This window comes from Schistocerca piceifrons, chromosome 3 (genome assembly GCF_021461385.2).
Source record: "Schistocerca piceifrons isolate TAMUIC-IGC-003096 chromosome 3, iqSchPice1.1, whole genome shotgun sequence".
Taxonomy (NCBI): Eukaryota; Metazoa; Arthropoda; class Insecta; order Orthoptera; family Acrididae; genus Schistocerca; species Schistocerca piceifrons.
The window spans coordinates 477533520-478567540 of NC_060140.1; the positions used below are offsets into that span (position 1 = coordinate 477533520).

General features: G+C 44.0%; 1 protein-coding gene, 3 non-coding genes and 1 pseudogene across 4 annotated transcripts; 3 read left to right on the plus strand and 2 right to left on the minus strand.

The window, feature by feature from the left end:
- Positions 1-104813: 104813 nt before the first annotated feature.
- Positions 104814-104931, plus strand: LOC124791110. Its single transcript, XR_007016538.1, has one exon. It is a non-coding gene; the product is annotated as a U5 spliceosomal RNA (small nuclear RNA).
- Positions 104932-317387: 212456 nt separating this feature from the next.
- LOC124788750 (tRNA dimethylallyltransferase-like) lies at positions 317388-921584 on the plus strand. The gene is made up of 5 exons (XM_047256031.1): positions 317388-317503; positions 416371-416509; positions 615546-615661; positions 905727-905937; positions 917898-921584. Exons 1-5 carry the CDS (start codon positions 317388-317390, stop codon positions 918666-918668), a joined length of 1353 nt encoding a protein of 450 aa, XP_047111987.1. The 3' UTR covers positions 918669-921584.
- Positions 576395-576467, plus strand: Trnat-agu. The gene has a single exon. It is a non-coding gene; the product is annotated as a tRNA-Thr (tRNA).
- Positions 850590-850707, minus strand: LOC124790265 (annotated as a pseudogene).
- Positions 921585-947552: 25968 nt separating the features above from the next.
- Trnag-gcc lies at positions 947553-947624 on the minus strand. The gene has a single exon. It is a non-coding gene; the product is annotated as a tRNA-Gly (tRNA).
- Between the last annotated feature and the right edge of the window lie 86397 nt (positions 947625-1034021).

Sequence of the window (1034021 nt, forward strand, 5' to 3'; positions counted from 1 at the left end):
AAGTGCTCTGCCGTCAGACCTACGCTGGCACAACTTGCGAATCGCCCTCAGAGTCCTCGTTCCGCCAGTAACTCCCCTCTAAGAGCTACTGGTTTCTGTAACTTCTTGTGAAACAGTAGCTTCTGTGGACCGGACTGATGTTGGTGCGGAGTAATAACGTGAGAACGAAATTTTGTCTCTGTAGCGGAGTGTGCGCTGGTATGAAACTTCCCGTCAGATTAAAACTGTGTGCGGACCGAGGCTCGAACTCGGGACCTTTGCCTTTCGCGGGCAAGTGTTCTATCGACTGAGCTACACAAGCACGGCTCACGACCCCTCCTTACAGTTCCAATTCTGCCAGTACTTCGTCTCCTACTTTCCAGATTTCATAGAAGCTCTCCTGCGAACATTGCAGAACTAGTACTCCTCGAGGAAAGGATATTTCGGAGAAATGGAAATGGCTCTAAGCACTATGAGACTCAACATCTGAGATCATCAGTCTCCTAGACTTAGAACTACTTAAACCTAACTAACCGATGGACATCACACACATCCATGCCCGAGGCAGGATTCGAACCTGCGACCGTAGCAGCAGCGCGGTTCCGGACTGACGCGCCTAGAACCACTCGGTCACAGCGGCCGGCTATTTAGCCACAGCCTCGGGGATATTTCCATAATGAAATTTGCACTCTGCAGCGGAATGTGCGCTGATATAAAACTTCCTTGGAGATTAAAACTGTGTGCCGGGCAGATACTGGAATTCGGGACCTTATCCTTTTGAGGGCAACTGTTTTTAATAGCGTGAGAGTCTCCTTAAGCCAAGGGTGCCCAACGCATAGGTCACGATCGACCGGTTGATCGCCATGGCTTTTATGAGTCGATCTTTCAAAACCTTTGTCCGCAATCTATTGAGCTGTTTTTGTGAAATATCAGTTTTACAGTGACCGTTTCGCACGGTATTTGTAGGAACTCAGTCTGTCTCTGCCTCTTTCGTCTCCATCTGAATTTTACCTTCTTTAACATTCACGCCAAGCAACAGTAGTTCCTCCTGCATGCCTGCATGGTGAGATTACTACTCGCAAACTGCAATTCAAAGTGCAACACATTCCTCAAATACAGTCAAAGCTGTCGTGTCTACAAACATCGTTGGATCAACAAACTGCAAAGAAGTATACGGCGAACCCGACAGCACTGAAAACACAGTATGAAAAGTAGTTTTCAGATATCAAGGCAATGAAACCCGTTCTAGCGTTCATAGCTCAGCGTTTCCAAAAAGGGAATGTGGAAGATATTTCGAGTGAAGTGAGTAATCTTTTGTAGTGCGACTGAACTTGAAGAGGTAATAATTCGATTTCAAAATGGCGTTTCCTTAAAGTGGGAATACAGTGAAAGTAACTTTTGGAAATTAGTGAGTGTAAAAACCTTCCCTAACATTTTAAAGGTAGTATGGTAAGTTCTGTCGTTTTTTGTACCAACTTACTTATGTGCGGCAGCGATTTCAACGATGAACACATAGCAGTTAGAGTGTATAAATAAACTCACCTTTCATACCGTATAAAGTTGACTCTGATAAATTATTCACACACTTTTAATAATCTTGACAATGATATGCAAAGCCAAACAGCTCACTGAACTTTTTTCGACATTTATGGAAGTGTATGTTTTAGTTTTTTCACATGTGTTATATCTTGAGAACTGAGTAGTAGGCGTACAACTTTTGACCGAGAGGGAATTACCTTTTATGTATTTTGTGTAATGAAAATGGCTGTGGTGTTGTTTCGTGCTTAAATCTTTATAAGTTTTCGAGTCAGTCGCTATCTAAATGGACTAAATTGCATGTACTAGATCTCAAGCCTATAAAAGTTGAGCACCCCTGCCATAGGCGAACAGTTTTTCTGAAGCTGTGTAGAGCGCTGCCTATTTGCCGCGATGTTGGCACGGCGAGCTGCTCTAGAAGTTGCACCACTTCCTCGACGCCCGCCCTCGCTTCCTGCGTTGCGAAACACCGACTTCCTCCAGCGAAACGGTAACTGCGATTCGGCACAGAGGCCGGCCAGACGGGGGTGTCTTCCTGTCAACGGACACCAGTGCTTAGAGGCTTGCGAGAACAATAAAAATGCTGTCCACACTGCATGCGCAAATCCCTTATCCGAATCGCCAAGTCTCTTACCCACTCTACTGATGTTAATACAGTAGTAGAAATCAGGACAAAGACATGAATATTTGTAGGAAAATATACTTTGTCGACTAGAATACTTGTGCACAATGTATATGCTGTAGTATGATTTCTAGTATACCGACAAATCCAGTCAAATGGTACTGCATTTGATGTCAGTACTACAGCATATAACAAGAGATCAACGAGTCAGGTGGTAGAGCGTTTAACTCAGTATAAAGGCAGTCGGCTCTGTGTGGTGTTAGTGTGTGCGTATGCGCCTTTACTGCAGATAGGAAAAAAGGCACCATTAGTGGCAGTACGTATTGCGTATTTAAACCACGATTGTGAGAATGCCGTGCGGAAAACAGTTATCATGAGATATGAAAACAATAGTCGATGCACAGAGGAAATAGGACTCTTCAACCGTCAAATCGCCAAGAATTGAACCGTTCAAGTACAATGACAGATAATTTCGTTAGACTGGGCGCTCGATATGGACAGAACAGCAAATATGGGCTAAGTAGAAAATCATCTGAGTTATCAAAACTGTTCCTGTTGCAGAAAAGTAGAGCCACAAGGCGTTATTCTTGTCAACATGTTGCTGATTTACGGTTGTCAGTAACTGTCAAACGCGAACAACAAATTTTGCCAAATGACAAACATTTTGCATACAGAGCCCTGCTCTAACCCCTAAACGTAAACAGGCTAGATTGGAGTTTCTTGAAGAAACGTATGTCATGGAGTTAACAGTGGGATAAAGTGACCTTCAGTGATGAGAGGAAGACCGAACGGTTTTCAGTATTATTGGCGTGATCTGAGAACAGAACATATGGTTAGAATGAACAGAAATTTTGGTGGTGGAAAGTGTTATAATTTGGGCAGTCTTCTGTAATAAAAGTGAATCACGCATTGCTTGGCTGTACACTAGAACGAACTCTTAACGTGTACACTGAGATGCTAGGGACAGAATTGATTTGAATGGATAAGGCCCTAGGAAACGAAAGTCTAACATTTCAACAAGATAATGCATCTGTGCAAGTTTCTGCAGCGACCAAAATGTGGTTGGAAGGTAAAGATATCGATGTTTTACCCTCGCCTGCACGTAGCTTGAATAGAAAGCCGGTGGCAGATCTTTGTGGAATATTTGCAAGACGTGTTTATCGCCATCGAAGGCAATTTGAGGTCGCTTGGTAGCTGAAAACTGAAATACGAGGAGAGTGGCCGACAGTTCACTGCAAGAACTACATCAATGCCGAAGAGAATTTTCGAGGTAATTAAGGAGAACTGAGGCTGGACAATGTATAAACGATGCAATAACACTGCAGGACAATGAGTGCCTTTATACCAATTTCCATCAAGGAAATGTAAACCTTGTATTTTGTTTCACGTATTATAAAATAAATCATGTAATTCTGTCATGATTGTTTATGTTTGATATTTATCTACTACTTTCATAATAAATTAGATGCAGTGTGTTACAGACATTGCACTATGACTTTCATAGGATCCCTGCCCTCATACCGATTTCCACTACTGTGTATTGTAATCCACACCGAAGGTCAGACGTTAAGGTTATATCTGACCTGAATATTCTTCTCCTGAACTGGGACTTCGTAATTTATACTCCATAGATTAGAAGGTAGATGTTGATAATGACCAGAATTTAATGCAACGTAATCTGTCATATTCTTGGTACGTTCCTTCAGTTACAACCTGCTGTTGTAATTACTGAAACGGATGTTGTGAAATTTTGTATCGAGTATTTCCTGAACTTTTTGAAGTCAACAGACCGCGTGTTACAAGGCGTCATATCTGGCATTTTTTAAAATGTTAATCACATAGATATTTTATCAAATTTTCGTTAATTCACTATAATCATTTTAACGTGCTACAGTCGTCAGTATAATAAGCGTTGCAGTGCGCGATTGCAAACGTTTTTAAGAGAAACGTTGACAAAGTCACAGATTTCAAGCTGAACATTATTTATGTCGTATCCGACACGCAAACAGCAGTCGGATCATGAAAGTAACAATCGAATGGATGGACTGTGCTACAACAGCCTTCATGTCTCTTTGTGGTAGTCTTCAGCAATTACGTAAGAGACCTCTGTTAACATAAACGAATCAGGAGTGACTCAGACGTAAGGCAGCTGCTGCTAAGGCAGAAGCAGGAGGACGTTCGCTTGACTTGGAAGAAAACTAGGAAGATCGCCATTTCGCCATCCTTGGCCCTCTCAGATGTTAACAAGGCATCTTTCCTCGCAAGGACGTTACGCATTCGGGCCAATATAGCGGTACTCCTTCCAGAACGTCTAATAAAAAAGCCTTTACCATGATAATCATTATTATCGATCGACTGCAATGTAGAAAGAGACACAAACTCTATTATTGATGCTATCCTTTAACCGTAAAGTAATAATTATTTATGATATCCCGAGATGCACCAATAGACATCCGCCTCGGCACAGGATTTTATCCTCAAAATCAGTATTAGTGCGAGTATCCGCATTCTTGTATGGCCGTGGTGGTCTAGTAGTAAATCACTAGACTCCGACGCTGGAGGTACACGGTTCGGACCCGGATAGGCCGGAGATTTTCCTCGTTCCAGTCCCTCCAGGACGGCGCCAGGTTCACTCAACTTGCTATCAAATGAGAATCATGAATGTTTTTCAGGGATAAGAGGCAGCCAGGGCGATGGGCCCGTCACCTCCCCTCTCTTACAGCTGGGACGAAGCAGGGCTCCACTTCACGCGCAGTCAAGACAAGAGCTTGCAGCCTAGTGTTAACTTTACATCACCTGCCTCCTTGCAGTCTACCAGTGTCACAAGGGGCATCAGATGTTGTTACTGATCCGTGCGTGTAGTAGTTTTCACTATCGTTTGTATGTTAATGTAATGTAATACAATGTCAATTTTCGATTTCCTTCAGTACTTTGGGGATAAATTACCAGTAGCGCCAAGCCACGTGTTGCATTGTATAAAACATCAGTCCCGCATTCGAGAAGACCGCCTTTCAGATTTCTGTTTCGTTTTGAGATGTACCTGTGTTTATTTTCTGGTACATAATTCGAGTTCCGTTTCAGTAGTCCTTCGAATTCACAACTCGCATGGATGTAGGTGTCTTGTGGTGGTTGCTTTGTACAGTGTTGTAAGTCCACGGCTTCATTTAATACTGGAGATGGTAATGCCGATTGAGAAACAAGCAGAAACTTTAAGTAATGTCTCTTTAGTTTTATTAGCCCCTAGCAAAAATGAAAACACGTAATCTGCTGCACTTCGATATGGCCGTCTTCGTGGTTGCCACCATTCTCTTACTCAGAGACGAATAAACACAATATGACCTGAAGCCGCCAAATCAATCACCCACCTACCTGTTGCTCCGAGCACTCGGCCAGTGGGTGCGGTAACTCACTGAGAGGACTGCCACCCTCAGATGAGGTAGCTGCCTTTATTGTTGTGGTTGATTGAGAGGCTATTCTTATGGCATCAGCCATAGTGTACGTCAGAATTACGACTGTTCTTTCGTTGCTGCTATTTTTTATACAATTTAAAATGACACTGAAGGCCTAATTTAGCAACAATCCGCGAGTAAATACAAAATTGGGCTTGAGAAGGCCCGTTCTGTTCGCATGCAAAATTATGTTTATGATATATTGACTGAACACGGCTGACGTGCAGACAGAATGCCTAAAAAAGTACAAAGAGGAGTTCACTTGAAGAATGTCAAAATAGAAAATGATCTCAGTGAGTTTTCTTATCAGATGTTTGTATTTCATTTGTCGATTACAAATCTGGAATCTTATTCTACAGGGCAAAGTTTTTCGTAAGTTATCGATTTATTTATATCGACGGATCAATTAGCAGTAACAACTGAAACATAGTGTTTCACGTTAAAGAAGATGCCTGTATTGAGATGTTTTGATTTCGTATTTTGACTGTGTTGCCTCAGGTGCTTCAGAATGCTTTTCAAAGAAAGTGTCAGAAAGTAAGCTGAGCAGTATTATCAGGAGTCCTGGGAGTAGTTAATGGAAGGTATACCCCACAAAACCTGTTCTGCCGAACAGCATAAAAGCTAGTTGTGGCGTATAATAAGCGCTAGTAATGGGGATCGCCCGCTGAGAGCTGTAAAGTAAATACATGTAAAAATGTTGACATGAGAAGAAGGGGTAATTTTCGTTACCAATAGCGTCTGTTATGTTACATCAAAGCCAGCTTTTATCAGGCGAAAATTAAGTTCATGATGAACAAAGATCTAACCGTCTGAAACAATCAGTTATAGACTGAATGTTTGAAATCGTTCATAGATGGACGAAAAGTGTAGTAAATTCAACGGAATTATACCACAGTTTCAGGTTTTCCTCTGTTCCCCCAGATGCGACTTCCGGGACGGTTCCAGCAAAAAGACTGCAATATGCGACATGAACTATCTAGTGCATTTGAGCTGGTACTTTGTCTCTAATAACCTCGATGCTGACGGGCTGTTAAAATCTAACGTTCTTTCCTACCTCGGCACTGTCACAACCAGACCGCAGGGACAGAGGGTACCTCGAGACGCGAAACCGATACTTATTCACGTTGGTGACCGTACGAGAAAGCTGTGAATACGTCTGCCTGGATCTGTCCTCGCACCTGACATTTGTTTAAGATTGTTTGTTTCGGGTGGTAATGATGAAGTCATATTTGCAGCCCATTGCAATTGTGTTGTTATAAACTGCTTACCGATTGCTAAGGAACAGTGATATTATAGGACAGGAATAATTACAGGCAATGGTGGATGACATCAAGCACAGTTCATACGAAAAACCTTACAGATTTCACCACTTCGGAAAGGAGGATACCACACACAAACAACGGTTATGTTTGACATAGGTCAGACTCCCAAAGTAAAGGTCGATATCGGACTCACAGTAAAGGATCCGCCCTCCTCAGGCACTAATGCACATTACGACCTTATTCATGATGGCTGCCAAATGGCTCTGAGCACTATGGGACTCAACTGCTGAGGTCATTAGTCCCCTAGAACTTAGAACTAGTTAAACCTAACTAACCTAAGGACATCAAAAACACTCATGCCCGAGGCAGGGTTCGAACCTGCGACCGTAGCGGTCTTGCGGTTCCAGACTGCAGCGCCTTTAACCGCACGGCCACTTCGTCCGGCGATAGCTGCCAAACTTTTGGTGAGTCCTTGGGGATACTGTCCCACTTTTCTCTCAAGGCGGTTTTCAATTCTCACATGGTTCAGGGAGGGGGTGTTCATTGAGAAATACTTCTGCAAAGAGCATTACAGACCTGCTCTATAGGGTTTAGATATGGGGAGTATGCAGGCCATTCCATACGTTCAATATCTTCACTTTCCAGTGTGTCTGACACCTCAGCGTTTCTGTGTGGGCGGGCATTGTCGTTCCTAAACAGAAGTCTACCCTCCGCACCCCTAAACATACGGAAAGGGTACATATTATTTGTAATATCCTGCAATAGCGCTATGCTGTAACGCTACCTGCCACAAAGATAAAGCGGCTTTTGTGCATAATGGCTCCAAACATCATAACGCTTAAGCCATACGGATGACGTTCTTGAAAATTCTGTTCAAATGGTTGAAATGGCTCTAAGCACTATGCGACTTAACTTCTGAGATCATCAGTCGCGTAGAACTTAGAACTAATTAAACCTAAGTAACCTAAGGACATGACACACATCCATGCCCGAGGCGGGATTCGAACCTGCGATCGTAGCGGTCGCTCGTCTCCAGACTGCAGCGCCTAGAACCGCACGGCCACTCCGGCCGGCGAAAATTCCGTGGTATGTAATGTGTTCTCATGTCCCTCCACACTAAACGGTGCCCAGAATCGTTTGCCACAGAAAGGCGGGATTCGTCGGAGACCATCACACTGGAACATTGTTGCCGATCTCAAACAACATGCCCCCTACACAAGTGCATTCTTCCTCGTCGATGGCGTGGTTGGAGTGGGATGTATTTAACAAACTTCCGAACATAGAACCCAGCCTGATTTAATCGCCACGAATTGGTTCCGGCAGAGACGTGTGTACCGCTAGCAGTAGCAATGTCTGCAGCGATCTGCCTAAGAGGGAGATCTGTTCCTTTTCGCCACTAGGGCGATCCCCTTGCGGCGTGGTGGTTCGTCTACGACAACTGACATGTCTTTGCATAGTGTATCCACTTACAGCGGCCTTTTGTAACAGGCAAGATGACACTTTTGGACACATGCATATCTGTGGCCGCAGTATTGACAGTTTGACGCGTTTCGAGCCGACGAATTGTCCGTTAGTGATCGTAATCAATAATCACTCAAATGATGTCTTGCAGACATGTTGGCGTATCACACGGAATGTCACACTAATCGGTTCCACAGGCATCTTCGTCAAACAACGTACACCATGAACTGTAGGATGTATACGGAGCGTCCGTGCACAGGCTTCACTGCACTTAACTCGTCCACCATCGACATTTCCTTTTACTGTCATTGCTCGGTTGTTCCGTAGCAGCTGTCAGTTGTCCCTTAGCAGTTGTAAAGCAGTGTACTTTGTCTGCCGCGAAGTTGCCGGAACTGTTGTGGGGAATCGCGTCAAATGAGGTCAGGGAAATGCGTAGCATTTAACCGTTACACTACCACTAGGATGTATGTCATCCTCTTTAGCTTATCATGGAGCCAGCGAGAATTTGCTGGACGTTGTTGCCACGTGTTAGTTCTCAAGGTTTCAGGAAGGACTTCTGATAGTTTGCAGAATTCATGCATCTGTCCGTTGCACTGTCGTCAAGTTTCATTGTAATTCCTTCCTCTTCATATTGTCGCATCGAATTCGTTCACTATTGCAGATAAGTAGACCAATGAACAGATCTGCATACCGGGTTGCTGTCGTGCCATCCCGGACAATTCGTGTCGGTGAACTGTACCCACATATTGACGTTTGTCGCATCACTAAAAGTGCCAATATTGAACACGTACAGTGTGAGTTCGAAACTTGTATAGACGATATATCCACTGATGTGTCCGTGTCTGCCCGCATCTCGTGGTTGTGCGGTAGCGTTCTCGCTTCCCACGCCCGGGTTCCCGGGTTCGATTCCCGGCGGGGTCAGGGATTTTCTCTGCCTCGTGATGGCTGGGTGTTGTGTGCTGTCCTTAGGTTAGTTAGGTTTAAGTAGTTCTAAGTTCTAGGGGACTGATGACCATAGATGTTAAGTCCCATAGTGCTCAGAGCCATTTGAACCATTTTTTTTGTCCGTGTCTTACATGCGCCGTGTAGTTTGCGCAGACGTCTTCTAAAACCGTAGAGGCACTTTGAATAATCTTTTAAGTAGCCCAACATGCCCTGCGTTGAAAAACAAAACGGCAGGAATTTTTTCTTGTTTTTACTTTTGACTGCGACATTAATTAAAATAACAATGTGTTAATGTCTTTCACTTTGAAAAAAGTTGGTAGCGGAAAGGTTAAATTACGTAATGATTCGCCGTTTTCAAGAAAATTGTGTATTGAGGCCACGAAGTCGACAGCATCAGACATAAGCTATGGTTTTTACAGTTGCTCGAAACGAAGAGCTGTTGCCTCTTCGAAAAAATGTGCACTCTTAGAACTGAGTCACAACGGGTTTCGCCCAACTTCCGTGCCGTTGTTGTTGTAACTGACAACACCACATATAAGAAATTATTACGAAAGTTAAGAACCAGAAGTTATAAACTTTTTGTGCAGACAGTCCGAAAATTTGAACGATATTTTGAAGTTTCTGATAGCAACACTCATCGAATTATCTTCTTCTACCAATTCTGTAGAAATTTTATTGGTTGTCCACTCCAAGTCGCCCTACTCGCCAGTCTTTCCCAGTTACTTCAGAGCGTTATACCAGGTGACCAGAAAGTCAGTTAATATTTGAAAATTCAATACTTCACGGAATAACGTAGGTAGAGTGTAAAAATTGACACAAATGCTTGAAATGACACAGGGGTTTTATTGAAACCAAAAAAATGCACAAAATTGGTAACAAATGGCTATACTGATGATACAAAAGCAATAATTAGCATAACAATTGTTTTTTTAGCAAAGACGATGTTCTTTATAACAAATGCTCAAGATAACAGCCGTCATTCATCAAAAGTATCTGTGGTCGAAGAACGATGTTGTAAACAGCACTGTACGGCGTACCAGTAGGTATGCTGAGAACTTGCCGTTGGATGTTGTCTTTTGGCATCCCTTATGGTGTCGGAAAATCACGGTAGAGTTGTGACTTCAGGTAACTCCACAACCAATAATCACACAGACTTCGATCTGGGTACCTGGGAGGCTAAGCATGACTGAAGTGGCGGCTAAGCACGCAATCCTCAACAAACGATATGTGCAGGAGATCTTTCACACGTGTAGCAATGTGGGATGGAGCGCCATCCTGCATATCCAGAGGTGTTTGTCAGCCTGGCTAGGGATGATGCCAATTTATAACATATGAGTGTACTCGCTCCCGTCACGCCTTATTCGACATCACTGACGTGTTGCTGTCCAACGCCATCTGTTGGCCGGCTTTTGCCCTCGTTTTTCGTTTCACTAAAATCCCATGTCATTTCAGACATGTGTGTTAAGTTTTACTTCTCTGCCTACATTAGTACTTGAATTAGTGGAATTCCAAATGTTAACTAACTTTCGGGTCACTCGGTAATTCTGTTTCGTCATTACCCATATGCTCTTTTAAAATATTCTAAATTTAGCACCACAAGCAAGACAGGGAAGCCCTGGTACCCTACTACTATTAACTCCTCGAGATCTGCGACAGTTACCGGTTTTGCATCACAACAGAAAATCGTGTTTATGAGTCAGAAAAATCGGATTAAAGCGACTGAAAATGTACGATACCCAAGGTCAATGGAGATGCTACCTGTGGTCGCTTAATCTATGACAAAATGTGACAAGTACAGATACAACCTGCGAGGCAATAGCTACTAGAAATAAGACTGGAAACAAGCGACGAAACAGCAAGCTGTAATACAGCGACGTTTTCTCCAGTGTGCTGACGTGTGGCTGAATGCCTCGTGAAGTCTTCTTGCATACTGCGGCTGTAGCATCGTCCAATATGCGCCAGGTTTACCCGCGCCGCGCGGGATTAGCCGAGCGGTCTCAGGTGCTGCAGTCATGGACTGTGCGGCTGGTCCCAGCGGAGGTTGGAGTCCTCCCTTGGGCATGGGTGTGTGTGTGTTTGTCCTTAGGATAATTTAGGTTAAGTAGTGTGTAAGCTTAGGGACTAATGACCTTAGCAGTTAAGTCCCATAAGATTTCACACACATTTGAACATTTTTGGTTCACCCGCTCCCCAACGCTGCTTTGAGATCCAGCGTCTTTACTGCCTGACGGCCACTACCTGCAAGGTCTTCGTAGAGCGCACAGTCGCACGATGTGTGCTCGCTCATACGTAAAATCTTCAGCTCCTACGGAACCTTCAGTCCTTTCGTTGTTAAAAGGAAACACGATCTTTACTTTTGTCGCCTCTGACGCCGACCGATTCGCCCCGGCCTGGCGCAGCGAAGCGGACGTGGGGAGCAGCGGGCTGGACGGGAGACAGGCAAGTCATCAGTGGGCAGGTCGCCCACGCAGGCCACGGCGTGTTTCACCGGGCGTGGCCGCGGCTGGGTCCTGCCCGCTAACGAGTCGTAGAGCAGAGCAGGGTAGCGCGGGCCGTATCGCGCCGATTTCCCCAGCCGGCGGCCGACCGCGATGACGTATCGGTTCGCCTGGCGGGCTTTCTCCGGCCGGGCCAATTTCTCCGGTCGGATGGTCGGCCGGCAGGCGCCCTACCGGAAGCTACAGCGCTGCCTGCTGCCTGCACCGCCGCGGCCGCCGCTTTCTAGCGCCCGCTCTGCGCCCCGCCACTCCTCCGCGTTGCTAAGCCAGCTAGCATACACGAACTCCCACTCCGGCAGTCGCCTCTCTGTTTCATCGGCTGCACAGCGTTAATTTTCCGGACCACTGTCTTATCTTCTACTAGTGGTACCCTGCGTCATCAAGAGTATCCGGACACCTATTAGCGGACAGTAATGTGGGTGTCTCGCCCTTCGTCTTTATGATGGCTTCAACTCTGCTGGGGACACTTTAGTGCCTGTGAAGAAATGGCAGCGCATTCTTCCTCAAAAGCCGCGACCAGAGGAACTAGTAATGTTGGGTGCAGGAGTCTGGCGCTAAGTTGACCTTCTAACCCATCCCATTGCGTTCATTTCAGGCCTGTGGGCAGGCTAGTCCATTCACTTTTGTTATTGTCCCCAAATAATTGCTTGTACTCTACTGGCCATTAAAATTGCTACACCAAGACGAAATGCAGATGATAAACGGGTATTCATTGGACAAATATATTATACGAGAACTGACATGTGATTACATTTTCACGCAATTTGGTTGCATAGATCCTGAGAAATCAGTACCCACAATAACCACCTCTGGCCGTAATAACGGCCTTGATACGCTTGGGCATTGAGTCAAACAGAGCTTGGATGACGTGTACAGGTACAGCTGCCCATGCAGCTTCAACACGATACTACAGTTCATCAAGAGTTGTGACTGGCATATTGTGACGAGCCAGTTGCTCGGCCACCATTGACCAGACGTTTTCAATTGGTGAGAGATCTGGAGAATGTGATGGCCAGCGCAGCAGTCGAACATTTTCTGTATCCAGAAAGGCCCGTACAGGACCTGCAACACGCGGTCGTATATTATCCTACTGAAATGTAGGGTTTCGCAGGGATCGAATGAAGGGTAGAGCCACGGGTCGTAACACATCTGAAATGTAACGCCCACTGTTCAAAGTGCCGTCAATGCGAACAAGAGGAGACCGAGACGTGTAACCAATGGCACCCCATACCATCACGCCAGGTGATACGCCAGTATGGCGATGACGAATACACGCTTCCAATGTGCGTTCACCGCGATGTCGCCAAACAGGGATGCGACCATCATGATGCTGTAAACAGAACCTGGATTCATCCGAAAAAATGACGCTTTGCCATTCGTGCACCCAGGTTCGTCGTTGAGTGCACCATCGCAGGCGCTCCTGTCTGTGACGCAGGGTCAAGGGTAACCGCAGCCATGGTCTCCGAGCTGAACGTCCGTGCTGCTGCAAACATCGTCGAACTGTTCGTGCAGATGGTTGTTGTCTTGCAAACGTCCCCATCTGTTGACTCAGGGATCCAGGCATGGCTGCACTATCCGTTACAGCCATGCGGTTAAGAGGCCTGTCATTTCGACTTCTAGTGATATGAGGCCGTTGGGATCCAACACGGCGTTCCGTATTACCCTCCTGAACCCACCTATTCCATATTCTGCTAACAGTCATTGGATCTCGACCAATGCGAGCAGCAATGTCGCGATGCGATAAACCGCAAACGTGATAGGCTACAATCCGACCTTTATCAAAGTCGGAAACGTGATGGTACGCATTTCTCCTCCTTACACGAGGCATCACAACAACGTTTCTCAGGCAACGCCGGTCAACTGCTGTTTGTGTATGAGAAATCGGTTGGAAACTTTCCTCGTGTCAGCACGTTGTAGGTGTCGCCACCGGCGCCAACCTTGTGTGAATGCTCTGAAAAGCTAATCGTTTGCATATCACAGTATCTTCTTCCTGTCGGTTAAATTTCGCGTCTGTAGCACGTCATCTTGGTGGTGTAGCAATTTTATTGGCCAGTAGTGTATATCACTCAAGAGCCAAATCCCTCGTCCAGATATCCTGATTTAGGTTTTCCGTGATTTCCCTAAATTGCTCCAGGCAAATGCCGAGATGGTTCCTTTGAAAGGACCTGGCCGACTTCCTTCCCCGTCCTTCCCTAATCTGATGAGATCAATGACCTCTCTGTTTGGTCTCTTCCCCCAAACAAGCAAACTCAAGAGCCAAAGAAACTGGTTCACCTGCCTAATATCATGTAGGGCACCTGCGAGCACGCAGAAGTACCACAACACGACGTGGCATGGACTCGACTAATGTCTGAAGTAGCGCTGGAGGGAACTGACTCCGTGAATCCTGCAGGGCTGTCCATAAATCCATAAGAGTGCGAGGGGGTGGAGCACAGACCTTTGCAAGGCACCACAGATATCCTCAATAATGTTCATGTCTGGGGAGTGGGGCGACCAGCGGAAGTGTTTAAACGCGGAAGAGTGTTCATGGAGCCACTCTGTAGCAGTTCTGGACTTGTAGGGTGTCGCATAGTCCTGCTGGATTTGCCCAGATCTGTTGGAATGCACAATGCTCATGAATGGATGCAGGTGATCAGACAAGATGCTTACGTACGTGTCACCTGTCAGAGTTGTATCTAGAAGCATCAGGGTCCCACATCTCTCCAACTGCACTCGCCCACACCATTAGAGAGCCTCCACCAGCTTGAACAGTCCTCTGCTCACACGCAGGGTCCGTGGATTCATGAGGTTGTCTCCATACCCGTACACGTCCATCCGCTCGATACAATTCGAAACGTGACTCGTCCGAGCAGGCAACATGTTTTCAGTCATGAACAGTCCAATGTCGGTGTTGACGGGCCCAGGCGAGGCGTAAAGCTTTGTGTCATGCAATCATCAGGGGTACTGTAACATTATGTGATTGCCTTATCGTTTTAAATCATTCACTAATCGAGCAGTCGCTCGGTAACAGCTACAGTTAGCAAATAATGTTGCGAGAATGTAAAAGGTGAACGACCTGTGACGTAACTTGTTTATTGTCGAAGCGCCGTCAGAGATGCTGTGAGTTATTGACTTTGAAAACCGTGGCGCGAAAAACGGACAGAAGAAGAACACTTTTTTACACATTTTTTTTGATGTACGAGATATTCTCGATGAACAGTTACTCATTCTTCTCTTGTCTCGTGTAACTTGTGTCGGACGCGCATGACTTGCCGCTGTATTATTATCGTTAAAAATAACATTGTTTTAGTGTAAAGTAAATGTGTAATAGTAAAGTGCATAGCAGTAGATTTATTGTGCGACGTGTATGTGAAAACGTCAAAGGAATTGTTTTCATTACGAGAAGTGCCAGTGAAAACGGCATCCATGTTAAATCTTTCATTGCAGTGTAAGTTCGTCTATTAATTGCCATAAATTCAGACTTAAATGGAACTAGTGTATGGACTATTTATTTAATATAGAATCTATGTCTCACTCCTTCATGAAGTTATTTAATTTTCTTTATGTTTCTTCCAAATAGAGAGTTCACAGTCACGAATTCTTTCGTCGAGTTCGGACGGAAGTTGCATGCGGCGAAATATTTTCTCCGCGCCATATTCTACTGGTAAATGCATGATAAACTACGGTCCCTTAGGAAATTCATGTTGAGCCATCCCAAAATAATTATATTTTGAATAGGCATTTACTCTCTTCCGCAATGCAACTTCCGACTGATCAGACGATCCAACAAGAAACAGCCGCACACGGTCGGCGTTCGCAAATATGTTTCCACCGCTGATTATAGCTATATGTTACAGCACAAAAGTAAACATATTGTTATAATTAGCGGGTACGAACGGGGACATTTATATCTGTATGTTTATGTATACACATTACGTAAACATATCGTTATAGTACCCGAGTGGTCCTTCGGCTCTGAAATCCCATATCGATGATGTTTCGTTGAATGGTTTGCACGCTGACACTTGTTGATGGCCCAACACTGAATTCTGCAGCAATATGCGGAAGAGTTGCACTTGTGCGACGTTGAACGATTCTCTTCAGTCGTCGTTGGTCCCGTTCTTTGCAGGATTTTTTACCGGCCGCAGCGATGTCGGAGATTTGATGTTTTACCAGATTCCTGATATTCACGGTACACTCGTGAAATGGTCGTACGAGAAAACCCCTACTTCGTCGCTACCTCGGAGATCCTGTGTCACCTATGTCGTGCGCCGACTATAGCGCCGCGCTCAAACTTAATTAAATCTTGATAACCTGCCATTGAAGCAGCAGTAAACGATCTAACAGCTGCACCAGAGACTTGTTGCCTTGTATTGGCGTTGCCGACCGCAGCGCCGTATTCTGCTTGTTTACATATCTCGGTATTTGAATAAGCATGCCTATACCAGTTTGTTTGGCGATTCAGTATGTGTCTAGAAATTAATATAAAAATCTCCATTGTTTGATTTAAAATTCCCGCCAGTCTTAAAAATGGCCATATATTCGATGCGGCGGGAATCTTGTCTCTATCTGACAACACTGGATTCAACTGGCAGCAGTACTGCACCGTGCGACGAACGCGAGTTGTGGGAATGCACAAGCCTGCTAACACTCTGTCTCCCTCGCAACTAGCCATTCCAAACCCAAAATACTGTCTAACCTACGATGCGTCATTACAGTCTATTGTGCCAAGTACTTGAACTGAAAGTGAGTTGTGTTATCAGTAACAGTAAAATATTTATTTTTGTAGCTAGTTTCGTAATGGAAGAAAATAAAAGCTATTCCTGTGATGCGGGCTCTAAATTAAAACTACTAGCGTGTCCACAAGAACATATGAACAGAGCAGCTGAGCGGCATTAAAACACTCCACCGACAGAAAGAAAGCATTCGCGATTGGGGGCTAGTAAAGGAGAACTAAGAAAAAGAGTGGAAGACGAAATGTGCAAATAGATGACTGAATGAAAAGTGGAAAAAAACTGGCAGATGACGTATTGAAGTGGATTCAAGGGCGCTACCAAAATGGAGTACAAAAATGATTCAAATACAAGCTCGTAAGCTACAGTGGAACCTAACAAACATTAAGCGTAGAGTTGGTTGGTGCTACAGGTTGCTGAAGCGTCATGGACATAGAATGCGAATCAAAACCAAAATATCTCAGAAAATGCCACAAGAGTATGAACAAAAAATATTATCTTTCCGTGGCTATATTATTCATCAGCGAAAGAAAACCAGTGTGGAACTAAGCCAAATGGCGAATATGAACGAAACTCCTTTGAAATCTGATGTACCGAGTAGCAAAACCGTTGCCACTAAAGGTGCTACGATTTAGCTGTAAAAACAAGTGGACATGAAAAAATGCACTACACTGTTGTCCTTTCATGTTGTGTTGACGGCACCAAACTTAATCCAGTGATTGTTTTCAAGCGTAAAATAATGTTAAAACCTTCGGAAATGCTGCCACACCTACAACACAAGGGCTGGTTGGACGAGGCTGGTATGAAATTATGAATTAAGAGAGTGTGAGAGAGAAGGAAAGGTGCGTTATCGAGCAACAGTTCTCTTCTTGTGCTAGATCAGTTTTGTAGTCATTTGAAAAATTCTGTGAAAGAGAAACTGAGATAGGGAAAGAAAGAGATTGCTGTTACTTCGGGAGGACTTACTTCAAAATTGCAGCCTCTTGATGTCTCGATAAGTAAACAATTTAAAGTCTACGTGAGAGAAAAATGGCCGGCTGTTGTGGCTGAATGGTTCTAGGCGCCTCAGTCCGGAACCGCGCTGCTGCTACGGTCGCAGGTTCGAATCCTGTCTCGGGCATGGATGTGGGTGATGTTCTTAGTTTAGTTAGGTTTAAGTAGTTCTAAGTCTAGGGGACTGATGACCTCAGATGTTAAGTCGCATAGTGCTTAGAGACATTTGAACCATTTGAAAGAGAAGAATGGAATAAATGGATGATGAATGAAACCCAAAATGAATTCACGCCGAAGGGAGCTTTAAAACGATCTACAATCAAAGAATTGCATAAAACGGACGTGATCTAGAGTGAGCGAAGACATTATTGTTAAATCTTTCAAGAAGTGCGGCACAAGTAACACTTTTGATGGCAGTGAAGACCATCTTATATATGAAGAGGACAACGATGACGACGAAGAGGAAGAACATGAACAAGCAGAAGGAGTAGGATGAGGGGAAGAAGGAGAAGAAAGAAGAGCAGATGACGATTTTCAGGGATTTTAAAGGCAGTCTAACAACGAGAATGGCAAAAAGGTCATTTAAAAAAATCTGCTTTAAAATTTAGGTGCTTCTTATAGTCCGCAGCATATTATAGTCTGTTGAAATACGGTAACAGGTGCTCCTTTACATTACAGTGCTTTGTTACGGTGATACAATCGTCTTCTCCGAACTGTTCTTCTGTTATACATAGTACACAATACTGTGAAATGTATTTATGTCTGTCCTTATTTAGCGTATTCAAAAGCACAGTAAGGGGACCACAACTTAACACGAAGAACACACCTCCATTCAATACATATGATGCCAGGTAGTGTTCTCCAACCATTTGCCAAACCTAGATCCTTCCAACTGAGTGCCCCAGGGTATAGCGTGATTCATCATTCCAAATCACTCATTTCCACTCATCCACTCTCCGGTGGCTTCGCTCTTTACGCGTCCTCCAGTATCGCTTAGCACTGACTATAGAAATGTGTGGCTTGTCAGAAGCTTCTCGACCGTTGTACCCTATTCTTTTTAACTTCCTACAACACTCCACAGTGCTCGACAGTCACTGTCGGTCAGTAACGAGGTATTCCTGGTCCTCGGTTAACTGTAATTCTTCCTTCGCGCACCCACTTCACTATCACATCACCAATAACCGACGTGGGCAGCTTTAGAAAAGCTGATACGTCCCTCATGAATCTGTTATTCAGGTGACATTCAGTGATAGCCCGCTTTCGAAGTCGCTGTGTTCTCCTGACCGACTCAGTCTGCTGTTGTTGCCTCTATGCTGACGACACACTACTCCCCGCCGCCTTTTATACCAGCGGGTCCGCCTTTCGTGACATCTTGTGGTCGGTTCCGCATTATATAGGTGTGTCCAGATACTTTGGATCAGATAATACATTGGCACTTCTACAAACGACAAGTCTACAACTGGAAATCAGAAGTACAGTACACAGGCCTAACCGATTTCCCATAGACGCATTTCGTCACACGGCAAACGTTTGAAAAGTTTCACCTAAAACAGCAAGATTTATCTACGGTATTTGTGCATCAAGACATACACAGTGTTTCTAATTGTTCAAAAATGGCTCTGAGCACTATGGGACTCAACTGCTGAGGTCATTAGTCCCCTAGAACTTAGAACTAGTTAAACCTAACTAACCTAAGGACATCACAAACATCCATGCCCGAGTTAGGATTCGAACCTGCGACCGTAGCGGTCTTTCTAATTGTGATACTCGTCTTAATGTAATAACGTTTAACAACAATTTATACCTCTTAATGAACAGAGTCTGAAAGCATTTTAAATGCGATATTTCTGTGTGGCTGTTGTTAAGAAGAATGATGCAGTGTTCCTTCGGACATGCAAGTGACGCAGGAATGACGACATGTGGAAGTCTGGATGTGGCCGTGAGTCGTGCAGGAATAGACAAAGCGCTTAAGGATACCGCTCGCGTAAAGCAGGAAATCTGGGTTCGAGTCCCGGTCCGGCACAAATTTTCATCGTCGTCATTCCCTTATACGGAAGATAGTTGTTCGTATTCGCAACTGTGAATAAATTTCTAAAACTGTAAATTCTGTCAGTAATTATATGAAACACGGAGAATCAAATTTTTGTTGTCCTGGGAAGCCAACGAGAGGCAGTCTGCAACTGGCTCTGGCTACCAAGAACCGGATTTGTCGTTCAGTGATATAGAAACGGCTTCGTCTGTTTTGAAAATCTGAAGATAGTCGCTGTGGGACGAAATCGATATTCTGTCTACAATTTTTTTTGCCTTGGATTGTATTAGGGTGAGTCAAACGAAAACCTTAAATTTGTAATAACAAATCGAAATTTCGCGCCGTTATCTTGTAAGTTGGTAATCGTGCTACAAACAGCGTGCAGAATGGCCTGTAGGTGGCAGCATAGACACATACCGTCGCACTATCAGTATAAAGATGGCCGCCCCACTTGCGACTTGCACCAGGGAAGAATAGCGTCCTGTTATTCGGTTTTTGCGTAGTGAAGGTGTGAAACATATTGTGTAAGTAGGCTGTTTATGTTTTCTTATTGGCAACGTTACATAGCGCTCTGTATGAAAATCACTGGGTGTGCTGTGTGCAGTCTGTGGCTAGTTTGCATTGTTGTCTGCCATTGTAGTGTTGGGCAGCGGCAACTGGATGTGAACAGCGCGTAGCGTTGCGCAGTTGGTGGTGAGCCGCCAGCAGTGGTAGATGTGGGGAGAGAAATGGCGGAGTTTTGATGTTTGTAAGAATGGATGTTATGAACTCCTATATATATTATGACCTTTGATGACTATTAAGGTAAATACATTGTTTGTTCTCTATCAAAATCTTTCATTTGCTAACTATGCCTATCAGTAGTTAGTGCCTTCCGTAGTTTGAATCTTTTATTTAGCTGGCAGTAGTGGCGTTTGCTGTATTGCAATAGTTCGAGTAACCAAGATTTTTGTGAGGTAAGCGATTTGTGAAACGCATAGGTTAATGTTAGTCAGGGCCATTTTTTTGTAGGGATTTTTGAAAGTCAGATTGCGTTGCGCTAAAAATATTGTGTCAGTTTAAGCACAGTCTTGTATAATTGTTCAAAGGGGACGTTTCATATGTCGACCCTTAGCCGAGGATACCTCACTGGAATCTTCTGATTTTTTCTTGTAGTTTGTGTAATTAGTGTAGATTTTGTTTATTGATAGCGCGTAATTGCAGAGAGAATCTCCTTTGTAGTTGCGGTCTTTCATTGTTGTACAGTAAAACAGGTGTGGCACACATGTAAATTTGCACCAAGTATTTCGCAGCTTGCAATTAACTAGATATTATTTTCAGCGCTATGTTAATGTGTTCTCTTATTTTCTGTGTTATCGTGTGAAATATTGTGACAATAATGGCGTGTGAAAAACGTAACACTAGGCTCCAAAGTAAACAGAGAAATAATAGTGATGACGAGCGTAGCTTACCAGCACCGCTGTGTAATGAATTAACAGACATTCAAAGTAGTAATTTGGTAACTGTGCATAGAGAAATGGAGCGGGCGTCAAATAATGGTGTAGACAGTGAAACAGGTAGTGAACAGGGAAGCATTATCGATCGATCGCTCGGCAACAGCTCGCCTCAGGAATCGGGAATGACAGAACACAATATTGCAAATACTGTAGACTCAGGTTTTGGGTTCTCACCGTTTTCTCAAATGAGTCAAGACACATTTTCCGCTTGTCAAAATGTGAATGTTGCCAGTGCAAATTCACTGCCGAAAAGCACTGAGGAACATGTTTCGGACACCAGTGCATTGTTATTACAATTAATGCAACAAATGGGACAAAAGCTTCAAAAGTTAGACACAATGGAACAAAATCAGAGGCAAACACAGCAAAAGCTTCAAAAGTTAGACACAATGGAACAACACCAGAGACAAACACAGCAACAGTTAGACGCAATGGAACAAAATCTTCACGCCACGCTTGAACAAACACGTGAAGATTTAACTACTGAGTTACATAAAATCGAATCGAAATGTCAAAAAGTCTGTAACGACGTAAAAACACAAATTTGTGAGCATTTTCAACCTATTTTTTCGCGGCATGAAAATGCATTACAGAATCACGAAGCAGCCATAAAAGAACTGCAAATTATTGTTCATGAAAATCATGAGATCTTGCAAGCTAAAATTGACTCAGTTGCATCTACCGATTCGGTTACGCAACTTGCAAAAACTCAGGAAAACTTAAAGGACACAGTAGAAAGACACATGGAGGAAATTAGTTCATTATCAGAGAAAGTAGTTGAACTTTCGGATCAGCTAAATAATTTATCTACGAAGGTAGTTGATAATCTGAATGACACAAAACCGGTAGTCTTTAATGACACAGAAGAGTGCGAACAAGTTAGGAAATTCAAACAAAATCAGAATCAAATTAATACGCAACACCAAAGAGAAATCCGGGAAGTACAAGATCAGCTGACACAGGTAATACAAGAATTACGTATTTCAGAGGCCACTCGCGCTCCAATACGGGAAGAGGGACATAGAAATACAGAACAGCCACAAAATAATAACTCAGGGCACTTCGGAAATTATGAAAGAAATTGGCAAGGTACACCGAATTTTGAGATGGAACCGCCGAAACGACGTAACAATGACCGACATGCGACTCGCCGACATGATGATTTTGACTATAAGCTGTTCATTACTACATGTAAATTCAAAACATTTAAGAATTCTGGCAACGACATTCATCCACAAGCATGGCTCCATCAATTCTCTCATACTTAGAGAATGAACCAGCTGTAAGAATGCGATCGGTCATTCACGATTGTCACAGTGAAGGAGAATTTTATCATGCCTTCCTCTCAGCATATTGGTCTCAAGCTACACAAGACTGAGTAAAACATAGCATCATAATGATGAAACATTTCGAACAATCTGTATTTTCCAGTCTTATGAAGTATTTTGAAGGCATGTTGCACAAGAATCAGTACCTGTCAAACCCATACAGCCCCTCAGGACGTTGCAAAGACGACATTGAAGCTTTTCAGGGACTGTTACAAGAACTGGAAATTGACACTGACAATCGGGGAACGCGAAAACAGGAGCACAACAATTACAGATCACATCCGTCACAATTCCGCGATGACACAAATAATATACGACAAGGCTATTCTTTCAACGTAAATCGTGACCGAAACAGACACCACCTGTATGACAACCATTGGCAGAGTAGTAATAATTACAAGGAAAGATCACTTCTCTGCGGTAATGACTATCACAGAGACAATCAGAGAAACAGGCAATATGGGAACCAAAATAATTATTATCAAGGGAGACAGAATAACTTCAGATGCAACGGTCCAGCGCGCAGTTACGATTCAGGGAGAAATTCTCCACCACGTGACCGACAAGAAAGAAACTATGGAATCTACCGACATGACGACAGACGATATGATCGTAACGACAGACCTGAATTGCATCAGAACCGGCGGGATTCAAACAGAGCAGAGCCCTCTCGACAAGGTGAATTTGTAGAAGTTAGGTCTCCAAATCCCAATAACGACGCGCGCCAACAAAGACACAATAGGCAATGACTCGTACCGCTGGCAGCCACAAAACGTACTTATGAAACTGACGACGCAGCTGCCGTAGCTAGTAATTACGTAAAAATGGAAGACATTAGGGACATCTTACTCCAGGAACACGACGTAAAAAATAACAACATTGCATATCCTGTGATTCACATTACTGTAAATGACGTAAAATTTACGGCAGTACTTGACTCTGGCAGTCCCATTTCAGTAATTAGTGAAACAGCTTTTAGAAAATGCAACATATCGAACGATTGCCCCACACTTCCGTTACGTAAGATTAAATTACAAGGTGCAATCTTTGGAAAAAGTGTAGATGTACGCCAACAAACCATGACGAAGAAATTAATCGGCTTTACCTCCTGTTAGACAACAGTTCGGAATTTTCGATGGAACTTGACACTAACAATCACTCTGCAAGTACTGACAGGGATGATATCGAAGGCGCATTTGATACTAATGAGTTAATTCAGAATAAAATTCAAACAACTGAGAATTGTAATGACAGTGATAGGCAAGACCTTTTTGAGATTTTACAGGCACATTCCACAGTTTTTACTCACAAAACAGGAACAATCAAGGGATTTCAATACCAATTTCGTGTTCGTGAGCATACTAAATTTTGTGTTAGACCATACGTAATTCCAGCACATTATAGGGACCGTGTTAGAACAGAAATACAATCTATGCTTGACGAGGGCATTATTGAGCCTGCAGTAAGCTCATACAACAATCCATTACATGTTGTTGAGAAGAAAAATGGATCGATCAGGCTTGTCTTAGATTCGAGACAAATCAATACTATCATCATTCCTGAAACAGACAGGCCGCAAACGTTGGAAGAACTTCTTCAAAATTTTAATGGTGAAAAAGTGTTGTCTTCCATTGATCTCAGATCCAGCTTTTATCAGATCGAACTTCATCCAGAATGTAGAAAATACACAGCTTTTCTTTGTTTCGGCGTTTGTTATCAGTTTCGGAAACTTCCTTTTGGTTTGAACTTTTCTTCAGCAGCATTCATTCGCGAGCTAAATTCCATATTACCTGAGTTCTTAAAACGTCACATCACCTTATATGTGGACGATATTCTGATAGCAGAAGCCTCATGGGAACAACACAATCGCATCCTCAACAGCGTGTTACATATTTTTGCAGAATCTGGAATTACAGTTAACTTGGAAAAGTCTGAATTCGGTAGATCAAAGGTGAGGTTTTTGGGACATATTATTTCTTCTGAAGGCATTCAGCTGGATCCTGAAAAGTTAGAAGCAATCAGATCCATTCCAGTTCCATCCACAAAAAGACAAGTCCGCAGTTTTCTAGGTCTCGTAAATTTTTACCGTCGTTTTCTGAATATGCAAATTCTAGTTGCACCAAAACTTTGTTCTCTCACTGGAAAAAATACTATTTGGAACTGGGATGAACAAGCACAGTTGGAATTCAATTCTTTGAAAGAATCGCTACTTAACGCGCCAATACTAGCTCATCCAGATCTGTCACAAGATTTCTGCCTTAGCACGAATTCTTCTAAAGTCGGTCTTGGTGCCCATTTATTTCAAGAAGCCATAGAAAATGACACTACCATTCAGAAAACCATTGCTTTTGCTAGCCGAGTGCTAACAAAATCTGAAAAAAATTATTCCGTTACTGAATTAGAAGCTTTAGCTATCGTTTGGGCATTTAACAAATTCCGTTTCTTTCTTTCTGGTAAGCACGTAAAAGTATACAGTGATCATCGTGCATTACAATTTCTTACGTCTTTAAAATTAAATCATGACAGGTTAAAACGTTGGGCATTGTTTCTGCAAGAATTCCACTTCACAATAGTCTACATTCCCGGCAAGGAGAACATTGTTGGGGACGCACTGTCACGCGCACCGGCTGGGCTTGAGAAAAGTAACACAGAAGGCAACCTCGAGAAAAATTTCAGTATTCTTTACATTCAGAAAGTCGCCTTTGAAAACTTCATCACCACATCTTTAAAAGACATTGCTCATGAACAAGATAAAGATCAGATTTGGAAAGACATCAAGAGCAAATGGCATGAAAAGACACACACACAGATTCGGCATTATTATCTGGTTAGAAACAACATACTGTTCAAACGCTGCACTGTTGATGACAAGCTATGGGTACTTTGCATTCCTGACGATTTTGTTAATAAGCTCATTTGGTACATTCATTTCAGCTATGCACATTTTGGCCCACGAAAATATTATCATATTCTTCGAACGACTTGTTATTTTAACAATATGGAAAAGAGAATTCGAAGAGTCTTGTCTATTTGTAAACTTTGTCAAAAGGCGAAACCATCTACTATCTCCCATCGTGCTCCGCTGTTTCCTATCATTCCTTCTAAATTAAAAGAATTTGCTGCTGTTGATATCTTGGGACCGCTTGTCAGAACATCTAATGGATTTTCGTACGTTCTAGTCGCTGTTGAACTTACTTCAAAATTTGTTTCTTTCACACCGTTACGTAAAGCCACTGGACGGTCTGTATCCAACGCCTTTGTTAAAAATTTCTTACGTGAAGTTGGACACGTTAGTAAAGTCATTTCGATAACGGACCGTAATTCAGATCTGCTGTTTGGTTACGCATGCTTGGGAATTATAAAATCAAACCTGTTTTTATTTCATTGTACTCACCACATTGTAACCCCTCCGAATGGATTGTGAAAGAAATCAATAAGCTTTGCAGACTTTATTGTCACAGAAAGCATCATCATTGGGACAGATATTTACACTTATTTCAAAACGCGCTGAATGAAATGCCTCATGACTCCACTGCTTTACCACCTACTCTTGTACTGAAGAATGAAGAACCACCGAACAGAATCAGAGAGCTTGTACCTTTCCCGAATACACGTAAACTTCGACACAAAGACATAATTGATTTGGCTATTAAAAATATAAAATCTGCAGCAGACAAAAGGAGAAAACTACACGGTAAAGCAAATGCAAAGAAATTATATATTGGTCAAAAAGTTCTCATTAAAGCTCATTCATTGTCACATAAGAAGAAACACTTGAGTCACAAATTCTTTCTAGTTTACAATGGACCTTACAGAATCTGACGTATACCACATGATAATTGCGTTGAAGTTGAAACGCTGCGTACTAGGAAGAGTAAAGGTTTACACCACATTTCACATGTAAAATCGTTTATTGAAAGATAATCTGCTTTTTAAGTTTGTCTTTGCCATATAACTTTTCACTTTACATTGCTAGTAGGCTTTGTCAGACTTAGAATCTGTTAATATGCAACAATGTTTGAAATTAAATATCCAGTCAAGAACCAAGAGAACTTATTTCAACAAAATTATGAATGCATTGTTATAGTGAACAGACGACACAATGTTGTTATTTGTACATTCTTGCTTGTTAGTTGCACAATTACGTAATGACTATAAGGCTCACATACTTAGAACATTTACCAGTACTGCTAATGAGATTTTAATGCAACATTTTGGTTTACTTGAAATTTGGTGTATCATGAGGTAAGTACATTGGCTTCTGCAGAACTTAGCTTTCGGAGGACGATAACTACGACACTTCCACAGAGATTATCTTACAGCAAGACGCACATTTAGCGCTACAGGACACGTATTAAAGTGATTAATTTTGTACTTAAATCATTTATTTTTAAAGATATTTGAAGTACAAAGATACAAAGGTTTTCCATGATACATTTCATTCCATTGCTGTAATCTGTAACACCTGAGGGTATAATTACATTAATCCTCAGGGGATACACGCTTACTTTGTGTACCATGTGTTTGGCAAGCACAAGAAGCCCTAGCTAATATGGTATTTGCTTATACAACTTTACACATCAGTACCATATTTCTCTAACACAGAATTACACAGCTATCTGATCATTTAACTGAGAGAGACAAATATTTATTTTACTACATCAGTGACAGATGTTTGCGTAATTACACAGTTGGATAACTTCACACTTATGAAACTGTATTTTGTATTTACTTTGTGAATTCTTCATATTTTTTCGGAACCATTGTGATGCTATGGAGCTTTGAATGATGTATTTGGTATGGGATCATGATTTTTAAAGTACGTTTGAGGTAGATGACACCATTGAAATGAGCAGAGAATTTTTTTTAGGTTTTGAAATTATTGCAGAAAGCTACAACGTTTTTGAGATTTGACTGAGGTGTTACGATGTTATTTTTACGACGACTATGTGTATTATGCTGCTGAGGTATTTTTATGATCAATAAGCTGATGCTATATGAGGAATTTGATTATGCTATGTATTTGTTATGATGAAATATTGAAGAAGTGTCGACGAATATGTATATGTGTAATAAGGTAAGGAATAATGAGTAGTGGTTAGGGACTCTGGTTTGTGAGAAAGGTTGTTGGAAACCAAGAATCGTATTTTAAGAGTTATGAAATGTATGAAAATACGTGAATGTATTACAATGCCAATGAAAATTTTTTGGACACTGTTATATCAATAGCATTTTGTTTCTACAGATTTGTAACGCAAATACTTGACCTGTGAAATATTTTTATATGAGACTGTCACTGTAGCGGAAACTGCTGTCGTAAATATTTCGGTAAGAAAGTTAAGTGACCACCTGCACGTAATGCGTCGTGGGCACCCAGCTGGGCGACAGTCGCCTGGAAAAAAGCCATTAGCGTGTGCCTTTCAGAGGCACAGGTGGAGATAAAAAAGGGAGGCCATTATGCTCGCTATTGACGTTCCTTTGTAGAAAGCATCGCAAAAACGACACGGTCGAACTTGAAAACATATGATTACACTGTGGAGCTCTTAATTTATGATATTTACTAAATTGCCTAATGAAATGACGAAGAACATTTTTACATCTATTGTCTTGCTAGTTGAGAGAATGCCATATGGCTTGCTTTATGTATATATTTGCTCATTTCGTTTAATATCTAGTTTCTAGCTACCCCGCAGCATTGGTTAAAATAAAATTTTATAGATGTACTAATATAAATATTTTCTGTCTACAGATCGAGTAAATAATAATTTTTTTCAAAAAAATGAGGGAGCACAAAAAGACATTTACCTTCACAGGAACTGCATTCATAATTTTCTTTTCAAGTACTTGGTAATTTATTTTGTAGAATATGTTGTGGTGCACCACTTTAATTACATAGACATTAAGATGTGAATAGACATTTCCCTTATCTGCATTGTTGTCTTTGGTGTACTATTTTTTCGGCTTGAGCTTTCTCATGTTTAGGTATAAGTTATAGCGTTTGCTGCTGCTGTTCGCCAGGCATAGTGTTACTGAATTTGACTTTGTATTACTCTGTTAAGCCAGTTTTACTACTGATTTATTTTTCTTGTTTGCTGCACAGTGCCTTATATTAGTTGTAATATTGCAATTGCTTTGCCCATTTGTATTTTTTTTTTGTCATTGCTATTTGTATTAATTGTTTTATGCTGCTGCATTGCCTCATCCCTTAGTTTAGCATCTGAGCTCAGTAGATTTAAGTTAGCTTAAGAGGGGGTAGACTATATAAGAGAAAGAGTTGTGATGAATTGGAAGAAATGCATTGAGAAACTATAAGAATATGGTTTGGCCAAAAAAAAGTATTTTGAAAGAGGAGATGAACAAAAAAGTAGGGTTTAGAGACAACAAGTTTAGGTAGGATTTTCTTGGAAATAAATGAAGTAAGATAATGGAAAATAAATAATGAGGTAAGAAATATGTGAACATGTAAATACAGAAAGCATGCTTGGATAGGATGTTTTGGTGAAAACAATTGCTGAAATAAGACGAAAGATATGGAATGAAGTTTTGGGTTGGACTGCAGTACCAAATGTTACACTGAAAACGAACCCCGTCCTTTCCATTGTGTTATCCCCCTATGTGTTTGTGTACTCTTGTATATTTCTGTTTTTCCTGTCTTTATGTGTTTAGCTAATAAGAGTTATGTTGTAGAATTTTTCTAATAGTATGTTATTTACTTTGTAAAGATGTTTAGACATTATTTACTCTGTTTTGTTTTAATGCTCACGTGTGAAGTTGATGTTTCGAAAGTTATTCAGACCTTTTATGTATGTACTTATGCCATAATTCCTGTAACACTGATGTATATGTTATTTCGATTCTTTTGTAAAGCCCATATTACTACAAATGTTGTCTGTACTATTATGTTCTTTAATGATGTATTTTGTGCCTTTGTAATTGTATTTTCATGTTGTAAATTTATAATTGTATAGACACCAGTTCTTCAAATTAAGTTACATTTCACTGCACACGTTTCTGTTGGTAATAGTATATGGACAATATGTGAGAAGTAGGGACTGATAGTGTTTGCATGTGTGTTAATAATTCAGCAAGGGACTGGATAACAGCATTGCTGGTTCTAAGGACATTTCAAAAAAATTTTTCTGCGCGTGCGCAAGTGGTGGTTTATGGACTTGCTATATTCTCCGCAAGAATCTTCGATGGTGATTGTGCACCTGCACAGTCACAACGGATGGCTGCTAGCCATCTTTACACGGACTACAGTGGGTCTGCATCTTTGATGGCCCACCAATACCATTATTTCTACAAGGACTACAGTGGGTCTGCACCTCTGGTGGTCCACCAATACCATACTCCCTAGCAGGACTACAGTGGGTCTACTCTGTGATGACCTACCTACCAATATTCTTCAAAACGTTGAATGACTCTGCTGTGGGTTTGCTCTGTTGTGGCCCATTATCTGTCAGCATGTCAAGAGTCAGCACTGTCTTTCCGTTGGAAGGACAACACTACTTCTTCAAGACTGTGTGGAAATCCACTACTTCCATGTGCATTTTCTTTTACTGCTCAGACTTCGAGAAAAACACTGCAATGTTACTGTGATGAATGATCAGTACTGTCTTTATGGACTGTGAGAAAATTTTAGCTTTGACCAACATTGTATCAATAAATGTGTGCCTTTGATTTCTTTGTTATTGTAATTATGAAAAATTTTATCAAATCATTATTGGCCACTGCCCAAAACAATTTGTAAAATTTTTTGTGGGGAGCATGGGGGCTATGTAAGTAAGCTGTTTATGTTTTCTTATTGGCAACGTTACATAGCGCTCTGTATGAAAATCACTGGGTGTGCTGTGTGCAGTCTGTGGCTAGTTTGCATTGATGTCTGCCATTGTAGTGTTGGGCAGCGGCAGCTGGATGTGAACAGCGTGTAGCGTTGCGCAGTTGGAGGTGAGCCGCCAGCAGTGGTGGATGTGGGGAGAGAAATGGCAGAGTTTTGATATATGTAAGAATGGATGTTATGAACTCCTATATATATATTATGACCTTTGATGACTATTAAGGTAAATACATTGTTTGTTCTCTATCAAAATCTTTCATGTGCTAACTATGCCTATCAGTAGTTAGTGCCTTCCGTAGTTTGAATCTTTTATTTAGCTGGCAGTAGTGGCGTTTGCTGTATTGCAGTAGTTCGAGTAACCAAGATTTTTGTGAGGTAAGCGATTTGTGAAACGCATAGGTTAATGTTAGTCAGGGCCATTTTTTTGTAGGGATTTTTGAAAGTCAGATTGCGTTGTGCTGAAAATATTGTGTCAGTTTAAGCACAGTCTTGTATAATTGTTCAAGGGGGACGTTTCATAATTGAAATACATCGACGAATGAAGGTTCAGTACGGTGATGGATATTTGTCACAGCAGAAAGTCTACGAATGGAGTAGGAAGTTCGCAAATGGTGTGACTTCAGTGGAAGATGCTCCTCGTCCACGTCAGGCACGACGAGTTGTGACTCTGCAGAAGATTGCAGCAGTTGAAGCCATAGTGAAGGAAAACCGCCGAGTGACACTGAATGACATTGCAGCATGTTTACAGATTAGTCATGGGTCAGCACACCACATTGTGCATGATGTGTTCCAGTTTCACAAAGTGTCTGGATGATGGGTGCCACGGCAGCTGACTCCTGAAATGAGAGAACGACGTGTTGATGCTTGTGAATAACTTCTTCGGCGCTTTGGACGAGAAGGTTCAAATGGTTCAAATAGCTCTGAGTACTATGCGACTTAACTTCTGAGGTCATCAGTCGCCTAGAACCTAGAACTAATTAAACCTAACTAACCTAAGAACATCACACACATCCATGCCCGAGGCAGGATTCGAACCTGCGACCGTAGCGGTCGCTCGGTTCCAGACTGTAGCGCCGAGGCCGGCCGTGGTGGCCAAGCGGTTCTAGGCGCTACAGTCTGGAACCGCGCGACCGCTACGGTCGCAGGTTCGAATCCTGCCACGGGCATGGATGTGTGTGATGTCCTTAGGCTAGTTAGGTTTAAGTCGTTCTAAGTTCTAGGGGACTGATGACCTCAGAAGTTAAGTCCCATAGTGCTCAGAGCCATTTGAACCTTTTTTTTTTTTGTAGCGCCTAGAACCGCACGGCCACTCCGGCCGGCGAACGAGAAGGTAATGGCTTCCTTGCAAGAATCGTTACTGGGGACTAAACGTGGGTTCACTTCCATTTTGAGTGTCTTCCCATTCCATCATACTCACCAGACCTTGCGCCAAGTGATTTCCAAATGTTTGGACCAGTCAAAGACGCAGAGGGAGGAATGAAGTTCCGTTCTGGTGAAGAGGTACGCCACACGGTGCAAAAGCGCGATACCTAGTACTATAACATGAGTGCGCTGAGAATTCGTCTGCACTCCCGATGTTGCCAGTCGACACCAGGGTCCCCTGTCTCTGCACACGCACAGTCTTCAACGCACTCAGGATTTTAGAGCTCTGTCCTCGGCAATCAGTAGGTCTTTGACGTCACTGCCCAGTCGTGACGTGGCTGCCGGTTGATTTGCTCACTGTCACGTGACACGCACCCACAAGAGATCAGAAATGAGTCCTGTGTACACACTTTAAACTTTTCAGCGGTTGCTGTGATGTCCTTCCCAAAATCACCGTCTCCTTACGCTCGTCGAATCGACTTGCGAGTCTCCGCCGTAGCCAGTTTAACTGAAAACTCATCACTTCTGTCTGTTGTCGGCCACAAGTGGACTATACCAGAAAGGAGAGCGAGTACACGAGTTCCCAAGTGTATCTGTGGAATCGTGGCATGACGATTATTATAGGGGGCAATCAAATGATAACGAAACGGGTGGGAAAAAGTAAAAAAACTGTTCATTACTTTGAAAGTAAGTGCCATAAGTGTTAATAAATTTATCCCACTGCGAGACCAGGCGGCCAATGCCCTCATGGAAAAATGTTTGCGGTTGTCAGCGGAACCGTGATTGAGCCCAGTCGTGCACGTCTTCCTCCGAAGCAGATCGATGGCCACGAATGTGGGAGGCCCCACATATTGCCAGGGTTGTTTCGAGACGCTGCAGAAATGTCGTTGGGAAGCCCTTACACATCCCTCACGCGGTCCCGATTTCTCGCCGTGGGGTTTGAATAATTTTGAAGCTCTGAAGAAAGACATTTGTGGCTGTCGGTTTTATTCGGACGAAGAGCTACACCCCTGGACACAATCTTCGTTCCATAGACAAAAAGAATCTGTTTGCTATGAACGCATTGATAATCTTGTCAAACAGTGCGATAAATGAATTAACTGTTGCGTCGATTACTTTTGAAATAATAAACTGTTTACTCACTTTATCCACATCTGTCACGTTTTTATGACTGTCCCATATGCTCGTACACATTAAAACAATGAATAACCGGTTAGCAGTGAATAGTCCCAGGACGAATGGTCAGTATGCAGAGATATGACAGGAACGATCATTCTAAGCGGAAAAGTCTAGTAAATATGGATTCTAAAATGCATACATTAAGAGCTATGAGCATTTGTTCATTTTTGCTTCTGTGAAATACGTCTCGTCTCCTGAACAACTGCTCGTATCGTGTGCATTTTAGAGCCCATGTTTAATTAACTTTTTTGTTTCGAATGATCGTTCCTGCCGTATCTGTGAATGCCGACCATTCCTCTTGGGACACCCAGTATGTTCATTACGTTTCATGATTAATGTTACACACTTCTAGAGGTTATAGAAGAGACGTGGGAACCGATGTGCGGAAACGTCATCCAACGACGCTACAGTGCGTCGAAGTTACAGGCGCCAGCGCTTATGTGTACACACATCGAAAAACGTTTTGCATCACCTCGGTTCCGAGAGTTCCGGAACCTGTACAGAAAATTGGAATAGAGATCAACGTAAACATCATTTCCGCCCTTTCTGTTGCTCATGAAAACCACACAATGCGTGTTGTACCACCATACAACGAGGCCTTCAGCAGTGGTGGTCCAGATTGCTGTACATACCGGTACCTCTAATACCCAGCAGCATTGATGCATGCCTGTATTCGTTGTGGAGTACTAGCCACAAGTTCATCAAGGGACTGTTGGTCCAGATTGTCCCACTCCTCAACGGCGATTCGTTGTAGATTCCTCATAGTGGTTGGTGGGTCACTTCGTCCATAAACAGCCGTTTTCAACCTATCCCAGTCGTGTTCGATAGGGTTCATGTTTCGAGAACATGCCGGCCACTCTAGTCGAGCGATGTCGTTATCCTGAAGGACGTCATTCACAAGATGTGCACGATGGGGGCGCGAATTGTCGTCCATGAAGACAAATGCCTCGCCAATATGCTGCCGATATGGTTGCACTATCGGTCGGAGGATGGGATTCACGTATCGTACAGCCGTTACGGCGCCGTACATGACCACCAGCGGCGTACGTCGGCCCCGCATAATGCCACCCCAATACAGCAGGGCACCTCCACCTTGCTGCACTCTCTGGACAGTATTTCTAGGGCACCCATCGTGACCGGGTTGCCTCCAAACACGTCTCTGACGATATGCGACACTCATCGGTGAAGAGAACTTGATGCCAATCCTGAGCGGTCCATTCGGCATGTTGTTGGGCCCATCTGTACCGCGTTACATAGCATTGTGGTTGCAAAGATGGACCTCGCCATGGACGTCGGGAGTGAAGTTGCGCATCACGCAGCATTTTGCACACAGTTTGACTCTTAACACGACGTCCTGTGGTTGCACAAAAAGCATTATTGAACATGGTGGCGCTGCTGTCAGGGTTCCTCCGAGACATAATCCGTAGGTAGCGGTCATCCACTGCAGTAGTAGCCTTTGGGCGGACTGAGCGAGGCATATCATCCGCAGCTCCTGTCTCTCTGTATCTCCTCCATGTCCGAAGAACATCGGTTTGGTTCACTCCAAGATGCCTGGACACTTCCCTTGTTGAGAACCCTTCCTGTCACAATGCGGACGCGATCTAACTGTCGTATTGACCGTCTAGGAATGGCTGAACTACAGACAACACGAACCGTGTACCTCCTGCCTGGTGGAATGACGAACTGATCGGCTGTCGGACCCCTCCGTGTAATAGGCACTGCTCATGCATGATTGTTTACATCTTTGGGCGGGTTTAGTGATATCTCTGTACAGTCAAAGGCACTGTGTCTGTAATACAGTATCCACAGTCAACGTCTATCTTAAGAAGTTCTGGGAACTGGGGTGACGCAAAACTATTTTTGATGTGTGTATAATCAAAGCGATTTCGTGATGATGTTACAAACTTTCAAAGGTGTATCAAATTGCGGTAGGTGTCCTGTACCAGAAATTAACAAGTCGAAAGTTTCAAGCTAAAACCGTGATGTTGCCGGACATGGGTTCCTATGTAAAGCTTGATCCACTAAGTCCTCTCTACAAAGTCTAGAAGAGTGTAATATGAATTGTGAAACACGCTGTATATTGTTTGTATTTCGGCGACTGTTGTAAATTTATTTTAATATTTAGTCGCTGTTCAGTACATGCCTACCAATTACACTGACATACACACACATTTTCAACATGTTACCGAGTCTACGACGGCAGCACAAGAGAACAGGACACGAGTATGAAGTGTATTCTGTAAATGTCGAATAACTGTTGAAATAAATTTTCAGCATTATACGAACAAAGGACAGAAATCAATGATAAGCCGATAAACGCAGGTTGCCATGATCAAAAAAATAACGAACAGAGCGCTTTATGGTTGCAGAGACATAACAGTGACGTTGCTCTATGCCCAGTTTTCATTTTAATGGAGCATATGTTTTCTGATGGTGGATGTGGAATGAATGGAGATACAACAATTTTGTTTGCTAGGGACGAACTGTGTACGTTTTTTTGCTTGAAGCGTGGACCATAGCATCGAACTGCAGCACGTTTGCGTTGTGTACACTTTATCACTTAATTTTCGTCTTACACTCTTGACAGTCACGCAAAATATATCTTCGGTAGACTCATCTGACTCCGCCGGTTATTTGGTCCTGTCAGTGCTACTGTACAACAGCCAGACCGTGCACTCAGCTTCCGTATTGAGTCAGAATTAAGCTCACTCCATCATGCTTCATTGTGAGAGAATGAGTCAACAAGTAGGACAGGGCTGCTTCGCCACCGTTCTCAGCCTCGTCATTCTCGCACAACTACACCGTGAAGGCCGGAAGCCGGTATATTACTTTGAAATTACGCTCTTACTGATTCTCTTTCTAATCTGTAGCACCCAACGCCAGTTGTCGATTGTGAGCGAGTTGTCACACGTGTAAGACAGGCTTGCAGCTTACACGGAGGTTGTGGTGTGTCCGCAGCTTCCAGGGCACGCCCCCGCAAAGGGCCCCGCTGCCTGGAAGGCGGCGGGGTGGAGCTCGCGGGGCAGGGTGTGGCGGGGGCGGTTGCGGAATGCCGGCCTCCCGCTGCTGGCCGGGTTTCGAATTCCGGAGTGGCCGCAGGCGGCGGTCCGCTCCCGGCCGAGCAGAGGCCAGGCGCTGCCGCCCATTAACTTCACTCTGCACAGATTGAAACGCCGTGCTTTTTCTCTTACTCATCAAATACAGAGTAGTCTCATACTCAAGGAACGAGCGTGGGGGAGTAGACACGGTAACGCTGTGGAGTTGGTTCCTCCTACCTGTTATGAATTGTCGTGTGTGTATCTGTGACGTGTGAATGGCTGTGATGAGGTCTTTTACAGTGTAGCGTTGGTTTGTGTTGTTAAGATGATGGGAGTGAAACCTGGCGCCGGCGCATAATCTGTTCACGAACATGGCCGCTGAACTTAACGTCCCTATCCGACGGACCAGTTAGCGTCAACAGTGTCACGTGTCCTCACTTGAGTAGACACTGCAAAGCGGTTTGGAGTTTAATCCAGGAAAAATTGGCGCATAGCTGGTGTTCAGGAGTTTTCGCCACCACTTCTCCTTCTTTAGCCGGCCAAATACGGCCAGTGAAAATTACCACCTCCTGGATTCGAGCCAGCATGCCTCCCAGTCCACCGCAAAATCGTGCCAGGGTACAGAGGCGGGTTCTCTCACTAGGGCAAAACAAGGCACTTCTATTAACCTTCCAAGTAATCTCCAGCTGATTTAGACTGTGCAATAGAGCTTCTTTGTGGACGTTTGGAGTGTTTCTGCCATACTATGTTGAGAGTCCGTCGAAGTGCGGTGCAGAGATCTGTTTTCTGCGACCACACTCTCTGTGAACCTTTACTTCGGATCCAAACTGTTGAATCCAGTCTCATCACAAGCGATGTTATTTAGCAGATAACATGGATCTCAGCTACATTTCTGAGTAATACTTCAGGCAGAGATGAGATACGTTGACGGAAATGGAAGGCGTAAGACCGTAAAGAATCACTGAGATATTTATCAAACTTTGTGGAGATGTTAACCACACAATGGGTGTTTAATGATTAAACTCTTGTTCTATTCCGAACTGATACAGATCAGCATCAGTATGAGGTATGACCCTCATAGGCACCAATACACTGTTGGATTCGCTTTGACTTAGAAAGAAACAACCTCCAAAAGTCATCTTGAGGACTTTCTTGGCATCCCTAAAACACATGCCATGTCAGTTCAGCGATATTTCTCACTGGATCCCGGTACGACTTCCCATCGCATCGTAGACATGCTCTGTTGTGACAGATCAGAGGACTGGGCAGATTGGTGAAGCATCCATACATTCTTCAAGGCGTTTGTGGTGCGAGCAGCTGTCTCGGGTCTTGTATTATCGTGCTGGAGTACACTATTTGGTACTCTGGTCATGAAATGCATGGTAACAGGATTTAACATTCATGGTACATACTGGCGAGCATTCATCGTCCTTCAACAATAGACAATTCAATCGTGTTGTTATATCTAACAACTTCCCACCCTATGATTTCAGGAACTGCGTTAAAATGGGTCTCGACATTCGTTGCGTCCATTCAGCTACCACCGGCTCTTCTGCGGACACGTTGACGTCGATGTGATCCCCACGAGCAAAGAAATACACTTTGCTGTATGCCACAGAATGCCACTCAGTGTCCTTGTTGACTCTTTTTCTACACAACACAAGTCTCTGTTGTGTTTGGTTTGGTATCAGCGGTAAACGACTGAAGGCCTTAACTCAACTTCCAGTACTCTACTCTGACAGGTCGTGGTGACACTCCACCTGTAACCTCTATCCAGATTTCAACTGTTGTCATCTCTCTATTCGTCACAGCCGGTAGGACAATCATACAATCTACTCGTGGTGTAGTCCTGCTGGAAGGGCTCTTGCGTACTTTTCTCGCCATATTTTGCCCTGAGTCCATATCGGCGCCATTCGTTCTGCATTCGTTGCGCTACAGCCAGTTGTGTGTGCGATCTGTAGGTACGATGCTCCCGTTTTCTTTGTGCCAATCACTCGACCCTTCACAAACACCGAAGGATGGTGATAAGCTACACGTGCTCATACTGTGAGCGTGCTGTGTAGCGATCTCCAACTGAAAAATCCCAGTAACGCTAGACACACATAGCGGCCGTCATGTACTCACTTCGTTCTTCGTATGTATGAATGGCTTTTGTTTCTGCTGAAAATAAGCTAGGGTAAGGACGACATCCTATTCAACATATCTCACAGGCATGGATATAGTGAAGTTTCTGTGTGGCACAGTTTGGCCAAAGTGCTCGTAGAGTTACACTTCCCATTTCCGTCGTTGTATTCGCACTGTTTAGCGGAGAATACGCTGCGTGGAACGTTAGTGACAAGTTGAAACTGCGTGGATGTACCGTGACAAGTGAATTTTATTTGCCAAACTTGGGAACTCATACGGACCTCCTGCTAATCGTGAACGTTAGCGTTAACCAATTAGGCCACCCGAGCACACTTCCAGGAGTGAGCCAACGACCTTCCTCATAGTCTATGATGTTGCTAGTATCAAAAAGAGACTCTCTGGTTCCGAAAAATGATGATGAAGTGTAAGTCACATTGAATGTTTGGGTCGATGTTGCACGCTTTTGTAGGAGGATTTGTGTGTTAAAGCGACGTCTTGCGATAAGCAGGAGATCCGAGTTCGACCGAGCGAGGTGGCGTAGAGGTGAGCGCACTGGACTCGCATTCAGGAGGACGTCGATTCAAACCCACGTCCAGCCATCCTGATGTAGGTTTTCCGTTGGGTTGGGTTGTTTTAGGGAATGAGACCAGACAGAGAGGTCATCGGTATCATCGGATTAGGGAAGGACGGGGAAGGAAGTCGGCCGTGCCCTTTTAAAGGAACCAACCCGGCACTTGCCTGGAGCGATTTAGGGAGAATCACGGAAAACCTAAATCAGGATGGCCGGACGCGGGATTGAACCGTCGTCCTCCCGAATGCGAGTCCAGTGTGCTAGCCACTGCGCCACCTCGCTCTGTAGGTTTTCCGTGATTTCCCTAAATCGATTGAGGCAAATGCCGGGGTGGTTCCTTTGAAAGGGCACGGCCAATTTCCTTTGCCATCCTTCCCTAATCCGATGGGACGGATGACCTCGATGTTTGGTCCCCTTTCCTAAACCAACCAAGCAACCGAGTTAGTTTCCTGGCCTGGCACAAATTTTCCTTTGTCATAAAAAATTCTGACGTTAAGTGCTCAGCGTTTCAAAACTTATTTCGTCAAACGCTGCCCGTTGTTACAACCTATAGCGTAGGAACATTTTTGTTGTTTCGGAACTACAATTTCTTTTTCAAGTACAACGTTGGCCTTTTTGGAGGTGACAACTGCTTCGGTTTATCACTTACGATTAAATGAACGATACAGTTGTTAGATTTACAGTGAAAGGGTGTCAGATGAGATTAATGGAAAAATAGTAGTAGTAATAATGGTTACCTTCAGTTGAGAAAAAAATCAGTATCTTCTGTATCGGTGAAAATGTTCAAAATTTGCACTTTCAGTTGGAGTGGCAGCTTTTTCTTCCTTTTTTTTTACATTTTTGATCGAATCTGCAGTGCCGGAAATAAATAAAGGAAACACACTGTTGGACACTACTCAGTTGCACCAGAATGTAGTACGTGGATACTGAGGAGTTATAGTGTTAGCCATTCATTCGTCACGGTAATTGACGATCAGATGACGTTCAAAGAGGCCTCTGTGTCTCTGTTTTGATCCTCTAGCAATGACTGTCCTATACTTAGAAGTGAAAAGTGTTTTCAACATTTATTCTAGGCTACAACCATGCCCCACCGACGAGTAAGTACTCGTGCTGAACAACATCAGCTGCTGAACGGGGTCGCATTGTGGGCTTGCGGAACGCTGGATGGACATGTTGATCGATTGCTGCACGTGTTGGGCACAATGTATTTGTGGATCGGTGTTTTCAGGAGTGGTTTGTGGAACACTGCTACGCCTGTAGGCCAGGCTCTGGACGTCCGTGTGGTACGGACGCACGTCAAAATCGAGACACTCTGCGAGCAGCGGTGGCCGACCGAACATCATCCATGTTGCACATGCTGTGGCATCTGGGACCCTATCTGCTTGCTGGATGATTACGATCACGTGCGCCTCTGCCCAGGCTGCCACTGAAACCACGATACCGCCAATGATGACTGCTCTGGTATCGTGGAAGAACTGGCTGGAGAGTGGAATGGCTCTCTGATGTCTTCAGTGACGAGAGTAGGTTCTGTCTCCCCGAGTGATCGACATACAAATGGATAGTGTAGAAATGGTGAGCTGCCTATTCCAGAGTGCATTCGCACACGATACGCAAGTTCCATCCAAGGCTTCTTGGTGTGCGTGTGTAGTGTGGTAGGAGGGGGGGGGGGGGGCAGGGACCAGTTACAACTCGAGGTCACATCTGGTGCTTCTGCAGGACCGAGAATAAAGGCGCTTGTGAATCTGCACTACACAATCACATACGGCGAGTGCGGTGGATCTTCGTGCACAACACGCGGTTTAACAGTACTCCAAATTTGGCAATTCCGTGTATTCACTGCACCCCTACTCTAAAATGTGCCTTGTCACTCCATAGAATATTGCCTGGCCACATGCCATCAACTTCGATCCGTGCCAGAAACTGGAGAGTAATTTCAGAACATTGCTCCGGATCATGAGGTTTCTGTTGCTGTGCCACCTGGATCTTGTACGGGGACCAGTGCAAAATAGCTAAACTTTCCATACTGTTTACCGTGGAATAGATAAGTCTCATGACACTGCACGAACACTAGCACTACTTGGGGCACTTTTTGCGTTATTAGTTACAGCAGCGCCGCGCGGTTTGAGGCGGCATGTCACGGATTGCCGGAGATTCGAGTCCTCCCTCGGGCATGGGTGTGTGTGTTGTTCGTAGCTTAAGTTAGTTTAAGTATGTGTAAGTATAGGGACCGATAACCTCAGCAGTTTGGTCCCTTAGGAATTCACACACATTTGTGTTCTGCAGCAGCAAAGTCGTCAATAACTTCCACCGAGATAGGACACCTTCCTCTTCCAGATGTCACATCAAGCTCACCGTTGTTTTCGAATTTCATTGTGATCTTCTTTACATCATTTGATGACATCGGGGCTCTTCTCAGACCATTCATTTTGCGATATTCTCTCAGCGCAGCACTGTAATTGCCCCCATTCACTTAAAAAAGTTTCGCTAACAGCGCATGGTCTCTCTTCTCGATAGCCATACTGGTCACGTACATAATGGCTTGTCATATGACAGCTTGGAAGTCATACCGTCATACAACAGTGTTCAGCGCCAGATTTGCACCTTGTGGCCAGAATTGGAGCTAATTTTGTTCGATCGTGAATCGATTCCGCATTAACGCATTAGCATACACTGAGGTGACAAGTTATGGGATAGCAATACGCATATGTGCAGATGGCTACAGAATCACATACACAAAGTATAAAAGAGCAATGCATTGGCAGAGCTATCATTTGTACTCAGGTGATTCATGTGAAAAAGTTTCGGACGTAATTATGGCCGCATGACGGGAGCTAACAGACTTTAAACACTAAATGATAGTTGGAGCTAGACACATAGGAAAGTCCATTTCTGAAGTCGTTGGGGAATTCAGTATTCCGAGATTCACAGCGTCAAGAGTGTGCCGAGAATACCAAATTCCAGGCATTACTTCTCACCGCAGACGACGCAGTGGCCGACGACGTTCACCTAACGACCGAGAGCAGCGGCCTTTGCAAGGAGTTGTCAGTGCTAACAGACAAGCAACAACCACAGAAACGTATCCGTTAGAACAGTGCGGCGAAATTCGGTGTCAATGGGCTATCGCAGCAGACGACCGACACAAGTGCCTCTGCTAACAGCACGGTATCGCCTGCAGCACCTCTCGTCGGCTCGTGACATTGTCGATCGGACGCTAGACGACTGGAAAATAGTGGCCTGATCAGGTGAGTCCGGATTTAAGTTGGTAAGAGCTGATGGTTGGGTTCGAGTGTGGTGCGGACCCCACGAGGGCGTGCCCCGAGTTGTCAACAAGGAACTGTACATGCTGGTAGTGGATCCATAATGGTGTGGGCTGTGTTTACATGGAATGGAGTGGGTTCTCTAATCCAACTGAACCGATCATTGACTGGAAATGGTTGTGTTCGGCTACTTGGAGTCCATTTGCAGCCATTCACTTTCTATGAAAACCTTATGTTCTTAAACAACGATGGAATTTTTATGGATCACAATCCGCCATGTCACCGGATCACAGTTATTCGCAGTTGGTTTGGAGAAAATTCTGGACAATTGGGGCGAATGGCTTGGCCACCCAGATTGCACAACATGAATCCCATTGGACGTTTATGCGACCAAATTGGGAGGTCAGTTCGTGCACAAAATCCTACACCGACAACACTTTCGCAATTATGGACAGCTATAGAGGCATCATGGTTCACTATTTCTGCAGGGGACTTCCAACGCTTTGTCTGCTGGATGCCACGCCGAGTTGCTGCACTACGTTGGGAAAACGGAGGTCCGACACGATACTAGGAAATATACCATGAATTTTGTCACGTCATTGTCTCTACCAAGTTTCGCGTCAAACGATAATTACTGCCCTTACTGGACCTCCGTGAGTTGCTGCAGTTTAATTATAACCATTTAACGTAACACGGAAGTCGTCTCCATTTTGGTAGTGCTGTTACTAAAAAGGTAAGTGTTAAAAAATTTAAATATCAACAGGTGACATCGCTTCTCAACGAATACGGCGTATCGTTTGATAATCGTCTTTGATATGAACACATACCGCGTATAATTTAAAGAGAACTGAATGTTTTTATTATTCGCAATACTTAGCTTTCAAAGTAACAAGCGAAAAGAGTAGGCTTGTTCTAGGACTGACAGAACACAAACATCTGAAAAATCTTAATTGTGGGTATCTTGGTTTCCTGTAAGTACGTGCTTATACTTACGAGTGCGGATCACCAAGCACTGCTTCCTCTGTCACGAAAAAAATAATAATGGACATACAACAGCGAAATTAGAACGGATCACAACCTGAACTGCCATCTACACACTGCCATTCAACATCGTCACCATGCGTTGCACACTTTTGCGCCATCTTTGAAACCGGGCATCGAAACCAGTTTGGAAAAATTCGGGGTTTTCCTTCTCGACCCATGATTTTTAAAACCCGCGTTTCACTGTTAATGGTGAAGCCTAATGCGTTCGTGTCCTCCTGTCATTTTGTCAGCGCCTCATCGTTTGGCATCTGTGACAGACTCTGTCCACTAGGCTATACGCGGTTCACCTGCAGTGTCCGTTTCTCATTTACCAAACTTTCTCGCTCATCGCCGCACATTGCGGATGTCCAGTACATCGTCGCCATACTCTTTCTTCTTGGATAAGATTAAAACAGCTCTAAAATCGTTTATCAAGAAGCAAAACTCTGAATTTTTCGAAACTGGTTTCGGTGCCTAGTTTCAGCGATGGAGCAAATGTAAAAAAATCATAGTGACTGTATTTAATAGTAATGTATAAAAAGCAGTTCAGGCTATTTTGATCTGTACTAATCCCACTATTAGGCTTATACGTTCATTATTAATTTTTTTGTGCTACAGGAGGTATTATTTATTGATCCAACCTCGTACGTGGATCAGTTTAATCTAACGTCTCATAAACGAAAACTGTACTTACGTAATTCGAAGTACGGTATCAATTTCACCAGTTAAAAAAAAATATTACAAACAATATTAGTGCACACCAGCTGACACCACGAAAAAGCCGGCCGGAGTGGCCGAGCGGTTCTAGGCGCTACAGTCTGGAACCGCGCGACCGCTACGGTCACAGGTTCGAATCCTGCCTCGGGCATGGATGTGTTTGATGTCCTTAGGTTAGTTAGGTTTAAGTAGTTCTAAATTCTAGGGGACTAATGACCTCAGAAGTTGAGTCCCATAGTGCTCAGAGCCGTTTGAACCATTTGACACCACGAAAGCATGAAGTGAATGAACAATGAAACTCATTAATCCGCGCTTAGCTACAACCATAGAGAATGTTCCTCCTTGAGTTCTTTCCAAAATATTACTCTCCCACTCCTCTCTCCCCCCTCCCCCCCTTTCCCCGCCAGTGGCCTTGTTTGACAAGTTATAAAGCATGTTCACAAAAATATCCGTTTAAATGACAGAAAAATTATTCTTAACATGGATATTACAATGACCTCATTATCGATAATGAATCACCGATTTTTAAATTCCCAACATCTTAGAATACCCCTAGTTCAACAAACCTAGGGGTTGATAATTGCTTCGCACATTGATGTACTTGAAGCCATACTCGAGAACTATACAGCACCAAACCGGAAAATAAATGGCTTGGTCAGCATTACATCGCTTCTTACTTTGAATCCATTCCTTTCGTATGTGCATTCATATGAAATCTAGTAAAGTGTATGTGGACGATTTTTCCTCGTTTTGCTTTTATAACATCACCGAAGTAGAACTTGTTGCTACGTACACTTGACTTGAATACTAGAGAAGATTGACAGTATTTTGGGCGATGTGCTTCTTTGTTTACTGTAAAGCATGGGAGTCACAATGAAGTTTTCTTTGAAAATGACAAAATGTTTCGTCACGATATCACGGCAGGCAAAATGGTTCGGGAACATAGTGAAGCACCTTGTGCAACACAATGTCTTGTGAAGAATAAAAATCGACAAGGTGTTCATACACGTAAGTCAGAGTAAAAAAATTAACGTCATTTCTGTTCATAAACTGCGCTAACAAAACTCACCCAGAAAGAAAATATCGCATGATTCTCTTCACAGTAGTGTGGTCAGCCAACACAGATGCTGTAATTGCTTAACAGTGGGTACAACGATACCTAGCACACAAATAATTTCTCAAAACCAGCCTTACTGTCTTACATCGAAAACATTTGTTACTCACCCTATGGTATAAATTAAGACCTTCGTATATTACATAAAATGATCATAGCTCATCAAACGGATTTTTATAAGGATTTTGAAATCTTCGTAACTGTTACTGTTTATGGAAACAGTTCGTGAAATGATAGAGTTTGCCGTATTCACCCTTCTAGACACTGTCTCCTTCAGCTGATGATATCGTAATGCGTAACTTGTCCGCACCAAAAATGAGGAACGGTTCCCTACTCTGAAAGCATCTCCGTGCTTGGAGCATAAGAACACTCTGCGTGTCGCGTGGAATTACAACAGACTAATGCTGCCAGTTAAAATGACCATACGAGCATGAACTACAAGATGTAATATTGGAGAATCCGTAGTGAGAGATACCGACAATGTACTGTAAGTAGACTGTGACAAAACAGAGACTAAACTGAACACAGAATGGACACCTGAGAGGAATATCATTACTGCAAATCAGTGCTAAAAGCAGAAGTGCTGCGTGCTCTGAAGAGTTGCGTGCTCTCATATATCAGTAAAGTGGCGATGTAAATATAGGAGCAGGCGTAAGCAGTTGCAAAAGGAAACTTTCCAAGAAGTAAACGGAAATATCTCCATCGATGTTGTTATGCAATGGTACGCAGTTGCTGCCACGCTAAACCGCAGCTTCTCGGTACTCGTTATATCCTCCAACGGAAAAAAACGTCAAAAACGTAGAGCAGCAGTACGCAAATTGCGCTCCTCCTGAGCTCGTAAACAAGGATGCTGTCGCCATTATCGTCGTAGTCAGTACGAATAATAATTATATTTTAAAAAATCACAAGTTTCAGCTTCAATTTCTTGTTCATGCTTATTTCACAACACTAGTTGTCAAATGTTTCGGCAGCATGCTGCGCTCCTCAGGTGCCCATGTATTATTATTAAATTAATGTATCTAGTGTTGTGTTCAGTCTATTGAGACGCATTGTTTTTTCCAGTGTGTAATTAGGCTGGGCGGTGAAATGTCATCTTCAGTTGGAAAATTTAATACAAGATAGTTCATAAACCATTTAATCCATAAAATGACGTGAGAAAAGCTAAAACTGACGTACTGTCAGGGTATTTTGTCAGTTCTTGAAACAGTGAATACATACACAGAAATATAAATATCGCTTGTTTATACTGAAGTGGCTCTGACTGGTTGAATATTGTAATGCTGCCAAGGTATTGCACTGTGGATACAAAGGTTTTTATACATAAATCTTAGCCGCTCGGTCTGGGACGCCATGTAACGGGTTGCGCGGCCCCTCCCGCCGGAGGTTCGAGTCCTCCCTCGTGCATGTGATTGTGTGTGTGCGTGTGTGTTGTTCTTAGCGTAAGTTAGTTTAATTTAGTTTAAAGTAGTGTGTGGGGACCGTTGACTTTAGCAGTTTCGTCCATTAGGAATTCTCTCTCTCTCTCTCTCTCTCTCTCTCTCTCTCTCTCACACACACACACACACACACACACACACACACACACATAAATAAATCTTAACACATCATAGCGAATGGTTTATACTACTTTCTTCCACTATGTTCTAGTTATTACAAAGCAATACGCTACCGATCAAGAAGACATTTTGAAAGAAATTTACGTTGTTGCTTTCAACTTGCAATGTTTACGAATGAAACATTCATAACACATTAAGTATAAAATCCAAACAAAGCGACGCCAGCTAATTACTGATATATCTTCGTGTAATTACATTGTTTATGTATTAAATATTGTGTATGAGCTCTATCTGTTTCACATCCGTCATGAAAGACTATTAGATCTCCCAGATGGATATGGGCATCGCTGCATCAGAGGTAGTTGAGTGATATTGCAGTCCGCCGGCAGCTAGCGAGCTCCTACGAAATGCGAAGGCACTGTCGAGCTATTCCTTTGATTAAAATTGAAATAAAATGAAATGTAAAAATGTTGTCAATACTGTTGTATCTGAGCTAGTGAGCAGGTCATTAAAAAGTTGTTCTCTAAGAAAAATCATCATCCTATGACCAGCAGTGGTTTGAAACGGTAATGAAGAAAAGTAATGTGGACATTCGAAAGACAGCAGATATAATGAAAACATTGTTATTTAGTTTCAAAAGGCTTGGAGAGTTAATTTTCACAAGGCGGACGGACAAATTTAAGTTTTAATTGGAGATTCTCATATTGACATCATACAGGAAATACGTACATTCTTAGGCGCGAGTTATTACGAGTGCAAAGTATAAAACAATATCTGTGACTATTCCAGATTTTGCTACAGTGAAACATATTTAATTACCTTCGCGGTTTTGGAGAACTGTCTGGTCGTGAAAGTTTCGGTGACTTGTTAAAGGAACAACGACTCAACGCTAGTGACTGTATGAGAGAATTTCAAGTGTGTTGTCAAGTAATAACATACATAGCTACGAAACCGCTTATCAGAGTTTTAACGTTGCTAATTTGATGAGACTGCAATAAAAACACTGCTAATAGAATCCAGACTTCATAACGTCTGGTAAACATTCGTAGCTAAATAACACAGAGGAACATCGAAGAGTATTAATAACTTATGAAGAAAAGCTTTCTGGTGTTTGTGACTCACAACACAATCGCTGGCTGAGTGTGCGACACAAACATATTTATTGGTCTGAATGGTAGGCTCCATATGATTCCCAAGTTGCGTAGCGACCGTAAACCATAAAATTACCAAATAAGCAGCAACCTGTACATTGAAAAGCACCGATGATGCTTATTTGGTAACATTTGTAGGTGACTTTGAGGAATGTTAAGATAGGCGTAAACTTCACTTTACGTTTAAAACGCGGCGCTATTTCTTGATTAATTGATTGAACTGGCACGATGCCTGTAAATGAAAGTTAATTTACGTGTTAACGGGGCCAGAGGTATTAGTAGAGAGATTGTAATCGACTAACAACAACTTTTCTTTCTCAAAAAATTGGAAAGTAGAATCCACGAGTTTTAACAAGCATTTTACGCCCAGGACTTTTCCTTATTGTTTTTGACTCGCAAAAAGGAACCACTGCCTCTCATTTGAGGGAGATATGATCACGAAGCGGAGGAGGCTTGCCTGCTTCCACTGGAAGCATGGATTCCGGTGTTGCCCGACCACTTGCGGCTGGTGACAACACAGTCCTAACACCGTCAAATTAAGGAATCTTCACTAGTTGTTATTCATTAGGCAAATTTGTAGCTGTTTTTTCAACGCTTTGGATTTATTCTTCTTGTCTTAACATGTTCTTTCTCTCGCACAGATTTCTTGTAGCCTTAAACGTAGAGCGCCTTTATACCGCAGTGATTTTTTAATGCTTTGGCTCGTTTTTAGGTTATTGAATGACTTAACATGCAATCGTCAATATTTGTTTGTGAAAGAAGGGTTTAGTCCTTGGAATATCTCCTAACTTTTTTCACAGTATTGTATTGTGGATATTATTAAAGGAAATGATCAGCTGGGTCATCAACAAGTGTCAGCGTGCGAACCATTCAACGAAACACCATCGATATGGGCTCTCGGAGCCGAAGGCACACTTGTGTACCCTTGATGACTGCACGACATAAAGCTTTACGCCTCGCCTGGACCTGTCAATACCGACGTTGGGCTGTTGCTGACTGGAAACATGTCGCCTGGTCGGACGAGTCTCGTTTCAAATTGTATCGAGCGGATGGTCGTGTACGGGTATGGAGACAACCTCATGAATCCATGGACAATGCATGTCAGCAAGGGACTGTTCAAGCTGGTGGAGGCTCTGTAATGATGTGAAACCCATATTACGTCCGTATACGACTCTGACAGGTGACACGTACGTAAGCATCCTGTCTGATCGCCTGCATCCAGTCATGTCCATTGTTCATTCCGACGGACTTGGTCAATTCCAGCAGGACAATGGGACACCACCACACGTCCAGAATTGCTACAGAGTGGCTCCAGAAACACTCTTCTGAGCTTAAACACTTCCGCTGACCAACAGACTCGCCAGACATGAACATTATTGAGGATATTTGGGATGCCTTGCAACGTGTTGTTCAGAAGATATCTCCACCCCCTCGTTATCTTACGGATTTGCGGACAGCCTTGCAAGATTCATGGTGTCAATTCCGTCCAGCTCTACTGCAGACATTAGTCGAGTCCATGCCAAGCCGTGTTGCGGTACTTCTGTGTGCTCGTGTGGTCTCTACACGATATTAGGCAGGTGTACCAGTCTCTTCCGCTCTTCAGTGTACAAAACAACAGCGTACACTGTTGTCCATAAACGTTCCTGGCGTATAAGCGACATCAGCGCAGTAACTATGATATCTTGAGATAACACCTCTAAACAACAGATGCGCATTCGACCAGTCAGTTGTGGGGGGAAGGGGTAACAGATCGCAGTGAAGCAACGTTTCTAAATAAAGCGTTGAAGATTTTTCCAGAATGTTTTGAAGAAGAGAAAAGTCTATGCAAGGTTTGTCCCGCACACTCTGACTCCTGGAAAAAAAATTAATAAAATAAAATAAATCACGGGGCCCTAGCGTTTCTAGGCGCTACAGTCTGGAACCGCGCGACCGCTACGGTCGCAGGTTCGAATCCTGCCTCGGGCATGGATGTGTGTGATCTCCTTAGGTTAGTTAGGTTTAAGTAGTTCTAAGTTCTAGGGGACTGATGAACTCAGATGTTAAGTCTCATCGTGCTCAGAGCCATTTGAACCATTTTGAACAAAAATCACGTCTCGACGCCCGTCGCAATTTAACTGAAATGAGAAAACGCAGGCACTTGTTTTCTAGAATATATCGTCAGGGGGACTAGAGTTGGTGTTACCAGTACGATCCTGCCCCCAAATGATGACGTGCAGAAAGTCACATGAACAGTCTACGCTTTAACGACAAATGTGATACGCGATTTGTAAAAGATGCCAAAGAAGGACTTTTTCTAATGGTTCTATGAACAATCTGTGCGTTGTACTCAAGTGGAGGGTAGGGTGGGGGGTGGTGGGGGGGGGGGGGGCTGTGGAACTATGTAGAAAATTTGAAGCACTGAAATCGCCATCTTAACTTTTCACTGTTTTGTACTAATCTAGTCTCGAAACTTCTTGTATCGATGGGGTATGTGAAGCACGTAGAGAACCACAATAAAGTAGTGAAATAAAAGAAAAAGTGGATGAACATAATCGAACAGGCAGTGTGGGAAGGTTTGGAAAACTGAGACGATCAAGTGAAGTTAACAAGAGGAGGAAGTATTGGGCTGTGTTTAATTGTCGGCAGAAGCAGAAGTAACTTCAGACATGCACGAGGGAACGTTGTTGGGACCCTGATGTTCATGTGTATATTACAGATCAGGCAGACCTTATTAGTAAAAGCTCAGACTCTTCGCAGATGTTGCACTTATCGTTATTGTTGAGGCAATGTCTGACAAGAGCTGCACTAATACTCCTCCAAATATTGATAAGGTTTAATAGTGATGCAAAGGTTGTGAACCTGCATTAAATGTCGAAAAATATGTAATTGTGTACTTCACAAAGCGTCATATACTCTGAATTCAATATCAGTGCGTCGCAGTTGGGGCCAATAAACTCATACAATACATAGATACAACAGTAGGTATTGACACGAAGTGGCTAAGTCGTAAGTAAAGCAGGTGCCAGACGTCGGTTGATTGGTTGTATAATAGTAAAATACAGTCACTCTACAAAGGAGACTGCTTACAGACCACTAATTCGACGCTTCTAGAATATTGCTCAAGTGTGTGGAGCCCATACCAGTATGCCTAAAAGCGGGTATTTGACGTATATAGACTTTTGAAACAAAGTATGCCATATGTTTAGATGTGGTAGTATGGACCAAAACAAGATAAAGACAATCACACAACTCAGTAACCATTCTTGCTGTCCTTTGTACTGCGTGTTAAAAAATGTATAACATATTTTGAAAGGTGGTAGTACGGACCAAAACAAGAAAAAATTTCCTGTAAACATGTGCTCTAAAATGCATACCGTAAGAACTATGATCACTTGTTCATCTTCGCTACTGTGAAATATCGTTCTTCTACTGGAAGCTCTTTGCTGTTACGAACGATCTACAGAATGCAGTAAACAAATGAGGACACATTCCTCTATTATTGTCCATGGATACACCGTGCACTAAATATCTATTAGTGTTGCTATTGTAAATCGTATTCCAATTCTGGGTAAGAGCAGTTCACACATTTGTTGTTATGGAACCAGTTTGAGTTTTGATATGTTTGTGAAATGTTTTCACGTTGTCATTTTCTCTTTACACTTAGCATCATAACGATAAATGGCAAACATGATCTTCTGTTATGGTCTGGCAAATGTAATGTATATAATAGCAAACGGATTACATTAGAAGCTCTGCTGTTCATAGTGACGGAATACTGTGTTCTCATTTGTTTACTGCATTCTGTGAGTCGTTCAGTATAACAAAGAGCTTGCAGTACAAAAGATGTATTTCACAGCAGCGAAGATGAGCAAGCTCTCCTAGTTCTTAAAGCATGCGTTTTAGAGCCCATGTTTACGTGGAATTTTTTTTTCTTACTTTGGTCCTTACTAAATCCTTTCAAACTATGTTACACTTCCTTAACACACAGTATAAAGGACAGCAAGAATGATTACAGATATCTGTCACTGAAGGGAGGCCGTCACAGTGTTTGGCGCTGAAAAACCTCAACTGGCATACGCTTGAAGACAGGCACCTGCTATCCTATAAGAGTCTTCTTATATAATTTAAAAAAAAACAGTGTTGTGTGATGAATATAAGAGTATCGGTCAACCAGCCACCCCTCACACTTTCTACGTATTCTTCTGTGAAAACCTGGAAGAGAGGATTATGGTGAGTGCAACGTGTACCGTCATTTAAGTATTCATTCTTTTCACTGACATACAACAATGGAACAGGAAGAAATTCTAGCCGGCCGGAGTGGCCGAGCGGTTAAAGGCGCTACAGTCTGGAACCGCTCGACCGCTACGGTCGCAGGTTCGAATCCTGCCTCGGGCATGGATGTGTGTGATGTCCTTAGGTTAGTTAGGTTTAAGTAGTTCTAAGTTCTAGGGGACTTATGACCACAGCAGTTGAGTCCCATAGTGCTCAGAGCCATTTTTGAAGAAATTCTAATACGTGGTCTTCAGACTGTATCACGCGTTCACATCGTGATATGTAATTAAAATCTCTGTTTACACAGTTCAGAGTGTATCACACATTGTGGTATATAATTAAAATCTCTGTTTATTAACTGACTAACCTTTTTCTCATGGTTTGCCAATGTATGTGTTTGACACTTACATTGAACATACTTTCTCCCTCCCCTCCCTGTGTCCACTTCCTTCTACACCTGCCTACCACGTCATTCTCCCACCTCTTTATGAATATTTTCTCCTCCCCACTCTGTCTGTCTATTCATCTCCTAGTCCCCAGATCTTATTCCATCTCCTCCACCCCCTCTGTCTGATCATATCTCCCCCCCTCCCTCTGACCATATCCTCCTCCCCCTGTATTTTTCTGTCTACCACTCCCCCTCTTCCTTTTTCACCTGCCCACTGCCCCTCTACAGCTTTCACCTACCTCATAGATTTTCTTCTCCACCCCTCTCTCTGTCCATTTCCCCCTTCCCATCACCTTGTCCATCCCCTCCTCTATTCATCTCAACCTGTCCGCAGCCAAGCTTATTGGCACATGTAGCCCTTACAGTACAGTTCAGTAAACCAGTGGCAGTGCAATACTGCTCCCACAATGCCGGACTGGCTACACATCAGGGGCCTGAAAAGCATTTCTTTATCCCCAATGTACAGGCTGCCATGCAAAGCAGGTCAATAAAGCAGGCACCGTTTCTTGCCTTTGGCATGCACGCTAACCTGCAAAGCAGATTGATTTGGCAGGCTGATACTGTTCCCTCAGAACATACCTGCTATGCAGGACAGCCTACACAAGAGGGGCTGGAAAAAAACACGTTTTTGCCTAATCTCCACTCCTATTGGAGCTCGGAGGTTATAAAACCCCCAGTGCTGAGACTCACAAGGCCTGCTGGTTCTGTGCTAAATTTGGTTGAAATCGGTCAATGGGTTTGGGAGAAGACCCCAGACATATATACTTTCACATATACACTCTGGTTTACATATGTAACAGATTAATTTACATGCCTTCCATCGGAAACAGGGGAGAACGGTGCTCATACCACCTGGTGCTACTTCTCAGCAATCTGCCTCCTGCAGCTATCTTTTACTCAGTCAGTCAACAATGTACATGAGAGACCCTGTAAACAAATTATGCCCACACTAATACTTACTTTGTACATTAGTCTACAGCCCAAGTGTATGTATTGTATGTGGCTGCCTGTCAATAGGTTTGTTTGCCAACCAACTGCACTGAGCAAGAATACCGGAATGAACATTGAAGAAAAGATTTCAGTTTGCTAAAAACTTTGATGCAACTGGAAATTAAACATTTATTTTAATTATAACATGAACTGAAATGATGCACTCGTAATGCAGTATTAAACCCAAGATGTAATTAGTTTTGTTTTCCTTAACTTTTGCTAATTACGCCTCATGAAACTTCTTGTGTGTGAAGTATTTACTGTCTGCATATCAAAGCTGCGTTTTGTCGGCAAGTATTGCAACTGTCGACCTATTTCATAATTATCAGAGTTCACAGATCTTGCTCCATGTCAGGTTGCCCGTATTAGTGAAAAAAATATTTTTACAGCTGCGCACTGGCATACATCCGTCACTTCTTTCCAGAGCAAAAGGAAAGGAAACGAAAATTTTTATGTGGTTCTTACGTACGTCAGGACAAGGTATGACCTGACATGCGGTTTGTAGATTATAGATGAAGATGTAGATGAATGCATTGCAATTTTCATGTACATTTGTGCTTCCGTAATTCTGTTTTTACCGCACCTTGCAAATGAGATACCGCGACCTGAACTTTTCCTAGTGCGCGTACTGCGACCTGCGGTTCCTCGTTAAGTGTGACGTGTGTTCGGCGTCGGCCGCCTCCTCCCACGGCAGGCTGCAGCCCGTGGCGCTGGCTTTCTTGTGTGAGCCAGGTCAGGATATCGCCGCACGCCACTGCGCTGTGGCCGTGGGACCGCCGCTGCTCTCTTCTCTTCTCTGCCCCTGGGCTGTTGTGAGCCTAACTCACCACATCTGTTACGTGGTTTCTCGTACTGATTTCTTTGATTTGGTTGCAGCCGGAAAGTAAGTTCCGGTCGCCTCCAGAGACAGCATGAGCAGTCGGATAGGAATGCACGTGCGCAAAAGTACAGAGGTGGTAACTGGGAATAATGCAGTGCAGTTTCAGTCGCTTGACGTCAGTGGTTACCGCACCGTGCTGTCATTAAAGGTTTGCTGTCATATCGTCTGAGGCGTCTTATCACGGTTCGCGCGACTCCTCCCGTCGGAGGTTCGAGTCCTCCCTCGGGCATGGGTGTGTGTGTCGTCCTTAGCGTAAGTTAGTTTAAGTTAGGTTAAGTAGTGTCTATGCTTAGAGACCGATGACCTCAAAAGTTTGGTGCCATAAGATCTTACCACAAATTTCCATATTTCATATCGTCTCCCGTCAACTGCGAGCTTCGTGCAGTTATCAGATTCTTGCACGCTCAGAAGTAATCTCCAGCAGAGATCCATCGCCAGTTGTACCACGTGTGTGGGCACTAAGTTATGAGCGGCGGTATGGTCGGACGGTGGTGCTGGCAATTTGTTCAAGGACGAACCAATATTCACGACGAATACCGCAGTTGACCGACAATCCTTGGATGCAGCAGAACTGATGGAAAGTGTGCGGCAAGCAATTTTGCACTCTCTCGTCAATTCCCCCGGACGCCTCGCTCGCTGTTGCACGAAACTGTCTAGTGTGGCTTGGTTTTCCCAAAGTGTATTCTAGGTGGGTGCCAAGGCAGTTGACAGAGGAACGCAGAAGCAAACGTCTGGCCGCAGCATTGACATTCCTATAGCAGTACGCAGAGAAAGATGACGAGTTTCTTAACCATGTTGTCACTGGAGATGTAACATGGGTGTCGCATGCCACACCAGAAACAACAGTCCATGAAATGGCAGTAGCAGTCTATCTGTCAAGACCAAATTCAAGCAGACATTCTGTTTCAAAAAATCATGTGCACTATCTTCTGGGCTCGACTTTATGTCCTTCTACGGAGTTTTTACCGTGAGGATAGACGATAACTGCTCATTGCTATTGTCAGACATTGAAAAATCTGGAAAGGGAGATCAAGACCGAAAGGCATTACGCTGGTTCATGACAATTCAAACCTCATACTGCCATCGCCACCAAATGTGTTGAATCAGTTTGGACGGAAGATCTTCGACCATCCATCCTACAGTCCTGACCTTGCCACAAGTGGCTTCCACCACTTTTGTCTCATGAAGCGGCTCTGGACTTTGGTAGCAGACTCTTACGACATGATTACGATAAATGCCTGAACGAAGATGGTTCCTAAGCTGAGAAGTAGCCTGTGAATCTATCAAATATTGCAATAAATATTTCTTACTTAATGATTTTTCTGTTTTTTTTTTTTTTTTTTTTATCGTTCAGAGAAAAATATTTCTTGGATACCATTATATTGTGACTTGCAGGATTGGCTGGTTGGACAAATTACCGTACATGGTCCAGTATTCTGACTTCTTTATGACGTAAATCATGTAAGAAGTTCAGTTTGTTAATAAATGTGAGTAATTGATCTGTATGTATCAAAAAAATATTTTAATGGTCCACCCACTTAAGAACAACACTTACGTACTGATTTATTGCAATACGTGATCACACTGAGTTTTCATTAACTTTTAAGATCACTCGCTACAAACAGCGCCTAAGCGACATAACGAAACTGCGGTAAAACGTCTTTAAAATACCTGTAATACAAACAGATTCTAAATACACTGCTGAGGCAACATGACGACTGCTTTCCACCCCGACATCGAATGTCGACTGGTGGATGCGGGCACGTCACGCGGTGAGGAAAGTACAAAAACGGAGCAGACAACCATCCTAGTGACGATGCGGGACGCAGTTGGGGAATCCGCTGACATAGGCGACTGTGACGAAGGTGAGATAGTTCTGCTCCGGCACCTGGGAACGAGCATTTCGGCCACGGCGAAGCTCGTTGGCTGTATGGATGCTACTGTCGTAAGCATCAGTGGACACTGACTGAAGTACTGTGAAAGCACGACTGTCGACAAGGTGTTGGACGTCCACGCCTCACGATAGCACGTGGAGGTCGGAGGCTTGCCCTGTCTGTAAAGCAGGACAGGCGACCATCTGTGACACGTCTGACGACGGAGTACAGTGCCGGTGGAGGCCAAGTGTTTCGGAGTACACCGTTAAGAGGACATTGTTGAACACGAGGCACCACAGAACAGGAACTACATTCATGCTCATAAATGAAGGATAATGCTGACACGTCGTGAAACAGCGCTCTGCTGGGCGGTTTTCGGGTTTAAATTACCTCGGGTTATGACCGTGCAGTGCATTTGACCTGCGGTCGTCGCACGGTTGCGCTGGCAGCAATTCACATACGCAGAGGTATGTTGGTGCCTGTCAGAGTACGGTGGAACGAGTAAATGTGCAGACGTTTTCAGACGTACTAATGGTGACTGTAAGTTGAAAATGGCCCAAAGAACACATATTGATGACGTAATGATGGGTAGAATACTAGGACGACTGGAGGCTGGTCAAACAATGCAGCTGGGCCCTCCGTGTGCCATGAAGTGCGATCTCAAGATTATGGGAACGATTCCAGCGGACAGGAAACGTTTCCAGGCGCTACTGTACGGGACGTCCACAATGTACAATACCACAAGAAACCGATATATCACCATCACTGCCCGCAGACGGCCACAGAGTACTGAAGGTAGCCTTGCTCGGGACCTTACCGCAGCCACTGGAACAGTTGTCTCTAGACACACAGTCTACAGACTACTGAACAGACATGGTTTATTCGCCCGGAGACCTGCAAAGTGCATTCCACTGACCCCGGCCACAGGACAGCCCGTAAAGCCTGGTGTCAAGAACACAGTACATGGTCATTGGAACAGTGGTTCCAGGTTATGTTCACGGACAGGTCCAGGTATAGTCTGAACCGTGATTCTCGCCGGGTTTTCATCTGGCGTGAACCAGGAACCAGATACCAACCCCTTAATGTCCTTGAAAGGGACCTGTATGGAGGTCGTGGTTTGATGGTGTGGGGTGGGATTATGATTGGTGCACGTACACCCCTGCATGTCTTTGAGAGAGGAACTGTAACAGGTCAGGTGTATCGGGACGTCATTTTGCACCAGTATGTCCGCCTTTTCCGGAGTGCAATGGGTCCTACCTTCCTCCTGATGGATGATAACGCACGGCCCCACCGAGCTGCCATCGTGGAGGAGTACCTTGAAACAGAAGATATCAGGCGAATGTAGTGGCCTGCCTGTACTCCAGACCTAAACCCCATCGAGCACGTCTGGGATGCTCTCGATCGACGTATCGCTGAACGTCTTCAAACCCCTACGACACTTCAGGAGCTCCGACAGGCGCTGGTGCAAGAATGGGAGGCTATACCCCAGCAGGTGCTCAACCACCTGATCCAGAGTATGCCAACCCGTTGTGCGGCCTGTGTACGTGTGCATGGTGATCATATCCCATATTGATGTCGGGGTACATGCGCAGGAAACAGTGGCGTTTTGTAGCACACGTGTTTCGGGACGGTTTTCTCAACTTATCACCAATACCGTGGACTTACAGATCTGTGTCGTGTGTGTTCTCTATGTGCCTATGCTATTAGCGCCAGTTTTGTGTAGTGCCACGTTGTGTGGCACCACATTCTACAGTTATCCTTAATTTTTCAGCATGAGTGTATATCTGTTCGCAGGTGGACCCAAAGATACTAACGATTGCCAATGCAATGGCAAAGGAATCAAGGAGACTGGAGCCGTGGATTATTGGATGCGTGTTGCCTGAACAGATGAATCACGTTTCTTGTTACATCACGTCGATGGCCGTGTCCGAATACGCTGTCTTCAAGGCGTACGACTGCTCGAAACAGGCCGGGCACGGATGCAGGTCGGCTCGGAAGTAGTATCATATGAGGGACGTTCACCTGGCCTTCCGTGATATCTGTAGCAGTAATCGAAACACCATGACAGCTGTGGACTGCGTTAACGTTTTTGCAAACCGCCGGCTTCCCTTCATGCTTGACATCTTCCCTGACAACCGCACTACAGTGGTTTGATAAGCGTCATAGTGGTCCGACGGTGAGGTCTTGGTCATCTAATCTGCGTGATCTGAGCGCGATGGGACGCGTCTGGAACTCTATGGGCCAATAGATCCGAACTCACAAACGAACGGCCGTAATTCTTGGGAACTGCGCTACCTGTCCGTAGATATCTGGTGCCACATATCACAGGAAACCTATCAAGGACTTGAAACTTCCTGACAGATTAAAACAGTTTTAATCTGTCAGGAAGTTTCATATCAGCGCACACTCCGCTGCAGAGTGAAAATCTCATTCTGGAAACATCCCCTAGGTTGTGGCTAAGCCGTGTTTCCGCAATATCCTTTCCTCCAGGAGTGCTAGTTCTGCAAGGTTCGCAGAAGAGCTTCTGTGGAGTTTGTAAGGTAGGAGACGAGGTACTGGCAGAATTGGAGCTGTGAGGACGGGTCGTGAGTCATGCTTGGGTAGTTCAGTTGGTAGAGCACTTCCCGCGAAAGGCAAAGGTCCCGAGTTCGAGTCTAGGTCCGGCACACAGTTTCAATCTGTCAGAAAGTTTCATATCAGCGCACACTCCACTGCAGAGTGAAAATCTCATTCTGGTGTCAAGGACTTGCCGAGTCCATTCCACGCAAAATCGCTGTGTGTTGCGGTCCAAAGGTGGACCAACATGCTTTCTTGTCCAATCAGTGTATTCGAAGGTGTGCTAATTAGTAATGTCTCCGAATTTTTTATGTGAAAACTCTTAAAATTTTTAAAATAAAACAATATTTAATAACATTCTACAACTTTATTCTTCATGCGTACATATTTATTCTTCATACTTACATATTTATTTCTGAACATAGTCACCTGTCGACGAACTCTTTCTCCCAACGAGATATGACTTTGTTGTTACGGTCATGTAGAAAATTTGACTTTGTTGACGGAGCCACGGCCTCTCCTCTGGTTACACGGCTTCATCACTGTCATAGTGAAGTCCTCGAAGGTGTTCTTCGTGTTTTGGAAACAGCTGAAAATCGGAATGTGCCAAGTCGGGACTGTATGGAGTATGATCGATGACAGTGATCCAAAGCCGTCGGATTGTTGCATATGTCGCAGCGCTCTTGTGTGGTCCTGTATTGTCATGCTGAAACTGTGGGTGCTCCACGTGTAAATGAACTCTTCTAATTCGTGCTTTGAGTTTTCTGAGGATCTCGCAGTACCTTGCAGAGTTTATGATGGTGCCTTTATGCATGAATTCCAAATGCACCACGCCTTGAGCATCGCAGAACACCGTGAGCATGACTTTGCCTGCTGATGGCATGGTCTTGTACTTTTTAGGAGTAGGTGATCCTTTTTGGCAGAACTCCATTGATGCCCTCTTGTTTTTGGGGTCAAAATGGTGAACCAGCTCTCATCGCCTGTCGCCTACTGATGTCGATACAGTCTCCACTGTACGCACATTTCATACTTCTATGGATTTCGATTGGAAGCATGTTTTTCTGCAGTTAGAAACTCGATTACAGCACACTGGTTCTTACACACCAACACAGTTTCGTTACACACGGCCATGTTGCACGCTACAATTCGGAGCTCTCTTGCGGCAGAAGATTACAACTTGCGTCAGTGAAGCGGGAAAGTCGACCTAGTAATATGCATGACATGTAGTACCTCAATCCATATTGAGAACAGAATTAAAAAATTTAGAGGCATTACTTTTTAGCACGGCCTGGTATGTAGGTGCACCTATACTGCGTTAATTAGATCAAACATTACAAATGTATTTTAATGACGTATTCGATTTTCCACTGATTAAATATGGTCTTCACTTACTACACCCATTTTTAACGATGTAAAACGATGTAAGCCTATATCCGGTTTTGTTACACTGATAATTCGTAACAAGGTCTCTGTGTAGCACAAGTTCCCTTCTGTTTTTCTAAATTTAGATGTTCTACCACGGGGCACATCGATGTACAGTACGTTTATATTAGCATTATAAAAGGTTATGCCCACGAATGACATTTCTTTTTAGGCGTATGGACTACCATCTTTGCATCTACATCCTATTGCCTGACCACGATATTATTACACTTGGCTTCCCGTGGCCGTTATCACAAACACATAGTGACGTTATAGGAAACAAGTACAGTTTTGACTGAAAAAGCGCATCGCAATGTGAATGATTTCCAGACAGTTGTGCAAATAGTATCAAGTGATTCAGCGTGTCCTCGTGAAGTATCACAATAAAAACTCACGATGAGCCGACCGATGTGCCCTCACTCCCTGGTGTAATAATATTGTGGTCGTCTTATACGTCATAGCGATTTGGAGTCAGAGAGCAGTTGTTTTAAGCGCCACTGTAGTTTACGAATGTGACTTTGACTTCAACCGAGAGATTCGACGGATTTAACATCGTAAGCTATTATATACCGTTGTGGCATGTTCAGAAGATTTTCGCGAATATTTCATTTATTCTTCTGATAGATAAGATACCTGTTTTGAGACATATTCCACAGACAGAGAGTTACGCGTCAAGTCAAGGGCCGGCACGGCAGTCGGGAACGACAGGGAAGAGAAGGCTGTGAGAAGAAGTGAGCCAATCGCACGCTGACCTGACCTCCCTCCAGCACTACAACGCGACAGCAGCGGCCCCTGTGTGAAGAGAAGATAAGCGCCGCGACCGACTGGTGACGGCCCAGTTCAATAGCAGCTTCAAGATTAGCCACTTGGATAGCAGCGTCAGCGATAGCGACTTCGGTAGCAGTTCAGGACAGACTTTTGTGAGTTAGAGATCAGCAGTCACTGCAAAGACAGATTGTTTCGTATGTCAAAAATGGCTCTGAGCTCTATGGGACTTCTGAGGTCATCAGTCCCCTAGAACTTAGGACTACTTTAACCTAACTAACCTAAGGACATCACACACATCCATGCCCGAGGCAGGATTCGAACCTGCGACCGTAGCGGTCGCGTGTTTCCAGACTGTAGCGCCTAGAACCGCTCGGCCACCCCGGCCGGCGTTTCGTAGGTCGCCCTTTGATTGCGACACATCTGTGTAATTGCCAAAGTTAAGTTTTGTATTTGCTTAATTGGAAGAAAACTCAATAATACGAGTTGTTTGATTGTTTGTCTAGCGAACCGAGTATGCAGACTTCCTAGACACAATAAGATTGACGGCGAGGCTGGACGAAACACACACCATCTCACGAAATATTGTGTGTTCTTTACATTTTTTTCTGATTTTAGATTCGAGTTATTTGACAATGACAGTTTTTTTGGATATGACACTACAAGGAACGCACTTGGAGGTTTGTAAACTAACAATCCGTTACTCTGTGAATAATTTGGCAAATTTGTTGTGTTTCTCATCCAGTAATTAAAATGTACTTCTATTTTCATGTAGGGTATCCGGTTACATTAATGTGAAAAACCACTTTATACACTGCGGACCGCTGCTAGACGCGCAGGAAGAGTGCGACGTTCTGGAAGGTACTGACAGAAATGAGTTGCTATGCCGACTCTAGCGTCGCTGTCAGCTGCGCTAGGTTCTCGTTTTTGCATTCATGGTGCGAACAGCCCTATTGAGATGGCCCCACAGATATTCGATTGGGTTTACATCCAGGGAGTTTGGTGGTCAAAAAAGTGCTGTAAACTCATCCCGGTGCTTTTTATTTATTTATTTACACGTAAAGTTCGGTAGGACCAAATTGAGGAGCAAGTCTCCAAGGTCATGGAGCGAGTCAGTACGTGAAATTACGACATTAAAGTAATAACTGATAAAAATAAGTGTTCATGAACCTAAAAAAAGCCAGACTATAAGTTTAAATAAAAGCAATCAACAATACAATAAGAATCGGCTTGATTTTTGAAGGAACTCCTCGACAGAATAGAAGGAGTGACCCATGAGGAAACTCCTCAGTTTCGATTTGAAAGCGCTTGGATTACTGCTAAGATTTTTGAATTTGAGTCGTAGCTTAATGAAAATGGATGCAGCAGTATACTGCACACATTTTTGCGCAGGGGTTAAGGAAGTCCGATCCAAATGCAGGTTTGATTTCTGCCAACTATTAACCGAGTGAAAGCTGCATATTCTTGGGAATAAGCTGATGTTGTTAACAAGAAATGACAGTAAGGAATATATATATTGAGAGACCAATGTCATAATACCTAGACTCATGAACAGGGGTCGACAAGAAGTTCGTGAACTCACACCACTTATTGCCCGATCCGCCCGTTTCTGAACAAAATATATCCTTTTGGAATGGGAAGAGTTACCCCAAAATATAATGCCATACGACATAAGCGAATGAAAATAAGCAAAGTAGACTAATTTTCGTGTCGAACGATCACTCACTTCTGATACCGCCCGAATAGTAAAAATGGCGGTATTAAGTCTTTGAACAAGATCCTGAACGTGGGCTTTTCACGACATCTTACTATCTATCTGAACACCTAGAAATTTGAACAGTTCTGTTTCACTAATCATATGCCCGTTCTGTGAAATTAAAACGACAGGTTTTGTTGAATTGTGTGTTAGAAACTGTAAAAATTGAATCTTACTGTGATGTAGCGTTAATTTATTTTCTACAAGCCATGAACTTAGGTCATGTAATGCACTATTTGGAACCGAGCCAGTGTTGCACGCAGCATCCTTTACTACGAATCTAGTGCCATCAGCGAACAGAAATATTTTAGAGTTACCCGTAATACTACAGGGCATATCATTTATATAAATAAGGAACAGGAGTGGCCCCAACACTGATCCCTGGGGCACCCCCCTCTAGACAGTACCCCACTCAGACCCCACATCACAGCCGTTATCAACATTGTGAATAATGACCTATTGCTGCCTGTTGTTTAAGTAAGAGGTGAACCAATTGTGAGCTACTCCACGTATTCCGTAGTGGTCCAACTTCTGGAGCAATATTTTGTGATCAAAACAATCAAATGCCTTAGTTAAATCAAAAAATATGCTCGTCGAACGGTGGACATATACTTCGAGCCGTATGGTACGTTGCATTTTCGTGCTGTTAGATGACACTGTGCAGAGGAAAAACAAAAACTCCATGTAGGGCTGGATATGGTTCCCCTCGAGAATAGGTATATGCTTGTGACAATCCATTGTGCCTTCCAGAATGACGGTGCCACACCTGGAATGCCACGAAAACGTTACCCAGACCATAATCCTCCTTCCTCCGGCACGGGCCCTCCCGACGATTGTTGCAGGATATTTTTCCCTCCAGACGTTTCACGCCGTACGCGCCAATAGCCGTCTGTCCGATGGAGTATAAAACGCGATTCCTCTGAAAAAGACCACCTACTGCAACTCAGTGGCCGTCCAGCTGCGATATTAGAGTACAGATTCCAGCTTTCGTCGCCGATGAGCAGCGTTAAACGTGGCTGCATGAAGCATGAGCCTGGTGCGGAGGACAAAACGCAGCAACGGTCGTTGAGAGGACCCTGTTGGTAGCCTGTTTGTTCATGTGGGCGGTCAGTTGCTCAACAGTTGCACGTCTATTCGCCTGTAGACATCCCCGCGGCCGTCGTTCACCCCTGTCGTCTATGTCTCGTGCTGCACCATAGTTGCCTCGGCGCAGGTTTCGGATAGCGCCATTTTGCCGGCACGGCATACTTTAACCACGGCGGGACGCGACCAGTTTACAGACTTAGCCGTTCCGGAAATGCATCCACCGCTGGCCATAAAGCCAATGATCAAGACCTTTGGACGTCAGATAAATCACTCCGTTTCTGCATTATGACACCTACTGCATTGTATCCCCGTCCCTCCCGACACGCTTTATATGCCGTTCTCTGCTAGTGCTGTTAACTGCCGTCTGTGAGTGGTTATTGTACGTTGACATCGAACATAGACAGTGGTCACATTAGAGTGGCAGGGCCTTGCTTATTTTCTGAATTCAGCCTTTTGATAGTGATCGGTTGTGTTCCAATCAAGTAACGGTGTTTTATGTTTACAGTAAAATATCTTTCATTAAATTCAAAATTCAAATTGCTCAAATGGCTCTAAGCACTATGGGACTTAACATCTGAGGTCATCAGTCCCCTAGAACTTAGAACTACTTAAACCTAACTAACCTAAGGACATGACACACATCCATGCCCGAGGCAGGATTCGAACCTGCGACGGTAGCAGCAGCGCGGTCCCGGACTGAAGCGCCAAAACCGCTCGGCCACAGCGGCCGGCTCATTAAATTCATTAGCACCATCAACAACTGGTATCATTTAACTTCCAGTGATTAAACTAAACTCTCCTGTTTCAGCGGTAACAATGCTGTAGACAGCGGACTTCGTTGTGTAAACCATTATCCTGAGACTTCTATCGCCAAAGATTAAATGATGGTTGTAAAAGTAGGGGGCTAAGTGAAAAGAAGGAACCAAGATTAGGGTCTGACGTCCCGTCGACGATGATGTCACTAGAGAGGGAATACGAGCTCCGGCCGAGCGTTAAGCGATATAAGGAAACCACGCGATACTAGAACCCAGATGTCAATGTGGAGACTTGAACCGCCGTTCTCCCGAATACGAATCGTGTGTCATTACTGCGCCGCCTCGCTCTGTGTGGCTAAGTGTAAGCAGCAGGCGATGTTGGACATTCCGATTAAACTGTCGAACCCCACCGGTTTCGTAAGCGCAGTCAGCGACCAGTAAGACCCAAATCAGTGATGTAATCTTTATAGTCAGTCATCGGTCAGGATGAGGATGACGGGTGATTACTTCAGCGAACGCGACAATGGTCCTCGGGACGTGCCTAATTAACATGTTTCCTTTTTTGACAGTCGCGAGCTTTTCGTCGTTAATTAGACGGAAGAAAGTAAATTCTCAAAGGACAGGAAAAAGCAAGAGCTGTAGCTTTGTTAAAATGATGTTTCCCGTATTTAGAGAGCCAAACTGATATAATCCTATGGGAATCGGAGCCACGCTCTTTCAGAAAACACGTCCTTTGGCATAGACCTGAGAAAATTCACTCGTTTACGCAACAGTGCGAAGGCAAGAGGCATAAGTTCTGCGCTCGATGTTTGTTAGAACCTACTTCTTTTACGCGTCAAATTTCTATTTCTGTACTTACACCTACATCTACATATGTGCTTCGCTAGCCACATTCCTCCAGAAAACACATCCAGTGGCTTAAGCCTGACAAAATTCACTCGTATATGCAACAAATGCGAAGGATGTAGCATACGTTCTGCGCTCAGTACTAGATTGAATTAACTCACTCTTTTGACTTATCACATTTTTATTTCGATACCTGCGCCTACATCTACATCTACACTGATGAGGTGAAAAATTAGACCATTTGCTTAGTAGTTTTTGTTCCGTCTTTGGAGCGAAGTACATTACTCATTATGCGTATCAGTGATTCGAACGTTTGTTGGTAGATTCGTGGAGCTATCCAGCATTAGACGTCTACGCACAGGTCACGTAATTCGCGTAAATAACTGACCTCTCATCTGCACACGTTGTGATGGTGCCCGATAGCGACCCAGATGGGTTCCATAGGGTCTACATCAGCCGAACTAGGTCGCCGAGATATCAACTTGAGTTCGCTGTAATGCTCTTTAAACCACTGTAGCACGGTACTGGGTCCGAGACACGGACAATTATATTACTGGAACATATATCGCCGTCGGGGAAGGCATCAAGCATGAAGGGATGTAGGTGGTTTGCAGCTGTCGGCGTGTCTTCGATTACTACCGCAGGTCCCACGCAAACGCAGGAAAATGTATTTCCAAGCATAATGCTGCTCCCACCGGCCTGTGTCCGTGGCTTGCTGCACGTTTCGAGCTGTTCACCTCGATGACGGCCTTTGTGGTGTCGACCATCGACTTAGTGTAGCAAAATTGTGATTCATCCGAAGAGCCGACACGTTTTCGTTGATCGGCCGTCGAATCTCGTTGGTCCCGTGCCCACTGCAGTCGTAACTGACGATGTCGTTGGGTCAACATGTAAACACTTAGGAGTGGTCTGCTGCGGAGCTCCGTGTTCAACAATGTACGATGAACGGTGTGCTCCGAAACATTTGAGCGTGCACCAGCATTGTGCTCTTTCGGCAGAAATGCCACAGATCACCATCTATCTTACTTTTCACAGCACCAAAGCCTCCGAAGCCCACGTTCTATGAAGAGTCGTGAACGTCCAACCATTTAGCGCCTAGTTGTAGTTTCACTGTCCTTCTACCTCTTTCCGTAGATGCTCACGACAGCAGCACGTGAACATTCGATCAGCTTTGCCGTTGTCGTGACAGTCGTGCACAGGCTCTGCGTAGCAATAATCTGGCCTTTATCAAAGTCGCTTACCTCAATGGGTTTCCCCGTTTTCATCCATTATCATCGCTAGGATGATCCCCCGTTCGTGTCTACTCCGCTTACATACTTGTTACCGTGTCACGTGCCCGCTACGACACCAGGCGGCATCCAAAGTCGCGGTGGGCAGTGATAATAATATTTTGGCTTATGAGTGTATGCAACGCAAACCAACTTACGCTATGTGGCTGAGGTTACTTTGTGTATCAGTGTCACTTTCCCCATTTCCTTTTGCAGTCACAAATCGTCCGCGAGAAGAATGGTAGTTTTAAGCCTCCGTGTGAGCTCGAATTTCTCTAATCTTACCTTCGTCGTCCTCTCGCGAGATATACGCAGGAGGAAGTAGAATACTGATTGACCCTTCTAACAACTTACGCTTTCACAGTGTTAACAGTGAACTGCAAGGTTGTGGATAACGCCTCTCTTGTAGTATATCACTATTTGTTTATGGTTCATCTAAATTTTTTTTAGTGTTTTGCTTTAAATTTTCGCATATTGGTATTATATTTTCTGTATTCAGGGTGGTCCATTGATCGTGATCGGGCCAAATATCTCACGAAATTAGCGTCAAACGAAAAAACTACAAAGAACTAAACTTGTCTAGCTTGAAGGGGGAAACCAGATGGCGCTATGGCTGGCATACTAGAAGGCGCTGCCATAGGTTACACGGATATCAACTGCGTTTTTTTAAAAATAGGAACCCCTATTTTTTATTACATATTCGTGTAGTATGTAAAGATATATGAATGTTTTAGTTGGACCACTTTTTTCGCTTTGTGATAGATGGCGCTGTAATAGTCACAAACATATGGCTTACAATTTTAGACGAGCAGTTGGTAACAGGTACGTTTTTAAAATTAAAATACAGAACGTAGGTAGGATTGAACATTTTATTTCGGCTGTTCCAATGTGATACATGTACCTTTGTGAACTTATCATTTCTGAGAACGCCCCCCCTGCGGGTTCGGGGGTAAGAATAGGCCCGCGGTATTCCTGCCTGTCGTAAGAGGCGACTAAAAGGAGTCTCCAACGTTTCGGCCTTCTGTGATGGTACCCTCTTGGGTTTTACCTTCTTTTTTCCAAATTTCCGTTGTTAGTGCGTGCCATTTGGGGAAGGACGCCTTACGTGATGTTCTTCTATTGGTCCATCATGCGCCACCATCTTGCGTGTTACCTATTGTCGTGTGGCGGGATTTACACCCAACGTCTTCTGGGTTTCCTCGTTCTCGTCTTGTGCGCAATCCCCTTCTTAGCGCCCACGACAACTGTGGACCCTTTCAACACCTAAAATCCAGCACGGTAGCCAGTCCATTGTGGTGGGGTCGTCATGTAGCCTCTTGGTGGTAGCCCCCTGACCGTGCAGGGATCGCACTACAGATGCCAGAGCTGTTTCCTCCCCAGGCATGCCAAGGAGTATGTGCCCATCTTGTCTGGGACACGGGGACTCCGGGCAACGGGATATCGGCCAGGTACCCGTTGCTTTGGCTGGGTGGCGCCCTTGGGGAGAGCCCTCGTTCGGAGTAGGTGGCATCTGGGCGGATGTGGCGCAATGAAGCGCAATAAATCACACCAAGCTGGTGGTCGCACGGCCACCAGCGTCTCTAAGCGAGGCAGAGTTGAGTTTGATGCTGCGCAATATGACCCTCAGTCGTTCTCCTCGTTGGCTGCGCCATGGGAGGGACGCAGATCTAGTGCCAAACGGGAGCCTTACGTACCGCAATACCTTGTCTGCAGCAGGACTGATGGTGACTCCTTTCTTACGACGAAGCCTCTGTTTTTTGTGAAACACCTGGAGGAGAAGTTTGGGGAAGTGGCGGCGTTGTCTAAAATGAGGAATGGGTCCATCCTCCTCAAGACGTCCTCCCCAGCCCAGTCACGAGCGTTGCTCTTGTGTGATAAGCTGGGTGACGTCCCTGTTACCGTCACTCCCCACAGTAGCTTAAATATGGTCCGGGGGATTATTTACCATCGTGACCTCTTGTTACAATCCAATGACGAGCTGAGAGCCGACTTGGAACGACGTGGTGTACATTTTGTCCGTTGTGTACATAGAGGACCCAAGACTAACAGGGTGGCCGCCGGTGCCTTTATCTTGGCTTTCGAGGGTGATGTCTTGCTCGAGAAGGTCAAGGTAATGGTTTACCTTTGTGACGTCAAGCCAAATGTCCCTCCCCCGATGTGGTGCTGGAAATTTGGGCATATGTCCTCCCGTTGCCCATCCAGCGCTACATGTCGAGATTGCGGACGCCCCTCTCATCCCGATTCTCCATGTGCGCCTCCGCCTGTATGTGTCAACTGTGGGGAGCACCACTCTCCATGCTCGCCGGATTGCCCCGTTCTTCATAAGGAGCGGAAGAGAATGGAATTTAAGACCCTGGACCGGCTTACTTATCGAGAGGCAAAACTGAAATATGAAAGGTTGTATCCTGCTTCCATTCGAACATCTTATGCTGCAGCCACGTTATCGTCGCCCACGCGAGCGACGGTTGTCGCCTCATCTGTGCCGCCTTCAGTGGGCCCTCGGGGCCGTGCATCTCTGTCTGCCCCCCTCGTGTCTGGGGGCAAGCCTTCCTCTGTTGCCCCCTTAGCAGTTGGGGGCAATCTCTCTTCTGTCGCTCCCCCCCCCCCCCCCCCACTTACTTTGGGAGTGACATCTCCTCCAAAATCGGGGGGCTTGATCCCTCCCCCTCCTTCTCCGCCGGCGTTGCCTCTGCCGGTTCCTCTCTCACGGAAGGGGTCCCTCGGGGCTCACCCTTCCTCCGTTTCTTCTCCTACCCAGCCAGATGTCAGCCAGTGGCTGAAGGTTCCGCCACCTGCTGGTCGTAGGGCTTCTGCGTCGTCGTCAGCTTCCGACGCTCCTTCGGAGAAGCTCTTCCAGCCCTCTAACCCTAATGACAGATGCGAGAAGAAGGAACAGAACGTGTCCAAGAAGAAGGACGTTCCGGCAGTTTCAGTACCACCTGCTATAAATACACTCCTGGAAATTGAAATAAGAACACCGTGAATTCATTGTCCCAGGAAGGGGAAACTTTATTGACACATTCCTGGGGTCAGATACATCACATGATCACACTGACAGAACCACAGCACATAGACACAGGCAACAGAGCATGCACAATGTCGGCACTAGTACAGTGTATATCCACCTTTCGCAACAATGCAGGCTGCTATTCTCCCATGGAGACGATCGTAGAGATGCTGGATGTAGTCCTGTGGAACGGCTTGCCATGCCATTTCCACCTGGCGCCTCAGTTGGACCAGCGTTCGTGCTGGACGTGCAGACCGCGTGAGACGACGCTTCATCCAGTCCCAAACATGCTCAATGGGGGACGATCCGGAGATCTTGCTGGCCAGGGTAGTTGACTTACACCTTCTAGAGCACGTTGGGTGGCACGGGATACATGCGGACGTGCATTGTCCTGTTGGAACAGCAAGTTCCCTTGCCGGTCTAGGAATGGTAGAACGATGGGTTCGATGACGGTTTGGATGTACCGTGCACTATTCAGTGTCCCCTCGACGATCACCAGTGGTGTACGGCCAGTGTAGGAGATCGCTCCCCACACCATGATGCCGGGTGTTGGCCATGTGTGCCTCGGTCGTATGCAGTCCTGATTGTGGCGCTCACCTGCACGGCGCCAAACACGCATACGACCATCATTGGCACCAAGGCAGAAGCGACTCTCATCGCTGAAGACGACACGTCTCCATTCGTCCCTCCATTCGCGCCTGTTGCGACACCACTGGAGGCGGGCTGCGCGATGTTGGGGCGTGAGCGGAAGACGGCCTAACGGTGTGCGGGACCGTAGCCCAGCTTCATGGAGACGGTTGCGAATGGTCCTCGCCGATACCCCAGGAGCAACAGTGTCCCTAATTTGCTGGGAAGTGGCGGTGCGGTCCCCTACGGCACTGCGTAGGATCCTACGGTCTTGGCGTGCATCCGTGCGTCGCTGCGGTCCGGTCCCAGGTCGACGGGCACGTGCACCTTCCGCCGACCACTGGCGACAACATCGATGTACTGTGGAGACCTCACGCCCCACGTGTTGAGCAATTCGGCGGTACGTCCACCCGGCCTCCCGCATGCCTACTATACGCCCTCGCTCAAAGTCCGTCAACTGCACATACGGTTCACGTCCACGCTGTCGCGGCATGCTACCAGTGTTAAAGACTGCGATGGAGCTCCGTATGCCACGGCAAACTGGCTGACACTGACGGCGGCGGTGCACAAATGCTACGCAGCTAGCGCCATTCGACGGCCAACACCGCGGTTCCTGGTGTGTCCGCTGTGCCGTGCGTGTGATCATTGCTTGTACAGCCCTCTCGCAGTGTCCGGAGCAAGTATGGTGGGTCTGACACACCGGTGTCAATGTGTTCTTTTTTCCATTTCCAGGAGTGTAGTTCTGGCTCCGGGGATGAGGTGGAGATCCTCGCCTCTGCCGCGGATCTCGCCCTCACGGAACCCTCAGGGTCCTTTCCTATGGACATGGCTGACTCTCCCCCGGTGGCGGCAGTTGGCTCTGAGGCGCCGTCTGCCTCTTAGTCGCCTTCACGCCCTCCCAGTCCCTTACTGCTTCCATTCTCCAGTGGAATTGCGGCGGTTATTTCCGCCACCTGCCTGAGCTCCGGATGCTGCTGAGTGTTTCCCCTGTTCTCTGCATTGCTCTGCAGGAAACTTGGTTTCCAGCAATGCGGACCCCCCGCCCTTCGTGGTTATCGAGGCTACTATAAGAACCGCACTGCCTGCCAGTGAGCGTCAGGTGGAGTTTGCCTCTTTGTTCACCACTCTGTCTGTAGCTCGCCTGTACCCCTTCTGACGCCTTTAGAGACAGTCGCTGTCAGGGTTGACCTCTCGCCGGCTATTACTGTTTGCTCTGTTTACATTCCTCCAGATGGGGAGCTCCCCCGACATGTCTTGGCTGTGCTGCTGGCTCAACTCACGCCACCATTGCTGCTTCTGGGCGATTTCAATGCCCACAACCCTCTATGGGGTGGGACTGTCTCCGATGACCGCGGTCGTGCCGTGGAGCATGTGTTGGCTCAGCTCGACCTTAGCCTCTTGAATACCGGTGCTCCCACGCATTTCAGTGTGGCCCATGGCTCGTTCTCGGCCATCAATCTCTCTCTTTGCAGCCCCGGACTTGTCCCATCCCTCCACTGGCGAGTGCATCCTGACCTGTGTGGTAGTGACCATTTTCCCATCTATTTGTCGCTGCTCCAGTGTAATTCTTCTGGGCGTCTGCCCCGCTGGGCTCTCAACAGGGCTGAATGGCCGGCTTTTACTTCCGCTGCCACCATTGAGTCTCCCCCACAGGGTGACATTGACGAGGTGGTCCATGTCTTGACCACGTCAATCATTTCTGCGGCCGAGGTTGGCATCCCCCGCTCTTCTGGTCTCCCTCGGAGGAAGGCTGTACCCTGGTGGTCGCCGGAGATTGCTGAGGCTATTCGCGACTGTAGGCAGGCTCTCCAGCGTCATAGGCAGCACCCGTCTCTAGAGACCCTCATCGCCTTTAAGAGGCTCTGTGCCTTGGCCCGTCGTCTTATTGCATGGCGTAAGCAGGAGTGCTGGGAGAGGTATGTCTCATCCTTGGGCTCCCGTGTCTCCCCCTCGCTCGTGTGGTCCTGGATCAGGCGGATTTATGGATACCAGACCCCTATGGGTGTCCCTGGGATCTCCTTGGACGGCGCTGTCTGTACAGACGCTGCCGCCATTGCTGAACACCTTGCCGTGCACTTTGCTAAGAGCTCTGTGACTGCTACTTACCACCCCGCCTTTCACTCTCTAAAGGAGCGAGCCGAGCACACTCCGTTATCATTCCACACGTGTTGTTCTGAAAAATACAATGCTCCTTTCAGCGAGAGGGAATTCCTCGCTGCCCTCGCCGATTGCCCTGATACAGCACCAGGCCCAGACCGCATCCACGCACAGATGATGCTGAAGCATCTCTCCAGGGACTGCCAGAGACACATTCTCACCATCTTTAACCGCATTTGGAGCGAGGGCGTGTTCCCATCGCAATGGCGAGAGGGTGTTATTGTCCCCATCTTGAAGCCCGGTGCGGACCCACTGGCGGTGGACAGCTATCGTCCCATTACCCTCACCAATGTTTTGTGCAAATTGCTCGAACGTATGGTGGGGCGGCGTTTGTGTTGGGTCCTTGAGTCGCGCGGTCTCCTCGCTCCATCTCAGGGTGGCTTCCGTCGGGGCCGGTCTGCTGCGGAGAATTTGGTGTGGCTGGAATCTGCTATCCGTACGGCCTTTGCCCGACGTCAGCATCTCGTTGCTGTATTTTTTGATCTGCGGAAGGCGTATGACACCACATAGAGGCATCACATCCTTGCTACGTTGCATGAGTGGGGTCTTCGTGGTTGGCTCCCGGCTTTTCTTCAAACCTTTCTATTGCGCCGCTCTTTCCGGGTGCAAGTTGGTGCCACCTCTAGTTCATCTTATATACAGGAAAATGGGGTCCCGCAGGGCTCGGTGTTGAGCGTCTCCTTATTTCTAGTGGCCATTAATGGTCTGGCTGCAGCCGTGGGGTCGTTGGTGTCTCCTTCTTTGTATGCCGATGACTTCTGCCTCTCATTTAGCTCAACGACTACGGGAGTCGCCGAACGCAGGCTGCAAATAGCCGTTGGCAAGGCAACATCATGGGCTCTGACTCATGGTTTTCAGTTCTCTGTAACCAAGACTCGAGCTATGCACTTCTGCAGGCGTCGGACGGTCCACCCTCATCCTGAACTTTACCTCGACAGCCACCTGCTTGAAGTGGTGGACACTTGCCGCTTCTTAGGACTCATCTTTGATGCCCGGCTCACATGGGTTCCTCATATTACTCAGCTGAAGCAAAAGTGCTGGCGGCACCTTAACATCCTCCGCTGCCTGAGCCACACATCTTGGGGTGCAGATCGCTGCACGCTGTTGCGATTGTACAGAGCCCTTGTGCACTCCAGGCTTGATTATGAGAGCCTGGCCTATGGGTCTGCATCACCCTCAGTGTTGACGTTGTTAGACCCCATACACCACTGTGGGGTTCGGCTTGCAACTGGCGCTTTTCGTACTAGCCCCGTGGATAGTCTACTGGTGGAGGCCGGGGTTCCCCCGCTGTGGATTCGCCGCCATCGCTTGCTCGCCGACTATGCTGTCCACGTGCATTGCTCGCCGGGCCATCCCAATCGTCGCCTGCTTTTCCCTGCCATGGTCCTCCATCTGCCTGAACGTCGACCTAGGTCTGGGCTTTCCATAGCTGTGCGCGTCCAGTCCCTGCTGTCGGAACTGGGGTCATTCCCTCTTCTGTCTCCCTTCCGGGTCCGTGCACCTACGCCCCCCTGGTGTTTGCCCCGGCCGTCCGTCCGTCTGGACTTGGCACAGGGACCCAAGGACTCGGTTCCGCCTGTGGTCCTCCGTCGCCATTTTCTTGCGCTCCTTGCCTCATTTTCGGGCTGTGAGACTGTCTACACTGATGGTTCCCTGGTTGATGGTCGCACTGCGTACGCTTTTGCTCACGCTGCCCATGTTGAACAGCACTCCTTGCCGGCTGGCTGCAGAATTTTTACTGCAGAGCTGGTGGCCATATTGCGCGCTCTTCAGCATATGCGTTCCTGCTCAGGTACATCCATCGTCATCTGCAATGACTCCCTGAGCAGCCTCCAGGCCATCGACCGCTGCTATACCTCTTCTCCTCTGGTGTCCTCTATTCAGGAGTCTGTTTCCGCCATTACCCGCTCTGGTCGTTCGGTGGTCTTTAGTTGGATGCCAGGTCACGTTGGCATCCCGGGGAACGAACGTGTCGACAGGCTGGCCAAAGGGGCGAACGACGCCCCAGCTTTGGAGATGGGCCTCCCGGCTCGTGATCAGCGGTTGGTGTTGCGCCGTCAGGTGCTTGGGATGTGGGCTGCTGAGTGGCGTGGCCTGTTAAGGAGACGACCGATGTGTGGCGGTCCTCCCTGCGGGCTTCTCGCAGGGACTCTGTAATCCTGTGTCAGCTCCGCATCGACCATACCCACCTGACGTATGGCCATCTTTTGCGTCAGGAGGATCCCCCCCTGTGTCGGTGTGGGTCCCAGCTGACGGTCGCCCACATTTTGTTGGAGTGTCCCCGGCTGCGCACCCTCCGGCAATCTTTTAATCTGCTGGGCACTTTGCCTTTGGTTTTATGCGACGATGCCTCCATGGCTGACGATGTTTTAAATTTTATCCGTGGTAGTCCTTTTTATGGTTCCATTTAGGGAGGTCCTGCACATTTCTCTTTCTGTGTCTCTTGTCCTCGAGTCTCTCATATTTGGTTGCAGATTTTAGTGTGTCGTAAGATTGTTGACTCTTTCCCTTTTTTTGTTCTCGTGGTCAGTCAACCAGTCTCCGGCTATCTTCTTTTCTTCTGTTTCTTTCTGTCTGGTGTTTATCTGTACTCTTCTTGTCTGTAGTGTTCGTTGCCTAATTTGTGTTCTTTCAGTGCCTGGGGGGGAGTCTCCTTCCCCTTGAGGTTTTACCTGCTCCGCGAATTTATGTCTCGCGTGTTTTTGGAATGGGGGACTGATGACCTTAGCTGTTTAGTCCCCCTTAAACATCCCAACAACCACCACCACCACCATCTGAGAACGCATGCTGTTACAGCGTAATTACCTGCAAATACCACATTAATCCTCAAAATGATGTCCGTCAACCTCAACGGATTTGGCATACGTGTAACGACATTCCTCTCAACAACGAGTAGTTCGCCTTCCGTAATGTTCGCACATGCATTGACAATGCGCTGAAGCATGTTGTCAGGCGTTGTCAGTGAATCACGATAGCAAATATCCTTCAACTTTACCCACAGGCTGGCTGCGGTGGCCGTGCGGTTCTAGGCGCTTCAGTCTGGAACCGCGAGAGTGCTACGGTCGCAGGTTCGAATCCTGCCTCGGGCATGGACGTGTGTGATGTCCTTAGGTTAGTTAGGTTTAAGTAGTTCTAAGTTCTAGGGGACTAATGACCTCAGATGTTAAGTCCCATTGTGCTTAGAGCCATTTGAAACATTTTTTTTCCCCACGGAAAGAAAGCCAGGAACGTCAGATCCGGTGAACGTGCAGGCCGTGGTATGGTGCTTCCATGAAGAATCCACCTGTTATGAAATATGTTATTCAATACCGCTTCAACCGCACGCGACCTATGTGCCGGACATCCATCATGTTGGAAGTACATCGCCATTCTGTCATGCAGTGAAACATCTTGTAGTAACATCGGTAGAACATTACGTAGAAAATCAGCATACATTACACCATTTAGATTGCCATCCACAAAATGGGGCCAATTTTCCTTCCTCCCATAATGCCACACCATACATGAACCCGCCAAGTTCGCTGATGTTCCACTTGTCGCAGCCATTGTGGAGTTTCCGTTGCCCAATAGTGCATATTATGCCGGTTTACATTACCGCTGTTGGTGAATGACGCTTCGTCGCTAAATAGAATGCGTCCAAAAAATCTGTCATCGTCCCGTAATTTCTCTTGTGCCCAGTGGCAGAACTGTACACTACCTTCAAAATCGTCGCCATGCGATTCCTGGTGTATAGAAATATGGTACGGGTGTAATCGATGATTCTCAACAACGACGTTTTTGAGATTCCCGATTCTCACGCAATTTGTCTGCTACTGATGTGCGGATTAGCCGCGACAGCAGCTAAAACACCTACTTGGGCATCATCGTTTGTTGCAGGTCGTGGTTGACGTTTCACATGTAGCTGAAGACTTCCTGTTTCCTTAAATAACGCAACTATCCGGCGAACGGTCCGTACACTTGGAGGATGTCGTGCAGGATACCGATCAGCATACATAGCACACGCCCATTGAACATTTTGATCACAATAGCCATTCATCAACACGATATCGACCTTTTCCGCAATTGGTAAACGGTGAATTTTAACATGGGTAATGTATCGCGAAGCAAATACTGCCCGCACTGGCGGATTATTACGTGATTCCACCTACTTATACGTTTGTGACTATTACAGCGCCATCTATCACAAAGCCAAAATAGTGGTCCAACTAAAACATTCATATTTCTTTACGTACTACAAGATTATGTAATAAACAACGGGGGTTCTTATTAAAAAAAAAAAAAAGTTGATATCCGTTTGACCATTGGCAGCGCCATCTAACAGGCAAACCATAGGGCCATCTGGTTTCCCCCTTCAAGCTTGACGAGTTTCGTTATTTGTAGTTTTTTCGTTTGATGCTTATTTCGTGAGATATTTGACCCGGTCACTATCAATGGACCACTCTGTATGTAAAGTGTGCTACACCGGAGGTCGAAGTCCTTTGCATTGTATGTGAATAATGTATGTAAAATACTGTGTAAATTGTTTATTACGTGAAATAATTTTGTGATTACTTTTGTATTTAAAAATATTTGTGTATATAAACTGTTTATGTTGATGTAACGTTGACAATTGTAAGTAATGGTCTCGCTTAGGAACAGTGTAAGAAATAGGTGTTATGTAAAAGCCAGTGTGCTTTTGTTTGAAACGAAGTGGCTCTGGGGAGTGGGAAAGGTAGCAAGGGCGAATTGGCGCGCTACCTGGAGCAAGAGCCGGAAATAAGTGAAAAAAAGTCTGTAGGCAGCAGTGACTGAGGCAGCACCCTTGCGGAGCACGAGAAGCTTTGCATGCAAATTTGCACAAAAATGCCTCGGATGAAGACTATCAACGGCTAACGGCATAGCTGCGAGTTGTTGGGCTACTGTATGTAAAACTGATCGACGCCAAGAAGAGAAATTGTGCTCATACAGCAAGATACTTGCAGGTCGTACTGTGGGTAGTGTAACCGCTACAATTGTTCGCCACACCCAAGCCTGCAGCCACCAGATAAGATTTTTTTGGTCTTTTACTTTCGAACAGCGTGAACCATTATTTAAACTTCTTTTAATTAGTGAATAATAATTCTAGAACCTCAAAGAAACTGGTTCATACTGTTATTTCATCCTAGTCCTACACCTATATAGGGTTCCTTCGTGGTGTTTGATTAATCTGACTATCCTGTTTTACAGACCTATGAAGTGCCAAGTTAATATTAAGAGGTAGCATTTAAATTGTTTTTGTGTAAATAAGGAGAAATATGTGTGAGGGACTAAATACTGTAGTAATGAATTGAATAGAGTGATTTTATATGTAATTTTGTATCATAAAGTTAAAGAGTTCATAAATATTTTCATCTTGAGCAATAGTTAAAGAAAAGTGTCTCAGTTGTTTCACTGAAAGGCATAATGAAAATTTCAGTTAGAGTAATAACACGTCAATGATTTAGTACATTACAGAGAAATAAAGTGAAACTGTTCTTGCTTTAACAGTTTTCTTAACTATTGCAAAGCGTTACAGTAAAAGTTTGCTTACGTAAAATTCTCTCCGAGTGAAGTAAAGATACTAGAATCTGTCAAATGACTATAGAGTTAGTTCAAAGAGTAAAAGTTTCTGAAAGGAAAATGCAGTAAGAAAGAGGTTTTCTTGATCTGAAGTGTCCAGTATAAAAGTGTGTGCTTTAGTATCTAAGTATTTTAGTATTTAAGTTTGTTGAGTATGGAAAGTGCTTTCCAAAGGTCCCCCGTGGCCAAATTTTTTTTAGCTTCCTTGAAGTTATCTGCTGGGCTTTTTCTCTTTTAAAAACGTAATGTATAAGGGTGTAGTAGTCAAATAATTCCACTATCTGCACCAACATGTTTGCGTGGAGTAATATTGATATGATGAAGGAACTTCAACAGTTGCAAGAAAGTAGTCAAAATTTATACTTCTGCTTTTCCAATAATTCACTGCTTCATCGCCTGGATGGCTGGCGACCGTTAGTTCATATTTTAAACCACTAAATTAACTTGCAACTGAATTGTCCTAGCTTCAATATAACACTATTCATACCGCCTTTCTTTCTAAACGTTGGATAAGAACCTAGAAAAAGAATTGAATTGTCTGATTTACTTATCCATTAGACACAATACACGGTCAAATCCTGTAAAAAGGGTAACTGTACTGATGAGCTTTTCCTGTTAACAGGATTATCCTCCTATAGTCTACTTTCTTTTGAAACTAAACTAAGCTGGCCTCTGTGACCGAGGGGTTCTAGGCGCTTCAGTCCGGAACCGCGCTGCTGCTACGGTCGCAGGTACGAATCCTGCCTCGGGCATGGATGTGTGTGATGTCCTTAGTTTAGTTAGGTTTAAGTAGTTCTAAGTCTAGGGGACTGATGACCTCAGATTTTAAGTCCCATAGTGCTCAGAGCCATTAAACTAAACTAAATTTACCAAGAGGGTTGGTTATACGTGGCAACATAGAGACAGGCCAAGTGTAATGATATCGTGCTCGGGTAATACGTTACATTTGTTTATGTTGATGGTTGGTTGCCGTTCGCTTCGCAAAGAGCCGACGTTCCACAGGTGTTCCTCAATTTTGCTGCAGTTTTCTAGCGTTGCTACTTCTTTAGGTACAAGAGCATCATTGACGAAAAACGTCATGGAACTTTCGACGTTAACCATATAGTGAAAAGTAATAATAGTTACGACGTTAAACATATATTGAAAAATAATAATTGTTCTATAACAATCCCTTGGTTACGCTCATAGCTACTTTTACTCCTGAAGATCTTTTACGATAAGAATTTTTAAGTATGTTAAAGATCGAGCACATCCTCAAACCACTCTTATAAAATCGCTGCTACTGGAGGAGTATTAAAGACAGCAGAATTGATGTCCCTCTCCTACAAATATGTCGAAGTAATACCATGAGTTCTGTAAGGCACTTCTGATGACTGTGGAGGTGATTCTACAAAATAAACCGAACCGAATTCTCCTGCAACTGAGGATCTCCTGCTCCTCGAAGAACGTCGATAAAGTGGAAGTGTCACGTTCATTAGCATACTTTCTCATGGTTTTCAAATTTACCACCCAAAATCTGCTCGTCCTACAGGGCCACTCGAACAGGAGGAACAGATTTCAAACGTTTATATATATCTTCCAAATTACATAATTCTAGCGTTCCTGAGCAGACAACAGTTTAAAATTTGAACCCCCCGGGTAGACGTTCCAATAACGGCCGCATTGGCGCTGTTCTTCTTCATGGGGAAAACCGTGACAGGACTGATTTATCTAGACATGCTTTAAAACCAGTTATTTCCTCAACCTGAAGATGATTCAGATGACTTCATCTTCATGCAAAATGGCGCCCCGCGTCATTTTGTAAGCGCGTCCGACATTACCTGAAGGACACCATTCCAGGAAATTTGATTGGAAGAGGAGGAACACAAGATGGGCTTCATCGCCGGTGACCTCCCAGGTCTCTAGACCTCAGGCCTCGTGGGGTTTCGTAAAAGACCGCGTTCTTATCCCCCGTACGCTTGACACTCTTGAAAGTCTGCTACATCGCATTGTTGAAGCTGTGAATTCAATAACGAGAGACCAGCTGCTTCGTGTGTGGCAGGAAATGTGCCACGGTTTTTGTATTTATAGTGTAACACATTCTGCTCACATTGAGCGCATAAAAGTTTCAACTTTTCTGTTTCAAGGAACGTTGGAATTGTTTTTGTATCTTTTGCAATAAATGTTGGCAATCTGTTTCTTCTTTTTGAATAACCCTTTACTATTTGTAGCATGTGTACCAGTCCCTTCACAATACTAAAATCAGCATAAGAAGTTCCGAATGTGAGCAGTAACTTTACGAACGGATTTCAAAAAGTAAACTGGATAGTACAGGGTGATTCAAAAAGAATACCACAACTTTAAAAATGTGTATTTAATGAAAGAAACATAATATAACCTTCTGTTATACATCATTACAAAGAGTATTTAAAAAGGTTTTTTTTCACTCAAAAACAAGATCAGAGATGTTCAATATGGCCCCCTCCAGACACACGAGCAATATCAACCCAATACTCCAACTCGTTCCACACTCTCTGTAGCATATCAGGCGTAACAGTTTGGATAGCTGCTGTTATTTCTCGTTTCAAATAATCAATGGTGGCTGGGAGAGGTGGCCAAAACACCATATCCTTAACATACCCCCATAAGAAAAAATCGCAGGGGTTATGATCAGGGCTTCTTGGAGGCCAGTGATGAAGTGCTCTGTCACGGGCTGCCTGGCGGGCGATCCATCGCCTCGTGTAGTTGACGTTCAGGTAGTTATGGACAGATAAGTGCCAATGTGGTGGCGCTCCATCCTGCTGAAATATGAATTGTTGTGCTTCTTGTTCGAGCTGAGGGAACAGCCAATTCTCTAACATCTCCAGATACTGTAGTCCAGTTACAGTAGCACCTTCGAAGAAAAATGGACCAAAAACTTTATTGGCTGAAATGGCACAGAAAACGTTCACCTTAGGCGAGTCACGTTCATACTGAGTTGTTTCCCGCGAATTCTCAGTGCCCCATATACAGACATTGTGACGGTTGACTTTCCCGTTAGTGTGGAAAGTTGCTTCTTCACTAAACACAATTTTTGAAACAAAAGATACATCTGTTTCCATTTGAGCAAGGATAAAATCACAGAAATCGATTCTTTTAATCTTATCAGCTGCAGACAGTGCTTGAATCAATTTCAGACGATAAGGTTTCATAACTAACCTTTTTCGTAGGACTCTCCATACAGTTGATTGTGGAATTTGCAGCTCTCTGCTAGCTCTGCGAGTCGATTTTCCTGGGCTGCGAACAAATGCTTGCTCGATGCGTGCTACATTTTCATCACTCGTTCTCGGCCGTCCAGAACTTTTCCCTTTGTACAAACACCCATTCTCTGTAAACTGTTTATACCGACGTTTAATACACCACCTATCAGGAGGTTTAACACCATACTTCGTTCGAAATGCACGCTGAACAACTGTCGTCGATTCACTTCTGCCGTACTCAGTAACACAAAAAGCTTTCTGTTGAGCGGTCGCCATCTTAGCATCAACTGATGCTGACGCCTAGTCAACAGCGCCTCAAGCGAAGAAATGTACAACTAAATGAAGCTTTATAGCTCCCTTAATTCGCCGACAGATAGTGCTTAGCTCTGCCTTTTGTCGTTGCAGAGTTTTAAATTCCTAAAGTTGTGGTATTCTTTTTAAATCACCCTGTATTATGGCAGGCCAAGTAACTTCCATTGAATGCTGCGCTACACAATCGTTCAAATCATCGACGACAAAAATCCGCGCTTGGTCACGTGTAAACGTCCTCATCGTTGGAAAATCTCTTGAGTGTTCTTTTAGTTTCCCTAAAGAATGGAAATTGCATGAACCGAGATCTGGATTGTATGGCGGATCAGTATCACTCACGTATGTGCGACCTTGGTAAAATACACGGAAGCGCCAAAGAGACTAGTATAGGCATGCTTATTCAAATACAGAGATATGTAATCAGTCCGAATACGGCGCTGCTGTCGTTGACACCTATATAAGACAAGTGTCTGGCGCAGTTGTTAGATCGATCACTCCCGCCACAATGGCAGGTTATCAAGATTTAAGTAAGTTTGAACGTCGTGTTATAGTCGGCGCACGAGCGATGGGACACAGCATCGCCGAGGTAGCGATGAAGTGGGCATTTTCCCGTACGACCATTTCACGAGTTCACCGTGTATATCAGGAATCCGGTAAAACATCAAATCCCTGACATCGCTGCGGTCGAGAAATAATCCTGCAAGAACGGGACCAACAACGACTGAAAAGAATCGTTCAACGTGACAGAAGTGCAACCCTTCCGCAAATTGCTGCAGATTCCAATGCTGAGCATCACTAAGTGTCAGCCTGCGAACCATTCAACGAAACATCACCTATACGGGCTTTTCGAGCCGAAGGCCCACTCGTGTACCCTTGAGGACTGCACGACACAAAGCTTTACGCCTCGCATGGGCTCGTCAACACCGACATTGGACTGTTGATGACTGGAAACATGTTGCCTGGTCGGGCGAGTCTCGTTTCAAATTGTGTCGAGCAGGTGGAAGTGTACGGATATGGAGACAACCTCATGAATACATGGACACTGCATGTCAACAAGAGACTGTTCAAGCTGGTGGAGGCTAGTGTATTGGTGTGGGGCGTGTGCAGTTGGTGTGACATGGGACCCCTGATACATCTAGATACGACCCTGACAGGTGACACATACGTAACTATCCTGTCTGATCACTTGCATCGATTCATTTTCATTGTGAATTCCGACGGACTTGGACAATTCCAGCAGGACAACGCGACACCCCACACGTCCAGAATCGCTATAGAGTGGCTCTAGGAACACTCTCATGAGTGTGAACACTTCCGCTGGTCACGAAACGCCTCATACCTGAATATTATTGAGCATATCTCGGATGCCATGCAACATGCTGTTCAGAAGAGATCTCCACCCTCTCGTACTCTTACGGAGCAATGGACAGCCCTTCAGGATTCATGGTATCAGTTCCCTCCAGCAATACTACAGACATAAGTCGAGTCCCTGCCGCGTCGTGTTGCGGCACTTCTGCGTGCTCGCGAGGGCCGTACACGATATTAGGCAGGTGTACCAGTTTGTTTGGCTGTTCAATGTAGTATGTACCATTTCATTACCGCTGGACAAGACGTTTCATTTGGTCCACATGAGTCACCAGCAGAATTTCATTGTGAATCGTTTGCAGTTTTGACATTTTGCTCACAAGAATCGTAGTGTCCCGCGTACTTCGACGTTAGAGTGCATTACCAGTTTTCGCGCTATTTCACTCTTAACATTGTGGTGCATCTGTTATCCGCACCGCGTCTTCTCTTTTCTGACACTGTCTCCACTCTTGTTACGCGAAGATCTTAGCGTTGGACGACGAGTGTACCTTACTTTTTGAGGTCCCTACGTAATTCCGCACCCAAGACAGCTAAAATACTCGATTTCGATTGTGCAGGGTGTTCAGTAAGTAATTATGCAGTTCATAACTTGTCGTTTTAAAGTCATGGAAGTTATAAGAGATGCTGGAAGAAATCCCCTTGAAGTTGAAGATACGGATGCTCACGTTTCTGCATGTTCTTAAAGACGTTGTCAGAAAGTCGAGAGTGATGTTCCGAATGTTACCTATCATTGCTGCTTGGAGTTCTTGTATCGTGTGCGGTTGCTTTCATTGGCTTTTCCTTCAACGTACCCCATAGAAAGTAATCCGGTGAAGCCAAGTTGGGTGAACTCGGAGGCCAGAATCCTCGAGACATTATGCGGTCACCGAAGATGTCCTTCAAAAAGTTCATTAACTTTTGGGCCCTATGTGCAGTCGCCCCATCCTGTTGGAACCAGGCATTCTCAATTTCGTCCTCATTCAGTTAGGAAGGGCTCCAGAATGCAGTTCGGTACCGTTCTGCATTTATGGTATCCTGAAAGAAGATCGGCCCAGTGATGCCTTTACGAGTCACAGCGCACCAAACAGCAACCTTTTGATAATGCAGTGGGGACACCTTAAATTTATTCGGATTTTCTGTAGTCCAAACACGACTATTCCGGCTATTCGCGTAACCGGAGAGGTGAAACTATGCCTCACCTGTGAAAAACGTTGTGTCAAGAATCCCTCCAGGACAGAAACCAGATTTTAAAGTTCACACGCGTCGGGCGATTGGTATCTTTCAGTTCATGCACGTCCGACATTGTGTACGGATTCATGGACAGTGACTTCTGGAGAATTTTGTGAGCGGAACCCACGGACACGTGGGCGTGCTGAGCTAGTTGTCTAACCGATTTCTTTGGGCTTTGCAGCATCGCGTCTTGCACCTCCGCCACTTTCTCTTCGGATGTGGATGTGGACGGCGTGCCTGATTTTGGAGCTTTGTCAACGCTTCCGGTCTTTCGAAACTACTTGATGATTTTCCGTACAGCATTGCCGTTAGGCATCGTCATTCCTGGGAACTTTGCTGCAAATGCAGCTTCTACTGCTGAGCTAAGCTTTTCTGCATTGTTCCACAAGAAACACTCTTATATTCAGTCGTCAACATGATGACCCGGATTACGATGATGTCACACAAGACGTTGTCTTCAGTCAGACCGGACCTGCGAACAAATACAAATGCCTGGTCAAATATGGTTTAAACATGTTAAGCATTGGAAAATGTTCTATTAATAACTGACAATCATGTCGGTCATTACTTAGCACACCACAACATAGCACTGTATAGTTACTGTCTGAACACCCAGTATTTCAACTGGAGATAGTTGCTTCAAATCGTGGTGCTGGAGAAGAAATTTTCCTTGCCAGGGTGTGTCTAGCAAGAACAGACGTCACGGTAGAGAAGTTCACTGTCATAGCACTAACGTCTTGAGCTTGGTCTTAAGATCCTCAGAGAAAGCAACAGTCTCTATCAAAAACTCACAATAGAGGAGAACTACTACATGCAAAAAGCGATAATACAGGGAAAGAGAGTCCTGAATGAAAATACAACACTGTGCAACAAAACACTGTTTGGAACACTCAGCCGGCCGTTGGTGGCCGAGCGGTTCTGGCGCTACAGTCTGGAAACGCGCGACCGCTAAGGTCGCAGGTTCGAATCCTTCCTCGGGCACACACACACACACACACACACACACACATTCAAAATCAGCGCCATAACACACACAAGACCAACGATGAACAAGTGAGCAACGAAATAACATGACACATCTCACTGAGTGTATTGTTAGAAGTGTCTGCTCAGATCACATTTCGCCACATTTTGAGTAAGTACATGTGAGGTGAAGTAGTGAGCGGAAATTTATGAAGAACTGAGCGAAAGCAATGCACTAAATAGTAGCTGATTGAGACACCAACCAGGGCCACGAAACAGGACGGAAAATGTATGTACTGTAACGTACATAACCTCTAATCTCGAAACAGTTCTCGACAGATACGCAATAATTTCTCCATGGCTAGTTTGCAGATGCATGCCGTCAAAAAAAAAAACAGTTGAATTAGCTATGTAATTTTAAGGTGAGTGTCCAAACAAAACGAAGTAAATTGCAAATATTGTATTCCTTAGGCCTATAGTAGTTAAATTATTCAAATGTGATATTGTACTTTACAGAAAATAAAAATTTAACCACAAAAGATGACACATTGGTGTCGAAACATGTCTGGGGAAATATAAAAATAAACTAATTGTGTTTGCATAAGGCTCATTTCCAAAACAATCCAGTTTTTCATAGCACCTTATGGAATGGGCTCAAGGGACGGTGTTAGTAGAGGAGAGGAAGACCATTTTGCCAATAGCATCACCCCGCAAAGAGATTAGAATTACTAACAGTATTCTATACATGCAACCAACAGTCATTTATACCAGTTTGCACTTGAGGAGGAAACTTTCCAGTGGATGGAAGGAAATAAAGTTATTCTCCTTCATCTCCTGAACTTACGCCTTGGTGTCTGCCGGTCAATAGTGCCATACGATCTTACTTTACTTCACTTTACTTTCACTTCGCGACGAGCCTATTCTTTGGAGGAATGTGGAACGTTACGTGGCGTAAAATCGCGAAGTAACAGGGTGGAGAATGCTTTTAAAAATGTAATAATGTCGTAGAAATTATTTGTGGTTTATGACTAAGTACAACGTTTGACTAGTTACGGCTGCCGGAAACAGTGTTTTAAACTGCATCCACAGCTGTGTGCTCCACCTCGACAGTGGATAAAATTAAGTTGGTACTAACGTTAGCGCTGTATTATTTTACTTACACACTTATTTTATAGGGTTAATCTGTTAGAGATGCTACCCAATAATCATTAATAAATTGTACTGGACACTGCCGTGAACACTTTCAGAAAAACTGTAAGAAGGTTTGTTAACGAAATCACTTAATATTACCTCGGTATTAAATTCTTTGTTAGGAACTAAATAAGATTAAGAACATGGCATATTTACACGCAGTTTTTTTCAATTTTCAGTGTTATTTACAAAATTTAGCTGCGGATAAACTCTGAACAAGTAACATACTATCTAGAAATGTCATGCTCACTCCATTAACTTAGACTTAGTGGCCTGATTACAAGAGTCGTTGGCGGTAATCTGGTGGAGTACGATCTAATTACAGAGAATGAGATGTGATGTAGATCCCTAACGGCCACCGACAGAAATGAGCCGGCACCACGCAATTAAAAGCACTTAGCTGACCTAGTTGAATATTTGTTGCCGGCATTAACGTAAGCGAATTTAGTCAGATTCTGGTGGCTGTCTGTTAATCACTGCAGTAGACTTTTTCGTTGTTGGCAGTGCCTGTCTTCGAACAGATGACTTATAAAAGGCGAAATTTAATGCATGAGCAGAATGCCTTTGATAGCTTTGAAATCGGCTGTAATAGCCTTTTTTTATTTTAGTCGTACGTTTTGCCGAGTTCCCTCGAAACCTCGGCCAGAACAGCGAAATGAATTTCTAATTCTTAATTTAATCGTAATATAAGTCACGAGGACAACGTTCTTAGGTCGAGATTTATGCTGATACAATGACTTTTAATTCTGTAGCATATTGCGTTACATTCGATTCGTAGGTGTTGACAACTTCTACCACTCCTATTGTTATACGTATCCTACGTTGGTAAAAATGGCGTATTGTTAATGGAGATTATGTAATTGACTAATAATTTTATTTTATTTCCTTTCGAGTATTATCACAGAAACACTTCCAAATGCAGTGATTACCTTAAACCGGCCGCTGTGACCGAGCGATTCTAGGCTCTTCAGTCCGGAAGCGCGCTGCTGCTGTGGTTGCAGGTTCGAATCCTGTCTCGGGCATGGACGTGTGTGATGTCCTTATGTTAGTTAGATTTAAGTAGTTCTAAGTCTTAGGGGACTGATGACCTCAGATGTTAAGTCCCATAGTGCTTAGAGCCATTTGAACCATTTTTGATTACCTTACGTTGACATCTCAGCGGGATCCTTACGTAATTGTATCGAACGTGTGCTTGAGGACACAGTAAGGATAACCAATGGCTGATCGAAACCAGTAACTGCATTTTGAAATACTTTTGTGATTGTTGTCACAAGAAAATAAGAGAACGTAATCTACTTATTAGCAAACTTGTCACAGTATGTTGTTTGACATGTGTCCTTATTTTAGCTGTGGGAAAAAGTATCCTCCGATATCGTTTCTTAACTACTGTCTTTCGAGTAAGTTGGTGTTCTCCAGCTAGTGTGAGACATGTGAATCTCATAGAAAGAGCTATATGTTTTATCTCAAACCATTAAAATAGATATCGAATATTTTCATAACTTTGTTTCAAATGAACGATAGCGTTTAAAAACTAATAATAATATTGGTAATTAAAATACTGGCCGAAAAACTGAGTTCTGTTTCTTATTATTATTACTATTATTATTATTATTATTATTATTATTATTATTATTATTATTAAAAGTGACTTCAGTACAAACACAGGTTAGCAAATTTGTGCTAGAAAGTTTTGAAATGAACTGAGTGACACATATTGATGTTAACTTTTCAGTCGTTCTGGAAATTACTTATGTTGAGGAATTTGTAGGATATACAGGGTAGTCAGAAACACTCTAGAAAGCTCTTAAGGATAAGTTGTCCTGAGAAATAATTGTTAAGAAAAAAAGTCGATGCATTGCGCCGTTTCCGAGTTAATTATTATTGGAGATTCTCGTACATCCGACTTTTGTGTCTGCACAGTGAGTGTTCTAATGTGTGGAAACTTAGCTTACCACGTAGCGCGCAAATGGACAAAACCTCTTAACTGTCTTCTCAAGTCCAAGGTGTCAAACATATATTCTAAATAAATATGACTCTGGCACTGTAAGGTAGCTAATATCAGATGCGGATCGTAACAAAAATCATTAGAAATGCTGCTGTCAGGTACCTAGAATACGTCAATTAATAAAATTGAAAGTTTGGTGTCTATTCTAGAAAGACAAAACAGCTATTCCCTTTTTTATTCTGCATATAATTTATCAACTATTGCTTTCAGGGCCCAAGTGATAAACAACAATCATGTTCAATTACTTTTCATAATCAGTAATAAAATATTTAATACTTGGACATCCTGAAATGACGATTATTAAAATCGTTATCTCTACACATGAAAATGTTTTATCACAAGAAAGAATGGATATTAAAAATCCTCATCAGCTCATTTAAATCTGCACAGTCGTAGCTGGTCAATGCTCCGAGTTGGTGGAGAATAAATTTACTTTTTGAAGCAATGAAAAACTCTCATACACTCAATGTGAGGGTAGGTTACTATCCTAGCTTTTGATATTCAATGGTCAAATCGTACACAAGTTGGAGTGAGGAAAATCTAGACTCAACATTTACTGTCTCTAAATGCGCGATGGTACTTTACCAACCGGCATCTGCAACGGCGTTGTCTCCGTGCTGGATCTGAAACGGTCATTCCCTACTCTGGCCTTGACTGAATTGACTCAGTCGCAACTTTCCTGCATTCCGTAGAACGTTAGTGATACCCCAGTCGAAATAATGGCTATTGCACACTTGCTATGGGTTTCAGCGATGTGCACAATTCAGTGCCCGCAAAAATTCCCACATGAATATTTAACTACCGCTTTGCTCTCTGTCGCCACGATACATGAAACGTATCGCAGAAAGCAAACTGTCAACACCTTCGCTTATTTCCACACACTTGTGCGGTCCGCCGCGAGACGAGAGAGAGAGAGAGAGAGAGAGAGAGAGCGCTAGCTCCTTAATTTTAGGTCTCAAAATGCTTTTATATAATGGGGATTTCCCCACTGAGTCGTGTCTGTGTTGCCATTATGTCTTCAGCCAATCACTGTCTCGTTAGAGGTGATTAAACATTATTATTTTTCTTTCTGGGTCACAACCTTATTCACGCTGGCCTTATCCTTTTCTGCATTTGTCTCCAAAATGCGTTTCGCTTTAACCTGTTTGTTTCACGCCACTGTCCATATATTGGTAGAGACTGTTTTGTTAGTTTTTGGGCACATGGGATAAACTGCAATGTGGTGAGCCGCTTGAATTTGCGTGCGCAACGGCCTGACTGTATATTTGCAGCGTAATTTAACTCGGAAACGGTGCAACGCATCGAATAACAGTTATTTCTCAGCACAGCCTACCCTGTGGCACCCGTACAAGCTTTCAGACTGTTGCTAACCACCTTGTATAGAGAAGTGTACCTATTACTATTTTGCGAACTAAAGTTCTGTTGACTGTAGAATAATATCTGTAAATGGGAAATGTGCGGCTCATAAATAAAAGTCAGTCCCGGTAAAAAGTCTGCAAAATTGAAAATAATGACCTTTTGTCTCGCAGATACCGATTTAATATTTTTATTGTACACCTAATATACTGTGTGACATAATCACAGAAAATGTTTCATGTGGTTAGCTGGTATGAACCACCACTGGCCAACATCAGAACAATTGAAAGAAGCATCAGCTGTGAGTCTAACAAGTATCCCCTGATGACAATATGGTGCGCGGCTTTCAATCGTTCTGATAAAGGCCAGTGGTAGCTGACACTGGCGAGAGATGTATCACCATGGCTGTTATTGCGTCAAAGAAAATATGAAATGTAGAAGAATTTTATGTTGAAACTCTCCCATTGGTCCGTGTTTGCATACAAAACAACTATATGGGGTTGTGGGTCCACCTTGATGCAAAACACTTTTGTTGTTTATTTATTTATTCCCAGATTAGTTTCAGCGACAAATGTCGCCATCATCTGTGGATTCTTTGATTATAAAACAAACTTATGAAGCATGTCCCTTCATCTCTGGTAATCACGCGGTCTTCATTCTTGCTTATTGTCGACAGTATCCTATTTTTGCATGTCTTAGAACAAAGAACCCACTGATGTTGGCGATAATTGTCGCTGAAACTAGTTCGGTTATAAATAAATAATAAAAGTGTTTTGCATGAAGGCGGACGCACAATCTCATGTTGTTATTAAATGTACAGTATGTAAATTGATTGGTTTGACATAATTAATTATGGTATGTCATGTAAGTGACGTTTGGAAAATGATACTAACTAAATATGTAGTTGCTGGAGGTACACTTTCAGGCTTGTAGGAAATGCCACACGTCGAGTTTCATCATTGAATAAATACTTCAATCATTTACGTATTTTTCCTTTCTTTCTTTCAGGTAAGAAACCGCTTCACCGTGTCACTGCCGTACCCTTCTTGCAGTATAAAAGGTAATACTATATCATTTTCGATTTTATTCTAAGAATACTTTAGACATCTTAACCACAAGCTACTACTGCGGTAGCAGAACAAAAACTGTCATCTTGGTCGGTATTCCAGAGAGGCTCGTGTTAGACATAGCGCGTGCGCCATCTCGGTATGGGCCGTGTGCTATTGTGGAGAGATGCAGCACACTAGTGGTGTCAGCTACTGAGTACCTGAAACCGCTAATCGTAAAGCAAGTTAGCGCCAGACCAGAGAACCCTCTAGAGACAGCTGGCTGCTACAGTGAGTTACACTGCCAAATTAAGTGTGGCTAGCACGTGCGGGCAAGACGGGGGTGGGGGGGGGGGGGGGAGGGGGCGAGGTGCCGTCGTCCTGCACGCCGCTTGCAGAACAATTAAAGTAAAGAGTTTAACTGAAGGACCGTTTTCAACGATGGCCTGCCGTTACCACTCACGAATACAGTTTTGCTCTCCCTTCCCTGTAAAATAAATACATTGCCAATACAAGTCATGTACTGCTACCTGGAAAAATATTGACTCTCAGTTTAAGAGTGCTTTCAAAAAATTTGGTAATGCTAAACTAATACTTTTTCCTACTTGGTGATTCGCAGATTACGACTATGGTTCTGCTTCAGCCGTATTTCAGAACCAATAAAAATTTGCGCCGGACCGGGACTCGAACTCGATTTCCCGCTTGTCGCGAGCGGTCGCTTTAATTGCTTCGGCTATCCGAGCGCACTTCCAGGAGCGACCCAAACTTTCATTTGTCCTGGTGTCTACGTTCTCTACTGCTCGCACTGTGCTACACTGATTTCCGCACGGGTGGAGACACTGTTTCTCTGTCGTCACATTGTCCTGCTCTGGCGTGAAATACTGTACTGAAAAGCAGGGTATATGTTTTAGTATACAGTCCGAAGCACTGTTCCTGGGAATGTGGACATCAGGACAAATGGAAGCTGGGGCCGCTGTTGCAAGCGCGCTCGGATAGCCTACGTCATTAAGGCGACCGCTCGCAACGAGTGGGGAAAAACGGGTTTGAGTTCCGGTCCTGCACAAATTTTCATTGCTCTGAAATATTCTACACCTGACACGAAATCATAATCACAATTTGCGAATTATTTCGTAATCGAAATCGGCTGTTGATCGCCAACACAGTGCTGTTCCTTCGGACGTGCCCTAATTTATCAACATCTGTGTATGTATCCAGTTCTGTTTCGGTCGTCCTTAGGCTGCAGTTGCAGTGTCATCGCCATCTGTCGCTTCCGCCGACAACAGACATCGCCCCATCTTTTTAATTCAGTTCGCCAGTGCAGTCACAATGCATCCGATCTCAACACTCGGAACGTACAGACTTCGACCGACAATCAGTGAAATTCAAATCAGTTTGTTTTCTTCGGTCGAATCGGCCGACGTTTTCATACACGAAACATGGACGGTGAGAAACTGTTATGTTTAGTCCAAAAATGAAGGAGTTTGTGGCATCCTGAGGATGCAAAGTACCATAACCGGAAAACAGCTCAGACTTTGTGGACTGAAAACACAGCTTTATTTGCAAACTACAAGTAGTCAAATTCTTTATGAAGGGTGGCGTATCTATTTCCTAAACTTAGTGGAGTGGGTCGTTTTAGGGTCGTGATAGATGGGCATTAGTTGTCCACCAGTTATTACTGTTGCTCAGTTTTGTTTTTAAGTCAGCAATGTTGTGGTTCTATTATAAGAGCTCGCTTGAACTAAACGGCTGAAGTTTCACATTAAGTTTCGTAACTTGATTTACTGTATTGCAACCATTCATTCACAATTACTCAGTTGTCCTCGTGAAACTTATATGTAAAAGGGTGTAGATATATTCGTCCAGTCAATCTCGATTACATTTTGCATGGTTACCATAGATCATTTAGGACAAGTATCTTTAATATGTGTAACGCACTACATTTCCTTGTCATAGTCTGGTAATAAAAAGTAACAAGCATTATCTTCAGCTTTATTATTTTTCTGACAGATGGAAATCTGAATATGGTACATGTGCAAGATATGATATCTGGCATTATGTAATCAGCAACTGTGATTATTTCAGCATCATTGATGTGCATGTTATAGTTAATAAGGAGGAAGAATCTTCCCTTTATTTTGGATAATTGCTTTCATAAACTTAATACTTCATAACGTAAATAAACCGAAATGGTGGTTCAGTTTTTCGGGATTTCCATGCCTCGCTTGGAAAAAAGACTGTATTTCCTAGTCCTCCTTTCCGGACTCCTCGTCTGTGCTCCGTCTCCAGTGACCTCGTTGTCGACTGCATGATGAACCCTAACATATGTAGCTTTCACTATGGCTGTAATAGGCGGATGTTTCAGCGTCAATATACTGGCTGTCCAGGCTAGCGGTATACGTAAACAAATCCGTATAGTCAAAGAAAAAAAATGGTTCAAATGGCTCTGAGCACTATGGGACTTAACATCTGAGGTCATCAGTCCCCTAGAACTTAGAACTACTTAAACCTAACTAACCTAAGGACATCACACACATCCATGCCCGAGGCAGGATTCGAACCTGCGACCGTAGCGGTGGCGCGGTTCCAGACTGTAGCGCCTAGAACCGCACGGCCACTCCGGCCGGCTGTATAGTGAAAGAACTCGACATTTTATGTCGTTGCGTAAATACACAATCGATAGATACACTCTCGAAGTGTCGTCACGTCTCGTTGAGTCGTCACACGGTGCATGCGTGCCAGGGACAGGGCATAACTGCTTCGGCATTTTGGCGAACTATGCAGTTACACAGATGCCTCCCAATGGCATTTTCCAGCAGGATGGTGTCTCACCACTCTATCGTTCTCATTTCTCCATGAGAAGCTTGTTGCTCGTTGGATCGGAAATGGCTCCCATTGCCTGGCCGCCTCGGTCTCCCGATCTGACTCCGCTGAATTTCGGGTGGATGAGGGTTTGTCAAGGACATTGTTTATAGAACAAGGGTTCGAGATGTGGTAGATTTGAGAAAACGGATGTACGCCGCAGTCGAGGCCGTAAAACCTCCATGCTTGTGAACATGTGGCGAGAAGTGGAGTACCTTTTCGATATCTGTCGAGCTGCAAGCGGTGCCCAGTGTGAACTGTACCAACATGCATAATAATGTTTGAGCTCCTTGTGTACAATGTTGGATAATTAAAGTTATAAAGCTTAATAGGTACCGAAACATAAACAAAAATTTTTCTATGCATCTAGCCCGGACGATATTTTTTTAATGAATACCAAAGACAGGGCATATTCACAGAAATAATCACGATAGAAATCAGCTCTGCATAATTTTGGAAGCTTTAGGAACAGGGCATCTGGATAAACTTGTAAAAGTGAGAACAATTTTCCAGGAATTTCAGGCGCCACTAGAAGATGGTTGAAGAGCCGTTGACTCACGTACATTACGTGGAAACGACATCCCGTCCGATCCTTTTGGCTTGTATTGCAGCAACATTTGCAGAGGAGAACGGAGTTACGACTACATCTGAAACCCCTATTACAATGCAGATAACGGGCGTGTCGTCGTAAAATGTGAGAAGGGGAAAAAAGTGGAATAAGGTTCCGGAGTATTACAGCTGCATTTCTGCCCGCGTTATTTTCCAGTGCCGTCACTAGCAAATGTTCTTGGCAAGACCTAATATTCATTACGCCATATATGGAGTGTACAGTGACGTTAACCGCAAGCGTGCGTCAGATCCTTTTTTCCTTCGCGCAAATCGACTTTATTCGGTAGTTAATCGAAGTAGGTTGTCTGCCCTGGATGCGCTCCAACGGTTCGTAGCAAAGTGCTTGCTAGCAGACTGAAATATATCTTAAAATAGTGGCTCCCGCTTATGTTCTCGGAACGAGATGCGTCTGCCGTCTCAACTGTATGCGACTCTTTCCGGTTCCGGCACAGACGTCTTTTATGCAGATTCGTTTTTTTTTTGCTTTATCTTACCGTCTCGTTTAGATTACAAACACGCTACTATGCATGTACGTTATCCAGTACTATGGAGTGAGCCTTTTCTTTTCACCACTTGGTGGGTCTCCATAAATTTCTTTGACGATGATAATGATGAAGTCCCATACTCCGTGACAGAGCGTAGGGGAACGATGCAGGAGACCCGCACCGCCGTACTAGGCAAGGTCCTAATGGAGGTGGTTTGCCATTGCTTTCCTCCGACCGGAATGGGGATGAATGATGATGATGATGATGACGACGACACAACAACATCCAGTCATCTCGAGGCAGGGAAAAATCCCTGACCCCGCCGGGAATCGAACCCGGGACCCCGTGCTCGGGAAGCGAGAACGCTACCGCGAGACCACGAGCAGCGGTACAGCAAGTGAATGGTTAACAGTATTCCTCGATTGCCCTGTGGAATTATTTTGACTATCGTTTTGATAAGCTGATATGTTTCCTTTGTCTGAATATGTCGTGCGTTGAAGCATATTTCTCGTCAGATAAAACACAGCGCTGAAGGAAAACAGATACCATTTTGTTGCGATAACAGTAGTAAGAAGGAATATACTATATTTCGTGACCGGCCAAGGTGGCCAAGAGGTAAAACTTGAATTTGGGCTGATCAGCGGTCATCTCCCCGTATGACATCCAAATTTACTATTACCACGATTTCCCTATATCATCTGAGGTGATTACTGGGACGATTCACTAAACTTGTCTCCAACATTGTCCGTTCGGATCTTACTCTACGAATCCGCAAAATTACAGACCAATATACTTAATATTGGTTTGCTGCAGAATTCTTGAACGTATTCTGAGATCGAATATAATGAACTTCCTTGCACAGAAAAACTTCTTTCAACAAATCAGCATGGATTGAGAAAGTATCACACTTGCGAAACTCGGCTTACCCTTTTCTCGCACGATATTCTGCTATCCGTGAATGAACGTCAACATGCACATTCCACATTCCCAGCTTTCCGGAAAGTGTTTGACACGATGTCCCACTGCAGACTGTGAGAAATGTACAAGCATACGGAATAGATTCCCAGATATGTGAGTGGCTTGAAGATTTTTTAAGTAACGGAACACAGTACGTTGTCCTCGACGGCGAGTGCTCATCAGAGACAAGGGTATCGTCAGGATCACCTCAGGATATAGGACCTCTCTTGTTCTCTGTATTCATAAATGATGTGATGGACAGGATGAACAGCTATCTTCGGCTGTTTGCTGGTGTATTGGAAGGAGTCGTCACGACGTGACTGTAGGAGGATGTCAGATGACTTGGACAAAATCCCTAGTTGGTGTGATGAGTAGTAGCTTGCTGTAAATAGAGAAAAATGTAACTTAATACAGACGTGTAGGAAAAACAGTCGTGTAATTTTCGAACGCAATATTAGTCGTGTGCTGCCTGACGCAGTCACGTTGATTAAATATCTTGGCGTAACGTTGCAAAGAGATATGTAATGGAACCAGCACGTAAGGACGGTAGTACGGAAGGCTAATAGACGACTCATATTTACTGGGAGAAGTCTAGCAAGGTGTAGCTCATATGTAAAAGAGACCGCGTACCGAACAGAAGTGCGACCCATTCTCGAGTACTTCTTGCGATCCGCACCAGGTCGGATTAAAGGGAGGCATCGAAGCAATTTCGCGCTGCCGCCTAACGAGGCACACTAATCCCTCATAAGTGAGGATTTCTATGTTATTCATGGCGCTCCAGCCGACCACTGCACTAACATTTGCGATTGCACAAATTGTTTTGTGCATTCGACCTTTTTTGGCCTCCATTGACTGGCCTCATTACGCCACCGCCTTAGTAGAGTATTTACAAATTGTAAAATTGACGTTTGTGTAAATTTTACCTAACAGTTCTGTGAATTTTAACACCATAAAACAAACAATTACGTCACTGTATTCGTCAGGCCTTCTCACTACGAAACTTCTGTGCTTGTAAAGATTAAGCCTGGATCGAACTGTGAATGTAATTAGTTTTAGCGTAACGTTTACAAAAGTCGTTTTTCTTTCATTGCGATGTTTAAATTAATAATCCTAACAAAATAGCCGACTATGCTGGTGGCGTAATAGCCCAATGACAAGAGTTCGCATGTACCAAGCGAGAGAATATGAAAATCTCACACGTGGTTTATGAACGCCAGTTGTACGTAGAACTGCGGGTTGCATAAACCGATTTCGTCAGTGGCAGTTCTATCACCCTGTACATTCGCATATTCTGTAACTGCTTAAGCATGAAATAAAGCATATTGTTTTCCAGAGAAAGAAATGTTGTGCGGCTGATCCCGGCGGAGGTTCAAGTCCTCCCTCTGTCATGGGTGTGTGTGTTTGTCATTAGGATAATTTAGGTTAAGTAGTGTGTAAGCTTAGGGACTGATGACCTTAGCAGTTAAGTCCCATAATATTTCACACACATTTGAACAAAGAAATGTTAAGTGGTCATGACGTTATCGTAATGTAGTTTTCCAGGGATGGTGATTTTTGATTTCTATGCAGAAGATAACTTGAACAGGAATTTTGTGTAGTGGTAATACTCTCCGGTAGTACGAATTCTAAGTGTCAGAGCTAACCTAGTGGCCCCATAGTACAGCGTTTCTGTATTTTCCTTCACTGTTAGTTGTCCAGTATAGTAGAGAGAGACGAGCAACAATATGGACATCATGTGTTAGAACTTATGTCAGGTTTACCCTTTGAAAAGATATGAGGAAAACCATCGCTACAGATTCTCAGGGCTGTCTAAGACGCAAGCCCAAAGTAAATAACGACGTAGACTCTGCAAACGAGGCCCTTATCCTGCTGCCCTCAGGGAGTGAAACTTTCACGATGGGTGATCAGCTCACACCCTTTGGGGAACATACAGTGTGGTTATGATTAAACGTCCGCTACTTGAGCGGGAAACTATTTACGTATGGGCATCCAACTGTGTAGGAATAATGTTCAGACTGCGCGGTGAATGTTTTGCGTTGTTAGTAGTGTTAGTGTCATGATTTGCCGTTAGTTGCCGGCACTGATGCGAGAAGTAGTGTTGAAACACAAGCATCAGTGTGCAATACAGTCGCAGACACTCAAAAAAGATACAGGGTAACAATGATTGAACTATATGAAATAAAATCGTCATAACCTCTGAACGGTTTGCGTTAGGACGTTCAAACTGCACGGTTGGCCGCAGGGCGTGATGGGAATTAGTATGCGCATTCACTGTTTCGTTTAGCGACGAAGCCCACTTTCATTTGGATGGGTTCGTCAATAAGCAATATTGGCACATTTAAGGGATTGAGAATCCGCATTTCGCGATCAAGAAGTCTCTTCACCCGCAACGGGTGACTGTATGGTGTTAAATGTCCAGTCACGGAATATTCGATGGGATATTCCTTGATGGCGCGATGACTACCGAACGGTACGTGAAGGTTTTGGAAGATGATTTCACCCCCATTATCCAAAGCGACCCTGATTTCGACAAGATGTGGTGCATGCAAGACGAAGCTCGATCCCACCGAAGCAGGAGAGTGTTTCATGTCCTGGAGGAGCACTTTGAGGACCGCATTCTGCCTCTGGGGTACACAGAGGGTACTGGCATGAGTTTCGATTGGCCACCATATTCTCCGTATCTCAACACATGCGACTCCTTTTTGTGGGGATTTAGTAAACACAAAGTGTACGGCAAAACCCCAAAACAATTGCTGAACTGAAAACATTCATTCAGGAGGTCATCGACAGCATCGATATTCCGCCACTTCAGCGGGTCATGCAGAATTTCTACATTCTTCAGCGCCACATCATCGCCAATGATGGCAGGCATATCGAAGTTGTCATAACCTAAATCTGAATATCTATAGTGACTTTAGATGTTGAATAAAGTGTGTGCAAGCCGTAGTTTGCAACTAATTTAAGTTTTTTTTCATAAAGTTCAATAATTGTCACCCTGTACGTCTGGGAAAGGTTGTCAGCGCTCTACCCGCCGGCCGCTGTGGCCGAGCGGTTCTAGGCGCTACAGTCCGAAACCGCACTGCTGCTACGGTCCAGGTTCGAATCCTGCCTGGGACATGGATGTGTGTGGTGTCTGTAGATTAGTTAGGTTTAAGTAGTTCTAAGTATAGGTGACTGATGACCTCAGAAGTTACGTCCCATAGTGCTCAGAGCCATTTGCAACCAATCTACGATCTGTGTCACGACAGCTGAACATTCCATGGTCCGTTGTTCGAAACGTGCTGCGAACGATTGTGAAACGTTATCTCTAGTGCGGTTGTAGGCTGTCGTGGATGCAAAATAGTTTAAATGGCTCTAAGCACTATGGGACTTAACATCTGAGGTCATAAGTCCCCTAGACGTGGAACTACTTAAACCTAACTAACCTAAGGACATCACACACATCCATGCCCGAGGCAGGATTCGAACGTATGACAGTAGCAGTCGCGTGGTTCCGGACTGAAGCGCCTAGAACCGCTCGATCACAGCATCCGGCTGTCGGAGATGCAGATGGTCGTCAAATTGAGCAATGTTCCTGATGTGGAACTTAAACATGGTACACAATTAACAAATTTTATCCTCTCCTGTGTAAAGTGTGTGTTTATTTTTTTTGAATAGTTTGTTCGTTATTTGTCTTCCGCAGGTCTTTACAAATGTTCCCACAAAGTTTCATTGCCCAACGATCACTAGCTTTTCAAGGTGGCCCTCTCAAGTATCGGAAGTCTAATTATGACAACCCTGCATTTCCGAAAAGTTAAAAACCTTCGCAGCATGTGTATCGAGTCTCATGACAGAAATGTGAGTAGAATCGGAAACCGAAAATCTCATGTCTGGTATTTCTTCCTTAGCTTGCAGCTAGGCCTTGTATGTTGCAGGTCCATAAAGACAGAAACTGCTTCCCTCTGGGATTCAGAAATTTCAACTTTAAACGCGTCCGGCTCAGCCAGCGATTTGAATTCATCAGAGCAACTACAAAATGTCCAGACGCTTCAAATTTTTTGTAATGTTTTAGTGTACGCATTCCCCATGTGAGTCTTCTGTATTCATGATATACGAGATTGAGAGACTTTGCAAGCATGTTGCTTTGATGATTGTTAGTTTTTTTTCTTAATATAAAGTTTTCTCATATTTAGAATTCATCATTATGATTACATTTTTTATAAGAGGAGCAAGATACACTTAATTACATGCTCTTGACCTGCTCGTTGTAAATTTTAAGAATGTACTAAGTGTCTCCTTCCTCATAGTAATATTGGTGGTCGTCAGGCTGCCTTCAGAAGCCACATTTAGGCTACAGTTTCGCTGGTGCACATCACCAGGACACCTAGCTGGCTTAGATAAAGAAATCCTCTGCGCATTGGACGACCTCACAGGTGCATTTGACTCGCGACACCAGCTTGGTCACTAGATTCTATGTCTTTAGCGTATATTACAAGACATTTAACAATTTATGTGAAAGACATAAATCAAATATTTGAAAATGGCGTAAAAGGCCGAAACATGGGCTGTACTTAACTAAACAATAAAAGAGTCAAATGGTGGTGAGTTTCTTTAAAAAATATTGTAAGACTGTTGCTCAGAAACATAAAAAAAATTGGTCATTAGCGTAGCATGCAGCTACGCGCTTGTGTCTACTTACGAGTGGGGCAAGCACAGGCGCACAGCGGTTAGGCGCGAGGAGCACAGGTGTTCAAATGGCTCTGAGCACTATGGGACTTAACATCTGTGGTCATCAGTCCCCTAGAACTTAGAACTACCTAAATCTAACTAACCTAAGGACATCACACTCATCCATGCCCGAGGCAGGATTCGAACCTGCGACCGTAGTGGTTTCGCGGTTCCAGACTGAAGCGCCTAGAACCACACGGCCACACCGGCCGGCGGAGCACAGGTGTAAAACGCACCGCAAGACGTTCTCAGACAGCTCAACTTGCCGTCGTAGGTCAACGATCCTGATCGCAGTGTGCTGAAGTGTGAATGGGAATTTGGATTGAGGACGGAGGCATGCAAGGGACGTCCGTGCAGTTGTGCAAAGCAACAGTGCCAGGATGGCGTAGTGATCAACGCATCTGCGTAGTGAGCAGCAAACCTGGGTTCGAATCCCGACCTTGGCACAAATTTTCATTCGTCGCTTCAGTCTGCATAAGCACATCACAGATCTTTGTGACTTGAAAAGGTCTCCGAAACCATATAGTTTAATTTGATTAAGCACATTTGTCTCTGTTTCAGGCAGGATCTCCCATTTCGTTCGATGCTGAGGTGCTATTCCAGTACAGTTGGAGGTCGTCTATAGTGCTATTAGTGTTTATGGGGAATACGAAATGGACTGAGGCGTGACTGGGAATTTGGATTGAGGAGAGAGTCGTGATAGGAAAGTTCGTACAGTTGTGCAAAGCCAGGGTGGTGTAGTGGTTAGCGCATTTGCCCAGTGAGCAGGGAACCCAGGTTCGAATCTCGGACATAAACGAATTTTCATTCTAAATAAACCGAGCCAGGAAGAGAGCCAGTGCACGTGTAAGCTGCAACGATGTTCACCTGGGGGCCTGATAGCTGTCAGAGAGACTAGGACACGAGTAAAAATGGCAAATGCAGAGAGGAAGATGAGTGAGCACTTCATTGTGAAGAAGCCTGTGCAACAGTGTATTGCTGAAAACTACTAGCAACGCACCCATGACTGCGCTGTAAAAGAGCTTAAACTGCATCTGCATTCGTTGGTGTCTAATTGTGTTCTGCGAAGTATACTTAAAACCGCGGATGCATGCAAAGCCCGTGCGTAAAGAAGGCCGTCTGAAAGTGCGGATATAATTAGCTACAGTCGTTAAGTAACTGCTCCCAGCGAACTAATTGCGGAAGTGAACGTGCAGTTTTCGCACTTGCAAAAAGGAAAAAAATGGCTTGTATAATATTTATACGTGTGCAACCGACGAAGACGTGCAGGAAGCGCCATTTTAGCGCAACCTGCCGCGCGTGGAAGTCTTTGCAGCGTAGCGGTGTACTCTTGAGCGGCACTAAGCAGCTCACGGAATCCTCTTTCTGTCGTTCCGCCACGGTAAACGCTTGGTGCCGGCGTTGTTGTACTGAACTACAGCAAGTAACAAACGATTTTGTAATTCTACTGTTTTTTTTTTATTTTCTGTCTTAGGTGCGTTCACATTTATGTTAATTGATTCTATTTTCGAAAGTTTTTTCTTCGTTTTCGAACCATTACCTTAGCACAGCTCAACCTTATTAGCTCCACGACCCCCCCCACCCCCCAAATAGTAAATATAAATGAAGTTAATATTACGCAATCCCCTTCAACACTCAGAGGAATAACAACAGTAAGCCTTAATATTACTAACTGAAATTTGATTGTAATTATAAATGTAAAAAAATTTGGTATTTTACAATTACATATATAATCACGCATATAATCACATTCACGTGAAAACGGTTTGTCAGAGAGATGGGTACTGAATCGTTTTAGTGAAAACGCTATTGTCGCTGCTAAGTTAACCAGTTGAGATTCACGGCCAGCTCATCGAAATGTCTGCCGACAAAATGCTACAACTGCAATTTACATCTGAAGATTTAAATTCGTTTTGGCTTGCTGTTCGAAATGAATATCGAAACATAGTCATAGGAGTATTGAAAATGTTAATCTCTTTCGTCGCGGCCCATGTCGGGGAAAACGGTTTGTCGTCTGTGGTTGCGGCAAAAACTAAGTACAGGAATCGTTTTTTATCATTCGAAAACAATTTGCTTTTGTATGTTTCTGACGTATCCACGTATGGAGAAACTTTTAAATGAAAAACAAGTGCAACAATCACATTAATTTTTTTCTTTACATTTGTATTTATAGTAAGTAAAATGTTTATAATAACTGATTTTTTCTCATAGAGTGATTTCATTATTATTTAGGCTATTTCGCGCCCCCCTCCTTTAATATCACAAACTTGAGAAACGATGCCGAGAAGCGATGTCGGAGCATGCGTCAGCGTAGTTGCGCACAGCAAGCACTTTCGGTTGAATTGGATCCTGGCACAATTCTTAGTCAGATGTATCCTTTTCTTCACGGAGGCACGAGCAACCTGTATTGTCTCACATGACACGTATTTATTGAATTCCAACAGCGCATTGGCTAAAGGACCAGAAGCTTTATTTAATCTTACTATTTCTTTGACTTTCTATCTTAGTTGCTTTCACGTGTGAATAATTTTTTTGAGACGTAGTTCGTCTTGCTTTCCTGGCTGTCATTGGACAAGGACAGTGCTGACACGCTCATAACAAAAATATCACATACTGACAGCACTGAAGTTTTGGGTGCGAAACTTTTTATAATAAATACATGATACACCACAGACGTGCACAAGTAACTTCATACAGCATTCATTTACCGGAAACCCCGATATGAGTAATCATTCCCTGATGTTAAGGCCAAACGTCAAAATACAGGACTTAGTAGAAATGGAACAAGATTATTTTCTACATAAAATTATTTCGAAATATTTCGACGCAGCTGCGAAGAATGAGATTATAAGTTGTGTGACGTTCTTAAATCAAAGTAAATTTGCAAAACGGAGACCTGTTTGTGTATGATAGAGTTTCTCTTGGAGGCGTAGTTATATGTTGCGTGTTCAAGCGCAGATTTTCTCGTTTTGCCCTCACAGGATGACAGAGGCTGTTTGAAATATTACACGATAAAATGCCAGGCTACAGAATTCTTTTATTATACACGCAAATAGCTGCATTGCTGTAAATAGTCTTCACGAGTTGACGTTGTGCAAATTCCACAATATTTCCTTGGAGCCACTGTCCGACATCTTCAGGTGGTTGAAACTTGCTGGTGGGTACGTACGACTGACGGTATCGGCACGACGACGCCCGTGTCTATAGAACACGCGCGCGAAGAATGAGCAGGCGCGGAAAACACGCACGCGCAATGATTTGCAGATACGTGGCGCCAAACTGAAACACCCTCTGCCGAAAATGTCAGAGCGGTTCTCCTGCGCGTGCGCTGTACATTACGTTTACTAACAGTCACTCACTGAAAGACGACATTAGACCAATGTTATGACGGGTCTGTTATCGAAAAAATATTGATTTTCTCGTCGTTATTTAATAGCAGCCAATGCAGGGTGCAGCGTGTGCTCTGTCGAAGTCATCCCTGATGACGAGATCAGCTATACAGATATGTGTTGATTCCGTAATGACGCAATACCAGAAAGATAATACCGGGGATGAAACTTCCGCCTTTTCATAATTCATGCGATGTCCTGTACTCAGTGTTCTGCAATTTCCGACTTTTCCGGTTTGTGTAGGCGTGTATGAAAAAAATTGTTCAAATGGCTCTGAGCATTCTGGGACTGAACTTCTGAGGTCATCAGTCCCCTAGAACTTAGAACTACTTAAACCTAATTGACCTAAGGACACCACACACATCCATGCCAAAGGCAGGATTCGAACCTGCGACCGTACCGGTCACGCGGTTCCAGACTGTAGCGCCTAGAACCGCTCGGTCACTCCGGCCGGCGGCGTGTATGACCCTGATGTTCATCGCAGCGTTACTGTACTGTGCGACATGTCTGGCCTATATATACCTCTCCACGCTGACAAGGAATCTTGTACACACCGCGACTCCTCAGGCCAAGATCGTCCTTAATCGAACCCAACAGGTTCAAATGGCTCTGAGCACTATGGGACTTCTTTCTGTGCGGATGCACACATTTTCCTCTAACTCTTACAGGACTTGGTAAGAATTTCTTCCACGAGTGATGAGTGTGTTGGGGTGGGACACAACGAATGTAGTGTGCGGACGTACAAGAGGAGAGTATGGGTCTCGCGGGATGCGAGCGCGAGATAGTCCCTGCAGTAGCGCTATCCTCTGTGCCCTCGGTGGCCAGTGGATAGAGCGTCTGCCATATAACCAGGAGATCCCGGATTCGAGTCCCGGTCGGGGCACACATTTTCACCTGCCCCAGTTGATATATATCAATGCCCGTTAGCAGCTGAAGGTATTAATATAATTCTAATTTCGTTCTAGACGGCTGCAGGTCATCAATATCATATTCATATAAGCATACTGAAGAGAATGGGTCAACGTGATAGAAGTGCAACTATTTCGCAAATTGTTGCAGATTTCAAGGCTGGGCCATCAACAAGTGTCAGCGTGCGATCCATTCAACGAAACATCATCGACATGGGCTTTGGGAGCCAAAGGCTCACTCGTGTACCCTTGATGACTGCACGAGACAAAGCTTTACGCCTCGCCTGCGCCCGTCAACAACCGACATTGGACTATTGATGACTGGAAATATGAAACATGTTGCCTGGTCGAACGAGTCTCGTTTCAAATTGTATCGAGCGGATGGACGTGTACGGGTATGGAGACAACGTCATGAATCCATGAACCCTGATTTTGAGCAGGGGGCTGTTCAAGCTGGTGGAGGCTATGTGATGGTGTGGGGCGTGTGCAGTTGGAGTGGTATGGGACCCCTGATACGTCTGTATACGACTCTGACAGGTGGCACGTACGTAAGCATCCTGTCTGATCATGAGCATCCATTCATGTTCATTGTGGATTTCGACGGACTTGGGCAATTCTATCAGGAAAATGCGTCACCCCACACGTCCAGAATTGCTACAGAGTGGCTCCAGGAACACTCCTTTTAGTTTAAAAACTTGCGCTGGCCACAAAATTTCGAGACATGAACATTATTGAGCTCTGGTTTGCCTTCAAATGAATAAATCTTTCGCCTTTTACTAAAGAATTCCGTGGAGGGGAACACTAAATGATCTTTTTATAAATTTTTCATAGTGCTGTGCTGTTGTGGAGCGTTAAAAAAAAGATGAGTATGTGCTAAGAAAGATCGTAAGAGATGGAAAAGAGCCACCGTGGTACAACAACCAAGTTAGAAAACTGCTGCGGAAGCAAAGGGAACTTCACAACAAACATATACATAGCCAAAGCCTTGCAGACAAACAAAAATTACGCGAAGCGAAATGTAGTGTGAGGAGGGCTATGCGAGAGGTGTTCAATGAATTCGAAAGTAAAGTTCTGTGTACTGACTTGGCAGAAAATCCTATGGAATTTCGGTCTTATGTCAAAGCGGTAGGTGGATCAAAACAAAATGTCCAGACACTCTGTGACTAAAATGGTACTGAAACAGAGGATGACAGACTAAAGGCCGAAATACTAAATGTCTTTTTCCAAAGCTGTTTCACAGATGAAGACTGCACTGTAGTTCCTTCTCTAGATTGTCGCACAGATGACAAAATGGTAGATATCGAAATAGACGACAGAGGGATAGAGAAACAATTAAAATCGCTCAAAAGAGGAAAGGTCGCTGGACCTGATGGGATGCCAGTTCGATTTTACACAGAGTACGCGGAGGAACTTTCCCCCCTTCTCGCAGCGCTGTACCGTGGGTCTCTAGAAGAGCGTAGCGTTCCAAAGGATTGTAAAAGGGCACAGGTCATCCCCGTTTTCAAGAAGGGCGTTGAACAGATATGCAGAACTATAGACCTGTATCTCTAACGTCGATCAGTTGTAGAATTTTGGAACACGTATTATGTTCGAGTATAATGACGTTTCTGGAGACTAGAAATCTACTCTGTAGGAATGAGCATGGGTTTCGGAAAAGACGACCGTATGAAACCCAGCTCGCGCTATTCGTTCACGAGACTCAGAGGGCCATAGATACGGGTTCCCAGGTAGATGCCATGTTTCTTGACTTCAGCAAGGCGTTCGATACAGTTCCCCACAGTCGTTTAATGAACAAAGTAAGACCATATGGACTATCAGACCAATTGTGTGATTGGATTGGAGAGTTCCTAGATAACAGAACGCAGCATGTCATTCTCAATGGAGAGAAGTCTTCTGAAGTAAGAGTGATTTCAGGTGTGCCACAGGGGAGTGTCGTAGGATCGTTGCTATTCACATTATACGTAAACGACCTTGTGGATAACATCGGAAGTTCACTGAGGCTTTTTGCGGATGATGCTGTAGTATATCGAGAGGTTGTAACAATGGAAAATTGTACTGAAATGCAGGAGGATCTGCAGCGAATTGACGCATGGTGCAGGGAATGGCAATTGAATCTCAATGTAGACAAGTGTAATGTGCTGCGAATACACAGAAAGAAAGATCCTTTATCATTTAGCTACAATATAGCAGGTCAGCAACTTGAAGCAGTTAATTCCATAAATTATCTGGGAGTAGGCATTAGGAGTGATTTAAAATGGAATGATCGTTTAAAGTTGGTCGTCGGTAAAGCAGATGCCAGACTGAGATTCATTGGAAGAATCCTAAGGAAATGCAATCCGAAAACAAAGGAAGTAGGTTGATGTACACTTGTTCGCCCACTGCTTGAATACTGCTCACCAGTGTGGGATCCGTACCAGATAGGTTTGATAGAAGAAATAGAGAAGATCCAACAGAGAGCAGCGCGCTTCGTTACAGGATCATTTAGTAATCGCGAAAGCGTTACGGAGATGATAAACTCCAGTGGAAGACTCTGCAGGAGAGACGCTCAGTAGCTCGGTACGGGCTTTTTTTGAAGTTTCGAGAACATACCTTCACCGAGAAGTCAAGCATTATATTGCTCCCTCCTACGTATATCTCGCGAAGAGACCATGAGGATAAAATCAGAGAGATTAGAGCCCACACAGAAGCATACCGACAGTCATTCTTTCCACGAACAATACGAGACTGGAATAGAAGGAAGAATCGATAGAGGTACTCAAAGTACCCTCCGCCACACACCGTCAGGTGGCTTGCGGAGTATGGATGTAGATGTAGATGTAGATGTAGGTATCTGGGATGCCTTGCAACGTGCATTTCAGAAGAGACCTCCACCCCCTCGTACTCTTACAGATTTTTGGAGAGCCCTGCAGGATTCATGGTATCCATTTCATCCAGCACTACTTCAGACATTAGTCGAGTCCATGGCACATCGTTTTGCGGCACTTCTGCGTGCTCCTACACGGTATTAGAGGCAGGTCTAGCAGTTTCTTTGGCTCTTCAGTGTATAATGCCCAAGCATCGGACAACAACTGCTGCTTCCGTGGGTGAGCAGAAAAATGAGAGAATTTGCTCTCAAGATTCCTACCGTCGGTGCTGCACAGTGCTTACCATACGGGTAGAAAACTCGAGATGCTATAGGTGACAGCGACGGGTCGGGCGATGGACCTTTCGTCCACATTCTTCCTCAGAGCAAAGTGGAATTCTGTCCGCGCTCTTCCGCGGATCCCAAACGAATATTTCGTCCGCACTATTGGGCGGACCATGACAGTGTTGTCCTCTTCCACACTCTATCTCCCAGGCCGCGGAAAGCTCCGAGTGGAGTTTTCGACAACCACTGAAAACCGCGAATCGAAAGCTCGGGAAACACTCGTACGCCAGTTGCGCGTCACTTCTCATATTGTTCTGCCTTAGTCCATAAGACGGGAAAAATCTGTTCCTCCAATACTAGTACATCGACTGGCGTCCGCTGTGATGATTTCTTACGGCACGGCCCTTGGTCCAATCAACACACTATTATTTTTCGCAGGCAGCATCTACCTGACCTAGAAAAACCCCACAGCCTTCTCGGTCACCCAGTCTCCTGCCACCAGCAGTTTACCGAGAAATGTTCTCGCCAAGGAGCAGATACCAATCTTAGCGGGAACAGGAGACAATACGAGGCCCCTTGCTGAAACGTGAACTGCACCTCACTTTGCGTGGGAACAATCGCCGCTCTCGTATTCCTACGCAACATCTGCAAAAGAGGTTGCGCGTTTCTCCTCTGGCTGCAGGAACAATACAGCCGAACCCCTGCTGTTGCTTTTTCACCTCTGTGTGTCCAGTGACTCCCTGTGTTTCTGGCTGCGTCCTCTTGTGACGGCCGCTGCTGTGTCAAATCGCCGGCCTTCAGCTCTTTGCATACCTGCTGCCAGTTGTTCTCAGACCTTGCTCTATTCAGCCTCATCTGCCACAGCGGACTGGGCGTTAAATTCTGACTTTCTGGGGTCGCGGCTTGTGATGTCACGCCAACCAACACTCAGAACTGCCACTAGATGGCACATTTAGCGAGTCGTTCTTTTCCATACTCTTGAAAATGACTGAAATGTATTTGAGTTATGGTCGGATTTCTTACGCGCTCTGTGTGTGTTTGTACCTTGGTCAAACAGTAGCTTTTATAGATTTTATTACTGCGAGCGTATGTTTGAGCTTTCATCTGACAAGGGGGCCTTGTGGACAGGCCTTGTACGATTTCCTATATGTACATTTATAGGATCTGAAAGTCTGTGTCCAGACATCAGTTTACTACAACTGTGCGACACAATTTTAAAAAAGAATAATCAGGTTGAAGTTGGCTCTAAAATGAGATAATTTGCGACCACTGTCAAATGCAAAACAATAGCTAAAAGCTAAGTTGATATTCTTAGCTGAATGAATGTTCAAATCTTCCTTTACAACAACTTTTTTTTTGCTTCTGTTTAAATTCTATATTTTTTGTCGCGTGGAATTATAATAAAGGAATATTGAATCATAATTTTCTAATCAAAATAACATCGTTCTATTTTCTGTTATGGGTAACGTGAAACAAATTAAAATTTGATAGGGATATGTGAAATGACTTGTATAAATCATTAATAATCCAGAAGGAATTTTCACCTTGCAGTTGGTGTGCAGTGAAATGAAACTTCCTCGCAGATTGAAGCCACATTAATCTGCTAGGACGTTTGACCTATAATACCGGTGCATTTTGTAAGTTTGTTTCTCCATGCTACAAAGAAATTAGTGGGCATTAACAGTAAATAGAAGAGATATAGAATACTAAGGATTTGCAGTTGACCAGCAGATCTTTCTGTATGTACAGTCCAGCCTTTTGAATTTTTACATACGGTGTTAGATTCTACTACATGACTTACGTGAGAGATGCCTGTCATTATGTTTGTTGGCTTTCTTACTTTGCTCGCAATGTTTCTCAACGTTTTAGTGACTGTATTAGTTTGTTTGAGTAAACGTCATCTATTCCACCAATTATGGAAATGTACTGATTTTTTAATGGATTGCAGCTCTTTAAAATTTCGTTCAAACGACTACTAGACTTTATGAAGGCTGTATCTCCCAGTCACTGATGGTGACGAAAATTTCAATCTCAGTTTTATCAAGATTCAGATTACCAAGCTTTGCTTCGGCTATTACCGCTACTGTTGACATTGGTAAATTGTGAGCACATATTCTTTTTTCTCGCGTTTGTGGTTGATTGCTGTAGTCCTGTTAACTGTGAATAAGAGTCCGCTTTGAGAAACATTGCTGAACAGATCGCCTCATCAATATTTTACGCTATAAAGTTTGTAGAGCCACGGCGTAGCATAAATGCAGATTTAACGTCTAAATTAAGACATTAATATTTATTGTGCGGTTTTATCTATTATTCTCGCAAACTAAGTTACACCTGGCATGGTGGCTGTTGGGAGCGACTATAAATGGAAAATGCATTTACGGTCCCATCCATCATCCACTGCACCAAGAATCAACTTAGTTAGTGCGACTAGATATGTGGCCTAACGTATGTTTCATGTTTAACTTCTTGCACTTGATGTGGAAAAGAAATCTTAAAATATCTAAATTTTTAGTCTATGTTGTCGTTAGCCATGCATTACTCTCCTGTGCCAACCTCTTCATCTCAGAGTAACACTTGCAACATAAGTCCTCCATTACTTGGTGGATGTAGTCCAATCTCTGTCTTCCTGTACAGTTTTCCCCCCTCTACGGCTCCCTCTAGTACCATGGAAGTTATTCCCCGTTGTCCTAGGAGATGTCCTGTCATTCCGTCCCTTCTCCTCTTCAGAGTTTTCCACATATTACTTTCCTCTTCGATTCTGCGCAGAATCTCCTCATTCCTTACGTTATCAGTCCACCTAATTTTCAACATTCGTCTGTAGCACCACATCTCAAATGCTTCGATTCTCTTCTGTGCAGGTTTTCCAACAGTCCATGTTTCACATCCATTCAACGCTGTGCTCCAAACGTACATTCTCAGAAATTTCTTACTCAAATCAATGCCTGTGTTTGATAGGAAACTTCTCTTGACCAGGAATGCCCCTTTTTGTCAGTGCTAATCTTCTTTTGATATCCACCTTTCTCTGTCCATCGTTAGTTATTTTGCTGCCTAGGTAGCAGAATTCTTTAACTTCTTCTATTATGTGATCACCAATCCTGATTTTAAGTTTCTCCCTGTTCTAATTTCTGCTACTTCTCATTACTTTCGTCTTTCTTCGCTTTGCTATCAATCCATATTCTGTATTCAATAAACTGTTTATTCCACTCAGCAGATCATGTAATTCTTCTTCACTTTCACTCAGGACAGCTATGCCATCAGCAAATCGTGTCATTGATATCCTTTCACCTTGGATTCTGATTCCGTTCCTGAACCTCACTTTTATTTCTTTCATTGCTTCTTCGATGTACAGATTGAACAGTAGAGGAAAAGACTACATCCCTGTCTTACACCTCTTTTAATCCAAGTACTTCGTTCTTGGTCGCCCACACTTATTATTCCCTCATGGCTCTTGTACATCATGTATATTACCCGTCTCTCCCTATAGCTTACCCCTATTTTTCTCAGAATTTAGAACATCTTGTACCATTTTACATTGTCGAACACTTTTTCCAGATCGACAGATCCTATGAACATGTCTTGGTTTTTCTTTAGTCTTGCTTCCATTATCAACGGCAACGTCAGAATTGCTTCTCTGGCGCCTTTAACTTTTCTAAAGTCAATCTGTTCGACATCTAATACACTCTCAGTTTTCTATTCCATTCTTCTGTTTATTATTCTTGTAAGTAACTTGGACGCTTGAGCTGTTAGTGCGATAATGATTGTGGGATAATTCTCGCGCTCTTCAGCTCTTGCAGTTTTCAGAATTGTGTGGATGATTTTTTTCCGGACGTGAGGTGGTATTTCGCCAGACCCATACATTCTACACACCAGCGTGAATAGTCATTTTGTTGTCACTTCCCCCAATGATTTTAGAAATTCTGATGGAGTGTTACCTATCCCTTCTGCCTTATTTGCCTACCTGTATAAAAATATTTTACACTCTCTTTTGTAATGTTGATGCATTAAGTTGTTCTGAAAGCGGTGCTGATATTCAAGACAATGAAAGCGGATTACAAGCTGTAAGCTATCTGGGGAAGTTAACCTTGCATTACTGAGCAACTGTTTGACCAGGTATCCAGTCTAACTTACCAAATTCCCAACCAGACTAATCTTAATTATAATCTTTTAATAGTCATCTTACAACAACCGGTGATATACAAAAGAGAATTTAAATCATCATCATTTAAGACTGATTATGCCTTTCAGCGTTCAGTCTGAAGCATAGTCCCCCTTATAAAATTCCTCCATGATCCCCTATTCAGTGCTAACATTGGTCCCTCTTCTGATGTTAAGCCTGTTACTTCAAAATCGTTCTTAACCGAATCCAGGTACCTTCTCCTTGGTCTACCCCGACTCCTCCTACCCTCTACTGCTGAATCCATGAGTCTTTTGGGTAACCTTGCTTCTCCCATGCGTGTAACATGACCCCACCATCTAAGCCTGTTCGCCCTACTGTTGCATCTATAGAGTTCATTCCCAGTTTTTCTTTGATTTCCTCATTGTGCACACCCTCCTGCTATTGTTCCCATCTACTAGTACCTGCAATCATCCTAGCTACTTTCATATCCGTAACCTCAACCTTATTGATAAGGCAACCTGAATCCACCCAGATTTCGCTCCCATACAACAAAGTTGGTCGAAAGATTGAACGGTGCACAGATAACTTAATCTTGGTACTGACTTCCTTCTTGCAGAAGAGATTAGATCGTAGCTGAGCGCTCACTGCATTAGCTTTGCTACATCTCGCTTCCAGTTCTTTCACTATGTTGCCATCCTGTGAGAATATGCATCCTAAGTACTTGAAACCGTCCACCTGTTCTAACTTTGTTCCTCCTATTTGGCACTCAATCCGTTTATACCTCTTTTCCACTGACATTACTTTTGTTTTGGAGATGCTAATCTTCATACCATAGTCCTTACATTTCTGATTTAGCTCTGAAACATTACTTTGCAAACTTTCAGTAGAATCTGCCATCACAACTAAGTCATCCGCATATGCGAGACTGCTTATTTTGTGTTCACCTATCTTAATCTCACCCAGCCAGTCTATTGTTTTGAACATATGATCCATAAATAATATGAACAACAGTGGAGACAGGTTGCAGCCTTGTCTTACCCCTGAAACTACTCTGAACCATGAACTCAATTTACCATCAACTCTAACTTCTGCCTGACTATCCATGTAAAGACCTTTAATTGCTTGCAAAAGTTTGCCTCCTATTCCATAATCTCGTAGAACAGACAATAACTTCCTCCTAGGAACCTGGTCATATGCCTTTTCTAGGTCTATAAAACATAGATACAATTCCCTGTTCCACTCGTAACACTTCTCCGTTATTTGCCGTAAGCTAAAGATCTGGTCCTGACACCCTCTAAGAGGCCTAAGCCCACACTGATTTTCATCCAATTTGTCTTCAACTAATATTCGCACTTTCCTTTCAACAATACCTGAGAAGATTTTACCCACAACGCTGATCAAAGAGATACCTCTGTAGTTGTTACAATCTTTTCTGTTTCCATGTTTAAAGATTGGTGTGATTACTGCTTTTGTCCAGTCTGATGGAACCTCTCCTGACTCCCACGCCATTTCAATTATCCTTTGTAGCCATTTAAGACATGACATTCCACTGGATTTGATGAGTTCCGACTTAATTTCATCCACCCCAGCCGCTTTATTGCACTGCAATCTACTGACCATTTTCTCCACTTCCTCAAATGTGATTTTATTTCCATCATCATTTCTGTCCCATTGTACATCGAAATCTGAAACATTACTGATCGTATTTTCACCTACATTGAGCAACTCTTCAAAATATTCCCTCCATATGCCCAAGGCATCCACAGGATTCACCAGCAGTTTTCCTGACCTGTCCAAAATACTTGTCATTTCCTTCTTACCTCCCTTTCGAAGACTGCTAATTACACTCCAGAATGGTTTTCCAGCAGCTTGGCCCAAGGTCTCCAACCTGTTTCCAAAGTCTTCCCAAGATTTCTTCTTGGATGCTGTAATTATCTGTTTGGCTTCGTTTCTTTCTTCAACATAACTTTCTCTGTCTAGCTGACGTCTAGTTTGTAGCCATTTTTGATATGCCTTCTTTTTCCTTTTACTGGCTGCCTTGACTGTGTCATTCCACCAAGCTGTTTGCTTCATCCTACCTTTACACACTACTGTTCCAAGACATTCTTTGGCCACTTCTAGTACTGTGTCCCTGTGCCTTGTCCATTCCTTTTCCAGTGACTGCAATTGACTACATTCAACTAACTGGTACCTTTCTGAGATCACTGTTATGTACTTGTGTCTGACTTCCTTATCCTGAAGTTTCTCCACTCTTATCCTCCTACACATGGACCTGACCTCCTGCACTTTCGGCCTCACAATACCAATTTCACTGCAGATTAAATAGTGATCAGTGTCATCAAAGAATCCCCTGAATACACGTGTGTCCCTCACAGCCTTCCTGAATTCCTGATCTGTTATTATATAGTCAATGACAGATCTGGTTCCCCTGCCTTCCCAAGTATACCGGTGAATGGTTCAAATGGCTCTGAGCACTATGGGACTTAACTACTGAGGTCATCAGTCCCCTAGAACTTAGAACTACTTAAACCTAACTAACCTAAGGACATCACACACATCCATGCCCGAGGCAGGATTCGAACCTGCGACCGTAGCGGTCACGCGGTTCCAAACTGACGCGCTTAGAACCGCACGGCCACACCGGCCGGCTACCGGTGAATGTTCTTACGTTTAAAAAGGAGTTTGTGATTACTAAGCCCATACTGGCACGTAAATCCAAGAGCTGTTTCCCGTTCCTGTTGGCCTCCAAATCCTCTCAACATTTACCCATAACCTTTTCATACCCTTCTGTTCGATTTCCAATCCTGGCATTAAAATCACCCATGAGCAGAACACTGTCTTTGTCCTTTACTCTAACAACTACATCATTGAGTGCGTCATAAAAACTATCCATCTTATCTTGATCTGTCCCTTCTCAATGCGAATATACTGACACAATCCTAATTTTCTTGCTAGACACTGTCAAATCTAACGACATCAGTCGTTCGTTTACATACCTTATTGCAACTACACTGGGTTCCATTTCTTTCCTGATGAAAAGCCCTACATCCCATTGTGCTATTCCTGCTTTGACTCCTGACAGGTAGACCTTGTATTCTCCCACTTCCTCTTCTTTCTCACCCCTTACCCGAATGTCACTAACAGCTAAAACGTCCAATCCCATATTACTTGCAGCCTCTGCCAGCTCTACCTTCTTCCCAGAGTAGCCCCCATTGATATTAATAGCTCCCCATTTGGTTACCATTCGTTTGCCGAGTCGTATCTTAGGAGTCCCTGGTTTGTCAATTAGAGGTGGGACTCCGTCACCTTCAAAGGTCCGAGGCATTTTGCTCTGATTGTTGCCAGCATCATATGGGAAGCAGGTTGCTAGCCTTACTTGCCCCCGGTCCCATTGAGTTTTACCCCTAACGGTTGAGGGACTAACCGGTGGATTTGGTTGTCTTTGCCGTCTGAGCACAAAGGTGGCCACGACTCGGAATATGTCCGATATGCCCAGCGTTATTTCAAAGTAACTGGTATCCCGACTGTCAGGACCACTTACTTGGCCACTCATATGTTGCCCGTGGTTCATGAACTAGGACATGATACCAAGAACCCACACCATGAACCATAAATCAGTTTACATTTGGACATTTATTTTAACATTAATCATTGTTCCGTTAAAATTTCAGCGTATTAAACTTGATTCATAACTAAACTGATGCCTTTTTTAGGGTTGTGAAAATGTGAGTTTGTAATCTTACGGAACACATCAAATACGTAGCCAAGATTGGGAGACTGCATACAACACTGCATCCATAAAACAACACACGAAGAACGTTGAAACATATGCAAGAGGAAATTAACCACAACTAACCAATTCAATTTTCACCCAAAGAAATTACGTTCGTAGCACAATCCTGTCCGTCATGTAATTACCACACACTGGTATACTAAATTCATACTAACTCTCTGTGAAATATTCCTGAAAAGAATAGCTGAGGGCTACTTTGATGATTACACCACATGCTTCACGTGGTGAACTTGGTTTACACAAAGAGTGTAACTCCACAATAATTTTGATAACTAAAATAAATTACATCGAAACGCAATTTACAAAAGAAAAACCTCGAACTGGTTACTATCGCCTTACTATTAACCTGGTGGGTCAAACATTTGTATAAGCACGCAGTACTGGTCTCACAAAGTACACCCCACGTGGGTTGAACATAAAGAAAAGTTGCTATATTGAAAAATATTGTCAAGACAAGACGTTATAATCTCACGTACATTCGCATTTAAGATTGATGATCTTAGTTAGAGTTACGGATCATCCACACGTGGTTCCACTTTACTCACAAAGTAGTGGCAAAGCAACTACTGGAAGATATTCTGAACTTCACACTCGAATTACACTGCGTTGCAATTTAAGGTAACATTAGATTTTTAGATCTAAACCTGAAATAAAGGTGATTAAATTTTCAGTTAGGCTGAACTTAAGAAATCCATTGCCCTACGGACTTAGCAGACACGCGCTTAGCCGGATATCTTCCCACTTCAGACGCTTGCAGCGGACAGACTGCCCTGGACCCCTACCTAGGGTGCTTCACCGATACAAAACGGAAGTGACCAGAGAGGCAGCTTCCTATACCAACATGACAAGGGACGGACAGGACCATACCAAGAATAGAAACCTCTTTGCTCTTAGATAGCGTTGCTACCTGTTCCGACATTGGTCCTACTGTTCTCTAGCAGACAGGCTTGTCTGCTACCATCAACCATGCAACTAGAAATACATTTGCTCATTCATCCTTTCACACAGAAGGGAAGGGGGATGACAGTATCTTATCATATGTTGTTGTTGTTGTTGTGGTCTTCAGTCCTGAGACTGGTTTGATGTAGCTCTCCATGCTACTCTATCCTGTGCAAGCTTCGTCATCTCTCAGTAACTACTGCAACCTACATCCTTCTGAATCTGCTTAGTGTATTCATCTCTTGGTCTCCCTCTACGATTTTTACCCTCCACGCTGCCCTCCAATACTAAATTGGTGATCCCTTGATGCCTCAGAACATGTCCTACCTACCGATCCCTTCTTCAGGTCAAGTTGTGCCACAAATTTCTCTTCTCCCCAATCCTATTGAATACCTCCTCATTAGTTATGTGATCTACCCATCTAATCTTCAGCATTCTTCTGTAGCACCACATTTCGAAAGCTTCTATTCTCTTCTTGTCCAAACTATTTATCGTCCATGTTTCACTTCCATACATGGCTACACTTCATACAAATACTTTCAGAAACGACTTCCTGACACTTAAATCTATACTCGATGTTAACAAATTTCTCTTCTTTAGCAACGCTTTCCTTGCCATTGCCAGTCTACATTTTATATCCTCTCTACTCCGACCGTCATCAGTTGTTTTGCTCCCCAAATAGCAAAACTCCTTTACTGCTTTAAGTGTCTCATTTCCTAATCTAATTCCCTCAGCATCATCCGACTTAATTCGACTACATTCCTGATCCTCGTTTTGCTTTTGTTGATGCTCATCTTATATCCTCCTTTCAAGACACTGTCCATTCCGTTCAACTGCTCTTCCAAGTCCTTTGCTGTTTCAGACAGAATTACAATGTCATCGGCGAACCTCAAAGTTTTTATTTCTTCTCCGTGGATTTTAATACCTGCTCCGAATTTTTCTTTTCTTTCCTTCACTGCTTGCCCAATATACAGATTGAATAACATCGGGGAGAGGCTACAACCCTGTCTCACTCCCTTCCCAACCACTACTTCCCTTTCATGTCCCTCGACTCTTATAACTGCCATCTGGTTTCTGTACAAATTGTAAATAGCCTTTCGCTCCCAGTATTTTACCCCTGCTACCTTCAGAATTTGAAAGAGAGTATTCCAATCAACATTGTCAAAAGCTTTCTCTAAGTCTACAAATGCTAGAAACGTAGGTTTGCTTTTTCTTAATCTAGCTTCTAAGATAAGTCGTAGGGTCAGTATTGCCTCATGTGTTCCAATATTTCTACGGAATCCTAACTGACCTACCCCAAGGTCGGCTTCTACCAGTTTTTCCATTCGTCTATAAAGAATTCGCGTTGGTATTTTGCAGCCGTGACTTATTAAACTGATAGTTCGGTAATTTTCACATGTCAACACCTGCTTTCTTTGGGATTGGAATTATTATATTCTTCTTGAAGTCTGAGGGTATTTCACCTGTCTCATATATCTTGCTCACCAGATGGTAGAGTTTTGTGAGGACTTGCTCTCCCAAGGCTGTCAGTAGTTCTAACGGAATGTTGTCTACTCCCGGTGCCTTGTTTCGACTCAGGTCTTTCAGTTCTCTGTCAAACTCTTCACGCAGTATCATATGACCCATTTCATCTTCATCTACATTCTATTCCATTTCCATAATATTGTCCTCAAGTGCATCGCCCTTGTATAGACCCTCTATATACTCCTTCCACCTTTCTGTTTTCCCTTCTTTGCTTAGAACTGGGTTTCCATCTGAGCTCTTGATATTCATACAAGTGGTTCTCTTTTCTCCAAAGGTCTCTTTAATTTTCCTGTAGGCAGTATCTATCTTACTCCTAGTGAGATGAGCCTCTACATCCTTACATTTGTCCTCTAGCCATGCCTGCTTAGCCATTTTGCACTTCCTGTCGATCTCATTTTTGAGACGTTTGTATTCTTTTTTGCCTGCTTCATTTACTGCATTTTTGTATTTTCTCCTTTCATCAATTAAATTCATTATCTCTTCTGTTCCAAAGGATTTCTACCAGCCCTCGTCTTTTTACCTACTTTATCCTCTGCTGCCTTCGCTACTTCATCCCTCAAAACTACCCATTCTTCTTCTACTGTATTTCTTTCCCCCATTCCTGTCAATTGTTCCCTTATGCTCTCCTTGAAACTCTGTACAACCTCTGGTTCTTTCAGTTTATCCAGGTCCCATCTCCTTAAATTACAACCTTTTTGCAGTTTCTTCAGTTTTAATCTACAGTTCATAATCAATAGATTGTGGTCAGTGTCCACATCTGCCCCTGGAAATGTCTACAATTTAAAACCTGGTTCCTAAATCTCTGTCTTACCATTATATAATATATCTGGAACCTGTCAGTATCCCCAGGCTTCTTCCATTTATATAACCTTCTTTTATGATTCTTGAACCATCATATACAGTATATAAAAGAAAGCCGATGTAGGTTCCGTATGAGACTGTGTGACATGAATTACATGTAAACTGTGTTTGAAAGTGTAGTAGTGTGACAGATCGTTCTTGATTATGTGTAAAAGTAACACGTTCCACTTCTGTCTCCTCCCAGAGAGAGTCAGAAACACCACAGTAAATTTAGAAGTGGAAGGTATGCCGTAAATGACAACATATTTCAGAAATTAACATGAAAGGAGTCCAACAGAGACCATTGAACTCTTTGTAATGTTAGTGTAAATAACGCTGGGGAGATGTATTGTTGGTCCAGTAAGCACACAGTAGTTCCCCGATTAGTGTGGCCGAGTGGTTCTAGGCACTACAGTCTGGAACCGCGCGACCGCTACGGTCCAGGTTCGAATCCTGCCTCGGGCATGGATGTGTGTGACGTCCTTAGATTAGTTAGGTTTAAATAATTCAGATTACCTCAGATGTCAAGTCCCTTAGTGCTGAGAGCTATTTGAACCCTTTGAGCCACACAATAGTTCAAGACATGTTCACTAGCGTATTTTTCACAATTTGATCTAACGTTTTAGCCTCAATGCCAGAGCTATAATAGGGGAGCTTGCTCTCGGCTTTCATCCGTTCGTACGTGCCACCACAGTTTAAAGACGACTCGTTCAGTGGCAGTGCAGGGTATCTGGTGGCGTGACGTCACGAGACGCGACCCCAGAAAGGACAGGTCCACAGGATTTAACGCCGAGTCACAGCGGTGGTTTCCCGTTGGGAAACAAGCGTTCGTCTCCTGGACCTCAGATGACTACAAGCATTAGCTACGACTGAATTCAGCGTACAACCACCGTCAGCCCTTTCTAATAACCTCAATGACCACAGTTATTATTGTGGTCTTCAGTCCGAATACTGGATTGATGCAGCTCTCCGTGCTACTCTATCCTGTGCAGTTCGCAGTTCGTGGTCTTGCGGTAGCACTCTCGCTTCCCCCGCGCGGGGTCCCGGGTTCGATTCCCGGCGAGTCAGGGATTTTCTCTGCCTCGAAATGACTGGGTGTTGTGTGTCCTTCATCATCATTTCATCATCACTGACTCGCAAGTCGCCGAAGTGGCGTCAACTAAAAAGGACTTGAAATACGGCGGTCGAACTCCCCTGGATAGGGCCTCCCGGCCAAAAGTGCCGTACGATGATATCATTTCATTTCATATCCTGTGCAAGCCTCATCTCCGAATAACTGCTGCAACTTGCGTCTTTCTAAAGGTGCTTGGTGTATTCGTCTCTTCGTCTCCCTCTACGATTTTTGCGACTACTAAACTGACGATCTCTTGATATGACCACAGAACATGAGCAAAGAAAGTGGAACATAGGCGGGTCGAAAGAACCTGTGCCGTCTTCCAACTTTGTAGGTCGTTAACATGTACGATGGCGCTGACAAGGGAACCTCCCCATCGCACCCCCCTCAGATTTAGTTATAAGTTGGCACAGTGGATAGGCCTTGAAAAACCGAACACAGATCGATCGAGAAAACAGGAAGAAGTTGTGTGGTACTATGAAAAAAATAAGCAAAATATACAAACTGAGTAGTTCATGCGCAAGATAGCAACATCAAGGATAGTGTGAGCTCAGGAGTGCCGTGGTCCCGTGGTTAGCGTGAGCAGCTGAGGATTGAGAGGTCCTTGGTTCAAATTTTCCCTCGAGTGAAAAATTTACTTTCTTTATTTTCGCAAAGTTATGATCTGTCCGTTCGTTCATTGACGTCTCTGTTCAGTGTAATAAGTTTGGTGTCTGTGTTTTGCGACCGCACCGCAAAACCGTGCGATTAGTAGACGAAAGGACGTGCCTCTCCAATGAGAACCGAAAACATTTCCTCCACAGGAAAACACGTCTGATATATTCTATACGACACTGGTGACGGCATGGGCGTCACATGGCAGGAATGTGTTGACGACCAACCTAACTTGTACACTTGGCGAATGAGTAAAGAGATTCTTCTGCCTTGCCCAATTTAGGTTTTCTTGTGGATGTTTCGATGTTTCTTTAGGTGTAGCGTCCTCATACTACGGCGCAGTTACCTCGCATCGGACGGACGGACGGACGGACAGATAAAAATTGTCTGAAAATAAAAAATGAAAACTTTTCACTCGACGGAAGACTTGAACCAAGGACCTTCCATTCCGCAGCTGCTCACGCTAACCACGGGAGCACGGCACTCCTGAGCTCAGATTATCCTTGATGTTGTCTATCTTGAACATGGACTACTCAGTTTGTACACTTTGCTTATTTTTTTCATAGTTACACACAACTTCTTCCAGTTTTCTCGATTAATCTGTGTTCAGATTTTCGAGGCCTATCCACTGTGCCAACTTATAACTAAACCTGAGGGGGTGCGATGGGGAGGTTGCCTTGTGAGAATCGCCCTCCGTTATCGTTAGTAAGACTACGGCGGATCTGCGCCACCTGGTGGACACCGTCCTGGGCGTGGATGTTGACACAAACACGGCCGCAGTGCAGAGCCGTCTCGCGGACGCGCCGTGAGCGCTGTCGGCCGGTGGCTGGTAGCTGCGCGCGCAGTGTCAACGTTCCCACGGAGAGCGCCGGGAAGTGCAAATAAACACGCAGCGCTAATTACGAGCCGCTCGCTAATTGTCGCGCGCTCGTTTGTGCCACAATATTAATTAACGGGCCCGCTGCACCCGAGCCGGCAGCTGCCGGCGTGCAGCGGCGTCTCCAAACGCCAACTGCGCTGCTCATTGTCTTCCCTCCTGCTGTCAGATTCCGCTTTGGTCTGATTTCGTGCAGGATTGGTGCCGCCTGCACTTACATGGGGTGTCGTTGCTCTCATGTCCTGCATGATATAAAAATGTGACTTTACGTCTTAGGCGTGAACATTAAATTGGAGAGGTTGAAAAAATCAACCAGTCCGAAGGGTAACTGAGACACTTCACCTACGTTTCGACAATTTTATAAGCGTCTTCTTCAAAAGGTGTGATGGACTATATTACTTCATATGCTGATTAAGTACCTTGACTTTTGCTATTTGTCATATGCACGCTTGTAATCCAGATGCCATCATTGTGTTTTAATGCATACAGAACGTCTCTAAAAACAACGCTTAGTATGTTTTGTGGGAAGACACACTGATCAGTTTTGAAGACACAACCCATATCCAAAAAGGCCCGGCTTGGGAGCTGGAGAACGTAGAAGTCTTGAAAGGGTGTGCGTTTCACATTATTTCAGTAAACTCAACATGAGTAGCACATCGCGCTGTGTGCGTTACAAACGGTCTCCGAACTGCGAACCTCATGTCAATGCAGAGCCTACATCGGCGCTGCTGTGCCTCATGGGCATGACCAGATACGTGCGGTTGTGTTTGAAGTACTATTTCAATCACTCCATGGACTAGAGCAATAAGGTCGACTACTGACGTTACAGATGTGCCATGCAGTATACTCTTCAGACTACCCCACTGAAAATAACCGAGAGGTGTCAGATCTGTCGACCTTATTGGCCATGGAACTGGTCCACCCCTACCAATTTATGCGACGCTCAAGTGATTCCGCACATCGACATCGAAATGTGCTGGGACCTCCGTCTCACTGCAGACACATGTCCATCCGATCATCTAGTAGCACTGTATCCAAAAGGAAAGGCAAAACATCTCTGAGAAATGTGAAGGAGATCGGTCCTGTTAGTCTGTCTGGTAGTAGATATGACCCAGTGACGTTAATATCGACCCTGCGTTGATGATATTGAATCACCTGCGCACGCTGACTTTCGTCCGTCCAAACACGTATACCGTGCAAGTTAAATATGCCGTCTCTAGTAAACGTGCATTCAACTGTGAATAGTACCAAGCTCTGGAATTATGGCTGGAGTATGCGCTGTTGTAAATACCACTGCGCAAACAACAACTCGTCGTCGGTAGTCCTCCTTCCGTAATGCCTGGACTTCCTGCGGATGGTGTGCACGGTGTTGAAGATCAACGCGCCACACGGCACTTCTACTCGTGTGCAGCACGCGTGCCACCTGCCAAGTCCTAGTGGATGGGTCCTCTTCGAACATTGTCAGCACGTCCTCCTCCAACTGTGGTGTTCGAGTGAGCGTGGATGACCCCCATCACGATTCTGCAACTACTAGAGGACAAGCAATAAACTGGGGATAGTATTTACTAGTATCAAGTACAAAGTGCTACTGCTTTGCTATACAATGGGCACCGCTCATGCAGAAAATACCTATGTGCAACTTTCCGGCTTCTGTGAGGCGTCGCCCGATGGCCGCAAACATAAAATGATGTTTGTTACGTCTGTTTGGTGGAAAGCGTTCCGCTTGTAGTCTTGCAGCGGCTCTCTCATTGCAGTCTGCTCTACTGTATGCAAGCACCATGCCGGTCATTTTCGCAGCTGTGTGCTGATACATGTCGCACTGCTGTCAACAACGTAACTGCATTGGCACACAGGGTCCGCAGTAGGATGCGCTGAAGAGCTGCGTGTAGGAATATAGCGCATGCGTAGGATTGTTATCAGGCTCAGTTCGTCCGTCCACAGTATACAGATGGCCTAAGGATTGCATACCGTCCATACTCAGTCACCAAAACGAATCGGAACAAACCGTGACAACCGTTCGTTCTCTGACCTCGACGCTCTCCATCGCCCAAACTGTGCGCTTTTGGGCTGGATATGGGTTAATTCTTGAAAACCGATCAGTTTGCCTTCCTTCACGACATACTAACCGTTGTCGGCGTTTTTTTTTTTTTTGGGGGGGGGGGGACACGCTTTATAAGTCAACTTTCACCGCAACAACAGCTTTACGTTAATGGCCGACTACACTTGGCGTTTGATCTGCACACCTTTAATACTACAGTGCTCCAATCATAAGTCATGTTGTTGAGATGAACGTTTCATATGACAAGAGCCGTTTGGCTTTATTCAATGTATTTAATCACCATGGTGACAAGGTCCATTACACCTTCGGAATAAGATCATTTTAAAACTGTCGTAAACTGGGTGAAAGGTTCCAATAAAACTTTATTTGCAGCTGGTATGCCGATTTTTTTCAACCTCTCTAAGACATGCTTAAGACCTGAACATATATTCCTCATTACTTAAGAGCAGGTTTTGGTCGAAACGGAGGTAAAAATGGATTTTTTTACATCATTGCACCCCTGAAGTACATAGATTATGCCTGAAACAGGAGTTTTTGATTGTGAAAATATTTTAAAAGTTACTGCTTGTTGAATGGAACCATGCACCAACCGAAATATAGGCAGCTGTAGGTGCTCGATGAGTTATTTCAAGAAAAGATTCGACCAGTTCACGAATTTCTGTCAAATGAAGATTTTCATAGAAGATGCACCAGCGCCAGTATTCAAAATGACAAAAAGAGCTTCCATGCGTGCATTTGGGAACTGGTACCGAAACGTCTTCATTGTAGGGTAAAAACTGTTGGAATAGGGCTATATAGTAGCTGCAGGTACGGGGTGACACAGAATCACAGGAATGTTTGAAATGAGTAGTGGCAACCATGGGCAGGTGGCAGCACTGCGGGTTCACGACAGTTAGCGAGTGAACAGTCCGCCATTTCTGTACTCACGGATCTGTGAAACGGACAACAGCGCGTGTTAGCCATAAAAATGTTTTAAGAATACAATTATAGTTTGGTAGCGTCGCAGAAGGAGTTACGACGTTTTTATAATTTCAGACCTCATGATACCGTTCCGTCGAAACACGCGATAAAATGTTGGATTAATAACTTCGAAGAGACTGGATCTGCCCTCAAGAAGAAACCAACAGGACGACCAAGAAGTGTGCGTTCTCCAGCGAACATTGATGTTGTACGCGAGTCTGTCTTACGGAGCCCACGGCGTTCAATTCGTAAGCAAGCAGCAGTGGTTGGGATGTCCCGGGAGAGTGTTCGCAGAATTCTTCATCTTGGTTTAAAATTTCATCCGTACAAACTACAGATGGTGCAACAATTGAAGGACTACGATTACCGGTTGCGGTTAGGGTTCTGTCAACAAATGATAACAAAAATAAACAATGACGATGAATTTTTAAATAAGATGTGGACGTCAGATGAGGCACATTTTCATCTCACAGGTTATGTAAATAAATAGATCTACCGTTACTGGCCAAACACAAATTCTGATGACTTCATGAGCGCCCTTTACACTCTAGTAAAGTGTCAGTATGGTGTGATGTTTCATCACATGGGATTACCGGATCGTATTTTTTCGCAGATGAACAGGGAACACTATAACTGTCAGTGCCGATCGTGTAGCTATGTATGGAAGTGAAACACGGACAATAAATAGTTTAGACAAGAAGAGTACGGAAGCTTTCGAACGTGGTGCTACAGAAGAATGCTGAAGATTAGGTAGGTAGGAAGGTATAAGATGAACATCAACAAAAGCAAAACGAGGATCATGGAATGTAGTCGAATTAAGTCGGGTGATGCTGAGGGAATTAGATTAGGAAATGAGACACTTAAAGTAGTAGCTGAGTTGTGCTATTTGGGGAGCAAAATAACTGATGACAGTCGGAGTAGAGAGGATATAAAATGTAGACTGGCAATGGCAAGGAAAGCGTTGCTAAAGAAGAGAAATTTGTTAACATCGAGTATAGATTTAAGTGTCAGGAAGTCGTTTCTGAAAGTATTTGTATCGAGCGTAGCCATGTATGGAAGTGAAACATGGACGATAAATAGTTTGGACAAGAAGAGAATAGAAGCTTTCGAAACGTGGAGCGACAGAAGAATGCTGAAGATTAGATGGGTAGATCACATAACTAATGAGGAGGTATTGAACAGAATTGGGGAGAAGAGGAGTTTGTGGCACAACTTGACTAGAAGAAGGGATCGGTTGGTAGGACATGTTCTGAGAAATCGAGGGATCACCAATTTAGTATTGGAGGGCAGCGGGGAGGGTAAAAATCGTAGAGGGAGACCAAGAGATGAATACACCAAGCAGATTCAGAAGGATGTAGGCTACAGTAGGTACTGGGAGATGAAGAAGCTTGCACAGGATAGAGTAGCGTGGAGAGCTGCATCAAACCAGTCTCTGGACTGAAGACAACAACAACAACAACAACAACAACAACTGGAAGTAACGATCGGTGAGCGGCTTGAGTTGGAAACGGATTGCCGAAAGAAACTTGTGGAGTCTCGACTTCGCACTGTTGACCATTTTCAAGGTCAGAGGCGGTGCTACGAGGCATTAGTGTGATGTCTCCTGAGTGGGTACAGCTTTCGATCCGGTATGCTTGTATGAATTTATTTGTTGGTGGGAGGTGTACGGGACGCGTCCCGTGGTGTCGCGCTGCCTGGCCAGCGCGACCTAAATCCGCGGCGTGCTCAGCTGGCTGCTTGCCGCTAGGGCGGCTTGGCGGGCGCAGCAGCCAGGAAGCGGGCGGCGCTGCTATTCTGCCGCGTGGTGTCGGCGCCGCGGAGGCTGATCCGGGCCTGCCTGCCCGCTGCCCGCGCGTGGGATGAAAAGGGCCGCCGCCGCGTCTCGGCCCAGTTCCCGCGGGACCCCGCCAGCCGCGCCAGCCCGGCATTCCTCTGGGCCCGGCGCGGTGGAGCAGCAAGAGCACGAGGAAAGCCGCCTTGCCGTACTAGCGACCCGCGGCTGATCTCTGCATCCACATGCTACTTCATTAACAAGTAAATCAGCTACGTCACAGTACATTCATCCGATTTTACTAGGCCAGTCTGGCCAGGACAACCACAGCTCACAGACACTTTGAATAACAAAACAGCACTCCACACTCAATAACCATTCAAATTATCATAAAAATAAGGAGGAGAACTGCGTACCATCACGTTTCCGACTTTCATAAAGGTCGGATTGTAACCTATCGCGATTGCGGTTTATCGTATCGCGACATTGCTGCTCGCGTTAGTCGAGATCCAATGACTGTTAGCAGAATATGGAATCGGTGGGTTCAGGAGGGTAATACAGAACGCCGTGCTCGATCCCAACTGCCTCGTATCACTAGCAGTCGACTTGACAGGCATCTTATCCGCATGGCTGTAACGGATCGTGCAGCCACGTCTCGATCCCTGAGTCAACAGATGGGGACGTTTGCAAGACAACAATCATCTGCACGAACAGTTCGAACCATCTGCACGAAACGTTCGACCAATTGAAAACCTCTGGTCAATGGTGGCCGAGCAACTGGCTCGTCACGATAAGCCAGTCACTACTCTTGATGAATTGTGGTATCGTGTTTAAGCTGCATGGGCAGCTGTACCTGTACACGCCATACAAACTCTGACTCAATGCCCAGGCGTATCAAGGCAGTTACTACGGCCAGAGGTGGTTGTTCTGGGTACTGATGTCTCAGTATCTATGCACCCAAATTGCGTGAAAATGTAATCACATGTCAGTTCTAGTATATTTGTCCATTGAATACCCGTTTATCATCTCCATTTCTTCTTCGTGTAGCAATTTTAATGGCCAGTAGTGTATAGCAATTAAAAAGTCAAAAATGATGAGGTGTTTCTAAAAGCTGCATAGCTGTATGGAGGTGCTTTACACGCAAATACGTGCCTCACGCCAGTACAGACGCGTCTTCAACTTGACACTGGTGAGCCGAAACTTTATGACCACCTGCTTGTTTGTACGTCTTTGGAACGAAACACGTCACTGATTCTATGTATGAGGGATCCGACAGTTTGATGGTAGGTTTGTGGAGGAATGTGGCATTAGGTATCTACACACAGGTCATGTAATTCGCGTAAATAATGGGCCACTTATTTGCACCCGCGGTGATGGCACCCGATAGCGGTCCCTATGGGTTCTATAGGATTTACATTAGGCGAATTTGGTCGCGGAGACATCAAAGTAAGTTTATTATGCCGGCAGGAGTGGCCGATCGGTTCTAGTCGCTACAGTCTGGAACCGCGCGACCGCTACGGCGCAGGTTCGAATCCTGCCTCGGGCATGGATGTGTGTGATGTCCTTAGGTTAGTTAGGTTTAAGTAGTTCTAAGTTCTAGGGGACTGATGAGCTCAGCAGTTAAGTCCCATAGTGCTCAGAGCCATTTGAATTTGAAGTTTATTATAATGCTCTTCAACCCCTGTAGCACCGTTCTCGCTTCGAGACACGGACAGTTATACTGCTGGAACATGATTTCGCCGTCGGGATAGACATCAAGCATGCAGGGATGCAGGTGGATAGCAGCTGTCAGCGTGCCTTCGATTACTACCGCAAGTCCCACGCAAGCGCAGGAGAATGCATCCCCAAGTATAATGCTGCTCCTACCAGCCTGTGTTCGTGGTTTGGTGTACGTTTCGAGCCGTTCACCTCAATGACGGCTTTTGTGGGGACACCAACGACCTAGTGTAGCAAAATTGTGATTCATCCGAGAGCCGACACGTTTCCATTGAACGGCAGTCGAATCTTGATGACCCCGTGCCCATTCCAATCGTAAATGACGATGTCGTTGGGTCGACATGTAAACAAGTAGAGATGATCTGCTCTATGTTTAAAAATGTACGATGAACAGTGTGATCCGAAACACTTCTGCGTGTACCAGCATTGTGCCCTTTCGGCAGAGATGCCACAGATCACCATCTATCTAACTTTACAGAGCAAACAAGCATCCGAACCTCACATTTTGTGAAAAGTCGTGGACGTCCAACCATTTAGTTCGTAGTAGTAGTTTCGCTGTCTTTATACCTCTTTCCGCATATGCTGACGGCAGTAGACCGTTAACATTCGATCAGCTTCGTCGTTTTCGTGATGCTCGTTCACAGGCTCTGTGTAAAAATAATCTGCCCTTTGTCAGAGTCGCTCATCTCAGTGGATTTCCCCATTTGCAGCCCATATCTTCGATAACGTGATCCCTCGTTCTTGACTGCTCCGGTTACATACTATTCCTACCGCGTGACTTGCTTGCAACGCTACCCCTCGCATTCGGGAGGACGACGGTTCAATCCCGCGTCCGGCCATCCTGATTTAAGTTTTCCGTGATTTCGCTAAATCGCTCCAGGCAAATGCCGGCATGGTTCCTTTGAAAGGGCACGGTCGACTTCTTTCCCCGTCCTTCCCGAATCCGATGAGACCGATGACCTCGCTGTCTGGCCTCCTTCCCCAAACAACCCAACCCAACCCTACCAGGCGGCATCCAACGTCGCGGTGGGCAGTGGTCATAATGTTTTTACTGATAGGAGTGTAGTGAGTACACTATTTCAATAACGTAGATGGACAATTACGGAAGTTATCCACGTTAAGGAGTCAAACCACATTGGTGGGTTGTCATAATAAAGTTGAGTACACGCAAAAGCTGTTTGCCAAAATGTACAAAGCATGACTGCGGAATGAGCTAGGCCGGATAACACTCGGTAGGACATTTTATATGATCCGGTAGACACCAACTGTATGAAACCAATGTAAAGAACACTTACAATCCCGTCTGATGCACATGCTTCCGCTTCATTGCTAACAGGCCGCAGTGGTGTAAGCAGCCTGTGGAGACTAGCAATACGCTGGCCCCGTAAGCTGGGACTCCGTAATCGTCCATCTGCATTATAGAAATGTAACCGTTGTAATCCTGAAGGTGCGTATATATTGACGTGAAACCGGTAGCTGCGAATAAAGCACCTTCATACAGCTATGCGGCTTTTGGGAACATTTCATCATCTTGACTTTTCAATTGTTATAATTTGAGTGGTTATTGAGTTGTGGGTGTTATTATTGTTATTCACAGACCTGTATTTCCCAGCCTGCTGGTAATTACCTCCTGTGGGATGAAGTGAAATTTTCTGATGTTTCTAATGTATTTCGGTCACGAAACTTAATTATTTTTAAAAGATCATTAATATTATCACCATTCCGTTAGACTGTAATTCCGATTACCTAAATTGGTAGTAATTACATTTTTTAAGAATACTACCATTAACGCGTGACACGATATGGTGGAGGTTGTTAGAGCTCATGAAAACAAATGTATGAATATGTTCTTCCTCACATAGTCCACCGACTGCACGCGTATTCTCTACTTCCTACCATGCATCTATTATAGTAAAACCCAGGCACATAAACCACATGCGCTTAAATATCAGCCGGCCGAGGTGGCCGTGCGGTTAAAGGCGCTGCAGTCTGGAATCGCAAGACCGCTACGGTCGCAGGTTCGAATCCTGCATCGGGGATGGATGTTTGTGATGTCCTTAGGTTAGTTAGGTTTAACTAGTTCTAAGTTCTTGGTGACTAATGACTTCAGAAGTTGAGTCCCATAGTGCTCAGAGCCATTTCAACCATTTTTTTTTTGCTTAAATATCTGCTGAAGACGCCTGCTACGAGTTGTAGGTAGTTCCCACAATGGACCATAAATTGCTTCATTATTCATTCCGTAACAGAAAAACGAACTAATAACAGCACAATGCAGCAGGAATTAAGTAACGGTTACTACACTACTGTAGGGGCTACACTGTACTAGTACAACTACGACTACTATAATTATAATTATTATTATTATTGTTATTATTATTTGTGACACTGTTCATACAGAAAGCATTTGCAGCCTGAAGTCATCGAATTTCTGGAATTTCAGACGTAAGGAATCTAGCATTCGAGTGATTTTTTGAATATCTCTGATTACTCACAGGGGCAATGGTTCCACAAAGACTGGGAGCCATTGTACTAGACTGTGTCTTCCATCAACTTCTGGGGAGATCAGTTTGCATTCTAAGGCAGGTTAAGGAAAGGCAAACCTACCTTTACAGATTTTCTAGATTTGGAGAAAGCTTTGGACATTGTCGACTGGAATACGCTCTTTGAAATTCTGAAGGTAGCAGGGATGAAATACAGGGAGCGAAGGGCTGTTTACAGCTTGCACGGAAACCAGACGACAGTTGTAAGAGTCGAAAGATATGAAAGGGACGCAGTAGTTGAGAAGGGAATGAGACAGGGTTGTAGCCTATCACAGATGTTATTCAATCCGTACATCGAGCAAGCAGCAAAGAAAACAAAAAAAAGTAGGAATTAAAGTTCAGGAAGAAGTGGTAAAAACTTCGTGGTTTGCCGATGACATTGTAATTCTGTCAGAGACAGCAAAGGGCCTGGAACATAAGTTGAACGGAATGGACAGTGTCTTGAAGGGAGAATGTAAGATGAACAGAAACGAATGCAAATTAAGGTTAAGGGAATGTACTCGAGTTAAATCAGGCGATGCCGAGCGAATTAGATTACGAAACAAGACACTAAAAGTAGTTGATGGTTTTCGCTATTTGAGCAATAAAATAATTGCTAATGACTGAAGTTGAGAGGATATGAAACGTAGACTAGCAATGGCAACAAAATCGTTTCCAAACAGTAGAAATTTTTTTAACGTCGAATATGTATTTAAGTATTAGGAATCGCCGGCCGCTGTGGCCGAGCGGTTCTAGGCGCTTCAGTCCGGAACCGCACTGCTGCTACGGTCGCAAGTTGGAATCCTGCCTCGGGCGTGGATGTGTGTGATGTCCTTAGGTTACTTAGGTTTAAGTAGTTCTTAGTCTATGACCTCAAATGCTAAGTCCCATAGTGTTTAGAGCCATTTTTATTAAGAATTCTTTTCGGGAGGTAGTTGTTTTGGAATGTAGCCCTGTAAGGATGTGAAACGTGAGAAAGAAACGATTGAGACTGTAATAGAACAGAAACTTTTGAAATGTGGTGCTACATCTACATTTACATGGATACTGTGCAAATCACATTTAAGTGCCTGGCAGAGGGTTCATCGAACCACCTTCACAATTTTCTATTATTCCAATCTCGTATAACGCGCGGAAAGAATGAACACCTATATCTTTCCGTACGAGCTCTGATTTCCATCATTTTAACGTGGTGATAGTTTCTCCCTATGTAGGTTGGTGTCAACAAAATATTTTCGCATTCAGAGGAGAAAGTTGGTGTTTGGAATTTCTTGAGAAGATTCCGTCGCAAGGAAACACGCCTTTCTTTTAAGATTGCCACTCCAATTCACGTATCATGTCTGTGACACTATCTCCCCTATTTCGCGATAATACAATACGAGTTGCCCTTCTTTGTAGTTTTTCGATGTATTCCGTCAGTCCTATCTGGTAAGGATCGCACACCGCGCAGCAGTATTCCAAAAGAGGACGGACAAGTGTAGTGTAGGCAGTCTCCGTAGTAGACCGGTCATATTTTCTAAAGTGTCCTGCCAGCAAAACGCAGTCTTCGGTTAGCCTTCCCCACAACATGTCTGTGTGTTCCTTCCAATTTAAGTTGTTGGTAATTGTAATTCCTAGGTATTTAGCTGAATTTACGGTCTTTATGATTAATCGTGTATCCGAAGTTTAACGAATTCCTTTTAACACTCATGTAGATGACTTCACACTTTTCGTTATATAGGATCACTAAATCGTTCTGCAATCTGTTTTAATCTCGTGATGACTTTATTAGTCGATAAACGACAGCGTCATCTGCAAACAACCTAAGACGGCTGCTCAGATTGTCTCCCAAATCGTTTATGTAGATAAGGAACAGCAAAGGGCCTATAACACTGCGTTGGGGGCCGCCAGAAATCACTTCTGTTCTACTCGATGACTTTCCGTCTATTACTACGAGGTGTGACCCCTCTGACAGGAAATCACAGTCAGTCACATAACTGAGACGATATTCCAGAAGCATACAATTTCATTGCAAGCTGCTTGTGTTGAAGATTTGATGAGTAGATCGTGTAACGAATGAGTTATTCGGAGATGGGGCTTGCACAGGGTAGAGTAGAGTGGAGAGCTTCATCAAACCACTTTTCGGACTCAACACCGCAACAACTTATCTTCTACGTTAATGAAGATAGAAACTTGGGACTGCAAACTTTGAATTTTATAGAGAACCGTCCTATTTTACAAGATACGTCTTCTGGTTGCATGAACATGCAACCTTGGGTAACTTTTAACATTTATGTTTAGGATCACAAATGTTCTTTGCGCTCTCCACTGAACGCACGTTAAATATCAAGACGACAGTCAAGTTCATCCTATAATTTTGCGAGCATGTCTGGATTACTGCATTCACGTCCCTTACGTTGAATTCATTGGGCTGTAGAAGGTGCAGTGCCGTACTTTCGACTTGACCAACTCCGTCTAGTTTTAAATGAATTCACCTTCTAAGTAGGCTGTTTAGTTTTTTATGTTGGTAACGCCACGTAGCGCTCTGTATGAAAATCACTGACTGTGCTGTGTGGAGTCTGTGGCTGGTTGGCATTGTTTGTATTTTCGCTATTGCAGTGTTGGGCAGTTGGATGGGAACAGCGCGTAGCGTTGTGCATTTGAAGATGAGCCGCCAGCAGTGGTGGATGTGGAGAGAGAGAGATGCCAAAGTTTTGAGAGGTTGCTATAAGCGGACGATCTGGACGTGTGTCCGCCAGAAAAAGGAAATTTGTAGAGATGGATGTCATGAATTTATAGATATATATATGATGACTTTTGAACACTACTAAAGTAAATACATTATTTGTTCTCTATCAAAATCTTTCATTTGCTAACTATACCTATCAGTAGTTAGTGCTTTCAGTAACTGCCGTCTGCTTCACGTCTGATGTGCAGTGAGCTACCTTAATTTAAGTATTAACTGCATTTTTCTCACTTGTCACTTCTTCCGTGTGTATTTGCTTTTAGGAAGCTTTAATTGTCTGGTGCTATTAATAGTGTTCCATAGATTTCGTGTTTGTTTTGAATACAGTCGGAGAGAGTCCCTTTAGTCAACCATAGTGCCAGTAGTGCTAGTGTTTGTTTTCAATACAGTCCAGAGACAGGTAGTGCAATTTTCATTGTTTTCTACAAGAAGTGGCTAGCAACCCAGTTTAGTGAATAAACAGCCGCCTTTAGTGAATTAGCAGTCTAGTTAAAGGTTGAACAACTCTCTTCAGTAAATTGATTCCTTAGGATGGATAGGATGTGTGACTGCTGTGTACAGACGCAGGAGGAGCTGGCCACTGTTCGCGAACAGCTGAGCGTGTTGATGGCCGCGGTCAGCCGTCTTCAGGCCACTGCCTCGGAGTGTAGCGGCAGTGGGGAGTCTGGTGCGTCGCAGGGTACACCCCAGGTGTTACATGCTTCACACACTATCCCTGCTGTCGAGACATCTTCGCCGGTACCGGGCGCGGTTGGGCCACCCTCTCCCCAAGGGGAGTGGCGGGTTCAGCGGCGTTCGCGGCGCACGAGGCGGAGGGTCAATGTGGAGGCTGGCCGTGTGGCATCGCCCGCTCTGCCTGTGAGTGGACATGTGGCTGCTCCTTCAGCAAGGTTCGAGCAGGCACAGGGGGGGGAGGGGTTTATTAGTTATTGGGAGCTCCAACGTTAGGCGGGTGATGGAGCCCCTTAGGGAAATAGCGGGAAGGTCGGGGAAGAAGGCCAGTGTTCACTCTGTCTGCTTGCCGGGGGCCTCATCCGAGATGTGGAGGAGGCCCTACCGGCGGCGATAGAGAGCACTGGGTGCACCCGACTGCAAATTGTTGCTCATGTCGGCACCAATGACTCCTGCCGTCTGGGTTCAGAGGTCATCCTCAGCTCGTACAGGCGGTTGGCGGAATTGGTGAAGGCGGAAAGCCTCGCTCGCGGGGTGGAATCAGAGCTAACAATTTGTAGTATCGTTCCCAGAACCGATCGCGGTCCTCTGGTTTGGAGCCGAGTGGAAGGCTTAAACCAGAGACTCAGACGATTCTGCGGAGATCTGGGGTGCAAATTTCTCGACCTCCGCTATCGGGTGGAGAAATGTAGGGTCCCCCTGAATAGGTCAGGCGTGCACTACACGCCGGAAGCGGCTACAAGGGTAGCGGAGTACGTGTGGAGTGCACATGGGGGTTTTTTAGGTTAGAGAATCCCCTCCCTAGGCCCGACAAGACGCCTCCTGAGACGCGGCAAGGTAGGAGTAGGCAAAATGCAACAGGGAATAACAATATTAATGTGCTAATAGTAAACTGCAGGAGCGTCTATAGAAAGGTCCCAGAACTGCTCTCATTAATAAACGGTCACAATGCCCACATAGTACTAGGGACAGAAAGTTGGCTGAAACCAGACGTAAACAGTAATGAAATCCTAAACTCAGATTGGAATGTATACCGTAGAGACAGGCTGAACAGTGAAGGGGGAGGCGTGTTTATAGCGATAAGAAGTGCAATAGTATCGAAGGAAATTGACGGAGATCCGAAATGTGAAATGATTTGGGTGAAGGTCACGGTTAAAGCAGGCTCAGACATGGTAATTGGATGTCTCTATAGGCCCCCTGGCTCAACAGCTGTTGTGGCTGAGCACGTGAAGGATAATTTGGAAAATATTTCGAGTAGATTTCCCCACCATGTTATAGTTCTGGGTGGAGATTTTAATTTGCCAGATATAGACTGGGAGACTCAAACGTTCATAACGGGTGGCAGGGACAAAGAATCCTGTGAAATTTTTTTAAGTGCTTTATCTGAAAACTACCTTGAGCAGTTAAACAGAGAACCGACTCGTGGGGATAACATATTAGACCTTCTGGTGACAAACAGACCCGAACTATTTGAAAAAGTTAACGCAGAACAGGGAATCAGCGATCATAAAGCGGTTACGGCATCGATGATTTCAGCCGTAAATAGGAATATTAAAAAGGGTAGGAAGATTTTTCTGTTTAGAAAAAGTGACAAAAAGCAGATTTCAGAGTACCTGTTGGCTCAACACAAAAGTTTTGTCTCAAGTACAGATAGTGTTGAGGATCAGTGGACGAAGTTCAAAACCGTCGTACATTATGCGTTAGATGAGTATGTGCCAAGCAAGATCGTAAGAGATGGGAAAGAGCCACCGTGGTACAACAACAGAGTTAGAAAACTGCTGCGGAAGCAAAGGGAACTTCACAGCAAACATAAACATAGCCAAAGCCTTGCAGACAAACAAAAATTACGCGAAGCGAAATGTAGTGTGAGGAGGGCTATGCGAGAGGCGTTCAATGAATTCGAAAGTAAAGTTCTATGTACTGACTTGGCAGAAAATCCTAAGAAATTTTGGTCTTATGTCAAAGCGGTAGGTGGATCAAAACAAAATGTCCAGACACTCTGTGACCAAAATGGTACAGAAACAGAGGATGACAGACTAAAGGCCGAAATACTAAATGTCTTTTTCCAAAGTTGTTTCACAGAGGAAGATTGCACTGTAGTTCCTTCTCTAGATTGTCGCACAGATGACAAAATGGTAGATATCGAAATAGACGACAGAGGGATAGAGAAACAATTAAAATCGCTCAAAAGAGGAAAGGCCTCTGGACCTGATGGGATACCAGTTCAATTTTACACAGAGTACGCGAAGGAACTTGCCCCCCTTCTTGCAGCGGTGTACCGTAGGTCTCTAGAAGAACGTAGCGTTCCAAAGGATTGGAAAAGGGCACAGGTCATCCCCGTTTTCAAGAAGGGACGTCGAACAGATGTGCAGAACTATAGACCTATATCTCTAACGTCGATCAGTTGCAGAATTTTGGAACACGTATTGTGTTCGAGTATAATGACTTTTCTGGAGACTAGAAATCTACTCTGTAGGAATCAGCATGGGTTTCGAAAAAGACGACCGTATGAAACCCAGCTCGCGCTATTCGTTCACGAGACTCAGAGGGCCATAGATACGGGTTCCCAGGTAGATGCCATGTTTCTTGACTTCAGCAAGGCGTTCGATACAGTTCCCCACAGTCGTTTAATGAACAAAGTAAGACCATATGGACTATCAGACCAATTGTGTGATTGGATTGGAGAGTTCCTAGATAACAGAACGCAGCATGTCATTCTCAATGGAGAGAAGTCTTCTGAAGTAAGAGTGATTTCAGGTGTGCCACAGGGGAGTGTCGTAGGATCGTTGCTATTCACATTATACGTAAACGACCTTGTGGATAACATCGGAAGTTCACTGAGGCTTTTTGCGGATGATGCTGTAGTATATCGAGAGGTTGTAACAATGGAAAATTGTACTGAAATGCAGGAGGATCTGCAACGAATTGACGCGTGGTGCAGGGAATGGCAATTTAATCTCAATGTAGACAAGTGTAATGTGCTGCGAATACACAGAAAGAAAGATCCTTTATCATTTAGCTACAATATAGCAGGTCAGCAACTTGAAGCAGTTAATTCCATAAATTATCTGGGAGTAGGCATTAGGAATGATTTAAAATGGAATGATCGTTTAAAGTTGGTCGTCGGTAAAGCAGATGCCAGACTGAGATTCATTGGAAGAATCCTAAGGAAATGCAATCCGAAAACAAAGGAAGTAGGTTGATGTACACTTGTTCGCCCACTGCTTGAATACTGCTCAGCAGTGTGGGATCCGTACCAGATAGGGTTGATAGAAGAGATAGAGAAGATCCAACGGAGAGCAGCGCGCTTCGTTACAGGATCATTTAGTAATCGCGAAAGCGTTACGGAGATGATAAACTCCAGTGGAAGACTCTGCAGGAGAGACGCTCAGTAGCTCGGTACGGGCTTTTATTGAAGTTTCGAGAACATACCTTCACCGAAGAGTCAAGCAGTATATTGCTCCCTCCTACGTATATCTCGCGAAGAGACCATGAGGATAAAATCAGAGAGATTAGAGCCCACACAGAGGCATACCGACAGTCCTTCTTTCCACGAACAATACGAGACTGGAATAGAAGGGAGAACCGATAGAGGTACTGAAGGTACCCTCCGCCACACACCATCAGGTGGCTTGCGGAGTATGGACGTAGATGTAGATGTAGTAGATGTAGAATCTTTTATTTAATTCAAATGGCTCTGAGCACTATGCGACTTAACTTCTGAGGTCATCAGTCGCCTAGAACTTAGAACTAATTAAACCTAACTAACCTAAGGACATCACACACATCCATACCCAAGGCAGGATTCGAACCTGCGACCGTAGCGGTCGCTCGGCTCCAGACTGTAGAGCCTAGAACCGCACTTTTATTTAGCATTGGCGCTCGCTGTATTGCAGTAGTTCGAGTAACGAAGATTTTTGTGAGGTAAGTGAATCATGAAAGTTATAGGTTATTGTTAGTCAGGGCCATTCTTTTGTAGGGATTATTGAAAGTCAGATTGCGTTGCGCTATAAATTGTGTGTCAGTTTAGTGATGATCAGAATAAGTAAAAGGAAAACTGTTTGAGTACGTTGAGCTTTGCGCAGCTGTTTGAAAATCAAATAACGCAAGAGGTTTTCCAGCAATGTCATTCATAATTTTTCTAAGGGAACGTTTCAGCCTGTCCAAGCGCCTCTTCTTACTATGTTATCGGCATCTGGATTAAGGACACTTTTGGAATAGAACGAGAGAGCGAACGAGGAAGACCCCTACCGACAGTGGTGTCCTGGATTTTCCACGCTTGGACTTTCCGACCTGCGACGTCAAAGTGGTGTTTGCAACCACAGATATTTTAGCCTTGACTTTTTCGACTGCGAAAGGAACCCGCAAGAGTAGACGAGGCTCTGGTCCGAAATATCTTATGAATTTGTTGAAACGAATTTTGTGAAACTTTCTGCGGAACATTGCCACAAAGTTGAGAAGTCAAATTAAGTTGTAGTATAAGTAGTCACACGCTGCATATTGGCAAATATAAATCACGTAGTTCGTTTATTGTATGTGCGATAATTTGTTACAACGCTAGATCATATTAACACCTTTCGCCTCTCGCCGTAAAAAGCAGAGCATTGTGTACTTTTAAATGTAGTTAACAGAAACGTTGAAAAGTTCTTCGATTTTATACCGAACGTTATTTATGATATATGTTGTAGTCAAACATGGATCACACTCTGAAATGTAGATTCAAAAGGACTTTTCGTACTAAAACAGCCTATGCATCACTACGTGGTATGTTTTGATAATTGCGTATTTGAGATCTGCTGCTACAAAAGAAAAATGTTCAAATGTGTGTGAATTTCTAAGGGAACAAACTGCTGAGGTCATGCCCGAGGGAGGACTCGAGCCGCGTATGATTAGCTGAGCGGTCTGAGGCGCTGCAGTCATGGACTGTGCAGCTGATCCCGACGGAGGTTCGAGTCCTCCCTCGGGCATGGGTGTGTGTGTTTGTCCTCAGGATAATATAGGTTAAGTAGTGTGTAAGCTTAGGGACTGATGACCTTAACAGTTAAGTCCCATAAGATTTCACAGACATTTGAACATTTGGAGGACTTGAAACTCCGACGGTAGTGTACAAAAGAAACAGGACGACTTAGATGTATGGCAGCTGCTGAGAGGACGTGAATAAGATACACGTGTAATAGTGTGGAAAACTGCGTAATAGTACTGATACTATCCTTTAACATTTAAGCATAAAGTAATAATTATTGAAGGTATTCGCAGATATACCTCCGGATTTCCGTATCTGTAACGCTTTTATCCGCGAAGTAACTATTGCGGCCGATTTCCGCATCCGCCAGATATATCAGTTATTGCGTAGCGATAAGGTCTAAACGCGGAGGATCACTGAGGAGTGAGACATTTTTCTAAGTGTTTTTACGACGGGCTGAACTGCTCTTGGAACGTAAAGGAAACTGTTGCTGCCTGTTTCCAGTCGCTCGCCAAGCAGCATTATGACGAATAAACATCTAGCAAGTGCGGCATAGGCCGGCGCAGAGTCAAAGGTCGACACTCGGAGATTGTTGCCGCAGGATTTAGGGGATTAGCTAGAACCGTGTTAAGGTAGTCATCAGAAATGTTAGCATAAGAGGGAACGTCTGTTCCCGTTTTGTATCTGTCTGTTACTGGCGACCAGAAGACAGTATGGATAGAAATTCCTGGAGACTTAATTATTGTGTGCGACCGAGATCCTTGTCTTGTGCAGACCTCTCCGCTACACACGGGAAGTGCTCAGTACGTTCATTGTGCAGAATGTTAAAATTCAGCCCATGACTTGCAAAGACATGCCGGGAAACAATTGGGAAAATGTTTCTGTTGTTGACAGCCTGTCTGACGTACATGATTTTGAATACTGTATCAAAAAAGTACCGCAGGGCACAGACATATCGAGTAACTATCGGGGCACATCGTTTTCAGGCGATATGAAATGGAAGGAAATAACAAGATCAGAAGTAGAGTAGACTACTTAGATTTATTGGTAGAGACCTGTTAAAGCTTAATGCCGCTGCAAAGGAGACCGCGTGACAATTTTGTGCCACCTATTCTCGGAAAGACCTCGAATGTTTCGGATTCTCACCAGGTCAGATTAGAGGAGGACACTGAAGAAATTCATGGGCGTGCTGCTAAATTTGTAACAGGCGGTTCATTCATTGCGAGACAGTTACAAGAGCTGTTCAGGGGTGTTAGAGCGGAACATTTGGAAGAAAGAATTAATCTCTTCTCGCGTATCGTTATTAGGGAAGATTAATACCGAAGTGAAGCCACTGTCAAAAAGAGATGGTTTGAACATAGCTTTACTAAGTGTGGACTGTTAGTAGATCGTACAGGGAGTGCACAAAAATATGGCAACGCGAAAAACGCAACACATTACCGAGCCTGAAACTGCGTTAGGCAGCATCAGAACGGTTTCCAATCGTCCCGGAGTTGATAAACACTGGACGTGTTTTTTTTTTTTCAGGTAACTATGATGTAGGCGGATAGCGATAACGCACCCTTCTCTCCCGGGTAGACCACAAGGCTCAATAATACTGCTATGTACTGACTGTGGTGGCCAAGGGAGATGCGATAATTCATCCTCGTGCTCACAAATCCAGACGTGGACGATGCGAGCTGCGTGACAAGCGGCACTGTCGTCTTGGTGCACAGCATCAGCGCTGGGAAACAAACGTTGTAACATGGGATGGACCTGATTAGTCAGAATGGTCACATAATCCGTCGAAGTAATGCGACCATGCATAGTAACCATGTAATATGGCTAACCCAAATTGTCAGCGAACGGCCGCCACGTTTCACTCTTGGGGCATAAACTCGGCCAAAAGTTGGAAATGTGAAACAAGACTTCTTGTCTAAATGACGTTCTTCTGTTGCTCCACAATCCATGTTTTATGGCTTGATCACCACGTTCTGCTGCTACGGGCACTTGGATTGCTACGCGTGGTTTCCTAAATCCTGCTCGCACTGCAGTTACCAGCTTAGAGAGCCCCCTTTGTGATGTTTAGGACCTAACTGGGTTCGCAAGTACAACTACGGGTTCTGCAGTGACTTTCTCAGATGTCGTCCTCTTATTATTCGTCACAGTCCTCTCCAGCAGCCCATTCTATGAGCATAAACGGTTTGCCCACGTTCGAATTCACTTAGCTCGGAGATAATGCGTCGAAAACACTGCTCTGACGACGACTGACACTAGCAACGTATTGAGGACATTGCACAGATGCTGTTTGTCGTCAGATAAAATAGCGCCACCTGCAGGCTTAGCTGTCGTCCGCTTTTATGTTGGAGCATGCGTTTCTCGCGGAGTTTCCGTATTTTTATCCAACCCATGTTTTTGCTTGCCTTTGCGCTGACTGACCCAGTCTTCTATAGGGATATGTAATGCTTAGCGTTGAATTGGCGCCGCGATGGAACTTGATATTTTCCACATATAAAAAGTAAGAGAGGATAAACTGAAGGAACCAATAAGAGACAGAAAAAAGTCTTAGAATCAACTGGCGATTGGACTCCGAAACTCTGGACTTGTAGTGTCGCAACAGCTTACTCTTTCATAGAGACCCACAGAAATTAAAGAAGCAGTATGCGAGTCAGGCTGTCCGGTTTTCACTTCCCCTGTAATCGCAGTTCTAAGAACCGTTTTCACGATTCTTTAAACAGTTTGGGAATGGAGCGATACAAAGCATTCTGCAACATCACTAAAGTTTATATTAATTCGCCGCGACCGATTTCTAGAGCTTAACTCCATTAAGTGACAATCACGGATTTTTAGTCGTCCACATAGCTCTCAGGAGGTGCTATATAGTTAAAAAGCTCACAGTTTTCTCCTGTTTCGGCTGCATTTTAATCCTGGTGTACAAGTGTGAAGTTCAGACCCAAAACTCGCCGTGATAAATAATTAGCACAAAACTCACAGTGGCGTCCCGTGCCAGAGAGCTCAAATCTCACCAAAGCCCATCCCCGTTCACAACTTTAGGGAGTGTGGTTCACGCATGGTGGTGCACCGGCACAGTTTTGGTGCTGAAGTGAGGAGACACCTAAAGCGCCAGTAGGATCCGGGATGGATAGATCGGTCGGGCATGGCCTGCTGGGACACCTGACTACAATTATCTGGATTTTTCTGTCTGGAGTCATCTCGTAGTGAAAGTGTACGGCACTCCCACTGATACGGCTGAAGAACTGCAGCAGCAGGTTGTACAGTACTGTCGAGCTATACGAAATGTGTTTAGAAAAATACGCCACTCACTGCAGAGTCGGACGACACGTGAAGCACCGCCCTTAAGAGGTATATATGTAAAGTGGATGTTTTAAAAATTTGTGATTGTGTGTGAAATCTAAGCCTACTTATATTTGGCATAAATAATAAAATTTACATTTCAAGTACATTTGTATTAGCAAGTACAGTATTCCTGCTCAAGTCAGTGGTGGCTCGGAACCGTAAATTAGCAACTATCTCGTAAACGGCTCGTTCGTGAGTTCGTGTTTACTGGAACGTTATATTTGCTTGTATTGTAGCATCCTTTCACCCGTGTCAGTTTTATTAATTGTATATGTAGATGTATTTCGCGCCACAGGTGTGTATGCTTCGCGTAGACACTTACATTCTCGTGGAGTCTCAGGAAGAAGTTTATCTTTCAGGAGTGTATTCGTTTACTCATTTATTCACCGTTTGACTAGCATCACGTCATACAAGGACACATTTTTTCTGTAACAATTGATATACAGATATTTAACACAGAGAAAGAAAAGTGATGATTTTAAGTTGTTTAAATTTACAATATTTACGAGTTACAGAAGGTCACAGGTTCATGTCCAGTTGCTGAACATCAACAGTTGATGCCTTAGTTGCTAACAGGAACATTGTCACTTATTATCTAATTGTTTTTAATTATTAGCCTCTTTATTTAATGTAGGGATAACTTTCATGACTAATGGTTTGCATGGACATGAGTACCCAAAGTAATATTAACCTCTTGTGTGTACCCGCAGATATCCTCTTTGTGGTTAAATGTAAAAGAGTTGTGTCACTATTACGATTTTCGTCTACTTTCACTACATGCACAATATTTACAAATATAGAGTGCAACACTTATTACGTTGAGAAGTGTAGCACGTAAAAGTGAATTAACTTTATGCTGAATATGAGCAGGGTGCTTTAGAGAAGATGTTTCCGATATCAAGTAATTATAAACGAATTAGAAGTTGATTCAGTTTACAATAAAATAGGTTTAAACAGAAACGGATGGTGGAAAGATGTAGATAGAAAACATGAAAATAGACTTCCCAAACAAACACTTGACCACACCCGAGAGGGATAAGGCAAAGTCGAAGGTATCACAGAAGAGACAGCTGGACTGGACCTTGACCGGAACGCATAACGCATAAAGTGAGAAGAAGAAGCAGAAGAAAAAGTACTTCATGGCGAACAAGCTGACTACCTTGCGTTTTTGGGTATATATTTATTCCAGTCTTCTATTAATCCACCTCCTCCATCCCACACACTATCAATCTCCTTCTGCCCCTTTGTCTGACCATCTTCTCCTTGCCTCTTTCTGTTTATCTGTCGTCCCTCCCTCAGTCCACCTGCTCCTCTCCCCTATTTCCACCTTCTTCCCCTATCTAATTCAGTCTCTTCCTCCACCTCTCTTTGTTCATCTCCTCCTCCCGCCTCTACCTGTCCATCTCCTTTCCTTTCTCTGTCCTCCTCTTCCTATCCTCTTTCTCTGCCCATTTCCCTCTCCCCTCTCTCTGTCTGCCTCTTTCCTCCCTACCTGTGTCCATCTCCTCCCGCCCCTTTCTTTCTGCACATTGTCACCCACCTCCCAATAGGAAGCTGGTGGTTCATATCCGCACAGTATTTCTTGCCAGATCGTAATTAATATGTGTACCAAATTTGATTCAAATTCGTTCCAGCAGTTTCAGATGAGTTTTTTACCCTTGGCTTTGCCCGCGAACGCACATGTGAAATTCGTTTCACATGTATTTAACGTATTTGAACTATTTGTCGTACGATGACGCTGTTTTGCAGGTACATTCGGTGGTGTAAGTGTCTACTGTCTGCGAGATGTGTTGTGATTAGAGATAGTGGCAAAGAAGTAATAAATGTAAACGTCATGCATGACGTGGCAGTTTTTCACGCATCTCAGTGTTTATGACATCATAGCTCGTGAACTATCTGTCGTCCAATGATATTATTGTGCTGGTATATTCAGTAGTATATTTGAATATTGTCTGCAAAATACGTCGCGAATACAGTCTGTAGTAAAGAAGTAATTAATTAAAACGTCTTGCTTCATGCGGCAGTTTCGTGCATACATATATACGTACATCCATTTTTATAATATGTATGGATTAAAACACATTTTACAGATGAACTATGTGACTAAGATTTAACAGTTCGCAAGATGTGACAGCAGCTTACAATGTGACCTCATTTGACTTCTTAAAATTACAAATAATTTATCTTGTGTGTGCACAACCCTATCCATGGTCCTTTGAGAACGTCATTGCAATCACACGGTATAAAAATGATAAAATGAAATATGATTTCAAAGCGTGAGTAGCAGCGTTCACCAACTGGGCTCAATTTGAAAAAGGAGTAAGATTCGGCTGTTGGCTGTCTCTTTCCGTTTTTAACCTGTGGTTGGACAATGCGATTGCGTACTGCCCGCTAAATGACAAGAGTGTAAAAAACTGGAGGTAAATTTGATGCTGATATTTGTAGACGACATTGCCCTTCTATTAATGCAAGTAAAAGACTTGCAAGAAATAGTTGGGCTAAAAGAAAGAACCATGGAACGAAAATAAATATAATTACGGAACTACGATGAAATAAAAATGCAAAAGTAATGCTGAATGGAGAGATATTAGAACATGCGCAGAGGTTAAGTATTTAGGAAGCAGAATAGAAAGCGGCTGGAAGTGCAACGCAGAAATTAAAGCCAGAAGAACGCTTGTGAAAGAGGTATTTAGTAAGGAACGGAGAGTTTCCTACACCATTATATACAAAGATTTGAGGAAAAGTCTGATAAAGTGGTTTGTATGGTATGTCCTCCTGTATGGTGCTGAAAAGTGAACAGTGAGGAAGAAAGATAGAAAAAACTAGATACTTTTAAGATGTGAATTTCACAAAGAGCGGAAAAACGTTGAATGGAGAGCGTGAAATATGAGTAGATACTGAGCAGTGTGGGAGAACGGAGACTACCAGCGATTGCAATAAAAAAGGGGAAAGAAGATGGATAGGAAAAGAAAGTAGGGGCGTGTAAAACAGTCTTTCAAAAATATGTGGAAGCTAAGAGGAGGCTACGGTGAAGAAAACTGCATATTTGCTGGAATTTTCTATCGTCGGTCTTCTGTCTATATTGACACGATCCGTCTGGAATTTGTCTTCTGTGTCAACTTCTTCATCTAAGAGAAGCACTTGCACTTAACGTCCTCCATTATTGGTTGAACGTAATCCAATCTTCGCCTTCCTCCAGAGATTTTACACTGTACGTCTCCCTCTAATAACGTGGAAGTTATTCGTTGATGTCGTAATGTATGTCCTTTCATCTTGCCCCTTCTTCTTGGTAATACATTCTACATGTTCCTGTCCTTACCGATCCAGTGAGAACCTCGTCATTTCTTATCATACCAGTCCCCCGTAATCTCCATTACATCTCAAAAGCTTCGATTCTCTTTTTTTCCCACAGCCCATGCCTCATTTACATCCAACGGTGCGTTTCAGACGTACATGACCAGAAGTTTCTTGTTCAAATTTAGGCCGATGTTTGATACTAGTGTTATTTTGGCCAAGAATACTCTCGTGGCCTGTGCTAGTCTACTTTCCATGTCCTCGTAGCTTCGTCCGTCATGTGTTATTTTCATTCCAAGGTGGAGAACTCCATCACTTCGCCTGTTTCGTGGTACCCAATTTTGATGTTAAGTTTATCACTAATCTCAGTCCTGCTACATCCCGTTACTTCACTTTCGTTTTCTTTCGGTTTATCCTCAATCCGTAGTGTGTGCTCACCAAACTGTTCATTTCACTCAACAGGTCCCGCAAATCTTCCTCACTATCATTGAGGATAGCATTGTCATCAGCCTGTCTTATCATTTACAACCTTTTTCCCCGAATTTGAATCCCACTTCCGGACCTTTCTTTTAAATTTCGTCATTTCTTCTTCGATGTATGCAGGGTATCACAAAAACACACTGACAACATTTATTACGTTGTGCTGGAAGGCAGATTGATCGGTCTTAGAGAAGGGACCCGTATTCGAAAACGCACTGCTTGGGCGCTGGAGAGCGTCGAAGTCTGAGATAGGTGTGCGTTCCACGTTACGTCAGTAAACTCAGCATGACTACCACATAGCGATATCTACATTACTTAGAGCTCCGTATCTCCCACGTCATTGCAGAGCCTAGATCGGCGGTGCTGAGCCTCATGCACACGAGCCAATACGTGCGGTTGTCTTTGATGTATTTCAATCGCTCCGTGGACTCGAGCAACAAGATGCTCCGTAGCCATAAACCATGCTGTTCGTACTGTTGTTGGTGTTGTTGTTGTTATTGTGGTCTTCAGTCCTGAGACTGGTTTGATGCAGCTCTCCATGCTACTCTATCCTGTGCAAGCTTTTTCATCTCCCAGTACCTAATGCAACCTACATCCTTCTGAATCTGCTTAGTGTATTCATCTCTTGGTCTCCCTCTACGATTTTAACCCTCCACGCTGCCCTCCAATACTAAATTGGTGATCCCTTGATGCCTCAGAACATATCCTACCAACCGATCCCTTCTTCTGGTCAAGTTGTGCCACAAACTTCTCTTCTCCCCAATCCTATTCAATACTTCCTCATTAGTTATGTGATCTACCCATCTAATCTTCAGCATTCTTCTGTAGCACCACATTTCGAAAGCTTCTATTCTCTTCTTGTCCAAACTATTTATCGTCCATGTTTCACTTCCATACATGGCTACACTCCATACAAATACTTTCAGAAATGACTTCCTGACACTTAAATCTATACTCGATGTTAACAAATTTCTCTTCTTCAGAAACGATTTCCTTGACATTGCCAGTCTACATTTTATATCCTCTCTACTTCGACCATCATCAGTTATTTTGCTCCCCAAATAGCAAAACTCCTTTACTACTTTAAGTGTCTGATTTTCTAACCTAATTCCTTCAGCATCACCCGACTTAATTCGACTACATTCCATTATCCTTGTTTTGCTTTTGTTGATGTTCATCTTATATGCCCCTTTCAAGACACCATCCATTCCGTTCAACTGCTCTTCCGAGTCCTTTGCTGTCTCTGACAGAATTGCAATGTCATCGGCGAACCTCAACGTTTTTATTTCTTCTCCATGGATTTTAATACCTACTCTGAATTTTTCTTTTGTTTCCTTTACTGCTTGCTCAATATACAGATTGAACAACATCGGGGAGAGGCTACAACCCTGTCTTACTCCCTTCCCAACCACTGCTTCCCTTTCATGTCCCTCGACTCTTATAACTGCCATCTGGTTTCTGTACAAATTGTAAATAGCCTTTCGCTCCCTGTATTTTACCCCTGCCACCTTTAGAATTTGAAAGAGAGTATTCCAGTCAACATTGTCAAAAGCTTTCTCTAAGTTTACAAATGCTAGAAACGTAGGTTCGCCTTTCCTTAATCTTTCTTCTAAGATAAGTCGTAGGGTCAGTATTGCCTCACGTGTTCCAGTGTTTCTACGGAATCCAAACTGAACTTCCCCGAGGTTGGCTTCTACTAGTTTTTCCATTCGTCTGTAAAGAATTCGTGTTAGTATTTTGCAGCTGTGACTTATTAAACTGATAGTTCGGTAATTTTCACATCTGTCAACACCTGCTTTCTTTGGGATTGGAATTATTATATTCTTCTTGAAGTCTGAGGGTATTTCGCCTGTTTCATACATCTTGGTCACCAGATGGTAGAGTTTTGTCAGGACTGGCTCTCCCAAGGTCGAGTGGAGAGGTGTCAGATCTGGTGACCATGCTGGCCAGGGAACTGGTCCCCTTCTACTAATCGATTGGCTGGGCTATGTGGCGTTGAAGTGATTTCGCACATCGACGTCAAGGTCTGCTGGAGCTAAATGTGAGGTAGATCTGTCCTGTTAGTCTGCTTGGCAGTAGATATGGGCCAATGATATGATCACGAATTATCGCGGCCCAGATGTTAATACCGTGTTAGTGATTTTGAACCATCTGCACACGCAGACTTTCTTCCGCCCAATGCCGCCTCTAGTAAATGTACGTTCATCCATAAATAGCACCAAGCTCTGGATATGTGGCTGGAGTATGCATTGCTGTAAATACCACTGCGCAAACCGTACACGTCGTGGGTAGCGCTCCTCCGTAATGCCTGGAATTTCTGCAGATGGAGTGCATGGAACCTGTGTTCGTGTGAAAAACGCCACATGGCACTTTTCTACCCGTCTGTGTCACATGCCGAGTGCTGGTGGCTGGGTCCCCTCCGAACGTTGTCCTCCTCCAACTGTAGTGTTCGAGCCGAGCGTAGACGATCCGCATGACGTTTCAGCACCTACCAGAGGACAAGCAGTAGACTGGGGATAGTATTCTGAAGTACCCAGTATAAAGTGCTACATTTGTGTTCAGTGGACACATCTCAGGGAGAAAGTACCTACGTGCGACTTTCCAGCTTCGCTGAGGCGTCGCTCAATGGAGGCGAACGTGAAATGATGTGAGATACGCTTGTTTGGAAAACGTACAATCTCACCGCAGCCCTCCCACTGCAATCCGCTTTGCCACATGCAAACTCCGCGTCGGTCATTTCGGGAGCTGTGTACTGGTACCTGTCTCACTGCTATTAACAATCTTACTGCGCTAGCAGACCACACAAGTCCCACAGAAGGATGCGCTAAAGGGCTGAATGGAGGAATGTAGCACATGCACAGGGTTGTTATTAGGTTCAGGTCGTCCATTTGCAATACACAGATGGATAAACGGTTGCGTACCTTCCGTATTGAGATCAGAACAAACCGTCACAACCGTTCTTTCTTTAGGTACTTCGACGCTCTCCAGCGCCGAATCCCTGCGTTTCTGGATATGGGTTCCTTCTCGAAAACCGATCAGTTTGCCTTCCCGCACAGCATACTAACCATTTTCGATTTTTTTTTAGGTTTAAGTAGTTCTAAGTCAAGGGAACCGATGACCTCAGATGTTAAGTCTCATAGTCCTTGGAGCCATTTGAACCATTTGATAGGTTCAGAAAACGTGACAGAAAACTGATGTAGCGTACACAAATAGATATAGGGATTTTGGTTACTAAAACAGAACCTCACATTCTCCTTCCCGACTGTGGCTTTTCTAAACGGACCGTCGCAGTCAGGGTAGGGTGGCAGACGTGTGAGCTGTACCCCCTCGTTTCAGTGAGCAGCCCGCAATCTCCGTCAGTTCCCTGTTGTGTCACGAACGCGTCGCGTGCCGCGTGGCGGGAGGTTCCGCGTTGCACAACGCGCGGCCCGAACCTTGGCCGTGGTATGGCGTGGCGACGCGCCAGCCGGCGCCGATCTTCCCGCAGGCCTTCCGTGGGCCCGTCGCCATGGCAACAGGCGGTCGCCCGCCGCCGTGTGGGTCAAGGGCGCGCGTTGCGGTGGACCACCGTCCTGCAGGCGCCTCCGAGGCGCACCGCTGCAGACTGGCTGGACGCTCCAGACAGCAGGTCGAACGGCAACAACAGAAACAGGACCAGAAAGTGGTGTAGCCTTAAGTAGGCTGCACATATTATGTACATTGGAGGTAGCGGGTGGAGAAAAGAAAGTAAAAGGAAGGAAATATTGGTGTCACCTGCATCGGGACTTTATGCAGGATCAGCGGCGACGAATGAAAATGTGTGTCAGACCGGTATTCGAACCCGGGATCTCCTGCTTATTAGGCAGTTGCGTTAACCACTGCACCATCCGGACACAGTGTTCATCGCAGTTGCGTGGACTATCCTGGCACGGCTGTGCAGCTGTCATTAAGAGTTTCTTCCGTTTCCCCGCTCCACCTTTGATTTGCATAATATGTATCACAGCTGCGGATTCCACGTGCTGTCTTTTCGTTCGGACATGTCCGAAAAGACAGACACCACGCATTCATAAAATAGGCTGCGCATGCCCAGTGGATAACGTCGAAAGCTCCACAAGGCTATTCTTTGGCGATGCTGTTCTTATATACCGGGTGATCAAAAAGTCAGTATAAATTTGAAAACTTAATAAACCACGGAATAATGTAGATAGAGAGGTAAAAATTGACACACATGCTTGGAATGACATGGGGTTTTATTAGAGCAAAAAAAAAAAAAAAAAAAAAATTACTAGACGCGTGAAAGAAAGATCTCTTGCGCGCGTCGTTTGGTGATGATCGTGTGCTCAGCCGCCACTTTCGTCATGCTTGGCCTCCCAGGTCCCCAGAGCTCAGTCCGTGCGATTATTGGCTTTGGGGTTACCTGAAGTCGCAAGTGTATCGTGATCGACCGACATCTCTAGAGATGCTGAAAGACAGCATCCGACGCCAATGCCTCACCATAACTCCGGACGTGCTTTACAGTGCTGTTCACAACATTATTCCTCGACTACAGCTATTGTTGAGGAATGATGGTCGACATATTGAGCATTTCCTGTAAAGAACATCGTCTTTGCTTTGTCTTACTTTGTTATGCTAATTATTTCTATTCTGATCAGATGAAGCGCCATCTGTCGGACATTTTGTGAACTTTTGTATTTTTTTGGTTCTAATAAAATCCCAAGTCATTCCAAGCATGTGTGTCAATTTGTACCTCTCTATCTACATTATTCCGTGATTTATTCAGTTTTCAAATTTATACTGAATTTTTGATCACCCAGTATTTATTTATTCTGTAGGACTGGGACAGTCAGGACCTCTCTTACGTCTAGCCAGGTACTCCACACATTTCTCATTGCATTCATTACGACATTCATGTTCTATACCCGTCGGTGTAGCCGCGCGTGTTAACGCTACCACTTCCAGTTCGCGGAGGTATTCAGGCCACGGATCGAATGTCCCCACTGGATTAACGACGAGGGGTTGTTGCAGCTACCAGCCTGGAGGTGGTTTTTAGGCGGTTACTCACATCTCAGTAGTTGTATACCGGGCTAGTTACCATGTTTCGCTTCAGGTATACGCTATGCAAACATTTCGAACGCTAACCAAATCGTTTTATGGGACCGACTTGATGCAAACCACTTTTGGTTTTATGAATTTGTTCCCAGACTAGTTTCAGCAACAATATCGCCATCATCAGTCGATTTTTTTACTCCAAAACATACGAAAAGAGCATCGTTGTAAACATTATAAAACATTTATTACATGTGCAATGTTTGGTTCCAAATATCGTGCTCTGTCAATAGCGTCATAATACTTACTTTAAACAACAGCACTGTTTTTACGTTTGTTGCCGTATTTCCGGCATATTCTCTGTTTCTTTGTTGCAGTTTCTTCGGCATACAGTATGTCATCTGCAATTGTGTGAGTGGCTGTTATTAAACAATTATGAAAAAGTGGACTTATATATGTTAGCGCTATACTTACGGAATTGCGGTTGTGTTACCGATACAGTTTTCGTATGCACTAGATTATTACCTTGCTGGTCGGCTAGCAGTTACTTTTAAACACAGAAAAGGTCAAGTTTTACACCTTGGTCGTAATCCAAAACATTACACCATCTTGATGTTCTCTTGTGTCTCTGAATTTTATCGCATACTGAGAGAAGGTTTTGAAAACTGTAGCGGGACTTCTGGGGACTTGTTTTTGATATTTATGTCTCTTTGTGTGGTGGGGAAGTGAACTTGCCTATGTGTGTGTGGGGGGGGGGGGGGGATTACTGTTCTGTGTCAATTCTCTTAGAGCGGTAATGAGCGTGTTGCGTGTTGTTGTAGGTGTTGGGTTCTCATGTATTTTATTTTTCCCTTCCACTATAGCCTTTGGTATGTAATAATGTTCTGCTGTTGTTATTTTTCCGTCTAAACTGTTGCTGTATTTGAGGATTGTAAATCGGTTTTGATATTCGTGGAGTAGTGATTTTAATTCCTTAGCTGTATCCATAACACTACCACAATTCGCAATAGTATAACGCTGAAGTTCGTAAGTGCAATTTTTCATATTTGTGTAGTAACAGCCACTCATAGAGTTGCAGATGACATGCTAAATGCACAAGAAACGGCATCAAAGATACAAAAAATTTGCCGGAAATGATTGTAACAAACATAAAAACCACGCTATGACTCACAGTAAACAAGGTATATGAAACTATTCACAGAACACAATATTTGCAACCAAGCATGCAATAATGTTATGTAATGTTTATAATGATGCTATTTTTTACGTGTTTTAGAATAAAAGAACCGACTGATGATGGCGACATTGTCGCTGAAACTAGTTTGGGAATAAATAAACACAGACAAAAATGTTCTGCCTCAAGACGGACCTACAACCCCATATTGTCGTTTTTATGCAAACACGAACCAGTGGAACAGTTTCAAGATAAAATGACTATTTCGAACAGTTTCTCACACTTGTACACAGAATATATTCTATACGCAGACAGACTGGTTACTTCTGGTGTCCTTTAACACTTACTCAGCTTCAACATGTTGTAAGCTACATCCGATAGAATTTGGAATACACTCTTTTAAATTCAGAAGGTATCAGGGATGAAAAACACGCAGCGAATAGTTATTCCTAACTTATACACAAAACCGGGCTTCAATTCTATGAGTCGAAGGACATGAAACAATAGCAGTGGTTGAAACAGGAGCGAGGGGAGGATAGTAGCTTATCCGTGATGCTTTCAGTCTGTACATTGAGTAAACAGTAAAGGAAACTAAGGAGGAATTTATAAAGGAAATCAAAGTTTAAGGAGATGAAATAAAGAGTTTGAGGTTCGTCGACGACATTGTAAATGTGTCAGCGACACCAAAGGACGCTGAAGAGCACTGAAATGTAATACATCCATGAAGGAAGTGACATACGAAACACAGGTTCAGCATATACCTGGTTATTGCTCATCTTTTTCGTACGAAAGATAGAGAAGGTCCGACTAAGAGCAGCGCGTTTGTCACAGCATTGTTTAGTAAGCGGGAGAGAGTTGGGGGAATGCTCAACAAACACGGTGGCAGACGCTGGAAGAGAGGCCTTGTGTATGACCGACATGTATGTTGTCGAAATTCATAGAGCGCACGTCCAAAGAAGAGTTTCTCACGAAATGACTATGACGATAAAATGACAGAAATTAGTTCCACTACCTGAACCCACTGGTGAGTTACAGCGTTGACTTCGCTCCAGACCCCAGCGGTCAGCATCACTATCTTCTCTATTTTCAGCTCTTGAGGAAAAGTGGGCTTACATTTCTCCACAGATATTCAGACACCTCACTGAATGTGTTCCTAGAAATAAAAATATCAGAGTTCCAGCAATCATAAAGGTGAATGATGGACACACCCCACACAGATGTTCACTAACAAGTGTCCGGATACTTTTGATCGGACAGTGTACTTGAATGTATCATTCCACTTCATATATAAATTGCTTCACACATTTTAATAACAAATTACTGATTGTGTTTGCTAATATTACAGCAGTAGACTTCAACCATTCGAATGACCAGCTTGTAGGCAGAAATTACAAAGTTGCTCCTAATCTCTCGTTGAGTGTGATCGCCTGTCTCATTAATGTATTTTACTTCTCTGTCGTATCAAAATTAATAATTTATCCTACATTCAGGACTTATCTGTAAGTAGTTAATGAAATATTTCAGGACCGTGGTTCTGATTTATCTGTAAATAGTTTGTGAAATATTTCGCAATCATGGTTCTGATTTCAGTCAGTCAATTATCCAGCGACAAGGAGCTACTTGTGTTCTCAGTCATTCTTGAGCCTTTTTTCCTCTTTTTCGTTTTTTCTTCAGTATGGCTAATATAATTCTGGCACACTGTTTCTTTTAGGTGTACCGCATCTTAAAGTTACGAAATCGCGATACCAGCTGACGATATTGACAATATTATTAACGGCATGAGGGTCACTCTGTATACTGAATGTGTGGCAAAATAGTATTATCAATAAATACTGAACATGTGCAGGGAGCTGTACGTGTAGTGCTGTCTTCCGTCGACAAATCTAGGAAACAAGTGTTGCGAGTTTTGATGTATCCAAGATTCTTTGACGTCACGGCAGAGAGAGATAGTGAGAGAGAGAGCGCCCTAATCCCTCATCTAGGGGACAACATGACAGTCTTCTGCCAGGACCCCCTCCTTTGCGAATTCCATCTCAGCTGCGCTTTGTGCGGCATACCTCTGTATATTTGCTCTGCTGCTTTCTCTCTCCCCAGTCAGAGCAGGGGAAATTCCCCTTTAGTACAAGAGCACCGCGCCCTAACTCAATGCGTCGAAGGAACCTTTCGATCAGGCCGGCCAGCATGCTTAATAATGCAGCCATTAGAAATTTCCACTCGGTACCAGGTCGACCGCATTCTCGGTAAAGCCTATTCTAATCATGCGTGCGGTAGTATAAATCTCATTACTTCTGCTATTGTAGAGCGCAGTCGTCCGTCTTCTCAGGGGTTGTAAGCGGACTTATCAGCTTTACAATAGTTTTCTTTATCACCTAAGCCGAAAGCTGGGATGGTTTCTTGATTATGACTACAGTCGATGTCCCTCCCCGATCTTGCATAATCAGAGTGAATGTTCCCTTCTCTAATAATTCCACTGACTCAGGACGCAAAATTCCAGCTTTCGTTCCTCCTATGGTATTGCCGTCGACGACTCTTTAACTTTCTTTCCTTTCCGACGTGTTAGAGGTTTAGCTTCTTGCGTACTGAGCAGACGAGTTGGAATTGAGACAGAGGAGAAGCATAGTCATAAACGTAAGTTATTATTCGTGTGGCGGAACTGGGCAGAAGGAAAGAAGGCTAGGACTCTTTCATTGAGTTTAGGTACCAATTACAAATCTTACACAGTTATTCAAATGAAACAACTTGTAAAACGCCCAATTTCAGCTCCAAAAACAGTACCTTAAAACAATACCGTGGAAGCAAGGCTCAAAAATAATTAACTCCAACCTCTCGAGAGTTCAAAAGAAGCTCAATACCTTGAAACACCGTGCAAAAACCAGAGCTTTTTTAAAATAAGTCGAAACAAGGCCCCGGGAGTAGACAACATTCCATTAGAACTACTGAAAGCCTTGGGAGAGCCAGTCCTGATAAAACTCTACCATCTGGTGAGCAAGATGTATGAGACAGGCGAAATACCCTCAGACTTCAAGAAGAATATAATAATTCCAACCCCAAAGAAAGCAGGTGTTGACAGATGTGAAAATTACCGAACTATCCGTTTAATAAGTCACACCTGCAAAATACTAACGCGAATTCTTTACAGACGAATGGAAAACTGGTAGAAGCCGACCTCGGGGAAGATCAGTTTGGATTCCGTAGAAATGTTGGAACACGTGAGGCAATACTGACTCTACGTATCTTAGAAGAAAGTTTAAGGAAAGGCAAATCTACGTTTCTAGCATTTGTAGACTTAGAGAAAGCGTTTGACAATGTTGACTGGAATACTCTCTTTCAAATTCTGAAGGTGGCAGGGGTAAAACACAGGGAGCTAAAGGCTATTTACAATTTGTACAGAAAGCAGGAGGGAAATGAAACGGAAGCAGTGGTTGGGAAGGGAGTGAGACAGGGTTGTAGCCTCTCCCCGATGCTATTCAATCTGTATATTGAACAAAAAGTAAAGGAAACCAAAGAAAAGTTCGGAGTAGGTATTAAAATCCATGGAGAAGAAATAAAAACTTTAAAGTTCGCCGATGACATTGTAATTCTGTCAGAGACAGCAAAGGACTTGGAGGAACAGTTGAACGGAATGGACAGTGTCTTGAAAGGAGCATATAAGATGAACATCAACAAAAGCAAAACGAAGATAATGGAATGTAGTCGAATTAAGTCGGGTGATGCTGAGGGAATTAGATTAGGAAATGAGACACTTAAAGTAGTAAAGGAGTTTTGCTATTTGGGGAGCAAAATAACTGATGATGGTCGAAGTAGAGAGGATATAAAATGTAGACTGGCAATGGCAAAGAAAGTGTTTCTGAAGAAGAGAAATTTCTTAACATCGAGTATTGATTTAAGTGTCAGGAAGTCGTTTCTGAAAGTATTTGTAGGGAGTGTAGCCATGTATGGAAGTGGAACATGGACGATAAATAGTTCAGTCAAGAAGAGAATAGGGACATGTCCTGAAGCATCAAGGGATCACCAATTTAGTGTTGGAGGGCAGCGTGGAGGGTAAAAATCGTAGAGGGAGACCAAGAGATGAATACACTAAGCAGATTCAGAAGGATGTAGGGTGCAGTAGGTACTGGGAGATGAAGAGGCTTGCACAGGATAGAGTAGCATGGAGAGCTGCATCAAACCAGTCTCAGGACTGAAGCCCACAACAACAACAACAGCTTAATAATTATTAAAACAATATGTAAACAGAACATGAAAATAATCGCAGTTGGTAACATAACAGGTAGCTTCCCTTAACGGAGTTCAATGGTTTCGTGTTTAAATCCCAGTTGATCTTTTCCAAGCTGTCTACTTGTAAACATCCACCTGCCTTCAGCACACATGCTTCATAATTTTGGCTTAACAGTCAGTCATCTACATCATATCAAATTAGCCATTACTCAGAACTTTTTCTGGAACAACTCAGTATTACACACAAGATACAACAACAAGGTAATAACATCAATTTAACGAAATTGGTGACGGCAAATAGCTTCAATAGAACAAAAACCACTTAAAAAGAAGTTCCGATATGCTGCCAAGGTTGTTTAAGAGTGCGCTGCAGAAACGTCGTTGGGAAGCCTTTACATTTCCTCCGTACAATCCCGATCTCTCCCCACGTGACTTCCATATTTTTAGAGCCCTGAAGTAATACATTCGTAGCCGTCCGCCTAGTTGCGATCATGGTTCAGTGGGCATCTGCAAACATTTTTCCATGAAGGTACTTTCTTGTCTCATAATGAGAACATGTATTAACAGTTACGGCGGTTACTTTCCAAATAATAAACAGTTAACTTACTTTTTCCATCTATCTGGTTCTCATTTGACTGCTCCTTATATTTTAATTGTTACAGGATTATTTTATCTGGTTTTGCAAACTGTAATCGCGAGTACTTCGAATTTTCCACGGATACACGCTCAGGATGCGGTGCCGAATAAATCAACGATCTAAAAGATGTGAGTGAAAGCTATGTGCTACTAGCTTATACAGACATGTTGCGGATCAAGGGAGCAGACACGAGCGGTGAGTCGTAAGGGACTGTCTGGTGGAACCATTTTACAAGAATTGCCCTACCGATTCGCCTATAATAAGAAGTTACTACTATTGTTGCAGGTTCGTAAATTGCACTTGTGGATATACTACGGTGTTCTGCAAACTGCGCTCAGTGAAATTTGCACCCAGTGAAATTCGCGCCGAGAAAAGGTCGAGGATATGTCCCCTAATGCCTCCTGCCCCAACCCTGCCCTTGCTCGGCAGTTAGAAGAGCCGAGAGCCGCTAAGCGGGTTAGTGATGAATCGGACTGGAGACCAAAATTTTTACAGTCGGAAGTGACCATAATTTATTTTCTTTTCTGTCGGACGCAGTTAAAGAATTTTTATTTATGACGGGAACGTCAAAAGCTACGAAGGAAAACATGAAAAATCACATTACGAACACGGAATTTAAAATAAAAAAGTGTTCAAATGTGTCTGAAATCTTATGGGACTTAACTGTTAAGGTCATCAGTCCTTAAGCTTACACACTACTTAACCTAAATTATCCTAAGGACGAACACACACACCCATGCCCGAGGGAGGTACTCGAACCTCCGCCGGGACCAGCCGCACAGTCCATGACTGCAGCGCCTGAGAGCGCTCGGCTAATCCCGCGCGGCACGCAATTTAAAAATCACATCTCTGCTATATGGCAAAGCGTAATTAAAAATAAATATAAAATAAGATGTGGTTCATACTCGGGGATCAGCGTATGGTACATGCAATATATATATATAAGACGCGTAGGTGACATAATCTGTATGTTGCTGCGTCTCCCACTCCAAGCGCTATGTGTGTTCGTCCTCTGTATGGTGTTTTCGAGAAAACCACTGTCATTATTGCGAAATAGAAGATGCCTCAGCACTACAAAACTTTATATTACAAAAGATACACTTTAAAACAAAGACATTTCTCGTTGCGGCGAGATCTATTCACGAAATTTCAATCTCCAACGTTCTCGTCCGATTTCGAAAATATTTTTTTGACCACCTACGTTGTTAGGAATGATCATTGCAATATAATAAGTGAAACCAGAGCTCGCACGGAAAGATTTAAGTGTTTGTATTTCCCGCTCGCAGCTAGAGAGGGGAATATGAGGGAGATGTAGACAGAGTATGCGACGTAAAATAATTTAAGATCTACAAAATACTCCGAAGTCACCTAACGGTGTTGAGGAGGGTTCTTCTGGTATCACTAACTGATCCTCACGTCCCTGTTCCGGTCGCGATTTTCGTGTGGGAACAATGATTGCCGGTAAGTTTCTGTATTAGTTCTAATTTCTCGAATTTTCATTTCGTGAGATGTATGCGGACGGAAGTAATATGTTGTGTGACACTTCTTGGAAAGTGCTCTCTCAAAATTTTAACAGTAATGCTTTCCGTGACGCACAACACTTAGCTCGTAACGTCTGCGACTGGAGTCTATCGAGCATCCCTGTGACGCTTTCACTCCGACTAACCAACCAGTGACGAAACGGGCTGCTCTTCGTTGAATCTTCTCTATCTCTACTATCATTCCTGCCTAGTAAAGGTCCCAGATTGATGAACATCACTCAAGAATCGGTCGAACAAGCGCTTTTTAAGCCATTTCCTTTGTGATTGAGTTACATGACCTTAAAATCCTTCCTATGAATCTCAGTTTGGCATCTGCGTACGTAGTCACAGACTAACGAATTTTTTAAGTTGGCAGTGAACAACACGATTTTTCTTATTAGAGCAGAGTTTACGTTGCGTTTGAGTGGCTACGTTCACGTCGCTTGGACAGGTCGACACAGTACCTCACTGCAGGCATACGGAGCGTTCTCGATGGCCAAAGACTCGGGGCGCTTACAAGCCGTGAAATAGTGAGCAGGTAGTTTCCAAGAATGCTGGCACAAATTTCGCCTTTTCTCGGCGAGAATTTCACTGGGTCCAAATTTCACTGTGCGCAATTTGCAGAACGCCGTAATACATCCACACTTATGATACCATGTATAATTTGCGAAAATTTTACTGGGCGCATTTTTCATGTATCCTGCATGATATGCGGCTAAACTTGCTTGGAAATTTGCAGGAAGTTTTAGATCTGTTACTATCGCACCGTTCTCGGAAAGGAAACAATATATAGCAGTCCGGGAAGTTTATGTGAAAATAGCTGTTTGGATACAGCATCGTCAAAGTGTACGAAATGTTTGTAATTTTTTTTTCATGAGGAACTGCATGTAGGAAAAATTTGCAAACGTCGCAAAGAAGGAAAACGAAATAAAGAGACCAAGAAGCTGGTCATGTTGAGTAACAGCGTGACACAGGCTACGGGGAAGTGCTGTTCAGCTTTACATGATGACCTCTGTTACCCGATTGTTGAACTCCCACACATTGCGTAAGAGCCAGCGGCAGCGGCACGCTGACTAACGCAGCTGGACGGTGGGTATCTCCGTGACTCAGCTGCACGCCGCTGTCACGTGCATATCCCGGAAGGACTCGGCTCCTCTAGGACGCCAAGGCGGCCGTCCGGAACGCGCATTCTTACAGACTGACGCTCATATCCGCTTTCTCGCAAGAGAGTAGTTCTTAGAGCTCCACCTCACAGATCATTTCCAGCGTGCTACCTGAGGTGGCGCTTTGCTATGGTCCCTGGTACCGGATCGAACGCACGGTTTCTGCGGAACCTGTTAACTAGGCACTTGCACTCAAGTCCCGTTCGGGCACTAAGTTTTAAAATCAGTACAAAACTGATTTTAACTAATACTGCGCTGCAGAGTGCAAGTTCATGTGAACGAGACGAACAAGGTACATTCACACCACTATTAAACTGATACGCAATGGCACCCAGATTGTATATGAGTTTCCAAAATGAATTTTCACTGTGTAGCGGAGTGGTGGGCGTTGATGTGAACCTTCGAGGCGGGCTCAAACTGTGTGCCTCACCGAGCCTCGAACTTCGGAACTTTGCATACCGCGAGGAGTTGCTCTACCGACTGAGCGATGTATGCACGACTCTCGATGCGCCATCACAGCTTTTTTTTCTGTCATTACCTCTTCTCCGGGGCCAAACAGATATACGGGCCTTGCGGCGTACGACACAGCACGTGAAGTTACAGGTCTTACGAGCTTCTGTAACCGTTTGAGACCACATCTACATCTACGTGATTACTCTGCTATTCACAATAAAGTGTCTGGCAGAGGGTTCAATGAACCACCTTCAAGCTGTCTCTCTTCTGTTCCACTCTCGAACGGCATGCGGGAAAAACGAGCACTTAAATTTTTCTGTGCGAGTCCTGATTTCTCTTATTTTATCGTGATGATAATTTCTCCCTATGTAGGTGGGTGCCAACAGAATGTTTTCGCAATCGGAGGAGAAAACTGGTGATTGAAATTTCATGAGAAGATCCCGTCGCAACGAAAAACGCCTTTGTTTTAATGATTGCCACTCCAGTTCACTTATCATGTCTGTGACACTATCTCCCCTATTTCGCGATAACACAAAACGAGCTGCCCTTCTTTGTACTTTTTCGATGTCATCCGTCAGTCCCACCTGATGCACAGTAATACTCCAGAATAGGGCGGACAAGCGTGGTGTAAGCAGTCTCTTTAGTAGACCTGTTGCACCTTCTAAGTGTTCTGCCAATGAATCGCAGTCTTTGGTTTGCTCTACCCACAATATTATCTGTGTGGTCGTTCCAATTTAGGTTATTTGTAATTGTAATGCCTAAGTATTTAGTTGAATTTACAGCCTTCAGATTTGTGTGACTTATCGCTTAATCGAAATTTAGCTGATTTCTTTTTGTACTCATGTGAATAACTTCGCCGTCCGGAGTGGACGAGCGGTTCTAGGCACTACAGTCTGGAACTACGCGACAGCTACGGTCGCAGGTTCGAATCCTGCCTCGGGCATGGATGTGTGTGATGTCCTTAGGTTAGTTAGGTTTAAGTAGGCCTAAGTTCTAGGGGACTGATGATCTCCGAAGTTGAGTCCCATAGTGCTCAGAGTAATTTGAATAATAACTTCGGACTTTTCCTTATTCAGGGTCAATTGCCACTTTTCGCACCATACAGATATCTTATTTTCATAGCCCCACGTTTAAATAGACTCACGCTCTTGTTAACACATGACAGAGTTAAAGACTTTGTTGGGTACCTGTTCGGTGACATACTGAATTCACGCCTGGCTCCAGACGTAGCCGAACGTTTGTGGTGTATGTCGGACGAGGCGACTAGTGTGACGTCACAAGTTCGATGTGGAGCCCGAATTTACCATGGGCCGAGCTCTTCTCCCGGTACTGATATCGACGAAGTAAAGCTGCAGGTCTGAGTCGTGTATAAATATAAGGGGGATCAAAAAGTGTAAGTTCGATAGCGTTCTGCAGCGTACATGCAACGTACCGCTTCTCCGATGCTGAGATATAAGCACCGACATGTAGGCAATGGATTAGTGTGACGTTCATGTATTTCCAACGTGCATGCACTAAATGCGGAAACGTAAGCTATGGCGACGTTATTACCAAATGCATCCTAACAGGACCAACGTGCTGTTAATCTTTTCTTGGCTGCCGAAGGACAAATACCGGTACACATCCATCGGAGAATGGAGAAGGTGTATGGGGCAACACGTATGTTGAATACCACCGTTGTGGAATAGCACGCCGAGTTCAGTGCTGGTCGCGATTCGACACAAGACTCCGGTCGATCTCGGGGACCAGCCTCATCCATTCAAGGAATCTGGTGTCTCCATCACTGGGGAGCGGTACTGCGCAGCTCTGGAGAAATTATGATTTGCAGTTAAGGCGAAAGGTCTGGGTAAACTGCGACAAGGAGTGCTGCTGCTTCATGATAACGGACGTCCCCATGTGGAAAACATCGTAAAGCAGAAGTTACGCCAACTTTGTGGGAGACACGAGCATCTGCCCTATAGTCCTCATCTCGTTCCAAAGACCGTGAGCAAGATCTGAGGAAACCTGCATTCTTACATGGAACCTGAACCATACCATCTTTGTCCTGTTGCCATATGGGGAGTCACGTAACGGCATGCCTTCAATTCACAAAAGATCCTGTTACCATTTCTGTACTGCCCGAGACATGGAGAGGGCGGCTGTAAACAAGAAACAAGCTGTTCGTTTTGAGAAATTGCACAGTGAAGTTTGCATAAAATCTCAGAAATGAGTTGTATCTCTCACGTCATGTATGAATTTTTAATTGAGACAAGTCTTTGTTTTCAAATATTTTTAGAGTAATGACACATATTTAAAATCGTAAATTATGTCCAAAATTTTATTCTTAAAAATGTGTCAGTGGTTACTTCACTTTGTTTACTTCACAAACTAAGTGCACTTAACATGGTTTAGCATTGACTTACTACTCTTCACTTTCTCCGGGAGTTAACAAAACATCACTGTGGAACTTCTCCAAAATTAAAATTTGAAAGGTCCGTACTGTTTCCGTTTCGGAAACTACGATTTACATTGGCATTCTTTTCAATAATAAAGTATAAAAACCTCAAAAATTAATTTGTGGTTGAGAAAAATATAAAATTAATTTTATTCCCACCTTACTACAGCATATAAACAATGTTATGCATCGCCATTAGCATACCTATCGTCACACTGCCACGTTAAATTCACGTGAAGAACATTGTTTACCTGCCAATGTAATGATTCATTTTTAATACATCACCAACAGCTTTTGAAGCCCATGTGCTTTCAGGAACATACACAGGACCTGTATCTGAGCCGTCGTTAACCACGTCATCCTCAGGAGTTTTGCAAATCGTCCCTGAAGAAAATTTTCTTGTCACGAACACAGCACACGTTACTATTATTTACAGCAATGTTTTTCGCGATTAGCACTGTCTACATGCACCGTTTCTAACGAACGTGCCATTAGTGAGACTCAGAAATTCGAAATAGACCTACCATTTCTCAGTTTATCGTCCAACTGTCAACTAATATGAATAAAGCACGTCGTGTACCATGTTTTACATACAATAAAACTTGCTTACTGGCGAGGTCTTCATATTGTGTCTCGAAGGCAGTGGCATAACTAGGATTGCGAGAGCCGGGTCGCGAGCCACGGGGGCTGTGTAAGTATGGTGGCATTTTTTGTCACAGTCGAAAAGAATAAGAAAAGGTAACAGAAATATTATATAATGGTATGACAGAGATTTAGGAACCAGGTTTTAAATTGTAAGACATTTCCAGGGGCAAATGTGGACTCTGACCACAATCTATTGGTTATGAACTGTAGATTAAAACTGAAGAAATTGCAAAAAGGTGGGAATTTAAGGAGATGGGATCTGGATAAACTGATTAAACCAGAGGTTGTACAGAGTTTCAGGGAGAGCATAAGAGAACAATTGACAGGAATGGGGGAAAGAAATACAGTAGAAGAAGAATGGGTAGCTCTGAGGGATGAAGTAGTGAAGGCAGCAGAGGATCAAGTAGGTAAAAAGACAAGGGCTAGTAGAAATCCTTGGTTAACAGAAGAGATAATGAATTTAATTGATGAAAGGAGAAAATATAAAAATGCAGTAAATGAAGCAGGCAAAAAGGAATACAAACGTCTCAAAAATGAGATCGACACGAAGCGCAAAATGGCTAAGCAGGCATGGCTAGAGGACAAATGAAAGGATGTAGAGGCTTATCTCACTAGGGGTAAGATAGATACTGCCTACAGGAAAATTAAAGAGACCTTTGGAGAAAAGAGAACCACTTGTATGAATATCAAGAGCTCAGATGGAAACCCAGTTCTAAGCAAAGAAGGGAAAGCAGAAAGGTGGGAGGAGTATATAGAGGGTCTATACAAGAGCGACGTACTTGAGGACAATATTATGGAAATGGCAGAGGATAAAGATGAAGATGAAATGGGAGATACGATACTGCCTGAAGAGTTTGACAGACCACTGAAAGACCAGAGTCGAAACAAGGCTCCTAGAGTAGACAACATTCCATTAGAACTACTGACGGCCTTGGGAGAGCCAGTCCTGACAAAACTCTACCATCTGGTGAGCAAGATGTATGAGACAGGCGAAATATCCTCAGACTTCAAGAAGAATATTATAATTCCAATCCCAGAGAAAGCAGGTGTTGACAGATGTGAAAATTACCGAACTAACAGTTTAATTAGTCATAGCTGCAAAATACTAACGCGAATTCTTTACAGACGAATGGAAAAACTGGTAGAAGCCGACCTCGGGAAAGATCAGTTTGGATTCCTTAGAAACGTTGGAACACGTGAGGCAATACTGACCTTGCAACTTATCTTAGAAGAAAGATTAAGGAAAGGCAAACCTACGTTTCTACCATTTGTAGACTTAGAGAAAGCTTTTGACAATGTTGACTGGAACTTCTGAGATCATCAGTCCCCTAGAACTTAGAACTACTTAAACCTAACCAACCTAAGGACATCACACACATCCATGCCCGAGGCAGCATTCGAACCTGCGACCGGAGCGGTCGCCCTCTTCCAGACTGTAGCGCCTAGAACCGCTCGGCCACTCCGGCCGGCCGATGTTATTCAATCTGTATACTGAGCAAGCAGTAAAGGAAACAAAAGAAAAATTTAGAGTAGGTATTAAAATCCAGGGAGAAGAATAAAAACTTTGAGGATCGCCGATGACATTGTAATTCTGTCAGAGACAACAAAGGACATGGAAGAGCAGTTGAACGGAATGGACAATGTCTTGAAAGGAGGATATAAAATGAACATCAACAAAAGCAAAACGAGGATAATGGAATGTAGTCGAATTAAGTCGGGTGATGCCGAGGGAATTAGATTAGAAACAAGAAACTTAAAGTAGTAACTGAGTTTTGCTATTTGGGGAGCAAAATAACTGATGATGGTCGAAGTAGAGAGGATATAAAATGTAGACTGGCAATGGCAAGGAAAGCGTTTCTGAATAAGAGGAATTTGTTAACATCGAGTATAGATTTAAGTGTCAGGAAGTCGTTTCTGAAAGTATTTGTAGGGAGTGTAGCCATGTATGGAAGTGAAACATGGACGATAAATAGTTTAGACAAGAAGAAAATAGAAGCTATCGAAATGTGGTGCTACAGAAGAATGTTGAAGATTAGGTGGATAGATCACGTAACTAATGAGGAGGTATTGAATAAGATTGGGGAGAAGAGACGTTTGTGGCACAACTTGACTAGAAGAAGGAATCGGTTGGTAGGACATGTCCTGAGGCATCAAGGGATCACAAATTTAGCATTGGAGGGCAGCGTGGAGGGTAAAAATCGTAGAGGGAGACCAAGAGATGAGTACACTAAGCAGATTCAGAAGGATGTGGGTTGCAGTAGGTACTGGGAGATTGAGCTTGCACAGGATACAATAGCGTGGAGTGCTGCATCAAGCCGGTCTCGGGACTGAAGAGCACAACAACAACAACAAGAGAAAAGAGGAAGTGGGAAGACGAAAAGGAATGGGAAGAAGAAGAAGACGAAGAAGAAGAAAATGGGGTGGGGGAGGGTGGGAAGGAGTGGCAGCTACTAAAATGGGAGAGAGCAGAGATAAAGGAAATCATGAAGTGATTCATATTGGACTGTGTTGAGCAGCAGTGTTACAACATGCCCCTGGAACGGAGACGCTTCTACCTCAGATACTACTCTCGTTATGCGAAGTGAGCCACACAACGAAAGTGTGATGAGGATATTTTGCATTTGATATCGTTACAGCTTTCCACTGATACGCAATGGAAAAGGAATCACGTTTTTGTTTCAAGCGGTTAGGTCTTGGACAGTGTGTTTTCCATGTTTTGAATTGTACCATACATTAAAGAATTATTGGAATGTGTGCATTTTATTTCATTTTAAAGTCATGTCAGTCAAAGAATGAACAGACAAAGTAGCGATGAGGATTAAAAAAAAATGAAGAGCTGCAGCTCACAGGGCCATCGTAAATGTACTACATTTGGACGTTAATATTAACCGAAACATCTAATTTTCTACAAATAACATACAGTGCTCGTTGAGCTACAAGACGTAAAACAGGTGTAATGTTCCATCCTGTGATCTCCCATCCCCTTTCCTTCGTGGGTAGTCGGAATGCAACGTCCTCTGCCGTTATCCTCTTGGCCCGACTGCGACACTGCGCAGCCAATTTACTTCATGGTTGGCGAAGGACAAAATTATTGTCGGACCCTGCTCAATCACACACACTCCAGTACTTTTGCAATTACTTTGATGAGTGTCATAAGCCTCGGTTTGAATTGTGATACGGGTTAATTGGTCATTATTTTCACAACGGCGATTTGAGCCCAGAGAGAAGTCATCTAATTCTTCCAGTGCGCAGAAAAATCGTATACCGCAACGTTACCGCACATAATTTACAAATGGTTGCGTGCCACGTCTTCGGGCTCGGAAAAGAACAACTCTACGAACAATAGTTAAAATTTACGAAAGCCTTAAAGTCACACACAAATAACCACGTTAGATGCACGGGAATAACAAAGTTTTTTTCACTTTAACAAAAGATCTCAAATTCGCTCCTGGACGAGAAAAGTCTATAAATCTCTATGTACTACACCCTAAAAAAAGACTGCCGCAAAATCTAGCACATATAGATTAAAGTACAATCCATTGGCCTCTCCTGCAGTAAACAACTGCGAAAGAAGAACTGTAAATCCCATTTCATGTGTACTCACCTAAACACATCTCTTTCGACCTCTTTGCACTGCTGAGAGTAGGATGATAGGAACGTCATAGACGTGGACTCAGGGAGGTTTCAGTGAGTGGACATTTATGCTTTGCTCCTGACTAAGAATTTGGGAATCCCAGAGGTAGTACTGGGTTTGGTAGGTGAGGGCCGTGAATTAATTTCCAGTGAGAGGGGACCAGAGTTCTACAGCAGGTAGATCTGAGGAACTAGAATTCAAGAAGTCTTAACGGTCTATCTAGCGCAGGCTGTGTTGCGAGCTAAAGGTTGAGCTCACTGTGTGTGTGCTGCAGTTGTCTCATTTAAAGTAGGGACCGCCATTGCGGCACTGCCTCTGTGTGTTTTCCTCTGGGTACTACCCGCTGGGTTGTAAAAACTGCTGCCCAGTAGCCAAAAGTGCTCCTCCTCTCAAGGACAAGGACTCACCAGTCGACTTGGGGTCGCTCTGGATAGTTACTTCTAGATATTTTACAGTACATACTGTTTCCAGCAGTTTATCTTCAGTACCGTAGTTGTACAGTAGTCGATTTCTTTTCGTGTGTACACGCAACGTGAATGCCAGAGAAATTGTTGGGGGTCATGTGGAACAGAGAGCGCAACGTAGCACTCAGAATCTCGCCAATCTTATACCTCTGCGGGATCTAACCATGAACTGGGTGGCTTGAAGTGGACTAGGCATACAGAAGAAACTTATGGGCACTCTTTCTCACCGAATGTAAGCCATTACACGGTTTTAATGTGATGTCTCCAGGGGTTTACTAATTTTTGTATGATGTGCGTTCCCTCGGACCCTTAATACCTGAATAAACGATCCCCATCTGCTGTCTATACGCCGAATAGGAAGATTACGATTTGCCTTCGAGTGGACAGTCGTTACTTGTGCGGAAATCCACCTCTCGTCTGCTCCTCATCTCAGTGACAGCTACGACCGTATCCCAACTGTGGTAGTCTGTCGCATTCCAGATAATGAACGTGAAACCAGTCGCAAATTAAACTGCGGATCACCTGAATTACTATTGCTACTGGAAAGTTGACGAGGCCGGCCGCTGTGGCCGAGCGGTTCTAGACGCTTCAGTCCAGAACCGCGCTGCTGCTACGGTCGCAGGTTCGAATCCTGCTTCGGGCATGGATGTGTGTCCTGTCCTTAGGTTAATTAGGTTTAAGTAGTTCTAAGTCTAGGGGACTGATGACCTCAGATGCCAAGCCCCATTGTGCTTAGAGCCATTTAAACTATTTTTTTGCAAAGCTGACAGGCTCGCATGCTTCATGATACAGAGTTAAAACATTTCCCTACTTAATTGCAGCACTCTTTCTCAGCTAGAAAGAAGAGAACCAGCGGAAAAATGCTCCTATCAGAGAACAAAGAAGTCTAATATGTTCTAGTTTATTAAAAGACTGACTGAAAAGTGGAAATCCAGCTGCCTCATTCTTCCTTCCTTAGCAGCTTTAAAAATTTTCCTAAACTTTTGGTATGCGAACATATTCGCGCTCTCGTCAGCATGCAGCTCACCTCTGTCTCCCACAAGCTCCCCTGACTGTAACTCGTTCACCGCCACCAGTCCATCGCTGTAAGTGGCTCACAACCATCCACTCCCACTTACCCATTCTCACTCACTCATTCATCCCAACCCGTTTCCATTATCTTTTTATGTCTCTCTAACTGTCTCTGTCCCGTGTCCCACAGACACAGTCTCCCTCGTTCTGTTCTAATAGCACTGACTCCTCTCACTGTCAATGCCTTCCTCTTGCTCTCTCTTTTTCCTACTATCTCATTCATTCCTTCCCACTGTTGCTGTCTCCTCTCAGTATCACTCTCTCTCTCTCTCTCTCTCTCTCTCTCTCTCTCTCTCTCTTCCTCGTTCTCATTGTCACAGACTCTGTCTCTCACTATCACTGTCTCTGACCAACTGCCACTATCTCCTTCTCTTTATTTCTCTCCCAGTGGCACTGTCTCTTCACTCATTTCATACACTGTTCTGTCGCTGTCAATATATTCCACTGCCCTGCGTATCTCTCTTCCTCTGACACAGCCATTGGCTCCTTCGCTCTTTCTGTACCACAAGCACTGTCTACTATCTTCCAGTATTCATTTCTTTTGTAACTCTTTCCCAGTACCACTGTCTCCTTCTCTCTCAGCTTCAAAAGAACGGGAATATGTTCGCATACCAAAACGTTTGGAAAAGTGTTTAAAGGTGCTGAGGAAAGCAGAATGAGACAGCTGCTACCCCACTTTTCCCAGTCACATTCTTTTAATTAAGCGGGAGCGTATTCACATTTTTTATGCTTCGATAGGAGCAATTTTCCGAGGGTTCCCTTTTTTTCCTGCCACTGCAGGGCATTTCACTCATATGAAAAGAACTTTATGGGTTAGTAAAATTTTGATACTTTACTTATGTGGAATTGATACAACACAAAACTAATTTTACAACTCAGACCGGATTTTACGCGCACAAAAATTTTGGATGTTCTTGAGTATTAAAACATGGGCTTTCCATAGCCCTTCTGATGATAATGGAGAAACTTTGTAGCATATTTCTCCATGCTACGTCGCTCTATAGACTACGCATTTTACGTCTGTATCTTACGTGTACAAGTAGGGTAACTTTGAACCTCTGTATCTCGGAATCGGATAAAGATACCAAGAAAATTTCGAAGCTTGTTCGAGATCGGGATATTAGAAATACGTTGTAAAACTTTGAGCCATTTGCTGTTCGTAGCCCTGTTGGAAACCGTGAGTCTGTTTTGGTACAAAAAAATCATGTTTTACGATTTTTTCTTAGGATCCGGCCATGAAAGAAATGGTGCCTCCATAAAGCCCTTAAGACGCATTGTTGACCACATGTTCTGCGAAAAGAACTAAACGCTTTGCTGCCTTTGCCTAAGCCGGAGAAAATGTGCAATAGGTAAGGATAATTACTCTCTGTTGGGTATACAAATGGTCACTAGCTCAATGTCGATCCAAAACATTTATTATTTATTTATTGCTTGACATTTCTATCACCAATCGAACTCTTAGATATGAGCGCCGGGAAAATCCCGTTTTTATGCGCGGCGTTTTGGAACATATTATGTTTTATAGGCCACGTTTTAGAAGGCCTCTCTCTTGGTCATTCCCATAATCCTTAAGAGACGTGCCGCTGTAGTGGCCGCTTGGTTTAGGGCGCCATGTTACGGATTGCGCGGTCCCTCCCGCCGGAGGCTCTAGTCCTCCCTCGGGCATGGGTGTGTCTGTTGTTCTTAGCATAAGTTAGTTTCAGTAGTGTGTAAGTCTAAGGACCGATGACCTCAGCGGTTTGCCGGCCGATGTGGCCGAGCGGTTCTAGGCGCTACAGTCTGGAACCGCGCGACCGCTACGGTCGCAGGTTCGAATCCTACCTCGGACATGGATGTGTGTGATATCCTTAGGTTATTTAGGTTTAAGTAGTTCTAAGTTCTAGGGAACTGATGACCTCAGAAGTTAAATCCCATAGTGCTCAGTGCCATTTGAACCAATTCACACACATCTGAACATTTTTAAAGAGATGTGTAGATTTCGTCATTTCCTCGTACAGGAAGAGTTGGCAGATGACGCCTGAGTTTGCTGGCAACCGTAAGACGGCTTGAGATCACACGCGCGGCGGTCTGTGCTGTTACGCAACAGCGATCGACGGAGGCTGCCGTGGCGTACCTGGAGCAGAGAGCGGGCTGGCAGCTGCGGTGCACAGTGCAGGCAGCCTGCGCCGTGACGTCAGCGTTGCGCAAGCCGCACGGTCCCGGGCGCCGTCTGGCGCCGCGGCCCCGCCCCCACACACCCACACCTCGCCAGCCACGCCCCCGCGCACCAGACGTGCCCGGGATAGAGTGCGCGCGCTCGTTGACGACCACACTTACAGCTTTGTATAAGGAATGAAAACGTATAATGAGAAGGGAGGTGTCAGCAAAGCATGAAATGCACGCTGAGAGCGAGTCTCAGAGATTAACATCTACACACAAAGATGCATTTATGTTTGTATAGGAGGTCTGGGAGAAGAGTAATGAGACTGATTTTTTATCTACCAATTTTTTTTTTATTTTTGTTCGCGCAACCATGTGAAAGGCTTCAACTGGAAGGGCCTTTAACAATCGGTCACTTTTTTTTTTTAATAGTGTGCTTCACAGTTCCAAAATGACGTTCTTTTAAGACGTTTTCCAATTTCAGGAAAAGAAAAATGTCACAAGGGCTCAGATCAATTGAATAGGGGAACTGTGGAACAACAGCAATGCCTTTTGAGGTCAAATATTCCGTGATGCAAGTGGCCGGGTGACATGGGTCGTTGTCATGATGCAGTATCCACTTGCCTGCAATGTCCGGTCCCAATCGATTCACCCTTTTCCTGAGCCTTTCAAGGTCATTTTTGTAAAAGCCCCGGGTTGACAGTTTGTCCCAGAGAAAGAATCTCACAAGAGCACGCACACGTTCGTCGTTTTCGTCGGTTTTTGAAGTTGAAGATCTACCTGACAGAGGTTCATCTTCAACGTGTTCTCGGCCTTCCTAAAATGATGTGTGCCAGCGAAAAACGTTTTCTCTTGGTAAAGATTATTCCCCATAGGCCTGTTTCAACTTGTCAGAGGTCACAATCACGGATTCCCGAAGTGTAACACAAAACTTGAAGGCATAACGTTGCTCTAAATTCTGCTGTTACGTCAAAAATTACGTTATGGCTGTACGGAACTGAAACCCGGATTGGGAATCTGGAAGAGGTTTGACACAAGTAGAACAACAGAGCGTTTCCAGATCTCTCGCAGTATTGTCAGTTTTATTACTTTTCTGACACACCTCCTAAATACTCTCCAAGGCTCGGAAAACTGCTGGGCGGGTGCAGTATCGTACCAGTAATGTCAGTTTTCGTTCTTATTCATTTCGCGTACGGATCTCTTTTTATGTTTTATGTTGATCCCTGTGCGCAGCATAATGGGCGCACTGCCATATTCGAAAAGCGGTTCCCTAAATTTACTGAACAGGGTTTCGCAAAGATTATATCGTCTTTCTTCCAAGAATTCCAATTCAAGTTTTCGGATCATTTCTGCTACATTTTCACGTCGGCTACGCCGACCTGTTACGATCGTAGCAGCACGTCTCCGAATTCTTTGTGTGTATGTTGTCACACCTACTTCATATGAACTCCAGGCCCTGATGCAATACTCTAGAATTGGACGCACTAGCGTCTTCCATTAGCCCATCCTAATACAGATTTTATGTGCAGGGTGATACCGTGATGATGATACAAACTTTCAGCGTTGGTGGAGGAGGCTAAATGTATCAATTTGAGGTAAGGGACCCTGGTTTGGAAACGACCAAAAGTGATGAGAGGAAGTCGGTCTGAGTACATTATACGTACCGATGCTGTTGTCAGTGAGATTGTAGGGTAGAATGTCTGACGGGCACTTAGGTGTGGAGGCTGGAATAGTAACTGAACTATGGTGTATAGTTTACTGACACGAGCAGTCGTGATGTACAATGTCTGTACTATGGTAAACTACAGTCTGTGTTTACAAGTTGAAACCCTTATGTCGATCAGCACCAACCAAATGGAGTTGTACGCACTGAAGTAACTTGCAGACATAATTTTCCAGTTTGGGCAAGCAAACAGAAGCAAGAGGGAAGCAGAAACGTTGTAAATGAACAAATATCCACGTGGAAGACATCGGCTCACTCCATGTTGCCAAGACAGTTGCAACGATTAAGTGAAATAGAGCAGTTGGTATCACAGTACAACGACTGAGGAAGAAAATGGACTACACGGACTCCCGACTTGAAGATTCAGTAGTTACTTGAGGGGATGTGGAGCCTGTAATGACCACTCGTTCAGCTGGACGTGATAGGAATGTTTCGTAGAGTTACGTGTGGCGAGTATTATAGGAAATATAGCTACACCCATACCATCCACAGAACATTCATGCTTTGAGTCCTGCTGAATTCGGACCTTTCCGTTTTCAGCATTGGTGCTTGCAGCGCCTTACAATCGTTCCTCACTTTCCTGCGTGTGTACTTTTCACGAATGAATCCCGTTTCACCAGACGGAATGCTAATAGTCATGTTTGGACCGGAATCCGCACTTTACAGTTTTGAAGAGCCACCAAAACAGATTATCGATTAGCGTGTGGGCAGGAAAAGTCAATGATTACGTATTAGACCCGATTACTCTTCCTGAAACATATCACACTTGTTACTCATCAATGGATGTGATTCCAGTATAACGGAGGCCCACCTCACATTGCACTGAGGGTTCGTGAACACCTGTATCAGACATTCTCTCAAAAATGAATAGGGAGAGGAAGCCCTGTTTCGTGGCCAGCACATTCACCTGATGTCACCCCCACTTGACTTCTTCTTGTGGGGCCATGTGAAACGTCTTGTGTATACGAGACGCCTGTCAACTGTGAAGAGGATCTGGCAAGAATTCTCACTGCCCAAGACACTGTTCAAACGGCACTGCCGACATTAGAACGGATACGATAGAATTTTTATATAATGATGCCACGCCTGCATTGACGCTCGGGGACGCAATTCTGAACAGTAATTATACCGTGGACCTAGGATTTTGGGTCTCGCTGACATCAAGTTACGTGCATCATAACTGGTCCATCAAGAGGAGAAGTTATCGGAGGGCATCGGGTAGGATTCAGATGGACTACTGTACGTAATGATCAGGGTTCGCAAGTCGGACACGTTAGTTGGAGCGTTATGCGAAGCTAAGGCGGAACTGGAGTAGATTTTCGCTTATAGCTTTCGACTCGGTCGTTTCCGGACTAGGGTCTCTTGCCTCAAACTGATACATTTACCTTTCACCGTCATCTTTGAAAGTTTGTAACATCATCGCGGAGTCACGTTGTGCAATACAGATTTGATATCATCTCTTAGTATTACCCCTAAGTATGATGTACTCAAGATTTTCACCACTAATCTTGAAGTCATTTACTATCGGTTTTTTTAATGTTTGTTATAGGCAGTATCCTACATTGATCTTCATTTAAAGAGAGCTACTATTCATTACACCAAGTGAAAATTTTATCAAGTCTTTCTGGAATTCAGGAGGAAGAGGATTCAGAAAGTGCGAAAATGCATCGTCATCGAGCGAGCCTTACAATGCTGCTGACCCATTGTGATGAATCGTTTATGAATACCGAAAGTCATCTGCTCGTGGTCTTGTGGTTAGCATTGCTGTTTCTTGATCACGAGGCTCCGAGTTCAATTCCCAGCCCGAGTCGAGAATTTCCTCCACTCGGTACTTGGTTTGTGCGTGTGTTGGCCTCATCGTCATTTCAAGTCGTCGAAGTGGCGTCAAATAAGTATAAAGTCTTGCACCACGTGGCCTAACTCCCCACGATGGGTCTGCCGGTCATAAAAGCCATACGCATATTTTTCAGGCGTATTGAAAACATTAGAGCTCTTATTAATCTTCGTTTGGGCACAGCCGATGTTACTTTTGTTTCTGTAGAATATTCACAGTCCAGTATAACGTATCGGGTTCCAATAGCCAAATACCAGTAAACTCCCATCCCCCGATTCCTCGAAGAATCGAGGTCCCTTGTATAAAATATCATATTTCCCCATCTGTGCCGCACAGTGATAATTTTGCAGGCACATTCAGTGGTGTGCGTGCATAAGTTTCGAATAGATTTACTATAGTCCGATTAAAATTACTTGATAATTGACGTCTGTTACTTGCCGCTACAATGCTGCCACATCCGCTGCCGGCTACCACTCGGTTACAGACGACAGGTCATTTCATATATGCTGTTACTATGTAATGCGGAGCAGTGCTGGAAGCGGCCGCCGCGAGTTTTGATGGTAATGGGAGGTGTTCTGCGGACAGCTGATACCAGGCGACTGCGGCAGGCGACGCGTTTTGTACCCTGGATTTAAACTCTTGTCCTAACCTAACCACAACCTCGTGATGCGCGGTGTATCCGAGAAAACTGCGATCAACGATCTGCGGCAGAGCAAAAAATCAAGATCGTCTTGTTCACACTGTTTAAGGCTAATCTCTACGAGCAAACTGAAGACACAAAATTTTCATAATGTGTTCCTTTGCGCAGCCATCATCCGCAGCAAAATTTCAGTTTTACGGGAATAGCAAACTGTAATTTCTCGCTGGCATTTGTTACCTGAAAGTATCCTGACACCGGCTACACGGGATGCCGCGTTACCCGACAGTGAGCAGTCCTCGTTGGCACTTGGCTGCAGATTAAGGAGAAACAAGCAGATTCTAAACGAAAAAAGAATGATAGGAAGAAAAATAACAGCAAATAAAAAATCAGTAGGATGAAAATGACGCGACAAAGTACTAGAAATTTAAAAATATATTGAAACCAGTTAATTGAATAAAAATGGTAATCAAAGTCATTTTATTCTATTTAGAAAATATAGAATTTCACTGCATTTGTCGAGATTCGAAACTTGGATTTTCTAGACGTCAGATTTACATGGTAACCACTACTCTGTGCCATTACACTGCAGAAGACTGTTGTATTTGAAACGCTGATATCCAAGTCACAACGATTAATTGAGAGCCTTAAAAAATTCGGCTTTGCACAATGTCGTGAAATGCCGCGCGGGATTAGCCGAGCGGTCATAGGCGCTGCAGTCATGGACTGTGCGGCTGGTCTCGGCGGAGGATCGAGTCCTCCCTCGGGCATGGGTGTGTGTGTTTGTCCTTAGGATAATTTAGGTTAAGCAGTGTGTAAGCTTAGGGACTGATGACCTTAGCAGTTAAGTTCCATAACATTTCACACACATTTGACTTTTTTTTGTCGTGCAAAGCTTATCTAGTGTATGCCGATGTCTAGGATTATAATAACTGTATAAATGATGCTGAATCGCGTCTTGTGTTGCAGGATCGATTCGTATTTGGTTAGTGCTGTGTAAGAAACGTGTGTATTTCGTTAGCATTGGTGTGTGTGTGTGTGTGTGTGTGTGTGTGTGGTGTTGTTGTTGTTGTTGTTGTTGTTGTTTGTTTTTGGTGTGGTTATCATGTGTGAAGAAATACAAAAAAAGGGGTTAGACCCAGGATTCAGGATCAAAACACACCAACAAAGAAAGCCGGACAAGGAACTAGAAGTGAACTAATCGAAGTTGTATACCAACAAAAATACATGTGCGTTTTTGTCAATTATCGGATGCCACCATTGTCCTTTGTATAATCTACGAGCAATATAGTAAATCGGCGTTTGTGATTTTGTTACTCTAGCAGATATTCTAACTAACATATTATGTTACGTCTAATTTTCCCATAAAGAGGAGGCGGCCTGTCTATTATCTGCTGTTATTGTAAATTAACTCTGTTATCGAGTTAGGTAACAACTATATTTAACCTCAGAACTTTTTAGCAAACTGCTAATTTTTACCACAGGTTTTTGTATTGCTCAAATAGAAATCTCGTTTTGTGTATTTGCTTCAGTTCTCGAAGGAAATTAGCAACTTTTAGCTCAACAGATTAAAATATAATTAACGGACTTAATTAAGTTATTCGTTCACTGCCCTTAAATACATCGCACCAGTTAAAATGCAGCCGCACTGTGAATGCAGTTCTCGAACACACGATGATTTCGTTGACGTTCGTAAGCAGCTGTAAATCGCCGTGATTAATGACTACGATTGGAAGCTGCTGCGAATCAGTACGTTAGAAGTGCTCACCAGAGTCGTGTACCTGTGACTCCGGTACCAGAGGTACCTCATGTACTCTCCCTTCCTGTGGATCCTGTCTCCTCTGCAGGAAGCACAGGATCTGTCGTTACTCGTCCACTTGAGTGCGAGTGGCATGTTAGCGGTAGATCTAGGCGTCCTGTACAAGGTGGACGGGGACCAAGGAGGGCTCAGGCTGTTGTACAAATTCCCCTAACCAACAAGTTTGAGGTGCTGTCTTTCAGTGAAACCGAAACTGAGCCAGTGGGATTAACTTCAGCTGTTTTGTCCGGTGTGAAGAGAAGGCAAACGCGAAAGGCTAAGATCTATTAATCGTCGGTAAGGCGAATGATGGTACTTCTTAGTGAAATGGCAACAAGGGACAGGAAAGGACACCAGTTGCACTCAGTGTGTATGCCTGGGTCCTCATTCAGTATGTTAAAGAGGGTGTTCCTGCAACCATTGAGGGAAAAGGGTGCAACCAACTGCAGATTTTGGCGCACTTTGGAACGAATAGGGGGAGACTTCAATCTACCAGGTATAGAATGGGATAGTCACACAATCAGAACTGGAGCCAGGGACAAGGACTCTTGTGACATTATCCTGACTGCCTTGTCCGAGAATTACTTCGAGCAGATAGTTAGAGAACCAACTCGTGAAGCTAACGTTTTAGACCTCATAGCAACAAATAGACCGGAACTTTTCGACTCCGTGAATGTAGAAGAGGGTATCAGTGATCATAAGTCAGTGGTTGCATCAATGACTACAAGTGTAATAAGAAATGCCAAGAAAGGAAGGAAAATATATTTGCTTAACAAGAGTGATAGGGCACAAATCGCAGAATATCTGAGTGACCACCATCAAACGTTCATTTCTGAGGAAGAGGATGTGGAACAAAAATGGAAAAAATTCAGAAACATCGTCCAGTACGCCTTAGATAAGTTCGTACCGACTAAGGTCCAAAGCGAGGGGAAAGATCCACCGTGGTATAACAATCATGTACGAAAGGTACTACGGAAACAAAGAAAGCCTCATCATAGGTTTAAGAGTAGTCGAATCATAGCTGATAAGGAAAAGCTGAACGAAGCGAAAAAGAGCGTAAAGAGAGCAATGAGAGAAGCATTCAACGAATTCGAACATAAAACATTGGCAAACAATCTAAACAAGAACCCTAAAAAGTTTTGGTCATATGTAAAATCGGTAAGCGGATCTAAATCCCCTATTCAGTCACTCGTTGACCACGATGGCACCGAAACAGAGGACGACCGAAGAAAGGCAGAAATACTGAATTCAGTGTTCCGAAACTGTTTCACTGCGGAAAATCGTAACACGGTCCCTGACTTCAGCCGTCGCACGGACGCCAAAATGGAAAATATTGAAATAAACGATATCGGAATTGAAAAACAACTGCTATCACTTAGTAGCGGAAAAGCATCCAGACCAGACGAGATACCCTTAAGATTCTACAGTGATTATGCTAAAGAACTTGCCCCCTTTCTATCAGCAATTTATCGTAGATCGCTGGAAGAACGTAAAGTACCTAGCGACTGGAAGAAAGCGCAGGTCGTTCCCATTTTCAAGAAGGGTCATAAATCAGATGCGAATAATTATAGGCCTATTTCGCTTACGTCAATCTGTTGTAGAATAATGGAACATGTTTTGTGTTCTCGTATTATGACGTTCTTAGATAATACAAATCTCCTTCATCATAACCAACATGGATTCCGCAAACAGAGATCATGTGAAACTCAGCTCGCCCTATTTGCCCAAGAAATTCACAGTGCCGTAGACACTGGCGAGCAGATTGATGCCGTATTCCTGGACTTCAGGAAGGCATTTGATACGGTTCCGCACTTACGTTTAGTGAAAAAAATACGAGCTTACGGAATATCGGACCAGGTTTGTGATTGGATTCAGGATTTCCTAGAAGAAAGAACACAACATGTCATTCTTAACGGTTCAAAATCTGCAGATGTAGAGGTAATTTCGGGAGTACCGCAGGGAAGCGTGATAGGACCTTTATTGTTTACAATATACATAAATGACTTAGTTGACAACATCGGTAGCTCCGTGAGGCCATTTGCAGATGACACGGTTGTCTACAAGAAAGTAGCAACATCAGAAGACTCGTACGTACTCCAGGAGGACCTGCAGAGGATTAATGCATGGTGCGACAGCTGGCAGCTTTCCATAAACGTAGATAAATGTAATATAATGCGCATACATAGGGGCAGAAATCCATTCCAGTACGATTATGCCATAGGTGGTAAATCATTGGAAGCGGTAACGACCGTAAAATACTTAGGAGTTACTATCCGGAGCGATCTGAAGTGGAATGATCACATAAAACAAATAGTGGGAAAAGCAGGCGCCAGGTTGAGATTCATAGGAAGAATTCTAAGAAAATGTGACTCATCGACGAAAGAAGTAGCTTACAAAACGCTTGTTCGTCCGATTCTTGAGTATTGCTCATCAGTATGGGACCCTTACCAGGTTGGATTAATAGAAGAGATAGACATGATCCAGCGAAAAGCAGCGCGATTCGTCATGGGGACATTTAGTCAGCGCGAGAGCGTTACGGAGATGCTGAACAAGCTCCAGTGGCGGACACTTCAAGAAAGGCGTTACGCAATACGGAGAGGTTTATTATCGAAATTACGAGAGAGCACATTCCGGGAAGAGATGGGCAACATATTACTACCGCCCACATATATCTCGCGTAATGATCACAACGAAAAGATCCGAGAAATTAGAGCAAATACGGAGACGTACAAGCAGTCGTTCTTCCCACGCACAATTCGTGAATGGAACAGGGAAGGGGGGATCAGATAGTGGTACAATAAGTACCCTCCGCCACACACCGTAAGGTGGCTCGCGGAGTATAGATGTAGATGTAGAATGATGCCCGCCGTCTGGGCTCTGAGACCATACGTGGGTCATTCCAGCGACTGACAGCAAGATTGAGAAGACCAGCCTTGTGCATGGAGTTTCAGCGAACCTCACAATTTGTAGCATGGTCACCAGAGCTGATCTGGCCCTTCGGTTCTGAGTGGAGTGGAAGGACTGAACCAGAGACTTCGAAGGTTCTGTGACAAGCTAGGCTGCGATTTCCTGGACTTGCGCCGTAGGGTTGAGAACTGCAGGGTCCCCCTAAATTTGTGACTGAATTGAGAACTTTTGGTAGGGAGGACGCAGCATGTTTTCTTGGATGGAGAATAATCGTCAGATGTAGTAGTAACTTCAGGTCTGCCCAGGGAAGTGTGTTGGAACCCTTGCTATTCATGTTATATAATAATGACCTTACAGACAATATTAATAGTAACCTTCGACTTTTTGCAGATGATGTAGTTATCCACGATGAAGTACTGCGTGAAAGAAACTGCAACATTATTCAGTAAAATCTTGATAGGATTTCAAGGTGGTGCAAAGGTTGGCAGCTTGCTTTAAATGTACAGAAATCTAAAATTGTGCACTTCAGTGGACGAAAAAATCTAGTATCGTATGACTATAATATGAATGAGTCACTTTAGGAATCGGCCAACTCATACCCTTTGTAGGGATATGAAATGGAATGATCACATAGGTTCAGTCGTTGGTAAAGCAGGTGGTAGACTTCGTTTCATTGGTAGAATACTGGGGAAGTGCAATGAGTCTGCAGAGGAGATTGCGTAGAATCATCCAACAATTAATTGGTAAAACTATAGTTTTGGTAGTGGTGAGCGTGATAACACACCCTGTGAAACATTAATAAATGCCTTCTCTGAAACTACTTGGGAACAGATAGTTAGGAATCCCAGTCATGATGAAATACATTGGATCAAATGGCAACAAACAGACCTGACCTCTTTGAGGATGTCCACATCGAAACTGAAACCATCTTGCGATTGCGGCAACACTGGTTACCAAAGTACAAAGGATAGTTAAAACAAGCAGAAAGATATACATGTTCAGTAAACTAAGGAAAAATCACTAGTGCCATATCTCAGTGAGGAACTTGAAACTATCAGCACAGGGCAGGAGCATGTAGATGAACTATGGCTCAAGTTTAAAAGAATAATTGACCATGCACTACATAGATATGTACCCAGTCATAATGGGATAGAACCTCCATGGTACAAAGTCACTGTAAAGAAATTTCTAAAGAAACAGAGATTACTGCATTGTTGTTGTTGTTGTTGTGGTCTTCAGTCCAGAGACTGGTTTGATGTAGTTCTCCGTGCTACTCTATCCTGTGCAAGCTCCTTCATCTCCCAGTACCTACTGCAACCTACATCCTTCTGAATCTGCTTAGTGTATTCATCTCTTGGTCTCCCTCTATGATTTTTACCCTCCACACAGCCCTCCAATGCTAAATTTGTGATCCATTGATGCCTCAGGACATGTCCTACCAACCGATCCCTTCTTCTTGTCAAGTTGTGCCACAAACGTCTCTTCTCCCCAATCTTATTCAATACCTCCTCATTAGTTACGTGATCTACCCACCTAATCTTCAACATTTTCTGTAGCACCACATTTCGAAAGTTTCCATTCTCTTCTTGTCCAAACTAGTTATCGTCCATGTTTCACTTCCATACATGGCTACACTCCATACAAATACTTTCAGAAACGACTTCCTGACACTTAAATCAATACTCGATGTTAACAAATTTCTCTTCTTCAGAAACGCTTTCCTTGCCATTGCCAGTCTACATTTTATATCCTCTCTACTTCGACCATCATCAGTTATTTTGCTCCCCAAATAGCAAAACTCCTTTACTGCTTTAAGTGTCTCATTTCCTAATCTAATTCCCTCAGCATCACCCGACGTAATTCGACTACATTCCATTATCCTCGTTTTACTTTTGTTGATGTTCATCTTATATCCTCCTTTCAAGACACTGTCCATTCCGTTCAACTGCTCTTCCAAGTCCTTTGCTGTCTCTGACAGAATTACAATGTCATCGGCGAACCTCAAAGTTTTTATTTCTTCTCCCTGGAGTTTAGTACCTACTCCAAATTTTTCTTTTGTTTCCTTTACTGCTTGCTCAATATACGAATTGAATAACATCGGGGAGAGGCTACAACCCTGTCTCACTCCCTTCCCAACCACTGCTTCCCTTTCATGCCCCTCGACTCTTACTGCATAATAGGTGTAAAACAAAGCGTAGGGCCATAGTAAGAGAGATGCTGAATGAAATGCGTTTGTCTGTCAACAGAGCAATGCGTGGTGTCTTTAATGACTACGGTAGCAGAATATTGTCAAATAAATTTTCAGAGGACCCAGAGACATTCTAGTTGTATGTAAACGTAGTTAGTGGCACCAAAGTTGGTATCCATTTCCTAGCGGATGAGACAGGACCTAAAATTAAGGGTAGCAAAGCAAAAGCTGAAAACTTTAACTCCATTTTCGAATGTTCCTTTACAAAGGAGACCCGGGAGAATCGCCCCAGTGTAATGCTCGTATCACTGAAAAGATGAATGGAATATTATTAGTGTCAGTTGGGAAGCAGCTGAAGTCGTTAATACTGAACAAAACTCCAGAGCTCGATGGAATCCCTGTCAGGTGGTTTGCAGAGCATGGATGTAGATGTAGTGGCAGTTCGGCAACTGCAAACGGTTCGGACGTGACACGGAGCGCTCTGGCTGGTGGAAACCAGCTCCAACGCGTGAAGAGCCAACTATCAAGTAATTTTAATCGGACTATGGTAAAGAATTAATTAATTGAAACGCCATGTTTGATGTTGCAATTTTACTGCATGAGCAGCGAAAATGTAGTTAGCAATAAACTCTTTTCATGTCATCATTTTGTAAGAGTGTCAGCGGAAAAAAGCTTCGTAACGCATCTAAATTATGCGTAAGATTCAATGAAAGGCGCCAAGTGCTCTGATTCTCAAATACTGGCTGAATATGATCAGAGTAATTTGTGCATCTTGAATTACGGTGCCGCAAGTCTTATACACACAGCTTCTAATTATAGTGTACGGTCCAGCAACATCAATGTAGTCACCGCCTATGTTCGACGTCAACGTACTATAACCACTCACAGGTGGCAGGTGGGACCACTAGCAGTGGAGGGTATATAAAGCGTGTCGAGGGGACGCAGATAACAGTGCATTCGTTCTCTAATACGGAAACGGAGCGAGTTATCAACGTCCAATAAGGCATAATAATGGGCTTTCGCACCAAGTGTGAAAGCATTTTGGAAACGGCTAAGCTTGTAAACTGTTCGCGTGCTGTCTTGGTTAAAGTACACCATGTTTGGCGAAATGGTTCTGTACAAAATCGGCGCCGAGGCAACTGTGATGGACAACAGCCGTATATGATAGGGGTGAACAACGGCTGCGGCGATGTGTACTGACGAAGAGGCGTGTAATTTTTTGAATGAATTTTCCGCCATTTGACTGTACAATTTCTTTATTTTATGTTACTGTCATGATTTCGGCCTTCAGGCTGTTTTCAATTACAACAATTCTGGGTATAATTAGACAATGTTATGCGAAGTCATCGTCAGGATCTATTGAACTGTGTGTTCCAGAGTGTAGGTAAGTACAGAATTACCGAAATCAGTGGCAGACATGTAGCAAACATGTTTTCCAGACATGAAACAGTTGATTTTGTGTGTGTGAATTCCTCACGGACCAAACTGCTGAGGTCATCGGTCCCACACTACTTAAATTAACTTATGCTACCAACAACACACACACACACACACACACACACACACACACACACACACACACACACCCATGCCCGAGGGAGGACTCGAACCTCCGGCGGGAGGGGCTGCGCAATCCGTAACATGGCGCCTCAATCCGCGCGGCCATTCCGCGCGGCACAATTGAGTTTAACAAAGACTAATTATACCCAACATTGTTATAAATGATGATACTTTAAGGCTGAAATCATTAGGGGAACACGGGGCGGAACGGGATACTTATTGTGTAACAATTTCTATAAAATAAGGGAACACAAGGAAACAATTCTTAAAGTGATAAAAAACACCTTGTAGTGTAACCTAATGTACCTTATTTTAAAATCACTTAAAACAATACGTTTTGCATTTTTTACAATTTTTCAAAGAAAGTCTTGCATATTTCCCGTTCCACCCCACCCACGGGGCGGAATGGGATAAGGGTATTTTTTGTTAAATTATTGCATAAACGTTGAATTTGAATTACGAATATCGTATTAAACTATGACAAAATGTTGTATAACAGGTAATTCATACTAAGGAATGTGTAATTTAAACAATTAAAAAGTCGTTCTTCTAAATGAGAAAATATTTTAATGTCATTCTGAAAAATGTACAGTGCTTAATAACCACCAAACCACTAACTACTAGCCCCTTCCACAACAGTCACAAATCAGTATTTCCTCTTTATCTTCACTGTCTATGCCAGCACATGAATTGTGTGCCCACTCTGGCATGCGACCCAGCCCTAATTAGCAACGGAGTAGACACACTCAGCATCCTCTCTCTCTCTGATTCTCTCTTCTCCATCATCTTCTTCCTTTTATTTTTCTTAAGGTCTTTGATGTCCTCTGTTTTGGTTTTCTTGGGTGTAAAGTTTGACAGTTTTGCCTTAAGTTGTATTGTACCTGATGTCTCTGTCCTGACATTGTTTATATTAATGCACCCTCCTCCTTTCTGTAGGCCTACTTTACGTGCGACAGCATTCTGCAGTTCCTTCTTATAAGAAGAATCTGTTAATACGACGGTTTTTCCTTTTCGTCTTGTAGTCCGACGAGTATTTTGGCAGGTTAGTGGGATTGGAATGACAGACTCGGGCGATATCTGGAAAGCTGAGTTGTTCGGCGAACATAGCTGGTTGGGAGAGTCTGGCATCCATGAACATCCAGGCTGGGTTTGCTTTGTACTTGCATCAAAATGTGACGGGGCAGAACGGGTCACTATCCCATTCTGCCCCGTCCCATTACTCTCCAAGAGCACTTTTGAGGTTAACAACTTTTATGGAGTGTAATAACTGACGTATTTAAACGCATTAAATAACTCAAGTATAGCAAATGCCATGCACTTTAAGGGAATGTGTCATTTTAGGGTATACAATTAACAGCTTACCTGGCTTTGAAATTCACCAAACGTTAGAACAACGCAAGCGGTAACGTGACGGACAACACTTCACTTCAAACTAAATCAGAATGGCTGCCCTCACTTCCCTTCCATTCGGAGAAATAGTTACGTGCCCATACAACAGGTTGCAACACTGTCCAGTCTAGCAAAGAGCAATTTCCCATTGTGCCCTGCTATCCCGTTCTGCCCCGAGTTCCCCTATATTAATATAAAATAACTTAAGAAAGTCTAATTACAGCCAACATTGTTGTACTTGGTAGTAGCTTATGGCCGAAATCATGACAGTAATGTAAAATAAATAAGTAGTACAGTCAATGACGGAATTTCCATTCAAATATTATTATATGACTATGGCCCACAAATATGAAAAGATTATCAAGATGTGCAGCTGTTGAGCAACTGATCGCCCATGCGAACCAATGGGCTACCAACAGTGTTTCCTCGACGACCGTTCAGCGAAAGTTCCTGCATATCTGTATCCGCAACAGGCGCCTGGTTGATGGACCCATGCTGAATGCTATTCATCTGCGCCGACGGCTGTTAATACCGCAACTGGGTGTCCACTGAGTGGCTATAAGTAGCCTTTCCAGACGAATGAACCACATTTTATGCTCTTTCGGACTGAAAGCAAACATCCTGCAACAATCGTTAGAAGAGTAGAGGCCTGAGAAAAGGGTCTTATGGTGTGAGGAATGTATTCGTGGAATTGCCTGGGTGATCTCGTCATTCTGCATCCACCCCAACATGCATTTTGTTTTTGCTCGGCTCGATAATGTCTACCAGCAGCACACTGCAACGTGTGACTCAGCTCGGGGTGTACGTGCGTTATTCAAAGAACACCAGGATGAGTTACCAAACTGCCGTAATTTAAACCTAATCGAGACTCTGTGGGGACCCCTCCCCGGTCCATCGGACTGTTCGCGTCATGTATCCTCAACCAAGAAACCTAGCGCAGCTGCTCACGGCACTGGAGTGGGCGTGGCTCCACATCACTGTCTGTACCATCCATAACTCGTCGCCCCTCTTCCTGCACGCCACGCAGAGATCCAAGGTGCAAAAAAGTGGTTACCCACGCCTTTGACAGGATTTGACTCATTAATGTGAGTAGACTGTGTATTTCGTTCACTATATTTTTAAATTCGGTCAATAGCAGCACGAAGTACTGAAAATCGAATGTTTATTGACCCTGTAAGTCTGCAAGTAGGCAGTCTGCAACTGAGATGGTGCTTCGAGGTAGCGGTTTAGTGATATAGATTTCAACAGCCAATCGCGCAATTGCGAAGATACTCCGTGTGGACGTATCTAGCTTAATTTATCTACAAAGCCACCCGATCCATTGTTGAGGGCACTCACCACGGTAAATCTTGTTAGGTTTGCTTCCTGTTGCCATAGCGTAAGCAGCGCTGGCAGAACGGCTGCTTGAACGCATTTATTCCTGCTGTAATTAGTCTAATCTCCTGTCTGTGATCCCTTGCTGACTCTCACCTTAATACTGGTTCTCGAAACATTGTAAGTAGGCTTTCGCGAGTTAATTGGCGCCTGCGTTCAAGCACCTGCCAGTTCAGCTTTTTAAGCATTTCCGTGACGCAGGCGCAGGTGTTTATAATTATACTACTATATAAGGACAAGTCGTGCTTTAATGTTGTCACCAAAAATCTCGAAAAGTTCTTGACCTATTAACTTCAAAGTATTACACGATACTCTAATAAAAGTTCGGACGCACATGGGTTACACAGTCTTTGAAATATATATACACTATATAGAAGGGAATGATTTTAACAAGAATCTCGGGAAGTTCTTGACCGGTTTACTTCAAATTTTTACATGTACTTTGGTGAACATTTGTATGGACATAGGCTACATCTCTTTTAAGTGTATGTAACGTACACATATATATGTAATACATAAAGGAGAAACATGATTACCAAAAATCTCGAAAAGTTCTTCGATTTACTCCAAATTTTTACATAAAATTCTGATGAATTTTTGGACACAGTTGGCTATTTTTAAGTATATAAATGTATATTTAATATATAAATGGAAAACTTTGCTACCAAACATTTGCAAAAGTTCTTCGATTATCTTCAAATTTTTACGCAGTATTTTCATGAACATTCGGACGGAAGTAGGTTATTTTTAATTGCTTTTTATTATACATATTACATACATACATATTTGTAGTATATAATAGAGAAATGTTACCAGTAGTATCGAAAAGTTCCTGACAGATTTCTTTCAAATTTTTACACGATGTACTAATAAACATTCAGACGGAGATCAGCTATATATTCATTTAAACAACAATGTAAAGAATTTTTGTTATGACCGACTGTGAGAAAGAAAATGCTGTGCTGTGCTGTGAAAATGTGCAGTGTCATTATCTTTCGCGCAGGGTCTGAACTACGATAGCAAGACGTGTAAACCTTCAGACCATTTGTTTTTCATATGTGTTTATATAAGTAGTTCCAATAAAAATTATACACACAACAATGCGCTGTTTTGTTTATTTCCTTGCTGTCTGTTTTATGGAAAACAGGAGTAGTGTGTTTATGGCTTATTGATTTATGATTAGACTGCTACTGCAAAATCTGAATCGTCCGAAACTTTGTAATTCTACCTATCCGCACATTAATACTATGCGAAACGCCGCCTTTGAAGCTACTATACTCACAGATCCAGCAACTAGAGAGTACTTTCATACCCAATAGACCAATGATCCAACTGTTTTACCCATTCATTTTAAGCGATAAAAAGTCGGAATGAAGGTTTCGTTAGTAGTAACAATAAAAAAGATTACAAATCAGATAGAGGCTAAGTGGATAGAGGCGGGGGAGGTGTGGGAGGTGTAAATGGGGATAAAGAAGGGGGAGGAGGTGATCCACAGAGAGAGGGAGGGGAGGAGGAGGAGATGAGCGTAGAAGGGGGAAGGAAGGAGTTCAGGATGTATATTGAATTCCCATACCTAGTTAGCAACTGTGAAGCATTGCTTGTTTCGCTAGTATGACGTCAGAACGTCGCATTAGCTTCGTGGAATGATCTAATAGAACCGTTTTCCAGCGCTGTACCGAACATGGACCACACACCAAGTGCAGGAATAATCTATAAAACTCTGCTGTTGTCGAACACTGTCTTACAAATAAGCACGAGACATAGCCCACACTTGAAGGCTATCTGGACTCATTCATCAAAGACGCTGTAGACATGCGAATGTGTGTTTACAACCTTAACAGAGGTATTGGATTCGCACCAGGGATTGAGTGTCAGCTGGCACTTGATACCGAGTTATTGCACATCTTTTTGTTTACTTTTGATGGTCTATGTAGATCTGGATGTTGGCGTGTAGAGTCAGGCACTTTTCAACCGAATACCAGGCGAGCTGAAAGTGGAGCAGAGGGAAGCCCTTGGTCAGAACCGTTTTTTTAGTTTGCCCAAAACAAAAGTACTGTGGTGTGCGAGACTTAAGAACGAATGTAACTTTCGCATGATGTTTCATTGACAGGTAACATAATGCAATGAAACTGCTGCAGTATAGCACATATGGTAACTGAAAGCAAACATGACTAACGGATATGACACATTTATTCAAAGACAATAATTATATTGAAGTCACTGCTGTTTATGATGATCCCTTGGACATTACAAAAGGCAGGATTTGCTTCTTAATACGGTCTGTGATCAGAATGCAGGCAGTGAATGCTCTGCAACGTGCTCCCACGCTGGCCACAAGGCTGGGAACGAGTTCTCGTGGTAGGGGGTTCCATTCCTCCACCAACGCTGTTGACAACCGCTGGATGGTCGCTGGTGCATGTGGACGTGCTGCAGTACGCCTCCCCAATGCATCCTTCACGTGCTCTGCGGGATTTGAGTGGGGGCAGAGACAGGCCAGCCCATTTGCCGGATATCCTCTCGTTTCAAGAGCTCCTCCAGCTGTGCTGTTCGATGCGATCTCGCATTGTCATCAAGAAGATGCAGTTACGGACAAATATACCCTTGAAAAGACGCACATGAGGAAGGAGTACAGCATTACAGTAACATTGACCAGTGAGTGTATTGTGTTCAAAGATTTGGAGGTCAGTAAGCCCATGCAACATTTTGCTTCCCCATATAATGGGGAGCACCAGATCTATCGTATTCGACAGTGTGCCTCAGTGCATTACGTGTTCCTATCTCCCGCCATATGAGGGTACGTCCAGAATCATTACCCAGGTTGAATCTGGTCTTGTCTGAGAAGAGCAGGTGACCCCTCTTCTCATTGCCCCAGTCCCTATGCTCTTGGTTCCATCGCAAACAGTGCCGCCACTATGTGGGTGTAAAAGGAATGCAACATACTGGTCGTCGGGTAAGGAGGCCACTCCCATGCAGTCGCCGTGCCACTGTGGAGCGTACTTTGCAGTCCTACTAAATGTGATTGTAATTGCACCTGCTGTTTCATGTGGGATCCTTCTTGCCACTTGCAGACAGTAGCAGTCATCTGCTGCTGTAGCTGACCGTGGCCAACTACCTCCTCTCGTTCGGGCAGCAGTGCTTGTGCTTCGGAACACTCCCTATGCTCACGAAACAATATTGTGAGCAATACCAAACTCGTTGGCTACATTAGTCACACTTCGTCTTTCTTCCAGTTTCCCGATGGCTCTCCCCGTGCGACGTAATCCAGATGTTGGCTCCGTGCCATGTTGTAGTGAAGAGCACCGCTAAAGTCCACCGTAACTGCTCACTAATTCACACACCGTGTCTTTTCCCGTTCTTTCAACTGCCTCTTGTAGAGGCTATAGTCAAGACGACCTTACGCCATATTACGTACAATTGTCTGTACATGTCTGGGAGACCTCAAACAACTTCCTCCCGCACTTTCATTCATTTTCACCGAATAGCTAATTTGTTATGTTACTTTATCTGTCTCGTCCTTAAGTTTTGCAACATTGTATTAAATTTTAGTACTTGAGTAAGTGTATTTATTTACCTCTTGCAGGGTATATGTCACTATCAATCGCAGGTAATGCGGACGACGAGGGAGAGACTGCAGGGGAGTTTGTCCCATAAAATACGTCTGCCACGAGTAGGCGACAAGATGTTGGATGCCCACGCCTCGTCGCAGAACGCGGAGATCAGAAGGTTGCCCAGTCTGTAAGGCAGAATAGACAGCTATCTGACGCCATCTAGATTCCACTGTGAATCAGTGGAAACATATCGCCTGGTGCGTGGATCACTTTTCTTACTACGTCAGGTCGATTGTCGTTTTTGGACACGCATGCGACCTTTAACATACGGTTGTCAGTGTATATATCGTGCCGGACTAGCACCTTACGCAGAAGGTGCAACTTATCATATACCTTCTACCTTACATCGTGGGTAGGATTAAAATGTGTAACTTTTTTAAGAAGATACCAAAGAAATAATTCAGCGATTGGCCACGGCCTGAGGCAATGGTAAGCCTCGGATGAGAAAGAATAACGTTCCTATTTATTTCCTTACGTTTCTCCCTTCCGTATTGGAATACGATAATTATTAATTAGCGGTTTTGATTAGCAGTCTATAAAGAGCGAATGTGTAACGAGAGAGTTCGGTTCAGCCATTATGGAAAAGCATACATGTGTCGAAGGCGCCATTGTGTTGATTTATTAAAGAATTGGCCCTATTAGAAGTGGAGTAGTATACACTGATCGTCCAGAACATTATGACAACCGACGTACTGTCGATATAAACCCCTACAAGCGATAGCAGCGTCACCTAGCGAGGAAAGGTTGCTAGTCAGACGCACGCACAGCGTATGTAGTACAAGTGACCGTGCTGTCCGTGTGTAAAATGGGGAAGGCGCGCGATCTATCTGAGTTTGATCAGGGTCAGATTGTCATGGCCCACAGGCTCGGCACGAGCATTTCGGAAACTGCTCGACTTGCGGGGTGTTCGAGGAGTGCTGTGGTGAGTGTCTTCAACACGTGGCGAAACCAAGGTGAAACCACGTCCAACCGTCGTGGTGTTGGACAGCCATCCCTCATTGCAGATGCGGGACGTCGTACGCTGAGCAGACTGGTACAACAGGACAGGCGGCGAACTGTGGCGGAACTGACATCAGACTTTAACGGATTACAAGTGTGTCCGAACACACAGTGCAATGAACACTCCTAACAATGGACCTCCGCAGCCGACGACCCAGGTATGTGCCGATGTTAACAACACGACCATCGGCAACTACGACCGAAATGGGCACGTGACCATCTACACTGGACGTTGGCACTTTGGCAGAGCGTTACATGGTCTGATGAACCTCGATATCTTCTTCATCAAGCCGATGGGAGAGCGCGCATCCGTCGTCTTCCAGGGGAACAGCTCCTTGACACTTGTACTGCGGGACGGGGACAACATGGCGGCGGCTCTTTTATTCTCTGGGGAACATTCACGTGAGCATCCATGTGTCCAGTAGAGCTCATGCAAGGCGCCATGACGGCCAAGGAGAATCGTACACTGGTTGCAGCCCACATACACCCCTTCATGACGATCATACACTACTGGCCATTAAAATTGCTACACCAAGAAGAAATGCAAATGATAAACGGGTATTCATTGGACAAATATATGGTACTAGAACTGACATGGGATTACATTTTCGCGCAATTTGGGTAAATAGATCCTGAGAAATCAGTACCCAGAACAACCACCTCTGGCCAAAATAACTGCCTTGATACGCCTGGGCATTGAGTCAAACAGAGCTTGGATGGCGTGTACGGGTACAGCTGCCCATGCAATTTCAACGCGATACCACAGTTCATCAAGAGTAGTGACTGGCGTATTGTGACGAGGCAGTTGCTCGGCCACCATTGACCAGACGTTTTCAATTGGTGAGAGATCTGGAGAATGTGCTGACCAGGGCAGCAGTCGAACATTTTCTGTATCCAGAAAGGCCCTTACAGGACCTACAACATGCGGTCGTGCATTATCCTGCTGAAATGTAGGGTTTCGCAGGGATCGAATGAAGGGTAGAGCCACGGGTCGTAACACATCTGAAATGTACCGTTCACTGTTGAAAGTGCCGTCAGTGCGGACAAGAGGTGACCGAGACGTGTAACCAATGGCACACCATACTATCACGCCGGGCGATACGCCAGTATGGCGATGACGATTACACGCTTCCAATGTGCGTTCACCGCGATGTCGCCAAACACGGATGCGACCATCATGGTGCTGTAAACAGAACCTGGATTCATCCGAAAAAATGACGTTTTGCCATTCGTGCAACCAGGTTCGTCGTTGAGTAGACCATCGCAGGCGCTCCTGTCTGTGATGCAGCGTCAAGGGTAACCGCAGCCATGGTCTCCTAGCTGATAGTCCATGCTGCTGCAAATGTCGTCGAACTGTTCGTGCAGATGGTTGTTGTCTTGCAAACGTCCCCATCTGTTGACTCAGGAATCGAGACGTGGCTGCACGATCCGTTACAGCCACGCGGATAAGATGCCTGTCATCTCGGCTGCTAGTGATACGAGGCCGTTGGGATCCAGCACGGCGTTCCGTATTACCCTCCTGAACCCACCGATTCCATATTCTGCTAACAGTCATTGGATCTCGACCAACGCGAGCAGCAATGTCGTGATACGATAAACCGCAATCGCGATAGGCTGCAATCCGGCCTTTATCAAAGTCGGAAACGTGATGGTTCGCATTTCTCCTCCTTACACGAGGCATCACAACAACGTTTCACCAGGCAACGCCGGTTATCTGCTGTTTGTGTATGAGAAATCGGTTGGAAACTTTCCTCATGTCAGCACGTTGTAGGTGTCGCCACCGGCGCCAGCCTTGTGTGAATGCTCCGAAAAGCTAATCATTTGCATATCACAGCATCTTCTTCCTGTCGGTTAAATTTCGCGTCTGTAGAACGTCATCTTCGTGGCATAGCAATTTTAATGGCCAGTAGTGTATTTCTCCGATGTCAGTGGCATTTCTCAGCAAGATAATGCCCCATGTTACAAGACCAGGAGTGTGATAGACTGGTTCGAGGAACACAACGGCGAGTTCCAGTTGATGTGCTGGCCCACCAGATCGCTAGAACTGACACGAATTAAGTGACTTGTTTGTGAAGATACCGTGCCAACTCCCTCCAGCCACCTGCAAAGGCTTCGTTGCTTCCGTGCCATGGCGCACCGTTTATCACCATAGTAAGTAACGAATACAAGAAGAAATTGGCAAAAAGATAAGTCAATTGTTTTAAAGTTGTCGTTTCACTTTGAAATCACTGAGACATATAGTTTTCAACTACCCATCATTTCGTGAGATATATTTGAAAGGAGATTCGCATTTTTTCTAGACGCAATCCCATATCTCGAAATCCCATGAACTCATAATACCGGTAAGGTGCAGTAAATTACCGTTCTAAATAACAAGCAAAAGTGGGCCTAAAATTTAATGAATTTATATCAGAAGTACATACTGCTCCATTGGTTTCATTTCTAAACCTCTCATAACAACAGTGGCATAAACTATAATTTACTTTACAATAAATTTAGATATACAATCTTTGCTTACACTGTCACAATCTCATACAGTCATCTAGCAAACTCACCATGTCGACTGATGCTTTCAACTCTGTTACTACTACAATGCATTACACCGAGCGAGGTGGCGCAGTGGTTAGCACACTGGACTCGCATTCGGGAGTACGACGGTTCAATCCCGCGTCCGGCCATCCTGATTTAGGCTTGCCGTGATTTCCCTAAATCGCTCCAGGCAAATGCTGGGATGGATCCTTCGAAAGGGCACGACCGACTTCCTTCCCCGTTCTTCCTTAATCCGATGAGATCGATGACCTCGCTGTTTGGTCTCCTCCCCCAAAACAACCGAACCCAACAATGCAATACATTCCTAGAAGTACCTCAGCGTACCACTGGATGTCTGTCTTGCAATATTACCGGTGGTTTCACGCGAAAGGCATAGGTACATACGAAAATGGTATTTTTAGGCAGAAACCACTCGTACTCAAAAGGTTAATATTATACAAGGATGGATCTTAGGAAGGATATCTCGATGAAAGAGCTCAACTGTCAACCTATGGATTTCTTGCAGAATGAATCCGTAGCTGTGTAGCGGAGTTGAGACGCAGTCTGGTAGATTAAAACTGAGCGCCAGCTCATTGGGAATTTCGTCATCTCGAGACTACTTGTCACCGAACGCGAACATGGATACAGAGAAAAAGAGGTTATTTTCGAGCAAGTGCCAGGGGGCTTCAGCGTTACTGCGCATGCGCAACTACGATGACGTAAAAAGCCCGTTCTCGGTGTTTGCAATACTCATACGTCTTTCTTCGCGTTTCTGTTTCTGTTTGGAATTTCGTGTTTACTAGGACATCACGTGACCGTGTGCAGCACGGAGGCATATTGTTCGCTGGTGACTTACACAGTTATTGTACTTAGGCAATTGTTTAATCACATCCTATCCACATAAGGCATGCAAAATGAGAAACTATTCTTTGGTGTAATACTCATTTCAAAAGTGGACTCTACAACACAAAGTACCCTATTTTGTTATGTGGTAACTTTAACATTGATTTTTTGTTATTCATACCCTTCAATACTGTTAGCTAGCATTTCCAATCAGGTTTACATCCGCGTAGCACAAGGAATACAGATTTCTTGCAAAAAAAATTTTATGCACCGGAACTAAGGACAATAAGCTACAACAATGTTTTCAGGACTGTTTCAAACTGTATAAAAAATTCACAAGGTTACCTGCGAAGCCAAGAAACTGTATAACTGGCTGTTTATATTCTATTCCAGGAACAAATGTAAAACCATGTTGTGAGGTAAGTGATAAATCATGGTTTTCCGCTAGTCTGTAATTTACCGAAGACTGACTTTTTGTAAATTTAAGAAGTTAACAACACAAATGACGAAACAATGTAAGCCTAGGAAAGGCACCTGACAGTTGTTGAAATATGTGTTGTTATCGAATAATATTGTCTTTCACGGAAGGCAGATTTGTAATATTCTGCTGAAACTGTCAGTATATTTGAAACAATACATACCATTGACCTGATTTGCCCGCTTAGTTATCTTCAAGTTCAAATGTTATAGAATTCTTAAAGGACCAAGCTGCTGAGGTCATCGGTCCCTAGACATGACATACACACTAATTAAACTAACTTATGCTAAGAACAACACACACATCCATGCCCGAAGGGGGACTCGAACCTACGGCAGGAGAGACCGCGCAATCCGCATATTCAAGTCAACATTTACGTGTATTCGTATGTATATAGCATTACGAGATCTTACATTGTCATAAGAGATACAGGACATCAGAGAATACTCCAAGAGCATCGGAATTTCGTAAATTATACCAAAATGCTTAATTCGGCTTAAAATGCACATTCCTGTATCTAGATTCACGCTGAAGTAGGGCACTACCTGGTATTAAGCTATTCAGTGTGGTTTTTGGGTTGCCAATTGTTTTGGTTTACCAGTACTGAATTGTTTCACGCCTGGTTTTTTATTATGGCAGAATGCCATACCTGCCAGAAGATGACAAAACATGCATTTTTTTTTTTAGTTGCAAAGATAGAACAAAAGTACCGTCGAGGAGATGAAAACGTGCACTTGAAATTCAGCCAGCAGTTGAAAATAGCCAGTAGTGTAGAAGTAAACAGTTCATTTCAAACAAAGTCTGCCCTTGCGGAAAAATTAATAAAAGCGAAATATCTCTAGCAAACCGACAAAAATAACTTCATTGTTTTACGAGACGATTAATGCTAGATTGCTAAGTGTGGTCTCGATAGCAACGATGCCACGGAATAGTTTCTCAAGTTGGCACTACGAGAGACACAGACGACAGCGCCCTCTAGCCGGTGCTGTCGAGGTCTACGAGCTCTGCGACTGCTTCAGTCCATTTCATCAGGTGCAGCCAGCCAGGATACTTCGCTTCAGCATCGCACCTACGTACAAAGTTATGTAATCGTTTATCACCTTGTTTTTGCACCAGTAAACCACGTTCTTGCAGTACCGACTTGTATTACCTTTTCCCGTTCCTACCCACGCGCCGCCTCCCAGGTGGGATACAAAACTAAGAACTTGGAAATAAAATAGGAAAACTGAAACTAACAACGTATTTTAGTCTTTCCTAGTAATGTGAATATGGTGAATCACTCGATAGCCGCAAGCCACAGAAATCCGTTTTGTTTTCATTTGACGTGAGAGCTGTGAATGAAGAGGAAACAGCAAAATCATGAAACTTAAACACGAGTGACGTGGAGACTACGCCCGACATCAACTCTGACTGCTCTGCTGCGCCAGAAGAATTTTTCCGGGTTGCATCTGGCTGGTAGCTGCTACTGCTCGTAGAGCTAACAGTAAAGTAGCCAGTAGCGGGAGAAGGCGCTGCTCATATACGTCTTCAACTCTGCGCGTGCGTATGAACCCGTTGGCAACTGCTAAAACGAGCCAAGCACTTGGGTGGCAGTGGCAGCGGTCGCATCCCCCGTGCTGGGAATGCCAGTGCGCCCGGTGTTTGTGCAGATGGGCGGACCCGGCGGCCGAGAACTTGTTTTGGCCGCGGCGCTGTTGTGCTGCCCTGGGAGCGGAAGTGGGCCGCGAGCAGCGAGCAGCAGGCAGCAGACGGGCCCCAGACAAAGGCCGCGAGGCCCTCGCCGGCCCTTTATGTGGCAGGCCCGCGTCGCGGCAAAAACGCCACGCTGGGAAGCCTCCGACTACCAGCCGATTCACACCCGCCGGTGCTCGACTCTGCCGGTAGCCTAGCGCTGCAGGCGCGGCTGCCCGTCAAGAATCCGACTACTGCTCTGCAGCCACGTCTGATCCGTAACTTCTGGGAGATTTCATCTGCCTACAGAGCCCGTAACCCTGCCTTCCACGAGTAATGCTCTTACCTGCTGAGCTATCAAGCCACGATTCACACCCCGACCTCACAGCCAGCGTCGTACCGACGGTGTGACAAGAGACGCCTCCCTCCATCCTCCGTGAGCGCAGGGACAGAGAGGGCGCAAAAATTGACCTACGAAATAAAGACTAGAAAGTATCGGGTCATCAAAAAGTCAGTATAAATTTGAAAGCTTAATAAACCACGGAATAGTGTAGATAGAGAGGTAAAAATTGACACACATGCTTGGAATGACATGGGGTTTGTTAGAACAAAACAAAACAAAAGTTCACAAAATGTCCGACAGATGGCGCTGGACAGCAAAATGTCAGTGACAGTGCGTGACAATCGCGTATAAAAAAAAGGAGCTGTAATGAGAGAGAGAATCAGATGCGCCAGCAGTCGCAGCATGTTGACGTTACCTGAAAAAGCGCTTTTAGTGAAGCTGTATTATCAGAATGGGGAATGTGTTAGTTCAGCGTTACGATCCTATCGCCATAGGAAGGGGATTCGAACGGGTAAAGGTCCGTTGACAAATGCAGCTGTGGCGAGAATGATTTCGAAGTTCGAAGCCACGGGTTGTTTAGACGATAGACCCCGTATTGGCCGACCGAGCACAAGGCGTAATGCTGCTGAGACAGTTTAGGATGAAATGGAGACTGTTGCGGGTTCGTCTATGCACGGGGAAGTCAGCTCTCGTGCAGTCACACGTCGCACCGGCATTCCACACACTACTGTTTGGTTGCCGCTTAGGCGTACCCTCCGATGCTATCCCTACAAAATCCATCGGCATCATGAACTGTTACCCGGCGATTTAGTGAAGCGGAGGGCATTTGCGGTGTGGGCGTTTCAAAAGATGGCGGAAGATGACGACTGGTTGAGTAACGTGCGTGGACCGACGAAGCTCATTTCACGCTCCGAGGGTCTGTCAACGCTCACAACTGCAGAATTTGGGCTACCGAAAATCCTAGAACTGTCGTGGAAACTCCATTGCACGACGAGAAAGTCACGGTATGGGTTAGATTTACCACATGTACCGTTATCGGGCCTTTTTTTCTTCGAGGAAATGCGTGATTCTGGTTTTGTAACTGCTACCGTGACGGGTGAGAGGTACGCCGATATGTTACAGAATCGCATCATCCCCAGCCTGGGGCGGGGTCAGGAATTTTCTCTGCCTGGTGATGACTGGGTGTTGTGTGATGTCCTTAGGTTAGTTAGGTTTAAGTAGTTCTAAGTTCTAGGGGACTGATGACCATAGATGTTAAGTCCCATGGTGCTCAGAGCCATTTGAACCATATGAACCCCAGCCTGGCTCATAAACACCTGCTGGAACGTACGATGTTTATGCAGGATGGCGCTCCACCCCATATTGCTAGACGCGTGAAAGATCTCTTGCGCGCGTCGTTTGGTGATGATCGTGTGCTCAGCCGCCACTTTCGTCATGCTTGGCCTCCCAGGTCCCCAGACCTCTCAGTCCGTGCGATTATTGGCTTTGGAGTTACTTGAAGTCGCAAGTGTATCGTGATCGACCGACATCTCTAGGGATGCTGAAAGACAACATCCGACGCCAATGCCTCACCATAACTACGGACATGCTTTACAGTGCTGTTCACAACATTATTCCTCGACTACAGCTATTGTTGAGGAATGATATTGAGTATTTCCTGTAAATAATATCATCTTTGCTTTGTCTTACTTTGTTATGCTAATTATTGCTATTCTGATCAGATGAAGCGCCATCTGTCGGACATTTTTGAACTTTTGTATTTTTGTGGTTCTAATAAAACCCAATGTCATTCCAAGCATGTGTGGCAATTTGTACCTCTCTATGTACATTATCCCGTGATTTATTCAGTTTTCAAATTTATATTGACTTTTTGATCACCCAGTACATAATCTGATCAACAGTCTCGGGGCACCGCTATGTAATGCAGAGCTGACCACTAGAAGTCACAAGAGGCGGAGCCGTCAGTGTAATAGGAGGCGGGGACTACTGTGGTGTCAACAGAGAACCAGTAACAGCACACTGGGTCTGTTAGGAGCACTTAGTGACTTCGAATGTGCTCAGTTCGGCTGCTTGCGATGTAATTGGAAAGTGGAAACACGAAGAAAGAACCACATCTAAACCAACGCCAGGCAGAGCTCATGTACTGACAGACAGGAGACAGAGGTCGTCGAGCACTGCAGAGTGTGGTTGTACCAGCGGCTTTCAATATGTAACGCAACATTTTTCTCTGAAAAAAGGTTCGTAATATTCATGATTCCAATACACCATATTATTCTCCAGTATTATGGCTACAAAAGTGCTTTTCAGCATAACCTCCGTTCAATGGGACGGCCTTACGCCACCTTATTCGGAGGGCTTCTATGCACGCATGGCACCACTCCACTAGTCGACATCGGAGCCAAGGTCTCGCTGCATCACTGATCTCCCCATAGTCCACGTACTCCTTCCCGCAGAGTGCATCCTTCATTGTGCCAAACAGATGGAAGTGCGAGGTCTGAGTTATAGGGTGGGTGAGGAGGAGCACCAATGAAGTTTTGTCAGCTCCTCTCTCTTGAGTGTGGCCTTGCGTTGTCATGGAGAAGGAGAAGTTCGCTGCGTTTTTGTGGCGACGAACTCGCTGATGTTTCTTCAGTTTCCTGTGGGTATTTATTTGTTTTTATTTTATTTATTCATTGCCAAATTATAGACCTGTTACCTCATGTTTTAAAACAGTTCGTACATCTTACAATTTTCGTTTTTCATCCTTTTGAAGTTTAGTTTACAACATTTAAAAAGAATAATACTTTCCAAAATAACAATAATAAGGTATAAATAAAATTGTGCTGTTTTTTAAGAAGGATATAAAAAGATGATACTTTTCAAAATAACAATAATAAGGTATAAATAAAATTGTGCTGTTTTTTAAGAAGGATATAAAAAGATGATAGGATAGAGGAGAGATTTGTTAGTACCATCACCGAATGCGACTAACTGTGAATACCTCGGAATGGTTTTTTCGAGGCTTTGACCGCCAGTCACACACACACACACACACACACACACACACATAAATAGTTATTAATAGAGAAATAGTATTGCTTATCCTATTTATTACTATTCCTAACCGGCCGGAGTGGCCGTGCGGTTCTAGGCGCTACAGTCTGGAACCGAGCGACCGCTACGGTCGCAGGCTCGAATCCTGCTTCGGGCATGGATGTGTGTGATGTCCTTAGGTTAGTTAGGTTTAATTAGTTCTAAGTTCTAGGCGACTGATGACCTCAGAAGTTAAGTCGCATAGTGCTCAGAGCCATTTGAACCATTTTGAACTATTTCTGGATATTAACTTTAGGTACCCATACGTGTACAGCATTTGGTGATTTCTCTGCTAGATCGCCAGCATCTTATGCTTATTTACTGTCACATCTCGGTTTCCTCCTCTTGTTCCTCCTCATTGTCACTGTTTTCGCTGTCACTGTGGGTATCGCTGTCCACCCTCTGGAGATTGTTGTTATGTTGCACATACGCATGTCTGTTATATCGTGTCCGCATGTACTCTTCGTGTGTTGTTTTTGAAATACTGTTAGTCAATACGTTTAATTGTGCCAATTGGCCGCGCGGTCTGGGGCGTCTTGTCACGGCTCTCGCGGCTCCCCCCGTCGGAGGTTCGAGTCCTCCCTCATGCATGGGTGTCTGTGTTGTCCTTAGCGCAAGTTAGTTTAACTTAGATTAAGTAGTGCGTAAGCTTAGGGACCGATGACCTCCGCAGTTTCGTCCCATAAGACCACAAATATCCAGTGTGCCCATTGTTCTTCGTCTCTTATTGCTGTGTATATATCTACGTCTGTATCTGTGTAGTCTATGTGTAGTGTATGTCTATTGTTCGCTTATTGCCCGCAGAAAAGACAGTGTGTTATGGGGAACCTTCTCCCCCGCATATGCATGTAGGCATCTGCCTCAGACTCACACTGTTTAAGTGTGTGGTATAAGGCCCGTGTCCGATTAAGAAATGTACCATACTGCGTCTGGGATCGATATGTTTCATTCTCAACCGCTCCCTTATGTCAAGGAGGAAGTCGTGCAGTCTATGTCCCTTATCACTTCCATCCCTCTCACTTTGACATGTATCCAAACTCCAACTTTTAAGGTGACGTGTCGTCTCTGTCGGCACACCAGTTTTTTTTTTTTTGTGCGTACCTTATCTATTCTCCCCCTCTTTAACCAGTACGTTGCAGCTCTGTATTTGATCGTGATATGTATGGGACATATTCCTATGGGTAGCATAATACACTTCACAGTTGACTTGCACCGTGAGGGAGGACATCAAACAGAATAACCGCTTCAGATTCCCAGAAGACAGTCGCCATGAGTTTTCCGGTTGTGGGTGTGGCTTTCAACTTTTTCTTTAGAGGAGAGGTGACGTATCGTCTCTATCGACACACCAGTTATATTGTGTACCTTGTCTATTCTCCCCATCTTTAACCAGTACCTTGCAGCTCTGTATTTGATCGTGATATCTATGGGGCATATTCCTATGGGTAGCATAATACACTTCAGAGATGATCGTTGCACCATGATGGAGGACATCAAACAGAATAACCGCTTCAGATTCCCAGAAGACTGTCGCCATGAGTTTACCGGCTGTGGGTTCGACAAAAAATTGTCACTATTAGTCTTGTAACGCGCAAGCTATTTCCCTCAAATATTCCTTCGTTTGTCTGTATGGTCTTCTGTTTGGCGACGACGAATTTAAAGGGCAAACACCTTTGGCTACCCCAACTTGTGGACGATTGTGTCAACATTACCAGCAGAGCTGTCCATTTGAGCAGCGAGGTGTTTGATTGTGATCGAATGCGTGTTTTCGCGCTTTCCAACACTGCAGGTGTCACAGTTATGTGCGAGCGGCCGACACGCGAGAGATTGGACAGTTTTGGGCGATGTTGATGCGATGATGACAGGTGCCTCGCCCAACGACTCGCCGTGCTTTTGTCAGGTCTCCGTAGACGTTGTGCAAGCGCCCATCAACATCTGCAATGCTGTGGTTTTCCGCCTGAAGGAACTCAATGAGAGCGCTGTGCTTGGAACGCCCATCCGTTTCAGACGTCGTATTCAAGGCTATATATAGTGCTGTCACCTATAGGAACTATATGAAACTATAGGGACTGAAACGGGAGTATTCTACGATTCTCACAACAAATGCCGCATTTTTCAACTCAAAATGAGCGAGAAATAAGAGTTGTATTACTTATTCGTCACGCTGAATTATGTTGAGAAATAAATATGCAGACATGAAGAATACAGATTTAGAATGTTATTAATGTTTGTTTGATTTAAAAAGCTTCAAGAGTTTTCACGTAAAGAATTCGGCGGCATTACTTTTCAGCACGCTCTCGTAGATTTAAAATGCGGAATCTTGTTTTATCTGACAGTAATGAACAACTGTCTTTGGCTTGGTGACAGAATTTATTAACGCAGATACTCGATAGCTATTCAGCATTTGTACTAACTTTCACCTCTAGGACACTTGCGTCTCGGGGCAGCAGCAACCATTCCTGGCGTACACGGTGTTGGTTTTTCACGAGGTATAAAAGGTCCGCCAATCACAGTGGGAATCAGTTACGGTGAGACTGACACTTTCTCACGTGAAGATGGCAGCCAGATGGACGTCGAAATATTTTGTCTAGAAGACTATACGATCCGGCTGCAGACCCGACGTGAATATTATCAGCACATTGTTATTGTTAGTTATGCATCCGTCCGCGTTGGAAAGCAATTCTTGAGCCAAAGATTCAGTGGACGAAAACGATCGATGACCATTTCACTAGACGATTTTTCTTCATAAAGGAAATTGTTGCTCAGTTGAAAGTGGTGCTTGAAATTGAAGATTTATTTTCGAGAGTCAGTGCCAGCTGCCAGCCGCTGCACTAATCGTCAATCCCTTGCATGTCTTCCTGCATTTCGCTGCAGTCTCCTGTCGTTGCAACTTTCCTACGGCAACAGCATCGTGCAGTCGGCCCTACGGAGCTTCCGATGCTCCAGTTGTGCGATATTACAGTCTGAATCTGCACCTCGTTAACTTACCGTATTTGACGTAGGCGGTATTCTTTCGACTTTATTTTCGTTGTAAGGAATTTAAAATTAATCATTACCGTGTTAGCAGGAAGTGCGCTGAATCAAATTTGCCAACTGACCGAAAATCCGTAAAGGCAGTTACCCTGCTTTATTTCAACTAGGACATATTTGATGTTAGTGAGGAAGGGCAAAAGAAAAAGTGAATAGAGGGAAGGTGTTGTGGGATGTGTTAGTAGTAGAAGTAGTAGCAGTGGTTGGTTGGTTTAAAAGGAGGGGGGGGGGGAGAAGGGACTGCTTGGTCATCGGCGGTCCCAGTAGTAGTGGATGAAGGACTGGAGAGTAGGATCCGGAGATGTATGGAAGACAATCACGGGGAGATTCTGAGTGGACTCTTTTTTTCATCTTTGATTCCCTACTCATGAGAGTTGGGTGGGCTGTTGTCGAACTTTGTACTTTCCAGACAGTTATCGTAACGTGAGAGTGGGGAATATTTGGGAGGTTGCGGTATATTTATAATTTCTACTTTGGGATAATCCAATTAAAACTGAATGTAAAACAGTTTTTGTGCCATATGCGTTTCGCCTTTACCCTTTGCAACACATCTTCAGTGGCAACTTTCGTGAATGTTATGTTCTTGTTCCTTTGTTAGTACTGTTCTTCTTGTAACTGCCATGTGAAATCTGTTTCCAGACTTGCACTGGACCAAATGATTCAGCCCTACATTACCGGCCTCCAAGGTCACCAGACCTGATTATATGTGATTATTTCTTGTGGGGGTTTATAAAAGACACTGTTTATGTGCCTCCGCTACCAACAACAATGAATGAACTGAGACATCACGTAACAGCAACTGTGGAATCTGTAGCTCAAGACATGCTCGCTGCAATGTGGGAATAATCTGAATACCGCATTGACATATGCCTTACATCTCAAGGGGTAGGGGGGCATACTGAACACCTATGAAACGGTACGAAAAAAAAACTTCTTGAGTTTCTCGTTCATCAAAAAACAAAATTCATTGTATGTATCTATTACCTTCAGAAATATAGACAAGCCAAATCGGATAATTTTTTTTGTACACCCTGTATTTTGAATAATGTCATTATTTTTGAATAGAAGTAGTTTGAGGTAAGACTGCAGCGCTGCGCAGCTAGGAATGCTTATTGTCAGCTAGTTAACTTGCTCAGATCTGAGAGAAAGACCACCCCACTTCCCTGAGTCATGGATTTGCATATTAATTGATTAAGCTATTTGTTCTATAGAAATTCTCTGTTAACATTGTACCCTTTGCTTAATAATTGTTCACTTTGTTTAGCGTAGTGTTGCTCAGGCCAATATTATGTGTAAAGATGACGCGAAGTATTTCTCAGTGTTTTTGGGTATAGATTTCATTCAAAAATCGTTGTCTTGCCATATCATTTCATAAAAATAGTTACTCTCCCAACCTCACTGTTTGTCACTACGTATTACCCACATGCAACTGTTTGAATATGTATTTAGAAACAGAAATCTAGCTTAGTCGCTGCCTGCTTGCTGTTGTGCTTTAGAGAAATCAACAGTGTTGTCAAGACACGAGGTAAGTGGAAGTTTTAATTAGAACCAGATAACTGTTTTACCTCCGTTGCGCATTTAATACAAAGTCAAGCTGAATTCAGATCCGTTACGATGTGATGTTTAAAGCTTTCCCGGCGTACTGATTGTTCCATAAAAACACGGGAGAACTGCCGGATATCAGTAACGTTCTGCCACGATATTTCGGCGCAGAGTCTTCTGGCCATATTCAGGTGAATGCCACAGTAGTTAGTACTGGCGAGTACGCGCTGAGCTCCGCTATTTAAAGCCTTCTGAGGTGACATTGCGCATGCGCTGCTCAGCGTGCGCGTTCATAACGGCTCCGTGCGCTGCGCCTCGTGCCCTCCACTGCGAAAGCCTGGCGTGCCGGTGTCAGGTCGATTTCCATCTTTATGCAGATAACTACGTCGACTACGAAGTTTCTCTATAACAGGATTCCAAGCAGAGTTTAGCTGACAACCGCTATCTCGATTGATGAGAGTCTCGTTGTCAGACAATCTTATTTCCACAGATTCATTGATAATCGAGCTCCAAAAGTTTGATGTATGCGCCAAAATTTTTGTGTCGTCGTAATTCATGGAATGGTCTGTGGAAATACAGTGTTCGGCGATTGCAGACTTGGTGGGTTGGAGAAGGCGAGTATGCCGTTGGTGTTCCACAATGCGTTCCTGCACAGTTCGTGTCGTTTGCCCTATATATGATTTGCCGCATTCACACGGAATTTTCTAAACACCTGGTTTACGCAGGCCCAGGTCGTCTTTAACGGATCCCACCAGTGATGAAATTTTGGAAGGAGGACGAAAGATGACTCTCACTTGATACTTTCTCAATATTCTGCCTATCTGTGAAGAAATATTCCCAATAAATGGTAGATAAACAGTCGACCTGAAAGCCTCTTCCTCTTCCTTGTTCCGTCGTTTGCAGGTGTTCATCACTCTGTTCACTTGCCTAGGTGAAAAGCCATTCTTCAAAAATACTTTTTGCAGGTGTTCCAGTTCCGCTTGAAGACTGTTGGCGTCAGAGATAGTATGGGCACGGTGGACCAAGGTTTTGAGAACGCCCATTGTTTGTGCTGGATGGTGGCAACTAGTAGATTGTAGATATAGGTCTGTACGAGTGGGCTTTCCGTGCACCGAGTGACCAAGTGTGCCATCACTCTTCCGTCGCACCAAGACGTCTAAAAATGGCAGACAACCATCTTTCTCTATCTCCATGGTAAACTTTATGTTTTCATGTATGGAGTTCATGTGACGTAAAAATTCTTGGAGACGGTCCAGACCATGAGGCCACACTATAAAAGTGTCGTCAACGTACCGCCAAAATACTGTCGCTTTAAAAGTGGCAGAGTCGAGTGCTCTCTCCTCAAAATCCTCCATAAAAAGATTGGCCACCTGGGGAGACAAAGGACTCCCCATGGCGACACCATCAGATTGTTCGTAAAATTCGTTGTTAAATATAAAATATGTAGAGGAGAGAGTGTGCTCAAACAACGCTGTAATGTCTGCACCAAACATATTGCCAGTGAGGTGTAGTGAGTCCACCAGACACCTTTGTGATCAGTGAAACCACATCAAGACTGACCAATAAGTCTCTACTTTGCTGTGGAAATAAGATTGTCTGACAACGAGACTCTCATCAATCGAGATAGCGGTTGTCAGCTAAACTCTGCTTGGAATCCTGTTATAGAGAAACTTCGTAGTCGACGTAGTTATCTGCATAAAGATGGAAATCGACCTGACACCGGCACGCCAGGCTTTCGCAGTGGAGGGCACGAGGCGCAGCGCACGGAGCCGTTATGAACGCGCACGCTGAGCAGCGCATGCGCAATGTCACCTCAGAAGGCTTTAAATAGCGGAGCTCAGCGCGAACTCGCCAGTACTACTACAGTGGCATTCATCTGAAGATGGCCAGAAGACTTTGCGCCGAAATATCGTGGCAGAACGTGACTGATATCCGGCAGTTCTCCCGTGTTTTTATGGAACAGATCCGTTACAGTTCAATGCTTATTAGGTTCTGTAAAGTTGGGCTAAATCTCAGACAGAAACAAAACACAGAAGCAGCTTATAAACTGTATTTCCTTCAGTTGTAATTAGTCGATTCCTGAGCAAAAAGTATGAACATTGCTTAACATTATATGCAGCTGAAGACGACAGGACTACGTAAGATAAAATTTGGAAAAATATTTAGAGTTCCGGGGTTCGCGTGACTACCAAGGGAAAGTTCCAGAAAACCTTGATCGAAGCTTAGGGTTTGTAACTATTTGTAATTTATCTCTGGGACACTGGGGTCCATTTCCATAAGAAGTAATTTACGCCAGTGTGGCTACTAGCTGGAAACATTATCGTTATTTCAAGTGATCCTATTCAACGGAAGTGTTAAGATTGTACTTTGGTATTGCTGTTTCGTTTTTCACGGCCTTCGTCGATGAAACAGTGGAAAAGAATGGGTGTTGTCGACAGGATGGGTAGGGTTGGGGGGGGGGGGGGGGGCGGTGGGATCGCAGAATTCCCTCACTGCGGATGGTTTTTTCGGTGCTGATCAGCATGGTTCCTACTCGACGCGGACTTGTGAAACGTTTTTATTTCGTTCGATACCACCATTCGAAATGTATTGGTTCTGTGACTACGACATCTGTTCATTGTTACATTGTGAAACCAGGTTGCTCAGCTGGGAGACTTCGGTCAAGGCCACAGACACGGTTCCTGACCCTGGACCACGAATGGGGAGGGGGAGGTGGCACCCAGATACTGCGTAGGCTATCAGCTCTTGCCCAGCGCTGGTGACGGCAGCGGCGGCGACAGATAGCTACAGGAAAACCGCAAGTTAACGCCACTTCCTTCCTCCACGCGGTCTCCATTCATTCATATCAAGCTCACATAATTAAGTGTCGGAGAACTGTTCATTCTCTTTGCATCGGAATCTCGACATGCAAAAGTCTCTGGTGTATGGGGATGAAAACCACCGGCAGCAGTGCAAAATTCATTATAGCCAGTTAACACCACACATCGCTGATTAGAGCAGAATTTATTCATACATGCCATATCCAGGTAGAACCAACAAATTTGGGCTAAGAGAGGGGTGGAATTTAACGGGGCAGATCGAGGTTACCAGGGCAGTTTGAGCTACAATAGCGTGCCGGGAATGTAAGAGTGCAGCAGCACTCTGAACATGGCTGTTGCCGCCTTGGAAAATGGTAGTGTCCACAGCATACTCATTCTGTAAATGTAGATGAAACGGTGACACTTGTAGAACGAGGATACTGAAATGAGCAACCAGGCTGACGTTCACGGTAACATGAACGAGTGGGCCCAAGTCACAGTATGAAAAATACCCCAAAAACAACACGGACCCATGACGTACACCCTAGACATCGGTGATGGGGAGGGGGTACGGGCGGAGTTGCTGCTGTACTTAGGGATTAGGCCATCCTGCGGTACAGTCAGGTCTGCCAGGTTGCCTACCTGTGAAACATCAACAGCGTGACAACTGCTTCATGTTTACGGGCAGGTTTGCGGTAGTGCACTCGGACAGGCAGCGCCAAATCGCTGCACTATTTCCTTATTTCATTAACGTGTACCAAAGATTTCCTCTGAAACCTTCATTGGCGGACCTGCATAATTTCTATACCCTGCTACACATATGCTGTTACACGAACTAAGGGTCCTCAGCCTCACTTTGCTGGACCCTGACTACGACTTCCAAAATACATACCGTCACCACTGCAGAGGGCTACAAACTCGCCTCCTACACCCCACCACGGCTGCCTCCCGACTCTCGCACATCGCCAACTCCCAACAGCTCCGCCAAATTATTTTAACTCGCAGTCCTTTGGACCAATCAGTCTCCAGTGCAGCACGTAGGCATTGTGACTGGCCATTCCTTTATGCAAAAATGGCTCTGAGCACTATGGGACTTAACTTCTGAGGTCATCAGTCCCCTAGAAATTAGAACTACTTAAACCTAACTAACCTATGGACATCACACCTCCATGCCCGAAGCAGGATTCGAACCTGCGACTGCAGCGGTCGCGCGGTTCCAGACTGTAGCGCCTAGAACCGCTCGGCCACCGAGGCCGGCTTCCTTTATGCCCAAGAACATTCATCGGAGGAATGTACTTATTTTTTGTGATCTCGTTGAGTCGGAGATGCGTAGTTTGCATCTCCAGGTTCGTTGTAGCAGCTCTGCAGAAATTTTAAATAATGGGTTTTGTAAAATCAAAGTTAATCAGTGGAGATCATAATTGTCGGTGAGATATATCTTCATTGCTTATTGTTACTTGTTGTTCCACCTAATCTTTCATACACATTATAATTTAAACAGATACAATACTTTGACACACGCCAGAATAAACAAATAATTCTTTGTCTTTACACATCTGACATATCTGAGCAGCAAATGCTTTCGCAGTTTTCCGGTGGCAAACATGGCGCACCTTTAGAATGTCAACACAAATTTTATATATATACAGTCATGCTCATAAATTAAGGATAATGCTGATACATGCTGAAACAACGCTCTGGTGGGCGGTTTGCGGGTTTATATCACCTCGGGGTATGACCATGCGTGCATTTGACCTGCGGTCGTCGCACGGTGGCGCTGGCAGCAGTTCACATAAGCAGAGGTGTTTTGGTGCATGTCAGAGTACGGTGCAGCGAGTAAGTGTGCAGTCGTTTTCAGACGTGCTAGTGGTGACTGCGTGTTGAAAATGGCTCAAAGAACACGTATTGATGACGTTATGAGGGGTAGAATACTAGGGTGACTGGAGGCTGGTGAAACACAGCACGTCGTAGCACGGGCTCTCCGTGTCCCACAAAGTGTGATCTCAAGATTATGACAACGATTCCAGTAGACAGGAAACGTGTCCAGCCCCTACAGTACGGGACGTCCACTGTATACAACACCACAAGAAGACCGATATCTCACCATCAATGCCCGCAGACGGCCACGGAGTACTGCAGGTAGCCTTGCTCAGAGCCTTACCGCAGCCACTGGAACAGTTGTCTCCAGACACACAGTCTACAGACGACTAACAGACATGGTTTATTCGCCCGGAAACCTGCAAGGTGAATTCCACTGACCCCTGGTCACAGGAGAGCCCGTAAAGCCTGGTGTCAATAACACAGTACATGGAACAGTGGTCCCAGGTTATGTTCACGGACGAGTCCAGGTATTGTCTGAACAGTGATTCTCGCCGGGTTTTCATCTGGCGTGAACCAGGAACCAGATACCAACCCCTTAACGTCCTTGAAAAGGACTTGTATGGAGGTCGTGGTTTGATGGTGTGGGGTGGGATTATGATTGGTGCACGTGCACCCCTGCATGTGTTTGGCAGAGGAATTGTAATAGGTCAGGTGTATTGGGACGTCATTTTGAACCAGTATGTCCGCCTTCTCAGGCGTGCAGCGGGTCCCACCTTCCTTCTGATAGATGATAACGCACGGCCCCACTGAGCTACCGTCGTGGAGTAGTACCTTGAAACTGAAGCTATCAGGCGAATGGAGTGCCCGGCCTGTACTTCAGACGTAAACCCCATCGAGCACGTCTGGGATGCTCTCGGTCGACGTACCGCTGCACGTCTTCAAACCCCTACGACACTTCAGCAGCCGGCCGGTGTGGCTGTGCGGTTATAGGCGCTTCAGTCTGGAACCGCATGACCGCTACGGTCGCAGGTTCGAATCCTGCCTCGGGTATGGCTGTGTGTGATGTCCTTAGGTTAGTTCGGTTTAAGTAGTTCTAAGTTCTAAGGGACTGATGACCACAGATGTTAAGTCTCATAGTGCTCAGAGCCATTTGAACCATTTTTGACACTTCAGCAGCTCCGACAGGCACTGGTGCAAGAATGAGAGGCTATACTCCAGCAGCTGCTCGACCACCTGATCCAAAGTATGCCAACACGTTGTGCGGCGTGTGTACGTGTGCATGGTGATTATATCCCATATTGATGTCGGGGCACACACGTAGGAAACAGTGGCGTTTTTTAGAACGTGTTTAGGGACGGTTTTCTCAACTTTATCACCAATACCGTGGACTTACAGATCTGTGTCGTGTGTGTTTCCAATGTACTTATGGTATTAGCGCCAGTTTTGTGTAGTGCCACGGTGTGTGGCACCACATTCTGCAATTATCCTTAATTTATGAGCATGAGTATGTATACAGGGTGTTACAAAAAGTACGACCCAACTTTCAGGAAACATTCCTCAAACACAAATAAAGACAAGATGTTATGTGGACATGTGTCCGGAAACGCTTAATTTCCATGTTAGAGCTCATTTTAGTTTCGTCAGTATGTACTGTACTTCCTCGATTCACCGCCAGTTGGCACAATTGAAGGAAGATAATGTTGACTTCGGTGCTTGTGTTGACATGCGACTCATTGCTCTACAGTACTAGCATTGATTGGGCCCCATGTTCTTCCACCTACGCTCAGTGGAGCACGTTATCACGATTTCATACGGGATACTCTACCTGTGCTGCTAGAACATGTGCCTTTACAAGTACGACACAACATGTGGTACATGCACGATGGAGCTCCTGCACATTCAGTCGAAGTGTTCGCACGCTTCTCAACAACAGATTCGGTGACCGATGGATTGGTAGAGGCGGACCAATTCCATGGCCTCCACGCTCTCCTGACCTCAACCCTCTTGACTTTCATTTATGTGGGCATTTGAAAGGGCTTGTCTACGCAACCCCGGTACCAAATGTAGAGACTCTTCGTGCTCGTATTGTGGACGGCTGTGATACAATACGCCATTCTCCAGGGCTGCATCAGCGCATCAGGGATTCCATGCGACGGAGGGTGGGTGCATGTATCCTCGCTAACGGAGGACATTTTGAACATTTCCTGTAACAAAGTGTTTGAAGTCACGCTGGTACGTTATGTTGCTGTGTGTTTCCATTCCATGATTAATGTGATTTGAAGAGAAGTAATAAAATGAGCTCTAACATGGAAAGTAAGCGTTTCCGGACACATGTCCACATAACATATTTTCTTTCTTTGTGTGTGAGGAATGTTTCCAGAAAGCTTGGCCGTACCTTTTTGTAACAATCTGTATATATATGAAAGTCTCTGTTAATTATTAACGTAGACTAAGTATCAAACAAAATTGATAATGTTAAATTAATATCTCCACTTTAGACATTCGAAGTTAATTTTATCTTTTTCCTGAAAATGTTTTTTAATGTTACATAATTCCAAATGTGAATTCGGTACAAGTATCTTTGTGAATTAAAAATGTTTACTAAATTAGGTTTGAGACTTAGTTTACGTATTTAATATGTGAAGTTTATGCCGGCTCAAAAGTCTTATCATAATCTAAAATTTATTGTGTCTTCTCTATCCTCTCAGATATTTTAGCGAGAGATGAACTATCGAAAGTTGGTAACTTTTTATAAACACCTAAATTTCTAAGCTAGGTGTTTCACCAGATTATGTATCAGTTTGTATATATAAATTTGGTTGAATTTTTTGATTTTTCAAAGAGGACGTGATCATTCTCGAAGTAAATGAAATATTTAGCCAGAATTAGATTGCTTCCCAATATATTATATTTACCGTTGTAGGAGGTCGCCAACATGGATGTAATTACTGCGCGGCAGAAACATTTCTTTCTTTTATCAATACACGAGAATATAAAGTGAACGTTATGTAGTTGTGTGACCGTAAATAACAAGGAGTTGGAACTGATGAGTGTTTTATTTACCGGCATTTCATCGTATATAACGTTGTTGAAGTATAAGATACAAGGCTTATGTCTCTACAATATGCGTTTCTCTGTAGAAGTGGTTGACATGTTATTGTAGCTACCACCCTGAAAGTCCGGATTTTTTTTTTATTTTTTTTTTTTTTACTCACATGAAATATGGGAGCAGAGCGTGCATACGTGTTGATTAGTTAGTTGTTCTCCTTACATTTGTCGTCCAGGGCGCATAAATAAGAATCGTGTCCGCATTTCGCCGGACTTTTATTGCCGATTCCAGCCACACCCCGATCAATAGTCCATAGGTCATCCGGTACGACGTATTCGATGTTTATGGCAATGCCGATGAGTGTGGCAATGCGTGGGTAAGCTGTACGATTCTTATGCACACTGCCATTTTTAGCATTCGAGATGAGTGTGTCTTTTGTGGAAAGCTGTCGGATTGGTTAGTAAAAAACAACTCCCACGTGCATACGCCACAAGGCACTGCGCAGTAAATGGCGAAGAATACTTCGTACATGCGTTAGCAGTTTTCTGCCCTGTTCCATTCGTGTATTGAGCCAAGGGAAGATTACTTCTTACATGATCCCCAAGCGAGGTACACGATGGTAGAAGTAGAAATGTCCCGGACTCATCTTGGAATACAGGTTCTCGTAAGTTATCCAACAGCGTTTCGGGAGAAGTACGTCGCCTGTCATCCAGAGATTAATTTCCCTGAGCATATTTGTTACACTTTCTTTTGGGACATCACCATACTAGCCTGTTACGATCCTAGTGGTGTGTCAGTTTGTTCGATTTCGTTCATCATGCTTACCTGATAAGTCTTTCAAACGATGGAAACTTTGCTTTCTAGCCGGCCGCTGTAGATGAGCGGTTCTAGGTGCTTCAGTCGGGAACCACGCTGCTGCTGCGGTCGCAGGTTCGAATCCTGCCTCGGGCATGGATGTGTGTGATGTCCTTAGGTTAGTTAGGTTTACATAGTTCTAAGTCTAGGGGACTGATGACGTCAGATGTTAAGTCCCATAGTGCTTAGAGCCATTTTAACCATTTTTTTACTTTCTCAGATCCCTTACTACAAATAGATTCGCTTTCCTTAATACTGCTAGTCCAAGCTCGTCCCATTTCTTATCGCTACTTGCGATATGGTGCATTCCCGATGTTCACCACTAATCTAACAGCCGGGTACTATCGGGCTTTTCCTCTTCATTATTGACATTATCTTGTTTTTATCGACATTTAAAGAATGTTACCATCCATCGTACAAGAGGAAATACTGCTCATGTCTTTCATTTCCCTATGACCAACGAGCGAAAATATTTTCCTGTGTTCGACAGAAGTGTCAGCGTATCAATTGAGAGTGCTGTCGTACATGACTGATAAATGTTTTATGTCTACTGAGAACATTAGTGAACCAGTTACGTTTCTGTGGGGCCATACCTGATGATACGTCCACTATTGTTGAACTTTCGTCATGCGTTATAATATCAATCAAGGTTTTCAAGAAACTTACCTTTTGGTAAAACTACTGCGTATGGTGCTGTATTGATTATCTGGACGACACTGTGGTACAATTACGAACATTTAATCACATGTTTTGTACTCATCTACACTTGTGGTTATAGTTCAGATCAGTTCTTTCGTTTTTCTGGGCTCCCCCTGTATCCAAGAGGTCGGCAACTTATGCTGGATTTGGCAATGTTAGTGGCAGATGGTGCCTTCTGCATTCCCCCTCACGTTCATGGACTTTATATTTTCGAAAAAACGATGGAATTTTTATGGATGGCAATTCGTCATGTCCCCGTGCCACAGTTGTTCACTATTTGTCTGAAGAAAGTTCGGGACAATTCGGGTGAAGGATTTGGCCACCCAGATCGCCCGAAATGAGTTGGTGTATAATCGAAAAGTCAGTTCGTGCACAAAATCCTGCTCTGGCAACACTTTGGCAAGTACGGACGGCTGTAAATAGAGCATGGCTCTATATTTCTGCAGGGGACTTCAGACGACTTGTCGAATCCATGCCACGTGAGTTGCTGCACTGTGCCGGGAAAAGTAGGGCCGACTCGTTATTAGGAGGCATCTCATGACTTTCATCACCTCAGTGTACATTCGATGTTAACGAAATTCTTTTCTTCAAAAACGATCTTCTTGGCATTACCACTCTACATTTTATATCCTCTCCACTTCAGCCATCATCAGGTTATTTTGCTGCCAAATAGGAAACCTCACGTAGTACTTAAATATCTCGTTTCCTAATATAATTCCGTCATCCTCACTTGGTTTAATTCGATTACATTCCATTATCGTTGTTTTGGTTCTGTCGATGTTCATCTTAATATCCTCCTTTCAAGACGCTTTTCATTCATATCAGTTGCTCTTTCAAGTCCTTTTCTGTATTTATTGATTAATAAATGTGTTGTTAGATGTATTCTACATCTACATTTACGTGATTACTCTGCTATTTACAATAAAGTGCCTGGCAGAGGGTTCAATGAACCACCTTCAAGCTGTCTCTCTACCGTTCCACTCTCCAACTGCACGCGGGAAAAACGAGCACTTAAATTTTTCTGTGCGAGGCCTGATTTCTCTTATTTTATCGTGATGATCATTTCTCCCTATGTAGGTCGGTGGCAACAGAATATTTTCGCAATCGGAGGAGAAAACTGGTGATTGAAATTTCATGAGAATATCCCGTCGCAACGAAAAACGCCTTTGTTTTAATGATTGCCACTCCAGTTCAAGTATCATGTCTGTGACGCTATCTCCCCTATTTCGCGATAATAGGAAACGAGCTGCCCTTCTTTGTACTTCGTCGATGCCATCCGTCAGTCCAACCTGATGCGAATCCCACACCGCACAGCAATACTTCAGAATAGGGCGGACAAGCGTAGTGTAAACAGTCTCTTTGGTAGACCTGTTGCACCTTCTAAGCGTTCCGCCAATGAATCGCAGTCTTTGGTTTGCTCTACCCACAATATTATCTGTGTGATAATTTCAATTTATTTTCCATCTTACTTTTTTACACCCATTCTATAAATTCACCATATAACTCCATAATAAAAATATTGATGTTTTGGGATCGATTGTCATCAGCTGTCGATGCTTAGACGCCTCTCATGAAATCGAAAACAGCATCGACGATTTGCCAAATGCACACATCCGTAAATCGGTCTAATTCGTCACTTACGGTATACGTCTTGCGTCGTGGTCGCCAGTTAAGCCGGTAGCCGGACCGCCGACTTCTTCCCAAGTGCGCGGCTCGACCCTTGAACGTGTCGCAGAGCAGTGTGTGGCGGGGCAGCGCGGGCAAGGCGTGACGACACGTGGGAGGCGCGTGGGGCAGGACAGGCCTCCGCCACTTCCGCTCTTCCAAGGCCGGCGGCCGCCGCTCGCCGCGACACCTACGCGGCCACTCCGAAAACTGCCTGCTTGGTGCTCAGTGGTCGGCACCGGGTCAACGGAACCGCACGCAACTCCTCCTTCCCACTAACCGCGCAGCGTTTGGTTTCAAACCTGTTTCGCATCAACACAGCTCATTAATACCTCTCGTTAATCGATTACATTTCAGTCTTTGTTTATCTGAGGCTACGTCTCGCTTCTACTCTACAGTTCTTCTGTGATGTGCTTATCCACCGTCATATCGGTGGTGCATTCTGGGTCCGTACCTCTCGACTTAATGAAGTCTGCTGCACCTCCTCCTGTGATGGAATTGTGGATTCTACAAACCGCGCCCTGCCTGAATTGAAACGCCAGTGGTTCAAATGTTTCAAGTGTCTCTGAGCACTATGGGACTTAACTTCTGAGGTCATCAGTCCCCTAGAACTTAGACCTACTTAAACCTAACTAACCTAAGGACATCACACACATCCATGCCCGAGGCAGGATTCGAACCTGCGACCGTAGCAGTTGCGCGGTTCCAGACTGAAGCGCCTAGAACCGCTTGGCCACAGTGGCCGGTCAAAGTGAGAATAAAGACTCATCTGACCAAATGAGCGTCTTCCATTGCTCTGCAGTCAAGGTTTTATGGCTTCGGCACTATGTTTTCCTACCACGGGCATTTGCGTCACTGATGTGTGGTTCTGCAATTCCAGATCACCTCACAATTCGCTGCTTACGGAGCTCCCTTCCTGTTGTTTTTGTGCTGACAGGTTTCGCGACTACGACATTCACTTATGCAGTGACGTTTGCAGCCGCCGTCCTCTTATTTTTCGTCACAACCCCTTTCAATTACTGTCAGTCACGATCACTCAAAATGCCCTTACGTCTGCGTTGTGTTTTTCCGCTTTCCCTATACGCTGTATAAAACTTCAATGCGGTGCCTCTTGAAACAACAAACACTTCGGATACCTTAGTTACAAAAGCACCATCAATTTGCGCACGTTCAAATTCACTTAGCTCCGACATAATGCACTCACAGCTATACAGAACACTGTTCTGACCACGGCTGACACTTCAAGGCATTGCACTGATGCCGCTCGCAGTCAAATAGATCAGTACCACCTGCAGACATGGCTAGCGTCTCCATTTATATTAAAGCATGCATTTCTTGCGGTGTTCCCATATTTTTCTCCAACTCCTGCGGTGTATAGTGCAGTGACAGAGTGCCGCACGAGATCGACGGTTTCCTTCATTTGTCAATTTGGCTGCCGCATCCCCTTCTTTTCGCCACAAACACCACGTAACGTGTGGGAGGGAACTCGTGTGGTTTGCTGTATGGTGTGGCAGGTGGCAGTTGACGCTAAATAACGAAAAGTGTGAGGTGATCCACATGAGTTCCAAAAGAAATCCGTTGGAATTCGATTACTCGATAAATAGTACAATTCTCAAGGCTATCAGTTCAACTAAGTACCTGGGTGTTAAAATTGCGAACAACTTGAGTTGGAAAGACCACATAGATAATATTGTGGGGAAGGCGAGCCAAAGGTTGCGTTTCATTGGCAGGACACTTAGAAGATGCAACAAGTCCACTAAAGAGACAGCTTACACTACACTCGTTCGTCCTCTGTTAGAATATTGCTGCGCGGTGTGGGATCCTTACCAGGTGGGACTGACGGAGGACATCGAAAGGGTGCAAAAAAGGGCAGCTCGTTTTGTATTATCACGTAATAGGGGAGAGAGTGTGGCAGATATGATACGCGAGTTGGGATGGAAGTCATTAAAGCAAAGACATTTTCGTCGCGGCGAGATCTATTTACGAAATTGCAGTCACCAACTTTCTCTTCCGAATGCGAAAATATTTTGTTGAGCCCAACCTACATACGTAGGAATGATCATAAAAATAAAATAAGAGAAATCAGAGCTCGATCAGAAAGGTTTAGGTGTTCGTTTTTCCCGCGCGCTGTTCGGGAGTGGAATGGTAGAGAGATAGTATGATTGTGGTTCGATGAACCCTCTGCCAAGAACTTAAATGTGAATTGCAGAGTAATCATATAGATGTAGATCCGCCATTACTCTGCCAATGGAGTAACGTCTGTTGTGTGTGCTATCGTCTTTGAACAGTTTTGGACGGTATTTCTTGACGTGGACATGAACAATTAGTAGATCATTGTCTAAACGACAGTGAAAAACAGCCCAAAAACCACGTTCAGTTTGTCTAGTGTACCACACCAACAATCGTTAATCACTGTCGTGTATTCTATCTGGGTCTGCGTGGATCTCCCCGCCTTGCGAGATAGTACGCTGCTTGTTAAGCTTTACGAGCAGGAATATTTACAGACATTGATGATGTGTGGTGATTAATTAAGTTTGTGGCCCTGTAAATTTTAGCGGAAACAGTTCTTTCACTGGATACCCTGGTGCTACGTAAATGGCAGACCACCTCTTGCAGTGATTTCTACCGATTTGCGCCGTAGTTCGGAATAGGTATGCCTACAATGGTCGAAGGAAAACAAGGGGAAACTTTCTTCAGTAAAGCCTTGCCGAATAAAGCACAGTGTTGTTCAAACCATCCTTCGTATAGACGATAACTTTACCTTGATGTAGTTCTTTTACAAAGATGTATCTATTCCGCATAAAGGCGTTGAAATATTAAAAAAAGAAGGGAATCCTCCATCATTAGTGACGAGCATTAGCTTAGCTAACCAGAGATGGAGATTGTTTCTACCTTGGACGTACTGGAGGAACCATTATGATGTTTGCCAGAAGTAGGTGGGTAGTGTGGTTTTCAGTCTCTGCACCAAGGCTACGCAGCCGGCGGCCGACGGGCAGGATCCGAACCGCGATTGATTTCAGTCCGGCCCGCGGAAGAAATCTGTGCGAGAAAGCGAGGCGCTCGCATTTTTTTTCCGCCCGTCACGGATATTTCCGCCGACGCTCTGTTTGCCTCGGAATGAAGCTCATGACACATATCACTTAAAATTTTGCTTACCCAACACGCGTCCAGCGTCATTTTACCGACGCTGGATTTTAGCAACTACGAAAAACACATGTCCAGTCTGAGCGCAGAGTTATGGCCCATGTGCCTATGTGCAAGCGGAGGGTGGGGGAAACTGCTTGCTGCCTTGGAGGGATGCTGGGAGAAGTATTTTCGCCTCTGGATCAGTGCTGACAAATCGCGCAAGTTATTTATAGCTTACTGTCTACGTCTTTGTTACGCAGTGACAGATCACAAACGTTGGTAGTAGGCGACAGCGGCACGAAATGTACCGACTAATCGCGAAATATGCAGAATTGAAGAATGGAAGCAGGAGCCACACCTTGCTGAACAAATGAGTTATCCATTTTCGGTCCAAGCACAAAGTTCTGTGCTAGTGGTTCGCTAATTTAGTGCAGCTGTTTCCATATGTCCTTACTTCGTCCATTCTCAAAATGTCTGGCATTAAGATGAGAAAAGTAGGTTCAAAATGTCGTCAGTTCCAAAGGAAAGGTGCTTAGCTTTATTACGTGTAAAGATAAACCTGGCTGCTTGTTGTGCAGTGAATCAGTGTCCGCTGGGAAATAATATGAAACACAATGCTCAACAACAGCTTACAGGGAAATTGCAGAAAGGTAACGTTAAATATTAATTTCCAGTCTGAACAGGCAACAGCAAATGTTTGCCAAACCGAGGACACAGTACGACAATTCGATCAAAGACAGTTCTATAATAAGTAGAAAAACTGCCAAATCGTTAAAGCCTTTTAATGAAGGCGAATTCGCAAAGGAATACCTTTTGGAAGTTGCAGATGTACTATGTCCGAACAAATGAGTCCATCGAGACGAATAGTTGTTCAACCAATTGGTATGATGGCTGACGACATAAAAGTGTTTTTGCGATCGTGCTCCCATATCGGAAGCATCTGCGGTCGCTTTGGACGCGAGCACTGATTTGTCAGACACAACTCACTTAGCAAGGTTTGGTACAAAAATAAAAAATAAAAAAAATGGCTTGGAGCACTATGGGACTTAACTTCTAAGGTCATCAGTCCCCTAGAACTTAGAACTACTTAAACATAACTAACCTAAGAACATCACTCACATCCATGCCCGAGGCAGGATTCGAACCTGCGACCGTAGCGGTCGCGCGGTTCCAGACTGTAGCGCCTAGAACGGCTTGGCCACTCCGGCCGGCACCAAGGTGGAGTGGCCGGCACCAAGGTTTGTTCGTGGTGTAGATACGCCGTGCATTATAACGGAAGAGTTATTAGCATTAGAGCCATTGAAAGGAACCATTAGTGTTGAACAAATTTTTGAAGAAGTGAAAGAAATCATGGAAACGTTCAATCTGTAGTGAATGAAATCGCTAGAGTTTGTTGTGATGAAGCACCTGCTATGGTCGCTTCACAAAAAGGTTTTATAAACACAATAAATTATCTGCTGAATTAAATATTGACGAAGTCGATATAACAATTCACTGTATTGCTTACCAGTAACATTGCGGCGCGCGAGCTTAAGTACCGGGTGATCAAAAAGTCAATATAAATTTGAAAACTGAATTAATTACGGAATAATGTATATAGAGAGGTACAAATTGCCACACATGCTTGGAATGACATGGGGTTTTATTAGAACCAAAAAAATACAAAAGTTCAAAAAATGACCGACAGATGACGCTTCATCTGATCAGAATAGCAATAATTAGCATAACAAAGTAACACAAAGCAAAGATGATGTTATTTACAGGAAATACTCAATATCATTCCTCAACAATAGCTATAAAGCATGTCCGTAGTTACGGTGAGGCATTGGCGTTGGATGTTGTCTTTCAGCATCCCTAGAGATGTCGGTCGATCACGATACACTTGCGACTTCAGGTAACCCCAAAGGCAATAATCGCACGGACTGAGAGATCTGGGGACCTGGGAGGCCAAGCATGACGAAAGTGGCGGCTGAGCACACGATCATCACCAAACGACGCACGCAAGAGATCTTTCACGCGTCTAGCAATGTGGGGAGGAGCGCCATCCTGCATAAACATCGTACGTCCCAGCAGGTGTTTATCAGCCAGGCTGGGGATGGTGCGATTTTGTAACATATCGGCGTACCTCTCACCCGTCACGGTAGCAGTTACAAAATTAGAATTGCGCATTTCCTCAAAGAAAAAAGGCCCGACAACTTTTTTTTCCTAATAAAACCCCATGTCATTCCAAGGATGTATGTCAATTTTTACCTCTCTGTCTACATTCTTCCGTGGTTTGTTAAGTTTTCAAATTTATACTGACTTTTTGATCACCCGGTATGTGTATGAGGCCCGCGAGTTAGCAAAGGTTGCCCATGGCTGGTCAGCAATCACAGATGGGAGTCCTTTGCTTTGACTATGCTCATATCCAGTTCCTGAAGAAACTGACATTGGAAATATTTTAAAATTTTACTAGCGCCCACTTCTGGATGCGTGTTACAAATGGAATATTTGAGGCAGACTACTTTCTGATTAGTTGCGTCCGATATACACTGACGGGCCGAAACACTGTGACCACCTGCTTAATAGAATGTTCGTTAAAATCAGTGATCCCCACTCTCGGTGTAATTACCCCCTGAGGGGTAAAATGAAAATTTCTGAGGGATAAAACAGAACCATTCAATTGAGTTTCGATCACGAAACTAAATAAACTTTAAAATCCATTTCTGTTATCGCTAATTCGTGAAACCGCAATACTGATTAAATAAGTAGCGAAAAATATATATTTTTTAAAATACCAGCATTAACGTGTGACATAATGTGGTGGAGATTACAGAAACGAATTTATGAACAAAATTTTCCTCACCTAGTCCATCCAGCGTGTAAATGTCTCCTACCATTCTTCTACGACAGTAAAATGAAGACTTTTATGTTTCATATACGCAAATACCTCATTAAAATGCCTTTTCTGAGTTGAAGGTAGTTCCCGCAGTAGACCAGAAAGTGCTTCATTATTCACTTCGCAACACTCAACTAATTGACAGCGGGACACAGACAGTAACTAGGTGATGGCTACTCCACTGCTGTAGGACCTACACTGTATTATTATTATTATTATTATTATTATTATTATTATTAGCGGCTGTCTTCAGGCACAAAACATTCAGAGCCTGAAATTGTCCAATTTCTGCCAATTCAGAAGTAAGGATTCCAGCAATCAAGTGATTTTTAAGCAACAAGTTTAGTGCTCTTATTTTAATTTTGTTGATTTTAAATGGGAGTGCAGAGCATAGGTGATGGATGGTTCGGATGGCTCTGAGCGCTATGGGACTTAACATCTGAAGTCATCAGTCCCCTAGACTTAGAACTACTTAAACCTAACTAATCTAAGGACATCACACACATCCATGCCAGAGGCAGGATTCGAACGTACGACCGTAGCGGCAGCGCGGTTCCGGACGGAAGCGCCTAGAACCGCTCGGCCACAGCGGCCGGCTCGTAGGTGAAGGAAGTGTCACTAGGCAAGGCAGTAGTGCACGAAAGCGTGTTTAATAACAAGTATCCACCCTCAATGTCGATAGTCAGCTTTCTTCTCCAAGACGGAATTGCTGGAAGCAATAGCGATGCACTGAAATTTCCTCCATCGTTCTAGAAGAAAGCGGTGTTAGAAAATAAGAAGTACCAGTTGTCTCAGTGACTCACTAGTTCATTGTTTTATGAAACGGCAACAAACACTAAATATCATTATCTTCGGTCATTTAGAAATGGAACTGTTCAAAGGAAAATCAGTTAGGCGCTTATGTTAATGGTTGTAGTGTTGATGGTGATGTGGTGGGCAGGGGGGAGGGAGAGGGGGGTACTAGCTAATATCTGATTTCACTAAGGGGTAATGGTCTGAGAAAGGTTGAGAACCATTGGTATACGCAGTTGTAACGAACCAAAAATTTTTGTTCCGATTTTTTCGTTTCGCATTACGCAATAGAACCGACTCAACTTAGTCTCGACAAGAAAATCGATGTTTAAACTTTGTAAAAGCTATGTTTTTTAATGTGTATTCCTTGAACCAAGAGTTAGCTATGATTAAGTTGTGCTCTGTGCAAAATTCTACCAGACGGCTTCCTCTTTCATTTCTCTACCCCATCCATATTCATCCACTGTGTTTCCTTCTCTCCCTTTTCCTACTCTCGAATTTCAGTCACCCATGACTATTAAATTTTCGTCTCCCTTGACTACCTGAATAATTTCTTTTATCTCATCATACATTTCATCAATTTCTTCATTATGTGCAGAGCTAGTTGCCATGTAAGCTTGTAATACTGTAGTAGTCATGGGCTTCGTGTCTATCTTGGCCACAATAATGCGTTCTCTATGCTGTTGGTAGTAGCTTACCCGCACTCCAATTTTTTTTATTCATTATTAAACCTACTCCTGCATTACCCCTATTTGATTTTGTATTTATAACCCTGTATTCACCTGACCAAAAGTCTTGTTCCTCCTGCCACCGAACTTCACTAATTCCCACTATATCTAACTTCAACCTATCCATTTCCCTTTTTAAATTTTCTAACCTACCTGCCCGATTAAGGGATCTGACATTCCAAGCTCCGATCTGTAGAACGCCAGTTTTCTTTCTCCTGATAACGTATTATAACGTGTAAAATAGGAAAAGCATAATTATAACCGCCCAGTACGAGTAAAAATGGAATTAGTGAATGAACACAATCGATAATTTACACTGGAACATAACTGTTTACTTACATTTAGTCACATTTGATATTTTTAATACAGCAGTTCAGTGATACTTTTGTTGAATAAACTTCCTGTATGTGTGCCATGGCTTACGAATTTTGCGAATAGGTTCGCGACAGGATGTAAATAAGACGTAATAATAATAATATCGTTACTTCATTAGAAACGAACGGCGTACAAATACATAATATTTCATGGAAGTTTACTAACGCCCAGCAGTGTTAGATTTTTTTAAGTGAATAGAGCTGTTGGTTAAGTTCATGTTAGTCGATCGCTATTAGCGTGTGTTCCATCGTAATACTCGGAGAGTGACGTTGATACGTGGTGTCTACGTGTCGACGTGAGTTGTTATTTTTTGGACTACGAAAAGCTGCGTGCTAGTGAGGAGAACATACTCAGGTTTCAATGTTGTTGTATTTATTTAATGCTCGCCAAATGAGTTCTTAGTTGTTGGTTATCGTAGGAACTATGGAATTCTTTTTGTTAATTAAGGTCAGATGCGTTATCCTAAAACTTTTTTCGACTACGATGTTTAACATCGGCCATCTATCCCGGAATTAGTATTGTGTCAGGCTTCAGATTGGTATTGTGTTTGTCAGCGGCACTCTCCCTTCGGAGATCAGCCATTAGTTACGTCGTTGGTGAATTCTCCGTTGTAAACGAAATAACCGCAGTTCACTTTCGGACAGAATATTAATATGTAATGGTATGATGTACTCTAGCAGCACATTGAGTTGATTTGATTCTGCATTATTTCTCTTCCCCATGTCCTAGACAGTAATATTACCAAGTTTGGAACTTTTACGGTAATTTGTTTCCGTATTATAACGTGTTAAATAGGGAAAGCGTATTTATAACCAACCGGTACAAGTAAAAAAGGAATTCGTGAATGAACACAATCGATAATTTACAGTGGAACATGACTGTTTACTTACATTTAGTCACATTCGATATATTTAACACAGCAGTTCAGTAATACTTAAGTTCAGTAAACATCTGTAAGTGTGCCATGGCTTACGAATTTTTTAATGTAAGAAGTGATTAGGCTGTGAGGAAAATTTATTAAGAGTAATATGCAAGACAACACACAAGTTGTTAGGCGGACATCAGAAAGTGGTCCAGCTCGCCGTATGAAGTCAACACCTTCGGGCATCAAGATGACGCTGGCATACAGTCAGAACGTTGAAGAAACTTCTGGAAGTTTCTGGAGGAATCCTTAGCAAGACCTTGGAAAGAGCTAGGGAAAACATGTGCTTAGGTCAAACTCGCACGAGAGTCCTTGAAAAACCAGTATTCAGACGGGCAGTGTAGGAGGCTAGATATCGTAGTGATTACCAGAAGGCCAGCCGGTGTGGGCGTGCGGTTCTAGGCGCTTCAGTCAGGATCCGCGTGACCGCTACGGTCGCAGGTTCGAATCCTGCCTCGGGTATGGATGTGTGTGATGTCCTTAGGTTAGTTAGGTTTAATTAGTTCTAAGTTCTAGGCGACTGATGACCTCAGATGTTAAGTCGCATAGTGCTCAGAGCCATTTGAACCATTTTGATTACCAGAAAGCAGCCAGGAGCAGCACAACAACAGAGTTGTCAGCGACAGTCACCATAAAGTGACACTTGGATACTGATGTAGTAAAAATTACAAGGAGTTTGTACACATTTGAGGGAGGACACCTGACTTTCAGACAAGTATCCAGCAACAGTTAGTATCTTGATTTTTCTGTCTTTCAAAGAACTAGGTCTGTAGAATTGGTCTTTAGTAGTAGGAACGAGTATCAGTTGATATTTTCTGTGTGTCGGAATATGAAGAAGAAGAAGAAGAATAAGGGCTGTTTCGAACATGTCTGCTGTTGCGTATGATTGCGTATAGTCGCAACGATTAGTAGCTGATATTGTCTGTGTGTCATAATTGGAGAAACAAGCACTTTCTCGCAATTGTCTTCCAACGTGACTAAACTATTTCATTGTGTATTGTGAAAATTAATTGCAAGCAGAACACTCAGAAGGTGTAAATCAACGACGCGGAGTTGCTAAAATGAACTAACATATAGAGTTGTACGATGTACTAATGAGGTTGTAAAGATTTTAAGCCACAGTAAGAAACCTCTCCCTATAAGTATGAAGTATTGAGAAATAAGGCCGGCCGATGTGGCCGAGTGGTTCTAGGCGCCTCAGTCCGGAACCACGTTGCTGCTACGGTCGCAGGTTCGAATCCTGCCTCGGGCACGGATGTGTGTTACGTCCTTAGGTTAGTTACATTTAAGTAGTTCTATATGGGACTGATAACCTCAGATGTTAAGTCCTATAGTGCTTAGAGACATTTGAACCATTTTGAGAAATGAATTTTTCTTAAACTGGATCCTTAAGTATTTGAACCCTTCTTCACTTCCTTCGAAGCCAACAACTTCTCCTCTCCGTTCCAGAATCATCTGTGCTAAGCACCGCAGGCGACTTTTTCCCTCTCACTGTGATACAGATAGCGTAGCAGGGGCGTCATCCCACATTATGGTCTTCGTTCTGATTGCGCCAAGCAGGATGGGACGTGTGCCAGGACACAAGTCATTCATTACTGTTGCACACGTTTCTGTAGGAATCGGTAATTGTTCTCGCACGAACTCAGATAATTTCCAAACGTGTATTTGTCCTCAAAATGAAGACCTTTTCGAAAAAAAAAAAATGCCAAGCTCCCGTTCTTTTCCTGTCAGTTAATCTATTCCCGTCATGTTTCCTCAACTAAAATGTGACTCATAAGACCGTTATCATCTTTTCCTGTTGTTAATTGCCACGTCATACGCCGCAGCGACCGCAGAAAAACCAAGAATTCCAGAGTTCCTGTTATAAGTCGATATCACTGTAACATGCTCTCTGTGCGTACGTTATTGACGCGCTTTGGCTCTGAGCACTATGGGACTTAACTTCTGAAGTCATCAGTCCCCTAGAACTTAGAACTAGTTAAACCTAACAAACCTAAGGACACCACATACATCCATGCCCGAGGCAGGATTCGAACCTGCGACCGTAGCGGTCGCACTGCTCCAGACTGAAGCGCCTAGAACCGCTCAGCCACTCCGGCCGGCTGACGCGCTTTGTGGCGCGTCTTAACACGCAGCAGTTTTCCCGTCCACATGACAGTGCGCCTTGGAGCACTCGTCAAGGAAGACGCAAATAGACACTACAGCCGACAATGGCGCATGCGACTGGCAACAGTTAGTTAACTGAGATACTCTACAGCACCCATGAGACCTGTTGCTTTGTGTCGTCGCGGTCGAACTGCTGCGTGTCACATGCGGCATACTACTTGTTGCGGAGATGTTGCCTCGTTGGAGCTGTGCCTTACGACGCACCGTTGGCGTGGAATGCTGCTAACTGGGCCGCTTTGGAGTCGCGGAGGCCACGCGTGGGCGTGTGTCAGAGCGCTCACGCAGGCCGGGAGGCGGCGTCAGTGGCGTCGCCCACAGGTGGCGGTGACTCACCGCGTGCCCAGGCCGCTGGCTGGGGACGTCTGACAGCTGCTGGCTGCCCTGCCAGCTCCCCCAGTCCGTCGCTCTTCATTTCGCTCCAGTCTGACGAGCTGGTTTACTCGCCTACGAGTGAGCGGAGACATCTACCGTGGGAGCAGGTGACTGGTCCGTTCACTGCCTATACTCTGGTCAAAATTACCGTAAGGCGTCCTCTCACAAAGAAAACTGTATGAGGCAGCAACAAATAGTAAAGATCCAGAAATAGTTGTACACTGTAAAAATTATTGTAACATACTGAGAAAAGTAGTAAGGAAATAAAGAAATATGTATGTCAGAGAAGAAATTAAGAACTCCAGCAATAAAATCAAATCATTATGGAATGTTGTTAGAAGGGAGACAGGAAAAGTAACCACTGGGGTAGGTAGCATTACTGTTAAAGAGAATGAGACCATGTTAACCAACAGTACACAGGTAGCCAATGTATTTAATAATCACTAAGTGTAGAAGCGAGTGTAGATTTAAGTGTCAGGAAGTCGTTTCTGAAAGTATTTGTATGAAGTGTAGCCATGTATGGAAGTGAAACATGGACAATAAATAGTTTGGACTAGAAGAGAATAGAAGCTTTCGAAATGTGGTGCTACAGAAGAATGTTGAAGATTAGGTGGATAGATCACGTAACTAATGAGGAGGTATTGAACAGAATTGGAGAGAGGAGGAGTTTGTGGCACAACTTGACTAGAAGAAGGAATCGGTTGGTAGGACATGTCCTGAGGCGTCAAGGGATCACAAATTTAGCATTGGAGGGCTGGGTGGAGGGTAAAAATCGTAGAGGGAGACCAAGAGATGAATACACCAAGCAGATTCAGAAGGATGTAGGTTGCAGTGGGTACTGGGAGATGAAGAAGCTTGCACAGGATAGAGTAGCATGGAGAGCTGCATCAAACCAGACTCAGGACTGAAGACCACAACAACAACAACAACAACAAGTGTAGGAGAAAAAATTGGTGAGAATAGTTCAAAAGAAAAGGCAGTACATGGAAGTGTCAGTTTTGAAAAATTTTAGTCAGATTATGTTTCATGTAACAACCTCTTGTGAAATAAGGAAAATTATTAAATCGTTGAAAAATAAATGTTCAGTGGAGTAGATGACATCTCTAACAAGTTATTAAAACAATGTGGAGCAATTACAGCTGATGTTTTGAGTAACATATGTAATGCATCACTGACTGAGGGTATTTTTCCAGACAGGTTAAAATATACCACTGTTTGGCCTCTCTACAAAAAGGGGGAAACTACAGATGTCAATAATTACCGGCCGGTATCCTTGCTTACAGCATTTTCGAAAATATTTGAGAAAGTAATGTACTCAAGAGTGGTTAGCCATCTCAACAGTAATGGGATACTTAGTAAATCACAGGTCGGATTTCAGAAATGCCGTTCCACTGAGACAGCAATATACAATTTCGCTGTCCACCTAGTAGAGTCTTTAAATAGTAAAATGTCACCAGTAGGAATGTTCTGTGACTTATCCATAGCATTTTATTGTGTGAACCATGACATTATGTTAGAGAAATTACAATTCTATGGTATAGATGGAACAGCATATGAGTGGTTTAAGTCACATCTACAGAACAGGAAGCAAAGAGTCACTTTATATGCTTCAAGTGATTCAAAGTAGTTTGCCACTTCATCTAACTGGGGTGAAATTACATTAGGTATTCCACAAGGTTCGATTATGGGTCCCCTCCTGTTCTTGATATACGTGAATGACCTCCTCCCTTCTTATGTGAAACAAGATGCTGAACTGACACTGTTTGCTGATGATACAAGCATAATTATTAATCCTGTAAAAGGAAGTCTGATAGAAAATGATACAAATAAGGTCTTTGGAAAAGTTATTAATTGGTTTTCTGCAAATGGGCTTGCTCTGAACTTTAAAAAACACAGTACATCCAATTTTCTGCTGCAAAAATTATAATTCCTTCAATAAAAATAACACATCAAAAGAAGTCAGTAGCCATGGTAGCCCATACTAAGTATTTGGGTGTACATATAGATAAGAATCTTAATTGGAAAATTCATATTTTGGATCTCCTAAAACGAGTAGGTTCAGAAACTTTTGCAATCAAAATAATTGCCAATTTCGAGGATGTAGAAATTAGTAAGCTAACATACGTTGCATATTTCCACTCTCTGATGTCATACGGAATAATATTCTTGGGCAACTCAACACTTAGGCAAAAGGTATCACGGCTGAAAAGAAAGTAGTTAGAATAATGTGTGGAGTTCATAGTCGCACATCTTGTAGGCATCTGTTTAAAAGGTTAGGAATTCTTACAACTGCTTCACAGCACATTCACTCAGTAATGAAATTTTTTCTCAACGACATGGACCATTTTATAATCAACAGCGACATTCCTGATTACAATACCAGAAAAAAGAGAGACCTACACTATCCTTTACTTAACCTATCTTTGGCACAGAAAGGGGTAAAATATGCTGCTATTAAACTTTTTGATAAATTACCAGATGAAATAAAATGTCTGACAGACAGCAGTAATAGTTTCAAAAACAAATTGAAATCATACCTCCTTGACAACTCTTTCTATACCATAGATGAGTTCTTGAATATGAGTAAATAAATCTGGAGGTATAATATATGCATTTTGTGCCATTTAAGGTAATGGGATAGATAATAGAAATATTTAGGTATAACACTATAATGTAAACAAAAAAATTGACACGTTCCACATCATAACTGTTTTCCGTGCTATTGATTCATGGAAACACGTAACTAACTATCTAACCAACTCACATGACGTGAAATCGTTTGTGGACAAGGAGCTGGACGAGTTTTGTGACGTCACAGCGAGGAGGCATTTCACGTTGCACTGCACTGCGAAGCGTGAAAGGTAGCATCTTCCAAGTCACATTTTTTGCCTCGTGGAGAGAAACTGGTCAGTGAGATGTCACGTAAGTAATTCGTCACAATCAGAACATAGGGGACACCATACTGCGTGAAGTCCGTATTTGGTTGTTTTTGGATTATAACGTATGCGCTATGAAACACATAGAAAATGTAAGAGATCTACTAAGGAGACTACCCACACTACGCTTGTCCGTCCTCTTTTAGAATACTGCTGCGCGGCGTGGGATCCTTACCAGATAGGACTGACGGAGTACATCGAAAAAGTTCAAAGAATAGCAGCACGTTTTGTATTATCGCGAAATATGGGAGAGAGTGTCAGTGAAATGATACAGGATTTGGGCTGGACATCATTAAAAGAAAGGCGTTTTTCGTTGCGACGGAATCTTCACACGAAATGCCAATCACCAACTTTCTCCTTCAAATTCGAAAATATTTTGTTGACACAGACCTACATAGGTAGAAACGATCGTCACGCCAAAATAAGGGCAATCAGTGCTCGTACGGAAAGATATAGGTGTTCGTTCTTTCCGCACGCTATACGAGATTGCAGTAATAGAGAATTGTGAAGTGGTTCGACGAACCCTCTGCCAGGCACTTAAATGTGATTTGCAGAGTATCCATGTAGGTGTAGATGTAGATCAATATAAGCTGTTTTGGAGTATCGGCACAGATCTCTCGAAAATGCCACGTGTTTGGTACGATTTTGTATAACAAAATGACAGGGAGCTACATATTGGTGAAATTACGTCGTTTCAGTGCTTTGATGACTGATCAAAAACGCGTCGTTTATTGTACAGCTTTTTATAGTTAAATATTCAAGTATGACATCTAAGGTTAAAACCTTCAAACATTTGCAAACATTGCGTACCGCATAATGTAGACTCTGCTGTAGGTCTGAAACCATATCGTAACTGATAGTGTCGTGAAATGTGAAGGGGGAAGCTAGTGGGTTCGCATCTGGCTACCCACAACTTTTTCTCACCTTTTGTTTTCTAAATCATTTCGGGACTTTTTTATTAATTTAACAGACGTATGAACCGCAATACTCGATATTATCTATGTTCTTGCTCCTGTTCTTGTTGCATAGGCCAGCGACTGGAATGTTTCTGCAGGGACTTATCGTGACTACCAGTTCCTGTAAGAAATCGCTGTTATGAAACTTTGCCTAAAAATACACAGGTACGGCTCCAGAGACTCATCAGAATGCACTGTCTGTGATATTACGGCAGATATGTGGAATTTAGCTTTTGCAATGTGTTGTTGAAGTCACCCCAAACAAATGCTGCTCATTACATCCTTCATGCGAAGTCGACGAAAAGCGCCTGTGTGTTTCTCGTTAATATATATATATATATATATATATATATATATATATATATATATATATATATATATATATATATATTGGAAAAATTTGGGAATTTGTGGTGAGGACTATGAGACCAAACTGCTGAGGTCATCGGTCACTAGGCTTACGTACTACTTAATCTAAATTAAACTAACTTACTCTAAGGACAACACACACACCGATGCCCGAGGGAGGACTCGAACCTCCGACGGGGGGAGCCGCACGAACCGTGACAAGACGTCCAAGACCGCACGGCTACCCCACGCGGCTAGATTATATTTAAGGGGGATTTTACGTGCTCATACGATACGGCGGTCTCTTATGATTCAGTGAAGACCTGAAGTCTGTAAATAAGACCGCAATAATTTTTTGGTTCTTTGGTTTCAAATGAGTCTAGTGTGATATTCGTTTTATCGACATTACGTCAATAAGATCGTCAAAACACGATTAATAAGCAGGCCACGTTGACTGCTACCACCATGTAGCAGCGCTGCACAGTCGCTGCTGGAGTACTGATTATTCTTTGTGGTTTAACGTTCGTGTTAATGCATATCGATGTAATGAATACCACACTAGACTGATCTGGTAGCGCTCTATCGAATAGTCACCTAAAATTTCACTTTAAAAATAATTTTGTTTGTTACGGGAAACAAAGTGACACCCTCCGTTGTCACTGGCCGTCGCATGAAAGTCGTGATAAGCAGCATTTGTTTGGGGTGACTTCAGCTACACGCTGAAAAACTAAGTCGCAAATATATGCCGATACAGCAGAGGAAACGTGCATGGCGTCTTTTATGATGGATTTCCTGTACATGTATCTCTTTCTTTTTGTGGACTGCCTCATGTTTGCATCTTGGCGGTAAGTATATTTTTCAGTGATGGTTAGTAACTTTAAAAAATCTACCTTTCCATTCAAATGAAAATGCGGAAAGAATGTGGATCTTGACATCTAAATTATGAAGTATATTACATCAGGCTGATGTCGGTCGAGACTTTCAATGCTATGCATAAGGAAATTGACATTACACACAATACTTTAACTTTATTCAATTTAAAACCGAAAGTTTAATGCAGTTTCAGTTCCGTTAACGAATAGCCTGTTGTACGTATCTCATATCGTTGTACTGCATATGTAGTGCGCCTGTAACAGCTACTGGCCGTTCAAGCAATCAGCGTGTCCAGGCTCTTCTTCGCGGATTCTCGGCTCTTCTTCGGCAATCGCTAACGGAGTTAATACAGCTATTGTACTCATGTCTATTTTCGTAAAGAAACTGTGTGATTTCCGCACCAGGTGCAGCCAAGGACTGCCGCCAGAGAACGGTGCAGTCACAAAGATGATGAGGAGCACGTTCCGTGAGGTCGTTCCAGACCCTGCAGTAACGACGGAGGATACATGTCTAGCGTGGAACGCGACGAGAAACACGTCTCGTATGAGGACTGCTTCAGTGTTGGCACCTCCGTAGAAAGGAGGAGGACGAGGCATTTGGGCATGTCAACAATGTCGCGAGATTCCCACCACTACAACACTGCCCACCTGTGCTGTGCTTCATGTTCAAGCAGCTTGCCGTTCTGTGTGGCGTTCGTTGCTGTCTTTCATTTCTTACAGTGGTGGAGCTTATTTTTTTATTTGTTATTTCTGTTGTGTAAAGTGATATTTCAGGTTTTCTATGCGTGATTTATTAATAGTCTGCTTCTAGGTCTGGTTGAAATTCATGCGACGAGTACACGTAACAGAACAACTCGCAACACTTTTGCGTAAAATGGAAACAACAACTCGGCTGAACACCTGGAAACATACGATTAACTTTTGTGTGATACTTGACGAAGTCAAAAGCTGGATCGGCAGATTTTATGAATACAAACGTTGGACGATTTTCTCTTGGTCAGGGGACTGGCGAACGTCGTAGACCAAGAGATGTGCTGCCGCGTGTCTACTTCGATAAAGCTGAATTTATTGGAGATGCACTTTTCTCCGTTAATAAGATGATTGGAAGGACTGCTGCGACTTTGAATACAAACAAAAGCGCTGAGCTTGGCAAGAAAATTGTAGTGAAAGAAGCGGAAGCAGGAAAAAATGGAAAATTCGTGGGAAAACTCTATATTCATACGCGGATTATCGAAACAGATTTGTTTGATGAGGAGTGTCACTATAGACATTTTCTTTACCATAAGCTGCTGATAGGGAGCGGCTGGTCAGGAAACGTAACAATAGGTTATTTACAAACCTGCTAATCTGTTTCTCGTAATCAAACTAAATGGACGAACGCTTAGGTCTTGCCGCTAGGAACGACAATAGGTTAACTCAAGAGTACATCGTGGTAGTAACCAGGGTAGGAGATGAAAATGTTCTTAAGATTTCATTGACTTGATATTTACACCTAACTTAGTAACAAAAAATTTTCCAGCTTGTCGAGAATTTTCCTGTCATCAGGGAACGCGTTTTCGTATTCATCCCTGTTTCATCTCAAAAATTTGCTGCCGCAAATAAAACCAAAATGAAAGCACGTTGCAGCTATATCTTGAAGATACTGTGTCTATTCCATCTTTGCAGATTGTATAGTTTGCGATTTTGAGCGAAATGAGTGAAATGTAAGATTACTAGCGTGTTGTCTCGGAGGCTCAAGTAGCGAAGTACCAGACTAAAAACTCAGAGATCATGGGTTCGATCCTTTAATCTGTCACTTATTACTTGCTTCACCTCTGTTGTGAAAACTGCCGAGATGCTTCGTCTTTCCGACTCCACATTAAACCGTAGGTTCCCTATAACTGGCTGGATAAGTGAGTTCAATTAATGAAGGAAGGCAGTGGCATAGGAACTCCAACCTACCAAAGCACTACGGTGTACAAACCAACCTTAGGGTTGGTGACAGCTTTTACTACGTCTGTGTTCCGTACGGGATGTGGCTACTATGTTCCGCGTTTCCACGTGGTCCTGCCGAAGTGTCATTTCTAGAAGTAAAGTTGATCAGAGCGTAGATGTATTACTAAGGGTTGGAAAACTTTGCTCCTTCGGATCACGTTCAAATTTCTTGGAATGGTTTCTAACGGTCCCTAGTAATTACATCCTGTACACGAGAGCAAATGTTGCGGTCATGGCGTATTCCAAAGTGGTACGATTACGTTCATTGGGGATACAGCTCCATAAGGTCCTTAGGGAAGGGCTCAAATGTCCGAGGCTGTCAGGGAGATCTTCCTGTTGCTCATCGCACTGCGAACTGCCGTTTTTGACCGAATGAACGCCCCAGGGAAAGAGGTGGTTTCATTGACGCCCTTAATGCAACCCACCTGATGCCTGTTCGTGTCTATTCTGAGCGGTGGTGTGTCTGAAATGCTTTCTTCGGCCACCCATAAGAGGAAAATGCGATTTCAACGCTGAGTGCCGCGGTTCTGACCGCCATCGCAGAGACGTCAAAAGAATGGGTGAAGAGGGGCTTTGACGACGTCCTCAGCGTGTGACACGTTCATAGTGGTGTTGGGCAGAATTGTGGTGAAACTTGGTACCATTGTGGCATCAGTAACCCATGTTATACCTCACATGAACTTCTGAGCCGTGGCATTTTTTTTTCGCTTATGTCCATACCCTACTGTTTGAAACGTCCACGAGTCCAAGGGTGGCCGCGCGGAGTGGCCGCACGGTTTGAGGCGCCATGTTACGGACTGCACCGCCCCTCCCGCCGGAGGTTCGAGTCCTCCCTCGGACATGGGTGTGTCTGTTGCTCTTAGCATAAGTTAGTTTATGTAGTGTGTAAGATAGGGACCGATGACCTCAGCAGTTTGGTCCTTTAGGAATTCACACACACACACACACACACACACACACACACAAGCGCGCGCGCGCGCGCCGCACAATGTCCAACCCCTTATTAATAAACCGTTCAGATGGTTCACATGGCTCTGAGCTCTATGGGACTTAACATCTGAGGTCCCCTAGACTTAGAACTACTTAAACCTAAATAACCTAAGGACATGACACACATCAATGCCCGAGGCAGGATTCGAAGCTGCGACCGCAGCAGTCGCGTGGTTCCGGACTGAAGCGCCTAGAACCGCTCGGACACAGCGGCCGGCGCTAATAAACCGTTCCCAAGTAACTACAGGTGTTCGCATTGTTTTGCCTATTCTCTGTATAGGGAGCATGGACAAAATCAGATGTGGTGTGATAACTGTGATGGACACGAATACGCTCCATCCCTTGTTTGGGACAGCGTTATCAGCACCTGACAGAGTTAACGGGGGCTCGTTGTGGATCTCCGTTTCGCCGGTTGATCGAAACGTGATATATTGGGGTTTGTGGGCGTGGTGGCCCGACGATGGGCTGCATCGGTACGTGATGGCAGACACAGTCGTTAAAGTTCCAGTCGACCATGTCTGACCACCACGAGGACTGGTCACCGTAGTGTTGCCGAAGGACATATTAACCACTTTCGCATCTGCACCTGCCATCCGAGAACAAGTAATGAACTCCCTGCGACAGTCTGTGTCATCCAGCACCATTGGTCGTGGAGTAGCAGCAGTCTGGTTAGGGAAACACTATCCCATACGTAGGCTGCCATTAACACCACAACACGAACGGCTGCGATTGGTTGGCGCCGTGACCGGGAAACTTTGGCACCGTGACCGGGAAACATGTCTTGCTGACGAATGGGTTGCGTTGGGTTGGGTTGTTTGGGGAATGAGACCAGACAGCGAGGTCATCGGTCTCAACGGATTAGGGAAGGACGGGGAAGGAAGTCGGCCGTGCCCTTTGAAAGGAACCATCCCGGCATTTGCCTGGAGCGATTTAGGGAAATCACGGAAAACCTAAATCAGGATGGCCGGACGCGGGATTGAACCGTCGTCCTCCCGAATGCGAGTCCAGCTGACGAATGGCATCGAATTTTATTCAGTGATGAATCGCGGTTCTGCGCTACCTTTGATGACCATCGTTGGTGTGTATGGCGGAGACGTGGCGAGAGATGCCATTCTTCCGGTGTTGGAGTGTCACAGCGGTGTTAGTCCTGACGTCAAGGGGTGGCGAGTCATGCGGTGAGACTGCACGTCACGGCTGGCAGTGACTGGCGGAACTCTGATGGCTAACAGTACGTCACTGACATACTGCAGTTTCATATGTTACCTCACATACGACAGTACTGTGGTGTCTTTTTCAACAGGGCAGTGCTTGTCCACACATACCACTTTTCTCTATGGACTGTCCGTGCGATATTGAGGTACTCTCACGGCCAGCTCGGACATGAACTCCGTCACAGCGTCCGGGGTATCAAGGACCAGTTACAGTAGTTCTGGGACAGCTTGCTGCAGTTGAGGGCGCGACTACTTTACTTATACTGTCGTGTCTTTTCTGAATATGACTCCATTTTTTTTAATCACCGAATTAACGTCGCAAACACGAAGTTCTATTTCGTTTCCTCCTCCCATATGTGTGAGTAGTAAAAAAATAAAAAAAAATAAAAAAAAAGTAAAGCACTGTGTTTCGCAGAAAACTTAAGATTAAAAACCAAACTTGTAGTTTTTATATATTTACACTAAACTTTTCTATAGAACAGGTAGAAAGCTCGTGTTGCCACAACGAGATACCGAAGAAAAGACATTTGAGAGAACAACACAGGCTTGACAGTTCTTGAAAGAGGAGCGCCGCCTGCAGTGGGGAAGCCATTTCTGTTCGCCGGGGCGTTCTGCGGCCGTCACGGGAGTTTGGCAGCCGCGTGGCGTGCGCCGCCTGCCCTTGGCCAGCTGGAGCACCCGCATGTTCACGTTCACGCCTCGCCGTGAGCCGGCCGTCGACACGACACGGCGGCAAGCAGATAGGGCGGGTCGCGTTTCGCAGAACGCGCCGCCGTGGGAAAGCTGCGGGTACAGCGGCGACCACAACCGGCGTCGATAGCCTACTGGGGCCGTCGATATAATAAAGTTAAATAGATCTATTCCCCAAAAAACATCTGTATAAAGCAGCGATATTTCTTTACCCATTATGTCGACATCGAAATGGCAATATCGAGCGCCGATATTTTTTATATTATATTGTATTTTTTCGCAATTTCCGGTAAATATTTGAAACTGTGGGAGAACATAATTTCACTTGCACTATGCAAAAGAGTTTAACTACTTCTGAGCATTCATCACGTCCAAACTTTCTCTCTCAGTGTGTGAACCAAGTATAGTTGGTGCAAAGAAGTCCGATTGCACTGGAGGAGGTGCGGGGTGGGGGTTAAAATAGAATGTCCGCAGTTCGTGGTAGTGCGGTAGCGTTCTCGCGTCCCACGCCCGCGTTCCCGGGTTCGATTCCCGGCGGGGTCAGGGATTTTCTCTGCCTCGTGATGACTGGGTGTTGTGTGCTGTCCGTAGGTTAGTTAGGTTTAAGTAGTTCTAACTTATAGGGGACTGATGACCATAGATGTTAAGTCCCATAGTGCTCAGAGCCATTTTTTGAAAATAGAATAACAAGATTCAGATGTTAAGAAATAGCACACCCGTGAATAAACAGCACACTAGCTGCGTAAAAAAACGATTTCTAACGCAAGTAGTGTACTGTTTCTCCACATCGGTATTTTTCACAAACAGTTGCTGGAAATGTCTGACCTGAGTTTCTCCTGGCGAATACAACTTTCAAGTAACTTCCGGGAATTCAGCCCGGTAATACTTTCAGCGACCGCCGATATTTCGGCGGGAGAACACCCCGCCATTTTCAAGGCAAACTGCAACGGACAGGCGACGTACATGCAAATTTAAAACCTCGGTTCAATGTGTGTGTGTGTGCGCTAACTTTCCTGCATCAGTCCGAGAACCGAGGTTTTAAATTTGCGCGTACGTCGCCTGTCCGTTGCAGTTGCCTTGAAAATGGCGGGGTGTTCTCCCGCCGAAATATCGGCGGTCGCAGAAAGTGTTACCTGGCTGAATTCCCGGAAGTTACTTGAAAGTTGCTGGAAATGAACAAAAATCTAAATGACAAGACTGATGTCTGCAGTGGACGGACGCGTGTGATGGGAAATGCTGACGTACTCGGCGCTACCAACAGAAACTGCAAGTTTTAACTTCACCACGCCATTTGACACTACAACTGCTAGGTCGCTAGCGTTTGCACAAATGAAAAAACAAGGAAGTCGACATGAAATGTTCCGGACAAATCTGGTATGTGACGAAACCGAACGATGGACCATGGTACACCTTTTACTGTACCACTTACATACAGTTACCATTCTTAGCATAGTGGTTATCGCCAAGCGTGAACACGGATCGTTATGCTTTCAGTTCTTGCTCTAAGGGGGATAAGCAGGCTGCTAGCTTGTTGATGTACAGAATACCTAATAATAAATCAGTACTTAAATATACAGCTCTAAAACTAACGGTATATTTACAATGTGTAGCTAATATTTTTATAGGCCGGTATGTCGATATCTTTTCCGTCAGTATATAGATATATCGATACCTTTATTCGGTATATCGAGGGCAAACACTTATATCTTTTTAAAGATAGATATACGGGATTTCCGATATTTTTGAAAGAACCAAGCGTCCTATAGCCAACCCAATGACGTCTGTGCTCTTTCTTCTCTCCATGCTCCAGACGACTCTCGGCATAGATGAAACCCGGGCCCCAACCTCCGTATCATGCAGTACTCTCGTAGGTTACTGTCGCAGTATGATGCCAGAAGTCGCCGCCGTCCCCGCCGACGATGGTCGTCCGTACTGTCGTGATTCATCGCCGAATACAGTGCGACGCCATTCATCAGCAATGCATTCTTCCCGATCGTGACACCACTCAAGACGGAGCCTTTTGTATTGTGGTGGGATGGTAATTCCACAGACCGTCTGCTGATAGTCTGCGACCAATGCTTTGGGATGACATTAGATGTTCCACGGAGTCCATTACTTGTTCTCGAATTGCAAGTGCAGATGCGAAGTGGTTTCTGTATGCTTCGTGCTCAGTCCGCTGATCATCCCTTTTGCTCGTCAGGAGTGACAGACAGTTCGTCCAATATTGGGCCACTGCCACATCCGTATAATACTCTCATCTGGTTACCGCACGATTCGACTAGCCAGCCCTATGCCGTTGGCCCTACCAGCTTGGACGGTTCCCTGCTACTTGTATGCATACCCGTCCATCCGCTCGTTACAATTTGAAATGAGACTCGCTCGACCAGGCAACATGTTTCCATTGATCAACAGTCCAATGTTGGTGTTGACGGACCCAGGCGAGGCGTAGAGGCTTGTGTCGTGCAGTCATCATGTGTGTCTGTGTCTTGTCACTCGTGCGCCGACTATTTCACCACGTTTAAACTGACTTAAATGTTGCTGACGTGCCATTGCAGCGGCAGTAACCGATCTAACAACTGCGCCAGGCACTTGTCTTATATAGGCGTTGCCGACCACAGCGCCGTATTCTGCCTGTTTACATATCTCTGTATTTGAATACGAACGCCTGTACCAATTTCTTTGGCACTTCATTGTAATATAACAAGCACTGCATCATTACTAATAATGATACAAGTGATCCATGGAACGTATTACAATATAAGGGACAGTCAGAGCAAAACGAGACACATGGAAAAGAAGTAAGTAAATCTGTTTATTATCTGCAAATTAATCGTCATAACTGTTGATACATTAATCCCACTCTCAAACATGAACGTCAATGCCTTCAGGGAAGAACGTTTGCTGTTGCCTACGGAACCATGATTGTACCTATGCTCGCACCTTTTCAGCCGGCCGAAGTGGCCGTGCGGTTAAAGGCGCTGCAGTCTGGAACCGCAAGACCGCTACGGTCGCAGGTTCGAATCCTGCCTCGGGAATGGATGTTTGTGATGTCCTTAGGTTCGTTAGGTTTAACTAGTTCTAAGTTCTAGGGGACTAATGACCTCAGCAGTTGAGTCCCATAGTGCTCAGAGCCATTTGAACCATTTGAACCTTTTCGTCCGAAGCAAATCAGCGGCCATTGAAGTCTTTCTTTAGTGGTACAAAAATATGCAAATAGCATCGGGTGGGATCAACACTGTACTGAGGATGCGTAAGGGTTTCCCAGCGATACTCACGCAGCCTAGTCGAGATGATCTTCCCAACATTTAGGGAGCCCTGGTACACAATGTGCACGCGGTCCTGATCTCTACCCATGCGATTTCCATGTTTTTGGAGCCATGATGAAAGACATTCGTGCCCGTCCATTTGCTCGGTACAACCACGGTTTCGTAGGCAACCGCAAACATACTTCCACATTGTGGCATTGACGGTCTTGTCTCACATTCGGATAAATGTATTAGCAGTTATAGCGATTACTCTTGAAACATTCAACAGTTTACTTACCTTTTTGCCGTCTGTCTCGTCGTTATTTAACTGTCCCTTGTAGAACAAAATAACTGGAGAACACTATTCTCCACAACTAGCTTCGTTGTTTGGTTTCTTCCATATTACGTGAGAGTACTTAGAACAACTGGCGGTAAAAATCTGCGCCCTGGTCAGAGACTGATTTATAGGAAAGATAAGCAGATTCAGAAGGATGTAGGTTGCAGTAGGTACTGGGAGATGAAAAAGCTTGCACAGGATAGAGTAGCATGGAGAGCTGCATCAAACCAGTCTCAGGACTGAAGACCACAACAACAACAAACTTTGTATAGCGGTAAGAAGGAGATTATGTGAAATTTTTAATATTTTAAAATCGCTCTAAACTCGTTATTGAAAGCAAGGAGTATTTCGAGTGTTGTTTAGGTCTTGTATCTGCATGAAATTCAGGGATTGTTACTAGCCGGTTGTTGGCATTTTCACAGACAAAAAAAAGATGACCAGAGGCAGGCTCTAACGAGAATTAGATAACATATGAAAAAGTGAACCAAGAATTATGTTTTTAGTGCTGTCGATGACTAGATCGTGAGAGCACATGCCATTTCAAAGCATGAACACCCGTATTTGTGTAAAACTATTCCAGGAAAATAAAGAAAAACCTGAATCTCGATGGCTGGATGGGGATTTTAACCGACGTCCTCCAGAATACGAATCCAATGTCTTATCAATGTACCACTCAGTTGGTTAAAACTGCAGTATGATGATGTACGTCTTATCATATGGCATGTCTCCGGCAGAAATGTTAAGAGCCCTGGACTATCAACCGGATGGTGCTGGGTTCATATCCGTAATTACAAAAATGGTTCAAATGGTTCTGAGCACTATGGGACTTACCATCTGAGGTCATCAGTCCCCTAGAACTTAGAACTACTTAAACCTAACTAACCTAAGGACATCACACACATCCATGCCCGAGGCAGGATTCAAACCTGCGACCGTAGCTGTCGCGCGGTTGCGGACGGCAGCGCCGAGAACCGCTCGGCCACCATGGCCGGCCCGTAATTACATTGTCAGTCTTTTCCGTAAGTCAACAACGAGTGAGATGCCACAGTGCTTAGCATACTGAACTCGCATTCGAGAGGACGACGGTTCGAACCCGCGTCCGGCCATCCTGATTTAGGTTTTCCGTGATCTCCCTAAATCGCTTTAGGCAAATACCGGGGTGATTCCTTTGAAATGGCACGGCTGACTTTCTTTCCCATCATTTCCTAATCCAATGGGACCGACGACTCCGTTTTAGGTATCCTCCCCCAAATCAGCCAACCAACCAACCAACCAACCAACATCAACCGGATTCCGGTAACGTTCCTTTGTGAAGTTGATTTCGTTTTCCATCATAGTTTACGTATCCAGCTATCGCAATGACTTCATTTTCGATGCTGATGTAAACAATACTCTCCTTTCCTATTTTTAATTGTATCTCTGCCTTTATATTCGCAAATATCATTGTTTGTTAACGAGTAACTACGTAATATTCCATCTAGTAGCTTAAAAAGAGACGGTGTAGTTCAACCATGAATCGGTTTAAATTTGGCTTAGAGGTGTGCGAAAACTGGCTAACGGCAGCCCTCAGACTGTCGAGCAGCAGGTGGGATGCATGCACTCCATCGATCCACGGAACCAGTGCGTTTACGTGGTGCGCTATTCTCGCTGGTCACGTCTTCAGCGTTTACTTCCGTCCGGCATTTGTCCGAGCCGTTGGAGGAGACATAGCCAACAGTCAGATAAAAATACTTTAGTACCCGGCGTTCTGGCAAAGCATACGCTCTAGAGGCGCGGCCTGGATCACCATTTTCTCCACATTTCTGCAAGTTTTCCGTTCTTACGGAGGAACATGTGGTTTAGGTTCTAGTAGCAGAATAAAAAGATGTTATAACCAGAATGAAAAATGCTCCTATCGTAGCACAAAAAACGTCGAACATGTCCTTGGCAAAGTAAGGGATATAAAAGAAGGGAACTGCCTTTTCCACTTGTCTGGAAGCTTAAAATACATTAAAATCAAAATATTTTAACATATTCATGGCTGTTTACTTGTTAGTATTATTGCCCACGTCATGTAATATAATGCATCGTGGCAAGTAAAGTAACATGATACGTGACGTCATGTCGTGTAACATGCCATCAAAATGTCATCCAACATGACAGCTGTCATGTCGTGCGATATGACACAACATGTCATTAAAGTTTGCGACACATGCATCCGCACTCTCGTATACTTCCAGTTGTAGATGCATCCCATTCTCTAGAGGCACCTAAATTTGTGACTATTTGTTCTTACAACCCTCTCACCATACACATCACAAGGGACGGGTCTAAGAGGGCTCACTGCGCTGGGGTCGTAAGGTTAACTCGTAAAAAAGGGCGTATATGTCTTTTGACTTAAATGTCTTTGAAGCTGTCAGATAAGTTGAAAAGCTGCATCCCTTCTTTTACATCCCTAACTCTGCCCAGGACATTTTTCAGTCTGGCTCCCAACTTTTACTCTACCATAATTTTAACCTTAGGTTGTCATAGCTTGGCATCCGTTGTAGATTTTTGTTGACCAGGGCGACGACTAATCCCGTATAGGGTTTTTTGTTCTCTTTCGAACCGTGTTGCTTATATCGTGGCAACCGATATAATTTTCATGAAACAACAAGACGACAATGAATTACATGTCTCTCTTTACTTTCTTACACAATATGAACTGATTCGTACAATTTTGAAACATACAAGTGGCGCGCATAAAAGACTCACAAAAACCTGATTTTTGGACTAAAATCCGAATGAACCTAGATTTTTGAAAGTGAGTCTTCAATTTTATCGTAAGAACGCATTTTTTGTTAATTTCGTACACTTTAAATCGTTTCCGCGCATTCAGTTCACCTAAGAACGAATTTTACGTGCCACGTTTAGCTCCTCATTAAATCATAGTATCTCGACAACGGGTAAAGATTACTGGATAAAAAAATTCGTTTTGACTTTGTTAATTTATCTACTTACGTGCAGAGTTTGAACCAATTCCCACAGGTTTATAGTGTAGAAGTGGCGCGCTTCAAACACTTCCCAGAAAAACGCGTTTTTTGCACGTAAAATCCAAACGAAGCAAGATTTTGTGAAATGGATAACAATTATCTTAGACTGAGGTCCGATAGACCAGTGGACCAAATTTCAACCATAAGTCTCGCTCCAGTCCAGAGTTATTTAAAAAATGGCTCTGAGCACTATGGGACTTAACTACTGAGGTCATCAGTCCCCTAGAACTTAGAACTACTTAAACCTAACTAACCTAAGGACCTCACACACATCCATGCCCGAGGCAGGATTCGAACCTGCGACCGTAGCGGTCGCTCGGTTCCAGACTGTAGCGCCTAGAACCGCTCGGCCAGCGGCCTTTTCAGACATATTTGTTACCACGTAGTCTGTTTTTCATACTGTCTCCAATTCTAAAAGCACCCAAGGGTAGATTTTGTGACATTTGTTATACACCTGTGCTTTCCATATACTTAAAGAAATTATTTGATAGTATTAACAGAAACTATTGGTGAATGACTATGAAACAGTTTGGAGTCCCAGACAAATTAATACAGCTGGTAAACACGTGTGTTCAAAAATAATATTTTTTTAAAGTCCATAACAGTCTCTCGGAAATGTTCCATGCTACTTCCCGAGTCCAACAGGGGGACACGTCGTCACCATTTCTTTCAACCTTATTACGGAGTAGATCATCAGGAAAATAAGATCATCACAACTTGGGAACAAAACTAGAGCACTGTTTTAAGAGACTGGCATATGCAGATAGCATCGTAAAATTAGGAGAAAATGAACAAGAAATTAATTCGCTCACCATCATATTGTATAACAGCTTATTCGGAACAAAATTAGAAATTGATACCCGTAAATCAAGTACCCGTTTCTCTCACGGCAAGCTAAAGCAAGCATACATTTAAAACTGGTACAAAGAAAGTCGAAACAGTAACTCAGTTTCCTTATATTGGAATAACCAGCAGAATTACAAGTTCACCAGTGGCGACAGTACTGCCCTGGCCGGGACTGACTGCTAACGCCAAGCATGCAGCGCAACTTAGTCGCTGATGGATCGGAGTTCATTCTTGTTGTTTTACTGTCCATGTTAGCAGGCCAACATATCGATAAAACGAATATCAAACTAGATTAGTTTGGGAGTGCTCTGTCGAATGGGCACATATAATTCCAATTTAAAGATAATTTTGTTTGTAGAGGCAAACTATCCGACGCCTTCTGTTGAGACTGGGCGTCGCATGTAAGACGTGACGAGCAGTAATTGTTTGCGCTGACTCCAGCTTTACATTGCAAATATGAAATTGCAGATATCTGCTGAGGTGGCGCAGTGGACTCGAATTCTGGAGGGCAACGGTTCAAACCCAGGTTCGGCCATCCTGATTTAGTTTTTCCGTGATTTCTCTAAATCGCTCCATGCAAATGTCGGGATGGTCCCTTCGAAAGGGCACGGCCGACGTCCTTCACCATCAAGGATGCATCCGCGGTTGTACTCTGTCTCTAATGACCTCGATGTCAACGGGACGTTCAACCCAATCTTCATTCCTTCCTTCCTTTTCTCATCATCTCCACCACGAACGTGACTCTGCGCCACACACACACACACACACACACACACACACACACACACACACACTCACTCTACAGTCACCTTCACTTAACAGATACACCCACATACACAGCTCGTACTACGGGAGCGAAAGGATACGCAAAATCTTTCCAGTTATGCGGCTGAAATGTCCCTTCGGAGTCTGCCAGCCATTCGCGCCATGGGACTTTACTTTTTGCACTTCACATCACTAGTGACACTCCGGTCTTCGATCACCAGAGATTCCCAGTTCTCCACAGAGAGATGGTCTGCCACTTGCTTGAGCCCACTGGAACCTTCAAAGGCAGTAAAAGAACTACCGCGCAATATTCCACCTCATCACTGGGCTGTTACATTTTGTTTTGGTTGCTAAAGGTACGGAGGGATTTTAGTGTGTACCAGGACTGTAGACATGCAGACCTGTGTGGAATGAAATGAAAAATTCGTAACTCAAGTTTTTTCTTGTTTCGTACCCATATGTGTTTCGGAGAAGTTTCTCCATGTACAGTGGGCTTTATTTGCTCTCTGTTACACAACATACAAAGAATATATGTATTATGATATTTACCTGCTTTTGAGACTGTAGTATTTACATTAAGAAAAGTACTGACAGAAACATTAACGGGAAAAATAAGTGTGTACCATAGTATCTGAATTACATATTGGTGTTCACAAGTCAGTCTGGTATTTGCAGCACAGCTAAAATTATTACTTTCCAGAGTGTTATCTGCCGTTAATAAGTATTTGTCGGTGTTTTGTTACGTAATTTCCCAAATTTTGGGCGTAATGTGATATTGCCGATATTTTTATTTTATGTATGTTTTTATTTTATCTGTTTGGTTTTTATAGTACAAGTGTCATTATACTATATGTGCCATAAACAAAGATTTGCTATTTTACTTTTAGACGAGCGTTTCTTAGGTGACAGTACTCTTTTTCGGAAAGTGCGTTGAAGCGTATCATGATTATGATTAGGCTATGTAAAATGGAGACTGGGGAAGCGGGGAGGTCTATTTATGCAAATGTGGGTACTTGTGTTATGTACATTTTTTTCTTGTTGTGTCTATTCTGGGCGGGAGTTCTGAATTTTGCAGTGACGTTGGGCCTTGTGTGTGTGTGTGTGTGTGTGTGTGTGTGTGTGAGAGAGAGAGAGAGAGAGAGAGAGAGACTCTTGGTCTTGTAATAGTTCTTTTAGAGCTGAGAACATCGTTACATTGCATAGTGCCGTGTATTGATTCCTCTCCTTTTCCTTACCCTATGGCTTTTTGTGTGTAATAATTTTCTTCTGTTGTAAGTTTCTGTGAAGGACTGTTGTTGCTGCATGTAAAAATTTTAAGTCTGTGTTTATGTCTGTTGGTCTGTGTTTGTTGTCAAAAAAAAAAAAAAAAGGTGCAAATGGCTCTAAGCACTATGGGATTTAACATCTGAGGTCATCAGTCCCCTATACTTAGAACCACTTAAACCTAACTAACCTAAGGACATCACACACGTCCATGCTCGAGCCAGGATTCGAACCTGCGACCGTAGCAGTAGCGCGGTTCCGGACTGAAGCACCTAGAGTCGCTCGGCCACAGCGGTCGGCGTGTGTTTTTTGTCCATGAGATGACCAGCAAATGTGGAACGACTGCTGTTACTCTTATTTGCCCTTGTGTGTTCAGTGTATTTGATGTTGAAATTTCTACTTGTCTGTCGAATGTAAATTGAATTGCAGCCTTGGCACATGAGTTGGTAAATCGCAGAAGTGCTGTTTTTGTCTGTGTTAGTGTTAGTTGCCCTCAGTTATTTTTGTATAGAGTTTTCTGTTCTTTAGGCAATATTCAGTCCTTATTTTTTGAATATATTCCTATTTTGAGAGCTACTACCTTTTTGTTTTCTCGGGGTGACAGTTATGAGTTCAAGACTGACCCTCGTATGTAACGGCTTTGCCCTGCACTGTAAAGAAAACACCTGTTGCAGGTAGCACCATCAGGGACGTGGTGGGGACACGGGCACTGCAGCGGTGCGGTATGCTCTAGTTCTCCACCGGTGTCTGTTTCCGCGCAGAATGCACGACCTGCGTCAACTAGGGGTGCGGCGCATGACACTGGCCAACCGCGCAGTGCACTCCAAATGGTCGTCTGTAGTCCCCCCCCCCCCTCGCAAACTATATTTCACTTCACTAATGTTGGTTCCTTCTTGTCTGAGGACTGGTAACTGGTGGTACACTAGCAAGTCAGCGCCTTTCGACCCTGACACGGCCGGCGAAGGTAAAGGTGTCATCGACCTCAAGATTCATCATTTTAACACCACGGTTTTCTACTAGATGTGGACCTACTGGAGGTGATAAGCCCTTCATTGTACAGAAAGGTGTGCACTGTTCAGCAGGTTTCATTTTGAGTAAGCCTACAGCAGAAGTGAACGAGTTGAATGATAAACCCCAAGTAGTCACTATGAATTAAAATGTTCCCTTGAGCACACTAGTCCTCTTATTTGCGAAAGTTCCTTACTGTAGATACGAATTTTTTCTCCTGATATTTATTTATTGGTTTACTCCCTCATAATATATATCGTCTTTATTTTACTTTATTTATTTTTGAATGTCCCAATCAGATATAATAACTCTCTACAAATTCTTTGGTTCTCAGGGTCTCACAGAACCCTGTAAACAAATAAATAACAATAAAGCTACAGGGGGACCAACAGTTGAACATGGACACCGAACCAGGTGTAGCTTCGCATTTTTCTCAAAAGCAAACATGGACGGAGATGAAAGAAGTGATAAGTGACAGACAGAAATACTATGACTGATTGGAAAGTCAACGCCAGACATTTTGACCCGCGGTGTTATAACATTAACCGGCATTGCTCGCTATGAAAATCGTGTCGTAGGAGTTTGTTTACTTTTGGCTCTTTCGAGCATGGTACAAGGTCCAGTCTCATTAATGTGACCACTGTTTGATATCAACGTGTAGTCATCACTCACAAATGGAATTTGGCAGAAGCAGCAGTGAACGGTATATAAAGCGTGTTCGGCGGACGAAGTAAACAGTGCAGTCGTTCTCGTAAAGCGGAAAGTGAGTGGTTTACCCTGACGTCCAGATGGGCATGATAATTGGCTTTCGGGCCAGGGGTGGAGGCATTTGTAAACTGGTCACGTGCCGCCGTGGTTGAAGTGTACCGTGCGTGGTAAAATGGCGCTATCCAAAACCGGCCCCGAGGCAAGTGTGGTTTCATGGGTGGCAGAGATGAACGACGGTTGCGGAGATGTTTACTGTTGAATGGAAGTGCAGCTGTTGAGGAACTGACCGCCCAGATGAAGCAAGGGGCTACCAACAGTGTCCCCTCACTGACCATTCAGCGAACCTTGCTGCATGTGAGCCTCCGCATCACGCTTCTGGTTCATGCAACCTTGCTGACTCCTGTTCATCGGCGACGAAGTCTAGAATTTTCACGCCTACACTGGACCTCCACTGAGTGCCGACAGGTGGCCTCTTCAGATGAATCACGCTTTATGTTGCTTCGGATAGATGGCCGTTGACGTGTACGGCGTGAAAAGTATGAAACCGAACACCCTGCAACAAGCAGGGAGCATTATGGTGTGGAGAATGTTTTCGTGTCATTTCCAGTGTGATATCATGATTCTGGAAGGCACAGTGGATCAACACAAGTACGTATCAATCCTTGGCAACCATGTCCCCCCCCCCCCCCCCCCCCAACATGAAGTTTGTTTGTCCTCGGCACGGTGACGTCTACAAGCAGGACGATGCAACGTGTCACATAGCTCGTATTGTACGTGCGTGGTTCGAAGAGCATCAGGATGTGTTTACTGTACTTCCCTGCCCGCCAAACTGCCTCTTCCTGTATTTCACGCACAGCAAAAGGTTATACAGGCTTTTGACAGTTAGTCACATTAATGTGACCGTACTGTTATAACCGTTCAGTTCTCTGCCAGTATCAGTGATAAATCTACATCTACATAAATACTCCGCAATCCACCATACGGTGCGTGGCGGAGGGTACCTCGTATCACAACTAGCATCTTCTCTCCCTGTTCCACTTCCAAACAGAACGAGGGAAAAATGACTGCCTATATGCTTCTGTACGAGCCCTAATCTCTCTTATCTTTGTGGTTTTTCTGCGAAATGTAAGTTGGCGGCAGTAAAATTGTACTGCAGTCAGCCTCCAATGCTGGTTCTCTAAATTTCCTCAGTAGCGATTCACGAAAAGAACGCCTCCTTTCCTCTAGAGACTCCCACCCGAGTTCCTGAAGCATTTCCGTAACACTCGCGTGATGATCAATAACAAATCTAGCAGCCCGCCTCTTAATTGCTTCTATGTGCTCCCTCAATCCGACGTGATAGGGATCCCAAACGCTCGAGCAGTACTTAAAAATAGGTCGTGTTAGTGTTTTATAAGCGGTCCCCTTTACAGATGAACCACATCTTCCCAAAATTCTACCAATGAACCGAAGACGACTGTCCGCCTTCCCCACAACTGCCATTACATGCTTGTCCCACTTCATAACGCTCTGCAGTGTTACGCCCAAACATTTAATCGACGTGACTGTGTCAAGCGCTACACTACTAATGGAGTATTCAAACATTACGGGATTCTTTTTCCTATTCATCTGCATTAATTTACATTTATCTATATTTAGAGTTAGCTGCCATTCTTTACACCAATCACAAATCCTGTCCAAGTCATCTTGTATTCTCTTACAGTCACGCAACGACGATACCTTCCCGTACACCACAGCATCATCAGCAAACCAACGCACATTGCTATCCACCCTATCCAAAAGATCATTTATGTAGATAGAAAACATCAGCGGACCTACCACACTTCCCTGGGGCACTCCAGATGATACCCTCACCTCCGATGAACACTCACCATCGAGGACAACATACTGGGTTCTATTACTTAAGAAGTCTTCGAGCCACTCACATATTTGGGAACCAATCCCATGTGCTCCTACCTTAGTTAGAAGTCTGCAGTGGGGTACCGAGTCAAACGCTTTCCGGAAGTCAAGCAATATGGCATCCGTCTGATACCTTTCATCCATGATTCGCAAGATATCATGTGAAAAAAGGGCGAGTTGCGTTTCGCAGGAGCGATGCTTTCTAAAGCCGTGCTGGTGCATGTACAGCAACTTCTCTGTCTCAAGGAAATTTATTATATTCGAACTGAGAATATGTTCGAGAATCCTGCAACAAACCGATGTTAAGGATATTAGTCTGTAATTTTGAGGATCCGATTTGTTGAATTTTAAGGATATTAGTCTGTAATTTTGAGGATCCGATTTGTTGAATTTTGCTGCTGGTTGGCCCAGATAATAATCACAGTTCAAAGATACACTTCACTTTATTCCGTGTGTGACTACAGTCCAGCACTACTCCAAAGGAAGAGACGACGAACGACGTGTGTCTGCGCCCCTCACCACCTGCACTACTTGCGTTCCAGTCCCAACATTCAAAATAGTCCTCTCCGAAAAGACAATATTTTGTTGCATGTTTCATACATTCTGGTTTTCTAGATATTATTAAAGTCTAAATTTAATTGTTCATAATGGAATATACTCTGTTCTACTGACAGGGAAAAATTATCCTTGATATGTGGCGCATAGACAGTCACCCTCATATTTCCGCGTGGCACATAAATAAAATGCATAAGAATTCAGACTCAAAATGGCACATAAATACAATACTTAAGAACACCCAGATTTTCAATGATAACAACAGGTGTGCGCAGATAATGCCTTTGAATTACTTTCATACTGTCTAGGAAATTGTTTCTTACTAGTTAGTCATGTTATTATAACATTGTAATTTGGTACTTAACCTTTTTATGCAAGAATGAGTAATGGTTTACAACTACTTATAAATCAGTTAAAAATATGAAACTTTTATGCTGGTGACCAGATTATTTCATAATTTATGTAAGAAGAGTGAAAGCGTATTTTAATTTCCCAGTCTACTACTGAATCTCTGAAACAGCTTTTGCTGCTTTTCTCTGTTCCTTTACCAAAGTTTTTAGACGCTGCATATTCGTACAACTGATAGGTATCATCTCAGTACCAACTTTTCTGTACGTTGTTATAAACCCCTAGTTCATTGAGTTGGAATCTCCTTGCGAATATATGTCTGTCACTGGTAATACTCAAGGCTGGCATTTTTTTTTAAGGATTCTTCTGTATCGACTTGGTAGTGGGCCTACAGTGTCTCCCATACATTTTATGATAAATTTACAACAACGTTGATTAATCAGAGCAACCTGTGCATAAACAATATCGCCAGGAGCGGCTACGATACTCTGATCATCATAGATGCTTCGAAAGTCTATAGTAGCTGACTTACCTTTCTTAACAATGTTGACAAATCCAGCCAATGCAGAATAAATACACTGAAGGGCCAAAGAAACTCGTATAGGTATGCCTATTCAAATGGAGAGATACGTAAACAGGCAGAACACGACACTGCGGTCGGTCGGCAACGCCTATATGAGACAAGTGTCTGGCGCAGTTGTTAGATCGGTTACTGCTGCTACAATGGCAGGTGTCAAGATTTAAATGAATTTGAACGTGGTTTTATAGTCGGTGCACGAGCGACGGAACATAACATCTCCGATGTAGCGATAAGAGGGTATTTTCCCGTACGAGCATTTCACGAATGTACCATGAGTATCAGGAATCCGGTAAAACGTCAGATCTCCGACTTTGCTGCGGCTGGAAAAGTTCCTGCAAGAACAGGACCAACAACGACTGAAGAGAATCGTTCAGCCTGACAGAAGTGCAACCCTTCCGCAAATTGCTGCAGATTTCAGTGCTGCCCCATCAACGAGAGTCAGCGTGGAAACCTTTCAACAAAACATCATCAATATGGCATTTCGGAGCCGAAGGCCCACTCATGTACCCTTGATGGCTACACGACACAAAGCTTTACGACTCTCCTGGGCCCGTCAACACCGACATTGAACTGTTGGTGACTGGAAACATGTTGCCTGCTCGGTCGATTCTCGTTTCAAATTGTATTGAGCGGATGGACGTGTACGGGTATGGAGACAACCTCATGATCCATGGGGCCTGCATGTCAGGAGGGAACTGTTCAAGCTGGTGGAGGCTCTGTAATGGTGTAGGGCGTGTGCAGTTGGAGTGATATGGGACCGCTGATAAGTCGAGATACGACTCTGACAGATGACATATATGAAAGCATCTTGTCTGATCACTTGTATCCATTTATGTCCATTGTGCATTCCGATGGACTTGAACAATTACAAGAGGGCAATGCGACACCCCACACGTCCAGAATTGCTACAGAGTGGCTCCAGGAACACTCTTCTGAATTTAAACACTTCCGCTGGCCACCAAACTCCCCAGACACGAACATTATTGGCATATCTGTTATGCCTTGCAACTTGGTATTCAGAAGAGATCTCCACCCTCTCGTGCTCTTACGGAGTTACGGACAGTCCTGCAGGATTCACAGTGTCAGTTCCATCCTGCACTAATTCAGACCTTAGTCGAGTCAATTTCACGTCGTGTTACGACACTTCTGCGTGCTCGCTGGGGCTCTACACGATATTAGGCAGGTGTACCAGTTTCTTTGACTGTCCAATGTACGAGTATATCCATGTGTCTCACACAACACTTTCGACACCACTCACATTTCGCATGCTGCCAGCAGGGACTAGACAGGATTGCGTCCAGCCGGCGGGAGGGAATCGGTGGGTGCGTATCTCTGTAGAGCGACATTTTTAAAGTGCCCAACGAAGGTGCGCAGTTCGCACTAAGGATGTTGCCGAAGTGGGGTTTTAGAGGGACCTTTTGCTGTTTTTTTTTTTTTTTTTTTTCATTCGTGTGTTAATATGGCAACCCCACCCCATACACACGCCAGAAGTCGGGTCGAGAAAGGAGGGGTCAAAAACCATAAACACATTTTTTCTGCTGCGCATCATGTTAAAATTTCATCGAATGCTTTTGAACTGTCCATAATGGTTCCACCGTGTATACTAGAGCAAACATTGCGTAAACTTTAACCTCCAAAGAGGTGAATCTTGTTCAGTGGGGTTTCAGCCTGCCGTTGTCCATAGAGAAAGGTTGAATCGTTCGGGGTCTGTCAGCAGTGTAAAAAGTCGTCAAGATTGTCGTCCTGTACAAATCGCATTGCAAACTGTCATTTTCGACCGTGTAACGCGTGAAGATGAACGCCTCTAGGGAAGGGGGATTTCATTCACGCCTGTTATGACACAATCTGAGGGCTTTTCGTGTCGATTCTGGGCAGCAGTGTTTCTGAAATGTTTTCCTCGGGCGTGTAATTTCATTTCTGTGTGTCGCAGCTCTCCGTCAAGGAGTCAAGAGATGCGATGAGATGGGGATAAGGGGAGGTATGACAACCTTCCCAAGGTGCGACACGTCGACGGAGGCATTGGGCAGAATGTGATTAAATTTGGTACCACACACCTCAGATGAACTTCTGAGCTCTGGTCATTGTTTTTGCACGTGTTTACACCTTGCTGTCGTAAGTATAGTCGAGGCCGAGGGTAATCTCACCGGGTTCACGCTTGTTAACCATTGCAGAGCAGTATCGTAGGCACCCTCGACCCAGATTTCGAACTTCTGCGGCACAAAGGGAGAAAATGGCTAGGTTTCAAAAAAGTAATCCCCTACTTTGTTGCACAGTGTATTAAATTACAAAAACAAAAATAGCAAAACAAAAAAGAAACGGTACACCACGAAGGAATTACACAAATTGGACACAAATTGATACTCATACAGGTATTGACAGAAAATGGAAAATAGTAAATTGTGGCAGTAGACGGATGAATGTGTGCCTGTGCAATGCAATTTTAACGCGCAGCTGCCATGTATAGTACACCAGCGCACGAAGTCTTGGCGAATTTTATTGTGTGTACTTACCTGGACAGTAACTATACCTCGCTGACAGGCGCGTGTACGATATACGCAGATGTCAGCATTTCAGCGAGGATGTGCAGTTGGGGTCAAAGAAGCGCATTGGAGTAATCGGTAAATCGCCTGACTTTTTAATAGGAACGATGCCACTATTCGACGATGATGGCAGGAATAGGAGAACCACAGCCCAACACAACGCCAAGAGGAAGCGGTCGACCTAGAGAGACGACAGAAAGTGAGGTCAGAATGTTTGTCAGAGTGGCACTTAGAGCCCTTGATTCATCATTATCATCGTGCAAAACTGGTGCATCAGTGACTACAGGTACCATTAACTGGCGGCTCACAGAAAGTGGGCTAAGCTCATGGCGCCCCTTATGCCAATTACTATTGGTCTCTGTACACGAACGGCAACGGCCTTGCCGCAGTGGCTACACCGGTTCCGGTGAGATCACCGAAGTTAAGCGCTGTCGGGCGTGGTTGGCACTTGGATGGGTGACCATCCATACCACCATGCGCTGTTGCCATTTTTCGGGGTGCACACAGCCTCGTGATGCCAATTGAGGAGCTGCTCGACCGAATAGTAGCGGCTTCAGTCAAGAATACCATCATAACGACCGGGAGAGCGGTGTGCTCCTATCCGCATCCTCCCCTGAGGATGACACGGCGGTCAGATGGCCCCGGTTGGCCACTCGTGGCCTGAAGACGGAGTGATTTCTGTACACGAACAAACCCGTTTGCAGTGATGTCGGGCACATTCGGCCTGGAATCTGATTGATTGGTTTAGGATTGACTTCAGTGATGAGTCCCGCCTCGAGCTAAGCCCCGATGACCATTGAAGACCTTTCAGGAGGTGCCCTGGGCAGCGATGGGATATCAGCCTGTTACTCACCTTACGGCCCGACAACCCGGGGTGGTGGTCTGTGGTGCCATTTCATTTTATAGTAGAAACCCTTTGGTTGTCATTTGTCGGACAGTTACAGCACCTGGTACATCGACGATATTCTACGCATCATTTTGTCGTGTTTGATGGAAAGCCGTTCTCGGCTTATATTTCAGCAAGACAATGCACACCCACGCACTGCGAGAGTTGCTACTGCTTTCCAAACTCTTCATTTTCCAGCGTGGTCGCTGGATCTCTCCTCAATTGAGAACATTCGGAGTATTTTGGACAGGGCCTACCAACCAGCTGGAATTCTGGATCTGACGAGCCTGCTGAACAGAATGTGGCACGATATCCCTCAAGAGGACATCCAACAACTCTATCAATCAATGCCAAGCCGATTAACTGGTTGCATAAGAGCCAGAGGTGGAGCAACGCGTTATTGACTTGCTCAACCTGTGAAGCTCTTTCTCTGGAATAAATTATCCAATATTTCTGAAACTGAATGATTTGTTTACCTGTATATGTACACCACGTCTACGAAATTTCGCTCCAATCGGATTATTCCTTCGTGGAACGTCATTTTTTTTTAATGTTGGAATGTATTTAGGTTGGGGTGGGACCGCTAGACCGTGTGTAACAGAACGATTTGATAATTTCCGCCCACCTAACATGGCGGCCGTGAGGTGATTTTGGATCGTGGAGTAGCCTCTTTTGTTTACTATTGAGCTCACTGGTCACTTCCTCGACTGGTATCCACAGATAGTTGCCTCGCGACGAGCGTGGCGGCGTGGCTGGCCGGCCAAAGCGGCGCGGCCGGCGTGTCTGGGGCCGTTGGCCGTGCCGCGCCGCTAATTAACTTAGTGTAAATAGCCGGCCTATTTCAGGTGGCGGGCGACCCACTGCGGCAGGCGAGGTCTCAGGTGGAGGCGGCGGAGGCGGCTCCCCAGCTGGGCGCGCCGTGCCAGCTGCTCCACAAATTACGGACGCCTTTTTGCTCTCTTGTTTCCCAAGCACGAGCCGCCTTTAAATGGCAGCTGAGCTCCGTACGCTCTGCTCTTGCCATAAGGAGAGTATTATAGTGGGTCTACAGAACCGTGCTGGCCTTTTCTGATGTTGATAACTTCAGAGCACGTCGTGCAAAAATCCATTCACCAGGCGTACAAAATATCCGAAAGATAATACTGCTGTCCAATAAAATTGCAACACCACGAAGGCGGCATGCGACGCACGTCTAATTAACACAAAGAATACTTACTAAATACACTGTTTGGTCAGAAATATCCGGACACCTGTTAGTCAACATTAATACAGGTTGTCTTCACTCTTCGCTTTATGTCGACTTGAAATCTGCTGGGCATACTTTGAGTGGTGTGTCTGAATGTCTGTGGAGCAATTGTAGCACATTCTTCCTCGACTGTAATGATGTTGGACGATGAGATTTGGAACGAAATCGACATTCTAACTCAACCAGAAGGGGCTACCACTGGATTCAGTTCACAGCTCTTGGCAGGCCAGTTCCTTTAAGGAATGTTGTTGTACTCAAACCATTCCCTCATAGATACTGCTATGTAACAGCATTGTCATTCTGATACAAACAGCCATCGTCTCCGAGCTTTTCGCTTGCTATACGCAGCACACAATTCTGTGAAACGTGTTCATATCCTTCCGCATTTAGCGTTTTCTTCAACGCAATAAGGAGGCCACATCAAAACCACAACCAAATTAACCCTATACCGCAACACCATCTCCTCTATGCTTCACTGCTTGCATTTCAGATGATGGCAGGTAACTTTCTCCAGGCATTCGTCAGGCCCAAACCTTCCCAACGTGACTGGTCACTCAAAATCACTCGTTCCTACTCATCCATTTTGCAGCAGCGTCCATCTTTGCACGACTTCAAGAGTCTCTTAGCAATGACTACACGAATGTGTGGCTATCAGGAGCTGCACCACCATTATACCCCAACCTTTTTGACTCCCTGCAGACAGTCATTGTACTAGCTGAACTGTTCATAGCACTTTGGAACTGACGACTGATTCCTTCCACTGATTTCTCGAGATTTTTTACTACCAACTTCCGCAATGCTCGACTCTCCCTGTCCCTCATTTCATGTGACCCGCCTGGTCTTGGTTTACCTGTAATTCTTCCTTAGCATTTCCACTTGACAGTCACCTCACAAGCAGTCGAAACGGGCAGCTTTAGGGGATCTGAAATATCCCTGATGGATTCGTTAGTGACATTAAATGAGTAGTCCGTGTTGAAAGTCAGTGACCTCTTCTGACTGTCCCATTGTGCTTTTACCGTGTAAATTACAATGAAATGAACACCCTTAGCTGCTTACAGGCGTTGACATACGTCAACGGGGACAGACCGCCATGTAAGCAGGAGATCCCGGGTTCGAGTCCCGGTCGGGGCACACATTTTCATCTGTCCCCGTTGACGTATGTCAACGCCTGTAAGCAGCTAAGGGTGTTCATTTCATTGTAATTTCATTCTAACGACCTGCATGGTCACCGATGGTATCTGTTCTTTCGGACATGTCCGAAAGAAGAGATACCATCTTAGTATATATATACTTTTACCGTTTCTCAACTGAAAACACAATACTCCCTGTCTCCTTGTGTATTGGCGGGTCCGCCTCTTGCGATATCTACTGATCATTTCTGGATTGCAGAGGGTTGTCAGGATGCTTTTGACCAGATGGTGTAGTTGGTTCTGTAAATGATCGGCATTTCAGCGCAACCGCACAAAATAGGCGGAAGTGAGGCCACTTACATTCTCTGTACTATTAAACACTACGCAGAGGATTTTCTATTCATAAATCCCATTTGAATGTGAGAATTTCGTGTTACGCGTCTTGTGAGAAGGAGCAAGCCTTGAATTTCGACGTCACCAGGACCGTGGTCTGTCGGAACTGCAGTTCATCGATTCGCAATTTAATGCTCGCTTATCGTGAATACAGAGTCGACCAGTTTAGGAGAGGGCCTCATTACGCATAGAAACACTAAGGAAATGAGATTGCTCGCAACAAGAGAAATGTCCACGCGGAGACTGAGACTGTTACGACGTCTGGAGCACGGCACCACCGACTATCAGCACAGCACCCCTTATTGCGGCTTCTCTTGATGCTGCGGCAGAGATAGCTGAACCGGCCCTCGTGCGCCCAGTGAAACGCGGACGCGGGAGCAGCACGACGTCATCGTCTTCCCAGTCTTTGGAGTACAGAATCACAATGGACGTTTACATGTGTGGGGTCATCGAAGACAGATTGTATTCACCATCATTGCACGGGCCCAACATCTAGGCTGATGTTATGGGACGTTACTGTGTAAACGTCCGCCCCCGTTAGCTGAGTGGTCAGCGCGACATAATGTCAATCCTACGGGCGCGGGTTTGATTCCCGGCTGGGTCGGAGATTTTCTCCTCTCAGGGACTGGGTGTTGTGTTGTCCTAATCATCATCATTTCATCCACATCGACGCGCAAGTCGCCGAAGTGGCGTCAAATTGAAAGACTTGCACCAGGCGAACGGTCTACCCGACGGCAGGCCGTAGTCACACGACATTTACGTTTACTGTGTAAACAACAGGATCATCTCTAGTTCGCATAGCCGGTAATTTAGACAGCGTCTTTTACTTTTCTGGCTTCTGAAGGTCGGTGCTTGGGCCTTGTTTGGAGGTCTCCATGTGAACAAGATAACGCAAGACGGTATGTTCGCCTGGTCTCCCATTTTCTTGCATAACCGAAAGGATTTGGTCATGAGTTGCTGAGAGACTGCCACGTCACCTCTCACAAGCCATCACGATTCATGAAGACTGGCACGCAGTCGAAACAGTACGGAAGCAGACATCCACGCGGATATTAATAATGCTGTGGGATATTGGCGAATGCATGTGTATCCCTGTTTAGTGTCTTTTCATTCGTAACTTAAATGTTTCAAATCTTTGTAGATATGTCTTTTTGATCCTAGTAATAAATTAATGTTCTGTATTTCTCTTTCTTTCCTTTATACTGTTTATGAGGTAGTATGTTGTACACTGATGAGACAAAACATCGTGACCGCCTCTCAATTGCGCCCACATTTGAAACTCAGTACAGCAATGGGTGTCACAGATTCGACAAGTCGTCGGTAAGTTTCCAGGGGAATGAGGCACCACATGTCTAGGCACAGGTCACGCAGGTCTCGAAAATCACAGGCTGGTTGTTTGTGAGTCTGGAGCTGGCGCCCGATAGCGTCTCAGACGTTTTCCATCGGGTTCAGAACAGCCTAACTTGGTGTCCAAGACGTCAGCGTGCGTTCAGTACCGTGCTCGCGAGCGACTGTAGCACGATTCTGGCGTTGTTATACGGACAATTATCCTACTCGAAGTTGCCGTCGCCGTCAGGGAAAACATCAAGCATGAAGGGATTCAAGTGGTGTGCAGTAATATTTACTTAGTCCATTAAGGTCTTGCGGTGCGGTAGATTACAACCACAAGCTGCTCTGGAACACGGATGGCTACACTTGTGCCACGATATTGCGCCTCCCCCATCCCCCACCACCCGCACCGGTCAGCGCTCATTGCGAGATGTCTGTTCCCAGCCGTTAACCTGAATGACGGCGAATCCAGACACGATCAAAGAACTGGTGTAACAAGCAATATGATATATCCGACTAAGCGACACGTTTCCGTTGATCCACGGTCCAATGTCGATGATCCTGTGTCCGCATCATCAGTATCATCTTGAACAGTTTCCAGCCCCAGCCGAGGTCTGTTTGGAACATAAGCCTTGCCATCTATTTTTGTTTTCGCGCCATCTTTCTGTGTTACTCTGGTCCAGTCCTCATTTTCAACGCACTCTTCTACACCTTACAGTCATCTATCCTGTTGTCTTCCTCTTCGTCAATTCCTTCACGCATCCACTTCATGTATACTCTTCGGAATCCTCTTCTTTTACTGTGTCTTTAAGTGCCCATACCACCTTAGCCTTGGTGTTTCTATTCTGCTCTCCAAGAGTTCCTCGTTCACTATTCCCCTCATCCTTTCATTCCTCATCCTGTTTATTCTTCTTATTCGTATCCTATTTCTGACAAACTTTATTTCACATGCTTGTAATCTCCTTACATCTATTTTCTTCATTACTCATGTCTCAGATGCATAGGTTAGTATTAGGAGATTGTATATATTGTTTTTTGTAGTACGTCTTGGTTCCAAACTAGGCTGTTAACACTTCGCAGGAATGCATCTGTCTGTCTGCCACGTTCACTGATATCTTTATCATTTCTTTCATTTTCCTGTGTCACACTTCCCAAGTACTTGACTGTTGTTCACCTCCAGTACTTAGCCGCGCGGTTCTGAGGCGCAGTGTCACGGTTCGCGTGGTCTTGGGCGCTTTGTCACGGTTCGTGCGGCTGCCCCCGTCGGAGGTTCGAGTCCTCCCTCGGGCAGGGGTGTGTGTTTTTCCTTAGCATAAGTTAGTTTAAGTTAGATTAAGTAGTTTGTAAGCCTAGGGACCGATGACTTCAGCATTTTGGTCCCAAAGGAACTTACCACAAATTTCCAGCTTTTCTTTTCCAATCCTTATTCCGCTAGTTGGTCTATCTTTCTATCTAGTTGTGACCAAGATCTCACATTTGTTTAGTTAAAATTTCATTCCATACTGTCTCACAGTTTCTTCCTAAACAACCAGCTCTTCCTGATTTTTCCTCGTTCGTGTTTCCTCAGGTCATAAAGTCATCCGCGAACACTATTGTTTTCATCTTGTCTTTTTCAGTTTTTTCTACCACTTTAGGCACTATCTCATCCAGGACGACAATGAAGAGGAGAGGTGACAATGCACTGCCCCTGTTCCACACCACTGGTTTGCTGGAACCAATCCGTCCTTTCATTTTCCCACTTTCACAGAACTCAGACTTCCGCAGTATGTCTCCTCACGCTGCTTGTTCTCTCTTTTACCACTCCCTTCTTTTCTAGTGGTTCCGAGATCTTTCTTCTACAGACGCTATCAAATGCCTTTACTATATTGAGAAATGCAATCGCAATGTCGTCCTCAAATTCGTAGTAGTGCTGCTGGAACTGTCTCACTGCCAATATGAAGTCACCAGTTGACCTCCCACGGCTGAAACCGTGCTATTCGGTTCTCAGTTTGTTCTCGACCCTTTCTTGAATTCTGATCTGCAGAATCTTTTCATATACCTTGGCACTGTGTGGTATCCGTCTGACTCCCTTGTAGTTTCTACAATTCTTCGTACTCCCTTTCGTGAATATAGGGACAATTAGTGCTGTCTTCCAATCTTCTGGATTCCTTTGCTTAGAAAACGACAGAAACAATTTCGAGGTGCCTTAGCTGTCTTTTAGTGAATAAATAGTTCAGACGAAGTGGTGGCACAGCGGCTAGCGTCATGGCTTCACACTTTTGCGCCCTGTGTTCGAAGCCCGATTATTATTTTTATTTTTGTTTTTCGTTTGTCTACCGGTGTCCGTAAAAGATTATTACACGATTGTATACTGATATAGCAGTGGCATTATTTGTCTACTAGTTACATGCCGGGTGAATGAACTAAAAAAAATGAATGAGGAAATAATTTGAAATAGTTTTCGGTGAAATTCCTGTAAAGTATCTTGATTCATAATCAACTAAAAGCGCGTTTTCGGAAAAATGATCCGTAATGCGTGGTTTGTCGCGAAATTATTGTCAACACGTGAAATCTTCAGCAATTTTAGCGTCGTTTCTTTCCGACATGTGATTCATTGGAAGATATGTTATTGTGGCAAACCTCCCTTCGACCGATGCTTGTCGTTTTCGGAACTTCTGTGTTTTGAATGTTTCTACGATCGGTATTACCCAAGAGAATGCACCAAATATTCCTAGGGATATACATAAGAATAAACATAAGAATAAACTATAAGAATTAATATAAGGATTGATAGGTTATAAGAATGAAATATAACGCATATATATTATATAATAAATGTATGAGATAATCGGGAAACCAAGTTATAATTTTAGAATTAATATAACGCCCTTACAAGCCATAATTTTATAAGAAACAGTCATGTAGTAACCTTCCATGGACGTGGATGGATAAATGAAATAGAAAGAAAGAAAGAAAGAAAGAAAAACAATAGTCGGGTTTAGAACTTGTGGCGCAAAAGTGAGAGGCAGCGACGCTAGCCACTGTGCCATTAGTGAGAATATCGCTCGCTAAAAGGCATCAAAATCACGCCGAAAACTTTGACCGTCGTTTTCTCAGTAACGGTCGAGGATATACGGATAAGTCGACACGTGTGTTCCCTGATTTTGACTCCCCTTCCACTGAGCGACGTTTCTGGGATTTTGGATTATATTCGTCAGTTAAACCCACCGCGGAACCACTAATCCAAACTGATATGGAGGAATCTTTTGACCTTTAACTGGAACCGCGCGACCGCTACGGTCGCAGGTTCGAATCCTGCCTCGGACATGGATGTGTGTGATGTCCTTAGGTTAGTTAGGTTCAAGTAGTTCTAAGTTCTAGGGGACTGATGACCACAGCAGTTAAGTCCCATAGTGCTCAGAGCCATTTGCACCATTTGACCTTTAACGTCAATTTTTGTCACGTGGATGATGGGGAGCGCAGTCGGTGTCTCGACCCTGCTTTACGCCTAGAATCGCCGCGATGTTTTGGGATTGTTCGGCCTCCGATGCTCCGTGCTGCACGAAGTCTACCACGGGCGACGCTGTGCAGCGGGGCGGTTTCTTTGTGACGCTTCTCGCGTACTCGCGGCATTCCTGCAAGTTGTAAGCTCCTTACGACAGCTTGTCCTTGCGCGGCGCGGTGCGACACTCGGCAGTAATTCAAAACCGCACGCATTGCACGGCTACGGTTTCCAGCCTTCCCGGCGGCCTGCTTCGGCCGCCAGCTTCCCCTCCCCGCCGCCGGCTTTTCACACCTTGAAACTTGCTCACGTGTGACCGGAACACGCAAGGCAATACTGACTGACCCGACTTACTGACTGGTTATAGTTGAGGTGCAGCTACTCGAGGACGTCCAGTATGGGAGTAGTAGTGCTAAACTTATTAGCTATGCTAGGTCGTTAATGCGGAACCGATGTACGCTGCAAAGAAATGAGTTCCAATTTTACCCACCAGATGCAACTATGACGCTGTGTATGCAAGAAAAGCGCATAGATATGTTTCCAATTAGAATGGATTAGGAGGGGGACGTGGGTAGAAAAGGGCAAAAAAGTGAGGGATATATAATATTGATTTTACTGTTAACCATCTTGCATGAAAGCAGTGGTTTCCACACAGTTGCGCTTTTCCAGAGCAGGAAGCAAATGCTGTACAAGCACACAAGCACATCTGAATAACTTTTCAGACGTCATGGTAAACCTGACAGGCCCATTGGGTGTATTTTCTTCAAAGAGGAACGGACCGAGAATGAAGATGCTTGTGCGTCCACCCCACGCAGTCACGCACGGCGAGTGCATTGGTTCTTCGTGCACAACACAAATTTGATAGTTCTGTGTATTCATTACACCCTCTAGTGTAAAGTGTGCCTCGTCAATCCACAGAATATTGCTCGTCCACATGCCATCAACTTCGATCCGTGCCAGAAATCGACGAGCGAATTCAGACCGTTGTTGCTGATCGTGAGGTTTGAGTTGATTACAGCAACAGCAAACCCGTCAATAGCTTCTACTGGGATAGGACGCCTTCCTCTTCCAGGTGACGCACCGTTCTCACCCGTGTTTTCGAAATTTCATTATCATCGCTTTTAAACAATTTAACGACATCGGGCCTCTCCTCCAGCACTGTAATTGTGCCTTTCACATAAAAGAGTTTCACTAACAGTGCACACTTTTCCCTCACGCTACGGCTTGTCAAATGACAGCGTCGACGTCATACCGTCTTAAGTGTACAGCGCCACATTTACACCTGGTGGCCAAAATTGGGACCATTTTTTTTTTCAGCTTAAACTCGTTCTGCATTAAGGCATTAGAATATCTACCAATTTTCACTGCCGTAAGAAAATTACAGCCCACACTGAACCTCCGTGATTAGCTGCACTTCAGTTATAACCATCCGTTATAGTAGAAGATAGAATGAAAGAAAGAAATACTATGTTTAGAACATCAGCAGATTTACAGAAAGCTTTTGACAGTGTAAACTGGAGTAAATTCTTTGGAGTTGTCGAAGTAGCAGGGAATAATGCAGGGAACGAAAAGTGTTCAAAATTTTGCAGTTATTATAGTCGAAGGCTACGTAAGGAAAGGCGTAGTTAAACGGATGAAACAAGGGTGTACCACGATGTTATTCAATCTGCACATTGAACACGCTGTGAAAGAAACCAAGGAGAATGTTGGAGAGGGTATTAATGTTCAGGGAGAAAAAAAAAAAAAACCTTGAGGATTGCCGTTGACATTATTATTCCGTCGAGGACGTCAGGGGACCTGGAAGCTCAGTTGAACATAAAAAAGAGGAATAAATATCAACAAAAGCAAAGCAAGGGTAATGGAATGCAGTCGAGTTAAATCAACCGATCCCGAGAGAATTAGATTAGGAAATCAGTCAGTTATAGTAGTAGGTGAGTTTTGCTGTTTGGGCAACGAAATAACTGATGATTGTCAAAGCGATGAGGACTGTAAATAGCAAAAAGAGCGCTTTTCAAAAAGATAAATATGTGTAACGTCGAATATGATTGTAAAAGGTAGGACGCCTTCCCTGGAAGTAATTATGTGACGTGTATCCTCGTACAGGAGTGAAAACTGAACGATAAACGCTACAAGCAAGAAGACAATAGAAACATTTGAAAAGTGGTGCTACAGAAGAATGCTGAAGATTAGACAGTTAGATCGGATAATTAATGTTGCGTCACTGAATCGAATGCGGAAAAAAGCAATTTATTGCACAAAAGAAGCGATCTGTTGATAGGATTGATAATTAGGCATCGAGGAATTCTTAGTTTGTAATGGTGGGAATCGTGGGGGTCAGATATTATAGAGGGAGACCAAGGATTGAATACAGTAAGCAGATTCAATGGATGTAGGCTGGACAGAGCTCCAGGGCCCGTTGGAAGACCTATCAGATACTGTACTGAATTTGTGGCTGAGTTAGCTCCTCTGATAACTATAATTTATCTTGAAACTTCGAACAAAATACCTTATCCAGTAGTTGGAAGAAATTGGTTCAAATGGTTCTGAGCACTATGGGACTTAATATCAAAGGTCATCAGTCCCCTAGAACTTAGAACTACTTAAACCTAACTAACCTGCCCGAGGCAGGATTCGAACCTGCGACCTTAGCAGTCGCGCGGTTCCGGACTGAAGCGCCTAGAACCGCTCGGCCACCGCGGCCGGTTAGTTGGAAGAACCCGTTTACAAGAAGTGTTGTAGAAGTGATCCACATAACAACCATACAGCATCCTTGACATCGATTTGTTGTGTAGTCTTAGAACATATTCTGAGCTTTAACATGGTGAGGTATCCCGAACAGAATGACCTCCTCCTTGTCAACGATCATAGATTTCGAAAACATCGATCATGCGAAACCCAACTCACACTTTTGTCACATGACGAAAGCTTTAGATGAAGGCAGTCAAGTAGACACACAATTTCTTGATTTCCGAAAAGCACTTGACTCGGTACCACATGTACGCTTGTTGAGAAAATGACAATCACATGGGGTAACAAGCGATGTTTCTGACTAGATTGAGGATTCTTTTTATAGGGAGGACGCAGCATGTTACCTTCGATGGAGAACCATCATCGGACGTGGAACCAACTTAAGGGGTGCCATAGGGCATGTGTTGCGACCTTTGTTGTTCGTATTGTATATTAATGATCTTCAGACAATATTAATAGTAACCTCTGACCTCTTGCAGATGATGGAGTTACGTATAATGAAGTTTTGTCTGAAAGAAGCTGCATAAACATTGTCAGATCTTGATAAGGTTTCAAAGTGGTGCAAAGATTGGCAATTTGATTTAAAGGTTCAGAAATGAAAAATTGTGAACTTCACGAAACGAAAAAAAAACTTAGTATCGTAGGACTATAATATCAACGGATCACATTTGGAATCGGCCATCTCATACAAATATCGGGGTGTAAAACATTGTGGGGATGTGAAATGGAATGATCACAAAGGCTCAGTCTTGGGTAAAGCGGGTGGCAGACTTCGGTTTATTGGCGGAATACTGGGGAACTACAATCAGTGTACAAACGAGATTGCTTGCAAATCACTCGTGCGACCGATTCTAGAATATTGCTCAAGTGTGTGGGATCCGTACCAAATAGGACTAACAGGGGATACGAAACGTATACGACGACAACATAAATGGTCACGGGTTTATTTTGTGGGAAAGTGTCTCACAGAGATATTGAAGAAACTGAACGGAGAGACTCTTGAAGGTACACGAAAACTACCTCGAGAAATTCTACTTACAAGGTTTTAAGAACCGGCTGTAAATGACGAATCTAGAAACATACTACAACCCCGTGCGTATCACTGACTCACGGATCGTGAGGACAAAATTATATTAATTACAGCAAGCACAGAGGCATTTAATCAGTCATTCCTCGTACTCTCTATACCTGAATGGAAGAAACCCTAACAAGTTGTAGAGTGGGGCGCGCCATCTGCCATGCACTTCATAGTGGTTTGCAGAGCATAGATGTAGACGTAAGTGCGGCAGTAAAGCAGAGATGAAGAGGCTTGCACGACTAGCGTGGAGAGCCGCAGCAAATCAGTCTCAGCTCTGAAGACCACAACAGCAACAACAACAACTCTAGACAAATTCAGTAACGCAGCTCTTTCGTGCTCTAAGGAGAAATTACTGAATAAAAATACGTTGAATGCGGGTGAGAACTCGTTTCTCAGGATGGGGCAGGATAAAGTTACGATTGTGGACAGAGCCTTAATCAGTTATTCTCGGTTGCACAACAAATAAATAAACTTTATGTAAAGAAATTAAAATTTTGAAACAATCTCTTTTAAAAATGTTTGGGCCGAAGGCCACCAACAATAACCTCAAACAACAAACGGCTGAAGGCCTGAATTAGAACTTAGAAGAACAATTCCAAATAACACACATTTCAACAAATACGTTGCTTTTAAAACAAGTTTGCTTTAAAAAAAAACTTTTGTAATACGGCGGAAGGCCTTATTATGAAAGAAGTAAAATTATTGCTCTGCTGAAGGCCACACACAACTTCAAATCACAAATGCCTGAAGGCCTGAATTAGAAATCAGAAGAAAAATTACAAATAGCACTTTTAAAGTAAATACCTTGCTTTTAAAACAAGTTTACTAAAAAAAGTTACTATAATACGGCTGAAGGCCTTATCACGAAGGAAGTGAAATTATTGCTCGGTTGAAGGCCACACCAACAATAATTAGAAAATTACAAATACCCTTAAAACAACATCACAATCTAAGGAATCGGGCCAAGCGGTTCTCAGCAAGTGTTCCAAGGGTCAGCCTGGGAAGGTAACTCAAATATAAGGTAAGATGAGACAGGTAGCCAAAAGTTGTACTCACGTAACAGGATGGCAACTCAACTAGGGGCAGCTTATGCGCCGACCGACCGACTAACCAATCCGCCTAACGTCCGATCACCGGTACAACTATGGAATATTTTTAGGCAAGGGCGAAGAGACAGACAGCACTACGTCTTCCGAAAACAGCCAAGGCCGAAGGAAACACTAGAACCAAGGTAGACATCCCCCCCCCCCCCCAAAAAAAAAAATGCGCAGTACAATACAAGAGGCTGTCGAACTACACGCCGAGTTGGACAGCATCAACACGACGAGGAAAGGTACACTGATGGAAAAGTACGTTAACCTCCAGGGCTGGTAACTGGGGCGTTAGCGGCCACAAGGCAGAAAATACCGCCGGTTGCACTTCACTGATAAGAATAATACTAAATTCAATGATGAATAACAAATGGAGAAAGACGTCTGCAATATTTCACCGCCTCGAATCACTTCACTTGTTGCCGCCATTCTCAGCGGCCTTGGGAGCAACAACCCGCCAACCAATGGCGATATCTCAGAATAGTCGGGGTTGCATTAGCAGTTAACTCTTTACTCAACTTAAACGTCCAGGGTTCAGTGTGCAACGAAGTCGTCGCTTACGCAGGTACCCCTACTCGATCCGGCAGTGGCAGCACGCCGCCAGCGGCCCCGGCTTGACCCCGCGCTGCATGGACCTGTTCGTTGCTGCGCCCCAACCGAACTGATGTCCGTTTTCCACCCTCCACTCCACACAACGCGACCCAGAAATACTAGCAGTCGCTCCAAAGATAGTACCACAGTTCTCGTGTCAATAAGCGCTGCTGCTGCCACCCACGGGCAGGTAAGCCATCAATTTAGTGACGCCAGTAAATCGAATAAGACACGAGATGCCATGACCGCAATGACAAGATGCCAAGCAATAAACGGCATGAACACGAGTTGCGCACGGCTTAAGAGAGGGTTTACGTTTTTTCAGTTTTTTATAAATGTGTGTGGGCTGTGAACGACAATGAGCTGTTTGGTCTGTGGTCCCACCAACCGATTTTATAGAGTAAGTAAATTTCATGCGACGTCAGTTCCTATAGATAATTTAATACGCAGTATTGTGTTCTCTGGTTATGGGAGACACATTCCGACTGCAAGGCAGCAGATCAACTCAGTGTTACTTACATAAAATTGATTCGCAGTATCGAATACGAACAACCAGCAGCTGTAGAAGGGAATGACTTCAATGAAAATTTGTGCCGGCCCGGGACCTGAACCCGGATTTCCCTCCTTACGCGAGCGGTCGCCTGAAGCACTTTGGCTAATGAGTGTACGACCCACGGCCAGATCCAAACTTCCATACGTCGTCGTTCCTGCAGCACAACCTGCACTCGTTCACAAGTTATGTAATTCCCTTTCAGGGGAGGACATTTTAATTGAAAGTCACTGCCTGGTGCAGCGGGGATTAGCCGAGCGCTCTGGGGCGCGCAGTCATGATGGACTGTGCGGCTGGTCCCGGCGGAGGTTCGAGTCCTCCCTCGGGCATGGGTGTGTGTGTTTGTCCTTAGGATAATTTAGGTTAAGTAGTAGTGTGTAATAATTCCAATCCCAAAGAAAGCAGGTGTTGACAGGTGTCAAAATTACCGAACTATCCGTTTAATAAGTCACAGCTGCAAAATACTAACGCGAATTCTTTACAGACGAATGGAAAAACTGGTAGAAGCCGACCTCGGGGAAGATCAGTTTGGATCCCGTAGAAATGCTGGAACACGTAAGGCAATACTGACCCTACGACTTATCTTAGAAGATAGATTAAGGAAAGGGAAACCTGCGTTTCTAGCATTTGTAGACTTACGGAAAGCTTTTCACAATGTTGACTGGAGTATTCTCTTTCAAATTCTAAAGGTGGCAGGGGTAAAATACAGGGAGCGAAAGGCTATTTACAATTTGTACAGAAACCAGATGGCAGTTGTAAGAGTCGAGGGACATGAAAGGGAAGCAGTGGTTGGGAAGGGAGTAAGACAGGGTTGTAGCCTCTCCTCGATGCTATTCAATCTGTATATTGAGCAAGCAATAAAGGAAACGAAAGAAAAGTTCGGAGTAGGTATTAAAATCCATGGAGAAGAAATAAAAACTTTGAGGTTCGCCGATGACATTGTAATTCTGTGAGAGACAGCAAAGGACTTGGAAGAGCAGTTGAATGGAATGGACAGTGTCTTGAAAGGAGGGTATAAGATGAACATCAACAAAAGCAAAACGAGGATAATGGAATGTAGTCGAATTAAGTCGAGTGATGCTGCGGGAATTAGATTAGGAAATGAGGCACTTAAAGTAGTAAACGAGTTTTGCTATTTGGGGAGCAAAATAACTGAGGATGGTCGAAGTAGAGAGGATATAAAATGTAGACTGGCAACGGCAAGGAAAGCGTTTCTGAAGAAGAGAAATTTGTTAACATCGAGTATAGATTCAAGTGTCAGGAAGTCGTTTCTGAAAGTATTTGTATGGAGTGTAGCCATGTATGGAAGTGAAACATGGACGATAAATAGTTTAGACAAGAAGAGAATAGAAGCTTTCGAAATGTGGTGCTACATAAGAATGCTGAAGATTAGATGGGTAGATCACATAGCTAATGAGGAAGTATCGAATAGAATTGGGGAGAATAGGAATTTGTGGCACAACTTGACTAGAAGAAGGGATCGGTTGGTAGGACATGTTCTGAGGCATCAAGGGATCACCAATTTAGTACTGGAGGGCAGCGTGGAGGGTAAAAATCGTAGAGGGAGACCAAGAGATGAATACACTAAGCAGATTCAGAAGGATGTAGGCTGCAGTAGGTACTGGGAGATGAAGAAGCTTGCACAGGATAGAGTAGCATGGAGAGCTGCATCAAACCAGTCTCAGGACTGAAGAACACAACAACAACAGTGTGTAAGCTTAGGGACTGATGACCTTAGCAGTTAAGTCCCATCAGATTTCACACACACACACACACACACACACACACACACACACACACGCACACACACGCTGCCTGGTATCTGCGGACAAATACGATAATGCAGTGTCTGTGTTGCATGTCCGAAGGCACATTGCATCTTTCTTCTTAGCAACAAGACACTGCATTATCGTACGAATGATACTTTCTCGAAATCAGGCATCGTCTGTTGTAGAGAGATTCACTGGCCACAAGATTTTCTAGGTGTAGCTTACAGGTACGCATGTGAAAACAGTAAAGGGTATATAACATGGCATGTGACATGAACGCTTGCATTGTGAGTAATTCGTAGCATCGTAAAAGAGCCAAATGAGCTGTCTGCAGTTCTACGAATCAAGCTGAAAAATAAATGTCTTTGATGACAAATTTAAAAATCAGATTTCAACTTTCGATTATTTTTGTCCTGAAATACATCAGAAAATGATGTGTGTACTCTCGATTCGTGTTGAAGTTTCAGTCAACTCCAACAGCAGAAGTAACTGCAACTCCAGCTGCACTGACGATCAGGCACATTTTGCCATGAAAGCTACTTAGGAAACTTTTTACAGCAAATAAACAATCCATCATACAGAAAATCGCGAATAGGCAAGTTGTTCGTAAAATTCGTCTAGCCTTGACCGCCTCAAGCGTCCTTTAAGAAACAGATTGTTTGTGAAACAAGTAATTTTCGCCCGGTCATAAGTCAGGTTATCTTCAGAAAGTAAGTTACACGTGTCGTCCCACGCTAAGACCATTACGCAACAAAAGCCGCACATTGTCAGAAGAGAGTAACTTTCATGTTCCGGGTTTGTTGCAGACACAGTTGTGCTTCGGTGCGGATAATAGGTGCACCACAGTGCGCGAGCGAACTAGCGCTACAGCTGGGAACGTACTCCATAGCTGAAGTACGAGGGACAGTAAGATGTCTGTCGACAACACGTCTAAATTTCGCAAAGATTCACCGCGAAATTATGGCTTTATCTGAATCAAAAACAGTGTCGCATCCAGCCGTAAGGAAATGTGCGAAAAATTTGGCCAAGGATGAGATTTTCACTCTGCAGCGGAGTGAGCGCTGATATGAAACTTCCTGACAGGTTAAAACTGTGCGCCGGACCGAGACTCGAACTCGGGACCTTTGCCTTTCTGGGGCAAGTGCTCTACCAACTGAGCTGCCCAAGCACGACTCACGCCCCGTCCTCACATATTTACTTCTGCCGGTACCTCGTCTCTAACCTTCCAAACTGTACAGAAGCTCTCCTGCGAGCCTTGCAGAACTAGCACTCCTGGAAGAAAGGATATTGCGGAGACATGGCTTAGCCACAGCCTGAGGGATGCTTCCAGAATTGAACCTTTTTTTGAACTGCGGGAGTGGAACTGTGTGCGTGTGGTGCTTAATGTTTATCGCATGTTGGCCGAATGAATTCCATCTCTGCCAGTATAAGATGGGAGCATTGTAGTCCGCTGCTTATAGTGCTCCCCTTGTCAGCTGGCAGCACTATTGGTGGTGGACGCACGGAAGCAGAAAGTGGTCCGAATTTGAGGGCGCCATCTGGAGCCTGCTCCTCGGAAATGATAGTCACCAGGCGAGTGTTTGTGCCTGTGTGGTTACGGCCTCTCACGATATTTGTTGTGTACACAACAGAAATACATTTGTTCGCAGTGTGATGCATATGTATCCACGTCTTCTCCAAATACGAGTGAACCACTTGCCGCCTTATTTCTGATGCGTCATTATTTCGGGAAAATTTAATTTTTTATGCGTTTTCGAAACTGTCGTCTCGTTCCCACACATTACAACCTGTTTACTCTGGTATCTTTTAAAACGAAATCACCTAGAAATAATACTTTTAGTCACAGTTTCATTGCTACCACTGAAGTCAATTTCTGCGCAGCAGAAGATATGAAATCCGCACAAAGTCGGTATTTGTTTGTGTTGTTGATATTGCAGAAAACCATCAGCTGCATATCTGTTACGTCCATGAACCACACTCCACTCAGCATCTTTCCTTTTCCTCATTTTCCCTTTCGGTTCTTGCACAGTAAGAACGGTACTGGACTCATTGTAAAGAAAGGTTCAAAATACTGGGGATTTTATCTGCACCGCATGAGTAAATTTACCAATGAGTTAAGCACAGAACCTTGGTGATTACTGTGGAAATAAATCAGTTGGCTACTTTGGAACAAGATCTAGGCCGAAATCACATTTATCAGTAAACAATAAACATAAAACTCAAACAACGTTTTATACCAAAGAATGAAGTTTTATAATAGGTTCCCCAAGGAAATTCGAGAGTTTACAAAAGAGCAAAAGAACACTTATTTAAAAATTACCTGTTGAACAATACAGTCAGTTCAGTGACGTATTACTTAGAAAACACAAAGTTGCAATTCGGTGTAAAATGTAACGCATAATAATAATAATAATAATAATATCAATAAATCTCTCATTTTCACACCGCGCTTCTGTACTTCAATGTATCTCTTTTCTTTCCTGTAAAACACTACTCCAAATTTTTGGAATGTAATAATATTTGCATCATATCCTTCGTCTGAAGTCAATATGTTGCGTATTAAGGATGGTCGCTGAATCAGTTCTCCAGACAAGCAAATTGGGAAGTTGCGGTACACCGAATCGCAACCAGAAATCATCATAATGGTACTGATGCCAGCTGCTGATGTGTGTAGCGCTGTACTGTGAAATAATGTGTTTACAGTGAGAGAGAGGCATGATCATTGTAGCACTTTCTTTTTACATTATAGAAGAACTACTTTGCGAAGCTGTATTGTAGAGATAAAATGAGTAGGGTTGTTCTTTATTAAACACACTGGCCTTGTGAATGGGGTCATGGAGGCTCTAGTCTTCATGCGGCCGTCCTCGTTCAGGTTTACTTCAGTCACTTTCAGAAAATGCAGGTGTGGTTCGAACAATAAGGTCACAGCTAGGGTTGTCAGATCCAAAAATAGAAAAGCCAGGCTCAGCGTTATTTAGCAGGACATATTGCCCTAAAAGCTGAACTACCTATTTTCAATAGCAACAGTCAGTTAGGTATTGTGATTCCTTTCTTAATAATCAATTAGTATTTTGCGAGATCAACCCTGAACACGCTTGAACTAAACAATCAGTAACAGCTTTTTTAATTTTTCAGTTGTTATAGCAACTAAGTGCTCCGTCTTCTTATTTGCCTAGTATTCTTCCTAAGAGAGTCTTATACCAAATTAAAAGTTTTTCAAAAAACAAAATAGACAATTATTCTTCTTCGAAAATATATTCAATAACTTTGATCACTCAAGTAGACTTCAAAGAAATAACGGTAACCTTTAGTAAAAATAAGCATAAATGTTTCTCGTATGAAAGCACATTTTGAAGAACGTTATTTTTTGTGGAAATTTCGTTGAATAATCATGGGAAAATCTCTGTACAAGGTGGGAGCGACGGGCGACCATCATGGGACAGGGCAGACTGGCACGATTCAACACATTCTACTTAACCTCGTTTAGCTGCCACATTGAGTGTCAGCCACGTTCGGCCTACGAAGAAGAACATGGGACACACACATAAGATTGACATTTGTTAGTATATCTAGACATTCTTAGGGTATATTTCCTTATTCCATCTTACACTTGCCGCGCGGAGTGGCCACGCGGTTTGAGGCGCCATGTCACTAATTGCGCGGCCACTCCCGCCGGAGGTCCGAGTCCTCCCTCGGGCATGGGAGTGTGTATTGTTCTTAGTATAAGTTAGTTTAAGTAGTGTGTAAGTCTAGGGACCGATGACCTCAACAGTTTAGTCCCTTAGTAATTCACACACACAGTCTTACACTTACTACTCGCGCTTACGTCATTAGCTTGGAACTGGCGTTAGCTGTTCTTTCACAACTTCATCTTTAAAAAGCCAAGCAAACCCCGGACGGGTGAGACTTGTAAATATTTACGATACTACGGTGCGTACGTTGTTAAGAAGTGCGATGCAGTGTTCCTTCGGACATTCACGCATGTGTAATGGAATGACGCTGTATAATGGCACGAAGACAATGAAAATTTGTGTCGGACCGGGAATCGAACCCGGATTTCCCGCTTGTCGTGAACAGTCACCGTACAATTAGCTATCGGTGCACGCTTCACAGCCAGATCGAAACTTCCACTTGCTGTCAACCACATGGCTACATCCTGTACGACTACATCCATTATGTATGCTCCCGTACTGACATTTTAACTGAAAGTCGTTTGCCTGTTATCGACTTTTAAATACGATACTGTGGTGCCTTTGTTGTTGAGAAGTACGATGCAATTCGTAGATGCGTGCATGTCCCCTGTACTGGAATGTACATAGCCGATGTATGAGTGCAGGTTGTAGTCAAATGATTGATGACATAAGGAAGTTTGGGCTGCCCATGAAGTATACTCGGCTAGCCTAATGGTATCTCTGTTCGAGTCACAGTCCACCACATATTTTCATTGTCGCCATTCCATTACGCAGCTGATGGTTGTCCATATTCACAGAAAATGTATATATTTGGCCGGACACTATCGTGAAAAGCCGGACACGTTCTGCTAATACCGAACACCTGGCAATCGTAACCAAAGCCGATTACCTGTTCCATCCTTGTCAAAATACACCTACAGGTATGCAAATGCCTGTGTTCATGAATGATGTTTTTATGTTTAAACTGAAATACTACGACATGTGGAATATCTGTCCAAAATGTATCCATAGATGAATGAAACTACTGCTCCTACTACTGACACTGCTACTGCTGCTGTTACCTGCACTTCTTTAGAACTGGTGCGTGCATGTAGCTCGTAACGCGATCGAGTTAGATGCCGCTACGCCGTGTCTACTATTCGGTTAGTCGAGTAATCAGTGCTTCTCAGGCATCAGATCGTTCTTGCGAGTAGCAGTGTTGTGTAAACAGGCGTGGCAGACCTGGGAGAGTGGCATAGCGATGATGAGCCGCTGAGCGTCACGTAGGCGACAGGTTGTAAATAGATAAACACAGGCGGGCGCTGCTCGCCGCGGCGCGGCGCTCCTATTTCTGCCGAGTGACGTGCCGTCTGGCCTACTTGGCGCCCGCCCCTCTTCCTACCTGGCAGGCCCGTGACTCACGCCCGCCTCGCCGCACGAATATTCGCGACCCCACACCTGTCGCACGCCTTCCCGTACTGACTACACGCTGCACGCTGGCGGAAATGTAAAATGTTACATCATGAAACAGTCGTCAGACACTACAAGCTCTGCTGATATGTTCACCGCAAGACTTGTATTAAATGCTTAAAATCTCATTCCGTTCCGAATCCATCATCAACTTCGTGTGAGCTGCGACTTTCGTACCCACGAATACATTCTTGTATCCGTTGTGGCATGCGAGTGAACAGACTGCGAATGTCATTTTGAGGAATTTTGTGCCGTACTTGAAACACATGCTTTGTCAGTTGGCCGGCCGCTGTGGCCGAGAGGTTCTAGGCGCTTCGGTCTAGAACCGCGCGACCACTACGGTCGTAGGTTCGAATCCTGCCTCGGGTATGGATGTGTTTGATGCCCTTGGGTTAGTTAGGTTTAAGTAGTTGGAAGTTCTAGGGGACTGATGACCACAGATGTCAAGTCCCACAGTCCTCAGAGCCATTTGAACCATTTGAAATTTGTCAGTTCACGAGCAATGCCAGCCGGAGGCTGGTATGAAAGTCTTCCCATCGCACCTGAGACTTGCTCTATTGTGATACATGCTTACAATGGCTGTGTTTGTACTGTGTCTGTATCTTCACAATACAATATCCTTCAGACATTTATGCGTGTGTGGAGGAATAAACACTGCCACTGAGGATTACAGGTTTGATAAACACTACGAAATAGATTCGGTTCTCCGACTATGCACTGACGTCTGCTGTTCGCGACACGTGAAAATTTATGCCGGACTAGAACCCGAAACCGGATTTCCCCCTTATCGCAAGCGGTCGTCTTAACCACTTCAGCTGTCCGGGCATGCATCCAGGACCGATCCAGGCATGATGCTTACAGCTGTGTAAACACTACGAAATAACTGACTTGTACATAGTCGCGGAATGCTGATCTATTTCGTAATTGTAAGCGTAGGCTTCCGCGATCGTTGTCATAGTCAATAAAATTCTGCTGGTTATGTGACCGTATCTTCAGTGTGTAAAATTGTCAGAAGTTGTTAAGTTCAAATGGTTCAAATGGCTCTGAGCACTATGGGACTTAACATCTGCCGGCCGGAGTGGCCGAGCGGATCTAGGCGCTACAGTCTGGAACTGCGTGACCGCTACGGTCGCAGGTTCGAATCCTGCCTCGGGCATGGATGTGTGTGATGTCCTTTGGTTAGTTAGCTTTAAGTAGTTCTAAGTTGTAGGGGACTGATGACGTCAGAAGTTAAGTCCCATAGTGCTCAGAGCCATTTGAACCATTTGAACTTAACATCTGAGGTCATCAGTCCCCTAGAACTCACAACTACTTAAACCTGACTAATCTGAGGACATCACACACATCTATGCCCGAGGCAGGATACGAACCTGTGAACGTAGCGGTCGCGCGGTTCCAGACTGAAGCGCCTAGAACCGCTCGTCCATTGCGGCCGGCTTGTCAGATGTTCCGGACTCTGTTGCAAATGGCTTTCCTCAGGGTGTTGCTGCTAGTTGTTAGCAAAAACATCCTGAGGGATCCCATTTGCGACAGTGGTCGAGAGGAATGCCATTTGCGACAGTGGTACGTCGGAGAATTTTCACACTGATAATGAGGCCACATATCCAGAGAATTTTATTGCCTATTTCTTAATGTTTGCCACGGGTGCAACGGTCAGTGACATGTCTGAAGGACTTTGTGCTGTGTACATACAGATACTGTAAAAACACAGACATAGTAACCATCTACCTCGACGGGGTAAAATGAGGATATAATATTTGTCTTTTACATGATCTGAGTTTGGGTCGGTCCTCTAGGCGTGCTCGGGTAGCCAAAGTGATTAGGTTGACTGCTCATGATAAACAGGAAGTCCGGGCTCGAGTCAAAATCTGGCACAAATTTTCATGTGCCGCAAACGGCTCATATCAGTGCATAGTTGCAGAATGCGATTCTAATTCGTAATCTTCTAGTGTGACAAATCGAAGGACTGGGCATATCAGTCAAGCATCAACATGTTGTTGCAAGTTGTCATGCATTATCCTTCTGGAATGTGCTTTGCGGTCTAGTTGCGTTATTGTGACTGCAGTCTGTGTTCGACGTCAACGTGCAATAACGACTCGCAGACAACAGGTGGCTGTACTAGCAGTGGAGGATATATAAAGCGTGTCGGAGGACAAGGAAAACAGTTAAGTCGTTTCATAATGGGGAAACGGAGCGGTTTATCTGATGTCCAAAGGAGCATGATCATTGGCTTTCGGGCCAAGGGTGGCAGTATTTCGAAACGGCTAAGTTTATAAACTGATCGTGTGCCGCGTGCTTGAAGTATACCGTGCATGGCAAAACGACGCTATCCAAAACAGGCACCGAGGAAACTGTGGTACACCGCGGACACGGGTACTACCAGCAGTGTCTCCTCACCGACCGTTCAGCGATCCTTGTGTGATTTCATCACTATGAGAGCTACAATGGATCACACAAGTATGAATCTATCGTTGGAGTCCGCATTGCTCTATATCCCTATCGGTACCTTTCAAGACATACTCATTGGCAGTCTTCCTGCACGTCCGCGCGACAAATGGTTATTATTCAGGCTTTTGACAAATGGTCACATTAATGTGATGGCTGCGTATTTGGCACCCTGATCACTAGGGGGATCACCACAAGGTTCAGCTTTCTTGCCACAAATTAGCAAGCATTCATCGTGCTCCAACAATTAGCAAATCAGTCGTGTTGTTTTATCACGTAACTCCCTGCATCATGATTCTAGACGTGGAACTCGAGAACTCGACCTAGTTTCCAGTAAAAGGTTCTAGATTCATGGCAACATTCTGCCTGAAATCTTCTCCCCCGATCTGAGCAGTTGTCAACCGTCCATTCATTGCAGTCGGTCGAAAAATATTCCAATCTTTTCGAGGTGCATACCTTCTTGATGGTATGCACCTTGCCCCGAGCCCATCTCGGTTGCATTCGGTCTGCAGTCAGCGAGGTCTGTAGGTATTAAATGATTATATAGTGTCGGTTCTTTCGAACATGCTGTGTAGCGATCTCCAAATGAAAATTCTCAGTAAAGCTAGGCAGGCGCAAAAGCCATCATACACTCACTTCTTCATCTGTAGGAAGGCTTTTTTTTTACTAACTGATTCATGAGGCACCTGAAAGTACATTAGTATTAGTATGGTGGCGTTCGGTCAAGGTGTTGATGACGTAACGCTTACTGTCAGCGGAATGGCTTCGCCTTCCCCTGTTAGTGTTCCTCTTTCTATCTCACTGTTTGCCGCTGTTTGCACTGCTGAGTACAAAGCCGACTTAAGGGTTATAGGATTTCGGAGCTATGTACCAGATTATGGCTTACGTCCCACGTTGAGGCCGCTAATACACGCTTGGGCGTTGCTACTGACTCACAGTTAGGGTCTTAAAATACTCATCGTGGAAGTAATTTGCACCCGCGCTGTTTGGTCGTCAAAGCGAGGCGCACCCCCTCCCCCCTCCTCCTCCCCATTTCTCATTGTCCACGGCACTCAACAACTCAAAGATGCCACTGAATGTGACACGCACTCATTACAGCAATCTGCACTGGACAGACACACTCTTGACGTTGGAAAGGTGCCGTTGTAAGCAAGTAACGATAGCCTGTGAAGTTAAGAAGCTAGGATTCGGCAGACTATAATACCACATGATGGGGTACCATAGACGATAATTACCATACGACTATATCTTTCTAACCGATTCTACACATCGGGTATTTAAAAAAATTTAAAAAACGTAGAAGTTATTCGGCGCCACTAAATTTAGTTACTTACAGACACACAACACAAATTCTGACCAATAATATGGTTTCATGGACCCAAATTCCATTAACTTAAAAGAAAAGATTGATTAGGTAAACGTAAACAACTAAAGTAAAATGTAAACAAACACAGCCAAGCACATGCCCGACATTTGTCAAATCTGAACACAGCGTCTGCAGCTCTCGGCCATTAAGAGCAAGTCACAGATCATGATAGGCAATCTCGCGCACAGTGCAACGACATACGCCGATTTCCCTCATTCAGAAACTGGAAACATTTATTATCTACAAAATCGACACATGGCGTCTTTGTAAGCAGTATTGAGTGTTAATATGTGTGTCTGTTGTTATAGAAATTAACAGAAAAAAATGTAGGAACCAAATGAGGGAAACATATTAACTTTGTGGTGGGGCTTTGTTGGTGCAGCACGTAATAGTAGTGACTATGAACTCTAGTGGCTGAAATTTATTAGTTGAAGTTTGGCACTTGCTTACGTCATCTAATTATATTTAAATACTGCTTTGATGTAATGTCACATTACTTGTAAGCACTTGGCAATCTGTACCACTATTAGTATTGCGGGTATACACTCGCAAAGTCACTAATAATTTCAAATTACTAAATAAAATAATTTTCAGCCAGACTTATACGATAAACCGTTGTCTAGTGCGTCTCAATAGTGACCACTACTTAAATGAGTTAGGGGAAGACAGGAGGTATTTTCTTTGTTATGAAATCATCAATTTTCAGACATGGTACTACCGGTCATTACAAACGGAACAACGTTTTGTTTTAAATAGAGAGGAACTTGCGCACATGTGAGCTTGCCTTGTCTAATAGTCTGCCATAAAACTATTTTCGTAGCTGCGTTTTACCGCGTGACTGACTGAATTCCAACGTTCCGTGAAGACTATGGCTCACTATTGTGCCATTTGGCGATCTATATTTTGTAAATGAGGTGTCCAGATTCTTTATCCGTCCGTTTCATGCAATGTTCAGACTTTTGTCCTCTTGGTTGTATCGTCAAACATTGATATTGTGGCCACATTGGTGTTTAAGGAGCATAGCCCCACCCACGTAACACAGTCCCATTCTATGGTACTCGCAAAGCCGTATTTGCCTATTTAGTTATCAACTCAGTTCATAACTTATTCACAGTTAATCACAGTCCTAATGCTGTTCATATTAATGCCGATCACACATCGTGCGAGCTGCAAGTATACGATCTCCGCCCAAAGTTCTGGCGAAATCTTCCTTGTTCATTCAGTTGAATGCCACGGTTTACTCACCGTTAATCACCGTCCTCCTGGCTTCCGCGTTAACACAGCTCACACTGTATTTCCAGCATTTTGGCGGCACGTGAAAGCAAAGAGCAGTCACGCGATTCGGTCACGACTTCGCTTCCAACTCCTCACTGTCCAGAGTTAATAAAACTCGATTGTCGTACAAGAACTCATAACGAAGGTCACCTATTTACACACTGGAACATAATGAATTTACAGTTATTACGAACGAAGTGAAGTAAAATAAAATAAATGTGAAACGAAAGAAGTTATACATTTTTACATAGGTTTCCCAGAGCTACATCACTACAAACAGACTAGTTTTTTGGAGGTTGGAACACAGCTGTTTAACAATAAATGTAGCATTTACTAGGACCAGGATAGTGAGTAGTACGCCACTACAGACTCTTCGTATATTCCTAGACAGGACTCGACGGTCGTCACTAAAGGGCACGAAAACACTCTCTTGGCTATCTATTCTTCCTACTTTGACTCTCACTTAGTTTTTTATTTCAAACTACATTTCATGCTGTTTCCGTGGCTACACTGGTTGTCAGAATATCAGTCCAAAGGCCCGGTTTTCAGTCCCCAGTCGGTTCTATGATTTATACAGCCACTCATTGTTTTATTCACCTGTGACAATGGTTTGTAAATCTGAAAAATGCGTTTCGCTTTTAAGTGCGCCGCCACGCCGGCCGCTCCCTGACAAGTCACTTCCTAAGTCGGTGGAAGACATGGCCAGACCACTTCTAATAGGGCTATGCCTAGTAAAGCAGTCGTGTTCAAGCAGTCTCTCGGGTTGACGACAGCTTCATCTCCATTATCTTTCAGAATGTATGTAAATTACGGTCAAATCAAAAGCAACAACTTTTAAGAAAGTGTACCTGTTTCAATGCATCTAATATTACGGCATTTTGTTTTTATTTAATATCGTCCCTGCGTAATAAGGGTCTAGCAGAAATGACAAATGATTCTGTTGTCACGAGTTCAACACAGTCACAGAATTCGTACCATAAGAAGAGTCATAGAGCAGCTAAGTCAGGGTCAGTACTACGTGAACCAGCCGATATGATCCTATACTGAAGAACCAAAGAAACCAGTACACCTACCTAATATCGAGCACGCAGAAGTGCCGCACCTCGACGTGGCATCGACTAATGTCTGAAGTAGTGCTCTATGGAATTGATACGATGAATTGTCCAGGGCTGTCCATAAATTCATAAGAGTACGAGGGGGTGGAGATCTCTTCTGAACAGCACGTTGCAGGCCATCCCAGGTATGCTCAATAATGTTCATGTCTGTGGAGCTTGGTGGCCAGTGGAAGTGTTTAAACTCAGAAGCTTATTCCTGGAGCCACTCTATAGCAGTTCTGGACGTGATGGGTGTTTCTTTGTCTCGCTGGAATCGCCCAAGTCCACTGGAGTGCACAAGGGACATGAATGGATGCAGCTGATCAGAGAGGATCCTTACATACGTGTCACCTGTCAGAGTCGTACCTAGACGTATCAGCGGCCCTATATCACTCCAACTGTACACTCCCCACATCTTTACAGAGACTCCACCAACTTGAACAGTCTACTGCTTTCCTGCAGGGTCCATGGATTCATGGGGTTGTCTCCATACCCGTACACGTCCATCCGCTTGATATAATTTGAAACGAGACTCGTCCGAACAGGCAATACGTTTCCAGTCATCAACAGTCCAAAGTCGGTATTGACGTGCTCAGGCTAGGCGTAAAGCTTCGTGTCGTGCAGTCATCAAGAGTACACGAGTGGGCCTTCGGCTCCGAAAGCCCATTCGTTGAATGGTTCGTACGCTTATTGACACTTGTTGTTGGCTTAGCATTGAAATCCGCAGCGAGGTTTGCACTTGTGTCACGTGGAACGATTCTCTTCAGTCGTCATTGGTCCCGTTCTTGCAGGATCTTTCTCCGGCCGCAGCGATGTCGGAGATTTGATGTTTTACCGGATTCCTGATATTCGCGGTACACTCGTGAAATGGTCGTGTGGGAAAATTCCCTTCATCGGCACCTCGGAGATGCTGTGTCCCATCGCTCGTGCGCCGACGCCGACGTTCAAAATCACTTACATCTTGATAACCTACCATTGTAGCAGCAGTAACCGATCTAACAACTGCGCCAGACTGTTGCCGACCGCAGCGCCGTATTCTGCCGGTTTACATGTCTCTGTATCTCTGAATTATTAAAACTAGAGATACTGAAAAATTGACAGGAAAATCAAATTCATCTAGTTGTAATTCAGCCAGTACATTTATTCTTATTGCATCAGGATAATCAAGGACTAAGTGGTAAGCTTAATGAGTTGCTTATTTGTGTTGAAGAATTAGAGTTAAGCAAACCGGTTGATATAATCTGCCTCTCTGAACATCATGTGACCACTGGTGTTGATAATTAAATGTTACGGGATTGAAGTTAGCTTCTTACTTGTGTAGAGAAAATATGGGGAAAGGAGGAGATGCCACATTTGTCACAAACTGTTTTGATTTCAAGAGTATTGATATTAATAAATTTTGCTCTGAGCAGCACATAAAAAAATTTGTGGTAAGATCTTATGGGGCCAAACTGCTGAGGTCATCGGTCCGTAAGCTTACGCACTACTTAATCTAACTTAAACTAACTTACGCTAAGGACGACACACACACCCATGCCCGAGGGAGGACTCGAACCTCCGACGGGGGGAGCCGCGCGGACCGTGACAAGGCAACGTAGACCGCGCGGCGAGAAGCACTTAGATACTTATGCAACAGAAGTGGTATTTCATAATAAGTTATTTATAGTAATAAGTATATACAGATCACCTTCTGGAACTTTTAACCTCTTCATAAAAAGTCTGGAATCTCTGTTATCCCATCTGACAGTAAGGAGCAAGGAAAGAGTGGTTGCTGTGCTGGTGATTTCAGTGTGGATTTATTGAAATGCTCTGTAAGTGAACTATTATTGCAATCAGTAACACTATCATTCAATTTAGTTCCAACTGTGAAGTTTACAACTAGGGTATGTATATGCTCTGAGACGGTTGTCGGTAATATCTTCGTAGACAAATCTAGGGAAAAATTTCATATCACAAAATGGGCTATCTGATCATGACATGCAGCATCTTGTGTTTAATGTTGAACTTGTCAGGATAAAAGATCTCTTAAATCTGAGTACAGGAGGGAAATAAATCAGTCAAAAACCAAGAAATTCAAGCAATTGCTCAAAGACATGGACTGGATAGACGTTTACTATACTTCTGACTCAAATAGAAAATACAAAGCATTCATTGACAAAGTTACTTCTGCTTTTGAAAACTATTTTCCCCTAAAGGTGACCCAAATCACCCAGAGGTCAAAAATAAACCATGGACTATACAAGGAATAAGGATATCATGTGGGACAAAAAGGAGACTTAATCTAGTATCTAGGAACAGCTCTGATATTAGCATTGTAATGCATTACAAAGCATACTGCAGAATATTGAAGCAAGTAATCCAGAAATCGACGCAGCTTTATTATGAGAAAAAGATAATTACATGAGGCAACAAAATAAAAATTATATGGGATATAGTGAAGACCGAGACAATTGGGGCCAAAAAGGAAGATGAACAGATAGTTCTAAAAATAAATGAGACTTTGGTAACAAATGCATGTAGTGTTGCAAACCTCTTAAACAAGTACTTCATTTCTGTTAGTGACAGCTTGGGGTTACAGGATCGGTGAACAGTGCAAAGAGTATCTGAAACCAGTCTTTAAAATTAATTTCAGTAAAATGGAAGTGACACTCACAGCTCCCAAAGAAGTAGTATCCACATCAAATCCTTAAAATCTAAGTATTCTAGTGTTTACGATAACATATCAACGAATGTAATCAAAGAGTGCTGTTGTGATTTTAGTTCTATCTTAAGTTATTTGTGTAATCAGTCTCCTATCAGCGGAACATTTCCGGACTGGCTAAAACATGCCAAAGTTAAGCCTCATTACAAGAAGGGGGGTAAAGAGATACCATCAAACTATCGACCAATTTCACTTTCGCTGGCTTTCTCAAAAATATTTGAAAACGTGTTCAAGCGTCTCCTTAAGCATCTGACTACAAATAAGATATTCTCTAACTCACACTTTGGGTTTCTTAAGGGTTCTGATATAGAGAAATCTATTTACACTTACCATGAGAATGTACTTAATCATTAGATAATAAATTAGAGGCTACTGGCATTTTATGTGACCCGTCAAATGCCTTTGACTGTGTGAACCACAGAATTTCTTAAGTAAATAAGAATATTATGGTGTCAGCGGCAATGCTGCGAAATGGTTTGAGTTCTATTTAACTAACAGGAAACAAATGGTGTCGTTACGAAATACCTATGCAGTAGGCAGTCATTCTTCATCTGATTGGGAATTAATTACATGTTGGGTTCCTCAGTGTTCCACCTTGGGTGCGCTGCTTTTCCTTGTGTAGATTAATGACCTCTCGTCTGTTAAATTGACAGGTGCTAAGTTTGATTTGTTTGCAGATAATACAAACATTGCAATAAGTAGCAAAGCTGCTAATCCAATTTTCACTGGCATTAATAAATGTTTTAAAGCTGATTCACTGTCATTAAAATTTGAAAAGACCCACTACATGCAGTTCAGAACTCCTTCCAGCATGTGTACAACATATGAAGACATGCAGATCGAAGAGGTTGACAGTGTTAAATTTCTGGGATTGTAACTCGATGATAAACTCAGTTGGGAAGGGCATACCAAGGAATTGCTTACGCGCCTAAACAAGTCTGTATTTGCAGTGAGAATGATGTCAGATGCAGGAGATATAAATATAAAAAAAACTTGCATACTTTGCTTACTTTCATTCTGTTATGTGATACGGGATCATAATCTGGGGTAACTCATCAAAGCGAGAAAAAGTTTTCAGCGTGGAAAATCGTGTTGTAAGACTCATTTGTGGTGTAAATTCAAGAACTTTTTGTAGAAACCTGTTCATGGAACTTTGTATTCTAACCATTGCTTCACAGTATATTTATTCCTTAATGAAATTTGCTGCAAGTAATTTGCAACCAATAGCTCAATACATAGTACCAACACTAGGAATAAGAACAATCTACATAAAGACCTAAAATCACTTACCTTGGTCCAACAAGAGGTCCAATATTCAGGAAAAGACATTTTCAATAAATTGCCAGCAACCATTAAACATTTGGTTTCAGATAAAGCATGGTTTAAACAGTTTGAAAGACTTTTTGATAGGCAACTCCTACTCTATCGATGAATATCTTAACCGGGACTGTTAGACCAGCTTAAGTAAAAAAGTCTTTTAGATTTCAGTTTTGACAGCGCTTGGTCACAACAGTCAAGATTAGGTATTTTGTATATGATAAATTTGTTAAAAGTGCGTAACAATGTTTCATTCTCACAGCATATTAATTCCTTAAATATTAGCAGTTACAGTTTACTGTAATGTAATCACCTATTTTGACAATCTCCTGTCAAATGATCAGGGTAGTAAGTACTATACATTCAAACGTTGTATTTTTTTGGTATACTTTTTGACATGTTCCACACCCACGAGAATCACCTCAATTTTAGTCTATGGAGCTAAACTGAATCTAATCTAATATAATATAATGTAAACCACGTTTCGACAGTCCTATTGTATGGAGAAGTTAGCGCACACATATTTCATAAAAAGATGATGCCAGATGCTCCGTGTACAGTTACTGAATTTTGTATGCAGCGTGAATGAACGAATAATAAGGAGGGAAATAGCGCTGAGAGGTCCACTGACAGTTGCCTTTTAATTTCCTTTCCTATAATTGTAAACTGCTCGTCTGCTACACATTGTGAAGTGGATTGTGTGGATGCAGGACGTGCCCTAACGCTTATCTGATACATTCTTCTACGTTAATTATTAGTGGGCTGCAGACTTCTTGGTTCAGTTAGTAGTTACTTTTTTTTTTCTTCTGGAAGAATGGTTTTATTAAAGTCATGTGAACTGACTTGCAGCAGCGACATACAGCGTGCAAGACTGCAGACACGTCAATCGTTGCTCTGCTGCAGTTTAAATACTTCCGTCAGAACGTCAGCATGTTTGTTACAACAATTCTTGTGGTAAGCAAATTCTGTAAATGTGTGAGGAAGCTTTTTTCGCTACTGATTTTGATTGTGCCATCTGGATGTACATTCACGCGATTTTGCTTAAATCTATTTCTGATTCTGTATATTGTAATCTGGATTTACAGCTACCACTATATATATATTTTCGGTCTGTAGACGTCCATCGTTGATTGAAGTTAATAACCTGATTTTACTTGAATGCTTATTAAATCTTATATACATTTTCCACATTATGTAACAGTTCTTATGGAGTTTCCCTTGAGGTAATGTTATCATCCAGGAAGTTCACAGCATTGGGGCTTTCCCTCATTTATTGTTCTAAGTGTCGCTAGAACATACTAGATGTGTTGGCACTCCCGGATGGCAATCTCCTGCATTGATTTAGTCCAAACAGAGTATTTATGACCGAGAATTTGTGTGTTTCGTCATGCAGAGGTATTTGGTAGTAGGCCGCCTTCAAATCTAGTTTTGTAAAACGTACACCAGGAGCAAATTTTGGCATTAATTCGGAATTCGATATGAGTCAATTATGGATCGTACATTGACTGCCGCCTTGAAATCACCGAAGAGCCCTAATATGACATTCATTTTTTGTTCTAAAACGATTAGCGTTGCCGTTTAGCTACTGGTAATTGATTTTATAATGCTGTTCTAGTAGAGGCGATTTAGTTCCTGTTTCACTTTGTCCCTTAATGCATATACTGCATTATATGCTTTATAGAACTCAGCTCAAAGTAGTGCGCACTTCGTAGTTGTTAATGCTAGTTGTTGCTTTAGAAAAAAATGACATATTTTTTGCAAGAGCTTTTGTAAGTCCTTATTAAGAATGTCAGTGTCAATCTGATACACCCCTTCATGGATTGTAATGCCCAGTTTATTAAATTTGTCAAGACCCATTTAATTTGTTAATTTGTGTGAACTTGCTATTGTAAATTCGGCTTGTTTGGTAAACTGCATGTATGCAACAGCCATTATGAATTTTCCTTTGACCGGTACTTTTTGGTCGCTGTAGCTAAATAGCGAACTCTGAAATTCAGTTAATTTTGGCGATCTCAATTTCTTGTCTATCTGCAGATTGATTAAAGAAAGCGAAAATTACATGTCGGTTAGAAATTTCAGAGTCACTTTATTCGCTCTGCATGTTACAAATAAAGCGTTGGCATTAGATGAGAAGGTAGCATTTACTTTACTTTCGGCCATGAAATAATGGATTTGCTCATGTTTGCCTTGAACATCATTTATATTTTTATTACGAATTACTTTCGTGTGCTTGAATGTCTTATTTCGTTGTCTGATTTACTTGGAGTTGCACATTTTGCAGGAAGTTCAGTGCACGTTTTTGGAGTAACTGTCTTCGTGATTAACTACACAGCATTACAGGAGCATAACTTTCTTCTGTTGATCTGTTGTTACCCTCTTTTGCCTTGTGATGTACGTAGATGGTCACGCTCACGGACTGTTGTGTGGATTGTTTGTGCATCTTATACACTCGAGCGTCTTCGTACTGAAATGCAGCAACAGATACTCTCATCCGTTCTTGTGCCCAGATTAAAGGCAAACATTTATGTAGTGATGAATTAGCCAAATAAGGAAGGTCTTTCTTTAACTTATGGTCTGGCGAGTGCATTATACGGAAGGCACGAGTGAGAGAATCAGCAGAAGACTTTTTGTCCTTTTCATTCTCGCACAGAAATTCTCACTCAGTAGTTAGCCCTTATTATTGTGCTATCCACTCTCTGTACCCCTGATTGGGTTTCTAAAAGTACCGAAAAAATTATGCTTAGATGCTGAGTCATCTTGAGGCTCAGTATAAGATCTAGCTTGTCTTTAGTTTCTGAATGTAAGAGAGTCACTGGATGTACTCCCAACTAATTTAATTTTTTTTTTGTCTCAGCTTTAACAAGAAGAAAAGCTTTACAGTCAACATCACCCAATAATTTGTGCGTGATAAAATGTTGCCCCGTTCTGGCTACATAACGGCTAGGATTCTATTTTTCGGTCAAAAGCTCTAAATAGTGACAACGATATCCTAAAATTTTCCTGGACATGTTCCTTCTCTGCATCTAGCTTGGACCGAGACGGCGCTAATAATTACTGAGTGGTGGACAGCAGTTGCAGCAGCAGCATCGTTAGCTGCGAGTGTCATGTTGAGCCATTTCTGAAAAATAAAACTCCCAACAGTATATAATATTGTCAGTTAAGCTGGGGTGACAGAAAACATGAGATATCTCCTAATATCGCGTCGAACCTCCTTTAGTCCGGCGTAGTGTAGCAGATCGACGCGGCATGGACTCAACAAGTCGTTGGAAGTCCACTGCCGTCCACTACTGCGAAAGTTTTACTAGTGCAGAATTTCATGCACGATCCACACTCTCGATTTTCTCTGGTAAATGTTCGGAGGGATTCATGTCGGGCGAAATCATTCGTTTGTTCAGAATGTTCTTCAAACCAATCTGGTTTGAAGAATACTTGTAACCTGGTGACATGGCACTTTGTCATCCATAGTAATTCCATCGTTGTTTGGGAACATTAATTCCGTGAAGGGATGCAAATGGTCACCAAGTAGCCGAATATAATCGTTCCAATCAGTGACCGGTTCAGTTGGTACAAGGCAAGCCAATCCATTCGATGTAAACACAGCGCACGCCATTATGGAGCCACCACCAGCTTGCACAGTGCCTTGTTGACGACTTGGTTCCTTGGCTTCTTGGAGTCAGCGCTACACTCGAACCCTAACATCAGCTGTTACCAACTGAAATCGGGACTCGCCTGACCAGGCTACGATTTTCCAGTCGTCTAGGATCCAACAAATAAGGTCAATAGCCCAGCAGAGGCGCTGCAGGCGATGTCGTGCCGTTAGCAAAGGCGCTTGCGTCTGTCGGTTGCTGCCATAGCCCTTTAGCGCGAAATTCACCGCACTATCATAATGAAGACGATCGTCGTACGCCACATTGATTTCTGGTGTTATTTCAAACAGCGTTGCTTGTTTGTTAGCACTGGCAACTCAGTGCAAATGTCTATCCCCTCGGTGGTTTAGTGAAACCCGGCCGCTGTACCGAGCGGTTCTAGTCGCATCAGTTCGGAATTGCCCTGCTGCTACGGTCGCAGGTTCGAATCCTGCCTCGGGCATGGATGTGTGTATTGTCCTTAGGTTAGTTAGGTTTAATTAGTTCTAAGTTCTAGGCGACTGATGACCTCAGAAGTTAAGTCGCATAGTGCTCGGAGCCATTTGATTTGATCTAGCTGTAGTATGACTATTGGGATGTCAATTCTATCACAGATATAACACTGATTCCAGTGAATGTTGATGGTAAACTAGTAGTATGTCCAGTCTGTTGGCTGTGACAGTGTGTTGATACACGGACAGTACGACACTTAGCGGATGCCGCGACACTGTGAGACAGTTTAGACATCAGCTTAGTGGAGCTGCTCGTCCACTTCAGTCTGTTGTTGAGCAGGAATCTTCATTTGCAAAATATTTTCACGACGTCAGGTGGAAACAAGATATAGATCTTGTTTTGAACACTCCCTGTGGCGTCTGACCATAACCATCTTGTGTCGCACTGGAGACTTGCCTTGCTGTGCGATGACCTGTGTGTGTGTGTGTGTGTGTGTGTGTGTGTGTGTGTATGGCCGTGTATGGCAGTCGTAGCTGCGGACAGAGCAGTTTTAAGTACATACAAATATACAATTTAAAAGAGTGCTGATACGAACACCCGTAATAACAAGCTCTGTGCAAATAATGGGGAATTAATACGAGTATAATTAAAATTTCTTTAAATAATTTGGCCCGAGTGTCGGAATGGTTCCTCTAAAAGAATGACGGGCGGTTTGCTTCCACAGCCCTGTTTAGCAGAGCTTCTAGCGTGTCTCTTAATGTTACTGATCTCAACGAGGTAAAGTGTAGTCTTCATTGCTTTCTCCTCCTTTCAGTCTGATATGAAGCAACTCCGAAACACTTCAACAATAGTTTGCGAGAGTTCCGTATACGGTCACACATGAATAGCTCCAATTTCTTACATAATTTACTTTAAAAGTCGAACATAGACTTCCGTCTTTCCTACAAATTGTTTTGTGTTACCTCGACATCTTAAAATGTAATTGCTCTGACTGCTCAGCCGGCCGGCGCGACCGCTACGGTCGCAGGTTCGAATCCTGCCTCGGACATGGATGTGTGTGATGTCCTTAGGTTAGTTATGTTTAAGTAGTTCTAAGTTCTAGGGGACTGATGACCACAGCGGTTAAGTCCCATAGTGCTCAGAGCCATTTGAACCATTTTTTTTTACTGCTTAAAACCTATAGTGTAGTTCCCGTTGACATAGAATAGTGGAATTTGGGAAGAAGCGAGGTTTCGCAGTAGAAGTAAATGAGAAAGACAAAATTGTTGATTTGTATTATATCATAAGAGATCAGTATTTCATTTGTTATTTGTTATCCGCCGGTCGGGGTGGCCGAGCGGTTCTAGGCGCTACAAACGCGCGACCGCTACGGTCGTAGGTTCGAATCCTGTCTCGGGCATGGTTGTGTGCGATATCCTTAGGTTAGTTAGGTTTAAGTAGTTCTAAGTTCTAGGGGACTGATGACCTCAGATGTTAAGTCCCGTAGTGCTCAGAGCCATCTTTTTATTTGTTGTCCGACGTCAAACTTGAAATTACAAGTGAAACGCTTTCGAAGTCTTGGAATATCTGGGATCGATATCTTGACAGTAACAATGTTGGCAACATGCAAAAATCGTCCAGATTCTCCATTCCCGGAACGGATGAACTGTCTGTATACATAATTAAGCTTGTACGGAGCCCTCGGTGCGCGAAGCCTGTTCGCATCAGGCCAGTTTTCTAGAATCACTTGACGCAAGAAAGGTAAAGAGGGCTGTATGAGGAAACGTAACATGCAGAGAAACTACTCAGTGTTACTTATCACTCTTTGAATACTTTCCCTTGTCACTATGCGCGTAATACCACCGCTTCGCCTTTCACACACTGACAGCCAGCGCTATGAAAGCTTCACTTTCCTACAGCTGGATGCAAATTAGGATTTATCGTCCCTGTCTACCTCGCACTTCTAAGCGGGTGATATATTTCGCCGCTTCATGAAACCGTGTCGTTCTACGTCTACATCTGTACTCTGCGGGTCACCTTACGGTGTGTCGCAGGGGGTGCTTCTGGTGCCATTACGTTTGTACCCGCTTTCCTTTTCCATTCACGAACTGTCCGTGGGAAGAACGATTTTCGGTAAAGCTCCGCATTACATCTAATTCATCTGATATTCTTGTCGTGATCGTTTCGCGATAGGTATCTAGGGGAAAGTAAAATGTCGCCCGACTCTTCTTCAAACCTATCCGTGATGCACAACGCCTCCTTGCAACGCCTACACTTTTCTTTGAAATGGTTCAAATGGCTCTAAGCACTATGGGACATAACATCTGAGGTCATCAGTCCCCTAGGCTTAAAACGAAATAAACCGAACTAACCTAAGGACATCACACACATCCTTGCCCGAGGCAGGATTCGAACCTGCGACCGTAGCAGCCACGTGGTTCCGGACTGAAGTGCCTAGAACCGCTCGGGCACAGCGGCCCGCCTTTTTGTTGAGTCTTCCGTATCTTTTCTATGAATCCTTTTTCATGAGGGTCCCAGACATAAGTCACAAACCAGTCGGACAAACGCTTTTTGTATCCCATTTCTCCCGTGGATGTTGTGGAGGAATCTTCACTTGCAAGCTATTTTCACGACGTCAGGTGGAAACAGGATATAGTTCTTGTTTTGAACACTCACTATGGCGTCTGACCATAACCATGTTGTGTCGCACTGGAGACTAGCCTTGCTGTGCGATACCATGTGTGTGTATGGCCGTGTGACTGTAGCTGTGGACAGAGTAGTTTAAAGTACATACAAATATATAATTTAATTTCAAAGTGTGCTGATACGATCAGTCGTAGTAGCAAGCTATATATAAACAGATTCTGTTAGTGAATCTCAGTCTGGCATCTGATTTTCCTGTTTTGTATGTGATCTATCCACTTCATGGTTATTCCTAGTTATTTTACGGTATTTGCTGTTTGCGGTGATTTAACTTGTCATCGATAATGTAATTGAGACAGTAGTGGATCTCCTCGCCTGTTCATTCACATACGCTGCATTACGTAGTTCAATAGGTTGGTTGGTTGGTTGTTTCGGGGAAGGAGACCAGACAGCGAGGTCATCAGTCTCATCGGATTAGGGAAGGACGGGGAAGGAAGTCGGCCGTGCCCTTTGAAAGGAACCATCCCGGCATTTGCCTGGAGCGATTTAGGGAAATCACGGAAAACCTAAATCAGGATGGCCGGAGGCGGGGTTGAACCGTCGTCCTCCCGAATGCGAGTCCAGTGTGTAGTTCAATAGTTTCCGATTTAGTTGACAACTGAACTACTGCTGCACACCTACAGAATCCAGATCCAGCGACATGCTGCGGACCTCTTGCAGAACTAGGCAGCTGTGCTTTCCGATTTAACATGTTCGCCAAAATCCACGTGGTTATTTTCTTATGAGGGCGTGCTGAAAAGTAATTCCCCCAACTTTTTATGTGAAAACTCTTAAAGCTTTTTAAGCAGAACAACCGTTATTAACATTCTTCATATTTAGTCTTTATTTTTACACTTGGGGCACTCTCTCTTTTAGCACGACAGTGCCAGACCACACCCGAGAGCTGCGACATCTGCAACGATCCAACTTATTGGGTTAACTGTTATCGATCATTGTACGTGACGTTTGTTTTATTTGAAAAGCTTTAAGCATTTTCACATAAAAAATTCCGAAGTATTACTTTTAAGTTTATCCTCATACGTGATTGCTTTACTCATTCAGGTAAATGTCGGAATGATTTCTTTGGAAGGATGCGGCCGATTTCCTTCTTTATTTCCCAGACTTGTCGCTGACAACCTCGATCTGGATGGAATGTTATAGCTTGGTCGTCGTTCCTTCCGTCCATTACAAAGTGAGGAAATCTAGTCTCAGCAGGCCGGGGTGGCCGAGCGGTTCTAGGCGTTTCAGTCTGAATCCGCGCGACCACTACGGTAGGGTAGCAGGTTCGAATCCTGCTTCGGGTATGGATGTGTGTGATGTCCTTAGGTTAGTTAGGTTTAAGTAGTTCAAAGTTCTAGGGGACTGATGACTTTAGAAGTTGAGTCCCATAGTGCTCAGAGCCATTTGTAGTCTCTGCTGGCTGCCCGTTGTTTTTAATTTAGGTTTGCAGTATGACGCGAACGGCAGTTAGTTCCTGAAGGTGAGTTTTTATTTTGGATGTGCCTTGACATAAATAGTTTAATACAATATAATGACTGAGTTACATTATTAGGGACATATTCCTTCTTTCCTTCATTTTTTCGACATACTGAAACTTCTTAATAAATTTTTACTTAAAGTGAAATAACTGAGGTGAAACTACGTTTTTACTTAAATTGCTGAATGCTTGCTGAACCTTCTTAAACTGCTGAGTGAAACTGAACCCACTGAGTGAAACTTCTAGTCTTTGCCACGAGATGAAATTGCTGAATGCAACTGAACGTACTGAACGCTGCTGGGTGAAACTGAATCTACAGTCTCTTTGCTTGTTTTTATCATTTCAAACACTGACCTACAGAATTTTCCCTGGCAAATACAACTCAAACTTATTCTGTTCACTTGTTGCCCGCAATATAGAAACGCAACGCAGCCTGACTGCAAATAATTAACACGAAAGAATGGCCCTGAATTAAAAGAAATCCTAACAATAACCCATACATTTCGTAAGTCACTTACTTCACAGAAAATCTTCATGACACGAACTACAGCAAATACAGCAAGCAGCATCTACGGCCAGCTAAATAAAAGATTCTAACTACTATAGCCTCTAACTACTAATGGGCATGTGGTTAGCAAAGCAAAGATTTTGTTGCAGAGCAAACAATGTATTTAGCAGATTTTGCCTTAATCATGAGACATACAGTTCCAAAAATTACATAATCGTCAATAATTCCTTTTCCTAAGCATTAGCAAATACATCAATCATCATTTTACAATCCATTTCCAGCCAACACTAAATCTCCATGACGGACACACGTCCAGATCGTCCGCTCGCTCACATACTGCGTACCTCCATCACTGCTATCAACTTCTAACTGCGGCTCCGACCAGCCACCGAGTCTCATAGCGAGGGCGCACAGCGCTGTCAGTGATGTTATGCAGTCTATGGCGCTGCCAACATACAGACATATAAACAGGCTACTTATAATACGAGTAAGTACAATGATGGTGACCATTCTCATCCACGAGGAAAGATCGGAGAGTAACGCACAATAATTTTATAAGGGGCGTTCAAAAAGAAAGAAGCTGGAGGCATAATTACAGAAACCAGTACCTGTATGTTAAAGTATTGACCCTGGCTGTTGAGACACTTGTCCCACTGTGACACACGGCGGTTAATGGCTGTCTCATAAAATTCTCGGGACTGCGATGTTAACCAGTTCCGCACGTACGGCTTGGTGTCGTCGTCCGAAGTGAATCGTTTGCCCCTCACAGCCTTTTTAAGGGGACCAAAAATGGCGTAATCACAGGGAGAGAGGTCCGCACTGTATGGATGGTGGACGAGAACCTCCCATTTGAATTTCTGCAGGAGTACCGCAACTGTTTAAGCCGTATGAGGCTTTGCATTGTCGTGGAGCAGAATGACCCCACGGGTGAGATTGCCCGGTCGTTTTGATTTGATTGCTTGGCGAAAGGTGGTCAAGGTTTGCGAGTAGCGCTGGGCCTTCACTGTTGTCCCATGCTGCAGGGAGTGAATCAGAATGGGGGCACCTTGGTCAAAGAAGAATGTCAGCATAACCTTTCCTGCACTGGTGTGGATGCCCATAGCTTTTTTTGGTGGTGGTGATCCTGGGTGCTTCCACTGGAGACTTTGTCGGTTTGATCCTGGTTCGAAGTGAGGCTCATCTCCAGCCACCACTCGTACCAGGAACTCATTCCCTTCCCGAGTATAGCGCTGCAGATGAGCAAGACAGTGCGCCATTCGACATGCTTCCTTGTGTAGTTGAAGACTGTGGGGCACCCCGTCGTTCCTTCGTGATGGTGTGAACACTTCCGACGCTCAATCCGAGCACGGCGGCTATGGCTTTCCCTGTTACTCGGGGGTTCTGAGTAATGACTGCATCCACTAGCTGGACGATGTCATCGGTAATGCAGTGTGGTGCTCCAGACTGTGCATCATCAGCTAACGACACCCGTCCTTCCCTAAAGCGCTTGTGCCACGCCTTGACCCTTGAAAGGGACATGCAGTGTTCGTCGAACACTTGTGACATTCATCGATGAATATCCGTTCCTCCTACTCCTTCTTGTTTTGACGCCTCCATGTCACTGTTAGCAATGCGACTGGCAGCGTTGGACGATTGATGCACGCTGCTGCTAGCTCTGTTTAGTCACGTGACATGCACGCGGCCCTAGAGAGACGGTCTGTGAACTTTCACGCTCTGGTCGGAACCAACATCGTTACACACGAAACGATATTACCCTCCTGTCACTGGTCTGCACATTACAGACTCCGGCTCGTTTCTTTTTGAACGCCCCTTACACTACCCAGAAGTTTAACTGGTAACAAAACAAAACAAAAAAAAAGAACTTACATTTTTTACTTACTTTTATACATAGTGAACAACGTTCTCAGCACATTTGTCCCATCGTAGTACCAGTTTCAATATGATGCAATGTCCATAGAAGTCCGTTTGGTTGGAGTACAGCCATCTGCTAATTTGACTTCCGCATCTGTCGCGAAGCGTTGGCCAGCCAGGAATTTCTCCATGGGACCAAAAAGTCCGACGGTGCAAAGTCCAGACTGTATGGTGGATACTGTAGCACTTCCCACCCAAATTTGACAATTTTCTCACGAACAGTAGCAGCAACAGGGGGCGAGAATTGTTATGAAGAAGTTTGATATCGTTAGCATTAATATTGTGGTGTTTTGTCACGAATTTAACCAAAGCTTTCATGTAGGCTGCAGCATTCACAATGTTCCCGTTTTCAGCGAAGTCCACAAATAACTGTGTGCATGCATATTGTCCTTGCGTGTCTCAAAACACTGTCACAAGCACTTTCCTAGGACTGAGTCGCTTCGAATTCTTTAGTGCTGGGGAACGAGCATGTTTCCACTCCATAAAGGCCTGCTGGGTTTCGGATGTGTAGTGGTACATTCACAAGTCATCACCAATGACGAGTCTCTTCAGAAAGTCATGCCCTTCTGCCGCGTAACGCGTTAAGTGATCCAAGGTTGTAATCATTCGCTGGCCCTTATGATTGTCTGTCAGGTTCTTAGGCACCCAGCGAGCTCTAACTTTTCGAAATTTCACCGTGTCATGAACAGTATCATACACCGCACCACAGGAAATGTTGAACTGTTTTTTTACATTGAAAGGACTATAATGGGGCACATTTGTATATGGCACGAGAATAAGATAAGAATATTAATAAATTAAAATGAAAAGCCAAAGATACAGTACTGCTTTATTGGAGTAAGAGAGCTCTGGGCGCACAGTTGTAGGTAGCTGTCTGTGAGGGAAAGACGACGGAGTAGGCAGTTTTGGGGGTGTGCACTGTGAATCCACCAAGAGTTAGATTAAATTAGGTATGTCAATATTCTTGAACTTGGAAGCAGAAGTCTTCATGCAACCAAGGTAAGGATATTAAACAATTATGATTTCTGTTTTTGCCAGCGCGTTAGTATAGCTCAAATGGCTCTGAGCACTATGGGACTTAACAGCGATGGTCATCAGTCCCCTAGAACTTAGAACTACTTAAACCTAACTAACCTAAGGACGTCACACAACACCCAGTCATCACGAGGCAGAGAAAATCCCTGACCCCGCCGGGAATCGAACCCGGGAACCCGGGCGTGGGAAGCGAGAACGCTACCGCACGACCACGAGCTGCGGACGCGTTAGTATAGATGAGTTGGCTGATAATTTGTAATTGTTGAATAACCCTAGAATATACGTAAACGGTTTTGATCAAAAGGCTAGTTAGATATTTATGTTTTATAATGCTTTCAAGAATTTTTAACAGGGCTATGTGTAATTTGATGATTTGCATTATGCTGGATTAATGAAGTTAGATAATACTTGCTGTTTAAATCCCATTGCTTGTGAATCAATTGTGAGTGATGTAACTTCAATTGTCTGATGTTTTTGAAAAGCCAAACTTAACTTGAAATATAATTTTGCCAAAAAAATCTGAGTGTTAGTAATTCACCATAATCAGTACCGCCTCCCAGTCCAGGCCATATATTTTTCAAAGAAGTTTGATTTTCTTAAATTTTCACGTTTATCAGACAAATGAATTTCATGTGCATTTCAACTATTACGGCCAGCATTGCACTGAAAGACCAGAATATATCGCGTTACTCCGTTGATGCTTTAGAGGTAAGACAATTTAATTTATTTGTTATGAGAACAGGGTCTTAGGATTCAGTGCTTAAGGGGCTGAATGTATTTTACAGTGACTGTACTTCTTTGTTGGTACTGGGAGTTTCATTGCCCAGTCGATTCGTGTAAAATTTTGCTAACAATAAAACTGATTAAGCACGCCGTTTGCTCAACAACACATCATAAAGTAAATTTGAATAACACAAAGTTATTTTATAAAAGAACGTTACACTTGGCGACCCCGCCAGTTATAACATACGTCGGATATTCAGGATTGCTGCCTCAGTCGCTCCGACATTCTGCGAGATTTCTGCTGTTACCAACCGCCTGGAGAGTAGCGAATTACTAAGGTTTACACGGCCCTCTTAGAATAATACATACTACGCATGTCCCTGTGAATTTCATTCGTTTTGGGCCCCACAAATATCGAAGTACGCTTCGCTGCCCGTCACAAGTTGACGACAGTAACATGCACGCTATGTTTGTTCCGTAGTTCACGCTTCTCTCTCTAGAGCTGCATATGAAAACAAAATACACTTTGTGGCGCAAACTTGAAACTGTATCGTCGTGAAATTCCAGCTGTAATACTAGCGGAGAGAAGAATTATTGCGAATAACGTGCCGCTCCTCCCTCCTATGTTGGTCTTTTTCAAATTTTTCCTCTTTCTTCATCTTAAGCTGTTTCTGGTCAAGATAGACGTCTTCCGGTTTCATAGTACTTGTGACTTCCTTTGTTTCATTCTTTATTTCTCGATGGGGTCTTTTTTTGTTTTTGGGGTGATTAAGGTTTCTCTGTAAAACAATGACATCAACTAGAGAAAAAAATGCGTTCTCAATGTAAAGGGAACTGCATTGTTTTCTCCTAGAATGATGTACGAAAACGAGGAAAACACGAACGCAGTTGTTAATCAAATACCCAGAGGGAACGGCTATTAAATCCTGATTTGATAACATCATCTGTAGTTTCCCTGTATGGTTAAAAAAAAAATGGTTCGAATGGCTCTGAGCACTATGGGACTCAACTGCTGAGGTCATTAGTCCCCTAGAACTTAGAACTAGTTAAACCTAACTAACCTAAGGACATCACAAACATCCATGCCCGAGGCAGGATTCGAACCTGCGACCGTAGCGGTCTTGCGGTTCCAGACTGCAGCGCCTTTAACCGCACGGCCACTTCGGCCGGCAGTTTCCCTGTATATCTTGGGCTATATACTGGGATGACTCCTTCGTGAAGCTCACGGCTAGTCCGTTCCTATATTGAACCAATGATCTGCCTTTAATGAATCAGCTGTCGACGGGAGTTTCTTAGTGAATCGGAATATAGTGATACTGGTGCAAGTGATTCAGCTAATGAAATCACTGATACAAATGTTTTACCCAATAAGAAAAATCGTTACGATAATTGAGTTATCTCTCAGTATATTAAATACGGGAAAAGGTACGTTCTAGTAATTAAATATCACCAGGACTCGTTGTGAAATAGCCATTCTTCCACTGACTCAATACAAATATGTTTTCGTTATTATTGTTCAGTTTTGTAAGTAACGTTACATGATTGATAAAACGAGAGATTCCTTTCATCTGTAGCAGATTCAATAGAAATGAATTGCTTAGTTCTTATTCAGCATCCATGATATTCGTCGACTATTATTTTAATAGCCGTTTACTCTTAATACTCTGACGAAGAACAATCAAGCCACAAAAAATAATTAATGTAGAGCAACGAAATTTCAGGACTATTTTCGTCTAGGTAACACATTTAAGTGATTAACATTGAAAGATCACAGATTAATGTGAGTGCGAGATAAGCCATTGCAAATGTGAGATGCTGGTACATTAATAACCGTTGTAACCGCCAGAACGTTGTATGCAAGCATGTAAACATGAATGCTATGTGTTGTACAACAGCCGGATGTCGTTTTGTGCATAGAGTTCCGTGCATGGTGCACTTGGTACGTCAATACAAGGATTGTTAATGCTGTTTGTAGATGACGCTGGAGTAGTCGTCCGATCATATCCCGTATGCGCTCGAAGGGAGACGGATGTGGTGATCGAGTAGGCCAAGGCAACAAGTCGATACTCTCTAGAGCAAGCTGGGTTACAACAGCGGTATGTGGGTGAGCGTTATCCTGTTGGAAAACACCCCTTCGTAAATGCCAGCACAGCTGGCCGGATCACCAGAGTGACGTACAAATTGGCGATCAGGTTGCGTGGGATAACCACGAGACCGCTCCTGCTGTCATACGAATTCGCATTCCACACCATAATCCAGGTCTAGTGTGTGTAGCACGCAGACTGGTTGACTGCAGGCCCTCAACTGCCCCCCCCCCCTTCTAACCAACAGATGAGCATCGTTGGCACCGAGGCAGAAGCAGCTTTGATCCAGAAAACACATTAGGCCTCTACCCTGCCCTCCAGTGGGTTCTCGCTTGACACCATTAAAGTCGAAAATGATGGTGGTTTGGGGTCACTGGAATGCACGCTACATGGCGTCTGCCTCGGAGCTGTCCTTGAAGTAAGTGATTTGTACGAGTTCGTCGTGTCACTGTGGTTCCAACTAGTGCTGAAATTACTGCTGCAGATGCAGTACCATGCGTTTGAGCTATACGCCGAATACGACTGTCTTTCCTCTCGGCAGCGCCACATGGCCGTCCGGAGCCCGGTCTTCTCGCGACCGTACATTCTCGTGAGCACCGGTGCCAGCAGTCATGTATGGTGGCTGCATTACTGCCAAGTCTTTTTGCAATATCGCAGAAGGAGCATCCAGCTTCTCGTAGTCCTATTACACAACCTCTTTCAAACTTAGTGAGATGTTGACAACGGCGTTTTTGTCCCTAAAAGGCATTCTTGCATAACATCAACTCGTCCAGTCTCAAAGGTAACTAACGCTCACGGCCGTTAGAGCGTATATTTAAAGCAAACCTGATTTGCGTCCTCACAGTGGCGCTACTAACTCGACTGTCACGAAATCTGAACAGACATCAGCTTTCAGATGTAGAAACAGGCGTACCAACTTTCGTTTGTGTTGCACAGCTCCTTCTTCGTGTTGCGATATTTTTCCGTCAGTATAGATCAGAATAACGAATTTGATTTAGCTGAGAGTCCTGATTTTATTTGGTGTGTCAGCATGGAAAACGACTTCGATAAATATTTAAGTGAGATCAGATCTGTAAACTTATTGCTTGTTAAATACCCTCGAACAGTTTGCCAACGTCTTTGTGAATGATAATTAAAAAGTATAATTTGACAAAAACATGACTGTAATGGAAAATGAGGCCGTTTGAATCTACAGAGGAGACGTGTAGTCTTTGTAACACATTGAACTATGAAAGTCAATGTCTTGTTAACATGCTAGTTCATTATCCCCAAGAGTACCTGTGGTTTCTTCTTGAAACCCCCATTTCTTATTTTTTTAAGTACCGGAGTACCGTTGCCTTTAGCATGACGCCACCGATGCTGTTGCAAGGCAGATTCATCTGAAAGTACACTGAGGTACTTCTATGGACGTGGTGCATCAGACCACTCACTTGTAGCGCCCAAAGCAACTGCCGGCGCTGAGATTCTCCTACGTGACAGTAGGAGATTGTGACATGCTGTTTTTTTTTTTTTCTTTTATAGTGGCCATATTGAGAGGATCATTGACAATGGAAGTAAGTACATCTAAAGTTACTGTAACGTAAATTTGAGTTTGTACTACTGTTTTTATGAGTGGTATCGAAATGAAATCACTGCGGCAGTATGTAGTTTTGATACAAATTTTATCATATTTTAGCCCAATTTTTTTTTTGTTTTTTAGGACTATAATTTGTTTTAGGCGGTATGAGTTCATGGAAGTTTCGAGATGTGGGGTTGTGTCTACGAAATATGCGAATTTGCTTTCAAATATACCACATGAAATGATGGGTGGTTGAAAACTGTACATCCTGCTGGTTCTGAAGAGAACAACCTCCTAAAAACAATTCATTGTTTACTTTTCGCCAGTTTGTTTTTGTTGGTTATTAAGACAATAAAGGTCAATTTTGTGAATAATTTCACAATTGTAATCCAAAGTGAAATCACCCGCTCAACACACTTTTTTCTGTATTCGTTGCTTACTATGATGATTAAATTTAATTTTTTGATAAATTTCATCTCTCTTTCACGTTGCGACTTTAAGGGTTGTAATTGATAGCCGGTTACAGAGTTGTAACCATCATAAAATCTAATGATTATAGCAGCAATACATAGGCGCTTAGTCACTAAATATGGTTTGTCAGTGGGGATTTTTTTTTTTACTTTTCAAAACTGAGTGCTGCTCTGAGTTGTAAGGCATTCCTACATCATCCGAAGGCCATTTCGGGAAATAAAAGCAAAATCGACGATCATATGAGTGAAACTTCTTTCAGAGAGGTGACCAACCGAACGTATCAGGAATGCGACAGACTGTGTTGCAGTGCGGGCACGATCGGCCTCTACTTTCTTATGGAGGAATTTAGAGCACCATGTCCTATAACATAAGACTAAAATTTTGGACAGCACAAAGCCCACCGCCGTAGTAACGGCCTTCCGAACAGGTTAGAGTGTTTTTCAAATCCACAGGGTGTCCATAAAGCCTAGGTGCATGGGGAATTCTAATAAATAATAATAAAGCACATTTTAGTTACTTTAATGTTAGTAACTAATATTTTCAGTACTTTTTCCGTGCTTTTCAATGTACAATTTAATACGCTTTGTAACATGAAGGTGAACTCGGTGGAACAGGTCTGAATTGTTGTCGATTTTAGCACACTGACTGGTAACGCATTCTGTCAGGTGGTTTAATTCCGTAATATTCAGCTTACCTCAGATAAACAAATCAAGGGGAGAAAGACCTGGCGAACGAGGGGACCACTTCACGTGCTCTCTCAGTTCAGTGAAGAAAATTGTCATTCAACCAGTCTCTCACAGCTGCAGCAAAATGGGCAGGGGCCACATCACACTGAAGCCAATCTGGACGTCCTTCATCCAAACGCTCAGTTTGAGGCATCAATTTGTCTCTTAGCATGTTCAGAGAAGTCTCACCTGTAACATGTTCATCAAAGAAGAAAGGTCCTAGCACGTGAGCTCTCCTCAAACAACATCACACCGTAAACTTTTGGCAGCCCTGCTGCCTGGATGGACTAATCCAGTGTGAATTGCTTTCAGACCAGTACCGAAGATTTTGTGTGTGGAATTTACCATTGACAGAGAACACAGCTTCATCTCTGATCAACACGCAGTCCCTAATAAAACTGATATTTTCATCAAATTTATATGTGAATCATTCACACATCTAGAAGCGTCTGTCGGGACCATCTTCATTAAAGTGGTGCAATACCTGTAACTTGTACAGATGAAACCTCTCCTCTGCCAGGATTTTGTGGATGGCTGACCTTGGAACACCAAACTCCGTGGATATCCGACGAAGCGAATTCTTTAGGCTAGCATAAACCTTGGCCAAGACAGTCTCTTTCGTTTCGTGTGAAGTCTTTGGTCGTGCGGAACGGGGTTTGTCCAGCAAACTACCTGTTTCCTTAAACTTGGTGATAAATTTCCCGACGGCAGTAAAACAAATAGGTTGACCCGCTAGGTGAGCCGAGAGCGCTAAGGCGCTGCTTCCTGGACTCGGGTAGGCGCGCCGGCCCCGGTTCGAATCCGCCGGGCGGCTTAACGACGGAGGCTGGTGTGCCGGCCAGCCTGGATGTGGTTTTTGGGCGGTTTTCCACATCCCATTAGGTGAATACCAGGCTGGTCCCCACGTCCCGCCTCAGTTACACGGCTCACAGACGTCTGAACACATTCACACTATTCTATGGCTTACACTAGACACAGACAGTTGGAGTACACTAATTCTATCCCAGGTGGGTACGGGGTGGCGGCAGGAAGGGCATACGGCCACCCGTTAAATTAATCTTGCCAAATCCGATTAACCATGCCGACCCTGCATCACTGCAGGAAAAAAGGACAAGCAAAAGAAGAAAGAAGAAAAGAAGAGTAAAACAAATAGTTTGACGATGAGGCTGCCGAAGGTTCAGTTCCTACGCAGTTTTGCGATAGGACTATCCTTCTCGGCCACTTAAAAGTACCAACTCCACTCGTTCTTCTGTAGACAGAGCCATCATTCAAACTGGAAAAATCAAAATTTATTAGAATTCATTTTATTATTATTTATTAATAATTATTAATATTTGTAGAATGCAGAATATTTATTAGAATTCCCTGTATAAGAAGACTTCGTGGATATCCTGTATAAAATCTGCGGATGCGGAAACAGATTCGACACTCATGCGGTTGAGGTACTGGCGAGTGCTGAGAATAGTTTTCTTGTCCACCAGACATTTGTCGATTGTACCACCCAGACACCAAAAGAATATTTATGAACGAGAGGAGGCACACCCTATGAAATACACTACTGGCCATTAAAATTGCTACACAAAGAAGAAATGCAGATTATAAACGGTTATTTCATTGGACAAATATATTATACTAGAACTGACATGTGATTACATTTTCACGCAGTTTGGGTGCATAGATCCTGAGAAATCGGTACCCACAACAACCACCTCTGGCCGTAATAACCGCCTTGATACCTCTGAGCATTGAGTCAAACAGAGCTTGGATGGCGTGTACAGGTACAGCTGCCCATGCAACTTCAAGACGATACCATAATTCATCAAGAGTAGTGACTGGCGTATTATGACGAGTCAGTTGCACGGCCATCATTGACCAGACGTTTTCAATTGGTGAGAGATCTGGAGAATGTGCTGGCCAGGGCAGCAGTCGAACATTTTCTGTATCCAGAAAGGCCTGTACAGGACCTGCAACATGCGGTCGTGCATTATCCTACTGAAATGTAGGGTTTCGCAGGGATCGAATGAAGGATAGAGCCACGGGTCGTAACACGTCTGAAATGTAACGTCCACTGTTCAAAGTGCCGTCAATGCGAAGAAGAGGTGACCGAGACGTGTAACCAATGGCACCCCATACCATCACGCCGGGTGATACGCCAGTATGGCGATGCCGAATACACGCTTCCAATGTGCGTTCACCGCGGTGTCGCCAAACACGGATGCGACCATAATGATGCTGTAAACAGAACCTGGATTCATCCGAAAAAATGACGTTTAGCCATTCGTGCACCCAGGTTCGTCGTTGAGTACACCATCGCAGGCGCTCCTGTCTGTGATGCAGCGTCAAGTGTAATCGCAGCCGTGGTCTCCGAGCTGATAGTCCGTGCTGCTGCAAACGTCATCGAAGTGTTCGTGCATATGGTTGTTGTGTTGCAAACGTCCCTATCTGTTGACTCAGGGATCGAGACGTGGCTGCACGATCCGTTACAGCCATGCGGATAAGATGCCTGTCATCTCGACTGCTAGTGATACGAGGCCGTTGGGATCCAGCACGGCTTCCGTATTACCCTCCTGAACCCACCGATTCCATATTCTGCTAATAGTCGTTGGATCTCGACCAACGCGAGCAGAAATGTCGCGATACGATAAACCGCAATCGCGATAGGCTACAATCCGACCTTTATCAAAGTCGGAAACGTGACGGTACTCATTTCTCCTCCTTACACGAGGCACCACAACAACGTTTCACCAGGCAACGCCGGTCAACTGCTGTTTGTGTATGAGAAATCGGTTGGAAACATTCCTCATGTCAGCACGCCGTAGGTGTCACCACCGGCGCCAACCTTATGTGAACGCTCTGGAAAGCTAATCATTTGCATATCACAGCATCTTCTTCCTGTCGGTTAAATTTCGCGTCTGTAGCACGTCATCTTCGTGGTGTAGCAATTTTAATGGCCAGTAGTGTAGTTTCCCAGTTGTTCAGTGCGCCTCTGGTGTCCTGCTTCGGCGCAACTTGCTCGTTGCACGTTGGGTGTGCCGCGCTGCTTAGAGCAGTGTGCGGCGTACGCCCTGTGCGGCTGGCGGCGGGTTAGCGGGAACTCGCTAATAACACGACGCGTCAGGAGGTGCGGTGCGGCGATGCGCGGCACCTGCTGCCGCTGTTGGTAAACACCGCTTTCGGACGTGCACGAGGGTTCACGGGAGGCGCACGACCGCGCAAGGCCACGGCCGGGGTCACTGGGGTCGGCCGCGCACGTCCTTCTGCCAGCCGTGCCGAATGATGCTCAGGTCGAGGGGGTAGATGCGTTGTTGATATCCGCAAGGACTGGAAATGGCAACACGCCCTTATGCCTTTCGTTCCTCTTTCTTTTGCGTTAGTACTTGTCACTTACGCAATTACAAAAATTTGCTGAAAGCGTCATGAACACCGTAACAACGAATGGTACCTAGCGAATGGAAAAAAAGCACACCTCATTCCCGTTTCCGGGTGCGCGTAATTAAAGGCCTACATCACTGACGTCGATCTATTGTAGACTTATGGAACATTTTTTTATGCTGAAGGATTATGATGCATGGATTCCGCAGACAGAAATCTTGCGAAACTTGGTTCGCTCTTTATTTTCAGCCATAATGTCTATGTTTGTGAACCGTGACTGTGTGGGATAATTATGTGTTTCAAGTTTCTGCTACCAGTCACTTTTTATTTTATGCTTAATCTAACATAATGCAACGCGTTTCGAACATGTTCTGTTGATCTCCAAGCGTTTATATATACATACATACACTCAGTCGCAAAAGTATTCGGACAGTGGGAAGTTTCACAATGAGTACTGGTGAAACACTATGAAACCCAAACGTATTTATTAGCAATATATATATGCGTAACAACATTAATTATAAAAGAATTATTGTATTATTTCGTTTCCAAAACATAAATAACAGAAAAATTAACAACAAAAATGAAACATCCCGCACACCCTGCTGCTACAAAAGTATTCGGACACTGTCCAGTAAATATTCATAAGTTGTACGACGAAAATGTCAATACCTTGTGGATCCACCTTTCATTTTCAATACCTCCTCCAATCTACTAGGCATACTTTCCACGAGGTTTTTCGTGAAATCTGGGCCTATATTTGCCCATGCTTGGCGCAGTTTCTCTTTCAAGGTCGCCTTCTTACAGATGTTGTGCGCGCGGAGGATCCGTTTCAATTTATCCCACAAATGTTCGATTGGGTTAAGGTCTGATGATTGGGGAGGGGGGTGCAATACGTGCGGGCAATTGAAGAGCAACCACATTTGTACAATATGCTGGGTATGCTTGGGATCATTATCCTGATAAAAATGAAAGTTGTTCGCAATACCTAGATGTCGTGCACTCTGCTTCAAATGTCCTCGCAGTATATTCAAATACGCTTCCTCGTTCATCGTATCATCAATGAACACTAAATCACCCACACCATTGCCGGACATGCATCCCCACACCATGATGCTCCCACCTCCAAACTTTACTGTTGGTTTGAGGTTCCTGTGTGTCTGCTCTTCATTGGTCTTTCGCCACACGTTTGCCTTTCCGTCGCTTTGCCATAATATAAATTTACAGTCGTCGCAAAATATCACCCGATTCCACCAAGCCTGATCGTATTCGGCGTATTCCCTCGCAAACTGCATACGTTTCTTCTGGTTCACTGCATTTATGAATGGCTTTCGCCGTGCCACTCGACCATGGTACTGCGATCGTCGCAGTACTCTCCGCACGGTTTCGGGATGGACTTTTATATCAAGGTCTCCCTCCACCTCACTTGCAATTCGTGTGGCAGATATTTTCGGATTCTGTTGTACCTTTCGCACAATCACACGTTCATCTCTCTGTGAAAATGTCCGTGGCCGTCCTGTACTGCAACGGAATTCCAATCGGTCTTCTTTCTCGAACCGTTTAATAATTTTGTAAATTGTTCACTATTGCTTCAATTTCCCTGCAGGTTTTCCCCTTCGCGTGATGATAAACGACAAGTTGCCTTTACTCGAACGTAGAACACTTCCCTCTGCGTCCCACCGTCGACCTGCACAGGCTCGCGGCCGGCCGAAGTGGCCGTGCGGTTAAAGGCGCTGCAGTCTGGAACCGCAAGACCGCTACGGTCGCAGGTTCGAATCCTGCCTCGGACATGGATGTTTGTTATGTCCTTAGGTTAGTTAGGTTTAACTAGCTCTAAGTTCTAGGGGACTAATGACCTCAGCAGTTGAGTCCCATAGTGCTCAGAGCCATTTGAACCATTTTGAACAGGCTCGCGATACGTGTTTACTAATCATCGCTATCGTCTCGCGGAAATGTCGGACACACTGCAGTCGCTTCACCCTCTGTGCGTCTCGGAATGAACTATTCTCTCACGTTGTCCGCCTTTGTCCGAATACTTTTGTTGCACCTTCCCATGCCGTTTTCAGGAAATATTACGTAACAGACACATGTCCAAGAACAATTCTTCGTATTTGAAGCGTATTTCACGTTGCGACATCGTACCCAGATTCCCAAATACATTACAAAGTGCAAATTCTCTATTTGTTCATGCGGCAAACTGCAAAATTATGCGCCGTTACGTGCTGTCCGAATACTTCTGCGACTGAGTGTACATACATAGAGAAATGTTACTTAAAAATAAACTGTCTTAAACTAGATTAATCTAGAACACTTTGTTTTTTTCTGTAGCTGCTGGTGTGGCATATGGGGGAAAGAAGGGGGGCAGTGTATGTCTAGAAATCTAGTTCGCTCTGCTCATCCATGGGATCCATAGCGCTGTAGAATACGGCGTTCATGTTGTGTTGCTTGACTTTAGGAAGGCACTGCCGTTTACTGTAAAAAAAATGAGCTTACCGAATATCGGACCAGATTTGTGACCGGATTCAAGAGTTGCTTGCAAATAGAACTCGACATGTCGCTCTAAACGGAATAAAATTGACAGATGTTAAGGTAATTTCGCCGGTACCCCAAGAAAGTGTAATAGGTTCCTTGCTGTTTGCAGTGTATTCAAGTAGCCTAGTAGAAAGCGTCGGAAGCTCTTTAAGAACGTTACCAGATGATGCTGTGGTATATATGAAAGTAGCAACGTCAGAAGACAGTATCGATTTGCAAAATGAGCTGCTGAAGATTGATGAATGCTGCAGTCTCTGGCAGCCGACCCTGGACGTAAATAAGTGTGACATATTGTCTATACATAGGAAAAGAAATCCACTACTGTACAACTACATTACTCATGACTAATTGCTGGAAACAGTATACACCGCAAAATACCTAGGAGTAATTATCCAGGGCGACTACAGAAAACAAATAGTAGGAAAAGCAAATGCCAGACTGAGATTCATAGGAAAAATCTTAAGGAAATGTAGGTCTTTCACGAAGGAAGGCGTTGTTTGTTATTATTCATGAATTTGGGACCACTACCAGGTAAGACTGACAGAAGAGATAGAGAAGATCCAACGAAGAGCAGCGCAGTTAGTCACGGGATAATTTAGTCGGCGCGAGAACGTTACAGAGATGCTTAGCAAACTCAAATAGCAAACATTACAAGAGAACCGTAGAACCGTTGTGCATCACAGCGAGGTTTACCTTTGAAATTTCGAGAGAGCACTTTCCGGGAAGGGTCGGACAACATATTACTTCCTCCCACACACATGTCGCGAAATGAGCACGTCGAGAAAATACGAGAACTTAGAGCTAACACAGAGGCTTACCGACAATCTTTCACCTCACGCCCCATTCGCGAGTGGAACAAGAGAGGGGAGTGTCATTTAATTGTACCACAGGTACCCTCTGCCACACACCGGTAGGTGGTTTGCGGAGTATGATGTAGATGTAAATTCCAGGACATAAAACTTCTTCTGGAGTCTTTCCTCGATGTTCTGACTGTTGTATTTCACATATGGCATAAAGTGATCAATCGAACTATTATGCCCACCTGTCTGGAATACTATTCAGCTGCAGTTCTGTGTGGCATGGATTCGTAAGTCCTTGGTAGGTTTCCGGAGGTATGTGACACTATTACGCATACGTCTTGTAATTCCCGTAAACTAAGCGCGAAACTGGCACTCGACAGCGTCCAGCTTGTATCCAATCGGATTTAGATCACGCCAATTTGATAGCCAAGACATCAGAGTGTATTCATTGTCGTGCTCTTTCGAACTACTGTAGCACGATTTTGGGCTTGTAACACGAACAGTTATCTTGTAGGAAGATGCCGTCGCCGTCAGGGAGGACATCAAGCATTGAAGGTATTTCTTGAGTGTGTTTTTGTCAACCTTACGCCGTTATCAAGGAGGATTAACTGAAGACGTAGAGACGGTACAGCGAGGAGCAGTGCGTTTCGTCGTGGAATCCTCTCGATGCGATCGCGTTTCAGATTTACTCACAAAAACTCCATTGGTAGACGTCAAAATAGAGGCGTTGTGCGTCGCCGAGAGGTTTACTATTGGAATGTCCGCCCCTGGTAGCTGAGTGGTCACTGCGACGAAATGTCATACCTAACGGCACGTGTTCGATTCCCGGATGGGTCGGAGATTTTCTCCGCTCAGGGACTGGGTGCTGTGTTGTCCTTATCACCATCGTTTCATCCCCATCGACACGCAAGTCGCCGAAGTGGCGGTCAACTCGAAAGACTTGCACCAGGCGAACGGTCTACCCGACCGGCGGCCTTAGCCACACGGCATTTCCATTTACTATTGGAATTTCGATAAGCACGTTCCGGGCAGAGCCGAACAACGTATTACTACATCTCGCTTGGGTATCGCGTAATGATTACTATGAGAATGCAGATCGATTATAATTAAACTTTCGCTAGGTCAGAGGGCCCCATGAAACATGAGTGATCTTAGAAGAATGAGACTTAGCGGAAACATTTGTAAGGACAAGCATAAGAGAAATAATGATGAACCATTGAAAGAAACACCCTTTAAAGTCCAGCCGGCCGAAGTGGCCGTGCGGTTAAAGGCGCTGCAGTCTGGAACCGCAAGACCGCTACGGTCGCAGGTTCGAATCCTGCCTCGGGCATGGATGTTTGTGATGTCCTTAGGTTATTTAGGTTTAACTAGTTCTAAGTTCTAGGGGACTAATGACCTCAGCAGTTGAGTCCCATAGTGCTCAGACCCATTTGAACCCCATTTGAAAGTCCACATAGAAGAGTTCAAGTCTGGTCATCTTGGTGGCAACGCAATTTGAAACAATCGGCCAGTGACTTCTTTGTTCTCCAGATGTGTTACGGAGTAACCGAATGGTCTCACGAACAAGGTCAGGTGCAGCTATCTCGTGCATCCGAACTGCTGAGTCCAAAACACCTCTTTCCTGCAGAGCAGGGGTCACATCTTGGCCAAGCAGATCACAGAAGCTTGTGACGTTCGCGCTGCATTTTCTTGGTCCTTTGGGTCCGAGTTCCTCAAAGAAAACTGGACCAATCATGAACTGCGCCGTGAAGCCACACCACACAGTGACGTGTTCACTCTGCAGGGGAACTTCATGAACGTTCGTTGTCACTGACGGACACTAAATGTGCGTGTTCATTGCTCCAGTGAGCGTAATGTGTTCTTCACCACCTCGCAAAATGTTCCACGGACACACATCGCCAACATGAACACTTGCAAGATACGCAGCAGCAAAGTGTATACGAATGTCTGCGTCACGTGGCAAAAGTTGGTGCGTAATGTGAAGTTCGTACGGATACCATGTCTCAGTTGTTCGTAGAACTTTTCGACCGTTGGACCACGGAATGTTCAACTGTCGTGACATACAGTGAGTCCAAAAAATATTCGTTTAGTTTTAATTTTTTTAAAAAAAGCTAAGGAAGGGAACATTAAATGTGAACATCCAGTCATGTGCAACGAACCTTGGTAAGTCATTTTTATTGATGGACGAGGAAATAAATACATCCATAGCGATAGCAAATTTGACAAAATTGAGAATTTATTCAAGGGCTACTTCAAAAAGTATTCATCCACTCATTTTTTTTTTAAATTTACAATCTGAAAATATGATTTCAATTACAAAAATTAATATTTAGTGGGGTTTCCCTTTGCATCTATTACTGCTTGTAATCGTCTGGGCATCGACTTGACCAAGTTTGCCGTCAGAGAGGCTGGAATTTTGTCCCATTCGTCTTGAAGTGCTTCTTTTAGGTCTCTCTTGTTAGAAATGTATCTTCTCTTGATGCTATCTTTCAGTACTTTCCAAAGGTGTTCAATAGGATTAATGTCTGGGCTCTGAGGAGGAGTGTGAAGTTGTTTTGGAGTATTATACAGGAACCACAGCCTTGTAATAGAGCCGTATGCTTTGGGTCCTTATCTTTTTGAAAAATGTAATTTCCTTGCAGACCTAATTTTTCGGCCCTAGGATTCAGATTGTTCTTTAAAATGTTGATATACATATGGTGATCCATTGTACTTTCTATGAAATTTAATTTTCGAACACCTGCAGCACTCGTACAGCCCCACACCACACTGTGTTTAACCGTTGGCACAAGCTTGTGTGGCAACATCTCCGCATTCTTCTTACGCCACACCATTCGCCTGCCATCCGAGCCGAATACGTTATATTTACTCTCATCAGAAAATATTATTCTATTCCAGAAGTCTTCCTTATTGAATCTATGTTCCATCGCAAAACGAAGACGTTTCTTTCGATTCCGTTCACTAACCCAAAATTTCTTGTACGCTACCTGGCCGTCATACCCATACGTTTTGAAGGTATTTCTGATTGTGTTGGCACATGCCATCTTTCCCCTGGGCTCTAACTCCCCCAGCCAACTTAGGAGCGCTGATTTTAGGTTTCCCTCATGATAAATCTCACATCTGCATCAGTCAGAATGTGAGGGCGTCCGGTACGTGGTTGATTTATTAATGATTTTGTTGTGCAAAATCGATCTATTATCGACTGAACCATCGATTTAGGTCTACCGACTACTTTAGCAATCTCGTAAGAAGATTTGCACTCATTATGTAAGCGCAGAATAAGTTTCCTTTCGATCAGCGTCGTCTCACTACCTTTACGGCCCATGGCGCTAATTGGACTGTATCGGTGCCGTTCAGAACCACAACAGGCGATAGAGTGGGGCTGCGCAAAGTTGACTTCAGTGTGTGCCGTGGGTCAGCGTTATAGTTTAATCAATGCGCGCAGAATTTCGACATGTTCAGATGGTGGACGATTACTTTATGAACTAACTCTTGTATTACATTTTCTATATTGGTAACCTTGCTGTCGATTTGGATGTATTTCGTTCCTTGCTTTTCATCAAAAATGACTGGGCTGGTCGAAGATTGCACATTGCGTCCTGCATTCTCAGCCATGGCAATAGTAACTACAACAAATTGTGACGCAACTGGCCGTCGGCCTTTCCCAAGAGCGGTTCCCAAATCGCCAGTTAATTCCAACATCTGAAACATGTTCTATAATCCCAGTGCGGAAAGACGATCTCTCTGTATTCCTTTAATGCGTCGATACTCACTAAGAACAGCACCACTATTGCTGATGTTTTGATAAGACAGCTTTACGAGTAAAGCCCTCCTCACCTTGTCCAACCCATGTTGACTGTCTGCATCTGTACTGCACGCTGATGCGTGTGTTTCAATCCTACGTCACCGTAGCGGTACCGGCAATTCATGACACTAACTCTACAGACAACGCAAATCCTACAGTGCACGCTCTCAATATCTTTCCTATGAAGTTGGATCCCCATAAAGTAAATAGTTTCCCACCTACACTGGCTCAAGTATCGTAACCCTATACTAGAGAAATTAGAGCTCATACGGCTGTTTGTCATCTGGCATGCTTTTGCATATGGGACAAGAAAGCGGATATAAGATAATAGTACCTGAGATACCCTCAGACACAAATCTAATGGGGCTTACGGAGTGTAGTCGTTGCTGTAGAGAGGACGCAGATGGTCAGAAATAATACTCGCATAGCGCACAGTTGTCACGGTGCCTTCGGTTACAGCCACAGCTCAGGTGGAAGCGCAGCTGAATGTACTGCCCCCATCGGCCCGCATTCGTAATGTGGTGCGCGTTCCCAACGGCCTTTCGCCTGGATACCGGCGTATCCGGACGCGGCCATCGGTCTGGTACGACAAGAAACGTGGTTCATCCGAACGGGCGACACGTTTCTGTTGACGCAGTGTCGACGGTCCAGTACCCACTGCAATCGTAAATGACGATGTACTTGGGCCAGCACTGGAATTCTTAGGAGTCGTCAGCTGCGGAGCTCCGTGTTCAGCAATGTGCCCAGAACGGTGTGCTCCCAAACACTTGCATTTGCAGCAGCTCTGCATTCTGCCGTCCGGCCTCCCACAGATTGTGCCGCTTATCCCGCTTTACGGGACGGGCAAGCCTCCAAACTCCATGTGCTGTTACGAGGCGTGGACGCCCAGCACCTTGTCGCCTATTCGTGGTTTCACCGCCCTTCATCCACTCTCCATAGACACTCAGTACAGTTTCACGCGAACTGCCGGCCACGATCGTCGTTCCCGGGATGCCCGTTGCCAGGCGCCGAGCCAAAACAATCCTCTCTTTGTCAGAGCCGCTTATGTCAGTGGATTTCCCTACCTGCGAACCGTATCGGGGATGCAGTGGTTCCCCACTCGTCTCTGTTCCGGTTATGCATTTGCCTTACTGCGTCGAGCGGCCTCAGCTCCACCTGGCGACTTTAGATATAGCCGTGGGCAGTAGTCATAGTGTTTTGTCGCATCAGTGTAGATAATGTGTAGTGTAAATGGTGTAAGCCTCTCAAAGTCTCTCTAAAATACATTTACAAGTACACGATGCGACTCTTATTACATTGAGAAACGCAGCACGTTAACACGATTTAACATGATTGTCAGTTAATGTATATTTGAGAAACGAACTACATTACAAACATTTGACAGTTTGCATTGTTACGATTAGTTGTAGCGACTTTATCTGACTTCCAAGAGATGCAGAAATGTTCTTTAAAAAATCGTAAATAAGTTTTAGTAATTAAGACAGGAAACTGTAAGTTTTGTAACGTGTCAAAAATACGACAGGCTGTGTTGTATTAAATTGTAGTCACAGTCAGTCCTTACGCTCCTAGTCGGTGGAATGTAAATTACGACACCTGACTTTAGCAGATGGCTTTTGACACCGTTCCCCACAAGACACTTCTAATCAAACTGCGTGCCTGTATTGTATCGCTTCAGTTCTGTGACTGGATTTGTGATTGCCTGTCGAAAATGTCGGAGTGCGTAGCAATCATCGAGTGAAACAGACGTGATATCCGGCTTTCCCCAAAGAAAAGTTGTATGACCCCTGCTGTTCCTGATCTACAAAACGATTTAGGAGGCAGTCTGAGCAGCCCTCTTAGACTGTTTGAGGATGATGCTGTTATTTACCGTCTTGTAAAGTCATCAGAATATCAAAACCACGCCGGGTGATACGCCAGTATGGTGATGACGAATACACGCTGCCAATGTGCGTTCACCGCGATGTCGCCAAACACGGATGCGACCATCATGATGCTGTAAACAGAACCTGGATTCATCCGAAAAAGTGACGTTTTGCCATTCGTGCACCCAGTTTCGTCGTTGAGTACACCATTGCAGGCGCTCCTGTCTGTGATGCAGCGTCGCGGGTAACCGCAGCCATGGTCTCCGAGCTGATAGTCCATGCTGCTGCTAACGTCGTTGAACTGTTCGTGCAGATGATTGTTGTCTTGCTAACGTCCCCGTCTGTTGACTCCGGGATCGAGACGTGACTGCACGATCCGTTACAGCCATGCGGATAAGATGGCTGTTATCTCGACTGCTAGTGTGATACGAGGCCGTTGGGATCCAGCACGGCGTTCCGTATTACCCTCCTGAACCCACCGATTCCATATTCTGCTAACAGTCATGGGATCTCGACCAACGGGAGCAGCAGTGTCGCGATATGATAAACCGCAATCGCGAGAGGCTACAATCCGACCTGTATCAAAGTCGGAGACGTGATGGTACGCATTTCTCCTCCTTACACGAGACATCACAACAACGTTTCACCAGGCAGCGCCGGTCAACTGCTGTTTGTGTATGAGAAATCGGTTGGAAACTTTCCTCATGTCAGCACGTTCTAGGTGTCGCCACCGGCGCCAACCTTGTGTTAATGCTCTGAAAAGCTAATCATTTGCATATCACAGCATCTTCTTCCTGTCGGTTAAATTTCGCGTCTGTAGCACGTCATCTTCGTGGTGTAACAATTTTAATGGCCAGTAGTATAGTATTGCTGGGGGGTGTGGGATCCTCACCAGACACGATTTGCGAAAGACATCGAAAAAGTCCGAAGAAGAGCAGCTCGTTTTGTACGATCGCAAAGTGGGGCAGAGTGTGTCACGTATATGATAAACTACACTCCTGGAAATTGAAATAAGAACACCGTGAATTCATTGTCCCAAGAAGGGGAAACTTTATTGGCACATTCATGGGGTCAGATACATCACATGAACACACTGACAGAACCACAGGCACATAGACACAGGCAACAGAGGATGCACAATGTCTGCACTAGTACAGTGTATATCCACCTTTCGCAGCAATGCAGGCTGCTATTCTCCCATGGAGACGATCGTAGAGATGCTGGATGTAGTCCTGTGGAACGGCTTGCCATGCCATTTCCACCTGGCGCCTCAGTTGGACCAGCGTTCGTGCTGGACGTGCAGACCGCGTGAGACGACGCTTCATCCAGTCCCAAACATGCTCAATGGGGGACAGATCCGGAGATCTTGCTGGCCAGGGTAGTTGACTTACACCTTCTACAGCACGTTGGGTGGCACGGGATACATGCGGACGTGCATTGTCCTGTTGAAACAGCAAGTTCCCTTGCCGGTCTAGGAATGGTAGAACGATGGGTTCGATGACGGTTTGGATGTACCGTGCACTATTCAGTGTCCCCTCGACGATCACCAGTGGTGTACGGCCAGTGTAGGAGATCGCTCCCCACACCATGATGCCGGGTGTTGGCCCTGTGTGCCTCGGTCGTATGCAGTCCTGATTGTGGCGCTCACCTGCACGGCGCCAAACACGCATACGACCATCATTGGCACCAAGGCAGAAGCGACTCTCATTGCTGAAGACGACACGTCTCCATTCGTCCCTCCATTCACGCCTGTCGCGACACCACTGGAGGCGGGCTGCACGATGTTGGGGCGTGAGCGGAAGACGGCCTAACGGTGTGCGGGACCGTAGCCCAGCTTCATGGAGACGGTTGCGAATGGTCCTCGCCGATACCCCAGGAGCAACAGTGTCCCTAATTTGCTGGGAAGTGGCGGTGCGGTCCCCTACGGCACTGCGTAGGATCCTACGGTCTTGGCGTGCATCCGTGCGTCGCTGCGGTCCGGTCCCAGGTCGACGGGCACGTGCACCTTCCGCCGACCACTGGCGACAACATCGATGTACTGTGGAGACCTCACGCCCCACGTGTTGAGCAATTCGGCGGTACGTCCACCCGGCCTCCCGCATGCCCACTATACGCCCTCGCTCAAAGTCCGTCAACTGCACATACGGTTCACGTCCACGCTGTCGCGGCATGCTACCAGTGTTAAAGACTGCGATGGAGCTCCGTATGCCACGGCAAACTGGCTGACACTGACGGCTGCGGTGCACAAATGCTGCGCAGCTAGCACCATTCGACGGCCAACACCGCGGTTGCTGGTGTGTCCGCTGTGCCGTGCGTGTGATCATTGCTTGTACAGCCCTCTCGCAGTGTCCGGAGCAAGTATGGTGGGTCTGACACACCGGTGTCAATGTGTTCTTTTTTCCATTTCCAGGAGTGTAGTTGGGATAGCAGTCGTTCAAACATAGTCGTTTTTCTTTGCGGCGAGAGCTTTTCACGAAACTTCAATCACCAAATTTCTCCTCTGAATGTGAAAACATTTTACTGTCGCCAACATACGTAAGAACAAATGATCATCGTAATAAAATCAGAGTTCGTAGGGAAAGATTTTAGTGTTCATTTTTCTCAAGCTCCGTTGGAGAGCGGGATGATAGTGTAGTAGTCTGAAGGTAGTTCGAAGAACCCTTTGCCAGGCACTTATTCACAGAGTAGCAGATGTGGAGCAGACTAGTTCAGGCGAAGCGCAAGCCTACCGTCAGGCGAAAACAATTTTAATGTCCGCGGGTGCTTGAAAAATACTTGTAGGTACGTATTAAGATAGGGGGTTTAGAATGCATGTAGCATGGGTGCCTAATGACCGGTTGCGTTAAACAATTTTCGGAGTCGTGCATAGCTGTAGTAATGTAGTGTTTAAACTAGCTTTCAGCCTTGAGGCCGGGATTATGTCCTATCTCTTTTGTCCGACAGAAGATCAGTGAGGGCAAAATGAGAGACAGGCGCCTGGTAAAGTAGCTGCCAGCGGAAGTAGCGAAACACCTGGTGGCAGAACTGTGCGTCATGCCGGTGAGTCGCTGCTTCCTGAGAAAGGCCCCCTGAGGTAGACGCCGCGCGGAGGTTACTCACAGGGGGCGTGAGTCCGAAGCCGATCACAAAAAGTCGCTCGCTTCTGTGTGCCACTGAGCTGCCAGAAATGGAGGCAATCAACGCGCCGGCGCCCCCTGCTCGCTCGCGTCCGTTTAGAGATCTGTACCAGGAACTGGAGGGCCACACGCAGTTGGCTCGAATCCACTCCGCGGAGGAGCCGGGGCATACCGAGAGCACCGCGTCCGCTTTTTCTGTTTCCGATGTCCACGCCGAGGAACAATGAGGTTGTGCAGCCCCGTTTCAGCTGCGCGGCTGGATCCGTGGTTTCTTCTCACAAGGGAAACTCACCATCGCACCCCCCTCAGATTTAGTTATAAGTTGGCACAGAGGATAGGCCTTGAAAAACTGAACACAGATCAATCGAGAAGACAGGAAGAGGTTGTGTGGAACTATGAAAAAAATAAGCAAAATATGCAAACTGAGTAGTCCATGCGTAAGATAGGCAACATCAAGGATAGAATGAACTCACGAGCGCCGTGGTCCCGTGGTTAGCGCGACCAGCTGCGGAACGAGAGGTCCTTGGTTTAAGTCTTCCTTCGAGTGAAAAGTTTACTTTCTTTATTTTCGCAAAGTTATGATCTGTCCGTTCGTTCATTGACGTCTCTGTTCACTGTAATAACTTTAGTGTCTGTGTTTTGCGACCGCACCGCAAAACCGTGCGATTAGTAGACGAAAGGACGTGCCTCTCCAATATTCATTGAACTTGTTATTCAAGTCGCGAGCTGTATTTGGTGGATTCATATTGCCCACGGAATGCATCTCACGTATTTAATGCACTCTCGTCCAAAGTAGCGAACAGTCAGCTGCCAGCCAGGGAGCCTCGTTAGCAGGAATACTCTCTCTTCCGTGCGCTGTAATCGACTGACGTCGTGTGTTTCGATGTTTGTTTAGGTGTAGCGTCCCCATACTACGGCGCAGTTACCTCGCATCGGACGGACGGACAGATAATAATTGTCTGAAAATAAAAAACTTAACTTTTCACTCGAGGGAAGACTTGAACCAAGGACCTCTCGTTCCGCAGCTGCTCACGCCAACCACGGGACCATGGCGCTCCTGGCCTTACACTATCCTTGATGTTGCCTATCTTGCGCATGGACTACTCAGTTTTCTCGATTGATCTGTGTTCAGTTTTTCAAGACCTATCCACTGTGCCAACTTATAACTAAATCTGAGGGGGGTGCGATGGGGAGGTTCCCTTGTCAGAAAGGTCACAGTTCGTAGTAATTGACGGGACGCCACCTAGTGAAACTGAAGCGATACCTACGAATCCCCCAGGAAATGTTTCAAGCCTTCTCCTGTTCTTAAACTATGTAAATAGACATTTCGAGAGACAGTCAGAGCCGCCCTCTTTGCTACCGTCTAGTAAATTCATCAGAAGATAAAAATGAACTGCAAAATGATGTAGACAGGACATGTGCGTCGTGCGAAAAGTGGCAGTTGATCCTAATCAAGCAAAAGCTTGAGGTCCTCCGCATGAGTACAAAGGTAATCCATTAAATCTCAGGTACACGATAAATTACACTCATTGACAGGCTGTGGTTTCAACAACATACCTAGGGATTACAGTTAGTAACAACCACATCACATAGAAAGTGTTGTGTGAAAGGCGAACCTAAAGACTGCCTTTTCTCGGCAGAACATGTAGAAGATCCAACAGATTTACTAAAGAGACTTTCTGCACTCCCCCTGTCCGTTCTTTTCTGTAGGCTTGCTATGCTGTATGGATCCTTACGAGACTGCACTGACGGTGGTTCTGGAGGCTTGCTATGCGGTATGGATCCTTACGAGACTGCACTGACGGTGGATATGGAAAAAGTTCAAAGAAGGGCAGCTCCTTTTGTGTGCTATCGCGAAATGGAAAGAAAATGTCACGGACGTAATAAGCGAGCTGGGGGGCAATCGTTAAAACGAAGACGTTATTCACTGCGGGGGGATATTTTCACGAATTCGAATCATCAGCTTTCTGATCCGAATGCGAAAATATTTTGTTGATCCACACCTACGTAGGGGGAAAAGAGCTTCGTGATAAAATAACAGCCGGGCGTTGTGGCCGAGCGGTTCTAGGCGCTTCAGTCCGGAACCGCGCTGCTGCTACGGTCGCAGGTTCGAATCCTGCCTCGGGCATGCGTGTGTCTGATGTCCTTAGGATAATTAGGTTTAAGTAGTTTTAATTCTAGGGGACTGATGACCTCAGATGTTAAGTCCCATAGTGCTTAGAGCCATTTGAACCATTTTTGATAAAATAACAGGTACCACAGAAAAGTTCAGGCGTTCATTTTTTGTCCATGCCATTTGAGAGTAGAACGATAAAAAAAATAGTCTGAAAGTGCTTCTAGAACCGTCTGAAAAACATGCAAGTGTGAATTGTAAAGTAATCATTTAGATGTAGACACTGCTGCTTGTACGCTATCCGCGAAGTTGCAGCTCAACTTTAACTTTTGTTTTCGGAAACAAGACGAATACCTTTCATTGATTCTAACTACATCTTTACGTATGAAAAAACGCTCCTCATGTAAACCGATCCTCAGTTATACTTTCTATATAGCTACTAAAATTATCTGCTCATTAAATAGATTAAGAGTTTGTGACCAGTTCTCTTGGTTTTTGACGCTTCGTAGCAGCATTAAGAGATTTCATATATTTCCGAAAGCGTTTTTCACAGTATCCCACTCATACTGTTAACGAGCATACTGAATAACTTCCCAGATATGTCTAGAAAACTTCGTGAATAATAGAACCTAGTACGCTGTCCCTGACGGCGACGGTTGATCGGAGACAAGGATATCACGTATTGGAACACGTATTATGTTCGAGTATAATGCCTTTTCTGGAGACTAGAAATCTACTCTGTAGGAATCAGCATGGGTTTCGTAAAAGACGATCGTGTGAAACCCAGCTCGCGCTATTGGTCCACGAGACTCAGAGGGCCATAGACACGGGTTCCCAGGTGGATGTCGTGTTTCTTGACTTCCGCAAAGCGTTTGATACAGTTCCCTACAGTTGTTTAATGACCAAAGTAAGAGGATATGGACTATGAGACCAATTGTGTGATTGGATTGAAGAGTTCCTAGATAACAAAACGCAGCATGTCATTCTCAATGGAGAGAAGTCTTCCGAAGTAAGAGTGATTTCAGGTGTGCCGCAGGTAAGTGTCGTAGGACCGTTGCTATTCACAGTATATATAAATGACCTTGTGGATAGCATCGGAAGTACACTGAGGCTTTTTGCGGATGATGCTGTAGTATATCGAGAGGTTGTAACGATGGAAAATTGTACTGAAATACAGGAGGATCTGCAACGAATTGGTGCATGGTGCAGGGAATGGCAATTGAATCTCAATGTAGACAAATGTAATGTACTGCGAATACATAGAAAGAAAGATCCTTCATCATTTAGCTACAGTACAGTAGGTCAGCAACTGGAAGCAGTTAATTCCATAAAGTATCTAGGAGTAGGCATTATGAGTGATTTAAAATGGAATGACCATATAAAATTAATCGTCGGTAAAGCAGATGCCAGACTGAGATTCATTGGAAGAATCCTAAGGAAATGCAGTCCGAAAACGCAAGAAGTAGGTTACAGTACACTTGCTCGCCCACTGCTTGAATACTGCTCACCGTTGTGGGATCCGTACCAGTTAGGGTTGATAGAAGAGATAGAGAAGATCCAACGGAGAGCAGCGCGCTTCGTTACAGGATCATTTAGTAATCGCGAAAGCGTTACGGAGATGGTAGATAAACTCCAGTGGAAGACTCTGCAAGAGAGACGCTCAGTAGCTCGATACGGGCTTTTGTTGAAGTTTCGAGAACATACCTTTACCGAGGAGTCAAGCAGTATATTGCTCCCTCCTACATATATCTCGCGAAGAGACCATGAGGATAAAATCAGAGAGATCAGAGCCCACACAGAGGCATACAGACAATCTTTCTTTCCACGAACAATACGAGACTGGAATAGAAGGGAGAACCGATAGAGGTACTCAAGGTACGCTCTGCCACACACCGTCAGATGGCTTGCGGAGTATGGATGTAGATGTAGATGTAGATATCATCAGGAGTGCCCCAGGGAAACGTGATGGCACCACCGCTCTTGTTCTCTATGGACATAAACGATCTGAAAGACGAGATGAGCAGCTATTTGCGGCTGTTGGTGATGACGCTGTAGTGTACGGCAAATTGTTGTCGCTGAAAAACTGTAGGAAGGCACAGGGTGACTTGCACTTTCCATTTGGTGTGATGAATAGTAGGCTGCTTCAAAAGTACAAACATGATTAGGAAAAACAATCCTGTAATGTTTCAGTACATTATTCAAAAATGGTTCAAATGGCTCTGAGCACTATGGGACTCAACTGCTGAGGTCATTAGTCCCCTAGAACTTAGAACTAGTTAAACCTAACTAACCTAAGGACATCACAAACATCCATGCCCGAGGCAGGATTCGAACCTGCGACAGTAGCGGTCTTGCGGTTCCAGACTGCAGCGCCTTTAACCGCACCGCCACTTCGGCCGGCAGTACATTATTAGTGGTGTGTTGCTTGGCACAGTCGTGTCGGATAAATATGTGGGGGTAACGTTGCAAAGCGATATGAAATGGAACGAGCACGTAAGGACGATAGTAGGAAAGGCGAATGGGAAGTGTGGATCATCTGTAGATGAGACCGCGAGTAGAATACTAATGCGAGCCATTTTTGAGTACTGTTCGAGCGTTTGGGATACCCACCAGATCAGGTGGAAGGAAGATGTTGAAGCAGTTTTGAGGCGTGCTGTTAAATTTATTGCCGACAGGTTCGATCAACGCGCCAGTATTACGGAGATGCTTCGAGAATTCGCATGGGAATCCCTGAAGGGAAGACGACCGCCTTTTCACGAAACACTATTGACAAAATTTAGAGAGCCGTTATTTGCGACCGACTGCAAAATTATTCTACTGCCTCCAGTGTATATTTCGCGTAAGGACTACGAAGACTAGGGGAATTAGGGCTCGTAGGGAGGTGTATAGACATACAATGTAGGGTTTCACGGCCGGTGTTGTCTTCAATTGAAACTTCCGGGTTGAGAGGCCGTGGTCTATGTATCAAATTTCTACCCAACGTTTCGTCTCCATCTGCGGGAGACATCTTCTGAGGTCTTCCGGCTACTGCCACTGAGGCTCCAGGTATTCTCGCATTTATAGAGCGCATAGAGGGCACCACCATTCGTCACGTCATGCCGACGGTATGCCTATCTTTGGAAGGCGTCATCATTCTCCATTAAGAGTAATCGATTGTCATTCTGCTGGCGCAACCACGACATCCATATTTTGTCCAACTTTAAAACTTCCTCTTTTCTCTTAAAATTATTATGGTGTTCGTGAATCTCTATTGCTTCTCTATAAATGCGCTCATGATTATTGGATGTTCGTGCTAGAACGCTTGTTTCATTAAATTTAATTTCGTGGTTCCCATCTCGAAAAACATGCTCAGCTACGGCCGATTTTTCGATGTGTCCTAAGCGACAGTTTCTTTTATGTTCGGCTATGCGGGTGTTTACACTTTTTTTCGTTTTTCCAGTATACATTTGTCCACAACTGCATGGAATTTTGTATACCCCAGGTGTTGCTAGGGGGTGTCGGGCGTCTTTTTCAGTTCTTAAGTATTCCTTAATCTTCTTGGTGGGTCTGAAGATTGTTTCGATCCCATACTTGGCCAGATTTTGCCCGATACGGTCCCTGACTTTATTAATGAACGGTAGGAAAACTTCTCCAATAGGTGACCGTTGTTGCTCTGGAATTCTGGCTTTTTTTCTTCGTTGCTCGAGGGCTCGATCAATTTCCTTGCTGGTATATCCGTTTTTCATGAAGGCTGACCGTAAGTGATTTAGTTCATTTTGCAAGTAAGCCGGCTCGCAGATTTCATTGGCTCTGTCCACCAAAGTTTCCATGACACCTCTTTTTTTGCGTAGGATGATGGTTTAATTCCTTGTGGAGGTATCGATCCGTGTGAGTGTTCTTTCTATATACCTCTCAGCCTGGAAGTTTCAGCTGAAGTTGTATATACAGTTGTTTCTCCGTCACTCCATTTGCGAGTGGAACATGAAAGGCTTTGACCAGTAGTGGTAGAAGTTATCCTCCGCACTGCAGCGAATGGTGGCTCCCGAGTGTGTATGTAGATGTACTGCCTTCACAAAAACTGTAAACTGCTCTAAGTTCTGTCCAATAATACATGCTACAAAAAGTTCAGAGAAAAACGTGAAAATCGCCGTATCAGCGATTTATCTGATACTGTGACCAGTATCAGGCCCTCCGTCCTCTAAGTCTTAAAACACCACCTCCGCAGTGAGAGGCTTTGCCATCAAACACGTGCTCGCTTAGTGACCAACAGCACTCGCTAAGTAAACGGGAATGTGACCATGCAGAATTCCACACCAGCGCATGGAAATGTATTTTCGATGTTGGTTGTCTTTCCGTATCTGAAACGTAACTGGGTTCATCTCGAAAGACCTGCTGACTTCGAAAATGTTAAGCATTTTTAAACGCCGAGTGGGCACACGACTTTCGTGCTACGGGCACAAGGGCTGCTGGACGACTACTGATTCGCGATCACCAAACTGCCCCATGGAGTTGCTTCAGCATTCAGATGTGAAGCCGCCAGGGCACTTGAAGGCCGCTTGTCAGTCCCAAATTTGTAGGAGCCGGCCAGATGCAGCCTCCTAAATGAGTGTACGGCAGACAAGCGTAAGTACTGTGGTGGTATTGTGGAGTCCTGTGGACTGCCGTGGTGCTAATGATAGATTATTTTCAATTAACAGTCATTTTTAGAAAGAGTTTTACATTCACTCCGTTTTTTGCCGTCGCTGCCTAGCAGCGGCCGTGCTGATCCCGCTTTGCACGGAGGTGCAGAGTATCCAGGCTAGGAATTCGCAGGCTCTGGCGTCGTCAGGGGTCAGTGCTGCGACCCAGCATTAGGATGATTCGGCAGCCGGCTCATCGATGTAGCCCAGGGTAGCTGTGATCATCTTTCAGAGCCTCAACGCTCTCGCTGACTGAAGCAGTTCTTAGGCTTAGTGCCAGAAATCTGCATGCCCCTGCTGTCAGTTGTCGAGATGACGTGTAGGCCGAAGTCTCAACAGCGACACGGACAGCTGGAGAGGGTGTCCCAGCGACAGCTAGTGAGGCAGTAGTTGTACTGCCCAGGAGTGGCGGCGCAGGTGTCCAGCTCCCAAGTTGAATAGTTAGCACATGGGAAGATGGGTTCTTCATTCACAGAAGACTGGCCCACCCCTCATCTACAGTCAATCACCGCTGTGACCGGCAGAAGTGCAGCTCGCAGAGTCGATGTTTCGTTCACAGTCAGACGGCAGCAGACTCATATGCAGTGGACCCTAAGGTGGTGGCGACTGTAGATACTTCGTTGTATTAACCAGGGCATCCTGCAACCGGCAGAGTCGACCTTCTAGTGATGCAGATCGAATAGCCTAACTCTGAGGAAGGCGCAGGCTTTACAGCAGTCATGACTGAATATGAGACATTCAGCGCCTTTGGTTGGGCTAATGTTTAATTTTTCCGCTTCAGATATTACATTTATGCAAAGTAGCAGCCTGTAAGGCGTTCTTGTGTAACCTCTAAGTGGAGTTACTATATGTAGCCTCGTTACCGAAGGGTGTCTTGTCTGTTCGGCTAAGTGCTGAAGCAGGTGCTTCCTGGAGTCCTCTCGCATACTGTCAGGCAATGAGTTCCCTGTCTGTTTGTTCTTCGGCGCTCTGAGTGTTGGCACTGGCTACTCTCCACCACTGCGTACCCTACGGAAAACAAATTAACATTCGTAAAAGAGTCCCTCCCATCGGACTGTGTAGTATCAAACAACAAGCAATGCATCATTTCACTAAATGTTGGCAAAGGAATGTATTTCAACACAGTCTTCTCGGGATGTGACTTCTTTGCCTCTCTCGAGGAGAGATGAACAGTTTAGAATCATTCTGATCAAATTCTTTACCTGAATATCCTTCTGAATCTTGAAAAGTCTCATCATACAATTGTGAATTTATTTATCCTTCCCACGCGCCAGTTAACGGAATTAAATTTGTTCCGCTGCAGGTAAGGCATCGTCACATTACTGGAAATTTTTTCTATAAGGTTGTTGTAAGTTTCCCAAATTTGATGAAGTTGCAGCGGCATTCCTATATTTCGCATGCACTCATTGACAAAATTTCTCTTTGCCTTTCCTTTTCCTGTCCTTTATCAAAATTTTAATAAATGCAATATAATGAGAATCATCTGAGTTTGTTTGCAGTGTAAGTAAAGTAAAGTTTGAAAACTAGAAAGGAAAAATCTTTTCCACAAAGGGGCGCGACCTCACGACCTTCGGATTGCCGGTGAGTACTCTTGCCATTGCTCCAACCGTTGTCTCCGGAAACTACCCTCAAAAGGAAAAAAAAAAAAAAACTCTGTACGCTCGACCCGCGCCAAAAATGCTCTTGCTTTCTAAACGTCCTTTTGCAGCTCCGAGTTCTATCTTTTCACGAGTAGGAGGCGTCCTCTTCGGAGTAAGGAGTATTCCACGACACTTTATGTATCGTTGCGTTTGCCTGAAACGTTTCGTTACTCACGTGTTTTCTTGTCCAACTTGGATCGAGTTGGTAGTTCTTGTATTCCTCCATTTCGTTAGCTCAGGGGACCTGGAGCGAAGGAAAAGTTTCGTTGGTGTCTTTGAGCACTATGGGACTTAACATCTGATGTCATCAGCCCCCTAGAACTTAGAACTACTTAAACCTAACTAAGCTAAGAACATCACACATATCCATGTCCGAGGCAGGATTCGAACCTGCGACCGTAGCTTTCGTTGCTCGCCTGTCTTCTTCTCAGCATACGGTTTGTGCCGACTAGGTACTTTTCGCACTCCTCCAATGTCTTATTCTCTGCGGGCCAAGCCGGTAGTCACACGGGAGAATGAAATGCGTTTTACAGGTCCCGCTCTTATCTTTACAGAATGCAGTTCGTGAACGACTCGGACCGATTCTGCGGTATTCGTAAGCCTCCAATTCCTTCCCGCCACATGCCGTACATTTCACGCGGTTCGGTATCCACCATATGAAGAATCGCTGGCGTTCGATTGCCAACCACGTTAATCTTGTGGCTTCAAATGCCATGCGGAAACTGTACGTCCTGACAATAGTTAGTATAATCCACCTACGTTTCTTAGAAGGTGGGTAGGGCTAATTAAATAGTGATATGAGCTGAGTGGAAGGATTAGTTCTATTTTACAACAGTTCGTTACACTATTTACATGAGTTCACATTAACAATAATGTACGTGGTAGCACATTTTTTTCACTGTGTAGTGCAATTACAGGCATTGTTGTTTTATTCGGAGAAGAGACAAATGGCTCTGAGCACTATGGGACTTAACTACTGAGGTCATCAGTCCCCTAGAACTTAGAACTACTTAAACCTAACTAACCTAAGGACATCACACACATCCATGCCCAAGGCAGGATTCGAACCTGCGACCGTAGCGGTCACGCGGTTCCAAACTGACGCGCTTAGAACCGCACGGCCACACCGGCCGGCCTGGAGAAGAGACAAGAAATAAAACAAAGTGTGATTTGTGTTGACATTTATACTGTGCTAGAGGAGAGCCCACAATAAATTAAAAAAAAAAAACGTTTATATGTAGTGACATTTAATGACAAAAATCTTTGTAACTGATGTGTGTCTCTACATTACTGTCGGTCGTTACTTTAACAGCGCTCACCACGGCAAAGTACGACGGTCTGCCCATACTGGGCTTCCGTGCTCCTTTAACATGTCATTATGAGATCGTTTTCTGGCCTATCGGCTCGCTACAAATGTTGAATTTGATTTTAACCCTGTTTCCAGATGAGCTAGATACCTGATATTTTCAAAACTAGATGGCAATGCAGTAATAACTCTCTTTCTTGTCTGTCTGTTCGGTAGGGGTGGGGGTGAAAAAGGTTGGTAACTCCAGACAACTGAGCTGCCCTGCGGGACAGGCGTGTTGTGCAGGTAGTATCGGAACACATTCCAGGCGTTATGGGAGCTCGTGGTTACAGCTGAGCAGAGAGAGGAAGTGGGGGGGGGGGGGGAGGAGAGGAAAAAGGTGGAGACAGGGGGAGGAGGAGATTCCCGCAATATATGTGACATACACGTACATGGGTGAAGCTGTGGATAAAGAGTTAGTATATATGTAAATAATTATTTGAATAAAAAATATAGTTTCATAGAATTTCTTAAAGTCCACTGAGAAATGTCACACATACAAGATTAAAAAGCAGAAAGTAATTAGTTAATAAAAATTATTGTTGAATGTAGCATTTATTTATATTGGACTAAAAAGTATAAAATAATTTCTCTTACCCCTTACAGATTCCTGATTCTATACGGATAGTCCTGAAAATTTGTGCTTGTGAATTTTTAATAGCTATGACAATGCTTGTAAGATTTATAAAGAAAAATACTGGCACACAAATTTTCAGAGCCATGTGTATGGCGATAAGAAACTGGATGGGACTGGGAGAAATTATTTTATAGTTTTTAGTCCTATTTAAAATGTGTTATATTAAAAAAAATTTATTTAAGTAAATACTTATCCCCTGTAACTAAGTAAGAAGCCTAGGATGGCGTGAAAAAATGTTACTGAACAACAGAATTAAGCTACAAGTGGGGGATGAACCTTGTAATAATGTGTTTGATAAATGATGTAGCAAAATCAATCTCTGGCAGGCATTTGTTGGAACGGATGGGGAACGACGTACGTGGCAGTATCCTCATAGACGGCGGCAGCAGCGCGACAATGGGTCGAAGGACGTGGAGCGTCTGGAGGCCAACACCAGTAATTGAAGTTTTGAATGAACTCTATAAAACGCCAGTCATTGTTTTATATAGGTAAGAAACTGGCGTGGAAATTTTGATTGCACCAAGGCAGACTGTTTTACGAAAACTGTTGTTAATAAGAAATAAATTATTTAAAATAGCTACGGATTGTGAAGCAGACTGGTTGTATGTATAAAAGTTTCACAATATTAGTTTGTTCAAACACAGAAATTTTATGTCAAGAGTATATATGAGTGTTAATGTTGAAATGTGAGGATTAATCTGCTTATTTACAGTGCTGTGCGATGTTTCTTTTACTTGAAGAGTATTATGTGAAGAGCAGTATAATTACTCTACGGAAAATATAGTTATTCTTTGACTTTAGAAACGTTTATGCAGTGAAGAGCTTTGTCTTAAAGGCAATCAGATGCACAAATAGGGAGTTTAGTGTAGGGGCGGCCACGTTGTGCCAAACCGAACGCGTGGCGGCTGCGGGCCGCGTGCGGACTGAGGCTCTGCTCGTTCCTCCTCGAAGTACTCGGCAGAGCACGACATTTCATGTAGTACTGAGGTGTGGCATTTTTCGGTTGGCACAAAGCTCTTCAGTTCGGCAGAATCCTGGTGCCAGCGCTGTTTACGCTTCGCCATTTCTTTGTGGCAGAAGGACGTTCACAGGTCCAGTGGCTGTTTGCGCAGAGACAGCCTAGCGATCCACGTCACAAACTATTAAAAATGAATGGGAATGACAAAAGAGAGAGATGAGGATTCTCAATATCTGTTTGCGTTCGCACAATCGACAGGTGTTGCATATTGGCAATAGCATGCAGAAAGAATTTAAAGATTTAGTTGACATTGAAAAATCCAAAAATTACAACGATCGACAGACTGGATTAATCTTCGTACATCCATAGTTGAAATGGAGGACAGTGGGACGTCAGCTGGTATAAATTTATATTAAAAATGAAAGGTGTCGATTTTATCTTGGCAACTAGTTTCAACGTTGTAACAACGTCATCGTCAGGCCCATACACTTGTTGACGTCAACTGCGTGCGGATGATACTAGAAGTCAGTGGTGAGATACGGACGTCTGTATCTCACCACTGACTTCTAGTAGCACCCGCACGCAGTTGACGTCAACAAGTGTATGGGCCTGACGATGACGTTGTTACAACGTTGAAACTAGTTGCCAAGATAAAATCGACACCTTAAATACAGCTGGAGGAATTTTTTTCATTTTTAATGTAAAGACGGGATTAATTATTCACTGCATCAAGAAGCACTTTGTGCTGAAGGTGTAGGCGTGGACACGTGAAGAAAATTGTAATATGAATAGTAAACTTTCTGAAGTTGAACGCATTGTTCCAGTTGCAACTATTTCTATGGAATTGAACGAAGAATATGAGATTTTACATATCACTGTAAAGTGTCTTGGTTAAGTCAAAAGGCATGCCAGGAACGATTTTTAGACTTAAAACCCACTATTGTTGAAAAACGAGTATAGGAACGAAAATTAGAATTTCCGGAATAGATTGAAGGCCTCGCTTTTTAAGTGGACTTGATTACATAGTGCCCACAGTAAGACATTGCCAGGTGAGAAACTACTTATTTCTTATATGATGGGGATGTATTTAAATGGGAAGTCGCATTGTAGAAGGGACAAATACTGACAGAAGCGCAGCCCAGCTCCCTAAGCTCACTGGCGTTAGAGAAACCGCAAAGTTTGAAGAGTGGAACTGAAAGAACTGCAAAAATACGTTCCTAAACGTTTTAAGGACACTGCTACTTTTACATCTGTTTTCGAGACCGTTTCAGTTGAAAGCTCTCCAGTGGGTATGCAAATGTACCGGATAGATCTGTAATGCAATTCCTATTTTCGAGACAGATCCTTTTACGTTAAAACTGTCCAGGACGTCTACATAGTTTTGCTCAGGTAGAGTTTCCACGACTCCGTAATGTGGTTGCAAAAGTGCTAAATAAATCACGATAACGTGGCAACTTGAGTGCGAAAGTATTTGAAGTTGTCTGTATCTGTCAATGTGCTGACAATGACAGATAAGAATTATGGTATGTCCTCAGTGCGCCGAAAATAATCAAATAACTCAGAAAGTAGTTTTCTTTGTGATTTGTATTGTCAAGAAGTGTAAAATATAAAACTGAGGTGTATCCAGTGCGACTGCATCGCGATTTAAATGTGGCACATTCGCAGTTTCCACATCTTCCCCCACCCCACACTGAGACAACACAGTGCGGCAGTGCGGGAGTGTGTGGCCAGGCAAGAGAGCCGCGTTCTTGGCTCCCCCTGCCTTAGTAAAAGCCACTGTTGGGTATTTTATGTCTCGGCTTCTAATGATGGACGTTTCAACTGAACCAACTTGACTGGAACATATAACAGATAGACGCAAGTTTCCAGTTGACTCAAGCCGAGTAAGAGAAAGAGCACGCTAGTTAGAAGGGTAATGGAAAGACGTACCCGTCATCTTCAGGCAAGACGTAGTTCTGCCACTTCCAACATTTGAAACCAGCTCTCTGGCATCCACACATCTTACACCCTGCGGCGTGTCGACGCGCACATACTATCTCCTCACCGACGTGACCATATAATCCTTTAATTACAATACTTTTGCAACGATATTACCAGCTCTGATGCTATGTGTTACCTAGTTCGGTCTTTTAAGTGTTCTTAGCAGGTTACCAGTCTTCACAATGACTAATAAGAATATCCTGCTAAGGCCTTAGCTTAACGAGAACGTTGTAAACTGTTGCTCCAATACTAATTAGGTCGATATCACTGTCATCTTACCCGAAGAAGTACTTCTTGTTTAAAAAGACTAGCGGGAATTTTCTGGAAATTTGTTTTAAGATCCTACGGGACCAAACTGCTGAGGTCATCGGTCCCTCAGCTTAAGCACTACTTAATCTAACTTAAACTAACTTACGCTAAGGACAACACATACACCCATGCCCGAGGGACGGCTGGAACCTGCGATGGGGGAGAGCCGCGTGAACCGTGACAAGGCGCTCACGACCGCGCGACTACCCCACGCGGCCAGAGGGAATTAATTGCGTAACTGTGATAATAAATCTGCTTATAATCTTAAGCAAAAACGTATTTTTCGTAGCTCATCGTATAGTTGTTATCGTGCATTGCTAGGACAACTGAAACGTCCCCTTAGAAAAATTTATGAATGACTGTGCTGATAAACCTCTTACACAACCAGTGATATTAGCACATGTGACTAATTAGTCATAAGCGCAACTGTATAACTCATATCTCTGAGTTAACATTACATTAGTGTCAAAAATTATGGCATCTTTTCACTTTCGAAAACTGTAGGTCACTTGAAGAGCATGTAATAGCCTTTCGAAATTGATCGTAGATGTTAGTACTTACTCCAACACCCAAAGTCACTTCACCGAAAAATCGTTAGTCTCCAGGATAGCCCACTTCCCTTTTTGTATGCCTCACTCAATTAATCATTCAGCTTCTGTTTAGTAACATGATCTGGAGAACATTTTTCACTATGAGCGTCTAGCACAAGATGTCTGGCAACAAATGACTTCTCAACACACGTCTTGTGTTCAGTTTTTATTCGTTCTTCATAATACATTTATATCCTCAGTGTAGTTACAGACACTCTGGTTGCTCACACGCATAAGTGCTACTTAACCTAGTGAATACAACTAGACAACAAGTGATACATGAGTCAGTGTGATGCAAAGCTTTTCACTTTTTTTCTTTCTACACTACAATACGATATCTTTTTTAATAATAATCAAAGGTCGCTGTGCGACAACGGCGTCTTTCAGCTTGACATGGCCGTCGGCTTCGCGCGTATGGTGGCCAGCTTCCTACGACGCTGTACCTTGTTGCAGCAAGTCCGCCGCCGTTGCTCCAGCGTCCTCGAACCTAGGTAGCAGAAGGGAACGTCTAACAACCCTACCACAACAAGGGTCAAAATATTAATAACGATTGTGGTGTTGCTCACGCTGCTAAATACTGCATTTTCGGGCAACAAAAGTCATATTATGTGGCAGGTGTCATTAGAGCACAGTTAATAGTCATTTCATGTAATAATGAAAAAACTAGGCACTCATCTTTTTATGTTTCCCACGCTGGTCTCGCCGTAAAATCATGGTTCAATCGTTGAAAATCTAGGTGGTTATGATTCCAAGCTCGGATGCAAAAAGGCCTAGATTTTATTCTGCTATATTCAAAAGTTATGTAGATGCTCTTCACAAGCCAACCTTGAAGATTACGCTTTTGCTGGACAATGGTGATGTAAAAAAATAATCAGCACTCCGAAATTAAGTTACAGTTCTTTTTAATTGCTTTTATTGCAATATCACGTAAACACAAAACATCACTTCACAATACAAAACATTCTTGAAAACATCTCTCTCACAGTCACTGTTAAAGTTCACATTTTATAAGCGGACTACAATACGCGTCTTTCCAACATGACGTCTAAGACTTGACTCTCTCAAGGTCCGACTCTCTAACAAGTTAACAACTAACATCTAGTAATCGCTTACGCGCCCAAAATTCAAAGTTACAAGTACGTCAAAGATCATAGTGACAGAAGAAAGAATAGACATAAGAATAATATCATTGCAATATAAACATATCGATGTATCACAAATGAAATCAAATCTGAATGTTGTCTCAGAAATATGTCAACTACTTTGCAGAAACCCAGTAGAATATTACTGGTATCGAGAGGTTCAGGTGAGGTGCCGTAATGGTTGCGTAATTCAAGTACCATTACAAACCGCAACGCACAGTACACACTATTTATAACATAAAACTACTCATATCGCAGATATACTCATTTCTGATACGATGATCCGATACAGCTTAACTACGTTTCCCTTAATATGAATGTTATATACTTTAAAAAATTGCTAAGGCTTTCGTGGCCACTTGTTGCCAAACTGCCTGTTGACTCCTGTCTCGGGTTCTTCGGCCGTCGTGCATCTGACGATTTTTCTGACGTTTCGCCAGCACTTGTGGCTGGCATTGTCAAAGTTTCACCCCCCATTTCTGGTGGTGGACTGGAGCCGAGCTCGCGGTCGCAGACTATATGTACCTCGCGCACCAACGTCCGAGGACTTCTCCGCGGTCATTTCCGGTGCGGTTAGGCCCTTTTCTCTATTGCTGATCTTAGACGCTCTTTGATCTTCTTTGTCTGTTTGTAAATAGTCTTTACGCCGTGTTTGCGCAAGAACAGCTCGGTGACTTCCTACGACACTTCAACAGTCTCCATGCCAACATAAAATATGCTGTGGAAGTAGAAAAGGACAAAAAAACTACAATTTCAAGATGTGCTGGTCACAAAAGATGGTGAAAACCTGGGACACAGCGTGTATCGAAAACCGACACACACGGACCGATACCTGCCCATACTATCAAATCACCACCCGAGCCAGAAAAGAGGCATGATTAATATCCTCGTAACGCGGGCAAGACGAATATGAGAGCCGCAACATCTCAGACGCAAAATACAACACTTGTAATGTGTTCTGAGGAGCGATTGGTACTCCAAAAGTGATATCAGAAGTATAACAGAGCCAAACGATCGGCAAGTGGCAAATCAGAAAAAGAAATTTCGGATCGACCTTTCTGCCATACATTCCCAGAGTGACGGACAGAATCGGCCGTATATTGCGCAAACACGGCGTAAAGACTATTTACAAACCGACAAAGAAGATCAAAGAGTGTCTCAGGTCGAAAAAGGAGAATAGGGACCCATTTGCAGTGCTGGGAATGTATCGCATACCATGCACATGCGGAAAAGTTTTTGTTGGAATGACTGGATGGTTGATCAACAAAAAAATTTGTGTGAAATCTTATGGGACTTAACTACTAAGATCATCAGTCCCTAAGCTTACACACTACTTAACCTATATTATCCTAAGGACAAACACACACACCCATGCCCGAGGGAGGACTCGAACCTCCGCCGTGACCATCCGCACAGTCTACGACTGCAGCACCAAAGACCGCTCGGCTAACCCCGCGCGGCGGTTGATCAACACCAGGATCACGGAACATAAGCGACGTTGCACGTTGGGGCAGGTGGAAAAATCGTCAGTGTCGGACCAGGCGCTGTGTAAGGCCGACCACATAGTAAAATTCGTCGACACGGAAGTTGGTCCTATAGAAATGCACAAACTTGAGAATAGCTGCAAGAAAGAAGAAAGCCTCAAGATGAACGAATCCTAGATTCCTGTGCTGCAGCGAACTACCGTCGCAGATAGCAAGAGTACCGCATCGGAAATGACCGCGGAGAAGCCCTCGGACGTTGGCGCGCTAGGTACGTATAGTCTGCGGCCGCGAGTTCGGCTCCAGTCCACCACCAGAAATGGACTGTGAAACTTTGACACTGCCAGCCGCTCGTGCTGGCGAAACGTCAGAAAAATCGTCAGACGAAAGTCGGCCGAAGAACCAGAGACAGAAGTCAACAGGCAGTTTGTCACCTACTTTGTATAACCAGAGCTCTGACCACAGACCACGCATCGAACCGAGTCAGTGAAGGAAGGTAGTGCTAGCCAAGGATGTTGGTTGGGTTGTGATTTGTGGGCGCTCAACTGCGCGGTCATCAGCGCCCGTACAGTCCCAGTTTTCACACAGTCCAATTGTGTCACATTCCAGTCGAACCACTGTCACGAATGATGATGATGTGATGAGGACAACACAAACACCCAGTCCCCGTGCAGAGAAAATCTCCAACCCGGCCGGGAATCGAACCCGGGACCACGTGATACAGAGGCAGGAACGCTAGCCACTAGACAAGGAGCTGCGGACGGCCAAGGATATGCTACATTCTCTCATGAATATCAGCACAACTCTGTATGCTCTCTCCCCCTTCTGTCGAATTACTCCCCGTCCTCTTGTCGTACTCTTTCATCCCCCTTACCCCTTCAACTCAGTCGTTTCACCCTCTAACTCTCCTCACTAACCATCGCCTCCTCTCCTGCCTACCTTGAAATCCCTCCCCTCTCCAGATCCCCATCCGCTCCCCCTCCCCCCCCCCCCCTCCCACCGTCCTTCCATTTCCATCATATCTCTTTCATTTTATCTGTGTATTGTGCGAGGAAGAGAGACATTTTGTAACTCCCACGTGACGGGGAGGGGGTGTAGGACGGAGTTTGGAGGGTTGTTGTCAATTAAAAGGGCGTGAGAAGAGCATCGGCTCACGCACGCGCTGTGGGGAAGCCGGTGAGCGCTGTAACCCAGTTGCGGCAGCAGCGGGCTGGGAAGGGAACAGCAGGTATGCAGCGGTAATGGGATATGCAGGCAGGCCCCGCGGCTAATCGCGTAAGGCTGCACTCGCTGGTCACGCCGCCGGCCTCCTTGGCGAAGCCCTGCCTGTCTGCGTAAACAGCCCGCAGAAAAAATAAAAAAAATTCTAGCCGCGGCCAGCCTCGTTAGCGGAAATGACGGCGCGTTCCCCAACATCTCGCCGCTTAAGAAGTCGCCGCCGAACACGGATGGCTCCTGGCGGCTCGCTTAGCATAGCTGCTGCGTCCGGCCACTAAAGCCAAAAAGACCTGCCCCACTCATTGTGGCGGTCACTGCCTAAGGAATGCGCCTCTAAAGGCACGCGAAGACGGATCCACGGCTGTCGCAAACTACCTTGTCGTCGGCCTCCTTCAGCCAACAGCCGCTCACCATTAGTTTTTTTCTATTGCGCTACTGACTCGGATACTCCTAATGCGAAAATCTTAGTTCAGGCCTAACCGCGTCTGTTACTATCATCAATTGAAATACAAAAATTCCAGTAAACAGTTCCTTTTCTTCAATTCAACAGTACGTGTCGTAATATTGTTATACAGGGTGTTGCAAAAAGATTCATCTGATTGCATAAGAATCTTTATTTTCCCTAGCGTTAATCCCTTATAGTACGGGTACCGCGTTTTTCAGGATCTGGAAAGTTTTACTGTATTAACTTTGTGGCCGAATACCTTTTCTGACCCCACTGTCGTCAGGTAACCTAAAGGAAGTAACTCGCGTGCGCCACCTGTCTGTGAATCACGCAAACTTTGTTCTGAGTGTGGTATCGTATTTATCTGTTTGCGTATCGTATTCTCTGAGGCCTCGGAAACTGTCTAAAAGCTACACTCAGGCTCGATGGTGCACCAGCCACAGTCGGTCGTTAATTCGCCGCGCGGATTCTATCCGTTTGTGGCTTGTACCCCCCCCCCCCCCCCGTCTCGCAAGCATTCGAACGTTCAGCATGCCGAGTTTTTGACGACATAGCGTGGAAAAAGCAAGTCGGGAAGTGTTTCCGAACGTGCAGAGCAACATCTAGCATGTCAGATATTCTGAACGTGCGGTTGGTTTTCATTTGTAGCCCATATGTATGTATACCTTTTCTAACCACCCGCAAATTGAGAATTTCTCGAAAACCTGTCGTTCATTGTAAGATTTGTTGTATTAAACTACCGCGAAACGTCATACTGTTGGTTAAAGAATTATTGTAATTTGGGTTTTCTGAAAGTATGCCATTTCAAGGCAACGGCACATTGAGGCTCCAATCAAAATCGCGTTGTTCTTGGTATAGTTAATAACATATCTGCGAGTAAAGCTTTTAGTAGATGGTAAAATGCGAAGTATGGTCATACAACAGTCAAGTTCGGTGTAGCGTAGTGAGTACAGACGCGGAATTGTAAGGTGACGGGAAATCTGTTGCTCAAGACACAAAGAAATTAAAGGCAAAAGCTGCCAATGAGCGCTGATTTATATCAATGGGACGAGCTGAAAATTTGTGCCAGATCGGGATTCGAACCCATATCTCGTGTGTACCAGACAGATGCGTTGACCACTACGCCATCCAGACACTGTGGTCACCCCCACCGCACTGACTACCCTAACACGTTTTCCATCAAACCGGAATTCCCAACTTCTAAAACACACTACTGATGTAGTGCCCCTGCACTGAAGGAGTCATTGGCCGTCATCGCCTTAATTATGTTTATGTGGTATTTGTTATATATAATTCAGAAGTGTCCAAAAGAACTGACCTACACGTATACAGGGTGTTACAAAAAGGTACGGCCAAACTTTCAGGAATCATTCCTCACACACAAATAAAGAAAAGATGTTATGTGGACATGTGTCCGCAAACGCTTAATTTTCATGTTAGAGCTCATTTTAGTTTCGTCAGTATGTACTGTACTTCCTCGATTCACCACCAGTTGGCCCAATTGAAGGAAGGTAATGTTGACTTCGGTGCTTGTGTTGACATGCGACTCATTGCTCTACAGTGCTAGCATCAAGCACATCAGTACGTAGCATCAACAGGTTAGTGTTCATCACGAACGTGGTTTTGCAGTCAGTGCAATGTTTACAAATGCGGAGTTGGCAGATGCCCATTTGATGTATGGATTAGCACGGGGCAATAGCCGTGGCGCGGTACGTTTGTATCGAGACAGATTTCCAGAATGAAGGTGTCCCGACAGGAAGACGTTCGAAGCAATTGATCAGCGTCTTAGGGAGCACGGAACATTCCAGCCTATGACTCGCGACTGGGGAAGACCTAGAACGACGAGGACACCCGCAATGGACGAGGCAATTCTTCGTGCAGTTGACGATAACCCTAATGTCAGCGTCAGGGAAGTTGCTGCTGTACAAGGTAACGTCGACCACGTCACTGTATGGAGAGTGCTACGGGAGAACCAGTTGTTCCCGTACCGTGTACAGCGTGTGCAGGCACTATCAGCAGCTGATTGACCTCCACGGGTACACTTCTACGAATGGTTCATCCAACAATGTATCAGTCCTCATTTCAGTGCAAATGTTCTCTTTACGGATGAGGCTTCATTCCAACGTGATCAAATTGTAAATTTTCACGGTCAACATGTGTGGGCTGACGAGAATCCGCACGCAATTGTGCAATCACGTCATCAACACAGATTTTCTGTGAACGTTTGGGCAGGCATTGTTGGTGATGTCTTGATTGGGCCCCATGTTCTTCCACCTACGCTGAATGGAGCACGTTATCATGATTTCATACGGGATACTCTACCTGTGCTGCTAGAACATGTGCCTTTACAAGTACGACACAACATGTGGTTCATGCACGATGGAGTTCCTGCACATTTCAGTCGAAGTGTTCGTACGCTTCTCAACAACAGATTCGGTGACCGATGGATTGGTAGAGGCGGACCAATTCCATGGTCTCCACGCTCTCCTGACCTCAACCCTCTTGACTTTCATTTATGGGGGCATTTGAAAGCTCTTGTCTACGCAACCCCGGTACCAAATGCCGGCCAGAGTGGCCGAGCGGTTCTAGGCGCTACAGTCTGGAACCGTGCGACCGCTGACGTCGCAGGTTCGAATCCTGCCTCGGGCATGGATGTGTATGATGTCCTTAGGTTAGTTAGGTTTAAGTAGTTCTAAGTTCTAGGGGACTGATGACCTCAGAAGTTAAGTCCCATAGTGCTCAGAGCCATTTGAGCCCGGTACTAAATGTAGAGACTCTTCGTGCTCTTATTGTGGACGGCTGTGATACAATACGCCATTCTCCAGGGCTGCATCAGCGCATCAGGGATTCCAGGTTGGATGCATGTAACCTCGCTAACGGAGGACATTTTGAACATTTCCTGTAACAAAGTGTTTGAAGTCTCGCTGGTACGTTCTGTTGCTGTGTGTTTCCATTCCATGATTAATGTGATTTGAAGAGAAGTAATAAAATGAGCTCTAACATGGAAAGTAAGCGTTTCCGGACACATGTCCACATAACATATTTTCTTTCTTTGTGTGTGAGGAATGTTTCCTGAAAGTTTGGCCGTACCTTTTTGTAACACCCTGTATAATTCAGGATCAAACGGGTGTGTGTTCTTTCGGACATGTTCGAAAGAACAGACACCACATACAAATGGCTTGGTGGTGTGTTTGTATTGTGTATTAAGCTGGGGACCTAGAAACGACGGATAGGCTTCGTCCCGCCGTAGCCCTCAGTGGTTCACAACCCTACAACAGGCCACAGCAGTCCACCCACCTCACCGCCGCCCCACACCGAACCCAGGATTATTGCGCGGTTCCGTCCCCAGTGGACCCCACCCCGGGAACGACTCTTACCAGAGTTTGCGTGGTAAAGTAATTATAGTGTACGTGTTCGTGGAGCAAGTGTTTGCGCAGCAATCGCCGACGTAGTGTAACTGAGGCGGAATGAGGGGAACCAGCCCGCATTGGCCGAGGTAGATGGAAAACCGACTTAAAAACCATCCACAGACTGGCCGCCACACCGGACCTCGACACTAATCCGCCGGGAGGATTCGTGCCGGGGACCGGCACGCCTTCCTGCTAGTGAAGCAGTGCGTTAGACCGCGCGGCTAGCCGGGCGGGCATTGGCTTGGTGGTTCGCGTCTTAACCGATCCATTTTTTTTACTATGTTGATTTTTATTAAATTTTTCGTTTTATAATAGATTCTGATACTACTTTATTAGTTTAATAGAAGTACGTTCTATGATATTCAGTTTTATTTATGTAACAGTGCGCTCATTCTAAGGAGTAAATTTCTTCGATTGGCTTTATCTACAAGACAGCTTGCACTACTTGCAGTAAGGTATTTTGCTCTTTCTTGTTTCATGTTTCGTATTTCAAATATTGTGAAGACCTTACGGTTTTACATGAAATAATTTTTATTTTATGATAAGAACTACTGTAAATTTGCGACGCACTATTTGTAATTACACTTTCATAAGTTTATGTCCTTATTGACTCGACCTAGTGCTCCTTGCCTAATAACGTGTTGATGGATACTGAAGTATTTATTTATGTTTACTACAGACAGAACATGACTAACTTCGTGGATAAGGGGGGAAACGTTCGTTTCCGTAGAGCTAACGTAGGAATTCTACGGCCGCCAGATACAGCCGTCAACTGCCACCGGAGTACGTTGCAATCGCGTATACCGCGTTGGTGCTTTGTTTATTTATTTCTCACGTAAAGACCTGCTGCCTGTTGTTATATAGCAGGTCGTACATTGTGTGATTTTACATATTATATTATACAAATTTAGTTTTATTACTAATACATATTTTTGTTGAAAATTTTACGAAACGATAAATTAAAAAAATAACAAATAAAAAAGTGTGTAAGCATACACACAATTTTGTTTAAACCTAATTATAATAAATAAGATACGTAATAGTTTGTGGATGTAATTTAAAATTAAAAGTGTATTTCATGAAAGAAACAAGAGATGGAAATTTAACTTAGATATGATGTGAGAATTCTTCGCTTTCTACCCTCTACGTGTATGGTTACGTCTGATACATATGTTTTCTTGACAGTGGTAATAATTTAATGTATTGATCAGTTACGTTAATGTGTTGCCGAACTTAAGGTAACAGTGGAGACGGGGAGTTGACTTAAAATGTCATAGTCAGCTTCAGCAGGGGGAGGGGCTCGGTAAAACTTCCAGCCAGTCACGCCTGATGCAGCGAAAGAAGAAGAAATGTCACATCTTCACATAGTGGCACATTATATGAAATCGTTTAACAAATAGCTACACAGAGCGGTTTTTTTTTTCAGATTGATTCCATGTAGTGTTGTAGAACCTTCGCTTACTTTTGCTATGTTTGTCTGTCTGTCTCGTCTTCGCGAGGAGGAGGAGACTAGTGTTTAACCTCCCGTCGACAACGAGGTCATTAGAGACGGAGCGCAAGCTCGGGGGAGGGAAGGATGGGGAAGGAAATTGGCCGTGCCCTTTCAAAGGAACCATCCTGGCATTTGCCTGAAGCGATTTAGGGAAATCACGGAAAACCTAAATCAGGATGGCCGGAGACGGGATTGAACCGTCGTCCTCCCGAATGCGAGTCCAGTGTGCTAACCACTGCGCCACCTCGCTCGGACTCGTCTTCATTTCCTATCTGTGACACAGCATCCGATTCCGTGTCTGTGCTTGTGTCTGTGTCGTTTACTGTGTACTGCTGATCTGTCCGATGTGGAGCCTGTCTTTTTCTAGCGTATGGTCTCTCCTGTTTGTATGCCGCATGTAGTGCTCGCGATACTTCGTCTGCGATGTTGTTTATTGAGGTCCAGTCATCATGTCTGCGTATTAACTGTCCTATGTCCTGGTTTCCTGAACTCGGTGTTGTGTGTCCTAGGGCATCGCAGATGAACACTGTGTGTTCAGGTGTGCCATTCTCACCATAGGCACAAGTTTGAGTCTGTTTTACGCCAAATCTGTGGAGAAGCACAGGATACGGGCCATGGCCCGAGAGAAAGTGCACCATCCCGCGTGATGGATTTATGTACTTTATCTTCATCCGCTCTCGTATACGGGAAAGAAAGAGTAGACTCGTCTTCCCTTATCAGTTGCGTCCCATTCTATCTGCCATGTATCAATTCTCCACTTGTTTAATTTCTGTTTGTCGGTTATGTCTTGTCCAGCTGTTTCTCTTATTTTGTCGCGACTTCCCTCTTCAGCCAGTATGCAACAGCTCTGTGGCGAATTGTAATGTCGATACGGAAAACTCTCATTATCACACACAGTGACTCAATCGAGGTCGCGCCGAAAGCCCCCGAGATTCTGAGTAGAACACCCCTCTGGCCGCGCCTCACAATAGTTTTATGCGTACCTAAGCGTAATCGATGTGCCAAAGCACTAGTCGCAAAACAAGTTATTGACTCAAAGAGTGCTGTGTAATAAGCCCTCATTGTCTGAAGGGGTAGTCCGTATCTTATAGTGTTCAGTCTTGCAATTTTGTGCGTCAGTTTCGTCGCTTTGTTAATTGTCAGTCTGATATGTTCGTTCAAGTGTAAATGTTCGTCATTTTAAATGCCAAGGTATCTTGTCACAGCTTTTCTTTTAATAGATATATTGTTTAACTTTATAGTTTGATTTCTTTACAGCGTGCCTCTTAGAAGTAGGTGAACAGTTTTGTTTTTTGTTATTGTGAGTTTGTTATTCGTGCACCATTCACCGATAAACGCGAGGAGCCGCGTAGCTTTACTCTCCAATTGGGACCTGTAGTTTGCAGATACCATGATTATAAGGTCATTAACGTACGCAATCACCCCGTTAGCCATGTCGTTGTCTGTTAGTGCATTCAGCAATGGTTCTATGGCTATGTCCCAGAAAATCGGTCCGCATATGGATCCTTGCGGACAACCCTTTGTTACGCTCTTTATAACCTTTTGGAGACCATTCTTCCATTCCATTATCCTGTTTTTACAATAACCTCCAAGACTGTTGTACCGAGCCTGTGGAACATTCATCTCTCTAAGTCCTACAAACAGCGCCGGCCACCAAAAGTTGTGGAAAGCACCAGTTATGTCAATTAGGATTGCTACAATGTTTTTGTCGTGTATTGTCTGTGTCATTTATATGGTCCTATTTTACAGGTTGCGGTACACGTACCGTATGCACAAGTTGCATCGTTTCTGAGCCTTTAGCAGCAGGTTGAACTCATCGCGCTACATGTTGACGTTCGAAAGCACGACCCTTGCCGACGGCTATACGGTATGCGAGTAGCTCATCTCACTTCACAAGAAAATATCTTCTGAATGAATGAAGATAGAAACTTAGGGTGGATTTTAATTTAAGAACAGAACTGCCGACCGCTGTGGCCGAGCGGTTCTAGGCGCTTCAGTCTGGAACCGCGCTGCTGCTACGGTCGCTAGATGTGTGTGATGTCCTCAGGTTCGTTAGGTTTAAGTAGTTATAAGTCTAGGGGACTGATGACCTCAGATGTTAAGTCCCATAGTGCTCAGAGCCATTTGAACCATTTTTTGAACAGAACTACAAACAAGCTGCAAGTGAAGCCCTCGGAGAAAAAAATAATCGCAGAAAGGTTCGGGAAATGAATACCGTGGTAGAATGAAGAGACAGAAAAATAATGTGAAACAGTCTGCTCATGAGGAACAGTTACCTACACGAAACACTCAAAACAGATTTCATTATAATTACAAAAGGAGAAGGATGAAGTAAGAAATAACAAATCCATGTACTGGGAAGAGACATGCCAATGTACCAGTCTACAAGCAGGCAACACGAAAAAATAAAGCATGGGAGGTAATCAAAGGGATGCGAACGCAACATGAAGACTCAGCAGGAATTAGTCTTATCACTAACGGTGAACGGAAAACCTATTACAAAATTCACCTGACGGAGAACAGGGCAAGATTAACAGCGTATTATGAAAACCATCCTGCTAATTCAACGCAAACGGAACACCTAACACTAATAGACTGAACAGATGTAAGAGAAGCTCGACAACAAATGAAAACTTTAAAAGCTGCTCGACTGGGAAATGTACGTGTCGAACTCTTAAAGGCAGTCCCCTGAGCAGTTATATATATAAAAGGAAGACGACAAGATTGTGCAAATTATAGAGGAATTACTGTTATTTGTGCAGTAGCCCTATTGTACGGTAAAATAATGAAGCGTAAAATAGAAGAATAAATAGCAGAATCGGAGGAGCCAAATGGGTTTAAATCGGGACGCTCAGGTCAGCTGGCGCGTTTACCGTTAAATAACTCAAGAGACCATAAAGCGAAATAACGGTTCACTTAACATTTGTTGATGTACAGAAGGAATATGACACACACCGACAAAGTTGTGGACAGCAATGCAGAATTTTCGTATCGTTGATGAGTGTGTCCAGGCAGTATGGTTAAAGTTGGTAACAGAATTTCCCAAGAATTCTCCATGAATAAGAGTCTTAAGAAAAGGGTGCTCATTAGCACCGGCTTCATTTGAAGTATACTTAGAAAAATTGGAAGAGGAAGTGTTGTGGAATGGCAGTCCCTGTAGGCAACTCCCAGGGATTTCTTTTAACTGAGTGTAAGATGTCGGCCCTGGAGTTTAAAATACTTGGCGTGTATTAAGTGGCAACGTAACTATAATTTGCCGCTGCGCCGGCTCCAGTGACCGTGACCCAGGCTGACCAGCCTGATGCGATTGGCAGGGGCGTGGGGGCGAGGTACTGTGTGACTTGGATGAAATGTTAGTTAATGAATTATTTCAGTCCGAAAATTTAAGTTTCCAGAAAAATCACGGCGAACGTTTCTGAAACCGAAGAATACAAGTATACACCCAAATCTCCCCATTCACCGGAAAGCTACAATGTAACTCTTTGAACGTTGCTGTTGGCAGCATTTGAAGACATGACGTCATAGTCACAGACTTGTTCCTGTATGTATCGAGCAGAACTAGAGAGCAAAGTGACATTGCTACGGAGACAGACGCTGGCAACTGTTGTTTATACTAAATCGCGTCGTTTTATTGTTTTAGATCTAAGAAATTGTGTTGAAAAACCTGAGTTGCAAACCAGATTTTGTGAAAAATTTATTTCCAATTTAAGCTTAACCACAAGTTTTTAAAAATCGAAATAGTTACTTCAGGCATGAATTTTGTTGGCGTACATACACTATGGGGTCAAAAGTATCCGGACACCACCAAAAACATATGTTTTTTTCATATTAAATGTATTGTGCTGCCAGCTACTACATATCAACGACCACAGTAGTCATTAGACATCGTGAGAGAGCAGAATGGGGTGCACCGCGGAACTCACGGACTTCGAACGTGGTCAAGTGATTAAGTGTCACTTGTGTCATACGTCTGTACGCCAGATTTCCACAGTCCTAAACATTCCTATGTCCACTGTTCCCGATGTGGTAGAGAAGTGTAAACGTGAAGGGAAACGTACAGCAGAAAAGCGCACAGACCGACCTCGTCTGTTGACTGACAGAGACCGCGGAAAGTTGAAGAGGGTCGTAATGTGTAATAGGCAGACATCTATCCAGACCATCACACAGGAATACCAAACTGCATCAGGATCCACTGCAACTACTACGACAGATCGAAGGGAGGTGTGAAAACTTGGATTTCATGGTCCAGAGGCTGCTCGTAAGCCACAAATCACGCCTGAAAATGCCAAACGACGCCTCGCTTGGTGTAAAAAGCGTAAACATTGGACAATTCAACAGTGGAAAAACATTGTGTGGGGTGACGAATCACGGTACACAGTGTGGCGATTCGATGGCAGGGTGTGGGTATGGTGAATGCCCGGTGAACGTCATCTGCCAGCGTGTGTAGTGCCAACAGTAAAATTCGGAGGCGGTGGTGTTGTGGTGTGGTCGTGTTTTTCGTGGAGGGGGCTTGCACCCCTTGTTGTTTCACGTGGCACTATCACAGAACAGGCCTACATTGATGTTTTAAGCACCTTCTTGCTTCGCACTGTTGAAGAGCAATTCGTGGATGACGATTGCGTCTTTCAACACCACCAATCACCTGTTCATAATGCACGGCCTGTGGCGGAGTGGTTACACGACAATAACATCCCTTTAATGGACTGGCCTGCACAGAGTCCTGACCTGAATCCTATAGAACACGTTTGGGATGTTTTGGAACGCCGACTTCGTGCCAGACCTCACCGACCGACATCGATACCTCTTTTAAGCGCAGTACTCCGTGAAGAATGGGTTGCCATTCCCCAAGAAACCTTCCAGCACCTGAGTGAACGTATGCCTGCGAGAGTGGAAGCTGTCATCAAGGCTAAGGGTGTGCCAACACCATATTGAATTCCAGCATTACCAATGGAGGGCGCCACGAACTTGTAAGTCATTTTCAGAAAGGTGTCCGGATAGTTTTTATCACATAGTATATGTTATCACACAATTTCTTGATTAGTTTCCTGCGTTAGCTGAAATAAAAGTGAAAATAAAAGCCCATTACATCCCTATAAACCTTTGGATTTTTCATTTCCTTTAAGTGCGCTTTAGCCAGGTTGATCAGTAGTTCAATTACAGTTTCACAACGAAAGCAGCGAACTCACGATCTACGGCTTAAGTCTGTGCGGGACGGGAGCGTCACTCGAGGACGCCAGGTTGGTGGACATTTTCAGAATTTCACTGTTTTGCTTTGATGCGACAAGACACAAACAGGCCCCTCCCACGTCCTGCTACGCCAATACACATGGACACTGATACGTGCAATCTGCGGTAACACGGTGAGACGCAGTTCGCAGAGCGCACTCGCTCTGAAAACTGACTTACGTCACGTTCAGTTGCGACAGCGTATTTAACATACACGGCGTGGGATCGCCGTAAGGTACTGCATTCGCTGGTGTTGCGTCGCATCGCGACTTAGCCAAAGCTGTTGGAAGGGAGGCAAATAGACCGAGAGGGGAAGAAAAGGATTGGGGTCATATACCGCGAGATCAGGGAACCTTTGGAAGCCAGTGGTGCATTGTGAATGATCCGTTAAGTCCCGTACGGCCAATCTGTGTATAGTTTAGGCCGCACGTTCGGCGGGCGAAAATCAGGCCGTACAATTATGTGCTACCTGTTGAAATGGAGATCATAAAACGGCCTCTGTTGCTGTCGTATCACCATCTCACCCCGTCGCGCTGTTGGTAACGAATGAGCGGTCGAGCTAGCTGGACAAAGGAGACCCCCACACCGGGAACCACACGGACCGGAAACTAATAGATTTGTGTTCCCACTATACATCATTTTACACGATAAATCGTAATGATGTCGAACGAGTCATTTTCTATATACATCCTAAATTAATTTGGAAATATGGTTACATGCTGACCGTTTCTTTTTAATGCACAGATGTGAGATAATAATTGCTACCCGCCACGTAATAAAAATTACAGTAATAGAAATTCTTACACGGTATACGAGTTGTCACGGAGAAGCTTTTTCACTTTGTTTCTAAATTTTACTTTCCTGTTTGTCAAACATTTTACATCACCGGCTAAGTGATCAAAAATGTTTGTTGCACCTTTGTGCACCCCTTTCTGTGGTAAAGAAAACCTTAATGTGGAGTGATAAATGTCACTTTTATTTCTGGTGTTGTACTTACGTGCATCATTATTCCTTTTGAATTGCAGAGGGTTATTTACAACAAACGTCATGAGGGAATAAAAAAATGGCTCTGAGCACTATGGGACTTAACATCTATGGTCATAAGTCCCCTAGAACTTAGAACTACTTAAACCTAACTAACCTAAGGACATCACACAACACCCAGCCATCACGAGGCAGAGAAAATCCCTGACCCCGCCGGGAATCGAACCCGGGAACCCTGGCGTGGGAAGCGAAAACGCTACCGCACGACCAATGAGGGAATAAATATACTGTGCAGCAGTAGTGAGAATGCCCAATTCCTCAAACAGATGTGTACAAGACTGTCGTGGGTGAGCACCAAATATTATTCTTACAACACGGTTTTGACCAATGAAGACTTTCTGTTTTAAAGGTAAGTTACCCCAGAACATTATTCTATATGACAGTACTGAATGAAAATGTGTGATATATGTCAGCTTAGTGATTTGTCTGTCCCCAAGACTTGCAGTAGTTCTAAGTACAAATGTGGCTGAACTAAGTTGTTTTGCGAGTTCCGAAATGTGTTTTTTTCCTCTTTAAATTGTCATCGATGTGAACAGTTAAGAATTTTGAAGTTTCCGCCATATTTATTACGTCCTCACCGTGTATTACACTTATCATTGGTGTAATAACCCTAGATGTGCAGAACTGAATATGTTGTGTCTTCTTAAAATTGAGGGTGAGACTTTTCGCCGGAAACCAATGACACTTCAGAACATTTTTCGCCATTTCTTCTGTTTCTGTATGTATGCTTGGACTGATTGCAATACTAGTGTCATCTGCAAAAAGAAGTAATTATGTTTTTTATATATTAGACGGAAGATAGTTTACATATATCACGAACAATAGAGGACCTAAGACTGAGCCTTGAGGAACCCCACACGTGAGTTTTCCCCAGTCGGAAGTACGTCGCCGAACTATATTGTTGAATTACTAAGTAAAGTGTCCTGTAATTTTTTGGTTACATATGACATTAGCCATTGGTTGGTTATACCATCAACCCCATAAAACTTAATTGCTGCAGAATGTTGTGATTCACACAGTCAAACGGCTTAGACAGTCACAGAAAATACCAATCGGCGTTCTTATCTTATTTAATGCTTGTAAAATTTGTGAGTGAAAGTGTAAATGGCATTCACTTTTATGAAGCCCAAACTGTAATTTTCTGTAAAAATGCCTTGAGTTAGTGAATCAATGCATATTTCAGATAAGACCACACTGGACTCGCATTCGGGAGGACGACGGTTCAATCCCTTCTCCGGCCATCCTGATTTAGGTTTTCCGTGATTTCCCTAAATCGTTTCAGGCAAATGCCGGGATGGTTCCTTTGAAAGGGCGCGGCCGATTTCCTTCCCAATCCTTCCCTAACCCGAGCTTGCGCTCCGTCTCTAATGACCTCGTTGTCGACGGGACGTTTAACACTAACCACTACCACCACCAGATAAGACCAGACTTAACATATGGGAACAAATCTTTAGCACTCTATTGCAGACACCGTCAAAAGCAGACGAGCTTTTATTTTTGAGAGAATGTATAATTTTCTTAATTTCAGAAGGAGAAGCTGGTGTTACATCATATTTTATTAGACTTACTTTTTGAACGTACTGCTGCGATTTTTCTCTTGAATTGTTTGTCCCTATACTTTCAGCTATATTTAAAAAATGGTTATTAAGAATATTTTCTACCTGTGACTCATCGTTTGGATGGATATAGTTCGCAGTAGCTACGCAGAGATGAAGAGGCTTACACATGATAGACGAACGTGGAGAGCTACCTCAAGCCAGTCTTCAGAATAGAGACCACCACAGCTTAGCAGCAGGTGATGTGGTGTATTACAGTACTTACACCAGAAAACGCCCGGGTCCAGGCACTTACAGCCCACCGTGCCCTTAACGTTAACGTAAACTGAGGCGAATGTATGAGTATGCATATGTGTCAGTGGCAGGACACGTTAAGGACCTGGGGTCACCTAACAGCCTTCCACCTCCCATGTAACGGTGTTTACACCGTGACTGAGTGGCAGCGAAGAAGCGAACAAAGCACGCAGCTTGTCGGCAGATGACACGATCCTCCTCTCTTTGGGTGGTCTAGCGAGTGCGTGCGCGTGCGCGGACACAGTGTGGTGGCGCGTGCTCACACGCAACCCTGGGCCAAGTCGTCTCGGCCACACAGTCTTATCTGATCGCCCAGTACTTTAGTCGTTGTTCTGTAATAGGTGCTTCCGTTGAACGTAGGCGGCAGTGCAGTGGTGTTGCGTTGGGGAAGTACTGGTTTCGTCGTGCAGCTTCATTCGTATCAAGTTTGACTTGAAGTCAACATTTAAGCCAGAGAACCGTTAATTAAGTTCAGCGATGGACAAACACGTCGAAAGTGCAGGCTTTTTCTACGATACCGTCCAGCGGGCGGAAAACTACCTACAGAATGTTTCTTTGTGCCGACATTTATTCGGTGTTGTATGCCACGCTTGTGGATAATGCGGTGGTAATGCAATTATTGACTCGAATTGGAACGGGGATCTCTGCAGGAAAGCTAGAGATTCTACACATACAGATGCTTGGTAGACTGTTTCTGTGATTATCTTTTTCAAATATAACTAAAAAAAGTCGTTATACCACAATTTCAGTTTTAATAACCAATGCTAAATGTATTCAGACTCATGCATATCTTTCGTGACAGGTAAAGTTCGATTTGTACTGAAGACATGTATTAAAAGCTCTGGATTATTTACACTATATAAATATGTTGTCCTCATGGCCACCGAAAACAGAATCGATCTGCTCTTTGCCCTACTGCGCCCATCTCGCACCCCTGTATATCGTCACATCTGCGTACTAGGAACGGGCTTTCACCAATGTCCTGCAGCTTAAAATATATCTGTCACCACGTATTAAACTACTATACTGATAGTATGTAAATAGAGGTTATGACGCGTATTGTCACAAACACGACGTAACCAGTCAATAAAACTTTTTTTACAACGCGTTCCTGAGGCTGCGCTCCATTATTAAATGGCAGGTCCGGCGTATAACTCAGGTGAATGGCTTCTTGGAAACCAACGATTTCAAAATATCTAGAATGTTTTAAGTGCGTCACTTCGCTTGCAGAATGCTTTTTGGCGTATTAGAAAGAAGAAACGGAGATACACAGACTGCAGATATTCCACAACAGTTCCAAAGTATATCTGCTTGCAAGTACACCATATGAATTCTGCAACCAAAGTGATAAGACATTATAGATATTTCGACATCGTTGGTTTCTTAGGATTACGAGCCAAACACCGGAACTGCTGCCCGAAGATAGAGCAGCACCTCTGAAACACTTCAATAAAAAAAGTAAAATTTACTGACTGGTTTCGTTGTGTATAATTCCGTAGGCTTCAGCGGGCAGAGTCAGTTGACATGAAAGTTTTCTAGTGGCCAGTAGACCCAGAAGAATCCCACTGTAACCGTGGCTGAAACGTTGGTTTCTCCTGTAGAGTTTTCCGACATTATTACATGGTACAATACTCGGAAAACGTTTGTGTCAACTGGTTTAGTTGTGTTTTTATTTATAATTTAATCAACACTTTTACACCGTTGTCTCTAGTTCCACAGGAAAGGGAGAGTGCGTGAATGTTTCTGTATGTAGGAGTAATGCCAATTATTTGAATTATTCCATTTTTTTCTTTTTGATCCCCGTGTTCGCAGTGGGTAGTAATATGTTCACAGACGGGACTGTGACGATAGGTTCTCTAAGTTCAGAAAGATACCCTCAGGGTGGTTGTATTCCTAGTCGTCAGTCTGCTCCCCAGACATGGAACATTAGCTGTTAACAATATATTTAAAACGACTGTGAAATGCTATTGCTAGATACGATTAAAAATTCACTCATAGATCGAAAACGATTCACCAACCAACTGTATTTGGGTACTGACGTCTTCTGTGCTGATTTCCACGCAGGACGACCACGCTGCCTCACTCAGAGCAAACCATTGTTTACGATCGAGGCAGTACCCACCAAGCTAGCTCCTAGTTTGTGAGGCCGCTAAGAATGAAGGAAATTGTGATTACATCTAACTCCTTAAGCGCACTGTCGGCGCTCAACACCCTGCAGCACGGAGAGACGACAGCGTCCATCCTGAAAGCATTATGCCGAAAACGGTTGAGCTAGAGGAAGTGTGGTACTACTATCACCTTTCTCTAGAGACAAGGTAAGTGAATCTCCTCGTAAAGAATGCACACACGACGTGTCCGATTTTTAAGCATCCGACGACGTCCCTAAACCCATAACTAGGGCATATAACTCGTGGAAAGAAGAAGAGGAAGAAACTCGAGGATATAGAGACCGTCGATAAACAAAATCTGTTCTCACCTAAACGGCCATCATTTACGCATTGGACGTGTGATAGACGGCGGTCAGCATTCATAGGAAGGGCGGTTTTCCATCTAGAATTAGTGTGCAATGTACACTTCTTTTTATTACCACTCCGGGTGCCAGCACGTCACGTTTAATTATGATCCTATTGATAGTTTTACTAGTCTATGTTATTTTGACATCTGACCTGTGTATATACAGGTATATGAGTATGTTGTGTCATCTATAACGAAGCGGTCAGTATCTTTTCATGTCTAGCGATACAGGATTCACCTGCGTTAGTTGTTAGCAATTCTAGTATATCAGCTACTCCTTATTCTACGTTTGTCTTCACCTGTGCCAGTGTTGTCTGAACTGCTAGCACTGTTGTTGTCCTCTGTCTCGCTATTGTTGCTGCGGATCCGTTCGTCGCCTGTGCTCACTGACGCCTGTACCCCTGTTACTGCAAGTACTCCTTGTGTAGCGTACTAGATACTCGTCTGCACAGCCTTTGACGTCGATCCGCAAGGTCTGGTCTCCAAGTGATTGTGTTATTTCGTCGCGTGAGACTGCTAGTAGTCTTTTACCCGACCAACTGCCCCAGTACAGAAGTATGTATGCTGAGGTCCCTCTCTCTTCACAGCCACACTCAGCTTCCTGAGCGACGTTTACGAGCAGTAAAACAGTGTGATGTTAACGGCAACCTTCGTAGTCAAGAGAGCTTTTTACTTACGCCCTTACAACAAAATGCAAAAACTACGCCGAAGAAATTGTAGCAAACGTAGAAGCCATGCTGTAACTTAAAAGTAAATAAGATATTATAAACGTTTTCACGCAATACAGTATCTGGAAGCAAACAATACACACATAATAACGTTTTATAATGTTTATAACGATGCTAATTTCGCATTTTTTAAATTGGTTGGGCCTACTAAGTACTACACGAAGTAGCTTATATGCCTGTATTCTTTCATTTCTCCTTTCGTTCTTTCCAGTGATTTTTCGTTCTTTCCCTTTCATTCTTTCTCTTCCTTCTTCTGTCCATATTGCACCTACCGTTTTCTTTCTTTTCTCCTGGAAGCCCTTAAAACCTTTTACTTTTGCTCTGAACTTTTCTCCTTCTCCTATTTCTTCTTCCATTATTTCTATTTCCCTCAGGTCTGCTTTAACTTCTTTTATCCATGTCATTGACGTTTTTTGGTTACTATCAAATAAGTTAAAAATTCGTTTCGTTATCCGGTTGCCATCTAGCGTTTTTAGGTGCCAATACAACGCAACTTTCTCTTCCTAATCTTGTCTGATATTCGCTCTATTTTTTCATAAACTTCTTTTTTAATTCTTAATTCCTATTTCCCATTCTTATATTTTGGTCCCAAGATTTTCCTGATTATTTTCCTTTCCGTCTTTTATATTTCTCCTTATAATTTGGCTGTATTTTACGAAAAGCATTCTGATGCATAAAAGCATCCTGGTTTAATGACAGTATTGTAATGCCGGAGTTTTTTTTCTTATTGTAAAGGGTTTTTGTTAGTTGAAAAGGCCCCTACATTTTCTTTGCTCTTGCTAGGTTAGCTTCTTTGTCTAGAGCGTTGTTTGTATTATTTCACCAAGAAGTTTAAAGTTTGTAGCCTTTTTAATTATATCATAATCAATTTCCATATATTCCGGTGCCTCCTTCACATCTGCCATGTACTCTGTTTTTTTCAGAAGATACATGTAGGCCTGCTTCTATAATTATATAATTAAAAAACCCACTGAGTTGATGATATTCTCGCTGGATCTAGTTTGGAGAAGAAATTAAAAATAAAACGTAAGTCGACATAAAAGTTTTCTGGTTATGGTACCGCGTCATAATGTAAAAAACTACTGCTGCTGGAGAAAAAATCTACGTTTCGGCCACGGTTGCAGCCTCCTTCTTCTGGGTCTAACCATTAGACCCAGAAGAAGGCCACTGCAACCGTTGCTTAAACGTTGATCTTTTTTCTTCAGCAGCAGTAGTTTCTTACATTATAACGCTGTACCATGCCCAGAAAACTTTTATGTCGACTGACTCTGGCCGCGGAAGCCTACGCAGTTATATAAAAACTGAAATGTTTTGCATAAAGGCGAACCCACAATCTTGTATTGTTTTTTTATGCAAACGCGAACTAGCGGAAGAATTTTAAGGTACGCCACCTATGTAATGTGGTGTGTACAGAAAACACAAATAAATGGGTAAAATATATCTTCTGTTTGAGTTAAGATATGTCGTTGCAAACTTAATTAGTTTTGAAGGATATAGAACTCAGGCGGTCAGGGAAGAAGGGAGCCGAGGTCGTCAGCTAAATAATGAAAAAAAGAGGTGTTTGAAGAAATGCAGTTACAGCTAACGTGGAGCACTTTATACTGAAGGAAAGGAATTAATATTACCTTATCGTTACGCAGAAGCGGTCGACTTTGTCGTTGAGGATATTCAGAGCAATGACTTTCAGAGAAACCTTTGCGATGAAATCGACTGGGAGATTTAATGTTAATTATTTCGTCTTAAGACAGTTCCACAGATCTCGAAGAATGTGTTTATCTTATGCCGAAGGAGCTCTGATTAGCACAAATATTTACTCTCGCAAAGGAAGTGGGCGGCAGATTTTAATTAACGCTGGCGGTCGTCAAACCTCTTCCGTGTTCTCCTTGTATTTCCCCCAGTCGCTGTAAATCGAAATCTGTTGACAGTTAATGCTCTTGTAGAATAGATATTTTCCTCTGTCATTCACTGTAATGGCGTCTTTAAATGGTGCGTCAGATCCGCTCTTTGTTGCGTAAGAGAACAGAGGGGAGACGATGAACCGTGGTGGTACCTTTTAAGGATCGAGCCATGTCGATCACGTGTAGTTATGGTCTTGGATATTGATAACTTTCCGGATTAACGGAACCTTTACGAAAAGCTTGAATGCTGTTGACACGCTATGAAGCTTAGAAACGATGAGAGAATTTCCTCCTGTTTGAAATTCTAGGGATTTGTTTTTGTCAATTGGAGAAGTTGAGCGACGTTTACGCAGTGGTTACGACGCTGCGGTACGAGATCATGCTTCGTGGCGAATGACCACGTCGTCGACTAGATGCCAAACCCTAATCTTCCTTTCTTTCTTTTGAAACTGTAGAAAATTTGCAGAATTTGTATTTTTCTCGCGTCATTGCGTAGGTGTTTCTACTACACACATTTATTATTTAGCGTAAGGCTAATACAGAAATATCATGAAATTAAATTACATATACATATGTACATATTGAAACACAAGAAACATAAGTTTGTCTTTGCAACTGAATATCCAGTCTTTCAATCCAGCGCACTGCATCTGGAGTTGCTAGCAGGAAGTCCTCTTCGGCGCCGTGATAGGCTCGAATCCTGCATTCACTGACAGTGTGGTGAACAGTCTGGTATGGAACCCCGCAGTCACAGGCTGGATCAGGCAGATTCTTCCACTTACAGAGAGCATCCCTGCATCGGCCATGACCGGTACGGATTCTGTTCAGAGTAGTCCAGGTCTTGCGTGGTAGGTCGAATCCACTTGGAAGTTTAGCACCTGAGAAGATGTTGTGCAGGTGCACATTTGTCACTGCTTCCCACCGATCTTTCCATTGCAAAAACAGACATAATGTCTTATGGGATAACAGCAATCAGTGATTTTATAATGTTACTTAAAATCCGTCTTGATTGCAAATTTTTTATTCATATAACCGGTTTCGGCTCATTCAGAACCATCTTCAGATCTGATATTTCAGTTACAGGAGTAACCCGTCCAAATCCAGCAACTTTCACATGCTACGTCGACGTACCGTAACTATCAGCTGCACATCTTCGTCTGACAGGCATCGTCGACCTTGAAGGACCTTTTTTAATGAAACAGAGGCGTTTTAATCGCTTGGGAAGAGATGAGGACTGTAGGGCGTGTGCTCGAGTATCTCCTACTTGAGTTAGTATAACTTCTGCGTCACGACACTTGCGGTACGGGCACGTGCGTTGTCATGAATCAGCAGCACCCCTCGCACGACATTTCACAGTGGCGCTTTTCGACAGACCTGCTGCCCCATCCACATGCTTCATTCTCCAATGTATGTCTACCGGTGTTTGTCCATTGCCAGCCAAGAAAAGTCCTGTTTGGACGCATCTGATAATAACGTCGCCATACTTCACGTTTCCGCATTTACCTCACGGACGTCGGAAAGACACGAATATCACATTAATCCCTTGACCACATGTCAGTGCTTATATATCCGCATTACATTCGCGCTACGTTGCGTATACGGTGCAGAAACGCCCTCAAACGAAAACTTTTTGATCGCCGCTTATAAAAGTGCCGTGCCTGAGGAGAGACGCTCAATACAAAAAACTCTACTTGCGCTAGTAAAATTACAATGCTTATTAATTCGATTCATGGCAATTAGTTATTTATCCAGGTGTATAACTCTGACTCCAATGTTGTGTAGGGAACACGCAGCATAATTTGAAAGAAATAAGATAGTCCTTCACCGATAAGACTGTCTCTTCACTACTTCTACAAACACCTACCTCCCCCCCGTCCCCTAGTACCAAATTATTAAACTTGAGCGCTCATTCTATGTAACGTGATTTAGTGCTACCACACTTTTCATGTGGACGGAGGATGTGTCTAGATGGGTAACTTTTTAAAAAATAAAATTTTGGACATCTCAACTAACAGAATGTCTGTAACATTTGGCACGATATCCCTAAGGAGGACATCCAAGAATGTCAATCAATGCCAAGCCGAAGAACTGCATGCGTAAGGGTCAGAGGTGGACCAACGCGTTATTGACTGCTCCATTTGTGAAGCTCTTTTTCTCGAATCTATCAAGACAGTTAAGTAAATGCCCTGGTTTTTGCTGATGATTTGATAGTATTGGGAGAGACAGAAGCCGAAGCACGGAAGGAACTTAATGACTGGAACAACACATTCAAAAATATCGGATTAGAAATGAGTAAAACAAAGATAGAAGAAATGACCATCAACAGGCAAGGAACAACCTCAGATATATTTCTAAAAGGGGTCAAAGTAGAATCTCTTTCACATTTCAAATACCTAGGAAGCATGGTATCGAAAGACAACACCATAGGCAGAAAATAATCAGCAGGACACAGAAAGCATCCAATTCTTACAGCCAAAACAAAAGTTTTGTCTGGGATGATAAAATGCCACGAAAAGTATAAGCGACCATGTACCACACCTAGTGCGTACCAATGCTACCATATGGTTTAGAGCACGGTGCGCGGGGTAGCCGCGCGGTCTGGGGCGTCTTGACAAGTTTCTCGCAGCCCCCCCCCCTCCGCCCCGCCCTCGGAGGTTCGAGTCCTCCCTCGGGCATGTGTGTGTGTGTGTGTGTGTGTGTGTGTGTGTGTGTGTGTGTGTGTGTTTTGCCCTTAGCGTAATTTAGTTTAAGTAGTGTGTAAGCCTAGGGACCGATGACCTCACCAATTTGGTCCCATAGGAACTTACCACCATCACATGTGGTGTAGAAGCATGCACCCTACTAAACAAAAACCTCAGCAGAATTCAGGTAACGGAAATGAGATTCACTAGAACTACGAACCAAACAACTTGAAAAGACAAAGTATGGAATGGCTCTAAGCACTGTGGTACTTAACATCTGAGGTCATCAGTCCCCTAGAACTTAGAACTGCTTAAACCTAACTAACCTAAGGACATCACACACATCCATGCCCGAGGCAGGATTCGAACCATACTGTAGCGCCTAGAACCGCTCGGCCACCCAGCCGGCAAAATGGAATGAGGTGAATAGAAAAGTAGCTGGTGTTGAGGTTCCTTTTACCAGTCTCATAAAGAAAATCAGCCTTCAGTGGTACGGGGACATAATGAGAATGAACGACCAAAGACCTGGCGAAAGATATTTTAGTTTGAACACCGTAGGAAGAAGACCACGAGGAAGGCCAAGAAAACGCTTGATAGAGACTGTAAGATGGAGAAGAGAGGACACGAATGGGAAGCTGTCCTTGAACAAAAGATGTATGAAGACGCAAGGAGATGGCTAGCGCTTGTTCATCACACCCGGGAAACAGGAGTTGGAAAACGATGATAATGATGATGAAATCATCTAACTTTTGTGAAATTTTTATCATTAGTTTGTCTGTACGTCTTCATCACATCCTCTGATTTACGCGCTATCGGATAGTTGCTTTGTGGTGAGTCTTTTTTTATTTTCATCTTTGAGTTTATTTATGTGAAAGGAAACACGGTCAAAAAGTAGCTTTAACCACTGGATGAATGTAGTGATGCATAGTAATACGGGATTTATTTTGAATTGAAATACCCACCGCGGCACATTGTACAGTGGCTTGCAGAGTGTGTATGTGTAGACAGATATCAAACTGTTAATATTCGCTCCTCCTCCTCCAGCTCTCGCGTTAGCACTACAGACGCGCTTCCCGTCAGTCATAAAGGAATCCAGCCGCTGCAGCGAGTGTGTTGTTGGTTGTCCGTGTCGCCCTCGAAGCGAGGAATGGTCCGGTGCATGAAGTGCATCCGTTGTCGGTCCCCGGAAGGCGGTGCGTAGGCTGCAGCGGCACGTCCGGCCGCGCAGGAACTGTAGCCTGGAAGGCTGGCAACAGGTGCGACCGCCGCGGTGCTTCCAGGAATGCGAGTGGGAGCAGGAAGTTGCTGCGCGTGGGCCAGCGCGCGGGCATGGGCCGCTACTGCCGCTCACGCCGGCTCCCCGCTCACCTTCCCCGAGGAAACTACTTCTTAACCACTCCAGACAACGTTAGATACCCGCCAAACGTACGTCACATTTGTGGTAACCTCTGCGTTAACCAACGATTTCTACTGGCTGTTTATTTATACATTTATCCCCATTTTTTTGCCTAATTGCCCCTTTGCTGCCTTCACAGTTTAATTTTTCGCATATATCTATACATCTTGGATATCTTTCAATTGATCGTGAATAATATTCCTTTCAAACACTCAACGGCCTCTAGATATTTCAGTTATCCAACTCCGATCTCATAAATTTGACAATCATTTTGTAAATTCTTTAGTTTTAATTTTCATTGCGTAACTAAAAAGTCTGTTCCTGTAAATATTTTTCAGCTTAAAATGTAGTTTCTAAATGTTTATATTATTAAATGGCTAACCTGTTTCACAGTACACAATCCCAGTTGCAAGTTGCCTATCTGGTGGCTTCCAGGGGAACAAAAATTTTATTTTCAATATTTTGTAACACCGAAAACGCTACCGATATATAATTTTTTTCCTAGTTGTATTTAATTTAAATGCTTTCTTTTAATAAGTAAGGACATTACTTCACTGTATGTATAAATTTAGGTAGAAGTCTGTTGACGTTTCATTGTATTCATCTGTGTCTTACTGTGAAACTTATAAGCTCTGGGAAAAAGCCAAAGGAATTGTTATTTGCGTCGACTAACAACGACAGTAGCAGTGCTTGTGCGTTGTAAAATCTTTGGGTAGGGAGTTGTTGCGCGGGGCGAGAGAGAGAGAAAGACGGGTTCCAGCGCTTGTAGTGTGTGGAAGTGTGGTGTCAGTAGCAAGAGTACAGTGGTCTGGTGGAAGAGGCTGTATTAATTACGATTGCCAATTCTTATAATTAGCTGTGGCTCCACAACAAGCTACCGTCTTCAATAACAGTAGCAGTTCCAGCAACACGGTTTCGTCGTCGGCTCCGAGTTTCGTCGTATGCACAGCACTGAAGTAAGACTGTTCATTGGTGGAAAGTATTAACGGCTAACCCAGCTGCACAACTGAATGTGATATGATTCATAAAATTTATTTAAATTATAATCAGTTAAACTCAGGGCGATTGTGTTCTCATTGTCCCCAGACATTGTTACCAAGCAGGATCCTTATTCCTTTTTTCCTTATATGCTGACTGTGTGTCATAAGAGACAAATTGAATAGTTACAGCCAGTTTATTAATGAATAATTTCACTTTTAAGAATTTTATTCTTAGTCTTCTTTCAATTAACTGTTGTACAACAGAGGTTTCAGTATATGACTAAAGTAAAGCAATTTCATTTTTCAAGTTTGAGAATCAATCACTGGAAAAAGTCCAAATCTAAAGAAACGAACAAATTAAGAGAACGGAAGTTTTATTTATTTTACATATAGCTTGGAGCACATTGCTGTTTGGTTTGGTACGTATTCTAGTGCTTAGTTCTGTGCAAGTCAGTAAAAAAAAGGCTCAGTTGTTCAGACAATAATATGAAATCCAGTTTGCAGAATAAGTAACAGCAAAGTACAAAGTGCTTGCTTTTTTCCTAAATTTCTTTGATTACGTTATGTTGAGATCACTGAAAGTCACTTTTCACGTAACGAAGTTCAGTACTATCATACAGTTTAATTACATATTTTCAAATCATTACTCGATTGCCTTTTTCAAAATTTAATGCCAAACATAATGTAATAGTGACTTCTCAGTTTTCTCTATAATTACATACTCACGTAAAATTAGTGTCAAAAAACGTGACAACCTCCAGTTGCCACGTAAGTGTTTAATAATAAATGCTTTTCTTTCCGATCATCTTGTACAGGATTTTGGATGTAAATTGCGCTAATGGACTGGCGACCATTAATTATTTCCTTTTCGTTCATTAGTGTAACTTTTGGATTCATAATCAGTGGTACCCTTTTTCTGTCCAGTGTTGTTCGTGAGTGAATGCACAAAATAACTTTCATTTTCCAAATTATAGCCCTGTTTGGTTTAATTACTTTTTATTTTTAGTAGACTTTCCATCAGAAGGCGGTTGTACACTTTCCTCCTACGTATCGGTGTCACTTCTTCGGGAAAGATAGACTTATCCAATTAGAAAAAAATCCATTACGCATACACGTGATCCACGGTCACATTTTATGTCGCAAGCAGGATAGGCCGATTAGTAAGAGGGAGGTTACAATTTAATTTAATTATTAAAAGCTGTCATAATATACGCCGACCTTGGGGAAGATCAGTTTGGATTCCGTAGAAATGTTGGAACACGTGAGGCAATACTGACCCTACGACTTATCTTAGAAGAAAGATTAAGGAAAGGCAAACCTACGTTTCTAGCATTTGTAGAATTAGAGAAAGCTTTTGACAATATTGACTGGAATACTGTCTTTAGAATTCTGAAGGTGGCAGGGGTCAAATACAGGGAGCGAAAAGCTATTTACAATTTGTACAGAAAGCAGATGGCAGTTATAAGAGTTGAGGGACATGAAAGGGAGGCAGTGGTCGGGAAGGGAGTGAGACAGTGTTGTAGCCTCTCCCCGGTGCTATTCAACCTGTATCTTGAGCAAGCAGTAAAGGAAACAAAAGAAAAGTTCGGAGTAGGTATTAAAATACAAGGACAACAAATAAAAACTTGGAGGTTCGCCGATGACATTGTAATTCTGTCAGAGACAGCAAAGGACCTGGAAGAGCAGTTGAACGGAATGGACAGTGTCTTGAAAGGAGGATATAAGGTGAACATCAACAAAAGAAAAACGAAGATAATGCAAAGTAGTCGAATTAAGTCGGGTGATGCTGAGGTAATTAGATGAGGAAATGAGACATTTGAAGTAGTAAATGAGTTTTGCTATTTGGGGAGCAAAATAACTGATGATGGTCGAAGTAGAGAGGATATAAAATGTAGACTGGCAATGGCAAGGAAAGCGTTTCTGAAAAAGAGAAATTTGTTAACGTCGAGTATAGATTTAAGTGTCAGGAAGTCGTTTCTGAAAGTGTTTGTGTGGAGTGTAGCCAAGTATGGAAGTGAAACATGGACGATAAATAGTTTGGACAACAAGAGAATAGAAGCTTTCGAAATGTGGTGCTACAGAAGAATGCTGAAGATTAGATGGGTAGATCACATAACTAATAACGAGGTATTGAATAGAATTGGGGAGGAGTTTGTGGCTCAACTTGACTAGAAGAAGGGATCGGTTGGCAGGACATGTTCTGAGGCATCAAGGGATCACCAGTTTAGTACTGGAGGGCAGTGTGGAGGGTAAAAATCGTAGAGGGAGACCAAGAGATGAATACACTAAGCAGATTCAGAAGGATGTAGGCTGCAGTAGGTACTGGGAGATGAAAAAGCTTGCACAGGATAGAGTAGCATGGAGAGCTGCATCAAACAAGTCTCAGGACTGAAGACCACAACAACAACAACAATATACAGATTATGAATTATAACCCTACAGTAAGGCTTTAACACAGTAAAATAAGTATTACATTTAGAAACTGTGTGTGTATATTTAGAGACAGTGCAACTCACGGTGCGCAAATTGCCCAGACTATATTCATCCAGTATTTTAGAATTAGAGCAGGTGCGCGGGTAGCCGTGCGTGTTAAAGCGCCTCTTCGGGGACGGGGAGATGTGCCGGCCCCGCATTTAATTCGCACGAGTATTAACGACGAGGGTCGGTCTGCTGGCTACCCCGTACGTGGTTTTCAGGCTGTTTCCTACGCCCCACTAGGTGAATATCGGGCTGGTAGCCAAGTCCCCCATTAGTTACACGATTCCGTCGCTATGGTTAACGGGGTGACGACAGAAAGGGCATCCTGCCGCTCCTTAACTGACAACTAACAATGCCAAATCAGTAAATAACCATGTCGACCCTGCACTAATGGGGGATAAACGGACAAGAAAAGATGATTTGAGAATGAGAGCACTTTGCGACCTCCTCCGAACTTTACAGTAATTTCAAACCTATTCGACACTTTTCTCTCGTAAATTCCTCTTATGAAAGGAAAAAAGTTTCTCAATTACTGTATTTTTTGCTGTTCATGCAGTAAAACGTAAAACTTCGGCTGAAGCACGACTTTTTAATTTATTACTTCTTTGCTGCTAACTCTATTCGCAGCACATTTTGCTAACTTTATCGACATGTACACCTGAATGTACGTGCAAAAGTGAACCATTGTGCGCCACAAAGTTCGTGAGTATGAGGTCTTGAACACTGGTATGCGTGAAAAACTAGCTTTTACTTACAACGGAGCTCAAATTACCCACACTGTACTAATCCAGTGTTCGATAATGAGAAAACTTAGCGCTTTCCAACAAAATTTAAAGATAATTTCAAACCTTTTCTGAACTCTTTCTTGCTTACTTGCTTAACGTCAAATATTTCACACATAACTCATTTCTAAAGTGATCAGACGTCTGAAGCTGTTTTATACATCGAAGTTCTAGTCTAAGGAATCTGGGGTTTACGAGTTGTATTCTAAATCTTGCATTGTCTCCAGACCCCCTAATACCCTACACTTATGCAACATACGTTCATGATACTTTAACCAAATATATGTATATGTTTACGTCATCTCCGGGACTATCTTTCTTATCCTGCCGTCTGGAAAGTGGTAACATCACACCAGCCTGACAACTGAGGGTTGACCGTACTCATCAGATACGTCACAACTTAATGTCGTAGAATTTTCGTATCGTGACACATTGTAAAGATCGTGTTTTTGATTTTGTATGCATTTGTATGCCCCTAAACATGAGATCAGGTACCAAGTGAAATGGCACAATGTAACATTAGATCTTTCAAATATTGTCATTCAGAGATTCAGAAGTTTCCTCGTTTTCTGAACTGGTTCGGCTGTTCCTTCTACATCGGGTTTCCCTAAACACCACAACCTCTTTGTCAAAGTTAGGTTTGTGTTCCGTTCCGTTCGACGCCACGGTCGGAAAACGGTTTTTTAATCTAAACTCTTGTAGCGCAAAAAAAAAAAAAAGACATTCGGAGTACTGGCCTTTCGGATAACACCAGAGCGTGAATTTATTGCTGCTATGTCATCTGGTATAAATTAGTTCAGCGTCCCTTACATTAGGTAAGCATTTATCAACGTAAGTACGATTTTTTATTACAAGACACTTGATAAAACTATTTCTCTTAGCCTCATATTAAGAGAAAGCTGCAAAGACAAACGGTAGCAAGTTTTACGTTTATCACACTGTTGGCAATTAAGCAGATTTCTTTCAACGACGGTGTATCACTAGGGCGCAAGTACATGATACAATTTACGGAGTTGATCGAGTTCATGGATTGAAATACCTCCACTGACAATTTATAAACAATATTTAATATAGTGCCATTGTATCTATCAGATAAGAATATTATGCAGTAACTACACTACTGGCCATTAAAATTGCTACACCAAGAAGAAATGCAGATGATAAACGGATATTCATTGGACAAATATATTATACTATAACTGATATGTGATTACATTTTCACGCAATTTGGGTGCATAGATCCTGAGAAATCAGTACCAAGAACAACCACCTCTGGCCGCAATAACGGCCTTGATACGCTTGGGCATTGGGTCAAACAGAGCTTGGATGACGTGTACAGGTACAGCTGCCCATGCAGCTTCAACACGATACCACAGTTCATCAAGAGTAGTGACCGCCGTATTGTGACGAGCCAGTTGCTCGGCCACCATTGATCAGACGTTTTCAGTTGGTGAGAGATCTGGAGAATGTGCTGGCCAGGGCAGCAGTCGAACATTTTCTGTATCCAGAAAGGCCCGTACAGGACCTGCAACATGCGGTCGTGCATTATCCTGATGAAATGTAGGGTTTCGCAGGGATCTAATGAAGGGTAGAGCCACGGCTCGTAGCACATCTGAAATGTAACGTCCACTGTTCAAAGTGCCGTCAGTGCGGACAAGAGGTGACCGAGACGTATAAGCAATGGCACCCCATACCATCACACCGGGTGATACGCTTCCCATGTGCGCTCACCGCGATGTCGCCAAACGCGGATGCGACCATCATGATGCTGTAAACAGAACCTGGATTCATCCCCAAAAAAATGACGTCCAGATTGGTCGTTGAGTACACCATCGCAGGCGCTCTTGTCTGTGATGCAACGTAAAGGGTAACCGCAGCCATGGTCTCCGAGCTGATAGTCCATGCTGCTGCAAACGTCGTTGAACTGTACGTGCATATGGTTGTTGTCTTGCAAACGTCCCCATTTGTTGACTCGGCGATCGAGACGTGGCTGCATGATCCGTTACAGCCACGCGGATATGATGCCTGTCATCTCGACTGCTAGTGATACGAGACCATTGGGATCCAGCACGGCGTTCCGTATTACCCTCCTGAACCCACCGATTCCATATTCTGCTAACAGTCATTGGATCTCGACCAACGCGAGCAGCATTGTCGTGATACGATAAACCGCAATCGCGATAGGCTACAATCCGACCTTTATCAAAGTCGGAAACGTGATGCTACTCATTTCTCGTCCTTACACGAGGCATCACAACAACGCTTCACCAAGCAACGCCGGTCAACTGCTGTTTGTGTATGAGAAATCGGTTGGAAACTTTCCTCGTGTCAGCACGTTGTTGGTGTCGCCACCGGCGCCAACCTTGTGTTAATGCTCTGAAAAACTAATCATTTGCATATCACAGCATCTTCTTCCTGTCGGTTAAATTTAGCGTCTGTAGCACATCTTCGTGCTGTAGCAATTTAAATGCCAGTAGTGTATTTGCGTAGCGGTAGACAGTAGATTGTTTATCGCATTTATCGTTCAAATTTGATAACGGTATTTGTACTTGTCGTTCGTTGCTGCCGTAGGTCCGACGAATGTTTTATTGAAATTTTTCTAGAAGCTCTTCTTTGGTTTGGATTTGAACCCGTCTTTGCAGAGCACGTTCAACGGTAGATATTCATTGTGTTCCTTGGAATGGGGAAGCTGAAGGGAATGGGAGAAGAACAGATCGTGTAGCAAGATAGTGCTGCTTGTTTATGGTCTATAAGAGCGTAATCACGACTTCAAAGTCATCTCTAGATCTCAAATTTCGTACATATTCGTCCAATGTAACGCCAGCGCGACCACGTTGTCTGTCGTGCTAGCCGTGTGAAATCCCCGCCACGCAAGCTTCAGCAGCTGTGGCAGTGAACACAACGTGACTGCAATTACCACGGGGGAGAGGCTGCCAGGTGCTTTTAACTGCTACGACTACAATAAAAAATGACTCAACATCGTACACTGAATGCTCACTACGCTCTTGTCAGGCTTCATGTAAGAACTTTCGTACGAATATTTTACTGTATATTTTGGATTCAGTTGCCACTGCGGTGGCGGATCTATAGTAATACGAATAGGTAACTGTGAACCTGGATCCTTGTTACACTGTCTAACTGCAGTATCGCACGCCACTTGTGCCATTCTCCATTGGATATTATTACTTTGTTTACGTCCTACCTACGGCACGGTATCCGCGTTTTACTTTCGCTTTTCGCGCAAGACGCAGCCTCCGGATTCCCAACATGAGAACTGCAGGAACAGAGGTCTGTGTGAGGCTGCAGACAGAGCGCGCCGCGTCCGTGACTTGAGCGAGTGCCAACCGGCAGTTGCACTACCAGGAGCAAGGTCGCCAGCCGTCCTGTAGTAATGTGAGAAGGTCGATTGCTCGCGCGACCAGCGCAGAAAGGGGAACTGAAAAGCCAGCCACAGGGAACGGTGCAAAAACCACACGCTGCCAAGCATCCGCGTTGACCGCTGCCATAGTGTTCTGCAATTTCCAGTATGTGTTACATCAGGGCTCGCCCCCACGATCCCATCAGAGCTTAAGTCTTCCATTGTTAGTATCTGATATACATACAGGGTCTCTCACGACACCAAGGGACTAAAAACACCAGTCGGGACAATTTCGGCCAGCGCTCCGCCAAAGTGTTCCTTCCTGTAATGAAACCAACGCCACCTTTGATATAAGCCGTGCTCTGCCCAACCCTTTCTCGACCAGACCTCAACTCTCAACATCACCTACGGAGTGGTACGCACAAGCCATACATGTCAATTCGATGCCCGGTACGAAAAGAACTTTCATTGTGTCAGACGAATCAAGCTTGACGAAAACTGTGCCTGAGAATTTGTGTCGTTTCGGAATAAAATGACTATCACAGAATTTCGTGTGGAAATATTTCCCTTTTGCAATCATCATACTCACTAATACTGGAAAAATGCCTACTCCAGACTTCTTGTTTCAGTATTACGGTATGTTGGTAATTTTTACTTTTGGTCCTTTAAAACACAATTTTCGTATCATACGCGTTTCGCCTTTATTCAAAATGGCTCTGGCCACTATGGGACTTAACATCTGAGGTCATCAGTCCCGTAGAACTTAGAACTACTTAAACCTAACTAACCTAAGGACATCACACACATCCATGCCCGAGACAGGCTTCGAACCTGCGACCGTAGCGGTCGCGCGGTTCCAGACTGAAGCGCCTAGAACCGCTCGGCCACGCCATTATTCTTTGCAAGACATCTTCAGTGGCAGGTTTAGTGGATGTTGTTCTATATGTTGTGTATTTGTTCCATTTTTGGCGCTGTTCTTATAATTGTCATCTGAAGTTTTGCTTTACAGACTTCACAGCACTAGTAACTGAACAAAAACATTACATGTAGAACAACATCCAAGAAACCTGCCACTGAATACATCTTGCAAAGAATAAGGCGAAACTCATACGGCACGAAGATTGTGTTTCATTCAGTTCTAATTACACGGCCAAAAAGCAAAAATTATCAACATACGTAATAATATACGCAACTGAGGACTGTGCCTAGGTCCATCTACCACCCACTCCCTTGCCTACATTTCCCGCACACCACCACTTCAGTTTCATTACAATCACGAAACTGTCTTCCCATAAGGTCTGTTCCCTGACCCTTTCCTTTGCTTTTCTGACTCTCCCAATTAATCCCAATATACAGTGCAACTTTCCATTGCTCGCCGAGCAAGCGGACAGGAGTCATTGTCTTTTTTCAAAACTGGTGACATACACAGAGTGTTGTAACTTTACGTTTAATGTAGACTGGAAATGTAGTTATGAAAACTATGTTTGGTAAAAAAAAAAAATCCCACCTTACTTTCTGTTTCTTTCTTCTGCTGTGAAATTAGTGTTTACTTTCGAGTACCATGAACAACAAAACTAATGATTTGGTTGTATGACTTCATTGTTAATTTGGCCAATTCTGTGTTTATTACACCTTTGTTGCGTTGCTAAAATTGATTTCAGGTGTACTCTTAGACTGAGGTGTTAGGGAACTGACGCTGTAGCCAACTACTAAATAATGACATATTTAACCAGAACAATGCAAAAAGTTGTACTTAATAATTCAACAAATATAGGCAGGGGATATTTTCTGAATGGGGCGAAATCACTCACATGATTTCATGTGGCTCAGTCAGAGGTCCAATGTTGTGTCTCGTTTGTGTAAATGACCTTCTAATAGGCAACAAACAGAATTAATTATTTTATCAAATGACATTAGTATGCATTGTAATCAACTGAAACATACATACAGCAACAGAGGAAGGTTAAAAATTTCTTAAAATATTATTGAGTGGTGTTCTACAGATGGCCTCAGTCTCAATTACAAAAGGACTACATAATCAGTTCTGCACATTTAGAGGTCCTACACTAATGAGAAGTGTAACACCTTGTGAAGAAATAACAACTATGGTTGAAATTTCAAAATTTTAGTGTCCATATTGATAAGAATTTAAACTGAAAAAAAGCGCTGTTTGGAACTCCGATAAAAACTTAGTTCGGCCGCATTTGGAGTTATAATCATTGCAAATCCTGTGGATAGACGAATCACCAAGTTAACATATGGATGGTGTAAATCATCTTTCAGAAATAAAATTTTCATTGCTCAAACACATGCTGTATGAATGATGTATCGAGTTCACCCACGATGTTCTTAAACGTTTTGACTATTGCTTCACAGTATATTTATTCTCTCATGAAGATTTTCGTAAATGTCCCACTACAGCTCAAAAGGGACAATGATATTCATTCCAGAATGAGATTTTCACTCTGCAGGAGACGAGGTACTGGCAGAAGTAAAGCTGTGAGTACCGGGCGTGAGTCGTGCTTCGGTAGCTCAGTGGTAGAGCACTTGCCCGCGAAAGGCAAAGGTACCGAGTTCGAGTCTCGGTCGGGCACACAGTTTTAATCTGCCAGGAAGTTTCAATGATATTCATTGTTTATAATACCAGAACAAAAAAATGACATTCGTTACTCCACGTTAAGATTATGTTTAGCACAAAAACGGCACAGAATGCGGCCACCAAAATTTTTTATCACTTACCAAATGGTATAAAATTTGTGGAAAGAAAAATTTTGTTTGAAAACCAACTGAAAAAATTTCTCCTTGTGAACACCTGTTCTGGAGAATTTCTGTTTTTGTAACATGTAAAAGGTGGTGGGTAGCGATTTTTAAAAAATTGAGAAAATGAAGAAAAGCTTGTAAGCTGTCAGCAGGTAGCCACATTTACACTTGAGTGTGTAATGTAAATGTAAAAAGACTCGTTCCTCATCATTATGATCAATCATACAAATGATCCATGGGACATGACATTCGTTAACTTGTTCTATTATTTCTTAAATTCAATAATGAGCATGGCTGCAGCGTATATGCAAAAGCACAGCTACGGTGCCGATATACAGAGTGTTACCAAAAGGTACGGCCAAACTTTCAGGAAACATTCCTCACACACAATGAAAGAAAATATCTTATGTGGACATGTGTCCGGAAACGCTTACTTTCCATGTTAGAGCTAATTTTATTACTTCTCTTCAAATCACATTAATCATGGAATGGAAACACACAGCAACAGAACGTACCAGTGTGACTTCAAACACTTTATTACAAGAAATGTTCAAAATGTCCTCCGTTAGCGAGGATACATGCATCCACCCTCCGTCGCATGGAATCCCTGATGCGCTGATGCAGCCCTGGAGAATGGCGTATTGTATCACAGCCGTCCACAATACGAGCACGAAGAGTCTCTACATTTGGTACCGGGGTTGCGTAGACAAGAGCTTTCAAATGCACCCATAAATGAAAGTCAAGAGGGTTGAGGTCAGGAGAGCGTGGAGGCCATGAAATTGGTCCGCCTCTACCAATCCATCGGTCACCGAATCTGTTGTTGAGAAGCGTACGAACACATCGACTGAAATGTGCAGGAGCTCCATCGTGCATGAACCACATGTTGTGTCGTACTTGTAAAGGCACATGTTCTAGCAGCACAGGTAGAGTATCCCGTATGAAATCATGATAACGTGCTCCATTGAGCGTAGGTGGAAGAACAAACTAAAATGAGCTCTAACATGGAAATTAAGCGTTTCCGGACACATGTCCACATAACATCTTTCCTTTATTTGTGTGTGAGGAATGTTTCCTGAAAGTTTGGCCATACCTTTTTGTAACACCCTGTATAAGCACCGACATGTGGGCAAGGGATTAGTGTGACATTCGTGTCTTTCCGACGTGCATTAGGTAAATACGAGAACGTGAACTATGACGATGAGAAGTGTAACACCTAAATGCGTCCAAACAGGACCAACTTGCTCTTGTCTGCTGTAGGACAAACACCAGTAGAAATTCATCCGAGAAAGAAGAATGCGTGAGCCATCGACCCCTCGTACCTAGGTGTTCGATAGCCATCTCCAAGCAGTGTGGAGCTCACCCTGTCCATTGGTGTTACCGGTACCCATTAGTCATTAATTTCCAGGAATCAGGTGTCTCCATCAATGAGGAACGGTACTGCCTAAAACTGGAGAAATTACGGCATTCAATTAAGGAGAAACTTCCGGGAAGATTGCAACAAGGCGTGCTACTGCTTCATGATAACACACGTCCCCCTATCGCAAATGTCGCAACGCAGGAGTCAACTTAATTGGGAGACGCTCCAGTCCCCACCCTATCGTCCTCACCTATCCCCATGCGATTATCACGCCTACGGTCCCTTGAAAAAGACCATGAAGTGCTGACGACTTCTGCCGAATGAGTATGTGCGTCAGGCAGTTATGGACTTCTTCACGCAGCAGGACACGGTGTTTTAGCAAAGGGGAATCTCCAACCTGGTGCGCCGGTGGGAATCTCCTGATTGGCGTACCGATTCTAGATTGTAGGGCCTTGAAAAGGAAACTTTTTGATCGTTCTTTATAGTATATGTTGCGCTGACGGGTGTTCTTTATTCATTTTTCCCAGTTTATTTGCCTATAACTATTACATGTCAAATTAGTAATGCTAACGCCACTATACTAAATTCTGCATATATTAGATGTGCGTTGTGTGACACTCAGAACCTCGTCTCGTTCCATTACCTAGCTGTGACTAAATCATTGCTCTCTCGGACCGCAGATCGCAACCTGACCTGTCTCCCTCTTGATAACGTAGCTTCTTAATAACTTTTTTTGCCAACGTTCTTATTGGAGCGTGGTAGTCGATAATCTCTCTTTCATGGGTAACACGCTCAAAAATGTCCGTGGTTTGCGTTTTGCAAACGATCTTTATTTACTTTATGAGACAACAAAAATGTGCTATATAGCGAACTACTCAGTCTTTACATATTTCATTATGTGAACTTTTGAACATCAGGACGACAACAAACTAGTAAATGAAAGTGTGTGCTATAACTGTTCGATGGGAGTTGCTCTCCTACGAGAGGCAATTAAATATGGCTGTCCATTATTCATTAATTCGGCAATTCGTTGTTTGTGAGTTACAATAAAATGAACAAAAGAACATTTACCGAAAGAATCATGCAAATAGACTGTTGAGAAGGATCCAGTGACAATCAAAATGTTCATATGTGTGTGAAATCTTATTGGACTTAACTGCTAAAGTCATCAGTCCCCAAGCTTACACACTATTTAAACTAAATTATCCTAAGGACAAACACACACACCCATGCCCGAAGGAGGACTCGAACCTCCGCTGGGATCAGCCGCACAGTCCATGACTGCAGCGCCCAGACCGCTCGGCTAATCCCGCGCGGCATTGACAATCAGCGAGTTGATTAATCTAGGACAGTAGTTACGTAACATCAGCTACAGCACTTTAAAACATCGTTGATTCATCTGTCTCATTGTAGCAACCATTCGAGAATTTCATTAACAGTGGAACACTGTTTTGAATTAGCGATTGTCTTTATTGCTGAATGTCATTTTAGAGAAAAAGAATAGGAGGAAGGAAGAGGAGAGATGGAAGTCGTCGATCAGTTATAGACCAATTCTAATCGAGAAATAGTAGAAAAAACCTTGCGCTTCTGCATTACTTTTCATATGGAGTCGAATGTGGGAGGGGTATACTATTAAGTATTTCTGCAATGTACTGTAAATTCTCTAGGAGTCTGTTATTCTGAAAACTATTTAAAAATATTGTTTTTTCGAATATAGACCTACATCTACATCTATACTTTGTGAGCCAGCTGAAGATGTATGGCGGAGGATAAATTTGTGTACCACATTCACTATCCCACTTTACTGTTCCAGCCGCAAATGGTCCACGGGAAGAATGATAGATGGTAATCCTCCGTATGAGCTCAAATCTAGCTGATTTTACCTTCATGGCCCTTCCGCGAGATATACGTAGAAAGAAGCTATATTTGGTTGCCTCTTCTAAGAACGTAAGCGCTCGGAATTATTAACAGTAAACACCACAGTATGACACAGGGCGACTCCTTTGTAGCATCTACAATTGCAGTTGGAAGAGCATTTCGGCGACGATTTCACGACTAACAAATGAACCTGTAGCGAAACGCGCTGCTGTTGTTTGGGTCCTCTTTATTTCCTCTATTACTACTGTCTGGTACTAGCAGTATTGAAGAATTGGCCGAACGAGGATTTTGTGAATTACCTTATTTCTGGGTGAACAACGCTTCCTGAGGTTTCATGCAATTAATCTCAGTCTGTCACTTGTCTTGCCTACGATCAGTTTTGTGTGTTCGTTTAACTTCAAATCATTCCGTACGCGTGCCCCTAAATATTTTATGGAAGTAACTGTTTCCAGTGATTGTCCTGTAATCGTAGAATCATACAGTGAAAGGTGTTTCTGTATGTGTACTCGCAATATGTTATACTCGTTTGTGTTGAGGGTGAATTGCCACTCCCTGCAGCAAGTGTCCGTCCCCTGCAGAGGTCTTTCTGCATTTCGCTACAATTTTCTGGCGTTGCGTCTCCCCTGTATACAACAGCATTACCCGTCAAAAGACTCACGGATCTTCCGATGTTATCCACTAGGTTATTTTACAAATTTTGTGGGAAGTAATGGTCCTATAGCACTCTCTTGGGGTACACCAGAAGTTACATTTACATCGGATGGTTTGTCTCCTTTAATAATGACTTCAGGAAAATTCAGGAATACAGAAATACAAGTCACTTAGGAATGAAGTAAATAGGAAGTGCAGGGAAGTTAAGGTGAAATAGTTGCATGAAAAATGCAAAGTTATCGAAAAAGAAATATTTGTCGGAAGGTCTGTCTCAGCATCTGGAAAATTCAATATAACCGTCAGTGAAATTAAAAGTAAGGACGGTAAGATTAAGAGTGCAATGGGAACGCCACTGCTAAATGCAGAGGAGAGAATGGGTAGGTGGAAAGAGTTCGTTGAAGGCCTCTATTAGGGCGGGTATCCTGTCTGATGACATGATAGAACAAGAAGAAGAAGAAACAGGAATCGATATGGAAGAATTAGAAGATCCAGTAGTAGAATCGAATTTAAAAGAGTTCTGGAACACTTCAAATCAAATAAGGCTGAACGCATAGATAACATTCCTTCTGAATTTCTAAGATCATTGGTAGAAGTGGCAACAAAACGATTGTTCGCGTTGGTAAGTGGAATGTATGAGACTGGCGATATACCATCAAGACTTTCGGAAAAACATCATCCATCCAAGTACGAAAATCTCAGGATCCGGCAAGTGCGAGAATTATTGCACAATCAGCTTAAGAGCTCAAGCGTCCAAGCTACTGATACGAATAATGTAAGGAAAATAATGTATGGAAAAGAAAGTTGACTATCTGAGGCGCGACTGAAAAAAAAAATCAGTACACGTTCATAAGGTTTGACGACCTGGAAAATTCGTCCGACGATGTAAAATGGTTCAAGATGTTAGAAATTCTGAAAAAAGGGGTAAGTTGTAGGGAAAAGACGAGTAACATACAATATGTACAAGAACCAAGATCAAACAATACGAGTGGAGGACAAAGAATGAAGTGCTCGGATTCAAAAGGGTGTAGGATGGGAATGTTGTCTTTCGCTATTACTGTAGGACCTTTGCGTCGAAGAAGCAATGACGGAAATAAAAGAAAGGTTCAAGAGTGGGATTAAAATAATTCGCGACGGATGGAACAGGGAAGACGTTGAAAGGTGGCTACACTGAGCCACTGCGCCAGAGATTGCGCCAAAGAGTATTATTCAGCCGCCTCCACAGTGCCTATCGAGAGCTCGTAGTAGTCAGTGCCTGTCGAGGTCTCATGGTAGTCTGTGCTGAGATGTCGTAGTGAAAAGTGTTTGTTGAGATGTGCTAGTGGGCAGTGCTTGCTGAGATGTGATATTGGAGAGTTCTGGTTGAGATGTGGTAGTAGCGAGTCGGTGTGGAGATATTGTAATGATTAGATTGCTTTTCATCAATATAAATTAAGCTAACAAACTACTTTTCTTTTTTTTCTCATCTTTGCTGCGTGCCACTGATGAACTGCTTCTACTGAAATGATGTCACTTGTTGGTGTCTGCACCTGTTCAACATTGCTGGGTGCCACTGATGAACTGCTTCTACTGAAATAATGTGACTTGTTGCTGTGTGTACCTGCTCAACACTACTGGGTGCCACTGATGGACTGCTTCTACTGACATAATGTCACTTGTTGGTGTCTGCACCTGCTCAACATTGCTGGGTGCCACTGATGAACTGCTTCTACTGAAATGATGTCACTTGTTGGTGTCGGCACCTGCTCAACATTACTGGGTGCCACAAATGGAACTGCTTCTACTGACATAATGTCACTTGTTGGTGTCTGCACCTGCTCAACATTGTTGGGTGCCACAGATGGAACTGCTTCTACTGAAATAATGTCACTTGTTGCTGTCTGCACCTGCTCAACATTGCTGGGTGCTACTGATGGACTGTTTTTTTTTACTGAAATAATGTGACTTGTTGCTGTGTATACCTGCTCAACATTACTGGGTGCCACTGATGGACTGCTTGTACTGAAATGATGTCACTTGTTGGTGTCTGCACCTGTTCAACAATGCTGGGTGCCACTAATGGAACTGCTTCTGCTGAATGATGTCACTTGTTGCTGTCTGCACCTGCTCAACATTGCTGGGTGCCACTGATGAACTGCTTCTACTGAAATGATGTCATTTGTTGGTGTCTGCACCTGTTCAACATTACTGGGTGCAACTGATGGACTGCTTCTACTGACATAATGTGACTTGTTGCTGTGTGTACCTGTTCAACATTACTGGGTGCCACTGATGAACTGCTTCTACTGAACTAATGTCACTTGTTGGTGTCTGCACTTGTTCAACACTACTGGGTGCCACTGTTATAACTGTTTCTACTGAAATGATGTTACTTCTTGCTGTCTGCACCTACCCAACATTGCTGGGTGCCACTGATGGATTGCTTCTACTGAAAAGATGTCACCTGTTGGTGTCTTTTTTGTATAAACTGATTTTTTGTGTATTGTGTGAACTCTTATGTAAAGTCACATGTATGAAAAGAAATTGTATTGCTTATTGTATTTCATATATTAGGTTATTGAAAGGTCAGTGCAAAGCCAAAATTTTAACTAATTATGTGATATTTAGGTATTAATATTATCTTTTATTTTTGTCTGTATTTTTGTGGCCGAATTTGGTGGTATTTTCACCACCAATGCTGGCAAAAATACCATCAAATTCTGGCCCGTGGAGGAGGGGCATATGAAAGGTGGCTACACTGAGCCACTGCGCCAGAGATTGCGCCAAAGAGTATTATTCAGCCGCCTCCACAGTGCCTATCGAGAGCTCGTAGTAGTCAGTGCCTGTCGAGGTCTCATGGTAGTCTGTGCTGAGATGTCGTAGGTTAAAGTGTTTGTTGAGATGTGCTAGTGGGCAGTGCTTGCTGAGATGTGATATTGGAGAGTTCTGGTTGAGATGTGGTAGTAGCGAGTCGGTGTGGAGATATTGTAATGATTAGAGTGCTTTTCATCAATATAAATTAAGCTAACAAACTACTTTTCTTTTTTTTCTCATTATTTCAATGTCCTGAATAATGCGTCATTACAGGTACAGTCAACAAAGCATCTGGCTTGTGTTCTTGTATTAGAGTGTAATTCTGCTTTCCTTACGCAATTACAGTATTTCTAATTTTTTTTTACCACGTCAGTATAAATGATATTTAAAATTTCTTGTCTTATTGAAGGAGAACCGTGCCAGATGTGTACGTTGAGTCATACTTCCACACACAGAACAGTTACTTTTGTGCTTGTTGTTGCGTTGGTTTTATAGTTGCGGGGACTTAATTAATTAATTGTGTTAACGAAAATTTTCTTTCATTCTTTGTTGTTGTTCTATGCAGTCAGATTGCGTAATAATACTAGTCAGGGCCAACCGTTTACGAGACAGCGTAATCGGACAAACAGCTACCAAAAATATTTGCATTTTATTTAATTAAGCCCCCATGCAACGTAGAAAGCAGTCTAGCAGGGGCAAAAAGAGCATTCCTGGCCAAGAGAAATCTACTGCTATCAAACATAGGACTTAATTCGAGAAAGAGGTTTCTGAGAATGTACGTTTTTATCACAGCAATGGTAGTGAAACAAAGACTATAGGAAAATCGGGCGAGAAGAGAATCAAAGCATTTGAGATATGCTGCAGAAGAATGTTGAAAATTAGGTGGACAGACAAGGAATGAGGTGGTTCCCCGTATACTGGGCTAGGAAAGAAGGGATAAGATGATCAAACATCTGTTCAGCGAATAATTTCCATGGTACTAGAGTGTGCTGTAGAGGGTAACATGTGTAGAGGAAGACAGAGATTGGAATACATCCAGCAAATAATTGAGGACGTATGTTGGGATGAAAAGGTTGGCACAGGAGAAGAATTAGCGGCGGACCGCGTCAAAGCACGCACATTTTGTTCATTGGGTGGCACTGTGGAATTGTAAATCGAACACGGCATCTACATGGGTACCAGTATCTACTGATTTCTAAGTCTCATGAACGAAGAGAGCGATCTGGGTTTCACACGATCGTTGTATGTGGGATCCATGTTGATTGCTACAGAGAAGATATTGCGTGTACGTAAGTATTATAAAATGTGATCATAAAACAAGTTCCAAAACAGAAATTTATGAGGCAGTTACTGAGACCATTACATTCAAGCACTGATTATTATTTCATCAGTAAAAGCTTCAAAATGAGGTGATTTTTGAATATCATCACTCATTTTTGAGTTAGCGAATGTAGTTACGTATCCATACTGCAAGAGCTCCACGCGCGAGTCGCTTGCCGTCCTGTTGGCACATGTAATGCGTCGCCTGAAGCAAGCATGAAGCTGGAGCGCTTACGTAGTCGCCTGCAGTGAATGTGTTGTTTGAACGGTGATTACCGGGTAGGCGACCTTGGAAGGACGTCACCGTGGTATTTCCTCCTGAGATAAGCGCCAGCTGGCGGCCGTAATGCCAGCTAACAAGAACCCCGCGGACCCCTGTAGGTCTTCGCGGGATGACAAACACCTCGACCATCGTGTATATTCTTGGAACCGCTTTTCTTCATACACTTTTCGCAGTTGTCAAGGTAAGTCGGATTTAGCGCCGTAAAGATCGCGGACCAACGTTCGTATTGTATCGCATGCGAGCTGTTCGGCATTTCAGTTGGTTTTGCTGCCAGGTCCCGCCGCAGTGCAGTAGAAATAAGCGGCTATATGCGATGCGAGTGCACTGTCCAGCGAGTGCAGCAAGGTGGAGATTCCCTGCTGTTTTGGGGTGGCATTATGTGGGGCCGATGTTCGCTGCTGGTGGTCATGGAAGGCGCCGTAACGGCTGAACGATACGTGAATGCCATCCTCCGACCAGTAGTGCAACCATACCGGCAGCATATTGGCGAGGCATTCGTCTTCATGGACGACAATTCGCGCCTCATCGTGCACATCTTATGAATGACTTCCTTCAGGATAACGACTTCGCTCGACTAGAGTGGCCAGCATGTTCTCCAGACATGAACCCTATCGAATATGCCAGTGATAGATTGAAAAGGGCTGTTGATGGACGAGGTGTCCCACCAACCACTCTGAGGGATCCACGCCGAATCACCGTTGAGGAGTGGGACAACCTGGATCAACAGTGCCTTGATGAACTTGTGGATAGTATGCCACGACGATTACAGGCATGCATCAATTGAAGAGGACGTGCTGTTGGGTATTATAGGTACTGGTGTGTATAGGAGTCTGGACCACCAGCTCTGAAGGCCTCGCTGTATGGTGGTACAACATGCAATGTGTGGTTTTCATGATGAATGAAAAAGGCGGAAATGATTTTTATGTTTATGTTGATCTCTATTCCAATTTTCTGTACATGTTCCGGAACTCTTGGAACCGAGGTGATGCAAAACTTTTTTTGGTGTATGTATAACAATCAAATGTTATACTGTAAAGCTGCACCACGGAAAATAAGACTGCACACAGTTCGGCAGCTTGAAATAACTTATTTACAATCTCTCAACATTTGATGCACGTATCTTTTTTATTTAACAACGTACGATAATTTAAAAACAGCGACGCGTACGAGTCAAGAGACATCGTCTTGTGTGGGCAACCGACGCTAATCAGACTCGTTGCGATGGAAATATACGACACTCTGGCAATCGGTCAAGGGAACAGGCACAGCAGCCGGATATGAAGTACCTGAATAATTATAACAAAACCAACAGCTGTATTAGAATCCATCGTCGTTTCTTCAACACATGCAACCAGTTTCGACACCAAATGGTGTTATCTTCAGGCCCCAACCGTAGCTTGCCATCCACAAGCGCAACTGAGTTGACGTCTGACCACACTGTGTTTGTTACTGCTACGAAGGTACAGAATACAGTTAATTTTGGCCCCGCTGCATACGGCTATGTTCGTTGCACATGTTGGCGTACATGCTTGATAACTGTTCCCGCTTGAAGACTTCAAAAAATGGCTCTGAGCACTATGGGACTCAACTTCTGAGGTCATTAGTCCCCTAGAACTTAGAACTAGTTAAACCTAACTAACCTAAGGACACCACACACGTCCATGCCCGAGGCAGAATTCGAACCTGCTTGAAGACTTCGTTGGTCTTTGTCATTGCGGTTGTGAATGGCAAGTTACGCTTGGGGACCTGAAGATGACACCATCTGGTGTCGAAACTGGTAGCATGTGTTGAATAAACGACGTTGGACTCCAATACAGCTGCTGGTTTCATCGTAATTCAAGTAATATACCTCCGCTCTCGCTAGGTGATATGCAACAGACAGAATAAAAAAAATGGTTCAAATGGCTCTGAGCGCTATGGGACAACGTCTGAGGTCATCAGTGCCTAGAACTTAGAACTATTTAAACCTAACTAACCTAAGGACATCACACACATCCACGCCCGAGGCGGGATTCGAACCTGCGACCATAGCGGTCGCGCGGTTCCAGACTGTAGCGCCTAGAACCGCTCGTCCACGCCGACCGGCGACAAAATAAACACAGTTATGTGGTTTGATTAAGTACTTTAAACATAATACATTCAAGGCATTACTTAGAAATAATACAAACTCACGTAACATCACACAGCTATCCAGGAACGTAGTGTACCGAAACATCTGGCATACTCCAGCTGACACTGAGTAATGTAAACGGACCTGTCTATCCTCAGATTTACTTGTTGGCCTACATCACTTTCCTCACACATCATCTAAAAATAACTACATATCCCGAAGGGAATATACTTTCAGAAGGCTAGATCAAATGGAGGGCGGAAGTGGCTAGCAACGAATCTGCCTTGGCTGCAGCTTACCATCTGAAGACTCGTTTGATGTAGTTGGCTATGTGAGTTTACACCCATTTCCATCAGTTTACTGTGGTCAAGCCTTTCTTCCCCTACTGTTTAACGCCCACCCCCCAACACTTCCCTCCACTGTCAAATTAGCTAGGCCTTGATAACCTATCGCTTCTTTGAGTCAAGCTGTGCCGTAATGTTCTCTTCTTCCTGTTTCAAACTAGTATCAATTCAGCAGGTATTCTATTTAACCATCTAACCTTTAGCACTCTTCTGTAACACCACATTTCAAAACCTTTCTCTGCATTTGTCTCTGCTGTTTGTCGTCCATTTTCGATTTCCATAAAAAGCTACGCCTCAAACACAGTGTGAAGGGAAAGATTCATCTCATTTCATAGATATGTTTCTTCTAAATGAGTAAGATAGAAATTTGGTGTGAATTTTAACTTGCGCAGCGACACTAAAAGTTTGACTTGGCTCGAGTCGTTATGTCGTAGCTTCTTGTAGTTGCCGGCAGGGGTCTTCATATGCACCTAGCTCGCTCGCTACGCAACGAAAAGGCGTTTTGCGATATCCGTTTCAGCAGGCGCCAGTGAGTTACAACTTCGCGGCGCAATTTTCGTCGAGAGTTTGCTATTGCCTCTCGTACAGCGTAAGGGGCGTACGGATATCATACTGTAGCATTCGTCTCCATTGTTGCCAGACTACACGATAGTTCTTCTTTTTGTACATGTTTATGAAAGACTGCGTCCCTTCTCGAACTGAGGCACAGTGGCCAGCGAAGGCTTATCTGGAGATGCCCCGGACAAGTGTGGGATATCATGCTGACCGTCACCCGCTGTACAGCCCGACATCTAGGAATTATGCTCTGGGGTGCCATTTCTTTTCATAGCAGGACCCCTTTGGTTGTTATATGCGGCACCCTTACAGCACAGCGGTACATCAACGATGTTCTACGCGCCATTTTGTTGCCCTTCGTGGTAAGCCTTCGTGGGCTTCCATTTCAGAAACATAATGACCGACAGCAAACGGCGAGAGTTTCTAAAGTTTGTCTTCGTGTTTGCCAAACCCTACCCTGGTCAAAGAGGCCGTCGGATCTCTCCCCATGTGAGAACGTCTGAAGCATTATGGGCAGGGCCCTCCAACCAGTTCGGGATTTTGTCGATCTAAAGCTCCAGTTGGACATAATTTGCCATGATATTCCATCGGAGGACACGAAACAACTCTGGCAGTCAGTGGGAAGCCGAATATCTGCTTGCGTAATGGCCAGAGATGGACCAGCACGTTATTGACTAGCTCAATTTGGAAACTCTTTCTCTTGAATAAATCACTGTATTTTAGTAAAATTGTAATCATTTTTGTCTTTACATGTTGATCGCATCAATCGGTTTTCGCTCCATTCGGATGGTTCCTACGTGGTGCACCTGTTTTTTCTTAGAGTTTAGTACAATGCACTATTCTTTACAAATAAAATTAGAAGGAAGGTCAGCATTGGCCGTAATTTTGATGATTTATTAACAGCAAAATCGTTTTTCGATCACATAATGATCATCTGATTCACACTTATTACCTAACAGGTAAGAACAATGTTAACATAATAAACATTATAAAGAATATTGTGTCTCATGACATTTTGACCTGCTAAATCGTGGCATATTGTAGAATCATGACTATTTATGTATTTTACTTCTTGGTTTCAACGTAATATTTTACTTAAATTAAGAACTTTGCATGTCTGACTTCCCACGCCAGATGGCGGTTACTGTGCTATAACAAATTCTGTTATATTTGACGTCATGTTATTTGTATATTTTTCTTTGTTACTAGTCCTGTAATCTGACACTTTATATTTTACCTGTTGATTTTTATTCTTCCATGTTTTTTTAAGTTGTTTAGATTTTATATATATTAAAAAATCTTTTTTCATATGTGCATATCTTGCGCACTTGACACGTTCCACATCATAACGGCTACCGCACCATGCGATTGGTCAGTGGAACACGCAACCAAGTATATATATAGTTAAGGATTAATATTTCTATTATTTACCCCATTCCCTTAAATGGCACAAAATGCATATACTATATTTGTAGATTTATTTATTCCAATTCAAGAATTCATCTGTGGTATAGAAGGAGTTGTGAAGGAGATATGATTTCAATTTATTTTTGCAGCTATTACTGCCGTCTGTCAGACATTTTATTTCATATGGTAATTTGTCGAAAATTTTTGTAGCAGCATATTTTACCCCTTTCTGTGTCAAAGATAGGTTGAGTAAAGGATTGTGTAAGTCTTTCTCTTTTCTAGTATTACAATCATGAATGTCACTGTTGTTTGTTGTTTTTAAACTGGTCACTGTTGTTGGGAACAAATTTCATTAGTGAGTAAATGTATTGTGAGGCTGTTGTAAGAATTCTCAATCTTTTAACAAGATGTGTGACTATGAACCCCGCACATTATTCTAACCACTTTCTTTTGAACAGTGAATACTTTTTGTCTAAATGTTGAGTTACCCTAAAACATTATTCCGTATGACATCAGAGAGTGAAAGTATGCAAAGTATGTTGGCTTAGTAATTTATATATCCTAAAAATTGGCAATTATTCTGTTTGCAAAAGTTGCTGAACCTAGTCGCTATAGAAGATTCAAATTATGAATTTTCCAGTTAAGATTCTCATCTACGTGTACACCCAAAAACTTAGTATGCCCTACCCTGTCTACTGACTTCTTTTGATGTGTTATATTTATTGAAGGAACTGTTCTTTTTGCAGCAGGAATTTGGATGTACTGTGTTTTTTCAAAGTTTAGAGCAAGCCCATTAGCAGAAAACCAATTAATGACGTTTTCCAAAGACCTTATTTGTATCATTTTCAATTGGAGTTTCTTTTACCGGATTAATAACGATGCTTGTATCATCAGCACACAGTGTCAGTTCAGCTTCCTGTTTCAGATAGGAAGGGAGGTCGTAAAAGTGTAACAGCCTCATCGGAAACAAGTCTTCATTTAATACAGATCAGAGCGTAAAATAGCCCGCGGCCGTAGTTGCACGTTCGTTGGCTTGCAGGCCGACATTCCAGCGGCGAAAGTCCGCGCGCGCAGTGATATAAATGACGGCGGGAGGGAAGTGGCTGGCGGCAGCGCCGAGCGCCATTGATGCGGGTCGGCCGTGGCTGCGGCTGCGGCTGCGGCTGTGCAGCGCGAGAAAGCGGCCCGGGCGCCCACTCCACTCTGCTCTCCGTGCTGCGTCATCCGCGAAATGAATTCGCGTGCCCCGGGTCTGTCCAGGGGCGGCGATCAGGCAGGTCTCGCGGCTTTCGTAACCGCTGTCACGCCCGCTCAAAAGCTCTGATTGCCGGCGCTTTCTCTTCGTGACTCCGTGCTTTCCCCTTCCATTATCACGTGTGCTCGCCAAATGCGACTACTCTACTTCACAATTCTTTTCGCAAGCGGGCGTTATCAGTCAGCAGGAACTTCTAAGTACGCGTTCCTCGATGGAGTACAGCAGCTCCTTTTTGTACAGGATGATCGTGAGCTCTTTCTCATTCGTTCATTCAGTGAACGTGGCAGACAGGCAGGGGCCTGGTTAAGAATAAAGAAGTCCCACAAAAAAGCAAAGAAGTAATATGTAGAAGTTACTACGTTATTGACCTACGCATCTGAAACATCGGTAATGAAGAAAAGACATGTAAGCAGATTACACGCATGTGAAATAAGGTTCCTCGGAAGTAGGATAGGAGTAACAAAGAGAGATACACTGAAGCGCCAGAGAAACTGGTATAGGCATGCGTATTCAAATACAGAGATATGAAAATAGGCAGAATACGGCGCTGCGGTCGGCAACGCCTGTATAAGACAACAAGTCTCTGGCGGAGTTGTCAAATCAGTTACTGCTGTTACAGTGTCAAATTATCAGTACTTAAGTGAGTTTGAACGTCGTGTTGTAGTCGGCGCACGAGCGGTGGGACACAGCATCTCCGAGGTGACGATGAAGTGCGGATTTTCCCGTACGAACATTTCACGAGGGTTCCGTGAATATCAGGAATACCGTAACACATCAAATCTCCGACATCGCTGCGGCCGGGAAAAAATCCTGCAAGAACGGGACCGACGACGACTGAGGAGAATCACTCAACGTGATAGAAGTGCAACCATTCCGCAAATTGCTGCAGATTTCAGTGCTGAGACATCATCAAGTGTCAGCGTGCGGACCATTCAACGAAACATCATCGATACGGGCTTTTGGAACGGAAGGCCCACTCGAGTACCGTTGATGACTGCACGACACTAAACTTTACGCCTCGCCTGGGCCCGTCAACACCGACATTGAACTGTTGATGACTGGAAACATGTTGCCCGGTCGGACGAGCCTCACTTCAAATTGTAATCGAGTGGATGGAAATGTAAGGGTATGGAGACAACCTCATGAATCCATGGACCCTGCATATCGGGAGGGGACTTTTTCAAGCTGGTGGACGCTCTGTAATGGTGTGGGGCGTGTGCCGTTAGAGTGATATGGGAATCCTCTCTGATCACCTGCATCCATTCATGTCTACTGTTCATTCCGACTGTTTGGGCAATTCCAGCAGAACACTGGGACCCCCCACAAGTCCAGAATTGCTACAGAGTGACTCCAGGAACACTCTTCTGACTTTAAACACTTCCACTGGCCACCAAACTCCCCAGACATGAACATTATTGATCATATCTGGGATGCCTTGCAACGTGCGATTCAGAAGAGAGCTCCATCCCGTCGTACTCTTACGGATTTATGGACAGCCCTGATGGACTCATGGTGTCAGTTCCCTGCAGCACTACTTCAGACATTAGTCCATGCCTCGTCGTGTTGCGGCACTTCTATGTGCTCGCAGGGACCCTATATGATATTAGGCTGGTGTACCAGTTTCTTTGGCTGTTCAGTGTAGGATAAGGAATGAAAGGGTAAGCGAAATAAGGGCAACCCTTGCAGAGCAGGGTAGAAATATCAAGGCTAAGATATAAGGGCACATAATGAAAGTGGAAAACAAGAGGATTCGCAAAAAGATACACGAAATGCAGGAGCAAACGGAATGACCGAGAGGAAGTCCAAGGGATGGATGCTGAAAGGCGTGATGGAAAAAAGTGTTGAAAAAAGCGGTGAGGACTGGAGGAGCGTGAGGACAGGAAGATGGTGGGAAATCACCATCCAAAGAAACTCAACCGCCGCGCGATCTGAGGCACCTTGCCGCGGTAGGCGCGGCTTCCCCCGTCGGAGGTTCGAGTCCTCCCTCGTGTCTGTGTGTTGTCCTTAGTGTAAGTCAGTTAAGTTAGTTTAAGTAGTGTATAAGGCTAGGGACCGATCATCTCAGCAGTTTGGTCCCATAGGAACGTACCACAAGTTTTTCAGTCCCAGCCTTGGGCTGGAAACTGCCCAAGATGATGATGATGATGATGATGATGATGTGAGAGGTGGCATGAGCCCCCTCTCATATTTCTATCTTACGATTCTCCTCTCTAATTGCATGCGGTGGAAAGTTGCTATTCCTTCACACGCGGACTTCCCACGCAGCGTCTCTCGTCACCCAGGTGGTCCGGTGACAGGCGGGCAACACTGATCTCGAGAGGGTTAAGCCGACGTGTGTGAGGCAGTCGAGTGAATGCTTTCCAGACGCCGACATTGTCAAGAGACACGCCCGCCGGGGCCTGAAGTAGCGGCTGGGCTAGAGGTTCCGTTACTTCTCAGAAACTTAGCGAAAACACTTTCTGGCGGGCTACCAGCGAGGCGTGGGAATGACTTGTGTACCCAGGCAGCTGTGGCGGGAACATTCCCGCGCTTTCTGCAAAATAGTAACTGTGATTGGCTTGCTCAGGGCATAGCTCCGTGACGTAGCAAAATCAGCGCAGAAATTGGCGCCAAGAATCTCCATTGGTGGAATGGTAGTGTTCCGGCAATGGGGTGGAATTTTCCGCCGGTTTTCGAGTTGCTGATTGGAATGTTTAACCACGGCCACTGTCGTAGGGGCGGGAATGTTCTGTGTTCGGCCTGTACGGGTGCTCTTGTGGGTAGTCGGCTCTCGCCTTTCAGTCGAGGACGTCGAAGCAACCAGCCATCGCCTACGGTACGCCAGATCGTGTTCTGGCAGTTAAGAAGACAGTTTGGTAATGTATGTCCGCAGCACCGGCAGATAGGGATTTTCCTAGGTGATAATCAGAGCTCAGCAGAGCGCGCCTGTTCGTCTTTGTCTAACTTTGTTCTGTCTTGAGTACCATAAATTAATGTTGGGTTAGTTGTGTGTCTCTCTTATGATTTGAGTAGCAAGGAATTGGCTCCACATACCACTTCGTCTTAAACCTCACAATCTAGTTTAGGGACAACTTCACCTTTACAGTGTTTGTATGAGTATCCAATCTGAGCCAATTTGATGTATTGTAAATGTTTCATGTGTTTTGGTTTAGTATTTTGTGTTTAGTCTTAATAAATCATATTGTTATTTTGGACAGAACTTTCATTCTGTTAATCGGTAGAGCAAACCTATCATTCCTCACTATGTTAATGAAACCTTCGTTTATTTAACTTATTTATCAAATTAAATTATTGCAGGTGCCAAACTCTTTTCTACTCCACTTGCAGGGTTGATTACAGTCAGTTCGCGTATATTTTTTAATCCTTGTGCAACAGCAAAAGTCGGAGCTAGAATAGGGAGGGAGGGGGGGTTAGAGCATCATTTACATATGTAGATTCTAGAATTTAGTGTTAAATACACTGCTAGCCCCGGCACCTCGCAGATGATGATGATGAGTATGATTATCGCTAGCTCCACTGACAACAGTTCGCAATAATAAACAGTTTTATACCAGAGATGCATTCTCTCATCACTAATATTTGACATCCTTACTAAAATATTTTCCGAGTTACGTCAAGTAATGTTGGTTAATGCTGTTATCATTAATATCATCAGATATGCTGAAAACGCTGTCTTACCTGCGACCGGGTTGGGAAATCTGTAGCAGCTGCTAACTACTTTTACGGAAGAGAGCAGGGTCAAGGGGTAACTTTAAACGTTATGAAGACAAAATGAATGGTTGTCAGCAGTAGCCGAGGTAAAATTCAGAGCACAGTTGTAATTGGTAACGACGACATCGAAATGCTTCAGTCGTATATAAATCAACGATAACAGAGACTTCTCTCAAGAAAGGCCAGAAGTTCTTTCCAGAAAATGATCTGACTAGCTGTTACTGTGTTCAGTGTTCTACTATATGGAGTTGAGTCATGGACACTTGCCGCTGTACATGTGAGGTAAGAGGATGTTGGCTTGTCGGAGGATGTTAAAGATATTGCCCACAGACAAAGTCACAAATGTAACAGTGCTACAGCGTATGAACAAAGATTTAGAAGTACTCAACGCCATCAAGAGCAGGAAGTTCGTATATTGTAGTCAAGTAAGGTGCAACAAAAAATACAATGTGTTGCAACTAACTATTCAAGGAAAGGTTCGTGGCAGACGTAGCCAGGATGTAGAAGGTTATCTGGGCCAAATAAGTTATAACAAAGATATAAGAAATCGTTACATTCCTAAAAAGGTATAGAATTCAATAATCCAAAAGTTATGTTATATTGTAGACTGACATACTATCTTGTGCTAAAAATCGACTCCATGTTGTTGGAAGTTCAACGGACGTTAGAGAAAGTTCGAATAATTGAGAGGCCGCAATAACGGAAGTGCGACTGTTACGTCAGGAATCAAGAAAAAAATTTACAAGGGATCACAAGAAGTCAAAAACTTCATTTTTTACATTTCGTTGATTTTTTTAAATTTACTTTAACACTTAAATCAAAAGACACGCACACAGATTTCTCAATATAGTAAAAAAGTTTCAGGTTTATTTTGCGGAGAAATCAGCTAACTTTATCTGATTCAGTGACCTCCATCAAACTCAGTTAAGCGCATTTTCTATTGTGACCAAAATACATCACTACCTACTCTCGTTTTAAGGTTCCGCATCTGCAACGTTTCCAGCGACGACTGTGTCTCTTTTGGAGCCACAGGTGGAGTTTGCTCTGTTCTTCAGACCCTCCTTAAAAACGATAACGATGTTGGCTTGTCTGCATCCTCCCTCCACGCGATAGGCTTTCAGCGGTATGATGTTTCTGCCTTAAGATTGTTGGCAGCGTGAATGGATGAATTCTGAATGTTTTCGCTGCATCCTTCCTTTTTCATTCTGCTTTCCACGGATTTAATTACTAGGGTCAAATAAGAATCAAACACCTATTATTGTATGATAAAACGATCGCATGACGATCACTGGAAGCAGTCACGGCCATAAAATATAGCAGTGTGCGTATTGAGAGATTTAAAGTGGAGCGACTGCATAAAACTAATTGCAAGAAAGACAGGTGACAGACTGAGATTAACTGGAGGAAACTTCAGTAAGTATAATCAGCGCACGAAGGCGGTACCTCACAAAACTCTCACTCGACCAACAGTTGGATATTGCTGGTCAGCCTGAGATCCATACCACATGGGACTGATAGAAGAAATAGAAAGATCTAAAAAAGAGCAGTGCGTTTTCCTATAGTTTCAGTCAGTTTGCGCCGATTGCAGACGCTACATGAGAGGCGTTCCACATCACGGTGTGGTTTACTGTTGAAATTCCGAAAACATACGTTCCTAGCAGAGTAAACCATTAAATTCCTTTCGCCTACGTATATCTCGAGAAAAGCTATGAGAGTTGAGCTGACACAGAGCCTTAGCAAAATCGTTTTTCCCTTGAACTATATGAGACTGGAACAGGAAAGGGGAGACTTGACAGTGATACAGAAAGTACCATCCACTTGAGGAGTATATAGACAGACGCAGATGTAAACGTCTCCTTTCCTTTTGAATTTCATATATACTGTTTTTGAAGCTGCGATTTATGCAAGTGCTCCTCTTTCTTTCTTCCATATTTAATCTCTACTTTCCAATTTTATTAATCCCCGCTTCCCTTGTAGCCCATAGTCATTTCCTCTTCGAGTGCCGCACTCCCTCTCTGTCCATAACTTTTCAACCTGCCTCACATGTCTCCCCCCCCCCCCCCCCCCGCCCTTCTCTACTGCTCGTTTGTCTCTCTCGTTTGGCACTCCCTCAGCTTTCTGTGCAGGTTCCCAAAGTGAAGAAAGTATATCATTCTGCTGCAGTTTTGTTTCAGACTGATTCAGGAGGGACAGACTGTATTTTGCTCACAGTATTTGTTTACATACCAAAATATATAGCCACGTCAATTTCATCAACTTTTAATTACTGTGGCTATCACGACCACATATTTACTTTTGTATTTTACTTTTCCAGTGTTGCAACTGCTTTCGATTATTTTTCCTATCTTCCTCTCTTACAGTTAGTTTGTTGATATTTTTTTCTATACTTCTGACAATCCTTTCCTTCGCCTGGTCAAAGAAGAAACAGTCAGAGTAAATTTTCTGCTGGGATAGATAATTTATAGATTCCGCTACAAAACGTAATTACAGCGCAACTGCCAGTCAAAAATTTTATTAGCGTATCCTGATCCGAAGACTCTACTCCTATCTTCATTAAATTGTTTCTAATAAGGGTTTCCATTTATGCTTAGACCCATGAGAACAGACGGATTTATACATCTGCATTGTCAGTCTAAGCCCTGTAACTATATGGTTGCACTCAGTAACTTTTCCGTACGTAGCCTACAAATCCGACCATGTCTGTTCGGTGACTCCTCCTCGAATTGCCCGCGAACAGAATAGTGCGTACGGATTCCTGCTCCCTTTAGAATCTTAAGTTCAAGACCGACGCTCTCTTTGGAGTTCAAGTCTACCCTAGGAAAAAAATAAAACCCTAAACTGTCGAAATAACCTTGCTCCTGCCCGCGCCCCGTAGAGATTAAAACTCACATCTTCCCTGCTTCCTTTCCTGCCAATTACACATGTTTGGTGCTGTACCTCGCAGGAACTTTCATGGCCACTATCTGCATCGTAACGTCCAGAATAGCTGTATTGGCGTCACGGGAATCTCTGTGACACTCGATCCAGCCGCGAAAATTTCACTTGAGTACATTGTCATTCCTGGCACCCTTGACAAGCGGTAACTCGGTTCGGCTCAGGGAAAGCTACGCTGTTCTGCCAATGTTTTTCGAGAATGCAAGCACCGTACTATCGGAAATGACTCGAAGCGTTTTTCCAGATCAAAGTCAGCCTATGTTTACGTTCATACTGCGGCGGCGGTCCAGCACTACAGTTGCAAACAACTACAGTAAATATTATTGCCGAAAACGTATCCATGTGTACTGGTTGTATCAGCCAGAAATTTCATGCGGACGTTATAAGTGGACATGTATACTTCAAACACACGCCATGATTGTTCTTTCCACTAAAACTGCGAGCTATACGGCTATGTCCTGCACGCAGAAAATATCGCATAGTCGTAGCTCCGATGATTACAATAGCGACCGCTACAAATTAATAACAACAGACTTTATAATATGGCCTCCGTAGCTGCAGGTATGCATTACTTTATAATTTTTAAGTCCTTCTTCTATTCTTCTTTGTTAGATATACCTGAAGATGCAACGTTGTCAGGGAACCAGCAGTACGATTAAAGGATCATACAATAGATGTTAGCTGTGTATTTTTCAAATAAATTAATTTGTAAATAATAGTCTGGTTGGCTACTGACAACGAGTATTCAAACACTTTTAGGCATGCCAAAACAATTTTTTTATTTATCACAGGAACTGCTCTTGTGGAATGGGTACTACACGATTCAAAATCACTGTTAAGAATAATCACGCACTACTGAAATCAATCATTTTTAAAATCAGTACTATTTACATCACACGCCCGCACTGTGTACGTCTTTCTTCACACACATTCAGTCGGTAGCGACAAGTTCTTGCCACGCCTTCTGGAGTCACTATAGTCGAATGTTAGGCAATAAGAGGTCATAAAATGCATTTCCTTCTAAGGGGGTTCTCTGAACAACCACTGGGAGCCGACAAAATTATTTCACAGTCTTTTCACGTCCTCATTGCGTGGTCACGAAGCAATAGCTGTCGTATAGTTCAGTTTATCTAATATTGCGCAACATTACAGTTTCCGTGTACCGCATCATTTGGCGGGAATGAATGTGTCCCAATAAACGAAATAATAGTATTTCGGATTTAGCACAGCGTAGGGTCAATTGTTCAAAAGCATTACACCATTCATATGACTAAAATCTGCCCTCAAATTTTAATCCGGTTGTATATTATACACGTTCTTACATAAAATTCTTCCCATTTCATACTACCCAGAGAGGAAATACAGCGTATGCAACGAACTAGAGATACACTGAGTAGTGAGAAAGTCATGGGAACCCCCCCGTCCCCCCTCCCGACTCCTTTGCACAAATGTAATGAAATCAGTCATACTGTATTTGTTTACAGACGAGCGAAGAATACCCACTAGCGGGTTTTTAAGAGGACGAAAATCAGTACAGTGCGTATTTGATATGTTAATATACAAAGAGAGCCGGCCGAGGGCTAGGCGGTACAGTCCGGAACCGCGCTGCTGCTGCGCTCGAAGGTTCGAATCCTGCCTCGGGCATGGATGTGTGTGATGTCCTTAGGTTAGTTAGGTTTGAGTAGTTCTAAGTCTAGGGGACTGATGACCTCAGATGTTAAGTCCCATAGTGCTCAGAGCCATTTGAACCGTTTGAACTTTTTGGCAATATGAAATCGTGAGTGAAGAACAATGCCGGCCGAAGTGGCCGTGCGGTTAAAGGCGCTGCAGTCTGGAACCGCGAGACCGCTACGGTCGCAGGTTCGAATCCTGCCTCGGGCATGGATGTTTGTGATGTCCTTAGGTTAGTTAGGTTTAACCAGTTCTAAGTTCTAGGGGACTAATGACCTCAGCAGTTGAGTCCCATAGTGCTCAGAGCCATTTGAACCATTTGAAGTGAAGAACAATGTTGAGATTATGAGTCATTGTGATTTGACTGAACGGACATCGTCGTGCAGTTTTTTGGTTTAATTGGTTTTATCTTTCTTTTCCTGTCGCATTCCTAATGCTCCACTATCACCCACTGTTGCACATAGAGTGGCATACGCCGTATCACCTTAGTAGTGAGTATTTTCCTCGTTTAAATTCAAAATATTTGAGCTACATATCAAAACATGTTACAGTGTACTGTCATTGTAGTTTGTTTTGTGTGGACATCTGTTTTCTTAATGTTTGATGCCTCAGGCCTATGCAGTCTTCTTTCCTCTGAAAGAGAAAGAAAATTTTGTTCGCAAAACATTTTTTTCCCAAGCCCTCATTACTTGTTTTCCTCCATCGCGCGCTTGTAACTGATCCCTCTAAATCCCCTTCTGAGTTATTTTTCCTTGGCTTCCCCTCTGCAGTGCCAGGAATCTCATCAGTTTCTGGGGCTTCGCAGCACCCCTGTTCCAGCACTAATTTAGATTTTAATGCTTGGAGTGCCCAGGGCGATCCTTTTGAGTTGAGTATCGTGCATAACGAGTTAACGCTGTGAACGGGTAAATGGATTTCCACACTGAATTCCAATCTCGCACTTAATGCTACGAAGTTCTTTTCGTTTTGTATAAAACTAACGCGGAGTATCCCCATTTCCTCGTTTATGCATCTTCGGTGTTTTTTAAACCAGATAGTAACTCATTGCGGCTTTCGAGAAGTATCGGTATCAGAAGACCATTGACGTTCAAGATACGGTAGGTAGTATATCAAATGTAAAGAACGGTTCAGCGTTTGGGTGAACATTTGCATAAACAGACCTTTCATATTACCTTGAATTTTATCAGGCTGAGAAATCAGAAGGAGCGGTATATTTTACTTGGTAAAATCTTTCTAAAGCCAAGATCGCATAAATATTTCTTTATCTACAACATCCGTTTTCGACAGATTTTCTGAAGATGACAGCAAAGTCCGTCGAAATCGTTTATCGTAAATAAAGAAATATTTATGCTATGTTGACTTTAAAAAGTTTTTGCCATTCATATTACCCTCTACCTTGTGATTTTGCACCGGTAAAATATCAGTTTAGCTACGATCGTCCAGTTTTCGTAACAAAAACGACAGCAATGAACTGTATCTCCTGTCTACTTTCTTCGTTAAGCAGCAGACGTAGTTCATTCAGTTAGGTTGAAGCATTGCAATATTAGCTCCCGAATTCATACATTATGTATTAAAAGTACAACAAAAATCTGATCTGCGTAATTAATTACCTATCTTTCTTATACAGGATTGTTATAATTAACTTTCGCTGCTTGAGAGGGCACCGATGGAAAACGAGTGATTGTATGCCAATGAAACTTTGAAACATTTGTAGGGACATGCGAAAGAGAAATAACTAGTAAACCAATGAAAGAGACATATTTAAATTTCCACACGAGAAGCTTGCATTTCCTAATTATGTACCTTATTTACGTTCCAGGTTACGAACGTTCCTCAGCGTCACGACAATCTGCAGCCACGACAAACTAGAACCGCACTAGAGATACCAGTTTACAACTTTGTTCGCAGCACTCTTCGAATGGTGGAACATGGAATGTTCAGCTGTCATGACATAGCCCGTGCACATTGCGTCCGGTATTTTCAGCCATGGCAACAACAACTTCTTCAACAATTTGTTGTGCAATTGGCCTTCGGTCTCTCTCAGGTCCAGTTCTCAAGTCGCCTGTTGATTCAAACTTCCGAATCATGTTTTCCAACCCCCGGTGTGGAAAGAGGACCTCTTCTCATTCTTTTAATGTGTCGATACTGGGCAAGAGCAGAAGCACTGTTGCTGATGCTTTACAGCTAAAGCCCTGCTCACCATGTCGAAACCCATGTTGACTGTCCGCAACCGAAATGCACACTGATGCTTGTGTTTCATCCCTACGCCGCCCTATCAGTACTGGCGCCTAATGTTAAGTTATCACACTAACACTACTAACAACGCAAATGCTGCAGCGCGCAGTCTGAATGTCGTTCATATAAAGTTGGGTACCCATACAGTATATAGTTCTTCGTCAACGCTGGCTCAGGTAACGTAAGTTTAATTACAACCACCCTGCATGTTATGATTCTTTTAGGGGATGTCCTAAAGGAGTCACGGATAACCCACCCACAAAGAAAGTGAGTAGGCTACCTTGCGTAGGCATTGTCTCACACGTTATGTGAGACAATGTCAACTGACGACGACATGGCATTCCGTGTTTCCGAAGGTTGCCGACAGTCCCTATAACGCTACGTAATGCCGAAAAATTATACACTGACGCGTCAAAGAAACTGGTATAGCCATGCGTATTCAAATACATAGATATGAAAACAGGCAGAATACGCTGCTGCGGTCGGCAACGCCTGTATAAGACAAGTGTCTAGCGTAGTTGTTAAATCAGTTACTGCTCCTACAGTGGTAGTTTATCAATATTTAAGTGAGTTTGAACGTCGTGTTGTAGTCGGCGTACGAGCGGTGGGACACAGCATTCCCGAGGTAGCGATGAAATGGGGATTTTCCTGTGCGACCATTTCGCGAGTGTAACATGAACATCAGGAATCCGGTAAAACATCAAATCTCCGACATCGCTGCGGTCGGAAAAAAATCCTGCAAGAACAGGACCAACGACGACTGAAGAGAATTGTTCAAAGTGATAGAAGTGCAACCTTTCCGCAAATTGCTGCAGATTTCAGTGCTGGGACATCATCAAGTGCCAGCGTGCGAACCATTCAACGAAACATCATCGAAAAGGGATTTTGGAGCCGAAGGCCCACTCGAGTACCCTTGACAGCACGCCATAAAGCTTTACGTCCCGCCTGTGCCTGTCAACACCGACATTGAACTGTTGATGACTGGAAACATGTTGCCTGGTCGGACGAGTCTCGTTTCAAATTGTATCGAGCAGATGGACGTGTACGGGTATGGAGACAGCCTCATGAATCCATGTAACCTGTAAGTCAGCAGGGGACTGTTCAAGCTGGTGGAGCCTCTATACTGCTGTGGGACCCCTGCTACGTCTAGATACGACTGTGACGGATGACACTTATGTAAGCATGCTGTATGATCACCTGCATCCATTCATGTCCATTGTGCTTTGCGGCGGACGTGGGCAATTTCAACAGGACAGTGCGACACCCCATACGTCCAGAATTGCTACAGAGTGGCCCCAGGAGCAGCACACTTTTGCGTTTAAACACTTCCGCTGGCCACCAAACGTCCTTGACACGAACATTATTGAGCCTATCTGGGATGCCTTGCAACGTACTGTTCAGAAGAGATCTTCACCCCCTCGTACTCTTACGGATTTATGGACAGCCATGCAGAATTCGTGGTGTCACTTCCCTCCAGCACTACTTCAGACATTAGTCGAGTCCATGCCACGTCGTGTTGCGGCACTTCTGCGTGTTCGCGGTGGCACTACACGATATTAAGCAGGTGTACCAGCTTCCTTGGCTCTTCAGTGTATCAAGCGCCATAAATCCGATTTTTTTAATTTGTTGTTCAAAATTACAAACTGATACAACATACAGCTGTTGCTTGGCAGCTCCATCGAGAGATCGATGTTGCACTTTTCGTTGTGATAGAGTACCACCATGAAAATATGAAATATATTTATTTTAAATAAGCTCACCAAACAAAAAGTCACCTTCTTGTAAGCGCGTACTTCTTGCATTGGGGAGCTATGGATGTTGTACGGCTGGGACCAGGCAGTCACGCGACCCTCCAACACCGTCTTAAGCATGGCAGTGAATTTGCGGGTACATGGAAGTCAGTTGTATTAATCGACCACAATTTTATTGAACTTGGGAGTGAAGGTGCTTTGGTCGGCTTGCTGACAGGTTTTTATCGTGATATTTCACAAGGACACGCCGAAGCACTTGACAGTATATGTACAACTGAGTTGAAAGCATTGACATTGCGATTCGGTTTCCTTAGTCACCACTGTAAAGTCACCGGTTGTTTCCGCCATCCGCCACGGGAGGCCAAGTGCAATAATATCGTGGCTGAGTTGTATGGCAGCAGCGCAGTAAGGTGGGTCGACGTGTTGACGTGAGAGAGTGGCAGCATGAAACTATCGTGTTTGGACATGCCCATGACCACACCGTAAATGAGCTCGCCTGATTTATTGGTTTGTAAACGCGGACTGCCCAACGTGTCTGCGAGAACTGTATATCACTGGCAACCACGTAACACGGCGTAGTAAAGGTGATCGTAGAAAAAGATCTAGCCGGCAGGGACCGAAGACCAATGCCACACCTTGTCGATCCTCACCGGTTTCAAACTCCCATCATGAACAGTTTCCGAGCGGATATCGCGAAGATAACTCCAAAGGGCAACAGCGACACCTAAAATTCACGTCTTCATTGAGCTATACAGCACAAAAAATGGACAGTAGCTGACTGAAGACGTGTAGTGTCGTCTGGGAAGGCGCGTTTGAAATAATGCAATTCGCCAAATGCACTGAGGGCACAAAAAGGCATTTAAAATGGTTCAAATGGCTCTGAGCACTATGGGACTCAACTGCTGAGGTCATTAGTCCCCTAGAACTTAGAACTAGTTAAACCTAACTAACCTAAGGACATCACAAACATCCATGTCCGAGGCAGGATTCGAACCTGCGACCGTAGCAGTCCTGCGGTTCCAGACTGCAGCGCCTTTAACCGCATGAAAAAGGCATTTAACGAGTAGTGTGTGGAGAACAGCGATTCCGTTACGATTTGAGGGTGTTTATGGTATCTTGACTAAGGACCCACTTTTTCAGGTCAACGTGAACAAATGGTTCAAATGGCTCTGAGCACTATGGGACTTAACATCTATGGTCATCAGTCCCCTAGAACTTAGAACTACTTAAACCTAACTAACCTAAGGACATCACACAACACCCAGTCATCACGAGACAGAGAAAATCCCTGACCCCGCCGGAAATCGAACCCGGGAACCCGGGCGTGGGACAACGTGAACATGAAACAGGATTTTTATTTTAACTTTTTCAGTGGCCAAGTGTTTCCCTTTCTTGTTCAACTTCACGACGAGTATCAAATGAAACTATATGGTTCCAGAGACTTTTTCAAGTCACAAACTTCTATGATGTATATATGCACGCTGAAGCGATGAGTGAAAATTTGTACCAAGATCGATTTCTATCCCAGGTGTCCTGCTCACTAGGCAGATGCGCTGACCACTGTGCTACCCTTGCACAATGGCTTTGCACAGCTGCACGGAATACCCTAACAACCTCCTTCCCCGGTCCAAATTCCCATTCACGCCTTAGCCCTCTGGGTATTCCCGTTTAGTTTGGTGCTGAGGTGCTGTTGCAATACAGTTTGAGAGCCTCTGCAATGCTGTTTCCGTTTATGCGGAATACCCGAGTGGGCTGAATCGTGAATAGGAATTTGTAGTGACGCGCTAGTTGTTCAGAACGACTGTGCAAGGGTGGCAAAGTTTGTTTTGTTTTAGGGCGCAAAAACAACTGGGGTCATACGCGCACGGTGGCATTGTGGTTACCGCATTTGGCTAGTGTGAAAGAGACCCGGGTCCGAACCCGGTATGTTGTTATACAGGGTATCCAGCTAAGGAGTTGTTGAATTGAAAAATATCTCGGAAACTAATATCGATAGAAGAGTTCAACAAACGACATATCTATTGCGAAAGCTGTAAGAATTTTATACAGAAGTTTCGAAGTAGTTCTGAAAGCTGCTAACAGATGGCACTGTACGCTGTACTCGTACAGTGTCAGCGTGCATAATTAAACTCGTCCTCTACAAGCAGTCTTAGCAATCACATCACAATATTTTTCCAAATGTCCACCACTCGCAGTACGGAGGTGGCGCAACGAATAATCAAATCTGCCATCACATCTTCTAATGTCTCAACGGAAATGGATTCAGATGACATTCGGATCGTTTCTCGCATGAAAAATTGCCAAAAATTCCTCTGGTGCATACCTCAGCCCAGACAGTAACTTTGAGAGAATACGGTGGTTTAATAGAACTTGAAGTCATTTTGACTATTTTTCGCCCGTGACTGTCTCAAGAAATATGTAATGGTTTTTGATTACCGCTACCAGTCTCAAAATTTTTTAAATAATGTATTACTTATTTATTGTGCCACATGTTTCGAGGGACTACCTCATCATTAGGTTATATGCCATAACAAAAACAATTTCACAATAAGATATACACATGTTAAACGGTCTTTTCATAAACGCTGTGATTGTCCTGTGGAAGAAGAGAGAACCTAGTAAGAGTCGATGTCACTTTGTAATACAAAGTGACATCGCCTCTTACTAGGTTTTCTCTTCTTCCACAGAACTTCCGCGGAACACCATTGCATGATCAGAACGTTGGGATCTGGTGTGCAGTGTCTGCATGCCACATTGTTGGTCCCATCTTCTTTCATCAGACAGTAACTTCAGCGCGTTACATTGACAACGTATTGAAACCATTTGTGGCAGCATTAACGGAGAAGGAAAAGACCTACAGGATGGAGCAACTACCCGTGTAGCCGCCGGACCTTGGAGCACATGTACACAATCTTCACACCCGACAGAGCTGTTAGCAGAGGGGCCGGCCGGAATGGTCGTGCGGTTCTAGGCGCTACAGTCTGGAACCGAGCTACCGCTACGGTCGCAGGTTCGAATCCTGCCTCGGGCATGGATGTGTGTGATGTCCTTAGGTTAGTTAGGTTTAATTAGTTCTAAGTTCTAGGGGACTGATGACCTCAGAAGTTAAGTCGCATAGTGCTCAGAGCCATTTGAACCATTTGTTAACAGAGGTCAGTCTGGTCGCGGCCCTAGCTGGCCATCCAGGTCACCTGATCTGTTAGTGTCCAGTTACACAGTGTGGGGAGCCCTCAACTCTAAGGTGCATCGCAACAACCCTCATAGTCTTCAACAACTGCAGCAGAACATTTCGGATGAGACTGTAGGAATTCCAGCAGTTCAGTCTCGATCCACCTTCAGCAACTTACTGATCAGAGCGTAGATGTGCTAACAGATGAGTGGTGATCACTTTCAACATTTGCTAAAGCCAGATTATTACTGTATCTCCTTACTTCTGCTGTGTTTCTTTGTACCTTGGATCTCTGTTCTCCGGGACTCTTTTGTTTTCCCCACCCTGCATTAAAACTTAATGCACGATGCAGAATTTTCTTCGTGCTTCTCAATATTTATGACATCATATCTATTGGACTATGTGTGATACCATGACATAATTTTGTACATACATTTAGCGGCACATCTGGGTACTGTCTACAAAATTTATTGCGAATATAGTTAGTAGCACGTAAGTAAGAAAGGTAAACGTCGTGCATGATGCGGCAGTTTTCCACGCATCTGATTGTTTATGATGCCAGGTTCCTACGCCCACAGCAATATTTGCTTGACAGTGAGGGATATGTGTACCAACTTCGGTTGAAATCTGTCTAGTGGTTTAGGAGGAGATGTGGAACACACAAACACACACACACACACACACACACACACACACACACACACACACACACACACGAACATCCAATTTTATGACTTGTATGGATGCTTACCAATGGGCTGCGTCTCAAATACCACCAGAACTAAGGAATGCTCATGAGTTCTGTGCTCTGAATAAGAGTCGGGACCGATTATTGAAGGATTAATGTATAACGTGTCGTTGTGATATTATAGCATAATAGCATAGCACATGTAGTTTTCCAGCCCATATTTATTATGCTTAAATACCGAGCTAAGTGGCGCTGAAGTAGCGTGCTGGACAGGCTTTTGGGAGGTACAGGGTTCAAATTCTCGCCCGCTAATCCAGATATAGGATTCCCATGGTATCCTTCAAACGAATAAGGCAAATGGCAGAATGGTTATTGTGAAAAGTGTAGTGCCTTTCTATCGTTCCACAGTCCTAACTGGCGCACCGTCTCTAATGAACTTGTGATCGGGAGAACTTTGAACTCAAATCTCCCTTCATTTCACTAGACTGTGTTTTTCAGCAGCTTTTACGTGAGACCTTTTTTTGTACAAGTATCTCCCCTATACTGTGGTAGAGTCCGTAATATAAATCTTTCATAATAGACCATTATCATCATTAATATAAATTAGTGACACGGAACGACTGTCGTCGTATTCACTTGTGGTAACAAACGTTTTGATTCCTCACCAAGTTACGACTGCAAGAATATTCGTGTTACGGTAGTACAATGTGTGTATTTTCAAGTGTCTGTATATTTAGATGCAATGTTCCTTCGGAGATAGATACATGGATGTCTGAAGGAATGTAGCATCGAAATATACGGTCACTGTAAAATACAGACACTGCACTACTGTATTTCATGCCAAAGCAAGGCAACCTGTCGAGAAAAATAATGTTTCTCCCTACGCTGGAATCACACGATTTATGTGCGAGCCCTATCGAATGTAGACACTAGGATACATTAAAATTTGAGTTGGTCCTGGAAACGTGCTGGAACAGCCGAAGTGGCTATGGCGACCGCTCGCGACAAGTGGAAAATCCGGTTTAGAATCCCGTTCCGGTACAAATTTTCATATGATGCAAGTAAATTTTACAGCTGTTGTATAATCGTATTCGCACTTTGCGAATGCATTTCATAATATACGATTTTTGTTGACTGCGAAATGGACCAATGCTTACCGCGCGAAACTGACCAATGCTGATGACACGAGACTTATGTTTCTGAAGAGTACGCTTAAAATACGTATACTTATATTTACTTACCCGGCGTTTATCGGCCCTGTAGACCACGGGTGGGTAACAAACGGCCGGCGGGCTGAATTCCGCCCGCGATTGGTTTCAATGCGGCTCGCGGAAGAATTTCCTGACAGAAACATCGAGATGCTGCAGAATTTTTCGACGAAAGTTTATAAGAGAGCCATCGTATGTGAATACGGTCCACAGGTCAGCAAACATTGCCCATGATTATAGACTACGCGCTGCGTCAACGGTCAGTCTCCACTACATTATGTCTGTTGCTTTTTCCTCCAAATTGATTACACGTAGAGCTTCGACATCTCTCTTTACTCCGCCTTCCCTTCTGCTTCTTGCCCTACCCTTAGGCTCTTTTGTTTAATGTGGGCAGTGGGAGCTTACTTCCGAAGTCGTGTCTTTAGTATACGGATTACGTGACCTGCCCATTGGAGTCGTTTGCTTTTGATATTGTAAAACGTTGGGCTGCATCATGCTCTGATAAGTTTCATTATTCTTTTTTTTTTCCTTTGGTTGTCTCCGTCTCACATCTTGCCTCAGATTCTGCCCATCGCCTGTATTTCGAACGTTAGAAGCTTTGTTTCTCCCTTTTAGTTAGCCTCCTGCTTTCTGAACTACACAGGACAAGAGGGTGTATACCTGCGTTGTAGATCTTCATTTTCGTAGGGTGTGGTATGGCTTTAGATTTGTACTTATCTCTGAGGGCATATAGACATTTGGAGAGAGAGCAGAAAATCTTTCATTTACATCTATGGGTGTTTGGTTATAACAGCTGCTCCAACTTCGCAGGTACTTGAACTGATCAACAGACCGACACGTCTCCGTCAACCGTGAAGTGATCTTGTTCATATTCAGATCCGTCTACTTGCACCTGTTCTTTCTTTATTGGTGAACAGTTCTGTTTTGCTCACTACTGTGCCGATTCTTTCACACGTCTCCCTAGGATCGTGTTCGCTCTCGCTCACTAACGCTATGTCGTCTGCTTAACCAAATACCTGAAACCTGCCGCTTTCCTTTCATAACCCATTACGTTCTTTAACTTTGCTCTCCCTTACGACTTTCTCAACTGTAAATTAAACAGTACGTATGACAAAGCATCTCCACTTCTTATGGGGAAAGGTTGTGAGTAGGCTCTTCCGGTTCTTACTATCGCTCTTGATTCACTCATACGTACTGTGAAATTACGTGGCATTCGAAGCACTGTCAAGGTTTTATACAGTCTAGCTTGATGACTACTCTCGTAAGCTCTTTGAAAATTCATGGACAGTACCAGGATTTTGTTCTTTTCCAGTATTTCTCATGAATTTGACTAAGAGCAAACGTATTGTCAGTAGTTAAACGGTTTAGACGGAATCTAGTCTGATACACCATGATGTTTTCTGCAAATTGTTTTAGTTTTTCTAGAATAATTGTAGAAATAATCTTGTATGCCACGTTAAGTAAACTGATTCCTCAGTAATTAGAGCAATCCATCTTGTTTCCTTTCCACTGTCTGAAGAAAAAAAAGAAAAAGAAGTTAAGCACCCACAAAGGGCCGGACGCTGTGGCCAAGCGGTTCTAGGCGCTTCAGTCCGGAACCGCGCTGCTGCTACGGTCGCAGGTTCGAATCCTGCCTCGGGCATGGATGTGTGTGATGTCCTTAGGTTAGTTAGGTTTCAGTAGATCTAAGTCTAGGGGACTGATGACCTCAGATGTTAAGTCCCGTAGCGCTTAGAGCCAATTCAACCCACAAAGGGAGGACGACACGAAATGTAACTTTGCGGGCTTAGTTATTTCAGTGGTTGCAAAATCACTGCATCACAAATATTGTCACTGTACAGCGAAGGGTGAGCTGTGAAACACATGTACCTGCACCAGCATTATACGCTTTCTGCTGTCAGATCTGCCACAGTTCGTCGCGTATGCTGCCTTACTAGAGAGTGAGCAAGCTTTCGACCTTCGCTTTCTGTGATGCAGCGTAGATGTCAAACACCTTGTCCCGTACTCGTGGTCTGACCGCCCTTCAACCTATCTCCGTAGATGCTCGCGACAGTAACACGCTAACAAGCGATCTCTTTCGCCGTTTCTGAGGTTCTCGTTTCCAAGCGGTGGACCATGACAAACAGTTCTTTGTCAGAATTAATTGTCAGTGGATTTTCCGATTTGCAGCACGTATCATAACGATTCTTCGTTCGTCTCTGCTCCGAGTATATACGCTGACAAGTCACGTTAATATGACCTCCTGTCAAAAGCCTGAATAACCATCTTTTGTAGCGCGGACCGCTGTGGGACATGCAGGAAGATGGTCAACGAGGTTCTGGAAGGTACCGGCAGATTTTTGATTGGGTTTAAATAAAACTATTTTTTGTCTTTTTATTTGGGTCCCGTACCTTCGTCGATAAAAACGTAACTCTTATAGGTTCGTCTTGTCCATCTATCTGTCTGTCCGATTGTTAAGACCCCATTTTCTCAGAAACAGTTTGACGCTTCAAGTTAAAATTAATGTCACATACTAAGGTCTACGGTCCACTGGCGGTGCAAAAATTTGAGGGTTCTAAGTCAATTAAGTTAAAAGATACGGTCTTTTATGTCACACGTTTTGATACTCGCAAACTCACTCATCAAAACCATTGCCTAGAATAATGAAATTTGGCAAGAAGTTAGGTTTCTCGGTACAAATAAAGGAAAAACATTCAAAAACTGTTAACTTGTAATTATACCACACCAAAATATCTCCTTTTTCGTTTGTTATCCGACAGCAAATTTAAAATTCTTGAAGGCTTGAAATTCCCGGGAAATATCATCCCACTATCAGTATCGACTAGATTCTCGATTCCCGGGATCGATCAGCTGTCTATATACAGGGTGACAGTTATTTAAATATATGAAATAAAATCATCATAAATTCTGAACGGTTTGCATTAGGAAGTTCAAACTGCATGGTTGGCCGTGGGGCATGATAGGAATTAGTATGCACGTGCATGGTTTGATTTAACGACGAAGCTCACTTTCATTTGAATGGGTTCGTCAATAACCAAAATTCGCTCATTTGTGGGACTGAGAATCTACATTTCGCGATTGAGATGTCTCTTCACCCTCAACAGGTGACTGTGTGGTGCGCAATGTCCAGTCACGGAATAATCGGTGCGATATTCCTTGGTGGGAGTAAGACTACTGAATGGTACGTGAAGGTTTGGGAAGATGATTTCATGCCCATTATCCAAAGTGATCCTCATTTCGACAAGATGCGGTTCATGCAAGACGGAGCTCGACCCCATCGAAGTAAGAGAGTTTTTAAAGTCCTGAAGGAGCACTTGGTGACCGCATTATGGCTCTGTTGTACAAAGAGGTCACTGGAATGGGCCTCGATTGGCCGCCGTATTCTCCGGATCTGAACAAATGCTACTTCTTTTTATGTGGCTATATTAAAGACAGTGTGTACAGCAATAACCCCAAAACCATTGTTGAGCTGAAATCAGCCTTTCAGGAGGTCATCGACATCATCGAAGTTTCGACACTTCAGCGGGTCATGCAAAATTTCGCTATTCGTCTGCACCATATCGTCGCCATTGATGGCAGGTATATCGAACATGTAATGACCTAAAACCGAATATCTGTACTGACGTTTATTTGTTGAATAAAGAGTGTGCACGGCGTAGTTTATTTTATGTCTTTTTCATGTAATTCAATAATTGTCAGCATGTACATAATTAAGTTCGTTTTGAGCCCTCAGAATACGAGTCCCTCTCTCACCTGGCCAGTTTCTACAGCAAACTCAACAAAATACGGAAATCAATTCTTCTTCACTACACTGTAAATAATTTCTTCACACTAGCTGCATGCCAGGCTTTCCACTTCCACTCCCCAACCGGCCTATTCCATATTAAACTGCACATTCAGATTATCTTGTAGCTTTACGCCGTATTTATGCGCGGACACATTATATTACGCTGTTCATTACTCGTGCGTTAGTTGCGAAATTTTCTCGCTTATTGTGAACACTCAGCGTTACATTTTTTGCATACTAAATGAATATCACAATTAGGTCCTCTGGTATTTATTAATCAAATCCGCATACGTTACGAACTCATTTGCCGGAAACTGCACTGAATGGAGCTCGTTGGGCACAGAGCGCGACAAAAACTGGCCTCTCGGTATTCATACAGAGGACGAATCCTCTCTCTCTCCCTCTCTCTCTCTCTCTCTCTCTCTCTCTGCCCGCAATTGTGCTTACGGAATTTTAATTTTAATTTAATTTTTATTATTATTATTTTTAGGAGAATGTATGTAGTCCTGGAGAAATTTCTGCCTCTGCTCCAGATCCTCCCAACTCTTTTACTTAGATACTGCGACAAATTACCAAGTTCCGATCCTTATTCGGTCCCTAGATTAAAATCTGTGTACTGCTCACTCGATGCTAAAAATGAGGGAACTCGAAGGCAATATGGATTTATGATAGCAACTGATATTAATGAGTTAATTACACTGTTTACGTACTACTGACTACTATTAGTCATTCATTCAGTGTATTACATAATAATCGAATCCGGCCATCTCAGGATATTCTCGAATGTAAAAGCCGACATGTGCGCATATTTTATTATTGTTTTTTTTTTTCTTTCTTCTCTAATCAAGTGGAGAGGATGGGCCATTGCAGAACTCTCGGTTGTCTTCAGCCAATCCAAAGAGGGCTGGGAGTACGTTGCAGATTTAGCTTTGGAGTTCTTCCACTGAGGTTGGTTCGGCACTGTGTACTAAATTGCATAATTAATTCTATATACCACTGACGTTCATTCTGACGATTAGAAACATTTTTTTGCAACTATGTCAATTCTTTCGCAGTAAACTGTCTTCAAAATAGATTAGTGATACTATAACACTAATGCTTCCTTTGGTTTAGTGAAAATACTGATTTTATAGCTTCCCGTTTAATTTTTGACGTGTCAGATCCCACTCACAATTAGTGTCTGCAAATTATAGCTTTATTCAAAGCTCGTCAGTCCGTCGAATTTTTTGGACCAGCACGCAGGCTGCACTAAACAATTCTGACATGTACAGCCAACTGCACTCAATACCTGCCACTGACTTTGCAACATATTTGCTATTTCAGTTCTGGTGTGAACTGAAGTACTCCATACATTTCACATTCATCATTTGTCGACGTAGACCTGTACACAGTTCTCGATAACACTTAATATCCAGCGGAGGAACACATCCATTCAATAAGTTTATAACAACTCCAAATCTAATGTAATAACGTCGCTGAATAACATGGATAGTACAGTGTTGTATAACGTCTCGTCACTATTCCCAATGCAAAAAGGTAGACTGAAACTGCAAAAAGTAATGCTTTACTTCAGATCAATAAATAAAATAAAATAGAAAAAGTTGTTACACGTAACAAGGCGTCAAAGAATGTGGTAACTACTGCAGAATAAACTGCATTTTCGTAACCTGTTCCCATGTGACGCGTGATAAAACCGTTAGCCTCGCATTTAACAGACATGATTGTCAATCAAGCACAAATTTACGCTTTGTTTTTTAGCAGCAACGACCTCAGAATGTTCTCTGGTGTCGCTGAGCAGGATTCTGTGACAGGAAATTCAGGAAATCTGCTATAATATGCGTTATAATAATAATAATAATAATAATAATAATAATAATGTTCTGGAAAGCACCGACATAAATTAAATAAAAATCTGAGTGATTAAAAAAATGATTACGATGTTGAAAATGGGCTTGTACTACAGGAGTTGTATTTCTTTCTTTTAGCAGATGCTTGGAAACTTCGGTAAAGAATGGTGACCGATGTCCCAAAAGTCCTGAAAGTGGGGCAGATAAAAATAACGGTTTATGGATGTTGAACGACGTTTTCTGCATCATGGTTGGTTATTTAATACCGACTGTCATTTAGAAAGAACCATTAGATTTTAATCAAGCAATAGCGATAAGCACACGTTAAAGGTGTGTTTAGCACAATGGGTCACTAGCAAGTCACAGTCTATGAGAAGAGTTTGATTCAAATTCGAAAATAAAATCTGTACTGACGGAACTTGGGAAACAAATTGATTCGAAATGTGTTAGTAGCCTGAAGATTACGTACACTGATGAGCCAAAACTTTATGACCGCCTTCTACGGCGAGACCGAATGCCGTCTAATGGGGCATTGTGGGAACGTGACTTGAGACAAAAAAATTACACTGTCCAGATACATTATCGTGATCACCGCATATGTTCGACGTTAACATGAAAAACTCACTCACAGACGGCAGGTGGCAGCACTAGCAGTGGAGGGTATATAAATCGTGTCCGGGGGACGCAGAAAACAGAGCAGTCGTTGTCGTAAAGAGGAGTTCAAATGGCTCTGAGTACTATGGGACTTAACATCTGAGGTCATCAGTCCCCTAGAACTTAGAACTAAACTAAACCTAACTAACCTAAGGACATCACACACATCCATGCCCGAGGCAGGATTCGAACCTGTAACCGTAGCAGTCGCGCTGTTTCGGACTGAAGCGCCATAGAAACCGCTCGGTCACAACGGCCGGCTGCGGAAGCGGAGTGATTTATCCGATGTCCCAAAGGGCATGATCAGTGGCTTTCGAGACAAGGGTGGAAACATTTACGAAATGGCTAAGTTTGTAAACTGTACGTATGCCGCAATGGGTAAAATATACCGTACAAGGCAAAATGGTACTATACAAAACGGTCGCCGATGCAACTGTGGTGCACCACGGGCCATAAATGACAGAGGTTAACAACGGCTGTGGAGACATTTATGGGCGAATAAATGTGCAACTGTTGAGCAGCTGACCGTCCAGATGAACCACGGAAGTACCAGCAGCGTCTCCCCAACGACCGTTCAGCGAACGTTGCTGCATATATAGGCATCAGCAGCAGGCACCTGGTTCATGCACCCGTGCTGAGTGCTGCTCATCGGAGACATAGGCTGGAATTTTCACGCCAGTACCGCAGCTGAACGACCACTGAGTGGCGACAGGTGGCCCTTTTCCGACGCATCACGTTTTATGCTCCATCAGATAGATGGCCGCTGACGTGTTCGGCGTGAAACGTCTGAAAGCGACCACCTTGCAAAATAGTCAGAAGGGTCCAGGTCAGAGGGCATTGCCTGGGTGATCTGGTCATTGTGAAAGGCACAGTGGCTCACCAAATGTATATATCTATCCCCGGGAATCTTGTCCACCCCTACATGCAGTACATGGCATCTACCAGCAGGGAAATACACTACTGGCCATTAAAATTGCTACACCACGAAGATGACGTGTTACAGACGCGAAATTTAACCGACAGGAAGAAGATGCTGTGATATGCAAATGATTAGCTTTTCAGACCATTGAAGCAAGGTTGGCGCCGGTGGCGACACCTACTATGTGCTGACATGAGGAAAGTTTCCGACCAATTTCTCATACACAAACAGCAGTTGACCGACGTTGCCTGGTGAAACTTCGTTGTGATGCCTCGTGTAAGGAGGAGAAATGCGTATCATCATGTTTCCGACTTTGATAAAGGTCAGATTGTTGCCTATCGCCATTGCGGTTCATCGTATCGCGACATTACTGCTCGCGTTGGTCGAGACCCAATGACTGTAAGCGGAATATGGAATCGGTGGGTTCAGGAGAGTAATACGAAAAGCCGTTCTGGATCCCAACAGCCTCGTATCACTAGCAGTCGAGATGACGGGCATCTTATCCGCATGGCTGTGCAGCCACGTCTCGATCCCTGAGGCAACAGATGGGGACGTTTGCAAGACAACAGCCATCTGCACGAACAGTTCGACGACGTTTGCAGCAGCATGGACTATCAGCTCGGAGACCATGGCTGCGGTTACCCTTGACGCTGCATCACACACAGGAGCGCCTGCGATGGTGTATTCAACGACGAGCCAGGGTGCACGAATGGCAAAACGTCATTTTTTCGGATGAATCCAGGTTCTGTTTACAGCATCATGATGGTCGCATCCGTGTTTGGCGACATCGCGGTGAACGCACATTGGAAGCGTGTATTCGTCATCGCAATACTGGCGTATCACCGGCGTGGATGGTATGGAGTGCCGTTGTTTACACGTCTCGGTCAGTTCTTGTTCGCATTGACGCATTTTGAACAGTGGAAGTTACATTTCAGATGTATTACAACCCGTGGCTCTACACTTCATTCGATCCCTGCGAAATCCTACATTTCAGCAGGATAATGCACGACCGCATGTTGCAGGTACTGTACGGGCCTTTCTGCATACAGAAAATGTTGGACTGCCGCCCTGGCCAGCACATTCTCCAGATCTCGCACCAATTGAAAACGTCTGGTCAATGGTGGCCGAGCAACTGTCTCGTCACAATACGCCAGTCACTAGTCTTGATGAACTGTGGTATCGTGTTGAAGCTGCTTGCGCAGCTGTACCTGTACACGCCAGCCAAGCTCTGTTTGACTCGATGCTTAGGCTTATCAAGGCCGTTATTACGGCCAGAGGTGGTTGTGCTGGTACTGATTTCTCAGGATCTATGTAGCCAAATTGCGTGAAAATGTAATCACGTGTCAGTTCTAGTATAATATATTTGTCCAATGAATACCCGTTTATCATCTGCATTTCTTCTTGGTGTAGCAATTTCAATGGCCAGTAGTGTATGCATCTATCAAATGGTTCAAATTGCTCTAACCTATCCTCGGGCATAATGTCCACATGTCATCTACCAGCAGGGAAATAAAACGTATCACAGAGCTCACAGTGTACATACGTGATTCGGAAGGCTCAAGAATGAGTTTACCGTACGCCCATGGCCACCAAACTCTTAGTAGCTTCTCAATCGGCACCCCGCTTGCCAACAGCGCTCGGCAGACCTGGACTGTCAGCTATACAATTGCTAGCCAAGCCCGACAGCGTTTATCTTTGGTGTTCTGACGGGGCTGCCTTTAAGTAAGGCTGTTGGCTGTCATTGGATACTACACTTTAGAGTTTTTGAAACTTTAACATTTAGGGCATTTCAAGCAATTCGCCAGTCTTATTAGGATTGTTGTTGTTGTTGTTGTTGTGGTCTTCAGTCCTCAGACTGGTTTGAAGCAGCACTCCATGCTACTCTATCCTGTACAAGTTTCTTCATCTCCCAGTTCCTACTGCAACCTACATCCTTCTGAATATGATTAGTGTATTCATCTCTTGGTCTCCCTCTACAATTTTTACCCTCCACGCTGCCGTCCAATACTAAATTGGTGATCCTTTGATGATTCAGAACATGTCGTACCAACCGATCCCTTCTTCTAGTCAAGTTGTGCCACAAACTCCTCTTCTCCCCAATTCTATTCAGTACCTCGTTATTAGTTATGTGATCTACCCATCTAATCTTCGGCATTCTTCTGTAGCACCACATTTCGAGAACTTCTATTCTCTTGTTGTCCAAACTATTTATCGTCCATGTTTCACTTCCATACATGCTTACACTCCATACAAATACTTTCAGAAACGACTTCCTGACATTTAAATCTATACTCGATGTTAACAAATTTCTCTTCTTCAGAAACGCTTTCCTTGCCATTGCCAGTCTACATTTTATATCCTCTCTACTTCGACCATCATCAGTTATTTTGCTCCCCAAATAGCAAAACTCCTTTATTACTTTAAGTGTCTCACTTCCTAATCTAATTGCCTCAGCATCACCCGAATGAATTAGACTACATTCCATTATCCTCGTTTTGCTTTTGTTGATGTTCATCTTACATCCTCCTTTCAAGACACCGTCCATTCCATTCAACTGGTCTTCCAAGTCCTTTGCTGTCTCTGACGGAATTACAATGTCATCAGCAAACCTCAAAGTTTTTATGTCTTATCCATGGATTTTAATAGCTACTCCGAACTTTTCATATGTTTCCTTTACTGCTTGCTCAATATACAGATTGAATAACATCTGGGATAAGCTACAGCCCTGTCTCACTCCTTTCCCAACCACTGCTTCCCTTTCATGTCCTTCGACTCTTTATAACTGCCATCTGGTTTCTGTACAAATTGTAAATAGCCTTTCGCTCCCTGTATTTTACCCCTGCCACCTTTAGATGAAGCAGGCAAAAAGGAATACAAACGTCTCAAAAATGAGATCGACAGGAAGTGCAAAATGGCTAAGCAGGGATGGCTAGAGGACAAATGTAAGGATGTAGAGGCTTATCTCACTAAGGGTAAGATAGATACTGCCTACAGGAAAATTAAAGAGACCTTTGGAGATAAGAGAACCACTTGTATGAACATCAAGAGCTCTGATGGAAACCCAGTTCTAAGCAAAGAAGGGAAAGCAGAAAGGTGGAAGGAGTATATAGAGGGTCTATACAAGGGCGATGTACTTGAGGACAATATTATGGAAATGGAAGAGGATGTAGATGAAGATGAAATGGGAGATACGATACTGCGTGAAGAGTTTGACAGAGCACTGAAAGACCTGAGTCGAAACAAGGCCCCCGGAGTAGACAACATTCCATTGGAACTACTGACGGCCTTGGGAGAGCCAGTCCTGACAAAACTCTACCATCTGGTGAGCAAGATGTATAAAACAGGCGAAATACCCTCAGACTTCAAGAAGAATATAATAATTCCAATCCCAAAGAAAGCAGGTGTTGACAGATGTGAGAATTACCGAACCATCAGTTTAATAAGCCACAGCTGCAAAATACTAACACGAATTCTTTACAGACGAATGGAAAAACTAGTAGAAGCCGACCTCGGGGAAGATCAGTTTGGATTCCGTAGAAATACTGGAACACGTGAGGCAATACTGACCTTACGACTTATCTTAGAAGAAAGATTAAGGAAAGGCAAACCTACATTTCTAGCATTTGTAGACTTAGAGAAAGCTTTTGACAATGTTGACTGGAATACTCTCTTTCAAATTCTGAAGGTGGCAGGGGTAAAATACAGGGAGCGAAAGGCTATTTACAATTTGTACAGAAACCAGGTGGCAGTTATAAGAGTCGAGGGACATGAAAGGGAAGCAGTGGTTGGGAAGGGAGTAAGACAGGGTTGTAGCCTCTCCCCGATGTTATTCAATCTGTATATTGAGCAAGCAGTAAAGGAAACAAAAGAAAAATTCGGAGTAGGTATTAAAATCCATGGAGAAGAAATAAAAACTTTGAGGTTCGCCGATGACATTGTAATTCTGTCAGAGACAGCAAAGGACTTGGAAGAGCAGTTGAACGGAATGGATGGTGTCTTGAAGGGAGGATATAAGATGAACATCAACAAAGGCAAAACGAGGATAATGGAATGTAGTCGAATTAAGTCGGGTGATGTTGAGGGTATTAGATTAGGAAATGAGACACTTAAAGTAGTAAAGGAGTTTTGCTATTTGGGGAGCAAAATAACTGATGATGGTCGAAGTAGAGAGGATGTAAAATGTAGACTGGCAATGGCAAGGAAAGCGTTTCTGAAGAAGAGAAATTTGTTAACTTCGAGTATAGATTTAAGTGTGAGGAAGTCATTTCTGAAAGTATTTGTATGGAGTGTAGCCATGTATGGAAGTGAAACATGGACGGTAAATAGTTTAGACAAGAAGAGAATAGAAGCTTTCGAAATGTGGTGCTACAGAAGAATGCTGAAGATTAGATGGGTAGATCACATAACTAATGAGGAAGTATTGAATAGGATTGGGGAGAAGAGGAGTTTGTGGCACAACTTGACCAGAAGAAGGGATCGGTTGGTAGGACATGTTCTGAGGCATCAAGGGATCACCAATTTAGTATTGGAGGGCAGCGTGGAGGGTAAAAATCGTAGGGGGAGACCAAGAGATGAATACACTAAGCAGATTCAGAAGGATGTAGGTTGCAGTAACTACTGGGAGATGAAGAAGCTTGCACGGGATAGAATAGCATGGAGAGCTGCATCAAACCAGTCTCAGTACTGAAGACCACAACAACAACAACCTTTAGAATTTGAAAGAGAGTATTCCAGTCAACATTGTTAAAAGCTTTCTCTAATTCTACAAATGCTAGAAACGTAGGTTTGCTTTTCCTCAATCTTTCTCCTAAGATAAATCATAGGGTCAGTATTACCTCACGTCTTCCAATATATCTACGGAATCCAAGCTGATCTTCCCCGAGGTCGGCTTATACCAGTTTTTCCATTCGTCTGTAAAGAATTCGCTTTAGTATTTTACAGCTGTGACTTATTAAACTGATAGTTCGGTAATTTTCACATCTGTCAACAGCTGCTTTCTTTGGGATTGGAATTATTATATTCTTCTTGAAGTCTGAGGGTATTTCGTCTGTGTCATACATCTTGCTTACCAGATGGTTGAGTTTTCTAAGGATTGGCTTTCCCAAGGCTGTCAGCATTTCTAATGGAATGTTGTCTACCTCCGGGGCCTTGTTTCGACTCAGGTCTTTCAGTGCTCTTATTAGGATCTGAATTAATATTTGGGTAGCTGCTTTCAGATAACTGCTTTCAGATAATACTACATCTGTACATATTATAAACGAAGTTCCTCGCCGCATTTTTGTGTCTAAATGTGAAGGCTAACCTCAGAGACTACTGTAGGGATTTTGATAAGATTTTCACTAGCAGACTTATTCACGAAGAAGGTTTTTGTATACAGTTTATTACCTCTACGCTAGACACATCGTGCGGCCATCGTGCCTGCGAAATCAGGGTGGGTCGGCAATTATCTATAACTGCGTCGACCGCGAAAAATCTGAGATTACTGTTAATATTTCTGTCAGTTAATTAATAAATAACATGGACAGCAGTGGTTCCCACACACATTTGTGTGGCTTTACTTTTGTATCTATCGATGACTCTCTGTCCAAGATAACTTATTGCGTTCTTCCCTGCCAAGTAATCTTCGATCCTGTCACAAATTTCTTTAGATAGTCCATATAATCTTGGTTTCCTTAATGAATCTTGTTTTGGTACTACGTCGGATATTTTTTCACAATAATTGTGACGTCATTGATATATGCAACAAATTGATAAATTGAAATGATTTGGAGAAACAACGACAACCAAAATCGCTCCTAACAGACCAGTGGCTGCGGTAGGACACTAGCAATTTCTCATCTGTCTGGTGCTGAAATAAAATGTGCACAGCGAGACGATGTGACGTGCACAGGATCCGCATTCTGAAGGAGGGCTGATGTATATTTATTTTAATGACCCGTCGACATCGAGGTCATAAGAGTCGGAGCACAACCTCTGATAGTTTCAAGGATTGGGAAGGAAATCGGCCGTGCCCTTTGAAAGGAAACATCCCCTCATTTACTTGGAGCGTTTTAGGGATATCACGGAAAACACAAATCAGGATGGCCGGACACGGGTTTGAACCGTCGTCCTACCGAACGCGAGTCCATTGTTCTAACCACTGCGGCAGAGTGTTACAAAAAGGTACGGCCAAACTTTCAAGAAACATTCCTCACACACAAAGAAAGACAATATGTTATGTGGACATGTGTCCGGAAACGCTTAGTTCCCATGTTAGAGCTCATTTTATTACTTCTCTTCAAATCACATTAATCATGGAATGGAAACACACAGCAACAGAACGTACCAGCGTGACTTCAAACACTTTGTTACAGGAAATGTTCAAAATGTCCTCCGATAACGAGGATACATGCACCCACCCTCCGTCGCATGGAATCCCTGATGCGCTGATGCAGCCCTGGAGAATGGCGTATTGTATCACAGCCGTCCACAATACGAGCACGAGGAGTCTCTACATTTGGCACCGGGGTTGCGTAGACAAGAGCTTTCAAATGCCCCCACAAATGAAAGTCAAGAGGGTTGAGGTCAGGAGAGCGTGGAGGCCATGGAATTGGTCCGCCTCTACCAATCCATCGGTCACCGAATCTGTTGTTGAGAAGCGTACGAACACTTCGACTGAAATGTTCAGGAGCTCCATCGTGCATGAACCACATGTTGTGTCGTACTTGTAAAGGCACATTTTCTAGCAGCACAGGTAGAGTATCCCGTATGAAATCATGATAACGTGCTCCATTGAGCGTAGGTGGAACAACATGGGGCCCAATCAAGACATCCCCAACAATGCCTGCCCAAACGCTCACAGAAAGTCTGTGTTGATGACGTGATTGCACAATTGCGTGCGGATTCTCGTCAGCCCACGCATGTTGATTGTGAAAATTTACAATTTGATCATCAGAATCGAGGAAGTACAGTACATACTGACGAAACTAAAATGAGCTCTAACATGGAAATTAAGCGTTTCCGGACACATGTCCAAATAACATCTTTCCTTTATTTGTGTGTGAGGAATGTTTCCTGAAAGTTTGGCCGTACCTATTTGTAACACCTTGTATAACATTTATTATTTTATTTTTTATTATTTTTTACAAGTTTAATTTTTTTGTTTGGTTCAGTGCGATGTTGTGCTCCGTTCCTAGTTACGTTGTCGCCGAGACACCAAGTCCTGATTTCCTGCTGTTCTTTTTTGTAGGTTGTTGTGAATCTGAAGGTGTAGACTACAAATTCAACGGTCGGAGTTCGATTCCCAGACTGTCTTAGGATTTTAGTGCCTGACTTGTAGCTTTTTTCACCTCTTTCAGCGATCCATTAAAGTGGAAATGCCAAGTTGCCTCGTAGTTCGAAGCGTCCGTTAATCTGCTGGTTCCGTCCTCTTCCTCCTCACTGGATACGTCAGTTCGAAGACTGCAGGAGGGCAACGTCTTGCCGCCCGAAATATGATCAAATCTAGTAAAGCACTGCTGCGTTCTAACCAGCCTTCGGGCAGGGGACAGCTCTACATTAAGGCAGTATAATGATGCTGCCTGTTATACGGCCATTTCAGCAGCAGATTCTTCCCACGTACAGTGCTCACTTTTTCGTCTCTATATTTGCCACAGATGCAAGACCCGCACAATACTCCAAACTACACTCCTGGAAATGGAAAAAAGAACACATTGACACCGGTGTGTCAGACCCACAATACTTGCTCCGGACACTGCGAGAGGGCTGTACAAGCAATGATCACACGCACGGCACAGCGGACACACCAGGAACCGCGGTGTTGGCCGTCAAATGGCGCTAGCTGCGCAGCATTTGTGCACCGCCGCCGTCAGTGTCAGCCAGTTTGCCGTGGCATACGGAGCTCCATCGCAGTCTTTAACACTGGTAGCATGCCGCGACAGCGTGGACGTGAACCGTATGTGCAGTTGACGGACTTTGAGCGAGGACGTATAGTGGGCATGCGGGAGGCCGGGTGGACGTACCGCCGAATTGCTCAACACGTGGGGCGTGAGGTCTCCACAGTACATCGATGTTGTCGCCAGTGGTCGGCGGAAGGTGCACGTGCCCGTCGACCTGGGACCGGACCGCAGCGACGCACGGATGCACGCCAAGACCGTAGGATCCTACGCAGTGCCGTATGGGACCGCACCGCCACTTCCCAGCAAATTAGGGACACTGTTGCTCCTGGGGTATCGGCGAGGACCATTCGCAACCGTCTCCATGAAGCTGGGCTACGGTCCCGCACACCGTTAGGCCGTCTTCCGCTCACACCTCAACATCGTGCAGCCCGCCTCCAGTGGTGTCGCGACAAGCGTGAATGGAGGGACGAATGGAGACGTGTCGTCTTCAGCGATGAGGGTCGCTTCTGCCTTGGTGCCAATGATGGTCGTATGCGTGTTTGGCGCCGTGCAGGTGAGCGCCACAATCAGGACTGCATACGACCGAGGCACACAGGGCCAACACCCGGCATCGTGGTGTGGGGAGCGATCTCCTACACTGGCCGTACACCACTGGTGATCGTCGAGGGGACACTGAATAGTGCACGGTACATCCAAACCGTCATCGAACCCATCGTTCTACCATTCCTAGACCGGCAAGGGAACTTGCTGTTCCAACAGGACAATGCACGTCCGCATGTATCCCGTGCCACCCAACGTGCTCTAGAAGGTGTAAGTCAACTACCTTGGCCAGCAAGATCTCCGGATCTGTCCCCCATTGAGCATGTTTGGGACTGGATGAAGCGTCGTCTCACGCGGTCTGCACGTCCAGCACGAACGCTGGTCCAACTGAGGCGCCAGGTGGAAATGGCACGGCAAGCCGTTCCACAGGACTACATCCAGCATCTCTACGATCGTCTCCATGGGAGAATAGCAGCCTGCATTGCTGCGAAAGGTGGATATACACTGTACTAGTGCCGACATTGTGCATGCTCTGTTGCCTGTGTCTATGTGCCTGTGGTTCTGTCAGTGTGATCATGTGATGTATCTGACCCCAGGAATGTGTCAATAAAGTTTCCCCTTCCTGGGACAATGAATTCACGGTGTTCTTATTTCAATTTCCAGGAGTGTAAATTGTATCATCTGATGATGAATCGGCAGGCGATTCGAAACCGGTCATGAATAAATAAAAATTGAAGAAAAAACGGCGATTGGTTGCAGTAATTCCTGAAACCTTTAACAGTAATGTTGTTTTTACCGATGTCAATAACAGGCACGGTACAGCCTAATCTAAAATGTTCTTAATTTAAAGTACATGTAGATGCCTTGTGGTGACTATCCTAACGACTCAATTTTCGGACGTATAGATGTGTTAGATGTGTTTTGGTAGTTTTTTTCACTTGTTCTGTGACTAAGTGTGTGTGTGTTGGTGTGTCGGCAGGTCGCTGCAGGTGTTCCGGCAGCTGGGCCGCAAGCACAGTGAGGTGCTGAGAGAACAGCGCGCAGCCGCGGGCGGCAGCAGCTTGGGAGGCCCCCTGCGCTACCCGGACTCCATCATCCTCTGGCCGCAGTGCCAACAGGTGAGCGCGGCGATCCCAGCCTCAGGGGACGTCCATTAATTACGTGAGCTCAGAATGGGGTGGCGGGAGGGGTCTGGCAATATGTCAGCAAATCTCATTTCAGAGGCGGGGGAGAAATGAAAATCTCGCATCAATTTTTTAATACAGTGACCGTAAACTGAAGAGCCAAAGAAACTGGTACACCTGCCTAATATCGTGTAGGTCCCTCGATAACACTCAGAAGTGCTGCAACACGGCATGGCATGGACTCAACTAATGTCCGAAGTAGTGCTCGAGGGCACTGACACCATGAATCCTGCAGGGCTGTTCATAAATCCGCAACAGTACGAGTGGGTGTAGATCTCTTCTGAACAGCGCGTTGCAAGGCATCCCAGATATGCTCAGTAATGTTCATCTCTGGCGAGTTTGGTAGCCAGTGGAAATGTTTAAATTCAGAAGAGTGTTCCTGGAGATAATCTGTAACAATTCTGGACGTGTGGGGTGTCGCATAGTCTTGCTGGAATTTCCCGAATTCGTCGGAACGCAAAATGGACGTTAATGGATGCAGGTGATCAGACAGGATGCTTACATACGTGTGGCCTGGCAGAATGGTGCCTAGACATATCAGGAGCCCCATGTCACTTCAACTGCACATGCCCCACACCATTACAGAGCCTCTGCCAGCTTGAACAGTCTCCTGCTGACATGTAGAGTCCATGGATTCATGAGGATGTCTCCATCCTGTAGACGTCTGTCCGCTCGATACAATTTGAAACGAGACTCGGCCTACCGTGCAACATGTTTCCAGTCATCAACAGTCCAATGTCGGTGTTGACGGTCCAGACGAGGCGTATGCTTTGTGTCGAGCAGTCATAAAGAGTGCACCACGATTCTCTTCAGCCATCGTTGAATCCGTTCTTGCAGGATCGTTTTCCGACTGGAACGCTGTCGGTGCTTTGATGTTTCACCGGTTTTTTGATATTCACGGTACACTCGTGAAATGGTTGTACGGGAAAGTCCCCTGCCATTGTAGCAGCAATAACGATCTAACAACTGCACTAGACCTTTGTTGACTTACGTAGGTGTTGCCGACCGCAGCGCTGTAATCTGCCTGTGTACATATCTTTGTATTTCAATATGCATGCCTATACCAGTTTCATTGACGCTTCAGTGTACATTACCAGGGGACCCGTGCGAAACTTTCGCCCTTGTATAGTTTTAAATAATGACAGTATTTGGAATAAATGTAGTCGTCGGGATAAGGGCAGTTGTGGTAATGAATAAAAAACATTATTAGAAGTTAACCGAACGACGTGACATAATAATCTTGAATTTACGGCGCATCCTTGCATGTATGTATGCGCATACTTTTGAACAAGTTTCTTTACAGAGCATTCCAGTACCTTGGTGTAAACGATATTTGACGTAAGAATATAACCTTCGTGTACTTTCTGTTTTTCGTTTTCTTTAACAGATACAAAAATGTTACTTGATTTAGTTATCCTTGAAAAAGGCTACATCCTTTTTTCCTTGAGTAAAGACGGTATTTGTTATATACAGTCCTGCTCATCGTAGCGTTTGCCCTGCGACTTATTTGTAAGATCGAAAATGGAAATTTAATGTGACAGCTGTCTTCTTGTCAATTGAAGAGGCATGCTTGGATCAGGTGGTATTACAACAGCTTTTCCGGTGTCAATCAGCTGAGAATTTGTTGTAAATTCATTGACTTTTGTTACAGTAAGGGCGTTAAAGCTGCAGTAGCAATAAATAAATCACATCTTTAGGCGAGAATTTACGAACTTCCAGTATGCTGGAGTAGCTTGGGTCAGGAAATTCTGTTAGTCAATAGAACGAAAAACCAGTCCAAACTGCAAATGTTTTATTTTTCTTTCGATGAATAGCTTGGGTCGAGACCCATTTTCAAATCAAAATCGAAAATGGCAGTTCTGAAGAAGTCAAAAAATGTGTAATATGCATTCACAGTGCATAAAGAGTTATCTGTATGCACGCAGACGTACAGTACACATTTTTAACATCTTCGGAAATGCCATTTTCAATTTTTTTAGGTTCATTTGAAAATTAGACTCGACCTGAAACTAGTCATCGAATGGTCGCAAAGTATGTTCATTTAGAAAAGTCAGCTTGTATGACGGACAGAGTTTTTGGTCTGCCGCAGTGGTGTACTGTTATTTTCTGTGACAATGCTGCATACAAATTATCCACTTAATAAGTATTTTAAAACAAGTAAAAGGGTATTTGTAGTAAGCTAATATCAGAAGGGAGTCTCTTCTTCATTATTAATAAGTTAGCTGCATAAAATTTAGGTATGATGTAGGCATCCATGATGCCCTTTTACCTAGGATAATTAAAAGTCTCTTTTACGTTAAAATTTTCGACAAATAGTAAGTTCTAGCACAAACTCAGTATGCAGTGTCAGAAGCTGGTTAAAAATCCTTTCTAGCGATACCTACCTGTAGCATTAGCATTTGTGGACAAAAAGGGATGTTGAGTTGGGAAATACTATATACACTCCTGGAAATGGAAAAAAGAACACATTGACACCGGTGTGTCAGACCCACCATACTTGCTCCGGACACTGCGAGGGGGCTGTACAAGCAATGATCACACGCACGGCACAGCGGACACACCAGGAACCGCGGTGTTGGCCGTCGAATGGCGCTAGCTGCGCAGCATTTGTGCACCGCCGCCGTCAGTGTCAGCCAGTTTGCCGTGGCATACGGAGCTCCATTGCAGTCTTTAACACTGGTAGCATGCCGCGACATCGTGGACGTGAACCGTATGTGCAGTTGACGGGCTTTGAGCGAGGGCGTATAGTGGGCATGCGGGAGGCCGGGTGGACGTACCGCCGAATTGCTCAACACGTGGGGCGTGAGGTCTCCACAGTACATCGATGTTGTCGCCAGTGGTCGGCGGAAGGTGCGGGTGTCCGTCGACCTGGGACCGGACCGCAGCGACGGACGGATGCACGCCAAGACCGTAGGATCCTACGCAGTGCCGTAGGGGACCGCACCGCCACTTCCCAGCAAATTAGGGACACTGTTGCTCCTGGGGTATCGGCGAGGACCATTCGCAACCGTCTCCATGAAGCTGGGCTACGGTCCCGCACACCGTTAGGCCGTCTTCCGCTCACGCCCCAACATCGTGCAGCCCGCCTCCAGTGGTGTCGCGACAGGCGTGAATGGAGGGACGAATGGAGACGTGTCGTCTTCAGCGATGAGAGTCGCTTCTGCCTTGGTGCCAATGATGGTCGTATGCGTGTTTGGCGCCGTGCAGGTGAGCGCCACAATCAGGACTGCATACGACCGAGGCACACAGGGCCAACACCCGGCATCATGGTGTGGGGATCGATCTCCTACCTGGCCGTACACCACTGGTGATCGTCGAGGGGACACTGAATAGTGCACGGTACATCCAAACCGTCATTGAACCCATCGTTCTACCATTCCTAGACCGGCAAGGGAACCTGCTGTTCCAACAGGACAATGCACGTCCGCATGTATCCCGTGCCACCCAACGTGCTCTAGAAGGTGTAAGTCAACTACCCTGGCCAGCAAGATCTCCGGATCTGTTCCCCATTGAGCATGTTTGGGACTGGATGAAGCGTCGTCTCACGCGGTCTGCACGTCCAGCACGAACGCTGGTCCAACTGAGACGCCAGGTGGAAATGGCATGGCAAGCCGTTCCACAGGACTACATCCAGCATCCCTACGATCGTCTCCATGGGAGAATAGCAGCCTGCATTGCTGCGAAAGGTGGATATACACTGTACTAGTGCCGACATTGTGCATGCTCTGTTGCCTGTGTCTATGTGCCTGTGGTTCTGTCAGTGTGATCATGTGATGTATCTGACCCCAGGAATGTGTCAATAAAGTTTCCCCTTCCTGGGACAATGAATTCACGGTGTTCTTATTTCAATTTCCAGGAGTGTATGATTATAACGGATAACATTTTGAAACTTCGTGGCAGATTAAAACTTTGTGCCCGACCGAGACTCGAACTCGGGACCTTTGCCTTTCGCGGGCAAGTGCTCTACCATCTGAGCTACCGAAGCACGACTCACGCCCGGTACTCACAGCTTTACATCTGCCTGTGTCTCGTCTCCAACCTTCCAAACTTTACAGAAGCTCTCCTGCGAACCTTGCAGAACTAGCACTCCTGAAAGAAAGGATATAGCGGAGACATGGCTTAGCCACAGCCTGGGGGATGTTTCCAGAATGAGATTTTCACTCTGCAGTGGAGTGTGCGCTGATATGAAACTGCACGCACTTAGCCGCACGATTGTCAGACGTCAGTCGGGTGCTTCCTTGCCGCGCCGGTTGAAATCACTGCGTGTCACTCAGTTGTGATATTCTGCAACGGACATAAAACCCTTGTTATTTTGTTCAGAATGAATATGTATGAAAACTTTTACAATGGCTTTGTTAAGCGGCATGCCAGCAAGTCGAAACAAACGTGCCGGCAAGAAGTTAATCGTCAGTGGAAGGAAGCTAAGCTGAAGTTTACGGACAAGTATTCTTTACGTGTTCACATAAATCAAAAGATTGAAAAATTGTGTAATCATACGTATCAAAGAGACTTACAATTAATGTGGTCTCTCATCTGCAAGTTAAGCAAACGTTCAGTGAAATTTAATGTATGTAATGCATCAATAAAAGCTCAATTTTTTAGGCATCCTACAAAACGATCAGTACTGTTTGCGCTGAGCTATTTTGTCCGTCTGTCTGTCTCTGTCTGACTGTCCATCCGAATACTGCTCAGGATTGACATGTTTAAAATAAAGTGGTTTAATCACTAGTTTTTCGTAAATCGAGGTATCACTTTTTCTGCGGAATTAGAGGTGCAGTTTATAAATACGTTTAAGAAGCACTATAACGAGTTTAAATAAATTGTTTTGAAAGCTGGCAAATGGCGGAGAATATTGAGAGAATATCCATTATTTCAACAGATAACATTTTGTTTTATGAAATTAATTCCCAGCATCCTTAATCGGTATTTTTAGTGGTGTGAAGCAAAAATATGAGTCTATCAAATAAATTTAAAAATCTTCCCATTCCAACGTGGCAGGACTTTACAGCAACCGGTTTAAAAGTGTTTCAGAACAAATAGAATTATTTGATGTCAGTGAGGCGTTTCGCCCTTTTGGGACATCATGAGATTGTGTAAAAGTAGCTGGATACATGACCCATCAGTCATAATACCAATTATGTATCCGGTTAACTTGGTGTCCATTTTACATTATATGATGTTTTATGACTAATAAATAATTTAAATAATTTCGCAACCGAGACTGTTTTTGTTCTGAAATAAATTTAATTATTTGAAAATTATATGATTCGCCTCGCGTGAGGGGGCCCACCACATCTCACCAAATCTCATCAAGTGGAAGTTGGGGGGGGGGGAGGTTCCAAATTAAAAAAAAAAAGGAACATCACGTAATTAATGGACGCCCCCTTATCTCGTAGAGGTACGTCACTGTCCAATCGATGCTAGATTAATGGTGTGCATTCATGGTTTTCTGCCGATTTGTTGTTTCCATTTTATGCGCGCTATTTCGGCGACAGATCTAGCCGTTTTCTTCAGGTGCTGCGAGTTCTACTGTTACGTGTACTTGCTGGCCGCACTCCGACCAGAGTGTCAAGATAAGTAAGTGTCGTCTCTTTGTCAGGGATGGGTAGCTCTTGTGGAACGGTTGTCCACCACAGTCCAGTTCGAATCTTCTCGTGATTGCCTTTCACACACATCCGTCCCTAACACATTTTAGAATCCTCGACCCCTCTCACTTCTTTCTCTTCTTGTACTTCCGTGTTCTTCCTATCCTGCTTTGCGTCCTCTTCCCCTTTTTTGTGCTACGTCATTTTTTTTCGCCTGTCGTATAGCTGTGCCCCCATGGAGACGGTGCCCAGGGCACACGCCCTGCTTCCATACCCCAATTAATGCCTCTATTTGAGGATCTGGTAAGCATTCGAGAATCGTACTGACAACCTGAACCACCAGATTCATCAAGTTCAGATATTAAAAAAATCACACCTATTTCTTTTCAGTGTGACCACTGACACTCGGTTAATACCGGTGGAAACTCATCTCGAGAGAGAGATTCCGGGAGCAATAGCTTTCGTTCCATTAAGTAGTGGAATGTCTTCGCTGGTGCCTTTCTAGTGCGGTTTTACAAAGATTGATTATCATTTTAAAAAACACTGATTTTTTCCAACTCGATGCAGTCAGATACTGTAGTGATTCCTTATAACGAAGAGACTAGCAATGTGCTTCATACGTTGTCGCCTTCGTTGTTGTACAAAGTGTAAGTAGCTAATTAAGAGATGTATATCACAGGGAACAACGCTGATTCACCGACCCACGAGGCAGGTAGTGCTACATGCTATACCAGCCGTCACATAAACATGTTCCTTGTCACGTAAACTCTAGAGGACCGTTCTGCGGTTATTTGTGTAGTTGTGACTGTGTCGTTAGAAATGATTTCCTGTTGATGCTAGCGTCTTGAGGGAACAAATGGATGGCCAAGGCAGTGCGTTATTGCGACACCAGTGTCACATAAAACGGTAGACTTACAGCAGCAGAAATGACCGCTTACGATCATGTTATAATGTCGTTGTCATCACTGGTTCTATTAGAATAAATCGTTCCTGCAGAGGCTCAAGCTCACATACGTGTAGCAGTAAGGAAGTAATCACAAATATCGTGCTAGTCTTTGTAGCTTGTAAAAGATTACAAGCATATTTATCAAGACCATGTTAAGAGTGGAACACACAATAACCCCTTTGACTCTGACGCTCATGAAAAGAGTTGACTACTGACTTTGTGATAACTATAAGGCTCTTGTATCATACAGCTAAGCACTGTGTAAGAGTGTGAGAGCTGAGAGTGTTAACCGACGTGCATGTTCGTCAGGACTTCTACCCACCTTTTTCCATTAATTCCTTTGTGTCTTTATTTATTCCCCGCCCCCCCCCCCCCCCCAGAGAAGGCCGATCAGTGTATTAATGACTGTGCATGGTACTTATTGTGATTGTGATTCAAGGAGAAGGTGAAAAGTCGCCGAGCATGCCTTGAAAGATATTGGCTTCTAGGTCAAAATTCATGCGTTTCTGCATAAAGTCCCCCTACCGATTGATTCACACACACACACACACACACACACACACACACACACACACACACACACACACACCACACAAAGGACGCCGCTCGAAGTAAGTATCCAAAATGGACGGAAATCGGTATATGTAATTGTACAGGCAAACAAATGATTACAGTTTCAGAAAAATTGGATGATTTGTTCAAGAGAAACAGCTTCACGAAGCGAGCAAGTCAGTAATGCGTTGAACCAACTCTTGCCCTTACGCGAGCAGTTATTCGGCTTTGGTACTGATCAATAGAGTTGTTGGATGTCCTCTTGAGGGATATCGTGCCAAATTGTGTCCAGTTCGCGCATTAGATCGTTAAAACACCCATCGTGTGCGGGCGAGAATCCTGGGCTTACATTTCAGCAAGATACTGCCCGCCCGCACACGCCGAGAGTTCCTACTGCTTGTCTTTCTGCTAGCCTACGTTGGCCAACAACTTCGCCGGATCTCTCCCCAATTGAGAATGTTTGGAACATTACGGGCAGAGCTCTCCAACTAGGCCAATATTTTGACGATCTAACGCGCCAGTTGGACAGAAGTTGACATGCTATCTCTCAGGAGGATCTCCAACAACTCTATCGGTCAGTGCCAAGCCGAGTAACTGCTTGGGTAAGGGCCAGAGTTGGTCCAACGCGTTATTGACCTGCTCACTTTGTGAAGCTCTTTCTTTTGAACAAAACACCCAATTTTTCTGAAATTGTAATATCCCATTCGATAATTCATTCGTATGGCGTGTTTTTTTCCCCTTAGAGTGTATCGTTCGGTATCACAACAGCATATGACGGGAGCTAAAGTTATAATTAACACGTCGAATAAATAAAGTTTGTTAATTAATGTTTTTATTTGTCGGAGGTACATGCCTGCAGTCCTGGTTCGGCGCTAGGGAGTGCCAAAACAACATGGCGTATCCTGTTGTCAAAGTGTAGGCTTGAAGACGGATGTATCGCCATCCAGGCAATAGCCGTTAATTGAGAATGAGTAACTGATCAGTTTTCAGCATCCTGTGCGTCATTTTGAACACGGCCAAAGTCGCCGCCTTGTGGTTTCGCGATTGCTCATATCCGTTGAGAACACTTGGTTCAAATGGCTCTGAGCACTATGGGACTTAACATCTATGGTCATCAGTCCCCTAGAACTTAGAACTACTTAAACCTAACTAACCTACGGACGTCACACAACACCCAGTCATCACGAGGCGTTAAGAACACTCTCCGAACCACCGAGACAGCAGTGAAAATAAAACAATAAACTGGTAGCCAAGATCGCAGGAATTCTTTTTATTCCATGATTACCGATTTCGGCGAAATTTAAAGACGCCATCGTCGGATCTTAGGACAACATACAGGTTACAACATCAAGGCACACAATGGTGATTTTAATAGTTGCCTATAACAGGCAGGCCTTACAAACGTGTCGTAAGTAGCACATAGGCGTCCAAGGCGGCCTGTAGTGTAAGAACAGAGCCGGAGTTGCGGTAGTATCTATCTTGCGCTTGTATGTGATGGAGACACTTAACATTTACAATGTCATCTCTCTCGGAGCGTAGTGGCAGTGACTTGTGCAAGTGCTTCCTCGGGCTACACAGAGCTGGCGTCGCGCGAAGTGCGTTGGCCGGGCTACTGCCGGTCAGGGTCGCGCTGCGCTGATAGCCGGCGTCAGCTGTGCCCCAGACGCGCCGCGCCGCGCCGCCGGAAGCCGCCCACGCCACCGACGCCGGCCGCCCGATAGCTGCCGGCCCGCGTCCCGCCATAAAAACCTGACCACATGCCGTGGCGCGCCAGTCTACATCTCCATCTACTGATGCGGTCCGTAATACTCTCCTCCCACATTTTATTTCATTTAGTACTCGGCTAGAGCTAAGTGCTACTGGCTGGGGATGACAAACTGACCTCATATTTTTAGATTTCCAAGAGGATTTTAACACCATTCCTCACAATCGACTTCTGATTAAATTGTGTGCCTATGGAGTATCGTCTCAACTGGATTCGTGATTTCCTGTCAAGAAGGTCACAGTTCGCAATAACTGACAGAAAGTCATCGAGCAAAATGAAAGTAACATCTGGCTTTTCCCAACGAAGTGTTATGGGTTCTTTACTGTTCATGACCTACTTAAACCATTTATGAAACCATCTGAGCAGCCCTCTTAGATTGGCTGCAGATCATGCTGTCATTTACAGTAGTGTAAAGTCATCAGATAATCAAAACCAATTACAAACTGATTAGACAAGATATCTGTATGATGCAAAAACTTGAAACTGACTCTTAAATAACGAAAAGTGTAAAGTCTTCCACATGCATAATAAAAAGAATCCGCTAAATTTCAGTTACAGGATAAAACAAACTAAATCTAAAGGCTGTAAATTTAACTAAATAATTAGGGATCACAATTACGAATAACTAAAATTGGGCCGGCCGGGGTGGCCTTGCGGTTCTAGGCGCTACAGTCTGGAGCCGAGCAACCGCTACGGTCGCAGGTTCGAATCCTGCCTCGGGCATGGATGTGTGTGATGGCCTTAGGATAGTTAGGTTTAAATAGTTCTAAGTTTTAGGCGACTGATGACCTCAGAAGTTGAGTCGCATAGTGCTCAGAGTCATTTTGAACTAAAATTGGAACGATCACACAGATAACGTTGTGGGGAAAGCAAACCAGAGACTGCCATTTATCGCCAGAACACTTAGAAAATGCAGTGGACTTACTAAAGAGACTGCTTACACGAAGCCTCTCCGTCCTCTTCTTGAGTATTGTTGCGCGTTGTAGGATCCTTATCAGATTGCATTGACGAAAGACATCGAAAATATTCGAAGAAAAGCAGTTGCTTTTGTACTATCGCGAAGTAGAGCAGAGAGCGCCATGGATATGATCCCCGAATTAAGATGGCAGCCATTATAAAGAAAGGCATTTTTCGTTGCAGCAGGATCTTCTCGCGGAATTTCAATCTCGAGCTTTCTCCACCGAGTACAAACATTTTTTTGGCGTCCACCTACATGGGGAGAAATGATCATCATATTAAAATAAGACAAATCAGAGCTTTTACGGAAAGATTTAGGTTTTCTCTTTACCGCGCGTTGTTCCAGCGTGGAACGGTAGAGAAAAAGCTTGAAAGTGATTCGATGAACCCTCTGCTCCGCACTTTATTCATAATTACAAAGTAGTGATGACGTCGTACTCCAGAACAACCTCATGATTATTGTCGATGACAGTGTCACAGCGATGGTGTTATTTTTCTTTTTTTTTCTTCATTCGTAGCTATCTTGACTTAAAAACGGTTTACCGGTTTCGGTTTTTACGAGTCGTCATCAGAACAATAAAAAACACAAGATAAAATTTAAAGTAACATTGATGGAGGCTAGATCGCTGTATTAGACATGTTACATTCGTTGCAAGGTACTGCCAGTGTTTTTATGTCTTTCCTGGGTTTTAGTTATGATGACGTCACGTAAAAGTTGAAACTGGTGAACTGTTATAAGTTAGTCCAATGCGATCAAGATTATTATGAATGAAAAGCTATTCTCCAGTATAGATCCCGACCTCTGATTTCTTACTGCATAAATAGCGGAGGTGCAGTATGCGATTAACCTTTTTCCTTTCATTAAAGTTTTTAAAGTTTTGATATTACGTGTACAGCGTATTGAAAGTAGCCAACTGCTCTCATTCGCAGATACTGAATGACTATAGTGCGGGTAATTTGTGCGCCGTGGTTTACTCTGTCTCAACACATATACACAGTTTCTTCAGACTTGAGTAGTTGAGTTACTGTGTTAAACCCTCAACGTGAGATTATACCTATTAATTAACAGATTATGACAGCATTGTAATTTTTTTAAAATTCGGCCGAGAATTACATGAAGTACTGAAAATCGTAATTGTTTAGACCTTGGAGGACGTTAGACAGTCAACCTGCAACTGTAACCGGGGATGTATTCTCAATCTTCAACTCTTCAGCCGTTTCTTCATACAGATGATTCTTTCTAAAATAAAATCTTTATAGGCACATGAGTAAGTTAAAATGCACCCCAAGTCGCTGTCTTCAGTCACGTGAAAGGACAGTCTTGTGATATCGGATCTTTTTTTTTTTTTTTTTTAAATACGCTGTTAACATTTTGGTACTCCTTACAATATCCCGGATAGTTCCCAATAACCATCATATTCCTGATGTAACTTAGAGTACTCGGTGCTGCAGTCGCGTAGAACATTGGCCTGACGTCTGAACGATGCTAATATCATCCTTGAGGCATCGTGGGACGGTGATATTGGAGAAGTATGCGGTCGGAACAGAGCTTTCATGGCGGTTAATGACGGCGCCCGAAACCAGAGCCATTACTTCTCCTTACGATAACTTTCTTTGAGGCTGTGTGTAAACAGTTTCAGTTTCCGCTCCAACAAAGTATCTAGAATCTTTCCTCTGGCTCCTTGACGACAGTAGCAGACTATATTCTTGATACTGTCGTGATGGTTAATACCCGATGAAGACATGTACATCGAACGTGTTGAGTATCTGGATACAAGTAGTAGTTTGCAGCTGCGATATGCCGACTTTAAATTATCTGCATATGTTTATACACATTATTAATTCGATATAGTGACAATGGGAGAAACGAAATGGTCCAGAATTGCAATAGACTGGATCGCAAAATGCAGCGTACCGCTGGGAAGACATGGGAGCACATGGATGGATGGATGCATGGATGGATGGAGGGATGGATGGATGGGTGGATGGGGATAAGACAAGACTTGGGGCAGCAGGGAGTATTGGAGAACTGAAGAGAAAAGCAGATGGAGAGCCTTAACTGTCGCATTGTGCTGTCCTCTGGGACTGATCGCGTAAATTTGCCATGTAATTCATCTTTATCGTCGCCATATCTTTTCTTGTATGCACGGGTGCTTATATCAGCGCATATCGCGTGGTTGCCGCTCACTTTCATAGTCTCTGCTGGCCTGACGATGTCGCTAGCAAGTCGTCTGTTGTCAAACATTTATTTTTTTTCTTTATAAACGAAAAATACAAAAATATTGATGGTCTATAGTATTAACTAAACAAACACTGCTTTTAGCCTTGTTTCACAATTTATTACTAATGTTGTTGCACAACCTAGGTTTCGGGTTATAAGATCATTTTCGGGTACATTACTGATTACATCTTTAGTTAACCTGTTTTCGGTTTGAAAGGCCATCATCAGTCTGATTATGTTGGCCTTATAAGCCACAGGCGAATTAACTAAATAAATTAACACTGTAGAACACCAAAATTTTCTAGTTTTCGTTTATAAACAAAGTTATTCAACTAAACAGCAACGGAAGATTCACTTTACATAACTTCTTGATTGGCTGCAAATTCTCTTCATCCTCTTGCAGCATATCCCCGGCATGAAAAGCGTACAGTTGGGGGCAGCCTATTGCTTCTCCTCCTCATCCATCTCTCTCTCTCTCTCTCTCTCTCTCACCCCGCCTCCCCGTGCCCAAGGCCTTTCGTTTGGCGCATGACTTAGCATCGTCAAACAGCGAAATTTCTCTCTCGCTAACTCACAGTGGACATCTGGTGGGGCGTTATTTGTCGCGGTTTCCTACCTGGTCTGCCCAAGTAGGCACCTCAGTAGCATCATTATTTTCCCCAGAATGATATTTGATTCTACAGTTAAGTGTGCGCTCATTTGAAATTTACTGGGAGATTAAAACTGTGTGCCGGAGCGGTATTCCATACTGGAACCTGTACCTGTCGCGGGCAGTTACTCCACCGACTTGCAGGAGTGCCCGTCCCGCAAAATATGTTGGAGAACTATTGTGTGGACTTTGGAAGGTGAGAGCGTGGTCTAAGGCACCTTGTCACGTTTCGCGCGGCTACCCACGTCGGAGGTTCGAGTCCACCCGCGGGCATGGGTGTGTGTGTTGTCCTTAGCGTAAGTTAGATTAAGTAGTGAGTGAGCCTAGGGACCTTGCCACAATTTGGAAGGTGAGAGAAGAGGGAATCAGGAAGTGAAGTATCGAGGGCGGGTTGTGAGTTGTTCTTGGGTAGCACAGTTTGGATCCTGGTCCTAGAAGCTTCAACATTCCTTTTTGGTCACGTACCTAAAATGTACGATTTACAGCGTACGATGCTCCTTGCACCGTAATACTCGTAGGTAAAATGGTATGGACTGACGCGTGATAACATTTATACACAACGAAGTTATCGAATTATGCCGTCTATGTTTTCTTCTACAGAATAATATGTTTCTGATAAAGATTACTTTGGATGAATTCAAGTTCTGTTTACAGCATCATGATGGTCGCATCCCTGTTTGGCGACATCGCAGTGAACGCACATTGGAAGCGTGTACTCGTCATCGCCATACTGGCGTATCACCCGGCTTGATGGTATGTGGCGCCATTGGTTACACGTCTCGATCACCTCTTGTTCGCATTGACGGCACTTTGAACAGTGGACGTTACATTTCAGATGTGTTACGACCCATGGTTCTACCCTTCATTCGATCCCTGCGAAACCCTACATTTCAGCAGGTCCTCTACAGGCCTGTCTGGATACAGAAAATATTCGACTGCTGCCCTGGCCAGCACATTCTCCAGATCTCTTACCAATTGAAAACGTCTGGTCAATGGTGGCCGAGCAACTGGCTCGTCACAATACGCCAGTCACTACTCATGATGAACTGTGGTATCGTGCTGAAGCTGCATGGGCAGCTGTACCTGTAAACGCCATCCAAGCTCTGTTCGACCCAATGCCCAGGCGTATTAAGGCCGTTATTACGGCCAGAGGTGGTTGTGCTGGTACTGATTTCTCAGGATCTATGCACCCAAATTGCGTGAAAATGTAATCACATGTCAGTTCTAGTATAATATATTCGTCCAATGAATTCCCGTTTATCATCTGCATTTCTTCTTGGTGTAGCAGTTTTAATGGCCAGTAGTGTAGAATGTTAATAACGTTCGTTTTATTTAAAAAAAACTTTAAGAGGCTTCACATAAATTTCGGAGGGATAACTTTTCAGTATGCTCTCGTACTTCGGTACGCATGATCGTATTGGAGGTGATTTGACCTCGCCTCCCTTCGACAAGACAGTAGTGGTGGACCTGTGGTTTTACGTGGGCCAACCGTCGTGACCGAGCCGTTCTAGGCGCTACAGTCTGGAACCGCGCTACGGTCGCAGGTTCGAATCCAGCCTCGGGCATGGATGTGTGTGATGTGCTTAGGTTAGTTAGGTTTATGTAGTTCTAAGTTCTAGGAGACTGATGACCTCAGATGTTAAGTCCCATAGTGCGCAGAGCCATTTGAACCATTTTTACGTGGAGCGCGAACTACGGTGGAGCTGGACGATTTACAGATTAACAACTCATTGACAGACGTGAAAGAAATGGTTCAAATGGCTGTAAGCACTATGGGACTTAACTTCTGATGTCATCAGTCCCCTAGACTTAAAAATACTTAAACCTAACTAACCTAAGGACATTACACACATCCATGCCCGAGGCAGGATTCGAATCTGTGACTGTAGCAGCGCGGTTACGGACTAAAGCGCCTAGAACCACTCGGCCACAACGGCTGGCACGTGAAAGAAGTGATGGGTGACAGAAAAATGTAATTTAATTGTAAGATATTGTGCTTTACCGTGTTCGTCTTTCGTTTCGTATTCCAAAATATCTTGAAAGATTTATCATATAGTTTGTCATTGATAACACACAACAATTTACTTTTTGCTTATTGCGTTCCTCTGATACGCTCCTTAAAAAGACTTATATGACGTGAAACGAGATTTTCGCTTGCAGTGAAGGTAGATAGGCTTATTCACAGAAAATTACCTTTTCCAATGCTGGACTGCAGAGAGCTGGCAGCATACGCATAAGAACCCGAGTACAATTTTTCTCCCACGCTCGCGTGCTCCTGCGTGCATACCGACTACCGTACGCTAGACCTCACACCAGTCTTGCCGTGCCTTGAGCGTGCGCATTCTCTTTCGGCTGAGAGGTGAGAAGTAACTGTTCTCGGTAGTAATGACTGTGCGAATTGCAGGTCTCCGCGTATGTGCCTCGGGCTTTCACCTGGAATGTCTTCCGAGAAACCACTTGGCAGCAAGCAGGACGGCGCAAGACGGAACGGTGGTTCATGAGCTGCCTGTGTAGTTGGCGTACAACGATTTTGGTCACTTCACAGAGAATACGGGCGCGTCAAAACCACTTGACTATTTCTATATTGAGGCGGGGTACAAATACTAAGAACACCTGGATGCTTTAAGAGTTGGTAACTTAATCAAACCATATTTTCAGCCCAAATTGCTGAATAAAAACACTTCATGAATTACCATTGTATGAATTAATGATGCTCTTAGTACTGTGCTAGGCCGGTTTCCAGTTGTGGTCATTCGCTAAAAATGCAGTGGGATTTTGAAACGTATATTATTAACTACCTGGAAGAAAACGATTTATTGACAAATAGCCATCACGGATTCAGAAAATATCGATCTTGTGAAACACAAATAACTCTTTATTCTCGCGAAGTAATGAGTGTTATCGAGAGGGGGCGTCAAATTGATACCTCATTTTTAGATTTCCAGAAGCTTTTCTCAATGTTCCTCACAAGCGACTTCTAATCCAATTGCATGCCTAAGCAGTATCATCTCATTTGTGTGACTGGATTCGTGATTTCCTGTCAGAAAGATCGCAGATCATAGTAACTGACGGGAGGTCAGCGAGTGAAACAGAAGTAATATCTCGCGTTCCCTAAGAAAGTTTTATAGGCCCTCTACTGATGCTGATCTACATAAACGATTAGGAAACAATTGTTTGCAAAATGGTTCAAATGGCTCTGAACACTATGGGAATTAACTGCTGAGGTCATCAGTCCCCTAGAACTTAGAACTACTTAAACCTAACTAACCTAAGGACATCACAGACATCCATGCCCGATGCAGGATTCGAACCTGCGACCGTAGCGATCGCGCGGTTCCAGACTGTAGCGTCTAGAACCGCTCGGCCACTCCAGGCGGCAAATTATTTGCAGATGATGCCGTCATTTACTATCTTGTAAAGTCATCAGATGATCAAAACCAATTGAAAAATGATTTACACAAGATATCTGTGTGGTGCAAAAGCTGGCAATTGACTCTAAGTAACGAAAAGTGTGAAGCACTAAAAAAAAAAAAAAAAAAAATCCGCTAAATTTTTGTTACACGTTAAATCACACACATCTAAAGGCTGTGTAGGTATTACAGTTACGAAGAGCTTAAACTGGAACGATCACGTAGATAATGTTGCGCGGGAAGCAAACCAGACACTGCTGTTTTTTGACAGAACACATAGAAAATGTGACAGGTCTACTAAAGAGACTGCCTACACCACGCTTGTCCGCCCTTTTCTGGTGTGTGAAAATATTTTGTTGGCGCCCACCTACTTAGAGAGAAACGATAATCATAATAAAATAAGAGAAATCAGAATTTGCACACAAGATTTAAGTGTTCGTATTTCCTGTGCGTGTTCGAGGCGGAACGATAGAGAAGTAGCAAAGGCATTGGGGTGTTGTTCCAGAACCTGACCGTAGCATAGCAGAAAATAAGGGAGCACCAGGATAGCGGCTTCAACGAACTAACGTAATAATAAACAATAACATAATAAACATGTGAAAAACAACACGGTTTACTTGTTCAGTAAACAGTGAAAATTATACAGAAAGGTAGACACTGACAAAAATATACCGTTCGCTGTACAAAACATGCACTGCATCTTAATGTATCCTGGCAATTGTTAACTGAATTTTTAATCGAAGAATGAAAATAGTGTATCCCTATGGCAAGCAAGATATTGAGTGCAACAATTATTTCATCTCACCATAGCCACCACTGACCTGAAAAACTCACTTATAGTGTGGGGAAAGCAATGTGAAGTGTATTTTTCAAAGGAACTGTTCGAGCATTCCGCCCAAGCTTTTCAAGAAACCTACAGATAACCTAGATCTGGTTCTGTTGTCTTAATCACTGTCCTTTTCTTGGTTCCCTAGAGAATTATGTGGCCTAGGTACTCTAGCTTCAGTGAGGTACTTATTTGCATGCTAAACAATGATGATGATGAACACCGTGAATAAGGACTTATCCACTGTGCTCGGGGTTACGGAATACTACTGTTTAACTTCCATCAGAGCTATATTTTATCCCAATAGTAAGTTGTCATAATTAAAAATGTATTCTTGTTATTTTATTGTAATTTCGTTACTGTAATGAAGCTTCTAGCATACATACGTGTGTGAATGCCTAGAGTACCAGAAAAGGCAATTAGTGTGACACTGTCTCAGTCCATAAGTGAACTCACATTCTAGGATTTTTCGACCCTGCAAAACGCGTGTGACAGTGTAAAATTGTGCAACATATTTGAAATTCTAAGAAAAGTAGAGGTGAGCTATAGGGAAATTCAGGTAGTATACAATATGCACATGAACCAAGAGGGAACAATGAGAGTGGGAGACCAAGAATGAAGTATTCGGATTAAAAAGGGTATATGACAGGGATGTAGTCTTTCGTTCCTACTGTTCAGTATATATATCGAAGAAGTTATGACGGAAATAAAAGAAAGACTCAAGTGCGGCGTTAAGATCAGGGTGAGAGGATACCAGTGATAAGATTCGCCTGTGACATTGCTATCCTCAGTGAAAATGAAGAAGAATTACAGGATCTGGTGAATGGAATGAGTACAGAATATGAATTTAGAGTAAATCGAAAAAAGGCGAAAGTAATGAGAAGTAGCAGAACTAGGAACAGCCAGAAACTTAAAATCAGGATTGACGGTCACGAAGTAGAAGAGGTTAAGGAATTCTCCTGCGAGGCAGAAAAATAACCAATGACGGATGGAGCAAGGGGGACATCAAAAGCAAACTAGCACTGGCAAAAATGGGATTCCTGGACAGGAGAACTCTACTAGTATCAAACGTGGGCCTTAATTTGAGGAAGAAATTTCTGAGAATGTACAGTTGGAGCACAGCACCCATATGGTAGAGAAACATGGACTATGGGGTAACAGGAATAGAAGAGGCTCGAAGGATGAGATGTGGTGCTACAGAATAACGTTGAAAATTAGGTGGACTGATAAGGTAAGGAATGAGGGGTTCGCCACGGAATTGGCGAGGAAAGGAATATATGGAAAATACTAACAACAAGAAGGGATAGGATGCCGAGACACCTGTTAAGACATCAGGGAATAACTTCTGTAGTACTAGAGGGAGCGCCGGCCGCAGTGGCCGTGCGGTTCTAGGCGCTACAGTCTGGAACCGAGCGACCGCAAAGGTCGCAGGTTCGATCCTGCCTCGGGCATGGATGTGTGTGATGTCCTTAGGTTAGTTAGATTTCATTAGTTCTGAGTTCTAGGCGACTGATGACCTCAGAAGTTAAGTCGCATAGTGCTCAGAGCCATTTGAACCATTTTTTAACTAGAGGTTAAAAGTTGTAGGGGAAGACAGAGATTGGAATACATGGAATACATCGAGCAAATAATTAAGGATGTAGGTTGCAATTTCTACTCTGAGGTGGAAAAGTTTGCACAGGAGGGGAATTCATGGGGGGGGGGGGGGGGGGCGTCCTGCGTCAAATCAATCAGAATACCGATGACTCAAAAAAAAGTTATGGAAAATATTATTAAAATGTTTATCCTCTTCATCAAACAGTGTTGTCCTGAAAACTGATTTTATTCATTCCAATAATCAAACTATGCAGCCTGTGACTATCAGCTTTGTATTTTCTGGAATAGACATTTTCATATAAACGCTTGCTTACTTGTCTAAACGTTACGTCCCACACATACACACACACACATAGCGACTAGGGGTATAATTCATATGAAAAGTCGTAGGTTTATGAGAAACTAAGCTTGGAATTCATTACTGATCTTCATCATCAGTCACCTGAAACGTTAAGCAAAGGGATGTTTACTACTTTTCAAGAATTTACGACGTTTTTGAAAGTAATGCACATTGTTTTATGCAGACTTGAACAGCTGATAAATTGGGTCATCAAGCCAGTTCCTTTAAGCTAATTTTAGTAACCTATAATCAGCAGTACAGAACCCAGCAGTGACGTTTAAAAAAAAAAAACACTAGTAGACGTCACACGTGGTTAAAATATGTGCAGTAATGTGATGCCCCCAAGACTTTTGTCGGCCAGTGTGAACAAGTGTGGAGGTTGCACTGCACTCTGTATTCGGTATGAGCGAGATACTAACCTCCGTCTGGCCATCCGGAACCAAGTTAATTTGTCATGTCCCTTAATTAAGGTGAATGCCGTTGGTAACCTTGGAAAAGCCACCACTGCGTTGCTTCCATATCCTTCTGCAATCCAAGCATTTGCTCCGACCGCTATTACGTTGTCGTTTCCTGGGCGTTAAGCCATCATCTTCATGTACAGCTCTATCGCTTCTCTGTTTATAAGTTGTTATTCGACGTATGAGTAGTTTTTTTCTTGTATAATTTTCCGATCCATGTTCTCCTCATAGTACGTAATCCTGGTTTAGTCAATAGTGTAGTTTTTCTACGGTTTCTTTATCGAAGTTATGTCTTGTTCCTTGTGTCGCTGTAATACGAAGTGCATTCAAGTTCTATGGCCTCCGATTTTTTTTCTCCGGACTGGAAAGAGATAGAAACATGCGCATTGTTTTAAAATGAGGCCGCGTTCATTGTCAATACGTCCCAGAGATGGCAGCACCGTACGGCAGATGGAATTTTACCGCCAGCGGCGAGAATGAGAACTGTTTTAAATACTTGAAATGGCGACGTTTTCCTTACTTGAAGAGCGTGCAATCATTCGTTTTCTGAATTTGCGTGGTGTGAAACCAATTGAAATTCATCGACAGTTGAAGAAGACATGTGGTGATGGAGTTATGGATGTGTCAAAAGTGCGTTCGTGGGTGCGACAGTTTAATGAAGGCAGAACATCGTGTGACAACAAATCGCAACAACCTCAGGCTCGCACAAGCCGGTCTGACGACATGATCGAGAAAGTGGAGAGAATTGTTTTGGGGGATCGCCGAATGACTGTTGAACAGATCACCTCCAGAGTTGGCATTTCTGTGGTTTCTGTGTACACAATCCTGCATGACGACCTGAAAATGCGAAAAGTGTCATCTAGGTGGGTGCCACGAATGCTGACGGATGACCACATGGCTGCCCGTGTGGCATGTTGCCAAGCAATGTTGACGCGCAACGACAGCACGAATGGGACTTTCTTTTCGTCGGTTGTGACAATGGATGAGACGTGGATGCCATTTTTCAATCCAGAAACAAAGCGCCAGTCAGCTCAATGGAAGCACACAGATTCACCGCCACCAAAAAAATTTCAGGTAACTGCCAGTGCTGAAAAAATGATGGTGTTCATGTTCTGGGACAGCGAGGGCGTATCCTTACCCATTGCATTTTAAAGGGCACTACGGTAACAGGTGCATCCTACGAAAATGTTTTGAAGAACAAATTCCTTCCTGCACTGCAACAAAAACGTCCGGGAAGGGATGCGCGTGTGCTGTTTCACCAAGACAACGCACCCGCACATCGAGCTAACGTCAAGCAACAGTTTCTTCGTGACAACAACTTTGAAGTGATTCCTCGTGCTCCCTACTCACCTGACCTGGCTCCTAGTGACTTTTGGCTTTTTCCAACAATGAAAGACACTCTCCATGGCCGCACATTCACCAGCTGTGCTGCTATTGCCTCAGCGATTTTCCAGTAGTCAAAACAGACTCCTAAAGAAGCCTTCGCCGCTGCCATGGAATCATGGCGTCAGCGTTGTGAAAAATGTGTACGTCTGCAGGGCGATTACGTCGAGAAGTAACGCCAGTTTCATCGATTTCGTGTGAGTAGTTAATTAGAAAAAAAATCGGAGGCCTTAGAACTTGAATGCACCTCGTAGTACTGATCTAATTCTGCACCTGTAGCGCTACGTTTACTAAATGTGACCGTCATGGATGTAATATACACACTGAAGAGCCAAAACATTATGGCCACTGCCGTACCAACTTCCAAGGGCCATTGCAAGAAAGAGGTAAGGTACTAAAGTGGGAAATCATTCTAGCGGCAATAAGGCCCTTAACTAAACAAATCCATTTACAAAAGTGACTTTGAAAAACGACAGGTTATTACACTGTCCAGTCGCATTAATGTGAGGACCTGTCAAAGGACTAAATAACCACCTTTTGGAACGCAGACCGCTCCCAGTCGTGCAGGAAGAGAGTCAGTGAGGTTCTGGAAGGTACCGACTGGCATTTGAAACCACGCCGACTGCAGTGCAGTGGTCAGCTGCGCTAGGTTTTTCAGTTGAGGATCCATGGCGCAACAACCAAATCAAGGTAGTCCCTCATATTTTCGACTGGGTTTAAATCCGGGGAGTTTGGTGGCCAGGGGACTACGTTAAATTAATTCTGATGCTCATTAAACCATGCACATAACGCTGCGAGGTGTCTGACAGGTTGCATTATTAGGCTGGTGAATGCCTTCGTGTTGAGGGAAAACAAACTGCATATAGCGGCGGACATGGTCCCGAAAGGTAGATGCATACTTGTGTTGGTCCATTGTGCTTTACACAATGAGGAGATGATCAAGGAAATGCTGCGAAAACGTTTCGCCGGCTGTTGTGGCCGAGCGGTTCCAGGCGATTCAGTCTGGAATCGCACGACCGCTACGGTCGCAGGTTCGAATCCTGCCTCGGGCATGGATGTGTGCGATGTCCTTAGGTTAGTTTGGTTTAGGTAGTTCTAAGAAGTAGGGGACTGATGACCTCAGATGTTAAGTCCCATAGTACTCAGAGCCACTTGAACCATTTTTTTTAAACGTTCCTCAGATCATAACGTTCCCTCCTCCCCTCTGGACCACTCCGGCCATTGTTGCAGTGTGTTTACATTGTGTCTGGTGGAGCATAAAATGTTATTCGTGTGGAAAGGCCACCTGTCGCCATCTGGTAGACGTCCAGTTCTCATAGTGCCGTACAAAGTCCAGCCTTCAAAAAAATTACTCTGAGCAGTATGGGCCTTAACAGTTATAATTAATTATTATAATATTATTATAATATAATAATAATATAATAATAATATAATAATAATAATATAATAATAATAATAATATAATAATATAATATTATTATATATTATTATAATTAATTATATAATGTTATTGGGAGAATATCTTTATATCTATATTACTGACTGATGAATATATGTGAATGCAGCTTGCCGCTAACTTGGTGTAATGTTTTATCTGTACAGAGGTGTATCTGTCGCCTTTATTACCCCTTCACTCTCACACATAAATCGGTACAATAAAGTTAGGGCCTCCTGTTTTATCTTTAGGCTGATCCGTGATAAGACAGGCAAACAATTATACTAATGGAGGATTCTGAGTATTTTCTCGAATTTCATTCGCTCTCTCTCTCTCTCTCTCTCTCTCTCTCTCTCTGTCCATTATCTATGTACAGTTTTAAATATAATATTTCATTTACGTGAAATCAGCCCAATAGAATCTCTGGTGGAGCCCTTCGTCTTAATATTCAGCGGCTGGCTTGCTGGAAAAGATCTTTACATTTGTTATTATTGTTAAGCGCTGCATTCAGTTGGGAAAATCGATCGTTTGAACAATTCGTTCATTTTACGACAGATTTAGAATTTCAGATGTGGACGAAGCCTTTTTGGACGATTTTATAAAAACTCGGTGACTGCAGGCTCTCTTCGTCACAGCTGAAACTTCCCCACTAATTACAGGGCCAAGGCGATCGTCAATGATTCAGACAAAGAACTCATTCGTCATTCACTCTAGAATAAAAGGGTCACAAACCTTATTTATGAGGAAAATTGTATGTTCAATCCATCTCCATTACATGTTCCGTTTTCTGTTGATTCCAAGTCTTACTTAATTTGCGTTTACAGTCTTTCTCTCTCTTCAAATAACCCGCTAGTGGCACAAACGTTAATAGCTCGCTTTAGCGAGAAGAAAAGCAAATGTGTCTCTTTTAGAAGCCCGTCAATCTTCCAACAGATATTTCCGAAGCTGTCCTTCTTACCCGTCTATAATAACCATGGAGAATACATATATGTATCTCTGTTATTCCAAAGAATAAACGTACTAGAAAAATACCTTGGCGTCGACGAGCTGTCGGCGCATATATTACTAGAAAATCCGATCAGATACTTTTCAAAAGTGAATAAATGTGGATGATTTGATTGACCATTATTAATTATTGCGTGGTAGAGGGTAATTTTCCGTGGGGAGATTACACAGTCCCATAGAACTTAGAACTACTTAAACCTAACTAACCTAAGTACATCACAGACATCCATGCCCGATGCAGGATTCGAACCTGCGACAGTAGCGGACGCGTGGTTCCAGACTGTAGCGGCTAGAACCGCTCGGCCACTCCGGCCGGCAGTCCAGCTTTCATCGCCGATGACCAGCAGTGAGCATTGGTGTATGAACCAGGCGCCTGTTGCGGAGGCCCCTATGCAGCAACGTTCGCTATACGACGCCTGTTTCAGACAGCGCCATTTACAATATTAGCTGTTTCGGAAATGCTTCCACACTTGGCCCGAAAGGCAAAGATTATGCCATTTTGGACGTCAGATACATCACTCTGTTTCCGCATTACGAAAACGAATGCACTGTTATCTGCGTGTCTCCCGATACGCTCTATACACCCTCCACTGCTAGTGTTGTCACGGGCCGGCGTCGAACATAGGCAGTGGTCACGTTAATGTGACTGGACCGCGTAGTTACTTTACACAACGGCTGTTACACGCTGCAGTCCGGAGCCCCCTAGCGGCAGGGGGTTGCAACTTGGGTCAGCGAAGCGCGAAAGTCTACCGAGTAATGTACCCGACATGTAATGCCTCAACCGATACCGAAAGTAGAATAAAAAATTCGGAGAAATTACTTTTCTACGCGCCCTCGCATCATTCTTAGTGCAGGTGCAGCAAGTGGCTAGTTTCCGCAGTGCGCGTGGCGGCGTGCCCGGCGTGGGCGCCTTCCCGCGTGCGCCGGCCTTGCCCGGGGCAGCTATTTCGGCCGCTAGTGTTTGGGTGCCCCCCTCCCTGCCTGCCCCCCTTTATTACTGCCAGCCAGACCGTTCCTAACTTGGCGCTAGCGGGCTGTGCCGATATCCCTTTCACACGGCTAATTTACTGGCGGCGGCGTACGGCGCTCGCACTGTCGTCTGCCGCTGGGCCGGCCTAAAAGCGAGGCGGCGTGGGCGACCGCGGGATTTAGCGCCCGAGACGAGCCAAGTCGCACGCCCAGCGTACTCTGGCCTCTACGCTCGCTTTCGGACGGCCTTGGCTTTGCCCTCACCCAATTTGTGCCCCTTAAATTAGGGAACGGAGGCCCTCGCATTCCCGCTCCTCGACGTCTGCTAACGACCAACATTTCTCCTCTCTTTTTCTTTCGCCAGACACTCTTAAATCTCGGGATTTAAGTAATCGCAGCCAACAAAGTAGCGCGAGCTGGCAGCAGTTTCGAGCGCCAGCCGTGTTGATAACAGCTGTTGCTCCCTATGTGTGTCACTGCCTTCACTTTTCGTACGTTTTTATCAACAGCTGTATATAGCTAGTCACTTTCGAGTGTGTGGTGAAAGCTTCTTGGCACCAACGCTAATAGCACGTTCTCCTATTCTCTCTCGACGCAAGTGACTGGAAATGTCTCAGAGATTGTACTCTCCTTTAATTTCACCAATACCGGGCTTCTGACAAGACGCAATGAGTTCTGCTTGCTGCATCAACTGGCAGACGCCGTCTGTCCAAGAGACTCGATTAATAAAATACGAAGAAATGTTAAAGTGGTGGCATGAATGCTTCAGGTGTTCTACATACATTTCCAAACTTGCGTACAACGCACAGAACGTTCATACGGCCTTGTGAAACTGTCAAAAATGACTCTGAGCAATATTGGACTTAATATCTGAGGTCATCAGTCCCCTAGTTCAAAAATGGTTCAAATGACTCTGAGCACTATGAGACTTAACATTTGAGGTCATCAGTCCCCTAGAACTTAGAACTTCTTAAACCTAACTAACCTAAGGACATCACACACATCCATGCCCGAGGCAGGATTCGAACCTGCGACCGTTGCGGTCGCGCTGTCCCGGACTGTAGCGCCTAGAACCGCTCAGCCACAACGGCCGGCGGCCCTACTTCTTAGAACTACTTAAACCTAATTAACCTAACGACATCACACACATCTATGCGCGAGGCAGGATTCGAACCTGCGACCGTAGCGGTCGCGCGGTTCCAGACTGAAGCGCCTAGAACTGCTCTGCCACGCCGGCCGTCTGAAACTTGCAGTAAAGAGCTACTTTTAGACGTTGTTCAACACGCGTGTCACATTAGCTTGTCGATTACGGCGTCAAAAAGTTGACCTTTCATGTGAATTTTTGCACTTTGTCTTGTGGTAGATTCGTATTGACAGTAGCATGTCTCGGCACCGATGATAATTTTTTCCGGAAAAAAACTGTTCGCGTTTTCCGTTGCAATCGGTCACGACAAGCGTCCATCCGACGTTGTCTTTGTTACTTTTTTGTACTTCTTGGAGAAGGTAGTATGGACCAAAACCAGAAAAAAACTGTCCAGCACATATGGGCTCTACAATGGATACTTTAAGAGCAAAACACATCTCTTCTATTGAACAAGTGCCCATAGCTCTTAAATTAGGTATTTTACAGCTCATTTTTCCTGGACTTATTTTCTATTTTTGGTCCATACTACCTCTTCCAAAAATATGGAAGGAAAAGAACTTAGCCGGCCGGTGTGGCCGAGCTGTCGTAGGCGCTTAAGTCTGGAACCGCGCTGCTGCTACGGTCGCAGGTTCGAATCCTGCCTCGGTCATGGATGTGTGTGATGTCCTTAGGTTAGTTAGGTTTAAGTAGTTATAAGTTCTAGGGGACTGATGATCTCAGATTTTAAGTCCCATAGTGCTCAGAGCCATTTTTTTGAAAAGAACTTACGTGATCCACGGTGTTGAAGATGAGCAAGTACTTATATCTCTCAACGTATGTTCTTTATATTATATATTTATTAGACATTTTTTCTTGTTTTGACCGTACTACGGCCTCTGAAAGTCTACCCTAAAGTATTAGTAAGAAAAATATTGGTATACCTGTTCCACTGTCAGAGATATCAGAACGCTTTTCGATAATAGCTTTCGACTCGGTTGTTGCCGGACCAGGGTCCCTTACCTCCGATTGATACATTTACCCTTCTCCATTGTACCTGAAAGAAGAGTATCACGGAATCGCTCTGTAAATCAACTGACTTAGATTCACTGCATAAAATGATGTCAGTGAAAACCAGTCAGAAATGCCGAATCAGAAATGTGTTGAGGACTCGAAGCGCTTATGTAGCTGGAAAACCGTTTAACAAACGAGAAACCTGTCCCTGCACTACTCGCTGCTGGATGACATGGCAGTAATGATCGAAGTGTTTGGGAAGCCTGCTTTCCGTATCCAAAATTTCATTGAGTTTTGCAACAGCCGTGTGTGAACAATTTCCAGTTTGCTAGGGAAGCTCATTTGCAGCCCCACTCTATCTACAGGGTGACAATTATTGAACTGTATGATAAAAAACGTAAATTTGTTACAAACTACAGCGTGCACACAATTTATTCGACATGTAAACATCACTACAAATTTTCGGATTTAGGGTATGACGTGTTCGATATGCTTGCCATCATTGGCGATGATGTGCCGCAGACGAATAGCGAAATTTTGCAGGACCTGCTGAAGCGTCGGAACGTCGATGCTGTTGATGACCTCCTGAATGGCTGTTTTCAGCTTACCAATGGTTTTGGGCTTATTTCCTTATTTCTGTACACCTTGTCTTTAGCCCCACAAAAAGGAGCCGCGTGTGTTTAGATCCGGAGAATATGGCGGCCAATCAAGGCCCATCTTAGAGTCCTCTGTGTACCGCCAGAGCCAGAATGCGGTCCCCGAAGTGCTCCTCCAGGACGTAAAACAGTCTCCTGCTTCGATGGGGTCGAGCTCCGTCTTGCATGAACCACACTTCTCGAAATCAGAGTTGGTTGGTTGGTTAGTGAAGGTTAAAGGGACCAGGCTGCGACGGTCATCGGTCCTGAAATCAGGGTCACTCTGGATAATGGGGGTGAATGACCTTCCAAAACCTTCACGTACCGTTCGGCAGTCACCGTGCCATCAAGGAATATCGCACGCATTATTCCGTGACTGGACATTGCACATCACACAGTCACCTGTTGAGGGTGAAGAGATTCTCGGTCGCAAAATGCCGATTCTCAGACCATCATATGCGCCAATTTTGCTTGTTGACGAACCTATCCAAATGAAATTGGGGTCCGCCGCTAAACCAAACCATACACTGCATAGTAATTCCCATCAGGCCCACGGTCAACCGTGTAGTTTGAATGTCCTAACGCAAAACTTTCAGAAGTTACGACAGTTTTATTTCATACAGTTCAATAATTTGCCTCTGAGCACTATGGGACTTAACAGCTACGGTCATCAGTCCCCTAGAACTTAGAACTACTTAAACCTAACTAACCTAAGGACATCACACAACACCCAGTCATCACGAGGCACAGTTCAATAATTGTCACCTGCACGTCACATACGTGCGAAGCTCCTGGACGTGTTCACACTCACTGGTAGAGCACGATATTTGATCTACGGTACAGCTGTTCATATTTTTCCTTCTCCTGTGTTTCTCCAGGTCATCAGGGCTGCAGATTTCGTTTATCAAGTACATGAAAACGGTCCACTTTAATTGAATGAATATCATTCCGAGATTAATAAAATATTAAAATTACATTGCAGATAACAATTCCTCCAACCTCCGTATTAGTTTGTCTAGTGCATACGGTGGGAAAATCCATCACGTTTACAAATAAGTCAGCTTCAGTGGAGGTCATCTTTTTTCATTTCAATCATGATAAAATATCATTTATGATGGAAAAAGCGCAAAATATGCAATTAAATTTACTATCAGTAAGTTACATAGCAGTCAACACACATTCGAAGTACATATTTCAAAATCTTTAAGAATTTTCACCTAAAATTGCGGAGCCATTACTTTTCAGCACTCCCTCGTAGCTGCACACATACAAATGATCGAGAAACCAAACACAGTATCACTAAATACAGACACCTACCAAAGAACAATGAATGCCATAGTACAGTTAGCAACAAGCAATGAATACAAAGAAAACCCAGTAACAAAGAGGAACGATAAAACCAAAAATCCGAAAATCGTAAACACCCAGTTATCAGCAGCACAAGGACAGAACCCCATGCAAACAAACATTAAAGACAAGAGAATAGAAGCAATACAGAGCCTGAAAGAGAAGGAAAACAAACTATTGTATACACGCACATACAGCCACAAACATTGTACAGATTATTCAATGTTATCAGAAAACAAGGCATAAAAAATAATCACCAAACCAACAAGCAATTAAAAATGTTTCGCAAAAGTAATACATCTGTATTGTGCACACAAACGTTTACGGATGTTCACTACGGTTTCTTATTCCGCAAACAAGAATTCAATTCAGCACCTTTCTTGTAACAGTGTATTGCGTGGACGCAGTATCGTGGTTCAGTATGGCTCTGCCATCCGATGGAATTGTTGGAAACTTTGCACAAATGCGAAAGAAACATCAAATTTGAAGTACCTATGAAAACCTTTCCCTATATTCAGGGTGAACCAAAATTCGCGCATTCGGACTCTACAGTACTATTTCTTGCGTAGTAACAGTACAAAAATGCCGCTAACCAAATTTCGTCCCGTGCATATTTGCGGTAGAAAACGAACATCAAAGAATGGCAGTTTGGCAACACTGCAATCATGTGCACCACAAGTATCTTCATTCAGTAATGTGTAGCTAAGCTGTCTGATTAGTGAAGTGGATAAAGTATTGTTTAGAATACTCGAGTTCGAGATTTCGATAGGAGGTCCCCCTAATTTGGACCTGCCTAATAATGGTATAGAGTATACTGTTTCTCAAACGATATGTATGCCACAACCACAGTGTTTTTAACGTTTAACGTAAGAATTATTCGTCAGACGTTTCAGAAACATTCTTGAAGAGTAATGATCAGTTAAAAATAAATTATCTGTCAGACAACAGAAATAGCCGCAAAACTTATCAATGTGGAAATATTAAACATAACTTACATATTACATTCAGCGAGAGCAGCCAGTTGTAATAGCTTAAATACGCTTTCTGTGAGAGCGCGTCTTTCACAAAAGATAGTCTTCAGGGCATATGCTCTAAGAAGCCTGCGTGCTTCTCCAAACATTTAGTTAGCCGCTGGGTCATGCTTCTGTGAAATTTCAGAAGCGTAGATGATCCCATAATTTGAAGAGCAGCGTGGAAGTGCGCTACAAGTTCTTCCACATTCGTCGATAGAGTCAATAAATGTTACAATGTTTGCTAATTACCTGTTGAGTAGGTTGCTAGACCTGATGAGGACGTAATGTCCTGAAAAAATGTAATGAACATGAAAGTGTGTGAAAGAATGATAGTTGGTACTAATCAATCGTACCACTGGCAGGAAGGTATACAGGAAACTGGGTTCGAATGTAGCTGATGAAGCAATGCGACACAGCACTCTTAGACGATGTGCCTATGTGATCTGCATGGTTGCAGAACGACAATCTAGGATGAAAGAAGCAGGCATGGGTCAAGTAGGAGAAGGCTGGTGGTTTTATCTTTTTTTCTGTTTGGGATGGGGGGAAGAGTACAACTGCAGAAAAGTAAAGCATTGCTGACAGTGGTGCAAGTACACGGGAGAGGGAGAGGTTGATGTACTACGTGTACAGTCAAATACTTCTTTAAAAGTGAAATAATGGAAACGACTGTACTATTATTTCTGTATTAGCATCAAACAGTTGCAAGTGTTTTTATAAGACCTGCTGTAATTGTCGTGTAGTATTTAAGAAGCTAGTTACCTATTATGCAGACTAAAATTTAAAAAATAAGAAAAATTACACGTAAACTCGGTATCGAACTCTCGAGCTAACGCCAAAGTCTATCCACAACAATAACTAGGTATCACTGCTACGGACTATTGAATGAAGATATTTGTCTTACGTATTACCGTAGTGTTGCCAAATTGTCTTTCCTTGACGTGAATTTTCTTGCGAAAACTTGCATGGGACGAAATTTTGTTGGCGGCGTTTTCGTACGCTTAGCATGCGAGGACTCGCGCTGTGGCGTCCATGTTCGCGAATTTTGGTTCTCCCTGTATAGTAACGGCTGTAAGAAACCTTGGGTCATTACTTGCTGAATGATCTGGAACGCTTTCTAAATTCACTTTTTAGCAACTCGAAACAAGCATCAGTAACTGATGGCGCAGGGGGGAACAATTTAGTATCCAGAGACATAACGCAATTTCAGTTGCAAAGAGCTGAGCAAGGAACGGCGAAACGTTTCTGAGATTTGTTGACAAATGGATAAGAGTGTATATGCTACTAGTCAGTCAGTATCCATTACAATTGCTGGCCTTCTTCAGGCTGGTACTGTATTAATACGACTGTATGTTTGACGGGGCAAGGTGCGAATTCCTTTTGCGAAGATGACAATTCTTGAAACTTCTTGGCAGATTAAAACTGTGTGCCGGACCAAGACTCGAACTCGGGACCTTTGCCTTTCGCGGGCAAGTGCTCTACCAAAGCACGGCTCACGACCCGTCCTCACAGCTTCAATTCTGCCAGTACCTCGTCTCCTAGAGCACTTGCCCGCGAAAGGCAAAGGTCCCGAGTTCGAGTCTCGGTCCGGCACCCAGTTTTAGTCTGTCAGGAAGTTTCATAAAGTTTCATATCAGCGCACACTCCGCTGCAGAGTGAAAATCTCATTCTGGAAACATCCCCTAAGCTGTGGCTAAGCCATGTCTCTGCAGTATCCTTTCTTCCAGGAGTGCTAGTTCTGCAAGGTTCGCAGAAGAGCTTCTGTGAAGTTTGGAAGGTAGGAGGCGAGGTACTGACGCAAACTACCCTGTTCACAAGATATGGCATTCTCTCTCACCGCTGAACTTATATAAAGGAATCTGTAACTTAAAAGAGTCACGTGACCAATTTAGGAAAGTTGCAGATGGTTGCTTTGACATTCCAGAATCGCACTTGGGATAGATGAAATGCGTATAAGTCACAGAGGGATACGTCGAAACACAAATGGTACTGGCAGGCCGAGAAATATGCACCTCGGCCTTGTAGACATCTTGTGACATGGCATGAGGCGGTGGTAATTGGGGGAAAAAAGACGCTAGGCGCCGTGCGTGGGCGTCGCGACGGCGGGCGCTGGTTTACCGGTGGCGAATTGCGGACGGCTGCCAGCTATTGTCACGCGTGACGTGTGGGAGCGGGGCGTGGCCGCGCTGGCCATTCATCCATCGGGCCGGCCAGTTGCAGCTGACGGCGACGTAACGATTCCCGTTAGTCATCCCGGGTCCGGCCGGTGGACAGGGCAAGGCCGGCCGAGGTGGACCGAGCCCGTGACGTAAGGCGCGGCCCGTTAGCGGACTAGCCGCTAGCCAGCAGCCACTAGCTAGCCAGGAGCACCACCAGCCAGCCGGCCTTGAGGTAGCGCCCAGCCGAGCCGCAATAAAAGGCCGCAGGGTGCTGCCCGCTCAGATCGCTGCCTGATGACGCCGTTCTCAACAGAAACCTCTTTGCTTCATGCAGGGCCGTGTTTAGGATCTACGGGCAAAGTGCGGACCTTAGGGCAGAAAAAGCTTTTTGAATAATTTTCCTGCTAAAATCCTATAACGCTCTTTAACTAGATTTCTAATCACTGTTTCTCCCACGTACGCGTATGTAACATACTCGTATGTTGCCCACGTCTCCTTATCCCTCCTCCCTCCTCCCCTCTCACCTTGTCCGTCTCCTCCTCTGCCTTCTCCTTGTCCACCCACTCCCTCTACCCATCTCCATCTCCCCCTCCCCTTGTCTATCTCCTATGTCACTACGTTTCCACACTCAACCTAGTGGGACATCGTTTTTACCCCCATAATACACTACTGGCCATTAAAATTGCCACACCAAGAAGAAATGCAGATGATACACGGGTGTTCATATATTATACTAGAACTGACATGTGATTACATTTTCACGCAATTTGGGTGCATAGATCCTGAGAAATCAGTACCCAGAACAACCACCTCTGGCCGTAATAACGGCCTTGATACTCCTGGGCATTGAGTCAAACTGGGCTTGGGTGGCGTGTACAGGTACAGCTGCCCATGCAGCTTCAACAAGATACACAGTTCATCACGAGTAGTGACTGGCGTATTGTGACGAGCCAGTTGCTCGGCCATCATTAACCAGACGTTTTCAATTGTGAGAGATCTGAAGAATGTGCTGGCCAGGGCAGCAGTCGAACATTGTCTGTATCCAGCAAGGCCCGTACAGGAACTGCAACATGCGGTCGTGCATTATCCTGCTGAAGTGTAGGGTTTCGCAGGGATCCAATGAAGGGTAGAGCCACGGGTCGTAACACATCTGAAATGTAACGTCCACTATTCAAAGTGCCGTTAGTGCCAACAAGAAGTGACGGAGACGTGTAACCAATGGCACCCCATACCATCACGCCGGGTGATACGCCAGTACGGCGATGACGAATAAACGCTTCCACTGGGCGTTCACCACGATGTCGCCAAACATGGATACGACCATCATGATGCTGTAAACGGAACCTGGATTCATCCGAAAAAATGACGTTTCGCCAATCGTGCACCCAGGTTCGTCGTAGAGTACACCATCGCAGGCGCTCCTGTCAGTGATGCAGCGTCAAGGGTAACCACAGCCATGGTCTCCGACCTGCTGCAAACGTCGTCGAACTGTTCGTGCAGATGGTTGTTGTCTTGCAAACGTCCTCATCTGTTGACTCAAGTATCGAGACGTGGCTGCACGATCCGTTACAGCCATGCGGATAAGATACTTGTCATCTCGACTGCTAGTGATATGAGGCCGTTGGGATCCAGCACGGTGTTCCGTATTACCCTCCTGAACCTACCGATTCCTTATTTTGCTAACAGTCATTGGATCTCGACCAACGCGAGCAGCAATGTCGCGATACGATGAACCGCAATCGCGATAGGCTACAATCCGACCTTTATCGAAGTCGGAAACGTAATGGTACGCATTTCTCTTCCTTACACGATGCATCACAACAACGTTTCACCAGGCAACGCCGGTCAACTGCTGTTTGTGTATGAGAAATCGGTTGGAAACTTTCCTCATGTCAGCACGTTGTACGTGTCGCCACCGGCGCCAACCTTGTGTGAATGCTCTGAAAAGCTAATCATTTGCATATCACAGCATCTTCTTCCTGTCAGTTAAATTTCGCGTCTGTAGCACGTCATCTTCGCGGTGTAGCAATTTTAATGGCCAGTAGTGTACGTCTTTCTAAATAATAAGTGATGTATGTACCAAATTTGGTTGACATCGATCCAGTCGTTTCGGAGAAGATCTGAAAGATACGTACATATATCCACTGTTGCAATGAATATACTGGGTGGTTATAATTAAAGTGTCCCTATTTAGCACGTTATAATACGGAAACTAATTACAGTCCGAGTGCCAAACTTGGTAGCATTAATCTCCTGAGTATGGGGTGCATGATTTCCATGCGTCACAACGCCAGTGTCCAGTTAAAACTATGGCCACAAGGTGCCGAGATCAGTCATCGTGATTCATATCTCACAGACCTTGACCAGTCGCAGTGCACTTGTTGACGTGTCAACATGAGCTTGGAAGTAAGGATCAGGGTATTATTGATGAAGCTCTGTTATCAAAATAGCTGCACTTCGAGAATATCACCGGCTGAAATGATTACGGAATGGTCTTCTTTCTCCACCTGCTGTGCGGAGCATGATGAAGTTCAAATCAACTGGAAAACTGAGTGTCGCTCCAGGAAGAGGCCGACGACCGGTTGCACCACAGCTGGTTGATGAAATCGCTGTTGCTGTGGCAGACAACGCCTTCTGATCCATTGTACGGAAGATGCTTCGAACCATTCGCAAATAGTATCCGTACAAAATCCGTATCATACAGCAACTTTCACCACAGGATGCACAACGATGTGTTGACGTTGCTCTCCAATTTCTTGCAAGGACTGAAATTGACAAGTGCTGGCCATGGACCATCCTATGGACAAGCGAAGCTCATTTTTCTCTGACGGGTGAGGTAATCACATAGATGGGGATCTTCACCTCCTGTCACTGTGTATGAAGTTCCTCTGTATGGTGAATGTGTCACGTATGGTATGGCTTCACGGCTACGTTCATCGTTGGATCATTCTTTTTTGGCGCTGAAGGACCAAAGAGGTGTAGTACGACTGACCAGTGTTACTGCGATTTGCTTCACCAGCGTGTCATACCCGCCTTACAGCAGAGAGATGCATTGAAACCAACAGTTTTCATGCAAGATGGGGCCTCACCGCACATCGCTTGTGAAGTTCACCTGCTTCTCCGAAGCAGCCGATCGCTTCCAAATGCTTGGCCAGCACGATCACCTGCTTTCACTCACTGTGATTTCTGTTTGTGGAGCTACCTGAAGGACAGGGTTTACCAGGGGAACATTCACACATGTGCTGATCTGAAGCGCAGCATATCAAGAGAGATAGCCATCATACCCACGGAGACGGTTCGTTCTGCTGTGCAGAATGCAATCCTGCGCTTTCAGACTCTTCTGGACACTGATGGGGGCCACATTGAACCCCTTTGGTAGCAGTAATGGGATTGGTGTGTGATGGTATAATGTAGGCCTACCGTAGTGGCATATAAAAAGTGTTTCAACTTAATTGATTCTGCTATATTTCTCTTCCCCCTGTCCTTGATATTAATGCTACCAAGTTTGGTGTTGGTATGGTAATTAGTTTCCGTTTTATAACGTGTTGAATAGGGAAAGTTTAATTATAACCACCCGGTATATAGACTAGCCGAGTATCCGGTGTTGACGGGTATGTATTTATTTCAGTCTTCCATTAGTCCACCTCATCCTTCTCTCCCTCTCTGTGTTCGTCTCCTTCTCCCCCTCCCTCTCTCTGTCCATACCCTCCTCCCCCCCCCCCCTCTCTCTCTGTTTTTCCTACCTTCTCATGACTGGGTGTTGTGTGATGTCCTTAGGTTAGTTAGGTTTACGTAGTTCTAAGTTCTAGGGGACTGATGACCATAGATGTTAACTCCCATAGTGCTCAGAGCCATTTGAACCATTTGAACCTACCTTCTCTCTGCCCATCCGCACCTCCCACCTATCTGTGTCCATCTCCTCCTTTGCTCTCGGTGTCTGTTTATCTCTTCCTCCACCTTCTTTCTCCTCGTTATCACGTCACTCCAATATGATGCAGGTGCTTCTTATCCCCACAGAATTCCTTTCCAGATCGTAACTAACAGAGGTACCAAATTTGGATGAAATCGTTCCAGGGGCTTAGAATGAGCTTCTTACCCGTGTCTTTGAAAGCGTGCACACATGTTAAATATATTTCACATATATTTAACATATTTCACTAGTATCTGTACACATATTTCACCTATATCTCTTGCTGATTTTGCATGCCGTGTATGACGTCGTATTTCTTAAACTACGAGCTGCACAATTATTTAATTTTGCACGTACATCCAGTGGCCGGCGGCGGTGGTCTCGCGGTTCTAGGCGCTCAGTCCGGAACCGCGCGACTGCTACGGTCGCAGGTTCGAATCCTGCCTCGGGCATGGATGTGTGTGATGTCCTTAGGATAGTTAGGTTTAAGTAGTTCTAAGTTCTAGGGGACTGATGACCACAGATGTTAAGTCCCATAGTGCTCAGAGCCATTTGGCCCATTTTGAACATCCAGTGGTTTACGTGGCTAAAGCGTGCGAAATGTGTTGCGAATGGAGTAGCAGTAAAGAAATAATAAAATAAAACGTCATGCATGATGCGACAGTTTTTCACGCATCTAAATGTATATGACGTCATGCCTCCTAACTTATGGTTCGTACAGTGATAATCGTGCTGGTAAATTCAACAGTACATGTGTGATTTGCTGCGAATGCAGTTAGTAGTAAAGAAGTAATGAATTAAAACGTCGTGCCTGACTTGGCATTTTTACTGAACGAAGAGCGAAAATGTAGTAAGCGACAAACTGTTTTCCTTTCAGCATTTTATCTGGGTTGTAGCGAGAAATAGTTTCGTAAAGGTTTGAAATAATATGTAGAATTTGTTCCAAGTCTCTATGTGCAGTCGTTATTAGATACTGGATGACTAAAGAATGGTCATTCACACGTCGTGAACTATACTTCATTTTCACCTACAACCCCCACCCCTTTGAAGGGTAGGTGGTTCTGCTTCCATAGCGATGATTTACAGACAGTAAGTGATATGTGTACCAAGTTTGGTTGAAATCGGTCCCATGGTTTACGAAGAGATTTAGAATATACATCCATTTTTATAATATTCATGGGTTATGTGAAACTGTACTATGCAATTTATGATTTAATGAACTCAGAAAATTAAAAAACGACAAAACTTTAGATCGTGAAGGTATTCATCAACAGCTAAGAAAAATACAGAAAGTTGAGATTCATGTCTTTGCAAAAACCAGTATTCCAATTTTAAAAATAACTTATTGTAACTACAAGCAAATATGTTTTTTAGTCCTATGCAAGTTAACAAATGAATGGAAGCAGCCGAGCAAATTTCACCTATATGTAATTCGTACACGAAGTTTATAAGGCCTGCTGAGGGAGACACAGCGGTCTGTAGTTTTTATTACGAATGCTCACAGTCTTCCTAAAAATAAATTATTACTAACTGTATCTTAATCTATATTGCTAAAATTATTTTGCCGCAGTTCCATTTTCCACTGTGATCGAGGTGATTAGTAGTTCCGCAAACCACTTCAAATGCCACAACTGCTCCCTTCCTGCCATCTTTGTCTTCTATGAGAAGTGTCCTTTGTGAACACAACATAACTGACAACGAGGAAAAGCCTAAATGGCAACAAGTAAAAACAGCGTAGCTGACGACGAGGAAAAACATATTAACTGGCGACAAGGAAAAACTGTATGACTGACGCGAGGTAAACGCCATTATGAAGACGAGGACAAAAGGCTGAGGCAGTAACTGGCGACGTGGAAAATAGACTGCCAGCACAGCCTAATTGGCAGGTGCAAGTGGACCTAATTTTGGCAGTACATTATACTCAAACGTGAGATTTTGCTTGTACCCCTATTTTTACGTATTCTGGCTCCTAATTCCGTTTCCATTCAGGAAAACTCACTGAAGTGACAGAAGTCACGGCGTAGCGATGTACACATAAACAGCTTGCGGTAGTATCGCGCAGTGCAGTGGTGCAAGTGTCATTTGTACTCAGGTGTCATTTGTGCTCAGGTGACTCGTGTGTCTGACGTGGCTATGGCCGCACGACGGCAGTGAACAGACTTTCAGCGCGGAACGGTAGCTAGAGCTAGATGCATGGGACATTTCATTTCGGAAATCGTTAGAGAATTAAAAATTCTGAGATCCGCAGTGTCAAGAGTGTGCTGACTATACCAAATTTCAGGTATTACCTCTCAAGACGGACAACGCAGTGGTCGACGGCCTTCACTTAACGAGCGAGAGCAGCGGCGTTTGCGTATGTTTGTCAGTACTAACAGACAAGCACCACTGCGTGAAATAACCACATAAATCAATGTGGGACGTACGACGAACGTATCCTTTACGACAGTGCGGCGAAATGTGGCGTTAATGGGTTCTGGCAGCAGACTAACGACGCCACTGCCTTTGCCTGCAACGCCTTTCCTAGATTCATGACCATATGGTTGGACACTAGACGAATGGAAAACGGTAGCCTGGTCAGATGAATCTCGATCTTAGTTGGAAAGGGCTGATGGTAGGGTTCGAGTGTGGTGCAGACCACACGAAGCCATGGCAATGTGCAAGATGATGGTGGCCTCATGTAGTGTGGACTGTGTTTACATGAAATGGACGGGGGCTTCCGATCCAGCTGAACCGATCATTGACTAGAAACTGTTATGTTCGGCTGCTTGGACGCCATTTGCAGCCATCTATGGACTTCATTCCCCAGAAATCGATGGCATTTTTATGAATGATAATGCTCAATGTCAGCTGATCACAACTGTTCACGATTGGTTTGAAGAACATTCTCGACAGTTCGAGCCAATGATTTGGCCACCCACATCGCCCGATATGAATCTTCCAAAATATTTATGGGACATTATCGAGAAATTAGTTGTTGCTTTTTAAAGCTCTGAGATGTTCTGAATATCTGGTTTTGAAGTTCCTGCATGTTTGTCCTATGTTCACTGACTGGCAACTGTTGCATGTGAGTTCATATATTCCTGACTGTTAAATTTATCCCTGGGTGTTTCTTGTGTTCTGATCGTTTTCTATGTTGTGTTCTCTGTCCTGTATCCTATTTGTAGTCTAAGTTTATTTAATATATTGTCTATTCCGTGAACAATCTTGTTATTGTTTTAATGCAAACTTCACAAGAGAAATAGTAGCTGCAGAAATAACACAGATAATCGGAACACACAAAACCACAATTCTTTCTAATCATCAAACATCAGAGGAAATCACAGCCAATAAGCGAAAACAAAAATTAAAACAGAACAAGCCGTAGTAACAAGAGCAGACAAAGAGAATATTACTGTAATTATGAATGAAAAAGAAGACATAGAGAAAACACAAGATTTTCTCAAAGACAACAACACAAAACTGATCAGGGACCCAACAGCAAGGTACCAGAAAAACATTCAACAGACACTGAAAAACATCAAAAATACTTTCTCAAAAGGCCAGGTAAAGAGGATTACACAGAAAAATCCAAAAGCATCCACTCTAAATTCCCTACCAAAGGTTCACAAGGATAATCTCCCATTAAGGCCCGTCATTAACTTCTGAAATGCTCCATCCTACCACCTAGCCCAACAAACACACACACTACTGAAAAAACTGTACACGTTTGATAACAACAGGAATCTGTAAAACTCAAAGCAGTTAACAGACAGAATCAAGAACATACACATACCAGACATAGCAACCCTCATATCATTTGATGTCACATCAGTGTACACTTGTATTCCAATAAATGAAACAATCAACATCATCACACAAAGATTAAAACAGTAAGGAAACACAGCAGACACACATATCAATGAAATAACAACCATACTCAAGACTATAACATCACGAAAGTATTTTGTGTGCAACATAGAATTTTACCCTCAACACGAAGGATTGAAAATTGGATCACCAATTAGTGGCCTCCTAGCTAACATGTTTATGAACAACCTGGAGAACATTATCTTAAGACACATAATAAAACAAAAAAACTACAAAGTTATATACTGATACCATTATGTCGATGACATAATATGCCTGATTGATGAACCACATACACACATAGAAGAGCTACACAATGAAATAATCAACTTACACCCAGAAATTAACTTCACATTAGAAACAGAAACTAACAACATATTACATTTTCTAGATCTCACCATACATAAAACGAGCAACACACATAGCTTCACAATATTCAGGAAACCGACAACCACAAGTACCACCATTCACATTCACTCGAACCACCCATTGACACATAAGCAAGCAAACTCCAGATTCATGCTTCATAGATTAAACAGAACTCCCATGAACAAACAGAACTACATACAAGAACTAAACACAATAAAACAAATAGTAGTAGAAAACGGTTATGATACCCATATGGTAGACAAGTTAAATCAAAAAATATGTAAACAGTACAAAAATGAACATACCACACACACAAATCCTCACCCAGCACAGAACAACACAAAAGAAAAGCAATGACCACACACAAGACACAACAGAGCAACAACACACACACACAAAACGAAATGGCGCATACTCACCTGCAATAACAAGATTGTTCACAGCATATGCAACATATTAAAGAAAGAGGGACTCCAAATAGAATACAGGACAGAGAACACAACGCAGAAAAAGATCAGAACACGAGAAACACTCATGGATAAATTTAACAGATCAGGAATATATAACCTCACATGCGACACTTGCCAGTCAGTGTCCATAGGACAAACATGCAAAAACTTCAAAACCAGATATTCAGAACATCTCAGAGCTTTAAAAAGAGACAACACAAACTGATAAAGTCTACCCACACACATAGAAAAAAAAACACACACACACACACGCACACACACAAACACACACAAAATGGATACACTACAGTGTGCAAAGACTCGCCATTTATACACAAAAGGAACACCATGTAAAAGACAACAACACAAAGAGAAAACACATACACACAAAGATAAAATGTAAACAAAATTCAAATTTGACGCCGAACTCTGTGGTGAACAAATGAACACTGACTGCACTGGGACACACAACAACCCCAATCACACTATGTTTTGATGAAGTGAGAAGTGCTTTTACGACCTTATTTGTGGAAAAATACGTGTTGTATTTACGTGTGCATCACGACACTTCACCATGATGCGGAGAATAAAAGGGCTTGCCACACGAAAACGTAAGTAAAAACGAATAGAGGTGCGCAGTATTGCGACAAACTAAATTACATTCTAGATTGTAGGTTAACTCCCAGCAAAATTTCTCAACAACATCGTTTGGTTGCAGATGACAAGCTACCTGTTGTAAATAATACACAACTGATCCGGAAAAATCATGCACATCGAGTGTAGAGGTATTAACAAAAAGAAACGAACAATTATTTGAACTAAATGTTCACATTACAGAATAAATAAAACGGAAACCCACTTATGATGGCACAGTGGTGCTGAAAGATGTTTGGGTACTGAGAAGAAACGGTGTTTTGCATAACTGGCGGACCTCACATCCTACAGTTTTAACTGCAAAAACTGTCAACACAAGGCGCTGCAAATCCAAATGATGAATATTTTGTTATTTACAGTGTCAGTGTTTTTCGGTGTACTATGAAATGAAGGAAAATACTCTCTACCTGTGTGAGAAACATGGCAATTGTGCGAGTACGAGACGTGGTATGCATATTAAGTTCTTTAAAAGAGTAGTATGTTCCACTTTGTTGAAAGTATGTAGAGATGTGTCCCGCCAGCAGAAGTGATTTAGTGACATTTAATGCCAACACTAATATTTGCCTTTGTAACTTACTACTCAGAAAAGTTTTTGTTGCATCGGAATGCAAAATGGTATAACGAATGTTTTGCCCGGTGACACACAGTTCAAATGGCTCTGAGCACTATGGGGCTTAACATCTGAGGTCATCAGTCTCCTAGAACTTAGAACTACTTAAATGTAACTAACCTAAGTACATCACACACATTCATGCCCAAGGCAGGATTCGAACCTGCGATCGTAGCGGTCGCGCGGTTCCAGACTGAAGCGCCTAGAACCGCTCGGTCACAGCGGCCGGCCCCAGTGAGAGAAAATGGTCCATTTATAGACCAAAACTATTAGCAACTTGGTACAGTTTTTGGCAGCAGCTGATGATGTAGCTATATAAATTTGTCTTTATGAACTATACGGCAGCAATGGAGACCACTTTGTTAAAATATTGCACTATCGAATTTGTTGAATAACATATTCCTTCAACTATAATAAAGAATTCCTTTTTATTCTTTATATTGTAAATTTGGAAGCAGAGCTTATTTCCCAGAGCTCCGACTTACTAGCAAGAGAACATATGTGCTCGAATGTATACGGAGTGGGTGATACAGTGTTGGAATATAGATAGAATATTTTAACTTGACATCGATGGTTGCTCTTCCTATCCTTCATAAATGACAACGTAATATGATTTGTTATTCACATTTTCCACTTTCCTACCTGGCGACCTATCGTTTTGTGTACAGTTAACAAAGATACAGCTCGCGTCGAGACGAATGTTGCGTCATTGTGATTAATGAGATATAGATTTCGGCGCAACGTGTTTTTTTAGTCCACATTGTGTCTGGGTTTCAAGCAATCAGTACCATGGCTACTAACAAGTATTCCTCAGTGGAGGTACCTGAAGCTATCTGACGTATCGAAAGAAATTTAATTTTCGTGTGGTTAGAATCAGTTGTCGTTAATAACCTGGCCGAGCGGTTCTAGGCGCTACAGTCTGGAACAGCGCGACCGCTACGGTCGAAGGTTCGAATCCTGCCTTGGGCATGAATGTGTGTGATGTCCTTAGGTTAGTTAGGTTTAAGTAGTTCTAAGTTCTGGGGGACTGATGACCACAGCAGTTAAGTCCCATAGTGCTCAGAGCCATTTCGTTAATAACCGGGAGAGCAGACGAGAAACTATTTAGGGTTCGTTCATGTATACCAAGATTACTGTATCTTCCTTATTTATTTGTGGATGCAGAAACTTTATTTACTTCAAAGAAAATGTGTGTGTGTGTGTGTGTGTTTTGCGTGCGGGCTGGCGGGCACAAACCACTGCGGATATCTCTACTGTAACCAGTGAGTAATTTATTTTTCTTTACAGTATTTTAAACTACAACTACTACTACTACTATTACTATACTTTTACTAAAAGCTAACTATCCACCACATGAGCAACTTTTTACTGAAGTTAACCAGAATAGAGGAAGACTAGAAGGCAAGCCATTACCTGACACCTTTTCTTGTGACTTCTCTGGACTGCGCTAGCTGGTGAAGTCGCCCTACCGTTTCTTTCCGTACTCCCTTCCCCTTCCGAGTCACGTCTGAGTATTTGTTCAATCTTATAGACGATAGCCCAAGTCCAAGAGTCTGCCCGATCGCGCAAGGCGGACGCTGCCACGACTGATTGGTATTGTCTTTGGTTTGCTGCCAACGACTGCATCGCAGCACACACGACTTTTCTCGCCTATATTTCTCCACGCTCTGATTGCTCTCGTTGATATAACTACTAAGGGTGGTACGAAACTATGTCTGCTGTCCTACAAAGTTTGCTCGATGGCTGAACTTCACGCAGTATAATGTGTATACGTCATTTGAGGTCATATCTTGTATCGCATCTGAGGCAACTTGTGCACGTATCAGAGATGAGTAGACAGCCTGTACCTCTCTCCTCTGCACGTCACAAGCTGGACAACGCTGCTTACCTGTCCAGTGCAAATACATTAAATATGCGGCCGTGCAGAATCCTCCGCAATTCTGAAAATTTTTCAGTCAGTATTTATTCTTCCACACATCTGTTAAGCTATGGTATGGTATTGAACTGGGGACCTAGAAACGACGGAGAGGCTTCGTCCCGCCGTAGCCCGCAGTGGTCCACAACCTTACAACAGTTTACAGCAGTCCACTCACCCCACCGCCGCCCCACGCCGAACCCAGGGTTATTGTGCGGTTCGGCCACCAGTCGACCCCTCGGGAACGTTCACACCACACGAGTGTAACCCCAATGTTTGCGTGGTAGAGTAATTATGGTGTACCCGTACCTGGAGAAAGTGTTTGTGCAGCAATCGCCGGCGTAGTGTAAACTGAGACGGAATAAGGGGAACCAGTCAGCATTTGTCGAAGCAGATGGAAAACCGTCTTTAAAACCATCCACAGGCTGGCCGGCACACGGGACCTTGACACTAATCCATCGGACGGATTCGTGCCAGCGACCGGCACGCCTTCTCGCCCGAAAAGCAGTACGTTAGACCGCACGGCAAACCGGACGGGCTATCTGTTAACCTAAGTAAGATTAAGCACAATTCTTGTGACGCCCAGTCGCCTTCTGCGGTGACGGTACTGCTTATGAGTCTCGCCCTGTCATTCATCTTAAAATCGAAGCAGCCGTTTGCATCGCTGTCAGATGAAGCTGCTGCTGTATAAGTGCTCTGGCTGAAGCTAAATGGGAAAATTCATTGAACTTACTGATGCCAAACCACCGAGAACAGCAGTGTGACCTATTTGCGTAAAAGTGGCACAGTTCTCTGGGCTTGTAACAGCTCTCAGTTGGCACGTATCATGTGTCGTCTCACCTCATATAAGACACGCAAGGCTGTTAACGTACTTCCTCAAAACATTACGGTGTTATCGCCTACGTGCCATTTTACGTCACTGTCTACGTGATGCTGAGAAGGCAGGTGTATGATTGCTTTGGTGTCAGTATTGTCTTTCTTGGGCGTCTCCTGTATACGAATAATCTCGATCAGCATCCACAGCAACTTTTTGCGAGTAGCCCGTCTTGAGAAATATTGTGGATTTTATAGTCTTTCGAATCGAAAAAAAAATCGTGGTAGACTAAGTGATTACTCTTGCCAAACCGAGACAGTCAAACAAACGGAAAACTTTATAATAAAAGCCATCTATTCTTTTTGTAGCATTTTTACTACGCCTGTGTACATTTAGAAGAGGCGGCTTCGCCATCTAGGCTCTCTGTGGTTATGTAAGGGTCTTCATTGGGATACTACCACGCCACAAACGCCTATCGCTGAATTGCTGTGATTTCTTTCGTATGTGGTATCACAAAGAAGTAACCACCAAATGTCATTTACAGTGTAACATCAACAGGTAAGACTGGCTTCACTGTGATGTCGTATACAAAAGAAATCACCAGAAGTCACTGAGCAGCGTTTCTTTCGTGTCGGCATTCCGATGTAGATCCTTACGTAGCACCAGGAAGCCCTCATGATGAAGATGACTTTGAAATGTATACTGGAACATTGCAGGCTCTATAAAGGCAAAGGACGAATTTTATTATTAATTTTTCGAGAAAATTACGTTTCTGAAAAGTGTGTTTACAAGGACTGATGCTCCAAATCCAGATTTTTTTTTTTCTATCGCAGCTTCCGACCCGAAAGCATGGCGAACAAATAGGACACGATTTCTTATTGCAGTATACTGATTAGTAACATTTGTGATTTTACTAAATAGCGAACTATGAAAATACGATTTACGGCAAATGGGTAATTGCAACATAAAATGAAAATTGTAAGCAAAGGTGCCCGCATCTCGTGGTCGTACGGTAGCGTTCTCGCTTCCCACGCCCGGGTTCCCGGGTTCGATTCCCGGCGGGGTCAGGGATTTTCTCTGCCTCGTGATGGCTGGGTGTTGTGTGATGTCCTTAGGTTAGTTAGGTTTAAGTAGTTCTAAGTTCTAGGGGACTGATGACCATAGATGTTAAGTCCCATAGTGCTCAGAGCCATTTTGTAACCAAAGGTGACCACCGATGGTCAGTAGAAGAGTGCAACAGTGTACGAATACAAATGTAACTACTGTACAGCTTTTTAGATCAAAGAAGCAGCCTTGGCTGTTCGTATTACGTATATATGAAGCTTGAAGCGATGAATGAAAACGAAGCCGGCCGGTGTGGCCGAGCGGCTCTAGGCGCTTCAGTGGAACCGCGCGACCGCTACGATCACAGGTTCGAATCCTGCCTCGGGCATGGATGTGTGTGATGTCCTTAGGTTAGTTAGGTTTAAGTAGTTCTAAGTTCTAGGGGACTGATGACCTCAGATGTTAAGTCCCGTAGTGCTCAGAGCCATTTGAACCAATGAAAATGAACCCGTATTTGCTGCTCACTAGATAGATGCGCTGACCACTACGCCACCCTGGGACAGTGGTTTTGACAACTGCACAGACTAGCGCAGCGCGCCTCCCTCCCCAGTCCAAGTTCCCATTCGTGTCTTAGCCCATTCGTATTACCTGTAAACTCGAACAGCATTGCAGACGCTCTCCAACTGTATTGGAATAGCACCACAGCGTCGAGTAAAACTGGGGATCCGGCCTGAAATACAGGCATAGGTCCTTTAATCGAATGAAACTGTATGGTTCCAGAAATCTTTTGCAAGTGTCAGGCATCTATGACGTATACATGCAATGAATGAAAATTTATGCCGAGACTGGAAATCGAACTTGTCTGTCCTTCTCAGCCGGCCGCGGTGGCCGTGCGGTTCTGGCGCTGCAGTCCGGAACCGCGAGGCTGCTATGGTCGCAGGTTCGAATCCTGCCTCGGGCATGGGTGTGTGTGATGTCCTTAGGTTAGTTAGGTTTAAGTAGTTCTAAGTTCTAGGGGACTTATGACCTAAGATGTTGAGTCCCATAGTGCTCAGAGCCATTTGAACCATTTGAATCTCTCCTTCTCACTAGGCATATAACCATTACTGCATCCTCGCACAGTGGCTTTAAGCAACTGCACGGACCACCAGAGCACGCCTCCTTCCTCAGTAGAAAGTTCTGTTCACACCTCACCCCAGTTGGTCTTCCCCCTATACTCGAACAACATGGTAGATGTTGTCCAACTACACCAAATTGTGGTTCACATTTTCGTTCGTCTGCATATTCAGGTTGAATATTAATAAAACCGAAAAACTGCAGGGATGGATTCCTGACTGGAAACGTAGGAAGAAAGGTCCGGAAATGGACGGTGTGTGCGCAGCGATAACAAATCGTCCCGGAACACATTACAGAGCTGCATCGCATCCACATCACTACAGATGTTCAACGTGGCCTCCCTGGGAATGCAGGTGATAGGGATTGTAGCGTTTGTCTTGCAGGATACACATCATCGAACTTTGGTTTACACCGTGCTGATGGGCCACTTGCCTGGAGCTTGTACTAGGGTTCGTCTCAATACCCTGTAGAAAGCGGTCCTCCAAATCTGGTGTACGCGCAATCCGTCGCCTCCATGCATACACTTCTGTCTGAAAGGATCCATGATCACACAAATTCGCAAAAAGGGTTTGAAATGTGATGTGATGTGGTTGGTGTCTTTGAGGGTACTTGGTTTGGGATAGCCGTGCTGCCTCACGACATTTTCCATCTGCTTGGCTGTACACAGACACCATCTCGGCTTGTTCCCGACATGAATACCGGGCTATTCTGATACTTACAGTACCCTGCGTCAATCACACAACCTGCTACACACAAGCAACACACGGTAAATGGTCAGAGACTGATGATCTCAGATGTTAAGTCCCATAGTGCTTGGAGCCATTTGAAATGTCACTCGTCAGTGCCATCTACCATGGCAACGATTCATTCTGGTCATATGTTAATGTGACCTTTTTTTCCTCCATTTCCAGTCAAAATTCTTCCTTGCAGGTTGTTGGTTTTCCCCTGTATGCATAATAGATGTTTGATACTTGAAAAGGTCTCTAGGACCTTTCATCTCGTTGTTTGTGTTACAATCACCATTGCTGTGACGCAGCAATAACGACGATTCTACTCAGCTCTTAGGTGCACTGATGTTAAAAAAAATGGTGTCTTCATCTTCGGGCCAGTCGTTGTGGCCGAGCGGTTCTAGGCGCCACACACGTCTTACCTCCATTAGTTTAACTGACGACGTTGACATTATGAAGGCCACCGAAGTTAAAGCAAAGTAAATTTACCAATTCATTAAAACTGCGGGGCCCGTAGAATGGCGTATGAGAGTAGCTCAGTGCTTAGCGTGTCTTCTGCTATGACGAGGCCCTGGGTCCAATTCCCGGTACTGCTAGAGATTTTTGATCTGTGGAAGGATTGGAAATGATGCACTCAGTTTCGTCAGGCCAATTGAGGACTTATTTGAAGTAGAAGTAACGCCTGCAGCGGTATGGGAAATTGGCTACGTCCGGGAGACCGGTGTGACGACCATACGCCCCTCCGTACCGCATCCGAATGACGCCATTGGCAAAGGATGACACGGCGGTCAGTCGGCACTGAAGGGCGCGACAGGGAGTTTTAGTTTTCCTTTTAGCTAGGAAGAGCGCGAGGACGTGAGAAACTAAACGCAACTGTAACAGACTTTTAATTTTTTTGTTATAATCTTTTTGGATGATTTAAGAATTTTTTCGAATACAGTTATCGGCGCTTAGTCTCCCACATTTGAAGCACACTTTCATTTACATCTACATGGATACTCTGAAATCACATTTAAGTGCCTGGCAGGGGGTTCACAATAATTCTCTATTATTCCAATCGCGTACAGAACGCGGAGAAAACGATCACCTATATCTTTCCGTGTGAGCACAGATTTCCCTTATGTAATTATGATGATCGTTTCTCCTTATATAGGTCGGCGTCAACAAAATATTTTCGCATTCGGAGGAGAAAATTGGTGATTCAAATTTCTTGAGAAGGTTCTGCCGCAACGAAAAACGCCTTTGTTTTAATGATGTCCATCCCGAATCCTGTACCATTGCGGTAACACTCTCTCCCCTATTTCGCGATAATACAAAACGTGCTTCCCTTCCTTGAACTTGTACTCCGTCAATCCTATCTGGTAAGGATCCCACACCGCGCTGCAGTATTCTAAAAGAGAACGGACAAGCGTAGTGTAGGCAGTCCTTTAAATCTGTTACACTTTCTAAGTGTCCTACCGATAAAAAGCAGTCTTTGGTTATCCTTCGCCACAACTGTTTTCCTTCCAATTTAAGTTGTTCGTAATTGCAATTCCTAGTTTTTTAGTTGAATTTACGGCCTTTAGATGTGACTGATTTATCATGTAACGGAAATTCATCGGATTGCTTTTAGCACTCATCTGGATGACCTCACACTTTTCGTTATTTAGGGTCAATTGGCAATTTTTGCGTCCTACAGATATCTTTCCTAAATTGTTTTGCAATTTGTTTTGATCTTCTGGTTACCTTACTGCTCGATAAACGACTGAGTCATCTGCAAACAGCCAAAGATGGCTGCCCAAATTGTGTCATAAATCGTTTATACAGATAAGGAACAGCAGAGGGTCTGTAACACTACCTTGAGGAACGCCAGAAATCATATCTGTTTTACTCGATGACTTCTGTCAGTTACTACGAACTGTGACCTCCCTGACCGGAAATCACGAATCCGGTCACGTAACTGAGATGATATTCCATAATTTAATGACCCTCATAGTAAAGATAAAGATCGATAATAAGTTTTATTATAAGCTCACCTGCCAAAGAATTAGTCACCCATAGAGAGATGATTACATCAATCATTTAATACCGTCTAATTCCGCCCCTGGACTTGATAACCGCGTGGAACCGATTAGGAAGTGAGTCCACAAAGTTGTGCAGTTTAAGCCACTCGCTAAGGATTTGATCGCGAATTCCACCAAATTGTAGGGATGCTGATGTTGACGTTTTACCCACTGTTACAACATGTCCCACAGATTTTCCATGGAGTACAGGTCAGGTGATTTTGCAAGCCAGACGAGATGTACTAGTGTGGGGGAGTGTTCAGAAAACCAGTCACATATTCTTCCAGCCTGATGGACTCGGCTAGTGTCGTGTTGAAAACGAGAGGTCTCAGTAGCACGTTCATCATGTAGATGTTGACTGAAAGGCAACACCTGATCATTCAGAATGTTTAAATAAGCTTGGTGGTTCATGTCAGTGGTCACAGTGAGTGGGCCCAGTTCATGAAAAGGAAAACACCCGCAAAACATCACAGACCCAAATCAGGCGTGCACCTGACCTCGCACGCATTCAAGACGAAATGCTTCATTTGGCCATCGGGGCACTCGACGTCGTGCGTTGAATATAGGCAAAAAATATGTTTCGTCAGACCACATTACATTCTGCCAATAGCTACTGCCCACGTTCGACGATTTCTAGCGCACAGAAGAAACCCAGCATTATGCGCGTGTGGTGAGCAATGGCCTCTTGCGAGGTGACCGACTACGTATGTTTATTGCTTCCAGTTTCCGTCGCCTTGTTCTCTCGGTAACAGGTGGAGATGGGCTTTCATTCACTGCCTGCGCCAGTGTGGAAACGATTTTGAGCCACAAGCCGTGAAAAGTGTCTCCGGTTCCTCTTAGGATTTTTTTTTTCCTACTGCAGTTCGGACGTCATGTTTCGTGGTCACGTCTGTTACACCACTGCTTGTAGATACGTTGAGTAGTCCGTCGCGACATGCAATACAAACTATCAAGCAACTGAAAACTTCGTATGGCCTTGGGATAGCCAAACATGATTGCCCCATTTTTCCACCCTGTCACCTCCTTACATTTACCCATATTTACAATGTCTGCTTCAGAAATAAGTGTCTCATTGCAGTGCGCTCGCGGTTGTGTACATGACTCGATCGCTGCGCCATCTGTAAAGGCTGAAAGATTCATATGTGCGTGCACACTGGGGCGATTAATTTCTTGTCCAGTGAGCTCATCTTCTTTTAATTAATGTGTCTTCTGACGAAAGCCTTACTCTTTAAACGTGTTGTGGTATAAAATGATAAATTCGTGCCTGACACTCGGATTTTTCATTGTCTTTTCGTCCGATCATTACTTCGCAAGAGGCGCGGGCGGCCGGAGGCCTCCGTCTGGTAAATTGCAGATATCAGCGTGCGAATCTCATCGGCCATCAGGACGATGTCTGCCGTGTTATCACACTTCCCCTCAGGAAGTCGGGAAGGCTGGCGGATTTTCCCGCAGCGCGCTCATTAAAACGTTTAAACTGATGAAGGAAGGAAGGCAGGCAGGGGAGCGCTTTTTCGCGCCGGAAGCGAGAAACCGCAGGCAGATTTCCTGGAGGTCGCGGTGCGGAGCGGCGGGGAAGAGATAGTCGATTCGGTCTCCGGAAGCCGGCTGTCGGCCGCGGCAGGCGCCACCCACCCCGCCCAAGGGCGACGCGGCTGCCGCCGCGCTCTGGGCCCCACCGTGTGTGGGGCAGCGCCCTCGCGGCCGACACTCCAAAGCTGGCTACCGAAACTGCAACGCCAGGAACGACAGCAGGAAAGGGAATTTCGCTCCTTGTGTGTATACGTTAACCGTGAACGCTGCCACGATGGGGTGGATTGTGTGCTTCAGCAACACAGGTAGCCGTACCAGGTGCAACCACAGAGAAGGGGTATCTGTTGTAAGACAGACAAATGTGTGTTTCCTGAAGAGGGACAGCAGGCTTTTCAGTAGTTGCAGTAACAGTCTGGACGGTTGACTGGTCCGGTCAACACCGACTCAAAGGAAGACCTCGGCGCTTGTTCGTGACGTCACGTCAGCTAGGCACGGCGAACGCCAGGTCTGTTGCAGGCATACTCATAATGGTGGTGTCTCCCTCTCTGACACAGGAAAATGTGAAACTATTGGCGGTAGTTGACCAACACACATTGTTCTGAGAGATTTCTGCAATCAATTAATTGTGCAATTCATTGCACTTCTTAACAAATAGTGTACTCATGAACTTAAATTTCCACCTGTTTTAAGGATTGACATACAAAAACAACTTCATGGTCCAGCATCAACAGAATTCGTGCTTCTTTACCTTATTTGTAAATCTGAGGAAGTTACGTTTGTACTGGGTTGCTTTTACAAGAAACTGTGAACATATTGGTGCTCTTCCTTAGGTATCTTGGTTGACTATGGGGAGAGGAGCACTGAATGTTAATGAACTATCTTGCGATTGTACGCGTTGGGGGAGGGGGTGGGGGACAGAAAAAAAGGCAAAAGAGAGATACTTGTTTTATCAAATAATTTTTTTTTATCTTATAAAGTTTCTCCTTTCAGTTGCAAGAGGGGAATATTTATCTTTTCTAATGTGCATGTTTAAAAAAGTTTAAGCTCAGCAGTATTTTCGATGTATGAAGCTATTTTGTTTGCTGTTTAGAATTCCTTTCGTTGAAAACGACTGTGATCTAATGACTGGCAACAGTTAGACATTTACACACGTAAATTAGTTCACATTTCCAGTGACGATGGCAAACGAAAATAAATAGATAAATAAATAAATAAAAGAAACGAGTTAATTGTAAGGGGTTGGGGTAAGTTTCGATAACAAAATGGATAAAGTAAATGTAGTTACTTGAATGTAAAATTTCTGAAGCTTGCAATGGGGCAAAGCATCTTCTCATATTGATCTACGTTTGTTTCGACAGGATTCAGTAATACAGAACTATGATCTTCATTTGTAGCTTTACGATAGTAAGAAAATCTTTCATCTAAATAAAACTGCAGAATCCAAAACAATACCAACATTTTGTCCAAAAATAAGAGATTTATAGTGATAAGCACGCCCAGGCGTTTCTGCCTGCAACAGACCTGGCGTTCGCCGTGACGTCACCAACAAGCGCCGAGGCCTTCCTTTGAGCCGGTGTTGGTCTGGTCCTGTAGCATCAGCCAAATGATCTTGCTGTGCTGCTACTGCGGATGGCTAAAAGCAAGGAGAAACACCAGAATTAATTGAGCAAGGTGCTCTAATATGTACTTTAATGATGATGACATGCTCTTGCGTAAAATGTTCCGGAGGTAAAATAGGCCCCAATCCGGATATCCGGGCGAGGACTACTCAGGAGGATGTTGTCAGCATGAGAAACAGAACGTATTCTAGGGATCGGAGGGTGAAATGTTAGATCCTTTAATCGGGTAGGGAGGTCAGAAAATTGGAAAAGAGAAATGAATATGTTGAAGTTAGATGTAATGGGAATTAGTGAAGTTCGATGGCAGGAGGAACAGGACTTGTGGCCAGGTGAATACAAAATCAAATTTTAATAATGCAGGAGTAGGTTTCTTAATGAAATTAAGAATGAGGATAAGCTAGTATGAACGGCGTAGTGAAACCATTATCTTAGCCAAGATAGACACAAAACAAACACCCACTTCACTAGTACAAGTTGTATGTTAACTAGCTCCGTAGATGAGGAAGAGAGGGATGAAATTTGTGATGAGACAAAAATAAATTATTCGGGTAGTTAAGGGGGACGAAAATTTAATTGTGATGGGTACTGGAATTCGATAGTAGAAAAAGGAAGAGCGAGAAAAATAGAAGGTGAATATAGACTTGGGGGGGGGGGGAGGGGGGAAGAAATGAAAGAGAAAATTACCTCGCAGAATTTTGCACAGAGCATCATTTAATCGTGGCTAGCATTTGGTTTAGAAATCATGAGAGATGGTTATATACGTGGAAGAGAACTTATCACACCGTTAAGTTACAAATTCATTACGTAGTGATAAGACAAAAGATTGCGGAACCACAATTTACGCTGTAGAATATTTTCAGGAGCATATGTGGACTGTGACCACAATTTATTGGTTATGAACTATGAAACTGAAGAAATTGCAAAAAAAATAATGGAAATTGAGGACAAGTGATCTGAGTTGCAGTGGGAGCTTTAGGCAACTATTGATTACTACAGGAGAAAGAAATATAGTAGAAGACGAATGCGTAGCTTTGAGAGATGGAATACTGGAGGGAGCAAAGCATCAAATAGGTAAAAAGACAGGGCCTAGTAGAGCTTTGGATATCCCAGGAGATAGTCGATTCAATTGATGGAAGGAGAAAATGTAAAAATGCAGCAAATGAAGCAGGCGAAAGGGGACGCAAACGTCTAAAAAATGAGATGGACAGTATGTGCAGAATGGCTACACAGGAGTGGCTGCAGGAAAATATAGGGATCGAGGAGCGTATACCACACGGGGCAAGATAGATACCGCCTATAAGAGAATTAAAGAGATCTTTGGAGGAAAGAAAAGCAGTTGTACGAATATCAACAGCTCACATGTAAGACCAGTAATAAGGGAAAGCTGAAAGGAGTTTATAGAGGGGCAATAAAAGGGAGATCAACTTGAAGGCATTATTATAAAAATGGAAGAGATCGTAAATAAAGATGAGATGGGAGATGTGACTCTGCGAGAATCTGACAGAGCACTAAAAGACCTAAGCCGAAACAAGGCCCATGGAGCGGACTACTGATAGCCTTGGGAGACAAAACTATTCCATCTGGCGTGCAGGATATATGAGACAGGCGAAATAGCCTTACACTCCAAGAAGAATGTAATAACTTCAGTTCCAAAGAAAACAGTTGCTGATAGGTGTGAATATTACCCTGTCATTTTAATAAGTCATAGCTGTAAAATACTAACACGAATTCTTTACAGAAGAGTGGAAAAACTGGTACAAGCCGACTTCGGGGGGATATCAGTTTGGATTCCGAAGTAACGTCGGAACACGCGAGGCAATACTGACCCTACGAATTCTCTTAGATGATAACTCAAGGAAAGGCAAACCTACATTTGTAGCTTTTGTAGTTCTGGAGGAAGCTTCTGGAATTTTTAAATTCTAAAGGTAGCATGAGTAGAATACAGAGAGCGAAAGTGTATTTACAACTTGCACAAAACCAAACGGCGGTTATAAGAGTCATGAGAATGAGGCATTGGTTGAAAAGGGAATGAGACAGGGTTGTTGCCTATCTCCGATGCTGTTCAAAAATGGTTCAAATGGCTCTGAGCACTATGGGACTTAACAGCTGTGGTTATCAGTCCCCTAGAACTTAGAACTACTTAAACCTAACTAACCTAAGGACATCACACACATCCATGCCCGAGGCAGGATTCGAACCAGCGGATGCTGTTCAGTATGTACGATGAACAAGTAGTAAAGGAAATCGAAGATAAATTTGGAGTAGGAATTAAGGTTCAGGGAAGAGAAATCAAAAATTTGAGACTTGCCGATGACACTGTAGTTCTGTCAGAGTCAGCAATTGACTTGGAAGAGTAGTTGAACGGGATGGACAGTGTCGTGAAAGAAGAATATAAGATGAACACCAACAAAAGCAAAACAAGGATAATGGAATGTAGTCGAATTAAACCAGGTGATGCTAAGGGAATCAGGTTAAGAAATAGAAACTTAAATAAGTAGATAAGTTTTGCTTTTTGCGTGGTAAAACAATTGATGATGGCCGAAATAGGGAAGATATAAAATGTAGACAGGCAATGGCAAGAAAAGCGTTTGTGAAAAAAAGAAATAAACCCTCAGTTATAGAATTTAAGTGTTGTGAAGTCTTTTTTTTTTTTTAAGGTATTTACTTTACCGTAGCTATGTATGGAAGTGAAATGTGGACGGTAAGGAGTTCAGACAAGAAGAGAATAGAAGATCTGAAATGTTGGGCTACAGAAGAGTGCTGAAAATTAGATAGGTAGATAATGTAACTAATAAGGAGGTACTGAATAGAATTGGGAAGAAAAGAAATTTGTGCCACAAATTGACTAAAAGAAGAGATCGGTTGATAGGACACATTCTGATGCATCAAGGGATTACGAATTATTTAATGTGAAAGGCGAGGGGGGGGGGGGGGAGGTAAAAGTGTTAGGTCGTAGAGGGAGACCAAGAAATGAATACAATAAGGAGATTCAAGAGTTACAGTCGTTATTCCGCGATGAATAGTCTTGGACAGGATAGAGGAGCGTGGAGAGCTGAACCAAATCAGTTCGTTATTTGTCAGTACACGAGGTTTAAAATTCAGTACACATTATGCCACATGAAGCGACCGAAACGGGTCTAAGTGCGTCATTCCATGCCGATTCATTTCTGTGTCAGAGTTTGTCCATCGCACTTGGTGGCATGCCAGTCCCGCGACAAACCGCATCCAAATGTTTCCACTGGGCGACAGATGTAGTGAATGTGCTGGCCTAGGCAGCACTCGCATGCTGTCTATGTTGAGGAAATAGGAACACCACGGGCGGCATGCTGTGCGCAGAACCGGGACTCGTCTGAGAAAACGACGTGGTGCCGCTCCGGTATCCACTGTTATGACTGGGCGTTCCACTGTCGACGCGCATCTCTCGGCTCACGCGTCAGGGGAAGCCACAACAATGATTGCCGTGCTGACTGTCCGTGGTGCTCCCGACGTGACGCACTGTCCGTATGGATACTGCCTTGCTGATAACAAGCTTATACCATGGCTCGAAGTACTGTCTGTACGACCTTGGGCGGCTGATCGAACAATGTGCTTGCTCTCTCGGGCGCTACTCGCGTGGGACCAGTGGGATCCTGCGTGACATTGAGTGTGATCCTCTTGAACCCAGTCCTCTTGACAGTCTTGGGATCCCCACCAACGTCAGCAGCAATGTCGTGAAACGATTATCTGTATTCTTGAAATGTTGCGGTCCTTCCACTGGTGAATTCTGGCGCATGCTGGTACACGTTTCTCCTTACGCGAAGCATAGCACGATCTTCTCACAAACAGACAACATTAAATGTAAATTGAAGGTGGGGGTGGGAAGAAAGGAAAGGAAAGAGAAGGGTTTATTGATATCAGATGCATCGGGACATTACGCGGAGTCAGTGGCCTCGAGTGAAAATGTGTACCGGACTGGGATCCGAACCCGGGATCTTCTGTTTGCTGGGCAGGTGCGTTAACCACTGCACCATCAGGAACACAGTGTTACCACAACTGCGCGAACTGATGGCCATCAACATTCCCACCGAGCGGCACCTAACCCCAGTCCCTGATTTTTTCTTTCATGCCCGCTGCTCTGAGATTCTCGCAGGAGGTCGGACGTACTTGTGCATGCGCACTGAAGTAGGTGGATCCATTGACCATCGAGGGGCATCAATTATATGAATGCGTGTATCTGTTCTTTCCGGCATGCCCAAAAGAACAGACACCAAACATTCGTAAAAACAACATTAGTAATTTTTCCTTTTAACAGAATTTAAATAGCGTTACTCCTACCTAAATTGTGTGCTGGAGTGCTAATCATTTGTGAATGCTTTTTATGGGTCATCAGTCACCTGACTGGTTTGATGAGTTTTGCCACGAATTCCTCTCCTGTGTCAACCTCTTCATCTCAGAGTAGCATTTGCAACCCACGTCCTCAATTATTCCACTCTCTGTGACCCCCTACAGTTTTTGCCCTCCACAGCTCCCTGTAGTACTATGAAAGTCATTCCCTCACGTCTCGACAGAGGTCCTATCATCCTGTCCCTTCTCCTTGTCAGTGTTTTCCACATATTCCTTTCCTCTCCGATTCTGTGCAGAACCTCCTCAATCCTTACATTATCAGTCCACCTAATATTCGACATTCGTCTGTAGCGTCACATCTCAAATGCTTCGATTCTCTTCTGTTCCGATTTTCGCACAGTCCATGTTTCACTACCATACATTGCTGTGCTCCAGATGTACATTCTTAGAAATTTCTACCTCAAATTGAGGCCTGTGTTTGATACTAGTAGACTTCTCTTAGCCAGGAATGTCCTTTTTGCCAGTACTAGTCTACTTTTGATGTCCTCCTTGCTCAGTCCGTCATTGGTTATTTTGCTGCCTAGGTAGTAGAATTCCTTAACTTCGTCTATTATGTGATCATCAATCCTGATGTTAAATTTCTCGCTGTTCTCATTTCTGCTACTTGTCCTTACTTTCGGCTTTCTTCGATTTACACTCAATCCATATGTTGTGCCCACTAGACTGTTCATTCAGTTCAGCAGATCATGTTATTCTTCTTCACTTTCACACAGGACAGCAATGTCATTAGTGAATCGTATCATTGATATCCTTTGACCTTGAATTTTAATTCCACTCGAAACCTTTCTTTTATTTCCATCATTGCTTCTTCAATGTAGAAATTGAACAGTAGGCGTGAAAGACCAGGTCCCTGCCTTCCACTCTCCGTTTTCCCTCTTGGCTTTTGTATATGTTGTATATTACCTGTCTCTCCCTATAGCATACCCCTATTTTTCTCAGAATTTCGAACGTGTTTCACCATTTTACATTGCCGAACGCTTTTTACAGACCAGCAAATCCTATGAACGTCTCTTGATTTTTATTTTGTCTTGCCTTCATTATCAACCGCAACGTCAGAATTTTCTCTCCGGTGCCTTACCTTTCCTAAAGCCAAACTGATCGTCATCTAATACATCCTCATTTTTCTTTTCCATTCTTCTATATATATTATTCTTGTCAGGAACTTGGACCCAAGAGCTGTTAAACTTATCGTGCGATGGTTCTCGTACTTGTCACCTCTTGCAGTCTTCGGGATTATGTGGATGATATTTTCCTAAAGTCAGAAGGTATGTCGCTAGATGGATACATTTGACACACCAATGTGAATAGTTGTTCCGTTGCCACCTCGCCCCACTGATTTTAGAAATTCTGATGGAATGTTGTCTGCCTTTTCTGCCTTATTTGATATTAAGTCCTTCAAAGTTCTCGTAAATTCTGATTCTAATACTGGATCCCCTATCTCTTCTAAATCGACTCCTGTTTCTTCTTCTATCACATCAGACAAATGTTCCTCCTCATAGAGGCCTTCGGTGTACTCTTTACACCTATCCGCTCTCTCCTCCGCATTTAACAGTAGATTTCCCGTTGCACCCTTCATGTTACCACCTTTGCCTTCAATTTCACTGAAGGTTGTCTTGACTTTCCTATATGCTGAGGCAGTCCTTCAGGCACTCATTTCTTTTTCGATTTCTTGACATTTTTAGTGCAGCCAGTTCACCTTAGCTTCCCTGTACTTCCTACTTATTTCATTCCTCGGCGGCTTGTATTTCTGTATTCCTGAATTTCCCAGAATATTTTTGTACGGCCTCCTTTCATCGATCAACTGAAGTATTTCTTCTATTACCCTAGGTTTCTTGGCAGTTACCTTCTTTGTACCTATGTTTTTCTTTCCAACTTCCGTAATTGCTCTTTTTAGAGATGGCCATTCCTCTTCAACTTTACTGCCTACTGAGCTATTCCTTATTGCTGTATCTATAGGCTTAGAGTACTTCAAGCGTATCTCCTCATTCCTTAGTAATTCCATATCCCACTTCTTTGTGTATTGATTTTTCCCGACTAATCTATTAAGCTTCAACCTCTTCCTCATCACAACTACGTTGTGATCTGAGTCTATATCTGCTCCTGGGTACTCCTGACAATCCAGTACCTTATTTCGGTATCTCTGTCTGACCATGACGTAATTTAGCTGAAATCTTCCCGTACCACTCGGCCTCTTCCTAGTATACCTCCTTCTCTTGTGATTCTTGAACAGATTATTCGCTATTAAGATCTGAAATTTATTACAGAACTCAATTAGTCTTTCTCCTCTCTCATTTCTTGCCACAAGTATTATACTCCTGAACATTTTCTTCTATTCCTTCCCTACAACTGCATTCAGTCCCCCATGACAGAGTTTAATCTCCTTTTACGTACTGTATTACCTTTTCAGTAGCTTCATATATTTTGTCTATCTCTTCATCTTCAGCTTTCGACGTCGGCATGTATACCTGAACTATCGTTGTCAGTGTTGGTTTGCTGTCGATTCTGATAGAAACAACCCTATTGCTGGACTGTTCACAGTATCACCCTCTCTGCCTTACCTTCCCATTCATAACGAACCGTACCCCCGTTATACCATTTTCTGCTGCTGGTGATATTACCCTAAAGTCATCTGACCAGAAATCCTTGTCTTCTTTCCATTTCGTTTCATGGCCCCTACTATATCTAGATTGAGCTTTTGCATTTCCCTTTTCATATTTTCTAGCTTCCCTACCACGTTTAAGCTTCTGACATTCCACCCCCCCCCACCCCCCGACTCGTAGAACTTTATCCCTTCTTTAGTTAGTCTTTTTCTCATGGCCACCTCCTATTGCAGTCCCTGCCGGAGATCTCAATGGGGGACTATTCCGGAATCTTTTGCCAATGGAGATTACAGGCCTCATGTCCTGTGGATACACGTTATGCATCTTTAATGCAGTGATTTCCATTGCCTTCTGCATCCTCATGCCATTTATCATTGCTGATTCTTCCGCCTCTATGCGCAGTTTCCCACCCGAAGGACAAGAGAGTGCCCGAACATCTGTCTACTCCTCCACCCTCTTTGATAAGGCCGTTGGCAGAAAGAGGGTGTCTTCTTATGCCGGAAGTCTTCGGCCGCCAATGCTGATTATTAAACAAAATTTAAGCGGTGGCGGTTTTCGAGGACGTTAATCTAAGGCGCTACCCCTATACCACGGGTATGCTAGGCTTTAGTACTCTTCACTGCAATTTGCCGTTTGTGGCATGCCACCTTCGTAGAGCTGGAATTTTAATAGTCACCAGTACAAATAAGGCCGCCCTTATTTTTTAGCGATAGTATGTTGAGAATATGTGAGACTTAATTTTCCAAGACAGACGTTACATATTTGTCGAAAGTTCACTATCATAATATTTGCGTACTCTTCTAGAATGGCTGGCTTTAATAACAAATTTTTGTCTTTAGTACAAGACATACCACAGTAGCACTGTTGCAGCTCTAAATTAATTCCGAATAACTAACAATACGTGTTAAGGTGTCAGTCATTACAGCTGAGTTAATGGGTAGGAGGACAGGAGCATTGCATGGTATAACTAAAGAAAAAGAGGGAAAACCCGAAGTTGAATTGTTTAATAACTGAGTACGTGCATATCTACCGTTTTCGGACGCTAATAAGAACTGTCTATTAGTTCTTTAAACTTTTTTATTAACATTTTTCCAACAAGGCCCATTATCATATTGCCAGAGAAAGACTCAGTACAGATTATCATGTCAAGCGTATCGAGCTTAATGTTGGTGCTCAATTGTTCTACTGAAACAATGTCAGACATACCTTTACAGATATTAGAGCTCTTGATTTAGGTGGTTAGCATACTGGACTCGCATTCGGGAGGACGACGGTTCAACCCCGTCTCCGGCCATCCTGATTTAGGTTTTCCGTGATTTCCCTAAATCGCTTCAGGCAAATGCCGGGATGGTTCCTTTGAAAGGGCACGGCCGATTTCCTTCCTCATCCTTCCCTCACCCGAGCTTACGCTCCGTCTCTAATGACCTCGTTGTCGACGGGACGTTAAAAACTAATATCCTCCTCCTCCTCCTCTTGATTTAGGTATCTGACAAAGACAATGACGTGTTTTGTATCACCCTCTCTGGATTTTCTTCGTCCCCGTAACTAGTTCTTCGTCTCGAATAGCCTTGATGTGGATGTTACTTTAAACCCCATAGTTTTTATCATCTGTGCAGTTTGTTTGTTTGTTTGACTCATTTGTGGCACTCGCTAGCTTTTATAGTTTCTATGATGGAGAGACTACTTGGGTCTTTAGGTGAAATTCTGATGAAAGTGACATGCTGTTGTCTATTTCCTAAATGCCGATGATATGTGAGTTGTGAAACTATATCGTGAGAAGAGCTGTGATCAACGCTTGTGAAGAGCACTGCACTTTTGCGTTTGTGTTGTTTTGGATGAACATGTGGAAATAAACAACCGGGAGAGGATGAAAATTAGTGCCTTGCCTTAGCTTACTGCTGTTGACTTATACCATGAAGTACCGCAAAACTTGCTGTTTCTACAGACAAGTGCGCCACGTGCTCCTACTCTATAATACACTGAAGATAGTTGAATTTAAGTAGAAAGATTAGTGCAAGGACTGGTGATAAGGCGTATACGCTGCTATCCCTCCTGCTCCTGTCTAAAAAGTTTTGGTGATGAAAATTCTCTCGGCTTTAGGACTGACACCTTCTTACTCCCAGGTCGACGGCTACTGGAGCTGCCTATGTGGGCAGCCTTGGCTAAAGACAGAATTGCAGCTTATTTGTATAATTTGAATATCACGGAATGGTGTTCAAAGTCTGTGAAATTATTTGCCTGATTACTTCCTCTTCCAAAAGAGGTGTTGAGAAATACTGAGCGCTATCTTTATCAAAGGACACGTTTGACAGCAGTATGTGTCATCGCAAGCCGTGGGACTTGCCTCACAACGCCGTCTGGGCCACTTCGTCACTTCCTGATTAGTTTATTTGGCGAGACTTTGCCCGGTTAAAGCCGACGTGTTTACACGTACTTAGAAGGAGAGTGGTCGCGTAGTTGTGATATGATACCTAATGTAAGCAAACTGGTTAGGCAAGACACGGGACGAACACAGTGTGAGCTGGCACGTCAAGTCACGTGTAACCTCAGTGTAAGTGGTTGGTAGCGGCGGAGCAGTTTGCCTGAATCGAGGGTTTAATGTGCAGTCGTTTGAAGCGTCGGGCCACCGACTTCGCGGGGTTCACTAGCATCTGAAAAAAACTTTCTGGACCACAGCGAAACCTCTGGGCAGCTTGCAGAACCCTCTGGGCAGCTTCCGCAACTATAATCCCTAAAGATGCCTGTGGACTGAACAGTTTCACACATGTAGGCAACGGGTGTTCGCTGAGAGCAAGGATATACGGCAGATGTATTGAGTAAATGTCATAAAATGCGAGCAGATCGATTTTGCCTCGGAAGAACCAGTGTACGAATCTCACGAGTTCATGGTCAGCAATGTAGACAAGTGTTATGTGCTGCGAATACATAGAAAGAAAGATCATTTATCATTTAGCTACAATATAGCAGGTCAGCAACTGGAAGCAGTTAATTCAAATGGCTCTGACAAGGGAACCTCCCCATCGCACCCCCCTCAGATTTAGTTATAAGTTGGCACAGTGGATAGGCCTTGAAAAACTGAGTACAAATCAATCGAGAAAACACGAAGAAGTTGTGTGGAACTATGAAAAAATAAGCAAAATATACAAACTGAGTAGTCCATGCGCAAGATATGCAACATCAAGGAGAAGGTGAGCTCAGGAGCGCCATGACCCCGTGGTTAGCTATGAAATGAGAGGTTCTTGGTTCAAGTCTTCCCTGGAGTTAAAAATTTAATTTCATTATTTTCGCAAAGTTATGATCTGTCCGTTCGTTCATTGACGTCTCTGTTCACTGTAATAAGTTTAGTGTCTGTGTTTCGCGACCGCACCGCAAAACCGTGCGATTAGTAGACGAAAGGACGTGCCTCTCCAATGGGAACCGAAAACATTTGATTGCAAGGTCATAGGTCAACCTATTCCTCCACAGGAAAACACGTCTGATATATTCTATACGACACTGGTGACGGCACGTGCGTCACATGACAGGAATATGTTGTCGACCCACGTAACTTGTACAATTGGCGAATGGGTAAAAAGATTCTTCTACCTTGCCCGATTTAGGTTTTCTTGTGGATGTGATAATTACTCCCAAAAAAGTGATGAAAACATAGGAGTTTGTCACATAAACTGCAACAAATGAATGCAACAGTTTCACAGACGCACAGTTTTCCCTGTGCTCTGTCACAACATATGGTTTTAAAGTTCTCAAATTTTTCCGTGTGTAGACCGTCAAATCCTGCATATGTCCAAGAATATCTGAACATGTTCTGGAATTTTGGAGAGCGAAGTTGATTATGTGTGAGTGCCTGGACTTTGATTATTGTCTTAAAAAAAAAAAAAAAAAAAAAAAAAAAAAAAAAAAAAAACTTTTCACTCGAGGGAAGACTTGAACCGAGGACCTCTTGTTCCCCAGCTGCTCACGCTAACCACGGGACCACGGCGCCCCTGAGCTTACACTGCCCTTGATGTTGCTTATGTAGCACATGGACTAATCAGTTTGTATATGTTGCTTATTTTTTTCATAGTTCCACACAACTTCTTCCTGTTTTCTCGACTGATCTGTGTTCAGTTTTTCAAGGCCTATCCACTGTGCCAACTTGTAAGTAAATCTGAGGGGGGTGCGATGGGGAGGTTCCCTTGTGAGTACTATAGAACTTAACATCCGTGGTCATCAGTCCCCTAGAACTTAGAACTACTTAAACCTAACTAACCTAAGGACATCACACACATCCATGCTCGAAGCAGGATTCGAACCTGCGACCGTAGCAGTCACGCGGTTCCGGACTGAGCGCCTAGAACCGCTAGACCACCGCAGTTAATTCCATGAACTATCTGGGAGTAGGCATTAGGAGTGATTTAAAATGGAATGACCATATAAAATTAATCGTCGGTAAAGCAGATGCCAGAATGAGATTCATTGGAAGAATCCTAAGGAAACGCAGTCCGAAAACAAAGGAAGTAGGTTACAGTACACTTGTACGCCCACTGCTTGAATACTGCTCACCGGTGTGGGATCCGTACCAGATAGGGTTGATAGAAGAGAGAGAGAAGATCCAACGGAGAGCAGCGCGCTTCGTTACAGGATCATTTAATAATCGCGAAAGCGTTACGGAGATGATATATAAACTCCAGTGGAAGACTCTGCGAGAGAGACGCTCAATAGCTCGGTACAGGCTTTTGTTGAAGTTTTGAGAACATACCTTCACCGAGGAGTCAAGCAGTATATTGCTCCCTCCTATGTATACCTCGCGAAGATACCATGAGGATAAAATGAGAGAGATTAGAGCCCACACAGAGGCATACTGACAGTCTTACTTTGCACGAACAATACGAGACTGGATTAGAAGGGAGAACCGATAGAGGTACTCAAGGTACCCTCCGCCACATACCGTCAGGTGGCTTGCGGAGTATGGATGTAGATGTAGATAGTAACGTCCCCACATTACAAACGACTATGAAGTGCGTGACCGAGTAACACATTAGTTGTAGCCTCAGATAAACAAAGGTTTGCACTATGTACAGATACTTTAGCTAGTCTTTGTCACTTGCTGCTAGTGTTACTATTGTAACAGCCACGACTATAACTACATATACTACTAGTACTATAGTACAGCAGCCATTAGTACTATTATCTTAGTACTATTATCAATATCAGTAGACCACCACCGTAGCAAACAGCTTGGTTTTACTATAGAAGCACCCAGAAGGGCAAGAGGAAACGGAATGAAACTTCATTGGTTGACAGGGTTGTGATGTTACTTATGCGGTTAAAAAATCGAGTCAAATTAACAAAGAATTTTGCAAAATGATCCCACGTATCAGTATGACGTTGTACCCACTCTGGCCTGTACATACACTGATCTATTTCAGAAGGGCGTCACAAGGCCGATGAATCCTCTCCTGAAGGAAGCAGGCGCACAACTATTGTTACTAGTCCTTGATATCGTGGATACGGGCAATCGGACGGAGTTTACGTCCGTGCTGGTTTCACATATGGTCTATCAGCTCCAGATCTGAGGATCTTGCTGCCCATGAGAGTACCTCAACTTCACGTAGACGGTTCGTAGAGACATTTGTCGCGTGCGGACTAGCATTGCCTTGTTGAAAAACGACGCCACGTTACTGTTGCACGAGAGCTATCACATGAGGAAGCAGGTGTCCTTGCCGTCAGATTTCCCGCAATGAATACCAGCCGTGGCCTGAAGTCTACTTGGTGACTCCCCACACCATGGCGACAGAACTAACACTGCTGTGCCTCTAGGAAACATTAGAAGCGTGGGACCTCTCTTCTGGTGTATGCAATACTCACCAACGATGGTCATCTGGGGTGGTGCAAAACCGCGAATCATCGCAGAATACTACAGTGCGACGCCATTCATAAGCAGTCCACGTTTTCTGGTCGCGGCACCACTCCAGTCGCGTTCGTTTGTTTTGCGGTGTTAACTTCAGCCTACGCATGCAAGAATTATACCATAGTCCACCTGCTGCTAGTTTCCGACCAGTGGTATGAGAATGATACAGAAAGTTCCATGGGGTCCATTGCTTGGTCTCGGATGGCAGGCGCAGATGTGAAATACACTAAACCGCCAAAGACAGATATATGTAAACAGGCAGAATACGGCGCTGCGGTCGGCAACGCCTATATAAAACAAGTGTCTGGCGCAGTTGTTAGATCGGTTACTGCTGCTACAGTGGCAGATCATCAATATTTAAGTGAATCTGAACGTGGTATTACAGTCGGCGCACAAGTAATGGGACACAGCATATCCGAGGTAGCGATGAAGTGGGAATTTCCCGTACGACCATTTCACGCGTGTACCGTGAATAGTGGGAATCCGGTAAAACATCAAGTCTCCGACATCGATTCGGCCGGGGAAAAGATCCTGTAAGAACGGGACCAACGATAACTGAAGAGAATCGCTTACGGTACAGAAGCGCAATCCTTCAGCAAATTGCTGCAGATTTCAATGCTAGGTCATCAAAAAGTGTCAGCGTTCGAACCATTCAACGAAACATCACCGATACGCGCTTTCGGAGCCGAAAACCCACTCGGGTACCCTTGATGACTGCATGATACAAAGCTTTACTCCTCGCCTGGGCCTATCAACACCTACATAGGACGGTTTATGACAGGAAACATGTTACCTGGTCGGACGAGTCTCGAATTATGTTGAGCAGGTGGACGTCTAGAGGTATGGAGACAACTTCATGAATCCATCGACCCTGCATGTCAGCAGGGGACTGTTCAGTCTGGTGGGCGGCTCAGTAATGGTGTGGGGCGTGCGCAGTTGGACTGGTATGGGACCCCTGATAAGTGTAGATACGACTCTGACACGTACGTAAGCATCCTTCCTGACCACCTGCATCAATTCATGTCCATTGTGCATTCCAACGGACTTGGGCAATTCCAGCAGGACAACGCGACACCCCACAATTCCCGAATTGCTACAGAGTGGCTCCACGAACACTCTTCTGAGTCTAAAGACTTCCACTTGCCAACAGATTCCCCAGGTGTGAACATTATTGAGCATATCAGGGATGCCTTGCGACGTGATGTTCGGAAGAGATCTCCACCCGCTCGTATTATTACTGATTTATGGACAGCCCTCCAGGATTCATGGTGTCAGTTCCCTCCAGCACTACTTCAGACATTAGTCGAGTCCATGTCACGTCGTGCTGCGGCACTTCTGCGTGCTCCAGGGGTTCCATACGATATTAGGCAGCTGTACCAGTTTCTTTGGCTGTCAGTGTAGTTACGATGTACTTGGTGCGCAGTACTAAGATGTTCCGTGGTGGTCAGACGTGGTCGACCGCGGAATTGACGACGAGTATGCTTTTCCCTCACATTTCGATACAGTCTAACATCGGGCCAGGGCTACTTCCGAATGCTCCATAAATTTGGTTTTTGGCCGACTCGACCAGCGGGCCAAATTGACCCCCGACTTGGGGCCCCTTTTTAACACTGTCAGGTAATCCTAATGCTGTCTCAAAGGCGCTATGTCCGTGTCCTTCACAGTGGTCAGTTATCAATGTGGTGCCGGCCGGTGTGGCCTAGCGCTTCTAGGCGCTTCAGTCTGGAACCGCGCGACCGCTACGGTCGCAGGTTCGAATCCTGCCTTGGGAATGGATGTGTGTGATGTCCTTAGGTTAGTTAGGTTTAAGTAGTTCTAAGTTCTAAGGGACTGATGACCTCAGAAGTTAAGTTCCATAGTGCTCAAAGCCATTTGAACCATTTTTTTGTTAAGTCCCATAGTGCTCAGAGCCATTTGAACTATTTGAACAATGTGGTGACTCAACATCTGACGGTGCTCACACCGCTTATGTACTCTATCAAGCCTGGTAACAACACACAACACGAACGACGCTAATGCACTCTCATGGCCGTCCCACCAATCTCAGTGAATGGCAGTTCCAATCATTTACGTATCCACCGATAGTTTGTACGTGTATGAAGTTACAATGATATCCGACCATGTACTCTGGGTGCTTCACCTTTTTTTTCGGGCAATGTATTACATAAAAATGGAAGACTTGTTGTTTGAGGCGACGATGATGTCGAGTTCCCTTACTAGCAGTTCACTGGAACGATTCGCGATTCACTCTGTAACCGGACATGAACCTTCTACAGGCATCAGCCAAAGTGTGTGGTGGAGTCTCCATGCTACATCAGAAAGTTTCTCATCTAGAACGTAGAACTACTTAAACCTAACTAGCCTAAGGACCGAAACTTCCTGGCATATTAAAACTGTGTGCCCGACCGAGACTCGAACTCGGGACCTTTGCCTTTCGCGGGCAAGTGCTCTACCATCTGAGCTACCGAAGCACGACTCACGCCCGGTACTCACAGCTTTACTTCTGCCAGTACCTCGTCTCCTACCTTCCAAACTTCGCTGCAGAGTGAAAATCTCATTCTGGTAACCTAAGGACATCACACACACCCATGCCCGAGGCAGGATTCGAACCTGCGACCGTAGCGGTCGCGCGGTTCCAGACTGTAGCGCCTAGAACCGCACGGCCTATTTTTTTCACCTCGTTCGTGACACAGATCGGAAAATCCGATTAAACATTATTTACAATGGAAATCTTCTTTACATTTCTTATTACAATGTCGTGCTCAGCAACGAAAACATTATGAGACACGTATTTGATCTCGATACTTGAAAGAAAAGTAGTATGAATGCATTTCATTAGTGGTAGAAATGTCTCTTTAAGATTCTGAGGAAACTTTAGCGTTGATAGTATTTAACCTTTCCAGGAACAGGAAGGTTATCTTTGTCGAGAACCAGTAAACGTAAGCTAGCACCCATTAAAAATAGCAGTGTCCTTTTTTTTCCTTTCACGATATCAAATTCTGCTACCATTAATATTTGTGTCAACAGAAAGTGCGACAGCTTACTCGTTCCGAAAGGAGTCATAATTCGACTTCGCTGAGCGGCGACCTTGACATTCCGCAGCCGCAGCACGTTTTTACATAATTTATATAGGCAATCACGCTGGTAACGGGTTCGGATTTAATTAATTTCGCATTGCTGTTTATTTATTTGACGAGATCAAGAGCTCAAGTGCTAACCAGTTCATTTAAACGCCGCTACATGTAGAGATACGGGTCCATAATCATAAGTGTAGCAGGAACTAGAGGAAATCCCGCGCAACCCTCCCCCTCCTCCCCCCCCCCCCCTCTCTCTCTCTCTCTCTCTAAGTAAACTATTGTTCGTACATAAATTTTTTCCGCTCTGGCAACATAATTATTACATTTAATGTTTCAAACATGTCATTCAGATTGTATGTATGTTACATGTTAACTGGGGACCTAGAAAAGACAGAGAGGCTCCGTCCCCGCCGCAGCCACAGTGGTCCGCAACCCCACGACGACTACCGCAGTCCACTTCACCCCTCCGCCGCCCCACACCGAACCCAGGTTATTGTGCGGTTCGACCCCCGGTGGACCCCCCAGGGGACGTCTCACACCAGATGAGTGTAACCCCTATGTTTGCGTGGTAGAGTAATGGTGGTGTACGCGTACGTGGAGAACTTATTTGCGCAGCAATCGCCGACATAGTGTAGCTGAAGCAGAATAAGGGGAACCAGCCCGCATTCGTCGTGTCAGATGGAAAACCGCCTAAAAACCATCCACAGACTGGCCGGCTCAACGGACCTCGACGCAAGTCCGTCGGGTGGATTCGTGCCGGGGACCAGGCGCTTCCTCCCGCTCCGGAAAGCCGTGCGTTAGACCGCTCCGCTAACCGGGGGTGCTGTCATTCAGATTATTTAAATGTGCACGAAGTATCAAGTTACGGTGACCAGTGGAGACGTTTACAAAAAATGGTTCAAATGGCTCTGAGCACTATGGGACTCAACATCTGAGGTCATCAGTCCCCTAGAACTTAGAACTACTTAAATCTGACTAACCTAAGGACATCACACACATCCATGCCCGAGGCAGGATTGGAACCTGTGACCGGAGCAGCAGCGCGGTTCCGGACTGAAGCGCCTAAAACCGCTCAACCACATCGGCTGGCCGGAGACGTGTACACTTAATTTTCTGTTCATGTAAACAATCAAAAATGTCCACAGTGCTTTGAGACTTCCTCCGAAATATCATTTTCTTTTACTATATGTTTTGCTTTTTACGCTTGTTAGATTCTAAGTTAATCTTTGCTCTTTTCAGTGATTACAAAGCATGTTGGTGATATGCGAGGTAACACGACAGCGAATGGGAGGCTATGATCATTGGAACGATTTTATTTTTGCTTACTAGTTACGAGAAAAGAACGATGCAACACGAAGGAATCATCCAAATGGGGCGGAAAAGCATAGACGAGACGCACCAGGTGGTTATAATTAAATTGACGGCGTTCCGAGTGCCGCAGCGTAGACTGTATACATCGCAGGGTGCTGAAACGTCGTGGGTATGCTCATTAATAGGTGCGCTCGCGGAGTATGCTGAAAAAATAATAGTTCCACTTTATACGATCAGGTGAAAATATGGCGCTGTAAGCAGTCAGAAAGTTATGTGGGCCCAGGAAAAGGGGAGGAACGATCAAACACGTGATAACTGTGGTTCTGGCCCGTTTGTAGGGATATGATCACAAGTTACAACGCGTGTTCAGTGTGATCTCCCGACTCGACAACATGCTGCATCTGTAACGCGGTATAGTCGATAGTTGGTCGCAGCATATTCGGTGTAATCAGAGCGAAAAGTTATCGTACACTATCCTTCAGATCAGGAAGAGTAGGATAAATTGCTAATAGACACGACTTTCAGATACCCCCCACAACCAGAAGTCATATGGATTTAGATCAGAGGGTCTGAAAGGCCACACAGCTTGAAACTGTTTAGAGATGATGCGGTCGTTACAAAAGGTTTTTCGAAGCAAAACTTCACCTGGCAAGCGACATGAGTTTTCGCCATATTTTGCATTAAAATAGCTCCTTATAATGTGCAAGTGTCACTGTATATCTAACAGACCCGCGAGGTGTCATCTTCTCGAAGAAAAACGGACCGTGAATGAAGTAGCTTTTGAAACCACAATCACGTTAAGTTCCCACACAACACGTGGTAGAGCAAAACGCCATATGCAACAGTTTTGTGCATTCACTCCATCGTGCAGATTAAAATATGTCTCGTCCGTACAAAAACTATTCCCAAGCACATGTCATCCGTTTTCATGCTTGCCAAAAAACGAAGGACGAAATCAAGCCATTGCAGCCTATTTTGGGACTTCATTTGGTGCACATTCTGTAGCGATACCTGTGTAAAATGCGTTGCGAATTCTGCTGAACTGTTGACCAGTGGAGGGCCAAATCCGTGACATAACTTGAGCACTGACTGCAGAATTTCAGGCATGTGCTATCGGCTACACCGTCATCATCTTCACCAGCAACTGCCTTGGGAATGGATCACCTCTATCCCTCGGCTGCATCACCTAATTCACCTGCTTCTTTTCATTTCTTGATATGTTCTTCAGCAAATTTATTACCCGCCAGGGTCGCCGAGCGCGCTAACGCGCTGCTTCCTGGACTCGGGTAGGCGCGCCGGCCCCGGATCGAATCCGCCCGGCGGATTAACGACGAGGGCCGGTGTGCCGGGCAGCCTGGATGCGGTTTTTAGGCGGTTTTCCACATCCCGCTGGGTGAATACCGGGCTGGTCCCCAAGTTCCGCCTCAGTAACACGCGTCGCAGACATTTGAAACACGTCCGCAATATTTCACGATTTACACTAGACGCAGGCAGTTGGGATACACTGATTCTGTCCTTGGGGGTACGGGGTGATGGCAGGAAGGGCATCCGGCCATCCCTAACACTAACACTGCCAAATCCGTTGTAACCACGCCGACCCTGCGATCGCTGCAGGACTATGGCGGAAGCGAAAGAAAGAAAGAAAGAAAGAACTCTTCAGCCCATTTATTGACATGGAACCTCTTCTCAGATGTTTCTGTCGGCGATATTCCCGCAGTGCAATGCTCCTATTACTAGCGTTCTGATGAAACAACTTTACCAGCAGCGTATGGACTTTCTCAATAGGCACTGTGTTTTGTACAGGAACTTCACCCTTCTTAATCCTTTACACCGACAGTCAATTCACGAATGAAATCAACACACGCCACCAAGCGACAAACATCATACTGATGTTAAAACAGCAAACATTTCAAATTCTGAATGGTTACCTGGTGGCAGAAGTGGAATTGTTATTTTTCCTGCGTACTCTGCGGGCGCACCGATTAATGAACTTACCTACAATGTTTCAGCATCATGCGATGTATGCAGTCCGCACTGCAGCATTCGAAACACCATCAGTTTAATTATAACCACTCGGTACATGTACAGACAAACAAATGGTTTCAGTTTCAGAAAAACCCGCGATTGATTCAGGAAAAAGAGCTTCACAAATTCAAGAAGTCAGTAACGTACTGGTCGACCTCTGCTCCTTATGAAAGCAGTGATTCAGCTTGGCATTGATTGGCAGACTTGTCGGATGTCGTCCTGAGAGATATCGGTGCCAAATTCTGTCCAATTGGTGTGTTAGACAGTCAAAATCCCCAGATGGCTGGGGGACCCTACCCATAATGCTCCAAATGTTCTCAATTGTGGAGAGATACGGCGACCTTGCTGGCCAATGTAGAGTTTGGGATGCACGAAGACAAGTGGTAGAAATTCTTTCCATGTGCAGGTGGGCATTATCTAGCTGAAATGTAAACCCAAGATGGCATGCGATGAAGGGCAACAAACCAGGGTGCAGAATATCGTCAACGTACCGCTATGCTGTAAGGGTGCCGCGGATGACGACTTAAGTGTTCCCGCTTTGAAAAGGAATGCCACCCGAGAACAACTCTCCTTGTTGTCGTGTCGTATGGCAGGCGAGAGTCAGTCAGTGTCCAACATTATCCCAGGAGTCTCCAGATACGCCTTCGGTCTGGAATCTGTCTTCAGCGACGAGTCCGACTTCGAGTTCAGCCCTGATGACTAGCGACAACGTGTCAGGAAACAGAGTTTGCATTGTGGCTGCTAGTTGGTATTACGAGTACAATGCACTGGCAAGACGTATAGTAGCCCTGTAAACAAATCGTGAATGACAAACTTGTAAACTTGAATGAAATGATAATTAAATCAAGACCATACGCTGTCAACAGGCGTTGATGTACATCAATGGGGACAGTTGAAGATGTGTGCCCTGACCGGGACTCGAACCCTGCTCACACGACAGACGCTCTATCCATCTGAGCGATTTATCCCTTGAACGCTCCCCGTGAGGCCCAAATTCCCAGCTTAATGTCCACACACTACATTCGTAGTGCCCCTGCCCATTACACTCATTACTCGCGGCAGACAAACTTACCGAGTCCCGTAAGAGTTCGGGCAATAAGTGTGCATCCGCACAGAAGAAGGTCAATGGCCGGTTAGCCTTAATTATATGGAGATGGTATCTGTTCTTTCGGACATGTCCGAAATGATCAGATACCATCTACAAATTCTAAATTTTATGTTTCTTTCATATATATATATATAAAGCGTGAAACTACGAGTAATGCTTAGAGTCCTCTGTGCATTTGTAGTTGTTTAGTGCTTTATTTACTATATTCAGATACTGTGGTCACGGCTATTAACTTAAACCAGCGGTATTAATAAAGGACATAAGGATAGCTGCATAATATGTAGTGAGTGAGATAGCGCAGTGGTTACAGCACAGGATTCGCATTCGGAAGGCAAGCGGTTCAAATTTCAGTCCGGCCATCCAGATTTATGTGTTTTGTGAATTCCCTACATTGCTTAAGGCACATTCTGGAATGTTTCCTTTCAAAGGGTACGGTCGATTTTCTTCCCCATCCTTCCCTACTCAGAACCTGTTCATCGTTTCTTTTGACTTAGTTGTCGACGTAACATTAAGCCCTACTCTTCCTTCCTTTTTTGCGTATCATGCATTGCGTGAAATATTCCATATAACTTGAGAAGTGGAGGGAGATACTTGAAACGGCTTGCCCAACGATAGAACAAAGATCAAGTTCATGATGTGCAGTTTCAGCCCAAGTGCCACAGAACGCACACATTCAAAGACTGATAACTTCACACTTTCAGCAGTTGAAAATTTTAGGTATGTAGGGTCAGTAATATCATAGGACGGATCAGTTGAAGCAGACATAACGCAGAGAAAAAGATCTGGTTGGAATAAGCGGCTTATACTTTCCAACGTTCTGTGCGATGCAAATCTGCACATATAAACCAAAGGCAAAATTTATAAAACCACTGTACTACATAGCTAGTATGTGGCACTGAAATCTGGGCATAAAAGGAGGCTCACGAACAGAAGCTCCGTAGAATAGAAATGCGCATGTTGTGATGGGCGGGAGGGATAACATTAGAGGATACAGTTCGCAGTGAATTCATAATAAATGAATTAATAACTCTGAGAATCCCAGCTGAGGCGATACGGTCGAATAACACGAAGGCCTGAAGACAATGTCGTAAAAAAAAGTGCAGACGAAGAGGAAGATCTTTATTCATTTGGATGGAGAATATCTAAAGTGATATGAAGAAGTGAACATGAATTCTACCAGCAGGACAAATGTCGCGCGATGATTAGCAAAGACGATCCCAAATAATTGGAGGAAAGCCAGCCTCGAATAACTGGAGAAGGCGAGGACAGACAAACAAATACACCTGATGAGAGCTTGTAGAGTACGAGGCCGTGTTGAAAAGTAATGCCTCCGACTATTTTCTGTGAAAGCTCTAAAAGCTTTTTAAACAAAACAAGCGTTATTAACATTCTGCATCTGTATTATTCATGTCTACATATTTATTTTACACCATTGTCATCCTTGCGACGACACATTTCTCGCAACGAGAGACCATTTTGTTGATATCGTCGCTGTAGAATTTTTGACTCTGTTGACGATGCCAAACTCACCTCTAGTAGCAACGCATCGTCATTATCAAAGCGATTCCCTCAAAAATTTTCTTTGAGTTCTGGAAACAGATGTCAATCGGATGGGGCCAAGACGGGACTGTATGGAGGATTATCGATGACAGTGAGCCCAAGGAGTCGCATTTTTGCAGATGTCGCATCACTTGTGTATTGTCTAGAATTGTCGTGCTGAAGGAGAGGGTCCTCCATGTGTGAACGATGTCTCAGAATTTGGAACTCTATTACAGCACGCTGTTTCTCTCGCTCTGACATAATTACGTTCTATACCACCATGTCAAAATTTGGAGCCCTCTAGCGGCCGAGGGCTGCAAATACGGAGACACTAAGTACACTACTGGCCATTAAAATTGCTACACCAAAAAGAAATGCAGATGATAAACGGGTATTCATTGGAAAAATATATTATACTAGAATTGACATGTGACAACATTTTCACGCAATTTGGGTGCATAGATCCTGAGAAATCAGTACCCAGAACAACCCCCTCTGGCCGTAATAACGGCCTTGATACGCCTGGCCATTGAGTCAAACAGAGCTTGGATGGCGTGTACAGGTACAGGTGCCCGTGCAGCTTCAACACGATATCACAGTTCATCAAGAGTAGTGACTGGCGTATTGTGATGAGCCAGTTGCTCGCTGGCCAGGGCAGCAGTCGAACATTTTCTGTATTCAGAAACGCCCGTACAGGACCTGCAACATGCGGTCGTGCATTATCCTGCTGAAATGTAGGGTTTCGCAGGGATCGAATGAAGGGTAGAGCCACGGGTCGTAACACATCTAAAATGTAACGTCCACTGTTCAAAGTGCCGTCAATGCGAACAAGAGGTGACCGAGACGTGTAACCAATCGCACCCCATACCATCACGCTGGGTGATACGCCAGTATGGCGATGACGAATACACGTTTCCAAAGTGCGTTCACCGCGATGTCGCCAAACACGGATGCGACCATCATGATGCTGTAAACAGAACCTCGATTCATCCGAAAAAATGACGTTTTGCAATTCGTGCACCCAGGTTCGTCGTTGAGTACACCATCACAGGCGCCCCTGTCTATGATGCAGCGTCAAGGGTGACCGCAGCCATGGTCTCCGAGCTGATAGTCCATGCTGCTGCAAACGTCGTCGAACTATTCGTGCTGGTGGTTGTTGTCTTGCAAACCTCCCCATCTGTTGACTCAGGTATCGAGACGTGGCTGCTCGATCCGTTACAGCCATGCGGATAAGATGCCTGTCATCTCGACTGCTAGTGATACGAGGCCGTTGGGATCTAGCACGGTGTTCCGTATTACCCTCCTGAACCCACTGATTCCGTATTCTGCTAACAGTCATTGGATCTCGACCAACGCGAGCAGCAATGTCGCGATACGATAAACCGCAATCGCGATAGGCTACAATCCGACCTTTATCAAAGTCGGAAACGTGATGATACGCACTTCTCCTCCTTACACGAGGCATTACAACAACGTTTCACCAGGCAACGCCGGTCAACTGTTGTTTGTGTATGAGAAATCGGTTGGAAACCTTCCTCATGTCAGCACGTTGTAGGTGTCATCACCGGCGCCAACCTTGTGTGAATGCTCTGAAAAGCTAATCATTTGCATATCACAGCTTCTTCTTCCTGTCGGTTAAAGTTCGCGTCTGTAGCACGTCATCGTGGTGTAGCAATTTTAATAGCCAGTAGTGTATAAAGGTGGAAAATGTTAGTAACGTTGGTTTTATTTAAAGAGCTTCAAGAGTTTTTATATGAAAAGCTTCGGAGGCATACTTTTCGGCACGCCCTAGTATAGTAGTGGGAATGGATCTACAAGGTGCGGCGTTTAAATCCGGCAATAGTACAATTCCCTGCCATATAGTAGTACCGCCGGAGGTTGCGATTGGCGTTCTTGAAAGCCGTAGGCATCTAGTAAACAGTCAGAACCTCAAAATGGCGGAGATGTTACGAACAAGTGTGGAGTACAACCGAAGAGCCGCGATTATAGAAAGAAAGTCTTCGCACTGGGCGTTCACCCACTGAAATAGTTCGGTTCTTCGGGTACCCCAGATCAACTGTTTACGGTATTGTGGCCAAGTATAATGTTTCGGAGAAGTCTGCGAGAAGGTTCCACTAAACCGACGAGGAAATCTCATTTGAAGAAACCCGTGTCACGAACTGCGGTAGTCATCGAAAAGGCTCAGGCGCTGATTTCGGAGGACCTGGGGCAGTCGCTAAGGAAACTGGCGCCAGTATTGAATGTCAGCGAGTGAACAATGCGTCGGACGACAGAGGAGGACCCCATACTTGCCATTTAGTCCAAAACTGGCTCTCGTATGACACTGACGTGCTCTGGTCAAAGGAATTTTGGCCCTCGACTACTGTGTTTGGAACGTAGTCGAAAGAGTTTCCAATAAGACGAGACACACTAATGTCGCATCTACACCCACCGTTATCGAACCAGCATTCGCAAATATGGAGAGCACTGTTTTAAAGAGTGGCTGCTTTCGCTTCAGTTCTAGATTGGAGGCGGTCATTGCCGCTGAAGGATCCGTTAGTCATATGTAAAAGGATTTTCATTTTCATTTTTATTTTGTTTTAAGACACTGAAACGCCAAAAAAAAAACTGATGTAGGCATGCGTATTGAGATACAGAGATATGTAAACAGGCAGAATACGGTACTGAGGTCGGCAACGCCTGCATAAGTCAACAAGTGTCTGACGCAGTTGTTAGATCGGTTACTGCAGCTACAATGCCAGGTTATCAAAATTTAAGTGAGTCTGATCGTGGTGTGACAGTCGGTGCACGAGCGCACAGCATCTCTGAGGTAGCGATGAAGTGGGGATTTTCTGGTACGATCATTTCACGAGTGAACCGTGAATATCAGGAATCCAGTAAAATATCAGTTCTCCGACATCGCTGCGGCCGGAAAAAGATCCTGAAAGAATGGGACCAACGACGACTGAAGAGGATCGTTCACCGTGAAGAAGTGCAGACCTTCCGCAAATTGCTGCAGATGTCAACGCTAGGCCATCGAGAAGTGTCAGCGTGCGAACCATTCAGCGGAACATCACCGATATGGGCCTTCGGAGCCGAAGGCCAACTCGTGATGACTGCACGACATAAAGCTTTACGCATGGCCCGCGCCCGTCAGCACCCACATTGTACGGTTGATGACTGGTCGGACGAGTCTCGTTTCAAATTCTATCGAGCGGATGGACGTGTACCGGTATGGAGACAACCTCATGATCTTCATGAATACATCGACCCTGCATGCCAACAACGGATTTTTCAAGCTGATGGAGGCTCAGTAATGGTGTGGGGTGTGTGCAGTAGGAGGGATGTGGGCCCCCTGATACGTCTAGATACGACTCTGACAGGTGACACCTACGTAAGCATCCTGTCTGATCTCCATTGAGCATTCTGACGGGCTTGGGCAGTTCCAGCAGAACAATGCGACACCCCACACGTCCAGAATTTGTACAGAGAGGTTCCAGGAACACTCTTCTGACTTCAAACACTTCCGCTGGCACAAAAACTACCCGAACATGATCATTATTGAGCATATCAGGGATGCCTTGCAACGTGCTGTTCAGGAGACATCTCTACCCCTCGTACTCTTACAGGTTTATGGAAAGCCCTGCAGGATTCATTGAGCCAAATCCCTTCAGCACTACTTCAGACATTAGTCGAGTCCATGTCACGTCTTGTTGCGGCACTGCTGCGTTATCTCAGGGCCCTACACGACATTAGGCAGGTGCACCAGTTTCTTAGCCTCTTTAGTGTAAATTTGCTTTTAAAATACGTTTCATTTGTCCGAATTTAAGCGAGGCACCCTGTAGATGCCTAGACATGAGTTTGAAGCTCGATCCTTCCAAAGCCAATGGATCGCCCTAACACGTCGCCAGCTGGGTCGGCCAGGAAAGAGAGCCGAGTTGGCGCGGGCCTCGGAGGCGACCCGGTGGGTAGATCCCCTCCCGGGGTCTGGGTCGGTGCGTGCCGGGGTCTGCGGTATGCGGCCCGCGGGTGCAGCGTAACTAGATCCGGCCGCCGGCCTTGTTGACCTGCGTCAGCCACTGACTCACACCACTGTTTTCGGTCGCTACGCAAATAAACTAGAGCCGGCCCGGCGTAGCGCGGCACAGCGCCGCATCCGAGGCGACGCCGATGCCGACGCGCCCCCGGCGTACATCGACCGCCAGAAGCGCGGATCGGCCCACGCAGCCCCCATTCATCCGCCCCGCTGCCGTTTAGCAGAGCTGCCAACAGCTGATCAACATTCGTGCGATTCCAGTGTTGTAGCTATGCTCTCGGCCGTTCGAATGAGCACGCTCCTATCTACACTGAAGTGCCAGAGAAACTGGTATAGGCATGCGTAATCAAATAAAGAGATACGTAATCAGGCAGAATACGACGCTGCGGTCGGCAACGCCTATATAAGACAACAAATGTCTAGCGCAGTTGTTACATCGGTTGCTGCTTGTTACAATGACAGATTATCAAGATTTAAGTGAGTTTGAACGTGGCGTTATAGTCGGCGTACGAGAAATGGAACACAGCATCTCCGATGAAGTGAAAATTTTCCCGTACGACCATTTCAGGTGTGCCGCAGGGGAGTGTCGTAGGACCGTTGCTATTCACAATATACATAAATGACCTTATGGATGACATCGGAAGTTCACTGATGCTTTCTGCGGATGATGCTGTGGTATATCGAGAGGTTGTAACTGTTGTGACTTGGCGAGACAGCCAAGTCACTATGAGAGGAAGCCGAAAGGCACGCGTTTAAGTTCACGCAGGCTGGCGTGAGGTCTGGAACAGTTAAAGGAGTTCAGTCTAGTAAAAAAAGTACGTAGCTTCTGGAATACTTAACTTTAATCCATAATTGGTGAACATCGGTCTGACGGAACATGCATCACAAGATAAATAGCAAATGATAATGGCGCCTTGCTAGGTCGTGGCAAATGACGTAGCTGAAGGCTATACTAACTATCGTCTCGGCAAATGAGAGCGTAATGTGTCAGTGAACCATCGCTAGCAAAGTCGGCTGTACAACTGGGGCGAGTGCTAGGAAGTCTCTCTAGACCTGCCGTGTGGCGGCGCTCGGTCTGCTATCACTGATAGTGGCGACACGCGGGTCCGACGTATACTAACGGACCGCGGCCGATTTAAAGGCTACCACCTAGCAAGTGTGGTGTCTGGCGGTAACACCACAGTAACAATGAAAAATTGTACTGAAATGCAGGAGGATCTGCGGCGAATTGGCACATGATGCAGGGAATGGCAATTGAATCTCAATGTAGACAAGTGTAATGTGCTGAGAATACATAGAAAGATAGATCCCTTATCATTTAGCTACAAAATAGCACGTCAGCAACTGGAAGCAGTTAATTCCATAAATTATCTGGGAGTACGCATTAGGAGTGATTTAAAATGGAATTATCATATAAAGTTGATCGTCGGTAAAGCAGATGCCAGACTGAGATTCATTGGAAGAATCCTAAGGAAATGCAATCCGAAAACGAAGGATGTAGGTTACAGTACGCTTGTTCGCCCACTGCTTGAATGCTGCTCAGCAGTGTGGGATCCGTACCAGATAGGGTTGATAGAAGAGATAGAGAAGATCCAACGGAGAGCAGCGCGCTGTGTTACAGGATCATTTAGTAATCGCGAAAGCGTTACGGAGATGATAAACTCCAGTGGAAGACTCTGCAGGAGAGGCGCTCAGTAGCTCGGTACGGGCTTTTGTTGAAGTTTCGAGAACATACCTTCACCGAAGAGTCAAGCAGTATATTGCTCCCTCCTACGTATATCTCGCGAAGAGACCGTGAGGATAAAATCAGAGAGATTAGAGACCACACAGAGGCATACCGACAATCCTTCTTTCCACAAACAATACGAGACTGGAATGGAAGGGAGAACCGATAGAGGTACTCAAGGTACCCTCCGCCACACACCGTCAGGTGGCTTGCGGAGTATTGATGTAGATGTAGATGTAGATTTCAGGAGTGAATCGTGAATATCAGGAATCCGGTAAAACATCAAATCTCCGACATCGCTGCGGGCGGTAAAAGATCCTGCAAGAACATGACCAACGACGACTGAAGGAATCGTTCAACGTGACAGAAGTGCAACACTTCGCAGATTGCTGCAGAGTTCAGTACTGGGCCATCAACAAGTGTCAGCGTGCGAACCATTCAACGAAACACAAAGCTATGCGCCTCGCCTGTGCCTGTCAACACTGGCATTGGGCTGTTGATGACTTGAAACAAGTTGCCTGGTCGGACGAGTCTCGTTTGAAATTGTATCGAGCGGATGGACGTGTACGGCTATGGAGACAACCTCATGAATCCAAGGACCCTACTTGTCAGCAGGGGACTGTTCAAGCTGGCCTAGTAATGGCGTGGGCGTGTGCAGTTGTAGTGATACGGGATCCCTAATACCTCTAGATACGACTCTGACAGGTGACACGTACTGAAGCATCTGTCTGATCACTTGCATCCATTCATATCCATTGTGCATTCCGACGGGCTTGGTCAGTTCCAGCAGGACAATGCGACACCCCACACGCCCAGGATTGCTGCAGAGTGGCTCCAGGAACACTCTTCTGAGTTCAAAAACTTCCACTGGCCACAAAAACTCCCCAGACATGAACATTATTGAGCATATCTGGGAAGCCTTGCGACGTGCTGTTCAGAAGAGATCTCCACCCCCTCGTACTCTTACGGATTTATGGACAGTCCTGCAGGATTGATGGAGTCAGTTCCCTCCAACAGTACTTCAGACATTAGTCGAGTCCATGCCACATCGTGCTCCGGCACTTCTGCATGCTCGCAGGGGCCTTACATGATATAAGGCAGGTGTACCATTTTCTTTGGCTTTTCAGTGTATATCCGCATATACATCCATATCCACACTTTACAGACCACTGTCAAGTGCGTGGCTGAGGGTACATTATATTACACCGATCACTACGGTTTTAAATATTAAATAATACAATATCAATAATATTAAAAAGAAAAACACTTCTTAATGTTGTGCAAAATTATGTGTATTTGTTCTTGAACCGGGGTTCGGCTTCTCAGACCATTTTCAAGTGAGAAGTATATGTCACAAACACACATAAATGTGATGTGCGACTTAACACAAATACAGAAGGTGCAAAAATGAAAAAGTATTTACATAATGAAGAAAGATTCGACCTTTACTGGTCGTCTTTTAGCAGAAAACAATTCATCATATGTAGAATGTGAAGTTTTACATTCTGTAAAGAAAAGCAGAAAGATGACCGTACTGGAAATCCTGGAAGTCAAAAAACCACATAACTCAAAAGGCTAGTCTAGTTCTAAATGATCAAACTCAATTTCCATTTGCTCCTTTGTTGAATTACGTTTTCGTTACAAATACTAGATTCAAACTGTACAGTCATCTTATTTCTCATCATTTGTTATACGTATCGCCACTTAAAACATTTTTATCGCCTGTTTTTAGTTAATGTAATTATTGTAATGTTTTCTGGTGTAAACACTTTGTCATTTTTGTACCTTCTGTAGAAATAATGTCTGTGTAGGTCGGCCGGCCGCGGTGGCCGAGCGGTTCTAGGCGTTACAGTCTGGAACCGCGTGACCGCTACGGTCGCAGGTTCGAATCCTGCCTCGGGCTTTAATGTGTCTGATGTCCTTAGGTTAGTTAGGTTTGAGTAGTTCTAAGTTCTAGGGGACTGATGACCTCAGGAGTTAAGTCCCATAGTGCTCAGAGCCATTTGAATCATTTTGTGTAAGTCGCACGTAATGTTTATATCTCTTTGCGACATTCAGTTGTCACCTGAAGATGGCAATAGAAACCAAATAAATATAATTTTGCACAACGTTATGAAGTGTTTCCTTTTTAATATTATTGTCATATTCTGCCAAGCACCGACGGAAAATTCAGTTTATGTAATAAAATATCGCCAGTTGGTATTTTTTGTCATCTTCCCAAGGCGTTTGATAGTGTAGATCGTTCTAGTCTCTTAGAATAACTCAAGTTTTATGGGTCTAATGTCTTTACTCACAGCTGGTTCCAGTCCTACGTAACAATCAGACTACAAAATGTTGTACTGAATAATCCAGTCAGTGGTGTAGAGGTAGGGAGTTTTAGTGACAGGGGAGTAATCACAAAGAGAGTCCCACAGACTTCAATTTCTTCAAGGAGCTAGGCATCTTTAACTGCGCCGTCACAGTACACATATCCACTAACGTAATTCGTCATAAGTGATCCATCATAATTTTAGAAGCACAGAGGCGTCCGTACCTGCAACAGCATAGGAAAAAGACCTCTGTTGCCCATTATTAAAGCTCTCATTGGTCAGAAAGGAGGTCAGTATGTAGCAACAAAAATCGTTGATTATTTGCCCAACAACGTAAAATGTGTGACGGGTAGCAAAGCAAGTTTTAAATCAAAAGTGAAATTATTTCTTCTATCCAAGTTCTTCTATTCTACTGACGAATTTCTGCTTAAAAACTGCTAGCTACTGGCTAGCAGTTTTCAAATAGAAATTCGTCAGTTTTTCCTAGTCCACCAATAAAGAAACCGCGTGACTTCAACGGTGGGTGTCATGGTTAGGATCTTCATCGCAGAGACGCCAAAAGAAGGGGTGAAACGTAAGAGTAGTTGTGGGGACCTTTTCATCGTGTTACACGTCCACGGTGGCGGTCGGCAGAGTAGTGGTGAAATATGGTGCCAAGGTGACGTCATTAGCGCATCGTAAATCTCAAATGAACTTCTGAGCTGTGGCCTTTCTTTAGCTTGTGAAGACACCTTGCTGTTTGAAACATCGCCGAGCCCTAGAGTGACGCAGGCCGTGGTGTGACGAGCGGTTCTAGGCACTTCAGTCCGGAACCGCGCGACTGCTACGGTCACAGGTTCGAATCCTCCTTCGGGCATGGATGTGTGATTTCCTTAGGTTGGTTAGGTTTAAGTAGTTCTAAGTTCTAGGGGACTGATGACCTTCGATGTTAAGTCCCATAGTGCTCAGAGCCATTTGAACCAGTTTGAGCCTAGGGTGACGTCACATGACGCCACGCTTCTGCACCGTTACAGGGGGAGGTTGTGAGCACCTTTGAACCAAATTTCAAACTTACGCATCGCAATGGGAGACAATTACGGGGTTTCGAAAAATGATATTTTAATATTTTGTTGCGCAGAATATAAATAATTCGTTCAGTTGCTAATGCAACACGACCCATTTTCCCATTTCCAATAACAACACCCTCGAGAAAAATGACCAGCTATCTGTCAGGTGTCTTCAAAGTTTATTTTCATCCGGTGCTAGATAACACTGGTCATAACGGATAAGTCATTGTCCCTTTAAATCAGCACAGCAGGCTGTAACCAGAACCCAGTTGGAAGGGATACAGAAAGACTGGCCCATCTCCAGAGCGGACAAACCGCTGCATCTATAGGAGAGGAAATGCACGTGTTTGCTTTTGCTTGGGTAAGAATGTATCGCTACATTGGATGGTACACAGTAGCTCAGCAGCAAAATGAATACAAATGCTAACAGTTTATTTCAACCGTTACAGAGGAATATTGTCATCAAGTCGTAAAGTAGATATACCGGGTGACCAAAAAGTCGGTATAAATTTGAAAACTTAATAAACCACGGAATAATGTAGATAGAGAGGTAAAAATTGACATACATGCTTGGAACGACATGAGGTTTTATTAGAACCAAAAAAAAACCATATTTCTAGACGCGTGAAGGATCTCTGGCGTGCTTCGTATGGTGATGATCGTGTTCTCAGCCGCCACTTTCGTCATGCTTGGCCTCCCAGGTTCCCAGACCTCAGTCCGTGCGATTATTGGCTTTGGGGTTACCTGAAGTCGCAAGTGTATCGTAATCGACCGACATCTCTAGGGATGCTGAAAGACAACATCAGACGCCAATGCCTCACCATAACTCCGGACATGCTTTACAGTGCTGTTCACAACATCATTCCTCGACTACAGCTATTGTTGAGGAATGATGGTGAACATATTGAGCATTTCCTGTAAAGAACATCATATTTGCTTTGTCTTACTTTGTTATGCTAATTATTTCTATTCTGATCAGATGAAGCGCCATCTGTAGGACATTTTTTGAACGTTTGTATTTTTGGTTCTAATAAAACCCCATGTCATTCCAAGCATGTGTGTCAATTTGTACCTCTCTATCTACATTATTCCGTGATTTATTCAGTTTTCAAATTTATACTGACTTTTTTATCACCCGGTACTAAGGCATGGGTGGACAAATTAAAATGTAGACCTCGGCCTACATATCACTCATTACCAAAATTCCATAGGTGAACAGATGTAAGGATAGTGCATAGACGGATTTAGTAAGAAGTTGTCTTGAAACTTCCTGGCAAATTAAAACTGTGTGCCGGACCGAGACTCGAACTCTGGACCTTTGCCTTTCGCGGGCAAGTGCTCTACCAACTGGCGGAATTGACGCTGTGAGGACGGGTCGTGAGTCGTGCTTCGTAGCTCAGTTTGTAGAGCGAAAGGCAAAGGTCCCGACTTCGAGTCTCGGTCCGGCACACAGTTTTAATGTGCCAGAAGGTTTCATATCAGCGCACACTCCGCTGCAGAGTGAAAATTTCATTCCAGAAATTGTCTTATTTTAAGAAAGGGAGCGCCTTATTTAGTATTATAACACTGAAGAGAATTTAAAAAGCAACACTTTAAAAAATGTGACATCTCAGGAATAGAGCAGTACCTAACAAAGGATCAACATCATATGCTATATATAGTGAGCATGAAATGCTAACAAAATGAAAATACACAAAAAATAAACATTTAATTATGTAGTGTGTAGGAGTGAGCACTGGTATCATGCATGAAGGAAGAATAAAATACGAGGAAGTAGTGACCACAGGAATTACATGCTGTAACGTAGTATAATAAAACTCTGATAGAAAGAAAAATACTGAACTGATCCATAACTAGCCCTAAACGTTAACTAGGTAATTTTTGTGTTCGCTGAAGCGAAGCACACTCTTCAACTGGGGTGAATGTTTCCAAAAAAATCTGCTTAATAAAATACCTTCAGGTAACCAACTTGACCAAAGCAGTTCCTTCTTTTTAACTTCCTCCGTTACGCGTTTAAATTTTATAATGAATTTTACATTCTGGGTTGGCATCTACACTATAAGGAAACTTAGAACTCTGTGCCACCGCTGGACTTGAAAGTGCGCCCCATGAGGACAATGACAGAACAGCTTCTTGCTTAACGCAGTGCTATTCTCTTGCAGTGTGCTAAGAGGGTTACCCATGAAAAATAAGTGTCTAGGATACACCTCCCCCCGACCACCCCCCCTCCCACCCTCCGGAGAGCACTGTTTTATTCTGCGAGGCACTGTTGTTTTACTGAACAGATGAACGAAAACAGAATCACCACCTGCTTAGTACCATACTGGTCAACCTTTCGAACTCAATAGGAATTTGAACTTACCGAATCAGTTGACGTAAAGTAAGGTATCAGTTACGATAAGGATGTGCGCTAACTGTCGTCAGAACTGTGTGTGAGGAAGCATATTAAGATATTGGTATCTTTCACCCGGCGTCGTAATCACGGTATTCTCGTATCCTCAGGATTGGGGGAGGGATTGGCATTTAATGAAATACCAGTCTAATGAGTTTGCAGTGTCTGTTGAAAGTTTTTGCCGGCACGGAATTCGAACACGGATACCATGCCCCTACGCTTCCAAATTTCACTCAAACTTTCATTGTCACAGATGTTTATACCTGTGATTTTCGACAACACTATTATAAGATTTATGTGGAAATAATATCGGCCTAGTTCCAAAAGCTTGTCATTTCATATTCATTTTATTTAACGTTCAACATGTTTCAACGCCATGTACTGATATATTTCGTATCATTACATCTTGACGATTTCGTCCCCATCGAACCATTCAGATTCCAATGCATGTAATTCATTTCAAGGCCCATTCTGTCTCTGCTTGATGCGGAGAACGTATAAGCTCTGTTATTTAATGGTATAGGTTTTGCGTATTGCCACTGTTATAACAGCCGCTAAAGAAAGAAAGAAAGACGACAGACACAGTTTGCTGTACCTTTTACCATACTAGAAACAGAGCTTTAGGCAGCTTTGTAATTGGATGCTGATACACGATGCAGCTTTGAATTACAGACTGAAATTGATTCATCAAATATTTCCGAGCATAACGCTTTGATTCCAAGAGCTGTTTCAGATATCAGCGCGTCAATGAAATATCTGTGGACGACGTGCTCATACACCTACGCTTCTGCTATAACAACTGTGAAAGGAGGGGCAGAAATTTAGCATTCGAGAGCTGCTTCACGGACCACCTCGTGTCTTACTGAGTCATGTTGCACCTTATATACTTCAGGGCTCTTATTCGGTAAGAGCCAGGATGAAATTGAATTTCGACCGTCACGGTTTTGACTTTACCGTAGAAAATCGGGCGCCCCATGGGATGGTCCCATCGAGACTGTTCGGCTCCGATTCTGTACCCCATTCGTTTAACGTTGAGTCCTGCCCCTCTGTTGAGCTTGAAACGTAACGGAAGAAGATATTTTTATTGTGGTCTTCAGTCCTAAGACAGAACTGATGGAGTTCTCCGCGCTAGTCGATCCTACGCAAAAATCATCATCTCTGTTTAACTATGCAACCTATATCCTTTTGGACCCGCTTATTCCGTCAATCCTTCGCCTCCCTGTACAATTTTTATCCCTTCTCTTCACTTCCCACTTTCACCAAACTGACGATTCTTTGTTGTCTCATGATGTGTCCTATAAACCAATCCCTTCTTTCCTTCTTTCCCCAGTTCGATTCACTACCTCCACATTAGTTATTTCATCTTCCCGTCTAATCTTCAGCACTCTTCTGTAGCACCCCAATTCAAAAGCTTCTTTTTTTCTATCTGAACTGTTCCATTTCCGTAGATATCTCCACTCCCGGCAAATACCTGCAGAAAGTAAAACATATTACTTTATATTCAATGTTAAGAGAATTTTCTTTCTCAGATACACTTTTTCTTGCTACCGCAAGTCTGCATTTTGTACACCTTGTGCTTCGGCCATCGTCACTTGAATTACTGCCCAAATACCAAAACTCGTCTACAGTTTTTACCTTTCGTTTCCTGATTTAATTCCCTTAGAAAGGCCTGATTTAATTCGACTACGTTACTTCATCCTTTTTTTATTTTCATTAGCGTTTATTTTACAAATTCTTTTCAAGATAGTATCCATTTTATTCATCTACTCTTACAAGTCCTTGGCAGAATAACAGTATCGTCGGCAAACTCAAATATTTAAAATTCTTCTCTCTAAACTTTAAGTCCCTTTCCTAAAACCTGCTTTTTTTTCTTCACAGCGTTCTCAATTCATAGATAGATTAATATGGCTATAACCCTCTCTCACTTCCATCGCAACTATGATTTTCCTTTCGTGTCTTTCGACTCTCACAACTGCAAATTGGTTTGTGTATAAGTTGTAGGTAATCTTTGGCTTCCTCCCTATTACCTTCAGAAATTCAAAGTGTGTAGTCCACTCAACATTCTCAATAGTCTTCTTTAAATCTCATGATACTATAAAGTAGGTTTGCCTTTCTTTAACCCATTTTCTAAAATAAGTCGTAGGATCAGTATTAGCTCGCTTGTTGCTTCATATTTCTCCGTAGCTGCTGAACCTCTCCGACGTCAATTTCTAATGGATTTTCCTTTCTTCTGTAAATAGTTCCTGTAAGTATTTTCCAGCAGTAATATGTTGAACTGATTGGTCGATTACATTTGCATTTGCCGGGAACCGTTATATTCTTCTCGAAGTGTGGGCTAATGTCCCATGTCTCATATATTCTGACACTTTCGGGAAGATGACGGTTAAATAGCCATTCCGCCGTCCAGATTAAGGTTTTCCGTCATTTTCTAAATCACTTGAGGTGAAGCCAGGATGGTTCCCTTCCAAACAACAGAACCGAATTCCTTCTCCATCTTATCTTACCCGAGGTTGTGCGCCGTCTCTAATGACCTCATTGTAGACATGACGTTTAACTTCAATCTTCCTTCCTGTCACCGGCCTGGGTAGCCGAGCGGTTCTAGGCGCTACAGTCTGGAACCGCGCGACCGCTACGGTCGCAGGTTCGAATCATGCCTCGGGCATGGATGTTTGTGATGTCCTTAGGTTAGTTAGGTTTAAGTAGTTCTAAGATCTAGGGGACTGATGACCTCAGAAGTTAAGTCCCATAGTGCTCAGGGCCATTTGAGCCATTTGAACTTTCCTGTCTTTTCTTCATATATAGGTCCAGTGACATTAATATATTAAGGTGCCCACCGTGTATATTCGACATAAACGTGCAATAACCACTGTCATACGGCAGGTGGCAGCACTAGCAGTGGCAGTTATATAAAGTGTATCTGCAGGGGGAGGGGGGACACCGTAAACAATGCAGTCGTCGTCGTAATGCGGGAACGAAACGATTTATCTGACGTCCAAGGGCATGATCATCATCAGCTTTCGGGCCAAGGGTGGAAGCCTTTCCGAAACGCCTAAGTTTGTAAACTGTTCACGTGCGGCCGTGGTTAAAATACACCGTGCATGGCAAAATGGCACTGTCAAAAAACGGTGCCGTTGGGCCGTAGGTGACAGGGGAGAACGACGACCGCGACATGTGTACGGGCGCATAGACGAACAACTGTTGAGCTGCTGACCGCCTAGATGAACCAAAGGTCTATCAGCAGTGTCTCCTCGAAGACCGTTTAGCGAATATCGCTGCTTATGAGCCTTCGCAGCAGGCTCCTGATTCATGCACCCATACTGACTGCTGTTCATTGGCGACGAAGACTGGAACTGACACTACAGATCCTGAACTGGTCGTTCACTGAGCGGCGACAGGTGGTCTTTTCAGATGAATCACGTTTTAAGCCCCATCGGACTGATGGCCGTTGGCGCGTAGGGCGTGAAAAGTCTGAAAGCAAACACCCTGCAACAGTTGCCAGAAGGGTCCAAGCTGGAGGAGGGAGTGTTATGGCATGGGAAATGTTTTCGTTATCATGGAAGGCAAACTGGATCAAGACATGCAGTTTAATTTTTCTCGGCACTGTGGCATCTAACAGCAATGGACAATATAAAGTGTCACGTAGCTCGTAGTGTACATGCTTGGTTCAGTGAGCATCAGGATGAGTTTACCGTACTCCCTAGGTCACCAGATCTCGCGGATTTAAACCCAGTCGGCAATCTGTGGGACCACCTCGAGCTGTCTGTTCACGCAGCTGGTCGCGGTTCTGGAGTCGGAGAGGCTCCACATCCCTCTCGGTATCTTCCAGAACCTCGTTGACTCTTTTCATGCACATCTCGCAAAAGACTTTTGACAGGTGGTCACATTAATGTGAATGTGCAATGTACGTGGAACACAAGGAGCAAACGTTTTATGCGTATTAAGTAAAATATATTCACTCATGCTCATAAATTAAGGACAATGCTGATAGATGGTGAAACAACGCTCTGGTGGGCGGTTTGCGAGTTTAAATCACCTCGGGCATGCGGTCCATTTGACCAGCGGTCGCCGCACGCTGGCGCTGGCAGCAGTCCAACACGCAGAGGTGTGTTGGTGCATGTCAAAAAAATGGCTCTGTGCACTATTGGACTTAACATCTAGGGTCATCAGTCCCCTAGAACTTAGAACTACTTAAACCTAACTAACCTAAGGACGTCACACAACACCCAGTCATCACGAGGCAGAGAAAATCCCTGACCCCGCCGGGAATCGAACCCGGGAACCCGGGCGCGGGAAGCGAGAAGGTGCATGTCAGAGTACGGTGCAGCGAGAAAGTGTGCAGACGTTTTCAGACCTGCTAATGGTGACTGTGTGTTGAAAATGGCTCAAAGAACACAAATTGATGACGTTACGAGGGGTAGAATACTAGAGCGATTGGAGATTGGTCAAACACAGTAGGTCGTAGCACGGGCCCTCCGTGTGCCACAAAGTGATCTCAAGATTATGGCAACGATTCCAGCAGGCAGGAAATGTGTCCAGGCGCTACAGTACGGGTCGGCCACAGTGTACTACACCACAAGAAGACCGATATCTCACCTTCAGTGCCCGCAGACGGCCACGGAGTACTGCAGGTAGCCTTGCTCGGAACCTTACCGCAGCCACTGGAACAGTTGTCTCCAGACACAAAGTCTACAGACTACTGAACAGACATGGTTTATTCGCCCAGAGACCTGCAAGGTGCATTCCCCTGACCCCTGGTCACAGGAGAGCCCGTAAAGCCTGGTGTCAAGAACACAGTACATGGTCATTGAAACAGTCGTCGCAGGTTATGTTCACGGACAAGTCCAGGTATACTCTGAACAGTGATTTTCGACGGGTTTTCATCTGGCGTGAACCAGGAACCAGATAACAACCCCTTAATGTTCTTGAAAGGGACCTGTATGGAGGTCGTGGCTTGATGGTGTGGAGTGGGATAATGATTGGTGCACGTACACCCCTGCGTGTCTTTGACAGAGGAACTGTAACAGATCAGGTCTATCGGGACGTCATTTTGAACCAGTATGTCCGCCTTTTCAGTGTAGCAGTGGGTGCCACCTTCCTCCTGATGGATGATAACGCACGGCCCCACTGAGCTGCCATCGTGGAGGAGTACCTAGAAACAGAAGATATCAGGCGAATGGAGTGGCCTGCCTGATCTACAGACCTAAACCCCATCGAGCACGTCTGGGATGCTCTCGGTCGACGTATCGCTCCACGTCTTCAAACCCATACGACACTTTAGGAGCTCCGACATGCACTTGTGCAAGAAGTGGAGGCTATAACTCAGCAGCTGCCCGACCTCCTGATCCAGAGTATGCCAACCCGTTGTGCAGCCTGTGTACGTGTGCATGGTGATCATATCCCATTTTGCTGTCGGGGTATATGCGCAGGAAACAGTGGCGTTTTCTAGTACACGTGTTTCGGGACGGTTATCTCAACTTATCGCCAATACCGTGGACTTACAGATCTGTGTCGTGTGTGTTCCCTGTGTGCCTATGCTATTAGCGCCAGTTTCGTGTATTGCCACGTTGTGTGGCACCACATTGTGCAATTATCCTTAATTTATGAGCATGAGCTTAGTTCACAATTATACGCCAGCGCCTGGCTCAACGCATTCTATCAGCCCTTCTTCCTGTAACGCAAGGCTGTAGAGTGGATTTGCCGGTAGCATGTGCGCGCATATTACTTGTGAATGGTGTCCCGGTGTGTGCGTGGACGGGGTTCGGTTTCCGGCTCTGCGGCTTTACCAGGATGTCGGCTACGGCAGATTGGCGTGAAGTAGGCGTAACGCCCCCGGCCGCCGGCGGTGTTTTTGGGGGCCTGCGTGGGAGGCGGAGCGGGTGCTGTGGACTCATCTGCCAGCTGGCGGCGGGCGTGGGCGAGATTGAATCCGGCGGCAGCAGTGGCGGCGCCGGCGCCGGCTGGGATGCGATGCGATGCGGGGCACGTGGGCCGCCGCCGCCCCCGCCGCCCACGCGCCGCCTGCAATCGATAGCCGCGCCGCAGCGCACAGTGCGGAAGACGCGCCGCCTCCAGCCGCCGTGATTCGAGAGAAGTGGCGGGGGCGGAACCCACCAGCTACACTCGCCGGCCGTGTTTGCATCTGTACACACCGACCGCGTCCGACACCTGATTGGTCGCACTGGAACGAATCAACAAACGCCAAAGTCAAGACGGAATTCTGCTACCGCCAGACGAAGTGTTACGAATGTTCGTAGGCAGGTAGTTAGCGCAGATAAGCTAACCGGACACAATGTTAGATTAGTCGCCCCCTCAAAAGAGCGCATTGGTCGCTTTTCAACACTATACACTATCTACGGGAAAGTATCATCGTGACCGTAAGACGATATAAGACGACTTAGAAAAGCCTTCTAATTGCTGTGATGAATGGCAGCTTGTTCTGAATGTACCAAAAATGTAAGTTAATGTAGAAGAGTAGGAAGAACAATCCCATAATGTTTGAAAACAGCATCAGAAGTTTGCTGCTTGACGAAGTCACATCGCTTATATATTTAGGCGTAACATTGCAAAGCGATATGAAGTGGAACGAGCACGTAAGGACGGTTGTAGGAAAGGCGAATGGTCGGCTGCAGTTTTTTAGGAGTCTCATCTGGGAAGGTTTGGCTCATCTGTGAGCGAGATCACGTATAGAATTCTAGTGCAGCCGATCTCTGAGCGTTGCTCGAGTGTTTGGATTCCCTCCACGACTGGTTGAAGGACAACATGAAAGAAAACTCGAAGTGGGTTGCTAGATTTTTTACTGCTAGGTTCGAACAACACGCGAGTACTGCGGAGATGCTTCGTGAAACCAAGTGGCAAGCCCTGGAAGGAAAACGACGTCCTTTTCGCGAAATACTATTGAGAAAAATTAGAGAACGGACAATCGAAGCCGACTGCAGGGCGATTCTACTGCACTCGCCTTAGGTTTCACATAAGCTTTAAGAAGATAAAAAAATAGGGCTCCTGCTGAGGCATGTAGACACACGTACTTTTTTCGCTCAGTATGCGACTAGAAGAGGAAGAGAAATGACTGGTAGTGGAACAAGGTACCCTCCGCCGTGCACCATATGGTGGCTTGCGGAAAACGTATGAAGATGTAGATGTAGATCAGAGTATCTGGGTGCCTGTTAGTAGACATTGATATGAGCTGTGTCTACCCGTCGCCTTTACGACGAGTTGAACGCTACTGAAGAAACTTTCAGTGATGTGACTGAATGTCTGTTGGGAAAGGGTCAGCCCATTCTTCCTCAAGTCACGAAACCACAGAAGGTAGAGTTGTTGGATGCTGGGGCCTGGTGCGAGGTCGACTTTCTTCCTCATTCCACAACTGTGCCATTCTGTTCAGCTCGGAAGTATGGGCAAACCACTCCTTTTCACGAAAGTTACTGTTCACAAACAATTGCCTCTCATATGCTGCTTCATGACAGGATGCACTGTCACCCCGATGCAAACAGTCAACATCTCCGAACTGTTTTCCTGCTGTCCGTAGTACACAATGCAGTAAAATATATCCATATCCTTCCATATTTAGCATTATCGTAAGCACAGTATGGGGACCAGAGCCCAAACACGAAAAACACCCCCACACAGTACCGCTACTTCGTTGTCGACAACACATACGGTGACAGGTAAGCTGCTGCAGACATTCGCCAAGCACAAGACCTTCCAACGGATTTCCATAGGATGCAGCGTGATTCATTATTCCAAATCGCTCTCTTCCAGTCATCCTCTATGGGGTATCAGCCGCCACAATATAGGACGGCCAGCGGCAGCCACACATCCCTAATCGCACATAGAGCTTATTTGCTACGACACCATCATCCGTGCTTAGCTCAGAGAGCCACATTGTTTCCAGAATGAGATTTTCAGTCTGCAGCGGAGTGTGCAATTATATGAAAATTCCTGGCAGATTAAAGCTGTGTGACGGACCGAGACTCGAACTCGGGACCTTTTGCCTTTCGCGGGCAAGTGTTCTACCGTCTGAGCTACCCAGACACGACTCACGACCCGTCCTCACAGCTTCAATTCTGCCAGTACCTCGTCTCCTACCTTCCACACTTCATATAAGCTCTTCTGCGAACCTTGCAGAATTAGCACACCTGGAAGAACCTGCTAGGTTTGCAGAAGAGCTTCTGTGAAGTTTGAAAGGTAGGTACTGACAGAATTGAAGCTATGAGGACGGGTCTTTATGCGAGTTGAAAATCTTTGCTGGACCTATCACATGGTTCTATCACACTTCCTTGTGCTACTTTGGAAATTACTTTTAGATCTGTCGCTTTTATTGCCTTAAGAGCGACGTGTTGTGTCCGTCTGTAAGGAAGTTATGAATCCAGTTCCCAAATCTGGTCCGATATACGATAAGCTCGCATTTTTCTTTCACTGAATAGCAGTGCGGGGCGGTACCTTCTTGAAATCAAGGAATATGGCATCACCCTTCTTCAATCCAGTCACACAGTTGGTCTGATATTATGTAAGCTCTTATTTTGTTCATTATGCGGCAGTGCGGAACAGTGTCAAATACTTTCGGAAGTCAAGGAAGACGGCATCTACCTGCACGCCTGTATCTAGATCTTACATTGTCTTGTGGACGAATAGAGCGAGCAGGATTTCACACTATAATTGTTTTCGGAACCCATGTTGGTTCTAGAGAGGAGATTTTTGGTCTCCAGAAATGTTTTAATACGCGAGCATATAACACGCTTGTAAATTCTGCAACAAAACAATGTCAAAGATGAACACCAATAGTTTTGTGCATCTGTTCGAAGACGCTTCTTGAAACCGGGAGTGACCTGTACTTTTTTTCAATCATTAGGAACGTTCCGCTCGTCAAGAGCTAGAAGAGGGACGAGTACTTCCGAACTGGTATCGTGTCAGATCCAGCGGCCTTTCCTGTGTTGAGCGATTTCAGTTGCTTTTCTATTCCATTGGTCATTTATTTCAATATGTCACTTTATCGTTCGTGCGACGATGTAGAGGAGGAAATACAGTGCGATATTCGTAATGTTCCTAATGTTAATTTTAATAATAACCATCATATCTCTATATGACAAAAAGGTTATTAGTTCACAACCAACTCCGTTCAGTGAACAGCACCAGCTGATAATGAAAATTCGCCAACAGCTTTAGTAATTATTTGTGAGAGATTTGTGCCGATATCACGACTCAGGAAGTCTTGTCGCCTTACCTAACTTTAACTCTGGAACTCTTCGTTGATCGACCATGCCTGGACAGTCTAGTGTGCACAGCATGTCAAGTTTCCTCCACTTTCTGCTGGCTGTGTTTGTGCCAGGTGGTCGATGGAGTGTTTGTGCGTTCATCGTCTTCTAGGAGGTGCCTTTAACGTTACGTAAGACGATTAGAATTCCTGCGTCATGATATCGGCACAATGCTGTGAGAATTAGTTACGAAGGCAGTTGGCTGCTTTTCAGTGTCACCTGACGATGTTCATTGAACGAAACCGGTTGGTACGTAATAAACTTGCCTTAAACAGAGCTGTGGTGGTTCTCATTAATATTAATAGTTAGAAGTACAGACATTACGATTTTCGCAGAATGAATTTTTCACCCTGCAGCAGAGCGTGCGCTGTTACAAAACTCCCTGGCAAATTAAGAGAGAGTCCCGATCAGGGTCTCAAACCCGGAAACTTACTAATGCCGGACAGTTCTCCTACCAGCTGAGCTGTTTTTTATCCGTAATTTACTTGTCCAAAAAGAGCTCTATAATAATCCGTCAGCTTAACACGAGAAAAACAAAAGTCGTACAAAAACAAATGGCTCTGAGCACTATGGGACTTAACTTGTGAGTTCATCAGTCCCGCCGCGCACGATTAGCCGAGCGGTCTCGGGCGCTGCAGTCATGGACTGTGCGGCTGGTCCCGGCGGAGGTTCGAGTCCTCCCTCGGGCATGGATGTGTGTTTATTTGTCCTTAGGATAATTTAGGTTAAGTAGTGTGTAAGCTTAGGGACTGATGACCTTAACAGTTAAGTCCCGTAAGATTTCGCACACATTTCATCAGTCCCCTAGAACTTCGAACTACTTAAACCTAATTAACCTAAGGACATCACACACATCCATGCCCGAGGCAGGATTCGAACCTGCGACCGTAGCGGTCTCGCGATTCCAGACTGTAGCGCCTAGAACCGCTCGGCCACTCCGGCCGGCAAAATTCGTACAGATACACACACACACACACACACACACACACACACACACACATACACACACACACATCTGTAACTTACAATATCAGTATGCGGAAGCACGAAAACGAGAAATTTCACAATTGCCGAGGAGTTGTTGCCTTTTGAACAGTTTTTCCTTGGTTGCCTTCATAAACTGTTCATGTGCCACCGTGCTTATAGTATTCCGTGCATTTAAAAATGGCGCCGAGGCAGCTGGTGCGCAGGCTCTCAAATGGTTCTGATCACTGTGGGACTTAACTTCTGAGGTCATCAGTCCCCTAGAACTTAGAACTGCTTAAACCTAACTAACCTAAGGACAGCACACACACATGCATGCCCGAGACAAGATTCGAACCTGCGACCGTAGCGGTCGCGCGGTTCCATACTGTTGCGCCGAGAACCGCTCGGCCACCACGGCCGGCGCTTGTTTGCAGGACGGGCCACAGGCGACAGGGGTGGTCGACGGCTGCAGAGATGTGTACGGGCGAGTAGACGTGCAACTGTTGAACATCTGAGCGCCTAGATGAACTAAGGGGCTACCAACAGTGTCTCCTCAACGACCGTTTTGTGACCATTACTGCTTATGGGCCTCCGCAGCAGGCGCCTGTTTCATTCATCCATGCTGACTGCTGCTCGTCGCCGACGAAGGCTGGAATTTACACGCCTGTGCCCCAACTGGACGTCTACTGAGTGGCGACAAGTGGCCTTTTCAGTTGAATCACGTGTTATGCTCTATAGAACAGATTGCCATTGGCGCTTACGAAGTGAAACTTCTGAAACCAAACACCCTGCGACAGTCGTCAGGCCGGAGGGGGGAGCGTTATGGTGTGAAGAACGTTTTCGTGGCATCCTGTGGGTGAGCTCGTAATTCTTTAAGGAACAGTGGATCCTTCGGGACCCTGTCAACCCCGTCATTCAATTGTTTTTCCTCGATATGATGCCACTTACCAACAGGACAGTTCAACGTGTCACGCAGCTCCGGAAGTATGTGCGTAGTTGTGATAGCACCAGGATGAGTTTACCGTGCTCCATTTGCCACCAAACAACCCACATTGAAGCCCAATCGAAAATCTGTGAGCTCACCTCGATTGGGCTGCATGGGCCATGGAACCTCAACCGAGAAAGCTAGCGTAGCTGTCCACGGCACTTGAATCGGTGTCGCTCCACATCCGTGTCGCTACCTTCCAGAACCTCACTGATTATATTCCTGCACGTGTCGTAGCGTTCCACATTGCAGGAGGTGGTTATTCATACTTTTGACATGTGATCACATTAATGCTATTGGACAGTACAGCACAAGTATTCTAAGAATGTAGCCTCTCCATGTCCAGTAATGTCGGTAGCTGTATGTCCGATCATCCACAGAGCTCCATTGTGTGTAGTAATTGAGTATGGCGTGCTTCAGGTCGCATCAGTTCCCGACCGTCCAGACAGTGTTCGTCATATTATTGAGAGCTAGTCTGTGACAGAAAATTAACATGTCCTGCGCTACTCAACAAACAGATCTGTGCGCTAGCGAATCAGCGCTTCCGCATTTGTGGGAGGCGGCTTTTGCTTTGAGGTTGGTTCTCTGCAATTTGTCGTTTGTAGAGGTCTTGTCTTTGGAAACCAGACACCATCGCGAGCGAATGTGTGAGAGCAAGAACATCGAGCGAATATTTCGGCACAGTACTGTCCAGTTCACCAGTGATCCCCCTTCTTCAACAAGGTTTCCAGGGGCGGTATTTGTCATAATGTTGTATATCACTTTGTTCAGAAGTAGGAGGTGTTTGGTATACTGGCGAGCCATAACTACATTTAAAAAAAATATATTTGCGGATCTGGTGGTATTCAGGAGCAGTAGTCGCTAGGTAAGTTAGTGGTGCCAGGTTCGTTGGTTTCAGGCTAGTTGAGAAACTACGAAGGAGGCATTCGCCCGGACGCTGCATGTCTTTCCATCCGTTGATTAGTCCAAGCTGTCCACGCATGATTCACGACTTGTCTTCAGAACGACACTTCCGCCGGTAGGTCACTCATACTTTATAGACTTCACTGCATTTTTCCTGTATAACTTGCGAGACTAATACTCGTGGAAGAAGGAAGTGCTAGTCTCTTACATATATTTAATCTGGCAGGAAGTTCCTTTACAATTTTTGCCTCTAATAGGAAAGGGGGCAACAGTCTGCAAAGGATTTACTCGTGAAAGAAATACACAGCGTTATGAAACTCGCCATTCACTGAATTTCAGTGTCTCCAAAGCAAGAACTTTCCCCTGGACATTCGGAGAAGTGGTCAATATGGAGGTCTCTCAATAGATTACGATCAAACGCAACGAGATGCAAGACCAATCTGCGGACTTGGGGTTTCTCTGTGGACCCAGTTCTTTGCCAGTGTGGCGTTGAGCAGACTAACAGCCATTTCCTTCAGTGTTCCTTATCACCAATCACCTGCACCATGCAAGACCTTATGAGAGCTTCACCAAATGCACTTGAAGTCTCCAATTTTTGGTCTTCTTTTGTGTAAAATTATGTCAACACTTATATATAAATGACACGATAAATAAATAAATGATCAACATAATAATTATTGTAAACTATGCTTTTCCATACAGACAAGGCGAAATGACAAATGCTTATTATTTTTATTTGTTGCACTGTATTTTCTTTTAAATAATGTAAGCATTTTAAACACTAAAGATAACTGAACAACGACTTCCATAGGTAGTATTCAAAATATCTAACGTCACATAGCGAATGTTATTTGCGGCTGTCGCCTCCCCTCACTTTCCGTTTTCCACCTCTTTCTGTTAAAGCAGTGTCCTCCCTGGAGATGTCTGGCCACCATTCCTCATAGACACCTTCCTTCGATGTTCTCCGTGGGCGCGCTCTTCGTCTTATGCCGTGTGGAGTCCATTTTCAAATTACTTTTGGTGGCTGAAATCTTCGTGCCTATTTGTTTCCTCTACCAGCCAGCTCGTCGGCGTTGCAAACTGTGTCGCCGTCGTAATTTATCTTCGAAAGTTTGTTCCATAAACAATTAATGAAAGGAGAAACGACTACCAAAAGTGCACCTGCGACTTCCCTCAGGCTCAAACAACACGTTCCGTACGTCATACATCAAGTATTTGCTTCTAGGATTGTTGCGTGAAACAGTCTTTTGGATCGAGGCCGCAATCTGGCCTCACAGAACAGTTACCGATCGGTTCTGAAGTGCCCTCTTTCCACTCATTCCACACGTATCAGCTTTACAGTGTGTTAGTCCAACATACAGTCCAGGAAAAGAAAACCTGCTCTATAGCTTTGGGTAATGCGACAGTGTGAGCGAGAAGCGATCATATGTGGAATGCTTAAATGTACTCGTTGAAAGGTGGCTACACTGAGCCACAGCGCCAGAGAGTTTTGTTTCGCCGCCTCCACTGGCAGTGATGATTGAGAAGTAGCGGAGGGCAGTGCTTGTGGAGAACTCATGGTAGGCAGTGATTATTGAGAAGTGGCGGAGTGCAGTGCTTGCTGAGATGTCGTAGTGAAGAGTGCTTGTCGAGATGTGGCAGTAGAGTTCTTGTTGAGATTTGGTAGTAGCGAGTCGGTGTGGAGATATTGTAATGATTAGAGTGCTTTTCGTCAATATATGAAGGTAAAAAAAAAAAATTCTTTTCTCTCTCATTATTTCAGTGTCTTAAATAATGCGTCATTACAGGTTCAGTCAACAAAGCATCTGGCTTGTGTTCTTGTATTAGAGTGTAATTCTGGTTTTCTTGCGCAATTATAGTATTTCTAATTTTTTTTTATCACTTCAGTATAAATGGTATTTAAAATTTCTTGTCTTATTGAAGAAGAACCGTGCCAGATGTGTACGTTGAATCACACTTCCACACACAGAACAGCTACACTTGTGCGTTGTTGGCTTCGTAGGTTTTATAGTTGCTGGGGACTTAATTAATTAATTGTATTAACGGAAATTTTCATTTCATTCTTTGTTGTTGTTCTATGCAGTCAGATTGCATAATAATACTAGTCAGGGCCAACCGTTTACGAGACTACGTAATCGGACATACAGCTACTAAATTAAAAACCATAAAAGTATTTGCATTCTTTAATAATAATTAAGCCCCCTTGCACGTGGCGACCGTTGCTTCGGATCGTCCCTTGGAAATCTGATTGTAAAAATAGTAGACAGTAGTATTGTTGTAGTAATTTGTAGTTTAGTAATAGCAGTCTATTTTGCATGTGTAGATTTGGTAATTGGCATTCTTCTAATGGTATTTTTCAAAATTTAAATTTGTTGTCTTGTCTACGGGTTTGACAATTTAGTGCAATTATTTCAATTGTTCGTTAATCGTGTTTGAGGGAAACATTTCGTGTGAATGGTATTGTTGGAGATGAGGAGTCATTGTGTGTAATTTTCATATAGTGACGAGTTTTGTATATTTTGTAAATGATTACGCGATCAATGAAAAAGGCAAAAATGATGAATAGTGAGAATGACGAAATTGTTAACATGGCGAACTCGCCAACACAGGAGAACAGTATGATGAATAATGAAGTGAAAAACAATTTAATAAGTCGGGAAAATAGTCCGGAACCATTTCAAAATTTTTCTCAATCAGAAAATTCACAGAATCCGAGATTAACGACAGAAAATTCTGGAATAGTATCGAACACAAATAGCTTTACAGCTTTGACGGAAGACGTTGGTTTTGCGGGAAATGTTAGAGGCGAAAAAAGTTTTGAACCATTTAATATGGAGCAGTTGATGGGTGTAATATTAAATTTGGGATCTGAATTAAAAACAGTGGGATCACAGATGCGATATGAGTTTAAAACAGAGATAGGAACAATTAAAACATAGATGGGAACTTTACGATCTGAATTAAAAACTGATATGGGAACTTTGGAAACACGGTTAGATTCACGAATAGGGACATGTTTCAAAAATATGAAAGATGAATTAGAGAAAGAAATCAGAGAAGAAGTACAACCGATTTTGAATGCTCACAATAATAGATTAGTTGCAGTAGAGATTAGACAAAGGGAACAGGATAGAGAACAGGAAGAAAGAGATCGCGTGATAGTACAGAAATTTTCAGAGTTACATTTACAACGTGCAAAAGATAAGGAAGAAATATTTGAGAGAATCGAGGAATCCGTACCAAATGACAGATTAAATAACCTAACACAACAGTATGAACAGTTAACTACTAAATGTGTTAATACTGAAACCCGAGTCGTGACACTTACGGAAGACGTAAATAAACAGAAAGAACAAATAGGTGATTTATCGGAAAGAGTTGAGGAGATTTCAGACAAATTGACAAATCTTAGTTTAAATGGGGACAGATATTCAGATGATACAGCACCATTGCCATTTGCACAAACCGAAGAGTACCAGAACATAAATAAGCATGTTAAAAATCAGAGAAAATTTAATGAACGCGTTAAAAAGGAAGTTGAGGCATTACGAAAGCAAGTCAAACAAATCAAAGGAGAAATTGTAGGGAAAGACAGCAAGAGAAATTTGGAATCACAGATAGCAGAGGGGTTTGAAGAAAATAATTTGTTTCATTTACGGGATGCAATAAGAGAGCGCCAGGCGCGCGAACTTGACAATAATCGACATTGGGACAGGGACAGGCGCGGTAGGTCTTTGTCGCCACGAGGCGAAAACTTTGACTATAAACACTTTTTGACTGTTCGGAAATTTAAGATCTTCCGCAACTCTAAGAATGACATACATCCATGTGCATGGTTAGATCAATTTATGTACGCACTTCCACCAAATTGGCCACTAAGTCACAAACTGGAATTTATGTGTGGATATTTAGAAAACGAACCGGCGACGCGGATGCGAGCACTCATTAGAGATTGTAATAATCTAAATGATTTTTATCATGCATTTCTATCGGCATATTGGTCCGAAAACACGCAAGACAGAGTCAAACACAGTCTTATTATGCAGCGTAATTTCGAACAGTCTTGAGTTCCGCACGCCGGCAGAATACTTTGAAGACATGATTCGAAAGAATCAGTTCCTGTCCAACCCTTATAGCCCGACTGAATTAATTCGCATTTGTTTAACTAAGCTGCCACAATCCATAAGACAAATTGCTTTAGCTGGAAGATGTAAAGACGACATTGAGACTTTTAAGACTTTGCTACAAGAACTCGAGTATGACAACGATGACGGGACTTCTTGTAATTTTTTCAGTAACAGTAATTACAATAGATTTTCAGAGAAAAGGGATAGTGATCGGAACGGGCGTTATATGGGTAATTTTGAGAATGACAGACGTAACAGACAGGACAATAGATACCAGCCTTATGACAATAACAGACGTTCTAACAGAAATTACACAGACAATTATAATAACGGTAATTCGTACCGGAATGATCAATCATACGGAAACAGTAATCGGTATCATCAAGACAGAAATTATTCATACAATAATAGAAATTCTTACTACAGAAATAACCAGGGTAGTAGATACAACAATAATTTCAGAAGTGACAGTCGAAATTACACAAGAAGTAGTTATGCAGACAGACTGGAAAATAGAAATTTTAATAACAGACACAACCAAGAATTTGCATCTAACAGACAGGAGGGACCTAATTGGCATCCTCCACGTGACAGAACTTCAGAGAGACAAGTGCATATAGTAGAAATTGATTCGCGAAATGACGGGAATAATCAAAGACGTGACGCAAACAATCGACAATGACTTGCAGCTTCGGCTTCTGGCAGCAATATAGACGGTTCAGAAAGTAATGACACTACGACTTTACACTACGTACGCCTGGAAGACATGAGAGACATTTTGCTAGACGAAAAGGAAAATAATGTAGACGCGTTTGTACATCCTGTTATTGAAGTATGTGTGGGTAAGAATAAGTTCACTGCAGTTTTAGATTCTGGGAGCCCATTGAATGTCATTAGTGAATCGGTTTTTCGTATATGTGTAAGAACTATTGCTTGTCCTGTGTTACCTGTTTCTAAAACTACAATTCGAGGCGCTATTTCTGGAAAAAGTGTGGAAGTTAAACAACAGACCAACTTAAATTTCATTTGTCAAGGATACGAATTTTCTGCTAATTTTATTGTTGTTCCATTACTCAGTACACAAATTATATTAGGTATGGAGTTTCTTAACGCACATAAGGCAATTTTGAACTTTAAAGAAGGAAGTGTGAATTTGACTGTTGCCGGAATGCCGAAATGTTTGAAATTTTTCGAGTGTTTAACAAGATCTGAGTCAGATACAAAATGTTTAAGGTTTCTTACTTCTGATGTTTTCGTTGAGCATTATGACGACAGTGTGTTTATTTATGACAATGACAATAGATACAGAGACGCGATGGATGATATAATTAATAGCGAAGAATTAATTAATGAAAAGGTTAAGAAAGCTGAAGTGCCAGATGACGTTGCAAGAGAAGAGCTGCACCAAATTTTGACTTCACATGCTACAGTATTTAGTCATCACACAGGAACTATACAAGGCTTACAATATTTATTTAAAGTAAAACAACACACACCATTTCGAGGAAAAACGTACGCTATTCCTTTGGCTTACAGAGACAATGTTAAGAATGAACTTCAATACATGTTATATCAGGGCATTATTGAGCCAGCAGTCAGTCCTTATACCAGCCCATTACACGTTGTTCTTAAAAAGGATGGGTCAATCCGTTTGGTTCTGGATTCCAGACAGATAAATAATATCATCATTCCTGAAACTGACCGTCCACAAAATTTAGATGAACTTCTTCAACATTTCCATGGAATTAAAGTCTTATCCACGATTGATATGCGCGCAAGTTTTTGGCAAATAGAACTCCACCCTGATTGTAGAAAATATACTGCCTTTTTAGCCTGTGGTAACTGTTACCAATTTCGGAAATTACAGTTTGGACTTACTGTATCTTCAGCAGCATTCATTCGTAGTTTAAACGAAATCTTACCTGTTTATCTTCGTGACAATATTACTTCATATGTTGACGACATTCTTATTGCTAAACGTTCTTGGAGTGAACACAACAAAATTTTGGATTCATTATTACGTATCTTTGCAAGAGTTGGCATTACTGTGAACTTGGAAAAATCTGAATTTGGTCGTTCACAGGTGAAATTTCTCGGTCACATTATTTCTACAGAAGGTATTCTTCCTGATCCAGAGAAACTAGACGCTATTCGTAATTATGCTGTTCCTACCACAAAACGTGATGTTCGTAGTTTCCTTGGTGTCTGTAATTTTCTTAGACGCTTTGTTAGATTGGACGATTTGGCCACACCTCGTTTATGTGAATTATCTGGAAGGAAATCTAATTGGTGTTGGGATGAGGAAGCTCAGTCAGAATTTGAACAGCTTCATGATGCTTTAGTTGCTGCTCCACTTCTTTCACATCCGGATTTATCTAAAGATTTTTGTTTGGCGACGGACTCATCATACAAAGGCCTAGTTGCACATTTATTTCAAGAGATAGAAGAAAACGGCGTTGTAGTACAAAAGACGATTGCATTTGGAAGTCGTATTCTCTCTAAATCAGAAAAAAATTATTCGATTACGGAACTTGAAGCTTTAGCTGTTGTTTGGGCTTTCACAAAATTTCGCACATTTTTGTATGGCAGACATACTAAGGTTTCCACCGATCATCGAGCTCTGTAATTTCTTATGTCGACAAAATTAACTCATGGCAGATTGTCACGATGGGCGTTGTACCTGCAGGAATTTGATTTTAGTATTGTTTACATACAGGGTTCTTCAAATATTGTTGCTGATGCTTTATCACGTGCACCTATGGGTTTGAAACAAAGTGCTGAAGAGGACTGCAAGGAAAACAATTATTGTTTGATGTATATTCAAGGTGTTGCGTTTGAGAATTTTATTTCGTCTTCGCTCCAGGACATCGCTAAGGAGCAAAATAAGGATCCAATCTGGAAGGACATTACGGAGAAGTGGAGGAGAAAGGAAAGCGTAGCGATTAGACAGCATTATTTAGTTCGCAATGACATTCTTTTTAAACGAAAATCGGTCGACAACTATGTTTGGTTAGTTTGTATTCCTGATGAGTGGGTTAATAAGCTGATTTGGTATACACATTTCAGTTATGCACACTTTGGTCCCAGAAAATGTTTTCATAAATTACGAGAAAATTGCTACTTCAGTAATATGGAAAAACGTATTCGATCTGTTCTGGCCAAATGCAAATTATGTCAAAAGGCTAAGCCGCCAACAATTTCTCACAGAGCACCATTGTTTCCTATCATTCCAGCGAAATTAAAGGAGATGGCTGCAGTCGATTTGTTCGGTCCAGTGGTTCGTTCTACTAATGGTTTTGCGTACATTTTGGTAGCAGTGGAACTGACATCAAAATATGTGTGTTTTACACCTTTACGCAAAGCAACAGCTCGTTCAGTATCTAATGCTTTCATCAAACATTTTCTTAAAGAAGTTGGTCATGTTGATAAGGTTATATCAGATAATGGATCACAGTTTCGCTCTAAAATTTGGCTTCGTACTCTACGGCGTCGTAAAATTAAACCAATTTTCATTTCACTTTTTCACCCTCAATCTAACGCTTCAGAGAGATGGATGAAGGAAATCAATAAATTGTGTCGTCTTTATTGTCATCAGAATCACAGAAATTGGGATCAGTATCTTCATATTTTTCAAAACATTCTGAATGAACTTCCTAATGACTCAACTTCTTTACCGCCTAAACTGATATTAAAAAACAAAGCACCGACAAATCGCATATCTGAAATCGTTCCTTTTCCGCCTTCACGGAAACTGCGGCATTCTGAAGTTGTCAACCTGGCTCTACAAAATATTGCATCTGCGGCTGCTAGAAGAGAGAAATCAGCTAAGCGTCCTGGTCGTTTAAAAACCTTGTCAGTTGGTCAAAAGGTGTTAATTAAGTCTCATCGTTTGTCTCACAAAGGAAAAGGCTTGTGTCGCAATTTTTTTCTGCTTTATAACGGTCCATATAGAATTCGCAAAATTATTCATGATAACACTGTTGAAGTAGAAACTCTTAAATCACGACGCTCTAAGGGAATACATCATATATCTAACGTTAAAATTTTTGTGGAATGACATACTTTCGAGAAACCAACAGTTTACGTAAACATGCAGAGAATACAAGGATACCGCGCTATGTTTTGGCGGCGGCATATACTCAAAGCAACAGTCAAGTCTGCGCGCCGCACAAGGCAGTCGTTGACCGCAAACAATTGCTTCCTACGTCACGCGCCTACAGCTGATCGAGCGCTCAGTGCGAATGCACTGACAGCCGTAAACAAATACACAGTCTAATTTCTCCGGCTAAATTCAGTATAAAGCTATAGTGACTTGATGAATTATGTTATTAACTTTCAGTATTTTTCAGGATACGGTTGTATAAAATATTTAAGAACTTCAGGTAAATTCTGTGTCTCTCCGACGTTAAGAGGACTTGCTATCGAGAAAATTTCAGAAAGAATGTAATTTCCAAGAAGAAACTAATAAACTAAAAAGGTAACTATTAATTGAGTTTATTTTTTCAGGTAACATATTTCCACTTAGGTACGTACTTTAGACGTAATTTGCTGCTCGCAATTACGTGATTCATACTTTGTGCTAATTTCATGTTCTATGAATTTACTTGTGAAGCGACGTGCTTGCGTACATTTGCTGATTTTTGTCAATGTTTTATTAATGAACAGGGTTGTTATTTGTATATATTATGCATCGCTTGGCTGCACTGCTTTTTCACTGATGTCATATTTTTTTATTATGTGCCAGCTGTGCTTATTTATTTAAATTATAATTGTAACCTGATTAATTGTGCTGACTGTGGTTATGTATGTAAGTTATACTTTGTGATTTATCTGCTTGCGCCTTCATGTTTACTTATTAAGATTACATATGAACATTTATTTGCTTATGCTGATATGATGCTAATGACCTATTTATTACGTAAGATATATGTTTGCTGCTATGCGTATGGATTGCATATTTATACATTTCTGTTTGTTGTCATAACTACTCTTTAATTTGGTATATAGAAATGCTGATAAACTGTGTACAAACATAGAGTTTAGGTCACACTATTGTATTAATTATAGATTGTTCGCTTGGCAGAGCCTCGTTGTAAGAATTGTGCTGCATCCACTTGTTGACATTCTGTTCTCTACTGGTATATTTACTCGTTATTGCATGTTTTGCTTACGCTCAGTGCCTTATATTTTTAAGATAGGAAAATGAACTGCTATAATTCGACGAACGACATTAGTACAAGAAACTTCATAGAAGTCACATGAGCTGGAGGTTTTATGGAAGCTGTATAAATTTATGCTAATAGGAAGGAAGCTAACGACATGACATACCAAAACTAAGGTTAGACCATTGACAGTTATTACACTGCATTCTTCGTGAGCAATTGAAATAGCAAGTGACACTTGACACAAGAAATACTCCACATGTTTGCTTCTGTTTGCCATAATTCTTGAAGTGGTGTACACACTGTGAAATATTATGATCATTCACACTCCGTAATCGCACTTAATTACTGAGAGTTATTCGAACTAAGTCTGTTAGAGGTCATGTATGCATTTCTTTTATTTAATGATGGACAAGGTAACCAAAATCCATCTTATAATTTATAATGAGTAGAAGATTTGGGTCAGATGGATTACACAGAGGTTGTGTGTTGACAGTGTGTCTTCGGATTGTATGGGATGATGAGGTTTGCATTAGGATTTTATCTGTACTTGTTCGAGGAGACTGACTAGAGGAAAGAGTTGTTATGGAAGTGAAATGATATTGGTAATAAGGTTTATACACTCCTGGAAATTGAAATAAGAACACCGTGAGTTCATTGTCCCAGGAAGGGGAAACTTTATTGACACATTCCTGGGTTCAGATACATCACATGATCACACTGACAGAACCACAGGCACATAGACACAGGCAACAGAGCATGCACAATGTCGGCACTAGTACAGTGTATATCCACCTTTCGCAGCAATGCAGGCTGCTATTCTCCCATGGAGACGATCGTAGAGATGCTGGATGTAGTCCTGTGGAACGGCTTGCCATGCCATTTCCACCTGGCGCCTCAGTTGGACCAGCGTTCGTGCTGGACGTGCAGACCGCGTGAGACGACGCTTCATCCAGTCCCAAACATGCTCAATGGGGGACAGATCCGGAGATCTTGCTGGCCAGGGTAGTTGACTTACACCTCCTAGAGCACGTTGGGTGGCACGGGATACATGCGGACGTGCATTGTCCTGTTGGAACAGCAAGTTCCCTTGCCGGTCTAGGAATGGTAGAACGATGGGTTCGATGACGGTTTGGATGTACCGTGCACTATTCAGTGTCCCCTCGACGATCACCAGTGGTGTACGGCCAGTGTAGGAGATCGCTCCCCACACCATGATGCCGGGTGTTGGCCCTGTGTGCCTCGGTCGTATGCAGTCCTGATTGTGGCGCTCACCTGCACGGCACCAAACACGCATACGACCATCATTGGCACCAAGGCAGAAGCGACTCTCATCGCTGAAGACGACACGTCTCCATTCGTCCCTCCATTCACGCCTGTCGCGACACCACTGGAGGCGGGCTGCACGATGTTGGGGCGTGAGCGGAAGACGGCCTAACGGTGTGCGGGACCGTAGCCCAGCTTCATGGAGACGGTTGCGAATGGTCCTCGCCGATACCCCAGGAGCAACAGTGTCCCTAATTTGCTGGGAAGTGGCGGTGCGGTCCCCTACGGCACTGCGTAGGATCCTACGGTCTTGGCGTGCATCCGTGCGTCGCTGCGGTCCGGTCCCAGGTCGACGGGCACGTGCACCTTCCGCCGACCACTGGCGACAACATCGATGTACTGTGGAGACCTCACGCCCCACGTGTTGAGCAATTCGGCGGTACGTCCACCCGGCCTCCCGCATGCCCACTATACGCCCTCGCTCAAAGTCCGTCAACTGCACATACGGTTCACGTCCACGCTGTCGCGGCATGCTACCAGTGTTAAAGACTGCGATGGAGCTCCGTATGCCACGGCAAACTGGCTGACACTGACGGCGGCGGTGCACAAATGCTGCGCAGCTAGCGCCATTCGACGGCCAACACCGCGGTTCCTGGTGTGTCCGCTGTGCCGTGCGTATGATCATTGCTTGTACAGCCCTCTCGCAGTGTCCGGAGCAAGTATGGTGGGTCTGACACACCGGTGTCAATGTGTTCTTTTTTCCATTTCCAGGAGTGTATGTATCGACGTATTGAAGAGGTATTATTGAGGTATTGAAATTATGTGAAGTTGATGATTGTTGGAGTTTTAGTGGACAAGAGGTAAGGTAAATGATATTGATGATAAGATTTATATGTATCGACGTAAGAGGTATTATTGAAGTATTGAGATTATGTGATGCTGATGATTATTGGAGTTTTGGTGGATAAGAGGTAAAGTAAGTGAGATGCATATTTTTTTTTTTTTTTGTTGGTCTATATGGAACAAGGAGGATGAAGATAGCAGACTAGAACACTCAAGTAGAAGGAAGATAGTCTATACACACACTTTGTTAAATCAATAAGCAGTATATACTTTTTTTTTGGAGAGAGGAAGTAATTGCATATCTTGGCTCACTGACAGTTGTTCAGCAACCGTACATTTTGATCTGGCTTGGCAAACATTGGTCTTGACATGATGACTATGACGTTGACTTAACTATTATTGACTGTTATACATTGCTGCCACTACTGCTTGATACACATGATGAACATCAAATTTTGACAGAATTGCATTTACACAGTTAACACTATTCAATTACACAGTAGTACTTAATGTGGATGAAAGATGAGTGAGTGTGTTTTGTGTGTTTTCCTTTCCTAATCCTACCCACCTGTCTCCTAAATATTATTTTATTTGTTTGTAGTGGTTTGCACTGCCACCCATAAATATTATAGGTTTACTGATATTTGAGTATTTGTAATAGTTAATATGACAATTATCTGATATCATTTGTGTGTTTATTTGAATTTCTATGTTTAGTCTAAGAGCATTGTGAATAAATTTGTACAAGCATTTGTATGTGCATTTAAACTATTGTTAATGCCTGAACTGTCTGATTAGTGATGGTGAATATTATGAACTATTACCTGCACTTGTTCAACATTGATGTGTGACACTTAGAAATGTTTAATTTCTGCTGATGAACTGTGTGATTAGTGATAGTGAATATTATGGACTGTTACTTGCACTTTTTCTACATGATTGGTGCCACTAGGACATGTTTAATTTCTGCTTATAAACTCTGATGAACAGTGTGATCAGTGATAGTGAATATTATGGACTGCTCTCTGGACCTGCTCATCATTGCTAGGTGCAACTGATGGACTGCTTCTATTGAAATAATGTCACTTGTTGGTCTCTGCACCTGATCAACATTGCTGGGTGCCACTGATGGACTGCTTCTACTGAAATGATGTCACTTGTTGGTGTCTGCACCTGCTCATCATTGCTGGGTGCCACTGATGGAACTGCTTCTACTGAAATGATGTCACTTGTTGGTGTCTGCACCTGTTCAACATTACTGGGTGCCACTAATGGACTGTTTCTGCTGAATGATGTCACTTGTTGGTGTCTGCACCTGTTCAACATTGCTGGGTGCCACTAATGGAACTGCTTCTACTGAAATAATGTTACTTGTTGGTGTCTGCACCTGCTCATCATTGCTGGGTGCCACTGATGAACTGCTTCTACTGAAATGATGTCACTTGTTGGTGTCTGCACCTGCTCATCATTACTGGGTGCCACTGATGAACTGCTTCTACTGAAATGATGTCACTTGTTGGTGTCTGCACCTGTTCAACATTGCTGGGTGCCACTGATGAACTGCTTCTACTGAGATAATGTCACTTGTTGGTGTCTGCACCTGCTCATCATTGCTGGGTGCCACTGATGAACTGCTTCTACTGAAATGATGTCACTTGTTGGTGTCTGCACCTGCTCATCATTACTGGGTGCCACTGATGAACTGCTTCTACTGAAATGATGTCACTTGTTGGTGTCTGCACCTGTTCAACATTGCTGGGTGCCACTGATGAACTGCTTCTACTGAGATAATGTCACTTGTTGGTGTCTGGACCTGCTCATCATTGCTAGGTGCAACTGATGGACTGCTTCTACTGAAATGATGTCACTTGTTGGTGTCTGCACCTGTTCAACATTGCTGGGTGCCACTAATGGAACTGCTTCTGCTGAGAAATGTGACTTGTTGCTGTGTGTACCTGTTCAACATTGCTGGGTGCCACAGATGGGACTGCTTCTACTGAAATAATGTCACTTGTTGCTGTGTGTACCTGCTCAACATTACTGGGTGCCACTGATGAACTGCTTCTACTGAAATAATGTCACTTGTTGGTTTCTGCACCTGTTCAACATTCCTGGGTGCCACTGATGGACTGCTTCTACTGAAATGATGTTGCTTCTTGCTGTCTGCACCTGTTCAACATTACTGGGTGCCACAGATGGAACTGCTTTTATTAAAATGATGTCACTTGTTGGTGTTTGCACCTGTTGACCATTGCTGGGTGCTGCTGCTGGAACTATCAACTATTTTTTTTGAATAATTAAAAGTATTTTATGTGAACATTTGTATAAACAGGTTTTTTGTGTATTGTGTAAACTATTATGTAAAGTCACATATATGAAAGAATTTGTATTGCCTACTGTATTTTATATATTAGGTTATTGAAAGGTCAGTGCAAAGCCAAAATTTTATCTAATTATGTGATATTTACGTATTAATATTATCTTTTATTTTTGTCTGTATTTTTTTTTGACGAATTTGGTGGTATTTTCACCACCAATGCTGGCAAAAATACCATCAAATTCTAGCCCGTGGAGGAAGGGAATATGAAAGGTGGCTACACTGAGCCACAGCGCCAGAGAGTTTTGTTTCGCCGCCTCCACTGGCAGTGATGATTGAGAAGTAGCGGAGGGCAGTGCTTGTGGAGAACTCATGGTAGGCAGTGATTATTGAGAAGTGGCGGAGTGCAGTGCTTGCTGAGATGTCGTAGTGAAGAGTGCTTGTCGAGATGTGGCAGTAGAGTTCTTGTTGAGATGTGGTAGTAGCGAGTCGGTGTGGAGATATTGTAATGATTAGAGTGCTTTTCGTCAATATATGAAGGTAAAAAAAAAAATTCTTTTCTCTCTCATTATTTCAGTGTCTTAAATAATGCGTCATTACAGGTTCAGTCAACAAAGCATCTGGCTTGTGTTCTTGTATTAGAGTGTAATTCTGGTTTTCTTGCGCAATTATAGTATTTCTAATTTTTTTTATCGCTTCAGTATAAATGGTATTTAAAATTTCTTGTCTTATTGAAGAAGAACCGTGCCAGATGTGTACGCTGAATCACACTTCCACACACAGAACAGCTACACTTGTGCTTTGTTGGCTTCGTAGGTTTTATAGTTGCTGGGGACTTAATTAATTAATTGTATTAACGGAAATTTTCATTTCATTCTTTGTTGTTGTTCTATGCAGCCAGATTGCGTAATAATACTAGTCAGGGCCAACCGTTTACGAGACTTCGTAATCGGACATACAGCTACGAAAAATAAAAATGATTTTCAAATTTAATAATAATTAAGCCCCCATGCATCGTATGCCGGGGAATATATTGAAGGGCAGATGTAGAGTTCTCTAACTTCCTAGACGTAGGATCTGCAACTGTTCCTAGCAGTAGATCTTCCCAACTGAGAATGCCGATGATACAAAAAGAACTATCTTTCGACAGGTATACCTCACGTAATGCGTGCGTAGAAGCAAAACAGTCGTCTACTTGGAATGTAGACAGGGAGACTGGTCCTGTTAGACATTTATTATAAAGTTTTTGCTGTTTACTAGACAGAAGGTATTATATTGTATTCTACCAAATGAGTTCATTCTCTAAGAAGCATCACGTTTGACAAACAACCACCATGATCTTATTTTGTGCCACTTGGTCTACGCTTATGACGCGTAAAGAATCGCGAAACCAGTGGGCAGGAATGATCTTTGGGAAGCAAAGGCTGATTTTTGCTTTAGGAAATTTCTGCAGTTTTTGTACCTTCAGAATACAGAAAATAAACCATTGCCTTCATTTCTTCTTTGGTACGTTCGGACATCGGGACACATTTGGTAAAATGATCTGAAGTAATTACGAACAGAGCGGTGCACTGAACCAAAGCGGCTAACGTACAAGAATAACAGTGAAGGCATGTGTTTGCTGATTCAGCGCTGTCAATGTGTGGAGTAGAAAACTGGCTTTGATGATTAACTTGCCCTCCTATTTGTTGTCGCGTTGTCAACAAATAGAAAACATTTGTGACTATTAATCATTGCGATTCATACAACGTTGTTCTCATGCGTGATGTTGAAGGATGATTTGCTGCTGCCTAGCTCTTACTTTTTTCTTCGATGCAGGAAATTGGCGTATTTCTGTTGTGTAGGGTTGAATGTGAATGACGTTATAATTTTGAAGGTTAGTACTTTTCGAAATTTACAGCTCGGTTAAATACTAAGAGCAGACTGTCTTTGGGGCAGCGTCATATAAAGTGTAGATTTTAGAATGCCACTTAGGAAGTGGTGAATCTTCTTTCTCTCTGACACATGAAAATCGATGGCTGTGTCAACCAAATCTTAATTATGATTTGGCAGTACATAAACTTAGTAAAATTAAAAAAAACTGTATAGAGATCAACATTACTTAGAATACAAAGAGATCGTGTATTCTTAGACAACCCAATATTTTGTTTCGTAGATGTAAAACTAAGTTAAATTACTTCTTAGTTTCGCAAGCTGACGTGTAATGACTGACTTATTTCAGTTCGCTTCCCGTGAAACCGTTTACCAACGAGTTACTGTCAATAAGCTACACTATGCATCGTTATTGTACCCATTCATAGAACCCGAATGTCAGAAGCGGGAAACAGTATTCCTCGTTCACGATTTTCTTGAAGCGAAATTACTTAATTCACGGGAGAGCGCGAAAGCGTGAGTCCTCAGAAGCACACGGCGGGAAGTACCTGGGCGTAGCACCTAGCGTAGGTGACGTCACCGCAGACCGGTTCTTCCAGGGAAGTCGTGCATATTCACGAATGGTTCTCCAGAGTTGAGTAGTACGCGTTAGCTTTCTAGAGGGAAGTGCGGCCAACCGCGTGCAAGTCATCTAGAGCACGTATTTTCTGGATATTAATACTTCTATAATGGAAGTCGCTCTGTTCGAAAGGTTTCTTTTAGTGACGTTGTCAGTCGAAATAGACAAGGAATAGGCGATGCTGGTCCATTGGGTGTCGTACGGGAGCATCATGTATTATACTGCAAATAGAAAACGGACGAATTGACGGGATTCATTTTACGCCATCTAGCACTGGCTACTTAGGGTGTAAAAGGTGCAATATGAGGTAAAGACTCTACTAGTGATACAACGGGTGTGGCAAATATTTACAGATGAAGACATCACATTATCAAACCATTTGCTGAGCAACCAATCCAAGAACAAGATTTACATGGGCCGAGTATTGCTAAGCTGTGCAAACATTGACAGCTGCTAAACGATGTCTGCACAACACTCAGGGATTCACAGGAAGATTGCGAGAGTGGGGAGCGAGCAGAATACTATCGCAAAAAGTGAGTAATTCTCTCAGTCTGCTCGCCACGAAAACTCGGGGGACAAATCTGCTTGAGACCTCCTTCCCCTCTCTCTCGGTACTCCAGTTATGCCTGGCTGTGGAACCTCTCTTACTCGGTGATGTTCTCGGGTTGCTGCCTTGGCGTGCTAGTAGACGGCGACCGGCCGCAGTCTCGAAACAGCATAGAGTATCCACTACGCTGGGAAAATTTCACAATTCGAACCTCTGATTTATCCAACACAAGAGGCCATCATCATGTTGTGGCGGCACAATGAGTGCTCCATTAAATTTCGGGTGACCAGCCGAATAAATTCACCTTCGTTTCTAACATTTAGGTTTATATACACGGTGTTCAATAAGTAACTGTGCAGTTCATAACTCGCCGTATTAAAGTCATGGAAGTTATGAGAGATGCTGGAAGTGATCCCCTTGAACTTGAAGACACACTTGCACACGTTTCTGCATTTTCTTGTAGACGTTGTGCAGCACATTTGGAGTGATGTTCCAAATGTGACGTGTCAGTTCATCTTGGAGTTCATGTATGGCGTGCGGATTGCCTTCATAGGCCTTTCCCTTCAACGTACTGCATAGAAAGTAATCTGTTGGAGCCAAGTCGGGTGAACGCGGAGGTCAGAGTCCTCGAGAGATGATGCGGTTCACCGAAGATGTCCTTTTTAAAAGTTCATCGTCTTGTGGGCGGTATGTGCAGTCGCCCCATCCTGTTGGAACCAGGCATTCTCAATTTCGTCCTCGTTCAATTCATCTCGGAAGGGCTCCAGAATGCAGGCGCGTTCCCGTTCTGCATTTGTGGTGTCCTGAAAAAAGATCTGCCCAATGATGCATTTACGAGTCACAGCGCACCAAACACCAACCTTTTGATAAAGCAGTGGGGACACCTTAAATTGATGCCAATTCTCCGTAGTCCACACACGACTATTCTGGCTATTCACGTAACCAGAGAGGTGAAACAATGCCTCATCCGTGAAAAACGTGTCAAGAATCCCCTCACCATTGTCCGGCAGGAAGGACAGAAATAAGTTGCAAACGCTCACACTCACCGGGCGATCGGTCTGTCTCGGTGCATGCACGACCGACATTTTGTACGAATAGACGTACAGTGACGTCCGGAGAATCTTGTGAGCGGAACACACGGACACGTGGGCCTGCTGAGCTAGTTGGCTAACCGATTACTTTGGACTTTGCAGCATCACGTCTTGCACCCCCGCCATCTTCTCTTCGGATGTGAATGTGGACGGCCTGATTTTGGAGCATTATGAACGCTTCCGGTCTTTCGATACTTGGTGATAAAATTCCGTACAGCACTGCGCTTATGCATCTTCACTCCTGGGAACTTGGCTGAAAATGCGACTTCTACTTCTGAGGTAAACTTGCCTCCGTTGCGGAACACGTGCTCCACAAGAAACAGTCTTTGTTCAATCAGCAGCGTGATGACCTGCATCACCATGATGTCACACAAGACGTTGGTCTTCAGTCAAACCGGACCCGTGAACAAATACAAAAACCTGGTCATATATGGTTCAAATATGTTAAACAATGGAAAACGTTGTGTTAATAATTTACAATCATATCAGTTATTACTTAGCACACCACAACATTGAACTGCATAGTTACTTTTTGAACACCCAGCAGTTCAGCTTTCCCCAGAGTGAGCCGAAAGACAGACGCTCCGGCACTCGCTCCGTCCTTATAAACTCGCGGACCGCGCCATTGCCCATGCGGGCACACACACGCAATGCGCCAGAGACGTTGATCAGCGACAAAGAAAGTACAGTGCGCCTGATTAGACCTGTGGCTGCGCCGTCGATCCACGCTAGGTACGCTGGGATGTCGATGTATCATTGTGAGTTGCACTGTCGCGTAATCTTAGTGAGTTGATTAAAGAAAGCACCGGATTGCAAGATTTATCCAAGCTGAAGCCGCTTTCTCTATTAATGTAATCCGCCGGTAAGAGAATTTCAGTTGCCTCTGTCACCACCGAGTCCCAGAAAGATGAAGTAGCTACTTCCGGGCAGAGCATCATCACAACACAGCGTGCGGTATGACCATCTTGTATGCGAGATGACAAGTAAATAATAAGCATAAACAACAGTTTTTAAATGGCGTTCTCCACAGACTAAACATCAATTTCCCCAGCACTGTAGGAGGTCCTCTGGATACCTGATTACGCATCCCAGCTTGAAGAAACACTAGAAATACTGCAGTAATCAAAGTTAAAGGTCTTTCGCGCAGGCAGCGGACGCTGACGTTCATTGCAGACGCCACTTCAAACAGCAGCGAAAAATTATGATTACTCACGCCTCGCAGTGGGCAGAAGCGTTTGCAGTAAAAACTGTAAATACTGGGCAGTTTAGCTGTTGAGGATTAGTCATAGAAGAATGGAAATACCGGAAGAAGCCGACTTTGGAGAAGTCGAGGCAATACAGACCCTACAATTTATTTGAGAAGATAGGTTGCGTAACAACAACATTCAGTAACCATTCAGATTATCAGAAAAATTATTACAATTAAGAAATCAAAAGTGATGAATGTTTCCAAAAGCTGAATAGCTGTGCGAAGGTGCTTTGTTCGCATTTCCTGTTTCATATCAGTGTAGACGCATCTTCACGTTTATTTGTCAAGAATCACACAGATCACTATGTGAAATTCCTGAAATGGTAGAAATACAGAACCATAGCGTTAGCTTTCGCCAAAAAACATTTCTATAATGTAGACAGACAGTTATGGACTCACAGCTACCGGAAAGATATCCATGTTAAGAGTCAAACCACAATTGAGTACACCCAAAAGATGCTTTTAAAAATGTAAACCCGAAGACTGATTACGGTAAGCAGGTTAAAACGCATGTAGTCTGAAGTAGTTGTGCTTGCGCTGAATGACCCAGGCCTAGAAAAAAAGCGGGGACAAGACGAATAAAGAATGGGACACGACTGTGAATGGGGGTAAAATGCGGAAAAATTAACTAACGTGTAGGGGAAGTACAATACGTACACGGGAAATATCATCCAAAAATAATACTGTAGCATGGAACCAAAACGTCGAGAATGGAAGAAATCCGAAAAGTAGCTTACCGGATAATATACTGCAGAATCCGGTAAACACCAGCTGTATAAAGCAAATGAAGTAAAACTTAAACCGCGTGTCATGTGCTTACTTCCGCTGTATTGCCACCAGGCCGATGTGATGTAAGCAGCCCGTCGAGGTTAGCAGTATACTGTATTTCTACCAATTTAGAAATTTCACGCAGTCATTTGTATTCTTAACAGGTAAACCTGAATATGCTTCTATACTGTCGTGAAACCGGTCGTTGCGAATAAAGCTTTTGGTGACACCTCGTCATTCTTAAGTTTTTATTTGTTATATCTTATGATAATTTGAATGGTTATTGAGTGTTTTTGAGAGTTGTTATTGTTATTCATAATGTCTATGACTCCACAGAAAGTTGTTTGCAGACAGGGTGAGAAAAAAAGGAAACCTACATTTATAGCAATTGCAGATCTAGATAAATCTGTATTTGTAAAGAAGCCGGGCATCGGTTATAAGAATCTAGCGTTATTGAGTGTTTTTGGGTATTGTTATTGTTATTCGTAATGTCTCTGAGCAGTAGGTGAGAAGGTGGTAGAGAGGATTGTAGACTACCCCCATATGTTATTCAGTCTGTACACTGAGCAAGTTGTGAAGGTAACCAAGGAGAAATGAGCAAAGGAAATTAAAAATCAGGGAGAAAAAAGTGAAAGCTTTGAGGTTTGCCGATGACACTATAATCCTGTCAGAGACGGTTAAGTACTGAGAAGAACAGTTGAACAGAATGGATAATGTCTCGAAAAGAGATTATAAGATGGACACAGCTAAAAGTAAAACAAGAGTAACGGGATGTAGTTCAGTTAAATGAAGTGATGCCGTGGAAATTAGATACAGAAATGAGGTGTTAAAGTGACAGATAAGTTTGTTGTTTGGGTGAGTCTCTCTCTCTCTCTCTCTCTCTCTCTCTCTCTCTCTCTCGTGTGGTGGTTCGCTGCTGGGTCCAAGTCTTTTTGTGTGACCCTATTTAGTCCACCTGAGCGTCGGTGGTGATGATGATGATGATGATGGAGACAACACAACCCCAAGTCCCCGAGCGGAGAAAATCTCCAGCCTCATTGGGAATCGAACCGGACTCTCTTCAGTTGGCATTCAGCTCTGCTAACCCCGCAGCTACCGAGGCAGACGATTGGGGAAGTGATTAAAGCCGAAGTAGAGAGGATATAAAACGCCGAATGGTAATAGCGAGAAATGCACCAACGAAAAAGAGAAATGTTTTAACATCGAATATAAATTTGAACACAATTATCAGCTGATGATGCCGTGTTGTACAGGAAGGTGTCGTCGGGTAAGTATAGGAAGATACAAGATGACATAGGCAATGAATGGGAGCTAGTTCTAGATGTAGAAAAATGTAAGTTACTGCGGATGAATATGAAAAAGAGACCCGCAACGGCCTTTGAATACAACGTTAATAATTTGCTACTTGACACGGTCAGTCTGTTAAGTATGTAGGCGTAAAGTTGCAAAGCGATATGAAATGGGACATGTGGGCATTGCAGTGGTGAAGGCGAATCGTCGACATCGGTTTATTGGGAGAGTTTTAGGAGAGTGTGGATCATCTGCAAAGGAGACCGCATATAGAGCACTAGGGCGACCCATTCTTGAGTGCTTCTCGAGGTTTGGGATTCGCCCAGGTCGGATTACAAGAAGACATCGAAGCAGTTAAGAGGGGGGGCTGCTAGGTTTGTTACCGGTAGGTTCGATCATCACGTAACTATTATGGAAATGTTTCCTGAATTCTGATGGGAATCCCTTGAATGTAGGCGACGTTCTTTTCGAGGAAGGCTACTGAGAAAATTTAGAGAATCGGCATTTGAAGCTTAATGGAGAACGATCTTACTACCGTCAATGTACATGTGCCTAAGGACCACGAACATAAGAGAAATTAGGGCTCGTGCGGAGGTATATAGATAGTCATTTTTCCCTCGCTCTTTTTGCGAGTGGAACAGAAAGGGAAATGACTGGTAGTGATACGATTTACCTTCCGCCATGCACCTTGTAGTGGGTTGCGGAATGTGTATTTAGATGTAGAACATCTGCCGATGTTATGTTGTAGGAGAATACTGGAGATGAGACATAGGTCAGTTAACTAATGAAACGGTGCGGAACAGAACTGAAAAAAATAGAAATTTATTGCGCAACTTGTCTAAAAATAACTGACTCTGAGGTATCAATGAATTGTCAGTTTGGTAATCGATGGAGTGTGGGAGTAAAAATTTTAGCGGAAGACCGGAGATGACAGCGGCGAGCAGGTTAAAATGCACGTATATTACAGTAGTTGTGCTTGCACTGAATAGCCTAGCGTGGAGAGCTGCGTCAGATCAGTTTTCAGATTTAAGTCTCCGCGCAGACTAAATTTCGAGCTTGTAGCACAGACGGAAATGCTCGTGATGACCGATTACGCGCTCTAGCGTCAGAAATATCTGGGAAAGCCGTCGTAAACAAAGCTACGAGTCGTTTGCGGAGGCAGCCGGTGGTGACGTCCGTAGCAGACGCCTCTTTCAACAGCACAGAAAAAAAAATAACATTACTCACGCCTCGTAGTTTACAGAAATGACATCAGTAAAAAGTGTAAATACCGAGCAGTGTGAGCATTTAGCTGTAACAGCTTTACATTGCTCACGCTTCGTAGTGTACAGAAATGATTTCAGTGAAGAGTGTATGTAATGTCCGGGCTGTTAGCTGTTGCACCTCTGGCTGGCGGGGCAGAGTAAATTGGTGCTCGCCGCTTACGCGCACCGCGGCGCCACTGCAGCGTTGCGTCATGGTGTTTGCGGCGAGCCGTTCGCAGAAGTGCAGTGACGCTGCGGGGGAGGTGTTTTCGCTGCGCCGCGCTGCTGGGAAACTTGCCGGTCCGGTAAACGGCCAGCAGAGCTTCGCGACGAGGAAGCTCGCCTCTGCGTCGCTGTCGCAACCGGCCTTCGCGGAAACGCTGCTCGGAGCTGATTGTCCTCCTCGAAGCTGGCCTCCCCGCTGCATCACCCGCGCCTCTGCACTTCTCCCCCTCATCCTCCTCCTCCTCCTCCTCCTCCTCCTATCGGCCGGTGCGCAAGGCCGTTGCGAAATCCTGAATATGCTCGCGGATTAGCGGCGACTTCGCGCTAAGCCGTGACGCTATTTGGCCGGCATCAGTGCCAACAGCGGGCCGGCCCTTTCCGGCAATACAGTTTCTGGGAAGCAGTTTCTTCGGTGCGCCAGGATTCGCGGTACCTGTTTATTCTGGAAGTGGTTGGAACCTACTTTCACCACTGGAGAGCGAATGCCATACTCAATTCGGTGAGAGCTCTGAAGCGAAACTGAGGTCAGTTGCCTAGGTACTGGCTGTACAGAGTCCCCTTCCAATTAAATACACGGACGGGAAAAAAAAAATCGCAACACCAGGAAGGACGTATGCCGCGTAAACGAAAGTTGGTAGGCGTGTTTCTACATCTGAAATGTGACGTGTGTTAAAACTTCTTGCCAGTCGCATAAGAGTGGCGCTAATTTGCTTTAAATACACGCTGTAACGGTCGTGGGTGTTAGTTACCTTTGAGATTAGACGTGATGAGTATATACGATTGATTGATTGATTGATTTTACTTTCATTCCGATTGATTCGTAGTGAGAAGGTCCTCCAGGATGTAGAATATGTCAGAAAAACAATACATGACAGACATTTACAACTAAAACAAATAAGCTAATGTACCATTCCACAGGTCCCAAGTGGAATGGTCGTAATTTTTTAAGAACACTATGTGAAAGAGTCATTTTACAAATACTAATGCACTGAATTTAAAATAAAAAAGTTTTTTTATTTATTTATAAGGTAATAAACGTGTAATACAACTACTATAATACTTATTTACAATGAGCATAGTACTGCACTGAAATTGTGCAGAAGCTAGATTGTACTTACGACACACACACACACACACACACACACACACACACACACACACACATATATATATATATATATATATATATATATATATATATATATATATATATATGTCAGTTGGTTTTAGTGAGAAATTCATCAATGGAGTGGAAGGAGTTGGCCACCAATAAACTCTTTTGGCTTCTCTTAAACTGAATTTCATTGGTTGTTAAGCTTTTTATGTGTGTTCCTGAATAATGCACACATTTTTGTACAAGACTAAGTGACTTGAAATCCTTGCGAAGAGTGAGTCAAATGACAACCTTAAATTCGTAATAACAAATCGAAATTTCGCGCCGTTATCATGTAAGACGGTAAGCGTGCTACGAACCGCGTGCAGAATGGCCTGTAGGTGGCACCATAGTGCAGATGCACACCCACCGTCGCAGTATCAGATAAAGATGGCCGACCCACTTGCACCTTGCACCGGGGAAGAACAGCGTTCTGTTATTCGGTTTTTGCGTTGTGAAGGAGTGAAACATACTGAAATTCATCGACGAGTGAAGGTTCAGTACGGTGATGGATGTTTGTCACAGCAACAAGTTTACGAATGGAGTAGTGAGTTCGCAAATGGTGTGACTTCAGTGGAAGATGCTCCTCGTCCATGTCAGGCACAACGACTTGTGACTCCACAGAACATAGCAGCAGTTGAAGCCATAGTGAAGGAAAACGGCCGAGTGACACTGAATGACATTGCAGCATGTTTACAGATTAGTCATAGGTCAGCACACCACATTATTCATGATGTGCTCCAGTCTCACAAAGTGTCTGCAAGATGGGTGCCACGGCAGCTGACTCCTGAAATGAGGGAACGACGTTTTGATGCTTGTGAAGAACTTCTTCGGCACTTTGAACGAGAAGGTGATGGCTTCCTTGCAAGAATCGTTACTGGGGACGAAGCCTGGGTTCACTTCCACCAACCGGAAACGAAGAGAGCGAGTAAGGAATGGCGCAATTATGGTTCATATGGCTCTGAGCACTATGGGACTCAACTGCTGAGGTCATTAGTCCCCTAGAACTTAGAACTAGTTAAACCTAACTAACCTAAGGACATCACAAACATCCATGCCCGAGGCAGGATTCGAACCTGCGACCGTAGCGGTCTTGCGGTTCCAGACTGCAGTGCCTTTAACCGCACGGCCACTTCGGCCGGCATGGCGCAATTCCTGATCACCCAAACCAAAGAAGTTTCGAACAGAACCATCAGCAGGGAAGGTTATGCTGACTCTCTTTTGGGACGAAAAAGGCGTCGTTTTGGAGCATTACATGCCTAGAGGGACCACTGTCACCAGTGCATCATACACAGATCTCCTAAAAAATCATCTGCGGCCTGCAATCAAATCAAAGCGACGTGGATTGCTGTCAGCATGGCATGACAATGCTAGGCCCCACACTGCCCGTACAACAGTTGCAACAATCACAGACTTGCATTTTGAGTGTCTTCCTCATCCACCATACTCACCAGACCTTGCTCCAAGTGATTTCCATATGTTGAGACCACTCAAAGACGCAATGGGAAGAAAGAAGTTCCGTTCTGATGAAGAGGTACGCCACACGGTGCATGAGTGGTTGCGCAGACTACCAAAAGAATTTTTTCCTAAAGGAATTGATGCACTGTGTAAGTGCTGCAGGACTTGGATTGGGCGTGGGGGAGATTATGTTGAAAAGTGATACAGCTTTGTACCACTTATGCACAATAAATAATATTTTAAAAAATATTTAAGGTTTTCATTTGACTCACCCTCGTATTAGTCAAGAATGGCTTTAAGGCGGTAAAGGCCTCGTTATCAACACGTCACTGAGTTTGATACAGGTATAGGGCTGTGAGAAGGTTGATATTCCTTCTGTGATACTGCAGAAAAAGTTGGCAAAATGCCGGCCGGAGTGGCCGTGCGGTTCTAGGCGCTTCAGTCTGGAGCCGCGCAACCGCTACGTTCGCAGGTTCGAATCCTGCCTTGGGCGTGGATGTGTATGATGTCCTTAGGTTAGTTAGGTTTAAGTTGTTCTAAGTTCTAGGAAACTGATGATCTCAGATGTTAAGTCCCATAGTGCTCAGAGCAATTTGAATTTGAGCACTACTGAGAGTCGTGTTCAGCAAATGGCTTTGGCACATCGTACTGCATTTGCAGCTGCAAGTTCAGCACAGTTGCCGCCACCGTGACACAGCGAACTGTTACAAATCGTTTACCTCAAGGACAGTTTCGAGCCAGACGCCCCGTAGCGTGCATTCCACTGTCCGCAAACCACCGTCGTTTGCAAGTTCAGTGGTATCAAGCGAGAGAGCGTTGGAGGGCAGGGTATGGCTCTGAGCACTATGGGACTTAACATCTGAGGTCATCAGTCCCCTAGACTTAGAACTACTTAAACCTAATTAACCTAAGGACATGACACACATCCATGCCCGAGGCAGGATTCGAAGCTGCGACCGCAGCGGTCGCGTTTTCCCAGAAGCGCCTAGAACTTCTCGGCCAGGAAGGCAGGGTAGAGATCTGTTGTGTTTTCTTGTGGAACTTGGATCTGCCTCGGTGCCAGTGGTGGCCGGAGGGGGCCGGTTGAGGGCCTGCAACCAACGTGTCTGCCTGCTAGACACACTGGATCTACACCTGGAGTTGCCGGCCGAAGTGGCCGAGCGGTTAAAGGCGCTGCCGTCTGGAACCGCACGACCGCTACGGTCGCAGGTTCGAATCCTGCCTCGGGCATGGATGTGTGTGATGTCCTTAGGTTAGTTAGGTTTAAGTAGTTCTAAGTTCTAGGGGACTTATGACCACAGCGGTTGAGTCCCATAGTGCTCAGAGCCATTTTTACACCTGGAGTTATGGTCATGGGTGCGATTTCGTTTGACAGCAGGAGCATTCTCGTGGTTATCTCACGCACACTAATTGCAAATTTGTACGTGAATCTGGTGATTCGACGAGTTGTGCTGTCATTCGTGAACAGTATTCCAAGGATATTTTCCAACAGTATAACGCTCGGCCACTTATCGCTGTAACCCGACATGCCGAAAGATGCAGAGTCAGACAATCATTACTGCTCGTCTACACCAGTAGGCCCTAATAGACTATCCATATCAGTATTTCAGTTCACACAATGTGGACAGAAATACTGGCAAGGCTAGTCTAGTAGGGGATATTTGTACAGACAAACAGATTAGCATCTTTCCTCACTGACGATATCCACACAATGGTTGAAATCTAGATCTGTAATAAACAGATTGTTAGAGACTGATTGCTGTACATATTACCTGCTTTAAATGGACACAGTCGCTGATCACATCCGTTCCATATGGAATCGAGCCCTTTCCTCTTGTTTCTCGAAATTCTGTCATTCGATTAGGATATATTTAATTGTTGTCTAGTCACTTCATTACGTTTTCCATCTTTAAGGAGTACCGTTTCACTGACCTGAGAAACTGAATTTCACACTATTGCATTTTGTTCCTGTAATTTGTCTTACTGACTCCACACATCATTGTTGGTGGAGCCATTGTCTTAAAAAGTGTCTCTGTCCTCGCCGTACCCTTTAATGTTCACCGGAATGTTTTGCGTATATATTCAACTCGATCATTGTTATAAAATAAGTAACCGGCCGTTGTGCCCGAGCGGTTCTAGGCGGAACCGCGCTGCTGCTGCTGTAGCAGGTTCGAATCCTGCCTCGGGCACGGATGTGTGTGATGTCCTTAGCTTAGTTAGGTTTAAGTAGTTTAAAGTCTAGGGGGCTGATGACCTAAGATGTTAAGTCCCATAGTGCTCAGAGCCATATGTCACAACCAAGATAAATGGTGTTCTGTTGGTTGATTGTCAATTATTGTCTTGGTAGTAACTGGTTATTTCCTGTGCGATCCATAACTACTGTTTTTATGCTAGCTATAACTTTTATAAATTATTAAGCATGTGTAATGATTTCTGAAGCTTATCTTCATCGTCCTGTATCACGAACTGATCATCTGCAAAAAGGATAGTATTTACCCTCGTATTGCTATTCAATTTTATTCGAGGATGTACATGTTCCTTCCCGTTCCGAAACTAATCTCTCCAGTTTTTGGGTTTCGCCTAAGGTGTCCGAGCCATAGTAACATATTCTTGGTAGAGTGCCTGCACACGAAAAATGGAACCCGATTGTAACAGTAGACGACGATTAGCGGAAGACGCAGGATGAGTTTTACGCTGTTGAAAAGCATAGTTTTGCAGTGCCATGTAACATTTTGTGCAAAGCTTTACGATACTTGAAGATGAAAAATGTTGTAAGTAAAGAATTATCTGTGGAGGTTGTTTACATGCCCATCCCCCGCCGCAAACACAGAAATATTTGATCTGTAAATAAAAACGCCTTTTCTTGTTGCGCTGTATTTTATTTCTCCCAGACACGTTTCGCCTTTCTTCACTTTAGGGCATCATCAGTGGCATCTAGACGAATAAAGTTTTGTTTTTATCTGTGTTATTTGTAGACTATAAAACAATTCACGTCTCGTTTTTTACTTAAATAAGTGATTACTTAGATTTCTTCGTGTTTTTTCGTCGGCATCTACTTTTCCTCTGATATGGCGACATGCCGGAAATCGCACTACCGCTCTGCTTACGAAACATAAACTTTTTTTATATTTTGCTGCGAACTTTTTTCTTCACGATTTTCATCTTGTTTGTCCTTATTGTTGTGATGCGCTACCGTCTTCGGCCACTAATTATAGATACTTGATCGGAAACTGTGATTGTCTATCGGAAACTCTTGGCCGTTGAAATACGACGCTTTTCCAGATTGTGTTGGTGTCTTAGTAATTTTTAAATCATCCCGCTAACTTCTTGTTCTTTTAGTTATCATACACCAGATAGCAGCAGCAGCAAAGGCGGGTTCCAAAATAGCGTCTGACCTCGAAGTGCGTATACAACACAGACGAGTCGTTTAATTCTTCACTGCAGAACAAATTGTGCCAATTGAAATCCATTGACGTTTGCTGAAGGTGTATGAACACGATGCAGTACCTGTACATTATGTGAGGCAGTGGGCACTGCGTCTCGTTAGTGGTGAATAGGACGTGCACGGGAAGACTGCCCGGACGACACTGCTCCGTTGCAGTCCCTCATAATGGACGGCGTCTCGATCGCCTCATTCTCGGTGATTGATTGATGAAGGCCAAGGGGTTGCGTGCACCGTGGTGTCGGCTGTAGTGTCTTCGGCTCTGAGCGCTATGGGACTTAACTTCTGAGGTCATCAGTCCCCTAGATCTTAGAACTACTTAAACCTAACTAACCTAAGGGCATCACACACATCCATCCCCGAGGCAGGATTCCAACCTGCGACCGTAGCGGGTGCGCGGTTCCAGATTGTAGCGCCTAGGACCGCTCGGCCACTCTGGCCGACTGTAGTAACTTAGACAAGTTCTTACGCAACCTTGGTTATCGCAAAGTGTGTGCAAGGTGGACATATCACCGCCACAGGGGCTACGCCTAATGAAGCACCTTAGTATTCGAACCAATAGTCGAAGTGATGACAGCTTTACCTTTGGAAACCACTATCTTTTCCTGAACGTAGTGTGTGCTTCAAAGATAAGGGTAACGCCAGGAGTGCCCCAGGAACGAGTTTCTCGTGTAGGTAATAGATCTGTCGGACTGGTAGACAGCAGTCTGCGACTATTCACTAATGACGCTTTTGTTCACGGAAAAGTGTCGCTGTTGAATAACTGTAAGGGTATTCAGACGGCTTGGAAAATGGTTCAAATGGCTCTGAGCACTATGGGACTCAACATCTGTGGTCATCAGTTCCCTAGACCTTAGAACTTCTTAAACCTAACTAACCTAAGGACATCACACACATCCATGCCCGAGGCAGGATTCGAACCTGCGACCGTAGCGGTCACGCGTTTCCAGACTGACGCGCTTAGAACCGCACGGCCAACACCGGCCGGCTAGACGGCTTGGACAGAATTTCTACATGGTGCGATAAGTGGCGGCTTGCCTTTAAGTGTAGATAAACTTATGTTAGAGCAGGTGGGCAACCGAGACTTCCTTGTAATGTCAGAACACAGCATTAGTGACAAGCTGCTGGACTCAGTAACATCGGTTAAATATCTAGGCGTAACTTTGCGAAACATCATGAAATGGAGCTAGTGGATAAGATCACTTGCAGAGATCTTTTCGAATAGTGTTCTAGTGTTCCGTATTTCCATCCGGTCGTATTAAGGAAATACAGCCAAGCAATTGTGTGATGTGCTGCTAGATTTGTTACAAGTCTGTTCAGTCTGCAGCAGAGTGCTACAGAAATTCTCCGTGAGCTGAGATGGGGGAGGCCGGCCTGTGTGACCGAGCGGTTCTAGGCGCTTCAGTCTGGAACCACGCGACCGCTGCGGTCGCAGGTTCGAATCTTGCCACGGGCATGGATGTGTGTGATGTCCTTAGGTTAGTTAGGTTTAAGTAATTCTAAGTTCTAGGGGACTGACGACCTCAGATGTTAAGTCCCATAGTGCTCAGAGCCATTTTGAACTTAAGAGCAAGCATTAAAGAATAGTAGAGTACACTGAACAAGGTTCAGCACAAATATCTGTCCGTAGTAGGCTGCATATCGGTTGATGCAGAATATAAAATGTGAGTACGTTTGAAGAAAATGTTCCAGCATTATTAGTATCCATCTGGAATTACATGTAGACATCAGCGGTAAGACACATTGCCCTAGGCCATTACGAAAATTACATAAAATATTCGTATAGTCGTAGTATAAAGAAACTATACCAATGTGGAATATCCAGGTAAAAAGAATAAGAAAGAATTACCGCTCAGCCAAAAAGTTAGACAGCAAATATCACTGCAGGGAGTGAATGTCAAAGGCATGCCGAAGGGCTTCTGTAATCGTTAGATGAGTAGGATATAGGGATAGAGATATAGCAGAGCTACAGCTTTGGGTGAGACTGTGAAAAGCATCTACATAAGTAAATTGTTTGTGTAACGCAGTTATCTCAATTCCAGTATGGATCGACTCGTTTTAAATTGCCAGTAACTTGTGTTCATTTATTAATACTCATACAGTGACCGAAAGTTAATTGTTCCGAGTGAAGTAAGCGAGTAACGCGATAAGTACACTAAAGTAAGCCAGCTTATCAGAGGAATTCACACTTCACATTTAATACACCACACTGTTACACTTGGATAAGACTCAGAACACTGAGTTCATATAGTCATCAGTATGGTCCACTTTGGCCTCTTATGAGTGTTCGAAAATAGGGGAAGGTTGAGACGCAGACTGCTCGCGACAAGTAGCAATCTTTGCACCGTTTAATGCCTATTTGTGTGCCGCATGTTGAAGATGGAAAATCAACCTAACGTCTGGCGGGCTGCTTGTGTATGAGATACTGAATATGAACTACATTACAGTTGGCTGGCGTGCAGGATTGTTGATAGTTAATCTGTGCCGTTACACATTAACGAATCGTTGAAAGAAATTGATTGCAGCTGGCCCACCAAACCAGTTTGGAAAGGATAAATGTTAGAGGTGTTATGGCGGTATTTGCATAGAACGAATTAATGAATTATAAATTGGCATTATCCGGTCGTGATTTAGCCGTGCTGCTCTAATGCACGAGTCCAGTGCCTTACCACATCGTTCGGTCCTTCAGTCGTGTGCTGTTGATTGATTAGTGTATCCGAAATATGAACCAAACTACAAGGGTACTATCTTATTTCTGTATCTACGTTAGTGCACATTTTCCGTGAAAATGTTTACGAAACTGAAGCCACAAAAGGACGACAAGACTTCTTGTAAGAAGTGACAAATTTTCTTGACGCATTGCGCTGCATTCCGATTAGTCAGTTTTTCTTCGTATACATCAACTATCTACCACTAAACTTGACAGATGACATAAAAATTATTTTCTTTGCAAATGAACAAGTGCTATTGTGAAAGACATGGAACGCATTATAAATGCTGCAGCTAACTGTGTAGTCAGTAACATCAACATGTGGCATTCAGAGAACAGTCTGACGCTTGACCTGCGACAAAACATATTGCATCATTTTCTGTCACGGAACTCGTGTAGAAGCGAATTTTTACTGGCCAAAGATGATCAGATTGTCAGCGAAATTGGCCGTTTTAAATTCTTAGGACAGATGGAATCAGCTACATGCAAATTCTTGTACAAGGTCTTGAAGATGAAACTTCTGAAAACGTTTGTAAGAATGACCCTTACTGTCTCTGACTATGAAATATAAAAATTTCTTTCCTTAGCTAACATTCACAATATTATCTCGTATGGAGTTTTGTGTTGTGGTAACTCTGCACACTTACCAACAATGTTCTTAGCCCAGAAAAGGACAGTCAGACTGATCTGCAGTGTCAGTTCGCAGGACTCATGTAGGCTGTTCTTCAGGTGTGTCAGAATTCTAACTCTGCTGTCCCTATACATATATTCTATCATGGGATTTGTTGTTAACAATATTGACTCATTGAGACAGAACTGCAACAGTTATTCAGTGAAAGGAAGGAAGGAAGGATGGGAGGTTAGGTGTAACTTCCCATCGACAACGAGGTAATTAGAGATGGAGTGTAAGCTCAGATTTCGTCGAGGATGGGGAAGAAAACCAGCCATGCCCTTTCACAGTAACCATCCTGACATGCCTGGAGCGATTTAGGGAAATCATGGAAAACCTAAATCTGGATGGCTGGATGCGAATTATTCAGTGAACAATACTCAGAAATACGATATGCAGTTGGATAGCACTTTCTTAAACATTGTAAAGAGAGCTATCCACCTTCAGCCAGTTTCATTTTTAATAGGCTTGCAGCAGAACTCAAAAAGTTGAGTGATAAACCTGAAATATTCAAATCCACATTGAAGGGTTTCTCGTGGCACACTCCTCCTTTCTTCAGACGTTCCTCACAGCCGTTGAGAACTTTCCTTAGTAATGTGTTATTTATTCCTACACTCTCTCACAAACTTTTTTTCTTATTTTAATAATTTATAAATTCTTTCAGTTAGGAATTATGTAATCTGGTGATATATGTAAAATGGAGTGTATGTCTATATATCCAGGGTCCACCCTGAAACCCCTTGATAGATTTCAACCAGATTTGACACAGGAACAGCAGACTTCACAAGTATCAGCACTGTGGGGCTTATATTGTCTCAGCTCCAATAGGAGTGGAGATATGGGGGAAAAAGTGTTTTTCCAGTCCCTTGCATATACGGCATATAGGCTGCCCTGCATGACAGGCATATTGTGTGGGAACGGTACCAGCCTGTCAGATCAATCTATTTTGCAGGGCAGTTTACATGTCAGGGGCAAGAAATGGTTTTCTGAACCCCTTCATGTAGGCTGCCCCACATGACAGTTTTATTGTGTTGGAACACAATAAGCCTGCTTTATTGACCTCCTGTATGTCAAGGGCAAATAAATGTTTTTAAAAGTCCTGGTGGGAGCCAAATCTGCATGATGGTGTGTTGTGGAAGTAGTATCAGCCTGCTTTATTGAACTATATTGCAAGGGCTACACGCACTGATGAGCATGTCTGAGGACAGGTTGAGATGGATAGAGGAGGGGACAGGCAGAGTGAGGGGGAGGAGGAAATGAACAGAGAGAGGGGAGGAAGGGGAAGACGCCTGAGGCAGATGAGAAGTGTAGAGCAGTAGTGGGCAGGTGGAAAAAAAGAGGGGGAGGTGGAGATGGAAAGAAAGAGGGGATGGGGAGACAGACGAATAGAGGTGAGAAGATGAAGAGGACAGGCAGGTGGAAGAAGAGGTGGACGCAGGGAGGGGAAGGTGGATGTGTGTTCAGTATATCTGTAGAACGCACATGCGGGTGAAACTGTGCGGCAAAGGCTGGAAAATAAATAAATAAACGTCTTGAGAATGGCTGATACACAGTGTTCTGAACGGATGGAGGATTGGGGGATAACATACAGTCGACGACGAGGAGATGGACCGTAAGCTGCAAGTGGGTAGGGAAGGGAATCCGCCATGCGGTTTCAAAGGAATCTTCCTGGGTATTCGCCTTACCGTATTTAGGAAAATCATGAGAACCTAAATCTGGATAATTATCTGGGGTTTTGATCTGCCGGGCCGCTGTCTAAGTATTACGCAACCCGAGATACTCCAGACAGCTGTCGCCTATCGTCTTCATTTCGTCATAACTGCTGCACCCTACATCGTCAACCACCTGGAATATTCATGGCTAGGCTTTGTCGTGCCATCCTTTCTTTCGTAACCCCTGCGACTGCAGTTTCAAGTAGCGACTCATGCAGTATTATGCGTCCAGTTATTACAATCGGTGTGAAACTTGGGGAGTCTTCCGACGTATAAAATGTTCAAACAATTTACGAGAAGGCAGCCGTGTGACGTCTTCGACAGCCGCAGATATTTCGACAGGTGAACATTCCGGCATTTTCAAGGCACAGATGCCGCGAAGGACCCCGCTGTGCAAAGGCATTTAAACCGTCGGTAGGTGGAGCTACGCCTCGTGCCTGGAACGACAACACACATTGTAATAACTTGCGTTACCACATAACAAGATTTGTCGTATGCTTCGGAAACAGGTAAACTTAAACCGCAAAAATGACTTTGAGTCTTCTGTACTAGATCACAGTACATCTACTGGGCCGCGCGGGTCTAGCCGAGTGGTCTAGGGCGCTGCTGTCATGGACTGTGCGGCTGGTTCCGGTGCAGGTTCTAGTCCTCCCTCGGGCATGGGTGCGTGTGTTTGTCCTTAGGATAATTTAGGTTGAGTAGTGTGTTAGCTTCGGGACTGATGACCTTACCAGTTAAGTCCCATAAGATTTCACACACATTTGAACATTTTTGAACACCTACTGGGAGTAACGTAACTCGTCCACTCGCTGGAGCCCCAGTAAACAAATGGGAACACAAGTAAAATTCACATTGCCCATTTAGTCAACTGTCTTCAGTTGAAGATTCGTATGAGAACATGTACATCTTCGAAGAGAAGGCAGAAATGCTACATCTCGTTTAAAAAGTGCTACAGTACCTTACAACGCGTACACTTTGAGTCGTGGCGCCATTGAGTTAGTAGACTGTTCTGTCTGGCGCCACTGGCTCAGGTGTAATATCGACTATCCCTCTTGCGGCCCCATTGCCAATATCTATGAGGAAGTGTTCGTATCTGTGGGATGTGTCCTTGAAAGGTCTTTGCTTGCCGATGTATATACGGGGTTCGCTGTCCCGAGAGGGAGACACGAAGTTTGGGATTGGCGGTAGCGTCGCGACAAGAGGTGGTCACGAGATCCGACCGGCTGAAGCCACGAGCTGAGCAAGGAAGGCCTGCGCAGAGCGAAGATACCGGAGTCCTTCACGGGGTCAGCAGCAGGCCGACATTCCGTCGGTTGGTTGGCAACATTCGTGTCGGACGACCGCTCGTGGCCTGGCTGTCTTCTACCTGGCTTTCATCGGCACCACTCAGTAACCGCTGCGACGCATCGTGGATCCACGGAACTGCTTGCTGATGGAGGGGAGTAACATTCTGTAATCCTCGTGGTGATTTGTTTCGTTGTCTGCCTGCCCTCCTTATTACACTCCTGGAAATGGAAAAAAGAACACATTGACACCGGTGTGTCAGACCCACCATACTTGCTCCGGACACTGCGAGAGGGCTGTACAAGCAATGATCACACGCACGGCACAGCGGACACACCAGGAACCGCGGTGTTGGCCGTCGAATGGCGCTAGCTGCGCAGAATTTGTGCACCGCCGCCGTCAGTATCAGCCAGTTTGCCGTGGCATACGGAGCTCCATCGCAGTCTTTAACACTGGTAGCATGCCGCGACAGCGTGGACGTGAACCGTATGTGCAGTTGACGGACTTTGAGCGAGGGCGTATAGTGGGCATGCGGGAGGCCGGGTGGACGTACCGCCGAATTGCTCAACACGTGGGGCGTGAGGTCTCCACAGTACATCGATGTTGTCGCCAGTGGTCGGCGGAAGGTGCACGTGCCCGTCGACCTGGGACCGGACTACAGCGACGCACGGATGCACGCCAAGACCGTAGGATGCTCCGCAGTGCCGTAGGGGACCGCACCGCCACTTCCCAGCAAATTAGGGACACTGTTGCTCCTGGGGTATCGGCGAGGACCATTCGCAACCGTCTCCATGAAGCTGGGCTACGGTCCCGCACACCGTTAGGCCGTCTTCCGTTCACGCCCCAACATCGTGCAGCCCGCCTCCAGTGGTGTCGCGACAGGCGTGAATGGAGGGGCGAATGGAGACGTGTCGTCTTCAGCGATGAGAGTCGCTTCTGCCTTGGTGCCAATGATGGTCGTATGCGTGTTTGGCGCCGTGCAGGTGAGCGCCACAATCAGGACTGCATACGACCGAGGCACACAGGGCCAACACCCGGCATCATGGTGTGGGGAGCGATCTCCTACACTGGCCGTACACCACTGGTGATCGTCGAGGGGATACTGAATAGTGCACGGTACATCCAAACCGTCATCGAACCCATCGTTCTACCATTCCTAGACCGGCAAGGGAACTTGCTGTTACAACAGGACAATGCACGTCCGCATGTATCCCGTGCCACCCAACGTGCTCTAGGAGGTGTAAGTCAACTACCCTGGCCAGCAAGATCTCCGGATCTGTCCCCCATTGAGCATGTTTGGGACTGGATGAAGCGTCGTCTCACGCGGTCTGCACGTCCAGCACGAACGCTGGTCCAACTGAGGCGCCAGGTGGAAATGGCATGGCAAGCCGTTCCACAGGACTACATCCAGCATCTCTACGATCGTCTCCATGGGAGAATAGCAGCCTGCATTGCTGCGAAGGGTGGATATACACTGTACTAGTGCCGACATTGTGCATGCTCTGTTGCCTGTGTCTATGTGCCTGTGGTTCTGTCAGTGTGATCATGTGATGTATCTGACCCCAGAAATGTGTCAATAAAGTTTCCCCTTCCTGGGACAATGAATTCATGGTATTCTTATTTCAATTTCCAGGAGTGTATTTCCTGGTTTGTACCCGACCCTCAGAGTTTTACTCGATCGGCTCTTTGGCCGCAAATTTAGGCAGTAGTATTGTACTGTCACTAATTGTCGTTTGAAAATTTGTCCCGCTATTATATTGCCTTTCGTCTCTGGTATGTACCTGATCATTAATATTCTAATTAATCAGCTCTTGGTCGTAAATACATGCAGAACAATTACACTAAGGCACAGGTTGCCGTTAAACAAAAGATGGGCCTTGTGATTAGATTTAGCTGTTAACTGGTTCAATTCTTTGATTGGAATTGCATTTCTCAGTCATAATCTGAACAACCTGTTGTACTAAGCTGTTCGTTTCCGTGTTTGAAAGACCGGGTCATTATTGGTGTATTTTAGCTGGATCTGGTGGTTCCGTCGAGTGAGTTCTTTTGTAATAAGTGTTCACAAGTGATGTTTTACGACGTTCCTTCAGAGCGGTCTTAATAACTGACAGTCAGTTTAACCTTGAAAATATTAACAGCCAACTGTCATCAGGGCGTTAGTCAAAATAAAATTGTCAGAAGAGACACGTCTGTCTCCAGTCGCACCTTGGTTGCCGACTGAAATTAAGAGATTCGTTGCTTTGAAGTAAGCCTTATCATTGTCATATTGTTTGCTAATCTGTTTAACCTTTAATCACAGGTACGTATCTTAAACCCGAACCTTCCGACATACAGCTTTCGGATTAAAATTTAAGTCATCTGTTTTGAGTAACTGAATCACTCTTGTCATCAATGGTGCTTATATAGTTTCCATGTATTGCAGACGAACAGTTAATAAGATAGACTGTATCCAACGCGGTAGTAAACACCGCTGTTTCACCCGATTACGGGCGGGCTGCAGGTCCGGCCGTCTTGTAATCACTGTCACATTGTTTGCTGTTTTTCAATACAGCACTTCAGATTTCTTTTGCAAAGATTAAAAGCTTCTTCAACTTAAGGTTTAAAATCAAAAGAATTTTGCAAATTTGTCCATTTTTCTAAAGAAAATTGTATGGTTAAATGCCTCAATTATCTGTAAAACACAGTTTATATGTTTTTAAATAAACAGGTTGTGTGAAAAGAAAGTTATATTGGTGGTTTCTCCCCTCCACGTTTTCTTTAATTCCAGTAACTACCATGTATCACACGTATTATAAATAGGAAAACATCATTGCAATGACGGTTCTGTAAAGTTCATTCACCGTAGATGAGTAGCGTTTGCACCTTCTGTTCGTTAGTGTACATTGTATTCAAATAAACCTTGAACCGAAGACGTTTTAGAGAAGGTCTTGCGCAGAGGAAGTGAGTCATGAGTAAGATGATGATGAAGTCCAATATTCCTTGACAGAGTGTAGGGGACGATGCGGGAGACCCGCACCGCTGTACTAGGCAAGGTCCTAGCGGAGGTGGTTTGCCATTGCCTTCCTCCGACCATAATGGGGATGAATGATGATGATGAAGACGACACAACAACACCCACTCATCTCGAGGCAGGTAAAAATCCCTGACCCCGCCGGGAATAGAACCAGGGACCCCGTGTTCGGGAAGCGAGAACGCTACCGTGAGACCACGAGCTGCGGACCATGAATAAGAAATACAGGATAAAACACTGGTGTCGAAAACTTAGGGATGAAAGTAACTTTCGGATGATGTTAACCACCAAGTAAAGTGGCTCGATAAACCTTGGTCATATCTAGAAAGAACTGCTGCAGTATAGTACAGAAGATAACTGAAACAAAGACGCAATGAAACGAACGGAAATAACGCTTTTATTGAAAGACAGTAATTGCACTGAAGTCTCGGCGATTTAAGATGGCCCCCTGCACTTCAAAAACGGCAGGACATGGTTCTTGCCAGGGTGTCTGATCACTACGGACAGCCGGCCGATGTGGCCGAGCGGTTCTAGGCGCTTCAGTCCGGAACCGCGCTCTGCTACTGTCGCAGGTTCGAATCCTGCCTTGGGCGTGGATGTGTGTGATGTCCTTAGGTTAGTTAGGTTTAAGTAGTTCTAAGTCTAGGGGACTGATGACTTCAGATGTTAAGTCCCATAGTGCTTAGAGCCATGTGAACCATTTTTGAACCACTACGGACAGCAATGCTTGCTCTACGGTGTGCTTCCACGCTAACCACAAGGTTGATAACGAGTTCTTGTGGTAGGACGTTCCATTCCTACACCAATGCAATTGAAACTGCTGGATCGTCGTTAGTACATGCGGACGTGCTACTGTACATCTCCCTACTGGATCTGCACATGCTCTATGGTATTTAAGTAGGGGAATGGACAGGCCAATCCATTCGTCGGATATTCACTCGTTCCAAGAACTTCGCCGTGCGGGATAGCCGCGCTGTCTTAGGTGCCATGTACGGTTCGCGCGGCTTCCGCCGTCAGAGGTTGAGTCCTCTCTCCGGCATGGGTGTGTGTGTGTGTGTGTTGTCGTTAGCGTGAATTAATTTAAATTATATTAAGTAGTGTGTAAGCTTAGGGACCGATGGCCTCAGCAGTTTGGTCCCATAGGTCCTACCACAAATGTCCAATTTCCCAAGAACTTCACCACCTGCACTTTTCGATGCAGTCGCACATTCTCATCCGTAAAAATGAAGCCAGGGCCGACAGTGTTCCTGGGTGCATTACATGTTCCCACCTCCCTCCATATGACGGTACGTTCAGTATTGTCGAAGTTGATCGTTTTGGCGTTCCAGTTGCTGTGGTTTTGAGTTGCGTAATGTTGCAAGACGTACTGACCTCCAAATCTTTGAATATGGTATACTCACCCGTCGGCGTTATTTGACATTGTAATATTCCACAGATGCGTCTTTTCGGGAGTGCGTTCTGTCCCAACTTAATTTTTACAGATGGTAGTTCGTTTACGCATCTAACAGTGTAGGGCCGCGCGGGATTAGCCGAGCGGTCTGAGGCGCTGCAGTCATGGACTGTGCGCTGGTCCCGGCGGAGGTTCGAGTCCTCCCTCGGGCATGGGTGTATGTGTTTGTCCTTAGGATAATTAAGGTTGAGTAGTGTGTAAGCTTAGGGACTGATGACCTTAGCAGTTAAGTCCCGTAAAGATTTTACTCACATTTGAACATTCTAACAGTGTAGATGGAGGAGCTCCTGGAACGAAAGGATGTTCTGCAAATGGACTGGCCTGCCGAGCCACCTTAAACCCCATCGACCACGTGTGGGATGCATTGAAGACATGTACTGCAGGAAGTTCACATGCACCAACGACCACCCAGCATTGCCAGCTTTGCAGGTGGAGGAACGGAACGCACTACCACAACAACTCCTTACCAAAAATCAGATTTTCACTCTGCAGCAGAGTGTGCGCTGATATGAAACTGTCTGGCAGATTAAAACTGTGTGCCGGACCGAGACTCGAACTCGGGACCTTTGCCTTTCGCGGGAAAGTGCTCTACCAACTTTTTTTTTCGGAATCTCATTTTGTTCACTTATGTTCGTTGCATCTGCTCCGGGCGGACGTCGTACGACATCCGTTTAAGTTCGTTGTTGATCTATGAACTCAGTTTTTTTATTACAGAGGGCAGCTAACCCTCTGACCGAACACGCTGAGCTACCTTGGCTTGTCCGATGACACACGTTGCGGTTTTTCCTTGATCCGTTCACTCAGTTTTTTATTACACAGGGTAGCTAAACCCTCTGACCGAACACGCTGAGCTACCGTGCCGGCTTTTTTTTTTTTTTTTGTTCGTTGTTGATCGTTGTGTTTAGTCGTTGCGGACGTCACATGACATCCGTTCAAGTTCGTTTGTTGATCCATCCACTCAGTTTTCTCTATTACAGAGGCCAACCAGCTCTCTGACCGAACATGCTGAGCTACCGTGCCGGCACCAACTGAGCTACCCAAGCACGACTCACGTCCCGTCCTCACAGCGTTAATTCCGCCAGTCCGCCAGTAGCTCAGTTGGTAGAGCACTTGCCCGCGAAAGGCAAAGGTTCCGAGTTCGAGTCTCGGTCCGGCACAAAGTTTTAATCTGCCAGAAAGTTTCACTCCTTACCAACCTTGTGGTCAGTATGGGAGCATACTCACTCACACTGACACACATGCATACACACGTCTGTGCTCCTTCATGGTGGCACCGTATTGGGACATAGGCTCCGTTTTCTAAGTGGTCTCATTTAATCCTAAAGCATTTATAAAATTATCGTTTTTTGCCCACAGCGTTTACCCCTTCTCAGATAATACTCCGTTCAAACTGGACGCCATTATGAGCAGTGATTATCTTACTAAAGCGTTTTGAAACGGGAACTTTAATTCTGATTACCATGCATATCGATGTGAGCGGCAGGAAGTGGAGATTCGCTCGCTGGTTGGCTGGAGAGACAGTAAAGGGAGAGGTGGGCGGTGGAGCAGTTCCCAGAAAGCGTGTCTGCGGGCCCGGGTATTCCCGGCGTGGCGGCGTGCCAGCGGCGGGAGCGGAACCTCGGACCGGGCCGGCGCGGCAGAACGCAGCCTGTCGCCCACGCGCCCATTGAAGGCGCTTCCCAGAAGGTGTGACGTCACGCCGTAGGCGCCGCTACCCGTGGCTGCCGCGGCCCAGACCTGCCGCCCGGTTGGTCGGCTGTTACGGCCGCTCTGTCGGGCCTCGCGTTTCGCAGCCCGTTTACTGGTCTGCTTGTTTGCTCTCTCTGGGTTAAGGAGGGCCGTGACGCTATGCCGGCGGTATTCCGCTTGTCGGACCGCGTCTATCAGTGACACAGCAAGAAGCCGACTTGAAAGGGTCACGTCTTTTTCGTTTTCCCGGGCACCTCTCTTTCCTGCTCTCTCCTGTCCCCCCTTCACCTCCCCGTCCCTTCCCCGGCCCTCCCCTCTCCGTCTGGCTCACCTGGCTCCGCCATCTATGCTCCCAGACAGGTATCCCGGAAGGGGCACATGAATCCTAAAGACAATGAATTTGCCCTGCAAAACATTGTGTTATTATCTCATTAAAGCCCCATGAGTGTACTGCCAAGTGATCTAATAAAATACTTACTTTCTCAGAACGAAGAGTAATTAATTTGGGAGTGGGTTCTTCAACAGATCCTTGCGACACTACTCCACTGGCGATCGTGGCATAAACCCTTGTCAAAGTGCCAGCATATTATTTATTTAACCTCACCTCATTAAGGCCATCAAAGCCCTCTCTTACATCGAACCAGGGCTTCACACATACAGTGCCCTTTTTCTACAACACAGTTAGCTAAGAAGTGGCAGTGTGAGCAAATTATACTATGAACTAACGAACTAATGAACTAATGGCAGTATTTGTACTACTGCAGCTGCTGCCACTAATCGTGATAATAGTAACAATAAAAATAATGACAGTAATAACAATGATAGTGGCAGATAGAATAAGAATTTATATGCATACAGAATAGTAGTTTTCTGATGTAGCTAGTTCTGGGACAAACGAAATTTAGGGAGACTGCGTCGGCTAACGCTTGTGTTTGTCGTATAGATATATAGGATGTTGCGGCTGTAAGTGCAGATATATATATATATATATATATATATATATATATATATATATATATATATATATATGACCTAGTAGATAGTGTCGGAAGTTGCATGCGGCTTTTCGCGGATGATGCTGTAGTATACAGAGAAGTTGCAGCATTAGAAAATTGCAGTGAAATGCAGGAAGATCTGCAGCGGATAGGCACTTGGTGCAGGGAGTGGCAACTGACCCTCAACATAAACAAATGTAATGTATTGCGAATACATAGAAAGAAGGATCCTTTATTGTATGATTATATGATAGCGGAACAAACACTGGTAGCAGTTACTTCTGTAAAATATCTGGGAGTATGCGTACGGAACGATTTGAAGTGAAATGATCACATAAAATTAATTGTTGGTAAGGCGGGTGGCAGGTTGAGATTCATTGGGAGAGTCCTTAGAAAATGTAGTCCATCAACAAAGGAGGTGGCTTACAAAACACTCGTTCGACCTATACTTGAGTATTGCTCATCAGTGTGGGATGACAGAGGAGATAGAGAAGATCCAAAGAAGAGCGGCGCGTTTCGTCACAGGGTTATTTGGTAAGCGTGATAGCGTTACGGAGATGTTTAGCAAACTCAAGTGGCAGACTCTGCAAGAGAGGCGCTCTGCATCGCGGTGTAGCTGGCTGTCCAGGTTTCGAGAGGGTGCGTTTCTGGATGAGGTATCGAATATATTGCTTCCCCCTACTTATACCTCCCGAGGAGATCACGAATGTAAAATTAGAGAGATTCGACCGAGGACGGAGGCTTCCCGGTGTTCGTTCTTCCCGCGAACCTTACGCGACTGGAACAAGAAAAGGAGGTAATGCAGTGGCACGTGAAGTTCCCTCCGCCACACACCATTGGGTGGCTTGCGGAGTATAAATGTAGATGTAGATGTATTTTTATTTATGACTGAGGACAGTGTACTGAACAACATTACATCAGTGTTTGCTTAATTTTCTTACCAATAATTGTACATATTAGAAATAGTATGTTTTTATGTTGATTAGCACCTCGAAGTACATGCGGCAGGAGCAAGCCATTGATGCTTATTTTCCCACGGGCAGCAAGTTAGGTGCTTCAGTGTGGACGTGTAGACGCAAAACGGGCAGTCTATACATATGGGCGTACTCAGTGCAGAAAACGTCAGGCTACAACAGCACAACACAGACTGATGGGCCTCAAAAGCACAGGTAAACGCAAGAACTAGACCTGGGTTCGTCTTTGGTTACATTACTTTGGTATAATAGGACAGACGTTTGTGGAACCTCTTCTCCTGACGGCGGAACAGTGTTTTGCAGCGCTGTTATGTTGATATTACATGATAGTCCCATACAAGTCATGTCACTGAAGTTCTCTTAGAAGCTTCTTTCAGATGCCACAGAAAAAGTATAGACACCCATTTAAAAAAAAAAGGGAGAGAGATCAAAATCAAAATCAGTATCGTAATTCGGCGACTATAAACAATACAAATTAAATTCGTCAGAAAGGAAGCCAAGGAATTTTGCAGAGTGAGAAAGATGTGGCAGATGAAATATTAGCGTGGAGTGTGTGGTGTCGTATACGCTCGATTGTGCTGACAATGTACATGAGGAATACAAATGGTTCAAATGGCTCTGAGCACTATGCGACTTAACTTCTGAGGTCATCAGTCGCCTAGAACTTAGAACTAATTAAACCTAACTAACCTAAGGACATCACACACGTCCATGTCCGAGGCAAGATTCGAATCTGCGACCGTAGCGGTCACTCGGTTCCAGACTGTAGCGCCTAGAACCGCACGGCCAATCCGGCCGGCATGAGGTACATAATGATGACGATCGTGCTTGACAGGTGAAACTGATACTGAAATAGATGTCGAGCCATGTCTGCTATAACATGACGAAAATTGCACCTCGATGTATTTATTCATTCTCTATACATCTGGGGTGGTGTGTCTTAAATGTCTCACCCCGCATGCGGAGAAGATGAGCGCTGTTACCACGTTATCGTTATTATTGTGATTTGCATTCACCGTCCCGGATAACGTAACTGGCTTTATCACTAAACAGTTTTTCGAGCCAATAAGACATTTGTGAAGATATTCCGTACACTCGTATCTTCATTACTAGGCGTCACTGTAGGAGTGTTCCAAACGCCTCTCGGTAACCTAGGAACAAGGAAAACATCTGTTCGCCAGTGTTTTACACTGCATAATGTCCTGTGTGAACAGGGCGACATGTTTTTCACGTGTTCTATACTTCTTGACTACATGCTACTGTGACGAGTTTTCCTTTCTCAAGGGACGCCATTGTTTCCGAACACGATTTTGCAGCTGAGAGATGTGTTAACGATGCTGGTCTACAATTTTGTAATTTGTCCTTTCACCCCCATTATAGAGATAACCGACATCCGCTTTCCTCTAGTCGTTTCAATTATTATACTATGGTATAACTGTAAGTTAAGAAGGAAGCTAATTGTGCGATGTCTTTCTAATTCCCTGTTTTGTCTTGTGGCGCTGGGTATGAATGCTGCGAGTACACAACGTTAGTGTAGTGCCTCTCGGAAAGTGGGCGATCTTAAACTATTTCACTACCCGTCATTCAAAAAACTATCATAACCACTTCCAACTACTTCATTGTACAATTTGCTCCTCCCGTGGTTATATTACTACGCCATTGTATCTTGACATTGCCAACATAATGCTACATTCAATTTTCTTCGCAAGCTATCTGTTTCTGTTACGTGTACCAGACATGCCGAAGAGCATTGCGTTTGCAGGTAAAAGTAGTTAGAAACGGTTTATGAATATGCAAACAGCCTTGATTCACTATGCTAATCTCTACTAACCGTATCACCAGTTCTAAACTGACTGGTTTATCCTCAGAGATCTGTTCACGCTTAACATTACATTTAGTTTATACTGAGCACGCTGGAACGGTTCTGCAATGGTGAAATCTAAAAAAATAATTCAAAAATATTTATAAGTAAATACTGCGTACCATAGATAGGTGATATTATGATGGACGTGTTCCAGTCATCGGCGCATGACATGCAAACGTAGTAGGGCGAGCTTCACTCGAAACCAACAAGAAACCTACCACTGGTGGAAAACCTGCGAGGTAAACTGAAACTGCGAAATTGTCTCTCGAGTATTAAACCTTTACACTTTTGGTAATTACAAGTAGATGTAAGTGTAATGATTTATTTACATAAAGAAGTAAGATGCACTCTCTTTGTAAGAACCTGGAGCAAACAACTGCAAAATAAGAGGAATTTTTTTCCAAATTTCTCTAAATTAAAAGGAGTAGCATTAAAAGTTGTTACGAATCACTTCCAATTAAATGGAGAAATTTTATTTTGTATCTTCTTAAAAAATAATTTTAAGTGAAGTACATTTTTTGGAAAGTTATTGTCATACTCGGAAAGGTCATTAAGAATACTAAACATTTTTGTTTACTTTTTCGGTAGCGTTATTGTGTTACTGACGAGTTTTCGTTCTTATTTACTTAAAAAGCTCATATTTTTTAAGACTGAATGTTTCGATATGAAATTAAGGAAACTGCACAAAAAAGGGCCTTAAGGGAGAAAATGAAAAGTGTCATTGATGTAGAGAAAAGTTTTTTTGGCGGAACTGATTTCTGGGACTCAGTGCATTCCTTCGCGTTATACTTTTCATGATAAAGTGACCAAATGTTGAGAGAACTTTAAAGCTTCTGCCATAATGAAATGTAAGATATTTTTAGATCTCATCGTAGCAAAACCGTTGCAGTGTGATGTTTGCTGCCAGCTAAATGTAATTTTAAACGAGGACAGCCGGCCGGCCGCGGTGGTCTAGCGGTTCTAGGCGCTCAGTCCGGAGCCGCGCGACTGCTACGGTCGCAGGTTCGAATCCTGCCTCGGGCATGGATGTGTGTGATGTCCTTAGGTTAGTTAGGTTTAAGTAGTTCTAAGTTCTAGGGGAATGATGACTACGGATGTTAAGTCCCATAGCGCTCAGAGCCATTTGAACCAATTTGAGGACAGCCATCCGATGATGAACCTGTCAGTTCAAATCCGCTAACGACGCTACTTATCCTTAATGAATAACTTTATTAATGGTTGTTGTTACTTTAAGTCGAGAAGTAACCCACATTTTGACACAGCCAGGATCCACCACAGTGATCTTCGATATATAGCATTTCAGGAACGCATTTTGGAAGCTCTGTTCGACAATATAGCACTAGCTATATGCGTCGCTATGTCGCCCTAAAGTAATCCAGTTTGCGTAATTAATGAGCTGTTATGCGTTGCATTTCTCTTCAAATGATACTGACAGTGGTTACGTAAGAGGAAGCTATCGTCATCCTGAAGCTTGGCTTGAAAGTCACAGTGCTTTTCCTGGTGTTGTCCTGTTGGAGACTGTTGGCTTCCTGTGACTTTTGAACTGTAATTACATTGCCAATTAAAGCGGAACCTACAATTTTATGTAGACTCTGAACCGCAGTGGAATTCGGCAGTTTTTATTTTGATTTATTTATTTTTTTACGTTAACAAACTTTGGCAGAACTGACAGATAAATATCCCACGAGTCGCCGGCGATCGAACCCAACACTTTGGTTGCGCAGTCATTTCAGCACTGAGCGCCTCGCTCTTTCAGCGTATACCTTGAGACTGAAAGTGACACTGTGAGTGAGACTACGTTTACAACGGCACTCGACGGCGGACGCTGCGTCCATTCATAACCGCTGATATCAGAGTCTCCGTTAAGCCGGAAGCGGGCGACCATAAAAGCCGTCCACGCCGTGACCGCTCACATGACTCACGCGCTTGTGTCACCGCGTGCCACGTTTAATGACTCGCGTGCTGCGTGCGACGGCTTAACGGGCTATTTATTTCCGAGATCTTTATCTTGAAGCTTTTTTTGTTCTTTTGTTACCATCTACTTTTCTGCTGTAAAGTTTAAAGGGCCTTAGAGTCGTTATCTCCTACTTACCCACATACCTCTTAGGACATGTGGTGTGTGGCGGAGGCTTGTGTGTGTGTGTGCCACCATCAGCTCTTCGTTCTCCCACTCCCTGATTCAGCCGCGAACAGCACTTGGTTCAAATGGCTCTGAGCACTATGGGACTTAACATCTTAGGTTATCAGTCCCCTAGAACTTAGAACTACTTAAACCTAACTAACCTAAGGACATCACATACATCCATGCGCGAGGCAGTATTCGAACCTGCGACCGTAGCGGTCACACGGTTCCAGACTGAAGCGCCTAGAACCGCACGGCGCGAACAGTACCCTGACAAAGTTCGCGAAGTGGCCATGCAACTGGATCTCCCCTTCCAAGCCGCGCGGGATTATCCGAGTGGTTTTGGGCGCTGCAGTCATGGACTGTGCGGCTGGTCCCGGCGGAGGTTCGAGTCCTCCCTCGGGCTTGGATGTGTGCGTGTTTGTCCTTAGGATAATTTAGGTTAAGTAGTGTGTAAGCTTAGGGACTGATGACCTTTGCAGTTAAGTCCCATAAGATTTCACACACATTCCCCTTCCGATCCAACGCCTGGGATATGCTGCATTGAGCCCATCGCGTACTAGCACAGAAAAGTGAGCAGCTGTTCTGTTCCGTTGTCCTCAGCCGTACGTACACAAAGACAGCACCTTATCTCTGCTTAACTTACGGTGCGTGTGCGTTGATTGCCCTTGTTGTTACTGACATTCAAAAGCTTCCACTACCTCAGAATTTCTTCCAAGACCGTAAGTTTCTGTTCAGAAGTAGTTGTAATGAGACTCCTCTATCAGCTTCTTCAATTTGTGCACCGCCTTTTGAATTACTCTCTACATAGTCACGTAGTACTGAAAACCACGTCGATGAAACACGCATATCGAAAAAAGTTTTGCATCACCTCGGTTCCGAGAGTTCCGGAACCTGAACACAAAATTGGAGTAGAGATCAGCATAAACATAATTTCCGCCCTTTTTATTGCTCATAAAAACCACACAATGCAAGTTGTACCACCATACAGAGAGACCGTCAGAGGTGGTGGCCCAGATTGCTGTACACACCGGTACCTCTAATACCCAGTAGCACGTCCTCTTGCATTGGTGCATGCCTGTATTCGTAGTGGCATACTATCCACAAATTCATCAAGGCACTGTTGGTCCAGATTGTCCCACTCCTCAACGGCGATTCTGCGTATATCCCTCGGAGTGGTTGGTGGGTCACATCGTCCATAAACAGCCCTTTTCAATCTATCCCAGGCATGTTCGATAGGGTTCATGTCTGGAGAACATGCTGGCCACTCTAGTCGAGCGATGTCGCTATCCTGATGCACGATGATTCACAGGATGTGCACGATGGGTGCGCGAACTGTCACGCATGGAGACGAATGCCTCGCCAATATGGTGCCGATATGGTTGCACTATCGATCGGAGGATGGCATTCACGTATCGTAAAATCGTTACGGCGCCTTCCATGACCACCAGGCCGTTCATCGGCCCACATAATGCCACCCCAAAACATCAGTGAACCTCCAACTTGCTGCACTCGCTACACAGTGTTTCTAAGGTTTCAGCCTGACCGAGTTGCCTCCATACACGTCTCCGACTATTGTCTGGTTGAAGGCATATGCGGCACTCATCGGTGAAGAGAACGTGATGCCAATCGTGAGCGTTCCCTTTGGCATATTGTTGGGACCATCTGTACCGCGCTGCATGGTGTCGTGTTTGCAAAGATGGATTTCGCCATAGACGTCGGGAGTGAAGTTGTGCATCATGCAGCCTATTGCACACAGTTTGAATCGTAACACGACGTCCTGTGTCTGCACGAAAAGCATTATTCAACATGGTGGCGTTGCTGACAGGGTTCCTCCAATCCATAATCGGTAGGTAGCGGTCATCGACTGCAGTAGTAGCCCTTGGGCGGCCTGAGCGAGGCATGTTATCGAGAGTTCCTGTCTCTCTATATCTCCTCCATGTCCGGACATCATCGCTTTCGTTTATTCCGAGACGCCTGGACACTTCCCTTGTTGAGAGCCCTTCCTGGCACAAAGTAACAATGCGGACGAGATCGAACCGCAGTATTGACCGTCTAGGCATGGGTGAACTACAGACAACACGAGCCGTGTTTCTCCTTCTTGGTGGAATGACTGGAACTGGGCGGCTGTCGGACCCTCTCCGTCTAATAGGCGCTACTCATGCATGGTTGTTTACATCTTAGGGCGGGTTTAGTGACATCTCTGAACAGTCAACTGGACTGTGTCTCTGATATAATATCCACAGTCAACGTCTATTTTCAGAAGTTCTGGGAACCGGGGTGATGCAAAACTTTTTTTGGTGTGTGTATTAGAAATATATTTGTTGTGAAACTTCATGGAATATGGCAGTGCAGTATCTGAGACACTGTGGTGATCATCAACAGCCGCACGCCGTGGAGAATGAAGTCGCAAACTGCGATTATGGTTTCGCATCAGCTGTAGAATATTTCAGATGAAATGAAAATTTCTGCCTGCCCTGCGATGGATCCCAGTCTGGCACAAATTTTCATTTGTTCTGAAATATTCTACAGCTGGTAAGGAACCACAATCGCAATTTGCGTGTTCGTTCTTCATGGAATGAATCGCTTCTTTGCTGTAGCTGACGCAGATATAAATTATTATTATTGATGTTTTTGTTGTTGTTGCTGCTGCTGCTGGTTGAAACTACAATGTCATCTAGCCTTACACAATGGGTATATTTGATCAACTTCATACCTGTGAGATTAAGTAATGTTTAGTGATGGGACCGAAGAATATTAACGAGGACGTTGAACGAGGGCGTTGTTTGTTTCTCAGTGTAAATTGAAGCTTGCTTTATTCTTTTAAATACAGCTTTCCAGTACTAGACTCATAGACGCCATCGCCCCTACCACAACCACCACCACTGTTATCATTGTCATCAGCCATTTGACGTTGACTGCTAGATAAGTGCGCCGTCGAAACTTCGGCATACAGTACGGTCTTCAGATGTACACATTATTATTGATGGTGGTGTTCTTGCATGTGATCTAAAGCCATATACCAGATTCCATTAGGTCGAAGTCGAGGTCTTTTTATCTCTCTGAACGCTGTTACGGACTTCCTTCGTCTATTTACTATTCATTCGCGAGACTCCATGTGCTGCCCACTTAATTCCACTCCAATCTGTTCTCCGATCCGTTTCTTTCTTTTTGTGCGTCTCCTAGAAATTTCCAACATACAAATATAAATTTATTGTTGAATGACCTAAGTTTTTAAACGATTTCCATGTCAAAGCTCTGTGTCTCCACTGCCAATAGTTAAAACTCGTGATACACACGGGTTGTAAACTTCCTGTTTCAGACAAGCCGGAAGCTCTTTCCTGGAAAACCCTCTTCAATTTACCAACGTCACTCTAGCCACTTTTAATCTACTGTTTATTGCTTTTGGATCCCATTTGGACATTGTTTCGAGCTCCCGTTAATGCAACAACTAATCAACTGGTTCTGTGAAGTCATCGTTGATTTGCGCGTTTTCTCTTCGATTTCTTCATTGTACACTACTCTAGAGTTATTGTAACTGATTTTCAAACCACTTTCAAAACTTCTGCCTTAATTCAAGTAGTGCTTTCTTGCAGATTACTGTTATTAGTCTAATTATGCTGACAGAAGGACGGCTGGAGACTCGTATTCGAAATGAGCAGAGTTCAGATCATGTTGTGGCCATCGCCATTCAAATTTAGCACAACTTCCCCTGATCAGTGCAGAAGACTGAAGGGAGTGTACATCAAAACCAACGCCAACTCCTTTCCCTATCATTGACCAGTTTGTCCCACACAAGTGGAAGTCATCATAGATAGAGGTAGAATTCCATATATTCTTTGTCATCTCCGTCGTAATCCTCCTCTTTCCCTTTGTCGTTACCACAACCACACCACCACCACCACCACCAACAACAACAACAACAACAATAACACCAATAACCGCTACCACCGCTTCCGTATTTTGGAGCAAATTAGGATTTTTTTACTTTATCTCCACGCTATTGTCCTTCTCCTCCTCCTACTCCCCCCTCCATCTTCCCCTCTTCTTCCCCCTCCCTGTTTTTGTCGCTCTTCCTCATCATTAGATCACCAACATCTTCACCACCACCACCCCCACCATATTATTGGGCAGATAGGTGTCTTACTGTATGTTTATTCTTCTTGACTACGTGACCCTCTTCCTCATTCTTCTTCGCCATCACGACCACGACCTCCATCACGAACGATATTTTTTTCCTTACTTGTTCTCCACTTTTCCGCCACCGCCGCCGTCGTTGTTGTCGTTATCTTCCTCCTCCTCCTTCTTCACTTTTTTCTCATTATCATCATCGCTATCATTATCATAATATTCAGCTACCACTGCTATGCTTTTTGTTTTTGATTATATAAGAATCTTACTGTCAGTTATTCTTCTGCACTGTGTCCTCCTCCTCCTCCTAATCCTCTTCCTCCTTTTCTTCCTCTACTTCCTCCTCATTATAATAATCATCGTCCTCATGATCATAATGTTGAGCTACCACTGTTACATTTTTTCAGTAAACAGTCTTACATTCTTTTTTTCTTCTGCGCTTTGTTCGCCTCCTCCCCCTCCTCGTCCCCATTCTCCTCTTCACCCTCCTCACTATTATCATAATAGTCAGCTGTCACTGCTACGTCTTTGTGTGAATAACAATCTTAGTGTCTTTTTCTTTCTCCTGTCTGTTCTCTTCCTACTTTTCCTCCTCCTCTTCCTCCTCCTCCTCCTCCTCCACCTCCTCCTCCTACTTCTTCAACTTTTACTCAACATCTTCGCTATTACCATAACGGCCTCGGTCACCAGAATTACACTTTTCTTACTTTTTCTCTACTTACTTTGGTAACATTAAAAGCAACGGTGGTAACATTAAGAGTGCAACGGGAATTCCACTGTTAAATGCAGAGGAGAGAGCAGATACGTGGAAAGAATACATTGAAAGCCTCTATGAGGGTGAAGATTTGTCTGATGTGATAGAAGAAGAAACAGGAGTCGATTTAGAAGAGATAGGTGATCCAGTATTAGAATCGGAATTTAAAAGAGCTTTGGAGGACTTATGGTCAAATAAGGCAGAAGGGATAGATAACATTCCATCAGAATTTCTAAAATCATTGGGGGAAGTGGCAACAAAACGACTATTCACGTTGGTCTGTAGAATATATGAGTCTGGCGATATACCATCTGACTTTTGGAAAAGCATCATCCACACAATTCCGAAGACGGCAAGAGCTGACAAGTGCGAGAATCATCGCACAATCACCTTAACAGCTCATGCATCGAAGCTGCTTACAAGAATAATATACAGAAGAATGGAAAAGAAAATTGAGAATGCGCTAGGTGACGATCAGTTTGGCTTTAGGAAAAGTAAAGGGACGAGAGAGGCAATTCTGACGTTACGGCTAATAATGGAAGCAAGGCTAAAGAAAAATCAAGACACTTTAATAGGATTTGTCGACCTGCAAAAAGCGTTCGACAATATAAAATGGTGCAAGCTGTTCGAGATTCTGAAAAAAGTAGGGGTAAGCTATAGAGAGAGACGGTTCATATACAATATATACAACAACCAAGATGCAATAATAAGAGTGGACGATCAAGAACGAAGTGCTCGTATTAAGAAGGGTGTAAGACAAGGCTTTAGCCTTTCGCCCCTACTCTTCAATCTGTACATCGAGGAAGCAATGATGGAAATAAAAGAAAGGTTCAGGAGTGGAATTAAAATACAAGGTGAAAGGATATCAATGATACGATTCGCTGATGACATTGCTTTACTGAGAGAAAGTGAAGAAGAATTAAATGATCTGCTGAACGGAATGAACAGGCTAATGAGTACACAGTATGGTTTGAGAGTAAATCGGAGAAAGACGAAGGTAATGAGAAGTAGTAGAAATGAGAACAGCGAGAAACTTAACATCAGGATTGATGGTCACGAAGTCAATGAAGTTAAGGAATTCTGCTACCTAGGCAGTAAAATAACCAATGACGGACGGAGCAAGGAGGACATCGAAAGCAGACTCGCTATGGCAAAAAAGGCATTTCTGGCCAAGAGGAGTGTACTAATATCAAATACCGGCCTTAATTTGAGGAAGAAATTTCTGAGGATGTACGTCTGGAGTACAGCATTGTATGGTAGTGAAACATGGACTGTGGGAAAACCGGAACAGAAGAGAATCGAAGCATTTGAGATGTGGTGCTATAGACGAATGTTGAAAATTAGGTGGGCTGATAACGTAACGAGTGAGGAGGTTCTACGCAGAATCGGAGAGGAAAGGAATATGTGGAAAACACTGATAAGGAGAAGGGACAGGATGATAGGACATCTGCTAAGACATGAGGGAATGACTTCCATGGTACTAGAGGGAGCTGTAGAGGGCAAAAACTGTAGAGGAAGACAGAGATTGGAATACGTCGAGCAAATAATTGAGGACGTAGGTTGCAAGTCCTACTCTGAGATGAAGAGGTTAGCACAGGAAAGGAGTTTGTGGCGGGCCGCATCAAACTAGTCAGTAGACTGATGACCCAAAAAAAAAAAAAAAACTTTTTTTCTACTTCCTCCTGCTCCTACTCCTCCTCAACACAATCAACATCGTCATCGTCATCATTGTCAGTGTCAGCCACCATTGATGCATCTTTGAGAATGTAAGAAACTCCTATCCTCTTTCGCGGAAAAGAGGGGAGAGGAGGTGCGCCTAGGCCCCCGATTAAAGCCGGCTAAAATAAATCGCGTGATTCGAGAATCTGGGCACGCATGGGGCCCTGTGGGCAGCGTGCCTAGAGAGGCGCCGCGACGCCTTGGCCCGGGCATTGCCTCTGCCGCGGCGCGGCCCGTCTCGTCGCGGAAAGTGCCAGAACGTAGGGCGCTGCGTGTGTGTGCGTGCCGCACATGGCAAGGCCAGTGCGTGCGCCTCAAGGCCGGCGCTTCCGGGCGGCGCGCGAGGCGGGGTCAGCCCCCTGGCTGGCGCGGCGCCCGCCGCCGCGAGCCCCGCCAGACGCCAGCTGCTCGACGCCAGCCGCTAGCTGCTGCCGCCGAGCGGGTGACGCGCCGGAATGCGGCCTGTCCCAGCACCGTGTTTACTCCCTGCGTTTCGTCACAGCGTCTAAATAGGAAACCACCGCGACATTAGCCGTGCCAACACCAATGCGTTTTCAGTGATGTATACACTGAGGTAACAAAAGTCAAGGGATAGCGATATGCACATATAGGGTGTTACAAAAAGGTACGGCCAAACTTTCAGGAAACATTCCTCTCACACAAAGCAAGAAAATTTGTTATGTGGACATGTGTCCGGAAACGCTTACTTTCCATGTTAGAGCTCATTTTATTACTTCTCTTCAAATAACATCGATCAACCGAGCGAGGTGGCGCAGTGGTTAGACACTGGACTCGCATTCGGGAGGACGACGGTTCAGTCCCGCGTCCGGCCATCCTGATTTAGGTTTTCCGTGGTTTCCCTAAATCACTCCAGGCAAATGCCGGGATGGTTCCTCTGAAAGGGCATGGCCGACTTCCTTCCCTAATCCGATGAGACCGATGACCTCGCTTCCCCAAAAACAACCCCCAACCCCCCCCCCCCCCCCCACATCGATCATGGAATGGAAACACACAGCAACAAAACGTACCAGCGTGACTTCAAACACTTTGTTACAGGAAATGTTCAAAATGTCCTCCGTTAGCGAGGATACATGCGTCCACCCTCCGTCGCATGGAATCCCTGATGCACTGATGCAGCCCTGGAGAATGGCGTATTGTATCACAGTCGTCCACAATACGAGCACGAATAGTCTCTACATTTGGTACCGGGGTTGCGTAGACAAGAGCTTTCAGATGACCCCATAAATGAAAGTCAAGAGGGTTGAGGTCAGGAGAGCGTGGAGGCCATGGAATTGGTCCGCCTCTACCAACCCATCGGTCACCGAACTTGTTGTTGAGAAGCGTACGATCACTTCGACTGAAATGTGCAGGAGCTCCATCGTGCATGAACCACATGTTGTGTCGTACTTACAAAGGTACATGTTCTAGCAGCACAGGTAGACTATCCCGTATGAAATCATGATAACGTTCTCCATTGAGCGTAGGTGGAAGAACATGGGGCCCAATCAAGACATCACCAACAATGCCTGCCCAAACGTTCACAGAATATGTTGATGACGTGATTGCACAGTTGCGTGCGGACTCTCGTCAGCCCACACATGTTGATTGTGAAAATTTACAATTTGATCACGTTGGAATCACGAAACTAAAATGAGCTCTAACATGGAAATTAAGCGTTTCCGGACACATGTCCACATAACATCTTTTATTTATTTGTGTGTGAGGAATGTTTCCTGGAAGTTTGGCCGTACCTTATTGTAGCACCCTGTATACAGATGGCCGATTATCACGTACACAAGGTATGAAAGGGTAGTGCACTGGCGGAGCTGTCATTTGCACCCAGGTGATGCATGCGAAAACGTTTCGCAAGTGGTGATGGCCGCATGACGGGAATTAACAGATTTTGAATGCAAAATGGTAGTTGGGGCTGGACGTATAGGAGATACCATTTCAGAAATCGTTAGGGAATTCAATATGCCGAGACCCACAGTGTGAAGAGTGTGCCGAGAATACCAAATTTCAGGCATTGCCTCTCACTACTGACAACGAAGTCACCGACGGTCTTCACTTTACGACCGAGAGTACCGGCGTTTGTGTAGTTGTCAGTGCTCACAGACAAGCATCAGTGCGTGAAATAACCGCAGAAATCAGTGTGGGACGTACGACGAACGTATCCTTTAGGACAGTGCAGCGAAATGTGGCTTTAATGGTCAATGGCGGCAGACAACCGATACAAGTACCTTTGTTGACGGCAGCACATAGCCTGCGGCGCGTCTCCTAGGCGCGTGATCATAGGTTCGTTTGAGCAGTTGTCAGCGGACTCGTGCGCATGCGCATAGCTGAATTCGCGTATGAGCAGTGCCTTCTCCCGCTTCTGGCTACTTGAAGCGTGGCTGTTTGCCGTATGAGCAGTAGCATCAAGTAGCCAGATGCTACCCGGAAAAAATTTTCCGGCGCACCCAAGCTGCCAGATCCTCGCACGCGCAGAGCAAGCTGAAATATAGTGGGGGGATTCCTTCTCCACGTGACCCGTGTATATGTTTCGTGATATTGCTCAAAAAAATGATTCAAATGGCTCTGAGCACTATGGGACTTAACATCTATGGTCATCAGTCCCCTAGAACTTAGAACTACTTTAACCTAACTAACCTAAGGACATCACACACATCCATGCCGGAGGCGGTAGCGCGGTTCCAAACTGAAGCGCCTAGAACCGCTCGGCCATACCAGCCGGCACTGATATTAATAATATTATGTTACCTGACTATGATAGTTGATCGAAAATACTAGGTTCTCTGTTACCTATTGTCGGTGGTTCTGACCTATTACTTTTTTCAAATATCTGTAAGCTTCGGGGCACCACATTGTAATTGTCATAGACACAACAATTTACTTAAATTCTACTCTTTGAATAGCCCATTACGACAAAATATGTGCAGGTATTAAGGCGTACTACGAAGCCAGCTACCGCGGTGGCCTCGCGGTTCTAGGCGCGCAGTTCGGAACCGTGCGACTGCTACGGTCGCAGGTTCGAATCCTGCCTCGGGCATGGATGTGTGTGATGTCCTTAGGTTAGTTAGGCTTAAGCAGTTCTAAGTTCTGGGGGACTGATGACCACAGCAGTTGAGTCCCATAGTGCTCAGAGCCATTTGAACCATTTGAAGCCAGTTTCGAGAAAATCTCAGAATTTTTACGTGTCAGTGGTTTAGCGGTGCGTTGCGATTCAAGCTCTGTACTTGCGAGACTTTCGCCGTACCTCTGCCATCAGTTTTCGGGCGCTGCTGCAACGCCTCCGGCCAGGCATACAGAACCACCTATTACGTCCGCTGAAAATATGTCAGAGGGTCACCTTTGTCAGTACACACCTGGCAGCCCGGATACCTCACATCGCGCAAATTCTGACCATCAGACATTGGCTACCAGACTACAGGGGGCCTTAGGGTATTTTACATTTTCCGGGCGCATCTTCAAAGTCCAGTATGGTGGCCTCACCTTACCGAAGCGGGATCGTGGCGTCGCTCTGGTTAACGTGAGATTTAGGTCCACGATGCTTTACACCAATACTATGCTCCGGTTGTGGAAAGGCCCGCGTCATTGGCACATATATCACCTCTAGTTATTGGAATACAGGTATATATGCACCGAGCTCCCCAGAACCAGGAAGACGATCGTCCACGACATCTACCGCCTTCTCCTACCATCCCCATCCTGAACCCTTGTAAGGTGGCTGTAATTTCGCACCTTACAAGCACTCATCTGCATACTTTGCCTTGATTTACAACCAGAATTAGGTATCATTTGATAGGTTGTATATTGCGTATGTGAATACTGACAGTTTCACGTATACCTTGTAGATAACTGTTAACACTTACTGCATGAAAGGTGATGGATTGTCTTTATTATCAAAATGGCGTAATGAATGATTGCTTATACTAGTAGAGGGTGGAACGCCAGTGGAAATGAAACAGCAGGCGTAACTCAGGCCCTGGGTGGAAAAGCCCACACAGGTGTGTTGGTCTGCTTAATATAAGAAGTATCCCAAGACGGACGGTGAGTGCACTTAAGCGCTGAAGCACAATACAGCGGCGGCCGGAAGGATAACCGGATAATACTTCGGAAACTCTGAAAATCTTGGACGCCACAGACAGGAACGAGGAAGCGTTACCCCGGAAATGACGCAGGCTGGGTTATTTCCGAGGATTTTTACTCTGAGAAGCGTACTATTGGATGAATTCCTAATTAACAGGAATAGGTATTTCCTCGCAAACTTTCCGCGCTGGGCGACAAAAGTCTAAAATATGGTTGGTCGGCGTTCGGAAGAATCTTTAGAGAGGGAGAATATTCCGTGGTTTCGAGAATATGATTCGCCTTCTGCAGTTATGAGGAAGGGGAGTCGAGTCTTGCTGGGAAGCCAGCGGTGGAGAGAGAGAGGTCTTACGTTTTGAGCCCCCGTGTCTGATGGTCGCTCAGTATCAGCTTTTGTTGGTACAGACGGGCTTGCTGCCTTTGCTCTCAGGAGATTTTATAGTTAGAACGGTTAGGCACTATACTGTTGCGAACTTATACGATTCTTGACCGCCTCTGGGTAGGAAGTTGTCATTGAGTACGCAGCGTTCAGTGATTGAGGCACTTCTGCTGTCTATACTCACGTTGAGACGTTATCTGAACTCCGTCCTTGTTGCTGGGAGTTCGCGTTTCTCGTCTGTAGAACGCAGAGAGGAGAAGACAGTGTCAGATTACACTAGTCAGATGACCGTCTTCTGCCGCCCTAGTTTTGAATGAGTTATTTTTATATTTTGTGGCTGGAGTTCTTCCGTCGTCGCAGACATGTACGAGAACCATCACTCCGACGCACCGGACGCAGTACGTACGGTGATATTGCTAATTGTTTCGGCTTATTAGGGCTATAAAGCTAAAGAGCTGTGATCACTTAACTTTTATTTCTACTGAGGTTGCACACCATTGTAGATCATCTTTCAAAAGTAGTGTCTTCTAGTGTTTGGTACGCAGATTATGTCCGTCATCTCGCGTTATTTATATTAGATCGCGTAGCCATAAAAAGGTGCAGAGTTGGGCAGTTGATCAATATATTAGTTAGGAAATTCATTTTTACCTCTTTATGTCCATTGGAGGTTGACATATAATCATTTTTAATATATAAAGGGGTTTTTAATCTACAGTAAATGTTTAAGCAGAAACAGCATTTATCATTTTGCAGTTACTAGTTCCCTTAATCATTCATTTATGTTTATGTTGTAATTTATATGTTAAAGAGCAAGGAGGAGGAGATAGTATCACCATTAAGCGATCCTAAGATCTGCTTCAGGGGGTAGTCAGACAGGGCCAAATTTTCATTTTCGCATTCAGTATTTTCCGTTGCGCACATTCAGTTTACACCCACCTGGAGTAGCATCTTGGAACCTCATCGAAGCGGCGCCACCCTTCGGTCCCAAGGCCTACAGTATGCAAAACCATCCATCAAGCATGCCACACCACTGACACCACAGCGATGTGGTACATTCTAGTCAGTGGCAAATATACTACAAGACAGAAACTGCACCGCATCGCGCTGGTGGACTTGCCCCTGAGTCAAGTACAGTGTCGAAGTTACGGATCTACACCGTTTAGATTGTGGAGCAGCAGTACTCTTGTACAGAAGATCGCGGCTTTCTACCTCCGAGTACCCCACATCACGTCTCTCCTACCATGCCGATGCAGCGTCACGCTACCTGCTTTCCATCATCGAAGTGCCACGCATTACGTGGTTCAGTGGTATGGCTATCAGCTACCTCTTCAGGGACGACATCGTTGACCCGGCGGACTTCTGGACACGTCTCCAATTATCACACCACACCCTCTCCCAATATCGACACTGTCTGGCCACTTCCGCGAACCATTTACAGAGTATTTCCGCCAGTCCGCGCAGGAGCTGGAGTCCCGATGTAACGCGCCACCCGAAACAAGTGAGGCCCCCTCCAAAGATAGAGCGGACGTTTTTCTCACGGTGAGGCAACGTCTAGCACGGCGCAGCAAGCCTTCCTAGTTTTCTGAACTTCCTTTTCTCTTCATCTTCTAAACATTTTCCCTTCACAGGTTTATTCACGGATGCATTTGCGGCTTATTTGTTTTTCACTTTCATGTGCTCCCCTATAGTAGCCATTTGCTAATAATGTAAAACAAAGAAAAAAGATCAAGTCATTTACTCTGTATAACGTCTTATCATGTTTATTTATTTATTTGTTTCTGAAATATGAGAATACCAAAGACTGTGACTGCTGGCAAAAAAAAGAAAAAAAAAGCTTCGTAATTGATGGATCGAGTCCCGCTCATGTTTTTTTTTAATTTATACTTTTTACAACACTAATCATATTATGTCATACATATGTTTGAAAGGTAATGTAATGGAAAGACACGAGTATTTGTGTTAACTTTTATTGGTTTCCAATGTCCTTTTCTTCTTTGCAAATTCTTATATCACAACAAATATTATATTTGTGACTTTCGACAGGTAAACAACCAAACGCATTACGATTTCCGAAATCCCTTCTACCTGCAATCGTGTAAGGTACCGAGAACTGCTTTGCACCTGGACGCTTCGATCTGCAGACACAGGTTTCAGGAACAAGGGACGGGCTTGTAAAACACAAGTCACACATCGATAAATAAATGAATCAATAACTTCATTCAATAAGACAATGGCAGAATATGAGGGTAATGTACGTTTAATCATCCAGTGTGATTTCGACGTTAAAATTTGCAGGATGATATTTTTCATACATAAACGGAAAACACAAATTAAAACAGCATCTACTACAACGAATGAATGCAGTTTTCCCCCGTGCATGACTATTATTCCGAGTTTCTAAGGGAAACCAAAGCTCACTGACGTTTTGAAAAACGTCTCTTCCGACAATTTGCACTCTAACCTTCCGTTACGCATTTTCGTAAATAACGGTGCCGAAAATTGGCGATGTACGATTGAATATACGTTAACAACATCTTCACAAGAAGCAATTTCTCGTTCGTTGTCAGTCCAATAGGAACGCGTTTGAAAGCGCTTGATAAAGTTTTTAACTTGCATAGAAAAATAAAGTTGCGTAATATTTGTTGTAATAATAAAAATTAGTCAACAGCGAAATATCATTGGAAATTCAATAAAATATCATCTGAATGCACATTTCTCTCCATCATATTAGCTTTCAAATGTAATATGTACGAAATAATATAACTATTGTAGAAAAGAATATAAATTTAAAAAAAGATGTGCGAAACTCAATACAGCAACCACACGACTGCCGCTAGATCGTGTTCAGGGTCACTACGCACCAGTATATCATAGACACGTAAAACTTCTCTTGCGATTTTCTCGAATTCGTCTAAGGTATACACTTCATCGCTCGCACATTATGTTTTTCTAATGGACTATAAAAGTGTACAAACTTTGAAGTAAATCTGTGATCCGAACATCGTGGCCTGCCCTTGTGAGAAGAACAGCTGAACGGAATGGATAGGATCTTAAAATTATAAATTGACTGTGAGGAACAGTAAAACAAAGCCCTGCAGTGCAGTCAAAATAAGTGTTGCGGTGCTGAACGAAAAGGATTAGGAAACGAGACACTAGAAACGATGGACGAGTTTAGCTATTTGGGCAACAAAACAACTGACGAAGGCCGAAGTAAGGAGAGTGTAATACAGAGCAACAAGAACAGCGTTCTGAAGTAGTAAATTTGTTAACATCGAATTTAAATTTAAATGTTTGGAAGTATTTTCCGGGGTTATTTGTCTGAGTGTAGCCTTGTAGTGAAGTGAAACTTGGACGATAAACAGTTCAGACAACAAGGGAATTGAAGCTTGCAAAATTTGGTGCGACGGAAGGATGTTGGAAATTAAATGAGTAGGTCGTGTAGTAAGTAATGCATCGAGTTGCAGAGGAAAGAGTTTTTTGTGACAACTTGAGAAAAAAAGGAATTATTGGTAGCACAGATTCTGAGGAGAGAAGGATTACTTAACTTGGCATTGAAGAGAAATGTTAAAATGTTGAAATGTGTGTGAATTCCTAAGGGACCAAACTGCTGAGCTCATCGGTCCCTAGACGTACACACTACTCCAACTAACTTATGCTAAGAACAACACACACACTCATGCTGGAGGGAGGACTCGAACCTCCGGCAGGAGGGTCCGCGCGATCCGTGACATGGCGCCCTAAACCGCACGGCAACTCCGCGCGGATGGGGAGAAATGTGCGGGGGCAAAAACTGTAGACAGAGAATAAGGCTTGATTACAGTAAGTATATGAATGCGTGGTGTCTGTTCTTTCAGACATGTCCGGTTCTGATTCGTCTCGATAGACAATGAATCCACCAGCTTCATTGCGGATGGTTAGTTACTTTAACCCTCCTACGACAATCTGGCAGCAGTGAGCATGGAGGAAATCCTCGGGGACTGCAGATTGGTGGCGTCGGTCGGGAAGCGTGCGAAGAAGGTCCCCGCTATTGCGATAAACGTTGTTTCCGGATGGCGCAGTGGTTAACGCAACAGCCTAGTAAGCAGGAGATCCTGGGTTCGAATCCCAGTCCGGCACACATTTTCACTCATCGCCTCTGATTTCGCATGAAGTCCCGATGCAGCTGATACCAATAGTTCCTTCCTTTTCATCCCCCCCCCCCCCCCACGTCACCACTCCATCTACAGTTTACATAATATGAGTACAGTAAGCTGGTTCAGATACATGTGCGAGTCACATTAATCTGACTACAGCTTGTGTTAGAGATCAACATGCAATAGCCACTAAAAGACAGCAGGTGGCAGCACTGACAGCGGAAAGTATATAAAGCGTGGCGGGGGACGCGGCTAACAGTGCAGTCGCTGTCGTAATGCCGAAACTGAGCGATTTATCTGACGTCCAAAAGGGCATGATAATTGAATATCGGATCAAGGGTGGAAGCATTTCCGAAAGTTTTCAAACTGTTCGCGAGCCACCATGGTTAGAATATGCCGCGCATGCAAAGTGGCGCTATCCAAAACCGGCGTCGAAGCAACCTTGTGGTGCACCACAGGCCATAGATGACGGGTGAACTACGGCTGCGGAAATGTGTACGGGCGAATAGAGGTGCAACTGTTGAGCAACTGACCACCCAGATGAACCAAGGAGCTACCAACAGTTTCTCCGCAACTACCGTTCAGCGAACGTTGCTGTGTATGTGCCTCGGCAGCAGGCGCCCGGTTCATGCACCCATGATGACAGCTTTTCATCACCGACGAAGGCTGGAATTTGCAAGCCAATACCGCGGCTGGACGTCCACTGAATGGAGACAGGTGGTATTTTCAGATGGATCGCGTGTACGGCCCTGCAACTATTGTCGGACGGGTCCAGGCCAGAGGAGGGAACGTTATGATTTCGGGAACGTTTTCGTAGCATTCCCTAAGTGGTCTCGTCATTCTGGAAACACATAGGATCAACGCAAGTATGCATTCATTCTTTGGGACCAGTACCACCTCCACAGGCAATTTGTTTTTCCTCAGCAAGACGTGCCACATAGCTCCCAGTGTACATGCGTGATTTGAAGAGCAGCAAGATGCGTTGATCATATTCCCCTGGTTACCAAGCACCCCGGATTAAAACCCAATCGACAGTCTGTGGGACCACCTCGATCGGGCTGCTCGTCTGTGGATCCTCAACCGAGGAACCTAGAGCAACTGTCCACGACACTGGAGTGTGAATGGGCCCACATCCGTATCGGTAGCTTCCAGAACCTCAGTGACTCTCTTCCTGCACGTCTTGCAGAGATACGCGCAGGTTATTCAGGCTTCTGACAAGTGGTCACGTTAACGTGACTGGACTGTGTAAATGTAGGTTTGGGCAGTTACACGGAGAAGAAGAGAACTTCAAATGGTTCCAATGGCTCTGAGCACTATGGGACTCAGCATCTGAGGTCATCAGTCACCTAGAACTTAGAACTACTTAAACGTGACTGACCTAAGGACATCACACACATCCATGCCCGAGGCAGGATTCGAAGTTGCGACCGTAGCGGTCGCGCGGTTCCAGACTGAAGCGCCTAGAACCGCTCGGCGGCCGGCCGCGGCCGCGGTTCCAGACTGAAGTGCGTAGTACCGCTCCGCCACAGCGGCCGGCGGAAGAGAACTGCACATGATTAGTTGGCCTGAAGAGTTGCAGCGAACTCGTCTTCGGACTGGAGACTGCAACAGTATGCTACTTGTTGATGTCGTCCTGTGTGCATCCCATGAATGCCCGTTTATAGATTTAGTGGGGGTTTAGCTGTGGCAGGCCACGGGCGGATTCGCCACGGGGTGGCGACCTGCGCTCCCTGTGATCGGCTTCGCGGCAGAGCTGCCCAGATGCGACCGTAGCGGAAATCCATACCGGGTGATGACCCCATTGTCGGCGCCGGCCCACGGTCGGCTGAGTCGCGCCTCGGGCCGGCCGAGATGTGTATCTGCAGGCCGCTCAGCCGTCCCTCCGCAGGTAGGCTGCGCCCGGCGACCCAGCACGCCGGCGATCCGATGTCACGATTGGCCAGATTAGCCGCCGCGCTTTCGACTCGCCCTGGACGGAATGCGGGGACGTGCCTAGGCTGCAGGCGGACGACATGGAAGCGAGAAATCGCTCTCGGCCGTAAGACGGAAACCGTTCCGCGGCCTGCCTCCGTCCAGTATTAAACTAGCCGTGTCTTGCACAGGGAGGAACTATGAGGGACGTCGGGGTCAACGGTCGTACATAATCGCCGTGATTGCAGTATTCAGGATGCACGAACTCGTGATGGAAATACATTTTCCTGGAGACGTATGAGTCTCAACTTTATCTTCGATGAGGAAAGAAGCTGAAGCAATGAATCAATTTTGTGCCAAGAACGGGACTCGAACCTGAGTCTCCTGCTTACTATGCAGATGTGCTGACCCCTACCCCTAGTCCAGTGCCCTCCTTAGCACAGACTTCAGTTCACGCCTGCAGCCCATTTTCCCCTTCTTAAATCGCCAGCTTTACCGACACTCTCCCATATTAGAACAGCACACAATAGAACGCGACTGGGCACCCTGCCTGCATCTCAGACGTAGGTGACCTATTGACCTAACGGAAATACATTTTCCTTGAGACGTATGAGTCTCAGCTTTATCTTCGATAATCAACGAACTCAGTTGACAGTTTCAGTTATTGTTCAAATGAAAGTCGTATGGCGTTGTCGGTTGGAAGGCCTCGTGTTCTTCGGCGCCCTAAAGGAGAAATGGTTTTTTCCTCCGTGCACAACAACCCATGTGGAGCATTAGAGTTGTGCTTACATGCAAAATGGTTCACATGGCTCTGAGCACTATGGGACTTAACATCTGAGGTCATCAGTCCCCTAGAACTTAGAACTACTTAAACCTAACTAACCTAAGGACATCACACACATCCATGCCCGATGCAGGATTCGAACCTGCGACTGGAGCGGTCGCGCGGTTCCACACTGAAGCTTCTAGAACCGCTCGGCCACAACGGCCGGCGCTTACATTCAGTTGTTTGTTATGAAACACAAACAGTTTACAAACATATGTCACGCGCACTACGCATTCAAGCCCTGCTAAGCCTCGAATGTTCATTTCCAAACATTAGTTCCTCTTTTCACACAACTCGACTTAGGATCATGCACTGTTTTTTATAATTTTCGGTTGAAGCGCTCCTTTCGTGCTTTAGTTAGCTTTCGATATAGTTATGAAATTTAAAGTTTTCAGCAAAAAGAAACATTTGAAGGATTCTATTTGACTAGATTAATTTGCTTAATAGAATTGTTAGATTGTTTAAATACAAGACTTTACTTTTAATAATTACTGTTAAGTTATTCCCTTTGGTTACCCTTTGAGTCTGTCAATTGGGAGATACACGATCTGTTGATTTTAAACATGTGTGGATAAAAATCCTACTTCAGGATCTCACTTTGCTTTATTGATTACCGGTTTCGCCTCAGTGACGAGCCATCTTCAGATCAGTCTAAAACGTTGTTCAGTGTGTGATAATCCGTACACAACGTCGTATTCTTAGAAATAATCCACTGAACAACATTGCAGATTGATCTGAAGACGACTAGTTAACGAATGGAAACCGGCAATCAATAAAGAAAATTTGTGATCTTGACGAACATTTTTATCTACACATGTTTTAAATTAACAGGCTGCGTATCTCCTCTTTGGAAACAGAAGTGCCGTTTGACTAGGGCCTCCCGTCGGGTAGACCGTTCGCCTGGTGCCAGTCTTTCAGGGACTTGCATGTCGATGGGGATGAAATGATGATGATAAGTGATGATAAGGACACTTTTTTCTTTTTTTTTCACTAGCTGCTTATATTTTATGACCCACCGTCTAATTTCTTATGGTGGGTCGTATATTGCCACTTAGCCGCTGTGACTGGGTCGGGGGTCCGCAGTGACTGAAAGTAACACCACACCGGCTCCCGTCCCCACTCACACCGTTGCCCGTGTCCCGCCACGTGGAGGCGGGCTCTGTTTAGATCCATTTGATATCTTTTTTTTTTTTAGGGCAGCATTAGAAAAACTTATAACTAATACAAAATCAAGTAAGATATTAATAAACAAAACGAAATTAAATATTTAGAAAGAACGAAGGAAGAGAACTGAATGGAAATGTTATGGGTATAATATTGCCCGTCACTTGGTTGTGGGCGGCGGCCCGGGTCTTGGAATGACCCTCAAGACGCTGGCCGTTGCTCACCATGCCTTTAACATATACCATCCTAAAAACTACCTTAACTAGAAGAGATTAGGGTACGTTAAAGCTAGAAACTAAGACTAAGACCTCCATGTCCAGCCTGCTAAACTATTTACGATATAGAATAGATAGGTAACTGATTTTGTGCTTGGCTCAAAGTTGCTAATGAAAGGGTACTCGTGGTAAAAGTAATAAGGTAATGACGCTAACGGTTTGTGTTGAGCCTACAAGGCTCCTAGTAGAGTACATCAGGCGCAAGCACCTCCCGGCCCCGCCGACAACACGACCTGAACGGTGGTTTTCCCCGATCTACCATAGGTATCCGTCGGGTTGGGCTCAAAAGAGAGGAACCACAATTAAGATCCTTCCATCCAGGACGTGCGCCGCCTCTTACCAGGGGGTCGTAGGTCCCTTGAAGAGGTGCCCAACTTTAAGCTTCAGATGAGAAGTTCTTAGTATAGTGGAGGTTGAGGTATAGGCTGTGTAGGTTGGTTGTACAAACAGTTCACACTGAGCCAATGAGACTTACAATGATACGTGGTGTGGCAGTTAGCACCTTCCGGCCCCGCCAGCAATACAGCCTGAGCGGTGGTTTTCCCCGATCTACCATAGGTATCCGTCGGGTTGGGCTCAAAAGAGAGGGACCACAATTAAGATCCTTCCATACAGACTGTGCGCTGCCTCTTAACGGAAGGCGTAGGTCCCTTGAAGAGGTACCTAGCTTTAAGCTCTTATTGTACATGGAGATGCTGTTAACTATTTATATATAAGGTGCAATCTGTTTTTAGGATTGTGTGTGACTTGTGCACCTCTTGTCGGTTGTTCCACTCTGTTCTTTGAATTTGACTTGGTTGACACTATGAATCATCCGCGCTGGACGCTTCAATATCTGTGTTGGTGCCCTGGTCTGTATCTGTTTCTTCTTCATCACTCGTGGTGCTAATCATATCTGTGTCCCCCTGGGCATCGTGACGTCTGTTTGGACCGACTTGCCTTCGGTAGGGTCTGTTGCGCAAGTATTCTATTTGTTTTATCTTCGAGATTTCGTCTGTTAGTTTGTTGAGTTCAGTCCACCTTTCCGGGTCGCGTATTATGGCAAGTAGTTCGTTCTGTGTGTTCAGGCGATTTATGTGTACTGTGTGTCGTATGTTCGTGCGTTGTCCGCAGAAGAAGAGAGTATGTTCAGGGGAACCTTCTTCCCCGCATGTGCATCTATTAGTCTGCTGCAGACTCACGCGGTACAGGTGCGTGGGATAAGGGCCATGTCCTGTGATGAAATGTACCATACCGCGGCTGGGATCGATATGTTTTAGTTTTAGTCTTTCCCGGATGTCAGGGAAGAAGTTGTATACACGGCGGCCCTTATCGCTGTTGGCCCACTCGCTCTGCCAGGTATCCACTCGCCATGCTCTGAGTTGGCGTGTTGTCTCAGTCGGTACACCAGTGATCTGCCGAACCTGGTCTATTCTCCCCATCCTAAGCCAGTACATTGCTGTGCGGTACCTGATGGTGATATCTATGGGGAAAATTCCCATGACGACACATAGTGCGTCATTTGATGTTGTGTTGAATGCCCCTGTTAGTCGAAGTAGAACACTTCTTTGGCCTCGACGTACAATGGTTCTGTTGGTTGAGAGATTTAACCTGTGGGCCCACGTACTGGCAGCAAAGCATAGTACTGACTCGAAGAGAGCGCAATGGTATGTTCGTGTCACTGACAGGGGTAGTCTGAATTGTTCCGAATTTAGCCTAGCCAGTTTGTGTAGTATCTTTTCTGCTTTGTTTGTGCATATTCGCATGTGTTCGTGGAAGTTCAATCGTTCATCAATGTATACTCCTAGATAGCATGTGACTGATAGTCTTTTTATGTTTGTGTCCCCGATTTTGACTATTGGGTTCCTGCGCAGGATACCCTTTAGCAATGTATAAGTTGTTTTGTTTCCTGCTATCTTTAATTTATTATCTGTGCACCATTGGGTTATTGTCCTAAGTGTTCCATTGGCTCTTTTTTCTAGCTGGGCACGGTTATTTGCTGAAACTACGACGAGTAGATCATCAGCATAAGCGACAGCTCCATCTGTCAAGATGTGCTCCTCTAGTAACTGTAGGAGCGGTTCTATAACTATGTCCCAGAAGATGGGGCCGCAGATCGACCCTTGTGGACAGCCTTTTGTAATTCGTTTCATCACTTTCTGGTTGTCCAGTTGCCAAACGACCGTTCTGTCTCTGCAGTAGTCCATGAAACTATTATACAGAGACTCCGGTACCTGCAGGTGTCTGAGCCTCTTGAACAAGGCCGGCCACCAGAGGTTGTCGAAGGCACCTGAGATGTCTATCATAATTGCAAGTGTGTATTTGGAGGGTGTGTCGTGTACTATTTGGAGTGCTCTGTTAATTGCGTCGTCTATAGATTTCCCTTCCCTGAAGCCGTATTGGTGTGGTGTCAGTCCCCGTAGTGTTCGGTGTGCTTGTAGTCTTTTGCAGAGTAGTTTTTCTTGTACTTTACCGAGTGTATTGATAAGGCAAATTGGTCTGTATGACTTGGGGTCTGATGGGTCTTTGTCTGGAGCCTTTTTGATGATAACCACCTTCGAGGTCTTCCACACTGCAGGCACACGGCCCAGCCTTAATGCATCGTTTAACAACGTTTTGAGAAACGGGGTGATCTGCGGTGCAATTTGTTTCAGTACCTCAGAGTGGATACCATCCGGTCCAGGCGCCTTTTTGTTTTTGAGTTCTGAGATCGCTGTCGCCACTTCTTCCTGCGCAAATGGACAGGTGACGGTTGGTGTAGTGTATACTGTCTACTTCGCGTCTCAGTGCTGCATGTTGTGGTGTGTCTGTGTCTGCGATGTCGTCGGGCAGGAGTTTGCTCAGCAGGAACTCCGCTGTGCGTCTCCAGCCCTTAGTCATCTCACCATCCTCCTGTCGCAGCGTTCCCAGAACCAGTGGGCTCTTAATTTTCTCTGTCACGATTTTGTATGTTCCCCCCCAAATGTTTAGTTGTGTTTGTGCTGCTACATGGCTGTTCCAATGGTCTTTCCTGGTCTTATTCAGCTCAAGTTTATATTTATCCTTGGCAAGCCGGTAGTCGTGTAGTCGTAATTGTCTTTCTCTATCTGAAATTGCTCGTTGGTAAAGTTTACGTTTACGTTTTGAGTCTTGTTTGAGTCGTGTTAATTGTGTAGCCCAGGGACAACACAACACCCAGACCCTGAGCGGAAAAAAATCTCCTACCCAGCTGGGAATCGAACCCGGGCCGTTAGGTATGACATTACGTCGCGCTGACCACTCAGCTACCAGGGGCGAACATCTCCCCATTGACAATGTCAAAGAATAGCCCGCCCGATTAAGACGTGCGGTCTAACGCACTGTTTTCCGGGCGGGAAGGCGTGCCGGTCCCCCGCACAAATCCGCACGGCATATTAATGTCGAGGTCCGGTGTGACGGCCAGTCTGTGGATGGTTTTTAAGGCGGTTTTTCATCTGCCTCGGTGAATGCAGGCGTATTCCCCTTATTCTGCCTCAGTTACACTATGTCGTTGATTGCTGCGCAAACACTGTCTCCACGTACGCATTCACCATAATTACTATACCACGCAAACATTTGGGGTTACACTCGTCTGGTACAAGACGTTCCCGAGGGGTCCATTGGGGGCCGAGCCGCACAATAACCCTGGGTTCGGTGTGGGGCGGCGGTGGGGTGAGTGGTTTGCTGTAGAGTGTTGTGGAATTGCGAACCAATGAGGGCTACGGTGGGGACGAAGCCTCTCCGTCGTTTCTAGGCCTCAGTTCCATACAATACAAAAACAATGTCAAAGAATAACATGGCTAGTCAGACGAAGGGAGATAGTAGAAAACTCAAGAGCGACGTAGTTCCAATAATACGACCATGTGTAATGATTGTCACACGTTGAACGACATTTTAGACTGAGCTGAAGATGGTTCGTCAATGAGGATAAAAAAAAAAGCAGTAATCAATAAAGAAAATTTGCGATTTTGACGTAGGATTTTGATCCACACATGTTTTACTCTCTTTTTTTAAATTTATCAGTGCCATGTAAAAGTACAACCGAAGTTCCATGTTGGTTGGCGGTATGCTTGATGAAACTTCAGCGTGCAGGTTAACTAATCATATCACAAACACGTAAAAATACTTTGCAAAAAAGGTTATCGGACTTCGTTAGAAAATGGAAGTTTAGTGTAAACAACAGAATATTTAACGAAGGAGTGCTGAAGGAAGGAAGATTGGAAGATTTAGTGTAACCTCCCTTCGATATCGAGGTCATTAGAGACGGAGCACAAGCTCGGATTGCGTCAAGGATGGAAAAATGGCTCTGAGCACTATGGGACTTAACTTCTAAGTTTATCACTCCCCTAGAACTTAGAACTACTTAAACCTAACTAACCTAAGGACATCACACACATCCATGCCCGAGGCGGGATTCGAACCTGCGGCCTTAGAAGTCGCACGGATCCAGACTGTAGCGCCTAGAACCGCTCGGCCACCCCGGCCGGCTTGGCGTAAGGGGCAGTACGCATAAAATAAGGGTACAGACTCTCAATGATCCAGTTGGGCAGTGAGATGAAGAAATCTTCGCGCGTTAATGTCACTTTGTAAGTTTATTCTGTTTGTGTGACGACTCCACAGTTAACCTTTAGAAGCAATTTACAGTCAAAGTTCAGACAAAACAAGGGATGGTGATTAGGTTTTTCATAGGGTGGAAGGGCTACCCTCGCACCCCATGTGTCAGAAACAGTTTATTAATTGCTTAAAAAGGCATGGAATGTACAGAATACAATTTCCGTGAAGCTTCAGTCACAAATACAAAGAAATTCAATACGAATTATTCACGTGCATTGACGCACGCAACATACAATAAGCAGCTGGCCCTGGATCATAAAGTCTTGAGTGCATTAAACTGGCATTACAGGCTGCTACAGCGTTTGGAAAACTCTTGTGAAATGTGCAAACAGCCAAAGCATACACAATAAAAGGAGTATATTGAAACAGGCAGCTATTAGAATCTCGAAACAAAAAATACATAATTTCATGGAGCTAATAATATGAAATAAAATAACCATTAACTTTTTTATATAAAGTTTTTATATACCCTTAAAACAATCAGTGATAGAACACTGCGTTATAATAACACATGCACATAATACTACCAAACCACTGATAACCTATGACGTAAGAAACCTATACGTCTTTATTCTAGCAGGGGAGCTGTAACAATGCAATGAATACACTTTAATAAATTGCTACTGAAAACGCTACCAAAGACAAACAATCCTGCAACAACAAAGACAAACAGTATGATTCTAGAATGAAATTTTCATTCTGCAGCAGAGCTTGCGCTGATATGAAACTTCCTGGTAGATTAAAACTTTGTGCCGAACTCGAGACCTTAGCATTTCACGGGCAAGTGCTCTACCGACGGAGCTACCCAAGCACTACTCACGACCCTCGCTCACAGCCTTAATTCCGCAAGTACATTGTCTCCTACCTTCCAAACTTCACTGAATCTCTCCTGCAGACCTTGCAGTCGTGCTTGGGCAGCTCTGATGGTAGAACACTTGCGCGCGAACAGCAAAGATCCCGATTTTGAATCTCGGTCCGGCACACAGTTTTATTAAGCTAGGAGGATTAGTTTTAATTATCACCTCGAAAAAATGTAGCTGCGGTCTTGAAATTTGTTTAAGGCAAATGCCGGGATGGTTTCTTTGATAAGAGCACTGCCAATATCCTTCCCCATCCTCGAAACAGTCCAATCTTGTGCTCCCTCTCTAATGACATTGGCATCGACGGGATGTTAAGTTCTAATCGTCAATTTTTTTACTGCAGACATGCACACAATAAATAAATAAATTACTTCATTATTTTTGCGAGGTGATAGTGAAATCTATATGTCTGCCCCTCATACTTGTGTCACGGTTCAAACTTCCGAACTCGCGTTATACTGATTACGTTAGTGTTCTCATTCTTTCATGAATGGGTTGGCTCTCTCTCCCTCTCTCTCTCTCTCTCTCTCTCTGTGTGTGTGTGTCGCACTGCGTCACCAGCCGGCGTGTTTCCCTTAAGGAAAGGTTGAAGCGGAGTGAGTAAGCAGAAAGAAAAGCGGCCCGCTGTGAAGTGTTGGGACTGTTGATTTGCCGTCTTGTCTCCCGTAACTCAGCTGGAGTGAACCGAGCCGACCCTTCTCTCTCTCTCTCTCTCTCTCTCCCCTCTTTTTAACGTTTCTTTACGTTTATTGTTTCACGAAGCGCAGCACGAGAGCAGCAGCACCGACCAGAGTTTTCGACTCCCCCACGGTTCGACTGCGGATCCTCCTCGCCGCGGACATCGATGGTGTGGGGGACTACGCGTTGCCAGGCGACGACCTCCTGCGGTTGTCCTCGGTGTTGGCTGTGTGCTAAGGTCCATTCAAGAGAGGGCGCACACCGAGAGAGAGAGAGAGAGAGAGAGAGAGAGAGAAAGAAAGACGGTGGGGAGAGTGGTGGGAGGAGGAAAAAAAGACGAAATGCGATGCGGCGGCGTGTGCGCTGCGCCAGCCGTCTGCGGAATGTAAGAAGCGGGGCGAGGAGGCAAACCTAATAACCGCGCCCTCCGCGTCGCAAGCTTCATTTCAATTAACGGCCGTTTTAATTGCTTTTTCCACGGCGCGCGCCGGAATTCTGTAGCTGCATGGCTATTGCCATAGGGACGCAGAAGACGGCGCAGCGTCTGCACACAGCGCCATTACTCCATTATTATTTCCTCTCCCTGTGATGAGCGGCAAACGCTCAGTCAGTGCCGAGAAAAACTCAATCGTTGTCGACATCCATTTTTAGTGTAAGCGTGGTTAAAACATAATGACTCCAGAACATCGAGGAAAAGAATTCTGGTACACAGCCGGAAATGCTTCCTCCAAAGGATTTTCTGCTGAGAATCTTACGGCTCACCTCCAAACGAGTCTTAGATCAGCGCGTTTGTGTATATGTCGTGCTTTCATCCGAACAAATGAAAAATGTTCGCGTCAAAAATAGTGCTCCGAGCCAAACGTATAGTAAAATGATGTGCCAATGTCATAACTGCTTTCCGAAGAAAATTTGAAGCGGATCAGGCATCCTACGTAGCACTGAAATCTTATTTTCCGCGGCAAATGCTATTAATTTAACCAGTGCTACTCATAACCTGTCCTCGCGCCCTTACTCCCACCACTGTTCTACCTTCTAAACTTCTCGTAAGTCCTCCTGCTTACCGCATGGGATTAAAACTCCTGAAGAAAGTATATGGCGAACAAATGGCAAGGTTCGGGGTTGGAGTCCCGGTCCAGGAGACCAGAGATCAGAAATGAGCTCCGTATAATCGCCTTGAACTCGCCAGCTAGTCCTGTGACGTCATCTTCGAACTCGCCGTCTGCGGGTGCCCCTTAGACTCAACTCATAAGTATATGAAGATGGTGACCATGCAGCGCTCTAGAATGAAATGATAATTAAATCAAGACCCTACGCTGTCGACAGGCGTTGATATCAACGTGGACAGTTCAAAATGTGTGCCCCGCCGGCCGAAGTGGCCGTGCGGTTAAAGGCGCTGCAGTCTGGAACCGCAAGACCGCTACGGCCGCAGGTTCGAATCCTGCCTCGGGCATGGATGTTTGTGATGTCCTTAGGTTAGTTAGGTTTAACTAGTTCTAAGTTCTAGGGGACTAATGACCTCAGCAGTTGAGTCCCATAGTGCTCAGAGCCATTTGAACCATGTGTGCCCCGACCGGGACTCGAACCCAGGATCTTCTGCCTACATGGCAGACGCTCTATCCATCTGAGCCACAGAGGGCACAGAGGATACAGCGACTGTAGGGACTTATCCGTTGCACGCTCCCCGTGAGACTCACATCTCAAAGTCCACACACTACATTCGTAGTGCCCCTGCTCATTACACTCATTACTTTCGGCAGACAATCTTACCGACTCCCGTAAGAGTTCGGACAATACGTGTGCATCCGCACAGAAGAAGGTTAATGACCGATTAGCCTTAACTATATGAAGATGGTATCTGTTCTTTCGGACATGCTATTAATTTAACCAGCGCGACAGACACCATCTTCATATAGTTATGTCTAAGCGGCCATTGACCTTTTTCTGTGCGGATGCACGCGTATTGCCCGAACTCTTACAGGACTCGGTAAGATTGTCTGCCGCGAGTAATGAGTGTAATGGGCAGGGGCACGAAGAATGTAGTGTTTGGACATTAAGTTGAGAATGTTGGTCTCACGAGGAGCGTGCAAGGGATAAGTCCCTGCAGTCGCTGTATCCTCTGTGCCCTCGGTGGCTTAGATGGATAGAGTGTCTGCCATGTAAGCAGGAGATCCCGGGTTCGAGTCCCGGTCGGGGAACGTATTTTCAACTGTCCCCGTTGATGTAAATCAACGCCTGTCGACAGCGTAGGTTCTTGATTTAATTATCATTTCAACTCACAAGTGTCCGCCGCAGATCACTCGTCACGTTAGTCTGTTGTCGGGTACAAGTGGACTCGACTCGTTCAGAAAGGACACGAGATCGCAAGTATAGCCGCGGACTCGCGGCAATCCCGCCACGTGCGCAACCGTTTTCAAAGAAATTATAAATTATTATCCATTTATTTCACACAATCGTGAGTTCCACTTTTTAGCCATTCTCCAGTGCAAGTTGAAATGTCAGAAAACGTCCGACCTGTCTAAATGACAGAAGCAACCATTGGGTGTGACGATTATTATATGCCAATATAATGACTGATCGTTTAGCAGTGAATGTTGCTCTGTTTATACACACATTTATACAGAAAGACTTCTTCGAAGACTTGTAAATTTATTACACGCTTTCGCGGCATTACCGAGTATGTAACGACAGAAAACATGACATGACATGAGGATGAAGTGCAACCTCTAAATGTTGATTAATTATTCAAATACATTACAGCCACGGGGAGTGGCCACGCGGTTTGAGGCGCTATGTAACGGATTGCGCTGCCTTTCCCGTCGGAGGTTCGAGTCCTTCCTCGGGCATGGGTGTGTGTGTTGTTCATAGCATAATTTAGTTTAAGTAGTGTGTAAGTTTAGGGACCGATTACCTCAGCAGTTTGGTCCCTTAGGAATTCACACATTTGAATAAATTACAAAAAAGGAATGAGAAGCTACACAATTGGCTGTTAGCCCACAAACGTAAGCTGACACGAACAAATGAATACAGAAATAACGCGCTTTTTTGTTGCACGGATGTAACAGTGACGTTGCTCTGTGCCCAGTTTTCGTTTGACACAGCCCACGTTTTCTCATGATGGAGGTAGAATGAAGAAGAATACAACCATTTTGATTGCGTTGGGCATATTTTGTACGTTTTTCATTTGAAGTGGACTATAGCGTGAAATTTATTCCAGACGTCTCTCCTTCTCTAATAGAACACATTTGCAGTTGTGTGCTTTGCATCAATTAACTTTCGTCGCACACCCTCCACTGTCTCACAAAACACAACTTCGTTGAAGCCCATCTCAGCCCTACACCCGGTCATTTCACCTTGTTGAGTGCTACTGTACAGCAGCAAGATCGTGTACTTATATATAGTACTTACAGTATGTCATGACTAGCCTTACACTCCTGCATGCTTCAGTAAGAGAGAACGAGTCGACTAGTATGAAGCGACCGCAGCACCATAGTTCTCAGACTCGTCGTACTCTCGGATGTACAGCGGGTACGAAGAAAGCCCGCTAGCACTTAGGTAACAGCGGCCCCTTGATGTGTTAAGTATGCAACCCGCAAAATTAGACTCGTACTCGTTCCGTTTGTGATCTCTACAGGACACAGTTTTAATCTGACAGGAAGTTTCAGAACAGCACACACACTGCTGCGGAGTAAAAGATTCGTGTGGGAAGTCATCCCCTTCACGACGGCTGAAGGAGCCTGCAGACATTCAACATTTATTGACAACACTAGTTTGTCAAACCTTCAGTTAATTGAAGTGACACACCATCAGTAATATTGTTAGGGGCAGTGCATTTTTACAAGGTTAAGATGTTGGACACTCAAAAGAAAGTTTGTGCTCCAATTATATTAGCTATAGCTGGTAAACAACAGAAAATAACAAAAAGGAAGAAATGGGGTCTGAGAATGGAGGAAAAAGGAGCAACTTATAATACGTTAATTTTCTGACCTCAAATCATAACCTCAGTTAATTAACTATTGTCGGACAAGCCTTGTGTCCTACAGCAAATTCTTAATATTGATAAGACATAAAATAGAGAAGCTAAATATGTTAATGAGAGGGGCAATCGCAGTTGACGAGAAATGGGGTGTAACTTTAAGGTTTCTCGAGGCAGGCAAGTCATTTGGATGCTCGAAGTTTAGTACTGTAATGTTTTAAGTTCCCCACTATGTGTTTTTATACGAAATTTAGCCCAAATTTACCTCCGCTCTACAAAAAGTCTACATCTTAACAAAAGTATGCATCACAAACTGTTATCCAACTTAACCTCATATGTTAACTTTAGACTAAACAGAACCTAATTTGAATTGAACTGTAACTCGTCTCAACACAGCTTGTCTTTATGTTAAATGCGCAACTGAAGTAAAACAATTGTCTGGCCCTAATCAAAATTTCCACTTACCTCTCATCTTGACTACATTGTTGCCGATTTCTCGAAAGCACAACAGCAAACTGCAAGCAGACTGCGGCTAGCATAAATTTCTATTTTTAAATAAAATTTACAACCAGTATTCAAATTGTTGCATACCATATAGTGCGATGTGATAATGTGTAACGAGAAACCTTCTTTAAACAGCGAGATGGGGAGAGTAACTATTCCTATGAAAGGATATTCCAAGACAGTGATTTTATAATGTAGTATGTGCTCAAAAAGACAGGGTAAAGCTTCGCGTGATCTTCAAACATAAGATTGCTATCAATAATACTATGCTCAACAGAGTGAACAATGATTTAAAAAGGGCACAGTGTTAACAGAGTTCTATAAAATCCAAACAGCTTAATCAGTTGATATGTTAATGGATGACGCGGGGAAGTGGGGTGGTCTTTCTCTCAGCTCTGAGCAAGCGAACAAACTAGCTGACAATAATCGTTCCGACAAACCAGCTGCGCAGTGCTGCAGCCTTACCTCAAACTTCTTCTCTTCAAAAACAAATAATTTTATTCAAAATTCACATTCATTTCGCCTTTAAGAATATACATTATGTGCATCTCTCTGTCCTGTACAGTAAATCTTTCTTATCTAACAGATACAGTCACAAGTCAACATAGCACTACTGAATTCGTCCATCACACCACACTTTTACTGAGAATTAATCAGACTGCGAAGAGGCAAAGAATGTACTGCAACAAGACCAAAGATTGTTTGACAGTAACACAATTTGTTCTCTCTCTGAAGTGCTTATCGATAACTTATAAAAATCAAAATGACATGCCCACCTTACAATATCAGCAAGCACATTAGCAAATTTTTTATTAAACCTGTGACTAATTATATCTGACCTGCTATGACATATTAAGATAAGAAAGACATTTTACGTTTTGTGGTAATATGGTGAGACTGGCCTGTACTTCGCAGACCTTTCACTAGTCGTAGTACGCAAATTGTGGTCATAAACAGTTTGAAAGCTTGCAAGGGTGTCCAAGGGTAGGTTGTGCTGAGAAATAATTTTTAATTAAAAAATCCGATACGTTGCGCCGTTTCCGTGCGATTTAGCACTGATGTTAACCAATCATGCCGTTGCGTGGAAATTAAAGCGGACCGCCAGAGACGGTGTTGCCAAACGTGTTCTCCATTTAATTTCCCAAAACCTAACAAAAGAGCGATAAAAAAAAACAGACGTGGGATGGTAGTAAGGATCTAACCCGAGGCAAGGGCTGAGCAGTCTCGTGCGCTATAATCTACGCAGTACAACTCAGTAAGCTATAAGACATTCTATATTTTCAAAATAATAAAGAAGACAATGCTATAGTAAATCCTCTATTTACCACCTTGTAGTGGTAAATACAGCGACTTCCCTTTTATAGTCCTATTAAAGTTTTTTGTATCGAAAGACTACTTGAAAAATTGAGTCTGTGGAGTGATATAAACAAAAACGAACTGAAAACGTGAACAGAGCACACTAACGCCGGATTGCCGGTTCGTGATGCTCGGTAAACATCTCAACGGCGGATGTTGTCAAAAAAATGGTTCAAATGACTCTGAGCACTATGGGACTTAACTTCTAAGGTCATCAGTGCCCTAGAACTTAGAACTACATAAAGCTAACCAACCCAAGGACATCACACACACCCATGCCCGAGGCAGGATTCGAACTTGCGACCGTAGCGGTCGCGCGGTTCCACACTGTAGCGCCTAGAACCGCTCGGCCGGTTGTTATCAAACTTTCAACACTTGACTTCACATGCTCAATACGTATTTACAGTAGTGAGAGTGGTTTTGGAGTCATAAATACTGCTCGTTAGTGAATTAATGATTTGACAATATTATTGAACGTATGAGGGCTCCTTAATCCATTTTTCCGTCCCGTCGCATTTTCCTGAAGTGCTAATTCTGCGAGGTATCCAGGAGAACTTCTGAGAAGTTTGGAAAGTAGAGGAGAGACACTGGCATAAGGGAACCTATGAGGGTAGATGGAAAGTCGTGCTTGGATAGCTCAGATAGTAAGAGCATTTATCCGCGAAAGGTAAGACTCCGAGTCAGAGCCCCCATTCGGCTGACAGTTTTAATGATGCAAGGATATTTTCTCATTTTTGCTTGTGAATTTTCGCTCATTGATTCCCAGATCAGGGTCTCCTATCTCAAATTGATAAATTTACCCTTCTCTGCTGTCCACAAAATTTTTATCATCATCATTGTTATCACAACCACCGAAACACTGTTTGCAAGTGCCTTTAACAGTAATTGTGTGGAAAGTATGGCAATGGAGTCTTTCATTCATAGCCGTCGCATGTGAGAAATGAAAGGGAGAGGGAGAGGGAGTAGCGCAGCGTTCAGGGAGAAGACCTTGTTAAGCGTGCTAACGAAAATGTGATGGAATTTCGACGAATGCCTGAGGCAACGTTGTCTGGAAATGTTACACGGAAAATGAATTATCATCTCTCTCTCTCTCTCTCTCTCTCTCTCTCTCTCTCTCTCTCTCTCTCACACACACACACACACACACACACATTCGCCGGCTCTACCCAGTCGATTCAGAGAATACGTGTTTTCGTTTATCTCCCCCTAAAGCTATGATTTAGCACCTTGTAGATACCACCGACGTCCGGCCACCCAGATTTAAGTTTTTCTGATTTCCCTAATTTTCTTAACGCGGGTACCGGGGTAGTTCCTTTGAAAAGTAGGCGGTCCCTTCCTTTCCCCACCCTTCCTTATTCCGAGCTTGAGCTCCGTGTCAAATGACGTGGTCGTGGAGGAGATTTTAAATTGTAATCTTCCGTCCTTCTTTTCTTCCTTCGGGCTATCAAATCTCTGCTAAAAAAAAGAGGCCTCAGTTTTTGTTTGTCTGTTTGTCTAATAGGCTGACAGAGGTTTTAAGTAGTCTTATTCAACGTTATAATAATGAGTCTCATGCAGAAAAATCAACAGAAAATGTATGTGTGGACCGCTGTGCTTTGTGTCTTTATTCAGTGTACCTAGGCATTCGGATGTTACTATTTAATCCTCGTGGTTAGTTCGCATACAACTATATTTGTGTCAAATGTGTCCGTAACTTTTACGTTACACTGTCAAAGAAATAAAACCACTTCATAATCACGTACAGCTGTGAATGATTTTACACTGAACATCCAGGGAGAAAAATTGACATCGGCTGTAACGAGCACTGTGCAGCACTTGAGCTAACTTACACAACATCCTAGCGTTTGACTTCGTAGGCTTTCCCGGCGTAATAATTCTTGACAGTCTCCTCAGGTTTGCTTCAGAATCCTAAAATAAACATGATTCGATATTTCGGCTGTCCATCTGCCAGCTATCTTCAGGAGAACGCTGCTGCTGCTGCTGCTGTTGTGTCCCTCTGAAAACTGATGCGCCGCCCACCACAATTGCTGCCCTCCAAAACAGACCTGGTGCCGCCTCCCTTAGTAGAACACCGGTCGCATTCAGAGACTGTTTTCGAACACTCGTGCTGGCCGTACCGAACAAAGCTGTGTTTTGATGCGGAATAGTTCAGGGTTCCACGTCCTGCTAAGAGGGAAACCATTGTCTCTATTAGTCAAATTGTCTGCCTACCAAATTTCCGTCCGGAACCGCGCGACCGATACGGTCGCTAGTTCGAATCCTGCCTCGGGCATGGATGTGTGTGATGTCCTTAGGTTAGTTAGGTTTAAGTAGTTCTAAGTTCTAGGGGCTGATGTTAAGTCCCATAGTGCTCAGAGCCATTTGAACCAAATTTCAGTTGCCTCTTTATGAATACCGTTCCAAAAACAGGAAGTCCTGGGAACTATCAAAGTCTCTTAGAGTCCATCCCGTGTCCCTCGTTTAGGTAATGTTGTGCTACCGCCAATTTTTCTAGCTGTTATAGCCTCGTCTAACGGCGATGTTCCACGCACCTGTCCAGAGCCTTGCGAATCGAAGGACCGATGTGAACCTCATCACATTCACACGGAATTTTATATATGCCAGGCTTCCTATGTCACAAATCATGTTTCACAGCGCCGAGTAGAGCCGTAATTTTGGACGGTGGACGGAACACACTCTTAATTTTAAAACCCCTTAAAATTCGTTCAGTCTTAATCGATTTGGCCCCAGCATAATGAATAAAGGCCACATATGTATGGTCCTATTCATACACCTCAGGGGATGGTCCAGATCTGTTGCCCGGCAAATCTCCTACTGAGAGTATCCAATTTCCTTAACCATACCCATCAAATGCGTAACTCCTCGGATTAAACTGCCCGCGTCGGAATATGTTCTGCGTACCAGAGTCCTAAGGTTGCCTTTGATTTGGTATGGTGCTTGGCAACTCTTTAACATGCAGATACCGATCGGTGTGTGTGGATTTTCAAAAATGGTTCAAATGGCTCTGAGCACTATGGGACTTAACTGCTGTGGTCAGCAGTCCCCTAGAACTTAGAACTACTTAAACCTAACTAACCTAAGGACATCACACACATCCATGCCCGAGGCAGGATTCGAACATGCGACCGTAGCGGTCACGCGGTTCCAGACTGTAGCGCCTAGAACCGCACGGCCACTCTGGCCAGCCTGTGGATTTTCTGTGAACATATAATCTAGAATACCATTTTGTTTTTTGTAAACCATGACTTCCAAAAATGGAAGCCTCCCATCACTTTCGACCTCGTTTACACGTCTCAAGAGGCACATTGGTTGTAAACCTGAAGTCCTCGGTGCCCTATACTCTTAGTTGGAACTATTTATTTATAACCGATACAAAAGAGTTACATGTTTGCACCTCTTACTGTACTTCAGAGTAGTCACCAGCGTTGAGTAGAACCCGTTTCCAGCGATGTGGAAGGCGTAGCATACCGTTAGCAGAGCCTGTTCTGTTGATGGTGCGAATGGAGCGGTCTACTGCTTGTCGAATCTGTGGAACAGTTCTGAAGTGAATGCCACGAAGTGGTTCCTTCGTCTTCGGAATCAAATCAAAGTCACAAGGACTTAAGTCCGGGGAGTATGGTGGACGGTACAGTACTCCCAAGTCCCATCGACCGAACAGAGCAGCCACAGCTTGCGCTGTATGCGCCCGCGCGTTGTCGTGCAAAATGATGGGTGTGTTGCGCAGTCAGCTTCAAATGGCAGGTCTCTAAATTTTGTCAATAATGATTCTGGAAAAGAACGTCTCTGTCCCTCCAGGGACTTCCGTTTGAGTTCCGGAAGCATATCTGTAACGCTTACTAGTTGTTCGAAACTACCGGTAACAAATCTAGCAGCCTGCCTCTGAACTACTTCCATGCCCTCCTTTATTCCGACCTGGCACGGATCCTGATCACTCGAGCAGTACTGAAGAATACGACGCTCCAGCGCCCTACATGCGGTCTCCTTTACAGGTGAACCAGTCTAGAAAATTCTCCCAATAAACTGTAGTCGACCTTTCGTCTTCCTTACCTACCGCCCTTTCGTCCTCGTTCCGTTTCATATTAGTTTGTGTTACGCCGAGATATTTAAGCGACTTGACTGTGTCAAGCAGAACACTACTAGTGCTGTATACGAACGTTTCTGGTTTGATTTTGATATACATCCTCATTAACTTACATTTTTTACATTTAGAGCTAGTTGCCGTTCATCACACCAAGTGTAAGTAGGCTGTTTAGGTGTTTATGTTGGTAACGCCACGTGGCGCTCTGTATGAAAATCACTGGCTGTGCTGTGTGCAGTCTGTAGCTGGTTTGCATTGTTGTTGCCTATTGTAGTGTTGGACAGTTGCGCTGTTGGAGGTGAGCCACCAGCAGTGGTGGATGTGGGGGGAGAGATGGCGGAGTTTTGAGAGTGGATGATCTGGACGTGTGTAAATTTGTAATACTGGATGCCATGAACTGATATATATATATTTTATGACTTTTGAACACTATTAAGGTAAATACATTGTTTGTTCTCTATCAAAATCTTTCATTTGCTTAGTATGCCTATCAGTAGTTAGTGCCTTCAGTAGTTAGAATTTTTATCTAGCTGGCAGTATTGGCGCTCGCTGCTTTGCAGTAGGTCGAGTGACGAAGATTTTTGTAAGGTAAGTGATTCATGAAAGGTATAGGTTATTGTTAGTCAGGGCTATTCTCTTGTAGGGATTATTAAAAGTCAGATTGCGTTGCGCCAAAAATATTGTGTGTCAGTTTAAGCACAGACATTTATAATTTTTCAAAGGGTACGTTACACAACTAGAAATTCTGTCTAAGTCATCTGGTATCCTACTGCAGTCACTCAGCTTCGTAACCTTACCGTACACCTCAGTATCATCAGTAAATAGCTGCAGATTGCTGCTCACACTGTCCGTCACGTCGTTTATTTACATAGAGAACAGCAGCAGCCCTGTCACTTCCTGAGGCACTCCTGACGTTACCCTTGTCTCTGATGAAACTTGCCATCGAGGAGGACACATGGGTAGTTCTCTCCCAGACACGGTCCCGTAGATGCGCATGTCCGTCGGACGCAGAGCTCGATTCTCGCTGTGTGTTTCGCAAGCGCGAGCACAGAACGAGGCGGCAGAAGGCCGTCCTTCCGCCAGGTGACGGCGGTTGAGGCGGGCCGAGGTGCGTCACTGCAGGGAAGTTTCCGGCGCCGACGCCGTGGCTCGCAACAAGGCGCCTTTGTGCTGGCCTGGGAACTCAGGTGTCGCCGAAGAAAGCGGACTCTTGTGCGCCGAGCTGGCCCGCTGGCAGCCTTATCGCCGCTGTCTGCTGCCCAGCCGGAAACCGAGCCGCGCGCAGCGTCGCCCCATCACAGACGGCTAATACGTCTCCCTGTCTCCTCTGTGCAGTGGCGCCGAGTCGAAAGCACTGTGGCGTAGGGTCCCTATGAACTAGAGCGTCCCAGCTAGCGGCAATTGATCACGTATTTTGATTGGTCTTAGGTATGTTGTAGAGCAGTGGTTCGCATCCTTTATGAGACATTTCCCCCAACCACCCTTATCAACCGTAACTCCTAATCAAACTTTAGAATCAAAAAAGAGTTTTCTTTGAACAATTTAATTTGTTAAATTACTCAAAGATAGATGATATTTAGTCTTTATGGGTATTTTTTTATGTGTGCTCTTCAGTCCGGAGACTGGTCTGATGCAAGTCTCCACACTACTCTACCCTGTGCAAGCTGCATCATCTGCGAATAAGTACTGCAAGTTATACCCTTCTGAATCTGCTTACTGTATTCATCACTTGGTCTCCCTCTACGATTTTTACGCTCCACACTTCCGTCCATATTGGTGATCTCTCGCTGTCTCGGAGTGTGTACTATCAACCGATCCCTTCTTATAGTCAGGCTGTAATACAAATTTCTTTTTTCCCCAATTTTGTTCAGTACCTCGTCATTAGTTACGTGATCCAACCATCTAATCTAAAGCATTTTCTGTAACACTACAGTTCCAAAACTTCTATTTATGTCTAAACTTTTTTCGTCCACGTTTCACTTCCATACTCGGCTACTCTCCACACAAATATTGACTGAAAAGACTTGCTAACACTTAAATCTTATTTTATGTTAACGAATTACTTTACTACGGAAATGCTTTTCTTGCCATTGCCTGTCTACCTTTTGTGTACTCTCCACTTCGGCCTTCATCAGCTATTTTACTGCCCAAATAACAAAACCGAGCGAGGTGGCGCAGTGGTTAGCACACTGGACTCGCATTCGGGAGGACAATGGTATAAACCCGCGTCCGGCCATCCTGATTTAGGTTTTTCGTGATTTCCCTAAATCGCTTCAGGCAAATGCCGAGATGGTTCCTACGAAAGGACACGGTCGACTTCCTTCCCCCACCCTTCTCTGATCCGATGGGACCGATGACCTCGCTGTTTGGTCCCCTACCTCAGATCAACCAACCAACAAAAAAGCAAACTTCAAAAATCGTCTACTACTTTAAGGGCCTCGTTTCATAATTTAATGCCGGCCGAAGTGGCCGTGCGGTTAAAGGCGCTGCAGTCTGGAACCGCAAGACCGCTACGGTCGCAGGTTCGAATCCTGCCTCGGGCATGGATGTTTGTGATGTCCTTAGGTTAGTTAGGTTTAACTAGTTCTAAGTTCTAGGGGACTAATGACCTCAGCAGTTGAGTCCCATAGTGCTCAGAGCCATTTTTTTCATAATTTAATTTTCTCACCATCACCTGATTTAACTCAACTGCATTCCATTACCATTGTTCTGCTTTTGTTGATGTTAATCTTATTCGTCTCAAGACACTGTTTATTCCGTTCAACCACTCTTCCCAATCCTTTGCTGTCTCTGATAGATTTCATCTGCAGATTTCATCTGCAAACCTCAAAGTTTTTATTTCTTCTTCCTGAAGTTTAATTGCTGTTCCAAATTCTTATTTGGATTCCTTTATCGCTTTTTCAGTGTACAGATCGAATAACATCACGGGTAGGCTACAACGATGAGTCACTCCCTTCTCAACCACTGCTTCCCTTTCATGTCTCTCGACTCTGATTATTGCCGTCTGGTTTCAGTACATTTTGTACATTTTTGAACTGTATTTTACCCCTGTCCTTTATTATATCACCATCTGAGTCAATCAGACAATGGCAATTGCTTATTTCTAACAACCTTTTTTATGTATAGAAAGAAGAAGCAATTATCAGTGCATCGCTAATGTTGCCTTTAACTCCTTGTCAGAAAAGAAAGTCAGCTATCCACACTGAGAGCAGACACTGTTACAAAACATGTTATCTCTGCACCATTCCTTCCTAGCGTCACTTAATTCACCCTCATCTCGCACCCCAATTTAAATTCAACGACGTTAAAATTTGAGAGATATACTTAGGTCTACCGTTCGTTAAACACTTGATTGCTTGGCTGCTTGCCTCTGGACTGATAAAATTTGGAACACTTTAGATTACCAGTACTTTGTGTCTGACGCCACTACTGGTGCTGCTAATAATAATAATAATAATAATAATAATAATAATAATAATATGTGTGCCCTGCAGCATTATAGTGGGCATAATCTAGTTACAGTAGCTTTGTGCTGTCATTTAGTTTATTGTTGTGAAGTGAATAATGAAGCAATTTATAATCCACTGCTGAAACTACCTACAACTGCAAGAAGCCATTTTCACGAGATATTTAAACATGTGTGAAGCATATGTTTCAGCTTGACTGTCGTATGTGCATGGTACAAAGTATAGTGGGTGGACAGTGTGAGATGGACGATGTCCTCTCATTCATTTCACTATCTGTAACCGCCACCACACTGTAATTAATTAACGCTTGTACCTGAAAAATGTAATTATTGGTAACTTATGGTAATCAGTCTTATGGTCGTACAAAATAGTGATAATAGTAATGCTTTGTGAGAAATAATTTAGTTTCGTTACCAAAATACAGTTGAAGCTTTTTATTTTTACCTTCCAGAAAATTTAATTTTACTCCTCGGGGAGTAATTACCCCCGAATTGGGAACCACTCGCGTAGCGGGACTTGTCCCGAGTACCTGGCTAGCGGCTTTCCATGCGATGGCCCCTGCTGTCCAAGAAAATCGATGTTTGATTTTTATGTGTACCTTCTGTACCCGTAACGTTCGTTCTGTTTCGACTAAGCGAGCGCAGCGCAGCGGCTGAAGTGTGCGGCTACCACGCTAGTGGCACGATTTGGCAATTTCATTATGTTTACCTTTATAGGCAGGTTAAAATTTTCTCGCAAAGGAAGTCAGAATCCTCCCGACTTGCTAAAGAGTAACACAGAAATCGTTTCGAGGCAAGATTATATAAAAATGCGTCTTTAATTCTTCATCAAATTAGTGCACCAGCTTTCATAGGAAGGGTCAAAGGCGTGTGGTTCGCATCGCAGTTGATCGAAGAGAGGACACTCTTTTCGAATTCAAATGAACTGCGTTATCCGATATCGCTTGTGAAAAATTCGTGTGCTTGCATGGCTGTAGCTTTCATTAAATGTGCGTGTTTCTCTACGAATTTTTGTTTCAGTTGCTTCAGCGTCAAATACTATCGGGAATTCTGTTTTAGCACCGCAAGCGACAGCGAATAAAGCGATACGTAATCTGTTCGGCAGCAAACGGAATACACATTTGGAGGAAATTTGCAATAGTGATGATTTATTATTGAAATTACGATGCGTGCTGACAAGTAATGCCTCCGATTTTTTTATGTGAAAACTCTTAAAGCTTTTTAAATAAAACGATCGTTATTAACGTTCTACATCTTTATTCTTCATGTCAACAAATTTATACCTCAACATAGACACCCTGGCGACGAATACATTTCTCCCAACGAGAGACCAGTTTGTTGATACCGTCACTGTAGAATGTCTGACTTTGTTGATGGAACCACAGTCTCACCTAAGCTTGCAACGCTTCATCACTATCAAAGTAAAGTCCTCGAGGGTGTTCTTTAAGTTTTGGAGACAGATGAAAATCGGATTGGGCGAAGTCGGGGCTGTATGGAGGATTATCGATGACAGTGAAGCCGCGCTCACGTGCGGTCTGGCATTGCCATGCTGAAGGATAGGATGGCGAGACTATAAGTGTGTACGAACTCTTAGATTTCGAAACTGGATTAGAACTCGCTGTTTCTTAGGTACCGGCGTAGTTATGTTGCACAGCACCATGTTAAGCAGTCTGTACGGTCGCAGGTTCGAATCCTGCCTCGGGCATGGATGTATGTGATGTCCTTAGGTTGGTTAGGTTTAAGTAGTTCTAAGTTCTAGGGGACTGATGACCACAGAAGTTAAGTCCCATAGTGCTCAGAGCCATTTTTTTAAGCAGTCTGCACAAGGGACGAGTTAGGTAAAGTTGACGTCGCGCTCTACGGGTTTTGTGACGTCACTTTCTGTTTTTTCACGTTGATGAACCGTTTCGTCACGGGGAACACAAAAAAAGGTCTGTGATATTACAGCGACGTGTCACTTAAAATAGAACGAATTGGAAGCAAGATCGCTCCCAACATCACAAGCAAAAAGCACGTGGGTCGCAGAAATGAAGACGTCACTTGTCGTGTTCAGTGGAAGCCCATATTCGGTGGGTTTTATGTTACGTCTTACACCCCATGAATATATGCTGTTTCTAAGTGCCATCACATCGAATGGCTCGAGAACGAATCGTTATTGGTTGATTGGTTGTAATAAAACGACGGGAAACGTCGTACTGGTGGTAAAAATGTTTTCGTATTATTTATTAACGCGTTGTAATTCGCTTGTTATCAGAGTAAGCCGTTTTAAGGCAACGGCAATTGAGGATTCATGTAAAACAGTCTTTCTTGTTAGGAATCGTTATAATAAAATGTAAATTAACAACATTTCGCCGATTAAAGCCTTTAGAATATTCATCTTCGGTATTAATAATCGCTTCAGCTATATTTGGCTCCTTTATTACTGTACCACTACCGGTTTCGAGGCGTTAAAACCACATCTTCCGCTCTTTGTTTTAATCATATGTCACCTGAAGATGTGACTTTAACGCCACGAAACCGGTAGTGGTACAGCCATAAAGGACCAAAATACAGCTGAAGCGATTATTATTACCCATAGCTGTGGTTGCCCTGCCGGCCGCGGTGGTCAAGCGGTTCTAGGCGCTTCAGTCCGGAACCGCGGGACCACTACGGTCGCAGGTTCGAATCCTCCCTCGGGCATGGATGTGTGTGATGTCCTTAGGTTAGTTAGGTTTAAGTAGTTCTAAGTTCTAGGGGAATTATGGCTTCAGATGTTGAGTCCCATAGTGCTCAGAGCCATTTGAACCATTTTTTTTTTGTGATTGCCCCACCTACAAGGTTGGCTTTAGAATATGCTAAGACAAAATACAAAGTCTGTCATAACGATGCTACAGCCTAGCTTAGTGAGTAGAGATACCACGTTACGAAACAGGTCAATATAGGTTTCGAATCCTGCTGTATCTAATTTTTTTATTACCTTCGCGTTTCCCAGAAAGTTGTGGGACTAGCTTACGAAATTATTAGAAGAAATTTCTATAGTACTTGATGCTACGTAAATACACTCCTGGAAATGGAAAAAAGAACACATTGACACCGGTGTGTCAGAACCACCATACTTGCTCCGGACACTGCGAGAGGGCTGTACAAACAATGATCACACGCACGGCACAACGGACACACCAGGAACCGCGGTGTTGGCCGTCGAATGGCGCTAGCTGCGCAGCATTTGTGCACCGCCGCCGTCAGTGTCAGCCAGTTTTGCCGTGGCATACGGAGCTCCATCGCAGTCTTTAACACTGGTAGCATGCCGCAACAGCGTGGACGTGAACCGTATGTGCAGTTGACGGACTTTGAGCGAGGGCGTATAGTGGGCATGCGGGAGGCCGGGTGGACGTACCGCCGAATTGCTCAACACGTGGGGCGTGAGGTCTCCACAGTACATCGATGTTGTCGCCAGTGATCGGCGGAAGGTGCACGTGCCCGTCGACCTGGGACCGGACCGCAGCGACGCATGGATGCACGCCAAGACCGTAGGATCCTACGCAGTGCCGTAGGGGACCGCACCGCCACTTCCCAGCAAATTAGGGACACTGTTGCTCCTGGGGTATCGGCGAGGACCATTCGCAACCGTCTCCATGAAGCTGGGCTACGGTCCCGCACACCGTTAGGCCGTCTTCCGCTCACGCCCCAACATCGTGCAGCCCGCCTCCAGTGGTGTCGCGACAGGAGTGAATGGAGGGACGAATGGAGACGTGTCGTCTTCAGCGATGAGAGTCGCTTCTGCCTTGGTGCCAATGATGGTCGTATGCGTGTTTGGCGCCGTGCAGGTGAGCGCCACAATCAGGACTGCATACGACCGAGGCACACAGGGCCAACACCCGGCATCATGGTGTGGGGAGCGATCTCCTACACTGGCCGTACACCACTGGTGATCGTCGAGGGGACACTGAATAGTGCACGGTACATCCAAACCGTCATCGAACCCATCGTTCTACCATTCCTAGACCGGCAAGGGAACTTGCTGTTCCAACAGGACAATGCACGTCCGCATGTATCCCGTGCCACCCAACTTGCTCTAGAAGGTGTAAGTCAACTACCGTGGCCAGCAAGATCTCCGGATCTGTCCCCTATTGAGCATGTTTGGGACTGGATGAAGCGTCGTCTCACGCGGTCTGCACGTCCAGCACGAACGCTGGTCCAACTGAGGCGCCAGGTGGAAATGGCATGGAAAGCCGTTCCACAGGACTACATCCAGCATCACTACGATCGTCTCCATGGGAGAATAGCAGCCTGCATTGCTGCGAAAGGTGGATATACACTGTACTAGTGCCGACATTGTGCATGCTCTGTTGCCTGTGTCTATGTGCTTGTGGTTCTGTCAGTGTGATCATGTGATGTATCTGACCCCAGGAATGTGTCAATAAAGTTTCCCCATCCTGGGACAATGAATTCATGGTGTTCTTATTTCAATTTCCAGGAGTGTATAAGTACACTGTCTGCGAGGTGTGCGTTTGTTCGATTTGGAGAACTTTTATAAGCAGAAGTCCTTGTTGTTTGGACATGTATTTTTCGTTTTTGTCTTTTTTTTACATGTTCACGGAAGTTTTTATTTACGTATACCACAGACAGAACAACACTACTAGCGTATGGACAAGGAAGAAATGTAAGTTTTAATGGAGCTAACTTAGGAATTTTACGCACGGCTGCTTCTGTGGGAATGGAAATGAGCGTTTGTCGTCATTTGTCGAGAGGCTCCTTACGGGGCAGATCCGGCCGCCTTGGTGCAGGTCGTATTACATTCGACGCCACATTGGGCAACGTGCGCGCCGGATAGGGATGAAATGATGAAGAAGACAACACAACACCCAGTCCGTGAGCGGAGAAAATCCCCGACCCAGCCGGGAATCGAACCCGGGCCCCTTACGACGGCAGTCCGTCACGCTGACCATTCAGCGGACGTCTATTTCTGTGAACAAACTGTATTGTTTGCTAGCCAGCTCGTCCCGTGTACCGACAGCGTTGTGTCTCGTGACGTTGGATATCCTGCCTGCGTGCATGTCAACGTTAGCTGCCTCGTCCCGTGCGACGGCGGCTTTACACGCTACTATTCGGAGCCCTCTAGCGGCAGAGCGTTGCAATAATGTAGACATGAACAGTTAGGATGAAGAATGTTAGTAACGTTTGTTTTCCTTAAAAATCTTTGAGAGTTTTCACATAAAAAGTTCAGAGCCATTTTTTTTTTTCAGCACGACCTCGCACTATGGCGATTTGAACTGCTGCCTCTAGCGTTGTAGACTTGAACGTTAGCCGCTGCGCTACGCTCGCTTAGTCGAAACAGAACGAACATTATGGGTATCCGAGAGATACTTCAACAGAGATTTTCTCGGAGACTAGGGGCTATGGCGTGAAAAGCCGCTTTCCAGGTACTCAGGACAGTTCACTCAGCAGTGTACCTAAGACTCGCCAAAAGCCGTGAATAACAGGTCTGATGTCCACTTGTCATCCACGGTAGACCGTGGGCTCACTGTGACCTAGCAGACAGCGTTAACAGTTTGCAAAAGACGTACCCACGGAAGTGTTGCAATGCTTAATTCCGAAAATAGTGCCACAACTAAACATCTTAAGCCCCTTTTACATGGTCGACTTTCTTGTCTCGGCTGAGTACCGAAGACAAGTAAATCTACTGATGCGGTCTTCACGTTTTATTCCTGTACTTAGTGTCGTCTGTCGCGAGTGGTCATTCTCGTTTACACTTCAGCGCCAAAACTGCGCGTATTGCGAGAGCTGTCTGCTGTGCAGCTTAGCACCTGGACGGGGAAAGTTAGGTTAAGCTTTTTACGAAAAACACGAAATGTGATAGCAAAATGTAGCAACAAGCAACGATAATAGGGTTTATTAATGACCAAAGGAGAATTCATCATAGAAGTTCATGTGAGGGGTCGTGTGGTAAATTCTTTACACTACTGACAACTGAAATACTATGAAAAGTGTCATCCAAACAGTTCAGAAAAAAACATGAACTTGCTCGTATACTTGATAACACATGAAAAACCATCTAGAACGCATTAAGTAGCGCCTCTTTATCTTTTTTTTCCGGTTATCCGTTTCCGTTCTTTATTTATGAATAGTGTAGCCTTTTTTTCCGTGAAATTAAAATACCTTTTGGTTTTTAGATTTTTCGTCCCTCCTGTAAGGCAACAAAAATGTGCAAAGTTTCAATGTGTCTCAAAGACAAAGCACTCAGAACAATGAAGATTAAGAAGACAACGAACGCACAAAAATCCATTTCTATAGTAGGAGTTTTCTCGGTCAGGATAGGTTAACTCCCGATGCTACAGGTGCCGCGATAGTCCCCTGTTTCTGCGCTTGCGCGGTGTGCAGCATACTCGCAAATTTAGAGCTCCAGACTTGGCACGGTCTCTAGATGAGTGACGTCATAAACACACTAGCGTCGTGGTTGGCTGCTAATTTATGCGGAGGCATGAAGGGCGCCGCACATCGCTCAGTCGATTTTGATCGGGAAGTCGCTCGAGTGAAACGGGCTCTATGCGAGGGTTATTCGGAAAGTAAGGTCTGAATCGCCGTTGCTAATCGAACGTCGCGAGAACATTTGCTTCGACTCAAGGCAAGCATTGCTCGTCAAACAACGCCATTTGCATTGGTATTGTCTCAGTGTGCTGTTTACAGTGTCAGTTCAAATTATTTAAAATGATGATCAGCCTGCAGACTGCGAACTACGGTCAGTGATTCGGTTTGTGACAGCAAGGAGCATTACAGCAGCGGAAATTCATCGACAGGTAAGTGAGGTATATGGCGCTATTGAGATGAGTGACGGCAATATGCGCAAGCGTATGAGAGCTTTCAAGGACGGACGAGAAATTTTCGTGATCAACAGCGATCATGCCGTCCTTGAGTCATTTCAGAAGATTCGGTCAAAGCCACGGACGAAAAGACCGGCGATTCACAATTTCTACTATGGCACTGAAATTTCCGAATGTGGGTAGCATAACTTTGCACAAAACTGCCTTCGAAAAGTTGTAATTTCGAAAAATACGCTAATGGTGGATTCCCGGGCTGCTTACTGAGAAACACAAAATGGAAAGAATGGCTTGTGCTCTTGACTTTGTTTTTGGACCGATATCATAAGCGTAGTTTAGGCAGTCTCTTTACTGGGTTTGTTGCTTCTTGTAAGTGTACTGCCGGTAAAATTCAGTCTTTGGTTCACTGTACCTAAGAGATTTGCTACGTGATCGTTCCAATTTCAGTAATTGCAATTCACAGGTATTTAGTTCAACTGACAGCATTTAGATTTCTGGTTTTTATCGTGTAACCAAAATTTAGCGGATTCCTTTTAGTAAGTTACTCATCTGGATATGTCATCTCTTATCATTTAGAGTCAGTTGCCATTTTTCACAACGTACAGATATAAGTCTAAATAATTTTGCTCTTGGTTTTGACCTTATTATGACTTCACTAGACGGTAAACGACAATACTTTATATACAGGCAGATTAAGAGGAGCAGGAGGCGTATAATAATTCCTTGAGAAACGCCAGATATCACTTCTGTTTTTTTCGATGACTTTATGTCGGTTACTACCAATTATGATCTTTCTCTCAGGAAATCGTGAATCCAGTCGCGCAACTGCGACGATACTCCCCTGGACACACATTTTGATTAGAAATCTCAAAATTAAATTTTTGTATGGTGTCAGTATTAATAAGAAGCCTGTCGTCAGCAACTGAGTCCGAATGAAGTCCATCTCCGGACCACAGATTTAGTTGCACAAAAGAAATTCCTCTGAATGTTTCCATTATAACTGTTGTAGTAGTGTGGCAATATATTTTGTTATTACTGTTCTCCTTTCTTCCAAACGATAAGTTTCCTCACCTCGATTAAGAGTCATGTGTTTTTTATTATTTTACAAATGTTAAAAGTCTAATCAGGAAACGTAATTGGTGTTAACTGAACAGACGGTGTTCCGAGTGCTGCAGTGCGGGCTGTATACTTCACAGGACGCTGAAACATCGTAGGTATGTTCATTAATCAGTGCGCTTGCAGAAAATAGTAGTTCCATTTGCTGCCACCAAGTGAAAACATGACGCAGGAAACAGAATGCGAAATGTTAACTATTTTTTTTTTTTTTTTGAGGGGGGAGGGGTTTGACTTTTAATGTAAAGGATTAAGAAGGTTGAATTTTTCCATATGAAACACTATGGCTCTTGAAAAGAGACTGTGAACTGCTGATAAAGTTGTTTTATCAGAACAGCAACAAAATCAGCGCTGCAAAAACTATGATCAAGAAATTTGAAAAATAGTTGAATTAGGTGGTGCAGAAGTGAGGGGGAGTCGGCCCGTTCCAATGACAGCTATATCCGACTGTACAGCACATGCCACAAATTCTGCATCGAGGCTCGAGCTGTGTCACGGGAACTGTCTTCACCCAAATCAACAGTTCAAAAGATTTTGCGGCGAATTTTACGCTGGAATCCCTACAAAATTCACAAATGAAGGCGGAAGATAGGCTACAACGCCTTGGTTTTGCCCTTCGTTTTTTCACGCATGGAAATGGATGACATGTGGCCGGAGAATATCCGCTGGACGGACGAGGCACATTTGCTGTGCGCGGTGCCGTGAATGCACAGAAGTGTCGCATATGGTGTTCCACTCAATCATATGTCCTGAAGGAACATCCATTGCAGTAAGCTTATATGACTGTGTGGTGTGGTTTCGCAAGCTCGTTCATTCTTGGTCCATTTTTCTTTCGGGAGATGTTAGGTGTACCCTGACATCTGGTTGTTACAAGGACGTCCTTGTGCAATACGTGATTCCAACTTTGAAAAACGCGGCTATGTCCATACCAATAATTTAATGCAAGATGGGGCGAGACAACTATGAGCTTGCCAGGAGAAGGATTTGCTCCGAAAAACCTTCGATAACGATCGCATTATCTCTAGGCAATTTCTAGATGTGTGGTCTTCCAGATCTCCCGATTCATATTCAGACGACTTCTGATTGTGGAGATTTCTGAAGGATTGTGTCTATCAGGGATGTATCCGGACTCTTCCTGATGTGAAGGATAGCATAAGACGACATATCTCTCCGATTACACAGCGAGCAACTGTCGACCATGCTTTGTTACGGACGCAGCACGCTGTACAGTCGGGAGCCCACTTTGAACACATGTTGTACCTTGTGACCATATACTAATAAACGTGTCAGAATCACCATTATCTGTTTGATCGTTACTCCCCTTTTCCTGGGCCCACAGTGCATTCTGATTGATTACGTACAGCGCCATATTTTTACCTGTTGGCGGTTGCGAGCGCGCCGATTAATGAACATACCTACGATATTTTAGCGTCCTGTGATGTAAACAGGCTGCGCTGCGGCATTCGGGACGCCTTCAGTTTAATTATAACCACCACGGATATTAGTTATAGTCACCCAGCATAAATCTAGCGCTTTGTTTCTCGGTGTGAAACCAAACGGGCGACCGCCGGGGTTTCCATGCGCGAACGCAGCATCATGCGTCACATTTAACTCAAATTGTACTTGAGATCTTCGACTGAGTTCCGGTTTGGAGCAGATGAAAATATGATGAATTCGTAAGAGGTTGAAAAAAGTCAGCCAACCAGTTGCAAAACAAAGGTTTATTAGCCCTTGACCTGGGTTTCGAAATTACTAAAAATATCTTCTTCAATAGGAGTGGTCCTTGTTACATCACATGATGGTACATTAGATTAGCTGAAGCCGAGGTGCTCTTGTCATATATAAAATTCACAAAACAAAAATTATCCAAAGCCATGGATTTAGATAGCAGCCAGATTACATTTAGCGTACTTCAGAATGAATCCTGACCAGCAAATGCCCACAGGTAGATACTCCTGTCAACATAGATTGTCAAATGTAGCAAATATTTTATCCTGTGACTCATGTTACAATTTTATGTTGACAAGAACCTCTACTTGTGAGCATTTACTAGGGAGCATCCATTCTGAAATGCACTAAATGCAATCTGGCTGCTATATAAAGCCATGGATTAGAATAATCCTTGTTTTGTCAATTTTATATATGACAAGAGAGGCTCGGTTTCAGCTAATCTATCGTATCATCATGAGATGTAACAAGGCTCACTCCTTTTGAAGAACTTATTTTTAAAAATACCTAAACCTAGATCAACGGCTAATAAACCTTCGTTTTTGCAGCTGGTTGGCTGATTTTCTCGAACTCTTCAGATTTACACAGCTGCTGTTCCGCACTCATGTTTAAGATTTTGAATTCGGAAGATTTTGCCCACATAATATTATGTTCACAGAAGGACTTTCCGTCATGTCGAAATTTCGGTAATGTCGTCAGGAGAAGCATTTTCGTAACATTTCCTTGTATAGTCTTAAAAATTCATTCCCGCATATGAAACTAAAATGGCCGACCGAGGTGACCGAGCGGTTCTAGGCGCTACAGTATGGAGCCGCGCGACCCGCTACGGTCGCAGGTCCGAATCCTGTCTCGGGCATGGATGTGTGTGATCTCCTTAGCTTAGTTAGGTTTAAGTAGTTCTAAGTTCTACGGGACTGATGACCTCAGAAGTTAAGTCCCATAGTGCTCAGAGCCATTTGAACCATTTGAAAGTAAAATGTAAACATCGTGCAGCTCTTCCGAAAGGCATTAATGCCAGTCCCAATTTTTTGTATGGAATAGATTGCTCGTGTGAGGGGGTCGAATGAAATGTAAGATGTCTCGTATGCCCTGCAACTCTGGTGTGCACTTCCTCGTGTTCCTGTCAATGTGTGAATCCCAGCTTGCGACTTTGAGCAATTGAATGAAACGTAAGACTACACGTATGTTCCGGCACAAGGCGTGGCAGCTGTGGTGTGCGCCTGCACCTCTTCCTGCCAGAGTGTCAGTCCCAAAGTAGTTGTGAACAATCAGCTAGGGTAGTTGGCTGCGCGGCGAGGATGGTCGTGGCGTCTTCCGTTAGGCGCGGGCGCCCCTCCGCCGGCAGCGCTCGGTCGCAGTGCAGTGCATTGCCCCTGGCAGGCAGGAGGTGCTCCGCGGAGGAAGTGGCCAGGGACGCGGCGGCCGGCCGGCCGGCCGGCCGGCCTGCTGTGGCGGCGTCGGCGTCGCCGGCTGTTGCGCAAGGCGCTGCAACGCCCACGCCCTCCGGGCCGCATCCCTGCCGCCCCCAGGCCTCGCTTCTGACGTCATGCGGGGGCGTCGCTTGCCTTCATTGATTTTTCCATCATTGCTTCCCGTCCTTGTCGTCTAAGACGCTCAGTAACACGTTACTGTTGACGTTAATCCGCCCACTCTCTGTGCAACAGTACACAACACACGAATCTTTCTTACTTAATTGCCTTTCCTGCTGTGTGTGACATCCGTCTTAAGTGTAGTAACGGTTTCTACAAAATAGGACTGGGCCGTGGAGTGCAGCAAAATTTCTTTTTAGAACACCAAATTTGGTAGGTAGGACATCCGCAACTGAGAGGCACGCTTTTTTATTATTATTTTTTAAAGAGATCCGCTTCCTTTGTATTAATTATTTATTCAAAACCGAATGGTTTCGGGATTTTAAAATTCCATAGTCAGATGACAATACTGGGACATAAAGGGGACGTGGAGTGGATAAATACACTGAAGTGCAAAGATGTTGGTACATCTGTCTAATATCGTATAGGGCCTCTGCGAGCACGCGGAAGTGTTGCAACGCGACGTGGCATGGACTCGACTAACGTCTGAAGCAGTGATGGAGGTAATTGACACCATGAATCGTGCATGGCTGTCCATAAATCCGTAAGAGTACGAGGGGGTGGAGATCTCTTCTGAACAGCACGTTGCAAGGCATCCCAGGTATGCTCAGTAATGTTCATATTTGGGGAGTTTGGTGGCCAGCGGAAGTGTTTCAACTTAGAAGAGTGTTCCTGGAGCCACTCTGGATGTGTGGGGTGTCGCATTGTCCTGCAGGAATTGCCCAAGTCCGTCGCAATGCACAATGCACCTGAATGGATGCAGGTGATCAGATAGCAAGCTTACGTACGTGTCACCTGTCAGGGTAGTATCTAGACGTATTAGGGGTCCAATATCATTCAACTGCACACGCCCAACAGCATTACACAACCTCCACCAGCTTGAACAGTCCTCTGTTGACATGCAGCGTCCATGGATTCATGAGGTTGTCTCCATACCCGTACACGTCCATACACCCGATACAATTTGGAACGAGACTCGTCAGACCAGGCAACATGTTTCCAGTCATCAACAATCCAATGTCAGTGTTGACGGGCCCAGGCGAGGCGTAAAGCCTTGTGTCGTGCAGTCAGTAATGGTACACGAATGAGCCTTCGGCTCTGAAAGCCCATATCGATGATGTTTCGTTGAATGCTTCGCACGCTGACACTTGTTGAAGGCGTGGCATTGAAATCTGCAGCAATTTACGGAAGGGCTGGATCTCTGTCACGTTGAACGAATCTCCTCAGTCGTTGTTGGTCCCGTTCTTGCAGGATCTTCCTCCGGCCGCGGCGATGTCGGAGATTTGATGTTTTACCGGATTCCTGATATTTACGGTATACTCGTGAAATAGTCGTGCGGGAAAATCCTCACTTCATCGCTACCGCCGGCCGGAGTGGCCGTGCGGTTCTAGGCGCTACAGTCTGGAACCGAGCGACCGCTTCGGTCGCAGATTCAAATCCTGCCTCGGGCATGGATGTGTGTGATGTCCTTAGGTTAGTTAGGTTTAAGTAGTTCTAAGTTCTAGGCGACTGATGACCTCCGAAGTTAAGTCGCATAGTGCTCAGAGCCATTTGAACCATTCATCGCTACCTCGGAGATGCTGTGTCCCATCGCTTGTGCTGCGACTACGATACCAGTTTCAAACCCACCTAAATCTTGATAACCTGTCATTGTAGCAACAGCAACCGATCTAAAAACTGCGCGAGATACTTTTTGTCTTATATCGGCGTTGACGACCTCAGTGCTGTACTCTGTCTATTAATATGTCTCTGTATTCGAATATGCATGCCTATACCAGTTTCTTCGGCGCTCCAGTGTATAATGCAACATATGTGTAAAAACCAACAGAGCGGGCTGCCCGAATAAGGCGACTTATTGTGTTTGGTAACACGTAACACAGCGGTCGGGCCACTCAGTGAAAGAGCTCCAATCACTGCATTTTGACGGAACTAAAAAAAAAAAAAACTGGAGTGACCAGTAATCAAACTGATCTAAAAATGTAACGGCCAAGAGGGTGGGAGGGAGTAAACCGAAACCGAGAACAAACACAATACTGATACTCTGCCGCCGGGCAGCCGCCCGGTGGGAACGCCAGTCACTACTGCAGTGGTTCCCAAAATTTCTGAGACCGTTATCTGTGAATGCAATCAGATATTAGCTAATTACCACACCCTCCTCCCTCCTCCCCACACACAAACATGTACAATCGCACCACCATTCCACCATTGCCAACATTAATGCGTAACTAAATTTTAAAATGGAAAACAATTTTTTTTAAATAATCAAAAATAAATAATATTCAGTTTTAGTTTGTCTATGTGAATGTCAAACCAAGAACTAATTAGTCAACGACACAATTGGTACTGCATATTTATTCGACCCAGTTTTATGGTGATGAAGTGATTCTCGGTGCATCACGAATAATACCTACAACTCCTCAAAAAAGAAATCCGCCAAGTATCTACAATGAGGGTGGACACTTTTTGCAATTTATGGTCTATTGCAGGAACTACCAACAACTACGTTCGAATTCACTTTGCTCTGACGTAAAGCACTAACAGCTACACAGACCACTGTCGTGATCACGGCTGACACTTGCAACGTATTGTGGCCATTGCACAGGAGCCGTCGGTGGTCAGGTACAGCAGCTCCACCTGCAGGTTTGGCTACCATTTATGTTCAAGTATGTATTTCTCGCGGTGTTTCCATACATTTCTTCAACCCCTGTAATTAGTGGTGCGGAGGAGGCTGTTCGGGGCCTGCCAAAGGAAAAAGCTCGTGTTACGTCGCTCTTCACGAGAGTATCAAGACTCCAGACCCTCCTTCGAGCCGCAAACAATTAAACTTATCGAGCATGTACTGACTACCTCCTGCTTCAGTGTCAACGGGGAGTTTTTTTGACCAAATAGATGGAGTTTCCACGGGATCCCCACTGGCCCCTGGACTTGTAAATCTCTACCACGAACAATCTGAGGAACTGGTATTTTAGAGTTCCCAAGCACTTTTTCAGCTACGCCGACGACACTTTCGTGGTGGGGGAGCATGTCTGGATGAGTCTCTGGATCAGCTTAACAGTAGCCATGAAACATTGCGTTCAGTATGGAAATAGAGGATAATGGATGTCTCCCTTTCTTGGATATGTTAATAGAAAGAAGACAGATGGTACACTGGGCTATGCAATAAATAGGAAGAAACGGACACAGACCTTTACCTGTTTGCCGCCCGGTGTGAGGCTTCTCCCGCCGGAGGTTCGAGTCCTCCCTCGAGCATGGCTGTGTGTGTTATTCTTAGTATAAGTTAGTGCAAGTTAGTTTAAGTAGTGTATAAGTCTAGGGACCGATGACCTTAGCAGTTTCGTCCCTTGGGATTTCACACACATATGAACAATTTTTACCTGCTTGCAACAAGCTACCGTAATACAGAGGACGTGCAGACAGTGCTGACCACCACATCGGGCGCTCGTCGCCTGTGACGTCCTAGCCGAGCTGCAATATCTGAAATAAATTCTCTGTAAAAGTGGACGTAGAGAAACATAGAGTAGAAGGTCGTTCAAGAAAAGAAAAGCTTCAGGAAACAGAAAAGAAGGGGAAAGAGACAAGAGCTCGCTTTCCTTCCTTACAGAGGACTAGTCTCCGCCAAAATTGCGAGGATTCTGTGAAAATGCAACATCAAAACTTTCCTTCGATCACCGCTAAGACGAAAGAGTTCCTTCTCCCTGCGAAAGACCCACTAAAATGTACCAGGGATATACAGTGTCTCTCGTGACTGTAGGGATCAATGCATCGAGCAAACGCAATGAAGTGTAAATTGTTTTGAAACTTCCCAGCACAAAGTTTGGAATGTAGGAACGAGATAGCAGTAGAAGAGGAGGATTGACGCCTGCGAAAGGAAAAGCCTCTGTTCGAGACCCAGCCCGTCGCACAGTTTCAATGTCCTAGGAAGCTTCAGAACGCCAACACTCCACTGCATAGTGAAAGATTCATTCCACTGTCGTAGACTTGTGTTACAATATGTGTGGCACAGCTCTGAGACAGTAATCCAACAATGAGGAACCAGTGGAGACAGGTTCCTCATTGTTGGATTACTGTCGGGTTTTGGGTCAGTTAGATAGAACTGTGACAGCAGATGAGGTGATCCCTGTCGGTTATTTGGTCCTCCGACGTGTGCCCACAGGAGATGCTGGACGCTCGCCTGGACGCCCGCGTGGACGAGATGATGCAACGTGGCCTGGTGGCCGAACTGGAAGACGTGCACCGCCGCTACAACCAGCAGCGCCTACTGGAGAAGCGGTGAGTACCCTGCCCTCCTCTCACTCCGTTCCTCTGCTGCTATTGTGCAGTGTCCACGAATCACTGCCGCGCTACGCTTACTCTTGCTGAATGTGTGAATCGAGGACCAGTGTTTTATGACGTCGGTGCTGGCTTTCATCAGTTATGGAGGCAATCGTTCTCCAGATGTTGGATGATTTGTTGTAATTTACTTTCAGGCCTACTTTCGGACTTGCCCTACTAGTGCCTTTCATGCATTATTAAGTCTGTCTGCACTAGAGGCGAATGTAGCTATGTCATCAGTAAAATCATGGTACTTATCGTATGATCCTTCAACACGTATCCCGTCTTCGTTTTGCCTGTTTAACGGTGCGTGCGCGCGCTCGTGTGTGTGTGTGTGTGTGTGTGTGTGTGTGTGTGTGTGTGTGTGTGTTGTTTTAGGGAGCTCATCTACACCCTTACCAGCACCGCTATTTCACTAGTAAAGGGAACAGCCTCCTTTCTTTTGTTTCTAGGTAGTAAACCAGGAGATATTTCCCTGAATATGCAGTGACATGCAATGGACATGTCTTGGTGATTCTCACGTGTCCCCTGAACATTGTTGTTGTCTGGGCAACAGAAAATGCTAGCACAATATCCATCAGAAATTGTTAAGTACGCGATTCGGCATCAAATGGTAATATCGACAGCACCTACAGTAGACTGAAGAATAATCACATTGGTGCGCACACGCTATAACTGCATGGTAACCACGAGCGCATCCACAGTATTCAGTTTTGAGAGGGGGTTCACAGTATGTTACCGTCTCTCTCTCTTCCCTCCACAAATATAACTGTCCATTGCCCCAATTTGTGACGTGCAGATGCGACAGATTTTAGTAGCAATAACAACAAAAAGGTTTTAATGTAATAATAGTAATTGGTTTGTACCTGTACTTAGTAAATTGTTTGGGTACGACTATTAAGAAATTGCATTTCAGATGTATACAACATTTTGAATGTGTGTGGGGCCTTCATATGTCTTGCAGTTGATTTAAGAAAAATAACAACAACAAGCTGTCGCGACTTTGACAGCATTATAACCTGTATATATTATAAATTCAAGTACCCCTCCACATTGTTCCCTCAGTAAGTTATGACTAATCTCTGGAACTACTGTAGGAATTCAGATATGATTTTTACTATAAGAGTAACTTATTCACGATCAAGGTTTGTGTATATAATTTACTGTTTATAGTAACGATGAGGGTCTAATGTGTATCGTTATTTATTCCATATTTAATTGGTGTTTGGAGCGACTCGGGAAAAGAAGATAAGAGCCGCCGCAACTCCACAGAGCAGCCAGTCTTGACCAGTCTCTGTACATACTAGGTGGTTACAATTAAAGTGCAGCTACACACAGAGGTCCAGTGTGGTCTGTAATTATCGTTCGGCAGTGAATCTCGGTAGATATGCTAGTGCGTTAATGCGGAACCGATCGGCGCTGGAAAAAAATTAGTTTCAAATTTGGCCACCAGGTGCAAATACAGCGCTGTGAATGGAAGAGGTATAGAAATGTTTACGCATGTAACGGATTAGGAACGGGACGTGGGCAGAAAAGGACAAACCATGGAGAGTGGCATAATGTTGATTTTATTACTAACCGCCACTTACACAATTTGTTCAATATGAGCATAATGACGTCAACGAGATGTTGTGCAGTGCTAAAAAGTCCCTTTTTAAATGATGCCTACAATACAATACCGACTCCCTTTCCAAATTACAAATTTCTGTCCTTAGCTGTTTGGGCTGAGCGATGATAAGTTAATGAATCAGTCAGGACTTTACCTTTTACATGTGGAGATACCAAGTCGTCCGGCAGTAGACACTTAGTGCTACCCGCGCGAAGCTAGGATGGGTCTCTGGTTTACGTGTAAACTCGGAGCTTGTACTCGCCACTATCAGTATTTCATTGAGCACTAGAATTGCGTTCAGAGGTCTACAGACTGTGATTACGCCTTAGTGGGCAGAATGGCGTTTCTTCCCGTTGTTTCTACGGGACGGTCAGTTTTCCTATTGTTTTGTTCCTAGTGGAGGGTTTTTTCCTTTCTGCCTTAGCTTATTCCAAGACCTTGTACATCGCTGGATATACTTGTTGACACGCAAAGCAAGACGGATTTGTTTTTAGCAGCAGGAGACTAGTCTTCTGTGAGTGGTTTCCTTTGCCTGGTTGGAGTGTTTTCTGTTGGCGCCAGGTTCCAGGCTCATGCACGTGGACAGGCTCTCAGCCAAGCAACTTAAAAATACGAGTACAATGTGTTAAACTTAGCTGTAATTTACTGGATTTCCTTGTCATTTTCAAGACACATTGCATGTGACTTTTTTCCACGGAAGCTGGCTGAAAAATTAAGAGTTGTTGTATGTAAAAATATGCCAACGGTCTTGCCGCAGTGGTAACACCGATTCCCGTCAGATCACCGAAGTTAAGCGCTGTCGGTCGTGGCTAGCACTTGGATGGGTGGCCGTCCGGTCTGCCGTGCCGCTGTTGGCAAGCGGATTGCACTCAGCCCTAGTGAGGCAAACTGAGGAGCTACTTGACTGAGAAGTAGCGGCTCCACTCACGAACATCCAGTGACGCCAATAGTCCAGGATGACACGACGGTCGGTCGTTGTCGTTGGGTATTTCGAGACTTGTCCGGATGGAGTTTATTTCAGTTTTATATAAAAACATTAACTGTAACATGACTTCACAATTCTAAAGTGAGCAGGGCAGACTGTTGAATGGTGGCTGAAAGGTTCTCAAGCAAAGAATGGGATTCCGGGACTAACAGTGCTCACTGTAAAGTACGACAGAAACGCTTTGCTCAAGAGTTGGGTGGCATCCTGGGATGGTTCCCAGGGCCTGCTCGGCGTATTTTGAAGTTGCTGTTTCCGCAAGTTAAATCCTGACGCGCTGCCCCAGTGGGGCTTGCCCCGAGTGCCCACTTGACCTGTAGCAAGTATCTATTCAACATGGATGTCAAGAAGAATGCTGCCATACCATTCCCATGGAACGCGAGAAATTTAGCTCCATCTTGTCATTTAATCCTGACGCTGTGTGTGTTACATCCTCCAATAGAGCAAGGCCATTGAAACTCAGTACCAACTTAGTAAATTGTTTATGCGCATTTATACGCCGTATCAGGGAAACTTATGACATGCTCCCCTCAATTTTCATGCTTTGAAGTAGATTTAAAAATTGCTGCCACCCCTCTAAAGGGACAGAGCTCAGGTTGAGAACAGAGAGATTTGCTTTCTGATGATTCGCTTCTTAGCTGTCGTCCCGTGCTGACTGGGCAGTTTGAAGATGTATGTGTCGCTTTTGATAATAGCATGAGGTGTTAGTCTTATTTCTCAGAGTCCCTATTCTATGCAGCTCACATTTACCTGGTTGTTTGCGCAATTTGCATGCGGAGTTCATTGGGTTATTTCTCTTGAGGGTTTGAAAGTGCGACTTGCGCAGATGAAGATCTCCGAACTTGATCGTCTTTCAGTCCTCCTACCGATGTATTTCAGAGTCCCAAATTATTAGATTCAGTGTTTCACCTTACTTTTCTGTGTTTTTGTTTTTGAAGTTTCAGTTTGATGTAAGATTCCATATTGGTTTTGAATTTGAGTAAACAGTTGATTATTTTGAAATCGACACCCATTTATGACCCCCCCCCCCGCTCTCTATTACTTCTCCCATGATTAGACGACCCTTATTTAACAAATGTAATCAGGAATACACCAAGGTGTTGTTTCAACCTGGTGGTGTTACCGCTGCGCACAGCTGCAGTATTGTTAATGAAATGTTGCGTAACGTACAAATTTGTTAATTGTGGTGACGTGCGGGTAGCGTTCCAGGCTTTTATTCGGGAGCTCAAACTGTTACTAACGCAGATTAGTTTCATAACGCTTTTAGTAAAATGTTCTTCGGCGGGGGCGGGGGTGAAGTTCATGATTGCCAAGACCACCCCCTACTCATGGATGTATCAGCGGCTGATGTTAATTCTGCAGTAGTGGGGGAAACCTGGTTTGTTTGTAAATGTAACTTAAGGGTTGGAACACCAGCGGTGTTTGTTCTTTACTCTGAGGGCACCAGTGGTAAACAGTTGAGAAGGGACGGGCGGCAGTCTGTTTCCCTGTTTGGAGAAAATATTTTCCTCCGAACGCGGTAGGGTCTGGAGGGTTGCGGCGGCGCTTAGTGTGTTCCACCATCCGCCAAGACAGATTGCTCTCGCTTAGGGATGAAGAAAATAACCAAGTGATTTATTGCGGAAATTAGCGATTGATTTATTACCGAGTGCAGTCTTTCATCGGAGTGGTTCGTTGCGTGACGGTCGGCTGTCTCGCGAGCAATCGATCGCACTTCCTTGTAGTGGGGTGGGGGTGGGGGGAAGGAGGAGGAAGAAGAGGGCGTGTGCCACCAGAGGGGGGAGAGCCGCATCCTTGCCTGCCGCTGCGTCTTGTTCACCGGTATCTTGTCTCTTCCGTTGTCAGTGGAGCATCTCTGTTCAGACGAGTGAAACCTATCCTCCCTCTTACTTTCTCTCCCTCGTCTCTCTCTCCCTCCCCCCCCCCCCTCTCTCTCTCTCTCTCTCTCCTCTCCCCCCATCCCTCCTGGATTTTTCTCATATCTTGCATTTGCTCGTGTTGTATTCTCTTTTATTATGTCATTTTGAGAGGCACCCACATGCCTTGCTCATACTGTGGCATCAAGCAGTCAGGCCTGCAAGATGAGTGGTCTGCCAAGCGAGTGGATTCATTCTTATTTATCGAGTAACATGAACTCTCGTACTCACAATTAAGTTACAAATTATCCTCCTGTATGAATAATACGCAACGGAAACGCACTTCTGACTATCAGTAATTTACAGAAATCTGACTGTTCACTACACACTGGCAATACCACATTTTCTTTCTTTTATTTAACGGCTTTTATCACCACGTGGCCATCGCACTGAATATGAGTGGCGCACACATTAAAAATTCTGGATATCATGACAACATACAATTCGAAGGAAAAGGCCACCAATCTTTTTCTTTTCACTATCTTATTTATTCCGATATTCCGGACAAAAATAATGAAGTATGTTGTACCTATTTTCAATGTCGGGCGGTACTGTACCCTTTCATCACCGGCTACCCATGCAGAAAAAAATGGCACGGTACTATCCTTGCATTGTGAGGGTAGTTCCGAAAATTTTTTTTAAGAAAGCTGTATTAGAACAAACGTAGCAAGTCATCAAAATAACCAGGAGGAGACCTTAGCCCCTGGTGACCTCAAGTAGACGACCAAATGCTGTTACTTTACCAAATTATTGACACAGTTGTTGCATTATTGTACTCTCCACAATCCGGAGTAACGTACACATACAAATTTACAACAATCCACATGACAAATAAAACGTTACATCATACAAATAAAAAATAATGTTGAGATAAAAATTTGCTTAGTTACTGGGATCTTCATTATTTTTATGAGTAATCCAAACTTCACTAATTCTATGACAAATAAAAAAAATACTAATTGTACTCATGAAATTTTAAATAGCTCACCGTCCAAACACAGAACAAGTAATCCGACATTTATAAATTGCGTTGTAATAATCTTTTACATGGCAATGTCTAAATACAAAACAAAATCAACAAAAAAAGAATTGCGTACACTAGTTCCATGTATAATGTCAGGCTCCATACCATTACTCTAAAATATACATCAAACGTACAGAGAAATAAAACTGAGAAGAAAAACAATGAAATATACCACAATTTACATACTGGTTACGTAATATAGTCAATCTAAGACATCATGTCATACCTCATTAACTATCATCACTTAAGCAATTACCACCACTACTCGACTCTGAGTTTAACCTTATCCTTGTCCACCAGTACAAATACCTGCTGCTGAGCTAGTCAGTCCATCAACTTTGATCAATACACGCAATAAATAGTTAGCAATAAGTGCTTGAATCGACCAGTAGCTCTCGTATCTTACTCTACTGCTCATTTCTCTGTTGTTACACATTTAGACGACGAGAACTTGCATTTCGACTAGCCTTCGTTACACTTTAATGTGAAATATCACCACTGTGATAATGAAAATAAGTGGCTTCAGTCAACACACCAACAAGGTCATTACTGTCCACGACATCAAAATGCGTCAGTTAATTCCGATATTTGTTGTGCAATGCAAACTCTTGTCCCCTGTGACAACCTTACTGACCAATGCAACAAGAGCCACTACGTTAGTATCACGCCACTGGCTAATAATTAAAGCATCATTGTACCAAATATTCTAATAAACATGCTACGTGAACTGGTAACCCAGAACAAACAAACAAACAAAAAAACACTAACTATTGTAAACACAAACGTTAATGAGATACAATTACACTGGCTGTCCCTTCAGGAATGAAACATATAAAAAAAATTTACACAATTACAAGTACAAATACATTATTCCCCATCTTGCGAGTCACACGGAATCATTTCATTCTGTGATTTTCTTGGGGTCAAAAAAGTTGCTGACAGGTTCCCTAGAAACACTGTCTCAGTGTCAAAGCTCTCCCATGGTTACGCGGACGAAAGTCTTTAGGTCACTTAAATCGGCATTTTGAACAGGCACTGAACAGTAAACTGTCACATTAAACACAAATGTCATAGTCACTCTCAGAGTACCATCCACACGAATCTGGTCGTCCAGAAATGGCCCTACAACTACTATTACCCACGGTTCTGTCCTTTCGGTTCATGGTGTAATTAAAAGTCGTAAGTTCCAACAAACAGCACTTATTCCCACACCAATTAAAGAAATGTCTCCTACTACAAATGCAAATGTCAATGTCTTATTCTAGTCTCTTGCGTTCATACAATAATTAGTCACCAAACGACAACTGTTCTCTTTAAGTATACCAAGCGTCCCACATGCAATTCACAAAGCACACTTAACAAGTCACTGCCAAAAGTTTATGGATCCCACCGTTCAGTGGTCAAGATAAAACAAAACAATCGTCCTGTCTGCTGAAGACAAAATCTTTTCCACCACTCACAACGTGTGAACACCAGTCCTTCACTTTCCACCTTATGGAGACATACGAGCAGTCATCTTGTTTCACGGCTCCACAGTCCAGTACTAGTTAATAGTTGCTGGCAAAAAATGCCCGCCGGACTCTGCCGCGCGTCGTTCATTCTGCCGTGGCGCCGCCGCGCGAGCCGTTGAGCAGGAGAAACCACCTGCTGTTGCCTCCGCGCGATACTTTCCCCAGCCGTAAGGGTGGCGGAACTTATGAATGTTGACCTGCTGTAGTGGGTGCGTGGAGTGTACCCCGACCGAAAGTGGAGTGGGGAGTGCAGCGGCTTTGTCACCTCTCCCATGGCGACGTCAGCTTGGCCTCCCGGTAGCAGTATGGGCGCGTTCTGCGTAGCACCTCAGCGCTACGACACCCAATCAGTCAGACCCTTCCATGCATCTCGCAACATTACAGACAAAAGGATATTCTTACAGTATTTAAATACTCATTGATTACATGAATGATCTATTAGGTACATTGGTAATAAAATAATCTTTGTTCTAAAAAACATAAAATCATACACCCTAGTTTTCTACACATACATCAACATTTATGCCTTTTCTATATACAGCCCACACTTGTGCTATTGATTGTACCTGTCGTCCCTCATACAAAACATGAAAGTATAAAAAAAAAACAAAAAAAACCGAAAGGAATAAGAAACAATCTATACAGCTCATAATTACAATATCAAATAGTAGACTACTCTAACATCCTATCACAGTGGAAATATTAGAGCCAGCCAAAGTGGCCGCGTGGTTCTGGCGCTGCAGTCTGGAACCGCGAGACTGCTACGGTCGCGGGTTCGAATCCTGCCTCGGGCATGGATGTGTGTGATGTCCTTAGGTTAGTTAGGTTTAACTAGTTCTAAGTTCTAGGGGACTAATGACCTCAGCAGTTGAGTCCCATAGTGCTCAGAGCCATTTTTTGGAAATATTAGAAACTGTTGATTCTAAAACTACAATATACAGTGAACCTTTGTGCTTGTGACAGACTGAAATTAATACCCCTTGAAAGTGTTCTAACAAAGAAATAAGAAATAATCTACACAGCTCACAATTACCTACCACATGTTATTAAATAGTAAACTACTTTAACATCCTAACACAATAAACATTTTAGAAACTGATGACTCTAAATGTACAACATACAATGCACCTCTGTGCTTGTGACAGCCTGAAATTAGTACCTCTTTATATATTTTACCTTTTTATTATATATAACAACATTTCTAGGACATGTATGTACCATCCACATGATGTCAGATCCTGGCCTCCCACCGAGGTTCCTCCAAATCAAACAATAAAGCTCAATAATGTTTTAGTTATGGATCGGTAGCATCCCCTTTACAGGAGTGTGCGCATTGACCATACTACTCTACGACTCTCACTCACCAGACATCATATTTTCCTTCTCATTCAATCCATCAATACACTAACAGAATAGGTCTAGAAGTCAGCTAACCTTAACACCACCACAGTCACGACAACATACCATACCTTTGCTCCCTTATACTCAACCACATAATACATGAAGTTGTTTCGGAGATAGCATTCCAGTCTCCGAATTCGTCCTTTCACTCTGGCACCTCTCTCCATCGGCTTACCTCTGCATTCACTTTACCGATTATTCATCCTGCTAAATATCAACTTAGAATTGCGACATTTCATCTAAGAACAAAAAATACACAAATTATTCATCCTGCAAAATAACTGTACACATTCTTGGCACCAGGCTTCAACAACAACAACAACAAAAATTACTTTTTTTCACGTTGCAAATTTTATGGTAAGAATTAAATTTACACTTATATTACATCTTACGTCAGTATTCCACAACTTTCACCATCTGGATCTCATACTCCCTTTATGTCCTTTCACGCCTTTATGTCCTTTCACGTTGTGCAGTTGTCCTCATCTCGTCATTCGTATTTCGGCTCTCCGCCCGTCTGTTATTCCATCATTTCCTGGTCTTCCTTTGTCATTCGCATCAATCTCGATTGCAGCATACGCAGGCCTCTCTGTAACATACATCTAAGACATCTCCACATTATTCAGTTCTACTCACCTTTATTTACCACTGTTTCATCACGTCGAATTTCTCTTTATTAATCACACTGCTTTACGTCGATTCTCTCCTTAAATATCACCTCTATCCCCAATTATTTATCACGTCGCTTCTCTCTCTACCTACCATCTTTATCCACTCATTAATCATCACGTCGTTTCTGCTTGATCCTTATTCATATGACAAAAAATACGTACATACACCACTCTGTCGGCTCCTGTTCATGACTCATTCGACCAGTCTATTCCGTCATACTTCCTGACAAATAAATACACAGACTATCTACCATAAATTGCCTACTTTCGATCTATCCTTAACTTTTCCATAATTTGATGTTAGAAATGTGGTGAAGCCCACGGGATTGTTTTCCCTTGATCGTCTCAATCAGTACAGCATTTTTATGGACAATCCGCCTCACTCTGAATGGTTCACTGTACACAGTAAAGAATTTGCTAATTAGGAATCTGTGCTTACATGAAAATTAAATGTGTGCAGAGAATGAATATGCAAGCTGGGAGAAAGGTACAGCACAAGTGTTAGAAACTTTGGTGCTAGTGGTCTCTTTCCCTAACACCAGATTCCGAACAACCATAAGCAGCACCTCATTATAACTGTCACTATGACAATGACATACTACCGATCAGATGGCAGCTAATCTAAAAACTTCGATCACAATGTTGACTTTTTACATTACTTGTTAAGTACCTGCAATAGTCAAATCGCACTAATTAAACTGGACTCATTGGCACTATTACATAACAGTTTTTTAGCAACTGGTTTGTTTTGAGGAAACAGTCCTTTTACTTTAGTGTTCGAAATAAAAATTTGCAAATTTTGCTCTGAGAGACCAGCCTAACAGATTCCATTACTGGTGTTTTATTCTATGATCAGAAGTAAGGTATTTGCATTCCTACATATCAGTAGAATATGTCTCCTACATAGACAATTTTCAGTGCCAGCGGCATGTGTTTTAAGGCAAGATGCTGAGGGCTGATATGTTGGATTAGTTTCTCCTGTTCATCAATCTATTACGACAAGAAAGAAATGCCAGGATTCCATGCTCTCCTGTCATTCTGATAGTTTCTGCTGTTTCTATCCTCGACTCTGTCTGACCTATGAGTCGTATCACCGTTCACAATATTGCTCTCATTACCCAGTTCCTGTAACAAGTGCTGAAACGCTGCGGAATCGTCTAAGCCTCTGCCTGCTATCACTATATCTCTGTGCAATCTCACTGGCAACTTCGTTATACAGATCCTAATGAGCACCCCAGTTTCGTATGGCACATCCAGATACCTATTTCGTCTCAGCATTTCCTGATACCACGCCACTGGATCTCTTATACCACCTTCGTTACAATTTGGCATCATCAATATGCTTTGCGTAACCTGGTCCTGCTTACTTTTCGACCAGAATTCATTTAAATAGCTACTACAGTCTTTAATAACTTCTTGCATTTTCGCTTTAGCCTCGTCCCTCAAATGGTTACACTCAATCTTCATTTTGAGGAGCAGTCCCCACGATGAAGGTAATGAATCTTGAAACTGAGACAGCCTTGGACTATACCCAGTTGGGTTTGCCACCTGTTTTATCCGACACAACCGTTCTTCTAACTCTCTGAGTTCGTCTTCCTCTTTCTGCCTATTTTCGTTTTTTTTTTTTTAAATTTATCTCACTCTCCCTCTGCCATCTATCTGGTGGTGTGTCACCTTCGCTACTGCACGATAATTGCAACTGTGCTAGTTCTTCCCTATGTTTCCTACTTATTTCTAATTGCGCCTCTTTAAGTTGTAATTGTGATTGTATCTCCCCCTGGTTGGCATAAACCTCTCGCTGCGTACTGTCAGAGCCTGTCTCGCCTCTTATACTGATCTTTCCTACATCTGCACTAATTGTATTCATTCTGACCACTACCTCTTTGATTCGCTCATCTGGGAACACGTCCCTACGTTCTGTAATATCACTCTCTATTGCAATTATTCGTACCTCCAAATTATTGGCTTTTCTTTCATGGCGTCACATACTTGCTTCAACGCACCCAGATTCTTCTCCCCCTCATCTAACCGATTATTAACTGCGGGCACACGCTCATCGATAACTGTGTGTAGCTTCCTCATTGCCTCTTTATTTCCCTTATCCATTGCCTCCAATCTTTCCTTATTTGCTTCCAATCTTTCCTTATTATCTTTATCCATCACTTCCAATATTTCCTTAATATCTCTCTCTCCTTATTATCTCTATTCATCGCTTCCAATCTTTCCTTAATCTCCCTATCTCTCTTCTTATTATCTCTATCCATCCTCTGTAAAAACTGCAGTAGCACATTGTCATTTGCTACTTTTGGTGCGCTCACCTCGTTCGCCTGAGAAACCGTAGCTTCGCTAAGGGTAGTTACACTTTCACTGCATACCTGACCTAGTCCCGGCTCGCCCGCATCGTCGGGAAAGGCCCCCGTTTGTGGACAAAACCCGCCACTTAAAGGATCACCTAGCCGCGGTCTGCTGAACAATTCAGCCCCTTCCGAGTGTTTGCCGTTCTCGCTCATTAGCCCAAGGTTGACACCTACTTCCTGCTGCACTGCTACGTTCACGCCAGAATCACTATTCTCCATGGTGACTACACTTTTCGACTGCGACCTAGTTACTACGGACATTATGCAGAAAAAAAAAATTATGCAACGATCTTCCAGCCATGGACGATAAAGCAATTAATTACATAAAAAAATAAAAGATCCTCACCAATCCAGAAAGAAATTGCAAACAAAAAAAAATTTACTTCTTAGCGCTATCACAATATATTCCATAAAAAAAAAATCTTAACAGCAAACCCTAACAGCAAAATATCCTGGCAGGGTCGAAATTATGAGAGGCACCCACATGCCTTACTCATACTGTGGCATCAAGCAGTCAGGCCTGCAAGATGAGTGGTCTGCCAAGCGAGTGGATTCATTCTTATTTATCGAGTAACATGAACTCTCATACTCACAATTAAGTTACAAATTATCCTCCTGTATGAATAATACGCAACGGAAACGCAAAGCTGACTATCAGTAATTTACAGAAATCTGACTGTTCACTACACACTGGCAATACCACATTTTCTTTTTTTTTATTTAACGGCTTTTATCAACACGTGGCCATCGCACTGAATATGAGTGGCGCACACATTAAAAATTCTGGATATCATGACAACATACAATTAGAAGGAAAAGGCCACCAATCTTTTTCTTTTCACAATCTTATTTACTCCGATAAATTCTATAACCTAAACACACAGATTCTATAACCTACAACAATAACACATGAGAAATTCCGCCCAGTGGGCATGGCTTTGCATTGGTGAATCTCTATCTAATGGTCTCGTAATTATTTAACGCTACAGTGCACTTTCTGGATAGGATGGTGGATCATTTATTATTTCTCACACTTCGACTCTCACAATCATCATCACGAAACTTTCCTCCAGACCGAGCAGTACAAAAGGAACACGCATAACCCACTACCTCTGAAACTACCTTGCTACTCTCCCATGCAAACCACACATACTTAAATTACATGACATACACCACACTACAACATGAAATACTACACAGGGAATAGTCACAACATTATCACTTTTAGCTTTCCCCCTTCAATTAATATTTATCCCAGTTTCACACGACACTGCCCCACGTCGTAATTCTACTTTCCTACTATGAACTCTGGAGATATATGCACGTCTTCCTGTGCAATGCAAGCCAAGTGGCGTTGCTGGATAGACGGCTGACTCACCTTGTTTCTCTCTCAGAGTGTTATAGTTTGAATCAAGCGTCACATAGAAACATATCTCGCAAAGTAATATTAAGAACATATTCATCACACACACGAGTCCTAAACTGATACCATGGACGAGTACTTCTCTTTATCCTTTGTCTCATACACAGATTGAGACTCACACAGTACTCACCACGTGGAAGTACTCGCCTCTAATTTCAAGTCCTGCACACGCTATTTCTTAAATATTTCAACTTATAGTACACACGCTAGTAATTCAGCTTAACTTAAGCACACGGAAGTATTTCAACTTATTGCTACACGTGGTTTCATTGTGACCGTTGGTCACTTCCGAAGATTACTACGATCCCATTAATATTACCTGCCTGACATTTAATTCTCCCCACAAAAGTTCCTGAAATAGAGAAATTATTATTTCAAACTACTCTTAAATATTCCACATGCATACCATGTCTCCACTCCTTTGTCTTTACGGAGCACAACTAAGACAGGTCTTAACAGCACAAGATCAAGCAGCAGAGTGCTGAAACATGGCCGTTCTTCAGGTCATCTCGCACCTCTGTCGAGGTGGGGGAAGACCATGCTGCCGTATTGGTCAGCCACATTGCAGGCGCTCAAAGCTCCGGTAAGTTTCATCTCTTTGGTTCCACCAAAGGTGGCCAAAGGATCGTCTCAAAGATGATCATATATTCACATTCACTATCTGCGGTTAGCAGACGACCATACATTAATTCATTTCACAGATCTCACCAAACTGGATGTAGGGATTTATTTTGTGGGAGTGCACATGTGATAACTTAAATAAATAAATTGTCATTCTTTCCCACACTGGTATCCGGCTTCACTGTATTAATTGAAATTGAGTTATTTTACAAAAAAAAGTGTTGTTCTGACAAAAATAATGAAGTATGTTGTACCTATTTTCAATGTCGGGTGGTACTGTACCCTTTCAGTTACTGTTTCTCCCCATACGTTATAATCAATCAAAAACATCATGTCTCAGGACGCTGTTAAATTTAAGTGGAACGACGAGTTAAATAATGAGGTATAGAAACCTCTCGATATTCGAATTTGCTGGTTATCCGTGCATGGTTCGGCGATTTCCGGAAGCTCGATGTTTTCTGTTATAATTAGGAAGAACAGAATGGGTTCGATAGAGGAAGGTAGCGGAGACGAGGCAATTGAGAAAACCGCTATCACACACGCCGAGTCACTGAAATGCGTTACCTTTTTATATTATGTTGGACAAAATGCGTTCGACTATATCGGTTTTGACGCTCCGAAGAAATGAGAATTGTCGTCAGTGTCCATACTTGTTTAACAAATTGTTAAAGGGGTATTTAAATTCCGTCTGTGCAGCTACCAGAAACTGCGAATTTAAAGCGCCATACGTGTTTCGTTTTATTTTGACGTACACATCATCAGTGGTCTGAAATTAAACATATTTACAATTTCGGTTTGCTTTCTAGATGAAAAACAGTTCGACATAAAAGATTCAGAGATGTGATTATTAACTTGCGCCGTTTTTTTCTCCCTTTTTTTAACGATGTCTACATCTACAGCTATACTCCGCAAGCCATCTTGCGGTGTGTGGCGAAGGGTACGTTGTGTACCATTGTCACTTGCCCCCTTTCTATTCCGCCGCGAATATTTCGCGGAATGAATGATTGGCGGCAAGCCTTCGTGTAGACTCGAATCCCTCTAATTCTAGCTTCATGGCCTTTTCGCGAGATATACGAGAGAGGAAGAAATATATTTGTTGACTCTTCCAGGAATGAACGCTCTCGGAACTTCAAGAATAAACCACACGAACAACGCGACTCTCGCAGCATCTGCCACTGGTGTTGATTGATTATCTCTGTGACACTTTTGTGCTTACTAAATAAACGTGTAACGAAACGCGCTGCTCTTTTTTGGATCTTTTCTCTTTCCTCTATAAGTCGTGTCTGGTACAGATCTCACAGTGACGAGCAATATTCAAGTATTGGTCGAACGATTGTTTTGTGAGCTACTTCCTGTGTTGATGGACCACATTTCCCGAGGAGTCTTTAAATGAATCTCAGTCTGGCATCTGCCTTACTCATATTAATTTTATGTGGTCGCTCCATTGTAAATCGCTCCGTACACATACTTCTTGGTATTTTGTGGAAGTAGGCTAACTGCTTCCAATTATTCTTCTTCAATTGTGTAACCAAGCATTAAAGTGTCTTTCTTCCTATGTAGTCGCTATACCTTACATTTGTTTATGTCGAGGGTCAGCAAGAGTCGCCTGTTTGCAAATTTTTGTGATATTCCTCCCTTTGGTACCGATGTTTTTTCCCTACTCTCATATATGTTTGCAGCAGTTCACAGTTCTTGATGTGAAATGTGACACACTACAGCGCACTATTGATGGTTTGCATACTCCTGGCTAAACTTGTCCCTATGTAATTTTGTGTATTTAGTGCTGCCATATTAACTATATTCACGCACGAATAGATGGGGACTCTAACGCCAGTGTTTTGAAGATCACTGGGAAGTTTCTGCAAAGGAAGCGCTTCCATATCATTGGAGACGTGCCGCATGTCCAAGCCGTGAACTACAACCTTTTGAGGGGAGCAGATTGTACATTATACATAGTTGGCTATTTAAATTGTAGCATCAGCAAGACTGCAAATAATGAAATTTTCCTTTTTGTGCTTTTACCATGTTGTAGAAGAATACGGGAATAAATTTGTAGGTGGTATAGAAGGCGTGGAATTTAGTACACAGAGTTGACACCTGTGGCAACCACAATAGCTGAAGCCTGGTTGGGAACTGACGCAGACTGAGCTTGGATGACGTCAGTTCTAGTAACTGGTGAGAGCTAGCCTGTCTTGTCCATATGCGTGCAGTGGATGAGTGATCCCGAGAATGTATTGGGAAGGACAAAGTTCAACATCATCTGTATAGTTGTAGGTCAGGATAGCACGGGAAGTACATGGTCTTGTGTTATCTTGTTGAAAGATAATGTCATAGAGACCTCGAAGATAGGGCACTACCATCGAGACTAACGTAAGGACCTGCCCGAGGCAGGATTCGGACCTGCGACCGTAGCAGTCGCGCGGTTCCGGGCTGAAGCGCCTAGAACCGCTTGGCCACACCGGCCGGCGAAACGGAATGTCCCGTGCGTCTAGCTCTAATTACGATTCCGCGTTGAAAGTCTGTTCATTGCCGTCGTGCGAATGTATTGGGAAGGACAAAGTTCAACATCATCTGTATAGTTGTAGGTCAGGATAGCACGGGAAGTACATGGTCTTGTGTTATCTTGTTGAAAGATAATGTCATAGAGACCTCGAAGATAGGGCACTACCATCGAGACTAACGTAAGGACCTGCCCGAGGCAGGATTCGGACCTGCGACCGTAGCAGTCGCGCGGTTCCGGGCTGAAGCGCCTAGAACCGCTTGGCCACACCGGCCGGCGAAACGGAATGTCCCGTGCGTCTAGCTCTAATTACGATTCCGCGTTGAAAGTCTGTTCATTGCCGTCGTGCGAATGTATTGGGAAGGACAAAGTTCAACATCATCTGTATAGTTGTAGGTCAGGATAGCACGGGAAGTACATGGTCTTGTGTTATCTTGTTGAAAGATAATGTCATAGAGACCTCGAAGATAGGGCACTACCATCGAGACTAACGTAAGGACCTGCCCGAGGCAGGATTCGGACCTGCGACCGTAGCAGTCGCGCGGTTCCGGGCTGAAGCGCCTAGAACCGCTTGGCCACACCGGCCGGCGAAACGGAATGTCCCGTGCGTCTAGCTCTAATTACGATTCCGCGTTGAAAGTCTGTTCATTGCCGTCGTGCGGCCATAATCACGCCGGACACCTTTTCACACGAATCACCTGAGTACAAATGGCAGCTCCGCCGATACACTGCCCTTTTATACCTTGTGTACGCGATGGTATCGCCATCTGAATATGTGGATATCGCTATCTTGTAGCTTTTGTCACCTCAGTGTAGACCCATCGTGATGTTCTACGCACAGAGAGAGCGGCATCAATGGTCGACGTGCGGCCAATCCACGGTATCACACTGTCCGCGTCGATTCCTGTCTCACTGCAAATGGGACAGTTTCATTACTCAAGGTACATCACGTAGGTTTTTCATCCTGCACCACTGAGCGAACAATGAACCTATCCTCTCTGGCGCTAGTCGCATGCGGCCGTTGAGATCCTGCATTGTGTTGAGGATCGTACTTCTCACCCCTCGATTGCATATTCGAACGACAGCCCTTACATTCCGTCCAACGCGAGGCAGCAGTATCGTGGAACGATAAATCGCAATCTCGATAGGTTACGATTCTGTTGCTGTCGAATTCCTAACCATCTGGTAAACTTGCCTCCTTTTTGCTCTACGCATAACACTGTCTTCTCACAACAATTAACATTCAAATGTGATTTCAGAATGAGGAAACCGCTACCTAATCTTTGCTTATATGCGGAACGCAGATGACTTTACTCCTAACTGCTTCGTGCGGGTGCGCTGAAATGTTAACCATTTGCAAATCCAAGCACGTAATAAACTTCATGACAGAATAATGTTTATTGTATTCTGCACTAATGGTGTTGCAATTTTAATAAGCGGCATTGTAGTAATGACCTCTGTTTATGTGAAATTACGTGGTCAGATGTATTGAAATGACGCATTTGTTGACCTCGCGTTGTGCGTTGCGTCCGTTGCGAGAGGTTCCGCGGAGATTGAAGGCTGTCAGAGCGAATTGCGACGAATTACGAGAGCCGTCCAAGTAGGCAACCCGCAGCGCATAAGCCTGTATCGAAGTGCCGCTCTACGTCTCGAGTGGGGCGCAGCCCCGACAAGATTTCTCAATATTTGGCGGCTTCTGTTTGTTTATTGTCGCTCCCGTCTCGCATGTGCACAGCCTTAGATAACTGTTGTGCGACACCAGCTAAACGCTTCCGAGAAGTCGGAAGTTCACTTAAGTACGTTACAACGCGCGTGGTGACCTTGCGTGAACACCTTTCCCACATACCGCTATATTTACTCGCCATACTTCAAGAGTTCAACGGTTTTGTGACAGATTTATTCATCTGTAACTTTATAACGCTGTAGTCTTACAACCTGGAGGACAACAGACATTCTCTGTAGCAGATCTAAAACTGAACCTCTCTAGCACCACACACTTGTCAATGATTATGGAACAATTTTTTTTAACAAACTAAATACAGGGCCTCTCTTTATGTGACTAGAGTTTTTAGGAACAGGTGCGTCACTGGAATGGTAGATTATATTAGTGAAGTGATCCACCTTGTAACGAATTGTGTCTTTGTGTTTGACACGTTCGTACAGTGCGTTCATATTACTAAAGCTCCTTTATCATCAGCAATTTTGGAATACTGCACTGCTCAAATGATAAAAAAGTAGCAAATGATTGTAGACGTAGTAATCAACTACTTTCTATTGAAAAAGTGTGGAATGACATGGGAGCATTGCGAATAAGAAGAATAAATAAAAAAGAATGTGTGGAGTGCTAACTTCTACATCCATCTACATCTACATATATTGTACATTCATATTCTACAAACCAGACCAGAGTGAATGACAGAGGATACTCCCAGAATAAAGCAGAAGAAGGATTCGCATCTGGGTCTGTCTATACCATTTAGGTCTCCCATTAATTCGGTAAATCAATGCAGGTGATGACATTTTTTTCTTACTTAGCGTTTTCCGATTCAGACCTAGTAAAATCCCTTAACAGTGGGTTCTAAGATATTAAGCAACACGTTAATGCACAGTCTTCAAATTGAACGGGCCGTTTTAGGATTTTTGTGAGAGGACTGTTAGGAGAGGACTGTTAGCGTGTTAAAAGTAATGGCATTATTTGCAATACCAGCCCTTTATCATCCACTGCTGGACAAATCCTTCTTTCAGACTTTACCATAAGTTACAGATTGCACTTCTGTGCACTTAGGGATACTTCATCTGCCTGCTGATGTTGTCTGCCATCTTCGATGTAGGGGAGCCATGAAATTTTAATTATCTGCAAGACCTCAGCAATTCGTAATGAAGTGCCTGGCTGAGGGTTCAGGAACCACCTACAAGCTATTTTTCTACCGTGACACCCTCGAACAGCAAACGGGAAAAAAGAAACCTCATATCTTTCCTTCAGGGTGTATACGACCCGGGACAACCGGGAGATTCGGGAAAAACTCGGGAATTTTTTCATCCGGGAGAAAACAGGGAAAAACCCGGAAATTTTTTAGAATTCCGGGAATTTTTCATTGTTTTTGTTTTCAGTTAATTTTTTATAATTTTGACTGGTAAGAACCGATACTCTAACAAAGGATATTACTGTATCTCGCTACTGCAGAATAATACTGCAGCAATAAAACATGAAAGAGAGAAGAAACGAAAATAAAACTTAAATTGCAAAGGAAATGCGCCACATACAACAACAAAACACAGTGCTCCTACAAGCGTCTGCCAACAGCAAAATGTGTCAAAGGCTTTAGGAAGGGTATGCAATGCTTCGTAACAACAAATTGCCTCCGATGAGTGTGACGTCACAACTGCTTTATATTCATTTGAGCAGTTGTGCGCTAGCTCATGCGCATGCGCAGTTGAGTCAGTACCTTCTTCCGCTTCTGGCCACAGAAGTGTGGCAGTTAGCTGTATAAGCAATAGCAGCAAGTAGCCAGATGCTACCCAGAAAAAAATTTACTTGCGTTCCTAAGATGTCAGATTTACGCATTCGCAACAGGTCTGGATATAGGGGCCGGGACAAACCGTGGTATTTGCCCCTGGCGGCAATTTCTGGGAGGGGGGAAAACTTTGTTTCACAAAGCGCCTAGCATAAAGCGCACGTCGGTCTATCGATTATTCACATGATTTTGAAACGCATCCCTGTTGAGTAATAGGTAAGAAAGATTACGTATTATCTTCTCGGTTTATCCAAGAAAATGAAATTTTGGCAGAAAATGTTTTGCCGGAACGCTACACTGGTAAGGGCCAGTTGTACAGTCCCCGGCTAGCAGCCGCTAAAGTTCTATTCTGGGAGTAGCGCGGAAAAAGAGATGTACGAACACGTAACAACGCCTAACCGGAGAATATATGAAGTAGAACTGAAACTGTAATTGTGGCAAGATTAGTCAAGTTAACCGGAGAACATGTTTTAACCCTGGCAGCTATGGTTACAGAAGTAGTGATGACAAGATTGTTTGTTAGAACGAGGAAGGAGAAGAAAGGAGGACATCACACAAATTATGGAAGATCATGACGATTCCAAATTTATATAAAAATTTCGTACTACGACTTCTCGATCTCATGCTTCAGAAGCTAGAGCGTATGAATGAAATGTGAAACTATTTCCTAACATGAAACTTTTTGCTTGTAGTAGGCCTAATAAGCAATTGATATTGCTACTTCGTGATTATATTCTGTCGTGTTATAAAAATGAACATTTGTGCCAAAACAGTGTCGTTTATACGGTGTGTGTTACAATTGTTGCAATATTAGGCAGACCTATTTCGTCTATGTAGCAGACACTGAAAAATTACACATAATTAGATCGAGAAACCACACCAGTGTTGGAGTACTATTCGTATTAATAGCTTTTTCAGTATTAGACAACGACATTTGGTTTTTTCGTGTAGCAAAACGTTTGACGATCTTTGAGCTAATAAAATGGCTCTGAGCACTATGCGACTTAACTTCTGAGGTCATCAGTCCCCTAGAACTTAGAACTATTTAAACCTAACTAACCTAAGGACATCACACACATCCATGCCTGAGGCAGGATTCGAACCTGCGACCGTAGCGGTCGCGCGGTTCCAGACTGTAGCGCCTATAACCGCTCGGCCACTCCGGCCGGCTTTGAGCTAATAGATTATTTCCTAAAAGGAAAGCACGCGGTGTAAAGCTGTACTAAGGTTAGTGAGAAAAGCAGTGCAAGGACTTAAGAATTGAAGAAATGTGCACTGTCTTGCTTGTCTGCTGTCTTATCCTGTATTTAATTTTATGTCACACAAAACGTCACGTTATTAGGTACCAGGCAATAAAGAGTGCAAATTTTCTGAAGAGTTCCTGTTCTCTCGGTTACAAATAGTCCCCTCCGGTATTTATTGTGAGTTTTTAAAACACTGCCAGGTTGTTATAACGGCCGACTGGGAGCAGGAGAGGCACCACAGGACTGTTCTGAATACAGTTTGATGGCACCAATTGCAAAATGTTACGCATTTGAGTTTCACAGAGCGAAATACAGTGACGTGCGATAGAAGAGTGCTGTGTGAAGACGCGTGGCCCTGCACTTTGGCACGTGTAAGACCAAATAATATGTCTTACATTTCCTCGAACACATATGTTTTATGTATCAGACTCTTCACAAATATGTTGTTGTTGTTGTTGTTGTTGTTGTCTTCAGTCCTGAGACTGGTTTGATGCAGCTCTCCATGCTACTCTATCCTGTGCAAGCTTCTTCATCTCCCAGTACCTACTGCAACCTACATCCTTCTGAATCTGCTTAGTGTATTCATCTCTTGGTCTCCCTCTACGATTTTTACCCTCCACGCTGCCCTCCAATGCTAAATTTGTGATCCCTTGATGCCTCAAAACATGTCCTACCAACCGATCCCTTCTTCTAGTCAAGTTGTGCCACAAACTTCTCTTCTCCCCAATCCTATTCAATACCTCCTCATTAGTTACGTGATCTTCCCACCTTATCTTCAGCATGCTTCTGTAGCACCACATTTCGAAAGCTTCTATTCTCTTCTTGTCCAAACTGGTTATCGTCCATGTTTCACTTCCATACATGGCTACACTCCACACAAATACTTTCAGAAACGACTTCCTGACACTTAAATCTATACTCGATGTTAACAAATTTCTCTTCTTCAAAAACGATTTCCTTGCCATTGCCAGTCTACATTTTATATCCTCTCTACCTCGACCATCATCAGTTATTTTACTCCCTAAATAGCAAAACTCCTTTACTACTTTAAGTGTCTCATTTCCTAATCTGATCCCCTCAGCATCACCCGATTTAATTTGACTACATTCCATTATCCTCGTTTTGCTTTTGTTGATGTTCATCTTATATCCTCCTTTCAAGACACTGTCCATTCCGTTCAACTGCTCTTCCAAGTCCTTTGCTGTCTCTGACAGAATTCACAAATATGTGCGCTACAAAATGGACATATTTTTGAAAAGTCGATTTTTAAATTTTTGGCGTCCTACCTCAAACGCTCGACGGAGGATGGGCACCACTATCAAGTATTGCCCCAGTTCGGAAATATCGTAGATCCGGGTAAGATCTACAGAGCAGCCGTAAGTTGTAATGGGGAGGTGTGTAGTCTCACGTGACCCGTGTTTCCTTTTCGTTTATTGCTCTCACTTCAAATGAAAACAAAACGGATTTCTGTGAGCGGGGGCTATCAATTAAATTAAAATACATTCAAATAATTACGGAAGGCTAAAATATGTTGTTAGTTTCAGATTTGATTTTATTTCCCCTTTCTGACAGTCAAGCATTAATCGTATTGCAGAACAATGAAGAAGTTATTTTTGTCGATTTGCTAAATAAATTTGACTTTTATTAACTTTTCCGCTGAAACGGCCAATTTATTGCCAATTTATTTGAAACGGAGTGTTTAATTCCACACTATTTGCTAGTTTCAATTGTTCGTTGCATTTCAGGTGCACGTTTTCATCTTATAACACGTATGGCGTTATTCCATAATAAAGAACCAAACAGGAGATAATACAGTACTGGTACTCCAAGAAAATTTACATCCGAATCTGGACATACGAATGTGCACTTTAAGCCGAATTATGCATTTCAGTATGGTTCACGGAATACCCGTGCTCTTTGAGTATCCTCTAATGTCTTGTTCCTTTTATGACATTATGTAAGATCTTTTAATGTTTGACACGTGCGAACATGCGGGTTTCCTGCGTCGTCGTAGCTGCGCAAGCGCGGTGACGCTTGTTATCTGGCGCGCTCTGGCAACTGCTGAAACGAACAATTTCTAAAAGGTCCCGGGAAAATACTGCGAATGGGGGATCGAAAAGCGTTACTTTCACAGTAAATTTCATTTTACGCAAGATGAACTATGTGCGAGAATGTACTATGAATTTCTTAAATCGCAGAGCTTTTGACTCTCATTTATAAATCAACTCTTTGAGGACGACCATTTAGAATAATTTCGAGCCCAGAAGATCTGACATTTATGTCGTTCTTAAAAATTTTGCTGGCACATTTGTGTGATGTATCTCAAAGTGTAAAACGCGAAAAAAGAGGCAACATTATATGTGAAAGCTCTTCTTTTCTTGTAGCAACACTACGTATTAACTTTTCCTATTTGTTTGTTCGCTTTACTTAACAGTGGTGTTGCTGTTGGCTGATTACATCACGTGTCCTATGTTCTGAATGTCCGCTGTTGTCGGTTGGCGAGCTCACGTGACGTGAGCTCTGACTGGCTTACAAAAGCGCATCGCAAACTCGATTTCAATGCATCGGAAAGTAACATGCAGTGATTGGTGGAATTCGAATTTATACTTTCATAATACGAAAATATGCAGTATACATGCTGCTGAACGTCAGACATCTTCTCAAAACGTGTTTTGTTCCCTGAGTTTCGTTTTCTAAAGTGCCGGGAAAGTCTACGCCGGTGTGTAAAACCATAACCATTCAAAAGACTGGTAAATTTTACAGTTCCGAGGAGAGTATACTCTCACTTAACACGGAAAAAGTCTATATTCACCCAGAAGGAAGTGTACTTTTAACCGGGAATTCCAGGAAAAATCCGGGAATTTTTTTCCTCGTCCACGTATACACCCTGTCCTTACAAGCTCGGATTTCTCTTACTTTATTACAGTGATCGTTTCTTCCTATGTAGGTGGGCGCCAACAAGATGTTTTCACATTTCAAGGAGAAAGTTGCTGATTGAAATTTTATAAAAAGAGTCTGCCGCAAGGAAAAACACCTTTGTTTTAATTATCGTCTCCCCAGCTCGCGTAAAATTTTTTTGATACTCTCTCCACTGTTCCGCGGTAGTACAAAACAAGCTGCTCTTCTTTCAATTTTTTCGACGTCCTCCGTCAGGCCTGTCTAATTTGGATCCCACACCGTGCAGCAATACTCCAGAAGAGGATGAACAAGCGTAGTGCAGGCGTTCTCTTTAATAGAAATGTTGCTTCTTCTAAGTTTTCTTCCAATAAACTGCAGTATTTGGTTATTTTTCCCCACAATATTATCTATCTGATTATTCCAATTTAAGTTATTCGCAACTTTGATCCCTAAGTATTTAGCTGAAATCACAGTCTTTAGATTTGTGTGTTTTATCGTGTAACCGAAATATAGTGGATTTGTTTTAGTACTCATTTGGAAGACCTAACACTTTTGATTATTTAGAGTCGGTGGACATATCTTGCCTAAATCATTTTGCAATTGGTTTTGATCATGTGAGACTTCAAGAAACTGTAAATGACAGCATCATATGTTTGTAAACAATTGAAGAGGCCTGTTCAGATTGACTTCTCAGTCGTTTATAAGGATTAAGATCAGCAGAGGGCCTATAACACTACCTTGTGGAATGCGAGAGACCACTTTCAGCTTTATTGATGACTTTCTGTCACTTAGTACATATTCAGGCCTTCCTGACAGGAAATCACGAATCCAGTCGCACAAATGAGGCGATCCTCCGAAGTACGCCATATGATTAGAAGTCGCTTGTGAGGAAAAGCCCTTTGGAAACCTAAAACTATCGAATCAATTTGAGGGCACTTGTCGTCGACACACGTTACTTCTTGAGAGTAAAAATCTAGTTGTGTTTCACAAGAACGATATTTTCTGAATCCGTGCTGACTATTTGTCACTAGATCGTTTTCTTCGAGTATACATTCCAAAAGGCTACTGCAAATCTACGTCAGTGATATGGATTTGTAATTCATCGGATTACTCCTACTTCCTTTATTGAATATTGGTGTGACCTGTACAACTCACCAGTCTTTAGACGCGCATCTTTAGTCGAGTGAGTGGTTGTATATGATCGTTACGTGCGGAGCTGTTATACCAGCACACTCTGAAAGGAACCTAATTTGTATAAAACTGGACCTTGGGACTTGCCTTTGTTACCTCATTTTAGCTGCTTCACGACACCGGGGATATCTACTTCTCCTTCTAGTCATGTTGGCTGCTGTTCTTGAATCGCCTTGCGTGACATCTACTTCGTCTTCTTTGGTTTGACGGATTTTTTGAAAACTGTGTTATTAACTCTTCCTTAGTAGCACTGTTATCGGAAACACTACCATCGGTCTCGCGCAGTTAAGTTATCGATTGTGTCTTGTCATTGGTGTACATCAAATGATTTTGACGTTGGTTTTCTTCACACTCACCCTTCAATGCTGCATTTTTTCCAAAAGATGGATAATTTGGCGGAGGCCTTGATTGTAGAAGTCTGCATTTCGGTTGTTCATGAAAAGTTCCACTTCAAAAATCACATCGCAAATGCCTTCTAGATAATTTTTTTTTTTCCTCATGCGATGAAAGAGGAAGGTGTCACTGAGTGCACCGCCAGGAAAAATAGGATGAAGGGGACGGGGGAGCTGAGACGAAAGTTCATACTCGAAAGAAAGAACTTGTGCGACTGCGTCTTGTGAAGAATGAGCTCAGCCCTTGTTATGGATCAAAAGCTTTTCGCGACGCATGGTCTCAATAGCCTCCCGTTCTTTGCCACAAGATTTCGGTAGTATGCTCCGGTGACCGCGAAGTGGCCAAGTAAAATCTCGTTGCCAAAAGTACTCTGGCATCGTCGAGACTGTGTGTGGGTTCTGGGCAGAAATCCAAGGAATAAGAGAACGCAGTCACTCAGAGAAATATTGTATTATATTCTATTTTGGTAGAGAGCGCCCTTGTTGAACTCCATACGCAAGTCCTCAGCATAGCCGGCATAATTTAAACACCATATGGAAAGCAGCATAAGCCAAAAGGCCTTTCCTGATGTAATGCTTCGGTAGAGAAAGTTGCGGCTGCACTATGATGATCGTCGAGCGCTGCTAACAGAAGCTGCTCGACAACTGGGAATCAACTCGACAAGAACTTGTTAGACCTGCAGTCGGGCGGTCTCTTATCCACACGGTCCGTTGTGCCGCTGGCGCCTCAGCTCAGGGGGCGTGGCACTTGTGCGGTCAGCGGTTGGGCGGCGCCGGTCGCCGTTGCTGCCGCTGTCGGGCAACAGCGGAACGTCTAGTGCCAACGTCTATACATGAAACGATTGCCCCTGCTCTTTTTTTTTTTCATCTATCTTCTCACTGGTTTGATGCGACCTGCTACGGATTCCTCTCTTGTGCCAACCTCTTCATGTCAGAGTAGCGCCGCGCGGGGTAGCCGCGTGGTCTGGGGCGCCTTGTCACGGTCCGTGCGGCTGCCTCCCGGTGGAGGTTCGAGTCTTCCCTCGGGCATGGGTGTGTGTGTTATCCATAGCGTAAGTTAGTTTAAGTTAGATTAAGTAGTGTGTAGGCTTAGGGACCGATGACCTCAGTAGTTTGGTCCCATAAGAACTTAGCACAAAATTTCCATAGTAAAATGCCGGCCGCTGTGGCCGAGCGGTTCTAGGTGCTTCAGTCTGGAACCGAGCGACCGCTACGGTCGGAGGTTCGAATCCTGGCTCGCGCATGGATGTGTGTGATGTCCTTACGTTAGCCGGCCGTGATGACCGAGCGGTTCTATGCGGAACCGCGCGATTCTACGGTCGCAGGGTCGAATCCTACCTCGGGCATGGATTTTTGTGATGTCCTTAGGTTAGTTATGTTTAAGTAGTTCTACGTTCTAGTGGACTGATGACCTCCGATGTTAAGTACCATAGTGCTCAGAGCCATTTGTTCTTAGGTTAGTTAGGTTTAAGTAGTTCTAAGTTATAGTGGACTGATGACCTCAGATGTTAAATCTCATAGTGCTTAGAGCCATTTGAATCATTGTCAAAGACTATCTTTGACCCACTGGTTTAAATTTCACACTAGTTACTGCCCGCCATCCATGTGGAGCACGTGTTGATATCACCGCGGACTTCTGGACTGAGCCACACACAAATGTTTTCAGCAAAGTGTACGAGCCTGAAGATAGCGTTGATGCACCGCCGAAACTAGTAGCGAAGTAAAAAAAAAATATCTTAAGTACGACTGGAGGAATTCCATTTTTAATACCTATACTAGCTGTGTCCCACCTTCATCCAGTTTAAATATGAATGTACGAAGGAATCCAATACGATCTGTACATTAAACTTGAAGAATAATATATTTATTTTTGCAAAGAAGAGAACCATTAATTAACTTGCTGTACCTCCTACATGCAAGTACTGCGACAATCTATTACTACTCGCAGAACACAGGCTAAGTATCGCCTTCCTAATACTCAGTACCGATGATCTCAGAGTTTTCGACCGAACTAGGCCGACCAGCGATGGGCGGCTGGTCAAATCAGCGTTGACAAGGGGTGTGGTGCTGCCCACTCTTTCCATTGGCGCGCGGGTCAGCGCCTTCTTGATGCCGTTTCGCGGTGCTGCGCTGCTCGGTGTGCAGTCGACGCTTTAGGACTGCACACAGCAGACGATAGAAAATCGGTTGATAGTACTACGCTACACAGCAATAAAGACAGAAATGAAGAATAACCTTGTCACTGTGTAATGCCGTAAAGAGTACTGCAGCGCCGCTAAGTAATACATTGCATAGGTTGTCAGCAATCACAAGCAGTGCAGGGAAAAGGGGGGGGGGGGGGTGTTCAGGTATCAAGAAAAAGAGAATAAAATACCAATCTCGCCAACTTCATTTCCTGGTCACGGATACAACACAGACAAAGTAAAAAGCAGAGAACATATGCTTCTTTTTTAAAACATCTATTAACTTAATGCAAGTAATCTTACTGAGAAGTGTGAAGTTTGGGACTGGCCTACTACTTATAAAAAAAAAGAAACATCTATCTTCATCACTGTGCTATTTTCTATAAATGTTTTCCGCTAGCATCTCTATGTTTAGAATGAGATTACTGATCATTCAATCAGATGAACGTCAGTAAGACTTCTCCTAAGATTTGATTTTGTTAATTTCATTGTTGAAAATACACTTTCACACAAATGTGTAGTTCGTAGCATAGTACAGACTCGAGCAGCTGTTCGAAACCACTGCGGAAACTTTTCGAGTGAAGTTATTGTAAAACATTTCAATATTTTATGCAATTCGAAACCTCTCCGTGAGCACACAACTACACTGAATTTCAGGAAGGCACTTTCAACGTTCGCTATAAATTGAGTTGCAAAAAGACAAAAATCAAGTTCAAATCGATTAAAGTCACTAAATCTACTATCAAAGATTTGTAACAAAGCCTTTAGCGCCGTAACAAATTCATCAAAACATTCTCCTTCTCAACATTTATTTTATTTATATCTGGCGCAAAATTCGAAAACTGCACAAATTACCTTTCTGGAAGCTGCTTTATCCACAACAGTAATTTCCCTTAAACTCCAAAGCCGGTGTGAAAAAAAAGAAAAAAAACGCGAATTAGTTTGTGTCTATCCTTGATCGTTGTACTCAAGACATTAAAGTGCTTTGTAAGGTTAGTTACAAATGCAAGATCTAATATCCACTAGAGACCATAAAACTCTTTTACTCGTTCGTATTCCTTTTATGCACATGAATAATGAATGCTTCGTCTTTACACTAGCTGGAAAAACATTCTAAAGCAACACCACGACACAATCAGCATACTTCACAAAAATACGAACATCGGCAGGAAGGATTTAAACTGCCGATATCCTTGACAGCGCAGTATCAGTTTATTAACAGTTTTTACAACAACGTCCATGACGCCACTAATTTTGGCTCATTTTGTCAACACATAACGCAGTGTTTCACTGGTATTTCCTGAGGGATACCAACTTTGTTCATCTTTTTCGTTATGAAAGGAAGACAAGAGACTTTTGACCAATCAGTGCAGGAGCTCCATCTATTGCAGTTAACTCAAGTTTTTCCTTACAAAGACCATATTTGTCAACAGTGTTTCCGAAGCAAGGAAATATGTCGTCCACCGTAGTTGTATCGTGGAATGGCACTAAATCAAGGAGTTCCTCCATCTGTTTGATCTCAGCGTCAACACATCTCACAAATACAGCAAGCTGAGCGGCATCTGTTGCATCAGTGTTTTCATCCGAAGCCAAAGAGAAATAAACCGACTATTGGTTCTTATCTTTCAGTTGCGTTTCCACGTCGTTTGCCATTTCTTCGATACGCCTGTAAACAGTTTCCCGTTGAGGAGGATCTGTTTCGAGGAACGGAAGAGTTGTTGGACACAAGATTGCTGCGGCATCAACAAACACTCATTAACAAATTCTCTGTCTCTGAAACCGAGCGAGGTGGCGCAGTGGTTAGCACATTGGCCTCGCATACGGGAGGAGGATGGCCATCCTGATTTAGGTTTTCCGTGATTTTCCTAAATCGCTCCTGGCAAATGCCGGGATTGTTCCTTTGAAAAGGCGTTTCCGACTTCCTTCCCTATCCTTTCCTAATCCGATGCGACCAATGACCTCTCTATTTGATCCCCTCCCCCAAATCAACCAACCAGCCTTCCCAGTTGTAGCACTCTATCTCCGAAGGGAGTCGCTATTTTAATATCTAAGTGATATCTCACTCTCAGTGCACCTTCATTGTGTGGGCGACATGGCTCTTTTCCATTAAATATGTTATAGGAAGAGGTAAAATCGAGGGAAAAACCACGTAATGCTTTATAAATAATAGTAACAGTTTCAAGAAGTGATTATATATACGAGGGTCATTCCATAAGTCATGGCAACTGTTTCATCTTGCGATAATGCGACCGATAAGGCTGTATGTATCTGAATGCCAACATAAAATAGGATGTCACGGCAAAGATTGAAATGAAACACGCGCATTGGTACTCTGTGTAAATTTATTGTGCATGTGTACAAATGGAATAAAAGTAAGACAAAATCGGCTGCAGTCCTTCAGAATAATCCGTCAGTACATCCACACAACGTTGCGAATGATGGGGTAGGCGACGAATATCATCGGTATTGACGTCAATGTGTACCACTTGCCACCTGAATGCCGTGAGGATGTCCGCGCTATTTGCAAAGCGCCTCCTACGCAATGGTTTCTTCAGTTGTGTAATGAGATCGAAGTCTCATGAACTCAGGTCTGGCGAGTAGGGGGGGTGTGGAAGGTTGTTTCATCCTACCACTGTACACAGTTATTGATGACGCCTGCAGTGTGGGCATTATGACTGCATTATCCAGCAGTGGCGGACGTTTTCGCCGAAGATACATCCCAGCTGGTACAGCAGAAAGTTGCGGTAGTATTGGCCATTGACAGTGTGGCCGTCCCTAACAGGCTGACGCTACAGAATACCGTCGCTGTTACGCGCCATACTGAGCAAGACCTTCGTAGGTGATGCCCTGTCACCCACAGATGATCGTAGTTCCGCATGACACTGAGTAGCATTTCTGCCAGCGAGAAAGATACTTTTCACGTATGCTCGCTGTTCCATTCTGCTTACATCCATATTGTAGCATGGCCAGGCTCACACAGATGTGTCAGGCGCTGATAGCGGGCCGTCCTCGCATGTGGTTGCAATCTGACGGTTGATTTCGAAACAGTTTGCCATGGGCTTTCTAATGTATTCACGCGATTACGGTGATGCCACGTGTTCGCACAATGTACCATAGTTGTCATGACTTGTGGAATGACCCTCGTATAGTACGTGTAGGTTGTTCCACCTAATTTTGCCACCTCACATATTTCCGAAACGAAACAAACTGTGAAAATGGCATTGACAGTGGATGCAAGGGCACATGAATGTTTTCTGTACCGAAATAGACACTAGAGATACAATTAGTGACGGAAGTCTTGGTTTCTCTGCTCTAAACCTTATATTTTCTGTAATACTTCATGTAATTGGAAAGGCGCCAGAGATTCTGCCGTAATACTGTAATGAAGTAATGTGGGTTGCCTGCGTTGTCGTCAAGCGTGGTGAAGGCAACCCTCGCTCTGCGTATTACGGCAGAAACTGTCGCCCTCTTGCCATCCTTAGAAGTCCACGTTTTTCAGAAGGTGTGAGGTTTAGCACAGTGAAAAACGTCTGCCGTCAGCAACTGAACTTGTGTTTTTCACCCTCGTAGAAGAAACGTATATGTGCTATTAAAAAAAAAAAAACAAAAAACATAATTTTGTGTTGAAAATGACGTTTAGATTTATGGATTGTACGCTCTTGCCCTGTGTGTGAGCCCGTGGCACAGATGCATGCCTGGCCGATTGCATTTTCCACACTTTATTTCGTTTTGGAAATATATGAGGTGGCAGCTTTAGGTTGGACACCCTAAAGAACTTTCTTCTTTCACTCTTTCCTGTTTTAGCTCGAGAAATTTGGCCCTCCATTTTCCAGTACGCGAAGTTATCACGAATTTCCGATAAAAGAACTGGAAATGTCACTTCACTTTGAACTAGCCGTGCGTGTCTTGGGCGTCTTGTCACGGTCCGCGCGGCTCCCGCAGTCGGAGGTTCGAGTCCTCCCTCGGGCATGGCTGTGTGTGTTGTCCATAGCGTAAGTTAGATTAAAAAGTGTGTAATCTTAGGGACCGATGACCTACGCTGTTTGGTCCCATAAGATCTTATCATAAAAAATAAATGAATAAAACCTTACAAAACAGGCAGTGAGGGTCGGTTTGTCTTTCAATAAAAAAGTAATAATTCTTTCCAGCGTGGGGTGAAGCGTAGGGAATAGACCGATTTTCGTTTTGAGGATCTTCTGCTCAGCCATTTTCCTCTCATTAATTTTGTCCTATGACGAAAGCAAAAGCGTTTTCGACGCCGACGACACTAATGGCACGACGCAAACGGGCCCGTCTTTCCGCGCGCACATCGCTAACAAACGAGCGATGTTAGCGGATAGCTACAGCGGTAACTGCTGTCTGAAAGAGCCCGCGGGCACGCTGTGCGTGCACTCACGGGCGCCCGCGCCCGCACTAGCGCATTTTCCCGGCCGTGCTCTAGGGCAAGCATCAAAGTCCGTGATTATATGGGAGCTTACGTTATTACTACTCAAGCATAATAATAAGCAGTCCTCTGGGATTCATTACCCTCTTGAGAACGATGTCAGAGCTAAATAGAAGTAATGTAGACTTGCGTCTCATTTCTCCTACCATAACAATAATAAAAACAGAGCAGTATACTTGCGCTTGGCGACTCCATTCAAAAATTAGTAGTAAATCTGCAATGTCGCTCTGGCATTGCGATATGTATATCCATCCGCGTAAGAATACAACAGATACGTGCACGAAACACCTCCCGAGTGTCTCGCCTCTGCTACTGGCTGCTGGGTCAGGTGGCTAGTCCCTCTTGGTTGCTATGCGTGGGCGTTGCCGGCAGCATACGTTGCCGCCGCGAAGTCCAAGGAGAAGCCGTACGGGTTTTTGGCGGCGCGTTGCTCGCGGGCCGTCTGGCCGCGCTAAGCTGGTTACGTTCGCCGTCTGCCGCCGCGCCGGCCTGCCCCCGTGTTCCAGCCGCGACACGCGTGGTGAACACCTCAGCAGGACCCAGCCATCTCTCCTTACATCTTCGTACTCCAAACTGACTGTCGTCTCTTTAGAATGGAATAAGTGAAAAAAATATGTCTCTTTTATGCACTACTGGCCATTAAAATTGCTAAACCACGAAGATGACGTGCTACAGACGCGAAATTTAACCGACAGGAAAAAGATGCTTTGATATGCAAATGATTAGCTTTTCAGAGCATTCACACAAGGTTGGCGCCGGTGGCGAAACCTACAACGTGTCCAACCGATTTCTCATACACAAACAGCAGCTGACCGGCGTTGACTGGTGAAACATTGTTGTGATGCCTCGTGTAAGGAGGAGAAATGCGTACCATCACGTTTCCGACTTGGATAAAGGTCGGATTGTAGCCTATCGCGATTGTTGTTTATCGTATGGCGACATTGCTGCTCGCGTTGGTCGAAAACCAAGGGAATCGGTGGGTTCAGGAGGGTGATACGGAACGCCGTGCTGGATTCCAACGGCCTCGTATCACTAGCAGTCAAGATGACAGGCATCTTATCCGCATGCCTGTTACGGATCGTGCAGCCACGCCTCGATCCCTGAGTCAACAGATGGGGACGTTTGCAAGACAACAACGATCTGCACGAACAGTTCGACGACGTTTGCAGCAGCATGGACTATCAGCTCGGAGGCCATGGCTGCGGTTACCCTTTACGCTGCATCACAGACAGGAGCGCCTGCGATGGTGTACTCAACGACGAACCTGGGTGCACGAATGGCAAAACGTCATTTTTTCGGATGAATCCAGGTTGCGTTTACAGCATCATGATGATCGCATCCATATTTGACGACATCGCGGTGAACGCACATTGGAAGCGTGTATTCGTCATCGCCATACTGGCGTATCACCCGGCCTGATGATATGGGGTGCCATTGGTTACACGTTTCGCTCACCTCTTGTTCGCATTGATGGCACTTTGCACAGTGGACGTTACATTTCAGATGTGTTACGACCCGTGGCTCTACCCTTCATTCGATCCCTGCGAAACCCTACATTTCAGCAGGATAATGCACGACCGCATGGTGCAGGTCCTGTACGTGCCTTTCTGGATACAGAAAATGTTCTACTGCTGCCCTGGCCGGCACATTCTCCATATCTCTCACAAACTGAAATCGTCTGGTCAATGGTGGCCGAGCAACTGGCTCGTCACAATACGCCAGTCACTACTCTTGATGAACTGTGGTATCATGTTGAAGCTGCCTGGCCAGCTGTACGTGTACACGCCATCCAAGCTCTGTTTGGCTCAATGCCCAGGCGTATCAGGGCCGTTATTACGGCCAGAGGTGGTTCTTCTGGGTATTCATTTCTCGGGATCCTTGCACCCAAATTGCGTGAAAATGTAATCACATGTCAGTTCTAGTATAATATATTTGTCCAATGAATACCCGTTCATTATCTGCATTTCTTCTTGGTGTACCAATTTGAATGGCCAGTACTGTATCTCTTCTAATTTTCCGTATCTGTGACATACAGCTAATCAGCTTTGAGTTCTGGCTCCGGCAGATCGTTCGGTACCGACCATTTTGCCATCTGCCAGTAGCGTTATTAGGGTACAATATGTAGGGGTATGAGGTCAGCAGATCGTTCTCTCAGCTGTTGTACGCTTCCCATACGTCGGAGTCGTCGCTTATCACTAAAGACTTCCATAGTTGCCATTGCAAGGTCGAGTGCGCTCCGATGCTGTCCTCCCATCAAGACAGATCATCAGATGTGAATGAATCGTCGATTTGGGTAGGGAGGGAAGTATGGTGTGTGAGTGGGGGCCAGGGGAGTGGGGGGAGATTGTCTGGGGTATTTACTACTGCTACTGTAAGCAGGTTCCCAGAGGGTGTAGATTGTTGTAGTAATGCAGAAATGCAGAGACTTGGTCAAGATAGACTAGCGTGAAGCGCTGCGTCATATCAGTCTCTCACTAGAGACGACAACATCTACATCTACACTCCGTAAGCCACCTTGCTCTTCGTGGCGGAGGATACTTTCTGCGCAACTGTCACTTCCCACTTTCCTGTTCCAGGCGCGAATGGTTCGCAGGAAGAACGATGGCCGGTAAACCTGTGTGTGGGTTCGAATCTCTCTTACTTTACCTTCATGACCTTCTCGCGAGATATACATAGGAGGGAGAAATATATTTATTAACTCTTCTAGGGACTTACGGTCTCGTAACTTTGAAAGTAAGCAGCACCGTGATTCGGAACGGCTCTCTTGCAGCGTCTACCACTTGTGTTGGTTGATGATTTCTATGACCCTCTCTTGCTTACTAAGTGAATCCGTAACGAAACGCGCTGCTCTTCTTTGGATTTTCTCTGTTTCCTCTATCAATCCCATCTGGTACGGATTCCTTACTGACGAGCAATATTCAAGTATTAGTCGATCGCGTGTTTCGTAAGCTGCCTTCTTTGTTGACGGACTACATTTCCAGAGAATTCTTCCAGTGGTTCTCAGTGTGGCATCTGCACTTCCTGTGACTGGTTTTATGTGATCTTTTTACTTTAAATCGCTCCGTACGCATACTTCTGGGGGGTAACTGCTTCCAATGATTGATCTGCAGTGGTGTAATGATACAGTAATGAGTCCTTATGGCTATCTATTCACAATACGTTACAATTGTATATGTTGAGGATCAGTTGTCACTCCCAGCACCAAGCACAAAAACAACATTCTGCAAGTGTGGTGGAGAACACTTTGTGTACTACTCTATTCCCTCCCTCTCCTTCTCTCTCCTCCCCTCCCCCCCCCCCCCCCCCCCCCCCTCTGTTTCCTTACGGGTCACCCCTATTCAAAACGGATCTGTCGTTAGTTCACCGTGCACAGTCTCAACATCACATACATTGTGCAACGACATTTCTCTAAAGAATACATGTGGTACATTAATCCAAATTGTTTCCCTCTACACCTGCGTGTAGTTCATTACCGCGCAAGCCAGCTGACGTGTGTGGCGAAGGATACTAATTCTACCACTTGAAATAACGCGTGAGAAGAATGACTGTCGACAATGTATTCGCTGTAATTTCTGAAATTTTATCGTCGCGGTAATTTCGCGACATGTGTGTGGGAGGTAGTAATACGTTGTCTGACCCTTCCCGGCAAGTGCTCTCTCAAAATTTCAATAGTAAACCTCTTCGTTGTAAACAACACCTCTCTTGTTACGTCTGCCACTGGAGTTTGTCTAGCATCTCTGTATAACGTCCTCGCGTCGACTAAAGGAATCCATGACGAAACGTGCCGCTCTTCGTTGGATCTTCTCTATCTGTTCTATAGGTCCTAGCTGGTAAGGATCTCAGATCGATGAACAGCACTCAAAAATCGGTCAAACAAGCGCCTTGTAAGCCACTTCCATCGTGAATGAATTACGTTTCCTTAAGTTTCTTCCTATAAATCTCAGTCTCGCAGCCGAGCGGTCTAAGGCGCTGTAGTTATGGGCTGTGTGGCTGGTCCCGGTGGGGTTCTAGTCCTCCCTTCGGCATGGGTGTGTGTGTTTGTCCTTAGGATAATTTAGGTTGAGTTGTGTGTAAGCTTAGGGACTGATAACCTTAGCAGTTAAGTCCCGTAAGATTTCACACACATTTGAACATTTCAGTCCCGCATTTTCTTTTCCTGCTATTTGTTTTATGTCGTCATTCCACTTTAGGTCGCTCTGGATAGTTACCACCAGCTATTTTACGGTAGACACTGTTTCCAGAAAATGGTAGTCAATAACTTAGTTGTACAGCAGTTGATTTGTTTTCTCATGTATATGCAATATGTTACATTTATTTGCGTCCTGGGTCAACTTACAGGGACTGCATCAGTCATAAATGCTCTGCATATCTCTTGGCGTTGCTACTTTCTTATAGACAACCGCATCATCTTTGAAAAGGCTTAAAGAGCTTTCAACCTTTCTACTAGATCATTTACATATATTTTGTAAACAGTAACGGTCCTGTCACATCTCCCTGAGGTTCGCCGGAAACTACTTTTACATGTGTCGATTTTCTCCGTACGAGACCTAATTTATCTTCTGTTCATGGTCATTACGCGATTGGCGGCAATGGGATCTTTCCAGACAGCTTCAGATGCCGACTCTTTAAATTTTCTCATTACCGTTCCTCGAAAAGGACGTAACCTTTCCTTCAGGGATTCCCATTTGAGTTCCCGTAGCATCCCTGTAATACTTGCGTGTTGATCGAACCTACCAGTAAGAAATCTAGCAGCTCGTCTCTGAATTGCTTCGACGTCTTCCTTTAATCTGGCATGGTGGGGATACCAGGTACTCGAGCTACGCTCAATAAGGGGTCGAACTAGCGTCCTGTATGCGGTCTCCTTTACAGATGACCCACACTTTCTTAGAACTCCCAGTAAACCGAGTCGATCATTCGCCTTCTCCACTAAAATCCTTACATGCTCGTTCCATTTCACATCGCTTTGCAACGTTACGCCTTTATATTTGACTGACGTGACTGTGTCACTTAGCACACTACTAATGCTGTATTCGAACATACCAGGACAGTTTTTCCTACTCATCTGCATTAACTTAAGCTTTTCTACCTTTGGATCTAGGTCGTACCGATTTGTAATACCGAAAAAGGAAAAGAAATATTGCTAAAGAAGATCCAGAATAACAGCGACGATGACTTGGAGAAGGCATACATCATCAAAAGATCAGTACATAAAAGATCTGGCACATTGTGAAGTCCAGAGGCGAGAATTTGGTGGTGCCATGGGATCCATCTGGGCATATAAAACTCAGGTGCGCCGCGCTCTTCCACAAACAACAACCGGTGCTGAGTGCGGAACGCTATCGCTGACGTTAGCTCAGGGACCCGATGCCGTGTAGCTTTCCGTGATGACTCACTTCAGCAAATAACGACTCTCTATACAGGAAGCGCACACCCATTAACAAATTTACCGACTGAGTAAATGCGCGCACCAGCAGAAAGCGAGCTGTCGGGCCGATTTGGAGCAAGCAGCCTTCTTAAACCGCCTCTGCCGTCGAGGCAGTCTCTTAAACTCGATATGCAAAGCACGACCGCATATTTACATAGCTGTAATTGGCATGTCGAGCGGGTGCAACGCTCTTCGTAATTCATGCGGAACTGTCACCTGCGCTGTACGCCAGCCAGATAAATTCCGTTATGGCACGCTCGATTGCTCCTGGACAGAGTGATGCGGACGCTCATCAGAGTAAACGTTGTGGAACTGAGCGGACAAGAACTTATTCTGTGTGACTGTACGTGGGCAGGCCTGTGTTCGTAACGCGCCACAACTACGCTAGATTCGACCGAAACCTTGGTTAATGCTGTCCAAAGTGTGCCGGTAACGTTGACTTATCTAGTAAGTTACAGTTTATTACACCTAAAACCACACTGCTATAAACAACTTCTGTATCTGGAACTATGTAGAAATTGAGCTGTTAAAAATGATTGGGTAGATAATTACGAAATTTTATTCTTACTGCTATTTTCTGAATCGCTATTGAGGGCCGAGTGAGGTAAGACTTCTGTGCAATACGAGCGATACTTGTAATGGTAATTCGTAAACACGTAACACTTCCGCCTCGGTACCTGCGCGGTCAGCGCGGTGGATTGCTAACCGAAGGGGTCTGGGTTCGAGTCCCACCCGGGTCGGACATTTTTTCCGCTCGGGCACTGGGAGATGTGCTTTTCTGGCTTTCGTATCGTCATAAATTCCATTCCTCTTTTGAGACGGCTGAATGAACAGGTCCCGAAAACCAATAAATTGAAGAAAAACGAGCTCTATTAGGAAAAACATGGGGAAAGAAGTGAGCTGTGCCTTTCGGAGAAACCATCCAGGCACTCGCCTTAAACGATTTAGGGGAATTACTGAGAACTTAAATCTAGATGACCGCTTACGTATCCAGTGTCCTCCCACTGCGTCATCTCGCCAGTGAACTAGAAGCAGAGAGAAGATGATAGGATTTGTGTTCAGACATCCGGTAATAACTTCCATGGCACTAGACCAGTGATTCCCAACCTTCCTTGAGTGCAGTAAGATATTAGCTAGCCCTCCACCACTCCTCCTACCCCCACAATCATCAACGTTAGTGCCCAACTAATCTTTAGACTGAAAAAGAATTGTGCATCGCTAGTGTTACCTTCACACAACTCCTCCTCACAAAAGGAAGCTAACTATCCAAACTGGGGAAAACACTTGTTTCAAAACATGGTTCCTCAGCATCACTCCTATCCCTAAGGACACTTGCTTCATCCACACCCTGCACCTCCACTTAAAATGAAACATATTAAAATGCGTGCACCATACCTATTGCATGTAAATCATTTAATTGCTGAAAGCCTTACTTCCGAACTGGCAGAAGTTGGAAGGCTTCCGGCTGTTAATGCTCTGTGTCTGACCACTGCCAATAATAATAATATAAAAACAGCATAGTTGATATTGTGATACGCAGTCAAGTAATTCGTTTATCTGTTCCGAAATGAATAAATAAGCAATTTCTGGTCCGCTGTGAACTACCTACAACTGGAGAAGGCATTTTCCTGATGTATTTTAGCGTACGTGACGGATATGTTTCAGTTTCCGCGGTACAAAGTATGTGTGTGGTTGCTGGACTATGTTGGGAAATTAAGTTCATACCTCCATTCCACAAGCAGTAACCTCCACCATACTGTGTGTTTCAAAAAATGGTTCAAATGGCTCTGAGCACTATGGGACTTAACATCTATGGTCATCAGTCCCCTACAACTTAGAACGACTTAAACCTAACTAACCTAAGGACAGCACACAACACCCAGCCATCACGAGGCAGAGAAAATCCCTGACCCCGCTGGGAATCGAACCCGGGAACCCGGGCGTGGGAAGCGAGAACGCTACCGCACGACCACGAGATGCGGGCTACTGTGTGTTTTGCTAGAGCTTGAAATAAATATAGTTATTCATAACTCATGTAATCGGCATTACAGTATTATGAAATAGCGACAATAATAAAAATATTTTCAAAATAAATTTAGTTAAATGATTCAGTAACAATCTAACTCATTTGTTTTTAGCCTGCAGAAAATTTATTTCTACCAATCAGGGGTAATTACCCCCAGATTGGGAACCGTTGCACTACGCAGAGTGCAAATCTAGAATGAAGAAACTGGGGCTAGGGTGGTGTCCTCGTCGCTGCCCCCCCCCCCCCCTCCCTAATCATTGTTATTGCATCTGTAGCGTAGCCCGAGATCTCTTGCTTACGTTGGGAGGTGACAATTTGGTATGAGTTGGCGAGGTTGGTGAGCTGGCGGATGCGAGATAAGCGTTGTGCTAATACACTGATTAGTACCTGAGCCTGAAGTCGACGTTCCCGCCATTTTTAACACATTTTTTGTGTTCTGCGAACCTGAAACGGTGAAGTAAATGCAGAAAACTTCTATCATGTAATATACAAATCTCCGACAAGTATCTTAGAACATATAATGCATCTCAGGTTAATAAAGTATCAATGAGCTAGCGAAAGTTTATTTATTTTTCTTACTATGAATATTTTTTACAGAAGTATATGATGTTACCTAAAAAATTATAATAGAATATACAGCAATTTTTGACTAAGATTACGAAGTAAAACCATCAAAATTCTCGATATTCTAAACTAAAACATTACTTACATAGTTTACATCAATTACAACGTGTTACACCAGTCACGAGCTAACCAACTCGAGACACATGTAGCAATTAAAATTAAAGTATGGATTAAAACCGTAAAGATGAGAGACATACAGCTGTTGAACAAAAGCAAATGTCGGATTAAACACAGTGCTTACGTTTACAACCGTGGAGCGCGCCACACGTTGCGATCTGATGCCGTAATAAAAAGCTCAATTACATAATATTCCAGAGGGTGTAAATACCGCTTCAGCTGTAAGGCGGCTTTTTGTTTTCTTATACTTAAACTACGACCGGTTTCTGACTCTTACATGCCGATCATCAGGTGTGATACTGAAAGTAAACGAGAGACCGAAGATGATAATAATTTTTACATGCAGTGGTACATATGAGAGAACAAAGAAGGAGTTCTATATAACATTTTAGAAAACAGCGGTCGGGCTAGGTGCGGTGAAACCTAAGTCAATGCCAATGCGACCCTAGCCAGTACAGCAGAAGACTGCCTGGGTAAAGAAATATGCAATGTACTCCAGGAATCTTACACTTCGTGCTGTGACCGCGAGCGCCGCGATAGACGAATATAGAATGCTTTGTGCCACCAGCAAGCGCAGAGCACAGAGAAGCGTACACGGAGGAGGAAGTAACTTGGTAAACCAGACTGGTAAAAGAACTGCCTTCTTTCGACGGGAAGAACAATGCCGGACCAACTACCCCGGCCGTTCACTTTTCGATTTAGCCATTTACATGCAAAAGGGAAAAAAAAACATTACAAGAAAGTTGCATGAAAAGCGTAAATAGTACATTATGAGTGGTAAAGGAACATACTGAACAGAGGCAGTGCAGAACTGTAGTAAAACTCCTAACTAGAAGCCAGCGACTTAAAGTTAACATATAAATCGTAAAACACAATAACATAATTTTCTCTGCTGTGAGTGGCATGCAAATTTTTAATTTAGTGGGGACGAATATGGCGACGTGGAATAACGTGCCACAGCCTTGAGTTATAATAACATACGCATCCGTCACTCTTATTAAACTCGCTACTAAACAAAATGGAAGGTAGGTCAACATTGAAGTCCACACTGTCAAAGACTCCTCCACTAATGAGTAGCTAGCAGCAATAGCAATGCAGGGCACATTAAAAGTGGAAGCACTTCAAAAACTGCTACCTAAAAGCCGGCGGCTCAACAATGCTTACATGAGATAAAATGTGAGGCAAATTTTACGTTGTGAATGACAGGAAAATTTTAATCTAGTGAGGACACAGATAATGACGGACAATAATTCGCCGTAGTCATAGGGTAAAAAATTAAAAATATACAAATTTCCACTAAAAGGTGTACGTGTCCTGGTATACATTGCATATTTCTTAACCTGAGCAGTCGTCAGTTGTATAGGCGGGTGCCGCATTGGCATTCACTTAGGTTTTACCGCACCTAGTCCGACTAATGTTTTCTAAAACGTTATATAGAACTGCTTCTTTGTTTTTTAGTATGTACTACTGACATGTAAAAATTATTACTAGTTTCGATCTCTTGTTTATTTTCAGTATCACACCTGACGATGGGAATGTAAGAGCCCGAAATCGGTCGTGAGTTAAGCATTGGAAAATAAAAAGAACCTTACAACTGAAACGGTATTTTCAGCCTCCGCTGTAATACTCAGTTGCGAATGTTCCTCCAGCAGGATTGTTTGTATGTAATATTGATCTTTTTCTGCAGCGACGTACTGTCCTAACACATAGATAATACTCTGTTCTGTACCAGTATAAAGCAGCGTAACAGTAATGGAGTAATAATATGCACATTAAAGTGAAAATTAAAAAAGGTGCCAAATAGTCTTCAATGACCTAACGACAACACTTTTCCATAACATATAGGTTCTGAAAATCTGCATTACGGGAAATAATAAGGTACAGTGAAAAACTATCGAGGAAACTAAACGTCCGAAAACGACGTTAGAGAAAATACATAACAGTGCCCTCTCTTGGTACTATCATTGAATAATGCCATATAGATCTTAAATATTACGACACTGTACGTGAGGAAAATCACGCTTCTGGAGACGATGTGATGCTTGCAAATAAGATACCGTGACAAAATATTTAGCAGTCCCGAGTAACGGTTTGAAAACAATAAAAGCAGCCTCTATTTCCCAGTTTTAATTGTTCGTTAAGAAGAAAGCAATACTTTCTTATTGTGTATATAAAAATCTCCAATTATTCTAATATATCTAATTGCCAAACTTTCTTTTCCTTATGTAATATCTCAGTTACTTCAGCCTGTTTTGGATTATGACACGGCGCTACCAAGTGCCCTACGACTTTACAATTGTGTAAATTAATACCGTCTTCCTGTCAAACAGTTGTTCTTTATTTCTATTATTGAAAGGCTTTCCAGTTTGCCCAGTGTAAAGTACTGGACATCCATCGCATGTTATCTTGTAAACACTTGAGGCGCATAACAGTTGGGAGTTGGCAAATAAATTAAAAAATCTGAAGTGTAAACAAGAATCTAAATTAGTTTCATTCGATATTACTGGCGTTTGCACCATCGTGTCAGTTCAAACTACTTTACAAATAGTGTAGAAGAACGTGAAGAGTAATAAAAAAGAAATAATAGATGAACAGGTTACGTAATTATTGCAACTGCTGAAAGTGGTAATAAATTACAAATGTCTTGAGTTTAATGGAAAACTTAATCAAAAGATAGATAGCCTTGCAATGCGTAACTCATTAACAGGCATTCTGGCCGATATTTTTATAAAAACGGTAGAAGAATTTTTAAAAAAAGTCAGGTACCTACAGAATTAATTAATTATTCAATTTAATTCGAGGTATGTGACTAGATCTTGGACTTTTAGGTTCTAAAAATCTCTAATTAGGTACCTAAAATAGGTTCTATCACTTACAAATATAGGTTATAAAAATCAGAAAATAGGTCACCAAAATTTGACATTTTATTTTCTAGAAAAATAAATAGATTGACCAAAATCCACATTATATTGTTGTCCATGTCCAAATTACGGTCACAGTAAATAACTAACACTTTATCCATATTTTCCGTTGAGGAACTGCATCTCTTGTCTGTTAATAGCACCTTATATGCCGAATATGAGCGTTCCACGTCAAGAGAGGTCATCGGAGCATATTTAAATGACGGTATGAGGCACAATGGGACCTCACATTCACGTTCTGTTGATTTACCGGATAAGATGTCAGCCATTGTGCAGAGGGCTGTCAGTCCTAGATTTTTTTGTAGTACTGTCTCTAGTTTCTCATTAACCTTTATACCAATAGAACCTGGGACCAAGTTGATTTTTCTGTCACCTCTTCTATCAATCGCAGTTGCATGCAGACTGGTTTCCCTGCACACTCTAGAGATTTAGAAACAGGGGTCAAAAATGCATAATGAGATTTTATGTATGCAATGTCTTTGGAAATTGATCTTTAGCCTGAATAATGCACACTGCCTCCTCCCGCCATTTAAGAACAATGTTCTTAGTATCTTCCAAATGCTCGCTTTAATACTCCACGACCTCTACCCACATTCCCCATCGAGTAAGTGTGGGTTCTGGTGGAAGAGGTGTGTTGGGAAGTTACTCTCAAAGTAACTGGATTCTTGTAGGTGCTTTAATAAAACTTCTTTTTGATGGTGGTTATGGTGGTGGTGGTAAGTTCCGATGGGACCAAACTGCTGAGGTCATCAGTCCCTAGGATTAATCACTGCTTAATCTAACTTAAACTAACTTACGCTAAGGACAAAACACATACCCATGCCCGATGGAGGACTTGAACATCCGATGGGGAGTGCCGTGCGAACCGTGACAAGGCGTCTCAGACCCCACGACTACTCCGCGCGGCCTTTGATGGTTGAAACTAGCTTATTTACATGTGGAAATTCGGGACGGATCTTCTCAGCTACAGGACTCATGTGATGGGCAAGGCATGTGATATGAAGCAAGGCTGGGTGGAATAATTTCAACAGCAGCAAGCTTGCATGCGGCTGCGTCAGTGGAGATTACAAGTACTTTGTTTTCATCTAGGCTGTTGGGGAAAATTAATTTGAGGGCTTTATTAACAAGGTGAGCAACTGTTTCATAGTTAGTCTCTTTTAGCTTTTTGCTGCAGATCAGATGAGATACAGAGCGAGTGTCAGGATCTAACTTTCCAACAATCACGTTAGTCACATATCGACCTTGTCTGTCAGTTGTCTCATCGATGGAGATCCACAGGTATGAATCGCCTATGTCTTCCCTTATTCGACTCAATGTATTTTCATTTAAAGTATCTAAATAGTTTTTTTCTCAATGTGGATTCTGATGGAATGCTGCGGTGACAGTATTTCTCTAGAAAACTTTTGTACTGGCTATTTTCATCTGCGTTGATTGGTATGTTTGCTGCAACAATGTCTCGACACAAGCCAAGATGAAATTCGTTTTTGTTTGTTGCATTTTGTTAGTTACAGACGTTTGTTTCAAATTTGATTTATTTTTAAAATTTGCATGGTGTTTAATCCCTGCAACATGCTGACTTAAATGCGACCTCTGTTCGGAACGTACCTAAAAGCAACAAGAAATGAGAAATACTGTGAGGGAGAATTTACGTACGAGCTCTACTTAGCAAAATTAATCTACATTAAGGGCTTAGAAACAATATTTTTGTATTCGCATGTGTCTGGTCCAGGTTAACTCGGGAAAAACAGTGGCATCACTGTTCTCTGCAAGGGCGTAGCAGATAAAAGATTAACATTTTACCTACGTCTTTGTTGCACACATTGCAGTGAATAACTCTTCCACCTGTAGAGAAATCAGGAAATTCTTGTAACCACTGACGAATCAGAGATGATTTGGATCTGGCTACTTTCGACATGCTTGACTTTCCACAAATACGCTGTCGCTGTGAAACATTTCACCACATCCAAGCAGTACACTGTCCGACTGAATGGAGACAGTGCAAGTGTTTTAAACAGACTGTTCCGACAGGTCAGGTTGGCGCTGGAGGCAGGTCACAAGGCTCCTGCGTGCCCTCACAGCGAGCGACAACGCTGGAACAGCCTGGGGTATGCTGTCGTCGTCTGACTTACGATTGGCGTTCACGCGTGAAAACAAACCAGTTATCGTTCAGTTACTAAGCAGCCGGGAAGACCAGAAGAATAGTTTTAGTCATACAAATTTTATTAGACTGGATTTTAAAAATTTTGGTACACTCAGGTTCTAAAATGAATTAGGTATTTTTAGGATTTTTAAAAAATGAGGTACAATCAGGATCTAATACGAAATTAGATATTTTAGGTCCTATAAAATTACAATTTTCGATAAAATATTTGCGTAATTCTTAGCTGGGAAGACAACGAGAGAATGTTAGTCATAAAAAAATTTACTTAATTGGATTTTTAGCATTTTGGAACAATCAGGTACTAACATGAAATTAGGTATTTTTAGGTGCTATAAAACTAACGTTGTCAGTCGTAAATTGACGTAATTCGTGTATGTACAACTTTTATTTTCTTTATTTAATGACGAAAAAATAGATTTTTACTTAAAATCCGAGGTCTAGTAATGCCATTCTGATTGTATCTGATGGGGCAAGGGATGAAATTAACCAACTTATTAATACATTTAATGCTCTCCATGAAAAAATTAAATTTGCTAGTGAGTTACAAAACGAAACATGCGAAATAATTTTTGTAGAGGCCATACTTATGATTACAGATCATGAGCAAGTTTCGATATTTCTCACGATGCATCTAGTTCGGATTATGTTGTATTATTTGAATCGGTGCACTCTCAGACCCGTAAGTTGGCTTTTTTTCACCCAGCCTTAAATCATGCAATAATAACGTCTTCAGCCCTAGAGAAACTAGAGTAAGAGATGAATTTAATTAAATCTGTATCCTATAATAATGGATACGAACCATTTAGAGTAGTCAAATTATTTGAGTAGAAAATAATAAATAGCGATACCAACTGAGACGACTTTAAAAATGAGAAAAGAGAAAATGATCGATACGTTTCAGTGTCTTTTATAGGCAATATAACTTACAGGATTGGAGTAAATGATTCCTTATGCGGCTCAGATGATTACAAGTTTGTATCGGACAGTCTGGAAGAACGTTTAATGACATATATAAGGAACATCTTTTTGGTAAAAATGATACCAATCTGCGTAATTCTATATTCGCAGAACACTTGCTAACGTCGTGTCATAATCCGAAAAGAGCTATAGAAATTAAAATAGTGGATCAAGAAAAGAAAGGATGGAGATTAGATATGTGAGAATAATGGGCGATCTTCAGATACGCGGTAAGAAAAGATGATCTGCTTCTAAATGGACAGTTCCAATCAGAAACAGAGACTTCTTTAACGGTTTCAAACCGGTACTCGCGGCTCTGTAAATATTTTGCCGTGGAATCTTGTTTGTCAACGTCACTTCCTCCTCTGAAGTGTTGTTTTCCTCACGCACAGTATGGAGTGGTTTCACTAACTGGCATCTCTCACTGATAGGCTAGTCTACCAGGAGAGGACCCTGCTACGTATTCTCTGCAACATCGTTTTCAGAACTTTAATTTGCTCTACAGTTTTTCACTAGAGAAGCATGTTATTTATTATTTCGTGTAGTGCAGACTTTTAGATCCAATGTATTATGGAAAAATGTAGTAGTCAGTTCATTTAAGATTATTTGGCGCCTTTTTTTATTTTCCATTCTCATTTGCCTGTTAATACGTTATTTCTGTTACCCTGCTTTATACCGGTCCAACACAGATTATTATTTGTGCGTTGCAACGGTATGTCGGGCAGAAAAAGATCAGTATTACGTAATTGAGCTCTGTATTATGGCATCATGTCGCAACATGTTCTACGTAAGCACTGCAGCTAGATCCTACGCGCGTAGTTTGACATTTGCCTGTGTTCAATAGCCATTGTATTTCACATTTAAGCATTTAATGGACATTTTAATTTTAGTTACTTACTTGAGCTGTTTATCTCTTGATTCATGTAACATTTTGTAATTGATAAAATCATTGTAAGTAGTGGTTTCAGTTTTCAATGGAGAATTTTGATTATTTTACTTCATATATGGTAGGCGAAAATTGCTGTAAGTTTGGCTGTAGTTTTTCAGGTAACAGAATGTATTTCTGAAGTTCTTCGTATTAGTATGAAAGCCTAAATAAGTAAACTTCCGGCAACTGACTGGCTGTTCGCTTTATTAATCGAAGCGTACTCACAGTTGCTGTTAACAGCCATGTTCAAGATGCGGCATATAGTGTACTTGTATCGCACACCAACGATGAAAAACACGTGGAAGGCAGCGGCTCCAATAGGTCACTTTTAACTCATACCGAAGCACCAGGAGAGGCAGTCGTGGCGAGCCGCATAAAAACAAGACAGAAAAAAAGCGTTTGGCTTGGTATGTGAGTAGGTTAAGTGTTCAGCAAAATAAGCAAGGGCTCGGGCTTCTATGTGCATCCAACTTTCACTGGACAGGGGTCTGAGTATTCCTAGACAACATGCAGCTCCAACGAGCACAAGGCGTTCCAGGAAGAACACCGATTGCCTTGCAGTTGGTCTCCACCACTCGACTAGCTGAAACGTCTGCCACAAAGGTATTTTAATCGAAGTACAGTCCGCCCCCGGTAGCTGAGTGGTCGGCGCGACAGACTGTCAATCCTAAGGGCCCGGGTTCGATTCCCGGCTGGGTCGGAGATTTTCTCCGCTCAGGGACTGGGTGTTGTGTTGCCCTTATCATCATCATTTCATCACTGTCGACGCGCAAGTCGGCGAAGTGGTGTCAAATCGAAGGACTTGCACCAGGCGAGCGGTCTACCCGACGGGAGGCCCTCGTCACACGTCTTAATTAATTAATCGAAGTACAGAGCATTTGGACCACCACTCCAGTCAGGTGGCGTTCTGAGAGCAATGCCAGCGGACGGTCTGCGCGCCATGTTACTAGGGTATTTTAACCCCTTGGTCGATACTGCGTAGCCGGCCGTGGTGGCCGTGCGGTTCTAGGCGCTACAGTCCGGAACCGCGGGACTGCTTCGGTCGCAGGTTCGAATCCTGCCTCGGGCATGGATGTGTGTGATGTCCTTAGGTTAGTTAGGTTTAAGTAGTTCTAAGTTCTAGGGGACTGATGACCTCAAGATGTTAAGTCCCATAGTGCTCAGAGTCATTTGAACCATTTTTTAATACTGCTTAAACTGTGACTGCTTCTTTAATTTTTTTGAGTGTAATGCCGAATACGTTTAAGATGTTTTACAGAGCAAACTGACTTTCTCCATGGAGACAGTAATTGTCTCATTCCTCGTTGAGCTTGTAGGAGCAGATCACGCATCTCGAGTTTCAATAGAGCGCTGAAACAGACAACTGATTAATACGTGTGAAAAGCTAATTTAAACACTCGACATAACTTGATTAGACTGTTCATGGTCACAACCGAACCTATCTGACATTGTTCAAATTAGCTAGCACTTCTTCTCAAATTATCTAGTTTCGCCGCATTAACATTTTTCGGCATTTGCCTTGCCTGTGGCTAAATAACAGACCGATTCACGATGTAGCAGTAACTTGTTATTTAATCATGGATTTGGACGCCTTTCCTGTCACCAAAGTCGTTAGTTACCATATGACAAGTAAATGTACACCATGTTTGTCAATCGTGTAAACATCGTTGTTGAAACTTCTAAGTTTTTACTTAAACTGCTGAAATGCTTCTGAACCGATTGAACGCTTTACTTTTTTTATCATTTCAACACTGAGCTGCAGAATTTTCCCTGACAAATACAACTCGAACTTATCCTACTCATTTATGACCCACAATCTACGAGGGTTATTCGGAAAGTAAGGAACGATCAATCGCGAAATGGAAAATACGGTGAAAATCTGATAAAGCTTTGCATAGATGCGTTGGGCACCGCGTCTAGTACGCCTGTCGATCGCATCATGTCGCTCTTTTCAGTTCTGAGCTCACAGTGAGAACGTAAAGATGGCTAGAAATTAGCGTGTCCCGCCAAATATGAGGGCCTGGCGCAGGATTTCGCCTGAAGCTATGCAATCCACATAACACAACTGTCATGCAGTTCGTTTTACACGACAACTCTCGGCCGCACTCTGCAGGGGCAATGAAGATGCTGCTGCAGCGTTTTCGATGGGGAGTGTTTGATCACCTAGAATACAGCCCATAATTTGCTACCCCTGATGTTCATCTCTGCTCAAATGAACTGCTGGCTATGAAGGCAGGATTTTGACACAGACAACGAGCTGCAGTCCATAGTAGAAAATTGTCGAAAAGCACTGGCGGCTGTCTTCTATACGGAGGGGATTGAAAAGTTGCCATAACGCTACGACAGATGTCTAAGTCTGATCGGCGACTGTGTAGAAAAGTAGCTGGAAGGTGTAGCTAACCGTTGCAAATAAAACAGTTTTGATTTTCACTGTGGTTTCCATTTCGCGACCTATTGTTCCATACTTTCCGAGTAGCCCTCGTACAAACGCAACGCAATCTGACTGCAAATAATTAACACAAAAGAACGGCCCTGAATTAGAAGAGATCCTAACAATAACCCATACATTTCATAAGTCATTAACCTCACAGAGAATCTTCATAACTCGAACTACAGCAATTGCAGCTGCTACAGCCAGCTAAATAAAAAGATTCTAACTACTATAGTCTCTAACTACTAATAGGCATGTGGTTAGCAAAAGAAAGATTTTGTTGCAGAGCAAACACGTATTTAGCAGATTTTACCTTAATCATGTGACATCCAGCTCCAAACTTATATAATCGTCAATAATTCCATTTCCAAACATTAGTAAATACATTTTACAATCCATGTCAAACCAATACAAAATCTCCACGACGGACCCACGTCCAGACCGTCCGTTCGCGCTAACACTGCCAACTTCCATTACTGCCAACTAACAACTCCCTACTGCGAGTCCGATCAGCCACAGAGTCTCTTAGCGAGGGCGCAGAGCCATGTCAGTGATATTAATGCAGCCTATAGTGCTGCCAACATACAAACATATAAACAGGCTACTTACATTGTATATGTATTCGTATTTTAGGACTCTATGTTCTTTCTGTTTCTGAAACGAGGATGCGGAACCTGCACGCTATTTATTCTAATAGATGTTTAAAACGCCTAAAATGTACTCTTTTACTGACCAGTGTTGCAGGCCAACTGTCATTGATTCTCGGCGCGATTTCGATCCGGATCTGGCTCACCTGTTTCGCTATGTACTGCGCGATAAACTGCAAATTTAGCACAACTGAAATGTCCCACATTGGCTTCGTGAGCTGGTGTCATACTTCCACGCCGGAAGTCCGTCAGTGAAGTTAATTACAATGAAATGTCCTCGGGTTTCCAACCGCCTAAGTACAGTATTACCAAAATCGAGCGTATATTGCCTCCATGTTTTGTTCCTTTGCTACAGCTGAGCATACTCTACAAAACCGGTTCACATTTTACGATAACTTTTTCGTGGCTCGGATTTTAGGACAGCGTAATTAAGAGAGCCATTAAAACACAATTCGAGGACAACAACCCAGAGCTATATGGGTGTACCAGTAGCTCGTTAGGAGAGCGTCATCGAAACATCGAGGTAACTATACTACTGTTTGGAAAAAGTGAAACACCAAGACCGAAAAATGTGATCACGGTGAAATTTATTCCACTGATTAGGGACATGACACCACGCAAATGATTAGCGTTATAGACCTTTACATTCACTGTGACAGTGAAAATTCAGTACGGAGTAGCGCCACCAATGTGCTGCAATCGGAGCTGCTAGACACTGTGGCGTGAAATCATAGAGCACCTGAATTTGCTGCTGGGAAATACTTTGCCATGCGGTTTGTAAGCGCGTCCAGAAAGCATCAGCTGTGGCTGCAGGAGGACCTGAACGAAGAAATTTCCAACCAGAGAAAAAACAGTGGTGCTCGTCGTTCTTCAAAGAAGGCTTGCATATTCCTCACCACATGCAGCGGGGCTTGTCCTGCTGAAATATGGCATGTGGAACGGCATGTACTAGGGGCAGTGCCTCGGGCTGTGAAACTTCCCTCGTGTAGCGGTAGCTGCTCAGAATGCGCTCAAGAGGCAGGAGGCGGGAAAGGCAATAGGGCTCCAAGCCAACACACTTCGCGCTTGTCTGCTTTGCCGCCCGAATGCGTTCACTACGGTGGCGTCGAACGCATATGCGGCCATCACTGGATAAGATGAAATGGGACTCGTCCGAAAACATTACATTTTGCCACTGAGCACACTGGTGTCGGTGTTCAGGCTCCCACTGCAGTCTGCGACGTTGGTGGGTTCTGGCCAAAGGAAACGGACGCAATGGCATGCGTGCCGCCAATCCAACCCACAAACGACGGCGTCGAACTGTCAATGCAGACATTTCAACACCTGTTGCAGTGCTCCAGTGTCGCGACAACATTGCGGACGAAGCTGTACTGTCCGTGACGACCAAGCGGACAAGAAGCCGGTTATCTGGCGCTGTGGTCACTTTGTGTCGCTCAGTACACTGCCGGCGCTGTGTACGGCACTCTTCTTTCCACTGGTTCCACATACACCTTAATGTCGAAGCAGCGTGCCCCGTACGAGCCGCAGCGTCACGGAATGACGCGGTGGTCTCGCGGTTCTAGGCGCGCAGTCCGGAACCGCGCGACTGCTACGGTCGCAGGTTCGAATCCTGCCTCGGGCATGGATGTGTGTGATGTCCTTAGGTTAGTTAGGTTTAAGTAGTTCTAAGTTCTAGGGGACTGATGACCACAGCTGTTAAGTCCCATAGTGCTCAGAGCCATTTGAACCATTTAAACGGAATGACGACACATCTCCCGGACACCAGCCATTGCCGCGCGGGGTCACCGCACTGTCTGGGGCGCATTGCCACGGTTCGCGCCGCTCCCCCCGTCGGAGGTTCTAGTCCTTTCTCGGGCATCGGTGTGTGTGTTGTCCTCAGCGTAAGTTAGCTTAAGTTAGATTAACTAGTGTGTAAGCCTAGGGACTGAAGACGTCAGCAGTAATAAAAAAGCAAAGGAAAGAAAATACCAGCCATTTTGCTCCGTTCGAACGCACTCTCTTGTCGATATTCCAACCTGTGACGTCTGCGAGGCAAAGTGGCACTTAGTACGGAGCCGTCATACGAAGTGGAAACTTTTAACCGACTGAGCGTTGCGTAATACTGACCTGTCCGGTTACACAAAAGAGGCCGCTGTCCGGCCTACGTGCACGCCACCTCTCTGTCATTTAAATTGCCTGTTATGGTTCCGCTGTTCTATACCTCCTCTTATCGTGGCGTGCTGCAGATCATTGCGTTTGAGTGTTTCCGTTTTTACAACCAGTAATGTACGCTAATGGCCATTAACATTGCTACACCAAGAAGAAATGCACATGAGAAACGGGTATTCATTGGGCAAATATATTATACTAGAACTGACATGTGATTACATTTTCACGCAATTTGGGTGCATAGATCCTGAGAAATCAGTACCCAGATCAACCACCTCTGACCGTAATAACGGCCTTGATACGCCTGGGCATTGAGTCAAACAGCTTGAATGGCGTGTACAGGTACAGCTGCCCATGCAGCTTCAACACGATACCACACTTCATCAAGAGTAGTGACTGGCGTATAGTGACGAGCCAGTTGCTCGGCCACCATTGACCTGACGTTTTCAATTGGTGAGAGATCTGGAGAATGTGCTGGCCAGGGCAGCAGTAGAACATTTTCTGTATCCAGAAAGGCCAGTACAGGACCTGCAACATGCGGTCGTGCGTTATCCTACTGAAATGTAGGGTTTCGCAGGGATCGAATGAAGGGTAGAGCCACGGGTCGTAACACATCTGAAATGTAACGTCCACTGTTCAAAGAGCCGTCAATGCGAACAAGAGGCGACCGAGACGTGTAACCAATGGCACCCCATACGATCACGCCGCGTGATACGCCAGTATAGTGATGACGAATACACGCTTCCAATGTGCGTTCACCGCGATGTCGCCAAACACAGATGCGACCATCATGATGCTGTAAACAGGACCTGGATTCATCCGAAAAAGTGCCGTTTTGACATTCGTGCACCCAGGTTCATCGTTGAGTACACCATCGCAGGTGCTCCTGTCTGTGATGCAGCGTCAAGGGTAACCGCAGCCGTGGTCTTCGAGCTGATAGTCCATGCTGCTGCAAACGTCGTCGAGCTGTTCGTGCAGACGGTTGTTGTCTTGCAAACGTCCCCATCTGCTGACTCAGGGATCGAGACGTGGCTGCACGATCCGTTACAGCCATGCGGATAAGACGCCAGTCATCTCGACTCCTAGTGATACGAGGCCGTTGGGATCCAGCACGGCGTTCCGTATTATTCTCCTGAACCACTGATTCCATATTCTGCTAACAGTCATTGGATCTCGACCAACGCGAGCAGCAGTGTTGCGATACCATAAACCGCAATCGCGATAGGCTGCAATCCGACCTTTATCAAATCAGAAACGTGATGGTACGCATTTCTCCTCCTTACACGAGACATCACAACAACGTTTCACCAGGCAACGCCGTTCAAATGCTGTATGTGTATGAGAAATCGGTTGGAAACTTTCCTCATGTCAGCACGTTGTAGGTGTCGCCACCGGCGCCAACGTTGTTTGAATGCTCTGAAAAGCTAGTCATTTGCATACAACAGCATCTTCTTCCTGTTGGTTAAATTTCGCGTCTGTAGCGCGTCATCTTCGTGGTGTAGCAATTTTAATGGCCAGTAGTGTACTTAATCATGAGTGGTCAGCACGCAAAGAGGCAACTCGATTTTCATAGTGGTGCAGTTTTGGCTAATCCACACATTAAGCTGACTGCTGCAGGGCGCTGCACAAAACCGTGGCTCGGTTTAATATGTACCACGTTACAACATGCATGCGTTGATATGGAAGCAGGATCGGATTAAGAGAGGGTCTGCTGAGTGGGATCTGCCGCCTTGCGTAGTACCTGAAAATACCTTTCCTCATATGAGACTTGTCGCGTAATTATACGGTATCTCTAGTGGAGAGAGCTAACGGGTCTAATCTCTGTTTACATTCACTGACCCGGTAGAGGTAGTCGGGTACACACTCGGATATTATTACTTGTTACTTAGTGTCTACACTTGCTGAACATCTCGACACGACTGTGTGAGCGGTGTGCAGTTTTCTCGTGAATCTAGCCACGAGCAAGGCAGATGCGATACTTGAGATATGTGAGAAGAATACTAACGGAGTGGGACGGGTTCCAGCCCGGTCAACAAATATTGTTTCATTATGACTGAATATTAATTCATTGAACGTTTTGCAGCGTCGCCTTCATATTCCTGCACAGAATATACACCGATACCTGCACTGCTGGGGCTGGCGCTATTGGGGAGCGTATCCGGCCCAGCCATTCTTGTGTGGCTTTCTGGGAAGTCGCAGGCCCATGCTGTGACGGTTCCTTCAATAAGTTTAACGCTAATTATTAACCACTCTGCTTGTCCAGCTAAACTACTGCACTGTGTATAGTGCCAACGGGGTGGGATGGGACAGTTGATTTGCATTCAGGAGGAACCAGGTTCAAATCCCTGACTGGTCATGTTGATTTATGTTTTCCGTGATTGCTGACATGGTTCATTTCAAAAGGACACAATCTGTGTGCTTCTCCACCATTTCATTATCGGTACTTCTACTCCGTCTCTAATGATAGCGCCCTCGACGCGACGATAAAAACCCAAACTTCCTCACAAACTTATCCGGCCATCATGATTTATGTTATTGCTTGGTATTCCTGACCATGTGACGTGAATGCTGAGACAGTTCCTTAGAAAGGCCAGGGTGGTTACCCCTCCTCAGCATAGTATAACCCGATCTTAACTCCGTCACTAATGAGCTCTAATTCCCTAAGTAGTTTGTTCCATCTAACGACAACAGTATCGACTGTAAGTGACAGTGTAGCCCCTTTGCGCAGATTGCGCCACAATTTTTCGTCAGACGTTTACGCCCATGAGAGAGAATGTGGACCAGCCAGTGGCGGGTAGCATTACAGAAGGAAGATTTGTGCGCGCGCGCGCGCGCTCACACACACACACACACGCAGTGCGGTGGCTGAAGACGCTAATGCACGCAAGTGCGGCGGCAATTGACGCAGGTGTTGGGGTGTCGCCAGTAAAAAATTCCGGTGTTCGCCGGCATTTCATCGGAAAGGGAGAAATAATCTTACCATGTAGGCAGCCTCGGTTGGGCGCCAAAAATAAACGCAATGTCTCATGTAGTAATTAGGCCTCGTGACACTGCTGCTTTTTCGTCCTGCGGAGGTTTACGTTTATGCTTGATAGCCACCTTCTGTGATACTCAAGCAGAGTAAACTGAATTTGATCGTGAGACCGTAAGGGTGATCGTTTAACTGTAACCGGCAAAGGCTGTTCCATTGGCATATCTAGCGACGGGCAATAATTGACGGAAATCTCTATCAAACAGAATTATTTTGCCTCCATAAGGGAGATTATTATTCGAGATATCCCTTAAAAATCAATCGGCAACGTTTTGTGAGCCAGTGAAATCTCCTCCTAAACGATGAGGTCAGCGTCATGTATTGATTGTACATCCTTGGTGTGTGCGAATCGATGAGATCGGCCGGCCGGAATGGCCGTGCGGTTCTAGGCGCTACAGTCTGGAGCCGAGCGACCGCTGCGGTCGCAGGTTCGAATCCTGCCTCGGGCATGGATGTGTGTGCTGTCCTTAGGTTAGTTAGGTTTAATTAGTTCTAAGTTCTAGGTGACTGATGACCTTAGAAGTTGAGTCGCATAGTGCTCAGAGCCATTTGAACCATTTGATGAGATCGAAGTGTTCAAGAGGGGTAGAGGCAGTTTGAAAATCGAATGTTATCTACATCCCCTGGTAGCTGACTGGCAGCAATGCCTTTGAATGCAGCTGTTAAAACAACCGTGTTTTCGGCGCATTCTAAATTTTTTTATAACGACCTGTGTGATCGAAATGGCGTGGTAGACTATGTTTCAAAATAAAATTTTTTGATGAAAACAGTAACTTCTAACTTATATGTTTTTCGTCATTATTGGTGAACGAAGTTTTAAAAATGGTGTCTGAATAGTTAATTTTGAGTAATTAATGTGGGAGATACGGCATGCTGACAAAAAACACTGTTGAAAAATAATATATGTGGTAGTAATAATAATAATTTACGTGCCATAAAATCGAAGTATGCACTCACCAATGCCAGCATTTTACGTAGCCGTGCGATTACGATTCTGGGTCCCAAGACTGTAAAGAAGGGGAACGCTTTTTCTCCAACAGTCAGGAAGGCAAGGTTTTTTTTTCTTTTTCACGTTTGTGAAGGATCTTTTCAGTTCTCTCTTGGCTTACTAAATTTCCTGAGGTTCGGCAGTTGTGGACTCACTAACCGCGAGTTTGTTGTTGGTAGCCGATACGTCCAGGTGTGGATGGGCTCCTTTACCTGACGCGTATGCACTCGGCACCCGATCGGTCCTCAAGCGAGCGACTGAACACTGTCCTACATTGAACATAGCTTGTAATTATCTAGAATTCCTCGTCATTTTAAAACTGTTTTATAGTACTTTATTTTCCTGAAATTACCTAGGACACTTGGAAATTGTTGTAAGTAAATCTACCAAATTTTGTAGTAAACAGTTCTTAGTGAGGGAAGGGTGTGCGGTGGCGATCAAAGGGTGTGCGGTGGCGTTCATGACTCACTATGACACTCTCTGTTTGCATCTGCTCCTGGTCAGCTGAGAAGGGGGGGGGGGGGGGCAGACGCCAGGAGGGAACGGCAGCATGTGTGCCCCCCATCTACGAGGCGTACACAACAAGTAGTACAAAACTTTTTTTTTCTGTAAGAAATCTGGTTTTATTCAGGATTCCAATACAGCTTATTATGCCCACTCTTTTGGCTACAAGCCGCATTTTTCAATATAATCTTCGTTCAGTGTGACGGCCTTTCGGCTCCTTACGGGGAGGGCCTGTATGCCCGCGTGGTACCACTCTGCTAGTCCACGTCGGAGCTAAAGTCTTGTTGCACCAATAAGCTTCGCATCTTCCCTATACTGATTCCGACGAGGTAGATCCTTCAGTGGGCCAGACAGATGGAAGTCGGAAGGTGCGAGATCCGGGATGTTTGGTGTATGAGGAAGAACAGTCTAATGAAATTTTTGTGAGCTCTTCTCGGATACACGAACTCGTGTGGCACCTTGCGTTTCATGCAGTAGTTCGTTCGCATTTTTAACGCGACGAACAATCTGAAGTCGATTCTTCAGTTTCCTGAGTGTATGCAGCACGCTTCAGAGTTGATCGCTGCACCATGATGGAGGTCATCAAACAGAACAACACCTCCAGAGTCGCAGCTCAATTGTGCAGCAAGGTACCTCATTGTGACTCTACGGTTAATTCAGATGAGAGTGTCCACACGTTCCAACATCACAGGAGACATAGCTGTGTGCGGCCAGCCGGCACGCGTGAGATCGCACAGGTCTGCGTGACCTTCTGTAAGTGATGACATATGCCTTGCCCAACGACTCACCGTGCTTTTGTTCGCTGCTACGTCTCCGTAGAGATTCTGCAAGCACATATGAATATCTGCGATGCTCTGGTTTTCCGCCAAAACAAACTCGATGTCAGCTCACTGCTTGGATCGTACCTCCGTTACAGACGGCATTTTGAAGGCTACGTATAGCGTCGCCACCTTTCGGAAATAATGGAACGAAAGGGGCTGAAGCGGGAGTATCCCACGAGGCCCCACAACAAATTCTGCATTTTTTTGACCGAAATTGGACGAGGAAAAAAAAGTGGTGCATAACTTGCTGAATGCCCATCGCCTCGCTAACTTCCAGTCAACAGACGTACAAGTACGTCACTCGATGTTTCTTTCTCCGCTGCACAAGTACTGCGCAAGTCTCCGGGTTTGAGCACCGGAGCGTGCAGTGCCGGGCCGGTGACTGCGTCGTGTTCACGAACCACCTGCCCGGTCGTTGGCGCGTTTGCTGCTAAAATCAGTCACGATGCAATTAGCGTACCCGCAGGAGCTCGGAGCGCAGCTGCGGACCGGAGGCAGTGATGCTGGGCAGCGGACGGCGGAGAGCGGCCAGCAGGTGTTGCCGCCAAGGCCGGGTCGCTGCTCGAAGCCCATGCGGGCGCGGGCAGCGCTCGCACCATACGGGCGTCTGGCGGACGGCGGCCGGCCGCCGGCATCTGCGACGGAGCGTGCAGCCGAGGACACCGGCCTCCGGACTCTCCGTCTGCGGAATGGGTCTCTCACTATGCAGCTGGAGTCAGGTCTTCTCACGAACTGAAGTCGTTTTCAGAATGAGATTTTCACTCTGCAGCGGAGTGTGCGCTGATGTGAAACTTCCTGGCAGATTAAAACTGTGTGCCGGACCGAGACTCGAACTCGGGACCTCCGCCTTACGCGTGCAAGTGCTCTACCATCTGAGCTACCCAAGCACGACTCACGCCCCGTCCTCACAGCTTTACTTCTACATCTACATTTATACTCCGCAAGCCTCCCAACGGTGTGTGGCGGAGGGCACTTTACGTGCCACTGTCATTACCTCCCTTTCCTGTTCCAGTCGCGTATGGTTTGCGGGAAGAACGACTGCCGGAAAGCCTCCGTGCGCGCTCGAATCTCTCTAATTTTACATTCGTGATCTCCTCGGGAGGTATAAGTAGGGGGAAGCAATATATTCGATACCTCATCCAGGAACGCACCCTCTCGAAACCTGGACAGCAAGCTACACCGCGATGCAGAGCGCCTCTCTTGTACAGTCTGCCACTTGAGTTAACGCTATCACGGTTACCAAATAACCCTGTGACGAAACGCGCCGCTCTTATTTGGATCTTCTCTATCTCCTCCGTCAACCCGATCTGGTACGGATCCCACACTGATGAGCAATACTCAAGTATAGGTCGAACGAGTGTTTTGTAAGCCACCTCCTTTGTTGATGGACTACATTTTCTAAGGACTCTCCCAATGAATCTCAACCTGGCACCCGCCTTACCAACAATTAATTTTATATTATCATTCCACTTCAAATTGTTCCGTACGCATACACCCAGATAATTTACAGAAGTAACTGCTACCAGTGTTTGTTCCGCTATCATATAATAATACAATAAAGGACCCTTCTTTCTATGTATTCGCAATACATTACATTTGTCTATGTTAAGGGTCAGTTTCCACTCCCTGCACCAAGTGCAGATCTTCCTGCATTTCCCTGCAATTTTCTAATTCTGTAACTTCTCTGGATACTATAGCATCATCCGCGAAAAGCCGCATGGAACTTCCGACACTATCTACTAGGTCATTTATATATATATATATATATTGTGAAAATCAATGTTCCCATAACACTCCCCTGTGGCACGCCAGAGGTTACTTTAACGTCTGTAGACGTCTCTCCATTGAGAACAACATGCTGTGTTCTGCTTGCTAAAAACTCTTCAATCCAGCCACGCAGCTGGTCTGATGTTTCGTAGGCTCTTACTTTGTTTATCAGGTGACAGTGCAGAACTGTATCGAACGCCTTCCGGAAGTCAAGGAAAATGAAACCTACGTGGGAGCTTGTAGCTGATATTTTCTGGGTCTCATGAACAAATAAAGCGAGGTGGGTCTCACACGATCGCTGTTTCCGGATTCCGTGTTGATTCCTACAGAGTAGATTCTGGGTTTCCAGAAATGACATGATACGCGAGCAAAAAACGTGTTCTAAAATTCTACACCAGACCGATGTCAGAGGTATAGGCCTATAGTTTTGCGCATCTGCTCGACGACCCTTCTTGAAAACTGGGACTACCTGTGCTCTTTTCCAATCATTTGGAACCTTCTGTTCCTCTAGAGACTTGCGGTACACGGCTGTTAGAAGCCAGTATCTCGTCTCGTACCTTCCAAACTTTACAGAAGCCCTCCTGCGAACCTTGTAGAACTAGCACTCCTAAAAGAAAGGATATTGCGGCGACATGGCTTAGCCACTGCCTGGGGGTTGTTTCCAGAATGAGATTTTCACTCTGCAGCGGAGTGTGCGCTGATGTGAAACTTCCTGGCAGATTAAAACTGTGTGTCGGACCGAGACTCGAACTCGGGACCTTTGCCTTTGCTTTACTGGCAGAAGTAAAGCTGTGAGGACGGGGGATAGTTTTAATCTGCCAGGAAGTTTTGAAGTCATTTTAATGAACTAAGTGCAATGCAAAATACTAACGCGAATTCTTCACAGACGAATGGAAAAACTGGCAGAAGCCGACCTCGGGGAAGAGCAGTTTGGATTCCGTAGAAATGTTGGAACACGTGAGGCAATACTGACCTTACGACTTATCTTAGAAGAAAGATTAAGTAGTAAAGGAGTTTTGCTATTTGGGGAGCAAAATAGCTGGCTGGTTCAAATGGCTCTGAGCACTATGGGACTTAACATCTATGGTCATCAGTCCCCTAGAACTTAGAACTACTTAAACCTAACTAACCTAAGGACATCACACACATCCATGTCCGAGGCAGGATTCGAACCTGCGACCGTAGCAGTCGCGCGGCTCCGGACTGAGCGCCTAGAACCGCTAGACCACCGCGGCCGGCGCAAAATAGCTGATGATGGTCGAAGTATAGAGGATATAAAATGTAGACTGGCAGCGGCAAGGAAAGCGTTTCTGAAGAAGAGAAATTTGTTAACATCGAGTATAAATTTAAGTGTCAGGAAGTCGTTACTGAAAGTATTGGTATGGAGTGTAGCCATGTATGGAAGTGAAACACAGACGATAAATAGTTTGGACAAGAAAAGAATAGAAGCTTTCGAAATGTGGTGCTACAGAAAAATGCTGAAGATTAGATGGGTTGATCACATAATTAATGAGGAGGTATTGAACAGAATTGGAGAGAGGAGGAGTTTGTGGCACAACTTGACAAGAAGGAGGGACCGGTTGGTAGGACATGTTCTGAGGCATCAAGGGATCACAAATTTAGCATTGGAGGGCAGCGTGGAGGGTTAAAATCGTAGAGGGAGACGAAGAGATGAATACACTAAACAGATTCAGAAGGATGTAGGTTGCAGTAAGTACTGGGAGATGAAGAAGCTTGCACGGGATAGAGCAGCATGGAGAGCTGCATCAAACCAGTCTCAGGACTGAAAACCATAACAACTACAACAAGTGCAATGAACGGATCGTGGTCACCAGTGCGGGTAAAAGAAATGCCACTGTTGTTTTGGACGCACTGGAATACCACAAAAAGATGAAACGAATGTGGGAGGAGCGGGTGTACAGTAATGTCGTTTATTTATTCATCGTATGGCAATACAGATACAAAGATTACAAAACTGCTACACGTCAACATTTAAGCACAGCTCTTCAGCACAAAATAACATAAATGACAACAGCTATAGATGCATATAAAGGTCTTTTATATAATTTATAACATCACTCGTCCCCGTGAGGAAATCTTCGAAAGGTCCCTTGTAGACACGTGCGGGACATGTCGATATAATATGAACAACTGTCTGTCGTTCCGCACCGCCGTCACAGGATGGTGACTGAGGAATTGCCCTACTTGTAGAGGGTGTCTGCACATTGTCCATGGGCCGTCAGAGAACAAATCCGCCAGCCATCGTTTTGCGTAGTTCCCACTACGCAGAAAAAATTCTGGGTGGATTCCGTCACTACCCGGTGCCTTGCTGGGTTGTAGAGTTTTAAGAGCAGCAGAAATTTCAGTTATAGAGAGGGTCCTTGAGAAGTCAAACTGTTCATTTGTGTTCTTTTTGAACAATGTAAGTTTGCGTCTGATGTTTCTTGTACGAGTTGGTGTTCTTGATGGGAACAGTAGACGTGATGCAGTCCTATTAGCTGATATATAAGTGACTGTAAGGTCAAATGCGATTCAACGAGCAGATAGTAAGAAAACTAAGAAATCTGTTATCCGACCCGTGACTGATAGTTCTGTTACCAAGAATGTGACGTTACATTCATCTGTCTCATTCAAAGAATACAGATTACCGAAGGTCCACCTACAGGGTTATCGCTGAAACAACCAGCTTTCCGTTACATAAATTTTTTCCATCCAATTTATCCTGATTGTTAAAACTCCTCTAAATAATCGGTTTCTGAAATGACCGATTTTCAATTTTTTGTTGCTGTTACTTCCTGTAGTAAACGTAGACGTCGATAAAAAGTTTGAAAAATTTTGACTCTTTCGCTTTCAATAAACATAGAATGAAAATAAAATAAAAATGTAAACAAAACAAAACAAAACTTAGTCCGTCCAACGATCGTTGCTTATCTCGAAGCCGCGCGGGATTAGCCTAGCAGTCTAGGGTGCTGCAGTCATGGACTGTGCGGCTGGTCCAGGCGGAGGTTCGAGTCCTCTCTCGGGCATGGGCGTGTGTTTGTCCTTATGATAATTTATATTAAGTAGTGTGTAAGCTTAGGGACTGATGACCTTAGCAGTTAAGTTCCATGAAATTTCACACACATTTCAACATTTTTTTGAACATTTTATCTCGAAAAGTGGATGAATAATACAAAAAAATCACCAGTGTTCTCCTACTGATTCTAACCTTTTGAAACTGTGGTCAAAAATCATGTTGTAATCGGGGATCATACCACTATTCGGTCATTACGAATAGTCAGTGCTAAAGAGTGAAAACTGAGGTTGTAGAACTCTGTTTTTCGTATTAATTTGTCCGTTTTCAAGGGCTTCAAGCAGATATAGACATATTACGCACACACAGGCAGCAGATCAGCTTCTTTCTATTTCTGTTGTATACTACGAATGAACCGTTGTTACGTTTTTAATTTATTATTCTTACCATAATTTCTTTCCTCTTATTTTATTTCATAGAAATGGAAGAGAAATCTTTAATCTGTTAAAGCGAATGGGGCATTGTACTACATTCGTAAAAATATTTACAAGCTAGTGATGGTGCCATTCTGTAATGCAACGGATGTCCAGCGACGACATCGGGAAATTTGCGTATAGACCAGGTGGGGGCAAGTCTTGCGCACTGCACGTGCACGCGTGTCTTAAGCCACAACAAGTGGCAACAGGGACATTATTACCTTAGCAGCGTTGTACCAGTTCTTATGCCATGTGTTTGTTTCTGGTTCCTGTCGTCATTGTTATTAAAATAGCACTGTTCGCTTTTCCCATTTCCTATAATACAGCAGTATTTCAAACTGATGCATATTTTACGAAAAAATCGCTCCCTTTCTTATAAAAAGGTTTATTTCGATACGAAATATTACAGCCCTTCGGGTCTACCTAATTGATATTTCGCTTTTTTTTACTCGCTTATTAGTGTTTAATAAACAAAAGTGTTATGAAATGGACCAAACAAATACCGAAAAGTCCGATTATCCATAACTAAAATACCGATATCGGATTTAAATGGTTGGTTTTTCCTATCTCTACTATAAGGGGTGCACAAAAATATGGAAACGCCACAAACACAACACGTTATCATGCCTGATACGGCGTACGAAAACCATTGGCATTCGAACCAGCTTTCAGTCGTCTCAGAATCATTAAATACGGGTCATGTATGGTTTTCAAGGGAATCTTGTACCGTTTTTCTTGCAAAATAGCGGCACGTTCAGGTAACGATGAAGGAATGATAATTAAATCAAGACCCTAAGTTGCCGACAGTCGTTGATATACATCAACGGGGACAGTAGAAAATGTGTGCCCCGACCGGGACTCGAACCCGGGATCTCCTGCTTACATGGCAGACGCTCCATCCACTTCTTTTTTTTTTTTTTTTTTTTTTTTAAAGAAATCTCAGTTTGTTCGTAATCGGTCGTTGTATTTTTTCGGGGCGGACGTCCCATGATACTTGTTAAAGTTCGTTGTTGAGCCGTTAACTCAGTTTTTTTATTACAGAGGGAAGCTAACCCTCCGACCGAACTCGCTGAGCTACCGTGCCGGCAATCCATCTGAGCCACCGAGGGCACAGAGGATAGTGCGACTGCAGGGATTTATCCCTTGGGCGCTCCCCGTGAGACCCACATTCCCAACTTAATGTCCACACACTAAATGCGTAGTGCTCCTGCCTATTACACACATTGCTCGCGGCAGACAACCTTGCCGAGTCCCATAAGAGTTCGGCAATGCGTGTGCATCCGCACAGAAGAAGAAGAAGGTCAATGGCCGGTTAGCTTTAACTATTTGAAGATGGAGGTGGACAGCGATCACATACCCTTCTCTTCAAAGTAGACCACAAAGGCTTAATAATATTGTGATGTATTATCTGTGTTGGACAGGGTCGTGCTCTCGAAACCAGCCCTGGGTGATGTGACCTGTGTGAACAGGAGCCTTGCCGTCTTGGAACACAGTATGACCGTCGGATGGACCTGATCAGCCAAAACCGTCACATAATCCTTGGCAATAGAGCGGCCTTAAAGAGTATCTGTGGGGCCCATGGAATAGCTCGATATGGCTGCATAAATCATCACTGGGACGCCTGTCATGTTTCTCTCTTGGGACGAAATCTCGGCCAAAAGATGGAAACAATGTGCCACAATACTCATCCGACCTAATGAAGTTCTTCCTTTGCTCCATAGACTAGGTTTCATGGATTCGACAGCACGTTTTCCTGTTACGAAAATTTGCATTACTGATGGAATGTTCTAGCATTCCAGCCGCCCCGCGATTCCCTGTTCCTGCATCTCCCTCCGTCCTGACAGGATTCGCTAGTTCAACGTTCGGTTCTACTGTGACTTTCGCAGATTTAGACTTTTTATTTCTCGTCACAATCTTGTTTAATGACCGTCCGTCAATATCTCTCAACACACACTCTTCCGCGTTTACCTTAGCGGATGATGTTTTTCCGCTTTTCCTCTGTATGTTGCAAATCTTCGAAACAGTGCCTCTTGAAACACAGAACAATTCGGCTACGTTGGTTGAGGAAGCACCCACGATAGAAGGGCCAACATAATGCACTCGCGACTATACAGAACACTATTATGGCCATGACTGACAGTTCCAACGTATTGAAAACACTGCACATGTGCTGTTCGTGGTCAAATACAATAGCGCAAACTGCACGCTTCGCTGGGATCTGTATTTATGTTCAAGTATACGTTTTCCGCAGTGTTTCTATATTTTTGTGCAACCCCTGTATGGTGAACAGAATGAATTCTCCTTCAAGGGAACGTCAATAAATAAGTTACGCATGTCGCGCTACACGAAAGCCATTGAGCAGGAAGAGTGGCGCATTTTCGGAAGAGAGTACATGTTCCGGGTTTCTGCAGAGACAGTTCTGCTGTGGTAGGGGTAAAAGGTGCACCACAGTGTGGGAGTGAAATGGCGCAGCAACTGGAAACGTACCCCAAAGCTGAAGTACGCGAGATTTTATGATATCTGTGGGCAAAATGCTTCAGTTTCACACAGATTCACCGTAAAATTCTTGTGTTATATGGATTAAATGCTATGTCACGTCCAGGCGTAGTGAACTAATGCCGGCAACATGACCATTGCTGTACACACGTGTGTTACGCTGATCCGGAAGGAAGGCCATCCACATCGACATCGACATCGACATCGGCCACAAACGACAATATTCAGGCAGTCGAGGAACTGATTCGCAGCAATTCCGGATTTCCCGATGATGAGGACGTTGAGACAGCGGTTCTTGAATGGCTCCGTAGCCAAAGAGTGGATTTCTATCGTCGAGGAATAGAACGATTCAGTGAAATGTTCTCGGTTTACAAGTCACGTCACGCTCGAACTTTCGCTAGTTATCTCCGCCATCGTCATCAGAAGTTAAAATGTATGAGTGCAGGGCTGGCACGGTGTTATGCTTATAGAGGGTGGTCAGAAACAGTCTGGAAAGCTTGTCAGGGTGTTACAGGTAGGTCGTGCTGGGAAATGATTGTTAAGAAAAAATTAGACACGTTGCGCCGTTTCCAAGTTAATTAGCATTGAATTTAGCCAGGCCGTTGCGAGCGCAACGCCATATGTCTACGTTACGCGGCCCATTCACATTAATGTGATCACCGCCTATGTGTGACATCAGCGTGCAATAACCACTCATAGGGGGCAGACGGCAACACTAGCATTGAAGAATGTATAAAGTGTATACACTATATTATCAAAAGTATCCGGACACCTGGCTGAAAATGACTTACAAGTTCGTGGCGCCCTCCATCGGTAATGCTGGAATTCATTATGGTGTTGGGCCAACCTTAGCCTTGATGACAGCTTCCTCTCTCGCAGGCATGTTCAATCAGGTGCTGAAAGGTTTCTTGGGGTATGGCAGCCCATTCTTCACGGAATGCTGCGCTGAGGAGAGGTATCGATGTTGATCGGTGAGACCTGGCACGAAGTCGGCTTCCAAAAATCCCAAAGATGTTCTATAGGATTCAGGTCAGGACTCTGTGCAGGACAGTCCATTACAGGGATGTTATTCTCGTGTAACCATTCCGTCACAGGCCGTGTATTATGAACAGGTATGCGGCTCCCTTCGACAGTCCTCCCTCGGGCATGGGTGTGTGTCTCGTCTTTAGCGTAAGTTAGTTTCAGTTAGATTAAATAGTAAGTAAGCTTAGGGGTCGATGACCTCTGCAGCTTGGTCCCATAAACCTTCCCACAAATTTCCAAAAATGAACAGGTGCTCGATAGTGTTGAAAGATGCAATCACCATCCCCGACTTGCTCTTCAACAGTGGGAAGAAAGAAGGTGCTTAAAACATCAATGTAGACTTGTGCTGTGATAGAGCCACGCGAAACAACAAGGGGTGCAAGCCCCCTCCATGAAAAACACGACCACACTATAACGCCATCGCCTCCGAATTTTACTGTTGGCATTACACACACTGGCAGATGAAGTTCACCGGGCATTCACCATACCCACACCCTGCCATCGGATCGCCACATTGTGTACCGTGATTCGTGACTCCACACAACGTTTCTCCGCTGATCAATCGTCCAATGTTTACGCTCCTTACACCACTTACACCAAGCGAGGCGTCGTTTGGCATTTACCGGCGTGATGTGTGGCTTATGAGCAGCCGCTCGACCATGAAATCCAAGCTTTCTGACCTTCCGCCTAACTGTCATAGTACTTGCAGTGGATCCTGATACAGTTTGGAATTCCTGTGTGATGGTCTGGATAGATGTCTGCCTATTACACATTACGACCCTCTTTAACTGTCGGCGGTCTCTGTCAGTCAACAGACGAGGTCGGCCTTTACACTTTTGTGCTGTACGTGTCCCTTGACGTTTCCACTTCACTATGACATCGGAAACAGTGGACCTAGGGATGTTTAGGAGTTTGGAAATCTCGCGTACTGACGTATAACAGAAGAGACACCCAATCACCTGACCACGTTAGAGGTCCGTGACTTCCGCAGAGCGCCCCGTTCTGCTCTCTCACGATGTCTAATGACTACTGATGTCGCTGATATGGAGTAGCTGGCAGCAGGTGGCAGCACAGCGCACCTAATACGAAAAACGTATGTTTTTGGGGGTATCCGGATAGTTTTGATCGCATAGTGTGTACCCGAAAGTACAGACAGCAATTTGATCCTTCAGCCTCTATGAATCAGCACACAAAAGAAGTAAAAACATTAGCTGCCAGTGGGAATTGATTTATATGAGTGGGCCAAGTTGAAAATTTGTGGCGGACTGGGATTCGAACACGGGTGTCCTGATTATATGCAGATGGTTTGACCACTGCGCCATCCACACAGTGTGGTCACTGCAACCGCAGAGACTACCCTAGCACGCAGATTCTCATCTTCTGCCACACACTACTGATTTTGTGGGCCAGCTCATTAGCCTTGTTACCCGCGACATCTCGCCGATTCCCGTAAGAGTTCGAGCTTGGTGTGCATCTGCACTGAAGGGATTATTGGCTGTCATCACGCAATTATGTGTATGGTGTCTGATCTTTCGGACATGTCGGAAAGGAGAAACTTTTGTCGTTTACTACATTTTCGCAGTTCATGCAGTAAAACTGTCACATCAGCCATGACGTTTTAATTTGTTACGGGGACATATTTTGCAAACAGTATTCACATATACCGCTGAGTGTACCTGCAAACGTTTATCACAGTACGGCATATAGTTCAGGAGATGTGTCATAAACACTTGAGATGCGTGAAAAACTGCCGTATCATGCATGACGTTAAAATTTATTATGTCTTTGCTACTAACTATACTGGCAGTAGATCTCGCAGACGGTGTCCAAATATATCAACGAACGTACCTGACAAACGATGTCATTGTGCGGCACGTTGTTCAGGAGATCTGACGGGATAAAGATTGTGCCGTAGGGCGCAATACTCCACAGATACAGGTGAAATGCTGTGTATGTACACAAATGTGTGAAATACGCTAAATATAAGTAACATGAGCCGCTGGTAAAAAGCTCCAGGTTCGATTTCAGCCACACTTGGTACAGTCAGTACTTAGTATTTGCAAGGAAATACTGTGGTGGTAAGAAGTAACAGCTTGCTATTATGGTGCAGATGATAACTTGTTGATTGAGAGAGGTGGGGAAAGAAGATGAAGATGGACGCAAATAGGGGGGAGGAGGTGGACAGGGAGAGGAGGCGTAGGGAATGGGCAGACAAAGGGGATGAGTAGGACAGAGTGAGAGGGAAGGAGGGAGATGGGGTGAGAGAAGGCGGAGGAGTAAGAGTTCGACTTAAAAGGGTGAGGAGATGAACTTAGTGGTACAAGAGGAGATGGTCTTAGAGAGAGGAGGAAGTGATGCAGAGGGAGAGGGGGTTGGAGAAGATGGATAGGGAGAAGGGAAGGAGAAGATAGACAGAGAGTGGGAGGGAGAAGGGGATGGTCAGAGGGGGAAGGAAGAGATGGACTAATAGAAGACTGGGCTGGCAACGCGGGATCCTCAGGTAGATCAAAATAAACTCTGCAATCTCCTGAAAAAAAATACAACATTACCTACTACAGTGCGATCGACGAATGCACGTGCCTTCCGCGTTAAGAAAGAATATATCCTGCAAATTAAGCCCCTTCTTTCTTATGCGGAATTTATCACTTACCACTCACATCAACGACGACTGCTCGCAACAGATGGAACAAATATTCACTATACAACTCGCTACGATAACGTTTAATGCAGGCATTAGCTACGGCATTCAGTGCAGAGCGCTCTGGACACTACTGATCTCTCATTGACTGTCGGAGAATGCGTGACGTACAGTAGGTGTGCAGAACAAGCCTAAACTCGACCGCTATCGTTCGTGACTCCGACTGCAGAAGGAATTAAGTCTAGGGATGAGAAAGAGGAAGCGAAAGTTGGCCGGCGCTGTGAGTCGGCCTTTGTGCGGAGCGGCCGGTGTGGGACGTTCCGGCGCCGGCCGGCCGTGTTGTGACGGGCCCGCTGACCTGCCACAGAGAAGCCCCGCCGCCTTGTACGGCTGCCGGCACTGGCGCACGGGCACAGGGACAGCCGCCGCCGCCCACGCCGCAGCTGCTCAGCCACGGCCAGTTAACGCTGAGGATGCGCGCCCACGCCGGCCGGCAGGCTGCCGCTCTCCCTCTGTCTGTAGCTCTGCTCTGACTGGTGCGCTCCGCTGCGAAGTACAGTGCACCAGTTCGACTTAATGCCACACGTGGAAAAAACTGATACCGGTATTTTAGTTCTCAATAACCGGTGTTCTTCTCGTATTTATTTGATCCCGGTTATACCAGGTGTTTCTTTATTTTCTACTAATAACCGAGTAAAAAACCGAAACATCAATTAGCTATAGCAGCAGTGTTAAAATTTTTCGTTCTTAAATAAACATTTTTCAGAAAAGCAGTAATTTTTATTTGTAAAATTTGCATTGATTCGAAATACTGCGATATTATAGAGAATAGGAAATGCGATCAGTGCTATTTCGATAACAATTCCAATAGAAACGACCAACACACATTTGGCATAAGAACTGGTGCAGTAGTGCTGTGTGTTGTCATTAGGTGCGCGTGTGCGTGCCGCGTGCAAGGCCTGCCCCCACCTGGTCTAAAGCGTAGTTTCTCGCTGTCGCCGCCGGACATCCGTCGTATTGCAGAATGGCACCAACCCTAGTCTGGAAATACTTTGACGAAGTAGTGTAGCACTGAAGTACAGTGCTTCATTTGCTTTAAAAGATTAAAGACTTGTCTGCTATTTCTATGAAACAATGTGAGAGAAAGGAAACTGTGGCAACAGTAATAAATTGAAAATTTAAGAATAATTCATCATAGTATAAAAAAATAGAAAGCAACTGATCTGCCTGTACCTGTACTGATGCCTTTAGCCGGCCAAGGTGGCCGAGCGGTTCTAGACGCAACCGTCTGGAACCGCGTGACCGCTTCCGTCGCAGGTTCGAATCCTGCCTCAGGTATGGATGTGTGTGATGTCCTTAGGTTAGTTAGGTTTAAGTAGTTCTAAGTTCTAGGGGACTGATGATCTCAGAAGTTAAGTCCCATAGTGCTCAGAGCCATTTGAGCCATTTTTTAAATGCCTTTACCTGCTTGTATCCCTTGTAAAAGACAAATTAACACGTAAAAGAGCGCTCTTCAACCTCAGTTTCTACCCGTTAGCACTAAATATCCACAATGCACAAACAGCGGTATGATCCTCCATTAAAACATTATTTTTCAGCAGTTTCAGGAAAATTATAATCGATAGGAGAATACGGGTGATTATAGTATTCAACCACTTATATAGCATTTCGAGAAAACCAGCGAATGATGGACGGACAAATTTTTCTTTTATTTGCCTATTTGATTTAATATTTCGATTCTACGTATTTTTAAATGGAGTCAAATTTTTTCAACCTTTGTTCATTTTCTACGTTTATTACAGGAAATAATAGAAATAAAAAACCGAAAATGAGTTAGTTCAAAAATCGGTTATTTTGAGCGGTTTTAAAAATCAAATTAAACTGGCGTGGAAAAGAAAGATATAACCGAAAAACGGTTGTTTCAGCAGTAACCACCATCGCTATTCAATAGTGGTGGTGTAAAAGAGGTCGACGTACAGCTATTCCATATCATGTGCCATTGCACCCTGGCTGACACAGAACCACTGTCATTTACAACACGATCAGCCGATTTCGGCCGTTAGCCATTTTAAGTGCGTACTCCTATATTCTTAAAAACATGGCCGAGAACAACGTCAGATGCGCGTCAGTGCTGTAAAATAACTACTATCTTAATGACATATGTACGTAAACATAAAACTCACCTCACTAGAACTCCGGCCGGCTCACCTCACTATTCTCACAGAACATTCTCCTACCAGGTTTGATTCGACGCTGACCAGTTTACAATGAACAGCTGTTCAATAACATGCCAAAAAAAAAGTCACTACTGGCCAGTCGATCGCACACAACGATACGTGCCGCGGACATGGTGCCTCACTATTACTGCATGTATCCTTTGTGAGCGTGTTTACGATTCTCATTATTGTCCACAGCTGTGCAAAAGTTAAGGACGAAAGTAACTTTCCCCTGTCGTGTCACTGCCAAGTAACATAGTTCGATCATACTTGGGCCACACGTAGAAAGAACTGCTACAGTGCAGTACCGGAGGTAACTGAAAGAAATACGCAATGAGATGAACATAAATGACATTATTTTTTCAATTTATTGGCTTTTGGGCGTGCCCACTCAGTCAGTAGTGGAATGTGAATTATGACTATACGAACCTGAGCAAAAAACAGCTCGCATTTCCAGAGCAGGGAAAATCTGCGACCCGGCCGGGAATCGAACTGGAACGCCTTCGGCAAGTAATTCGCCGCGCTGTCCGCGCAGCTGCGAGGCGGACGCAATGACACTGATATTCAGACATAAGAATTGCAATGATTTCGTCATGATTCGTGGCAGTCCCCTGGACATTACAAACGGTGGGACATGGTTCTTTATAGGGTGTGTGATCGTGACATTCTTCCGTGGTGTCCATAATGCTGGTAAGGATTCCTCGTGGTAGGGTGTTCAGTTCTTCAACCAGCGCTGTTTAGAACCGCTGTATGATCTTTGGTCCATGTGAGCTTGCTGCAAAACACCTCCCCAACGCTCCCTACCCATATTAAATGGGAGTTATTTCGGAGAAACTGGTAGACCACTCCATTCGCCGAGTATCTTCTCGTTCCAAGGTCGTCCTACGCCTGTGCAGTTCGATGCGGTCGGGCATTGTCACTCGTAAAAAATAGTCAGGACTGAATCCATACGTGGAAAGACGCACATGGTGAAGGAGTACAGCGTCACAAGTAGTGTTTGTCGGTCGTTGTATCGTGTTCAAAGATTTGGAAGTCACTACGCCTTTTCCCGTTCCTTCGACTGCTACGTACATTTGGAGCTATAGTCACCTTTACTTCACATCATATGACGTTCCAGCTTTCTGCGCACCGAATGGGAGACCTGGCAACATCTTCACGAGCTGTATCCATTTCCACTGAGTAGTTAACATTTCATGTTACTTGATCTGTCTCGTCCTTAAGTTGTGCAGAGCAGTGTCTGTGTGCTCCACCGCGTACACATAAATATGTGCACGCTTACGCCACGTTATATAATAACCCGTTCTATAAAATTAAGTCAAAATTTTGAAACACACATTGTCAGGCAATGAAATATAAAACTTTGACTAGGCTGACGAGGTTGCAAGTTGCTGTAAAATAATACGTGTAATTGCACACTGCATGGGCACTATTTGCAACATTTATACCGTTCCATTTCATCATATACTCGGCTAAAATTTTGTAAAAACCGTATACTACCTAATTCTTATGTTGTTCAGCATACTGTCCCTCTCCCTTTTAGCATGCGTATATATTCTATTTCATTGACTGCATCCATAAACTCTTCCTTCTTTGTTTGTATGTAGAATTTGTAGGGTTTTGGTGGCCTCTGAAGTAGAGTTTTGAATGTGTTGCTACTGTGGAATTTTGCCCTCAGTCTGAATATACTGCGCTTTATCTGGCGTTGTTCCGTCTGATCTTAATAGAGTTCCTGACAACCGTCACATTTAACTATATACATCGCAGACCGTGATAAAGTATCCAGTTTGTTCTTTGTTTGGAGCGTCGATATACTGAGCGTACTTGGGCCAGATTGCAACAGCTGTTTGTTGTAAACTAGTCGGCGTCGAATCAACCTGGATAGGACAATGTTCTGTGCGAGAAGTGACGTGAGTTTGATGCCTATGTACTTATGCCTTTACGGTGGTAGTTATTTTAAAGCGTAGACGAACATAGGCTGCTGTTCTTGGCCGTGATTCTACAGTCAGTTCCACAAGAAAGTGTACGGTATAATTCTAAATTTAAAGTTCTCAGCGTCATCTCTGGTTGTGGTCTCGAATCTGTAATCAGTGCACCTTTGCACATTGTGTAGATAAACAGATAAACAGTGTGAGAATTGAATGTTTTGTTTTGTGGGTTGCGGTTTAAAATGAGTGCAAAATATCTGAAGCGTCACGAGGTAGTGATGCTTGTAAATCGTCCAAAGGGACCAAAGCTTTCATATGCAGCTGCTGCTAAAATTCTTACAAAGTCAGAGACATTTGTTGCGAAGTGGGTCAAGCTATGTTTAGAGGTTGGAAACGTGGATGATTTACTGGAGAGAGGGCTAAGGTGCCAAGCTATAATCAGTAATTGCGGCGATTGGAGTAACTATTAGGTAATTGTGCAGTTAGTAATAAAGTGTATTTCCATGTAAACATATATTTATGATAGTATCTTTTATTTTATACAGATAACGAAGTGCACTTTCTTTTCGCACTGACTGTAAGAATATAGGAATACGCGAATGAAAATGACTAAGGGCTGAAATCCGCTGATCGTGGTGTAAATAAAAGTGATTCGGTAACAGCCGGAAAAATGGAATTTTCCTTCAATAAATTTGTGGCTGTAGCGCCCGAAATGGAAAAAAAGTAACGGAGAACATTTCTAAAGACGAAGTCAGCGTCCACCTGTTGACTCCCTCCGTTCAGCAAAGTTCACCCACGCACCTCAGATTCGGCGGGACAATGCAGCTGGGTCGTGCAGGCTGCTTTATGTTTCCCGAGCGGCCGATCCAACAATTTTCAAAGATTCGCTTTATAATGTCTCTAACTATCTGCGGGGAATGTTGGTAGCTGCCGGCCGCGGTGGTCTCGCGGTTCTAGGCGCGCAGTCCGGAACCGTGCGACTGCTACGGTCGCAGATTCGAATCCTGCCTCGGGCATGGATGTGTGTGATGTCCTTAGGTTAGTTAGGTTTAAGTAGTTCTAAGTTCTAGGGGTCTGATGACCACAGCTGTTAAGTCCCATAGTGCTCAGAGCCATTTTTTTGTTGGTAGCACGTAAATTGCCTTATGACAACTACTTCTGTGTTCTGAACTGCACGTGCTTGTGGTTATTTGGAGCCCAACAGTAAAACAGGGAGCAGTTTTTGAAAAGCATACACTGCGCGCTGACAGGCCAAGATCGTCATTTATCCTCTTCGCTTAGCGGACGAGGATTTTCAAATGACCACTAGTTAATATTACAAAGATTGATTTTCCCGTCGGTTGTAACCATGCTTCACTCGTGACCATAATTTTGCATAGAAATTACGCATCCCTTTGCAGTTGTCGTAGACACAATTCGGAGAACTGTGGGCATTTTGAAAATCATTGTCAAGAAGCTGTTGTCTGATGGAAATGTGAGAAAGATAAAATGTTCGCAGAGCCGCCCTTTCACTGATCCCACTCGGGCTTTTAAACTGCTTCGCAGTGACATGTCGATTACGTGTTACGCTGTTAAAATCCACAAAATTGCGAGATAACATTTACACAAACGTAAGTTTCACAGTTTTTAAGTGCGCGACTAAGCTGGTGGCATAAGAGGGCGAGACGATATTATTAATTTCATGCGGCTCACATGCGCATTTTGCGTGACTAACATTTTGTTCCATGCACTAAGCATTTCGAGGCCCACGCCATCGTCATAAGGCGAACTCTAATCCAAATGGTTCCAATGGCTCTGAGCACTATGGGACTTAACAGCTGAGGTCATCAGTCCCCTAGTACTTAGAACTACCTAAACCTAACTAACCTAAGGACATCACACACATCCATGCCCGAGGTAGGATTCGAACCGGCCACCGTAGCGCTCGCATGGTTCCAAACTGAAGCGCCTAGAACCGCTCGGCCACTCCGGCCGGCTTTAACATTACGGACGATACGGTATTTGGCATACATAACTGTTGCGATAAAATCGTTGGTGTAATATAATGTTCATTCCATATGTACGAGCTGTGTACTGAATGGCAGGGCAACCCTGCCCAACGTGTTAGACATCTCTACTGTGTATCCTGTCTTTCTCCTAGCCTGCCGACCATATATTTAGCAGTGGTTAAAGTTTCCACCACACCATTATACGAGCCTGCTAATCTGCGATAGAATGCCAACGACTTATCGTGATTAATCGTTTCCTGCACTCAGGGCAGATTAACTTACTTCGTTTATTTTTTCGCTTTTACTAGCAGGTATAACAAACGACCAGTAGAGAAGTATTCTTTACAACAGCCTGATGCATTGCAGGCAGTGTTATCATGACTCTTACTTCAAGGGATTATCTCGGTCTCCTCCGAAAAGCTCAATGTAACTGAAGCGGAACTCAGACGATGATCTTCCTAAATATGGTCTGATCGCTGTAAAACCCATTACATTTCGACTGTGCAGTCATAGGAAAGCCATCTACCCCACTGATATTTATGCCCTATATACCGGCTGGTTACAACTAAACTGCAGCTACTCAAAGAGGGCCAGTGCGGGCTGTAAATATCGCATGAGAGTGAAACTTGGGAGATATGCTAATCCGTTAAAGCGCAACCAGTTGGCTAAGGAAAACAAACTGGTTCCATCTGCAGCCACCAGGTGGAAATATGACGCTGTGAATGGAAGAAAGACTCCAAGATGCTACTCCAAGCGGGTATAATGAATATGCGCAACGGAAAATAATGAACGCTAAAATGATGATTTGACCCTGTCTGACTATCCCCCTGAAGCAGATCTTAGCATCTCATAATGGTCTTTTCAACATATAAATTACAATCTAAACATAAATGAATTATGAAGGCAACTAATACTACTAAATGATAAACGTTGTTGTTCAATATATGTTTATTATAGGTTAAAATCAACCCCTTAAGTACAATTGTCTGTATTTCCTAACTAAAATTATTAATCAATTGCCCAACTCTGCCCCTTGTTATGATCTACGGTGGTGTGGAACCTCAGTGGAAATAAACTAACGTGATCACAGCTGTTTAGCTTTATAGCCCTAATAAGCCGAAGCAATTTGCGATATCACCGTATGTACTGCGTCCAGTGCGTCGAAGTTATGGTTCTCGTACATGTCTGCATCGATGGAAGAACTCCAGCCACAAAATAATACTCTTTCAAACACTAGGACGGCAGAAGGCGGTCCACTGACTAATATACTCTAATACTGTCTCCTCCTCTCTGTGTTCTACAGACGAGAAACGCGAACTCTCAGCCACAATGACGGAGTTTAGATAACGTCTCAACGTAAATATAGGCAGAAGAAGTGCTCTCAATTACTGAACGGTGCGTACTCAACGACGACTTCCAACCCGGAGGTTAAGTCCAGAATCGTATAGGTTCGCAACAGTACAGTGCCTAACTGTTCTAACTACAAACTCTCCTGAGAGCAAAGACAGCAAGTCCGTCTGTACCAACAAAACTGATACCGAGCGACCGTCACACACGGGCGCTCACAGCGGAAGACCTCGTCTCTCCACCGCTGGCTTTACAGCAAGGCTCGGCTCCCCACCCTCGTAATTCCGAAAACGAATCATATTCCCAAACCATGGAATATTCTGCCTCTCTACAGATTCTTCCGAACGCTGGTCAACCACATTTTAGTCTTTTGTCGTCAAGCGCGGACAGTTTGAGAGTAAAAAACTCGGAAATAACCCAGCCTGCGTGGTTTCCAAGGTGTCGCTTCCTCGTTCCTCTCACTTGCGTACAGGATTTGCAGAGTTTTCTGTTATCCCTCCGGTCCTGCTACAATAGCAGCTGGCCGTCACCCTATTGTGCTCCAGAGCTCAGGTGCCGTGACGTCCGTCTAGTTACTTCCTGATTTTAAGCAGGACCAACACTTGTGCGGGCCCTCTACCCAGAGCTTGAGTTTTGCCTGCCATTTCATCTCCACTGGCGTTCCAACCTCTGCTAGTATAGGCAATCTCATTACGTCATTCTGATAATAAAGACAACACGTCACTTTTCATGCAATAAGCGTTAACAGTGATTTACGAGGCGTACGTGAAAATGTTAGTCTCCTTTAAATATTCATATATATGATGTACAACCTATTAAATGATACCTAATTGTGGTTGCAGATCATGGCAAAGTATGTGGATGAGTGCTTGTAAGGTGCGAAATTATAGCCAACTTACAAGACGTATAAAAAGTTTCCATATGTAATGGGTTAGGAACGGGACATGGGCAGAAAAGGTCAAACATTTGGGGAAGGCACAATGCTGATTTTATTACTAACAGCTGTTTACACAGTTTGTTCAATGTGAACACCGGACACGTCGACGAGATGCCTAATTCGTGAATCGGCCGCGGTGGCCGTGCGGTTCTAGGCACTACAGTCTGAAACCGCGCGACCGCTACGGTCGCAGGTTCGAATCCTGCTTCGGGCATGGATGTGTGTGATGTCCTTAGGTTAGTTAGGTTTAAGTAGTTCTAAGTTCTAGGGGACTGATGACCTCAGCAGTTAAGCCCCATAGTGCTCAGAGCCATTTGAACCATTTTTGAACCTCAGAAGTCCCATAGTGCTCAGAGCCATTTGAACCATTTGAACCTAATTCGTGAAATGACGTGACCAATAGTTGCTCGCAGCACTTCCGGTGTAGTCTGACAAATGTGTTCGTGTATACTGGCCTCCAGATCAGGTAGAGACCGAACGTGTCCCTGGTAAATGAGTTAGCCTCAAAGACAAAAGTCACATGGGTCCAGATCAGGTGATCTGGCAGACCATGCATTTGGAAAACCTCTGGAGATAACACGTTCGTGGAAGTTTGGATTAAGGAGATCCTCATTGGGCGAGCGACATGAGGTGTTGCCCTATCTTGCATGAAAACAGTGGTTTCTTTTCTGTTTGGTCCTGCCCACTCGTCTCTTCTAGGGCGCCTATAGGATGCTTCGTTCTTGGAATGCTATACAACAATTCAAGCAAATCACATTAATAGTTTTGCTACAGTAAAGAAGTTTGACAATACTTAACTTTGAATTTACAACGGTGTCGCAAGCGATGAGCGACATGCAAACAAGTCACAGTCGTTGCTATGTACAATGTTCATGCCAGCAATGGATATGGATCACACGTCACTGCTATCGTAGTGCCGATCTCCTACTGTGCTTATACTGTCCGGCAGAGACTGGCAGGGCCGGCCGGAGTGACCGAGCGTTTCTAGGCGCTACAGTCTGAAACCACGCGACCGCTACGGTCGCAGGTTCGAATCCTGCCTCGGGCATGGATGTGTGTGATGTCCTTAGGTTAGTTAAGTTTAAGTAGTTGTAAGTTCTAGGGGACTGATGACCTCAGACGTTAAGTCCCATAGTGCTCAGAGCCATTTGAACCATTTTTAGAGACTGACAGGAGTGGCGCTTATATTCTCTTCGGCTAGAGGGCGGTCCTAGACAGCGGGCTCGTGGCTGACGTCGTCTCACCGCCTTCTTTGCTCTTGCGATCTTCGTCTTCACGCCGGCGCTTGTCGATACGCCTGAGCAGTTTCCATACAGTCACGCCCTTGCGAAGGAGTAATCTTGTGCTGTATAAGAAGGTGCAGACGTCACGGTAAAGGTGACTGGCCTTCGGGGTGTATTCTCTTCAAAGAAGAACGGACCGAGAATAAAAGTGCTTGTCAATTCATACCACACAGTCACATATGGCGAGTACAATTGCTCTCCGTGCATAACACGCGGTTAACAGTATCCCAGATTCGGCAGTTCTGTGTATGTACTGCATCCTGCAGTGTAAAATGTGCCTCGTCCGTCCATAGAATATTTCCAGGACACATACCATCAACTTCGATCCGTACCAGAAACGGAAGAGCAAATTCAGAAGGTTGCTGCGGAACTTGAGGTTTCATTTTGTGCACCATGTGGATCTTGTACGGGCAACAGTGTAAAATAGACCACAAAATTTTCCGTGCTGTTGACCATGGAATGGGCAATTATTGTGACACTGCACACTAGTACTACCCGGGGCACGTGCTGCGTTATCAGTTACAGCAACAGCAACCTCGTCAATAACTTCCACCGAGATACTACGCGTTCCTCGTCTAGGTGCCACATCACCTGTGATTTCCAGTTTCATTCTCATCATCTTTAAACCACATAACGACATCACGTTTCAGTCGGCGGTACTCTCTCATTGCAGCACTGTAATTGCAGCCGCTCACATAAAACAATTTCATTAACAGCGATCGGTCTCTTTTCCCGGTAGCTATACTGTTCACTCACGTTGTTTGCAGCCAGATGACAGAGTGGATGTCATAACGCCATAAAAACAGTGTGCATCGCCAGATGTGCGCCTGGTGGTCACAGTTGAAACTAATTTGTTTTCCAGTGTAAATTGGTTTCGGATTAACGCATTAGCATATCTACCAACTTTCGCTCCCATCCGATAATTACGACCAAATCTGGATCTCCGTGAGTAGGTGCACTTCAATTAGCACCCAATATTTTACCCCTCTTTTTAGTAACCTAATAGGCTGACGCTTCATCATTTTGGGCGAAGAAGCCACAGATACCGTAAGTTCTAGATGTTGACAAGGCTGCGAGGAGGTGTAGTATGTACATTCTCCACCTCATCAAATACCGATCCTTATGCTGCTCATTTTATGATACGTAAAAACATCCCAGTTACGGTACTTCATCCACTTGGAACTCATTTGTTAAGGAAGGAGTGGAAGCTTGTCTGCAGAAGGATTTATGTCGTCATAAATTTTGGGAATGGCCCTTTCTTTTGTTAACTTCCAGATATATCTCTATTCTAAAAATATGTTCAAATGTGTGTGAAATCTTATGGGACTTAACTGCTAAGGTCATCAGTCCCTACTTAACCTAAATTATCCTAAGGACAAATACACACACCCATGCCCGAGGGATGACTCGAACCTCCGCCGGGACCAGCCACACAGTCCACGACTGCAGCGCCCTAGACCGCTCGGTAATCCCGCGCGGCTATCTCCATTCTACCACTCCTATTGTAACTCCCAGAAAAACTCAAAACTAATTCAAAAGAATATATACGCAAAGATGACAAAAGCCATGGAATAGCGATATGCACATATACAGACGACAGTAACATCGCGTACACACGGTATAAAAAGGCAATACATTGGCGGGGCTGTCGTTTGTACTCAGGTGATTCGTGTGAAATGGTTTCCGACGTGATTATGGCCTCACAACGGGCATTAACAAACTTTGAACGTGGAATGGTGGTTGGAGCTAGACACATGGGACATTCCATTTCGGAAATCGTTAGGATATTCAATATTACGATATCCTCGGTCTCAAGAGTGTGCCGGGAATTGCCAAATTTCAGTCATTACCTCTCACCACGGGCAACGTAGTGGCCGACGGCCTTCACCTAACGACCAAGAGCAGAGGCGTTCGCCTGGAGTTGTCAGTGCTAACAGACAAGCAACACTGCGTAAAACAACCGCAGAAATCGATGTGGGACCTACGACGAAAGCATCCGTTAGGGCAGTGCGGCGAAATTCAGGGTTAATAGGCTATGGCAGCAGACAACGACGCAAGTGCCTTTGCTAACAACACGACATCACCTGCAGTGCCTTTCCTGGGTTCATGACCCTAGCCGAGTAGAAAACTGTGACCTGGTCATAAGAGTCCCAGTGTCATTTGGTGAGAGCTGGTGGTAGGGTTCGAGTGTGGCGCAGATCAAACGAAGCCATTGACTGAACTTATCAACAAGGCACTGTGCAAGCTGGTGGTGGCTGCATAATGATGTGGGCTGTGTTTTCATGGAGTGGACTGGGTCCTCTGGTCCTATTCTGAATAGAATTGGTTATGTTCAGCTACTTGGAGACCATTTGCAACCATTTACGGGCTTCATGTTTCCAAACAACGGTGGAATTTTTATGGATGACAATGTACCAAGTCACTGGAGCACACTTATTCGCGATTGGTTTGAAGTACGTTTTGAACGTGATGTGATCGCTGTAAGCTTGTTGACACCAGTGCCTACCAATTTAAATTATATATTACAGCACTGAAAATGGTCACTAAGTGACCGAAAATCGATTTTGCGTTTAATAAAACAAAAAAATACGACCAATGCTGTCTCTCCTTCCAAGTATACGTTTTGAACAATTCGAGCGAATGATTTGGCCACCCAGATCGCCAACATGAATCGCATCAACATTTATGGGACATAATCGAGAGTCCACGAGTTCGTAGACAAAATCCTGCACCGGCATAACTTTCCCAATTATGGGCGGCTATAGAGGCAGCATGACTCAGTATTTCTGCAGGGGACTTCCAACGACTTGTTGAGTCAATGTCACGTCGAGTTTCTGTACTATACGAACCAAAAGGGCTGGCCGATGTGTCCGAGTGGTTCTAGGCGCTTCAGTCTGGAACCGCGCGACCTTAGGTTAAGGTTAAGTAGTTCTAAGTGCTAGGGGACTGGTGACCTCAGCTGTTAAGTCCCCTAGTGGTCAGAGCCATTTGTACCCGATGGGACACATCTGGGACGCTATCGGGCGCCAGCTGTGGGTTCACAAATCACCAGCCCATAAATTGCGGTAATTGTGTGACATCTGGTAGATGTCTAGTGCCACATGCTTCCACAAACCTCCTTGTCCATTCCATGTCACGTAGAATCTCGTCTTTCTCGGAACCTTCATACACGGAATCGCCCATCGCGACACTGTACGCATCCGAAACTCTTCTACATTGCATTCCAGTGGTGGGCCAATATGCCATTAATCAGGTAATTGTATAATGTTTTGGTTCATGGTTGTAAATCTGTAAAGCTTCGACGATTGCGGTGCGTTCGTGATGGCACTCTACGCCATGACGCAACTTGCTGGACTCGTATGGCGATAGCCGTCACAGAAAATGCTGTGAACGGTGTTTCGATGCACCAGTCGGTTGCTGCCACATCTCTGCGCATGTGCATCTTCCGCATGCTTTGTTCCGAGTAGGCCCTACTTCGCTGTGTCATTACTGTTGACTGAGTGAGTGAGAGGAGCAGACAGGCTGTTTAGTGACCAGATGAATGTAACTCAAAATGGTGCTCACAATAAAAGCGCGCATGTATATTATCGAGTGTTATGCGAGTCACAATTCGTGGCAAACGTGCGCGGAACTGCTTGTGCAAGAGTGTGACTGGTAGTGTCTCGGCTAAACCTCCATCAATGTTTGCAAAGCAAAAATTAGTGGGAAAATGGCGCCAAGCGGACTCTCTAGTTGTTAACAAACTTAACTATACGAAAAAGAGTTCGAACACCAGAAAACATTACTCTAGTGAAGGAAAGTCTGCATCACAGTCCGGCGAAAACTCAATGCTGTTTATCTGTGCAGGAGGGGGTTAAGAGACACATCAGGGAGGATCTACATCTGTATTCTTACAAATTTAATGGTGTTAATGAGTTAAAGCCCCCAAACAGACTTTCGCGTGCTGTTTTCTCCTGTTGGTTTATGAGTGAAGTGGAATCAGGACTTCTGGATTCTCAGTTTTTCAGTGCTTCAGATGTGACCTGTTTTAGTCTATCAGGCTATTTGAGCTCACAGAACATGCTCCATTATGCATCAGCAAATCCCCGTCAGTTCTCTAAAAAGCCGTTGCATAATATCAAGATTGGTGTTTGGTGCACTACGTATGGTATCCGCAACGTAACACGAGTCATTCACCAAACCGTTAAAGCTGACGAGTTTGTCTAGAAACTGTTTAATCAATCTGAGGATCAAGTCACACAAGATGAACAACTGTGTGGATGTTTTCAGCAAGATGGAGCAACATTAGACACGACTTTGTCAACCGTGTCTCGAGTGCATGTGGTGTTTGATGAGGAGAGGACTATCAGCAGAGGCTATGCACTCTTCTGGCCACTCCCATCGCCTGACCACCTCCTCCTCCCTCCCCCTCCTCCCCCCTCCCACCCCTTTGTATTTCTTACTTGTGGGGCAAATTGAAAGGTCAGCTCTACTCAAATAATCCTCGCACACCGGAAGCGCTAAAGCAGAACGCCGAAAACGCTGTTTCTGCTATCCCTCGGGCAGAAGTGCTGCGCGTGTGTCAGAGCTTGATCATGTAGCACAGAGCTGAGTCGACGTCAACGGTGCCCATTTCCACCATTTTCTTTGATTGTCGTCGACAAGAGTCGATCCCGCGTCATCATATTGCAAATATTTTTCTGGTCAGTATACATGGTTTCACTGCCGCCAAGTTAGCCGAGAGCGCTAATGCGCTGCTTCCTGAACTCCGGTAGGCACATCGGCCCCGGATCGAATCCGCCCGGCGGTTTACCGACGTCGGTCTGTGTGCCGGCCAGCCTCGATGTGGTTTTTAGGCGGTTTTCCACATCCCGCTAGGTGAATACTGGGCTGGTGCCCACGTTCCGCGTCAGTTACACGGCTCGCAGACATCTGAACAGGTTCGCACTATTCCATGAATTACACTCGTCGCAGACAGCAGGGGTACACTAATTCCGTCCCGGGGGGTACGGGGTGGCGGCAGGAAGGGCATCCGGCCACCCCTTTTCACTAACCTTGCCAAATCCGTTCCTAACAATGCCGACCCTGCGTCAGCGCGGGACATGGCAGCAGTGAAAGCAAGAAAGATATCAATACATGGTTTAACTGAATTCCCATTACAGGCTTCGAGGAAAGGTCCCTTTCACCAAAACAAGAAGAAAAAATTCATGTGAACGTGGCCTCAAAAATGCACCTTAAGAGCTATGAGCACTTTATCATCCTCGAGATGCATACCTTACGAGCTATGAGAACTATTCGTCCTCGTTACTTCGAAACGCATCTTTTCTATTGAAGAAGTGCTCATAGCTTTAAAGATATGCACTTTAGAGACCATATTTACTGGACTTTTTTTCTTGTTTTTATCCACGCTACCACCTCCTAAATTACAGAAAGCAAAGAATTTGCAGGAGAACAGATGTATACTGGTTTTGGGGTAAGGAACTTGTCTAAAAGAAGTCTGTAAAGAGAATCTATTTACGCCCTGTATGACCCAGTGGAGAACATCGGAAGTTTCACGAAGCTTTTCGTGGAATGGAATGATGCTGTCGTATACATAGAGGTTGCAACGCTGGGAAATTCTAGCGAAATGCAGGAAGACCTGCAGAAGAGCGACTTTTGGTGTAGGTTTGGCAGTTGAGCATTGCAATTAAATGTAACACACCGTGCATAAAGAGGCAGAAAGGCCCATTATTGCATGATTACGCGATTGCATAACAGCCATCGGAAGCAGTCACATCCGTAAAATGTCTAAGATTATGCGTATAGAGTGACTTAAAGTGGAACGACCACATAAAACTAATCGCAGATAAGGCAGTGCCAGACTGAGATTTATTGGAAGATTCCGTAGGAAGTGTTGTTCACCCACAAAGGAAGTTGGTTACGAAACCCTCGTTCGACCAATACTTGAATATTGATCATCAGTCTGAGACCTATGCCAGATAGGATTGATAAAGGAAACAGAGAAGTTCTAAAGAAGAGCAGTGCGTTTCGTTACAAGTTCATTTAGTCAGCGTGAAAGCGTCAGGTAGATGCACAACCAACTCCAGTGGCAGACCCTAAGAGGGAGGTGTCCATCATCACGGCGTGGATTAGTGTTAAAATTCCGAGCGCGTACGTTGTTAGACGAGCCAAAAAATATCTTTTCTCCTCCTACAAATATGTCGCGAAAAAACAGTGACGATAAAATTGGAGGGATTCGAGCTCTCACGCGGGTTACCAACAGTCGTTCTTGCCGCAGACCATTTGCGACTGGAAAAATGGAGGAGACGGAGAAGTGACACTGATACACTAAGTATCCCCCGCCACACACCACAAGGCGGCTCCCGTATTATATTTGTGGATGAAGATGTAAATGTGGAGAGTAGAGTCAGTTTTCTGTGTGTGGAATACTCCCTTCAGATGACTCATTCGTGTATTGTCCACTCTTACGGTTTACCTGTTTCGTGAAGGAAGATGCTATATGTGAAAGTGTTATGTCTTCGTTGCTACTCATATACCCGCTCAAACCAGCCCATGTGGGAGGCAGCACACTATTTCTGTCCAGCGTGTCTGCCATGTCCTAACACGATACTGTGTTCTATAATGCCGAATTGTAGCGGGTGTTTAATAAAAGACTCCAAAAGTTTAAAATGAAATAACTCGGGAACGGCGAACGATGCATGGTCGCAACAAGGGGTCTCTTTATTGGAAATGGCGAAAAGTCGGATACAGAAGTTTTACAATTAGTTCCAAATGTCACCGTCAGATGGTGCGGGATGCTGCCGTCGTTGTACGGAGCATGTAAAAGTGGTTACAAATATATTGCCTCTGTCTCTCAAACTATCTTTGCACTCACACCGTAAACGAAGCACTTTGTACAGAACTGACAAGGAACCCCTTGAGTGCGAGGTCGCAAAAGGCCAATGATGTTTACGGTATTCGACGCCCCACATATTTTCTACCACGCGACCACAATATTGCCTGCTAATGGCAACAGGATGCGGGACTGGAGGTATGGAGGTATGCAAGGTGAGCACATGAGGCTACGGAGCGTAGTTGAACTGCTTAGTCGACGAGTAACTCACAACAGTTCTCAGTGATAGTGCTGTTGACACAAAATAAAGCAATGGCAACTATAAACAAAGTAAACATTGCATTATGTCTATGAGAACAGTTTCCGAAGTTGACATTTCGTCAGAAAGGAACCCAAAGAATTTCGCAGAGTCAGAAAGAAGTGACAGATGAAACACCAGCGTTCCTGCAAGATGAGTCGGTGGAATGTGTGGTGTCGCACGCACTCGACTGTGGTGACATTGTACATGAGAAGTACAGTGATGACGATACGTGCTTAACAGGTGAAAGTGATATTGAAATAGATGTTGAGCCATGTAGTTCATCATCCTTGTCGGACAGGAAGAGACAGATCACGTCTACAGTGAAATTATTGTCCAAGGACCGGGTGCTGAACATACTTATGTGTATGAAGATCATCCGCAGCACAATAAAAGAAAAAAATGATTATGAACAGATTTCGAATAAGTCTGCATCAATATGATGTAGTGCATAAGAAAAAATACGGATATTCAAGGGGGAGGACAAGGAGTCTTGTTGTAAAAACTGGTGTTTGCACGTTTGAAGGATGCTCGATGTAATTTGTAGGATGTGCATGACAGTGACCTACTGCGTTATGCACATCAAACTGCGCGCAATGTAAATTACAATGATTTCAAGGGGAGCAGTGGATGGTTTCATAACTTCAAACAATACCACAGAATTGGAAGATGTACGATACCGAAATTTCAAACGATGCACAGCAAACTGCTGTATTAGGCATAGACATTGTAATGTTGCTGACGTATAGAAATTTGTGCCATACTTAAACTTGAACTCTGATTTCCTACTTACCGCGAGCGGTCGCTTTACCATTGGTCTTTCCTTGCACACCGGGTTGTGTTCGACGAAACATCTGTCGTTCTGAAGACGAAAGGATTTTTGGATAGCGTTGTAAAAGAAACGACAGAAATAAAATTATATGAAAGCACCATCAATGATGAAGGCGGTTTGCAGCTCAGCGCAGTCTGCGACTCAGTCGTCGTGAGGTTGAAGTGGGCGCAACGGACCCAGGACGAAAATATTACCAGATATGACGAGGAAGAGAGCACCAGTGATGTCACAGCCAACAGCGCGGCTATGTAACGGCGAGACCACAGCGACACGGCAGTCATTTTTCACTTGAAAATGGCCGAGCAGAGTTCAGTGAAAAGTTGGTGAGATTTTAACCACTTGACAGACGCGCTGGGAAGCCCGTGAAGATTATATTAATAGTCGTAATTTGCCACGAGGTTTCAGTATTCTGACTTCTACGACACCTTTGATTAGCTGACCTGTTGCCGTCTACTGTTTCCTGAAGCCCTGAACGTAGGGTAAACTATATATTCCGTCGCAACGTTTCCCAGTTATTTTATTTTCAAAGTCAGGGACTCTTTCACAAAATATTCTTTGTAATGTCGCTACGGACGACAACAGAAGTTCGCCGAAAGCAGTTGAATTTCACGACATGAAAGCCGACTCATCTTTTTTTCTCGACTACTGTGACAAGCATGGCGTTTTCCCGAAGCGTTTCTAAGTACTTGCTGCAGTTCCGCATTCTTTCGCTGTAGCCAACTTCCGCCCCGTATCTCGCCGTCGCGGCGAAGTTCACAGATATTTCACGGAGTGTGAAGCGAAACTAATGTCTTCGGTTCCCGGTTCTGAAATCCCGCAAGAAAGGGCCAACCGGTTCACGCAGATCGCGTTCGCCAATAAACTTCGCGGGCTGCCGGGTTCGCCAGAGAAAGCGAAACCGCCTCACACCGCCAGTTGATTTTAAACTATTTTCCTGATAAGCTGGCGCTGCAGTCTGGAACCGCGAGACCGCTACGGTCGCAGGTTCGAATCCTGCCTCGGGCATGGATGTGTGTGATGTCCTTAGGTTAGTTAGGTTTAAGTAGTTCTAAGTTCTAGGGGACTAATGACCTCAGCAGTTGAGTCCCATAGTGCTCAGAGCCATTTGAACCATTTGAACCTGATAAGCTGCAGACTTGGAATTTTAAACATAGCTCAGAACTGGATGACATTACAGTATTAATTCGATTTTTGTCAGTCTGTTCGGTACGGATCTATTGCGGGAGGATAAGGAAGTCTGTTAGTGGCTCACATCTCCGTTGACCTGCAGGGCTGGGGCGTAGTGTAGATACTATCGGAATGCGTTTCAGGCGGCATGCCAGCGGATGGGCACGATTGAGCAGAGAGTTTTTTTGGGGGGGAGGGGGGATGTCGCTTTCGCATCTGTCAGGCCGGTACAAATTTTCCGTTTGTTTTTAAATTAACTTCCTGAAAATTAGAGACTTGAAATTTTACATATTGCTCAGAACTAGATCTGATGCAATATTAACTCACATTTTTTGTATAACAGAGTGTACTTTGCTCACCACTGTAATTTGCCAATGAACTAGAGACATGGGACTTTCAAAATCGCTCAGAAATGGATGAATGCAGTATTTACTAGCTTTCTAGACCGGTATGTGGTGGAGGGTACTTAGTGTACGATTGCCATTTCCCCCTTTTTCTGTTCCAGTAGCGAATGGTTCGCAGTAAGTACTATCGCTGGTAAGTCTCTGTGTGAGTTTGAATCTCTCTAACACCTCCACGGCTTTTTCGCGAAGTATACGTAGGAGGAAGCGATATATTGGTTGACTCAGGTGAGGAGAAACTGAAAGAAACCCCAAATTTACCACATTTCTGTTGCAAGCTCATCAGAATGTTTTAAATCGATTGAACTGTTTCGTACACACAAGACTAAAAAGCAGAAAGTAATTATTTAAATAAAAGTGAATTTTTAATATACCACGTTTTTAATTTGGACTGAAAAATAGAATATAGTTTCTTCCAGCGCCATACAGGTTCCTAACCCCTTATAGATAATCGCGAAAATGTGTGCTAGAGAATTTTTAATAGCAATGAAACTGTTGTTGTTGTTGTTATGGTCTTCAGTCCAGAGATGGTTTGATGCAGCTCTCCATGCTACTCTATCCTGTGGAAGCTTCTTCATCTCGAAGTACCTACTGCAGCCTATGTCCTTCTGAATCTGCTTAGTATATTCATCTCTTAATTTTGTATTTATAACCCTGTATTCACCTGACCAGAAATCTTGTTCCTCCTGCCACCGAACTTCACTGATTTCCATTATATCTAACTTAAACCTATCCATTTCCCTTTTTAAATTTTCTAATCTACCTGCCCGATTAGGGGATCTAGCATTCCACGCTCCGATACGTAGAACGCCAGTTTTCTTTCTCCTCGTAACGATGCTCTCCTGAGTAGTCCCCGCCTGGAGATCCGAATGGGGACTATTTTACTTCCGGAGCATTTTACCCAAGAGGACGCCATCAACATTTAACCATACAGTAAAGCTGCATGCCCTCGGGAAAAAATACGGCTGTAGTTTCCCCTTGCTTTCAACCGTTCGCAGTACCAGCACAGCAAGGCCGTTTTGGTTAATGTTAAGGTCAGATCAGTCAATCATCCAGTTTGTTGCTCCTGCAACTACTGAAAAGGATGCTGCCCCTCCTCAGGAACCACACGTTTGTCTGGCCTCTCAACAGATACCCCTCCTTTGTGGTTGCACCTACGGTACGGCTATATGTATCGCTGAGGCACGCAAGCCTACCCACCAATGGCAAGGTCAGTGGTTCACGAGGGCGGGGGTCTTGTCCCACAGCTCCCCGACTGTGTTTAAATCTGGTGAGTTTGATGTCGAATGGAGTACAGTAAACTTACACTGGTGCTCTTTGAACCATGCACGTACATTGCGAGCTGTGTAACACGTTACATTGTCCTGAAGGTAGATGCCATCGTGCCGAGGAAATGCAAACTGCTTATAGGTTGTAAATAGTCCGCGAGGATGTTTATGTTCATCCATTGTGCCTTCCAGAATGACGAGATCACCCAGAGAATGCCACAAAAAACATTCCCCGGACCATAACGCTCCCTCCTCCGCCCTGGACCACTTGTCTTTCAGACTGTCCATCTTTCGTACGGAGCATAAAACGTTATTCATCTACAAATACCACCTGTCGCCACTTATTGGACGTCCTATTGCGGTAATGGCGTCCAAATTCCAGCCTTCGTCGCCGATGAACGGGAGTCAGTATGGGTGCATTAACCAGACGCCTGCTGCGGAGGCCCATATGCAGCAAAGTTCGCCGAACGGTCGTTAAGCAGACACTGCTGGTATTGATAGCCCCTCGATTCATCTGGGCGGTCAGTTGCTCAACAGCTGCTCGGTTATTGGCCCGTCGTTGGTCGTCGTTCATCCTTGTCATCTATGTCCCAGCACCGGTTTTGGATAGCACAGTTCATCAGAGTGGCACGCGCACTCTTTACAAACTTAGCCACTACCACCCTTGGTCCGAAAGCGAATATTTGGTTCAAATGGCTCTGAGCACTATGGGACTTAACTTCTGCGGTCATCAGTCCCCTAGAACTTAGAACTGCCTAAACCTAAGTAACCTAAGGACATCACACATATCCATGCCCGAGGCAGGATTCGAACCGGCGAACGTTGCGGTCGCGCGGTTCCAGACTGTAGCGCCTAGAACCGCTTGGCCACTCCGGCCGGCTGAAAGCGTATAATCATGCTTTTTGTTCATCAGATAAATAGCGCTGTTTCCGAATTGCGACAACGACTGCACTATTTTTCCGCGTCCACGGAAACGCTTTATATACCCTCCACTGCTAGTGCTGCCACCTGCCGTGAGCGGTTACTCATGTTGACGTCGAACAAAGGCGGTGGTCACATTAATGTGAGTGGACCGTGCATATTGTCCGCACTGTGTATCGTGATCCCCACTACAATCTTAAAATTATTTTTACGATGCCTGATTCCGTTTCTTTCGAATAAAAATTTCTCTTATGTGTTTTAGCATTGTAGTTGGTAACTCCAAGTATTAATTTTTCCATTACAAAAAATTCTCGGCCGGCTGGTGTGGCCATGCTGTTCTAGGCGCTTCAGTCTGGAACCGCGTGACCGCTACGGTCGCAGGTTCGAATCCTGCCTCGGGCATGGATGTGTTAGGTTAGTTAGGTTTAAGTAGTTCGAAGTCCTAGGGGACTGATGACCACAGATGTTAAGTCCCATAGCGCTCAGAGCCATTTGAACCATTTTTGAAAAAATTCTCGTTATCCTAATTGTTTATTTTTCGTTTCAAAATACGATCGTTGTCTACGTCGCCTGACTCGTGTTCAATACGTCCCTCGTCAGCCAGTGGGATCAATCGCAAATTTCAACTTTATCCGAGACATGTTATGATCGTTCGTCATTATGTAGTATAATTATATACCGAGGTTCCTCTGGGCGGTTCTTTTCCATTCAACGGCAGTAATTAGCTCGCATGCAAAATAAATGTTGTCGTCTTCCAGTACCGGCGGGATATAACCATTAGGGCCTAAGGGAAGATATCTTAATGGTGTAATGAAATCGACACAGTGATTACGGCTCCGCTCCAGTTGGAAAGAGCCCAGCAGCAGTGCGCCGGCTGCACGCGAGATTTCCTTAACGAGTAATTAGCGCTGCCTCGTAAATTGTCAACTTACGAGCACCGCCCCCTCTACAATAAGAATCCGGTTGGCGACCGCAATGGCTTTCATCGCATTCCGCGGCTCGTCTGCGACCCGATGGAGTGGCGTATAAAGAGTAACGGAGCGCGACGGCCGGCGTGGCTTCCGGGGACTCTGGCCGGCAGGCGACGTCACGTGCTCACGCCACACGATCACCGCGTCGCACGCCCAGTTAGTCGCCGGCCGTCATCACACGGCATCTGCCTGTCACGCTCTGCGCAATACAGCGGCAGCGGCTGCAGAAGTCGTCCGCCTTAAAGTCACTTTTACACGAGCCACTTGCTTGTCTCAGTCGATTACTCGCTCAGTCGATTACTCGCGACAAGTGAGTCTATTGCAGCGCCCCTGGCGTATTATTTCTGTAGTGACGAGGGGACATTACCGACTGCAACGTAATTCTCAGAGACAAAAACCTCGAGTTTGTAAAATCATTACCACAGTTGTGTTTGTATGGGAGCGTAGCGAAGCGAGACTGGCGACCGTTAATACAGTTTAGTGAAGTGCAGTAATGCTGAAAATTCAAACTCAAGACCAAACATGGTGTGATCGTCAATAGATATTTGGCCTCCGTTAAAAATCTACAAGACTGAGTACCTCGAAACGATACCCTCTCCTGGAACTATCTACATCTACATCTACATCCATACTCCGCAAGCCACCTGACGGTGTGTGGCGGAGGTCCAGTATGGTTCGTGGAAAGAAGGATTGTCGGTTTGCCTCTGAGTGGGCTCTAATCTCTCTGATTTTATCCTCATGGTCTTTTCGCGAGATATACGTAGGAGGGAGCAATATACTGCTTGTCTCCTCGGTGAAGGTATGTTCTCGAAACTTCAACAAAAGCCCGTACCGAGCTACTGACCGTCTCTCCTGCAGTCTTCCACTGGAGTTTATCTATCATCTCCGTAACGCTTTCGCGATTACTAAATGATCATGTAACGAAGCGCGCTGCTCTCCGTTGGATCTTCTCTATCTCTTCTATCAACCCTATCTGGTACTGATCCCACACCGCTGAGCAGTATTCAAGCAGTGGGCGAACAAGCGTACTATAACCTACTTCCTTTGTTTTCGGATTGCATTTCCTTAGAATTCTTCCAATGAATCTCAGTCTGGCATCTGCTTTACCGACGATCAACTTTATATGATCATTCCATTTTAAATCACTCCTAATGCCTACTCCCAGATAATTTATGGCATTAACTGCTTCCAGTTGCTGGCCTGCTAAATTGTAGCTAAATGATATGGGATCTTTCTTCCTATGTATTCGCAGCACATTACACTTGTCTACATTGAGATTCAATTGCCATTCCCTGTACCATGCGTCAATTCGCAGCAGATCCTCCTGCATTTCAGTACAATTTTCCATTGTTACAACCTCTCGATATACCACAGCATCATCCGCAAAAAGCTTCAGTGAACTTCCGATGTCATCCACAAGGTCATTTATGTATACAGGGTGATACAAAAAGGTACGGCCAAACTTTCAGGAAACATTCCTCACACACAAATAAAGAAAAGATGTTATGTGGACATGTGTCCGGAAACGCTTAATTTCCATGTTAGATCTCATTTTAGTTTCTTTCACCTACGCTCAATGGAGCACGTTATCATGATTTCATACGGTATACTCTACCTATGCTGCTAGAATATGACACAACATGTGGTTCATGCACGATGGAGCTCCTGCACATTTCAGTCGAAGTGTTTGTACGATTCTCAACAACAGATTCGGTGACCGATGGATTGGTAGAGGCGGAGCAATTCCATGGCCTCCACGCTCTCCTGACCTCAACCCTCTTGACTTTCATTTATGGGGGCATTTGAAAGCTCTTGTCTACGCAACCCCGGTACCAAATGTAGAGACTCTTCGTGCTCGTATTGTGGACGGCTGTGATACAATACGCCATTCTCCAGGGCTGCATCAGCGCATCAGGTATTCCATGCGACGGAGGGTGGATGCATGTATCCTCGCTAACGGAGGACATTTTGAAGATTTCCTGTAACAAAGTGTTTGAAGTCACGCTGGTAAGTTCTGTTGCTGTGTGTTTCCATTCCATGATTAATGTGATTTGAAGAGAAGTAATAAAACGAGCTCTAACATGGAAAGTAAGCGTTTCCGGACACATGTCCACATAAGATATTTTCTTTCTTTGTGTGTGAGGAATGTTTCCTGAAAGTTTGGCCGTCCCTATTTGTAACACCGTGTATTGTGAATAGCAACGGTCCTACGATACTCCCCTGCGGCACACCTGAAATCACTCTTACTTCGGAAGACTTCTCTGCATTGAGAGTGACATGCTGCGTTCTGTTATCTAGGAACTCTTCAATCCAATCACACAATTGGTCTGATAGTCCATATGCTCTTACTTTGTTCATTAAACGACTGTGGGGAACTGTATCGAACGCCTTGCGGAAGTCAAGAAACACGGCATCTACCTGGGAAACTTTTCTTATCGAGATGGACACATTCTGATGTCTAGATTCACGACTAATGAGTGACGGATATGTAAATGAGGATGTGCGGGTAAAGAATCTGAGCTACCAGAATGCGACTGAGAGACCTAGCTGGTATTCTTTGTGATAAGAAGATACTTGTCCACCTCAAATCACAATGCTGAGGCAAGTTGCATTATATAGTACCGAATATTGGCACACACATAGAAGTGCTGAGCACTCACTAGATGTCATGAAAATGCGGATACTGAGAAGACCATTAGGCATTTCTCTGTTCGACTCTATCAAGAATACGACGAGCCGACAACTAGCTGGAGCGGCTCCAGTCAATTGAAAGATGCAAGAACGGAGGCTTCGGTGGCAGGGACATACGTGTAACATATTGGCAGCACCTACTTCAGTCATCATTTCAGCTTACCATTTCACTGTCGAACGCCAGAGACAATGTAGAAGACCTAAATTACGGTGGCTAGAGACTATAAACGCAGATCTGAGAGCAAGAAACCAAAATCCACAGGAAGCGTTACACCGTAAGGAATGGCGTGCGCCGGCTGGAGTGGCCGTGCGGTTCTAGTCGCTACAGTCTGGAGCCGCGTGACCGCTACGGTCGCAGGTTCGAATCCTGCCTCGGGCATGGATGTGTGTGTTGTCCTTAGGTTAGTTAGGTTTAAGTAGTTTTAAGTTCTAGGGGACTGATGACCTCAGCAGTTAAGTCCCATAGTGCTCAGAGCCATTTGAACCATTTTTTTGATTGGCGTGCATTGACCAAAAACGAGGGTGCCGCTCCAACAGGTTGGCACTAAGAGGAGGAGGAAGAAGAAGAATAACAACGAGTAATGCTGAGATTTAATTCAGGTTCGTTTCCTAGTGATTGATCATCGTTTACTCTCTCTGGTGCATGACACACCTTGAGTGTGTTTGGTAAAGGTAAGTGAATTACATGTGCTGAAATGAAATTGATGGGTCTGTCGTAATGAAGACACATTGTCATTGAATGATAGCAGTTAAAACTTTCTAGAAATGCTGTTCGTGTAATGTGATGAAAAATATTGGGACTCCTATTAATGAACTAGAATGCGGCATGTGTCCGCACTTCACCTTTATGGCGATTAGAACCCTACTGGGGCCCTTTCGATGAGATGTCCGAATGTTTGTGGAGGAATGGCAGCTCATTCTTCCTGAAGAGGCGAAACCAGAGAAGGTAGTCATGTTGGACGCTGGGGTCTGGATCGAAGCCGACATTCTAAGTTATTCCAAAGGTGTTCCATCTGGTTCAGGTTAGAACCCTGAGCAGGTTACTCCATTTCAGTAATGTTATTGTCCACAAACCATCGCCTCACAGATGCTGCTTTATGACTGGGTGCATTGTCATGCTGACAGTCCACAGCTCGTCGTAGAGTCGTTAGCGCTGCTGCATCAAGAACGCGAAGTCCCATGTTCGATCACCAGCTGGGTCGGAGATTTTCTTCGCTTGAGGACTGGGTGTATATGTTCTCCTAAACATCTTATTCCAACTTCATTAACGCGCAAGTTGCCTAAGTGATGCCAAATAGAAAGACTTGCACTAGGCAGTCGAACAACAGCAGACGGGGTCTCCTGGCCAATAATGCCAAATCCTGATTTCATTTTTTTTTCTGTGCTGACACGAACCATCATCGTCTCCGACCTTTCCAGCTACTGTACGCAGTGTACAATGCTATATAATGTGTTGAATATCCATTGCGTTTAGTAATTCCTCAAGCAAAATGAGGGGACCACTCCCCAGTAACGAAAAACGCCCCCATACCGAACACCAACTCCACCGTACTCCAGTATTCCCACTACGCTTGATGGCAGGTAACGATCTCCAGGCATTCGCCAAAGCCAAATCCTTCCATCGGATTGCCCTAGAGTATAGAGTGATTCGTCATTCCAAGTCACTCTTTTCCGGTCGTTTACTATCTACCCTAAATGTTGCTTAGCATTGACTAGAGTAGTGTGCGATTTATGACTGTTCGATCATTGTTCTCCACATGCACAGTCATTGTGCTAGTTGGGCTGGTGGTAGCACCTCGGTCTCACGAGAGATTACTTTCGCTGATTTCTTGCGATTTTTACAACCACCCTCCACAATGCTCGAAGATTCCTGTCCATCTTTCAATGAGGTCTGCTTGACATTAGTTTAGCTATCGTTCTTCCTCTTCGCTTCTACTTCAGAGTCACATCAACAACAGTAAACTTCGTCATGTTTAGAAGGTTTAAAACGTCACTCCTTTATTTGTAACTCAGGTGCTATCCAATGAATAGGCACCATTCGAAGCCACTGCGATGAAATGATCGTAGGCATTGATGGACGGGAGTTCCGGCCTGGGGAAGTTCGGCCACCAAATTACACGTCTTTCCAGTTGTAGGGCAACAGGGGCATCAGCGCATTTTGTCAGTGCGGGTTCCCTACACCAAAAATGGTTCAAATGGCTCTGAGTTCTATGGGACTTTCCAGCTGAGGTCATCGGTCCCATAGAACTTAGAACTACTTAAACCTAACTAACCAAAGGACATCACAAGCATCCATGCCTGAGGTAGGATTCGAACCTTCGACCGTAGTGGTCACGAGGTTCCAGACTTCAGCGCATAGAACCGCTCGGTCACACCGGCCGGCGCGTTCCCTACATCAGCAGCAGGTGTTCACTCAGGGGCAAAGCGCTCCCTGGTTTGGGCAACCCGCACTGAGGTGCTGGTTGCCGGCGGAGGTTCGAGTCGTCCCTCGGGCATGGGAGTGTGTGTGTTTGTCCCTAGGATAATTTAGGTTAAGTAGTGTGTAAGCTTAGGGACTGATGATCTTAGCAGTTAAGTCCCATAAGATTTTACACACATTTGAATAAATGTCATTATTTTCATCATGGCAGCGATAACAGCAACTGTTACGAAATTTTATCGAATGAAAAACAGCCCACGGTTGCACTAAATTATGAAAGCAGGACTTCTGAAGAAGGCTATATTATTATAGCTGAAACCATGGTCAAGGTATAAAATAATTTAGTGCCCAACTGTGGGCTGTTTTTCATTCGAGAGAATACAAATGTGACTGTTGTGATATTCCTGGTTGTGGCCGCCAGCATTTTATTTTGCTAGAAGCTCGCCTTGATGCTCCTTGATACTAGTGACAGATGGTACAGTATGTACCAGTTCAGTGGGAGGGTCCGCTAATTGTACTGAACTTGCTTCTGATTGGTCGGCACGTTCGGGTGCTAGGCGACAAATCGCCTAACTTCTGTAATTGATTGTTTACATACTTTTCATTGTATTTAACCCAGTTTTTAGTATCATAATCTCTCATGGTTTCCCTACGAGTCTGTCGTTTTTGTTTATTAAATTTCACTAGTTTTGAGAAATGTAAGAGTAATGATATTGCAACCTTCGGGTCGCTTTGACGCGTCTGGGAGACGAAGTACTTCAGCTGCGCTAGTCACTCTGTTTCTAGCGTTCTGGAGGACTGGACACATACCTCTATTCCGGGCGTTCTGGAAGGTCGGACACGTGTATCAGTATCGTGCGTTACTTAGATGTGAATATGTGATACTCGCTCTGTTTCGGGTGTTCTTGGCTCTGAGCACTATGGGACTTAACATCTGAGGTCATCAGTTCCCTAGAACTACTTAAACCTAACTATCGTAAGGACATCACATACATCCATGCCCGAGGCAGGATTCGAACCTGCGACCGTAGGGGTCGCGCGGTTCCAGACCGAAGCGCCTAGAACCGCTCGTCGACACCAGCCGGCTCGGGTGTTCTTCAGAGCCGGACGTGTTGTACTCTATATCGGGCGTAACTTAGAGTTGTGAATATGTAATACTCACTCTGTCTAGTGCATACCGGAGAGCCGGCCATGTGTATCATATTTCGGAATTTGGATGGAAAAGTTACCATACAATTAAGAAAGCTATGTCGAGTGTTGTAAAAGACAGTGTAAATATGTGAATATTTGAATAATAAGCGAACAGGATACGTTAATGAGAAGTGTCGCCTACCATCATTGTCAGTACTACAGATCTTGCTCTCTGTAGATACAGAAACTAACATGGGCAAATGGTATCCCGCAAAAAGCATAATCACAGGTTCGAATTGACAGCATAGCAGCCTCCGCCGAAGAAGACCCCACGATCGACGTGCTGTCTTCTGCGCTGGGGACACAACTTTAGAAGACGACAGGTTACTGGATAGAATCCACAGAGACTCTTATTCAATATCTCCAGATCTCTCCAGGGTCTAGATCTGACTTCCAAAGGGACACATAATTTATACTGTAAGCCGGGGATCTTAACCGACTCTGTTCGGCAAGTGGTCCTATGTTCATACTACCCCGTAGGAGAACCTCTGGTAATAGTATTCGGAAATCCTTGGTGGAACTATGAGCGACGTTGGTAGTTTAATTCTGGTTTGGAGACATGCCCAAGTACCGTAGGGATCGAGGCGATTGCTCTCTGTAAGTTGGAAAACTGGATTCGAGTCCCGGTCTGGCACACATTTTCATCTGACACTGTAAGTTGAAAATATCTGAAGTTTGAGAAGATTTTATTGTTGCATCTCGACACGATTATAGACATAAGAGGTCTTTTGTGTGATATCTCTGGCGTGATGCCGTAGAATAAAAGAGCAAGTGACGAACAGGTCGAGTTTGTCCGACACTGTGGTGAAAAATTTTCGGCCCTCGTGATTGGAACTGGCTCGTATTCAGTGTCGCCGAAGACGAACAACGCATGCTGACTGAATACAGAATTAGAATGACAGTCACACCGGTGCTTTTCCCGAAATGTACGATTTCCATAGTCCTCACAGTAAGAAAGTGGCAATTGTAAATAATGCTCTGTACCATCTATTGCTTCACTCAACAGCAGCAGAAGGGGAAATATATTTACGCAAACGTGGTAAGTTTCTTTAAAGGTTAGCTGTCTTGAACGTTATCTTCACAATAGAACGAACACATTCCAACCCTCTCTTCTCCCCTTAACTTTGTTTGCGAATCGTGTGTATGTTTTGCGTTCTGGTTTCAGTAATCATCTCCGTAAATTTATATTTCTATACGTTCGTTCAGAAGAGTAAATTGTTCTGGAACGCAGTCACCCGAAAACACTGTCCATGCGTTACCAAATCCGTGGTTGTTTCCCACATTCATTGTGTTTCAAGGATTACATCAGTAAGGAGAACCCTTAAAGATGTGCAGCGATTCAAGCAATACGTTAACAGAAGACAAGGAAAGCAGAGAACTTTAGTCTGCGTACTGTATTAACAATAGACTTTCAATGTACTGCTTAATGCTGTACGTGCTTATGTCAGCTAAAATCTGGATTGACTGTACCGGGGTCGTTACGTGTTGGTTGTTTGGCGCGATCGTCAGCATCCACGGATGTTTAACACAGGTTCAGCTCTTCAGTCAGTTTTGTTCTCCGTGTGCAGGCCAGTACTTTGCACATAATCTTTAACTTTCAGGAGTTGCCGAAAGCAAAACCGAACAGAAGATACTAAAACATAGGCCGTAACTCTACGGTTGCAAAATTTAAGTTTTTCGCTTTGGCACGCCCGTTTAGGAACTGGAAGACCCATTGTGGGTTCGTTGCATCTGCTAAACGAAGGCTGGTGCTTAAAGAGGTCATTGCAGTTGGGCGTGCTGCTGAATATTAGGCGAAGCGCAGCCGCGTGCACAGGAAACGGGTGCAACCTTGCAGGCGTGTTGCTCGGCTAATGAGAACCCGGCCAGCCAATGGCCCCTCGGAAGCACCCCCCAATGCATGCAGCCTCATTAAAACTAGTCGAGGCCAGCGGAACTGCACGCTTGTGCCAACGAATATGCGCAGAGATGATTTCATCAAATTAGCAACAGCGTTCCAGGCGAAAAGCTGTTATACTTTGTAAAAGCGTAATAATGATACTACTTTATCGAGGGAATGACGTAGCACAGGAAGTCTGATAACTGTTTCTTGATACTGATCACGTTTTCTGTCAACTGTTTCATGGATTGCAGCCCATTAGGCTCTTCAGTGCAGTACTGTCATTGCATCGAATGATTTAATAATTTGTGCGAACAGACGAATCTTTTTGAAAGTTTTTTGTAATCAGTAGGTGACGCAATAAATGAGATCATCGAGGAGTAACTACGTTACACTTTTCAAACTACATTTATTGTTAATTTTACCTATTCAGAGGAGAACTTTGAGTTAGAAAATTCGTAATTTATATCCATACTACCCATAATAACATTACACTGAAGAGCCAAAGAAACCCGTGTAGCCATGCCTATTCAATTACAGAGAGATGTAAACAGGCAGAATACGGCGCTGCGGTCGGCAACGCCTATATAAGACGACAAGTCCCTGGCGCAGTTGTTAGATCGGTTACTGCTGCTACAATGGCAGGTTATCATGATTTAAGTGAGTTCGAACGTGGTGTTATAGTCGGTGCAAGAGCGATGGGACACAGCACAGCCGAGGTAGCGATGAAGTGGAGATTTCCCCGTACGACCGTTTCACGAGTGTACCGTGAATATCAGGAATCCGGCAAAATATAAAATCTCCGACAACGCCGCGGCCGGCAAAAAATCCTGCATGAACGGGACCAACGATGACTGAAGAGAATCGTTCAACGTCACAGAAGTGCAACCCTTCCGCAAATTGCTGCAGATTTCAATGGGTCATCAACAAGTGTCAGCATGCGAACCATTCAACGAAACATCATCAATATTGGCTTTCGGACCCGAAAGCCCACTCGTGTACCCTTGATGATTGCACGACACAAAGCTTTATGCCTCGCCTGGGTCCGCCAACAATGACATTGGATTGATGACGACTGGAAAGATGTTGCCTGGTCGGACGAGTCTCGTTTCAAACTCTACCGAGCGGATGGACGTGTACGGGTATGGAGACAACCTCATGAATCCATGGACGCTGTATGTCAGCAGGTGACTGTTCAAGCTGGTAGAGGCTCTGTAATGGTGTGGGGCGTTCAGTTGGGGTGATATGGGACTCCTGATACGCCTAGATACGACTATGATAGGCGCCACGTACGTAAGCATCTTGTCAGATCACCCGCATCTGTTCATGTCCATTGTGCATTCCGACGGACTTGGGCAATGCTAGCAGGACAGTACGACACCCCACACGTAGTATTGCTACAGAGTGCCTCCGGGAACACACTTCTGAGTTTAAACCCTTCCACTAGCCACCTGACTCACCAGGCATGAACGTTATTGAATATATCTGGGATGCCTTGCAACGTGCTGTTCAAAAAGAGATCTCCACCCCCTCGCACTCTAACGGACTTATGGACAGCCCTGCAGGATTCATAGTGTCAGTTCCTTCCAGTACTACTGCAAACATTAGTCAAGTCCATGCGACGTCATGTTTCTGCATGCTCGCGGGGGCTCTATACGATATCGAGCAGGTTCCTATGGCTCTTCAGCGTATAAATGTGAAAGTAACTGCCTGCTACGCTTTCAGGACTGAATCGCTGAACCGACTGTGGTGTAAACTGATATTGGAGTAGCTTGTTCGCTGAGTAAGAATAGAGGCTAATTTACAAAGTGTGCAGTACAAGATGTTTATTGATTTGAAGAATATAAAGGGAAGTAGAGAACAACAACTAGTCTTTGAAAAAAATAATAAACACTTTTATTGTTTGTTATGTTCTAAATAATACAATTCACCTTACTCAATCCTCAACGCGTTTAATGCTTATTTCCATATTCATGTCAGTCACAAGCCCGTCACAGAGCAAGTTGGCGCAGTGCTTACCACACTGATCTCAGATTCGGAAGGACGACGGTTCAAACCTGCGTCTGGCCATTCTGATTTAGGTTTCCCGTGATTTCCTTAAATCGCTTCAGGCAGTGCCGGTATGGTTGCTTTGGTAGGGCACGACCGACTTCCTTCCCTAACCCGATGGGACCGATGACCTCGCTGTTTGGTTCCCTCCTCCCAACCAACTAACTAAACGTAAGTCCGTCGCATTTTAGCCTGTGAGCATCACGTGTCTCTTATAACTTCTCAGACAGTTGAAGAAACAACGACGTATTTATTTAAATGATGTACGACAAACAGAGAGACGTTGTGCCCTTACATGTACATCGTGAAAGAGTTTGTGTGAGGCTGTATTTGCTCATGATACGTGAACTTAGTTGCAGGTAAACGGCAGACACATTAGGGCAGCTGACATTATTGCAAGTATAAATATTAGAATATTTGTGCTACACTGAATAACAATTTATTTATTTTAGTTCTTCGTCAGTCTAACCTGTTTAGTAATTTTAGAAAGTCCACATTTTATTTTAGTAGCGTCACCATCACTGATCATAGCAAAACTACTGATATGTGTCAATGGCTTGTGGTCTTGTGGTTAGCGGTGTTGACCTTGTCAGGGGTTCGAGGTTCAATTCCGTGTCATGTCGAATTTTCTCCACTCGGGGCTGGGGGTGTTGCCCTTATCGTTTTATAACCATCGACGCGCAAGTCGCCAAAGTGGAATCAAAAGATTTTCACCAAGCGGCCGAATAACGTGAACCATGTCTCCAGGCCAGTGAAGCCACACGCTCATTTTATTTCATTTTACTGACATGTAACCTCAGCTCCGACTAACAGCTGGAGTGCAATGCTTACACAGTTCACGACGTGTTTAATGCACACTTCCATATTAATATTGTTAAATACGAAAGTAACTCTGTCGTTTACGTTTTCACGACTGGACTGCTGAATCGATTTCGATGAAATTTGGTGTGGAAACCGCTCGAACCCCGAGAAGCACAGGCTTCATTAAAACTTAGAAAAGGTCCCTAAATGATGAGGTAAAGAATTGATCAACTTTCTTGACAACAGTGAACATAAGCCGCGTTAAAAAATTATGAAGTACTTTGCATAATGTACACGTTGTATAAAGTATAGATGCCCACATCACCCCGTATCCACAGCTTAGCATCGAAGCTGCATGTTCCGCTCCTGGAACCCTCTAAAATCGCAGATGTTTTTCGGTACAAAGGAGAAAATAAATCTACATATGGAAACCCGTGCGCGAGACCATTACCCATCAAGACAACAGAGCGTTGCACGCATAGGAGAAAATGCCTGTCTACGCAGCAGCCAGCTCCATCTTCTTCACTGGTGATCGTGGGAATCATTCTCGATCACTGAATAACAATCAGCACTGCATGACGTGCCGTCTTCTGTCCATCAACGTAAAATGTCACGTTTGCTGCCGAAGGGGCGGCCTAGTAGCAGGCGCCAGCGTTAGCTTCGACACTCTGTAGCGCCACTGGATGACGTGTCCGGATAAGGATTCCTGTCCTCCATTTGTTGCTCAATACACATTCTACAGCTCCTCGAAGTTTGTCGCAACATTCCTGGAACATCCTGTTATAAGTACAGTTTTCTAGGGGATTATTTAAAAGACTGCGTGTCGAACTTTATTAAACTATACGTTGCTGTGGATCTTTTCATCACATGGAACTAGTGTAATATTTCTGGCTTAGTCAGCCATCATATTAGGCTCCAAGAAGCTGTTCCCAGAGCAGTGGAGATGCAAGAAGTATATAGATGACGAAATGTGGTGTGAGGTACCTGTGACATGTTAGATTTGGTGCCATTCCCGTGAGAAAGACCGCCTGCATAATGCTACTGCTCTGTGACTGGCTGCTGTGTTCGGATGAAGGGCGCCAAAACGTTAAAGTATAGTTATTATTATTAATTAAACTACTCATTGGGATGACTTCACTTTTTAATATAAATATATCTCAACAGCTGACTATCAATCAGTCATTTTATAATTATTAAAAACAATTTAAATCAAAAGCAAAAGACTGACGAAACTGCAGACGAAGCACTTCGGAAGCGTTGGGGTCACGCCTTTTCTGGTATGCCGCGCGAAGTGTTTCGGGCTGTTCGTCACTCTGGATTAGGCAGTCCAGAAGAACAGACATGCTGTCTGTCGTAGGATGTGTTTCCAATTTTTATGTAAGTTCCTGATCGTCACTCTGGATTAGGCAGTCGAGATGTACAGTCGTGTCTGTGGCAGGATGTGTTTGCCAGTATTCAGTATTAAAAGATTCACTCCGGTAGTCATGAGGCACAGACACGTGCCGCAAATAGTGTAAAGATACATTTTCGTAAACATTGTGTTTGATCATGTACTTTGCTGTACCAGAAGGTGTTGTATTAAGATCATGTAGTCTTCTCGTGTGGCTATATTAAAATACGCGAGTGGCATCCCAAAGAAGTGATACATTATTTCAGAACAGAACCTCGCTAAAAGTCAGTTTCAACCTCAAGATACAGAACCTACGACCTGCGTGCTGTTTTCTGCGCTGGGGACGTCTACTTGAAGACAGCAGGTTAGTGAACAATAACAGAAGCTTCGTATTCCACTCAGTGCAGTGGATACAACTAGGCGCCTAACGTGTGTACTGCATGCACAGAACAAACGTGCTCAGTGACACGTCGTCTGCAGCAATGCAGAGGAGGTAAAGGAGGATGATCGTTATTAACACCAACAATCAATTCATTCTTCCTTTCTTCCCTTGCTAGAACGGCTCGGAAACAGGGTCGTAATTTTGTCTTTTTATTTTGCATTAAGAACTACTCCCGTACGTCAAATTCTCATTATTGTTCTACTGTGAAATTACCAATTATGTTAACGTGGCACTTTTGTAACTACTGCTGGCTGCGTGGCCATTACCGAGCGTGGTAAAACAGAGGTTAACACACTGAACTCGCTTTCGGGAGGTCGACGGTTCAAACCCGCGTCCGCCTATACTGATTTAGGCGATTGGTGGGAATGGTTCCTTCGAAAGGGCACGGCCGGTTTTCTTCTCCATCCTTCCCTAATCGTAGCGTATGCTCCGTTTCTAATGATTTCTTTTTAAACACTGATCTCCTCCTCATCCTGGGTGGTCATCGTTGCCCCAAGCCCAAAATAAATAATCAAAAAATGCATTATGTCTTTGCAATTTGCGGTTGTGCGATGTATGAGGCGGGTGCTGCCCTGCCCTGCACGGCCGGCGCTACTTTGCAGTATGTGAGTCACGTGCGGCTCCGCGTTCCAGAGTTTGCGTCAGCAGCCGCTCGCTGTGACGGCCAAGGGCCGGCCGCCATCCGCCGACCGCCTGCCGCGCCGCGCGCCACTCTACATGCTGGCTCTCTTCTAGTTACAGTCACACACGGTATGTACGCGTGCACCAACGCTGCGGAAACGCTTAGAGCCGAGTGCACTCTCACGATACTCGACCACTCTCCCAGACCTACCTTTGTTCCCTCTGTAATGACTGCGTCGTTGACGGGACGTTAAACCTCAACCCTTCTGAAACTCTGGCAGATTAAAACAGTGCTCCAAATGAACAAGAATGCAATACCCCACCTTTTCCAACTAATACTCTTACTGCCTTCTATCTTTTCATCCTCCACTGCCGACTGAAACATCTCGACTGCCACTCTGCAGCATAGTGTGCGGTATTTCGAAACGTAGTGAAACACAGGACCGGCATTCCAACACGAATCTGTGCCGTTTGTGCGGAATATTCTTAAGGACTGAGCTATTCAGTTACGAATCACGGCGCGTGCTCACACCTTTACTTCCGCTAGCACCTCTTTCTCCAATCTACTGAACTTCACGGAAGTACTCCTGCACACTTTACTAGACTAGCATTACTAGAAGAAAAGATATTGTGGACATAGTGGCTTAGCCACAGCTTAGGTGACTGTTTCCAGGATGGTCTACCTAGAAGAGCAGTCCCTGTTAAAAATAAAGTTTTGAGGGTGGGCCATGACTTTTGTAGGGATAGTTCAGTCTTTGAGAATATTGGCCGCGAAAGAAAAAGCTCCGGGTTCGAGTCCCAGTCTATCACACAGTTTTAATCAGGCACGAAGTTTCAAAACAGTGTTAAGTTCCGCTGCAGAGTGAAAGATTGATGCTCAAAACAGTCCTCTACGCCGCGGTGGGCAACGAGCAGCCAGCAGGCCGGATTCAACCTGCGATTTGTTTCAATCCGGCCTGCGGAAGAAATGCGTGCGAGTGAGCGCGAGGCGTCTGGGACACACTTTCCGATGTTTCCGCTGACGTTCGGCTCTCCTTGGGTTTGCACTTTTGCTTAACCTGAGCATGCACAGTGCCAGTTTGCCGCCGCTGCATTTGAACAACAAAGAGCAACACTTTTCCAGCCTGAGCGTGAAGGTATGGCCCATGCACTCATGTGCGTGCGGAGAGAGGACAGCAGATCCCTACCCTGAAGGGGTGTGGGGAGAATTATTTTCGCTTATGGATCAGTGAAGACAACGCACACACGTTATTTATTCCTTACTGGCTACATCTACGCTACACACTCATAGATCGCAACCCTTGGTAGTAGGCGACAATGGCACGAACATTACCGACTAGTCGCGAACTATGCCGATTTGAACAGCAGCAGGTACCGTAACTTGGTGAGCAAAGTAGCTGTCTGTTGTTCATTCCGCCGGCCGCGGTGGTCTAGCGGTTCTAGGGGCTCAGTCCGGAACCGCGCGACTGCTACGGTCGCAGGTTCGAATCCTGCCTCGGGCATGGATGTGTGTGATGTCCTTAGGTTAGTTAGGTTTAAGTAGTTCTAAGTTCTAGGGGACTGATGACCACAGATGTTAAGTCCCATAGTGCTCAGAGCCATTTGAACCATTTTTTTTTTGTTCATTCCGGCGTGAAGTTCTGTTGTAGTCTGTTGATATTGTGCAAGTGCTTCCGTGCGCATTGGCAAAAGTATGGCATTCAGAAGAGAAAAGTAGATGCTAAATGTCACCAGTTCCATGGGAAATGGACGTAGGATTATTTCTTCACCATGTACAAAGATAAATCTGTCTGAGGAAAAAAAATATTCGACATTTACCTGCAGTTGGACATTGAGGGGACTCAAAGGAACAGATGAAAATTTGTGCCGGACCGGGAGTGGAGTCCGAATTTCTCGCTATCCGAGCACGTCCACTGTCCGAACCAAATCTCCATGCACCGCTCGCTACAGAGTAGCGCCCCCTGTCCACATATCGAACTGCTCGCACCCAAGTGTATACATTATATACACTCCTGGAAATGGAAAAAAGAACACATTGACACCGGTGTGTCAGACCCACCATACTTGCTCCGGACACTGCGAGAGGGCTGTACAAGCAATGATCGCACGCACGGCACAGCGGACACATCAGGAACCGCGGTGTTGGCCGTCGAATGGCGCTAGCTGCGCAGCATTTGTGCACCGCCGCCGTCAGTGTCAGCCAGTTTGCCGTGGCATACGGAGCTCCATCGCAGTCTTTAACACTCGTAGCATGCCGCGACAGCGTGGACGTGAACCGTATGTGCAGTTGACGGACTTTGAGCGAGGGCGTATAGTGGGCATGCGGGAGGCCGGGTGGACGTACCGCCGAATTGCTCAGCACGTGGGGCGTGAGGTCTCCACAGTACATCGATGTTGTCGCCAGTGGTCGGCGGAAGGTGCACGTGCCCGTCGACCTGGGACCGGACCGCAGCGACGCACGGATGCACGCCAAGACCGTAGGATCCTACGCAGTGCCGTAGGGGACCGCACCGCCACTTCCCAGCAAATTAGGGACACTGTTGCTCCTGGGGTATCGGCGAGGACCATTCGCAACCGTTTCCATGAAGCTGGGCTACGGTCCCGCACACCGTTAGGCCGTCTTCCGCTCACGCCCCAACTCGTGCAGCCCGCCTCCAGTGGTGTCGCGACAGGCGTGAATGGAGGGACGAATGGAGACGTGTCGTCTTCAGCGATGAGAGTCGCTTCTGCCTTGGTGCCAATGATGGTCGTATGCGTGTTTGGCGCCGTGCAGGTGAGCGCCACAATCAGAACTGCATACGACCGAGGCACACAGGGCCAACATCCGGCATCATGGTGTGGGGAGCGATCTCCTACACTGGCCGTACACCACTGGTGATCGTCGAGGGGACACTGAATAGTGCACGGTACATCCAAACCGTCATCGAACCCATCGTTCTACCATTCCTAGACCGGCAAGGGAACTTGCTGTTCCAACAGCACGTCCGCATGTATCCCGTCCCACCCAACGTGCTCTAGAAGGTGTAAGTCAACTACCCTGGCCAGCAAGATCTCCGGATCTGTCCCCCATTGAGCATGTTTGGGACTGGATGAAGCGTCGTGTCACGCGGTCTGCACGTCCAGCACGAACGCTGGTCCAACTGAGGCGCCAGGTGGAAATGGCATGGCAAGCCGTTCCACAGGACTACATCCAGCATCTCTACGATCGTCTCCATGGGAGAATAGCAGCCTGCATTGCTGCGAAAGGTGGATATACACTGTACTAGTGCCGACATTGTGCATGCTCTGTTGCCTGTGTCTATGTGCCTGTGGTTCTGTCAGTGTGATCATGTGATGTATCTGACCCCAGGAATGTGTCAATAAAGTTTCCCCTTCCTGGGACAATGAATTCACGGTGTTCTTATTTCAATTTCCAGGAGTGTAAGTACGCTGTCTGTTTTTTCAGACATGCGTGTCCGAAGAAACAGACACCATCCTTACATAATGTATACACTCCAGACGGCGTTACATACTTGAGTGCGAATGCACAACAGTACCCGAACCGTATCGCCTCTGGCTTATACACTAGGTATTATGTAGGGATTCTGTCTGTTCCTTCTGACATACATGTCTGAAAAAACGGATACCATCCCTATATAACAAACCTGTTTTCTTGTTGTCTTGTGAAGGAATATAATATGAAAAGGCACTTTTCTACGAAACACATATCTCAACAAAAGCTTAGAGGGAAACTGCGAAAAGACAAAATTAAAATATTAATTTCCAATTTGGTCAAGCAACAGCTTATGTTTTCCAAACCGAGTATACAGTACGACAGTCGGGTTTAGCTAGTTTTGCAGTTGCCAGAAAAATTCTCAAATCGTTAAAGCCTTTTGCTGAAGGCGAATTCGTAAAGGCGTGCCTTTTGGATGCTGCATATGTACTAACAGCCTATTAAAAAAAAGATGTTTGCCGAATTGTGTGATGACATGATGGCTACTGACATTAAAAATAGTTTGTGTGAACATGCTGCCAACTGCGACACATTTGCAATGTTCACGAAGCGTGAATAAATGTATCTGAAGATGAGGTGCACATGAGATGAATATGCTCTCAAAAACGCCTTTTCTGAGGTGTAATTTGTTTGGGTAGCGTGGCGGAAGAGGGTTGCCATTCATGTTGGTGAGTTACCCCATAAACATTAACGTTAAGGACACTATAGTACTGAGCGCTGGTGTCGCGACACGTACCGAGCGCCCGGCGAGCTTAGGTATGTGAATCGGGCCCGCGGGTCACAAACGTTTCTCATATCTGCCATAGGCTGTACCTGAGCCACTTTTTCCGCAATATTCTTGTTTTAGGAGTGCTAGTCCGGCAAACCAAGCAGGAAGTCTGGAAAGTAGGAGGGAGAGAGTGACTAAAGTAAAGCTGCGGGGACGGCGTGTGAGTCGTACCCGGATAGCTTAGTCGCTAAGGGCACTGGCCTACAAGAACGAGGTCCAAGCTTTAGAAACCGTATGCTGTCTCCACGTTGATTGTTTGTAGTAGAGAAAAGTAACGACTGGAAATGTGAATGGATCGCTCTTGTCCTCCATGTACACACACTTTTTGTCGGATTCGGTAGATAGCGATGTGAAACTGTTGGCCGATGACGTTGTTTTTTATGATCATTGTCTAACTATCATTTCCTAGCAGTGCGTGTGTGGCCTTCCATTAATCCTCCTAAATATGTTGTGACCGGCGCCCACATCGCTGGCCACAGGGAGAGTAATTTCCCCGTGACTGCCTGGATTTCCAAGACCCGCTGCCAAAAGTCCTGTCAGGAGGCAGCATCTTATACAAGCGCTGGAACAGGGAAAAACTTACTGACCGATGGCAATGTGCACATTCTGCTCCTAATCCTGAGTGGCTGAAAGTCCTTTATATAATATAACTAATAACAAACGCGTGAAACGGTCGTATTTGTCTGTTTGAATACACTAATTTCGGAAACTAACAGACGAATTTACACGCGGGTTTCACAGGTACCTTCAGCGTATCTCAAAGCACCGTACAGATTTTTTTTCATGAAAATCGGATCACGGAAAAAAATTGCGATTTACAGTTTTATCCATGTCGTTGTGATCTTCAGTCCAGAGACTGGCATGCTGCAGCTCTCCATGCTACTCTATCCTGTGCAAGCCTCTTCATTTCCTGATAACTTCTGCAACCTACATCCTTCTGAATCCGCTTAGTGTATTCATCTCTTGATCTCCCTCTACGATCTTTACCCTCCACGCTTCCCTCCAATACTAAAATGGTGATCCCTTGAAGTTTCAGAACGTGTTCTACCAAACGATCCCTTCTTCTAGTCTTCCATACGTGGCTACACTCCATACAAATACTTTCAGAAAAGGCTTTCTAGCACTTAAATTTACACTCGATGTTAAGAAATTTCTCTTCTTCAAAAACACTTTCCTTGCCATAGCCAGTCTACATTTTATATCCTCTCTACTTCGACCATCATCAGTTATTTTGCTCCCCAAACAGCTAAACTCATTTAATACTTTAAATATCCCATTTCGTAATCTAATTCCCTCAGCATCACCTTATGTAATTCGACTACATTCCATTATCCTCGTTTTGCTTCTGTTGATGTTCATTTTATATCCTCCTTTCAAGACACTGTCCATTCCGTTCAGCTGCTCTTCCAGGTGCTCTCCTGACTCAGTCATCCGCAAACCTCAAAGTTTTTATTTCTTCTCCACGGATATTATTTCCTACTTCAAATTTTTCTTTCGTTTCCTTTACTGCTTGCTCAGTATACAGATTGTATAACATCGGGGATAGGCTACAACCCTATCTCACTCCTTTCTCAATCACTGCTTCCCTTTCATGCCGCTCGACTCTTACGATTGCCATCTGGTTTCTGTACAAATTGTAAATAGTAGTTTTATCCATACATATATTACAAATGCCAAAGTAACCCTCTCTTTTACCTTTTCACGAATCGCTGAACTGATTACGATGAATTTTGGTCTGGAAATAGCTTTGACCCTGAGGAAGAACGTAAGCTACTTTCTAAAGTCTCTAGTACAAGACACTTATTGATCTCAAGAATATTACTCGAATTAGGGAAAAATATTTACTCATTGAAAAAGCTGTTTACTCTTTAACTTTCGATCTTTATAGTATTAGTGGAAATGTCATTATTGGTTGATATTTGTTCCGTGATACAATTCAAAGTAATGAATACGATGCATGTGCAATCTTCAGTGCTTCAGTAGCGTGACGTGTAGATGCGCACTCCTGCCCACGCCGCTCTGTACGCCCTGGTCGGCCGGTCGGTGTGGCCGTGCGGTCTAGGCGCTTCAGTCTGGAACCGCGTGTCCCCTCCGGTCACAGGTTCGAATCCTGCCTCGGGCATGGATGTGTGTGACGTCCTTAGGTTAGTTGGGTTTAAGTAGTTCTAAGTTCTAGGGGACTGATGACCAAGATGTTAAGTCCCATAGTGCTCAGAGCCATTTGAACCATTTTGAACCGCCCTGGTCGAAAACGACGCTGTGCATGCCGACACATCGAGACTGCCTGGGAGGGGGGAGAGCGGGCGCGCATCATGAGCTGTACAGGATGATACGTGAGGGCAGCTGATGGCATTACACGTACAGTAGCTTACTTACGCTCCATCACTCGGCTGCGGGTAACAGCTAGTGTGTAGTAATTTTTTGGAGTGGCTTGGAGCTTTCAGATAGGCTGGTCGCTCGTCAGATCTCGTGGGGTTGCAGGGGCAATTCGGGGGCCTCTCGGGGTGGAGTTTGTGTTTGAAAGTGGTTACGGTTTCGGAGCTCTGGAACTAGCGATTGTACGTCGTCGACGAAGTTACGTTTCTGGTAAAGAAAGCTAACAAACCATTTGAAGATGCATTCCTGTGCTGACGCGTCGTATTCTGGTTACGTATTTTCCTGTTTTTCTCTGTTATTGGCGCCGAATTGTGAAACCGACTTGTTAAAAAAAAAAAAAGGCCTCGGAGGATAGCTAACTGGAGGTGGTGTTTGATAGAAGCTATGGTCCTGGGTAGAGTTAATAGATACGAATAAACTTGAGTGTGGTGTTTGTGTGGGATGTTTCCCATATTGACTTATGACTCTAATCCTGTTTCATATGATCAATGTGAACGTCAGCAAGAGTTGCTTGTAACCTGTTCAGGGTGGTGTATTGCACTGTCATCAGTCAACATATTCCAGTCGAGTGATCAGATCTCAGAATCGTTATGAAAGTACGTAGATCTCTACCTATGGAAGTACTTAGATTTCCACCTTTCTTGACAACCAACTTCTAATCAGATTGCGTGCCTGTGGAGTGCCGTTTCAGTTGCGCGACTGGATTCGCGATTCGCTGTCAGAAAGGTGACAATTCGCAATAAAAATGGTTCAAATGGCTCTGAGCACTATGGGACTTAACTACTGTGGTCATCAGTCCCCTAGAACTTAGAACTACTTAAACCTAACTAACCTAAGGACATCACACACATCCATGCCCGAGGCAGGATTCGAACCTGCGACCGGAGCAGTCGCGCGGTTCCGGACTGTGCGCCTAGAACCGCTAGACCACCGCGGCCGGCAATTCGCAATAACTAACGCAAAGTCATCGAGAAAAAACAGATGTGGCTTTCCTCAAGGCATTGTGGTAGGATCTCTGCTTTTCGTGATCTATGTAAACGATTTAAAAGACACTGAGCAACACTCCTAGATTGTTTGCAGATAATTATGTTATTTAACCTCTTTTAAAGTCAACAGACGATAGAAACCAACCGCAAAATGATTTAGGCGAGGTATCGGCATGGTGCGAATAGTGGCAGTTGACTTTAAATAATGAAAAGTGTGATGTCACTCACGTGAATACTAAAAGGAATCTGCAAAATTATCGGCCACAAGATAAATCTCACAAATCTAAAGGTTGTGAATTCAGTCAAGTAATTAGGGATTACAATTACAAATAAGTTAAACTGGAACGATCACATAGATAATGTTGTGGGGAGCGAACCAAAGACTGCGATTTATTGACAGAACACTGAGAAAATATAGTAGGTCCACTAAAGAGACTGCCTACACTACGCTTGTCCGTCCTCTTATGGAGTATTGCTGGGCGGTGTGGGATCCGGGTCAGATAGGATTGACGGGGGACATCGATAAAGTTCAGAGAAGGGCAGCTCGTTTTGTATTATCGTGGTATAGGGGAGGTAGTGCCACGGATATGAGTCGCGAATTGGAGTGGCAGTCATTAAAGCAAAGGCGTTTTTCATTGAGTCAGGCTCTTCTCACCAAATTTCAATAACAAACTTTCTCCTCCGAATCCGAAAATATTTTGTTGACACCCACCTACGTTGAGAAATGATGATTGTAATAAATTAAGAGAAAAGAGAGCTCGCACGGCAAGACTGAAGTGTTCGTTTTTCCCGTGCGCTGTTCGAGAGTGGAATGGTAGAAAAATAGCTTGAAGATGATTCGATAAACACTCTGCCTGCCACTTAATTATGAACTTTGGAGTAATCATGTAGACGTAGATTTCTACACGGCTTATAGTTATTTCCGGTTCTCGTGAGATCACCGAAGTTAAGCGCTGTCGGGCGTGGCCGGCACTTGGATGGGTGACCATCCAGCCGCCATGCGCTGTTGCCATTTTTCGGGGTGCACTCAGCCTCGTGGTGCCAATTGAGGAGCTACTTGACCGAATAGTAGCGGCTCCGGTCAAAGAAAACCATCATAACGACCGGGAGAGCGGTGTGCTGACCACACGCCCCTCCTATCCGCATCCTCAACTGAGGGTGACACGGCGGTCGGATGGTCCCGATGGGCCACTTGTGGCCTGAAGACGGAGTGCTGCTGCTTTATAGTTATTGACTTTGGAGCGGAGAGAAGTTTAACACTGTGTCTCGCGACAAACTGACCCTTTCGTATACTGATTTTGTATCTCCAACAGTCTAGAGAATTAATACAGGTCCACCAATGAAGATTTACAGTTAAAACCGCGGGCTGCACGTCGTGTGATTTGTTTCGTTCGCCGCCCCTCGCCAAGAGTGCGTCGATGTTTGCTGCTACGGCAACTGTGATTCTGCGCGACGCTGCGGTGGCTCAGAGGCGCGGACGAAAGGAAAGTGTCAAGTAAACGTAGTTTTTACCTGGCTAACTATTGTCTTAGTTAAGTTTTCTGCACATTTTATACAGCACATGTGGTGCGTTATACTCAGCTGTCTCACTCAAAAACAGTGTGTATTGTGTCCATTTGTCGTAAAATTTCCACTATTTTAGAGTTTGTTCGTAAGCACAGTCCCAACGAATCAGAGATACAAAGTTCCATGTAGGTTCAAAGAATCAGAAAAGTTTTATTTTCTTGGGTGTTAATCGTTTTACTGCTTAAAGAGAAGTTTTAGCGTCATTGTAGCCTAATAGGTCCTGAAATTAAAGGACAGTCAATATCAGATTAAAGCCATGTATTTATTGTTCGGAAAAATAACATTGCACCATGTTCATTGTCAAATCTGTATCTCTACTCCGAAAGCCACCTCACGGTGTGTGGCAGAGGGGACTTTCTGTACCTCTGTTCCTGTTCCAGTCCCGTATGGTTCGCGGGAAAAACGATTGCTGATAAGCCTCCGTGTGGGGTCGGATCTCTCTAATTTTATCTTCATAGTCTTTTTGCAAGATATACGTAGGAGGAAGCAATATAATGGCTGACTCTTCTTGGAAAGTACGCTCTCGGAATTATAACAGTACACCATATTGTGACGCAGGACGACTCTCGTGCAGCGCCTGTCACTGGAGTTCGCTGAACATCTCTGTGGCGCTTTTGCGCTTAATAAATGAACATGTAACGAAACGAGCTGCTCTTCTTTGGATGTTCTCTATTTCCTCTACCAGTGCTTTTTGGTACAGAACCCATACTGACGAGCAATATTCAAGTATTAGCCGAACAACTGTTTTGTAAGCTACTTCCGTTGTTGATGTATTAAGTTTCCTGATAATTCTTCCAATGAATCTCAGTCTGGCATATGCCTTAATCGCGATTAATTTTATGTGGTCGTTTCACTTCAAGTTGCTCCGTAGGCATACTCGTAGATCTTTTATGGAAGCAGCTGCTTCCAATGATTGTTCTGCAATTTTGTAGTCGTACAGCAAAGAGTCTTTCTCTGTATTCGCAATAAGTTACATTTCCTTTGCGTTGAGGGTGAACTGTCACTCCCTGGTCCAGACGTCGATCTTGTGCAGGTCTTCCTGCATTTCGTAACAATAATTTAGCATCCGACTTTCTGTATAGAACAGTATCATCCGCGAAAAGCCTCATGGCACTTCCAGCGTCGTCCGTCATTTTTACATGTCGCAGATCATTTTTATATATGAAGTTACTTTTACGTCTGAAGACGTCTCTCTGTTCAGAGCCGCGCGGTCTAGGGCGCCTTGTCACGGTCCGTGCGGCTCCCCCCGTCGGAGGTTCGAGTCCTCCCTCGGGCATGGGTGTGTGTGTTGTCTATAGTGTAAGTTAGTTTAAGTTAGATTAAGTAGTGTGTAGGCTTAGGAACCCCGATGACCTCAGCAGTTTGGTCCCATAAGACCTTACCACAAATTTCCAAAATTTTCTGTTCAGAATGACATACTGTGTTCTCTTTGCTAGAAACTCTTCAGTCCAGTCACAGGGTTGTCTGATGTTCCGTATGCTCGTTCATTAGGCAACAGTGCTGAACTTATCGGTTGGCTTCCGGAAGCCAAGGAACACGGTATCTACCAGGGCTCCTCTATATACTTCTTTCCGTGTCTCGTAGACAAATACTGTTCTCGGGCAGAGATGAGGTACTGCAGTTGCTATTGTCAAATAGCTGCTAGCTGATTCCTTCCAAGCTATTAAAAGCTGCTCCAAGTGGCTGTGTTGGGCGGCCTACCGAGAGAGCCGTAGACACATACCAGAGATAGCGAAGGTACCTCAAGATACTATGCTCTCCTGTAGATACTGTGTCCATTACAGGACTTGTCGCCAATTGTCGACTGCGAGTGGTATCTCAGTGGTACGTCTAGGAGGCCTGTACAATGGCGGGGGGAGGGAGGGGATACGCCTGAAAGCACTCAGCATGCTACATCCGCCCCGTTCCCCTCCCTCTCCCTCCCCCCTCCACCATCCAACACAGTGGGTTTCTGTTTGCCACTGAAATTGAAACTGAGCGATTCCGACACACATCAAGTGTTGAGAAGTGTGTTGTGTCCCACGCCAGGGCGAAGCAAGTGGAAAAGTGTAGCTTTCTGTTAAACGGTGGTGAAAAACGATACCTTTTAGGGAAACGGCAGCAGCGGGGTAGGAGAATGACCTTGAACCTCATTCAACATGTTGCACAAGGTGTTCCAGCAGCCAGTGAGGGAACTGTAGCGCACCTTGGAACGAATAGTGCCTGTCGTATGGACTCCGAAAAAAAAAATGTTTCAAATGACTCTAAGCTCTATGGGACTTAACATCTGAGGTAATCAGTCCCTTAGACATAGAACTACTTAAACATAACTAACTTAAGGACATCACACACATCCATGCCCGAGGCAGGATTCGAACGAGCGACCGTAGCAGCAGCGCGGTTCCGGACTGAAGCGTCTAGAACCGCTCGGTCACAGAGGTTGGCCTGGACTCCGAGATCGTACTTAGATCACTCTAGTTATTGGCAGAGCAGGTTGTGAAGACCACTCTTGCTCACAGAATTCCACCGAAGGTCACAATCTCTAGCATTGACCTCAGAACAGATCGTGGCACCTTGCCTGTAATTCGAAAGATATTCTGAGGCAGAGTGACAAGGTAAGGTGCGACTTGGTAGAACTGCCTCATACGGTTGTGGACTGTAGTGATCCTCTAAATGACTCAAGGGTGCAGTAAACATCAGAGGCTGAAATCCCGATGACAGCTGAAGGAGACCGTCATCCTGGAACTTATAGCGGTTGGCAGAGTACGCATGAAGATATAGATGGATGTCTTCCGTACTTAATATGCGAATGTAGTACCGTATAGAATCAGTTGCTCGCGCGTCACGACGCCCACTGCTGTTGTTGCGATGTCGCCTGTGGAACGTTCCCTCCAGTCACTGCGAGCGTGTTGAGCCGGGCCGGCTGTGACGTCAGTGGGGGGTCGTGAGAATCGGAGCCATAAAGCGAGCGAGGTGCGGCTGGCCACGGGCTTGGCAGCCTTTGTGGAGCCGTCGCGTCACGCACGCACGCGTGACGTAGCTGCGTGCAAGCGCGCTGAGGCGCGCCGCCGCATTCCTCTGGGCGCGGGAACCCGCCGCGACACCCACAGTCGTGCCGCGGGACGCTGGACGCTCTTCCAGCCTCCGGTCGTCTGTACTGGAGCCTTGCTCTCCCATAGGCTCTGCAACAGGGTTCCCCAAACGGTGTTCCGCCGCGGGGAATGAACAAGATCTCCGCTAAAAACGGCATTTTTGTTGATTATGTTGTTTCACTTTTAATGTTTTTGTTATTAGTTACCTGCATCTACATGGATACTCTGCAAATCACATTTAAGTGCCTGGCAGAGGGTTTATCGAACCATCTTCACAATTCTCTGTTATTCCAATCTCGTATAGGCGGAAAGAATGAACACCTATGTCTTTCCGTCCGAGCTCTGATTGCCCTTATTTTATCGTGGTGATCGTTCCTCCCTATGTAGGTCGGTGTCAACAAAATATTTTTGCATTCGGAGGGGAAAGTTGGTGATTGGAATTTCGTAAGAAGATTCCGTCGCAACGAAAAACGCATTTCTTTTAATGAAGTCCAGCCCAAATCCTGTATCATTTCTGTGACACTCTCTCCCATATTTCGCGATAATACAAAATGTGCTGCCTTCCTTTGAACTTTTTCTATGTACGCCGTCAATCCTATCTCGTAAGGATCCCACACCGGGCAGCAGTATTCTAAGAGATCACGGACAAGCGTAGTAGTGTAGGCAGTCTCCTTAGTAGGTCTGTTACATTTTCTAAGTGTCCTCCCAATAAAACGCAGTCTTTGATTAGCCTTCCCCACAACATTGTCTACGTGTTCCTTCCAACTTAAGTTGTTCGTAATTGTAATACCTAGGTATTTAGTGGAATTTACGGCTTTTAGATTAGACTGATTTATCGTGCAACCGAAGTTTTACGAGTTCCTTTTAGCACTCATGTGGATGACCTCACACTTTTCGTTATTTAGGGTCAACTGCCACTTTTCACACCATACAGATATTTTTTCTAAATCGTTTTGCAGTTTGTTTTGATCTTCTGATGACTTTATTAGTCGATAAACGACAGCGTCATCTGCAAACAACCGAAGACGGCTGCTCAGATTGTCTCCCAAATCATGATTTAAAATGGAAGTAATAACTAAATACAACAAGTTTTTCTCTTTTTTATGTAAATTTTGTTAATCTTCAAAATATGTTCCATCAAAGTAGCAGGATTTGCAAAGCGTTCCTTCAGAGGGAAACATTGGGAACCCCTACTCTGTATTACTGGCAGTTAAATTTGGATCACCTAGAAAAATAGCACACAACGAGATTTTCCGTACTGTAACAAGTTTGTTTCTGTGGCCATCATCCGCAACAACTATAAAATTGTAAGGTTGGCCCATAAGTCGCGTTTCTAAGTGAAAGTTTTGCGTGAAAAATAAAATATTTTGGAAACGAAACTTTTGTCACTCGATAGGGAATTATGTGCTCAACAAAATAGTGTGTGTAGTTTTTTTATGGTGATATATTTTCTGTTCTTTGTGAGCCAGTAAACGGGAGTGTCAAGTCGACACAAAAGAACATTTTCGACGCCTGATTTTTGCGTTTAATAGGAGTGGCAAGCCCACAGAAGTTGCTCGAAAGATTTGTGAAGTGTTTGGCAAAGAAGCTATGCCTCTTAGGATGACTCATAACTGATTTAAGCGATTCAAAGACGGCAATTTCTACCTCAAAGACATGCATCGCACCGGACACCTCATTCTGTTCGACGAAGAGCGACTGGATCAGCTTATTCACGAAGATCCACGACAAATAAATTTTTTCATAATGCGGGGCCACAGTCATAATATATTTCTTTAACGTCAGTACCGCGATTAGACTGTTGTTAATTTACAGTGTTACATTTACACTTACACAGTCATGATTTCGGCTTCAAAGTGCCATTATCATGTGTTTTAAGTGTTATAAATTGCCTAAGATGGCATACTGTCGTATTAAATTACACTATGTGTCTAATAGTGTATTTTAATACGACAGTACGCCATCTTAGGCAATTTATAACACTTAAAACACTTGATATGTGTCTAATAGTGTATTTTAATACGACAGTATGCCATCTTAGGCAGTTTATAACACTTAAAACACTTGATAATGGCACTTTAGAGCCGAAATCACGACTGTGTAAGTGTAAATGTAACACTGTAAATAAGCAACAGTCTAATGGCGGTACTGACTTTAAAGATCCACGTCAAATGACGAGAGAACTGGCAGAGATAATGAAGTCCTCCCACAGTGCCATAGAGAACTACCTTCACTCAATGGGAAAGGTTCACAAGTTGGGCGCATGGGTTATGCATGCTTTAATGGAGAACAACAATGATCAACGCGTCACGATCTGCGCCGGTTTGCTGCCCCCCCCCCCCCCTCCTCATCGGTCAACTCATGACCAAAAACTACTGGACAGTTACCAGCGACGGAAGATTGCACCTGTACGTCAAAATGAAGTAGCGCATAGAATGAGTAAGCCATGGCACACACCGCAATCAAAACAAGATCTTGACCCGTCCAAAACGATGTTCTTACTGTGCTGGGACTGGGAAGCCATGATCCACTAGGAATTACTTGATGGGAATGAAACAGAGAATGCGAAACTTTTCGTCCAAAGAATGCAACGACTGAAGAACGCTATCCAGCAGAAACGACCTGATCGGCAACATGGCGTTCTTCTGCAACACGACGACGCATTCACATCGCCAAGGAAGCCATTCAAATGCTTGGCCGAGAAGTGCTGCCACATCCTCCGAATTCTCTCGACTTGACACCTTTGGATTGCCATCTGTTCCGATCCCATTCGAATGCATTGCGTGGCGTTTCGTTCATTAATAATGTGGGTTTGAGGGCTTAGTTATACCATTTATTCGAGTGGAAATCAAGTGAATTTTACCGTCAAAGCATTGGCCAGCTTGTTGAACGTTGGGAAGAAATTTAAACAACAACGGAGGATATATTATTGATTGATTTGTTGTTCATTTTTTGTTTATTTTTGTGGAAACCTAAACTTAACAAAAAAAGTCAGAACTTTTGATCCAACCCAGTATTTTGTGTTCCAGTCGCGTTCCGCCCTTTATGTTAAAGTCTCTTCAGAGTGTTTAATCTGAAATAATACAGGTTTTTTTTATGTGGGATACGTGTAGAGTAAAAATAGTTCACGTCATAACTTTTACTTACAGTTATTTCTTGTATTTCTTTTTCCGGCTGAAATCTGTGTTTCCTCTCAAATGGTAATAGGTTAGAGAGCCTACTATCATTTCTCTTACAAAACTTCGACACATTTTCACAGGGAGGGCATCCTGCCTTCTGTACCCTTAACTGTGCCAAATCCAGAATAACACACCGGTCCCACGAAGACACGGTATTAGACCGGGAAAAACCAGAAGCTATTCCATTCCATAAACCAGACGCCCCCAAATTGAAAGTACACTCGTGAATTCCTGTATGCTTTCCTCTGTTGAAAGGAAACTTGATCGATCGTTGTTGATCACTACCTTCCGACTTCATCAACATTTAACCCTAGTCGAACGTCACTTAAGTCCCAGAGGGCCTGCGACTCGCCTATCACATGCTGGAAGGCTACTGAACGACTCCTCGATTTCAGGGTTGCCGAAATTGTTTTTAACATTCATAATTTTCATCCCATCGTTACAGGGCTGCAAAATGTTTGTCTTTTGACTCGTACGCAATCATTCTTACTAATCGTCTTCTGTTACCCAGTTCTGAATCCTGGGAGAAATTTTTGCATTATTATTATTATTATTATTATTATTATATTTAATATTGCTGGGAGAATACCTGATGTCCGCCGGCCTCGGTGGCCGTGCGGTTCTAGGCGCTTCAGTCCGAAACCGCGGGACTGCTACGGTCGCAGGTTCGAATCCTGCCTCTGGCATGGATGTGTGTAATGTCCTTAGGTTAGTTAGGTTTAAGTAGTTCTAAGTTCTAGGGGACTGATGACCTAAGATGTTAAGTCCCATAGTGCTCAGAGCCATTTTGAACCTGATGTCCATGAAAATTGTGTAAGTCAGCCTAGCAAACTCGTTGTCGTTGTCATCGCCGCCGCTTTCCTTTCAAGGATTAGGCGATTGCCTCTTCCGAACTCACAAAGAAAATCGTTGCCATCTTTTCCGGCTCCTTCCAAAAACTCTTTTTCCATTGAGATTGTTGTTCAGGATCTTCTTCGGAAGTTATAATCTATTATTCTTATAAGGCGATGTCTTCAGTTGTCACGACATTTTCGTTCATGTTGAAAACATTTAATATTGTTCTGATACCTTATAATGTGTGATGCGAAACAATTTATCCTTTAACATTTTTCGGTTGTTGCCAGTTGTTTCCGTGGCTATTTGTGAATTTGCCAATAATTTTACAATCCATCTGCCACGTCAAGAGCGCTGTGCGGGTCAAGTCATATGATGAGGTTGACACTTGCAGGTATCGCAACCTGCCTGATTTTCTGCCGGCGTTGTCTCCTGAGGGATGCTGGCTTCACCGCGCCTCCAAACAAAACCCCCATGTTGTGGGACACAGTTTGTCTGGCTCCTCTACAGCTGCCACAGCTGTCGACTTCATCGAAGCCTGCGAACTCTCCCGTCCAACAGCGAAGTTGGCTTCGGTAAGGCGGTGTCCCCTGGGAGGGCCCAGCAAACTCCAGCAGAGAATTTAGCAAGCATTGTGAATCTTCCTGACAACCGACGTTAACGGTTTAAGGTAAATCAATACATCACCTGCTAGCTCAAGATAAAAGTTAGCATCCATAGCCCAAATTAAGCCTTAAATGTGTCGCAGCTCTTGTCTCGCTGACAATTAAGATCTCGGCCCAGGTTCGGCCGTCTGTCGGGATAAGAATATAACATAACTGCCACAGTTAAAATTATTATACTCCAGCAGACATTTGTGTCTACAGCCTCGGAAATGATATGTTTTACAAAGTGTGTCCCATATATTTTGTTCATTCTGGCCGGAGACCTGTAAATACCTACATCTGGCGCAGTGGTTAGCACACTGGACTCGCATTCGGGAGGACGACGATTCAAACCCGCATCCGACCATCCTGATTTTGGTTTTCCGTGATTTCCCTAAAACCAAACCAAAACGTAACTCCGCCCGAACAGGTCATAAAGGCCCAACGTTACTGACCGGCCATCGTGTTATCCTCAGCCCACAGGCGTCACTGCATACGGATACGGAGGGATATGTGGTCAGCACACCGCTCTCCTGGCCGTATGTCACTTTACGAGACCGGAGCCGCTACTTCTGTTTGCCAATAGTCAGACTGGATGGTCACTCATCCAAGTGCTAGTCCAGGCCGACAACGCTTAACTTCGATGATCTGAGGGGAACCGGTGTGACCATTGCGGCAAGACCGTTGGCTTGGTTTCCCTAAAATGCTTCAACTAAATGCCGGGATGGTTCCTGTGAAAAGGCGTGGCCAATTTCCTTCCCCGTCCTTCTTTAATCCGATGGAACAGATGACCTCGCTGTTTGGTCCCTTTTCCCGAATCAACCAACTAACCAACCTACATCTGTATCTTTGTAATATCACGCGTCACTCTCCATTTGCCCTTCACCTGCCAAGCTTTCATTTTGTAGTTTTTGTCAGCACACTCCTTTTTTCGTGACAATTTCCTTTGTCTCCTCGGAGCTCTCCTGTCGTACCTATCACTGCTGTACACATCTTTCACAGGTATGACCGTGCCCACTGTCTCCAGCTTCTTATTTTTTTTAAAGGTCGTCCCGAAATAAATGGCTTCCATTTATTTTCGTGGAAAAAAAACAACATATACAGAGAGAACTGTAGCACAGTAAATGGAGCAAGATTCGATTTATATACTGTCATTTTTTCCACGTAGTCACCACAATTTATTAAGCGCTTTCGCCAGCGATGAGTAAGAACCTGGATGGCGCACTCGCAAAAATGCGAGCCAGATGAGGCTGGCCCATGTGGTACAGCTTTGACGACGGCCTGTAAGTCTCGAAAATGTTAACCACCACTTGGTCCATATTTCATACGGCCAACAAGTGCGAAGTCTGAAGGCGCTAAATCAGCTCTGTACTGTGGATGTGGCAGGACAGTTCATCCAAATTAGGCAATGAGTTCCATGGTCACAGAACTGATTTAGTGCGAAGCAGAAGTTTGTCTTCTTCTCTGACCTGATTCTGCAAATTGGAGCCTTCGGCTAGTCATTGTCATATTGTAGTTTTTTGAGTTGAGAGTTCCTTTAGGCGACTCCTAGACATCTACGAGGGTAAGTCAATTATTATCCGCAATTTATTATATTTTTGTTTATTTTGGTAGTACTGCAGTTTAACGTTGATGACGCATGCTTTGTTTATTTGTTGTTATATCTTTGCAATTTTCAAACTGCTAGGTTAGTTTCGTTATCGCTGTTGTGCTGTTAATCATTGCTGCTCCGCTGTCTATATGCACCAAAGAAGAGCAACGTTCAGTGATCCGTTTTTTGTGGTCGGAAGGCGTATCTCGGGCTGAAATTCATCGAAAACTTTCAGTTAAGTACGGGAACAGTGTTCTGCCACAACGGAGTGTCTACGAATCGATTGAAAAATTCTGAAATGGTCGCACAAGTGTTATGCACGATGAAGGAGCCGGTCGACCGTTTACCGCCGCAAATGAAGAAACCATTGAGCGTTCACGTGACATGATTCTCTTAGACAGACGATTAACTATTGACGAAGTGGCACATCGTCTGCAAATTGGTCACGGTTCTGCCTACGAAATCATCCACAACAGACTTGGATTTCATGAAGTTTGTGCAAGATGGGTCCCAAAACAGTTCACACAGTTGCAAAAGGAAACGCTCTTGGACATCTGCAAAAAACATTTGGATCGCTGTGGTAACGAATGGGACAACTTCATAGACAGGATTATTACTGGTGACGAAACATGGATCCATCATTACGAGCCGGAGAGTAAACGGCAGAGTATGGAATGGAAACATCCAAATTCGTCATGCAAGAAAATGTTCAAGACCCAACCGTCCGCAGGAAAACTGACGCTTACGATTTTTTGGGACGCACAATGTCCAGTACTGGAACAGTATGGGGGAAGACCACAATAATAAACAGTGTACGTTACAGTGAGATGCTTACTGCCAGGCTAAAACCTGCAATTAGAAGCAAACGCCGAGGATTGCTGTCAGAAGGTGTTGTGTTGTTGCACGACAATGCCCGTCCGCATACTGCTGCCTACACTGCTGAAACGCTCCAGAAACTCAAATTTGAAGTACTGGATCATCCTCCATATAGCCTCGATCTTGCCCCTTCTGAATCTCACTTGTTTCGTCCACTCAAACAGGCATTAAGGGGCCGTCGATTTGTTTCGGACGAAGAAGTGGTGAATTCCTGGCTCGCGGCCCAACCAAGAACCTTCTTTTATGAGGGCATCAGGACTCTTGTACAACGATGGTCCAAGTGCGTTGAAACGCAAGGAGACTACGTCGAAAAATGATATTCTTGTAAGTTTTCTATTTGATAACAATAAAGTTTATAACTACTTTGCGGATAATAATTGACTTACCCTCGTATAAGAACCACACCTTGCCTATCCCAGAACAATGTAAACATCATTTTGCCTGCAGATGGCTATTTCATGAACTTTTTTTGAGAATTCGCGTGTTATCAGTCCATGGCTGTCATTTAGATCCCGGCTCGTAGTGATGACATCGCATTTCGTCTCTGGTGATGGTGGTTTACAGAAAGTTGTCACGTTGAGCTTTGGATTGACCGAGCAGTTCCCGACAAATTTCAATTATATGACTTTTTGTTCTCGTGTGATCTATCATCGGGCCCATCTCGCACATACTTTACGATAACCAAGGATGCGTAACATCTTGTCTAAGGCATGCAGCCGATATTCAGCTGTGCGCAAGATTCCTTGGTTGTAATTCACCGATCACCAGGAATGGGTTGATCGAGACGGTGTTCGCTATGAAGGAGGGCAGCTGAGCAGGGTCGGCTGGGACGTGCCTTGTGCACATAGTTTTCAGTGCTACTGAAACGCGGTAGCCACCACGTCACACTCCTCATGTCTACTGTAACGTCTCAGTACACCATTATCAAGCGTCGATGGATTTCGATTGGCGAAATTTGTTCAGCAGTGAGGAATTCAAGGACAGGTCGTTGGCTTCATGCGCACGGCAGTGTCAGACCCATTTGGCAACGCTCTCCTACTGCTGCTGTCTGTCGCAGGGCAACGAAACAACAGGACTTGGCCGAGAAGATGAAAAAATTACCGTAGGATGACTTGGACACTCAAAAGTCAACAAAGAAAACTAGGAAATATAAGTTTCGTAACGATCGTCGCCCATTTGTAATTTTGGACAACGGTGACGAGGTACGTAAAGTTACTACTCTTTAGTACAGGGTGGTTATAATTAAACTTCGGTACTTCAGCCGGTCTAGACGAAAAGCTATTTACCATGTGGGTACCTACGTTCAGAGGACCGGTGTTTAGACTGTGTGCTGCAGGATTTGCGTTGTTGATGGTGCTACTGTCATGAATTGTCCTTAGACGCCGGCACGGGTACGGCGACGTAGGGTTTAAACGCAAGTATGCGTTACAGTTTGCAGACAGTCAACATGCGTCTGGACAACATGAGCAGGGCATTACTCGTAAAGCTGTTTCATCAAAACAACAGCAGTAGTGCTGTTACTAGTGGAGAGTATCAACGCACTGAAGGAATACGCAGAGGCCCTCTTTCCGCACCGAGGGTTGAAAGCATGATTCGGAAGTTCTAATTAACTGGTGATTTGGGAATTGTTCCTCGGAGAAGCCAGCAGCCAATTGCGCCACAAACTGTTGAAGTTACTGTTACCATAGTTGAGAAGGCTGGACACAATGTGCGATCTTCAAGCAGTACGCGGGAACTGTGTCACGACAGCTGAACGATCCATGGGCCACCTTTCGAAATGTGCTGCGAACATATGTTAAGTGGTATCCGTACTAACTTCACATTACTCACCAACGTTTGCCTCGTGACGCAGATATTCGAGTAGGCTTCGCTCTTACATTTCTTGCAAGGGTTGAAGTTGACGACATGTGGCCTTGCGACATTTTGTGGAGTGATGAACCACACTTCAAACTCACTGGGGCAGTGAACACTCACAATTTTCGTATTTGGGGATCGTCACAGTTCATGAATGGTCCATGTTTTTTTTTGAGGAACTCGGACCTCAAGGACCGAGAACGTGCACGGTGAACGGCAGACGTTACTGTCATCTGCTTCGCAAACATATCGTCCCTTCTCTACGGGAGAGAAATGCTCCGAACTCAACTGCTTTGATACGGAGCTCCACCTCACATTGTTCGTGAGATCACTCGGCTAATCCGTAACACAGTTCGATAATACCAAATCGTCGTCCATTCATTCCTAACTGCATAAACTCCACCTCACATTGCTCGTGACATCAGTTGTTTTGCTCCATAACACAATTCGGTAAAACCGAATCATTGGCCAGTCGTTCCTAACTGCATCAGCTCCACTTCACATTGCTCGTGAGATCACTCGCTTACTCCGTAACACAAATAGATTAGCCGAATCATTGGCCAGTCGTTCCTAAATGCTTAGGCACCAAGATCATCATATCTGAACCTTCCCATATGGAAATTAAGATGTGTATGGCAGTTATAAGAGCCGAGGGGTATGAAAGGGAAGCAGTGGTTGGGAAGGGAGTGAGACAGGGTTGTAGCCTCTCCCCGATGTTATTCAATCTGTATATTGAGAAAGCAGTAAAGGAAACAAAAGAAAAATTTGGAGTAGGTATTAAAATCCATGGAGAAGAAATAAAAACTTTGAGGTTCGCTGATGACATTGTAATTCTGTCAGAGACAGCAAAGGATTTGGAAGAGCAGTTGAACGGAATGGCCAGTGTCTTGAAAGGAGGATATAAGATGAACATCAACAAAAGCAAAACGAGGATAATGGAATGTAGTCGAATTAAGTCGGGTGATGCTGAGGGAATTAGATTAGGAAATGAGACACTTGAAGTAGTAAAGGAGTTTTGCTATTTGGGGAGCAAAATAACTGATGATGGTCGAAGTAGAGAGGATATAAAATGTAGACTGGCAATGGCAAGGACAGCGTTTCTGAAGAAGAGAAATTTGTAAACATCGAGTATAGATTTAAGTTTCAGGAAGTCGTTTCTGAAAGTATTTGTATGGGGTGTAGCCATGTATGGAAGTGAAACATGGACAATAAATAGTTTGGACAAGAAGAGAATAGAAGCTTTTGAAATGTGGTGCTACAGAAGAATGTTGAAGATTAGGTGGGTAGATCACGTAACTGATGAGGAGGTATTGAATAGGATTGGGGAGAAGAGAAGTTTGTGGCACAGCTTGACTAGAAGAAGGGATCGGTTGGTAGGACATGTCCTGAGGCATCGAGGGATCACAAATTTAGCATTGGAGGGCAGCGTGGAGGGTAAAAATCGTAGAGGGAGACCACGAGATGAATACACTAAGCAGATTCAGAAGGATGTAGGTTGCAGTAGGTACTGGGAGATGAAAAAGCTTGCACAGGATAGATTAGCATGGAGAGCTGCATCAAACCAGTCTCAGGACTGAAGACCACAACAATATCTTTCAGTGGTTTATTCATGATTTCTGTTCCCCATGCCCTTGCAAATGTTTCCACAGAATGTCACTGTCGTACGATCACTCGTTTTGCAAAGGGATTCTCACATGTAGCGAAAGTTGAATTATAACCACCCTATATTTTCACTGAATCTGTTTTCACGCTCTCCAACTTACGTTACAATCAGATGTATACTGCCTGTTGTTCTTATTTCTTTATTTTGAAGCCTTAGGCGCGCTGCCCCGGGACACCGCGCTCTAGAGGCAGCGACGCGTACCAATAGACCACGAACGGTGGGCGCAGATAGAGAATGCCGGTAATACGACAGTTTCGCCGTCTTATCCTCCATACTTATCAAATTATAACAAAAAGTCAAAGCATGTTACATGTAAACTTCACTAAGAAAGCTTGCAATCTTTAGACAAGAGCTGTTGACTTATTGTTAGTTCTGCAGCCGCGAGTCAAGGTCGAGAGAGCAGGTGGACATTCCGGCGTGGCGTGATGGGACGTCGCGTGACACAGACCAGCGTCGGCGTCTGCGGCTGTTGACTCCTGCCTTCTCGCACTCTTCCAAGAACTGTCTCCACGCAGTGCTTGTAAACCAAAACCTCGCTCTGTCAAGGAGACTCTGCGATCGTACGAAGCGATACGTTTGCCTTACGTCGTCTAGGCATTTCTTACTGAAAGCTTATGGCGGCGGTCGGCTTCAGGATTAGCATTTTTATCTTACGGAATGCCCCGTGAGGAGTTCCTGCTCTGCCACATTGCGAAACTGGCTTAACCGGAAGTCTTAAGGACCAAAAGTTTTGTGACCAGTTATGGAAAAAAAGAAAATATATTCTAGAACGCTACTACTTTGAGATCTGTGTGTATCCATGTTAAGTGTTTTTGTATTTCCATTTTTGCCTGAGGTTACACCTTGAAGCACGTTCGACTGTTAAATAACTTAAACAGGTTAACAAAAGACTGAGGTTCGTAGTGGTCTGTAAAAACCTGTCCGTACACCGTTGAGTACATAAAAAACGGGAAGCTGTCGTCAACCCGAAGGTTGCTTTGAACACCATTGTGCTTTGCTAGGCACGTCCCTAGTGAACTTATACAAAAAAGGACATCACGAATTGTCACATGTTTATTTGCCCAAAAGGACAGCGTCACGGTGATGCTGAAGAAACTGATCTGGCACACGCTTGAAGATAGACGCAAACTATCCCGTCAAAGCCCTCTCACCAAGTTCTAAGTGAGGCATTTAGGAATATACTACAACCCCCCTAAGTATCGCTTCGCTACAGACCGTGAAGACAAGATTAGAAGAGCTACAGAGCGCGTAGAGGCGTTTAAGCAATCATTCATGAAACTCCATACATGTGAAATGTTATCCTGACCGAGAAAACTACACTGCTGGCCATTAAAGTTGCTACACCAAGAAGAAATGCAGATGATAAACGGGTATTCATTGGACAAACATATTATACTAGAACTGACATGTGATTACATTTTCACGCAATTTTGGTGCATAGATCCTGAGAAATCAGTACCCAGAACAACCACCTCTGGCCGTAATAACGGCCTTAATACGCCTGGGCATTGGGTCGAACAGAGCTTGGATGGCGTGTACAGGTACAGCTGCCCATACAGCTTCAACACGATACCACAGTTCATCAAGAGTAGTGATTGGCGTATTGTGACGAGCCAGTTGCTCGGCCACCATTGACCAGACGTTTTCATTTGGTGAGAGATCTGGAGAACGTGCTGGCCAGGGCAGCAGCCGAACATTTTCTGTATCCGGAAAGGCCCGTACAGAATCTGAAACTTGCGGTCGTGCATTATCCTGCTGAAATGTAGGGATTCGTAGGGATCGAATGAAGGGTAGAGCCACGGGTCGAAACACATGTGAAATGTAACGTCTACTGTTCAAAGTGCCTTCAATGTTAACAAAAGGTGACCGAGACGTGTAACCAATGGCATTCCATACCATCACGCCGGGTAATACCCCAGTATGGCGATGAGGAATACACGCTTCCAATGTGCGTTCACCGCGATGTCGCCAAACACGGATACGACCATCTTGATGCTGTAAAAAGAACCTGGATTCATCCGAAAAAATGACATTTTGCCATCCGTGCACCCAGGTTCGTCGTTGAGTACACCATCGCAGGCGCTCCTGTCTGTGATGCAGCGTAAAGAGTAACCGCAGCCATGGCCTCCGAACTGATAGTCCATGCTGCTGCAAACGTCGTCGAACTGTTCGTGCAGATCGTTGTTGTCTTGCAAACGTCCCCATCTGTTGACTCAGGGATCGAGGCGTGGCTGCACGATCCGTAACAGGCATGCGGATAAGATGCCTGTCATCTTGACTGCTAGTGATACGAGGCCGTTGGGATCCAGCACGGCGTTCCGTATCACCCTCCTGAACCCACCGATTCCCTTGGTTTTCGACCAACGCGAGCAGCAATGTCGCCATACGATAAACTGCAATCGCGATAGGCTACAATCCGACCTTTATCCAAGTCGGAAACGTGATGGTACGCATTTCTCCTCCTTACACGAGTCATCACAACAAGGTTTCACCAGGCAACGCCGGTCAACTGCTGTTTGTGTATGAGAAATCGGTTGGAAACTTTCCTCATGTCAGCACGTTGTAGGTGTCGCCACCGGCGCCAACCTTGTGTGAATGCTCCGAAAAGCTAATCATTTGCATGTCACATCATCTTAATCCTGTCGGTTAAATTTCACGTCTGTAGCAAGTCATCTTGGTGGTGTAGCAATTTTAATGGCCAGTAGTGTAATTAAGAGCCAAGCACGCCCTTAAGAACTAAGCTATAAATTGGCCTGCACAACTTTAATGGAAATGTGAATGATCGAAGGCTCTTGCTGCAGATCCTAAAGCGGAGGTTTACACAGAAAATTATTTAAATTCATTTAGATAAACATTATTACTCCAAATAGCTCATGAAAGACGAAGAAATGATTCACGAACTCTTTTTGCAAAGTATGACTATTGGATTTGTTGATTTGCAGCGTTACTTGAACCAACAAGAAATATGCCCTTCTGACGCTAATGGGTGTTTGAAAAGCGTACTCCAATCTCATTAATCCCAACAAAAAACACTGAATGTGGCCCTGATAGTAACCCATACAGTCACTTCAGTAATTCTGGACATGAGACAAGGGATCATACTGAGTTCCACAAGTGTGAACTAAGAAACGCCCTGTTTCGGCTGTGCTGCTAATATGCTCATTTAAAGTCCTGCAGAACGCCACCATCTTGCAAATACCTCTGTGGTAGAGGACGAGGGTTGCGGTTTCGTTGTAAGAACTCAGGACCTCGCTTGTCTGCCAAGATGCAGAGAGTTCCACATCGCCTCACGAACTCTCCATAATTTTTTAGCTGAATCTTCTCCTCGCCATACAGGACATGCCCGCCAATAGCAGAAAACACCTACACGGCCACCCAGCACTGACGTTCCTTCCTGCTAAGATAAGGCGTCACGATAAAACACCAACCAAATTACAGTAAACCCTTCTACTTCTAAAAAACTATCGTTTCTACTCTGTCTCCGTGACATCACTGACAAATTTAACAATGGAGCATTTTTGCACCCAGCTCCTAGTTTCACATCGGAGGTCCTCTGTAATTAGAAAGCTGCTGACGAGGTGAGGCTATTATTATCTGCAAGCCGTGTTTCTTTCAAAAAGCGGAAGATGGTTATTTTTAAAGGGCGCTCTCCTAGACATGAGAATGTGCCGCTCTCCTGCTGCTAGGGTCATAGGTCGTCACCTTCCGGTCCCGAACCCAGACCACTGACCAGGAGTCGGTTGCAAAATGCGCAGTAACGTGCTGCCCACACTCCTCCCCCCCCCCCCCCCCCCACACACACACACACCCCACCCCACACCCATGGCTCGCCCTTGCGTCCCAACTTCTGTAGAGACAACTCCTGAGGCTCCAGTCTGCGCTGATCCCAACGGGCAGCTTTTTTCGTTGCATTTTCTGCCCTGCCTGTCCCAAATCCAGTGCGCTACGCCATCTCACACATTCAGAAATCATCCATAAAACTGAGGAGTCCAACACAATTTTAAATCTAAGAAAGTGAAGCAAGATATATGTAAAGTCACTGTGACCTGATAAACATTAATAAAGACATTGCCCTTGAAATGTGCACCATTATTACCCTCCAATTACTGGGTCGTCTTCATAGTAAATGAAAAAGCATGTGAAATTGCTTGCAGAATTTTAATGTTGCCTTGTTCTGACTGTTGTGAGTTTTTTTTAATGTGTTAGAATCAGAATTAAAAGGTTCACGAATCAGGATCACATCACATTGACAACAGCAAGAGAATAATAAAATCATGAAAATGTAGGCTGTAGAATTACAGTTGAAGAAAAATTCTCCTGCATCATATAATATCTTTAATTGATGAAATACCGGTAATTCTTATCAAACTCAATCATGAGACACAGAAATCGTTGTTGAAGAGCGGAAAAGATTGGTGACACAAAACCATATTTTATGTTTGGTTTCAATGCGAAAAATGATTTGCATTATAATAGTATTACTGAGAGAGTTCGTTAACATTATAAACAGAAGGCTTGAATTATGTGCATTGGAATTTGGAAATAGGCGCACGGTCGTTGCGTCACTAAATCCATCACGTCCAACTAATTAACGTGCTGAAAATACATAACAGTTTTTGGATTAGCGAATATTGTGCTGATTACACTACTGTTAAATAAAATTTGCATTTCAAGCATGTAGTTGTTATTTCATTAGTAACTACGATTACAAAAAATATAAACCTTCTCGTCTGGAAGCTCTAAGAAGAAGAACTTCAGGGTGTTGTATATTGCTTTTGCATTTTAAAAACAACAGAAGAAAGAAACTTGCACAGATAGCTGAATGTGCACAAGAGCTAATCTTTCTACAGTACAGTTATATCGTCGATATCAAGTGATAGTCACTTCTTATAACTTCAAGAAGTACTGTAACAATTCCATACACTGTATAATTGGCTATCGTGGCTTTTCTGCGTGTTTCGGTTCTTGGCGATAAAGAGACCTTTAATCTCTGAGCGTGGTGAGCCTTTCGGTCTCTTTTTGGTCGTGGTACCATGCAATGAGAAGCCCATTCAGTGGTATGCTGACACCGACAGGCCAACTCAAGCTGGTTACACAGACTATCTGGAAACATTGGTGTCAGCACTCCAACCATCAACTGTCAACTGAGTTGGCATTTAATAGTTGGACTTCTGACACCAAAGTTTACAGACAGTTTGTGTAACCGGTTATGTTGTCCACTGATGCGGTATATATAGAGATCGTGTCAACCCCTTCAGCATCAACTACGGCCTGAAGATGAAGCTGGTAGTTACAAAATAAATAAGATCATAAGGACGGCTGTAGACGTTTCATTTTGTTCCAATAGTAAACGACCGTGGTTCCCTAGACCTCCAGCCAAAAGGATGGACACAAAAACAAATCTGAGCGGCCGGAAGAGTAACTGAACACTGACAAGGCAACAGTCGAAGGTGTTACCTTAAGATCACCCCTCTTGAAATAGTATCCTGAGGCAACGGACAAATTTGAACGGCGAAACTACACTCCTGGAAATGGAAAAAAGAACACATTGACACCGGTGTGTCAGACCCACCATACTTGCTCCGGACACTGCGAGAGGGCTGTACAAGCAATGATCACACGCACGGCACAGCGGACACACCAGGAACCGCGGTGTTGGCCGTCGAATGGCGCTAGCTGCGCAGCATTTATGCACCGCCGCCGTCAGTGTCAGCCAGTTTGCCGTGGCATACGGAGCTCCATCGCAGTCTTTAACACTGGTAGCATGCCGCGACAGCGTGGACGTGAACCGTATGTGCAGTTGACGGATTTTGAGCGAGGGCGTATAGTGGGCATGCGGGAGGCCGGGTGGACGTACCGCCGAATTGCTCAACACGTGGGGCATGAGGTCTCCACAGTACATCGATGTTGTCGCCAGTGGTCGGCGGAAGGTGCACGTGCCCGTCGACCTGGGACCGGACCGCAGCGACGCACGGATGCACGCCAAGACCGTAGGATCCTACGCAGTGCCGTAGGGGACCGCACCGCCACTTCCCAGCAAATTAGGGACACTGTTGCTCCTGGGGTATCGGCGAGGACCATTCGCAACCGTCTCCATGAAGCTGGGCTACGGTCCCGCACGCCGTTAGGCCGTCTTCCGCTCACGCCCCAACATCGTGCAGCCCGCCTCCAGTGGTGTCGCGACAGGCGTGAATGGAGGGACGAATGGAGACGTGTCGTCTTCAGCGATGAGAGTCGCTTCTGCCTTGGTGCCAATGATGGTCGTATGCGTGTTTGGCGCCGTGCAGGTGAGCGCCACAATCAGGACTGCATACGACCGAAGCACACAGGGCCAACATCCGGCATCATGGTGTGGGGAGCGATCTCCTACACTGGCCGTACACCACTGGTGATCGTCGAGAGGACACTGAATAGTGCACGGTACATCCAAACCGTCATCGAACCCATCGTTCTACCATTCCTAGACCGGCAAGGGAACTTGCTGTTCCAACAGGACAATGCACGTCCGCATGTATCCCGTGCCACCCAACGTGCTCTAGAAGGTGTAAGTCAACTACCCTGGCCAGCAAGATCTCCGGATCTGTCCCCCATTGAGCATGTTTGGGACTGGATGAAGCGTCGTCTCACGCGGTCTGCACGTCCAGCACGAACGCTGGTCCAACTGAGGCGCCAGGTGGAAATGGCATGGCAAGCCGTTCCACAGGACTACATCCAGCATCTCTACGATCGTCTCCATGGGAGAATAGCAGCCTGCATTGCTGCGAAAGGTGGATATACACTGTACTAGTGCCGATATTGTGCATGCTCTGTTGCCTGTGTCTATGTGCCTGTGGTTCTGTCAGTGTGATCATGTGATGTATCTGACCCCAGGAATGTGTCAATAAAGTTTCCCCTTCCTGGGACAATGAATTCACGGTGTTCTTATTTCAATTTCCAGGATTGTATAAAGCCTCTAGTAGTTCACTGTTAAAAAATCTATTAAGTAGTCACTCTCTTCGTCCTTTGTATCGACCTCGCTGCGCCGGCATATGAGCACTTTTTCCATGGGCTAAGATCGTCCCATTGTTACCTCATCTTGCTGCGTACCCCGTCGTTGCAAAATGTTTTGAGACTGCATTACAAAAAATAGAGAAAATTTAAGATGGTGGATTTAATGATCCTTGTGTTCTACATAGCCTTCACCCCCCTCCCCGGGTTAAGCGCAACCCACAGATCGTTTATACCACTATGTGAAACTGTCAGAAAAATTCTCTTTTGGGTTGTTTCACAACCCACATTGGCTTGAATATCGGTTATGACGCCAAAGAGTTTACCCCTCATGTCAGTATCTGCACTCTGTTGTTTTGTGATAGGTTGATATGTGTAACCCCACGTCTTCTCACCTGTGATGGTTTTTTCCATAAAAGAATTGTCTGTGCATTGCATTTCAGTGAAGTCGCAGAAGGCTTTCGTTTGGGAGTTAAGATGTGCTGGATAAACTTTGGACACACTGCCCTCTTCTCTGAAACATCTGTAGAATGTCTTGAACATTTGATTTAGAGATGTTGCTCCACTGTGATTTGTGACAGAACAACACTGACACGCCACAGCTGCACATCCACCACTTAACACTGCCTGATCGCAACTGACTGGTCGAATGCGCGTCTGTGTACTAGAATGCGAGATGGAGCTAACCAACAAATTGTTAAGAATGAGTTACCGACATATTTGAATACCATTTTCATACATTTGTTATTCCACAATACATGAATTATTAGTACCCACTTTTACTCTTCTGCTGCACAAAAGAAAGATTTTAGAATTGCCCCGAATTGCAATAAAACCCGAAATATTTCAGATCTTTGTGTGTGTAGGATAGCTCCCTCTGGAATTCTAGTACTCATTTGTTATTTACAGTTGTTTATTCAAGCTACTGCCATAGTTACTGCATTGACGTTGCTTATACGCGAGGAATAAAATCAGCCTCGGAAGTTCTAGTATGTCAGTATCAGGTATGTACTCACTGCTTATTGGAACAATGAACTGCATTACTTGTTAATCTGTTTATAACAAACCAAGATTTAAAGTAGCGTTTCAGATTACGGAAACTTACGATACTGCGTAATTTTCGGCAGTCGATTTTCGGACGTGAAGTAAGTGACTAATGCTTTTCTCTAATTACACAATGCATTAGCACTCTTGCGAAGTTCTGCGTTATTCAAAGTTGATCCATTACGTATTGATAATTTTACAGATCCCTGGGGTATACTATGAAAATTAGTCTTCCCATAAGTGTCTCTACAGAGTACAAATACAACCTTTCTTTATTTCTGCGTAATAAAATCAGTGTAACTTCATTCATAACAGACGGCACTTACTTTTGATTAATTTACAAACTTATATTATGTGAAGCTTGTGACGAGGCATATTTCAGAAATTTATTTAATTTATTTTCACTGTCACATAAACGTCTGTTATTTGTACTTTATTTATAAAAAAATTTTCTTTCATACAAAGTATTGTTTTATTCAAATCTGTCTTAAATCTTAGTAGTGGAAATGTTCTCGTGTTAATTTGACTTACCGAATATTCTGGATATAAGGACTTCACCTGGCCACATGTACTCCGTCAGTTCAGTTCAAAAAATGGCTCTGAGCACCATAGGACTTAACTTCTGAGGTCATCAGTCCCCTAGAACTTAGAACTACTTAAACCTAACTAACTTAAGGACATCACACACATCCATGCCCGAGGCAGGATCCGAACCTGCGACAGTAGCGGTCGCGCTGTGCCAGACTGAAGCGCCTAGAACCGCTCGTCCACTACGGCCGGCTCAGTTCAGTTGTTCACTTCAGTACACGCTCTGTTTTGTAAACTCTTAGAACAATGAGATAGTGTGCATCATGTCTTTGAATATTGCGTTACATAGTGTACGAAAATGTGTATGTTGTAAGAAAATGTTACTTAAGAAGTGTGATCTAAAAATAACAATTGTTAATGCCAAGAAACTGGAATTAAGCTTTAGTTTTATCAGAGGAAATACCCTGGACATATTTCTTTTCAACAAGGTTTCCGCTATGGATGTTATGCTTGCAAACTGATGCCAACTTCAAGTTAAGTCATATTAATAATATATTATCTTCCCTTAGAAAAAATATCTCATATCTTGAAGAAATAGTGTATAACACTACATTGCAATAAGATTTTATCTTTAATAAAACATATGAAGGAGAGCTTTGTATGGTACTAGACTTTACCTTGCAACTTCGCCTGGGTGTGTGTTCGACACTTATACTGAACGCAACTCCTCCTCCCCCTCCCTGTGTCTACCTGTTCCTCCCTTTGTCTATCCAGCTCATCCTCCCAAATCTGTTATCTCCTCCTACCCACTCTTTCCACCTCCTTATCTCCTTCTCCCTATCTCTTTGTGTATTTCCTCCAAACCTCTTTTTCTGACCAGACCTTCCTCCCCCCTCCCTCTGACCTTATTCTCCTCCACCTTCTCTTTCTATCTCTGCCCCCTCTTCCTTTTCCATCTGCCTGCCACCTCTCTACATCTTCCTACTGCCTCATGCATGCCCCCTCCTCCACTCTCTCTGTCGATTTCCATATTCTCCTCACACTCTCCATCCCCTCTATTATGTCAACCTGTCCCCAGCCATGCCATTAGCAGAAGTAGCTCCTGTGATACAGTTAATTGTAGGAGACCGATATTACTCCCACAACATGCCTCTCATGCAGGACAAGCTAAACATCAGAGGTTTGGAAATCATTTATTTGCTCTTTATGTACTGGCTGCCATGCTAAGCAGATCAATAAAGCAGCCCAATACTACTACACCACAACATGCCTGTCTTGCAGGGCAGACTACATGTCATTGCCTGGAAAAATGTTTTCTTGCCTTTGAGATGTACACTGCCCCATAAAGAAGTTCGATTTGTCAGATCAGTACTGTCCCACACTACATGCCTGTTGTAAAGGGCAGCCTGTATGCCAGGGGCTGGATAGACATGTTTTTGCCTCTATCTCCGCTGCTATTGGTGCTAGAAGGTTATGAACCCCACAGTGCTAACACTCATGGGCCCTGTTGGTCCTGTGCCAAGTCTGGTTGAATTCGCTCTAGTGGTTTGGGAAGAGTTCCCAGACATATACACATACACCCTGCTCTCTCTCTCTCTCTCTCTCTCTCTCTCTCTCTCTCTCCCTCCCTCCCTCCCTCCCTCCCTCCCTCCCTCCATCCATCCATCCCCTGTCCCCCCTCTCCCTTTCTCTCTAAGAGAAAAAAGATACGTGAGACGTCTTACTGGCAGGTGATGGTGGCAAGAAGGTGAAACTGTACGCCTTGAAGATGATGGGAAGCAGTAAATCTACAGTCATCAAAATTACTGAACATGAACCCTCGCCGGCCGCGGTGGTCTAGCGGTTCTAGGCGCGCAGTCCGGAACCGCGCGACTGCTACGGTCGCAGGTTCGAATCCTGCCTCGGTCATGGATGTGTGTGATGTCCTTAGGTTAGTTAGGTTTAAGTAGTTCTAAGTTCTAGGGGACTGATGACCACAGATGTTAAGTCCCATAGTGCTCAGAGCCATTTGAACCATGAACCCTATCTGCAAGTAGCGAAAGGAGTCTGAATTGCTTGTGCAAGGGATGTGTTGTATAGCAATTATAGTTGTGTATGAATTAATTTCAGATGCACGAGAACATCTCCATAAATACCATTCCTCCATCTGCCTCTTCCCCTTAGCAAATGTTTTCGGCTCACCTCCAGATTCCCATATTACCGCACAGTGTCGACACAGCCCAGGGCAAGGAGGGCCAGTTTTACTCAGCTTAAGCGCCCACAGTGCTGTAAATAATCGAAGAAGCTAAACTTGGGAGAGTGGTGGACTCGAGACGGTCCTCTGGCGAGAGCGACTTGTCGCGCGAGAGGCGCACAAAAGGCGGCGATCGCTCGTGGCGAGTAATTAATTCGCGGTCTGCGGCCGGCCGGAGCGCACTCTGGCGCCACGAGTGGCTGCGGCGGCGAGGGTAACTCCGTTAATGAGGCACCGGCCGCCATCCAGTTAAGAGTTGGCTCAGCAATTAACGCGAGCTGCGCGCCGCCCGTGACCGCCGCCTGCCGCAGACAGCAGACAGCTTCTGGCCTCTTCAGCTGCCGCCGAGACTCGTGCTGCTCCTTCCATAAACCTGCCTACTACCTGTCACTCAGGGATGCATTTTTGCGCATGCCATCTAAGCTGCAGGCTGGCTGCCTGCACCACAAATATTTAAAATATAAAATGTAATTGTTTTGTGTTGTATTGACCAAATATGCTTGATGTCAAAGATAAATGTATGGCAGGAAGAGAACCCATTACCACTGAAAGTAGTTGCTGTTATGATATCACTTGCTTGCACGCAGCAACTAAATAGCTTCATCACAGGCCAAATAGAGTTAGGCGACATTTACTGTGAATTGATGGCAACCCAAATTAGCAATAATTTACAGCAATTTACTAATAGAACCATAGTCATCAATATGACGACAGCGTGCGTAGTAGTTGTTCAAGTTTCACTGGCACTGAACTGCCTTCAACACTGGCCTAGTCCTGAATCCAGAAAAAGGGAAGTCGTGTGTCATTGTTGGCTGGGAGAACCAGAGGAGTAGATTCAGTCACCTAAGTGGAAAGGTTGTTTCTATCGTTTGTGCACACTGGCACCTTAAGACCTGACGAAACTGCAGTCGTCCAGTCATAACTGTGAGTTCTTTGATTGCTCTGGCAGATGGTTGATCGGAACTACAACATGTGAAGTGTTAGTGACTTTATTACAAGAACGACACAAGGATTTACTTAACTGTATGTAATCCGCAGACACAGAAATGTGCGAAATATTTACAACTGCCCTGAAATACTAAAGCATCACTTGATGCGCACATTTACTAAACTCATCTCTCCAAGTACAAAGTTCTTAACGTTCAGAAGTACATTTTCATGTAAGACATGAGTGACATGTGAGACCTAAGAAGTCGATAATGATTGCTTGATCACTGGTCACGAACTGGGACAGAGCCCTCTTCTGCTCGGCTATACATCAGCCTCTGTAGGGTCGCACTGCGAAATTGGAGCTCCGCCAGCACCTCCCACTCATCGGTGCGGATTGCAGCGACATCTCTAACTTGCTTTTTATCGATGAGAGGTGCTAACTTTGGTATGGCACCACGATCTTTGGACTATATCACATCTTACCAGTTGTGAAATTTGTGTGTTAAATGTATCTGATACATGTAGATGACTATAGTGGATATATGTTTAATGTGGTGTATGGTTGTGTTGCATGATGACAAGAGAAGGGAGAGGGTGAAAGTGGTGCTGGCACACAGCCTACTCTTGTGAATAGCATCAAGGAGTCCGCCAAGCTCAAAAGTCCCCATCCGATGGACAGATCACTATCAACAGTGTCACATGCCCACACTCCATAAGACACAATGAAGAGGTTTGGAATTTAATCTAGGACATTGCCACAAAGACTGGCGATCAGGAACATTGCACATGACATACCGATTGGCGATCAGGAACATTGCATATGACATACCGGGGCAGTTACACATCCAAGTATCGGCCATGCTTGGTGTTTCTTAACTTCAGTGATCTGGCGTTAACCGGTGTCTTCAACAAAGCAAGGGCATTGGCCTTGAATCGAATGAATGAGAACTACAGTCATGTGTAGAATTTCCAGTTTGTTCTTCTTGGTGGAAATTACAGACATGGTCCAAATGCTGCATTCAGGTGCTGTTGCTGATACTGTCGCTGGTATTGTCGCTCGTACTAACTTGAGCTCATATCTGCATATGGCAGATGAGTGTGCACTTAAGAACTACTGGGGTCACATATGACAAAAGTGTAAAATTCACTCATGTTCAGAAAAACTGAACGCCTTGAACGACTAGAGAGAGGACGTTCATACTCACAGGAAATGTACATTAGTATGTCCATGAACCATGGACCTTGCCGTTGGTGGGGAGGCTTGCGTGCCTCAGCGATACAGATAGCCGTACCGTAGGTGCAACCACAACGGAGGGGTATCTGTTGAGAGGCCAGACAAACGTGTGGTTCCTGAAGAGGGGCAGCAGCCTTTTCAGTAGTTGCAAGGGCAACAGTCTGGATGATTGACTGATCTGGCCTTGTAACAATAACCAAAACGGACTTGCTGTGCTGGTACTGCGAACGGCTGAAAGCAAGGGGAAACTACAGCCGTAATTTTTCCCGAGGGCATGCAGCTTTACTGTATGATTACATGATGATGGCGTCCTCTTGGGTAAAATATTCCGGAGGTAAAATAGTCCCCCATTCGGATCTCCGGGCGGGGACTACTCAAGAGGATGTCGTTATCAGGAGAAAGAAAACTGGCGTTCTACGGATCGGAGCGTGGAATGTCAGATCCCTTAATCGGGCAGGTAGGTTAGAAAATTTAAAAAGGGAAATGGATAGGTTGAAGTTAGATATAGTGGGAATTAGTGAAGTTCGGTGGCAGGAGGAACAAGACTTCTGGTCAGGTGACTACAGGGTTATAAACACAAAATCAAATAGGGGTAATGCAGGAGTAGGTTTAATAATGAATAGGAAAATAGGAATGCGGGTAAGCTACTACAAACAGCATAGTGAACGCATTATTGTGGCCAAGATAGATACGAAGCCCACGCCTACTACAGTAGTAGAAGTTTATATGCCAACTAGCTCTGCAGATGACGAAGAAATTGAAGAAATGTATGATGAAATAAAAGAAATTATTCAGATTGTGAAGGGAGACGAAAATTTAATAGTCATGGGTGACTGGAATTCGAGTGTAGGAAAAGGGAGAGAAGGAAACATAGTAGGTGAATATGGATTGGGGGACAGAAATGAAAGAGGAAGCCGCCTTGTCGAATTTTGCACAGAGCACAACATAATCATAACTAACACTTGGTTTAAGAATCATGAAAGAAGGTTGTATACATGGAAGAACCCTGGAGATACTAAAAGGTATCAGATTATATAATGGTAAGACAGAGATTTAGGAACCAGGTTTTAAATTGTAAGACATTTCCAGGGGCAGATGTGGACTCTGACCACAATCTATTGGTTATGACCTGTAGATTAAAACTGAAGAAACTGCAAAAAGGTGGGAATTTAAGGAGATGGGACCTGGATAAACTAAAAGAACCAGAGGTTGTACAGAGATTCAGGGAGAGCATAAGGGAGCAATTGACAGGAATGGGGGAAATAAATACAGTAGAAGAAGAATGGATAGCTTTGAGGGATGAAGTAGTGAAGGCAGCAGAGGATCAAGTAGGTAAAAAGACGAGGGCTAGTAGAAATCCTTGGGTAACAGAAGAAATATTGAATTTAATTGATGAAAGGAGAAAATATAAAAATGCAGTAAGTGAAACAGGCAAAAAGGAATACAAACGTCTCAAAAATGAGATCGTCAGGAAGTGCAAAATGGCTAAGCAGGGATGGCTAGAGGACAAATGTAAGGATGTAGAGGCCTATCTCACTAGGGGTAAGATAGATACCGCCTACAGGAAAATTAAAGAGACCTTTGGAGATAAGAGAACGACTAGTATGAATATCAAGAGCTCAGATGGAAACCCAGTTCTAAGCAAAGAAGGGAAAGCAGAAAGGTGGAAGGAGTATATAGAGGGTCTATACAAGGGCGATGTACTTGAGGACAATATTATGGAAATGGAAGAGGATGTAGATGAAGATGAAATGGGAGATATGATACTGCGTGAAGAGTTTGACAGAGCACTGAAAGACCTGAGTCGAAACAAGGCCCCCGGAGTAGACAATATTCCATTGGAACTACTGACGGCCGTGGGAGAGCCAGTCCTGACAAAACTCTACCATCTGGTGAGCAAGATGTATGAAACAGGCGAAATACCCTCAGACTTCAAGAAGAATATAATAATTCCAATCCCAAAGAAAGCAGGTGTTGACAGATGTGAAAATTACCGAACTATCAGCTTAATAAGTCACAGCTGCAAAATACTAACACGAATTCTTTACAGACGAATGGAAAAACTAGTAGAAGCCAACCTCGGGGAAGATCAGTTTGGATTCCGTAGAAACACTGGAACACGTGAGGCAATACTGACCTTACGACTTATCTTAGAAGAAAGATTAAGGAAAGGCAAACCTACGTTTCTAGCATTTGTAGACTTAGAGAAAGCTTTTGACAATGTTGACTGGAATACTCTCTTTCAAATTCTAAAGGTGGCAGGGGTAAAATACAGGGAGCGAGAAGCTATTTACAATTTGTACAGAAACCAGATGGCAGTTATAAGAGTCGAGGGACATGAAAGGGAAGCAGTGGTTGGGAAGGGAGTAAGACAGGGTTGTAGCCTCTCCCCGATGTTGTTCAATCTGTATATTGAGCAAGCAGTAAAGGAAACAAAAGAAAAATTCGGAGTAGGTATTAAAATTCATGGAGAAGAAATAAAAACTTTGAGGTTCGCCGATGACATTGTAATTCTGTCAGAGACAGCAAAGGACTTGGAAGAGCAGTTGAATGGAATGGACAGTGTCTTGAAAGGAGGATATAAGATGAACATCAACAAAAGCAAAACAAGGATAATGGAATGTAGTCTAATTAAGTCGGGTGATGCTGAGGGAATTAGATTAGGAAATGAGGCACTTAAAGTAGTAAAGGAGTTTTGCTATTTGGGGAGCAAAATAACTGATGATGGTCGAAGTAGAGAGGATATAAAATGTAGGCTGGCAATGGCAAGGAAAGCGTTTCTGAAGAAGAGAAATTTGTTAACATCCAGTATTGATTTAAGTGTCAGGAAGTCATTTCTGAAAGTATTCGTATGGAGTGTAGCCATGTATGGAAGTGAAACATGGACGATAAATAGTTTGGACAAGAAGAGAATAGAAGCTTTCGAAATGTGGTGCTACAGAAGAATGCTGAAGATTAGATGGGTAGATCACATAACTAATGAGGAAGTATTGAATAGGATTGGGGAGAAGAGAAGTTTGTGGCACAACTTGACCAGAAGAAGGGATCGGTTGGTAGGACATGTTCTGAGGCATCAAGGGATCACCAATTTAGTATTGGAGGGCAGCGTGGAGGGTAAAAATCGTAGAGGGAGACCAAGAGATGAATACACTAAGCAGATTCAGAAGGATGTAGGTTGCAGTAGGTACTGGGAGATGAAAAAGCTTGCACAGGATAGAGTAGCATGGAGAGCTGCATCAAACCAGTCTCAGGACTGAAGACCACAACAACATGTTCTGCAGAAATCATTAGCATGTGAACCATGTCAGCGGGCAGGTTCAAGTCAACGCCAATATTGCAGTGCAAGACCACCTGCCTGTAAAATGTGCCTGCGGCTCTCGTTGTCGCTATAAACTGACGGTAATGGCTCAGTCTGACTTGAGCAGACGTGCAGAATGACTCGTAGATGTATGCATGAACCATCCCGTCAAAGCAGTGAGTTTGAAAGAGAGTGCATTAACTGAAATGAGAGAATGTGATGCATCCATCTGAGAAATTACTACTCTTGTGGATGGAAGTGTATTAGCAGTACAAAAGGTGTGTGCAGAATGGATCATAGGAGGCTGTAAAACACAATGACATGATGAGATGGATCAGATTGCACCACCCAGACCACACCTCAAGAAGATTGACATCTCATCCAAACAGGACTGCAGGACAGATCTGTGTCTCCCTCAAGAAGATTGACATCTCATCCATACGGGACTGCAGGACAGATCTGTATCTCCCTCAGCTCTGGCGTAACATTGGATCAGTGTAACACATCGTATACTATCAGCAGTGACATTCCGTCACTGTTTACTACAGCATGGGTTACGTGTGCATCGTCCACTTCTCTGCCTACCTTCGACGTGTGTGCACAAACATGCTCGACTGCAGTGGCCCATGGAACGACATCACTGGAGACAGGAATGACATCAGATAGTGTTTTTGGACAAATCCATGTTTTTTGTTTGAAAATGATGGTCAAAAATGTGTGGGATGTGGTAAATGAAGTGTGCAGCACTGTGACCCAGTGTCAACCACCACAGTCGAACTTGAAACCCTGTGAATGAAGCATGAATGACTATACCACAGGACGCCATTCGCGCCTTATTCGCATTGATGGCATCACGCATGGAACAAGTTACCAGAGTCCACGTCAGACCCTCTACCTACTAGGCAACAGGACACATGCTGAATCAAGGTGATTGAAATTATACTCATTTCTGCAAAACATACTAATGTACATGCCCTGTGAATATTAACATCCTGTCTCTAGTTGTTCAAAGTGTTCTGTTTTTTCTCAACATGAGCGCAGTTCTTGCCTTGCGGCAAACTTTATGGATGCTCGCCATAGCTCAGTGTTGCCTCAGTTGGGGCTGTTATGCCGTGGTCGGTTGATAAATTCTGTGGTGATTCCCAACGTTTCGTCTCCGACTACGGGAGACATCTTCAAGGGGGTCCGTAGCTCGATGGAAGGTCCAACACACCCACTGGCTCGCTACTGACTGCCGCTAAATTCCGTGTCCGCGCGCTCCCGCGCCGTGGTGTGACGTCACGTGTTTTGAAAACTTAAAAACAAGCACATCGAGGAAATGTAATTTGCCGTCTACCTCCTCCTCCATTGTAAACTTAATTCTCGAGTTTATACCTTTCAGATGTTCGTGGAACCGGCTTAGTTCCTCCCTACCATGTCTCCACAGCACAAACGTGTCATCCACGTATCGGAACCATACATTTGGTTTTTTGCTGGCAGTACCTAAGGCCTGTTCTTCGAATTTCTCCATAAAGAAGTTTGCAATTACGGGACTTAGGGGGCTTCCCATAGCCACGCCATCCGTTTGCTCATAAGACTGTTCATTCCACTTGAAGTATGGAATTTAGCGGCAGTCAGTAGCGAGCCAGTGGGTGTGTTGGACCTTCCATCGAGCTACGGACTCCCTTGAAGATGTCTCCCGCAGTCGGAGACGAAACGTTGGGAATCACCACAGAATTTATCAACCGACCACGGCATAACAGCCCGGATAATTATAATGGACATGATATTTCCGGCCGTGAAAGTTTGCATTTTAGTAGCAGATATATTTATCAAGGTGGTTGGCAAAACTCCGCCAGCCAGCCCTGCGAAAATTCCATCTGGGTCGTGGTACAGGTCCCGCTATTGGGACGGAAAGCCCCACATCGAGGAATGCTGACTTGTGTTTGCTGTGTGAATAATTACGTATGAGTTGTCAGGAAACAGGCACTGGGTGCCCTCTGCAGTCCCAGGACACAAAGCAGAGATCCGGGTTGTAATCCCTTCGCCAAGCGGCCTGTCTGAATGTTCCCAAATCCGTGGCATCATGAACCACGTATAGATTTTCATTTTCAGCCCAGTCATTGAGCGCTATACAACATTTAGTGTCACGTGCTTAGTTCCAACGACCATGGCGACTATTAAAATCTCCAGCGTAAATCGAAGGGTGGGCAGTAATTGGCAGAAAATCCAGTGGCTACGGCACATTTGGTGGCCTTTAAATATTATTTATAATGGTCTCCCCCATTTGTATCGAGATATAATAGATCTCTTTTTCTGTGTTTGTTAAAATGGGGCGAGCATAATCGATATTGCTCCACACATAGGTGGCAACATCGTACACACTGTGATATGTAGCACTCATAACGTCGTAGCCATGGATCGTACCTCTTTTACACAGGTCTTTCGTCGATCGATCGTGTGTTTCCTGAAATAGAATTACGTCAGGAGTTTAGATAGGTAGTCGCTTTAAGTTCTTAATGCCTTCTATCATGATGATGATGTTTGGTTTGTAGGGCGCGGTCATCAGCTCCCGTACGAAGTTCCAATTTTTACACAGTCCATTTTCTTACTCAGTCCAATGTAGCCACTGTCACGAATGATAACGATGCTGATGAAATGATGAGGACAACACAAACACCCAGTCCCCGGGCAGAGAAAATCCCCAACCCGGCCGAGAATCGAACCCGGGACCCCGTGATCCAGAGGCAGCAGCGCTAGCCACTAGCCCACGAGCTGCGAACTAATGCCTTCTGTGTTTAAATGGCATACTTGGACTAAAGGGCAAGTCTTTTAACTAGTTGGTCCGGGGGAAGGTCCATTTTTAAAGCTTTTTTATTTTGATTTGTCTGATTTGTCTTCGTGTTCCAGCTCATTTAATATTACCAGAGGTGCACGTGTAGTATTCTACTACGGACGCTAGCTAGTTTACACCCCTTGCTTCAGCTGCTTTCTAACCTTGAGAGCATCGTACAGTTGCGTGAATGATAGCATAGTTCGGAAAAAATAGTATTTAATTTTAGCTGATACGGTCGCACTCCACTTTGTTATTTTTCCCTTCTTTATGCTAGTAGTTATCTCCATAACTATCTCCATAACTACGTTGCGGATTCAGCGGCTGCCAAACTGTTACATGCTGCATCTACTTGTATGGACGCGCACGAGCGAGCTTCCATTAGTCTAATAACCGTTCTCGGCGTGTTGTACCATCTCCGCCCCCGCCATTACCCTACAGCCACTCATTCGAGTGCTTCAGTACACTTTCATTCCATTACCAGCGCTGCAGAACGCGTAAACAGGCAGCAAGCGCAGAGTTTGCGCTCTCGAAGCTCCCCAGAGAACGGCCGCTCTGTTGCCTGCTCATTTGCCGTGTGGCTGCCAGACACTGCCTGAATGAAGCAACAGGGCCTCAAAGTGTGTTGAACGTACGTGGCTGCTGATAGCGTCTTGACTTTTTACGCTGCGAACGTAACTTTGTTGCCTATAACCGATACATACACAACTGCGGGATTCTGTGGATTTTTAATTTCTTAGTTTTTTCTTTAGTGGCCTCAGTTAAAATTAAAAAACAGACTCTTTAAGAATTATTGACTCATAAACATGAAACATAACACAAATGTAGCAACTATGATCACTGGTTTTACGGGGAATGTTAACAAAAGCAGGAAAATATTTTTCCTTGGCAAGAGTAACAGAATACAAATTGCAGAGTATCTGACTGGTCAGCAGCAAATATCCAGTGATGAGAACGAAAATGTGGAGCGAAAATGGAAAAAAAAACAAAAGCTTCGTTCAGTATATCTTGGACAAGTACGTTTAGAACAAGATGTTAAGAGGTGGGAAAGAACAACCGTGGTTTAAAGCTGAACGAATCGAAAATCCGCGTAAGGAGAGAATTGAAAGAATCGTTCAGTCATACTGAAAGCAAAATTTTTTCGGCCGATTAGACTAAATCCCTAAGAGGTTTTAGTCCGCAGCTCGTGGTTGTGCGGTAGCGTTCTCGCTTCTCACACCCGGGTTCCCGGGTTCGATTCCCGGCGGGGTCAGGGATTTTCTCTGCCTCGTGATGACTGGGTGTTGTGTGATGTCCTTAGGTTAGTTAGGTTTAAGTAGTTCTAAGTTCTAGGGGACTGATGACCATAGATGTTAAGTCCCATAGTGCTCAGAGCCATTTTGAACCTAAGAGGTTTTGGTATTACGTAACATCAGTAAACGCTGCCAAACCATCTGTTCAGTGACTCAGTGACCATACTGCCAATGGAAGAAAACAGGAAGAAGGCCGAATTACTGAATCCCGTCTTCCGAAATTGTTTCGCCGCGGAAGATTGTACCAAGGTCCCTTCTTTCAACCATCGTACGAACTTCGAAATGGCAGATATTGAGATAACCGATCGTGGAATGGAAGAATAACTACAATCGCACGTAGTGGAAAAGCATCAGCATCGGATGATATACCTACAATATTCTACAAAGATTATGCGAAGGAACTTGCTGCTGTTCTAGCAGCAGTTTGTCGTAGATCGATTGAACAAGGAAGGGTACCTAGCAAGTGGAAAAACGCGTAGATCATTCCCGTTTTCAAGAGGGCTCGAAGGGCAGATGCACATAATTCTAGGCCCGTATGGTTGACGTCAACCTGTTGTAGAATTATGTAACATGTTTCGTGCTCAAGAATGAGAATCGTTTTTTTAAAAAAAATCGACACGGATTCCACAAGCAGAGATCTTGCGAAACTTAAGTCGCACTCTTCCTCCAAGAGATACATAGCGCTGTAAACAACAGCGCTCAGATTGGTGCGACGTTCCTTGACTCCAGGACATCGTTAGGTTCATCTGTTTAGTGACAAAAATGCGAGATTACCGCGTTTCGGACCAAATTTGCAATTGGATTTAAGACTTCCTTACAAATAGAACTCGCCACGTCGCTCTAAACGGAACAAAATTGAGAGATGTAAACGTAATTCCGAGAGTACCTCAAGGAAGTGTGATAGGATCGTTACTGATTGCAATGTACAGGGTGTCTCAAAAAGAATGACCCGATTTTAACTTGTAATAATATTGAGACAAATGTTACTAGGTAAGTGAAGCAGCGCTAGATGTAATGGGCATGGTCTAGAGTTTCAGAAAAAAATCCGCTAAATGTCGCTATGAGCGCTGTCCTGTAGCGTACAGCCAGTCTCGCGCAATATGGCGTCCGCGCAACAGAAGACGTATTGTGTTACTGAATTTAGTCGTACTCAATCAGTGATCGCAGTTTATATTCAATTTCGTGCTAAACCACGATCACCAAAGAACATTCGACGGTGGTACAAACAGTTTGAAGAAGCAGGGTGCCTCTGTAAAGGCAAAAGTCCTGGCTGGCCACGCGTTCCTAAACAAACTGTGGAACAAACCCGACGAGCATTTGAGCGGAGCCCCCGCAAGTGTACGCGTCGTGCTAGCCGAGAACTTGCGGTACCGCGCATGACAATGTGGCGTGTGTTACGGCGTCGTTTAGCCCTCAAACCATACCGATTACAACTGGTACAAGCCTCTTCCAGATACTGACAAAGTGAAGCGAGTGGACTTTAGCAGTGCTATTCTAGAGGACATGGAAGATGACACTTGTGTGTCACGGTTGATATTCAGCGATGAGGCAGCTTTCCATATTAGCGGTAAGGTTCACCGTCGTAATGTGCATATATGGGGGCTCGAAAATCCTCATGAAACAATTGAACACGAACGTGATTCACCAAAAGTAAATGTTTTTTTGTGCTGTTTCGCAAAGCAAGGTTTATGGATCCTGCTTTTTTTGAAGAAGAAATCGTAACAGGATAATCATATCTTGCAATGCTGCAGAACTGGTTATTCCCACAACTTGACTCTGACAATTTCATCTATCAGCAAGATGGAGCACCACTCCACTGGCACATTAACGTGCGCAGTTTCCTCAGTGCCAATGTGCCTCAACGTTGGATAGGGCGTACAGGACCGCGAGACCAGGCTTTACACTCTTAGCCTCCTAGGTCCCCTGATTTAACACCATGTGATTTCTTCCTGTGGGGATATGTTAAACAATGTGTTTACGTTCCTCCCTTACCTCGTGACACTGATAAACTAAAAACCAGAATATCAGCTGCTGTAGCTTCAGTGATAGGAGACACCTTACACTCAGTTTGGGATGAATTCGACTATCGGCTAGATGTCGTCCGTGCAGCCAATGGAGCACATACTGAACATTTATGATGGATTTTTATAAACTTCTGTCTTTTCTGAGTAATTTAGTATGCAATTTGTTGGTGTTAAGCCCTTTTCCTAATAAATAATTCTATTTAAAATCGGGTCATTCTTTATGGGACACCCTGTATATACACTGATCAGCCAGAACAGGCAAGGTGCATGTAGTATCAGTGAGCGTGGTGTCCGTTTGTAGAATCGGGAAGGTATGGGATCTATCTGAGTTTGACCGAGGGCAGATTGCGATGGCCTAGAGACTCGGCACGAGCATTTCGGAAACTGCACGACTTTTCGGTTGTTCGAGGAGTGCGATGAAGAGTGTCTTCAAACGGGGCGAAACCAAGGTGAAACCACGCCCAGACGTCGTTGGGTTGGGCGGCCACCCCTCATTACAGGCGTCGGACGTCATAGGCTCGGCAGACTGGTAAAACAGGACAGGGGCGAACTGTAGCAGAACTAACACCAGACTTTAATGCTGGGCAGAGTACAGGTATGTGTGTCTGAACACAGTACACCGCACACTCCTAACGATGGGCCTCCACAGCTGACGACCCATGCACGACATCGGCAACTGCGGCTGAAATGGGCACGTGACCGTCGGCAGTGGAAGTTGGCGCACTGGCAGAGCGTTGCATAGTCTGATGAATCGCGATACATCCTTCATCATGCCGATGTGAGGGCGCGAATATGTCGTCTTCCAGGGGCAAAGCTTCTTGACACCTGTACTTCGGGACAGAGACAAGCTGGCAGTGGCTCCATAATACTCTGGACAACATCCACGTGGGCATCCATTGGTCCAGTGGAGCTCGTGCAAATCACCATGATGGCCAGGTAGTATTGTACACTGGTTGCAGACCACGTACACCCCTCGATGACGATCATGCTTCCCGACTGCAGTGCCATTTTTCAACTAGATAATGCGCCATGTCATAAGGCCGGAAGTGTGATTGAGTAGTTCGAGGAACACAGTGACGACTTTCAACTGACTTACTGGCCCATCAACTCGCCAGATCTGAACGGGATCCAACACAACTGGGATGTGATTGAAGGTGGCGTCAGAGCTCATCGCTTCCCTCCGCGGAATTTACGATAATTAGCTGATTTGTGTGCGCAGATGTGGTGGCAACTCCCTCTAGCGACTTACTAAGGCCTCATTGCTTCCATGCCACGACGCGTCGCCGCTGTTATCCGTGCCGTAGGGAAATTCATAACGTCTTATCAAAAGTCGTAATGGACGGAGAACAAGATCCAGTTCGGAAATGGTGGGAAAGGAAACCGCCCGTGTCCCTTTGAAAGTACACTGCTTGACAATTGCTAAGGAACAGACCCATTGTGGGACAGGAATAGTTACAGGCAATGTTGGACGATACGAAATACAGTGCATACATAACAGAGGTAGAGTTTAAACAAAAACTGGTACAGATTTCAAGACGTGGCAAAATCAGGGTAACAGGCATGAATAACGTTCATATTTTACACAGGTCAGACCGCGACATAAAGGTCAATATCGGACTCTCAGTAAGGAATATGCTCTCCTCGGATGCTAATGCACATTTTATACCTGTTATTCATGCTGGCTACCAAGCCGTTGAGGAGTCCTTTGGGAATATTGTCCCAGTTCTTGCACTATTCGGGGGGAAGGGGGTATGTTCGTTGTGAAACACGTCTGCCAAGAGCAATGCAGCGTGCTCTATAGGGTTTAGATACGGGGAATACACAAGACATTCCATACGTTTCATATCTTCACTTTCTAGTGAGTCCGACACCTCAGCCGTCTTTTGTGGTCGGGCATTGTCGTTCATAAAGAGGAAGACGGGACCTATCACACCCATAAACGGATGGACATGATCCACAATAATCTCCGTGCAATGCAGTTGTACTATTAACGGTACCTGGAGCAAAGATACGCAGCGGTGTTCGGCCACTGTGTATATTGCCTGCCCACACCAATACGCCTAAGCGATACCGATGACGTTCATGAACGTTCTGTGTTGTGTAACGTGTTTCCCCTTCTCTCCGCACTAACTGGTGGCCAGAATCACTTGCCACAGTGAAGCAGGATTGGTCGGAGGAGTCTCTCTGTACTACTGTTGGCGACCCCAAACAACATGCTTCCTACATTCGTTCTCGACGATGGCGTGCTTGCAGTGGGTTGCATTTAACAGACTTCGGAGCATACAACCCAGTCTGATTCACTCCGTGCGAAATGGTTCTGATAGAGACACGTGTATCGGTAGCTGATTAAGGTCTGCAGCAATTTGCCTAGGAGTGGGATGTCTGTCCCTTTTCGCCGCTAGGGCTACGTATTGATCCTCTTGCGGTGTGGTGCTGTGTTTACGACCACCGCCACGCTTTCGCATGGCTTTTCCACCTTCAGTGGCCTTTCGTAATGGCGAGATGGCGCTTTTGGTCACACCCACTACTATGGCCACGATAGTGATACTTTGATTGGCTTCGAGCGTCCAACTGATCGTACACAGTCGTAAGCACTCAAATGGTGTTTTGCAATCATGTTGCTGTTCCACACGGAATGTAACAGTAATCGATCCCACATCCACCTTCGTCAAACATCGTACTTCATGAACTATCGAATGCATACACAGCGTTCGTAGACAGGCTTCACTGCAGTTAATATGTCCCGCCCTCTCTATATCCTTTTATTATCATTCATCGGGTGTTCCGTAAAAATTCTCGGTTGTTCCGTATCAATTGGCAATTGTTCCTTAAAAAGTGTCAGTTGTTCCTAAGCAACTAGCAAGCAGTGTAATTGTACTGGCATTTCTTTCACGTCTTTCAGGTAAGCAAAGGAAAATTTAAATCAGGTTGGCCAGACGCGCATTAGAACTTTTACGCTCCCGAATGCTAGTCAAGTGTCTTCACCACTACACCATTCAGTGACATCATAATGCTAATTTTCGTTCCGTATTTCGTGCTTGATAATCAGTTCTGCTGAAGGGAAAAAATATATAGAAATATGCCATCCACCAAAATGCTCCATCTTAGACCTTCGATCATTCCATAAATGAATTCATTCATTGCAGTGGTCTTGTGTGTGGTACACGTCCTCCGTTGCATATTTCTCTTGTGCACTGCAAAGTAGGGTCGATCCTCGACGGGAGGCGTTTCACAGCAACAGAGAGCGAGAGAATTTCCTGTGAGTTGGTTTACGGGGGTTAAAACAACACTGTCGATAACTTTATGCGACGTCGTCTGACAGGAACGTCAGTTTTTCGTTTTATGACATGAGTAGAACAGGCGCTCGAAGCGACAACGTGCCGTTGTGTGACCTAGGACCGTGGAGGGACGCGGCAGTTCTGAAAGGTAAGCAAATAGTGCGCGCGTTGGGTGTCGATTGTCCATTAGCGCTAGTCTTTGGACACTTTTCTGGATGCGAGAATGGCTGGAACAAAATTACTACGTGTTCCTAATGTATAAGTGCATCCGAAAAATTAGTTAATGAGCGCCGGGATGCTAATCATATTATAATTACATGTTGAAACTGCGTTTGACGACGATCGAAATATCCTGTTTGAGGCTTTATGCGCGTTCTAAATTTTCCGTAAACGTCTTCTGGATTTTTGACTGCTTCAAGATGTAAAATAATGAACCGATGTTTCGACGATAAATCTGTACATCATCTTGAGGCGCTAGACGAGGAGGAGTAGGTGCCTTGTCAAAAACATTGGAGAGTTGTTTGGACATCATTCGGCGCAACACGAACGATCCTCAGCATCCTACCTAGATATTATTTCTAAGTGTAGGCGGATGCAGAGAAGAGGGTGCAGGAATGTACGCACTATCTGTGTCAAAGAGGTAGCCGTTTTCAGCTGGGGTCGTTCACAAGCCGTGCCGTCCTTCTCAGGAAACGTGAAAATGCACGTGGGCGAAGAGCCGGTAAAATGGAAATGTCGTGTGGCTAGGGCCTCCCGTCGGGTAGACCGTTCGCCTGGTGCAAGTTTTTCGAGTTGACGCCACTTCGTCGACTTGCGTGTCGATGGGGATGAATTGATGATAAGGACAACACAACACCCAGTCCCTGAGCGGAGAAAATCTCCGACCCAGCCGGGAATCGCACCCGGCCCGTTAGGTATGACATTCCGTCGCGCTGGCCACTCAGCTCCCAGGGGCGTACAGAAGAGCTGGTGACGTCACAGCATGGAATTCCACGTTCCACTACACTGCGCAGCGTGACATAAAGAATCTGGCATGTTTGATGTTTGCCTCGTGGAAAGGAACGTGACCAATGAGATGCAACATCGTTTTACGTTACAAGCAGAACGTAGGAGCCGCCATATTGTATGGCGTGAAACTTCGTAATCGGCGTGTTTTCTTTCCCAAAGAGTACGTGAATAGATTAAAGCTGTTTCAAAGCATCAGCAGATTGATACTCTTTCGAAAACGCGTCGTTTTACGTGCGATTTGTTATAATAAAATGTCAGGAAACTACATACCGGTAGGTAAAGGATTGTTGTAGTTGTTTTCTCAGTGTTATAACTTGAGTGCTACGAAGGTATACCGTTTCAATGGTGTAGCACAATTATAATCCATCAACAGTTTGCATATTAAATATCATATAATGACAGCTGTATATAAAGTCTTCAGGCAGTGTATGCTATACACGGAGGCCTGCTTGCCTTGTTGAAACTGTAGCGCTGTTGACAGCATCGCGAACCGTGAGCTGTGAAGAGAAGAGTAGCATGTGCGTGTCCACCTCCTTCCACAAGTCATTTTTCGTAGAAGTATTCTCTCAGAAGTCGATACTTTTTATTATAAGTAACGTATTTGCCGCAGTTCTTGTTGCAAAGGCCAACGACTGGGATGTTTCCCCAGTGGGCAGAAAGCTTAACATAACTACCAGTCTGTGTCAGGAAGTAAACCCTAGTTACACAATGGGAGTTTTTGCTAATATAAAACTTTCTGTAAAATATATATACCTGTCACTGGGTTTATGGACAGGCTCACGTCTGTATCTTGCCTGATATCTTTTTTAACGGTAGTGAGCAGCTTCAGAAAAATCTCTTCTAATCTCGATCTTGAAATCTACGTGATGAAGTACGTTTTTTCAGAGTGTTGGTAGTCAATGCGACGTCGAGAATATGGATATTATATCTGCACAAACTGACATTACACTCCATGCCTCAACTATATGCAGTTTAAAACCGGAAACGGGATGAAATTTCAATTGAGTTAACGAATAACTTCTACTACCGTGTGTCTCAGGTCGTTATACAACAGTGTGCAGGGTTCCCATGGCACCAATTTGCTGTTCAAGAGATTGACGAGTCCAGGGCCTTCTTCGCGATTTTCTCCGCTCGTCTTCGACAACCGGTAACACAGTTGACGCAGCTATTTTACACGCGTCCACTTTGGTAAAGGAAGTGCGTGGTTTGCCAACCAAATAACGCCGAGAACGACCGCTGGAGAGCGCTGAGAGCGCAGATCACATTAACCAGCTCGTCCCGTGTCCGACGGTGCTGTCTGTCTTACGAGGTCTGATGTCCTGGCCTCGTCCACCTCATCTTTAGCTGCCTCGTCCCGTGTGATGAGGACGAGCCCCGTAGACTTCTCGGCGCCGAAGGATTTAGCTGCTACTTAGCATGGATGATCTCTCTCTTGTTCCACGGTGCCAAGTAATGCGGCTACGGAAAGAATCAGTACATATTATTTTATCTGTGATGGTTAAAGACATTCGCGGCCAAATTCGGAAATATACATAGGTTGGAACTTACATAGTGGCAACACTGCTGTGGAGAACTATGCAATAGAATCTACTATTGTCGCCGACAGCACACGTTGTTGGCATACCTACTTTACCTCCGAGCAAATTGACTGGCCCGCCTCACGTCACCGGCGTGCGCACCATCGATGGAAACACAGTCACTTGTTAGCGAGCGGTCTACTGTAGCGGTGTCACTGTTTTTGAAACGGGGACAACGGAGATGGATCAAGATTGAATGTGCCAGAGGTCGTACAGCACGACAGTGTCATCGTGCGGAGAATCGGCATTGCCGTACAGAACAGTGGCACGTTAGGTAAAAGCCTTAAACAAAGGTCGGAAAATTGTGGCAGACATGTATCGGGCAGGTCGCCCTAGCGTCTCTGAAGAAGTGCATGCTGTTGCCGCGTTAGGGACAGTGATCGACGCCATACGATTCGTGAGCTCGCCCACGAAACCGGATTAGCGCATACGACTGTGCTTCGCATCCTGAAAGATCGACTGGGCATGCGAAAAATTGCATCACGATGGGTTCCGCATGACTTGACGGAAACGCAAAAATGGATGCGTTACGACGCTGCTCAGACGCTATGAGCGCGAAGGAGAGGCTTTCTTACGCCGTATCGTAACACTGGATGAGACATGGGCCACATCGTACGAACCAAAACTGAAACGCCAATCCAACGAACGGCGTCATTATGAGTCGCCGCGAAAGTGCGTCAGAGCCCCAGTACGGTGAAAGCTATGGTGATTCTCGTGTACGACTGTGAAGGTATTGTCCTAACGCATTACGTTCCTCCACGGCAGACCGTCAATGCACAGTAGAACTGTTCGTTTTTGGAGCATCACTTGCGACCAGCTTTGCGAAAGAAGCTACGACACTGCGCAACCCACCCATCATTTTGCACGACAATGTGCGGGAGCATACAGCGCAAGCTGTGGCTGCTCTGTTCGTTCAATGGGATTGGGAAGTACTGTATCATCCACCATACTCCCCGGACGTAAGTCGTTGTGACTTTGATTTGATTCCGAAGATGAAGGAACCACTTCGTGGCATTCGCTTCAGAACTGTCCCAGAGATTCGACAGGCAGTAGACCGCTCCATTCGCACCATCAACAGAACAGGCTCTGCAAACGGAATACTACGCCTTCCACATCGCTGGGAACGGGTTCTACACAACGGTGGTGACTACTTCGAAGGACAGTAACAGGTGCAAACATGTAACTCTTCTGTATCGGTTGTGAATAAATAGTTGACACTATTTAAGTTCCAACCCTCGTATACAGCCGTAACTAATTTCGGACTTGGGCTCATCGTCCGCCGCCCGTGAAAGTTTCCCGTATTAATCTGACATGTTTGTTCTATGATACAAGAGAATATTTATGATTTTGTGTTTTACGTAAGCTTTTACATCATACGCAAGGTCTGTAGTTTTTACTTATTTAAACAAAGTAAAACTTTTCCTCGAGTGAATAAAATGTTTAGAATATTCTGTTATACTGTGGGGTAATACATAAATCACAGAATCATAATGATAAAAATAAGAGTTAAAAATTACGAATTCGAGTATTTTCCAACAGTACAAGAGCAAAAAAAAAAAAAAAAAAAAGACTTGAGAAGGCCTCCTGTACATAATATAATGGTGTCTGCAACAAGAAAGCTTTGCACCTTATATTTGAATATCTATGGCTTATCGCCCGCATTCCTCAGTTGCATTAGAAGGCCATTGATAATGGAACCTGTAGAATAAATAGTGTTCCCTTTCTGAACAATGGTTGCGATAGTGTAATACAAATTCAAACTAGTTTTCAACCTGATGTTCACAGAGGAAACCGATGGCCTTGCAGCAGTGGTAACACCGGTTACCGTCAGACCACTGAAGTTAAGCGCTGTCGGACTTGGCTACCACTTGGATGGCTGATCGTCCGGCCTGCCGAGCGCTATTGGCAATCGGGATCCTCTCAGCCCTTGTCAGGCAAACTGAGAAGCTACTTGATTGAGAAGTAGTGGCTTGGTCACGAACACTGACAGCTCTGCGACGTCTTGGTAGCAATGTAACATTTTCCCCCCTTAAGTGCTGTAGGGTTAAGACAACCGTTACACAGAGTAGTATGCGGGTTACGGAACAGACAGTCACAGTTTTAGGCTGTCGCTGGCCGCCGTATGCCCGATGAGCCAGCTACGTAATCGCTTTCCGCCGTTTTTTCAGTTCCTTTTCGACATTGCCATAGCTCTCGCACTCGCCTGCCACTGAACTTTTCACGCCTTTTGGATTCCTTTCGACGCGAACTTTCCTGTGACTTGCGTTTTGTGTAATATTTGTGATTCATGTGAGACAACGTCTTTCACTATTTTCTAATTTTCAGCTTAATGCAGATTTTCGTTTATATCACATCGAATATTTTTGTATTGTCTCACTTCGGATCCGAGTAGTGCTCGGCAAGCTCTTCACAGTGACACCCTAAACGAAGTTCCAGCTAAACGCGTTTCCCCACTATACCAGTTTATAACTTTGCTCGAAGCTAATCAGTATAAATAAAAAAGTAAATGTTCGTTTCTTCAAAGTTGTTAATCTCCGAAAGTTATTGACCATCTGCATTCAGATTTTGACAGAACGTTGTATTAGGCGTGTTTTAGGTACCCCTTTGTCTAATATACATATATAGCACCCGCGAGCACGCCGAAGTGCCGCAACACGACGTGGCATGGACCCGACTAATATCTGAAGTAGCGCTGGAGAACATTGACACCATGAATGCTGCAGGGCTGTCCATAAAAATCCGTAAGAGTAGGATAGGGTGGAGATCTCTTGTAAGCAGCACGTCTCAAATCATCCCAGATATGATCAATAATGTTCATGTCTGAGGAGTTTGGAGGCCGGCGGAAGTGTTTAAACTCAGAAGAGTGTTCATCGAGCCACTCTGTAGCAATTCTCGACATATGGGGTGTCGCGTTGTCTTCCTGGAATTACCCAAGTCCGTCGGAATGCAAAATGGACATGAATGGACGCAGAAGATCAGACAGGATGCTTACGTACATGTCAACTGTTCGAATGTCCGCCCCGATAGCTGAATGGTCAGCGTGACGGGTTCGATTCCCGGCTGGGTCGGAGATTTTGTCCGCTCCGTGACTGGGCGTTGCGTTGTCTTCATCATCATTTCACCCCCATCTGGCGCGCAGGTCGCCCAATGTGGCGTCGAATGTAATAAGAGCTGCAACAAGGCGACCGGACCTGCCCCGTAAGGGGTCTCCCGGCCAATGACGCCAAACGCTCATTTCAACTGTTAGAATCGTATCTAGACGTATCAGGGGCCCCATATCACTCCAGCTGCTCACGCCCCACGCCATTACAGAGCCTCCACCAGCTTCAACAGTCCCCTGCTGACATGCAGGGTTCATGGATTTGTGAGGCTGTCTCCAAATCCGTTCCCGTCCATCCGCTCAATAGAATTTGAAACGAGGCTCGTCCGACCAGGCAACATGTTTCGAGCCATCAACAGTCCAACGTAAGTGTTGACGGGCCCAGGTGAAGCGTGAAGCTTTGTGTCGTGCAGTCATCAAGGGAACACGAGTGGGCCTTTGGCTCCGAAAGCCGATGTCGAAGATGTTTCGTTGACTGGTTCGCACGCTGACAATTGTTAATGGCCCAGCATTGAAGTCTACAGCAATTTGCAGAAGTGCTGCACTTCTGTCATGTTGAACGATTCTCTTCAGTCATCGTCGTTCGCGTTCTTGCAGTATCTTTTTCCGGAAGCAGTGATTTCGGAGATTTGATGTTTTACCAGATTCCTGATATTTACGGTACACTCGTGATACGGTCGTACTTCATCGCTACCTCGGAGATGGTGTGTCCTAGCGCTCGAGCGCCGTCTGTAACACCATGTTCAAACTCACTTAAATCTTGATAAGCTGCCATTGTAGCAGCGGTAACCGATGTAACAACTGCGGCAGACACTTGTCTCATAGAGGCGTTGCCGACCGCAGCGCCGTATTCTGCCTGTTTACATATCTCTGTATTTGAATACGCATGCCTATACCAGTGTGTGTGTGTGTGTGTGTGTGTAGTACGTAACGCAGGGCCGGCCACGTCGTGCCAAACTCCACGCGTGCGGCGTATGCGAGACGCCTGCGGGCCAGTGGTCGGCCTGACACTCGCCATGGTTCGGTGTTTCTGGGAAGCGCGCGGAAGAGCGACACATCATTTAGCATTACGGTGTGGCATTTTGCGGTCGGCACAACTCTCCGAGTTCGGTAGAATCGTGATGTCAGCGCTGTTTACCATTAACTATTTGTTCCTGGTATGAAGGACATTCACATGTCCAGTGGCTCTTTGCGCAAAAACAACCACTCTAGCGGTCTATAGTCACAATCCTTTAAAATAAATGGGAGTGACAGAAGAGAGGGATGAGAATTCTCAATTCGCATTAGCAACAGGTGCTGCTTATCTGCTACGAAACGACATTGTAGTACGATGCAAAAAGAATTTAAACGTTTGGATGACAATGGAAGAGCAAAAAATTACAACGATCGACAGGCGGTTTTCGTTTTTCTGTACACCGACAAGCACTTTGTGCTAAATTTGCAGGCATGGAGCACGTGAAGAAATTAGTGGTACGAGTAGTAAGATTTCCAAAGTCGTGCCCATTATTCCATTTTCAGTTTCAACAGTTTTCAGGGAAAACGAATGAAGGGCTTGGAGACTTCACATATTACTGAAGAATGCGTTGGTTACGTCAAGAGGTATGCTTGGAACGACTTTTCGATTTAAATCTCGCTGTTGCTGAATTTATAGAGAAACAAAGAGTGTAGGAACGAAAATTAAAACATCCGGAATGGATTGCAGATTTCACATTTTAAGTGGACTTGACTGCACACTGACCACAGTCAGACATTCCAAAGCAACTCCTTTTTCATTTGGTTGTGATGCATTTAAAGAGAATATCGCCTTGTAGAAGGGACACATTCTGACAGGCAATACAGTTCCCTGATTTCACTGCCGTTAAAGAAAGCGCAAGGTTTGAAGAATTCAGTGTAGGCTTGGAAGAATTACAACGATTGTTTTATAAATGATTCGACGACACTGTCAGTCTTATTTCTGTTTTCGAGAGCGTTCGCCGTTTCAATTGAAAGCATCAGTGTGCGTGTGCAGATGTAACTGATAGACCTGCAAAGTGATTCCAGTTTTTTTAATAAATCTTTTTACTTTAAAACTGTCCAGGACGTCTGCATTGCTTTTCTCAGGTACATTTTCTAAGTCTCCATAATGAGGTTGCGAAAGTGCTGCAGTATTTCGATCGACACATTTGTCTGAAAGACCTCTTTCAAAAAAAAAAAAAATCAAATTGTTCCAAGCACTATGGGACTTAACAGCTGAGGTCATCAGTCTCCTAGACTTAGATCTAGTTAAACCTAACTAACCTGGGAACATTACACACATCCATGCCCGTGGCAGGATTCGAACCTGCGACCGTAGCCTAGAACCGCTCGTCCACAGCGGCCGGCTGACCTCTTTTCGAATGTGAAAGTAAATAAGTCACGATTACATGGAAACTTGAGTGTGAAACTCTGTGAATTTGTCTAGGTCTGTCCGTAAGCCGATAGTTTGTATCAGATACAAATTTTATTTTGTCTTCAGCGCGTCGAAAATAATTAATTGATACTGAGAATTTGTTTTGTTTGTGACCTATGTTGTTGAGAAGTGTGAAAAATAAAACCAAGTCATATGCAGCACATCTGTGCTGTCATTTGAATGCAGTGCGTTCGCCAATTTCCCCTCCTCGCGCTCAGACAGCGCAGCGTGGCGGTGGGGGAAGTGTGAAGCAAGGCTGACAGCTATGCCACTGGAGCTAGCGCATGGTCCGCTAGCCGGAATCTTGGCCACCCCTGTTGAGAAGGGATAAACATTTTTACTAAAAATCTCAAAATGCACCTTTCCGGTTAACTTCAGATTTTTACACGTTACTGTAATAAACGTTTAGACATACATATATTATATACTTTTTAATATATAAATATAGATACAAATTTCATATACAATAGTGAAAGATTGACAGCAAACGGAAAAGTTGTATTCGTGGCTTACTGGTTTATGATTATAATACTACTACAAAATCTGAATTTTCAATAACAATAAACAAGGTTCAAGTTCAGAGAGAGGTGGGAAGACGAGATGGCTAGAGGTATGGGACGAAATGAACATAGGAAAGGAGAAGATGGACAGAGAAAGGGGACAGGGGGAGAAGGAGTCTTGGGGGGGGGGGGGGGGAGCGGAAGAAGAATATGGACAGAGAGTGGGGGAGGAGCTGATGGAAAGAGAGAGGCCGGCCGGAGTGGCCGTGCGGTTCTAGGCGCTACAGTCTGAAGCCGAGCGACCGCTACGGTCGCAGGTTAGAATCCTGCCTCGGGCATGGATCTGTGTGATGTCCTTAGGTTAGTTAGGTTTAATTAGTTCTAAGTTCTAGGCGACTGATGACCTCAGAAGTTAAGTCGCATAGTGCTCAGAGCCATTTGAACCATTTGAAAGAGGGGGAGGGGGGAGAGAGGAGGAGATGGGCAAAGAAAGGGGGAGGGGTAGATGGGCAGATAAAGGGGAAAGAAGGAGACTAGGAAAATGTTTAAATGTGTGTGAAATTATATGGTACATAATCATATGGAAGGTCATCAGTCCCTAAGCTTAGACACTACTTAACCTAAATTATCCTAAGGACAAACACACACACATACTCATGCCCGAGGGAGGACTCGAACCTCCGCCAGGACCAGCCGTAGAGTCCATAACTGCAGCGTCCCAGACCGCTCAGCTAATCCCACGTGGCAGAAATTAGGACGTATATCCAATGCGCCATATATGCTTTCTCTTTCTTTCTTACTTTTCCATTTAAGCAGACTGACCCGCAGCAATGCGTGGCCGGGTACGTCTAGTAAATAATAATCACCAAGATGCGACTGCAGTAAATTAAATGAATTCGCAACTCCCAATAAGGACCACCATCATCCGTAGAATGGAATGACGATAATGCCGGACAGGGTCCCGAACCCGGATTTCCCGCTTATCCCGAGTGGTCGCCCTGCCATTTGGCAATCCGTGCACGACTCACGGTCACACACAGGCTGCCACATGTCGCTAACCATTTATTTCACGACGGCTGTAGTCGCCGCAGTGCCTGGAAGTCGTTTCCCGAAACGCGTCGTTTAAAATGTGAATAAAAGAAAATAGTGAGTGGTAGCAGAAAAGTTATTTATAAAGAAACCCATTGTTTTCACAGTCGCAGGCTTTCACAAAACGATTTATAGTGGACACAACCAGAAAGTTTCAGCCTTCGCATCTCGTTGTGGACACAAATAAACACAGATTGGAAACAGTAAACTTGCTGTTTCTTTCGATATCAATAAAAGTCATGATGAAGCATAACCTAAAATGTTCGCATTTAAAATTACAATAGATAAATTATTATAAACTTTGTATTAAACTTTACAGAAATCAAGTGTTAATAACACGGCATGCATGTCCAAAGGAACTTTGCGGCGTAATCAGAACAACACAGGCACTGCAATATCGTATGTGCGTCTGCTTTGGTACGATGTTATCACAGGCAAAACAGATACCACGCGACAAACACGTACGGATATGGCCTATCCGTTGTGGACTCAACCACTGTTTACGCATTATTACTCTCGTAGTTATTAGCTAAGCAGTCTCACGGTATTTTGTCATACAAGGGAGTTCGACAGAGGAGCAAATAGACGTTGTCACGACATAATTAATGCTAAATGGTGTCCATTTTTCAATCGCGCGCTGCAATTTGGCAAGCGTCCACTGTAGTAACGAGGAGAAAGGGGCAAGCAGGAGTGTCGGTAGCGACAGGAATTAACACCGTGCGCGCGGACCGGGCGGCGGAACTGAGCAGGTAGAGTAGGGAAGCAGCGCGGCGCCACAGCTGTGGCAATTAGCGCGGCAGAGGCGCGCGCGGCGGAAGCGGCCGCCGTCGCCTGGCAACGCGCGCGCAGCCTTCGTCGTCCAAGGTAAGTGCCGCGCGGCACAACGACCGCCCCAAGGTAACAGGCCGGCAGCGCCGAGCGCGCGCAGCCGCCTCCGTCGGCACATTCCGCGCCCTAATTTATACCCGATTCTACCTCTCACCCAAAATACCTCTTCTCTTAATCTTATTACCAGCCGACATCCCTCGAGCCTTGAGACGCTTCAAAATGCTGCAGGTGCTGCCTTGGAGCGCTCCAAGTCCGGATGAAGAGTTGGAGATGGTCGACACACATAGATGTGTTAATAACACTGTATGTTTATTTGATATTTTTTTATCTGCCCCAGAACACTAGTTATTTCTTTTTATTCTCCCAGACATGTTCCGACACCTATGGGTCGGCTTCTGTGGGGTCAAATTTATTTCTGTAAAGTTTAATACAAAGTTTATAATCCATACCTATTGTAAGTTTAAATGCGAACATTTTAGGTTAGGCTTCATCGTGACTTTTATTTATATCGAAAGAAACAGCAAGTTTACTGTTTCCAATCGATGTTTATGTCTGTCCACAACGTGATTGTGTCCGCCATAAATGGTTTTGTGAAAGCCTGCGACTGTGAAAACAATGGGTTTGTTTATAAATAACTTTTCTGCTACCAGTCACGATTTTCTTTTATTCACATTTTAAACGACGCGTTTCGAGAAATGATTCCCATTTACAAGTGCGTTTTCTCTGTTTACTATGCTATTTTTACGCAATGCTTTCAATGTGTGAGGTTCTGCTTTGTTTCGCTGACTTTACTGTAATAGGGCCTACATAAAAAACGCGCAACCTTAAGTTGCGCCAATTTGTTATTGCAGTAAAGTCAACAAAACAAAGCATGACCCAGATATGAAAACATTATGTAAAGACGGCACCGTACACAGAGAAAACGCATTGAAAATGGGAATCATTTCCCGAAACGCGTCGTGTAAAATACGAATAATAGAAACTCGCGATTAGCAGCAGAAAAATTATTTGTAAACAAACCCACTGTCTAAATCTACATCATTTGTTGGATTTACATGTGTTCATGTGAGTGTTGTGTTACGACTTTAGTGGCAACCTGTGGCAGTGTCTCCAGAGGTCACAGGCTTCTTTCTCTCTCGTAATATATCACATACAAACTGTTCAAATGGTTCTGATTACTATGGGACTTAACTTCTGAGATCATCAGTCCCCTAGAACTTAGAACAACTTAAACCTAACTAACCTAATGACATCACACACATCCATGCCCGAGGCAGGATTCGAACCTGCGACCGTAGCGGTCGCGCGGTTCCAGACTGTAGCGCCTAGAACCTCTCGGTCACCCCGGCTGGCAACAAACTGTCATACGTTGTAAACAAAGATGGTGTCTTGTTTACAAATTGCGACAGTTTGTATGTTATGTTTTACGAGAGAAAAAGGAGCCACACAACACCTACATCTCGTACTGACACATATAAATCTACCAGATGATGGTGGTTTAAACGTTCGAAACGCGTTGTGGGCATAAATAAACATTGACTTGTAACAGTAAGCTTGATTGACTTGTAACAGTAAGCTTGTTATTTCATTCGATATCTATTGTAAGCCTAAAAATTATAAAATGTACATGTTATTAGGTTTGTTTCGAATGTTCACCTGGTAGTTACATTGGTACTGAGAATGCACTTTTAATGATCAATTTTTCTTCCCTTGTTGTCGCTCTGACAGCATGTCATCTGCGAAGTAGTCATGAAGAAAATCTGTGCATTTTGAAGTACTTTTTCGTAGGTATTGCTTATGTATGTTGTTGTACTTAAATTTTCGGTGCTGTTGTTTATCTCTAGTGGATATCTCTCTCTAATGCTATTGAGTACATTGTTTTCACACCATTTTTAAAATATAATTTCAGTATCGCCTTAACTTCGCACTTACTTTTCATAAAATGTGATTTGAGCAGACAATTGTCTCCCCATACTGATTGATATGTGCTACGTTGTTGCCACTGCTTATTTGTCCATCGTTTGATAATGTTTAGTGTGGCGCTAATGTTGAATGTTTCGTGAGAATTATTGCGGTGTTCCTGCTGGGGAGAACTTGTGTGTGTACGTGTGCAAAGATGCAGAGAGAGAGAGACGAAGAATGGGGTGGGGGTATAAAAGCAAGTATATGGTGTTTCAATAAGGTGCATATAAAAAGACCCTAGTCTTAAATCGCAGTCTCGCAAAAAAACCATCAAGAGGAGCTTGTAATCTTAGCAAGATGATTCACTCGATATATAGTATCGATGCAACGGATTCAGTCGATGTACTGTTAGCACTTCGACACGTGATACGTTACGTTTCCTCGGCGTGACTGGTTGACGGCGGTCTTCCGGGTATTCAGCCGAGTTGTTGCTACCATTTGAAATGTATCAACTACCGACGCAGTCGCCTCCTTCATGTGCTGCGAGTTTTGCTGTTACGTTTACTCGCTGCCTGACTCCAACCAGAACTGTCAGCTGTTGTTGTCTCGCACTGTTATTTATAACTGAGTTCGACTCCCGACGCCCACTGCGCCGTTCGATGCTCTTTTTTCAGAGCCAGGAGCGATTTTCTGTGAAACGCACATTCTCTCACCATTTCTCAAAATTTCTGGTGGGTATGATGAATAACAGCTAGCTCTAAATGTAGAAAAATGTAAGTTAATGCAGATGAGTAGGAAAATCAACCCCGTCATGTTCGAATACAGCATTAGTAGTGTGCTGCTTGACACAATCCCATCGTTTAAATATGTGGGTGTAACGTTGCAAAGCAATATGAAGTGGAACGAGCTTGTATATATTGTAGTAGGGAAGGCGAATGGTCGACTTCGGTTTATTGGTGGATTTTTAGGTAAGTGTGGTTCATCTGTAAAGGAGAGTGCATATAGGACACTAGTACGACTTATTCTTCAGTACTGCTCCAGTGCTTGGGATCTGCACCAGGTACGATTAAGGGAAGAGATCGAATCACTTCAGAGGCGGGCTGCTAGAATTGTTACCAGTAGGTTCGCACAACAGCCAAGTATTACGGAGATGATTCGGGAATTCAAATGGCAATCCCTCGAGGGAGGGCGACGTTCTTTGCGAGGAGCAAAACTGGAAGAATGTCGAGAACCGGCATTTCCTGATGACTGGTAAACAATTCTACTGCCGCTAACATACATACATGAGACAAGAGAAATTAGGGCTCGTATGAATGCATTTAGACAGTCATTCTTTCCTCGCTTTGTTTGCGACTGGAACGGGAAAGGATATTACCAGTAGTGGTACAGTAGAGGTTACAATCCGCCACACACCGTACGGTAGCTTGCGGAGTACGTATGTAGATGTAGATGTTTTCCGGCTCTGATGGATGTGATCAAGAAAGGCTGAGAGAAAGGTAGAGATTGAGACAGAGAAGGAGAAATCAAGACTCACTTATCTACTTGATGCTGGCCCAGTGTCCGGAAAGATCGGTACACTCTCCTACGGAATCATGGCACCTTAGTCTGGGAATCCGGCTGTCCAAAGCATTTCGTGAGAATGTGACTTGTTTTATATGGGGCAACTATTACAGCAGTCGAGGAGGGAGGCAAGGGACATAATGACACACCCGAATAAAACAACAAAGCAAATCAACTGCTGCCGAGTACTTCCTCGAATATAACCATGAAATGAAATACGATGAGACTACTATGTTGCTGCAAACGGCAAATTTCTGTGATATCGTAACTGAGAGAATCTGTTCAGATAAAGATATCGGAATACGTAATAAACTGGGATGGAGATTTCAGTTTAATTGGCCATAATTTAATTAAGAAATAAGTGTTTTCATATTACACGCATTTGGACTCAAAAAACTTCATCTTGGCTTGACCAATTATGGCAAAAGTTGACCCCCCTGACATTATGCAATGACAGTAAGTAAAGTATGCTACCTTTTTACTTTTGTATAAACCGATTAATCAAAATACTACTATCAACTGTTTAATAACGCGCTGGTCCACGTTTCGAACGGAATACTGGAGGAATTCTGCATGGCATGAATTCGACACGTCTCCCATAAGTTCCCGGAGTCACGCGTGATAGCCGCGCGGTCTCAGGCGCCTTGTCACGGTCCGCTAGGCTCCCCCAGTCGGAGGTTCGAGTCCTCCCTCGGGCATGGGTGTGTGTGTTGTCCTTATCGTAATTCAGATTAAGTAGTGCGTAAGCTTAGGGACCGATGACCTCAGCAGTTTGGTTCCATAAGACCTTACCACAAATTTCAAATTTTTCTTTTAATTTCCCGGCGGTATGTAGCACCAAATGTCCACCCACAGGTCACGCAATTCCCTTAAAGTACGGGCCAGTGGTATATGGGCGCGGAGCTGGCGTCTAATAGTGTCCAGAATGTGTGCGATGGGGTTCAGATCAGGATAATTTGGTAGTCAAGACATCAAAGTGAGTTCAGTATCATGCTCCTCAAAGCACTGTAGTACGATTCTGGCCTTGTTACAGGGACAATTATCCTGCTGGAAGTTACGTAGTCGTCGGGGAAGACACTAAGCACTAGGTGATCTGCAATGATGTTCACGTACTCATGGTGCCTTCGATTATCGTCACGGTTCACAAGGACGCCGCCGCATAACGTAATACTGCTTCTGTGTCACACTCCATGTTTCGGGCAGCCGTTCGCCTGGACGACAGAGTATCCGGACGCGACCATTGACCTGGTATATCAAGAAACATTATTCACCCGACAGGGAGACACGTTTCAGTTGCTCCAATCTCTATGTTCCAGTGCTCATTGCAGCCGTAATTGGCGATGTCGACAGGTCAAAAGAGGAACACTTAGGGGTCGTCTACTGTGGAACCCCACGATGATCAACGTACGGTGATCACTGTGCCCTGAAACGCTTGTGCAAGCCTCAGCATATCACCCGCCACCTATACTGCTTTACTGACAGGACAACCTCCAGAAGTCCTCATTGTGCGATGAGGCGCGGATGTCCAATACCCTGTCGCATATTCATGGTTTCACTGTTTTTCAAACACGTTGCGTAGAGGCTCGCGACTGTAACACGTGAACAACCGATCAGTTTTACCGTTCCGAGGTGCCAGTTCTCAGACGCCGGGTGGTAACAATGTACCGGTTGTCAAAGTCGCGTTGTGTTAGAGGATTTCCCATCTGCGGCCAGTATCGTCGCTAGCCTCATTCGTCTCTGCTGTGCTTATATAATTTTTGTATCGCGTCACGTGCCCGCAAAGCTACGAGGCGGCATCCTTACGTCAGTGCACGAAGACACAGGACTCACATTCGGAAAATTGTCCGCTCAAATCACCACTGCGGCAAATACACCGAAGAGCCAAAGAAACTGGTGCACCTGCCAAATATCGTGTAGGGCCCCCGCGAGCACGCAGAAGTGACGCAACACGACGTAGCATGGACTCGACTCATGTCTGAAGTAGTGTTGGAGGGAGCTGACACCATAAATCGTGCAGAGCTGTCCATAAATCGTTAACAGTACAATAGGGTGGAGATCTCTTCTGAACAGCACGTTGCAAGGCATCCCAGATATGCTCAATAATGTTCATCTCTAGGGTGTTTGGTAACCAGCGGAAGTGTTGCTCTCAGAAAAGTGTTCCTGAAGCCACTCTGAAGCAATTCTGGACGCGTGGGGTGTCGCATTGTCCTCCTGGAACTGCCCATGTCTGTCGCAATGCACAATGGACATGAATGGATGCAGGTGATCAGACAGGATGTTTACGTTCGTGTCACCTGTCAGAGTCCTAAAGCTTTGTGTCGTGCTGTCATCAAAGGTACACAAGTGGGCCTTCAGCTTCGAAAGCCCTTATCGGTGATGTTATGTTGAATGGCTTGCACGATGACACTTGTTGATGGCCCCGCACTCAAATCTGCAGCAGTTTGCGTAATGGATGCACTCCTGTCACTTTGAACGATTCTCTTCAGTCGTCGTTGGTCCCATTCTTGCAGAATCTTTTTCCGCAGCGATGTCGGAGATTTGATGTTTTAGCGGATTTCTGATATTTACGGTACACTCTTTAAATGGTCGTACAGGAAAATCCCCTCTTCATCGCTACCTCGGAGGTGCTGTGTCGTATCGCTCGTGCGCCACCACGTTCAAACTCACTTAAATCTTGATAACGTGCCATCGTAGCAGTAGTAACCGACCTAACAACTGCGCCAGTCACCCGTTGCCTTACAAAGGCGTTGCCGACCGCAGCGCCGCATTTTACCTTTTTATATATCTCTGTATTTGATTACTCATGTCTATTCCAGTTTCTTTGGCGCTTCAGTGTAAAATCCCGTACATTACAGTGAAAGGGAACATAAACGGCGTCGTACAATTAAACTAGATGGAAACAGCATAAAAAGGAACATGATTACAAGATACTTGGGCATATATCTGGACCAGAAATTGAAGTTTAATGATCATACAAAAACAGCTACGGAAAGGACGTGCAAGTTACTGCGCAAACTTGTAAGAATTAGCATAGTGACCTGCAGATTACCCACGACTGTCATGAGAATATACCATTGCGCTCTCTTCGCGTCTGTCAGCGCGTGGGCATATCGACTGTGCATCGCGGATAATGCCATGGTGGTAAGGCGCTGACATAGTAGTGTGCTCATGCACGGTCGGGGGCTTTCGGCACCACGTCGGCGAAGGCACTGTACTTGCCCTATAGACGTAACTAACTATTAATAAAGATGGTATCTGTCCGAATGAACAGATACCATCGGTGACCGTGCAGCTCGTTAGAATGAAATTACAATAAAATAATACAATAAAAAGAATACCCTTTGCTGCATACAGGCCAACGCCTGTAGCACTACGAATATAGTGCGGAACAATAAGTTGGGAATGTGGGTCTCACGGGAGGCGTGCCAGGGATAAGTCCCTGCAGTCGCACTATCCTTTGCGTCCAAGTTCGCACGGTAGCTCAGCGTGTTCGGTCAGAGAGCCGGTTGGCCTCTGTAATAAAAGAACTTAGTGAAAGGATCAACAGCGAACTTGAACGGATGTCATGGGACGTCCGCAACGACCAAAACACAACGGTCAACAAAAAAAAAAAAAAAAAAAAAGAGGATAGAGCGTCGGCCGTGTAAGCAGGAGATCCCGGGTTCGAGTCCCGGTCGGGGCACACATTTTCAACTGTCCCCGTTGACGTATATCAACGCCTGTATGCTGCTAAGGGTATTCATTTCATTGTATTGATTTAATTTTAATTTCATTTAACTATTAAGTATCGCACTGCAGCATCCCGTGTGACACAAGAAGACTACAGAGTGACAGATCTTTTAGGGAACGAAATACAAATTTTGAGAGATCTTAAATCTTGAAGAGCCGGCCGGGGTGGCCGTGCGGTTCTAAGCGCTACAGTCTGGAACCGCGTGACCGCTACGGTCGCAGGTTCGAATCCTGCCTCGGGCATGGATGTGTGTGATGTCCTTAAGTTAGTTAGGTTTAAGTAGTTCTAAGTTCTAGGAGACTGATGACCTCAGGAGTTAAGTCCCATAGTGCTCAGAGCCATTTGAACCATTTTTTTTTTTTTAACTTGAAGAGTCAGTTCATGACTAAAGGATCAGAGGTGTATACACATTTCGCTTTTAACCTGCCTTTGCTTGCCTATTAGCCGACAGACAAGCTGTTACATCTTATCTCCAGAATGGGCAGGCTGCTTTATCCCATCCATGCCAAGCAATGCCCACCCGAAACAGGCTGAAGCAAGCTTTGCTTGCCTGCCCATCTTCCCGCTGTTCTACGCTACGTAACAGTTTATTCTGTACTGTTATGAGTAGGATTCGGAAGTTCACGAAAAGTCTTTTTTTACCTGAGAATCACAAGACGAGGTTCAATGAAATATATATTCATTTTGGGTCATTGTGGTCAGAAAATGTGAATTTTATTTGTTCTTTTCGCCATCTTTTGGGCTTATTTATTCATGTAATGATCGGTTTCTTCTGCAAATTCACCCTCTTTGGACTAGCCCTGACTATTCTCAATTCGAACCTTAGTCGGGTTGACTGTAATAAATGTTTTCTGTAGTAAGCAGAACTATGTCTGAAAGTCGAGGTCCTAAGCAACTGAAGATGTCTATTGTACTGCAACGCCAACTAAAGTAAGGTTTTGGAAGTCTGTTTTCTGTAACCTTAGTGTGTTCCACCCAAATATGTACCCAGTTACACCAGTTTTAATTACTCTTGCTGAGGTGTGTACTGCGATTTCTCTGAATTCATTCTTCGTGGCCAAGACAGTTCATTCTAAATTCCCCAAATGCGTTGTATTAAACACGAAGTTCTTTTTTCATACTGTGTTAAGTATGAAGTATATGTTTGAAAGAAGAATGCTTTCTTTCATACTAAGCTTTTTCGCACTACGTTGCATACCACCTTGGTGCGTTTTGAGCCAATTTTTTGTCGTGTTTCAATCAGTGTTTGTCCTGAATTTAGAATGCCTGTATACTGCTAAATGGCCTCAAGTTCTTAGCGCAGTTTTCACACACTTTTCAGCCACTAAGTCATTCTCCTCTTTCAAAATATTACTGGAGTGAGGAAACTGCTGTTCAAATTCACAAACATGTAACATACTAGAGGTTGTCGAATAAGTGTTTAGTAACTTTTTATACAGCTTGCACTATGAGACACTTACCAATTTATTTGAAGCTGCCTCATAAGCACACGACAACTATTCCCCTGCTGGACTTGGGCTGTGTTCCGTGTCTCGTATATAGTTCTCAGTTCTTAATTTCCCCTCAATCTCAGTAAGTTCGGTTTGCTCATTTTGCTGCTCACACCATTATGATAAATGAGCTGCAGTGAAACTACCTACGCCAACATTTACCTTGCTAATCACGTTGGATTAATAGCGCAACCTGTTGTCAGGCACAGCAATCTGAACTGGTACCGTGAAGCTTGTCAGGCTTTCGGAAATGCAGATTGGCCTGCTTCAGCCACTGTGCTTCAGTACACATGTACTCTTTGGTTTCCGTTGCGACAAGTTGAGCTGCTTTAGTGGTTGCGGCGGAGATAGGGGCAGGCAGGCTGGGAAGAGAATTTGTATACGTCTGAATGGGAGTCGGACAACTGTGAAAAGGCCCTTAGGGATATATGCGTTCTTTCCCAACGTCAGGTAGCGACTAAAGATGAAATATGTCTGTCCCAGCCAGGGCATGACTGATTCCTTGACTGATAGCGAGCCATACATCCACGCATTTACTACGTGTAGCCCTCGGTCAGGAGGCTGATTGTGCCTGTGGACAGAGAGGGAGAGAGAGAGAGAGAGAGAGAGAGAGAGAGAGATTCGCCGGTTGGTTTAATGATTAAAGGGACCAAACGCCTTTGGAGAGAGAGGTTGGTTTAATGATTAAAGGGACGAAACTACGAGGTCATCAGTCCCTCTGCAGAGAGAGAGAGAGAGCGGAACCTCAGAACAGATTGTATTGTATGTTAACCGGGGGCCTAGAAACGACGGAGAGGCTCCGTTCCCGCCACAGCCGCAGTGGTCCACAACCCGACGACGACTACCGTAGTCCACTTCACACCACCGCCGCCCCACATCGAACCACTCTCTCAGGGTTATTGTGCGGTCGGCCCCCGTGGACCCCCCCCCCCCTCCTCCCAGGGAATGTCTCACACCAGACGAGTGTAACCCCTATGTTTGCGTGGTAGAGTAATGGTGGTGTACGCGTACGTGGAGAACTTGTTTGCGCAGCAATCGCCGACATATTGTGGCTGAGGCGAAATAAGGGGAACCAACTCGCATTCGCCGGGGCAGATGGAAAACCGCCTAAAAACCAGCCACAGACTTCCTGGCTCACCGGACCTCGACACAAGTCCGCCGGGCGGATACGTGCCGGGGACCAGGCGCTCCTTGCCAATCCGAAAAACCGTGCGTTAGACCTCACGGCTAACCGGGCTGGCTCAGAACAGATATTTTTGTACTGTGACCGTTAGTCGCAGCATAGATGACTTGAACACTCACACGACGACATGGCAGAGTCACTTGGAGACAAGATGTTCGGACCGATCACAACAACTGTGCGGTCGGAATGTCTAGACCACTGCATAAAGAGTACATGCAGCGACGGGAATGCGATCGACGTACAACGAGCACAGGCGACGAATGACTCCACAGGAAAAACTAACGAGGCGGACGACAGTGGTAGTGGTAGCAGATCGAACAGCGACACCGGCACAACAACGTAAATGTAAAGGAACACTTGTTTCCGTGACACGCCGAAGACTATACATTTTAGTCTTTGCTGTAAGTAGGTCCGACTACGCCTGCGTCGCTATCGTCTGATCTACATCTACATTTATACTCCGCAAGCCACCCAACGGTGTGTGGCGGAGGGCACTTTACGCGCCACTGTCATTACCTCCCTTTCCTGTTCCAGTCGCGTATGGTTCGCGGGAAGAACGACTGCCGGAAAGCCTCCGTGCGCGCTCGGATCTCTCTAATTTTACATTCGTGATCTCCTCGGGAGGTATAAGTAGGGGGAAGCAATATATTCGATACCTCATCCAGAAACGCACCCTCTCGAAACCTGGACAGCAAGCTACACCGCGATGCAGAGCGCCTCTCTTGCAGAGTCTGCCACTTGAGTTTGTTAAACATCTCCGTAACGCTATCACGGTTACCAAATAACCCTGTGACGAAACGCGCCGCTCTTCTTGGATCTTCTCTATCTCCTCCGTCAACCCGATCTGGTGCGGATCCCACACTGATGAGCAATACTCAAGTATAGGTCGAACGAGTGTTTTGTAAGCCACCTCCTTTGTTGATGGACTACATTTTCTAAGGACTCTCCCAATGAATCTCAACCTGGTACCCGCCTTACCAACAATTAATTTTATATGATCATTCCACTTCAAATCGTTCCGCACGCATACTCCCAGATATTTTACAGAAGTAACTGCTACCAGTGTTTGTTCCGCTGTCATATAATCATACAATAAAGGATCCTTCTTTCTATGTATTCGCAATACATTACATTTGTCTATGTTAAGGGTCAGTTGACACTCCCTGCACCAAGTGCCTATCCGCTGCAGATCTTCCTGCATTTCGCTACAATTTTCTAATGCTGCAACTTCTCTGTATACTACAGCATCATCCGCGAAAAACCGCATGGAACTTCCGACACTATCTACTAGGTCATTTGTATATATTGTGAAAAGCAATGGTCCCGTAACACTCCCCTGTGGCACGCCAGAGGTTACTTTAACGTCTGTAGACGTCTCTCCATTGATAACAACATGCTGTGTTCTGTTTGCTACTACCAGTACTACTTCGTCTGTCTCGTGAGTATTGTCTGTGTTCATTGGACAGTGGTATTAGATTGTAAGAGAAATGTAGAAATAGAGGACAGCACATTCTGCGCGCAGGATCACACCATTTGAGGGCGAGTCTCCTAGTATCCCTCTCAGATGGCAAGTTGTGGTAGATCAGGTTATGGCTAACCAGGAGCAAGAGGCTCATTGTTTTTCTGAACGCTCCGTCCTGAACAACATTCTATACATCTAAACTCTTTTTTATATTGTTAATATGATGATGATGAGGTCCCATACTCCGGGGAGCGTAGGGGACGATGCGGGAGACCCGCACCGTTGTACAAAGCAGCGTCCTAACGGAGGTGGTTTGCCGTTGCCTTCGTCCGACCGTAATGGTGATGAATGATGATGATGAAGACGACACAACACCCAGTCATCTCGAGGCAGGAAAAATCCCTGACTCCGCCAGGAATCGAACCCGGGACCCCGTGCTCGGGAAGCGAGAACGCTGCCGGAAGACCACGAGCGGCGGACCATGTTAATATAAAGGGCAATAAAAAAGTTTCCCTTCGAGTACCGTACAGTCCAGAATCGGAATGCCAATCAGGCAAAATCGTCGTGAACATTGAAATGGAATCACGCTACCTTCGCACCAGGTTGAAGATACCATTTTCATAAGACACCACGTCCTGCTGTATGAAGAAGTCCGTAATAGCTTGTTGCACATCTGTGTCCTACAGGAATCGACGGTCCCTGAAGGCCTATTTAGGGAACCGAAGGCACGATAATCGAGTGGGGAGAGATTAGGAGTGTAGGCCGGGTGCTCAGGTGTCTCCCACTTGAGTTGCCATAACTTCTGCGTTGTGACATTTGCTAACGCGGACGTGCGTTATCCTGAAGCAGTACCACCCCTCTTTATTCTCCAGTGGATGTCTACCGGTGTTTGTCCTTCGGCAGCCAAGAAAAGAATAACGACACGGCGGTCCTGTTTGGGCGCATTTGGTAATAAATACATGCACTGCAACTGTGACAGATTTGTAATAAACTTTTCATTAAATAAAAGGGTTGCTGGTCGTACATCAACAAAATGTTAAAATTGTATAACACTGGTCCCTTGCCTACATGTCGGTGCTTGTATATCGGTATCGGAGTCGCACTACGTTAGATATACGGTGCAGCAACGAAAAAATGGTTCAAATGGCTCTGAGCACTATGAGACTAAACATCTGAGGTCATCAGTCCCCTAGAACTTAGAACTACTTAAACCTAACTAACCTAAGGACATCACACACATCCATGCTCGAGGCAGGCTTCGAACCTGCGATCGTAGCAGCCGCGTGGTTCCGGACTGAAGCCCCTAGAACCGCTCAGCCACAGCGGCCAGCGGTGCAGCAACGCCCTCATATGGATACTTATAAATCAGTTGGTAATTTTAATGGCCGAGCTGTTCTAGGCGCTGCAGTCTGAAACCGCGCGACCGCAACGGTCGCAGGTTCGAATCCTGCCTCGGGCATGGATGTGTGTGTTGTCCTTAGGTTGGTTAGGTTTAAGTAGTTCTAAGTTCTAGGGGACTGATGACCTCAGACGTTAAGTCCCATAGTGCTCAGAGCCATTTTTGTTAATTTTAAGCATTTCTGTTTCTTGATTAGTTCTAATTTTACATTTATTTAATGCTGCAACTTTGTTAAAATAGGAAATGAAATAAGCGCCATATTGCGTACGTATTCGTACATATGCCCAATTTATAAGAAAGGAAACAGACGTGAATGTCAGAGATACAGCGGTATTAGCAATCTGAATACATTTTATGAAGTGTTTGCTAGAATCTTAACAAAACGGCTGTCTGCAGTCCCTGAAACTTTATTATCTGATACCCAGCATGATTTTCAAAAAGGCAGATCATGTTCGGACTGTATCTTCACCGTGACGCAACTAATAATAAAACATCCGTGAATTCAGTTTACCAGCATTTCTTGCCTACATCGACTACGGAGAGCCATTTGATAAAGTAAATCGAAGCTATCTGTGGGAAATTTTAAGAAACAGAGGGTTCCCATCTTATGTCGTAAGAGCTGTACAGGGTTTATAGGTGAATAACGAAATAGAATTAAAATAGCCGGCAGCAGACATTATAAGGCTGACATAAACCAAGGAGTTAGACAAGGATGTTCCGTCTCGATTCTGTAACCGAAACTTGGGTACAAACAACAAAAACATTTTAAAATTAACGATGTGGATACTGACGTCCAAGTAATTGTTAATCAGAATGAAAATTACTTACAGGAAGCTGTCTTTGATTTAAGTAAAAAAGCCAGTGAATACAATATGAACGTGTCCATCAAAAAATACAAACCAGTGGCATTTTGAGGACACCAGCCCATACGAGTTAACATTGAAACTGACAAGTAGATCATAGAGCAGGTTAATACATTTAAATATTTAGGCTGCTCTATTAAATATAGAGCAAACGATGAAATACAAAATGATTCAGACCTATTTAACTACGGAACTTTGCGCACAACACTGGTAGAGAAAGTCCACAGAGATACTTTACTAAAGTTGTGTATGGTTTTGGTTACGCCAGCACTGATTTGTGAATGCGAAAATCGGATCCTTAGGAAGAGAAATAGAAAGAGAGTAGAAGCGTGTGGAATAAATTTCCTTAGATACGTGGCTGCATCAACTTTGATGGGTAAAGAGGTAGATGATGACATCCGAGCTGAAGTGAACATGCAAAATATAGCTGATACAATAAAATAATATCATTGAAGATGGAAAAAAATATTGGCCGTATGACAAAGCCAAGAGTCACTAAAACAGTACAACCGTATACACCAAGAGGTTCAAAATAGCTCAATTGGCTCTGAGCACTATGGAACTTAACTTCTGAGGTCATCAGTGCCCTAGAACTTAGAACTACTTAAACCTAACTACCCTAAGGACATCACAAACAGCCATGCCCGAGGCAGGATTCGAACCTGCGACCGTAGAAACCAAGAGGCGTGAGATCTTTAGGAAGAATAGTGAAGAGATGTCTTGATCAATTTTGAAGGTGACGGAAGGGATCAGAATGTAGATGATGATGTTGATGATGATGATGATTACGTGTACATAGAGTTTAATATTCTGAAAATACCCATCCCAGTCACTAGGTTGCACTCATTCGTAAGTGGCAGCAAATAAAATAAATAATAAAGTAAAAAGTTCGAATTCCCGTCCGGCCGTCGACAATTACGTTTTCCATTGTTTCCTTAAATTGCATAAGTACCATAACGGTTCCTGCGTATAGGACACTACCGATTCGGTTCCCGATTCCATGCTAGTGTTCCGTCACCATTGACTACCTCGCCAACGGGTGTTTAGTTGCTACTTCCTTCCTGCAGCTGTTGACCGCCGTTGCTGCAGACTGATCGGAGCAGTGAGACGTGAGATCTGTGAGACGCCTCCCCCCCCCCCCCTCACCCCGGCCAGCAGACGGCGTTAACATGGGCCAGCCAGGTCGGGCGTCTGCAGCGGCCGCGGTTATTTACGGCGCCGCCGTGCTCCGCGCCCGTCGCCAATATCGACTCCGTCGCCATGGGCAGGGCGTCCGCTACCGGCCTGCCGGCACGTGCGCGTGCACGTGAGCCTGACAGTTAAACGAATTCCCGGCTCGGCGCAGCGCCACGCCGCACCGCGCCGCTCTCAAACGGACCGCCAGCCACGCACCGCGACCGCACTGCCTCTCTTGTTACCAACTTCCTCTGCCGAGTTGGGGGTCGCTGGCGCGACGCGCTTACAACGGGGACGCCTGAACGTATCGCGCATACCACGGAACTGTGTTCAGTGAAATGGATGAATCTTCCCATCTTTTGCCTTTTCCCGTTCCACAACGGTGTCGGTATTGTTACACACTGAGGCGATGAAAGTCGTGGGATAGCGATGTGCGCATATACAGGGTGAAGCAAAATTTGCGCACGCAGTGGGACTCTTCACATGCCAGCGATAAAAAAATGTCTCTCCAAAAATTTCTTCTGGCGAGTATATCTGGCAGAAAAAGGACGTTAAAGAGTGGCAATCTGGCAACAATGTAACAACATGTATGGTAACTACGAGGTGCCTTCAAGTTCTAAGGCCTCCGATCTTTTTTCTAATTAACTACTCACCCGAAATCGATGAAACGGGCGTTACTTCTCGACGCTGACGCCATGATTCCATGGCAGCGGCGAAGGCTTCTTTAGGAGTCTGTTTTGACCACTGGAAAATCGCTGAGGCCGTAGCAGCACAGCTGGTGAATGTGCGGCCACGGAGAGTGTCTTTCATTGTTGGAAAAAGCCAAAAGTCACTAGGAGCCAGGTCAGGTGAGTAGGGGGCATGAGGAATCACTTCAAAGTTGTTATCACGAAGAAACTGTTGCTTGACGTTAGCTCGATGTGCGGGTGCGTTGTCTTGGTGAAACAGCACACGCGCAGCCCTTCCCGGACGTTTTTGTTGCAGTGCAGGAAGGAATTTCTTCTTCAAAACATTTTCGTAGGATGCACCTGTTAACGTAGTGCCCTTTAGAACGCAATGGGTAAAGATTACGCCCTCGCTGTCCCAGAACATGGACACCACCATTTTTTCAGCACTGGCGGTTACCCGAAATTTTTTTGGTGGCGGTGAATGTGTGTGCTTCCATTGAGCTGACTGGCGCTTCGTTTCTGGATTGAAAACTGGCATCCACGTCTCATCCATTGTCACAACCGACGAAAAGAAAGTCCCATTCGTGCTGTCGTTGCGCGTCAACATCGCTTGGCAACATGCCACACGGGCAGCCATGTGGTCGTCCGTCAGCATTCGTGGCACCCACCTGGATGACACTTTTCGCATTTCCAGGTCGTCATGCAGGATTGTGTACACAGAACCCACAGAAATGCCAACTCTGGAGGCGATCTGTTCAACAGTCATTCGGCGATCCCCCGAAACAATTCTCTCCACTTTCTCGATCATGTCGTCAGACCGGCTTGTGTGAGCCCAAGGTTGTTTCGGTTTGTTGTCACACGATGTTCTTCTTCTTCATTAAACTGTCGCACCTACGAGCGCACTTTCGACACATCCATAACTCCATCACCACATGTCTCCTTCAACTGTCGACGAATTTCAGTTGGTTTCACACCACGCAAATTCAGAAAACGAATGATTGCACGCTGTTCAAGTAAGGAAAACGTCGCCATTTTAAGTATTTAAAACAGTTCTCATTCTCGCCGCTGGTGGTAAAATTCCATCTGCCGTACGGTGCTGCCATCTCGGGAACGTATTGACAATGAACGCGGCCTCATTTTAAAACAATGCGCGTGTTTCTATCTCTTTCCAGTCCAGAGAAAAAAAATCGGAGGCCTTAGAACTTGAATGCACCTCGTACATCTGACAGGACATTTTAATCCTGCTGCACAGTTGGCGAGGTGCATAGAGTTTTGCGTTACCATGCAGGAGGTCGAGGGTTCTATCTTGGGTTGGGGTGCATTTTTTTTTATTTGCTAATTTCATTCTGACATTTCATACTGTAATATACACCGTTTCTTATATCACATGTACCCTAAATTTACAACATTTTGTAACGCTTCTAACAACCCTATGACAACAAAGGTCAAAAATTAATTATGATTGTGGTGTTGCTCATGCTGCTAAACCTTGCATTTTCGGGCAATAACAAAGTTATATTATGTGGCAAGTGTCATTAGAGCACAGTTAATAAAGTCATTTCATGAAATAATGGATAAACTAGGCACTCATCTTTTCGTGTTTCCCACGCTGGTCTCGTTGTGAACTCATGGCTCAGTCGTCGAAAATCTAGTTAGTGATGATTCCAAGCTCGGATGCAAAGAGGCCTATTTCTGCGATATTCAAAAGTTTTGTAGTTGTGTTTCACAAACCATTCTTGAAGATTAAACCTTTGAAAGTTAGGACAATGGTGATGTAAAAGAAGTAATCAGCACTCCGAATTTAAGTTACACTTCTTTTTTACTGCTTTTGTTGCAATATCACGCAAGTCACTAAACATCACTTCACGATATAAAACATACCTGAAAATATCTTCCTCGCTGTTAAAGTTCACATTTTATAAACTGACTACAATTTGCGTCTTTTCAACATGATCTCCAAGACTTGACTCTTACGCGCCCAAAAATCAGTACGACAAAGATCATAGTGACAAAAGAGAGAATACGCATAAGAATAATATCATTGCAATATAAACATATCGATGTATCAAAGAACCTCTACATTAATGAAATCGAATCTGAATGTTGTCTCAGAAATATGTTAACTACTTTACAGAAACACAGTAGAATATTGCTGGTATCGAGAGGTTGAGCTGAGGTGCCGTAATGGTTGCGTAATTCAAGTACCATTACACGCTGAACACAACAAATACGTGGTTAGACAAATAAGAAATAGACAGTTGAAACAATTAATCGGACCATGGTAATAACACATACAAATACTAACTGAGTTTGGACATTATTTGCAAAGCACGTTGCAGAGTCCTATTGGCAACGTAAGCCCCTAACGAAATGTAAAGGACCTGAACGAGGCAAGAATAATAGTTGGTACTAATCTGTGTGACCATTAGAGGCGGGTACAAAGAAAACAGGTTACGCTTCTAGTAGAGGAAGTGGTGCGAATAAATTCGAGCCCATGACGTGGAAAGGGCATCTTTCAAAGCTGACCAATGTTCTATTTCTACGATTGTCGTATGTAAATGTTTTCCAGAGAATCCACTGCAATCGCTCTTGACGATTAAGATGTCAGATACCGTACCACTTGGACTACATTTACCATATAAAAAACATATGCTTGAACCCAAAACTCTATTCACTGCACCAACTGTACGGCACAACTACAACGTGTTGACAGAGCGAGTTATTATACATATGGTTACAGTGTTGCCAGATTGCCACTCTTTAGCGTCCTTTTTCTGCCGGATGTACTCGCCGGGCGAAATTTTGTGAAAGATAATTTTATATCGCTGGCATGTGAGGAGTTCGCGATGCGAAGCCCGACTGCGCGAATTTCGCTTCACCCTGTATAGATGGCGGTAGTATCGCGTACATAGGGTATAAGAGAACAATGCATTGGCGGAAATATTAATTTGTACTCGGGTGATTCATTTGGAAAGGTTTCCTACTTGATTCTGGTCGCACGACGGGAATTAATAGACTTTGAAGGCGAAATGGTAGTTGGTGATAGACACATGAGACATTTCATTTCGGAAATCAAGGAATTCAATACTCCGACATCCACAGTCCAAGGGTATGAGACATTTCATTTCGGAAATCAGTACTCCGACATCCATAGTGCAAGGGTATGCCACGAAACCAAATTTCGGACATTACTTTTCACCACAGACAGCGCAGTCTTCAGTTAACGACGGAGACCAGCGGCGTTTGGGTAGAGTTGTCAGTGCCTACAGACAAGCGACACTGCGTGAAATAGTCGCGCGGGATTAACCGAGCGGTCGGGGCGCTGCAGTCATGGACTGTGCGGCTGGTCCTGGCGGAGGTTCGAGTCCTCCCTCGGGCATGGGTGTGTGTGTTTGTTCGTAGGATAATTTAGGTTAAGTAGTGTGTAAGCTTAGGGACTGATGACCTTAGCAGTTAAGTCCCATAATACTTAACACACACACACACACACACACACACACACACGAACTGCGTGAAATAACCGCAGAAATCAATGTGGGACTTACGACGAACGTATCCGTTAGGACTCGCATCCAGTTATACTCATTTAGGTTTTCCGTGATTTCCCTATATCACTTCAGGCAAATGTCGGGATGGTTCCCTTGGAAGGGCACGGCCGACTTCCTTCCCCATGCTGCCCTAGTCCGATGGGACCGATGACCTCGGTGTTTGGTCCCCTCCCTAATCCGTTAGAACAGTGCAGCGAAATCTGCCATTAATGATCTGTGGCAGCAACGACGGACGCGACTGCCTGTGCTAGCAGCACGACATCGCCTGCAGCGCCTCTCCTGGGCTCGTCACCATATCGGCTGGATCCTAGACGACTGATCTGGTCCCTATTTCAGGTGGTAAGAGCTGTTGGTAGGGTTCTAGTCTGGCGTAGACACAACTAAGCTATGGACCCAAGTTTTCAACAAGGCAGTGTGCAAGCTCGTGGCTCTATAATGATGTGGGGTATGTTTACATGGAATGCTCTTCTGCTCCAAGTGAACCGTTCATTGACTGGAAACTGGTTGTGTTCGGCTACTTGGAGACCATCTGCAGCCATTCATGGACTACATGTTACCAAACAACGATGGAATTCTGACGGATATCAGTGCACCCAGTCACTGGGCCACAACTGTTCGAGCGATTTGTCTGGCCACCCAGATAGTCTGGCATGAATCCCATCTAACATGTATGGGACATAGTCGCGAGGTCAGTTCGTGCACAAAATATTGCGCCGACAACACGTTCGCAATTATGGATGGCCATAGAGGCAGCAAGGCTGATTATCTCTGCTGCGGACTTCCAATGACTTGTAGAGTCCACGCCACGGCGAGTTGCTGCATTAAGCGAGAAGGTCCGACGCCATATTAGGAGGTATCCTATGAATTTTGTCACCTTAGTGTATATCGATTTTCGCAAAGTTAGTGGAGTTTGGTGGGGGAAGGAATCGTTGTTTGAGTGTTTTGGGAAATTAACCCCTAAGGGCTTGAAATAGGGGATGAAAAGTGTTACAAAAATATGTCATTACGAAAGCAGAATCGCTTTTTCATCAGAAATACATTTCGAAATGGCCATGCTTCGGTGGCCTTAATCAGCGTAAAATGATAGAAAATGTTGCGATTTGTGAACTAAATCGAAGAAAGCTATTTGACAGTCACTGCGACAAATAGGCTTTGTAAGAACTGCATAGAAAAAGAAACGAACCTGTAACCCTACATTACTAAAGCCTCGTAAAATTTACGATTGCAGTTGGTACCAATTCGCGATTCCCGCCCATCTGGTACTGTCGTAAAGCGTGTAAAACAGGACATTCTGTACTTACTTTGTATGTGACGTACAATTGCAACCTTATAATTGTAATTAATTAGTTCATAAGATTTAAATCAGAACTTTCTTTGAATGAAATATGCTGTAATAAGACTTAAGACGGCTTAGTAACAGTGTAACATGTTCCTCCCCTTAGTGTTCTGGGGTTAATACGTTAATTCTTCAATGGGTCTAGTATATGTTTTAAAATTATTTTTGTTGTAATTATTATGCGAACTAGTCACTGCTGATAACAAAATAGATACCACGTTTAAATACGATTCCATGTACAGGAATATCTCTTAGAGATGAAAAAAATCAGTACCGGGCGTAAGACACGTGCTAATAACTGCAGAAACATTTACCCAATTTGTCTTTTTCTTTTAACACGCTTTATGAAATTAAATTAAAGCCGTTAAAACATTTATATTCCGCAAAGACTGGCAGCGCTGTGAAGAGCCATTAACCGTATTTTTAGCGTGTAGGTTTACACATCAACAAAGATCGTAACAAGATACAAATTCCATTAAAGGAAAAAAAAAAGCGCAGACCATACGATCTACGCGAGCGAAGCAGCGGGCGTTGCGGTAGTAAATCAATAAATCCTTAAAAATAATTTCCGCCGTCGTGGATCAAGGCCTTGCGAATGCTGTTGCGGGAATTACGGATTGGGATAGCATTTATGATATCCTTGTAGGCCTCTAGCTATCACATCTGTTTAGCCTGAAACCCAAATTCTAGCGACAAAAATTATTTCTTTTTTTGTTTAATTGACCTCATCTGATTAGGACCATCAGGTCCCGTCGTACATCGACCCAGGGTTTCACACATACAGTATATATTACATCATAGTTACCTAACAAAATAACAGTTTTAGTTTGACAACTGGTGTTTAAATGATATGAAGGTCCGCAGTGGCGGTGTGACTAAATTATACTGACTATAAACCAACAAAGCTAATGCTGGCATTACTTATACTACGACTACTGCCGCTGAAGCTACTAATAGTGATAGTGGTAATAGAATAGCAATAATAATAATACTGACTATAATTGTAACATTAACAATAGGTATAGTTGTAGATAAAAGCAGAAATTTATAGGTCTACAAAATAGATGTTTTCTGACAGCAAGTTCTGGGAAGAGGAAATTTAAGGAGCCTACACCGGCTAAGAACACTGGGAAATGGGGATGATCAGGTTGGAAAGAGGGATGTACGAGGGTAACGAACGCGTACAGTCACAATGGTAATCTTAGTGTTACTTTAGTGTACATGTCATTAAATGCCTTCTGAAGCTGGAGATGTTATTTAGTTCTCTAATATAAAGCTGGAGATTGGTCCAGAGTTGGGATCCTGCTACTGAGAAGAACTTCGCGAAGGTGGCTGAACGATGGAATGAGACTTAAAGGATTTTTCCCTGATGGGAACGGGTGTTTCTGCCATGTTGTTCAGACAAGAGCGTTAAGGTCGAGGAGACGAATGAAGGACAGCGTTCGTAGATAAGACAGTAGAGAAGACAGAGAGTATGGAAATCTCTGCGCTTTTCTGCATGCAGACAGGACAGCTGTGCATATATTCCAGCCGCCGTGAGCTTTCCTGAAGAAGTCCTTGGAGGATACATCGCTGTAATCGATAATTGGGAGTATGAATATTTGTACAAGCTTCCTTTTTAAGGAAAGGAGGGAAGAGCTTTTTATATTTCTGTAGGGTATGGAGAGAAGCCGATACTGTCTTCCACCCTGCTCAGTCCAATTTAGATCATCATCTATTATTACTTCTGACTCTTTGTTGAAGGGAGAAGTGGATATTTGTCCCATTTAAGGTTAAAGATGGTAGGGATTCCCGATATTTCGGGTTAGTGAGCCTAGAGTGACGAACCAGTCCCATTTGGGTTTTGGGTGGGTTGAGCTTCAACTGTATATCATGCACCCATTTTGATAGTGTACACATGTCGGCATCGAGTTTCTCGACAGCTGTCTTCAGGTTTATAGATTATTCACTGGACGTCATCAGCATACGTGTGATAATATCGTAGGACAAGAGTGATGAGAGATCATTAACGTACAATGAAAGATGTTTAGGACCTAATACCGAAATGTGGGGAACGCCTGCTTCCATTGTGATTAATGGTGCCGGGCATGACGCATTGCTGACGAGACTTCAGGTATGAGCGAAACAATTGTACTGCGCTTGGCGAGACATTTAGGCTGCTAAGTTTGTCAAGTAAAATGTCACAGTCGACGGTTTCAAAGGCTTTATTGAAATCTGAGAAGCACTTCATAGCTGCCCCTTCTGCATCCATGGCAAGCTTGAGGTCATCTGTTACCTTTATTAAGGCATTGTTTACGGAAGCTTGATTGGTATTCATCTGGTAGGTGTACAATCATCAGGACTAAAACCGGCAGCCTTCTGATTGAACGCCACTACTCTAGTGATCTCGGCTACGGTGGTTGGCTGCCGGCCGAAGTGGCCGTGCGGTTAAAGGCGCTGCAGTCTGGAACCGCAAGACCGCTACGGTCGCAGGTTCGAATCCTGCCTCGGGCATGGATGTTTGTGATGTCCTTAGGTTAGTTAGGTTTAACTAGTTCTAAGTTCTAGGGGACTAATGACCTCAGCAGTTGAGTCCCATAGTGCTCAAAGCCATTTGAACCATTTGTGGTTGGCTGTGGACAAAGCAGAAGCAGTTAGCATCGAGTGTGCACAGAGAAGAGATCCCGTATGAGCGATGCGGTTCAAGGACGTGTGGCAGGACGTGCGTCGCAGCCCTGGAAGCAGATAGGTGCTTCACGGTGGCCGGTGCCGCGGGACGCGCCGAAATGTGGCTCTGTGGATGACCTCGGCGGCATTAGGCGGAGGGCACGCACCTGCCCGCTCAGCTTTTACGTTTGCGCAGCGACGGGCCCGGAACTCTCGTGTGGCGAGAGGGGACACCTAGCGGAACCATCAAGAACTGTGGGCAGGTCCGGCAATAAACGACGTTCCAGCGATGGACTAATCTGTTAAAGCTGTTAAGTATGCACGGCGGATGTATCCGTCCTTGGGGCGCACGTTCCCAATGATTTCGACACAGATTACAATTTTTTATTAGAGAAAAACTATAAAAGATAGAAACACATGGCGCATGTCACTGGCTAGGGGAAAAGTCAAAGATTTGACACATCTTCGCTGTTCTTTGTTGTTACCAAAATGGCGACTACACCATAAGAGAAATCATTTTGAACGAAGTCAGTCCATTGTTCAAGTGCAAAGCGCATTCCGCCTCTGCACAAGCAGATTTATGACTGGCACATAGAATTATTGCAAGTTGGTTCCATGTGCCAAGAGAAGAGCACTGGTCGGCCATGCACGTATAACGAAAATGTCAAGCGTATCCGGGCCCTTGGAATTCCGAAGGACGGGCAGGCCAAGTTGGAACTTCAACGACCTCAAACAAAGGTGTGGCGTGTTCTGAAACGACGCCTGCGTATGAAGACGTACAAGTTGCAGTTACTGTAGCAGTTACGTCCCGGCCATCAAAACAAAAGGTTCGAATTTTGCATTTCATTTCTCCAGGATATGGCAGAGGAAACTTTTTCCGAACGACTCATCTTTTCGGACGAATCGACATTTCGTCCATCGCTTAAAGTAAACCACCGTCGTCGTCGAACATGAAAGAGACTCACCGGAACTGAATGTGTTTCGTCCCGTTTCTGTTCACAAAGTTTATAGGCCTTTTTGCGGAGGAAACTTTGACAGGAATGTCATACCTGGACAGTCCGCAAAATTGGTTGTTTCCTCAGCTTTACGAACATTCCAATAATTTTCATTTTTATGCATGATGACGCCCCGCCTAACTTTCTCGGCGTTATCTTAACAACACCATCCCACAACGATTGGAAGAGGTGGACAAGATCTTGTTCATTGCTTTTGGCTTCCCGTGTCAGCGTACCTCACAACTTATGATTTTTTTCTGTGGGGTACATAAAACACAGAGTCTTTGTCACACCTACATCAGCTACTCTTCAAGAGCTGACAAATCGAATTTTTTGAAGCTGGCGATTCAAGAAAGAAGCACTTCTTGATTCGTGTGTGGAATGAAATGGACTACCGCTTCGATGTTACCCGAGCAACGCGTCATGCTGATGTTTTGTGTATTGCATAGTGTCTGTGAGAATATAAAACTTTGAACCTTCCTCTGTCCAGTGGAATGCGCAGTGTGTTTGTATCTTTCATAGTTTGTCTGTAATAAACAACTGAAATCTGTTCTTTCTTTTTTAATCGCCCTGTGTATCCACTCGGATGAAATACGGGGAGCGACATGTTATTTGAAACTTATTCAGAAAGCAGATTGCAGGCTGGCCGCTGTGGCCGAGCGGTTCTAGGCGCTTCAGCTCGGAACCGCGCTGCTGCTATGGTCGCAGATTCGAATCCAGCCTCGATCATGGATGCGTGTGATGTCCTTAGGTTAGTTAGGTTTAAGTAGTTCAAAGTCTAAGCGACGGATGACCTCAGATGTTAAGTCCCATAGTGCTTAGAGCCATTTGAACCATTTTTGAGCAGATTGGAGCTATGAGTGTCGAAGGACTTGAAACGGAAGCAGCAGTTTAAAAGAGAGTCAAATGAACAAACAGTAAAGGTAACCAAGCAGAAATTTCGAAATGAAGCGGAGAAGAAATTAAAACCGTTAAGGTTCTGCACATAATATTGTAATTCTGTCAGAGTCGGCAAAGGATTTCGAAGAACAATTGAACGGAGTGGATAGTGTCTTGAAAAGAGATTATAAGATGAACCTCAACAAAAGTAAAAGAAGGATAATCGACTGTAATCGAATTAAATCAGGCGATGGTGAGGGGATTAACTTAAAAAATGAGAAACTAAAAGTAGTAGACGAGCTTTGCCGTTTTTGCGTACTAAAATAACTCATGATGGAGTAGAGAGGACGTAAAATACAGACTGGCAGACTTCTGACCACCCACGTAGGTGGATAATACACTGAAGCGCCAAAGAAACTGGTATAGGCATGCGTATTCAAATACAGAGATATATAAATAGGCGGGATATGGCGCTGTGGTCGGCAACGCCTATAAAAGTCTAGAGCAGTTGTTGGATCTGTTACTACTGCTACAATGGCAGGTTATCAAGATTTAAATGAGTTTGAACGTGGTGTTATGGTCGGCGCACGAGCGATGGGACACAGCAGTGAAATGGGGATTTTCCTCTACGACCATTTCAGGAGTGAACCGTGAATATCAGGAATTCGGTAGAAACATCAGATCTCCGACATCGCTGCGGCCGGAAAAAGATCCGGCAAGAACTGGACCAACTTCGACTGAAGACAATCATTCAACGTGACGGAAGTAATAGCCCTTCCGCAAATTGCTGCAGATTTCAGTGCTGGGCCATCAGCAAGAGTCAGTCTTCGAACCATTCAACGAAACATCATCGATATGGGCTTTCGGGGCCGAAGGCCCACTCGTGTAACTTTAATGACAGCACGACACAAAGCTTCACGCATTACCTGAGCCCGTCAAAGCCGACATTGAACTGTTGATGACTGGAAACATGTTGCGTTGTCGGACGAGTCTCATATCAAATTGTATCGAGCGGATGGACGTGTACGGGTATGGAGACAACCTCATGAACCCTGGACCCTGCATGTCAGCAGGGAACTGTTCGAGCTGATGGAGTCTCTGTAATGGTGTGGGGCGTGTGCAGTTGGAGTGATATGGTACCCCTGATACGTCTAGATACGACTCTGAAAGGTGACACGTACGTAAGCTCCTGTCTGATCAGCTGTATCGATTCATGTCCATTGTACATTCCGACGGACTTAGGGGATCCAAGCAGGACAATGCATCCCACATGTCCAGAATTGCTACAGAGTGGCTCCAGGAAAGCTCTTCTGAGTTAAAACACTTCCGCTGGCCACCAAACACCCCAGACATGAACATTATTGAGTATATATGGGATGCCTTGCAAAGTGCTGTTCAGAAGAGATCTCCACCCTCTCGTACTCTTATGAATGTATAGGCAGGCTTGCACGATTCATGGAGTCAACTCCTTCCAGCACTACTTGAGACGTTAGTTGACTACCTGCCACGTTGTGTTGCGGCACTTCTGCGTGCTCGCGGAAGCCCTACGCTATATTAGGTAGGTGTACCAATTTATTTGGCTCTTCAGCGTATTAGTTGCGTTTACATGATGCGAACATCCTGTATATTGCCACTTCGTTCGAAATTGTCTTCAGTCTTCTAGGTTTCGGGATTCACGTTGTCTTCCGGTTGTCAGTCCGCGACTTTCAGGGTCAGCATTTATGATCCTCCACTATTCATCGATAGGGCAGTTGATTCAGTAGACGATAGCCCTCTGTAACGTCACACGCAAAATGTGAAACATATTTCTAACTACACATATATTTTATGAAATTTAAGAAAGGAGATTAGTTACCACAATTTATCCGATTGATTTTACTATCAAGATATCGGGCTGCGATGTACTGGTTAAAGAGTGGTTGACTGTTAGCTGATGTTCCTGTTAATAACAAGCACGTACTTAAACTCTGGCGAATGGAGACATGGAAAAGTGAATGAGAGATCAGCGATGAGGAACGAAGAGTCTATGTATTTTTCCCCGACATCTCGAAGGGGTTAAGAACGAAACGGACCGATCCTAGCCGCGGCATGCTGCACTTCTTAGCTGGACATGAACTTGATGCCACGCATTTAAACCGCGTTGAGTCTAAGTCAGAAACCAAGCTGCACATATGGGGGAAAGGAACCACAGAAAATGCAGGGCTATTCTTCGGCAATTACAGAAGCAAGGGACACGCAGCACAGATACGTAACTTAACCACTGGACGTCAAATGTACGAAGCCATTAGGAACGTAGATCAGTGAAAGCATTTAAATAAATCCGCGGACGTAACTTCTGAAACAACATAGAACGAATAGCAACGCACTAGGCCCAACAGAGAGCAAGTAAATATGCAGAGAATCCATAGGATGCAAGAAGAGAAGGAGAAATAGACACTTAAATATTAACTGACCATGAACTCCAAACGTTTTGACAGCAGGTATGTTGCATAGAGATACATTTAGGATAAATAGAGATCGGTCATTATTACCGAAAGGTCACTTTAAAGCTGTTCATAAGTGTAAGGTAGAATTTTTATCGTCCTAGTGTATTGTTACCTAGGCACTATAATCCTGTACATTAGTTCTATACAGTACATAACCAAATAAGTTAGATAACGCCTAATCTAATTGACCTACTACTAATACATAATGAAGTTTGGTGTCTGGGGGTCAACGGCTCGATGACAGTTACCAGAGTATTAACTGCTAGATATTAAGGTGGCCCAACTAACATCTAATCTATCCTATCTTCTGTTTCTTTTTTGCTTCTAAATTACCAAACAGTTTATTATATATCAATTTCACGAAAGTGTTATTGTATTTTATATGTGTAAAATCTGGTTCAATAAAGAAAGAAAAAAAGTAAAAGAAAATTACGGACACGGCAAAGATCGTAGAGCCTGTGACAACTGACATGTAGTCCGCGTGAAGTCACCAACTGATTGCCAAGCCGCGTAGTTCAAATGGTTCAAATGGCTCTGAGCACTATGCGACTTAACTTCTGAGGTCATCAGTCACTTAGAACTAATTAAACCTAAATAACCTAAGGACATCACACACATCCATGCCCGAGGCAGGATTCGAACCTGCGACCGTAGCGGTCGCTCGGCTCCGGACTGTAGCGCCTAGAACCGCACGGCCACTCCGGCCGGCAAGCCGCGTAGTCCCTTACGTTTCAAGTGCGGTGTTTATGCGTTCAGTAAGCTTTTAGCGACAGCGTGAGAACCATTGCCTGCACATGAATATTTCGTGGGTTGAATTTGTTTCAAGAAGTGTGTGCCTTCATATTAGGAAACAGTCCACAAACTTCCGGAGACAGCAGGTGAGTTACCATTCTTAGCGATCTATTGTTTGGTTCTAAGCACGATTACTAAAATACAGTGTAGTAACCGTGGTGCAAAGCCTTGAACGTGAGCTGCTTGTGTATTGTTGCAGCCATTTTGTATCACATTTCAACGTGAGTATCTTATAAATGCACTTTCACGAGTTGTTATAGCTCAGGGCGATGTTTTTACCATAGTAGATGATCGACACGAAAACGAACTTTTCATGAAGGTACAAGATGCTGCTGCCGCACTGCCATTCCCATCTGGAAGTTAATGTGGTCGTTCTCCTTTACCCGCAAGCCTCTCAGAGGTGAACTCGTGATTACAGTCAGTACAGGACTTAGTGACCTCGCCGCTCTAGTTCGGATCCGTAGGTGTCGGAAGGGGTCGGAGCCGGTTTAGTCGCTACAGACAAATATGTGGTGCATGTTACCATTTGTCAGTTTCGCAGGCTTAGACTCCGAAGAGAATCTGAAAATAATGGGTGTGTTAATGAAAATGAAACCTTCGTTGTTTGTGGACTTCTGTGTAAAAGACCTGACACTGAGTTCTGTAAAAACATCTGATGAACAAGTAAATGTCTACTAGGGATTCAGAGCACTTTCACAAATATGATGATAAATTAGAAACCTCTGCAAACGATTTAAGTGCACTGCTCTGTGTCAGTTACTTATTCACCGCTTATAAGTGGATGCGATAAATGTACTTATTGTTAGTGCTGGTGAGTTCATTGCAAGCGGGATAAACAATGAGGAGCTGTTCTAGGCTCTTCTGCCTGGAACCGCGCTGCTGCTACGGTCGCAGGTTCGAATCCTGCCTCTGGCATGGATGTGTGTGATGTTTTTTGGTTAGTTAGGTTTAAATAGTTCTAAGTTCTAGGGGACTGAGTACCTCAGATGTTAAGTCCCATAGTGCTTAGAGCCATGTGAACCACAAAAAGTGAGATTAACTCGTAATCAATCAATCTGCACAGAGATGCCTTAAAGTAAACATCTGATTTCATATTTCAAGTTGACATTGAAGGATACAAATTGTTTCAAACGCTTAAATCTAATGACTTTGAATGTTTGCTTCCAAGTAGCACAAATCGTAGGGAAGTGTTCAATCAGCTTGTGGAAATGACAGTTGACTGTTATCACTTTTCAGAGACATGCCTTGTAAGGATGTGAAAGAAATCATTTCAAAACATATCACATATTGGGAAATATTTTCACAAACAATTATTCTAAAATAAGGAACACCCGCGTTGTAACCAATAGTTGATCTAAGTTACTTAAATTTCCCAAGTAAACGCAGGTTTATGTGAAGTGGTGTGCGTTTTCTTTCCGGTTTTTTTTTTCGTTTTTAATGTTTGTTTCCCTTTTCCACGCGATATAAAAATAGTATTTCTGACACTTGAGCAAATTACAGGACTACATGTTTCACAAAAGGTCGAAACCGAAGCAAACTTTTAGGTAATCGCCTTTGAGCTAAGCTGCATTGGAATAGTGGTTATAATTTGAATTCTCCTTACTCATTTCTTTACAGCTGTTACGTAATCTGCGTGAAACGTGTACTGTGTGACGGTTTACACATTTGCAGCCAAATTTCCAACTGGAAACGGCACCGTGAACTGCTGACGCTGTCGCGAATGCGCCTGTGCCCAGCACTCAGGTCGTGACGTCACTCATGGCAGTGTCAGCCCTCCCTTCACGAAGGCCTCGCAGCGGTGCGTCTGGGCGCAGGGGCTGGTGGCTTGCTTTGACTCCTCCAAGCTCGGCGCTCATGTGCAGCGGTTAAGAGCCCAAATACGACCAACCACAAGAAACTGAGCCGTGGTTCTTTTGCCGAGCAGCAAGTGATAAGATGTCGCAACAAGAAACAATGTTGAAAATTAAAAAGGAGGATTACGGTTTAATGTTCACTCGACGTGGTGGTAAGAACAGATGACCATACAGAGCAAGAATGTGGAAGGAAATCAGCTGTGTCCATTTTCAAATGAACCAGATCAGCATTCGCCGTACTCGGTTCAAGGAAACAACAGAAAAGCGGAGTACGGATTGCCTGACGGGGGTTTGAACGGTGGTCCTTCCGAATGCGAGTCCACTGCCTTAACTACAAATATCGTGTAGGGACCCCGCGAGCAGCTAAAAGTGCCACAACACGACGTGGCGTCGACTCGACTAACGTCTGAAGTAGTGATTGAGGGAACTGATACCATAATTCAAGCAGTGCTGTCCATAAAGCCCGCCGCGCCGTCTAAGACGCATTGTCACGGTCCGCGCTGCTCCGTCCCTTCGGAGGATCGAGTCCTCCTTCGGGCGTGGGTGTGTGTGTTGTCCTTAGTGTAAGTTAGTTTAAGTTAAATTAAGTAGTGCATAAGCTTAGGAACCGATGACCTCGGCAGTTTGGTCCCATAAGACCTTACCACAAATTTCCAAATTTTTCCATAAGTCCATAAGAGTACGAGGTGGTCGAGATCTCTTCTGAACAGCACGTTGATGTTCAGTAATGTTCATGTCTGGGGAGTTTGGTGGCCATCGGAAGTGTTTAAACTCAGAAGAGTGTTCCTGGAGCCACTCTGTAGCAATTCTGTACATATAGGGTGTCGCACTGTCCTGTTGGAATTTCTCAAGTCCGTCGGAATGCATAATGGACATGAATGGATGCAGGTGATCACACAGGATGCTTACGTACGTGTCACCTGTCAGAGTCGTATCTAGAAGCATCAGGGGTCCGATATCATTCAAACTGCACACGCCCCAGACCATTACAGAGCCCCCACCAGCTTCAAAATTCTCCTGCTGACTTGCAGGGTCCATGGACTCAAAAGGTTATCTCCATACCCATACACGTCCATCCGCTCTATACAATTTGAAACGAGACTCGTCCGACCAGGCAACGTCATTCCAGTCATCAACAGTCCATTGTCGGTGTTGACGGGCCCAGGCGAGGCGTAAAACTTTGTGTCAGGCAGTCATCAAGGGTACACGAGTGGGCCTTGGGCTCCGAAAGCCCATATCGATGATGTTTCGTTCAATGGCTCGCTGGCTGACACTTGTTAATGGCCCAGCACTGAAAACTGGAGCAATGTGCGGAACCGTTATACATCTGTCGCGTTGAACGATTCTCTTCAGTCGTCGTTGGTCCCGTCCTTGCAGGATCTTTTTCCAGCTGCAGCGATGTCGGAGATACACTCCTGGAAATTGAAATAAGAACACCGTGAATTCATTGTCCCAGGAAGGGGAAACTTTATTGACACATTCCTGGGGTCAGATACATCACATGATCACACTGACAGAACCACAGGCACATAGACACAGGCAACAGAGCATGCACAATGTCGGCACTAGTACAGTGTATATCCATCTTTCGCAGCAATGCAGGCTGCTATTCTCCAATGGAGACGATCGTAGAGATGCTGGATGTAGTCCTGTGGAACGGCTTGCCATACCATTTCCACCTGGCGCCTCAGTTGGACCAGCGTTCGTGCTGGACGTGCAGACCGCGTGAGACGACGCTTCATCCAGTCCCAAACATGCTCAATGGGGGACAGATCCGGAGATCTTGCTGGCCACGGTAGTTGACTTACACCTTCTAGAGCACGTTGGGTGGCACGGGATACATGCGGACGTGCATTATCCTGTTGGAACAGCACGTTCCCTTGCCGGTCTAGGAATGGTAGAACGATGGGTTCGATGACGGTTTGGATGTACCGTGCACTATTCAGTGTCCCCTCGACGATCACCAGTGGTGTACGGCCAGTGTAGGAGATCGCTCCCCACACCATGATGCCGGGTGTTGGCCCTGTGTGCCTCGGTCGTATGCAGTCCTGATTGTGGCGCTCACCTGCACGGCGCCAAACACGCATACGACCATCATTGGCACCAAGGCAGAAGCGACTCTCATCGCTGAAGACGACACGTCTCCATTCGTCCCTCCATTCACGCCTGTCGCGACACCACTGGAGGCGGGCTGCACGAAGTTGGGGCGTGAGCGGAAGACGGCCTAACGGTGTGCGGGACCGTAGCCCAGCTTCATGGAGACGGTTGCGAATGGTCCTCGCCGATACCCCAGGAGCAACAGTGTCCCTAATTTGCTGGGAAGTGGCGGTGCGGTCCCCTACGGCACTGCGTAGGATCCTACGGTCTTGGCGTGCATCCGTGCGTCGCTGCGGTCCGGTCCCAGGTCGACGGGCACGTGCACCTTCCGCCGACCACTGGCGACAACATCGATGTACTGTGGAGACCTCACGCCCCACGTGTTGAGCAATTCGGCGGCACGTCCACCCGGCCTCCCGCACGCCCACTATACGCCCTCGCTCAATGTCCGTCAACTGCACATACGGTTCACGTCCACGCTGTCGCGGCATGCTACCAGTGTTAAAGACTGCGATGGAGCTCCGTATGCCACGGCAAACTGGCTGACACTGACGGCGGCGGTGCACAAATGCTGCGCAGCTAGCGCCATTCGACGGCCAACACCGCGGTTCCTGGTGTGTCCGCTGTGCCGTGCGTGTGATCATTGCTTGTACAGCCCTCTCGCAGTGTCCGGAGCAAGTATGGTGGGTCTGACACACCGGTGTCAATGTGTTCTTTTTTCCATTTCCAGGAGTGTATTTGATGTTTTACCAAATTCCTGATATTCACGGTACACTCGTGAAATGGTCGTACGGGAAAACCCCTCTTCATCGCTACCTCGGAGATTCTGTTTCCCATCGCTCGAGCGCCGATTGTAACACGACGTTCAAACTCACTTAAATCTTGATAACCTGCCATTGTAGTAGCAGTAACCGCTCTAACAACTGCGCCAGACACTTGTTGTCTTACAGAAGCGTTGCCAACCGCAGCTCGGTATTCTGCCTCTTTTAATACGCATGCCTACAGCATTTTCTTTGGTGTTTCAGTGTAGAACTCCACCGGCCCGGTGACTTAAGGCGAGCCGGCCTCTGTGACTGAGCGGTTCTAGGCGCTTCAGTCCGGAACCGCGCTGCTGCAGCGGTCGCAGGTTCGAATCCTGGCTCAGGCATGGATGTGTGTGATGTCCTTAGGTTAGTTAGGTTTAAGTAGTTCTAAGTCTAGGGGACTGATGACCTCAGAAGTTAAGTCGCATAGTGCTCAGAGCCATTTGAACCATTTTTTGAAACAAAAGAAAGATTCGGAGTAGGTATTAAAATCCATGGAGAAGAAATAAAAACTTTAAGGTTCGCCGATGACATTGTAATTCTGTCAGAGACAGCAAAGGACCTGGAAGAGCAGCTGAACGGAATGGACAGTGCCTTGAAAGGAAGATATAAGATGAACATCAACAAAAGCAAAACGAGAATAATGGAATGTAGTCGAATGGAATCGGGTGATGCTGAGGGAATTAGATTAGGGAATGAGACGCTTAAAGCAGTAAAGGAGGTTTGCTATTCGTGGAGCAGAATAACTGATGATGGTCGAAGTAGAGAGGATATAAAATGTAGACTGGTAATGGCAAGGAAAGCGTTTCTGAAGAAGAGAAATTTGTTAACATCGAGTATAGATTTAAGCATCAGGAAGTCGTTTCTGGAAGTATTTGTATGGAGTGTAGCCATGTATGGAAGTGAAGCATGGACGATAAATAGTTTAGACAAGAAGAGCTTTCGAAATATGGTTCTACAGAAGAATGCTGAAGATTAAATGGGTAGATCACATAACTAATGAGGAGGTAGTGAATAGAATTGGGGAGAAGAGGAGTTTGTGGCACAAATTGACTAGAAGAAGGGATCGGTTGGTAGGACATGTTCTGAGGCATCAAGGGATCACCAATTTAGTATTGGAGGGCAGCGTGGAGGGTAAAAATCGTAGAGGGAGACCAAGAGATGAATACACTAAGCAGATTCAGAAGGATGCAGGCTGCAGGAGATGAAGAGACTTGCACAGGGTAGAGTAACATGGAGAGCTGCATCAAACCAGTCTCAGGACTGAAGACCACAACGACAAAAACAAAAGCATATGGGCAGTCGTTTCCCCTCGCTTTGTCCGCTAGTGAAACGGAAAAGGAAACGACTAATAATGGTAATGGGTACCTTCCGTCAAGCACCGTACTGTGGCTTGCGGAGTATGTATGTAGATGCAGATATAAACGCGTTGCGAGTACTACGAAGACAGTGGTGAATATTGTTCAATGCTCGGGATTTTAAACAGATAAAACGCGCAAAAGTTTGCATCAAAATCTAAAACATGGTTGTAATTAAAAGTGCTCCTGCGCCAAAACGCAGTGCCTGTAGTGTTGTATACACTGCCGGAAACACGAGACCGCGGTAAGCAAATTTCCGCCCCCCCCCCCCCCCCCCTCCCCCGGCTAGCAGCGTGGTCTAAGGCACGCCGGTCCCCGGCACAAATCCACCCGGTGGATTAGTGTCAAGTTCCGGTGTGCCGGCCAGCCTGTGGATAGTTTTTAAGGCGGTTTTCCATCTGCCTCAGGGAAAGCGGGCTGGTTCCACTTATTCCGCCTCAGTTACACTATGTTGTCGATTGCTGCGCAAACACTGTCTCCACGTAAGCGTACACCGTAATTACTTTACCACGCAAACACTGGGGTTACACTGGTCTGGTATGAGACGTTCCCGTGGGGCGGCGGTGGGGCGGGTGGAATGCTGTGGCCTGTTGTGGAGTTGTGAACCACTAAGGGCTACGGCGGGACGAAGCCTCTCCGTCGTTCCTAGGTCCCCGGTTTCATTACACAACACAAGCTAAATTCCAATACCGAGAGTCACTTCTAACGAAAACGGAAGAAAGATATTTAGAAATGTTTGCAACAATTGCACAGCCTATCCAGTTAATCTAGTAACTCAAAATCTTTTTCGCAGGGCGACGTTTAAACAGTTTTCAAAATTTCAAATTCCTAAATCCGAGTTTTAGTATCTTCGACCATACTTCGGATCTTTTGTTAGAATTTTCATCCCGAGGACCCAGGGCCATTCGCTGCCTCCGTGCAGAAGAAAATAGAAATGCACTGCCGCGACGCATCTTGTGCGCGCACCGTAATGGCAGATATAACTAATGGCTTCAAATCTGCGCTGGATGTGCTGGCGTATGCGCCAGGTTTGGCATTATTGCGCAATCACCGTAATTCAACGTTGTATATTGCACGCGTGTTGCGCGCGAACGATACGAGCTGTCAAGGGAAGCAACGAATGGCATTTTCCGCCCAGTTGCTGACAAATGAGCAACATTACGGGGCTATCGCCACCGACGCCAGCGCCGACACACGGCAGCACCTGGCGGCGGGATCGCGAACTGCGAGCGCGACGTGGGCGCACTCGCGCTGCCGCGTGAGAAATGTAAACTGCGAGCCGCTGGCAGGCGCCAGCGGCTGCAGTGTCCGGCTCCCAGAACGCTGTGCCTTCCACGGTAGGCGGGCGGGTGAGGCTCGCAGTCAGAACGAAGGGTGGATACCGCCTCTTATGTGAAAGGCTTTTCAGCGGGATTAACTCCTGCGGGTTTTTGAAGAGAGCGCGAAGACTTTTTAAATTACATTTTTAAAATGAACTTCAAAAGCATACAGGGAATCTGTCTTTACAAAGCGCCTGCTGTGATTCTGTTGAATGTTTTTTCCAGTTTAAACGACTTGTTAATAATGTTAAAATTTCAATTACACTGCTGCGTTTTACCGAGAAGGATGCTCGATAACAGTACCGGTTCTCTGCAAGTCTTCCAGAAACCCACCATTTGGTTTATTATAACGTTTTTGCACAACGAAAATCTCTTCTACAAAAGGTCAATATGAATTCTATCAACAAAGATGCTGCGAAACTCAGCTTTCTGTATTCTTCCGTAATTCGTACTTAGGAACATCACAAATCTTGGGGAGAGACAAATCAGTAAGTTTATATGTTTACATATTTTCATTCAGTAATGTGAGATGGAATAATGTTCATCTTTAAGAAAGTCTTCAATGCTCAAAAACATGCTCTAAGAATAATAAGTGGTGCTCACCCACGATATCTTGTGGACATATGTTTAAGGAGTCGGGCATTCTGATTAATGCTTCAGGATATATTTATTCCACCGTGAAGCTTGTAAATAATCCACTACAGTTCAAAAGGAATAATGATGTACATAATTACAGTACCAGAAGGAAAAACGACATTCGTTAGTTCACATTACGGTTGTGTTTAGCACGAACAAGGGTGCACACTGCTGCAGCTAAAATGGCTCTGAGCACTACGGGACTTAACATCTGAGGTCATCAGTCCCCTAGAACTTAGAACTACTTAAACCTAATTAACGTAAGGACATGACACACATCCATGCCCGAGGTAGGATTCGAACCTGCGACCGTAGCAGTCGCGCGGTTCCGGACTGAGCGCCTAGAACCGCTAGACCACCGCGGCCGGCTGCAACTAAAATTTTTGATCGCTTGTCCAGTGATATTCAGTGTCTGACAGACAGGAGACAGCAAAGTAAAATTAGAAAACAAACTGAATAAATTTCTCTTAAAAACTCCTATTCCATAGAACTACCTCTGTCATTTTAATGTGTAAAAGATGGTGGGCAGGAATTACTAACTCACGTGTTTTTTTAAAAATAGATTAAAAGCAGTCTCGACCACAATAAAACATTTATTTATTATGGTTGCCGTTTCGGTCAGCATAATGTGACCATCTTCAGACTATTTATGCCATGTGTTATGACTCCATCAACGCCAACTGCTTATAAACTAATAACACATGCTCCGTTTACCGCCTCCGCTTACCATCATGGTATAAATGGTCTGAAGATGGTTACATTCTGAACGAAACCGGTAACCACTGTAAATAAATGTTTTATTCCGATCATTCATTTTTAAAATAATTTTAGCCAGACCGCCTTTTCTCCACGACAAATGTTGTTAAAAATTACAGTTGTTTATTTATGAAAGACAAAATAAGAAAGAGAAACCCTTTTAAAGGTTGAGCATGTAGCCATATTTACAAATTTATTCGCGACGTGACTGGGAAATGACTGGTTCCACATCGTTGCGATTTATCGTGCAAAATGATCCATCGAACATGAAACAAAGTAACTGTGATTGAGAATTCCAGATCGCTGTACATAAAGGCGTTCGCTTTGACACCGTTTTTCTTTACTTCAGGAAGGTATTCGATAAATTTCTGGATTATTCTGTTTAAGTAAACAAAATACGACCTTAGCGAGTGTCGGATTTGTGATTGCATTCAGGTCTTCCTTGCGGGCAGAATTCAACACGTCGCTCTTAACCGAATAAAATCAACTGGCGTAAATACAATTTCGGCGACACCCCAAGGGTTTGTGTTAGGGCCGTTAATGTTTACTATACATGTTGATGGTATAATTGGATAACTTTATAGGCTGTGAGAGGCTGTTTGCTGAAGATGCTGTTGTGATAGGAGGGTTGCAATGCAAGAAGACAAGAAGACACTAGCGATATGTGATATGTGATGTGTCGACAGAAGTGCCGACACAGTGTGGTTTGAGGAGACCGAAATACACGCTATAAGCTCACGCAGGATGGCGTGAGGTCTGAAACAGGATACGTAATGAATGCTATAAAGAAAAGTACGTAGCTTCTGGAATACTTAACTTTAATCCATCCTTGGTACATCGCTGTTGACGATACAAGTGAGACTCTATAGTTTCATACAATATACTGCTAATGGCGCCTTGCTAGGTCGTAGCCATTGACTTAGCTTAAGGCTATTCTAACTATCTGCTCTGCAAATGAGCGAGGCTTCGTCAGTGTGCATCGCTAGCTACGTCGTCCGTACAACTGGAGCGAGTGCTAGTACGTCTCTCTAGACCTGCCGTGCCGTGTGGTGGCGCTCGGTCTGCTATCACTGAAAGTGGCGACACGCGGGTCCGACATGTACTAATGGACCGCGGCCGATTTAAAGCTACCACCTAGCAAGTGTGGTGTCCGGCGGTGACACCACAATATGACCTGCAGAAGATCGACAGGCAGTGCATGGGTGAACATACGAGGCGTGATCAAAAATTTTTGTTTTTCTTAAAGTCTCTTTTTGTTCATCATCAACAACAACAACTACTTTGTCCCCTTCAAAATAGTCTTCCTCATATAACACACTTGAGCCAGCGCTTTTTTGAACTCACTTTCTTTATAGTGTTCATTTCCTTCGCCGATTCTGTTTTATCGCTTCTATGGTGGCAAAACGGCGTCTTTTCATTGTTTTCTTCAGCCTCGCGAATATTGTTAAGTCGCAGGGGGGTCTGGCGAATATTGTGGCTGAGCGACATAACGGTTTTTTTTACGAAAAACCACGAAGAATGATTGGAGTGTGAGCGAGAGCATTATCGTGAAGCAATTTGCACGAGTGATTTTGCCACAATTCCGGTCGTTTTCTCTGGATTCCTTCACGCAATCGGGGACCAACTTCCAGGTTTTTTACTTGTTTACCGTACGACCGTAAGGCAGTAACTGATGTTGCAGTATCCCATTGGAATCGAAGAAAACGGCGCGAACAACCTTCACATGTGTTCGAAGTTGTCGAATTTTTTCAGTCTCGGCTCTTTAGTCAGTTACCATTGGTACCACAGGGTCTTGATTTCGTCGTCATACCCGTATACCCCTGTTTCGTCACCTCCTTTAGAAGTTCTGGACGGTTGTCGACTTCATTCAGCAATTCCTGAGAAATGTCTAAGTGACGTCATTTTTCGTCGACATTCAACAATTTCCGAACAAACTTTGGTGCTAAACGTTTCATCCGCAAAACATCCGAAAATATTCCTTGGAATGCACCAAAGGATATGCCGACATCATCAGCAACCTCTCTGACGGCGATCCGGCGATTTTTCAGAACAATTTTATTGACTTGTTCCATATCGTCATCAGTAATTGATGTGCTGGGGTTTGTAGGACGGTCGTCGTCTTCAACATCTCCTCGACTGACTTTGGAATGTTAATACCACTCGTAAACTCTCGTCTTACACTTAGTAGATTCCCCAAACCCACAGTCAATATTTCGAATGCTCTGCTGCACTTTATTCCATTTTTCAAACCAAATTTAATTCAAAATCTTTGATCTATCTTTTTCGGAAGTAAAAATTCGCCGAGCACTCGAAAAGACGGATAACCTTTTTAACTGACGACGGCAAACTAAATATTCAAAACAGCTGAAAATGCAAATGTACATCAGGAACACGTGTACCATAAGATAAAAAAAACCGTTACTTTTTTATCACACCTCGTATGTAACGTATTGCGCATAAAGAGGCGAAGGGATCCACTACTCTTCGATTACAATATCGGGAAGAAATCACCGGAAATCGTAACTACCGTAAAATGCCTAGGAGTAACGATGTGGAGCGATGGTTCAGATGGCCCTGAGCACTATGGGACTTAACATCTGAGGTCATCAGTCCCCTAGACTTAGAACTACTTAAACCTAAGTAACCTAAAGACTTCACACACATCCAAGCGCGGGGCAGGAATCGAACCTGCGACCAAAGCAGCAGCGCGGTTCCGGACTGAAGCGCCTAGAACACAGCGACCGGCGATGTGGAGCGATATGGAGCGACCTAAAGTGGTATGGCACATGAAACAAACCGTAGGAAAAGCAGATGCCAGACTGTGATTCACTGGGGAGAATTTAAGGAAACGTAATTAGTCCACGAAAGGAGTGACATGGCTCATCACGAATACGAAATAGCAGTGTCTGTGTCATTAAGAAGACGACGTGCATGTCTGAAGGGACATTGCATTGTACTTGTTAACAATACAGGCACTGCTATTTCGTATTTATTCGCCAATACCGGCCCTCGACTCCCAATAAATATACCCTTCAAATGGTTCAAATGGCTGTGAGCACTATGGGACTTAACTGCCGTGGTCATCAGTCTCCTAGAACTTAGAACTACTTAAACCTAACTAACCGAAGGACATCACACACATCCATGCCCGAGGCAGGATTCGAACCTGCGACCGTAGCGGTCGCGCGGTTCCAGACTGTAGCGCCTAGAACCGTACGGCCACTCCGGCCGGCGGGCCCTCGTTTCCTCGCGCGATCGCTTAATCAAAACGAGAGCATTCCGGAGACGCTCAACGAATTCCAGTTGCAGATTCCACAAGAGAAGTGCTGTTGGAGTTCCCAGAGTGCACGTTCCACGAAGAAACGGCAAACATGTTGCCTCCTGCCACATACGTTCTGCGACTTGTCCATGGCCGAAGAAATCAAACGAATTAGAGCTCATATGGAGGTTTACTGACAATCATCCTTCCCGTGCGCCACTCGCCAATGGAACACGGGAAGTGGGGGAGAAGATAGTGTAACAGAAGTACCCACTGCCACGCACTGTAATGGCTGGCTCTGAGCACTATGGGACTTAACATCTGTGGTCATCAGTCCACGCACTGTAAGGTGGCATGTGAAGACAGATGTAGACTGAATGGCAGCTGTTTGTAAAACTGCGTGCGGACCAGTGAGACAGGTCGGTTGGCTTCCGACTGCAGCGTCAGTGGTGCATCTCGTGTCTCAATGACATCGCTGAATTACACTGCCCAGTCACATTACCTTGACCGCCTGTCAAAAGCCTTCTGCAGCGCGGACCGCCGTGAGAGGTGTAGGAAGAGAGTCAGTGAGGTTCTGGAAGGTACGGACAGGGCTGTGAGGCCACGCCGACTCCAGAATCACGACCAGGTGCTCTAGATTTCTCAGCTGAGAATCCATGGCGCGAACAGCTCGATCCAGGCGCTCACAAAGATTCTCGATCGGTTTTAAGTGCGGGGAGTTTGGTGGACAGGGCTTTACGAACTACGCACGTACAGGACCCACTGTCTTGCTGGTAGATGCCATCGTTCGGAAGAAAAACAAACTGCATATAGGTGTTGACACGGTCCCCAAGGGTAGATGCGTACTTGTGTTGATCAGCTGTGATTCCAGAATGATGAGAACGCTAAGGGAATGCCCTCTGGCTTGGACCCTTCCGAAGACGTTTCATGCCTCGCACGCCAGCAGCCATCAGTCTGATTGAGCATAAAACGTCATTCGTCTGGAAAGGCCACCTGTCCCGTCTCAGTGGACGTCCAGCTGCGCTACTGGCGAGCCAACTTCAACCTTCGTCGCAGCATTCAGCATGTGTGCATGAGCCAAGCGCATGCTGCAAACGCCCATATGCAGCAACATTGGCTATGAACGGTCGTTGAGGAGACACTGTTGGTTGCCCCTTGGTTCATCCGAGCGGTCAGTTTTCAACAGTTGCACGCCTATTCGCCCGTACAAATTTCCACAGTTGTTCTCTCTCGTGGTCTCGCGGTAGCGTTATCGCTTTCCGAGCACGGGGTCCCGGGTTCGATTCCCGGTGGGGTCAGGGATTTTTCCCTGCCTCGAGATAACTTGGTGTTGTTGTGTCGTCTTCATCATCATTCATCCCCATTACGGTCGGAGGAAGGCAATGGGAAACCATGTCCACTGGGACCTTGCCTAGTACGGCGGTGCGGGTCTCCCGCGTTGTTCCCCTACGCTCTTTCACGGAGTATGGAACTTCATCATCATCCTGTTACCCACGGCCCATGGTACACCACAGTTGCCTCTGCGCTGGTTTTGGATGGGGTCATTTTACCATGCACGGTATAGCTTAAATACAGCGGCACGCAAACAGTTCACAGACTTCGCCATTACGGAAATGCTTCCTCTATTGGCACGAAAGCCAATGATCATTTCCCTTTCGGACGTCAGACAAATCGCTCCGTTTTCCGGCAACGCGTCCACCACCGCACTTTATTGCCCTCCACTGCCAATGCTGCCAGCTGCCGTCTATGAGTGGTTATGACACGTTGACATCGAACATAGGCGATGGTCACATTGATGTGACTGGACCGTGCATCCACGAACAAACATGTAAAATGAGATGAAGTGCAGGGAGTACAGATAATCGTTTGCTCATAGAGGAGTGGAACACATCTGTGCACGGGAACACTGTTCGACTATTACGAGGCCACATGTAGGGGAATCGTGTTGGTGTTTGCAACTCGTACCAGACGTGCCTATCTCCAATAATCACACCTCACACAGGGACGAAGAATTCCTGGTAATGCAGGATCTTTCTGAAAGGTTCATTCGATTTCACAAGACCATCTTTCACACCAATGAAGATAGAAACTTTAAGTTATGCATAGAGTTACTATGTTTTTATCTTCAACAGAGGCATCCGACTCCATGAAGGTATATCTTTTAGATACAAACTTGGGATACGTTGTGCAATTACGTTTGGGATCAATATTTCATTTTCCTTTCTCAAACGCGCAATGTCCCTGCACCGGACACGCAACAAATATCCAAAAGATAGCGTAACTCGTCCAGTACTTTCGCTAGCACGTCTGAAGTTAGCTGCAGTGACTGCTGTAGCTATGCAGCATCGTAATTCACCCAGAGTTGTTGGAAGGGGAGGCACGTAGAGGAAGTTTTCCGCATACCCCACAAAAGATCACATAACGTGAGTGCAGACGACGTTGGAGGCCTATGGTGCAAAGGAAGATCCGTACAGCCCCTACGGCAATTCAGCGGTAGCACACCGTTAAGAAATTGTGTTACAGGCACTCTCCTATGGGTGTTTTCCCGTCCTGCTGAAAAACAAAATTTTCGATGTCTTTTCGTGATTGTAAAAAGGACGGACTTCCGCCTATCGTGGCACGTAATTCCAGTAGCCGTTACTTCCGCAAAAAAGGAAGAGGCTGTAAATCTTTTCTCGTGATCGGAGGTAAAAGTCGTGAAGCTTTGGAGAGTCTTTCTTGGGCTCGACTAAGGTATGCGGCCGCTGAGTCACCCGTACTCTCACGTTGCGACGTTTCACTTTTCCACTTAAATAGAACGTAGCCTCATCACTGAAACTGGACGTGAAAGGTATTTGTAATGTTCCACCTCCACGGCCAGAACAAATTCAGAAGTTTCTACGTGTTGTTGTTTATGACTGTAATGAATGATTTATAGCAGTTGAATCCTGCACGGTTTGAAACATAAACTTCGCCGCAGGTCAAGCCAGACAGACTAACGAATGGCTAACGCTCCGCAGGCAGGACGAGCAGACATGAGTAGGCTACGAGCGGAACTCTATTGAATGCGATCTCTGCCCTGAACGAGCACACCCGGGCGACACGTACTTCTCTCCATCAGACAAACAGTGGCGTGAGGCAGCTAATGCCGTCCTGAAATGCAGTTCCCCACTCCATACGAAATAAATTGTGAAACATAACTTACTAAATGACGTTAGTAGGAATTGTATAGGTGTCCCATCAGGTCCAGTCGCCGTTACTGTAATAATCTCCATCTAAATATAGATGCCAATTCTGAAAATCGCACTTAAGTGCCTGGCAGAGGGTTTATCGACCCACCTTCGCAATAATTCTATATTATTTCATTCTAGAATAGAAAACAGAAAAACGAACACCTCTACGTTCCCGCGCGAGCTCTGATTTCCCTTATTTTGTTATGATGGTCGTTTCTGCCTATGTAGGCTGGCTTCAACAAAATGTCTTCGCATTCGGGGGAGAAAGTTGCTAATTGAAATTTCGTGAGAAGATCGAACCGCAATGAGCGAGAAACTATTTTGTTTTAATGATTTCCACCCCAAATCCTGTATCATGTTCGCGACACTGTCTCCATTATTTCTCGATAATACAAAACCTGCTGCCCGTCTTTGAACTTTCTCGATGTACTCCGTTGCCGGCCAGAGTGGGAGAGCGGTTCTAGCGCTTCAGTCCGGAACCGCGCTGCTGCTACGGTCACAGATTCGAATCCTGGACATGGATGTGTGTGATGTCCTTAGGTTAGTTAGGTTTAAGTAGATATAAGTCTAGGGGACTGATGACCTCAGATGTTAGGTCTCATAGTGCTCAGAGCCATTTGAAGCATTTGTACTCCGTTAATATTATCATGTAAGGGTCCCACACCGCACATTAGTACTCCAACAGAAGACAGGTAAGCGTAGTGGTTTCCTGAATGGTCTGTCAATGAAACACTGTCTTTGTTTCGCCTTCCCCACGACATTTTCTATATGTTCTTTTCAGTTTAAGTCGTTCGTAACTGTAATTCCTAGGCATTTAATTAATTTTACGGCCTTTAGATTTCACTGATTTATCGTATAACGGAAGTTTAACGGATTGCTATTAACTGTCGTGTGGATGACGTCGCACTTGTCATTACTTAGGGTCAACTGCCAGTTGTTCAGGGAGCTTGTTATGTTATGTTACGTTATGTTAACCGGGGAGTTGGAAACGACGGATAGGCTCCGTCCCCGCCGCAGCCGCAGTCGCAGTGGTCCGCAACCCCACGACGACTACCGCAGTCCACTTCACCCCTCCGCCGCCCCACACCGAACCCAGGGTTATTGTGCGGTTTGGCCCCCGGTGGACCCCCCAGAGAACGTCTCACACCAGACGAGTGTAACCCCCATGTTTGCGTGGTAGAGTAATGGTGGTGTACGCGTACGTGGAGAACTTGTTTGCGCAGCAATCGCCGACGTAGTGTTGCTGAGGCGGAATAAGGGGAACCAGCCCGCATTCGCTGAGGCAGATGGAAAACCGCCTAAAAACCATCCACAGACTGGCCGGCTCACCGGACCTCGACAAATATCCGCCGGGCGGATTCCTGCCGGGGATCGGCGCTCCTTCCGACCGGAAAGCCGTGCGTTAGACCGCACGGCCAACCGGGCGGGCTCAGAGATCTTAGTTAATTTGCTATGACCGGTATTACACTATCAAATTTCTTTGTCAAATATCTTTGTCAAAGATATTTGATGGTGTAATAGGGTACTTTGTCAAATGTCGTCCAATATTTGATCAAATCTAGGGCCTCGCTGTAGATTTGATCAAAGAAGTCGCTTGTCTTCTGTTCACTGCAATGTGACATGTTAGCACATGGAGCGCTAGCATCGCTGCAGCGTTCTGTCGTCTGTAGAGTTTTTATAAACATTGCCGGTAAATACAACTGGGGTGTGCCGACAACTACAAAATAATAGAGATGTATGATGCTGATGAGGCGCTTTACAACGTGAGGCACCCAGAGTACAAAAATAGATCAAGAAGATTGGTGACCTGACCTGACGTGACCTGACTTAACCTAACCTAACCTAACCCCACCTCACCTAACTTAACGCTCTCCTGTAGCAAGGAATCGGAGTGTTACAGTGACCCTGTCTTCTGCATATGTAGTAGTTCTTAAGTGAATATTGTGCTTTGTGATATGTGGATACACTTCACTGAGCATATATAGAAATGTATGCTCATCCATTCTTACGTAATTGATGTACGACTTGACGTCGTCCACTATAAGCTCACGTAACAAGTTTTGTTGAATGCTTTTATCGTGTCGTCGTAATACCTACGACTTCACCAGGTACGTTTCCTTTTTTCCCCCCGCTTCTCTTCCGCATGTACACACAGTGCAATTGTGGTACATGCAACTGCTGCGGTTGATAACTAATTGTTGTCAGCCATCTTGAACTTTGACGAAAAATATGATGACAGTGTAATACCCCTTCTAGCGCTACGTCAAAGATCTTTGTCAAATATATTTGACGGAATATTGGATCACATCTTTGATCAAATCTTTGACGAAGAAATTTGATAGTGTAATACCGGCCTATGGCAGGTTCTCTAAATTCAGTATCTGTCATCCGACAGGGGGCCGCAACAACAAAACGGCAGCACATGTGCCGGCGGCGCTGTCACAGCCGCAGTGGACAGATTGTGAAAGCCTGACCGTGACACTGGGAGCTGCGGCCGCTAACTGCGGGCTGAGTCAGCGCGGGCCATCACGAGGCGGGCGAGGCTTTACGTAAGGCCGGGCCAGGCACGGCGGGCGCCGGCTCCGTTGCACAAGGTGGCGCAGCCGGCGGCCGCAGGCGGGCTCCCCCCAGCTGCCGCCAGCCTGCGGCGCTGGCAGGCGCTGCCGCTGCTGCTGCCGGCGTGGCGCAACGTCATCATCACCTGGGGGCCGGACAAGGTCGATCCCAGCTGTGCGGCCGGCATTGGCTACCGGTGACACGTAGTTCGCAGGCGCTCACACACTTGCAGCGATGCTTACGTAACTGTGCAGCAGCCGAGTTAGCTACGACAGTGTAAAAGCCTAGCGAACCCGGAAATTCTTCGCAATTACTAAATATGTTTCGGAATTGGATATACACAGAAGCGCCAAAGAAACTGGTATAGACATGCGTTTTCCAATACAGAGATATGTAAGCAGGCAAAATACGGCGCTGCTTTCGGCAACGTCCATGTAAGGCAGCAAGTGTTGGCACAGTTGTCAGATCGGTTACTGCTGCTACAGTGTTAGATTATCAAGATTTAAGTGAGTTTGAACGGGGTGTTACAGTCCCCGCACGAGCGATGTCACACAGCAGCTCCGAGGTAGCAATGAAATGAGGATTTTCCCGTACGACCATTTCACGAGAGTATTGTGAATATTAGGAATCCGGTGAAACAGCAAATCGCCGACATGGCTGCGGCCGGAAAAAGACCCCGGAAGAACAGGACCAACGACGACTGAAGAGAATCGTTCAACGTGACAGACGTGCAACCCTTCCGCAAATTGCTGCAGATTTCAATGTTGGGCCATCAACAAGCATCTGTGTGCGAACCATTCAACGAAACATACTCGTGTACCCTTGATGACTGCACGACACTAAGCTTTACGCCTCGCCTGGGACCGTCGACACCGAAATTGGACTGTTGATGTTTGGAAAGATGTTGCGTGGTCGGACGAGTCTCGTTTCAAATTGTATAGATCGGATGGACGTGTACGGGTATGGAGACAGCCTCGTCAATCCATGAACCCTACAAGTCAGCAGGGGACTGTCCAAGCTGGTGTATGCTCTGCAATGGTGTGGGGCGTGTGCATTTGGAGTAATATGGGACCTCTGATGCTTCTAGATACGACTGACAGGTGACACGTACGTAAGCATCCTGCCTGATCACCTGCATCCGTTCATGTCCATTGTGCATTTCGATGGACTTGGGCGATACCACACACATCCAAAATTGCTACAGAGCGGCTCCAGAAACACTCTTCTGAGGTTAAACACTTCCGCTGGCCACTAAACTGCCCAAACATGAACAATATTGAGCGAGTCAGGGATGCCTTGCAACGTGCTGTACAGAAGAGATCTCCAAGCCCTCGTATTCTTTCGGGGTTATGGACAGCCCTGCAGGATTCCAGGCGTCAGTTCCCTCCAGCACTACTTCAGACATTTGTCGAATCCATGCCACGTCGTGTTGTGGCACTTCTGCGTGCTCCCGGAGGCCCTACACGATATTGGGCAGATGTACCAGTTTCTTTGGCTCTCGAGTGGATGTTTGGGAATTGGATTTATATCATAATCTTCTTGCGACCCTCTTTCTACCCACGTTCTCCTCGCTCCGCTCTTCGTCCATTTTCTTCTCCTGCTCCTCCCCCTTTCCATCTCCTTAATCTCCTTTCGCTCTCTCTGTGCATAACCTTCGTCCCTTCTCTATGTCCATTTCATTCCTCCCCTCTCCCCCCCCCCCCACCCCAGCTCCCTCTGTCCGTCTCCTCCTCCCCGCTCTCTCTATCTCTCACCTTGAGCCTTGTCTGTACATAAGGCAAAGAGAAGCTTGATTGAGAGTACAGTTCGCTTAAAATGAATGGCAAAATGGTTGGTATCACTGGTATGGGGCATATGAGAGATACCTCTCCAGCTGTTGGGTCTGTGAGGATAGTATCTTCAACGAGAGTATATTACAGAGTTTTGATCTGGGATTATAACGTTCCGTATGATTCAGATTCCGCACTAGTATTCTATTCATACGACAATATCAGCACGACAATGCCCGCCTTCATACGGCGAGGATTTCTACTGCTTGTCCTCGTGCTTAGCAAACCTACCGTTGTCGGGAAGGTCGCCGGTTGTCTCCGCAACTGAGAACGTTTGGAGGATCTTCGCCACGGCCCTCCAACCAACTTGGGATTTTGCTGACTTAGAGCCCCAGTTGGGCAGAATTTGGCACGATATCCCCCAGGAGGACAGCCAACAATTATGTCAGTAAGTGCCAAACACAAGGCGCAGAGGTGGACCAACGCGTTATTAATTTGCTCAATATGTGAAGCATTTCACTCGAACAAATCATCCACATTTTCTGAAATTGTAATCGCTTGTTTGTCTGTACGTGTACGTCACAACTATCGATTTCCGTCTTCTTTCGTCTCACCAACCATAGGGTCTTGTGGTTCCGTGACATGTCGCGACCATCAATCTATGTGCGAGAATGACTGTATCTCAATAAGCGACCATCCTACCACACTTAGTACTGTACACTTTTTTATATATATTTCACGCTTGTACTTAGCCTTCCGTCTGACTCGGATAATTCCTTGGTGGTTCATCTTGTTTATCGTCTTCGAGTGTGTCTGTGGCAGCACGACTTGTCCGGCGTACCGGTAATAAATTATATACTCAAACCTTCCTTATCATCAGTCTGTCTATTAGCGAAAATCGTATAAAAATCCCTAAAATTCGCGGAATCACTTCTACTCCATTCCCACTATTGTGGTTGTAAGACAAGGTGACATGGACTTGACGTCACCCATTAGCTTACGTCTTATGCTGAATGACGACCGACTGCTTGTTATCTCGTCGTGCGCCTTTAGTACTACCATAAGCTCGCAGTATAACAGTCACTTAGGATACTGATTTACTTTTAATATTCGTTAGGATGCGTCCTGGCAAGTGGTCGGTAAATCGTAAGGTGAACCTGGCACTCAACTTGAAGTTAGCTAAGTTGAAATTTTCTTTATTGGCCATCATAATGTGAAAATCAACGAGAGAACTGGTGGGATAATGACATCTGACTGGGCGCTAAAGACCTGGCTTGCAGTATCTTGAGAAATTATGGGAATGGTGCTTGTGTTGCCAAGACTTCGATGGAATGGTTACGTTCCAGAACCAGATGTCAACGTCAGTCTTTGCTAAATTCTCGATTCTGGCACGACAAACGTTTCCAGAACAGTTCACAACTAGCAATACATATAAACACTTTTAGCAGCTACTCATTGCCGGCCTATTATCGACTTGGGGGAGACAACAATGGATCACCTGCATGAATAACTTACAGAGAGCTGTTTAAGATACCGAATTATCCTGAAAACGTACTGTGGAATGAGGGAATTTCCGTTTTCCCGTGTAAATTCTTCAGTTCATTAACCCGAAGCACCATGTCTTACATGGAACCGCTCTTCACCAAGACACTGCGGGAATCTAAATTACGGTCTAACTTTTTTCTACCCTCTGCCAGGCCCTTAAATGTGATTTGCAGAGTATCCATGTGGATGTAGATGTACAATGTTCAAAACGGCAGACAACAGCTGTGATTTGCCCTTAGTTCTATAGTGCATGCCGTTGCCTCTACTTTCTCGCTGACGGGGTCTGTTTTCTGGAATCGAAGGATATGGAATTGCAATACCCCATCTGCAAGTCATTATTTTGTTATAAAGCAAGGAAACCGAGGAAAAAAAGTCAGCATAATTTCCTGCGCCGCAGAGTTCGCTAGGCGTATTCGATTACCAGCACGTCAGCGCTGCGTTGTTGGTTGCCTATACCTTCGGCGCCAATTCTATGCTATCGGCCTGTTATTCAGCGTTTAATATTTTTGGCATTTACTGGCACCATCCGAAAACACTTCGTTACAGTACTTCACATTCGGTGTGAACATAAATTTTCACAGTAGTTGCATTGATCTACCACAGTTAAATGGACACCAGGTCGTTACCGTTCCAGCCGCGCGGGGTAGCCGCGCGCTCTAAGGCGCGTTGTCACGGACCGTGCGGCTCCCCCGGTCGGAGGTTCGAGTCCTCCCTCGGGCATGGGTGTGTGTGTTATCCATAGCGTAAGTTAGTTTAAGTTATATTAAGTGGTGTGTAGGCTTAGGGACCGATGACCTCAGCAGTATGGTCCCTTAAGACCTTACAACAAAATTCCGTTATCGTTCCACAAAATTCTCATTTCATCTCTCTTTCAAATCGGCATTCCAATACTTTGCTCTTCCTTGTGTCCTAATCTGCTTGGGAAAGCAGCATGTTGAATGGACATAACTGTATGTGTACTTCAGCTTGCAGTCTCAGTTAAATGTTCAAATGTGTGTGAAATCTTATGGGACTTAACTGCTAAGGTCATCAGTCCCTAAGCTTACACACTACTTAACCTAAATTATCCTAAGGACAAAACACACACACCCATGCCCGAGGGAGGACTCGAACCTCCGCCGGGACCAGCCGCACCGTCCATGACTGCAGCGCTAAGACCGCTCGGCTAATCCCGCGCGGCGCAGTCTCAGTTACCAATCACGGAGACTTAGAGAAAACAGAGTTTGCCAGACCAATTGTTACCCCCTCAGGAGACACCGCCTTAACGAAGCACTGTCCGTGTGGGCGAGGGAGTTCGTGTGATCCAATGAAGTGGAGGGCTATACCGGCGGTAGTGTAACTACCAGCAGGGCCTCCCAAGTGGGACAGGTCTGCATAGAGAATCCAGACAAATTGTGTCTTAACACGTCTGGTCTAGTGTCCTGTCCTATCCTATCCTATTCTATTCTATTCTATTCTATTCTATCTCATCCTATACACTCCCTTCATTTCCTTTTCCTCCCTGTGATTGTGTGGCAGCAGACACAGACCTCTAATGTGGACAGCGGAAGATCCTTGGAAACCAGGCCAACGTTGATGCACATAGGCCTTACTGCGAAGGGTTGGGTAGCGTTCTGTAGTCGCGGTGAAGACAAGCTATCTAAGGGGTAGGGCCTTGAAATAAAACTTTGGCAGGTGTCCCGGTCATGAGGTGGCAACCCCACCAGGACACTCGGGGCTGTGGGCTGATAACCCGCACCACCAAACAACACATATCACAGAAACTAAAAGGAGAAAAAGCCGGATGGAAGACCAATTGTTGCCGCTTAGGTATTGTAAAACGGCTTAACATACTCACTCGAGAACGAGAGACTAACTTTAGACTAGAAATTTGATGATTTCTCTGCAATTGATTGACTGTAGCAGCAGAAGATGCTTTTGACAATCTAACGTGATGTCACCATATCACGTCTGACGAGCAAAACTGGTAATAGTGAATCAAATTGTAGGGGACCTGTGACTGTTTTACCCGAAAATTAGGAATTTATCTATGAATTATAACATTTGCGAAAATTTTCATTCATACTATTTAAATAACGAAAGCCATAAAAGCCTTGTTCAGTGCCGAAAAAATGTTTTCGTGGCGACAGAACAGCTGCAGTTGCAAAGAAGTTTGTATCCTTAGTGTACTAAGCCAAATGAATAGGATGTTTATGTTCAGTGAGATAGAGATTCTATGTGGAAAACGACAAAGTTATTGAAACTATACTGTTGTATAAGGCTGCATTGTGTCATTGACCTAAAGTTTAGCTCTCAGATAAATTGATTCAGTGCATTCAGCGAACCCCAATAGTATGTACATTTGTACATTTGAGCTAGAATTGAAGCGCTGATTTCTGTTATCAGATCATCTTCTTCTTCTTCTGTTTCTTCTCCGTACAGGATAACCTTTCAGTTTCTAACGGCTTCATGAGTCGCATCATGGCTTGCGTAATCCGCCTACATTTCTTTACCCACTGGATTGGTATGCTATTACTACATTAGACTGTTGTCCTTCCTGTGTCCTCGATGTGGTTAAGATATGGCATGCTTACATCTTTCGATGTTTCCTTGAAACGTCATTGCTGTCGCCTGCGTTTTGTTCCCGCCAGCTTTGCGAGTGGTTCAAGTTTCAAACCTGTGCGGTAATGGCTATCGATTTATATAATTTTAATTTTATTTCTCAGATATAAAGCCTTACAGTAAAGTAGGACCTCGTCAGACACACACATTTTCATCTGAATGAGGCACAGACACTTGTTTACCGACTGACTTACTGCGATGTTGTATTGCAAAACTGTTCTCGTCCATTGGTGTTCTTCCAACTCAGTAACACGCATGCATACTTAAATAAATAAATGCTTGTTAATTTGAAACAGATAAATATTCAAAGCATACTTAGTGTCGCGATACACATTGTAATTGTATTTGCGAGAAGAAATTCCTAACTATCACCTTGACAGAAAAGGATTTTGTATTCGGAGCGCTGTTTCTCTTTCTTCTTGAAGTACATCGGTTTGTACAGATCGTGATGTTAATTTAGAATTGTATGTACATTGAGTTAGTCACAATGCAACCAATAAACGTGGGTAGTTGTTCTTCGTCATCGCACCTTATTGCGGTGGCCTATGTTCTTGCAAAGTAAAGGATTGCTGAAAAGAAAATTCATTTCCTTTAGCGGATTTTGCTCAGTTATTACATTTGATGTTAGAGATAGCGTGCTTGTAATACAGTGGTGTTAGCAAACCTATGTACAGGCTTGAGAAAAATTTGTACACTCATATCGTACAGCGTAGTTCCTTGTATACTCACGATATAAAAATGTCTGTGACAGCTTTTCGTTCAGTGCCTACTCTCGGCAGAAAATGGGCATCCAGGAATGGTAAATCTATCAGTAACTTAATGACATAAACTTTTAAGACATTACGGATCTGGCATCTGGCTACATTACCACCACGAAACGGGAATCCAGTAATGCAGAACGTAAATTAACAGAAAGATAATTACGCAGAAAAATGTGCCATATGTATAAAAATGGCAGCTTCCGTTCAAGATTATATATATGACCGCCCATCATTTTTATTCTTTGGTCAAAGATCTTTGCAAATTTCCAGCCTTCTGTTCACCAATCTGGCGAACCATCAGATACAGTTAAATTTGCAAAACAGGACGAAAGGAGGCACGTAACGTATGGCATCTTTTTCTACATTCACATTACTTTGTTTCCGTTTCGTGGTGATAAAGTAGTGTGCTTTTATACAGCTAAACAACGTATAAGGGCTTAAAACGCTTAAAACTATTTGCGAAACGAAGAAAAAATTCAAATGATTGACAGCCTACAGGGAAAAATGCTCCATTCATAAAAAAACATATACTTCTATAACTGGAGTAAAGTCCTACAGCTCGCGTACTCTAAGCCAACTCTCTCGACTCTTAACTGGGGGCCGTTGGTATAATGCCTTGATCGAAGATCCCTGTACTTGTAATTATAAAGTGTTGCCAAATCGCCATTTTTTTCGCGTCTATTTTTACCGAAGCAGGAATGACGCAAGTCGAGTGTATTAGTAGCCCTGCCTTTTTCGCTCGGTGCAACGCATCTGAGGTGTCGGAGGAATGTTCTTGTGACACACGTAAACACCGAAAGCAGTTGTCCTGGGGCGACCCTAAAAGCTCTGTATTGCGGTAGGGTTAGGCAAGTTGCCATGTTTACGCAACAGCGCCGCTAGTAACACATTGCCATGCTGTGGTGCAATCCAAACTCCGTTGCTCGCAAACGTTTCCGGAAGACTACTGCGCAAATTGACCCGTGATTGCATAATGAAGTCCTGTTGGTATGTAACGCACGCTGCCATTGTTAACTGCGAGGAAATGTGAATCGGTTCGTGAAACAAGTACTGAAAATAAATCAGTGAATTCGAAAATTTACAGTTATTAATCACGTCTTCCTCCTACTGTTGATCTAGCAACGTAATGTTCTGTAAGCCCATTTACGTGGCGAGGTCATGTTGTATGCAACTATTTTCAACATAGTTTGCAATTCTCTACATTCCTTAATATTTTCTACGCTCTTAATTCTCATGTACCTTCATGTACGTTTGTCCGGAAAGTTAGCTTGGCGGTGGGGGGTGGGAGGGTGGGGGGGGGGGGGGGCGTTTGCGGTCCCGCGCCGCCTTAAATCCACGCCTGCCTCGAACAGGGTTCACAGTCGTGTGAAACTTTTTGAAATGTAACATTTCCGCGTTTGGCTGCAGGTTACTTTCGATTACCACGATTGGAGCTTCGACCCTATGGCCATTTTTGGGTGTAAGCTGCGAATCACAGTGTGTATAAATATTATAAACTATACATTTTAACCAATATAAAGTGTAGGGCACAATAACACGTTACATTTAATACAGGAGAAGTTAGCTGCGTATCGTGCTTACGGTCTATGTTAGTAAGTTAGCAGAAATAAACAATAAATCAAGTTGTAGTCACAAATAGTTGAAGCAGTGGAATCAAAAGGACAAACTATAGCAAAATTATGCGAGAACGAGAAATTGTACATTATATATGCGTCATACAACAGCTACCACTGCATATTTACTGTATCATTTGCGCACCATCTTTACGAATTTAGCGAAACCAGTGTTCTGCAGTGTATGCATTCGTATCACAAGAGCATCTGCAGAATTGGCGGCAAGTACAAACTCCGAGATCGTAAGGTACCATGTGAGAGAATCTTCGGATCTCGTGTTCGGAAATATGGGCAGGAAATAGCAGTGAAAATAAAAATTTGAATCTTGCTGAGACGGCTCATGTAAACCAGGAAACCCATGTTTTAACCCCGGTTTAGCACAGATTTTCATTCGACACGATATGTACATGAAGTCTGACTGCTCGATAGCTTTTGAAATTTTTATGTATGTTGAGGTAACTGGTGCTGATATTTGTAGAGTTACGATAGTTAACCATAGAGCAAAATTCTCGCTCATTTACATGCTGTGCTACAAAATTAACACAGCTGCCTCAAACTTTATATGACATTCCAGTAATTTCCTGTTACAGTTATTAGGGAGGGGGGAAGGGTCTTGTGGGGGAGGGAGGAGGTATGTTGTTCTGTTTGTGTCACAATACATGTAGAGATTAATATAAAGTACAAATCATATAATAACTACTTTCGTTTTGTAAAGCTCCTTCCACTGCTTTTCTTTAATTCAGCGGCAAAATTGACTGCATGCATACTATAATAAATTTACCCAAATGCATAATACTGAGGCATGTAATTTTACATTAGAGGAGACAAAAAATACTGGGCGTCCATCAAATATCTTTACAACTTAAGACCTTAATATCTTTAGACCTACATAGTAACAAACTATATAGTAACTACATAGTACATACATAGTAACAAATCAGTAACTACATAGTAACAAATCGTGACAATATAACGCATAAACTTTTGTTTCCTCATACGTGCACTCAGTGTGTGAACCCTTCGTGACACGGATAATGTCCACTCAGAATTCCATTTCTCTTTACGTACGATTCAAGATCTCTACGGTGATATTTTCAAATCAACTGCGAATGCTTGCCTTCAAGTTCTGTACGTCTCTAACCTTGGTTCGGTCTGCATGAACCAGGCCACACACCGAGCTTCCTCTGTGGCGTCCACAAGTGCAATTTTACGTCGGAATTGCTTCACCTGGAAGGTAAAAAAAAAGCATTATGAGTCGTCGTATCACATGCTGAAAACCATTTGTTAATATCTAGTATAGTTTTAAAGTTATTTAGGTCTTAAACTGTAAAGATAATACATGGTCATTCTGTAGATCAATTATTTCTATTATAGGAGTACCAGAACATTTGTTATATGTTGATCTGCTGCTTAGTTGGACACAATTTTAACAAACAGCCCTGAAAGTAAAATTATTAATTCAGTAGATGGGCTCCTATTAGGAGCGTATTGTTAGTCTCTGAAAATTTGTAATTAGTTTATGGCCAATTAGTAGATCTAATAATTACATAGATTTTAGATTTTACTGCCTTACTGCCCTCTCTTTTTGCATCTTTCATTCCCAGCATCAGGGCAGGCTGTAGATATTTCCAGCAAAATATCTCGGTTCGGTGATAGTATGGCAGAGGGATACATTTGGGAGGAGATTTCCAGGTCCGGCGTGACGAAGGCAAAACTTCCCATTGTTACAGACAAAAATTTAAATTTTATTTTTGTATGTGCATGTGTACACATATGTATGAATGTGTGGTAGGTGGTTGTGTGTCTCACCTGGGAATGTGAAATTCCGTGCTTCGTATCAACCAAGTGTGTATAAGAAATACTTGTTTAAATTCGTTAGGCAAAACTGGCTTTTCTGTTTTAAGGAGGATCGTGTCAGCGGGTGGCCATATGTGCATCTCTGCTTGCTCCTCATCAACTGGCTCGTTAACAACACCGACGATTCCTATCCTGTGTCGTTAATAGTGACGAGAAATTACGTCTATGGTTGAGCCCAAACAAAGCAGCAATTCCCCGTACAAAGTCCTGCGTGCATCCACAAAAGAAAATGTTATGGCTCTGAGCACTATGGGACTTAACTTCTGAGGTCATCAGTCCCCTAGAACTTAGAACTACTTAAACCTAACTAACCTAAGGACATCACACACATCCATGCCCGACGCAGGATTCAAACCTGCGACCGTAGCGGTCGCGCGGTTCAAACCTATAGCGCCTAGAACCGCTCGGCCACGGAAATGTTATGCATCTGGTGGAGTAGCGACGGTGTGGTGTACTAAGAATTGCTTCTCCGAGGTGTAACCATCACTGTTGTAATTTATTGTCAGCAATTCAGACGTCTTGCAGACGCAGTCCAAGAACAAGAACCAGGAAGACTGCAAGAAGTTAAGCTACAGCACGATAACGCCTGTCCACAGTCTGCTAAACTGACAAAAAACAAAGAAACTTCCTGGCAGATTAAAACTGTGTGCCCAACCGAGATTCGAACTCGGGACCTTTGCCTTTCGCGGGCAAGTGCTCTACCATCTGAGCTACCGAAGCACGACTCACGCCCGGTACTCACAGCTTTACTTCTGCCAGTATCTCGCCTCCTACCTTCCAAACTTTACAGAAGTTCTCCTTCTGTAAAGTTTGGAAGGTAGGAGGCGAGATACTGGCAGAAGTAAAGCTGTGAGTGCCGGGCGTGAGTTCTCCTTCTGTAAAGTTTGGAAGGTAGGAGGCGAGATACTGGCAGAAGTAAAGCTGTGAGTACCGGGCGTGAGTTCTCCTTCTGTAAAGTTTGGAAGGTAGGAGGCGAGATACTGGCAGAAGTAAAGCTGTGAGTACCGGGCGTGAGTTCTCCTTCTGTAAAGTTTGGAAGGTAGGAGGCGAGATACTGGCAGAAGTAAAGCTGTGAGTATCGGGCGTGAGTTCTCCTTCTGTAAAGTTTGGAAGGTAGGAGGCGAGATACTGGCAGAAGTAAAGCTGTGAGTACCGGGCGTGAGTTCTCCTTCTGTAAAGTTTGGAAGGTAGGAGGCGAGATACTGGCAGAAGTAAAGCTGTGAGTACCGGGCGTGAGTTCTCCTTCTGTAAAGTTTGGAAGGTAGGAGGCGAGATACTGGCAGAAGTAAAGCTGTGAGTACCGGGCGTGAGTTCTCCTTCTGTAAAGTTTGGAAGGTAGGAGGCGAGATACTGGCAGAAGTAAAGCTGTGAGTACCGGGCGTGAGTTCTCCTTCTGTAAAGTTTGGAAGGTAGGAGGCGAGATACTGGCAGAAGTAAAGCTGTGAGTACCGGGCGTGAGTTCTCCTTCTGTAAAGTTTGGAAGGTAGGAGGCGAGATACTGGCAGAAGTAAAGCTGTGAGTACCGGGCGTGAGTTCTCCTTCTGTAAAGTTTGGAAGGTAGGAGGCGAGATACTGGCAGAAGTAAAGCTGTGAGTACCGGGCATGAGTTCTCCTTCTGTAAAGTTTGGAAGGTAGGAGGCGAGATACTGGCAGAAGTAAAGCTGTGAGTACTGGGCGTGAGTTCTCCTTCTGTAAAGTTTGGAAGGTAGGAGGCGAGATACTGGCAGAAGTAAAGCTGTGAGTACCGGGCGTGAGTTCTCCTTCTGTAAAGTTTGGAAGGTAGGAGGCGAGATACTGGCAGAAGTAAAGCTGTGAGTACCGGGCGTGAGTTCTCCTTCTGTAAAGTTTGGAAGGTAGGAGGCGAGATACTGGCAGAAGTAAAGCTGTGAGTATCGGGCGTGAGTTCTCCTTCTGTAAAGTTTGGAAGGTAGGAGGCGAGATACTGGCAGAAGTAAAGCTGTGAGTACCGGGCGTGAGTTCTCCTTCTGTAAAGTTTGGAAGGTAGGAGGCGAGATACTGGCAGAAGTAAAGCTGTGAGTACCGGGCGTTAGTTCTCCTTCTGTAAAGTTTGGAAGGTAGGAGGCGAGATACTGGCAGAAGTAAAGCTGTGAGTACCGGGCGTGAGTTCTCCTTCTGTAAAGTTTGGAAGGTAGGAGGCGAGATACTGGCAGAAGTAAAGCTGTGAGTACCGGGCGTGAGTTCTCCTTCTGTAAAGTTTGGAAGGTAGGAGGCGAGATACTGGCAGAAGTAAAGCTGTGAGTACCGGGCGTGAGTTCTCCTTCTGTAAAGTTTGGAAGGTAGGAGGCGAGATATTGGCAGAAGTAAAGCTGTGAGTACCGGGCGTGAGTTCTCCTTCTGTAAAGTTTGGAAGGTAGGAGGCGAGATACTGGCAGAAGTAAAGCTGTGAGTACCGGGCGTGAGTTCTCCTTCTGTAAAGTTTGGAAGGTAGGAGGCGAGATACTGGCAGAAGTAAAGCTGTGAGTACCGGGCGTGAGTTCTCCTTCTGTAAAGTTTGGAAGGTAGGAGGCGAGATACTGGCAGAAGTAAAGCTGTGAGTACCGGGCGTGAGTTCTCCTTCTGTAAAGTTTGGAAGGTAGGAGGCGAGATACTGGCAGAAGTAAAGCTGTGAGTACCGGGCGTGAGTTCTCCTTCTGTAAAGTTTGGAAGGTAGGAGGCGAGATACTAGCAGAAGTAAAGCTGTGAGTACCGGGCGTGAGTTCTCCTTCTGTAAAGTTTGGAAGGTAGGAGGCGAGATACTGGCAGAAGTAAAGCTGTGAGTACCGGGCGTGAGTTCTCCTTCTGTAAAGTTTGGAAGGTAGGAGGCGAGATACTGGCAGAAGTAAAGCTGTGAGTACCAGGCGTGAGTTCTCTTTCTGTAAAGTTTGGAAGGTAGGAGGCGAGATACTGGCAGAAGTAAAGCTGTGAGCACCGGGCGTGAGTTCTCCTTCTGTAAAGTTTGGAAGGTAGGAGGCGAGATACTGGCAGAAGTAAAGCTGTGAGTACCGGGCGTGAGTTCTCCTTCTGTAAAGTTTGGAAGGTAGGAGGCGAGATACTGGCAGAAGTAAAGCTGTGAGTACCGGGCGTGAGTTCTCCTTCTGTAAAGTTTGGAAGGTAGGAGGCGAGATACTGGCAGAAGTAAAGCTGTGAGTACCGGGCGTGAGTTCTCCTTCTGTAAAGTTTGGAAGGTAGGAGGCGAGATACTGGCAGAAGTAAAGCTGTGAGTACCGGGCGTGAGTTCTCCTTCTGTAAAGTTTGGAAGGTAGGAGGCGAGATACTGGCAGAAGTAAAGCTGTGAGTACCGGGCGTGAGTTCTCCTTCTGTAAAGTTTGGAAGGTAGGAGGCGAGATACTGGCAGAAGTAAAGCTGTGAGTACCGGGCGTGAGTTCTCCTTCTGTAAAGTTTGGAAGGTAGGAGGCGAGATACTGGCAGAAGTAAAGCTGTGAGTACCGGGCGTGAGTTCTCCTTCTGTAAAGTTTGGAAGGTAGGAGGCGAGATACTGGCAGAAGTAAAGCTGTGAGTACCGGGCGTGAGTTCTCCTTCTGTAAAGTTTGGAAGGTAGGAGGCGAGATACTGGCAGAAGTAAAGCTGTGAGTACCGGGCGTGAGTTCTCCTTCTGTAAAGTTTGGAAGGTAGGAGGCGAGATACTGGCAGAAGTAAAGCTGTGAGTACCGGGCGTGAGTTCTCCTTCTGTAAAGTTTGGAAGGTAGGAGGCGAGATACTGGCAGAAGTAAAGCTGTGAGTACCAGGCGTGAGTTCTCCTTCTGTAAAGTTTGGAAGGTAGGAGGCGAGATACTGGCAGAAGTAAAGCTGTGAGTACCGGGCGTGAGTTCTCCTTCTGTAAAGTTTGGAAGGTAGGAGGCGAGATACTGGCAGAAGTAAAGCTGTGAGTACCGGGCGTGAGTTCTCCTTCTGTAAAGTTTGGAAGGTAGGAGGCGAGATACTGGCAGAAGTAAAGCTGTGAGTTCCGGGTGTGAGTTCTCCTTCTGTAAAGTTTGGAAGGTAGGAGGCGAGATACTGGCAGAAGTAAAGCTGTGAGCACGGGGCGTGAGTTCTCCTTCTGTAAAGTTTGGAAGGTAGGAGGCGAGATACTGGCAGAAGTAAAGCTGTGAGTACCGGGCGTGAGTTCTCCTTCTGTAAAGTTTGGAAGGTAGGAGGCGAGATACTGGCAGAAGTAAAGCTGTGAGTACCGGGCGTGAGTTCTCCTTCTGTAAAGTTTGGAAGGTAGGATGCGAGATACTGGCAGAAGTAAAGCTGTGAGTACCGGGCGTGAGTTCTCCTTCTGTAAAGTTTGGAAGGTAGGAGGCGAGATACTGGCAGAAGTAAAGCTGTGAGTATCGGGTGTGAGTTCTCCTTCTGTAAAGTTTGGAAGGTAGGAAGCGAGATACTGGCAGAAGTAAAGCTGTGAGTACCGGGCGTGAGTTCTCCTTCTGTAAAGTTTGGAAGGTAGGAGGCGAGATACTGGCAGAAGTAAAGCTGTGAGTACCAGGCGTGAGTTCTCCTTCTGTAAAGTTTGGAAGGTAGGAGGCGAGATACTGGCAGAAGTAAAGCTGTGAGTACCGGGCGTGAGTTCTCCTTCTGTAAAGTTTGGAAGGTAGGAGGCGAGATACTGGCAGAAGTAACGCTGTGAGTACCGGGCGTGAGTTCTCCTTCTGTAAAGTTTGGAAGGTAGGAGGCGAGATACTGGCAGAAGTAAAGCTGTGAGTACCGGGCGTGAGTTCTCCTTCTGTAAAGTTTGGAAGGTAGGAGGCGAGATACTGGCAGAAGTAAAGCTGTGAGTACCGGGCGTGAGTTCTCCTTCTGTAAAGTTTGGAAGGTAGGAGGCGAGATACTGGCAGAAGTAAAGCTGTGAGTACCGGGCGTGAGTTCTCCTTCTGTAAAGTTTGGAAGGTAGGAGGCGAGATACTGGCAGAAGTAAAGCTGTGAGTACCGGGCGTGAGTTCTCCTTCTGTAAAGTTTGGAAGGTAGGAGGCGAGATACTAGCAGAAGTAAAGATGTGAGTACCGGGCGTGAGTTCTCCTTCTGTAAAGTTTGGAAGGTAGGAGGCGAGATACTGGCAGAAGTAAAGCTGTGAGTACCGGGCGTGAGTTCTCCTTCTGTAAAGTTTGGAAGGTAGGAGGCGAGATACTGGCAGAAGTAAAGCTGTGAGTACCGGGCGTGAGTTCTCCTTCTGTAAAGTTTGGAAGGTAGGAGGCGAGATACTGGCAGAAGTAAAGCTGTGAGTACCGGGCGTGAGTTCTCCTTCTGTAAAGTTTGGAAGGTAGGAGGCGAGATACTGGCAGAAGTAAAGCTGTGAGCACCGGGCGTGAGTTCTCCTTCTGTAAAGTTTGGAAGGTAGGAGGCGAGATACTGGCAGAAGTAAAGCTGTGAGTACCGGGCGTGAGTTCTCCTTCTGTAAAGTTTGGAAGGTAGGAGGCGAGATACTGGCAGAAGTAAAGCTGTGAGTACCGGGCATGAGTTCTCTTTCTGTAAAGTTTGGAAGGTAGGAGGCGAGATACTGGCAGAAGTAAAGCTGTGAGTACCGGGCGTGAGTTCTCCTTCTGTAAAGTTTGGAAGGTAGGAGGCGAGATACTGGCAGAAGTAAAGCTGTGAGTACCGGGCGTGAGTTCTCCTTCTGTAAAGTTTGGAAGGTAGGAGGCGAGATACTGGCAGAAGTAAAGCTGTGAGTACCGGGCGTGAGTTCTCCTTCTGTAAAGTTTGGAAGGTAGGAGGCGAGATACTGGCAGAAGTAAAGCTGTGAGCACCGGGCGTGAGTTCTCCTTCTGTAAAGTTTGGAAGGTAGGAGGCGAGATACTGGCAGAAGTAAAGCTGTGAGTACCGGGCGTGAGTTCTCCTTCTGTAAAGTTTGGAAGGTAGGAGGCGAGATACTGGCAGAAGTAAAGCTGTGAGTACCGGGCGTGAGTTCTCCTTCTGTAAAGTTTGGAAGGTAGGAGGCGAGATACTGGCAGAAGTAAAGCTGTGAGTACCGGGCGTGAGTTCTCCTTCTGTAAAGTTTGGAAGGTAGGAGGCGAGATACTGGCAGAAGTAAAGCTGTGAGTGCCGGGCGTGAGTTCTCCTTCTGTAAAGTTTGGAAGGTAGGAGGCGAGATACTGGCAGAAGTAAAGCTGTGAGTACCGGGCGTGAGTTCTCCTTCTGTAAAGTTTGGAAGGTAGGAGGCGAGATACTGGCAGAAGTAAAGCTGTGAGTACCGGGCGTGAGTTCTCCTTCTGTAAAGTTTGGAAGGTAGGAGGCGAGATACTGGCAGAAGTAAAGCTGTGAGTACCGGGCGTGAGTTCTCCTTCTGTAAAGTTTGGAAGGTAGGAGGCGAGATACTGGCAGAAGTAAAGCTGTGAGTACCGGGCGTGAGTCGTGCTTCGGTAGCTCAGATGGTAGAGCACTTGCCCGCTAAAGGCAAAGGTCCCGAGTTCGAATCTCGGTCGGGCACACAGTTTTAATCTGCCAGGAAGTTTCATATCAGCGCACACTCCGCTGCAGAGTGAAAATCTCATTCTGGAAAAAAACAAAGAGCTGGTTTGAGAAATCATTCCGCACCCACCTCCTTTACCTGATCTTACGCCTTCAGATCTTCACCTTTACCGCTCTCTACCAAACAGCTTTCAAGAAACTTCCTGACCGGATGAAAATGCGCTCCAAATATGGCTCGATGAGTTATTGGCTTCAAAACCACGTGATTTTGTCGCGGAATCGAGAAGTTACCCCAGCGTCGGCAGACTATTGTAAACGGTAAAGGAGAATGTACTATTGATGACCAAAATCTTTGTTGTGTTTCTTAAACTTATCGAAAAACGCTTCGAACTTTCGCACCATAGTTCACGATTACAACACCACACCGAGTCTTAGATATTGTCAACAAAATATCTAATTACAAGAAGAAATGGTTGCCTTGAAAGAATTTCTAATAGGAAGATGCGTACATCTATAAAAACTATTAGGCCTGCGTGGCATGATAGTTTCGGTAGCACTGTGGTAGATTTAACGCCATTCTACGCTCTCTGCCTTACCACGTTGTTTGTATTCGAACTTCATATTTCGTGCAAGCTTGGCACATTCGTGTTGGTTCGTTTAGTCGTCGGGTCGATATATGTTGGTAATTGGGCCTAACATTCCGCTTGGTATCGAGGAGGTGTTTCACCTAGTGACGCATTTTCACGCTTTTCGTAGTCTGGCAACTGGACGTTTTTACGTTACCTATGCTGTATTTGTTCTGTGATCAACATGTGCTTCCCTTCTCCGACCGTGTATTGTTTTTTTAATAATGTGTGTATTGAATAGAATCATATCCGACGTATTAAAAAAATACGATATTCAGTACATGCATGTCCGAAGGAACAGGCATTGTGGCGACAACAGCTGTTATGAAATACCTGAAATGTATTCACAGTTGAGAATATGGACAGCCTTCAGCTGTGTAATGGAACGACTTTGAAAATTTGTGCTGGCCTGGAACTCGAATCTGGATTTCCCGAGCCGGCTGGAGTGGCCGAGCGGTTCTAGGCGCTACAGTCTGGATCCGCGCGACCGCTACGGTCGCAGGTTCGAATCCTGCCTCGGGCATGGATGTGTGTGATGTCCTTAGGTTAGTTAGGTTTAAGTAGTTCTAAGTTCTAGGGGACTGATGACCACTGCAGTTAAGTCCCATAGTGCTCAGAGCCATTTGAACCATTTTTTTTTTTTTCCCCGCTTATCGCGAGCAGTCGCCTTAACCATTTCGTATGTCTGGGTCTGTCCGTGAAGCGTGCCCGGATAGCCAAAGTTGTTCGGCAGCCACTCGCGGCAAACGGGAAATACGGGCTGCAGTCCCCGTCTGGCACAGATTTTCAAAGTCGGCATTCCATTGTACAGCTGAAGTTTGTCCATATTCGCAGCTGCCAGTACATTCCATGTATTAAAAGATATTTGGCGCTACTTTGGCTCGCACGAGCACCACTAGCGACGTTTACGTTTGGTCCGCATTTGTTCCCAGGAGTCGAAATACGGCTACGGCAAGGGGTTAAGAGCGTGAAGAGAGGGAGGAAAAGTTCGGGCGGCCGCGTGGTTATGTTTCGCGCGTTCGTCTTGTCCTAGTCCGCGCGGCACTCGCGCACGACATGCGCGGTGCCGGTGGCGAGCGCTTTGTGTACGGAGCTGCACGCGAAGCGGCGGCTGCTTCCGCTGCGCTCCGTGAGTCATGTGGCATTACGCTAAGGACGTCGTCCGGTGAGCGGCGCGGCTCCGAGGCCGGATGGCGCTCTGGCCTCAGCGCCCGAGACCGACCCCGCCTTCCGGTCTGGCCAAGTCTGGGCTGCAACTCGTGCCGCGGCGGCCAGCTGCCCGCCTCTCGTCATCCTCTGGAAAGAGGCTCTTATGAGCCGGCCGCTGTGGCCGAGCGGTTCTAGGCCCTTCAGTCCGGAACGGTGCTGCTGCTGCGGTCGCAGGTTCGAATACTGCCTCAGGCATGGATGTGTGTGATGTCCTTAGGTTGGTTAGGTTTAAGTAGTTCTAAGTCTAGGGGACTGATGACCTCAGATGTTAAGTCCCATAGTGCTCAGAGCAGAGTGCTACAGCAGAGTTATCAGTTTTGTTCAATCTGAAGAAGGTCAGGGTGTTCTTGAAATCGAATCTTGCAGTTTCCTCCCAGTTTCTTCCACGTACCAAGCCTGACATTGGTTGCTAGTGATCCTGTATAACTGATTGTCAGGGGTTATCTTTCTCTTTGTTGATATACTGGATAATGTTTTTAGACAAAAACTTTTCGATATTTGTTGTCTTGAACCTCTTTTGTGAGAAGCAGTGTTTAACTATGGTAGCAAATTCATGCAACAAATTAGCCAAAATTCTCATATCTTGCAATTATAAACTTCATTGTATGTAAGAGCAACTACAGCTCATATCTTACTCACCAACAAAGATAAAAAAATATTTATTAAATAACAGGCTGTTTGTAAAGTCACTTGCATTGACTGCAACAAATCGTTTGTCATACAGGCTATAGTAGCTAGATAGACTGTGCGTGTAAGCTGGAGACTACACAAGTCGCTCTCCACTTTTGCTGAACGTGTGCTGAATAGAGGTCACACATACAAAGTCAACATAGATGTGCTAAATATACCTAACAAAACCTCCATGTGGCTTCTAAATGATCAGTTTGCAGTTGAACACATCCCCACCATAATCTTGACTTGATGCATTCAACCAGCCCCCTCAATCCCAGTTATCACATTCATCTCAACAAACTTATAGCACAGTAGAATTGTCATTATACCCTGTTTTTCCCTTTCAACCTGTAGTAACTCATTCAACATTTATATTTGAATTTTGTGTGTTTTCGTTATTTACTATGTTCGACCCTATCCATCTTCTAAATTGTAATTTAACAGTGTAATATAACATGTTTCATGCATAACACGAGTTACGAACACAAGATTTGACATCTCACATAATATGCCATGATCACAGATTGTGCATGTGTTGATAGTATCTTTGCTTCTAGTGTTTGGTTTCTACACACAAGTGTCTCTTGTGGACGCTAGTCACTTTGTTCTTGACCATGACCCAGTAACCTGAAAGCAAGTTTGAAATAAGCATAAATCAGTAGAACGAAAACTCAGTTTTTTTGGTTTTCTGCCTTAAATAAAATAGCATATACAGGGTGTAAAAGATCGCTGCTACTACGTACTGTAGTAGTGTGGAGGAAGTCGAGGCAAATAATGTGCTATAGGACGCTTCTGGTCTACCAGATCGGGAATCAACCTCAAATTGGCCAACAACTACCTAAAGTAGAGTGCGTCGCGCGAGATTTTCAATACAAACTTGCTCTCGACGCTAGAACTATTAGTCCCAGAGAAAAAAGAATAGGATATTTTTTGTGGAAAATTTTATGTACTTTATTTTTTTAGTTCGCTAGAGGCTGCTGTTTTCAAGTTATTCAAGAAAAATGCATGGCAATGTACAAAAATTTGCAAGTACACGAATTATTTCCCGTATTCGACCTTTTTGGTCTTCATTGACCGGGATATTATGCAACTTATTTAATCGGCTATTACGTTAACATGATTAATTTAAACTTTCCTGTGAGGATATTGAAAGAAAATGGTTCAAATGGCTCTGAGCACTATGGGACTTAACATCTATGGTCATCAGTCCCCTAGAATTAGAACTACTTACACTAACTAACCTAAGGACATCACACAACACCCAGTCATCACGAGGCGATATTGAAAGAAAGAGAGACAATTGTAAATGATATGAAAGAGCTAATTATGTTTACAATTCAAGCTAAACTTGACCCTTACACGCGTAGTAGTTTCGCAGCAAGAGGACCAGACAAACACGATTTAGTTGTTAAGGTAATGCTGTTACATATTCACAAATTCGTGATCTAAAATTTACACAAATATCAATTTTATGTGCTGTAACTGCACTACTAAGCCGATAGCGTAATAGTCCCACTCACTGAAGACCAAGTAAGGTCGAATGTGGGAGATAATTCGTGTAGTCGCAAATTTTTGTAGAATGGTGGGAGGGAGTGCCGTGAACAACATTCTGAAAATCTGAGTGTTGCTGGGCGAGTGTGGTTGTGGAGGCGCGTTTGAAGGCCACTTTTGTAGTTTTCTTGAATAATTCGAAAACTGATTTGTCTATAGAAAGGGTATCCCAGTTCAAAATTAAACTGAATTTGCCTTGGTACAAAAAGTGTCCTACTGTTTTTTTCTCTGGCACTAAGAGGCTGCGTAAAGAGAACGAGAGAATATTGGAAACGCAAACGCTATAGCCTACATCGTTTCTGTAGGCCAGTTTAGGATAGTTTGCCGACTTCATAGTCCTATCGTTACAACGTGGAAATCCTGTAACAGATGTGTTTGAAAAGGCTGCGCGCAGAATCGCGGTTTGGTGGTAGGGGGGGGGGGGAGGGAGGGGGTCGAGGGAGGGGGGTGTTCTTGGTGCCTGGTTTCTATTTCAGCTAGGAACATGGGTAAAAAGTTTTTGGTTTAGACCGGACCAGCGGCCATTTTTATATCCATTCGAACATCCGTCTTACAGCAGCTATGTTACAGTACACTAAGCAAGGTTTCAACGACGAACCGAATCTGGCACCGAGGTAAATTGTGAGAATTGATTAATTCCTTTTGAAAAAGACTTTAATTGGTCTTAAATTATTGCTCAGCTAATGGCACTATATCTACGTGGACCGTTCGGATTATACGTGCAAAAACAGTCGACGTGACTGTGGGGCCAGACTGATGGTTTAAATATGGAGCACTGGGGTATCGGGTCTTGCTCTAAGGTATGTCTTAAACGTTTGAAAAAATCTTGCTTCGTGTGGATTTTACGTAAAAAACACGTTTTTTTTGAGGTTTTTGAAACGCGCCACTTCTGTGTTTCAGACTTGCGTGAATCACTTCAAGTTTTGTAAGAAGGTAAACAAATACATGCAAATAGTGGTTGTCTTGTTGTTTAGTGAAAGCTGTATCCGTTGCCACGATATAAGGAACACGGTTCGAAAGACAATAAAGAAACTTATACCGGACGAATCATCGCCCCAGTCAAGATAAATCTACTTCGGTGGTAAAGCAATGGCGGTCTTATGTCAATTATGATAGTGTAAAAGTTGTGAACCAGATTGATGAAAAATACTCCCATTGCAGCACAAGAAAAGGCGAATATGTCGTGGACAGAGTTAATGATGTAAAAGAATGGAACTAGCTTTTCGACTTACCAGGCAGCTTCAAAGACATTTAAACCTAAACACCTTGACATACTCCTGCTTTTTTATGAGTTAACCCTACTTTGTCAGCGTAGTGAGCTTTCTTAGACCCACACTCTGTTACATGTATGGTGAGGGTGTAAGAACAAATGGACTCAAATTTATCTGCTTTTAGAGAATGGAAGTCTGCAGTAGGAAGTACCCAAGAGTTGGAGTGCATCTTTAATAGGAAGTATCCCAGAGTGGGGATGCATGTGTCCTAAACTTTAGTGACATGTTGTGTCATATTGCACCACACGACAAATTCCATGTTGGATGACATGTGTAATGTTATGCGACATATCATGTACCATATTACTTTACTTGACATGATGCGTTATATTACATGACATGGGTACGTATACTAACAAGTAAAAATGAGCGAATATGTCACGCTGTTCTGATTGAAATGTCTTTGAAGCTGCCAGATAAGTCGAAAAGCTTACATCTCTAACTCTGCCCAGGACATATTCGCCTTTTGTGTTTCGATAGGGGCATTTTTCAATATGGTATCAAATTGATCGGTTCGACTTCCTCTACATCAGTGTGGTACGTTGTAAACAGTTATCATTTACACCCAGTACAACGGTCACGCTTATGTGCTGAGCTGGCGGGAGCGAAGAAGCCGGGCGGAGCTGGCAGAAGCGACTATAGAGCCCTGAATGTGAATGGCAGCGAGAGAAGGAACAGTGTCGCTGAGGGGGGAAGGGGGTGGGGGGGGGGGGAGCAGGCAATATCTGCGGAGGGCTGTGCAGTCCACAGCGCTTCCCCACTGGCCACGCCTCGGCCGCCCCAGACCTGCGCGGCGCACTGCACGTGCCTGACCCAGGACCGACCTTCAATTTCATCTCCCACGCTGACGTCCGAAAACGCCCCTTTCCTCAACGTGGTCGCGAACCGAGCGGGTTTAAAGTTGCTCGGGTCCCGAAGCAATGATGAACTACAGGATCCCGAAGAGCGTTTCTGTAAGAGCGTGCAAAAAATGTAACAGGACGCAGAGAATGCTTCACTGAACAATTTGAGGTAGGGAACCTGGGATCGGAAAAGCCAGCTTAAGGGGAGATTTACTACTTTTGGTTCAAAATATCGATTTTTTTAATTGCATTTTTGGATCCATAAAAGTGTTTAGAATCCACTCCTGAAACGGTTTTTCCAAATACGGAACGGAAACGTTTGTTGTTCGCAGTTGGCTAAAAAAATGAACCTGCCTGAAATCGGCCTTTTTCACGCACCAATTTTTTTTCTTTCGGAGGACGAGTTATTGTACCGATGCTTGGGAAGAAACACACGAAATTCAAATGAAAGTTTGAACGAGTGTGTTTGGAAGTTAGCCTCCAAGCTCTTGCATTCCGGTGCGAAGACTGTGGAGATTGCTACTTTTCCTGGCAGTGAGCAGCTTCAACGAAGAGTATTCAGCAATTCTGAAGACCATGACAACGATGGACGTCACGCAGGGACTCGTTTCGACGCAGTTCGCCAAGCATTCAGACAACCATCGGATTCAAGCGGCCGAAAACCGCTTGCCACCGGCCGTACGAGCGGCTCTGGAGCAGCGCAGGATGGTCCAGATAGAGCAGAACGCCCTCTATGAGGAACAAGAAGGACTAGTTTATGTACTCAAAACTTCAAACGCGTTTTCCTCGAAATGTCATTTTTCTATCGCGCGGTATGGTAACTTCAAGTCTATTGAACCTATTGGCATGATTCTTTGTTTCCGACGAAGCTAACTAAATAGTCTAGGAGTTGTACCACTTTTATTCCGATCCATAAATTATAAATGTTTTTACTTGGCTGAAAACGTTGAAAAATCGATGAAAAAACCCTATTTTTTTCAAATGGCCGCCATTTTGTTTCCTACGGTCCAAATAACTTAAGCGAGGTACAACTCCTAAAAATCTTATATACTTCGCTAACGTCAACTCAGTTTTGATGTCAGACGAGCCGGCTGACCTGTGACATACCGCGCGTGGAGGTCTACATTGAAATTTTGTTTCGTTCCTACGGCACTTCCGCCTTTGCTCTTCGACATTTCTGGTAGAATAAATTCCAGTTTGTAGAGGAAATATCAAGAAACATTTTGACCGAATTTGACATTGATATCTATAACACGTCCCGAGAAAAAAATTCTCAAAGAACATGCTTTTTTTCGGCCAAAGGTAGTAAGCCTTCCCTTAAGGAGATATGGAAGTAAACATGTCTACCGGTTTGTCTAGCGTTACTGTTTTTCAGCTTGTTTACAACTAATATGCGTACAAGTTTACACGTAGGCCTACTGTGCGTTTTCCTTATATGTACATTCTTTATTTTCTGCAAGGGAACAAGGAGGACCAGCCTGATTACTAGGAAGTCATATTGCAGGTTTTGTTTACTTTATTTGCCCATAAGGTAGTTCTGTTCTATCTGAGTTGGAGAACGTAATGTACTCTCGACTGTTCGTGAGTGGCTATGGGTACAACATGACGGTGCACCACCTCACTTCAGTATGGATGTCCGCAACCATCTCAATGCTGTATTTCGTGGTCGCTGGATTGGAAGGGGCGGTCCAAATTTTCGCCTTAAGCTGGCTTCTCCGACTCCAGGTTCTCTACCTCAAATTATTCAGTGGAGCATTCTCGATGCCCTATTAAATTTTTGCACGCTCTTACGGGACGCCCTGTATATTGCTTGACTTCCACCTAACATATGAAAATAACTTCAATGAAAAATTTCAGTAATTTAACACATTCCGCGCTGCTACCCTTTCTCGTCGATTGCGTAGGTGAGCTGGCGATTTTCTAGCAATTTGAAGAACAATCACACAATAGTCAAGCATCTTAGAGGCACACATCTATCATCATTTTAAACCCCGTACTTTGTAGATTAGGAAATGTGCTTGCTTATATACACTCCTCCCGCACAGGTCGTGAAGGCTCAAAGGTACCGACCGGCCGCCGTGTCATCCTCAGCCCACAGGCGTCATTGGATGCGAATATGGAGGGGCATGTGGTCAGCCCACCTCTCTCCCGGCCGTATGTCAGATTCCGAGACCGGAGCCGCTACTTCCCAATCAAGTAGCTCCTCAGTTTGCCTCACAAGGGTTGAGTGGACCCCGCCTGCCAACAGCTCTCGGCAGACCGGATGGTCAGCCATCTAATTGCTAGCCCAACCCGACAGCGCTTAACTTCGGTGATCTGACGGGAACCGGTGTTACCACTGCGGCAAAACCGTAGGCTACTGGTGTACTAGCGTTTGCAAAAATGAGAAAGAACTACCTCCCCCCCCCCCCCCCCCCCGGCCCAGAAAAATGTTTTAAATTTGCCCAAAAATATTTCAAGTAGAAACTAAAAAAATATCACAAGTGTATATTTATTTCATATTTTATGGCAAAACAGGATAACACGCAATTTATACACATTTTTCTTCCAAAGGTAGTCTTGAAAACATTGCAGTACGAAAAGTCCATCACTGCAGTCTTCATACCACCATCTGCTTTCTTTCCTTATTCGCTTTCCAGTCTACCTCTTTCGTTTGTCGGAGTATGCACGTGGCGTTTACTTTGTTGGCAGTGGGTGGACCTTTTCCGGAAAATGGCGACCAAAATTTCTGTCTAGGCTGGTAGTTGGTGTTGGTTCCAATGATATAAGTGTCCTACTGCATTTACCAAGTCCGTGCTGTCATTTTTCTATTGTTATAGGATAACGTGAAAGAAACTTTTTTTCCACTACTTCGTTGTTTTGCTTGCAAATGATTAGTAGCTGTAAAGATGATCGACGTGGTCCACTTCGGTCTTGTTATTTCTACAACAACAGTTGGCTTTATTGTTCTGGTAAAACCTCCTTTAGAACGTACAGAAACCTTTTGGTGGTTACCCGATGTTTTGTGGAGACACAATATACATTACGTTTATTTTTCATTTGAGTGCTATAGTAGGACCCTACCTAAAAAAATGCCATTTTGCCTCAGCTTCATTATTTTGAAATTTGTTGATAGGCCCTTCCTGTTCTTTATGACAGTTCCTCCCGCTAGTGTCTCATGTACCTACAAAATGTTAAGTAAAGGCACACTTGTAAATAGACTCCTGCTGCGTTTTCTGGACAAAATATGAACTACTATGGCTATCCTACAGCCGGCAGTCCTGTAGCGTGCTGGAAAACGCATTTCAGCGAATGGAAAAGTTGACACCATCCACACGGCCGATGAATGCGTGCCCATATCGTGTACGGACATAGTGCTGAATGTGTTAAAATATGCTGTTGTTAATGTTGTGCTCTTTATTGCGAAGGCTAGTTTAATGCAGAGCTCCTCGCTACACTAATCTTTTCAAACCTTTGCGTAATTACTACAAGCGACATCTTTTTGCACCTTCTTGCTGTACTCAACCCTTGGTCTCATTGTATAAGTTTTACCCTCAAGCTTCCTCCCATTACCAAATCGACTATTCCTTGACGCATTGGGATATGTCGCAGCAACCATCCCATCTTTTATTCAAGTTGTGCCATAAATTTGTTTTTTCCGAAATTCGGTTGAGTACATCGAACGTCTTCAGTATTTGTTATATGTACCGGGTGGTTATACTCAAAGTGCAGGTACACACAGAGGTCCAGTGTGGGCTGCAATTATCGTACTACAGCGAATCTCTGTAGAGATATTAATGCGTTAACGTGGAAGCGATTTACGCTGGAAAAAATTAGTTCTAATTTTGGCCACCAGGTGCAAATCTGGCGCTGTGCGTCTCGTCGGCGTCCCCGGTGCTCATACTGAACAAATTGTGTAAGCATCGGTTAATAATGAAATCACTATTAAGCCTTTCTCACTTGTTTGAGCTTTTCTACCCACGTCCCATCCCTAATCCATTACATATGGGACATTTCTCAACGTCTTTCTTGCATTCACAGCGCCCGATTTGTAACTAGTGGTCAACACAGTAACTATTTTTTTTTCAGCGTTAATCGGTTCTGCATTAACACATTAGAATATCTGCTAAGTTTCGCTGCCATACGATACACTGGACCTCTGTGAGTATCTGTGCTTTAATTATAACCACCTCGTACTACAACTTCTGTCTCCTCCAACTGTTTAAACCCTCTACATGTCGCTCTAATATCAAGGAAGCTGTTCTCAGACGTTAAAGATAACCTTAAAGCTCGGACGACCACAGCTAAAACAAGAAGTCTGTTTGCGTGGCCATCCTCCGCAGCAAGCACAGAAATATTTGTTTTATAAATAAAATCGCCTTTTCATGGTGGAACTTAATTTACTTTTCCCAGACGCGTTTCGCGTTTTCTTACTCTAACGCATCTTCAGTGGCATCTAGAACTATACAATTTGGTAATCTTTAGATTATCAAACAGTTCGCATCGCCATTTTATGTAAATAAGTAATTACTTACAGTTTGTTCCATATGCGTTTCCTCTCATCTGGTCTGGAGGTCACGCCACCACCTTATTTCCGAAACATAAGCACAGTTTTGAATTCCGAACGTCTTCTTTCACACTCTTCATCACGTTTCTCCTTCTTCTTTGTATTATTCTTTTGCCACTGGTTAGAGTTATTTGTTCGAACACTGTGCTTTTAACAACGTAAATATTGTGACTTCATTATGTGTTTCCTCCTGTTTGCTTTGATCCTACATATTGCCAACCTAACGAAGTATATGTTGAAAACTAACGTCTATTCATGATATTCATATCTGTGTGTGTGTGTGTGAGAGAGGGGGAGAGAGAGAGAGAGAGAGTGCGCTGAAGAGTGTGTAAGTTTTTTTTATTATTATTATTGTGTGTGTTCGGTGGTGAGTCGGTGGGTGGGGAGGGGGTTGTTGTTGGTGGTAACCCCCCCCCTCCCCCAGACACACACAATTTAAAAAAAATATATATATACACGCTCTTCAGCTCTCTCTCTCTCTCTCTCTCTCTCTCTTTCTCACACACACACACACACACACACACATATATATATATATATATATATATATATATATATATATATATATATATATATATATATATCATGAATAGATGTTAATTTTCAACATATACTTCGTTAGGCTGGCAACATGTAGGAACAAACCAAACAGGAGGAAACACATAATTAAGTCACAATATTTATGTTGTTGAAAGCAGTGTTCGAACAAACAGCTGTAACCAGTGGCAAAACAATAATAGTGCGCCAGAAAGAAGAAGGAGGAACGTGGTGAACACTGTGAAAGAAGACGTTCAGAATACAAAATTGTGCTTGTGTTTCAGAAATAAAGTGGTGGTGCGACTCCACACTAGATGAGAGGAAACGCAGATGCCAACAAACTGCAATTAATTACTCATTTACATATAAAACTGGATGTGAACTGCTTGATAATCAAAAAATAACACTACTGTATCGCTCGAGACCCCACTGAAGATGCCTTAGAGTAACAAAAAGGCTAAACGCGTCTGGGAAAAATAAATTAAATTGCAAAAGAAAAGGCGGTTTTATTTAGAAAACAAGTACAGCTAAAACAGTTATACATGATTGCTTAACAATTGTTACTCTGCGGCATTCCGTAACCTATGACAGCACTTAAATTTGCACCAGAAGATAGAGCTCAAAAGTTGCGAAACCGGTTCTGTGGTTTTACAACTGACCTGAACAAATACAGCTACAGCGGATCATTGGACATTTCATTCTGTTTCATTTCACTGGTTTTAACACCTGTATTTTTTTTTAAAAAAACTGATCACTGTGTGAATTGTCAAGCTATCATATATCCTCAGACGTCTTAAACACATGACCTGTTATCCTATCCCTTTGTCTACTAAGTATTGTCCCTTCTTACGTTATTTATGGCAACTGTGGGGATGTTACCTCTGAAGAGAACGCGTCCGGTTTACTTCTCCTCCCTTCAGTCCTCGTTCCTTGAATACCACAATTGGGTCGGTGCCACTAATGACGCTAGCGTTGATGGGATGATAGGATTAACCAACTTCCTTTTACGAAGAGGGCTACGGATATTCATGAGGACATATGTGAGATTCTGAAAGGCAGGCGTTAAAAGATCTTGCTTATGCGTCTGGTGGAACTGTGATCTGTTTATTATAACTGTGTGCCGGACCCCATTCCATCCCGGAACCTAGTCCAGCAGGCTGTGGAGGAAGGGTCTGTTAAGTTTGAAAAACAGGACGTGGATGTTAACACTACTGAAGCTGTGAGGATGGGCCATGAATCGTGACTGAAAATTAAAGGTACGTGTACAGTTACAAACCGAGCTGCTCGTGAGCTATTCCCGAGCAGGTGCTCACAAATATGTACGTTGCTCGCGAGCGGCTCGTGTATCGCTGGGCGCTAACAATCTTCTGTCTTTTTTTCTGGCAAGGACAAAAGAGCCCAGAAGTTCAGGGGAACATCACTTTACAGTGTTCGTAGGTGTATTCGCGCTCGATAGCAATTTGGCTCACTACAAAACGCTCAGGGCTCTCCGCGTCAGTTATTTCCCCGAGCTGCTCATGAGCCTCTCGCCAGTACGTTGCTCCCTAGTGCATACGCACGCTCAGAACGTAGTCTGCTATCGGAAAGGTTCGGGGTTCTAGTATCAGTTGCAGCATACAGTTTCACTTTGCCAAGAAGTTCGAAAACAGCGCACAGTTCACTGCAGAGAGGAAGATTCATTCTGCTCCTCAACGTTGCGACCTGCGAAAGCTATGACATCAATAGAGCTGGGCGTCAGTTCGCGGAGTGCCCCTCGAAAAACTAGAACATCAGTCCTGAAACCTGAAAACGAACTACACTCCTGGAAATGGAAAAAGAACACATTGACACCGGTGTGTCAGACCCACCATACTTGCTCCGGACACTGCGAGAGGGCTGTACAAGCAATGATCACACGCACGGCACAGCGGACACACCAGAAACAGCGGTGTTGGCCGTCGAATGGCGCTAGCTGCGCAGCATTTGTGCACCGCCGCCGTCAGTGTCAGCCAGTTTGCCGTGGCATACGGAGCTCCATCGCAGTCTTTAACACTGGTAGCATGCCGCGACAGCGTGGACGTGAACCGTATGTGCAGTTGACGGACTTTGAGCGAGGGCGTATAGTGGGCATGCGGGAGGCCGGGTGGACGTACCGCCGAATTGCTCAACACGTGGGGCGTGAGGTCTCCACAGTACATCGATGTTGTCGCCAGTGGTCGGCGGAAGGTGCACGTGCCCGTCGACCTGGGACCGGACCGCAGCGACGCACGGATGCACGCCAAGACCGTAGGATCCTACGCAGTGCCGTTGGGGACCGCACCCCCACTTCCCAGCAAATTAGGGACACTGTTGCTCCTGGGGTATCGGCGAGGACCATTCGCAACCGTCTCCATGAAGCTGGGCTACGGTCCCGCACACCGTTAGGCCGTCTTCCGCTCACGCCCCAACATCGTGCAGCCCGCCTCCAGTGGTGTCGCGACAGGCGTGAATGGAGGGACGAATGGAGACGTGTCGTCTTCAGCGATGAGAGTCGCTTCTGCCTTGGTGCCAATGATGGTCGTATGCGTGTTTGGCGCCGTGCAGGTGAGCGCCACAATCAGGACTGCATACGACCGAGGCACACAGGGCCAACACCCGGCATCTTGGTGTGGGGAGCGATCTCCTACACTGGCCGTACACCACTGGTGATCGTCGAGGGGACACTGAATAGTGCACGGTACATCCAAACCGTCATCGAACCCATCGTTCTACCACTCCTAGACCGGCAAGGGAACTTGCTGTTCCAACAGGACAATGCACGTCCGCATGTATCCCGTGCCACCCAACGTGCTCTAGAAGGTGTAAGTCAACTACCCTGGCCAGCAAGATCTCCGGATCTGTCCCCCATTGAGCATGTTTGGGACTGGATGAAGCGTCGTCTCACGCGTTCTGCACATCCAGCACGAACGCTGGTCCAACTGAGGCGCCAGGTGGAAATGGCATGGCAAGCCGTTCCACAGGACTACATCCAGCATCTCTACGATCGTCTCCATGGGAGAATAGCAGCCTGCATTGCTGCGAAAGGTGGATATACACTGTACTAGTGCCGACATTGTGCATGCTCTGTTGCCTGTGTCTATGTGTCTGTGGTTCTGTCAGTGTGATCATGTGATGTATCTGACCCCAGGAATGTGTCAATAAAGTTTCCCCTTCCTGGGACAATGAATTCACGGTGTTCTTATTTCAATTTCCAGGAGTGTATTATCTTTGACACACAGGAACTAATCTATAAGTGCGTCTTATGTACAACAGAAAAGAGTGCAACTTCTCTGGACCACAGAGGATTGCGGAATAATAGACAGCGAATTAGCCTTCCACTTAGAAAAAAATAGTATCACGTGATGGATACGTTTTTTTGTAAGTCTGTCTGATACAGACCTAGTAACTACTGAGACGAAACGGGCATTAGATGAACGATACAGGCTCTAGGAAGCATCTCAGATGATGGGAGGACAGGATTCAACCAGCCACTCCCAAAAGAATATGGTATTCAGAGTTAATTAAAACTTTCAGGGCGGCATATAACATCAATAATAAGAATGTGAAATGGATACGAGTGTCGTCCTGCAAATTTCCATAGAATCAAAGTCGTCAAAGTTTTAACCTGTATGTAGAAAGAAGCTGGCAGACTGCCCGGCTGTTCCCGCTGCGGTACCCAGCAGACCAAACTCTGTAATCGTGCAACTGGGACTTCGCCCCACCTACAAGTGTCACGAACCTTGTCCCACAGCCAAAAATCTATACTACATCGCAATAGATTTTCAAGAGACGAACATCTATCTCTAAATTGCAAGATGTGAGGACTCTGAGCCACAGTAACTGCAATACTAGATTGTCTCCAGATGAGCACTTCAACCAACTGATGCCGGAAGAATAAACTGTCCGCGCTGATTTTTGTGACTGGTTTTTTGTGCACGGTGTTAATCTGCAGCCTTAATTATTTATTACCTAGTAATCTGGGGTATTCAACCTTTTCTACGTATCGCCCATTTTTGTATCTCCTTTAGCAGCCAAATTTTCTAACTGCCCACCGGTTCCACTGTAATGGGGATTTATACAAAAAATTAACGAAAACCTAATGCAACTGTTTTCAAAACTACTGTCGTCAACCGCCCACTGTGAAAGTTGCAACGCCCTCTAGTGGCCAGTAGGGATAGTTAGTTACTCAGATAAGTCTTCTGGAAAGAATAGCAAGTGGAACTGTTCTCTGAAAAATCATAAATCATAACAATTGTAAAAAAATCACTAAAATAGACAGCAGATGCACCAGAAAATTTTGCAACAGACGTAAGAGTTAATAAAATGAAAAAAGCATATTGGCTTGACAAAAAGTCCACAACACGAAATGAATATCTAGAAATACAAAACTAAAACACTATACAACAATAGTAAGACCAAAATGTTTATAAGCGGGGGATTATTAGAAAAATAATAGCTGCAATACAAAACCAAGATGTTTGGATAATGAGAAGTAATGCAGAGATCTATTAAAATATCAGAAGAAAAGGTACAACTGAGTTTAATCTTCTTTGGACATCTATTCCGATTGACTGACGCATTTTCGGTTATTTCCGCCGTCGCACGGCTCGCCTCGTGTTTGCAGCTTATGACATAACATGCGAAACTCGAGCTTACACCGTGCATGCGCAAGACAGCTATTGTAAAACGTAAGCAAAGAAACAGTGTTCAACACGTAAGTAACAGTAAACGTCTGAAGATGCCGTGAACATAAATGAATTTCTTGGCTTGGTGTGTGGGTAAAGGAATGCTATTTATGTCGGTGCATTAGCTCATAGACGTTAACGTCACGGGTGCTGTAGTTTTGGCTTTATGCTCTCTAGGAGAATTGTTGTCGCGCCACTTGACAACGCAGTCCTCGAGCGTATGAAAGTGTGTGAATGAAGCCTGCGGATCATCAAAGGTTGCCCATATCTGACGGAACAAATTTTCTTTTATTTCTAGAAAAAGAACTCAGTAATAGCTAGGATTACAGAAATAAGAAAAGAACTAGGAAGAAAGAACACCACAAATTTGAAATACCTGAAAGAAACCTTTTTAAAAATAAATTACAAAATTTAGAAGGCTTTTCACAACGGAAGAAAGAAGAAACAGGGCACAGCATAGGCAAAACAAAAGAAACAATATTATGAAAAGGAAAGTTGCTACTCACCTTAGAGCGGAGATGCTGAATCGCAGATAGACACAACAAAAAGTGTGTCACAAATAAAGCTTTCGGCAAGTAAGGCCTTAGTCAGAAATAGAAACACACACACGCGCGCAACTCTCACATACATGACTGCAGTCACAGTCAACTGAAGCCACTGTGGCTGTATGGTAAGTAGCAACTTCCCTTTTCGTAATATTGTTACATTCCATCCTGGATTTCTCATTGTTCAAAAGAAAAGAATAATTAACTTGGAGAGATGACGGACTACTGGAAAAGTAGAAACAACAAAGAAATAAGTTGTAAAGAAATAAGTTGTATGGGTGGATAATATATAACTAAAAAAGAGCCAAATGTATCGGAATTTCGATTTAATCATAACAAATGACTGTGTAATTTTTAAAACTGACTTTGGTCCCGCACTGGCTGACAAGAGCAGGATTGGGCATAGGCCGATATTACACTATCAAATTTCTGTGTCAAAGATTCAATCAAAGATGTGATCAAATATTCCGTCAAATATATTTGACAAAGATCTTTGACGTATCGCTACAAGGGGTATTACACTGTCATCATATTTTTCGCCAGAGTTCAAGATGGCTGACAACAACAATTTGTTATTAACAGCAGGAGTTGCATGTACCACAATTGCACTGTGTGCACGTGCGGAAGAGAAGCGGGGGGGGGGGGGGGGGAGGAAACATACCTCGGTGAAGCCGTGGGTTCACGACGACACGATAAAACCATTCAACAAAACTTGTTACGTGAGCTTATAGTGAAGGACGTCAAGTCGTACATCAATTACTTAAGAATGGATGAGCATACATTTCTGTATGTGCTCAGTGAAGTGTATCCTCATATCAAGAACTGGTATATATGCAGAAGACAGGCTCACTGTAACTCTCCGATTCCTTGCTACAGGAGAGGGTTAAGTTAGGTTAGGTCATGTCAGGTCAGGTCAGGTCAGGTCTCCAATCTTCTTAGTCTATTTTTGTATTCGGCGTGCCTCACGTTGTAAAGCGCCTCATCAGCTTCATACATCTCCATTAATTTTGTAGTTGTCGGCACACACCAATCGTATTTACCGGAAATGTTTATAAAAACACTACAGATGACAGAATGTTGTAGCGATGCTAGCGCTCCAGGTGGTAACATGTCACATTGCAGTGAACAGAAGACAAGCGACTTCTTTGATCAAATCTACAGCGATGCCCTAGATTTGATCAAATAATGGACGACATTTAACAAAGTTCCCTATTACATCATCAAATATCTTTGACAAAGATATTGGACAAAGATATTTGACAAAGAAATTTGATAGTGTAATACCGGCCATAAGGATGCATAAGGAGTTGCTATTGATGGGAAAGGCAATGCCACGTGCTTAGCTGCCCGCCTCCCCTCCGCTGGCGAGTTTCCTTAGCAGGTGGCAGCTGGCAGGCAGACCGCACGCGAGCTGAACTGTGCTGAGGGCACACCTGCCCCTTAGCACCACCTGCCGCCCTGCCTGTGACGTAAACACTGGGTGCAAGGCGCCTCACTTGTTTGACTCACCAAGCGGCTACCATCTCAAGAGAACATCTTCAAGATGGCTGCATACGCGTGTAATACTTTCGCGTCGTGCTACACTTCGAGATGTTCATAGTTGCAAACTATTCATTCGCCGGTATGTGACATTCCTTAACGAGATAAAGGGCAAAAGTTCTCGGCGCGACAGTGAATCAATTATAGTTTTAGATAAAAATGTAAATGAACTATAGTTATGTATGTTTCTGAAGTTAATTTGTTCGGCTGGCAACTATTCTCATTCTGGTCTCGAGTGCTTACGTCACAGCCCAATACGCAGTGAAGAATGAGAGTTTTTCTACACCTACATCTATGCTTTACAACACACCTTACTGTGTCTACGACTTGCCTCGTGTGGGCTGGCAGGTGACTCCTCGATTTCGCTAGCGTCCACCCGCTACACAAAACTCTTTTAATACCCCCGCCTTTCAGCGAATTATTCTGAGGAGCAGAACGCAGCCATTTTAGTTGGTAATTTCCTGCTCCCTGGAAGAGCACAGTGTCTTTGACACTTTTACTGTTAAGCATGCCAAAGCTGGTGAGTTTTACCGTCTTGTATTTTTTTATCGTTTTGCTTCTTTTCTGGCGGCTGGGGCGTGGTCGTGTCGCGTTGACAACATTTGCAATACAGAGTCAGCAGCGGTTTTGGTGTTCGAAATGGAAATGTGCAGAGTTAACATCTAGGATAGGGTCGCGGGGAAACGTATACGTGAAAATTGAAGTGGGAAGTGTTTCAAGGAGTCACATTGAGTGATGTGTTGTTTTGATATACGAAGATTAATTAGAAGATGCGAACTGGAGAATATTCACGCTGCGAAGAAGTGAATTTACTGGAACAGATGTCCAGCGATTCGTGCCAGTAATCATTGTTAATGTGGAATCCAACACGCAGAGTAATTCAACACGCGGAATAATTTATTCTGAACTTAACGTATTACCAGATTCGTACTGAACCAACTTGAACAAATTGTGACTTTCCAGAAATAAACAGACGTTGACTTGTGAACTATCATTGTAAATGAGCACATAGTCAGGCTTGTTCCGTTATTTCGATATTAATAAACAAAGTTAGTCGACATCGTCTTTTACTGCTGAGGATGTTTGCCATCACTGATTATTAATTGTATGTGGCAGTTAATAACAGACACACGGTTTCATCCTTTGCCGGGAGTGATATATTTTGTAAGTTGTCTCGCTCCAGAAGATCCAATTGCCTCCGAATTAAATGAACTGTAGTATTTGGAGCTTACATCCCTTTAACAGAAACCCTCAGGAAGGTTCTACTTCTTTCCCAGTGGTTCCCAATCTTTCTGCGATCATTACTTCTGTGTGCAATCAGATAGTAGCTGGTAATCCCGTCCCACTTACCACCGTCGCCTCCTCCCCGTAGCATGAAAATTAGCGTCCAACTAATCTATAGAATGAAAAAGATTTTCTTAGCAGACTTTTCTTTTTAAAATGACGAAACATAAATGACATTGTTTTTGTACGTGTTTCATTAAACCATGAACTAATCAGTCAATCAGACAGTTGATGACACTTATTTCTAACAACATTTCTTTGTTATAGAATGACGAAGCAATTCTCAGTGCATCGTGTGTGCCACCTACACACAACTTCTTCTCACAAAAGAAAGCTGACTATCCACATTTAGGTAGACACTTGTTACAAAACATGCATCGTCAGCACCGCTGCTCTACCTAGTGACACATGCTTCACTCACACCCTGCACCCTGCTCCCCCCTACCCCCCATCCGTCCCATTTAAAATCAACCAATATAAAATGTGTGCGCTATACTTATTGTTTGTAAAGCAGTCGATTGCTGAACTCCTTACTTCTCAGCTGACAGAAAAACTGGAAGACGTCAGTCTGCTATCGCTTTGCGCCTGACCACTGCCACTAATAATAATAACGGCAATACTGTGTAAGCACTTCAATAGTCACAGCATAGTTAGTGTTGCGTTGTGGTGCCAGTTAGTTCGTTTATTTCTTGCGAAGTGAATAATGAAGCAATTTCTGGTTCCTTTTGGGAAGTACCTACAACTCGGAGAAAATATTTTCTTCTGAGTTTTAAGCGAATGTGACGTACATGTTTCAATTTTACTGCCAGAAATGCATGGTACAAAATACGAAGCAAGTGTGTTGTGAGCGGAACATGAGTGGAAGTGGTGTTCATACTTTACGCTTCACAAGCTGTAACCTCCACCGCACTATGTCGCACATTAATGCTACTGTTTTCAAACAAATGTAATTATTTGTAATTTACGTAACAGAACTACGGTGTTATGAAGTAATGGTAAGGTAACAATCTTTTAAAAATAAATTTAGTTTCGTGATTGGAACACAATCAATCAGTTTGTTTTTTACCTCTCAGAAACTTTAGTTTTACCTCTCGGGAGGTGTTACCCGCATGTGGGAAACACTTTTCTATCCAGTAGTTTATTTCCGACAGCTGCTGGCAAGTATCTGCTGCACCGAGAAAGTCACTTGCCTTTAATCCGGGCCGGCCGGAGTTGCCGAGCGGTTCTAGGCGCCACAATCTGGAACCGCGCGACCGCTACGGTCGCAGGTTCGAATCCTGCCTCGGGAGTGGATGTGTGTGATGTCCTTAGGTTAGTTAGGTGTAAGTATTTCTAAGTTCTAAGAGACTGATGACCTTAGAAGTTAAGTCCCATAGTGCTCAGAGCCATTTGAACCTTAATCCGGCCATAGTAGGCACCAATGATTACATTAGACGGACCGAGACATCATCTGTAGACTGGACAAAGCTTGCTCTCCCAGACGCCGGAAACCGGCTCTGGCGTCCATAGTAGCCAAGATGGCGTTCACAGTAGCCAAGAGGACGTCTAAGAACGCATTACCCATCTCGATTACATCACTATGACCGTGTGATCGCAAAGCTGACAGGTCGGAAGTAAAGGCAATGTGTTCTGAAGTACAACCGAAACGACAAGGGTAAATGTGCACTGCTCTGACAAACTTAAACACCGGCTAAAGAAACTAATATAATACATTAACTATTTGGTGGAAATGATTCAAAGTGTGGGAGCTTGTTGCCAGAGGTCTCCCAATCGTGCACAGAAAGCTGGACAACACATGGCACGAGGACAGTTTGACTGTACCACCAAATGGCAATACGAGGCAGTTGAAGAAGTGGGAAAAGACAATGTGTGTTCTTCATTACAGTTCGGGTGGGAGACAACATCTGGATGAGTCCACACGGGGAACAGTCAGTGGGAAACTGGAAGAGGGGTAAGTGTGGTGAATGGAGCCCACAACTAACGTATTCTTCACGGCATTGTTTCGCGTATATGGGGAGCGTTCTGAACCATAGGCACTGCTGTCGGAAGGAGAGGAGGCGGTTGGCATGGTCAGCTACTGCAGCAGACGACCGCAACATTCTGCAACAGGCAAGAAAAGACCCACGTCAGACAGCGGGTGCAATTGCAAACACTATTAACACGGCTGCAAGGCACGCAGTCTCACATTCCACAGTGGCACGGCGACAGCGACTGCATGGGTGTAGTCTCTCTGCCCATTGACGAGTTCGTTAGGCCACTATTACACTGTCAAATTTCTTTGTCCACTATCTTTGTCAAAGAAATTTGATGGTGTAATAGGGAACTTTGTCAAATGTCGTCAAATATTTGATCAAATCTAGGGCCTCGCTGAAGATATGATCAAAGAAGTCGCTTGTCTTCTGTTTACTGCAATGTGACATGTTACCACGTGGAGCGCTGGCATCGCTGCAGCGTTCTGTCATCTATAGTGTTTTTATAAACATTTCCGGTAAATACAATTGGTGTGTACCGACAAGTACAAAATTAATAGAGATGTATAAATCTGACGAGGCGCTTTACAACGTGAGGCACCCTGAATACAAAAATAGATTAAGAAGATTGGATACCTAACCTAATCTAACCTAACTCTCTCCTGTAGCAAGGAATCGGACTGTTACAGTGAGCCTGTCTTCTGCAGATGTAGTAGTTCTTAAGTGAATATTGTGCTTTGTGATATGAGGATACACTTCACAGAGCACATACAAAAATGTATGCTCATCCATTCTTAAGTAATTGATGTACGACTTGACGTCCTCCACTATAAGCTCACAAGTTTTGTTGAATGCTTTTATCGTGTCGTCCTAAAACCCACGACTTCACCCAGGTACGTTTCCTTTTTTTCCCCCGCTTCTCTTCCGCATGCGCACACAGTGCAATTGTGGTACATGCAACTGCTGCGGTTAATAACAAGTTGTTGTTGTCAGCCATCTTGAACCTTGACGAAAAATATGATGACAGTGTAATACCCTTTCTAGCGCTACATCAAAGATCTTTGTCAAATGTATTTGACGGAATATTTGATCACCTCTTTGATCAAATCTTTGACAAAGAAATTTGATAGTGTAATACCGGCCTTATGTTCCGTTGACAGCGTGCGGCGGGGAGGGTTAAAGTCGCGTTGCGTTGCGTAATTGTTTGTTCACTGACTCTCGTAGTACTGAGCACTACTAAAGTTCCACCTACGTCAGTACGGCGTCTGATCACCAGCCCATTTCTCTGCATACGTAGATACTGTCCAGACGATGTTAAAAGCAGCGTTGAGGAAAACCACCGTCAATACCTATGTTAGCACAGTCCGCGTAAACTCTGGTAGCAAACTAACTTGTAATATAACAAATTTCGGATGCAGGGCGATTGCTTCAGCTCTTTAGAAAAATGGCAAAATTCTGCGACGAGTTCTTTTATTTCTTTAGGTTCAAAAATAAACACTTGCCATCAGCCTGAATTGACTTAACTAACAAGATCACTGTTTTCAGTTCAACTCATGCCATACGTTTCACACGCAAAGCAGCCAGCACTTAAGTCCGACCCGACTGAATACGCGATTTCACAGTCAATACCTTGCTAGTTGATATGAGTTTCACATTCGCTCCTTTCAGAGGATTTCTTTAACAGAAAGTGCTCGCCAAATATTCCATAAACGAATATGAAGGATGCCACGCGGAATTTTTACTAATGCCGAAAGTTCACACGCTGTTCTTCTTCCAACAAGACAATCGAAATACTTCCAAACTTCACGAAACTGTCCGTAAATGCAACTGCTATTCCGGCCACACAATCTGGATGTGAGAAGCCAGTTATTTTTTCATTTTATACATAATGAAGACGGTAGCGTTCAACATGACCCGTATGTCCGACAGCTGACTAGCGACTGCCATCACTGTCGTTCCTTCCAGAGCCTATAACTACTTGCAGTGCCCAGGAAATGCTTAACTCTGATTGGTTGTTCAGAATGGCCAGCCAATCAAAACAATCCTTCGAGTTCTTTTTCGCGCTAAAACTGTCTTACTCCGGCCGGCCGCGGTGGCCGTGCGGTTCTGGCGCTGCAGTCCGGAACCGCGGGAGTGCTATGGTCGCAGGTTCGAATCCTGCCTCGGGCATGGGTGTGTGTGATGTCCTTAGATTAGTTAGGTCTAAGTAGTTCTAAGTTCTAGGGGACTTATGACCTAAGATGTTGAGTCCCATAGTGCTCACAGCCATTTGAACCATTTTGAACTGTCTTAGCCGGCCGGTGTGGCCGTGCAGTTAAAGGCGCTTCAGTCTGGAACCGCGTGACCGCTACGGTCGTAGGTTCGAATCCTGCCTCGGGCATGGATGTGTGTGATGTCCTTAGGTTAGTTAGGTTTAATTAGTTCTAAGTTCTAGGCGACTGATGACCTCAGCAGTTGAGTCGCATAGTGCTCAGAGCCATTTGAACCATTGAACTGTCTTACTCCAATCAACATCTGCAGATGCATTTACGTCACTTCATCATGCAAATATTAATAAAATGTTTAACAAAACCAAACTAAAAGAAAACTAATCTTGAAATAACTTTAGAAAACTATTACTCTGCAAATGGCTATTCTGGCTGCCTTCTTACAAAAGCAAGTACCCTTGGATATACGTCATCAGCACGGTGGGGAAATTACATTTTTCATTGCAACTTGCTTGCTTGACACTTTCGCACCACATAGTTACGTAATGTTCAACATGAGATAATTTTGAATTTTTTCGTATGTCCCACGTACACACTCTCACTCATTCTCATTTACTCACACAACAACACATTAAATAATTACTGATCTTTTCTGTATTTTATATTACGAAAATGAAAAATAACGTTTTTAATTATGAAAATTCAAACAAATTGACCTAACATTTTGTGAACTGCAGTAATGATTCCAAACGATACTGAAAGACAAACTGTTATGAATCCTAACAGACTTAAGTCTTACAAGTGTCGGTTTGGGGTGTTTTAGGTAATTTTCTCTAACTCTAAAAGTATGCCCGCTAGAAAGATGAGATTTTTACACAATCTTCTTTTTAATAACGAAGGGCAGTATATTGAGTTTTAACTACATTGAATAATATTTATTATAGTTTATTTAGATTCGTAGGGACTTGAATATTCAGTCGCACGAAGTGACACATATACCGCTTCCCATGGCTAGGCTAGCGACAGGTGCGACTGAGTCACGCTAAGACACAACCGGCTGTTTCCGTCACCGCCAACTGCTCCAAAGCTACGATCCGTACTGCAAAGTAGCGTACTGCAATAAAATGCTGTAGCGTTTTGACTCGCGATGTTACAATCGTTTGTGATGTTGCCAAGAGCGTAGGGACTGAACCACCGAGGTCGTGTGCCCTTCTCGGACGGGAGCAGATTCAGTCTGAGTAGTAATTCTGGACGCACTCCCATATGGCGAAAGTCTGGAATATGTAATGCACACAGAAACATTGTGGAACATCATCGTTTTGGTGGTCCAGATATTACGGTGTAGGGAGGCATAGAGTTGCATGGGCGCACTGACCTCGAAATCTTAGAACTCGCTACATTTGCGGCTCAACATTATTTTGACACACTATTGCTTCCTCATGTGCGTCATTTCAGGGGTGCGTTAGTCCCTTACTTCAATTTTTTTGGATGACAGAGCGCGACTGCATCGAACGGCGCGGTTGAGGAGTTCGTGGGACGAGGGGATATTCAGCGGATGGAGTGGTCTGCCCGTTCCCCCAGCTTAAATGCCATAGCGCACGTGTGGGATGCGTTGGAGAGACTATTGCAGCACGCCCACGTGCACCAATAACCGTCCAGCAGTTGTCACCTGCGCTAGTGGAAGACTCGAACGCCCAGCCACAAGAACTCCTTACCAACTTTGTAAACAGCGAGGGAGTACTTTGCAGAGCACGCGCTTCCGTCAGTGGAAACCAGATGCCCCATTACCAAACATATCCCGGCTTTGTAATGTGCAAGGAATCATCATAAATTGCGGTGACTTCAGTATAATTATTGTATTTCAGTAAAAGTGTCATTTCTGTCCGCCTCATTGTGTATTTCTTTCAGTTACCTTCTGTACTGTACTGTTGCAGTTCTTTCCATGTACGGTCCAGATTTCATCGAGCTGTATTACTCGGCAGTGACACTTGTTGTGAAACTTATTTCGTTCTTACGTTCTGCACACCAGTGCGCATCTACCGCCCCAATTTATCAGGGTCCTCTACTGCTCAGATTCAATTAAAAATACATGGTAATTTTGATAAATGTAGTTCGTATCACTATGGAGGTGAACCTTTGGAAGTGCTCACTAATCGCCAGAATGAAAAAAAAAACAAAATAATTATCACGAAACTCTTCAGTCGCCACACCACTGTGAATAATTGCACTGCGTCGCTTATTAGTTATCGCAGCAGTAACACGAAGCGAAAATCTCCACATTTGATTCACAATTAAATTACTGCAGTTTAAAGAGACAATACCCCTACCAAACTTTGACGATAGCATTAAATTTCTGCTATAATTGCTGCTACTCAAATAACACGTATGTGACAGTCCGTATTGCGTAGCGACCCATTAACGGTTACTGCACAGTTTTTCACTGTTTGATAACGTCTTAAATATTAAAATGGCTGTTCTGTATAGCGCATCAAACAATACTGCAATCACAATGGTAAATAAACGCTCAAATTCTTCAGGCAAAGCCACAGCAAAGTCAATTCAGTAAAAACACACATTCAATAAATAAGTTAAAAATATAAAAAATTGTTAGAATAATTGCTAGAAAACTAATTAATGATAGTTTTTTAATGCAAGTAATTCCCCGAATTTAAGACTGATGGTATTTACCAAAATAATTCTTAGTCTGTTCAATCAGCAAGATAGTTACTTTTTTAATTACAGCTGCAAACAAATTTAGTGGCTTGTGTATATTGCCTGACAAAAGCAGGGAAGCACGCAGAAATAGAACAGGAAACGAAACTTCACAGTTTGAGAGGGTACGTGACGTTATTCCAGTGATTACAAAATGGAGTGAAGCTTGTAGAGAACTTGACCCACTTATCATTATGACATTGCATCACTTGTGGCCCCTGGATGCATGCGCTGGTTCGGTTGTGAATGGTGGCGTAGAGCCGTTGTACCCTCGCCTGCCCAAAAATTGTTTGTTGTAACTGAATATCCTGGTTACTGGCACTGCGACGGAGTTGATATGCGAGCTGGTCCCCCATATGTTGTATCAGGGACAGACTTGTTTCTTTTGAATAAAATAATTTTGGGTTTTAGGCCACGTCTTTAAAATACACTAAAGCAACTAAACAGCCGACGTTTCGACCGACTTGCTGCGGTCCTCTTCAGGGCGGCTAATTGCTGGGTACTGATGAATGCGTTCCCTTGTATATTGTCTGTTTCGGTTATCCGGTGGCTACCGATGTCACGTACGTAAGATGTCATTGGACAGCTTGAAGTGAGGTTGTTATGGAGGGCGAATGGCTATACTGTAGGCTATTGCCTGAGCTGCGCTGGTGGTTGATTGGAAAGCCACTTCAGTAGGTAATTGGTAAGAAGTAACATATCGGCTGGCTGTTGCCACTTGGTTAAATGACTGATTGGTAGGCAATATCTAGTTGGTGACTGGAAGGCAATAGCAGACCGGCAGATGGTATTCATAGGGTAGTGTTTTCCCGCAGCGCAGCCTTGAAGCCGCACGGCAGTTCTCTCGCGACCGCTGTTTCTACAGTTAAACCCGGTCCGAGGAGTGCCGCTGGCTGGCGAACACACGCGGTCCGCCGGGTTGGAATCGCTGGCAGCAAGGCCGTAGGTAACTTGTAGCCATCCTCCCTGTTCATGTTGTTAGGGCGTTTGATTATTTCAGTAGCCTCTCTTATTTTCCGCTGCTGCATCCACGCCTGACGAGCAAGCGCGCGAAGTTCTTGAAAGGAGATTGCCAGGCCACATTCCTACCAACTACAGCTGAGTTGTTGTTCTGTCCCAGTCGTATGTAACGTTCGTGCTCCTACACGCGAGTGCTAATGGGTCTCCCGGTTTCACCACCATAGACTCCGACGCATTCAGGTCGAAGTTCGTAGAAGCCTGTAGTGTGGAGAGCATTCACGGGACCCTTAGAGGGCTTCAACAGGTCTCCGATCTTGCGGCCACCCTGGATTTCTCCGCGACGCAGAACCTTCCCTGCACGGTCGCAGACGCCTCTTACGTGCGGTATGCTAGTAACAGGAACAGTTTATTCTCTGCATTTGTCTGTTTTGTCTTTGCTGTACCTACATGTCTCTGTTGTTATATTCGTTTGAACGGAATGTCGTCTTGAGCTCCTTCAGTTCATACTGTGTGTGGTTAGCGTCACTAATCGGGCGAGCTTGGACTGTCAGCGTTCTTTTGTGCTGTATGCTGGTGCGAGTTTACGTATAGGTACCGGCGGACCCCGTGTGTTCGCCAGCCAGCAGCAACACTTGACCCAGGTTTAATGGCATAAACGGGGGCCGCGAGAGAACTAACGTACGGTCTTAACTCTTCGCTGTACGAAAACACTAACACAGGGGTACAACCTCCCCATTTCCTGTTGCCTTCCAGTACCCAACGAGAGATTGCCTACCAATCGCTTCCAGAGTAGGAGAGGCAACAGCCAGTCGATACGCTACTTCCTGTCAACCACCTACTAGAGTTGCCTGCAAATCAGCCACGATGGAAGCACACCCAGTAGCCTACGGTATAGCCATACTCCGTCCATAATACCTCTCTTCAAATTGTCCAGTAATATCCCAGATATGTGACATTCACCAGTATCCAGCAGTTAACCGCCTGAAGAGGACCGCAGCAAGTCGGTCGAAAGGCCGGCAATTTAGTTGCTTTATTATTTTACGATGACGCGACCTAATTCTCAAAATTATTTTATTCAAAAGAAGACCGGCCGTGGAAGCTTACGAACATAGATCTGTGATTTCCAGAACGAAATTTTCACTCTGCAACGGAGTGTGCGCTGAAATGAAACTTCCAGACAGATTAAAACGGTGTGCCGGACTGAGACTCGAGCTCGGGACCTTTGCTCTACCAATTTTTTTTAACATACAGTAAAGAAAGGTGCCAATCAACACATCCAAACGTAAAAACTGCTCCTAACGCCGTCTAGATTTAAAGAATTCACTAATAAAAAGAGCTAAAAGAGAACGGGACCCTGCAACTGCCCTGTCGGCGTGTATCCAGGTCGGCTTCTCGCTAACTTAAAAACTATATACAGTCCTCTGAATACATCAGGCTTGAACGTTAGTTCCTGAACGTTGAGCTGTCTCCTCATTTCACTTCTCATATCCGGAACACCCCAACTAGCCGGAGGGTCCGTGAATAACGAACCTAAGTAATCGGAAAAACGTGTTCTATATTCCGCGTGTCGCCGCAAGATATCATGTTGCTCTTGCAGTATGTACCAGAAGTCTATGACGTTCTTGTCATCGGCGCGATACAAATAAGACGTCGCCATCCCTTTTTCCAGTTTACGGCGTTTGTACTGGAGGTGGAAAAGTATACTTCGTCCGGGAACAGTAGGTCGTCAGCTTTGATCGCCGTGTACGCCGTATGCAGTAAAAGGGCAAGCGTTTTCCTCGTTAGAAGCCAACAGTCGATTGCCGTGCAACAAACGGTGCTCGTCGGAGTCGACGACCGCGCAGTGGGGGCATATCGGCGTGTCGATTAGCTGAATAGTCGTTGATAGTTCGGCAATTTGTCGTTCACCACTACATACCACAACGCACGTACCTCTGTAGGGAGGGAGCGAAGATGGACCGCTCTCCATATTATCTGCCACTGTATTGCTGGATACTTCTGTTGGCCACATTGCGAGATTCTTGCTGTCTTCCGTTGTGGGCAGCCTGGTCTTCGGAAAACTGTCGTGAACGTAACGGTAATCGACGAAGAATTCCCGATGGTGTGGGAGCGGTGCCGTGATGTGGCCTACATTGACTGCTGGGCAGAGTGAATGGGGGGCCACTTCGTTGATCAGAGCGCCAATTAAGATGTCGTGCTCGGTTCTCGAATAGCGTTGCATCTTACTAAGAAATACCGCGCGCGCCCTGTTCTTCACGTTTACGAGTCCCATGCCTCCTCCTCTCGGTGGCAGCGTCAAGGTATCGCAGCGGATTTTGAAGAGGAGGTCAACACTTACGAAATGTCCGAAGGCCGACTGTAGTCTTGACGCGATCGTGATGGGCAACGGCAGTATGTGTGCCAAGTGACTTATTTTCGGTGCCAAATAGACGCTGACATACTGTGCGCGCTGGAACATATCTAGGGCGCGCAGTGCATGTTGTCGTACTAATGCGCGAATCTGTCGCAGTAGCCGTCTATAATTATCCACGGCTGTATGTCGTATGTTTCCATGGAATACCACTCCCAAACACTCCCACTCCCACTTCCATACATCGGGTCTTCCCTAGGTTGATGACACTACCCGCCACCGCTCCATAGTGCTGAAGCCATTCCAGGGCCGCCTGGATTTCGTCTCCTGAATTGACCAAAAGAACGACGTCGTCGGCGTATGCGCGGCATTGGAAAGATGCGATCCGTAGTTGGACGCCTTCAATTCGTCGTCGGAGGCCGTGTAGCGCAGGTTCAAGAGCGACTGCGAATAAGATGGCCGAAAGGGGGCAACCTTGCCGCACTGAGCGTTGGATCGTGAAAGGTTCTGAGCTAACGCCGTTCACCAAGACTCTCGAGTTCGCGCCATTAATCAACCTCAAGATCGTGTCCACAAACAGGAGGGTTCAAATGATTCAAATGGCTCTGAGCACTATGGGACTTAACATCTATGGTCATCAGTCCCCTAGAACTTAGGACTACTTAAACCTAACTAACCTAAGGACATCACACAACACCCAGCCATCACGAGGCAGAGAAAATCCCTGACCCCGCCGGGAATCGAACCCGGGAACCCGGGCGTGGGAAACGAGAACACTACCGCACGACCACGAGCTGCGGGCAACAGGAGGGGGATTCCCATCTTTTCCATTACCCCTCGTAGGAATATATGGTCCACTCGGTCGAAAGCGTGATCTAAATCCACTGCCAATGCCGACATCAATGCTATGACATCCCTGTATGCCCCTAGCGCTGTGTGTATATTGCTCTTCCCACCTAGACCCACTTGAAGGCGAGCACGGAGGATACGTGAAAATATTTTGTAGTCTCCATTCAATAATGTCAAAGGCCGGTAGTTTTGTGATCCTCGACCCGTTTTGGAACGGGTATCGTGATACCCTCTGTCAACTCGGTAGGGGTCCGCAGCTCGTGGTCGTGCGGTAGCATTCTCGCTTCCCGCGCCCGGGTTTCCGGGTTCGATTCCCGGCGGGGTCAGGGATTTTCTCTGCCTCGTGATGACTGGGTGTTGTGTGCTGTCCTTAGGTTAGTTAGGTTTAAGTAGTTCTAAGTTATAGGGGACTGATGACCATAGTTGTTAAGTCCCATAGTGCTCAGAGCCATTTGAACCAACTCGGTAGGGATACGTAAGGCAGGTGTTACGAGTTCAGTGTACATCTGTACCCAGTTCGGCCCCAGCAGAGGCGCAAGGCTGCGGTAGAACTCAAGAGGGAGCCCGTCTGGTCCAGGTGATTTATTTAACGCTCCACACTTTAGGGCAGCGTCAGGATCATTTATGGTGATTTCAGCCATAATGCCGTGCACTGCAGTGGGATGCTCGTCCGCTGGCGTTTCGAGCAGCATATCTGCCAGTCCTGCTCTGCTCTGCTAGTTCTCCGTATAGAAACTGCGGTAGTGGTGAGCAAAAGCAAGTGCAATATCTTTCTGTAACGTGGCCCGCGATCGATCGGACATTTCGACATCCCGTATAATGTACGTCGCCGCTGCCTTCTTTCTCTCAGTATGTGGTGTAATGACGGCCGTTCTTTGCTTAATCCTCGCACGTACTTTAATTCCTTCCATCTTGACTGTCGTAAGACGCAACAGTTGTGCTTTGATACGTTTGACAGTCTGCTGACGGTCGGGAGACGGTGGTTGTTTCGCCAACTCACGCAGGGCTGTAAAATAAAATTCGGAAGTCGTCCGTTGCCAGTGTAACTTATCTCGGCCATATCGTGTGAACGTTCTGCGTAAAACCGGTTTGACGCAGCAGAGCCACCATTTAAGCGTTCAGTCGTACGAACATTGACGCCGTTGACATTATCGCCAAACTCCCGTAATCAGTTTTCATCCCGCAGATGGGTAACGTTGAGCTCCCATGGGCCTCTACTGCGCCATGTCTTCTGTCGTGGCAGAGCGATGGTGCAGATGTAAGCCTGCTGGTCTGTAAAGGCCGTAGGTCACACCTCGGCGTCTGTAATGGCCTAGTGTAGCCCACGTGACACATACGCCTACACCCTGTCTAGTCAACATATTCAAGGTTATTCCAAAAGAAGGAGTAAATTACAGGAATTTATCTCGCACAATCCACGAAAGGTAGCAAGACGACTCAAGCACTTCTAGACAGAGCTGAAAGTTCAGTTCAAAGCTGCAGTGGCGATAGCACATGAATGATCTTTTTTTTTTGCGCTGAAATAGCAAGTTTATGAGTGCTGTTGAAAATTCTTAGATAGTTACTGCATCTACAAACGAAAAACTATTGGTTGTACACGCACATCGGATGAAAATATCGACCCTATCAGTTCAACTTAAGAAAGGAGCCACAATACAAGCAAGCAGTGGTATGGCGAGTTCTGAAACACCGTCTGTATCTGGAGTTGTAAAAACTGAAGTTATTCGAAGGATAGCATTCGCACCGAAAGGTACGAATTTTGCACTGCTATTCTAGAGAAATCATCTGCCTATTACAGTTAAGCGCCATACTGCTATATATTTGACTAGTGCAAATCCTTTGGTATTTATTAAACAAGAAATAGGCTTGTCGAATGTTGATCCCTTTTGTGCCGTTTCTGCCAGCAAATTCTTTTTTAATTAGAACACGATCACCGGAGCCTCGTATCAAGACGTGCTATGAAACTAGATTTTTCCCCCAGAGTGATTCACGTAACTTTAACTTCATGCAAAATAGTGTCCGCCCTCACTTTTCCAGCCAAGTCCGACATTACCTGAATAATTACATTTCAGCATGTTGGATTTGAAGAGAGGAAACAAGAATAATTTCATCGTGGGTGCCCTCGCGGCTCAGCAGACCTCACCCCCTGCAATATTTATCTGTGGGGGCACGTGGAAGACTGAGTTTGTGTCCTACCTATACCTGTTACTCTTCAAGATCTGCAACAGAGAATTGTTAAAGCTGCTAGGAAATGAGCTACCGTTTAGACGTTTGTCGTGAGACACATGGTGCTCGAAGTGGCTTCCCAGGCTGACAGACTTTACCCATGCAATTTGTACCTGTAATGGTTTGTGACGTTTCGGCTGACTACACTGTCTTGTGGTGGTATGTCTGATCACTGCCTCTACTTATCACAGTCTTGTTTGTTTACTTCTTTGGCTCACTGTTACTTAAAGAAAGCAAATATGAAGCTGCGGTGTCTTCGTATTTTAGAGCACACCATAAATGGCAGCATTCCTCTGACAAGGATTTCTACCCTTCGTCTTTGGTTCTCTCTGTATGCACTGATTACCAGGTAGCTGTGTTTCATTTATACCACCAGCTACTTGCAGTAGCGTAACGCATTAAATACCAATTACCGGTTCTTCGTCCCACAGTGTGGTGCATTCTTTCTTTCAGAATAAAAAACTGCTCACTTACCTGCATTGGGCACCGTCGTCCCTGTCACTCTATGGACAACCAGCCTCGGTTTGCAGGACACCTGACTCCCTGCGGTCGACCAGCTGCGAAATAAACACGCTCATTCGCGTTTCCTTCGCCTCCACATACTAAAAACAGAGTCAGAAGAATAACTATGAACTTTACCATTTCACCAAACGAACTTAACCGCAGACGTATAGCATCGTCCTACTATTTTCACCACAGTAGATTTAACCATAGATATCTAAACCCTTGTAAAATTTACAATTGCCGGAGGGTGTAACACAGGACATTCTGTACTTAATTTGGCAAGTAACATACCAATGGAGATCTAATAACATAGGTCTGCGACATAAAAATTGTTTCAAATTTATTAAGTGATTTTTATAGTGTTTTCAACGCTGATTTCGGGGAAAATAGTCAAAAAATTCCATCACGTACAGTTATTTCACAAACTGCTTGTCTAGTTTTAGCTTTTTTCGATATTTCAGCACTCTAGTGAATTTGAATTTTGGTTTTTAGGATCTCCATAAACTGTTATTTAGCCGTTTTTGTTATAGATATACGTAAAATAAAGAGTAATTAGTAGAAACCAGCATGTCAGTGCCTGTCTGTCGCGCTGCGCCTTCCCTCGCCATTCTGCTATTGTCCTTCAGTTCACAGTACCTCCTCACTCTGTGCTGTTCACGTGTTGCTGTTACTACTGCTTTAAAGTAGTGACTGTTTTCTTGTGTTGTGAAGTTGTTTTACGGACAATGGCTACCAGAAGATGTATAAACTCGCCAGATTGTTTCTGCTACATTTGTGGTAACTATACCGTTAAAAAACAACAAAGATACATTTCCGAATTTGTTGAAAAAGTATATTTCGCCTATTTTGGTATAAAGTTAGGCGATCAAGATAAGCCTTGGGCCCCACGCAAAGTTTGTTCAGTGTGTGTTGAAGAACAAAGGCAATGGTTTTAACGTGAAAAGTAGTCCTTACATTTTGGAATACCAATTGTTTGGAGGGTTGGTTGGTTGGTTGTTTCGGGGAAGGAGACCAGACAGCGAGGTCATCGGCCTCATCGGATTAGGGAAGGACGGGGAAGGAAGGCGGCCGTGCCCTTTGAAAGGAACCATCCCGGCATTTGCCTGGAGCGATTTAGGGAAATCACGGAAAACCTAAATCAGGATGGCCGGACGCGGGATTGAACCGTCGTCCTCCCGAATGCGAGTCCAGTGTCTAACCACTGCGCCACCTCGCTCGGTGTTTGGAGGGAGCCCAAAAATCATAGTGATGACTACTATTTTTGCTCTTGCAACGTACGAGGGTTCAATTTGAAAAACAAAAAGGAGATTTCTTACTGGTGTTTTGCAGTGTTGTTCCTGGACTTATGGCACGTTTCAAAATAGAATATGCTCCTCACATCTTGACTACTTCCTTGCAAACCTTGGTGACAGAAGTAAAGATCAGGACGAAAGATTCCACCAAGACATCAAAGAAATGGAAAGAAGATATCAAGGAAGATGGAACGTCAACATGATAGCGGAATACTGCTGGATGATAAAAAGAGATGATCCTCAACGATTCCACAGCCGGAAAAGCAATAAAAGAAGCTTCGACAGAAACCGAAAGCATTTTTATAATGACTTATGAGCTTAAAGGAAATTGAAGTGTACTGGAAATGTAGTTTAGAACATGATTTAGAAATAAAATAAAATTTTATAACGTTGGAAAAAATGTGATAAATTGCTTAAATTTTGTTATTATATCCAAAAATACTCCCGTTTTTTGAGAAAACCTGACGCGATAGAAAAAAAGGATTGCATTTTTGAAATCAGCGCTGAACAGTACATAAAAGTCAGTTATCAAATTACAAACAACTTTCAAAAAATATTTTTTGCAGACCTGTGTAATAGTAATTAACTAATGCATAACTTACAATTTCTGACTTTTTTGAATAGATTTGGGATAGTACAATTTATAATGGTTTAGTAGCAACGTAACATGTTCCTCCCTTTAGTGTTCTAGGTTAGCGTAATCCCACACCGTCACTTTGCCAGCAGCACGTAGCGTCCTTAACAGCGTATGTACATAAGGAGTGTTCAAATAAAAGGGCACGAAACGTCGTCAAGAACCACATCTGTTGAAATTTGCATATGCTGCGGTGGGATAACGTAGTGAGACATCTAGGGATGCGAATCTAGTGCTGTCACCTCCCTCTACAAAATTCCAAGCTGCGCCTTCAACAAGCAAGGTGATACTCAACGTCTTTTCCGACGTCCGAGATCCGATGCTCATTGAATTCCCCGAGAAAGGAAACACCAGTTACAGTGAGGTGTACTTTGAGAAAAGGCTTCGCAAGCCCATCTAAACGACCTGAGCTGCTCATGGAGGGGATAGTTTCAGACCGGCGCGACATTTTACATAATTATTACAATGAATGTACTCTGCAGGTTCCCAGCATAAGCATATTCAAAGAATACGGAACTGAGACATTTACTATTCGTTTTAAAATTAGGACGATATGCCCATAGTTATTGCATTGAACTGTAATGAGATGTTAAGTCACTCACTGAACTATCTGAAAAGGAACGTGGCACCGTCTCAAACAACATCTTAATCTGTGGATAAAAGATAGTGATGACTAACTGTAAACCTCAGCTGCCGACAGGTGTTGTTGATATACCTCGATGTGGACAGCTGAAAATGTGTGCCCCGACCGGGACTCAAATCCGGGATCTCCTACTTACATCGCAGACGCTCTATCCACATTTTCAGCTGTCCACATAGAGGTATATCAACAACACCTGTCGGCAGCTGAGGTTTACAGTTAGTCATCATTTATTCCAGGGAAAAGAACAAGTTACTGTCTTCGTATATATAGTTAAAGGCTACCCAGCCATTGACCTTCGTCTGTGCGAATGCGCACAGCATGCCCAAACTCTTAAGGGAATCGCCTAAGCGTGCGCGAGTAATAAGTGATTGGACAAATGTCTATAAGGTACAAGACATATGTAGAATTGTGCACAGATGGGAGTGTGAGTCTCATGGGAGGCGTGCAAGGGATAAGTCCCTTCAGTCGCGCTATTCATCTGTGTCCTCGTTGGCTCAGATGGGTAGAGCGTCTGCCATGTAAGCAGGAGATCCCGGATTCGAGTCCCGGTCGGGGCACACATTTTCAGCTGTCCACATCGAGGTATATCAACAACACCTGTCGGCAGCTGAGGTTTACAGTTAGTCATCATTTATTCCAGGGAAAAGCTGCGCGGTCATCAACAGTAACTGTCTTCGTATATATAAAAGATAGTGACTGTACTTCCACAACACTGGAATTTTTTAAAATTCTTATACAAGTTTCATATGTCTTGATGATGATTTCCTTTATCAGTCGTAGAAGAACTTCCCCCAGTGCACTTACTGTTAAGGTATTTTATGCACTCCTGTGGGGTATTGGGAACTGTCTTTACACAGTTGTAACTCAGCTTCAGCATTCGGAAAGTTTATCGGTTTTCCAAAAAGAAGTCACAAAATTACTGCCTAGATTAATTAAAGGGTTTGAATTGTTCACCCAGTTAGTATGCTGCCAGCTGATTCTGAGAAATTGGTTCTTTAAGTAGTACTGTGCCGCCATCACTAATCTCTGTACCACCGTTATGGACATCCAATAACTCACTTGCTGCCGTGTAACGATTCTCAGCAGGAGCTCCAGTTATTCAGTGCCCGCTCATTCAGAGGCCGCTTAATTGGAAAGGATTCCCTTAACCATCGCGCACAACGGCAGCATTCCTTCGCGAAGTATGACAGTTGTCTGTTTCATTGTGTCTGATAAATGTAGGCGACTGTAATAATTGTGTGTGTGTGTCAGGTGCAGTGTCATGTTTGTAATGGATGATGATGAGAGATGGGAGAGGGTGAAACCCGGCGCCCACACATACCCTACTCATTTCGAATAGCACCAAAAGGGCTGCCGAACTTAACATCCTCATCCGATGGACAGATCACCACTAACAGAGTCCTTTCCTTCACTACATGGGACGCTGCGGAGAGGTTTGGAATTTAATCCAGGAAACTGACAAGAAAGTCAGGTGATCAGGAATTTCACGCCACTTACCTTTCTCCCCTAAAGGGAAAGCTGCCGTCACCGCAGGGCTTTCTCACTTGGTCATCCACCCTAGTGCCGACCACGCCTATCATTGCTTAACTTCAGTGATCTGACGGGAACCGGTGTACTCAACGAGGAAAGACCAACGATAGATGTTCGGGATCTAACTGGCGATGAGGGGCTCCAGCTGGATATGATGAGCCTGAAAAAACTTGCAGACGCTCTTCATCGAATGCAGACCGCTTTCAAGGCCAGTCCCAGTGTATTAGCATGATGTCGTCTGTGTGTTACTAATCTATTGTCCCGTGTTGACTGTCAGCTGTCGCCCGCATCTCGTGGTCGTGCGGTAGCGTTCTCGCTTCCCACGCCTGGGTTCCCGGGTTCGATTCCCGGCGGGGTCAGGGATTTTCTCTGCCTCGTGATGGCTGGGTGTTGTGTGCTGTCCTTAGGTTAGTTAGGGGACTGATGACCATAGATGTTAAGTCCCATAGTGCTCAGAGCCACTGTCAGCTGTGAGCCGCGCGGGATTAGCCGAGCGGTCTGGTGGCGCTGCAGTCATGGACTGTGCGGCTGGTCCCGGCGGAGGTTCGAGTCCTCCCTCGGGCATGGCTGTGTGTGTTTGTCCTTAGGATAATTTAGGTTAAGTGGTGTGTAAGCTTAGGGACTGATGACCTTAGCAGTTAAGTCCCATAAGATTTCACACACATTTGAACATTTTTATCATTACATTTCTCAACAGTTTTCTAATGGTGCTGCTTCCTAGAACACACCTGTGTGAATTGCGATCGAATTCAAGGGTTGCTTTCACTATACTGGGCGTCTCTCCTAAGAATCGCAAGGCGCATTTTCTCGGATGTGTCGGCAGAGATAAGCATTTTCATTTTTGCAGAGTGTAGATGGAATCAGCCGAGACAGTTACTGCTCATCACGTCTTTCATGCGACGACCGGCGTCGTAGGAAAGCTCCAGATCCTTCCCCATTATAGACATCGTGATTTTTAAAGCGGAATTTTGAGTTTCTATTCGATATCTCCGTCCGAACAGTCCTCATAAGGCCCAACAGTACGGATCGCCCGCTGTGTCCTGTGCCGTTAAGCGTCATTGGATGCGGATATGGAGGGGCACGCGATCAGCACATCGCTCTCTCCGAACTTGTTCGTTTCTGTGACCAGAGCTGCTACTTCTCAGTCAAGTAGTTCGTCAATTGGCATCCCACTTGCCAACAGCGCTCGGCAGACCCGCGTGGTGACCCATCCAAGCCCGACAGCGCTTAACTTCGATGATCTGACGGGAACCGGTATGACCACTTCGGCAAGGCTGTTGGCACCCATTAGATAGAGTGGTTATAAATGAGTCTAGCGTGATATTATTTTTACCGATATATATTAGCAGGAACCGAAAAACACGAAGAATAACCAGTAATTCAGCAGTGACAGCACCCTGGCTTCCGCTGACTGCTACCCCCATGCAGCAGCCTTGCAGAATAACCAGTACTGCTGCAGCGATTGAGTAGCGCTGCTGCCCAGTGACAGTAGGCAGCGCGGGCCAGTGTGGTGCTGTCGGTTCCGGAGTATTGGTTATTCTTCATGTTTCACTATTCCTGTTAATACTTATCGGTAAAACGAATATCGCACTAGACTAATGTGGGACCGCTCTATCGTACAGGCAAGTAAAATTCCGCTTTAGAAATTGTTTTGTTTGTAGCGGGAAACAAGCCGATGCGTTCCATCGACGCTGGGCGTTACATGAAAGACGTAACAAACAGTATTTGTCTGGACTGATTACAGCTACACATTGCAAAAGCTAAATTGCAAAAATCTGCCCAAAGTCCAGAATAAATGCGCATGACGTCTCTTAGGAGGGACACCCCGTGTATCCCAAACGACAATGATACTGTCACTCTTCCTTCGAGTACGGCGGGCGCTACATTTGCTTCCGACGATCTGTCCACATTAACATCAACATGCAGAGCTATTTTTGCTAGCTAACCACGAATCCAACCGAATACCTGTTCCGCAATTTTTTAATCTTGTGTATTGTTCACTAGGCGAGAACACGCACCTATACCGGAGGCTTTCCGCAGACCAGGGAACCCTGTGTCATCTCGGGCTTCGTTGTACACAGTTTTGTGAATCTCATGAACTCTCTTCCTCGCCGAACTGGGGCCATTATCAGTGATAGCTGTTATCGTCATGTCTCTTGGATGAGGCCTTTTTTTATGGTGTGCTTATTATTATTTGTACTACCTGCGAACATGCCTGTTCAGTTTCTGCGCTCCAGTCTCTGGGGGTACGTAAGTATTCTTTCGTCATTCAAGATGATAATTTACTAAGCTCGTAGTGAATCATACGACATAGGATCCACGTGACGTTCCGCATGTGGCGCCACGGAGGAAATGCTGCAGGTATGCGTATCGCGCACACGGCCACCTGGAGGCCGCGATGGGGGAAGCGGCGCATCAGTAAACAGAGTGAATGAGAGGTAACCAACACCCTGGGAGTGTCGTTCCGTTGAGTTCGTTGTCACACGGCAACGCCGCCATTAATATTCAGACGCAAAGTAGAGTCTTTGGAACCCACGCCAAGTCGCTATCTAAATCTACATCTACACTTAACTGCTAGCTGGTCACGGCGAGGGAACTCACGCAGAACGCAGGCGTCTTTATATTCCGTTCCACTGGCTGCTAGTACGCAGTTTGATTTGTTTCTGCTCTTCCGCGTGAGTGTACACGATGTATGCATTAAAAGTACGCACCATTACCTGCGAAGATGTTGACTGCTGATTCTGACACTGCCAGTTCTACATCTACATCTACATGGTTACTCTGAATTCACACTCTCGAATGGCGCGTGGGAAAAAGGAACACCTAAATCTTTCCGTTCGAGCTCTGATTTCTCTTATTTTATTATGATGATCATTTCTCCCTACGTAGGTGGGTGCCAACAAAATATTTTCGCATTCAGAAGAAAAAGTTGGTCATTGAAATTTCGTAAATAGATCTCGCCGCAAAGAAAACCGCCTTTGTTTCAGTGACTGCCACCCCAACTCGTGTATCATATCAGTGACACTCTCACCCCAATTGCGCGACAACACGAAACGAGCTGCCCTTCTTTGCGCTTTTTGGTGTCCTCCGGCAATCCTACCTGGTAAGGACCCCACACCGCGCAGCAGTATTCCAGCAGAGGACGAACAAGTGTAATGTAGGCTGTCTCTTTAGTGGGTCTGTCGCATCTTCTAAGTGTTCTGCCAACAAAGCGCAGTCTTTGTTTCGCCTTCCCCACAATGTTAACTATGTGGTCTTTCCAATTTAAGTAGCTCGTAGTTGTAATTCCTGGGTATTTAGTCGAATTGACAGCCCTTAGATTTGTGTGATTTATCGTATACCCAAAATTTATCGGATTTCTTTTAGCACCCATGTGGATGACCTCGCACTTTTCTTTGTTTAGTGCCAATTGCCACTTTTTGCACCATGCAGAAATTCTCTCTAGATCATTTTGTAATTGGAATTGATCGTCTGATGATTTTACTAGACGGTAAATTACAGCGTCATCTGCAAACAATCTAAGGGGGCTGCTCAGATTATCACCTAGATCATTTATGTAAATCAGGAACAGCAGATAGCCTATGACACTACCTTGCGGAACGCCAGATATCACTTCCGTTCCACTCGTCTATCACTACGAACTGTGACCTCTCTGAGAGGAAATCACGAATCCAGTCACACAACTGAGACGATACTCCATATGCAACGCAATTTGATTAATGGTCGCTTGTGAGGAACGGTATCAAAAGCCTTCTGAATCCGTGTTAGTTATGTACCAATAAGTCATTTTCTTCAAGGTGATTCATAATGTTCGAGTACAGTATATGCTCCAAAATCCTACTGCAAATAGATGTCAGTGGTATGGGCCTGTAATTCAATGGGTCACTCCTATTTCACTTCTTGAATATTGGTGTGACCTGTGCTACTTTCCAGTCTTTAGGAACAGACGTTTCATCAAGTGAGCGGTTGTATATGATTGCTAAGAACGGCAGTTCTGGAAAAAACATACTCTCTCATGGAAAATACTTGCGCCCTTTCAGCAGTCATATCCAAAGTTAGAAATGACTTGTCACGATTTTTCCATTGTAAATAATGTATCCGGATTTTAAACCAGATCGTATTAAATAGTGTACACCCTGAATGAGATTTTCACTCTGCAGCGGAGTGCGCGCTGATATGAAACTTCCTGGCAGATTAAAACTGTGTGCCCGACCGAGACTCGAACTCGGGCAAGTGCTCTACCAACTGCGCTACCGAAGCACGACTCACGCCCGGTACTCACAGCTTTACTTCCAAAGGATGGTAGGAGACGAGATACTGGCAGAAGTAAAGCTGTGAGTACCGGGCGTGAGTCGTGCTTCGGTAGCTCAGTTGGTAGAGCACTTGCCCGCGAAAGGCAAAGGTCCCGAGTTCGAGTCTCGGTCGGGCACACAGTTTTAATCTGCCAGGAAGTTTCAGTGTACACCATTTTTAGCAAAATATCTACCCGCTGTGGGAACGCTGCTAGCAATTTGACTTTAGGCAACTTCTGTTTAACGTGTCAGTGGTACAGCAGCCACGAATAGCAGACACAAAATTTCAGCAACAATCTTTTGCTTACAGCTTCAGAAACTATGGTGTCGAATAGTTGCAAATGACCAGATTGTGCATCAGTACCCTCGGTCTATGGCAAACAGTTTCGCAGAATATGTGATTGCTACTGTGACCCGTCTTTCGAATGATTCTCTTTGGTGCTAATCGTACGACATAGTTACGTGCTGACATTAAACTTTAGTCTCTCACTTCCTTTTATCTCCATACTTATCCGAAACCAAAGGAGCACATTCACAGTCCAACAGCATTCACCACAATCATTCACACGACACAGCCACTGGACGCACCATAGAGGAACATCTTCAACAAAGCAGTATCAAAAACAGTCATAAATATCGCTCGAAATATACGCGTTCCAGTTGCTGACTTGGATATTCGTGTTGTATACGCAATTCTGCAAAGATGTTAGGAGGAAGCGTTCGCATATCTTTTCTAAATGGACATTAGTTACTTGCACCGATTGTTAGACACGTATACTGGCACGATAGTGCACATTACATACAGTGTGTTTCAGTAAAAGTGTTTGCCTCTGTAACTTGCAAACGAATATGTGACAGGAAAATTTATTGCTGTAGGTCAACATAAGAAACGTTACGCTTTCTGCTGAGCTATGAGCATAGTTTACTGTGTTATTTTTACAAAGAGTAACTACAAAGTGATACAGTTTTTAAATGGAACAATAGTTGTTTCAATCACGCACTGGAATCATTTAAACCAAGTATGTACAAATCAGTTTAAATCGCATTGCTATCACGTTTAGTTTGGGAGCTACAACCCTTCGAAGTTTCAGGGGTGGAGGATACTATACAGTGTACAGAATACGTGACTGTGTGGTGATGCATGTTCTGGCGGCTGAATGTTGAATTAAATCAGGTGTTCAACTGTGTGCCCATGTTCCTGGATGCACAACGCAGTGCTCCTTCTAAAGGATCTGCGGACAAGATGTAACGCCGCCGGTGTCACGGAGCGACAAGCACCTTCGATGCGCCGGTTTAGATCCTCTTGGGTTTTCGGCTCAGTGACATAAATATCCCCACAAAAAGAAATCTACTGATGATGCGGCCCATTCACGAGGGCCATGGCGTCCCAACGACCTTCTAGGGAAACTGTTGTTCAGTTCTTCCTCAACAGCATGCGGAGTGTGGGCTGGATGATCGTCGTGCTGCATCCACATATGGACTCTGATGTCTGGACACACATGTTCAAGAAGAGCATCCTAACTGTGAACTACAGAAGCCCGATACATCTCACCTGACTGCGTACCTGTGGAGTAGTGCCGGCCGCGGTGGCCGTGCGGTTCTGGCGCTGCAGTCCGGAACCGCGAGGCTGCTACGGTCGCAGGTTCGAATCCTGCCTCGGGCATGGGTGTGTGTGGTGTCCTTAGGTTAGTTAGGTTTAAGTAGTTCTAAGTTCTAGGGGACTTATGACCTAAGATGTTGAGTCCCATAGTGCTCAGAGCCGTTTGAACCATTTGTGGAGTAGTGTGATCGATGATTTCATCCACAAGGATTCCACACCAGACATTGATAGACCACTGACGTTGATGTTGGACAGGTCGCAGCCACCGAAGTTTGTCTGCGGTCCAGTGGTGCGTGTTATGATGGTTCATTGCACCGAAATTTGTGTACGTGGAATCTTCATAGAACATAATACTTTGTAAGGAGACCAGAGTGAAGTTACGCATGATCCATTAACAGAAAGTAACTCGCCGATTGAAATCGTTCCCATGCAGCTCCTGGGTCAGTGACAGGTGATGCGGTTGAAGCCTGGGACCCCACACACATGTAAGGCTGATTCCAGTGAATGCAGCAACGTCGCGTAAACCGACATGGGGATCGTGGTGCATTGCAGCTTAAAAAAACACCTCCGTCTCCTCACTTCTTGCAGGTCTTCGTCTGTTACTGCTGCGCGTTCCCAAGCTGCCTGTTTCCCGAAGTCGTTGTTCAGCACGTAAGAACTTACGGCTGCCGGAGCACTTCTCCTAGGATACCTCACAGCGTGCCCCATGACTGCTTCAGGGGCATCGTATCGTCATTCGCCGAGCATCATCAACGTGTCGACGTACTCGTTGTATGTGTATGCCGTTTTCATGCGACATCAGTAACCGCGGCACGCTGAGCCCCGTTTGTCTGTGTGGTTCGACCTGCCGCGTACACGGCCATGTACGGGGCGACAGTCGGCAGTCTAACAGAGCATAGAAGATGCTTGACGCTTCGTGACACTGGCGACGTTACATCTCATCCGCGGCATCTTTAGAAGGCGCATTCTGTTATGTACAGCGTGTGGTATACGCCCTTGAAACTTGGAAGGGTTGTAACTCGCAAACTAAAAGTGATAGCCATGTGATTTAAACTGATTTGTTCACAACTGGTATGAATGATTCCAGTGCATGATAAAAACAACCATTGTTACATTTAAAAAATTATCTCTCTTCGCTGCAACTCTTTGGAAAATCGGTCGCAGGTTCGAATCCTGCCTCGGGCATGAATGTGTGTGATGTCCTTAGGTTAGTTAGGTATAAGTAGTTCTAAGTCTAGGGGACTGGTGACCTCAGATGTTAAGTCCCATAGTGCTTAGAGCCATTTGAACCATCTTTGGAAAATAACACAATAAACTATGTTCATAGCTCAGCAGAAAGTTTAACTTTTCTTCTGTTGACCTAACGCAATCAATTTTCCCCTCACCTATTCGTTTGTGAGTTGCAGAGGCAAACATTTTTGCTGAAAAACCCTGTATATTATTTCTCAAGTCAACATCCCTCTTTCTCAACACATACTAATCGTGCAGGGATGACAGAGGTATCGTTAGTTTTTTTTAACCATATTCTGAGTTGTATATCGATTTTGCCCTAAAATTCACTATTTGTGGAGAATTTTAAATAAAAGAGACTTTGCCGGCCGTGTGGCCGAGCGGTTCTAGGCGCTACAGTCTGGAACCGCGCGACCGCTACGGTCGCGGGTTCGAATCCTGCCTCGGGCATGGATGTGTGTGATGTCCTTAGGTTAGTTAGGTTTAAGTAGTTCTAAGTGCTAGGGGACTGATGACCTCAGAAGTTAAGTCCCATAGTGCTCAGAGCCATTTTTTTAAAAAGAGACTGTTAACTATCATACGCAAAAGGGCGAATTGGATGCCGAGCTTCATACCTATATTTTACTAAGCTAACTTATTAATCACGAATAATAAACTCCCTTTTCATATCATCGTATTAAAAATACCATTTTCTTTTTTTTTAAAGGACATATTAACTGTATAATTTGCATACAACATTGTCGTTGATACTAACCGTGACCACTGCGGTAGTCCATTATCTCTGCCGCATAAGTCGGCTTTTCTAAACGTATATATTTTTAGAAACGGCAAACATATTTGTCATTATCGCCTTGAATAGTGATTTACGTATTGCTACTACGGCCTATGGTGCTTGCATAAAGTACAAAGTTCAACTAAAATCTCAAAATACAGTTAGAGGTTACGGTGATTAGCGATATAGTAGGTAAGAAGCGAACACTACGTTATAACCTACACATTTCGCGATTATTTACTTCTTTGTACTTTATATTCGTATTTCTCATTAAACTTTTCTTCATCAGCAGGTAAATATAATACTACTCCCGAAAGTGAAAAATTACAAGTAACTGATGACAGTCAAATATTGTCATGAGCAATAAATTACATTTCTTTACTTTTTATTTTGTGATTTTATTTGCTCATTAATTAATAACTTCTGTCAACAACAGGGTGGCGTAAATACTACTGCTATAAACAGCAAATGACAAATTTACAACTCCAAGGAAATAAACATTAGAAGCTGTCGGTGAAGAAGCTTGGCGGCATTCCCACAACTACCCTTATCCCAACGACTACCATTATTCCAAATACTTTCATATTTAAAACTTAAAAGTGGGAAAGTTTCTCACTTGTCCCCTGATTTTAAATAATATCTGGCAAGAAATTTGCTAAAATTATGTCGTTATTTTTAGCGAGACCAGTTAAAAAAGTTGTTTAGGCAAGCCGCAGGTGGGCAAAGTGCAGCAAAGGAACCCATTTTCCGACTCAAGGTACGTATCGTGTACCATTTTGCACGTCCCAGCGAACAGTATATCTGCCCTCTCGGGCGCTAGTTGCGTGAGGCCGCTGGGATCCTGCATGGCGTTGAGTGTGATCCCTCCTAACAGACTCATTTCAAATCCGTATGATAGTTGTGGATTCTGACCAACGTTAGCAACATCCGCAGTATCTATAGATCATGATGCTACCGCTACCGAATTCTACGTCTACATCTACATCGATACTCCGCAGTCCACATTACTGCGCGTGGTGGTATCCTGTACCACTAATAGTTCCATCCGCAAATAGAATAAGGGGAAAACAACTCTCTATATGCCTCCTCATCAGCCTTAATTTCTCGTATCTTATCTTCATGGTATTTAAACGCAATAGTATGTTGGCGGCAGTAGCCTCTTTCTGCAGTCAGCTTCAGATGCCGGTTACCTAAATTTTCTCAATAGTGTTCCTCGAAAAGAACGTCGCCGTCTCTCCAAGAATTCCTATTTGAGTTCCCGAAGCATCCCCGTAACACTTGCGCATTGTTCGAATCTACCAGAAGCGAATCTGGCAGTCCGCCTCTGATTTGCTTCGATGTCTTTCTTATGCCGACCTGTCCGCCCCGGTAGCTGAGTGGTCAGCGTGACAGACTGTCAATCCTAAGGGCCCGGGTTCGATTCCCGGCTGGGTCGGAAATTTTCTCCGGTACGAATCCCAAAGAATCGAGCAGCACTCAAGAAATGGTCCCACTAACGTCCTATATGCGGCTTCCTTTACAGAAGAACCGAAGTCGACCATTCGCCTTCGCTACGACAGTCCCCCCATGCTCGTTCCATTTCATATTGCTTTACAATGTTACGTCCAGATATGTAAACGACCTGAAAAAAAATGTTCATATGTGTGTGAAATCTTATGGGACTTAACTGCTAAGGTCATCAGTCCCTAAGCTTACACACTACTTAACCTAAATTATCTTAAGGACAAACACACACACCCATGCCCAAGGGAGGGCTCGAACCTCCGCCGGGACCAGCCGCACAGTCCATGACTGCAGAACCTTTGACCGCTCGGCTAATCCCGCGCAGCAAACGACCTGACTGCGTCAAGCTGAACAGTAGTAACACTGTATCCTAACATTACAGGTTTGTTCCACCTACTCATCCGCATTAACTTGCAGTTTTCCACATTTAGGAGTAGCTGCCATTCATCGCACCGACTGGAAATTCTGTCTGTCTTGTATCTTCCTATAGGCACTCAGCTTCGACACCTTACCGTACACCACAGCGTCCTCAGATAATGACCAGATTGCTCCCCACCTTGTCCTCCAAATCATTTGCGTGTATAGAGAGTAATAAAAGGTCGTATCACATTTTCCTTGCGGCACTCGCGACTTTACCCTTCCCACTGATGAACACTCGACGTCGAGGACAATATACTGGATTCTATAACTTCAGAAGTCTTCAAGCCACTTACACATCTGTGAACCTATTCCATATGCTTGTACCTTCTTTAACAGCTTGCAATGGGGCACCGTCTCAAACGATTTCCGGAAATCTAGAAATATGAAATGCCCTTCATCCATAGTTCGGAATATATCACGTGAGTAAAGGGCAACCTGAATTTCGTACGAGCGACTCTTTCTAAAACCATGCTGATACCTGGACATAAGCTTCTCGGTCTCAAGAAAATTTATTGTATTCGAATTGAGTGTATGTTCAAGGATTCTGCAGCAAACCGATGTTAGGAATATTAGTCTGTAATTTTGCGGGTCCGCTCTTTTGCCCTTCTTATACATAACGGTCACTTGCGCTTTTTCCCAGTCGTTTGGGACTTTGCGCTGGGCGAGAGATTCGCGATAAACGCAAGCTAAGTAATGGGACAGTGCCATAAAGAACTCTTTGAGAACCCGAATTGGGATTCTATTCGGACCTGGCGACATTTGTTTTCAACTCCTTTGGTTGTTTCTCTATACCAGGGATGCTTATTTCGTCAACCATACGGGAGTCTGTCCGATGGTCACACGACGGAATGTTTGTACAATTCTCCTGCTTGAACGATTTCCTGATCGTGGAATTTAAAACTTCCAACACGTGTTGGTAAATATTTCTTCTTCGTACATGATGTATAATAGGATATTTACACAACAATGCAGTTTCTGAATGAGAAACCCGTTGCGCAATATTTTCTTATTTATAGAAATTAAATGTTTTTACTAGTATCAACTTTGTGCAGACATGCTAAACATTTCCATACCCAAAACGTAGTACATTTCATACCGGTCTATTGCTTGTTGCATGCCTCCGCCATTGTGTTTCAATATTATTCGTGAGCAGTGTACGTAAGGCTGCGGTCACAGTAGCACCGACGTCTGGCCTTCTGCGGACGACCGACATCGACCGATGTTTACAAATCACTGCGCCGGTACATGTGCGGTCTCAGTGCAGCCGATCTCAACGCCCGGACGTACAGATTTAAGAGAACGGTTGGCAGAATTCAAACGAGTTTGTTTTCTTCGGTCGACTCGGGCGGCGTTCCCACACGCAGCACATACATTGTAGGAAATTTTTAAGTTTGGTACAAGAAGGGAGGAGTTTGTGGCATCCTGAGAATGATAACTACGAGTATAATGGCAGGGATACGTCTGGGAATCTACGGTCCGAATTTGCTGCTTTATTGGAAAGGTTCAAACAACTTAAATATTTAATAATAATTAACATTGAGTACCTGGCATTACCCGAGTATCTGTTTACTCCAATTTTATTAGTCCATTTCCTCCTTCTCCCTCTCCCTGTTCCTCTCCTTCTCTTTCCTTTCTCTGTCCATCTCCTCCTTTCCCTCTCTCTGTCCATCTATTCTTCCATGTCTTTGTCCATTCTCTCCTCCTCACATACCTGTCCATTTGCTCCTCCCACTCTCTTACTCCATCTTCTCCTCCCCCCTCTCTCTGTTCATCTCCTCGTCTTTCCTTTCTCTGTCCAACCCCTCTCCCCTCTCTCTCTGTCCGTCTTTTCCTCTTCCCCTTCCTCTTCCCTTTGTCCATAGTAAGTAATATGTGTAACAAGTTTGGTAGAAATTGATCTAGGAGTTTAGGAGCAATTTTTTATCTGTGGCTTTGGCCGCATGTGCACATGTCACATATCTGTAACATATTCCACATGTATTTCTACACACCTTTCACGGGTATCTCTAGCGAATTTCGTCGTGCAGCTTCGTTTTCACATAGCGAAAAGAGTTTCTTGAAGGTTTGAAATTATCTGTAAAGTTTGTTGCAAGTCACAAGGTGCTCTCATTCACAAATAAAGGCCGGATATAGCCTAGTGTCGGCCTCAGTAGCTGCGCGTGCAGCGCAGGGTATTCCTAACCGAAAAGACCTGGGTTCGAATCCCGGCCGGTTAACTGGTTTTTCTCATTTCGGGGACTGGGGCGTTGTGTTGTCCTCACGTTCGTATCGTTATAATTGACATTACTATTGAGATAGCTGAATGGGCACAGCCCGAAAGCCACTAAATTAGCCTGGCTATTGGTGCGTCGTGAGCTACGCTTCTTTTCCACCCCCATCCCACCCTTTGAGAGGTAGGTGGTTCTTACCCAACAGTGGTTATTTACAGACAGTAAATGAGACGCGTACCAAGTTTGGTTGAAGTCGATTCAGTGGTTTAGGAGGAAATGTGGAACATACATACACTTTTTTAATATGTGTGGATTACATATGTTCTCTGGCTGTCTGGCAATTTTAGCCTCATGTCTATGCTTTATACAGCGTGTCATCTGCAACACAGACAAAATCCATACTGGAAATTTTAAGTTAGATCATAACCTCAAACAAAAGTGCCTTCAAGTGAGAAAAATGGTGTGTGTCAGTTTTGATGTTCAAAGTTACTACAGTGGATCTTTCTTAGGTTGTGGTTGGTAGGTATTAGCTGTCTACGAATTATCGTTACTGCTTACTTGTGTTTTTATGCCAGTAAGGTGATGATTCTGTGGTCTGAGGTGGTTTGCGAATGTCATGTATGTACAGGGTAACCCGAAAGTCCGTTAACGTTTGAAAATATACTAATTCACCGAGTAATGTAGATACAGACGTAAACCTTGACACACACGCCTCAAATGACATGTTTTATTGAAACCAAAAACGAGTGAAAAAAGTGGCGAACAGATGGCAATGGACAGCAACACGTAATTGTCGCCGCATGAGAATCGTGACGAATGCGAGGTACCCGATATGTTACAGAGACGCATCATCCCTAGCCAGGGTGATAAACACCTGCTTAAAGGTGCGACTTTTGTGCAGAGTGGCGCTCCGCCCTGTATTGCTACACATGTGAAAAACCTCTTGCTTACATTGTTTGGTGAGGATCGCGTGCTGAGCCGCCACTGCCGTCATGCTTGACCTCCCTGGTCCCCCGACCTCAATCCCTGTGATTATTGGTTGTGGAGTTACCTAAGTCTACGGTAATCAACCGACCTGATTAAGGACAACATCTGACGGCAGTCTCTCACCATACTTAGTGATATACTATACAGTGCTGTTCACAACATTGCCCCTCGACTACAGGTATTGTTGATGAATGACGACCGACATCAGTTGTTACGCTAATCGTTTGAAGCGCCATCTGTTGGCCATTTTATGCAGTATTTTTTCTTTCAATAAAACCCCATGTCATTTCAAGGGTACGTGTCTTTCTGCCTACATTATTCCGCGATGTATTGATTTTTCAGTTGTGTGCGAACTTTTGGGTCACCCTGTTTTTCCCGCTGTTCAGTCTTTTAGATGTTGAGAGAATCTTATTCTAACGTTTATGTTTGCCTTTCACATATATGCAGAAGAGAGTCATTGAGGGTTTTTACTCAAACGTCTGTTTCACTCATTTTATTTGAATTTGTGTGGAGTGTTTGTAATCTTGCTCTTCAATGTCACCACGAATCGTACTGATTATGTAAGAAAAACGATATTGTACTGCCTGCGTTGTTCAAAAATGCGATAAAAGTTTTCTTCGGAGATGTATCTGATGTTGGAAGGAACAGGCACTGGGGCGACTTCAGTCGTTATGAAATAAATGAAATGAATTGGCAGTTGCGAATACGGAGAACCATCAGCTGTATAGTGGGATGACGACAATGAAAATTTGTGCTAGACCGGGAATCGAACACGGATTTCGCGCTTATTGCGAGCGGTCGTCTTAACATTGGGCTATTGAGCACGCCCCAAAGCCAGATGCAGACTTCCATATTAGATCAACCCTATGTCTGCAACCTGCACTCGTACATCCATTACATATATCCTCGTCCAGATGATGATGATGATGATGATGTTTGGTTTGTAGGGTGCTCAACTGCTCGTTTATCAGCGCCCGTACAAATTTCCAATCTTCGCTCAGTCCAAACTCGCCACATTCATGAATGATGATGAAATGATAAGGACAACACAAACACCCAGTCATTTCGAGGCAGGTGAAAATCCCTGATCCCGTCGGGAATCGAACCCAGGACCACGTGCTCGGATCCTCGTCCAGGGTAGACATTGTAATTGAAAGTCGCTTCCAGTGTCGGCGGATAAATGTGTAATCGCAGTGCCTGTGTTGTTCAGAAACTCGATGCAATTTTCCTTCGGATGTGTGTGCGTTTCAGAAAGAACAGGCATTGTAGCGACTACAACCGTATCAAATAACTGAAATGTATTGGCAGTTGCGAATATTGACATCAGCTGTAACGGAAAATCGGGATTCGAGTCCTGGTCCAGCTCAGATTTTCATTGTTGTTATTCCATTATGCAGCTGATGATTGATCGTATTCACAACTTTGAATACAGTTCATGAATGTAATGAAAGTACCTGTCTTCATGTCATATAATCGTAAAACTTGTCTGTTAATTCCAATAACTGAGGAAAGAGTGTGCACTACTCGTCATGTTCTTTTCCGAGACAGGTATAGGTTAGAGCAAATTCTAAGCTGCCTTGTCCAGCCAAAAGCTGACAAAGGAGATCGGACGTAATGTGACCAGGGTATCGGCCGGTGTTAGCGGATGAGTTCTGGCGACGACGTCTGGCGACCGTTGTCGGTGCCACTGTGAACGCAGCCAAAGTTGTGTATATTTTGCGGATGTCCCGTTCTCGACGGCAGCATATACACGGAGGCAGACAGGGAACACACGTGCGGCCGCCGAGTTCGGCGTCCGGCGCGCTGTCGTCGGTCGCAACGGAAACGGCAGGCGCGGCTGCGGCTGCCGCTCTGTCGCCGGGGCAACGCTCGCCAAGGCGGACCGCGCTCCGCGGGAGGGCGCCGCCTGCTTCCGCCCCCCTAGACGTGCACTTCCTGTGCCCGCGCAAGCGCCCGAGGCGGCAACACACACTACGCCGCAGTTGTGCGGGCGGCCCGCTTGCAGGGGCCACGCCAGTTCTCTCATAACGCCGCAGAGGAGAAGTTTGATTCTGCGATATTCCATCTGACTTTCGGAAAAACGTCGTCTACACAATTCCGAAGATTGCAAGAGCCGACAAGTGTGAGAATTCTCGCACAACCAGCTCAACAGCTCATGCATCCAAGATGCTGACAAGAATAATATACAGAAGAATGGGAAACCCGATGAAGTGCTAGATGACGATCAGTTTAGCTCCAGGAAAGGTAAGGGCACCAGACATGCAGCCCTGACGTTGCAATTGATAACGGAATCAAGACTAAAGAAAAATTAAAATACGTTCGTAGGATTTGTCGACCTGGAAAAAAGCTTTCGACAATGTCAAATGCTGCAAGATGTTCGAAATCCTGAGAAAAATTAGGGGTAAGCTAGAGGGAAAGAATAAGCAATATGTACAAGAGGCAAGAGGGAACAATAAGATTGGGATACCAAGAATGAAATGTTGGGATTTAAAAGTGTGTAACTCAGCGATGTGTTTTCGCTCCTATTGTTCAATCTATACATCTAAGAAGCTATGAGGGAAATAAAAGAATGGTTACGAGTAGAATCAAAATTTAAGGTGGTAATATATCAATGTTCAGATTCGCTAATAATATTGCTATCCTTAGTGAACGTGAGGGAGAATTACAGGATCTGCTGTGTGGAATTAAGAGTCTAATGAATACGGAATATTGATTGAGAGTAAATCAAAGAAAGACCAAATTAATTTGAAGCAATAGCAACGGCATCAGCGAGTAACATAACATCAGGATTGCTTATCACGAAACAGATTAACTTAAGGAATACTGCTACGTAGGCAGCAAAATAACCCATGACACAAGGACCAGAAAGGAAAAAAACCCAAGACTACCACTGGCAAAAATGACATTCCTGGCCAAGAGAAGTCTTACTAGTATCAGACATAGACGTTAATTTGAGAAAGAAATTTCTGAGAATGTACGTCTAGAGCACAGCGTTGTATGATAGTGATATATTGACTGTCTGAAAACCGGGAAAGAAGAGAATCGAAGCATTTGAGATGTGATGCTACAGAAGAATGTTGAAAATTAAATGGAATGATAAAGGAACAAGCAGGTTCTCCGGAAAATCGGCGATGAAAGGCATATATGGAAAACACTGACAAAAGGACGACATGGTAGTAGAGGGAAGTGTAGAAGGTAAAAACTAAAGAGGAAGGCAGAGATTGGAATACATCTAGCAAACATCTGAGGACGCAGGTTGCAGGTGCTACACTAAGATGAAGAGGTTGGCACAGGAGAGGAGTTCGTGGTGGGTCGAATCAAACCAGTCAGAAGACTGAAAGAAAAGGCACCTCTGGAACCTAATAAAACATCGATTCTGCGTGTCATGGATTCCACAAGCCCTTGGTAGGTTACCGGAGGTGTATGGTACCAGATATCAACACACATGTTGCGCAGCTCTCGTAACCTACGAGTCGGTGGAATGTTGGCGTGCAGTTGGTGTCCGATACGTCATAGATTGTTCCAACGGGTTCAGATCACACAAATTTGATGGCCAATGTATCAACATGGAGTTCTCTATAATGCTTCTCAAACCACTTAGCATGATTCTGGCCTTGTGACATGGAAATTGTCCTGCTGGAAAATGCCTTCACTTTCGGGGAAGACCACAAGCGTGAAGGGATGCAGGTGGTCCGCAATAGTATCTACATAGTATACAGCTGTCATGGTGCTTTTGATTACTATCACAGGTCCCATGAAAGCCCAGCTGAATGTCCACCATACTACATGGGGAATTCAATAAATAAGTTTTATTCAAGATTCCAGTACACCAATTTATTCCCCACTCCTTTGGCTACAAAGTCACATTTTTCAACGTAATCTCCCTTCAATGCGACGATCTGACGCCACCTTACTGTGAGGGCCTGTATGCCCGCATGGTACCGCTCCACTGGTCGATGTTGAACCAACGTCTTGCTGCATCGATAACCTCCCCATCATCCACGTACAGGTATGCACTTTACAGCCTATGTTTACTAGTCATTTTTTCTTGTTTTGGTGGAAAGAACATGTCGCTAAAGTTTGCAGTGTCTTCCTTCTTTTTCCTGGGGCATATCACAAATATGGAAATACTTTAAATTGGTCAATTGCTGACCAATTTAAAGTATTTGTGGTTCTTGATCACATTTAAATCGTCCCCTCATAAAATTTCCGATGAATGCCCATGTCTCCACATGCGTGGATCATTTATATGCTTGATATGTTTTTGCCAATTTTGACGAAGTTATAACCAGGATTTGCTTTGTGCCTTATCTGCCTATGTGTTGATAAGTTCACGTTCTATCTCTCAGACTCAGCGTAGATGCTCTCTGCTGAATAGTCATTGCATTTCGTGATAGTTCTAGCAGTAGTAGTATATTTATTTGGGTTGTTGTCAAATGAGCGATCGTAAGAATGCTAGACTCGTTTTCCAAATTCCTGTTTTCTTTGACCAACCTATCCACTCCACAGTTGTGTTTAGATTTGATGCACTGAGATAGTTCTTTAAACTTTCGTGTAATGTAGAACATCACGTCAGTTTATTAATATTTGAATACGGTGTCACTATCTTGTATGGACTTGGTCCACAAATAATGAAACTGAAACTGTTGCGTAAACTCTATGGATCATACGTTAAAATGTTTCATGGTTTCGAGATTGCAGTCCCACTCCTCATCCTTAATGTATTTTTGGGAGAAGAATAAATTGAAGGAGTCATTGATGAAATTAGACGTCCAGTTCTGTTCCAATAACAAATATGCTGAATATGAAAGACATCCGTTGCAAGCTTTTTTAAATGAGTATCAGACGGAGGTGGTGTTTAAGTCCTAGAGAAAAGTGAAACGTAACCGTTTCATAGTACAGGGTGATCAAAAAGTCAGTATAAATTTGAAAACTTAATAAACCACGGAATAATGTAGATAGAGAGGTAAAAATTGACACATATGCTTGGAATGACATGCGGTTTTATTACAACCAAAAAAAAATAAAGTTCACAAATTGTCCCACAGATGGCGCGTGAAAGATCTCTTGCGCGCGTCGTTTAGTGATGATCGTGTGCTCAGCCGCCACTTTCGTCATTCTTGGCCTCCCAGGTCCCCAGACCTCAGTCCGCACGATTATTGGCTTTGGGGTTACCTGAAGTCGCAAGTGTATCGTGATCGACCGACATCTCTGGGGATGCTGAACGACAACATCCGACGCCAATGCCTCACCATAACTCCATACATGCTTTACAGTGCTGTTCACAACATTATTCCTCGACTACAGCTAATGTTGAGGAATGATGGTGGACATATTGAGCATTTTCTGTAAAGAACATCATCTTTGCTTTGTCTTACTTTGTTATGCTAATTATTGCTATACTCATCGGATGAAGCGCCATCTTTCGGACATTTTTTGAACTTTTGTATTTTTTTGGTACTAATAAAACCCCATGTCATTCCAAGCATGTGTGTCAATTTGTACCTCTCTATCTACATTATTCCGTGATTTATTCAGTTTTCAAATTTATACTGACTTTTTGATCACCCGGTATATGAGTGACGTAGGGTGTGCTACGTATGTGGAAATGAACAGGAAGGCAGATGGAAGAGTGGAATGGCGTACTGCTGCAAACATGACGGCGGATACTACAGAAGAAGAAGAAGAAGAAGAAGAAGAAGAAAGATGACCACGAAGGGATTTATTGCGAGTATTTACGGATTTACTGGTACGCGAACAGAAAGGATTTATTGGCACGCCAACGAAAAGAGACGGGGATGCCCGGCTGGCAGCTGCTCGGCGGACGCCTGTTTGTGTGTCCGTGCGGGACACAGCGGTGTGGGGTGGGGAGCGTCTTCCCGCGGCGCGGCCGCAGTGTCTGGGGCTGAATGCAGCGCGGCCAGGGACCGGCGGCCAAAGACGCGGCCGGAAGCGCGCCCACAAAGGCGCGGCCCTCGCCTCCCCCCGCGGCCGCTGCAGCTGCCACCGACAGCCATCCCCGAGGTATCCGCTGCTCCGCCCAGCCACCGCGGCCAGTTTCTCCCCGTCCTCTCGTCGCGCGCAGGCCGTTATCACGGCGTGGCCACGGCGCCTGTGTAGCCGCCTCCAGATCTGAGCTATCCGCCTCTCAGACTGACATACCGGGGTTCGATCCTCGGCACTGCCAGCATTCGTTACATGGCGGGACAACTCCGACAGAATGGACAGCTGAGGAGCGATACTGCGTAAGCCAGTGTCCACGACACTCCATTGAAATCGCTTCGTCTGAGGTTCTCGCAACGTTAACAGACTGTGTTGTTGCTGTGGTCTTCGTTCTGAAGATTATTATTTAGACTATGTAGTAGTAATAGCAAAACGAGGGTAATGGACAGCTGCTGAATTAAATCAGGTGATGCTGAGGGAATTAGATTAGGAAATGAGATACTTAAAGTAGTTTTGCTATTTGGCGAGCTAAATAACTGATGATGGTCGAAGTAGAGAATACAAAATGTAGACTGGCTGTGGCAAGGAAAGCGTTTCTGAAGAAGAGAAATTTGTTAACATGGTACATAAATTTGTCAGGAAGTCTTTTCTGAAAGTGTTTGTATGGAGTGTAGCCATGTATGGAACTGAAACATGGACGATAAATAGTTTAGACAAAAAGAGAATAGAAGCTTTCGAAATGTGGTGCTACAGAAGAATGCTGAAGATTAGATGGGTAGATCACAAAACTAATGAGGAGGTATTGAATAGAATTGGGGAGAAGAGGAGTTTGTGGCACAACTTGACTAGAAGAAGGGATCGGTTGGTAGGACACGACCTGAGGCGTCAACAGGTCACCAATTTAGTATTGGAGGGAAGTGCGGAGGGTAAAAATCTTAGAAGGGGACCAAGGCATGAATACACTAAGTAGATTCAAGAGAATAGAGGTTGCAGTAGTTACTCGGAGATGAAGAAGATTGCATAGGATAGAGTAGCACGGAGATCTATTTCATACCAGTCTGTGGACTGAAGACCACAACAACAATGGTAGTAATCATTTGGCAGCTGGCGACCGGAACCGCTGCCGCCACCAGTACAGCATGAGTCCGGCCGGCATTGCCGCCTTCCACTGTGTTCCCTCTTTCCTTGCGTAAAGCATTGTGCCTGCCAGTTCTCGAGTAGGAAACTTCTCCGCGTAAAATGAAATCTTCTGACGGGTGAAAACAAAATGGTTCGATTGTATTTCTCTCACAAAACTACATAATTTTTAAAAGAATGTTAGTACACACATCACAAGAAGTTTTGCATCATCTCGGTTCCGAGAGTTCCGGAACCCGTACAGAAAACTGGAATAGAGGTCGACATAAACATCATTTCAGCCCTTTTTAGTGCTCATGATAACCACTCATTGCATGTTGTACCACCACACAGCGAGACCTTCAAAGGTGATGGTCCAGACTGCTGTACATACCTACATCTACTACCCAGTAGCACGTCCTGTTGCATTCATGCATGCCTGATTCGTCGTGGCATACTGTCAACAAGTTGATCAAGACACTGTTGGTTCCTATTGTCCCACTCCTGAACGGCGATTTGGCGTGCATCCTCAGAGTTGTTGGTGAGTCACGACTTCCATAAAGAGCCCTTTTCAATCTACCCCAGGTATGTTCGATAGGGTTCATGTCTGGAGAACATACTGGCCACTCCAGTCGAGCGATGTCGTTATCTTGAAGGAAGTCATTCACAAGATGTGCACGATGGGGGCGCGAATTGTCGTCCATGAAGACGAATGCCTTCCCAATTTGCTGCCCATATGGTTGCACTATCGGTCGGAGGATGGCATTCACGTATCGTACAGTCGTTACGGCGCCTTCCATGACCACCAGCGATGTACGTCGGCCCCACATAATGCCACCCCAAAACAGCAAGGAACCTCCACCTTGCTGCACTCGCTGGACAGTGTGTCTAAGGCGTTCAGCCTGACCGGCTTGCCTCCAGACACGTCTCCGCCGATTGTTGGTCGAAGGCATACGCGACACTCATCGGTGAAGAGAACGTGATGCAAATCCTGAGCGGTCAATTAGGCATGTTGTTGGGTCCATCTGTATCGCGCTGCATGGTGTCGTGGTTGCAATAATGGACCTCGTCATCGACGTCGGGAGTGAAGTTGCGCATCACGCAGGTTATTGCGCACAGTTTCACTCATAACACGACGTCCTGTGGTTGCACGAAAAGCATTATTCAACATGGTGGCGTTGCTGTCAGGGTTCCTCCGAGCCATAGCCCACAGGTAGCGGTCATCCACTGCAGTAGGAGCCCTTGGCCGGCCTGAGCGAGTCGTGTCATCGACAGTTCCTGTCTCTCTGTATCTCCTCCATGCGATGGCTCTGGTCCACTCCGAGACGCCTGGACACTTCCCTTGTCGAGAGCCCCTCTTGGCACAAAGTAACAATGCGGACGCGATCGAACCGTGGTATTGCCGTCTAGGCATGGTTGAACTACAGACAACACGAGCCGTGTACCTCCTTCCTGGCTTAATGACTGGAACTGATCGGCTGTCGGGCCCCCTCCGTCTAATAGGCGCTCCTCATGCATGGTTGTTTACAACTTTGGGCGGATTTAATAACATCTCTGAACAGTTCAAAGGGATTCTGTGTGTGATAAAATATCCACAGTCAACTTCTATCTTGAGGAGTTCTGGGAACCGGGGTGATGCAAAACTTTTTTTGATGTGTGTAGCTTAGCAAAAACACTAATGTTTGTTACATATGTGTTTGAAATAAATTTACGGCGAAGTTTCCTAACAGTCTCAGTGGCCGTAGAAGACACATTTATCTGTGGGAAACGACGTTGGCTACCCGTAAACCAGGAGTGTCATCGTTGTTAAGAATTGTCTCTGTAATAATTGTCATCATGAAAATGGCAGCGCGACCGCTACGGTCGCAGGTTCGAATCCTGCCTCGGGCATGGATGTGTTTGATGTCCTTAGGTTAGTTAGGTTTAAGTAGTTCTAAGTTCTAAGGGACTGATGACCTCAGATGTTAAGTCTCATATTGCTCAGAGCCATTTGAACCATTTGAAAATGGCAGCTTGTGTAGCGATGCACTTATAACTGAGTTATTTGCAGTCTCCTCTTTGATTGCAGTAACTGTAGTTGGCGATGTACACCAAACGCGCTCCACGTTTGCATTTATAGTAGTCGAAAAGTTGTAAACAGCCTTTTGCTCCCTTTCATTTATCCCTGCTGCCTTCGGCATATGAAAGAATGTATTCTAGGTCAACATGGTCAAAAACTTTCTCTAAATGTACAAATGTTGTAAACATACGTTTGCTTTTCTGCAACATATCTTCTAAGATAGGTCGCAGAATCAGTATTGTCTCACGTGTTCCAACGTTTCTTCGGAACAGAAACTGAGCTTCCCCCAGGTCGGCTTCTACCAGTTTTTTTCAGTCTTCTGTAAATAATTCATGTTATAACGCATGATCAACAAGTTTCCGTTCGAAGGCCGTACAGTCCAAAAAGCCAACCGGGCAGAATCGCTGTGAGCTTTGAGGCAGTCATACCACCGACGCATCAGGTTGAAGATACCTGTTTGGTAAAACACTGTTCTGCTGCGTGAAGCAGTCCGTACCTGCCTGCTACACATTCTCGTCCGACAGGACTCTTCGACCATTCAACACCTTTTTTAAGGGACCGCAGGCTTGCCTGAGGTGTCTGCGACCTGCGTCTTGTGACGAATCGCGACCAGCACAGAAACTGGCCCACAACACCAACGGTGGTGTTCGAGAGATATGCTGCTCCATACACATACTTCATTCTCCGATGGACGTCTACCAGCGTTTACACTTCGACAGGCAAGGGAAAAAATAAAGCTGCACGTTGGTCCTGACTGGACGCGGTAGGTAATAATGTCGCCATAGCTCACGTTTCCGCATTTACTGCGCACACGTCGGAAAGATGCGAAGACCAAACAACTTCCTTGCCTTCTTGTCGGTATTTATATACCCGCATTCATATCACACTACGTTGCACATAGGGTGCAGCAACACCATCAAACGGAAACTTTTTGATCGCCTCTTATAGTACAGGGTGGTTGTATTTAAACTTTCGCTACGTAAAAGGGCTTCCATGAAAAACGAGTGACCGCAGAGCAACGAAATTGTGTGGAAACATTTGTAAGGACCTGCGGAAGAGAAATAACGAATAAACCATTGAAAGAAACACATTTTAATTTCCGCGTGAGAGGGTAGCATTTGTCAATTGCGTGGCGTTCTTACTTTCCATGTTACAAACGTTGCTCAATGTGACGACCACCTGCATCCACAAGAGCATCGTCCGGAACTAGACACTGCTGTACTGCCTGAAACATGTCAGGTGGGATTCGCTACCTCCCACGCTAAGCTACGAGGAGCGTTTGAAAAGTCCCTGCAAGTCCGAGAGATGGCACCACCGACGCGTATCGAGGTCATGTTTAGTTAGTAGCATCTTTGTAAAGAACTCACACCAAGGTTCAGCCATATTGGTCTACATCTTTGCGTTTGGCATTCGTGTGAATCAAGGAAGTCGAGTGATTGTCAGAAAATGAACGAAAAAGAATTTCGTGTGATGATTAAAAATTACTTTATGAAAGGCAAAACGGGTCTGGAGACTAAAGAGAAGCTTGATAAACATTACGGTGACTCTGCACCTTTGATTAGAACAGTTTATAAGTAGTTTCAAAATTTTCGGAGTGGCCATATGGGCGCAAGTGATGCTTAACGTTCTGGACGACCTGTGGAGGTTACGACTCCAGAAATCATTGATTTATGGTAATGGATGACAGAATAGTTAGGGTACGTGAGATTGCTAGTGCTTTTGGCATCTCGAATGAAAGGGTACATAATATTTTGCATAAACATTTGGACATGAGAAAGCTATCCGCAAGATGGGTTCCGCGATTGCTCACGCTTGACCAAAAACGGAATCGTGTGAATTGTTGCAAAGATGGTTTGCAGCTGTTCAGGAAGAATCTGCATGACTTTAAGCGCCGTTTCGTCTGTGTGGATGAAACATGGATACATTACTATACTCCTGAGACCAAAACACAATCTAAACAATGGCTTACCAAGGGAGAATATGCACCAAAAAAGGCGAAGACCATTCCTTCGGCCGGAAAGGTTATGGCGACCGTCTTTTGGGATTCGCAAAGGATAGTCCTTATCGAATATCTAGAAAAGGGTAAAATTATTACAGGTGAATATTATTCATCGTTATTGGGCTATTTGAAAACCGAGCTGCAAGAAAATCGGCGGCGATTGGACCGCAAAAAAGTCCTTTTCCATCACGACAAGGCACCAGCACACACCTCAGCAGTTGTGGTCACAAAATTAATGGAAACAGGATTCTAACACGTTTCACATCCCCCCCTATTCTCCAGACTTGACTCGCTCGGAGTACTGTTTGTTCTCCAATTTGGCTGGCGGTGCAAAGATTTTATTCAAACGAGGAGGTGATTGCAGCAACTAATATCTATTTTGCAGATTTGGACAATTCCTATTATCGGAAGGGATCAACAAATTAGAACAGCGTTGGACGAAGTGTATAAGTCTAAAAGGAGAATATGTCGAAAAATAAAAAAGGTTTACCCCAAACACGTAAGTAGTTTTTATTTTTGCACCGACTTTTCGAACGCCCCTCGTAATATTCAGTCTCCAACGTGTGTTAGTGTCCCGGTGATAAACCGTGTGCTTCAAGTAACCCCACAGCTAGAAACCACACGGGTTCAAATATGGTGAACGTGGTGACCACGCTGTTTGGAATTCCCAAATCGCTAGTTAATTCGAATTTCCGAATCATGTTCGTCAACCTATGTGCGGAAAGACAACCACTCCGTATTCCTTCAATGCATCAATACTCGTGAAAACCTGTAGTACTGTTACTGTTGTTTTATCAAAACAGCATTACGAGTAAAACCTTGCGCACCTTTTCGAGACCCATGTTGACTGTCTGCAGCTGTAATGCACACTGATGCTTGAGCATCAGCCCCACGTCGCCGTACCAGTACCGGCGACGAACGGCAAGTCATGACACTAACTCGCAAATCTTGCAGCGCACAGTCGGAATATCATACCTATGACATTCCTATGGACTTGAGTAACCTGCAGTAAATAGTTTTCCGTCTACACTGGCACAAGTAGCGGAAGTTTTATTATAACTACACTGTATTTAGCAACCATGACGTATTAAACTGATAGTTCGGAAATACTCAAACCTGTCAGCTCATACTTTCTTTCTTCTTCTTCTTCTCGAGGGGCATGAAAGGAAAGCAGTGGTTGGGAAGGGAGTAGCCTATCCCCGATGTTATTCAATCTGTGTATTCAGCAAGCAGTAAAGGAAACAAAAGAAAAATTCGGAGTAGGAATTAAAGTCCATCGAGAAGAAATAAAAACTTTGAGGTTCGCCGATGACATTGTAATTCTGTCAGAAACAGCAAATGACCTGGAAGAGCAGCTGAACGGTATGGACAGTGTCTTGAAAGGAGAATATTATTTGTACATCAACAAAAGCAAAAAGAGGATAATGGAATGTAGTCGAATTAATTCGGATGTTGCTGAGGGAATTAGATTAGGAAATGAGACACTTTAAGTAGCAAATGAGTTTTGCTATTTGGGGAGCAAAATAACTGATGATGGTCGAAGTAGAGAGGATATAAAATGTAGACTGGCAATGGCAAGGAAAGCGTTTCTGAAGAAGAGAAATTTGTTAACATCGAGTATAGATTGAAGTGTTAGGAAGTCGTTTCTGAAAGTATTTGTATGGAGTGTGGCCATGTATGGAAGTGAAACGTGGACGATAAATAGTTTGGACAAGAAGAGAATAGAAGCTTTCGAAATGTGGTGCTACAGAAGAATGCTGAAGATTAGATGGGTAGATCACATAACTAATGAGGAGGTATTGAATAGAATTAGGGAGAAGAGAAATTTGTGGCACACCTTAACTAGAAGAAGGGATCGGTTGGTAGGATGTGTTCTGAGGCATCAAGGAATCACCAATTTAGTATTGGATGGCAGCGTGGAGGGTAAAAATCGTAGAGGGAGACCAAGAGATGAATACACTAAGCAGATTCAGAAGGATGTAGGTTGCAGCATCAAACCAGTCTCAGGACTGAAGACCACAACAACAACAACTTTCACCTTGAAGGCTGACGGTATTTAGCCGTCAGTCTCGTGTATTTTTCACGCGCTCTTTTGCGAGCCGACATGGTTCGATGGTATATTTTAGACTTGTTTCCAGTTTGAGGCTCTCTTCGGAGACCTGGAAGAGACGTCCGGGGCTACATTCACGATTCTGCCGTCGCGCCGCACTTATGTGGGTGTGTGTGTGCTTGCAGGGAGCCGGACTACACGGAGGGCATCTTCCAGTCGATCGGCTTCAAGGAGTTCCACTCGTGGCTGGTGCAGCCGGAGGCGGCGCGGCGCAGCGAGCAGGGCCAGGCGGAGATGCGGCGGTGCGCCGACGCGCTCAAGGCGGCCACGCGCCGCTACGCCCGCAAGCAGCTGCGCTGGATCCGCAACAGGTTCCTGCGCCGCCCCGACAGGCAGGTCGGTACAGCACTATGGCCAGGGCCCCGCCTTTCTCACACCACGTCCTGGTTCTCTTCTTCTGTGCCTCGCAGCTTCCTTCGTGTCGCGCGTTGTCACACTCGCGACCACGGCCAGAATCCACGTATGCTTGGCGATGTGCTACGCACTGCTTTGCGAATTTTATTTGAGATGTTTACTGACCGACCCGAATTAATATTCTTCTCCCGTGCACTATCAAATAATTGTACTGGTAGTTATAATTAAACTGACGGTGTTTCGAGTGCTGCTGTATACATCGCAGGACACTGAAAAATCGTAATTGTTCACTAACCAGTGCGCTTACGGAGTATGCTGGAAAACAATAGTTCCTCTTTCTGCCATCAGGTCAAGATATGGCGCTACAAGCAGTCAGCATGTGTAATGGATCCTGTTTTGACGTCAGTATGCTGTTTTTAGCTAGCCGACGGTGCTGATTTCTTTTGTCGAGTGACTGTTGGTGGAAACGGTTGGGAAGGTACGGAAAACTACGGAACCCAGTGGCTATTGAGAAGAGAGAATAAAAGTAAAGTTGTTTTATCAGAACGGCAGCAACAACAGCGCTGCATTGCTGGAATATCGCCGATAGGAACAGCTGCAAAGAGGCTTCACATGAATGAATGACACAAAGAAGATGATTAAGGAAATTGAAGAAACAGATGAATGAGGCAGTGGAGCAGGTAGAGGGAGGCGGCCCAATCCCGTGGACTTGTTACTTAAACTCCTATAACTACAGCCGACTGGGCATCACATGCCTCAAAGTCTCTAGCCAGTGCTCCAGCTGTCTCACGGGAATTGTCTCTCACAGTCTCACGAACACACATAAAATACTGTTTGAGGAAACAAATATTTTGTCCCATGCCTCCACGTACTGGGATTCTGTTATTAAGGAGGCTGTTGAAATAAGAATGAGCGAGAAGAACTTTAACCGTGATAGCGGATACTATGTGAGCGGTGCATGGAAACGAGCGCTCGATGCAGAGAAGCAGCAGAGATATTCCTTGCAGGGTTTACGTTCTCACGGAAGCTAGGGCGCTACCAGCGCAGCCATTGACGCCATCTCTATGGCACTACGTAATCGCTGACCAATCACAAGCCGACCAATCAGAAGCCGTCCACGGGCTAAACAAGGCCACCACAGTAGCAGTGAAGACAGTCAGTTGCTCCTGACGATGACGCTGGAGGCTATCGTCGAAAGCTTGAGATTTTGTTTCGAATTGACGGGGCAAGAAAACAGAGAATGTTTTACGTATGAGTGGTAACGTGCTTGCCTCCCATGCAGCGGGCCCGGGTTCAGTTCCCGGCCGGGTTGGAGATTTTCTCCCCTCGTGGACTGGGTGTTGTGTTGTCCTCATCATCGTTTCATCGTCATCGTCGGCACGCAAGTCGCCCAATGTGGCGTCGACTGAAATAAGACTTGCACTTGGCGGCAGAACCCGAATGGGGCCTCCCGGCCAACAATGCCATACGATCATTTCATTCTTTTTTTACTAACAGAGAAGCAGCACTATGTGAAATAAACACAAATATCAGTGTGGGACTTAGGACGAACTTATCCGTTAGGATACTGCGGCGAAATGTGGCGTTAAATGTGCTATGGCAGCAGACGAGCGACGCGAGTGTCTTTGCTGACAGCACGACCACGCCTGCCATGTCTCTCCTGGGCTCGTGACCATATCAGCTGGACTCTTAGACTATTGAGAAACCGTGGCCTGGGCAGATGAGTCCCGATTTCAGATGGTAAAAGCTCATCGTAAGCTTCGAGTGTGGCGCTAACCCTACGAGTCCATGGATCCAAGTTGTCAACAAGGTACTGTGCAAGCTGTTGGTGGCTGTGTGTACATCAAATGGATTGGGTCCTCTAGTCCAGCTGAATCGATCATTGACTGTAAATGGTTATATTCGGCTACTTGGACACCATTTGCAGCCATTCATGGACTTCATGGTCCCAAACAAGTTTGGAATTTTTATCGATGACAATGCACCGTGTCTCCAGATCACAATTGTTCGCCATTAGTTAGAACATTCTGGACAATTCGATCCCCCATAATGAATCTCATCGAAGATTTATGGGACATAAGCGAGAGATAAGTTCGTGAACAGAGTCCTGCACCGGCAACAGTTTCCAATATTTCTACAGAGAGTTCCAACGACTTGCTGAGCTCACGCAACGTCAAGTTGCTGCACTATTCTGGGCAAAAGGAGGTCCGATACGATATTAGGAGGTATACGATGACTTTTGTCACCTCAGTGTATTCCACTTCTTTTGACAGTATTCAGTGATTGAACCAACTGTAATAGCAGCCTTTAACGTTGTACAGTAAAGCGTTACTGGGACTACTAGCTAATATTTCTTCGCAGTATTAATCACTGTTGCTGCTACTTCTGTGTATCTTGGCAATATGGACTCATTGGGCCACAGTATGCTACTTCTGTGTATCCTGGCCATATCGACTTATTGGGCCTCAGGATCTGAGTGATACAGTATTCGCAAAAGTTAATGTATAGAGCTCGTTGAAGACTCTTCAAGCAGTGGAGTGTAAAGTCTCAGACAAGTTTAGAGTGCAGACTTTACAAGCGTGCGGACGTGGATTCAGTGATCCACAGAGAGTCGTGCTGAGCGACAGCACGACTCAGCATTCTGTAATCGCACGATAGAAAGTGAAGTCAGTCACTTGTAGTGCATGACTGACTCACTGCTACGCGGCATACGTATTGGTGAATTTTTAGTCGCTCAGTAATTCTTCCGGCAATGAGACTCCTTTCAGTAAGACGTGGTTTCCGATAGGTCCAGCTAATACCAAGAAGTGATCGCTTTCTTTGCACTGTGAAAAACATTTGGTCAAGCTTTATGTTTCGGACACCCTTTTGCCACTACTGACAGTACAGTGGTGTGCACTGCGTAAAAGATTCTGTATCGTTTCTGAAGAGTCTATTCTCAGATATAATTGGTAACTTTCCCCATGATATCTATGATAAAGAGATTATGGTACACTACTTAACTGTAGAAAAGGAGCGGATCGGAATAACCACAGTCAAAGATGAACGGCATGAAACATACTACATACATAATAGAGTATGTTTATAACGAAAAATGGTGCAGATTTCACTACATGGGCCAGCAGGGTAGCAGATAAAAATAACGTTCATGTTTGACACAACTTAGATTCCCAACATAAAGATCGATATCGGACTCCCCTTGGGAACTAATGGTCATTTGGCATCTATTATTCATGTTGGGTGCCAAATTGTTGAGGAGTTCTTCAGGGATATCGGTTTTCGGTTTCTGTACGGTGCGGGGACGTTGAGAAAGACGTCTGCCAAGAACATCCCAGCCATGCTCAGTAGCGGTGGTAGTGATCCTGGTCACTGCCGTCCACTAGTGGACGTTCCAGCTTTCATGGTGAGGGGTAGGCGTAAGGAATTTTAAAAACATTTTTGGTAGGTTTTCATAAAAGTTTGTCGTAAAGTGTTCATTAAGTAATTCTTATTATTTGCTTTACCTTGCTGTAGCTCTGCTTTAAAAAAGTTTGTAAGATCCAAAATTGTTAAGGCAATGGAGGGTGAAGCTTTGACAATGCCAGCCACTCGTGCTGGCGAAACGTCAGAAAAATCATTAGATGAACGTCGGCCGAAGAACCCGAGACAGAAGCCAATAGGCAGTTTGTCAACAAGTGGCCACGAAAGCCTTAACAATTTTATATTACGCCTCTACGGGGAGGAGATTTGCAGATTGTACCGACGCCTTGACCAACGACGGAAGAAGAAAGTGCGACTGATGTCCTCTCTCGCCTTTCTGTCACGGTGCCGAGATGAATGTGCTACACCGAAGTTCTTGAGGTGTAAGCGCCTATTCACTACCGCCCAAGCACATCGTATCTACGACAGAATGGAACGAGCTTTTCTTCGTGAGCGAATACATACAACACGGAGGGACTTGGCAAGAACGGATCAGGAACTTCTGGACATTTTCTACCAACTAAGTAGCAGAATGCATCGAGACGACTGGGACAAGATCGACAGCATCACTCACAGGAGCATGCAGAACGAACTCGAGCGCTGCACCGAGCGACAGAAGAAAAAGTTTGAAAGATGCCGGAAGCAGACCGACAAGGCGGTTCCCGACATGTCACACACAGTGGTCAACCTCACTGAACGACAATTGACCGAAGAGGAAGTGTCTGTTCTTCAAAAAGGAGGGAATTTCGCCATCATCCCGAGAACTATGCCTAAGGAGGATATCATTGCCAACACCGAAGCACCCATTCGGACCCTTCCTTGTGAAAGAGCAGAGGAAATACGCACGGAAACAGCCAGGATACTGCGCCGAGCAAAACCACCAGCTTGCAACCTGAAGAAAGAAGAGGTACAAGCCATTAAGAATCTCAACGCCGACGAGAGTATATTGGTACTGCCTGCCGATAAGGGGAATGCGACCGTCGTAATGAAGACCGAAGATTATGAGCAAAAGATCCGAGACCTATTAGGTCCGATGACGTACCGAAAACTAAGCGCAGATCCGACGCAGCGTATCACACGGAATACGAATCGATTAATCAAGGCGTCTTCTCTGCTGGCGGACATATAGAGAAACCTGCGCAACACAGAAGCCCTACCACCTCGGCTGTATGGATTACCCAAGATCCATAAGAACAACGTTCCACTGAGACCGATCGTTAGCGCTGCTGGATCACCGACATATAAACTGGCAAAACACTTGGCCTCTCTGCTCCAGCTACACGTGGGGAAGACCGACACATACATTAAGGACTCAGGGCATTTCATTGTGAAGCTGAAGAAACTGAAACTTGCACCAAACGACATCTTGGTCAGCTTTGATGTTGTTTCGTTATTTACGAAAGTGCCACTCAGTGACGCTCTGGAGCACATCGGTTCCATTTTCCCGCAGGGCATCAGAAGGCTCTTCCATGCATGTCTCACCACGATCTATTTCACGTGGAATGGAGATTTCTACGAACAGCTGGAAGGCGTGGCCATGGGTAGTCCTCTCAGTCCACTGGTGGCCAACTTCTTCATGGAACAATTCGAAGCACAGGCACTGGACTCGGCGACTTGCAGACCTAAGGTGTGGTACAGGTAGGTCGATGATACTTTCGTGGTGTGGAGCCATGGTGAAGAACAGCTCGGTGACTTCCTAAGACACTTGAACAGCCTCCATGCCAACATAACATTTACCATGGAAGTAGAAAAGGACAAGAAACTGCCATTTCTAGATGTGCTGGTCACAAGGGACTGCGAAAACCTGGGACACAGCGTGTATCGAAAACCGACACTCACAGACCGATACCTGCACAAACTGTCAAACCACCACCCGAGCCAGAAAAGAGGCATGATTAGTACGCTCGTAACGAGAGCAGGACGAATATGTGAGCCGCAACACCTCAAACGAGAAATGCAACACCTGGAAACTGTCCTGACGAGCAATGGGTACTCCACAAATTATATTAGAAGTGTAACAGAGCCAAACACTCGGCGAAGTAAGGAACCAGAAAAAGAAATGTCGGGTACGGCCTTTCTGCCATACATTCCCAGAGTGACGGACAGAATCGGCCGTATATTGTGCAAACATGGCGTAAAGACGATTTTCAAATCGACAAGGAAGATCAAAGAGTGTCTTAGATCGGCGAAGGAGAAAAGAGACCCACTTGCAATGTCGGGAATATACCGTATACCATGCACATGCGGAAAAGTTTATGTCGGAATGACTGCACGATCCATCAACACCAGGATCAACGAGCATAGGCGACATTGTAGGTTGGGGCAGGTGGAGAAATCGGCCGTGGCAGAGCACGCACTCAATGAGACCGACCACGTAATAAAATTCGCCGACACGGAAGTTCTGGCTGTAGAGAAGCACTATCACACGCGCTTGTTCAGAGAAGCTGTAGAAATACAAAAACACGCGAACAGTTTGAACAAGAAAGAGGAAAGCCTTAAGGTCAACGGATCCTGGCTTCCCGTACTGCAGCGAATGACCGTCGCAGGTAGCAAGAGGAGAACCGCACCGGAAATGACCGCGGAGAAGCCCTCGGACGTTGGCGCGCCAGGTACATATAGTCTGCGCCCGCGAGCTCGGCTCCAGTTCACCACCGGCAATGGAGGGTGAAGCTTTGACAATGCCAGCCACTCGTGCTGGCGAAACGTCAGAAAAATCATTAGATGAACTTCGGCCGAAGAACCCGAGACAGAAGCCAATAGGCAGTTTGTAAGATTATTACACTATCCAGTGAATCACGATTACTGAGGAGCCAGTGGGCTGTTAGAAAAGAGACACAAAAGCGGGCGGTAGGTAAAGAAGGTTGACTACGCCTGCACTGTAGGGTTTAGGTTACACAGACCATTCCTTACGTTCAGTATCTTCACTTCCCAGTGTGTCCGACAACTCAGCGTCCTGTGTGGGCGGGTGTTGCCGTACGTAAACAGAAAGTCGGGACCCCCGCACCCGTAAACAGACAGACATGACCCAGAAAAATCTCTCGGGAATACCGCTGTGCTGTAGCAGATATGCAGCGGTGTTCGGCCACTGCGCGTAACGCCTGCTCACACAATAACGCGATCGCCATCCAGATGACGTCCGTGAACATTATGTGGTGTATAATGTGTTCCCTTCCCTCTCCACACTAACTGGTGGCTTGAATCACTTGCCTCAGTGAAGCAGGATTCGTCTGAGCACTTCGCTCTGGAGCATTGTTGCTGACCACAACCAACATGCTCGCTACACCAGTATACTCATCCTCGGCGATGGAGTGGCTGAAAGTGGGATGCATCAAACAGGCTTCGGGGCATACAAACAAGCCAGATTAAATCGCCACGAAATGGTTCTGATAGATACTTGTGTACCGGTCTTGTGTACAAGGTCTGCAGTGATCTGCCGAGGAGTGATATGTCTGTTCCTTTCGCCTCCACGGCTGTAAAGTATCGATTCTCTTGCCGTGTGGTGGTCCGTATATGACCACTGGCATGCTTTCGCATAACATTTCCAGTTATAGTGGCCTTTTTGATCGCGAAATGACAATTTTGGACACACTCGCCACTGTGGCCACAGTAGTGGCACTTTGACCGGCTTCGAACTGTCCAACTGCTCGTCCACAATCTTAAGCACTCAAACGATGTCTTGCAGACATGTTGCTGTACCACACGGAATGTCGCACTAATCGATTCCATAACAACCTTCATCAAAGACCGTGTGCTTGAACTGTTAGATACATAAAGAGCGTTCCTGCACATGCTTAGCTGCAGTTAACACGTCCCGCCCTCTACATTTCCTTTCACTATCACTGGTCGGTTGTTCCGTAGCAACTGACGGCTGTCCTTAGCAAGTGTCAGTTGTTACTCAGAAATTGTTAAGCAGTGTAGTGGTTAGATAGTTGACGATCTACGGCTGTTAGCCTGGTAGCCTTGTGTGCATGTTCCCTCCGAGGTTAAGTCGGTCTGAAACAGTTCTTGCGTTAGTGTATTGTTTTCTGGTTATAACCATACTTTCTGATGCTGATACTCATATTGTCACAGAATGATTTAATGGGGCTAACGAAACTTCCAAAATCATCTCTCGTCATAGCAGAAGATAAGTATGGTATTGAAAAAATGAATGTCGCTCTTTTCTTTTGGTTTTTAAGTTCTCATCTACGTTTCTTTACATTGATGGGTGCAGTTGGTAATATCTGTAAATGGTTCAAAGGGCTGCTTTATTGACGAAACAAAACTACGAGGAAGTTGTTCAGAATGTTCGGGCTTTCGTACCTGTCAACAAAAACATCGAAGGGATACGTTATTCTAATGGGAAAAGGGCACACCGGAATACAGGGAAACAAAATGACAGAAGAAGTAGCTAAGGAGGCTGACGAGGAAATACAGTGTCATAGTGTGACATCCCTTGCATGCTGTCACCTAGTAGTGATGTACAGTGCCATGCGTCAGAGGGAAACGAGAAGGTGAAGTTTTATTAGGAACTATGGACGTTGAAGTCATGACCAATCCGAAGAATCGTTCATTTCGTCCGGACAAAGTCCGTAAAAGCAACTTCAGACAGAGTCCTGCCGTATGGTGCACAAATTCCACTTACAGTGAGAAGATATACCAGTGTGTAGTCCTTCCAGTATATATCTGAAACATTTTCACTGGATGTTTTTTGATATCGTAACAACAGGACAGTAGCCAATTTGCTGGCTGATCTGTCCTATATACCGTCTAAGCACACGATCATTTATAATAAAGAGAATACTGTGGTGGGTGTTTTAGGAGCATCTGAACTTGTTGGGTGATGTTTTCAAGGTCTTCAAACAAATCTTGTTTCCACGTAGGTCGTTTTCTACCTTGAAATAAACTGTTTCTTTTATTACTAGTAATTGTATAATTTCACCCCCTTGGGCTTTATGAAGCTACATCATAACAAAACTTGTAGTGGTTACAGTGTCAAAAACGAACACTTGATGGGTCCCGAATAAGAGTTCAGTACAACAGTAGTAAGTATAGACATCACTATGACATATATAAAGTTCATATGTCAAATAAAAAAAGTGCATCCCTTACAAGGACAACTATACAACTTAAAACACACAACACGTCGCAACGTCATAAAAATCAAATAGGATACAAGCCAACGAACTTCGGAGCAGAACCATAAATTTAAATGTGCGCGTTTATAGAAAAGCAGTTACACTAACTCATTTTATTATGTTATGTGTATTGGTACGGTAACGAAACCCTATAACTACTGTATTTTTTTTATTTTACGTATGGGCTTCACATCAATGATATTTGTGCCGCTTCCTACTATGGTTGTGCGTAATTATTATTAGGGAGGGCATACCGGTTGCTTTTTCACACACTGCTATGTGAATCATAATATGCCCTGAGCATAACAAGTCTTGTTGTCATGTAGTTTGATAACGCCCAGAAGGGCGTAGTTAATTAATTGTTAATAATGAAATAGAATGTTTAGGAACAGCCTACACAGAAAAATGACTTTCTGAACGAAATCTACTGCGACTTTGAACCTCTATACAAAAGTGACTATTCAATTTTTCAAGATGACTAACCCCTGTTCCTGTTTAGACAACTACATTTATCTGATCAATTGCCTTAATATTTGTGTATTTTTACAGTACTCTTTCAAATAAAGCATTATATATCCCAGATGTACCGTTGTTTCGCTTAATGTGTTTGTGTATGGATGTGTGTCTCCGTCTCTCTGTCTGTAACTGCCCATTTTACCAAGATTAATTATTATTGTTCGTATTTTAAATACGTTGACCTTATTCGTCTAAGTACACTGGTGTGCAAAACTTGAGGGCGACAGGAACTTCCGCATGATGTGTCGCTGCTAAGTAACATAGCTCGTATTTCACAGCATTCACACAAGGTTGGCGCCGGTGGCGACATCTACAACATGCTGACATGAGGAAAGTTTCCAACCGATTTCTCATACACAAACAGCAGTTGACCGGCGTTGCTTGGTGAAACGTTGTTGTGATGCCTCGTGTAAGGAGGAGAAATGCGTACCATCACGTTTCCGACTTTGATAAAGGTCGGATTGTAGCCCATCGCGATTGCGGTTTATTGTATCGCGACATTGCTGCTCGCGTTGGTCGAGATCCAATGACTGTTAGCAGAATATGGAATCGGTGGGTTCAGGAGGGTAATACTGAACGCTGTGGTGGATCCCAATGGCCTCGTATCACTAGCAGTCGAGATGACAGGCATGGCTGTAACGGATCGTGCAGCTACGTCTCGATCCCTGAGTCAACAGATGGGGACGTTTGCAAGACAACAACCATCTGCACGAACAGTTCGACGACGTTTGCAGCAGCATGGACTATCAGCTCGTAGACCATGGCTGCGGTTACCCTTGACGATGCATCACAGACAGGAGCGAGTGCGATGGTGCACTCAACAACCAACCTGGGTGCACGAATGGCAAAACGTCATTTTTTCGGATGAATCCAGGTTCTGTTTACAGCGTCATGATGGTCGCATCCGGTGAACGCTCATTGGAAACGTGTATTCGTCATCGTCATACTGGCGTATCACCCGGCATGATGGTATAGGCTGCCATTGGTTACACGTCTCGGTGACCTCTAGTCCGCATTGACGGCATCTTGAACAGTGGACGCTACATTTCAGATGTGTTACGACCCGTGGCTCTACCCTTCATTAGATCCCTGCGAAACCTTACATTTCAGCAGGATAATGCACGACCGCATGTTGCAGGTCCTGTACGGGCCTTTCTGGATACAGAAAATGTTCGACTGCTGCCTTGGCCAGCACATTCTCCAGATCTCTCACCAACTGAAAACGTCTGGTCAATGGTGGCCGAGCAACTGGCTCGTTACAATACGCAAGTCACTACTCTTGATGAACTGAGGTATCATGTTGAAGTTGCATGGGCAGCTGTACCTGTACGCGCCATCCAAGCTCTGTTTGACCGAATGCCCAGGCGTATCAAGGCCGTTATTACGGCCAGAGATGGTTGTTCTGGGTACTGATTTCTCAGGGTCTATGCACCCAAATTGCGTGAAAATGTAAGCACATGTCAGTTCTAGTATGATATACATTTGTCTAATGAATACCCGTTTATCATCTGCATTTCTTCTTGGCGCAGCAATTTTAATGGCCAGTAGTGTAATAGTGACACTGAAGTCACCGCGATTTATGGTGGTCCCCTGGACATTACAATAGACGGTACGTGGTTCTTAATGCGGCGTGTGACCACCTGGGGCGGCAGTGCATGCCCTGCGTCGTTCTTTCATTCTGATCATGTTGGTAAAGACTTCTTGTGGTAGGGCTCTCCGTTCCTGCACCAGCGCGGCTAATAACTGCTGGCCATACTGAAATACGTCTCCCCAACGCATCCTACCAGTGCTCGATGGGATTTAAGTTGGGGAAAAGAGCAGGCCAGTCCATTCACCGAATATCCTGTTGTTCTAAAAGCTTCTCCACCTACAGATTTCGATGTTATCGCTGATTGGCATCCATAAAAATGAAGTCAAGACCGAATGACTGAACTAACGCTCAAGGGGAAGGAGTACAGTGTGACAATAACGTTGACTGGTGAGTGTAGCCATGTTCAAAAATTTGGAGATCAATAAGTCCATACAGCATTAAGTACCCTTTCACCATAACCCCTGTACTATCAAAACGATCATGTTCGATAATTCCCCTGGGTACATTATGTACCTCACATGACGAGAAGTGGGGACACTTAATGCACCCACGAATATTGTCGAACTTGATGGTTCTGGGGGTCCATGTCTTATGGCGTGGGAAGGCATAGTGTTGCACAGGCGTAATGGCGTCCAAGACTTTGAATACGGTACACTCATCAGTCAGTGTTACTGTGACACTGTTCTCCTTCCCCATATGCGTCTTTTCAGGGATGCATTCGGGTCTAACTTCATTCCTATGGATAATAATGCGTGACTGCATCTAAAGAGGCAGATGGAGAAGCTCTTGGAATGAGGTGATACCTGGCGATTGGACTTGCCTGCCCGTTCGCGTGACTTAAATCCCTTAGAGGAGGTGTGGGGTGCGTTGATGAGAAGTCTAGTAGTTCATCCACATGCATCTACGACCGTTCCGCAGTTGTCAACGCCACCCTACCACAAGATCTCTTTACAACCCGAATGGCTAGAATGAAAGCACGTTTCAGAGCATGCATTTCCGTCCATGGTGGTCATATACCCGGTTCAGAACCATGTCCTCCGTTTTCTAATCCCAACGGAACCATCGAACCATCGTTCGTCTCATTTCGTATTTCTCCCTGTTACCTTCTGTGCTATGCTGAAGCAATTCTTTCTTTTTACGGTCCTAGTTTCATCGAGCTGTGTAGCACATCAAGCGAAATTTACTTCCTTCTTACTTTTTGCACACCGATGTATTTCTTAGTGATGGGCCGGTGTTCTGAGGCAGTACGTGTGTTGCAGGTGCCGCCTGTGTACGCCGTGGACACGACGGACCCGGGCCGCTGGGAGGAGCTGGTGGCGGCGCCGGCCATCGCCATTGTGAATTCCCACCTGCGCGGGTTGCCGCCCCCGCAGGACCCGCTACCCGTGGAGCCACCGCTCGCGCACCAGGAGGGCACCTTCCACTGCCCAGACTGCGACCGCGTCTTCGTGGGCGCCTTCCAGTGGCAAATCCACCTGCGCTCCAAGAAGCACGCGCGCCGTGCCAAGAAGAAACCCACACCGCTGCCGACCACAGCGCAAAAAGAGGGCACTATAGAGGAGGGATTGTCAAGCCAGGACACCTCAGAACCTGTGCCGAAAGAGGACCCTCCACAAGAGACGACGCCGAAAGAGGACCCTCCGGAAGAGACGATGCTGAAAGCGGGCCCTCCAGAAGAGATGGTTTCGAAAGAGGACCCCCCGGATGAGAGTCTGCGAGGACAGGACCCTCCAGAGGAAATAAAGCTGAAAGAGGATCCTCCGGGGGAAGGGGTACCGAAAGAGAACCTGCAGATGGAAAAGTTCACGATGGAGGAGCCGCAGGAGGAAATGCTGTGTACTGAGGATGCTCCAGTCAGCGGCTCAGGTAGCGGACAACAGCATCGAGGAGACGAAAATGAACCTGTTACTTCGGCAGGCGACCGTAAAAGTGGTGCCAACCTAGAAACAAAGCACCAGGTACAATGTGCCGAAGAGGGCAGTCCACCTTCTGGCACCATTAATGGTACAACTAGCCCAAAGCAAAAGTAAATGTGGACCAACAAGAGCAGCAAACAATCCTGACATGTGCTGACACCTTTTAAACAGCACATTCCTTAGCCATATAAACCTTAGTTAACTTTAAATGCGCACATTTTAAGTTAGGATTTTCAGTGACTGTTATTGACAACGAATGAAACAACGAGTTTTCTGTTACCAGTCACTGTTTATTTATACCCACGACACGTTTCAAAGGTTTAAACCTTCCTCATCAGGTGGATTTGCATTTGTCAGTATGACACGTGTCATGATACAACACACGCATATGTCATGCCAACAAATGTAAATCCATCTGATGATGGAGGTTTAAACTTTTGAAACAGATAAATAGTGACCGGTAACAGTAAACTTGTTGTTTCATTCGAAACCTTAGTTAATCTTTAAGATCAGTCATAGCCTTCGTCTCAGCACCATAATGTTTTTACATTAGTGATATTGCAGAATAACGAATAAAATTTTCGTTGCATTTTCTCCATAAACAGGTCCCCAACCGGTTTACATTTTCAGGTTTCCTTCATTTTCCGTTCTTTTCCATCTCTAATGAGGGAAGTATACATCCAATGCATTACCAGTTTTGCTCATCTGTTACACGATTGTGGTGCATACGTAGGTGTAGCACATGTTGCTCCAGTACGAAGCACTTCTCAAGCGTTTCCGAGAAATCGAGATTCAAAGTTTTACGAGCCTTTTGAACGAGAGCAACAATCGTCTAGCAGCGTCCTTAGCGGAACCTGTTAAGACGGCAAACTAGAATTGTACCTGAACTGCATTCGAATCTCGCTGTTTTTCCCCCTGATTATCGACCCAGCAGTTTTGTCGTCACAGCGAATAATATTTCTGCGGAAAGCAACAATAATAATAATAATCACGATCATAGTGGTACATTCGCCGTGAAATACAATAATGAATCGTGATGAAATGAACATTTATTTATCGATTCATTCATCCACTTACTGAAAAGTTATCACACTGAAGTCACTACATTTACGATTATTCTTAGTTACTGATTGGCCGACAGAACTTGGTGTGCCATCTGTCACAAAAGCATGAAATGCATAGTACAGGTTTGCACACTTGGTGCAGTTGTCCACTGCAGAGGACAGCTGTTATGTCATTTATTTGGCCTTTTCAGTCATTCCTGAGACTGCAAATAACACAGGGCACAGAACCAATAGGGAGTATCCTCTGGAGACGACTGCGTGTACTTGCAACGTCAGAATGTATTAAAAACGCCAAAGAAACGATACTACGGTTGTGCACTTCAGTAGACAACTGCACCACGAGGTTAATGAGTGCCCCTTTCTGAAACATAAATTTGGTTTTTAATAATGACAGCGGAAAACACACGTCATTAACATTTTTGACACAAGCCTTGCCTGTTTGGATATAGGTACGAGTGCCGGAGCTCTCAACTGATATAGTACCAGGAAGTGAAGAAATCTTCGCCTGATGAAATTTCTGCCTGTCCTGCGACAGTACAGAAGCAGTCTGCAGTAATTTTAGGAAATTTTTGACTTGCATAGCCAAGTATACGTCCCAAGACAGCTTCAGTGGTACCACAATTATACCTCGCCCAGTTGTACCGCAGTGATTATCACTAATATTATTGTTGTTTCCCGCAGAAATATGATTCGTTGTAACGATACCAGAGTTTAGTGGAAGATTAGCAAAAATGACGCGACTCGAATGCACTGCGGACAAACTTAACAGTCTGCCTCCTTCATCGGCTGCGCTAACGCCGCTTCTAGACGCCTGGCGCTTTGGAATGGCGTCCGTCACCTCCGTAAAAAACTTTGCACAACGATTTCTCGAAAAATCAGTTGACAAGCTGACAAGCGCCAAAACTTTTCAATGTAAGCTTGTCTTGTAAGCTGTTCATTTCCTGTTACATCTTTACCCATATCGGTTCATCAGGTGACCCAATTCGCCAAATGTCTGTGGCCCATGAATGGCAGCCAGCCAGCTGAGTTCCTGCGTTGGAAGAAATATTGCATGTTAATTGCAATGTAACAGAGACGGTGGCATACGCTTCTTCGTCACCAGCCAAAAATTCGATATTCTGTTCTAACTTTTAAGCTTCTGGATTAAGCGTCCGTCAAATACAAACACTAAGTTCGGCGGCAGCTTTGGTATTCCTCTCAATGAGACTATATGATGCCTCTGACCATCACTGCCCATTCGAAACAGTTCCATATTTGTCTACAGCAGTACAACAGTACAAGATTTAACACATATTCATTTCAGTATTTCATTCCATTGAGTTACATATCAAGTGCCAAAGCTAGTGCCAAACTATTGTCACGAAGACCTCGAAATGAGTGATGCAACATCATCACCTCTGAGTACGTACGTCATATTTCGCTTTCCTCCAGTTCGTAGTACCATGTCATGTTGAACATGAATACTCAATGCGAAACAAGAAACAACACTTGAGCGTAATGAATATGTAAGCTGCTCCTTCTATTAGACGACCAACAATCTCACATACATTTTCATCCCAACTGTGCAACTGTGTAAACTCATTTGTCTGTCTTCCATAACCATTTCTGTTCGTAACAACGAAGGTTTGTGTAACCTGCCCCAAATCTCTTTCTATGACTCAGTCACCTCTTTTACTTTCCATACAGCTGTACCATATTCATCTATTTTAGGTTTTAAGTTCCTACATCCGGGTCAAACAGGATTTATTCATTTTTCCTTCGTTGAGACGAATCTCACAAATTGCACCATAAAGTTCATGATGGAGTGAGGCTCCCAGCGTTGAAAACACGCCATTGGCGGAAATACCTGAGAACGATAGCCATATATTTGCACTATTTATTTTTTTAGCAAAAGACTTGAATAACGAAGATAAGACTGTAGTTGTAATCAAAGACTGTATTTTTTAATAAAGATTGAAGCAGCAAATACGTTGTTTTTATTATTAATCTAAACACCAATTTCATGTTTCCTTTGAGTCTTTGCGAACGACTTCTAATCCTGAGAACAAAATACCACTGTGACATCATCCTCATCCTACCTCTCGTTGCACATTGTGCATTGCTCGCCTGGACACATGCAATAAATTTCCATAGAATTATTTTTGATTGCAGGCCATGTTATGTTGTAGAATGATGTCAGTGTTTTGGCCACTATTGTAACTGGTCTTCATTAGGGAAAGTATTTAGATTACCACTTGCAGTAGAGATCGAAACGTTGAGTCATTGTTTCGCGACATGACGCCGTCTGTCATCCGAAGAAGTGTACGGAAAATGACTCCGACCACGAAAACCTACGAACTTATGCTCTTAATAAAATCCTGACAGAGATTAAAAAGAAAATGCTACACCACGAAGAAAAAATCAGCATAGGACGCAATTTACACCATACAGGACTGAAGACGAAGCAAAAAAACAATTTATTAATAACATTAATACAGCTACATCACAGCAAAAAAAAAAAAAAAAAAGTATTTTCGAAATCGCCTCGAACTGCAGTCCTTGATATCTGCAACAGTGGCCGAAACGTAAGACAATTTTATACATTGACTTTGCGGTCAACAGCTCAGAAGAATTGTATTGACAGTTACTAGTCAGTAGCTAAAATGAAGAGTAAAAAATATCGATAGGTGAAAGGAAACATGGACATCGTTGCATACTTCTGTTACAGTGGAGTAGCTAGTTCAGAAATGTATACAAAGCCCAAAATACGCTCCGTGAAGTAAATATAACTAGCGACATGAAGTTGCATGAAATATATACAGTAGGTTTGAGTAGCCGACAGTGAATGACTAAAAGCGCATAATAATCGTAAACACTACTTGTAACTATGAAGCAGAGCATCTGTAACCTTAAGAATTGAATTTATATAGGTTATTGTTTACATACAGCTAATCCGCTGTAGCAAAAATAAAGCACCGCCGGTAGGTTGTAGATGGCTTAGTGTTTGCAGCAATAAATGGTTAACTACCTGTTAATGCAAGTGGCTAACCACTTAGAACTGAAAATGCTTCACTACTTGTAATTATAAAGGGGGTTCACTAACTATTGCCACCAAGAATAACTCCGGAAGTATGATAGGAGTCGAAACTGTCGAATGGTGTTTATATGTCAATGGCACGTTAGATGGATATGCCGCATTCGGCGAATATTTACTATTTGCACGATATACGAGAGGGAATATCAGAGCTTGTGCTTCGATAAGTGCCGATGTGATAAGGAATACCACTCAATTCATGACAAGAAGATTGCAGCATAGCACTGATACCAATGGTCATCACTTCGAACACCTTCTGTAAATGGACGTACATGCCACCTTTGTGACCTTCGTTGACCTTAAAAGACCTTACTGTCCCATATCATTGGATTCGTCTCGATAGCCGCTGTCAGAAAATAAGTACGAAACTATAGCATCCCATCTAAAAAAACAAAGTTGACCTTCCTATCTCTGAAGCGACCCGACCTAGCAACAAAGCACCAACGTCATAATATGGCCTCCGTTGTCCCATGCAACATTTGTCCCACAACCTTTTCAGCTGCTATCATACTTTCGGAGTCATTCTAGGTGGCAATAGTTAGTGACTCACCCATATATGCCTAACAACCTGTAACTATGGATGATCAACTTACTAATAATCTATGTAACTTGCGGTGTGACATGGAAAATCGGCATTCTTGAAATAGTGAAGTCCATAGGATAAAACTTTATACTGTCTCTTTCAGTAAGTTGGTTGACCACGTATCGTTGCGTTGTACCACCGCATACAAAATATTCAATCGGTTATATTTCTCTCCTAGAGATTACTATAATGTTATTTAATTCTTCTGAGGGAGTCTGAATAACTCGCAGGTCCTTGAGAAGAGACCAGAATCAAGCTTCGTAACTTTCTGTCAGTGTTCAGATCAAGTTTTGCCTAAAAAACAGGAAAACAGTCATACATCGTTATTCTAAATGTCGATAAAGGCACGTTCTAGAGATGTCACTGTTGCTCATTATTCGTAACTATTCCGTGGAATATTTCTAGTGGCATTAAATTTCATTGAATGTGTTATCTCAATCTTGAATAGGACTGATATTTTTCTTTCTCACCCTATTCACAGAAGATAAGATGGCGTGTATGCAACACGACATTTAGATAATTCAGATCAATAGTCGTCGTAGTACATTAGCGTAACAATCTAAATGTCATAAATACCGGCCACAATAGGTTAGCTATTCCTATTTTACATCTTATTCACTTCAAGTAACCGTCTTGAATGATAATATGCCGTCTAACAAATGCTGCCGTCTAGTACTTAATTTCATATTCAGTGCTGTAATACGGCTTTACTAAACACGCAACATGACAATAAATACGGTTTGCACACTTTTAATGCCCACAGTAGCGATATCAATGATATCTGATTCGTAAGTGATACAAAATAGTCTCTCGTTTTCTTTCGTGCTATAATGATGTTACACTGTATTTAATGACAATGCCACGCAGTACTATACTTCCCGTCGCTGGGCGTCGGCTTTCATCGTGTAGTCACGTGCACTGCTGCTCGCTGTGTCGGAAGATCGTCACTGGTCCACTCTGTTAGGAACTCGTTATCTCGACATGCAACAGACAAATAAAAACACAAGCTTTTAATACTACAATTCATAACAGACCATGATACTTACAGCACATAATTTCAGTTCACCTGACGTCGCTCTGGTGGAAAAAAGGCTCTGCTGTTTCAGTTCATAAAATTGAAACACTACATGTCCTTACTCGGAGCCGAGTAACACGAGGTCTTAAGACTACCCTATACTTAACAGCGTAATGCTAATTTAGTTGTGCATATGTAGTCTACTTGCGCTCAGCTTCCCCTCATAGTTAAGCAACACTTGTTATTGGAATAACGACGCCATTAAACAATTTTAGGTTTGTATTTTTTTTTAATTCTTGAATGTAAAATGATATTTAATCTAAAGAAAGGTTATAGTCATTTTTTAAACTATGTGCTCACTATTTTTTCACTCTGTCCTAATTAACAGTAATTCTAGTTTATTCATAAATATTAATCAACTAAACTCCTTCATCCATAGCCATGTAAGAATTACAAACGAGACTATGCCTAAAACGTGCTAAATCTTTTATTACAATTCACACATTACTGGAGATCTGGGATACTCAATCCCCACACAAGCTTAGTAAACATATACTCTATTTGAAAACTAACACCCACTACTTGTATTTCATCAACATCTATTCGCCTAATAGAGCACATTTCAGTTTCAGTAAGCAAGACCTGTGCTTTATTTCTGTATATAATTATATTGTACAGCAAATCTGAAGTCCAACGTGCCAGCCATATATTCACGTTATGTACAGTACATTTGACCTCTAATAAGAACAACATGAGCTCTATACGTGAAGAAACATGTGAAGTCTAATAGGAACCACGTCTGCTCTCTATCATAGTTTTCAGTACATCTCGCTATGGTCGCATGTTCGAATCCTACCTTGGGCATGGATGTGTGTGATGTCCTTACGTTAGTTAGATTTAAGTAGTTCTAAGTTCTAGGGGACTGATGACCTCAGATGTTAAGTCCCATAGTGCTCAGAGCCATTTGAACTATTTGAACCACTCAGTACATCTACAGTAAAATAGAAATGTAAAATGTTCCACCTTCTGGCTCTTGATGGGCCAGTCAAGTCCAAACGACCGCTTGTCATCTTCTGCCAGTAGCATCACTGGATGTAGTACGGATGGGCATGTGGTCAGAACACCACCGTACCAGCTGTTGTCCGTCTTTCGTGTTTCTTGACATTGGAACCACTGCTGATCAGCCACGCAGCTCGTCAATTGGCCTTGTGAGGCTAAGTGCATCCTGTACCAGTCCTCCCACCAAAAATAAAAAAAGTCCATGACAGTAACATAAACCGAGCCCAGATGCTCCAAATAGTAGTCAGCTGCAATGACTACTCAGCTACAGACGTGGACAAAAAGGAATTGTAGCAAACTGAACAAACAGGCTTTGTTTTTCATGGTGTTTCCATATTCTCCCTGTCAATAAGAATATAGTACATTCTTCATTATTTTATATATAATAGCCGCACGCTCTTAGGCGCCTTGTCATGGTCCACGTGGCTCCCTGTGTCGGGGGCTCAAGTCCTCACTCGGGCATTGGTGTGTGTGTTGTCCTTAGCGTAAGTTAGCTTAAGTTAGATTAAATAGTGTGTAAGCTTAGGGACCGATGATCTCAGCAGTTTGGTCCCATAAGATCTTACTACAAATTTCCAAATTTATATATGATACCATGTTATGAAAGTGTCTTCTTTTAGTTATCATGCATAATATGCGACAGCGTGGTAACATCCATTTACTAATCCTTTTGATCCTTGTAATTTCACTGGCGTCGTACTATTTTGTATGGGTTATAGAAGTTTTACATAGTTTACAGCTGTTTCATAGGTATCCTATTTGCAATCACTATTAGGCATTTTTGTTGACAGAAAGAATCTCAAATGTTTGGTTTACTAACAACACTTATATTTTAGCCGCGCGGGATTAGCCGAGCGGTCTCAGGCGCTGCAGTCATGGACTGTGCATCTGGTCCCAGCGGATGTTCGAGTCCTCCCTCGGGCATGGGTGTGTGTGTTTGGCCTTAGGATAATTTAGATTAAGTAGTGTGTAAGCTTAGGGACTGATGACCTTAGCAGCTAAGTCCTATAAGATTTCACACACATTTGAACATTTGAACTTAAATTTTATTCCTGTAACACAGTGTGTTGAGGCTAATATGATTTGCTATTTGTTATATATGCCATGGAGTGATAAGCAAAGGCAAACTGCCTTATGATACTTCGGAATGATTGAATGTAACTGTTCCCAACTGAGTATACAGACGAGTATGTGCACAAGACGCACATGACCTAACGCATAACATTCTGGTACAATAATAATTATTACTGAGTTCTGAAGTTCGTAGCACCACTTATTTCCTGTACTGTAATAATAATTTAGAGATGATGATTAGCCCTGCGGTCTTGTTTGCCTCTGTGATTCTGACTCAGGTTTCAACACATATCTTCTATGCATATAGCTAGTCACATACGACTTACTTATATCAATATAATCCTAATGCAGCAGCACAGGGCCCTTGAATGGATTAGGACTACCAAACAGTATTGGCCACAATGATGAGAATGACTCTGTGTGACTGTCATTTCTGAGTTTGCACTCATGCAATCCTCAGGGTACTAAGTATCAAATAAACAGGAAACCAAACAAGTACTCATTGGTAACCCGTTTTCCAGTCTTTTGTAAGTGCTGTATTGTGCTGGAACCTACAGAGACACTAGGGATTCAACTGCGAGGCTTTTTGCAAAGGAATATAACTTTCATCATATATATTTACTGTTTAAATATTAATACTCATCTCGAACCAAGCTTCTGACATTACTTGCACTGATAACTTGTTAATAATAATTTCAATAACTTCCATTCCACACGTAGAAGCTAAATATAAATTTCAGTTAATGTGGATAGTCATTGGTGAAAACTATAGACCAATCACAGGTGCACCCTGAGGAGGCAGGCGCCAAACGTTAAGATAGTTCACTACGAGTCTGTGTTCGTTTTCAAAGAGGCAGTACATGAATCTATGTGTAAAATTTGATGTCTTCTTAAGATGGAATAATTTATTAAATGTATGTCAAGTGGTGTTCTTGTGTGAAATTTTGTTAATTTGGTGTGAATTCTAGGATCATGTGGAGCTTTTTATCGTGTCTTGTAGCACCAGGAAAATTTAACGTTAGTGTTGATAATAGATGGGCTCTTACAATATTTTTCTTGATTTTTGTTGTTGTTCTGGAAATAGAAATAAAATTAGGTGGCATGCCAATATTCTGTAATTTATTTTTTAATAGCACTGAATTCTTTCCCATTTGCCAGTTCATTATGACTGATGTTGCACACACATCAGAGCTTGTGGCCATTGGAGCAGAAACCAATTGGGACAAAGGCTATGAGACATCTTTATAAGACAAGACGTAAACAGGTTGCCTCCAGTTGTGCTAGGGAAAGTGAGCTCGGCCATTATTTACGAAATCCACTGTGTTTGTTGATCCTGGCACATCTTTTTGGTAGGTAGTGTTATATTCAAGAAGTCGCCGTGTAGCATATGAGGGTAAAAACTTGCATTTGCCAAGTGACTGCTAAGAGTACACACATGTAAGGGATTAATTATTGCACTTAACTTTTCCCTAATTATACCTTCAGGAATGTTACAGTTGTCATCCCTTGTGTGGGGAAAATGTCGTGAACATTGGTTAATTTCAATAGGATGCAATTACTCTCATCTATATGTTACACAGGGTATCCCTGTGCTTGTATGTGTGGCGAAAGAAACAGACTACATTTCGAACAAGTGATTTTACAACCCTCTTTTAACTCTTACAAACCCTATGAATGACAAATCCTACATGTATAACTTTATCCTGATACAACATTTCACATTTCTTTTTTATCCACTGAGCCTTCTTTTTTATCCACTGAGCCCCCTTGAGCTAACATATCATCATATTTTCATCATAAATGTTTCATGCATTGAGAAACACAATGGCCTAAAGCTCACCATTGTCAGTTTTGAGATTGTAGTAGCATGTATACATGCTCCTGTCATCTCTTGATCTTTCGTGAACCAGCTTTGTCAGTACTGTACATTCACAAAAAGCTGTCTCACTGATTTCTCTAATACTCAGTTCCATTTGGGCCCAAAGTACAAACTTTCATTGCTATAGAAGCACTCACTGGCTACAATGAAACCCATTTCTTCATAAACAGTGTAAGCTCGTAAAGAAATGACCCACCATAACCTCATGTACCATGGTTTCAGCACTCTAGTCTATAAAATGGACATTGAAAATTTCGGGACCTTTAAGAGTGTTACTAACCTCATTATCAAGACAAAAGTTGATGCACATGGTAACAATGTACAATTCAGAAATTTTACTGTGATTAAGTTTCCAACAGTTTATCAGAAAATGTTGTTTAAGGTAACATATTCTTCGTTGGAGTCTTCAGAGGGCATCATTTTCTGCGAGTGACATTCAGGGAGACCACAATTTATCATTTTCCCACAATCTGTAGAGACCTTGCAAAATCTAGAGCGGAAATATGGAGTGGACAGCAAATATGAACATTGGAACACAAAGACTTAACAAAACTACTAGATTTTGTACCTGATGTGGACAAACAGTTTTATCTAAACCTCAAGGTACAGAATATGCTTAATGACAATAATGATAACAATGACCATGAAGTGTTGGAATAAGTTATAATTGTGGTGCACTTGGTATCTTCTTTATGTTCCAATTTTAGTTTCATAGTAATTATAAACATTATAACAGTCAAGAAGATACTGTTGTCATTAGACTAACTATATGATAATTCTGTGAATTAACATTGATAATAATCTGAAATATTAATTAAAATTTCATAACAGAAAGTGGGTTGATTATTTTTTCATGGGAAGTCTGGGCTGTTGAGACTCGATTAAAAAAAAGTCAGACTTATGAGATTAGCGGTTTGCCTGCAAATTTAATTTTTACAGACATCTAATTTTCTCAAAGCTTTGTCTCTGTGCTTTCGGACATTATGGTTCTATATGCCTAAATTGTTCTTATTACCTACCACTTATCATTAAACAATAATTTATAATCATTCATCCTCGATTTCTCTTCTTTTACTGTAGAGTATATTGTTCCCTATGAGTCTCCTGTAGCATTTCGTAGTGTTTGTGCTTGTCTGGAACATTGTATAGTCCTTTAATTGTCTGGTTTTCTGGGTCCTCTAACAGTAAGAATTTTGGGTGTGGGAAGTTGGTCACTTCCTATGAGCTATGGCAAATTTTTTTAACCTCCTAATGAAACTTGAAACGTTGTATTGATATGGACCATAAGCTTGTCATCTATCTGAAGTTCAGCTTCCAAAGCAACTTCATTATATTTCGTTAATCTGTTTTATGGACTTATTTTTAACTTATCTTCTATTGTAGAAGAATTAGCATTTATTTGACAATCCATAATTTTAGGCCACTTCGGCACTGAAGGTAACTGATCTCCTAAGACTTCCTCACCCACAGTTTCCAGTGTAACTAAGCCTGTACTAAGATGAGGCATTTCATCGAGAATGGTTTCAAATTCTGACTAAATGTCTACTCACTTGGTGTGCTTTCTGAATAGCAGATACGATATCGCCTTCCTAGTTCTTTCATTACTCTCTTGGCAGGGTTTTTATCAGATTGTACTTGAAAATCATTACATGCTTAACACTACATCTTTCTAGTATACTTTTAATATAACGACTGCTGAATTGGCTTCTATTATCAAATATGACATTTGGGTATACCTATATTAACCAAGTAATCTCTTTTGAGACATCTGAACACACTTCTAATAGTTGCTCATTTCAGTGGGTACAAACGAACGTGTTTAGACCAACATTCAGTCATTACTAGTATATATTTCCATCCACCCTTTCTTTTTGGTAACGGACCATATAAACTGGCACATACCAAATGCCATAACCCTTTGGGAATTGTGGGATGTGTTCTATACTTTAATCAGTTTTACGTTTTGACATAGCTGACAAGAGCAAATAACATTTATTACATTTCTGGCCATTTTGGAACTTACACAACATATGATGACATATCTTTACTTTAAGAATATGGCTATATTCTTAAAGTAATGATATTTCATCGTGTGTTGTGTAAGTTCCAAAATGGTCATAACCTCGACGGATGTACTCGATTAAGTTATGAGTAACGTGGCTTGGTACACAGACTCTCCAGCTTTTGATTTTTAAGAGTCCTGTGTAATATTGTATTCGAGTAAACATTTCCATCATTATTTCTAGGTACATCCTGTGCTTGTATACTCTGAATAATTTTACTTAAGACAGGATCGAACGAATGTTCGTTTATGATCATCTGTGCAAGTTTCCTAATAGCTTTGTTATACTCACATATTTTCATAAAGTGAATCTGAAACTTGATACTAGGTTCAAATGAGCCTTAGTTTTCGTAATAACCTGCGGTAGTCTTACATAATATTTTTAGTGCTTTCAAAATACCCAACCTTAAATCAAATTCTTGAAGAAATAAGACCCATCTCATCGATTATTGATGTAATAATTAACTACTCATGAGAAAGGTAATGACTTGATGGTCAGTATACACTATGGTTTTATTACCAGTGGGAAGATACCTAAAGCATTTAAAGTTTCTTTTTCTGTTGTTGAATAACTGAGCTCGTGTTTGTTTAGTATCCGACTTGTACAAGCTATAACACGATGATTATACAGCTCATCAATTAAATTTCCTTGGAAGACGGCATAAGATAGTCCATAGTGTGAAGCATCAGTAGAAATTTCGAATAGTTTGTCTTGGTAGCAATGGTACAACAACTTAGCATGTACAGGGTTCCCTCAGTTTTATCGAAAATTTCCTTTTCGTTCTCATCCCAGTGCCATTGATATTTTTGTTCTAACAACTGCATAATAACTGGTTGGTAATTTAATTCCCAGATAGAAAATTCCTCAACAATTTACTATTCCTAGAAGTGATTTTAATTACTTCTTATTCTGAGGGTCAGTCTATACTCTCTAGGGATTGGGTCAAATTCCATTCGTGTCAATAGTGTGCTCCAAAAATCTCTCTCCTTTCCTTCAAAACTAAGACTTAGATAATTTTATTGTAATACTCCTTTGCATTAATTTAATGAATACTTCCTCCAACAGAGCAATATGGTCACGCCATATCCTAGGAATAACAAGTAAATCATCTACGTACTACGTAATCTTTTACAGTGATGTGTTACCTAGTGCTAGATCTAATGCACACATAAACACTGATTCTGGTACATTTAAACCAAAATGGAGTACTTTCAACTGATATGACCTCCCTTTGAATAAGAATGCAGTATATAGTTGAAATTCAGGCTGAAGTGGCTTGTGCCAGTAGCCAGCAGTGAGATTCGTGCTGTTTATGTTCTCAGCGCCATTTATCCTGGCAGTTCACTCTCCATAGTGTTCCTTTTCATTTCTATTGTTTGATTTAATATTCTAGCATGAAAAACTAACTGGATTCCTCCATTAGCTTTCTTTACCACTCTGATATTTCTCGATTACTCCTTGTTCCATCTTTTTTTTCAGTTTCTGCTATTGCTAATGGGTTTACTGATATGGGTACAGGATAGGATTTTTTTTAAACCGTTTAACGTCCTTAATCTTAAACTGAAGCCAGCAGCCTTGCCACGCTGATAACGAAGGTTGCCTCCCAGTCACTGAAGTTAAGCAACATTGGGCTCAGACCGCACTTGGATGAGTAACTGCTCAGGGAAAACCAGATGCTGTTGGTTTTAAGAACACAGAAGTCGCTGAAGTGGCTGGCGTCCATTGAAAGACTGTACTAGGCTGTGCTGCCCCATGACATTTATATGTATTTATTTCATGCTTACACTCGTACCCTGCTATATAGCCAGGTTTGTCTAAAGAGACATTCTTATTCTGATGTAACAATTTTAATAAACTGATCATTTTCTTTCACTGTAATAACTTTTCGGCCCTCACACTCGGTTTCTGCTGGTTGGTAACTTTCGCTGGTATCTCTGTCAAGTGAGAGTCTTGCACTAGCACATATATGAACATTCTCATGTATGTTTTACTACTTACCTCAGTGTTTATAAATTGGACATAAACTCGTTGTCCTTGGACCTGACAAACTGAGTCTGTTTTTGAAAATCCATCATGTTTAGTGAACCATTCAAGTCATAAAAAAATACGTATGTTCATTTGCGAAACCATAGAGAAATTATTTGTAATCTTTAATTACTCAGTTCAAATGATAATAATTCTTCTTCTTTAACTATTCTTCCTTTACCTTCTGTTATGCCTACAACAGTATCTACTATTTCAGGTAATTCCGAACGCCTGGATGATCTTTTCCATTCTCAGCCCATTTCACCTGCTTTCTGCCTCCGGTGTTACTGGAAGACCTTCCACGTTAGTAGAAGGCCAGCTCTGGGGAGGGGTAGGAGGGGAGGGGGAAGAGAAGGGTGATGCTCTCACAGTGCAGCCTGTGCTGTAGCAGTTATCAAACATGTACAGTTGACAAGCATAATTTCATCACCTCTAATATGGCACTGGATGCAGAAAGTGCTGACAGTTCCTGAGTCGGCATTTTTCGTCAGAACTCGCCTTACCCTCCTGCTAATATTTACCAGGCGTCTTTGGGGGTCAGCCACAATGGCCCACGTCAGGTGATGGTTGAGACATTCTATAGTTCTGTAGTTGAATCGACATAAGATGACCACTGACAGATAGTAGCGCTGATGCGAGACTTCAATTGTGAAGCCAATGGCTCAAGAGAAACAATACTCGTCCATAGAGCTGTGCCAACTGTGAAGTGATACCGAGAGGATTACAAAATTGCTTTCCTGGCGTCTTCTGTTCTCGAAATGTACTGAATTTAGTACTCGGTTCAAAGGAAATCATTTTGACTGTTAAATATCACACAGTTGCTAGTTTTTATGCGCAAAATGGCTAGACCTCGAAGAACTTCATTTACACAGGTAGTAGCGGCTGTTTTTGAAATATTTCAATTTTCCCTTAAATCGCTAACTAAGTTTTTCTTTATTAGCCGGATTTCATTTATTTAATGAAATCATTTTTTGCAAAAATGCATCTCACGCTGATATGTTTGATCCCCCGTGTGTCCTTTTCTTACTTTTCGTTTGGCTATGAAAATTCGGACAGTAATCCATAGTTTAGGTTTCTCTCACCTCACCCATCACTCTTAATTACGCAGATTTCTTTCGAGCAATTAAATAGTTTTTGCAAAACTAGAACTCATATTGGTCAGTCTGACATCCCATTTGTCCATTTACAGCTCTTTGTTTGGCTGTGAAAATTTGGGAAAACCCACTTTGTAATTTATAGGAAGTCATATTTTCGTTACACTCAAACATTTGATCAGCAAAATGGATTTTTGTAAGCTCGCCATCATTTTAGCATCACTGACTGACTGAAGCAGTGCTACATCAGTGAAACTAAAATGTGTGCTATGCATATAGATCTGAGAAAAGAAGCTACAAGATACAGAGTAAAAGCCAGCGGCCACGTTCAAAATACGTTCCATAAAAACTTAATACTAATGAAGATATTAATGTAATACGCTAACCAACAATAAATCAAAATGCGAAACGTATATTAGTGTAAATAAAGCTGATTAATAAGTGATTGGTTTTTATACTTTTTCAAGTAACAGCTGATTACGGTTTCCAGATGAACGTGATGCCACTTTGCCCTTTTGGATAAACTTAGCTTTCCCCAGCGGTCGCCAAATTGATGCCAGCGGGCCGCATGCAGCCCCAATCACGTAAACGTGCGGCCCGCAGTTCTCAGGCGTATTTGATATTCGATAATAATATGCATATAGCAACTAACACACAATCGAAAAACGTGAGCAAATGGTAGGAGCTTCTTAAGAGTGTAGTTTTCCTCTCAGTAACAAACAAAAGTACTTAGTAATATTTTAATGTGTGCTTAATTTCAGTTGACATAATCTAAGTTGGCCGTTTACCTCAGGGGTAGTGGGACAACAGTGTGGCCACTGCGAGGTTAGAGGATGTCAGACGCTGAATATTTCACAGTTTGTCTTCCAGTACTGACAACTCATGGGCGTATGCAACTTGTACCTATCAGCTGCTTTGCTTCAAGTTTTGACACGGAAGTAACATGGATTCGTGAATGCGCAGTACGGAGACAGTCATCCTCAAATGCGGCACTTACGAGGTGCATTCAAGTTCTAAGGCCTCTGATTTTTTTTCTCCGGACTGGAAAGAGATAGAAACATGCGCATTGTTTTAAAATAAGGCCGCATTCATTGTCAATACGTCCCAGAGATGGCAGCACCATACGGCAGATGGAATTTTACCACCAGCGGCGAGAATGAGAACTGTTTTCAATACTTAAAATGGCGACGTTTTCCTTACTTGAACAGCGTGCAATCATTCGTTTTCTGAATTTGCGTGGTGTGAAACCAATTGAAATTCATCGACAGTTGAAGGAGACATGTGGTGATGGAGTTATGGATGTGTCGAAAGCGCGTTCGTGGGTGCGACAGTTTAATGAAGGCAGAACATCGTGTGACAACAAACCGAAACAACCTCGGGCTCGCATAAGCCAGTCTGTCGACATGATCGAGAAGGTGGAGAGAATTGTTTTGGGGGATCGCCGAATGACTGTTGAACAGATCGCCTCCAGAGTTGGAATTTCTGTGGGTTCTGTGCACACAATCCTGAATGACGACCTGAAAATGCGAAAAGTGTCATCCAGGTGGGTGCCACGAATGCTGACTGACAACCACACGGCTGCCCGTGTGGCATGTTGCCAAGCAATGTTGACGTGCAACGACAGCATGAATGGGACTTTCTTTTCGTCGGTTGTGACAATGGATGAGACGTGGATGCCATTTTTCAATCCAGAAACAAAGCACCAGTCAGGTTAATGGAAGCACACAGATTCACCGCCACCAAAAAAATTTTGGGTAACTGCCAGTGCTGAAAAAATGATGGTGTCCATGTTCTGGGACAGCGAGGGCGTAATCCTTACCCATTGTGTTCCAAAGGGCACTACGGTAACAGGTACATCCCACGAAAATGTTTTGAAGCACAAATTCCTTCCTGCACTGCAACAAAAACGTCTGGGATGGGCTGCGCGTGTGCTGTTTCATCAAGACAACGCAACCGCACATCGAGCTAACGTTACACAACAGTTTCTTCGTGATAACAACTTTGAAGTGATTCCTCGTGCTCCCTACTCACCTGACCTGGCTCCTAGTGACTTTTGGCTTTTTCCAACAATGAAAGACACTCTCTGTGGCCGCACATTCACCAGCCGTGCTGCTATTGCCTCAGCGATTTTCCAGTGGTCAAAACAGACTCCTAAAGAAGCCTTCGCCGCTGCCATGGAATCATGGCGTCAGCGTTGTGAAAAATGTGTACGTCTGCAGGGCGATTACGTCGAGAAGTTACAGTAGTTTCATCGATTTCGGGTGAGTAGTTAATTAGAGAAAAAATCGGAGGCCTTAGAACTTGAATGCACCTCGTACAGTAATTATAGCAAGGAACATACAGTTAATTAAGTCTATTGTAATACGATGCAACGGGTAGAAGAAAACTGGCATTTAAAAATTTTGTCAATCCTCTGTGATGGTATCTCATATTCAGTAGCGCATTTAAATATAATTACAAATACCATTATTAATCAATTAACGATCTTCTCACACAGGCAACTCACACTACATCGTCAACTAATTACAGTGACAAAGCTTTGCGGTTGCTGAGGTTGGCGGGAATGTGAAACAGGGAACAGTCGGCACGCAGTGCTCCGAGTAGTGTGACTTTTAACGGTCAGTACTTGGGGGTCGACGGCCAAGTGTATCGCGCCCATACTGTAGCTAGTCTGTTGACAGCTCACAACATCCTAATTAATGTAGGTTAGTAATTAATAATAAGATCAATACATACGCGCCATGAGGTGCTGCCACACAATGTCATTTTGGCCCGTGAGCAAAAATGTTTGACGACCACTGCTTTTCATTGTACTGCTTTAGGGCATGTGCTATTTTTGCAGGGAAGTTTTCCATCATACCTTAGTCTTCTCACCAGCAGTGTCTTTTTCCATGTGGATTTGTACCACCTACGTGTTCTTGTGGCATTATTTTGTGATGGAAAAGATAAACTTCCGATTGGAGTAGCTTTTTTTGTTAACTGTCTGTTTCATTATTTCTATTTTTTCAGCAATCTGTCTTATTATTTCTATTTCTTTTGTTAAATTATTCTGAGACACCTCTAACTTGGCTGCTCTTTGTAACATAAATTTGAAAGTAGCAAACCTACACTGCTCATGCAGAACATTATGACCACCGACTTAAAAGCCAATATGTCCACCTTTGACACGGATAATAGCGGCAGGACGTTGTGGCATGAAAGCAGTGAGGCCGTGGTAAGTCGCTGGAGGTAGTTGGCACCACATCTACACACACAAGTCACCTAATTACCCTAAATTCCGGGGAGGGGGATAATGACCTCTGACGCCATGTTCAATCACATCCCAGATGTGTTCGATCGGGTTCAGATCTAGCGAGGTGGGGGCCAGAACATCAACTGGAACTCGCCACTGTGTTCCTAGAACTACTTCATGATGCTCCTGGCCTTGTGAGATGACGCATTATCTTGCTGAAAAGTGCCACTGCCGTTGGGGAACATGATCGTCATGAGGGAGTGTCCGTGGTCTGCAACCAGTGCATGATGGTGCTTGGCCGTCATATTGCCTTGAAAGAGCTGCAGTGGACTCATGGATGCCCACGTGAATGTTCCCCAGAGTATAATGGAGCTGTTGCCAGCTCGTCTCCGTTCCGAATTACAGGAGTCAAAGAGATGTTCTCCTAGAAGATGACGAATTCGCGCTCTCCCATCGGTATGATGAAGAAAGTGTCGGGATTCACCAGACCACACAACGCTTTGCCACTGCGCTAACGTCCAGTGCCGATGATCACGTGCCCATTTCAGTCGTAGTCGCCTATGTCGTGGTGTTAACACTGGCACATTCATGGGTCGTCGGCTGCGGAGGCCCATTGTTAGGAGTGTTCAGTGGTGGTGGTGGTGGTGGTGGTGTGTTGGGGCTTATGGGCGCTCAACATCGAGGTCATCAGCGCCCTGACACACATTAAAAGGAACGAATGTGGACAGATCTAAGAAAACTAAAGCACACACTCAAAGAAAGCAGGAAAAGAAGGAAAATGCTACATAAGAAAGTAAAACCTAAGGAAGGGGAAACATAGCAACAAGAATGTCACAGGAAATTGTTATTGGCCGGCCACTTACATAAAATATGGGTGAGCTTGTCACACAGTGAGCAAATTAAAATCCTCTCCCTAAAATCTTTGTAAAAACATTTGACAGGGCACAGAACTCTAAAACTTTAACCACATTCGTCCGAGTGTTGCCTAAAAGAGATGGCAGGTCCGCTGGTAAGTCATCCGCGATCCGCTGGTCAGAAAATAAAACGCAATCCAATAAAACGTGGCGCACAGTGACCTGGACGCCGCAAGCACCACAAATTGGAGGGTCCTCTCGCCGGAGCAGGAAGCCGTGCGTCATAGGGCTGTGGCCTATTCGAAGCCGAGTGAGGAGAACCTCGTCCCGTCGATGGGGCTGAAAGGAAGTACACCACACACGCGTTGTGGGCTTGACTATACGGAGCTTATTGTCAGTCACTTCCAGCCACTCATCCTCCCACCGACGCATGACCCGTGAGCTCAACAGCGAGGTGAGTGCGTGCAAGGGGATAGCACACTGAGATACTTGCGGGGCGAGACACGCCTCCGCGCTGTTCAGACACAGCATTAAAATATGATGTTAGTTCCGCTACAGTTCGCCGCCTGTCCTGTTTTACCAGTCTGCCCAGCCAACGAGTTCCAACATCTGTAATGAGGGGTGGCTGTCCAACCCCACGGCATCTGGACGTGGTCTAACCTTGGTTTCGCCACGTGCTGAAGACACTCACCACAGCACTCCTCGAACATCCGAAAAGTCGTGCAGTTTCCGAAATGCTCGTGCCGAGCCTCCGAGCCATCACAATCTGCCCTCGGCCTAACTCAGATTGCGCTTCTTCCCCATTTCACACACGGACAGCATGCTCACTGATATTACCTGTACCGTGCGTGTGTGTGGCTGTTCCTCGCCAGATGACGCTACTGTCGCCTGGACGGGTTTATATCGATAGTAGGTCGGTGGTCGTAATGTTCTGGTTGATCAGTGTGTGTCAATTAGCGCGAAAGGAACTGTTATGAATAGTGATGTATGTTATACTATCTTGCATGAGGGGAGTGGAAGTAAAGAACAGAACGCCAACTGCAATTAGCTTTGTACTTGTTGACTCTAGCCTCATTGATCTTACTTAAAAGTCCTTTGCTCGGAAAAAATCAATTATATTCAAGAACGTAAAAAATCGTGGAAAAAGTTTTATCACTTGTAATTAACTTAATACCCTTTTCTTCTTGAGAGGTGTATACTGAACGGTGAGAAATTCCTTTCTGTAATTTGAATAATGTAGTGGTTCTACAGATTGCTGGAGAACCTTGTTGGCTGCTGGTTGAAAATATTGGTTTCTATGGCTGCCGCCGCCTCTCGCATCCCAATCTCGCATCGTTCCCGGGCATTCCAGTCGCCTCCCTCATTAAGACCTCTCGCCGCCATTGCTTCGTTGACGTCGTCTTTCCAGCATCTTGCAGGTCTACCTCGCCTTCTTTTTTGATCTGGAGTCCATTGCCGTACACGTTTTGGCCATCTTGTGTCTGGCATACGCTGTAAGTGACCATACCAGAATAGGCGCTTTCTTTCTATGTAGTCTAGGATTGTGCTTTCGACATTCATAACTTCTCTGATCCTGTCATTTCCAATATAGTCAAGTCTGGAATATCCACAACTCCGTCTCCAGAAATCCATCTCGACAGCCAGCATGCGATCTTTCTGCCTCTGAGTTAGTTCCCACAACTCTGCACTATATTTTGACATACTTTCAATAATTCTGTGGTAGATGGTACGTTTTGTTCTGCACGTTATGTTTTTGTTCCAGAGAATACCATTTAGTTGTTTTACGGCACGCTTGCCCTGGCCAATTTTATTGTTTTATCATCCATACTTCTGCCATTGGGCGACAGTGTGTCTCCCAGGTACTTAAAATTATGACACCCTTTAACAGTATCAGCACCGAGATGTAAGCCGTTAACAGCATTTTCTCCCAATTTCAGATATTCTGTTTTAGATACATTTATGACAAGACCCCATTTTTCATAGTCTTCTTTTAATTTGCGCATCATGTAATTTGCATCTTCCTCATCCCCAGCTACTAACACTTGGTCGTCAGCAAAAAATAAAGTGAACCAGATCTCATCGTCTATTGGGATACCCATTCCTCCGCATTTCCTTTTCCAGGATTTTAGTGCTGGTTGAAGATGCTTCAAATTCTCGGCGACAGCTGAAATCTCATTTAAATTCATTACTCTCTCGCTGTATGTCGACAGTAATCCGTCGATGTGCCATGATAGCGTATTTAATGAAAAACTGATAGCAGATCCGCAAGTAGATTTCATTAATTGCTTTTGGAGAGAACAACAGTCTTCTTCCTAATAAGCTTGGTCGTGCGTGCAGGTTCGTGCTACCAATACAGTTTTAATTAATGTGAACGCAACAAGCGGCTACACGGGTAGCAGGGGTTGTGTGGCGTGGGCTGGGCGGTTTTTTAGGTTAGATGGCCTTGGGCAAGTACAGAAAGGGCAACAGCCTCAACGGGTGCAGGGCAAAGTCAGGACATGCGGGGAACAAGCAGCAATCGGTATTGTAATTGTAAACTGTCGAAGCTGCGTTGGTAAAGTACCGGAACTTCAAGCGCTGATAGAAAGCACCGAAGCCGAAATCGTTATAGGTACAGAAAGCTGGTTGAAGCCAGAGATAAATTCTGCCGAAATTTTTGCAAAGGTACAGACGGTGTTTAGAAAGGATAGATTGCATGCAACCGGTGGTGGAGTGTTCGTCGCTGTTAGTAGTAGTTTATCCTGTAGTGAAATAGAAGTGGATAGTTCCTGTGAATTATTATGGGTGGAGGTTACACTCAACAACCGAGCTAGGTTAATAATTGGCTCCTTTTACCGACCTCCCGACTCAGCAGCATTAGTGGCAGAACAACTGAGAGAAAATTTGGAATGCATTTCACATAAATTTTCTCAGTCTTAGGTGGAGATTTCAATTTCCCAGATATAGACTGGGACCCTCAGATGTTTAGGACGGGTGGTAGGGACAGAGCATCGAGTGACATTATACTGAGTGCACTATCCGAAAATTACCTCGAGCAATTAAACAGAGAACCGACTCGTGGAGATAACATCTTGGACCTACTGATAACAAACAGACCCGAACTTTTCGACTCTATATGTACATAACAGGGAATCAGTGATCATAAGGCCGTTGCAGCATCCCTGAATATGGAAGTTAATAGGAATATAAAAAAAGGAAGGAAGGTTTATCTGTTTAGCAAGAGTAATAGAAGGCAGATTTCAGACTACCTAACAGATCAAAACGAAAATTTCTGTTCCGACACTGACAATGTTGAGTGTTTATGGGAAAAGTTCAAGGCAATCGCAAAATGCGTTTTAGACAGGTACGTGCCGAGTAAAACTGTGAGGGACGGGAAAAACCCACCGTGGTACAACAACAAACTTAGGAAACTACTGCGAAAGCAAAGAGTACTTCACTCCAAGTTACACGCAGCCAAAACCTCTCAGACAAGCAGAAGCTAAACGATGTCAAAGTTAGCGTAAGGAGGGCTAAGCGTGAAGCGTTCAGTGAATTCGAAAGTAAAATTCTATGTACCGACTTGACAGAAAATCCTCGGAAGTTCTGGTCTTACGTTAAATCAGTAAGTGGCTCGAAACAGCATATCCAGACACTCCGGGATGATGATGGCATTGAAACAGAGGATGACACGCGTAAAGCTGAAATACTAAACACCTTTTTCCAAAGCTGTTTCACAGAGAAAGACCGCACTGCAGTTCCTTCTCTAAATCCTCGCACAAACGAAAAAATGGCTGACATCGAAATAAGTGTCCAAGGAATAGAAAAGCAACTGGAATCACTCAACAGAGGAAAGTCTACTGGACCTGACGGGATACCAATTCGATTCTACACAGAGTACGCGAAAGAACTTGCCCCCCTTCTAACAGCCGTGTACCGCAAGTCTCTAGAGGAACGGAAGGTTCCAAATGATTGGAAAAAAGCACAGGTAGTCCCAGTCTTCAAGAAGGATCGTCGAGCAGATGCGCAAAACTATAGACCTATATCTCTGACGTCGATCTGTTGTAGAATTTTAGAACATGTTTTTTGCTCGAGTATCATGTCGTTTTTGGAAACCCAGAATCTACTATGTAGGAATCAACATGGATTCCGGAAACAGCGATCGTGTGAGACCCAACTCGCTTTATTTGTTCACGAGACCCAGAAAATATTAGATACAGGCTCCCAGGTAGATGCTATTTTTCTTGACTTTCGGAAGGCGTTCGATACAGTTCCGCACTGTCGCCTGATAAACAAAGTAAGAGCCTACGGAATATCAGACCAGCTGTGTGGCTGGATTGAAGAGTTTATAGCAAACAGAACACAGCATGTTGTTATCAATGGAGAGACGTCTACAGACGTTAAAGTAACCTCTGGCGTGCCACAGGGGAGTGTTATAGGACCATTGCTTTTCACAATATATATAAATGACCTAGTAGATAGTGTCGGAAGTCCCATGCGGCTTTTCGCGGATGATGCTGTAGTATACAGAGAAGTTGCAGCATTAGAAAATTGTAGTGAAATGCAGGAAGATCTGCAGCGGATAGGCACTTGGTGCAGGGAGTGGCAACTGACCCTTAACATAGATAAATGTAATGTATTGCGAATACATAGAAAGAAGGATCCTTTATTGTATGATTATATGATAGCAGAACAAACACTGGTAGCAGTTACTTCTGTAAAATATCTGGGAGTATGCGTGCGGAACGATTTGAAGTGGAATGATCATATAAAATTAATTGTTGGTAAGGCGGGTACCAGGTTGAGATTCATTGGGAGAGTCCTTAGAAAATGTAGTCCATCAACAAAGGAGGTGGCTTACAAAACACTCGTTCGACCTATACTTGAGTATTGCTCGTCAGTGTGGGATCCGTACCAGATCGGGTTGACGGAGGAGATAGAGAAGATCCAAAGAAGAGCGGCGCGTTTCGTCACAGGGTTATTTGGTAACCGTGATAGCGTTACGGAGATGTTTAACAAACTCAAGTGGCAGACTCTGCAAGAGAGGCGCTCTGCATCGCGGTGTAGCTTGCTCGCCAGGTTTCGTTCGAGAGGGTGCGTTTCTGGATGAGGTATCGAATATATTGCTTCCCCCTCCTTATACCTCACGAGGAGATCTCGAATGTAAAATTAGAGAGATTAGAGCGCGCACAGAGGCTTTCAGACAGTCGTTCTTCCCGCGAACCATACGCGACTGGAACAGGAAAGGGAGGTAATGACAGTGGCACGTAAAGTGCCCTCCGCCACACACCGTTGGGTGGCTTGCGGAGTATAAATGTAGATGTAGATATAGGATGCATTAGAACTTCATATTAAGGAGTCCAGGTTTCTTCAAATTCTAGTTATAACTTTTTTTGATTGACAAATCAGACTTTCTTGAGATGAAAATTTCCGCAATGGCTGTTTACAACAGTGAGTTAGTCTCTCTCGGTAGGAAGTCGACTTAATTTTCCAACGTCTCACATAAAAGAGTGACCGTAGCGTTCCAGCATGTTATTAATACTGGTAATTCGCAGAATAATGCTAAGAGCGTTGAGCTTACTTTTAGACGTTTCTCTTGGACTGTTAATGATAAGGAAATTCATGCTACTTTAGCCAAAAGTGTTCTTATTTAATGTTGGCCGGACAAAATACGTTAAAAATCACAAATAAAGGTCACTAACCTCGCTCGGCCTACTATAGATGGCTAAGCGACTGTAGTGATCTACTATAATATTATTGCTACTTTCCTGTAAACATAAAATTCGGATTTTCCATTTGTTATACTGACATTCAGGAGCAGGAAATTTATTGAACAATCTGCCTCAGATTCTACTCTAAATTTTATGTTACCATGTCATATGTTGTAGAGTCAGAAAATTCCTTTGGTATCATTTTATATCGTTCAGCTATCTACAGTAATAAATAATATTTTACTCAACGGTTAATCTGACAAGACTATAGAGGGTAAACCCAAACACCACAGACAAAATTTCGGAGAACGTTGAGGGATATTCTCTGAGTATTTTCATATAAAGGACCCGCGATGTCCAACGTCTATGACTGCTTTAGTTTTCTACCCCAATTACCTTCGTTGCTCTGCAAACACCATCACATGAATGGAAAAGCTGGTGACCATATAATGAAACGATTTACACTAAAGAGCCAAAGAAACTGGAACACCTGCTTATATCGTGTAGAGCCCCCGCAACACAATGTGGCATCGACTCCATTAATGTCTGAAGTACTGCTGGATGGAACTGACACCATGAATCCAGCAGGGCTGTCCATAAATGCGTAAGAGTACGGGGGGTTGGAGATCATCTCTGAACAGCACGTTACAAGGCATCCCATATATGCTCAATGAAGTTCATGCCTGGGGAGATTGGTGGCCAGCGAAAGTATTTTAACTCAGAAGAGTGTTCCTGTAGCTAATCTGTAACAATTCTGGACGTGTGGGGTGTCGCATTGTCCTGCTTGAATCCCCTAAGTTCGTCGGAATGCTCAATGGACATGAATGGATGCAGGTGATCAGACAGGATGCTTACGTACGTGTCACCTGTCAGAGTCGTATGTAGACGTATCAGGGGTCCAACTGCACACATCCCACACCATTACAGAGCCTCACCAGCCTGAACAATTCCCTGATGACATGCAGGGTCCATGATTCATGAGGGTCTCCATACCTGTACACGTCCATCCGCTCGATACAATTTGAAACGAGACTCGTCCGATCAGGCAACATGTTTCCAGTCAGTAACAGTCCAATGTCGATGTTGACGAGCCCAGGTTCAAAAACTGGCTCTGAGCACTATGGGACTTACCTTCTGAGGTCATCAGTCCCCTATAACTACTTAAACCTAACTAACCTAAGGACATCACACATCCATGCCCGAGGCAGGATTCGAACCTGCGACCGTAGCGGTCGCGCGGCTCCAGACTGTAGCGCCTAGAACCGCTCGGCCATTCCGGCCGGCTGACGAGCCCAGGCCCAGGCCCAGGCCTCGTAAAGCTTTGTGTCGTGCAGTCATGAAGGGTACACCAGTGAGCCTTCGGATTCGAAAGCCCATGTCGATGATGTTTCGTTGAGTGGTTCGCACGCTGACACTTGTTGATGGCCCAACATTGAAATCTGCAGCAATTTGCGGAAGGGTTGTACTTCTGTCAAGTTGAACGATTCTCTTCAGTCGTCGTTGGTTCCGTTCTTGCAGGATCTTTTCCCGGCTGCAGCAACGTCGGATGTTTGATATTTTACCGGATTCCTGATAGTCACGGTACATTCGTGAAATGAAAGTACGGGAAAATACCCTCTTCATCGCTACCTCGAAGATGCCGTGTTCAACTGCTCGTGCGCCGACTGTAACACCACGTTCAAACTCACTTCAATCTTGATAACCCGCCATTGTAACAGCAATAACCGACGTAACAACTGCGCCAGACAGTTGTTGTCTTATACAGGCGTTGCCGACCGCAGTGCCGTATTCTGCATGATTACATATCTCTGTATTTGAATACACATACCTATACCAGTTTCTTTGGCGCTTCAGTATAGTTTCAAGTGGATGCCTATACAGATGCAAATGTACTGCGAGGCTGACATCACTGCGGGAACGGGTTAGTATAGAATGGTTGTGCCGTTCTTTTATTGCCGTCAGTGAACGGATACACGCTTTGCGTATTGCCCAACTCTTCGTTAGTAAACCTATCCATGCTGCTGTGTATCACTGTTAAAATGCAACCAGAACTGCCAGAAAAACAAATCCGAGACAGAATCCAGCAGTACCGGGTGCTACCTTGATGGCGAAGAACGAAGTGGACATTACTATTGTGAACAACCAGAGCCGTGAGTGAAGGGTACAAGTTTGTTTCCAAACAGGACACACAGCGCATATCGTCTACATTTACACTGTAGGCAAATACCTGTTTTCAGTGCAGTACAGTTACAAAGATGAACAGGGCTAAGAAATCATACGAAATGCAATTACTGTGTTACGAACCACTAGAAGTCCCTTATACTAAAGTATTAAGGACATATCTCTGCCGGCCGCGGTGGCCGAGCGGCTCTAGGCGCTTCAGTCCGGAACCGCGCGACTGCTACGGTCGCAGGATCGAATCCTGCCTCGGGCGTGGATGTGTGTGGTGTCCTTAGGTTAGTTAGGTTTAAGTAGTTCTAAGTTCTAGGGGACTGATGACCTGAAATTGTTAAGTCCCATAGTGCTCAGAGCCATTTTGAACCATTTTGAAATATCTCTGAGGAACTTCCGAAATTTTGTCGGAGGAGTTCGAAGTTACCCAGTACACGCGTTTCTGACTTTTTGACAACACAATGTAGCTGCTTCGGTAAACAACTGATGTAGCTGTGCATCGAAATTTCTTTTTCTTCCTCTTCGTCTTCTGTACTTGATGGTATAGGCATTGGACCATTGAACCTGTTCTGTCTTCGGAAACTGTCTGTCCATCTCTTCTAACATACCTTCTTCCTGCCAATTTATAAGCTATCGCTGGTTTGGGAAATCGTTTACTATCAACTGTATGTACATATTCGAACCAGGTGTTACGGTATTCGGTTATTCTGCTTACAGCTGTCTGTACTTGTATGCAGTTCTTGTCACATTGTTTCGTTTTTTTTTAGCAGTGTTTTGTTCTCTTAGAAATTTCACTTCCGCACTTAGTTTTTTACTAATGTTCACTCCCACGAAGAAATGATGGAAGAGCTATAGTTTTATAAAATTTTACGCTCATTTCTTGTCTGGTCTTATTTTTAAATTCATTATGAATGGTGCAACATACATTTCCAAATGTAGCCAATTTTACATATAAGTTTGTATTAGTGCCTAACCAGTTTGGCATCTCATCTAAGTGAAGGAGGACTCTTATTCTAAATTCACATTGTCGATAATGATCTTGGATCGTACAGGATCTTCTCTCCAGAAAGCCACCACTTTAGTCTTGGTTTTAGGTATCTTAAGATCGTAACAAGGTAATTCAGGTGGTTCAGTGCATGTTGTAAATCGTCTTCTTTTTCTTGCCATATCAAGACATCGTCTTCATAAAGCAAAACTTTTAACGTGATGTCTATCTTAATATCTTTTTGGACATTTTGGCTCCAGTTTAGGCTAATCTCATTAACACTCGTATTAAAAAGTTTGGGTGATACTCAGCCTTCCCTATGTTTATTAAAGTTTCTTCTGTTCTTGTTTCAGCTATACTGCTTTCCATTCTAATCCCAATTTTGTTTCTGTTCACATTATAAAGTGCTTTAACCAAATCTATAAATACTATGTGCGTTTGTAGATTATACGAATTTTTTATGTGAAAACTCTTAAAGCGTGTAAATAAAACAAACGTTGTTAACAATCTTTAATCTTTATTCTCCATGCCTTCATACCTATTTCCAAACATAGTCCCCCTGGCGACGAAAACATTTCTCCCAGCGAGGGACCACCTCTGCTTGCACTGCTTCACCACTATCAAAGTTTTGGAAAGAGATGAAAACCGGATGGGGATGACAGATTACAGTGAACACAAGACTGCATATATCGCAGCGCTCGTGTGTGGTATGAGATTTTCATGCTGAAGTAGATGGTACTCCATGTGTGGACGAACTCTTCGAATTCGAAATTCGATTAGAGCACGCTGTTTCTCACGCACTGACATACAGTAATTACGTTACACACTGCTATGTTACACGCTACAATTCGGAGCCCTCTAGCGGCAGAGGGCTGCAATTATCTATACATGAAGAATAAAGATGTCGAACGTTAATAAGGTTTTTTTTATTTAAAAAGCTTCAAGAGCTTTCACATCAAAAATTCGGAGGAATAGCTTTTCCGCTCGCCGTCGATTCTCATCTTTTTCTATTATGAAATTTATGTTGGCGAATTAAAGATGTCACTGAAAAAAAGTGGACAGGCTTTGGTATTAAGATTTCTTTTGATTATTTTCAGAATCCATCAGCTAGAAGTAGATGAACTGCTAAAATTTTGATATAGCAGAGCGTGGTTTTGACCCACGGACCTCTGGGTTGGCAACCCAACGCGCTGCCACTGCGCCACTCCGCTGTACACGTGTCTCAGCCTCCCCATAGTGTATTCTGCGGAATAAACCAAGTAGGGGCCGCCACCAGCATCCTCCGCGAAAGGGGGCCGCAGGTAGTTGCGCACGTCGCACTGCTTGCCGCCATGCTGCCCGAAGGACACTACCACCTACCGGCTAAAGAGAAAGTTATATCTGTGTTGCTGTTACATCTTTTGAACAGATTTTGAGTTCTCATTCTAGGCGTAGACATGGTGGGTACGAACCTTTACAGAACAAAGCCGAAATAGTGTCCACGACATTTTCTCGTACAGTCGTCACCGACCTGCAGGAAGGCACAGTTCCAATACAGAGCACTAAGTAAAGATGGCTGCAACATGCCCACCCAGCATGTGCCACAAATTCCTAAAACGACACCCCTTCCCCTTCTACACAACTTAATCACAACAGTTGTGTTCAAGGCAAAGAAGGCTTGCTGAGCATGTATTCAGTTCTACACACCAGACTGATTGTAATAGGTTTTAAAACAACACGGCCATGCTACGCTGTAGACATGTTAATCTATACTTCAACCTTCAGTCTGAAGACTGGTTTGACGCACCTCTCATCTAACCAGTTCTGTACAAGCCTCTACATCTCTGCATAATTACTTCAACATACGTACATACAGGGTGACAGTTATTAAAGTATATGAAATGAAAGCCTCATAACTTCTGAACTGTTTACGTTAGGACGTTCAAAGTGCACAGTCGGCCGCGGGGCATGATGGCAATGAGTATGCGTTTGCGCACGCGCCTTGTTGTTGTGGCCGTTTGCACGTGAAGATATCACTGTACATCGTGCCTGAGCGTATAGCGCTTGTTAAAACCTACTATGCGAGCAATAACAGCCCAACTGCTGCTCAAAGCAAGTTTGCGACAGAGTTCAAGCTGAAGACAACCGGTCCAAGTGTGCTAACAATTAAGAATTTGATTTGCAAGTTTGAGAGAACGGGTAGTATTCGTGATGACAGCGTTGGAAAAGTCGGTCGTCCAAAAAGGGTGAAAATGCCTGAAAACATAAAGAAGACACGCGCTGCGTTTCAAACCAGCTCCAGGAAATCGATCAGACGAGCTGCACAACAGGTAGGAATCAAGCGGGAGGCACTGCGAGAAATTATTTTTGAAGACCTGCATCTCTTCCCATAGAAAATTGAAACCCATCAGCCACTAATCCCCAGGACCACGGAACAGCACCAACACAATTGTCCACAGAAATGACGAACAGGACTTTGATGTGACTATGGTTTGGTTTAGCGACAAAGCCCACTTGCATCTGGACTGGGGCCGTCAATAAGCAAAACTGGCGCATTAGAGAGACAGAATCCGCATTTCGCGATTGAAAAGTCTCTTCACTCTCAATGGGTGACCGTGTGGTGTGCAATGTCCACTCACAGAATAATCGTTGCAATATTCCTTGATGGCACTTTGACTACCAAAAGGTACGTGAAGGTTTTGGAAGATGATTCCATCCGCATTATCTAAAGTGACCCTGATTTCGACAAGATGTGGTTCATGCAAAACAGAGCTCGTCCCCATCGAAGCAGGAGAATGTCTACGTCCTGGAGGAGCACTTTGGGGACGGCATTCTGGCTCTGGTGTACCCAGAGGCCACTGGCATTGGCCTCGATTGGCCGCCATATTCTCCGGTTATGAACACATGCGACTCCTTTCTGTGGGGCTGTATTAAAGACAAGTTGTACAGTAATAACCCCTAAACCATTGCTGACTTGAAAACAGGAGGTCATCGACAACATCGATGTTCCGACACTTCAGCGGATCATGCAGAATTTCACTATTCGTCTATGTCACATCATCACCAATAATGGCAACCATATCGAGAATATCATAACCTAAATCCGAATATCTGTAGCGACGTTTGCATGTTGAATAAAGTGTGTGCAGGCCGTAGTTTGTAAATAATTTACGTTTTTTTCAGATAGTTCAATAATTGTCACCGTGTATTAATCCGTTTACTACATTCAAGTCTGGGTCTCCCTCTACAACTTACGCACACACACACACACACACACACACACACACACACACACACACGATTCCATGATGCGTCAGGATGACAACTTCAGAAAATCTTTCCTAACAATTTAATTTGTGATCGATGTTAACAAGTTTCTTTTCTTGAGAAACGCCTTTTTTGCCGTTGCCAGTCTACACTTTATATCCTCTCTACTTCGATACCGTCTTTTTTTTCTGCCCAAATACCAAAACTCATAGACTAATCATATTCTATCAGCATCATATGATTTCATTCGATTACTCTCCATTACTCTTGATCTATCTTTCTTGATGTTCCTCTTATAAACTGTTTTCAAGACGCTTTATATTTCTTTCGGCTGCTGTTCCAAATCCATTGTCATCTATGACAGAGTTGCAATGCCATCGGAAAACCACAAAGTTTTTATTTCTTCTGGAACTTTATCCCCCTTTCCAATTTCTCCTTGGTGTTCTTCACTGACTGCCCATGCTATAGATTGAATAACACTGGGAAGAGGATACAACCCTGTCTCATCCCATCTTTACTACTGTGTCGCTTTCACATTCTTCTACTCTTATACTGCAACTGCAGTCTAGTTTTCTTTAAGTAGTAAATAAAATTTCGCTGCCTGTATTTTACCCCTAATACCATCAAAATTTCAAAACGTGTATTCCAATCAACAATGTCCAAACCTTTCTGTAAATCTGCAGACCATATGAAGATAGAATTGCCTCCGTTCAGTCTACCTTCTAAGAGACTTCGTAGGTTCAGTATGTCCTCGTGTATTCCTACATTTATCCGAAACGCAGACTGATCTTTCTCGCAGTCGGTTTCTACCACTTTTTCCTTTCTTCTGTAAATACGGGTGTACTTACTAAGATGGTTCGGTAGTATTCACACCTATTAGAACCTGCCTTCTTTGGAATACAAATTATTATACTATTTTTGAAGTCAGAGAGTATTTCGCCTGTATGACATATTTTTCGTACTAGGTGAAATAGTTTTGTCATAGTTGACGCTCTCTTCCAGCGATCTCAATAAATAATTTGAGGGGAATGTCGTCTACTTCAGGGGACTTGTATCCATTTATTTCTTTCAGCACTTTGTCAAATTTTTCATTCCTCCCATCTCATTTTCATTTACTTCCTTTGCTTTTTCTTTAATATTGTGTTCCAGCTTGTCTTCCTTAGACACACTACGTATTTCTTCCACATTTCAAATTTATCTTCTTTGTTCCATAGGGGTATGCCGTCTGAGCTTCTAACGTACACACAGGTTCTTTTCTTTTCTCCAAGTGCTCCCTAATTTTCCTGTACGCTGCAGCTATCTTTCCCAGAGTCATTCATACCTGTACAAGCTTGTAGCACACTTCCAGGAAACCAAATGCAGTTGCGAGTTTTGCGGTTTCATGTGCATTGCAGAGTTCATATTTTGTCCTCAGCACGGCGTTTTGACTCATTGTATCCAGTGCCCACTATAAGTGCCTATGAGACTCAAAAAATGTTGAAGTCTTCTTTTTCAAATATATATACATTGGCATCAGCCGCAAGTGATAGGGAATTTAATGCGTTGAATAAAGTATTTGGAGTTGAGACAAAGACAAAATTAAAATGACTACGTACTGCTTTCGTTAATTTGTGACTAGTGCAACGATGTAATATTTCCAAAATGCCGTGTGACTGATTATTTCGCTTTGGCGATTTCTATTACATTTTAGAGCGACCTACTTTGTCAATTCAAAATGTTTCAGGAGAGCATGGTTTTGATCCATGGACCTTCCGGTTATCAGCCCACTGCGCCACTCTGCGTACTACTGACATTTGTCTCCCCTTAGTAGGGAGTCTCAAACGGCCATTATGGAGACGCTTTTTCCCGCTGGGACGCACTTGTCGTTTCGCATTGCGTGCTGTTGAGCTAGCGACCCCTATTGTGGATTTTAAATGCGGCATTCGACTGACTGTCAGTTTAGATGTGACGTAATTTGCATGGAATTCTAGTGCGGGTCAATTATGACTTTGCCTGCACTGTACTATTTCGTAAACACAACAGGTCTCCTGTTGGTACAGACTTGAATTTTCCCCTACGAGTGAAAGCATTCAATTTTCTATTGCAACTTTTTTTGAATTCCAATTATTTATGTGTAACCATAGAAAGCGTTTCTCACTCAGTGCACGTATGCCAAATGCACTAGTACATTCTTACGTTTTCTGGAATGCCTTAGTAGACACATGAGCTGTTCATACACAGTCGGTCTACGGCCATAAGACCAAAAAAACGGAAACGGTCCCTTAGGGTGTCAATCTGAGAGAGGCGCCTGATACGCCCAAGTCCAAAATTCGTAAAGAGTTGTATCGAAATTAGTAGCGATAAATGATACCAGAGAAAATGTACAATGATAGAAACAAAAAAATACCATTAAACATGGGTCTCGTTTTCGAGATATTTGCGAATGTGTAATTAGGAGCCGCCACGAACTCCAGTATCATACATTGTCCTAGTTGGAATTTGAGCCCAGTTAGACAGGAACTAACAAGAGTAGTTTACTTTTCAAGTGCATTCGCGTCTCGTAAGCCCACATTCGCAAATATCTCGCAAACGGCTTGTTTTTGGATCCATGTTTAGTGGAACATCTCTGCTTCTGCTGTCGTATACTTCCATTCGTGTATCCCACTTGGCACATATAATGACAAAATTTTTGTCGTAATGTTTGTAAATAAATAATAAATCTCGTTACAAAATCAATAAATTTCTATCTAATATATTTACACTTTGGAAATCCTCAAAATTAATGAAACGTAAGTTATCATTAATTTCTTTTGGAAATATGTGTATATCTGCAGTTAAGCCGGCTGGGTGGCTTAAAACTCGTACAGCAGGTGAAGAATGATTTTATTGATCACAAAGTATGCGTGACACGTTTCAGAACTATTTCCATCTTCAGAAATCTAAGGACAAATACAGTACATGTCCAAGAGCGGACTTAATACGTCTCGAGGTAAAATAATGTTAATTAGCCTTTGATTTCACTCAGCTCTGATTAAACAGATACTGGAGCAACAATCACTACTTTCACCGAAGACACAAGATTCTCTCTTTATACATGCGACTGCATAGAAACAAGTATTTGGCAACGGTCCCTTTTTAGAGTCTGTCAACCATAGCAATATTTTACGCGGACAGTCTCAATTATAAGTGCATAGGACAACCTTCTTAAATACACGTAATGAAATTGAGTGCATTCATGAGTACAATGACTACTAATGAATAGCAAGAGAAAAATAGTTTTGTTATCTTATATGCATGGCCTCTTCCAACAAGCTGTGTTAATCAAGACGACGATAATCACTGCTTGTGCTCTTGATCTAACTCTTGTACAAAAAATGAGCCGTATAGCGTAACCGCTAATTTTCGTGCGATATTCTTCGAAGCCCATACAACAAGAAGTAAGAAGAAGACAGAGCAAGCTGAACATCGCATAAAGACAAGCGAGGAACGTCTGTACTCTTTTTGTCTAAACTGCTTATCGTCCACGTTTCACTTCCATATGAGGCTACGCTCCATACGAATAACCTCAGGAAACGCTCCCTAACACTTAAATACGTGTTCGATGTTAACAAATTTTTCTTCTTCAGAAACGCTTTGCTCGCCATTGCCGTTCCACATTTTGTATTCTCTCTACTTCGGCCGTCGTGAGTTATTTTGCTGCCGAAATAGCAAAACTCATCTATTACTTTTAGTGTCTCGTTTCCTAATCTAATTTCACAACATCACCTTATTTAACTCGACTACATTCCATTATCCTTGTTTTACTTTTGTTGATGTTCATCTTATATCCTCCTTTCAAGACACTGACTATTCCATTCAACAGCCCGTCCAAGACCTGTACTGTCCATAACCGAATTACAATTTCATCAGCGAACCTCACCGTCATTTAATTACTTTTCCATAAAAATAGTTCGCATAAGTGTTCAAGTATTACATCTTGTGGCTCAGAGCTTGGTGAAAATGTTTTCATCTGGCGTCATTTGAGTGGTGCCTTTCGTATAACAAACAAATCTGTCTCACCTTTTTCTCTTGCATCATAAAAACATTGACCGTATTTATCAATTTTCAGCTACTTCAATGGAAAATTTTCTAAAATTTTACTATTAAGTGGTGAGTTTTCTTTAAGTGTAACATACAACCTTAGCATTTCAATAAAATGTATGTTTAATTAGTCAGTACAAAATTAGATGTTTTTTTTTTTTTTGTATTTCTGTCACACTTTTTCCGATGGAAAGTGAAGTAACTTGTAATTTATAGACATAAAAGTACCATAATTAAACTAAAAAGTAACGAAAATGTCATATTTTTACTCTTTCCATCCAGTTTAAAAACTTTTTAAGATCTCGGGAATTACGTTAATGGAAATACATTTTTTCTCTTAATACGTAGTACTGGAAGAAGATTCAGAAATTTATATCTGTTACAGAGGAATGTCTATGTAGAGCTTATTTTACAACAACTTACACCCTCGCTAGACTCAGATAGATTTATTTTTAAAGATCATATCAGGAGTCCAAGGAATAGTAATTAATGCCAGCAGGGATGACGGGTCATAAAGCACATACCGCTCGAGTGCGAAAATGTTCTCGAACCGGCCCTGAATACAATGTTAATTTGAAATATTTGAAACTGGAAACATTATTTCAAAGATTAAATTAGACTATTATGTAAATACTACTGATTGTACCATATTTTTTCTGGAGAACAGCGGACATTCTTTGTATATTGGAGGGCTACTATCTAATGACTGCGTTCAGCATGTCAAATTTCTCAATCTAGTCGCAAATCTGATCATATAAAACATCTTCCAAACCTTTCATCTACATCTACGTCTACATCTACATGGATACTTCGCAAATCACTGTAAGTGCCTAGCAGAGGGTTCATCGAACTATCTTCATAATAATTCTCTATTAATCCATTCTCGAATGGCGCGCGGAAAAAACGAACATCTATATCTTTCCGTGCGAGCTCTGATTTTCTTTCTTTTATTACAATGATCGTTTCTCCCTATGTATGTCGCCGTCAACAAAATATTTTTGTATTCGGAGGAGACAAAGTGATTGGAAATTTCGTAAGAGGAGTCCACCACAACGAGAAACTCCTTTGTTTTAATGATGTCCATCCCAAATCCTGTATCACGTCCGTGGCACTCTCTCCCCTATTTCGCGATAACACAAAAAGGAGCTGCTCTTCGTTGAACTTTCTCGACGTACTCCTTTAATCCTATCTGGTAAGGATCCCAGACCGCGCAGCAGTACTCAAAAAGAGGACGGACAAGCGTAGTGTAGGCAGTCTCTTTAGCAGATCTCTTACATATTCTAAGTTTTCTGCCAAAAAACCCTTAAGGTCAAAATTAGCCAGACGTTAGGGAGCCAGCCGCATCAACGTTGCTGACGAAACTCTTAATAACAATACGGTATGTCCCGTATCTCCTGTGATGGACCGTGTCCACTGTGGACTCAACTAACGTTTACAGTTCTTGACTGACTGTCACAGGTGAAGCATTACCAAACTACATGACAAAAAAAATAAATCACCCAGAAAGGGAAGAGAAAGCTAAATGAAACCTCACGTGTCTAGAGGGTATGTGCTGCTGTTTCAGTGATCATGAAAAAACCGAGTCAAATTTACAAAGAAGGTGGCAGTAGGAGCTCACTTACCAGTACGACGTTGCACCCCCCTCTGGCCTGGATGCCCGCACTGATTCGGTTGCATATGGTGTCATAAGGCCGTTGTTGTATCCTCTCCTGAGATAAGGCAGCCCACTACTCTTCTAACTGGTCCTTGACAGTAGTGGGACTGAATTCGTGCGACGCCACTCTGCATTATTACCACATTTATTCAAGATGGCGGCGAAGACGTCATCCAAGATGGCGGCATGTAGACTTGGCAACAGCACATGACGTCATCCAAGATGGCGGCTTTTGGCGGGAAAATAGGTCAATTGTGTCATGTCCACTAACCTAACCCACCAGAAAAAATGGCTGCAAATTTGAATTCCAACAAGATAATGCCTGCAAGACCTTACTTTTCTTTATTATTATTCATTATTATTTGTTATTGTTATTCACTATCTTTCATTATCATTCATTATCATTTATTGTTATTTATTATTGTTGTTATTTATTATTATTATTGGCCTACCTCCATTAGAAAATTCGGGCCAATTTCAAATTCCAGCACGATAATCTCTGCAAAACCGTCAAAACCGTCCTTCTCTTTATTACTATTATTATTATTATTAGTAGTAGTAGTAGTATTGATTATCATTCATCATTTATTATTATGTATTATTATTATTGGTCAACCTCCACTAGAAAATTGCGTCAAATTCAAATTCCAACACGATAATGTCTCGAAAACTGTACTTCTATTTTTTATTATTTGTTATCATTTATTATTACCATTTATTCAAGATGTCCGATTTTCGCGGCGAGAAAGACATTTGCGTTACATCCATAACAAAAATTTATCATAAGTTCAAATCCCAACACCGTAATCGATCACACGTACGAACTTTCGCCCTCACTTTTGTTTTTTCACTGGTAACCTATCAAAATCGCGTCAAATAATAAAGTGCCCTTATAGTAACCTAAGTCACGTCCTTTGATTTTGCGAGGGGAACTGAACTGAAGTCTTTATTTCAAGCAGTACAGTCATCACATGTTCTCCAACACACTCTGTACACATCTCCGAGATCGCAGCAACACCCAGTGCAGTCGCCACGACGCCCGCGCTCCAACTGAATTAGTCCAAATCGTCGCCAACCCCTGGCCCAGCCGGCAAGTGCACGGAACACTGTCGACGCCTGTCACGTGAGGCGCCGCTCGCGCTGGGCTGGCGGCGCGCTCCAGCAGCCGGTGCGCTGTGAGCGGCCCAGCGATCGCTCCCACGTCGTAAACATGTTTTCACCGGACACGCTGAAACCTCCCGATGCATACGTCACACAACGGTCGGTTGCCGTTCACCACGTGTTTGACGTAGAATGCACTGCCACACTTTTGGCGCAAAATTTGTTTTCCCGGACAGGTTCGAAGGTGTCGATGCTGACGTCACACAACGGTCGGTCAGTTGCCGGTCCAGCACGTGGCCGTCACAGAACGCACTACCACACGTTCGTCGTAAACATGTTTTGCTGCACAGGTTGGAACCAGCCCTTGCCTAAGTCACAATAGGGGGTTCAGCACGTGTGATCGCTACAAAGTCCGTCTCTAAGTTAACATATCAAGCGAGTCTCATTATCCAATCGACATAGTGCTATTACCTAATCCAAATTCGTCCCGAAAACACACACGCGTATGCGTGAACCATCGCTCTCCCCAACCTACATACCTCCGCAATTTAAACACAAAGTTCACATCACTACGCAATTAAATGGATCAACTAATTAACCTCGGTGCTGCGGAAGGCGCCACGTCCACCTGGACTTCGAATCAAATAGTTAAAGTCTCTACCACGATCCTCTACCGACTGCCACACCCCCTTACCAACCCATGTTCATGCACTGAGCTGTATTAACGTTTACCAACATACATTAACTTATATGACATTTTCTCTATAGAAATAAGTGAACTTTGAATTTTGGCGGTCACTTTGTGCTTCGCTATCAACATGAGAAAATTGTGGCAAACAAAGCTCACCTCCTCTAACCTGTAACCCGACCGCCACCTCCTCCTAGGGACTGGTGATAAAAGGACTCAGGCTGCTCTAGACTGATAGAGAGAAGGACTTTATTTTATTTGCCAGCAGTTTGTTTAAGGATGGAGTATATGTATCACAGAACACACCCTCTGAGATGCCCCCACAGCATACAGACCTGCAAACTACTCCTCCATAACTCATGTATAAGGCTCTACACACACGCTTGCTAATTGTAAACCATCAAAAAAGTCACAGCACAGCCTACAGACAGTGAGGAACACCTACATAATTCAAAACACTTATACCCATAGAACCGAATTACTCTTAATTTCTCTAAATAATAATCCATCTAAAATAACCTGCTCGCTAATGGTCAACTTTTTCCAAATCATACACCTGTCCTTATTTAAAGAACTGGAGATAGACAGCACCACCACCCTCTGTATTCTCCACTCAGTCCACGGTCCAGCTGACTTCATGTCACCTATGCGCCTTAGATTACGCTCTAACGCAGGCCGCGCGCACGTGAGGTTTTCGGGAGGGGGGTTTCAGAGCCTCCAGCCAAGTTCAGCTTTCGCGCGCTCGTGACTGCCGACCAGAAAGGGCGCTCTCCTCTGACACATGTGAAAGCTGCTTTGCTCTTTTCATGTATACCGCCGGCGACTCAGGTCTGGACCTGCCTTTACGTCTCTTGTCAGAATAGCCCAACGCTCGTTGACACACACGATTAAAGTCTCCGCGAAAACACCTACTACTCGCCTGCAACTGAGATGGTGACGGAAAGCCATTCACTCTGATCTGCACTGCAGGGGCGTGTAATGATCGACAGCACTCTATTTACTTTTTAAACAACTTATTTAACAATACAGTGTAACCTCCCCAAAAAAATTTAAATAAATAATAATATGAGTATGATTCTAATTTAGTGTAACCTCCCCACAAAATTCTTTCTCATTTGACCTCCCACACAAAATTCTTTCTGATTTAATCTAAGCTCAGAATTCATTCACACTTAGCGTAACCTCACAACAGAAAAATTCCTAAACCCCTCAACAGTAAAAATTATAATTATGTCGTTCACATTCAGTGTAACGTCCAAATAAAAAAATAAATTCAGTAACCTAGTAATAAAACGATGTAACTAACCTCTCAATTACATTGTCGCTCACTTATGACTTTTCAATAATTCACTGTGAATTTAACCTGGTAAATTTTGGACGACAGCAGTGCTGCGTCATGGCCCTGAAAGGTCATTCTGAATAAAAAAAGGAAAAATTCTTACCTCAATAAAGTCGCCGGATGTATATCTGCTCTTACAATAAATTTTTCCGGCACAGCTCTGTGCAATGCTGGCCGATATATCTCTCATTTATGAAAGGAAGCAACTGATTTTTCTATTGCAATAATTGGGATGATCATGGATGGGAGAAATAGTAAATCCTTTAAACTGAAATGAATGGTCGTTAAAAGTTACTTTTTATAAGGAAAATTATTATTACGAGAGTTTTAAAACATTTACATGCGATTTGAGATAACATTTATTACATATGTGCGAGGCTGCTCTTCTACCTTATACAATAATACTCAGGCTCCGACATCGCTGCACCGCGACCGGGCCAGCCAACACGATACACCATACCAGACCAGAGCAGACTCCAGACTAGCAACAACTTACTGCTACAGCTACACAGTTCCTACTGCAGTCAACACTGCTCTCTGGTCAGAGATTCTCTTATACCTTGCCTATTGCAGGCAGCGCATGAGCACTACATCGAAATTACATCTGCTCGGACCTCTTACAACAGTATATCTATCGCACTATTACAAAACACCCACCCAGATGTGCCCTAGGCCATGTTGCATAGTCCACAGACACGCACCCAACTCATAATATCAGTACACACAATAGCAAACTGCTACTAAATAATTCCTCACACCGATGTGTAGATACGCTCAGTACTCGTAAACTATCCAAATAACGCATAGCAGAGCCTGTAGATCCGCTCGCAAAATAAGTCAGCAGACGTGCGCAGATACCCCCCACCGCACCATGTCCACAGAATCGTGAAGTAACGCATCCGTCTGATTTCATACCGCACACAGCTCCTGCTCGGCTTCCACAAGCGTGAATTGGCGCGGTCGACGCGCTCGTCAGCTGTCAAAGCACACAGAGGCGACCGTCCAGGACCCCGATCCGTCATAAGCCAAAGCAGTGACCACCGAAGGCGCGTGAAAGTCAACTTTATATCATCGTAGCATAATTCCAAAGCACAGCCTCCATACGCTAGACACATCATGGCAGCACATGTCTTTGCCTCCTATGACACAATAGCACACGTGGCATTGCTCCTGACACAACATTACACGGCCCTTTAACTAAACAGAACTACACATCACTGCTGTCGCCTTGTCGCCTAACCAGCCATCTAAAGCCATCTCAATATTAATCTCACTTTACAAGTTTTTTTTAAAAATAAGATCTAATTTACTCCTCCCACTATTTGAAGATATGTTGTGCGATTGGTGATGTTAAGTTGATGGAGTAATTTAGCAAACACTGTAAAAAATAGCTGTCTCCTGCTGAAAGAAAGAAAGAAAGAAAGGGGTGACCTTGTAGTCAGACCTAATGGATGAGTTATTAGATAAGAGCCAGTGTTGTCTAACCTCACACCTGTCCCACCATCAACATACGCAAACGTCCTCAACCAATCTTGACGTTCATATATTGCCCCACAAACCATGTCCATTAATCAATTTACCATTCTCATCCCCTCTTTTCGAATTACAAATGTAGCCTCTGTCTAAACACCAATCAACTCATCTTTCTCGCACTTTCAACAGTAAAATTAATTTTACACACAGCCCGAAATACCAAACGCAATTAAAGAGTCAAACTTTTATACAGACCATCAAGCACATACAACACTCACACCAATATTCAAAGCCTGGTTCCATATTTACCACCTCCAACTTGAATTAAATATTATTACCATTGCCGCAACATTCTGCCAGCGCTCGATTTGGACCTATTTTTCCGCTCTTAACTGTTGTCACTTGCGGTCGAATATCACTATCTATAGATTGCATAAATTACCACATACAAAAATCTAGTCCAATTATCTATGTCCTCAAGCCGCACCCTCTCACGATAGCATACGAACTCATATTCTCTAGTCATTATACAACTTTTACCAGCGACACGCATCAGTCGCTATCCCTGATAATGAATACTCAACCAGCGTGCGTAAGGCCTGTGAAGAGACACCGCCGAGGCGGGTGTGTGTTCTGTAATCATCATGACATTTCATTGAACAACAAGGAAAGACGCGAATTCGTTCGTCCTCGGTGTTGTAATGTCTCACTCCTTCCATCCTGCATTACACTTCATCCATTCAACATAACATTCATTGGCGCCGCCGTTTAGAGACTCCTATAACCGAACACATAGCATTCTTCAACAACTATCACTGGCTTTTATGTAATAACTCATCCATTAGGTCTGGCTACAAGGTCAACCCTTTCTTTCTTTCTTTCAGCAGGAAACAGCTACTTTTTTACAGTGTTAGCTAAATTGCGGCATCAACTGAACATCACCAATCGCAAAACATATCTTCAAATACGTAAAAACTCTTACTCAATTGCCGGCCGGAGTGGCCGAGCGGTTCTAGGCGCTACAGGTTGGAACCGCGCGACCGCTACGGTCGCAGGTTCGAATCCTACCTCGGGCATGTATGTGTGTGATGTCCTTAGGTTATTTAGGTTTAAGTAGTTCTAAGTTCTAGGTGACTGATGACATCAGAAGTTAAGTCCCATAGTGCTCAGAGCCATTTTTCTTACTCAATTACACAGCGTTCCCGCTGGGAGCCGTTCGCCAGGCGTGCATGTACACAGACATACAGAAAGCAGAGCAAGCGCTCTCCGAATGTGGAGGTGGCTGGATACGCCTGGGTTAATTTTGCAGGCAAATTTAGAAAATTGAACGATAGTTTATATCGCGCTCGCATGGATCGATCTGACATAAAATCGAAAGAAATGCGAAAACTGATTAGCGCATACATATAAACTAACCTAATACACACCGAAATGTGGTGAAAATGAGGACGTGCTTGCTTATCTTCTGGTTCGCAGGGAGCAATTTGTACATGAAGTCAAGTATGTGGCAGGAAGAGAAATGTAGGAAAACGATGACATCAAAGCGAGCGGAATCGGGTTCAAATGGTTCAAATGGCTCTGAGCACCGTAGCGGTCGCACGGTTCCATACTGTAGCGCCTAGAACCGGCGCGGAATCAGGAAGGTAGTCAATTTTTTCTCGTTGAGTTCGTAATACAGCGTATGTCTACTGAGGTAGTACTGATACACGCGAGTTGAATACTGTATTTGATGCTTTTCAGGAGGACAGAGACTCACTCACGCCTAAACTTACTCACATCTGTGTTACACGATAACAGAGTGTGCTGAGTGTGATCGATTGAGACAGAGCTGTAACTAGGTACGATTTAAATGTTGACTCATTTATTCTAGAGACGGACGAGTTGCTGAAGGTCAGTTTTTTTTCCAGTGTTCTATCTGGATGCTTTAGTCATGTGATATAGCCTGCGTTCTAGTCGTATGACATGACATGACAGATTGGATGATTTACGTAAAAATGTATTGAACTACGTTGCGTATAAATATCACTCCGTTCTTGTTCTTCTTAACTGTATGCTATTAAATTAAGGCACTTTGAGATCTGTTACTATAGATCGATATGGTGTGCTATGCTCCAAGACTTGGTTACATCTCGAGAAATGTGATGCACTTGGAGGGGTTAGGACTAGAAAAGCTCTATTCAGTCAAGAGAGGTGAAGTGTAGCTATATTCGTCTGCTCGGTTGAGGATTAATTGAGAAGCGATGGCGTGGGGAAGGCTGGTCAATGCCGAGGTGAGGAAGGTCTTTTAACATAAGAGGGCGAGATTGCTCTGTAACCGACATACGCAGAGAGATTGATCGAGAATGCGCGAGGTCTTAGAAATATGTATATCGTTGTCTGGTATACTTTGATCGTTTTTATGTGTTCGAGAATTAAGTGTGAATGGACGTGCTGAGCAGTCATCTATCAATGCTCGCAATGATACTTGCAAAGTAGAGGAGGTATGGTTTAGCTATGATACTGAAATTAGGAAAACATGCTGTCACATGATTGGCCAGTGTTGAACTTACTGTAAAATTTTTCGCGACATCAGCTGTGATAGATAATATTACAGTAGATGGGTAGTGTCTTATCCATCCCTTCCGTGCATTGGGTACCAAATAATGATTGAGTGACAATGCTTGTTTGAGTTGGGGAACAAATTTTGGTTGATTGACCGCAACTTCTGGGGTTGCTAGCACTGAAAACGGTGATCACGTACTTGTGCGCAAAATGAACAATCACTAGAAATGGAACGCAGAGTTATCAACCATTGGGTCATTGAGACATATGAGTTTAAATGTGGAGGGCGTCAATCACTTTAGAGGGGGTAATTTGGAAAGTCGCCACAACGCCACCAGGCTCTTATAGTTTCCTTGTGTTGTGGCTGTCCTTTATTTAAAATGATTCAATGTTATGCTATCGACTGTAAGAATATGATTTACAAGGTGGAAGGTATAGTTTCTTGTGAGAGGCCGTGCATCAGTCCGTGTTAAAGTCTATGCAGGGCAGGAATTCTAGTTAGTCAGAGGTCTATGGCACGCTATAGTACTAGGACTGTGCTTAATATCGACAAGTACGAGGTGAATTTTATAATATTGTATTAAAAAATATTTTTGGTCTTCTAATACGTGAGTCTGCAGATGTCTGTAGAAAAAGGAGCAGGCTCTGATCAGAAAGACTGACCCCTTTCTGCCAACGGGAAAAGGCTCCCGAATTAGCTGAACTGTTCTGAGAGCGATTTTGGTCGACTGAGGGTGCTCTGATCTAAAATGGTGATTTTGTACTGTATAGGAAAATGAATTGTATCTTGATTGGAAGGACAAGGTGCGCGTCGGAATATTGTTATCATTGGTCTGCGTTTAAGTATATAATATTAAATGCCCTATCCTCAGTGAGAGGGGTGTGTATGTCGGTAAAAGTATTTGCTTATTTGACTACATGTATGCGTAATTTAGTACGTTTAATTGTTCACCGAATATGACTATCTGTGGAAGAAGGAATTATTATGTTCTATTGATCTGGGTTGTGTGTGGGGGCGTAAATGCTTGTACAAAATTATTATAACAGGGTGGGTGGCATATAAGTAGAACAAGTTCTGTGAAAGCGTGTGCTGAAGGAATGAGCGAGTGGATGACATGACTCGTTTACGACTGTATCATTAGGACATGTAAATAAATGTCAGATAACCCAAGTTGAGGTCTTTTTTTCTGTTTAATCATATGTATGACTTCTGCTTGGAATTATGTTTGTCTGTTTGTTCTAAATGCATATTCATCTATGCTTAGAAAGGGATAATGCTTTTTTTATTATTAAGTGAGTTTTGGAAGGAGTGAATAGGCTTTTATATATGCGAGTCTTTAAGATTTGTGAGTGGAAATTGTCAGCGCAGCGTCAATGACGTCGGGTTCGCTGGCTGGGGGAGACACTGTTTACAAGTCGAGTTGGAGATGCAGGGGTGGATAGAATCTGCGCTATTCAGGAATCCATTTGTGCAGTATATGTCGTTAGACAATAGATGGAGAGCAGGTATAGAGAGAGCCTACTTCAGCATGCTGGTCCTGGGGCTGAGTGGACGGCTGTTTAGATGGACAGATATGTGGCTTTGACATGCCACCGGCGGCTCTCGGACGCTCGCTTTGTAAGGTGCAATGGGATTAGTTTGAGCATTTAGTACTTGATTTGGTGGTTATTGGACTAAGTAATGTAATATTTAACGTCATGTCCTCAGCGGGAACACTGTGTAATTGAGTAAGAAAAATGGCTCTGAGCACTGTGGGACTTAACTTCTGAGATCATCAGTCCCCTAGAACTTAGAACTACTTAAACCTAAATAACCTAACGATATCACACACATCCATGCCCGAGGCAGGATTCGAACCTACGACCGTAGCGGTCGCGCGGTTCCAAACTGTAGCTCCTAGAACCGCTCGGCCACTCCGGCCGGCAATTGAGTAAGAGTTTTTACGTATTTGAAGATATGTTTTGCGATTGGTGACGTTCAGTTGATTCCTGCTGAAAGAAAGAAAGAAAGGGTTGACCTTGCAGCCAGACCTAATGGATGAGTTATTACATAAGAGCCAGTGATAGTTGTTGAAGAATGCTATGTGTTCGGATATAGGAGTCTCTAAACGGCGGCGCGAATGAATGTGTATGTTGAATGGATGAAGTGTAATGCAGGATGGAAGGAATGAGACATTACAACATCGAGGACGAGCGAATTCGCGTCTTCCATTGTTGTTCAATGAAATGTCATAATGATTACAGAACACACACCCGCCTCGGCGGTGTCTCTTCACAGGCCTTACGCACGCTGGTTGAGTATTCATTATCAGGGATAGCGACTGATGCGTGTCGCTGGTAAAAGTTGTATAATGACTAGAGAATATGAGTTTGTATGCTATCGTGAGAGGGTGCGGCTTGAGGACATAGATAATTGGACTAGATTTTTGTATGTGGTAATTTATGCAATCTATAGATAGTGATATTCGACCGCAAGTGACAACAGTTAAGAGCGGAAAAATAGGTCCAAATCGAGCGCTGGCAGAATGTTACGGCAATGGTAATAATATTTAATTCAAGTTGGAGGTGGTAAATATGGAACCAGGCTTTGAATATTGGTGTGAGTGTTGTATGTGCTTGATGGTCTGTATAAAAGTTTGACTCTTTAATTGCGTTTGGTATTTCGGGCTGTGTGTAAAATTAATTTTACTGTTGAAAGTGCGAGAAAGATGAGTTGATTGGTGTTTAGATAGAGGCTACGTTTGTAATTCGAAAAGAGGGGATGAGAATGGTAAATTGATTGATGGACATGGTTTGTGAGGTGATATACATGTATGAACGTCAAGATAGGGTTGAGGATGTTTGCGTATGTTGATGGTGGGACAGGTGTGAGCTTAGATGCGGTGGGAGGAGTAAATTACATCTTATTTTTAAAAAAATCTTGTAAAGTGAGATTAATATTGAGAAGGTTTTAGATAGCTGGTCAGGCGACGAGGCGAGAGCAGTGATGTGTAGTTATGTTTAGTTAAAGGGCAGTGTAATGTTGTGTCAGGAGATATGCGCAGTGTGCTATTGTGTCATAGGAGGTAAAGACATGTGCTGCTATGATGTGTCTAGCGTATGGAGGCTGCGCTTTGGAATTACGGTACGTTGATATAAAGTTGACTTTCACCCGCGTTCGGTGGTCACGGCTCGGGCTTATGACGGATCGGGGTCCTGGACGGTCGTCTGTGTGTGCTTTGACAGCTGGCGACGGGTTCGACGGCGCCAACTCACGTTTGTGGAAGCCGAGCAGGAGCTGTGTGTGGTATGAAATCAGACGGATGCGTTACTTCACGATTCTGTGGACATTTTGATAGGTTACCAGTGAAAAAACAAAAGTGAGTGCGCAAGTTCCTACGTGTGATCGATTACGGTGTTGGGATTTGAACTTGTGATAAATTTTTGTTATGGATGTAACGCAAATGTCTTTCTCGCCGCGAAAATCGGACATCTTGAATAAATAATAATAATAAATGAAAATAAATAATAAATAATAGTAGAACAGTTTTCGAGACATTATCGTGCTGGAATTTGAATTGGCGCGAATTTTCTGATGGAGGTAGGCCAACAATAATAAATAACTACAATAATAATGAATAATAATAAATGATAATAAATGATAATGAATGATAATAATAAATCTTAATGAATAATAGTAAAGAAAAGTAAGGTCTTGCAGGCATTATCTTGTTGGAATTCAAATTTGCAGCCATTTTTTCTGGAGGGTTAGGTTAGTGGACATAGCCCAATCGACCTATTTTCCAGCAAAAATTCAAAATTGCCGCCATTTTTTCTGGGGGTTAGGTTTGTGGACATGGCACAATTGACCTATTTTCTCGCCAAAATTCAAAATTCCCTCCATTTTTTCTGGAGGTTAAGTCAGTGGACATAGTACAATTGGCCTATTTTCCCAGCAAAAGCCGCCATCTTGGATGACGTCATGTGCTGTTGCCAAGTCTACATGCCGCCATCTTGGATGACGTCATCGCCGCCATATTGAATAATTTGTCGTCGTACGAACTTTGTCCCACTACTTTTGACATCCTGGATACTGGGAATAGTATGCAGTTGAAGTCCGAGCTGTTCCCATACATGTTCTAGTGGGGACAGATTTGGGGATATTGCTGGCCACAGGAGAAACTCAAAATACCGCACACAGTTCACAGAGACACGTCCCATATGTGTACGAGCATTGTCCTGTTGAAAAATGGCACCCTGATACTGTTGGTTGAGAGATGACTAATAAGGATGCAGCAAGTCCGTGATGTACCATTGTGCCCTCAGAGTTCCATTAATCACTACCAGCTGTGACATGAAGTCATGCCCTATGATTCTCCACACTTTGATGCCAAGAGTAACCGTGCTGCGCCTCTCCAAAACATTGGAAGATTGGGACCTCTCGTCATGTCGTCGACATGCTCGTAGTACAGAACCGCAATTCATCACATAGCCATTCATCAACAGTCCATACATATCGGTCGCACCAGCACTCCAAACGCAGGTGTTTGTGTTGTGGTGTTGACGGCAGTCTTGGCATGGGACGGTAATTCCCTAGTCTAGCTGCTGCTAGTCGCGGACTGGAGGTGCGGATGGTACAGAATGATGCATTACTTGTTCTTGTGTTCTCAGATGGCAGGCGCAGAGGACAAGGGGTTATGATGAGCTTGCTAAACAATACGGTGTCCTCCCTTGTGGAGTTCAGACGTAGTTGTACAAATCCTTGGTGACAAATGTACCTGTCCTCGCGTTTCCAAGTAGACCAACATCGGGGCAATGTCACATAACGTATTCCCCACAAATCTGGATATCGCACGATTTCACCAGCCGGCCATATGGTGACCACAATGAGGCCAATTTCAAACTTTGTTAGGTGCTGATAACAATGGCTCATGTGAGTACACGGCATCTCCATGTCCAGCCATAGTGGTCAATCACCATCTGACGCTGTTCACGGCAGGCCAGGAAACAATATTAATGGACTCTTTTTGTACATTCTATCTGTCACAGAAAATTATAACTTAAATCATTTACATACCTGGCGGTGGTGCGTACCTGCACAAAGTTAGGTTCACATCCGACCACCATGAATTCTTGATGCTTTATTGTCAGGCAGTGTAGTTACAGGAGTGCAATTACTGCAGTTTATAGTTGTTGCAGCAGAATGTAATGCCCGGAAATCCGACTGTATGTACAGAGAAAATGGTTAGGCAACTGGCGTCATGCTAAGTGAAAAGAATTTATCACTGTGATTAGAAACATACGAGAAACTGAGATTTTTAATCCGCGGAATACCGAAAAGGAGCCGGCCTGAGTGGCCGAGCGGTTCTAGGCGCTTCAGTCTGGAACCGCGCGACCGCTACGGTCGCAGGTTCGAATCCTGCCTCGGATATGGATGTGTGTGATGTCCTTAGGTTAATTAGGTTTGAGTAGTTCTAAGTTCTAGGGGACTGATGACCTCAGATGTTAAGTCCCATAGTGCTCAGAGCCATGTGAACCATTTTGAACCAAAAATGAACTGTTTACTCAATCGAATTGGAGGAAATGGTACTTGATAGCGTGGGGGAAGATACGTTAATGAGCACAAGTCAACTTGCTCATGGAGTGCAGACTTCGAAGAATTAAATGTGGACTGTACTGGTGGAGCAGCAGTTACCCCATGTCCAAACTATGGGGCCAGATAATTTTCATGCCAAAGCTTAGTTCTTTTAGCAGATTTTCGAGTATATTATTGCAGTTCCTATGGTTTTAGCTGTCCACAAATGACGCTTCTTTCAACTTCTATATTTCGTAGCAAGCCTAGATTTTTAATAAACGTGAACATGGTCCGTAGTAGGCTGTAATGCGATGTTTATTTAACCGTGCGATTAGCTAACTTTGACTAAGCGTCGTTGTCAAGTACCTCTAAAACTGACGTGGAAAAGCACTACATTGTCTGCATACATTGCCATGTATAAATAACACTTTACACACCTCACATTAAGATAAAGAATTGCTGTCAAATTTCTTACTTACATTTGTAACGTCGTTATTTCATGTCATTTTCAAATGACTTTTAATTACAACTAAAACATAGCCATATTCCGTATTTTACAAAAGGATCCACGCTATACTGACACCTTTTAAGATCATGTTCTGAACTTTGCTCTATGTACAACAACGTGGTAACTGACAGCAGCTGCTAATTTGTTGTCACAGATACATAGTGTAATCTATCATCTCGTTCCGTTGTTGCTGCTACTGTCCTCTATGCTAAAGTCTTTTCTGAAGATTTAACAGGAGTAAGATTACAATAAACGTTTTAGGGTACTCATCTTTTCTCTCAGAGCTGGCTGCAGTTCTTGTCTAGGGGTCTGATTCTAGAAGCTGAAATTCTCAGATTTTAGGCTATCGTGGTACAATTGATCCAAATAATTTTGAAGAATGCCGTTACAGAATTTTTGTTTTTACGTTAATTTATTTTGTCACATTTCACTACATCACACAGTCTTTTGAATTTTCGCATTAACACAGCCGAAATCACATTGTTCGCCCAAAATACAAAAAATACGTCCGATCACATCAGAGCCATGCTTACTACTACGTCACTCTGCAGTAATAAGAATTTTCCAAACTTTTACAATTTTTCTTGACAGATGACTTAAGTTCGATAATTATTTCATAAATGAATCCAGAAATAAACATAACAACACTACTAGATTCCATAATTAATAACAGAAATTTTAAGTGTGCCTAATATTTCGTAATTTCAAATGTTTCTTAAAAAACAATTTTAATTGTGCGTTCAGAGCTAGTATATATCGATTGTAGCAACGAAAATAAAGTAGTTTGTTTTCATAAATTTTAGCTTTAAAAATAAAATATTGTGTATGAAATTATAAGAAATTTTTCAGAAAAACAGCTGAGATAATATTGACCTGTCCACAATTCGAAAAATACAATTGGTATCGACTACTATTGTTGAGGAAAAGTTATGCTAGAGGAGGATGTCCCTTTAAAATAGTCATCCAAAGACTTTAAGACCCTCTATAGCACATACCATAGCCACGTTACATTTATTGCTGGTGTGCCAGACTTATTTGATGTCATGCATAAAAACCGTCAGCGACCAAAGAATATATTAAGGGCATACAAATGGACATAAAATATTGTACACAGCACATGGCACGTCACCAAACAAACCACATTATTTTAAACGTCACATTAACAAAAATATATATGAGATGTGTACAAAATTCCGCTAATAATTGAAACAGAACTCTCTATCAATTGCTGGCGTACGAGGTATAACGACTGCCTTATATCTAAGTCATCAGTGTCTGAAAGCTGTTTGTAGACACACAGAAGCCAGACCTGACTATATGTACAGAAAGATGACCCACACAGTTTTTTATTTTAAGTAACAACCAACATACAGAGTATGAAAGGATGACCATCACATGTCACCTGCATTATAAAATGTATCAACCAGTATTGGGAACATCAAATACTTCATGGCTTACAGTGTATGATAATATCATAATATAAAATCCATTAAAAAACCAAGGGATCTGTTCAATATAAAGAGAAATGACGTGGAAAATAACTGTAAAAACGGGAGAAACATCGAAATACAAGGTGTGTAAAAGTCAACATCATACTCCTAAAGGACAAGCAGTTTGTTGCAACGTGTTTTCAATATTCACTACATCATATATTATTGGGTACGTAGGGATTCCAAAACAATGTTCTCACGACCAGATACATGCCTCTAATATTGAGAAAATACGTGACAGGACATCACATTCTTTGAGGAAAGGTATAGGGTAACCAATAGCAGAATAAAGACGGGAACAGGTATACACTATTGTATGGCGTACATCAAATAAACAGACGAGCTAATACACACTACTTGCTAAGAGAAAAAAGCGATGATAAGTAGGATGGCAAACATAGTAAGAAAATGAGTAAAGAGTTCGATACTTTGAAGGAAATAGCTTGTAATAACGGTTACGATAGTAGAATGATTTCAGCTATGCTCATTAAAAAACAGAATACCTGTGCATGAAAGAATGTATGTAGTATTACACTAACAAAGGAGCAGCCTAAAGAAAAAGTGAAGTATGCTACGTTGCCATACTATGGGCCCTTTCGTAAAATGACGGAATGTGGCTAGTTTTTAATTGTAATTGAGAGTCATTTGAAAATGAAATACAGATGTTACAAATGTAAGTAAGAAATTGGTACAGTTATGTATTATCTTAATGTGAGGTGCGTGAAGTGTTATTAAAACATGGCGATGTATGCAGACAATGTAGTGCTTTTCCATGTTGGTTTTACAGGTGCCTGACAATTACGCTTAGTCGAAATTAGCTAATCGCACGACTAAACAAACATCACACTACAGCCTACTACGAACAATGTTTAAGCATCGCGAGGCTGCCGATCCCCACAAAAAAAGAAAAAAAAATCGGCCTAGGTCAAGCGGGTACTACAGCATACATATAATGTTAGTTCATTTCAATATAATTTTATAATATAGAATACTTATCTCAGATGCATTCCATTTGCACTTGAATGGCCGGCCGAGGTGGCCGAGCGGTTCTAGGCGCTACAGTCTGGAACCGCGCGACCGCTACGGTCGCAGGTTCGAATCCTGCCTCGGGCATGGATTTGTGTGATGTCCTTAGGTTAGTTAGGTTTAAGTAGTTCCAAGTTCTAGGGGACTGATGACAGCAGTCCCATAGTGCTCAGAGCCATTTGAACCATTTTGCACTTGAATGACAATATATTATTGTCACCAAGTACAAGAAGAATTATTTGTAATTGACTCGACTGACATCATATGCCAGTGTACATTTAACTTTATACTTTGGTACAGAGTTCTGACTAGGAATACTAGCTTTGCCTGATCTGAACTATGTTTGATGCTGCTCCCTTAATCGCTGAACACTGAGTAGAGCGAGCGGCTCTACGCTCTCTCGTAAGTAGACACCAGCAGCGGTGGTGTATAGATCGCCTTGGGAACGTATCTTCGCCGACGTCTCCCACTCGTGGCTGCATCTAGCAGCGACAGCCATCAGTACGTGTGCCAACTGTAAACTGGGACCTCACTCTTCGGACGACGCCACACCAATTATGATGGTATTTACAAATGCATTTTCAGGAGCGAAAACTTGTATACGCTACTCTCATCTCAGATCATCAGCAATGATTCTCTTTCAAATAGTAGTGTGGAATTTTACAAGGGCGTCTGTTGCCATCAATTCTGAATGGTGCACGGTACCTGGTAGTTGTGTGCACACTGTCGCTGGTATCTCTAGCTCTGCGTGAGGGGATATAATTTCAACATGACTGTTTCCCATCCAATTTCGGTATTAACATCTGCGAATATCTGTGCTCCCGATATCCTCATCACCAGATTGTAAAGGGAAGTCATAACCAAGGTGCAGCGTTACCAGCTATGGATTGTTTTTTTTTGTACTGTTGCATGAAGTTAGTATACGAAACCCCAATAGATGGTGAAGACGAATGGTAGATTTTAACTGCCTATCTCATTGTACAACAGACAACGGAAATATTTGTGAGAAAGCGACGATCTTAATGCTCGCTTCGATCAGATATTATGAACTTCAATTGTTATTAAAGGGTGTCCCAGTATGATTGCAAAAAATATTTTCTAATAAAACACGTCGGTTATTTGAAAAGTTGGAATATTTATATTTTAAGCTTATCAGTATACAACGCCTCTGCGTGTGGCAAACATGTAAAACAAATTTTAATGACCTTTTTCTCAGATTTCTGGATCGAAATCCGCCATGGCACGCTCAATTTGGTCATTTAATTTAGGAACTGTTATCAACTTGCTCTCATAACCACGTCACTTTGTGTAACTCGTCAGGAAATAGTCACATACAAGTTCTTGCTGACGTATTCTGGTCTCCATGATCTAGAGATTTCTCTGGCAACACAGTTTGAAACGTCCCCTTTGAAAAATTTAATGAATTACTGTGCTGATAAACCTACATTATTTGATTTTCAAACAGCTGAGCAGAACTGAACGTACTCAGACATTTCGCTCTTTACCTGTTCTGATCAACACTAAACTGACACACAATATTTTTAGGGCAACGCAATCTGACTTTCAAAAATCCCTACAAAAGAATGGCCCTGACTAACAATCTACATCTACATCTACATGACTACTCTGCAATTCACATTTAAGTGCTTGGCAGAGGGTTCATCGAACCACAATCATACTATCTCTCTACCATCTCACTCCCGAACAGCGCGCGGGAAAAACGAACACCTAAACCTTTCTGTTCGAGCTCTGATTTCTCTTCCATGAATCACTTACCTCACAAAAATCTTCGTTACTCGAACTACTGCAATACAGCGAGCGCCACTACTGCCAGCTAAATAAAAGATACAAACTACTGAAGGCACTAACTACTGATAGGCATAGTTAGCAAATGAAATATTTTGATAGAGAACAAACAATGTATTTACCTTAATAGTGTTCAAAAGTCATTATATATATATATATATATATATATATATATATATATATATATATATATATATATATCAGTTCATGACATCCAGTCTTACAAATTTACTGTCTCTGATGGACACACGTCCACATCATCCGCTCTCAAAACTCCGCCATTTCTCTCCCCACATCCACCACTGCTGGCGGCTCACCTCCAACTGCGCAACGCTACGCGCTGTTAAGGCCGGTATTACACTATCAGATTTCGTTGTCAAAGATTTGATCAAAGGTGTGATCAAATATTCCGTCAAATATTTTTGACAAAGATCTTTGACGTAGCGCTAGAAGGGGTATTACACTGTCATCATATTTTTTGTCAAAGTTCAAGATGGCTGACAACAACAACTTGTTATTAACCGCAGCAGTTGCATGTACCACAATTGCACTGTGTGCACATGCGGAAGAGAAGCGGGGGGAAAAAAGGAAACATACCTGGGTGAAGCTGTGGGTTTTAGGACGACACGATAAACGCATTCAACAAAACTTGTTAAGTGAGCTTATAGTGGAGGACGTCAAGTCGTGCACCAATTACTTAAGAATGGATGAGCATACATTTCTGTATGTGCTCAATGAAATCTATCCTCATATTACAAAGCAAAAATTCACTTATGAACTGCTACATCTGCAGAAGACAGGCTCACTGTAACACTCCGATTCCTTGCTACAGGAGAGGGTTGGGTTAGGTTAGGTCAGGTCTCCAATCTTCGTAATCTATTTTGGTATTCGGCGTGCCTCACGTTGTAAAGTGCCTCATCAGCTTCATACATCCCTATTAATTTTGTAGTTGTCGGCACACACAAATTGTATTTACCGGCAATGTTTATAAAAACACAAAAGACGACAGAATGCAGCGATGTTAGCGCTCCATGTGGTAACATGTCACATTGCAGTGAACTGAAGACAAGCGACTTCTTTGATCAAATCTACAGCGAGGCCCTAGATTTGATCAAATATTGGACGACATTTGACAAAGTTCCCTATTACACCATCAAATATCTTTGACAAAGATATTGGACAAAGATATTTGACAAAGAAATTTGATAGCGTAATACCAGCCTAACAGCCAACTGCCCAAGACTACAATAGCGACTATTTCAACCAGGCCCCCACAACCACACGAGTGGTCGACTGTGAAGAGCGAACAAACTGAATAGCTGGGCGGCGGGCATTAGGGTGGTAAACTGACGCGCCGAGTTCAAATGTTTATACATCGCTTTTGGTTATAAAATGCTTTCCCTTGGGTTAGGTCACAAACATGATGCCTCATTTAAATACGTTACTACAATATACTTTTTAATTTATGAACAAACAGCAACTAGTCACAGTTTATGAATTTATCTTACGTACTGCATGGAATCTGTCGTAGCTAAAAGTTATGTACTGGACCCCTAGCATTTTTCGTAGTTCATTTACGATAAATGTACGCAAAATGCATCAAAATACTGGAAGATTTGCCCAATATATTAATAGATATTTTCTGACTCTACCTTGCTTTACATTTTATGACGGGAAGTGCGTTATATATGGCATAGTGCTTTGGCAACTCACGACCAAATTATCAAGTTTCAACTTAACCTAGACCATGAAAACACTACCGATCAGCCAACTTTCTTCAAAATGATCAGAACATATAAAATGGTATTCTGTCGGTCGGAAATCTTGCCTCCTGACAGCGTGTAACCATTTTTGTAACAGCTGTGGTTTTGAGAAAGGAAACCTGCAAACAGATGCGCAGGCATTATGCTAATACCGTGTTACAAAAACATTTATTAAGCAAGTACACTGGCATACAAAATAACTTAAAATATACACATACCTGTGAAATGTAATATTCGTTCCTTTCTCCAATTTATTTGTACAATTAATCGCTGCACAACTCTTCACCATTGTACTTCTTTTGAACGTACAGGCAGTAGAATGACGAGTTACAAATACTGTACGTACGCCCCAACAAATATACAACGTTGAATCAGGGTCTTCATAAACAACAATACTACACAACACATCAGACTACAACCACTATAATGGCGTCCGGCCAAAGGTTCAAATTATCCCGCGACTGCAGCACCATCAGTGAGTCTAGTTATTTTTTACAAGGTCTTTGATTTTCACAACGCCCACCAACCACAGACTGAACACAGCATACCCAGTGATTTTCATACAGAGCGCTAGGTGACGTTACCAACATAAAAACCTAAACAGCCTAGCCTACTTACAAGTTCTCCCCCAACACCCACGACTCACTATACTCCTGATATTTTATTCGTGTTGTGAATGTAATAATTCAATTCCGTGGCTGAATAGCAGTATTCACGCTTTTAACGCGATGGACCTGGGTTCGGTAACCGGAGACAAGTCCATTCCAAACCGATACGCCGGTTAGTGGAGTGGTATCAGATGAAAATATTTGCTCCCAGTTGTGATCCACACACTTATTATTTCTTTTGCTATAAACATTATAATAAAAGTTTTCTTAGTAATAGCGGTAAGTGTGAAGGTAGTGGGCGATCAATCGTGAATGCAACCGCTTTGGCGACGTGAGGCCGGCCGGCGAGACCGGCTGCCGTGCCTTCGGCGCTTAAGTTATTTCTTACATACGTATTATAAACACCTAAAAAATAAAAGTGAATTACTGACGTATATTAGGGAAGGATATGCTGGAACTGATTACCTACGTTGTTCAAGAATTTCTAACACTTGGTTAGAAAACTGGTCATTACATTCTGCAGTTCTTTTTAAGAAATGGCAACAATTTCTTGACGAATGTTAATTTTAAGTTCATCTAAGGTGTGTGGATTTGATTTGTACACTTACTCTTTTAATGGACTCCAGAGATAAAAATCACAGGAGGTCAAATTGCGGGGCCGAGGAGGCGATATGTTGTTAGTAATAACTCTGCCTCGTAACATGTCACGAATTTCCTGTAATGAGACGCTAGCTGTATGTGCTGTCGCAAAATCCTGCTAAAAGATAACGAAAGCGCATTCCCTCAAAGTCACTTGGCCAAAAAAGGTCGCAAAATGTTTTCTACGTGTCTCTCGCTGTTAATTGTTTCCTGGAAAAATAGGGCTACTATTCTCTCGCCGCTTATGGTGATCCACACTCTTATTTTTTGATCATGCTGGGGTGTCTCGTGTATTACGCTAGGCTTTTCAGAACTCCAAAAACGATTATTTTGTGAATGATAGTTTTAATTCAGGCGGAACCACGACACGTGCGAAAAGAAAGTTAGGTGAAAGTCAATTTCTCCGTCAAGCACCATATTCAAAATCGATTCACAAAATAACAGTCTTTTCGCAAGGTCACCCCCTTTAAGTTCTTGCACTATATTAATTTCATACGACTGTAACTTTAGTAACTTTGTAACAGTTTGAGCGGAGCCATAGAAAATTCCCATTTGCTGAGAAAGAAGCCAAACAGATTTTCTAGGAAACCTTTCCAGAGCATGCCCAATGCTATCGAAAGTTTCTTCTGTGAGTACTGTACGTAGTTGTCTATGTTTCCTGCCAAGAACACTTGTTAGTTCACAAAATTTATTTAATTTATTTATCAATCGATAAATCGTACTCCGATCAGGAACTTGAGCTTCAGGAAATTCTTCTTGAAATAATCTCATTTCTGCACGCGCTGATTCTGTACGCAATTATGACTCATACATGAATACTTCTGGCGGGGAGAATACTTGTATTTCGGCGTTTCTCTTGAAACACTTTCACTCAATACATCGTATGGCGTCGCCTAACATATGCCTGCACAAGATTTGTACACAAAGAAAGACCTGACGTGGGAAGGGAAATATGCTCCCCACACAGCGCCGCTGTCGGCTGGCTGCCAGGGGAGAAAAAATTATGCGCCAGCCATTTGCGTTAAGGAGTGATTACCCAGTATATGATAATACAAGAAAAACTGTTCCAAGAAACATCGGCCTGCAAAATAGCCATTTGCGACGTACCTACTAATGTGTGGCTACGAACGGCCAGTAATAAACAACTGGCCATTAAAATTGCTACACCAAGAAGAAATGCACATGATGAACTGGTATTCATTGGACAAATATATTATACTAGAACTGACATGTGATTACATTTTCGCGTAATTTGGGTGCATAGATCCTGAGAAATTAGTACCCAAAACAACTACCTCTGGCCGTAATAATAGCCTTGATACGCCTGGGCATTGAGTCAAACAGAGCTTTGATGGCGGGTACAGGTACAGCTGCCCATGCAGCCTCAACACGATACCACATTTCATCAACAGTAGTGACTGGCGTATTATGACGAGCCAGTTGCTCGGCCACCATTGACCAGACGTTTTCAATTGGTGAGAGATCTGGCCAATGTGCTGGCTAGGGCGGCAGTCGAACATTTTCTGTATCCAGAAAGACCCGTACAGGATCTGCAACATGTGGTCCTGCATTATCCTGCTGAAATGTAGGGTTTCGCAGGGATCGAATGAAGGGTAGAGCCACGGTCCGTAACACATCTCAAATGTAACGTCCACTGTTCAAAGTGCCGTCAATCACGCCGGGTGATACGCCAGTATGGCGATGACGAATACACGCTTCCAATGTGCGTTCACCGCGATGTCGCCAAACACGGATGTGACCAACATGATGCTGTAAACAGAACCTGTATTCATCCGAAAAAATTACGTTTTGCCATTCTTGCACCCAGGTTAGTCGTTGAGTACACATCGCAGGCGCTGCTGTGTGTGATACAGCGTCAAGGGTAACCGCAGCCAGGGTCTCCGAGCTTATAGTCCATGCTGCTGCAAACGTCGTCGAACTGTTCGTGCAGATGGTTGTTGTCTTGCAAACGTCCCCATCTGTTAACTCAGGGATCGGGACGTGGCTGCACGATCCGTTACAGCCATGAGGGTAAGATGCCTACCATCTTGACCGTTAGTGATACGAGGCCGTTGGGATCCAGCACGTCGTTCCGTATTACCCTCCTGAACCCACCTATTCCATATGCTGCTAACAGTCATTGGATCTCGACCAACGCGATCAGCAATATCGCGATACGCTAAACCGCAATCGCGATAGGCTACAAACCGACCTTTATCAAAGTCGAAAACGTGATGGTACGCGTTTCTCCTCCTTACAGGAGGCATCACAACAACGTTTCACCAGGCAACGCCAGGCAACGTCAATTTGTGTATGAGAAATCGGTTGTAAACTTTCCTCATATTAGCACGTTGTAGGTGTCGCCACCTGCGCCAGCCTTGTGTGAATGCTCTGAAAAGGTAATCATTTGCGTATCACATCATCTTCTTCCCGTCGGTTAAATTTCGCGTCTGTAGCACGTCATCTTCGTGGTGTAGCAATTTTAATGGCCAGTAGAGTACACACTGAAGAGCTAAAAAAATGGCACATCTCCCTAATGTCGTGTAGGACCTTCGTGAGCAGGCAGAAGTGCCGCTACAAGACGTGGCAAGGACTCGACTAATGTCTGAAGTAGTTCTGGAGGGAACTGACATCATGAATCCTGCAGGACAGTCCATAAATCCGCAAGAGAACCAGGGGTGGGGGGATTTCTTCTGAATAGTACGTTGCAAGGCGTCCTAGATATGCTTATTAATGTTCACGTCGGGGAGTTTGGTGGCCATTGGAAGTGTTTAAACTCAGAAGAGTGTCGGGTATCGCGTTGTCCTGCTGTCGTCGGAATGCACTTTGCACATGAATGGATGCTTATGTGCATGTCACCTGTAACAGTCGTATCTAGACGTATCTGGGATCCCATTCACTCCAACTTCACACGCCCCACACCATTACAGAACCTCCACCAGCTTGAACAGTCCCCTGCTGACTTGCAGGGTCCATGGATTCATGAGGTTGTATCCATACCCGTACACGTCCATCCGCTCGATACAATTTGAAACGAGACTCGTCCGACCAGGCAATATGTTTCTAGTCATCAAGAGTCCAATGTCGGTGTTGACAGACTCAGGCGAGGCGTAAAGCTTCGTGTCGTGCAGTCTCAAGGGTACACGAATGGGCCTTAGGCTCCGAAAGCCCGTATCGATGATGTTTTGTTGAATGGTTAGTACGCGGTGACACTTGTTGATGGCCCAGCTTTGAAATCTGAAGCAATTTGCGGAAGGTTGCACTTCTGTCACGTTGGATGATTCTCTTCAGTTGTCGTTGGTCCCGTTCTTGCAGGATTTTTTACCAGCCGCAGCGATGTCGGAGATTTGATGTTTTACCGGATTCCTTATATTCACGGTACACTCGTGAAATGGTCGTACGGAAAAATCCCCACTTCATCGCTTACTCGGAGATGCTGTGTTCCATCGCTCGTGTGCCGACTATAACACCACGTTCAAACTCACTTAAATCTCGATAACCTGCCACTGTAGTTGCAGTAATCGATCTAACACCGGCGCGTGACACTTGTTGTCTTATATAGGCGTTGCCATCCGCAGCACCATATTCTGCGCGTTTACACATCTCTGTATTTCAATAAGTATGTCTCTACCAGTTTCTTTGGCACTTCAGCGCATTTGAAATATAAACTTTTCTCTTAAGTCCTGACATAACAGGGGCAAAATTTCATTTCTGGTCTACCGCACATTGGTGGACATTGGGGACAGCGGTCCATGCACGATACGGCACAGACGCATTCTGCTTCTGGTGAAGACCACATCTAAGGCGACAGTATGGTTCACGATGGATAGCCTGAACCCGTATTCATGATCTTGTGACCTCAACGCTCTGGATTTTTCTGTCTGTTGTCATCTCGAAACTGTGTGGGAGTCACACTGATACGGTTGAAGAACTGTAGCAGCTAACTGTACAAAAATGGTTCGAATGGCTCTGAGCACTATGGGACTTAACATCTGAAGTCATCAGTCCCCTAGAACGTAGAACTACTTAAACCTAACTAACCTAAGGACATGACACACATGCATGCCGTAGGCAGGATTCGAAACTGCGACTGTAGCCCCTAGAACCGCTCGGCCACTCCGGCCGGCAGCGAACTTTACAGTATGATCGACATGTAGCCTATGATTCGGGGATGCTCGAAAGAATTCGTGCTCACTGCAGAGGCGACTGCAGTGTTGTCACCATATACGATGACGACACGTGGAACAACACCCCCTTTAACGTATTCCAGTATACAGTACATTATAAAACGTAAACTGCTGAATTGTTCTGTATTTCTTGTTAAGGTAGGCATTGGGTGAAGCCCAAATCTAGCATTTCAATTACGTTTATACTAATTAGGACAATATTTTGTACTTAAGTCAGTGACGAATCGTCTCCATACATTCGCAGTTATCTCTCAAATCGCTCGTTTGCGCACGCATATTTCCTCTAACATTGTAGCATTATTGCTTCCATTGTAGTATAATTGCACCTGTATTAGTTATCCCTACGAATTTGATATACCATACATACAAATTTTTCACTTGGCACCCTCACATATCTTAAACTTGAGAGCCTCTGTTGCTCCCCTCACTTTGGCTTCCCAAACGGCCGCTTGTGTCGCTTTGTCTATATGCCAGTCCTGTTCAAAGTGTTCCGTCTAGGATCCTGTACAGATCCTATAATCTTGCTTCTGGCGTTATAGAACACATTACACACATGTTTTCTATGGTAGTGCTGCTGAATCAGTGACTTCTACATCACTGCGTCCTTCCATAACTGGCGTTTCTACATCGTGTCTTTACAATTGGTCAACCTTCCATCCGTAAATTGTGTGTAGCTAAATTGCAGCAAAAAACGATATTAATCAAAACTAAATAAATTAAGTACAATATAAGACACAAAAATGGCGCATCAGGAAGGAATTATCCCAAATGAACAGAAATCGGTAAATGTCATCTAAGTGTACAGACAAAGAAATGATTACAGTTTCAAAAAAAATTGCATATTTTATTCAGGGGAAAGAGCTTCACAAATTGAACATGTCAATAACGCGTTGGTGCACCTCTGACCCATGTGCAAGCAGTTATTCGGCTTGGCACTGAGTGATAGAGTTGTCGAGTGTCTTCCTGATGATATGTGCCAAATTCCGTCCAGTTGCCGTCATAGATCGTCAAAGTCCCAGGCTGGTTGGAGAGTCCTGCCCAGGATGCTCCATGCTTTCCAGGGCGTCTCCAGACATGTTTTCGGTCTGGAATCTCATTGACTGGAGTAGAATTGTCTTCAGTGATGAGCCCCAATGACCAGCGAAGACGTGTCTGGAGACGCCCCAGACAGCGGCGGGATACCAACTTGACGTGCGCCCGCCAAACGGCCTGACGATCAGGTGCGACAGTGTGGAGTGCCATTTCATTCCATAGCAGGACTCCTTTGGCTGTCATCTGCAACACCCTTACAGCACAGCGGAACGTTGATGATATTCTACACCCTGCCCCGCTTTGTTGCCTTTCATGACAAGCAACCCTGGGCATGCATTTCAGCAAGATTATGCCCACGCGCTGAGGGCTGCATTTCGTCCTATAGTTGTAGTTTATGTGGACTACAAGGAAACAGTAAACTGCCGACAGCAGAACGAAGCAGGTTTATAGTTCTTCTTCTAAATGGTTCAAATGGCTCTGAGCACTATGGGATTGAACATTTGAGGTCATCAGACCCTTAGAACTTAGAACTACTTAAATCTAACTAACCTAAGGACATCGCACACATCCATGCCCGAAGCAAGATTCGAACCTGCGACCGTAGCGGTCGCGCGGTTTCAGACTGAAGCGCCTAGAACCGCACGGCCACATCGGCCGGCTTCTTCTTCTTCTCACGGCATTGGAACCCTGTGTGAGTTTTAGCCTCATCAACAAGTTTCTTCCATTCTGACCTCTCCAGCGCCGTTCTCCGCCATCCTCTGACTCTGAGAAATTTTACATCTTCTTCCATGTCATCTGTCCACCGTTTTCGTGGCCTTCCTCTCTGTCTTCTCCTGATTGGCCTCCATTCAAAAATCTTTTTAGTTGTTCTTCCAGTATCCACCCTGTCGCCATGCCGAAGCCAGGCTATTCTTCTATTTTTTATAATTCTCCTTGTATGAGGCGGTCCAGCTCAGTATTCGTTCTAGATCTCCAGAAACCATTATCTTGAACTGCCCCATAGATCTTACGCAGCACTCTACAAACAGATATCCTGTGCTGATGCTCATCAACACTCGTTAGCGTCCATTTTTCGCATCCGTAGATTACAACTGGCCTGATAATGACTTTATATAGTTGCAGCTTCAGTAACCTAGAGGCCATTAACTTCTTAAACGTCTGGAAGCATCTATTACCACTTACGATGCGCAGTTTTTTTCATTTGACATGGAATTTCTGTTGTTAATATTATAGTCCAAATAGCCAAAGCTCTGCACATCTTCAAAATTGAAACAGTCTGCTGATATTCTATCCAAGTTATTATTTTCCTTCCTGGTGAAAGTCATGTACTTAGTCTTTGTTTCATTTATAGAAATGTCTGTAGGTCCTGTGGCTTCTTTCATCTCACATGTTGTCCTCTGTAGTGATACCCTTCTTCTATTAATAATTGCTAGATCATCGGCAAATGCGCATATCTGAGTCGACTTTGTGCCTATGTAACCAGATAAGCTTCCGCATGGTTGCTTCGAGAGTCAAATTGAAAAGCATTGTAGAGAGCACTTCCCCTTGTCCGACTCCCTTACTAGTGCCAAACCAATTGCTCAGTTCTCCATCCACTCGTACTGCAACCTCGGAACCAGCCAGTGTTGCTTGAATAAGTGAGACATACTTCGATGATAGAACAAGCAGCAGAAAATCATTTAGCATTGTACTCTATCTACACTATCAAAGGCCTGCTTGAAGTCTACGTAGATGTTATGAAGCTCAGAGTTATACTCATATGCCTTTTCATGTATTTGCCTCAACACAAACTTCTGGTCTGTTGTTAACCTATTAGACCGAAATCCACCTTGGTACTCCCCCAGAATCTCTTCTGCACATGGTGCTAACCTGTTGTAGATAATACTAGCGAAGATCTTATAGGTTACATTCAGCAGGGTAATTCCTCGGTAATTTGAACAGCAGTCTTGTATCCTTTCTCGTGTATTGGTTATATTACACCTAAGGTCCATTCTTCTGGGATTCTTTCCTGATTCCATATCAACTTAATAAGTTTGTGGATCCGCTTATGGATATCAGTTCTCACATTTTTAAGCAGTTCTGCTGTTGTTTCATCACTTTGTGCTGCCCCTGAGTAAAAATTCGCTCATATTTTATCAGCACAAGACGTACGTAGCCTCAAAATACGCAAAGTGGTTGGATAATAAATATATAAATTTTATTTGTTAAAAGGAATTCTGTTATATGTTAAAGAGCGCACGACAAAGTGGTGGGCTTGGCTGCCGATCGCGGTACAACAGCGACCTGGCGTCTAAAGAAAAAAGAATACAGAAGGCCAAAGAAGAGTTAATCATTTAAAACAACAATGATGTAAAAGAATAAGAATTTTAGTAGTATGTCCGAAGTAGGTCTGAGGTAGACACAGAGTTCGTCGTTTGTTCATGGTTAGGACTCTAGTTCAGCGTTTGACGCTTAATTAATATTATATCTTGCAGTAGGAGAATTTATGAGGTGACTTACATATTTACATCGATACGTAAAGAAAGGAAAATTAGCAAGATAATATTGCATTCTATCCTGATTGGAAAGTTTGAAATTTGTCATCACTTACGTAAGGCTCATGTTTTCGTTTAATTCTGAAGAAGATAAGTCTGTTTCCACTTAAGGTGAGTGAACAACCATATAAAGTTCGTTGTAAAAAAGGGAATAATTCTCGGTCGGATATTGTTCTTATGGTGATTGAAATGGGAAGTTTTGAAGCTAGATGCTTCCAAATCGTTTATAAAGTAAGGACTGAGCTGTCCTAGAAAGCTGAACAGAGGTTCAGTGTAATATCTGAAGTTAATTTCAGAATAAATTTTGTTTGGGTTGAAAAGTGACGCCGATGATTTTGGTTGAATTTTCGTTGTCTTCGGGGTAGTAGTTCTATATTGTAAAATACGCGAACCTATCAATTGATGAGAAAGTGATGACAAGCGTAAGTGAAGCCTCTGTCGTATATTGATTTATTTTGATGTTAGGTGTCGGTATATGTAGGGTATATTTGTTGGTGGTTGTGACTACTAACCCCTGTGGAGAGTGTAAACGATTGTGTGATTAAATCCTGGTCATTTCAAAAAAATGGTTCAAATGGCTCCGAACACTATGCGACTTAACTTCTGAGGTCATCAGTGGCCTAGAACTTAGAACTAATTAAACCTAACTAACCTAAGGACATCACACACATCCATGCCCGAGGCAGGATTCGAACGTGCGACCGTAGCGGTCGCTCGGCTCCAGACTGTAGCGCCTAGAACCCTACGGCCACTCCAGCCGGCCCTGGTCATTTCACCTACAGAATTTATACTATTGTAATAGTTGTTCTTCCCATTTCACACTGAAATAAGCAATTGCGAGTTCAATAACTGTGAGCGCTTACGGTGATGACATTACTAGTGGATAGAAAGTAAAGTGAACAATTACCGGACATACTAAAAAGAAAGTTCTTATTCTACATTGCTGGAAAAAGATATTTTAAAAAGGGTTAGTAACCGCGAATGTCCAACGCCTGAAGAGGTTGAGTCTTGTACATTATTTCACACAGGGACAAAAGTGGCGGTGGAGCTTAGTGATTTGTTTTTCTTTATTTCTTATTTATTATTCAATACCGAAAATAGGGATTTTTTAAAAATATTTTCTAGCAAAAGATTATATAACAACTGAAATTGTTGAAACATAAAAGACTGAGATATTGTGACACGTTCCTAAAGGACAATAAATTAACGTTCATCGTTAAATTAAAATCAAAGTTCCACTGGTGTCAGAACTTATTCTGTAGTTAGTTAATACTACTTATATTGTTGTGTCAATGTCTCTGAGCATTTTAAATGCAGAAATAATAATGCAAATACTTCTGAAGAGAAATATGTAGTAACGTTTTTCTCTAAAGTGAAAAGAAAAGCATAAGATTGAATTTTGACAGTTACGATATAAAGTTTAAGCTGTCAGAGAGGTTAACTGCCTCTGGTAGAAAAGACATATTTTATCACATCGAAACAATACGCAAACAGTAGTCATTTGTCTATCAGATCAACTGATCGCAAATAGGCGTTTTTGTGTCGTTAATTTTCTTTAACATTGATTTAACAATCTGATGGAAGTAACGATTTCTTTTATTATCTAAAGAAATACCTTTCTATATTAATCCTCTTCAAATACAGAGCACAGGCATAGGATTGTTTTATCGTAAGCAAACATGATTTACAGATTGCAATACTCGGGTAGTAATATTTTGTACGTCTATGCACTGAGAGTCCCACTAGTATCTATATTGGCATTTATTTGAACGGAAGTTATAAGTAGGGCAGTAATTTGTGAATTTGTGATTTGCCGACTTGGAATTACAACGTTGTGAGTTTTTATTTGGGTGCTGAATTGAGGCAGAGCTGGACATCTTCTGAAAATAAAAATAACTATTTAACCAATGTGTCGGTGTCAGATTAATTTTGTTGCATATAACACATGCGTACAGGTTGCCTACTCTTTTCAACACTAACGGCCTAAATAAAACTGTGGTGTTACATCACTGAAGGAAGTTGTTGTTACCAAAGTATAGGCCCAACGAACATACATTAGTTTAGAGAATCCATCTCTAAAGATTCTCTGTAGTGTACTCAGAAGTTTTCTTATATATTGTGGATTGATTTACGATATTGATCTTGAGAGATCACAACTATACATCAACATATTTTAACACCGCTAATCGTTTCTACTGATTCCACAACTAAGAAGGTAGATTGTATTATGTTGTGATTGCCTATTGACACTATTCTTTGGAAATCTGTTTGATACTTTAGTCGGGTAGTGTCGTCAATTTATGGTGTTATACCCTGCCAGTATCTTCTCTTGATATCTTCACCGGAATCTTCAGATACGTCAGTCAGGCAACCACTCTAATACGATTATCTATTGCCCTCCTCTTTGGGATCTTCTGTTGAACACTGGCCGGTAATAACGTTTCTTCAGGGGTAGCAGTTCAACTTCCCGGTACTTAATAATTTTTTTACCAGTGCACTACTTTCCGTACTTCCTCTAATGTTGACTCCTCTGTTTCTGGATCTGCGGTGTAATAAAATGGCTGCTCATTCCTGGTAGGAGTGCCCTCTAAAATTCCGTAGAAATATTCTCTCCATCTATCCACAACATCTTGTTTATCTGTTAGCAGATTTCCTCTTTGTCCTTATAAGCTGTTATTTTTGGTCTATATTCTTGAGCTCCATCTTTAATTTTGTTGTAGAATTTTCTGCTTTCATTTCTTTGGTAATGCTCTTCATTCTCCTCTATCTGTCTCTTCATGGCTTCCCAGTTTTTCCTCCTGCATACCCTTGCTGCCGCTATTCTCTTTTCATTATAAAGGGTGAGTCACTAACTATTGCCACCTAGAATAACTCCGAAAGTATGATAGGAGCTGAAACTTCTGTGGGAAAAATGCTGCATGCGACAACGGGGGCCATAAATGCCGTTAATTTTTTTATTTTGCTAGATGGGGTCGCTTCAGAGATATGAAGGTCAACTTTTTTTTTTATGGGGTGCTGTAGTCTGGTACTTATTTTCTGATAGCGCCTATCGATACGAAGCCAACGACGTGTAACAGTAAGGTCTTTGAAGGTCAATGAAGGTCACAAAGCTGGCATGAACGTCCATTTACAGCAGGTGTTCGAAGTGATGACCATTCTTATCATGCATTGAGTGGTATTTCTTATCACATTGGCACTTATCGAAGCACATACTCTAATAATTCTCTCTCGCATATCTTCAGGTGTAGATGGAACGCCTTTATAAATACTGTCTTTTACGATTCCCCACAAGAAAAAATCCAGAGGCGTCAAGTCTGGCGAAAGAGCCGGCCACGACACATCTCCTCCGCATCCAACCCAACGATTTGGAATTTGTCTCTGCAACTCATTTCTAGCCATCAGCGAAAAATATGCCGGACATCCATCTTGTTGATTCCACGTTCTGTTCCTTCTTCCTAAAGGTATTTCTTCCAATGACAGACCTAATGTTTCTTGCAGGAATATGGTGTACTTCCTACCATTAACATTTCCTTCGATGAAATAGGAGCCTATAATTCTGTCCTCCTGAATCCCACACAATGCATTCACCGACCACGGGTTTTGGTGTGCAACTTGCCGCAGCCAGTATGGATTTTCAGTTGACCAAGATAACATTTCCATAGTTCGTGAATGTAGCCTCGACAGTAAATAACATCAAATTAATAAATGTGTCATCCCTCTGAATCTGAAATTGAACCCCTCGGCAGAGTTCAATGTGACACATACAATCCGTACCAGTTAATTCTTGCCAGAGACTGATATGGTAAGGATGATATTTATGGCGACGTAGAACACGAACAACACTACTCTGGCCCATGCCAGATTCCCTTGGAATTTGACGCGAACTAACACAAAGATCTCGAACCACAGAGGCAAAAGTACCAATTACCGTTTCCTCGTTAGTAACTTTCCTCTGCCGGATATGGTTCCGATGCGTTAAAGATCCAGTTGTTCTCAATTTATCATACACACATTTAAGTGTACGTGTAGGGTGAGTACAATGAGGATACCTTTCAGCGTATAAGTCTCTAGCTCTCACTAAATTTGGTTGGCATTCTCCGTAAATGAGAAGCATATCGACTTGTTCTTTGAAGGAATACATCATTCACATTCGCTTGATTCGACGATACTAGTCTTACCGATCCCATTAGTGTTGTATTGCAAACCGTTGAATGGTGTTTACATGTCAATGGCACGTTAGATGGATTCGCCGTATTCTGCGAATATTTACTATTTGCACGATATACGAGAGAGAATTGTCAGAGCATGTGCTTCGATAAGTACCGAAGTGATAAGGAATACCACTCAATCCATGATAATAAGATTGCATCACTTCATCGATACCAACGGTCATCACTTCGAACACCTGTAAATAGACGTTCATGCCACCTTTTGGACCTTCGTTGACGTTACACATCATTGGATTCGTCTCGATAGCCGTTATCGGGAAATTAGTACCAAACTATTGCACCCCATTTAAATAAACAAAATTGACCTTCATATCTCTGACGCGACTCCACCTAGCACCAACAACAAAACGTCATATTATGGCCCCCGTTGTCCCATACAACATTTGTCCCACAAACCTTTCTGCTCCTATCATACTTTCGGAGTTATTCTAGGTGCCAATAGTTAGTGACTCACTCTGCGTAATGCCTGATTTGATGCAGTATTCCGCTGCAAGCATTTCAGACTTGGTTGCTTTCTCTGTTCCGCTGCCTGTCTACAATCATCATCATACCAGTCTTCATTCCTAAGTCTCCTTGCTTCCCACAGTATTTCATGTGCTGTTGTCCTAATGGCATCTATAATAGAGTTCCATTCTTCGTCTATATCATCTCCACCATGTTCTGTTTGTAACTCCTGTCTCAGTCTGTTCTGGTACTCATGAACAGTAGACCTATCTTTCAGATGTTCTAATTCCATTTCTTTACTCTGGTTCTACTTCCTCTGGCTGAGATGGCAAGTTACTGTCTCATTTTGGCTCCTAGTAGGTAATGGTCAGAATCAGAATTAGCTCCTCGGAAAGTGCGCACATTTTCCATATCGGATGCCTGCATCTTTGATATCAATATATGATCTATTTGGTTTGCTTAATTTGTTCCTGGTATTTTCCATGTCACTTTGTAGATATTTTTCCTTGGAAAGCAGGTACTTACTGCCTTAAACTTGTTTACAGAAGTAGGTTTATAATATTAAGAGGTATTCCTTCATTTTACAGGGATCAGCTAACTTCCTCTAAGGCCGATGAGAACAGTTTTAGTGATACAATATGGAAATGCCTTGCCAGACTTCTCTTCCAATCTCGGATTTGCCACTATCCCGATAACGCTGAATGGAAGTTGTAGTATTGAAGTATATATTCCTCAATATAATAACGTAAGTTAAATCAATGCATTGTTCCTAGAAAATTTTTATTAATTTAGTGAAAAACTTTCTCAATATGTGTGATCTCCAGGACAATTGATAATTCATGCTTGTTACTCGATCTATGATTTCTTCAGCGCCTTGTAAACGGTCCATTACGCTTTATCTATTTCTGATGCAGGATTCACTTTTTCTTGATTACAGTCCAATGTTACATCCATGTGGTTGCTGATAACATTATTAAATAACGTGTATACTACGGAGGAGAGGCTGGTAGATCCAGTCCACTGATTTTCATGCCTTTCCGTATCCTTTCTAGGGAAGTACGACAGTTAAACCATTGTCCCAGTTTTGGGGAATCTCTTCCCTCACAGACGTAACTTTGCAACTTTCTCTTCTTTTCTTCTCCTCCAGCCCCAGTTATCTCTGTTGAAACAGCGTTGTCTACAAACGGATACCAGTCTTCAAATTTCAAATGGTTTTACACATCTCAGCTTGCATAATCTGTGGAATCTCATATTATGTTCAGTTGTATTTATTGTGGGACCACACACTCACAGAATTTTGTTTTTAAATGACTCCACATTCGCCACCAACTGTGTCATTTATTACAATATCCACTATCTCAATGTCGACCTTGGGTCATTGTCAAGTAGTTACAGCTTTATTAATGTTGTTGTTGTTGTGGTCTTCAGTCCTGAGACTGGTTTGATGCAGCTCTCTATGTTACTCTATCCTGTGCAAGCTTCTTCATCTCCCAGTACCTACTGCAATCAACATCCTTCTGAATCTGCTTAGTGTATTCATCCCTTGGTGTACCTCTACGATTTTTACCCTCCACGCTGCCCTCCAATACTAAATTGGTGATCCCTTGATACCTCAGAACATGTCCTACCAACTGATCCCTTCTTCTAGTCAAGTTGTGCCACAAACTCTTCTTCTCCCCAGTTCTATTCAATACCTCCTCATTAGTTATGTGATCTACCCATCTAATCTTCATTAGTAAAGAATAAAATTAACAACCAAAATAAAAATTATTACTAAGCATCTGTGTTTCTGTTTCATGGCTTGAAATATACAAGCATTTAAATAAATCTTAGAGACCTGTTATAATTTTCTCTCTTTTTTTAGTAACTGTACCATCCTCCATCTTAAAAATGAAATGTGGTGTATTCTCTAACAATTTCAGTAGTTTCTCTTACTAAATTTTTCATTACGTGTCCTCATACGCCCTCGAAGACATGTCTAAATATTTATGTTTAATTTAGCATCTTCTGTTATGTGCATAATATTGTCTGATTGGAGCTTAATAGTTAGATACATTTCCCGCTTCCGTTTACGTCAATTACAGGCTGCGCGATAATTTCCATTCCTTCTCGTTTGCTCTTTTCTTTTCCTTTAATATTCTTTCATCTTTTCACCAGGTCTCCTTATTCCTTTCTTCAGACTATTTCACACCTGTTCTCTAAGTGCTTCTGCATAGGAATCCCCTTGAAGCCAACACTGTAAGATGGTCGAACTATGTAGGTATAATACGCAAGCAGTCGCTTTTCGTTTACTTTAAAATCAAATGCACCTAAATAGTTTGTGTGTGAGTGTGTATGTGTTTGTTTCTTTGTTGGCTGGCTAAAACGTGCATTATCGTAATGAAAGTGTCGTGGTTACCATGAGGCAGTGTAACCACGACGACCCTATCGTCTAGCTGCAAATGATCCAGAACACAGGTGTAACACTCCTGTAACTCCTCCATCTGATGATGTGCCTGCAGTGGCTCAAAAATTAGTTAATGGTAGAACAAAACGTATCAAAATTAAAAAGCGACTGGTCGCATATTATTCCAATACTACTCTCATAAGTTAAAATTTATATAGCAGAGTGTGGTTTTGATCCAAACCCAATGCGCTTCCATTGCGCCACCCTGCTTGTGCGCTTAATGTTTTTCCAGTTTGGGTCTCGTTTCTCCAGTTGTGCGGGGTTCCGTAGGCCTCTTTTCTAAAGCCCAGATGGACCTGGACGGGTGATGGGGTGGGGAGTGCGCCGGGTAGGGAGGAGAATGCGGCATGGCATTTATGCCTGACCTGCGCAACAAGCAGCCGCAGCAACATCCCCCTGACACCAGGCCCCTAAAATTGGTCATTAGAAACCGACGCTTTGTGACCTTGTGTCACACGAATACACCAGGGAATACCATGTCACTGAGGGAGACAAGATGACGTTACCAGCATGAAATTTTCAATCTGCAGCGGAATGTGCGCTGATATGAAACACCCTGGAAACATACCCTAGGCTGTGTGTGACTAACGCAATATCCTTTATTCCGAGAGTCCTAGTCCTGCAAGTTTTGCAAGAGAGTTTCTGTGAAGTTTAGAAGGTAGGAGACGAGGTACTGGTGGAAGTAAGGCTGTGAGGAGTGGTCCTGAGTTGTGTTTGGGTAGCTCAGTCGGTAGAGCACTTGCCTGCGAAAGGCGAAGCTCCCGACTTCGGGTCTCGGTCCGGCACACAGTTTTAATCTGCTAGAAAGTTTCAATGTTTCCTACCAAACTACCTGTTGCAGTTCTCATGATGTCCCCCACAATCGGCACTGTTGTCGTGCTGTAAACTGATAAGGCATGTGTCTACTAGCAAGGTCACTTGCAGAAGCTGCTACTGCGAATTATTTGACGTGGAACAGCCCTGGCAAATCGACTTCCGCCAAGTTTCGTCAACTTACAGAAGAAGCGTCCGCAAGTTAGTGGAAACAGTTTTTTGTATCTTGCTGCAAGTGTGTGTGTGTGTGTGTGTGAATTCCTAAGGGAGCAAACTGCTTAGGTCATCGGTCCCTAGACTTACACACTACTTAAACTAACTTAAGAACAACACACACACACCCACGCCCGAGGGAGGACTCGAACCTCCGGCGGGCGGGGGGGGGGGGGGGGGAATGTCGCAGTCCATGACAGGACGCCTCAAACCGCGTGGCTGCTGGAAGTTTTTCTCAGATTTGCAGAAGTTTTGTATATTCAATACCGGTACTAAAATACCTGTGCAGGAGGGCAATAGGCAAAGACAGATGAACTGAAACAAATGTACCGTGGGAACCAATAACCATATACTTAATTTACTTTGGGCTCTGCCTTATGGCAAGTTTTGTCGTGGGGACAGCCTCGTCAGAGAGGTCCACCGCATGAGCGTCTAGGGAAGTGATTCCAGTGGTGGTTGCCCGTTGCCTTCCACTGGTGATGATGAAATGATAATGAGGACAACATAACACCCAGTTTCTGAGAGGAGAAAATCTCCGACCCAGCCGGGAATCAAACCTGGGCCCCTTGGCGTGACAGACCGCCGCGCTGACCACTCAGCTATCGGGGCGGACCATAATCATATACAGGAAGAGGCAAAATAGGAAGTTGACATTAAATGAACGTTCAATCACGTTAAACTACAAGGCAGGGGTTTGGTTACAGGGATTCAATTTGGCATTTATCCCGGTCAGTGCACTTATAAAGTCTGTCCATTGTTGACTGTAAGGCCCACTGGGCCATTTGGGCAGGGATACAAGCGATGACCTCAGTCATGCAGTGCTTCAGTTTGCCCAGGTTGCTAGGTTTGCCGGTATAGACACAATCCTTCACCATGTCCCACAGCCAAAAATCGCACGGCTTCAGGTCGGGTGAACGTGCTGGGCACGGGAGAGGACCACCTCTACCAATCCAACATCTACCGACCGTGTCGTTCAGGCAATAACGAATAAGTTGACTGCAATGGACAGGGGCGCCGTCTTGCTAAAAGTACCCTCGCTGGAGAACGGCAAGTGGTGCATTCTCCTCCGTGAACGTGATGAGGGTGGTAGAGTAATTCTCTCCCCTGACGGCCTGTTCTTCAAAAACACTCCAGATATGCTCGCTGCACATCAAACGTTCACCTTGGTAGAACCCCGCATGTGCTCTCAAGCTTCCAGGGGATGGTCGGTTGCCTAGATGACTCATTTGCGTTTGTTAACACGACCAGTGATTTGGAATGTTACTTCGGCACAAAACCTGAAGAGAATGTCAGCCTTCATGTGCACTGTTTCCAAATTAATTTGTGCAGCACTCATACGTGCTTGCTTGCCCGTGTTTGTCAGCTGTTGCACAATCTGCAAGTGGTATGGCTTGATTCCTAAATCATGGCGCAAAAGTCTAACCACTGACCTTTGAGAAACGGTAGTCCCTAGAGAAAGCGTGTACGAGAACTTGGTTGGGCTGGCTCACAGCCCCCTGAACGAGGATGATATTCTCTGCAGCTCGGGCAGATTTTCTACGGCCGTTTCCCCTGCAATTGTCTTGAACGGACCACGTCTTTACGAACTTCTCGTAGATCCTGTCAATTGTCAGGAACGATGGTGCATCCCGTCCAGTCCAGGATCTGAATTTTTCTTGTACGATGCTATACGATGCTTTGGGACTGAAAGACCTACATCCAGGCAGCTATCTTCCTCAGTTCCTCAATGGCATATCGGGACGCCTTGACTCAATACGCGAAAAAACAAAAATTAGAATACACATTTAATGTTACATCTTTTTCCTCGCCCAGTATAATTGGCCGCCTTCAGTCAAGGAAGGGCGAAATGGATTAAGCGATTAATTTGTTTCACGAGAAAAAGTAGATGGCAGTAGAGACATCTTTAAAGTTCTACTGATTTAGAAGATTTGTTAATCTTAGCGTAAACATAAATGCATATGTTTGTAATAAATATTGTTTGCAAAACTCTAAGAGTAATTAAAAAATGATCTCTTGGTGACATAACTTACACAATTTTTGTACCATGTTTTCGAAGTCATCACATTCATAATAAAAGCAGTGAATTATGTTTGCAAAAATCGAATAGTGATTAAAAGGTGATCTCTTTTTGATACAAAAAAAAATGGTTCAAATGGCTCTGAGCACTATGGGACTTAACATCTGAGGTCATCAGTCAGGCCGGCCCGATTGGCCGTGCGGTTCTAGGCGCTACAGTCTGGAGCCGAGCGACCGCTACGGTCGCAGGTTCGAATCCTGCCTCGGGCATGGATGTGTGTGATGTCCTTAGGTTAGTTAGGTTTAATTAGTTCTAAGTTCTAGGCGACTGATGATCTCAGAAATTAAGTCGCATAGTGGTCAGAGCCATTTGAACCATTCATCAGTCCCCTAGAACTTAGAACTACTTAAACCTACCTAACTTGAGGGCTTCACACACATCCATGCCCGAGGCAGGATTCGAACCTGCGACAGTAGCAGTCACACGGTTCGGAACTGAAGCGCCTAGAACCGCTCGGCCACCGTGGCCGGCTTTCTGATACAGCTTGCAATATATTTATATCCCGGTTTCGAATATTTTATCGTACAATAGACAAGAGAATTACGAAAATTGCATGAGACGTTCTCTGAAAGTTTGTAATCTCATAAAAGTCCCTGGATTTTAGTTCATTCAATAGTGATCCTTGATACCGTAAACAATGTGCACTCTGTTCTACACTGAAGAGCCAAAGAAACTGGCACACCTGCCAAATATTGTGTAGGGCCCACGCGAGCACGCAGAAGTACCGCAGTACGACATGGCATGGACTCGACTAATGTCTGAAGTAGTGCTGGGGGGAATTGACACCTTGAATGCTGCAGGGCTGGTCCATAAATCCGCAAGAGCACAACGGGTTGGAGATCTCTTCTGAACAGCAGGTTGCAAGGTATCCTAGATATGCTCAATAAGTTCATGTCTGAAGAGTTTGGAAGCCAGCGGAAGTGTTTAAACTCAGAAGAGCGTTCCAGGAGCCACATTGTAGCAGTTCTGGACGTGTGGGATGTCGCATTGTCCTGCTGGAAGAATTGCCTAAGTCCGTCGGAGTGCATAATGGACATGAATGGATGCAGTTGATCAGACAGGATGCTTACGTACGTGTCACCTGTCAGAGTCGTATCTAGATGTATCAGGGACCCCATATCACTCCAACTACACACTCTCCACACCATTACAGAGCCTCCACCAGCTTGAAGACTCCCCTGCTGACATGCAGCGTCCATGGATTCATGAGGTTGTCTCCATACCCGTACACATCCATCCGCTCGATACAATTTGAAAGGAGACTCGTCCGACCAGGCAACATGTTTCCAGTGATCAACAGTCCAATGTCGGTGTTCACGGGCCCAGGTGAGGCGTAAAACTTCATGTCGTGCAGTAGTCATCAAGGGTACACAAATGGGCCTTAGTCTCCGAAAGCCCATATCGATGATGTTTCGTACAATCGTTCGCACTGTGAAACTTGTTGATGGCCCAGCACTGAAAACTGCAGCAATTTGCGGAAGGGTTGCATTTCTGTCGCGTTGAACGTTTCTCTTTAAATTCGTTCGTCCTGTTCTTGCAGGATATTTTTCCGGCCGCAGCGATGTTGGTCATTTGATGTTTTACCGGATTCCTGATATTCACGGTACACTCGTGAAATGGTCGTACGGGAAAATCCGCGCTTCATCGCTACCTCGCAGGTGCTGTGTGCCGTCGCTCGTGCGCCGACTATAACAACACGTACAAACCCACTTAAATCTTGATAGCCTACCATTGTAGCTGCAGTAACTGATCCAATAACTACACCAGACACCTGTCTTACATGGGTGTTGCCGACCGCAACGCCGTATTCTGCCTGTTTACATGTCTCTGTATTTGAATACGCATGCCTATACCAGTTGCTTTGGCGCTTCAGTGTATTTCTTCACACAAACATTTCCTTTTTTCTTAAATCAAAAAAATGGTTCAAATGGCTCTGAGCACTATGGGACTTAACATCAGTGATCATCAGTCCCCTAGAACTTAGAACTACTTAAACCTAACTAACCTAAGGACATCACACACATCCATGCCCGAGGTAGGATTCGAACCTGCGACCGTAGCGGTCATGCGGTTCCAGACTGAAGCGCCTTTAACCGCACGGCCACACCGCTTTTTTCTTAACTTTTTCTCTTTGTCACGATTTTTCTTCAGTAATAAGAATGCAACAATGGTGATGGCTGATGAGTGCTCAAGATTTTAAGCATGATACTGTGAACTTTCACTTGCCAAGCTCATGATGCGGCGCTAGTGGACACAGTTCTGCAGGTACGTGCAGGAAGTTCCTAAAATTATCCTGCCCAAGCTACTTGCAGAAGTAAACTTGTGGAAGCCCGCCTGGTTACCTGCGTGTTCTAACGCACGGCTTTCCGGATTGGGAAGGAGTGCCTGGTCCCCGGCACGAATCCGCCCGGCGAACTTGCGTCGAGGTCCGGTGAGCCGGCCAGTCTGTGGATGGTTTTTAAGCGGTTTTCCATCTGCCTCGGCGAATGCGGGCTGGTTCCCCTTATTCCGCCTCAGCTACAATATGCCGGCGATTGCTGCGCAAACAAGTTCTCCACGTACGCGTACTCCACAATTACTCTATCACGCTAACATAGGGGTTACACTCGTCTGGTGTGAGACGTTCCTTGGGGGAGTCGACCGTGGGCCGAACCACACAATAGCCCTGACAGAATGGTTCGGTGTGGGGCGGCAGAGGGGTGAAGTGGACTGCGGTAGTCGTCGTGGGGTTGTGGACCACTGTGGCTGCGGCGGGGACGGAGCCCCTCCGTCGTTTCTAGGTCCCCGGTTAACATGCAATACAATACATCTATATCTACATCACATCTACGTGATTACTCTGCTATTCATAATAAAGAGCTTGGCAGATGGTTCAATGAACCACATTCAAGCTGTCTCTCTACCGTTCCACTCTCGAACGGCACGCGGGAAAAACGAGCACTTAAATTTTTCTCTTATTTTATCGTGAGGATAATTTCTCCCTATGTAGGTGGGTGCTAGCAGAATGGTTTCGCAATCGGAGGAGGAAACTGGTGATTGAAATTTCATGAGAAGTTCCAGTCGCAACGAAAAACGCCATTGTTTTTATGATTGCCATTCCAATTCACGTATCATGTTTGTGACACTATCTTCCCTATTTCGCGATAATACAAACCGAGCTGCACTTCTTTGTACTTTTTCGATGTCATCCGTCAGTCGCACCTGTTGGGATCCCACACCGCGCAACAATACTCCAGCATAGGGCGGACAAGCGTGGTGTAAGCAGTCTCTTTGGTAGACCTGTTGCACCTACTAAGTGTTCTGCCAATGAATCGCAGTCTTTGGTTTGCTCTACCCACAATATTATCTATGTGATCGTTCCAATTTAGGTTATTTGTAATTGTAACCCCTAAGTATTTAGTTGAATTTACATCCTTCAGATTTGTGAGTCTTATTGCGTAATCGAAATTTAGCTGATTTCTTTTAGTACTCATGTGAATAACTTCAGACTTTTCCTTATTCAGGGTCAAGTACCACTTTTCGCACCATACAGATATCTTATCTAAATCATTTTGCAAGTCGTTTTGATCATCTGATGACTTTACAAGACGGTAAATGACAGCATCATCTGCAAACAATCTGAGACGACTACTCAGACTGTTTCCTATGTCGTTAATACAGATCATGAACAATAGAGGGCCTATAACACTTCCTTGGGGAACGCCGGATACTGCTTCCTTTTTACTCGATGACTTTCCGTCTGTTACTACGAACTGTGACCTTTATGACAGGAAATCACGAATCCAGTCGCACAACTGAGGCGATACTCCGCAAGCACGCAGTTTGGTTAGAAGACGCTTCTGAGGAACGGTGTCGAAAGCCTTCTGGAAATCTAAAAATATGGAATCAATTTGACATCCCCTATCGACAGCACTTGTTACTTAACGAGTATAAAGAGATAGTTGTGTTTCACAAGAACGATATTTTCTGAGTCCTTGCTGACTATGTGTCAATAAATCGTTTTCTTCCAGGTACTTCATAATGTTCGAATACAGTATATGTTCCAAAACCCTACTGCAAATCGACGTTAGTGATATAGGCCCGTAATTCAGCGGATTACTCCTACTTCTCTTTTCGGGTATTGGTGTGACTTGAGCAATTTTCCAGTCTTTAGGTTCAAATGGCTCTGAGCACTATGGGACTTAACATCTGAGGTCATCAGTCCCCTAGAACTTACAACTACTTAAACCTAACTACCCTAAGGACATCACACACATACATGCCCGAGGCAGGATTCGAATCTGCGACCGTAGCGGTCACGCGGTTCCAGACTGAAGCGCCTAGAACCGCACGGCCACACCGGCCGGCTCCAGTCTTTAGGTACGGATCTTTCTGTGAGCGAGGGGTGTATGTAATTGCTAAATATGGAGCTATTTTATCAGCATAGTCTGAGAGGAACCTACAATACAAACTTATGCAAAGCTTCTTTCTAATGTAAACACACCAGCAGGTGCTTGAAGATGTCGCTTGTAGAATTCATTTACTAGTGTACGCAAGACTATAAGATTGTGGTTAGCTAACACTGATAAATGAAAAACAGGAATGCCATCGCGGAGAGTTGGTTGTAAATAAACACCGTGAACATTACGGAAATACGCTTATGGTCTAAAATATTAAGATCGTAGCTTACACGAAGATCTCGCCTGAAATCTACTATATAACATGATACTTTTTCGTATATTCTCAACCGATTCTGTCCTCTGTACTTAGAAAAACTCGAAGCTTACTGATTAGATATGATGAGCCGGCCGCGGTGACCGAGCGGTTCTAGGCGCTTCAGTCTGGAACCACGCGGCTGCCTCGGGCATGGATGTGTGTGACGTCCTTAGGTTAGTTAGGTTTAAGTAGTTCTAAGTCTAGGGGACTGATGACCTCAGATGTTAAGTCGCATAATGCTTAGAGCCATTTGAACCATTAGAAATAATGCTATGAAAATGGCCTGTGATTGATAAGCCTTCTATTGACATTTTCTACTTCGAAAAGGAGTTATTCTTATTATTAATGCTTAGAGCCATTTGAACCATTAGAAATAATGCTATGAAAATGGCCTGTGATTGATAAGCCTTCTATTGACATTTACTACTTCGAAAAGGAGTTATTCTTATTAATATTTACATACGTTAATGACTTATGACGTGGTTTGACGCTCACTCTCCGGGTCGCTCCCCATCTGAAAGTTACCGTGCCGGTCCGACATGCTGCAAGTACAGTACACTGTTGAGTCAATACATCATGACGGCTGTCCACTGCCAGCCACCTGTGGCGTTGCAGACGGGCCGCGGTAACGAAGGTATAGATAGTGATTTTGCTAAATGTGGACAAACCACAGGAATCGATCTCTGAGATGATAAGTGGCAGAAAAGGTCTTATGGACGTACGGCAGGGAATGCGTCTCAGGGAGGTACACACACTTGAAGATGGATGTAAAATATATTTGACGGTGTTGGTTTCAGTGACTGAAAGCACACATGAGAAAACATTAGGCACGTGGAAATGTTCTGTCGGTGACGGTGTTTTAGCTTCACACTCAAGAGCTTGGCCAGTGAGCTTGGAGCATCATCATGTAGTAGTCACATTACCCTTCGTACTACCAAGGGTACGTCTTCGAACAGGGGAAGCCATGTTACCCGCCGGAAGTGGCTTTGTGGCAGGATGACTGGCTGGTCACACGAGGCGGTGGCCAATAATCTCCGCTCACGCACTGAGGCTGGACCGGTGATGATGATTCTCTGTCACTGTACCATGGAGGTTCTCCGAACCCCACAGGTGGGCGTTTTAAGGGCTGACGACACAGTACCTGGTAGAGGTAGCTGTAAGTAGGACGGACGACAGAAATCGCAGCAAGGTGGTGGCCGCCGCTGAGTCTAGTACTCGTATGTAGGTGAATAGACCTAGACGCCTTTAAGTAATACGGATAGAGACAGTTGTGGAGAACGTTGCACACAGCCGGCGGTGTGCGGGGCAGTTCTAGGCGCTTCAGTCTGGAACCGCGCGACCGCTACGGTTGCAGGTTCGAATCCTGCCTCGGGCATGGATATGTGTGATGTCCTTAGGTTAGTTATGCTTAAGTAGTTCTAAGTTCTAGGGAACTGATGACCTCAGATGTTAAGTCCCATAGTGCTCAGAGCCATTTGAACCATTTGTACACACAGTCGCCTGGTTACCTCATGCCGGCGTGCCACATGCGTTGTGTTGACACCGAGGTCACTGTCGAAGATCTTTTTTCTTCACTTTCATTTCCGACCAAAAGTGCATATGGCCTCTTAAGGTGTCTTATCCTCCGAGGCGTCGTTTCCTGCAGTTCGTCTCCATTAAGATAAATGACCCTGTGTAAACGGAACAGAGAGAAATAGGGAGTTATTCAAGTGACGAAGGCGATCCGAAAATAGGAAAAATCCACTGGCATCAACGACTTCGACAAACAGCAGATTGTTATGGCCTGGCGCTTGGGAATGAGCATCTCGGAATCGGCGAAGCTGGTAGGCTGTTCGCGTGCTGTTGTCGTGAACACCTACAGAAAGTGACTGAAGATCGGTGAAGCCACGAGTAGGCGACAAGTATGTTTCTGGAACTGTTTAGGATGGCTTTGACGAAGACACAACTGCAGGGTGGGGCAAATAAAAGTGACCCAGAGAACAGAGTTCCAGGGTACAAATAAACACAACACAGGAAAGGAAATACAGTACTGACCCGATTAAAGCACATGTTGAAAGTGACTACCATTCACCTCTTGGCAATTTCGGGACCTGGTCAGCAAGTTGCTGAAGGCGGATAGAAGCTAGTCTGCTGGAATTGCTGCAGTCTCATCAGAAATGTTCTGCTGCACTTCTTGAAGACCATGAGAGTCGTTGCGATACACCTTGGACTTCAGGGCTCCTTACACAAAGTAATCGGACACTGACAGATCAGGTGACCTTGGTGACCAGCTATGGCCGCAACCAGACTGACCTCTGCTAACACGTCTTTCAGGCGTGACGGTACTGCCGACTATGTGAGCAGTTGCTCCATCCTGTTGGAAGTAACTATAGGTCGTTTCCTCCTCCGTTAACGCGTCGAATCGTATCCACTCATCCGGGCTACTTTTATTTCCCCCAACCTGTATCTCTCTTTATACATGAAACACCCACACACTATGTTTTCAAAGCGTTCATCTTTTCCACTATTTACTGTTAGAAAATACGGGAGGTAGAAAGAGAGAGAGAAACAGAGAGAGAGAGAGAGAGACGAGGGGTGGGGGGGGGGGGGGGGTGGGGGATAGGATGAAGGATGAGACTGAAGGATAGTTTTCGTGCAGCAAAAAGGAAGCTGTGAAGGCGACTGTTTCCTCAAATTGGTGGCATTTAATCTACTGCTGGCGCAGTGTGAATCAAATATAAAAAACAAATTATCACTCAGACCATGACTAAACTTTATGCGCCAGAACGCACCTATACAACCTTGACCCTCCCCCTCCCCCCAATCCCTCCCCCCCCCCCCCCCTACTAATAAGCCATATAAATCACAAGTTTCGGTTTCTGAAAATGAGAAATCTATTTTTTTTTTTTTTTTTTTTTTTTTTTTTAAATGCTATTCTGAAATTGAGATTCTTGAAAAGTAATTTCTTACAATAAAACCCTTGCTCGCTAGTTCTGCTCGATGGATATCGCACAACTATGACGCCATGGTTTCAACTGCTGCCAGCCGAAACATTCAAAACAGTAGCAGTGTAGCAGGTCGGTGAACGTGTGTCCAGTATAAAGGCGACCGCATAGTGGGTTGGAAGGGACGGTGGCGCAAGAGGTGGCACTATGGTTATCGGCTACTCCACTGAACTGTGCTTTTAGCACTCCTAGCCGGATGGGAAAGACTGTGACTTCAGTAATTGTCCGCCCCCGATAGCTGAGTGACGCCGGTACGGTAGTTCCGCGTGCTCGGTCAGAGAGCTGGTGGGCCTCTGTAATAAAAAACTGAGTGGAAGGATCAATAAAACGAACTTGGACGGATGTCATGTGACGTCCCCAACGACCAAACACAACGATAAAAAAAAAAAGCGCGAGAGAATGTCAATCCTAGGGGCCCGGGTTCCATTCACGGCTGGGTCGGAGATTTTCTCTGCTCAGGAACTGGGTGTTGTGTTGTCCTAATCATTGTCATTTTATCTCCATCGACGCGCAAGTCGCCGATGTGGCGTCAAATCGAAAGACTCGCACCCGGCGAACGTTCTAACCGACGGGAAGACCTAGTCACACGACATTTACATTTTACTGCATATATTGGATTTTTTGTTTGCAGCACTGTGAGATCAAAAAGTTCGAGAAATTAGAGCTAATACAGAGTCTTGCCTATAATCATTTTTCCCCCGCACCATTCGCAACTGGAACAGGGAAGGAGGAATCAGTTAGTGGTACAAGAAGTACCCCTGCGCCGCACACCGTCATGTCGCTTGTGGAGAACTGATACAGATGTTGACAGTAAATTATGACGTGCGCAGGGTAGGGGGTGGGGGGAGAGCAACACGTGGCACTTGATTTCCCCCCCCCCCCCCAATCCACCGCTGAAATATGGAGTACAGTGTTCTTATTATTTAAATAGAAGGAGGAGGAGAAGAAAGTAAAGGAAAGCGAAGGGATAACTGCTATCAGCTGTATCAGGAGTTTGTGCTGAATCAGCGGCGACGAGTGAAAATGTGTGTCGGATGGGATTCGAACCCGGTATCTCCTGCGTACTAGTCAGTTGCGTTAATCTCTGCGCCACCAGGACACAGTGTTTACAGCAATTGCGTGGCACGCCTCTCACCTAGTGCCACCTGTCCACAATCCCTGTGTATATCCTCAATGCTTGCTACTTCGAGATTACCGCAGGAGTGATGAATGTGGTGGATCCATTGCCCATCGACGCAAATCATTTTATGTGAATGTGTGGTGTTTGTTACCCGAAAGAACAGAAACCATGCATTCATATAAAAAGAGTTCGTATTCATTACATAATTCTCATACATTTCTTAGAGTAACTTCCGTGAGTCCGCAAAACCTCTCCTTTAGCTAAATGTAGCGCTATGTGGCTGATCGCAGTAAGATAATGCTGTGGAATTACATCTTCTCTTCAGAAAATGTTAACACCAGACTTTCATCTGTGGGGCATTGCCTTCATTCGTTTGTTACGTCGCTTTGCTTTGGATAACAATAAGCACGCTACCGTTCAGCGGGTCAAAAGAAGCCCGGAAAAAAACCGCTCTTGTGCGCGGTGCCGACTTTCTTTATTGCCTTCTTCGAAGTATTGTTGGCTACGAGGCGCTTCCTAAATGATATGGAATGACAGACTTCTTCACGTAATCAACAATAGCTAAACACAGCGCTCCATGGAGCACCGTTTGGTCTCACAGAATCTACACCCAACACCTATATTGCGCAAACCACAGTGAGGTGCTCGGCGGAGTGTGCGTCCCCTGTAACAGTTATTAGTGTTTGTTCCTGTTCCATTCACGTATGGAGTGCGGGAAGAATTGTTTGAATGCCTCTGTGTGTGCAGTAATTAATCTAATCTTACCCTCACGATCCCCGTGCGAGCGACGCGTAGGGGGTTGTCGTATATTCCTAGAGCAATCATTTAAAGCAGGTTCTTGAAACTTTGTTAATAGACTTTCTCGGGATAGCTTACATCTGTCTTCGAGAGTCCTTCATTTCAGTTCCTTCAGTATCTCTGTGACACTTTCCCACAGATTTTACAAAACTGTGACCATTCGTACTGCTCTTCCCTGTATAAGTTCAATATCCCCGGTTAGTCCTAACTAGTATGGGTCCCACACACTTGAGCAATTTCTAGAACCGATCGCACGAGTAATTTGTAAGCAATCTACTTTGTAGACTCGTTGCGCTTCCCTAGTAGTCGACCAATGATTCTAATGCTACCACCTGCTTTACCCACGACTGAAACTATGTGATCATTCCATTTCAGATCCCTACAGAGTTACATCCAGGTATGTGTATGAGTTGGCCAATTCCAACATTGACTCATTGATATTTACGTCTTATGATAATAAATTTTTTTCGTTTTGTGAAGTGCAAAATTTTATATTTTACATTTCTGAACATTTAAAGCAAGTTGCCAAGCTTTGAACCACTTTAAAATCTTATCATGATCTGAATGAATATTTACGCAGCTTCTCTCAGATAGTACTTCGTTATTGATAACTTCATCATCTGCGAAAAGCCTGATTTTAAAATTAATATTGTCTGTAAGGTTACTAATATACAACATGAACAGCAACGGTCCCAACACACTTCGTGGGGCATTCCCGAAGTTCTACATCTGATGATGACTCTCCATCCAAGATACCTTGCTGTGTCCCCCTACCGAAGAGTCCTCAATCTAGTTACAAATTTCACTTGATACTCCATACGATCGTACTTTTTACAATAAGCACAAGAGCGGTGCTGAGTCGAATGCTTTTCGGAAATGCCACGTACGGTACCGTGTGTACTCCGCTATGCATTAAAATTTGTTCTCTGCATGATCACTTCAAGGAAAATCCGACAAAGCCTGGGACTTACGTGCTGTGGTCATCAGTCCCCTAAAACTTAGAACTACTTAAACCTAACTAACCTAAGGACATCACACATATCCATCCCCGAGGCAGGATTCGAACCTGCGACCGTAGCGGTCGCACGGTTCCAGACTGTGACACCTAGAACCGCTCGGCCACTCCGGCCGGCGAGTTCTTCAGACTTTACACATTCAGTGTCAATAATCATTATTGGTATATGAATAAAAATAGTGCAGATGAAATAGCTGGCATTAAAGTGAATGGGCTAAACATTAACAATGTTAGGTTTGCTGATGACACTGCACTACTAGCTGGAAACCTCAAAGATCTACAATTACTTCTTGACAAAGTCGCAGAAAAAAGTGAAGAATTTGGCTTGACTCTTAACGTAAGCAAGACTAAGTTCATGGTGATATCTAAAACACACCAATAAGAAAATCTTACAATCAATAGGAAAAGAGTCGATCAAGTACGTAAATTTAAATATCTCGGAACAATTGTAAATGAGGAGATTGAAAGCTCAGAAGAAATTAAATCGAGAATAGGACAGGCCAGAAGTATCTTTAATAAGATGAAAAATGCATTCTGTTCGAGAGACATTTGTTTAAACACAAAAATGAGGTTGCTAAGATGCTATGTATTCTCAAAATTATTATACGGAATGGAAGCGTGGACATTGAAAAAGAAGTACATGAACAGTTTAGAAGCTTTTGAAATGTGGGCATATAGAAGAATACTTAGAATTAGTTGGGTGTCGAGGATTACTAATCAAGATGTCCTAAGAAGAATGAGAAAGGAAAAAGAGTTAATTAAAATTATTAAAGTAAGGAAGCTACAATATTTAGGCCATGTTATTAGGGGAGTAAATTACAAAATATTGCAAATAATACTAGAAGGGAAAATTTGTGGGAAGAGAACGAGGGGTAGAAGACGGACATCCTGGATTGACAATTTAAAAAATTGGTACAACTGTTCAACGTCAGAACTCCTTAGATCAGCCAAATCAAGATCAGAAATTGCCATGATGACAGCCAACCTTCTTAGAGGAGACGGCACATGACGAAGAAGACGGAGCTCCATCGCAGTCTTTAACACTGGTAGCATGCCGCGACAGCGTGGACGTGAACCGTATGTGCAGTTGACGGACTTTGAGCGAGGGCGTATAGTGGGCATGCGGGAGGCCGGGTAGACGTACCGCCGAATTGCTCAACACGTGGGGCGTGAGGTCTCCACAGTACATCGATGTTGTCGCCAGTGGTCGGCGGAAGGTGCACGTGCCCGTCGACCTGGGACCGGACCGCAGCGACGCACGGATGCACGCCAAGACCGTAGGATCCTACGCAGTGCCGTAGGGGACCGCACCGCCACTTCCCAGCAAATTAGGGACACTGTTGCTCCTGGGGTATCGGCGAGGACCATTCGCAACCGTCTCCATGAAGCTGGGCTACGGTCCCGCACACCGTTAGGCCGTCTTCCGCTCACACCTCAACATCGTGCAGCCCGCCTCCAGTGGTGTCGCGACAGGCGTGAATGGAGGGACGAATGGAGACGTGTCGTCTTCAACGATGAGAGTCGCTTCTGCCTTGGTGCCAATGATGGTCGTATGCGTGTTTGGCGCCGTGCAGGTGAGCGCCACAATCAGGACTGCATACGACCGAGGCACACAGGGCCAACACCCGGCATCATGGTGTGGGGAGCGATCTCCTACACTGGCCGTACACCACTGGTGATCGTCGAGGGGACACTGAATAGTGCACGATACATCCAAACCGTCATCGAACCCATCGTTCTACCATTCCTAGACCGGCAAGGGAACTTGCTGTTCCAACAGGACAATGCACGTCCGCATGTATCCCGTGCCACCCAACGTGCTCTATAAGGTGTAAGTCAACTACCCTGGCCAGCAAGATCTCCGGATCTGTCCCCCATTGAGCATGTTTGGGACTGGATGAAGCGCCGTCTCACGCGTTCTGCACGTCCAGCACGAACGCTGGTCCAACTGAGGCGCCAGGTGGAAATGGCATGGCAAGCCGTTCCACAGGACTACATCCAGCATCTCTACGATCGTCTCCATGGGAGAATAGCAGCCTGCATTGCTGCGAAAGGTGGATATACACTGTACTAGTGCCGACATTGTGCGTGCTCTGTTGCCTGTATCTATGTGCCTGTGGTTCTGTCAGTGTGATCATGTGATGTATCTGGCCCCAGGAATGTGTCAATAAAGTTTCCCCTTCCTGGGACAATGAATTCACGGTGTTCTTATTTCAATTTCCAGGAGTGTACGTGAATTTGATCGAGGGCAGAATGTGATGGCCCACAGACTCGGCACGAGCATTTTGGAAACTGCACGACTCATCGGGTGTTCGCGGAGTGCTGTGGTGAGTGTCTTCAGCACGTGGCAAAAACCAAGGTGAAACCACGTCGAGACGTCGTGCGGTTGGGCGGCTACCCCTCATTACAGGTGTCGGACATCGTAGGCTGGGTACACCGGTAAAACAGGAAAGGCGGCCAACTCTGCGGCACTAACATCACATTTCCATGCTGAGGCAGAGTACAAATATGTCTGAACACACAGTGCAGTGAACACTCGTAACGATGGGCCTCCGCATGCAAAAGCCAATGTCAACTCCACGGCATCGGCAGCTACGGCTGAAATGGGCATGTGACCATCGGCACTGAAAGCTAGCGCAGTCCTACGGGATGGAGGCAAGTTGGCGGCGGCTCCGTTACGCTCTGGGAAACGTTAGGCTCATGCAATCATGCAGGCTAAGCAATAACGTACGCTGGTTGCAGACCAAGTAACCCCTTCATACCATCATGATTAGCTGACGCCACTTCGGCGACTTGCGAGTCAATGGTGATGAAAGACACACAACACCCAGTCATCATGAGGCAGAGAAAATCCCTGACCCCGCCGGGAATCGAACCCGGGAAGTGAGAACGCTACCGCAAGACCACGAGCTGCGTACAAGATAATGCGCCATCTCACAAGGCCATAAATGTGATGGAGTGGTTTGAGGAACACAGTGGCGATTTCCAATTGATGTGTTGGCTTCCCAACACGCCAGATCTAAACCCGATCGAACACATCTAGGATGTGACTGAATATGGCGTCATAGCTCATCACCCCCCTCCACGGTATTTACGGGAATTTTGTGTGCAGATATGGTGCCAACTCCCTCCAGCCAACTCCTACCAAGGCATCACTGCTTCCACACCATAACGCGTCCCCGCTCTTATCCATGGCAAAGGTGAACATGTTCTGGGCGATCAGTGTACCTTTAAAGTATCAATGTAACCTATCTATAAGAAATATAAATATTAAGTGGATAACAATTAATTCTTTGGAATATAGTACATTTTTTGTGTCACCTAGAAAATTTAGTACTTGTGGCGTGACAGGTCTCCTCAAATATGATCAAGCAGTTAACAGTTTGCATCGAAAATGGTAATGTTGGAGCACTGTCTCGTCTCCCCCTCCCCTCCTCCTCCTCCCCCCCCCCCCCCCCCCGCGAAAATTACTGCGTACGCATGTGGTCTAGTATGAATTAATAAAGTATTTAGCGATGAATGGCGATAAGGATATTCCTACTCCATCTGAGTCACGTACAATTCCGAGTTCCCAAATTATTAGGGTGATAAAAAAAAGAACACGACGTTACATGGGAGACGAAACTAGATGTTTAACGGATGCTTTAAATGTCATTTACCTTTTACCCATTCAGTTGTATTACAGCTGACCTGATCACAGCTCATGTTCATGACTACAAGTAAGCAACATATTTAAACACGAACGTCACTAAAATACGTCACCTATTGTCATGTTCACGGGTGCCGGTGCACTGGCGAATGAAAGTGACGTTGCGATTTAATATTCGTGCACTATATTAAATCTCCGGTGCCTACTGGTTCCGGTGAGTTCACAAAAATTTCCTTCGGGGGTCCCGGAACACCGTTCCAAGAGGAATGGTGTGATGTTTCTTCACTACAAATCACAAATCTAAAACGCCGTTTATTTGTGTCCACAGACAACAGTATTACTAAAACCGAGTACTAAAAAATGAGGAACATAAATCATTGCTCCCCCAATAAAAACTTTCTTTGACTTATTGAAGGCTCATGATTTACTTGTGTCCTTCCGATATTATGTCCTCCACATGATTTTCTAGATGTGGGATAATGTAGCGTTTGAATGTTTCAGATGACATGTCCTAGGAATTCCAGCACTCCTCGTGAACTGCACACTGCTTCCTGTATCCACAGTTTTTGACACTCGTGTTATTTGTGCATCTATAGAATATGTCACCGTCTTTAACTCGTGCAAATGTTGACAACGCTTGATACTCTTCCCCAGTGCACCGCCTAGTCAACCAATATACTGTAGCGCGCACCCCAGCTGTTCGGATCCCGAGTGGTGGGTGATGCTTGAGTATGAAGTTTGTGATCACGTCAGGGGCCGCGGACAGGTCACAAGGCTCCCCTGTGCTGGCCTATTTGATTGTTCAAGCAAGCGACTATGCTTCGCCGTGTTCCTGCCCAACTGATTGTTCAAAGAAAGCAACAATGCTACGCTAGTTGGAACAGCAGGTTCTAGAGCAACGGTTCCCAAAATAGAGATAACTACTAACTACCACTGAGTGACAAAATAAAATTTTGTGGATGTGAAAACAAGAAGGGTTTGAGTATGATTCAGTCACGAAACTAAATTGTTTTTGAAATTCGCGCACAGTCCCGATGACAACTCGCTGCAACCGACCATTTCCTTGGTGCGGCTCAATGGAAATACGGGGTCGCTCAATGGTCCTCTTTTATTAGTCAGTCGTTCGCTCGCCAACTAGATCGACGGGCACGTGCATTGTTGGTGCCTCCAATTTTACTACATTCTGAAGAAATTATGAGTTGGAAATGCCGTGCGACTAGGGCCTCACGTCGGATAGACCTTTCGCCTGGTGCAAGTCTTTCGAGGTGATGCCACTTCGAAGACTTGCGTGTCGATGGGGATGAAATGATGATGATAAGGACAACACACACCCAGTCCCTGACTGGAGAAAATCTCCGAGCCAGCCGGGAATCGAACCCAGGCCGTTAGGTATGACATTCCATCGCGCTGACCACTCAGCTACCAGGGGCGGACATTATGGGTTTTTAAACGAGGTACAGAAGCAGGCGAGTAAAATTTTTCCTTTTCAAGTGTCAATTACGGGTAGATTTTGCTAATTTACAGTACTGCCTTTCGTTTACTATCGGTGCCACTGGTAATCAATAAAATATCACCATGAATGACGTGCACAGTGACAATCTAAAAATTACTTCACAGTAAAGTCAGCACTAAATTTCGCGCCGGCCGGAGTGGCCGAGCGGTTCTAGGCGCTACAGTCTGGAACCGCGAGACCGCTACGGTCGCAGGTTCGAATCCTGCCTCGGGCATGGATGTGTGTGATGTCCTTAGGTTCGTTAGGTTTAAGTAGTTCTAAGTTCTAGGGGGCTGATGACCTCTGAAGTTGAGTCCCATAGTGCTCAGAGCCATTTGAACTAAATTTCGCATGTGCTTCAAGCCAGCTGTTTCACTGCACAATAAAAAAAAAAGTTGCAAAAACTGCCTATGACTTTAAACATGTTCATAATTGTGGTTGCAAGCCTGTGAATTCGAGGAAATTTAAGATGAGGAAAATCCTTACATAAATCTATGAGACGTATTTTGTTACGGTAGTATCATTAACATAAATATACAACAGTTCTTACACCTGGCCATGCCTCGGAAGACAGCATGGTTTGCGCTACAGTAACGCTTTCTGCCTGGCCCATTTTGTCACGAGCCGGCTGATGTGACCGAGCGGTTCTAGGCGCTTCAGCCCGGAACCACACTGCTGCTACAGTCGCAGCTTCGAATCCTGCCTCGGGCATGGATGTGTGTGATGTCCTTAGTTTTTTTTTTCCCCCCCATACGACGCTTGTGCTCACCAGGCCGCCTCCTGAACACATTTGACTTAGTCCATGACACGACTCATCTTGTAAAGCTTAGTACCGGGTTACCGGGTACGCACTGATTCATTGTTCAGGCTCAGTTCTTTGTTGCGGAAAATTTGTGGTAGATTTTTCCGCACTGCCACGCAGAGAATCGTGTGTGCATATACGCAGATCTTTTTTTTAAAAAAAAAGCAAACAGCTGCAAGTTGAGTCATATGCTGGAAAATATATCTATGTAAACGATGCTAATCTGCCTCCTATGCTGAATTTTGGAAAACATTTTGCTTTTTGCGAACAAAAAATTAGAAACCACACTGTTTTATTTGCAGATCGCCATGCAGTCCTTCTCAAACGATTGCAGGGGTTCTGTTGGGAAAACTTATTTGATTCTTATGCACCCATAGTCTGACACTGCAGCTGGATGATGAAGTGTCAGCCTTTTTATTATTGGTCGTACATGTATTTATTATGATAGAAGTTGAGTAACCCAGTGCCTATTTTTTGAAAAATTTGCAATAAATTATCACCGCTACGTGTGATTGCGAATTGAGGGGAGCAGAAATCGGCAATCAGAAATTGTATTCTTTTGAAATGTTTACCGCAACCCATCTCTAGAAGTCTTTCAAAATTTTTCCCATCCCATTCCATCCACCATTTTTAGGTGTCAAAAAGATGATGCCCATGGATGTTTCATCGTTAAACAAAACTCACAAATTCATCAATATTTGTGAGCAATGCTGCAGCTGCTTTTTGGTTGGTGCACTTTAGGTTGTACAGAGTCAGGATTGCAGGTTGCTGGCAAGAATGGACAGTTTAAAATTTTATTGAATGTCATTTGAAGAATTTGACCTGTTGGAGTAAAGAGGCTGGGGCCAATATCAATATACTCTTATTCCACTCAGATGTGTGATGGCTGTCATGTGGCAAAATGTTGCATAGGGTGCTCGAGCTTCAACAAGGAATTGATTAGTTTCTACAAAAGGTGAGGGAGGAAAAAGAGAAATACTTACATGCCGAAACAGCAGATAATATATTTATTTCCAAAGTGGAATCTAACCTCGGTTCGCTTGGAAATATGTTGAATATTTTGACAGCACAAGTTTCCAGTTTTCTTCACAGATTGGAGCTTTACAAATGCAGAACTGAAGTTCAAGACATTTCGATGTCCTAAAACTGATAGTGACGCTCGACACCAACAGTGAAAATGTTTATTTACACAAGAAATAATATCAGCACTTATCATCAGTGATATCAGTAATTATTTCCCTGAATGTGAGAACAGACAATTAAACGAGCAGGTTTGGGTGATTTTCAGTGACTGAAGGAATATGTTCTGATAGTGAAGTTTAGGCCAAAGCAGAATTTCTTGTACTGTGTGAAGTCAAAACACTGAAAATTGATTTCTCTGAAACAAAGTAGCAACATTTCAGTAAAAGATAGGTGACTACTGCATTTTATTAACAGAAAAAGCCTTAAGAATACTCATTCCATTCATCACAACATTTAGGTGTGAAAGTGCTTTTGCAATTTTGGTAGCAATGAAAATAAAGGCAAGGAACCAACTGAGCTTGAACATGGTTTACATTGTGTATTGGCTGATGCCAAACCAGATACAAAAAATATTGCAAATAAGAATACGAATCATCTCACTGACTTTCACTAGTTATTGGCACAATATAATATGTACAAAAACGTGTGAGTTTTATTTGTTAAATGTTAATGAAGTGTTATGTATTTTCTAGTAATTTGAAAAATAGCAGTGTCTAAACCTTTTTTTCCAATCTAAACTTTAGTTAGATACTAAACACTGTTGGGATATTGGTTTCTATATGTAGTTGTTCAGGGGAAATGGTTTCCAAAAGGTTGGAAACCATTATCCTACAATCATCCCCGTGTATCTTCATAATATTTCCGTTATCATTCTGGACACCTGCAGATAAACGACAGATTTCCACAACTGTGCTTGCTTTTTTTATGCAAGGTAATAATCACTACAGATATCTGCATTTGCACAGACCTCTATTCCATGCAAAAGGCTATAACAATAAGAATGTACAATGACCTATGATGCACAATGAAGACAAACCACACAAAGCAATGGAAGAAGCTTTTCCTGTTGCTTGTTTGCCTTACCTGGGAGGCTTCAGTAACTGTGTTTGTCTAGGATGCTTGGCTATGCAGGTGCCCTTATGCCATAAACATGAATCCAGCCACTTCAGCACTCTGCCATATTGTGGAGACCAAAACATTGTGAGTTGTTTGTGCATTCACTGAAATACAAATGTACATTTGTTAAAAATGGTTGTTTGTGTTACCTACAGATGCATAAACAACAGCAGAAAATCTGCTGTTACTTTCTATGGTAAATGTTTTGGCAAAAGTAATAGTTTTGGTTTAAACATGAGCTGTTCCTTTTGATGTCTCCACTCACTGGTTTCACACTTTCATGTTTTCAGTCTGTAAGTTCACAAAGAATCAAGTCATTGCAACATAATATTGCACACAAGACAAATATAGCACAATTTGTTCACAATATTTCTGCTAAGTTCAATTTGATTGAACTTCAGTGTAGTTTTTTTTTTGCATCAGAACCTTGTGTTTTTTCATTGTTTCTATCATTCGCGGAGAATGTTAGTTGTGCTAGATTTTTCATAATTCAGTATATGTTAGCTACTATTTGGCAGAATTTTAATGTTAAACTTGTTTTCTTTTGCTGGCATCACAGCAGTCATCCATGCATTGTCTGTTTTACTCCAGTATTTATGTTCAACATAATTTTGTGACTGGCCAACAAATTATTGTGCATAGCCTATATGATTATTTTGCTCATTGCTAGATGATATATTGGAAGATTTTTCCAGAAAGTAATAATTTCTGTGCATCAAAACCTTTTGTGCTGTATAGTGTTGCCAAAAGCTGTTTACCTCGACCAGATGCATGCATGTGTGTGAAGTAAACATGCAATACAGGAAGAAAATCAAGCTTCTTCAGCAGCTAAACTGTAGCCTTAAGCAGTGAAATAGTCATTTCAATCATGTGATAAAGAACTTGCAGAAGAAGAACTGCACTGATATAGAGTGTTTTAGTGCTTAACAGTGTATCCAGTGTAAAAGAAGAATTGTCACCCAGCATGCCAAGACAACAGGTTCTGTCATTCTTACACAATGTGGCTAAGCTTTGAGGTTTTTTGCATTAACACTTTTGTTTCCACATTGTCATATGATTATGTCAGGATTTATATTTGTTACTTGCTTGCCAGCAAGCATGTGGAAGCAAAGTGTGGCTGGGGTGATGCAAATACATTTGTCCACACAATGCAATTGTGAGTTAATGTTTAGTGAAGTTATGAGTAATTGCTTAAACAAGACTTAATTTCTGATTTTGAATGACCCTATGAGACATTAGTGGTCACTTGATAATCACTTGGTGGTACAGTCTGTAGTATGGATCATGCATTCAGAATGCTGAAAGTATTTTGTCACTAAAACAAAAGCATACACATTAATCTAGTTGTCTTTGAAGGTCAGTGAACCAGATTTGTGGCAAAGTACACTGGTTAATAAGTAGCAACTTTGATTTGTTTGTAAGAGTGAAATAAAGATTTCATTTCACACATCACGGGAATATTGTTTTGTTGTATACAGAATGATCATTTAAGTGTATAGCCCCTTTGTTGTCAAAAGTCCTTTTTAGTCATTAGAAGACAATATATGTGTGCTAGAGATTCTACTGTTAAGTTAGAACCACAACTGAAGTATATGATGGCGTGCTGAAAAATAATGCCTCTGAATTTTTCACGTAAAAACTTTTAAAGCTCTGTAAATTCAACAAACATTATTAATGTTCTACATCTTTAGTCTTCATGTCTATGTATTTGCAGTCATCTATTGTTAGAGGAGTCCACATTGTTGCACGTAACATGGTAATATATGACATATCTATGATGCTGCATCAGAAACAGTGAGCTGTAATCGATGTTTGAATTACAAGAGTTCATTCACTAATGGAACATGCTCTCCTTGAGCATGGCAATGCGAGACCACACATGCACACTGCGGCATCTGCAACAATTTTATGTATTTGATTCACTGTCATCTATCTCCTCCATACAGTTCTGACATGGCACCACCTGATTTTCATCTGTTTCAAAAACTTAAAGAACATCTTTGAGGACTTCACTCTGGTAGTGATTAAATGGTGTGAGCAGATGTGAGGTTGTGGCTCCATCAACAAAGCCCAACATTCTACATTGATGGTATTAAGAAACTGGTCTCTTATAGTGAGATGTGTGTTCATTACCAGGCTCACAGTGTTGAGAAATAAATGTGTAGACATGAAGAATAAATATGTAATGTGTTAATAATAATGTTTTTCATATTTGTTTAAAAAGCTTTAAGAGTTTTCATACAAAAAATTCAGAAGCATTATTTTTCAGCATGCAAAATTGTCAAAGGAAGTGTATGGTGTGTGGAATGACCTAAGCGTTCTTAGAAAGGGAATATGTAAGAGAGAGATAAAGATAGGTTTTACATTAAGAGTAAAATTTTTATTTTAGTGGCAATGTTTAATTGCACTTAAGATGAACCAATAATTTTCATACAATGTTGTTATGTTTCTCAGACCAAAAACATCATTTCATTGTGTATATTTGTAAAACCGTACATTCTGGTAGTGAAGTGATCAGAAAGATTTTGTCCAGTTGTACTGTGAAATTTTACAGCTAATAATTTGAGTTAAATTAAAACAAACAGCTTCATTATCACTGGCTGGTTATGAGTATTCCTCCACAAAAGTACATCATACCTGAGTACATAATCAGATGTGATTATCAATTTAGTGGCTTTAAGTAGAGAGGACAAGGATTTTAACAGAGAATCCTCACCTTCATCTTCATCTCCAGAAGACGGAGGACTGCCACAACACCGGTTATGGTCGAGGCCTGTCAGCTCAGGTAATGCCATTTCACTTTATTCAAACCTAGGCAAGGTGTTGCACCACAGAGAAGTTAAACCAGTATTGTAGAGCAGCTACATGAAACATGATCTGTTGAGGCCCATAAAGAATGCTGGCATAATTGCTATCCACACTGTACACATCTATAAACTTTGGTAACTTGAGGCATTTATGCCAATTTGTGGGCTGTAATTTATCATATTGTGCAAAACTACATATGCTGTGATAGTGATACAAGCAGGTAAAGAAGACAGGGTACCATCTCCACAAGTGACAGATGGTCATGCCATATAGACCAGGAATGTGGGAAAGCAATGCTGAGTTGTCCTTGAGTCATGATAAACTGTAGGAAATTCTGTATCAAACTTGGTGCCAAGGTCCATAATTTCCAGTATTTATATTTAATGTTTAACTGATTAAGAAACCAATCTGACAATGCTGAAGACTTTACCCATACTCATGTCTACATAATTACAATGTCACTTATTAAAAATTGACCCCTATGATGTGACACAATATTAATTAAAAGTTTAATTTTTACTAATGAAAAAGTGATTTGAACTACTAAAGAAACATGGAAACAAATGCTGTGTATTATCTTCTGTATATTGTGGTGTACAATGTGTCATAATCAGATTCTACAATTGTTACTGTTTTTAGTGTGTTTAGACTGGCTCTCATATAGAACTGACTCTGATAAATAATTTTTCCTCATTATGTTTTGGATTAATAAATGAGGAGGTATTCCACATATTCAGACATTTTTGTAGCATCGTAGTAGTACTCCTGAAATCAACTCCAAAATTTCACTATTATAAACCAGATGTTAGAAGTCATGAGCTATGGAGAAAAAATTCAATGCGGCTCTAGAGACAGCTTTAGATGACATGAAGTAAACTATTAATTAACTACAGGCAGTTGTGCATTACCAATCATGGGGTAGGTTCCTCTGAATGGAACAAAATATGAGGGTATGTCAATTATTATCTGCAAAGTAGTTATAAAATTTTATTGTAATAAAATAGGAAAGAACGTCATTTTTTGACATAGTCTCCTTGCGTTTCAACGCACTTGGTCCATCATGGTATAAGCTTCCTGGTGCCCTCCTTAAAGAGGGTTCTCGGTTGAGCTGCAAGCCAGGAATGCACTGCTTCTTTCACTGTTTCATCCAAGGCAAATCGACGGCTTCTTAATGCCTGTTTGAGTGGACCAAACAAGTGATAGTCAGAAGGGGCAAGATCCGGACTATACGGAGGATGATCCAGTACTTCAAATTTGAGTTTCTGGAGCATTTCAGCAGTGTGCGCTGCAGTACTTGGACAGGCATTGTCGTGCGACAACACAACACCTTTTGACAGCAATCCTTGGTGTTTGCTTCAAATTACACAATTTTAGCCTGGCAATAAGCATCTCACTATAATGTACACTGTTTATTGTTATGCCCCTCTCCCCATTATGTTCCAGTACTGGCCCTTGTGTGTCCCAAAAAACTGTAAGCATCAGTTTTCCTGCGGATGGTTGGGTCTTGCACTTTTTCTTGCGAATTTGGATGTTTCCATTCCCTACTCTGCCATTTACTCTCTGGCTCATAATGAATGATCCATGTTTCATCACAAGTAATGGTCCTGTCTAAGAAGTTGTCCCCTTTGTTACCATAGTGATCCAAATGTTTTTAGCAGATGTCCAAGAGCATTTGTTTATACAACTGTGTGAGTTGTTTTGGGACCCATCTTGCACAAACTTTATCAAACCCAAGTCTGTTGTGGATGATTTCGTAGGCAGAACCATGACTAATTTGCAGACGATGTGCCACTTCGCCAATAGTTAATCGTCTGTCTAAGAGAATTACTTCACGTGAGCACTTAATGGTTTCCTTTATTGTGGCGTTAAATGGTCGTCCGGCTCCTTCATCATGTGTAACACTTGTGTGACCATTTTGAAATTTTTCAATCCATTCATAGACACTCTGTTGTGGCAAAACACTGTTGCCATATGGTACCAAAAGTCTTTGATGAATTTCGGCCCCTGATATGCCTTCCGACCACAAAAAATGGATCACTGAATGTTGCTCTTCCTTGGTGCAATCATGATTAACAGCATGGCAGCAATAGCAAAACTAACCTAGCAGCTTGAAAATTGCAAAGATATAACAACAAATAATCAAAGCATGTGTCATCAACGTAAAACAACAGTACTGTCAAAATAAACAAAAATATAACTAAATTGTGGCTAATAATTGACTTACCCTCATACCACCAAATTCTTTGAGTTTAAAGACCTGGACTAACTGTACCCTGGTACAAAAATCAACATTAAAAATAATAGGATATCAATCTTAGTTTGTTATTTAAGTTCCACAGATTCATAAAAAAAGTTATGTGTATTTTAAATTTCACCTCATAAACCATGGTTTTAAAACCAAAATTGTGTGTAATTGCCTTAACCAATAATATTCACTTGTGTCAGTTGTATAATCACAGTCGCTGGCATGAGTTATGCTGATATTGCATCAGTCACTAATTCCAAGATCACTTGTATAATCAAATCAAATTACTGCAAAAGAATAAAAAAACATTTTAACAAAACTTGCAAATAAAACAAAGAAAAAGCAAGAAAAAAGCTTTTGAACAAATAAATATATTCCAAATAAACGAATTCTTATAATTAACTTAAATTGATTAAGTTACAAAATCATAAAAAGTAAGACAAAAAGAAAAACTCAGGAAGAAATAAAAAAAACAGAACACATTTTCCATATGACGACTACTTTTCTATTATATATAAATAAAGATAAAGATGGGTCTAGTATCCCAATAATTATATTATATCGTTGTTCCACATAGTTTAATGTTTCTTTTCTATTATTAATAAAGGAAGATCAAATACTATATATTATTTAAATCAGTACAATTTATTCTTTAATATAATATGTAATAATATACAATTACATGTATTATATAAAATAATAATTATATTTATCATAATACCATTTAATTAAAAACCAATTATATCACTATAATTGATTATTTTAAATACTATCTATATTAATCAAATATGTAATTAAATATTTTGTATTATATACAATAATTGCATCATTATAAATATTTTGCTATATAATAATTTCTATTTCCTTAAAAAATAGGTATCTACAACTTTTGACAAATACATGAATTAGAATAATCAATTAATTACAATGATATATTTAATTAAATGTAATACATGAAATTATTTACTTTAAAAAAGTAAAAAAAATACAAAAATTAAATAATATCTACAAAAAAGGTACATAAACAAAATTGACCATCTAGGAAACAATTTAGAGCAATTCACCAGAATTTATTTTGGCTTCACATTCAGTTTAGCCCTCCACAAACAACCTTACGTATGACACTAGTTATCACAGTTAGTACGTCCAGTGCAGTAAGGCATTTTAGCAAGAAATCTTCTCTTTTCTAAGGTAACAATTTTTAATAGGGGAAGCACTACAAAGTCTACATTGGTGAAAATGAGACAAATTACCGCTCATGAAGTGGAGTATACAAGGTGGTCCATTGATAGTGACCGGGCCAAATATCTCACAAAATAAGCATCAAACGAACAAACTACAAAGAACAAAACTCGTCTAGCTTGAAGGGGGAAACCAGATGGTGCTATGGTTGGCCCACTAGATGGCGCTTCCATAGGTCAAAAGGATATCAATCGCGTTTTTTAAAATATAAACCATCATTTTTTATTACATATTCGTGTAGTACTTAAAGAAATATGAATGTTTTAGTTGGACCACTTTTTTCGCATTGTGACAGATGTCGCTGTAATTTGTGGAAGACGTTATTGACTTCTGCTACTGATAAAATGTATGTTAGATGAGAAAAAGATAAGATCATATTTTTTAATGGCACTGTAGCTCAGCACATAAGAGGTCTAACACCCGGCACAAGTAATGAGCTTACTTCTTGTCTTTGCTGTCACCACAATAGCCTTCACACAGTTATGAGCTACACTTCTGCCAACTTCAGTGGCAACAAGAAAGCTCCAATGAAGACAGGGATGAACCCATGGAGACTGAGCCATTACCTCTACCCAGTTTACTCTATCTTCTTATATGACCAGTGACAGACACCAACATAGCACCCTTACCACCACACTGTCCAGGATGGGCTTTCCCTTTATCACCATTTCAGCATTACCTGAGCCTCTTCGTCATCTGTCCAGTTACCACCTGGGACATTTCCAACCCTATGACTGAAGAGGGGAAGAATACTGTACCCCACCAGCTACTGACAATGACACTCCATCACTGCAAAGGGATATGGAGGTGGAATCAGTTAGTCACTTCTGAGGTGGTCAGTGTCCCCACATCATGGGCAACCTGAAAGGGACCTCTTTAGGCAACTGAAGTGGGCAGATACTTTGGCCTCTTGAACACCTTAAATACACAAGCCCTATTGCCACAGAGCCAGTTCACATACTATAAATGAAGCTATCCCTTATATAGTATTATAGTAATGTGCTGGTTACCTCATTATATGTTCGGACTTTGATTTGGATGTAAATGGGTTTATTTGGACACTGCTTATGACAAAGTTAGCTTCCATCCTCAAATTACAGGCTCCCACCTTCTTCTGTGACATTTCTTGTTATTTATACTGTTTCTGAATGCACTCACTGCCTGTTGGTATGCCATGTTCCCGGCTGTATCAAACAGTGGTGGAATTTTTTCTCTGAGTACTGAGTTCCATAACTCACCTGTCATACAGGGAAAGAATAGTTTGTGTTGAGTCCCAGAAGTTACAAAAGTTTTCAACTTCATGCCTGCCATAAAGGTGATGCTGAAATATGACATTTCTGAGGCATTCAGTAATTACACGAGTTGGAGACGCATTATTTGTGCCACTACGCTGTGAGGAGTCCTGCGTAGCAGTTTGATTCAATAATATGTTTGATACAATGAGTTGTTTAATCAGCTAAACAGCAAATCTACATCTCTCATGTTAATGTTGATATCTACGTCAAAGAGGTTCAGTTATGTATTTAATGTAAGATTGTGAAATTTGATGGACACAAAATTTAATTTATCATCACTGAAAGTCATCACACAGCAGTGTGGGAAATGATAGTAGAACTAGAATACTTCTGGTGACATCCTTCTCCAAAGTCAGAAGGTAGTCTGCTTACATACCAATCTAGAAACAAGTGTAGTAATAACTTAGTTATAAATATGTTTGCTCATTATTATGTTACACAATATAGCATATTATGTTTGGCTACAATTCGTAATGGTATGTGGTACATCTGCTTCACTTTTACAACATGACAAAATTAGCTTTATCTCAAAATCTTACTCACACTTGTTTACAATATTCGGTATTTTCTTCCAGAATTAAGTTTTTTATGAAATTTCATATGTAAAAAATTGAGTTAATTCCTCTTTGTTGCAGATGCACGTTATAACTTTGATTAATATATTTTATAATTTGGAGACTTTATGGAATGTGAGCATCAAGAAAGTTGAATAACGGCTGAAGATATGGTGCACATGACTTTCTTTGAACCCAGATTTTCAGAGGAGTTCTCAGGTGTCATTGTAATTACTATTAAATAACAGATTTAAGATAGTGTAATACCATGAATTACCAACTTACGGTATTTTTAAGACCCAACAAGTTTTTGTGACTGGTCCTGTAATTCAGACCCACTTATGATTCTAAATAAAAATCACAAATGGTTAATATTTGAGATAGACTAGCATCTCTTAAGTACAGGCAGTGGGAGGAAGAAAATGGAAAACTGAAGTTTATGTCTCATCTGCTGTGGCCACCCACTCCATACATCATAGCACCTACTGCATCGGCATCCCACTTCACGTCCAATCAACATGGGATGCCTGCATGACAGGGAGTATATTCACCAGGAAAACCTACATTGTCTGTGTTGTTACACAAATATTTACCGACAGGCACGACAGAACACAACATCAGGTCTCCACCAACGGCCACCAGGGACTGCTACCCGACTGCGGAGCCTGTGGAACTCCTTCACCAGAGGTTACAGATAGCTAAGGAACTACTTTGATATGCTAGGCACATGATTGCAAATAGATCTGGCAGCTACATCTGCCAAATGGGCAACACAATGTCGGCAAAGGGCAGTTCGATGCACCACTTGGGAAGTCTACAGAGCTGCCACACTGGCAGCCTCTTCTAGCTGGTCGATCTCTTGTGGATGGAATTGGTTTAGTCAACAAATCTATTGACATTGTAGAATTGTTTCATTGTGATCCCTCCCTGTGAAGAGACGGGTCTTTTCTATTATTTGTTATTTTATCTTTGTGACGATCTGCACTTGGGATCGAGTCTATTGCTCTTTTGGAGACTGTATTATTGTTTTGTTTTGGTGAGTCCAATAAATTGTTTTCCATATTTCTATTCTGCTAGAGCAGATACTTCATCATCAGTATCAATGTCACCAAAGAAGTGGCATTGCCTCGGGTGGGAAATAATGTTTGGAGGGACTGGCCATGATCCAATTGGCATCTAATTGGAGTGGTTGAAGGAAACTGTAGAACAACTAAATAAAAATTATTAGATGGGTATTTGATATTTTTTCTGCTACATAATTGTCTACCCATTGTACCAACTCATTCTGTGGAATGGAAAAGTAGTTAATAATTGAAGATTAAGAGACACTTAAGCCATAGGAGAAGATTCTTATGAGACAACAAACTAACAATACAGATTCAAATGACAAAAAGCACTAATAATAAACCAGAAGTCGATAAATCAAAGAAAAATTAGTGAAAAACCAAAGATATATGAGTTAAAGGATGGCAGATACAGACAGAGGGGGGAAGGCAACAAAACCTTCTGTGTAATTAAATTTTCAATCTCATATTTTTAATATCATGATAGTTACGTAGAACTGATGTTTATTGTTTACAAGTTGAAAGCCCATATACTGTTAAGCATCATCAATAGGCCTGCAAGTTCACACTGTCAGATTAAAATGTACGAATTCTTACCACAATACTCCTTGAAACTCCCCAGTCTATCCACTCACAATTTTCATCATTGTTTGAGCTGGATTACACAAGGCTTTGAACTCTCACACCTACATGACAGTCAAACATTCAGCAGGACCATGATTTTTTAAAGTGTGTCAAATTGTGTTACCAGAAGTCCTTCTTCTGAAATAGCCAAAACACACACACACACACACACACACACACACACACACACACACACACACACTGTTGCAAACACAGTTCAAACGCAAATGACCACTGTCTCTGGCCGCAGAGACTAGACTCGCAGACTGGCCTCGGAAGCCAGAGACAGTGGTCATGTGTGTGTGAACTGCATTGGCTTCAATGTGTGTGTGGGCGTGCGCGCGCGCCCGTGCATGCGCATGCGTTATCTGTTTCAGATAACTGTGCTTGTCTGCAACTCACCTCTGCTATATGGTGAGTAGCAATCTATCCTTTTCATAATATTAGAGATAAAGTTAAGCTGTAGTTGGACAGACTGGAACAGCAGCAAGTGCTCTCCTCCATCTCTTTTAATCAATAAGCCTCCAATTTAGCAGTAGTGTGAAAACTGGGTGGCTCCCTTAACATGTGGTGATTTTAAATTTACAGTCAACATACAAGCAGTAGTAGATGCATGCCAATTGCCATGCCCTGACCACCTCTTTTCTAAACTACCTGGGAGTCAACTTTTTTTCAAAAGTAGATCTCATGGAAGTTTATTTTTAGCTTCCATTAGACAAGCAATGAATTTTTTTATTTTATTTTGAACACCCCCACTGGCCTTTATGAGTACATACAGTCAGTGTGCTAGTCATATTTGAAAGATAATTGGAACAGAGCATCACAGTGTCTAATACTGTGTCAACTACCTGGATGACTGGTAATGGAATGTACTAACGAAAACATTTACATAATTTGTGTCTCATTTTCACAGTGCTTCCAAATGAAGGCCTCAAGTGTAATTTTTCAAAATTTTCCTCTTTACAGCCTTCTGTTATGTATTTTTGGCTACCTTCACAGTAAAGGCAGCCTTTGGCCTATGCAAGAACAGGCCACAGCAATGAACAAAATACCTATCAGTAAGTGTCTTTAGACACAATTTTTATGCCTGGTTTATCTTATGGACAGCTTCTATCATCTACTCACAAAATCAGTTACACCAGGAGGAGGTTCTTTTTCATTGGTTAGAGGCACGTAAGAAGACTTTTCAAACACTGAACTTATGCAATCTATCTGTGCCATGTTTATAGATGTATTAGTCTCATTTGCCATTAACTCTGCCGATAGATATCTCACTGGCTGGCATCAATACCATCCTGTCTCATAAGCTTGCTGGTGGTTCTGAAAAACCTATACTGTTTGTGTCCAAAGCATTAACTCCTAAACTGAGAAAGAGGCATTTGCTATCATTTCTGGTGTGCACAAATTTTGTAGACTTTTGTGTGGATAGATTAATAATGGATTTAATTATTTAGATTTAATTATGGATCATAAGCCATTGTCATCACTGTTTGTGCCCAGAGCTTAGACCCCAGAATGCACTGTCCATTGCCTGCATCAGAGTGTCTTGTACTTATCAAACTGTCAGTACTTTATATACTACTGTCTGTCCACCCAACACTGAAATGTCTTGACCTTGCTTGGATCTGGGCCTGGCCTTTGACACATAGGAAACAGTCCGTTTCCAGATGTACACCCGAACAGAGTAATCCTTGAAGACTTTCCAGTCAGTTCTAGAAACTGCAATTACCTGCCATATTCAGTCAGTGCAGGAGGCTAATTATAAATTTGTACTCTGGTCTTTTCATGAAAACTTTTATTTATTTGCCAAAATCACTATGTTAATACATTAGTGGATTACTAGTTTTGGCAATATAACAGTGTCCTGGCCAACATGACATTAAACCATAAAATGACATTATTATCTGCCATATGAATTCTAAGTTGTACATACATTATGGTTGCACATCCGGCATGGTAGTGTAATGTCTCAACTGTGTTATGCACATTGTATGTTCTTCTTGTAACAGAGTGGTTTAAATCATTGTATGATGTAACCACCACTGTCTGGCATTATGGATATGAAAACAGCAGTTTATATTGCTGAAACTAGTAATCCACTAATGTGTTACAATAGCAATCTTGCCAGCCACATCCAGATGTGAGCATTCCTCCAGCAGGTCCTCCAGCATGTCTACAATGGATGACCCATCAAGTTGCTGGCCACAGCACCAATGGGCCTCTGTTGCTTCTTCATCCAATTATGTCAACTTCAAATGTGTCAGGGTTTCCTGCTACAAATTCAAGAAGATGACAATTGTCAGTTGTTGGTGCTGACATATCTGAAGCAACAGGTAATTGTCAGCTGTTAGTGCTGACATATCTGAAGCAAAAGATAATTGTCAGTTGTTAGTGCTGACATATCTGAAGCAAAAGGTAATTTTCAGCTTAGGAGTTAATGCTTTGGACACAAATGCTGTGATACTCTGTCCCAAAAATCTTTCAAATATGACTAGCACTGACAATTCTGAATGAATCTATTGTATGTACTCATAAAGACCAGTGGGGGTGTTCAAGATAAAAAATTTTCAGGGCTTGTCTAATGGAAGCTAAAAATAAACTTCGATGCGATCCAGTTTTGGAAAAATGTTGACTTCCGGATAATTTAGAAAACAGCTGGTCAGGGCGTGGCTATTGGCACGAATCTACTACTGCTTGTATATTAACTGTAAATTTAAAATCATCACATGTGAAGGGAGCCACCCAGCTTTCACACTACCATCAAATTAGAGGCTTATTGATTAAGAGAGATGGAGGAAAGCAATTGCTGCTGTTCCAGTCTGTCCAACTACAACTTAACTTTATCTCTAATATTATGAAAAGGATAGATTGCTACTCACCATATAGTGGAGGTGTTGTATCACAGACAGGCACAACAAAAAGACAACTAAACAAGTAAGCTTTTGGTCAGAAGGCCTTCTACTGAAACAGACTCTGGCTTCCGAGGCCAGTCTGCAAGTCTAGTCTCAGTAGCCAGAGACAGCGGTCATGTGTGTGTGAACTGTGTTTGCTTGAATATGAGTGTGGATGTATGTTGGCTATTTCAGAAGAAGGACTTCTGGCTGAAAGCTTACATGTTTGGTAGTCTTTTTGTTGTGCTTGTCTGTGGCTCAACATCTCCGCTATATGGTGAGCAGCAATCTATTTTTTTCATAATACTTTCATTATTCCATTGTTTGATTTTAACTTTATCTCTGAGTGCTCACACAATTTGACACACTTTAAAAATCATGGTTCTGCAGAATGTTTGAATGCCATGTAGGTGTGAGAGTTCAAAGCCTTCTGTAATCCAACTCAAACAATGATGAAAATTGGGTGTGGATGGATTGTATTGCTTCTCAATGCGCAGAACACTGAACAGAATGCCCATAATTATGACTGCACATTTTCCAGTGCCAGAGCACCAACAACAATAAGAAATGTTACTGACACTTCCTGTCGTTCAACATGAAATAGCAAATTCATAGATGCTACTACAAGATCACAGTCTATAATACTAATAATCTGAATCTGCCATACTGCACCAGTCACACTGAGGGACCATCCAGATGATGCAGCTGGACCACCAATACGTGTGGTGGCCATGCATGGATGATGACATTACGTGGACAGTTCAACCCTGTACAACCTTCCAAGTACATCAATTCAGCAGTGCAAAGGTGTCCATGCAGACTTTTGCAGCCTCTTTCTTGGAATGATGTGGATTATTGTGCTAGACTTTTTTTCTGTTTTCCTCATATTGGTAGGTTGCAACAGATGATATCAGTGATGGTGGTGCCCCTAAAAAATTCCACCACAGAAGGAGCCCCTGAACCTTGGTTTTGGACAATACACATCAGTTCATGGCATCTGAGTTATACTGATTCTGCACTTGCAATGGCATTTAGCATTTACAACCCCACATTTTCATCCAGCTTCTAATGGCTTAGCCAAATGTATCATTTGCACAGCCAAATGTATCATTTGCACTTTTAAAACCCAAATGGCAAAAGTTATAGGGTCAACTAAATAGGACTCAGATCTTAATACCTTTTCAGCTTCTTACAGGTCAACATTCAAACATAGTCATAGCCCAGCAGAATTACTGAGTGGGTATCCTCATGAGACACTGCTGCATCTTCTCTTTCCAGCACCACTATCCAGACAGTAACCAAAACAGCGGAAACTCACACACTGCATATGATGGATATTTGGTCCTGCTATCCCATTTGATAAAGGGGAATCTGTGGACATTGATCTGGTTCCTCCATCAGAAGAACTGCCAGGGCTGCCAATACCAGCATCTGATGTTCCCACACTTCCTATGGAGCCTCTGGCTCCAGTTCCACTACCTCTGTCTGGGGACCAGAGTGTTGCTCTGGAACTGCATTGTTCTGGCTAGTTTTGGCTCTACATGCTGATGCAATGGGGAAGGATTTTGTAATCTCATTGGAAGCACCAATGGAAGACACAGAACTATTGTCAAGTGCCATTATGTCTACATCTAGCAGGGGTGCTGCCGGCAATGAAAACAGCATATCTGGCAAACTGAGACATTAGACCAGCTAGCTGGCTGAATGGCCACAAGCTTAGTATTATTTTTTGGAAGGCAGCTGATGCTGTTTTCAACTAATTCATGATTCAGTAGGAGCTGACACAATGTCACACTCTGCTGAATAACACGGCAATCAGCTCTTATTGTTTTGCAAGAACACTACACCTTCATGTGAGGCTGTTAGAGTGAAGTTAAATGCCAATGCCTATAGGCTGGTAAATTTATTCAGCCGAGTGAACTAACTATTATGGTAGTTTTCACTACTGTCTATCAATATTACTACATCAGTGTTATTATACAGCACTTAGCGGGTATTTAGTTTAACCTGTGTCTACAATTGAATGAGGCTGCAACTTCTTTAATTTTCTTGTAGCTCAGGACAATTTTTTCCTTGCGATCTTTGTTTCATCTTGTAATTTACTTATGCAAGTGTAATAAACAACTGTTGCCATAGAAGATGGGTCACAAAACTTTTCATATCATTAATATGTTTCCACTTGTTTGAGAAATAACTGTTTTGAGCCTGGAGTAGTTCTTGTGACAGTAGCAACACACCTCACTTGTCAGTCAGAAAATATCACCTTATACATTTATCTTCTTATCTAGAGTTCACAATGGAGTAGGTACTCATGGAAAGATCTTCAAAAAGCACTTATTTGGTTATATTTTAGGCATTCTGAAACAAATAAAAACCTATCATGAAATCCTAAGTAAGGAGTCATCTTGAACTACATTTTACCACATGTGTTTTCACCATTCATAGGCACATGTTAGGGAAACTCAAAAAGAATTGAGCCAGAGGCTGTAAAATGAAAACTGCAGATGGCATCATAATGCCATTGCCTACAGAAGAAGATGTTGTCCCAAAAAGAGTGGTGAGGCCCTAAATTTGCCACTAGAAGGACATGGGCAAATGGCCACGAGAAGACAGCATCAAGTATCCACTACACTAACACATGCTGAAAAAAAGAAGGGCAATGGGGTGTAGTGCATTTCCTGACAGCAGGAGGAGGGTGGGGAATGGAAATTCATTAAAGAATGGTACAAAGTATGAAAAGCACTGCACATGCATCACACAGGTCAAGGCATGGCACGAATGATCATTGCCCAATGATGCACAATCTCGAATGCCACATTGCATTACCAATATCTTTGTTCAGCAGGTGGATGCTTTACTACTGAAGATCAGCATGTTACAGTGGTAGCGACTGCTCCAAAGGTTGGAGTGAGCATTTGAACTGCAATGGACATTCAAAGTTCTCTATAAATTTGTGTCATTCTTCACCGTATTTCTGTCCCTGTCATTCTTCACCGTATTTCTGTTCCCTGCTTTCCTTCTGCTATAGGGAAATACACTACACTTGTTTGCTTTTCTTTTGAAGTTAATATTTCACTGTTTCCAGCACTACTGAATGCACTGGACAATCAATGTGTGCACATGCTCTTTCTGTCTTCACGTGGGTGTGTGCCCATGCCACACTAGTGGTGAGTTTGTGGCCTCAGTGCTTTTATACTGGCCACGCCTCCTTCTGCAGGTAATGGCACTATAATGACTGTACCATTTTTCATTTTACAGCCTCTGGCTCAGTTATTTTTTAATGAGCCCAACAAGATTTTACAGAAAGATACCTCTGACAAACTTGCAAACAGATTTCCGTGTTTGAATTGCATAATAGTATCTCTGTATGTGCCTGGACTGCTTTCAGACAAAAAAAAACAAAAATTCACAACTTGCCACATTCTGTAAAGATGGAATCCCAAAAAGAATTAAAAAAATTCACTGCAATTCATGCCATATAAGTGCACAGTTTTTTTTTTTTTTTGTAAAAGCCTTTGAGTAAATAAGTACATACTGGCAAGCTGATAAAATTTGAACATTGTATTTCGCACCCAAATTGTTTTTAATGGTATAAAAGTTGAATTAAAAAGAACAGAAATGTGAACATTGTACTTTCATGTGGTAGCTGACAGCCAGTCATCACCATCACCACCACCATCACCACCAGCACCAAGAGTATAGTTGTTTATTGCCATCTCATATGTTTAACACAGTGAGGGTTATCTAAAAATAAATATGCCAAATTCAACCACATATGAATTCAAAACTAGACACATTCATCACTAGGGAGTTATCCACAGTCTTTGTTTGTACAAAACAGACTTATTTTTCTGTCTGTTGATGATTTTTTTTATTTTATTTTATTTTATTTTTGTATGAAATAAATGTTATGTCCTGTATGAGGATGTTATAAAATGAGAAAATGAGCATGTAAAAAAGTTGTGTTGTTTATTGAGTTTGTTATTTTACTAACATTCTGCCTTTTCTCCCATACTATTATTAAATCTGACAAACTGTTGTAAACAAACTTTGAAACAACACAGCTGTTGTAAGATCACCTACACAATATTATATTACAACTTAATTTTTTTCCCAGGAGGGATACTATTATGTGACACTATGTTAGAGAGACAGCAGATGATTGGCACCAAACATATTAATCATCTAGGGTACCAAAATATGTCCTGTTTGCATCTGAAAAACTATTATTTTAACTTTGATGTGATTGGCGTCATGCCCTACAACTATTTATCATGTATGTTTCTCAGTTTTCCCAGATTTCAATGGTAAGGTTTTAAGAGTTTCTTATCATTACAGGTCATTGTGTAACTATGAGTATTTCATCTGTCTTGCACATATCAGCATGTACCTTTTATGTTTATCATCAACAGTTGTGCCAAACTTACAAACATGAACACAGATTTTACAATAATGACAATTACAGGATACAAACAACAAATAAAAATGAGGAAAGGAAGCCACTTGCTAGTAGGTCATACTTCAATGATGGTTGGTGCATAGAGACATACAGGAAGTGGACAGAAATATGTAAACACTGCGTGAAATGCATGCTTGAACATACAAGCAAATGCAAGCCAAGTCTGCAGGTTGTGCTGTCATATTTGAGCATGAATGGCATCTGTGAAGTGTCCTCAATATGTTGCAAGTGTTGGTCATGTTCAGAACAGTGTTTTGTGTAGTGTGAGTGAAATTGAACGTGAGAAAATTGTTGGTGCTCTTATAGTGAGTGCTTCTGTAACTGAGGTAGCTAAAGTGTTCGGTGTTTCAAGAGGCACCATGTCAAAGATTTATACCTCATATAGGGAAAGTGAAAAAACATCATCTGCTAAGTCACAACACAGAAGAAAGTGTGTGCTGAGTGATAGTCATTGAAGAGGATTGTGATGAATAACTGCAAAAGTCATTACAGAACTGAATGTCACACTTGTGAAACCTGTCAGCATCAAAACAACATGAAGCGAGCACCAACTGCATGCAATTGTAGGGCGAACTGAAATTTTGAAATTGCTTTTCAGTTATGTAAATGCCTTTGACAGAAAAATATGGTGCTGCAGCCATAAAACCTACACTGTGGTGCAATGGAAGAATGTCATTCGGTAATATGAGTCTAATTTCACATGGTTTCCAATTTCTGGTTGAATTTATATCTCAAGAGTGAAACATGGCAGATATTCAATTATGATTTGGGATGTCATAGCATGGTATTCCATGGGCCCCAAGATTCTCTGCAAGACTGCATTACTACTGAGGATTATGTGACCATTTTGGCTGATCGGATCCATCCAATAGTACAATATTTGTTCCTGAATTGTGATGCTGTGTTCCAAGATGACAGGGCACCTGTTCACACAGCTCACCTCATCCAAGACTGGTTTTTGAGCATGAGGATGAATTGTCACATCTCCCATGGTCACCACAGTCACCAGATCTCAGCATTGTTGAGCCTTTGTGGTCTACTTCAGAGGGAAAGGCACATGATTGCTATACACCTCTATCACTGTTACCTGTACTTGCCACTATTTTGAGGGAAGAATAGTATAGATTTCCTTGAAAACCATTCTGAGATGACTGGAAGCTGTTTAGAATGCCATATTAGGCAAGGTAATGCATTGCATTTTTGGTGTTTCTATATTTTAGTCCACCCCTGCACAACAACCCATAAAACAGCATGAATTTCGTTTCTTTTCTACCTTTAAGTACAAACTCCCCTCCCTCTCTCATGCAAATGCACGTTCACATGAATGTGCATGCACTTGTGCCGCCCCCTTCCCCCTCCTGTCCCCCACCCCATTGTCCTCACACACACATCTTCACGATAATTGAAACACTGTTTATTTATGAGTGGTAATTTGGAAGAGAAAGGTGGAAATACAAAATAAAGATTATTTGTATATGTGCACTGAATCTCTGTCCTTCCATATATGAGTTCATTGTCTCAACCACTGATCCACTTTGGTGGATGTCAGGCAGATGTACATAAAAATGAGGAAATAAGGGACAGGGTTATTACAGGGGAGGCATGGGGTGGAAATTAAGAAGGGATGTTGATGGTAAGGGAGTGAGTGAAGGGCAGATGAGGATTGGAACTAGTGGAGATTTAGACCAGGAGGATTTTGAGGACAGAGAGTGCTCAGCAATAGGTTAAGTGCAACTGACTTTTGTTTGCTGTTTATCAGTGCCAAGTGATGCAAGTTGATAGTTCGTTAGTGGAAGTACCCATGCAGAATATATATGGTGTGGCTGCTTCACATGTGATTCTGCCTTTGGTTGGGTAAGAAATGTCAGTGGTTGGGCTGGAATAGAAGATACTGGGTGAATGTATGGGGAATTTCTTGCACCTGTGTCATCCACAGTGTAATGTCCCAAGCGATGTAGGATCTGAGAGCAGGAAATGGGACAGGGATGGAATCAGATGCAACAAAAATTGGGCAGGCAAGGTAATAGTACTTTGAAGAATGAAAGTGGGATTTTGAGCAAGTATCCATTGCCTCAGAGCATACGAGAGGTAGCTGAAGTCCCAGAAATGTGTGTGATTAAAGTTTTCAAGGCTTGGATGATACTGTTTGGATTAGATATACAATTTGTTCCATAGATCATTGAGTAAGTAATCCTCAAGAATGTAAAACATATAAAACAAGAATACATAACACATTTCTAAAAAAAAAGGGAGATGCTAATGCCCCTTCCACAGATCCTTTGTGAAAGGGTCCACATCAATGTGGAATTAGTGAAAAATACCTTAAATGTATTTCATGCAATAGATAACAACAACCTTGTCGCAAAACGTATATGTGTGGAATACCCTGAGGTAATTCTTGGGCCATTGTAGTATGCATCATCAAACAGTAAATCAGTTTACAACAGTTAATCCATTGATCACTCAAGTGCACTGAAGATGTGCATAAGTCAGATTTTACATAACACTCACATCATTTGACACTATTAATAATATATAAATCAACTAGTTCTACCAATAAATTTGTCAACTGAATGGGAATTGGCTCCCAGTAAATCCTTTAAACTCCTCTTAAATTGAAATTTATTAGTAGTTAAACTACCAATGACTGCTGGGAAGTTACTGAAAATAAATAATGGATACCTTCCTGGACCGAAGTAATTTACTTTAAATCTTCATTTTTACTTTCAGTACTGTCCCCATGAACTGAGTTGCTGGTCTGATAAAGATATATTATTTATGACAAATTTTATTAAGCAATCATATATTTTGTTGCAATAGCTAGTATGCTCACTTCCTTGAATATGCTTCTGCAAGGGATTCTTGAGTTTTTAGCAGAAGTATTACACATTTTTGGACTCAGTAAACTTCAGTTTAATAGTTAACCCGACAAATGATCCTGTGTGACATTATGGAATGAAAGTAAGCAAGCTGTGCTACCTTTTTTATTTTAGTTCCCAAGCGGCTGACAAGATACACTTTTCAAATGAGACTGTCTTTAGGCCCTTCACCAGTTCTGTAATAAGCTGTTACCAATTAAATGTATTATCACACGTAATTCCAAGAATTTAACACCATCTGTCTCCTTGTTGTCATACTTTAGACATATGCTGGGAGTAAACCTCTTTCAAGTTCTGATTTGCATATGGTGTGTCTTTCCAAAGTTGAATACAAAGAAATAGCTAAGAATCATTTATTAATATCCATGAAAATGTCATTAACCATTCTTTTTGTGGCTATACCTGAAATAATTTTTACTACAATTTCTGTATCATCTGCAACCAAATCAAACTTTGCATCTATCTGGTAATCTCAATTGTGAAAGGTCCTTAATATACACAAGAAAAAGTAAGGGCCTTAAGATGGAGTCTTTTGGAACATCACATGCAATTTCTACCTATGTGGAGGGTGACTCACAGCTCCTTCCTATTAATATCCTTTGAACCTGTCAAAGAGACATGATTTGTCCAATATTGCAGCAGTTCCTTTTACACTAATATTTTTTTTATTTACTTAAAACAACATTGTGATTTGTAGCCAAATGCCTTTGATAGTTCACTAGTGGTCAGTAATTAAGTGCCTAATGAATTCAGTTCATTGTGACTATATGTGTAAATAGCTTTCTCAATATTCAAGCCCTTTAGAAACCCAAATTGTTGCTTTGACATTATGTTATTTGTAGTCATATGGTTAAGAAATCAGCCATGTATTGTATTTTCAAAAATTTCTGAGACTGCTGGCAATATTGAAATTGGACAGAAGTCTGACAGCATATTTCAGCCAATTGCAAAATGTTCCAGTGGTCAACAACTGATTACAAAAATAATTTAATATGATACTGAATTCAGAACAACACTTTTAACTAACTTCCTTGACATTTTATCATAACCACCAGATTTTTTTTATTTAAGGATCTCATGGCAGATATTACTTCTCTGGTGTAGTGAGGCTGATGTTCATGTTGCTAAAAGTTGTTTGCAAGGCTGCTCTGAGATATTTCATGAGAGCACACAACCTCATCTTTTTAACAACAGTCATGACATGAAGATAATAAGTGTACTGATCAATGAATGTACACTTATGTGACAAGCTTATTCATGTGATGAAGAAATGGCACAAGAAAGCTGTTTTTGGACTAACTGGGCAGCATATTGTTGACCTGAAGAAGCTTTGGTAACTTCTCTGCTGTTGCCACAAAATAGATTAGTTAAAACTAACAATAG

What these genes read in the sequence shown, in the direction of transcription:
- LOC124788750 (XM_047256031.1), top strand. Translation starts at nt 317,388, where the DNA reads ATGGAGGCAATCAACGCGCCGGCGCCCCCTGCTCGCTCGCGTCCGTTT. An exon ending in CACTCCGCGGAGGAGCCGGG is followed by an intron (nt 317,504 to 416,370) that starts GCATACCGAGAG and finishes GTGTGTCGGCAG; the next exon opens with GTCGCTGCAGGTGTTCCGGC. An exon ending in TCTGGCCGCAGTGCCAACAG is followed by an intron (nt 416,510 to 615,545) that starts GTGAGCGCGGCG and finishes GTGTGCCCACAG; the next exon opens with GAGATGCTGGACGCTCGCCT.